Consider the following 1,153,433-nt stretch of genomic DNA (forward strand, 5'->3'; position numbering starts at 1 on the left):
CTGTGGTGTTTTTGTGTCATGCCCCTAGTTAACCATGCTAATCACCTTGCGAATGTGCATCCGTGGGGATCACTTGTGTAGCAAAGTTCAATTTTCCTACCAGCTGCTGTATTTTACCCAGTGTCACCTTTCTTTGCTGCCTCAACCTCTTTATGGTGTCAAATAGCTCAGCTACCTTTTCCGGCGGCAACCTGCATGTCCCGGCTACTGAGTCCAACTCTATCCCCAGGAAAGCCAGTCTAGTGGTTGGGCCTTCTATCTTGTCCTGCGCCAGTGGGATGCCTAACTCCTAGGCCATCCGTATAAAATTGTTTAGGAGATTGTCGTAACCCTCTGTGCCTGCCCCACAAATGAAAAGGAAATCCTCTATGATAGTGGACTCGCCCGCCCTTTGATGAGTGCGCTCCCAATTCCCATTCTAGAAAACTACTGAAAGCCTCGAAGTGTGCGTGTGATATCGAGCAACCCATAGGTAAGCATTTGCATAGTAGTATTTTCCTTCTAGTTTGAAACCTAACAGATGGTAGCTGTCTGGGTGCACTGGCAACAGTCTGAAAGCTGAGTCTATGTCTGATTTCACCATCAAGGCCCCCTTACCTTCTTGCCTAATTAGGTCCACTGCATCGTCTACCAATGCGTAGGCCACGTGCAAGCTCCCAGTTCTAACCAATCGTTAATGGACTCCCCTTCGGGGTGGGACAGGTGGTGAATCAGCCGGAATTTCCCTGGCTACTTTTTTGGCACTATACCGAGTGGTGAATCCACCATGTCCTTCAACAGGGAAAAAGGAAAAGGGCCATTTACCCGCCCCAGCAGTAATTCCTTCTCCACTCTCTGCTTTGGCACCACGGGGTTGTCTCTAACTGATTTTAGGTTTAAGCTCTCCCGTGTGCCTTTGGGCCCCTTGTATGGGATTGGAAAACCCTGTGTGAAACCTTCTGCTAGCAGCTGTCTGTCTGTTATTTTGTGATAATCTTTTAACAAATGTAGCAGTCTGCTTGTCTTTATGGGTGTCAGTAGGGTCTGTCCTCCGCACCTTTCCCCGCTGGCCCCACCCATAGGGGTCTGTACCTCATTTCTTTTTGTGCCTGTCTTGCCTTTGTCTGCCCCAGGCCCAGTGGCCTGTTGGCAGTGTATGGTGGGGTGGTTTCCCCTGCATGAACCACAAGCATGTTTGAACCTGCATGACGTCCATTTACATTCATCTTTGTCAAATTTTCAGCAGGGCTTGTTTGATTTGCTACTGGCCTGGCTTTTCCCTTTGAAATCTTTCCCCTGGCCCTCGAATTTGCCCTTACTCCCGTAGGGACGAAAATTGCTGTCTTTTGCGCCAACACCCTCCCTGGCTGCCACCATGTGTTTCGTGAAACTTTCCATGTCCTGGCAATCCAAGCTTGTTATCAGCAACACTTGCATCTTCTCTCAAAAACCCTCATCGTATTGCAGCCATGCACCTTTTGCTCATATAGGATCAGTGCCACATTGCTTTGAGGGAATTTTTCAATGAACATGCATGCTAGTGTTCTGAATGCCTTCAGCCAATTTTCTATTGATCTTTCTACTCTAGGTTTCCAGGGGGCTCTCCTGTCATCGTCTTTTTTATCTTGCACCGTTAGGTCTAACCCTGCCTGGCGGAACTTCCAATAGTGAAAAAATGTCTATGAATTCTTTTCTCCAAATCCTCTTCTTTACTGTAAGTGGGATGAGGTTGGCCAGCCCTATCATATTTGTCGTCGTGGGAGGGTCGCTTGGGGAGGGGAGCAGGTATTCACTGGCTGGCTTACCGTTACTGTCCTGCCCTTCTCCTGTCTTGGTTGTATTTGGGCTTTCACCCCCCCTGAGGCCCCTGTAGTCCCCTGTGAGGCCACCTCAGTTCCTGTCTTTTCGACCTGCCGCACCTGGCTGCCACGCCTGACTCCTTGTTTATCGCCCCTTCTGCGTGGCCTCCCTCGTCCGGCCTTTTGTCTGGCGCCGGGCCAGAATGACCCATGCATCCCTTTATCACTACTCACCCTAACCCCTAAAAATTGGTCATTCCTCCCTTTATATCTACCCACCCAATAACCCTAAAATTACCCTTACCTCCCTTGACCATTACCCTCCCCAAAACCCTACATTTTGCCTTAACATTATTTGTTATACATAACACACATACTCACACTTACCTTAAATATAATTACCATGCGTCGTAAAGGCACCTATATGTTTAAGGTACTGTGTGGCAAAGACATGCATGATAAAGGCATGCATGGTAAAGGCATGAGATGGTAGAGGAATCACGTGGTAAAGACTGCTTCCTGCAGGGAGAAAGAGGACGAAAGAGGGTTTAGACAAGAGTGAAGGTTGAAGAAAGCAGACATTTTCTTGTTCTCTGTTACCAGCCAGTGGCATTGTCCCATTTATACCCCGACACACTGGCCTGATGGGCAGCTTTACGTTTTTTGCATGATAGCAAGGGAAGAAGTGTATGTTCTAAAACCAATTATAAACATAATGGTATCAATAGGCAGGACAACGCTAGTTCATATTTTTGCCAACCTTATGTAACTGATCAGTGTCAGGCAAAAATAAATTGTATAGCTACTGTACTATTTTTATTAACTATAAGTTTCTCATACACAGCGCTTAGAAAATGCTAGATGAGAGCCGAGGGGAGGAGAATGAAAAATGTCCTAGCTTACGAGAAGGAAAGTTTCAATTCTATTAAGGACTAGGAGGCGAGGATTATGCATATCCTCTTCACTTTATTATGCATAGCAGGTTAAAAGAACATTAAACAAAGATATCAAAAAACATAACAGACTACAAATCCCATGAACCAAAGGGGGGGGTAGTCTCCATGGCAACGATAGTCCAATCCAGTAACAGTCCATAATATATATTCCTATGACGTCCCTTCCGCTTCTTCACTGGAGGATGTTAAACTGGTATTACTGCTTCATTCGAACTTTTGATCATTCCCTGCAATACAGAGACAATCCCGTTATCCAGTTCTTGAGTATACCAAATCTCCACAATACCCATTAGAAACTAGGAAACTTATGCAGAAAAGAACATTTCAATTGTAGCAAACTTCAATGAAATAGGCATTTCATCAACGACAAGAACATGTAAGCACTTACTTACTCCAGGCGGGAAGAGATTGAAAATTAATCTCAGGGTGGGATAATCCTCGCCTCCTAGTCCTTAAAAGAATTAAAACTTTCCTTCTCGTAAGCTAGGACCTGTTTCATTCTATGGCAGGAAGGAGGCGAGGTTTATGCATGTTCAAAGCTTACTTACGGACAGAAACGCCGCTTCCGAAATGGGTTTAAAATAAAACCTCTTAAAAGTAGAATCGGACGACCAATCAGTCGCATTCATCATATCTTCCAGTCTACCACCTACCTGGATATCCTTAGATGCCATAGCACCCCTCGTGGAATGTGCCCCAAACCTACTCACGACCACGCCTGCCTCAGACATGACCCATCGTACCCACCTGGCAACGGAAGGAGAAGAACCCGCCTTGAAAGGTTTCTGCATGGCGATAAGTAACTGCCTCTCTCCGGGAGGACAGAGCTCCGAGGTCATTTCCTTGTATTCTTTAATGCACCTCACCACACATAGCTTAGGATGATCCAGAAAGGAGGGAGAAGATACTGACCTGGTATTTGTCTTCGTTCTTCGCGAAAGGGTAAAGGTAACCCCTTCCGGAGTAAAATCCCTGGCTGTGATGTCCAGAGTTCTGACATCTGACACTCTCTTACATGAGATTAGACATAGGAGAATGGCTAACTTAGCTGACAACTCTTTACGGGACAGATATTGGTTATCTTGCCATTCCAAAAGAAGTCTCAAAACCTGGTTAACGTCCCACAGGCCCAAATACATAGGTTTCGGATGTTTACACAATTGAATGCCTTGCATCAGCTAACAAACCCAGGGATGTTCCCCTGCCGGTCTGCTATCAATCTCACAGTGTCCTGCTGAGATGGTCGAACGAAAGGAATTAACCGTTCAATAGGCCAGACCCTCTTAGAACAATTCTGCCAATTTTGTTTTTAATGTGAGTAACGCTTGCCCCCATGGGATCCACGTGTCTCCCCAGACACCAACGATGCCATTGTCGCCAAGCTGAGCGATACCTCTTGAATGTACCTGATGCCCATGCTTGTTGGATGAGGTTCGCAGCGTCTGAAGAAAGCTGGTTGTCTTTCCAACGTCCCCTGAAATCCTCCATGCCATGAGTTGCAAATGACCCTGAAGAACTAGAGGGTGCAGCTCCCCCTGGGGATCCTTGAGAATAGAAGGGAATGAGGGCAATCAAATCGGACAATCCCACAACAGCTCCATTAGCGTCGGGAACCAGGCTTGTACCCTCCAAAGCAGAGTTATCAGCACTAAGGGTGCTACCTGTCGACGAACCTGGGCCGCCACTCTGGGTATCATCATGAAGGGGGTAAAGGCATAAGGATACTCCGTCGAACAATCCTGGAAAAAGGTGTCCACCGCCGTGGCCTCTGTATCCTGTCTCCAGCTGACGAAGCGCGAAAGCTGATGGTTCAATCTGGAGGCAAACATGTCCAGACTGCAAGGGCCCCATCTGTCCATCAAAGCCGGGAAGACTGCATGATCTAGTTGCCAATCGCTGGAATCTGAGAAATTCCTCGAGTGCCAGTCTGCTACCGTGTTCTGGAGACCGGGAAGGTATTCTGTCATCACTGAGATCTGCTTCTGGAGGCAATAGTGCCAAAAATACTTTGCCAGGCTGGATACGGTCTGTGATCGAGGGCCGCCCAGGCGAATGATGTACTGCACTGACGAGATGTTGTCGATCCTCAACAGTATGCAACAAGAGACTCTGTCCTTGGTAAGCGATTTCACAGCAAAGGACCTCGCCAGCAACTCTAGGCAGTTGATGTGCAAATGTAAATCCTCTTCCGACCATCTGCCCCCCATCGAGACCTCTCCACATCGGGCTCCCCAGCCCGATCTGCTGGCGTCCGATTCTATCACTAAGTCCACTGACGATCCGAAGATCGCCTGTCCATGCCAGGCCGCCGTGTGGTCAATCCACCACTGAAGTTCAGTCCTGCCTCCTCCGTCAGTGAGATGATCTCTGAATAGTTCAGACCCCTCTGTAGGTGCTGAGCATTCAATCTCTGAAGAGCCCTGTAGTGTAATGGGCCGGGGAATATTGCCTGAATCGAAGAGGAGAGCAGTCCCACTATCCTGGCCAGCTTGCGATGCAAGATTCTGTCCCGCCGAAGAACGTGTGCAAGCTCTTTCCGTATCTTGTTCACCTTTTGTTTTGGCAAACTCAGGGACACCGAGACAGAATCTATGAGAAAACCTTGGAAGAACATCTGTTGTGTTGGACGCAGTTCTGACTTTTGGGCACTGATTACAAAACCCAGACCCTGGAGCAAGGCAATAGTCATGGTCACGTTCCAGGTGAGATGCAACAGAGACAGATCCATAATCAGGATATCGTCCAGGTAGATAATTATTCTCATCCCCAGATCGCGGAGCATTTCCACTACCAGGCACAACAGCTTTGTGAAGAACCACAGGGTTGAGGACTGGTCGAAGGGCAGCGCTCGAAACTCGGAAATCTGACCTTTCCAAGCAAACTGGAAAAATCTCCTGTGAGGAGGTAAAATGGCGACCGTCAGGTAAGCATCCTTCAGGTTGAGTCTGACCATCCAATCTCCCGGTAGGAGAATGTCCCGGAGTAAGTGTATCCCCTCCATCTTGAGGTGGCAGTAAACCAGCCACTCAATGAACTCCTTTAGATTGATAACTGGCCTGAAGCCTTCGTATTTTTTCTGAACTAGCAAGAGATTGCTGAGAAAGCCATTTGGATGAGGTACCAACCTGCAAATAGCTCCTTTCCTTAGGAGTTCTGAAACCTCGCTATTAAACTCACCTATTCTACTGAGAAATGTAAGTGTCGAGGGAGCACCGCCTGAATGGGGGCACCGTAGAACTCTATGTGGAAACCTCTTACCATCTGCAAAACCCACGGGCCTGATGTTATCTTTCCCCAATTGTGAGAGAAAAGTAGGAGCCTCCCCCCTAGATCTGGAGAGGAAGAAAGGGTAATCCTTACCAGAGGGACCTCCTGGGGAATTGGCGCCTCCTCTGTTATTCTGACCTTTCCCTCTTCTGGAACCTCTGCTGGGATAAAAGGTTCCCTGGCGGCCATCGTTCCAGCCATTATTGCATTGTTGTTGAACTCTATTGGAGAGGCCTTGTTGCTGGCCACTGCCAGAGGAGCGACCCCTGCCTCTTCTGGCTCCGGCAAAAACCCACCCTGGAAAAATCTTCTTTATGGAGGCCTGAGCCTTATCCAGGAATGAAAAAGTGGTGCCAAATTTGTTAAGCTCCTTGACAAAGGGTTCACCAAAGAGTTTACTCTGAGCCACGGGGCCTGCTTCAGAGGTCGCTAGGTTCCCTAACTTGGGATCAATCTTAATAAGAAGGGATCTTCTTCTCTCAGTCGCCAAGGCACAATTTATGTTGTCGAGAAGACATATAGCTCGCTGTGCCCAACCAGCGACTATGTCCGTGGGCAAAGGGGTTCCAGATTCTTTCGAACGCTTAGCCAATTGGATGATTTGGGTCAAGGGCACACCGAATGTATGTCATTACAACGCATGCTATTACAACGTATGCCATTACAACGCATTTTGCACAACTCAAAAACCATTACAACGAATGTTTCTACAACGCATACCATTACTAAGCAATGTCATTAGAAACCATTAAAAGTACCATTACAACGAAAAACATTACTACGCATACCATTAAATTTTGTAAAATAACTCCTGGGACGGGATGCAAGGAAAATAGGGGTTTGGGTGAGGAAGTGTATTAAAATATGTAACGCAACTAAGCACATATTTATGAAATCACGAACATTTTAAAAGAAATTAATATTCAGGTATTAAAATTAATAATCAAAATAACAGGAGGAAATGAAATTCATTTTGAAACACTTAAAATTCAAAGAATGCTAAGTCAACAAGAAAATACACAATAAACCATAAAAAGAGCCACCATTTTAAAACCTTCATGAAGAACAAGTCCTACAACAGTTTTCATGACAAGAACCCGAAGCCACAGAAAACAAAATGGAGGAGTAAACACTGTCGAATAGATTAAACAGTAATTTTAATGCAATTAAATTAAAATAGAGGTTCACACATCAAACGAATCCCAAAAAAACACGAATAAAAACAAATCTTTTCCCATAAAATATGGTGAAAGACACAAAAACCTATAAATAAGGGTAAGACACCATTTTGAAGCCAGTGGTCAACTGACTACCAGCGAGAGCAGACGGATTTTCCGCACACTCTAACGTTCACAGAAAAATGCAGACTCAACAAATGCCAAACATCAATTCTCCCAAAAACAAGTAAGTATAACACATTTAGGTAAGAATATTATATCTAAATAAATTAATATTCAAAAGTTTTAAAAAAAGATTCTTTTTTTTTTACAGTTTTGAACCCACTTGAAAATCGAATAAACAAGGAACAGAATATTGACAAGAAATTAAAGATATTAGTAATAAGTACATTTTAAAAAAAACATTATAAGTAGTATGTCACACAAAATGTATATTTCTAAAAAAATAATTCAAAGAAAGCAGTGATATGGGGCAAAGTTGTATTTTTTCATAACTCTTGATCAAACAGTGTGTTTAAAAAATGAAAAGAAGAAAGCCAAAACGAATACTTTTTTCTGAAAAATGTAAACATATTAACAAAGCTAAACCATGTCACGTTTTCGTAATTTCAGCAAAATAAAAGTATTTTGGAACAAATCTTTAAAAAAAGGATTGAAGAAAGGACACAAACAATTTATAAAGACATCTCTTTCAAAGGTAATGAATGAGAATACAGAATTAATCATTTAAATCAATAATGTATGTTTTTTTAACAATTTTTGATAATACTCAGAATTAGTTTGTCAACTGTTTCTAAGCTGTAATATAACAAAAGTGGAATCAAGAATTGAAAAACAATATTATGTCAAAATATCTGAAAGCAGGATATCCATGAACTAATGAAATAATTTTTTATCCTAAAAATAGAGATTTAATAATTTGAAAATAAACACCTTTTTAAACATATATCCCACTACAGATATCTTCAAAGAAATTTCATTACAAGACCGGAGGCTACATTATGCATAAATCTTTAATGCAGATCCCAGCAGCCGCATCACAATATAACAGTTCCAAAATAGAACAAAGGCAACAGCTAAGAGCCATGAGCCAACAACACACAGCCTCTTTTAAATGCGGCTCCCAAGCAGATAAGTCTACTCTTATACTCTTCTGATTACCTATGTTTTTTCTAGCCTTAATGGTTTAGTATATTGCTTATAGTGTGTTAATGGTTTATTATATGACCTTGTGGGGTTTTGACCCTAGTATGAGTGTGTATTTATGGTGTGACAGTTTCCCTCCCCCATAACCTACACACCCTCCCTCTACCAATTTCCAATATATGGAAATTCCCTCCTCGCAACCCCCCCCCCCCCCCCCCGCACGCCTATTTGCGGTTTCTTCAAAGTCCTTACTTTGTCTGTTATTCCGTCTCCCGTTTCACGGAACCATCCGGCCCGGTTTTTTCCCCACTTTCTCCGCGCTTAGCGCGTCTCCCCTTGGCGATAACCATCGTTGTTTCAAGCGAAGGTAGTTACCCTCACCTTCTTTTACTGATCCCCCTTGGCGGTTGCATTTCCTCCCCGCGCTCGGCAGCGCGAGGCTGTGGCGCATTAGAGGAGTGACCCTGAGCAACAATGACGCGGCGTCGTCATGTTGCTAAGGGCCTTTCCTCTACCTCGCACGCGCCGGCAAGGTTGTGACAGCGTGCCCATAGCAACCCCTGCCTTACTCGCGCTGTTTCTCTAACGCAAGCGGCAGTTGACACATTAACGCGTCTAAGTACTTTCTTGTCACAGAAATAATTATAATTTACGGGGAATATTTTATCCGAGTCCCTTTCTCGGTGGAACACGTTGTTGTGCCTCAGCTAGCACATTATTGGCGATTTCCTGCCATACCTAATATCGACCTTCAGCTTGTCATTTTCCACTTTATTCCCCTTTAAAAGCAATGTCTAGCTCAGGTTCGGAGGAGGCTTCGGCCCCTTCCCAGGATCTGGCCAGTATCCAGTTTAACAAAATACTCCAGAAGGAGATGAAAAGCTGTCTGAGGGAGGGGCTCGCTCAGATCATTAGTTCCAAGCGCCCCCCTCAAGAAGACGGCTCAGCCCGGGGTAAGAGACTAAAAAAGAATAACTATAATGAATTGAGCATGGGGGGTCCTTGCACCTCATCGGATAAAGGAGGTCTTAGCACCTCAAGGAATGAAGGAGGTCTTCGCACCTCAAGCAGTGTGGGTGTCCTTAGCGGCACAAAGAAACAAGGTGTCCAAAGCGACACACGCTCAACCGATGCTCATGACAGCTATGACGATATTGGTTCGGATGACTCCGAATTCCTCGACGAGTATGTCCTCGACCTTAATGATGAGGAGCACGACTTCGGAGACCCTACTGAAGAGGGTACATCCTCCTCAAGAGATGTAATCTGTAACCCCTTGGGCGAGGAGATGCTCTCTCCTCAAAACTTAAAACACCCCCGAAGCTCCGAATGGTTCCCTCAGGAACACGTTGCGAAGTTCGTTAAAAAATGGATCAGATTCCCCTTGGAGAACGAGACTCGCAACATTCTACGAGCAGAATGCGCTAGACCTTCCGTGGGTGATAAGTCCTGTTACACCCCTAATCTCGACCCGGATCTAATTAAATTCCTTTTCAAGCTGGGGCGTGACCCCAGGAAAGGTATGGAGAAATCCCTGAAAGTTTGCCAGGATCGCCTCCTCGACGTACTTGGCCCCCTCACGAGGATTCTCGACTCTGCAGAACAGAGCCACATTGAAGGTACTCGCCTCGATGCCGAATTGATTAGAGGCTGGAGCCAAAGGGCCATTATCCTTTTAGGAAATGCAAACGCAGGCATCAACGCCGAAAGGCGTAGAGTGGTCCTCACACGGATTAACCCTAAGCTCAGTGATCTTGCCGATAAAGAACCTACTAAAAACCAGAAAGGTCTCCTCTTTGGTGAAGATCTGATTAAATCCCTTGGGAAATATGTCTCGACCTTTACGGCTCTGGACAGGGCACAGCAAAATATGCGAAAAGTTTTTAATTCAGGCAATAACCTTTTCGGAAGGGCCGGAAGACGAGGCCAATCTTCCGGCCGCTACTTCCAGAGGCCCAACTTCAGATCACGTGGAACTGGCAGAGGATACCAGCAATTTCAGCAGTACCAGCAATATCCAACCCCGCAATTCTACCCCCAGAGAGGTAGAGGACAGCGCGGCAGAGGCTTCAGATCTCGTGGATCAAGCGTCCAGAATAATCCCTCAGGTGAGCGCTCCCCCTCTCCCTTCCCTTTCTTTCCCCTTAAAGGTAGGGGGCAGACTGAAATATTTCTTGGAAAATTGGGAATGCATCACTCAAGATGCTTGGGTTCTGAGCACTGTGAGAGGTTTTGCTATAGATTTCGAGTCCGAACCCGTCCAGACTTCGCTCCCAATGTGTATTCCCATGTGCCCGGCTCAACAAGACATCATCGAGGAGGAAATCTCCTCAATGATTCAAAAAGGTGCTGTACTGGAGGTTCCCCTGGACCTCATGGGGTTCGTAAGCAACCTCTTTTTAGTCGAAAAGAAGGACAAGGGCTGGAGGCCGGTTATAAACCTCCGCCAAGTAAACAGGTTCATTTCTTACAGACATTTCAAGATGGAGGGCATTCACCTCCTGAGGGACCTTCTTCTAGAAGGGGACTGGTTAGTCAAATTAGACCTCAAAGACGCCTACTTTACCATCCCCATGGCCAAGGCTCATCAGCGCTTTCTCCAGTTTTTATGGAAAGACCGCTTGTACCAGTTTCAAGCTCTGCCCTTTGGCCTCTCTTCCGCACCATGGTGCTTCACCAAGGTCATGAGGGCCGTTGTGTCTCACCTAAGATCAAGGGGTGTTCGTCTCATTATCTATCTGGACGATATTCTCATTATGGCGCAAGAGAAGGCGCAGTTGATTCGGGACCTGGACTTTTCTATGAAACTCATAGAAAGCCTAGGTTTCATTATAAACAAGGAGAAGTCCTCCCTGACTCCCTCAACATCGTTGGAGTTTCTGGGTTTCACGGTCGACACCTCTCGTTGCCTCCTCCTTCTTCCTTCCAAGAAGATCTCGAAAATAAAAAAGCAAATAAAGCATGCTTTGGGCCGTCAGAATCTCTCCCTCAGAGACTTGGCCAGACTTCTAGGCCTCCTTTCATCTTCAATTCAAGCAATATTTCCAGGCCCGCTCAACTATCGGGCTCTTCAGAGGCTCAAAGCGAGAGCTCTGAGATCAGGTCTCTGGTATGGGGACCTTGTTACTCTGGATTCGGATTCTCGATCAGAGTTGCTTTGGTGGCTGAACAACCTGGAGGCATGGAACGGGAAAGCCATCTTTGGCTCATCCCCGGATTTCGTCCTGGAATCAGATGCCAGCCTGCATGGCTGGGGTGCTTGCCTCTTGAATCAAAACACAGGAGGTCTTTGGTCTCAGGAGGAATCTCTCCGCCACATAAATTTCCTGGAATTGACCGCCGGTCTATATGCTCTCATGAGCTTCAGGAATTCTCTTCAGGGCAGGTCCGTCCTTTTGAAGATGGACAACATGTCAGCGGTGGCCTTTGTCAATCGCCTCGGAGGCACGAAGTCTGCAGACCTCTCAGACTTAGCCAAGAAGCTTTGGATGTTCTGCCTGGAGCACAAGATTGCTCTGAGAGCAGAATACCTTCCAGGTGCTGCCAATTCCTCCGCGGACTGGAACTCACGTTTCCTCGTGGATTTCAGCGACTGGAAGCTGAATCCTTGTGTCTTCAGGACCCTGAATCAGATCTGGGGTCCCCTAGAGGTGGATCTCTTTGCGAGCAGACTCACCTCCCAACTTCCGGATTATTTCAGCTGGATGCCCGACCCGGGTGCTCGGGCATTCAACTCCTTCCTCCAACATTGGGGCAATCTCCGAGGTTATGCCTTCCCTCCTTTTTCAATGATTCAGCGAGTACTTCAGAAGGTGAGGCACGACAAGTGTCTCCTCCTTCTGATAACCCCTTTCTGGCCCTCCCAGGCCTGGTTTCCCACTGTTCTGGAATTGACTTGCAGCATTCCCTTCCTGATCCCTTCACTGGAGGATCTCCTCGTAGACTCGGACGGTCGCGTTCATCCTCTGATCCTCAATCGGAGTTTATCCCTTCTTGCCTGGAAGGTGTCAGGAGATCTAACGAGATCTCAGGTCTTTCGAACTCAGCTTCGATCCTCCTCAGGGAGTCTTGGGCACCAGGCACCCATTATAGATACAATAGAATCTGGAAACTCTGGGTTTGTTGGTGCCTGGAGAGGAACCTGGATCCCTTGGAGGCCCCTATTGTTGATGTGACTAATTTCCTAGTTGAACAATTCGAGAAGGGCCTTAGTTACAGGTCTATTAACTGTTTTAGATCTGCAATTTCAGCAGGTCATTCCCTTATCAACGGCAAGTCCATTGGTAAAAACGTCATTGTTTGTAGGATCATGAAGGCTATTCGTATCAAAAGGCCTCCTAGACCCAAATATGACGTCCTTTGGGACGTTGATTTGATTCTTCGTCTCTTTTCGGACTGGCCCTCTAACTCTCTCCTTAACAGGAAGAATCTTTCTCTTAAACTGGCTACCCTTCTATGCCTTGTTTCTTGCAGAAGGTCTTCAGACATTCGTTCCCTCGATATTACTTATCGTTCTTATAACCCGTTTGGCGTTAAGTTTGACGTCTACAGGAGGACCAAAACTATGTCTGACTCCATTTTTTATCCTCGTTTTGACCTTCATCCTAAACTCTGCGTCGTCGACTGCATGAAAGAGTATGACCTTAGAATGTCTGGCCTTCGTCCAGTCGGCGTTAATCAATTACTTATTTCCTTTGTTAGACCTCATAGAGCTATTAGCTCCCCCACTATTGCTAGATGGATTAAATCCACTATGAGCTTAGCTGGAGTGGATTTGACCAAATTTCAAGCTCACTCCCTTAGAGGTGCTATGGCTAGCAAATCACTCTGGTCTGGAGGTAGGTTGGATGACATTTTGAAAGCTGCTGACTGGTCCAATGCCGGTACCTTTGCACGTCATTATTGTAAACCTATCCAACACATGTCTGATGCTGTTTTAGGAAGCTTCCAACATGCATAATGTAGCCTCCGGTCTTGTAATGAAATTGCGATTCTCATATTTACATGACTAGAGAATCTGGATTTCATTAAAGACTCGGAGGCTGACATTATCCCCCCCTCCCTCCACCGGAGGCATTTCAATTTTTTTGCATTTTACCATGTACAATTTATTGTAATGTATTGCAATGCTCACTGTCTTTGTTTTCCTCTTATGACATGTTTGGATTGGTTTCCTTTAGGCTTCTTGGACTAATTCCTTTGTCCTTTCAGATGTTGCCTGATCCTGAATTCGTCTCTCAAGAGAACTTCCTGGGACATCCTTCCTGGATTTCTTCCTTCTACCTTCTACAGTCAAGTTTCGTGATGTTCTGCCTTCCATCGTTGTGGAGTTTCTACTCAAGCCTTTGATCTCTTCCTGAACTTTTCTACTTTTTTCCTCATTTAAAAGAGGCTGTGTGTTGTTGGCTCATGGCTCTTAGCTGTTGCCTTTGTTCTATTTTGGAACTGTTATATCTTGATGCGGCTGCTGGGATCTGCATTAAAGATTTATGCATAATGTCAGCCTCCGAGTCTTTAATGAAATCCAGATTCTCTAGTCATGTAAATATGAGAATCGCAATTTCAACTCAAAAAAGAGAATAACAACCAGCTGAAGACCATCTTCTTCTGAATACGAGACCATCTACAATACAACCAACTACATTAAAAAACTAAAGGTAAATAGTAATCAAAAATGTTGAAAGAAATCAAATAACCTCTTTTAACTCCTCATAGAGTTACATCGCAAATAAGCACAAAAAACGTACATCTTTTTTTTTTAATTTGTAACAGCTAAACAAACTCAAAGGTCATCCAAGCAACTAGAGGATCAACAAACAACATCTCCAGAAACCAGCAAGCAACTTAAAAAAAGGTAAAAAAAATACAACTTCATTTTTAACAAATAAAAATTAAAACATGAAGGGAAAGTGCTGGATAGTGTAGGAGAATTAATTACTATTCTAAAACATAGGGGGTGTAAAAGTAGGGTAAGTGCTGGATAGTGCAGGAGTATTCATTACTATTATAACTCCTGGGGAGTGTAAAAGTAAGGTAAGTGCAGGATAGTGTAAAAGTATTAATAAGTATTCTAACTCCTGGGGGGTGAAAAAGTCGTGAAAATGTTGGACAGTGTAGGAGTATAAATTACTATTCTAACTCCAGCGAGGTGAAAAAGTAGGGTAAGTGCAGGACAGTGTAGGACTATTAATTTCTATTCTTACTCCAAGGAGTTGAAAAAGTAGGGTAAGTGCAGTACAGTGTAGGAGTATTAATTTATATTCTAACTCCTGGGAGGTGTAAAAGTAGGGTAAGTGCTGGATAGTGCAGAAGTATTAATTACTATTCTAACTCCAGGGAGGTGTAAAAGTAGGGAAAGTGCTGATAGTGTTGGAATATTAATTACTATTCTAACTCCAGGGGGGTGTAAAAGTAGGGAAAGTGCTGGATAGTGCAGGAGTATTAATTTCTATTCTAACTCCTGGGGGTGTAAAAGTAGGGTAAGTGCTGGATAGTGCAGGAGTACTCATTACTATTCTAACTCAAGGGAGGTGTAAAAGTAGGGTAAGTGCTGGATAGTGTAGGAGTATTAATTAATATTCTAACTCCAGGGGGGTGTAAAAGTAGGGAAAGTGCTGGATAGTGTAGGAGTATTGATTACTATTCTAACTCCAGGTGAGTGTAAATGTAGGGAAAGTGCTGGATAGTGTAGGAGTATTAATTACAATTCTAACTCCAGGGGGGTGTAAAAGTAGGGAAAGTGCTGGATAGTGTAGGAATATTAATCTAACTACAGGTGGGTTTAAAATTAGGGTATTAGGGGAGTATAAAAACATTAAAAATACATTAAAAAAAATAAAATTTATTACAATAACTTAAAAAAATATTTAATAAAAACCTTACCCATACTTACGTTATAATAGCTTGTGTTGTAATAGCATCTGTGTTGTAATAGCATGCGTTGTAATAGCATGCGTTGTGAAGGATCTTGCGTTGTAAAAGATTTGTTGTAAAGGTACTGCGTTGAAAAAGTTACGTTGTAATGGTTGTTCCCCGGACCCTCCACGTCCAGGAGTTTATCCTGACAATTTCTTCAGGATCTATCTATTCCTTTTTTGGGGTCTCTCATATATTTAGAGAAAAAAGTACACAGCTTCTCATCTATTTCAGGAGTATATGCCACTTTCCCTTTGAGCGAGGGCCGGAGACATTTTTCCCTCATCCTAATTCTAACTTCCCTCCCAGAGGTTGGCGGATTGTTGCCGCCACATACTCAGGGATCCACTCTGTCGACCTAGGGTAATAAATCTGAGTAGGTTCAAACATATCCAAGTGACCCCCGTCCCCTTCTTGGGACTCAGAGGAGTGGGAGCCTGACCGCCTGCGGAGGAGAGATCTTCCTCCGATACAACCTCCCCTTCAAGGGAAAGACTGCCATTGGGGTCCGAATTTGGGGCGACCATGTTGCAGATTTCTCCGGGGTCCTCTTCCTCCCGGCAGGGTGAGTGTTTGAGCGTTTGCGTACTCTTAAGTCTGTCAAACCCTTCCAAGTGCCCAGCGTGACGCTTCCTAGGCTTTTTACTCCCCACCTGTGAGCCCCTGGGACCCGCCTCCGCCAAACTGGGATCGTTGAACACCCCCGGGATGCTTTTTGCCAACTGATCCACCTTATCCTGCAGGGGGCTAGTGCCCTAGGGATGGCCTGCGAGAGGGCTTGGTCCACTGCGGGTGGGAGTCGCTGGGGCGCCATACCTCTTCCACCTCCTGTATGGAGGAATAAAATGGTCCTCAGAAGAAGACATGGCAGTACAGGGTGAGAGCACAACTAACGCCTTTATAATATGCCAGGCAGCCCCCTCTCCGGTGCTTAAACAGCTAGGATATCCAAAGCTGTCAAAACCGACTCCACAAGGAGATATTCCAGGCACCACCAGGTGGCGCTGTAGCAGATCATGTATGGGGGAAATCTCTGCGTAGTGGTGTCAACGGAGAGAGTTGGTTAGGAATCGGGCCGACTCTAAGCTCAGCGCCCGAGTTCCCAAGCGCGCGTCAAATCCAGCGGGAGCGCTTGACGGAGCTGCCTCGCATGGCGTTGACGCGCCTGACAGAATCCCCACAGCGCGCGAAGCGCACACCGAGAAGTCCGCGAATGAAAGGGGAAAAGCCTACTGCACAATTGAGCAATCAAATCAAGTACCTAACAAAGACTTTCAAAAACGCTCATAAGCCGCTACACATACAATACTAAATGTCAGGTGCGCGAAGAATGTAAGGAATGCTACTAACTGACGAGCAGTGAAGAAAGAGGAAGTGGAAGGGACGTCATAGGAATATATATCATGGACTGTTGGACTATCGTTGCCATGGAGACTACCCCCCATTTGGTTCATGGTGTAGTGAGCAACCCGGCCACTGCAATACTATGTTTAGGGTGACCAGACGTCCCGGTTTTCCCCCGAACGGTCCCTGTTTTCGAAGCAGTGTCCCCTTGTCCCGACACTTTGCTCCTAATCACAGAAATGTCCCAGTTTATGTGCAGTGCCTTGGGTAAACGGAGAAATGTCCCGGTTTTTAAATAGTGTCTCACACTGAAACACTATTTAAAAAACAGGGCATTTCTCTGCTTACTTAGCAAAAGTGCTGAGACGTGTCTTTATTGGGACGTCCATTTTTGCCCTCAGGATGAAAAAAACAATCTTACTGCTGCAGCAATACCACCCTTCACTGCTTTGAAAGAGACCCGTTATAGTTCTTTCACAGTCTTATCATCCCAGAACTGAAGCATTTTCAATGTTATGTACAACGAAGCCCAAGTTTGTTGCTTATTTATCTTATGCAGCTAAAAATAACTGACAAAGCGATTAGTCCTGGCTTGTTGTAGGTGTAATGTTACATGCATAGCTGCCAAGGTTTCCGATTCCTATGTGTGACATTTTCATAATTTCAGAGTAATTATGAGTGACATTTTAATGACTATTGGTGGCACTTTCCAGCGAGCAAAATCAAGATATTAAAACGAGGAAAACTTATCAATATCAGATATGACACCCATTTGAGCAACTAGAAACTCTACGTTAGCTGCTGTAGAGCGTAAGACATGATGGTTAAACTACTTTCATTTATACTCATGTTTAAGTAAATATACTTAGAATTGTACAAATATCAGGAAACTCCCTTGCAACATATTACATCAAGGCTCTCTCTGCTCTCTCTGGACACTAAGTCAGGAGCTGTTTTTAGGTTTCGACCTGGCGAGGGGCTTGCCCCTCCCAGATCGAAAACTTTTGTCTTCAGTAGGGATGTTTGGACCGCCTCTGTTTCCAATTGGCTAGCTCCATAAATGGAGGCTAGCCATTGGGAGACAGAGGCTGTCAATCGCGCTTTCTCTTGAAAACGCGATTCGGGGGCGTTTCTGGTGCTTTTTTAAGCCCCGCCCCTTTGTCCCGGGCCGCGCTGCGATTGGCTGCCGGCCCGGGACACCCCCGGGACACCCCCGTGACGTCAGCCAATCACAGCGCGGCCCGGGACCTGACTTGTTTTATTAGGTTCTGCATGTGAATTGCTGCAGTGGGTAACGTCATGCCCTGTTTATGTAGGCGTGCTGCAAAATTAGCAAATCCGAGGTCTGAATAAACCCGATGAAGGCCACAACAGAAGTAAATGGGAGAGGGGCACTTGAGCGAACGCAAGCTTCTACTTCAGTAAGATTCGGCAAGACAATGATTTAGGAACAGTACTAGCCCCTTCTTAAATGCACAGGAAACCCCTGCTCTACGTTCTACTCGTCACCTCTCCGAACTTGAAACCACAGAGCATGCGCAGTGGTATATTGCCTCGGCTGGGGCATAGCGCTACAGTACTGGCTTACGACCGCCATTTGTGAGTTTACAAATACCGTTGGTGGAATACAGTGGAGGCAGTGTTACTGCCACCGGACACGAGAAAAGGAAGTCAGAGGTGGGTATACCAGAGTGCCCCTCCTCCCTCTGAGGTCCCACCGCTTCTATCCTCACAACTGTTTTCAATGGTGCTAAACTGCCCGCTAGGCAGGGCTTTTTACGTGCAGACACCTGCTTCTCCCTGTTGTACTGCGTGAGCCTGGCAAGAGAAATAGTTATATGTTTGTGCGGCCATGCAGGTAGCGTGGTTTGATCGGCATGCGGGCCAGTATGTCGCTACACCCAGAAGACCGCTTCAGTCCTAGCACGTGCGCTGCGCAATGGAGCTGTGTGTTGGAGGGAAATTCTTCCTCCGTTGCGGGGAGTGAGCGGGCCAGGAAGGCTTTCTGGTGGTTATCGGCGAATACTCTGCCCGTGACACCAGAGGGGGGACGGTCACTCACCTGCCGGTTAGTTGCACAATTAGCCCCACGTGGCTTTTGTTACTTAACCTTTCCGGGGTCCAAAAGGTTGATAGCGCCTCTACTTAGCCTGACTAGACGCCCCTTTTTTCCCAGACAGTCCCGACTTTCAAATGACTGTCCCGGCGCTTTTTTTAATTTGAAGTACATGTCCCGGTTTTTGGGACAAAGGTCACGTCAGACATGGGAGTGGATGTGGTCTGATAGTTAGACTGCCGACTTTGGTGCCACTCTGCTTGCCAGAAAAAGTAAGTGTGCCAGTGCCCTACTTTTCAGGAGCTGTGCGACATAGCTGAAGTCGCACTTACTGCTGGTTGGCAGAGGTGGGGGGATCTTAACCCAACGCTCAGGGTATAATGATTTTAGCCATCAGTAAGTCCAGTCAATGAGTACTTTTTTAAATAATTGCTGCCGACTTTGGTAGTTCAATGTCGCTCATAAGTACACTGAAAACTTGGCAGCAATGAGGGTTTAATGTCTTGTATTTACAGGTTTCCCTCTTCTTTATTACTTGGTTTTCCTTGCGGAAAAGTGTCAGCCATAGTACCCAAATATCACTCATAATTACACTGACATTACGGAATTGTCCTACATAATCCGTCTGAATCCTTGGTAGCTATGCACTGTGAGGGTTCATTACTGTGGGCACACGACTGCAGGGAGCAGACTAAGGGTTAAAGTGCTCCTGCCTGCAAACGAGGACAGCGGCGCGCTCTTTGGATTGCTTTTCCAACTCTGCACTGCACCGAGGACATTTTTTCATAATGCACTAATAAGGCGAAACCAATTGGCATGACAAGTGCTTGTTTTATTTTGTTGTCGTTGTTTGTTTTTTGAGGCTTGTACCTTCAGCTTTTGCTGACTTATACTGGACCCTCTGCGAGGCCCTGCTATCAACACTCTGGTGGCTACTGTTGTTGGATAAGCCAGCAGAGAAACAACATAAACATTGCAAGTCTTTGTGGTGCCCCCCCCTCCTTCCCTGCAAACTAAAGTCAGGAGAACATCAGGACTCAGGGCCACTCTCTGATGTCATGTGAGTGACCCGGCCCAACATGGAACCTATTTCAGAGAGGCCCCAACAACATAAAACACACTTCACGCTGCACCAGTCTTGCAACACATTTCACCGTTTTGAGGAACACCGCAGGCGCCTCTGCTGCCTGATCATGCGCTGCCATTGGCACACAGGCTTAAAACTTAAAGTTACTTGAGCTGTAACACACTCTGCCAAGGCTGGCTAGGCTGAAGGCACTGGCAGGCTCAGTCCGTGAACCACTGTGTGCCCCGGCAATTCTGGTTTGCTGCTCAATCCGCGCCTCTAGGCCGTGTTGTCCAGGCTGAGCAGTGAGTCATACTTTGCAATCCACAGGGAGCCATGAGTGTCCCTAAGTAAGGGTATCACACAGTGCAATTAGTGGGGTCACCTGGGTGACAGTCACTGAAAGCTCAACGTCTCTCTCGGCTAAGTCTGTGTCACACATATGATTTGTCTGTAATTCTTCATCTGTGTCTGTGGAGGCGGCTGTCACTTTAGTCCTTTTTCCATGTCTATGGCAGCTGTCAAATAGTCCTACTTTTATGTTGACCGTTACTGAAAACTGTATTCCTACTTCTATGTCTATGAACTGTCCCCGTTTTTAGGTCCCGCCTACGCAGCACGTATGCTCTGCATGAGAGAGACAAATGCCATCGGCACGGCTTTGGGGGCAAAAGCGTGCACTCGTGGCATTGCTTGCAATGGCAATTCGTGGACGTCTGGCGATTTCCTTGTGGGAGCCCTCAGAGTCATATGGTTGCACGCTCCCGCAAGGGAATCACGTAGGCCCCCTCCCCTGCTGCCGCACGCGCTTGTTATTAGGTGTGGGCACAACTTCATGCCTGAATGACACCAACGGCCGTGAAGAGGCCGGATATGGTGTTTGAAGTCAGGGTAGGAGGTGGCAGACTGAAGTGCGACACCTTTGGGTGATCCTCAGAGTAACAGGGCTGGTTTTCAAATGCAAAGTGCCCTATTGTTAATTAAAAGCATATGGTTAGCCTCCAAGACATGAGTAATCACACCTGACAGAAGTTTGGCTCATCACCAACCTTCGCCCGTCACCCCCTCCGAGAAGAGATGGTGATTAATAACAGGGCAATCACTCGAAGATGGAAATGTTCCTGCAGTTATGTTGACAAAAGAGGTTTACCGAGCAGTCTTTACATTGTGATCTTATTTCTTTAAACAAGTCAATGTGAATCACAGACTCAGCTCTGGGTGATGTGCATCAGTTAGCAACAAGGACCGCATCTCTGCCAGCTAAACGGCTGCATCTGAGGCTGGTAGAGAAACAAATTCTGTGACTTCAAAAACCTTAGCGACTTGAGTTCCACTGTAGATTCAGTAGAACTTCCAAAAGGAAAAAAACCTCAGTGCTAGGGTCTCATTTTTGTTTCCTTCTGCCAGGGTCTCTTTTTTGTTTCCCCACTCGGTAAATCCGCAATTCGTGTTTCTATCCGAGTGCTCAGCTCACAAGCCTGAAACCCTCTTCTTGCTGAACATACTCCTAACAAAAGCACGCCTTCAAAGTTTCCTGTTGTTTTATTTAGTGTAGCACTTTCTTAAGACTCTATGCACTCTCCTGCCACACCATGCCCACTGCCACAAGGGGTACTTCAACCCTGTCTCAGGTGCTACCTCACCCCTCCCACAGCCCTGCCCAAACCCTAGTGGGTTGCCCCACTCTCTCGCGGTGCTACCTCGGCCCATCCATAAGCCTACCCAAACCCTGGGTGCTACGGCAACCCCTCTTAGCCCCACCTCGGCCTCAGCCGGGGAGCTTACAGCAGCCCGCACTGGTCCCTGTCTCTCCGGGTCCAATTCCCCAGTCGCCACCCGGGAGTTGTTTATCTCCCCCAGCTGTCTCTATCCCAACCAAGCTTACTCGCCCACTGACTAGTGTCACGTGCCTCTGTGCCTACTGCCTACTGGCCCCTCTCAACGACCGATCTCACCCCCCCAGATGTCAAGAGCCGCAGTGACCCCGACTTAGGTCCGTCCCATACGTCACTGAACTGGCCCCATTCGGCTCTGGAGAGGCTGTGCCCGTCTCTTACAGCCATGGAGCCGCCCTCCTCCCCTTCCAGGCCAGCACCCTGGGTAGCCTCGCTCCTACCCGCTTTCCCTCACTACTAGGGCTTCTAGGCGCTTGCCCCCGGGAATCGTCATATCTTAAACCCAGGGCTTTAAGTGGGATGAAAAAACTTAGCATAGTTTGCCGCCTGACTGGTATTTTTATGTTTTTCTCAATGCATCCAGATGTATGATACTACAAGTAACATCATACTTAGCACAAGTAACGACTATTGACTTTGTCAATGGTTATCTGAAAGAGACACGTTAGTGATAGATTCCTTACCTTAGAATATCCCCAGGCGTCAGGCTGGATCCGGAAATTTTTGCGTAGCAATACCCCTGCGCGTCGGTAGGCGTCGTCTGCGGCTCCGCGTCCGTCGTCGGCGTCGTTAGCGCCGGAATGACGTCGTCGGAGTACTTAGACGCCGCCCATGCGCGCTGACGTCAGTTTTTCTTTTTTCCGCGCCAGCTAGCCCAGATCCGGAGAAGCTCTACCCCTAGTCATTTTTTTTTACTAAACTTTTTGATCTTTTGATCATTTTTCTACTTGAGTCTTCGACTCCAACGGTGCCGGTAGGGATGCCCGGGTTCAAGCCCTGTTCGAAGTGCGACCGACTGATGTCGGTCACGGACCCCAATCGCCGGTGCCTGAAGTGCTTAGGCCTCGACCACGACGACCGCACCTGCTCCGACTGCCGGGCCCTGACGTCGAAGGCTAGGCGGGAGCGGTCCCGCAAGCGGCTCGAGCTCTGGCAGTCGGCCCCGCGCCATTCCAGGTCCCGGTCCCACGGGAGGTCGAGGGACCGGTCGCGGGGTCGGAGTCCCCGCAGCTCCGGGAGTGGACATCGGTCGTCGGGATCCAAGTCCTCAGGTAAGAGGCATGAGAGGTCGGAGCGGCATCATCGCTCCTCCGACCCACGCCGACGCTCGCACGATGCGCCCGGGGGTTCGGGCGACACTGCCCACGCGGCTCCAAGAGAGTCGCAAGCGTCGCCGCCTGCCCCACACCTTCGGGTCCCTGGGCACGGTGCGACGCCGGAGGAGGTCGAGCGGTACCTCATGGCCATGAGGTCCCTCCCTCCTCAACCGGGTCCCACGGCACCTTCGGGCCCAGCGATCCTGGCTGGAGGCCCTAGCGGGTCGGGCGCTTCGGCCCCGACGCCGCCGGGTGCTTCTGCCCCGGCGCCGAAGGCGACTTCGGTCCCGGCGCCGCAGGACCTCACCGGACCCGCTTCCGGATCTGGGTCGTCGCCGGTCGACCTCACAACCTCACCAGCGCCGACCCCGAGGGTGTCGCCCGCGGCGCCCGTTGTGGACGCCGTCCCCAATCTTCCCTTAGGTCCGACTCTGGCGCCGGAACGGCGCCGTTGGGCGCCGCTTCCGACAGCCTTTGGAGATTTTTATTTCCATGAGGGGGCCCAGTCTGTTGACCCTGAGTTACAGGAGACTGGTGACGGAGGTGATTGGGAGGGGTCTGAGGACCCTCTGGCACAGGAGTGCCAGTCTCAAGAGGACTGGACATATGAGCTTGGGGAGGCCAGTGGTATTAACACCTCGCCAGACACTGGATTTGTCTCCCCTCCCACCGTGGCTACGGAGGAGGGGGCTGCTTACAGCGTAGTGTTAACGAGGGCAGCCAAGGCCTTGGGCCTTGAGCTCCCCGTTGCGGCCGTGAGGACTAACCTCCTCACTGAGGTTCTTAAACCGCAGGCAAGCTCCAGTGAGCCTCTGCTGCCGTTTAATGAAGCCTTATGTGACGTTCTTGTGGGCACTTGGTCCAAGCCCGCCACGGGTCCGCCTGTGGATAGGAACGTGGCAAGACGCTACCGCCCGGCTCCGGGTGACCCTTGCTTTTTGTCCACCCATCCCACCCCGAGAGCCTGGTTATCCAGGCCTCCACTTCCCAGACCGCATTCCCGACGGCCCCGCCCGATCGGGAATCCAAGAGATACGAACAGTTCGGGAAGAAAGTGTTCTCGTCCCTGAGTTTGGGACTGCTGTCTGTCAATATCGCGTGTCTCTTGGGCCGCTACACCCACACCCTGTGGGACACGGTCGCGGACGTGCTGCCACAATGCCCGGAGGAGGTCCGGGCTAAACTCGCCCAAACCCTTGTGGAGGTCGAGATGCGGCACGATACTCTATCCGGTGTGGACTGGATACCACGGACTCACTGGGCAGGGCGATGGCAACGACGGTGGTGGTTCGCCGCCACGCCTGGTTGAGGACCGCCAATTTCTCAGCCGATGTCCAGGCCACCCTCCTGGATATGCCGTTCGATGGCCGTCGCCTTTTTGGCGACAAGGCAGACCATGCGCTGGAGCGCTTTAAGGACTCCAGGGCTACGGCCAAGTCATTAGGCCTCTCGGCCACGCGCCAGCAATCGGGTGCCTTTCGCTCCTTTCGTGGCCACGGTAGGGGCATCCCCACACGTGCTGCCAGCCACGCACCGCAGAATACCCAGCAGCGTGGTGGCGGCCGTGGAAACCGCCGTGGCGGCGGTGGTCGGGGTCAGCGGCGAGGTCAGTCCACACCTCCCTCCGCAGCACCTGCCTCCAAACCTTCCTAGTCCGAGCTTTCAGGCCCATGTGACGCCTGTGGGAGGCAGGGTTCGCCATCACCACTTCCACTGGCGCACTGTCACGTCGGACAGGTGGGTGCTGCAAATCGTCCGAAGGGGCTACTCCCTCCCCTTTGAGGCGACCCCTCCAGCCATGCCACCGCAATTCCACCGCGTGTCGGGGGATCACTTGCAAATTCTGCAAGAGGAAGTTACGGCCCTCTTGGCCAAGGGGGCCATCGAGCGCGTTCCTGGGCCAGAAGTAGGGTGTGGATGTTACTCCCACTACTTTCTGGTGCCCAAGAAGGGCAAGGGGGGCCTGCGCCCGATCTTGGACCTACGGAACGTCAACGGCTTCCTCCGTCAAGAGAAGTTCAAGATGCTGACTTTGGCTCAGGTCTTAGCTGCCCTGGACCCCGGAGACTGGATGGTAGCGTTGGACTTGCAGGACGCTTATTTTCACATCCCCGTCCTGCCGGCACACCGGCGTTACCTGCGGTTCACGGTAGGCCACGAGCACTTTCAGTTTACCGTGCTCCCCTTTGGCCTTACCAGTGCCCCACGGGTGTTCACGAAGGTGATGGCGGTGGTCGCAGCTCATCTGCGCAGGTTAGGGGTGTCAGCCTTCCCCTACCTCGACGACTGGTTGTTGAAGGCGGGCTCGCCCCAGACAGTCGTCAGCCACCTCCAGACTACGGCCGACCTCCTGCATTTGCTGGGGTTCTCCATCAATGTGCCAAAGTCGCACCTGTGTCCCTCTCAGAAGCTCCTCTTCATCGGAGCGGTTCTAGACTCGGCGCAGTTTCGGGTTTACCCTCCCGAACAGCGGGTTCGGGATATTCAGGCTCTAATTCCCATCTTTCAGCCTTTATCCCGAGTCTCGGTCAGGTTGACGCTGCGGCTTCTGGGGCTGATGGCCTCCTGCATCCTACTGGTGCGTCACGCCCGGTGGCGGATGCGGGCTCTGCAGTGGGACCTGAAGTTTCAGTGGGCCCAGCATCAGGGCAACTTGTCCGATCACGTCTTGATCTCGGAGGGCACTGCAAGACAGTTGCAGTGGTGGCTCACGGACCGCGATTGGGTCAGTGGCAGGTCCCTCTCCCTACCCCACCCGGAGCACGTAATTGTGACGGACGCGTCCCTCCAGGGCTGGGGTGGCCACATGGGAGAGGCGGAGATCAGAGGACTCTGGTCTCCGGCGGAGGCCCGGCTCCACATCAACCTGTTGGAGTCGTCTAGCGCTGAAGGCATTCCTCCCCTCTGTCCGGGGGAGTGTGGTGCAGGTGTTCACGGACAACGGATCACTGACATAATATCGACGTCACAAATATCGAGATACACAAATATCGAGTGAAAAATATCGAGTGACAAAATATCGACTCCCTATCTACAAACAGGTAAGTACCAAAATATCGACTCCAAAATATCGACTTACAAAAATATAGACTGTCAAAATATCGATTTTTTTAAATGTCTTAAAATTAAGTTAAAACTAATATAGTAATAAATATATTTAATATAAACTTAGAAATAATTATTTTGAAAATTTAATTTTAATAAATAATTTCTATAATTAAAAAAATTATATCACCAAAAATAATACATATATATATATATATATATATATATATATATATATATATATAAAAACATATTATTAAATAAACATATATAACATTTTTAGCGTAGCATAGAAAATGGTTAAAATTTATTGTAACAACTATAGTGAGTTCAACATTAGCAAAAGTGTTGGATAGCGTAGAGGTAAAATTTACTATTCCCACTCCAGTGGGTGCAACAGTAGGGAAAGCGCTGGATAGCGTAGGGGTTAAAATTACTATTCCCACTCCAGTGATGTATGACGTTACAACGCATACTTTTACAACACCTACCATTACATCAAAACTTTTACAACACAAAAACTTTTACAACTCATACATTTACAACGCAAGATTTTACAACGTATATACCTTTACAACACATACCATTACAACGTAAGTATTGGTAAGTATATAATATTTTTTTTAATATAAATTAATTTAAAATATTATAATATAATTTAATTTTATTTAATTGTATTTAATTAATGTAATTTAAATGTAATTTTACTTTATTTTTACAAAGTACCCCTGTACCCCAAAAACCCTAAACTGACCCTGAACCCTAAAAATACCCCTTTACCCAAAAACTGAAAACTGACCCTGAACCCTAAAAATACCCCTTTACCCAAAAACTGAAAACTGACCCTGAACCCTAAAAATACCCCTTTACCCCAGAAACTGAAAACTGACCCTGAACCCTAAAAATACCCCTTTACCCAAAAACTGAAAACTGACCCTGAACCCTAAATATACCCCTTTACCCCAAAAACTGAAAACTGACCCTGAACCCTAAAAATACCCCTTTACCCAAAAACTGAAAACTGACCCTGAACCCTAAAAATACCCCTTTACCCAAAAACCCAAACATATAACATTTTAAAAATAATTATATACTTAGCAATACTTACGTTGTAATGGTATGCGTTGTAAAGGTATGTGCGTTGTAAAAACATGCTTTGTAAATGTATGCGTTGTAAAAGTTTTTGCGTTGTAAGTTTCGTAAACCCACAACCCGCTACAGAAAATAAATGAATGAAATTAACATATTTATCAATTAATCAATTAAAATTATTTACCAATCATATTTTTATTAATTACCAATTATTATTTAATTAACAATGTATTCCAAATAATTAAGAATAAAAAAATAACATATTTAATTAATTATAATTAAATTACTTCCCACCCTATTCCCCTATAAACCCACAACCCGCTACAGAAAATAATTTAATAAAATTAACATATTTATCAATTAATCAATTATAATTAATTACCAATTATATTTTAATTAATTACCAATTAATACATAATTAACAATTAATTATAAATAAATATCAATAAATAAATTTTTTAAATTAATTATAATTAAATTACTTCCCACCCTATTCCCCTATAAACCCACAACCCGCTACAGAAAATAAATTACTAAAATTAAAATATTTATCAATTAATCAATTATAATTAATTACCAATTATATTTTAATTAATTACCAATTAATAAGTAATTAACAATTGATTCTAAATAAATATCAATAAATAAATTAACATATTTAATTAATTAGAATTAAATTACTTCCCACCCTATTCCCCTATAAACCCACAACCCGCTACAGACTTATATTACACAAAAAATAAAAATTATTATTAACTTTCCTTAAATTCGATATTTTTGTTGGCTATATTATGTCTAGTCGATATTATGTCCATTCTATATTTTTGATTCGATATTATGTCCATTCTATTCTATATTAATTTTCTCTAGTCGATATTTTTGTTGTCTATATTATGTCTAGTCGATATTATGTCCATTCTATATTTTTTACTCGATATTCTGTCCAGTTGAAATAAAAGACTCGATATTATGACTGCACACCACGGACAACACCACCGCCATGTGGTATTGCAACAAACAGGGCAGAGTGGGGTCGTGGACCCTATGCCAGGAGGCTCTGCGCCTCTGGCAGTGGCTGGAAAGTCAGGGTGTGACCCTGGTAGTTCTACACCTGGCAGGTTCTCTGAATGCCAGGGCGGACTAACTCAGCCGTCGGTGCCTGATGGATCACGAATGGCGTCTGCACTCGGACGTGGCGCAAGGCCTCTTTCAGCAATGGGGAGAGCCTTGGTTAGATCTATTCGCCACCGAAGAGAACGCGCAATGTCATCGGTTCTGCGCGTTGGAATTTCCAAGGCGGCACTCGCTCTGAGACGCTTTTCGTCGCGAGTGGAGTTGCGGTCTGTTGTACGCCTTTCCGCCTATGACGTATATTTAGCAAGGACCCCCTGAGTATATGGATCTTATAATTCCTAGGTCAGGGAAAATAATACATTTGAAAAACAACAACCTAGGCAATTAATGTTTAAAACACAGTAATAATAATAAAAATGAACAATTGGCTACAGCTGGCTACAAAACTTGATATTTTATTATGCAATTAAAAAATAGACAAATCATTGGCACAACCCAATATTAAGGTTAAAATTTCACAAAACACATTATTGTAAAAAATATTATACACGAGTTAATGAAAACACAAGTTTAAAATGTATCTATAGTAGATAGGTGGCAGAATGCCACCTATACGAGTTAATGAAAACACAAGTTTAAAATTTATCTATAGTAGATAGGTGGCAGAATGCCACCTATCTACTATAGATAAATTTTAAACTTGTGTTTTCATTAACTCGTGTATAATATTTTTTACAGATATTCTGCACTAGCGTCCTCAACCACACATAAAGGAGGCACAGAAACTTCTACAAGAAGATGAAACCATTTCTATGAATTCTTTGTACTCTAGATAAAGGGGGCATTGAGCTTGCAGGCAGATTAGTACCAGTCTGTTTCCGTGGAGACATTGCTTGGGACATCTGGTATCAGCAGCACCGAATGACCTCAGATCAGTAGATTCTTGAAACAGTCAACAAGGGTTACTGCATCAAGTCGGAATAGTCGCTGCTAAACCATCCACCAAAGAGGTGAAAAATGCAAAGACCATTTGCCACTCCTGGATGAGGAGTCTCCATTGCCAGAGGAGTAATAGCGTAGATTCCGCATGGATGCCAATCTTACATTTAAGTCTGGTGAACATATAAGCGTGGGCTGCTGATTTCAAGACGATAACACGAGTTCAGCCTACTTTTTCAAGGAGACTACATAACAACATTACTCTTGAAGACTGCACATAAGTCAATCCGTATGCATCCAGCTCATCGCCAGTTCAAGCATGTATGGGACGTACCAAGCTCTCTTGGTTATTCACAAAGTCATTGCTAAAGGTGTTGACCAAGTCGAGCTTCCTGTGGCAGAACAGCTACATCTTCACTGTAGGCCTGTCTATGCTTGCCTGATGCCACAGTCTGAGGCACGTCACGCATTGCCTCCTCACACAGATCCGGCTGCAGGGAAACTGCCAAGCTTATCCCACACCTCACTTGCTCACAGCACCAGAACATGTCCACAGACCCTCCCCGCCCACCTTTTAATTTAGACCATCCCACAACTGCGGAGAGATCTGCACCAAAGAGCTAAGATACTTAGTAATTGGTGAGTGTGCACTGTATGTAAAATGCACAAACAGCCTAACCATGTCAGAGAGGCAAATCAGTTCGGTTGTACAGTAGTTATGAAACTTGTATATGGTAACTAATATTGTAAAGGAAAAACCGGCATTTCCTCATGAGAAGTTATGTTATGTTGTATTTAATTTATACAGCGTGCAGCTACTCAAAAGTGTCCCAGCGCTAACTACCAGAAAGGGCCAATGAGCACAAATCGACGACTAAAAAAAGCAACGTTTTCAGTTTTTTCTTAAAGACCAATGGGTCCTGGATGCACCAAAGAGCCAAGGGCAGCGTGTTCCAAGCCAAACTGGCTTTTTGCACAAACGAATTCTCACCAAGTCTTTGGCGGTTGACCCTAGGGGTCTGTAACAGCCGCTGGACAGACGAGCGCAGCTGTCTTCCTGGTGTATAGAAAACAAACCTCTTCTGCAGATAAATGGGACCAAGCCCAAGATGAGCCCATGTGCGATAGTCAGCATCTTAAATTTCAAACACGATTCGACTGGAAGCCAATGCAAAGAACGCAAATAAAGGCGTACACTGTGCCTTGATGCCAGTCCAAAGAGCAGTCTGGCTGCCGAGTTTTGAACAACCTGCAATTTCTTAATAAGAAAGCTCGGGCTACCTACTAATAGGGCATTGACATAGTCAAGATCCTGGACCACAGTTTCTCTGGCAATGCCTGGCAGAAAGGGAAGACACTTCCTCAAGATTTTCAAGGTGCCAAAGCACATGTCCGCCAGCTTCTTTATTTGTGTAGAGAAATTCAGATGGTCATCGAACCAGACGCCCAGATTTTTTGCGCCACCTTTGTCTGCCATAGAACGCAGAAAGCCGGGAGGCCAAAGTCTTTCTTTAAAATCCGAAGTGAACGAGCCATAGAGAAGCACTTCCGATTTTCCTTCGTTAAATTTCAGCTGAGCGTTGGCCAGCCACTGGAAAACCAAGGACAGACAGTGTTGGACCTCCACTACCGAGTTATCCTCCTTGCTCCATGAGAACAAGAGCTGGGTGTTGTCAGCGTATGCCATCACTTTAGCCCCTAGTAACTCCGCAAGATAAACCAGCGGAGTGACATAGATGTTAAAAAGTAAGGGGCTGAGTGATGACCCCAGGCACCCCAGTGGTTACCTGCTTCGGCTTGGAGGCACACGGAGGAAGCCAGACCCACTGTGACCGGCCTTTGAAGAAGGACCTAATGTACAGCAGGGCTGAGCCAGAGATACTTATCTCTGACAAGCAATCAAGGAGCAAAGAGTGGGGCACAGTATCGAATGCCGCAGAGATCAAGCCTTATCAATGCGGCTCTCCCGCCGGCATCCAAACACTCCTGATTCGCCTCCGTCACTTCAAGCAGAGCAGACTCCGTGCTGTAAGAAGCACGGAAGCCAGACTGGGCTGGATGGAGCAAGCCAGATGCCTCAACATAGTTAGTAAGTTGGGAGGTAACAGCTTTTTCGCAAACCTTAGCCAAACTTGGTAAGAGCGAAATAGGGCGGTAGTTCTCAGGAAGCAAGGGATCGAAAGACGACTTTTTAAGGAGAGGCAAAATAAGCGCCTGCTTACATAGCATTGGAACATATGCCTCTGGAAGCGACTGGTTAACCATTAAGTTCACTTCTGCATTAATGGTATTTGCCACATCCGAAAGAAGCCTAGCAGCACACAGGTCATTCGGTGAAGCCGACTTAAGTGCCTTGAGGATCCTGAGGGAGCTGGGCATATCAACCACACTAAACGTGGGAAACATGGGGGCAGAAACAACCTTCGCCCCGGCCCACAGCCCACCTATAGGCTTCCTAGATAGAGTTGAAAACATCTCTTGGATATTAGTTATTTTATCCTTAAAGAATTTTGCCAAGGTATTACACCAAGTATCTGAAATTGGAGCCCCGGCCACCTGGGCGCTAGGTGCTAGGAAGTTCTGTACAATAGCAAACCTTTCTTTTGCATTACTATTAGCCCGATCACTGCGAGCCGAATAATACTGGCCTTTGGCCACTCCAATGGCCGTATAATAAAGTTTTTGTTTGGCTCGCAGGGCGTCTTTATCCATAGAGCCATAGCCCCCAGAGCGCCAGGCTCTCTCCAACACTTTACATGCATGTTTCAAGGTCTTAAGCTCAGACGTGAACCAAGGCTTGGAGGGGGACTCTCTTCTCAGTCTAGGCTGACACGGAGCCGAGACGGTGGAGACCGAGCTAGAGATCCAGGCAGCAAACCGAGTCAGATTTTCCTCCAGGCCCCCCAAAAAGGAGGGCCGTAAGGCCGCCAGAGAGCTACTGAGCTGCAAAGGGTCCAGTTTCCTCATATAAGGGTGGCGACAGCAGTTAACTGGACGTGCACAATGCGTAATATCCCATGAGAATAATATTGGAAAGTGATCCGACCAGGTGACCGATCTCGGCCTCTCCACCATTAGAGGGAAATTAGAGCAATTAGTATCCAAGGTGTGTCCACCTTGGTGGGTAGGATACTTGACCCATTGGGAAGTGTAGAGAGTCCAGATAGGCGACAGTCAGTAGACTCAATCAGGTCAAGATGGAGATTAACATCCCCGAGAAACACATAATTTGAAGAACGCAATGCGCGTTCAGCCAACACATCCCCACAAGTGTCCAAAAAACTGCTGGCTGAGCCAGGTGGCCGATAGACCAGGGATCCCCCAAAGTAAAATGGTCAGAAAGTTGATGGCTAAAATCCACAGCCTCACAATCACCCCAACGGGTGGGTGATTCGCTATGAAGGGTCCAACAATCCTGCAAAATAGCCAACCCGCCACCTGTGCCCACTGGGCGGTCAACCCTATGAACCTTAAAGCCCTCAGGAGTGGCCAAGGCCACGATGGGATTAGAGAAGGCATCAAGCCAGGTCTCGGCAATGAATAATAAGTCTAAGCAGTTGTCAGTAATCAGATCTGCAACATCTACATGGTGCTCCTTCAATGATCTAGCATTAATGAGGCAGACTTTAATATTCCCAGATCTAAGAGTATTATCAGCCATGACAATCGGAGATAACTCTGGTACAAATCTGAACCCACAGTCTACACAAACATAGTCTCTTGTCGGCTCTGCCGACTTACCACTATGTGATGGGCACTGGGGAGGTCTAAAAGATTTTAAAAGCTCGCTCGTAAAACAAATGGCACCACTTCTCCCTGGAGCACACCGACCATAGTGACTCGACCTGAGTGCTGACTTGGCGCAGACAGGCTTGCCTTAGGCGCGCCATCGGTGCGCCCGCTGCGCATCCAAACAGACGCCATTTAAGTAGGGAATAGCTAAAGCCGGCGTGCAGCGTGCATCAGCTGGAACGCTGAGCGTGAGTCGCGTCCAAGATGGCCGCTGTCAAATGGCAAGTGTACAGTCAAATACTTAAATGACAACTTCATGCTTCCTAAAACCTGCATTTTAGGACATTTGAGACAACAACCAGAGCAGGCTTTGTAGGGAAAAAGTTACTTACCTGTAACAATCAGTCCATGTGGTCAAAAATGCCTTTTCACAACTTGGCTCCATTGAACCAGAAAACATAGAAGTGACAAAAAAAACATCCCTGCACCACACAAGCCTGTTTTTGTAAGAAGATGCACAGAATCGGTCATAGTGACCCCTGGAGCAATAACATTCCTCCCCCGGATAAAGTAACCAAGAAACCGGAAGCACTTCTTGAAAAGGGTGGCAGCTGCAGATACCTGTAATGTGTATACACTCACCTCTCCTGACGTGGTTAGATGTACAAAAACCAATGGGATGAGTTGAAGGAAGTGATCAACCATCGGAGCCACGCGACTAAAGCTCGAACTAGTGGGCAGTTGGCCAAGACCATTGCCAATACTGACATCAAAAGGTGCCGGAATCAGTGGGTACTAACAAGAACAACAGGCGTGGCCCATTTTAGAACAAGGTGGCGGATCTGCAATGTAATGAAACCGAGGAACTCCACTTTTTAACTATTCAATTCAATTCAAAATGACTTTATTTCGGATATATTGCAATCCATAAAAGTACACACAATAGACAAAACATATTAAAACATCACAATAATCACAAAGTCAATCTTAAATTAATACAACTCAAATATATCATAAAAACAAGTGCATTGACAGAATCAGAATAAAAAGTGCAAGTAATGTCCAAATACAGAATATACGAAATAAAGTGCGATAGTGCCATAAACTGCAGTTAATGCACATTTACTCATCCAAACAATTTCTTAGTCTCATGGTCAGTTTTAAAAATTCTAACACCTGAAGAACACTATGAGGATGCAACAACTGTAAATACATAAGGGCGGGTCTAATTTGGTTAAAATTTAATTTCTTTAAAAGGGTAACCAAATACCGCTTTCGGGGATATTCATAAAATGTACATAAAAATATAAAATGCAGCATATCCTGTGGAGACTTCCCGTCGCAGCCACAGGGTGCTGCTGGTTTCTTAAAAATGTCCGTCTTGGGTCTAATTAAAAGCTGATGAAAGATGTTAAACCTGAAACGGGTCAGCAAAAATTTTTCATGGGTGGTGAAGGAGCAAGTTAGATACAATTCCATTGAATTACAAGTACTCAAGATGATGTACGTTCTAACATTAGGTTTCAAGAGCTCAACTTCATCTCTTACAGCATTACGGTTCAGGAAAAAAGCACTCTTAATTGCAGCAACATCACCCTTAACTATATCCCCCGGGTTATCAAACAAGTTCACTCGGCCAAGCTTCAAAAATTGAGATTTCAGATATTTAAGCCAGGGCACTCGCATTGCGTGGTCAAGCGATAAGAGATCCTCCACTATCAAGTGGGTCAGAGGGATTGCATCACTTAACCACAGTTTTACCCAGCACAACAACGGTTTTAGTCCAACTATGTCCGATAAATGCAAGCAGCCAAGTTCTTCATGAACAGCTAAATTCGGTGTGCTCCCAGGGACACACAACAGACGCTTTAACAATTTATTTTCTACTATTTGAAGTTGGTCACAATTTGTGTAGCCCCATATCTCACTTCCGTATACTGCAGTGGCTATGGATTTAGCGTTATATAATTTCATCATGGCCACAATTGGCTTTTTGCCCAATTTAGAAGCAAATTTGAAGATAGAAGCATTTACCCTGGACATATCCCCCTTTTTCTTGGCCAAATGTGGGGCCCAACACATCTTCGTATCAAATAAGACCCCCAGGTAGGAAAACGACTGGGTGATGGGTATCGAAACATCTTTCAATTTAAAATTGAACTTCTTCTTTGGTTGACGGCCAACATGCATTATGAAAGATTTTGTATTGTTGACCGTGAGGTCCCTATCAGACATAAATTTATTAAAACCATTCAAAAGTGCCTGAAGACCTAATTCTGTTCGTGAGATTAAGACCGCATCATCGGCATATAAAAGCAAAGGAATACCCCTCGCACCCGCCCTTGGACAATCAGATTTTATCTCCTGTAGTTCAGCCTCCAGGTCATTTATATAAAAATTAAAAAGATATGGGGCCATAATGCACCCCTGACGTACACCTTTATTAATTGGAAAACAACCCGTGGTTTCCCCAGTCGAAGAATACCTCACATTGGCTCTTGTTTCATTGTGCAGATCCGCAAGGAACTCCACAATTCCCCTATCTATTCCCTTCTCCTTCATGGTCCTCCACAGCCTCCCCCTGTTGACACAGTCAAAGGCTGAGGAGAGATCCATGAAGGCAAGATGAATTACTCCCTTCTGAACTACAGTATATTTATTCAGAATAAGGAACAGATTGAGACACTGCGTTATGGTTGAGCGCCCCTCACAAAAGCCATATTGAGAGATTGTCAGAATGTGATTCTCATTCGACCAACTTATTAAGCGTTGGAGTATAACTCTCCCCATGATCTTTACCAATGAATCAATTAGGGATATGGGACGATAGCAAAGTGGACTTCCCCTATCTCCCTTCTTGAATACAGGAACTATAGTTGATAGTCCCCAAGAATCTGGACATCCCACAGTGGCCGCTGCATTAAATACGGCGACCAGAATGGGAGCCCAGAAAGCTGGATCAGACCTGTAAAGATCAGGGGGTATTCCATCAGGCCCTGGCGCTTTATTGGCAGTGAGGCCCATTATGGCTGCCAAAACCTCGCTTTCGTAAAAAATAATAGGGCTAACCCTGTCACAGGGGGCATCTATCATAGATCTAGCGTTTTCAGAGTAATACAGACTTTTAAAATGGCCTTCCCATTCCTCTTTGGTTATACAGCAAGTAATTCCGTCACCGGGGTCCTCGGTCAAGAAAGGTTTTTTAACCAAAGCCCAGAATTTAGTACTGCTATTCAAAGTAGAGGGGTCAAGCAATTCCTCCCACGCCTCTTTCTTCAATAGCTCCTTACGGGAGATGGTAATAGCCTTATATTCCTTTCTACAGAGTTTTACAACCTCCCGATCCCTCGGGGAAGCTGACAAAGCAAGCCTCAGCTTGCGAGCAGCTACAGTGCAATCATGGCTAAACCATCTCGGCCCGACTTTTGTGTAAGTTTTATTAGGAACAGATAGGAACACTGACACCTTCTCCGCTATATTTTGATAAGCCTCTAGAACCAAATTAGGTTCAACTCCCCCGTTAATACAAACGTCAATGTACTCTGCACACCCTTCAGAGATGTTTTTATAGAGTGCATCCGCTGAGTCAATTGACCATTTTAGCCGCCTCCTCCCATCTGTTGTGCCCAGACTTCCTTGAACAGTGTTTTTGGGACCACTTTTCCCCCATGGACAGTTCAGACAGATTGTGACAGGATTATGGTCACTAAATTCACTAGGGAGGATACAAAAAGAGTCTACAAAAGTTTGCATAGTTCTCGAGACAAGAATATGGTCAATGAAGGTGCCCCTACCATGTCCCTTAAAAGTAGGGATATCAAAACAGTATGCAGGATCTTTTAGAGACATAGCCAAAGAGAGGTCAAGGTCATTCATTAGGTCATTACACATTTCCCCCTCTAAGGTATGCTCCATATGCAGACAATCTGCGCGCGCACAGATCATTTCCGGTAAACATTTGTGCAATGGATCGACACATGGATGCAGATTAAAATCCCCCATAATCAAGAGGTTATGGCCCATTTTTTCCATAAAACTAGAGACAAAGGAATTAAGAACATGGATATGCTTCGGACCTGCACTATCAAGAGCAGCATTGTAAAAATTCACCAGTCCCACAAGAACATTGCCACCAGAAAGAATTAGTCCCATGACCCCTGTATGCTGGGCTACCAATCTCCGTACTGCACACGGAATCAGTATGGAGACAAAGACTACAAGTCCCCCCTTGGGCCTACCCCGCACAGAAGGCAGGGCCGGCACAAAGAAGGCCCTATACCCTTCTAAAAACAGATTACAGCCCAGCTCCCAGGTCTCTTGAAGACAGATGATAGAAAACTGCTTGATGTAAGTGACCCAGTTTGCATCAGACATTTTGGCCGCAAGACCAGCAATATTCCAGGAGACAGCAAGGATTCCTGAAGTTCTACCCACCGGATTCAAAAAATTAGTAGGATCACCTGAAGCCCTAATAATCTGAGCCGCAGGTGCCCCCAGTCAGTCACACTGCTCAAGACCAGATAACATTTCGAATCTATTCTGTGTATTTATATTCAACCCATGATGATAGTGGCCGTTACTTGAACTCCTATTATGAGTTCTAATGGGCCCACCAGATCCACAAGGATTAGTAACATTAGTAACATTATAAAGGAACTGAGACTCCTGCACAGGAGTGTAAGGTTCAAGCCCCCGCCTGGTTAAGTTCTGTTGTGATGTAGGTTTACACAGATGGGCATAAAAATATCCCAAGGGACGTACACAAATACTATTCGTGTTATATACCAATGCAGAAGCTCTCAAAAGGATAGTTGCCACGTGCTGGGGGTGTTTAAAATTTACGACTATACAGTCCCCTACCCCAGTCTTTTTTGATGGCCCTACCCAATTTACACGTCTTACTGTCATAATTGGTTCCGAGTATGACACAGGGAACCCACAATTTTTGTTGAGCCAAGACACAGTCTTATTTTTCAAAGAGGATTGGGATTCATCAAAAGGTGATGCCGGGTGTGTCCCGCAAGGAGGCACATTAGTTAATACAGCAACAAACGGAGCACAATCTGGAGGTAGATTAAGATAGCGATTGTACCTCGGGGGTCTAGGCGCTCTACTATTTGTTTGCTTTGTAGATGATATTAAAGGAGCCGCTGCCGCAGGGGTGTCTGGGCGAATCGAAGTTTCAGAACCAGTAACCACTGCAACAGCAGCATTCCCCCTTGCCTTATTACATATATCATTAATTTTCGCAGGTTCTCTGCCATTCCCCCCAGAGTGTACACTTCCACTAGAGGAAACACCATTCTTTACTGATAACAGACCACCCAGCCTTGTCACTTCCTTTGCTAGGTTATCTATCTTACTCGTTAATGGTTTGATAAGCTCCTCCAATTTAGTTGTCAAAGAAGCTTCTAGATTTTTTATAAGTGAAGCTAAAATATCAGGGGTTATGCTTACACCATTATCATTACCATCATTGTTAGTGCCCGTAAAAACAAAAGGGGTAGGTATTACAGGGCTAAAAATAGCCTTACCATCCTTTTTCTTTTTTGATTTATCTTGCTTCCCAATTACCTTTTGAGACAGTGTTCTACAAGTTCTTATGGCCCTAGTTTCTGGTTGGGGCTCAGGTAACACAATAGTATCAGGGCTAGTATCAGGGCTAGTATCAGGACATGACAGCACCTGAGGGTCAGAATGAGCCTCCACGTTAACTAAGATGGACACAGGAGGGTCAATAGAGATGACATCAGTCGAGTTAGTTACACATCCTTGTAACAAACTGATAGGGGAATTTTCCAATGACATTTCCCCTACCACAGTGCTTTTCCCCAATGATGCACGTCTGTTGTTATTTATCTGACTTACTTTCCTTACCAGAAAATTATCAAGAGTAGCAGGGCCCACCTGTACCTTATAATTTTTAGTTTTTGACATAGTGAATATAAATGGAACTAATACTTGTAAACAGATACCCGTCAATCTAAGCACTTAATACTAAAACAACCTATACAACACACAATTAAAAGTAAATCGAATATCTTACGCTCCCCAGGCGCGAAATTGGTCCAAAGGGGAAATATAAGGGTCCAGGCCCCGTCCAGTCTCCTTCAGTCCCCTGAGGGCCACAGAGGGCCCGCCCTTTGCCCGGGCTTAGCCCGCGCGCGTCCCGCGGGACGAGGAGGCGCACTCTCCTTTATGCGCCGTCCGGCGCTCCCTGGTTGTTAGGGCGGCGGCGTCCTTGCCGCGCTGGGGCTGCTGGGGGTTGTAGTCAATCACAAGCGCCCCCGGCGGAGCCAAGCCCGGCCGGGAGCACCCACCGCAAGGAGAAGACGAATGGCGGGGCACCCACAGCAAAACCCATAGAACAGCCCTTTCACAGAAAGTACTGCGTGTAAAGGGGCCATATTTACAAGGACAGGAGAAGTCACGCAGGGTGGATTTCCTGTCCTTGTAAATATGGGGCTGTAAAATGCACCCCTGGTGCGTTACAAAAACTGACGCACCAGTGGCGCAAGGGGCTTGTAAATCTGGCCCAAAGTCCTTATGCGACAGTAGTTGCACCAATACAACCTGTCTGGACTTAATTACTACAGTTTTTAACTCCTGGACTTTTCTGTAACAATCTGTTGCATTCTGGCACTTGTATTGCTTCATTACAACTGAACAAATTGGACTAATGCATTCAAAAACGAGGATTTCTAAAAGGAATATCAGGACTGGAGCACGGTATCCCTTATGACACGAGTCATCCGGTAACCTTATCCATCCCAGGCTACACCGGCCCAAGCAAGTTACTTCTGGCCCCCAGTAAGCGCAGCTAACCAACCATCTAATGTCAAATCCAGCGAGTAACTTCCCCACCCAGCTGGCTCTTGTGTTAACTTATTCAGCAGTACTACCCACAAAGCCATCATTGTGCTCGGCCAAGAACCAGCTACTACTAAACCCAGCAAACTGCTCCAAATCGAGCCATATAGTGCCCTTACCTAAAAAATCTATCACATCTCACCAATCTACCGTTCCACAACAGACACAGTGCCGCAGGTCAGCCAGCAACTTTCAAACTCTGATTTGAGATATCCCTAATGAAATCATGCCCTGGCCCAACCCAGCCATCTCTTGCCACAAGCCCATTAAATATCTGCTTTGTCCTGCCACCTTTTACCCAGAATATTTTGTGATCTAGCAAGTCCATAGAATTACTGTACGACCCAACCAGTCCAGCTAATAACTGTCAGAACACAGAGAGAAATTACCACACTACCAACCATCAATTGCCACAACCCAGTAGTATTTAGTAATAAATTTAACTCAGCCTACATCAGTGTTAACCCTGCCACCTTGTACTTCCGCCACAACCATTGTGTGTCCTAGCCAGGAAATTTAGCAGCGTCTGTCCCAAATAAGCCAGCAACAACCCTCAAACTCGGCAAACAACTTCCCTGACTAAGCAGGCAAGTGCCTCAGTCCAGCTACCTAATACTACAACCTATCGACTGCTCCATCCCACGCGCCAATGCCCCAAGCCTTGTCTGTAAATGCATCAAGCCAGAGCTGCCCCAATCAAGCCACCTACTACAAAAATTACAAACTTCAGGAATCCAGACAGTAAATGCCTCAACCCAGTCAACATCTTTCCCATTCCAACCTACAAATGACCTAGTCAAGCAAGCACCCACCACAAACCAACTGACTATTGCAGCAGCCAACAAATGCTCAAATCCAGCAATTCAATTACATTTCAATTACGTTTATTTCAACTGAATTCGCCCATACAAACAAAAACCATGAATGTTGTATCTTCATAGAAACATTTAAATACAATAAAACACAGTATTATTTAATATAACCATATAACAACCATAGTGGATGTTGTGTGAGTCATAGGTAACAAACGACTGTCTTTAATGTTATCTCAAATTGGTCTTTATAATGTACAATCAATTATATGAGATAGGGAATGTGTCCTAGTTGAAGGGGGAAGGGGAATTACTGGATGTTTGTTATAAAAAACTTGCCTCCAGTTGGGGGCCTTTGTATGCTTTTAGTCAAATCAATTAAAATAAATAGTACAGCCAGGTATTAAACCAGAGTCTTCGTTCACACTTTTAGGAATAAGGAGACCTATATGTTATGATGAACAGAGGAAATCCAGTAGCCGAGGTAAGGTTATAAATGAAGGATTTATTGATCTTGGTTTCAGATAAGATATATGGTTCAGTCTTTATGGTAAGCCCCACCAGGAGCAGCCTCCATGCTGCTCAGCGTATTCTCCAACTGACTACCACTGGCGTCCTCGCTTTCCTTATGCGATAAAGTCCTTGCTTTCCATTACATCACCATGCACACCAACATTCCACACAGCAGATTCACACTGGCTGAGCAGCAAGGACCAGAGTATAAGGAGAGATGCATAATACAATATACCAAATATAACACATCTTCCCCTCCTACAGAACACATCAAATACTGCAAATACATGAAGGAAACATCGCAGTTACATAAAGTAACTTGCCTATGAAAATATTGCAATTACAAAATGGGAACAACACATTGCATGCTAGAACATGCATATGAAGATATTGCAAATGCGAAAAGGGTGAAGATATTGCAAATGTAAAACAGAAACAATACATTTCATAAGAGAACATGCATGGAAAAATATTGCAATCTGCAATATGGAAACACCGCATTATAGCATATCATAAGAGATATGCATAGAAAGGATTGCAATATGCAAGATGGAAACATCGCATTATAATAACACTTATCTTCCTCTTTTACGGAACAATTTAATATAAAATAAATGTTAGATAGAAACAAAGCAATACATTAAGATAAAGGTTTGCTAAATAAAGGGCTGAAGACATACAAGATGGAACAAAACTAACACGCCCCCCATGCAGACACGTACGGACCAAATTGATGCAATATGTTATCAGACCACAAACACACCAGCTGGCCAGACTAGCATGAAATGAGAGATAACACAGGACACCAACATTTAGGAGGAAAGAGACACCATATAAAACACCAATAAGGCACTCTTGAATGCAATTATACAACACAGGACTCTCCTACTCGCACACCAAACCGAAACCACTAAATCTCAGACACAAAAGCCAAAAGGCTGGACACTCCTACTCACACACCTAAACAAAACCCAACACACCTAAAAATAAGCAGCGAGTGGCTTACACCCCACACAGTCATCCCTGAAGAGAAGGCATCTACTGTAAAAGGAATAAATGGGTGGCTTACACCCAACAGGTCATCCCTGAAGAAAGGACATCTTGTGTAAAAGCAGCGAATGGGTGAACTACACCCAACTTATATATAAACAACCAATGGGGGGCTTATACCCAACAAGTTATCCCTGAAGAAAGGGCATCTAATGTAAAACCAATGAATGGTGAACTACACCCCACTAGTGTATCAACAAATCATCAAAATAAAACCAACGTGACAATAGATAAGTGAAGATTCCACGCATAAGAACCTTGTGCACAAGTAGGAAAACACAGTGTCACCAGAAGACTTATAATGTAGCATAAACACAGTAAAGTTCTGATGCATAGGAACAAATACATGCCATTAACAAAGAAAAGAAATTAAACCAACGTGACAATAAATAAGTGAAAAATTCAACACACAAGAGTTTGCACATAGGTAGAAATTCACACTGTCACAGAAACATTCTGACACAGAAAGATCACAGAAAAAATTCCCACGCACAGGAAAGCTTGCATACCGATAACTAATAAATCATCAACGTGAAAGAAATATAGGTGACGATTCTACGCACAAGAATATGTGCATAGGTGGGAGGTCGCACTGCCTCAGGAAGTTTCAACACATAGAAATGTCAGTAATAACTCTCATGCACGGGAAACTTGTGTACCAATAGAAAATGGCACGTACACTGAGGATAGAACATGATGACTGAAACAGAGTTTGGAACATCTTACAACACCGTTTTCACAATGTCCAATGATAGTAGCCAACAACAGATATAGCATTACCGACTGTAAATAAAAGAAATAAAGCATAGCACAAGTAACTAGACCATACTTGAAAACAACAATTAACCCTTAAACGGATAAGATCCGTTGAGAATGGTGAAAAACATTGCAGCAAAATAAAGACTAGACTAATGCATGGCACTGAAACAATTGCCATACAATAGCGTGAAAAATCCAAGATAACTCCTTCACTGTGCGCAATCCTTTACCTAGGTGTGCCAGTCACTGAGGAATGAAGAAAATCAGCGGTGACAGACAGGCCCGGAGGTTATCAGAATTACGGTGTTAAACCATATCCCACAGCAAAACATCACTTCAACCAGTTTCCATGAGGCAATAACAATAACCGCAATGTACAGATCATAGCCTCCAGGAGTTCAGACAGCGGTCGGATGAAGCAGTATGGGACCATGCGTTACCTGTGCATGCCTCAGCACACTTGATACTCCTCTCTACACAAACATCCTGCCAAGCAAATTATAGAGAAAGGTAAACGCAGCACCTCCCACCATACCGGAACGGCTGAGCTTGGTTAGAATTTGGGCCGGTACCGGACAGCTTGCTCCAAAGCCAAAATGGGGGCACACAATAAAATACATGCCGTGTGGCTCCGGGCACAGGCATGCACCTGCTATGGTCAGGGACTACCGACCATCCCCCTCCCCTGCCTTGTGTTCCCCCCACAGTTATTAGAAATTGGACATGAGAGAGGATTTTCTTTGGAAGGCGGGGGTTCTTACAACCCCCCGGCCGTATTTATTAAAACATGAAAACAAATAAAAAATTGAAATAAACAATATTTACACAATTATTTATGCAGAAAACGTAATTAACATTAGATTACAATTCATGTAGACTTGTCCCTCCCTCTGGGCGACCCCATTCAAGAATGGCGCCGCCCCCTAAGGACCTTAAATTGACTGCTCACCAATCAAATGCAAAGGGCAGGCCTGGGTAGCGCGGGATCAAGAGAACGCCTCCCGCGCTCCCCGGCCTTTTAAACCCCCTTTTAAACCCTCACCAGTCAGACCAGTTCCAACTGGCCTAACCTCAGTTCCCCTGTTTGACTCGGAAGCAATTCTATCGCTTCCGGATCAACTGGGGGAGCTGTACACCAATCAATGGTGGGGCGCGCTTACCGCGTCATAATAATGCGGCGGGGTGCGCCCCAACATGGTTTGCCACCAAGGGGAATGGGGGCCGGTGCCCTGCCATACCTTCCGGAGGGCCGATGCGGCCCCGCCTTTATCTATGGTCAGGGACTACCAACCATTCCCCTCCCCTGCCTTGTGTCCCCCCCACAGTTATTAGAAATTGGACATGAGAGAGGATTTTCTTTGGAAGGCGGTGGGTCTTACAACCCCCCGCCGTATTTAATAAAACATAAAAACAAATAAGTTCAAGTTCAAGTTCAATTTATTTATGATTCTGGAACTCAGATGAGATCCACATAAAAGAAACACAAAGGATAAAATATACATTTTGAACAATAGAATAAGATATACAAATATACATAATCATGTAAAACGTCAAGTAAAATCACTGATGATAGTCATAACATCCTTTAGAAATTTTAGTATAGATCTAAAAAACATTTAAAAAAGTTAAAAATCCTGTGGCAAAACATTTCATTAGGAGGATTATAAATGGCATCCATAAATGCGGTGGCGGACAAAATGGATAGTTGCAGGCAGATTGGCCTCATCCACTTACGTTGATACATTAAAAGAGCCGGACAAACAAAGAGCACATGTGTAACATCCTGGGTGGAATTATTGCACAAATTACACATAGGGGAGGAACCGTACCATTTGGACAATACATTGTTAAGTGGAAGAGAACCCTGCCTCAATAAAAGCCAAAAACGACGCACTCCATGAGGGAGGTTCTAAGTAATATAAGACTGTACTTTGTTTATCAGGCAAGAATCGATAACTGGATGAGTGCCTCTCTTTGAAATATGCGCTTCCCTGTCCATAGTAAAACTTAATTTCCAGGTGGCCTGCTTCAAAGTTGCCTTAAGCTGATATGAAGATAAAGTAAAAAGTACCGATTCATCGAATTGAAGCAACTCCACCGCAGTTCTAAACATTTTTACAACTAATGATTGCTCATTTAGGGTTCCTAATAATTCTTTCTGAATAAAGAATCTTAATGTACCAGGATCACCCTTTACAAGGCTTGAGACCCAGCGCACTATCCCTGCGAGACCCTGTTCCCAACTACTGCGCAGCCCAAATTCCAGCCTAAGAGCCGCAACAGAACAGGAAGAGTTAACTGAGGCTAGATTCCGAAATTTTTTACCTTCTGTTGTATTTAAAAAGCCCCATTTTCTTATATCGAGTAGTTCGATACCATACACCATGGACGCTGGGATTTTAGCACGGAAAACCTCTAGTAGAAGTGCGAAGTGTCTTCTGCCTGTGGAGCCAGTGGAGGAGTGTGGCTCACTGATTAGAGCGGCAGACCCTGATGCAGAGGTCTGGCCCGGGACCAGGGTTCAATTCCCGTCGCGGCAGGGTCTTGAGCTCTAATGTCCGTGGACCTGATAATTCTCGGCACGGTGCTTACTCTAATCATGGGGTCCCATGCTGTAACTCTGGGCACTAGCTTGCTTAGTCTCCACACCGGCCCTAATCGGTAAGGATGCCTGGCTTCACCAGGGGGGTGCCCAGGAGTTGGGCGCCTCACAGGAACAGGCCAGGACGGGTTCCTCAGCGGTTTACTCAGCGCGGGGACACACTGGTAAGTGTAACCATGCGCTTTATAAGCTTAAGAATTACAATTACAATTATCTGTAAAGGGAGATGAAGCTTTTACCTTGTACCATTGCTTTCCTAATATTATTTCCTATATGAGTATTTTCACTTAAGTTTCCACACACTACTTTTCCTAGGAAGACATGAATTTACCAACTTCCAATTTTTGTCCACCAACAGACCAAACATAGTTCCCAATCTTCAACTTTTTCCTTCCCCGCATGCACATTATTTTACTTTTAGACACATTTATCTTTAAGTGATGGGCCTCTGTATATTCATGTAATACCTGCAGACGACTATTTAATCCCCTCGGTGTTAAATCCAGTATTAATATGTCGTCGGCATATAGCAAACAGACTATCGATTTTTCCCCCAATAATGGGGCGATACCTTCACTTAAGGACAGGGCATAGGGTAGATCAGATATATATAAAGAAAATAATAGGGGGGCCAACAAGCAACCTTGTTTTAGGCCGTTTGTTGTAGAAATAACTTGGGATAGACCTCTTTCCCCCCCCCCATCAAGACTCTACACCAGGTGTCAGTATGGAGAGCTCGAACCAACTCCAGAAGGGTGGCCGGCATGCCGAGGTCCGATAGTTTTCTCCACAGCAAAGGACGATCTACTTTGTCGAATGCTGTGGAGAAATCTATGAAAGCTGTGTACACTTTCCCTCCTCGAACTTTAACATATTTTTCAGTTATTACTTGCAATGCCGTTAGATTATCCATGGTTCCATGCCTTTTCCTAAATCCGGTCTGTTCAAATGGAAGAATTTCACCCGAGTCCACCCAGACATTGATTTGCATCAGGAGGCATTTGGCGAAGACTTTACCCACAGCATCCAAGAGTGCAATTTGTCGGTAATTGTGTGGGGCGTCACGATCTCCCTTCTTGAAGAGGGGAACTAAAATACTCCCTTTCCAAGATGGGAGAACGGTTTTATTTGCAAAGCAGAATCTAAAGACCGGGAAAAGGATTTTACTCCACATTGCACTGTTTTGTTTCAAGACCGAGATTGGGAGTTCATCCGGGCCCATCGCCCCAGAGGAGCGCATACCCTTGATGGCTAGTTCAATATCTTTTTCAGAAGTTGGTTCATATGGAGACGGGTCTTCACTTACTCTGCTACAATCAATCACATTCCCGTTACTTGCATAAAGGTTCTGGATACAGCCAACCCATATAAGCTCCTCAATAGGAACTGGAAGTCGACTTGATCTAACTCCACAACCCTCCCCGATAAGAGACCAGAATGTTCTTGTTTGACCTTTCAATGCAGCTTCCCTCAATTTAATCCATGTACTATCCTCCCTTTCTTTTCTCATCTTAACCTTCACCCTAGTCATCCTTCTCTTGAGTAGTAAAATTCTACGATATCTTTCGGAGGAGTAGGTCAGATATTGTTCCCTAATTAATTTATTTATTTCAATATTAAGTAGGCGTAGAGATCTGGGAGTTACTCTAATGTTACTTCTTTGGATCAACTTTTTTGCAACTGCAATCACTGTTTCCATAAAATCAGCAAAACATGCTATTTCAAAGCCGTTCCAGTTAACCAAATTGACCACGGCGGCCTCTAAGATACTTTCCAAACCCCTAATAGTCCTGATATCCCAGTGACATCTTCCTGATTTCTTACCGAAGCTGACCAAATCACTATTTAAAGACCATGGATCGGTCTGAGTTGGATGTAAGTTTACAGTGAGAGTTAGCACTTTATGGTCGCTATGGTGAGTATTAGAGACCTTAAGATCTTTCACGAGGAAGAAGGAGGTACTTCTCACTATCACATAGTCTAGGATGGATTCACTGTTATTTGATTTACAGGTGAAGTTCGCCGGTGTATCTGACGGGAGCCTTCCATTTGCTATAATGCCATCAACTTTTATCAATTCATTAAGAAGCATTTTCCCTCTCGTATTTGTCCTGATGTTTTGTGGAAAAAGATTTGAGGAATCTGCAAGGATTCTTCTTTATCCTTATTTCTGAAAATCTCTAGATTAAGATTGGAGATCTTACAATTAAGATCCCCTACCAAAATTATATGAGGGGAAGGTTCTGCTTCAGTGACTTTCTTTATGTATGGAAAGACATTTTTTAAAAGTACATTGTGGCAGGCATCCGGAGGAATGTAAGCATTTATCAAAATCAATGGTTTACCCTTTCCAGCGTTGCCCATGTTGAACAAAGTTATTGCCTGAAAAAGGTTACTAGGGTCTATGTAATAAGCATAGCTCCATTTTATCTTATTAGACAACAGGCAAGCCACCCCGCCCCTTGCATGTCCTCTCCTGGATGGAATTGCTCTGCCGTCCAACGTAAAGTAATCTTTGCCCAGTAATAAATTCTCTGTGCACCAAGTCTCTTGGAGACAGATCACATTTGCATCTAGTGTGTGTAGAAATTGCAGCTTTTCCCTACTATTCTTTATTCCTGCAGCATTCCACGATATTATTTTTAGTTCATTGCTAAAAGAATGGATGCAGGGGCAGATTATTGCAGGATCTGCTCGACAGGACACCAGGTAACCAATTCCATTGTAGGCTCTCCTCTATGGAAGGGGAGAGAGATAGGGTCTATGAGTCTCACCTGTCTTCCCTTTTTAGAAATACAGATTTTTAAGTCCTCAAATTCTAGAAGGCGATCTCTAGTGACAGAGTCTGCCTGAGTTATCGGGGGCTTATTATCAAAAACTCTATTTCGTGGTTTCTCTACAAAAGGGATGACATTGATCCCCCTACTTTGCAGAGCTTCTGACCATTGGAGTATAAGATTTACAATGATTTTAGAATTAAACCTTACCCTCGCTATATGCCTGTCAGATTAGTACCTGTAATTTCCTGATTTCCGCGGGAATGTTTGGCTGAAGAGGATGAGAGCTCCCAACTCCCCTACACCACTGTGCCAGATTTCTCTTGCCTCAGTGACGCCGGGGAAAGGGGAAGTGGAAGAGAAAAACAGAGAGACTGCCCACACAAGAATCTTCACCTCGATAGTTCTGCTGAGATGAATGTTCTTCCTACAAGATTTAGCAAAACATTACTAAGTTCATGCACATGGAAAACAATACTACTAAATTTATACTGTCACTCTATTCTTTTACCTGACTTAGTGTGGGTGTTAGCCCTTCTCTAGTAAATCTCTGAATGGAACACTCCTGCAAAGTTCTTTAGCCAAAATGGAATACTTGGAGGAAGAGGAGTCTGAAGATACAGGTGGTACACAAGAATATATATATATATTATTATCTACTTGTAGAATTCTCTAGTCGCTGTCCTCCAACTATATTCCAAGTGCCAATGACTAAATGTTCAGTTCCAAATGATGGCGCCTGTTTGAGTCAGCAGAGGGCGCTCTAAGTTAACAAGTGTCTGCATCAACACCTAGCAAGCAAATTCTGCGAGTTCATTGAAGTGAAGAATTTCTCTTATTACTCATTACTTCATGAGCGTGCATACCTACATGACTGAGGCTAAAGGTATAGAGTTCACAGTCTTTTACTGAAGTGAAAATAACAATATTATGAACTCCAAAAGAAAATGTCTCTGAAGAAAATGCAGATATAATGCTGAACTCCTATTATTAACAAGTACTTAAGTAAGGAAAGATCTCACCAAATATTTGGTGAATGCTGTCTCTGGAACATGGAGCTGGCGTGGGATAACTGTCACTGCTGCTTGGCCCACAAGACGAGGCTCACTGCCAGGAAACTCCGAAGGTCTGAAGAGGAACACAGCGTGAGACAGACGCCTGTTCTGAGACTCCTCGAACCGAGCTGAAACAACTGAAGGCTCTCAGGAGATGCCGCCACAGAAGCTCGAGTCGAAGAAACAAGATAAGCCAGATACCAACGAGGTATTTAGTTAACTGGCCTCACTAAAGCTGGAGAGCGCGAACAAGACATCCGCCTTTTGGGAAATAACGGTTGAAGTGCGACGTTAATCGAACGCTCGCGCTTCACATTCAGCTGTGCTCACAATCACAGGAACAGCTAGAGCGCTAACCCCAGGAGCAAACTGTGGCAACAGGGAAGTGCCTGACCTGCCTCCAGCGGTATTTAGAAACCAGAGCGCCCCAACTAAATAAGGAGCAAGGGGTCTTTGCCACCAAAGGAAACTTACTGATAGGGGAAACTATCTGTGAATGCCTAAACGAGAAGCCCTTCCTGACAGTACCCCCCACCAAAGCCCCCTCCCTAGGTTTTTGTGGAAAAGTCTTGTGAAACTCCCTCACTAATCTTGGAGCGTGGATATTGGAGCTAGGCTCCCAAGATCGATCTTCAGGACCATAACCCTTCCAGTCAACCAAGTAGAAAACTTGACCCTTCCTGACTTTGGAGTCTAGAATTCTTTTTACTTCAAATTCCTCAACTGAATCTACTAGCACAGGAGCTGGTGGAAGTACCTTACGAAGATTAGGAGGAGGTTTCCTGATTAACGAGACATGGAAGGTTGGGTGAATCTTTAAGGTTTGAGGCAAAAGTAATCTCACACTCACTGGATTTACCATTCTGACCACAGGGAAAGGACCCACAAACCTTGGTTGGAACTTTCGATTTCCACGCAAACGCATATGACGCGTGGAAACCCAAACTTGATCCCCAGGTTCAAAAACTGGACTCTCCTTACGACCCTTATCAGCCTGTCTCTTGAAAGCTGCCTTAGCCTTTACCAAATTAGAAGAGGCAACTTGGTAAGCCAATTGCAACTTCTGAAGGACTTCCTCAGCTGCTGGGACATCCACATCTTCTCTGCCCACCAACATATTGGGATGCCTACCAGAGTTCAAAAAGAAAGGTAAAAATCCTGTGGCGGAATGGACTGAGTTATTGTATGCAAATTCTGCTGGGCTAAGCAATGAAGGCCAATCTCCCTCTTGTTCCATAAGATACAAACTAAGGTACTGCTCTAGATCCTGGTTTACTCTCTCCGTCTGTCCGTCGGTTTCTGGGTGATAACCGGTGGACAAACGAGAGTCAACCCCCAAACCTCTAAGGAAGGATCGCCAGAATCGAGACACAAATTGAGGGCCTCTATCGGAAATGACAACCTTTGGAACTCCATGCAGTTTAACTACATGTTGCACAAACAAAGAGGCCAATTCAGTCGCATTAGGAAGATTTTTGAGTGGAACAAAATTACTCATCTTGGAAAATTGATCAACCACCACCCAAATGACCGAATTCCCCTGACAAGATGGTAACTCAACTATGAAATCCATCGACACAGTGTGCCAAGGATAGGGAGGTACCGGTAACGGCATAAGAAGGCCCTGTGGAGATTGTCTGAGACTTTTCCCTTTCAAACACTGTTCGCAAGTGGCAACATACTGTCGAACCTGAGCTTCCATGCCGGGCCAAAGAAAATTCCGCTTCACCAACTCCAAGGTCTTTACCACTCCCTTGTGTCCAGCCAACGGCTGATCATGGAACTTTTGAATGGTCTCTACTTGAAGCTTTTCTCCAGGAACGAACCTTTTGTCTTGAAAAAACGGTTTCCCATTTTTCACAGAACGATTTGGACCTTCAGATTCCCAATTCAAATAGTCTTCTTTCTGAAATTCCAGCACAATCTTTTCTTCCAACTCATCTACCACTGAGACGGCCACAATCTTCTCCTTAGGAATGAGGTATTCTTCCTGTCTGGCCTTTGGATTTTCTCCCACATTTAAACGAGAAAGAGCGTCAGCGTTCCCATTTATCACTCCTGGTTTGTAAGTGAGTACGAAATCAAAATCAGCAAAAAACAATGACCACCGAAGTTGTCGCGGTGTCAAGGTTCGAGCAGATTTTAAGAATTGCAAATTTCTGTGGTCAGTAAACACTGTAACCACATGTCGGGCCCCCAGTAAATAATGTCGCCATTCCAGGAAAGCATCCTTGACTGCCAACAATTCCTTGTCGGCAATGGCATAGTTGAGCTCTGCGGAGGACAGTTTTCGAGAATAATAAGCAACTGGATGAAGCTGCCCTGTCTTCTTGTTGCGCTGAGACAAAACTCCTCCAATAGCCAAATTGGAAGCATCTGCCTCCACAAAAAATGGTTCCAAAGGGTCTGGGTGTTGCAGAATAGGAGCTGTGATGAAAGATTCTTTGAGAAATTGAAAGGCCTTCTCTGCCTCAGGCCCCCACACAAACTTTTCATTTTTTCGAAGCAAACGGGTGATTGGACTCACCTTCTCAGAAAAATTCTGGATGAAACGCCGATAAAAATTGGCGAATCCCAAAAAACTTTGGATTTCTTTAACAGTACTTGGAGCTGGCCAATCACGAATTGCTTTAAGCTTAGATTCATCCATAGACACACCATCTGGGGAAAGAATGAATCCCAAAAATTCAACCTTAGTGGTATGAAACACACACTTTTCCAATTTTACGTAGAGTTGATTTTTTAAGAGACATTCCAAAATGGTTCGAACATGCAACACATGCTCCTCAATATTCTTGGAAAAAATAAGAATGTCATCTATATAGACGACTGCAAATTGATCCAAAAACTCCCGAAGGATATAATTTACAAAATGCTGAAAAGCCGCCGGAGCATTGCACAACCCAAAGGGCATCACCTGGTACTCAAAAAGCCCGAATCGGGTCCGAAACGCCGTTTTCCACTCATCCCCCTCTGCCATCCGAACCAGGTGATAAGCCCCCCTTAGATCTAATTTTGTGTAGACATGGGCTTCCTTCACCTGGTCCAAAAGTTCAGAGATGAGTGGCAACGGGTACCGATTTTTTCTAGTCACCAAGTTCAAGGCCCTATAGTCGATGCAAGTCCTCAAGCTCTTGTCCTTCTTGGGAATAAAAAAAAGAGGGGAGGAAACTGGAGACTGAGAAGGTCCTATGAATCCGTTTGCCAAGTTCTTGTCCAGGTACTCCTTTAAATGCAAATTTTCTGATTCGGAAAGAGCATAAATGCGACTGCAAGGTAGGGAGGCTCCAGGCTCCAATTCAATAGTACAGTCATACTCCCGATGTGGAGGAAGCTTTTGCGATTCTTGTTCATCAAAAACGGATTTCAAGTCTTGGTACTGAGCAGGGACATCAGGAAGTTCCACCAAACAAATCATCTGCGGTTGGTTAGCCAAACAGTAAGATTCACTTAATTCCTTCTCCTGTGGAAGAGGATGAAAACAATGTTCCAAGCAGTACTCGGAATTCAAATCAACAGTTCTCTTGGCCCAATCAATCTTCGGATTGTGTTCGGTTAACCAGGGCAAGCCCAAAATTAACTGGAATTGAGGGGCGTCAATTAGACTGAAACAAATGAAACTGCAATGTTTCCCAGGACCCAAAACCGAAATTACCTCGGTATCAAATGCTATCGGGCCGGAGGATAGTGGAGTACCATCAACTGCTCGCACAGGCTCTGGTTTGATTTTTCTCACAAAATTAATTCCCAAACTTTTTGCAAATAGGATATCGCAAAAGTTTCCGGTGGCCCCAGAGTCAATCATTATTGCCACAGTTGCACGTTGATCTTTTCCAAAATGAATTTGACAGGAAAGAATGAGATGCGGAGCGGAGAACTGCATAGTGTTGGACAAGGACTGCACAAAAGGAGTTGACTTAGATTCTGCGTCCACCAGAGCAACTCCGTCTACTGGTGGAGCTTCTCTTTTACCCATGACGACGTCTTCGGTCTTCGGGGACACTCCTTGACAAAATGGCCTGATCCACCACAATACATACATAATTTTCCGACTCTTCTCATTTCACGTTCTTCCTTACTCAAAGGTCCTCGAACCGTTCCTATTTGCATCGGTTCTTCAACAATAGCTTCTTCCTTTGGTTTTATTCCTTCAGAGCGAATCCGATCAAACCTGGGAGGAAAAAATCGATTTTCCCTACGCCGCTCTGAACGCCTCTCAGATTGTCTCTGGTCAATCTGAAGAACCAGGTCAATCAATTCAGAAACATCTGTGGGTCTTTTGGGAATCTGAGCTAAGCCATCCTTTAGTTCTTCTCTCAGACCTCTGTAGAAAATCGCTGCTCTTTTTTCAGATGGCCACTTAGTTTCCACAATAAGTTTGTTGAACTGTGCTAAGTATGCCACTAACTCACGATTCCCCTGTTTCAAATCTAGAAGTTCATTGTCTGTAGATTGAGAGATTGCTCTGCGATCGAATATTCGTAAAAATTCCGCCTTGAACTCTTCAAAGTTGTATAACTTGGGATCATTGGTAGACACCAGTGGCAAAGACCAAGCCGCAGCATCCCCACTCAGGTACGACAGCATGAACGCCACCTTGGATTGGTCCTCCTTGAAAATTATAGGTTTACAAAGGAAATGCAATGAACACTGCGTGACAAATACCTGCGCCTTATTTGGATCTCCCATAAACCTTTCTGGTGGAGCTAGCGGAATGGTAGGGGACATGGCATGCACCACCTGAGTAGTAAGCTCAGAGGAAGAAGGAGATGGATTAAAGGTTTGAGATCTCTGACCCCCAAAATCTGGTCTAGGACTAACCGTGAGTTCATTTAAACGTTGACGAAGGAAACTAGTCTCTTGATTTGATTTCCTAACTTCTTCCCTTGTCTCAATCAACTGCTTCTGTAAGCCTTCCAAAATGGACCCCAGGGCCTTTACATCTAATCCCTCAGCCATGACACCCAGGCGGAAGGCAACTGCTGGCACTTCAATCTGTCAGATTAGTACCTGTAATTTCCTGATTTCCGCGGGAATGTTTGGCTGAAGAGGATGAGAGCTCCCAACTCCCCTACACCACTGTGCCAGATTTCTCTTGCCTCAGTGATGCCGGGGAAAGGGGAAGTGGAAGAGAAAAACAGAGAGACTGCCCACACAAGAATCTTCACCTCGATAGTTCTGCTGAGATGAATGTTCTTCCTACAAGATTTAGCAAAACATTACTAAGTTCATGCACATGGAAAACAATACTACTAAATTTATACTGTCACTCTATTCTTTTACCTGACTTAGTGTGGGTGTTAGCCCTTCTCTAGTAAATCTCTGAATGGAACACTCCTGCAAAGTTCTTTAGCCAAAATGGAATACTTGGAGGAAGAGGAGTCTGAAGATACAGGTGGTACACAAGAATATATATATATATTATTATCTACTTGTAGAATTCTCTAGTCGCTGTCCTCCAACTATATTCCAAGTGCCAATGACTAAATGTTCAGTTCCAAATGATGGCGCCTGTTTGAGTCAGCAGAGGGCGCTCTAAGTTAACAAGTGTCTGCATCAACACCTAGCAAGCAAATTCTGCGAGTTCATTGAAGTGAAGAATTTCTCTTATTACTCATTACTTCATGAGCGTGCATACCTACATGACTGAGGCTAAAGGTATAGAGTTCACAGTCTTTTACTGAAGTGAAAATAACAATATTATGAACTCCAAAAGAAAATGTCTCTGAAGAAAATGCAGATATAATGCTGAACTCCTATTATTAACAAGTACTTAAGCAAGGAAAGAGCTCACCAAATATTTGGTGAATGCTGTCTCTGGAACACGGAGCTGGCGTGGGATAACTGTCACTGCTGCTTGGCCCACAAGACGAGGCTCACTGCCAGGAAACTCCGAAGGTCTGAAGAGGAACACAGCGTGAGACAGACGCCTGTTCTGAGACTCCTCGAACCGAGCTGAAACAACTGAAGGCTCTCAGGAGATGCCGCCACAGAAGCTTGAGTCGAAGAAACAAGATAAGCCAGATACCAACGAGGTATTTAGTTAACTGGCCTCACTAAAGCTGGAGAGCGCGAACAAGACATCCGCCTCTCGGGAAATAACGGTTGAAGTGCGACGTTAATCGAACGCTCGCGCTTCACATTCAGCTGTGCTCACAATCACAGGAACAGCTAGAGCGCTAATCCCAGGAGCAAACTGTGGCAACAGGGAAGTGCCTGACCTGCCTCCAGCGGTATTTAGAAACCAGAGCGCCCCAACTAAATAAGGAGCAAGGGGTCTTTGCCACCAAAGGAAACTTACTGATAGGGGAAACTATCTGTGAATGCCTAAACGAGAAGCCCTTCCTGACAATGCCCAACTTCTATTTCAAGGATAGAGACTAAACTTAAGTCACTACTTTGAATGAGTTTCAAACTTTCGATCTCCCAAAAACATTTGAGGAGAGAAGACCTATTCAATATGAGATCCCTATCAAACAGGGGCAAGAAGTCTAAATGAAATGTATCTATCAATTCCCTTACGCGAACATCATTAGGTAACTTTGATTCTCCTTTACTTTCTTCCATTTCCGGTAACGGCAAAGCCAAGGGATTAAGTGCTGAAGAAACTAGGCTAGCAGGCGTCTGCTGTGCCTCCATTTTAACACTTGGAGGTCCATCTGTTACAATAGTATAGGGAGCTAATTGGGGATGTATAGTATTTGGGGGCGAAGCATTATAAATCAACAAAGGCCCTAACGCCAGATCTTTGGGCTCTGTAATCACTTGATCTACTTCGACAGGCTGGTTCATATCTTGTGATACATTGTGCAATACCCCTGGGAAGGGTCCTTTCCCATGAGGGTTTCTGCGTCATCCTTAAAACAAATTTTCCTTTGCCTCTTTTTTGCAAATCTTTGTTTTGGTTTCAACTGTTTCCCTCTGTTCTTTTTAAGTTTCCCATTTTTTTCCTTTTTTCCCAAACATGATGAATCCCGGACACACTCTCTTTCCTCATTTATTTGGGTCTTAAAAATAGGAAATATCTCCTTTTCCTTTTTTCCCAAACATGATGAGTCCAGGCCACACTCTCTCTCCTCATTTGTTTGGCTCTTAAAAATAGGAAATATCTCCTTATCTATCCTTTTTTCTGGGTCCACCGCGATTTTATCTTCTTGAACACACTGATGAGCACAATCAACTAATAGTGGGTTTAATGAGGAATCAAGAATCTTCTCTACCGTAGCCACTATCTTCTTTTGCTCAAAGATTTGGGGTATACCATCGTGGTCAATTGGGATTGAATTGGGATTGAATCACAATTAGCGTTCTCAAACCTGTTCTCCACCGCCTTATCAATCTTCGCTTCCAATCCTACTTTAATAGAGTCTGTTTCTAAACTAAGTTCCCTCCTCTGTTTGCTGTTTAATAATACCTTTAGTATTTGTGTTACGGTTTCCAGCACACAATCTGACCCTCCAACGAATTTTTCAAGTAACTTTAAAATGGAGGATAACAGATGTTCTAACGATGACAAAGAGTCCGAAACGAGTATATCCTTCCTGGTGGTTGGACTGGGTTGGATATCAGTAATATTTAAATCAGGGCTCGTGGAGGTGCGAGACTGTGATAGGGAATAATTAGATTTATTAGATGGAGTACTACAGAATAATTGAAGTCCTATAGGGGCTGGTACTACTGGGGTATTTGCCAATTCTGTAATCTTGCTGGTATCACAGGCGATACATCTTCTATAAAGCTCTAGATCTAGATCCGGAAGGGTGAAATCATTACTTCGTACCTCCGCAACCGGAGAAGGACCGAGAAGGTCTTCTATGATTCCACTGGGGGCAGGTAAGGGTCTATGCACACTCACCTCCACTATTTTAGAAGTAGGTCCGGAGGATACATGGTGGGTTTGAGAACCATTTTGAACCCCAGGGATTTGCATCAAGTGGCTCAGGCGTTCCGGGGACCTTGAGACCTACCCACCCCGACAGTAAGTGCTTCTTTATCATCTGCCATATCTAATGATTCAGCTATTTCAACATAATTGATGTTCCCACTCACAATTACTCCTCCATGTCCATCACCCTCCCCCTTACTATTTACAATATTTGGGCCCACTTGGGGGACTCTGTCCTTTCCTCTTTCCCATAAACTACAAAGTTGGCATTGTCCTTTTAACAACATACCAGGAACATCCTTGTTACGTAGGGGATTAGATTTAGTCTTTGAACAAGTCCTTCCTACCAGTAACCGCCCAGACCTTAGCTTTTTCGCTGTCATTATGTTTAGTGGTTACTTAAGATAAAAACACCGGATACTAGAATAAGTGTCACAAACGAGAATACAATAAAAAAGAACAGATAAATAGTCAATTGGACATAAAGAATGCCCAAAGCTACGATAATGTTCGACCACAAAACAAAGGCACCGTGGGGGGACGCCGCTTGAAAGTGGGAGCGCTAGAAAGCAGGAACTGGTGCCAGTGCCAATACCGCCACTTCTTATCTCTCCTCGTATCGTTTGTTGATGTTTCACTGTGTCTCAGTGCTCTCCGCTACTTTCCGCTGCACGCTTTCCTGCTGCCTTGTCCCAATGTCTTGTGCCTCGTGCCTCGTTCCACCTCACCACATCGTGCCTCGTGCACTGTGTACACAACAGGGCACCACACTCCGTGCACTACACCGTTTCAGCCTCTCGCTGTGCTCACTGAGCTCACTACTCCTCACTGCTCCTCCGCTGCTCCGCTGCTACTACTCCCGGAGATCTCATGACGCACACCTCCAGATGAGGCAGGTAAGACAGGGAGCGTAATGCAGTCTCACGAAACCCTGCCGCCTGCCTTCTGCCTCCAGCCGCCTGCCTCATAAACAACTCAGGCACAACTTCGTGTACAAAAATGCGGGCAGACGCTAGCCCCCATGCTAGCCCCTTCGCACCCTGGACTCTCCAACTCGCCAACTTGCTAACCGCTCCTCACCTCTCACTCAGCGATTGCGGCAACTCCGAACAGGATCGTCCATCCAACCGCGGCGCGCCGAAGTAAGAAGAAGAGGGTGCGAGGGCAAAATCACGCCAGTACTTTCGCTTCGCTCTCGGCTTCTCGACTTCACGGCCCAGCTTCCCGTACAGTTGAGGATCGGGTGAGGCAAATGCTGAATGACGGCCGGCTAGGAGAGGGTGAGGGTGGGGAGAGAGGCTTACACACTGGATGCTGCTTCACTTCGCTTCACTCCGCTTCGACTCGGGAGCAGCACACGAACGCCACCTGCTGCAAGGAAGCCTGTGCAAGCTTGCAGCAGCTCTCGAGGCGTCTGTGCATTCAGAGCAGGAAGTTCAAGGTTATCAAAGTTATCACAGTTTGTCCATGTATTCCAATATAACCCGTTTTCTTCCAAAATTAACCGGGGACTGTGACTTAACTGTGACTTGCCCCCTCTCCCTTGCATTCTCCCCTGTACCTCTCACCTCATTTGGGATCAAGACAGACAAGTAAAGGGAGCTCCGCTGCCCACACTGGTCCCCTCTGGTCCTCTTCCCGAGCAGCCAGAAATGTGCCCAAACCAACTCCTCACGGAGAACTGTCACTTAGAGGTGACCCGCAGCTTATATTTAAACAAAGATTTGTTTGGGCTCCAGGCCGTGTTTTGCAAGCAACCTGAAACACACGGCAGATCTGTAGCTTTTCCGGCTTTCCCGCCGCATTCAATAAACCTCCGTGGCTCCTGTCTCCTGCCCCACAAAGAGACGCTCTGGACCCCACCTCCGCCTCCTCCGCACTAGAGGAGATAATCCGCGGCTCGCACACTCCGGTGCACACAGGCACTCCGCGGCGACCCGCGGCAGCACTCTCTCCTCCCAGCGGGTCCGCTCCAACACCCCGCACACAGCAGGAGCTCCCCAGAGGCCACCAACACCAACCACAGAACAGCAGAGGCGGGCGGCGGCAGTGCGGTGCTGCAAATATGTGGCGGCAGTGGCAGTAACCAGTCCGAGAGCAGGGGCAAGGATAGAAACGGCAGCCGTCGGGTAACAGCGGCGGAGCGGAGCTGCAGCACGGCAAATGAAAATTTGAAATAAACAATATTTACACAATTATTTATGCAGAAAACGTAATTGACATTAGATTACAATTCATGTAGACAGGTATCAAAGGGCTAACCTTAACATACTTCTAATACAAAGTATTTTCTATCTGAAACTAATATTTTGAATCATAATCACACATTATTAATTTTCTGCATATCCTATTTGTGCATACACCAAGGTCGCTAACCGGTGTCAGATCTTTATCAATCAGCCACGCCCTCACGTATGAGTGCGCATGCGCAGAGGGCCCGTTTACCGAGAGGGTACTTCCAGCCCCCCCCCCCCGGTTACCCCCATATGCTCCATGAACTCCATTAACAAAAGGGAGGCCCTTGCACTCTGCGCCGTTAATGACATCATAGTGCACATGCGGGGTGGCTAACCAGCCTAAAGAAAGCGTGACTCCCTCCTCCCCCGCACCCATCCATCCAACCGGATGTATCGCACCTGGAGTTCTAGGAGAGACCACTTGTCCCTCCCCCTGGCTGACCCCATTCAAGAATGGCGCCGCCCCCTAAGGACCTTAAATTGACTGCGCACCAATCATGACCTTACCACCACAGGCCAGCATAGTTGCCCGACTATCTGGCACCCCCTATCCTCCTACACTGAAAAGTTATGCCTAGACCTAAAACCCCCTAGCCAAGCCATGATGTTCTCCAAAAATATATAGTTGCCTGCACTAGTCAGGTGAAACCCATCTTGTAAGAAGCACAGTTCCCCCCTGACACACCCATGTGGTATGTTTTGCAATTGAGGTGACCAAAATAATTTCTCTATTTTATTGTTGATCCTCTTTACTGAGTGATTCAACGCTTTGACAGACCCCCCCCCCTCCATCTGAGGCGGGGAATCATCTGGGACCAAACTATGGTGCAGCCCTGGCATGTCTTAGCTAACCAGCCTACCTCAGAGATTATCTCCTTCATCAGTACCCTTCTCCCCAATTTTACCAGATCGTTTCTGACCAAGTGCAAGATAACAACTGTGGGCGGCGGGGTGTGTCTGTTCAGCAACTCTGTAACAAACCCCCTAAACTGACTGAGGCAGAGACCCCCCCTACCATGAAAGGAAACCCTGAAATCTCCCTGTTCAGCCCTCTGTCTGTAATTACCTATATAAAAACTGATTTGATACTCTACATAAGAATGACCAATAACCCATAAAACATGTGCATCCTTGTCCTGTGCATGCGCCAGCCTTGATGAAGATACTTGCTGGTGATGTGCTGACGGCAGTTTCCGCTCTGAGTGACAGGTTCAAGAAACTGAAATATAAGCAAACAAACAAGACAGGCATCAGTCCAATTGTTCTGCCACCATCACAACATGTGCAGCCACACATAACGCTTGTAACAATTAGAAGACCATCTCCCAATTCTTTTCACACTGCTATTGTGTAACCCTCTAGCAGTTGCCTCTGTGGCAGCCCCTATTCAGAGACTGTGTCTCAAAGTCTTTTGAATTTAAACCAGTCCTGTCAATTGTCATAGTCAACACCCTTTTGAATTGGAACCTGGTAAGTGGGGTACCATCTGCATGCATTAATAATGTCCCCCCCACTACACCTACCCTCTTGTGGAGGAAGGCCTCCACTTGCATCACTGGGCAGCATGGGTTAGTTCATGCCCGATGAAGTACCAGCCCCTCACCACGGGCTTCTTGATCAGTTTTTGATTTCTTAATGGTACTTACCAGGCGCATCACCTATTATCCGTGCGTGTTCAAGCTGGAGTCCACCTAGCAGGTCCGGCTGCTTATTGCTTGTCACCAGTTCCCCTACCCTGAATGCCCCAAAAAGGCTAGTGAAAAGGCAGCTCTAAACAATAGCACCTCCCCTCTTGAACTGCAAACGCCACCCAGGGCATTTAATAGTGATGCCAGCCGCTCTAAACCTATCGGTTGCCTCGTGTCCGTGGCGGTCCCTTGGAGGCGCCGCCACCCCTTTAGAGCCTTCTTCACAATGAAACTATTCGTGAGGTCCTTGGTACCCCTGATCTGTGCAAAGAAAGAAACATCTGCCACATGCCAGCTGGCTGTCGCCGCAGAGCGCCCCTCCCTGTGCAATGCGTCTAGGTACTGGATGAAGTTCCCTGACTTATCCCATCTCTCCGCCCAGCCCTGCCCCAAAAAAGCGCAGTAAGACAAAAACGCCCCTTCGTAAGCTGTTCTGGTCCTGGGCGCTAGGCTAGCTGCCACGAGGTTCTGTAGCTGGGGGCACCAGTCTGCCAGAGTGTTTCCGGGAAGTGTGTTGGCGTTGCCTCTGCGGATGGTAGATGGTCCCTGAAAACCTGCATCTTGAAGCGAGAGAGTCCCTCAGCTGTATTATTTAGCACCCCTGGAACATGTTTGGCCCTAAACTGTATGTTCAGTTTCATGCACACCAGCACTATCTCCTTCAGTAGGCGGAGTATCATTTTACACTGGGCCGCCTGCTGGTTGATACATTCAACTACTGTCATGTTATCAGACCAGAAAATTACAGATTGATTACACAACTGCTGAGGCCAAACTGTCAGTGCAACCCAGATTGGAAATAGTTCCAGGAAACCTATATTGGTTGTCAGACCATTCTCCTCCCACCAAGCCGGCCACTGCTGTGCCACCCACTTGTTTCCAAGTATGGCGCCAAATCCCACAATGCCTGCAGCGTCAGTCCATAAACCTAACTCTGCAGACGTAGTGGGGGGACCAAGCCACACTACCCTGCCATTGAAGCCCTCTAGAAATGCGATCCAAATCCGCATGTCCTGGCGGACCTCGGCCGTCAGTCTCATATGATGGTGCTTCTCCCGCATACCTGTATGGTCTGTGAGATTGAGCGGGAGAATGGTTGTGTCATGGGTATCACTCTCAATGCGAAGTTCAACTGGCCAACAGTCTGTTGTAGCTGATGAAGTGTCACGTTGTCTTTGGCCAAACATTGCTGGCGTGCTGCTCTAAATTTCATAATTTTGTCTTTAAGTAACCTAAAACAACCCTCAACCTAGTCCAATTCAATGCCCAAGAATTCTATTCTCCCAAAAGCCCGCATGAGCACGCAAATTTCCTGCCATGCCCACGCACACTCCCGAGAGCCCACCGACCCGAGGAAGAGAAAGTCATCCAGATAATGCATGACGTATTGGTGCCCAGTTGTCTGTCTAAAGACCAACTCCAAAAAAGAACTACATTTCTCAAAGTAGGCGCAGGAAGCAGAACAACCCATGGGCATACACATATCCAGATAGAATTTTTCTTGAAATGAAAAGCCTAGCAGATGGTGATCTAGAGGATGAACCGGTAGTAGCCGGAAAGCGGATTCAATATCTGACTTTGCCAACAAGTCCCCTGGTCCCAAAGCCCTCAGCATATCCACTGCTTGGTCAAAGGAGGCATATTTTACACCACAGATTTCTTCATTGATTGCATCATTCAGCAATGCGCCCCTAGGCGCTGAGAGATTATGAATCAGCCTGGACTCATTCTCTTTCTTTGGAACCATGCCGAGGGGTGAGCAAACAAAATTGTGCACAGGGATGTGATCAAAAGGACCCGCTATTCTGCCCAGATGCAGTTCATTGTAATTTTGGTCGCTGCCACCTCCGGGTTGTTCCTAACAAACAGCTGATATCTACACTCTGATGTTCCTGTGTAATCCACCGCTGGGATCCTAAAGCCATACAAAAAGACCTTCTTGCAACATCCTAGCAGAGGCATGGTCTGGGTACTTGTTCAGCCAAGGAGTTATAGCCAGAACGTCAATGGGTGAATGTGACACCAGCCGTACTCTCTCCCTATTCCTGGTTCTTTCTTCCCCTGTTTCCAGAGGAGGCGTTACCTTTTTTGCGGCATGTTGTTTCAGGTGAGAAGGTTGATTACAAATAGAGCATGCGTGTCTGAACTTACACATGCCTTGTGCCCTGTGCATGATCGTTTATTAAAATCTCACCAAACCCCTTTTTGCCGCCCACTGCTCCCTGCACTAGGGGCCATGCCCCCGCCGAAAGGGCTGAGGTGATTTGGGAGTGCAACCTCTGTTCCAACTCTGTCCCGCATTACCAGGCTGTCCTGCTGTAAACTGATCATACCATGATATCGAGTCAACCCAGTCCCAGGTAAGTGATGAGTCAAACTCTTTAGCTTTCCTGAAACTCATGTCATAATCCTTCCATCCTACACCCCCATATTTATCATGGAACATTGTGATCCTACTTTGATAACACACCATTTCTGCTTGCAAATTAGGGGAACGCTCAGCTGTAATATCCATAAATACAGAGAAGGCCCTAATCCAATTGCTCAAAGATTCCTCCACCCTGAATCTCGCCATTTCCACCCGCCATTCACTAGGCAACATCAATCTTTCCGCTTTCTAGCATATTCCATATCCCTGTTATTCACAAGCAAAGAAAACATATTGACATAAGCGCCAGCCCAAATTAATTCCTTCACTTCTCGTGTCACATGCCTTGCCAAATGTTCCTTCCTAGAGGGTAGTGTACCCTCACCTAGCAATGGTAATGCCACCTCCTTACCTATTTCCCCAGCACCCGCTGGTTCTACCACCTTGTCTTTTCCGGTGTTGCTCTCTGCTTGCGCCGCTTGGGGTAGACTAGGAGTACTTGGCCCCCCGCCACTTGGGGCAGCCATAATCTTCGCCACCATCCTATGTGCCTCCGCCAAAGGATCCTCCCCTACCTCTTTCGCGCCCACTGAAGACGGTAACATCCCTCCCTTCCCTAGCCAAGAGAGAACTGCCGCTATCTAAGCCGCTAGCTCACGTGGGACCTGACCAAGGGCTGCTGGTGCTGAAACCTGGGTGGGGGCTGCTGCACTCGGGACAGGAATGCCTGGGACTGACGCCTGATTAGATGTAGGCACCACCGGGACTACACCTGGGACCAATGGAGGCACTGAACTTGGTGTTGGCACCGGCGTGGCAGGTGCCGGGATTGCAGATATGTTTGCCGGAGTCTGAGGAGTAGGTATAGGAATCACTGGTGGCACAAGGCCCCCTAAGGGACCCTCCCCTGAAGGACCCTCTCCACATGGCTGCTTTGGATATTGAACCTTCCCCCTCTTGGCTCTAGCCCGTTTGGGGAGTGGATCCAATTCCCCCCTGGGTTGCGGGGGCACTATCGTTCGCTTGGGCCTGCCTGATGGCCGAGTCTGTTCATCCAACCTCTGCCTGAGCTCCGCAATGCTCTTTCCCATCTGTTCTACCTTTCCTCATCTCCTATTCATCATTGCCATACTACGCATCATTTCTTGCAGCATATGTTTCATGCGGGAACGCTTTGCGCCACGTTTACTGGCCATCCTCTTCCAACCAACAACTGCTAGGTAACTTACACACTGACCTGCGATAACACTGCGAGCACAATGTTATTTTTTGCTACCACCATGATATAACCTGGCTTTTACCTGCAGTATTTAGGGGTACACAGACTGGCCGTAAGCACCACGCAACTGGGACCGCACCACACTAGCTAGCCTGGGTGGTGGGCGAGCGCACTCTAGCCCGGCGGCCCTCAGAAGCAGTGAAGTGCAGTCCTGCCTGTGTCCCCTTTCAGCGATGTCCAAATCCGGGCTCTTGTCGTCCAGTCCGCAGTGCACTCCCTATGTACTCCTACGGTGCAAAGATAAAGTTAGCATATGACACACAAGCGATATAACTTATCCAATTCTGCAGTTGTGCATTCACCTGACTCACTTCGGTTCGAACAAAGAAGGTAAGTCGCTTAATATTGGGCCCAAAACCATGACCCCAGGTTTCAGAGCACTTTACATGAGCACCAGTAACAGTCCACAAGCTATCAAAGCACAATGCCTTTAAGCCAGCTGCCCCGAATCACCGTATAATATTTAGATCAATTACCCCCCTGCGCCTTTTAAGAAACGCTGGTATTCTCCCTTTCAAACTAAAGAGGTGCGAGTACTCAATACCTGGGAGACCAGCCCAGCCTTTTAGGGTCAGAACAGCTGTTAAATCCCAGCTTTATACACCTGCCACAAACTCTGTGCTACCGAAGGTTCATAGGAGGTTCCGGGCAAACGTGCTGCGCTCCAAACCAAGGTGCACTCACTTACTTTGAGGAGGCAACCCCATTTGTCTCTTTAAATCAACCCGATTAAATGAAGGGGTGCCACATAGGCAATCTAATACAACAGGGAATGATAAACAAACCCCATTTGGAATCCACACTGCTGTCCCCCGAGCGTTTTTCACTCAATTAAAAATGCACAGTGGAAGTTTGCCCAAAGACCGCTACACTGAAAATACAAGCCAACTCAGGCAGTAAAGTCGGCAACTCACGATGCGTCCCCCATACACCTCTCGTGCCCCCACCTGCCCCGGCAAGCTCACGCCCCCCTCACCGTACCTCACAGGTGCATGCACGCCCTACCCAAGACCGCCGATGAACCGCACTCGCCCGCACTTGAACTGCACCTGCACAGGAGATAGGAGAAAAGCAAGATAAGGACGACACCACCCGCCGTCACCTTCACGGATGGTTCAACTGGCCATAAAATGAAGGAAGCACGAACGCCGATGCCACAGCTCCTTGTCTTCGCTCGCCTCCCGATCTCCTGGATAACCTGCAGCAAAGAGAAAAGAAAAAGATAACAGCCTCCAAGAAGGCTGAGGGGCAAAGGGCAGGCCTGGGGAGCGCGGGAACAAGAGAACGCCTCCCGCGCTCCCCGGACTTTTAAACCCCCTTTTAAACCCTCACCATTCAGACCAGTTCCAACTGGCCTGGCCTCAGCTCCCCCCATAATGACGCAGCGGGGCGCGCCCCACCATGGGTTGCCAACAAGGGAAAGGGGGGCCGGTGCCCTGCCATACCTGCGGGGGGGCCGATGCGCCCCCTGCCTTTCTCGTCGCTGCACTGTCCTGCGAAAGTAGAAAAGACATTTGAAAGGAGTCTTGTAATGTCGAGCCAGACGCATACATGTAGAAAGGAAGGTTTATTCTTAAACAGGAACACTGGTATGCAGCAGGGAACAAGAAGAATGCATCTTTCGGAGTCCAGCTCCTAACGTCCACTGTCTGAGATCTAGAATGGAATCTCCAACGTGGAGCAGGAGCTGGGTCATGCGCTTCGTGTATTGTAAACAATAAATTATCTATATATACAAGGTAAAGAATCAAGTAACATACAACACAACACATCTTTCCCCCTGAAACAAAAGGAAAAGAAGAACTAATTGAAAAACAAGCATTGGCATAGCCAATAGATCTTGCCTTTGAGACAATCTAAGTAAAAAAAAATTCAACTGAAGATATAGGAGTTTACATTTACCACAAGTAGGATAATGTTAGGATGCAAATGGTTAAAAAAGGGAGGCAAACAGATCAGCATGGAAAGGAACCTCTAAAGGTTAAGATAAGATTGCAGTGGATTTCTAACAGATTTGATTAAAGCATGCATGTGAGGTGAGATGCTATATTGTTACTTTCAGTCCCAAACGTTTCTTTTTGTTAACTGCTGTTTACAGATTCCCTGACAGTGCTCTGTGGATGACTCAGGCGTCCTGCACTCAGCAGATAATTAGTTAGCAAGTTCCGGGCTCTGCACAGGCACTGTGATCAGCCTTAAAAACTTTCCAGAGGCAGACCGGCTGGCTGAGACACTCCTGGTTACTCAGCGAGTCCGTTCCTTTTTGCAACATTTCTTTTGTCAGCCTGTTAATTCTTAAATGCATTTATGAATTAACAGGCTGACAGAAGAAATGCTGCAAAATGAAACAGACTCGCTGAGTAACAAGAGTGTCTCAGCCAGTCGGTCTGCCTCTGAAGCCTCTGGAAAGTTACTTAAGGGATTAGCAGAAGGGAGCTGCAAAGGAGATACAAGCGACTCCAGCTCCACCCCTGACCCCGCCTCCAATGGCTGCGCCACAGAGCCAGAGAGGCAGCAACAGAGGAGCAGGAACTGTCTGCAAACTAGTTTGGCCCTGAATTTCCCACCTCCCATTAAATCGCTCAGTAAGGCGCAAGCCTTTTAAATTTTTTTTTTAATTAAGTGCTCCGATCCATAGAAGGCGAGCTTCTTGAGCTGCTGCAGGGTATGAGCATTTAGGAAGGGCACCCATCAGAACAAGCAGCGCTGTATGCCAACCAGCGGGGAGGAGAGGTCGGTTAGAAAAGTAGTGCACTTGCAGAAAACATATGGCCCATTTGAAGGGATCCCTGTCGCAGGGGCAAATGCCAGGGAGGGAACGAAACACCGAAAAGGCGGGACAAATGTGTACTATACACCAACCAACACTTTGAAATTGGTGAAGCTGACCAAGCAACAATATAAAAAACAGTGGGCGGGTTGTGGGTGTATATTCAGCTCTATATACGGAATACTACATGCCTCTCTGAGCAGCGCATGCGCGCTGCCTCTAGGCTCGACCTAAAAACTACTCCAATATGTCCTTACAGGTATAATCCAACATCAATTTAAGTTTTGAGTGTAACCGCTTATCACAATCTTCTTTATCTTTGTCTACCTCAATACACATCAACTCTGAACAGCCTCAACAGCAAGATCCTCCCCATCTCTTCCATCACCATCTCCATCAACTTCCGCTCCATCACTCCTCACAACTTCCAGCTCCTCATTATTATTATTTGCACAATCTACAAAGGTGTGCACATCTGTTTCATCAACATTCCCCTCCTCGCAATCATTCAAGTTCATATTAGCACTTAAAGCAAAATCATTGCAAAAACCACTATTATCAACATCCACAATGGAATCAGACCCTTGACGAAATATAGCAACACATTTCAGATTCCACACTCTGCCATCACTTACCTGAACAGCATTCCTTAAACTTTCATCACTTTTAGGGGTTTATAATATTGACTTTCTCCTTTCTTTACCTTCCAGAGTTTTTTCACATTAACCTAGCATCCCTCCTTAATTAATTATTACTCCTTTAGAAGCATGTTGAAGGTCAAATATTTCATTGTATTTCTTGTGCTTCTATACAATTCTGGACCTCACCACTTCTACTACAATCGTGCTACTAGCCGCCTCGAACATCCATTCCGGATTACAGTTAGTTTTCACACCACGACCTCTCATAACCTCAAATGAGTATACTTCCATCACTTCATGAGGTGCGGTTCTGTACATCCATAAAGTTTTACAAATCTGGATCTCCCAATCACTGCCATTCTTGACAGCCATTTGTATGGCATTTTTAAGTACTCTGTTAAACTTTTATAGCATGCCATTACCGCTTGGATTGTATAAATATGTTGTTCTGTATTGAATCTCCACTCTCTCAAAATACTTCTTAGAAATATTAGACATTAATTGAAGTCCATTGTCGGATACTATTTGTACCGGTAATCATTCATCCATGAAAATGCTATCAAGGAACTTCAAAACTTCCTCAGAAGTTTTTTGTTCAGAGTTTTCAAAACAGTCATCTTGAAAACACATCAATAAAAGCGATAACATACTTAGCCTCATCTCCAATGGGTCCCATAATATCCCCAGCTACAGTATGCCACAGTTTGCTGGGAATTATGGGTTCACACATGTTAGGTCTTAAAGTAACTAATGACTTATCTCTATTGACACACCATATGCAGTCCCTCACAATCCTCTCAATGCATACATCCATGCCAAGCCACCAATACCATTGGTTCATTCTTTGTTTGGTTTTTACAATACCACAATGTTCACCATGGCACATCTTGACTATGTGCAAAAACGGAGTACCTTTTCCTGATTTTATACCTTATGTGTGGTGTGCCTATCCCCGTCGGGGTGACCACCTACATGAAAGAGATTGTGCAGTGTTATCTAGGTTACCAAATTTACAACGTGATCTATCAAACCCTTCGGTGTCATGGGGGACCATATATGAATCAAAGACTTGTTTAAAAATTGTCATACATTTATTGATAAAATTTTGTTAAAAGGATCATAGTACCACAATACTGTTACATGAAAAAACAAATGCAAGATATATATTCAATTAATACAAAAAATGTTTATAACACATTCACTAAAACAATTTTAAGTTTAAAAACTGCTTGTATAGCAATGTTTACCACAGACATATTTATACATAGTAGTAGAACAAAATCTTAATAGGAACAAACTGTCGACGCGGCGTTTCGGTGCCTCTTTTATTCTTGCACCTTCTTCAGGACTCGTTCCCTGATTGGTCACATCCAGGTGATCCAGATCGAGAAGACTCAGAAGGCAAGGAGGACGCCACGCAGTTCAGCTCCCACCACCAAAAGTGCAAGCCAAGTCAAAAGGCTTCAACTTAAAGATTTCCAACCCCAGAGTGGATCTATACACATAAGAGTGAAGTAAATTAAAAGTAACTCTTGTCATCCAGTAAGACGGAGCAGGGAGAAGAAGTATCAAAAGGGAGCTCCCAGAGGCGTCCTCCTTATGACCAAAAGATAAGTGGAAATAAGACCGTACTGAAGTGGTTAAATTCCACAGACTCTGAGGAAAGACCGAGAATATCGAATGTTAAGAAATTTCATAGAAACAAAGGGAATGAAAAATATGAGCAGATGCTAAACGGACTCATAAGACTAAAAAAGATCCAGGGAATATCACCTGGATGTGACCAATCAGGGAACGAGTCCTGAAGAAGGTGCAAGAATAAAAGAGGCACCGAAACGCCGCGTCGACAGTTTGTTCCTATTAAGATTTTGTTCTACTACTATGCATAAATATGTCTGTGGTAAACATTGCTATACAAGCAGTTTTTAAACTTAAAATTGTTTTAGTGAATGTGTTATAAACATTTTTTGTATTAATTGAATATATATCTTGCATTTGTTTTTTCATGTAACAGTATTGTGGTACTATGATCCTTTTAACAAAATTTTATCAATAAATGTATGACAATTTTTAAACAAGTCTTTGATTCATATATGGTCCCCCATGACACCGAAGGGTTTGATAGATCACGTTGTAAATTTGGTAACCTAGATAACACTGCACAATCTCTTTCATGTAGGTGGTCACCCCGACGGGGATAGGCACACCACACATAAGGTATAAAATCAGGAAAAGGTACTCCGTTTTTGCACAATTGTCGACCCAATCCTTTTCCTGACAGAAAGGGTAGCTCCCTACTCATAACTTTTCTGACATCTTGACTATGCCAATTCTCAGAGGAGAGGGTGGTACTATTCTCTCACCTCTATGAACAAACCCATCGACTACAAATAATTCATGATGTATTTACCAAAAGGATCTCAATTCTTTAGGAACACAATATATCCTAAGCCAACTACGTTCCACAAACTCTATAATATTTTTGTAAACCTTTGTCAAGATGAATTGTCTTTTCTAATCCTTTTCATTAATATTATGCAAGCTTTGGTCATGTACTAACTCTATCTTTATATCATCCCAATCATGATCATACAATCTTGCAAATCAATCAGCATACGTGACAAAAACTCTGAAATTACATTTGTTTTCCCAGGGACATATGCAATCTCATAAATGAAATCTGGCAACCGCATTGACATCCTTGCTGAAGCATTGAAAAGTTCCTCAGTAGTTAAAATATTTACCAGTGGTTTATGGCCACTATGTACCACGCACAGTTTCCCCCACACAAATGAGCGGATATGCTCCAGAGGCGAAACGCAGACTAAAGTTTCTTTTTCAATAACCGAGTATTTTTCTTTAGTGGGAGACAAGGCATGTGAAGCGTATGCCATTATATTTTTCTTACCGTCCACATTGATTTAAGATAACACACCACCAAGCCCCTTATTACTGGCATCAACTGTAACTCCTATATTATCTAAATTAGGGTCAAAACTTTTAAGAGCAGGATCCTGAGCAATAGCTTTCTTGATGCCCTCAAATTGTTGGTGGCACTCCTCACTCCACAAAAATCTTACTTTATTCTTGAGTAATTGACTGATGTAAAAAAACCTGCTAGAAAAATCTTTTACAAATTTCGAATGCAATTCAACTAACCCAAGGAATGATCTCACTTCTTTATACTTTGGGCTAGGTGCTTTCTGAAACGCATCCACCAACGAAGGCTTAGGGAACACACCATCACCACATAGCACATGACATAAATATGTGAAAGACTTCACAGCAAATTTACATTTTGAATGCTCTACTGTGAATCCTTTTGCTTCCAGGACACCTAAGACTTTTCCTAAAATTCTATTGTGTTCTTTCCTGTCTTCTCCGAAAATTAAGATATTATCCTGAAAACACCTCACTTTTTAATATTTGCCAAACATTGGTGCATAAGTCTTTGGAAGATCACAGCGTCAGGAGCTAAACCAACCGTTACTCTCTTGTGCTGGAAACTTCCATAAGATGTAATAAATGCTGTAGGAGGTAAGAGGTTTACTCTCCTCTCTTGAGGAAATTTGGTGGTAAGCAGCAGACAGATCGTTGGATGAAAATCATTTAGCATTGTTGACAAGGGACAGCATCTCGAAATCCTAGGGAGAGGAAATCTATCCACAACAATATTGTTATTGAGATGCCTTAAATCAATGCACAACCTCAGTTTCCCATTACTACATCCGGCCACGACAGTCGGAGAAATCCATTCAGCAGACTCAATAGGTTCGATAATATCTGCTCCTACCAAGCTTTCCAATTCTTTTTCCACATCTTTGCCAAGTAACACAGGCATGTGTCTCACCTTATAAACTTTAGAGCATGCATCAGGTTTTAGGACAATACAGTGCATAGAGTCATTGAGATTGCCAATACCATCGCTAAAGACTTTCAGAAATTTCTTTAGAATTTCATTAAACTGCAGATCACTGTCATTTAAAACCATGACAGGATCCGGACTATTGGGATTCAAAATGATATCTAAATACCCTTGATCCTTCCAGCCTACCACTGCTGGTCCTCTTTTAGCAACACATATTTGCCAGCTGACTCCTTTTCTTGAATTTAAAGACTAACGATCTGTAAACAAACAAAACAATTTTCCGACCAGAAAATCCTTTAGGGTGAATATCAAGTTTCAACAATTTATCACCTAACTGTTTGATGAATAAAGAGTTCCAAGTCTCCTCATCAGCAATAGTATATGGAGATCCAGAATCCGCATACAGTTGCACCTTAACACCGCCTATAGACATAGAACATAAAAGTTTCTTCCTACCCATGTCCCCCTTGTCTTTGATGTTTAAAATGAACAATTCTTTAGGATCAAGGTTTTGTGTTTCACTACTGCAATCATCAAGGGTGAGTTTTTATTAATTCTAGACTCCTCATCACTTGAACTCTCTTCTATATTATCTACACATTTAACTTTCCTGCTCCCCTTCCTTCTACAAACCTTAGCAACATGGCCAAGAACCCCACAATTGGAATACTTTTGTTTGATAGCAGGACAGGACTTGCTGGATGCTTAACGTGAAGCACTATCACAGCGAAAACATCTCAAATTCCTCTTCTTGACAAACTCTTGGGGGCATATTATCAAGGACCATTATCGCCGCTTTAGCGGGACTTTTTCCCGCTAATGCGGCGATAATTTTATCACCCTATTACCAAGCTGTCGCTAACACCAGCTAGCATAGCTTGTAGGCGATAGCGGGCATTTAGGGGCCCACTTTGAATGTCAGCGATAATTATTGCTAATGACATGCAAAGTGGGCGTGCCAAGATGTTAGCGACTGAAAACAGTCGCTAACATCGCTATCTCCTATTACCTACAAAGGCGTAGTTTTGGAAATATTCGCGCTAAGCGCGAATATCTCCAAAAGCTAACACCTGCCCAGAGCAGTTCTTAGCCATGTTATCCAATGGGAGGTGGATAACATGGCTAAGAGCATTGTCACGATAATGTGTAAATATCGCTGTATTTCCAGCGATATTCACGCATTTCGAATGATTTTTATCGTTTCTGAGATAAACCTTGATGATAGCAAGGTATCTCAGCGATAAAAATCGTCGTAGCGCGGCGATAAAATTATTCCCGCTAACTCTGCTTAGCGATAAATATCGCTATTGCTAGGTAATATGCCCCTTGGTTTTTAACAGTTTCTCTCTCAAATTTAGCCACGCCTTTAGCTTTGATTTTGCTAATGACATCTTCCGACCCTTCTCTGGCTTCTTCTTTGAGAACTTTGGCACTGCGGCTAGACATTTTAGCCTTTCTTACTAATGCTAAAATGTCTTTTAAGTCCGCATCTCTATTGATCCATAACCTCTCCTGAATGGCAAGATCCCTCGCATGCATCACCACCTGATCTCTGATAAACTGATCTTGAAGATGATCAAATTTACGATCGGCATCTAACTTTCCCAAAGCAGACACATACTCATCCACAGTCTCATTCACTTCTTGTTTCCTATGGAAACATTTGTGTCTAACAATTCCAATACACACCATGGGTGCGAAATAATGATCAAAATCATTCATAATGGCATCAAACAAATTAATATCACAACCCCCAAGAGCTTTCAGCATCTCCTCATAAGCCTGGACCCACAGAATGCAACAAAATTCCTTTGTTCCCTTCTGATGTCATCTTCCCATCTTCATCGATAGTGTATATAAAACTTTAAAAGTAAGCTTTCCATTTGATCCATATTCTTTCAGGGATTTTTTTCCAGCAGGCTAAAAGGTTTGAGGTAGTTGTAATTTTGACTGTCCATGCTTGAATAGTATGCTTACTTCACTCAGGAATAACTACTTTAATGTGAACTAATTCAAATACGGTGTCTCTTCTTAAATCAAAAGAATAACTGAATCAGTTTAGAAAAGGAACAAAAATATAGAACCCTAAAAATGAATACACAAAACTTTGTAGAACTTGCAGTATGGAGCACCGGTAGAAGGTGTGCGCACCACCATGCGTTGCCGTATGAATTCACTGAAGGATACAATAATTAAAATGCTAAACAAAACTGTAATGGAAACTCAATTCTGAATCACAAGTACAGTGTCCTTTCTTCACCTAGGAGCAGGCCTAGTTCACTGTATGAAAAACTTGCACAATAAAATAAATGCAAAAGAATCTTTGAAGTACTTGCCGTATATCACAAATCATAAGGAAGATATGCACACCACCATGCACTGTTGTTTGAATTTACTGAAAAAAACGGTAATTGCCTGAAGAAATCTGTAGTGGGAACCCAATGCTAAGGTGTGCACGTCACCACACACTACTGATGGTCCCACACGTAGAGTGAAAAATGATACAGAGGTGTGGCGTCACCGCGCCATGTGATTAAACACCCTCCAAGCGGCGCGTCGTTCCGCCCCGCTCTCCTTGCCCATTTTCTGGGCTTCTGATTCATGGGTCTAGGCTTCAGCTTGCTACCGATTTGGAGGGTGTCTGTCTGGACCTGCCCGGGCTGCAAGTTCCGTCCCGCTCGCCCTGTAACCCTTCGTGGGCCCTCCCTTCTCCCAGGGGTCCCTGCCGTGTGTCATCCACAGGGCCTTACTTATGCATCTACTCTACCTTTCCTGGGCTGAGTCCTTGTCATCTTCTCTCTCGGTACCCCTGCCATGAGGCATCCCAAGGTTCCTGCGGGAGCATCACATCTATTTTTTCTATGGCGGCACGCCACCCCTTGGCTCCCTCAGTGCCCCTGCCGCGAGGCATTCCAAGGACACTGTAAGAGACTCCTATCTACTTTCTAGTAAAACAAAATAATAATAACTTTCTTTTGTTTGTTCCGCCACGCTACCTACAGTTTCTCGATCGGAGGAAGCTCCCCCCTACCCCGACCTCTCCGTTGCTCTTATTTGAAGCCCATCTGCTCCAGTACCCCCACAATGTTCAGTAGGAACATGTCCCTCGCCACCCCCGTGAGGTGTACCCCCATCTTCCAGGTGATACCCCGGAGACCTCAGGTTTATGAACCTGTGTCTCACGAAGCCCCATCCATTGGCCTTACACACTTTGGCCATGGTGATATTAAGTTTCTGTCTGTTTTTTTCCACTGCCCCAGGTCCACTGCCCCCGCCAGGCCTTCCGCACTATGATCTGTGAAAAGATTACTTCTGCGGGCGGATCAGGCGTGCCACCACCGTGAGGCCTTTCTGCATGTCTTCCAGTAGCGCCCGCCTTCCCAATGCTGCTAAGTCATTTCCTCCCAGGTGGACCACTACTGTGTCCGGTCTGCCACCTTGTTTTAATGCTTCCTGCACCCCGGGTAGCAGTTGGTCCCACTTCATTCCAGAGCATCCCCACCAGTCTATTTTGGTGTCCTGCAGCCATATCCCACCGAAATTGCTGCCACCCATCGTTGGGCCCGCGTCACGTAGGAGTGCCCCATGATCCACACCTTCTTCCATGAAGTGTTCGGACCTAAACGGGGTGAGAGAAATCGATCTCACTAAACCATTCGGCGTGTGTAACGCTGAAATGTGCTGGACGCACAGCACCCTATTCCCTTGATCAACCCACTATCCAATCCTAGCCCCGCTGCCATAGTGGCTGCCCCTATTCTGAAAGAGTGGGAGCCATACTCGTGCGCAGGGAGACCCATTGCTTCCAGGGTTTTACTCATTACTGCTAGGAACTGAAAGCTGCTGAGGAAAGAACCGTTCTTGTGCTTGAAAAGTGTCCCATCATTCCCTTTCCCCTCTCCCAGGTGTTCTTGCAGTAAGCACACCGGGCAGCAGGCCGCGTCCTAAATGCAGTGTATCCTTGTCCACTTTCCCTTGCCTGCCTGGTCCGTCTTTGACTGCCGCGGCAGTATGTCCATGCAGCCATTGTGTATTTCTACGTCACCTCTATGGATGCATGCTGGGTCTACAACTGATGTGGCTACTAACTCGCTGACCCTGTATGCCCCAAACAATGCCATTGTGAAGGCTGCCCAAAAGAGCGCTTCCTCATGCCTTGAGGAGCATATTCCTGCTAAAGCCCCTAGCATCCCTTGCAGCATGCTGAATTGGATGGGGCGCCTTGAGTCTTTCTTTGTCTGCTGTAGCCTGCCCCAGCCCTTCACTGCCATTCTGCATCTGAAGGCCTTGGCTGGGTCTTCCTGCGCTGCCATTTTTATGTAATATGCCACTGCGTTTAAGTGTGCCTGGGCCCAGGTTTTCTTTTTCCCTGCCCTAAATGTCCACTCGATGAAGTCCAGCACCTCTCCTGCGTGGCTCATCGCCCTCTTTCTAGTCCTGTTCTGGCGCTGAATGTTTCCCAGCACTTACTGTTACGGGTGTTTGTCTTTGGGGCCAGTGCATTGTTCAGTAATGTCTTCAACCCAGGTCCACCCATGCCCACGCCTCCTCTGGCATTGGGGTCATCCTTTTGTCTGCGTCTAGGGCAAGCTCTCTGAATCTCTCCCACTGAAAAGGAGAAATGGCATCCACAACTGAGTTGTCTACTCCCGGAATGTGCCTCGCCCTAAGCACAATGTTGCCCTTCAACTGGCAGCCATCCAGTTTCCGCAGCCTGGTTGCTACTGCTGGGCATTTTGCAGACCCTGTGTTAATTGCTTGTACCACTGTATGGTTGGCAGACCACAGCGTAATCTGTCTATTCGCCAGCTGTTGGGCTCAAATGTGGAAGGCCACCACTATGGGGAACAACTCTAGTAAGGATATGTTTGCTGTTAGCCCCACGTTTTGCCAGGCTGTTGGCCACTCTCATGCTGACCATGCGGTCCCTAGGATTGCTCCAAAGCTGTACCCCCCTGCTGAGGCAGTGTAGAGTTCCAGTTTGCTTGCCGGTACCCAAGGCTCTTGCCATATCAGTGTGCTGCTGAAGTCTGCCAGGAAACTCTACCATTGCTCCAGGTTCTCCTTTACCCCTTATGTGATGCGGACCTTGTGGTGTTTTTGTGTCATGCCCCTAGTTAACCATGCTAATCACCTTGCGAATGTGCATCCGTGGGGATCACTTGTGTAGCAAAGTTCAATTTTCCTACCAGCTGCTGTATTTTACCCAGTGTCACCTTTCTTTGCTGCCTCAACCTCTTTATGGTGTCAAATAGCTCAGCTACCTTTTCCGGCGGCAACCTGCATGTCCCGGCTACTGAGTCCAACTCTATCCCCAGGAAAGCCAGTCTAGTGGTTGGGCCTTCTATCTTGTCCTGCGCCAGTGGGATGCCTAACTCCTAGGCCATCCGTATAAAATTGTTTAGGAGATTGTCGTAACCCTCTGTGCCTGCCCCACAAATGAAAAGGAAATCCTCTATGATAGTGGACTCGCCCGCCCTTTGATGAGTGCGCTCCCAATTCCCATTCTAGAAAACTACTGAAAGCCTCGAAGTATGCGTGTGATATCGAGCAACCCATAGGTAAGCATTTGCATAGTAGTATTTTCCTTCTAGTTTGAAACCTAACAGATGGTAGCTGTCTGGGTGCACTGGCAACAGTCTGAAAGCTGAGTCTATGTCTGATTTCACCATCAAGGCCCCCTTACCTTCTTGCCTAATTAGGTCCACTGCATCGTCTACCAATGCGTAGGCCACGTGCAAGCTCCCAGTTCTAACCAATCGTTAATGGACTCCCCTTCGGGGTGGGACAGGTGGTGAATCAGCCGGAATTTCCCTGGCTACTTTTTTGGCACTATACCGAGTGGTGAATCCACCATGTCCTTCAACAGGGAAAAAGGAAAAGGGCCATTTACCCGCCCCAGCAGTAATTCCTTCTCCACTCTCTGCTTTGGCACCACGGGGTTGTCTCTAACTGATTTTAGGTTTAAGCTCTCCCGTGTGCCTTTGGGCCCCTTGTATGGGATTGGAAAACCCTGTGTGAAACCTTCTGCTAGCAGCTGTCTGTCTGTTATTTTGTGATAATCTTTTAACAAATGTAGCAGTCTGCTTGTCTTTATGGGTGTCAGTAGGGTCTGTCCTCCACACCTTTCCCCGCTGGCCCCACCCATAGGGGTCTGTACCTCATTTCTTTTTGTGCCTGTCTTGCCTTTGTCTGCCCCAGGCCCAGTGGCCTGTTGGCAGTGTATGGTGGGGTGGTTTCCCCTGCATGAACCACAAGCATGTTTGAACCTGCATGACGTTCCCCATTTACATTCATCTTTGTCAAATTTTCAGCAGGGCTTGTTTGATTTGCTACTGGCCTGGCTTTTCCCTTTGAAATCTTTCCCCTGGCCCTCGAATTTGCCCTTACTCCCGTAGGGACGAAAATTGCTCTCTTTTGCGCCAACACCCTCCCTGGCTGCCACCATGTGTTTCGTGAAACTTTCCATGTCCTGGCAATCCAAGCTTGTTATCAGCAACACTTGCATCTTCTCTCAAAAACCCTCATCGTATTGCAGCCATGCACCTTTTGCTCATATAGGATCAGTGCCACCGTGCTTTGAGGGAATTTTTCAATGAACATGCATGCTAGTGTTCTGAATGCCTTCAGCCAATTTTCTATTGATCTTTCTACTCTAGGTTTCCAGGGGGCTCTCCTGTCATCGTCTTTTTTATCTTGCACCGTTAGGTCTAACCCTGCCTGGCGGAACTTCCAATAGTGAAAAAATGTCTATGAATTCTTTTCTCCAAATCCTCTTCTTTACTGTAAGTGGGATGAGGTTGGCCAGCCCTATCATATTTGTCGTCGTGGGAGGGTCGCTTGGGGAGGGGAGCAGGTATTCACTGGCTGGCTTACCGTTACTGTCCTGCCCTTCTCCTGTCTTGGTTGTATTTGGGCTTTCACCCCCCCTGAGGCCCCTGTAGTCCCCTGTGAGGCCACCTCAGTTCCTGTCTTTTCGACCTGCCGCACCTGGCTGCCACGCCTGACTCCTTGTTTATCGCCCCTTCTGCGTGGCCTCCCTCGTCCGGCCTTTTGTCTGGCGCCGGGCCAGAATGACCCATGCATCCCTTTATCACTACTCACCCTAACCCCTAAAAATTGGTCATTCCTCCCTTTATATCTACCCACCCAATAACCCTAAAATTACCCTTACCTCCCTTGACCATTACCCTCCCCAAAACCCTACATTTTGCCTTAACATTATTTGTTATACATAACACACATACTCACACTTACCTTAAATATAATTACCATGCGTCGTAAAGGCACCTATATGTTTAAGGTACTGTGTGGCATGCATGGTAAAGGCATGAGATGGTAAAGGAATCACGTGGTAAAGACTGCTTCCTGCAGGGAGAAAGAGGACGAAAGAGGGTTTAGACAAGAGTGAAGGTTGAAGAAAGCAGACATTTTCTTGTTCTCTGTTACCAGCCAGTGGCATTGTCCCATTTATACCCCGACACACTGGCCTGATGGGCAGCTTTACGTTTTTTGCATGATAGCAAGGGAAGAAGTGTATGTTCTAAAACCAATTATAAACATAATGGTATCAATAGGCAGGACAACGCTAGTTCATATTTTTGCCAACCTTATGTAACTGATCAGTGTCAGGCAAAAATAAATTGTATAGCTACTGTACTATTTTTATTAACTATAAGTTTCTCATACACAGCGCTTAGAAAATGCTAGATGAGAGCCGAGGGGAGGAGAATGAAAAATGTCCTAGCTTACGAGAAGGAAAGTTTCAATTCTATTAAGGACTAGGAGGCGAGGATTATGCATATCCTCTTCACTTTATTATGCATAGCAGGTTAAAAGAACATTAAACAAAGATATCAAAAAACATAACAGACTACAAATCCCATGAACCAAAGGGGGGGTAGTCTCCATGGCAACGATAGTCCAATCCAGTAACAGTCCATAATATATATTCCTATGACGTCCCTTCCGCTTCTTCACTGGGGGATGTTAAACTGGTATTACTGCTTCATTCGAACTTTTGATCATTCCCTGCAATACAGAGACAATCCCGTTATCCAGTTCTTGAGTATACCAAATCTCCACAATACCCATTAGAAACTAGGAAACTTATGCAGAAAAGAACATTTCAATTGTAGCAAACTTCAATGAAATAGGCATTTCATCAACGACAAGAACATGTAAGCACTTACTTACTCCAGGCGGGAAGAGATTGAAAATTAATCTCAGGGTGGGATAATCCTCGCCTCCTAGTCCTTAAAAGAATTAAAACTTTCCTTCTCGTAAGCTAGGACCTGTTTCATTCTATGGCAGGAAGGAGGCGAGTATTATGCATGTTCAAAGCTTACTTACGGACAGAAACGCCGCTTCCGAAATGGGTTTAAAATAAAACCTCTTAAAAGTAGAATCGGACGACCAATCAGTCGCATTCATCATATCTTCCAGTCGACCACCTACCTGGATATCCTTAGATGCCATAGCACCCCTCGTGGAATGTGCCCCAAACCTACTCACGACCACGCCTGCCTCAGACATGACCCATCGTACCCACCTGGCAACGGAAGGAGAAGAACCCGCCTTGAAAGGTTTCTGCATGGCGATAAGTAACTGCCTCTCTCCGGGAGGACAGAGCTCCGAGGTCATTTCCTTGTATTCTTTAATGCACCTCACCACACATAGCTTAGGATGATCCAGAAAGGAGGGAGAAGATACTGACCTGGTATTTGTCTTCGTTCTTCGCGAAAGGGTAAAGGTAACCCCTTCCGGAGTAAAATCCCTGGCTGTGATGTCCAGAGTTCTGACATCTGACACTCTCTTACATGAGATTAGACATAGGAGAATGGCTAACTTAGCTGACAACTCTTTACGGGACAGATATTGGTTATCTTCCCATTCCAAAAGAAGTCTCAAAACCTGGTTAACGTCCCACAGGCCCAAATACATAGGTTTCGGATGTTTACACAATTGAATGCCTTGCATCAGCTAACAAACCCAGGGATGTTCCCCTGCCGGTCTGCTATCAATCTCACAGTGTCCTGCTGAGATGGTCGAACGAAAGGAATTAACCGTTCAATAGGCCAGACCCTCTTAGAACAATTCTGCCAATTTTGTTTTTAATGTGAGTAACGCTTGCCCCCATGGGATCCACGTGTCTCCCCAGACACCAACGATGCCATTGTCGCCAAGCTGAGCGATACCTCTTGAATGTACCTGATGCCCATGCTTGTTGGATGAGGTTCGCAGCGTCTGAAGAAAGCTGGTTGTCTTTCCAACGTCCCCTGAAATCCTCCACGCCATGAGTTGCAAATGACCCTGAAGAACTAGAGGGTGCAGCTCCCCCTGGGGATCCTTGAGAATAGAAGGGAATGAGGGCAATCAAATCGGACAATCCCACAACAGCTCCATTAGCGTCGGGAACCAGGCTTGTACCCTCCAAAGCAGAGTTATCAGCACTAAGGGTGCTACCTGTCGACGAACCTGGGCCGCCACTCTGGGTATCATCATGAAGGGGGTAAAGGCATAAGGATACTCCGTCGAACAATCCTGGAAAAAGGCGTCCACCGCCGTGGCCTCTGTATCCTGTCTCCAGCTGACGAAGCGCGAAAGCTGATGGTTCAATCTGGAGGCAAACATGTCCAGACTGCAAGGGCCCCATCTGTCCATCAAAGCCGGGAAGACTGCATGATCTAGTTGCCAATCGCTGGAATCTGAGAAATTCCTGGAGTGCCAGTCTGCTACCGTGTTCTGGAGACCGGGAAGGTATTCTGTCATCACTGAGATCTGCTTCTGGAGGCAATAGTGCCAAAAATACTTTGCCAGGCTGGATACGGTCTGTGATCGAGGGCCGCCCAGGCGAATGATGTACTGCACTGACGAGATGTTGTCGATCCTCAACAGTATGCAACAAGAGACTCTGTCCTTGGTAAGCGATTTCACAGCAAAGGACCTCGCCAGCAACTCTAGGCAGTTGATGTGCAAATGTAAATCCTCTTCCGACCATCTGCCCCCCATCGAGACCTCTCCACATCGGGCTCCCCAGCCCGATCTGCTGGCGTCCGATTCTATCACTAAGTCCACTGACGATCCGAAGATCGCCTGTCCATGCCAGGCCGCCGTGTGGTCAATCCACCACTGAAGTTCAGTCCTGCCTCCTCCGTCAGTGAGATGATCTCTGAATAGTTCAGACCCCTCTGTAGGTGCTGAGCATTCAATCTCTGAAGAGCCCTGTAGTGTAATGGACCGGGGAATATTGCCTGAATCGAAGAGGAGAGCAGTCCCACTATCCTGGCCAGCTTGCGATGCAAGATTCTGTCCCGCCGAAGAACGTGTGCAAGCTCTTTCCGTATCTTGTTCACCTTTTGTTTTGGCAAACTCAGGGACACCGAGACAGAATCTATGAAAAAACCTTGGAAGAACATCTGTTGTGTTGGACGCAGTTCTGACTTTTGGGCACTGATTACAAAACCCAGACCCTGGAGCAAGGCAATAGTCATGGTCACGTTCCAGGTGAGATGCAACAGAGACAGATCCATAATCAGGATATCGTCCAGGTAGATAATTATTCTCATCCCCAGATCGCGGAGCATTTCCACTACCAGGCACAACAGCTTTGTGAAGAACCACAGGGTTGAGGACTGGTCGAAGGGCAGCGCTCGAAACTCGGAAATCTGACCTTTCCAAGCAAACTGGAAAAATCTCCTGTGAGGAGGTAAAATGGCGACCGTCAGGTAAGCATCCTTCAGGTTGAGTCTGACCATCCAATCTCCCGGTAGGAGAATGTCCCGGAGTAAGTGTATCCCCTCCATCTTGAGGTGGCAGTAAACCAGCCACTCAATGAACTCCTTTAGATTGATAACTGGCCTGAAGCCTTCGTATTTTTTCTGAACTAGCAAGAGATTGCTGAGAAAGCCATTTGGATGAGGTACCAACCTGCAAATAGCTCCTTTCCTTAGGAGTTCTGAAACCTCGCTATTAAACTCACCTATTCTACTGAGAAATGTAAGTGTCGAGGGAGCACCGCCTGAATGGGGGCACCGTAGAACTCTATGTGGAAACCTCTTACCATCTGCAAAACCCACGGGCCTGATGTTATCTTTCCCCAATTGTGAGAGAAAAGTAGGAGCCTCCCCCCTAGATCTGGAGAGGAAGAAAGGGTAATCCTTACCAGAGGGACCTCCTGGGGAATTGGCGCCTCCTCTGTTATTCTGACCTTTCCCTCTTCCGGAATCTCTGCTGGGATAAAAGGTTCCCTGGCGGCCATCGTTCCAGCCATTATTGCATTGTTGTTGAACTCTATTGGAGAGGCCTTGTTGCTGGCCACTGCCAGAGGAGCGACCCCTGCCTCTTCTGGCTCCGGCAAAAACCCACCCTGGAAAAATCTTCTTTATGGAGGCCTGCGCCTTATCCAGGAATGAAAAAGTGGTGCCAAATTTGTTAAGCTCCTTGACAAAGGGTTCACCAAAGAGTTTACTCTGAGCCACGGGGCCTGCTTCAGAGGTCGCTAGGTTCCCTAACTTGGGATCAATCTTAATAAGAAGGGATCTTCTTCTCTCAGTCGCCAAGGCACAATTTATGTTGTCGAGAAGACATATAGCTCGCTGTGCCCAACCAGCGACTATGTCCGTGGGCAAAGGGGTTCCAGATTCTTTCGAACGCTTAGCCAATTGGATGATTTGGGTCAAGGGCACACCGAATGTATGTCATTACAACGCATGCTATTACAACGTATGCCATTACAACGCATTTTGCACAACTCAAAAACCATTACAACGAATGTTTCTACAACGCATACCATTACTAAGCAATGTAATTAGAAACCATTAAAAGTACCATTACAACGAAAAACATTACTACGCATACCATTAAATTTTGTAAAATAACTCCTGGGACGGGATGCAAGGAAAATAGGGGTTTGGGTGAGGAAGTGTATTAAAATATGTAACGCAACTAAGCACATATTTATGAAATCACGAACATTTTAAAAGAAATTAATATTCAGGTATTAAAATTAATAATCAAAATAACAGGAGGAAATGAAATTCATTTTGAAACACTTAAAATTCAAAGAATGCTAAGTCAACAAGAAAATACACAATAAACCATAAAAAGAGCCACCATTTTAAAACCTTCATGAAGAACAAGTCCTACAACAGTTTTCATGACAAGAACCCGAAGCCACAGAAAACAAAATGGAGGAGTAAACACTGTCGAATAGATTAAACAGTAATTTTAATGCAATTAAATTAAAATAGAGGTTCACACATCAAACGAATCCCAAAAAAACACGAATAAAAACAAATCTTTTCCCATAAAATATGGTGAAAGACACAAAAACCTATAAATAAGGGTAAGACACCATTTTGAAGCCAGTGGTCAACTGACTACCAGCGAGAGCAGACGGATTTTCCGCACACTCTAACGTTCACAGAAAAATGCAGACTCAACAAATGCCAAACATCAATTCTCCCAAAAACAAGTATGTATAACACATTTAGGTAAGAATATTATATCTAAATAAATTAATATTCAAAAGTTTTAAAAAAAGATTCTTTTTTTTTACAGTTTTGAACCCACTTGAAAATCGAATAAACAAGGAACAGAATATTGACAAGAAATTAAAGATATTAGTAATAAGTACATTTTAAAAAAAACATTATAAGTAGTATGTCACACAAAATGTATATTTCTAAAAAAATAATTCAAAGAAAGCAGTGATATGGGGCAAAGTTGTATTTTTTCATAACTCTTGATCAAACAGTGTGTTTAAAAAATGAAAAGAAGAAAGCCAAAACGAATACTTTTTTCTGAAAAATGTAAACATATTAACAAAGCTAAACCATGTCACGTTTTCGTAATTTCAGCAAAATAAAAGTATTTTGGAACAAATCTTTAAAAAAAGGATTGAAGAAAGGACACAAACAATTTATAAAGACATCTCTTTCAAAGGTAATGAATGAGAATACAGAATTAATCATTTAAATCAATAATGTATGTTTTTTTAACAATTTTTGATAATACTCAGAATTAGTTTGTCAACTGTTTCTAAGCTATAATATAACAAAAGTGGAATCAAGAATTGAAAAACAATATTATGTCAAAATATCTGAAAGCAGGATATCCATGAACTAATGAAATAATTTTTTATCCTAAAAATAGAGATTTAATAATTTGAAAATAAACACCTTTTTAAACATATATCCCACTACAGATATCTTCAAAGAAATTTCAACTCAAAAAAGAGAATAACAACCAGCTGAAGACCATCTTCTTCTGAATACGAGACCATCTACAATACAACCAACTACATTAAAAAACTAAAGGTAAATAGTAATCAAAAATGTTGAAAGAAATCAAATAACCTCTTTTAACTCCTCATAGAGTTACATCGCAAATAAGCACAAAAAACGTACATCTTTTTTTTTTAATTTGTAACAGCTAAACAAACTCAAAGGTCATCCAAGCAACTAGAGGATCAACAAACAACATCTCCAGAAACCAGCAAGCAACTTAAAAAAAGGTAAAAAAAATACAACTTCATTTTTAACAAATTAAAATTAAAACATGAAGGGAAAGTGCTGGATAGTGTAGGAGAATTAATTACTATTCTAAAACATAGGGGGTGTAAAAGTAGGGTAAGTGCTGGATAGTGCAGGAGTATTCATTACTATTATAACTCCTGGGGAGTGTAAAAGTAAGGTAAGTGCAGGATAGTGTAAAAGTATTAATAAGTATTCTAACTCCTGGGGGGTGAAAAAGTTGTGAAAATGTTGGACAGTGTAGGAGTATAAATTACTATTCTAACTCCAGCGAGGTGAAAAAGTAGGGTAAGTGCAGGACAGTGTAGGACTATTAATTTCTATTCTTACTCCAAGGAGTTGAAAAAGTAGGGTAAGTGCAGTACAGTGTAGGAGTATTAATTTATATTCTAACTCCTGGGAGGTGTAAAAGTAGGGTAAGTGCTGGATAGTGCAGAAGTATTAATTACTATTCTAACTCCAGGGAGGTGTAAAAGTAGGGAAAGTGCTGATAGTGTTGGAATATTAATTACTATTCTAACTCCAGGGGGGTGTAAAAGTAGGGAAAGTGCTGGATAGTGCAGGAGTATTAATTTCTATTCTAACTCCTGGGGGGTGTAAAAGTAGGGAAAGTGCTGGATAGTGTAGGAGTATTGATTACTATTCTAACTCCAGGTGAGTGTAAATGTAGGGAAAGTGCTGGATAGTGTAGGAGTATTAATTACAATTCTAACTCCAGGGGGGTGTAAAAGTAGGGAAAGTGCTGGATAGTGTAGGAATATTAATCTAACTACAGGTGGGTTTAAAATTAGGGTATTAGGGGAGTATAAAAACATTAAAAATACATTAAAAAAAATAAAATTTATTACAATAACTTAAAAAAATATATAATAAAAACCTTACCCATACTTACGTTATAATAGCTTGTGTTGTAATAGCATCTGTGTTGTAATAGCATGCGTTGTAATAGCATGCGTTGTGAAGGATCTTGCGTTGTAAAAGATTTGTTGTAAAGGTACTGCGTTGAAAAAGTTACGTTGTAATGGTTGTTCCCCGGACCCTCCACGTCCAGGAGTTTATCCTGACAATTTCTTCAGGATCTATCTATTCCTTTTTTGGGGTCTCTCATATATTTAGAGAAAAAAGTACACAGCTTCTCATCTATTTCAGGAGTATATGCCACTTTCCCTTTGAGCGAGGGCCGGAGACATTTTTCCCTCATCCTAATTCTAACTTCCCTCCCAGAGGTTGGCGGATTGTTGCCGCCACATACTCAGGGATCCACTCTGTCGACCTAGGGTAATAAATCTGAGTAGGTTCAAACATATCCAAGTGACCCCCGTCCCCTTCTTGGGACTCAGAGGAGTGGGAGCCTGACCGCCTGCGGAGGAGAGATCTTCCTCCGATACAACCTCCCCTTCAAGGGAAAGACTGCCATTGGGGTCCGAATTTGGGGCGACCATGTTGCAGATTTCTCCGGGGTCCTCTTCCTCCCGGCAGGGTGAGTGTTTGAGCGTTTGCGTACTCTTAAGTCTGTCAAACCCTTCCAAGTGCCCAGCGTGACGCTTCCTAGGCTTTTTACTCCCCACCTGTGAGCCCCTGGGACCCGCCTCCGCCAAACTGGGATCGTTGAACACCCCCGGGATGCTTTTTGCCAACTGATCCACCTTATCCTGCAGGGGGCTAGTGCCCTAGGGATGGCCTGCGAGAGGGCTTGGTCCACTGCGGGTGGGAGTCGCTGGGGCGCCATACCTCTTCCACCTCCTGTATGGAGGAATAAAATGGTCCTCAGAAGAAGACATGGCAGTACAGGGTGAGAGCACAACTAACGCCTTTATAATATGCCAGGCAGCCCCCTCTCCGGTGCTTAAACAGCTAGGATATCCAAAGCTGTCAAAACCGACTCCACAAGGAGATATTCCAGGCACCACCAGGTGGCGCTGTAGCAGATCATGTATGGGGGAAATCTCTGCGTAGTGGTGTCAACGGAGAGAGTTGGTTAGGAATCGGGCCGACTCTAAGCTCAGCGCCCGAGTTCCCAAGCGCGCGTCAAAGCCAGCGGGAGCGCTTGACGGAGCTGCCTCGCATGGCGTTGACGCGCCTGACAGAATCCCCACAGCGCGCGAAGCGCACACCGAGAAGTCCGCGAATGAAAGGGGAAAAGCCTACTGCACAATTGAGCAATCAAATCAAGTACCTAACAAAGACTTTCAAAAACGCTCATAAGCCGCTACACATACAATACTAAATGTCAGGTGCGCGAAGAATGTAAGGAATGCTACTAACTGACGAGCAGTGAAGAAAGAGGAAGTGGAAGGGACGTCATAGGAATATATATCATGGACTGTTGGACTATCGTTGCCATGGAGACTACCCCCCATTTGGTTCATGGTGTAGTGAGCAACCCGGCCACTGCAATACTATGTTTAGGGTGACCAGACGTCCCGGTTTTCCCCCGAACGGTCCCTGTTTTCGAAGCAGTGTCCCCTTGTCCCGACACTTTGCTCCTAATCACAGAAATGTCCCAGTTTATGTGCAGTGCCTTGGGTAAACGGAGAAATGTCCCGGTTTTTAAATAGTGTCTCACACTGAAACACTATTTAAAAAACAGGGCATTTCTCTGCTTACTTAGCAAAAGTGCTGAGACGTGTCTTTATTGGGACGTCCATTTTTGCCCTCAGGATGAAAAAAACAATCTTACTGCTGCAGCAATACCACCCTTCACTGCTTTGAAAGAGACGCGTTATAGTTCTTTCACAGTCTTATCATCCCAGAACTGAAGCATTTTCAATGTTATGTACAACGAAGCCCAAGTTTGTTGCTTATTTATCTTATGCAGCTAAAAATAACTGACAAAGCGATTAGTCCTGGCTTGTTGTAGGTGTAATGTTACATGCATAGCTGCCAAGGTTTCCGATTCCTATGTGTGACATTTTCATAATTTCAGAGTAATTATGAGTGACATTTTAATGACTATTGGTGGCACTTTCCAGCGAGCAAAATCAAGATATTAAAACGAGGAAAACTTATCAATATCAGATATGACACCCATTTGAGCAACTAGAAACTCTACGTTAGCTGCTGTAGAGCGTAAGACATGATGGTTAAACTACTTTCATTTATACTCATGTTTAAGTAAATATACTTAGAATTGTACAAATATCAGGAAACTCCCTTGCAACATATTACATCAAGGCTCTCTCTGCTCTCTCTGGACACTAAGTCAGGAGCTGTTTTTAGGTTTCGACCTGGCGAGGGGCTTGCCCCTCCCAGATCGAAAACTTTTGTCTTCAGTAGGGATGTTTGGACCGCCTCTGTTTCCAATTGGCTAGCTCCATAAATGGAGGCTAGCCATTGGGAGACAGAGGCTGTCAATCGCGCTTTCTCTTGAAAACGCGATTCGGGGGCGTTTCTGGTGCTTTTTTAAGCCCCGCCCCTTTGTCCCGGGCCGCGCTGCGATTGGCTGCCGGCCCGGGACACCCCCGGGACACCCCCGTGACGTCAGCCAATCACAGCGCGGCCCGGGACCTGACTTGTTTTATTAGGTTCTGCATGTGAATTGCTGCAGTGGGTAACGTCATGCCCTGTTTATGTAGGCGTGCTGCAAAATTAGCAAATCCGAGGTCTGAATAAACCCGATGAAGGCCACAACAGAAGTAAATGGGAGAGGGGCACTTGAGCGAACGCAAGCTTCTACTTCAGTAAGATTCGGCAAGACAATGATTTAGGAACAGTACTAGCCCCTTCTTAAATGCACAGGAAACCCCTGCTCTACGTTCTACTCGTCACCTCTCCGAACTTGAAACCACAGAGCATGCGCAGTGGTATATTGCCTCGGCTGGGGCATAGCGCTACAGTACTGGCTTACGACCGCCATTTGTGAGTTTACAAATACCGTTGGTGGAATACAGTGGAGGCAGTGTTACTGCCACCGGACACGAGAAAAGGAAGTCAGAGGTGGGTATGGAGAAGCGTGGCTCAGTGGTTAGAGGCGGCAGACCCGGAAGCTGAGATCAGCCATGGACCAGGGTTCGATTCCCCGCCTCGGCGGGTCTCGGGCTCAAAAATTCCACGGATTCGACAATTCTCACTCCGGTGCCTACTCGACTCACAGGGTCACACTCTGCGACTCTGGGCAATAGCTTGCTTAATCTCCACTACGGCCCCTCGCGGCGGGATGCCTGGCTTTCACCTTGTGAATACCCTGCCGGGATATCTCACAGGGGAATACCAGGACGGGTTCCCTAAGCAAGCGCCTTGAGACCCCTGGGTGATTCGTGCGCTATATAAATCGAAATACATTTACATTTACATTTACATATACCAGAGTGCCCCTCCTCCCTCTGAGGTCCCACCGCTTCTATCCTCACAACTGTTTTCAATGGTGCTAAACTGCCCGCTAGGCAGGGCTTTTTACGTGCAGACACCTGCTTCTCCCTGTTGTACTGCGTGAGCCTGGCAAGAGAAATAGTTATATGTTTGTGCGGCCATGCAGGTAGCGTGGTTTGATCGGCATGCGGGCCAGTATGTCGCTACACCCAGAAGACCGCTTCAGTCCTAGCACGTGCGCTGCGCAATGGAGCTGTGTGTTGGAGGGAAATTCTTCCTCCGTTGCGGGGAGTGAGCGGGCCAGGAAGGCTTTCTGGTGGTTATCGGCGAATACTCTGCCCGTGACACCAGAGGGGGGACGGTCACTCACCTGCCGGTTAGTTGCACAATTAGCCCCACGTGGCTTTTGTTACTTAACCTTTCCGGGGTCCAAAAGGTCGATAGCGCCTCTACTTAGCCTGACTAGACGCCCCTTTTTTCCCAGACAGTCCCGACTTTCAAATGACTGTCCCGGCGCTTTTTTTAATTTGAAGTACATGTCCCGGTTTTTGGGACAAAGGTCACGTCAGACATGGGAGTGGATGTGGTCTGATAGTTAGACTGCCGACTTTGGTGCCACTCTGCTTGCCAGAAAAAGTAAGTGTGCCAGTGCCCTACTTTTCAGGAGCTGTGCGACATAGCTGAAGTCGCACTTACTGCTGGTTGGCAGAGGTGGGGGGATCTTAACCCAACGCTCAGGGTATAATGATTTTAGCCATCAGTAAGTCCAGTCAATGAGTACTTTTTTAAATAATTGCTGCCGACTTTGGTAGTTCAATGTCGCTCATAAGTACACTGAAAACTTGGCAGCAATGAGGGTTTAATGTCTTGTATTTACAGGTTTCCCTCTTCTTTATTACTTGGTTTTCCTTGCGGAAAAGTGTCAGCCATAGTACCCAAATATCACTCATAATTACACTGACATTACGGAATTGTCCTACATAATCCGTCTGAATCCTTGGTAGCTATGCACTGTGAGGGTTCATTACTGTGGGCACACGACTGCAGGGGGCAGACTAAGGGTTAAAGTGCTCCTGCCTGCAAACGAGGACAGCGGCGCGCTCTTTGGATTGCTTTTCCAACTCTGCACTGCACCGAGGACATTTTTTCATAATGCACTAATAAGGCGAAACCAATTGGCATGACAAGTGCTTGTTTTATTTTGTTGTCGTTGTTTGTTTTTTGAGGCTTGTACCTTCAGCTTTTGCTGACTTATACTGGACCCTCTGCGAGGCCCTGCTATCAACACTCTGGTGGCTACTGTTGTTGGATAAGCCAGCAGAGAAACAACATAAACATTGCAAGTCTTTGTGGTGCCCCCCCCTCCTTCCCTGCAAACTAAAGTCAGGAGAACATCAGGACTCAGGGCCACTCTCTGATGTCATGTGAGTGACCCGGCCCAACATGGAACCTATTTCAGAGAGGCCCCAACAACATAAAACACACTTCACGCTGCACCAGTCTTGCAACACATTTCACCGTTTTGAGGAACACCGCAGGCGCCTCTGCTGCCTGATCATGCGCTGCCATTGGCACACAGGCTTAAAACTTAAAGTTACTTGAGCTGTAACACACTCTGCCAAGGCTGGCTAGGCTGAAGGCACTGGCAGGCTCAGTCCGTGAACCACTGTGTGCCCCGGCAATTCTGGTTTGCTGCTCAATCCGCGCCTCTAGGCCGTGTTGTCCAGGCTGAGCAGTGAGTCATACTTTGCAATCCACAGGGAGCCATGAGTGTCCCTAAGTAAGGGTATCACACAGTGCAATTAGTGGGGTCACCTGGGTGACAGTCACTGAAAGCTCAACGTCTCTCTCGGCTAAGTCTGTGTCACACATATGATTTGTCTGTAATTCTTCATCTGTGTCTGTGGAGGCGGCTGTCACTTTAGTCCTTTTTCCATGTCTATGGCAGCTGTCAAATAGTCCTACTTTTATGTTGACCGTTACTGAAAACTGTATTCCTACTTCTATGTCTATGAACTGTCCCCGTTTTTAGGTCCCGCCTACGCAGCACGTATGCTCTGCATGAGAGAGACAAATGCCATCGGCACGGCTTTAGGGGCAAAAGCGTGCACTCGTGGCATTGCTTGCAATGGCAATTCGTGGACGTCTGGCGATTTCCTTGTGGGAGCCCTCAGAGTCATATGGTTGCACGCTCCCGCAAGGGAATCACGTAGGCCCCCTCCCCTGCTGCCGCACGCGCTTGTTATTAGGTGTGGGCACAACTTCATGCCTGAATGACACCAACGGCCGTGAAGAGGCCGGATATGGTGTTTGAAGTCAGGGTAGGAGGTGGCAGACTGAAGTGCGACACCTTTGGGTGATCCTCAGAGTAACAGGGCTGGTTTTCAAATGCAAAGTGCCCTATTGTTAATTAAAAGCATATGGTTAGCCTCCAAGACATGAGTAATCACACCTGACAGAAGTTTGGCTCATCACCAACCTTCGCCCGTCACCCCCTCCGAGAAGAGATGGTGATTAATAACAGGGCAATCACTCGAAGATGGAAATGTTCCTGCAGTTATGTTGACAAAAGAGGTTTACCGAGCAGTCTTTACATTGTGATCTTATTTCTTTAAACAAGTCAATGTGAATCACAGACTCAGCTCTGGGTGATGTGCATCAGTTAGCAACAAGGACCGCATCTCTGCCAGCTAAACGGCTGCATCTGAGGCTGGTAGAGAAACAAATTCTGTGACTTCAAAAACCTTAGCGACTTGAGTTCCACTGTAGATTCAGTAGAACTTCCAAAAGGAAAAAAACCTCAGTGCTAGGGTCTCATTTTTGTTTCCTCCTGCCAGGGTCTCTTTTTTGTTTCCCCACTCGGTAAATCCGCAATTCGTGTTTCTATCCGAGTGCTCAGCTCACAAGCCTGAAACCCTCTTCTTGCTGAACATACTCCTAACAAAAGCACGCCTTCAAAGTTTCCTGTTGTTTTATTTAGTGTAGCACTTTCTTAAGACTCTATGCACTCTCCTGCCACACCATGCCCACTGCCACAAGGGGTACTTCAACCCTGTCTCAGGTGCTACCTCACCCCTCCCACAGCCCTGCCCAAACCCTAGTGGGTTGCCCCACTCTCTCGCGGTGCTACCTCGGCCCATCCATAAGCCTACCCAAACCCTGGGTGCTACGGCAACCCCTCTTAGCCCCACCTCGGCCTCAGCCGGGGAGCTTACAGCAGCCCGCACTGGTCCCTGTCTCTCCGGGTCCAATTCCCCAGTCGCCACCCGGGAGTTGTTTATCTCCCCCAGCTGTCTCTATCCCAACCAAGCTTACTCGCCCACTGACTAGTGTCACGTGCCTCTGTGCCTACTGCCTACTGGCCCCTCTCAACGACCGATCTCACCCCCCCAGATGTCAAGAGCCGCAGTGACCCCGACTTAGGTCCGTCCCATACGTCACTGAACTGGCCCCATTCGGCTCTGGAGAGGCTGTGCCCGTCTCTTACAGCCATGGAGCCGCCCTCCTCCCCTTCCAGGCCAGCACCCTGGGTAGCCTCGCTCCTACCCGCTTTCCCTCACTACTAGGGCTTCTAGGCGCTTGCCCCCGGGAATCGTCATATCTTAAACCCAGGGCTTTAAGTGGGATGAAAAAACTTAGCATAGTTTGCCGCCTGACTGGTATTTTTATGTTTTTCTCAATGCATCCAGATGTATGATACTACAAGTAACATCATACTTAGCACAAGTAACGGCTATTGACTTTGTCAATGGTTATCTGAAAGAGACACGTTAGTGATAGATTCCTTACCTTAGAATATCCCCAGGCGTCAGGCTGGATCCGGAAATTTTTGCGTAGCAATACCCCTGCGCGTCGGTAGGCGTCGTCTGCGGCTCCGCGTCCGTCGTCGGCGTCGTTAGCGCCGGAATGACGTCGTCGGAGTACTTAGACGCCGCCCATGCGCGCTGACGTCAGTTCTTCTTTTTTCCGCGCCAGCTAGCCCAGATCCGGAGAAGCTCTACCCCCAGTCATTTTTTTTTACTAAACTTTTTGATCTTTTGATCATTTTTCTACTTGAGTCTTCGACTCCAACGGTGCCGGTAGGGATGCCCGGGTTCAAGCCCTGTTCGAAGTGCGACCGACTGATGTCGGTCACGGACCCCAATCGCCGGTGCCTGAAGTGCTTAGGCCTCGACCACGACGACCGCACCTGCTCCGACTGCCGGGCCCTGACGTCGAAGGCTAGGCGGGAGCGGTCCCGCAAGCGGCTCGAGCTCTGGCAGTCGGCCCCGCGCCATTCCAGGTCCCGGTCCCACGGGAGGTCGAGGGACCGGTCGCGGGGTCGGAGTCCCCGCAGCTCCGGGAGTGGACATCGGTCGTCGGGATCCAAGTCCTCAGGTAAGAGGCATGAGAGGTCGGAGCGGCATCATCGCTCCTCCGACCCACGCCGACGCTCGCACGATGCGGCCGTGGGTTCGGGCGACACTGCCCACGCGGCTCCAAGAGAGTCGCAAGCGTCGCCGCCTGCCCCACACCTTCGGGTCCCTGGGCACGGTGCGACGCCGGAGGAGGTCGAGCGGTACCTCATGGCCATGAGGTCCCTCCCTCCTCAACCGGGTCCCGCGGCGCCTTCGGGCCCAGCAATCCTGGCTGGAGGCCCTAGCGGGTCGGGCGCTTCGGCCCCGACGCCGCCGGGTGCTTCTGCCCCGGCGCCGAAGGCGACTTCGGTCCCGGCGCCGCAGGACCTCACCGGACCCGCTTCCGGATCTGGGTCGTCGCCGGTCGACCTCACAACCTCACCAGCGCCGACCCCGAGGGTGTCGCCCCCGGCGCCCGTTGTGGACGCCGTCCCCAATCTTCCCTTAGGTCCGACTCTGGCGCCGGAACGGCGCCGTTGGGCGCCGCTTCCGACAGCCTTTGGAGATTTTTATTTCCATGAGGGGGCCCAGTCTGTTGACCCTGAGTTACAGGAGACTGGTGACGGAGGTGATTGGGAGGGGTCTGAGGACCCTCTGGCACAGGAGTGCCAGTCTCAAGAGGACTGGACATATGAGCTTGGGGAGGCCAGTGGTATTAACACCTCGCCAGACACTGGATTTGTCTCCCCTCCCACCGTGGCTACGGAGGAGGGGGCTGCTTACAGCGTAGTGTTAACGAGGGCAGCCAAGGCCTTGGGCCTTGAGATCCCCGTTGCGGCCGTGAGGACTAACCTCCTCACTGAGGTTCTTAAACCGCAGGCAAGCTCCAGTGAGCCTCTGCTGCCGTTTAATGAAGCCTTATGTGACGTTCTTGTGGGCACTTGGTCCAAGCCCGCCACGGGTCCGCCTGTGGATAGGAACGTGGCAAGACGCTACCGCCCGGCTCCGGGTGACCCTTGCTTTTTGTCCACCCATCCCACCCCGAGAGCCTGGTTATCCAGGCCTCCACTTCCCAGACCGCATTCCCGATGGCCCCGCCCGATCGGGAATCCAAGAGATACGAACAGTTCGGGAAGAAAGTGTTCTCGTCCCTGAGTTTGGGACTGCTGTCTGTCAATATCGCGTGTCTCTTGGGCCGCTACACCCACACCCTGTGGGACACGGTCGCGGACGTGCTGCCACAATGCCCGGAGGAGGTCCGGGCTAAACTCGCCCAAACCCTTGTGGAGGTCGAGATGCGGCACGATACTCTATCCGGTGTGGACTGGATACCACGGACTCACTGGGCAGGGCGATGGCAACGACGGTGGTGGTTCGCCGCCACGCCTGGTTGAGGACCGCCAATTTCTCAGCCGATGTCCAGGCCACCCTCCTGGATATGCCGTTCGATGGCCGTCGCCTTTTTGGCGACAAGGCAGACCATGCGCTGGAGCGCTTTAAGGACTCCAGGGCTACGGCCAAGTCATTAGGCCTCTCGGCCACACGCCAGCAATCGGGTGCCTTTCGCTCCTTTCGTGGCCACGGTAGGGGCATCCCCACACGTGCTGCCAGCCACGCACCGCAGAATACCCAGCAGCGTGGTGGCGGCCGTGGAAACCGCCGTGGCGGCGGTGGTCGGGGTCAGCGGCGAGGTCAGTCCACACCTCCCTCCGCAGCACCTGCCTCCAAACCTTCCTAGTCCGAGCTTTCAGGCCCATGTGACGCCTGTGGGAGGCAGGGTTCGCCATCACCACTTCCACTGGCGCACTGTCACGTCGGACAGGTGGGTGCTGCAAATCGTCCGAAGGGGCTACTCCCTCCCCTTTGAGGCGACCCCTCCAGCCATGCCACCGCAATTCCACCGCGTGTCGGGGGATCACTTGCAAATTCTGCAAGAGGAAGTTACGGCCCTCTTGGCCAAGGGGGCCATCGAGCGCGTTCCTGGGCCAGAAGTAGGGTGTGGATGTTACTCCCACTACTTTTTGGTGCCCAAGAAGGGCAAGGGGGGCCTGCGCCCGATCTTGGACCTACGGAACGTCAACGGCTTCCTCCGTCAAGAGAAGTTCAAGATGCTGACTTTGGCTCAGGTCTTAGCTGCCCTGGACCCCGGAGACTGGATGGTAGCGTTGGACTTGCAGGACGCTTATTTTCACATCCCCGTCCTGCCGGCACACCGGCGTTACCTGCGGTTCACGGTAGGCCACGAGCACTTTCAGTTTACCGTGCTCCCCTTTGGCCTTACCAGTGCCCCACGGGTGTTCACGAAGGTGATGGCGGTGGTCGCAGCTCATCTGCGCAGGTTAGGGGTGTCAGCCTTCCCCTACCTCGACGACTGGTTGTTGAAGGCGGGCTCGCCCCAGACAGTCGTCAGCCACCTCCAGACTACGGCCGACCTCCTGCATTTGCTGGGGTTCTCCATCAATGTGCCAAAGTCGCACCTGTGTCCCTCTCAGAAGCTCCTCTTCATCGGAGCGGTTCTAGACTCGGCGCAGTTTCGGGTTTACCCTCCCGAACAGCGGGTTCGGGATATTCAGGCTCTAATTCCCATCTTTCAGCCTTTATCCCGAGTCTCGGTCAGGTTGACGCTGCGGCTTCTGGGGCTGATGGCCTCCTGCATCCTACTGGTGCGTCACGCCCGGTGGCGGATGCGGGCTCTGCAGTGGGACCTGAAGTTTCAGTGGGCCCAGCATCAGGGCAACTTGTCCGATCACGTCTTGATCTCGGAGGGCACTGCAAGACAGTTGCAGTGGTGGCTCACGGACCGCGATTGGGTCAGTGGCAGGTCCCTCTCCCTACCCCACCCGGAGCACGTAATTGTGACGGACGCGTCCCTCCAGGGCTGGGGTGGCCACATGGGAGAGGCGGAGATCAGAGGACTCTGGTCTCCGGCGGAGGCCCGGCTCCACATCAACCTGTTGGAGTCGTCTAGCGCTGAAGGCATTCCTCCCCTCTGTCCGGGGGAGTGTGGTGCAGGTGTTCACGGACAACGGATCACTGACATAATATCGACGTCACAAATATCGAGATACACAAATATCGAGTGAAAAATATCGAGTGACAAAATATCGACTCCCTATCTACAAACAGGTAAGTACCAAAATATCGACTCCAAAATATCGACTTACAAAAATATAGACTGTCAAAATATCGATTTTTTTAAATGTCTTAAAATTAAGTTAAAACTAATATAGTAATAAATATATTTAATATAAACTTAGAAATAATTATTTTGAAAATTTAATTTTAATAAATAATTTCTATAATTAAAAAAATTATATCACCAAAAATAATACACATATATATATATATATATATATATATATATATATATATATATATATATATATAAAAACATATTATTAAATAAACATATATAACATTTTTAGCGTAGCATAGAAAATGGTTAAAATTTATTGTAACAACTATAGTGAGTTCAACATTAGCAAAAGTGTTGGATAGCGTAGAGGTAAAATTTACTATTCCCACTCCAGTGGGTGCAACAGTAGGGAAAGCGCTGGATAGCGTAGGGGTTAAAATTACTATTCCCACTCCAGTGATGTATGACGTTACAACGCATACTTTTACAACACCTACCATTACATCAAAACTTTTACAACACAAAAACTTTTACAACTCATACATTTACAACGCAAGATTTTACAACGTATATACCTTTACAACACATACCATTACAACGTAAGTATTGGTAAGTATATAATATTTTTTTTAATATAAATTAATTTAAAATATTATAATATAATTTAATTTTATTTAATTGTATTTAATTAATGTAATTTAAATGTAATTTTACTTTATTTTTACAAAGTACCCCTGTACCCCAAAAACCCTAAACTGACCCTGAACCCTAAAAATACCCCTTTACCCAAAAACTGAAAACTGACCCTGAACCCTAAAAATACCCCTTTACCCCAGAAACTGAAAACTGACCCTGAACCCTAAAAATACCCCTTTACCCAAAAACTGAAAACTGACCCTGAACCCTAAATATACCCCTTTACCCCAAAAACTGAAAACTGACCCTGAACCCTAAAAATACCCCTTTACCCAAAAACTGAAAACTGACCCTGAACCCTAAAAATACCCCTTTACCCAAAAACCCAAATATATAACATTTTAAAAATAATTATATACTTAGCAATACTTACGTTGTAATGGTATGCGTTGTAAAGGTATGTGCGTTGTAAAAACATGCTTTGTAAATGTATGCGTTGTAAAAGTTTTTGCGTTGTAAAAGTTTCGTAAACCCACAACCCGCTACAGAAAATAAATGAATGAAATTAACATATTTATCAATTAATCAATTAAAATTATTTACCAATCATATTTTTATTAATTACCAATTATTATTTAATTAACAATGTATTCCAAATAATTAAGAATAAAAAAATAACATATTTAATTAATTATAATTAAATTACTTCCCACCCTATTCCCCTATAAACCCACAACCCGCTACAGAAAATAATTTAATAAAATTAACATATTTATCAATTAATCAATTATAATTAATTACCAATTATATTTTAATTAATTACCAATTAATACATAATTAACAATTAATTATAAATAAATATCAATAAATAAATTTTTTAAATTAATTATAATTAAATTACTTCCCACCCTATTCCCCTATAAACCCACAACCCGCTACAGAAAATAAATTACTAAAATTAAAATATTTATCAATTAATCAATTATAATTAATTACCAATTATATTTTAATTAATTACCAATTAATAATTAATTAACAATTAAATCTAAATAAATATCAATAAATAAATTAACATATTTAATTAATTATAATTAAATTTTTTCCCACCCTATTCCCCTATAAACCCACAACCCGCTACAGAAAATAAATTACTAAAATTAAAATATTTATCAATTAATCAATTATAATTAATTACCAATTATATTTTAATTAATTACCAATTAATAAGTAATTAACAATTAATTCTAAATAAATATCAATAAATAAATTAACATATTTAATTAATTAGAATTAAATTACTTCCCACCCTATTCCCCTATAAACCCACAACCCGCTACAGACTTATATTACACAAAAAATAAAAATTATTATTAACTTTCCTTAAATTCGATATTTTTGTTGGCTATATTATGTCTAGTCGATATTATGTCCATTCTATATTTTTGATTCGATATTATGTCCATTCTATTCTATATTAATTTTCTCTAGTCGATATTTTTGTTGTCTATATTATGTCTAGTCGATATTATGTCCATTCTATATTTTTTACTCGATATTCTGTCCAGTTGAAATAAAAGACTCGATATTATGACTGCACACCACGGACAACACCACCGCCATGTGGTATTGCAACAAACAGGGCAGAGTGGGGTCGTGGACCCTATGCCAGGAGGCTCTGCGCCTCTGGCAGTGGCTGGAAAGTCAGGGTGTGACCCTGGTAGTTCTACACCTGGCAGGTTCTCTGAATGCCAGGGCGGACTAACTCAGCCGTCGGTGCCTGATGGATCACGAATGGCGTCTGCACTCGGACGTGGCGCAAGGCCTCTTTCAGCAATGGGGAGAGCCTTGGTTAGATCTATTCGCCACCGAAGAGAACGCGCAATGTCATCGGTTCTGCGCGTTGGAATTTCCAAGGCGGCACTCGCTCTGAGACGCTTTTCGTCGCGAGTGGAGTTGCGGTCTGTTGTACGCCTTTCCGCCTATGACGTATATTTAGCAAGGACCCCCTGAGTATATGGATCTTATAATTCCTAGGTCAGGGAAAATAATACATTTGAAAAACAACAACCTAGGCAATTAATGTTTAAAACACAGTAATAATAATAAAAATGAACAATTGGCTACAGCTGGCTACAAAACTTGATATTTTATTATGCAATAAAAAAATAGACAAATCATTGGCACAACCCAATATTAAGGTTAAAATTTCACAAAACACATTATTGTAAAAAATATTATACACGAGTTAATGAAAACACAAGTTTAAAATGTATATATAGTAGATAGGTGGCAGAATGCCACCTATACGAGTTAATGAAAACACAAGTTTAAAATTTATCTATAGTAGATAGGTGGCAGAATGCCACCTATCTACTATAGATAAATTTTAAACTTGTGTTTTCATTAACTCGTGTATAATATTTTTTACAATAATGTGTTTTGTGAAATTTTAACCTTAATATTGGGTTGTGCCAATGATTTGTCTATTTTTTAATTGCATAATAAAATATCAAGTTTTGTAGCCAGCTGTAGCCAATTGTTCATTTTTATTATTATTACTGTGTTTTAAACATTAATTGCCTAGGTTGTTGTTTTTCAAACGCCTTTCCGCCTATACCACTTCTGCCCAGAGTGCTGAAGAAGATCAGGCGTGACCGGGCCCAGGTTATCCTTGTGGCTCCGGACTGGGCACGAAGATACTGGTATCCCGAGCTACTCAGCATGTCAGTAGATCCCCCGATTCGTCTGCCCCTTCGGGAGGACCTTCTGTCGCAGCAGCAGGGGACGGTCCTCCACCCGAACCTGTCCAGTCTCTACCTACAAGCTTGGAGATTGAGCGGCGACAGTTGAGGCCATTTGACTTGCCTCCCGAAGCCTGTAATGTCATTCTGGCAGCCAGGCGTCCCTCCACAAAGTCGGTATATGCCTGCAGGTGGAACAGATTTGTGGCATGGTGCACAGCAAAGGCTGTGGATCCACTCTCTGCCCCCCTTTCTGAGGTTCTCCTCTTCCTTCTTTCTCTTGCCCAGCAGGGCTCTGCTCTGGGCACTGTCAAGGGCTACCTTTCTGCCCTTTCTGCCTTCTTGAGGCTCCCTGATCAGCCTTCTTTGTTCAAGTCCCCTATTGTAAATCGCTTTCTTAAGGGCATCACACACATGTTCCCTCCTGTTCCCTTCGTGATGCCCCAGTGGGACTTGAACCTTGTTCTTACCTTCCTGATGTGCGCTCCCTTTGAGCCACTTCACAACTGTCCTCTTCGTCTTCTGACTCTAAAGACTGCTTTCCTGGTTGCCATCACCTCTGCCAGGAGAGTGAGTGAGCTCCAGGCCCTTTCTTGTACTCCACCTTTCCTTTCTGTCCATCCGGACAAGGTTGTGTTGCGTACTAAGCCATCTTTCCTGCCCAAGGTTGTCTCCGCCTTCCACATCGGGCAGTCCATCACCTTGCCAACCTTCTTTCCGCCTCCGCATCCCTCTAAAGAGGAAGAGCGGCTCCGCCGTCTGGACCCAAAACGTGCGCTCTCATTCTATTTGGATCGCACACGCCAGTTCTGGGTGGATGACCAACTCTTTGTTGGCTACGTGGGTGCTAAGAAGGGGAAGGCGGTACACAAGCGGACCATCTCCCGGTGGATCATCTTGTGTATCCAGGCATGTTACTCCATGGCTAAGAAGGAGCCGCCTGTTGGATTGAGGGCTCATTCCACTCGGGCCACGGCAACTACAACTGCCCTGGGCGGGGGAGTGCCCTTACAGGACATTTGCCAGGCAGCTACGTGGGCCTCGCTGCACACGTTCGCACGACACTACTGCCTGGACAGTCAAGTCCGGAGGGATGGCTTCTTTGGCCGTTCCGTCCTCCAGGACTTTCTGGTGTGATTATTGGTTCGCAGACCCACCACCGGGGTTGGTATTGCTGGGGTATCTATTCTAAGGTAAGGAATCTATCACTAACGCGTCTCTTTCAGATGCACAAGTTACTACTTGTGTAACGATATATCTGTAAGAGACATTAGTTAGTGATAGATTCCTTACCGACCCACCCATCCTCCCCGTTCTGCGAACCGATATCTATGGTTAAGGTCATCCCCTTTCAGGGCCCTAGCTTCTTGGCACCAGTGTTGGTTCTATCATGTCTCTGCGTATCTGGCGCGGAAAAGCTGTGTATCAGAACTGACGTCAGCGCGCATGGGCGGCGTCTAAGTACTCCGACGACGTCATTCCGGCGCTAACGACGCGGACGACGGACGCGGAGCCGCAGACGACGCCTACCGACGCGCAGGGGTATTGCTACGCAAAAATTTCCGGATCCAGCCTGACGCCTGGGGATATTCTAAGGTAAGGAATCTATCACTAACTAATGTCTCTTACAGATATATCGTTACACAAGTAGTAACTTGTGCGTTAGTTGCATAAGATAAATAAGCAGTAACTATGGCTTGTATATAATATTGAAAAAGCTTTGATTTAAAGCCCTGATGACACCACCACAATGTTGCTGCTCCCGAGTTTCAAAAAGAGAAAATTACTCTCTTTAAAGGATTCCCTTCCCCTTCAACCAGGGCACTAGTCCTAAACAAGCATTGGCATAGCCAATAGGTCTTGCCTTTGGGACCTTATAAGTGTTTAACCATGCAACAGTTAATGTTGTTGCACCAAGGATATTGTGCTGCATAACTAAATGCTTATAAGGTCCCAAAAGCGAGACCTATTGGCTATGCCAATGCTTGTTTGTTTTGGGAATTTGATCACCCTCACTCTGTTGCACCAGCAACTCTCTGGGCCGGGCTCGGACCAGGGTGTATAAATAAAGGGCTACGTCAGCGCACATGGCTGACTGCACGAACGGAGAACCTGACTGCCTGCCTGTATTATTAATGCCTCAGTGTAATTAGGCCTCCCATAGTATAGGCGCATTTGCGTGCAACAGTTACCCCTTCCTGTGGCCTCCATTAGCCCCCTAGACGTGCCACACTCCACAGGGAGTGTGTAGTCTGTTATGTCTTTTGATATCTTTGTTTCATGGTCTTTTATCCTCCTATGCATAATAAAGTGAAGAAGGATATGCATAATCCTCGCCTCCGTCCTGCCATAGAATCAGGCTCCAGGTTTGTTTACGCCCAAGGCGCTATCGGAGCAAAGGGCAGCCATGATTACTCTACCCACTATGCAAAATAGTCAAGTTCTGGAAATTGCATTCAATTTTGCTACTGTAGTCTTTCTTTTATGCCTGTTCGTTTTTATGTACCGGCTTTTTTGCGCGTTTGTTTCAGAACTTGCATGTCGGGAAGTGTAGTTTTGGCATTTAAAGAGCCCAATGACGAGTGCACGCGCAGTCTAGGGGGGGGTTAACGTGTCGCGCATGCGCAGTGAGTGACACAACGGCACGCTGCCTGCGCGAGTACAGCAGGACTGTGTAGTTCGCACCCACTGGCGCATGCGCGCTTGCTATAGGCCTGTGCCCATCGGAGCTTCGGACCGGATTTGTGTTGCTCTCCGTGTCAGAAAGCGAAGAACTTCAGGGCTACCTGCCTGGCGGGGTATCGTGTTATGCCAGGTGAGAGCGCGGACTGTTGAGGATGGAGAGGAGGGTGGGGGCAAGAAAAGGAGTAGGAGAGTGAATGAGAAAGAATAACCGGCGAGATAACTGAGATATCAAAACATCGAGGAGAGATTCAGGCAGGAGCGAGGGACGGGAGGATGGGTGTTTTGTCTGTAGGATATGAGCTGTAGACAATGCTAGTCTGCCAGCGATGAGTGGGAGCTCAGGACCAAGAGAGGAATATGGAAGGAGAGGGAGAAATGTGGAGAATGACTGGTTATAGAGCAGGGATCTCCAACCTTTTAATTAATAAGAGCTAAATATGTTAATTAAACAGCAGGACGGCATTATTATTTATCAGGCAAGATTGCATTAGTGGCCACCCTCTGTTACCAGCCATGATCAGTAGTAGAAATTCTTTATTTAGATATAACACAGATATCTTTAAAAGAGGATTACATAGTTCACGTTGTATACAACTTATTAAAAATAAAAACAACAAGACAGTCAATTAGCCAGGCATGATAAAAATAGGGGTCTTCCGCATCCTCAGCCTCCTAGGTCCATAAAAAAAATTATTTTTATAAAGGATAAAAACCAGAAGAAAAGAGAAAAAAAAAAAAATAGTACAAAAGTTAAAATCTAATATACTGGGAACTTCACCCCATTTTCTTTACTCTCACTGAGTTGGATATCAAACAACTAAAAAACGACCCAATTCTCCTAGGGGTACTACTCATATTCTTTTCGTTTCACCCCCCTAGAAATTTGGGATGTATCGTAAGGGTCATTAAGTAATAAAAAAGAAAAAGGAAATAAGAGGGAGGATTTAGCAGGACCTCTTTAAGTTAAAATTACGATAAGCTTGCTGGATGAACTTTGTGAGTCTGATATTCAAGTCAGTGTTTTCAGGGTTCAGAGCCACAATGATGGCTTGCCTGCAGGTTCGGGCGCCCAACCTATTCCATTCGGGTTTTAGTTTGCACCTGCGTTGGAGGTTAAAGGCTGGGCAAAGGCAAACCACGTGTAGCAATGTTTCGGATGTTTTACCGCACCCTCTGCAGGTTAGATCTTCCACTGTCCGTCTCCAAGGAGGTAAATCTTGCAGAAAACGCCAATCACCCAGCCATGATCACTTAAGTGCAGGATTGCCAGCAGCAATGTAAACCAGAATTGGCAGAGCCAATAGGTCTCGCCTATGCGAGAGCTAATGGTTTTGGCAAGTTTTTTTGAGCTATGTTGAACACCAGGCCAAGAAACAGAACTAAGTGAAGTGCAGAATGGACTTCGCTCACAGAAAGACTCAAATAAATCATCTTGAGATACACAACAAATACGTACTGTGATATGTTCATGAACACTCGTATGTAAATGTTTAAACGTGTGCAGAGGATTTGCATCTACGGTTGAGTGGCCTTTGATCACAAACTTGGGGATTTGGTGGTTTTTCCCTACCTCTTTGCAATGTACCAGATTCTCTTACCTTAACTCAATATATTTGGGATAAACCCTTGAACGCTGGGTTTCCTATTATCCACCACCAGTATCGTATCATTGAACACCATTGTGGTTGGTGTTCAGCATGGCTAAAAGTTACTACCATTGAGTGGGGGTGGAATGGAGTGGGGTAGATTGGGGTAGAGTAGAGTGGGTTAGATTGTGGTAGATTGGAGTGGGGTAATTGGGTAGATTAGCATGGTATATTGCAGTGGGGTAGATTGAATTGGAGTAGATTGGGGTTGAGTGTAATAGATTGGGATGGAGTGGGGTAGAGCGGAGTAGATTGGTGTAGATTAGAGTGGGGTAGATTGGAGTAGGGTGCATAAGGGTAGGGTAGATTGGGGTTGAGTGGGATATATTGGTGTAGAGGGGAGGGAAATATATTGGGGTGCATTATGGCACATTGGAGTGGGGTACATTGGGTGGCTTATTGTAGGGTGGAATGGAGTGGGGTAGGTTAGGGTAGTTTGGGTGGGATGCATTGAAGTAGGGTAGTGTGGGGTGTGGTAGACTGGAGTGGGGTGGAGTGCAGTAGATTTGGGTGGCTTGTAGAAGATTAGAGTGAAGTAGGTTAAATGGGGTAGAGTGGAATAGAGTGTGATAGATTAGGGTAGAGTGGAGTGGGGTAGATTAGGTGGATTGGTGTTGGATTGAGTGGGGTGGGGAGGAGTTGGATAGATTGGAGTGTTGTGTAGGTTAGATTGGAGTGTTGTGTAGGTTAGATTGGAGTGTCGTGTAGGTTAGATTGGAGTGTCGTGTAGGTTAGATTGGAGTGTCGTGTAGGTTAGATTGGAGCGTTGTGTGGGTTAGATTGGAGCGTCGTGTGGGTTAGATTGGAGGGGAATAGAATGGGGTTGAGTGAGGTAGATTGGAGTAGGGTAAATTGGGTGGATTGGAGTGTGGTAGATTGTGGTGGAGTGGGGTAGATTAGAGTGGAGAGGAACTGGATAGATTCTAGGGGAGAGTGGAGTGGGTTACGTGCGTTGGATGATGTAGATTGGAATGGGGTAGAGTGGAGTGGGGTAATCGGTGTGGAGTGGAGGGGCATGGAGTGGAGTGGCGTTGTGTGAAGTATGCATGGTGTGGTAGAGAAATGCTATTACAGACAACACATTTTCAATTGAAATGACCATTATATTTGCACCCAAATACAGTTTTACTGCACACAAACGATAATGTGTGCAAATGTCATCACGTAATGTATTGATCATATTCAAATATTTGTTTCCACCACACTTCAGTATTGCTAAATACATGGCTTTATTTGTACTAATACTGATATATTCTGAAACATCAGCACAGTTCCTTTTTAGGTCAAGCTTGGGCAGCTAATGCCCTGATCTGTGAAGCATGCTGTATTCAGGTATGGACTTGAACGTCCAAGCAATCTTTTCAATTGCCTCCTGTTACTGTCCTTTCAAAATCTTTGCTTTTGATTCATGAATAGGCTTAGTGGTCCCTCCTTAGTACCGCCTTGCCTGCATTTGTAACCTCCTATGAGGACTGGACTTTTTACTAGTGTTGTTAAACAGCCTGTTTTATCTACACTATCTGAGCACTTTTTTCTTAAATGATTTCCCTCCCTTAAATGATTCCACCCTGTTGTGCTTTCCTACAACGCAGCATTTCTCCCGCATTTATATATATTCTTTTTAGTAATTGCGGCCAGTCCGCTTTAACCATAGTGGCTGTGCTTCTTTATATTACTTGCCAGTGTGGTCTGATTTAATAATAGCAGACGCGCTCTGGAACGTTTGTGTTTGTTTTTTTTGTTGGGGGGCGGGGGGGAAGAGTAGCCCCATACCGTGCTTTCACTTTAATGGTGATTGGTATGTAGTATGCTTGGCTTTGAACAATATGTTTATAATGTTAAACTCGAAACTGTTAGTTCCAGAACACAATTAGTTGTAAGCTAATAAGCATAGTGGGCTCTAAACTTCACTCAAGTGATTTTGCAGCTCAGTAGAGGAGACCAGGTGCAATCGAAAAGGAGGGACATTGGCTTGGAGAAGTTAAGGTGAGAAAGAAATAGTAAAGCAATTAGAGTGGCTGAGCTATTATGATTTCCAGGTCATTTAGATGAGGTTTATTTGCGGTGCGTCACTTGTAGTTTGAATTTACAACTGGATTAGGGGGATTGTAGTTCAGTGACGCTTAAAAGCTCGATATTGATGGAGTGGGCAGTGTGAGGATGGTGGGCAAACTTAACATGTATTTGTGTAGCGTATAATTTGCTGGTTATTTGACCTTAGCACTTTGTGCACATATCAGTTTAAGTTTGTGCTTCATCTAGTATAATTTTGGCCTTTGGTATGTGTGTATGTTTGTGTGGGTGTCTGGGGGAAGGGGTGTTGTTTCCAAACCACATTGATGCGGGTTGTTGGTTTGAAGGTTGTGGATTATTCTCTGACATGTGTTTCATAAGCTCCATGGGGTCTCACTGCCTCTGAGAGTCTGTGTTGTACACCCGTCCAAAGGCCTACGCTCAACTGCATTTCCAGAGCACGTGTAGCAGTGCGCTGCATTGTCCGCATTCCCTCAGGCAATGATCCAAGTCAATCACACCCATGTTGTGGAGCCTCTGCTTATGAAATATGCCCGTTGCAGCAGTTTGATGTATCAACCGTACACCCCGAGAGGTGACCTCTCCAGAATATCTACAAGCTGCCCCTATTCATCATCCTCTAATCTGCCGAAGTCTCCCTCCCATTTATGTCATAGCTTCTGTCACTGGCCTGACTATTGGTGAGAACTGTGGAGTACTGCTGAGATATTGCGTCTTTATCTAGTGTAGCTCCCAACACCTGCTATTCCAGTGGGTTCTTGTTTTTTAAATCCTGACACTGGGTAATCCGTCATGTTAGTATAAACTTGACTTGTAGGTAGCCTAGAAATTGTCCCACTGGGGTGTCACATTGACTCTGTAGGTCTGTGAACGTTAGCCCCCCTATGTCTCCCACCTTCGAGCTGCCAACCGTGTCATATTAACGGTAGCAACACCCCACTTAGCTCTGCCAACACAGTTGAGTCCCACAGCGGTGTCTCAAGCATCAGTCTGCCCGCCCAGCGCAACCTTTGTGTCGCACGTCTCCCGGTCCAGGGAGGGTTGTCAGTCTCCCCGTACCATAGAGCCACGGTGTATAGCCGTGCAGCTCTCATGCCCTACTGTCAGCCATCAAGGCTGGATCCCTTTGTTCTTCATAGAACCAGCCGTTAACCACCAACAGGCAGCCCAACCAGTAATCCATATGTAGGTCTGGTAAGGCGATGTCACCATCCATTGTCTCTCTCGTCACAGTCCCAAGGGCAATCCGTAGCATTCCTCTATTTCGTCAAAAGAGTTCTAAACTCTGCCTCTACCACCCAGGTCGTCTGTTGTGCCCTTCCAAACGATCTAGGTGGTTGTGTGTCTTGGTCTTTCTAATGCATTGTTTGTGAATTTTTTCTTATATGAAGCCATATTGTCAATTGGGCCCCCTATTGCAGACAGTAGCAGTTTGCTATGTTACATAAAAATGGCATGTCCCCAATGCAGACACAAATTCTTGCCTGTGCTGAGGAGAGGATGCTATAAATGTTCTTTTATTTTTAAGGCACAGGGAGAAAGTTTGATTTTCCCAGAATCACAAGGTGTTGAGCCGAGGCCAGTATTTAAACATCTTTCCCGAGTGCAGAAGTTGGCAGCTCTAGCCACACGGCACAATCACCTCCTTCCTTTTACTTAGCATTACCAGTATCGTTAACTTGAAAAAAAAGCTTGTAAGGTACAGCCGGCTGCAGTAGAAAGACGAGGTTGTAGATTGGAGTGGATGAATGGTTGCTGCTTTTTTATGTATTTTTTATCAGGGAGGGCCCATGCTCTGCTCGATTTGAGTTCTAGGGCCTGAATGGACCCTGATGTAAGCCGGAGCTAGACTTCTGACTCAAGCCTTCAAGTGCTTATGCACATTTAGTGATGCCGGAGGTCTTTACCAATTTACGCTGCATGTCAGCTGAAGGATTAGTATGAACATTTCCTGGCATGATGTAGGAAGGTAGGATCCTTCTGCCAAGGTTACCCCCACTTTTTGCCTGGAGTCAGTATTTTTTTAACTAGTTTGACTGGGATCCTGGTAATCAGGACCCCAGTCTCTGTGCTTCTTCCCTGAATTGGACATGGTGAGTACTTACATACACCCCAGATTGGCTACTGGTGTACCCTATAAGTCTCTAGTATATGGTACTAGAGTACCCAGGGCATAGTTACACCAGGGTTCCCCCATGGTTTGAACCATGTATTGACACCCCTGGGAGATCCACTCAAATTGTGACCACAGGCCTGCTATTTCAGCCTGTGTAAGCTGGATCTACCATCTCTTACGGCAGATATACGTTTCCTAATATCTGAGGTCATTACACTTCAACCTATAAGTCACCCCTAAGGCAGGCCTTTCAATTCTGAAGGCAGGCTGCTCGCTTATAAGTGTGCGGGTACCCCTGCATCAGCAGGACACCCCTACAATCCACAGGGGCCGTTCTCCTGGGTTGTAAGAGCATCATCCGCCATTTCGATATGTAAAGTGGCCATGAATCATTACACAATGGCTAACTCTAAACTGGCTGTAACGAACCCTGTTGTGTTTGGTATCAAACATGTTGGAATCATACACTGTGAACGGTGTTGAAGGTATCATTCCATGCACTGTGGGACCCCTCCAGGAGGGCCTCAGTGCTTCTGTTACCAGTCTTCCAAACCCTGACAGCAAACTCTGGCTGCTGCTGACCAGAGACATGATTCTGCCCTCCTGCTGCTGCGCCAAGCTCGAGCAGGAGAAGGCAGGACAATAGGTTTCTGTCACAGTGAGGTGTAACCACCTCCAAGACAGGAATTAGTGTATTGGGACAGGGTGGGGCTCTTGACAGCGCCACTAGACTGCTTTGAAGGGTACATTTGATGCCCTCCTTTTATACTTTAGTTGGAACTAGTTCAGGGAGCTGTTGGCTCCTGCCCCTGCGCAAAACTGGACAAAAGACATTAAGAGTATCCTCCCCACTGTCCAGCCCCTCCTGTGTGAGGGACCCCTGAATAAACCCAACCCTTTCCTTAGGGTACTTAAGGGCTTACCTGAGGGTGGTTCCTTAGATTTGTCGTGGGACAAAATTCAGTTCCAAAACCACTTCATCTTCAACTGTATGGGCACTTTGGACTTCGCTTTGTGAACTGAGACTGGAACTGGGAAGACTCCTCCTAGTCTTGTCGTCCTGCAAGTCTTCTGCATTATCTATGCCTGTGCTCCATACCGGTTTTTCACAAGGCCTGTGGCCATCCAAGACACCCGAAGAAATTTCCCCTGGACTGTAGTCGCTCCCTTGCATCTGCAGGCACTGCAATGAAGCTGACCGGTCTGCTGTTTCTGAGCTCCCACGGACTCTGAAAGGTTAAGCAACACAGGTTGTGGTTCTGCAACTCTTTCAAGGCCTACACAGTCTTTACAGCAAGTTTGAAGCCAGTATCCCTTGTCGTAACTGCTGGAGCAGTACCCCTGTGCACTGTTCCGACTTGCCGTTATCAAGGCTTGTTGACTCCAAGAAACTCCAGCATCTCTTGCAACCAAGATATTTGTCCTCATCGCATCCTCTGCACCGTGAACCTGCATCATTTGTGAGCTGGTCGAGGTCCTCTTGCGAATCCTGTGCCTTCGGCATGTCGGTCCTCCTGACATTCTTCTTTGACTTCCGTAGGCTCACCTTGTTTGGTCGGGGCCTACTCTGACTTTACTGCTTGTGAGGAGTCCCTTGCTGGTTCTTACATTGCACCTTTTTCGTCTGCTACGTTTGTTTTATTTATTTATTCATTTATTTGAAAAGTTTTATATAGCGCTGGCTCGACCCGAAGGTATCAGAGCGCTTTACATGAGATAGGACATTGCATCAGAACATTGTTACATAGTTACATCAGTTACTTATTAACACGTACACATGAGGGGAGAATGGGAACAGGGATAAGGAATTCAAATAGTAAACACAACGGGGAGGCGAGGAGAACAATGTCCGATGTCCGGCTGGGTAGGTGCCGTTCAAGGGGTGAACACGAGCCAAAGTCCACTTTAGCTGCAAGAGATAGCTCCACTGGCCAGGGTTGCTCGGGCACCCCGGAAAATAAAGATAAGTTCAGGTTTCCGCCCAGGAGGCATCATCAAACGTTCCATCAAAAGTATCTGTTAAGGTGTGTTGGAGTGTAAATGCCTGAACTGGGTGTTGCCGTTGCCAGGGCTTGTTGGTGCCCCTTCCTGGACATCCGATGTTGGACAGCTCGTGAATTGTCCTGGTTTTTCACAGCGTGCCTGGTCTGCACAGCTGCAGTGCCAAGGTCACCTTAACTCTCCTGCATCTTCTGACATCGGTGGGCATTTGACTTTTCCGTACCTCCTGATCACTCCTGAGTGGTATAGACTGTCCCTTCTGCTTGCATGTACTTCTCATCCTGAATTCACCTTTGCGTTCCACCGGACTCTTTCACTTTCTTCCCCAGCGGCGTCTTTACTGAAATTCCCCATTGTGGTCTATGGCGGTTTCCGACGTAACTTCGCACCTATTCACCTGGCTTCCCTGGTGTAGGTATCCTGGTTCCTGGGATATCCATGGGTGGAGTGACTCTCCAACCTTCTATCTTCCACGGGGTTTCTTCAGGATCCTCTCGGAAGGGTCCTTCTTCTTTAAAACTGCAACGCGACTTACCCATTGACTTGTATTGAGCACGTTGTAGTGTTCCCACTCTGCATTCAGCCTCTGTGGAGTTCTTGGGTGGTTCCTTGGGTCCCCAGCTCTTCTACGTCTTCTGGGTCCAGTCTTGACTTAGTTCGATGTTCGCATTCCACTTTATTGGTGTATGGTTTAGTCTACCCCTGGCGACCACCATGTATTTGTGCTACTTAAGTGTTACTAAAGTATTTGTGTATTGTGATTATATCTCCGGGTAGGAGATTCTGCAATGTGTTAGTGAGTGTTTATAATAAATGCATATTTTTATAACTACACTGTATGGTTCTTTTTCACTTAACCTACACTATATGATTAGTACTGGTAAAATAAGCTTCTTTACACTCTTTCTGGACTAAGCCTGAAGGCAGCTCTCCACAGCTACCACTTTCTATGGTTGTCCTAGACCTCTAAAATCACCACAAGGGTTGTCTGGATTAGTACAGGGTGCTTCTCTTAAGTAAGTGTGCACCATATACTAAGCTAGCCTCCTACACATGAGTTGTGTGTATGAGATGAATGAGAAGACAGGTTTGAGTATTTACTTTTATGGTTGATACTATTATTAACCAACTATAAGGTATATCTGAACTATACTTTATGTGCATGCTTAGCTTTTTCTAATGTGTTTTTTGGATTTTAATTGTGTGCACTGTTCCAGTTAGAAGTCATATCCTGGCAGTTTTGCACACCCACGTGTGTCCTGTAAGAGTGAGTGGTTTGTTTATTTCTGTTTGTGTTGTCAGCTTAATATTCCCCAGCTATATGCTGTATCTAAACTGTGTTGGCAGGGCTTAAAGTACAATGTCCAATGTGTTGTGGTGAGTGCTTGTTGCTTATGGGAAATTATTACGCTCTTATTTATTGCTTACATGCTCTGTTCTGCCTAATGTTGACTGTTGGTGAATGATGAAGGCCTGTAGATGTTCTGATGATGCCGTGCTGCGATTTGTACCTTTGGGAGTCAGACATATTTCCCCCTGCCAATTCAGTGTAAATTGACTAAGCTATTTAATGTGCAGAGTACAAAGTAGGCATTTAGTATGTCTAGATTTTGCTCACATTGGCCGTTGGTTCCTCCTCCTTCCCTTTTCAGGAAACAAACCGTACAACTCTTCATTCCTACGAGTGGTGTCAGCAAATACTGTTTATGCTAGTAAGGTTGTTGTTCAGTTGCTTGGAACCAACTGAGTTACAGTACACAGCTTAACAAGATGGTTGAGCAAAATAAAAGTATTAACTAGAGGAGGGTAATGAAGTAAGGACAATGCAATATTGCAGTGTTTTCTGCACAATGATGGATTTACTCGATTACCCCATAATACAACATATGATGCATTTTTGGCAGATTTCAATTAAAAAAAAGTTCTAGCTCAAACATATCAAAGGTTAATTAAAAAGAAGTCACACATTGTGCAGCATAGTATCATATACTTTCCAGAGGTTAACTGGTCACCTTTTAGTTTCTGATGGCTGTAGTCCAGTAATTATTATATCACATAATTTTCTTTTCTTTGCCACATAATCTTTCCTTTTCACATTCTTTGCTGCATAACTCCCGTGGCCATTGGATTGGAAAGAATGGAGCAGTAAACTAGATAGATAAAATGCTGAGTAGAGGTTATGGGGAGGACCATGTGGAAAAATGGGGAGACATGAAGGTCGAAAGATAAAAGTGCATTGAGGGAAACTGATGCATGAGGATGCAGGTGGTTTGAGGAACATGAAATCGGAAAGCAAGAATCTGGAAAGCAGACAAAAGTGTGGAGAAATAGATGAGTGAGATAAAAGAATGGGATAAGAGCACAGTTCAGTGGAGACAGGATGGAGTGTAGTGAAGAAGGTAAAAAGGAAAGGATGAAAACATTGAAGAATGATTGAAGGGGAGAAGATGGGACACAGCAACACAGTTCGAATAGGTCAAAACTGGCAGGGTGAGGAGTGAAAAGAAGTTAATGGGAAAAGATAATGGAGAAAGAATAAAAGCAATGAATAGGAGGAAGATAGAGAAGCATGGATAAGATAGCTGAGGGCAAGGTGCAGAGGGAGAAAGAGAATTAGATGTATAATGAGGTAGTAGACGTGGTCAGTGAAAACAACTGTTGCATATTCTATAAGTATTTGGTATTCTAGAATTCTTAGTACCAATCTGTGCATCGTTTTCTGGAAGTACTTGCATAATTTTGTGTGTTTTTCAATGTGTATTTATTTTTCTGCCAGGTAGCTGGGTAGCGTATCCTTTTTTTGTGTACTATGTTTTTACAGAGACCTACGTTGTGCTTCACTCCTAGCCTATCTTGTTGGTTTGCAGTAAAAACAATACAATTAAAGGGGTAGAGCAAAACAAGCGGAAAATTACATTTTGAAAAAAGTAGAATATTCAAAAAAAGTTGAGAAAAAAATCCTGAGCAAGTGCATGGTTAGGTAGAGGTCTTAGGTGCATTTTAAGTTTTATTTTGGTATTTAAGGCTAGCGTGAAGTATGGTATTATGGATAATATAAGGTTAGCTGTGGAGTGTCTGAACAGTTTCAGGGCTCCGTCCATCATCTCATTGTGTTTGCTTTATTTGCCCTAAGTTGGCAGGGTATTCCCAGATGTGGGTCCCTTGCTCACTTTGCCACTGGATTCAAGCTAGCCTGGCTGAAGAGGGTTGTTATCCTGAAACCTGTCCCAGGATGCTTTTTCTGGTTCAGGGAGGCCTGGCTTGACAGTTCGGGCTGGACTGTTCCCATGAGGCACAGGGTCAAGACTGATTTGCATACAGCTGGGTCTGAACTGAAATGGCGAATGAAGATGGATTCAACCCAGATCTGTGACTAGGGGTGAGTGTCTGAAAAGTGTCAGCGCTCCATCCATCATCTCCTTGTGTTTGATCTGTGTAATCGATCAGGATTTTCCCTGGGTGCGTGTTTATCTTTGGGTATTGGGGACCCCACCTGTGACCTGTTACTCAATAGGCGTGGGCATGGGTCGCAGGAGCTGCCTGACCACATACCTCTGACTCCGGGTTGATGGAGAAGTCACCTTGGGTGAATCAGATAGCAATGCTGTGAGTTCATCGGAATTCCTAAAAATAATATGTCAGTCACTGATATCATATTTATCGACATTATCAGCATTGCACATACGGTGGTCATCTTGTACATTAATATTGGCAACAATAATATTATCCTGTGAGCCTGGATTATTACATACATTGGTTATCACTATTGCCATTGTCAGCGCTTCTGCGTGGGCACAAGTTATGGTATACATAGTCTGGCATTGTGAGGGCACAAGCTGTGGCATACGTTCACATTCCATTTACTGATATTCCCGTCGTCAGGCCTGCACTTTTCATGACGTGCATTGACATCGTGTTTACCCATTCCAACACAGGCTTTGAAACCTGAGTTGGCCGTGGACCTCTCGGAGGTCAGTAACTAAATTAATACATTGTGAGCAAGAGTGGTGATCAACGTGGACGATAACATGGCAATGAGCCAAGAATGAGAGAAACTGCCGGGTGCGTATAGTAAAGTAGAGAGTGAGAAACTTGTGGCAGAAATGTACGGCCCATGAAAGCAGGTCACAATGTGATAACATCCATATACGCCACGTGGCGGAGCATGAGGAAGGTGACCAGGTGGTGCAGTTTTGCAAGGACCTATCTGCCTCCGTCCTGCGGGACTCAGATGCTGGTGGGATGCAGATTATGCGAGTGCATAGAGTTGGAGCGCCCTAGCCGACTCACAGCACCAGGCCACAGGGTATTATTGCCAAAGTGGTCTCCTCACAACTGAAAGATAGAATCATGAGTGGCAAGGAAAAGTGACCAATATTATCAGGTAATACAGTTTGGAAACATACAATTACCTTTCCCTGGCCACGTTGAATCAACGGTGCACCTTGACACCAGTAGCGGTGACGTTGCACAGGCGACAGACCAGCCGATCGGCCTTACCTTTCAACCTGTGGTTCCAGTTGAACAACAGATCTCATACAATACAAACCCCAGAGGAAGCACAGGAGATCCTGGGACCCTCCCAAGAATGCTCAGAGACTCCTGTGAAGGAAGGGAAGGGACAAAAGGAGCAACCAGGGGAGCAATGGGAGAAAGTTACCACTCCTAGACGATCACATTGCAAGCAACCTGGTGAAAGTCTGACGGAATACCCTTGTAGGAAGCTTATATGGAAGATCTGCGGATGGGTAGACCTTGCTGACTGATTCGAGAGTCCATGAATGAATGGGGGGCATTCTCCACATTCCTTGTCTCATACTCATCATTTCAAAGGGCCTGATGGTCTAGTCATGCCCTGTGCTCTCATTGAAGTGGTCCTAATGACAGTTCCTAATCGGGGTAGGCTGGGGACTGAGATACATTGGAGGGCTGGTTAGCCTCTCAACTGGTAAGACAACTTTTTTGTAAAATGGGGTGGGGGGTGGGGTTGGTGCGAGTCAAAGGGGGTTAGTGGGTTACAGCGTAACTCATCCCGGCGCAAGGGATGTATCAGTTCTGTTCCTGACAGGGTGAATTTTTCACAGGAATTGCCAGGTTGGGAGGTGGGGAAGGCTGTAGAGGGAGAGGTGTTTGCATGATGGGTTGCGGGGAGGAACGTTTTGTTCAAACTTTGCATAAGACCACTATGTGTCATGTTATCAGTGGGTAAGTGGAGGGGACTACTCCTTGAACAGACTATATGGTAGACCCAGTCCTTGCAACTTATTCTATACTTTAGTAGATGGTTTGGAATGTTAACAGCCTTAATTCCCCAATCAAGCACCACAAGGTGTGGAGAGAGAACCGAGAAAATCAACTCGACATTGTCTGTTTCTAACAAACGCATTTGAGGCTGCGAACACCTATCTTATACAACATAAATTATCCCCTCATGATTCTTTGCCTGTGTGAATAATAAAAAAGGGTTGATGATCACATTACTTAAGGGGTTCTGCTATGATTTAACAGTAGTGCTTAAGAATAAAGAGGAGGGGAGGTGTATATATTTGGAAGGCCTCCACAGGGGAAAGCTATACAACTTACTCGATGTGTATACCCCAAAGCAGAATTTCAACCTCTTTCTTTTTTAATCTGAGTGCAGTTGGTGAATGGGAACCTGGGATCTTGTTCTGGGTTGGGTGTTTTAACCTGGTCCCTGATGGAACATTAGATAAACATCCCTGAATTAGCTCCTGGAGGGCTCCATGTCTGTGGAGCTGCTTCAGGGTCTGAAGGGTGGACCTCCGATGCACTGCGTACCCGGATGAAAAGGACTATGTATTTTTCTCCCATACACACAGATCTTACGCTAGTTTAGAACAAGTGTGGGGAACACAGGATAGAAGGGAAGCCACATAGTCCATTTATCTCTGTGGAATAGCAATAACTGACCATGCAATGGTTCTCTGAGACGGTGCACATTGGACTAGTCCCCCTCACCCCCCAGTCTGGAGATTCAATAAATCCTTACTGAAAGACAGGGTTTCCAGGCAAGAACTCAATACGACGATGATGAAGTACTTTCAGGAAAATGGTACAAGGTGCGTTAGGTCCAACACTTTATGGGATGCCTTTTAAGGCTGTGCTTAGGTGATGATGCATTGCAGAGAAAGTGCGCTAGCGACAAATAAGGTAAGGCATAGAGCTACTCTGGAAGCTGAGATTGCTCAGACTCTTCCATAGGAAATCAGGCTCTCTTAGAGATTTGTGAGACATGGTCATCATTAAGGGCCAATTAAATCTTTGGGAGATGGAAAAATCAGAGCAAGCATTACTAGGAATGCGCTGAATGTTTTATAAATAAGCCAATAAGACAGACTCTTTATTAGAACGTCTGTTTTGGGTACAGGCAATCTCCTGGAAAATACCTACCTTGCGAGGAAGCGAAGGCGAGATCCTGGAAGATAATCGTGACGAATAGCGGGCATACCAGGAATGCTGCTACTCGCTTTATCTGTGAGACTTAATGTCCCTGGAGAAATTAGAGAACTTTATAGCACTAGCTAACGTCCCTAGGTTCTCAAAGGCCAGTAGCGACCACATAGAGTTATTGGCGTAGGTTGCAAAAGCTGTTTCAGACTTGCATCCAAATAAATCACTGGCACCAGATGGCCTCCTAAATAGTGTATACAACGTTTGCAAACTTAGATTGATCCCACATTTGTTCAATTCCTTCTTCTCCTCATGGATGTTCTTGCCCTCAATGGCTGCAGCAAACATCATGCTGATCCTGAAGCCCAGAAAAGCAGCAGAGGACTGTGGGGCTTTTAGACCCATAGCGCTGTTAAACTTGGATATTATAATTTTCACAAAGATCCTTGTGAAACAAAGCTTACCGCACTTACCATATTAAATCGACCCAGACCAATCTGGGTTTGGGACGCATAGGCAGGCGGCAGACATTAGGAGGGTACTACATTCAAACAAAAAGGCTAACTATCGGGGGATCTCAATGCCAATGCTTTCACTTGATGCCGAAAAGACGTTTGATGGAGTCGATTGGCCCTTTCTCACTAAGATAATGCAGGCGGTGGGCTTCGACTCACCGCATGTTGACTTGGCTGAGCGATAGGTATCAGACACCAAAAGCTCGGGTCAAAGTTAATGTTGAGAGATCGGAGGAGATCCCTCTCCTTCGAGGGACCAGACAGGGCTACCCGCTCTTGCTGTTTTTGTTTGTACTAGCAGTCAAGTCTCTCGTAGCTACCTTAAGGGGACACCCTGGAATACAGGAAATTACCTTAGCTGAGGAATATGTCATACACTTATTTGCAGACCATATCCTCCTGTCTCTCATGGACACTCTACAATCAATTTCCAAGGTGCCGAGCTACTGGGAACATTCAGTACTGTGTCCGGCTTCAAGGGGACCTGGTCAAATCGAAGATGTTGAAATGGGGCTCTTGCTTAATACGAAGAGTAAGCAGACTTTCTTGGCTCTGTTTGAGCGAGCACCAGCGAAAAAAGTGAAATAACCAGGAGTGTATCTTATATCACGGCACTGCCTGTTATACACAGCCAACTATACCTGCGACCTTAACGCCATCCAAACTGACCTAGACTGATGGCAGCGGCTCTATGTCTCCTGGCTCAACAGAGTGTCATAAAGCAGAACATGCTACCTTGCCTACTTTATCTATTTCAAGCACTGCCTATCACCTTTCCGCAGAGGGACACCTTCTGCAACAAGCCATAGAAAGCTTTATCTGGACCTAGAAGAATGCGCAGGTCTCAAAGACTCTTAAGAGATCCCCTAGGTGATCTGGTGGCCTTGACTATCAGACCTTTGCAAATACTATCAGGTGGCCCAGCTACATGTTTTCTTCGAAAGGTCCCTATATGAGACTGAGCTCCACTGGGTGCATATGGATGCATCTGTCATTGGAAGGGCTCCTTGGGCAGTCCCCTGGCTCCCCAACACCCAACACCGGAGGTATGCTAATTCTCTGAAATTCTTAAGACTCTTCACCATAAAGGATAGACGTACCAGGGTTGATGGGCTAATGACTTTTCAATCCCCATTTACACTTGTGTTCGGTAATGCAGAGTTTTCCCCAGGGACACTTAAAGGGGAATTTGCGCACTGGGACAAAGTGGGATGCAGGATGCTTCTGGACCTATTCAGGGTTGAAAGTGTTAAAGTGCTTTTGAAGTCCAAACAGGAATTTCACCTACAGGAAATAGAGGGCAAGAGATACCTACAACTTCGCCATTTGGTACTACACCCAATTAATGAATCACCAGCCTCTCGGCTGCTATCGGTTTCGGTAAAGTGGCAGCTATTACCTGGTAACTGTGATCCTAAGGGCCTTATCTATGATCTTCTTGCTAAACCCACTCCTGACCAGGTTTGGCCCTACATGAGACAGTGGACAAAGATTCTAGGCCGTCGCATTCCCAGGGAGTCCTGGGAGAGGATATGGGATGACTTCTCTTCACTTTAAAAAAGTGCAGAATAGGCAAACAATGTACAAGGTCATGACACTCCGGTACATCACACGTATGAAGCTGAAACAAATGTTTAAAACATCGGAGGGGTTATATTGGAGGGGGTGTGGCCATCACATGTGGGTTATTTGCTCATGTGGTGGACTTGCCCTAGTCTGATAACATTCTGGAAAGAAATCCTGAGTCCCAGTAAGGGGGTGTGGGGACTCATCGCTTCCTGACCCAGCCACTATAATCCTGGGCCTTAAGCTGATGAGCATGCCGCCAAGGACCAAAGTAGATTAGAGGATCCTAACCAACCTGCTACTAGCAGCGAAGCAGTTGCTAGCGTTACGATGGAAAACCCAGATGATAACCTCCACACAGGATTGGGTCAGTAAATTGTGGGCTCTATTAGCTATGGAAACATTGACATGGCTCCTTGTAGATAAAGAACATACTTTGAAACACAATGGCACCTGTTAATTGATTATTTAATGAATAATGGTCCATATTATGGTTACCCCAGATCTTTGAGGTCCTTAGATTTGGGTGTCTAAGGCGGAACCCTTTGGATTGATACTGTTGTGTGTCTCATTGATGAAGCATAAGACTTAATGTAATTTATTTGGGTATCTGTGGTGTATCTTATTGCCACTTTGTCCTTTTGCTGTCAATGGTCCACTGTCACTCTGATATATGGTTTGGGGGAGGATGGAGGTGTGGTTGTATTTTTTTTGTAGCAATGAAAATTCAATAAAAACGTCTTGCAAAAAAGAAAGACAAGGAGTCATAAGCTTACTGGTGTGGGTTGATTAGTGGAACAAAAAGCTGCCCGAAGGTGATTAATTGATGCTTCTAGGCCATGGTATGCGACCATCCAATATGGAGAAAGTGGGAAATGCATTGCCTGCAACGCATGGAACAAAATGTGAAACACCCGTACAGATGTCCCTCCGAATAGTCCCCACCCACCCCTTTGATACAGACTCGTCTGTCTAAATCCAGCTCTTGCTCCCTCTACTTCTCCTTTGAGCCAAGCAGTATAGCGAATGAGTTTTGCTCTATGTAGTGTTCGTGATGCAGTGTGGTGTATAATCCGCTAAGATTTTTGTTTTGTTTGTTTTGCAGGCTGAACCACAACCTGGGCATGCAAGAGAGGAGCCAGCAATCCAAGCGGTCTGAGAGCCACTTAGTTCCTCTCTCGATTGCATGGAAGTTCCTGGTAGCCAGAATCCAGGAATTTCAGCACATAATTACCACATGAGGCTGCCTACAGCTCCTGGCCCGCCCTCAAGTCAGCAGGCTGAACCGACTGGGCAGATGCCTGAACAGTGGCCTCCAGGCATGCAGCCAGACAACCTGGCAGGACTTGGCTGGGCAGATGCTTCCATGTGTGCAGGTAGCCAGAACCAGCCTTGGCCTAGCTCTCATTTCTGGGGCTCAGCATCCACCCCTTGGAGGCAGGAGGTACCCAGCACTATGCCCTGGGCTGGCCGGCGTCCCGGAATGGTGAGCTTCACCGGTGTGCCACCATGGTGAGTATTATTAGCGCAACCTTGGTTTGCAGTATAAAGTCTTGCTTTCAAACCAAGGAAAATACATTGCCAGGAATCGGTAAGGTTGTATTTCCATAAATCTACTCTTTGCAACCTCCTTACCTCTTATTGTATAAAAAGCCTGTTCTTTGCTCAGACGCAACATCTCTAGTTTATTTTTTTCCAAATCCCCATAACAGAATACTCTATTTCTCCCTGTTGAAGTGCAGAGATGGTCTATCCCTTCCACTCTTGGTCTCCTCTGCTTACTTCGTGACAGTTGTTCCTAGCTTTCACATACTATATTGAATTTGCATGTCCAAGCAAAGATAACTTGATCCTTTATATATAAGATGGAGTGTGCTGTGTAGAAAAGCATAATGATGTGAAGATGTTTTTTTAAATTGTGTGTAAAATTAAGAATATGAAAACAAACCTCTATTCAATAATTGGCACAAAAGCCCGTGTTTTAAAAGACTAAATAAAATCTGTCTACAATATAAGAATCTGAAGATAAAGCAAACCTGCCAAGACAAAAAAGTAAGATTGTGTGGTTCAGTAGTAGTGTGCAGGGTGCGGTGCACGGTCTGCAGAGCATGGTTGTGAGGTTATGGCTCTGTAGCCAGTTGATGAGAGTGTACATAATGCTATGTAGAGTATGGCTCAGGGTTTACCAAGTATGTGTGCGAGTCGTTGAATGTGGTTTGATGTGATCTATGTGGCCCAGGATACAGAAAATGTTTGGGTGTCCTGTGGAGATGACTGTGTGCAGAGCATGGCTGGGGTTTTGAGGAGGGTAGCTAAGGTTATCATTAAGAAATGGATTAGGTATCGAACTAAAATGATAATTTATATAAAAATTAGAGATAGGTGGTATCACTTGGCACTTGAACTCTTCGTTGGAAGGCGCTACAGCAGAGGTCAGCGCTGCCGCCATTCCGTCGTCGAGTGAGGCAACGCCCCTTTTTCGAAGCCACGCCCCCCTCGAGGTCGCGCTAAATTGACAGAGCATTCATAAGGACGCTGAGTACAAGCGCCGGTGGATGCTTTCTTGTTCTCCTGAGGCGAAAAGCCGGGAGTGTGTTTTTTAACCTGTCTTAAATCTGATTTTAAACATTTGACAGTCACATACTTTACTTGTTGCACTTCCTACCTCCTCGCTTTCCCTCTTGGCACTTGAACTCTTCGTTGGAAGGCGCTGCAGCAGAGGTCAGCGCTGCCGCCATTCCGTCGTCGAGTGAGGCCACGCCCCTTTTTCGAAGCCACGCCCCCCTCGAGGTCGCGCTAAATTGACAGAGCATTCATAAGGACGCTGAGTACAAGCGCCGGTGGATGCTTTCTTGTTCTCCTGAGGCGAAATGCCAGGAGTGTGTTTTTTAACCTGTCTTAAATCTGATTTTAAACATTTGACAGTCACATACTTTACTTGTTGCACTTCCTACCTCCTCGCTTTCCCTCTTGGCATTTGAACTCTTCGTTGGAAGGCGCTGCAGCAGAGGTCAGCGCTGCCGCCATTCCGTCGTCGAGTGAGGCCACGCCCCTTTTTCGAAGCCACGCCCCCTACTGACGGTATCTGCAACTATAAAATATGTGCTTCCTTCGGAAGCGCAGCGGACGAGCGCAGCGGGAGCGCCGTTTGCGCGCCGAAGGCGCGCCCAAGTCAAGCCCGTCTGCGCCCGTCCGCGACCGGATCGCGGCCAGCGCCAGCCACGCTGCCGGTGAGAGTAGGGCGATTAAGACAATCGTCTGGTCAAGAGTGGAATTACTAGAACTGAATACATCGAACATGTGTCAGGCGATTAGATCCGACCTGGCCAACACTGCCCTACCACTGGTATGCTCAAAATGCTGCAAAACACTTCGCGATGCCTCTTCTCCACAAATACTACACTTAAAAACAAAAACGAAACCGTCAACTAACTACTCCGACACTACTATTAAGGCTGGCCTATTAAACTGCAGATCCCTCCCGAGACATGCTGATGACATCTGGTTACTACTGGAAGATTCTGAATGGGACGCCCTATTCCTTACGGAAACGTGGCTATCTGAGGAAAATAGGGCCTCCATATTACTGGCAGTCCCGCCGGGTTTTAAAATAAGTTTTTCGAATAGAGAAAAGGGCAGAAGGGGTGGCGGGGTAGCTATTATTTTTAAAAACAAATTCACATTGGCGTCCTCAACACCTACCACTCTTTCTGGCATAGAGGGGTTACTTTTTTGCCTCCAACTTAATCCTCAACTATCCGTAGCCGGTCTGATTATTTACAGACCCCCGGATTGCTCCTCAACAAATACCTGCGAATTTATGGACTTTATAGTCCAAAGCTCCTTGGCTCACTCATATTTCATTGTAGCTGGCGACTTTAATATTCACGTTGATAATCCTGATTGCCCCCTGGCCCTGCAACTTATCTCAACACTGGAAGCTGCTAATCTACCTCAAATTATCTCGGAACCTACGCATAAGGCAGGTCATATGTTGGACCTGATCTTCTCCAACATCACGGACATAACAGCCAAACCCCCACAGCCATTATTATGGACGGATCACTTTCTTATCCCTTTCTTGTTCCCCCTCCCCCACCAGCATCGAACAAAGGGGAGACGTTCATATGTACGCAGAAAATGGGACAATATATCACCAGACTCCCTCTGCTCCGCTCTCGCAGCTACCCCCTTAGCTCTATCTTTGGACGCAAACATTGATGCAGCAGCGCTGAATTGCTGGATAGGTAATACGGATAGGTAATACGGTGGATAGCATAGCCCCTGCAACAGTCGCTACATCACGCAGGGAATCCCCCTCCGCCCCATGGTTCTCTACTGAGTTGAGGGAAATAAAAAGCAACTGTAAAAGGCTTGAACGACTATGGCGGGCAAACTATTGCGACTCAGCAAAAACTTGCTATAAAGAAGCCCTCCGTGGTCTCCACCAAGCTACAAGGAAAGCAAAAAAGCTTTTTTTTTGCATCTTCCATTCAGCAAGCGGAGCAATCTAGCAAAGAAGTTTTCAAGATTGTCCAATCTTTTTTCAAACCTACGGCTATTGAGACTGAAGTCACTCTGTCGGAGAAACTCTGTGAGGAGATCTCCGACTTCTTTGATAATAAAATTGAGAAGGTTTATGCTTCCTTCATTAGCCCTGAGCCCACAGTAATGACGGATATTTCTGATACTGTGCTGCCCTCCCCCTCCCTAGCTGAATTCCACCCTATCTCCTTTGCTGAGGCCCTGATGGAAGTACAAAATGCAAAGCAGGGGCCCCTGATGACCCCTGCCCGCCTAAGCTTTGGTCTATGATGTCGGAGGCGATTGCTATACCACTTCTACACATCTGGAACACTTCCCTGAGTGTTGGAAACACGCCACACTCCTTCCCCTGAAAAAGAAGCCAAACAGCGCCTCGGATGATTTAAGTAATCTCCGCCCAATCTCCCTTCTAGCCGCCCCCGGAAAAATGCTCGAAAAATTGATACAACGTCAGCTGAAAAGATTCATTGAGGACAAAGAGATTTTGCATGAAACTCAGTCAGGTTTCAGATCGGGCTTCAGCACCGAGACAGCCCTTATTGAGGTGGCTGAGTCAATCAGGTGGTCTCTAGATTCAGGAGCATCAGCCATGCTGGTGCTCCTGGATCTATCAGCCACATTTGATACGGTGGATCACGGCAGCCTGCTGTCACGGCTGAAGAATATAGGGCTGAAAGACAAAGCATTGAGCTGGTTACAATCTTATCTAACAGATCGCTCCCAGAAAGTAGCGCTGGGCACCTTCACCTCAAAACCAAAACACCTTAGATGTGGCGTCCCTCAGGGGTCGGCGCTCAGCCCACTACTTTTTAATGTCTATTTAGCCCCTCTCTTTACCCTGATCTCAAAATGGGGAGTCAAGGCGATTTCGTATGCAGATGATACGCAATTAGTCTTCTCTGACGTATCTGAGGCAACCTTCAGCAATTTGAGGGCCTGTCTTCGGGATATTGCTAGCTGGATGAATACCAACAAATTAAAATTGAACGCTGGCAAAACGGAGGTTGTCTTTTTTGGCAAACACAATCGCCCGCCCTCGGACCTGTGGTGGCCTCCTGAAATGGGTCCAGCCCCTTTACCTAGCACCAATGCGAAGAATTTAGGCGTAGGATGGGACGAGGGTCTCTTCTTTTCGTCACACATACAACAGGTCACAACTGGCTGTCTTTTCAAACTTAGGAACCTTCGAAAGTTCCTTGCTCTTTTGCCAGCAGACTGCCGAAAAATGGTGGTCCATGCAACAGTTACATCCAGATTGGACTACGCGAATGGCCTATATCTCGGCCTACCCAAATACCTGGTACATCGCCTGCAGATCGTGCAGAATGCGGCTGCGAGACTGCTAAAACACATCCCTTTCAGACAGCATGTCTCTCCGCATCTACACGATCTGCACTGGCTCCCTGCGGCTAGTAGAATAAAGTTCAAAGCTCTAACCTTGGAGTTTAGAGCACTTAAGGGGTCCTGTCCCAACTGCTTAAAACTCAGACTCCCCAGGTATCACCAAGAGAGGTTCCTGCGCTCCAATTCTCGACTTCAGCTCCTTGTCCCACGCGCCAAAAAAGCTAGACTTGGAGGCAGGTCCTTTTCTGTTGGCACGGCTATACTTTGGAATGCCCTGCCTGCCACCATCCAAGCTGCCACTACAGAATCCAGTTTCAAGAAGCTACTAAAGACCTGGCTCTTTGCCCATGATAGATAAGCACTCTCCCTCCTTTTTTTTTTTTTGTGCTTTCCTCCTAAACAAGTTCTGCATTTTCAGCGCCGGGACACCTCCTTGTGAGGTAGCTGTTCGCGCTTTATAAATATCAGTATTATTATTATAATTATCAAGGTAATTCTGAACTGAAAGCCTTTTATGAGGTGTGCCCATGTGCTGTCTTCATGCTTGAATGACCATTGTATGGGAAAAGGCAGTTATTAAAATACCCAAAGGGTAATATTCTCCGGTTTCATAATTTGCCTCCCTAAAGCTAGCTCTACTCGTGTGCAGAGCCACCCACGACTGTTGAAGGCTCTTTAGCCTACACTTGCCCGGGGCTGAGCTACTAAGCAGGCTTGCTTGAGGACCATGAATGATAGCTGAATATAGGCTTTCAAGGATGTCTATGGTGACATTGTGACAAATTAGATGGATTTAAACATCATTCCATGACTCCCCACAGACATCTGATTTATATTGAACAGATGGCAAAGAAAGTAATCCAATAGATATCACTATGCATAGAAGACACACCGTTTCATAGAGAGGAGGCTCTTGGTGACCTAGAAGCAAAGGACATTTGTAGGTTCATATAATTTAGTGAGAATGACTTTGACACTGATAGGTGCTGCTAGTAATTGTTTTATGATGGTAGTAGATCTTTGCATTGGAGGGATGAGTACGTCCACAGCTGCCAGTCATCTTTATCCAGCTCTCACTTTTGTACCATGTCGCATCCTCTGTCGAGCTAAGTGGCAAGAGTTGTCTCGGGTCTCACTCTCACCATCCATTTTCTCTTGCAGCTCAAATTCCCCTCCAGACAGGACGAGGCCTGCAGCGGTCACCTGCAAGAGGAGGCTGGAGAAGGGCGAGGAGTGAGTGCCTTCCTCTCTGGAAAGAGTGATGTGAGAGTGTGCTCTAAGAAACACATCTGCTGACATAGTCCCTTTTAACAGCTTTTTTTATGCACAGCTTCAGACCCACTGCATACAGACACTCCCTCAAAGACAGCTCAGTTGACTCCAAGTAGGCGAGCATACACTTGCACCGCTTAGAGCTTCCCGAGTTGTCCTCCGAGCAATGCTCTTACACACTTTTTTATTTCTTTAACAACTCGCATCTCTATGTTCTGGGTGTTTAAGTAATATCCTGCTATACTGCCTTAAGTGTCTGTATTTAAAAAAAAAAAAAACATGACCCTACACATGCACCATTAGCCGCACTCACTCAATCACACATACGCTTGCACACACTCTACACTATCCTGGGGTATGTTGAATTATCATTCATAGCTTGTTGTCTCTTTGAAAAACCTTGATACCTGATCCTCCTGTATCTTCTGTCCCTCACCCCTCAGAGAACCTACCAGCAAACATTTCCTGACTGAGGACATGATGGCTGATCACTTCAACTGCCTTAGCCTGGAGAATGACCATGCTTATGGTACCACAGGTTTCCCCTCTCGGGGGCGCCCAGAAAGCAAGTGGCATCAGTGGTTATCAGATTACACAAGGTTCCAGGAGCTGGAGGGACGGTAAGAAGAGCCTTAATATGTCTATTAGTTCCCCTAGACCACATACTTATAGATGTGAGCTTTGTGATGGAGGTGGTGATAGTAGGTATAGTACAAGTTTCCCCAGTTAGTGGTACCATTTAAAACTTATCTTACAAATGTTCCTCCTATTGCTGTACAGTGTGTGCTGTGGTGCTAAATCCACCCTAAACCAGTTTTCATTTAGAGGACATTTTTAATATACAGACGGCAAAGTTTGTTGTAAGTGACTGACGTGCTGTAATTGGCTCGGGAAGAAATGTTATTTATACATTTGCAGTAACTTCCTTGGGTGTTGTCTTTCCTTTCCTTGCTCCATATTATAAAAAATATACTTCAGCTCTTTAAAAAAACACAACAAAATATTTCACAGATTTGGTCACGTTTTGTAGGGGTATTTTATTGTCCCTTCTCTATTATCTCAAAAAGCTCACTAGTGTAATATTAATATATTAATATTTGAAATCCATGTATTACATTTTTCTTACAGTTCAAGAAAACATTAACCAGTACGTTAATTGCATTCATACGTCATGTATAGTAGATCACATTAAGTATTTTGAATTGGGAAGACCATCCACCATACTTGGTAAAAAAATATATTTATGACCCAAGCAATAGGAACAGTTGTCTGGTTCAACAGCATGTGCACCTCATCAATGCTTAGGATCGTGAGTGAGAGCCCCATACGCAGGAATTGAGAGGCTGGGAGGCAGAATTCCTGTGTCCGTCTGGATAGTGGGACAGGCTGTTGCGTGTGGTATGGGTTGCCCACTGTTATTATTCCATCTTCAGTGCAGTGGGACAATGCTGAAGCTGTATAATAATTCTCTGTGACTGAAAGCCCTTCCACTGGGATAGTAGGTGCATACAAAGGAGGGGGTGCTGTTTTACGCAAATATCTCACCCAGCATTTCAAGGCAACTGGCTCCAACGCATTGGATACTCTGATCCCCCACGCAGGGTTTAGGAGACTTGCCTCCAATTCACCCCTGGCTGTTGTCACCCCAAACTGATCCAATTCCAGCGCAAGCCCACCATTAAGCCATCTGGCAATTAACTGAACCTTTGCAGTCAAGTAGTAAAGTTTAAATTTAGAGAGACCCAAGCCACCCTCCATGAATGGAAACTGCTAGATCTTCAAGGCCTCATCTATGTCTGGTTGCAGCCCATGTGAAATCCTTAAGGGGTGCCTCCAGGGCCTTAAACCAATCAGACAGCAGCCACGTAAGTGAATTGCCAAAATAATGATGCAAGCTTGGTAGAGCCATCATTTTGATCAGTTCAACTCTGCCCATCACTGATAACTTGAGAGATAGCCAAAACTCCACGCTGCCTTTGAGTGACTGCAAAGCCTACCCAAGATTTCCTGCAAAAAGATTGTCGGTCCTGTGGTAAATTCTCCACTCTAGATAGCGAAACGTACCTTCTCCCAGGTGATACCCCAGGGGCGAGGACTCCCAGACCCCAACTGCATCAAGACAAATTTGTGCAGAGCCCTGACCCACCAAACCGCTGGAGGCGCTCAATTGTGGAAGGTAGCCCTACCACAGCATTCCTTAAAAATAACATCATCTGCATGAAGGTAAATGATGTGTGCAACATCTGCAAGTGGGATTTCCCTGTCCCTGATATTTGCTTGTGGGTAATCAGTGAAGGTTTCTATTGCCAAGGTGATAAGCATAGGTGCAGTGTGCAACCGTCCCTAGTCCCATGATAAATCAAGTACCTAGCCAAAATCATCCTGTGAGTTTATAGCCTAGCCCAAGGGCCAGTATAGAATAGTTTAATTCACCAGGGTATATGCTTCATGTGAAGTTGACTTATAACCACGTGCAGGACCTGTTGTAATTTGCGATATGCCCCGTTTCTTGCAGCTTGCAACCTGACCAGCCAGGTTCTTCAGTTGATGAGAAAGCCAAGGAGGACACTGTTTTAGTAGAAGGGGAATACACGATGGGAGACACGCCGGTGTTTACCGTTTCACCTGAGCTGCAGGAGAGTTTACGAGATGCTGGCGCTGGGAGTATTCTGCCAGAGAGTGTGCTCCGTTCCATGTGAGTCCTTTTTAATTCCAACTGCGTGGTATATGGATTTCTCAGAGTACAGAGTCCTCTTTTCACACACAGTCCTGCTGACAATTCAATTTGCAATGGATTTTCCTGGTGAAGAAGGAGCAGGTTCATTAAGTGCTAGCTAACATTTTGCAAGCATCTTCATTTGGATTTCCAGCTAGTCGTTCTTTCTCATCTCAGCATTCCAATTGTGGAAATGAAGCAGGTGGCACTTACTCTGTCTTTATAGAAATGAGGTCAGGTTATTTTGCACCACTTGCTGAACCTAATAGATGGTGTTGGTATGGTTTCAGAATATTCTAACCAAAATATTGTCTGACTTGAATGTTCTGTCCCAAGTATCATTTTCAGAAATGTCCCTCATTGGAGTTAATAACAGAAAATCCACACCCAATGGGACGATGTTTTTACACACGATATTTAGGACGTGAAATATCTCTTAGTATTTTTTCATAGAATATTCTGACACGCAAACAATGTACTTGCCCCCTCTCCCCCCTCACCCATTCATTGTGTAGTATGACCTTATTTGCCCGTGCGTTCACGGTTTATCTCCATCATGCTGTGTGGTGCTATAGGCTTGTAGTCTGGGCCGAAGAGGTTTTATGTAGTTGCTATGATCTAAATGACTGCATTAGTAAGGAGCTCCAGCCAACACGACACATGGTGATGGTTGTTAATATAAGGAACGTGCCGTAGACTCTGCCTTTCCTGAGCCTATTTTCGTCATCCTTAGAATTCCCAAGGGGTGAGGTCGAGACAACCAGAAAGTGATGGATGGAAACATGATGCCACACTTCTAAACCACTGATCATTTTTGTTGGTAAAATGTCATTCCATAATTTCTTTACCTGCCTGCCCCATGACAGAAGGAGGCCATCCTGCTAAGACGGAACTCTGGAACGTATAGAGGAAGACATTGTCATTGTTCTGTGTATTTATTAAGCATATAGAAGCTGTATTCTAAGTAAGGCTCCCTGTTTTCCATTTTTACATATTTTTACAGATCAATACAGACAGAAAGCATTGATTTTCTTGTCTGTATTTATTTTTAAATGTGGATAAAAACGGAAATGGGGCTGCTTTTTGAGTAATTCTAAGTACTGTCTGCCATGGCTGCCAGGCCAATAGATGTGTGGATAGATAGGTAAGGGGGCTAAAAATGAAAGGAATTTTAGTGAATAGGCTTTAACAGCAGTAGATTGGCACAAGGTTGATACTGACATCTGCAGGTTGATACTGACATCTGCATATGTTCATATAAATGCACTGATTTATCTTCTGTGGGTGTTCAGAGCAATGCAACCTGGCAAACATTCAAGCATGAGTGCATATTTATCAGTTAAATGTTGAAATGTCATAATTTCAGCTAAATTTCTCCACAGAATCTCAAATAAACATGGATAAATCCAGATAAAATTAGCAAAAAATAAATATGGATAAATACAGATGAAAATGGCAAAACAAAATACCATAAAACCGGGAGCCCTAATTATAAGTAGGGCGCCTGGTTTTATAGTATTTGTTTTGACATTTCCATCTGTATTCATCCATATATATTCTTTTAAGATGCTGTTGGTATATTTTTTTCTAGGTGAAGCCATTAAGATGCACCTAGTATATTTTCCCATTTACATAACTGATACACGTACACTTTGTAGATTTTTAGTGCACAAAATAATACTCGCCTGAAATCATTAATATTGAAGTACTAAAACTTGTGCACATCTGAAACTATTAAAAACTTAAGTAGAAAATCATCCTTAACACCCTGTGCTGGCAATGTAAATCGCCTGCCAGTCAAAATTGAAAGTGCAGTGAGACCTTATAAAAAAATCAAATTTTTGTATTTTTCCATTTTTTAAAATAAATGCGGACAGGGAAACGGTTTTCTACATGTTTTTTCATGTGTAAGAATCAGTACAAATGCAAAACTGTTGGCTTAATTATAACTAACTGGTAAAAGACAGCATCAGGAGCAGAAGTTGTAGGATGCTTAGTCTAGGTCTCCGTCAACACGCACAATATCTGGCTACACTGCTTTACACTGCATCACAATGAATATTTAGGCAAGGATGTTACCTCTCCACCATATGACAAATCAGTATTGACCATCCCCAAATTCCAGTGCTTGATTTACTTAGAAATTCAAGCCACTCCTGGTGTGATGGAGAGAAGGGAATAGGGGAAAACAGCTTAAATGACTACAGGTGTTCATGGAACGTGGTAGTTCTATTCACTCTATTTGTATTTTCATAATTTCCACTTTCTTGGGGTCTCAGCCTGGCCTCTGTGCATTGTCAGGAACATTGGTTGAAAATAATTTGATGCAGCTGTTAGGGAAAACAGAATTATATCCACTGGGATAGAGCACATGGTAAGTAAAGAGTTTATTTCAGTTAATTGAAACCAAATGCATATTGCAAACAGTTAAATTATAAAACCTTTTTGCAGCGAACCTAGACATTATGGCATTCAGAACTAACACAACTTCGCTACAAGATTTGCGCATCTATATTTAAAATACCTTAGGTGCATACAACAGATTGCAATCCAAAACAGAGGAATGGGTCTGAAAGGCTAACTCTGTGGTACTCCCGCAGTTATTGACTGGGAAATCCCAAAAGTCATATGTAATCTAGACAAAAGGCAGACTTGACATGTGAAGACAAAGAACAGCCATTCTGGCACACAACAATGGCCCAGTGCAAACAATATTATTCGGAAAAGGTAAAGAAATGTACTAAGGAGTGTTGACTCCAGCCTTCCTCATACATGATGGCCGAGGAGAGCAAGATCTTAAGTTGTAAAGATAGCTGCAACTAGGTGCAGGATGAGCCATTATACCTCATCCCATAGCCGGTATTGACGGTATTTTGATCATATGTAGTGTACCCAATAATGAAGGATAATCCTTGGGTATACTTGAAGATAGTTTTTATCTTTTTTCTGGATCCCGGCTATAATCCAGTTTATATCAATTTAAGAACTCCCAGAAATGGTTGAGTCCGCCATGTGGTATCCACCTACCATGGTGTGGATAATTGGCTATAATAAAGCATGCCACAATAAGTTATAGGCGAGGTGATTTTTCCAAAATCTTTTAGGGTTCCAGATGTTTGCCTAGTTAACGCTTGTTGAGCAATTACCATTCTTGACGGTCCCGGAGAAGATTTAAATTAAAGTCACTGTTGACAATCTCTCGAATATTGCTAAAATGAGCCAATAGATCTCTGAGGTAATATTACATTTTTTGACACATGTTGACTTCCCTTACAGTGTGGGATTAATGTATAAGTTTATCAGAATTAACAGGACAACATTCGAGCCTAAATCCCAGTTATCAATCTTTATGCTCCGAAGATTGTAATTGTTGGATTTCACGTCTATTATTTCGTAGTTCTTTGAAATTATTACATATATTGATATAGTGCCCTTTCTGTGCCCTTTATTTTTTAAATTATTGCATATATAGATCAACTGCCCAGGTGCAAGGAATTCATAGTATTGGGTCTTCCGTTTTGTTCCACGATTCTTGGATGTAAGTAATTTCAAGTAGGACATAGCTGTACGGTCAGAGTGGATTTTTTCCATGCCAGCAACACTTCATTATAGCAAGGATACTCGTCTTTGCTTATTTTATTCCATGCTCCTTGAGGTCCCTGGATGGGCTGGTGTCGTTAGCGACTAGAATTCTTTAGACAGCAGTTGCAATCCATCCCAAATTGTCTGCTTTTGCTTTATCAGGGAAGTTTGGTTAACAGTTTCATCCTTGAGGCTTGTGCCAGGAAATTGTGAGTAGAGCGATGTTAGAACACTGAAATAAAGGACGAGGCCAACTGCGTGTTCTAGAATTGAAAGTTGAAATTGGATTCTGTGATGGGTGATGCTTGTCCTGAACGAGCTCTGTCATTATTTGACCAGAGAATATTTGCATAGCGAGCCTTAGTTGGCTGTGTCACCAAAATACCCCAATCCGCAAAGATCTTAGGTTTCTCAATTATTAGATTTGCTGCTTCTCCCTATGTCTATGTGGGGATCATGGCATCCTATTTTTGTGTCCAGAATTGAAGACCAGCAAAACTGTATTGCTGTAATATTGGTAAATGTCTTTTGAATAAAATTTTGATGAGCAGCTAACAGTATGACTATATTACCCTATTCTGGGTGCAAGATTGTAATTTGTTTATTCTCACTGGTTTCCACTTTAGCTGAGTTATTAAAGCTTGAGCTGTCCTTGGATAGCACTGAGGTCCTTTCAGTATATATACTTTTTTGCAACTTGTATATTGATCCCTGAAGTTATATTGATCTTATCAACCCTGAGGGGGAGTGGACCCTTCTAATACATCGGAGTAACATCCATTGTTGTGACTGGGCAAACAACTGCTTTCACCGCCAACTTGGTATTTGTTGCATTGTGTGAAGGATTGATGTGGCAGTGGTAGGATCCATTGAAATGCCCCCTCGAAATGGATGAGGCAGCAGTTTGGCTAGTGGTCGTTAGCGGAAGTATTTCTATTGGTTCTTGTAGGTCCTTGAAACCTCTGAAAAAAGTTTCTTTTTCTGGCTTATTTGATAGTGATAGTGATGATTTAAAAATTGGAAAAAGTTTAGTTAGGTCTGGTTTTTGCCTTTCCAGTATTGACTCCTTATTCTTTTTGTATATTTTTCTTAACCATTTATCTTTTGCGCCTGGACAAGGTTGAGAGTGATTTATTGTTGGAGGGTTAGGGAGCAATATTTCTATTATGTTTCTGTCAATTAATAATTCAAGAGTGTTATCTGAGAGCTCTGTCACATTTGTGTCTGACACTACAACTTTGGGGGCGGGCGGCGCTGCATGAATTTCAACAAGGCGAATTGGCGTTGCCCTGAATGCTTACAGGCTCCAGTATAGTTTCTAGTATCGGCTCAGGTTATGTAAATTGTGTTGTCAGTGGAGCTTCAGCAATTGCAGAGGCATACATTTGACAAGCAGTAACTTGTTCGTTTTTTAGGGTGTTTCTTGGATTAAGGCACTGACAATTGAGGGCAGAGTAGTTAGTTTTTCTAAGAGCAGTGCACAGATACATTCCTGAGAGATGTGAGACTTTGCTTCTGAGCATTTGTTAAGAGTGCCCTTCTATGGGAGGGTATTATAATGGTGAATAGTTTTCTAAATGCTCCCACCATGACTCACCAACCACATGGCAGAAGCCCCACTCGCCGCTGTAAGAAGTGGAAACTGCCAGCCTCACCGCTTTGCTAGAAACACCTCCCTACGCTGGACTTATGGAAAGGCTACACAGGCGTACTTTCAACCCCACGTGAGGCTGGTGCCGCTGAACATGGCTGTGTTCACCTCCCTCTTCTGCGTCCTCTGTCCGACCATTGCAGTGCTGGAACTGTTGGGACGGAGCACATTGTCCAGGCACAGGTAGATTCCCAGAACATGTTGGAAAGGGAGTAGAGTGACACCCATCATTTAAGAAGTGTTCCTTGCTACATTGCTTAATACCAGGTCCCCATGCTTTCTCTGTGGTTTTAAAAGGTATGGGTCAATTTAATGAGTTCTCCTAATAACTGTCTCCAATCAAGGAAAGAGAACAGTATTGGAGCAATTTAAAATTGGAAGTGGATACACTTCCCTTCTACAGCCCCGGAGACATCTGAGGAAGACCATGAACTAGAAACAAAGACTTAAGCTGAAACTTCTGGAGTACAGCAGAGTTGGAGCAAGTTGAACTGAAAGCCCTCCTTGATTAAAACTGTAATGAAAGCACACTTAATTGAGTAGTTGAATCAATAGAAGATAAACGGTTGATTCTTTTCAGCCATGCAATAACATCAGCGGCAAGGCTGCACTTGGTATGAGTGGTTCTGCAGCTCCCTCCCACCTCATCTGGTTGACAACTTCTGTCTACCTCATGCTCCACCCCCTCCCCTCCACTCCTGAAGGAACATATGCCTTTGTGAGTTGACCTCATCCTCAAAACTCCCTTTCCTGTGGTCTCTACCCACCAGCTCTTGCAGAGATCTGGCTGTTTGGTGCTCATTTGTCACCCTTCCCCAGACCAATCCCGGGCTCCTCCGCTGCCTAAGCCCTCATCCTGTTAACTATGCAGATATTTTTTAACAAAATATCTTAATGCTCTTGCAATGATGTAGTTCAAAAATGTTTACTCCACGTGGACTATATTTGTCTTGTGTTTTGAGCATTTATTGAAAAAGTATTCTTTTAATAGTCATGCCAATTTTTAGGATTAGTTTGAATTAAATTTAGAACAGTGCACAAGAATAATGCTTAGTATTAACACACCATAAAAAAACAAGTTAAAAATAAAAACCATCAACCTGGGGTGTGAAGTTTACCTGGTGTCAGAGATAGTCACAAAGCTTTGGAAAGTTCTTCTTGAGGAGACTTGCTTGGCTGTGTGTGTGTGTAGGAAGCCCTAGCAGCAGTCCTCAATATGCCATTCATTAGAGAGAGACAGTATGGAAGCACAAGAGACGAGGCTCTCCAAACCATGAAAAACAGAACTTTAGACCTCAAGATCCACAGGAGCCCTTCAATTCAAGGGGCCTTTAAGGAGACCACCAACCCCAAGGAAAAGACCAGTAGAGGGGGTGGGGCTCAACCAGTGGTTTTGCACGCCTCTTTCACGCCACAGGCTTCCTCTCACAGTACATCAATGCAGAGGCACTACAGCCACGTACCAAGACAGCCCTTTCATGGCAGAGTGGGAGATAGAGGATCAACTTCGAGAGGGAGTGAGGCAGGCTCTCCAGCAAGTGACTCAGTGATAGGCCCCCAACCCAACACCAGTGGTGGGAGGGGGTGAGAAACTGAGGTTTCCTCCAACAATGGAACATCATCACCTCAGACAAGTGGTTTCTAAACAGTATCCAACACAGATAGTGTATCAAATTACTAAAGCAACAACCAAACATCTGACCAAATCAAAGGTGATCAACAATGAGGGACAAAGTCACCTCAAAACAGGAGGTAGTGAATGTATTATGCAAACTGGTGATTGAAAAGAGTCAAGCGAGAGAGCGAGGTAGGGGAGTATATTCTGTTTACTTCCTTCTATGAAAGCTATTCAAAACTTTAAAACCGATCTTACAACGGCAAGACTCCAAAATGTAAGATGCCAATTTTGCAAGAGGTCATTCCACGACTGCGAAAGAGACTACATGACAGCTATAGACCTGAAGGACGCATACCTGCTTGTACCGATAAACAGCAGACACAAATTCCTGAAGTTCATCGTGGGAGAGGTACATTAGTATTTCAGACTTTTGCCATTTGGAATATAATTTGCTACCATGTTTTTTTTTTTTTTAAATGTCTAGCCACTGTCGCGGCTCAGCTAAAGATAAATACCGATACTTTCATTAATACCTATATGTTAGAAGTGGGGGTCTCTAGTTGGCAATGGCTTGAACCTTTGTCCAAGTAGGGACCCTTCTTTCCAGTCAGGATAAGGGAGTTACTCCTAAAATAACCCCTGCTCACCCCCTTGGTAGCTTGGCACGAGCAGTCAGGCTTATCTTAGAGGTAGTGTGTAAAGCATTTGCACATAACCAACAATTATTTAGTGTAAGCACTACAAAAGGACACCACACCAGTTAAGAAAAATAGCCAATATTTTTATATACAAGACCAAAAACGATAAGAATCCACAATACAGTACTTAAAAATCTACAGTTATCAAAATACGCTTTAAAAACAGTTCCTTGATGTCGATAGCTCCGTCCGGGACTATCACAGCGATGTGAGAAAACAAATCCAAACAGTTCAGGCTGGTCGCGGCGTCGCAGACCAGCTACGGAGTCGGGATTAGCGATGCAGGGCGCCGAGGCCCTTTAAGTCACTCGTCAGTCGAACTCTCTGTTGGGATTAGGAGCGCTGCCGTCGGCAGGCGTTTGGTGCTGTGGTTCGAAGGCAGCATGGGGTGCCCTCAGTTCGCGGTGCGAGCAGTGGCTCGGTGGCGGTGTCAGATGGCGTAGTCGGTGAGACCAGGGTCACGGTGCGAGGTGATGCCGGTGCTCGTCACGGTGCTGACAGGTCACAGTGCAAGCAGCGGCATCGCTGTTGCTGAAACGCGTTAGTCGGCTGACAAACGATGGTGCCGGCGTCGGTAGGCCAAGGCTGCGGTGCGGAATGAGGGCGGTGCATTGTGTAACTTTACAAGTGGTGCCCTCGAACCACGGTGCAAGCAGCGGCACCCATTTCGGCGTGGAGCGTCGTTGTCAGGGAGGCCAAGGCGTCGTTGTGAACCGAGGCAGTGCGGTGCCCACAGGTCGCAGTGCGAGCAGCGGCTCGGTGGTGGCGTCGGCAGGCGTCGTCCGTGAGACCAGGGTCACGGTGCAGCATTGCGGAGGTGCCTTCAGGACACTGAGTCGGCAGCAGCATCGTAGACGTTGTCTGGTTGCTTTTCTTCTGTTGCATCACAAAACACACAGTCCCCAGTGCTGAGGGCAGAAGAGCTTGAAGTCTTTGCTGTTCCTGAGACTTCTTGAACAGGGGCAAGCTCTACCTCAAGTCCTTGGAGAAACTCACAAAAGTAGTTTGCAGAAAGTTCAGCCCAGTCCTTTCACTTCCCAAGACAAAAGCAGCCACTGCAGGCCAACACAGCACAGTGGGTAGTTCCTCCTCACCGCTTCTCCAGCACTTCTCCTTGACAGTCTTCTTGATCAAAAAGAGTTCTAAAGGTCAGGGGTCGGTGCCACAGTATTTGTATCCAAAAATGCTTTGATCCTGTAGGCAGAGGGTGTCTGTGCCCAGCCACAACTAGTTCTGCCTTCGCTGGTGTGATTTCCCTGCAGGGGGTGGAGACGGCATTGTCAGAGGCAGACCAGGCCCTTTGAGGTACAAGGAAATCTCCTCCCTCTTCCCCCATCGCAGCCCAGTTTTATTCAGCCCTTTCCTGACCTACCTAGACCATCGGGAGCCGCCCTTGCTTCCTAGCTATCTGTCGTCCAAACAGACAGGCAATCCACATTCCAGCAGAGGCACACAGGATGACTGAGCAAGAAAATACCTACTTTCTAAAAGTGGTATTTTCAAACACAGAATGTAAAAATCACCTTTACTAAAAGATGCTTTGTTAGATTCGGAGTTCAGGCATACTAAATTTTTATTTTCCCACCTAGTTCCCAGGGCCAGTTATGTGTATAAGATGTTATAAAGAAACGTCCCATTCTGTCCTGTGGGGAACAGGTAGCCTTGCAATAGTGAAAAACGAAATGGGCTGTAATTCACTTTCAGGAAATGCCACACACACACCGGGCATGTCTTACCTTTCACATACACTGTACCCTGCCCACAGGGGTATTTTAGGCCTACTTTAGGGGTGGCTGACATGTAAGAAAAGGGAAGGTTAGGGACTGGCCAGTGTGTGCATGGGCCAAGTCAACATGACGGTTACAAACTGCGCACAGACTCTGCAATGGCAGGCCTGAGGTACCTTTTCCGGGCTACTCACGTAGCTGGCACAATCCGTGCCGCAGGCCCACACGTAACATTTGATTCCCAGACCCTGGCACACTCGGTGCACTTTACTAGGGGCTGACAAGAAATCCAAACAGCCAATCAGGGAAACACCAATTCATAACATACTTTACCACAGGAGCACTTGCACTTTACAGCTGATCAGCAGTGCAATAAGTGCGCAGAAACAATACGCCAGCAAAAACAGAGTCAAAACCTGTAGGGCAGAAAGCAAAAACTCCGGGGAAACAAGCCAAAAGATGCAAAGTCTAACACTATACTTATGACTAGTTGATTCAAAGATGTTCAAAAAAATCAGTTCAGTATAAACACTACCAAACAAACTCTACACCGTTTTGGTTCCCCATATGCTTCGAAAAATCTTTCCCCACAGCACAGAAAAAAAAAAGATATTCTTGGAACCAAGGCTACACTTCTGAGAAGCTAAAGCCTGCCCAGTGCAGAAGAGAATCCTGGCATTAACAGAACAAGTTTGCCTTTCCCAGAAGGGGTAAGCTCAGACTGTGATGACAGTAGGGAAATTGATAGGCATGATGGCTTCCTGCATACCACTAATACCTAACACAAGACTGCACCTGAGAGCACTACAGGAGTGGTTACAAAGACAATGGTCACAGGTGACTGAGAGTTGGTAGGATATAGTGGTTGTAATAGACACAAGTCCACTGAGAGTTACAATGGTGAAACAAACTTTATGATTGGCAGAGCATGCACAGACTCAACTTCCACTATAACCATCATAATGGAGGCCTCACTCACCGGGTGAGAGGCCCATCTGGGCAAACTAAAGATCAGGGGGGGGTATGTAAAACCCACAAGATCCTGTAAAGCACATAAATGTGTTGAAACTCAAGATGGGTTTTGGAGCACGGAAAGCCTTTCAAACACAGATAAAGGGAAGAACAATAAGAGTCCAGTTGAGTAACACAACAACCATGTTTTGCTTCAACAAACAAGGGGGTACCAGGTCATATGTCCTGTCCACACTATCAGAGGAGATTTGGACATGAGCCATACAGAGACAGTTCATATGACAATGCCAGAAGTACAAAACACAGAGAAAGTCAGGTTAATTAGGCAAGTAAGCAGCTCACACAAGTGGGAGCTAAAACAACATGTGTTAGACATGATATTCTGAAGGTGGGGACCGCATCAATATCCTTCTTTCCGACCCACAAAATGTCACAGCTTTGCAGCCAGATTCCCAAACCACTAGTCACCAGGAAAATGCCTTGTTGATTAAATAGTGAGGGACATTTGTATACGCTTTTCCCTTTTACCATTAGTAACCTAGAAATACAAGCAAACAACTATGACTCTCGTTTATTCACTTGCAGTGTTTGGTGCTTCAAATCCAGAGAAATGAGAAGAGGCTTTTTGCATGTCGAAGGCTCATTTTGTTTGGGGGAGTTCTATAGAGGATTCAAGGATTCAATCTGGGTGGCTAAATTGTATTTCTCTCTCAAAATGGCAATAAAAACTAATTTAAGATGAAAAAAACTACTGAGACACTAATCTTAATATACCCCCGGTGGACAAGACAGACTTAGTTGTCTGACCTAGTGGAGATGGCGTAGGACAGGGTACTAGCACCACCAGTGAATCAGGCTCTAGTAATGATGCAAGGGGTCAAGTGTTCATTGAACCCACACACAGCTTGGGGAATCATTCAGACAGTGGTGCATATAGGGAGTACCTGAAATAATACTGGGCGCAGGACACAATCATACTTATTTACTTCACTTACCTGCTTGATGAAGGCATCTCCTACACTTCGCTAAAAGTACATTTAGCAGCCTTTGTGGCTTACGCAAGCGGTTCAATTAGCAGAAATGTGTTCCAAACATGAATCATTAAGAGATTTCTGGAAGGTCCAAAGAGATTGATACCACGGCGGTCAGCACCCACACTATGGTGGAAGCTTAATATAGTGCTAACCCAACTCATTTAACCACCTATTGAGCTGAAGCACATTGCAGAGCTACATTTTGTTTTACCTTAAATATGGCCTTTTTGGTGACTAACATCCTTAAGACAAGCTAGCGAACTGCACACCTGCTCAGTGCAAGAGCCTCACCCAAAAGTCCACAAAGAAAGAGTTGTTATGCAAGCAAACCTACACTTACAAAGTTGGCCTCATCTTTCCTGGTTCATCTAACTGTACAGCTAGCAGCCTTTTTAAATTAATTTAAACCTCGAGTAGTGCAAGATCCTCACGCAGTAGACATTAGAAGAGCTCTTATGTATTCCATTCAGGAAACAAAAACGGTCAGGAAGGGAAACCAAAATTAGTTTGTTTTTCACAGGCCTCAAAATGCCCATCAGTAAGCAAGATCGTTTGCCCAGACAATCCAAAGATGCCATGTAAGCAGAGGTTTTGCAGTGTGAATCTTTCTGGATTCACTATTCTGTGCATTATTCCGCCATCTAGTTGTTGGGTCTGGAATTGTAGTCTTTTTTTTGTTTTGTTTTTTGCGGCCCTGGTGGGTGTCGACATACCACCATTTGGTGTCCTTCGTGACGTCGACGTGCTTCCTCTGGAAGCTCCCACCTTTGGTCGCCATCTTCAGATTTTTCTTTTTTCCCTCTGGATCGTTACCGAAGAGCTCCAAAGTTTTTGGAGAAATAATCAACGGAAAGAAAAGAGAATCTACGAAATTCAGACTTTTCAAGACACCCAACTACAGGTCGGGTAACTGGGACGATGAGGGAGAAGGTTTTCGATCGAGATTGCGACGTTCAACGGAGAATGCGCTCGCAGCGGGCTCCCTGAGCAGAATGGACAAAAGCCCTTTCAGGTTTTGCACCAATTGTCACCATAAATACGCCCAGAAGGACCAGCCTCCAGTCTGCAACCTCTGCCTGCCGCTCAACCACAACAGCGAGGACTGCAACGCGTGCTCGGCGTTCACACCCAAGACTCTCCGAGTAAGAAAGATGCAGAGTAGGGCAAACCACAATATGCAGGGGCAGGGGCCACCTCCATCGCTTCGAGACTTGGACCTCTCCAGTGAAGAAGAGGACAACATCGCAGCGGGACCAGAGGACTGCACGGTCGTTGAAGTCCCAAAAAAGACGTCGAAGGAGGTAAGAGTCGTCGACCCCCCCAGACACTCGAGTGACACTCATAGGAGTGAAGCAAAGCCCTCGAAGGGAACATTGCTGACAAAACTCTCGGGGAAGGCAAAAGCACCCAAGGACAAGCAGCTCCGCGGATTCCTCTAAAAGGACTCCCAGGCAGCGAAATCAATCGAAAAATCAAGGTCGTCGAAGGATGCCCTTGAAAAGGACACCTCAGCGCCGAGGAAAGAAGGGCTAACAACTACTTCGACATTGACGACCTCGAAGCGCACAACCTCCCGATGCCGAACAGGCCGCAGAGATGGAAAGGAAGAAGTAGAGGCTCGAGGCAGAAATGGCGAGCATCCTGCAGCGAAAAAAGAACTTCGACGAAAAGATGAGCCAGTATACCATCCCCCCAGAAGCACGGGCTCGAAGTCGAAAGAGACTAGGACGCAGAACCGCCAAAAACTCCTGAACCGGTCGAGGAACAGGAGGAGGAAGTCTATTTTGAGAGCGAAGCAACAAAGATCAGCTGACCTACCAGGACTCGACGTCCTCGGAGGCACAAGACTTGGAGTGGCAGGACCTAGACGCCGAATTGCTGGAAGAAGGAGAAGACACTTACCCTTCGAGGCTCTCACTGCCAGACTACATAGGATCTACAATATGGTTGTCCAAAAGGCTGCACAGACATATGGGGTGAAACTGGAGGAAGAGAAGCCCATGGCATGTTTCCTCCTTGAAACTCTGCTGCCTCAACAAACTAGGAGCCTGTTTCTGCCCATGCTCCCTAGTGTGCTGGACCAGGGAAGGGATGCCTTTAAAGAACCAGCAGTATGTATAGCAGTAACTCCCAAGAACGGAGAAAAAGTATAAGCATTCCTCAAAGGACCCTGCTTGCATCCAGGGGTCAGTGGCAGCCGATTCCATTATCACAGCAACGGCTAGGAAAAGGGCCAATGTACCCACAAATGCTGGACCACCTCCAGACAAGGAGAGTTGAAGGATGGACCTCATAGGGAGGAAGATGGAACAGAGTGCGGCAATTCAATGGCACATCCCAAACTTCAACGTCCTAATCAACAGGCATGCATGCCAGCACTGGGAGGAAGTGGGGCAACTCCTGAAGCATCTACCAGACCAGTACCAACAAAGGGCAGCTCAGCTGATAGAAGAAGGTAAGAACATGGCAAATATATGTTTAAAATCGGCCTTGGATGCTGCGGAAACGTTCAGCAGACAAATGATGATCGGAGTGACCGAGCGAAGACACGCATGGCTTAGAATTTCAGGCTTCAAGCCAGAGGTGCAGAACAACATCCTGAACACACCTTTTAACGGTGAACAACTGTTTGGCACACCAGTTGATGACAAGTTAACCCAGCTCAATAAAGAACAACGAGACGGCAAGGTCCATGGGAGCGCTGCAGTTCAGAGGGATGAGAGGGGGTACACCCACTAGAAGACCAGGTGGTAGGGGTGGCAATGTGCCTACTACATCGCACCAAACGTTCCAGCAAAGCTGCCAAGGAAACAACCAGGGCCAACAACAGCAGAGACAACAGCAGCAGAACTGGCAGTACCAGCCCCGGGGCCAGTCCTTTCGAAGGCGCTCAAACGGACGGGGCCAGACACGGAGAGGAGGCCAGTAGCCTACCTCAAGTGGCTTCAAAATAAAGCAAACACCCACCCTAACACCTCCGGGTGGGCAGAAGGACATACAGAAAAACAAATACCAGGCATTCCACAACAAACAGTACCTCGAACACACAATACCAGTAGGGGGCAGAATAAGAGCCTTCATCCAGGAATGGAGGAAGGTCACAACAGACAAATGGATACTAAACATCATACAATACGGATACTGTATAGAGCTAGAAAAACAACCTCCAAACAGAAAACCAAGAAACTAGGCACACTCAGCAAAAGAACTTTCGCTCTTGCCACTAGAGGCGCAGGAACTGCTCAGCAAGGAGGCGATAGATAGTGCCACACAACCAAAGGAACAAGGGGATTTACTCCATTTTCTTCCTCGTGCCAAAGGTAGATGAAACACTAAGATCTATCCTACATCTAAGGTTCTTGAACAAATTCATAACGACTCGGATTCAAAATTACTTCCATACAAGAAGTAATACCACAAATACAACAAGGGGATTACATGGCAACTGTAGATTTGAAGGACGTGTACTTGCACATCCCCATCAACCACAAGCACAAACGTCTATTAAGGTTTGTGATCAACCAAACTCCCTACCAGTTCACAGTACTGGCATTTGGGCTCAAATCTGCACCAAGGGTATTTACAAAATGCCTAGCACCTGTCGCAGCACACCTACGAAGGCAAGGAATACATGTATATCTCTATCTCGAGGACTTGCTCGTGAAGGCAAGTTCGTACAGCCTCTGCAAACAAGATATCCAGCAGGTCATACAAACACTGACCCAACTGGGTTTCTCAATCCATTGGAAAAAAATTGTCAAGAGAACCGGAGCAGATCAAGATATTCTTAGGGGCGGAGATAGACACCATACAGGCCAAAGTGTTCCTCAGCAGGAACAGAACATTGGCAATACTGAAGGAAACACGTCTTTACCACAAGGAGCAAGTTCTGACAGTGAGTACGGTGAGCAAGCTGATGGGAATGATAACGTCGTGCATTCACCTAGTCTAAAATATTCGACTCCACATGAGACCATTCCAGGAATGGATACAGCAGCATTGGTGACAGGGAGTTGGCAAGATCTAGTGGTTGTCACACACGCAGTGCATCTGGAAATAGTGTGGTGGAACAAGGAAAACATATCACAGGGGAAACCATTCACACAACCAACTCCAACAGTGACCATCACAACGGACGCCTCCCAGCTAGAGTGGGGTGCACACATGAACAAACTCAAGGTGATGGGGCTATGGTTGCAGCAGGATGCGATCAAGCACATCAACTATCTGGAACTAAAAACTGTGGTCCTAGCCTTAAAAGCCTTTCAGAAGGAGCTGTACGGAAACAGGGTGTTATCCCAAGAGACAACACGTAAACCATGTTCTACATCAACAAACAAGGAGGAACACAATGAGTAGCACTATCAGGCCTAGCACAGGAAATATGGACATGGTCCATTCCACTAAAAAATAGACCTACTAGCAATACATCTGCCAGTGAAGGACAATGTGGAAGCAGACAGACGGAGCAGGCAGACCTCAGCATCCCACGAATGGAAGATCAACCAACAGGAAATACGGAAAGTGTTCCGGAAGTGGAGTACACCGCAAATAGACCTATTTGCAACATGCCAAAATGCCAACACTTTGCATCCAGACAACCACACCATCAGTCACAAGGGAGAGCGCTATGGATAAGTTGGTCAAAGACATTTGCACACGCTTTTCCCCCGATACCGATGATACGCAGGGTACTCAGCAAATGCAGGATCAGCAACATGTCGCTGATACTAATAGCACCTCGATGGGCCAAACAGTCATGGTTCTCACAAATAGTAGAGCTGGCGCATGCACCAGCGCACAGATTCCCAAAAAGAATGACCTGTTAACAATGCAGAACGGAAGGGTCCTACACCCAGAGCCAAAGAGCCTCAGCCTAGCGGCATGGCTCCTGAAGACCTAGAGTGTGCACACCTCAAACTACTGGCGAGCACCATGGCAGTGCTCAGGGAGGCAAGAAGACCTACCACAAGGAAATGCTACGTAGCAAAGTGGAAAAGATTCTCCGAATAGTGCATTAGGGAGAGACTGCAAAGGAAAATCACAAGGGAATCATCAGTACTAAATTACTTAACACATCTACTACAAAGTAAACTAAGCTACACATCACTAAGGGTGCACTTAGCGCCGATAGTGGCTTACACAAGAGGAGAAACAGGGAAAAGTTTCTTCACCTCCCAAGTAATAAAAAGATTTCTAGAAGAAAAAAGGGAATCACACCTCCAAACAGAATGCCAGCACCAGCATGGAACCTCAACGTAGTGCTAACTCAATTGATGAAGGCACCATCTGACCCGATTCACAAGGCTACACTGCACATGCTCACGCTAAAGACGTCCTTCATCACTACGAAGAGTAAGTGAGTTGCAAGCGCTAACACTTCAAGAGCCCTATCTGCAGATACAAAGTGATAGGATTGTAATGAGAACAGACCCACTCTTCATGCCAAAAGTGGTGTCTCAGTTCCACATCAACCAAACCATCCAAATATCAAGTTTTTTCCAAAAACCAACCACAAGCACAGAAAGGGCGCTGCACACACTGGACGCCAGGAGAGCTGTGATGCACTATATAGAGAGGACAAAGGAGTGCAGAAAGACAAAGCAGCTCTTTGTTTCCTTCGCCAGCAGTCTTTTGGGACGACCGGTTACCAAAAATACAATTGCACGGTGGATTGCACAAATCATACAACCATGCCACAAGCAAGCAGGTCAACTGTTACAAGGAGCAGCTCATGCTCCCCCAACAAGGAAGAAAGGAGCAATAATTGCGTTTCTAGGTAACGCACCAATCCAAGACATTTGCCAAGCTGCAACATGGTCTTCAGTGCAAACATTCACTAAGCACTCTTGACCATATATAATGCCACATGTACATCTGTAGCCCTTTATGGTGCGGGACTTTGGGGCTTTTCGAATATTGACCCACTACAAATTGTTGAAAACAAATTTATACGGGATGTTTTATCTGTACTGCAGAGTATATCAACTTACATTTGCCACGCGGAGTTGGGTCAACCTTTTTTTTATCAGATTTAATTAGAATACAGCCCATTCTCTTGTGGCACAGGGTATGGACTACTAATGAATGTGTAGTAAACCGGGCTGTGATACAGGACATTTTGAACATGGAAAATACGGCCAAGGTCGAATGGTTAGCATATATTAAGCAATTTTTGTTTGATATTGGTCACTGCGAATACTATGAGGATCCATTATCTATGGGAAATATTCCCAGAAGATCTTTGAAAAAACTGAGTCTGGACTACCTCAAGGAAAAAAGAAGAAGAGCAGAAGCTAATAAAAAAGACCGTGGCCTGGCATAACCTAATATTGACTGGAGTAAAAATACAGCCCTATTTGACCCTGTTGATGTCTAATTATGATCGATTTCTTTTAACCCGCTTTAGATTGAATCTTGTGTTCAGACTTCTGTCCTTCCCAACGATGAATTTATGGTCGCAGACTTTATCAACCTGCCCTTGTGATGATTCCTCACCTCAATCTGACATTCACATTTTATTCTTTTGTAAATTTTGTACTATTCCTCGCCGAACATTTTTAATCCCCCTTCTCAAAGACATGAATTTAAAAAGATGTCGTTTAGCTTTCCTAGAATGTCAGAGAATGGACACTGTTTTTATTGTTGTGGTTCTTTTAAACTATTTTAAACATGTTTTGAAATTAAGGAAAACTATTAGTGTAAATGAAACATAATGAGTGTGTATTTTTAGTTAGCCTTTTTATGTAGTATGTTGTTCATGTTGTTACTTTCATGGTTAATGATTTTAGCCGAATAAAGTACTTTCTGATTCTGATTCACTAAGCACTACTGTGTAGATATCCAAATGAACAAAGAAGCGCAAGTGGGACAGAAGATCTTACAATACATATTCAGTAACCAGTGCTCATCTTCCATGCAGCCACCACAATAAGGACAAACTGCTACAAAGTCTATGCACAGCATAGTGAATCCAGAAAGATTCACGCTGCAAAACGTATAGTTTCTTACCTGTCAGTGTAGTTTTGCAGCTTGACCACTTTCTGGATTTACTAGTGAACCCACCCTCCTCCGCCGGACCCAACCACTAGATGGCAGAATAATGCACAGCATAGTGAATCCAGAGAGTCTTCAAGCTGCAAAGCTACACTGACAGGTAAGAAACTATACGTTATGTTGGAAGCAAAACCACAACCACTCTCCACAAGAAATAAGGGAGCAACACTTGATCGCCAATGTCTCCATTACGGGTATATGTAGGGCAGCCACATGGTCCTATTCACACAACTTTACCAGACACTACTTAATGGATAGCCATGGGAGGACCGAAAACACGAAAACACCTGTTTACAAATGCAGACTCATTGTGACCGAAACTCTCGAGGATAAAACTGCTACAGAGTCAATGCAAAGCATTTGAATTCAGAAAAGATTCATTGTGCAAAACTAGGAGTAGTTTTGCAGCTTGAAGAATTTTCTGGATTTCCATGCAACCCTCCCTTTTTCTCACTAGATGATAAATACTTACAACAGGGTAAAGGAGAAGGAATTAGATCAGAGGAAGAAGCCACAGCAGAGGATCACAAAAAATAATCTAAATATGATTATCATGCAGAAGGGCTTCTAGGTACAGGTACAGTGGATTGTCTGGAATCTCTTTAATACTTCTTGGAAAAGTTTTGTCACTGCTCAACCGCTGCTTGGGTATTATGCTTTATCAGCTCCTCAAAGTCAGCCACCCCAACCAGGGACTCAAGTAGCAGCAAAACCTCACAAGGTGGGTGGATGGGGGGGGGGCTCACCCCAGCCGATATACATCCGTTGCATTGCCTCATTGACAGAGCATCTAAAAGATTCTGTGGAAAAAACGTCTTTCCTTTTTGCTTTCCGTGACAAATCCAGATGTTCAGTCGGAGCCTGGCCACTGCTTGATCACTTGTGTAAAGAAGGCTTACTATATATGAAAAACCATGCAATGGGTATGAGCTCTGTAACTAAACTGAACAAAAAATACAAACCCTTTGAATTGCACCAGCCTACGTTCTCATCCAGCTCAAAACAGACTATGATTTCAGCATCAGTCGCGAAATCTCTTATCACTATGTCTGGTATCACCAGACAAAGTTATCACCAGACAAAAGTCGATGCTCATATACATACAGTGTGCTAGAAAATTATGGCATTACCTTCTATGGCAGTGAAAATCTCCCAATGCCAGTGCCATTCTGATGTGAAATGACAAATAACTCTGGCATTACATATCCGCCTATATTGAAAAACTAGGCAGTCTGTAAAGAACGTGCCATGGCTATTCTTCATGAAGGATAACTGGTAGCACTGATTGATGTTTCCCTAGACGTTTCCAACAGTGGCATCAGGAAGACTGCTACATGAGAAGTATTATGCTGCTTTATATATGGTTATATAGCACTTCCTTCCACTCGGACGTGCAATCCAAAATAGTGGATATGTCTTTTGATAGCCAGCAGCTTTTTGGGATGCACATGGATGAGGCTTTGAAGGCCATAAAACCAGACACACTGATATGTCACATTCACTGGGTTCGGTAGTAGAGTGGGTTCAGGCATTTTCCCCAGCCTGGTGCCAAATAACAGGCCTCTGGATATTGTCTGGCATGTACAATAACATAGAATGGGAGATGGAATACAGCAACTTTAACAATTGACTCCCCTCTCAACCTATTTTCGCCACTCTGGTCAGTGTCAAATTCCCTCTTTACACAAGTGGGTGGTAGCTCTTTCTATTCTCTGATAAGGAATCTATGCGTATGCTTTTCCATGAGTCCCATTTTATACTAAGATTACTCTGAAGATTCTTATGCAGGCTGATCTTAATTGCCATGGCTTGGGCCAGGCAATCTTGGTTCATGTAGCAGTTGAACATGTCCGTAGATGCCTCAAGGTGAACTTGTATATACTGACCAGGGATCGCATGCAGGTTCTCCACCGCAGTCTACCGCCACTTCACCTCAACTTCTTGGCTACTGCATACTTGGAGTTTTCAGCATGCCTCCTCACTGTCCAGTCATCTTGGCAGTGGCAAGATCGAGTTCCACAATCAGGATGTACTCCTCAAAATGGGATATGCATTGGATATGGGCAGCGAATGCCAATCTGACTCTGCTAACTATGCGTTCACACAAGATTTTACTGTATCTTTTGCACCTGCTCATTCTGGTTTGAAACATTCCTCCCACGATTCAAGAATTTCTGGCTGCAGTATCAAGATACCAAAAAACACTAACCATGCCACCCCATTTTTGCCACAGGCAAAGTCTTAGCAAGCAAAATTTTAGCACATTCAACTTGATCCTTAGGTCTGCCATGGCTGCTCTCTTTGCTTGAAATTCTATTGCGGGAATCTGTAAAGAAATGACTTGGTCATCTAAACATGCCTTTGTGAGGCATTACTGCCTGCCTCAATGTCCAGTAGGTGTCAGAAGTGGTAGTACGATCAGCAACACTACACAACCTGTTTAATTAAGGTGAGCCTGTTACTGCATCTTGAGAGTACATTTGTGAAATGGTTACAGTAGTCGTAATTCAAACATGTGAAATCTGTGAAAGATTCAATGCTGGAAAAGAAATGGTTACTTACCTTAACTCCAGTTCCCCATCATTGGCATCTTTCATAGATTCACGTGCTTCCGCCAACCTTCACAGGAATTAGGCCTTCTTTCAACTGTGTTCCATTTGGCCTACTGTGAAAATCTGAGCAGCTCATCCACTGTGAGAAGTTGGAGCTTTGAGTTCCAGCTGCTTTGTCTGGGTTCATATCACACAATGAGGTGAATGGGCTGCATATAGTCTATGGCTGTTTTCAAAGTTACTTGAGTGTACGGATATGATATGTTAACATTGACTATAGAGGGTTTCTGGGCTACCCAGAGGGGACTAATCAAGACTTGAATCTATGGAAGATGCCAGTGCTGGTCAATAAAAGACAACGTTCATGTTGACACAAACGGGCCACATTTAATGATGTTTTGTAGACCTTGTTTAGCTCTCCAAACTGCCACACAGGAAGTCTTGGTGCACGACTGCTCTCAACTACGGGGTGTTAGGCAAGATCCTTCACCTCAGCCTGAACTTGATTGACTGCGTACTCAGAACTGGGTACTCAGAACATGTCGCACAGCCAGCTAGGTTTTCTAGAGGATTGCTTGAGTATTACAGTAACTTTTACAAGATCAGCTTTCAGAGAGATGTCCTACATCTGCTGGAGTGAAAGATTTGGTGGGTCAGAAAATGAATGTGCCAAAGTTCTGTTTGTCCAATTCTGACCATCAATTGTTATTGATTAGAAACACATTTGGCTATCATTATTGCACATTGGAACTGTCCATGCCTGCACTGCGACCCAGACTAATTGCCAGTGGCTGAGATTAATCCAAGCAATGCACACATCACTTTTTTGTTTTCCTAAGTGCAATGCCCTAAGTGCGACGGTTAAGCTCAGACTTGGGTCCCATGCTCTGACATTGGACTGAAGCTGCGCCCTACTGACTAGGCCCAAATAGGCATTGGATTTAGCCTATCAGTTTAGGCTAGACTGTTCCCATTGGGGCAGTACCAAGACTGATTTTCATATGGTTGGTACCTGTCTTAGATGGCATGGTGGGCAAAAGAATGATGGATTAGACTTCGGCCCAGAGTAAGGACCAGTAGCTGAGATTAATTCAAACAATCCACCTATCACTTTTTATTTCCCTCAAATATTATTTTTTGGCATTGTGTGGATGTCGTTTATGGAGTTTCGCCAAAGACTGAACCTTTTCTGGCAGGTGAGTAGACAATGTCTTTTACTTGAATTGAGTGCCTCCAAACTTTTTTGCTTTGTTCCTGAAGTTTTAGACCGTAGATTATGTAGCTGGACCGAGTTAGGGCAATCTAGCTTTCCTTCATGATGCTTTCACAGGGTATTGCCTCTGTATTGTTCTCCTTTATTTAATATCTCCCTTTTTCTGTGATTTTTGGTTTTGTGACATTGCTAGTAATCTCGGTGTGCTGCTTGCTGTGTATGTTTTACTGTGATCATAACAGTTGTTTCAACAATAAAAAACATTTAGACTTCAGCTGTGTCCAGCAGTCTCTGTGAACATGGCCTGTCCTTTGGCCCGGTCATGACCAAGGACACAACGTATCCTCCCCAACTATTGGTTAACACCAGGAAGCATTCTTTAAACTGTGTGTGTCTGTTTGTGTGTGCTTGCTCACACACAGATATGTTGCCTTTCTGCCCCACAGATATGTTGCCTTTCGGCAAGGTAACAGGATTTCATACATTGGGGGGGGGGGGGCACTTGCTAGGGATAACACCCCCCACCCCCCCTGCACCCATGTCTCCTTGTTGGAAAAACATGTTGGTTATGAGGACACTACCACTCAGCTTTGGCGCCTTGACCTCTCAGCCAGGCCTGGGAACTTTAAAGGCTCAAGGTGGGTAGGTAGCTCCCTTGTGCCAGGAATTAAGATCCCAGCCCCTAAGGGTGCAATTCCCTGATGGTATTTCTGTGTCTCAGCCTGTGGGATTTTATTTGTGATTTTCATTTTACTTTTTAAATATGTTTGAGAAGCAGCCTGCCAGTGCATTATTATTCCTTTCTTTTAGTATTTCAAAAACGATCACACAGATTCACTCCAAACAACAAATGGATTTCAACTTACACCTTGCCCTGTTCATGTTCACCAAAGTTATACATGTTTTAAAAAAATAAAATAAAATCTTTTCCGTTTGAAATTGACTGTACACACCCCATTACTACTCATCACTAAAGTTGCAGTGACTCAGATAATTTTTTAAGTATATGGATAGGATGAGCAATATGACTAAAGTGCACACTGGTTTCCAAGGTGTACTTCTGTAACATAGTGAATGTGCCAGGAGTCATGTTACAGTTTATGATGTCATGCTTGACTAAAGTTTGGCTACGTTCATTAGTACTTTCATTACTAGTGTTTTAAGCGTTTTAAGTCTCACATTATGCAGAACTGGAAGTACTTAAGGATTTTAGGTTACACCATGCCTAGCTTGTTTTGTAGTCCTTTAATGTGAAGCCTTTAATTCAAAGTTTCTCATAGAGCAACAGAATTGTAACAAAAGTACATGTGTTAATAAACTTAAATTTTGTGTTCCATTTTCCTCAGGAGTCATCCATGCATGGAGCTTGTTCTGTGGAAGCCTCCTGGCAACCTGATCCATGAAGCCATTCGCACACTGACCCGGCAGCGGGACGGCTCCCGAGACCGGGATGGTTGCAATGGGCGGACAGTACCACAGGTTGGTGCCAGCCGCTCCCTTTATGCCCACCATCTCAACACAGACAGCAGCGGAAGTTCACCGCGGAGGGGGGTCCTACAAGACAATGAGGATGCAATGGAGCTCTGAGGGAGTGGGCAGGGCCTGAGATGGAGGCTCCTAACATTTCCTGTCCACAGTTGCCGCCAATGACAGTACGGAAGGATGTGCATATGGCAAACCTTTCAGAATAATCCAGTGAAAACCATTTGGGCTCAAAGCGCATCATTGGGATTGTTGGGGGTAAAAGGCTTGTTGATACAAGTGACACTTAAGACCGAGAGAGTGTCTGTTTTGCAGAAGTATGAAGTATATGACGCTAAAAGATTAAGAATGAGATAGTTATTACAGTGAGTCACATATTCTTACTGGTAACACTGAGGACTGAAACCAGGCACTACAAGCTTTACCAGCTGAGTAGTACTCGGACAAGCTTTACTCTGCCAACAGCTTCTCCTTTCTGATAGGTGCTACCAGACCCCTAAATAACTTAACATCCTTTATAATGAAATGGGTAGTTTTCCTTGGGACCTTTGGCTCTGTATCAGAGTAAAAGTTGCTGTTCTGGTCCCTCTTAAACACTTCCTCAGGGCCTTGCTACAAAAGATTTTTTCACCGGCTCCCATAGTTTGTCCCAGCAGTTCTGCCACGTTGGCAGTCTTGCCAGATTATCCAGGTCCAATTTCATTGGGGCTTCCCTCATTTCTCAGTCCATCTGATTACCTTCCCATAACTCTTATCAAATGGTGGCATCCTAAGCGCCCCAAACCTATCTCTGTGGCTCTTTCACGTGAACAGTGATAACCCCCTCTCCCCCAATGATGAGTCGGATCTCATGGTACTTTTGAGGTAGCCATCTTTGCTAGTGTACATAAAGGTGCATGTCACATTGACTTGCGACACAGGTGTGTTTGTGCTTGACTCTTGTAAGGCGTGAGTTGTTTTATTTTTTTTACATTTTTATTTTGAATGTGAAGCCTGGGTGATTGCTTTATTCTGTTTCAACATAATGCTTGAGTGTTGCTTATGTCTTAAAATAAAGAGGTTCTTGACCCACCAAAAACCGATGTGGAAACTGGAATTTGTGGTATTGTTTCTGGCAACATTGCTCAGAGCTCCAGCATTCTTCATCTCGTCCAATAGCACACCCTCCTTTTGGATTATTTGTGAATGATTGCCATTGTGCTTTTTGTATTAAAATAGAAGAGCTGGCTTATGTGGGGAGGTGGGGTTTATAATTGCCTCCTCATTGTTTTCTATGTTCTCCCTAATAGGGCTCTTCTCAGAGTTACTTTGGATCATGATAAGGAGCTGAGCTTTTTTCAAAACTACTTTTGTATTAAACTTTGCTCATCATACAGTATTCAAAGCAATTGTTCAGTGTACACATTAAGTAGAGCAGACAGCATCAAATACGTGACACGGACAGTCCGCAGATATAGAGCCTTCACGGCTTTCAGAAATATGAAGCCCTCACAGGTAACACACAGAAATGTCTGGTCCCTCCCCCTCCTATTTCTGCGCCCACCCCCTCATCCTCATTAACTTCAGTAAGTATGCCTGTTGCCACACACCTTTTTGCATTTCCTAGGTAGTCCCTACTTTGTTAAGCCAGTTGCGTCATCCATGGCACCAATCCATGTCAGACTCCCAGTCTTCAACTTTGGGAGGCATCGCTGCAGCCCAAGCATGCGATGCTTGGCTACCCCCGCTGCATCAACCAGACAAATCTGCTAGTATTTTGGCCTTCCCGCCTTACCTTTATCTTGCTTTACACTCCCAAATAAAAGCAATTCATCACTCCCCAGCAGAGGCACTCGGTAAAGCAAGAAAGCACCTGGAAAGTGGTCTCCACACTCATGAAATGAGGAACATAAAGAGACAGTTTTCAGAATAAATCATGGGCTTTTATTAGCCCAACTCTCAACCGAAAGGCTTTCTCAGATGTCAAATGAATCAGGTAAAACAACATGCAAATGTAAACATACTATATGTGCAAGCAAATAATAATGAAGCACTCGCAAAATAATCAAATACTTTAAATAAAACACATGCAGATGATAATGGTAAAACACATGCTAATAATGTAACACTTACAAGTCCGATAATAATGAAGCATTCACAAGTGACATGGAAGGGAGCAAAACCTAAGCAGATAATAATAATGAAGCATTCACAAGTGACATGCAAGGGAACAAAACCTAAGCAAGCAATAAATATATAGGAGACTAACTGTATGTACATGAATATATAGTTAAGAACAGAAATACGTCACACGCTGGTCACTCGGCACACAGTCGAAAGCATATGTAGAAATAACTATAGATCTATCCAGATATCTCAATAACAATGATCAAAGAAAGTACCTCATCAGCTGCAATATCTTCATGGTAGCCCTTACAAGCCTCTGGGATTTCAAATTTCAGCCCTGGGGTCAGGAAACTTCTCAAGCTGGGAAATACAGCACTGAGCAGATGCGTCCACCTCTCAGGAGAGAACCTGGTTTTCGAGGCACGGAACCCCCCTTTTTATATTATTCTCAATGCACGAAGACACCGTCTTCACCAGAGAAACTTACTGGTTCTTGCAAGGCTCCTGCAAGCATTCCAAAGCAAAGGATTCCCAACGCATTCTCGCGCCTCCACATTACATGTTCCAGACCCTTATCTTAGTGAAGCTCGAGAAAGTAGAAACCATCTCAAAGAGAACAAAACACACTCAAAGAGGAAAACAATTCTGCACGCACATTGCCTGAATTACCATGAGTAACCTTGGGTCTGCTTGTGTGTGCAGAACTCAAGCCAAACAGTCAGAATTCAAGATGGAGTTAAAGCAAGCTAAAGTCAATAGTTAAAACTTAATTTCCCTATGGACAACGCACTGCACATTTGTGCACCACTACCTACAAGACTACACTATTAAGACAGAGAAGTACATTCCACACATTTCTCTCTTTCATGCTTTGAAATGTGCATCTCACACATTCTGTTCCAGGCAAGGCTGTTTTACTCTCTGCTGAGGAGAAGGTAAACATTCCTACTCTGAAGCTATAAGAAGACACAAAATGAAATCACAAGTAAAAATGCAAGTGGATAAAAAATTTCATACATTCAAGATGGAGTAAGTTAAAACACATAGTCAATTAAAATACTGGTAGTCAAAGGTCATCACATTATTCCCATACATATGAGTGCATATAGCACTACAACCTTTATTAGTAAATAGGAGCCATTTTGCATCTAAGGGAACCACTAGATTGAGTACCTGGGCCATTATCCATGCCATCTCTACCTAGGAGAGTTGTATTACCGGTCTTCCCTAGAGGATGTGGAAAAAGGTGCCCTCTTGCCCATAGCCCCGAGGACATATTGCAGATTCCCCTCCCCCTGTCTTGTGGAGAAGCATTCTTGAATAGTATGATCTATGTAAGATCCGTAGTTGTACTAGGCTAAAGCGTGGTTTTATCGCCTCCTCCATTGAGCTTTGCAAAGACTCTGCCTGGTCATCATCTTCTAATGCCCCAGTGTCTGTTTCCCAGGCCTATCTCCGTGCCATCATCTGGTCAGGGAAGTTGTTTACTATTTTCTAATATATAATGGAAATGGCCTCATTTGCTAGCGGGTTCATGCAGAGACAATCTTCCAATGGCGTTGCCTCAGGCAGGTGTTCCCCCTCCAGTATGTTCGTCTGAGGGCAAATACCAGGTGTAGGTACCTAAAATGCACAGTCTTCATATTCCTTTTGCAGGACCTTGAACGTCACCAGTGATTGTCCCCTCCAGATGTTGCCCAGTCACTCTCTATACCAGACAGGGCACACCTCGAGAAGCCTTGCAGACTACCCACCTCTCTCAAGAGGACACTGTCTTAGTGGGGTTTGGTCAGTCTGCTTACCACCCCATCCCAGATATTTGGTAGCCTCCCTCCACAGTATCCCCACCGTCTTGAGTCGACCGATCGCGCCCTCTTCTCATAGAGGACTGCGGGGTAGCCACTGCACTCCATTGCCTCTGTCAGCCCAGTATGCTGGTTTACCATGATCAGCAAACACCCAATCATTAACCCTCCACAAAATTTGTGGCCCAATAGTACTTGCGTATGTCAGGGACCATCAGTTCCTGTCTTAGACTCCTCTCTGGAGCTTATGAATTGCGCTGCGTGAGCTGCTCTTGTTCCACAACAATAGCCTCACCTCGTGGTCAGTCTTTTGAAAAATGTATGGGGGAATCCTATAAGGTGTATTTTAGAGAACATATAGGAGGTGTGGAATGGTAATCATTATGTATCAAGCAGCTCTGCCTATCAACAAGAGCGAAGAGTTCTCCAGTTTTCAACATCCCTGCGGAGTCTGTCTAGCTTTGGAAACAGATTTCTGTGCAAGAATTCGCTAGGGTCGCGGGTGACATAAAGCCTGAAATATCGGAAGCCTTCCAGCACCAAAGACGCCATATATTTGAATTTATAAACCTAAACAGTGGACCTTAAATAATCCGATCTCTAGCACGATAAATACAGACTGAAATCAGAGCTATATTACACATGTCCAGCCGGACAGTAATCTTAATGCGAACAATTGGACAACTGTAGTTGAGAACATTAATCTAGTGGGATACAGTCCTGTATCCTCTCTAGAACATGACAAGTACAAAACATACACAGACATTTCAGGCAAGTCAAGTATAGCTTGTCAAATTGCAAATTCTACCAAGCTTATTAAAAGCAGTCAGTGCACTTGTTTTACACAGTGAAGTAATGCGCAAAGCTGTCTTAACAAGAGTCGACGACGTTTCGATCCTTTCAGCAATGATAATAGGATCATCTTCAGGACATTGATAAGTATATTTGAAGGGGGGGCTCTGGAGCCTTCCTGTCAAAGGAAAAATGAAGGACTTCAGTTGATGCGATTCCTCGAGTGATCTCCAAAGATTCTGAAGATTTGCAATATTGTACCTATGGATAGGGTTAGTCGAGAGAAGTGCAGCAGTATGTCATCGACATAGAGGGATATTCACTCCTCCTACCCCTACCACTACAAACTCCCTGTATGAGTGGATCTTGGTGAAACCAAGCCGCCAGGAGCTCAAGTGCCAGAGTGAATATAAAAGGACAAAGGACATCCTTGCCGGGTGCCCACTTGCAGGGCGAAGACTCGGGACACAGCGTTTTTTACCTGCACGTCAGATATCGGCCCTGATACAAGAGCTTCACTCAGCCACAGAATTAAGGGCCAAAACTCAGCCTAGTAAGAGTTGCCAAGATGTAGATCCATTTGATACTGTTCAATGCCATTCTGGCATCAAAGGACATAAGCCCTGTCTGCTCAGCGTAAGGCATGGTTATCATGTTTAACATCCCGTAGAGACACTATGTTTCAGCGGGTTACCCTGTGCAGCATAAAGCTGGATTGATCTGGATGGATCACTGATGTAATCACCCTCCGCAGTCTGGTTGCCAGGGTCTTTGACAGCATCTTCGCTTCCACGTTCACAAAAATATGGGTCTACTCAGCCTGTGGTTTGTCTTTCTTGGTGATAACCACCATGGTAGCAGTACTTTGATCCTCTGGTAAACCTCCCCACTCTCGTTTTGTATAGAACATGGCCAGCATGTGCTCTGCAATTCTGTCTACTATATTTTTATAAAGTTCTTCCGGAATGTTGTTTGGCCCAACTCCTTTCCTGATTAGGGGTCTTGTATCCCCAAAGCTATTTCAGCTACCGTCAAGGAGCTGAACTTTTGTGTGGAATTTCCTATCAAAGTTCCACAGGTCTCTGTGCTCATGCAGCTGGTTATCTTGGGGGTGACCAATGCCATCTTAGGAAGCAAAGTGCGTCTTTATTATTAGCCAAACGGGATGACCACATGGATTAGGCTTTGAAGACTATAAAACCAGACACAGATGTGATGCATTCTCTGGGCTCAGGAGGAGGGTGGGTTTACTTGCAGTACTGACAAATGAGATGAGGACATGGGCTTTATGTGGGATTGATCCTGATGGAAGGAGAAGGAAATGGACATGGCTGATTAGCTGAATGGGGAGTGCATGATCCATTGGACACAGGTAATAGGCTGGTCCTTAGGCATTAACATTGAGAGCCATTCTAATCTTTTACGCCAGATCAAGCTAACCACAAGGTCACCAATATAGAAAGAACAGTTAGTCTCAAAAAAGATTTTTTAGTTATGTGCAGTGGCACTGAAATCTGATGCTTCATAAGCCCGAAAGAAGTAGATCAGAGGTGGAAGAAAGCCTCCCACGTATCTACCCAAACTGTCTTCTACCATCAGTTCAAAGTTTCTACTGGACTTTCTTGTGTGGCTGCCACAGTGATTCCTCCTGTCAAGTGGTATCTCTCCTTGGAACCTCGGAGGAGTCAAATGGAGGGAGGCAGCAGATGCCACACACCTTGTACGTTGCACCCCTTGCATTTGCAACATACCTTTCGACTTCTGCTGTAACATTAGTATTGCAGATGCTAGGAGTGCAGTAGTCTCTAGGCACACTTCAGCTGCTTTTCATGCCTTTCATGGGTGCATGATTTAGTATTAAGAAGCTTTAGACACTTGCTTTGAGCAAAGGGAACTGTTAGGGTAGACACCTAGTTTAATTCGGAGTTATCTTGTGCCACTCAGACATTGAAATGTTGAGCAGAGCAGTATTTACTTTGACAATTAAATTTACAGGAAACTGGCAATGAAAATTCTATTCCTTAACCAAAGGTTAAGCTGGTTATTTTTATACTTTATTAGAGCTTGTTCTATGAGTGTTCCAGAAGCTTTGCATATAGTACTTCGGCAGAGTTCAAGTTTGCATTTAAAGATGCCAGTGGGTGCTGTTTTATATAAGGGCTTTTGTAACATGCACTTTTTGACATAACAATGCTTCATATTCTTGCTGAAGTTGTCATCTAAAAGGAAGCCTAGGTTCTTGGATGTTTTCGCTTAGTAGCGGTGTCTGTAGAACAAAGTGTGTAATGCCTAGGTTGGCTGAGGAGGTGATGAGGTTTTAGTATTAAATCTTTTTATTGCAAGAAATAGCACAACAGAAACATCGGCTCGTGGTGCAAGTGATGCAGACCTCCCCGATAATGCCAGCACATGAGGAGGCCCAAGCTGCGCCCAGTTCAATTAGTGTATTACACAGCAAGTCGCCTACAACCCAACTGGGCCGGCCGCGTCTTTAAGGTTCGGGAGCCGTCGTCCATTGTGGTAAGCCATAGAGTGGAGCCATAACAATCCCAACTAGTCCCTCCCCATCCCACCCCCCTCCTTGTCCAACGGGTGTGTACGTAAGGCAACTTTCACCATCTCAGATCACCTCCTGGGAGGCTGCGTGTCGCCGAGTTCTCGACCCACGGGGTTGTACAGTAGGGTCTGCGAGTGGAGTGTCCGCCAGGTAGAGCAGACGCAAGTACCGGGGGCAGCTCAGCTCTCTGAACTCCCCGGTGAGCAGGGTCAGAAACGGTCTCCAAAGTTCTGCAAATTCATCCTCCCTCCCCGGCCTGTGTCAGTGACAGCTTCTCCATCCCCAGAACCAGCCAGAGCCTGTGTAACCACCCAAGTTGCAACGGAGGCTGAGTGTCCCTCCAGTGCGCCACAATGTTCTGTACTGCCGCACCTAGCGCGATCGCTATGAGCCTCCCTCTGAAAGATTTCAGGGGGTACATCAAGGCATTAGGGAGGCCAAGCAACACATAGGCAGGGAACCTAGGGAGCTGGGTGTCTAAGTGTGTGTCGATTAAGTCAAGTATAGCAGACCAGTAGGGTTGCAGATGTGTGCAGCTCCACAGCAGGTGTTCCAGGGTGCCGAGCACCCCGTCCAGCAGCGATCAGTGACTCGGGGGTCCCAGCGGTGTATGCGTTCAGGAGTGTGATACCAGTATGTGACTACTTTAGTCAGCGTCTCCGTTAGGCCCATGTGGTAGGCTGAGTGACAAGCCCTGTGGTATATGCCCTCCCATTCCTTGTGAGTAAGTGTCCTCCCTAAGTCTCTCTCCCATCTGACCCTCCCGGCATTGTAGGAGTGAGTGTTAGTGAGTAGCAAGTGTTGATATAGGTCTGAGAGTAGCTTCTTATCAGAGGTACGTGTCAGCAGCCATTTTTCGTAGGGCGTGAGGAGTCGCTGTGCACTGGGTTGAATGGATGGATGAAGCACCCAATGACGGACCTAAAGGTATGGCAGGCGGTCGTATTCTGGAATGCCATAATCTTCCCTCACCTTCGGAAAGGAGAGGATACCGCCGGGGTCGAACATGTGGCCGATCGCCCTGCAGGGCGTCAACCTCCAGGCCGTAAACGCGTGGGGGTCAAGACCGGGAGAAAAGTCCGGATTGCCGAAGATCGGCGTCTTCGGGGAGGGAAACGACGTGAGGCCTCGCCGTACCGCCACCGTATCCCATGTGGTCAGGACCGTGCTCGTGATTTGGGACGCGTAGAGGTTAGGGGGCCTATAGCGACGCAGTAAGAATGGGACACTCTGCAGCGGCCGACTCGCCACTGCCTGATCCTGGAAGAGCCAGTGTTTACTAGATTCCAGTTGATGCCATTCCACCAGTGTACGCAGCTGGGCAGCTTGAAAGTAGAGGGTGAGGTCCGGCATCCCCACGCCCCATGAGCCGGGGGAAGCGTGGCAATCACATGCTTAAATCGCGGCCGCCGGCCATTCCAAACATACCGTGCCAGGTCGGATTGCGTCTTGTGGAGCCATCCTACTGGGGGACGGAGGGGGAGGGTCTGTAAAACGTAGAGAATCTGAGGCAGCAGGGTCATCTTGACGGCGGCGATGCGACCCAGCCAGGCGAGGGTGAGGTGTTTCCACCGTCTGAGCACCTGGTGCAGGCGTGCGCTAAGCCTCGCGTAATTGACGTCCGCCGTGGCACGTAGCGTCGGTGCCAGCAGCACCCCAAGATAGGAAACGGGGGAGGTGGGCCACCGCAGGTCGTATTCAGCTTTGGCCTCCGTCAGCACCGCAGGTGGTAAGGGGACATTCAGGGCCTCTGACTTCTCCACATTGACCTTGAAGCCCGAAGCTAAGGCAAAGGTGTGGAGCTCCACAAAGAGGGCTCGGAGGGACTGCATCGGCGACATCAGGGAAAGCAGAATGTCGTCCGCATACAAGCTGACCTTATGCGTGTCGCTACCGAACGGTATACCCTCAATGAGACGGTGTTGCCGTATGCGCTGTGCGAGAGGCTCCATATAAAGGGCGAACAGCAGGGGGGATAATGGGCACCCCTGTCTAGTACCGCGGCCGATCGGAAAGCGCGGAGATGTATAGCCATTGACTCTGACCGTCGCCGGCGGCTGGCGGTAACAGTTAAAAATCCGGTTGCGGAGGGTCTCCCCCATGCCAAACTTGTGGAGCGCCAGATCAAGATACGGCCAGTATACCCGATCGAAAGCCTTCTCGGCATCGATGGTAAGGAGCATGCATCCCGGTCTCGTTCGAGACCCGGCCTCTATCAAGTGTAGAACCCGCCTGGTGTTATCGCTGGTCTGTCGCTGTGGGATAAACCCCGCCTGGTCAGGATCCACTAGTTGCTGCATGTAAGGGGCGAGCCTGCTCGCGATGATCCCTGTGTACAATTTGAGATCGATATTCAAGAGGGATATCGGCCTATATGATCCACACCGGGTGGGGTCGCGGCCCGGCTTCAGTATGACCGATATCGCAGCTTCCAGTAGATCCGGGGTCACAGCACCGGGTTGATCGAAGGTGTTAAATAGATCACGCAGTAAAGGGGCCACTTGGGGGCAAAACGTCTTGTAAAAGGCCGCCGAGTAGCCGTCTGGCCCCGGCGATTTACCCAGCTTGAGGCGCGATATCGCTGAGATCACTTCCTCCAACCCTATGGAGCGATCTAGGAATGCTGCCTGTGCCTCATTCAAGGAAGGAAGGGTCGCGCCCTGGAGGTAGTCACGGCCGCATTGTAGGTCCAGGCGGTCCGCCTCATAAGGGTCGGCATAGAAGTCCCCGAAGGCGGCGGCAATCGTGCCATCATCTGTGACCGGCTTGGCGTCCCCCACCTGAATGGACCGAACGAGCCGCGACTGTTGCTGCTCCCTTAGCCTGCTGGCCAGGAGTCTCCCACAACGGTCTCCTCCAGTATAGAATGCGTGTCGCAGCCGAAGGGCTGCGTATTCCGCAACGTCCTGGTCTAGAGCCGCAAGCATCTTCCTTTCTGTACATAATTGTCGCCAAGCGCGTGCGGCTCCCGTGCTTTGGTGCATTGGTTCCAGCTCTGCCACGCTTTGGGAGATCTCGGCCCGCTTCAGCGCGCGTTCCTTATTGTTTGCCGGGGCGAGGGAAATGAATTCACCCCGGAGGACGGCGTTGAGAGCCGCCCATTGAGTGGCTTTAGTGGTGTCGCTATTCGCATTGTGGCTCATGGCAGTCTTAATGTGCTCCACTACAGCCGGGCTACGCAGTAAGCCGTCTCGCAGTCGCCAGTGACGCTGGGCCCTAGGGCGGATGGCATCAGGAAGGAGGCCACTACCGGAGAGTGGTCCGACAGAGAGGCCGGTTGGATCTCGACGTCTCGTGCGCAAGACACCATTTGGGAGGAACACAGGAGATAGTCGAGACGCGCGTATGTTTTGTGGGCCGCCGAGTAATAGGTGTACGCCGTGGTGTGTGGGTGCATGTGCCGCCATAAGTCAATCAAGCCCAGATCTGCAAGGTGGGACCTACCCGTGTCAGTGAGCGCCCCTACCTGTCCCGAGCGTTGACCGGACCGATCCCCTATGTTATGAAACACCAAGTTGAGGTCCCCCCCAGTACTAAGTGAGAATGTGTGTTGGCTGTGACCGCCTCCAACGCCCGGTGTCGGAATGCCTCCTGACCATCATTGGGTGCGTAAATGGAGCCTATTAAGAGTGTCTGCCCAGCAATGGAGAAACGGTGCGCCAGCAGCCGGCCTTTGATTTCAGCCTCTTTGTGTAGGACCCGGCCTTCGAACGTTTTAGCTACTAGTATCGCCACCCCGGCCACCTTTTTATTAGCAGAGGAGAAGAATTGCCACGGGAAGGAGCGAGATTTAAGTCGATGGTGATCTTTAGAGAGCAAGTGCGTTTCCTGCAAGAGGCAGATGTCTGCTTTGGAACGCTCCAATAGTGAGAGATCGCTCTGCGCTTGATGGGGTTGTTGAGACCTCGCACGTTGAGAGTGAGGATAGTCAACGGGCGGATCATGGCAACTCCACAAGGAAGGAAGCTGTGTCATGCGCGCGGGCCGCAAGGGCGAACCTGGATGAATGGCTCTGTGTAGAGCCCGTGGACAAGGAGGACCCCCCCCAGTACTGTGCTACCCCCATCTTCCCCCCTTTCCCCCACCAACCCCCCCCCAGCGGCTCCCCTCCTCCCCCCTCCTCCCCCCTGGACCCCCCCCTATCGCTACCCCAACACGCCCGTCTCTCCCCGGATCCCCCCCTAACCCCAACAAGAAACTGCAAAAGAGCCCCCCTCAACAGCCCCATAACACATTATTGTCCAAGACCGGTCCCAGGGGACAAGTCAATGGAGGTTACCTGTGTGGACGTCCCGCCATCAGGCTTCTCTCCTCCGCCCCCCCTCCCTGGGGCTCAATACCTGCAAGAAGATAAGTGCGAAAGTGTTCTCCCCCTGAAGAAGTCTCAACCAGTCGGTGCAGTGTTGCGGGCCACCTCCAGCACCGCGTTGGCCATCTCCGCTCTGATGGCCTGTGGGTCTGGGCGCACATTGGATCCCGATGAACGACGGCTCGAGACTCTCTGCCAGCCATCCCTCGTGATGCGTTGCCGCCGTGGGGTGGACGTCTCCTCCTCGGATGCTGTGATGCCCAGCACCCCGCAGTGTCTTGGAGGGAGCGGAGTTGATGCAGGATGCCGTTCCACCTAAAGATGATACGGAAGGGGTGACCCCAGGCATACGGCATCTCGTGTTCTCTGAGAAAGTCCGTAGCGATCTTGAAGGATTTACGCTTTTGGAGCGTGATCGCGGAGAGGTCCTGTTACAGGGCTACTGGGTGGCCTCGGAACTGCAGAGGCTGCTTCTTTCTGGCCTCCCCGAGTATACGCTCCTTGAGGGGGTAGTCAGGAAGGAAGGCCAGGATGTCCGGCGGTGGAGCTGAGGACCTTCTTGCTAGCCCCACTCGGTGGGCCCTGTCGATCCTAATGGGGAAGTCAGCGGCCTCGCCTAAGATGTCTCGGAACAGGTCCCGGAGGTAGCCTGCCACGTCGGCGCCTTCTTCGTTGGATGGAACACCCCGGGCGCGAATGTTGTTCCGACGTGACCTGTTTTCAAGGTCTTCGGTGTGGGCCTGTAGATCCAACTGCTGGTCTTTCAGACGAACCACTTCTTGCTGCAGCTGCAGATCTCTTCGTCCCTGGCGGTGTCTGCACCTTCCATGGCGGCCACTCTCTCTCCGATGCTGTCGACTTCTCTTCGCAACTCCCGGACCTCACCCGCCACCTCTTGCTTCAGGGTGAGGAAGTCTTCCCTGAGAGAATTGAAGAGGGATTCCAGGAAGGAGCGAGTTATGGGTGGTTCGCACGCATCTGCGTCTTGCTGGGCTTTCGCCCTGACCTGGCGAGGAATGTCCTTTGTCCGTCTTCGCCTGGGGCTTGGACAGCATCTCTGGCAGTGTCCGCTCGCCTTTCTTCCCCCCTCTTTGGGCGGCCATCCCGAGGGTGACTGTCTCAGCGTCGCTCCGGTATCCGGGCCACCCAGCAGGCGTGAGGGCCTCCGCCCTCAGAAGACGGGTGGACCCCTTAGCACTCCGCACCGCTCGGCACGCAGCTGCCCGCACGAGGCGATGGTGGCGGGCCGCGGGCTCCGTAGGCGAGCGCACCAGTTGGGGGGCCTGTGCTATGGCCAATAGTGTCCAGTCTGTCTCTCGCGGCCGGATGGGTCACTTCCGCGGCAAGGCCTCTGGTCAATGCAGGGCGCGGGCACCTGCAGCTCGTCCAAGGCACACCAGCCGCCCTCAGGCCCGGTCGCGTGGAAGCAGAATGGCGGCGGAGGCTCCGTGGCGCCCTTTCCTGGGGGCCCCCCCCCCGGGCTGGGTGAGTGCTCCCCCGATGTCGCCACTGCGGGAAATCTGGGTCGGGGCTCGGGGGATGGGCCGGGTCAAAGACGGCACTCCAGCTGCCTCTCGGCCGGGACACGCCGAGGCAAGATGGCGGTGTAGGGGCCTCCGTGGCCCTCGTTCCCCCGGCCGTACCCCGGCAAAGAAAGTGCCCTCCCTCCATCCGGCCCCCCACCACCTGACCTTTAATATTTGGTGGTCTTGCTACAGACAGCAATGCATACAATACCAATATTCCACAGAACCAACCTTTGATCCTGATCAGATGACATTCTTGTCTATCTCAGGTCCCTGCTTTTTATTGGTATCTTTCTGCCCTCTTTTGTGTTATCTCCACCTCTGGAGCATAGCTCTTTTACTCTTTGCTCTGATTGGCTATGGTGTAGCCATTCACTGCTAACCTCATTGGAACTACTTTTTTTTTTTGTTGTAATGTCATTTTCTGCATACCACTGCTCTGATATCAGGCATTGCTTTCCATGCCCTTCTTTCGCCAGAATATTCTACCAACTTCAGAACCTCAAAACTTTTTCCATAATGGAACATGCCAAAAATGTAAACAGCCTATCTTTTTAAATTTTACGACCTTATTTGGAATTACTATATAAATGGCCTGAATATAGCTAAAACATATTGGTGAAAAGATTTTTATGTGGATATTTGTGAAGAAAATTGCCATACCCACCTGAGCAGTCCTCGCCCTAGTTGTACTCAACAGAAAATAATAATCCATACCTATTCGACCACAATAAAATGGCTAAACTGAATATCAAGAAACACTCCAGTTGGTGGAGATGCAGATCATCACAAGCCAATCTCACACTGGTGCTTGTTGTCTTGTGGCTAAGGTCCAATCCCTATAGGTTACTTGCAGCCCAGGGTCACTACCGGTTTTGAATGTCTACTGGCCCTTTCCTTATTTTAGTTGGTACACTGATGTTACACACTCCACACCAGTGTGAACAACCGTGGACAAAATCCCGGAAAAGTTCTATACTTATTTTTTTTGTCACATTGTTCCAAAATGCATTCAAGACTCCAGTTCCTTGCAGGGTCCTGTAACTTTTCCCAGGTTGAAGGCAGGGTGGAGAATCCTGTTTACACAGTGCCCACACTCCCGTTGGATCACAGAATGCAAATCATGCCCAGGGATGCCCTTCATAAACCCCCAACTATTGCACAAGCTTCAGGCTTGTGTGCAGAGCTTCGGGCACCTGCACTATTTCTTTTACAAATTAAGCATGCTACCTATCCCTTTTCCCAACGGGAGAATCGAAATTAATAGATTATGTTGGCAAGCAAATACTCTCCTCAGCAAGTCTTGCCCTCTGATCTGTCAGTGTGAGTTTCTATTGCTAGGGTGTTGTTTCCCGTCACTTTGGGACATGGTGCGTGAGATCTTACCTGTGGTCCCAGAAGACTTACCAGTTTAATTTGCTCAGATCATACAAGATGATGCAGTCACATTTCTCACCTACCCAGGCCTGGATACCACAGATCATCTAGACATGGCTATGGGTACTCTGGTGGTGCTTCAATTCCGTGGATGGATGAGATCCTAAGGCTTCTCGTGGGATGTCCATGTCCTTCATCAGCTCCTGCCTGTTTGGCAAAAAGTGAGATTCAGCCCCAGTATATTTTAGAGAGATGAACCAAGCAACAATTCTGCCTTGTTGGGGTATACACCAGGAGCTTGGCGCAACAACTGTGTCAGTCCCTATTGCCTGCACAATAGTCTTCCTAGGCCTTTCGAGGTTGGGTGTGTGTGTTAGGCAGACAACAACGCATCAATTAAGGACAGGATTCTTCCTACGCTGCCTCCCCCCTGACTCCTGCAAAACCTCTTTAGTGAGCGTATAGAAACCAGCCTGTGGGAGGCAGCATCAGCCACTTCCTAGAGGGATGGCAAGATATCACATTCGACAAGTGGCACCTATACATTGTCCATTGGGGCTTGCCCTATCATTTCTTTACGACCCACTGCACCTTCCACCTACAGTGAAATGTCTGTCATGAACCGCCTGCACATTGTAGCCAGGAAGTTCAGGCCTGTTTGGCAAAAGAAGCCATAGAGAGGGTTTCAGCATCAAAAGTAGGAACTTGTTGCTATTCCCACTTTTTTCATAGTGCAAAAGCAGGGCAAATGTCTACGTCCTACCTTAGACCTTTGACCTATCGATGTCTTCACGCGCAAAGACGAACTTATGATGCTCACTTTGGCCCCAGTTCTTTCTACCTTGTATCCTAGAGAATCATGGATGCAGGATGCTTATTTATATATCCCTGGCATGTAGGCCCCCCATGTGCTACCTGCGGTTTAAGATGGCCACAAGCACTTTGTTTGCCATGCTTCCTTTTGGCCTTGCCTGTGCCCCTTTGATGTTAATAAAGGTGGTAGTGGCAGTGGTTGCTGCCCTTCTTAGGAGGTTGGGGATACCAGCCTTCCCCACCTCGATCACTAGCTGTTGAAGGCAGGCTTGCCCCAGAAGATCATGGACCATTTCCAGATGATTGAGAAACCCAATGATGTTAAGAAGTTCAACATCATTCTGCGGAAGTCATTCCTGAATTCTTCACAGAGGCTTCCTTTAATTTGAGCCATCCTGGATATGGTGAGCTTTTTCTGCGGTCCAGTTAGTCCATGGCATTTGTGCTATGATCATGAGGTTTCAGCCTCTATCCTTGGTCTCAGTGAGGATAACTTTGAGGCTTCTGGACCTACTAGACTCCTGTATTCTACTCGCTGATCATGTCAGATGGCACATGTGAGCGTTACAGTGGACCCTGAAGTCTCAGTGGGCAGAGCCTGAAGGGAAGCTACAGATTCCATCCAGGTGGTGGAAGAGACTGCTGAATATCTGCAGTGGTGACTCCTCAACCACAATTGGACCAGCAGCAGATCCCTCACCCTAGTTCACCTAGAGCTTACGGTAGTGACGGATGCATCAATACTGGGTTGGTGATGCCATCGGGAAATGTGAAAAGCAGAGGATCTTGTCTCTGGCAGGGAAACGCCTCCACATCAGTTTGATAAAGTTGCAAGCAATTTGCTTTCCATTGAAGTTCTTACTGTCTGGCATCAAGGGAAGACTGGTACAGGTTCTGGTGGACAATACCACTGCCAAGATGTACTGCAACATGCATGGCAGGGACGTGTCCACGGTCCTACAACAGGAAGATGTATGCCGCTTGAGCTTACCTGGACCATCAAGGGATTTCCCTTCTGGTACACCACCTGGTAGGATCTTTTAATGCCAGAGCATACCAGCTCAGTTGGCGATGCCTATGGGATCACGATCGGCACCTGGAAGTTGGCTTCTTACAGTAGTGAGGAGAACCCTGGCTAGAACCATTTGCCATCACTGAAAGCTCGCAATGTATGTTCTTTTACATGCTAAAGTTAACAAGAAGGCTCTCCCTGAGACAAATTCCGGCTAGACTGGAGCAGCATGGGACTCCTGTATGTGCTTTCTGCTGCAACCTCTCCTGCCATGCGTTCTGATGAAGGTCAGGAACAACCAGACCCAAGTAATCCTAGAAGCACTAGATTGAGCCAGAAGGGTGTGGTACCTGGAACTTCTGTGCCTGAGTATTTGCTCTCTGATCAGTCTTCCACTGCAGGAGGACCTCCTGTCGCAGCAGCAGGGCAGGGTCTTGTAACTGAGCCTGGGCAATCTGCACCTCCATGCTTGGAGAATGAGACGCGGCAGTTGAGCACTTTTAAAATCCCTCCAGAGGTCACTGAATCTGTATATGCAAGGCCATGGGACACATTTGTGATATGGTGGGGTAACCAGAAGTTGAACCAGTGCAGGCAAAACTGTTGCATGTGTTTGCGTTATGTTTGTACCATCAAGGATGTGCTTTGGGCACAGTTAAATGTTACATGTTGGCCATTTTGGCCTTTTTACTGGACCAATTGTCCTTGTTGAACTCACCAGCTGTGATACCTTTTCCAAAGGTTTGCAGCATATGTGTGCACCCAAACCATCTATAATGCCCTAGTGGTATTTAATTTTAGTCCTCACTTTTCTAATAGGGGACCATTTGAACCTATGTATTTTTTTCCATTGCGGTTAATCACCCTAAAAACTGTTTTGTTGCCAGAATATCCGCACACCTAATGAGTGAACCTCGGGGCCATTTGGTCCAGCCTCCCTATACCACCTTTTTCAGACAAACTGGTGTTCACGACTCGAGCTTCGTTCCTCCCGTAGGTAATGGCGATTTTTATGTTGGGCAAGTTATCACCCTCCCAACCTTCTTTGCTCTGCCTCATCCCTCTGAAGAGGAAGAGCGACTCCATCATTTGGACAGCAAGAGAGCACTCTGCTCCTACATCAATCACACGAAGCAACACCGGGTCAGGTGGACAATCAGCTTGTTGTAGAGTTCTTAGGAGTCAAGAAAGTATAGAAGCAAACTCTCCCGTTAGTCATCTGTTTAAAGATCTGCTACATATTGACTAAAAAGCAGCCTCTGGAATGTCTGAGGGTTCACTCCACCAGAGGCAAGGCTGTCACCACTACGTGGGCAGGGTGCCTTTCCTAGCCATCTGTCTGTTATCTATGTGCATACATTCATTAAGTACTATTTCTTCGACTGTCTTGTCAGTCGAGGTATGGACATTTGGCCCACTCATTCCTCAGGACTTTTTTCTTTGAACCATTCCAGCTACCTTAGGAGGGACTGCTTTGTTATCTATTCCTATTCAGGAATCTGCTGTTCGAAGTATCTATCACAAGAATTCACCTAATTTTAGTAACGCTTTCTGGTAGGTACTCTATCTAAACGCAGATTACTCACTGCCCTCCCACCTCCCTGTTCAGTGGCACTGTCTCAAAGCACTAAAAAGGCCCTGATTTAGGAATCTGTAAACTTTTTTTCTTCAAGTCAAGTCATTATACTTTTATTCGACACATGTATCATAAAAAGTACAAACATATAATACACACACAATTATAAAACCAATTCATCATTTACAAAAATTCATATAAAAGTTATGTGGAAAAGTTGACTTTAAGAGACATTTTTCAATAGCTTTGTCCTAATAATCCAGGCACATGATAAAAACTTTGCAACCCCACAAATAATAACCATAGAGTAGGTGTTGGAGGTAAGGATACGCAGAGCTGATTTATAATCCCTAACACCAAGGTTCTTTAGTGCAGGTTTTAACCATTTGTTCCTAGGTTGGATGTATGCCTTACAGGCAAAAAAGAAGTGGCCTAATGATTCTTCGGGATTTGAGCAGCCTGGACACTTTATATCCTCTACCCTCCTTCTATTCCATCTAGACGTGAAAATTTTGAGGGGCAGTGTTCCATATCTAAATTTCAGATATAGAGTCCTTTCCCGAGGAATCTGAATAAAATCCAAAAACAATTCCAGTTTTAAAGTGCACTTATGGGTTAAAAAAATCTCAGTCAAATGTCCCCAATTTGGGTTCTGTAGCGCCTTGGCTTCAATCCAATCCCAGTATAATTTTTTCACCACTTGTTTTGGTGGGGGGGATTGGGAGACCCATGCGTCACTTAAACCCACACTGGCTACAAGGTGTTTTAAGACGTTTAGCCACTTGATTTTGCCTGAAGTGTTTAGTTTTAACATTTCATCTAACACTAAGGCATAGTTAGCTAATTCGGGAGTCCTCCTCAAACGAACCCAGTATAGAAGGGGACGGAGCTGGAGGATGTCCCGAATAGACCTCCTACCTAGATCTAAAAATAAAGGTTTGAGTGGGGTGGAAGTTGGAAGTGATACCAAGTCCCTCAAAAACTTGTTCTCCGTTAGGACATGGTCATTAGAATTCTCGATGCCCCATAATTCCGAGCCATAAACAGCTGAGGCAATTGCTTTACCCTCATAAACTGACAAGGCAGGAGCAACTGGCCTGCTCACAGAGAGACGTTGGTTTTTAAAAATAGTGCCGCAAACTCTTTTAAAATTTAAAATCATTTTACATATATGGGGTTCCCACTTCAAGTTGTTGTTAATCCTAACACCGAGGTAATCAAACTCTTCGACCACCTCGAGGGGTGATCCATTCAAAGTCAAGTGAATATTCCTATATTTTTTCTTGGCGGTCATAACCATTAGCTTAGTTTTGGTTGTGTTTATTGTAAGTCCCCGTTCCTGACAAAAAACACTAAACTGGTCAAGAAGGGTTTGGAGGCCTGTGGGAGTTTTTGATAACAGAAGGGTGTCATCAGCAAAGAGGAGCGATGGCGTTTTCTCCCCAGCTATAATGGGGGCGTCTGCCGGTGTCTCTTGCAGATGTTTCACCACCCCATTTATAAAAAGGGAGAACAAAGTGGGAGCCATCACGCACCCCTGCCGCACCCCTCTGTTGACAGGGATACTCTTTGTAAGTTGCCCCTGCGTCCCCCAACGTATCCTAGCATAAGTACCCTCGTGGAGTTTGATAATAAAATTTAACAAGTGAGATGGGAAGCCCATATCCAAAAGGACATTCCATAACTTAACACGGGGTATTACATCAAATGCAGTTTTTTAAATCTATAAAAGCCAGGTAAAGGCTCCCTCTGGCTATTAACACTGTTTTCCAAAAAACTGCACAAAATCTAAAAACTTGGTCAATTGCTCCCACATTGCTTCTAAATCCTGCCTGAAAGTGGGACAAGATATTTTCTTCCATAAGCCAGCCCTCAATCCTATTTACAATGACCCTACCAACTACTTTTTGGATAACATCAATTAAACTAATTGGTCTGTAGTTGGCAGGGTCCTCTCTCTCGCCTTTTTTAGGTCTCGCCTGTCGATGCGCATGCGCATCGAGCAAGCGAGACTATAGGGGCTCATCCACTCTTTATCCACACTGCAAGGAATCGTGGCGATTCCTTGCAGTGCCCGTGACTTTTAAGGTCAATGCGCATGCGCATTAAGCTTATGCGCATGCGCATTGACCTTAAAAGTCACGGGCGCGTGCATGTCCGTCTTTGTTTACCCGCTCCGCCCCCTCCCGCCGTGTCGCCTTGCCTACTCTCTTCCACAGCCTCCCCCAGCTCCGCCCCCTCACTACTTGATTGCACGGCCGCTAGGCCGTGCCTCCCCTACTCTCCTCCCCCCTCCTCCTCTCCTCCCCTGCCTGCCTGCCGCTAGCCTTGCCTACTCTCTCTCGCACCCTCCCCCAGCTCCGCCCCCTCACTACTTGATTGCACGGCCGCTAGGCCGTGCCTCCCCTACTCTCCTCCCCCTCCTCCTCTCCTCCCCTGCCTGCCTGCCGCTAGAAAGCATGGGATACTGTGCTGCCTTAACTATTTGCTATGGCCATGTTAAAATCAGAGCCAAGTCGTAAATATACATTTTTCCACACCACTGTTTTTTCGATAAAAACGTGATTATTCACAGTTTACGCTGCTAATCCGTGACCAAACAGACAATATGAAGCTCTGAGTCTATTCTCTTCCTAGCGTGCTGTGACTGCCTCCCCCGCTGTATCCCCTCACCCCCCCCCCCCCTGCTGTATCCCCTCACCCCTGGTCTCTCCCCACGTCTCTCCGTTGCTCTCCCCTCTGCTGTCGCTCTCTCTCTCGCTCACTCCCCGGCTCTCTTCTTGCCTTGCTGCTGCTCTGCCTCTTTGTGTCTGATCCCAGGCTCACATGTCGGAGCTGGCAGCCCCCGCGGCTAGTTCCTATCTGTGCGACAGCATTTTTAATTTAACACAACCGCCTTTGATGTTTTCAAATATTTATAGCCAGCTTCAGAGCACTGCAGAAGTGTTTCCATTCAGATGGAACGGCTCGGCTCGCTCTCCTCGTGCAGGCCCTCTTAAACTCGGATCCCGCGGGATTTAGTTCACGCGAAATTCTCTCCGTGTCTCGTGCTTTTCTGTCTCTTTAACTTTTACTTTCCTTTCACAGCCTGTCATATGTTGTTGGACTCTCCCAGAAATAGCTAATGGATCGAAATATCAGAATATACAGAAAATCGAAAACTGCGACCAAGAAAAGCTCGTGCTGAGAAGTAAATCTTTAAATCTAAGAAGGACTTTGCGTGCTTTACAAGTGTTTACAGGGGAACAGCGTAGAACTGCACAGTTAATTTGATAGTACAAGCACATGCAATGGATGCACTTATTTCATATCTGTTTAATCCGTTCATTTTAATTCCTTTGGTCGCTTTAGTTCTAGTCATTATTTCTTTGCCTCTCCGATTGCGCTCTTCAATTACCCTCCACGCCCACAATTTATTTTTCTCATTCTCTGTAGTACTCTGCCAATTCTCACAATGTCTACCATTTTTCGAACCCCGCCTCCCCCCTCCCTCCCAGCCTCCACAGTTTCCGCTCTTCCAATATTCTGAATATTTCTAAATTGTTTCGTTTCTCTCCCTGTATGGAAGTGTGAAGTTTAGAAACTACCTGAAAACGTGGTTATTGAAGCAGGCTGTACACTCACCCTCAACCCCTCACTCACCCTCACTCTCACTCATCCTCACTCACCCTCAACCCCTCACCCTCACTCACCCTCAACCCCTCACCCTAACTCACCCTCACCCTCACTCACCCTCAACCCCTCACTCACCCTCTCACCCTCAACCCCTCAACATCAACCCCTCACCCTCACTCACCCTCACCCTCACTCACCCTCACTCACCCTCACCCACCCTCACCCACCCTCACCCTCACTCACCCTCACTCACCCTCACTCACCCTCACCCTCACTCACCCTCACTCACCCTCACTCACCCTCACTCACCCTCACTCTCACTCACCCTCACTCACCCTCACTCACCCTCGCTCTCACTCACCCTCAACCCCTCACCCTCACTCACCCTCAACCCCTCACTCACCCTCACTCACCCACCCTCACCCACCCTCACCCTCACTCACCCTCACTCACCCTCAACCCCTCACCCTCACACAGTGCAATAGGTCTCGGAGCATTTGAGTTAGAGCTTTTAGAAATGTTTATGGCTTTTTTTTTAAATTCTTTAGCATTGGCTACAGGAAACAAAAATGCTAAAGATTTACACAAAAACCCATAAACAATTCTAAAAGCACTAACTCTAATGCTGCGAGACCTATTGCATTTCCAATGCTTGTTAAAAATGGTAACAACTTCGGCACCTTTCCATGAGTCAGGTACTTGGTGGCCCAGGTGAATAAGGTTCATAATGTTTACAATAAAATCAGCCCAAACCATTGGATTTTGCAGCAATAAATCACCCGGTATTGCAATAAATCACCCGGTACTTTTTTTTTTAATTCATCAGGAAACTGATGTCTGAGCACAAGTGGCACTTTTATCCAGCTCACATCGTCACTAGAATGATGCTGACATGGAGTCTTGTGGTGCCACTTAATGGCTTGCAGGAGCACTGCTTTGAATATTCTGGATCCAGTCTGGCACCTGGGCATATTCACAAGGTGGGGAATCTGCGGGTAGAGTGTGTCAACCTGAAAATGCATTCCTGGAAGTATTTAGCTTGTTTTCCCCCCTCCACGTGGTTTAATCAGCATTCTCTTTATTTTGCTAACGTGCTAGCCACTGATTCTCCAGCTAAAGCAAACAATAGACAGCGTATGCCAGATTATCTCCCTTTAACATGTACCTTCTCTTTCAGCATTGTTGCATATTGCACCCTGTATCTCTACACTGGATTATCCTTGCTATTTGGATACTTGTCTGCTACACAAGTGGCAGACAGTGCGCACTACTAATGGTTTACATACATTTCATCGCCACCACTACCTATACCCTGTCAAGTACAGCATTGAGAAACTGATTACCTCCAGGCCTTCAAGCTCACTACTGCTATCCAATCTCTCCTGTGCCCAACCAGCACACATCTTGCACTGTAAATGGATTTGCAACCTTCTCAAGAAATGTCCAAATGATCTAGCCATGTCTTCCTCTTGAAACTCCTGTCTTGAGCCACGTACTCAAGACCTGCCTCTCCTCCAATCAAGTGACTCACTTCCTTCCTGGTAACCTAACCTACAGAACTTGACTCCATTTTTAGGTTTTGCGAACCAGACCGGTTGCAGTTGACCACCTGCGGAATATCAAAAACCTACTGTGAGCTTAGAGCCTGTCATTTGCTTACCATTGGCTGGTTTAATTGTCGGTCATTTGCTTTCTTCAGATTTGATAACTTGCCTTCCTCTTCATGTGTTTTCCCTCCCCTGGAGCATAAGCTCTGTACCATCCTTGTAATTGGCTGAGTGGTATACTTTCACTGCACACATTTAGATAGCTACTTTTTTTTTATTTAAGCACTCCTTGAGTGTGAATGTATTTTAGGATCACTTCCTCGCTGTCAGTCGCCCATCCCCCTTCCCCGAGCAATTTGTATTGCTTTCTCCTCTTCCCCCTCCCTTGTGGGCTGCTTTTCGTTCCATAACTGTCCTTCACCCCACATGCTCCCTGTAGTCTCTCCTCCCCTACTCTATCCATTGATTTCCTCCTCTTGGCTTCTTTATTATTAAAAAGGTTGCTTCCCTACCACCCACTCCTTTGTTCCCCCACCTTTCTCAACGCTGCAGTAGATAAGCATGTGGGCAGGACGCGGATTGGCGTCCTCGTTATAGATACTGGGGCAAGATATAGTGATTCCTGATTCAGTAATATTTGAAGTGATTTTCTCGATCTGGCAGCTGGACATGTTTGGCATCCTTGTTGTAGATCACGGGAACAGTGGCAGGATACGGAGTGCCTTGATATAGTGGAGACCCTTAACGATTCTCTTTGAATTGACCTTGTATAAATTGTAACAGACATGGTGGAATTTCATCACCCAAGATTTTAAGGCCTCAACAATACTATATAGTGGTGATGTTTTGAAGTGTCTGCCGGGAAGGAAGTATAACTGGCGTGGCGGTACTTATGTGCAGCCTCACAGGAAGACAAACCTGTAGAAGTTGTGGGGAATACCCTAGATGACGAAACACGTGTTGGCTGGCTGGATAACAAAAGAAGAAAATAAAGACCAAGAGAATTTAATAATGTAATGTTTTAAAAATTTTGATTTGATACTCATGAGATTGAACTAAGTGTGTGCTTGGGTTGTGAGTTTTATATTTTAGATAGACCACTTGTAGTCGCTTTCAATGTGGTTGGGTGATTCCCTCCTTCCCTGGGAGCACTACATTTAGATAATATTTATGCACTGGACGCACCCGTAAACAGTGAGTGCCAATTTACTCTGTGTTTCATCACCTTTAGTGTAATATATATATATATATATATATATATATATATATATATATATATATTCGTTCATTCGTTCATTCATTCATTCATTCATTCGCTCGCTCACTTTTGGAGGACCTGGCAACTGCCAAGCTCGATATTAAAAATCACAGAGGTATACATTTACCACTTTTGCAGCATCTGCCATCTTATATCTGTAAATAAAAAAAGCAAGTATTGGCATAGCCAATAGGTCTCACCTTTGGGACCTTATAAGTGTTTAGCCTAGAAGCACATAATTTCCCACTGGGCAAATTTCTGGAACTAGTGCTTAGGTAAAGTGCTATCATACCTTCATTTGCACTATATAAAAATGCAAAAAATAACAAGCTTTGGCATAGCCAATAGGTCTCGCCGATTGGGCCTTATAAGTGTTTAGTTATCCAGCACAATATCCTTGGTGCAACAACATCAACTGTTGCATGGCTAAACACTTATAAGGTCCCAAACGCGAGACCTATTGGCTATGCCAATGCTTGTTAAACATACCATGCTCTAAAGCAGGATCACCAGTTGCAGAGCAAGCAGCAATCCTTAGGTTTTTTTGTAGCAGGATACGAATGCTCATCTAAAACATATTCTGTGCCTTATAAACAGGGTATGTAACGACAGCTCCTCTATAACATATAATAAGGGATGTCAACTTAAAATGTACGCTAATGATAGCCTTCCTAAGACACAGTCTGCTAATGCATGTCAACTCAAAATGCATGACGTTCAATGACAGCTCACCTAAAACACATTTTGTACTGTGTGTCAACAGGAGATGAATATTCTAACGAAAACCCACCCAACACATCTGATCCTCGAGCTACTTAACTGAAAATTGCAAGGTGCAGAATGAAACGCTGTACTCTGCGCAAACAAGACGCATGCAATGTAAAACCACAGTACCCCATGCGAGATGCAATGTGAATCTCCAAAGAGCGGCTGTGAGACGTGATGTACCGCTTGTCAACTTGAGAAGCGTGGTGTGTAGCAGCAGCCCTTATGCATGGGCGTAGGAACTGTGGGGGACTCGGGGATATGTCCCCCCCAGATTTTAAAGTGGGGGGGACACGGGGGACAAGCATGGGGAGGGGCAAGGGGACAAAAGAATTTCCCCTCGCCCTTCTGTTATTCACAGGGCCATTAGCGCGCGAAAGCGCTACCTAATGGCCCTGCACTTGACCTGCCTGGAGTCAGAGAGGCCACCCGCCCTCTGCCCTTTGTTATGCTGCAGGAAGGCTCAGCATCCTCAGGGCAGAGAAGGAAAAAAACTCTGTCTCTTTTCCTTCATACCCAGAGAAGGCAAGCAGAGTGTCAACTTCTCCTGATCTTCCTCTGGCAGCGTCGCGACCCTCCTCCCCCTCTCTCTTTCTTTTCCCTCTATCTCGTTCTGTCTCTGTCTCCCTCCTAGTTAAGTTCTGATTTCAAGAGACAGCTCTTACGTTCTCTCTCTTGCCTCTTTATTTGTTTCCTTGTGAAATGGATTCAAAATAGGAAGAACACTTTGGCTGGAAATGTCCTCATTTGCTGATCTTTTATAATTCCAAAGAAAAACCTCGGGACGGAGAGAAAAAAATATTAAATGCCTAAATAAAGCGATACAGAGTGGTCAGCAGACAGGCCAGGTTGTTATTTACACCCACACCCATTAGCGCCACTTTTCAGAGTTTGCCAGTGAAAGCGCTACTTTCTTTTTTTCTTCTTTCTTTGAACAACATTGTTTTTCCAGGGCGGGGAAGTGCTCCATTCCTAAAGGGACTGCAATACCTGGTTGAGTGGAGTAGAAACGTTTAATATGATCGTTTTCAACTGTTTAAATTATTTTAGCTTATAAAATGTGTACTGCGGCTCTTTGTTCGGGGATGTGGTGTTTTTAAACCAAACTGCTTACATTTTGAAAGGATGTAAGCAATGGACATTGAAACAGGGCCCTTCCTGCCTGGTCCTGTAGCCATGTCCTGAATTTTACAGGAAAAATCACTTACTGATTTCTGAATAATAATAATCCACATTTGTAAAGCGCACAATCACCCGTAAGGGTCTCTAGGGGCTGAGCCCGTCGGGAAGATTAAGCAAGCTATTGCCCAGAGTCACATGGTGCTGGGCTAATCTGCCACCGGTGCCGGGGATCGAACCATGATCCCCAGTTTCCGGAGTCAGTCACCCTGGCCGCCGCGCCACACCTCTTCCTGAATAATGAGTTCCTTTGAATAATGAGTTTAAAACTGTTAAAGTAACCATGTTGTTCCTGAATACATTTCACATGCTTTGCTTACTCTTGCATTCCTAATGAGTGTTTGCTTTTTCCAGGGTGTTATTCGTTTTTTTCAGGCAGCATTTTACTCTTGTCCAATGCATAAATTGAATTTAGTCGCAGCACAATTGAGTTGTAGCTTAAGGCAGTGCAAGTTTCTCTCAGTGGGGCACTATGGTGTTCAGTGTGGGAGAGGATGTGGCACTCTGGCCAGAGCTGCTGAATTTGGAACGTGAGCACCATTTTCAGCCTTCATGACCAGTCCACCAGACCACACTCCTGACAGAACTCATTCTGATGCTACACCTTAGAAGGCTTCGCAAGACCTTAGAAGCCCTGGTGTCTTAGCACCCGCAGGTGGACCCTAACGGCGGCAAGTGTGTGTTAACCTTGAAGGCCTGTCCACCACAGTTCACCTCCAGTCTTGCGAGCAGGCATACAAAGAAGCTCACCCTAGACACACCATCGACAGTGACTGTCACTGAGGTCACAAGATCCTTGAGGCCAGTCCACCGCACCCATTGGTACCTCCATTGGCCTCTTTCAGCAGTAGTTGTGCAACTCACCAGGGATCAGCAATGAAGGATTTGCATGCACACCAAACTTAGGGGGTGATTATAATGGAGGTGGGACTGCCACGTCACCCCGTCAGTGGCAGTTCCACCACCATCGGTGACTGCATTACCGCCAGCCATATTACAGTGGCGGGTGGTTCCCTGGCGGTCGGAAAGACCCCCGCCACACATCCAACTGGTGCCTTGAGCCCGCCAGTGCGGCGGAAGGGCTCGTGGTTCCTACAATACTGGTGGTGCCTACCAGCCACCACAGTAGGGATTATGATACCCTTTACCCGCCATTCTATCCATGGCTGTTCACCCCCCATTGAAAAGTTGGTGGAAAGGGACATTGGGGGCCCGTAGCAGGCCCCTGTCCCTCCAACCCCCAGACATGGAACTCGGTGGGGGGGGGGGGTTCTAAGATGCCCCCCTACATATCACTGCACCATGTGGCAGGCACCTCATTGTGCCTGCCACGTAGTGCAGTGATATATGGAACATGTCCTTTTTAGGTCTCGGCCTGCGTAGGCTGCGCTTGCGCAGTCCCACTGGTGAGAAATTTTCTTTACAGTATGGGGGCTTGAACCTGCCCCTCCTCTCCATTGGCTGGCTTCCTAAACAGAGGCCAGCCATTGGGCGAGAGGGGCGTCTGTCCTTTTAAGCCCCGTCTTTTTGGGATTGAGGGGTGTTTTTTTTTAATTTCTTTCTATTTTCTTTCTCTCCTCTTCCCATTGGCTGGAATTTTACATTCCAGCCAATGGGAAGAGGAGAGAAAGAAAACACGCCCCTCAATCCCAAAAATGACGCTGGGTTCTCCGAGGCATTTCTGCCTCGCCCCGGAGAAATGTGGTGGTGTTTGACTCTTGAGCTCACGGCATCGTGTGAATCTGACGGCTTGTTTTTTTTTTAGCTCCCACAGGCTAGGGGTAGCTTCGCTCTACGATCTCTCTCCCTCTCTCTTAGAGCGGCAGCCACATGGGTTCTACTTATCCAGACAGCCCCGCCCAGCCGCGCAGGCCCATTCCCATACCCCCAGGTCAATGTAGGCATCTCTCCGCTGGCCTCTCAGTTCTTGAGGCGGTTAATGCTAGTCGTCGCGCCAGGTGGGTCGACTCGGCAGGCGATATACAGCCCAGTCCTTCCCTCTCGGGTCACTAGTCAAGTGAGGCCTCAGGCGCCCGTACGAGCCCGCAAGACCCCGCTGTCCTCATGGTGGCAGGGGCCCTCGCTCACCTCCTCACAGCAGCTCTGCCCCCTACACAAGTCCCAGGCGTATGCAGCGCAGCCCCTCCCCCTGTACATAAGCTCTGCTCGTATCAGCTCAAAGCCGCTGCACGTTACCCCTGCTGGGCACGATCTCTCCGGTGCCCAAGCCAGCGCAGGGGCCCCCACCCGGTGGCCGCCCCTGCAGCAGGATCTCGCCGCGCAGATGGGTTGCTTAGAATTCATGGGTCACCTTCCCTTCCGACTCGGGGTCACAGTCGGCCCGGGCAGCCTCACTTCACTGCGGCGGCAGGGTGGGTCAGTCCCTGATCTTGTTTCAGGTCCGCTTTCAGCCTTCACTGCACTCTGACTCCCTCTGCCAGACTCTGTTCGGTCTTCCAGGCTCCGCCATCTTGGGACCCGAAGCTACGGGTGGATCAAGTTGGTGGGGCGGATTCCAGGCCACGGAGCATCTTCTAATTGGTTGTGCTGCACTCAGCAACGTTCTGCCCCCGCAGTTCTATGGGGCAAGGGAGGGGGTTCAGGATGTCGCTGGATCAGGCTTGTTGCGAGGAGCTCCGAGGTGAGCTACTCACTCCATCAGCATCAGGCCACCCTTTCCCCTCCAGACCCCCCCAACACCACCACTTGTCTTGCCTCTGTTCTCTGCTTGTCATCGTTTTTTCTTGCCTCTGTGCTCAGCCTGTCATCGTTTTTTCTTGCTTCTGTTCCTTGCTTGTCATTGTTTTTTCTTGCCTCCTTGTTCTTTGTGCTTGCTCTCCTGCCCCCTCGTGGGGTGTGCTTGCTCTCCTGCCCCCTCGTTGGTTGTGCTTGCTCTCCTGCCCCCTGGCTGTGCTTTCTCTCCTGCCCCCTGGCTGTGCTTTCTCTCCTGCCCCCTGGTTGTGCTTTCTCTCCTGCCCCCTGGTTGTGCTTGCTCTCCTGCCCCCTGTTCCCTCGTTGTGAGCGTTTTTTCTGGCCTCTGTCCCCTGTGTGTATGGCTCTGTGTGTGTGGCTCTGTGTGTGTGTGTGTGGCTCTGTGTGTGTGTGTGTGTGGCTCTGTCTGTGCCTCTGTCTGTGTGTGTGTGTGGCTCTGTCTGTCTGTGTGTGTGGCTCTGTCTGTCTGTGTGTGTGTGGCTCTGTGTGGGTAGCTTTTTTTGTAGGTGGCTCTATGTGTGGGTGGCTCTGTGTGTGTGTGGGTGGCTCTGTGTGTGGGTTTCTGTGTGTGTGTGTGGGTGGCTCTGTGTGGGTGGCTCTATGTGAATGACTCGGTGTAGGTGGTTCTGTATGTGTGTGGGTGGCTTTGTGTGTGGTTCTGTGTGGGTGCAAATGCAATAGGTCTCGCATTTGCGAGCGATTAAGCTCTTGGCATTGTAAATGACAATGCCATTTATTTATGTTTTAAAAACAAAAACATAAATAAAAATGTCAAGAGCAATGCCAATAGCTCTAACTTTAAGAATGCAGAGACCATTGCATTGTAAATGCTTGTTTACATTGCGGCAGATGATGCAGCCAGCAGTACCTGCTGCAATGTAAAAGATAGGCACTTGCGAATGCCATAGTGGCGGTCGCATTGTAATGCCTATCGTGAGGCCGCCACCTTGAAGGCCAGCTGTCCCATTCCCCGATTCGATGGCGGACGGACTGAAGTCCGCCTGCCATCGTAGTCAGCCCCTAAGTTTGCAAACTTCATGGTCTCTGCTTCATGCACAAACACATTTAACATATGCAGCCTGCTTTCGGGCCACTGGAGTTAAGCAGCAATGGAGGCCAAAAAGATGTTGCAGTGTTGACTAAATTATGCAACAATAAAAAGGCTGCAGCGTAATGCAGTGCATTTTATGATACTTTATTATTTTGACATATTTATACATACTAACAGCCTCTGCAAAGCTTTTGCCTCATTAGTAACTGTATAACATACAAATGCAGCAGTGGGAAAGGTGACCAGTCAACCTTTGCAATGGGCCCTACACTTCACAGCAACATAAGTCACATTTCTCTTAGTAATTTTTGATCCGTTTGAGCAACAAAACTGTTTTGGGTGAAATTGTTAGATTATGCAGCAGATGATGTATTATGTGGCAAATATGATACAGCCATAGTTAAGTGGAAAATATTTTTCCACTTAACTTAATTTTGCCCCAGCATTGTAGTTGATCAATTTGCAAGTTCCCCAAACCCAAAAGTCAAGTTTTGGCACAATTAGCATTTTAAAAGCAGTCCTACAACACAGGGCTACTTTTAAACTGACCTCAGGCTTCAGCAGTGTGTAGTAACTGACTCCACGCAGATAGATGAGTTTCATGAGGATTTATTGAAGTTAAGAGGGAGATCAGAAGTACACTAGTATTCAGCCCCACCAGGAGCAGCCAGCAAGGCGCTCAGCCCTTCTCCAACTGTGTGATTCATACACCAACATTCTAAGTGACATCATCTTAAGAGTGTTCCACTGGTGAAGCAGTGGAAGACATGTAAAGCATAATAACCAAGATACTACATATCCTCCTTTCTTCCAAAGAAAACAAAAGAGAAGAAAGTATAATCAGATGTATAAGCTAGTAGGAAGAACTAGAGAGGAGAGTGACATCATCTTAAGAGTGTTCCACTGGTGAAGCAGTGGAAGACATGTAAAGCATAATAACCAAGATACTAAATATCCTCCTTTCTTCCAAAGAAAACAAAAGAGAAGAAAGTATAATCAGATGTATAAGCTAGTAGGAAGAACTAGAGAGGAGAGTGACATCATCTTAAGAGTGTTCCACTGGTGAAGCAGTGGAAGACATGTAAAACATAATAACCAAGATACTAAATATCCTCCTTTCTTCCAAAGAAAACAAAAGAGAAGAAAGTATAATCAGATGTATAAGCTAGTAGGAAGAACTAGAGAGGAGAGTGACATCATCTTAAGAGTGTTCCACTGGTGAAGCAGTGGAAGACATGTAAAACATAATAACCAAGATGCTACACATCCTCCTTTCTTCCAAAGAATACTACACAGTGCACACATGCAAACACAGAAAGGGCTGCTGGCCTCAAAACTGCCATGCCCTATTATATTCTAGGGACTTAAATGTAGTTCTAATCCCCCTGCCCTATTATGTACTAGGGCCTTATAGGAGAGGTGATGCCAATCATAGGGGTACCCTAACCCATAGTGCACGCTAGTGTATGTAGGTGTTTTCACAGTATCTTTAGGTGTCTCTTTAGGAATAGCACTGGCCCTGTAGAGGCCAGGGTCAGGTACCACCAGTACCAGTCAGCAAAACGTTGGGGAGTGCCCAGGGTAGAGGATGGCTTTGCACCACTAAAGAAGCACAAACTCAGAATTTAAAACATAACACCATGGTTGTGGGGTTCTCTTTAATAATCAGAATTGATTTCTATCCTAATGAACCCATTTTCCAACATTAGGATAAGGAAAGACTGGGGAAAAATCATAACGTTCTAATCTATACCTTGAAGTTTTCATGCAGCTCTTTGATGATGGTTAATAGCTCACTGTTCTATGTTAGGATTTTAACTTATAAACTGCAAATACCAAAAGAATCTTTCAGACAAAAGCAGTAACTCACTAACCTATTTACATGATATGCATGTTGTGATCTGCGTGGTACACGTTCTTTGCTGCAGGCATATTACACCACTTTGGCTACCTTACCAAGAGTCAAAACTTCCACTAGACAAACCTCCGATCTCTCTCAATAAAGGTTATTAATCACCAAAATTATCTTCACATTTTTATTGTTGCCTGAAAATGTCTGGAGACCAGGAATGCAGCAGCAGGTATTTTTCAAACCATAATGCACTTGCAAACACGATGTCCACACCCAAAGTCCGCGACCTTTGTTTGCTTGGTGCATGAAGATGCAAGATTCATATACATGTTTTTTTAACATTTGCTCTGATTACAATATGAAATAACAAAGAAGCATACATGCAAACTGTGACAACGCCTGCTTTTCTCAAAATTTCACTTCGAAAGTATGCGATTGTATTTGTTTAACGGGCGGTGATTTGTATGGGGTCACTGGGAAGTCCACAAGGTTGTCCCTGTCCCCCCCAGAATTTTAGTGTCTCCTACGCCCCTGCCCTTATGTATTCACTTTAGGTATTAATGTATGAGTGATGGCCGCTCAAAGGCTGCTTCACAATGCCTGGATCTCTTTTGGGCATGTGTTGAGTACAAGATGCTGCCCATGGGAGGGTTCAAGGTGATTGCAGAGTGAGAGGCAACACCAATGGGGGATGTAATGAGTTTACGTGCTAGGGTCAGCTGGCAGTAAGAGGAGATTTATTCACGGGTCTTTCTCTCCCCTTCACGGTATTTGGGTGAAAAATGACATTCTAGTGTCCACACATGTATATTTCCACAACAGCCGTGTTTTTATTTTAGGGATGACCAGCGGATTAGCAATTCCAGATCCCATCACCCTGGCAGGTCTGTACCTATGAACTCAGGTCTTGGGACACTGTAGCAAGGGCCCTTTTGCGAACTGCCTTGGAGTTCTACAGAGAACTACAGATTGGATAAATGAATCAGTGTAAAGCCTTAAGAGCAGCCTACGTGTATTACTGGGGTGTGCATGTGAGACGTGCTATCATCCATGGCCACGAAAGTTGTGCTGTCTGTTAGGGCAGACTTCTATAAGCCTTATACAGAACATGTGCCACACAGAAGCATGCCAAAAGTGAAATGTGGGTCTGATGTGGTAGGTTGTGTCGTATCCACCAGCTTCTATTTTTGCATTTCCATGTTTATATATTGTTTCACAATTAGAATATACTTTTTTGCAGTAGCGCTTGATTGGTCCTGACGAAAGCCGAATGGCTGAAACATGTAGACCGTTTTGTCATCGCATGCAACAGTTATCCTTTCAAACTGTCTAGGTCTTGTTTTTAAACTTGACACTGTGACAACGTTTATTAAAGTTCCAGGAGTTATCCCAGTAGCCAATTTTATTCACTTCACTTTGATTTTCACTTTTTTGCACTGCAAACCATCAGTACCTCACATCGAGATTGGTGAGAGGCTGTACCGGTCAATGGGGTGCAGAACAAGCTAGATCTTGAGTTTTGGTAGATTGCACTAATATGGCAATTTACCTTTAATCCCAGATGACGAAGAGTAGCCACTCATGTGGGCTGATGGGACTATTTAGCACTCAATGTTTCCTCCCTTCTGTGATTCAGACATTTAGCGGTCTTAGAGCTTTTACATTTGTTATTTAGACCGGTAGTGTTTCATTTGTTGGTTTAGTGGTAGATTGGGGATTCAACACTACTTGGTCTCTAAAGATTTCCCTAGGACCCTATATTAAAGGTTTTTGTGTACTGATTGTATTTGATCCTACAGAGCGCATGGGTCTGTTTGGACAGTACCACTAAAAGATGTGACTGAATTTCAGGTACTGTATTTTGCAGATATGAGTCCACCATCTGTGTACACATCTAGGCCAACTAACCTAGGTGAAATTTTAGTGCCCCTCGTCAAATTGTGCAAAAGGGTGGTCATATATTGGAGTTGTATCACATGTGCTTGTAGTACAGTGGCGACCCATCTATGTCAGGTTATATAATTGAACCGAATAATTGTACTAGCGATCTATTGATCGTTAGGCGAGTCTTCTTGTAGGGATGCCTACAATACAAGATGCCCACGAGTCAAGAACACACAAAACGAAAAGCGAGCCGAAGCCTCAGGCCTTCATCTTCCAAAACTCCAGCCTTTTGCAAACCTAGCAGCTTCAAATTGCCTGTTTGCTATTTATCAGATCCCGCACCTCATGTCTAGATAGAATCACTGCAACTTTAATAATATTGGTGCAATGTGCAGCGTGGAGGGGAGTGGGGAAGGGGGGCAGGGAGGCGAGTCAGAGGATACATTGGAGGGCTGAGGGGAAACAGGAGTGGAGGAGAGCAGGGGACGAGGCAGAGAGGGGAAGACAGAAACTGGGGATGGGGTGAGGGGATTTAAAACCGAAAGTGGTCGAGAAAAGAAAAAGGTGAAATAAACGTAACTGATTTTAAAAGAAAAGGCTAGAGGGTACCTGTAAAGACAAGATTGGACGGAGAATCGAGGGAAAAAATGCAAGCAAGATGGGGACAGAAAGAGAGACAGGATAAATAAAGACAGACTGGAAATTAAAGAGAAGAAAGGGAGACATAAGAGGAGGGGTAAAACAAAATCTTCTGATTTCCGCTGCCAGAGCTGCGCTGTTCATTCATGATGACAATGAACGCCATGGGGTGACTGAGAGCAGAATTGCCAACATGCTGCGGGTGGAGGGAGCGGGGAGCATTGACTGTAAAACGCAAGGATTTTATTGGAGAAGCGGTGCCTGATAGACGAAGAAATGGTGGGAAGTGACCATAAAGAACGCCTAGGGCTGACGGTCGCCGTAGAGGGACAATTTATCCTAACATGCATCAAGGGGATACATCTGTGCCAGGACCGACAGATCCCACCGCATTGATGTAAAGAACGCGTTGCACAAGCATATTTGTAAGCACATTAAAACAGTACACGTAGAGCTACTGATTGAGCAAAAAGAGAACAAACTGGAGCAGACCAAATATTGAAAGAGGAGGAGATAAAAGTAAAACAAACACACAGAAACAAAGGTATAACATTTAGAGAAAGCAAGGAGTGCGGATAAAAAAGGAAAAAGACACAGGGCGGGACAATACAGGGAAGACCAATTGCTAACTGGGAGAGGGTGGCATCCTCTCAAAGGACCAATGCTATTAAAAAGAGGGGCTGCTTTACAATAGATGGCCAATTAGACAAGCAGCAGCTGTTTTAAATCACACTCCTGCTCGTGCTGGATTCTGCCTTGCGGAAGCGAGCAGCGGCAGCGCCAAAGTCATATGTTTTCAATTGGAACGCACACCGCTGCTTGCTCCCGCAAGGTGGATGCCACCACAAGCACGAGTGTGCTTGGAAAGGAGCAGAGCCATGGCTAAAGGCCCTCCTAGAGCAGCGCATGCGCGCTGCCTAGGCAGAACCTAAAAAGGAATGGAAGAAGAAGTGCTTGCAGGTTATTGAGGTGGTGGAGGAGCGAAAAGATGAACTTTGTAGAGTGATTAAATAAAACATGTTGGGATAGGAGGGCGATATGGCTGGGGTTATTGGGAGAGGGGAAAGAGGAAACAGAAGAGTGAAAACGAAACAACAAGCACTTTGCGGAATGCTTAAAGCAACAAGACTCGCTGTCACTTTCCAGCGTTACTAACTACATACCAGAGATAAACAGGATGGCTTTGTTTGCTCCCATATAATTAATAAATTCGCGGGACCCGGGGTGGACGGGTTGCCAGGCCCCTTTCTCTGGGTCCAGGCACGCCGGCGGCGTACCTCAGCGGCAGGAACCGGCGAGGGACCCTTGCCACGGGCGATCGGGGGGGTCTGACCTTGTGAGGGGTCGAAGGGGAAGCGGAGCTAACCCTGCGACGGCCCCAGCCGCGTCCCTGGGAAGCCCCGGGGCGATTGACGATCGAGCGACCCTCAGACAGGCGTAGCCACGGGAGGAACCCGGGGCCGCAAGGTGCGTTTGAAGTGTCGATGATCAAGGGGCTGAGAGGCAGGAGCGTCCCCGGGCCTCTGGGGGCCCCGGCAGGCGGGCCCCGTGACTGCCATCCCCCTCTCAGCACGGTCGGACCTCACGGTGGACTGCCTGAGAAAACTCGGAGAAAAAGGACCATCGGCAAGGGGCTGAGAGGCAGGAGCGTCCCTGGACCCCTGGGGGCCCCGGGACTGCCTTCCCCCTCTCAGCATGACCGGACCTCACGGAGATCTGCGTGAGCAAACTCTGAGAAAAACGATCATCGGCACGGGGCTGAGAGGCAGGAGCGTCCCCGGGCCCCTGGGGGCCCCGGCGGGCGGGCCCCGGGACTGCTTCCCTTGATTCAGGATCTCCGGACCTCACGGAGGTCTGACTGACCCTCTCCCTAGTAATCCGGAGGAAAATTACCCCCCTTTCTTGTAATCCGTGCACTCGAGGTGACCCAAGGCGCGAACGTGCCCGACCTCCTGGAGCCCTGGCTGGGATCCGGGAGGCGAATGGCACCTCATCGGGACTTCCAGGGAACCCCGGCCATCTGGTCGCCCCATAGGAAAGCATTGGGTGCGACCAGATGTCCGAGGGGAGAGGGGCGACCAGATGGCCGGGACCGAAATTACGCCAATCTGCCTGCCCCAAGCCTTCGGGAGCTGCAGGGCTCCAGGGCTGCAGGGCTCGGCAGCTGCAGGGCTCCGGGGGCTGCAGGGCTGCGGGGCTCTGGGGTTGCAGGCCTGGGACCCATGGAGCCTGTCCCGGGTACTTTGCCATGCCGCGGGCCGGAGGAGGGAGCCGCAGACGACTGGGAGATGTTGCCCGGGAACACAGCCCATCTGGTCCCCGGCAGGGAACCGCCGCCCCGGGAGGGGTCCCAGAGTACCTTGTCCCTAGTAATCCGGAGGAAGGCTACCCCTCTTTCTGGGAACAAGTGCGCACCGCACGGCTCAGGGGACCCTAGGCGCGAACGTGCCCGACCTCCTGGAGCCCTGGCTGGGATCCGGGAGGCGAATGGCACCTCATCTGGACTTCCAGGGAAACCCGGCCATCTGGTCGCCCCATTGGGAAGCATTGGGTGTGACCTGAAGGCCGAGGCGAGAGGGGCGACCAGATGGCTGGGACCGAAATGACGCCAATCTGCCTGCCCCGAGCCTCCACGGGAGGGCTCCCGCATGCCCTTCCTGGGCACGTAATAGAAACCAATAGGCCATGGCTCGCAGTGGCGCGCGCGCGCGTTGACCACTCGTAAGCTTGTTTCTTGTCAGGATCGCCAGCCATCTCTGCTCATCTCTCATCTGGATGAATAAATATATCAGCTCTCTGTTTTGTAATTTTCAGATGTGTGTGTGGCTTTGAAGTTTTTAATGTTTTTAGTTGGCTATAAAATATTGTGCACATTATCGCACCACCTTTCCACTCGTGACTCTCACCGTCACAAAACACTTGTGACCTTGAGGGCGTATATGGAGGTTGTGACCAGCTTGACCCTGCAGCCCCAACCCTGTCTTCTCAGGTAGTCATGACGGTGTTTCCCTGCTGTGCATGTTGGGTTGGGGGAGTGCAAGACATCTATCTTTGCAACCTAGCCTTTTCATTTCACTCTCCGGCGCACACGAACTTGTGTGTCAATCATGATTGAAGGTCCTCTCCCCGCGACCCACGTCCCCAACGCTCTCCCTCACTCTCATGGAAATACTAAACTGCTACTTCATCATTTAATGTGGAGAAGGACAGGTCCTGGGGCAGCAAATCAACCACAGGGGCAACATCCGATGACCAAAATAATGACGCCGCCTCTGTGTTAACGACTTATATTTACATTCTATAAAATAGTTTAAAATGCATCAATTTGCACTCTATATTTGTGTGAGAGTCTAGGCAAGGGGTGCCCGTAGATCCGGAAGTTGCTGCTTTATAGAAACCTGCCGGGCAGAGGTGTAATTTGCAGTTTCTCCCTGGGCCAGCTCATTAATGTATTGAGCATTAATTGAAATATATTAATTAATTATTGTATTGAGCAACTCGTGACTCTCGCCATCACAAAACACTTGTGACCTTGAGGGCATATATGGAGGTTGTGACCAGCTTGGCCCTGCAGCACCAACCCTGTCTTCTCAGGTAGTCATGACGGTGTTTCCTTGCTGGGCATGTTGGGTTGGGGGAGCGTAAGACATCTATCTGTGCAACCTAGCCTTTTCATTTCACTCTCCGGCGCACCCGAACCTGTGTGTCAATCATGATTGAAGCTCCTCTCCCCGCGACCCACGTCCCCAACGCTCTCCCTCACTCTCATGGAAATACTAAACTGCTACTTCATCATTTAATGTGGAGAACGATAGGTCCTGGGGCAGCAAATCAAACACAGGGGAAATGTCTGCATGCCGAAATAATGACGTCACCTCTGTTTTAACGACTTATATTCAAACTCTACGTAAAATATTTTAAAATGCATCAATTTGCACTCTATATTTGTGTGAGAGTCTATGGAAGGGGTGCCCTTAGAACCGGAAGTTGCTGCTTTATAGAAACCTGCCGGGCAGTGGTGTCATTCGCAGTTTCTCACTGGGCCAGCTCATTAATGTATTGAGCATTAATTGTAATATATTAATTAATTATTGTATTGAGCAAGGGGCCTGAGAAGAAGTGGCCTCATTTATATTCAGGTGTGGTTCACCCTTGCGAACCAATCCGTGCACAAAGAGCCCTGGCAAAATTAGTCATTTTTAAAATCTCTGCATCTTAAGAAAACATGCCTCTTTTAGAGAGCTCCCCTTTTTTTAATAATACTCAAAACACTGAAGCAGTGTTTTGCTGGAAAGGTGCAATCCGAAAATGTGGGCCACTATTTTCTAGGGTGCCCAGGCCTATTTTTGATCCCAATCCAACAATGCACAACTTAAGGGAAGAATGGGTCTAGTGTTATCAAAGATTCAATTGCGTTTGTGACCTGGTAATTAAGAAGTGATGGAGTTATGGTACTGACCCGTGCTTGGCTTGTTAAAGTGCGCTATTACGATGCTGGAAGGAGGTCTACATAGTCGATGCCGTGAGTGTGCCTTTGTATGGTGCAGTCGTCTGGGCTCAAAAATTACAAAGTTGTGGTTCTTAAATAACAAAAAGATTCTAGTGATGAGTGATCCATTAGTTAGATCGGACCTGGGAACTACAGCTGTGAGTTCTATTATTCACATGAGGCTCCTGATATGTAGTAGAGGATTTGATTAAATCGCAGTGGTGACATTTATAGTGCCATAACAGTAGGAACCCAATGTACTGGATTCAGAGACCTAGCTTGTGTGTTGGTCACTGATCAGATTTTGTCAGAATAGACCAATGAGAAAGAAAAATGTCTTTCTAGTGTCCCCTCACTCACCGGGGTTTCCCCACGGTGACATGCTTCATCATTGGGGCCATCCCAGTTCTCTACGAAAATGGGCGTGCTGCGACTTGCGAATTACGTAGGAGCACTTGGCTGTGAAAGACTATGTGTGGTGTAAGTGAGATTGTGGTGGAGTGGGTGTGAGTGATTAAAAATACCGTGCTAGTGAGCCTCAACAAATTTATTATGCTCCTAGGTTGGTATATTAAAATGGGGTTGACACTGCAATTTAACCTGTAATGAGGATCAAATCAGTGTTCGGTCGACATGTTTCAAGCTCCCCAAGGCTTTTCATCAGGAACATATAGGAACCAGCCCTATATTCACCACTCCTATGATCCCCTACTAGGGGTGTGCAAATTTATTCAATAAAAAGGTCTGTAACGCTGTCTATTCTAAAACATGCGTTTCATACATACGTTTGTACTGTTTCGTTGTTTCTGAAAGAAGAATGACACATGGTTAGTGGAAAACTAGCCCTTCCTTTGAAAGAAAGGGTTTCACACATTTTTTTCACGCTTCATATCCGAGAATATGGTGTCAGTTTTGCACCTTATTGGTGCGTGCAGGCTCTCAAGTCTTGTGCATGATAAAACATTAAAAGTGTAAGAAAACGTGGATGTGGATTCATACAAAAAAACAACACAAGACTTAACGTGACTAAAGACTAACGACACATAAAACACAGATCCCATTTTGGCTGTAGCTGTATATTTACATGTATTGGTGCCTAATAGCACAGCAAGGTCGCTGGTAGGGGGCAGGATCGCCTTATGGAAACATTGCTGGTAATAGGAAAAAGGACGAGAAACGGTAATTGAGCGTCTGGTTTGTTCCTAAGATAGAACTCAATGTCATTAGAGAGATTTCGGGGACCATCACGTCGTATACCAAATATTTATTTAGCGATTTATAAAGCGCCTGATGACCCGGAGGCATCCCCGCGCTAATGATACAAGTGGAGACCAGAGGAAGAAGGGGAGCTTATTTGGGGAAAAGCAGAGTTTTCAATTTTTTACGGAAGAGGAGGTGGCAGGGTTCCAGTCGCAGGCAGCGGGGGAGTGAGTTCCATCCTGCAGACGCTTTTACTGCGAACCGTCTACCGCCAGTGCGTGCCTTCCTGAATCTCGGGACGATGGCCAAGCGTTCGTTATCGGAGCGTAGGAGTCTAGGGGCCTTGTAGGGGGTGACCATGTCTCCCAGGATAGAAGGGCCAAGACCATTGAGGAGTTTGTGGGCAGTGCACATCGCCTTGAATTCTACCCTCTGCCGCACTGGAAGCCAATGTAGGGCCTTCAGCGCTAGTCTGGCAGAGGTTCTGAAAGGGAGGCCCATAAGGAGCCGGGCTGCCGCGTTTTGAGTTCGCTGGAGTTTGGCCAGGGTAGATTCAGGGGCTCCCAGATAGACAACATTGCTATAGTCTAGCCGGGCAAGGATCAAACCTTGAATCAAGAGTTTCCTAGATAAGGGCGGGAGTAGTGGGAGGATTTTACGGATGGAACGCATAAGTCCGAAGCAGGTGCCTGCTGTTTTGGCTGCCTGGGTCTTCATGGACCGCTCCGGTTCAAGCCAGACTCCCAAGGTCTTGATTTCTGGTTTCGGGGAGGGCACCTCACCGAAAGCGTCTGGCCAGAACGAAGGTGGGATGGTGGACCATTTCTTGCCCATGAGCATGACTTCGGTTTTCGATCCGTTGAGCTTCAATGATGACTCGCACATCCAGTGGTGGATTTCCTGGAGGCAGTTCAACAGATTATCAGGGTGATTGTCAAGATGAGAGAGTGAGACGACCAGTTGCGTGTCGTCCGCATAGCTCACTATCTTGATTCCGAAAGGGGAGACGACATCCTCAAGGGGGGGCCATATAAGCGTTGAACAAAGTAGGGCTTAATGACGACCCCTGGGGAACTCCACTAGTGAGGGGGAGAGGGGCTGAGCGGGAATTGCCGTCCCATACCTGGAAAGAGCGGCCTGATAGGAGGGATTCTATCCACGCAAGTGCAGTGTCCGCGAGTCCCGCCACGGCCAGCTGGTGGAGTAGGACAAGGTGATTCACCGTGTCAAAGGCTGCACTGAGGTCCAGGAGGATCACTGCCACTGACCCTCCTGAATCCAGAATGCACCTAGCCTCCTCGATGACAGCGAGGAGGGCGGTGTCTGTACCGTGGCCCGGGCGGAACCCATTTTGGGACCGACGTAGAAGGTTGTTTGATTCAAGGAACTGGGACAGTTGGACGTTTACCAGTTTCTCGGCTATTTTGCTGATACTGGGGAGGAGCGAGATTGGCCGATAATTGGCCAAGTCGGAGGGGTCTAGTTGGGGCTTTTTGAGAAGAGCCTTAACTACAGCGCTCTTCCAGCTCGGTGGAACAGAGCCCTGGGATAGCGAGATGTTGATCAGTTCCGTGATGGTGGGGAGAATGGTGGGAACGACTGCTTTCAGGAATCTGATAGGTACGGGGTCAAGGGGGGAGCCGCTTTTCAGTTTGGCCAGGGCTGATCCTACTTCGTCCAATGATACTGCCCTAAAGGCAGTGAGTTGTGGGGGCAGTATATTTCCTGTCTGATTGGTGAGTGCGTCAAAGTCCATGTGATTAGGTAGACTAGGAGGCGGGAGGGAGACTAGGATACGGGTGATTTTAGAGTCGAAGTAGGTTGCCAATTCATCGCTTCTGTCCGGCGAAGATGAGTTGTAAGAAGGGGGTGCCGGTATTTTCAGCAGTTCTTTGGCGATGAGGTAAGATTCTCTCGCTGAGTTGGTGGCATTACTTATTCTGGTGTCGTAATATGCGGCTTTGGTGAGCCTCAAGGCGGCTTTGTAAGATCCCACCGACCTACGGTAGGCGTCCTTGTTAGTATGGAGCCAGTCCCTTCTCCATAGTCACTCCGTTTTTTTACACTCTGTGCGGAGAGTTCTTAGTTCCGGGCTGTACCATGGAGCTGACCCAGTTTTCCCGTTTTTATCCTCGCGGGTTTTTATGGGGAGGATGGAGTCGAGGGAGGTGGAGATCCACTCCCTGAACTTTCTGTCCGCGGTGGCTGGGTCCTCCGATGGACTAGGGGTTGCCTGGTCCAGGGCTTTGGCCCAATCCTCAGCCGAGAGTCTGGACCATGCTCTATCCCTAGTATAGGTGGCGGGTTTATGGGGTTCCCTGAAATCCCCTGGTAAGCGGAAGGGGACCAAAAAATGGTCCGTCCACGGGAGGGGGAGGGACTCTTTGGTTTGTAAGGTGTGGAGATTAGTAAACACAGGGTCTAGTAGATGACCCTTAGTGTGTGTGGCTCCGGAGTTGGTAAGTATGAGGCCATAGGCCGCCAGGTCAGTGATCAAATCGGCTGCCCCAGTGTCAAGGGGGTCGTCGAAATGGATGTTTAGGTCTCCTAGTATAGTATAGTGAAATTGGAGGTGGAATGAGCCAAAGATGCTATTGATTCTAGGAGAGCATTAGCAAACGGGCCATAGTGGCCAGGGGGGGCAATAAACTAGGAGGCCTGACAGCGTGCTAGTCGGTGCTAGCTGGATGGTGAAATGAAGGCTTTCAGAGTCCAAGATATGGGCATCGTAGGTTCTACAGGAAAAATGATTCCTATAGAGGATGGCCAGTCCGCCTCCTCTGCCAGATGGACGTTGTTGGGACCGGATATTATAGTCCGGGGGAAGGGCTAAGACCACGTCCGAGTCCGAGTGGTCGGTGATCCACGTTTCCGTGAGGAATAGAATGTCTAGTTCGTGGTCTTCAATTAGGTGGTTAATGAGCAGGGCATGCATGGGGAGTGACCTGCAGTTCAATGAGGCAAGTTTAAGGCCCGGGTGAGGGACGCGTGGAATGGATAGTTGTAGCTGGGCTGGGTGGCAAATTGTGCAACTAGTGAATTGACCGTCTAGGTCATGAACATAGTTGCAGGTGCTGTTGTTGGTGGGTCTGAGACTGAGAAGGTCTCGGCGCGAGTATATTACCCTAGTGGGAGCTGGTTCTTCGCAAGCTTAAGAATTGTAGCAACAAATATGACTATCTCGCACAAGCTGAAGACTTGAGTAAAAAACTACAATCCAGAAAGTACCCAAGGAAGCTGATACAAAATGCAAAAAAGAGAGCTAGCAATAATGACAGGGATGCCTTGTTGGAACCCAAAGTGAAAACCCCAACAGAAAACAAAAGACCAATCTGCATCACCACTTTCAACCCAGTATCTGACACTGTAACAAAGATAGTCAAAAAACATTGGCCTATGATTAACAGTGGGGGATTAAACATACCGATACCAATGTTTAGTCACCGACGAAGCAGAAATCTGAAAGACTACTTGGTACATACTCGACCTCAACTCACCGTTACCACTCAGAGATTGCAACCATTACCGATTGGGCACTATCCCTGCAATAATTGCAGTGTGTGCCATTTGACAAAGGTGACTAAATCTATCATCTTCAACAACAACATGAAATGGGAGCTACGGAATTATTCCAATTGCAATACCTGCGGGGTAATCTAAATGATCACCTGTATATGCAACCTACACTATGTGGGTATGACCACCAGGAAGGTGAGTACCCGCATAGTGGAACACAGGAGCAACATCCGATGTAAACGTGCCACCACTCGGATGACCAATCACTACATTGAGAAAAACCACACACCCAATGATTTGACATGGGTGGTGTTGGAAAGTGTCAAGAATAAAGAAAATATTGAGAGGATCCTCCATGAACGAGAACAGAGATGGGTTTTCAAATTGCGCACGGACTCTCAGGGTCTTAACGATGACATTCCTTGGGGTGCGTTTGGGAACTAACTGATGTGGCATAAGAGGTTCATGGCATTCACCTTTGAATCTCATGGAGTGCCCAGCATTCTAGTGTTGATAAAACGTTTCGTCTCCTTTCTGTTGAAAACAGAAATGAATTTAAGCCAACTTTGGTCACAATATCATAATGTATACATCAAACGACGTAACAAGATTATACTCCCCTCAGTCCATCACGGGCACTCCTAACCCTTTTGTAAAATCCGCCTTAATATTTTTCAATTATACTGTATTCTTTTCTATTATACCGAGTTTTTGAATCCAAAGTACTGCAAGTTGAGATGAATCAGGACAACTCTACCAGCTATACAAAACTGAATCAAGTTATTATTTTCTCTGTCCATTAAGGAATCCATTTTCTGAGAGACCACCCGCAATCAACCAAACAAAACTTTTCAAATAACTAACCCAAAATTCTAAAATTCTTAATTCTATATTCATGAACTCTCCGACTCTCTAGTCAGCAACTTAACCCATCCTCCTCCTTAATTGTAAAGAATCGATCGTTCGTGTCTTTGTACGAAATACACGTCTAATAGATATAATCATGGGGTTAAACCAAATTATAAGGTTTGGTAAAGTTTCGAACAAAGAACAAACCCGAGTACATAACACGAAGGTTTGTCTTCAACAACTTTATTATACATGGAAATTACATCCTTCCAAGATGGCTGCCATCTATACGCTGTCTAGTGCCTGCCGCACAAACCCGGAAATGCAATCTCTCAAATACATGCCTCGCCGAACCGGCTCCAAGATGCGGTCCGGAGGGGTAACGACTAGGTAATTCAGTGCGGGGTCTCCGTGAAGGAAGTAAGTACTGCTATTTGGTATACGACGTGAAGGTCCCCGAAATCTCTCTAATGACATTGAGTTCTATCTTAGGAACAAACCAGACGCTCATTTACCGTTTCTCGTCCTTTTTCCTATTTAACAGCAATGTTTCCATAAGGCGATCCTGCCCCCTACCAGCGACCATGCTGTGCTATTAGGCACCAATACATGTAAATATACAGCTACAGCCACAATGGGATCTGTGTTTTATGTGTCGTTAGTCTTTAGTCACGTTAAGTCTTGTGTTGTTTTTTTGTATGAATCCACATCCATGTTTTCTTACACTTTTAATGTTTTATCATGCACAAGACTTGAGAGCCTGCACGCACCAATAAGGTGCAAAACGGACACCATATTCTCGGATATGAAGCGTGAAAAAAAGAAAAAAAAATGTGTGAAACCCTTTCTTTCAAAGGAAGGGCTAGTTTGCCACTAACCATGTGTCATTCTTCTTTCAGAAACAATGAAACAGTAAAAACGTATGTATGAAATTCATGTTTTAGAATAGACAGCATTACAGACCTTTTTATTGAATAAATTTGCACACCCCTAGTATGGGATCATAGGAGTGGTGAATATAGGGCTGGTCCCTATATGGTCCTGATGAAAAGCCTTGGGGAGCTTGAAACATGTCGACCGAACACTGATTTGATCCTCATTACAGGTTAAATTGCAGTGTCAACCCCATTTTAATATACCAACCTAGGAGCATAATAAATTTGTTGAGGCCCACTAGCACGGTATTTTTAATCACTCACACCCACTCCACCACAATCTCACTTACACCACACATAGTCTTTCACAGCCAAGTGCTCCTACTTAATTCGCAAGTCGCAGCACGCCCCTTTTCGTAGAGAACTGGGATGGTCCCAATGATGAAGCATGTCACCGTGGGGAAACCCCGGTGAGTGAGGGGACACTAGAAAGAAATTTTTCTTTCTCATTGGTCTATTCTGACAAAATCTGATCAGTGACCAACACACAAGCTAGGTCTCTGAATCCAGTACATTGGGTTCCTACTGTTATGTTACTTTGTTAGGAGGCCGACCTAGCCTTTGGTTTCCTCCTTCTCCCTCCCCCTTTTTTGTGATTTTGACATTTATAGTGCTACACTGAGAGGTGACTTACTGAGAGAGAAATGCATTAAGATCCTCTGGTCAAGGTCTGTGAAGGGCGGGTTTTGTCTTCTAGTTATGGAAGGGGATGTCCTGGTCTCCCGCTCACAGCTCTTACTTCGGGCCTCCCCCCTGGCACTTGTCCAAACAATGCAGGTGATGTCACAGGGACATTTTAAGCTAGAGTAATATTGTGTAAATTGGAATTATTTGGCTGTATTACAGGTTATATTTTTTTGTCTGATTTTCGTGTTACATTGGCAAGCAGCACACACACTCAAGGACACAAATTCTTGCATAATTGATATCCTCAATGTGTGCCACAGCCCTTATTGGAAATACATTAACCAGGCTATGACTTTTGTAAATAAGGGAACAACCCTCGGCAGGTCAGCAGAGATAAACAAGCATTTGCAATGCAATAAGTGTCACAATACTAAAAGTTTGAGCTATTGACGTTCCAATTAATGCAACGTAATAAGCTCAAACTTTAAGTAATGCGAGACTATTGCATTGCAAATGCTTGTTTAATATTATAGGCAAGCCATAGCTGTTGCTTATTTATCTTATGCAACTAACAACCATTGAAAAAGCCAATAGTCCTGACTTCTTGTAGCTATGATGTTACTCATCTGGATGCAATGACAGAAACAACAAAATACAAGTCGGGCGGTATAGGCACACTATGCTAAGCACAGATTTGTGTGTTTTAAGCCATACCCCTGTTTCCATAGGCACACACGCCCCTTTGAGAGACCCCCCAGTTTTTTCATCCTACTTAAAGCCCTGGTCATAGTAAAAGAGTCGTAGTAAAGGTAACATACCGGTACTTGCTTGTGCGATTGGGCTCTCAGTGTAAATCATCTGCTCAGTTACTTATAACCAGGTCCTGCGGTACATCCCTGAGTGCGTGGTTGTGCGGCGAGTAAGTATAAATAATTCAGTATGTAGCAGGTGTGCCATACTTTGATAGACACAAAGTAATCCAGCTTCTCTCTGTGGGCCCGTGTAAATAATGGAGCTGGGCGAGCCTCTCAGATTAGCACAGTGTATTTCTGCTCACCACAAAGCTTCTGGAATGCACCAGACCAGGAGGAGTGGGAGGACGAAGACGGGGGTCTCTTTAGAAATGCAACAGCAGCAACCGGTTAAGTTGTGTCCCTTTGTTCCAGTTAGGAACAGTGCTATTAGTTAGATAGGAAGTGTTAAAACTAGAGACTGTGGCCTATATTCTAGTGCAGTGTAGGCAGACCGTTTTCAACTGGGGCCTGCCGTTTGCCCCTTCAGAGGAGAGTCCCACAAAAGAGGGATGGATGAAATGGGAAGACTGCTCCCTCAGTATCAGAAAGCACTAACCTTGTATTCTGGATTCAACAGGAGTGATGTTTACTTCTCCCCTTCGCCGTAACTACTACCAACCAAACAAACTTACAATATGTTAGGAGCAGATTCTGGGAAAGTGGAATGGCATAAGAGAGGGACTAAAGAGATACTGTAGCTTAGTGCTCTGACTTTCCAGTTGTGTGTAGCAAGGACTCCAACTGGTCATAGTGATTGTATAAAATGGATGAGACTTAAGGCATGATTTATGAGGAATTGGTGTAGGGCAGCGCTGCAAGTCTTCTTGCTGCGCTAACGTAGGCATCCTTGCACCATGGTGCAATGGTGCCTTTTTTGCAGGTAGGATTGTTTTTGTGCAGGAAGGGGCACCTTCCTGCACAAAAACAATCCTGAGAGGCATTTTCCTCTTTGTATGTGTGCTATTTTACAGCACACATGGAATGAGGAAAGAATGAGGAGAAATAAAAATATTTCTCCTCGTTACTCCTGCTATTGGGGACCATAAAGTGTTGGTGCTACCCCAGGTTTACATTATTAAGTAAATCTGGGGCAGAATCAAAATCTATGGATGCTGCATAGGAAAACTCACTGTAACGTCCATGGAACGCCTCCTTGAAGCAGAGTAAGGCAAGGCAGTGACTTGCGCTGCTTTGTCTTGCTCATTTTCTATGAGGCTATGCAGAGTGACTTTACGTCGCCTCTAAGATATGACTGAGAGGCTTACACTGCCGGAGCAGCAAAAAAAAGTGACGCTACAGCATCGTAATGAGGTTCTTAGTGTCCACATTTATAGGCAGCTATATGCCTTCAGATAATCTGTGAGGTGTTTTCCTCATTTTTTGTGTGCTGCAGGAGGCATAACATGTGGAAAGAGGAAAAAACAAGGAGACATGTAAACATGTCTCCTTGTTATGCCTGCTTTGAGAAGGAATTAGTTTTGGCGCTGCCCGAGATTTACGTTATTTTGTCAATTCTGGGGCATTGTCAAAAACCATGGATCATAGGAACACCCACAGCACCACCCATGAAACACCCCTTCCAAGCAGAGTAAGGCATTCATTGCCTTACTTCATACTTACAAGGCCATGAAAAGCCACGCAGGGTGGCTTTGCTTGGTCTTGTAAATATCGTTCAGCACACTCCACCTTCAGCGCGTCACAAAAGTGCCGCCCAGTGGCGTAAAAGTGCTGCAGGAGCATTTTAAATATGCCCCCTGATTTCCAGCTCCAAAGTCGATAGCTCTGGCCGTTACCCACATGCATCCTCTTCCCTATTCTTCAACAAATCGTGCTGTTTTGAGTGCACTTTTTCCGAGCCCTCCACCGCACATAATGTCAATTTTCATCATTGTGTGGTACAAATTTGCTTCTCTAAAATTACTCCACTTCATAATGCAGAAGCCTGAGTTAAATTACTTTTAAGCTTTTTCAAACACATAAATCATTTAATTTGCACGAATCTCGCTGTACTATACTGCCCTCAAATTGAACTTCGAGAAAGCAGTAGCCATCTCTTTAGTTTGTCCTTCCTCGGGCTTTGAAAGCGCCGAGCATCCACCCATTACAGCCCACACTCTGAACATCCAGGAAAGTGATATGGGAAATCCGAGATTCTGACGACAGAGCTTCTTGTGACGTAAGGTCAGCTAGTCAGAGGAGGGGCGTCTGGGAGCTCATAGTCAACCAATGAGCTGACGGGACAAGTTGTTCCGGTAACAATGGTTTTACGGACCGGAACGTGTAACCATGGAAACTGTAAACAAGTGGGCATGTGCGAAAGAGCCCGGAGACCCTGAGGAAGGCGGGCCTGGAAAGGGAAGCAGATGAGACAGCGCCTCGAAGTTCACTCGGCGGAGATCAGATAGCAGCCTGCCATGTCTCATAGGTGCGTGCTATATAACACAGAGACTGTGACTGACCGGAGTGACCCCACTCATGATGCGCCCCACTCCGGAACTGATCCCAAACCTAGAAGTCTCCGCCTGACTATCCCAGCATTCAAAGGGCGCAGAGCTAAAAAGCCGCAAGTGCGTAAACACGTCACACATGGCACAGGGCCACTTGCCAAGTGCTTTATTGACTGCCAGGGAACTCCTTTGTGGCAGAGTTGCCCTGATACATAGGGTGGTGTTCAAAGGGAGAGGAGGTGGGGGTGGGGAAGGGAACAGTGCAAGTTTGAAAGCTTCAGGGAATGGGTCCCTCCCATTACACTTCAAAAATGCACTGCCTGCCTTGCTGGGCACGGGTCGTGCTCCATGAATTCACATGGCTGTGATATCATGTTATGTTTACCGACAGAACTGGCATCTCGTTGCTTCCCGAGACTTGTAAGTTAGCCTTAAACATAGTGCACACATGTACACAAATTGCAGCAGGTTAAAAGCCATGCATAACTGGTGGTGATACTCATGAGCTGGGGATTCTTGGAACTATGTTTAATAGTCAAGAATCCCTAAATTCTAGGTAGAGGTGCTACATTTGTTGATTACACGATTTATGCTAGTACAGTGGTTCTCAGCTGATAACGTCTTCGAGGCTCATGAATAAGCCCCCCATCCTTTTCCCCTATGTTGGTGCACAATTGCTGCCATGTGCCAACGCAGGCACCCTTGTGCCATGGTGCAAGGGTGACTGTGTTGCGGAGTTGATTGATGTTGTGGCTCCATCTCTTCTCGAGGCTGTTTTCAGGTGGGGCTTGACTAGTGGAGGGCGGGAGTGAACCAGTTGGCCTTCTTGGAGCGTTGTTTGCCTGGTCTTTTCTTGAGGGGTGCCAGGGTGTCGGCGCAGTTGGAGATGCATCGGTGGAGGTTGCACACTGCGGTCTTGGCGTCTGTAAGAGTTGGCGGAGTGGTGGTGCTGAGAGAGTTGACGAGAAGTTCTTCAGTGGCCTTGGTCCAGTTGCGATGGGGGCAATTATGGCGATGGGGTATGGTGGGCATGGTAGAGTCCTGCGGTGTGGCTGTAGTCGAAGTTCCCGCTTGTGCAGAAGACGGGCTTGTGCTAGTGTCAGGCTATGTATTGTATTGTATTGTAATTGCATTTATATAGCACTTTCTACCCCTGACGAGGCGTCAAAGTACTTTTTCGGCGAGTAGCACTCTACTCCGGGTCCCATAGAGGATTAGTGTTGAATTAGTATAGTGAAACATGCAATTACATTTTAAGTGGTGGATAGGTTAGTCAGTTATTTGGATTTGGAATGATAGAAGAAGGATAGAGGAGGACAATGGTTTGTATTTATATAGCGCTTGTTGATGCAAGCGATTCAGGAAGCCTATAAAGGATTAGTGGTGAATTAATATGGTGAAATATGAAGTAATTTCAGTGGTGAATTTTAGTCCGTCACTTAGATTAAGAAGAATAGCAGAGGGATTAAAGGGGAGGAAAGATTTGCATTCATATAGTACTTGTTACCCCTGATGGGTGTTGAAGCGCTTTTCTGGTTAGTAGCACGCCACTCCGGATCCCATAAAGGATTAGTGTTGAAAATTAGTTTAGTATAAATACGAAGTAATTTGAGTAGTGGATATGTTATTTACTTATTTGGGCAGTATATTAGTATAGTTGAATATGGAATTTGAGAAGTGAACATGTTAGTCTGTTAATTTTGATTGAAAAGGATAGTGGAGGGATAAAAGAGTAAAGTTTTTTTTGTTTAGGTCTTCGCAGTAGGAGGAGGCTTTTGAATGAGTAAAAATGAGTTTTGAAGGGGAGGAGTCAGAGGGAAGAGTTTAGAAAGGTTTGTTTTATGGGATCGGCATAGTAAAAAGAGGTGTCAGATGATGCAAGGAGGTGTAGAGTAGGAGAGAGTCTAGAAAGGGTTATTTTGGTGAGTAAAAAGGAGTGGTATGGGGTTTGGGATAAATGAGAGAGTGGATGTAGAGGATGTATTGATAGATGTATAGGATGAGAGATAGGGTAGTGCATTGGAAGGAGTAGGAGAAAGAAGTTTGAGATGAGTCAGAAGGTTGGACTAGAAGATATATTGAGCGAAGTATAGGCTAAAAAATAGGGAAGTGCATTGGAAATGCTAAATTAGAAGAAAGTGATAAATATATAGATCCATAAGTACATTGAAAGTATATAGATACATAAAGGAGGTAAGTATATGTAGATTAAAGATATTGATAGAGGCACAGGATGAGAAATAGGGTAGTGCATTGGATATGCTTTTTCAGGAGAAAAGTAACAGACACACAAATCCAAGTACATGGAAGGTACATAGATGCACAATGGAAGTATGTACATGTAGACCAAAGATGATTTTTGTTTATTTATTATTATTTTTTCTCTTAACCCCTTCGGGGCTGATGACGAGCTCAGCTCGTCATGAGCGTAACCTGCCGTGCGCTCATGACGAGCTGAGCTCATCATGTAACGTGGTAATTTCAAAATTGCCGCGTACAGCGGGAAAAGCCGCCGCATTGATGCGGTTAACAACATACTATTATTTTACATGTTTATACAAAGTAATACACAAAGATAGGAAATAGTAGGGGCACCCCCTGAGGAAAATAATTAGAAGGTCAGGGAAAGAGGGTGGAAAAGAGAAAATACAAATTAATGCGAATATGTCCCTCTAAACCAAACCTATGTTTCTTTATTACTGGCATAAGATAAGCTCATATAAAGGGCATAAGTGAACATTAAACCATTGCTCTGCCACAAGGAAAGATTGTTTGAAAAAATTCTCTTTTATTTTTTTGTTTTATCTTTTCAACTAAAAAGCATTGCTTTATAAATTACAATCTGTTTACAACAAAGTACATTATTTTTTTTGTGTGTAGAATAGATTACATTTTTACATTTGATATGTGCTACTATCTACATTAACATTCTATACATAAGAAAAGTGTGAATAGGAATCAGTGAGTCCTACCTAGCACAGAACATTTTTCACCAAGAAATCAAATTGTACTACACCTACTCTTCACAATACAAATTCAAAAATCAATATTTACAGTCCCCCACACTCATACAACACCTCTACACTCTATACTTACATATCACATACAATGCATATATACACATTTCATACCCCACCAGCAACCCACATACACAGATGACTCCCTAGGGGTGATAAGCTCAACCCTCTAATGCTGTGTTGTGGGTGGGGTATCCCATAATCTCCGGTCAACGCGCGTTTCGATGGTGATTATTCTTTTCTCATACCATCTTCTTCAGGACCTGCTACTTCTATGATTTGTAACTGGTTGAAGTGATGCAAATATTGGGGGGGGGGGGTTGGACAGAAATACACAAAGATAGGTACATATCTATAGTGAAAACAAATGCTTATATACAGAGGGATATGCTGTAAATATCTGTTTGCGTATGGTGCTTATGTGGGGAAGAGCCAAATCTTGAGTAGTAGTTTTCTGAAGATAAGGTGTTTCTCGGTGGACCTTATGTTGGGGGGTAAAGAGTTCCATAGTTTGGCTGCTTGAACAGAGAAGGATGTGCCACCCATGTTTTTTTTCTTGTATGGTGGGATTTTGAGGCGAGATGCTCCTTTAGAGCGGAGGTTCCTTTGTTGAATGTGTTTGCTGATTTTATTCCTGATGAAGAGTGGTCCTATTCCATGTATTGCTTTGTGGGTGATACAAGCAGCTTGAGCGTGGATCTTCTGGCAACCGGTAACCAATGCAGGGCTTTCAAGGCAGGGGAGATGTGGTCTCGCGATTGAATATGCAAGAGTAGTCTGGCAGCCGAGTTCTGAATCCATTGTAGTGTTTTCATGGTCGTTAAAGGTGATCCGTGGTAGAGGCTATTGGCGTAATCGAGTTTGGACAGAACAAGGGAGATGGTAGCTTGGACCTTGTGTGGAAATCCCAAGTGGTGGGTAGTGTTCTGGTCACTGCGGTTGTCCAGGTGGAACTCAAGGAGGTCTCCAAGTATAATGCAGTCGGTGGATGGGAGAGCCTGGGGTGCAATGAGGTCTACAGTGGCATCGGTAAATGTGGGTTCAATGGCCCGGGGGGCCTGTAGATGAGGGTGCAGCAGAGGGTGGGGTTGTGGTCACCGTCGGGTCATTAGAGTGCATGGTCGGTCAGAGTGTGCTTTTTCAAACTATGGCAATGCCTCCTCCTGGCGGCTCGGGGTGGTCAGTGCATGGAATTTGTAGCCGTTGTGGATGGTCCGGAGCAGAGGTTGGTCCAGGTTTCTGTGAAGAAGGCGATGTCTGAAGAGATTGCATTGAGGAGGTCCCAGATTTTTGTGGAGAGGCCGCACGTTGTGGAAGATGCAGCTGAGCTGGTTGGCTGTGCTGTTGGTCGGCTGGGCAAATGCAAAAACAACAGTTGATGGACAGAATGGAGAACAATGTCATACATTCACCCCAATACAGAGATCTGGGCCTAAACCCATCGTTTTTTTGCACTCCACACCACCCCAGTTCAGACATGGCCATATGCAAATCAGCCTTGACCCTGTGCCTCATGGGAACAGCCCGAACTGCAAAAACATGTCTTTCCTGGACCGGAATCAAGCATCCTAGGACCGGTTTCTGGCTATCAGCCGTCTTCAGCTAGGATAGCTTAACTCCAGTGGTGTGGAGAGCATGGGACTCACGTCTGAGCATACCCATCCCACTCGGGGTGACAAATGCAAAAACAACAGTTGATGGACAGAATGCAGAACAATGTCATACATTCACCCCAGTACAGAGATCTGGTCGGCTGGGCGGCAGGAGGTGCTGGTGTGCTGATGTGGCAGGAGGTGCATTTGCAGTTTCAACAGGCATAGAGTGCAAGAGAATTCTACAGTGTTGCTACACGGCAGGCTGTGTGGCGTCCAGGGTTGATGGCGAGGAGGGTGCTGGCGGCTTAGCTGTGGAGTGTCCGAGAGGATGGGTCCTTGGTGCTGTGCGCGGTCCAGAGGTGGACAGAGCAAACAGGCTTGCCTTTGCGCACCAGTGGAACGCCCGCTGTGCATGGCCGCACAGCGGCCGCTGTTATGTAGTGCTGCGGGGGGATTACTGGCCAGCTGGGAGGTGGGAAACGTGGGAAAGGACTCTGGAAGGGGCAGGGACGCGGTTGGGGGGGTTGTAAATATCTTTTTGAAAAATTCTTACCCCGAGGCCGGGTCCTGCGTCTTCTGCGCTCCTGCTCTCCTGAGTCTGCTTCCAGGAACAGGAAGCAAGCAGCCAGGCTCCCTCCCTTAAGCCAATCAAAATGCTGCAATGCGGCGCTGTGATTGTTCTTGAGCGCCATGACAGGGCATTCAGCCAGGGTCTGGAGGGGTGGGCATGTTCTCCATGTAGGCTGTAATGCAGCCTGCATTGCGAACAGGGATGTGCGCATGACAGCATTGGGCAACCTGAGATGGCCGACCAAACAGTCATTGCACACTTGAGTGGGCATACCACTCCGCCCCTGCCCTGCTCCGTGAGTAGAGCAGTCCCACCCACCCTTCCGCCCGCAAAGGAAACTTAGCATGAGTACATCAGAAAGTTATCATCATGTTATGTATGTTTCCTCTACTTGCACTGCTTGAAAGCAGTGAGGCGACACTCTTCTGCCATAGCGGATGAGCCACCATTGGGGGTCCGTTACCCACAGGTGCGAGGCCTGGGCGACTAGACCCCCTGGCCTCCTCCGCCAAGCATACCACCTTCTCCTCACCTGGACATTGACACAGTGGTGCAATCCACTGCACTCTCTCCAAATCTGTGACTCAGCCAGACAGGATTTCACAGCTTGGGTACAGCAGTCGCCTCCTCGTCCGCTGGAGAACCTCCTGATGCAGGTGATGCAGCAGAGCCCCCTAAGGCATGAAGTTGCAGCGCTCCCGCCACACAAGTTTGGTGCAGCTCAGGGACCTCACCCTCCACAGCGTCCGGCCAAATCAACATACACTAGCCTGTGATGTAGACTGGCGTGACCCACCATTGGTATTCTCCTCCGTGCACCCAAATGTAGTGGTGGCACGTGGTATGCGATGAAGACCTTCTTACTTAGGTGTGCAGGAGCGCCTCTACCATTTACAGCTCCAAGGGGCACCAGGCGGTCTTCTCACACAGTTCAGCAACGTGTCTCCAAGCAACCTGGAAGACTTGACCACCAGGTATGGGCGATCTCTGACACCTCAATGTCTACCGCCACAGCCCAGCAACTCCACAGCACCCCTGCATCCCATTCTGGATCCCAGACGGAGGCCCAGCGAAGTCTCCAGGCCCCGGAACTGTCCACTTTTCCAAGGTTTTGGATTCCATGGTGCTGCAAGGAGTGCGCAATGATAAGTGATGCATCACTGATTTTGCCCAGCGATGCGCCTCTTTTCATGATTGTAGCCATAGGTTTCCTTTTCCCCAGGGTCTTTGGCTGGTCATCCTGGCTGTTGGGGGTCTAGGGGGAGTTGTTGATCTGTGCTGCACTTGGCCCTGGCTGCTTCATACTGCATTCCATTGGTTTTGTTTCCTATTTTTCATTGGAGGTGGACTTATAGGCTATTTTTTGCCTCTAGAGGCAAAAAAAGTAATGTTGAGCTGATTAACATGAGTTTTGTTGCCGCTAATGGGCCTTTCAGCAGTTTTTGACCTCTAACGTCAGGATTTGTATCGCCTTCACGCTAGTGTCAGAGGCAGTTTTCTCTGCGGCTACCTGAACTATCGCCATGTAGCAACATATTGTAAATACATCGCTAACAGGGCAATAGTTTTTGGTGATAGGCCGCGTTAAGAAAACAGCTGCTAACTAATATTAGCGTTAGTTTGCAGTAGTTCTTGTACATATACACCTTGGTTTAGAAGGCCTAACCTGGTCCCTGTATGTGACCTGCACTCCATCCCGGTTGGCCTGAACTTTGACTTTAGCCGAGTCCGGCGCGACCAGATAACCAGTTGGCAATTTGTGCTTTTAAGCATGTATTTCTTGTGCTGTGTTTTCACTTTATAATTGTTGGTGTGCTACATAAAGACTTAACACATTTCCTCTAAGTTAAGCCTGACTCCTTTTTGTGCCAAGTTACTAGAGGGTTAAGCACAGGCTAATTTAGTGGTGGTTCACCCTGAATGGGATTCTAGCTGTTGCTTGAACAGGGTTTACACCCCACTCAACCAACACCCCAATTTCTCACATTTGTGATCAGTGGTGGCGTTCAGTACTCGTGTTTGTGTAGTGTCATTGTGTAACACAAAGATCCCACCTTTCTACAATGGAGATAGAGCTGCTCAGTGTTGACAGCCTCAGCAGGGCTGAGCCACGGAGGCTCTCCAAGAAAATGAGGCTAAATGCAGGCAAGAGGACCACAAAACAACTAGGCTTTCAGAAAGCCCTCCACGTCTATGGGAAGCGCAAAAGGGTGCAGTCCAACCCAGAGGAGCCAGAGGATGATAATCCTGAGGAGGTAGAAGGAGACTTTGCTGAGGAGGAGGGCCCAGCCATGGGTCCTGAGCCACAGGAGGAGCACTACTCATCCCAGGAGAGGAGTCACATAGGGGGGCAGGAGCAGTTTGTCTACCAGGGGGTCTGTACCTAGAGGAGCTGGAGGACAGGAAGGCGGAGAGGGAGCTCAAACTGCAGTTTGCCAAGATGAAACTTGAAGTGCTGAGGCAGAGAGAGCCATAGAGGAGAATAGGACTGAGAGGGCCTTGGCTAAAAAAATACTTTTTTTGCTGGAGCACGAGTAAAGCATGAGGGAGCCGGAGCACAACCCCAGGCAAACCTCAGGGTCCAGCAGCAATGATAGCTGCATACCTTCAGTGTCCCCTGGAGGGATAGGTGAGGGTCCGCATACCACAAGATCTGGTGACCTGTTATGTGGGGGGTGATTATATAGACGAGGGGTCATATGCCTATGAGGTGGCCCTGAGAGGTATTCAGCGGCTAGTTTATGGAAACCCATGTCCACAGTGGGAAGAGATACACTTCTTACCCTTGGGGTGGGTGACTAGATAAAGTACATCCCTATGAAAGCTATACTTGTCTCCAAATTTGGGTTGAGCCGTGAGCAGTACCATCATAGCATCAGGGACAGCCACAAACTCCCAAACCAGTTTTGGGTGGTTATCTTGGACTATTCCAGCAAGGAAGTGGATGGCTGGGTGAGGGGCCACAAAGTTGATAATTCTGTTGGGCTGTACAACTTGATCTTGAGGGAGAACATGCTCAATACTTGTTTTACAGAGCAGCTCCAGCACCGTATGGATAGTAAGCTCTCTCACTCGAGGGAACTTGCTAGGGAGGCTGGGTCAGTGTCAGAATGTTCAAGAAGATATCTGGGGGAAAACCCAAGAGTGGTCAGGGTTCCTACCAGAAGAAAGAAGGGGGAGATACAAATAGGAAGGAGTTCTTTCAAGGCCCCCAAATAGTTTGCATTGGAAAGAGACCCATCCCAAATTCGACCAGAAGCAAATTGGGTTTGTGGATGAGAACTCTGTTAAATGTGTCCATAAGTGCTATGAGTGTTACCAGTTTGGGTATACCAAGGGAAATGCCTTGTGCACCAAGAGGGCACTGCCCTCCATTGGTGGGCGTACCCCTGATTGGCCAGGGTAGCGCTTGGAAAAGAGATGGCTTCCAGTTAGTGTGGGGGATACAGCTGATACTACCCCAGCATCCCGGGGTAACAGATAGATACAGGCCCAAAGCCCACATGCCTTCTAATACTTCCAAGTATAAGCAGTAGGTCACCATCAATAGGCAGAGGGTGGAGCGACTGCGAGATGCAGGACCCAGCATGAATACTGTCAGGTGTCATCTGGGTCCTCAGAGCAGGTGATATCCAATAAATTCCTTCAGGTTGTAGTAGCAGACAACTTTGAGAACCACTACCCTATGGTTCTGGTTCATTTTGAATGGGGTGGGGGATCTCAAGTTCTCTTACGGTAGCCTGACCTGGAGCACACTGTTCGGAAGGAGGGGGTGCTCTAGTCACACCTGGAAATGTTGGGGTTACCTGAGTGGGTCTGCATGACCACACGGTCCATTGCTGCCCAGAAGGGGAACTAAGGAAGCCAGAAACCTTGAAGAATTCCTCATGTAGCTGCCAAGAAAGGGAAGGGCGTGGGAAAGTGGCACCTGAAATTCCTGAGCTCCAGGTAGATGGGGTGCCAGAGGAGGCAGGGATTAATACTTTTGCTTGAGCAAGGTTTACATCCCACGCAACCAATACCCACTTTTTAACAGCGACATTCTCACTCTTGTTGTGCATCTGGGTTCAGGCTGGGTATCAGCAGTAGTACCACCAATCTTGAGCAGGATAGGCAACAAGTCTTCATGGATGTTCTTTGTGATTACTATGGTCAGGCTTTTTAGCACACATAGGAGGTTACCTCCTTCTGTGAGTCACTTCAGACTTCCTCCTTCAGTTTTAGAGTCCACACCCACTTCTAAGGGGTAACCATAGAGTATCGGCTTGGTCTGATTTTAATCTCCCTGTTATGTGTAGAGCATTGCCAAAAGATGAAATGTTACTTAGGCTCACCAGACCAGTTTATAGAATTTGTGATATTTGATGCCTCGCAAACAAACAACTCTGGTTTTATAAAAAACCTGAAAATGTAATTGGAATCAAACTTTAAAAAGTGCATATTCCTAGGTGTACAATAGTCCTGTGGAAACTAGGCATACCGTAATCTGTGCAGTGTCTCAGAATCCATGGCAATGACCAGTATCCCATAAAACCGCTAGGAAAGTACAGTCAACACAAATCGACTTCAGCCAATCCTTGTCTTAATCTGTGGAAGCAGTTCACTTTCCTGAGATGCACAAAGAATTTGGGGATTGGCAAGGCACAACTCTGCCCTTGTGCTCTGATTTTGTTCAAGTATTGTTGCTTGCAGGTCAAAGTTCGTCCCACTCATATCTGTTCACATCAGGTGGGAAATTTAAAGTGCCCCAAGGAAAGTACTTGGCACTCTTACACTTTTTCTTTTGTTATTGTGATATGATATTTTAACTGGCATTGAAGCATAATAACATGGAAATCTAACTTTGTGTGCACTTTCAATGCCCCTTTTAATGATTCCAGGCTGAGGGGGCTCCTCGTGCAGAGCAAGAGGAGGATGTTTGGAGTAACTAAGGCTACTAATGTGGCAGTATCCTATTGAATGGTGTGACTTCAAAACTGAAAATAGGGGCAATTATACTGCTCTCCTTAGGTACTTTGCACTCTTGCGCTTTTTAAGTTTAGCTTGACCACACAGTTGTCACTAGAATGTACGAGATCAGCAGAAAAGAAGCTTTAAGAAGCATTTCTGAGAGAGGGTCTTTGGCTATGCCCACTTTTTGATACTCTTGGGAATAGCATTTGGTTGGACAGAAGCTGTGTGCGTCCACTGAGATTTATGCGTCTATTGCACGTTTTGTCGGGTTGAAAAACATATGCTTAGTATTGCAGTACTGCATTGTCTGTGGAAAGAATTAAATGATAAATGTTATAGGGCCGGTCTGTTCACTATGACAGTTTACGACAAAAACATTGACATTTATTGAAAAAACTTATGTTACAACCAGTAGGCTTTTACAGGTGCATTGTTGTGAAACCAAGTTACAGACTTTAGAAATGTATTTTGTTATATGGAATCTCGCATTGTAGGAGAGGCAAAGGTTTTGGTGTTGGTTACCCTCTCTGACAAACCTGTGGGAGAGAACATTTGTAACCTGACGATCATTGATAGACCCTGCTAAGAGGAGATATATAAGTTTTCCAACTGTAATTGTATTAATATCTGTAATTTTGTGACCATTTTCTGAATGGTTGCAAGCATATGTGCAACACAGTGTACCCCAGTAGGTCATGGTGATAAGCTAATGATTAAGTCAATAAGCCATATCGGTTTGTAGGGAATAGTTATCTCTAAGGCAGTATACCCGACCCATTTATTGTGAATAGCAATGACTAATTCCTATAGGCCTATAAATGTGGTTTTGCATGATGCTGTGTTAAAGCCTCTTTGTGGGTGAGGTAGAAGAGGTGTGGCGCCGCGGCCAGGTTGACTGACGCTGGAATCTGGGGCTCACGGTTCGATCCCCGGCACCAGCGGCAGGTCAGTCCAGCACCATTTGACTCTGAGCAACAGCTTGCTTAATCTTCCCGACGGCCCCCAGTGCCGGATTGCCTTCGGGTAACTTTTCGCGCTTTACAAATACTGGATTTATTTAATTTGTTACATGGAATCTCTGTGATTCCCATAGTATGCAAAGCCTTTGGTGTTGGTTATCTCCTCAAAAAAACTTTGGGGCTTAAAGATTTACCACATGATGATCATTATTAACCCTTCTTAGGTGGAGCTGTATATTGTTTTGTTAACTTTAGTTTTGTACATATTTGTAATTTTATGACTATATGCCTGATGGATGCTTGTGGCAAAGTTTGCACTCAATATAGGAGACCGGAGTTGGTAATGGTGACAAGCCAATGGTAACAGCCTGAATAGTTCATTGTGTAAAACATATGGCAAGGACAGTAGGACTGACTTACTAATCATGAAAAGCATTTATTAAAAGCGATAGGCTTTTAAGGGTGCATTGTTTTTACACTGTGTTAAATCCTGTGAATAGGTATTTTGTTACATGTGATCTCACAGATTATTATAGTAGACAAGGGTTTTGGTGCTGGTTACCCCTTTTAACATACCCTGTGAGTATAAGAGTTGCACTGTTGTAATACTTGGAAGCCCCTCTGTGGAGGAATGGCATAGAGGTTTGCCACCTGTAATTTTGTACATATTAATAATTTGATGACTCTATATTTGATGACTGCCTTCTAGGAAAGCTTATGGGCCAGGGCCAGGCATGGGTTGGTTATGGTTGCACATCAGTGATGAAGGCTACAAGTCATTGGTTAATTGGAAACTGTTATGTCGGGCACTGTTGTTCTCATCAGTTTATTATCAAAAATGACAACAAATGTCTTATGCCTGACTGTTTATTATGAGAAGCATAGGTTAACCCGTTCCATGCTTTTGACGGAACCACTCCGTCACGAGCCTCGGGCACGCTGTGCTAGTGACAGAGTGGTTCTGTCACGCCGCGGCCGCCCCGCCCATGCTGAATCAATTCCGCGCCTGCGCGGCTGAATTGATGAGCGGGCGGGGCCGTGACGGAAGCACTCTGTCACTAGCACAGCGCGCCCGTGGCTCGTGACGGAGTGGTTCAGTCACGAGCATGGCGGCACCGTGCTCCCTCCCAGCGCCGCGGCGGAATTACCGCCACGGCCAAGGGGTTAAAGTTGATAGCCCTTTAAGTGTGGATTGTTATTACACTGTGTTAAAGCCTGTAGGCAGGTGTTTTGTTACTTGGTAGCTCACAGATTACGTTCATAGGCAATGATTTTGGTGTTAATTATCCTCGATGCTCCTGATAAGCTGTGGTGCTCGACAGACTATTATATTCCTGCTCCTCTGATCCTTTTAGGCCACTCAGCAGCTTTTGGCAATGTAAGTCATCAGATTCTCCTGGCTAAGCGTGCTGATCTAGGGTTAAGATATGCTGACCTGGCATGGTTGACACATTTTCTTGCTAACAGATTATTTCAGAGTTCTCTTCTACCGCATCAAACTTCTAGCAAGTCTCGCCTGTGCAGTGTCCACCAGGGCGCCATCATGTCATCATTTTTTAATCTGTATATGCCACTAGCCCGCCTGATTCATTCATTTTGGGTCTCTCTTTTTAGGTCGAGCTGGAGAAAGCATGCAAAGCATGCTGGAGTCCAGCTCGACAACTATAGCCGCCCGTCTCCTGGGAATCTGAGACAGGGTCGGGCACGAGCTTCGACTTCATCTCGTGGGCGCGCACGCCCAGTCCGGCGCGTGCACATCCCCTGCCTCAGATTCCCTGAACACACACATACACACATGCACACACAGGCAGGCACACACGCAACAGCCACACGCGCACACTCATACACACATACATACACAGATACACACACACACACACACACACACACACACACGCGCACGCGCACCCATCCCCCCCTCACACCCCACTTTCCATGCCTAAGCGCACTAGCGGGCCCCACTCACCGGGCTGCTGTGCGATGCCGAAACACACCGCGCCTCTCCACTTCACCCGGGCCCCCTCCTGGGACACAGGACTTCTCTGCATTTCCAACGGTACCGCAGGGCTCTCTCTTCCTCATGGGAGCCCCGCATCAACGCGCAATACCGGCCTCTTCCGGCCGTGTCACAGGCTCCGCCCATGTCACGGCCAAGGATGCCTGACTTCCTTGTTTAAATCGAGTCAGCCGCCTGAATCTTGTTTAGGACTTGTGCCCTGACTACGGGAATGGCACGGCACACCGATACTGGGGAATGTCAGCCGCGCTTTATTTCCTGAAGTCAAATGTATGCCACTGTCCGTGTCGGAAGTCTGCCGCGTGGCAAGGCAGGCTGAAAGGAACAACCATCCGAGCTAGTCTAAAGCACTCACCACCTGCTCCTCCCGCAGCTGAATGAAGCGCAAGCAGTAAGCCGAGAACCAACCACCGAGGGGGGGGGGAGTGGGCAACAGTCCCGTCAGCCCACGCCTCCTCTGCAGCCAAGATCTACAAGGACAGAAGTCACGTGCGGAAACAAATCACTACTGCCCACTAGGCTAAAGGTAACTCTCAGACATCACAAAGGCGCACCGGAGGGGTGAAGGGTGGCAGGCCAATGGCCGGCGAGCGCCCGGTCCCTCCACCACCCCAGGGAAAGGCGCTAGAAAGCAGGGTTTGTTTCAGAAACTGACAGTGACATTCTCCAGCACGCTCCCTGCCTGCAGCTGGCTAAAATCTGCACACAGGCCAGGAAATCCACGCGCCCACATTAGGCTTTCTCCAAGCAGGGTCATGGCCAGGCGTGAAGGGTCCTAGTCGCTCAGTTAACCATTATTTCAATCCAAGGAACTGATCTTTGAATACATTAAATATATAGCTAACAGGGGGTGCTAATCCGTGTCCCAATCTCGGTTTGCCAAGGTCATTTGACGCAAACGAGGCACGAGCTGCTGAAAAGTCTCACTACGGTCTGGTTTCTGTCCTTCCTACAACTCCGAATAATCTTTGGAAATATACTGTATCCGTTCAGCTGCATCTCTAAAATGCGCTAGCAGCGGATCTGAAAGCAGTACTTCCAAAGGAATAGTTCCCGTGATTTTATTTATTTTATTATTTCACCTTTAGATAATGTGATCAAGGCCCGAGAGCGTCACAGCACTTTACAGCTGCGATATTCAGTTAGTAGACTTTGTGAAGGAGACACATAGAAGCAACTGCAGACACATCAGTTCCAGTCACATGGATTATGTAAATAGTAAGGACATAGCCCAAGTATGTAAAGAAAAGAGGGAGCAATCACTCAGACCAGGACTAGAAGATCAAGAAACTGCATATAAAATAATGTATGAAGGAAAAAATTGAAAAAGGTAAAAATGGAACTAACCAATACGAAAAGTCCAGAGAATATGGCTATGATCACAAAACTGATTAGATAGAACTGTGTTGAAAAGGTCGTCAAAAAAAAGAATAATTAAAAAATAAAAGTTTAAGTAATTTCAAATTCTGAAAAAGAGTAACTTGTAATTGTCTTGAGGTTTGAGAAGAACAGACTGCATGCTGCAAAGTGATCAATGGCCTCACAAATTTGAGATTAATAATCAGGTAAAGGAGTGGCCGTGTGCAAGACTTTTATCTAAGTATTACACATGTATCATGTTTCCATGACAATTAATTTGATTGTAAAACATGGGTAATGTGATCTATTTTTTCTGTGACAAAGAAACCTGTAATTAAAGGCTCTTTAAACCATTGAATAGGAATTTTGTTCCTTTGTTGGTAGATTGAAAGATCAATCTTTTATGAAATAGACAAGAGTAGAAGTAGGAGAAGCAGACTTCCGACATTATAGACGTTACTTTCAGATGGGGATAGCGAGGAAACACAGACTTTCACAAACTTGGATTTGTATGTGCTTTAGTAGATGGAGAATACAAGCAAATACATTGTAATTCGGTCTTAAAAATGATTCTAACCTGCATTGGGAAAATATTTTGTTGAACAAAACGGCCTACCAACCTGCCATAACTAGTTTTTAATAAAACAGCAAAACTCAGAAGAAAACTGCAGAGAAAGTTTTGGGAGTAGGGGAAATTCTGAAACACTCAATTGAATATCCAGGGCCCAATCTTATAGCAGTTGCAGTTAAAGAAAAGGACAGGATTTATAATTTAAGCTAGATAGTGGCTATCGCATCACATACCGGACAACAGATAACTACTAAAGTATTTCTTATTCACACTTTCGGTAGAAGTACCACTTTGTAACAGTTTCCAAGCACTTCAGTAGCACATTTAATGAGGAGCAGTCAGTCAAGCAGTTGGAGCAGGACATGACAGGTGGTCTTCGTGTTGTGAAGGTAGGACTGACAGGTAGTCAGCCTATATTTGATTTATAGACCACTTAGGTAATGAGAAGTAAGTTTCACCCAAGCTGTGAAGTATCCAGTTTGTGGGGGCTAGTGCACCTACATACTCAATATTTCCACCTGGCAAAAACCGTTCCTGTTACCAACCGGAGTGAACAGTAGGCTGTAGTAATAGTCACTTGTGGTTGGGAACATGTTGATCCTTTCCCAGTTACTGTTGTGCACTAGGTGTTTAGCAAAGTGTTAGTTATTGGGCTGGCAAAGCGATTGGGACTCACGGATGGATCAGAGCGTTGATTGGGTGATGTGTGTGTGTGTGTGCATGCACAGCTAGGAGACGTTTAAGGGGGAGTGCATGGTACGGGGCCGTGCAATACATACCAGGGACTGCAAGCTTCTTGTGGACTCATAGAGCAGGTGCTCAGCCGTGCCCCCAACAGGTTGATATACGCTGTTGGCCCTTCTCCATAAAGAATATTCAGACTGCATGGATGGCAGAGGAAAGATTTTCCTCTTTTGTTAAGCGTTGATTCTCCCAAAGTGAGATCAGTGCGTTTGCATTCACTACCACCGCAGCACCACTCAGCACCACCACAGCACCACTCAGCACCACCACAGCATCACTCAGCACCACCACAGCATCACCACAGCATCACTCAGCACCACCACAACATCACTCAGCACCACCACAACATCACTCCGCACCATCACAGCATCAATCTGTGCAACCATTGAACAACAACTGGTTCAAATATGTTCTCTCAATGTTTCAAGCTTTATTACAAATGTCACAAAAATATGTTCATATTTCACTTCTGTTATTGGATTTTCATCACAATAAAATACACTGAACATAATCTTCACAAAAGTTATTTACAAAAGTTTAAGCTATTGCCATTATAAATTACAATCACTTTTATTTAATTATTAATTATTTTAGAAGCCATTGTTATTTGTAATATCAATACATCTAACTCACGTAAATACAAAACTTGTTGCATTACAAATGCTATAGGTGTCACATTTGCAAAAGTTATAACTATTGGCATTGTAAATGACAAAGCTATTAATTTAGCTGTTTTCAAAACCAACACATAAATAAAAAAAATGTCATTTACAAGACCAATAGCTCAAACTTTCATAATGCGAGACCTATTGCATTGCAAATGCTTGTTTTATATGCAGACAATACCCAAATTGTAGTGAAGGTAACAGGTGATCTACATTCAATTGTAGGTCATCTACTTGATATCCTCTCTAAAGTCTGTCTAAGAGTGAGTACTAACCATCTGCAACATAACAGTGACAAGACAGTGATTTTGGCCCATCTAAGCCATTATCGTTTAAGAATTATCTATTTGGCTATCTTCCTTGGGCACTACGCCTACTCCTGGGAATGTGGTTAAAAAAAACCTGGGAGTAGAGATTGATTCTGTGTTGACACTATTTGGTGACACCATGGCTACCAGATTCATATGCTAAAACGAGTTCTGCACCTTTGTTCCTCATAAGGTGCAAATCCTAAACTCACTTGTAGCTGCACGTTTGGACTATTGTCGAGAAATAAACCCAGTTTACATACTTACAGGCACTTTATACCTCACACTGGACAAAGGGATATCTTGATGACTGCTTGAATATTCGGTTATAGACGGTTATATTCGTTCTCACTTTTTACTCTCTTGCCTTTTCCTGCATACACCCCCCCCCACAAACTTTGGTATGGTTTGGGAGGCCTTCTTCCAGACATCACTGATGCATTGTTTATGCATATATATCGAAAGTTATAGTTAATAGAGCTACAACTGCTTATGACCTCACATATGACATCACTTCTGACATGTTCTATGACATCATTTATGACTTCATTGATGACATCTCAAATACTATGTCATGCATTTTCTTTTATCAGATTCTGCATGGGATTGGCTGGAGGGTTAGAAATAAATCACGCCCCAGCCTGGGGGGTGCATGTGGGGCTTGGCCCTGAGAGGATATGAGACCTGCATCTCCTGTGAAGATTGATATGAGCAAGAAAATGGTAGAGAGAAAGGGGCAACTGAGACAAGACCTTCGGGCTAGCCCCTGAGGAGATTTGTGGCTGGAGACTGGCCACAGTCTGCAGATTAAGTGCCGGAGGACTCTGCATCCGGTTGCTTGAAGAGGGAGATAACTAGTGAGCCATAATCTTCCATATATAGTAGATAGGAATAACGTACTGTTGGCTTGACCTGCTGAGCTCATCTCCGAGACCTTTCTGTTCCAGGGCTGGGGCAAGATACTATATTCCCATTGGTGGGACCTTCACACTATGAGGATGTGTTGGCGTGACCGATACAAAGGCCTGAGTTGGACAGGCAGTCCACCCCTTACGTTTGGTGGGGAAGTATTGCTGAGTCTAACAGGGGTTTCTTAGTAAGTTATTACCCCATTTATCTAATGCTGTAGTTTGCAAACATGGAATCATTTGGTTTTACTGCATCGGTTTTGGGTGACAGGAAGTTCATGCTTTCATTGGCCTGATAAGTAGTGCTGAGCCTGCGGATAGAGTGATAATTGGGGCGAGTTGAAAATGTTATGTTTTAATTGATTGTTGCAGCCCTGAGCATAGTTCTGATAGATGCGAGTTGGGATACAAAAGGAATGATCGCTAGTTGACTGAGTTCTAGCTGGACACATCTCCAAATGAGAGATACATGGAAGATTCTGTCCAGGAACATTTATGGACTGGTATTAAAAGCCAAAAGCCGTGTCTGGGATTAAAAGAGAGGTAGGTTGACAAGTGTTGCAAAGATGTATGTCTTATGTGATTTTGTTTCAAGAGACATTTAGTGCCTTTCGCTGAGACAAGCAGAGGATTCCCGTGTCTCATGCTGCGCTTGGTGGTACTAATGTATGCTTTAGGTTCTTTCGACAGAAATTTGAGTGTCTTGTAGTAATATTGACCTTGAATGTGCTCTGTCATATTCCATGTACAGAGATTAAAACGTAAACATATCTGTGATTATTCTAATATGTAAAACTCTTCTTTGGGAAGTGCTAAAAAAACACCTTGCTTACAGATAATATGTAGCATGTAGCTCACCTATGTCACACACTATGTTGTTTTGTGTGACCCCCACAGATTGTAGTGTGACTAAGCGGATTCTAACTGCTATTCACTACTGTGACGTAGCAGCTGTCACTACATCATAAAAGGATAAATCCAGGCCACGCCGATGGGCTTTCAGATAATCTGACAATGTAGTGCAGGCTCTGCTCCAAAGGAGAGCAGAAAGTACAGCTTTGACAAGAAAGGTTCTGAAAAGCTGCAGAGGGTGGTTGGTGTGTGTGTGAATTCGGGGAGGCCAGGAATTGTTATGTTCATATTTGGTTCGGGATAGAAATTGAAGAGACAGTGGTGTGGATTGGTGTCAAGACATCAGTTTTTTTTAATTATATATGGGGGAGGGGTTAATAAATGCAGATGGCGAGGGTGAGTCGCAGAAAATTGGTTATTTTTTTTTTGTATTTTGGGAAAGTGTTGCTGTGGGTGGTTTGCCAGGATACCAGGTACTCTTTGTTTTAGGGTAGGAGGTTGTGTCAATGGGTGGTAGAGGTGGTTGGTAAGGCACAACGTCTAGCATGGTGCAGGGAGCGGAGGCCGGTTAAGCCATGTTGTCTATGTCTCTCTCATGTCTCCTGTACCTCAGACTACTTATTGAAAGTAGGATAGATGATTTGGGGCGCCACATATAACATAAACGTGTAGCTTGGGTAACAGTGAAGAATGTGGATGTTTTTCACCTCAGGCAATATGTTATTGTGTCTGATTGGTTGACTGTTGAGTTATGAGTCACTGTCATTGTAGGACGGGCCCATGATCGTGTCCCACTAGCCCCTGTCTGCCCTGCCCCCCTCCCCCTCCCAAATGGGTCCTGACAGTCATGGTAAAACCTTATTCATTACCAACTTTTAAATGCATACATTCGTAAAACTAACTATACACTTTATGAAAGCTACCTATTCCACCTTCATGTGTTTTCAAAACTCAAAATTCGGGGGTGATACTGCACTAAACGTTTTGGTAATTTCCATACTGCATTCACTGAGTATCTCAGTTTTATTACAGTAAGCTAAACAATTGATATAGGAGGCAGTCTTGTCTCTGGAGGGAGACACTGGTAACCTCTTGTTCTTTATCTTATTCCAGTGTGTACAACAAGATATGGGTGGATTCGCACCAGACCCTCTCGGACCTGTTGGTGCAAGAGCTCCCCTCAAGGCCGCCACTACCAGAAAAAGACAGGCTGGTTTTCTTTCAGATGGTGGGCACTCTCTACATACGCTACATCCAAATACTAAAAAAGCTGGACAATGTATATGACCAGATGGTGCATCCGCAGAAGCGGCGTGTGGTGCGTGTGGTACTGGATGCCGTGATGGGACGTATATTAGAGCTCAAGAACGAGATGGTGCAGGCAGAGTTTTCAGAGTTTCACTACATGGATGACATCTTACAGGATCTCAAGCTCACTCCGGTATGTCTACTTTTTTACGGTATTCATTGGATGAGGCTGGTCAATGGTATGTGATGGTAATGGTCTCATTAAATGTCGGGGTGTAGTTTCCTAACTAAAGTGGGACTTCATCTTTGTAAGTTAATGGTCACATTTGCTCCAGGAAGACAATGCTTCACATTGCGCCTCAATTGGTCTTTGTTGGGGAGCTAGGTGGTGTTTACTTTGGGGCAACAAGGAGGATTTAATTGTAGAACACATGGTACTTGGAAAGGCCCAGAGCTGGCCCACCTGAGTTAGTGCACCTATTACCCTGCAAGAGGTGGACACATTTTACTATTGTGTTTTAGAGGCCACTTTATGTAGTTGTTTTGGAGCCTAGCACTCCGTGGCTCGTTGCATGTATATACGTGAGGAACATGAAAGGCAGTCGGCCAACTCTAATCTACACGCTGAGGAAAGTCAATCAACTGATTCCTACCCCTACCTGGGGCAAAGCATTGCTAATATGTTTTTGCAAGAGTTCCACAAAATGTCATCTTCTTGCATCATACGCAAGTATTAAAAAGTGTTCTCAGTGATGAATCTCTGTGGCAGACTAAGGCCAATGACTATAAAAATATGTCTGCGGCAGATATCGTTAGGAAGGTTTAGTTGGAAATGTACATCAAGTGAAGAGTCTCACTCATACAACCTAATGAACACATAATCACTAAAAAAGTAGAAGATATGTAAACAATGGCATAACCCTTAGGTTTGTGCGCCCCACCCCCCAGAAACAGTTTGTGACGGGCCTAAGAACTTCATTTGTGTTGGCCACTTCATAGATAGACAAATGCTCTTCACTTACTGAGGAGGGCGATGAGCATCTTAAGCCTTTTTTACATAATTTCCGTAACACCTGCGTTTTATTTTCAATTAACCCCTTTTAATTTTAGGCCCAAAAGAGGTAAGTACTTCCCCAATGGCATGAGTGCTAAATTTAACACATTTTATTGTTTAGGACATACAATAGTATCCGCGCTTATGAAACCAAACTCTTATTTTCTTTAGTATATACTTATGGAGCTTTTTTGAGGAACTCCACAGACATTATTTTTTTATTTAGCATCACCATGTTGTTTGTTTTAGAATCGAAACGCCATACCTGTATATGTTAATCGCCGTACATCATTGCATCTCAGACATCTAAGTACATCTACACAAAAAATACTCCATATCAATGTATAAATTGTATCAGCCACTGAAAAATGTAATATACTTTCATAAACAACATTAAAAATATAGGACCCCTGTAAGAACCGGCTATTTCGGGTAGGCTATGGCTGACGCCAAAGCCAGGCCGAAACCACCATTCCAGTCAGGGCAAGGAAGTCACACGCCAAGATAACCCCTGCTCACCCTCTAGGTAGCTTGGCACGAGCAGTCTAGGCTAAACTCGGAGGCGATGTGTAAAGCATTTGCGTCAGCGCACAACAGCAACAACATACTAGGTACACCACAAAAGAGACTCCACACAAGGTTATATTAAAATAACTTTTGTATTGTCAAAACATATCAGATAGAAATTACACATGTACATTGTGCCAACTGGCACGGCAATATTCACAAGGGATTATTTACAAGACAGGGCCACATGGGCCACTGTCTGAATCAACACTTTGCAGATATAGAAATACTTGTCAGTAATTAGAATAAAAGTATAGAAACTTCACTGTAACACAAAGTAACAGTTATAGATCACATCCAGTAACTACTGGGAACAGGTAAGTACCACCTACGCAACCCTAAACCCCTTAGGAGACTGTCACGCAGGGGACCAGGACCTCACTAGGACCACCTGTACTAAAAAGAACAACCCCCTAAGTATCACACAGCATTTAGGGGTCTGTGGGACTTCAGGGGGGGTCTCAAATAGATTCGCACACACGGGTTGTCGGGGTAGTGCAGGTTTTATTATTTTATACAGTCTGCGTTTCTGTACAGGCACACGGTAAAAGGGTAGGGGTTGTTCTGCCTCCTCCGTCGTGGTTCTTCCCCCTCCGGAGCGTCGATCCCAAGGTCTCCTGGGACTTGTAGGCCTTTTCCCCGCCGTCTCGATGTCCTCGTTGTGCCGGTATAAGATAAAGAAAAGAAAATCCGTCTCAGTACAAGTGTTCGGTAAGACACTTCTTGTAGGGGAAAGGGGGTGAGGAAAACACACGTGCACACTAATACCCCTGCTCAGTGACGTGACCCCTTGTGCTCATAAAACAACAACAAGGGTGTGCAGAGGGGGTTTCGTGCATTTAAGGGGGCTTCCCTCGCCTGATGCCTGCCCACCCTGTGAACTTGGACCGTACCTGGTCGAGCCACACTTCCGTGTTAGTGTGGCTGGGCGATGCGCGTTCCACAGAGCCTCCTGGCTTATAGCGGTAGCCGCCCTCAGCTTCGTCCTCCGGTCCTGTCGTCGCCTTCTCTCCTGGAGTCTCCTCGTAGCTCCGCTCCGCCTCTGATTCTCTCCCCGTCCTCCTCCGAGGTCGCGCTGGTATTCCCTCGTATGTCCTACGATGTTCCTCCACTTCCTCCGCCTCCGTACTACGCTCTCCTTCCTCCTCGTCCTCTGTTCTCTGTCCTTCCTCCGCCCTCCGATCGCCGTCCTCTTCCGTCCACTCCGCTCCGCTGTCTCTCCACTCACGCCACCAGTCTCCTACTCCGCCTCCGGGTGTCTCGCACACCTGGATCGACTCCGGGATGGGTTTTACGTCTTCGGGGAGGGCGTGCCGCCATTCTAGATCCGCCCCCTTAAAGGGGTAAGCTTGCCGGTTCTCCGCATCGGGCCGTCTTCGTATGACATCAGGTGTATTCCATGCCTCTGTATGCTGGACAAAAAGGGTAGAAACATTAATAGGCATACCAGGGGGCCCCTCATCCGGGTCCCCCACGTCACAGGGTCTAAGAAAGAACACATTACCCATGATGTATGAAACACATTCAGAGGAGTAGTCAAGAAAAACACATAATGCATAAACCTACACATTCAGCGGTGTTAAGAATAAAGCACATGATGCAATAAAATTACATTCAGAGGTACCAGAATAATACAGTAGCGCAATAGTCACATGATGTCTAAAAACATTCAGAGGTGCAGGAATAAGACATGATGCAAGAAATCACATTCAGAGGTGCAAGAACCATACAATTGCGCAAAACCTACATAAGCCACCACCTGTGGCAGTCCCTAGGCCAACTGGCCTTGTTGGGGCTAGAATGCCCTGAGTCTCAATGTCAGGGGCCTAAACGATGCAGGGGCCCACTACCTGCTGGGCCCCTGGGAACACTCACAAGGGCCTAAACGTTGCAGCTGGCACTAAGTGCTGCGCAGCTGAGACTGGCCGGGCACCTCTGTGCCATCTCTATCCCTCTCAGGGACTCACTCTCCATCTTGCGCCTAAACGGTGCAGCTGCCCACTAATTGCTGGGCAGCTGGAGATTCAAAACTGCGCCGGGGCCCGCATGGCCCTAGAACAACACTGCGCAAAAGGTTGGAGCCACACAGGCTCTGAAGAAATATGCCCCCTGAGCCTAGCAGGCTCTTAGGACAACTGTGGGGGTCGTTGGAGCCAAACAGGCTCTTAAACAGAACATGGCCCCTCTGAGCTTCTCAGGGCTCACGCACGTTGGGGCGACCCACTGCCAACTGGGGCCGCCCTAGATGCACCAATGTCCATTGTGCCCCTACGAGCCTCAGGGCTCGCCAACAAGATGAGGCCCCTTGAGCCTCTCTGGGCTTTAGACTACGTTGGGGCGACCCGCTGCCAACCGGGGCCGCCCTGACTCTGTGCCTCGACCGGCACCGCACGGAGCTTCCTCCCCCACAGCCCTTCACTCACCGACTCTGCTGCGGGGGGAGGACTCCATCGTCGCGCCGCTCTCTGCGGCGTCCTCTCGGCGGCCGGCACCTCTCTCGGCGCCTAGCAGGTCCGGTCTCCCTCTCCACACGGGAGACCGGCGACGAGGCAGCCAGGCTTTTCCCTTCTCTCGGGGCTCCCTCTCGACCACGGGAGCCCCGCAACGGCCGCCATCTTCCCCTCTCTCCACACACGCGCCGCCCCAGCCTTACTCAGCTTCCCGGGGCCGCCTCGACCAGCCAATCCCGTCGCGGCCCCGATGACGAGTCTCCTCTCCTCCTCCAATCACGGCCCGACAGGGGCCATGACGCTGCGCCGCATGGGCCTATCCCGTCGCGGCGTTGGTGAGGGGGCTCGGCTCTCTCAGCCAATGAGAGCGCGGCGCCTTCGGTTCCTCAGGCGCTTCCAAGCCCGGGCGGCGGCGGTGAAAGGGAGGCAAATGCCGGGTGGGCACCGGCTTCTTTAAACAAAGAATAAATCGAGGTAGGCACTCGATCGGCCCACTCCATCAAATAAACAGGACACAACAAAGCGCTCCTAAGCGCTATGGCCAAGGATAAAGCGCTCCTACGCGCTGGGGGGAAATCAAGCGCTCCATAGCGCTAGCAAACAGGCAGAGCGCTCAGGGGGAAGCTCAGCGCCTCCAGGCGCTAGAAATCCAGTTCCAGCGCTATCCACAGGACAATGCAGCTCCTCCATGCTGCCAGAGCCCCAGAGCTTCCCAGGGGGGCAAAGCCAAGTCCCCCCATCCGCCCAGGCAGGGCAGAGGGGTCCCCCAGGAATCCAGGCAAGTCCATCAGGAGTCCAGGGGCTGGGCAGGACTCAGGGAGTCCCCTGAGCTCAAGCAGCAGCACGCCCCTGGCAGATTCAAGTCAGAAAACAAGAACAAATTGGAAGGGAACACAGCCCCTTCTTATACACAGAAAAGGCTTTGAAGTCTTTTGAAGTCTTTGTGTAAGCGAGCCCTAAGCCCTGGGTGTATCTGGTTTCCCTCTCCTGTCAGCCTCAGGTCAGAGGTGACAGGGGGCCATCCGGAGGGAGAGGCAGCAGGGTGGGCTGACAGGCACAGCCTGGCACCCCCAGAGCTCTTCCCTCCCATCCGTGACAGCAGATGGGGGCCTTTCATCTACGGCTGACTCAGACCCCCCTCCTCCAGGGCCCTGCAGACCCCGTCCTACTCACCAGACAGTCCATCTACCAGCAGGCCCAGGCACATCAGCCAATCACGTGCCAGCAGACTCACTACACAATTATGCCAACTTCTAAAAGTGGCGCTTCTAGACTAGACACAGCCATGCCGCATATACCATTCTGCAGCATTCCTTACCACGAGTTCACACATATCAAACTCGACCCTGCACTCCCCATGCATCAGGAATCTACCATGGGCATACATATTCCCCATTCCTTCCTATGGGAGGGCAGGTCACTCACCATCCATACACAGAGAGCACACGCACTTTACACTGTACCACAGTGAAAAAGTGCGCAGAGGCCTAAAATCACCAATCCGGGTTCCAAAAACAGGCTAGGAAAAAGCAAAAAGTCACGGGGTGAACCTGCCCAAAGTACCGGGTCCAACACATCCCCCTTCCAGCCAAAACGCAGGGTAGACCAATCACTACACTGATGGTCTTCAATGCTTTGGGCAACAAAACCACGGACACGGGCCTGCAGGGCAGGGACACCATCCAGTTTTTCGCCACTCGGAACCCACATAGACTTCCCTCAACAAAAGCTCTCTGGCACAACTAGGATACCCCACTGGTACACACTAGTCATCCACAGCCAGGACTAGGCCCTAGGCCATCCAAATATCACAGGTCCTAACCAATCCACAGAGTGGGGGCAGAAGCCCCTGGCACACAACAGCCAATCTCCACTCTCTATCTCAGTGTAGCTACACTACCACTGATCCTACAACCTAGGGACCACACCCTCAGGCTGACTAGAGGTCACGGCAAGAATGCCCCACCCTACCTCTACTCCACCAATGTTAGAACTGGGGGTCTCTAGTTGGCAGAGGTAAGTACCTTAGACCAAGTAGGGACCCTTGCTTCTAGTCACGATGAAGGAATAACCCTCACAGGGAAGCACTCACCAGAACACAACTCTCCTACCAGATCAAGACCTCACTCCGTCACTGGTCTACCACCTGGAAACTATTCCATTTCTGAGGTACAAAGCACACAGCACAGTCCCTCTTCAAGCAGGTGGGGGGCACAGCACACAGCAAAGCCCCCTTTCCTCTACCTTAGTGGAAACAACAAACTGCAGGTGGGCCCCAGAACACACAGCAAGGGCAGCCCCCTCAGTCTCTTCAGCTGATCTACTTGGGTAGAGATTCTTCTTGACCCGGAAGCTTCCTAATCTCCCAACCTAGGATTTAAACCCTCAAGTTGCACTGGGGTCAGAAGTACACCGTCCTTCTGCACCCCCTTCCAGTTCCATGATCACAGGCACAGTATGTCTCAGGCTAGACAGAGCACACGCCAGCGGCGTATCAGCGACACACTCTCCTCCCGTACTCCCTATCACAGGGTGATTCTCAGTATGTTCCCGGCTAGACAGAGCACACGCCAGCGGCGTATCAGCAACGCACTTTCCTCCCACCAGGGTCAGAAGTAAGGACACCGTCCCTCTGCACCCCCCTCCAGAGTTCTGCACTCTCCCACCTGGGAGCGGTACCCCTGGAAGCCAACAACCGGTCGGGACACTGATTACCGATGCCCTTCCCTCCAGGTCAGGCTGAACCTGAACCTGGCCTCCCCCCTCCTCGGGGAACGACCTCCAGAGGCCCCACAAATGGTCAAGCACTCTAGACGGACAAATGCCCAGCGAACCAGGACTTCTGCACCCTCCACTTAGGAGCGGTACTACCAACACCAGGACCGCCGGAGTTCTGATTACAGACACTCCCCGTCCTCTAGACACAGGAAGATCCTCTTCAAATGACTTGTAAGTACAGCCTAGGCCCCTGACTTGGCGCTCCCTTAGGGAACCCTCCAGGCCCTTTGACAGGGTTTCGGGCCACCGTGGGACACACCGTCCCACACTCACTCCGCCTCCACTGAGACAGGACGTGAGCCCCTACACCCCTACCATCCTAATGGGACCTAGCTGGGCTACACATGAACCTCTTCACCTACACAGGATCATCAGATACACAAGCCACTACTTTTAAAATCACTCCCTAATGTCTCTGTAAGACATCTAGCACACCGCCAGACATCAACCTTCTTGTCCAATGCCTCTGCAGGACCTCCTGCAAACCACCAGAGGTACACCTCACGTGCAAGCTCCTTAAAAAAACCTCACACGAACCCCTCCAGTTCAAGACACCACTCATCCACACACTCCCCCTCCAGACTGGTGAGACAGTTCCTCACTGCCTCTGACTCTCAACCTGTCACTCTCTTACTGAGCACCAGGCAGGGACCATACTCTGGGAACTGGGAATGGGACTTCACGCACTGGACACATTTAAGCTGCCACCACTGGATCCTACCATACTGGGGAATCCAGACACACACTACACTCAGGGAATAACCACCCTCCTGAGCAAGCAATTTCTCCTCCACCCTCCCTCTCTTCCATCTACCCACACAGGGACAGGAATAGGAGTTGGACACTGGACCCAGCAAGGGATTCCTACTCTATGGGAACCTCCCCTCTCTACTGGCGTCCCGCCCTGTCATTTTCTCTCATCTGCCACTAAACATAAAGCGCAGGAACACCATCCGAAAATGACACTCTTGAGGAAAAACAAAATCAAAAACAATAATCCCAAACATGTGACTATCTGAAAAAATGCAGAGTTTTTGTAATGTAGCCAGTTGTTGCTATGGCACTGTGCAAATACAAGTCCAAATCCGCACCGCTGACCCACCAATGTAAGAACCGGCTATTTCGGGTAGGCTAAGGCTGACGCCAAAGCCAGGCCGAAACCACCATTCCAGTCAGGGCAAGGAAGTCACACGCCAAGATAACCCCTGCTCACCCTCTAGGTAGCTTGGCACGAGCAGTCTAGGCTAAACTCGGAGGCGATGTGTAAAGCATTTGCGTCAGCGCACAACAGCAACAACATACTAGGTACACCACAAAAGAGACTCCACACAAGGTTATATTAAAATAACTTTTGTATTGTCAAAACATATCAGATAGAAATTACACATGTACATTGTGCCAACTGGCACGGCAATATTCACAAGGGATTATTTACAAGACAGGGCCACATGGGCCACTGTCTGAATCAACACTTTGCAGATATAGAAATACTTGTCAGTAATTAGAATAAAAGTATAGAAACTTCACTGTAACACAAAGTAACAGTTATAGATCACATCCAGTAACTACTGGGAACAGGTAAGTACCACCTACGCAACCCTAAACCCCTTAGGAGACTGTCACGCAGGGGACCAGGACCTCACTAGGACCACCTGTACTAAAAAGAACAACCCCCTAAGTATCACACAGCATTTAGGGGTCTAAGAAAGAACACATTACCCATGATGTATGAAACACATTCAGAGGAGTAGTAAAGGAAAACCACCTAAGTAGCACACAGCGTTTTAGGGGTCTAAGAAAGGACACATTACCCATGATGCATAAATATACATTCAGAGGAGTAGTCAAGAAAAACACATAATGCATAAACCTACACATTCAGCGGTGTTAAGAATAAAGCACATGATGCAATAAAATTACATTCAGAGGTACCAGAATAATACAGTAGCGCAATAGTCACATGATGTCTAAAAACATTCAGAGGTGCAGGAATAAGACATGATGCAAGAAATCACATTCAGAGGTGCAAGAACCATACAATTGCGCAAAACCTACATAAGCCACCACCTGTGGCAGTCCCTAGGCCAACTGGCCTTGTTGGGGCTAGAATGCCCTGAGTCTCAATGTCAGGGGCCTAAACGATGCAGGGGCCCACTACCTGCTGGGCCCCTGGGAACACTCACGAGGGCCTAAACGTTGCAGCTGGCACTGAGTGCTGCGCAGCTGAGACTGGCCGGGCACCTCTGTGCCATCTCTATCCCTCTCAGGGACTCACTCTCCATCTTGCGCCTAAACGGTGCAGCTGCCCACTAATTGCTGGGCAGCTGGAGATTCAAAACTGCGCCGGGGCCCTCATGGCCCTAGAACAACACTGCGCAAAAGGTTGGAGCCACACAGGCTCTGAACAAATATGCCCCCTGAGCCTAGCAGGCTCTTGGGACAACTGTGGGGGTCGTTGGAGCCAAACAGGCTCTTAAACAGAACATGGCCCCTCTGAGCTTCTCAGGGCTCACGCACGTTGGGGCGACCCACTGCCAACTGGGGCCGCCCTAGATGCACCAATGTCCATTGTGCCCCTACGAGCCTCAGGGCTCGCCAACAAGATGAGGCCCCTTGAGCCTCTCTGGGCTTTAGACTACGTTGGGGCGACCCGCTGCCAACCGGGGCCGCCCTGACTCTGTGCCTCGACCGGCACCGCACGGAGCTTCCTCCCCCACAGCCCTTCACTCACCGACTCTGCTGCGGGGGGAGGACTCCATCGTCGCGCCGATCTCTGCGGCGTCCTCCCGGCAGCCGGCACCTCTCTCGGCGCCTAGCAGGTCCGGTCTCCCTCTCCACACGGGAGACCGGCGACGAGGCAGCCAGGCTTTTCCCTTCTCTCGGGGCTCCCTCTCGACCACGGGAGCCCCGCAACGGCCGCCATCTTCCCCTCTCTCCACACACGCGCCGCCCCAGCCTTACTCAGCTTCCCGGGGCCGCCTCGACCAGCCAATCCCGTCGCGGCCCCGATGACGAGTCTCCTCTCCTCCTCCAATCACGGCCCGACAGGGGCCATGACGCTGCGCCGCACGGGCCTATCCCGTCGCGGCGTTGGTGAGGGGGCTCGGCTCTCTCAGCCAATGAGAGCGCGGCGCCTTCGGTTCCTCAGGCGCTTCCAAGCCCGGGCGGCGGCGGTGAAAGGGAGGCAAATGCCGGGTGGGCACCGGCTTCTTTAAACAAAGAATAAATCCAGGTAGGCACTCGATCGGCCCACTCCATCAAATAAACAGGACACAATAAAGCGCTCCTAAGCGCTATGGCCAAGGATAAAGCGCTCCTACGCGCTGGGGGGAAATCAAGCGCTCCATAGCGCTAGCAAACAGGCAGAGCGCTCAGGGGGAAGCTCAGCGCCTCCAGGCGCTAGAAATCCAGTTCCAGCGCTATCCACAGGACAATGCAGCTCCTCCATGCTGCCAGAGCCCCAGAGCTTCCCTGGGGGGCAAAGCCAAGTCCCCCCATCCGCCCGGAATCCAGGCAAGTCCATCAGGAGTCCAGGGGCTGGGCAGGACTCAGGGAGTCCCCTGAGCTCAAGCAGCAGCACGCCCCTGGCAGATTCAAGTCAGAAAACAAGAACAAATTGGAAGGGAACACAGCCCCTTCTTATACACAGAAAAGGCTTTGAAGTCTTTTGAAGTCTTTGTGTAAGCGAGCCCTAAGCCCTAGGTGTATCTGGTTTCCCTCTCCTGTCAGCCTCAGGTCAGAGGTGACAGGGGGCCATCCGGAGGGAGAGGCAGCAGGGTGGGCTGACAGGCACAGCCTGGCACCCCCAGAGCTCTTCCCTCCCATCCGTGACAGCAGATGGGGGGCTTTCATCTACGGCTGACTCAGACCCCCCTCCTCCAGGGCCCTGCAGACCCCGTCCTACTCACCAGACAGTCCATCTACCAGCAGGCCCAGGCACATCAGCCAATCACGTGCCAGCAGACTCACTACTACACAATTATGCCAACTTCTAAAAGTGGCGCTTCTAGACTAGACACAGCCATGCCGCATATACCATTCTGCAGCATTCCTTACCACGAGTTCACACATATCAAACTCGACCCTGCACTCCCCATGCATCAGGAATCTACCATGGGCATACATATTCCCCATTCCTTCCTATGGGAGGGCAGGTCACTCACCATCCATACACAGAGAGCACACGCACTTTACACTGTACCACAGTGAAAAAGTGCGCAGAGGCCTAAAATCACCAATCCGGGTTCCAAAAACAGGCTAGGAAAAAGCAAAAAGTCATGGGGTGAACCTGCCCAAAGGACCGGGTCCAACAACCCCTCTCTTTCCCAAAAATAACAATTCATTATTGTCCAGGGACGAGGCCTAATATCCATATCAGATAAGAAATGCTCTTACCAGATATTGTGGTCTAAAAGATGACCTAAGACACTTTAAACACATTACCATTGCAGAAAAAGGTAAGCATATTCTCTCCTAATAAGCCCATGTTCAGGAAAGTGCAATCTCTGGATCAAAAAAAAAGACTCTTGCAGCCCAATTAGGGGACGGGCCATGCTGCTGCATCTGATTACAAATGGTCTGATCTTTCCACATCCGGATTCTATTGTGCAGGAACACCAGGCCCACTTTTAACCAGCCAGAAAATGCAGCTTGGTTCCTGGCTTCTCCCCTGTGGACTGGGGTAGGAGCTAGAAAATGCAGCTTGGTTCCTCCCCTATGCGGAAGGAAGAACACCCCTCCCTAGTCGCCTACAGTCTGCCATACACATTGACACCCCCCATGCCCCGACAGATTGGAAACGTCCCCCATAACTTTCAAAAAGTTACTATAGCTCTGGATTCGTTTTCTTTTACGTTTCTGTGTCCTTTACTGACACACAAATGCATTATGTTGCAATTAAATAAATTCACTTTCTTTGTTTGGAGTGCCAACAGACCACAAACAGCATAAACAAAGTGCATAAAAAGTACGCTTTTTAATTAAAAAAAGTTTTTTTTACCAGACTTTATCAACATTAAAATATATACAAAATCACTTTACAATGTTTACCGTCAGTTTGTGTTTTTCAAAGAAATATACACTTCATTTTGCAGTTCTTTTTCCCAGCAATTCTGCTTACTTTTACCTTGTATCAATTAATTCTATAAATGCATTACCATTTACAATGCTAATACCTCTAACTGAAACAATTGCGAGACCTATTGCATTTCTAATGCTTGTTACTATCCATGGTGGACAATACATGTACAGAAGCACTGTTATATAGATGCAAAATGGATAGATGCAATGCTTGTTCCATGAAAATGAAATCATTTCAGCTTACCAACAGCACTAAAATTCCTAAGATTCTAAGGCAGCATGGGATACAATGTTAATAATCATTCCAATCATATCTCGTGAAGCCATGATGACATAACAAAATTCTTCCTCTGGCTCCAGGCATGCAATAGAAACTATACAAAGAACAAAAAAGGGAGGTAGAGTCAATACAGGAGGATTCTTACTCCACAGACTAGTTTACATAAACAAAAGGAATCCTACAGGGGTAAGGGCGAAGTGTCCACCACAGTGGTGTGGGAGCACTTAGTGTTTTGTAAAATACCCCTCACACACCAAATGGCCCTTTGGTGTCATGCTTCATCATCGGGGTCTTCGCACCCCTCTATCGGGATGCAGCGTGCTGCGACCTACGACTACGTGGGAGAACTTAATAGTTTGGCTATGTGTGGTGCATGTGTGTGGGTATTATTATGTGAGTGGTGGGACGTGGTGAGAAGGTTAAAAAGTACCTGGCTCGTGAGTGTGATGGAATTTTTTTTATTTCTAACTCCGGCTGGTACTATTAAAAGAAGTGCAGTGCGAGGTCAGATCTGTTGTGTTAATGGACAGGACCTCTGGTGTGCGTCGACATGTTTCGGAGCTTACGCTCCTTCTTCAGGACGGGGGCACAACTTCCCCACCTTACTCATGTTTCATTAATCTTTCCAAAGTGTATTAAAGTTGGAGAAAGTGAAAAAATTTAAAATTATGTGTAGTACTTAAGGCTATGGTGTACCTACAGCGGTCTGTTACAAGTACGATGCAATTTGCATGACCTGAGAAAGAAAAATAAAATTAAAAATCATGGTTACCCATGTAGCGGGTAGTTCAAACAGGTGCAATCACCTGGAACCAAACCATGTGCTTAAATAAGCCCTGTGAAAAGAAAAACACTGACAAACACACAACATAGAAACATATATAACCAGGAAAAAAAAGGAAGAACATGTTGGGTCATACTTATAACACTTGCTTGCTTGCTTCATGAGCATAAGAGACGTCTGGGGGGTGTATGCTAATATGCAATCTGTAGTAGAAAGTAATGCAGGTATGAATACTCAGTTTTACTCACTTAGGTTCGGCTGCTAGGATCACTCACAAACTTAAAATCGAGATCCAGAAAATAGAGGTACAATTGCAGGTTAGATGAACTTAACCAACAGATGACGGAGTTTGAATTGACACTGAAACAAAGTAAGTTCAATAAACTCGCAAGGATAAGGATAAATTTACACCAGAGGGGGCGTATCCCTATACCAAACAAGACTATGTCTCTAAAAATTTAAACAGTAACATCGACAGCGATGGCTCCGATAATGGTTCATCGGGCTCTAATTCTAGTGGTAATCAGCGACATCGACCAACAAGGGGTGGTTGGAGACAGAAAAGGCAACAGTTTCCAAGACAAAGAGGTTGGAGAGGATATCAATCCACGCCTCAGTTCCAACAGTATATGGGACCTCCACCATTTACTCTTTCCAGTTCGGACCTCCGACGGCTGGACTTGGTTACCCACAATGGACCCCGGAATTTGATGGGAATTTCTATGGTCCACAACCTTTTTTAGGTACCCGCCCAGGGCAACGAGGGAGGAACCGGAAGGGCAACAATGTTGCTTGGGAAGACCAGGATCAGGGCAACCCCCGAATGACAAGAAGCTTGACAGGTTCCCTCCCAAACCAACCATCAACCAGCAAGAGAGGGACTTAGTGGTGAACCTGACACCAATGCCCTTAACTGAGATACAAAAAACTGTGCTGAACAAGGTTTTGGGTTTTGTGCCAACACAAAAACCCGATATCTTCAGACTGAACATGGAGATTCAAGACTTTGTCAGAAAACTGAAACTACAGGCTTTCTTTGTTGATAAACCATCCATCACACCAACTGACACGGGCCTCCGACCAAAGTCCTCTTTCACTCCACCAGACTCAATGCTCCCTATCGAACTACTAACGTTTGAAAAAGCTAGCATGACTGAAGTTAACAATTTAGATACGTCTAATACCAACACCTTTAACAACAAGCCATTAAAGCATTGGCTGAGGATAAAGACGTGATAGTTAAACCAGCAGATAAAGGTGGGGCAATCATCCTACAAACCGCGGAGGCATATGATAATGAATGCATGAGACTGCTAGCACTACACCATAACTACACCATTCTGCATCAGGACCCCACAGAGACCCTACGGGTAAAAATAGGAGGCATGATCGAAGAAGGTTTAGCACATGATTGGCTGAGTAAGAAGGAAGGTGAATTCCTGGCAGAAACTGCGCCGCGCATTCCCTACTTCTACTGCATCCCTAAAATCCATAAGGACAACACGAACCCACCAGGGAGACCTATAGTATCAGGCATAGGCTCAATACTAGAGCCCCTGTCAAAATTTGCTGACGCATTTTTACGTCCCCTGGTGCAGGCAACAGACACCTACTACTTAAAGGAGAGGTCTTCAAACTTTTGTTGGCCGAGCCCCCCCATCTAAACCTTTTAAACGCCGAGCCCCCCCACCACCACCACCACCACCACCTGACAAAAAAGTTCTGGAAGCTGGTACTCTGCATCAATGATGACCATTCCCCCCTGCAGAGCCCACGGTGAGCGGTGGGTTGAGTGCATAGTGATCAGTGTGAGTACATTGTGATTCCTGTGTGTGCAGGGTGAGTGTGAAAGTGAAGGGCGGGTATGAGGAGTGAGTTGTCTGAATGCAGGGTGCATTTCCAGACACAGTTGGTGTAACTCAGCATGTCCTTGAGGCCTGGCATAGGGTTTCAGATATTAGTTAAACTATTGCTTTTATGGCATTATTCAGGGTCGAGGGGTCGAGGGTGGAGGAAATAAATATTGTGCTCATCCTGCAACAAACTTCCAGTCTTGCGATTAGGGTTGCCAGCTCATTATAGTGATGTCCCAGACGGTACAAAAGTAAGCAGTCCACTAAAGCTTATTTTCAGCACTTATCTGTGCATACTTGGAAAAGCAAAAATAAATAGAAAACATTTTTAATTGTGTTCTAAGGCTGCCTGAATGATCTATGACATAAATAAAAGGAACAACGTTTGAAACATCACATTACAAATGAATACATACTATTTTATGTATAACCCTATTTAGTGTCAAGACAAGATCTTTGCAGGGTCTTTAAAAAACACATGGCTGGCATTTTTATTTTGGTAACCCTACTTTATATTCCCTGTTCATGAAATGCATTCTCGCATTAAGGCAGTAAAATGTAAAGATAGAGTGGGGGCACAGGGGGTACTTGAACCAGAAAACAAACAGCCTCTGTAATCAGTTTACAAAGGTATGTAAATATGCACAGCCCCCCCCCCCCCCCATATTGTGTCAGCCCGGACTGCGACAGCCTCCAGGGCACACACAGACAGTTTTGGAGCTGCCAGCTGCACCGGAGTACTTCACACGTCTTTAAAAGACAATTTACGCATTAAAGAGAGGCTTTGTTGTTTTGTCACCCCTTCTTAGAGCCCCTGCATTTCCAATCCTCATTTGCTGGAAGAAGTAGGCTCCCCACCCGAAATTGAAATTGTTGCACCTCTGGCCTTTAAGACCTGTGACCTCAGACACTCTCAGCCGGGTCCCAGGCAGCTGGAGCTGCAGCAGCCTGGCTGAGACACACGGCTCGACTCGCGCCTGGAATCCACAAAAAAAAGATGAAGGTGGGGTGAAGTGCGCGCCCCCCCTGAAGGGATGCTGCGCCCCCCCAGTGGGGCGCGCCCCACAGTTTGAAGACCGTTGACTTAAAGGATACCAAATCTGTCTTACAACTCCTACAAAACCTTACTTTTGATCCCAGTACCCAACTCCTTTTGAGCCTAGACGTTGAAAGTCTTTATACAAGTTTGCCACACGATGAGACGCTCCAGATCATAGAGGAGGTCCTCTTCACATCATCTTGGAAGTACCAAACGCCTAGAAACCTGGTCCTGGAATGTATATCCCTGGCACTACAGAAGAACTTTTTTCAATATAAATCTACAATTTACCAGCAGGGCCATGGGACCAGCATGGGAAGTACTTTTGCTCCTAGTTTGGCAGGGTTGTATGTACACCATTTGGAAACAACTAAGATTCTACATACCGAAAACCCTTACAGACAAAACGTTAAGTCGTGGAAGAGGTATATAGACGACACATTGGTCATTTGGGAAGGTGATCAACAGTCTGTCAAAGACTTTTTGCTTTGGTTAAACAATCAGAATGCTTTTCTGAAATTCACAAGTTCAGTCTCCAACCAAACATTGGTTTTCCTGGACCTGAACATTTATGTGGAAGGAGGGGTATTAAAGACAACGACTCACTTCAAACCGACAGCAAGAAACTGTCTCTTGAGGTATGATAGTTTTCACCCCAGACACCTTAGAGAAAACCTACCCTACGGCCAGTTCTTACGCCTAAGGCGTAATTGCACTGAAGTTTCAGAATTTAGAACACAGGCCTGTGATCTAAAAGAGAAATTAAAACTACGGCAGTACCCAGTAAAAATCATTGATAAAGCGATGAGGCGAGCAAGAAATAACCACAGAGAAGCGCTATTGGAGGACAAGCAGAAGGCCCCTACAGAAGTCACACGACCCATCTGCGTCACTACTTACAACACAATGTCAAACGAAGTTTCTAAGATCATTAACAAACACTGGGGCATCCTCAATTGTGGCGATCTCCAACTTCAGAAACCTATGTTTGCACTCCGCAGAGGTCGGAATCTTAAAGATATTCTAGTGCATACACGACCAAAACCTGCCCACGAATCCAGACAGACCACCATAGGAGTCCATGGCCATTTCCCATGCGGTAACTGCAGTAGTTGCCATCTTACAGGAAAAAGTACCACACTAACTTTCAGGAATGGCACTACATGGTAACAACGCAGAATGACAAACTGCAATACCAAGAACGTGGTTTACCTGATCACGTGTCCCTGCGGTCTAGAGTATGTCGGCATGACTACCAGGGCCGTAAAGACACGCATGAATGAACATAAGAGCAATGTACGTTGCAAAAAAAGTACAACAAAAATGGCGACACATTACCTCAATGCCCAACACTGCGTGAACGACCTAAGGTGGACAGTGATTGAACAATTGCCATCTGATGTAGGTCTTTTTCAGAAAGAGCAAAGGTGGGTGTTCCGTTTAGGAACCCACATCGTAGGTCTGAACGACGAAGTACCTTTGGGGGCAACTATCCAATTAAACTAGGCTATATGTACCATCAATCTCGCAGTTGAGAGGTAGCTATGCCCCATACTTTCTGTATACTAGTTACACTTTTTTGACATACTATACCATTTATTAAGTCTCCAAGAGCAATTCAACTAATCATTTCCAACTAATGTTTTTTTTTATATAGAGTCTGAGGTTTATTGAATAATGAGACTGCAAAACGCTAAAATCAATGCCCCGGGCTAATTTTACACCCCACATGGCCCACTGCGCATGCGCGGGTGCTTGCCGCTACGCCTCGCGCATGCGCCACTGGACTTTCGACATCAGCCCACGTGCCTCACTGCGCATGCGCGGGTGTTTGCCGGTGCGCCTCGCACATGCGCGATGTGAATATGGACACATCGATCATGCGGCAAGGCAGGACAGACCGCAGGTGTACACAGTAGAGCTGGCATTACCGGACGTCCCATACAAGGGCATGCAATCACTCAATTGTACAATCGACCTTACCTACGAAACGGCGGAAAGACCTAGTTTGGTCATGCCATCATTTCCGTTTTTCGAACTAATAAGGCAACTAATTAACCGCAGATAGGGTATAAATACCGATTGCCCTGTGCTCTCCTCACTTCAGCAGAGCAGCGTCGTGGGGCAAGACGGAGGATAACTCATCCCGAGTACGTGAGTACACAAGGATATTAATAAGCATTTCTAAAACCACCTAAGTGAGTAAAACTGAGTATTCATACCTGCTTTACTTTCTACTACAGATTGCATATTAGCATACACCCCCCAGACGTCTCTTATGCTCATGAAGCAAGCAAGCAAGTCTTATAAGTATGACCCAACATGTTCTTCCTTTTTTTCCTGGTTATATATGTTTCTATGTTGTGTGTTTGTCAGTGTTTTTCTTTTCACAGGGCTTATTTAAGCACATGGTTTGGTTCCAGGTGATTGCACCTGTTTGAACTACCCGCTACATGGGTAACCATGATTTTTAATTTAATTTTTCTTTCTCAGGTCATGCAAATCGCATCGTACTTGTAACAGACCGCTGTAGGTACACCATAGCCTTAAGTACCACACATAATTTTACATTTTTTCACTTTTTCCAACTTTAATACACTTTGGAAAGATTAATGAAACGTGAGTAAGGTGGGGAAGTTGTGCCCCCGTCCTGAAGAAGGAGCGTAAGCTCCGAAACATGTCGATGCACACCAGAGGTCCTGTCCATTAACACAACAGATCTGACCTCGCACTGCACTTCTTTTAATAGTACCAGCCGGAGTTAGAAATACATTTTTTTCCATCACACTCACGAGCCAGGTACTTTTTAACCTTTTCACCACGTCCCACCACTCACATAATAATACCCACACACATGCACCACACATAGCCAAACTATTAAGTGCTCCCACGTAGTCGTAGGTCGCAGCACCCCGCATCCCGATAGAGGGGTGCGAAGACCCCGATGATGAAGCAGGACACCAGGGGCCTTTTGGTGTGTGAGGGGTATTTTACAAAACACTAAGTGCTCCCACACCACTGTGGTGGACACTTCGCCCTTACCCCAGTAGGATTCCTTTTGTTTATGTACGCAATAGAAACTGGCAGCACAATTCTGAATTTTGACATCTTTCTGACTCGAAGACATGGCTAGCCTAGATTGCCTCAAGATAGGGTTCAGCCATAACTTTCTTAAATGTGAATAACGACTGCTAGAGAGAAGATGCAGTTCAGATTCCAACCTCCACATTCCAACCAGACTGGTAGTTTCCATCCTACTCGGCTGAAATTATCTTCTGAAAAAATATTTCTAGTATTAATGAGATGTAAGATTGGAAAAGTAGGGTGGAGAAACCTCACGGAGGTAGCCTTCCATGCCAGGCACTAACTTAAATTGAATGGAATGTAGTAGCAGAGTGCTATTCACTAGATTGTTCAATCTTTCGATTTTAATATGTTCCACATAATGTTTTATTATCATGTTCAACTGGCCTTTAGTGATCTTCTGTGGTTGAGACCATTCAGTTTTCAGGCATGTGCCTACAAGAATTCTACCAAAATGTTGAAACAAGGGGAGAAGAAAAGCAGTACTGCTCAAAAAGGAACAGACGTAATAGCGCCCCTAAGATGTACACTCCTAACTACTAGACAAATCTAATTGGAATTAAGGGAGTTGAGTTCCATTGGCCAAATAGCCACAAGAGAAATGCATTTTATTGAGGTCTAGTTGATTTCCCATGCAGTTCCTATGATAATGCTACATTTTCTTGATTCTGTACTTTCTTTAAAGGAAGACCTAGAGGTTCCTATCCCTAAATATTTCCTGCAGGAGCGAGCTAAGGTGTTGGAGGAGCGCAAGGAGATTCTGGCCTCTATTCTTTCCACCATGGAAATCAAGGAGCCACCCAAGGTAAGTAGATATGGAGATTGTGGTCTGTACACTGGTACGAGGGCATCAGGTGGGTGGGGGCCTGGGCGTAAGAGTAGGGCAGTAATAGGCTGAGGTGGCTGATGGGCATGGGTTGTTGTGGCAGCTGAAAGAGTGTGCACATTAAGACTCTGGCAGTTGATAGGAGTATTGTTGTAGTTTGAGTTCAATTTTGGGGGATGGGATGTCTGTAATTAACTCTTGGTGGAACTGAGAGCTCCTTCTGGGTAGGGCAAGCTAGAGCAGCTAATCTGGGCTGCAACACCTGATAGGAAATTGTTACCGGGTCTAATTTGAATCAGGGCACCTGAAGGGGGCTGGCGTTTTGAATATGATCTTGGATTAACACTGTGAGGTAGATGCCTTTTAGGGAAACTGGAAAGGGCTTGGCAGGAGCGTAACACAGGCCCCTTGCCCTGCTTTTGCAGAGGAGCCCCAACCCTGCATGGGGGTGAGGTAAGGGCGCATTCAGCACAAAGCCAATGAATATTTGTGAGATATGAAAATCTCAGGTTCTCCTCCTCACATTCTGCAGTGGGGGCCCATCATTTTGTGCTATACCTCTGGGCGAAGGTTAAAACAGGTAGGTTTGTGGAGGCTGATAGAGCCAACTGATAGGGTAGAGAGTTTATAAAGGCAGGCTCTTGGTTGCTGACAGTGTGCTGTAGCAAATGACCGAGGGCTGTGGTGGCTGATTGAGGTTTTGGTTCCTGGGGGAGAAGTGTATGTAAAGGAAGAGGAAGAGCCGCTCGTTGGGGACGGAACTGCTTAAGGAGTTTCTCCAAATAATTGTGGTCGGAGCGGCCGATGGAGCGGGTTCTTGAGTTGCTTATATGATGACTGAAGAAGCTGAAGGAATTAGAAAGCGGATGGGACTTGTGCTGCTACTGAGAGTGCTGGGCCAATTTCAGGTGACTGTAGTGGCTCACAGGGGAAGAAGTAACTAGTTGGGCAATTGCCATTGATGGAGGTATAAGGGACTGCTGGTGTTAAAGGCAGCTAAAGAGTGGGATGGATGTCTCAGCAGATAGTGGTGACTGAAACAGCTGAAGAGTGGCTGGAGCAGCTGATAGGTTCCTTCCTTTGAGGGAAAACTGGGGCACTTGTTGACCATAAGGGGTCGTATGAAGGTCACATGTCAGTACTATCCCTTTGCCCCCTTGCAGAAGCGAGTTGAAATTGCCACCTCTGTGTAGAGTTTGGAAATCTATCACCACAAAATTGTTCCCCAAACCTGCTGGGAGGTGTGGATACAGATTTGTAGCAAGGATGCTTCCAGCAGTGTTTGAAGTGCAGTATAATGTTGTTTCCTGTGTGCAGCAGTATGTGTGGCATGCTGGTGCACTGGGTTCTAGTACATTAGTCTAATGATTGTGCCTGCTTCCCAGCACAGTAAAAGTCTGCTAGGCTCTTTTCCTCATGAGCATTGGCTACAATGTTCCAGGGCCCAATTCCCTTCCAATTCCCTTGTCTCCAGAGACAAACATCTGGTCCTGTGACGTGGTTGGTTTGTTCTTATCCTGCAGAAGTTCCAGTCTCGGCTTTGATAATGGGCAAAAAAGTATAAGGCTATAGTGAGATTATGGCCAAATGACATACAGGTACCCCTTATACACACACACATTGTATGTACACCTCATGTTTGGGAAGCTACCCCTGCAATGATTATGCTGTCTTTGAAGCACTTTGAATGTCCTGCTATATAATATACCTAAATTCAGCAAATGTTCCTGTACCTCTAGTTTCTGGAAGACAATAGTATTTGGGTGCCTACACCTATATCTATTCTCCATGAAAGCATTTTGTATCCCTCTGCCAGTTGTCTTTGGTGTAGTGCCTTGTGCATAACTTGATTTATGAATAGCATGCTGTTGGGTGGTCCATTCATTTTGCTTTTGGGATTAGATTGCAAGGCTTCAAAGAAGGCTTAGCAGGGAAAGATGTAGGTGGAGAAATGGGGAGTGGGCACAGCCGGATGGAAAGGTCTTGGAGAGAAGAAAGTTTGAGTAGCCTTTATCTTCTAAGTCTTCCAAAGTGTGCACCATGATCATTAAGGTTGCATCTACTTCAACTAACTCCATCAGTGACTCGGCCATGAAGGAGCAGGGGAAATGTTGCATCCCTATAGCAATTTCTGGAGCCATTAAGCTCATATTTTGACATGATAGGATCCCAGTACCTATTAAGCTGGTAGAGCTTTGAATGCCCCACCTTGTCCTTAAATATTGTTCCTTCATGTTCCTACTCATATTCACAGACTATTGTGCTGCGGGAAATACCAATGGAAGAAGCCATACGACTGATACAGATTTCTGAACGTGCTCGGCAAGGCCGTCTTCGCGCTAATTTCATGCGTGAAATCCAGCGAGAAGAAGCTCGGCAGAAGAGGGCCCAAGCCTATGCATTTACAGATGCAGATTTCGAAAGGGCAGGAATACTTATTCAAAAGGTAAGTCAGAGTTGTGGGTAGGGGTACTGGAAATCATGTTGCTGCCTGCTATAATTACTTGATTTAGGATTTTGCCAAAGTCTGAAGCAATTCCTTATTTGTTATACATACCATTTGGTGCAGGAAGCCCTCATAACCCTTCAGGAAGTACATGTGCTTTTAGGGGAGTCAGGAGTTATACCTTTTCAGAAGGTAAGAGAGCTTTGTTGCAGTCAGGAGTCATACTGTTCATACAGTAAAGAGAGGTTTTGAAGGAGTCAGGATTTGTGTGTTAACAAAATACAGGAATTTTGTTGTCATAAGTCATACCCATCCAAAAAGTAAAAAACACACTTTGAAAACATCTTTAAATCCCAACTTCTCTATTTGTCTAAGCAACTTTGTTTGTGTTGGCCATGACAGACAATTGAGGCCTGCATTCTTCAGGACATCATACATGATGCTCTAGTAGTTGTACAACAAGTTGGATATGCATTTCCATTAAGGCTTCCCAATATGATAGAAAAGTACAACAAAATATACCTACTACACCACTCCACTTCTATTTCATTATGCGTTACCTTCTTATAGAAAGCTGAATATTCTGACAAAATACACGTAAGGCCTAGTTCAGAAAGATTTTCCTGTGAGTATGTGAGACTTACTCCTGGCATACTCTAGATTTACTTGTTAATTTTCAGTGCCCCATAATGCACAGAATCGTATCCTGTCCAAGAAAATCAAGGTCCCATGATGGCCAACAGTCGGGGTATATAAGTAATGCCCTTGGAGTGCAGCATGAAGAACATTCCCTTTGCATACAAGTAATCTAGCTGTTTGTTTTGGGTCTTGCGCCACAAACCCTGCAATCCTGCTTCTTTTAGGAAGAGAGCATGCGTACCTTCCCCATGGACTTAGGGTGAATTGCTTTAAATTCACTTGTGTCCTTACATGTCCAACTGATATCACTCCAATGTAATGAACTCTATTCCCACTGTTACCACTAACTTTTCTGGGTACCCTAGGGTTTCCTCCCAGGATGTAATCTGCCCCTGATTAGGAAAGTATGTTGGAGCTAAAGTGACAACTGTGTGCTGGTTTTAGGATACTGTCCGTCAAGATTGCATCTCGCAGGAACAGGAAGCCAGCTTCCAACCTTGCTTCACATCCTGAATACATTGGCTAGTATCCTGGGACCATGTGGCAAAGAACCACTGCTCTGTTTCATATGCTTACTTCTCATCTTTCAGACATTAGCAATCTGCCTTTGACTTATGGCCACCCACTGTACTGCTGGTAGGTTGTACTGTCTTATCAACAACTGAGAATATACAGAACCATTGATTAAGCCAGGCCCATCGACAGCACTCTGGGCTCCGAAGGCAGGAACTACAGAGATGACCTACATCAGCCAGGGAGAAGAAAAGTGAAGAAATCAAAGCTCCAGAAGCAACATCATAACTGAGTTTTCTTTGTAAACTCCATCTGTTTTACCAACTGTCTCTTGAAGGTTTTGGCTAAAAACCCAATACAGGTTCCTTTGTCAGTGAATCTTTCTCAATTTATGGCCATTTAATCTGTAATCTACATAACCTGGGGCAGCTATCATCTTTGCTTGCCCTACCTAGTTTCACATCACAGTTTCACACCTTTAAGGCTATGTTTTACCTCTCGTGAGGCTTATTCGTACCTTTGGATTTCCCACGCATTTGGTGCTGATACTCCGCTTATCTTCCTGATGAACCCTAGCCTGTACAGCTCATGTATGGTTTTACAAGTACTTGTCTCCCATCACTATATAGATGACAGATAACACCTTAAAGCTTAACTCAAAGAAAACTAAGATCCCCATCCTTGGGGGCTCCTCTTCTATTTGGTTGGACCTTTGGCGGCCCAGTTTACTTTAATCCTCACTAGCGCCTGTTTGCAAATCCCCAACAAAACCCTTGTATGAAACTGGCTTTATATATACTACACCAAAATGAGGTATAGTGTGTAGAGAGTCCAGGTGACCCCAGAGGGTAGGCAGAGGTTAAAGTTAGATAGCACCTTACTCTCTGATTGTGGTAGCTTGGTCAAGCAGTAAGGCTGTATCAGAGGACAGTGTTAAGCATTTGATGTACACACTAAGGGGTCGATTATGATGGCGGTGAATCCGCATCCTCCGGGCCGGTGGAAACCTCCGCCGACCCGGAGGATGCGGATTCACCGCCGCGGTCCTTGAAAACACCCACCGCCAGATTATGATGGCGGTGGGATCAGCGGCGGACGGCAGGTCCGTCCACCGCTGATCCGCGGGGTGTGGACCACAATATGGTGTCGGTGTCTGCAAGACACTGCCAGCCATATTATGATGTGTGTGGAGACATGCTTTTCCGCGGCGGATATTCCGCCGTGGAAAAGCATGTGGACCTTTGCTTCTGGGGGCCCCTTGCGGGCCCCCAGGATGTTGGGGGGTGGGGGGTGCACATTGGGGGTACATATGGTACCCCCCTGCATGTGCATGCACAAAGCGGCAGGCACCGCGCGGTGCCTGCCGCTTTGTGCATGCACATGCAAAGCATGTATTTTTAACTTTGCGGTGGGTGCTGCTTTAAGCAGCAACCGCCGCAATGTTAAATATACAGGATGTGACCGCCAGGGTGGCGGTCACATCCTAATTCCTATGGAGGGAACGCCGCTGCCCCTGTGGATGGTCCCTCCACCTCGGGGGTGGCGGACGGATGCAGGTCCGTCCGCCATCCTAATCGACACCTAAGTTAGCAAATGAATTCACACACTCAAGAACTGAGCTCTGGGCCAATTGCTTTTGTATAAAAATATAATGTTGTTTATTTTTAGAACCAAGCAAGCCTGGCACAGGTAAGCATTAAATACTTTACAGTAATACGTTACTGGATATAGAACAGTTTGAAAATGCAATAGAAATTGTACTTTGTTTGATTTACAGGGGAGCAGTAGTATGCAACACTTAGCAAATGCAGTACATTGAAATGAATAGGCTTTTTCAGTAAATTACAGGGAAGTTACTTTTATGTTACTTTTTCTAACTCAGTGCTGGATGCCTAGATTCAGCACTGGGACATATCCTGGAAACAGGTGAGTAAACACGTTTTGGTTATTTGTACGATTTTTAAAGAATATCTGTAGTTTTCAAAACTCCACATTTGAACGTTTTTTGGAAGGAAAATTGTCAATGTTATCCTACGGAAGAAAAACAAGTTATCGGTTTGCAGATAAGTATTCAACTGTGGGAGTTAAGGTTCTGGGGTTAGACTCAGGGGTCCCCCAGGGTCAGTGATGCACTGTTGTTGCACCCTCAGCGGCACTAGGGCGGCCGGGTTCAGAGTGTTGAGGCCCAATGTTATCCAATAGGGGACCTCTGGTTGGTGGCTGCTGGCAACCAGGGCACGGGGTTGTGGGAGTAAAGTTTAGCTCAGGGCAAGTTGGGGACCAAAGTAGCACCAAAGGTGCACCCTCAGCGGCACTAGGGCAGCCGGGTGCAGGGTGCTATTTTGAGATTGGGTGCCCTGTTGTTTTCAATGGTGAACCTCCGGTACAAAGAAACTCTGCAGGCTAGGGGACGAGAATCTTCTGGGTGCGACCACCACTTTGAGGGGTAAGTTGGGATGTTGAAGGCTGGTTAGGTACTGTTGGTTTGGGCACACAAGTCCGTGGGGCGTCGGGTGCAGAGGTACCTTGGGACATCGAATTTTCTTACCCGCTCTGGTCGCAGTAGGGGGGATCCTTTGGATTGAGGCTGCAGGCATCGTCTGGAGGCTTTAGGCAGATCAGGGGTCACTGGATCTCATGTCAGGATTGCCGGGGTGACCTCCTCGTGGTGTTTTTCCACTCGAGCTCGGGCTGGGTTCGGCGGGTGCAGAGTGGGCTGGATTCGCGTTCTCTGGCTGGCACCAGAAGCTGCAGTTTGAACAAGCCCGGTGTTTACGGGAGATTCAGTCTTTGAAGTGAAGGCAGGCAGGTCCTCGGGTTTTTGAGGTTGCTGGCTGCAGGAGACACCAGGATTTCACAGGAGCAGGTTCGAGGGGAGACAGGCCTGTAAGGCTGGAGCCAGGTTAGTGGGCGTCGTGCTCTTGTTAGCTCTGCACGGCTCTTTGTCCTTCTTCTTATCTTCTTTTCTTGTTGTTGCTGGATCTGAGGAAGGAAGGTTCAGGGTGCCCCCTAAATACTACATTTAGGGGCGTTACAGGGATCACTGAAACAATATCGACAAACCGAATTTCGAGTACCTAAAATATCGAAGTAAAATTATCGACTACAAAAATATCGACTACCAATACTTAAACAAGAAACTACACAAATATCGACTCCACAATATCGCAACTAAACAACAACATTATCGAAAGTAAAAAATATTGAAACATAAAATATCGACTCTCAACACATGTAAAGACCTAAGCCTAAATATCTAATACAAAAATATCGACCACAAAAATATAGAATTTTTTTTATCGACTTCTGTAAACCTCATAAAAAACACTATAATTAACGAAAACATCATGATAAATATTAACATATAATTATATAAAACAATACATACAATAATCACTGACTTCATAAAGATCAAAAAAATTGAATACATTTACATTTCTAAAACACAATACATTCACATCATATAAATACATAAAACATGATATAACTCACAATACAAATAATTTTTTATATAAAAATTAAGATAAAAAGGCTCCACGAAAAAATAAAAAGGTATTTTATATCTTCCATTAAAACCACAATACTACCAAAAAAATTCAAAAACTCGCAAACAACCAATAAAAAACACCAAACAATTAAGCCAACCAATAAAAACTACCAACACATTACAGGAACACTATAATAAGAAAGCAAACAAGAAACTAAATAACACTTTGCACCACAAAACTTGAAGAAGGGGAAACTCTGCTACATTTTCAGCAAAAGAGAAACCTGCTACATTCAAAAAAAGACTCCACAAAAGAAAAGTAAGTACCACCACTTTATAATAGCTACTCAACTTAGAACTAAAAACTAAAAATATACATTTAAACAACAATAACTTATATATTTTCTTTCCTTCTTACCATGTCTTACAGATACATCAAAGTTACCGAAAAAAAGCCCACCTAAAACAACTATATCAACTATTAAACAAAAGTAAGTATATAAACTAAAATAATAGAGACAACTTTAACTCAAAAATGAGCAAATAAACTACCTTATGGGAAATAAGCATCCAAACACACAGCACAGCCCTCTAAAGAACAAAGAAACAGGTAAATATACAGTGAAAATGTGATAAATGCAATTAATTAACTTAGAAGCAATATTAAATATCTCCATGTACCATTTATTTACTATAGAAAGAACAAAGAAAAATGACAGAAGGAGGAACATTTATTACCTCAGAGAAAGGCAAAATGCTTTTATGTTATATGGGCTATACATATACCCAGGAAAAACAGCATGAACTGAAAGTGTTTTGGAAATGCAGCAAATATTACAGTAACAAATGTTATGGCTGCGCTATAACACATGAAACAACTGTAACCAATACTACAGAACATAACCACCCTCCCAACGTGACAGAAATAGAAATTAGACAAATGCTTGACTCACTAAAAGAAGCTAGTTCTAGCACAGACCTCCCTACTACAACTATCCTTAAAGAACACTTAAAAACACTCCCCCAACATTCTTCAAGCCAACTACCTTCCATCGATTCGCTAAAAAGGACAATAGCTAGACAAAAAAGATTAACTACAGCTACTCCACCTACCCCAAAAACCTTTGAGGAAGTCCAAATTCCTCCCGAACTAAAAATCACTCACAATGACTAACCTTTCATCCTATACGACAATGCATCTACAGAAAAAAGAATAATAATGTTTGCTACAGCAGACAATATGTTGAAATTACAACAATGCGAAACATGGATGATAGATGGTACATTTTCAGTATGCCAAAACCTTTCTACCAATTATACACCATACATGGACACTATCAAAACTGCAATATTCCTTTCATAAATACTCTCCTACCCAACAAACAGCAAACAACCTATATTGAGCTACTAAATAAAATCAAAGAACAAACAAATAATTACTTCACCCAAAAAATTATCATTGACTTTGAAAAAGCAATGATAAACACAATCCCTCACACAGCAATCCAAGGTTGCTACTACCATTTTAACCAATGTATATGGAAACATATACACAAAACTAACCTAAGCTCCCAATACTGCAATGACAGCACTTTTGCCTACCAGGTAAAACAATTAATTGCAATAGCCTACGTTCTTGTTACAGACGTAGCAGAACATTACAAGCTATTAATAGACAGCCCCTGCTATAAAAAAAGTAACAAAACTAAGCCCTCTCTTAGATTACTACGAAGACACATGGGTAGGAAGGCTACACAGATCAGGACACAGAAGGCAACCCAAATTCCAAATTCCCTGGTGGAACGTCTACCTAAGTACACTAAATAAACAGGCTAAAAGTAACAACGCAGTCGAAGGATGGCACAATGCTTTTCTAGCAAGTACAGGCAGAACTACCCCCACACTCCATAAACTACTCCAATCATTACAAAAGGAGCAAAGTTACCAACAACTCTGAATGGAACAATCTGTTACACTAATTGGCCCTAAGCTAACTAAACAAACGAAACAAATGTACAACACCTTACAAGAACAAGTTACCCTATACCCACACCCAGAGGCCTACAATATCTTTCTATGATAGCAAAAAAATTCTTTAAACATATCTGAAATACCTATACAAAACGAATACTAGACATAAAATATATGTATAAAAGACATGCTAGAAACTGTAACAAAATTGTCAAATATATCTTGTAAAATTTTATAGAAATATATCTGAACAATTTTCTTAAAATTTCTAACATATAACCTAAAATACTTTAATAATTACATTAACAATCTCACCCAAAAAATAAATGAAGAAAACTTACTCACTTTGTTGCTGAAGACACACCTTTGGAATGAAAGAAATCCTTCCATAGTAGTAAACGATCCAAACAATCCAAAGGAACCTATAAAAATAGCAACAAATGCAAAATAAATCTTCTCCAAAACGATCCACTCGAAAACCCTTAAAAACCCGAAAATAGTTATCAAAAAGTAAAAAAAACGCTCCAAGGAAACCAAATAGAAAATTAAAAAAAACACTTCCATAACGATTCTGCTCCAAAATCGATCCAACGATAAACCATTAAAAACCCAAAAAAAGTAAAAAATAAAAGAAACGCTCCTTGAAAACGCGAAAATGTAAGACAGTGTGTTTAAAAAAGATTAAATAATAACCTGCACACTTCTTACTTTACAAAAAACGCAATCTTCTCCCAAAAACGAGATCCACGCGAAGTACCTAAAAAACAGAAAAAATACATACCCACCTACACACAATACACCCAAACATACATTTACAAACATTATTAAACATTACACATATCATTTAATCAACATTTCTAATCCTATTCCTACCTCAACATAGTAATCCCAAAACGAGAAACCGGAACCAAAACAAAAACCGTAACTACCGCCTAAAACACACACATCCTACAACTACACAACACTAGAAAACCCATACACACTCCACAAACACTCAAGCTATATATCTAACTAAAATAATATACTTAAAATTAAACTTACCCTTCCACACGCGAAGCAGCGTCCAACCGCGAGCTCTTCCACGTCGATATAACACAAAATAACATTACGCGGTTACAAAATAGTCCCTAACAAACAAATAGTCCCATTCATATTAACATTAAATAACATTCTAAATACATTTAATACATGTTTAAATCAATATTATCAAACTACTGTATTTTTTTATTATAAAAAAATATAACAATGTTATAAAAATTACTAACAATGTCCTATATGTTATTTTCAGTTACTTAATATTAATTTAACAAAAATTTACTTTAAAAAATACTTATATTATTGTATAAATATGAAACAGTTTAATACATGTTACTATTATTTACTGTTTATATGTACAAATAATAAATAAAAAAATTTAACTATGTAATAAAACTTTACCTCTGTAAAAGTTAATATTAATATTTTATGTATTAATATTAATTTATTTAAAAAAATACAATTGTCAATTATATATCAATGTGAACAATACCTACTTATTTTTGATGATATATATAAATATGTTTGCTTTAAAAAATGTTTCAATATACAAAGACTGTATTAAAAAATATTAAATATTTTATTTCTATATGTCTAGAAAAAAATCTTTATGTTTACAATAATAATTGTGAAATAAACTAACAAATGTACACTGAATACAATTGTTTTTTGTTTAAAATGATTGTATTAATAATGTGTTTAAAACATTTTTTTTTTCACCAATAAAGAACTATCAGCCAGATTCATGAAAGCAAAATCGGCTCGCAAAGGGCCAGATTCTGAGAATCTGGCACTTTGCGAACGCTATTTTTGCATTTGGGATTCATCATCAAAAATGCAAAAATCACAATTCTAGAAATCGCTAAATTGCGATTAATTGCATTTAAGGAATCTCAATTTGAGATTCCTTAAATGCAATTCATGAACCATTTTAAAATTGCGAATTCGCAATCTGGGGCCGCTATTTACCGCGAAGTCTAACTACGTGGTAAATAGCAAAAACTTAGAAAAATGCACTTTAGTGCCTTTTTCTAAGTTGTATGTTACACACACACATGTCCATTGGACATGTGTGTGCGCAACACCAGTGTACATTACCATTTCAGGGGTGCTACAGGGTGTCCTTTGGACACCCTGGCACCCTTGAAATTGCTTCCTTATTTGCGATTCGCTAATTGCTAATCACAAATAAGGAATGACTCAGGGAAGGTGCTGGACACTAAACCCATATAATTTACTATTCCCACTCCACCAAGTATAAAGTCAGGGAAGATGCTGGACACTAAACCCATATAATTTACTATTCCCACTCCACCAAGTATTAACTCAGGGAGGGTACTGGACACTAAACCCATTCAATTTACTATTCCCACTCCACCAAGTATAAAGTCTGGGAAGGTGCTGGACATTAAACCATATAATTTACAATTCCCACTCCACCAAGTATTAACCCAGGGAAGGTGCTGGACACTAAACCCATTCAATTTACTATTCCCACTCCACCAAGTATAAAGTCTGGGAAGGTGCTGGACACTAGACCCATATACTTTACTATTCCCACTCCACCAAGTATAAAGTCAGGGAAGGTGCTGGACACTAAACCCATATAATTAACTAGTCCCTCTCCACCAAGTATTAACTCAGGGAAGGTGCTGGACACTAAATCCATATAATTTACTAATCCCACTCCACCAAGTATAAAGTCAGGGACGATGCTGGACACTAAAACCATATAATTTACTATTCCCACTCCACCAAGTATTAACTCAGGGAGGGTGCTGGACACTAAACCCATTCAATTTACTATTCCCACTCTACCAAGTATAAAGTCAGGGAAGTTGCTGGACACTAAACCCATATAATTTACTATTCCCACTCCACCAAGTATAAAGTCAGGGAAGGTGCTGGACACTAAACCTATATAATTTACTATTCCTACTCCACCAAGTATAAAGTCAGGGAAGGTGCTGGACACTAAACCCATATAATTTGCTATTCCCACTCCACCAAGTATAAACTCAGGAAAGGTGCTGGACACTAAACCCATATAAATTACTATTATCACTCAAACAAACATAAAAACTGTAAAAGTTAAACATACTAAACACAAACAATTAATAATTCCACTCCCAAAAATATAAAAAATGAATATTTTTCACATTTAAAATATTTTTAATTTTATATAAATAATTTGAAAATTTTAATTTTTAAATTTAAATGTACTTTTTTATTTCAAATTAAACTATAACACACATAAACAAAAAGAACCCAAAATTAATTACATTTTGTATTATATAAACTTTGTGTGAGCAAAATGTACTTAAACATATTTTATATTTAATTTCAAATCAAAATTTATAAATTAAATTTTCAACTTGAAAATATTCAAATAAAATTTTAATTTTACATTTTAATTTTTTAATTTAATACACACCGTAAACACCTATAAATATACATAACAAAACAAAACAACAAAGCAGTGTAAAATATTTTGAATTTATATTTTACAATTTACAAATTAAATTGCAAATTTTAAAACACTCCCATCCCATATTATAAAAAAACACATGCCAATAACATTTTTCTTTTAAATTAAAAAAATAAATTGAAATTTGAAATTTAAAATTTAGAAATTAAATTCCCAAAAAGTATACATCCACATTTTTAAATTCTCACAACCCTATTCACCTTAAATCCAACATACCAATAATGTATTTTAAATCAAATTTTTAAAAAAAATACATTTTTAAAATATTATAAAATATTTTAAATAATTTATATTTAATGAAAAATAACCCCACCCTATTCCCCTAAAAACCCACATCCATTTAAAAAAACTTATTATACAATTAAAAAAAACTAAAATTTTAAAATATTTTTCGAAATTAGATACATTTTTTAATTAAAATTTTTATTTCTTAAAACACTCCCCAGCCTATTCCCCTAAAAACCCACACCCCACTCCTAAAATGTAATATACATTTTTTTATATATTTTAAATATTTATAAAATTGAAAAAAATAATTCATATGTGTATATTTTAAAACACTCCCCATCCTATTACCCTAAAAACCCACATCCCTCTCCTAAAATGTAATATCAATCTTTTAAATATAGTTAACATTTTTTAAAAATTTAGAAAATTTAAAAAAAATTAAAATGTATATATATATATTTTAAAACAGTCCCCACCCTATTCCCCTATAAACCCACATCCCGCTCCTAAAATTTATAATACTTTAAAAAAAATATATTAAAAACTTAAAATAAATAATAAATTTCATTAGAAATTGAATTTCTATTTTATTAAAAAAATTACAAATATTTCTTTTTTTTTAACAAACACCAACATTTTTCGACATTATTAACAGTCTATATTTAATACATATATAATCGATATTCTAACACTCGATATTTTAATTTTCGATATTTTTAACCTAACAAAAAATACGATATTTTAAACAATCGATATTAAGTACTCGATATTTTTAACTTCGATATATATATATTTTTTTAAATCGATAAAAGATACATTGATATTACTTACCGATATTACGTACATCTCGATATTTCTGACTCGATATTCTGCCCATTCGATATGAAAAATTCGATATTTAGACTGTGCACCGCGTTACAGGGAGGTGAAGGGCAGGGACCAATGGGTCCCTTCCCTGGGATGGGTACACCCCTTATTCTGCAGTGGGAGGGAGAAAGGAGCCTGTCCCTGGTTGGCTGTGTCCCCCATCCTCAAGATGGCGGGGACTCGAGGTTGTGCTTCACCTCACCTCCCCCACCTGAGGGGTGGAGTTTGGCAGAGTTGGGCACACCTCTCTTCCTCACTTGTTTCTCCTGCCGGTTCTCCCTCCCAAAGTGGGGGTAGAACCAGTGGGGACCAGTTTCTGAAAGCAGCAAATAGTCTGGAGAGGCTCACAAAGGCTGCATGCCTTTGAAGCTTTTCCTTCGTGAACCCTGCCCATCCTGGGGAAGGAGGCTTGACACCTCTTCCCAGGATGTGCATTGTTTCAGGCCCCAGAAAGCAGCAGCTCTCGACCCAGGGGTCCAGAAACATGTCTGGTGGTGGCAGCCTGGGTAGCCACTCTGTCGGGTCCCTAGAAGTTGGCTGAGTTTTAGGGGGCATCTCTAAGATGCCCTGTGTTGTGCATTTTACATTATGTCCCGCACTGGCATCAGTGTGGGTTTCATATGCTGAGAAGTTTGATACCAAAACTTCCCAGTCTTCAGTTTAGCCATTATGTTGTTTGTGGAGTTTGTAATGAGCACTGCACTTACAGTGCCCAGGAATGGACTTGGGCACGGTAGGGGTACATGGCTCATGCACCTGTACCCTCACCACTGGCATAGGGCTCCCAGCTAGAGGGGTATGCCAGGGCAGTGGTTGGTGGGCATGGCACACAGGGATGTGTACCATGTCGACTCTTCATTTTGTTCTGCACCAAGACACGCAGCCTGCAAAGGCAGTGTGTGAGTGTAAAGGTACAGGACCTCTAAGGGTGGCACAATAAGTGCTGCAGCCCTTAGAGGCCTTCTCTGGTCACAGTGCCCTGGGTTCCTGTGGTACCATTTACCAGGGGCTGACATGTGGCCAGAGATGCCAATTGGGTTTAGGCTTCAATGTAATTTTAGGGAAGGAATATAGGCGCTGGGTACCTGATTAGCAGGAGCCCAGGGCACACTCAGTCAAAAAACAATTCTGCAAAAAGTGGGGGCAACCATGCAAGGAAGAGGGCACTTTCTCACAACCCTTATCTTGGGTTTTTTCTTAGTTGTATCTCTCGCCTTGATTCCTTAAATTAACAGTTCCATGTACTTACTTTGGCCTTCTTCACTCTTCCCACTGGTAGAATATATTTTATTAACCCGAGTCATCAACTGTAGGTAGAGCTTGATGGAGACCTGAAGACTACTTTTTCTTAGGCCCGTCTTTGTCTAACGTTCAGTTGCTGCTCATTGCTGATTACAAATGTGGACCTGAATATGTAAGAAAAGAGCTTGTGAAGCAGTAAATAAGAAAACAAAGGTAGATTTTGAAAGAAAGGTGGTTTCAGGCATTTTTTATTTATGGGATAAAGTATCCTCTATCCTTACATTTTAACGATACTGTCAGTCACGGAGGAGTTCTGTGACTCTATATAGGTATGAGATTGAAATTAAATTCCTTTATAAAGCTATGGACCTCCAAGGTGGTTTGTAATATCCTTTTGAAGTACAGCATGCAAATATTTTCCTTGTAATATGTGGACACACAAATAACCTTCCCAAGAATTCTTTTAAATCCTTCCACTTTTGTTTCTTATCATCAAAAAGATACTATTGTATCACTTACACAAAATAAATGTGAAGCTTGCATTGTGAAAATAAACATGCCAATTTGTATCATAAAGCGGTTGAAAGATACCTTTTAAGCAGTGCAATGTAAAAGGGGTTATATTTTAGAATTTGTTAATACGCATACATATTCTGTCTTTCATCCAATGAAATCCAACAATGTAAGAAATAAAGATATTTCCATAAATGTCAACTTGTTTGGTAGTGGCTACATATCTAGCTGTCCCTTTTATTGGCTAACCAGCAGTTGCAGTTCTGCTTACTGACCTTTTTGCTCACATTGTCTGATGCCTCTATCAGCAGGAGTGTGATCTCACAGTACGGCTGTATTAACGTATTACAGTAGCTACATAATTTTCTTATTACAGTTGATAATTTATGTCACAATTAGGGTGTAGTAAAATTAGGAGTAGAATTTTTTTGCAGTTATTAGAGTTCCATGTTTACTATTGTTTATTACTTGCCACACTCACCCGTCTCCTCTTTCCAAATATGGAGTGCATGTTGCACCGAGTATATATGTGATATTCCATCTAAACTGCAGGTGATGTTCAGTCCTGAAGTGTGTTTGTTTCATCTTTATCTTTGGTTTTTTGTGTGTTTGATCATCTTATAGAGAGAGCGCTTCTGTCCTAAAATATGTGTGACAATCAAGTGGGGTCAAGTACAACAATAGAGTATGCATGATCTTCCCTGCTGGACTGTGTCTCAAATCAGAGTTTGTGTGATCATGAGTCTTTGACGGAAAGCATGACCAAGATGGAGAGAGCGTGTGTATATGAGATAGTCTTGAAGCGAGAGAGCGAGTACAAGAGAAATGGCGTTGGGAAAGAGCAAGAGGTTGAAACAAAGAAATCATTACTGCTCGAGCAGTTGATCACCATCATCCTAAAAGCTGTGTCACTTCTCTTGTGTTCAAGATTTGGAGAGGATATTCCCAGAGGAAGAAGGCGAGGCAGGAACGGGATAAGGAGATGGTGTTCCTTGGGATGGTGAGTATGCATGACATGTGTAGCATCATTGGGTCGGAGGGCATTCCTCTCCATCATCTTTCATTTCCATATATTCTCACTCAGGATCTCTCTCCTCTTACAATGATGTCGCTTAGCATATGCAATAGGAAGTCATCAAACCACAATGTCCTCTCACCTCGAACACCCCGACTGCCTAGCGCCTTCTCCTTTTGCTTTTTTGCTTGTACCTTCATGTGTCTATTTTCCTTTTCTCACACTGCTCTCTTGCTTAGTGTTTTTCTTTTCTTTAGCTCCTTAAGAGTGAACTTGGTTTTAGAACTCTTTCCTGTTTTAAAAACTCTATTATTTGCTTCTATCACTGCTCACTGCCCTGTGACATAATGGACATGGCTGAAATTCTCTTAGCGCTGACCTTGTATACTGCTACATTAAAGGGGGTTCAGATGTAGTCATATAGTGCAATAGCCAATATGGTTTCTCTGATTATGTATAAAAAAGCCCACATGGCTTTAGTTTATGAACATAGACTAGAAAAGACACTCCAATGAAAGTACAAATATGCATTGCCAAATCACTAATCAGAAGTACTAACTTGAGGGGTTGAACCTTTCTCTGATCCGGGGGATGGGAGGCAAGAAATGTGGATGGGAAGCCTAAACGGGGGAAAAAACACAGAGGGAAAGGTGACGATATGAATTTGAAATGACGCATACACTCGAGGAATGGAATATATTTTTTATTGTTATTTTATTTTTTTAGTTCTCATTCATGTTAGATGATGTAAATCCCAACAGTTTGGCACCCATTTACCATCTGAGAGTTTCTGCCAAATGAACCAACGCGTGGGAAACTCTTGCACATAAGGCATCTCAGCAGATAGAGATATTATCACAGGATCTGGGTTGGTCAATTACCAGCACGCCACACTTTATATTTCTTGACCTACAATCCAGATCTAGTTTGCACAATTTATGTACTGTTTTCCACAAGTTACGTGGTGTTTGAGTATTGACTACAACCATTTCATACTCCTCTCTCTCCTAGCAAGCAAGATCATAACAAAGAAGAGTCTCTTTTTGGCCTTGAGGAATAGTCAAATTAAGCTGGGCATCTGTTCCAAAAAGAATCAAAATGGGGCTTTCCTTGATTTGATGGTATACGATTACAGATAGCGTATTATTCACATCCTCCTAAACATTGTTCAACATAGGGTCTGTATCAAACATATGTATATCACTGATTTATTCTTGCCCGCATCAGTTGTAGGGTGGCATGGCCCCTGTGGTGAATTGTGCCATCTTTTTCAGTGTCAAGTAGAATCTGTAGAGTGTGAAAAATATTTCTTCCTAAGGAAAACGGATTAAACTGTGGAGTAAAAAAGTCTTAAGAATACTTGCCAAATACGTGGCTGCTCCTCCGCTGGCAACTAACCTTCCTTAGGGTGGATGGGGATCTTTGAGTTCTTGTCATCCGCATGCACTAACCCCCAGTACCAGATGGAGACTTCCTTTTTACATTTTTATTCGCTTATGATCTTGAACTCTCTTCAAATTCCCAACTCTCACAAGTCTTTCATTTTAGTCTATCTACACTGATATGGGATTTTTCTTGTGTTGTGTTTTGACATTATTACTATTTAGAGTGCTGCATGAATACTTTACATATTGCATCTAAGTTAAGCCTGACTGCTTTGTGTCAGGCTACCAGAGGGTTAAGCACAGGTTAATTTGGGTTTTTTCTCGAGTTTCACCTTGACAGAGATTGTGGTTGCTGCTTGAGTAGGCTTTAACCCCCTTAACCAGTAATCCTATTCCCTACACTTCCTGACAAAAACAAATTAAACAGATTCTTCTTTATTTGAATTATGATCTGCAAGGCTTATTGAATTTCCACTGCAGGTCATCAGGGCCCATTGCCTTCTCATTACAGAATCTGTTAATTTCTTAAGACTTTTCTTCCTCCATGATTTCCCCCTAAGAGGAATTGTTGTTACCTACCTGACAGAGGTTGGCGCTGTTTTCCCTCTAACCATTTTCTTATATCTATATGATTAAAACTACTTCTCTCAATGTATAAAGCATCAGAAATGTTTAATATGCATGCTTCTATCTGATCTGGGTCACCTGAGCTGTTGCCTGCTTCATCCACTGTTAACTTATCTATATAATTATGTTCTCTATTTGTTCTAATCCAGGTTTGAAGTCTACTGCATCTTTCCTCATATTTAAAGTGCGCCGACTTGCTCTCTTTCAACTTCACTGTATTTATATTCTCTATTAACTGCATCAAGGCTTTGCATTTTCCAACTGCATTTGCTTTATTGCTTCCGCTTCCTCATCTGAGATTGGGCCCATCTCTTTTCAGTACCCCAATATCTTCCTATAACGTCCCATCAATTTGCATGATTTTTTCACTTAAATAGATCCCTTCTTACAGAGGGTGCTTTATTTGCATTCCATACCATGGTTAAGGGGACAGACCCAAGATTATTACTAAAAAAGTACCTAATTTTGGCCCTTAATACATGTATTACTTAAGGATCTAGAAACAGCGTCCTACTTGCTGTCCACCTAGAGTTGGTCTTTACTTTGGGAATTCGTATCACTAGCAAGACGGCAAAATCGTCAGAGCAGTGCTCTGGAATATGCCTAACCTCTTTCATACTGTGTACTAACAGCCTGTCCACCACAAAATAATCTATCCTGGAAAAGTTCTGAAATTGTTTTAACGAAGGTGTACCCTCTTTTAGTGCCAGCACTTCTACGCCACATGTCGCTTAGATCGAAATAATAAATGAGATTGTTCAAAGTTTTCCCTTATGTAAAGGAAAATAAATTTCACTGTTTAGATGATCTTTCGCATTCCTCATTCAGCAGGGCATTAAAATCCCCTCCGATCACGACAGGGGAGGGAAAATCCAGTAAATGCGCACCCAAGTTACTGAGAGGGAATGCATCATCACAATTTGAGCCTTAATAGCCAGCACACATGAAGGTTTTCTTCCTATATTTAAGCTTGTCTATCATCTCCCTACCCAAAGAATCGGTTTTATCCCCCACCATATTTATACTTGCATAATTTGTAATTATAAGTGAAACCCCTTAGCGCTTGCAACCTGGTGCACCTATAGTTGTCTGCTAAAAAAGCCTTAGACTCCAATGCTGTTAAATGGGGTTCCTGCAACATCATAAGCTGAGCAGTGCTATCTTGCAGATACTGACTGATCAATCTTTGTTTCTTTCAAGTGAGGAGACTATTGACATTCCAAGGTAAAATCCCCATTTCCTTCATCCATATACCCACTGTTTTGTCTGTCCTGACCTACTACAACCCCTCATCTCCTGCTATCCAGTTGCATATAGTATATCAAGAGGAGGAGGAGAGAGAGAAGAAAAGTGCTGAACAGCAGCATCCCGAGGTAGCGCAATGCACTCACTGTAGTAAAGAAGAAACAAACAAATGTTAGGCTGAGATTAAGTACTTTGAATTTTTATTTTAATACTACACCTACTATGCTCTCCACCCAGTAACCCCCTCCTAGGAACCCTCCGAACCCCAAATATTGATGCCATATTTCTGTATGCCAATTCGGCTTCCTGCCTCAGGAGGCTTTAAAACTATAAATGAGCCTCCAAACATGTCCCCCAATTTCAAGAGAAGACAAAAGAGAAAGAAGAAAAACAGACTATGGGTAGGAGGATAAAGAAGAAACACATACTGAGGCAATTCCCTTCTAGACGAGACAAAACAGGAGAGAGCCACTCACATATCCCTCCAGCTCTCCAAATTATCTCCCATGCCTCCCTGTTCTCCTACCCACACCCTCATCTTCCATCATGCTATCATCCCAATAGAACCTCAGTATTGTCCTATAACAAACACTATTTGTGGTCCTCCTTAACTCCCCCACTTCAGCTAAACCTAACCATTCCTATTCTAAGTTGAGCTCTGTATTTTCCAAATGAGTTTGTAGGCCTGCTCCACTCATCTTATATTGTGCATTTTGCTATTCTACATTTCTCTGAGCATGGCTCGAAACCTTACCTGAACTTTAGCGCCTAACTTCTGTGTAGTTCCCCATTCTCTGGCCGAGTTCCCATTGCCTTTGTTCCGCGGCCCTACGGATGTCAGATCTGATGATATCTATACAGTCATTTAATTCTAGGGTTCTATTTTTCAGGGCAAATTCAGAATCTGTGAGTAGGTCCTTTGAGGTACCCTTTGTACTGTATGACAATATAGTACAATATCAATCAATATGTTCCTGGGATTTTTACAGCCCTCAGATCTCATAATGGGGTCCCTGTAAAGTCTCTGTATTTCTTTTTCAAGGTTGCCTATCATTTTCCCCTTTAGAACCCGCCCTCTAGGAAGGCTGATGATGAAACATTTTAAGTCACTATCCTCTTTATCCTCAGGAACATTCAAGATCTGAAGGTTATTCCTCCTAGACTGATTTTCCTACCTTTCCATCTCCTGGAGGTTCTTAATTTACAACCTGAGTGCCATTAGACCAGAGGCATTCTTTTTGACTTTTGCAGTCCATCCTTTCGATGTTTTCTTCTAGTGCCATGGTTCTCTGTGAGACATCGTCCAACGTTGTCTCCAAGGCCTAGCACACACCCAGGAAACCCTTTTGATTGGAATCTGATATCTTGAATCCCCTCTGCTTCTCTTGGCAGAGATTCAAAAGTATCTGCTCCAGGGATGCTGCTCTATGGATCATGTGTGTATCTGTTGAAGGAGGGCTAGCTCGTTCTGTCTGGTTTATCAAAGCATTGGGCTGTCCTGAAATATATCCTTCATCCAAGGCCAATTCTGACAGACCAGCAAGGCCCTCATACCTGTTCCCCAGTGGAACCCCTGAGGTAAGCTTGGCACTACTGTTGTCTTCCTGTGAGGTACATGGGGCAGCCCCTGAGTCTCCAGGGTCTGCATGGCTGGTACGGTACATACATGTTTTACTGCCTCAGGTTGTATGGTTTGGAGCTTGCTTCAGTTGGAGTAACACCCCTCTTTCTCCTGATACAGCTTTCTTTCTATCTATATGGGTAGGCCCTTTGAGGGACCCTTTTTGTTGGCCATGATCCTGAAGAAAGAGTCAAATGAGGGGGTAACTCTTGTAGATGCTGAGTTTGACTGCAACTTCTTAGCCCTGGATCTTCCCTCAACTCCTGTAGATCTCTCACTTGAGAGGGTTTTTGGACCTTCAGAACCAAAGGGGCATCCACCTCCACCTTCAAGGGTGGACCTTGGCTGCCCAATGGGCCTGGTACCCTTCCTTCCCCGAGAGGGTATGGGGCAAGAATTACTAAATGTTTTATGCCTGGCTCCTAGCTTCTTGGTTGAGGGTGAAACCTTCACCACCCTAAACCGTAGGCAATACCCCTTTTGTTCACTACGCACCTTCAATTTTCAGGGGCGCCCTTGGGTGGAATCCACTGAATTCATACAAACAGGGGGGGTTACCTACCTGGTCTAGGGCCTCTACTTCATGCTCCTTACAGCCCCATGATTCGCTTTCCCAATGGAACTGCTCAGAAGATACAGCGGGCCCCAGTTGTGTGTGAACTTGCCACCGTCTCCCTGGTCTTCCACCTCCCCATGCGATCTGTGCAAAAGCAAATCTACGCAGAGGCAGCAGGCAGGCTGCACTGTTCCAGCATGACAGGAGCTCTCCCTTCCAGGTAATTGCCTGCAAGTGGGTTCCAGGATCCTAAACTTTCCTTATTTTTTTAATAGAGCTGCCTTTCCAAAATTCCATGGGGCTACGCCTATCTCATTTTCCAGTGCTGGGGTCATGTTAGGTCATTTCTCTGTTACCTCCTTGGCACAGATCTGCGACTGCATGTCAGTCAGCCGCCATATCGCCCTTCTACCAAATGGTGCTTTTCGGGAAATGGAATCTTGGGTTGAGAAAGGTAACTGATAATGTATCACAAAGCAGATTCATGCCAGATTTTCAGGATAACCTCATACAATACAGATGAATTCATTATATCTAGAAGGGCTCAATTTAATTTTGGTTAGCTGGTAAATCATACATTGATTAGGCCCTCACTGACCTACTGGATATCCTGATGCCTCATTATCTAACCAGAAGCCACCAAACAACAGCAGGCAATCTGTCAGAAATTGTGGCACATATACAAAATTCTGTGCGATGGACGCACAACCCCTTTTCCCTATATACTGAAATCTATTTACGTTAAAAAATCCAATTGCTGTATCATGTATAGGTGTGGCTTTTCTTCTTCAACATCAGAAGAAAAGTAGCTTAATAATTGAATGCACATGGGTATGAATAGCTATGGATGTGCAGTTGCCAAAAACAAACACCTGTCTACTATCCTCTAGGTATCAGAAATGCCTGTTACTGTCTGCAAGTTGCAAAATACAATTTATAGAATTTATAGAAATGCCATAGTCTTGTCTGATAAATTGAATATGGCCTGGTGCCAGAAGACTACCAGGGCTCCAGCACGCACAACGAAATTAAATACTCCTTTTGTCCATACAGTTCAATGTTTATCTTATAACTTGTCAAATAAGTTCATAGCATTTCATTCATCATGTACTATTATTCAATGAGTCACAAGGAAATCACGAAAAAAACATTCAAAATGTTACATATTCATCATATATATAAATGATATCAATCAGTTTACAAATTATTAAAAACAAATCAATAACACCCAATGCATTTCGGGGCCACGCCCCTTCGTCAGGGGTCTATTGGAGAGAAAGAGGAGAAAGAAAAAGAAAAAGAAAAAAGAAACTTTATTACTCTTGATATCAGGGAGGGAGAGTATGTATACTAAACAACTCACATGTTGCTTTTGGCTTACCTAGTTATTGTGATTTATTTGCACTACAAGATATTAATATCTGTAATGATCTTCTGCTCGCTATATCTGCAAGGAGATAGTTTTAAGTTACTCTTTATGGACTATTCGCTAGTTAAGAATGTAATCACGAAAACCTAAATAATATAGAAAGGCTCACCTGTACTTGTGGCCTCAGTTCGTTCTTACTAAAAAAACGAGTAAATAATTTTTAGTCAAACATGTCTGCAAGGTTGCATTTATCAAAAAAAGGGGGAAAGAGGAAGGTATCTTATACCTGTTTAGTTTTGTAGTTGTTCGAAAAATTATGTCCTTTTGAAGTCTTACAAGATCATCTGAAAACGATGAACGAAAAGCATGGGCTTAGCTGATTTACCACCAACGATATTCAAACAATTGCCAGTTAGGTAAAGCACGTCTGCTTACCTGCGGGTTCCGTGAGTAAATCAGTCCCGCTTGGCGTCCCAGGTTTAGTTATGGTTCTGTGTGTACAAAAGTGTACAAAAGTGTAGTTAAGTACACTTTCTACATAAGTGGTAAATATCCTCGCTAAATAGCAAAGAACCGAAGGTAGTATCCCTTACCGAAGTTTTAGTCTCTCGGGCAAAAGAATCCAGGCTCACGCATCCGCGTTGTGTTCAAACTCAGGGATCGCAGAAGACCCTTTTCATTGTTTATTGGTTAGGCGTAGCAGACGCCTGCTTGAAAACAAGGGAAGTGTCTGCCATTTCTGAGTGGTGTTATCCAGACGCATCCGCGTTTGTTCAAACTCAGGGATCGGGGTAGTCCCTTTTCATTGTTTACTAATTGGGCGCAACAGACGCCGGATCGAAAACAAGAGAAGTGTCAGCCATTTCTGAGTAGTGTTATTATGCATTTAAATAGTTCGGTCCCTATACCTTGCCATGCATACATATTGAGTGACCTAATATTAAATGAAGAAGTATACTAGAACAGAATAGATAAAAGTAATTTGAAATTAGGGAAAATAAACATTAAGTAGTCCATATAGCACGTTATTTACAATTTTGCAGTCCATCTAGCATGTTATTTACAATTTTGCACGCGAAACCATTTTCACAAAAATAAATATACAATGAATTCAAAGCCTAATCAGTATTTGCTATCAAACCCAGCATCATTAAACAAAGAAGGTTCATCTCGGTGTCATAACAGCGGCTTGATGAAAAAATGTACCTAAGATATAGTTATATATATAACTACACAAAGTATGCGGGTCTCCTAGGGGTTGCTATATGACTAGTGTCAATGTGTACTATTCCATTATCCTATAGAAAACACGCCATATCAAGTTTGTCATTTAACCCTGTGGGGGTCAGGGTTTGCAATTTGCGAATCCAGAAGGCTTCCCTTTGCAGTAGGATTTTAGAATTATTGAAGCCCAATCGTTGTGGAAGTAGTTCAATTACTTGAAATCTCAGTTGAGCAATTGTATGACCCGCTTCCCACCAGTGTTTTGCAAGTGGAGATGTAAAATTTTTATTTCTGATTCGACTCTTGTGCTCCGAAAGTCGTAGTTTCAACTTACGCTCAGTCTTTCCAACATATATTAAGCCGCACGGGCATTTAATGGAGTAGATCACAAATTCTGAATTGCAGGTTGTATTGTGTCTCAATTTGATTTTTTCACCTGTCCGTGGATGTAATAAAATGTTGCCTGGAATAACGTTATTACAATTTTTGCAATTATAACAGCGTGAAGTACCTTTATATTCATCAGGTTGTTGAGTTTTGTCTGTATGCTCTCTGGGTTTATTCAGTTGTTCTTTTAAATTCTGAGCTCTCTTATATGCAAACATGGGTCTGTCACTGAAAAGAGTACCAAAGTCTTTCTCCACTTGTATGATCTCCCATCTTTTGAGAATGATACGTTTAATGTCTCTGGAAGCTGTAGAATATTTAGATACGAATACCATCCTTTTGTTTTCAGTTTTTGTTCTTTTTTGCAAGAGATCTGTCCTTGGTATTGTTTTTATCTTATCCACATGAGCTTCTAATAGCTTTCTTGGATATCCTCTGTCCAGATATCTTTGTTTTTGTAGCTCCATGTGTTTGTCACAACTTTCCTTGTCAGAAGATATTCTTTTAATCCTCATGAATTGAGACACCGGTAGGTTATTGATGAGGTTAGAAGGATGAAAGCTGCCATATAGAAGGGCATTATTCTTGTCAGTGGGCTTTTTGTACAGAGTTGTATTGATAGAATTCCCTCGAATTTCAACCCAGACATCCAAAAACGGTAATGCATCATTGCTGACGCTATGTGTAAATTGTATTCTGGAGTTGGCAAGGTTTAAACTCTGGATATTCCGAATCAGATCAGCGACTGGCCGTTTCCATATTAAAAAGATATCATCTATATATCTCTTGTAATATACTAGACCATCTTGCCAGGTTAAATCTTCCAAAATATAGTCTAGCTCGAACTTGGCCATGAAGATGTTTGCATACACGCAGGCCCCAGGAAAACCCATGGCTGTCCCCGTGAGCTGCATGTAATATTCCTTCTCCCATGTGAAATAGCTATTTAGCAGGCAAAATTCCAGTAGTTGCAGTATTAGGCACTTTAATTCTTCCGGTTTGTCGTCACGAAGCAGAGCCCACTCCATTGCTTCCAGGCCTTGTCTGTGAGGAATAGATGTATACAATGCTGTCACATCAATTGTGCACAAAGTCCAATCCGCTACTTCTGTGGTATCGATAGTTGACAGACTGCGTAAAAAATCGGATGTGTCTTCCAAGTAGGTGGGCCAATTACGAATAAACGACTGCATGTGGGCGTCGATGAAAATTCCCAAATTCTCAAAAATGGATGCGCATCCCGATACAATCGGTCTGAACGGGGGATTTTTGAGATCCTTATGTATTTTAGGCAGGAAATATATCCTAGGTCTTCTTGGATAGATTTGCCTCAAGTATCTCTTGGTTGTGATGTTAAGCCAACCCAACTCTTCAGATTTATCCAATATTGCGTCCAAATTCTTAGTGATGGTATTTGTGGGATCTCCATCCAATTTGGCATACGTGTTTATGTCATGCACGTGATCAAATCCTTTATTCACGTAAAAGTCTAGATCCATTACGACAAGACCTCCTCCTTTATCGGCTTTTTGTATTTTGATGTTCTCGTTCTTGATTAATCCATGTAGAGTACTACGTTCAGCTCTTGACAAGTTGTTGATTTTTCTCTTGTATTGAATTTTGCTCAAGTCTGTTTTTACAAGTAACTCGAATGTGTCCAAACTTTTATGGGAGACAGGAGCCATGAAGGTACTTTTTGGCTTGAATTTAACAGAAGTGTTGTCTTCGTTCTCTATGGGATTAAGAACAGTAAAAAAATGTCGCAGTCTCAAAACCCTCATAAACTTGAAAAGGGCTATTTCTGTTTCAAGTTGATTAGTATGGTAAGTGCTAACGAAGGTTGTTCCTTTGTTCAATAGACATTGCTCGGACTCAGTGAGTTGATGACTGGAAATGTTGATTACAAGGTCTTGGTCTGGCTTCTTAGACCCTGTTTTTTCTTCTCCACCTCCTTTTCCTTTTCCTTTTCCTCGTCCTCGTCGCGTCTTTTGTCGCTCACTGCCGGTGTTGTATCTGGAGGTTTGTGTTGAGCATGATCCTTCTCTAAAAAAGACTCAGAAGTTGAAGCTGTTGTATCGGTAGATGCTGCAGTTGAATCTTGTTGTTTAGGTTTAGGAAATTGTTGTTTGCTCATAGGTTGTCTAGTAGTGCTAATATCACTGTCTGACACTCCACTTTCTTCTACAGTGGAGTGTCAGACAGTGATACTAGCACTACTAGACAACCTATGAGCAAACAACAATTTCCTAAACCTAAACAACAAGATTCAACTGCAGCATCTACCGATACAACAGCTTCAACTTCTGAGTCTTTTTTAGAGAAGGATCATGCTCAACACAAACCTCCAGATACAACACCGGCAGTGAGCGACAAAAGACGCGACGAGGACAAGGAAAAGGAAAAGGAAAAGGAGGTGGAGAAGAAAAAACAGGGTCTAAGAAGCCAGACCAAGACCTTGTAATCAACATTTCCAGTCATCAACTCACTGAGTCCGAGCAATGTCTATTGAACAAAGGAACAACCTTCGTTAGCACTTACCATACTAATCAACTTGAAACAGAAATAGCCCTTTTCAAGTTTATGAGGGTTTTGAGACTGCGACATTTTTTTACTGTTCTTAATCCCATAGAGAACGAAGACAACACTTCTGTTAAATTCAAGCCAAAAAGTACCTTCATGGCTCCTGTCTCCCGTAAAAGTTTGGACACATTTGAGTTACTTGTAAAAACAGACTTGAGCAAAATTCAATACAAGAGAAAAATCAACAACTTGTCAAGAGCTGAACGTAGTACTCTACATGGATTAATCAAGAACGAGAACATCAAAATACAAAAAGCCGATAAAGGAGGAGGTCTTGTCGTAATGGATCTAGACTTTTACGTGAATAAAGGATTTGATCACGTGCATGACATAAACACGTATGCCAAATTGGATGGAGATCCCACAAATACCATCACTAAGAATTTGGACGCAATATTGGATAAATCTGAAGAGTTGGGTTGGCTTAACATCACAACCAAGAGATACTTGAGGCAAATCTATCCAAGAAGACCTAGGATATATTTCCTGCCTAAAATACATAAGGATCTCAAAAATCCCCCGTTCAGACCGATTGTATCGGGATGCGCATCCATTTTTGAGAATTTGGGAATTTTCATCGACGCCCACATGCAGTCGTTTATTCGTAATTGGCCCACCTACTTGGAAGACACATCCGATTTTTTACGCAGTCTGTCAACTATCGATACCACAGAAGTAGCGGATTGGACTTTGTGCACAATTGATGTGACAGCATTGTATACATCTATTCCTCACAGACAAGGCCTGGAAGCAATGGAGTGGGCTCTGCTTCGTGACGACAAACCGGAAGAATTAAAGTGCCTAATACTGCAACTACTGGAATTTTGCCTGCTAAATAGCTATTTCACATGGGAGAAGGAATATTACATGCAGCTCACGGGGACAGCCATGGGTTTTCCTGGGGCCTGCGTGTATGCAAACATCTTCATGGCCAAGTTCGAGCTAGACTATATTTTGGAAGATTTAACCTGGCAAGATGGTCTAGTATATTACAAGAGATATATAGATGATATCTTTTTAATATCGAAACGGCCAGTCGCTGATCTGATTCGGAATATCCAGAGTTTAAACCTTGCCAACTCCAGAATACAATTTACACATAGCGTCAGCAATGATGCATTACCGTTTTTGGATGTCTGGGTTGAAATTCGAGGGAATTCTATCAATACAACTCTGTACAAAAAGCCCACTGACAAGAATAATGCCCTTCTATATGGCAGCTTTCATCCTTCTAACCTCATCAATAACCTACCGGTGTCTCAATTCATGAGGATTAAAAGAATATCTTCTGACAAGGAAAGTTGTGACAAACACATGGAGCTACAAAAACAAAGATATCTGGACAGAGGATATCCAAGAAAGCTATTAGAAGCTCATGTGGATAAGATAAAAACAATACCAAGGACAGATCTCTTGCAAAAAAGAACAAAAACTGAAAACAAAAGGATGGTATTCGTATCTAAATATTCTACAGCTTCCAGAGACATTAAACGTATCATTCTCAAAAGATGGGAGATCGTACAAGTGGAGAAAGACTTTGGTACTCTTTTCAGTGACAGACCCATGTTTGCATATAAGAGAGCTCAGAATTTAAAAGAACAACTGAATAAACCCAGAGAGCATACAGACAAAACTCAACAACCTGATGAATATAAAGGTACTTCACGCTGTTATAATTGCAAAAATTGTAATAACGTTATTCCAGGCAACATTTTATTACATCCACGGACAGGTGAAAAAATCAAATTGAGACACAATACAACCTGCAATTCAGAATTTGTGATCTACTCCATTAAATGCCCGTGCGGCTTAATATATGTTGGAAAGACTGAGCGTAAGTTGAAACTACGACTTTCGGAGCACAAGAGTCGAATCAGAAATAAAAATTTAACATCTCCACTTGCAAAACACTGGTGGGAAGCGGGTCATACAATTGCTCAACTGAGATTTCAAGTAATTGAACTACTTCCACAACGATTGGGCCTCAATAATTCTAAAATCCTACTGCAAAGGGAAGCCTTCTGGATTCGCAAATTGCAAACCCTGACCCCCACAGGGTTAAATGACAAACTTGATATGGCGTGTTTTCTATAGGATAATGGAATAGTACACATTGACACTAGTCATATAGCAACCCCTAGGAGACCCGCATACTTTGTGTAGTTATATATATAACTATATCTTAGGTACATTTTTTCATCAAGCCGCTGTTATGACACCGAGATGAACCTTCTTTGTTTAATGATACTGGGTTTGATAGCAAATACTGATTAGGCTTTGAATTCATTGTATATTTATTTTTGTGAAAATGGTTTCACGTGCAAAATTGTAAATAACATGCTAGATGGACTGCAAAAATGTAAATAACGTGCTATATGGACTACTTAATGTTTATTTTCCCTAATTTCAAATTACTTTTATCTATTCTGTTCTAGTATACTTCTTCATTTAATATTAGGTCACTCAATATGTATGCATGGCAAGGTATAGGGACCGAACTATTTAAATGCATAATAACACTACTCAGAAATGGCTGACACTTCTCTTGTTTTCGATCCGGCGTCTGTTGCGCCCAATTAGTAAACAATGAAAAGGGACTACCCCGATCCCTGAGTTTGAACAAACGCGGATGCGTCTGGATAACACCACTCAGAAATGGCAGACACTTCCCTTGTTTTCAAGCAGGCGTCTGCTACGCCTAACCAATAAACAATGAAAAGGGTCTTCTGCGATCCCTGAGTTTGAACACAACGCGGATGCGTGAGCCTGGATTCTTTTGCCCGAGAGACTAAAACTTCGGTAAGGGATACTACCTTCGGTTCTTTGCTATTTAGCGAGGATATTTACCACTTATGTAGAAAGTGTACTTAACTACACTTTTGTACACTTTTGTACACACAGAACCATAACTAAACCTGGGACGCCAAGCGGGACTGATTTACTCACGGAACCCGCAGGTAAGCAGACGTGCTTTACCTAACTGGCAATTGTTTGAATATCGTTGGTGATAAATCAGCTAAGCCCATGCTTTCCGTTCATCGTTTTCAGATGATCTTGTAAGACTTCAAAAGGACATAATTTTTCGAACAACTACAAAACTAAACAGGTATAAGATACCTTCCTCTTTCCCCCTTTTTTTGATCAATGCAACCTTGCAGACATGTTTGACTAAAAATTATTTACTCGTTTTTTTAGTAAGAACGAACTGAGGCCACAAGTACAGGTGAGCCTTTCTATATTATTTAGGTTTTCGTGATTACATTCTTAACTAGCGAATAGTCCATAAAGAGTAACTTAAAACTATCTCCTTGCAGATATAGCGAGCAGAAGATCATTACAGATATTAATATCTTGTAGTGCAAATAAATCACAATAACTAGGTAAGCCAAAAGCAACATGTGAGTTGTTTAGTATACATACTCTCCCTCCCTGATATCAAGAGTAATAAAGTTTCTTTTTTCTTTTTCTTTTTCTTTCTCTTCTTTCTCTCCAATAGACCCCTGACGAAGGGGCGTGGCCCCGAAATGCATTGGGTGTTATTGATTTGTTTTTAATAATTTGTAAACTGATTGATATCATTTATGTATATGATGAATATGTAACATTTTGAATGTTTTTTTCGTGATTTCCTTGTGACTCATTGAATAATAGTACATGATGAATGAAATGCTATGAACTTATTTGACAAGTTATAAGATAAACATTGAACTGTATGGACAAAAGGAGTATTTAATTTCGTTGTGCGTGCTGGAGCCCTGGTAGTCTTCTGGCACCAGGCCATATTCAATTTATTTTCCACAGTGTGCAGGCACTAATCCAACACAGCACACATATTGGATTAAGAATTAGCTTTAGTGTTATTATACTCGAGTGCAGCACCCCCTCATACATATTGTATAGTCTTGTCTGAGCCACTTTCCACATAATGTAAATATCAGCTGTTTAACTGCCCAAGGAATATACTTATGTTGTCCTAAATGTTAGCAATCTAAAAATAAGTCTACTCCCCTGGTATCCTTCGATAGTGTTTTCAGTTTTTCAATTTAATTTTCAAATGTGTTTATTTAGGGAATTGTCTTAAAAGCATACAATACATATACAAATAAATATCAACTTATAGTTAGGAGAGCACAATGAAATTGTATATTTTCATGGTGGACAAAGAAACTTCCAGCATAAAAGCAACATCTAAAACGTGCATCCTAGCAAAAAAATAAAAAGGTGCTTCATGATAATGAATACAATATCTGATACAAAAGTGCACCAAGATACCAACGATGAGGAGAAATAAACAAAAATTAATCATTTAAAAAAGCATTGGCAAAACCAATAGGTCTCACTTTCTTAACAACTGGACTGCGAGGGCTATCCTCCATGGGTGCTGAAGTCCTTTTTTTATTTTAAAAGATGTTTAGGGTAATGTAGATTTTCCTAATAATTTATGACGGAAAGTCTTAATTTTATTAAAGACACGGAGGCGAGTATTATGCTTTCTTATCTTGCTTTATTTTCTATAGCAGCCATGATAAGTAAAAATCTACAGTTCCCAGAGGGCCGAGGGACACAAAACCGGCCAATGGGGACATAAACAGAAGAACACATCACACCCAATCATGGAGCAACAATCAGGATAACGTTACCACCTGAATGCGAACTTTCCTCTTTTCGCTGACGAGCAGCTCAGATATAGTCAATAAACAGAGGAGCAATAGAGAACACAATAGCAAAGGCTAAAATCCAGGAACAGAACTCTTGACCAACGTCCAGCCAGGGTCGATGAACTGAGAGAAGATCAGCAGTAGGCTTGAAGTCAGAAGGAGCGACATGCAGGCGAAGCCGAAGATCGTGAACAGGATCCGCTTTATCATGAGGATGCAGGAGGCAGTGCTGGAGTCGCTAAAAGGAGGGAGAACACAGGTTAACAGTGTAGCAATGGGATAATACTCGCCTCTGTGTCTTTAATAAAATTAAGACTTTTCGTCATAAATTATTGGGAAAATCTACATTTTATGACAAGACCGGAGGCACCTATTATGCTTGTTTAAAGCATATCAATTACCAAAGAAGTAGCAGTAACAACAGGTTTGCTGTAAAACATATGGAAAACATTGTCATTTGACCAATCTGCTGACCTCAGAATGTCCTCCAGGTGGGAACCTGCCCAAAAAGCCTTGGAAGCCATGGCTCCCCTGGTGGAATGGGCTCCGAAAACGGAGACGTCAATGCCAGCAAGGGACATGACCCAACGAACCCAGTGGGCAAGGGTAGCAGAGGAAACTGGGCGATGGGGTTTGCGAAAAGAAATGAGGAGCTGGGATTGCGAGGCCGTTCTGAGTTCAGAAGTTCTGTCCTCATACACTTTGAGGCATTGACCAACACATAGTTTTGAATGGGAAGGGAAGTAAGGATAGAAAACAGAAGTCAAATTCGCCTTAGTTTTCCTATTAATGTGGAACATAACCCCAGTAGGGGAGAACTGTCTGGAGGAAATATCTAGGGCTTTCAAATCCGAGACACGTTTTATAGAAACCAGACAAAGTAACATTGTAAGTTTAGCTGACAACATTTTGAGAGACAAAGCCGGATTATCTGGCCAATCAGAAAACAATTTAAGCACCACATTAACATCCCATAAATTAGAATACTTAGCCAAACGGAGATTTGGAAAATCGAACTCCTCTAAGTAGCTGACAGATCAATGGATGAACTCCCACATGTTTGCCGTTGATCAGGGAATGGTTGAGAGAAATGGCAGATCTATGTAGATTGATTGTTCTGTAAGATATACCAGCGCTGGCTACCACAAAATTTAAAGGGGCTGAAAAGGGATCGATGTGTTTCTCCAAACATCTGTAGGCTTTGGAAGTCACAGGGGCCCAGGCTTTGCTGATAAAGAGAGAAGCCTCTTGCGAAAGGAGGATGTCAGGAGGGGCTGGCTGGAAACATTCCATGCTGATAGAACCAGAGAATTGTCCAGAATGAGGTTGTGAGGAAGGCCTAGAGGACTCAGCAATAAATCCTCTCGGAAAGGAAGAAGAACCGAAAAGTCCGCTGCCATCTCTAGGAGGGACGGAAACCAAATTTGAGACTGCCAGAAGGGGACCACAATGACCAAGGACGTCGACTGTCGGCGTACTTGGGAAAGAACCCTGTTGATCATGAGAAAATGTGGAAAAGCATAGTTGAGTTGAAGGGACCAATCCTGAAGAAAGGCATCCGTATAAATAACAAAGGGGAGGGAGAGAGAGAGAGAGAGGTGGATTCTTTCTCCCTTGCAATATAGATAAACAACAAGAATCCACCGGATTGGGCAGTGTGTTCCCTACTGTGGTGGGGTGCACATAGTGTTTTTTAAATACCCCTTACACACCAAAAGGACCCTTGGTGTCATGCTTCATCATTGGGGTCTTCGCACCCCTCTACGGGATGTGGCGTGCTGCGACCTACGACTATGCGGGAGCACTGATCAAATAGACTATGTGTGGTGTGCGTGAGGGTTGGGTGAACGTATGTGGTGGGGTAATATGAGTGAGTGAATGGTTTAAAAAGTGCCTGGCTCGTGGGGTAGGACAGAACTATTTTAATGAGCCCCCGGGCTGGTACTGTTAAAATGGGTGCAGGTCGAGGTGATTATGTGATATTAAGCACATCGCCTCGTGGGTATGTCGACATGTTTCGGAGATCAACTCCTTCTTCAGGACAGGGTGCACCACACCCCACCTTACTCACGTTTCTCTAAGTAAAAAAGTGTATTTACAAAATAGTGGAGATGTAGTACTATGATGTGCCTACAAATTCAATGAAGTTTTTTGCTAATATGCAAATAACCTGAAAAGAAAGACAGGAAGAAAGGACCATATTGTAGTACTCCACTTCTCATTTTACATAGTACAGTGACCTGTAAAAAATAGTGTATGGTCAGTAGACCTAATGCTGTCATACTACTCTTGCCGGTGACCCTGTAAAAAAGGGGGGGACAAATACATTACAGACACACATATAACATAAAGCACACACTCTAGAGCATTGTATTCCTTGTGCTCCTAGGACATAATTTTTAGAGTGAAAAGTCAGCAAATAAATGGTTAAGAAAAAGGACATACTTTGTGTTCTTGGTTCAATGCCTCATGAGCCTCCAAAACGTTGGGGTATGCTCTGGCCAAATGGCTCCTGTGAATAATACATAGTATAGCAGTTATAGGTACTTACAGGCTTGTTGATTCCCAATAGTCCCATCTCGCCATGAACCATCTACTTACGAGTTACAGCATAGGTAATGTCCTTGCTCCCCCGAACGCGGCTCCGCTGTGAATGCGGTGGAGCGCTGGGGGGGGCGGTATTTATAGTGATAGGGAACCTCGTATGTAAAGTTAATTGGTGATTTAATTGACGGAAAGGCCATATATGGGTATTCCGCCCGTCCGTAATCCCGCGGTATGCCATAGGCGCTGTTTAGTTGTTTGGGAGTCTAGCGCTCATGCGCTGATGTCGTCTTTGTTGTGCGCATGCGCGCAAAGTCAGTTCTTATAGCGCATGTGCGAGAGAGAGACACTTGTCTCTCGTGTTCGCTGGATAGCGCTTGAGGGAGTGGTAGGCCACGTGATGGGCCTTGAGTAAAGAGGATACCCTGGTTGCTTATACGTTTGGATACATGCTGTTATGTTTGAGCCCTGAAGTTGTGTTAGCAGAGCATCTGAACAGTAGGGACTAAGAGTTTATGAAAACATTATAAGGGAATTGGTGATGCAGGTCTTTCAGGTAGGGAAAGAAATGCACAACCCTTAATCAGAAGGTAGGTTCTTAGGGGTGGATAATCATTAGGTGACTTGACCCCAGGGGATTTCATCATTGAGCCCATCTATATGCGTTCCCAGACGGAAAACCCACCTTTGTTCCTTTTGGAACAGGCCTGTCTCCGTGGGTAGTTGTTCAATCACTGTCCATTTTATATCATTTACACAATGTCGGGCTTAAAACAAATGTGTTGCCATTTTCGTTGCACTTTTTTTACACCTGATATTACTCTTGTGCTCAGGCAAACGTGTTTTGATTGCTCTGGATGTCATGCCCACGTATTCCAATGTACAAGGGCATGTAATCATGTAAATTACATTTTTGCTGTTGCAGGTTGTGAGACTTCTTTGTTCCCATGTAGTGCCATTTTTGAAGGTTAGTTGTTTGCTCTTTTTGGTGAGATGGCAACTGCTGCAGTTTCCGCAAGGGAAGTGACCCTGTATGCCATGCATAGAGGGTGTGTATGGTTGGATGTCTTTAGGGCGAGTATGGACTAACATGTCCTTTAGATTTCTCCCGCATTTATGTGCGAACATGGGTTTTTCAAAAGCCAGTTCGCCGCAGGTCAGGATTCGCCAGTTTTTAATATTGATCTTTGTGACCTCATTCGAGTGTGTGTTGTATTTTGTAACACATACTTGTCTTTTTTGGTCATTGTCTGTTGTCACCCTGTTTTCCAGGAGAGCATCGCGGTTATTGTTCCTTGCCTGTTTCATTGCGGCATCGATAATGCGGACAAATATTGCCTATGTTGTAATTTTGTTTTTAGGTCCTTTGCTTGTGTTTTGAACTGGGCAATATCAGTGCAATTCCGCCTGAGGCGAAGGAATTGGCCATAGGGTAAGTTTGTTCGTAGGTGACGAGGATGAAAACTGTCGAACCTCAGTAGGCAGTTCCTGGCCGTTGGCTTAAAGTGGGTAGTTGTCTTCAGTGTGCCTGCTTCAGGGTAGACGTTCAGATCTAAGAATACAAGGTACTCATTGGAGACAGAGCTGGTGAATTTGAGGAAGGAATTTTGAGTGTTTAGCCAAGTCATAAATGCTGTTACTGACTGTAGATCCCCTTCCCAGATTACCAAGACATCATCTATGTATCTCCTCCAGATGAGGATTTTGTCTCTGAAGGGATTGGTCGGGTTAGGATCTTACTTGTTTCCAAATGGTGGATGTATAGGCCTGCGATGCTGGGAGCAAAAGTACTGCCCATACTGGTCCCATGGCTTTGGAGGTATCGGGTGGTGTTGTATCTAAAAAAGTTTTTGGTTAGTGCCATTGAAATACACTCCAGGACCACACGTCTGGGTGTCTGGTACTTCCAGGGGTTACTAAATAGTACTTCTGTAGTAGGGGATCTCTGTGTATAGTCATAATCTAGTGAATAGTCCCGCCCATGTGCGCGGACCCCGGAGCAATCAAAAATAATCTCTTAAGCTGTCAAAACATGCAGACCTGCATAGACACTTAAGAGTGAATTTAAAGACAGATAATGCAGCCTATATCCACAGGCTACACTGTCCAATACTTCAACTGGAAATTCCACCAAAAACCACAACAGCACAGCCTGTCCAGGGTTTTCCACAGAGAAAAACCTTGCTTTTAACAGCAAAACCCTCTGGAATGATAGAGAGGAAGGAGTGGACAGACAAGCCCCATAGGCTGCCATTATGTGGCTCAAAACAGGATACTGTGCCTTTAAGAGAACTTTCCAGAAGCCTCACAGTATCCCAGAATGCAGTGCAGGTCCCTTTCACCTTCAGTTCTTTTTTCCGGCTCCTGCTAGCAGGACCCTGGAGCATTAGCTCTTCTTTTCTGAGCTTTTTCTATGCTATTTTTGTGATATTTTTGGATTTTTGTAGCTTCACTCGACGTCTTTGGCCTTTATCTGCATTCTGCTGTGGTTTTTTGGCAGAATTTCTGCAGTCTTCTTGTCTTTAGACTATTTGTAGTCTGACATGTGCTTTGTCTGCTGCTGAGCTGAAGGCCGAAGCTGAAGCTCACAGGGTTTGTACTCTGTGCTTGCCTGTGTCTTTGGACACCTGTCTTCTCTGTACCTTCTTTTCTAGGGGGCTTCGGCTTCCAGGTTTCAAACAGAGGAGTTTGAAGGCATCTTCAGCCTCTGGGTGAGGTGAGGGTAGGTCCTCTACCGAGTCCCATGCTGTACTCTCTGGGGTTATCCCCAGTAAGGGCACGTCTGAGCTATGGCGCGGTTCCAGTCGGCGTTGGGGCCGTCGTGGAGTGCCTGGACGTCATGTAGTGCCTCGTCGTCGACGTCATGTAGTGCCTCGACGTCGACGTCATGGAGTGCTTCGACGTCAGGGAATGCTTCGACGTCGACGTCAGGGAGTGCTTCGACGTCAACGTCATGGAGTGCTTCGACGTCGACGTCATGGAGTGCTTCGACGTCGACGTCATGGAGTGCTTCGACGTCGACGGCATGGAGTGCTTCGACGTCGACGTCATGGAGTGCTTCGACGTCATGGAGTGCTTCGACGTCGACGTCATGGAGTACGTCGACGTCATGGAGTGCCTCGACGTCATGGAGTGCTTCGACGTAGACGTCATGGAGTGCTTCGACGTTGACGTCATGGAGTGCTTCGACGTCGACGTCATGGAGTGCTTCGACGTCGACGTCATGGAGTGCTTCGACGTCGACGTCATGAGGTGCCTCGACGTCGACGTCATGAGGTGCCTCGACGTCGACGTCATGAGGTGCCTCGACGTCGACGTCATGAAGTGCCTCGACGTCGACGTCATGGAGTGTCTCGACGTCGACGTCGACGTCATGGAGTGTCTCGACGTCGACGTCATGGAGTGTCTCGACGTTGACGTCATGGAGTGTCTCGACGTCGACGTCATGGAGTGTCTCGACGTCGACGTCATGGAGTGTCTCGACGTCGACGTCATGGGGTGTCTCTATGTCATGGAGTATCTTGACGTCATGGGGTTCCCCGACGTCATGGGGTTCCCCGACGTCATGGAGCAGTGTTGCTCGACGTCATGGAGCGGTGATGCTCGACGTCATGGAGCGGTGATGCTCGACGTCATGGAGCAGGGATGCTCGACGTCATGGGGCAGGGATGCTCGGTGTCATGGGACAGTGAGGCTAGACGTCATGGAGCGGTGAGGCTCGACGTCATGGAGCAGTGATGCTCCTTTTTTGGGGCATTGGTCTCTTGGGCTCTGCCCTCTTCCGTTGGGTCCGGCCGTCACCGTTAGGGATGGCTCGGCGTCTCCGTGTTTGACACCTAGTGACATTTTGACGTCTGAGTGTTGGTTGTCGTAGAGACAGTCACTATCTTAGTGATGGTGACGTCGTAGTGAGGTCGGCGTCATGGGTTACAGCCGCAGAGTACTGCCGGCTCTTGACGCCTGGGTCTGGTTCCAGGCCTCGCTCCTTGGTGAGCCTCCCGTCGTAGAGGGGACTTTGTGTTCCCGGCACCTTCCACTCACGACGCAGAGCAGTTGATCAGCGTCGAGGAACCCTTCTGATGGGGAGTTTGTGGTTACTCACCACGTGTACGCGGTGGACGTTTGTCCTTTTGCTTAGTTTTGAGTGCTTGCATGCCTGCACGTCTGCTAGGTCGCCTCCTGCTCAACCACTACTGGTGAGACCACCGGGGACGTTTCAGAATCCTCTCGGTTCTCTCTTCCGTCCACCACCCCAGGGGCCTTTTGCCCCTCAGTCTGCGAACCTCCGTGCCTTGATGCCAGGGATGCGTCTGCCATGAGTACGGGGAGTCCCTCTCCGACTCTTTACTGGTTGGCGGGACTTACCTTTCGTCCACTACCGCCTGGCAGGAGGTTCTGGCTCCGACCGTGCTCCTGACTTGGTCGCAGGGGTGGCGGCGTGTAGACCTCGCGCTGTGGCCCGCTGTTGTTGGACCGTTGTTGTGAGATCCCTCTGTGGGGGGGGGGGGTTCTTAACCGATTTGTGGTTCCTCTGCCGAGAGACAGGAGGGAAGCCTTACAAGAGGTGGTCTAATGGCCTGATAGTTTCGGTTCTGGGTATCGGTGTCGGAGCGAAGTTTTTCTCTCCTGCCGACCCCCAGGTATTGTGGGTTTGTCCTACGTTGCCATACTTTTCTTCGCCTGACGTCTCTGCAGCCTGCGGCTCAGCAGTGTGCTTCTACTCTCCCGTTCTTTGGGCAGCCCTTGGGTTGCCATCAGAGTAGTGAGTGGCCCGCATGAAGTCTGAATCGGAGACTTTTGGACGGCTGTAGGTTTGGGGCGTGGAGTACGGCCTGAGGCCTTCTGCCCTTTCTAGCGGCGTTTTCCTCCCAGGTTTGGCCGGTGGTCCCGGGCCGCCATTTAATGCTTTACAAGTATGTTGTGCGCATACGCGGGAGAGCTTGTGGCTCCTCGGCGAACAAAGGCCGGCTGGGTCTAAGTCAGTCTTCGGTTCATCGGCCCTCCTCCAGCACTTCCTCCGGTCGGCTCGCGGTTTCAGCGGTGCGAGCTCTAAGCAGAGGCCGTTATCCTGTTTAGGACAAGGGCGATAGAGGGCGTACCTCTGTCTCAAAGGGGGAGAGGTCTGTACTCCCGGTTCTTCTGGTTCACGAGAAGGACAGGCACGAGTTCGGGCCCATTCTGGATTTGCGACAAGCAAACAAGTGGATTCGCAGTAGAGGAGTTTCGCATGCTGTCGTTGCATCAGGTTTATACTCAGCTGCAACAGGGAGATTGGCTTGGTGCCATACATCTACGGGATGCATACTCCCATGTGCTCATTGCACACAGGAAGTTCCTGCGATTCCAAGTCGGCGCCCATCGTTATCAGTACGCGGTACTGCCAGTCGGGCTGAGGTCTGCGCCCAGACTATTCTCGAAGTGCATGGCAGTGGTAGCTGCACGCCTGTGGAAAGACGAGGTGGCTTCTCTAACCGTGCCTGGACGATTGGTTGGTCAGGGCCTCCTCCTTCTCGGAAGCTCAGGCGCACTTCCAGAGGACGTGCGTTCTCTGGAACGAGCTGGGGTTGCACATCAACATGTCCAAGTCTGTCCCCATTCCGGTCCAGTGCATACAGTACTTGGGAGCCTCCGTCAATACGCTGTCAGCAAGCGTGTCTCCTTCGGAGGAGAGTCGATTATCTCCCCTTGGGAAGGCTCAGGCTCTTGTGGCCGCCCCATCTACGGCAGTGGAGACGGTGTCTTCTCTACTGGGGTCGGTGGCCTCTTGTATATTCCTCACGCCACACACACGGCTGCTCATGAGACCTTTGCAGGAGTGCTTGGAGGATCAGTGGGATTAGAGGAAAGGATCCTTGGGCGGCAAGATACGACTGTCTCTGCGTGCTCTTCAGTCTCTGAAGTGGTGGTGTTCAGCTGGGAATCTCCTAAGAGGGGTTCCCTTTCACAAGGACGTTTCCGCACAGACTGTCGTGACGGATGCGTCTCTCCACGGCTGGGGGGGGGGCGCTTTCCGGAGACTTGCAGATACAAGGAACGTGGTCTCCGAGGGAGTCCACGTATCACATCATTTTCTGGGACCTCAGAGCTGTTCCCTTGGCATTGAAGGCGTTTTCTTCTGTCCCTCCAGACCAACTCTCTGCTTGTACAACGGACAATTTGACCACAATGTATTACCTCAACAAGCAGGGGGGTTCGAGATCGCGCACTCTGTCGCAGGAGGCGCGGGCGATCTGGCGACTGACTCTAACGGCTACCCATCTGCCGGGTGTGCAGAATGTTCAGGCAGACGTGCTGGGCAGACTGATTCAGGAAAGCCGCGAATGGGTCTTAAACGACGAAGTACTAGGAGAAGTCTTCGGCGAATGCCGAGACTTCGCCCCCAGGTACTGCCTGTGGGGAAGCTGCGGAATGCGTTCTGGATTAACTGGTCGAACAGCTTTCTGTGCGCCTCTCCACCCTTTCCCTTGATTCAGGTGGTGTTCATCAAGCTGTCCCAGTCCAGGGCGCGGATGATCCTGATTGCCCCGGAATGGCCCAGACAGTGGTGGTTCACGGACCTGCTTCACCGGTCTCTCTGTCCTCTCCTACGGAGGCCTTGCAGGCCGGACCTTCTCGCGAAGGTCAGGGGGCAGACGTTGCACCCCAACCTCTCGTCTTTGAGTTTGGCTGCATGGCTCTTGAGATAGTGTGATATGGCCATTTGAATCTACCAGAAGTTTGTATGGATATACTGAAGGAGGCTAAGCATCCTTCCACTAGGGCTTCTTCTGCTTACTAGTGGAGGAAGTTTTTGCATCTGGTGCAAGTCCAAGGACCGTGACCTGTCGACGTGTAAGGAAGATGTCTTCCTTCTGTATCTTCTGCGCCTGGCGCAGTCGGGCCTTATGTCTAATCCATTACGGTTCATGTTGCTGCGCTGACTGCCTACAGGAAATGCCCTTCAGACTTCCTTCTTCCAGATCCCTGTGATCAAAGTTTTTTTTTTGGAAGGCTGGAAGAAAGCATTCCCTCCTGTCTGGCTTCCTTCGCCTTCGTGGGAATTGAATGTGGTGCTGTCCAGATGGATGTAGGAGCCTTTTGAACCTATTCATAGGGCTTCGTTGCAGCATCTGTCCTGGAAGGCGGCGTTCCTCGTGGCCATCACATCGGCCCGCGGGGGGAGTGATATTTAGGCGTTGTGTTGCCAAGGACCTTATACTGTATTTCATACTGCGGAGGTTGTTACGCATACTCACCCTTAATGTCTTCCTAAGGTTATTTCTGGTTTTCATGTCAACCGGACAATAGCTTTGCCTACGTTCGTTCAGAATCCGGCATCTCCAGCGGGAAGGTCCCTACATTACCTGGATGTTAGGAGGGTGTTGGAATTTTATCTGGCTAAAACCAGATATATTCGTGGTTCAGATCTATTGTTTGTCAATTATGGATCAGTCTGGACCGGTCTTGCTACCTCAAGACAGTCCATCTCTAGGTGGATTCTGTCCTGTACACTATTGTGTTACCAACAGACTAATACGACCTTAGGAGGTAAACCTAAGGCTCATTCCACCAGGGGCAAAGCTGCCACGACTGCTTTGCTGCTTAATGTTCAGATTGCAGAAATCTGCAAGGCCGCCACTGGGAAGACGGTCCATACCTTGGCTGAGCATTGCTGTCTGGACACTGATACCAGGGCAGATGCTCAGGTTGGGCAGGCTTCGCTGCGACATTTGTTCGCACAATAGTGGTGTTATTTCTCGTTTCTCCACCGCCGCTTTGGTGTGGGGATGGGCTTGCCATTCTATTCACTAGATTATGACTATACACAGAGATCCCCTACTACAGAAGGAGTAGTTTCTGTCCTGTAACTCCAGTTCTGTAGTAGGGGTATCTCTGTTATAGTCATAAGCGCCCGCCCTCCTCCCCGGTGGAGAGAGATATTCATGTAAGGAATGCTACAGGTCTGGCGTGTTGCGCCTTCAAAAAGAACTGAAGGTGAAAGGGACCTGCACTGCATTCTGGGATACTGTGAGGCTTCTGGAAAGTTCTCTTAAAGGCACAGTATCCTGTTTTGAGCCACATAATGGCAGCCTATGGGGCTTGTCTGTCCACTCCTTCTTCTCTATCATTCCAGAGGGTTTTGCTGTTAAAAGCAAGGTTTTTCTCTGTGGAAAACCCTGGACAGGCTGTGCTGTTGTGGTTTTTGGTGGAATTTCCAGTTGAAGTATTGGACAGTGTAGCCTGTGGATATAGGCTGCATTATCTGTCTTTAAATTCACTCTTAAGTGTCTATGCAGGTCTGCATGTTTTGACAGCTTAAGAGATTATTTTTGATTGCTCCGGGGTCCGCGCACATGGGCGGGACTATTCACTAGATTATGACTATAACAGAGATACCCCTACTACAGAACTGGAGTTACAGGACAGAAACTACTTCTTCCTCAATAATGCATTGTGTCTCGTCATGGGGCAGGCTGGTGTATAGGCTCTCGACGTCTAAGCTGAGTAGTAGTTGAGTCTTAGGGTCGAAGGGTATGTCTTCCAACAATTGGAGAACCGCTTTTGTATCTTTTAGATATGTGTCAGTGGCCCTACGTGTCAGTGTCCCTACCTGAATTACCTGCATCACCAATTACCTTATAATGTTTTCATAAACTCTTAGTCCCTACTGTTCAGATGCTCTGCTAACACAACTTCAGGGCTCAAACATAACAGCATGTATACAAACGTATAAGCAACCAGTGTCTCCGCTTTACTCGAGGCCCATCACGTGGCCTACCGCTCCCTCAAGCGATATCCAGCAAACACGAGAGACAAGTGTCTTTATCTCACACATGCGCTATAAGAACTGACTTTGCGCGCATGCGCACAACAAAGACGACATCAGCGCATGAGCGCTAGACTCCCAAACAACTAAACAGCGCCTCTGGCATACCGCGGGGTTACGGACGGGCGGAATACCCATATATGGCCTTTCCGTCAATTAAATCACCAATTAATTTTACATACGAGGCTCCCTATCACTATAAATACCGCCCCCCGGCGCTCCACCGCATTCACAGCGGAGCTCGGGGGAGCAAGGACATTACCTATGCTGTAACTCGTAAGTAGATGGTCCATGGCGAGATGGCACTATTGGGAGTCAACAAGCCTGTAAGTACCTGTAACTGCTATACTATGTATTATTTACATGAGCCATTTGGCCAGAGCATACCCCAACGTTTTGGAGGCTCATGAGGCATTAAACCAAGAACACAAAGTATGCCCTTTTTCTTAACCATTTATTTGCTGACTTTTCACTCTAAAAATTATGTCCTAGGGGCACAAGGAATACAGCTCTTGAGTGTGTGCTTTATGTTATATGTGTGTCTGTAATGTATTTGTCCCCCCCTTTTTTACAGGGTCACCTGCACGAGTAGTATGACATCATTATGTCTAGTGACCCTACACTATTTTTTACAGGTCACTGTACTATGTAAAATGAGAAGTGGAGTACTACAATATGGTCCTTTCTTCCTGTCTTTCTTTTCAGGTTATTTGCATATCAGCAAAAAACTTCATTGAATTTGTAGGCACATAATAGTACTACATCTCCACTATTTTGTAAATACACTTTTTAGTTAGAGAAACATGAGTAAGGTGGGGTGTGGTGCACCCTGTCCTGAAGAAGGAGTTGATCTACGAAACATGTCGACGCACCCACGAGGCGATGTGCTTAATATCACATAATCACATCGACCTGCACCCATTTTAACAGTACCAGCCCGGGGGCTCATTAAAATAGTTCTGTCCTACTCCACGAGCCAGACACTTTTTAAACCATTCACTCACTCATATTACCCCACCACATACTTTCACCCAACCCTCACACACACCACACATAGTCTATTTGATCAGTGCTCCCGCGTAGTCGTAGGTCGCAGCACGCCGCATCGCGTGGAGGGGTGCGAAGACCCCAATGATGAAGCATGACACCAAGGGTCCTTTTGGTGTGTGAGGGGTATTTAAAAAACACTATGTGCTCCCCACCACAGTAGGGAACACACTGCCCAATCCGGTGGATTCTTGTTGTTTATCTATATTGTAAGGGAGAAAGAATCCACCTCTCTCTCTCTCTGCCTCCCCTTTGTTATTTATATTATTTAGACAGCGCACAGCTGTGGGAGTTTCCCTCTAACATTCTGTACACACATATAGCACACACACTCTTTTTACCACCACAATGGAGGATGAACATGGCCTGACCTTCGGCGATGATGAGATAGATCGAATTCTTTCTGCGGTTAATCCCTTCGAGGGCCTTAGCAATACAGACCCTGGTCCCAGTGTGGCAGACTGGGACGAGCTGAACAACCTCAGGAGAACACAAATTGATGGGAGGAACATGGCGGCCGCCAGCTAAACGGCCGCGGCTCGGCTCCTCTGGATGCAGAATGTTAACAGAATCCTGAGCACGTAACAGCTTACCATTTCACCCTCAGACGGCAGGATGACTTGCAAGAGGCGATGATTTCAGCAGCAGCAGCGGAACAACGGAATTTAAGGAGGTTTGTCGGAGGAGTTTGGAGCTTTGATATCGGCTCTGGATCCGACGGAGGAGGCGGGAAGGTCTGGCGTACGAGGTGGGCGGAGGCGGCCCAAGCTCGGAGGAGGCGCGACTCGGCTCTGTGTCTGTGTTTGATCCGAGCGCCGTGAGTGAGAGATGGAGACGGAGACGGTGACGGGGAGTCTCGCATCGGTGGAAGCGGCAGGGGCGGTGCGAGCAGCAGCGTGTATAGCGCTGCTGGCATAAACATTGTGAGTGGTGTAAGTACTAAGCTAGAACCCCAAAGAGCTGCTGCTGAGAAAACGAAAGTATCCCCCGTGGAGGGACTTCACAGGAGGTACATTTTGAGGCATTTTTTGGGGGGTGCATATCAGGATGGTGTGATTGAATTCAGTCTATCAGCTACAGAAAGAATTACTGCACCATGGCGAAAAAGGGGAGCTTTTGGGGGTAAAGGCAGATGGATGGATGGGGATATTGGTAATCTTCTGGGGGCCAAGGAACGGGGGGTGTTTGAGCAAATTAAAATATAAAAAGTGGATGACACAGTGGAGCAGACTGAAGCTGCTGCTCTGGCTCAAACTCAAGGTGCAAAAGTTAACAGGTATGCTCCGAGGGCTAGACTGGCACAGGTCCCCCTACAAGAGAGTTCTGGGTATCCCATGCGAATATCCCCGCCTATTTTCTTGGTTAGATCCAGTAGTATGCAAGGCAGGGGTAAAGCTTGTAGCCCTGACAAAGACTTAGACTTAGAGGAGGCTGGAGCAAAAATAATAAAAAAGAAGGCAAGAACTAAGAAGGGTGTGCCATTATACACAAAGGTCACTCCCTCATTGAAAACCTACTATAAGGTAATGGCTACCAGCACCTCTCAGACACTATCTAAATCCTCAAAGCCCTTAAAATCACAGACGCCTCAAAAAAGTGCCAATAAGCAGGGCACAGTGGATCAAAAGAATCCTTCCCCACTGGGGGGGGGGATCTGGAAACTAAGAGAAAACCCGCAAAACCCGCCGAAGCCCTCATGAAAGATTCCTCGAAGGATGAGGTTGTCAAGGCAGATATGGCAGTCATGGCAGATATGGGGAGTGAGGAAATAAATGTAGACACTTTGAGTGTACACCCGGATGTGAGTCTATCAAACAAGTACTCAGCACTAACAAACAGTATCTCTGAAGAGGGAGATACCCCCCAACCATACCACCCCCTCTCGGGAAGCTCGAGTTGCAGCGAAATCCAGCACATACCAGTACCAGTACCAGTAACCAGGTATTACCAACTCCGATGTAACCTCTTCAACGCTGGCAGATATTCTCCTGACAATGAAAGAGGAAATAACGAACAGGTTTACAGTTTCTGTAAATAATCAAGCTGACCTGGTTAGTCGTTTCTTAACATCTGAAGCGAACCAGGCAGCTATTCAGGCCTCGTGTGAAGATCTAGCAAAGAGACTAGACAATGTCACTTTAAGGACAGAAGCGTTGGAAAAACAACTACCGTCAATAAGGGATTATGTGCATGCCAGGGATGAAGTAGTTGCGAAGTTAAGTGCACAAAATCAAGAACTAAAAGATGACATCGATAGGTTAGAGAATCATTCTCGACGGAACAACTTGAAAATACTCAATGTGCCTGAAGCTTTGGAAGGGACTGATCTGAAGGGGTTTGTGATATCGTTGATGAGGGGAACTGTTTTGAAAGGGGACGAGACGGTGGACATAACATGGGAAATTCAGAGGGTACATCGAGACCCCTTTCGAAGGAATCCTGCAAGGCAAAAACCACAGAAAATGTTGGTAAATTTTCTGACCTACACTGTGAAAGAGCAGATTCTCTCGTCAGCCTTGAAAGAAAAATCAATTGTTTTCAACAGTTCTACCCCCTTCAGCTTTCGAATAAGGTCTGATATCTCTCATGTGACAGCCACCAGACAGTGGGAGCTCGGGAGAAGGCTGGATGAGCTGTTTCCTGCACACTTAAGGGTGATGTGGAACAACCACATGCATGTGGTTAAATCAGGGGAAGCAAATAACCTAATTTTGAAGATCAGGAAAGAACAGGGATCAAAAGGTAGTGAATAGAAGCGTTGTCTTGCTTAGCCTAGCTCTTCTTTCTGTTTCTTTTTACCCTTCCCCTGCCGCGACATAGAGATGGTTATTTCAGGATAGCACATATACTGAATAAAATGGAAATAAAGTTGCATCCAAGGGAGCCTAGCCAGATAGGCTTAGCCTATTGGAAGGGAGGGATCCTCATGGGGGGGGGGGGTAGGGCACAGGCTGGGTTGGCGAGGGGTGGGGTTACAGGGGGAGCACGTAGGGGGGGAGCATAGGGAAAAAATCCAAAAAAATACTCATCTCACCAGAGTTAGGAAATTATGCTTGTTAGGAAATAGAAAGAAGGATGGGGGACCACTGTTCGGTGAATAAACAGACCATTTTTATGACTTGGAATGTCAATGGAATGCGATGCCCTAGTAGGCAGAGGCTTATTCTTAAGTATCTGGAGTTGTCGAGTGCACATATATGCCTATTACAGGAGACACACCTGACTTTAGTTTAGAGTCGGTCTGTTTTCTCTAAGACCAAATGGATAAAAGATTTTGGGGTATCTCAGCAGACGGCACACAACAGAGGAGTGGCCATATTAGTTAAACAAGGTATTTCCTGCACGTTTAGGGGGGCCCAAACAGATTCCTCTGGTAGATGGATAGTAGCGAAAATAACATTGAATAATATTGATATAGTATGTGCTTCCTTCTATGGCCCTTATGTGGACGATCCCTCCTAACTCCTGAAATTACAATCTAAATTGATGTTGGAGACACCACTTTATATTCTGGGAGGGGATTTTAATGTATTATTAGATCCCATTAAGGACAGGTCCAATGTGAGCAACTATATAGGGGCACCAAAGATACGGTGTGCACTGCGAAACATGATGCATGATTTAGACCTGGAGGATGTATGGGGAGCTAATCAGGGTACGCACCAGGGGTATACTTTTTACAGCAAGAAGTCCAAAACATGCCTCTAGGATTGATTATGTTTTCGTAGATAGACAATCTAGCATTGATATCAAGAAGATAGTCGTGAAGCCCAGTCTCTTGTCCGACCATGCTCCTATACAGTTGGTGTACTTGAAAAGTCAATCGCTGACGCAGTCCAGATAGACGGTAAAGAGGGCTATGCTCTCCAACCCAGAGATAACCCAGAGATAATACATTCTATCCCGGCCTTCACTTCAGATTTCTTTTAATTTAATATGGGGTCTACAACTCTGGACTACATTTGGGATGCCTATAAGGCAGGGCTTGGGGGAAGCTCCACGCTATTATTTGTGTTAAGAACAGAATGGAGGCAGGGGTATTGAAGGAGATCGAGAATAAAATTGGTCAGCTGGAGCAGGAAAGAATTAATACACATAGTGCAGATCAGGAACGGCTTCTCCAGATCGAATAAGATCTTGATCTGGCAAAACAATTATACAGAGGGAATTTAGATGCAAAGTGTAAAGCGCAGTAGGACGCAAGTAGGATGGACAATTTCGAATACGGAGAAAAGGCAGGAGCGTTATTAGCTTGGAAATCCAGAACCGACCGGGTCAGGAATGATATTAAAGAGCTAATAATCAATAATAATGGGGAAACTTCGAGGAAATTAGAGGACATGCAATGCTGTCTCCTCTCCCTATTATCAGATCTGTATAGAGAGGGTGTAAATCCGTCCACTGAAGCCTTACGTACATGGTTGAACAGTAAAAATCTGCCAAAACTTTCCGAAGAGGGTAGAAATAGTTTGGATGCGCCCATCACTATAGAAGAGATAGCCGCACAGATAAAGAAATTAAAAAATAAAAAAGCTGCTGGCACTGATGCTCTTCCTAGCAAAGTATATAAACACTTAATGGATGAATTATGCCCTGTCTTGGAAATCATTTTTAACTCTGTATATTCACCTACGGGTAGTGTCCCCAACTCATTGAAGGAAGCTATCATTGTTTTGATTTTGAAGTCCGGGAAGGACCCCCAAAGAGCAGACTCATATATACCAATCTCCCTGCTAATTGCAGACTATAAAATCTTTGTGGGCATATTCGTGGGGAGATTGGCCAAACTAACACCTAAATTAATACATGAAGATCAGAAGGGCTTCGTGGCTGGTAGACATATCGAAGACCAAACACGCCTTCTGCTGGGGACTATAGATCTAGCAGTGGGAAAATCGGATCCCTTGGCCGTGGTAGCTTTGGACGCGGCCAAGGCATTCGATAAAGTCTGCTGGGAATACCTGTGGGAAGTCCTGGAAATAATGGGGTTTGGGCCAGTATTTATTTATAATCTAAAGAACTGTTATAAAGGTGCATCTGCAAGGATTCTTTTAAATGGCACACTAACACCAACCTTTAACATTCAGCAAGGAACCAGACAGGGGTGCCCCATCTCTCCATTGCTGTTCAATTTATATATTGAACCCCTGGCTCAGGCAATCAGGCTTGATTCCTTAATAACTCCATTCCAGTCAGGCCAGTATAGCTCTAAGCTGGCCCTTTACGCGGATGACCTGATTTTATACACGAGAGACCCAGGTACAGCTATTCCTCGGATTGAGGAATTGTCAGCAGAGTTCGGGGTATTATCAGGATATGAGGTGAACAGATCCAAGACTGAGGTCATGTGTTGGAACGTGGATCAATGGTCTGGCACAGAGAGTCTGGAATTTAGATATCTGGGAATATATATTGTTAAGGAATTGGATCGGATCCTAAAGATAAATTTGGACAGAACAACTAGGGAAATAGACCGTTTGTTTAGCAGATGGAAGAACCTCCCATTGTCCATCTATGGGAAAGTGAATTTAGTAAAAATGGTTATTCTCCCCAAGCTTTTATACTTGTTTTCTACAATACCGCTAACATTCCCCATGAAAGACATAAAAAAGATACAGAGCAAAATTGGTAGTTTTGTGTGGGGCGACAAAGGGGTGCGCCTGACCTGGAAGAAACTTAGAAGAAGATTGTTAAAAGGTGGATTAGCTCTCCCTGATATTAGCTTATATGCAGTGGCTTTTCAGTTTAAGAGCTTACGCATGCTACTTATCCTGGGGCAAATTGCTGGAAGAGATGGTAAGAGTAGAAGGGGGAAATGACGCCTTTATGTATAAATTTGGATCTCCGATATTCTTCAAGCGAGTTCGTTTGAAGATATTAAAAACTGCCTTAGAGATATGGTACAGGGTAAGGGTAAGCAGTGGGATTGGGTATTACTCAGATTTAGCTCCAGTTTGGGATTCACCCGGTACCCCGGACTGCCTGAAAGATGCCCTGGCAATACCTATTAAAAGAGCTGGGATCACAAAATGGAAAGAGTAAATGGATGAGGAAGGGATACACCCGAGGGAGTACTTGAGGGCGAAGGTAGGCACAGATCTATCAAGGTTTAAATATCTTCAATTGGTGTCCTGGCATACAGCGGAACGGGGGGAGATGAAAACTAATGAGGAATTAGAAAGGCTCAGCCAATCCCCCACACCCGTAACAAAATAAATCTCGGTATGGTACCAACATCTATTAAAGGGTGAAGACTCTGGGATACCCCCGGCAGAGGGGGTATGGAACAATTCCTCCATGGCACCGCAGGCAGAGGGCATGCTTGAACCATCTTTGAAGATATTATACAAACACACAAAGCCTGCCTGTCTAAAAAAGAATCATTTTTTCGTGGTCAATAGGCTCTACCATACCCCCTATAAAATCGGGAAATTTGCCCCCGTACCACCACCAAAATGCCCGAGGTGTCAGGAATGTATGGCAGATGACATTCATATGTTTTTTGAATGTAAAGAGCTGGAATCATACTGGAAGGAGGTGGGATTGGCACTGTCAGGACTATTTAGCACCAGGGTTAAAATTAACCCTTCCCTGGTTATATTTGGGGATGATGGTCTATTTTATCAGACAACCACATGGCAGGAAAAAAGGCTTTTACTCTACTTTATCCTATTGGCATGGAGGGAAATATGTAGGAGATGGAAATATCACCTCCCCCCGAGAAGTGAGGACTGGTTAAAAGCATCATTTATCTTGGCTCGGCTGGAATATGAGAGGGCAGAGAGGATAAGCCGTCTAACATCTGGCACCCTCTAATGAGGTGGGAAAGGAACCTAAGAATGATTCAGTCGCTCCAATGATTACACCATGTCCCCGGTACTAAAGGGGAGGAGGTCAGGTGACCCAAGTGAAGCGTGGTCAGCCAAGTGGTCCACAGGTAGAGAGTACGGCTGTAAAAGTTCCACAAAGACTTGACACGGTGAGATGAGGAGTAAAAAAATAAATAAAAAAAAGGAGAACACAAATTAAAACTGCCCTACATGGACTGCTTATGACGGTGTACCTTAGGAATAAAATATCACCCCACGGGTTAATAGTGAAGAATGAACCGTTCATTTTCCAAATGGATGCACAATTCAAAAAAGAATGGTCCCTCATTTCTTGGCATTGTACGAGGGACTGGCTCGTACTCATAGTAAAAACAGCTACCAGAATCGCACAGGAGCTAAAAATAGACATTCAAAAAATAGAGGTCCAACTTAAAGCATATACATCACCTACTGTAATAAAAAAGAGGTTAGAGGAGCTCAATCAAGAAATGACCGATTTCGAGCTCACCCTCAAGCAGAGCAAATTTAACAAACTGAAGAAGGACAAAGAACGCTTCACTCCAGAAGAAGCATACCTTTACACCTAGGGGTTGATTCCGATTCGGGAAAAAAAACGTCCGTACGATTTGTATCCAGAGCCCTCTCCGTACGAATCGTACCCGTCAGTCCGAGTCGCGTAGTACGATCCATATTCCGTTAATCCGTCCGAATCGTCGCGTTCCGTACGTATTGGAAGGCTGAAACCGTGAACCGTACGACTCGTACACATGCCATACGACTCGAAAACATGCCGTACGACCCGACGAGTACGATCCGGACCGGGGTATGAGGACGCGATTCGTACAGTCCACGTCAGGTAAGGGCGAGTCGTATGGAAAAGCACACAAACACATACACACCGTACGGTCCGTACCCCCCATGATCGCAGGGGTATGGTGCGTACCCCTGCGATCATGGGGTGTATGCACCGTACCCCATGTACGCTGGGTGTACGCACCGTACCCCATGTACGGTGGGTGTACGTACCGTACCCCATGAACGATGATGATGAAGCATGACACCAAGGGTCCTTTTGGTGTGTGAGGGGTATTTAAAAAACACTATGTGCTCCCCACCACAGTAGGGAACACACTGCCCAATCCGGTGGATTCTTGTTGTTTATCTATATTTAAAGGCATCCGTAGCCAGGGCTGAAGGGTCTGGTCGCCAACTGAAGAAGCGAGGTAACTACGTTTTGAGGCGAGAAGCAAAGAGATCGATACAAAAGGGACCCCATTTTCGAGAAAGAGATCGGAATACGGATGGTAGAAGCTTCCAGTAGCTGGAATCTCGCAGATGGCGAGGATGCCAATCCGCGACCACATTTAGATCTCCCGGGAGATGTTCCGCTGTCAGGGAAAGTTGGTTTGCTAGACAATACTCCCACAGGCTCTTTGCCAACTCCTCCAGCGTTTTGGATTTTGTACCACCGAGATGGTTTATGTAGCGAACAGCGGAAACATTGTCCATCCGCAGAAGAATAGAACATCAAACTCTGTTATTGGAAAGGCTTTGGATTGCCAAGGAGCCGGCCAGCATCTCTAAACAATTGATGAGCAATCTCGACTCCTCGCGCGACCATGTACCACCAGTCGATATTGGACCACAGCGGGCGCCCCAACCCGACTGGCATCTGATTCTAAAAGAAGATCTGGGGCCGAAGCGAAGATAGTTCTCCCGTTCCAGGCGTCTAAATGGTCCATCCACCACTGAAGCTCATCACGGGACTCCTGGCCCAGGGCGATAAGATCGCCGTAGGCCAAGCCTTGACGCAGATGCCTGATTTTTATTTGTTGCAGAGCCTAAAAGTGGAGAGGGCCGGGAAAAATGGCTTGAATAGAAGCGGAAAGAAGACCGACAATCCGAGCCAGAGACCTGAGGGAAAAAAGGGAGGTCCGAAGCACCTGAGAAATCTCTGATTTGATGGTCGAGACCTTTGACTGAGGGAGTAAGAGAGAAGCAGAGGGGGAGTCCACCAGAAAACCCCAAAACTCTATTTGTTGAGTAGGTTGGAGCATCGACTTCTCATGATTGAGAAGAAACCCCAGATACAGGAATAAAGACTGAGTGGTGTGCAGGTCGGACAGAAGGAGATGTTTGCCTGAATTCATGATCAGAATATAGTCCAAGTAGATGATGAGTCTGATTCCCAGGGAAGAGAAGGAAAGCCACCACTAGTCTCATGATTTTTGTAAAGCACCAGGGTGCAGAAGAGAGACCGAAAGGAAGAGAAGTGAAATGATAAGTCACGCTCAGCCATTGAAACTATAGAAACTTAGTATGAGCTGGGTGAATAGGAATGGTAAGATAAGCGTCCTGCAAGTCCAAGCATACCATCCAATCGTGTAGACGTAGCGTGTCCCTGAGATGAAGAATAGTCTCCATTTTGAAGTGACGATAAGCCACAAATTGGTTGAACCACTTCAGATTTATCACTGGACGCATCTTTTTGTTCTTTTTCTGAACCAGGAAAATAGAGCTGAGAAAACCTGTGGGATCGAAAGGGGCCACTAAGAATGTCTGCTTCTGAAGAAGATATTGCACCTCTAGGGACACCAGATGAGACATTTCGGTGGAGAAGACCAGAGTAGGAGGGAACACAGTTTGTAAAGGCGTTATGTAAAGCTCTGTATGATAACCTTGAACTGTTTCTAGAACCCAGGGATCGGCGCTTATGGTTCGCCACTTTGACAGAAACAACTTTAAACGTCCTCCCACGGGGGGAGGAGGGGAGACACATACCTTGCTGATGGTTGTTGTTGCAGAAGTTTTTCTGTCCGCGACCCCTGTAACCTCGGCCTGTTTGCGGATGGAACTGGGGTTTGTAGTCCTGGGAGCTGGTATTGTAGGAACCTCTGGAGCCTTGGTTGTTGTAAGAGCGGCCGGAAGAGCGACTCCTGCCTCTGCCGGCCTGGCCAAAAACCCGAGGGGTAAAAACCGTTTTAATGGATTTCTGAGTCTTGTCCAAGGAAGTGAAAGTAGATACAAATCTACTTAGGTCCTTAACCAGGGAATCTCCAAAGAGGAGACCGTTGCCCTTAACCCCGGGATCTTGAGGAGCCAAATTAGCTAGTTTGGGGTCCAATTTAATAAGCAGGCATTTACGGCGCTCATGCGTGAAAGCAGCATTGGCATTCCCTAGGAGACAGAAAGCCCTTTGGACCCACATGGAAACATCATCGGCTGACAACTCAGTACCCTCCAGACGAGCCGCTTCCGCCAAATCAAAGATTCGTGCCAAGGGACCAACCACATCAAGAAGCTTGTCTTGGCAAGTGGACCAAGCTTTGTCCACACCCTTGCGGGGGTCCTTGCCGAACTTGGAGAAAAAGGTGAACAAGGGCCGATCAATTGAAGGGACCATGGTAACCTTCTCTGCCAACGAGGACTTCGGGCACTCCGATTTCAACCTGGTTCTGACAGACAAAGCCTGGCCAAAATCTTACCAACATAAGGGGCAGGAAACCATTCAGTGAAATTAGGGTGGCGAATGGTGGCAGGATCGAACATAGGCACTCCTTCAGAATCCATAACAGGATCAAAAGAAAAGAATCCGATTTAGACTTCTTACAAGGAGGAGAAGGGGGGTCAGAAATATTAAACAGGTCAAACAGGTCATCAGCGTCACCCATGTCATCGTCAGTGTCCAAGATGGTGGACATAACCAATTTCTTGGGAGCCTCTAAATGCTTCATTTTTTTTTTTTGCGTTTGCCCTTGGAACCTGTCAACCCCTCCTTAACAGGAGGCCTGCGAGGCACACAGTCCTCAATCAAGCGCGAGGAAACCTCGCCATCCAAGCGTGACGCTTTCATGGAAGAACTGAAAGAAGAAGCAGAGGACACCACCTTCCGTTTTCTGCTATCCCCCGCAGACTGGGCCAGTGCCTTGGACAAAAGACTTAACATGGAGTTCTCCATGCCCTTAGACATTCACTTCATTGAAGACTCAACTGCATGTTCCATGGAGTTGTTTATAAATTTACTTAAGTCATGCCTGAAGGCTTCGCCTTCCTCCTGTTCATGGACTGAGGCTGGAGAACTATCCATTTCCATAATGGGAAACAAGCCTGAGTGAAAAACGAGGTAGTAAAGAGTTAACCTGAGGCTGGAGGGAGGGACTTTTAAACACGCCCCCAAGAGGCGTGAACACAGCTCTTTGATGCCCAGACAGCAGCCGGAGCCCGAGCGGGAAGCCACGCATTGAGGGAGGTCAAGTGCGAGTGGCAGAAACGCTTGAGAAAATGAGCGAGAAAGGAGCTCAGCAAAGCGGCAGAAAGGCTCAACGGCGAGGCGAGGAACAAACGCATACGCGCTGAAACAGGAAAACAACTACGCCACGGTAAAGACCACCCGCGCGGTAGCTGCGGGGGGGGGGGAAGGGGCAGAGCCGAACGCGCACGATAACAGAAGGCGCTGAAAATGGAAGTGCTAAGCGTGCAAAATCATTTAATACATAAGCAGTGTAATAATACGTTTAAAACACAATTCGGAATACAATAAATACAAAGATTCACGGAGCAACAAGGATAAGGCACATATCTGACTGGGAGCAGCAAGAAAAGAGGAAGGTTCGCAGTCAGGTGGTGACGTTATCCCGATTGTTGCTCCATGATTGGGTGTGATGTTTTCTTCTGTTAATGTTCCCATTGGCCGGTTTTGTGTCCCTGGGCCCTCTGGGAACTGTAGTTTTTTACTTATCTTGGCTGCTATAGAAAATAAAGAAGATAAGAAAGCATAATAGGAGCCTCCGGTCTTGTCATAAAATTGGGGCTTAAACCTTCATACATTTTTTCCACAAAAGATATCTATGCCAAATGTGCATCCTTTTCCCCCCAACATCCTGGGTATTTTAGAGGTATTTAAAAAAAAAATCTTTTTATTGAACACAAAACAACAATACACAAACTGAAAAGTGACCACTGTGCCATGGGTATCTGCAAATCATAAGCGGAGAATATAGACTTCCATCATTACAGAAAATATAAAGGAGTACGTGAAGTGAGTTCAAGCGACATCCAATTCCTCACGGACAGGATCTAGATCTGGTGGTGTACAGATGTCCCCACGGTAAGCATTCCAAACATCCCATATCTTTCCCCATTTACAGGGTCTCCCCCTGGCCACATACACAGACCTCTCCCAGAAAATGCACCAGTCAAGGTCCTCCATCCATTTCCCAAGCTGAGGAGCTCGGCTAGCGCCCCATAGTTGTGCAATATTACGCTTGGCAATCATGCATGCAAGAGTGACCCACAATTTACCATGGCTTGAGAGGTCAGAAGGTTCCCAAACATTGAGTAGGCAACGGCGTGCCTCCAGTGCAATCTGTACACCCCACACTTCACTCATTTTCTCATGGATCTTAATCCAATAGTCACAGACCTCCACGCACTCCCACAAGATATGCATAAACGTTCCAGTCATCCCACAACCTCTGCGACAATCTGCATTCGTAGCAAGCCCCATCCGCAACAACCCGGGGCCCGTGGTCTAGGATCGATGAAGAATCCTAAGTTGCACCAGTCGAAGTCTCATAGGGACCGCTACTACACAAGGGGAAGACACAGCCTCTCCCCAATCTTCTTCATCCAGGACCAAGCCATCAGCAACCCATTGTTCCCTAAGTTTCACTAGGAGATCCTCAGCATGGTTGAACAGCTTCCTATACACCAGGGAAATCGCCTTGGTAGGAAGGTACCCATCGAACAGTCGGTCCTCTAGCGGAGAGGCCACCGGCGGCTTCACATCACGGGGAATAGCCACCGCCAGTGCATGCTTGATTTGTAGGTAACGATACCGCTCGCTCTCATGCAACTGGTGTCTGACCTGTAGTTCCTCGAAAGTTACAATCCCATCCTTAACCCACAAGTCTCGCACCTGCGAAAGACCAATTAGATCCCAGCGATCAAAACCCTTTGATTTCCACAAACCACCTAGTCCCTCCGAGTTCCACAAAGGCGTGGCCATTGTTATTCTACCCTCCCATTTAAGAGCACGATTAGCCTCATGCCACACTCGCGTCGCCACCGACGTCGGACCCACCAGAGGAAACCTACCACGTCTAGCGTACAAAACCCTAGTGTACTCACCCCCCGGCAGCTGGCCGCGATCCATGCAAACCCGGGGTCAACCGGCGAGCCATAAATTCCATGGTTAATAGGAGCTAGTTGGGAAGCCCAGTAGTATTTCCTAATGTTAGGCAAACCGATCCCTCCGTCGTACCAGGGTAACATCAATTTAGATAGCGCAATACGTGGTTTCCCTCCCCAGAGAAGCCGGTGCTGCAATGATTCAATCTCGTTGAAGTATGAGGGGGGTACGGGATCGAAGGAATTCTGTAAAGCGTACAAAAACCGTGGGAGGGCCATCATCTTAAATAGAACCGCACAACCTAACAAGGAGAGCGGCAACTCCCTCCATCTTGCCACATGGCAACGCAGTCTGGCCAAGGGGGGTCCCAGGTTCGCACTAAACCTCACTTTAGGATCCTTCAATATTTGGATTCCGTGGTAGCGAAAGCTCACAAGTTCAACCTTCACTGGACAGTTCGCCGGTACCCTAGGTGGATCACCCCTCAACACGAAGAGGACTGAGTTCGCCCAGTTAATGGCAAAGCCCGAGTACCTCCCATAAATTGTTACGATGTCCAGGAAAACAATCAAGGAATGTCGGGGGGAGGTTAAATACATAAGAATTTCATCCGCATAGAGCGAGATTCTATCCTCCCGTTCCGGTGTCCATCGCAGCCCTTTAATTGATCTGTCCCATCGTACCCAAGCTGCAAGCGGCTCCAGGGCCAAGGCAAACAAGAGTGGTGAGAGGGGACAGCCCTGGCGGGTGCCCCTCCCCAACGTGAAATCCCGAGACTTATGGTTATTAACCACCACTCGAGCCAACGGAGCAGAATAAAGATGACGATTCCAACTAATAAATTTGGGACCTAGCCCAGCTTCTCAAACACTGCAAAAAGGTAAGACCACTCTACTCTATCAAAAGCCATAGTGGCGTCCAAGGACAGGAGTATTGCCGGTTCGTGAATACGAGACGCTCCCGCCACTACTCCATGAAGTCGACGGAGGTTTAGAGCAGTATTCCGGCGCGGCATGAAACCAGACTGATCTGGATGCACCAGCGTCGTAATAACCTTCACCAATCGGGTAGCGAGCAACTTGGCCAGCACCTTAGGTTCCAGATTCAAGAGGGAAATTGGTCGATAGGAGGGACACTCCAATCGAGGCTTACCCTCCTTATAGATTACAATAATATTAGCGATGCGCTGGTCATAGGGCAATATACCATTATCTCTACTCTCGACATACATATCTTTAAAAAATGGAGCCAGTCGGTCGGCGTGCAGTTTATACAATTCTATGGGGATACCGTTCGGGCCAGAGGCCTTCCCGGAGTGAACCCCCCTGATGGCCGCCGCCATCTCGTCATTCGTGAGGGCGCAGTCCAGAAACTCCCTATGCTCAACGGACAGGACGGGCATCGGAATATCCTGTATGACCTCTACGTTATCTTCCAGAGTATAGTCCCCGATCGATGTGCAAACCTCCTCATAATACCGAGCAAATTCGTCCACTATAGTCTGTGGATCCGTCGTGGCACCCGAGTCCGCGATCTGCAGCTCCGGCACCAGACGAGACCCCCAGTCTTCCTTCTCCAACCACGCTATCAGTTTTCCGGCCTTATCGCCGTGTTCGTAAATTCTGCTCTGGGTGTTAGCATGCTGCACCTTCGCCCTATCACGCGCCAGGTTCTTGTATTCATCTCTGAGAAGCCCGAGGCGATGTCCTGCCCCGGGTCCCCATCAGTGGACACCTCCCTCTCCAAGGCCGACAACTCTACCTCAATCCTGTCAATTTCCGACCCTGCACTTCTTCTTCTGCCCAGAGATCAGGGGCAACTGACAACAGTTTTATAGGCCTCCCAGAGGGACCATCCTGAATCGACCGTCCCCACGTTCTCTCGGAAATAACTATCAGTGACACGCACCAGTTCCTTCTTAATAATAGGGTCTCTCAAGCGCCATGCGCCAATCGGGACCACCATGGCCACATCACCTAGTCCCATTTTTAGTTGAAGCTAGATCGGTGAATGATCGGACACTCCTCTTGCCAAATGACACACTTCCTGAATAAACACCGCCTGGGATGCCGGCACCAATACATGGTCAATCCTGGAGAAAGAGTGATGTGCCGCGGATACATGCGTGTATTCCGAGTCACCGGGGTGTCGAAGTCTCCACCCGTCAACCAAACCAGTTGCGGAGACAAAATCTGCCAGCCACCTACGGGAGGGCAACAACAAACGGGAGGGATGCCTGTCAAGCTCACCAAATAATAAAGAAGCGTTCTCAATCGCCAGCGGTCCAGAAGATCGTGCAGTCTGCAGGATACCGTCCCGATCGCGGAAGTTCAGAATCCGTGGTATCATGGGACGAGGAAGCGCCCCTGGCTTCGGGCGTCCGCCAGGAACCCTGTGGGCCCTTTCCACTGTGAAAAAGTTGCTTAGGCCCTTGGGCTTGAGATGTTTGAGGATAAGATCCTCCACAAAGAGATCCGGGGCCAGGCCCTCCGACTTCTCTGGCACTCCAAGAATGCGAATGTTATTGCGCCTCGCTCGTCCCTCATACTCGTCCAACTTTCGATCGAATTGAGTCCGAGCCGCCCTGAGGTCTCCCACCTCCCGCTGCAACTCTGACACATCGTCAATGAGGCGCGATGTTTTGATCTCTAACGTCTTGACCTTCTCTGTGGTTTTAGTAAGATCCGCTCTTATGAGACCCACCTCGATTGACACAGTGTCCAATTTGGTGTCCATTCTACCCAGGGAAGACTGGACCCCGGTAATCGCCGCCATTAAGTCCTTCATCGTCGGGTCCTCTCCGGTGGGATCACTCTCCTGACCTCCCGTCAGAGTACACTTCTCATCCACCGGGGAACCCTTAGAAAAGTTGTACTTGTCCAGTTTGTGGGACTGAACCAGTCTGGTAATCCTAGATGTTTTCGGCGGTGGCTTTTCAGGGTCCCCTCTTGCCGCCATTTTCAACTCCGATTCAGACACCACCTCCGCCGATCGAACAAGGCCCAGCCAATGTGTCACCAACGTGCATCAAAACCAGTCGATCGCGGGGTGTTCCGTCCCAACAAACAGGAGGTCGCAGTAGGAGCAAAAAGTAGGGGGGGACCCGAAGACACTTCAGATGTGACACAGCGTCCGTAGACCGGGCTCCGACCGAGCACTTCCGGTCCCACTCGCCGATGTTGTCGAACTCCAGAGCGGGCAGCACCACACGCAGGGTCCCGGCGCCGGCACCAAAAGGCCACAAAATTGCAGACGATGTTATTATGTCGCCGAAGCGCTCAAATTGTTCAGAATTTCACCTAGTGGTTCAGGTGCTGGTCCCCCACGCAATGGTAGGGATGGGGCACAGGAGTATGTGCCGGATGGCAAGTCAGGATGTGGCGGCCGGCAGAGCCGATGCTCAATTGGCCATCTTGGTCACTGGCGCGGCTCCTCCTCCATTTTAGAGGTATTTTAGCTTTGTGTCAACATTTAACTAATTTGGGAAAATGGGAAAAGGTGTTATGCTGGAAAGTGCACTTTTCAAAAAAAATATTGTATCAAGATTGCTGTGCTAGGATCACAGCCTTCCCAGCTTTCAGGAATAAGCAAAGTTGTATAAAAAATGTTTTCCACAGGTTTTGCATTTTTTAAGAAGCAGTCAATTTCTCCTAATTTTTGTGGGTATATCTATTTGCAGTTTGTGGCAGAAATAGGTCTTCAACCCACGAGGGACCCTGGAAAGCTATACATTTCTAAATGTGAGGCCAAATTCTAAATGCAGCAATTTTGTTGATCCTCAGTTCCCTCCCAGAAATTTGAAATTGGAGGAAAATGTGGGATTTTATGCAATGTTTCAGGTTTGCAAGGCATTGGGTGTAACATCCATTCAAGGTACACCACTCCTCCAAGCCATCCCCAGGGTGGATCAGAAAATCTGTTGCACCCGTTTTAGGATGGGAGCACCCCCAATGTCTGGTCGTGCAGCCCCCACCCATTCTTTTTTTTGGAAACTTTGTCTTTAGTGCCTAGTGGGCTTTTTGCTCTGCTGCGACAAATTGGAGGTAAACACCCCCTATAGCTCCCCTTTGGTGGAGGCAGAAAGACTGTCACACAAATTCTGGGTCGGGGACATGGCCTAATGCTTGCTTTGACCGAACCCCCCTCGTCTTTTTTGATAGGTATATATTTTTCCTGGTGTCTAGTGTCTTTCTGCCTTTAGCCCCCCACCAGGGGAATATTCATAGTAAAGTGCCCAATGTGCCTCCATAGGGGTAGAAAAACTATTGCACCTGTTCTGGGATTGGGGTATGATCAGATGTCAGTGTGGGGCACCCCAATCTTAATTTGTTTTGGCACCATTTTGAAATCCCTGGTGGATTTTCTGCCCCTTCTGGGGAGCAATTGAGGGTAAGCATGCCCTTGGGTTTTTCCTCTATACGTCTCCTGCAGAGGGAAGAAAGATGGTTTTACCCCCTTTTGGGCAGGAGAGTATAGCCCAATGTACAGGGTTGGATGCCCCAGTGCAAACTTCTTGTAGTCTAGTGGGCTTTCTGTAAACCCCCATTAAGTGCCCTGTCAGGGGACAGAAATATTTGGTTGCCCCTTTTGGCATATGGTTATGGCCTAACACCAGTGTGGATGCCCTCACCCCCTTTTTGCCCCAGTGCAAAAACCTTGTTGTTAAGTGGGCCCCTTCTGGGAGGCAGATAACAGGTAAACTCTCAATCAAGGCATTTTACTCAGGACACTAAGGAGAACACTGTGGGGTAGGAAGTTTTTGCCGGCACAGTCATTCCTCACAAAAAATGTGGAAAATGTGTTTTTTCAGCAAAATGTGAGGTTTGCCTGGCATTCTGGGTAGGAAAACGTTGGGGGATTCACGCATGCCATACCTCATTGGACTCCTCCGGGTGTCTACTTTTCAGAAATGTTTGGGTTTGGTACTTTCTCAAGATGGCTGCCGAGCCAATCTCAGGAGCCCCCCCCACCTCCCAAAACCAGGTAGTTTTCTTTTGGGTAATTTTGAAGTCTCCACAGTACGTTTTGGGCCATTTCCTGTTGCAGCCACAATGCCTACCCACACAAGTGAGGTATCATTTTTATCGGGAGACCTGGGGGAATGCGGGGTGGGAAGACATTTGTGGATCCAAGTAGATTCCTGAACTTTCCCACACAGAAAGTTGGGGAAAAGTGATTTTTTCCGTAAAATTTGAGGTTTGCAGTGGATTCTGGGTAGGAGAATGTTGGGGGACCCAAGCAAGCCATACGTTGCTGGACTCCCCCGGGTGTCTAGTTTCCAGAAATGTGTGGGTTTGGTAGGTTTCCCTAGATGGCCGCCGAGCCCAGTGCCAAAAACTCAGGGAACCCCCCCCTTTGCAAAACCAGGTTGGTTTGTGATAGGTAATTTTGATGTCGCCTCAATAGGTTTTGGGCCCTTACCTGTCGCGGGTCCTTGACCCACCCACGCGAGTGAGGTACCATTTTGTCGGGAGACCTGGGGGAACGCTGGGTGGGGGGAAATTTTTGGATCCACGCAGATTCCAGAACTTTCCCACACAGAAAGTTGATTTTTCAGGAACATTGGAGGTTTGCAGTGGATCCTTGGTAGGAGAATCTTGGGTGACCCATGCAAGCCATACCACGCTGGACTCCCCCGGGTGTCTAGTTTCCAGAAATGTGTGGGTTTGGTAGGTTTCCCTAGATGGCCCCCGAGCACGGGGCCAAAAACCCAGGTGACCCTCCTTGCAAAACCAGGTTGTTTTGAGATAGGCAAATTTGATGTTACCTCAGTACGTTTTGGGCCCTGGCCTGTTGCAGGTACTTGGACCTTCCACACAAGTGAGGCACCATTTATATTGGGAGACCCGGGGGAACACTGGGTGGTAGGAAATTTCTGTCAGCCCGGTGATGCCACAACTTTCAGACAAGAAAATGTGTGGAAAAAGTGATATTTTCAGCTACATTTGAGGTTTGCAGGTGTTTCTGGGTAAGAAAACATTGAGGGATCCATGCAAACGGACGTGAGGCGGACGTGAGGCGGTGGCAGAGTCTCTACTCCGCTTAGCCATTCAAGCTTCTGCGTTTGTGCCCGTGCATTTCTCTACTTGTGGTGGGTAAAAGTGAATTGCCTGTCTTTTAGAAATTACTCGCTTTTAAAAATTACATTTGTTGATTCAGGAACAATGTTTTAAAATAAGCACTGATACCTGTGACACGCATTTTCACCACGCACATTTTGACTCTGGGGTGATTTAAACCGTATAGCCCTTTTTCCTGATTATAAGGAGGAGGGAAACGATATTAACTTACTAAAAGGAAGCCTGTGCTCGTCTTTTCTCCTGACCCGCCCCGTTCCGACGCGGTAACCAGTACCGTTGCGTGGAGGGCGGGCCAGGGAGAGCCAGTCACTTCCTGCCGGGACACTCCACGAGCGGTCAGCGCTCTAGTGCACCAATCTGGAGGGCCTATTTAGGCGGAGCCTTGATCAGTGTTAGCTGCGGACGTGAGGCGGTGGCAGAGTCTCTACTCCGCTTAGCCATTCAAGCTTCTGCGTTTGTGCCCGTGCATTTCTCTACTTGTGGTGGGTAAAAGTGAATTGCCTGTCTTTTAGAAATTACTCGCTTTTAAAAATTACATTTGTTGATTCACGAACGATGTTTTAAAATAAGCACTGATACCTGTGACACGCATTTTCACCACGCACATTTTGACTCTGGGGTGATTTAAACCTTATAGCCCTTTTTCCTGATTATAAGGAGGAGGGAAACGATATTAACTTACTAAAAGGAAGCCTGTGCTCGTCTTTTCTCTTGACCCGCCCCGTTCCGACGCGGTAACCAGTACCGTTGCGCGGAGGGCGGGCCAGGGAGAGCCAGTCACTTCCTGCCGGGACACTCCACGAGCGGTCAGCGCTCTAGTGCACCAATCTGGAGGGCCTATTTAGGCGGAGCCTTGATCAGTGTTAGCTGCGGACGTGAGGCGGTGGCAGAGTCTCTACTCCGCTTAGCCATTCAAGCTTCTGCGTTTGTGCCCGTGCATTTCTCTACTTGTGGTGGGTAAAAGTGAATTGCCTATCTTTTAGAAATTACTCGCTTTTAAAAATTACATTTGTTGATTCACGAACGATGTTTTAAAATAAGCACTGATACCTGTGACACGCATTTTCACCACGCACATTTTGACTCTGGGGTGATTTAAACCTTATAGCCCTTTTTCCTGATTATAAGAAGGAGGGAAACGATATTAACTTACTAAAAGGAAGCCTGTGCTCGTCTTTTCTCCTGACCCGCCCGTTCCGACGCGGTAACCAGTACCGTTGCGCGGAGGGCGGGCCAGGGAGAGCCAGTCACTTCCTGCCGGGACCCTCCACGAGCGGTCAGCGCTCTAGTGCACCAATCTGGAGGGCCTATTTAGCCATCGCCTCTTGTGAGCGCGCAGCGATCGCGCGCAGCGATCGCGCGCAGCATCGCCGGAGCCACGCCGAAGACCAGCCAAAGAGCTGCCCGTCTGCGCCCGTCCGCGACAGGACGAGGCAGACAGAGGCGCAGAGGTCTCAAAGCGCCCCACTATGATTCCCGACACCGAAAGTACTAACCTCGTCACTTATACACCCCAAACCCTCCGACTGTTACAGCCCAGGGTGAGCTGTGATACACGGCTACAATGTAAACAGCTTGAGGGGAGTTTTTCTTGCCTCCAATGTCGTTTTCAGTCCGACTCGACAAAATACAGCATTCATGGCAAAGCTACTATCACCATAACTCCCCCGGAACTTAAATGTCTTCTTTTAAATGTGCGTTCCATGCCTAAACACCAACTACAGATTTGGGACCTCATTCACACAGAGCAACCTGATTTCTGTTTTTTTACTGAAACCTGGATGAAACCCCACACAACACCTGCTGTTGTGTTGGGTATTCCCTCAGGGTACAGAATCATGCATGTGGATAGGCCCAATAAAATAGGGGGTGGATTAGCCATTATATGTAAGGACATGTTTAAGGCAACTATTTTAGATAAAATATGTAGTCCAATGATGGAAATCATGATTTTTAAAATCACATTAGGAAGTACATCCTGGAAAGGAGCCCTTTTGTATCGTCCACCTATTTCCAATCCCGACTTTCCCCTGCTCCTTCTGGAAACACTTGCCCCCCACATGAAAGCCAAGGAAGATTTTATCCTCCTCGGGGATTTTAATATACACATGGACATTCCAGAATTGCCTGAAACCATTCACCTAACAACCGACCTATCTCATCTGGGACTTAAAATAATCAACAACGGTGCCACACACATAGGTGGCCACGCCCTTGATCTTATATTTTCCAATTGCACTAAAATACGATGTCTGCCTGCAAAAAAGATCCTCTGGTCAGATCATTTTTTGGTTGAGTTTTATCTGGCTGGACCGATCAAACGACCTCAGAAAACTCTGCTCCCACCAATTCTTCGTCGGGAATGGCATAAAATCTCAGTGACCAATTTGCACAAACACTGGGTGCAACCGACTGTCACAGATGCAGACACTGCTGAGTCTGCATTAGAGAAATTTAACAAGTCCCTAAAAACCGCTATTGATACCCTTGCTCCCCTCAAACTACATAAACAATTCCCCCATACCAAACAGGAGAAATGGTATACAGATGATCTTAGAAAGGGAAAGCAAAAATGCAGGCGTTTAGAAAAAACATGGAGATCTTCTAAAAATGATGAGGCCAAGAAAGCCTTTCATGAGGCTCAGTCAGCATATTATAAAAAAATAAAATCAGCCAGAAAAGTTCACTTCTCCGTACAACTGGAGGAGGCTGGAAACTGTCCGCGTGAACTGTTTAAAATTTTGCATAATTTTATTAAACCTACAGCCACTGAAAGTACTGAAGATGCCTCTCAACCACTCTGTGACGAAATTTCTGAGTTCTTCGAGGAAAAAATTAATCTGATTTATGATAAAATTTTAACCTCTAAAGCTGGGGCTCCCATATCCATTCCCGAAACTAAAACCAGCACTCAGACTACAAACTCCCTGTCTGTCATTCCTCCCGTCACAGATCAAAACCTGGCAACCCTTATTGGCCATATGAAAACAGGCTCCCCCAACGACCTCCTTCCGGCTAAAATGGTGGCCCCTCTAATTTCCATCCTAGGCCCCTCGATCCAGGCAGTTATCAACACCTCCCTGGCCAAAGGCCAAGTCCCCGTGGAATGGAAGACTGCGGTAGTAAACCCAATCAGGAAGAAGGCGACCCTACCCTGGACAGATCTAACAAACCTCCGACCTATCTCTCTCCTGCCTTACATCGGCAAGCTAACAGAGAAGCACGTGAACACCCACTTCTCTAACTATATCGAGACAGCGGATGGCCTAGACCCTTCACAATCTGGTTTTAGGCCCAACCATAGCACCGAATCCGCCCTACTGGCTGTCACCAATAACATCAGAATGACGCTTGACAGTGGAGGGTCGATGATTCTGGTGCTATTGGATTTATCCGCTGCCTTCGATACGGTGTCTCACGATTTGCTTCTCTGCCGTCTGAGAGAGATAGGATTGGGAGGCGTGGCCCTGTCCTGGATGGAGAGCTTTCTTTCGGGGCGTTCTCAAGAAGTCAGATTGGGCTCCCACAAATCCACCGCCAGGGAGCTCACCAGGGGTGTGCCACAGGGCTCATGCCTGAGCCCTACATTATTTAATGTATACGTGGCCCCCCTGGCTGACTTAGTGAGATCCTTTGGGTTTATACCGGTGTCCTACGCCGATGACACCCAACTTCTGTTCCCCTTTAAGACCTTCTCTCCTGCTTTACAAAGAACATTTGCAGAAGGAATGAGGGCAGTTTCCAAATGGATGGCCAACAACTGCTTACAGTGCAACGTGACCAAGACAGAGGTTGTACTTTATGGGGAAGCAGTAACATTATGGTCCAGTGAGTGGTGGCCCCGTGAACTAGGACCCGCCCCCATCCCCAAACAGACTATTAGGAATCTGGGAGTGTTATTTGATCAGTCATTGACTTTTAAAGATCATGTCAACCAGGTTGCTGGTACCTGTTTTGGGGTTATCTCTCTGTTGAGAAGGGTGTTTCCTTTTCTCCCAGATCATCACAGAAAGACCTTGGTCCAGGCTCTGGTCGTCAGTAGACTGGACTACTGTAATGGCCTTCTTTTGTCATCTAATGAAGGCCAATTTAACAAACTACAGGTGGTCCAGAATACGGCCGCGAGGTTAGTCATGAATGCTCCATCAAGGACTCCCTCCCGGCCACTGCTGATGGAACTGCACTGGCTGCCAGTGCGACTGCGGACCAAATTTAAAATCTTGTGTACAATTCACAAATGCCTGATGGGGATAGGCCCGAAATTTCTTACTACAGCCTTTATACCTTATGTTCCTGGTCGCTCACTACGATCGAGCAATCTCCAGTTCCTTAAGGTTCCTAAAATTAAAAAAACCCGCCAAGGAGGCAGGGCTTTGGCATACACAGGGCCTGTCCTGTGGAACACCCTCCCCCTCTCATTAAAGCTCAGTTCTGACCACCTGTCTTTTCGAAAAACCCTGAAAACCTACCTATTTTCTAGCATTTAATTTTATTCCCCCACTATCCATTAGTACTGTCCGGGCACAGATGCAGGTTTTTCTTCCTAGTTGGCAAAGCGCAGAGATACCCCTTCGGGAGTTTATTCAGGCGCAATAGAAGCATATAAATAAATAAAATAAATAAATAAACCACACCTCCCTGGAATCCCCCGGGTGTCTACTTTTTAGAAATGTGTGGGTTAGCTAGATTTCCCTAGCTGGCCGCCGAGCACCGGGCCAAAAACCCAGGTGACCTCCTTGCAAAACCAAGTTGTTTTGTGATAGGCAAATTTGTTGTCGCCTCACTACATTTCGGGCCCTTGCCTGTTGCGGGTACTTGGGCCTCCCACGTGAGTGAGGTACCATTTCTATTGGGATACTTGGAGAAAGGCGCGGGGGTAGGAAATTTGTTGTTTCTTTCTGCAGCGTGAAAATTTTGGCACAATAATGAAAGGAAAATGTGATAGATATTTTGAGGTTTGGAACACATTGTGGGTAAGATAACGTGTTGGTATCCACAAAAGAGAAATCACCATGTACTCCCATGGGTGTTTTGTTTACGACAATATCTACAGTTGCTAGGTAATTCTTAGATGGAATGTACACATTGGGAGAGAGACTAAAAAGACAAAGATTACTGCACAGCCATCTATTCTTCAAACACACAGACATTCTGGTTGGATTTGGCACGAGGGCGAGTGATGGTTCAGTATATACAGTTGTATTAACCAGAGATTTCGCAAAAATGAAATGCACTGTTAATAATTGAAAGGACGAGAAACTGAACCATTGACTCACAGCTCTTGAGCTGTAAAGCCAAGACAAGGCACCAACAGGCCAGTCATACACTTTTCATACGTGTGACACATACAAAGCCATTCACACCGCTAGCCGCGGTCCCAGCACATTACAACACTCACACCAGCAGACAGCGCCATTCAAGGGCCCATCACTTTCACACACCCACATTCCTGACACAGCAACCACACCAGCTCATGGATTGCGTGGAGTGGCATTTAGCTAGCAGTGTGTGTAGTGACCAGAAGCAAGCCACTACTCCCACACCGCCAGCCAAGCTCCCTTCCACGCATACCGCCAGCCAAGCACCCGTCCACGCACACCGCCAGCCAAGCGCCAATCCATGCACACCACCAGCCAAGCGCCAGTCCACTCACCGCAAGCCAAGCACCAGTCCACGCACACCGCCAGCCAAGCGCCAATCCACGCACACCGTCAGCCAAGCGTCAATCCACACACACCCCCAGCCAAGCGCCAGTCCACTCACCGCCAGCCAAGCGCCAGTCCACGCACACCCGCCAGCCAAGCTCCAGTCCACGCACACCACCAGCCAAGCTCCAGTCCAAGCACACCACCAGCCAAGCTCCAGTCCACGCACACCGCCAGCCAAGCGCCAGTCCACGCACACCGTCATACATTTTTTTAAACAAGAAAGAAAACACAAACAAATTGAAACTAAATACAAAACTATAACTACAAAAACAACAGCAGTAACTGAAGACATCATTCTATTGCCAAACGTTAAACTGAACTATATAAAACCATACAGACCAGGCAGTACACTATTAGACTCATGGTTGCTCCCACAAACTCTTTTGAGTGTGATACAATCTGAAACATGTGGGCACACACAGCCTAGGATTAAAAGGGCACTCAGCACAGTGCATATGACTCTCCTTCCGCACACCTCTTCGCAAGCAGGCTCTACATCTCTTACAGGGATTGTTTTTTTTGTGCGTGTGAGAATTAAATCAGGAAAGTGCCGATCTTTCAATCTAGTCACATCCTCCACCACTCCAACTCTAGGAACACTTGCCTGTTCCACAACAACAAGGTTGCCTAACACAGATTCCTGAAACTGAACAAAAGTCAACTTTGACGCAGGAGAACACTCCTTGAACACAACAAAAGCATTAAAAGTTGCTAAATTGAAGAGATGGATAGGCAACTTCTTATACCAAATGCAAGCCTTACGAATAGCAGTGTAAGGTTCCAACCTCTGATCTACTCTATCAACACCACCCATGTGCTTATTGTAGTCTAAAATGCACACAGGTTTGCGCGCTTCAGCAACCTGACCCCAAACAGTCACAGGTGAAGTGCTTTCATCATGTATGGTAGTCCACATGTACACATCCCTCCTGTCCATAAATGTCACAGCTAGTAGTTCATCACTACGCAAGGAACTGCACTGTCCCCTCTGACGTTTTTTGCAAACAAGCTCTTTTGGATAACCTTTACAGTTAGAGCTGATTGTGCCACAAGCAAAAGTGTCCACTTCCCTAAACAATTGCACAGCAGTGTAGAAGTTATCAAGGTACAAATGGTGGCCTCTGTTTAACAGTCCTCTAGCAAGATCCCACACAATTTTCTCTGAAACTCCAAAAGTAGTTGGACAACGAGGGGGGTCAATAGTGGAATCCCTACCAGTGTACACACGGAAATTAAAAACATATCATGTCCTGCTCTCAGACAACATATACAGCTTAATTCCATAACGTGCCCTCTTGCTAGGAATGTACTGCCTAAAAACCAAACGGCCCTTGAACAGGATTAAAGACTCATCAATAGATATTTCTTTCCCTGGAGTACTGATCTCTGAAAATCGATCAAGAACAGGCCGAATCTTAAAAAGACGGTCACAGTCATGGTGATCTTTGGCAGCGCCAAAGCATTATCAACAAAATGCAGCATCCGAAACAAAAGCAAATACTGATCACGAGTCATAATTGCAGGAAATATGGCAGTTGCCATCAAGGGCCTGGTAGACCAAAATGAAGCCATGGACGGCTTCCTTATCAAAGCCATCAATAAAGTCAAACCCAAAAATTTCTTCATCTCTTCCAGATTTGTGGGAGTCCACCAGGTAGCTCTACAGTGGCGCCTAAGTCTGGCACTGTTGTCCCTCAAAAATTGTTCAGCATACAAATTAGTCTACTCAACAATCTCACCCAACAATACATCATCCATAAACAACTGAAAAAGCTGTATAGGCAAAAAATGTTCACAAGCCACTCTACACCCTGCATCAACACTAAAGGCAGGCAACACCTGCTGCACCATGTTTGGATCAACCCAGAGTCCAGCACTTCCAGAAGGAAGCCTAGCAGCCTGAGGTTGCAATCCAGATGCCTCTTGCACCATCGGCACAGCAGTGTCCTCCTCTAAAACAGGCACTTCATCCGCACTGAGAGTAGATTCATCCACACCGAGAGTAGCTTCATCCGCACTGAGAGTACCTTCATCATCTGATGATTCCAAGTGGAGAGAAAACTCACTGCCTGAATCTTCCTCTCCCTCCTCTCCCTCAGACGCACTGCCAGTCTCATAACCACCTGCTAAGCAGTCATTCCATGGCTAGCCGTAATGCTTACTAATAAAGGTAACTTGTCAAATAAGTCAACAACAACAAACCCTTTGTAAAAAACAGAAATAAAAGAAAAGTAGCTTTAGCACAAAGACCTGTATACTCCGACACAATACCACTCACTTGATCGAACTGCATTTCAACATGTGGGTCCAGGTGAAGCTTGGGAGTGGCACACACCTCTCGAGGCGTATATCAACAACAAAAGGCCTCAAGCAGGGGTGTGTTCTGGCACCAACCCTTTTCAACTTATACACAGCCGACCTGCCACCAGCTCTAGAAGCCTACAACGCGCACGCCCCTCGATTAGGGGGTCGAACCCTGTCTAGCATATCCTATGCAGACAATGTGGTCCTGGTCAGTTACACCAAAGTAGGTCTACAACATCTTATCAATACACTGCATGGATATGCTGAGGAGAACCTTCTTGAAGTCAACATTGATAAAATCAAAATACTTTCAATAACCGGGAATAAAAAGTCCCACTCTTGGTTCCTTGGAAGTAGGGCAATCGCAAATTGCTCCGAATATAAATATCTTGGCGTCATAGTTGGCAGGGGAGGCCATTTTTCAAATCATCTTGAGGTTAGCAAGAGCAAAGGCATGCTGATTGCGACACCGCTTAGACAACTCAAAACCAAGCTGACCGGGCCTACCCTTCTGCCACTGCTTCGCGTTGCCCAAGTTAAAATTCAGTCATCAATTACCTATGGCAGCGAAGCACTAAGAGGCACTGATGCAAAGTTGCTGGACACTATTATTTCAAAAGCGCACAGAGTTCTCTTGAACTTACCATCCTATGCCTCACAAGCCCAGATCCGGTTAGAACTAGGACTAACAAAACAACTGCTTGCAAGGCGAGGATCGTATATTAAGTGCTTGTACAAAATAAAGAATTCACCTGAGAACACACTGAATCACCTGCTCTGGCAAGACATGCATAGCAGTTCCACTGAACCGGCAAAAAAATATTTAGAGGAGTCACTGGCTCCCACAGGACTAAAAGAACTTTGGGAAATGTCCCTACCGCATGCACAATTTAAGCATGTAGTAAATAAGGGCATGAAGAGACTTTTTTTTATAGGGGACAAAGCCACCTTTGACCATAGGCGCCACGCCTGGATGATTCTGTGCACCTATAAATCACCCGGGTTACAGGTTTACTTCGGATTGGGGTATTGCAGGAAATCAAAAGAAGCCTTCCTAAAACACAGGCTAGGAATCCTACCAGCCATACCCCACCTACAACCATGGCTGAGAAGGAACTGCGGGACAACATGCAGGCTATGTGGTGCTGGGAAAGAACATATGGAACACCTGCTATGCTCCTGCATGAAGTTAAAAGAGGAAAGAGTAGCTCTCTTAAAAACCACCCTTAACGAATACAGTATACGCACAAGGAGACAAGCAGTCCTTGCATGCTTCGACCCAAGATTCCCCTACTAAATGAGATGTTTGTAAAATTTTTGAAATTAGTTGTGCTCAAACAATCCAACATAGACATTGGCGGTTCAGAAAAATAAGGAATTACGGACATTTCTCAAACTCTGATATTATAACTACTGCATTTTTCTTTTCTCTTTTTTTTTCAATATCTTTATTTTGAGTTTAGCAAAACAGGCAGACAACATTAGAGTACATTTAAATATATCGCCCACTGACCCCGCCAAAATCCAACAAACGAATGCATGAGTCAATATCTGAGGCCCCAGCCTCTGAATTCGATATTCCACGAACAGTTACAGAGGACAGAAAGGGAGTACCTGCCCGATCCAAACATGCCTGTGGTGCTGTGGCCAGCCGTAGATGTGTCAACCCCCACCCACTCCCATCGAAACCCCTGCCCCTCCTAACCCGACCCCCCCCAACCCAGCCCAAAACCCTGGAACTGGTGTGCCAATCTTAATACAACTAGAAAAAGAAAAATACCATGGATTATCCATCTTGCGACCCTTCCGCAGAAGGCGGAGCCTCTGTGAGTCTGAGCAGTCGCAGGTATTTAGGGCATGTCACTTTGTTAAACTCTTGCGACAGCAATGCGAGGAGTGGGTGCCACATCTCCCGGAAGGAGGCTGTTGAAGCCGTAAGGGTGGCTTGTATTCTCTCCCTACCAACAACATACCACAACCTATGCAACCACCCAGTATGCAATGGCCTAGTCTTGGAGCCCCAGAGAGATAAGTTATGATGTACAGCTGCACCCAGGGCGATCCCCATTTGTTTCCCCTGTACCGATTTAAGTGGGAAAGTGACAGCATTAGGTAAGCCCAGGTGAGTGTATGCAGGGAATCGAGGAATCTCTGTTTCAAAGTAAGTGTCCACCTCCATAAGAACTCCATCCCAAACCTCCCGCACCTCACTACACTCCCAAAGTATGTGGATCAAAGTGCCGATTTCCCTGCACCCCCACCAACACTCAGAGCTACGAGCAGTGTTAATTAATTGCAAACGGGCTGGCGTCAGGTGCCAATAGGTGGCCACCTTGACCGCAGCTTCCCTGCTCCCAACATTCCGCGCTGTATGGGGTGCCCTGTGATAAATTTGTTGCCATTCCGTTGGTGAAAGATTACGGCCCAGTTCCGCTTCCCATCGGCCATGGCCTGCCGACTTCTCCTGCCGCGCCGGGGGGAGCAGCACGGGGTATAATTCGGAGATCATTTTACGGTCTGAGTGTTTGGAAAGGAGCCATTTCTCGAAGGTCGTGAGTTTACGGCTAACTCCAGGGCGCACATCGGGATGGGTGAGCCAATGGCGGATCTGAAAATATTGAAAACGCTTGGGGTCTTTAATGTCATACCAGTCCGGAGGAGCCGAAAAGGGGATGAAGCCCTGAAGGTCAAAAAGATGACCCGCATATCGGCAGGATGAGTCTCGCCACTGAGGGAAAGCTCGCACATCAGTACCGGGAGGGAAGGCTGGATTATCAAAAAGAGGAGTGAGAGGTGAGAGGAAGGACGTGAGATCTCTCCGCACAGCGACCGAGTCCCACGCCTTCAACGCAGCACGAGTGATCGGAGATTTCTGCATGTATGAGGGCCGGTCAGTTGGTTTTAAAAAGGGAATCTTCCATAAGGAGAGGCGTGCCATGGCCCTATCCTGAAAAAGCCACAGTTTTTTGGATTAAGGTCTGACCCATTCTACGAGATACCGGAGCTGGGCAGCCTTGTAGTAAGTCAGCAAGTGGGGAATCCCAAGACCACCCTCCCCCGTGGGACGGAAAGCTAGATCGCGACGGAGTCGCGGTCGCTTCCCCCCCCAGATAAAAAGCTGTATCTCGGACTGTAGCTTACGAATGTAACGAAGGGGAGGTATCACCGGAATTGTTTGGAAAACATATAGTATTTTAGGCAATATAGACATTTTGACAGCCGCCACCCTACCCAGCAGCGATAAAGGGTACGTTCTCCAGCGATGCAAAGCGGTTGTCACCTGAAGGGTGAGTGCCGTGTAGTTACGGATGAGGGTAGAGGGAGTGGACATCGTTAATGTGATGCCAAGGTAAGGGATTTCAACCCGCACCTTCAGGCCCCCCAGCTCCTGAAAGGTCTCCACAGGGGTACCCTCATGGAGGCCCAGGGGTTAAAGCATAGACTTCCCAACATTAACTTTGAATCCTGATACTTTACCAAAGTCTTCAAGCTCCCCCAGGAAAGCGGGAACAGAGCGCTGAGGGGAGGTGAGCGTCGCCAGGATATCGTCGCGTATAAGCTAACTGTATGCTGTTCCCCCCGAACGGGATGCCGGAAATCTGAGGATTGTCCCAGATGCGCTGCGCTAGGGGTTCGACATACAACGCAAAGAGCAGGGGGGATAAAGGACACCCCTGCCATTGGATCTCAAAAGGTTTGGAGCACAATCCATTGACCTGGATCGTCGCCCTAGGTCTGTCATAGCTACTTGCCACCCAGGCTCGTAAGCACTCTCCCACCCCGAAGTGGGCTAATACGGTGCCCAAAAACCCCCAATATACATGATCGAAAGCTTTCTCAGCATCGATCGAAAGCAGAAAAGCGTCTAGTCCTACATAATGGGCCTTGTCAGTTAGATGCAGGATTCTTTTGCATATTGTCACTGCATTGTCTATTAGGGACAAAGCCCGACTGGTCAGGCTCAATTATACCCGGGAGAAGCGGACCTAGTCTCGCTGCCAAAACCCCTGTGAATAACCTCAGGTCTAAGTTCAGGAGGCAGATCGGCTTATACGCTGCGCACTGAGTGGGGTCCTTCCCAGGCTTAGGGAGGACAACCACTTCAGCCTTCAACATGTCCGCCGGGATCGAGCCCGGCCCCCTAAAGGAATCGAACAAGCGAGTCAACAAGGTGCCAGAGTTTGACAGAAGGTCTTGTAAAAACCCGCAGAGAACCCGTCGGGGCCAGGAGATTTCAGCGGTTTGAGGCGTGCTATCGCGGAGATCACTTCGTCTACTCTGATAGGGGCAGCCAGCGTCGCTGCTCCAGAAGCATTAAGAGCCGTAACTGCAGCACAGCCAAGGTAGTCTACCCCTGCTCCGTCCACATTGGGGTCCCTGCTGTACAAAGAGGTGTAGAATGCCCGAAAGGCCTCCGCAATCTGTTCATCCCCTTCAACCCTCGTCCCATCCGGGGTATGGACCGCCGCCACTCTGGAGCGCTCTGCCCGCGCCCGTAACTTGCTAGCAAGGAGCCTCTCAGTCTTATCCCCGCCGATATAATAGGAGCGCTTGAGCCGGAGGGCGGCGTATTCCGCCCGGTCAAGGTCTAAACTCGCCAGCTGAGCTCTGGCTGCTTTGAGTTGTCGCCACATACGCGGGGCCCCGGCCCTGCTGTGGACATGCTCGAGTTCCAACACCTTAGCTGTCAACTCTTCCCGTTTTTCTTTACGCGCAGGGTTGTCAGCCGCCGAGAGCGCAATAAGCTCCCAACGCACTACCGCCATCAGGGCGCCCCAAAGTGTCAACAAACGGAGTGTCACCTGTGTCGTTAGACTCTAAATAATCAGTTAGACATTTCCGCACCTGTCGGCAAGCATCCGGCCTCTGCAACAGAGACTCCCGTAGACGCCACTTCCCCCTTCTGTGAATCGCCGAGCACCAGTCGAGAGTCAGGGTGATCGCATCGTGGTCCGACAGTGCCGCAGGAATTATGTCTACAGATCTGACCAGGGAGTGGGGCTCGGGTGACCCTATAAAATAGTCCAGGCGGGCGTAGGTACGGTGGACATGGGAGTAAAAGGAGTATTGGGTGCTATGTGCATGGGCAGCCCTCCAGATATCCTCCAGTCCCCTATCTCGGAGCCAAGTCACCCCATTCCGGGAAAGAGCCCCAGTGGTCCCCTGTCGATGCCCTGACCTGTCCCTATCCGGGTCCATGACTATGTTGAGGTCCCCTCCCAATAAGACCCGCTTGTCTTGATGTCGCAGAGTATCCGCGAGGGAGTCGACGAGAAATGGCTCCTGTCCAGAGTTAGGGGCGTAAATGGAACCAATAACCACGGAAGCATCACCAACCCAAAACCTGTGCACCAACAGCCTGCCTTTCACCTCCGCCACCTTATCCCCCACCCTCCCCTGAAAGTGTCGAGCCAGAAGTATAGCCACCCCCCTCGCTTGTTCCGGATGAATAAAATTGTTGAGGAAAGGCTCTGGATCGCATTCTATGCCAATCCTTAGGCAGTAAGTGTGTCTCCTGTAGTAGACAAATAGCAGCCCCTGAGTGTTCTAAGTAGCTCAAGATCGCCCGCCTCTTAATGGGATTATTCAACCCCTTTACATTAAGTGATAAAACTTGTGTCATCAGACAGAAGGAGGGACAAGTGCTAGTGTAAAAAGATGCCCAGCAGGGAAAGAAGCTGCAAGATGCACCCTCGGGGGATTCTTTGATGAAACGGATCCATGGTGCTCAATGTCCAATATTTCCACTGCCCCCAATACACACCAGTTCCACCCTCCCCCGCTCCCCCATCCCAACCCCGCCCCCCTCCCTCCCCCTTGACCCCCAACCCCCAGCCCTCCTGCCTCCCCAACCCCAACAGAGCCAACCCCCTCAACAGCCCGAACACCACTGCAAGAACCCCCTCCCACCTCTCTCCGCCCCCCACCCTGACCCCAAGAATGCAATCCCCGCCCTTCCCAATTGTCCCGCGCCTGCAGTCCCGCGCCCCCTACCCTCCGGCCAGCTAGGACTTTGTGCTACGCACACCCCAGCTCCTTCCACTTGCTCACTCCTTGTTGGAAGTGTCACACTTTACCGCCTCCAGGGTTGCTTCTCGTTCATGGGACGACGCCTGAGGATCAGGCTTCAGAACAGTTTTAGGAGAGCGGCGGCGGTGCATGGTTTGCCAACCGTCTTCTGATGATCGTTGGGTCGGTGGAGGTGATGGTTCATGGTCTGGAGCCTCGATACCCAGCAGCGCACAAGTTTCTTGGAGGGATCGGAGCTGATGTAGCTTGCCATTCCACTTGAAGATAATGCGAAATGGGTGACCCCTCGAGTAAGGCACCCCTTTATCCCTTAAATAGGAGGTCACGTCTTTAAAGGCCTTTCTTTTCTGTAGAGTGATGGAGGCAAGGTCTTGAAACAGGGCAACCTGGTGACCACGGTATTGAAGAGGCTGCTGCTTCCGGGCCTCTCGCAGAATGCGTTCCTTCAACACAAGGTGCGGCAGAAAAGCTAAGATATCCGGAGGAGGGGCCACGGTCGCCTACCCAGGCCCACCCGGTGCGCCCGATCAATGCGAATGTCAAAGTTGGAATTTTCGCCCAAAATGTCTCTGAAGACGCCTTGTAGGTAGCCCACCATATCTGATCCTTCTTCGCGCAACGGGACCTGTTTTCAAAGTCCTCAGCGTGTGCTTGAAGGTCCAGGTGTTGGTCCTTGAGGCAAATTATTTCCTGCTGCAGGACTTCAATGTCCTCACAGTTAGAGTGCGTCCCCTCCTCCACCGCAGCCACCCACTCTCCCAGCCCTTCAACTTCTCGGCGGATTTCTCTGACTTCACCTGCCACCTTTTGTTTTAAGGACCTAAAATCGTCCCGTAGGGTATTGAACAAAGCCTCCAAGAACTCTTGGGTAACGGGGGTCGCCGTGGCCGCTAAATCTTGTTGTGACCTTGTAGGTGTTGGAGACACCCCGCCAGCTTCTCCCGCAGGAGGCGACTTGACAAGCATGTCCCTGAGGGATCGCTCCCCCTTCTTCCTGGCGTTGGCCATGCTGCGATGTGATGCCAGTGGGCCGAAAGTGCGCAGATTAGTGCAGTCGCAGAGCAGTTACGCTAGCGATCTTTGTCCTGGCTTTGCGTGTAGCGCCCAAGGCTACCCACTTCTGCCGCCTCGCCCAGCAGGCCTCCCGGACCCTCCAGAAGGAAAAAACTGTAGCGTCCATATAATACGTTGAGGCCAGCAAATCTCTCTTCAGGGACCAAAGCCAATGATCCAGCCGTCGTAGGCCACTTCTGAATGTCCCAGGGCCCCTCACACAATCCACCCCCCCACCACAGGTGGGGATTCACCAGGCCCTATGCTGCAGGGGGCAAGCGTCCACTCTGATAGGCCTCCAGGCCCGGGTGTCCGAGGACAATCGGCGCTTCCAGCCAAACTGGGTAGACCGGGGGACCCCGGCTCCAGCAGTCCCAATATGCGTCTTAGGCTGCCCCCCCGGCAACCGCCGGCCGTACCTGCCCCTGACCATGTCTTGGGGGCCTCACCTCGCCCTCAGCCTCACTCGATGTCGCTTAGTAGCCCCCACTTGCTGATAATCCAGCCACCGCCTGCCCGCCGCTGGAAGCCTCCACTAGTTTTAGGATGCCCTGGGGGCACTCTCGGCCAACGCCCCAGGCCTCAGCAGCTCCAGCACAATGGCGCCTCTCACAAAATGGCGCCATGACCTGCACCAGTATCTGGGGGACTCTCTCTCCCCGCCAACCACAGTCTCCCGATAAGTGCCCTGGGGGCGCGGGCCCTATCCTTCCACCGCAGGACCACCCCCAGTTGTCAGTTTAGAGTCACCGCCGGGCCCAATGTGTAGGCCACCAATCCCCGGCCTGAAGTTTCGCGACCGCCGGAGGCCTTCTGACCTGGCCCCGGCGTCGCCTGCTATGCGCAGCCTCCCCACCTCGCCACACAGGACCGCTCCTCACCTCTGGTCCGGGGGGAGGCCGCGACCACCGGGAATGACGTCTCTTTCAGCAGGCAGCCCACCCACCGCTATGGCGAAGGCTGCAGGCTCCGGCAGTGCCAGTCCCACGGAACCGCCGGATGACCCCAGGCCTCCGCAGGACGCGTCCACCGACTGCCAGCAGTTCCCCGGCCACTATCAATGCTCCTCCGGGCCAGGGTCTGCCGGGTCACTGCCACTGGAGTCCCCAAGCTGCCGCAACCGATTCCAGAAAGGGGGATACCATCACGTGGGGCATCCGCTTGTCAGGGCAGTCCTGTTGCCACCATGATGCTGGGGCCAAACGTCGCTCGCCGCTAACAAAATGGTTCTTCCGTGCTCCAGACACCTCCCAGGTGAGCACTAGACTGCCGTCGCACCCCCAGCCCCAAAACTCGCCATGCTGGGGTGAAAGAGCGAGTTTAAGGCCAGTAAAGGGGACCAGGAGCAGGGAGCCACGAGGGATTACTGCCGCTCAGGTCGCCATCGTGGCCACGCCCCTTTCTTTTCTCTTTTAAATATTTTTATTGATGAATTGTGTATCCATGTGTATCCAAATATACTTTTGTAATGGTATTAATTAATCAGAAACAATAAACATTTTACTTACACTCACTTGCCAGAAGCAGCTAGACTCACCACTACCTACTCTGCACAGACACAGTAAGAATCAAGAATATCCCACTAAAAGAGAAAAAGAAAATTACACATAAGACAATGCAAACACATCACAAATAATTTCATGCTCAAAACACTAACAAATATGCTGCCATTATGACACCACTAACAAACAAATTAATTAATGCATGACAATAATACTCATTGGAGTAAACACAACAAAAATGTTTTTCTTACCAAATAAATGCAATTACGCAAAGCAGCAGAACAACCTCTGCCGAAACTGCAAACAAGAATCAAAAGCGTAACACTAGAATAAAAAGGAGAAAAAAACCATTACAATCACGTATGCAATTAATATACTAGTCTACACACAATCCACCAACCAAGCTAAGGGGTAGGTGGGCCTAACAGTATAAAAAAAATATTCACCACCGTAAAAGGGAAGCAACCCTTGCCCAGGAGGCCACTCCCCAACACAAACATTTTAAAAACCCTGGCGTCAAGTGGCTTCAGCTGCCCTTGGGGGCAGATGGGCATAACACATACTGCTGATCTGCCACCCAAAGAGGACAGAAGTGGCCCCAATCATTCTCCCATAAAGGAGAGCGACCCTTGCCCAAGGGTCCACTCCCCACAAATTAATCCCTGGTGCTATAGTGGGCAACTACATAAAAAAAATTGCGAGATCTGCCCGAACCCAGGGGGCAGACAGCCAAAAACCATGCCCCAAGGGGAGTGACCCTTGCCCAAGGGGCCACTCCCCATAAATGTATCCCTGGTGGTCCTGTGGGTCACTTTAATTTAAAAAATGATGGTGCAATCTGCCCCCTAGGGGGGCAGACAAAGCCAAAACATATTGCCCCCAATTAGGGGAGCGACCCTTGCCTAAAAGGGCAGTCCCCACAACAAAAAAAGGACATTAAAAATAAACAATCCCTGGTGTCCCTGTGGGCACCTATACCTAAATATATCTTTTAGCAGACCAAAGTAAAAGCATTGCTCCCCCAAGGGGAGCGACCCTTGCCCAAGGGGCCGCTCCCCAAAACAAAATGGCCATTTAAAAAACATTACACATCCCTGGTGGCCTAGTGGGCACATATAAATACACATTAAAATAATCTTAGGGACATCGATCTGCCCCCCCAAGAGGGACAGAACAAAGAAAATAATTTTTTCTCCCAAAGGTAGCGACCCTTGCCCAAGGGGCCGCTCCCCAAAACAAAATGGCTAATTACAAAAAAAAATCCCTGGTGGGCCAGTGGGCACCTATTAATAAAAATATATATTTGCGCCCCAATCTGCGCAATGGCGGAGCAAACTACAAACATTGCTCCCCCAAGGGAAGCAACCCTTGCCCAAGGGGCCGCTCCACAAAACAAAATGGCCAATAACCCACAAAAAAAAATCCCTGGTGGCCCAGTGGGCACCTATTCATAAAAAAAATACATTTGCGGGCAAATCTGCCCCCCTCCCAAGGGGGGCAGAACAAACTACAAACATTGTTCCCCCAAGGGGAGCGACCCTTTCCCAAGGGGCCACTCCCCAAAACAATTAGGCCGTTAAAAAAAAAAAGTGCATTCCTGCTGCACGATCGCGCCCCAGACGCGATCGTGCAGTAGGAATGCTTTTTAAAAGACATTAGAGGAAAGGAAAATCCTCCCTTTCCTCCGATGCCTTTTAAAAATGTACCCCCCACCCGCCTGAGGAGAAACTCACCTCCTCAATCTCCAACGCGCTGGAAGCAAATGGCTTCCAGCGCGTTGGGAATCCCTCAATTACGCGCGCTGACGTCATTGATGACTTGTAAGGGGGCAGGGAGAGGCGTGGGATGGGCTTCCCCTGCCAATCCCCGGTGGGGGCACAAAGATCGCTGGCCCACGAGGGAGCGCCAGCGCTTCCCCCGTGGGTGGGTGCCAGGACGGCCCGGAGCCGTCCTGAGCAAACGACTAACGTGGCTCAGGACGGCTCCCGCCGTCCTGAGCATGGAAGGGGTTAAAGGTTTGCAACAAAGGCCGGACCAGTACTGCTGAATATGCCTGATAATACTCAATTGGCAGCCGTCACCTCCCGACGCCTTAGCCCTAGGTATGCCCGGTATCGCCCCTCTCAGCTCCTCCTCTGTAATCTAAGCATCCAGTTCCGTCCTATCTTCCTCAGATACCTGCCTCAACTGTAGGCCCTCCAAAAATGGGGATATAAAGGTCCACATTTACCTGATGGTCTGCCCTGTACACTGTCTGTAGGTGTTGCTGGAAATCCTCCAGCATAGCTGTCTGAGCTTAGACCAACTCACCCGACTGAGCTCGGAGACTGGTAACCAAAGGGGGGCCTGTTCCTTACGCAATATCCAGGCTAGTAATCAACCAGATTTGTCTCCCTCTGCATGCAGCCGCTCGTGATATTTCATGAAAGTATACTTATCCAACCTATTCCAAGAATCTGCAACCTGCTCCCGTACCCGCTCTAGTTCCTGGGCGTCGTCTTGCCCCTGCAGCCCTGCCTGGAGCTCAGCCAACATTTTCTCCCTATCCTGTAGCACAGACTGTAGTAATACGCAAACAAAGGTATCCCTCTAATGTTTTAAGGCCCAAGAGGAAGGAGAAAGGAATCAATATATAGTAGAAATCCTCTTACCCGGCCTCTCTTGTTTACATCTCGGTAATAACTCTAATCACAGTTTATTCTCACAGCAATAGAATCTTAGCACAACATTATTGTATCTTTTTTGTTGTAAGCCTATTTATCAAAAAGAAGTTTTTTTATATATATATTATTTTTTTGCTTACAAACTTTTTAAAAAATAATTTTTCAATTGTCATAATTATTGCATGAAATGACATTTCTATATTGTTCAGACAAAGCAGAGAAAGACATGTTTCACCTTCTGCAAAGAACAAACTATATTTGTAATGATCCCCAATATAAAACCATCATCCTTCCATTCACATTTATCATTCTACTCATACATACCAACTATCATACCACACAAGAAAATACACAATAAAAAGACATCTGAGAAAAGTTCTTTCTAGTTGATACAGTGAAAATGATATTGCTTGGTTCCACAATTCGACCAAACAACACAAGTCCATCACTATTAATTTTGATTGTTTCTTCTTTTGCGGTTTAGTCTTGTGTAAGGTTCTCAGATGCTTGTCATGGCCTACGTACGTTTCGTTGAACAATATTGTTGTGCTAAGATTCTATTGCTGTGAGAATAAACTGTGATTAGAGTTATTACCGAGGTGTAAACAAGAGAGGCCGGATAAGAGATGCTCAGACTCTAGTAGCCTTCGACCGCCATACATCAACCCCATAGTAGCCCCCCCTGATCACCGCCTTCGTTGCATCTCACTCATGGGCTCTGTTATTTGCAGTGCCCCAATTAAGGGACATATCCTCAGTTAACACGTTCGAAATTGCCTCCTTCCCGACCGGCTCCTCCACGATATCGTCAGGGAGCCGCCATCTGCTGGGGCCCTGTACTTCAATTGCCCACCGCACCAAACAACACACAGGCGCATGGTCAGACAAAAATGCGCCAGATGTATAACCTCTGCTGCCATAAACTCTGGGTGCTCAGTAGCTAATACCCTATCTAAACGGCTGTGTGTATTATGAGTGGGCGTAAAACAGGTGAATATTTTCTGGGTCGGGTGCTGCTCCCTCCAAACATCCCGGACACCTAGGTCACTCATTAATTTCTGCAGTTGCTTAGTCATACATGGCTTGGTGCCCCTTCTAGGGGGGCATCTATCGAGCTCCGGGTCTACCACACAATTAAAATATTCCAGCCATAACAGGGGCATGTCCAAATCTACAATAATCAGGTCCCACAAAACCGCAAATAAATTTGGCTTATCTATATTAGGAGCAATTTTGTATAATGATATCTTTGACATCTAGCTTGCCCCGCAATTAAACGTAGCATCCCTCTACATCTGTTCAGTGTACTGTAGCGTAAACGGAGCCCCAGGCACCACCCAAATCAACACCCCCTGGCATATGTAGAATACGACGAGTGGAACACCTGTCCCCTCCACTTTTTGGCCAGACGCCCCGCCCCAGCATCATCCAGATGTGTCTTTTGCAAGCATGCAACCGTTATGTTATGCTGCTTAAGAAATTAAAGGATCCTATGTCGTTTGACACAGGTGCCTAATCCCCTAACATTCCAGCTAAGAAACTTTATCACATCTGCCATGGTCATACATTCACACTTCCTGTCCAACAGCACGCCAGGACTCAACACTCTTCTGCAACGACACACTCTTTTGCATAACACACCTTTAGTTCACACAATAAGAACTAATCCAACAAATCCCCCCCTCCCCAACCACGGACAATGCTCGACTAACATCACAGACAATTTTGCCCACCCACCGCTCGTGCCAAGACGTGCACAGCATCACACTAAACCCAATAGGGGCTACAAAGAAAGACTTCCATCTCCGGTCCGCTCACCCACCATAGTTCAAGAGTACCGCTGCCATTCTGGACTACACCTGCTTCACATACGCTTAAGCCAAGAAGTATCCCCACCCCCGAGTCCTATCAAACCAGCAAATGTCTCATCCCCCCCACACCCAGATCACACAGCAACAACCAGCACCATACAGCATCACCCCACGCCTGCGTAGTAGTCCGGGGTCAGCAAGCAGCGCTATATCCCAGCAGCCAATAAGTAATCACTGTCAGTTCTACCCCCAAGAAGATCCTCCAACAGAGTCTCAGACACAACGTTATTGTTAGTGGCAGAGTCTGATTCTGCGTGTCTGGCTCAGCGAAGGCAGCTCCCAACAGGTCAACATCCGCAACACTCTCCACAAGGGAATAAGACTGTAACGTTCCATCATCGCCCACTGTTATCCTCCTTTGTGGCATTTCCAGAGCATCTTGCAATTCCGTTCAATTCTGCTGCTGTCAGCAGCCCCCATCTGGGTGAGTCCCCCATCGTCGCTACTGGCTCCTTGGTTCCCCAGGTGGCAGGCCATCCCCACGGATCTCCAGACATTCCCAAACCTCTTCCGGGGAGTCAAAGAATTGCGCCTTACCCCCCGAGATCACCTTCAACTTGGCGGGATACAGGAGCTTATAATGCATGTTCAGGTCCCGCAGCTTATGCTTCACTCCCAGGAAGGATTTCAGGGGGTCCTGGACTTGCTTGGTGTAGTCCGGGTAGATAGACACTTTACTGTTTTCGTACTGGAGGTTCTGATGTTCCTTTGCCACTTGCAGAATGCAGTCTCTATCCCGGTAGTTAAGGATTTTATCTATGATAGCTTGAGGCTGTGCCCCCGGAGGCGGCGGAGGGACAAGGGACCTATGCGCTCTCTCAATGACAAACACATCAAGAGACCCTCAAGACACAGTTGGGTACGAATCCAACGCTCCAGGAACTGCTCAACCGCCCCCATTTCCACCATTTCCAGGATGCTCATCACACAAATATTACTGAGTCTCGCTCTCCCCTCTGCCTCCTCAGCACAACTCTCCAGGGCCCTCATAACAACAGTCATCTGTGGCACCTGCTGCTTGAGGGTAACCACCTCGCCTTTCAGTTCTGCTATATCCCCTTTGGCGCTCGTGACTTTATCGGCTACCTTCCGGAGGTCCGCACGCAGCAGATTCACATCCACAGAGACAGTATCTATTCTGTCCTCCAGCGCCTTCCTAGATCCCAGTATAGCTGCCATGAGTTCTGCTCTGGTGGACTACGGGCTCTCCCACCCCCCGCCCCCTAGGCCCCCCCCCAGTCTGCCTGGTCAGGCGCTGGGGGATACCTAGGCGTAGTGTACTGCGTGGTGGTATTTGGGCCAGTCCTCTTCTGAGGCTTGTCCTTGCCCATTGCCAACCCCAGCATGTGTAAGTGACAAACCCACTAACGCAAGTCTCGTGCCAGAAGAATCTCCTCAACAGGGGTCCACCAACCATCCAAGCCAGCCGATGCAATCCATCTTTCTGGCTCCCTCCCCGCACACAGTGCCCTTGACTTGGTAGGGTGGCACACACTGCTCCTCCCTCCCACCACAGTGAGCCAAAGTCAATTCCAGGCCTGCCCCAGTGAGTCTGCACAAGCAGCAACACAGTTTAGCAGAACCACCGCTGAGGCACCGCAATCCGCATAAACAGCAAGTAGGGGGAGAGCCTCACAAGGCGCAGCCAGTTCCACTCTCGGCCCGCTCCCTGTTGTATCCACTGCTTTGGATCCTTAAGGGTGTGCTGGCAAGTCTGCACGGGCCCCACACGCCCACCAGGGGCACTGCAGCATTGCCAGTATGCCAATGGATATAGGTGCTGCCCCCACATTTTGCAAAGTTAAAGTCCCTGCTCACGGGAAGGAGGGGGTGGGGCTCGATGGACTGTGACCCCCCTTGCACGCAGCATTCTGAGATCCACTTGGCCCCAACACAAGTTCCACAGCTCCTGGAGAGGGCCCGAGCACAGACATGTCCCCCAGGCACCCCAACCATTTCAAATCGGAACGCTCAGCCCTCCGGGCCCTGGTTGGTGGGAGCTGTGCCTGAACCAGGCCCACTCACCGGAGTCAATCCGTGTAGCTGCAAACTGCTCCCGGGTGCCGTTGGAAGGCAGCGCATCTCAGGAGTGCTCCTCGCACTAGGGCTGGGCTCAACGTGAGGCTGCTTGCCGGCAGGCTCCCCGGCCGTCAGTTCTCCCCGTGGTGGGTTTGCCATTTTCCACTGCCAGGAACCTGAGGCCAGCAACCGCTGTCGGCGACAATTAAGCAGCCAGGGGGTACAGGGAGGGGGCCTCACTAGCTGCACCCGCACTCCTCCAAGCCCAGATCACTGCCGCCAGGCCCCAGATAGGGCACGTCGTACCACGCAGGCCCGATCAGCACTACGCACTTACGCACTCAGCGCGCTGACGGATCAAAATTCACCCAGACTCGCTCATTGAGACCCAGGGGACCCATAGACCTTTCCCCACGGAAAGAGTTAGATTCTCAGCAGGGCATTGAGGAGAAATTCTGGATATTCGGGCGGACGGACGGGGAGCTGAGGAGGCTCACGTTGTGTCGGGCATGTTGCTAGGCCACGCGACCAGATGACAGGGATTTTTAAAGACAAAAGAGGTTTATGAAGGTCAGTTTCTGTTCCCAAAAATATCAATTTGTAGGGGGGTCTAAGTGGGTTAGTTTATTGACCGTAGTGCCTCACAACCCTAGACATACCAATAAATACAAAAGGAGGCACCTAGTCGGAGATAGTGTGTGCTGTCATGAAATAGAATAGTGTGGAATTACACTCGGCTGAAAAAATTCCCATCAGACCACCAATGTGGCGGATTCAATCGTCATCTGGGATATGGATGGTATAGTCCAAGTCTCACCCAACACATCAGTTGATGGTGTAGAGACAGGAAAATCGTGATTGCCTTCTAGCCACAGTGTATTTCAAAGTGGTGTTAGATGAGTGTGCAGTGCTCGGTGAAAAAGTATGTGAAAAAGAGTGTTTAAAAATAACTACCAGAACAGAAAATATGTTTATTAGGCACTGTTCTGGTGTCATAAAATAAAACAAGCGCTGTACAGTTCAGAATTATAACTATAATATAGCGCCGTGCAGTGTGGTCGACATGTTTCAGCTGTCAAGGATATTACCCAGCTTTCGTCAGGACCATGGTGTCAAAAAGAGGCAACTGCAAAATATATGGAATAACAACAATTCAATTAATAAGCAGTACTCCTACCAGGAACTTGGAGCCCCAATGTTAGCTGGAGGAAACTATAAATGAATCGTCCTTTCCCAACATTATGTGGGAAGTAACCTCACCTCACCCGGCACCCACTCGGGAAGTTGAGGCCCCGCTCTGTCCGTCGGTACCTCTGGCGAGCGTCCAAGAGGGAGTGGAGGCACCTCCAGAGGTACCGACGGACAGAGCGGGGCCTCAACTTCCCGAGTGGGTGCCGGGTGAGGTGAGGTTACTTCCCACATAATGTTGGGAAAGGACGATTCATTTATAGTTTCCTCCAGCTAACATTGGGGCTCCAAGTTCCTGGTAGGAGTACTGCTTATTAATTGAATTGTTGTTATTCCATATATTTTGCAGTTGCCTCTTTTTGACACCATGGTCCTGACGAAAGCTGGGTAATATCCTTGACAGCTGAAACATGTCAACCACACTGCACGGCGCTATATTATAGTTATAATTTTGAACTGTACAGCGCTTGTTTTATTTTATGACACCAGAACAGTGCCTAATAAACATATTTTCTGTTCTGGTAGTTATTTTTTTTTTTTTCAAAACCGTTTTTATTAAGAGTTCCATCAAGGTTCAGGACAGCCCTCCACAGTCAGGAGGAGACTGCCAACAACACAGACAGATAAGGGCATGGCAATGAACTCAGAGTTATACGAAAAGCACACCCCAATTCCCTCCCGACCCACCCCACCCCAACAACGCCCCCCCATCTACCCACCCCTTATCCCACCCTAACCCAGTGCACGTGATCACAGGTCAGCAACATGAGACGGAAATCAAAGTCAGAGTCGGCTAACAGCCTAGGGCCCGGGATCCACATCAAGGGCCAGTACATCATCCATATCAGCTGGGGGATCGAGGTCCAGACCCCTGTAGTCAGCCCACCGCTTCCAGATCTTGTAGTGTTTCCGGGGGCAACCCCTGGCCTGAAATACCGGTAATTCTAGACCCATTAAAAAGTCCAATCCCGCCTTCCACGCACTCAAGGGGGGGGCACGTTCGCTCTTCCATGCTTGGGCCAGATCACGTTTGGCCACCACCAGCCCCAACATTAGCAGGTGTCGTTTGTAGGTATTGCCCCCAACATTTTCCAGAATATGGAGGAGACCCAGCCTAGGGGTACGGGGAACGTCCCACCCCAACACCTCTGACAGGCAGTCCCACACCCCGGCCCAGAATCGGGTCAACCTCTCACAGGACCATACTGTATGGAAAAGCGTCCCCCTCTCAGCACCACACCTCAGACATTCAGGGGTAGCTATGAGGCCCGCGCGCCACAGCCGCTCCCTAGTATAATAGGCCCTATGAAGGTACTTGAATTGAATAAACCTAAGACGGACGGCTATAGCTGCACCGCGGGGGGATTCAAGGGCCTCACGCCAATCATCGTCATCCATGGGGCCAACATCATGCTCCCAGGAGGCCTTCAGTGTCGAAAGGGAGGGGGAACAGTGTATGACCAGGGAGCGGTATATCTGAGAGACCTTCTTGTCGCCCAGGTCGCCCATAAACAGTTTGGCCTCAATAGGACTAAAGTCGGGGAGCTGCTCCAACCCCACCAGGCTGGGGCCAAGGGCATGGCGGAGCTGAAGGTAGCGAAAGAATTGGGACCTAGACAGATCATATTCGGAGCTAAGTTCCTGAAAGGACTTAAGGGTAGTACCGTTGAGAACATTACCAAGAGACGAGATCCCGATCGCGTCCCAGTTGCCAAACCCGGACAAGGAGGCCAGCGCCGGTAGCAGGCCGTTATGCCACAGCGGCGTCTCGGCCGTCAGCCTGCCCCACCACCCCATACGGTGCAGAGCCTGCCGCCAGATCGCGAAGACCACCTGGGTGACCCTTGGCAAAACCTTCCTCCGCCGGGCCGAGTACAGCAGGGTGTGAAGTGTGGCACCTCCCATCAATGAGTGTTCCAGCGCATAGGCCGGATCGCTACGGTCCCCATACCACCACTCGTTGAGCACTAGGAGATGGGAGGCCTGGTAGTACGATAGCAGATCCGAGGATGCCAGGCCGCCACAGTAGACAGAGAGGAAGCAGGTGCGCAGCGCCACCCTAGAAGCACCCCCAGCCCACAGAAATCTGCCCAGCACCGAGTTGACACCACGGAACCATTGTGGGTCGATTTTATAAGGGTGATTCTGCAGTTGGTAGAGGAGCCTAGGCAGGGCCACCATTTTAAATATGGCCGACCGGCCATAGATATTAAGGGGCATACGCGTCCAGGTCTTAATATCAACTTGGACCCTGTCCCACACCGGCTGGATGTTCCGATCCCACGCCACGGTAGCCGAGGCCGAGAGGAAAACGCCCAGGTACTTCATGCCATCAACCGCCATCCGAAGGGACGCAGCCCACTGGTAGCTCACCGAGGCCCCCCCCAGCACCCACAGGGTTGACTTGCGAGGGTTAAGAAAGAGCCCCGACGCCTGACCGAACTCCTGCATTATCTCAAGAACACGAGGCCCTGTACGGTGTAGATCAGTCATAAAGAAAAGCACGTCATCCGCATATAGGGCAATGCGGTCTGAGTGGCCCGACCCCCACACGAAACCCCGATAGAGCGCGTCCTGGCGCACTCGGGCGGCCATAGGCTCCATAGCCAGCGCGAAGAGGTACGGGGAGAGGGGGCACCCCTGACGAGTGCCCCTGGCCACAGGAAATCGCGCAGAAATCGCCCCAGACACGCGCACCGAAGCGGTAATATTAGTATATAGCAGTGTCACATACGAAATGAATATAGGACCCAAGTTCAGCAGTGGCAGAAGGGCAAGGAGGTAAGTCCAGCTGACCGAGTCAAATGCACTATCTATGTCGGCCAACAACAGCGCCGCTCGGTCCCCAGTCGTCCCGATCGCATCAATCGCTGCCTGCACCCGCCGAATGTTGTGTCGCGTCGCCCGGTGCGGCATAAATCCCGCTTGGTCCGGGTGGACAAGGGCCGAGATGTGGGGAAGCAGGCGATTCGCAAGCGCCTTGGCCAGGAGTTTGGCTTCAATGTTGATAAGGGAGATGGGGCGGTACGACTCGTGGCGCTCAGGGGGTCTGCCCGGCTTTTGAAACACCACAATTTCGGCGTGACGCCAGTCTGGGGGGAGGCTACCCCGCTCCCGAGCTAGTTCCAAGGCCCGCCTGTAATGCGGCCCAAGCTGCAGGTGGAATGCCCGGTAGAATTCGCTGGGGAACCCGTTGGGCCCAGGCGCTTTACCCGCATTAAGTTGACCCAGGGCGTCGCCCAGTTCTTCAGCCGTCAGAGGGAGATCCAGGGCGTCGCGGACCTCATCAGGTACCGCTTGTGGGCGGACCGCTGTGAGGTAAGCTTCAACGGATTCGGGGGAGAGGCTCTCACGAGAGGCATATTGATGTTCGTAGTAGCGCGCAAAGCTCGCTGCAAGGACCGACGGGTCCGTAATTACTACCCCTGCATCGTCGACTAACCCCGGTAGGGTGATCGGCTGGAAGGTCTGCTGACACAACCGGTGGAGCATGGTGCCTGACTTGTCGCCCCATTGGTACACTCTACTACGTGTAGCCAGCCACGCCTGGCGGGCCTCATCCAGCAAGACCGAGGAGTAAGACTGTTGCGCTTGTAAAAGCAGCCGCAGCGTCACATCATCGGCCGCCTCCCTGTGTCGTGCCTCCCGTCTTTCCACGCGTTCCGCAGCTGTGGCTACACTTTCTAGTCGGGTCCGGCGAGTAGAAGCGCACCAGGCAATATCTACAGACCTCAGGGCAGGTTTCATGGCCTCCCATACCGTCACCGCATCAACCCCCTCGGTTAGATTATCCTGCCAATAATGGGCAATTGCACTGCGCAGATGCCGGGTGTAGCCCGGTTGCTGCAGGTGCCATGTAGACATCCGCCACCTGAACGGTTGGCGCGCCTTACAAAGGTCAATCTGAACCGCCACAGGGGAGTGGTCGGACAGCCCGCGAGGCCGGATCGCCGCCCCCTTTACCCTGTCTAGGAAGGCCCCCGGTACAAACACACAGTCTAAGCGCGAGAGGGAGCCATGCACAGCAGACACATAGGTATATTCTCGTCGCCCTGCATGAAGATGCCTCCACACGTCCACCCATCCAAGACCATCAATCATCGCACACAGCTTCGTGGGAGAGGCCACAGGCGCGACCCCATGCCCCCTCATCCTGTCTAAGGTCATATCCAACACATCGTTCCAATCACCACCAATCACAGCCAGGGAATGGGGAAGCTCGGCCCACAAGGCAAATAGTCGCTCCGCAAGGGCCCACTGCAGTGGGGGGGGGGCATACACACTACCAAAGATTACAGGTTCCACACCAATCTTCCCCTGCACAAACACAAACCGGCCCTGAGGATCGAGCCATTGACGCTCATGAGTATAGGCCAATCGTTTGTGGACCAGGATCGCCACCCCCCTCGAACCCCTAGTAAATCCGGCATGAAACACCTGGTGGAAGCCAAACCTCTGCAGGCTCAGAGCCTTAGTACCCAGCATGTGTGTTTCCTGGAGAAGGAGCACATCAGCCGAGTCCCTTTTCGCCCAACGGAGCACAGCCCCCCGTTTGATCTTGTCCAGTAGCCCCCGGACATTCCAGCTCAATATACGCATAAGAGTACCAGACGACACAAGTCGTGGAGCATCAGCCATTGTCACGATGGGTCCGTCCCTGCAATCCCCGCAGCCCAACCCAGACTCCCAGCCCTCCAGCTGCCAACATCATTCGAAACACGTGCACCCCTAAGAACACATCCCCAACCCCCGCCACCCCGCTAACCCCAACCCAACCCATCAGCAACCAAACACCCCAAGTCCCCCCTCCCCCACCCCAATACCTCAATGAACAATGAAGTATCTGTCGCGGCATACGGTACTTCAGACCCACAACACAGCGTCTAAAGCCAGTCATACCAACGGATCCCAACTAGGCCCCCCTAAAACCTAAAACCAACTAGGCACACTCCTAGAACCACCCCCCAACCCCACCCGGAGGAGGCGGCCCATAACGAGCACCCCGAACCCACTCTACAATACAGCAACATCAGAAGTAAGGCACCACGAACAAGGGAGAACCAGACCGTGAGGGCCCACACACCCGCCAGGGAAGAAGGCCATACTGCACCAGTCAATGTCCGCTCCATCGATCAGAGCTCAGCAGCCACAGGGTATGGACATCGATGAAAGGCAACCAGTTGGCAGCCCCGGCCGGCAACAATCCTGAGTCCTCGCCAGGTCAATCTGTGTCAGGTTGAGCGTCCCCCAGCAGGGGATCCCGGGACAGGGACCTCCGTCGGGAGCGGGATTTGCGATGGCGTTTCCCCTTGCCAGATGGGTTGCTCCGGTCCTGCGAGGAGCCACGCGGCGACCCGGAGTGCAGCCCCGGCTGGACGTGCGGGCGGAGCCTGACAGTCTCATCGGTCCAATTGAAAACAGCCTCCGGTGTATCAAAGAAATGGGTCTTTGAGTTGAAGATCACCCGAAGGCGCGCCGGGTAGAGCAGCGAGTACTGGATCTTTAGACCACGCAGCTTGGCCTTGGCTTCCAGAAAGGAATGTCTCTGCTGGTGAACCAGTTTGGTGTAGTCCGGGAATATCATAATCCTATGATTGTCATAGAGCAATGTGTCCTTAAGCCGCGCTTCCCGGAGAATAACATCCCTGTCGTGGAAGTTGAGGAGCCTGGCGATGATCGGGCGAGGTCGCTCCCCAGCCGGCGGCTTCTGCGTCAAGGCGCGGTGTGCGCGCTCCACCACGAAGCATCGCGACAGGGTGTTCGGGGGTAGCCAGCCCTCCAGCCACCGGGACAGGAAGACATCCATAGGCCCTTTCTCACAGTCCTCCGGAAAGCCAACAAAGCGCAGGTTGTTCCGTCGCGCCCGCCCCTCGGCATCTTCCACCCGCATCGCCAAGCCTCGTTGAGTCTGTTCCATGTCGGCAATCTTCTTTTTCAGGGCGCCAACATCTCCCTCTACTGCTGTGACCCTGGTCTCCGTTTCGGTAATGCGGGCGACAGCATTGCGAAGGTCCTGGCGCAGAAGCATCACATCGGCACCCACCGCACCAATCTTTGCATCCAACATGTCGCGGGACTGGGTAATGGCCGTCAACAGCGCCGCATTGTCCGGTCCAGCACCCTGGCCCCCACCAGCCGCTCCAGCACCGCCACCAGGGCCGGTGAATTTGTCGATGGGCCCAGTCTTTGTGGCCCAGGCGCTTTACCCGCATTAAGTTGACCCAGGGCGTCGCCCAGTTCTTCAGCCGTCAGAGGGAGATCCAGGGCGTCGCGGACCTCATCAGGTACCGCTTGTGGGCGGACCGCTGTGAGGTAAGCTTCAACGGATTCGGGGGAGAGGCTCTCACGAGAGGCATATTGATGTTCGTAGTAGCGCGCAAAGCTCGCTGCAAGGACCGACGGGTCCGTAATTACTACCCCTGCATCGTCGACTAACCCCGGTAGGGTGATCGGCTGGAAGGTCTGCTGACACAACCGGTGGAGCATGGTGCCTGACTTGTCGCCCCATTGGTACACTCTACTACGTGTAGCCAGCCACGCCTGGCGGGCCTCATCCAGCAAGACCGAGGAGTAAGACTGTTGCGCTTGTAAAAGCAGCCGCAGCGTCACATCATCGGCCGCCTCCCTGTGTCGTGCCTCCCGTCTTTCCACGCGTTCCGCAGCTGTGGCTACACTTTCTAGTCGGGTCCGGCGAGTAGAAGCGCACCAGGCAATATCTACAGACCTCAGGGCAGGTTTCATGGCCTCCCATACCGTCACCGCATCAACCCCCTCGGTTAGATTATCCTGCCAATAATGGGCAATTGCACTGCGCAGATGCCGGGTGTAGCCCGGTTGCTGCAGGTGCCATGTAGACATCCGCCACCTGAACGGTTGGCGCGCCTTACAAAGGTCAATCTGAACCGCCACAGGGGAGTGGTCGGACAGCCCGCGAGGCCGGATCGCCGCCCCCTTTACCCTGTCTAGGAAGGCCCCCGGTACAAACACACAGTCTAAGCGCGAGAGGGAGCCATGCACAGCAGACACATAGGTATATTCTCGTCGCCCTGCATGAAGATGCCTCCACACGTCCACCCATCCAAAACCATCAATCATCGCACACAGCTTCGTGGGAGAGGCCACAGGCGCGACCCCATGCCCCCTCATCCTGTCTAAGGTCATATCCAACACATCGTTCCAATCACCACCAATCACAGCCAGGGAATGGGGAAGCTCGGCCCACAAGGCAAATAGTCGCTCCGCAAGGGCCCACTGCAGTGGGGGGGGGGCATACACACTACCAAAGATTACAGGTTCCACACCAATCTTCCCCTGCACAAACACAAACCGGCCCTGAGGATCGAGCCATTGACGCTCATGAGTATAGGCCAATCGTTTGTGGACCAGGATCGCCACCCCCCTCGAACCCCTAGTAAATCCGGCATGAAACACCTGGTGGAAGCCAAACCTCTGCAGGCTCAGAGCCTTAGTACCCAGCATGTGTGTTTCCTGGAGAAGGAGCACATCAGCCGAGTCCCTTTTCGCCCAACGGAGCACAGCCCCCCGTTTGATCTTGTCCAGTAGCCCCCGGACATTCCAGCTCAATATACGCATAAGAGTACCAGACGACACAAGTCGTGGAGCATCAGCCATTGTCACGATGGGTCCGTCCCTGCAATCCCCGCAGCCCAACCCAGACTCCCAGCCCTCCAGCTGCCAACATCATTCGAAACACGTGCACCCCTAAGAACACATCCCCAACCCCCGCCACCCCGCTAACCCCAACCCAACCCATCAGCAACCAAACACCCCAAGTCCCCCCTCCCCCACCCCAATACCTCAATGAACAATGAAGTATCTGTCGCGGCATACGGTACTTCAGACCCACAACACAGCGTCTAAAGCCAGTCATACCAACGGATCCCAACTAGGCCCCCCTAAAACCTAAAACCAACTAGGCACACTCCTAGAACCACCCCCCAACCCCACCCGGAGGAGGCGGCCCATAACGAGCACCCCGAACCCACTCTACAATACAGCAACATCAGAAGTAAGGCACCACGAACAAGGGAGAACCAGACCGTGAGGGCCCACACACCCGCCAGGGAAGAAGGCCATACTGCACCAGTCAATGTCCGCTCCATCGATCAGAGCTCAGCAGCCACAGGGTATGGACATCGATGAAAGGCAACCAGTTGGCAGCCCCGGCCGGCAACAATCCTGAGTCCTCGCCAGGTCAATCTGTGTCAGGTTGAGCGTCCCCCAGCAGGGGATCCCGGGACAGGGACCTCCGTCGGGAGCGGGATTTGCGATGGCGTTTCCCCTTGCCAGATGGGTTGCTCCGGTCCTGCGAGGAGCCACGCGGCGACCCGGAGTGCAGCCCCGGCTGGACGTGCGGGCGGAGCCTGACAGTCTCATCGGTCCAATTGAAAACAGCCTCCGGTGTATCAAAGAAATGGGTCTTTGAGTTGAAGATCACCCGAAGGCGCGCCGGGTAGAGCAGCGAGTACTGGATCTTTAGACCACGCAGCTTGGCCTTGGCTTCCAGAAAGGAATGTCTCTGCTGGTGAACCAGTTTGGTGTAGTCCGGGAATATCATAATCCTATGATTGTCATAGAGCAATGTGTCCTTAAGCCGCGCTTCCCGGAGAATAACATCCCTGTCGTGGAAGTTGAGGAGCCTGGCGATGATCGGGCGAGGTCGCTCCCCAGCCGGCGGCTTCTGCGTCAAGGCGCGGTGTGCGCGCTCCACCACGAAGCATCGCGACAGGGTGTTCGGGGGTAGCCAGCCCTCCAGCCACCGGGACAGGAAGACATCCATAGGCCCTTTCTCACAGTCCTCCGGAAAGCCAACAAAGCGCAGGTTGTTCCGTCGCGCCCGCCCCTCGGCATCTTCCACCCGCATCGCCAAGCCTCGTTGAGTCTGTTCCATGTCGGCAATCTTCTTTTTCAGGGCGCCAACATCTCCCTCTACTGCTGTGACCCTGGTCTCCGTTTCGGTAATGCGGGCGACAGCATTGCGAAGGTCCTGGCGCAGAAGCATCACATCGGCACCCACCGCACCAATCTTTGCATCCAACATGTCGCGGGACTGGGTAATGGCCGTCAACAGCGCCGCATTGTCCGGTCCAGCACCCTGGCCCCCACCAGCCGCTCCAGCACCGCCACCAGGGCCGGTGAATTTGTCGATGGGCCCAGTCTTTGTGGCGGCCGCGCCCCTGGTCATGGCGGCGGCAAAAGCAACCGGCTAGTAGCACGCACCTGCAGGGGGTCACACCGCTTGAAAGTCCGTCACTCAGGCCCCAACCGGGGCGCCCAGAGCACACCAGTCCACTCAGGATCAACCTGTCGCCGAGCCGCCGGCCAGAGGCAGGTACCCAGGATGCGAGGCCCCACCAGGTCCCAACGTGTGTAGGCGCCACTCGGGGCACCTCTCCCAAGATGTCCGCCTCCTCCACTCCGTGCCAGCGCGACCAGCGAGCTCCAATGAGGTCAGGATGTCCAGGGCCCGCAACAGCCCTGCAACGCGGCACAGGGGGAGGGGGGGCCACACTCACAGGCCGATGGCTCCCACCGCTGGCCGGCGCCCGGTCCGCACCGGGCCCCCCGGCACTCCCGGCTCGTCACAGGCACTGGCCGCCCCAGCCCGACCCACCGCGGTCCGTGGGGGCGGAGGGCGCAGCGCTCGCCGACGGCAGGGCACAGCGGTCAGCTGCAGGGAAAAGCGCCGTGTCCCCAAAGGTGGAGGGCCGCCAACTGCAACAGCGGAGGGCCCCAGGATCAGCGAGGACATTCACGAGCGGGGGCCGCCAAACTCGAGGCCCCGGCTCCGCCAAGGTCAGACAGGCCGCGGCTCCACCGAAGCCCTCCACAGGCACGGGCCCCCACTGCCGGTGATGTGGGGAGAGATAGGGCACTCCGCGATGGGCCGCCGGCAAAAGGAACGCCGTCAGGGAGCGGCGCCACAGGCCCCGGGTCGAGCCCTCCGGCCCGGGCACGCCAAAATTGAGGCCCCGGCTTGACCGATGGGCACCAGGCCGCTCGCTGCACCTACTCGCCTCTCCGCCCCAGATGATCTCCGAGCGTCGTCCCGGGCACCGGACGGCTCCCAATGTCGTTCGCCAAAGTCACCTCGGTCTTGGAGCACTCTTAGGGTTCAGGGGCCAGGATAATGCCAGGATAAGTGTCGGGCCGGCGGGAGCTCTAGCTAGCCACGTCCGCCATGATCGCCCGCTAAGCCACGCCCCTCCTGGTAGTTATTTTTAAACACTCTTTTTCACATACTTTTTCACCGAGCACTGCACACTCATCTAACACCACTTTGAAATACACTGTGGCTAGAAGGCAATCACGATTTTCCTGTCTCTACACCATCAACTGATGTGTTGGGTGAGACTTGGACTATACCATCCATATCCCAGATGACGATTGAATCCGCCACATTGGTGGTCTGATGGGAATTTTTTCAGCCGAGTGTAATTCCACACTATTCTATTTCATGACAGCACACACTATCTCCGACTAGGTGCCTCCTTTTGTATTTATTGGTCAGTTTCTGTTGGCAGAAAGAACTGCCTGGAGAATTTGTATAGAGGGGAATTTTGCCAGGTGGAGTAAGTATGAAAGAATGACATTTCCCTGGCAAGATGTAGGATCCACAGCTTGGCCAGCCCAAATTCAGAGAGGGATTGGGATTGTTGCCCAGAAACACAAGCTCTGTTTATTCTTCATTTAACTTGAGAAGCTCTTCATCCACTTGGCAACTATGTCTAAGCACTGACCTAATGAGGAGGATGCAAAACTATGATTCTGGGTGAGTGAAAAGACCAGCTGTGTATTGTCTGCATACAACATTATTGAAATCCCAAAGGGAATGATGATATGTGCAAGAGGTCTCATATATAGATTAAAAAGAGTAGGGCTCAATGAGGAACTTGGGTGTACTCGACATTTAAGGGGGAGGCTATCCGAAGTTCAGTCCGCCTCAAAGATCTGGAAGGTCCTATCTTCCAGGAAGGACTTAAGCCATGCTAAAGCAGATCCAGCAGTTCTTGCACTCTGTAATTAATTTGCAAGAGTATTGTGATAAACTGTGTCAAATGCTGAGCTGAGAACTAGGAGGATAATTGCAGTTGAACCTCCCAGATATAGAAGCCTTTTGACTTTTACCACCTCCAGAAGAGCGGTGTTTTTGCCGTAATAGGGCCGAAAATCAGTCTGCAAAGAATGCAGAATATTATGTTACTCTAGAAATTGAGAGCGCGAAAAATTGGTATGTCTTCTTAGCATTTTACTTATCCCAGGTAAGAGAAATACTGGGCGGTAGTTTGGTAGATTGAGAGGATCTAAGTTGGGCTTTTTCAAAAGTGCTTTAACCATGACGTGTTTCCAAGTACCATGAGAATGCCCATGGTTAATGAGAGATTCGCTATTTCGAGAAGGGTAGGGAGGATCACCTCTGCCCCTTTGGCTAGAATCTGTGGGGGCGAGATCCTTAGGATAGGCCGATTTGATTTTGCTCAAGCGATCTTGAGTGGCTATCTGGTGTCGGTGGGAGGGAGCAGAATTTTTTGGGGATTGGTAGCCGACCCGTTTTCCTTAAAAAAGTCGAAGTCTGATTGGGAAATCAGTTAGAACATATCATAAATAGTCAGAATTTTCCTTTGGAATACATTTTCCAATTCATTACACCGTGCAGGCGAGGCTTCAGGAATAGGGCCAGATGAGGAGGGCTCCTGAAGGGTTTTCTAGATGGCAGAATAACACATGAACAACAGCCACCTATTATGAATGAATAGGACACTGTGAGATAACTGGGGGACCTTGAATTGCAGTTACAGTTTGTGAGTCAGCCAGGGAAAGATCATCTGAAACAACATGAACAATGACAGTAGAAATAAACTGATATGATTCTGCTTGTCCGTGTACTGCAGAAATAATAAATGGTGAGATGTGAGGGGGGGACAAGAGTGACTTATGCAGTATTTGATATTTCATCGTTTCACATGCTTGAGTCATTCCCCGTCGTCAAAGTGGGTGTCCCACGGTACAATAATAAAGCAGTATATATTAGTCTCATAGGCTATGGAGGCAATGAAAAATCAGTTTAGTAGCCCACTTGTGTCCTTATTTAAAAAGGAAGAAGGGTGGGGCAACCCATGTCACCCCAAACTAGTCGCACAGCAATATTTAGCCATTTCTAGGCTACATTCAGCCGATACTCCTTTTATCCGTTACTTAATCATTATTTATCTGTATTTACTATCCTTCATTCTCTATATTTCTAATTCATTCTAATTGTAATCCACATGCGGGGTACATTCTGCCATTTTTCCAAATTTCTGTTGTTCGAGCCATGCCCTCCGGACCTCAGATTCAAACAAGATCAACGCAGAGGTTCGTCCAAAGCAATGTTTATTTAAAAGTCCAAAGCATTTCGGGCATCTCACTGCCCTTCATCAGGGAACACTACAAATGAACAATAAAAGCAACTGATGAACAACATATGAGCACAAAAATGAATATCTTATTATTAGTCTAACATGTTACCAAGTTTTTCGTTATGCTTAAGCGCTTTCTCCTGAGACCAGTTATGTAAAGCAACCTTCTTGTGATTGATACCCCATCGCCTTGACATAAACACTCAATACCTGTTAAACAGCGTTTTCATCACTCGGGCCCCACCCTTCTCATTGCACAGAATTTTCACACTTTTGTTTCCGCATTTAAATTCACGACGTTTATTACACATATTCATAATGTTGTGTATCGTTTTCACATGAGCACAGAATTTTTGGCAATGTAGTTTGGGTAATAAACGTTGTGAATTTAAATGTGGAAACAAAAGTGTGAAATAGTGGGAGGGACGGGCCTATCAGGTGGAAGGTAACAAAGAGGATGTGATTTAAATGAAGGGGACGCAACAGAATGTCATCTCTTTATTCTGAACTGAAACAAGACTTGAGTGATTTGAGCGTCCATGGCAGGTATGCGGAATGTGATATCGGGTAGCGGGGAGGAAGTTTGTTTGTTACGGGGAAAATGTGGGTGTTTCAGAACACAAAATACTTTGGTTAAGATAATGGAGTATGGGCAGGGAGAAATCGGGGAGGCGACGTAGGTAAACAGGGTATGAGCATACAAGGTTGAAGACAGAGATGAAGACGCTGAACAAATTCTGGTGTTTACCAGAGATAACATTCTGTGCAATGAGAAGGGTGGGGCCCGAGTGATGAAAACGCTGTTTAACAGGCATTGAGTGTTTATGTCAAAGCGATGGGGTATCAATCACAAGAAGGTTGCTTTACATAACTGGTCTCAGGAGAAAGCGCTTAAGCATAACAAAAACTTGGTAACATGTTAGACTAATAATAAGATATTGATTTTTGTGCGCATATGTTATTCATCAGTTGCTTTTATTGTTCATTTGTAGTGTTCCCTGACGAAGGGCAGTGAGATGCCCGAAATGCATTGGACTTTTAAATAAACATTGCTTTGGACGAACCTCTGCGTTGATCTTGTTTGAATCTGAGGTCCGGAAGGCACGGTTTGAACAACAGAAATTTGGAAAAATGGCAGAATGTACCCCGCATGTGGATTACAATTGGAATGAATTAGAAATATAGAGAATGAAGGATAGTAAATACGGATAAATAATGATTAAGTAACGGATAAAAGGAGTATCGGCTGAATGTAGCCTAGAAATGGCTAAATATTGCTGTGCGACTGGTTTGGGGTGACATGGGTTGCCCCACCCTTCTTCGTTGACATAAAGGTGCCACCGGGGCAGGCATAACAGCCAGGACGCACGAAGTAAAAGATTAACTTTGGGCAAATAAAAGATGAACTGATGATAATATCACATTGACAAACTTAGGTGTGCATCCCACCCCTTTCAGTGTTCACTTATTTTAAAAGGACCAAAGTTAAACTTTAACTAATCAAACAACAGCACCCTCTAGAATACTCCCAACAGAGGCTGAGTCCAGATTTTCTACTGCACGTTGTGTGCAGGGAGTTTCTCTGAGCTCTGCTCAGCCATCTGTTATCTTGAATAGTAAAACTTATTTTTAGTTTTTTTCTTCCTATGCCTAAAATGGCAACAGAAAAAGGCTATTATTTATTTATTTAGTGTGTTTTGTATAGCGCAAAGCTACCCCAACGGGGTGTCCCGGCGCTGCTGTAAGTAGGGTGGATCTCACTCAGGTGAATTTAGCAGAAGAAAAATGTTTTCAGTGCTTTGCGAAAGGGCAGCTCCTCCTGAATCATCCAAATGGAGATGGGAAGTTTGCTCCATTGAGAGGAGGCACAAACCTGAAAGGTTTTACCCTCAGAGCGGACTTTATTGAATCTGGGGGTGCACAGCAGGTTTTTTGAGCTGGATTGGAGGTGTCTAGCATTGCTGTAAGGGCGAAGACAGGAAGAGAGGTATGCAGAGCCCTTTCCCTTGATTGCACGATGTGCCAGGGTGAGGGCTTTGAATTCTGCCCTTTTTTGAACTGGCAGCCAGTGAAGCCTTCGTCGATGTGGCGAGATGTGCTCTCGGAGGGAGATGCCACAGACCAGCCGGACTGCTGCATTCTGGACTGTCTGTAGTCTGTGACAGAGGCCAGAAGCGAGTTCAATATAGAGGCCGTTGGCGTAATCTAAGTGGGATGTTATTAATGCCTATATTATCCCTATGGCTCTGATGTGAGGACAGTTCCTTATTGTGAATTCCCTCAAAGATTTAAAAAAGGAAGGCTTCTTTCTTGGTATTCATAGCAGAAGATGAAAATGACATTTCTTTGACCTCTACAAAGGTCACATTAACGGAGCCAAGCAAAAATGTATGCTTCCAAGATGAACTTTCATAGGGCTCAGCTCGAGTCCACTTCGGACATAAGGAGAGTTTTCCCCTCAATGTCTTTTTCAGGTATGTCGATGACAAAGACAGGGCTGACACAACTGAATGATTACCTCCTCATAGTCGACGTCGACAAGGATCACTTCAGTGATGCCCATATGGCTGCTAGGCTCAAACTGAAGCCTAGGTGCTAAAGGTCAGGAAAATGTACTTCTGCACCCCACAGGAAATCATTTTGAAAGCAACCATACTATATCCGTGTGTACATGTGTGATCGAGCATGAAACAACATCCTGCATGTTAATGATGCACAAACATTGAACTGTACAAACATACTCCACAGCACTATCAGGGCACACACCAGGCTTTCAGCTGAGGGAATATCAAGTCTGTTTGCCTGACTTCGACTTCTTCTATTCTGTGGATGTTGATATAAGGATAATGCCAGTGTCTCTGTGATCATTCAGCTGAGAGTTCAAGTGGAAAGCTCTGAGGCTATTTTTTGCAGAGTTCAGCTCTACCTCACACCGTTGCCCTTGCTTTCTGCATTCCAAGTACAGAAAGTTACCAACTGCTTGCCTTGCATTCCCCCTGAAGTAATAACTTTGACAGTTAAAGTAAAAGCACTGTGTTTCATTTAAGTGGATGTATAGTGGGGTTCCCCTCTCCACATTGATTAACAAGCAACTGTACTGAAATGTTGGTGGACTGAGAAAACCACACAAGGCGCCATCCTCTCCCATTCATCCCCAGTAGGGATCTTGGAGTAAGAAGAAAGATGGAAATTAAGAGGAGGTTGTGGATGTGAAGAGTGGAACCAACGTGCAATCATTTATGCAGGTCTTTGACAGGTGTTTCATTTCTGAACTTCATGGGCTTAGAATTATTGCAAAATGGTGGCGATTGTCAGGAAAATCCTAGGATACCACTGGACTTACCTCTTCCCAATTATCCCTGCCTTATCTGAGATCCACCTACCCAAGATTGGCAGGTGAGACATTTGGGTGGGGGTGGGGGGGGGCGGTGCAGTTGGGGCACACTATAAACATTCAAGCAGAAGTGTTCCTCTTCATCAATCAATGATCAAACAATTATTCTAAAATTGTGGCGAAGGCCAGGATGGACATGGGGTGTCATTGGACTCAACTTCTCAGCCCCCATCAAGAGATTACCTGAAACAAATGTTTTGGAGATCAAGCAGCAGTCCTGATTCATAATTTAGGTTGAAATATCAGGGATATACCCCCCCCCCACTGGAGAAATAACTATTCTCTGTCAAGGAATCTTCATTAATATTCATAAACACTGAATGCCCCCACATATGTGTGTGATCTCAGAACATATTTAAAACAAGGAAAATGCACCATTCACTCTCCCTTGTTTGTCGTTAAATACACACATGCAAGAGATGTATAAAAAATAGAAAATGGAATCCCCTTTTTGAAACCAAAACATGAGGCAAATGCTACCATAGGTGTAGAGCCTGACGTGTAGGCAATGCACTATCACCTTTAGCCATCCCATGGATCCCTGCAGTTACAGCATGCAGCATGGTTAGACTAAGCCCATCAGCTGTGGTTTCTAGTTCTGTGACTAGGATTCATGAACTGAGAGCTCTGACGTACAGCAGTTTTTTGCACACATTATAAGGGTTATTTGGTGTTGCTTCACACAACAGATGCATTTTACAAGCTAACCAAACTCATTTTCTTACTGGTAGGACACCAGATAATGTCATGATGCGTCCTAAAATTGTCTGCATCAACAATCACTTGTCCTTACCTTACAGTACACTCGTTCACTTTTTTTTTTCTTTGGTGAAATCAAAAGTAAGCTTTGAGTAGCATCTTAAATTGCATTGTGGCCAGAAGTCTTAACTGGTCAGTCTGCTGCTAAGGAATATTCTGCTTCTGCAAACATCACATGATATCATTGTAGATAGTCTACCCTGCTGAAACAAAATGAAACCAATAGTGCCCAGTAATCACCAGCTGCTCCTGGACCCAGAGTAAAATCCTCATATCTTAGTCACCCCTTGAAAACATCTTATATTAAATGTTAATTCCATTGTATGTTTTTACCTTTCATATGCACATTTGCATTATTTATGTAGACATTTTACATTTGTATGTGACATTTATGAGTGAATTGTTACATCTCACAGCATTGTAGTTTTGGCATACCATAATGATTGTTCAATTCCTTAGTCCCAAGACCCTCAGGTAGTGGACCGATCACCTACTATCTTTCGCTCTGAGCTAATTGAGGACCTACGGAGGGCCAAGCGGGATGCATACGAGGAGGAGTACCAGGAGGCCCTTGTTACCGTCAAGGACAGACTGATGGAGGTGGAGGGGCCAGACATGAAGGAGCAAATGAAAGACCAAATCCGCCAGTGGTTTATTGAGTGCCAGTAAGTATCTAGAAACTCCTGGGAATGCCCACATACATTATTTTATGGAGAATGAACACAAAACATTGTATTGCATTGAAGATCATGCAAATTCTCTACATGTCACTGTTTTGAATACTGTGCATATGTGAAGCCCCGCAAGGATTACGTGCATGTGGATAACTTTGTCTCAGTTTGAGGGCGTGTAGAACTCGAGTCATGCTCCGCGTCTAAGGAACTGCCTCCAGGGGCCACCACAGCTGTGATGGATGGTGTCTGATTGCATCTGTTAGACCTGGCATCTTTGGCGTGGTTTCCCCTGTCTTTTTGCCTCTACCTCCTGTATTTTTGATGCTGTGCTGGATTTCATTTTTGCTGGTTTAGATGCTTTGGGCACTTTGCCACTGCTGATCAGTGTCACAGTGCAAGTGCTCCCTGTGTAAATTGTTATTGTAATTGGTTATCCATGATTGGCATATTTGTATCCCCAAGAAGTCCCTAGTGAAGTGCACTGAGTTTGCCAGGGCTTGTGATACAAATGCTACTAGTGGGCCTGCAGCACTGATTGTGCCACCCACATGAGTAGCCCTAAAATGGTGTCTCAGGCCTGCCACCGCAGTGCCTGTGTACAGTCTGTGAACTGCCATGTCAACCTGGTCAGTGTCCCCACTGACTAGGCCTAACCCTTCCCTTTCTGTACACATTAGTCACCCCTATGGATGGCCCAAGGTACCCCCTTGGGCAGGGTGCAGTGTATGTGAAAGATAGAGCATGTACTAGTGCAGATGACATGCTCTGGTAGTGAATTACAGCCATTTTAGTTTATCACTATTGTAAGGCTATCTTGCCCATAGGCTATCATGGGGAATGCTGGCTACAGTGGGTACCTGCATATCTTCCCATAGGAGCAAGATAGGACATAAAGGTCTGGTATCCCTGAACTCAGAATTTAATAACACATCTTTTAGGAAAGGTGGTTTTTAAATCCTGTGTTTGAGAACAGCACTTTTAGAAAGTGGCTGCTCTCTTGTCTGACCTTTCTGTGTGCCTTGGCCTGTTTGTGAATTGACTGTCTTGTTTGTGAGTGACGGTGGCCGGGTGGCTCCCAGAGGTTGAGTGGGCCATCCCTGGGCTGAATAGCTCCATCTGCATCTAGAGTGGTGGGAGGGGGTAGCACCTGGGCCTGAATGGGCTGTGCCTGTGTTCCACAATGCTGGCTCCACCTCCTGCGGGGCGGCTGACGACCCTGCCCCTCTCTCTGATAGGAAAGGAGAGACCAGGAAAACAAACTGCTCAAGGAACACCCAGAACTGGTTCAGACCGGGCTCAGAGCCCTCCTGCACAAAGGGAACAAAGACTTTTAGGGGTATAAGTACAGGACCCCAGACTACAGAAAATTAGATCATCCTGGAATCAAGAAGGAACCTCTGCCAAGGAGAAAGCTGGAAGACTGAAGAAGGAAGACTGTCCTGCTGTGTGCTTGTGGACTGACCTGCAGTTGCTTTGCTGTCAAGGAGAGGGGAAGGACTTTGCTTTGTGCTGTGTCCCCTTGCTTGAAGGAATCTCCAAGGGACTGAGAAGAGCTGGCTCCCTGTTAAGAAGTCCCAGGAACAAAAGAACTTCACCCCCAGCTTCCCTGAACTCTACTGAGAACGTTCTGACCTTCCCAGAGTGCTTGGGCCAGTTGTGGTGCCTCTGGAAGTTGTACCTGTGCTTGGGAAGCTGGAAATCAAGATACTAAAGACTTTCTGCAAAGTTTCACGCATCGCTTGCTTGCAGAGCGCATCTCCGTCAGTGCGTGGAAATTCCCGCTGCTGCGAAGATGGAGATTATTGCAGCGCCTGTTGCCGCTGCAAGAACCGACACATCCTTCGCTTGCGGAACGCATAGCTCCGGTGCGGGAAAAGTACAATCACTGCGAAAATCATTGCAGAGCCTGTCGTCACTGGGTGAGATCGTCACACCGCCTGCTTTTGGACCGCATCACGTTGCTGCGAGAGTCGTCGTAGAGCCATCACATCGAGGGGCCGCGAGAGTAGAAGATCGACGCTGTGCTGCGCATCGCTGCCGCACATGAGATTGTCGCCGTTCCGAAGATCGTCGCATCGTAGCTTTTGAGAGCCGCTTTCATCAAAACCTGCGCACCGGAATCCATACAAGGTATCACATCCCTCCCTATACAGACCGGAGTCATCGCAACACGCCCGCTGCATCCAGCGGTGTTGTCACATCGCCTCCCTAGGGTCTCAGGAGTGCTTTTCAACGCTGCAGCTTTCACTTGAAACTTTTGTCGCATTTAAAGGTACTGTTGGCTAAAACGTGATGCAACTGTGGATTATTTTAACGCAACCTTAAGAACACTTTTGAAACCATATTCTTAATTTGTGTATGTTGGATTTTGGTTGTTTTGGTCTTGTGTAGTTTAGATTAAATACCTTTATTTTTCTAAACTGTTGTGGAGTCAGTTTGTGGTGTTTTCACTGTGTTACTGTGAGTGTCGGTACAAATACTTTGCACATTGCCTTTGATAAGCCTGACTACTCGTGCCAAGCTACCAAGGGGTTGAGCAGGGGTTATCTAAAGAGTGTATCCTTCTTACCCTGAATAGAAGCAAGGGTCCTTATTTGGACAGTGGTACCTACCTCTGCCAACCAGAGACCCCCAGTTCTAAAAGCTTCTGATAGTGGAGGTGAGTGCTATGCGAAGATTCATGCACTCCGACACTGTCTTGGTCTTCAGTTTGTGGTAAAGGCATTGGCTGCCTTATCCAACATGCCCTCAGGAGGTGGGGAGCCTACTGTGTGGCTAGGGGAGACTCAGCACTCCTGTGGTGCGGTGTGATCTTCCCTCATATCCTCTTAGCAACAAGACACCGCAACCTTGGAGAGTTACATTATATGTCCCCTGAAGGGCAGTGAGAGCCTTAGTGACCACAGAAAATAGCCTACCTAGGTGCGTTTGCGACCCTTGGGCTCTTCTGCGCCTAGCCATGACATAGACATAACTTCGAGCTGCTTTCAGCAAATTTCCCGGCAACTCATCTTGCAGCAAAGCGTAAGGTGATTAAGTGGGTTTGTCACACTTTTCAGGAAGAATAAGAGAGCATAAAGACGACAAGTGAAATTGGTCAACGGCATTTAAAGGAAGGTGAACTCTTGCCCCTCCAACAGAGCTATAGACGACACTCCCTCCCTGTATGTTTGGGCTATTGAAGCGGCATACAATACGGGAGGCAGTGGGGAGAGTGCAAACCCCCACAAAATCAACTAAATCGGCAAGCATTTCAATAGCCCGTCACAACCAGTTGATTGTAGGAGACTCTAAAACATGGATCTGGAGGGCATACACAATGGTTTTATTCAGAACCAGGTGGAATGGGAGACAGCAGTCCGATTATAAATGCAATTAAAAAAGGGGGGTGGTGATGGACAGAGTAGCTGAATTAAGCAGAACACTCCTACCCAGTCAAAAGATCAGGGCTTGATCCATCACCGTTTTTTAGCTCACTGCACCATCCCAGTTCAGAACCTGGCTACATGCAAATTAGTCTGTCCCTGGCCCAGTGCATCATGGGAACAGGGCAGACCAAACTACCAAGCCAATTCTTTACTGGAAAGGAAACAAGCTTCCGGGGACCGGTTTCTGGCATTACAGCCGTCTTCGGCCCGGCTTGCTTGAATACTGATGGTGCAGTGAGCAAGGGACTCACATCTGAGCATACCCTTCCACACTTGTGGTGGCCAAAACGATTAAAAAAGGGGGGTGGTGATGGACAGAGTATCTGAATTAAGCAGAACACTCCTACCCAGTCAAAAGATCAGGGCTTGATCCATCACAGTTTTTTAGCTCACTGCACCATCCCAGTTCAGAACCTGGCTACATGCAAATTAGTCTGTCCCTGGCCCAGTGCATCATGGGAACAGGGCAGACCAAACTACCAAGCCAATTCTTTACTTGAAAGGAAACAAGCTTCCGGGGACCGGTTTCTGGCATTACAGCCGTCTTCGGCCCGGCTTGCTTGAATCCTGATGGTGCAGTGAGCAAGGGACTCACATCTGAGCATACCCTTCCACACTTGTGGTGGCCAAAACGATTCAAAAAGGGGGGTGGTGATGGACAGAGTATCTGAATTAAGCAGAACACTCCTACCCAGTCAAAAGATTAGGGCTTGATCCATCACCGTTTTTTAGCTCACTGCACCATCCCAGTTCAGAACCTGGCTACATGCAAATTAGTCTGTCCCTGGCCCAGTGCATCATGGGAACAGGGCAGACCAAACTACCAAGTCAATTCTTTACTGGAAAGGAAACAAGCTTCCGGGGACCGGTTTCTGGCATTACAGCCGTCTTCGGCCCGGCTTGCTTGAATCCTGATGGTGCAGTGAGCAAGGGACTCACATCTGAGCATACCCTTCCACACTTGTGGTGGCCAAAACGATTCAAAAAGGGGGGTGGTGATGGACAGAGTATCTGAATTAAGCAGAACACTCCTACCCAGTCAAAAGATCAGGGCTTCATCCATCACCGTTTTTTAGCTCACTGCACCATCCCAGTTCAGAACCTGGCTACATGCAAATTAGTCTGTCCCTGGCCCAGTGCATCATGGGAACAGGGCAGACCAAACTACCAAGCCAATTCTTTACTGGAAAGGAAACAAGCTTCCGGGGACCGGTTTCTGGCATTACAGCCGTCTTCGGCCCGGCTTGCTTGAATCCTGATGGTGCAGTGAGCAAGGGACTCACCTCTGAGCATACCCTTCCACACTTGTGGTGGCCAAAACGATTCAAAAAGGGGGGTGGTGATTATAAATGCAGGCGCTTCAGAAAGGTTGTCTCTTCAAGCACTGTGTGCCTAAGGCACTAAGGATGTTTTTAATAAGACTCAGCCAGTGTCTTGACTACTTTTGAACAGCCCCCACCTTCCCCTGACGTAATGCCACCTAAGGGAATGATTTCAGCTGTAGGAGGGAGCCCTTTGGCATAACAAGATGCTATACTTATCATAAATTCAGTTCCAGCACAGGAGATCGCAAATTCCTGTGAAACCCCCCCATACCCCTATTTGGTACCAAAGCTTCGAAATCATCATGGGGGTGGGTGGGGTAATGTTCATCCATAGTCAATGGAGGCAGAGGAAAAAACAAAGGAGTTGATACTCTCAGACCCTAACGCTACACAGGCATTTCCAGGAACTCAGGAGGGGTCTGATACACAAAATGCTCTGGAGATCCAAGAATCTCAAACCTGTCAGTTAACACAAGTTAGAGAGAACTCTCTACCATTTGGCATACTAGGTTCTGTTCCAGTTAGAGAGCTCCCAGAAGTGCCAGTAAACATTATTCAACTGGGGGCGGGGATCTTTTGAGAATTAAGGGAGATGAATAGTGCTCAAAATAAGACCCAAAGAGAAGTGCAGATGCAGCGGAGTAAAATTAATGATAACTTGATCCAACTGAATTGAAGATTAAATCAGGCAGAACAATTATCTTTGACTAGAAAGATTTTTAAAAAAATAATCAGAGACTTTTGTAGCTAAACATAAACATGAGATTTTGGAGATTCAGATGAAGCTTGATAAGATGGCAAAGGAATCCTGGTGCTCAAATCTACATTTTATAAGGATTCCAGAAGGGCAAGAAACAGGTCAAGATCCAAAATGTATTTCGGATTTGATTCGCCAATATGCTCTTCCAGATAGGCAAGCCAAGATGAAGGGTTTTTCCATTATGCGGGCTCATCGAGTCTCCTCCTCTCAGTTTTCAAATGCCAAATATCCTTATACATCCCTGGTTAACTTTGGGGATTTTCCCATGAAATAAATTTTTTTTATCGGAGTCCATCAAGTCGAAAGGATTCAAGACGCTTGACAAGTTTTGACTCAATATTTTTTCAGATAGGTCTGGGGTGGCAGCCCATCAGCAGTGAGAATTTAAAACCATACTTGACATTTTTAATAAACAAGGTATCCAAGCTGCCTTGGTGCAACACTCTAAATTGAAATTTCTCCTTGAAGAACAATTTCATGTACTGGGGTCAGTGGACCACGCTAATACACTTCTGCAGCAGCTGCACAGAAAGGAGAGATCAAAGTGAACAGAATGGCTGTGGACTCATGTTTGCATTGTATTGATTAATAAGATAGAGTTGCACAAGCAAGAGTTTCTAATGAACCCTCTGCTGACGGCTGACTTATTATAGGGCGGCGGTTACCACCGGAGGATGGTTTCTGGGTGCCATACCAAGACACTCTGCAAAGGGGGGAGGAAGGGAGGGCAAGAGAGGGCAAAGGCAGCCTATGAGAGCCAGAGGCGGGTAAGCCTCTCCAGGGTATACTGCCCTAAGGGGGGGGGGGAAGAGGAAGGGGGTGGGAAGAGGGTTTTGGGGTGTGAGTGTGGAGGTGTAGAGCTAACACAAAGGATCTAGCAGAGCTATTAGCAGATTTTGTCAGGGATAAAAAAGGAAGAATAGGTTATGTTCATTGTGAGTTATGGCCTATAGACGGCTGAGAATTATTTCATGCAAATCTAATAGTCTCAATAAAAGACTTACATTTGGGACAATGCTAGCCTGGTTTAGAGCACTGCAGGCGAATATTATTCTGTTTCAAGAGACACCTAAAAAACGGATCCCTCCCATTGATAGTCCCTGCGTATATCCAGAATGCATTCTAAGCCTCTTCTTATGCAACAATTAGGGGGGGTGGCTATTTTATTCACTAAGTAACTGCCATTCAAAGTGCTGAAGGCTTATAAAGAGCCGGGAGCCAGGTGGATTTGAAGATTTTGAGTCAGCTGATCAACTTGCTGAGCTATTCTGGTCCTATTGAGGATTCACCTCAGTCTCTTGAAACTTTATGTAATATTACAAAAGGGTAGTTGGACCCTCTGGTAATAGGGGGATGGTTTTAGTATACTCCTCAACACAACATTAGACTCATCTCGTACCAATTAACTTCAGAACAAACCAAAATCGATTATGCTTCTTCATTTATTGATGCAAGATTTTGCATTGGTGGATCCTTGGCGTAGTGATCACTCAGAGAACAGGCTATATACTGGTCACTCAAAAGGATTTAACGCATCATCTCGTATAGAATTTCACACATTCTCCATAGAGACCAATCAGAATTAAGAGCCAATCCATTTTCAGATAATTCGATAATTACAGTAATTACAGTAAATCTTCATTTATCAGACCACTAGCACAAGAAATCCAGATGGGTTTTTGATAAGTCCTTATCAGTTAATAGTCAGTGGGTTAAACAAATGCAGCAGGCCCCTTAGGCATTGTTAGAGCTGAATGTCAATACGGCCACCGATTTCTCAGCTTGGGGCATGCTTTAAACCTTTTTCAGGGGAGAAGTGCTAGGATTTTGGGCAAAACAGTGTCGGATAGAGAAAAACAAACACCAGCAACTGCAACTAGCTTTAAATTAGGCAAGAGAGCCATATATCGCATCTACTACGGGGGAGTCCAAGTGAGTCAGGCTAGAATATAGCCTTCAGGATCACTTCACTTCGCGGGAGATAAAAAAAAAAAAAAGGATACTTGCATGCACTACTGTATGGAATACCCAAACATATTCATGCATGACAAGTTTAGTGCAACAGACAAAATTCTCCTTACTGTGCACGGTTAAGGGATGCATACTTATCTCTTTTGCCAGTGTCACTCAATGCAGTTGCTGGTTTTCAGACAAGCCTGCAGTCCATTTAGACTGCTATAGCTAAATATCTGTTACTCTCCGGTCAGTAAACAGTGACAAAGCATTTTCAGAGCTACATTTCAGCCCCTATTAGTCCTTGTCCCTCCTGTCAATCAGAATTCATGAAGGAAAGGTCAGTGGGTCTAAGCAGATAGTGCAGAGTCTGGGCACAAAACCAATAACCTGTCAGCCAAAAGAGAACTGCAGAAGCCAAGCCAAAGATAGGGTTTCATCTGGTTGTTAAAGTGAAACTGTACACCACACAACCTCTATACCATACACCCTTTTGTCAAAAGACTTAGGTCCTTATTTAGAGTTTGGAAAGCACAATACTGTGTCAAAACATAGCAGACATCCCATCTGCTTCGTTTTAGTGCCATTTGCTATAATACACTTGTGACCGAAGTATCCCGTCCGCCAAATTCCCCAGGTGTCTATTCAACAGGGTGTGTGGTGTACCGGGGCTGAGCTCAGTTCTGGTAATCTGAGTAAGAGGAGGTTTCAGACACAGTTCAGGTAACCACTAGAGACTACAGATAGGTTCAGCATAGGTCAAAGTGCAAATGGGTCTGCGGAAATAGAATGTCGGTTTGCGGTTGGCATCCAAATATGTCAACATTGTTTAGTTTTAAGCTTCCAGATGGCATGGCATGTTATGGTCACAATTTTACAATGGCAGGGCTCCCACATCTGCATGGTCAACCATTTTGAACAAGAGGCACACATGTTTGTGGTGACAATATCACCACACCTTCAAACTGTGATACCTGAGGAACTTCAACATACATGGTGATGGTTACATCAGTTGCAAGATCAGCACAACTGCTCTGGTCTTAATTGTGCTCATCCCTAAAGATCCCCTGGGCTCAGGAACGGGTGATACAGACTAACACAAAATCAAGCTTTTCTGCTTGTCTTTGTCAGTCAGCTAATGCTGACCTTTGTCTAGCCCACCTGGCCAAGGCAGTTTCTTCTCGCTACTGGTGTTTGAGGCAGGAACAACAGGAGGGTGTAACATAGCAACCATCTGAAGTCAAGATGATGAACAGGTACTGGTTCAACTGGACTAGAATGTACCATAAACTGAGACATTGAGGTGGATGCCAGGACCCAAATCCAGCCTTTGGATTTCATACTCCCTGCCAACCAGAATAAAGGCATTCTTTTTAGGCATTTTTTCCAGTTGCATTAAACTTACCAAAAGCATAGCAAGGAATACTACCATAACTTACAAAATCATCGCCTAGAAAATATAAATTTATCCCTGGACGACATGCCTGCAGTTATAACTGCAAAGTGTACTTATAAGTGCCCAAAAAGGAAATGAAAACACATAGATTTGGATGCAGTGCCTGTATTTCTTACTGCTATGAATATGTGCAATGATCATGGAGTAGATTATAATTACAAAACACTGTAAAAAGTGGCAATCCCTCCATACATGATATGCAACACCTGCATTGAATGCACACAAGTTAGCCCATCACAGACTGTGGCATTAGAGAGGGATATATCCCTTCAGGAGATTAAAGGGGCTAGAAGGTCATTGCTTTCAGGGAAGGCAGCTGGGGAGGATGCCATTCCGCTGGAATTTTATAAGACGTTTAGTCAAGTTTTGCTTTCCCTATTTTTAAACCTGGCTTTAAGTATCGCAAAAAGGTTCTGAAACTCCTGCTTCATGGAACCTTACTAACATTATTGTGTTTCTTAAGAAAGAGAAGCCACCAGAGGAGAGAGGGTCATAACGGCCTATCTCGTAAATCAACTCTTATGCTAAAATGTTTGCCAACTTTTTAGCAGCTCATCAGTATTTAGTGTCACCACAACAGCATGAATTTGTTCCTGGTTGGGTTACTACAAGCCATACTAATTTGGCAGTCGCCATTTTTGATGTGGCTATGAATACCGGCAGTAGGCTGGGAATGGTTATTTTGGACGCCACGTAGGCTCTTGACAGAGTTTCATGGTTGTTTCTCTGGTCTGCTTTGTCTGGATATGGCTGTGGTAGTCGATTTGCCATTCTTGTTAGGTCTTTGTATCGAGCTCTGATGGCCAGGCTTGTTCTGGATGGGCACAGTTGTCCCTCATTCATTATCTACCGTGGCACCCGCCAAGGCTGTCCGTTATACCCTTTATTATTTGCACTCTATATTAACTCCTATTAGTCAACGTTTCAGCATTAACCACCCACATTTCACCTGTTGTTTTTAATGGCACCAAACTCAAAATAAACTCATACACGGATGATGTTGCAATTTACTCTACTGATCCCCTGTCTGCTAGAGAACAAATTGCAGTTGAGGCTGAGAGGTTTGGGCCGTCTTGGGCTACAAGCTTAACTTGCCCAAAACACAAATCATACTGAATTTTCAACCAGATTCTCCAGTTCTAGGGACAATCACTGCTGCCACCTGCCTTGGGGACAAGCTTTGTGCCAACACTGATTGTATTGTTTTCTTAAATTAGGAACCCCTCTTAAAGTTTGCAATCGGGCTGATGCGGTCATGGAACCTCATCCAATCAGTATCATTGGACGATGTAATATTGTCAAATAGAACAATTTACCCATATTTCTTTATCTTTTTTGGGCAATCCCCTTAAGGGTTCTGGATCTCTTTTAGACATCTTGAGGGGTGATTGGCAGCTAAATCTGATGGTATCAGAGGGTCAGAAGGTCTATTCATCTTTTAAAACTCCCACTCAACCAAGGCAGTCTGTCTCTTCTGGGAATTAAGTTGTACTTCTGTGCGGTTTTGGCTCTCACATCAAGAACATTCTCACTCATCATGGCCATGATTGTTTTGCTCAGGGGTATCAAAGGCCACTGGGGCCGGATTTCAGGTTCTCCCTTAGTAGATGCACTGATCCGAACTATTTCAAGAGGGTACAGTTTTAAGATAATTTGGGATGCCTCCTGAATTTGGGGGGAAATTTGGACCCGATATTCTCTTCTATCGATTCATGTACTTACACAGCTGTGGAGGAGCCCTATCCTTTCATCTATTTCCCACAATTTCGGTGTTCAAAAGTTGGTTTAATTGGGGCATTAAGATTGTATATATATATATATCTCAAAAACAAGAAGAAGCCACACTGCCGTTCCGGGTCCCCAGGAAGAACAGAAGACTCCACGATTCCAGTATCAGGCAAAGATTATTTATTAAGCAGCGCTTAACAAAAGCGTGAAAACTGACGCGTTTCGGGCGGATGCCCTTGATCACAGTCAATTATAAACCCCTCACACCTGAACTTTTAAACTGCTTGTGCATACCATGTGACACCTATAAACACTGAAAACATACTTTCATTACGTATATAATGGTATGAGTTCGGGATAAGGGGAAAAAAAGACACATAATAATAACGTGACTTAAGCTTCCCTGACACAAATAAATAACTGAATAAATTCATGTAAATTTGTGGCAAAAATCTGTCCGCATAAATGCTTGGTGACACATATTTACAAATATTACAAGGGCAAGAATGATAGTGATCTTCATCTGTACATATATTTGATAAATGAATTGATTACGTGATATACAGACTGTGTTATCGTCACATACTGAACATACTCTAAATAATGCATAAACACAAAATATAGTCATCACATATATATAAATATAATTATAAATATTAATGTCACTCATGTATATACATATTATTACTGTCTATTTACTATGGACATATGTTCAAGAGATCATATATCATATATCATATATGCGTATGTTGAAGATACTATATTCAGTAGATACCAATTTCATACTCAATAAATACTATACAAATATACAAAAAATCAATTTTTACCCTGTTTGTATGTTGGTGGGGACATCTTTATATGGTGATGGCAACCCCACCTGGGTGCACTCAATGAGGGGGCATCTGAAATACGATGGCAACCCCTAATTTCCCAAACAAATTTCCTACGTCTAATAGTACGTCTTCCCAAAAAATTGGATTGTGTGCCCAACATCTAGTGAGTAAATAATGCAAATGAAACATAGACGAACGAATTCGTTCAATAATGTTTCATTTTGAATGTAATAATTGTATATATAACCTAACTCAACAAAACAGAATGATGGTAGGTTTAATTCAAAGTTCAAAACGTGAAATATATACATGGGGCAAAATGAGGGAAATGAAAAAGTTATTACTAATAAACAGAAAAGGGGGGTGTGAAATAATTAATTTTACTAAATAAATCAGTATGTTGACATAAGATGAGAGGCGGACTGAATTAATAAACCAATAAACATGTATTAGTGCAAATCACAACCAGATGTCACATCAAGGCTACTATATACAGGATATAGTGACTTATAGAAAATGATATAGGTCCTCAGTGGTATTCAGACCATTTGGGACCTTAGTGTCGAGCTCTAGTGTCATTCTAGATTCCAGTTGGCGAAGTAACTTATCTCTGTCTCCTCCTCTACGGGGACGGGGTACAGAGGTAAGAACATAGTAGCTGAGACATTCCAAGTTGTTACTATGTACATTTTTAAAATGTCTCGCCACCGGATAGGCATTGTCGTTATTCACAATTGCTCGGAGATGCTGCAAAATCCTGACGTGCACCGCAAGCCGAGTACTCCCAACGTACCTCAGGCCGCAAGTACACGTCAGGACATATACAGCAAATTCCGTTCTGCAATCGTATTTGCCTTGGCAACTGGAGCATTTAAAAAAGCCCTGATGCTGCGGGAACCAGGTTTTCTGTTTAAGGATTTCAGGAAATGCATTGGTGACATGATTACGAAGAGTCGGCCCTCTCCTGAAAGTGATTCTGGGATTGTCAGGGAGTTCAGGTGAGATGATATTGTCAGTTTGTAAGATTGGCCAGCTCTTAGTAAGGATTGATCTAATTTTCCTACTCTGGCAACTGTATGGTGTAATAAATCTTAACTCAGACTTTTCAGGGGTTATTTCAGTTGTTAGACTTTTGCTATTTTGCTGAAGAAGGCAGTCCCTGGGTTTTTTGTTAACTTTTTGAACTGCCCTTTTCAGAGTGTCAACATGATACCCTCTCCTTTTGAATCTGCTCAACGCTTCAGTAGTGCATCTCTCTAATTCATCCTCACTGCTGCAAATTCTTTTAAGACGGAGCAGTTCTCCATAGGGGATGTTTTCTATTGTGTGGTGCGGGTGAGCACTGCTGGCGTGCAAGGTTGCATTGCCAGCCGTGGCTTTTCTGTGAAGGGTAGTCGCAATTTTGCCTGATTTGTGGTAAACCTTCACATCCAAAAAATCAACTGATTGTTCACTGATGTGGTGAGTGAATTTCAAGTTATAATCATTGTCATTGAGTTGATCAATAAAAGCAAGCGCACTAGATACATCCCCTCTCCATATTAAAAACACATCATGTATAAACCTTACCCACATCTGGACATTTTCCATAAAGATCTTTTGATGTGTTCCCATGAGGACCTGCCTTTCCCAAAACCCCACGTGAAGACACGCGTAGCTCGGGGAAAAGCAGGCCCCCATTGCCACCCCTCTCTGCTGCAGATAGATATCTTTGCCAAACATAAAGAAATTATGATTGAGACTCCATGCTGTTAATGTAATGAGCATTTTGCTATGGTTGTAGCATTCAACCGGCCTTGTACCTAGAAAAAATTCCAGGGCCTTCAAACCTTTCTGATGTTCTATGCTCGTATACAGAGCCTCAATGTCTAGCGTAATTAGCAGGGAGTCATCTGTCCAGGTGGTATTGTGGATTTTGTTTAGGAAATGTCCCGTATCTTTAATGTATGTGGGTAATTTGACCACCAACGGTTGCAAAAAGTGGTCTATATACTGAGCAAGGTGTTCACCCATACTGTCTATAGCTGAAATAATTGGCCGTCCCGGTACAGGTGTTACTTCCTTGTGGACTTTAGGTATTAGATAAAAACGCGCCATAATGGGCGATTCAACATGTAGGAATTTGAACTCTTGAATGGAGATTACACCCTCCCTTTTGTACTGAAGGAGGAGTTTTCTCAATTTTTCCCTTGCCACGTCGTACTGTTTGACATCCGTTTTAGTATAGCATGACGGATCCGATAATTGTTTGGTAGCTTCAGCAATATATTGTTCTTGCGGCCATATGACAATATTGCCGCCTTTATCGGAGCTGCAGACTATATTGCGGTGGTCATTTTTTAATCTAGATACCAAGTCCCAGTATTGTTTTTCTTTGTCTTGCTTTATTCTGCCACGATGTTTGACCTGGTGGTGTAACTTTTTAAGATCTGAGACTACCACATCATGAAATGAGTCAATTGCATCCTTTGGCATGATGGGCATGAATGTAGATGATGGTTTAAACGGACTTGATCCTGCTCCTATCTGTGGGATTTCAGCAGTCCTTAGTTCTTCCTGTGTCGACATGTTGCCATCCGTGTCATTTGTACCTTGATCCAACTGGCAAAGAGTGAGTAGACCTCTCACATCACTAGCTTGGAGATTGGAAATAGATGATGTTGCTGAGTCTGATTCCATTGTGCTTGGGTTTTGCTTGATTTTAAAGAATTTGGACAATTTCAATTTTCGGATGTAGCGGAATATATCTATTCTTGTAGTCGAATATTTAAAGTCCGTGAGAGGACAATAAGTTAGACCAAGACTAAGTAATTGCTGTTCCGCTATTGTCAAGGTTTGGGATGAAAGATTAATTATTGTTTTCCCACTTGATTTTTCTTCTTGTGCCAGAATTTTTTCTTTTTGTTGTTGTTTCTTGTATAGGTTTTTTCTGCGTCGCTCTTTCCTGCGGCGGTTGATTCTGGCCCTTTTTTCTGCTGTTTTTGTAATTGCTTCCGTGGGCGCAAAGTTTGCAGTCGGGCGTTGACTAAAAAATCCATTTCTTCGCCCAAATCAAGTACCATTGATGGTTCACCCCCCTCTTCGCCGGTTGTTGAATTGTCACTGTATATACTGCTCAAATTAGAATTGGAGTCACTTGTACTGGGTGAGTGCTCTCTTGGTTGCTCTCTTGTATTGGTCTGGCTCGAGGATGTTCCCCCATTGGTTGGTGGCAATGCCTTGTTTTGATTAATTTTAAGGCGCTTCGCATCCTCAAACTTACGTGCAAACGTGTACATTTTGCCATGCTCGTAATCATCTTTATCACGTGCAAATTTCCACGCTTTGCGAGTCTTTATTTTCTCTTCATGTACATTGACTCTCTCCTGGATTTCCTTTCTCAATGATGTGATTAGATCATTCGGTTCAAATTTGAGCAGTTCCTCATTAATCGTTGCTAGCTCTTTTAACAAGATGTCACGGTCTATCTCAGCATACTCTATTAGAATAAGTATTAGATTTCGTGAGGCCTCCAAATGACTTTTCCCCCATTTTTTCAGCATATCTGGGTGGGGTTTCTCATAATTGGGTGCCAGTAAAATACGTAACCCTCGTGGAACACGTTCCTCTGCTATATACATTGTCAATGATTTGTGTTCCCACCATTTGGTGACCTCATTTTCATAACTTTCTCCAAGCGTTTCATAAGTGCCTTGATTTGTGTTTCATCCGATGGGGGGTGTAGTTGCATTGCCCCCGATGTGCCAGCTATGTTAGTAGCTCCCCTTTGAGGGATTTTCGGCAGGTTGGTGAAAAGTATTAACGAGGCCGCCTCCCGCCCCTTTACTGCGTCTTCCGACATCTCGAGTTCAGCTTTTGTTTAAAAGCGTGTATGCTTAAGCTCTGAATGCAGCGAGGACGATATGGTTACACCGCCCTCCCGCAAATGCCTATTTCCTCCTCACCGCCACTAGGTAGTTATAGTTAGGACCTATTTTCCATAGGAAATCCGCAACATTCTATTTGGAATAACTTTGGTGCCGTTTGACAAATCTTCACGAAATTTTCAAAACTGGTGCGGCGGTCCGATCCGCTCCTATCCTGAAAGTCTTGGGGCGATTCGTGAAGTGAGTGCTGAGAAAAAGGGGGGTCCCAAAACGTGTTTTCCCCATGCAATTTTCCACATGTATCGTTCATCGCGGCTACAGCCCGGACGGCTGAATGGAATTACACCAAATTTGGCAAAGTTGTAGTCCTTGGTTCAGAATCGTGCCTTTTGCTTATATGGTGTAAATCTGTTCAGTAGTTCCTGTGAAAATGACAATTAAAAGTACATATATATCTATGGCCTCGGTGGGTGCGCAGATTATAAGCGCACCGTCCCATTCACGCGCAGAGTGCTGATTGGCTGTCAAGTAGTTGTCAACATTCGAAACCAGGAAGTGTTGGCAGCCATTTTGGGTCTCGGTAGAGGTAGAAGCGAGAATCTCAAAATTAGTGGAACAAGTGTTTAAAACGTATAAAGGGGGCAGGTAAGAAATATTTGACCGTCTAGACCTGTTTAGGAGGTCCCACAAGAACTCCTAGCGCCCAAAAAAGATACATTTTTTTTTTAAACGGACAAATGTGTGCTGGGTGCATGGATCCTCCGTAAAAAAAATAAAAACAAAGCGCTTGTTTAAAAATTAGCTACCTGGGAGGGACCAATCCAGTGGTCTAAAATATTGCTTTTGAAGCGGGGCAAAGAAAAAAGGGAGGTCCCAAAATGTGTTTTCCCCATGCAATTTTCCAAAGGAACCGTTCATTGCGGCTACAGCCCGAACGGTTAAACGGAATTATACTAAATTTGGCAAAGAGGTAGTCCTCCGTTCAGACTCGTGCCTTTTGCTTAAATGGTGTAAATACGTTCAGTAGTTTCTGAGAAAATTACAAGTAAAAGTACATATATATTTATGGCCTCGGTGGATGCGTGTATCTTGCGCGCACAGTAAGCGCACCGTCCCGATCACGCTCTGAATGCTAATTGGCTGTCAAGTGGTTGTCAATATTCGAAACCAGGAAGTGTTGGCCGCCATTTTGTGCCTCGGTAGAAGCGAGGGTCTAAAAATTAGTGGAACAAGTGTTCAAAATGTATAAAGGGGGCAGGTAAGAAATATGTTGACCCTCTAGACCTGCTCAGGGGGTCCCACAGGGATCCCTAGGGTCCGCAAAAAAATGTTTTGTTTTTTTTGGAAAAAACTGAGAAATGTGTGCTGGGTGTATGAATCCCCCGTAAAGAAAATAAAAACGAAGCGCGGGCTCCTATGCTTGTTTAAAAATTAGCTACCTGGGATGGTCAAATCTCGAGGTCTAAAATATTACATTTGATGGGGGTCCAGTGGGGCCCTGTAGCTACAAAATAACTGGGTGAGGGAGCCGAAAGGTCCGTCTAAGTCCCGGGGGTTGCCACCCTCCGGGGCTTTTTATATTTTGGGAGGGGGGCCGCGTGGACTCCATTCTGGAGCAGTGGAAAGCCTTGGGGAACACCACCCCACAGGAGCGGGACACTGCTGTTTTCTATGGCAGGGTGGGAATCGAGGTTCTCGCTGTGTCACAGCAAACTTGAGGGCATATTAACAAGTGCCATTTTGCCGCAATTTTAAAAAAAAGCCCAAAATGCGGTGAAAATGATATCGCCCTATTTACTAGGTGACGCAAAGATGCGTTAATGCATATTAGCAGCCGGTTTGCTAAGGGGTTTCCTTGTATCTCCAATGAGTTGCAATGTAGGTGTTCTCAGTGTGAAGGTAGGTGTTTCTATGAGAATATAAAAAGGAAGAGGGAGGTATGACAACAACGTTGTATTTACAAGGCGGCCCTGGATTTGAGGACCGATATGAAAACTCTCGCTAATTGCGGTTTATGTCGGATCCTAACATGTGTTCTGAAGTAGACTTAAACATGTTTAATATGCGAGGTAAATTGATATGTAAGTGCACAGTCTTATATTAACAAGGTTTTCACTTGCGGACATTAATTTTTGCTGTATTTCTCGTGATATTGGGGCATATTTACAAGGACAGCATTAAAATTATCGTCGCTTTAGCGTTAGGAAAGTGTTGTTAAATTTGTTGTGGTTTCCTAGAAGCGTAAGCGAAGTGGGCTGGACTGACGTTTGGCAGTGCTGAGCGAGGCTGTGAACGATGACTCCGGAGCTATGGGCGTGGTTCCGTTGTGAGCTATATGAGAAATCAAGTGATTCGGTAGTCCGTGTTGTAGTGCTGACGTCATCCGGGTCTTAAAGGCAAATGTGTCATTATATATGTAAAGTACCACACCATGGCCAACATGGAAGGTTCGGGGTATCACTGACCCTATATTCATCCATATTTGCACACATAAAAGATGGCGGACATGATATATTTCTGTGAATATTAATGTTTGTTGTACATTCAGTGGAGTGTTGTAGCTGTAGTAATACAGGGTTATGAAAGCTTTAGGATGTAGTTTTTGGAACATGAACGGGAGTTAATATATATACGTATGTGGTCATTCAGATACACTGGTGTTGGAAATCAGTGTTCGAGCCTCTGTGTCGCGGACATGATCTGTTTCTGTGAATATGAATGTTTGTTGCACATTCAGTGGAGTGTTGTAGCTGTAGTAATACAGGGCTATGAAAGCTTTAGGATGTAGTTTTTGGCAGTTTCATTGACACAGCCACCTATGGACTAGATGTGACACTCAATGAAAAGATCAATAAACTAGAAAGACTTGAGAAAAAACGTATCCGCACTAGACTACATGGGCACGGCTTAACCAAATACCTTCAAGCAAACGTCATCCCTATAGGATTGCAGGTTCGTAATGAACCTGCAATCTTTATAGACAATCCTAAATTCAAAGAAAACTTTAGCTTCATCTCCAACAACTGCTCCAGGCACTGGAAGGTGCTTGGAGTGGAGACGGCCCTTGAGGAAATCAAACGTCTTATGAAAGAAATAGCGGAACTTAGAAAGGAGATTTTTGATGACAAGGCCCTTACGAAAGCTAAAGAGGCATTGGAAAGACTAGATAGAACATTAAAAGATTTTGAGACCTTTACACAATCTACCAAATTAGACAAACAAGCACGCGATATACAACAGTACGATACAAAAGTGACCTACCCATACCTCCAGGAAGGATATCACAAACAAGACACACAAGGGAGATACATTAGTAGGGGACGAGGGGTTACATAAGATACAACACCTTCTTGTACTCCTCATTCAGCAACAGTTCTGACAGTGAGAACGACATACCAGGGACCAGCACATGACCCTTCCCCCACGAACACAACAAACAACAGCCTACTTTTTTAGAGGGAGCCCAATGGTCAGATTACAGGGGCAGGGGCAGACCATGGGCCCACCCCAGGGGCATGAACGAATCCACATGGAACAGGGGCAGGGGCAAGACAAAGAAACAGGTACACTTCCCTCCAGAGATACACGGAGGCATTCGGACACGCCGACAACACTATTGTTGGTGAAACAAAACCCCATAGTCAACATTTCCCAACACACACTAAGTAGTGACGAATTGGATTTGCTCCAAAAGGGACTGTCTTTCGTTCCAACCAACCTTCCTGATAGCTTCAATCTCAAGCTAGAACTCCACCAATTTTTCAGAAAGGTGAGATTAAAATATTACTTCACCAAGATACCCTTCAGTCCTAAATTTACCAGTACCGGCCTTAGACCCCCTTCCAAGTTTAACCCACCATCACACATGATGTCACACAAAATCATGGCTTATGAGCAAATTGGGATGAGAGATGTGATGCAATCATTAGACCAGAAGGAATATGTCAGCTTCAACACATCCAAAAAAGAACGCTCAGCTCTATTTTCCCTCAAAAATAACACTGAAATCGTTATTAAACCGGCGGACAAGGGGGTGCCATAGTGGTACAGAACACCACATACTACATATAAGAAATCATAACCCAATTAGAAGTAAAGGAAAATTATACCTAGCCCCATTGTTGCACAACTCATTAAAAACATCACAGGGGAGGGTCTGACGGAGGGATTCCTAAGTAAACACGAGTATGACTATCTGAACAACAATCATCCACGTATGCTGACCATATACACCCTGCCTAAAATCCACAGGGGAGTTTTGGAAAATAGACCCAGACCTACCAAAATCCTGAATGAATTTATTCTCTCCCTCCTAGACATTGCCATGAGTAAAAACTTCTTCATGTTCCAGAATTAATACTACTACCAAACCAAAGGCGTAGCCATGGGGGCAAGCTTTGCCCCCAATTTGGCCATCATTTTCATGGACGCCTACAAGCAACAGGTTGTTCTGAACACGCAGAACCCACACGGAGACAACATCGTTCTGCGGCGGAGATACATCGATGATGTGCTTTTAATCTGGAAGGGTAGCACACTACAACTCGACAACTTTCGCTCCTGGCTTAACGGCCAATCCACTGACATCCAATTTTCCCTGGAACATAGTAACAAAGAAATAAACTTCCTTGATATTACCATCAAGGTGGAGGATGAAAGACTCCATACCACACTCTACAGAAAGGCAAGCGAGAGGAACACATTATTAAGCTACTCTAGCCATCACCCACGTAGCTTAAGAGACAATCTACCATATGGCCAATTTTTGAGAGCAAGACGCAACTGCTCTAAAAGAGAAGATTATTTCTCAGAATCCAATGACCTTCTCAATAGACTCAGGGACAGAGGCTATCCCATCAGGATTCTCAAAAAAGCTCACAAGCAAGCGTATTATAACCACAGGGAATTCCTTTTGAAACCCAAGGAGAAGGCCCTGAACACACAAGAAAGACTCACGTGTGTCACCACATTCTGTACCAAGAGTAACTCCATCAAAAAAACTATCAACAGTCACTGGCATATGGTTGCGGACGATCTGAACATGAAAGAACCCCCACTACATGCCTTCCGTAAAGGAAAGAGCTTCAGAAACGCCTTAGTGAAATGACTCCTGCCAACCACTAAGCCAAGTGGTCAGTCCCATTTCTGGAACATCCTTCCCATCAGAGGTCATTTTAAATGTGGGAGCTGCAAAGCTTGTGAACTAACCAAGGAAATCAAACAGTTCACACATAACGCGCACACACATATTCTTAAGGAACACACCAACTGAAAATCATCCAGTGTTATATATGCCATTCAGTGCCCGTGCGACTTCCTATACATAGGTCAGACAACCCAAAAAGTTAAGTGTCGGATCCTGCAACACTGCAGCAAAATTAGATACAATACACAGGGGGCACCACTGGTAGAGCATTTCGCCAAGTTTGGACTCTCTTTCGAAGAACTTAAGTGGTGGGTCATTGAAAAGGTACACACCAACCCCAGGGTTGGACAGATGTCGCACAATTTGAACTACCGAGAATGCAAATGGATACATACTTTTGAAACCATACACAAGGGACTGAATGAGAATGAGGAGATCGCGAGACAGGCTGCCAATCTACGTATAGGTTAGGCTTATAGACACACATGCGTACCTTCCCTTAACTGCTTGGACCACCACTGTGACACCCCATTTCCTGTTATGCAATTTACATATGTGTCCTTGTATATATGTCCATAATCTCGTACATTTCTGTATATATCCTTGTACATATGCTTATTTTTATCACTTTTTCCCATTTTTGTACATAATTGATAATCAGCCTTGTAATTGAATTGGCTTATGACTTTAAAGTCTGTAACAACATGGTATGGTGCACCTCCATTAGTCTCCATCACTATGCATCGATGTAGTACCTATTTGTAAACATGTGAATACACTTTAGCACCCGGGTGTTTTAATCTCCCATGTATATGTATTATGCATTATCATTATTACTTGTTGTGTTAGTATGTAAATTATCGTACCAGCTATTCATGACCACCATTGCACTGTGAGCCGGATTCATACTTGACAGAATACGCTCCTTAACTATCTCAGCGATCATCTACTTGGGGCTGCTGCCCCCTGGCGGTTTTCGAGCACCTGGGCTCGATTCCCTGACTAGACTAAGCGCTGTAAGCGTGCACGTCACGCACACGTTTTTGGGCTTTATCCCCGTCCTCCAGACGTCTCCATTTCTTGCTCACCTTCAACGGAGCACCATGGAGCCGTGAGACTTGCCACTGGCCAAGGTAAGATCCAGGTCATTGGAGATCCCCCCATCCGTTTAGGAATCTATATGGTATTAGACAGGGCCTTGGAAGCAATTTTTCGCTTTTTAGCCCACACTGTACATCTACGTCCTAAACCAGTCAATAACGCTGTCTATGTCTCACAATAGACCGGCTTTGGATAACGGTATCACCGCTATCATTTAGATTATTCAGTCAATTACGCTGTCCTTCCTCGCAATAACCAGCGCGAAGATGCCAGCACCACAAGGGTATCTCCCTCTCCCCCACGGGGGTAGCATTGTATTTCACCATGTACAGAGTTTGGTATTCACGCTGTGGGTAAGCTTTCCGACTATACGCTGTCATTTCTCGCTATAACATGGGCATAGATGGCAGCACCACAAATGTACCTCCCTCTACCCCACCCGGCACCCATGACTATTACACCCAGCCTGTCACCATTGCACACGGCCACTAGTTACACGTGGGTAGCTTTTTAATTCACCTTGTGCATAGTCTGTCATTCAGGATGTGAGCAAGCTTCCTGGCTACCCGTTCCTGCTCAGGGTGCCCACTCACTCGTGTTGGGTTACAGATTCACACAGCTCCACTATTAAGATTTATCTTATGTCTTCCAGGTACTTGATTCATATGTACCATGCTGACTACTAGCAGACCACGGAATTAGAATGATCAATTCCCCTCAATTGCAGCGCCTGAGGCGTCTTGAAGCCCTTTAGCTGCCTTCTGATTGTTTCACCCGACTGTGTAGCCTACCTGGCACCAGTCTTAGGCCAGTATTCTCGTTATTGACCCCTTGCCTGTGACCACACGTTTAGCGCCTAGCCTAACTCAGTGCTCTCCCCCTCCAGGTTGCCCATACCCCCATCCTGAGGAAGACTCACCGCTGAGGTTACAAATTCCCTAACAGCATCAGTCGAGTCGAAACGTCGACACCTTCTACCAACTGAGACCTGTACCTCTCTCCCCTACTCTTACCACAGAAGATGCATTGTGTGCATGATGGAAAAATGTACAAATGACATGTAAATGAATAATTGTACTTTGGACAGGTCTCCTTGACTGGAGTGTTTTACCAGTCTTCTTGAACGAATTATACTTTGTTACCTTTGTTTAGACCCTCTGAATCACACTTTTCTCAATCCTACCACCACCACTATCCTCCCCTTTCTTGCTTTTGCGCGCAACCTGGATTTCTGAATATACGGTTTCCAAATGTGTAAATAAATTTGTGAATAATTTGAAATCTGTTTGGCGCCTAAACTTGGTTGGTCACAGTGAAATATGTGCACTCTTGAAATTTGTGTTGAGTGCGTATGTTTTGGTAATGGATATTAATTATCGGTATTGTAGTTGAATCACACAATACAGATTGAAGATTGCTAACTATAATACAGTGCTTGAAGTATTGGTCACGGACCATTGTTATATTCCCCTACTGTACCCAGGTCCGGTTGACTCATTGGGGTACCCCGTTATTCATAACGGTTTTTGGCACATGAACGGGAGCTAATATATATACGTATGTGGTCATTCTGGTACACTGGTGTTGGAAATCAGTGTTCGAGCCTCTGTGTCGCGTCCACATCCTGTTAATAAAGAGAAATTACGCAATCTACGGCAGCCTGAAAATGTACTGTAAATACCTCGCTCATGTAAATTGCTGATATAGTTTTAGGTCGACTTCGCGCTATATAAATATGCACATACTCTCTTTTTTCTCCGCAAACAATATTTGTATTCAAATCTTTTTTTAAAGTGTTGCCCCAAATTCTTATTAATATAAGAGGGCATGATTTACTTTCAGATAAAGTAGAATAGAAGTGCTACTACAAACACTCCCTCACATTTTCATCTTTCTTTTTTGTTTTTTGTACATTTCTTTTCAATTACTCTTTATGAAAACATTGACATTAATATTTTTTACATGTTTACTGCTTGCAACGATAAACCTCTATTTCTTTATTAGTGAAAATAGGTCACAATAGTACACAATATACATACTGATACACCCATTTTCACTCTAGAAGAATAAGAGAATTATTTGATCATTTTTTTTTGATTTGTACATATTTCAAACCTTCTTTTTTCTGCGTCTTTGTAGTATTTTCAATTTGCGACGATAATACATGAACTGTTCTTACGTTATTTTGTTTCCAAAGTACAATTATACTTTTACACACTATATTTAGAAATCATAATAATATACTTATTCTCATTAGAAAAATATATAAAACATAAACTTATACTATTAATTTACCTCTCTTTAAAATTATTTCCTCCTTCCGTCGACATACATCCAACTCCTCTTGAGGGAGCATAACGTTTTATATATTACAATATATGCATAAACTTTATGTTCCCTCTGAGGAAACGGACGATAAACTGAAGATGAATCCGACGATCATAAACTTTATCTTGCTCGTAGCTTGGTCACCCCTAATTAAATCACAGAAACAAAAGTAATCACCCTACGGGTGTGGTTTATATACTTTTTGGTTATTGATGTCACTATGGAACCAATTTAGTGCTCCTCCCATTTTTTGGTCACGTTTTTCCGTTGACACGTGCTTACATTTTCACTGTTTAACTTGCGCACGTGCTTTTGTAAAAGTGAAACTTGTTCAACAGTTTTAGTTTTTTTATATCATCTTACGTATTGGCTCATTCTTTTTCTTTTAATTCTTTCTCTCTTTTATTGAACGAGTAGTAAAACAAATATCTTTGTATTTATTTTTTAAAACAAGTATATTTATTGGTTACTGTGTACAGTTTCTGTCCACAATTTTAATACACTTCCCCATCCAAACCCCCAATTATCCTTATTTTAAAAAAAAAGGTGCTATTCGTTTTTTTAAATTTATTCAAGTATTGAAATAAATACATTATTGTTGATGTATGAGTTCCTTCCCTTATACACAGTTGATTGTCGCATCTTTGAACATCTGGAGGTACCTGGTGGGCTAGTTGGCCCCCAGGGACCCACAGGATTGAGGAGGAATTAATTCTCTAACTTAAAACGGGTCACAGGGCGTGCTTGCAGACATGTCACCTCAGGCCATGTCCCCTTCTTTCACCACTGTACCCCGTTGCGGGTTTTAAGTTGGGGAATTAATTTTCTTTCAATACTGAGGGTCCCTGAGAGCCAAGTAGCCCAACAGGTATCTCCAGTATGCGCCAGGGAGCTGCGTTGCAGATAGGTGTTCAGAGGCCACGCCCCTTTTTACACCTCTCTGCATCACAGCTCTGTGCCGCTTATTGGAGGTACCTGGTGGGCTACTTTGACCCTAGGGACCCTCTAAAATCAGCCGAACTACGAATTCCGATGTACTCACCTGTTATCAGGAGAGACCTCAGTGCTGCATCTTTGCGCCTAGTACTGATTCTGAAAAGTAATTCTAACCGTACTTACCAGTAATTTGCCTTTCCTTCCATAAGCTAACACTGATTGGTTTCACTTGGAAATTCTTCTAAGTGTGGAGTTGTCGAACTTTAAAATATTCATCTAAAATCATTTGACCAACGAATTCCAATTTATTCACCTGTTATCAGGAGAGAACCTAGTGCTGCATCTTTTAGCCCAGCACTGACCCTGAAAAGTAATTCTAAGCGTACTTACCAGTAACTTGTATTTCTTTCCATAGGCATCTATTGTCTGGTTTTCACAAGAAAAGTTTCTAAGCTTCGATTTTCACAAACTACAAATATTCCATAAAAATCGCCTGTATGACTTAAACGCATTCTTTAACTGTGTACAGGAGATGCACCAGTGCTGGATTCACGATCCACCACTGAGTAAGAAAAAGTAACAATAACACTACTTACTTGCTAACTGAATTTCATCCTATAGGATAACATTGGTGATTCTATGTGAAAAAGTTTCTAAGTGACAACTTTTAAAATACAATAATATTCCTTAAAAATCACTACTGTAACCAAAACTATTTTACTCAATTGTTTACAGGAGATGTCCCAGGACTGAATCTAAGATCCAGTCCTGTGGTTACAAAAGTAATCCATAAAGTAACTAATTGCATTTAACTAGAAATTCCCATTGAGGTCAATGTTGCATTGTGTTTGAAATTGTGTTTCCCATTGCAACAACTGTAACTACTGTACCTAAAAGTCTATTGCCTATTTGCAAAGTATTAAAACTAAAGTAATTCATTTTGAGAAAGTATATTATGTAATGTAATGTATAATGTAATTTAAAAAATAAAATATCTAAAAATAAATAGCTTAAAAAAGTGTAGTAAATCAGTATAAAAAAATAAATATAACAATTAATACATTTAAAAATTGTCATTTATAAAACCTTTAAAATTCACTGAAAAAACATATGTGTCAGATATGTTATAGTTAGGAATTAGCATTTAAAAAACCTTACAAATTCACAGAAAAAACCATAGGTTTTAGGGGTGTTATAGTTAGCTGGACATTTCACTCGTACAAAACCATTGAAATTCCTTTGTTATAGTTAGTTCTGCTAGCTATAACTTGCGCGCCTGTAATCCACTGCTGATGAAGTCACATATTACATCATTCATGACATGGTCAGTGACATCACTGATGACATCACTGATGACATCTCAAATGACATCACTGATGACTTCACTGATGACATCATCCAGTGAAAGTGGTTTGGTTCGTTATTTAAATATGTCTTATACATATAGCAATCTGCATTGAAAAATGAGTGGATACATAAATATAAATATCTGGATGGAGGATGTAGAAACAGTGTGATTGACTGTTTACTTGACTAATGTATAGTGTCTCACTAAATATATTGGATAGTGACTAAACTGTGTGAATATCTGTATAACTTTGTCAGTAGATGCACCTTCTCCCATCAAGGTATGAGGGATATACACTTCTGCAAACATCACTTTATAGGTGGGGTGTCATATTTTACATGATTGTGCTGCATTTCATATTTGTATAAAGGAGAGGCCTCAGTTGCTTTTGGAATTCTGTGCTATATAATGCCGAAGATATTCAGTGTTTCACATTGCTCCCATAATGTTTTTATTCTTAGTGATAATACTGGAAAATTCCCAGAGTACCCCACAGACGAGGATGGAGGATCCAGCATAATATTTGCAGAAAAATCCCCAGAGGAGGTATGGATGCGAGTCAACCTATTTCGTTTCAGGTGGACATTGTATATTACACAATATGGTCATCTTGATCATTAGGATGCTCGACTGCCCACTGGTTATCCTTGACATGGGAGTCAGTAATCTTGACCATAGCGCGTCAGACAGTTTTATTAAATAAAGTTGTATTATTAGCATGCTTTACACTTGTCTATTCTCAAACATTGTATCTTCTGTAGGAATTACCTCTTTCCTGGTACCAGGGCATAATGATTCACAAGATGTGAGTTTACAGTGCATCCCAGGCTTGGAGACCAGTTAAAATTCAGTTAACATTCTTTTTTATGGTGAAGGGTATTGAGGAAATAGAGGCCAGGCTGGATTCTGCTTAATTTATTTTAGATTCTTATTTTTATGGCCATTCACATTGAGGGCCCTTGACAGGAGCTTTCATTAAGATCACAATTCTTAGTGCAGCATTACCCCCTTGACATATAAAGAAAGGCCTGCATACCTCTCTTGTTCCCTGAGAAAGGTTTGAACTAGTGGATTACCACTGTGACAATATTTAGGAAGAAAGTCCATCTAATCTTACTACTCCTCCAAGATAAATCCAATTCATTAGAGTCTCTGAGTTTGTGTTTCAAGTCTTGTAAAGTAGACACAAGGGATTGCCTTAGGGCATTTCTGTGTACCAGACATAAATGCCATTGAGAGAAGGGCCATACCAGTGCATGGTTCCGGAACCTCCTTTGATTGAAATAGTGAATGAGAGGCAGTATGGTGCCAAGTATACACAGGGTTCCTTGTGTGCCTTCTTTGAGGACTAGTCCAGTGACAGGTTCTTCTGCAGGCAGGGTCTTCTTATACCCCTAACACTCCCTTGTAGTAATCATTTGACTGAGGACAATCTACCTAAAGCGTGTAACACAATTATGTCCAGCGGGTTTCAGAGCTTGATGGATTGGTGCTCTTAGTCCTTAATGGTGATACCAATATGCAATAAACATGAAACTCAAAATGCTGGAATTAAAGTTAAAAGCATATTGATATCTTAAGTTCACACCAATTCAACTTGAGCTAACTAATGATTAACTCTTATGTTTAGGCTCAGCACACATAGATGAATTAGTTATATAAGACACAAACACTTGATCATGGCTTTTTAAGACACGCTATTATATCAAGTTTCTTCCTTCAATGATCCTACAATGTATTCTGTCCATCCCAGAAATTTGTACCACATGTAAAGGTTATGAAACCTGAGGAAGCCTTGGGCCTAAGCTAACTGGATGGGACCACTGATAATTATACAAACAAGAGTATCCAGTAGCTACAGTTAGAGCTTATTCACAACCGAGCCAGTGGATTCAATTCATAGGCTCGTGTGATTTATTTCACAATTTTTTTAAATATTCCATAAATTCATTAACATTCAAAACATGTCAAACATTAAGGGCAACACAAACTGATGAGATTTTTCAACATATGAATTACATAAACAAATAACAAATTTAAACAATTATTTACAAATGTTCATAATACATCAGCAATTTATGTACAGTTGAAGAAACAAAAAAGGGTAATCAAGGCACCAGGCAATAAATCAAAACACGTGCTAGTCAACAAGTTGACCTCGCACACTGTCATTCTGTAGTATACAACAATGTAATAATTTGATATTTAAACGCTTGATGTAAAACATGTTCGCGGTCCGGTAAGTCAGATTCTAGAGCACGTACTTTACCGTACTGAAATAGTGAGCTCAATTCGCCTGCGAAGCCTCTCCTAGAGATGCGCGCCCATTAACAAGTCTGCTGCCCTGATTATAACCCATTTTTGAGTATTTATAACAGTTCAAATGTTCGATTAAAGCCTAGAAGGGATTGTGATAGTTAGACCTTCAAGCATGCAATTTTTGTGCTTCAAAAAAGCAACCTGTATATTTATATATTATATTTTAAAAAAGACCACCTGATATTTCAGAACTATGTTCGACACATTCTGCGTTAGTTCAACCGTCATGTTGGAGGGTGAACTAACAGCGACCGTTGGCTTCCATCTGCATATTTAGAAACCGTAATTGACGCAGGCATGTCTTTTTGATTACAAACAACAAACAAGTACGCTTCCTTTCACATTAAACACATCATTTACAAACATTCCTCTTCCCCGACAGGCCTTACTAATTAGTCCAGTGCCAGCAATTTCTGAATATTATCGAACAACCTCGACCATTTCAAACGTGCTACGCGTAACATTGGAGAATTAACACATCACTATCAGGTTGGTAGGTGTTAGTAACCCACACCTTGTTTTTCTTTGATTTTCCTCTATAGACACCACCACGTCCAAGTCCCGATGAAACCCCCTTAATGGTGACGGAGTTAGAAACGCGTTGACAACAGCGTCTTGGAAAAGCTAGCTTCGAGGGCTAAGGGAAAAGTTTTAAATAATTTCCCTCCCTAGTTACCCTAAACTTGACTCAAAAGATCCCCAGAGCTGTGCATATAAGCAGGAGAAAGTGACCTCAGCGCCTGGGAATTGTTAACCTCGAGGGCTTAGGGAGAAGGTTTAATTAATTTCCCTCCCTAGTTACCCTAAACTTAACTCAAAGGATCCCCAGAGCTGCGCATATAGGCAGGAGAAAGTATAGTGGTGTGCAAGTTTTGACTTGCCACTCCGCCTGATCGCTACTTTTGATTTATGGACTTGTGCCTTTATTGCCTTTTTTTGTTTCTTCAACTACACATAAATTGCTGGTATATTATACACATTTGTAAATAATTTTTTATTTGTGTTATTTGTTTATAAAGTTCATATGTTGAAAAATGTCATCAGTTTGTGTTGCCCTTAATGTTTGACATGATTTGAATGTTAATACATTTATGGAATATTTAAACAAATTGTGAAATAAATCACAGGAGCCTATGAATTGATTCCACTGGCTCAGTTTCGAATAATCTCTAACTGTAGCTACTGGATACTCTTGTTTATATAACATGTAAAGGTTATGGCGCGTCAGGAAGACGAGGTTGGGGGCTGGTTTCCTGTAGATGGTAGATAAAGTAATCATCTTTTTGTAGTTTATCTTTCTAAACGTTTAAATATATCTAAATTAACATTGTAGGGGTGTATTTTCTGTAGACACATTAATTATAACATACAGTAGACAGCACTGAGATACTATAAACTTTAAGTGAGTTAAGTTTGAAGAACGAAATCAATGTCAACATATAGAGCTTAACAGTGAGATACCACCAAACAAAAAGAAGTTGGATTTTAATGGAAAAGTCCATGCACCCATTCTCAGATTATCTGTAACCCTTCTGGCATAAAGCATGTTAGTAAGGAATCAAATAAAGCGATTGGAAACCAAAACAATCAAAGGAGCGGATTAACTTGTAAACTGCTACTTTTCAGGTCAGGTGTCCTATTTGGATTGAGTAATAGTGGCTAAAACAGTCACCAGCTCTGCTTTCTCATAATCCTTGATCAGTTTCCCCTTGTGCATCACTTTAAATCTTGAAGGCCCACCCATGAGAAAGGGAGACTCATATTCTTCAATGTTTTCCTTAGGACGAAAAAACCGGAGGGGCTGGTAAGTGTCTTTCATATCATCCTGAGTAATGCCTATTTTTGATAATTCCCGCACAACGTTCTGCCTCTCCCTCATATGCACAAGAATTTGTTACACTAGTTGGGATCATAGAGGTTTAAATATCATGGTTATGGGAGAGTTTGCTGATTTCAGTTTGTGTCACAGGAGTATAAGCAGTCTCCCAATTTCAAAGTCTTTAGAGATAATGCGACTAGCATGCACGGAGCCAAGCCTTGAGAAATTCTGCACAAGATATTCATTCTCTGCTTCTTTAGGAAGGTTACAAATCCTTAGGTTTCCATTCTATTGTGTCTGATACTCAAGATACAAACAGTATTTAAGGCACCAAGAGCCTTTTGTGTACAGAGTGATTTAGGAGTTGCAAACCCTGAAGTAAATGGTTTGCGAGTGCTAAATAATTTTTTCTGATGGACTAACCCCATTTTATGATTTAGAAAACGTTTTCAGAATCACAATATGTGTTTAGCAAACCATGCAAAATTGTAGTTTGAAAGGGTAGTGTTAAAGGCTTTACTTCCAAATTGCGAGTCAGTGAGTATACATCGGTGGTTAGCGACTGTTCCTCGTGTCGCTAATCAATGATCTGTCGCCGACTCCTAAGTTTGGGTGGTAACTAATTCTCAAAAGGTAAGGGGTCTCTCTGGAGCTTTTCTCCTTTGGGAATCAGTGAAGCAGCTTCAGGGACAGTAGGCAATAGTCTAGGGATTCACTGCCTGCTCTCACTGAAGTTTTCCAAAACCGATATTTTGTTTAGTTTTTTAAGCAGCCAGAGTTTCTTTAAGGAACTCGGCCTATTTAAGAAAAAAGATTTTCCTTTTTAGAAAGCAATTATAAGGATGGTGGTCTGCTGTCTCTTGTAGGCCACCAAAAACGTGATGCACAATTTGCTAGCACTCGTCTGAATGTTGTCTTTTTACATCAGGTCCTAGATTCTAAATTGCTCTCCCAGAATGGCAGTAGATACATTCCCTGCCAAACTCTGTGCTCACCACCAACAGCACTTCTGGCCACTCGGTCCTTCCTGCTAGTGGAAGAGTCAAGGCACCTGAAACTTCAATGGTGCAGTGAGCTATATTTGATTCTCCAATAAGTAAATATTCAGCTGACTTCTCTTTCTGCATCTCCCTCCGTGAGCTTGCAGGGAGTAGCTACTAGGTAGGCTCGTGCACAGAGGGGCAATAATAGTGTAAGGATATATATATATATATATTCACTGAAAAAACCATAGGTTTTACACACGTTATAGTTAGGAAGTAGCATTTACAAAACCTATGAAATTCACTGAAAAAACCATAGGTTTGACACCAGTTATGGTTAGCTGGAAATTTTACTGATATAAAACCAATGAAATTCCACGTTATAGTTAGTTGGACTCACTATAACTTGCGCGTGTAATGCACTGCTGATGACGTCACATTTTACATCACTCATGACATCACTGATGACACCATGCAGTGAATGTGTGTCTTTCTGAAAAATAAATATGTGTTTTATATGTATATATTATTGAATATCTTAGTGAATACATATATTAGTGAGTAATGCTTAAATATTTAAATACATGTATTAGTGTTTCACTTTGTGTATAAGTGGCTGCATGGGTTGATGAGTAGGTACATGTGTATGTATATAGGTGATTAGATGTTTTTCTTAGTATCAGTATGAGTGTTTGCATGCTTTGGTGGGAGTATTACTTAGTACATAGATGCAAGAATGACTGAGTCTCTGTTTGTATGTGTTTTGAAGACAGCATATGTGCAGGACTGTATGGGTGGATTTGTGTGCATATGTCTGTGTTAGTGAGTGAATGACTGTCTTATTAGTGTCTTTATCAGTAACTACATATGTTTTAATGTAGTATATGTGAATATTGATGTATATAAGTGACTATATGTGAGAGTGAGGGATTGTAAAAGTTCCTGTTTAAATTAGTATGTGTTTCTAGAAGTGATTTTTTAAGAGAGTAAGTATGTGTAAGTTTCCTTAGAAGTAAAGTGGTAGTGTGTGTATATTTGTTTATGCAAATAAATGTATGTTCAATAGTTTATTTGCATGTGTGAGTATGTGTGTGAATAACTTTTGGATGACTGTCGGTGTGTAACAGGATGTGTAGGTGTATCACTACATATGATTAGTGAATATATGTATGAGTGACTATATAGAACTGTTGGTGAATTAGTGCATGTGTATATACATGGTGGAATTATTGAATTGGTTGTTGTAACTGGTATGGGTATCTCCATTTTTTTGAACATTTTAGTTTCTATTTTTGAATATGCGTTTCAAGGGTTAGATTACAGTGAAAGGAGGTCTGTCACTGTGTCACAAGGATGGTGTCATCAGTGATGTCATGAGTGATGTAATATGTGACGTCATCAGCAGTGCATTACACGCGCAAGTTATAGTGAGTCCAACTAACTATAACGTGGAATTTCATTGGTTTTATATCAGTAAAATTTCCAGCTAACTATAACTGGTGTCAAACCTATGGTTTTTTCAGTGAATTTCATAGGTTTTGTAAATGCTACTTCCTAACTATAACGTGTGTAAAACCTATGGTTTTTTCAGTGAATTTCATAGGTTTTTAAAATGCTAATTCAGAAATATCTCATGTATACAACCTATACTTTTGTCAATAAAGTTCTGGCAATGTTTTTTTCAGAAACAAGCCGTTTTCTTCACTGTTCAAGTTGCATAGAGACTCCTTGTAAAGCGATACAGAATTAGAAAGTCTGTACCTTGCCTTTTTTTCAACGCATTAAAATTTGCCTGTAAATAAAAATAGCCTTTCTAAACTTTCGTGCACGACCCGGTGTGCGCACTCTCGGCAACAGTTCTCAATAAAATGGATAGCGCATTTCCAGGCTTTCGTGCGCGACCGACTGCGCGCACCTGCCTATATATTTCGTGAAAACTTTGCAATCTGAACTTATTGAATTTCTTCATAGACCCATCAAAGAACTTATAATACGTCAAAGAGACTAAACCTAAGCTTCTTTTTTAATATTATGAAAATTTTCATTAAATGGAGCCGAATGTCTTTGTAAACTTTCGTGTGTGACCGAATGTACACACCTTGGTATTTAAAAAAAAAATATAAAAGGTTTTATACTTTAACAATTGTATGCTTGAATCGAGCTCAGAAGATATATTAAATCCGGATATGTTTGGATTTACTCCTTTTCACGTTTTGAAACTTCGCTGAATTAGACCGCTACTTCCAAATGGCGTACGTGACCAGATACTATCACCGCGTACAGGTCCTGAGACGCGCATGTGAAGTCATGTGACTTGAAACAACACTTCCAATTGGTTCTTAGTAGTTTCTATTCTGCAATTTACACGGAGGACTCCACCCACTCCTCTCACTATCTTTTCTACTCTCAAAAGAGAACAACGTTCAACACCCTTCGGAAGACTTTGCTGAAATGGCTGCCGCCCCGCATTCATCTTCCGAATCTGAAGGAAATGAGCGACTACCTTTAAAAAGAAAAAAGGAATCTTTTATTTGGCAATTTTTCACTTATCCTGAAGAACAAAAGAAAGTGAATGCGTCAAAAGTTACCTGCACGATATGCAATTCGGTTCTCTCAAGAGGAAATCCAAGAAAAAAATATTCCTTTTCCATACATACCATGGTGCGGCATGTCAAACAAGTGCACCCTGTGGAATTTGCACAGGCATCGACAAGAGCCCTGGCCACGCTATTACCATCAGAGGTGGCCAGCACATCTTCTGGTGGACGACCTGTATCTCCATCGAGTGCTGTGATGGACTTAAGACCATATCTTGCAAAGGTGCACATGAAATGCAACGAGTGTGGAGAAATTCTTCTGTACGGAGAGCAGAGCCTCATTCTTACTAAACTAAAAATTGAGAGTCATAAATGCCCCGAGAAAAGATAAATTTCTTCATTTCATTTTGATCCTGTGTCACACATGAAAATGTTGTTGCAAGTTAAAAAAATCAAAAACTGCATGACACTGTTCCTGTCAAGGTAGCATAGCTGGCGGCCTAGGGGTGGAGGACCGTTGTGCAAATACCCCGGGGAGGACTCTGGATATGCTTGGTCCCTGAGATTCTTAGATGTCACTGCCTTCCACAAATGGCATAAGTCCTGGATGTTCGGTGCCATACTTGAGGGTTTGACCTAAAGACACGTCCTGCGGTGCCCTGGTCTAAAATCAAACAACATAACACTTGTTTAAAAAAAAAAAAAAAAAAGTTCTTTTCAGAACTAACTCATTGTACCAAAAACAGCTCCAGGAGCATATTATAAAGGGGGTTTATCTCCCCTTTTTTGGCTTTCGTTCGTGCGCGACCGTGTGCGCGCACCCGCCTATATATTTCTGGAAAACTTCGCGATTGCAACTTATTAAATTTCTTCATAGACCCATCAAAGAACTTATACTACGTCAAAGACAGTAAACCTAGGCTTCTTTTTTATTATTATGAAAATTTTCATTAAATGGAGCCGAATGTCTTTTTAAACTTTCGTGTGTGACCGAATGTACACACCTTGATATTTAAAAAAAATATATAAAAGGTTTTATACTTTAACAATTGTATGCTTGATTCCAGCTCAGAAGATATATTAAATCCGGATATATTTGGATTTACTCCTTTTCACGTTTTGAAACTTCGCTGAATTAGACCGCTACTTCCAAATGGCGTACGTGACCAGATACTATCACCGCGTACACGTCCTGAGACGCGCATGTGAAGTCATGTGACTTCACAACAACACTTCCAATTGGTTCTTAGTAGTTTCTATTCTGCAATTTACACGAAGCACTCCACCCACTTCTCTCACATCTCTACCCTGTTATCTGCAATTGTGAACATCAAAAGGAGCTGCGCTACGCCCCTGTAAGAGGCCTCACTCCCACTGCTGCAACGGCTTGGCAGCCCTCCAGATGCACAGGAACAGCCCCTCCGATCCATTGAAGTTCTCTGTCGTGAGAGGCCTCACTCCCACTGCTGCAACGGCTTGGCAGCCCTCCAGATGCACAGGAACAGCCCCTCCGATCCATTGAAGTTCTGTGTCGGTCTCAATACCACTTACGAAATGAAAATAAGCACTGAAGAATATTTATGCTGTAGCAGGAGGAGTACTACATGCTTGCAGAATGCATTCTATTACCTATAAAAAAGTGAAACACCCACGCTACAATCATATAGAATACTTCCTCTAAAGAAGCCTGTGAATAACTTTCGAACATCAGGTTAACCTTTTTTTACTCTGTCATCATTGTTAAAGATAAGTATTTACAATACTATATTAAACAATGCCATGATTTTTCCTTTTTAATTTTAAAAATCTTGCAATCTTTCACAAACCCAATACTCATGGCTTCTTTTTCGTGACAAAAATCTTGCAATATTACATACCTACATAGAATAACAGAAAAAACATAAAACTACAAAGGCCAAACAGTCTACTAAACGCGGATTTGTAACCTATGGGGCAGATTCATGTTAACTACTTCATACCCAGATATGCACCAGTTAATGTGCACCACAGTATGGTAGTGCTCCGTTACCCATGGTGTGCCACATTTGAAATGTGGCGCACCATGGTACAAAAACACCATACATGCGTAACACATCTGTGCTCAAAAACTAATACATTGCTAGAGTTGCATCGCAACTGTGATGCAGCTCCAGCAATGCTCACCAATGCACTATATTCACAATGCTACATCAATACCTACGCCTGCTTCAAGCACATGCACAGTTTTGAAACAGCATGGGCCTGAAAGTCACTGAGTGAAATATCATACATTACAGTCAGCCACTTTCAAGACGCATTCCTTCAGAGGAACACTTACCGGTTATTAGAGGTAGATCGTCCGACTCCACCGGAGGAGACCCCTAATAAAAAAGACATATATAAAATGCGGACTAGCCACTTGATCGTGCTAGCAAACTTTAACTTAAAAATCGTTAGAAAAAACAAAAGGAATCGAGCAAAATTAGTAGGCCACTGATAGGATCTCTTTTTCACCTCGCTAAAATAGAAACATCAGGAACAACCCCTCATGAGAAATACGAAACTAGTGAGAGAAACCGAGCTCGACGCCATGATGGCTGCAAGATAGCTCGGCTCCGCCGCCCACCCCGCCCAAAATAACGACAAACCCTATACAAATATTATAAATAAATACAACACACCAGCAAAGTAACAGGGTAAAATGTTTTATTAAATAACTATTTACATGGCAGCCTGCTGCAACATGAAAACAACACTTCCAATTGGTTCTTACGAGTTTCTATTCTGGAATTTACACGCAGGACTCCACCTACTTCTCTCACTATCTTTTCTACTCTCAAGAGAGAACAACGTCCTACATTTTTCGGAAGACTTTGGTGAAATGGCTACCGTATCTCATTCATCTTCCGAATCTGAACAAAATGATCGACTACCTTTAAGAAGAAAAAAAGAATCTTTCATCTGGCAATTTTTCACTTATCCTGAAGATCAAAAGAAAGTAAATGCATCAAAAGTAACCTGCACGATATGTGACTCGTTTCTCTCAAGAGGAAATCCAACAAAAAAATATTCCTTTTCCATACATACCATGGTGCGGCATGTCAAACAAGAGCACCCTGTGCAATTTGCAGAGGGATTGGCAAAAGCCCTGGCCACGCTATTACCATTAGAGGTGGCCAGCACATTTTTTGATCGACGACCTGTATCTCCATCGAGTGCAGAGATGGACTTGAGATATTTAACTATATATGGTCTATAACCTATAGTTTTTTCAGTGAATTTGCTCCGCCGCCCACCCCGCCCAAAATAACGAGAAACCCTATGCAAATATTATAAAAATATACAACACACCAACAAAGTAACAGGGTAAAACGTTTAATTAAATAACTATTTACATGGCAGCCTGCTGCAACATCGATCCAAATGCATGGTTTTTTCAGTGAAATTCCTCCGCCGCCCACCCCTGCCAAAATAACGAGAAACCCTATGCAAATATTATAAATATATACAACACACCAACAAAGTAACAGGGTAAAACGTTTAATTAATTAACTATTTACATGGCAGCCTGCTGCAACATCGATCCAAATGCATGACACTGGTCCTGTCAAGGTAGCATAGCTGGCGGCCTGGGGGTGGAGAACCGTTGTGCAAATACCCCGGGGAAGACTCTGCATATGCTTGGTCCCTCAGATTCTTCGATGTTACTGCCTTCCATAAATGTCATAAGTCCTGAATGTTGGGTGCCATAGTTGAGGGTTTCACCTAAAGACACGTCCTGCGGTGCCCTGGTCCAACCATCACATATACCTGCGCCAGGAGACGGCGTGGGGTGCACTGGAAGGGAGAGGCGACGCGAACGAGCCTCCCCCACCTCCCCAGGTGGAGGTTTCTCAGCTACACCCCTAAAGACACGTCCTGCGGTGCCCTGGTCCAACCATCACATATACCTGCGCCAGGAGACGGCGTGGGGTGCACTGGAAGGGAGAGGCGGCGCAAACGAGCCTCCCCCACCTCCCCAGGTGGAGGTTTCTCAGCTGCACCCCAGCACTTCACTCGACATAGGCGGCCGGCTCCCAGGGTCCGGCGGAACTTTTAGCCTTTTGGTGACTCTTCCATTCTGGACCTTGTCCCACAATCCGTTTGACCTGAAGACACGACCTGCGGTGCCCTGGTCCAACCATCACATATACCTGCGCCAGGAGACGGTGTGGGGTGCACTGGAAGGGAGAGGCGGCGCGAACGAGCCTCCCCCACCTCCCCAGGTGGAGGTTTCTCAGCTACACCCCTAAAGACACGTCCTGCGGTGCCCTGGTCCAACCATCACATATACCTGCGCCAGGAGACGGCGTGGGGTGCACTGAAAGGGAGAGGCGGCGCGAACGAGCCTCCCCCACCTCCCCAGGTGGAGGTTTCTCAGCTGCACCCCAGCACTTCACTCGACATAGGCGGCCGGCTCCCAGGGTCCGGCGGAACTTTTAGCCTTTTGGTGACTCTTCCATTCTGGACCTTGTCCCACAATCCGTTTGACCTGAAGACACGTCCTGCGGTGCCCTGGTCCAACCATCACATATACCTGCGCCAGGAGACGGCGTGGGGTGCACTGGAAGGGAGAGGCGGCGCAAACGAGCCTCCCCCACCTCCCCAGGTGGAGGTTTCTCAGCTGCACCCCAGCGCTTCACTCGACAAGATGAGTTGCGCCCGCTCCTGCGGCACAGTGCCTCGCTCGGCCAGCTGAATTACGCCTGCTCTTGCTATTACAGCGTCTCACCCGCCAGCCGGCTGAATTGCACCCACTCTTCCGGTACAGCGACAGGCGGCTGCCACAGAGCTCAGGAAATGGCGGTCGGCTCCACAGACTTGGGCCTGGCCTGCAAGGATGGCTCTGGACAACCCTGGAACTCGGACGCTTGACTGCTACGGCATGGGCCCCATTCCCAAAAGCGTCCCCTCAGCCTTGAAGATACTACAAGAGTCACCGGGGCCCCCGACTCCCGCAGACTTCCGGTGGGCAGCTTCTGCCATGATTGCTCGCAGAATGGCCACAACGTAGCCACGAGGTGCTCTCATGCTGACGCCAGCTTCAGTCTGAAACATCCAGAAACACTGTAGTATCGCGTTGTCGCGTAATGCGTCATATGACGCGCCGCGTTAGCGCATCCGGTGCGTGAAGCGCAGCTTCCCGGAAGCGATCCGGGGCGCGGTGCGAAGCGCGTAACGTAAGCATAACAGGTCATGTGACTTGTTAATAAAACTTTTCATTGGTTCATTTCACTTTTGGTTTCCTAATGATGTAAGGCTAGGTCATGTGACCTAAAAGTAACACTTTTCATTGGTTTAGAACTAAACCACACCTCTTCAGGTGGTGGTTGAGCAAGAGGTGCCCCCCCTCCCCACCTTCATGTTGCCTGATTCGGCCAGCTCAATCGATCGAGCATGAGACTCTGTTGTGATCTGAAGAACCGCTGCCTGCGGTGCCTCACTGAACCGCTTAATGAAGGCCCCCGAGGGGCGGTGTGGTGGCGCGGACTGGGAGGGGCCGCTTATCTCCTACCCCGTCCCCAAGTCTCGCTTGGCCAGCTGAGTTCCGATCACTCTTGCGGCCTACGACATGGAGAGGCCGAGGCGTTGACTAGGCGGGACCTCCGGCCGCAACCACAGCGCCAACGATCGCTGCTGACGGAGGGGAGCCTTGCCGGTGAGAGCCACTGATCTAAAGAACCGCTGCCTGCGATGCCTCCCTGAACAGCTTAACGGAGGCCCCCGAGGGACGGTGTGGTAGCGCGGACTGGGATGGGGCGCTTGGCTCCTGCGCCCTCCCCAAGTCTCGCTCGGCCAGCTGAGTTTCGCCCACTCTTGCGGCCTACGACATGGAGAGGCCGGGGCGTTATGGATCAGTATGAGCAAATTGATCTCATTCTTGTTGCCCTGGTGTGGCCTGAGATCGCCCCCGACATAAGCGGCCGGCTCCCGGGGTCCGGCGGAACTTTTAGCCTTTTGGTGACTCTTGTCTTCTGGACCTTGTCCCACAATCCGTTTGACCTGAAGACACGTCCTGCGGTGCCCTCGCAATGCGGCCTGGTCCCTGAATGTGTGCAGGGGGACGGTATTGATTGGATCAAGATGGCGGCTTCACACAAAGCTGACTCAAGTGTTGCTGCTGATGCTATGCAGACAAAAACTGGTTTTCAGTTTGTACATTCTTCAGGCTTTTTCTTCATAAATGTAACAATATGAGACTCACTAGGAGAACGGCCGTTTATCTTTCCTTTCAAAATGCTGCCAACAATATTTTCTGAATGGAAGACACCATCTGAGATCGTCCCCGACATAGGCGGCCGGCCCCCGGGGTCCGGCGGGACTTTTAGCCTTTTGGTGACTCTTGTCTTCTGGACCTTGTCCCACAATCCGTTTGACCTGAAGACACGTCCTGCGGTGCCCTCGAAATGCGGCCTGGTCCCTGAATGTGTGCAGGGGGACGGTATTGATTGGATGGCGGCTTCACACAAAGCTGACTCAAGTGTTGCTGCTGATGCTATGCAGACAAAAACTGGTTTTCAGTTTGTACATTCTTCAGGCTTTTTCTTCATAAATGTAACAATGTGAGACTCACTAGGAGAACGGCCGTTTATCTTTCCTTTCAAAATGCTGCCAACAATATTTTCTGAATGGAAGACACCATCTGAGATCGCCCCCGACATAGGCGGCCGGCCCCCGGGGTCCGGCGGGACTTTTAGCCTTTTGGTGACTCTTGTCTTCTGGACCTTGTCCCACAATCCGTTTGACCTGAAGACACGTCCTGCGGTGCCCTCGCAATGCGGCCTGGTCCCTGAATGTGTGCAGGGGGACGGTATTGATTGCATCAAGATGGCGGCTTCACACAAAGCTGACTCAAGTGTTGCTGCTGAAGCTATGCAGACAAAAACTGGTTTTCAGTTTGTACATTCTTCAGGCTTTTTCTTCATAAATGTAACAATGTGAGACTCACTAGGAGAACGGCCGTTTATCTTTCCTTTCAAAATGCTGCCAACAATATTTTCTGAATGGAAGACACCATCTTGTAGCATAAAGGGCTGCGTCAAGAGTGGTATTGCCCAGAATGTCTTGTTTTCTAGTGCTCGTAATGACGAAGCCAGAACTGCCGAAAGGGATTCTGGTCCTGCCGCTACTTATTGGACACATTGAACTATACTCTGGTCCTGCCTGACCTCGACCAAAATGGCGCCAGTATGGGAGCGAATTGCAACTCCTTATGACGTTCTAGTTACTTAGCCTTGACGTTATGGGGGATGTATGCGGTCTTTATGCACATTGCGGGCGGGGAAGGGTACTGACTAGGAATACGGACAACCCTATTGATGTCGATTTTTCATTATTGATTATTGTATTAATAAAGCTTCGAAATAATGTTACCCATGATACTCGCCCATGGTATGCGTATTGACGATTTTATTGTAACTGATCCTGTTATACTTTCAATTAAAAAATCAACCTTCACTGATCCTGCAACCGTTTGTCACGTTTAGTTTTTTCAATTAAATGGCTCGCTTGTTACATACTCCTATACCCCTGGCTTTTGAAAGACACCATCTTGTAGAATAAAAGGCTGCGTCAAGGATGGTATTGCCCAGAATGTCTTGTTTTCTAGTGCTCGTAATAACGAAGCCAGAACTGCCTTGGTATATTCCAATATATGCCAAAGACAGAAATGGAATTAGTCCAATCAACATTGTGCACAAATTGAGAAAGCAAGGAGACATGTTAATAAATCTGTTTCTGCTTTCCTCAGAGATTATAGCATGGGTTCTATTTACCACAACAACTTGCGTTACCACATGCAAGACATCTATAGGACAGATGGTGTTCATTTCACGGATGAGGGAAACAGAATCTTCCTCTGCAACATCAGACTCTGCATCGGTACTTACTTATAAATGCAGAAAAAACTCAATTAACAAAAGGGCTCTTTTCAGAGCCACCTTATATCAAAGCACTCAAACTTCTGATTCATCTCCATTTTCACACTCTTGTAAATAGGTGTGCGCGCCCGGGTGCGTGCACCCCGCAACTTTAAAAAAAAAAATATATATATATTTTAGCGTTTAAGGGCCTTACTGCACACCCTGAGAGAACCTATGCAGCAAAACAATCTCTACCTTCTCCCCTTTCCATGTTCCAACGCTTTGAAATGACAATATATTTACTCGCAGTGACAAAATGGCGGTCAACACTTCCTGATTTCCTTCGAATCGAACGTTAACAGACGTCACGCAGCAAAAAAAAAATTCCGCTCGCGCGCAGCCGCTTGAGTGCGCGCACCCGTCCGCGCTTACAGATATATAATTGACTTTAACTTTAATTTTCTCATCAACTACTGAACGGATTTACACCATTCCAAAAAAGCGTAATCTGCGAGCCAAATTTCTTATAAATCCATTCAGCCGTTCGACCTGTAGCCGTGTCTAAACGTCCTATGGAAAATAACATGAAGAAAACATGTTTTGGGACCCCCCTTTTATCTCAGCCCCCACTTCACCAATCCCCCCCAAACTTTCAGGGAAGGAGCGCAGCGGACCGAGCCATCTTCTGTGAGAAATTCGCAAAGATTCATCCACCAGGGCCAAAGTTAATCCAAATAGAATGTTGAGAATTTCCTATGGAAACTAGGTCCTAACTATAACTACCTACTGGCGACCGCCAGTAGGTAATATTTATATATATATATATATATATATATATATATATATATATATATATATATATATATATATATATATATATATATATATATATATATATATATATACCCTTTGCAGACATCCATTGCACATCTGATTTAGAAATTACTTTATTCTTCTATTTTATTATTAAGGGTGACACAAAAGTGCCCTTATCCAGCTCCCTTTGGCTTTCTGCTTTCCCAGCCTCCCAGTGAATCAGTGGCTCGGTTGGGGTGAGGCTGATGCAGCGGTAATTTCATCTGGTAATTTCTCAATGCAAAACCCTCATGCTACCTCTAGTTACCGCTGAAAAGGTGTTGGGCCCTTGACACCATGTATTACCTTCAGGAGACTTTAAGTAAATATGAGCAGTCAAAAATGCAATTATTATTTAAGCCAATGAAGAGAGTTGTTGAGTATTTTAAAGGGTTTTATTTTCTAGTCAAATGTTAAGTTTTTCTCTGACCCTTTATTCATTAGTAAAATATCAATCAGGTTACAGAATTTGGAAAACAGGAAAAATAGCATTAATACAGAACATATTACAGTCTGCATATAAGCATCACATGTAGAAAAGAAAATGTGGCGCAAAATATCAGTCAAAACTCTTAAAGCATTTGTAAGAAAAATAGTCTTTCAAGGCTAATCAATAATTAAATAGTTTGCAAAAATCTCCCATAAAGAGAAATAAATGCATATGAAAAATATATCTTTTCAGACCTAGTTAATTAGTCAAAGCATAAACTTAGAATTGTAACATCTAAATAAAAAAAAGCCTTTCTATCTATTGCTTCTCGCTGCATCTCTGCCACTCTGATAGGAGCTGCTCCTTGAAAGCACCCCCTCCTTCACCAGACCTTAAAGGAATGTGGCCTGGTGCCAAAAATATGACGTGCAAGGACTCTCAGAATAAATATGAGCAAGGTATCCTGCCCTCTCCTCGGAAGCAATCTCCACCCTCAGCTATCTCCCGCGACGTTTCTCGTACCGAACCCATATAAATGAAGCAGAGCCTAAGCAAAAAGAGCACAAAAGCCAAATGAGCCTGAAAGCCAAAAGTGAGCTAAAAGCCAAATTGAGCCTAGAAGCCAACCACGCCTCCAAAGAGGTCATTATTTGTACTCTAATTCTTGCCACACTACACACAATGTTGCATTTTCAGGAAAGCTTGTTGCTTGTCACAATGGCATGAGGTCTCCCCATCCTGATCTCATTCTAAATTCCTGACCATATCAGTTTTAACAAAAGAAGCATAAATGATTAATACATGCTATATGTTTAGCAACATTTACTGGGAAAAATGTTCCTATCTATTTTCCTTCCTTCCTTCCACAGCACATGTTTGATACTTTAACTAACACTGGTACATTGGCACAATCACAAGAATGTACAGTTCACAGTGGCCTTGACTCCTTCGTGGTTTGAGGCAAGGTGGTGTAATCTATGCATGCTCTCTTCTCTTCAATGCAAGTCATAGCCTTGATGGATTCACAGGCAGACATGTTATTTTAGGCCCAAAAACAAAACAAACAAAAGAGAGTATTAATTTCATGTAAATCAGCCCATTATGTTTCCCAACTCCATACTAATACCCCTTATAAATGTTTACCTAGCCAAGCTATTAGTTTAAAGCAGCTTTTATTATTGGTTATGTATAACATGCAAAAAATGTGCAATGTACAACATTGCATTTTTATTCTTTAGTGTACATTATAAAAGCGCACACAGTTAATACATACATGCTTTAATGTTTTAGATAGCTTTTCATGCAAAAAAGCATTTAGCCCCATGTGTAGTGTTTGGTGCATTATTAATTCACACACTTTATGAAAAGAGGTGTTATAACTGAACATGTTTATCAAAATATACAACAAGCCAAAGTCCTTTAACCCATTTACCGCAACGGCAATTCCGCCGCGGTGCAGGCGTTCTCTTGCGCGGGCGGGGCCGCGTCGGCCAACGGACGTGCACAGCACTACCAAGGTAGTGCTTGCGATGGCCGTTGGCCGACGGCAGCACTTAAGGGGTTAAGACAGGGACAGGGGTGTACATTATAAGGAAAAAGTCTGGGAAAAGAGAACGCATTCTATGGTTATTCTTCACAACGAAGAAGCCCACTTTTCTCTACACTGCAAAAACACATGTTAATTCAGCACAAGCATTTCAGACTGACTAGGCCTCACTTTCAAATTTTTCATGTGCCATGTTTTTACCTTGCACCAAAATGTGCGTGCCAATTTTGAATGCAGTCTGTCTGAAGCACAAAAACAAACAATGCCTGACTCCAGATGGAATCTGCTCCATCATGGCCTAAACCACTGGAGTCAGGAAATGAAGGGCACTGCAGCTAGTTATAACCCTCAGTGGACTTTAGTGATGGGACTTCCTTTGTAGACTCGCAGTCAGCTAGCAGCACACATGGCTTCTGTGCCTCCAGCCCCTTGGGGATATCTGGATTACTCAGTCTGCCAGTGTAGCTTTGCTACTGTGCTGTCAAATAAAATAAAGTTCATGGTGAAGAGTCTTGAATTTTAGTAATATCAGCAGGCTCTAGGCTTTGTTCCTTTATCGACTTTAGAGCTCTTGACCTCCACTGTTAATGTGGACTAGCTTCTTCCTTGATGTAGGCTAAAACTTGTTCTTTAGCAGTAGGGCTCAAGGGTGCCTGATATTCCATTCTCGAGGGTAGCTGCTGGGAAGTCACTAGCAGACAAATTGGAGAGCATCCCTGTGCATTACCCAGAATAGCAAGTTCATTGTGCTAACCATCTTTTCCTGATTCTGTCCACCACCTTACCTAATGCTTGGAGAGTGAGTTCAATGTGTTACCTCCCAACAGAGAGATAGGCTCGCAGCAGTAGTGACTCAGGAAGGTACAATGTATTTATAGCTGCACCACAAGCTACCTTCTTCTTGTTCAGTAGCAGATTGGGATTGTCCAGACATATACTCCATCTTTGGTAAGGTATAACCCTCGCCACACATGATTTTCACTGCAGTATTGCCACATTTTGGTCAGGCATTTGTGAGAGGAAGAACCAACCAGAATCATTCCTCAATCAATCAATCAATCAGTAATTTGTAAAGCGCACTGCATACCCGCGAGGGTCTCAAGGTGCTGGAGGGGTGGGTGGGGGGTGCTACTGATCGAACAGCCAGGTCTTGAGCATCCTCCTGAAGGTCAGCAGGTCTTGGGTCTGTCGTAGGCTCAGTGGGAGGGTGTTCCACGTCTTGACGGCGAGGTGGAAGAAGGATCACACTGATCTGCAAAACCTGAGCTGATATCAAGCTTTTAAACAATAACTGCTCTTTAGTACTCCTTCATGAACACCCTCTCCTAGCCATACACACCTGAACTTGAAGAAGAATCTCCTACAAATCCTGAATTCATACACAGTATTTATAAATATATACATACTGACATTTCTCCTCCTCCAAATATTACCAAGTCTTATATATATATATACAATCGAGAGTGAAAAGCGCACCCACTTGGGGGTTATGACACACGGACTACGAACACCATGAGGCTGCGGGAGCGCCACGCCCACTATGGCAGGTGTTTGCAATATAAACTGAGCGTGTGTAGCGCGAACCTTTTCATCTCTTCCTGCTGCCACTGAGGATAGGAGGTAATATCCTGAAACGCGTCTGGCTTTTGTCAAAAGAGATGCCTGTGCTATGAGCGAGATGACTGCTGGCAAGTTGTTCGATTAAAGAAAGCACTTCAAACATTGATCTTCTGTGTGGTTTCCTCCTTTGTGCTTCCTGAAATGACGGATATATATATATATCCCACTGGGGCGGGACATGGATTGTGCTCAGGTGGTCCGCTCATTCCTGGGGGTCTCCTAAGCCAGTGAACAAGGGCGTCTTACGCCCGAAACGCGTTTGGCCATATTTGTGAGTTGCTTTTGGATGTGGCAATCCTAGGTAATAAATGGATTTACATGCTGAGTTGTGGCCTCATCGTTTTGGAGACAAATCGTGGATGATATATATATATATATATATATATATATATATATATATATATATATATATATATATACACACATACATATTTGACATCTTGTTGAGTGCTCACTATTCCTACAGTTGTTTACCTGCATTTTAAGTACAGGGCAGAGTAATGGAGCAGCCAGAGGCACTGTCAGTCAATTCAACTTTATTCGGTTAAAACAAATAAACCTAAAAGTACATATAAAATTTCATCAATCAAATATAAAAATACATTGTAGAGAAAAACGAAATTTAAAATTTCTCAGATACAAATTGAATTACGTAACCTAAAAACATTTTTTTTAAATTCGGAGATAGATGCCACAATCAAGATAACATCCAATTTCTGTAATATTAAAAAAGTTGCACATCAGCGGTTAGCTTCCATCTCGTTCAGGATGGGGATAATCAGTCTTTTTCGAGGTAATATGTAAAACTTGCAAAAGAATAAGACATGAATATCCGATTGGTCAGATGAATCATCACATGGGTATTTAATTAAATCACGTGACCAGGAGTTCTTAACGGGGATACTTGTAACTCTAAAAAAGATATTTAACCTAAAACGAGTTAAGAAAACCGCTCTTGTTTACTCATGGTAAGGTTTAGGTATGGTTGTATTTTACCATGGGTCAGTATCAGTTGGCGAGCTACAACAGTCTTTTTCTTTATCTCTTCACTTACTCTGATATCTTCCATGTAACGCATACATAATACTTTCAGAGATTTCCTTGAGATATTAGACATCATTTTTTTGACAGCCCAAGTTCACAAGGAAGTCTTTTACATAAACAAACCATCGTATCCTACCCACATGATCTAGACTTAACACATCTTTTAAAATAGCGCGGTTCAATACACACTCATCATTGGTCCAAGCCCTGTGCCACAGTAATATCGGCTGGACCCTAATTGTGTCTTCGATGAAGGGTTGACCAAGTTCCATATGACAAATATAGCTTGAGACACTCTCAGGTACAGCTAAGATGTACCTCAAGAACATATTCTCTACCAGCTGGATTGATTTTATATTGGCATAACCCCATATACCAGCACCGTAAACAGCAATTGAAATGCAAGTCGAATAAAAAATTCTTAAAAGTTCCACTGTTGGTTTTTTCCCCATTTAAATTTTTTTTTTTTAGGGCCATAATCGATTTACCAAACAAAAGTTTCCTTGCTTTAATTGCACTTGCCCATGTGCCAGCTTCGTGAAACAAAATGCCTAAATATGAAAAGGTGGGGGTACAATCTAAGGGACTATCGTTAATATACATAGCCCTCTTCTTTTTGTTAGAGCCAGAGCCACAGATCATCGAAAATGTTTTAGTGCAGTTAATGTTTAGATCTAAATTTGACATAAAGATGTTAAAAGATGTTATTAGGCCTTGTAGTGCCATAGGCGTCCGGGCCATGATGACCGCATCATCTGCGTAAAGAAGCGCAGGGATGGGTCTTTTGGCTACCATAGGCATATCATTGGATGCTTTCAACAAGGCTTTCTCAAGGCCGTTTATATACACTAGAAATAAGAAGGGTGCGAGAACGCATCCCTGGCGTACCCCGCGCCCTACGTCAAATGATCTAGTAAATTCTCAATTTTTCCCATAACGCACTGTCGCAGTGGCACCAGAATAAAGTTCTCTCAAAAAATAGATTATTTTGTCTTCTACCCCCAAACTTCCCAAGATGGACCATAGGTTGCTATGTGAGACGCAGTCAAATGCTGACGTCAAGTCAACGAAAACAAAGTAAATGCGCTCCCGCTTAGCCCTGATATATTTTTGTTGCAGGATAAATAAATGTAACGCTTGGTCCACTGTTCCTACGCCTTTTTGAAACCCGTACTGGAGATCACTAATAACAGAATTGTCCTCCGCCCAACTTTGGAGTCTACCTAGAATAATTCTCCCAAGGATTTTTACAGACGAATCCAATAGGGAAATTGGTCGGTAGCATGTAGGATTCTGTCTATCTCCCTTTTTAAATATAGGCACAATGGCCGATGTAAACCACGAAGGAATTAGGTCAGTCTCAGAGGCAGCATTAAATAATTGCACTAGGAAAGGCCCCCAGAGCTCATCATTATTTTTGAGCACATCTGGGCCCGGGGCCTTGCCTCCCCTGGTGGCTTTAAGGCTAGCCATTACCTCCTCTAGAGTGACATCCAGTTTTAAATCCTTGGCTCCCACATCCCTTAAGGGTTGTAGTGGGGATTGTTGCCCACCTTCTAGGGTACTATACAATTTAGAATAATGATTTACCCACACATCCTCGGAAAAGGCAATTTCGATACATGCTTTGGCGTTATCATCAAAGAACGGGGCATTCAAGCAGAAACATCCCTAGTTTGAAAGGGCCTCACATAATACCTCCCATGCCTCCCTTTTAATTGCCATTTTTCCTTTTTTTCAGTGCCTGATAATAGATTCTCCGCGACTCCCTAACCAGTATGGGGTCACGGGGAACGGCATGTAAAGCATGTTTAAGTGTGGTGTGGGCTTTTGTACAGTCAGAATCAAACCATCTTCTGTTATTTTCTTTACGGTTTTTAGCTTCCACCCATAGACTCTCCTTAATTTGAGAAGCAATGATGTCAAACTGTTTGACAATGTCCTGACTATCAGAATTCTTATCCAAGATAGTGAGGAAGCTCGGTAGGCATTTGGATATTAAATTAGCCATGAAATCCTCAGGTACCACCTTGTTCCATTTAAGGGAATACCCATTTTTTTCCCTCATACTAACATCTGGAACATTCTGCCTACAAAGTTGTCCATCGCCCAGTTCCCGAAATGGGTTTAAAATTTCTAAAGTTAATGGGTAATGGTCACTTAGCGCACTAATCAGAGTCTGGCTAGTTTTAATCATATGTCCATATCTACCAGAAACTAAAATAAAATATATTGTGGAGGACGCTCCCCTGCCAATAAATGTTGGCACAAAAAGAGACTCAATCTGAGCAATTTCGTTAGCATACCCCAAGTCCCCAGAAAAAACAATATCATTTAGCAAATCCCCACACATAGAATGCTCAAAATGTGTTAAATCATTATCATGGTCAAACATAATGCCTCAGACTCCTTGTCGACCCCTTTTACAGATTGTACAATTAAAATCACCGCCCCAGATGACCGTTACTTCTCTAGAATTTGTATCTATTTCTCTATTCAGTTCATTACCCAATTTTGTTAGCATCATTTCCATATCCGCTAATGGGATGTTATTATAAAAGTTGACAATTACAACGCACACCATCTTATTTATGTATATCCTTACTAGCTGATAATAGGTATTAGTAGAGAGTAATTGAGCTTTCTGATAACGAAGCTGGTTCGATAAAAATACGGACAAACCCCCTTTGGCCCTGCCATGTGGAACATCCTCAGCCGATGTAAACAACGTCTTGTAGCCAGAAAGATGGAGTGGGACTGTTATCCATGTCTCCTGGAGACATATGATATCAAAATCATTTATGGTGTTTATCCAAATTGGGTTCGTTATTTTGGCTCTAAGACCTGCCACATTCCAAAACATTACACGGCATAGTTCCCCGCTATTTACAAGGGTAGTAGGAGTACCAGGATCAATCCTCTCCAAACTCTTCCCCAATGAATCTACCCCAGTATACAGATTACTAATTACACCACTTTTATCAGTGTTAAAAACCACTCTAGCAATGGGGGAATTGAGGGGATTGGCATCCTGTATGTTGATACTATGACCACATCTGGCCATTGGATCACTCTCAGAAGGAACTCGCTCATCATATCAGTTTTCTTCCATACCCTCCCTAGGCACTCTCACTACCTTCTGATCACTATTGGGTAAACTCTTACATGTCAGCTTTTTCACGCCTAGATTAGTTAGTTCCTTAAGGGGTCAATCAACAGATTCTAAGCTTGATAGCAAAGCAAATTGATTTGATGTTGGAATATTAAAACCATTATAATAGTGGTCGTCTGATCTAACTACATGCTGGTCTCTTGTATAATTTGTTGGAAATGGCATAACTGGCCTTGCTGTATATGGATCTCCAGGGAGGTATCTTGCCGAAGGCATAGCATGCAATCTGGGATAAAAGTAACTCAAATCCCGCGTAACTATGCCTCCCTCCCCTCTCCGGCCACACCAATCCTGGAGAAAAGAAGTTACGTGCCTATCCTTAAAGTTTACAATGATCAAATCTCCAGATAAGTTTTTTGACCTATGTCCCAGCCATCCCACTCTCCTTACATGAAGGATTTCCCCATTTATATTTACAGAAAGCGGTCTATTTTAGCTTAACCAATATACTACCTTGTTTTTCAGCTCATAATATCCCTCTTTTCTACCCGTGGATAATTCGGGAACCCCTGATAGGACAGATAAGTAGGGAGCTGCCTCGGGTTGGGAGTCAAAGCGAACTACCGCTCCAATATTTCCAGCATTGTTACTCTCACCAACGCAATTGGGAGATATATTTACCTTACCCACCATGCCTTGTTCTCCCTGATTTGGGCCACCATTAGTGTTATTCAACGGTGGCACTATATTAGGAGAGAGCACTAACTTCTGCCCCACCTCATTCTGATCCTTTCCATTCCCTAGCTCAGAAATAGCGCTTGGCTGATCTTGATTTTGGGTCGAGTCTTGGAGATGTTCTTGAGGAGATGTAGACAATTTATTAATAAGTGTGGTATTAGACTTTATCTCTTTCTCTATGGTCCCCAACTTCTCCCCTATTCTTTTTAGCCTTTCAACTAGTGGTACAATTAAAGATTTGAGCATTAGCTCAATTTTGTCAAGTACAACTTGGGACTGAGGGGGCAGTAGGGCCGAAGCATTTACCACTAATTTCTTGGGGGCGTAGGTGTTTTCCTTAAGTGGAGATCGTATAGTTTTGGAGTCTTTGCCTCTCTTCCCCTATGCTTAATCCCCCTATGCTTCCTTTTAGATGCGGCCCCCTGAGCTTGCGGGACAGATTGGAGGCTATCTTTAGTTTGTAGTTTTAGTGAGGGGCAAAAATCACTCTCCTCTGAGATTATTTCCAACGCTGGCTCTACACTTAAATCCTCTCTAGTAGAAACCCTGTGTGAGGCTCTAGTGACATCTAGAAGAGAAATAGAAGGCAAAGTACTAGCTGTATTTGTTTGATTCTTATCTTTATGTGATGTTATCTGCGATCTTGGTGGGGTAATAGCTAGATGGAATGGCCCAAGAGAGGACCGCTTGTTACATAATGGTTCTAAGGATAGGCGTCGCTCCGCAATTACAATTTCTTTTTCTAAAACAGAGGCTGCCCTAGTGATGAAATCATCTAAAGTCCCTGTAACGGAGCCTCCCACCAGGGACTTCCTATACTTGCCCAATTTGGTGGCCATATCGACTAGTTTCAAATACAATGAAGATATTTAAATATAGTAGATGGTAACATATAGCGATCAAATTTTAAACAAACTGTTTTGCATAGCCTGTGACCACCATACGTTTACTAATAAGGTCTTACTTCCACAATCTCAGGGTAAACTTAAGGGGGATGGCCCTGCCCTGCCTCTCCCGGCCCGGACAGCCACAGACGGTCCCGCCCTTGTCCCGGGACGCTCCCGAGACGCGGGGAATGATGCAGATATTTAAACGCCTCCTGGCCCAATTACCCAGTATGCGGCTTCCGGCCGCAAGGGCTGCCCGGAAATTGTTGTTTTCTGCCCCTCGAGCTCCCCCCCCACTCAGCAGCCGCACTGGGATGTAGAAATGTGGTGGCGGGGGGTAAGCGAGCACAGCAGCGTAGGGCAGCGGTTCCGGTTCAATAGCGGCCCCAGGAAGGCAGGTATGGTTTTACAAGGTTCGCCAATGTTTGAAATGAGTCCCCCAGAGGCACTGGTTATTTTATTATACGTGCTGTTAGCCTGCTGCCAGGCACTAACTGCGGTTAATTACGCTTCTGCTCCTGAGCATTCATATCTGGCGCAGACCAATACTTATAGGGCTTTGTCAATGGTCAAGTGAAATAGATACTATCATTATGAGCCCCACGCTCAATGCAATCTTGTAGTCCAACATTTTTTATGTGCTTCACGCAACATGTCATGAAGCCAGTATTAGATGCCTCTTATTTCCTGTTATTGTATCTAGATATAGCACACAAAAGTGAATATATACACCTAATACACCCCAGACATGTTGCCTTCAAGCAATTTCAGATGAATGAGATATAACTATTATATTAGAAGTTTGTGCAATTACTACTCAAGGTAGTTAGCATTGAGAATTACAAATGTATCAACTCTGGAATTATGAGTGTTGGAAGCTGGCTCTGTGTACACTATACCTTGCTTTGGTATAGTATATACAGAGTCCAGTGGATCCCCAAAGGCTTACAAAAGTAAAAGTAGATAATACCTTACACTCTATTTGTGGTAGTGTGGGCGAGCAATAACCCTTTTTTCGGAGGGTAGTGGTGAGCAGTTATTGTACACACTCAGGCAAGAAATGATAGCACACACTCAAAGAAGGAACTCAGACCAATTGCTTGTATAAAAACACTTCTTTTATTGTATTTTATTTTTAGAACCAAGCAGGATTTGGTAATGGTAAGTAAAAATTGTAATTTCACAGACAGGTTATAAGAATATGCAAGCTGAATGAATTTGACTATGTAACAGTTTGATACAATGCTTAAAAACAGTTGTACTTACTTTTGAATTACTTTGTGGTTACTTTTTAGGTTACTTTTTCTACTCAGTGTGATATGCCTAGATATCACACTGGGACATTTCCTAGACAAAGGTAAATAAAACACTTTTACATTAAAAACACAGTTACTTAGGTTTCCATACAAACACAACTGAACACAGAACTTTTTCAGGGAATAACAGTCTATGCAATCCTATGGAGGAAAATGTGGTTATCGGTTTGCAGGTAAGTAATCGGTCTTGAGGGTTGAGTTTCAGGGGTTAGAACAAGGAATCCCCCAGGCTCAAGTTTGAACTCAAAAAGCACCCTCAGCGGCACTAGGGCAGCTGGTTGCAGAGTGCTGATGCCCAATGTTAGCCTATGGGGCCTTTGGTTGAGGCTTCTCACGGGCAGGCTACTCGTTCTTGGGAGCCAAGCTCCTAGGGTTAAGGTCAGGGCAAAGGGGGTCCCAGGTCAGCACTAAGTCCACAACACGAGCGGTGCCGGGGCGGCCGAGTGCAGAGTGCTTAGGAGGGGTCGGGAGCCCAATGCAATAGGATAGTGGTCTGGGTGACTGGTCATGATGCCTGATCCTGGTTCCCCAGTTCCAAATTTGGTAGCTCTGGCCACAGTGCCACATTCTCTCCCCCTGAACACCTTTCTGCCCCACTGAGAGAAACATGCACTGCCTTCAGCTACAAACCCAATTGTGCCCTGTTGTAAATGCCTAGATGTGACTCAATCCAAATTCTGCCCTGCCTGGAAAAAAATTATAACATCCTGTAAAAAGCAAATACTCATAGGGAATGCAAGATTTTGTAAAGCATGCAAAATATAAGCAGGAACAACATGGTTACCTTAACGCTTTAACACTCCCTGTTCAGAAATCAATGAGTGTTTTTTGCCTCAAACGTTGAGGACACAAATACAGGTCTCTTCCTGTACACAGGTGTGCCTTTATTTCACTCGTGGACAGCAAGGAAGGGGTTAAGTAGGGCTCAGAAGATAAAGGGACTCTTCAGGAAAATCTGATCTGACTCACGGAAACCCAAAAGGGCTTCCCAACATTCATGTCAGCCAGCTGGCTGCTCAAACATCGACATTATGTATTCAAGTGTCCTGCAAATGATATCTTTTGAAGTGTCCGGGTTGCCTAACTCTCCTTCCCACAAAAAACTTGTGTTCCTGAGAGTAAAAGGCAAAAATTATATTTTCATTTGGGAAGTGAAGGATACATCCAACTTAATTTTTTTGGGTGACACTATAGTATGTTAGTGATGCTGAAAAGCGTAGCTAAAACAACTCACAAGCCTAAGAGGTCCCAAAGCAAGGCCCATTGCCTTTGCTAATGCTTATTTAGATATCTCATTTGCTAAATGGGGCACTTTTAATTTGGCGCCAGACAGGGCTGAACTGGGAACCCAAAGCAGTCCTAGCAAAGAGGTCCCAAAGACAAGACCTATTGGCTTTGCCACTGCCTGTTTTTATATCTCATTTGCTAAATGGGGCACTTTTAGTTTTGTCCCATACAAGGCCGAACAGGGAACGCAAAGCAGTCCTGGCACTTTGTCCATCCCCTGTACGGTGTGTTGCGAGCCAACGCAGTAAGCGAGCCTGACCACTACAAAGGGGACATGGGAAGAGTGTGATCTCTATCCAAGAACATTTAGAAAAAATTACATAAAGTGTGCATTCTACCACACATTTTATTATATATTCAATTGTATTGGCATTTAGAGCACAGTAAATGACGACCTTATAGTGCACCAGGATACGACAATCTTGTTGGGGCTCTTCAATGTTTCCCTCACTATCACCCTCCAACACTGCCCCTCATCTCTCCATAGCCCCCCTTACATGCATTTCATTAGTTTTATGTAGCGCCTCTCGTACCAGTGTAGCTTTGCGCGACAGGGAGGGAGCAGGAGAGCGCCATATTTTCAGAGATATGGCTCACACCTCCCCTTTCCCTTGCGCCGGCGCTCATTATAGCTGCTGTGTGCCACACACACACCTTAGCGCCATAGCGCTAGGGTGTGTGAGTGAGTCCAGCATAGGTTTTGTACAAGAAGGGTACCCTTCCTGTACAAAATATGATACCCAGACAAATGCAACGTTTTTCCCACTTAAAAGGAAGGAGAAATGAAAGCATTTCTCCTTCCGTACGCCTACTTGAAAAAGGCGCAGTTTTCTCACGCTAAACCCAATCTACTTCATTTAGTAAATTGGTTGTAGCGAGAGAAACCCTGGGTGGGTGCTTGGGGACACCCATGCTCCACCCTTGATACACCCCCATGGCGCTAAGTAATGTGAAAAAGCGCAATGCGCTGCTTCGCATTACTTTTGGGAAACGGCCTTTACAACGAAGCCGTTTCCACGAAATCTTTAATCACGCATGCAGTACAACGCATGCGTGGTTACCACTAAAGCCTTTACCACGCATACCTTTACTACGAGGTTTGTAGTAAAGGCATATGTGGTAAAGGTAAAAAGTAAAACGGGGGGGCTTGGGGGGGTCTCCCCCCCCAAATAAAAAAACTCACCAGAAGTCACGTCGGGATCTGCACATAATCAGCGTCGTTTAAGAGAAATCGGGAAAAAAATTCCGTTTCCTCTTAACGACGTATGACGTCACCACACAAGTAGTTGTGGTAAAGGTTATGCGTGGTAAACGAATTCCGTTGTAACGCATGCGTGGTAAAGGCATGCGTTGCAACGGAATTTGTTGTAACGTCATACATTCATTACTTTTCCGTTATTTCTAGGGCTAAAAAGTAAATTGCGAAAAAAAGATTTTGCGACGATTTGCGTCACTTTTGTGACGCAAACACAGTGTAAAATCTTAGTAAATCTCCCCCTCAATGTGCTGGACAGCCTGCTGATTTTGTTACTGGGGGACAGTTTTGCAACTCCGAGTAACAAAACCAGCCTCCATCCCGATGCCCATTAAGCAAGTCCGGCCTTGGTGCCTGGGCCTATTTGTTTTCGCAGTCCGACCCTGGATGGGGTCCATAAGGGCTCTGGTGCTCGGGTGTCTCAGAACTGGACACCTGGGGCTGCTTTTATGTTACATCCTTAAAAAAAGTTAAACAGTATTTTTAAAAATACCACATCCCTAAACACATACAGAGCAACAGTACACAATCTATAAAATAAAATAAGGAAGACATTAAATGTTTTCTACAGCTTTTTTTTGTTTTAAAGTGCCAAAGTTAGGGAACAGTCTGTCTCAAATTCCACACAGGAGTGCTCTTTACTTTTCTTGTGGCGTCGTCAGTCTGGGTGAGGGCGGGGCTGCCAATCCATCCTAATGTGACAAATTGTATTAGTCACAGTGGGGCGCAGGCAGGTAGCATCATCTCAATGAGATGTAAATCATTGCAGCAGCAGGGGCATCATTGGAAGCCACTTTCTCATGCTGCTGGATTGCTCCTTACAGTGCGAAACGGCACCTGCAGTGTTCCTGGGCAGGCCCCTTCCCACAGACACAGAGGGGAATGGGAGGAGGTCCCACAACCGCACAGGCCGTCCTCAATGTGCATGAAACAGGGCTCGAAATATTTTTCAAGTTCAGACCTTTCCTTCCGTCCTGGGACGCATTTTAAAAATAAAGAAGTAGGGGAACGGACTTTGCTAAATTAAAAAAGTAGGGGCACGTCGTGCCCTTCCGATCCCGCCCACTTCTACCACTGGTCACTGGTAGCACCTGTTACCAGTCAATCGAAGATTACCAATAGACACATGGTCAGCAAATAGTCAGTGCAGCAACAACCAGTCCTGTGTTCAGCGGCTAGGCAAAGGCACACCAAGAAAAATGCAGGGATAGGTCAGCTTGGGTGGAAAGGGGTTCTTGATCTGGGAAAAAAGTTCAAGTCAGTCAGCATGCAGGCCTGCTATTGTCACTAAAACTTAGTTATTATTATTCTTTATTTTCAATCAGTTAAAGAAAGAACTGGATCAAAAACAGCAGGAGGAAGAAAGTGCAAAAGGAAAGAAAGGTAAAGACAAGAAGGAAAAAGAGAGGAAGGAAAAGGAGAAGAAAGAAAAGGCGAGGAAAGAAAAGGAAAGGAAAGAAAAAGAAAAAAAGAAAGGGAAGAAAGCGGTAAAGTGATCCCAAAATAAATCTTGTTTATTCTAGTCTACACAGCTATGATAATATATGGAGTGCTACTAATCTCAAAAGCCTTACATCTTTATGAGTGCTGTATTTTCCACTATGTTAAGCTTACTTGGTTTGAAAAGGTTTCACGTATTTCTTTTCAAAACAATACAGAACACTCAGTATATTATTCTAAGATTGTATTAGCGTGTTGCATCTAGTGAAATGTACATCTCAAGAATTAGTGTCAATATGATAAAGAGTATGTTGAAAATATGCAGGTTAAATTATGCTGTCATTTTGCCCTCCTACATCCACCACTGTGAAGAGGTATATTATTGCATATGAGAATTCAGTCTATTTAAAAGTCTAAAATTAAGCTACACCCTAAAACATTCATTAACCAACAATTTCTTATACATTGACCTGGGTTACATTCTCTGGGCTAATTTTGAATCCCTGTGCAAACAAAAGATGTAGGTAATTCTATTTTACCACTTCTTAAATACCGAATTTTACCGATTCGGTATTTAAGAAGTGGTAAAATAGAGGGGGGGGGGATGTAGGTATTTCTGAATCGGTAAATACCGAATCGTTAAGATTCGGTATTTACCGATTCTGTAAATACCGATTCGGTAATGCCCATTGATTCCTATGGGCATTGAAGCCCATAGGAATCAATGGGCAATACCGAATCGGTATTTACCGATTCGGTAAATACCGATTCCAGCAAGGGTGCAGGGGGTGTCACTTTGACACCCTCTAGCACCCCAAATACAGGCATGTGCGCCATGTGGCACACAGACATGCCCTAAGGGCATGTCTGTCTGTCACATGGCATAGGTGTGCATGCACACCTGAATTCGGTATTTTACCACACAATAGGATTGTGTGGTAAAATACCGAATTCTGAAGGCCTGTAGCACTGTAAACAGTGCTACCTACATCTTATATTCACCGAATCGGTAAAATTACCGATTCGGTATTTTACAGATTCGGTAAATTTACCGATTCGGTAAATTTACCGAATCTGTAAAATGATGCCCCTACATCACAAATACCCATTTACCGGTCGGTAAATGGCCTCCTACATCTGGCCCTTAGTGTGTTAAATACCGATTCCGCATGTTATGCCTCATTTTGTGGTTGAAAACTCAGAATAGGAGGAATTTACTTCACCTGGTAAATCCCTCACCCAGGTTAGTAGTAGCTAGCGAGTGTGGTAGATACCCACAATATTCAGCACAACTTGGACTCGGGGGTATAACTATGATATAGTGCCCTCTCCTTCGCAACAATCTGTTGCAGTCGTCTCAGCCTCCAAATCCAAACTCTACAAGTAAAACATTCTGTTTGAATAATTTTTTTTTTAGATATAGCTAGAGTAAGACATTCGGCCCCTTTTGCTGACCTTTGTAAAAAATTAAAATAATACGGCTCTCCAAGCAGTAGTATGTTATCAAGCCTATGTGCTGTGCTAGGGCTGTGACCACCATGGTTAAAAGACCAGCAACCTTGGCATGCTATTTCATTCTCTGATGACTAAAAAAAGTTACACAGTTGTACGTTGGGATATAGGTGTGGAATACCATAAAAAAAACAAGAATGTAAATAAACACGAGAAAGATCGATCCATCATGTAAACAAGTGAATGAATACCAGGTAAAATGCACAGACAAATATTCAGGAAAGAACAAATGAAGTGAACAGTTTTAAATTCATCTGACAGATAAGACTAGGGCTTGGCTTTCATATTAATGAGAAAGAGTTGGACCAAGGAGAAAAGGAAATCAGGTATTGGAGAAAGAGCTAGCTGGTCTTCCACTTGCATGGCATTCTTCTGGACTGCACGCGTGGCATCTAATGTGAACGGTGGTGGTTGTTGAGGTGCAATTTTTTAAAACATGATAGTATGGAGTTCTACCAAAATTAACAGTCTATGATCAATCACAATTTATGCATGAATAGATCATGGTCTGTGCTGTAACCTGACCTAAAAGGATGGACAAAGTGTCAGGCATATTGCAGCTGCTACTCATGTAAGACATCTAATTAAAAAAACAAAGCTCATGTTCCAAGCACATGCAACTTGCTTATTTCTATAGACGAATATCTATAAATGTTTCCAAAAATCTAAACATAACCAGGATGTAAAAAAAGGAGCAGCATAGCGCGCAATCGTCTTGACATGTTTGGTTGTGAGCAGCAAAGATCATATTAGTTTTACACCTCCATGTCAGTCTATCCTAAGGTCCATCAGCTCCTCCATCCCAGGCATATCTACGTTTTGTGGCTCAAATCATAAGCCCGTATTAATTCATTATGATGAATCGGATCCACAAGCCATCTTATTTCTTGGATGCTTTCCTTGAATTCCCCCAAAACAAATCTGTATTTGAAAGAACTGAGAGAAAGGAAGGATGATAAGTCATTGTCTATAACTATTTCTCCACATCTTCGAGTATATCGGCTTTCAAATATTGGAAATATTCGAGTTTTCAAATCCAGGTAATGAAAAACTGTTGACAAGTCCATTTTATCCCTGTGTATATCTGTTTAATATGTGAAAAAAAGAATAGTGAATCGAGATAGCCTAAAAAGGCAAACTCTGTGAAATATTAGGGAGACCATTTGTTCATTGGTTTCAGATTTACAGACATGCGGTCTCCATAGGGTGTCTTCCACTTCACTATAAAAATGATATTTTCTGCCAGATCCACCTGTTTTGACTGAGCTCCATTGAGTTGACAAATTGCAGTATTACTATTTGCAGTAGTAGTAGTACAAGCTTTATTCGAGATAACTTCTCATAAAAGCACAACACATAATCAAATACATTACAAATAAAAACAATTAATTCATACATCATTATATATACATGTTCTAAAGTTGTGCAAGCTCATACAATACTAAACAATAAGAATTACACATAAAAGTAAGTCCAAATTACAGTAGGACTACTTTAAAAATTACATAGGGTTAAGTAAACCTACCTATCATCCTCCGCCTAATTGACCAAGCCCACCCCAGATATTTAGCCACTCCAAGGACAAACGACTCTTGAGTGGATGCGCATAGAATTCTCATAGCCACCACACTGTGTCGTGTCCCAAGATTTTTACAAACTGGAGTTAGCCATACCCTCCTTGGTAACAAATAAGCATCGCAGACAAATAGAAAATGGCCTAAACTTTCTGTAGGAGCTTTACACGCTGGGCAACATGTAGAGGTCGAACTCTGCCAGCCTGCAGTGAGTATTTTTAGCGGGAGGGACCCAGACCTTAACTGGAAGACTAACCTCCTGTCCAATGGGGCAGTAATACTGTCCCAATAGTTTTCTAAAATAGGACAGATTTTAACTTCCAAAAAGCGACCAGCCATAGAGTCCGATCTCGTACCACTCCGAAGGCTGCTATCTACCCAGTCCCAATAATGAGACTTGAGGGCTTCTTTACTTGGGAAAACTTCCCCCTGGGGATTGGTCCAGAGGTTAGAGAGGCCCAGTTTAATTAGCATGTCTCGTAAATTCTTTAGCCAGTCGATCTTATGAAAGTTATCTTCCTTAATTATTGCCAGAAATCCATCTGCATAGTGTTTAATCTCTGGAGTTGTCCAGAGACGTCTCCAGTACAAAATGGGGCGCAATCGCGCTCTATCACTAATTGATCGTCTACCTAGATCAAAGAACAGTGGAATTAGGGGAGTACTCTGGGGGACGCCTGTAATTCCTCTAAGGAATTTATTCTCTGATGTCTGTAGGGACGATAACTTTTCCCAGGCCCACAACTCTGCACCATATAGGGCCGCACCTAGGACCTTTGCATCATACACTATGAGGACAGGCTTTGATGGGTTTGGTTTTAGATTTTCTATGTTCCCCCCGCAAAGCCCCCGAAATTTGCTGATGTTTTGTCGCAGGGTTTCTGTACTCACACAGAACTGTGCACAGAGGAGTGGAACCTCGGCAAATTAGGGTGTCCCAAAACTTACCTTAGCAACCAACTCACCCCTTACCGAGCTAGCTACAGTGTCTCATTGGACATATCAAACTTCCAATGTTTAGACAAACCAGAACATGAACTTACAGTACCTCAGGGTACGTGGGACTCATGAACACTCTTTCGTTATATTATCATTACAAACCAGAACATGGAGTAAAGAAGACACATGTGCATTTGAAATGTTTATTTACTAATGCCGTCTTCTCAGGCGCAGTATCTTAGATAATACAAGAATACTTATTATCAGTAGCAAAATTATCAGCATAGTTACTAAGACATAAAAAGCGAATGGTGACAGCATGTTAACATGCTGTAATGAATAAGAGTTAACAACACTTATATCTCACCCTCCCTAACACATATATTATATTATTCGCTAAGAAGGTCTCTTTGGGTTGTTTTAGGGCGGGCCCATACCTTAGTGTCCTAGCATGAAGGAATCACATCAGCATACACCAGCTCTCTCTGCATGTGCACCGCATCAAGTGTGTTAACAATTCTCGTGCAAAGCAATATCAATCCCGCCTCAAGCCCAAGTTGGCAAAGGCTGCACTTGTGTTATGACTATGAAGGCGTGGAGATCAGACCTCATAACAATTCCATATCGTGTTGCTCCTGAAACTTCAGCACTCTCCGTGCAGACATGGTTTATTAAACAAAACTGATATCAGAGCAATAACATATTATTCTCACATACACCACGGCAAACCACTAGGTTGAAAGCTAAGTCAACAATTAAGGGTCGTGTGCAGAAGTTGCAAGAAAGGAAAAATGGCGTTTAAATCTCAAATGTACCTATGCTAACTTAACACGATATAAGGATATATAGGAGCTATATAACACCCCCCCATGATCCGAGAACGGACTAAATAAGATAACAGAAGTGCCATCACATGAGAGCAGAATCCAACAATAAACGAGCATGAATAAAAATTCAATTATAAAAACTAATGCTAAAAAATAGCCCACAAGTATAATGTGGCTCAAGCCAATAGGCAAGCAAAAATAAAATGTCTTGACCAAAAGTCAATAAAATCAAGGAAATGCTATCAATCAGCATGTCAATTCGAGGCAGTGTTTATGATAAGACTGTATATGAAAAGTAAGCTGCAACAGCCTCCAGGAGGAAGTCACTGTCCTCATCCGAAAACAGTTCAGCCATCCAATTTAAAAGATGAAAGGAACATACGTGATCTCCCAGCACCGGATCCTCTATAACCATCAGAGGACAGCTCGGTGGGTTTTCAAGAAAACTTCGTTCCAAGAAATTTTGCGCTGCCGACAATACATCCCAGGGACCCATTAGTCCATGCGCCACCGCCAAGGCCATAATCCTCTCGTCAGAACAAACCAACTCGTGAGCAATGACAGGACTCATCAGCTGATTAAAATCGACGTCAGAAGAAATCGGTCCGCAGAGACACAAATCAATGGCCCAAAGGAAATCACAGGTCAGGCAGCGAAATACAGGCTGGACACAGGTAAAATAGGAGAACCGAAAAGATAATCCAAACGCCGTGCTTAGAGTCGCCAACGGCAGTGTGCCATAATAATCAAGCATGCGGTTGCGAAACCGCGTCAGTAGCACTTGCGCGTGGTCTTGCACAGGAAGGGCATCCATATTTAAAAAGGCAGAAAACCACCAAAGCGCCAGCCGCTAATGCAAGGAAAAACGGGAATCCTCCAAACAAGGATGAAAAAATAGAATGGAAGAAGGCAGGGATGACTCCAAAAATCTTCTCAAAGGAAGTCACGAGACCACTGCTAACAACTTTAAAAAAATGTGCTAGGCCCGTTGTGGAGGATGCGTTAAAGATAGAACGAACCATGGCTCCGAAATGCAAAGGCAAATCAGTATTTAAAAGAGCCTGAACCTCCGTACGGGTGTTAGCAATGTGAAGCACGAAAGTTTCACGGGCCAAGCTCAAGGCCACCTCTTTCTGGGACAATAGAGCTCTTATTCTAGCCATGCCGCTGAATTCTGCTCCCAAGGTCGGTATCTGTGGCCAAATGGAAGACTCCCTATGTTCACGTGTGGGAGGATAAAGAACATTTCTGCAGCAAATAACTCGCTCACTTACTGTTACTATGAAAGCTATACCTTTAATTAACCCACAACAGTTTTCATTATTGAGCATTAAATAACTACCATTCTCTAACAATTTAAACGTGGGGATGATAGCAGGAACTGGCGTGCCCTGTAAAACGCAAGCCATATTCGGTCGGTCCTTGTTACATGAACCGTGTAACTGTATGTGTCTGCACATTAAAGAATGATCTGGCGTCTCAGTACACTCATCCCCTGTTAGATAAACCTCCTGTTCATCCTTGAAACATCTGTATGTGTATGGGAGTGACCAGACCTCATGAAGAAAACCGCTACCTAAGGGTTCAAAACGACCTATTGGCACATATTTCATACAATTTGAAAACTTATATAAAGCAAAAGGCAGTGTTATTAAACCGTGGATAAGCCACGTAGCAGCAGTGGCTTCTGCCACAGAAAAAGGTAAAGATTCCAACCTTTCAATATGTAGCATAGAAAAGGAAGCATCACGCATTGAAAGCAAGCGTTGTTTGTCTGTCAAATTAAACGGTGCAAATAAAGAGGAAACGTTCATGTATCCCCAGGGAACTTTACCCATTTTCAGAGTCTGAAGTGTCCATGCAAACTGCATGATTGACCGTAATTGATTTTGACCATGGTATAATACTGACACTTCATCATGCACAATATCAACAACAGACGACACAATATTATCTAATGTGTAAATTCTAGAGGAAAGCACGTTAATGCTATTGTCAACAACTGCAAGCACTTTCTCAAGATTCGCCTGATCAATAGCCCTAAGGCGTGAAGCAGCCTCAATCTGTGACAGTTTCCAAATTTCATTGTAAACCCCATATAACCACCTTTTCGACCTGCCACTAGCTGGGCCTTTAATGAAATCATTCAAATCCACGTCTGCATTCAGTTTGGAAAGGTGATACTTAACCGCAGGTAAAGTTGAATGTTTCAGCCAAGCTTGACACAACTTGCCCACAGAGTAAGAGGTGACAGTATGACTCAAATCAAACCGGGGATCAGATCTAACAGTCTTAAAACCGTCAGTTATATTTAAAAATCTTTTTTGGCAAGAATCTGCACTACGGTGCCAAAGCAGCCAACCCTTAGGATTCATACTGGAAATGTTAAAGGAGGAATTAAGAAGCAGAGCCTGTATATCTTTAATGGACAATTGAGTAAAATTACTCCAATCCTCATATTCCTCCAACTCCGGGAAAGACGGGGTGTTTAACCTTTTAGATGTAGCCAATCCAAAGCATGTGGTCTGGGAAATGGTTTCATTTAAAAACAACATATGATTCGGGATGAGACATGCACGGTGCAAAGCCTCAGTGCCTCGTACCTGCCAGTCCCTTGAACCCCAAACCGATTTAAGGTCTATTGTTTCCTTCCATAACTCATAGCCCCCAGTAACTAATTGATCTAGGAAGGCCTTCGAATACAACAATTTTGTATCGGTAAGTCTAACCTTGGACAGTGGCTGTTTGTGAAATTTAAAATAAAAGGATTCGGGATTGGACTGATTAAAGTCAGTGAAATAAGTATACTTTTTAAGAAACGTTTCTGAACTCCCTTGTGTAGGTGCCGGGCAATGTTCCCACTGAGTAAAATTAACAGCATCCCTTCGGGAAGATGTTTTGTGTAAGAAGTGATTGCCATAATGTTGGTAACAGAACAATTCACCATAATTAGCAGATTCTAAATATAAATCCTCAGCATCAAAAGCAGCATAGTATTTCAAATCAGAAAACAAACTTTCCACAGCATTAACATCCCAATCATCAGACCGAATGTTTTGTTTCACCACATCCCCCATATTCACTCTTAGTACATTAGGAACATTAACGACTTCCGTTGGGCCATGAATCTGAAAACGAACTGCATCCCACGCGATTCCATCCAGAACAGGCCATGCTGTGATGTTAACCAAAGTCAAGTCTCTTTTTAATCTGTGTGTAGAATGTGAAGAGGAAAGTGGGGCCAAAGTTCCATTCAAATGAGTAATGCATGTTCTTTCCTCGACATAATGTCCATTGATGATTCGAAAAAAATAAAACACAAAACCAACTGACATGAAAAGGTAAATCGAAACAAGGACTAGCCAAATGTAAGTCCAAGGTGGTATTAAAAAATGTTTCTTAAACAGGCTTGCATAAACCGCAACTCGAGAGGGTTCCTTTGAGGTAAGAGAAACAGAGTCAAAAGAAAATCTGGATTCTGTGGCTAAACGTGTTTGCAGGTCAGGTATGGACAAATCAGTGGGATAGGCATAGTCTGTCTCATCAATGTTAGTTCCCGGTAAATTATTTAATAAAGGACTGGAAACAGCAGGTAATTCGATGGCCACTTCAGGTTCAATATTAGAAGCAGTGGGCATAATTGAATTTCTCACAATGGAAGGACAGGAAACAGCTGGTGTCATGCTAAGAAGAATCGGCCACTCTGTGTATCTTGACATTGTCAATAGAAATAAACCTGTTTTCCTTACGACCTGGAAGTGGTGGTAAAATGACTGTTCTTGTGCCCTTCACTCCAAGCACTGGGACTGGAGCTCGATAGGAGGGACCAAACTCTTTCTTGTTGTCGATCTTCTCTCGAACCAGTTCTCCAACTTGGGGTAGCCAGCCAACTACCGGGATCTGCAACGCATCATCCGATGTGGAGGGCAAATGTTCCTTTGCAAGACTGTCTCTGGTCTTTTGTAGATTCTGTAAAACATTGCAATGTTCATCTGCGTCAAAGGAAGTGGCGCGAACCACAGAGTCTAGACCGTCAAGGTCAGGGACGTACATCTTGATGCCAAAGAGCATTTCGTATGGGGTCCGCCCACCCAGAGACCTTCTAGGGAGATTATTAAGAGCACGCTGCACGCCATAGAGGTGAGCCAGCCAGTTTCTGCCAGTGCCTATAACTCGGGCTGTCAAAGATTGCTTTAAATCACGGTTCATTCGTTCAACTACACTATTACCCTCAGGTCTGTAGGGTGACGAAAACTTGACTTGGACCCCCATCGAAGTCATGGCATCCTTATACGCCTTAGAGGCGAAAGCCGGACCCTGATCCGAATGGAAGGTACCACAGGCAAAAATCCCTATAAAGATACGCAAATCTCTAATGACAGTCCGTGAATCAGCGCTGCGATGTGGCCATACCCACACAAAGCGTGTGCATGAGTCAACTGCTACTAAGATGTACTTATATGCAGTATCAGATGAAAAAGGACCGCAGTGATCTAAATAAACACAGCCTAGCGGTTTATTAGAAATGTACAACTGAGTCTGTGGCGGACGCGTAGCAGTGGAAGGTTTAATCTGCTGGCATATGTCACACAGAAGGACATAATCACGCGTCTGTTTGTACAGTCCCCGCCACCAGAAACGTAGTTGTAATTGAGTTACAGTGGCCGAGACGCCCGCATGCGCAGACGCCACACCTTCATGAGCCGCTGTAATCAAGTCTGCTCTGCGATCCGAGTTGGGAATCAGCCGTTCCCCAACATCAGGAATTGTCACAAAAGGAACATTTTCGGGACTTAAGTGGTATATATACTTCGAAGGGAATCCCGCAGGATGTTTACTTCCCTTCTCAGAGGCAGCAATCGCTGCCAAGATGTCGCCATCAATCTTGGTTTTAGACCTAGTAACTGCTGCAACTAAGTATGTAGATACTGCTGATTTCGCTGCTTCATCAGCAAGCGAGTTGCCAACAGCGTGAACTCCTACGCGCTGATGACCGAGAGTATGAATAACAAAAACGAGTGGCAACTTAGCCTTAAGCTCTGCCACTCGAACCCAGATCATTTTATGTTTTATTGTGCTACCCTTCGAATCATGAAAATCATTTTGAATCCAAAAGAACAAGTTTTCATTGTAAGACTGGACACAGTAGTAAGAATCACTTACAATTAGAGTAGTAACACTTGGATCTGCGTACTCTAACGCTAGTAATAGAGCACGAAGCTCTGCCAATTGTGCGGTGCAATCGCCCAGGGGCATCGTGTGCACTTCCCTGGAAATGAACTCATCATTCAACATAGCACCGACCACAATGGCGCATGCGGAAACGTAGGCATGTTTAGAGCCATGCGCAACCTGCGCCGACCCATCAGTGTAAATGATGCAATGGAAGTCCTCCAAAGGTCGCATAGCCAGAGGAGCAGGATGAACGAATTCATACTGCAAGTACTCTTGCGACCGTAAGGAGGCGTCAAAAATAAACATGACATCCGTGGATGACAATGACGCAGCCCACTGAATCCACCGAGGGTGCAAAGCTTTTGAATTTGGCACACTGGCTTTCGTGACCGCCTCCAAGTGAGGACAGGGTGTTACCACTAGCATGCGTTTCCCCTGAGACAGTGCTCGTTCCTTAAGAATTGCCATCTGTACAGCAGTTAAAACCTTTTCCACTGTGGGAAACCGCAACTCAGCCGAAGTGTACAAGTGTGACTTGTAAGCAATAGGTACTGTGTCACCTTCATTAAAAGTGAGGTATGTGAAACCCACCGTCCCAGGAATTATTCTTATTACCAGGTTGGTGTGGTTATCACGAGTCAGTAAATATTTAGAAGCGAGCAGATCAGCCTGCAAGGATTGCAAAATGGCTGAATGCTCAGGCAGCCAGCATGATTTTGAGAAAGTTGGTTGTATCAAAGCATACAAAGGCTTGATACGCTGGGCATATTCCGGAATGTAAGTTCTGCCGAAATTCAAAAAACCCAGCAAAGACTGTAATTTTTTCAGTGTTGTAGGAGCGCGCAATTGTGCGCATTTCTCCAAGAAGTGAGGAGCCAAACCTCTACCTTCATTGTTCAGCTCATAGCCGAGGAACAACACCGTGTGTTCTGCAATGTGCGATTTTGCAAAATTAAATTTGTAACCCATATCAGCAAAGGTACAAATTATGGAATTCACTCGACACAGGTGCATCCAAATCTCGTCGTCTGTGAGATAAATATCATCTACATAAGAACATGCATCTGGATCGATTCCCTCCAACAGAGTGACTATTCTGGAGGTGAAGACTCCAGGACTATTTTTGTAGCCCATTGGGAGTCGCCGGAAGCGTTTTTGCACCCCAGCGGACGTAAAACTTGTCCACTGGGAGCTAAAGTCATCCAGTCTGTGGGCATAAAAACCATTGGAAATGTCAAGCGTTGTCTTGAAACGCTTACGCACTAGACTATCCACTAGGGCAGAGCCGTGAGTATTCTGTACTGCACAGTTACGGCAATGCGAGTTCAAATGCCGGTAATCCAATACCAAACGATATGATCCGTCAGGTTTGGTCACAGTAAAAAGGGGATTATTCATTGGTGACACACACGTTTCAATAACACCCTGATATTCCAATTGTTCAAGGATTTCTGCGACGGCTGCTTTAGCTTCACGCCGTATGGGATATTGAGGCTGAGGCTGCGGCTCAGACCGCAAAGGAATTTCGTGGCAAGGGGACAATTTGTCCCAACCACATTGGTTGCGGTAGAGAGCCGGTGCAAGAGCCCGAGCCCACTCTTCTGCAAAATGCTGCGCATGCTCAGTCGAGACAGTGTGCGCGAAACTGGGAAGGATTACCTCCTCCCCTCGCGGCGCTGCGAGCACAAAAGGTGGGGGCCAGTCAGCCTCGGAAAGCAAAATGTCGTACGTAGACGAAAGGTTCTCCCAAAACACCCCTCTGACAGTACGCTGTATGTCACCTTCAATTAACAGGACAATTTCAAAAAGTCTTTCAGGGGGAGCTAATCTCGTATCGGCTGTTTCTATTACAACAAACACTTCAGTCGCTGTCACCCTCAGTAGTGGACGGAGCGCCTCTCTGACTATGGTAATCTCCGCCGCGCTGTCTAGCAAGGTCAGAGCCCACGTCAGATTCCGAAGCCGCGTTCTCACTATCTGTGGCATATCTATGCGCTGTTAAGGCTGCGACTTTCTTTTTCGCAAACTGCGGACGCTTAGGCGTAGAATCCTCCTGCTTCACTGCGCCGTCCGTCTGGCGGGACTGACCACGTCCTTGTTGGCCACCACGTCCACGTCCACCCCCTCCTCCTCCACCGGTCTTCGGGGCCGATGTTTCCTGAAAGGAACGAGGAGAGCGTTGATCAGAACCCTGAAATCGATCAGGTGATTTAATCATCGCGCGATCGCGCAAATCATAAACTTTTTCTGTTGGCGCAGGCGCTTGTACTGCAGGAAAAGAATCCTGAGTCTGTGTATTCTTCTTCCCCTGTGTCTGTTTCTTAGGCCAATTTTGTTTTTTGGACTTGGGCTGGACATCTGTCACTGCAGATTGTCCCTGAGGTTGTTTTTTCTCCTTTACTGGAAAATATTTCAGACCTCTACTTGTGCGGCCAATTGTCTTATAAGCGGCCACCACAATCTTTGCTAACTGGCGGGGTTTGTCGGCATCGGGCAGAGCAGCCAAAGCATTCGACACCTGAAAGTTAACTGCATCTCCTTTAACATTGGAGAGAATGAGATCACTTACAATCTCAAAAGAACCACACAGGCGCATACCCAATTCAACCGCTGCCTCCGGGCCGTGATCATTCTGAACACGTCTAATGATTTCAGGCAGGGCAGTCATAGACGGGGTGCCGAAGCACCTTGTATAAACCGCCGCAAATGTTTTTCCCCAGCTTTCACAGTCAACAAGTTCAGGAGTTATATCCTTCGGTAGAGTAATCGTTAACATTCTATGTTTATCAGCAGGAGTAGAATTCGGAAAAACCGCCTCCAGTTGATCAAACTTCTCTGCTAGCCAGAATGGGAAGTCATCGTTGTCAACTGGACGCGCACCAAAAACCGAATTAACCATCACTGGATTGAGACGCATTCCGCCTCGATCCACGGGAGCGGCCGCACCCCCCTGGGGACCACCAGGAAGATGTCGACCGATGTATTGCACTAAAGCACGAATCACGGAAATGGAAACAACATGTAGCCTGCGAATTTCTGCTAGGGTACAAGCCCCGTGATTCGGGTGCGGGGTAAAGCCACCCAACGCAGGCCAATTCGTACCTGGAATTGAGAGCGGACCTAACCTCGCTGCGGACAAAGAGTGGGGGAGGGCGCCATCAAACCAAACTCGATGCTGCCAATGATCAATAGGTATTTCCAATGCCCTGTACGGCGTATACTCAGCCGGGACATCCGAGGCGGTGTAGGAGTGGAACAAACCAGAATTAGCGTCCACAGCCGGAAACGTAACCCAAGAGTAAAACAACTCGTAAGGAAACGCCGGATCTGCACATACCACGAAAATCACAGCCATCCCATCTACTGGGACCTGGTACGTCTGAAGATGGTTGCGAACCGCTACGCGACTATGCTGCGCAATAGCCACCGCCGCCATGACAACACTGGAAACAAGAAAACACAAAGAATACTTTGTAGCACAACTGGGTAGTAATTCAAAGAAACCGTTTAAGAAAGAATCAAGCTTGAATAAAGACCTATTTCAAAAAATAGGTAGGTTTCACCGACACCCCGTTTACCGGAAACGGATGTGAAGGGGTTAAGGCATGAACGATAAACTACTCGAGTGTCATGATATAAGACCACCGAAACCGTTGGGCGCCATGTCGCAGGGTTTCTGTACTCACACAGAACTGTGCACAGAGGAGTGGAACCTCGGCAAATTAGGGTGTCCCAAAACTTACCTTAGCAACCAACTCACCCCTTACCGAGCTAGCTACAGTGTCTCATTGGACATATCAAACTTCCAATGTTTAGACAAACCAGAACATGAACTTACAGTACCTCAGGGTACGTGGGACTCATGAACACTCTTTCGTTATATTATCATTACAAACCAGAACATGGAGTAAAGAAGACACATGTGCATTTGAAATGTTTATTTACTAATGCCGTCTTCTCAGGCGCAGTATCTTAGATAATACAAGTATACTTATTATCAGTAGCAAAATTATCAGCATAGTTACTAAGACATAAAAAGCGAATGGTGACAGCATGTTAACATGCTGTAATGAATAAGAGTTAACAACACTTATATCTCACCCTCCCTAACACATATATTATATTATTCGCTAAGAAGGTCTCTTTGGGTTGTTTTAGGGCGGGCCCATACCTTAGTGTCCTAGCATGAAGGAATCACATCAGCATACACCAGCTCTCTCTGCATGTGCACCGCATCAAGTGTGTTAACAATTCTCGTGCAAAGCAATATCAATCCCGCCTCAAGCCCAAGTTGGCAAAGGCTGCACTTGTGTTATGACTATGAAGGCGTGGAGATCAGACCTCATAACAATTCCATATCGTGTTGCTCCTGAAACTTCAGCACTCTCCGTGCAGACATGGTTTATTAAACAAAACTGATATCAGAGCAATAACATATTATTCTCACATACACCACGGCAAACCACTAGGTTGAAAGCTAAGTCAACAATTAAGGGTCGTGTGCAGAAGTTGCAAGAAAGGAAAAATGGCGTTTAAATCTCAAATGTACCTATGCTAACTTAACACGATATAAGGATATATAGGAGCTATATAACAGTTTTAAAACTGTTTTGTCCAGGTGATGTGACCAACCCTGGCCATCTGCTATTAGGACCCCTAAATATGTAAACTCCCTAACCACCTCTAGCTTAGTATTATTCAAGGATACCCTAGCGTGGGCTTTGTGGCACGGGGAAAAGACCATTAACTTCGTCTTGCCCACATTTACTTCAAGACCGTGCTCTTTACAAAAATCATCAAATGTATTTAGGGCACGCTGTAAGCCCGCAGGAGTCTTTGACATAATTAGGGTGTCGTCAGCGAACATCAGGATCGGGACCCTGACGCCCGCTAGCGAAGGAGCATCCACACCGACATCTAACAACCTCCCCATGATCCCATTAATAAATAGTGAAAAAAGTAGGGGTGCCATTGCACAGCCTTGGCGGACCCCCCTTTCTACCGGGAAATCTGGTGTTGACTCACCGTTCCCACCCCACTGAACTCTAGCAAAATTACATTCATGCAATCGCATGATTAGAGTAAGGAGTTCAGCTGGAATGCCTAGTTTGTGTAAAACCATCCATAGCTTGCACCTTGGGACCAAATCAAAGGCTGCACGCAAGTCGACAAATGCAACATACAGGCAGCCTTTGCCAAGCAATACCGTCCTCCACCGCAAAATGGTGAAGCGAAAGACTTGGTTGATTGTGCTGGTGGCCCGCCTAAATCCCGCTTGGTAGGGGGAAAGAGCATTGTTATTGTCCACCCAGTCCATAAGCTGATTTACAACCATTTTCCCCACAACTTTTTGTATAGTAGCAATCAAGCTTATTGGCCTATAATTAGCCGGGAGAGACCGGTCTCCTTTTTTGTAGATGGGTATGATAACGGCACCTTGCCACAGCTCAGGGACCACCCCTCCCTTGGCAATGGCATTACCCAATAAAAAGACATACCTCGCCCATCTCTTCATGTCTTGTTTAAAGACATCCGAGGGTATCCCATCTAACCCTGGTGCCCTCCCACCTTGGACTGAGCAAATTGCTATTTCAACTTCCTTAAGGGAGAACAGGTTGTCAATAGCAAAGACTGGCAATATCACCTCCCCTATCCCGACCTTCTTTACTTCTGCATATTGTGGTCTAAAGTACTCTACCCAGGCTTCTTCAGCTACATTATTATCAGGCCTATCGGGGGTACCGCCTCTACCCCACTTTATAATCTTCCAAAAAAGCCTGGAATCCTTACTACTGGAAGCCTCTTTCAACTCTACCCAGTGCTCTTCATCCCATTTCCTCTTAGCTTATGAAATGCTTGTTTTATACAGTTTCCTGGCTGCACTAATTGCAGCCCTATCTCTATCTCTGATAGCACGGCCCAATGCCAATCTTGCTGAACTACAATCACGATTAAACCACCTGGCCACTTTAGGAGGTTTTTTCCCTTTGGTGCTTTGTGATTGCATAAAGTGCGGTTTTAGGAGACAGAAAAAGTTGTTGTGAATATCTGTAATATCCCTGGAACCAGGGATTGTGGGTTTTGCCACTTCCATAGAAGTAAGAGCCTTATCCACCTCAACATTAATAAAGGTCATTGTTTCTTCATTTGCTAGTACCCTTGGCCATTTCAGCCTTCGCATATCGTTGGCCATAACTGGGATTTGGTCATTTCTTGTGAGCGTGTTTTGGGGCCCAACATTCCACCATTTGTGGGTCACACAAAGGGGATTGTGATCGCTTTCCAATCTAACCTTGATAACCATATCATGAACCCCCCGCCAGAGTGAAAGACTACATATTACATAATCTATTCTACTCCTACTATGACCATTATCAAATGTACAAGCACCCTCTTTGTCCCCTGCTGTCCTTCCATTTAGGGATCTTAACCCATGCTCCATACACATGGCGTTTAGTAGCAGTATGTCCTTTGTCCACCGCTTGACTGGACTTAAACACAAAGATGGTACTCCCCAGAGCATGTCCTCATCATGACCTAGGGGGTCATTTGTACTCTCAAGTGGCTCGAAGGTCCTATTTAAATCCCCAGCTACTATTACTCTGTTGCCTAGTGACTTAGTTTCTAAAAAAAACGGACAATGCCTCTAAGATGGAAGAACTCCCTGAGTTGGTACCTCTTGCATAGATGTTATACAGATCGATCACACCCCACCTTTCAGAGGATAGTCTTAACATTTGTATGTCACTAAGGCCCAAATCCAACATTTTAATAGAAATACCCAGGTCCTGCTTTATCCATACTGTAAGCCCTCCCATTGGCCGGCCCCTAGCCCCTCTAGATGCAGGAATTGAACAATTTAAGTACCCTCGAATTTGCATTAAGGGTAGTCATATTTAAAAGAACTTTGAGACATTTAAATAAAACATTCACCTATACCTTGGATCCAGGGCGTAGCAAAAAAGCATATTGATTAGTGTCATTGATTATAGCTTTAACCACCTGTCAATTTTTGTGAAAGGTGTGACACTCCCACATTAAACTTAAAATCTGGGCCATTATTACATACAGTGCCCCCGTTTCCTGAGCTCCCCATGCACAGTAGTCATATAGAAGAGAGTGCAGATGCTTGTGTACCCTCTCTTCTGTAATACAGATAGCACCAGGTCACGTATAGTGTCGGTGCTTTTCTAAAGGGGTGTTCCTTTATTTGCATGGGGATGTGTACACATTTAAATGAAGAAATCACTTTGCCTCTGCACCAGTGCTGTATTATGAACCCTTGCGCATAGGTAAAGAAGCTGTCATGTGGGCCACTTACTGTGCCTCACAATAAGGCGATACAAAAGCTGATGATGGACGGAGCGTTTGAGCAAATCAAACACTCACCCCCAGTCAACTGATCTGGGTTTAATCCATCACCATTCTTTAGCTCACTCTGCCACCCCAGTTCAGACATGGCCATATACAAATCTGTGTGACCCTGTGCCTCATGGGAACAGTCCAGCCCGAACTGCCAAGCCATGTCTTCCCAGGACCGGAAACAAGCATCCTGGGACTGGTTTCGGATTCATAATCCTCATCAGGCAGGCTATCTTGAATCCAGTGAGCAAGGGACTCATGTCTGAGCATACCCTGCCAAACCTAGGGCGAACAAAGCGATACAAAAGGGGATGATGGACGGAGCGTTTGAGCAAATCAAACATTCACCCCCAGTCAACTGATCTGGGTTTAATCCATCACCATTCTTTAGCTCACTCAGCCACCCCAGTTCAGACATGGCCATATACAAATCTGTCTGACCCTGTGCCTCATGGGAACAGTCCAGCCCGAACTGCCAAGCCATGTCTTCCCTGGACCGGAAACAAGCATCCTGGGACCGGTTTCGGATTCATAATCCTCATCAGCCAGGCTATCTTGAATCCAGTGAGCAAGGGACTCACGTCTGAGCATACCCTGCCAAACTTAGGGCGAACAAAGCGATAAAAAAGGGGATGATGGACGAAGCGTTTGAGCAAATCAAGCACTCACCCCCAGTCAACTGATCTGGGTTTAATCCATCACCATTCTTTAGCTCACTCAGCCACCCCAGTTCAGACATGGCCATATGCAAATCAGTCTGACCCTGTGCCTCATGGGAACAGTCCAGCCCGAACTGCCAAACCATGTCTTCCCTGGACCGTAAACAAGCATCCTGGGACCGGTTTCGGATTCATAATCCTCATCAGCCAGGCTATCGTGATTCCAGTGGCCAAGTGAGCAAGGGACTCACGTCTGAGCATACCCTGCCAAACTTAGGGCGAACAAAGCGATACAAAAGGGGATGATGGACGGAGCGTTTGAGCAAATCAAACACTCACCCACAGTCAACTGATCTGGGTTTAATCCATCACCATTCTTTAGCTCACTCAGCCACCCCAGTTCAGACATGTGCAAATCAGTCTGACCCTGTGCCTCATGGGAACAATAAGGTGGTACACAATCGGTGCGGCCCTGAGGGGTTAAAAAGGGATCCCATGGACCCCCCCAGACGTCCCCATGCAGATGGGTAAATTTTGTCACTGCACCCGCTTGCAGGGGTATCAGTCCTCCTTTGAAGTGCAGGTGGATACTGCCTGCACATTAAAAGACGAAATGGCAGCTTCAAGCCGCTACTCCGTTTTTCACTAATGCATTGCTCCCAAAGGAGTGCGAGCATGTGGCTGCCCAGGGGGTAGTGCATTTATTTTAATAAGGCACACTGTCCCCGTTTGTGCCTGATACACCTGTCTAAAGCTGAGCTGTGGTGCAAATACAGACAGTGTGCCCTATTTAATAATTCACGCCCTGGAGTCTGATGATTTTGTAAATTAAGATTCGAGCTTATGCAAGTGCGTAGGTGTTACACTGGTGTGGGTACTGTTAACATCTCTGTAGCTATGTTACCGTAAAGACTGTCTCCAGGGTCCATGTGGAGCTGGAGTTGAGGGGGGATCTCCATTCTCTGTAGCCCTCAAGTTCATAGGCAAACTTGTGTCTGTGGTGCTGATGCTTTATGGATTGATGCTCTCTGGTCTCTACAGAATTTTATTTATGGATTATTGTATTACCTAACATAGTTTGTGTGAAGCTGATGTGTGGCATGTCTCCTGACAATATAATTGTAAAATCCAGGGTCTAAAACGGGTCTAAAACGACACCAAGTACACTAACTCGGTGGAAGCCATTCATAACTATCTTTCATCCATGAACATAAAAGGTATTAGAGTGGAAGGTGTCTGAGTTTTATTAGAGTGTACGATGTCTGGAATGTGTCTCAACTCAAGATGAAACTCCATTGTCTGTTACTGATCAAGTGTCTGAGGTCCCTGGAGCTGTGATTCACTAGAGGTTGTGTCTTGGTTTTATAGCTGCTGTGATGCGGTGAAGGCTGCCTTAGGTCTCATTACCAAGGTGGTTGATTTTATGCATTGCATTAGGTTTCTATAGTAACACATGCTTGAACTGATATCCAAAGGCGAGCCCAGTTAACAACAAGACACATTCCCACCTTTATTCATTTACCCGGTTCCCTTGGTTCAGAATTGAAACAAATTAACGAGTGGTTCTTTGTCTTCCAGGAGGAAGATCCTGGCCTGCTCCTTGCTCCGTCTCAATTTATCCCAGACATACAGAACGGACAGAAGATCTACAAGAGTAAGTACATATGTACAGCCCAGGCACTGCCTGTAGAAGACCATGACCAAGGGTTTATAGAGGGATGGACAGCGGAGGATTGATGAAGGAGCTAGAGGTTTAGTTGTGTTTCCTAATCTAACCCCGTGATTTGGTGGTGCACTTACTCCGCAACCATTTCTATTGTTGCTGTGTTGGACCCTGACACTTTTATGCATTTACTGGTTCTGTGTGTGATGTATTCATATGTGTTGAGTTTGACTAAGTTTGTCTTTGAGTGAATGCTTGATTTCACTGTGCACCCCTTTCGGTGCTTGTTGACTTTGACAATGATCCCTTTCAGAGGATGCTGTTCTTCCCTTTTGTTACATCATTGAGTGGGTGCTTTGTTTCAAAATGGGACTGTTCCACTGGGTGCTGATTGTGTTTGTGATACTTCAAGTTGGTGAGGGTCACCACATGCATGAAATTGAAGTGGTCACTTAATTGTGTGGGACGTACAATGGGTACTGTCTTTCCAAATGTGACTTGTCATTGGGTGTTGTCTTTTCACCTTGTGATCTATGGACTGAGCAGAGAGGCTGCCTGCTATGAGGTGGTACTGATAGGTACTTGGAACAAAGTTCAGAGAGTCACAATTGTGCAAAGTGGACTGTACTAAACATTGCTCGCCAAACAAATAGGTAATTTAGCGACATGAAATAGCACTTTTCTAATTTGATTACCAAATAGGGAATTCTGAAAGAACTGTCCAATTCTCAAATTGTGAATGATCGCAAATCAATAATTTTTCACTTGCGAACTAACACCAAGTGGGAGCAAGTTCTAACCAGGTGCAAAACATAAAAGAAGGACCAGAACGGTTTTTTCATCCAAGGTAGGTGCACTATATGTGAGGGCCATAAGGATGAGGCTATTGACATTTCAGCTGAGAAGGAGCCAAAAATAATGTTTATGGTATCGCAATATCTGATCCCACAGAGCAGTAAGTCTTTAATAAGTACATGCTCAGTTGCCAGGTCATCCTGGCACTGACTGATGTGCTAGATCTATTAATAGGCCCAAACCCCCATAGGAGCATGGTTATACCCACACATGTGTGGGCCTTATGATCACTGCACCACCTAGCCTCTGGCAGTGGTCAGGGGATTGTAGGAACAGCAGGGATGGTGTCATGGAGTGCACTGCCTTTTTGTACTGACCTAGTTGCAGTGATATCAAGAATATCCAATCACATCTCCTTTCCAAATACAGCTACAAAAATGCAATAGGCCATGGTGCAATTCTATAGAACTGCACATTTTCCTCAAGTGATTGGATGCGTAGATTGCACAGATGTCCTGAACTCCCCTCCCTCTGCCTCAGAATACCTCTTCTGCAGCCGGAAAATCTAATACTCCTTACACATAACAATTGTGTGTAATGCTACATATTTGACCACAGACCTTATGGATAGATAGCCTGGGAGTACCCTTGATAGATGTTCCACCACTGAGGACTGTACAACGGGATGGCCAGAGGGGACTTTGGCGACATCTGCCTATTGGGTAGCCATTTATGTAAAGCATTTATACGGCTTCCAGGTATGATGTTGTCATGTTCTTTGCTCAGGTAATCACAGGACAAAGGTGAAGGTTGCAGTTGTTTATTCTATTGTACAGGTCTTACCCTCATGCTTCTACACTTGTGCACGTCTGCCCACTGCGATGTCCCTCTCTTGAATGCCCACTCCCACACCCTTGACCGGATGTGGTGTCCGGTTCCCCAGTGTCCACTTCAGGACCTGCAGGGTCCTAGTGCCCTGCCCTCAGGTCACTTCATCTCCGCCCTTTGTCACAAAGACGTGACAAGAAAATGAAACACAGAGATTTGTAGATAGGGATAGAGCAAGATGCAAAGTCTGCCTTGACACCGGTCAGTGTGCCGCTCATCATCACATTTCTTTTATTAGTCTCTTTGGACGGCTGCACTCTCTTCTCGGGCGCGCTTCCGTCTGTTGTTCTTCTGCTGGCCCTTGCTCTTCTTGTTCTGCTGTTCCTTCGTCCTGGTCCTCCCCTTTTTTAGTTCTTTGAAGTGTGAACTGTTTCGTGTTATCCGCTGATGTTCCGAGCCAGCTGTGATCATCGGTCCCTTTATTTTTGTCACTAGTTGCGGGTCTTTTGAGAATAAACTGTCAAATTTCCTTTGTTTTCTCTGCCGCACTATCACCGTATCTCCTTCTTTTAGGTCTGGCACGCTGGCGTGTCGCTTGGCGTCTGCATACCTTTTCATTTTGTCTTTTGCCTCTTTGCCTTTTTCTGCAATATCGCTGCGATCGGGTGCTATGCCTGCCTCTATTTGTGGTAGCCTCGTTCTGCTCGTTCTTCCTAACACTAGCTCTGCTGGGCATCTTTCTGTGGAGTTATGAGGTGTGTTTCTGTAATCCCGTAGAACTTGGCACAAAGCTTGACCAAGTGATATCTGCTCCAATCTTGCCCTCTGAACGGCCTTTTTGATGTTTCCCATGAATCTCTCTACCATTTCATTTAATTGAGGCCACAGCGGAGTTATCTTCCGGTGGTTTATCCCCAGGTAGGTCATGAACCTGTGGAAATCTTCCCCCGAGAATGGAGGACCATTGTCCGTTTTTAGTGTTTCTGGTGAACCCCATGCTGCAAATATCTCATCCAATATTGGTAGTGTCGCTGTTGCTGATGTTGATGTGACGTGGCATACTATTGGAAACCTTGAATATTCGTCGATGACCACAAGCAGGTAGTTGCCTGTGTCTAGGGGCCCAAATAAATCAGCTGCTAGTGTTGTCCACACCGCTCTTGGGAGTTCCGACATTTGTAAAGGTTCACTTTTGGCCGGCGATCCTGTTACTTGACAGAGGTGACAGGTCATTATGGTGTCTTCTACCATGCGATCTAGGCCAGGGAACCACACTTTTTCTCTTATCAGTTTTTTCGTTGCCACTATGCCTCGGTGAGACTCATGAGCCAGGTTTACTAGTTGCTTCCGGAGTGAGCTGAGTATCACTATTCTTGTGCCTCTCATCATGACCCGGGTGTCGGTTTCCGACAGTTCCTCATGGATATTCTTGAGAGCTAGCATCTCTTCTTTGCATACTCCAGTTTCCCAGGTGCAGTTATTGTTGACGTGCCTCCATCTTTGCCTTCGCGTTATCTCCATGGCCGTTTGCATCGTGGCATCTTTCTTGGTCTCGCTTCCTAGCTCTGTTAGCGTTATCGGCGCCGGGGTGTTTTGTTTCAGTACGAAGTTCAGGTATTCTTCTGCCATCGATGTTGTCTCCTGTGTCAGCGGTAGTGGGTGTCTCGACATGTAGTCAGCCGGGTTATGTTCTTTTCCTGGTTTGTGCACAATCGTGAAGTCAGTCTTATGCCCCAGTGTTCAATCCTGGGTGGCATTTTGGCTGACGGGCTGCCATAGATTGTTACGAGTGCCTGGTTGTCAGTTATGATGGTGAATGGCTTCCCGTATCCGAACATGCGGTAGAATTCACATGCCCACACCACTGCTAGGCTCTCTGTTTCTGTTTGCGAGTATGCCCTATCAACGTCCGTTAAACTTTTGCTCGCATATGCAACAATCTTTCTTTGTGAGTCTCTTCCTCGCAGGTGCTGCGCTAGTATGGCTCCAAGCCCTACCGGGCTAGTGTCAACAGTCAGTTCAGTGCACAGTAGGGGTTCAAAGTAAGCTAGATGCTCCACAGTCACCACTGCTCTTGTTATTTCTTCAAATGCCTTGTTGCATTCTAGAGACCAGATAAACTTCTGTCCTTGTTTTGTTAGTTCTCTTAGTGGTGTGCTCACTGTGGCGACAAATGTTGCCTCTATATTCATTCCAGTTGGACCACACTTCAATCTATTTCCGTGGGCATCCGCGTGCCACATACACCATTTTCTCCTGGAGCATGCACCAGTCAATATCAGTCTTCCAGGAGCCCAGTCTAGGAGGCCTCACAGCCCCCCACAGCCTAGCTATGTTCCGTTTGATGATTACAAATCCCAACGTTGCCCATAGCCTCCCACGAGGTGGCAGATCTGTGGGTTCCCAAATGTTCAGCAGGCACCTCTTTGCTTCCAGTCGTAGCTCCACCCCCCAAACCTCTTGCATGCAGCGGGTCACCCGGGCCCAGTAATTCCTCAGCAGTGGGCATTCCCACAGTATATGGAAGTAGGTCCCTACTTCCCCACATCCCCTCCTACAGAGCCCATCCTCACTGCGGCCCATTCGCTGCAATCTAGTTCCGGAGAGATATGCTCGGTGGAGGATTTTTAACTGAATCAACCGGAGCCTGGCCGATATGGCTACCTCCTCTATTTTTCCTCATCTATTTCCAACCCATCAGCCTCCCATTTTCCTTTGAGGGGCAGCAGCAGGTCTGGGGAGTTGTTAATGATTTTTTTGTACGTGAGTGATATGGCATGTTCGGGGATGTGGCCATCTAGGAGTCTATCCTCCAGGGGGGAAGAGTCTGGGCGTTGGGTTCCTGAGGGGATGTTCGCCTGGAGGGAGTGTCTAACCTATAAGTATCGGAAATGTTCTGTGTGCGCCAGTTCGTAAGTGCGTTGGAGTGAGGCAAAGGACACCACGCCATCCGGGCCCCACAGGTCTTGAATGCGGGAGATGCCAATGAGGTCCCAGTTACGGAACCCCTTGGTTCGGTCCAGCGTTCCCAACTTCTCTGAGACCCATAGAGGGGTAGCCATCGTGAGGGTTTCAGCCCATCCCAACTTGCGCTGCACAATATGCCTCAGCTGTACCGAGTGCTGTGTGGGCCCAGTGGGTACCTACCAGGACTAGAGTAGAGTGCCACCCCGAAGTTCCCGCCCGGCAAGAGCCAACGATCCGTTCCATACCCAGGGTCATTCCCGTCGCAGTATGTACCCTGGTTAATGGCCGAGAGGTGTGCAGCCCAGTAATACTTACGGATGTCCGGGAGTGCTATGCCGCCGTCAAACCACCCCAGGGTAAATTTTTGGAGGGATATGCGAGGTGTCCCAGACCATAGCAGCTCTCTCTGTGTGGCTTCAATGGACGCGAAGTATGAGTTCGAGACCAGGTCCGGATAGTTTTATAGGGCGTATAAAAATCTCGGCAGCGCCATCATCTTGAAGAGCGCCGCCCTTCCAAGGAGGGACAGTGGGAGCTTCCGCCAGGAGGCAGAGTCCCTTTTGAATCGCTGTAGGGGCTGCAGGAGATTCCTCTCATATCTGGTGGTCTTTTCCTTAGAAATAAAGATCCCAAGGTACCGGAACACCTCCTTGGCCACTGTAATCGGGCAATTTCGGGGGGCTGCAGGAGGGTTACCTTGTAGGACATGGAGTATGGACTTGCCCCAGTTGATACTATATCCTGAGTTTCTCCCGAAAATGGTGAAGATGTCCATGGCCACTATAAGGGACTTACGAGGTTTCGTTAGGTATAGGAGGATGTCATCCACGTAAAGTGAAATCTTGTCTTCCCACCTATCAGCCTGTGGTATCCCTTTCAGGGAGAGGTCTTGTCTGATCCAGGCAGCAAGGGGTTCTAATGATAGGGCAAAACGTAGGGGTGATAGGGGACACCCCTGTCGTGTCCCTCTCTCGAGCGCAAACACCTCAGAGGTTTTATTATTGACAGAGACCTGGGCCAGGGGCTCAGAGTAAAGGAGACGCACCCACCCTATGAAGCTAGGTACAAAGCCCAGTTTTTGAAGGACCGCCATCATGTAGGGCCATTCAAGCGTGTCGAATGCCATTGCGGCGTCTAGGGACACCACCACCGCGTCTTCCTGGATGGTGTGACAGCGTCCCAGCACTCCATGTAGCCGCCGGAGATTGAGCGCTGTGTTGCGATGGGGCATAAAGCCAGACTGGTCCGGGTGGACCAGAGCGGGCAGGACAGGTTTGAGCCTATTAGCGAGGACCTTGGCCAAGATTTTGGGCTCTGCGTTTAACAAAGATATGGGCCTGTAGGAGGCACATGAATCCCTCGGCTTCCCTTCTTTTGGGATAGCCACTATTGTGGCAATACGTTGATCTCGTGGTAAAATGCCCCTCTCCCTGCTCTCCTTGAACATTCGTTTTAAATATGGACTAAGGCCGTCAGGTGTAAGCTGGTACAGCTCTATCGGCATACCGTTAGGCCCGAGGGCTTTCCCCGGCCGAAGGTCCCTAATCGCCCGGCCCAACTCTTCTGCAGTCAGTGGCGATTCCAAGGCGTCTCGCTCAGCGTCCGAGAGGGTGGGCAGATGAATGTCAGTCAGCAAGGAGACCGAGTCTTCTTCTGGCCTGTCAGAACCCTTACTGTATACCGTTTGGTAATGTAACGCGAATTCCCTAACTATTTCTCGGGGTTCCGTGATGACGGCTCCAGGCTCAGTCTTGAGCTCGGCCACTACCCTCTGAGCCTGTTGCTTTTTGTCTAACCAGGCTATAAGCTTGCCTGCCTTGTCCCCTTGGTCATATAGTCTGCCCTCCCTATCTCTAGCTATAGTCCTAGCGGCGTCAGTGGCCAAGGCCTTGTATTCCGCCGCTTTGAGTTCCATCAGGTGGACTGCCCCCAGATCACCATCGATTTGAGCCACTGTTTCCAGCGCAAGAAGGTCACTCTCCATACTTGCCATTTGTTCCTCCCGTTCCCTGCGGCGGCCGGCAATCGCAGACAGGGCCTCCCCTCTTAGCACGGTTTTGAAGGCCTCCCACAGCACCGTTGATGAGGCTACCGTACCATCGTTGTCCTCAAAATAGCAGTCAATCGAGAGAGTAAGCTTCTTCCTCATGTCTTCGCTACGTAGGTACCAGGCGTTTATAGGCGCAATGCAGCCCTCTTGCCTGTCCCCGATTGTGAGATGGCAAGCAGCGGTGAGTGGTCCGATATACCCCTTGCTAGATGTGTAACTTCATGAATTGTTGTGTCGTGCTGCCGAGGTGCTAATATATAGTCAATGCGGGAGAATGATCGGTGTGGGCCAGAAAAGAAAGTGTATTGTGTGTCCATCGGGTGGCGGAGACGCCATAAGTCAGTAAGACCAAATGCCTCAAGGAAATCTGATAACCACCTTTGTCCCGTTGGTATATCCCTGAGTGGGTGCCTATCAAGGGCCCCATAGACCACAGCGTTAAAATCGCCCCCTACCAGAAGGCGCCCCTCTGGAAGAGAAAGGAGTAACTTGCACAGGTCCTGATACGATTGTGTTTGGAGACCAGGTGGGATGTAAGTCGTAGCTAGATTCATCCTGCGACCCTTCCATCTACCCGAGATGGCCGCAAAGCGCCCTAGTGGGTCAGAGTCAGTGTGATCAAAGACTAGGGGAAAGTTGCGACGGAGCAGGATTCCCACCCTTCGGGATCCGGAGGTGAAGCCGGCATGCACCGCCAAAGAGTAACCCCACCGGTTGAGCGCGTGGCATGCATTGCCCAGCAGGTGCGTCTCCTGCAGTAGTACCACGTCAGGAAGGTGCCTCTTAACAAATTGCAACACAATGGTCCTTTTAAGCTTGTCGCCCAACCCGTTGACGTTCCAGCTCATAATCTTAAGGCTCTTATCCCACTTCATAGCAAAGTACTCTTCCTACTGAAACACCCTCCCCATAATTCCCGACATCTTGCACACGTGTATCCATACATTTCTGATGTGACACCCTGTGTGAGCTGGTACAAATTTCAACAGTATCGTTACATTTCTGGTGTGACCTTATCAGACTTCTCCCTCTGTCCCCAACCGTCCCCCCCCACCCGCACCCCCAACACCCCCCATCCCCACCCCCCTCCCTGCTCCCCTGAACTACCCACATCCCCAATTAACAGAGTGCCTTTCGCCCGATAAGCACCCCGGAAGAGGAAGAAACAACAACTCTAGATACCCTGTCTTCCCTTCCTTGTGGACCTTCTGCCAGGAGCGTGCACTGGCCCCGGCCCCGCCCGCGCCCCCCCCCCCCCAAACAGATAAACAATATACCAGCAAATCCCTCATTTCGTCACAGGTGGAATTTGTCCATTGTTGGTCTGCAGCCCACCCCTGTTGTCATTATAACAGCTCTTATTGGGACTGTCCGGGCACCTGAATGAAGAAGTAGAAGGGGGAAGGGAGGACCTCCAACAATGTCTACTGAAGTGCAACTAACTCCCCTCCAATGCTGGGGCACATATCCCCCCCCCCAAGTAGATGACCCAGTGGGTGGATCACGGCCCCCCTCGACAGCTGCACCTATTGCAATACATTACGTTTTACCAGGGTCTAGTCTTTTGATGCCCCTCAGTCTCCCTGGCCAGCCACTTCACGTAGGGTGTCCCATCTGGGTCTTGCAGACCGGGACCTCCAGGAGCGCTGACTCTGGCCGTCCATTACTGACCTCTCAGCCGTTGATTCCGGAGACACAACCTGGGTGTCTCTCCAGTTCTGACCACCAGCTCCGCCACTAGCACTCGATGAATCCTTGTCAATCCATTCCTGCACCTCCGATGGCGAAGTAAAAAATAAAGACTTGCCCCCAGCTAGGACCTTGAACTTGGCAGGAAAAAACATCATGTACTTGATGCCTCTTTCTCTCAGCGCCGCCTTTACACCTACAAAGGATCGCCTCTCTCGTTGGACCTGAAGAGTGAAGTCCGGGAAAAAACGGATTGTGACATTCTCGTAATGTAGATCCCCGGCTTGTCTGGCTGTCTGTAATATGGCGTCTCTATCCCTGTAGTTAAGGATTTTTGCGATTATTGTACTTGGCGGTGCCCCTGGTTTTGGCTTTGGGATGGGCGCCCGGTGTGCTTGCCCGACAGTGAAAACATTTTGACAGACGTTTGGGCTTAAGATGATTGAGGATCAAGTCCTCAACAAAGAGTTCCATGCTGGGCCCCTCAGGCCCTCCGGCACGCCTACCAAGCGAATATTACTCCTCCGGGTCCTTCCTTCCTGAGGGGCATTTGACGATGCTGGTGCACTAGATCGTTTACTTGCTGTTCCAGTGCCTTGGTCGACGTCTGCAGCTCCGCGATATCTGCCTCATTGGCTTTGGTCCTCTCCGACGTTTTGTTAAGGTCCGTGCGAAAGATGTTGACCTTTATGGACGCTTTGTCTATTTTCGTTTCCAGGTTGGCGCCTAGTGACTGGATGGCCGCCATGATGTTTGCCAGTGATGGTTCTTTCTGGCTTGACTGATCCCTTGTTGGTCCCTCCACCTGTGGCGTACCCTTCTGCACCGTGTACTTATCAAGTTTGTTAGTCTGGGTGGCCGTAACTTGTTTGGGCCTCATGACGGCAAGTTCTCGGTCCAATAACACGGCCAGCAATGTGGTCAGTCCCGTCCGGGGGCTAAACTCAGTTCCCTCGGAGGTGTCTGGAGCAGTAGCGCGGGCTCGCCACCTTTCCGCAACACAGGTCTCTCAAATGGGCACGTGAGGCCCCCCGTGCCAGCTGTATGGGCTCCCGGCCTGTTAGCGTCCCCTCTTCGCGTTGGCCTCAGCGGCTCTCAACCGCAGCCACCAAGTACCGCCACGGCAGAGACACGTGTGCCGCTCACCTCAGCGATCCTCGGCAAAGCAGTGGCCCAGTGTGGTTCCCTACCTGCAGTGCTCACCTCACAGCTGTAGGCCCTCCCCGAAGAAGCTCAGTCGGTCTTCAGGACTGCCTGGTCGTCCCCGGACGGATCCCGCTGCCGCCAGCCAGGCCTCGTGTGTCCCCACGACCGACAGCGGCGGGGCCCCAACGTTAGTCGAGCCCTGAGGAGGGTATTGTGTGGTGCTCTTCATCGCGCTCTGTTTCGCCTTCCTCCGCTGTGCTGCAGAGCTGATTAGTGGCCGGGCCTCGAGGTCTCCTTCCGATCTGTGCAAGCCGCAGTTCGCGCCTTCTCTGCGCCTCAGCTATCTCCCACACCGGGCCCCTGCGCCCGCTCTCGGCAATGCAGGGAGAGTGGTTCTGTCCCACAGGCACCGTGCCGTAGGGATCGTGCTGCCTGATGGCTGTAGCGGCCCCCCGCAGAAGTCCAGCCGGGCTCCGTCCTGCCCCGGCTAGGCCGCAAGGGCAGGAGCTCGCCTGGTGAGAGAGGCCATCCGCGCCACACCCATGCTCCGAGCCCGCTCTCGGTTCCCAGAGGTCGGGGCCGCCACGCGGCGACGGAGAAAGGCAGCGGGGCCGGAGTCGGACCGCTAGATTCACCTTCCGAAGTTCTACGCAGCGCTGCAGCCGGAGTGCAGGAATTGCCGGATGTAGGCCGGATTTAGGAGGGTTGAAGGCTCGGTAGCACATAGCTCTCGGGTCAGGCGGCCATCTTAGCCGGCGCCTAGCCACACCCCCCGCTTTGCGTTTTTCAATGTTTCAACTTTGCTGGGGTCTGGCCTCATCCCTTGCTTGGAGAAAAAATGACAAAGAACACTAGTTCCCCTCTTCCCAGTTCACATTTTTCTTCATTTAGTGTCAGGCCTGCTCGCTCCAGTTGTGTGCACACTTGACGTAGAGCTGCATCATGTTCTTTGTCTGTTTTTCCAAATATCAGAATGTCATCACTGTAGTTCAGGCTGTTCCATACTGGTCTTAACCCTTGTCTTATTGTCTCCTGGAATATTTCCGCTGCCGAAGAGATTCCAAAACTCAACCGCTTGTATCTGAACAGGCCCAGATGCGTTGAAAACGTTGTGATGTATCTCGATTGGTGGTCCAGTTCTAGTTGATGATAACCTTTGCACAGGTCTAGCTTCGAGAACCGGCATGGCCTAGTGAGGCAGCTGATCATGTCGTTTAAATGGCGCCCCGGGTGTCGTTCCCTTGCGATTGCAGTGTTCTGAATCCTCTTGTCCACACAGATGTGGATCTTTGAGGTGTTCTTGGTGACGGCCACAATCGGAGACACCCAAGGCGTTGGTCCTTCAGCAGATTCAATTATATCCTGTGCTAGCAAATTTGTTATCGTTTCCTCAACTTGTGACTGTAGGTGAATTGGTAGTCTTCTGTGATGCTGGGCCACCGGCTTGACCGCTTCGTTTATGTGTAAAGTTATCTGTTTCCTTTCAGCTTCCCACGACCCTTCAGTATTGTTGGGTACTCTTGTAGGATGCTTCCAGTTTCCGACATGTGATATGTCATGGCCAGTAGTCCCATTACCTGGGCTGTCACGTTGCTGAGCAGGCATGGTGTTTTGATGTCACCTGTGAGCACATGTATCTCTTCTTGGTATGCTTTTCCTTTGTACGTTAGAGTTTCCTTGAACTTCCCCATGTTTTCTACCGGTCGTCGGGAGCCCCATGTGAACACATCTACTGTCGACGGTGAAAGCGGTGGTTTCACTCTCATCTTTTGGTATTCTGATATGCACATGATGTTGCAAGTTGCTCCACTGTCGAGCATGAACTGTGTTTGGTGGTTTCCTACCCCAATGTCTACAGTGGCTGTTTTCTTTATTTGTCTCTTTTCCACAAGGTTAACGTGCTCTGTGTCATTGTTCTCTCTTTGTGCGTCTGACATCAGATACAGCCTCTCCTCCCTCACAGGTGCTGCCGTCTCTTCTGACTCATCTGAGGAGCTGCGATTGGCAGTTTCCATGTGTCATGCGTATCTGTTACTTGTCATCCATGGTCTCATCGTTCTGCCTCTTTTGTTTCTTAATTGTCTCGTCATGCACGTGCTCGAGAAGTGATTGTCTCTGGTACACTTCCTGCACTTTTGACCCATTGCGGAGCAAACACCGACGTGCGGGAATTCGAGGCCACATCAATAGCATGTTTGTTCGCCTTTCTTTTGCAGGACCAGCGCCTGGGATTCTTTATTCTTGAAGTTCCCAGTGAAGGGATGTGCTACCGCCACTTTCTTCTCTTTTCCCATCTCCATCTGCTTTGCTTGTTCCGTGGCCCGTGATTCAGTGCGAGCCATCGTTAATATTTTCTTCAGCGTCGTTGGTTCCTTCAGAACTTGTGCTCGGAAATCCACTGATTTGCAACCTTCAATGATGCTCAGTCTTATTGCTTGCTCATTGTTGAATTTGTCAAACTAACAGTATGCGACCAGCTTCCTTAGTCTCGTTGCAAAGTCGTCCAGGCTCTCTTCTCCTTGCTGGCATGCCGTGTTGAAGGTGTATCTTTCAAAATCGACATTGCGTTGTGGGTCAGACTTTTGTGTGAGACAGTGCATCACTTCCTTGTAGTCCGCGGTCTGGTCAGCGGGGAATGTTAATAATAGATCTTCTATTTCATCCCCTGCAACATTTAGTAGTAGGTGTAGTTGCTTGTTGTCCGGGACGTCCGTGACGATCATGTAGCGCTCAAACTTCCTGACCCATTTTTCCCACCTGATGCCTGCTTGCGGCTCTGATAGGCTGAATGGAAATGGCCTGTGGAAGATGGCTTTTGTGCTCTGCTTCTCCTCATTGTCAGTCATCTTCTTCCTTTATTTATTTCCTTTTTTCCCACACTATTCTTCTGTTTCCCTTTTTAAATTCTTTAATTTCACTTTAGTCTATTTGTTTCCCTCTTCTTTTCCTCTTTTGTACACTTTCTGTTTAATTTCCTTTTATTTTCTTTGTTTCCCTCTTCTTTTTCACCTCTTTTCTCACTTTCCTGTGTTTTCTGTTTTGCACAGACCGCCTGACTCTAAGATGGCCACCACACTTTTCTGTCTTCTTATTGGCTCAATCGCCTGACACCAAAATGGTCGCCGCAGTTTCACAAAGTTTCGGGATCTCCCTCGCCTTGCCTGACCTCTAAAAATGGCCACCGCCATTCCTGGCTTCTGATTGGCCCGGTCCGCCTGACTTTAAGATGGCCGCCATGAATCTTGCAATACTTTGTTTGAATTCACGCGCGCTTTCCTCTTCTCGCTTTATTTTCTTACAGATGCTCTTGGATGCTGGCACTTCTCAGCTTTCATGCTCGCCGCCAGATGCTTTTATTATTTAGTCTGCTTAGCGCTCCTATCCCTTTTTGTTTCTCTCACTCTTACCGATGGGCATTATTTCGGGTGGGCTCTCGCGTCGCCCTGCACTCCTCGGACCAGGGTGGGCTCCTGGCTCCGCTTCTCACTGCATGCGTCACGCCACTCCACACAGTGTTTTTCTCTCGAGTTGGCCAGAGGACCAGGGCGGGCTCCTGGTTCCGTCGCGCTCCTTCTCAGTACACAGTCTGCTTCACCTTCGTCCTACGGATTCCGCCTCGTCGCCAGTTGTCATGTTCTTTGCTCAGGTAATCACAGGAAACAGGTAAAGGTCGCAGTTGTTTATTTTATTGTACAGGTCTTGCCCTCATGCTTCTGCACGTCTGCCCACTGCCATGTCCCTCTCAAGAATGCTCCCTCCCACACCCTTGACCCAATGTGGTGTTCGGTTCCCCAGTGTCCACTTCAGGTCCTGCAGGGTCCTAGTGCCCTGCCCTCAGGTCACTACAGATGTGACATCTACAATACGTACTACATGAGCATTTGAGGTGGCGGGGAACATGCTTTGTGGCCGTGGATACTCAACTCCATACGTCCTTGCAGGCACTTCTGGTAAAATACAGTATACTGTAGGAAACAGTGACACAAATTCAATTGTAGAATGCCATTTTGGCCTGCCTGCAAGACAACTCAGTTGTCTGAACAAAAGTGGAGGGGCCCTAAAGAACACAGAGTAACATTCACGATAGTTGCCTGTTGTGCGATATTTTACAGGATTGCTATCACAAAAGGCTTTTCAATAGTGCCTGGTGAGGATGATGTGCGTCCAACTCCTACCCATAACAGTATACTGCAAGGCCAAACGCATGACAGCAATCACAAGAAACCACTGGTGAGCTAAGATCCATTAAGAATAGCCGTACACGGGAAAATGACTGACAATTGTTTTACAGCATCAACATAATCTCAAACTTTTATTTGCAAGTGTAACACAAAATTATTCCTATTTAACATCACGCTATTTAGGCAAGTACCCTATGATGAGCTCCTCTGGGGTACTAAACTTGAACAAATGTATTATCACTTCAGAAATGTTTTTTTATGTCATTTTCTACCCGAGACCCTTTGGTGCCTGCCCCTGGACCACCTTCCTCCCCACTGCGAGCTCTTGTGCACCAAATACCTACATCCCTGGAAGAGATGCTCTGCTTATAGTGGATGCCTCCTCGTTTTCCTGTGAAGGGTACTCGTTATATTGGAGACCATTTGGATAGTTTGAAGTGTCTTGAAAGCACTAGTGACTTGTGCATTCTCCTGGCAACATGTTAGTGTTCCATCTCAGGCTAGATGTTGATTGTGCGCCAGGATAGTATGGTGGTTGTGGGTAGCCTATCTGTTGACCTCTCATAACTGCTTAGACTAGCTAGCATGTGTTGTTGTTTCCGGTGTTTGTTGCTTTCATTGCTTAGAGAAGTGTAATGTGCCTCTGTGAGTTCAGACAGTGTGTTTGTGCTTTTGTTCATGACTTTAGCTCCTTCCTTTAGGTCATCCTGCTGACAATTGATCTGACACCCCAATTCAGCCATGGCTGACAGCATCAAGCTACACTGTCAGCATAGATGTTCCTAATTTGAGAAATTCCCCTATTGTAAGGATCTCCACTCCTGCGTCATGGCTCACACATACCCTCCAATGGGGAATTAGAATTTTACAAATGCTATGCTTTAGATGTGTCAGAAGACTCCTAACAATTGCCTGCCTGTGTTGGGGTCAATTTGGAAAAAGCAACCATTTACATGTTGCAAAATGAACAACTATAAGGTACACAAACCTTGATTTGGGAATAGATATTTGCAAATCATCACCATTTGTAATTACAGACTTGCAAACACCTTTGTTTGTGCATCCGGTCTTTGAAGTGTCTTTTCAGAGATATGGGTGCATTACTTTAGTGTTACTTCTGTTGTAGGGTTGCCAAGTAGTATGATTACTGAGTGTCTGCACTGGAGTAAGCGTGTTAGGCAATGAGTACCTACTAGGGTGATGGTCCTCTAGGTAATGCATGCTCCCAAGGGTGCTCAGTACTGAGTCTCTTCTCAGGTATGTGAGATAGGGATCAGGAGAGGCATGTTATTGCGCAATAAGTTTTCAGTATCTTCTTTAGGAAAAGAACTATAGGTATTGTCTTCTCTGAGGGAAAGGGTGTAAGTACCAGGCACTTTTGTGGTAAGGGTAGTAGGTATTGAGAGTTTCTTCTGATGAGAGAAAGATAGGTACATTTACTATAGTCACTGAAGTTAACGTTGCTAGATTGTGGCTGTTTGGTAGCTCCTTTTGAGTTTTTATTCAAAGGTTTAAATGATAGGCATTTAAATGAAGCCTTATACCAGGAATGTAATCTTTAAAGTAAGGGTGCTAGGTTTGGACTGTCTCTATTGATGTAAGTGTTCTAGATGCGCCAATATATTTCCTGAGGTTAGTGTCCGAGATGACTAACCTTATGGGTGCTGGGTAAAGAGTGTCTTCATTATGTTATGGATACTTGTATAGGTGCTAGATGTCTAGAGCTCGAAGGTGCCATATTCTCGGAGAGACCTCTCCGAAATAAGGTTGATCGGCACCGAGTGTCTCCTGTGAGGTGAGGTTGCTAGGAATTGTTTGTCCTCTATGAGAAGGGTACTAGATATAGGAACCATGGGTTCTGAGGAAAACGTGCTTCTGTCAGGATCTGAATGCATATGAAGATGGTATCAATCCCAAACCCTGCCTAGCAGCCTTTGCTGCATTAGAAGTTGTCACCATCAAAAGGAGAGGGGGGAGAATGAAGGCTTGCTCCACTTCCCAATCAAATTAGACAATCACTAAGAGAGAGCCTGCTCCCTTAATCCAAGCTTAGAGGATACCAAATTGGTAAATTGAAGGTGATACACCTTGACGAATGTTTGATAACAGGGTCTGCCCGCCTCTAAATATCTGTATCGCTATGACAACCCCATTTAATATACATTGACAGGACATTATATTGTTCTGAATTGTAACAGAGTCTTTAAATTCCAATAACATTGCACAGATTCACGATTAATAGTGCGCATGTGTACACTAATTTATGAGAGGCACATGATATTTGGGATCACTTGGTCCTGAAGAAAGCCATTTGACCCAGAAGGACAGCTTAGATCATGGCTGAAACTTGTAGACCCGAGATGTGGAAGACTAGAATAGTCTTTTTTTCACATCTATTGCTGATTTCAACATTACCTAAGGTTGCCAATATTAAATATTGCTGGTAAGGATTCCTTGAGGTAATTTTTACTGTCCTGATCCCTTACCAAAATATTAACAACCTGCTTCGCTGTAAATCAGGCTTTGAAGCACACCCAGATGCACTAGGCATCTCGAGTGGGAACCCTATGATGAAGCATGGCACTAACTAGTGTTAATGGGTGGGGGTTATTTTAAAAAACAAGAATGAGTCTCTACTCATGGGAGCAAGGGGGTCTAACAGTATTATGGTAGCAGGCTTTCTCTCAGTGATTGTGTAACAGAAGAATCAGTCACTCGATCAATCAATCAGGGAAATTGTAAGCACACTACTCACCCGTGAGGGTCTCAAGCCGCTGGTTGGGGGGGTCAGCAGTTCTGTTCAGTCAAAGAGCCAGGTCTTGAGGGCCTTTCTGAAGGTGTTCAGCGAGGGAGCACGTCTGATGTTGATCGGGAGCTCGTTCCAGGTCTTGGCTGCGATGTAGGGTAAGGCTCCTCCCCCTGTCCTGGCTCTGCAGATGCAAGGGGTTTCAGCGAGGTTGGTGGATCGGAGGGTTTTTTGGGTACGTGGAAGGCAATTCGCTCGTTGAGGTATTGGGGTCCGGTGTTGTGGAGGCATTTGTAGGCGTGGGTGAATATCTTGAAAGTGACTCTCTTCTCGACAAGGAGCCAGTGGAGGGTCTTTAGGTGTTGGCTGATGTGCTTGTGTCGAGGGTTGCTGAGGACGAGTCTGGCTGCTGTGTTCTGTATCGTCTGGAGCTTGCGGAGTAGAGACTTGTTGATGCGGGCGTAGATGGCGTTTCTGTAGTCCAATCTGCTGGTTATTAGTGCGTGTGGGACGGTCTTCCTTGACTCGGAGTTGATCCATTTGAAGGCCTTACGAAGAATGCTCACGGTGTTGAAGCAACTGGAGGTGATGGCGTTGACCTGTCGGCTTATGGAGAGGGAGGAGTTGAGTATGATGCTGAGGTTTCTGGCGTGGTCTGTGGGGTTTGGAGGGCTGCTGAGGGCGGTGGGCCACCAGGTGTTGTTACATGATGACGGGGTGGTTCTGAGGACGTTTCAGGCAGCTGTTGCTCATACAGGATGCAACGTCCTGCATTCCTTCCTTGAAGTTGAGTCTGGTGGTGGTGGGGTCCTTGGTGAGGGAGAGGATGAGCTGGGTGTCGTCTTTGTAGGATACTATGCTGAGGCCGTGCTGTCTGACGATGGCGGTGAGGGGGAATTGTAGATGTTAAAGAGGGTTGGGCTGAGAGATGATCCTTGGGGTACTCCGCAGTTGATTTCTGTGGGTTTGGAAATTAAGGGTGGCAGTCTGATTCTATGGTTTCTGCCTGTGAGGAACGAGCGGATCCAGTCAAGGGTGGTTCCTTGTATTCCGGCGTTGTGTAGTCTAGTGGCGGGTATGCTGTGGTAGATGGTGTTGAATGCTGCTGACAGGTCGAGTAGGATCAGGGCTGCAGTGTGGCCTTGGTCGAGGTGGGTGCGGATGTCGTATGTGGCGGCAAGTAGAGTGGGCTTGGTGCTGTGGTTGCTCGGAATTCAGATTGGGTGGGATCGAGGATGGAGTTGCCTTCGATGAACCTTGTTAGCTGTGCGTTGACAGTCTTCTTGGCTACTATTGTCGCGAAGGGGAGAAGAGAGATGGGCCGGTAGTTCTTGGGGTCCATGGGATCTGCCGAGGGCTTCTTGAACAGTGGCCTAACTTCTGCGTGTTTCCAGTCGTCGGTGAAGGTGCCAGTCTTGAAGGTGGCGTTGATGGTGTGTCGTAGTTCTGGTGCGATGGTAGTGACAGCTCTGTGGTAGATGTGCAGTGGGCAGGGGTGTGTGGGTGTTTCCGAGTGAGTGCCTTTTATGGTTTCTGCGGTCTCTTCGTCATGACCAGTGTTCAGGAGGAGATGGTTTGCTGGCTGGCGTTGTTGGAGGGCGAGGTGGTAGCGGAGGCAGGTGTTTGGTCGTTCAAGTTGTCGTAGAGGATCTTGATTTTCATATGGAAGTAAGTTCCAAGCTTGTCCCAGAGGTCCTGGGAGGGGGTGATGTCCGTGGTTTTGCTGGGAGGCTTGGGTAATTCCTGAATGAAGCTGAAGAGTTTCTTGGAGTTGCTGGACTTGGCGAGGATTTTGTCGTGGATGAAGGTTCTTTTGGTGGTTCTGATGCGTTGATGGTATTCCGTCAAGACTTTCTTGTAGGTGCTCTAGTTTCCAGGCGTCCTGCAGTTTCTCCAGTTCTTCTCGAGGCGTCTGCAGGTGTCTGGCTTCTCAGGCTTCGGTGGTGAACCAGGGGGCTTTCCCGGGGCGCAGTCTGTCGGAGTTGCGTAGCGGGGCGAGCTTGTCTGCGCAGTTGGAGATCTTGTGTGAAATTCCCTGGCTGGGAAGTTGGCATTGATTGAGGCAGTGGGGGTGTCGCTGTTGAGGGTGGGGTTGAGCTGTTCCTTGGTGACTCTGCTCCAGTTCCTTTGTAGAGGGCGTGGAGCTGGTTTGGACGGCTTGGTTTTGTCGGCGAGGAAGTGTACGCAGTGGTGGTCAGTCCATGGCGGTTGTGTGGTGTGGCTGAAATGGACGCTGTTTCCTCCTGCGAAGATAGGGTTGAGGGTGTGTCCTGCCTTGTGGGTGGGTGGGTGTGGTGACAAGTTGTTATGATAGAGCGCGCAGGTCACCCGGCCAATAATTTCACCAATACACGTACCGGGCCCATATACTTTTCAATTTATCATATACATTAATCAGGTGACCTTACACTCTACTATCAGTAACCCTGGTTCCTTCCTATTTATTTCTACCTGTACCCGACTTACCAATCCACCGTTACGGGTACCTATGACCACAACGGATCAGGGAGCTAGCTGTGAAAGAAAGGCAGACAACCAAAACCAACATTTATCTTTCTTTGTATTCGTAAATGACCACAAACTCAGGAAGTTTTAAAGGTTTTATCTAGAATTCAGATTCAGAGAGCATACAGTTTATAATTAATAAGCAATCAATAATCAAGATAACGAAAAGCACATAACCATACAGAAAATATATCAGGGCAACCATTTATGAGTCTAATGAAAGATAAGAACAAGAAACATGCTAATCAAACTTGCAGAGATGAAATGTAAGATTGATTAACTATAGATTTGGGGCAATCTTAGACAAAAAAACTAGATTTTCACTACTGGGAAAATACCTCAAAGTTGAATAAGAGTTTTGGGAAAAATCCTATACATCTATAGGAAGGGTAAAAATGGAACACGCTATAGTTCTAGGAACCTTACTTCAATCAACTCGAAAAGGGAAATTATAAACCACATCTATATTTCATAAACAGTATGAAGAGTTGTACTTAAAGGAAGGGTAACATAGGAACATGCTAAAAAAAAACCAGCAATAACGTATGAGCTTTCATTCAGTAGCTTTGCGAAAGCATGGAAAATCAATTATGCGCAAAAGAATGTCTTTATTAAAGCAAAAGACAGAAAATAGAAGGTGCAGTTTAGAGTTTTCAGCACTATATATTTACCTAGAATGGTGTGAAGACCAACCCTGGCCACGGATCAGTCAAGGACAGGAAAAAACCCCAAGGAAGGACAGTCATCAATGGGACAGCAGGTGCAGAATAGACACCCCAGGACAGGACAGGAAACCCAGATTAGGATCAGGACAGGACCACCAAGGCACGACCAGCACCCGCAGTTTGGAAGCAACGCCTGCGCTCCACCCTCTCTGCAGGTATCGGCCAGAACCCCGATTGGGTTATCGAACTCCCCAGCAAAGTGCTTCGCCAGCACTTAAGGTTTAGTAAAACCTCTTGAGTCTATGGATATTTCGGACAGAGTGCTCCGCAGCCCTCTGTATAAAGTCACCTATTGAGTGCGTTGGGTCAGTGACGGGTCAGCTATTCGGACAAGTCGGACAATTTCTCTAGCTAAACCTAGGCTAGTTATACTGTTTTCGGGTCAGTGTACCACCCCCCAAATGTTGCAAGTGTCAGAATCCCCAATTTCGATTGGTCCCCAAGTAGGATAGGTCAACACACCAATCACATTTGACTTCTACTAGCCGGGTTTTACATATTCTGGGACCGCCTATTGATTTTGGGGTTCCCATGACCTATTCTACAGAATACAATAAAAGATATACAAATGTTTCAAATGTAGAACATTTCGACTTTCTCGGCTGGGTGAAGGTGCATCTTCCCAGGCACATCTTGCCGCCACCTCTGGTTGGCAGTCGTTCAATGTCACCGGCCAGAGTCTGTCATGCGCAGTAAAGCATCTTAATATGGAGTCTCGAGCAACCCATCAGACCCTCGATATTGCGGTACATGAAAAGTAAGCGAAAACAAATTAAAACATAGAAATAAATGAATACACTGTATACCATGAATTGCTACTCTATACCCCTTTTACTTAAAAATATACTATGGCGTTAGGATTTTAGTGCAACAGACAATAACATAAAACATTAGCGCAAGCTTCACCATGTGAGAACACAGACAGCCATCTTAAAAGCAACTGCGCAAGCGCAATGTTTCCCACCAGAACTGCAAGTACGTCACGTCACGTGAGTGTGACTACCGCATGCGCAGAAAGAAAACCCGCCAAGCAGCGGCCATTTTAGGGACGAGTTATTGAGTTAGTAAACACATATGCAAGCGTCTCTAGGACACCCCAAATGTCAGAATAAAGGGAAATTAGTAAGACTAACAGGTTGAATTACATGGTTATAAGTTATTTGAGGTTCATGAATCCAAGCAAGTCACGTAATATGCGAATCCTTGCTCCATCAATCCCCTCTTTGATGATATTTACTATCATCATAATTAATGGAATCAGATGCCAACTTTTTCACACTTTGTTCATTTCAATCTCTTCCAACATTCGATTCAATTTTTCCTTAACTTCTTTGTTAGGGTGAGAATTTTTCACCCTTTTATAAATCTGATTATTTAGCTCCTCTAATTCAAGTTCATCCACACTCTGTTTCACACCTCTCTTATTCACAGTGTACTTCTTTTGGTGTTTGCGACATTTGCAACAGACAAATATGAGGAATATGATGAAACCTATTACTCCAATTGGCATCAGAACCTTAAACAAGAAACTTTTACCTAAATTAGAAAACCAATGACCTACAGCGGAGAGACCATCAGTAAGTCTCTTCCAGGCACTGTCAACCTCCAGTGGTTTGAGTTCCTTTTCCAAATTTGTAATGTTCCTTACATACTTTTTTATTGGTACACTTTTATCCGGTATGTAAGTGCAACAATGTTGCGCTTTCAACATCCGGCAGACTCCGCCCTCTTTTGCTAGTAAGGTGTCAAGAGCAAGTCTGTTCTGCAAAACCATAGATCTGATCGCAACCATTTCGGTATTGACCAACAGAAATCCATGAGCTGTGTCAGTAGACAACAGATCCACTATTGTTGACAATTTGCAAATTCTGTGTGTGTTCAGAACCACTCCCACTCCAGGTATCAGTGCACTAAAAATACTACCCATTATTTCACCTACGCTTTCTCTTTTATTACGCACTAAGCCATTAGTGTTTTCACTGCTTCCAGCAATTTCATTCACATGGTATATTTTAGGGAAGACAATGCCAAAGTAGCAGCTTCCCTACCAGTGATCCGGCAATTTGAAATAAGCCTTGTTTCCACATATATAATAAATTCCGGGAAACACAGGTTCTGACCCATTTTTGAAACCCCAACCTCCAATTACCTTGTAATTGTGTTCACATTGACTGGAACCAATGAAAATGTTATTATAATAACTAGTCTTTTCACGGTGAAGACAGAGTTTCCCCTTTCTCTCGAAATCCAGCAACAAAGCAGGACCACTCCCGCCATTTGAGGTGCTTTCCATGTTTTCAGCCCATTTAGGAGTTTTCTGCCTTTTGTCATTTGCCTTTCTTTGGAAACGTTCCCTTCTTTTCTCTGCCATGTTTAGAAACATTTTTTCTTGTTCATGTAATGAACAGGTCAAGTTATCTCTGTGTGCTTCATTTAAATCTATTGTACATATAGTCAGAAAGTATTCTCCCATATAACGTGTAACGTCACTTTTAGTATGTACAGGATTCAGATTTCCACGTATAGGAAGTTCAGAAAATATTCCGTCAGAGTTTGAGTAGTAGTACTGTAACGGTCCTCTTTTGTAAAATAAACTAGCTAAAATACTACAGGAAATTCCATACGTCAAGGGCAGGTGATGATAAGTCACGCCTTCAGCTACAGACGTAGGTAGCTTCATGCAGACATAGCAGCCTTCTATCTCCATAGTTTCTACGTAATGTACTAAAAGATTAGCGAATACATTTAAATGAGTCTGGTTCTTGATTCCGTGATAGTGTAGTCCTTCCTTATCTGGTGCTTTTAAGTCCCGTTTTGTTTGTCTGAGGCTAAGTGTTTTCTCACGTCTTTCTACACTTCGTGTTGTCAGTTCTGCAGTGTCTTCTGTCACAGTCTGTGTAGGGTCAATTTTAGTATTTTTGCTCACCATATAAGGAATAAAAACGGTTAGTCCTATTCATAATATTAATACTATAGCTATACTACATATACATACTTTGCAGCATGTTTTACAACAATTACGTCCAGGCCTTCCATTCACATTTGAATCAGACATTTCTGCTCAAAAGAAGCTCTCAACCCCTCTTTGTAACTTTGCACAGGTAGCTTACACTGAGCAATTTCAGGTTGGTTCGTCTTCTTCGGCAGACTGATCAGCTGTCTGTTCTTCGTCACTTTCGTCAGTTATATCAAGATCTTCAAATTCTTCCAACACTAAATAAGTCCATTCGGGATCTTGATACTTTTCGTTCAGTCTTTTTATTCGATCACTCCTTCTTTTGGAGCTCTCTCCAGTTTGCTTTGCAATACGGGAACTTTGTCTTCTTTGTTCAAGTTTTTCTTCTACTGTTTTTAGTCTCAGTCTTTTAATAAACCTTGGTTCAGTATTTTTCTTTTTCTTGAGTCTTTTAGCTGGCACTGTGGTTTGGCTTTCTTCTAATGCTCTTTTATTCTCACTGGTTTGTGGCACTTCTGCTTCTGCTTCTTCCCTTCCTGTCTGACTAGTCCCAGGTCTTGTATCTGTTTCTTCTGCCTGGTCGCTAAGCTGGCCTTGTTCAGGTGTAGACTGGATTTGACTTTTGGGTGTTTCAATTTCTGTGTCCTGAACACATTTGTCTAATTCTATCTGATCCTGTTCAAGCACTTTGAACCTTTGATTTTCTTTCGCTTGAACTTTCGGCCTAATTTCTGTCTGTTCCTTTTCAATTTCAGGAGTTCTTGGAGGTGTGTCGATCACCTGTTCTGTCCCTATCTGATCTTCTTCTCCTTCAGATTTGACATGGATTTCGATAATCTGATTGTCCTCTCCTATTCCTGTCTCGTCCTCACTATTCCACTCTCTGTCTGCGTAAGTTTGACTTCTTGTTCTGATTGGGTCATCAGTTAGGTCAATTATAGGTATCCACTCATCTTGACTGGTGCTCGGTTGTTCTTCATCAGCTACTTCGGAACCCACGTCTGGAGACTCCTCAGCTGGGCAACCTTCAGCGTCAGTCTTCTTTTCGTCTCTTATTACCTTCTTGGTGTGGCTGGCATGGATCCACTTTGGAACGCCGGCACACTTCACCGCTGTCGTGGTTACCAGTATCACTTGGCGTTGTTTTCCCCACTTCGGTGCAAGGCAATTTGAACGAGTATGCTTCTTGAGTACAACCCAGTCGCCTGGAACCAATTTATGGACTGGAGTTGTTGGACTGGCGACGACGTCTTCCCCAATCTGGTGAGAGATAGAACGCACTTGGTCACCCAGTTGCTTGCAGTACTCAAGTACCAAATCATCAGAAATGCTTATCAGTTTGTATCCTGGTACCCATGCTTGTCTCATCACTCTTCCCATCAGGATTTCATGGGGGCTCAGGCCTGTTTTTCGGTCTGGAATACTTCGGATTCCCATCAGAACAAGAGGTAAAGCCTCTATCCAGTTCATGCCCGTAGATTCACACATCTTCCCTAATCTTGACTTGATAGTGCCATTTATTTGTTCCACTACTCCAGAAGCCTCTGGACGATATGCACAGTGCAGCTTTTGTGTAATCTTGAATGCTTTACAGAGCTGATCGATTACTTCATTCTGGAAATGCCCACCTCTATCTGATTCAATTGTGACTGGAACCCCGGACCTAGGTATTAGCTCTCGTAGTAACAATTTGGCTACAGTCATGGCGTCATTCTTTTTGGCTGGGTAAGCTTCCACCCATTTTGAAAACAGGCAGACAATGACAAGGACGTATCTCATGGAGAAGTGTGGCTCAGGGGTTAGAGGCAGCAGACCCGGAAGCTGAGATCGGTCCTGGACCAGGGTTCAATTCCCCGCCTCGGCGGGGTCTTGGGCTAAAAATTCCACGGACTCGATAATTCTCGCCCAGGTGCCTCCTCGACTCACGGGTTCACACTCTGCGACTCTGGGCAATAGCTTGCTTAATCTCCACAACGGCCCCTCGCGGCGGGATGCCTGACTTTCACCTTGTGGATACCCTGCTATCTCACAGGGGAATACCAGGAAGGGTTCCCTAAGCAAGCGCCGGGAAACCCACTGCGGGTAGCTGTGCGCTATATAAGCTCAACTACATTACATTACATTACATTCCTTTACAAAGGGGCAATTGAATGAAGTCTACCTGCAATCTTACAAAGGGACCTCCTGACTTCCCAATTTTTCCCAATTCGACTACAGTTCCTTTCCCAGCGTTAAACTGCTGACATGTTAAGCACCTCTGGCAGAGTGACTCTGCTACCTTCCTGAACTTCGGGTTGTACCATGTTTGTTGGAACACCCGAACCATGGCATCCCTGCCAACGTGTGCATCTCCATGCATCAATCTGGCCATAGAAGCAAGCAAGCGTCTAGGCAACACAGGCATACTGTCAGGGCCCACAATGATACCATCCTCACTTCTCTGTCGACAACCAAGCTTTCTCCATTTTTCCTTTTCCTTTGTAGGTGCAGCATACTGCCAATCTCTCAATTCCTCCCATGTAGGCACCTCCTCAAACACCATAAGTTGGCAGCTGTTTCCATATCCTCCCAATTTAATATTAACAGACATTCGATGTCTGGCACAATGTTGGGCCACTTCGTCAGCATATCGATTTCCCACTGTCACATGATCTGTGCCAGATTTGTGAGCAGCACACTTGACCACCGCCAATTCTTTTGGTAACTGGATTGCATCCAGTAATTCTTGTACAACCTTTCCATTACTGATAGGAGTACCTGAAGAAGTCAGGAACTCCCTTTGTAGCCACAATTGGCCGAAGTCATGCACAACCCCATAACAGTATTGACTGTCAGTATATACTGTTATTCTTTTATTTTTTCCAATTTTACAGGCTCTTGTCAATGCAATCAATTCGGCTACTTGTGCAGACTTCACTCCAAATAAACAGGATGCTTCTATAGTGCGTTTTACCGTGACTACAGCATAAGCAGCACTTAGGCCTACAAGTTCGTGTCTCAGACATGAGCCATCCACAAACAGCTCACTATCTTCTATTGGCAGGGGTACTTCCTTGATGTCTGGGCGTGGTTTAGTACTGAATTTTGTCAGGTCAATGCAATCATGTTCGACCTCTCCCTTTGCTTCTGCAATTATTGAGTCTGGCAATAGGGTGGCTGGATTCAATATGTTACACCGAGCAATGACCACATTTGCAGCACCCACAAGAATCCTCTCGTACTTAGTCAGCCGACTAGGTGTGAGATACTGGGTTTTAGTTCTTGTCAGTAAGATTACAACTGCATGTGGAACATACACAGTTACAGGATGTCCCATAACAATGGACTCGCTTTGTTCAAGACTCGTGCAGGTTGCAGCTACAGCTTTCAGACATCCAGGTAATACAGCAGCCACTGGATCCAAAGTGGCAGAAAAATATGCCACTGGACGTCTAGTCAGACCATGGGCTTGGGTTAGGACTGACAATGCACAATTGTCTCGTGTATCACAAAACAGTGAAAATTCCTTGGAATAATCAGGCATGCCTAAAGCAGGGGTTGTACACAGACATTCTCGTAATTTAGTAAATGCTGTCAGGCTTTCCTCATCCCATTCCACTGGGTCATTTGCTCCTTTCTTTGTCATTTTGATCAGAGGTTTGGCTAGGACTGCAAATCCCACAATCCATTGCCTGCAGTAACCTACAACTCCAAGGAACATTCTGACTTCTTTCTGAGTATTGGGTAACTGCATGTTTCGAATTATTCTGATTCTCTCTGAAGTAACTTTTCTGACACCTTTCTCTATCTGGTGCCCCAGATATTTTACTGACTTCGTACAGAACTGCAGATTGTCAGGTGATACTTTATGTCCTCCTTCACCTAGATGGTTCAGTAGGGCAATGGTGTCAATAACACAGTCTTTCTGACTCTTAGACGCCACCAAGAGGTCGTCTATATATGGCACCAAAAATGAGTTTCCAGGTAAAGTTAAAGATTCAAGACATTTTTTCAAAATCTGATTAAAGATTGAGGGGCTTTCTGTGTACCCCTGGGGGACGCGATTCCAAACGAACACGTGACTGTCGAAAGCAAATGAGAAAAGAAATTTGCTGTCTGGATGCAAAGGGATTGAAAAGAATGCGTGACATAGGTCAATCACAGTGAACCACTCAGCATCCCAGGGGATCTGATACAGGATCACTGCTGGGTTTGGAACAATAGGACAGCAAGGAACAACGATCTTGTTTACCTTTCTCAGGTCCTGTACTACCCTATACTTGCCACTAGGTTTCTTGATTCCAATTATGGGTGAGTTACACGGGCTACTCATCACTTCTTGTATGATGTTTGCTTCTAATAATCTTTTTATTTCAATAGCAACTCCTACTCTAACTTCTGCACTCATTTTGTACGGTTTGGTATTGGGGTAAACTGCATTTTCTTTCATGGCTATTTTGATTGGGTCTACATTTGCCATCAGGCCTACATCCTTTCCAGTAAAGTCCCATACTTCTGGTTTCACTGTCTTTTGGAGTTCTTCAGGTAAGTCTTGGATAGTCAATTGTTTAATTTCTGAGTCAGGTTTGATTAACATTAATTTGTATATTCCATCTTCATCTGGGGTTTGAATTTCGACGCCTTTTGGGGTGCAAAAGATAGTGCAGTTCATTTTACACAACAAATCACGTCCTAATAAGTTTACCGGACTGGTGTCACAAACTACAAATCTATGCATTTCTTCGAAGTTCCCTATTGTAATCTCCATGGGCACAGTAACTGGGTTACTAATCACTTGATTAGATACACCCACTACTTGGATTGCTTCACCCGAGAGGGGTAGGTTTGGAACGTCTGCTGTTCTCACAGTAGAACGGGTAGCACCAGTGTCCAACAGAAAGGTGACATCATTGCCTTCAACCTTTCCTTCGATGTATGGCCCTGACTGGTCTACCGGCAAGGAGGCGCCAAGTACGCACTCCTCGTCCTCCTCCCTCAGGCCCCGTCAGTATGGTTCATCACAGAGAAAAGTGTCATTCAACAGAAATTGCGAAGTTGCTGCATTTCTATCCTCGTTTCCTCCCCAGATCTCTGTCATCACCCTGCGGTGTTTTTCCCTTATAATTCGGTTTAGGTGCACGGGGCAACTGACTTGCCTTTACCTGTTGCTGGGTCTTTCTTGGCCTTTCATTCTGCGTCTGTGGATTTAAATCAGGGGTTTGAGGGTTATTATGCTGTGCATATGGACACTCGTCTCTCCAGTGCCCTATCTCTCCGCACTGGTGACAGGGAAATTTCTTTTTGGCTTCCTCTCGACTCATTTTCACTCTGGGCTTCCCTCCTCCCCCAGAACCTTGATTTTGGGAAATTTTATTCATTTTACCTAATTGTTTTTCCTGCTGTTCCGCTAGTTTTACTTGTGCCCACATAACTTTTTCTTTCAGAGCCTTTCGCTTGTCTGCCATCTCGTCTTCGCAATACTTTGCGTATCGCAAGACTTCGTCTATTTTCTTAGACTGCCAACAGATTTTATTGTCTCTGATCCACTGACAAATTTCAGGTCTTCAACCGTTTACAAACCTGTAAATGAAGTGGGTCATATCCTTCATCTCGATATTATCTATTCCACTGTACGTTTTAAACACCTGTAACAGCCTTTCATAGAAGGAATGCACAGTCTCATCTCTTTCTTGTGTGGTTCTATCTATCTTGGTCCAATCAGTTTCCTTTGTAGGCACCTTTTTCTTTAGGTGTAACATAACCTGGTCGTATTTTCTCATCACCTCATCAGAGGGAGCTCCTGTAGCAGGGTCCCTCGTGTATTCTTTATTAGGCCAATCAACGGCAATTTTACATTCGGTCCATAAATCCACAGGAACCACTAAGTCGAAAAACCCATACAGGTCTTTCCATAGGCATTTTTGCACCTTTACAAACCTTTCCACTTGCCTGTACCATTCCACAGGCTTTTCTCGCAATTTTGGAAAGTCATTTGTAAAGGACACAATATCCTGTCTGGACCATGGAACGTGCACATATTTTCCACCTGGCACTTCTCGCATGGGGTATAACTGTTCCGGCTTGTCTGCTTCCCTTAAAGCAAACTCAGAAGTCGTCTGTTTAGACCTAACCTCTTCCTTTTTCTTTGCCCACCTGGCTTTCCATTTGTCTACATCTCCCCATTTTTGCAACACGGTCAACAATTCTTTGATCTGAACCTTCTTTCCTGACACATTCATATTCTCCAGATCCTTGTCTGAGAAATCTGCTCTGTAGGGTTTTTGTAATGGCTTTGATTTTGAAATATCTATTCCCATACTAGCTGCAGTGTCTGTTAGTTTCTCATGGAGCACTTTGGTATTCCGGGTAAGACTCTTGCAGATAAACAGCAGCTCTTCCTCGGAATAGGTATTTAATCTGTCTAACCCCACGTTTCCGGCTGTCAGTTCTTCCATTTCAATTCTCAATTTGTAAATATCCAATGGTTTTGTCTGAGGAGTTTGTCTCTCTAATTCTCGACTCCATCTCTCAATTTCTTCAGGAGTTACCAATGTGACACTCTTAGTACCTGAAGTTGATTCCATTTGAATCTCCCTCGTATTGAAAGGATCATCAGCCTTATTCATCAACGGGCCATTTTGCGAGCCCCTAATAGCGATTCATAGCGAATCGCTATTAAGGACTCGCAAAACGGTATTCATGTAGGAATTGCTAAATAAATAGCGATTCCTACACAATCCTTATTTGCGAGTAGCAAATTGCTAATCGCAAATAAGGAATAACTCCCCATGCATTCCTATGGGCCAAAGGCCCATAGGAATGCATGGGGAGTTATTCCTTATTTGCGATTAGCAATTTGCTACTCGCAAATAAGATAGCGATTTAAAGGGTGCCAGGGGTGTCCAAAGGACACCCTGTAGCACCCCTTAAATGCAAATTGAAACAGATGTTGCGCACACACATGTCCAAAGGACATGTGTGTGTGTAACATGCAACTTAGAAAAATGCATTTAAATGCATTTTTCTAAGTTTTTGCTATTTACCGAGAGGTCTGACCTCTCGGTAAATAGCGGCCCAAAATTGCATTTTCGCAATTTTAAAATGCTTCATGAATTGCATTTAAGGAATCTCAAATAGAGATTCCTTAAATTCAATTCTTCGCAAATGTGCGAATTCTTAAATAGCAATTTTTGCATTTGGGATGATGAATCCCAAATGCAAAAATTGCACTCGCAAAAGGCAAGATTCTGAGAATCTTGCCCTTTGCGAGTGCAATTTAGCTTGATGAATCAGGCGGCATGTCTCTTCTGCAGACTCCTTCCTGAGTTCCTAATTGGTAAATCCATTAAAGAAGCTTCAGATTCACATTCACTCGTCTGATCATCTACAATTAAGGGCTATCGTCGGGGCTGTACTACAGTCGGGGTAATAATTGGGGCTTGTGGACTCACTTGTCTATCCCCATACAAAGGAACAACGGGTCCAATAGTTACTGGGATTGTCAAGGCTTCGGGGCTTGTATTTAACTGGGAGAGTTTCTGAATTATTTCAGTTCTCTGTTTGGCTAGAGCCTCTCGCTCTTTTTCCTGCAGCATTCTTTCCAAGCTTATTTCAGGTACTATTTGCGGACTTAATGTTGGGGCAGTTGGATGCGTCATACTTGGTCCTTCACCATAATTAGGTTTTGGAAAACAGCTTCCTGTATTTAAGGCTCTCGGTCCTCCCTCATAAGGAGGTCTTGAACCGAAATCTCTGTCACCTGAATATCTTGATTCTCCACTAAATGGAGGTCTTAGACAGGTGTCCCCGGCACCTATGAGTCCTAGGCCCTCGCTATAGGAAGGTATTTGACAGCTATCTCTTGGGTTTACAGATCTATTCCCTTCCTGACACGGAGGTCGTTGGGAAGCATCCTCTACACTGGATGATCTGGGACCTTCATTATAAGGAGGCGGACTTTTCATAAACATGTCATCTAATAATTCATCATCCGACTCCCCAAGAGGCACCCAATGTTTGCATTTTTCTGTCTTTTTCTCTCCCGCAGGACCACCCATTGGCATCATTGGAAACAGTCCTTCTACAATCATATTCTGTCTCCACTGTTTCATTTTTTTATCTCGGGTCTCTTGCTTTAATTTCAGATAAGATTTTGTTAACCCTTTATCCATTCGGGGCTTGTCTCTCTCAAAAGCCTCAATCTCCCATTCCTCTAATGCTTCGTACTGCGTTAATCTAGGTCTGGGATGTAAATCATTCATCCGGGTTCTCAAATTAAATAAAATCCTGCCATTAAATGTTCCTTCTAACGGGAAAGCCAAAATTCCGTCATCTTTTGTGTATTCCGCCCAATTTTCCAACCATACACATGAGTGGTACCCTTTATCAAACATCATGAACGATGCGGGGGTATTAGGTGGCGGTATGACAACACCCTCTCTAGTTTTGATAGGCTTGTCCTTTTTGAAATAATTCTTCACCTTATTTACAAGGGACAATTTTCTCTTGTTCCCATACATAATGCTGGTGTTATGCCCTTTCCACTGATCGTTTTCAAACCCCAAATGTCGTGGATCAGGTCTAGTATTCGGTCTATACGTGTGCCACATACGATTTTTGCGAGCGACTTTGTTTACAAATCACTCCCAATCCAAATGCGCCTTTTATTTTCGTGCAACCAATAGAATGCACGAGTTCAAAAATTTCGACCAATGGGTGCGCGGCCTTTCGCGAGACAGGTTCTCATGCTTCAGCACTCACCCCTCCTTTACAATTTCAGCTCCCCTACACACCCGCTGTTTCGACCAATACCAGCGCGGCACAGAGTGACGCCAGAGCAGCTCCGCGACTGACTCCCTCCCTCACAAGGTAACGGAAACTAAATTTCTCTCTTAAAGTGCAAGTGCTTTTAGTTATTTAACAACGAAAACACATTCGCCACTGTACTCGATTGTCTAGAAAGGAAAGATTATGTTTCACTGCAAGCAAACTACTTCCGTTTACTTTTCAATTACTACGAGTAGAACTCTTCTGCCTACCCTTCACTCAAGCATTAAGGAACCTACTACTTCTTTGACTTATCCACTTCTTTCCGGGATATATACTAAGTCTAAAGTTTCACTAGCGAACCCCTTTTGCTATCTCACAAGCTTCGATGAACCTGCTACTCCTTCCGGTGTGACCCTTACTAGATTATATCACGACAGAAGTTTTGCCAACAAACTCGTTGCTATCATTTATTCAACCATATATTCAGAAAACCCCAATTAGTGCTTCCAGTTCTACCTAACCTGCACCAATTTTCCTAGAGTAAGTGACCTCACTACGGCGTGGATTCTTCTTACCACCCGCTATTCAATTCCCCGGGGATTCCAGACAAACACTAAACAATTACTAACGAGTGGGTTAATACATAAATCAATATAACAATAAGAAAAACAATTTAAAACATTTCATAATTTTCAAAGCAAAAACATTTCAGGTGATCGATCAAATTTCAGAAGTAAAAATATTCACAATTTAGCAGCAAAATCTTTGTAGCAGCATCCGACCTATATAACTACCTTAACTAGTCCTACCTAACTTTAACTAGTCTCTAACCATAGCTCTGCTACCAGAAAATTACTGATAGAGCGCGCAGGTCACCTGGCCAATAATTTCACCAATACACGTACCGGGCCCATATACTTTTCAATTTATCATATACATTAATCAGGTGACCTTACACTCTACTATCAGTAACCCTGGTTCCTTCCTATTTATGTCTACCTGTACCCGACTTACCAATCCACCGTTACGGCTACCTATGACCACAACGGATCAGGGAGCTAGCTGTGAAAGAAAGGCAGACAACCAAAACCAACATTTATCTTTCTTTGTATTCGTAAATGACCACAAACTCAGGAAGTTTTAAAGGTTTTATCTAGAATTCAGATTCAGAGAGCATACAGTTTATAATTAATAAGCAATCAATAATCAAGATAACGAAAAGCACATAACCATACAGAAAATATATCAGGGCAACCATTTATGAGTCTAATGAAAGATAAGAACAAGAAACATGCTAATCAAACTTGCAGAGATGAAATGTAAGATTGAATAACTATAGATTTGGGGCAATCTTAGACAAAAAAACTAGATTTTCACTACTGGGAAAATACCTCAAAGTTGAATAAGAGTTTTGGGAAAAATCCTATACATCTATAGGAAGGGTAAAAATGGAACACGCTATAGTTCTAGGAACCTTACTTCAATCAACTCGAAAAGGGAAATTATAAACCACATCTATATTTCATAAACAGTATGAAGAGTTGTACTTAAAGGAAGGGTAACATAGGAACATGCTAAAAAAAACCAGCAATAACGTATGAGCTTTCATTCAGTAGCTTTGCGAAAGCATGGAAAATCAATTATGCGCAAAGGAATGTCTTTATTAAAGCAAAAGAGAGAAAATAGAAGGTGCAGTATAGAGTTTTCAGCACTATATATTTACCTAGAATGGTGTGAAGACCGACCCTGGCCACGGATCAGTCAAGGACAGGAAAAAACCCCAAGGAAGGACAGTCATCAATGGGACAGCAGGTGCAGAATGGACACCCCAGGACAGGACAGGAAACCCAGATTAGGATCAGGACAGGACCACCAAGGCACGACCAGCACCCGCAGTTTGGAAGCAACGCCTGCGCTCCACCCTCTCTGCAGGTATAGGCCAGAACCCCGATTGGGTTATCGAACTCCCCAGCAAAGTGCTTCGCCAGCACTTAAGGTTTAGTAAAACCTCTTGAGTCTATGGATATTTCGGACAGAGTGCTCCGCAGCCCTCTGTATAAAGTCACCTATTGAGTGCGTTGGGTCAGTGACAGGTCAGCTATTCGGACAAGTCGGACAATTTCTCTAGCTAAACCTAGGCTAGTTATACTGTTTTCGGGTCAGTGTACCACCCCCCAAATGTTGCAAGTGTCAGAATCCCCAATTTCGATTGGTCCCCAAGTAGGATAGGTCAACACACCAATCACATTTGACTTCTACTAGCCGGGTTTTACATATTCTGGGACCGCCTATTGATTTTGGGGTTCCCATGACCTATTCTACAGAATACAATAAAAGATATACAAATGTTTCAAATGTAGAACATTTCGACTTTCTCGGCTGGGTGAAGGTGCATCTTCCCAGGCACTTCTTGGCCGCCACCTCTGGTTGGCAGTCGTTCAATGTCACCGGCCAGAGTCTGTCATGCGCAGTAAAGCATCTTAATATGGAATCTCGAGCAACCCATCAGACCCTCGATATTGCGGTACATGAAAAGTAAGCGAAAACAAATTAAAACATAGAAATAAATGAATACACTGTATACCATGAATTGCTACTCTATACCCCTTTTACTTAAAAATATACTATGGCGTTAGGATTTTAGTGCAACAGACAATAACATAAAACATTAGCGCAAGCTTCACCATGTGAGAACACAGACAGCCATCTTAAAAGCAACTGCGCAAGCGCAAAGTTTCCCACCAGAACTGCAAGTACGTCACGTCACGTGAGTGTGACTAACGCATGCGCAGAAAGAAAACCCGCCAAGCAGCGGCCATTTTAGGGACAAGAGTTATTGAGTTAGTAAACACATATGCAAGCATCTCTAGGACACCCCAAATGTCAGAATAAAGGGAAATTAGTAAGACTAACAGGTTGAATTACATGGTTATAAGTTATTTGAGGTTCATGAATCCAAGCAAGTCGCATAATATGCGAATCCTTGCTCCATCAGTTACAGTCCAATATTGGCAAGGTTGTCCAGGAGGGTGGTGGAGTTGGGGTCGCTTGGGGTTTCAAGGTGGAAGTTCAGGTCTCCGATGAGTATGTAGTCCATGGAGGCCATGGTGTGGGGTGCTATGAGGTCAGTGATGGTGTCGGTGAAGAGGGCCGGGGGGTCTGTAGGCGAGGATGCAACAGAGTGTGGAGTTAGGGCTGGTCTGGACCTGGAAATGCAGGTGTTCACTAATGGAGAAGGCATCACTCGATGTGGAGAGGCGGAGGGAGTTTTTGTGTGCGATGGCGAGTCCCCCTCCTGGGTGATTGGAGCGGTCCTTCGCTGTATCTTGTATCTGTCCGGGATGGCAATGTCGGGGGGGGTGTGGGAGGTGGTGTTGGTCCAGGTGTCTGTGTAGGGAGCGCACGTTGAGGAGGATGCACCTTAGGGCATCGGCGGTGTTGGCGGCGGGGGCGTGGTGACGGTCTGGCGGCAGTGGCATCAGGAGAACTGGCTGTGGGTTGTGTTCGGCATGGACCACTGGAAGAGGTTGTTCCTTTGCGGACGGGTTCAGATGGGCTTGACTTTGGCACAGCCTCTCCTGACCCAAGCGAAGGATAAAAGGGAGCGGAGAGAGATAATGACATCTCGATGCAAATTCTTCCCTTCAAACTGTTTTTTTGTTGTTGTTGACCGGGACTTTGACTTCTGAGACCCTGCAGCGCAAAGTGTAAACTTCTAATGATTATAGCTATTGAACAGACAGATTGATGTACTAAGACTCATTGGCAAACCAGGATTTGCAGTCTGCATAACAACTGGGTTGCAAATGGATATTAAAATTGTGATACAACCAATGTACAAAGAGGTCACATTGCATATTGTTGGTTTTCAGGGGATCGCAACGCAACTTTCCTTATGAATATTAGTCAGGTCGCATGTGATGTTGGCCTGCAGGTGACCAAAGACTTCAGCCACTGCACATGTATTTCCAACAGGAACAATTTTTATAGCAGCCTTTTCAAGGGACAGGTGTTGCTTTAAAAAAAAAAAAAAAACTCCTATTAGAAAAACACTAGATCTGTGTAAGGGGAAGCTGTTCCACTGGCAAATCTTTTCCTTTGCGAATCAGATATCACCCCAACTCGCATATTGATATATGATCAATGGTTTGCAGATGTAGTTGCAGTAACAAACCATTAGTACATGTTGTTGCGAAATGCAATTAGTAGCGGGAGCCCCTTTATTACCTCATTTCATTTGGGCTTCAGTTGCAGTTCCCATTTTGTGAGATAGAAAGGCTTTGCTGACTCGAAAAAGGGTTTATTTATACTTCAAAATATGTTTTGCAGTTGCAAATCCTGTGATTTTGTGAATTGCACACTTTGTGATCACAAAATCATTTTGTTTATGGGACCCAACGTGATGTCACAATTAAGAACAAACTAACACATCAGCAGTATGCTTATGGGACATTCACTAACTGGCACTGTACAGATCCTTAGATCCAGCCTGGAACCAACCTCCAAGGACTTTGGTGAAGCTATTGTGACCAGCCTCTCAGCAGATCCATGTAAACAAGAAGGGAATCCGTGGAGATTAATCAAAACCTTCCTGCAACTGAGCCAACCAATTAATTGAGAGAGCCAAAGAATAGGGAAAAAACAAACATGTGTGTGGCTCGCAGGGGACAGATGTGAATGGTAAGGGAGGACCTATCATCCGTGTCATGACCAATACCACCTCTCAACTTGAAAGTTTTGTTTTGTTTATTTAAATACCACATATATGTTGGAAACTCAACCTCACAGCAAATGTACTGGAGAAACTAAACAGAGAGAATTAAACATGGTAAATAAACGAGTCATTTAACAATCTATACACACAACAATCTAAGTGATGTGCCAATTTCTATAGTGAGAGAAATGGTCTGTGAGAATCGCTAGCTTGCTCACTGACTTTTGCTGAGTTAATATAGTCCTGAAGCTATGAAAGCCTTTGTGGAAAGCGCAACCCCATGCCATCAGGTCCCCAAACCAGCAAAGTTAAAACTGCTTCACTGTAGGATGACTGATACATATGAATACTCATACAACCTAAAATGATGCTACTAAATTGGGTTGTCTCTTCTGGAATCTGATTGCTAGGTAATGCATGTCTCCTCTGAAATAAGGCTGCTAGGTATTTAACGTTTCTCCTGTAAGATAAGTACTGTAAGGATTGATGATCTTTTATGAGGTGAGGATGTTAGGTTTGAAATTGTCACAGATAAAGGTGTCCAGCCTTCCAAATCTCCTGTACAATGAGGGTGGTCAGTCCCTTGAGTGCTTGCTCTGACACAAGCCATCCATTTTTATCACTGTTTCCACAAGTTTTCTAAGTTTGGTGTACTTGGCATTGAGTGTTTCTTCTGATGGAAGGCTGCTAGCGGTTATTGAATTTCTCAGATATGAGAATGTTTGAAAACGAGTGTGTGTCCTCTGGGTAATAGTATGTTTAGAGAAGCACTAATGGGGTGAGTATGATATGTACTGGAAGTCTTTCACTTGTTCCTGCTCTAATAAAAACTGCCAGCTCACATTGCTAGACCAGGCCCCCACCATATGGGAAAAGAATCCATTACAACCTTGTTTTGCCATACGTAGGCCATGATCAGTGAGGGATAGCTTCAGCCCTTTGGCACAGTAGTACAAAAGGGGGTGGTGATGGGCGGTGCATCTGAACCAATCAAACACTCACACCCAGTCAACAGATCTGGGTTTAATCCATCACCGTTCTTTAGCCCACTCTGCCACCCCAGTTCAGACATGGCCATATGCAAATCAGTCTGACCCTGTGCCTCATGGGAACAGTCCAGCCCGAACTGCCAAACCATGCCTTCCCTGGACCGGAAACAAGCTTCCGAGGACCGGTTTCTGGCATTTCAGCCGTCTTCAGCCCGGCTTGCTTGAATCCAATGGCAAAGTGAGCAAGGGACTCACGTCTGAGCATACCCTGCCAACTTATGGCGAACAAGGTGGTACAAAAGGGGATGGTGATGGACGGAGCATCTGAACCAACCAAACACTCACACCCAGTCAACAGATCTGGGTATAATCCATCACCGTTCTTTAGCCCACTCTGACACCCCAGTTCAGACATGGCCATATGCAAATCAGTCTGACCCTGTGCCTCATGGGAACAGTCCAGCCCGAACTGCCAAACCATGCCTTCCCTGGACCGGAAACAAGCTTCCGAGGACCGGTCTCTGGCATTTCAGCCGTCTTCAGCCCGGCTTGCTTGAATCCAGTGGCAAAGTGAGCAAGGGACTCACGTCTGAGCATACCCTGCCAACTTATGGCGAACAAAGTGGTACAAAAGGGGGTGGTGATGGACGGAGCATATGAACCAATCAAACACTCACACCCAGTCAACAGATCTGGGTTTAATGCATCACCGTTCTTTAGCCCACTCTGCCACCCCAGTTCAGACATGGCCATATGCAAATCAGTCTGACCCTGTGCCTCATGGGAACAGTCCAGCCCGAACTGCCAAGCCATGCCTTCCCTGGACCGGAAACAAGCTTCCGAGGACCGGTTTCTGGCATTTCAGCCGTCTTCAGCCCGCTTGCTTGAAACCACCCCCTTTTGTACCACTTTGACACAGTAAGCATGGTCCGGGCAGACTTGTGGCACTTAGGGCGCCTACTGCAATAAGAACAAAGTGTTCAATGCAGTAGTTATCACTAGTCTCTTTCTAGAGTAGCATAGCAGGAAAAACAATGGTTTTGAATTAAGGCCCTTGGATCACCAGTGGCTCAGATTAATTTATCATTCTTTCCACCATTTTCTTATTTATCGTTTGAGGCAATGGTGCCAGTGCTCAATTTCTGTGGTGAGGGCCGCAGATCCCCTAATCGGGCAGCACCCAGTAATTATGAGTGGTAAATCAACAAAAGGCAACTATTAGGGGAGAGGAGTTGGCCTAACGGCTAGGGCGGTCGACCTCTAAACTGGGGAACTGGGTACGAGTCTCGGCAATGACGCTGAACATCCTGGGATTCTGGGCAAATCACTTAATCTTCCCGTGCCTAACCAAAATGAATGTGTGTCCTCATGTAACGTAACTGGTGCTATGTAAAGCGCTCTGATACCCGATTAGGGTCAAGTTTGCGCTATATAAAACTCTGCAAAAAAACAAAAAAACATTTGATATCTCAGGTCTCTGGAACCCCACAGTGAGACCTCTTCATGACTGGTCAGAATAACCAGTGTCTCTTCTCCATCAAAAGATGTATATATTCTGGGTCTCAGGCACAGGCATTTGTTTGACAAACTGTAAAGCAAAATTGTCTATGCCTATCTTCCCCTCCTGCTAGTCCCTAGACGTTTGTGCAGTATGTGGTTGGATCCATGCACAGTTATTCTGGCGCACAACTTGAGGCAGGCAATACTGCTTTTTCTTTACTGTGGGAGATGTTGATGAGTCAACCGATTCAGTGCAGGTCGAACCTTTATCCACTATTCCAGAAGAGAGGTGAAATTCTTCTTCAAAATTCACCATCCCTGTAGTTGATGGACTCACTGCTTAGGAAATCAAATTTGGCGTTCTAGACCTGCAATAGGATTGGAAACCAATTCTGCATGCAACCAGAGCATCACATTGTGCACACTCATGTCATGAATTTAAAATCTTTTTCAGTGTGGGCACAAATTTTTCACTACATGTTCATGTAAAGGGAACTCTGAGGTTTGGTCAAAGAAGGATAATTTTTACTCAAATACTTTTTGACACACATCTGTAGAGAAGAAGTCACATAGAGAATCTCTCTTTAAGAAATGTTCCACATTTGGAGAAAGGAAAATCTACAGAGATCTTTGTATAACCTGCTTTCATCCAGATCACAATACCAGGTACTCTGGCCTCTGCCTGACCTTACCAAAGAAGCCTCTTAGAGATAGATGTATGGCATTGGCTTTGGCTTTGTTGGCAGAACAGACACATCACTGCCTACAAGCCCAACAAAGTCAAAACACTAGAACAGGCTTTTGGAATTCCTGCCTGTAATAATACCAAAGATGTCTTCTGAGAAGACTTCTGCTTCAGAGCATAGACCCTCTCATCTGAAAAAAGAAGAAATAATGAAAGATAACAATGAGTCTTCCTGCTTGCACCAGGCTCTTCAGAAATCAGGAAGTCCACAAAAACATTCCAGAAACATCAAGCATTCCGCACAGGAATCAGATATTCCAGTTGCATCCAAGGCTTGATTTAGATCTAGGCGGAAGGGTTACTTCATCACAACGTTGACGGATATCGTGTACGCTGAAATATAAATCTCATTATATCCTATGGGATTTATAATTCAGCGGACGGGATATCCGCCACTTTTGTGATGGAGTAACTCATCCGCCAAAATCTAAATCAGGCCCTTAGTCCTAACATGTGTCATAATCCATGACACCTAGTGCTCCATGCATGTGCCTTGATCGACTGTCAAGAACTTGCCAACTGTTTTGGCACATCTTCGAAGTCCAGCCTCTCAGCTATGAGCATTGTTTCAGCAAAGGAGACTGTGGACGTAATTTCCAAAAACTAGCTCCTATGACATTATTCAGTTGCATTGACAGTGGCAGATCAGTTTTAATCATCGTCTGCATCGTCCAGTCCAGTCTGTCAGTTGCTTCAACAACAGCTTTGTTGGTTGTGTAAGTCACACCTGTGATTTCAATGCCAGTAACTTCTTTAACTATCTCATTGCAATCACTGCTTGTTTCTCCAGTTTCATCAGATCTCACCCTCCCATAGAATTTTGCAATATTCCTTGTCTGGAGTGAAAGATGAAGGGCTAGGACGTTTGCAGGCAGCTTTCTTTACAGAAAAAGACTACTAAGCGGAGGAAATAGTAAGAGGAACTAAAACTGCTTCAATTCCTATTGATTGAAATATAAAATATGTCTCTACTGGCTCTGATGACAATGAAAAGGAGGACAACAGATGCCACACACATATTGCAGATCCTATTACCTCATAATAGGGATGATAGGCAGTATGCCACTACACAAATGCTCATGGTCAGTGTACCAAAGGATCACTTGTTGTAATTACAAGCATGATATATGATATTTTCCCAACCCAAGTCCATCTGATTAAGATTTATCCATGTGGCCTTACTGCCCAGACTTGACTCCGTTACCTCCACACCTGTTTCCTGTTGTTCCTACAAAAGTGCCACATGTTTTGTCAATAGTGTGCCTCCTGCTACACAATTACACTTCCTCCTATAAATTCAACAGAAACAATACCTTCCCCACCACCGCCTATAAAACATGTCCCTCAGATCACTGAAGAGGCTAAACGGGCTTAAGTTGAGCATGATGAGGATGAGGCGATGTTTACTGATGATAGTAATAGCTCAGTGGAAATAAGAAGTGGCTTAAATGATGATTCTGACAAAGCCAAAGTTCTCTGAATGATAATGATTAAGCCGGCACCCGTCCTGGAAGCTCTGTAAATCCTGAGTGGGATGAAATTCTGGCTCAAAATAAAATAATCCCTGTGTAGGTCCCAAATGTTTCCTTGCTGGTTGACTACGACAAATTTCACTGTCCCATAGAAAGAGCATCCAATAAATCGAATCTCCCTGTTTCCATGCAAGGTTAAATCTTGGTTCTTGTTTGATTTAGAGAGAAAGCAAGAAGGACAATAAGAGCAATACTTTTTCTCGATCTCCTTTGGGAGTAAGGAGTCCTGCTGATCTCTCAACAAGAAATTTGAAGATAGATAACAAATATAAGGCACCGAACATTGCTCCAGCCTGCTTCCTGAATAAAATGAAGATAGACTCTGTAAATTTGATAAGTGCTCAGAGAAGATCAAGGAATCCAATGACACCATGCACAGCACCGTCTGATAAGGTAATAAATATGATGACAGGGTCAAAATAGTTAATGCGTTTTCTGTTAGTTCCATCAAGATTGCTAACACATAGCAAATATTTTGAACCACGACCGTCAACTATTTCAACAATAAAGTACCACTAACAACCATAGATCAATCCAAATCATATCAATATACCACATCCTTACTTTAAGTATATATATTCAGTTACTTATAACAACTTTAAATACTGCAGGTCTGCATTTCTAGCCTGGATAAGGTACTCTTCTGCCACCCATACAGTTTCGTCACAGTAGTGCTGTCCATCTGTTTGCAACCAATAGTCAAAGGGTCCATTGCAGCATGATAACTTCTTGTGAACTGTTGCTATCCCGTGCCATAGTTGACGATCATCAAATACAATACGGGGTTTGATCCAGTTCAAGAACAGGGCACTGGATTTCATAGAATTTCAACCATAAAGAACCCCCAGCAACCATAGATCAATCTAAATAATTTCAGTATAAGAGATCCTTGCTCTGGCTGCATATACTCAGTTAATAACGACAACTTTAAATACATTTCTTACTGCCCACTAGGGAAATCCCTTTTCATAATGGTGAGAAAAAGGCTGAGAAGAAATGCACTTATATTTTGCTGATATATTATTGTGAAACAACCAGTAGTCACAAAAACTTACAAATTCACGAATCATAAAGAAAATAAATTAACTCACAGTATCACAAGGACATATACATTCAAAAGTGTCCATTATGTGATTCATATTATCAAACATACAAAACATAAAAAAGTGTCCAACAGATATTGGTCTTTTTCAATCAAAGAATCAAAATTTCCATTGTCATTGATTTAAATAACCCAAAAAGGCAAGGGGTGTGGTGCTCTTTCAGTTTTATTTCTTCTTTGAATTTGGATCACCCTCACTCCCACTTCATGATGCAGATCCGTTTCTGCCTTCCAAAGGGTTGTTCTAGCAGAGGGTCTTTCTCTGGGCTGGGAGCTTTGGTACTTGACGCTATGATGGAAACAGGGAGAAAGTAAGTGTCAACATACTTCTGTATTTTAGTCTAAATGCACGGGGAAACATCTCATGCCATACCTCCCAAAAAATATAGGGTGGATATCATTGCACTAATCCGGAGGGTACCTTCAGAGTGAAGTTTGTGGATGTCCAAATCATCCAATCACTTTTATGATGGCTTCAGGGAACTAATTATCCCTCTCTAACCACATTATAGACTGGTTGGTGAACACATTTTCAGATTACTGATAGTGACCAATGTGTGTAAGGTTTGAACATTTGGCACCAATGCTACTTGCTATTTCAGTGTGATCCAGTCGCACTTAGCCAGGTCTCTGCTTTCTTGGAACTGGTGAATGGTGACTCAAGCTTCTGCTTGGATCCGGTGGTTCACTTCTTAGGCCTCTTCGTTGCCCTCTCCTCTTCAACGTTTGGCAAGTAAATGTTTTTATGCTAAATCCTTTCAGTTATGTGTGTTTCCTGAATCGTGAAAGCGATGTATCACATGAGCACAGGAATCCTGGGACATGTAGTTAAACCCCTCGGTGCTCTTTGTCAAATTGATGCATTAATTAATGCATGAAGATACTCTCCAAACCATCAAGACCAAGGCACGCAAGGCAAGTTCACTAGCTATACTGAAAAAGAGGCAACTCTATTCGAGCTACAGGAGACGGTATCGAAGGTGATACCAATATGCCAATTTTCTCCAGTCACATCAATATGGCTTCCGACAAAGCTACAATGAACAACAACATCAGTAAAGAGGTGATATTAACGTGCCAAATTAGAGGCAAAGAGGAGGCCATTCTTAGTGCAACCAGGATCCCAGCAAGAGAGCCTTACTTAGCTAGTTAATTGTCAATTCACATAACCCTGCTAGTATGTGGGGAGCATTGCATAGAATAGATTTGGTGACCCTGTTTCAGAGGCAGAAAGGATTCTACTCGAGGTGTTGTCTTATACTAAACAAATCTGAAGATTTGCACCCAATTTCAACTTGAGAAAACAAAACAAATACCTGAAAAAGTGGAGATTACAAATGGTAATACTGCAGGATGTTGTTCACTTCCTAAAAAAAAGATGACTTTTTGGCCTCAGAAGATCTGGAAAATGCCTATTCTAACAGACTCACCCCAGTCACATGAAGTACCTATGATTCACAGTAGATGGCCTTCATTATCAGTTCAAACTGCTTTCTTTTGAACTAAAATTGGTGTGAAGAATATTCACTGAGTGCATGGCCCTGGTAGATGCTTAGCTACAAACTAAAAGGTTGGAAAGGACCTGCACAGCTGGTAGGTTAATCCAAATTGAAACCACTGGTGATGGTCTGTGGCGTGCTGCCAGGGATGACGCTGTCTGTGCCGGTCAGCGTGCAGAACAAAAGACTACTACCCAGCTTCCCCAGCTTGGAGGAAGACTCCCCGGTGCACAGCACTCAAATGACACACTGTCTAAATGTTCATATGTAGTTCTTCAGAAAGTGAAATCCACACGATTCTGCTGTTTCATATGATTTACTCCAAACTCATTATCTTCATGAGTACTTCAAGATGCTTCAGAAATAAATTCCATGTACATATTCCAATGATATAGCATCCAATATTTAACAGTCCCAATGCATTTCGGGCTGAATATAAGCCCTTCCTCAGGGGAATGCTCTACAACAAAAAAGAAAGTAACCTCCTATCACTTAATACTTCATGATAAAACTTCACAATAATGAATTGCGTCCATACATGCTGGTGCGCAATATGCCGACATGCTAAGATCTACCTCATCAAAGCCCCTGATGGTGACGTGCATTAATAAATCAAGGTGTATGTGCTGGGTGCATGAAATTAAACAGGGGTGTGATGGCATTGAAAGGTGCTTAAAATGAACCAAAATAAGCCAGAATTAAACGATAAACCCGTCGCACAAGTGTGTGTGCTCTGTCGTCTATAACGGGATGATCCCCATGCCCCACTCGCGTTCATCTGTGACTTGCTCGGCTTACACGCTCGAGTGCAGATATAAATCATATCGCCTCAACCTGTGACGATGCAGTGGTGCCATAAAACACGCGAAGGTGACCCAAGCCTCGATGTTCAACAAAATAAGCGGTCCCCGGTAGAGGAACTTACGCTTCTGGACTTGTTAATGATCCTCCGTGTGCTACCCGGTTCGAAGATTATACCCGCCAGAGTCTCAGTGTGATTAGTAAACGCGGGGCTGATGCCCTGAAGATAGAAAGAGGACTATAGAGCGGGTGAAGCTAGCGCCATATTGGAAAGGTCAGGCAATGCTTGTAATGCGTGCATTGAAGAGAACGAACAACAATAAACACTCGGGTTGATTCTGTACACAACAACGGGTGAATGCACAAATAAACATTAAAATAAAGTAATGATCAAAAGCAAACTAAAATGACATGTGGCAGTAATTTCAGATGATATGCAGTTAGCGCCCAGTCTATAAGTAACACAGGAATTCCATCCTGTCATTTAATCCGTGCGGCTGCATCGTCGCCAGGAGCCGGATCCAGAAATTCTCTCTTTTCAGTAAAGTGTTCTTGTTGTTGTGAGTTACTGCAACTTGTTCCAATATCAGGTATTTTAACTGGGCTACTGTATGGTTATGTTCAAGAAAATGAGCGGCTACTGTCGATTTGATGTTGCCAGTTCTTATGTTGCTTTTGTGTTCCAATAGCCATACTCGTATTTTCCTCTCAGTGTGACCAACATAACATTTCCCACATGGACATTTCAACATGTAAATGACGTTCGAGGAATTACATGTGGCATTGACTCGTAATTTGATTGGGTGACCCCTCATGGGGTGATTCGTGACATTCCCTAGTATACAATTGTTACAATTGCTACAATTGTAGCATGGTCTGAGACCTTTGAATGTCTCCAGTTTCGTCTGATCTTTAGGTTTTGACAACATCTCCTTTAAGTTACGTCCCCTTGTATAGGCAAACAAGGGTGGCTGTGAAAACGCTCCCTGAAAATCCGGTTCCAGACTTAGTAGAGGCCAATGTTTAGTTATAATGTTTCTGAATTGATTGCTGATGACAGTGTATTTGGACACTACCACCATCCGTGTGTTCTCAGTTTTACATTTAACCTGCAACAAATCATCCCTGTTAGTATTTTCACATCGGGCCACGGCCTGGTCTAATGTCTGTTGAGGATAGCCACGTGCTTTGAACCTCTCCACCATGTTGGATATTTCTTGTTTACAAACATTATCTGTAGATACTATGCGTTTGACACGCAACAGTTGAGAAAACTGTAGATTTAGTTTCAATCCAGGTCGGTGGAAACTCCGGTAATGCAAGATGGAATTGCGATCAGTCGGTTTTCGAAATATAGTGGTGGACACTTTTCCTGCTTGTCTTTCAATTTTCACATCCAGGAAATGTATACATTGTCTGTCAAAGGTCCAAGTGAATTGTACTCGGTCATTAATCCCATTCAAAGATTGCAAGAAATCAGTGAGGGTATTCTCAGTCCCTGCCCATAAAATGAAAATGTCATCAATAAATCTTAAGAAGAGTCTGCCAAAGGTTTGCCAAGACGGTTGGATTAAAGCATGCGTTTCTTCGAAAGATTTCATAAATAAATTTGTGTACGACGGCGCCGCACAATTGCCCATGGCCGTCCCGCACAGTTGGTGAAACCATTTGTCGGCTACCTTGAAGTAACTGTGATATAAGGTGAATATCATCAGTTCCATGAGTAGTACTTGCAAATCAGGATCCAGGTTGGAATTTGAGAGTTCTTGTTCGATAGCTGCTATACCAAGGTCATGAGGTATGGATGTGTATAATGAACACACGTCCACTGTACACAATATTAACTCTTGGTTCTCCAGTGCGTCCGTTGCTTGTTTTAATTTGATCAAGAAGTCAGTGGTATCGCGGACATGCGATCGGGTGTTTACAACAAATGGCTGAAGGTACCTGTCCAAAAACTTTCCTGTCGTTTCATGAATGCTCCCCTTGGTGGATACGATGGGCCGTAATGGTGGTCTAGTGGGGTGCTTGTGCACCTTCGGTATCATGTATAGAACTGGTGGTTTCGGATTGTTGGGTGTAAGATACCGTCTCACTCGATTGGTGATAGTCCCGTTGTCAAATGCCTGGTTGATGATTTTGCTCAGGATAGTGACAAACTCATTGGTGGGGTCAGTTTGTAATGGTGCATAAGTATTAGTATCCGCAGTATGGATATGAACTTGTTCTTCATAGTAGGAGGCGTCCATGATGACTAAGGCGCCCCCCTTGTCCGCAGTTTGACAAACAATCGACGTGTTGTTAGCAATTCTTAGCAAGATATTCTTTTCCTTTTTGGTGAGATTTTCCTGCTTACCCATGGATTGAAAAGGCAATGTGGCTATGTCTCTCTTGACCAAGTTTTCGAATGTGTCGATGATCTTATGGCTGAGAGGGGCCATGAATGTGCTGTGGGGACGGAGTCCTCGTAACATATCCTCATCCTGCATGGGTGTGGTCACTATGTTCTGAAAATAATGGCGTAAGCGAATGTTACGAACCAGCTTAAACGCGCTAACCTCATTATTGTGAAGTTTTATCATGAAGTATTTAGTGATAGGAGGTTACTTTCTTTTTTGTTGTAGAGCTTTCCCCTGAGGAAGGGCTTATATTCAGCCCGAAATGCATTGGGACTGTTAAATATTGGATGCTATATCATTGGAATATGTACATGGAATTTATTTCTGAAGCATCTTGAAGTACTCATGAAGATAATGAGTTTGGAGTAAATCATATGAAACAGCAGAATCGTGTGGATTTCACTTTCTGAAGAACTACATATGAACATTTAGACAGTGTGTCATTTGAGTGCTGTGCACCGGGGAGTCTTCCTCCAAGCTGGGGAAGCTGGGTAGTAGATGCTTAGCTACTACACCATTATATGTGAGTTTATCCTGACATAGGTTACCGACTGACCAATCAAAGCTCTGTCTAATGGTTAAATAAGCAAACTGGTACAGAAAACAACTTCTGTTTTTATAACTAGACCTAGCACCATCAGAGCTGAACATATCTAAGACTTTTGTCCTCCTAGTGTATAACTACTTACATTCAAATGAAGGTTTATCCCCCAAAAGAAATGAGTCTAATGCTACGGCAACTAGCCTTTCACGTCCAGTCTCAACCCCAGCTATTATAAGATGACTGGCACTAGGCTGCATGTCTTTATGCTTTCTGTTTTCTTTCCACATCTCTGGCTGAGGTTTGGTTCACACAATGAGGTGGATGGTTTACATGTAGTGAATGGCTTACATAGTGGTAATTGAGTGTATAATGCACTCTGCTTTCTAAACATTCACAATCAAGGATTCATTAACTGAGAATTGAGAACGCTGCTAATATCGGGTTTCTGAAATATTATGGAAAGCTTGTGTTCTGAGAAAAAATCTGTGTTTCTCCCTAGTTTCTCCCTGACAAAAAAAATCTAATTCAGTTATTAGAATGTGGACTTTTTGCCTTAGCCAGAAGGAAGACTTAGTGAATTGAACAGTAGCTGCTGAAACATATACTGAATGGTAGGTAGTGAGTGTGAAATCTCTTTCAATGAAGGGCGAATTAAGTGCCATTAAATTGGGCGATAGTAGCATCTGTTACATTACAGCACTTAGAAATAACAGAAGTATGGTATGAAACACTATAACACTTGTTTTATTATTATCTTCTTATTGTATTAGTAGTAGCATTACCACAGATACTATTATTAGCTTAACAAGAATACATTTGTACTAGCTGTCTGTTAGGGGGTATTGCCATTTTGTATAGTTAGTTGTCAAAGCTTTGCTAACAAATACATTCTGATGATTCTGCCTATCTCCTTTATCTATGTATTTTGTGCCAGTCTTTTTGCATACGTTTCTTAAGAATTATTGTATGTATGTATGCAAACTTTTATGATTCATATGAATCGAATAAAGTAATTTGAATGACTGATTCTGCCTATCTCCCCTGACATACGATTATTGCTTGGGTTTCAGTGGTAGCTACTTATTGCGTTGTTCTTCTTCTTATTATTTTGCTTTTATAAGGCGTACAGTTACCCAAAGGTTTTCTTTGGGATTAATGTGCTAAATACTACTAAGACCCTCAAAGTTGCGTAGAAGCTGCTAGTTGTTTGCTCCTTGGTAAGAGTGCTAGGGGTTAAGAGTCTCATCTGAGGCAAGGGATCTTTATGCAGAAGGATTCCTCTGAAGGGATGGTGTTTTGTTGTGAATCTTTCTTGTGCTCATATTAATCCTTTTGCTCTGTTGTTTTTAGCTGTGTGGCGAAAGAGGGACGAGAGGCATAATTTCAACCAGCAGTGTGAAACTGAGCTTATTAAAGAGGAGAAGAGGAAAGAGGTGGAAGCAGAGATCAGGATCCAGGTGAGTTGGGTCAGCAAACGGTAATGAAGAGAGAGAGAGAGAATGGCAGTGCGTTGGATGGAATTGTAAGGACAATATTCCAGGAGACAGTGAGTGAGATGGAAGTGGGGTAGAAGAGATAGAGGGGGTGAAGATGGAAATTGAATAGGAGCCAGCGTGCAGGATGAAACAGACGAGTAAGTAATTGAGTGAGCTATGTAGTGGTTGGTAGAGAGTGACAAAGGAGAGAAAAAACTTTGAGGGAAGTGGGAGAGATGAGAGAAGAGAAAGCTTGAGAATAGAGAATTTTGGAAGAAAAGGCCAAAGGAGAGTGGAAAAAAAGTAAAGTTGGTTAGGATAGAGATAAGAACATAAATTTAAGAAGAGAAAAAAAGCACAATAACAAAAGGAAAGCAGGGTAGGAGATGAATCAGAACGAAGGAGATTGATCAAGTTGAAGGTGTGTCTTCGGTGGATGGCTAAGATTAATGGGACAGCGGCGCAAGTTACGCTCCTTGATACATCCTACGGCTATTATGGAGTGTGAAGCGAAAATGGGTTCAGCAATGGGTTCTGGGTCTAAGTTTAAAAACAGGTCCCCACCAAAAGTAAGATTAACTGTATAAGGGTCTCACTATAGAAATTAGATGTAATTTCAGTACAAAGATTGGTACTGATGTTAATTTCTCTGATCCATTCTATAGCAGAAACATGATTGTAGACCAGCCCAATATGGATGCTAAAGGAGCTAGATTCTACAAATGTTTACTTGAATACGATCCCTGTAATTATGCTGAAATATTGGGAGAGGAGGAGAAACAATTTGTAATGTGTATTGACTGGGGACAGGGGACCATAAATGGCTATATTTTTATTTCACGGTCTTTACAGTTGCAAGTAAAATCTGAAGGAACCTTGGAGACTAGTCATAGCGATTACAATGCTAGGTCCGGTCCTAACTATAGTTAAGCATCATCGGAGAGTGTCGTTAAACCTTTTCATCAAAGACAAAGGGATAAGGTGTCCAGTTGCAGATATACATTTATGCTTCTGCAATCAATTAGTAAAAATTTTAAGTTAATAGATTAATATTTGCTGATCTTCCAACCGGTTAATGCACTTTATAGAAATTCACTTATGATTGGTTCAAATCAAAGGTTATTCAACCTGGCTGGTTTGATAAACCCTGCTTGGAAGCCAATGGATGTCTGAGAGTTTCTCTCCGTAAAGCCCCCAGAATCAGGTCTGACATTATTAAACTGCGGGCAGAATACAAACAGGCTAGTTGAGGAAACAGACCATCATAAATTATACCTAGGACAGTTTAATCAGTGCAGACATAACCAAAGACCTTGGGGGACTCTGGAAAACAGTGAATCCAAGCAATCCTTTCACATTACAGTGTGATAGCTTGGGGCCCAATATCCGAACCATTAAGTGGGTTGGATGCTTTAGGGCTTTCTATTGCCTGGCATTACAAGGGCAAACTTTACGCCAGCCCAGACCTGTAATTGCACATTAATGTTAGATTTTACCTTGACAAGGTCTAGTTCCACCAAAGTCCATCCGATAAAGCCTCTGGGCCAGATGGGGTCCCAGATGACCTGTACAAGGCTATGCCAGAGTTCCCGGGGGCCCATTATCTCTAATGCACTGGGTTGTACTTGGCCCTTTCTGTGGGGCCATCCACAAACGTTTTGCCTTCTACCCTCTGTTTTCTGAACTCGTGTTTGTTGGCTTTTAGGACTCTACACACTTTTCCACTGCTAACTAGCGTTAAAGTGCTTGTGCTCTCCCCATAAAACATGGTAGAATTGCCATATACCCAATTGACATATTTAAATTACTTGTAAGTCCCTAGTAAAGTGGCACTACCTTTGCCCAGGGTCTGAAAATTAAATGCTACTAGTGGGCCTTCAGCACTGTTCGCATTCTGCACATATTGAAATAACAACGCGCTTCTGCACGCAACTCGTTTCTGCAATTACTTGTGAGCTGCTTGTCATTTGTTTACATAGCGCTTCTGGCCGGACCCACCATTGGTCTGTAATTGTGTGGAAATAGCTCTGCCTTTACTTCGACTGTGCCCCGGTTTCGTTTTGACTCTGTTAGCCACCATTTTGTTGTTGTTGTCATCTCCCCTGGCCCGCCTCTACCTCCCCGCGACCGCCTCCTAGCTGCCCCTCCCACGCTCCGCCCCCTCCACTATCCATTTAAGGCAGATGTCCCAACGCGCAGCGTCCATGCGCTGCGGCCGCGCCGAAGGTGCGCCAAAGGTAAGCCCGTCTACGCCTGTCCGCGCCTGGACCGCGCCCAGTGCCAGACCCCCTGGCTCCCGTACCACCCACCCCACCCGCATTACATACAACGCCTCCACCCTCTTAGCACTTAACCCCGGCCGATTCCCTAACTGCGCCCAAGCAGCACCAGGACACACCCACGGACCCTTCACCTGCCACTCCTGCAAATTCAGCTGCATTAAGACCTACACCAAACCCTCAAACATCAAACAAAGATCCAATACCAACCACCTCAAATGCATCCTTCTCAACACCCGCTCGGTTCACAAACACGCCATCGACCTTTGGAATCTACTCGACACCATCTCTCCGGACATCGCCTTCCTAACAGAAACTTGGATGAATGCCTCTTCAGCTCCAGACATCACCATAGCCATCCCGGACGGCTACAAGATCATCCGTAAGGACCGCACCCTCCAAACAGGAGGAGGCATCGCCATCGTCCACAAGAACACCATCCGCGTCTCAACCAGCTCAGAAGACAAACTAGCTATCGCCGAACACCTTCACTTCCAGATCCACACCGACCCCAAGACCACACTTAGAGGCACCCTCCTCTACAGGCCACCAGGACCCCGCACTAGATTCAGCGAAGACATCACTGACTTCATCACCCCACACGCCCTCCCCTCGGAAGAATACATTCTACTGGGAGACCTCAATTTCCACCTGGAAAAGAGCAACAACAGTAACACTACCACCCTCCTGGACAACCTCGCCAATCTCGGACTCAAACAACTTGTTAACACCCCCACACACTATGCAGGACACACACTCGACCCTATCTTCACTTCCAGCAAGCATATCTCCTTCACGCACACCACACCCCTCCACTGGACGGACCACAGTTGCATCCACTTCACTTACAATAAGACCACGATCCACAACCTCCCTCAACCAACTCTGCGAAGAAATTGGAACAAAATCACCATCGACCACATCTCCACATCGCTTCTTCAAAAACCCCCGGCCTACTCAACGAACCCTAACCAAGCCGCCATCAACTTCACACAATGGTTAACCCAAACCGCCGACAAACTAGCTCCCTTGAAAAAACATCAAATCAAACAAGGCAGCAAGAACGCCCCCTGGTTCAACGATGACCTTAAAAAATCCAAGAAGCTCTGTCGTTCCCTCGATAAAACTTGAAAAAAAGACCCAAACACTATCACCCAAGCTGCCTTCAAAAACGCAACCCGCAAACATCACCAACTAATCCGGACAGCCAAGAAATCATCACTCAAAGATCGACTAGACAACAACGCCCGCAACAGCAAAGAACTTTTCAACATCATCAAAGAATTCTCCAACCCCACCGCCAGCTCAAACGACATCACCCCCTCTCAAGTCCTCTGCGACTCCCTAGCCTCATTCTTCCATGACAAAATCGCCGGCATTCATAACAGCTTTGACAACCAACCCGTAAACCAGTCAACCTCACTTACCTCCGAACCTGTAACTCCTCCGAATAACCTTTTCGACTGGAACCCAATCACCACAGAAGACACCATCCGCCTAATGAACTCCATCCACTCAGGATCCCCTACAGACCCATGCCCCCATCACATCTTCAACAAAGCAAACTCCATTATCGCACCCCATCTCCGAGACGTCATCAACTGCTCCCTGAACTCCCCCACATTCCCAGAAAGCTGGAAACACGCCGAACTCAGCGCCCTTCTGAAAAAGCCCACAGCTGACCCCACCGAACTCAAAAATTACCGCCCCATCTCGCTCCTCCCATTCCCTGCCAAAGTCATTGAGAAAGCCCTCATTGCAGCAACAGATGACATTCGAACACTACTGGACAACGGAGAAACAGTCGCCCTCATCCTCCGTGACCTCTCTGCAGCCTTCGACACAGTCTGCCATAGCACCCTGATACAACGCCTCAGAGACATCGGAATTCAAGGAAAAGCATTAGACTGGATCATCTCGTTCCTCGCTGGAAGAACTCAGAGAGTCCGCCTCCCCCCTTTTAAGTCAGAGGCCACCGAAGTCACCTGTGGCGTCCCGCAAGGATCATCACTCAGCCCCACCCTCTTCAACGTCTACATGAGCCCCCTCGCAACCATCGCACGTCAACACAACCTCAACATCATCTCCTACGCTGATGACACTCAGCTGATCCTCTCACTCACCAAAGACCCAATCTCCGCCAAAACCAACCTACATGAAGGGATGAAAGAAGTAGCCGAGTGGATGAAGCACAGCCGTCTGAAACTAAACTCGGACAAAACTGAAGTCCTTATCTTAGGCGCACCCCCTTCCGCCTGGGACGACTCTTGGTGGCCAACGGAACTAGGAAAAGCCCCCATACCAACGGATCACGCACGGAACCTAGGCATCATCCTGGACTCCTCACTCTGGATGACCAAACAAGTCAACGCCGTCTCATCATCATGCTTCAACATCCTACGCATGCTCAAAAAAACATTTCGCTGGATCCCCACCGAAACAAGAAAAACGGTCACCCACGCACTGGTTACAAGCTGTCTGGACTACGGAAACACCCTTTACGCCGGTACCACCGCAAAACTGCAGAAAAAACTCCAACGCATCCAAAATGCTTCAGCCAGACTCATACTAGACATTCCCCGCACAGACCACATTTCGGCTCTCCTGAAAGAACTCCACTGGCTCCCCATCAACAAGAGGATAACGTTCTGTCTACTTACCCACGCACACAAAGCCCTATACGAACTTGGACCTGATTGCCTCAACACGCGCCTTTCCTTTTACACCCCCACACGCCAGCTGCGTTCGTCCAACCAAGCCCTCGCCGCTGTGCCGCGCATCCACAAAGCCACCATGGGGGGAAGATCCTTCTCCTACTTAGCGGCCAAGACCTGGAACTCCCTTCCCACCCACCTACGCCTTACTCAAAACCACCTAGCCTTCAGAAAACAGCTTAAAACCTGGATATTCGATAAATAAACCTACCCCCTTCCTCAAGCGCCTTGAGACCCTCTGGGTATGTAGTGGGCTATATAAATTCCGACTTGACTTGACTTGATTGTGTCACCTGCTTAAGTAGCCCTTTAAACATATTTCAGTCTGCCATTGCAACTTGTGTATGCAGATTTTAAACCACCATGTCGGCCTGGCAAAATAAACCTTTTGTCAGGCCCCAACTTTCTTTTTTAGGGCTCGTCCTTTCCTATTCCGCAGGAATAGGAAAAGAGCCCTTATGCAGTCAAACCATTTCTTAAGGCCAAGGGCTCTCAGAGGATTTTGGGAAGTGCACGCCGCCTCGTGCACGAGCTTGCCTGAGCCTTCTGCCTATCAGCCTGCCAGTTCTCCTCCCCTAATTATTCACTTCACTTGTGACTCCCCACATCAAAGCCTCAGCCTCCCTCCCTTGCCATTTGCTTCCTAACCAGCCTGCCTCGCATAATTGCATCAGACCCGACACTTCAAAGGAATGCGCCCCGAGAGCCACTTTCACGGCCGTGCATTTCTCTTCCCCCCCTCCCCACAGCAATGCCAGGAGCTTGTTTGTGGCTTGTTCTACCACTCACTAACTAAGCCTCGAGCGAAGCGGTTGGAATTTTAATTTATCAACAGGGCTTCAAATTCCAGGGCAGGTCTACTTCTATTTTGTTCTTTTACGGCGCTTACTTCGATAATGTTTTTTTGACTTGTTGGTAGAGTCATTTAGTAATTTGTAGAGCGAGGAGATGAGCTGCTTCCTGAATGTCTGCCTTTCAATTGAAATGACGTTAGCCCGAGTTAAAATGCAGCCTGGCACTTCGAAATGCCCACAGTGAAACCTGGAGTCTGCTGAGGCTGTCCCTCTGAGCCTGTAACAACAAGTTGGCCCAGCAGCCCACGTGGGTGTCTGTCTTACCAGACACCAGCTCAGTTCTCAATCACTCAGCACATACTAGCTACCACACCAATGTCTTTCTTTCTTCCTTCCTTCCTTCCTTTTTTCTTCCTTCCTCTCTTTCTCTTTCTTTCTCTCTATCTCTGTTTCTTTCTCTCTTTTTTCGTTCTCTCTCTTGCTTTCTCTTTCTTTCTTTCTTTCTCTCTTTCTTTCTCTTTCCTTTTCTCTTTCTTTCTCCTTTCTTTCTTTTTCTTTCTCTCTCTCTCTTTCTCTTTCTTTCTTTCACTTTCTTTCTTTCTCTCGCTTTCCCCTGCGTTCTCTTGCTTTCTCTTTCTTTCTTTCCCTTTCTCTCTTTCTTTCTCTCTTTCTTTCTTTCACTTTCTTTCTCTCTTTCAACACCACAGACCAGGCTCGAGTAGTGCCACATACACATGTGATGTGGTTTTAGGAGTACTTCAAACAAGTTTGCTCAACCTTTAAAAGAAAATTATTTTTAGTACAATATGCCCAATCTACGTTTAATGGAACAATACCAGCACTTCTCAGCGTTCCTGCTGAATGTTCATCCACAAAATACCAACACTTTGCGCTAGACTGCCTTACTTTAGTGGAGAGTACTTTTACCTCTCAGTAGAGCTCTTACACTTTTGGTGGCTGAGTAGCATAGCACTACCATTGCTCATGGGCTTTGCAGAGAAGCTTTGTGTGTGTGTGTGGGGGTGAGTTGGCTAACCTTGTGCCAGATTTGATGGGCAGTTGTGCCTTATACGTGCCTTATCTGTGAATTAAACTTGAAGTTCTGGGCATAATTTGGGGCACATCACGGGCACATCGCACACCATTTGCCACACTTTCGCGGCTCCTTTGATGTTCTCAGTGTGCCGTGCGGCCACTGACAACATCAAAGGAGCCGCGAGCTGGCCTCTGGCTTTTTTGCTTCAGCTCCTCTCCGTCCACTTCATTTAATAGCCCTCCCCAGCGCATGCGCGTCTCTGACAGCAATGCAGAGAGCTTGTTGGTGATAGCTAACGGGGGTCACCTACAAATATTGTCGGTTTTAACTAAGCCTCGAGCGAAGCGGTTGGAATTTTAATTCATCAACAGGGCTTCAAATTCCAGGGCAGGTCTACTTGTATTTTGTTCTTTTACGGCGCTCACTTCGATAATGTTTTTTTGACTTGTTGGTAGAGTCATTTAGTAATTTGTAGAGCGAGGAGATGAGCTGCTTCCTGAATGTCTGCCTTTCAATTGAAATGACGTTAGCCCGAGTTAAAATGCAGCCTGGCACTTCGAAATGCCCACAGTGAAACCTGGAGTCTGCTGAGGCTGTCCCTCTGAGCCTGTAACAACAAGTTGGCCCAGCAGCCCACGTGGGTGTCCGTCTTACCAGACACCAGCTCAGTTCTCAATCACTCAGCACATACTAGCTACCACACCAATGTCTTTCTTTCTTCCTTCCTTCCTTTTTTCTTCCTTCCTCTCTTTCTCTTTCTTTCTCTCTTTCTTTCTCTCTTTCTCTGTTTCTTTCTCTCTTTTTTCGTTCTCTCTCTTGCTTTCTCTTTCTTTCTTTCTTTCTTTCTTTCTCTTTCCTTTTCTCTTTCTTTCTCCTTTCTTTCTTTTTCTTTCTCTCTCTCTCTTTCTCTTTCTCTTTCTTTCTTTCACTTTCTTTCTTTCTCTCTCTTTCCCCAGGGTTCTCTTGCTTTCTCTTTCTTTCCCTTTCTCTCTTTCTTTCTCTCTTTCTTTCTTTCACTTTCTTTCTCTCTTTCAACACCACAGACCAGGCTCGAGTAGTGCCACATACACATGTGATGTGGTTTTAGGAGTACTTCAAAGCAAGTTTGCTCAACCTTTAAAAGAAAATAATTGTTAGTACAATATGCCCAATCTACCTTAAATGGGACATTACCAGCACTTCTCAGCGTGCCTGCTGAATGTTCATCCACAAAATACCAACACTTGGCGCTAGACTGCCTTACTTTAGTGGAGAGTACTTGTAATATTAATACATCTAAGTCATGTAAATACAACACATATTGCATTACAAATGCTATAGGTCACGTTTGCAAAAGTTAACAATATTGGCATTGTAAATGACAAAGTTATTAATTTCGCTATTTTCAAAACAAAAACATAAATAAAAAATGTGTTATTTACAATACTAATACCTCTAACTTTACTAATGCGAGCCCTATTGCATTGCAAATGCTTGTTATACATATATGTTACCCGCAGTGCTTAATTTGTAAAAATAAAAAAAAGTGCCATGGCTCTCGTAAGGGGGCCACTGCAGCTTGCACCATACATTGCTCCTGCAATGCTACCAATTGTAGTAACAACACAACTACTAACCAACACACTCCTACAAGTGTGACAATTTAGACTATTTCAGTCCTCTAAACTATTAGAATGGCTTGGATGGCAGGTAATAGACATTTTTAATATATATCGATTTAATAATTACCTCTTGTTGTGTCACCTCCAAATTAGCCAACAGTGTCACCATGTGACAGACTGTCACAAGCGCGGGTGTTGAATATTAAGTGTAGGTGCCAAGCACTGAAAACCACTGGCTCAAATTAAGCACTGCCCCATAGGGTAGGTCCTGGACATCCCAGAGGGCAGGGTGCAGTGTATTTAAAAAGTGGACATGTACATTCTGGTTTTGCATGTTGTGGTAGTGAAAAACTCTTAAATGTGTTTTTCATTTCTGCAAGGCCTACCTCTTCTGTAGGCTAACATTGGAGTTACCTTATTGGATCTGATAAGCAACAATTTCCAAATGGGAGCAGTTAACCAGTTTATGTTTGGTGTCTCTGGAATTGTAATGAAAAATCCTCTCTTATGATGAAGTCTGATTGTAACTTAAAATTTGAAAAATGCCACTTTTAGAAAGTTTCTAAAAACGCAATTGATGGACGGAATGCTGGACAATGCAAACATTCACCCCCAGTAACAAGGGTCTGGGTTTAATCCATCATTCTTTTGCTCACCACACCACCCCAGTTTGTACCCAGCCATATGCAAATCAGTCTTGACCCTGTTGCTTATGGGAACAGTCCAGACCAAACTGCCCAGCCAGTTCCTCCCTGAACCAGAAACAAGCATCCTGGGACCGGTTTCAGGATATCACCCTTAATCAGCCAAGCTAGCTTGAATCCATTGGTGTAGTGAGCACGGTACCTATGTCTGGGCATATCCCCACTTAGGGCGACATAAGCAAAAGAAACAATTGATGGACGGAATGCTGGACAATGCAAACATTCACCCCCAGTCACAAGGATCTGGGTTTAAGACATTCATTATTTTACTCACCACGCAAGAAAGCTGGCATTTTCCTGCCTTAGCCATTTAGTACCTGTAGCCTGCCTCTGGATCACATGACTGGGTGTCACTGACAGTTTAGCTTTGTGTATTCCTCCTAGAAAGCCACGCACCGTGGGGGAGCTTAGGTGTGCCCGGATGGGCCATCACTTGCAGAATGGGAGGAAGGAGCTGGACATCCATACTTACACATGAATAGGTTGTGTCCTGCCTCCACACAAAGGGCTGCACACTGCCTGTGTTTAGCCTGGAGCCAGGGCTGGGAAGGCAGGATACCAAAGGACTTGAAAGAGAATTTGCTGAAGCTTCTCCTAGCTCCCAGAAGAAGAGCACCAGGTATAAACATTGGACCCCAGGCACCAACTCATCAATGCACTTCTGGACCTGTGGATACTCTGTCAGGAAGAAGGACTTTTGTGCTGCTGAAAGGGTTATCACTGTGCTGGACTGCTGTTTTGGACTGTTGCCCTGTGGTTCTGAGCTGTTGCCCTCCTGCCTGGGTGAGGCAGACTGGACCTGCATCTCTAAACCCAGGACCCCATAGTGATTCCAAGATCTAGTTTGCTGGCCTCCTGATCAGAAACCTCAGGGACATAACAAGCTTCCAACAACCTTGAACCTAGCACCTGGACTCTGCCATCTGAGAGTCCTGCCCTCCCAAGTTGTGCCACAGCAGTCCTGGACTGGTGGAATTGGGTCTGAAGGTGCCCTGCCAAACCCAGCTGTGGTCCTAACTGAAACCAATACGACGTTATACGAACCACCACTAAGACTCTCCGCACAGCTGCCAGCTTCATTGGAACTGGTGCAAAGTGACACAAAGCTATGCCGCACACCTCACTTGAAACTAAGTGGCGCAAAGCCTTGTTGCACCGCTTCATCTGCACCGACACCAGAATACGCGAAGTCTCGCAGAGCAATGGCGCTCAGGGCGCACACCAGGATTTGAGGTACTGTGTTCAGCAGACCTAAGTGGGTCCCTGTAGCGAGTCCCCGCTCCATCATGGTTGGCCTGAACTTGTGACTTTGTTCTGCTTCGGCGCCACCAGATAACCAAAGTTGGCGCTATTTTATTCTAAATCTTTAAAATTGCATATCTCCGAATCTTCTGATTGAATTTTTGTCATTTCAGTCTTGTTTTATTTATTAAAATGTACTCTACTTTTCTAAAATGGTGTGGGATTTTTCTTGTGCTGTGTTTTCACTTTATTACTGTATAAATACTTTACACATTGCCTCTAAGTAAGCATGACTTCTCTGTTCCAAGCTACCAAAGAGTTCTGCACAGGGTAGTTTGGGGTTTCCTTGTACCTCACCCTGACAAGGATTGTGGGTGCTGCTTGAATAGTGTTTCACCCCCTAGCTAGAATCCAATTTCTCATACCCTAAGCTCGGCAATAAGCTCTAAGCTACCAGACTCTTTGCGTACCAGAGTCATCGTCCTGGTGTTTCAAAAAGGAAATAGGGTGGATCCTTTTTGTTATCAGCCCATCTATCTTATGGACTCTAAGATCAAAATTGTTGGTCGCATCATCTTGCAGAGGATGGTGGCCTGGATCAAAGCCTCAGAGGTCACACCACCCGTCCCGTACAGATTCAGGAAGGGACTCAGCACCCAGGAGTAGTGCCTGAATCTTATGCTACTCAAAAATAAATATACTGTAGCTATGAAGAGGACTTTATAGCTCTCTTTTATGGACCTAACCAGTGCCTTTAACCAGGTTAATCAATCAAGTTTCTGGAGGATTCTTTCTGAGATGGACTTGGTGCAAGACCGGATAGATTTTCTCAGAGCTTTGCACAATGATTAAACAGCTTGAGTACATTATGGACCTATAGACGAAGTGATGGTTCAACAGGGCTGTGTGTTAGTACCCATGTTTTTCGTTCTCTTTGTTAATGGTCTAACTAGCCACCTCACAACCCTAGGCAGGGACATGGCCTTGGTGAAAAACTGCCCAATCCTCCTTTACTATATGCTGATGATGCAGTGTTTATTTTTTTTTAAATTTATTTATTATTATTTTTTTTTAATATGGAACAGGATAAGACATTTTTCTTATTTTAAAACACATCAAAAACAACAAACAACAAAAACAAGGCGAAGGAGTAATACACAGAGAGTCAGCCCTGGAGGGGGGGGGGAAACGTCACTAAGCAGGAATACAAAGTCACAATCAGTAGGCTAAGTCAAGGCGGGGGGACAGCGGGGAGGTCAATCAAACCAAAGGACAGTATACGAAAGTTCAGGAACGCCAATCTAGGGTGACAAGGGAATATCAGGGGCCTCCACCAGGGGAAGAGCACAAATACATCAAACCAAAGGACAGTATACAAAAGTTCAGGGACTCCAACCTAGGGTGACAAGGGAACATCAGGGGCCTCCACCAGTGGAGGAGCACAAATATCCCCGCGATAGGCATTCCACTGACACCAGATCTTCGTCCATGCCCTAGGTCTGCCCCTGGCTGTGTAGACAGTCTTTTCACGGAACATAGACCAGTCCATGTTTTCTTCCCACACGGAGACAGTGGGGGGCCTGTGCGAGCCCCAAAGTTGCGCTATGTCCCGCTTCGCCACCATATACCCCAGGGTCGCCCACCTGGTTTGGGCCACCGAACAATCGGTAGGTTCCCAAACATTCAACAAACATCTCCTTGCCTCCGGCACCAGGGCAATTCCAGTCACAGCAGCCATCACCCCAAGTACCCCCGTCCAATAGGCAGCCACTCTCGGACACTCCCAAAGAATGTGAAGAAACGTGGCACTCATCCCACACCCACGCTTGCAGAGGCCATCCGGGGAAAAACCCATCACAACCAAACGAGGACCAGTAACATACACCCGGTGGAGGATCTTGAGCTGAACAAGACGGAGACGGGCCGGAATGGCGACCTCTTTCGGAGAAGATAGCGCCAATTGCCAATCCTCGTCATCCAATTCCAGCCCGTCGCCGACCCATGCTTCCCGAAGTCTAACGAGCAAGTCCGTGCGGTTGTGAATAAGCTTCTTATAAATCAAGGAGATAGTGCTATCAGGGATATGACCGTCCAGGATACGATCTTCGAGGGGGGAGGACTCGGGGACAGCGGTACCGGAAGGCAGAACAGAAGTGAGGGCATGACGGACCTGTAAATATCTAAAAAATTCCCTATCACTCAGGTCATAATCATTCCGAAGGGCCTCGAAGGACTTCACCGTTCCATTCGCACACACGTCACCCACTCTACAGATCCCAATCATGTCCCAGCGATCAACCCCCTTCGTTGTCCACAGACATCCCAAAAGCTCAGACGCGAAAAGCGGAGTCGCCAGCGTCACTCGTTCATCCCAACCTAAGCTCACATTCGCAGCGCGCCACACACGAACCGCGATCCTAGTCGGTCCCGTAAGGTGGAGCCCAGACGACCTAGAGTAAAGCGCTCTATTAAAGTCACCACCCGGTAGCTGGAGTCTGTCCATTTCAAAGGCCGGATCCGGACCCGGGGAATACATCGAATGGTTAATGGCAGACAGTTGCGTAGCCCAATAATATCTCCTGATATCAGGAAGTGCTATGCCCCCGTCATACCAAGGGATGGTGAGCTTCGCAAGTGCAATACGTGGGCGCCCGTCCCAAATCAGTTGCCTTTGTAGACTCTCGACCTCTCGGAAATAAGTAGCGGGGATATCGTCATAGCAGTTCTGGAGCGCGTAAAGGAATCGGGGCAAGGACATCATCTTGAAAAGGGCGGCCCTGCCCAGCGGCGACAAGGGTAATTTACGCCAGCGAGCCACGTCCAGCCTCAATCTATGAAGCGGGGGAAGGAGATTACGTTCAAATCTGAGCGACGAATCCAATGTAATAAAAACCCCCAAGTATTTGAAACCGGACTGAACAACCTGGATGGGAAATCTATTCGGCAACGGAGGCAGATCACCCGAAATAGCATAGACGCAGGATTTAGCCCAGTTTATAATCAAACCAGAATTCTTACCAAACGAGGCGAGAACAGCAAACAGGACATTCAAAGATTTACGCGGGGAAGTAAGATAAAGAAGAATGTCGTCCGCATAAAGCGATACACGGTCCTCAAAATCTGGGGACCAACGTATACCCTTGAGAGAAGGTTCCCATCGAATCCACGCAGCTAGCGGCTCTAATGCGAGAGCAAAAAGTAGTGGCGACAAGGGGCACCCCTGTCTGGTCCCCCTACCAAGGGGAAAGGGAGCCGACACTCGACCGTTAACCACGACCTGTGCCAGGGGGTCGGTATACAGCAGCTTCACCCACCCGATGAACCCCGGGCCAAAACCAAACTTCTCAAGAGCCGCCCAAAGGTAGGGCCACTCTATCGTGTCGAAGGCCATCGAGGCATCCAACGAAGCCAAAATGTCCGGCTCCGTCAGAAGCCCCGCCCTCGCGATGGCTCCATGAAGGCGACGCAGATTAAGAGCTGTGTTACGGTGCGGGATAAATCCGGATTGGTCCGGATGAATCAAGTCACTAATGACCGTTAGGAGGCGAGTAGCCAGGACCTTGGCAAGAACCTTAGGCTCGACATTCAACAGGGAGATGGGTCTATATGACGAACAAAGATCCCGGGGCTTACCATCTTTAGGAATTACCACAATCGTGGCCAGACGCTGGTCATAAGGGAGAGCACCCCGCTCACGTGACTCCGAAAACATTGTTCGAAGATAGGGCGCAATCCGATCAGGGCGCAGTTTGTATAACTCGATTGGCAAACCGTTCGGGCCCAAAGCCTTGCCCGAACGAAGAGAGCGAATAGCAGTCGCGATTTCGTCCGTAGAGAACGGGGCCTCCATGGAGGACCGCTCCAAGTCGGAGAGGCAGGGCAAAGCTATGTCGCGCAGCAAAAGGCGAGAGTCGTCTTCATCCCTTACCGACACTGGGGAGTAAACCGCACGAATGTAGTCCGCAAAACATTCCACTATTCCAACCGGGTCCGTCACCCGCACACCATTCAAAGTCTGAATCACAGGCACCACTCGATTCGCCCTCTCTTTCTTGTCCAACCAGGCAAGTTACTTACCCGCTTTGTCCCCAACATCATACAGACGACCCTGTTGCTCCCTAAACATCATTTTGGCCGCATCAGTGACCAGAGACTTATAGGCAAATTGCTTCAGACCCAGGGCATGGAGTTTGGCACGAGTGACACCCGATTCCAGGTCAGCCTCCATCTCAAGTATTTCCATCTCAAGATCCACCACCTCCCGATTCCTTGCCTTTTTGGTTTCAGCAATAAGGGACAGGGCCTGCCCACGAATTACTGTCTTAAAAGCCTCCCATAGGGACACAGCAGAAGAGACAGACCCCTCGTTATCCAAAAAGTAATTGTCCAGGGACGTAATCAACTGACCACGGGTCTCAGGGGAGGCCAGGTACCAAGGGTTGATAGGAGCCACCCGGCCCGCCGCCTCCACCCCCGCATCAAAACAGAGCCAGAGCGGAGAATGGTCCGAGATGCCCCGGGGAAGGTGCCGAATCTCCCGGACAGCCGACGACTGTTCAGCTGGCATGAGGAAGTAATCTAATCTAGACAAACTCCCATGGGCCCCAGAGTGGAAAGTATACTGAAGTTGAGTGGGGTGCATAAGTCTCCAGCAGTCCACCAAACCAAAGGTATCCAAAAAGCCACCCAGCCATAAATGGGTCGAGGGAATATCCCTAGGGGGGTAACGATCACTCAGACCAGAGAGAACAGAATTAAAGTCACCAGCCATGAAAAGAGCACCATCAGGGAGTCCCAACAAAACTCGGCCCAAATCAGAGAAAGTAGAGGTCTGCAGGCCAGGGGGCACATAGACGGTGAACAGGGAAAGGGTCTTGCCCTCATATCGTCCCACGAGGACGGCATAGCGCCCCCGATCATCGAGGATCACATCATCTATCGCAAGGGGAAGAGAAGCCCGGACAAGGATGCCCACCCCCCTAGAACCCGTTGTAAACCCTGAGTGCGCAACAAGACGATAGCCCCACCTATTCATCGCGCGACAAGTATTGCCCACTAGGTGTGTCTCCTGCAGAAAGACAATATCGGGAGACAAACGTCGCAGGCATCGCAACACCACCCCTCGCTTTATACGATCCCCTAGACCATTGACATTCCATGAAATAAACCTCAACCCGCTACCCCCCATCCCACGAAGTAATGCAGAAACCACCCCCCAACGAGCATGACACTGAAAGTACAAGTAGCAAAATAGAATCGCCTTGAAAAAACAAAACACAAACTACAAACGCCCCAACAACCCCCCCCCCCCACACCCAAGGAAACACCCCCCACCCTGCAGTAGACAAAAAAGCCACCCCAACATGCAGTGTGCCTGTCGCCCAGAAACCCCCATTCTACAAAAAGACCCCGGAGGAGGAAAAGGCCCTGTCCCACCCGCCACCCCGACAGAAATAAGGGGAGAAGAGAATACACAGAAAACAAATCACTCAAGTACGGAACCCAGGAAGAAATTACATGATACAGAAACCGGGGCCCAGATAACAAATTCAACTCTCCACGCCACCCTCGGCACCACCCGGGTGCTCGGTGGGATCAGCGAAATTAGGCCGGTCCGTCAGAGAGTCCAGCCAGTCATTTACCAAATCAGGTCGATCAAAGAAAAGGGTCCGTTCATTGTACTCCACTCGCAGCCTGGTAGGAAAAAGCATGGCGTATTGCAGACCCAGGTCTCGAAGACGCTTCTTGACTCCACGGAAGCCCATTCGCTGCCTCTGCACCAGCTGTGAGAAGTCCGGATAAAAGTTCACCGTGGCATTTTCGAAGGCCACCGGGCCCTTAGCTCTCGAGGCCTGCAGGATAGCGTCTCGGTCCCTATAATAAAAAAGTTTTGCGACAATGGGCCTCGGCGGGGCGCCCGGCTTGCCCTGGCCACCGGGAACACGATGGGCACGTTCCACCGCAAAGAATTTGCTCAATCCGGATGGAGAAAGGTAGTTTTGTATCAAGTCCTCAACCAGGAGATCAACAGAATGCGGATCAGGATTTTCCGGGACACCAATAACACGTACATTACAACGCCGTGCCCTGTTTTCAAAATCCTCCAAGCGCTGAGTCATGAAATCGTTCGCCTTTCTGAGGTTGCCGATCTCCGTCTGTATCTCCGAGACGTCTGCCGTGAGGCTAGATGACTTGAGGTCCAATGACTTCACCTTCTCATTGGTTTTAGATAAGTCGGCCCGAATCAGGTTCACATCAATAGCCACAGTATCAATTTTGTGGGCCAGAGCTTCATACTGTTGGCCGATGGTTTCTCTCATACCCGAGATGGCGCCCATGATGTCCTGCAGGGACGGCTCCGCCGAAGCCTCCGAAGGGTGCCCCACTGCACTCTGGCCAGACAAGGCGGCACCGGGGGACACCTTCGACTGTGTGTACCGGTCCATGATATTAGACTGGACCGGGCCCCCGCGAATGGGCGTCCTGGTCTTCCGCCGCTCTTGGTCCCCCCTGCCAGTCATATCGGAGACCGCGTCCCCACGGGACCCACGCAACCTGGTGAAAATGGCCACAGGAAGACAGGGCGCCGGAGCCAGAAGTCAGCAGCGAGGGCAAGACGAGGTGCGAACCGGCCCGGAGGGACACGAAGCAGACAAACTCAACTGCAATCTCGCGCCGCTGGACTCAGTACCAACCAGACACCTCCGTTGGAAGACACAGCCAGAGTCAGAATCGAAACCGAAAGTTAAGAGGGGGACCCATGAGTCGAGTCCCCCTGCCGCTGTTGTTCAACTCCGACACGGCAACAGAGCCCCACCAAGACCCGGGCGCGCCACCAATGCGGGCCTCGAAAGTTTGAGTCGATGTAGCTTCGGTGCCCCTTGTCCAATTCAAAATCCGAAAACAATATTAAGATCAGCCCAGGTTCCTCTCCATTAATCCTTGTAAGAAATCAGGATATGTTCAGGATATCATGCCGGGAGCGGCGGGGGTCCGGAGAGCGCTGTGCTCACGCGGCCATCACGGATGCCCGCCAAGCTCCTCCCCTTGATGATGCAGTGTTTATGTCTCACACTCTACTGGGTCTTAAAGGCTTGGTTGATAACCTCATTCAATATATGGGTAAGTTATATCTGGAGACAAATTTTACTACAACACATTATATGGCTTGTGGTGATAAATTGCCTAAGATTTGACTGATTTATACTAAGTGCAAGACTATTGAGAGAGTAGATTACTTCCCATATCTGGGCATTCATTTTGATTCCTCCGGTACTTGAACTTCATGTTTGTCATCCTGTTAGACTGACTAGGTTAGCTGGTTTATCTGGGTTACTTTTTAACTTTGCCAAGAGAGTGGGGAATAAGCCGATACCAGTTCTATTAGAAATCTATAAACGGAAATGTTTACCCATATTAACTTCCGGTGCAGCAATTTGGGGATATCAAGATGCAAAATGTCTCAGAACTCAAGAAAACAGATTTAGCAGGCACCTAAGTAGTCCTCATTACTTAATTTATGAAGAGCTAGGATTAACATAAGTAAACAATCATATTGCCTAGCCCCCATTTTATTGTGGTTGTCGCTATGGGCAAACAAACACGTCACCCTTAACAGGGATATAATTGACGACTGTCTTGCATGCGATTATGGACACAAAATTCCTTGGTTTAGATATATCAGTCAAATATCCAGCGACCTAGGCAGGTCATATTTGTACCATGTGCCCTCCCAGATAACAGAGGGGAGAAACTCTGCCTTCCAAAGTTTTATAGGAACATGATATCACTAAATAGAGAGACCAGTGAAATGAGTAAACCCCCTTTACATGAGTATGTTATCATTCATAGCTCTCCTGTTATTGAGCCCTATTTATCAATGGTAAATAATGTCTTGGAAAGATTGCTGCTGACAAGATTTCCCCTGGGTATCATTAGATGCCTCCTGGGTTTTCCTTTGGGACAGTATGGTCCAGTGACGATCCCAGTTATGCCCCCGCAAGGAAACTTTGTCCCAGGCGTTAATCATTTTTTTGGTAAATATTGTAAGCCTTTTAGTCGTCGACATGTGTTACCAGTTCTTATACCCCCTTTTTTTTAGTGTAAACCTGCTCTGTATTTTTTACAGACGTTATGCCGTCATATGGCTTGTCAGTTTTCTTAAGTCTATCGTGCTCTTTCAAAATTCAAGGCTATTTGAAAGTTAGAGTTTTATATATAATATTCTACCATTAATGTACTACCCGAACTGGCTTCTGCTATTTTAAGACTATAATTTTATCGGCACACTGTTTTTTTAAGCAGTGTTGTTTCTATATCTAAAGTTGAAAATCTTATTTGAATCCTGGGAACTTTTATGGCTAATTTTGTTGCAGAATAAAGGCAAAGACTTAGTGCCAGATGTATGAACACTTTTTCCCATAGACACAAAATGGGTAAAACCCTTTGATACATCTGACCCTTATTTTTGAGAAATTAGGAACATGAATTGTCCTCATTATGTGCATAAGAAGAGAAGATATTCTTCCAGGGAGCACTCTCCCTCCTCAGAACCTATTCTGATCCTGAATGAGCTACACTCAAATCCTGTTGTGAAATGGTTCTCCCTCTGGCGCTACCTTAGAACTGGAACAAGCTTTTAAACAGGCTGTGTGTCACATTTTAGTAGCACTCCAGCCCTCTATCGCCCCATGTGGAACATTTACAGCTTAGGCAACACATTCGGTGCCGGCGATCTTGGACCAATAAGGCTTCTGTCTCGGTTCCACGTGGGCCAAAAAGGCACTGCTTTCATCTTCTTTCAAGTCGGTGGCTCTTGAGACTAACAGTGGAGCTGTGGTGGCACGATCACAAGAAGACCAGCCTTCGTTCATGAAAGCCATCTTCCAAGACAGATCTGATGCTACTAGCTCCGATTAAAAGGTCGGCTGATTTTCTGGCAGGAAACGAATTGCCTCAGACGAAGAGTTAAGAACTGGAGTGCCTTCTCAGCAGCTGTTTAAGCCTTATTTGGCTGTCATTTGGAATATTAGTTTTGAGGAAAAATACCCAAAAAAGGATAATGATGGCGTAGAGGATCCTGCAAAATATTCAGGTGAGAGGTCACTAGAGTTCCATTTGGCTGGTGAACAGTTTACTTTCCCAGCAATAGCACAAACACCTCAGCAGATATTACATTCTCAGCTGCATTCTGAGCAACAGAAATCAAATTTGTTTACTGCGATATTGTTAGGGAAATGGTCAGTTAGTAAAGACAGTTTTACCATATAATGAGGCCTGGCTGACATGGTGAAAGGAGTGCGAGAAAAACTGTAACCTTTTCCTGCTGTAGCCAGATTTCCATTAAAAAACATAGACCAGCTCTTATGGACTTGTCTTTTTTCAGCACATGCAGTGATTGAAAATGTAATTGTCAGGCATTATCATCTAAACAGCCTCAGAATCCTTTCCTAAAGTTCTTCCAGGTAGGGATTCAAAAGGGCTGTCCTCTCTGGGAAAGGATATATTTGCTTCTGGGAGTCTGGATGTTGAGATCTTGCAGTGCAACATGCCCAACAGGAATTTTGAAATATGATTTATTTGGCTGTTTCTCACCTTTTTAACCCCTTCGACGCTCATGACGAGCTGGGCTCGTCATGGCGTAGCCTCCTCGCACGCTCATGACGAGCCCAGCTCGTCACGTAAAGTGCGCTTTCGCAAAACCCAGCGTACGGGCGGAATTCCGCCCGCACGCATGCGGTTAAACATGTTGTTGCCCTTTTTTCAGCTCTGGCAAAAGATCGCTTGGGGCTGTAAATTAACTTCACAGTCTGACTACAATACAGTGATCCCGTATTGAGCTCAATGGGATCTAGTGTTTTTTTATGCAGGCATGCCTGAATTAGGCCCATCAACTTTTTAGTGTTGTTCAGGCTTAAACTTTGGATATACCCTTTGGTGAAAAGGTTGACCATTAAATGGAATTGTTTAAGTGCAGTGCTAGTACATATGCTTCAGTTTTGGTCTCTCCTGCATGTAGAACTCTTCATTAGTACAGAACGTTCTTTAGGGTGCAAGAACCAGATTTACAGACTTGTTTAATAACCTTGACAGATTGCTCCTCAGTTCGTTTGGCCTTGCAGAAAAAGAGACTCAGGAAGAAGAAGACAGCATACACCAGCATCCTCTGCATTCACTTCAGGCACAATTACAAAACCGCTACATGTTTGCTGCAATACCCACATGTTACTTTGGTTGTGGGTCAGCTGTGGTGTTTCTATTAGACATGGACAGAGATCTCCTCAGACCAGCCGGTCCTTCGGATTGCAGAAATGTGTTTTACTACAAGCTTGATATGAGCTATGATTTTTCTTTTCCGTCTGTGAATTTCCACGCAGGTGATCTTAACTACTTTTGGACCTTGTTTCCTATGCTTCTTGGAAAGCCAGTATAAAGATTGTTAGATTATTAGATTTCCAAACCTGAGGAAGCATTCCACATTAATCACGGTTTTGGTTACACTGGAACAGGCCAAACCAACGTTGTCTGTAATTTTACATTTGAATGCTGCACTTCGAACTTTGGAATTGGAAACTCCTTCATTTTATCCAGTAAGTCTCTTGTTGACGAGATCGTCTTCTCCTTTCACGGTCCCTTTTTTGTTGATGACATGTCAGTCATTATCTACTCCATTGACTTTTCATTCAGTGTTAACATGTTCACTGCTGATGTTTTCCTCGTTGATTACAACGTCCTCATTAATGGATGATGACCTCGATGAGGGTGATGTTTTCCTCATCAGAGATAACCTTGTTGACAGTATTCCCATCTTCAACTATTGTGCCTTCTTCAACGGTTCCCCATTACCGTTTTTGTCGAGAAACCTGTCAATGACATACCTTGAGTGTGTTGTTTATTGCCCATTGACGCCGAATCTTTCGTTGATGATATTTTACTGTACCTGGAGTTATGACCCAGGGTCAGTCTCTGAAGAAACCTTAAGCCTTTTTGCTTGGGTTCCTACATCTATGAATGTATGAAAAGATACAATGCTGGAGAAGAAATATAGTTACATACCTGTAACTCTGGTTCCCTAGCATTGGTATCTTTCATAGATTCACAAGCAACCCACCCACCTCACCTTGTCAAGAAGCTTGAAATTGTAGTGTAGTTCCTATATTCCCAATAGGCTCTGCGCATTGGAATAACATAAACGATAGTTTAGACGTAGGACTGAGGTCATCTAGGTCTCTACTGAATATGTTAGACTTAATTAGGTTTGCCAGCTAGCTCAGAGATCACTGGAAACTTTATCGAATGTACAGGAAGGAGTTAACTTTCCTGTTTAGACAAGAAGGGACTCGTTTCTGACAACCACATAAACATGACAACTTTGCTCCCCCTAGAATAAGGAGTATATCTCCAGAGTCGTGTGAAAACAATAGACAGCTATTTCACTCAGTCAATCGTGCATGCTTAGTCTCACCAGAGTGCAGAGAAATAGAGAGACGGGCTTTTTCAATAAAAGTTGTTGTTTATTGAGCAGTCCTCTTTCTCATGCAAGAGAAGTGAATTGCCACAATTGCAATACTTATCATAAAGTAAAGTGCGTACAGTAAAAGGAGTATTATGAAATAATACTGTAAAAGCATTGATATGGTTTCTGAGCCATATGATACTTTAAAACAGATAAAATATATACATACATAAAAGCATTGACTAAACGTACTCAACTGGTGCTTCTAAGATACGCCTACCCTGGTGTACCTGACCTAAGCCTAATACGTGGGAAGGAGTAAGTAAGTTGCAGTTTAAGTTAAGTTGTTTTTTGCCAAGAATCTGAATCAAGAATTCTCTTAAGATCTAATCAGCTCCGTACCTTGGTTTTTAGAATGAAGGAGGTCTTGTATCTCTCTCTCAGGACTCGATCTCCCAGCAACCCGCAAGGGTTGGACATAAGACGTCACTAAGAACTAACAGTTCTTTCTGGACTCCAGGAGTTCTTGTGCAAATCAAAACAAAAGCAGGGGGAATTCCCGGGATGCTGGAGGCTTGGTTTGTTTAAAGAACGCATTGTACTTTCTAGGAGTCTAAGGGAGTAGCCTTGCCGTATTTGGACTGCATTGGCTATGACTAAATATGGACATGATTCTTATGCCTTTATAAGGATATGTTTTGTTATAACCACATAAGGGCATGAATCGGGAATATTTAATTAGGATCCTAGATAGATTCACAACACCCACTCCACGTATTATTGTCCCTCATTACTAAATACTAAGCAATACTAAACATATAACGATGCATGTGTGTTTTCCAACCCACCCCAAAATACATAAATTGCATTTGAAATGGTATATGGTTTATACACGAAAATGAGTATTTATACTGTATGTTTTTCAAGCAGTGGTAACATTCAGATAATGCATATATAAATATCGGCTGAATGAATTGCGAAAATTACATTTATGAAATGGCTCTGAATACAGAAAAGAAGGTCGAGACCATTTCATCACATATTTATACAATACTGTACATGTGCTAGAGGCTGAGGTAAAATATTGTCTCTAGAGTCTACTAAAAATAGAAGGTCTGTTCTCTAAGAATAGTTCTACTTTAAGCAGAGTACCATGTGCCAGAAAAAAGGTAAATATTTTGGAAATGGAAAAAATAATTTTGCTTTCAGGGGAAAAAATAGTTCCAATTGTTTTCAGTAGTGATGTTTATGAAAACTTGAAGGCCGAATTCAGAGTTCAGGGAACACTGTGTGCTCGTTGTTTTTAAAAGTTATTCTCGTTGTTAGGAGAGAACATCATATCAGACAGGCTTGCGAAAAATTGGTCTACAACAGTAGGTGAAAGTTCGACCAAGTTCGAAAAAGCTGAAATAGTACAAATGTGAGAATCATTGCCATCATCGATGTCGGGATCAGCAATTCTCACAGAAGGTTGTACCTGTGTGGTGCTGCTTCCATCTCGAACTTCACGCCACCTAATCGTAATGGTGAAGTCTCAACGAATGCCGTCATCAGAATAGGTAGCCGCTGGGGACAACACGTTGCATGAGCCGTTACCGAACCAAGCAAAGTATCGATATCCATAGGTACTGCTGATGGTAGTGTAAGACAGACGTCCAACACACATTCTTCTCCGCATAGCAGACATCGAAGCACAGGTAAGATACAATCTTGCCAGATTGGTCTGAATGAAAGAAACCAAGTTGTATTCAGATCTCTTCCGAGGACTCTAGTGATTCGGTCTTGGTAGCGTATTGCTAGGATCGTTTCTTCCATTGTAGCTGGAGTTTTGTCTGTGGCTTGGCTTGCCATATCGGAGCAGAAGGAACAAAAATAAAATTCCTGCTACGAGTCCCAAAAGAAGAGGCAGGCCGCCGAATAACGAATGCACAAAATTCGGGAAAATGCCCAGAACTGTTTCAAAGGGTGCTAACAGTCCCGAAAAAATTGTCTTAAATACATGTGCGATGCCACTGGTATCAGACATGTATAAGATTTGACCTAATATTTCTACGAAATGGACGGGGCAATTTGTTGATAATAGGGCATGTATCTCTGCCGCTGTCCTTGCAACTTGCAGATCATACGTCTCTTTGGACGAGGTTAAAGGCACAGTTGTCTGTAAAAGAATAGACTTCATTCTGCTTAAAGTATCAATTCGAATAGAAGAGATATTCAAAGAAGGCCATATTGCCGCCTCCATGTCTGGATTGCTGTTTGGATACAATACTTGCATACAGCAAATGACCCTGGAAGTAACGGTTACTAGATAGTCTTTTCCTGGCACCATGCCACAACAGCTGTGGTCACTTGTTAGAATGTAGCTGCCGTTGGAAAGCTGTCTGAAAAAAGGCTCTATCTGTGTTGCAGGAGTGCAATGCAGGTGACATGAAAGGTTATTTGATGACCCTTCGCAGGCTCCATGCAAGTTAATACCTTGACACAGAAGTGTACCGCTTAGTGATTTTTTACAATTGTTACCACTAAGGAATACCTCTTTTTTCCCTTCACTATATCATTTGTGTGTATAAGGTAAATTCCAGGTTGATTTGATGTATCCTTTACCCAACCTTTCATACAGGCCTGCTGGTATATATTTTTGGCAATACTTAAACTGGAAAGTTGTTATCAGAATTGTAATTGTTCCGTGTATTATCCATTCAATGACACGTCTCTCTGACATTGTCAATGGTAATCTCTCAAGTTTTTCAATGCTCAGAACCGTATAGTCTGCTCCTTTTTGTGCCAAACTGATTTGTTTATCAGTAAGGTTAAAGATAGAAAATAATGACGTTATGTTGATTAGACGCCATGGCACGTAGCCTGAACGCAGGTTTTGCAACGTCCAGCCAAGTTGTACAATAGAACGCAATTGGGACTGACCATGTTGTAACATTAGTACGTCCTTCTCTATTATATCAATAGCAGATGATACAATGCTGCCCAGTGAATAAATTCTGGAGGACAGAGTCGTTAACCCATTGTCCACTACAGAAAGTGATTTTTCCAAATTTATATGATCAATTTCTCGTATTTTTGCAGCACTTTCATTTTGCGTTACTTTCCAAGCTTCGTTGTAAGCAGCGTAGATACCGGCGTATATGTAACGTTTTTTACGCTGTTTGCGAGGTCCCAGTATGAAATCTCGCAAGTCAGCACCGTCTTTAAGTAAAGTCAAGTGTTGCTTAATTTCAGCCAGTGTGGATTTGTGTAGCCATTCAAGACATAGTTTCCCTACACTGTATGTTGTAACTATCCCTGGATGTTGTTATTTGTGTCCGTGGGCCAGATCAACCTTTTTTTCCAATCAGGATGTGTTCTGTTTTGGTGTAAAATATGCGATACGTCTATCTCCACATCTGTAGTGCTATTACTATCAGGTATGGGCTTCGTAATAGACGGTTTATTTAAATCTTTTATCTCGGCTAGGCCAAGACAGGATGTTTGTTGAATGGTGTCATTCAGGAATATTATCTGTTCTGGGATCATGCAGGCTCTAAGTAATGCTTCTAGACCTTGTACCTGCCAGTCTTTTGTACCCCAGATGGTTTTTGTCTCAATGTTTTTTTTCCAAAATTTAAAACCAAATTTAGACATTTTTTCATAAATTTTTTCTGAATAAATCAATTTAGTATTTGTCAACATTGTTTTCATTCCTGTCTTATTTAACATTTTAAAATAAAACGTTTCTGGATCACTGTTGTTAAACCCTGAGAAGTATGTGAATTTCTCATAAAATGTTTTCGAGCTGCCTTTTGGCGGTGTTGGACAATGTTCCCATTGATTATAATCAAAAACATTTCTAGTATTAGCAGATTTATGCAAATAGTGATGACCAAAATGATTATAACAGTACATTTCTTCATAGTTTGATGAACCCTGTAAGTAATCATGTTCTGTGAATTTAGCTGACATTACTAAATCTGACATCATATTATTAATATTTTCAAAGTCCCAATCATCAGAGAAAGTACTTGGTGTCACAAAGTCACTTAAGGAAACCTTGAATTCATGTGGAAATTTCAAGAGCTCGATCGGGCCATAGATTTCATAATCTGTTTTGTCCCATGCTACTCCACCGGGTATAGGATTGGCTGTGATGTTCACTGATGACAGTTCTCTTTTCTCGATGTGTGAGGATCTGTGAGGCTTTAGGACCAAGTTGATGTTCTGACTTGCTGTGTCCATTGTACTATATTTTCCATCAATGAATTTTCGCAAACATAGAACCATGATTAGCCAAAGTAGGAGGAAAAGTACACCTAACACAATCCAAAATTCAATCCATGGTGAAATCAGACATGTTTCTTTTAGTTGATGAAAAAGTTCAGTCATTTTTTCTTTGAAAGTTTTTGTTGCTGGCGTTTCTTCATGTTCACTTGGATCATCAGAAAAGTCATCGAAATTGATGAAGTAACCAGATGCAGTTCTGTCAATTGTTGGAATTGCTTCCGGATTTTCATTAGTCTTTGGATCTTTCTTTGTTTCATTAGCATAGTCTGATGCTACATCGTTGTAGACTGGTGTTTCTTGACGAACTGTTGCAATTTGGGTCTCAAGAGGCACAAGTTCCATGCTTTGTTGCATAGTCCTTTTTTGTTCACTGCAGGTTTATCAAAAGTGATTAGTCTCTCAGTTTGAACCGCTTGGATTGTAGCAAGATTTGGTCTTCTGCTACTTCTTGGGAGTCCACTGGGCCTACTACTTATTATTGGCCACATGATGGTGGTTTTACCAGGTCGATTGATACAACTCTGTTCTCCTTTTTACCAACAAGGGGCGGTAGTACTACTGATCTTGTTCCGCTGACAGCTAAGACAGGTACTGCTTTTCGGTAAGAAGGCCCAAATTCCTTCTTTACCGCGATCTTCTCTCTGACCAGATCCCCAATCTTTGGAATCCAGACAGGTCTTGCTGGGACAGGTGGTTTTTCTTCAGTGGTTGTTGGCTTTAACTTTGTGTTACTTAGACTTCTTCTTGTTTCATTTAAGTCCTGTAAAACAGCCAAACGATCTTTGATATCAAAGGATTTTTCTTTCACCACTGAAGTCTGACAATCTAAGTCCTGGAATATCATTCTAGTACCAAACAATAGTTCGTATGGAGTGATACCTCTTAGAGAATTTCTTGGCAGATTGTTAAGACTACGTTGGACACTTGTTAGATGTTTGACCCACCATCACCCGAACCTAATACCCTTGCCGTTATAGATTTCTTTATATCATGTTTTTTTCTTTCCACTACCGCATTACACTCAGGATGGAAGGGAGAAGAGTACCGCAATGCAATGCCCTTGCTAGCCATGGCCTCCTTGTAAATTCGAGAGCTAAACGCAGGACCCTGTATGTAGCATGCCAATTGCGTATGTGCCGATAAAGACTAGCAAATCTTTTATACCCAGTTCTGGCGTCAGCAGAGCGCTGGGACCTACATCTTAAGTGAATCTCGTCTTAATAATTATGGGAACGCATTTCTCTGGCTGGATTTCTGCGTATCGATAGCCTGATGCTTTCTAATAAAGGTGTCCTGGCAATAGACTGGTCCGGTTCACAACTGCGATCTCTGTTGCAGTTCTGGCAATCCATTGCCAAGTTATAAATTTGCAAGCTCATCCCCGGCCACCAGTATTCTGATTGTAATTCTATTAGAGATTTCAAGATCTCTTGGTGCCTCAGACCCTGTCCCATGTGTGCTTCTTGAATCAAATAAGCCCTCCGGTTCGTGTTTGGTATTACTCTATCCCCCACTCCAGGGATTTGAGCAAAAGGAACAGAGTTCGCATCAATTATGTATTTATTTCCGAGTGGATAATTTAGAGGTAACGCCGCATAGTTGCCTTTCATTGAGACTTTCACTGCTAGTAGCGTTTCACCGTCTATTTGTTTTTTAGTACGCTTTTTTGTAGCTACGGAAGCCGGTTGAACCGCTGCCGCTGTGGCTCTGTTAGCCAATGAATTCCCTGCAACGTGAATGCCATCACGTTGATGACTCAGTGTTTGTATCACGTGAGTCTTTCGTAGTTCTTTCTGCAAAAGAACTACCTGTTCACAAAGATTTTTATGCTTTATTGTGGCACCAGTCTCATCTTTGTAACCATTTTTGATCCATGTCTGCATGTCATTATTGTACGACCGGACGCAATAATGCGAATCGCACACTATTAGTGTGGGGAATTCGCGATCGGCATTTTCAAGCGCCATCTTTAAAGATCTTATTTCAGCTCGCAGAGCTGTACAGTTTCTGAGTGATTCAGTTTTGGTGATTATTGGTCTGAATTTACCTAAGCGCCAGCGACCTTTAATAATCACGCACGCTGCATTGTAAGATTTTTTATCCACAACATAGTGTTGTGCAAATCTGTCTGTGTAGATTACACAGGTGTATTGTTCGAGAGGCAGAGTTTCGATGGGCAGAGGATATTCATGTTCGTATTCTAGATTTTCTAGTTTTTTCATTTTCGGATCACAAGCGCGTTTCACGTCTTCTGCAGCAAGATAATTTTCCCATTGTATCCATTTTGGATCTAATGTCACAGCATTTGGAATGCGTGGTCTTGTTACTGCCTGAAGGGCTGATTCTGCTGTTAAAACAGATATGTTTCTCCCTTGGACTAGGGCTCTTTCTTTTGCTACAGCAGTTTTAACCGCAGTTAGAATTTTTTAAGGTGAACTGAATTTCATTTCTGCTTGTGTGTACAAGTGTGATTTATAAGCTATTGGTACCGTTTCTCCCTCATTAGAGATCAGGTACGTGAATTCGCATCTTCCTGGGATGACTCGAATTACAAGGTTGCTTTCATTTGCGCGTGTTTGTAGTTTTGTTTTAGTTAACATGTCTGTTTGTAATGATCTTAAAATTTCTGTGTGTTTCTGAGTCCAATTAATTGGTTTGAAATCAGGTTTTATTAATTCGTATAGAGGTTTAACCCTCTCTGCATAATTTAGAATGTATGTTCTTCCGAAATTCAGGAAACCTAGTATTGATTGTAAATTCTTCAGCTTTTTTGGAGCTTGGAGTACAGCGCACTTCTCTAAGAAGTTGTCTGCTAGGCTTTTGCCTTCAGTTGATAATTCATATGTTAAAAACAGGACAGTTAGGTGAGCAATTCGTGACTTTTTAAAGTTGAATTTGTACACTTCAGCTGCGAACCCAAGTATTATGGTGTTCACTCTTTTTAAGTGAGTCTCCAGGTCATCGTCTGTGAGATAAATGTCGTCAACATAAGATAATGCCTCATCATCATATGTTTGTAGTAACTCTGTTACCCTTGCTGAGAATAATCCTGGGCTATTCTAGTCGACAGAATTGTTTTTGCGACTCCATACAAGAGAAAGCAGTCAAATACCTACTTTCAGGTGCTATGTTTTGACAGAAGAAACCATTTGAGATATCTAATGTCATTTTATATTTTTTGCGCACGATGTTATTCATTAGTGCTGCACTGTGTGAGTTTTGTACTGCAAATGTTTTGCAACAGGAGTTTAGGGGTCTGTAGTCCAAAACTAGACGATATGAATCGTCTGGCTTGGAGACAGGAAACAAAGGATTGTTCATTTGTGAGGTGCATGTTTCAATTACCCCCTGATATTCAAGTTGATCTAAGATCTCCCTGACTTGTTTTTTAGCTTCATGCTTAACTGGGTACTGCCTTTGTGCAGTAGGTTGATTTTTTAACTGGATTTTGTGGTGAGGAGAATCCTCATCCCATCCTACATGATTTTTATATAATGCAGGAGCTTGGGCTACTGCCCATTTTCTAGCAAATATGTATTTTTTATGAATTGGAAAATGATTTGAGAAGGCAGGCATAATCTTTCTTTGCCTTGTGGGCACTCCCTGACAAACTCTGGTGGCCAGTCTTTTTCTGCTAGAAGGATATCATAGCCCTTAGAAAGGTTATCCCAAAAGAGACCCCTTATTTTCCTAGTCTTGTCCCCCTCTATATGCAATGTTATTTCGTATAATTTATGGGGTTTGCTAACTCTGGTGTCTGCAGTTTCCACCTGAATGTATTCATTCGTGTCCACTGTCTCCAGAAGATTCATCGGGATCTTGCGAGGTATGGTCACTTCTGCTGCGCTGTCTAGCACTGTCTGGGCCCATTCTCCGTTTTTCAGTTGTGTCCTCAGAATCCTCGGCATGTTTAATTTGGGAAACGTCGTTTACAACGCGGTGTTTACACCGCACGACCTTTTCCCCGCAGCTATTACAACGTAAGTCGTTACCACGACCCGCGCCGGATGGCGCTGTGGGATAAGGAATGTTTCAATTTTATAGTCCAACACCTTCCCTACTGTTACGGGGACTGGTGTTGGAATATAAAACCAAAAAACTCCTAAATCCGCGCCCTCCAACGCAAGTCGTTGTAACGACCTGCGTTGTAAAACCTGCGATGTCAAGTACCGCGATCTAAAAGATCGCGTTGTACTGACATACATCCGTTTAATTTTAATACTAGCTACCTTCTTCTTTGGAAATTGTAATTTTTTACTTTAATGAGCAGGTTCCTTGTCTTTGGACTTGACGTGCTCTTCTTTGTGTTCTGACGTCTTCTTCTTTCCGATTTCTGTGAGGAAGTCTGAAAAGATCGAGAGGGACATGTATCAATATCTTGATATCTGTCAGGTTTTCTCAAATTATCCCTATTTCTAAGGTTGTATCTTTTCTCAGAGGGCTCCCTCTGGGGAGACTTGCCTCCTCGTTCTGGAGATCTATCTCTCCGTTGAGGAGACCTTCCTCTGGACTGAAACCGTTTTTCTCTGGGAGTTGATTGTTTATTACCCTCCCAACTCTTTTTTGGAGTATTGAGATTATTCTTAATAAAGGTTTTTTCCGGATTTTCAGTTAGTTGGGGTTTTAGTGGTTTCCCACCCAAACTATCTCTACCTAGTTCTTCATAGGATTTTCTATGATTCTGGCAAGTTCAAATGGTTGTTCTGCTATATCTGTTTCTTTCAGTTTCTGCAGGTATATTGTATCATCAATCGTCAATTGAACTAATTCTCTATATGCCTTTGTTAATTCTTTTAGTTTAACTAAAAGTTCTTTGCTTGACATTTTTCCAATGTCGGGATGTGGTGTGTAGCCGGCTAGAACTGGCCATGTGACTCCTGGTCTACCTAGTGGACCGAGCCTGGTGATGTGATTTTGATGTTTTAGGGCGCCATTAAACCAGAGCAGGTGCTCTTGGTATGTTAGTGGAATTTCAAAGTCCTCGAAAGGAGCGTATTCCTCTGGAGATTCCTCTATTTTGTATAGTGGAAATCTTGTGTTACAGCGTTTGCTGCTGGAAAATGTATCCATGAATAGAATACCTCTGTCTGCCGATATTCATGGGCCTCTACCACAAATATGACTGTACCACCTCTTGGTGATAGTCCATTTTCTATAAGTTTAAGAGTTATAGTTCTTCTTACATTTACCAGAATGATTATAGCATGCGGGTCTTCATCTCAGAGACTTTTGTCATCCGCTAGGAGTTGAGCTGCTATTCTAGCTCCCTCCCTTTCATCGCCACTTTCCGTCATTATACTGAATGAAAGTTTTGTTGCTTTGCAGAGCAAGTTTCAAGGAAACAAAGATTAGGTGCACAATATTTTGGAACACTGTATCCTTCAACGTTGACTAAACCAAAAACTATACATAGGAATCTCTTCCTACTAAGTTCCGGCGGATATTAACCTTTTACCCACTCCAGACGTCTGTTGGAGTTTTTACGGGAAAAGGGGTCTGTGTGAAAAGCACGACTGAGTTACTCTAGTACCTTGCGTTAGATTATCGCCTTACCAAACGTTGGGTGCCATGTAGTGTAGTTCCTATATTCCCAATAGGCTCTGGGCATTGGAATAACATAAACAATAGTTTAGACGTAGGACTGAGGTCATCTAGGTCTCTACTGAATATGTTAGACTTAATTAGTTTTGCCAGCTAGCTCAGAGGTCACTAGAAACTTTCTCGAATGTACAGGAAGGAGTTAACTTTCCTGTTTAGACAAGAAGGGATTAGTTTCTGACAACCGCATAAACATGACAACTTTGCTCCCCCCAGAATAAGGAGTATATCTCCAGAGTTGTGCGAAAACAATAGACAGCTATTTCACTCAGTCAATCGTGCATGCTTAGTCTCACCAGAGTGCAGAGAAATAGAGAGACGGGCGTTTTCAATAAAAGTTGTTATTTATTGAGCAGTCCTCTTTCTAATGCTAGAGAAGTGAATTGCCACAATTGCAATACTTGTAGGAGTATTATGAAATTATACTGTAAAAGCATTGATATGGTTTCTGAGCCATATGATACTTTAAAACGGATAAAATATATACATACATAAAAACATTGACTAAACGTACTCAACTGGTGCTTCTAAGATACGCCTACCCCGGTGTACCTGACCTAAGCCTAATACGTGGGAAGGAGTAAGTAAGTTGCAGTTTAAGTTAAGTTGTTTTTTGCCAAGAATCTGAATCAAGAATTCTCTTAAGATCTAATCAGCTCCGTACCTTGGTTTTTAGAATGAAGGAGGTCTTGTATCTCTCTCTCAGGACTCGATCTCCCAGCAACCCGCAAGGGTGACTGGAAACACCGGAGCTGGAATTTCTCGGCAGGAGAAAAGACAGCGTCTCTCTCAGTGCGTCAAATGGGAGGGTCGGCTTCCTTCAGCACTTGCATCAGCTGGGCATCGGGCAAGTAGATAGCCGCTCTGCTCCAAACCACCGCGTGTTTGCTTAAGGCAACGTTGGTATATTTATACCTGAAAGGTGCCGGGTTTGACGTAAGGTTGGACATAAGATGTCACTAAGAACTAACAGTTCTTTCTGGACTCCAGGAGTTCTTGTCCAAATCAAAACAAAAGCAGGGGGAATTCCCGGGCTGCTGGAGGCTTGGTTTGTTTAAAGAACGCGTTGTACTTTCTAGGAGTCTATGGGAGTAGCCTTGCCGTATTTGGACTGCATTGGCTATGACTAAATATGGACATGATTCTTATACCTTTATAAGGATATGTTTTGTTATAACCACATAAGGGCATGAATCGGGAATATTTCATTAGGGTCCTAGATAGATTCACAACAAAATATAGTACATTTGATTTAGAAAATCTTACAGTTGGAAGTCTCAAGGTAGGAGATCAGCTTGGAGAGATGACTTCTGATTGGCTTTAATTTGGGTCATGTATATTGAGGAGATAGGAAGAAAAAGTTTGGAAGTAAGACAATGTAAATAGGTGACGGTGTACATTGCTGTTTTGCTACCGATGGGTGCGCAGTCTGATGACGGGGATGAATTCAAGCATGTGAATCTATGAAAGATAGCAATGCTAGAGAACCTGAGTTACTGGTAAGTAACTTTATTTCTTCTTCACCCACAAAAAAACTTAAAATGTAGAGGTCCACTTGGTGCCCAGACTATCATGGAAAGATCATCTTCTAATACATAGATGAGGACAGTCAGAGAATAGCTGCTCCATACTTGTAAGAAAGAATTTTGGTATGACATCTGAACATAACTTTTAAGTTCAACTCAGCATTCCCTCCTACTTCAGGGTCCTTTTAAGTTGTCATGTTTGGTTGCAGTGGGAAACCAGGTTATGAATCTATCTTAATTTTAACCTCCTTAAAAAAACGAATCCTAAATTGTTTAAAGTTAACTTTCATAATTTTATTTAATAATGTCCTGCGTTTCTGACCGGCAGATTCCATGAAGTGCCACCCATTAGTTAGTATAATGTAGTTTGTGCATTTATTTTCCTTATTTTACAACTACACTATTAGGGTTGTGGGTAGGGCATTCTCAGTTTTCTTTGGTCCAGGGTAAAGTAGGGCGCTTGGCTTCGTCTTGTGCTGTCTGGTTCCACCCCTTTTCAATAACTACCTGATAATATCCTTTTCTAATAATATTGCTTAAATAAGACTGGAGTGCGTCCTTCATGCCCTTTGCTTACTCTGTGTTTACTCATTCCACACCTTGTACTGGTTTGCCAGCACCCCCTAATCCTGTTTTTAACTTCCCAGGTAGACGCCCTTATGAGGCAGGAACTTGAGACCTTGAAGATGGCTGTCGACCGAGACCAGAGCAAACCTCGGAAGGGCAAGAAAGGGGGCAAGGTCAGAATTTTTTGTACAAATCTATAAAATCTTGCCCCTCACTCATATCGCTGCTCAATACGTCTACAATCAGTTTTGCATCTTATAGAGCTGCTCTGTTACCCCCCCCCACATCAATAAAGTGTAATCCGTACACAGTACTGGACTGTTCACTCATGCTCCAGTACATGCTTAATTACTCACGTCACTATACGCAAAGCTTACATAAACTCCAACTTGTAGTCTGCAAAGCTAGCTTATGCTGCATAGTGTGTAGTGCACTCAACAACACACCTTAACCTATACCTCACATGCAAACAGAGCATGCACTACACCTGCCATTAACACTCTGCATTTCATATCCCACTCTCACTCTGCAACACAGTTATTATTCACTACATTGCAATTTCCATTCTCACTTAGAAACTCACCTTCCACTTTTACTCAACAGTCACCAACCATTAACATTCAGGAGTACACCTACTACTCACACTCAGCACCTCTTCTTCCACCCACTAATGCCAAAGCACCTGCTGCACCATATGTTGACTTAGAGTTTGTAATACTCCCATACTCACTGCTATACTTACCCAGGACACTCAGAACCTCGTCCACCACTCACATATAATATCAAACCTACGATTCATACTCTGGAGTACACCTGCGGCTCACACAGGTCTCTACACTTACCACTCAGAACTTAACCTACAAAACGTACTTGGGGATTAATATTCCACACATAGCTAATACTACTGCCTTCGCCTACAGTTCGCACTGCACAACTACTCCTACCCCCAACTCCCCAGCTACAGCTGCCACACACGCTTGAAATTACAGGTACACTCTCACACCACTCCAGACCTTTGTACTCCAACCACTGCTTTTTGTATTTACACTACCCCCTGCACCCATTTCTCACATTGATTACCACTCTATGTTCTCACACTCCACACGGTGTCCTACACTCATAGTCCAAGACACACACCACTCTTACATTCCAAATCAACCCCATCTCCTATACAAAATGTTACCTTCATACTTCCCACCACACTTTAATCTCATGCTCCACTCCCTCACCATACTCTTCCCATACCCTAACCTCACACTGTGTAACATATTCTGTTCCCACACTTGAAACTTCATCCCATACCCTGCTTTGATTCTCCACACCATTTGCTTCTCACACTCCATACCATCCTTCCTGTCACATTAGAAACCATTCTTTCCTCATATTCCTTACACACCATATTCTTTCATGTAACACAGTGCTCCCACACTGCACACACTTCACTAATCCATGCCACATTCTAATGGCACAGTAAAAAACACAACGCACTTTTACTCACTGCATTCTACTTTGAGACTCTGTACATCACCAACTGTCAAAACCTACCATACCAATGCTTTCATCGTCCATATCTTACACTCATTGTACACCACACACTACTATGACACACCATATCACATCATTACATACCACACTAGTCTCTGCTTTCAGACTTGATCCCTCGTGCACTACCCTCACAATGTACAACACCCCTACTTTCCCCATAGAGAATCCTTTTCTCACATGCTACCTCACACTCTAGTGTCACAATCTACACCACACCATACCTCACACTCCACGGTGGTCTTCTATCACTCTCTCAATCACTCTCCACTGTCACACTCCACAGTGTTACCTCTCCTAATCAACAGCACCTCATAATTTCATGTTCCACCGCAAACCTCATGTTCGAGCCATGTGTGGCTGTAGATACATGCTGTGCACAATCTTGCCATCTGGTGTTGGGCCCAAATGTATGCACTTTGTTTTTCTTCACAGAAGTCTTTCAAGAAACGAGGGACTGTGACTCCTTCTCTTGCTGATAGTGCACATGGTCATTGACTCCATTGTTAGTTTGGTTTCTTTCCGGCGTTGGGTTCGGCCGTGTTCGCTAGTGCTCCAGTACGACACTGTTGCGGTCGCCACTGTTCCTCCCCTCTGTCAGTATTGTTATCAAACACATTTCCTATTACGCTCTTCTCTGGTCTAGGACTGAAGCTTCACTGGGTGACTTTCAGGCCAACCGCGGTCCACATGGGTCTCCGGGGTCTTCTCCTGTCTCTCGTCAGAGTCTGTCCTCCATGTATCAATGGTGATGGCATGGGGGCCAATTCGTTACTGTCTTTACAGCCACACTTGGTGCCCTTGGACAGACCTCCATCAGGTCTGCATTTGTGTCTATCTCCCAAACACAAAAAAGTTGCCTGTAAGGCCTACTGCTCCATCCACTCCCTGAAGACCCTCCTTGACCATCATACTCGATGTCTCAAGATGTTGCCTAGGAGCAGAGAAGACATACCGGGCCTCTTGGTCTCTGAGGATCTCAAGGGGGAACATCACCCACCACCTTTGGCATCAGATGAAGGGCCCTCATCCCCACTGACAGCTCCAGGTTTGATCTGGAGATCAATGACTTGCTTCCGGCACAGACTGTTGTGAATACAGACTTCCCTTCCCCTCACCACTGCACTGCACTGCTCGCACGACAGTAGACCCATCATAAGTATCATCCTTCGGCTCTGGAGTCTCAGAGACCAGCTGCCAGAACATTGCTACCTTCGGGCTATGATCCGCACCAACCACCACCTTCAGACGTAACACCCAGCTCTGATTCAGTGTTGAAGAGACTGTTGAGGCCAACACAGTCAGTGCTGGCCACGTCCCCCTCGGCAAAGGCCTGCTTATCAGAGCCGACACCTTCGGCAGCAAAGTTAAAAGTGGCCTCGGAGCTGAAAGCCTAGGGGCTGACATCAAATACCGGCCTCAGCTCTGGAGCTGTCAAACCGATCATCCACACACAGCAAGGGAAGATCGATGCAGGCAGAAATACCTTGCTATCCACCCCAGATGGTCCAGATCCTATCTTGCACCTCAGGGTCTGGCTCTCAACCTTCCAAGCATCAGCTATCCTTTGAGGAGGCTTTGAACTTGCAATCTCCTTCCAAGTAGCACAAGAAGACAAACAAGACTAACTAGCCCTTTGCCATTTTCTCTTCTCTAGCTCTCCACTCTCCACAGCGCTCATCTATCTCCCACCCCCCCCTCCCACCCCCCTCACCCCCAGGTGACCCCATCCTTACAAATCTCAGGGGTCTCTTCACTCCGACGTGGAGGTACAGGGGAGAGGGAATGCCTTCCATACACCTCCATAAGGGGATCATTAGGATTCCCATAATGCTGACCCCAATTCTGTTCCTCAGGGCCCTAAATAAAAACATTCTCTCAGAGCACTTCCACATAGTCACTCTTCAGAATGTCATTCTGCTACTGCAACAAGGCAACTTCATGGCTGCTCTTGACCTGACAAATCCCATTTCCACATTCCAATCTATCTGGCACATCACCAATAACTCAGGTTTGCAGTCCGCAGACTGCATTAGCTATTCAAGATGCTCCCTTTCTGAGTCACCACTGCACCCAGGGTGTTCACCCAATTTCTCGCTGTAGTGGCCACTCACTTGCGCAGGCAGCGCATCCATGTCTTCCCCTATCTGGATGACTGGCTCATCAAGAGTGTCACCCATCAAAAGTGCCCCAAACACACACTTGTCACCATCAACCGACTTTGCGAAGTAGGTTTTACTATCAACGTCACAACATCCCACACCTAACCCCTCCTGATCCAGCCCTAACTGGGGGCATACCTCAACTCGGCAGTTGGCATGGCCTATGCAAGTGTTGCCAGGATACAGTCATTTTGAGGCTCTCATCCCTCTTTTCCTCCTAGACCGACCAGTCACCGTCAGGACAATCATGCAACTCCTCAGCATGATGGCCTCCTGTATTGCCATAGTACCCCATGCTAGAACACACATGCGTCCGTTGCTGGAGTGCTTGGTGCACCAGTTGTCTCAAGCGGAGGGTTATTGGGACAATCTGATGTTGATCTGCCATCGCACTTGTCACTATCTGCAGTGATGTAGCAACAACAACCTGTTGCAGGGACGGCCTCTCCTCAACCAAGTTCTTCCCAGAACCATTACAACGGACGCCTTCCTTTTGGGATGGGGTACAGACTTACAGGACCTGACTATCCAAGGCCAATGGGATCCCAGTTACCAGGGTCTCCACAGCAACTACATGTGACTGCTAGCTGTTCACCTAGTGTTGAAGTATTTTCTTTCTCACTTGACCGCAAAGTAGTTGTTATCAAGATGGACAACATGACAGCCATGTATTATCTCCAGTTGTAGGGTGGCACATGATCTTCCCACCTCTCTCACCAAGCCCTGTATATTTGGCATTGGACTCTCCGCCACACGATCCATCTGTTAGCTGAGTACCTTCCGGGAGTGGACAACAGCTTTGCCAACCTCCTCAGCTGGATGCATCAAGTCCACGAGTTGGAACTCCCCCTGCAAGTTCTCCTCCAGTACTTCCACCGATGGAGCTTCCCTGAGATAGCCCTATTCTCCACGGCAGAAAATGCCAAATGCCTAAGCTTGACCTCCAGGTTCCACACCCACTGTCCAACGGCAATGCACTATGGATGAGTTGGTCAGGGATATTTCCCTACGCTTTTCCTCTTCTCCTCTCCTTTTTAGGTCTCGCCTAGCGCTATGTGAGGCATGCAGTATGTACTGTAGTGTGGAAGCTTCGTGGAAGCTCTGCCCACTATCTGCCCATTGGCTTTTGTCTTAAATGCTGCCTTCCGGTTGGTTTGATGCTTGTTAGTCCCTCCTCATTCATCGTTTGTATCCTTTCACGCCTATTGGCCCCTTAAGTCCTAACACTATTTTCTTGCCTGTCTCCCCACTCCACCACCCCCTCCCTCAGTCTGTGACTTCTCTCCCTCCCCCGCCCCCAACTCCTGTTCTTGTTTTCTTGCCTGCCGGCACTTCAGCTTTCATCTTTATTATTGCCACCTTGAAATATACAAGTTCAAGATGCGTGCTGTACAAAAACTTCTCGTGTTTAATGAACTAAAATTTAATGCTACTCTAAATATAATAAGACTCTAGGCAACATTTGGGGAATGCATGGCAACTGATGCCTCTTAGTTCACAAATGGCATTGTTGTTGGGTGGGAGGAGCGGCAGTGTTTTAACTCATGCTTAAAACGAGCACTTTTAATAACTTCCTCTCAATTCAGTGCTATAATCGTGTGTACTGAGGTGACGCGCTAAAGAAATGCACTTTTTTGAATTCTGAAGAGACATTATCGCACATTTACATCATGTTTACTGTAAGATTAACATGCCGATCGATTTAACGGCTCGCCCACTGGCTCGTAAACGATTGGCTCGTCTCCGGCTGGTTCTACCTGCTAATTAATATATTGGCTTGCGCACCTCTAACAAAGAGAGATGAATAGATACATGACAGTGAGCCCGGTAGATGGTAGAGAAATAGACTGGTGCAGACAAACAGACAAAGTCAGTCTCCATTGCCTCACATCAGAATCATCACTTTCAATAACCTGGAACTCTGCCGGCAACTCCTGCATGCCCCAACCTCTCCCCCCTCACCTATTCTTAGCAGAAGCAGCAGATTCTGAGCTGTGCCCTGCTTGTGCAGAGGAGCACGTCAGAGTCTGAAGAAGCGCTGGGATCCCTAGCCTCTCCGGACAGTCACCTAAGCCTTTCGGGTGCCTTCACACTCAGGATAAATGAATACATTTTGTTCTGTGCTTTAGTCGCCCCTCTTGAGCACTGTCTGGTAGATGGAGCTCTGTGTTAATATGCACATTCAGAGAGGTGCTTGTGTACAAACAAACAACAGCCACATTACTGTACATTTTGAACATGTAGTAAAATACCTGCTCATTGAGTACCTCATTGGCTGATCATTCCATGGCACCTCCAAAATTACATCTGGACACATTTGCTCAACTGTAAGTAAAACACTCCCTTCTATGGGTCATTTAACTACTCGGGGCTTTGGGGTTAGGTAACCTACTTTGGATGCTGTGTAAAAGAGTAAATGCTAAAATGAATGCAATGAAACTAAGCAACCAGTACTGTCTAAAACACTGTGAAAACTGACACACATTCTGGCATTTTGTTTAGTTAATGTCGATTTTCTCATAGATGCGAGTAAAGTTCTCCTAATATCTTAATGAAATCTGCACACTTTTAACTAATAGCACCGGGCGACCTTTGACAACTAGGCAATGAATATATTTTTATGTACCCCCGAAGCCCCTTTGCCCCCGCGGCAAACTTAATTGCCTCCCAGTGTTTGGAGGATAACCAAGACGCAGGAGAGTGAGTCAAATAGTCTAGAAAATGAAAGAGAAGCCGGGATACTGATTCACATGCTCTGATCTCGATCGCGTTGGCTAGTCTGTAAGCACTACTTTTATTAATGAGTTTCGCATTAGTAAAGCACCACGGTGTGCATGTGTGGCGACACTTCACCCATGAGGTACGTGCCAAGCAATTGTTGACGCAATCCACACTTTGCGTCTTTTTCAATATATTTATTACGAAGTGCAGGACCTTTCTAAGGGATTTTGCACACTACATACATTCACTCCAAAAATAAAACGTGTAGGTAAAAAACATTGCCATTTACTCCGTCAATAGTTCTAACTCACCAATGCGAGACCTATTTGCATTGCAAATGCTTGTTGTAGTTTGGAGGCTTCAGCAAATTTCTCTCACCTTCATTCTGCTGGCTCCCACCTGGCCCCCAACCCCGTTTCACAACTCTGCTTGAACTCTCAGTGGTTATGCATGAGAGGTTTCCCAACCGGCTGGACCTTCTCATGCAGAACTAGGGCGAAATCAAGTACCCAGACCCCAGGTCTCTTAATCTTGTGATTTGGCTCCTGAGGTCCTAGAGTTTTCCAACTTAATGCTTGAGCAGTCTTAAGAAGGCATGCAGGCATACCACCCGTGCCTGTTATGCTGCCAAGTGGAAGAGGTTCATGTACTACTGTCACTAAAACTACATTGAACCTTTAGCAGCCAGTATATTGTCTGCTACCTATTTCCCCTGTAGACTTCTGGTTTAGTCTTAATTTTGATACACTTTCACATGGCTGTTGTGGCTGTCTATCTTCAGAAGCAACAACACATTTCACTCTTCAGAATTCCAATCATCAAGGTTTTCACGAAGGGTCTTAAAAAGGTAATTCCTCCTTGTGTTCCAGTGCCCCCCACAAGAACCTCAACACTGTCTTGGCAAGAATAATGGGTCTTCCATTCAAGTCCCTGTACTCATGCCCCCTTCAGTTTCTATCTTTGAAGGAGGTGTTTCTAGTTGCCATCACTTCACTCAGCTGTGTCAGTGAGCTTCAGGCACTAACCTTGGAAGATATTTTTTCCAGGTCCACAATGATAGGGTTGACCTCCTTACCAACCCAAACTCCTTCCTAAGGTGGTCTCTCACTCCTATCTTAATAAATCCATTGAACTCCCTGTTTTTCCCCACAACTTGATTAGGTTGCGGAACAGGCTCTTCATACTTTAGATGTTAAGCGATCCCTCATATACTACATTGACAGAACCAAACACTTTAGAAAGTCACAGCAACTCTATTTTGCTTTATTTAAACCCCACAAAGGACACACCCTACCCAAATCAGTCAGTGATATTTATAAAGATAAACAGTTATAAAGCACAGCAAATGCCCATTGGTGTCTTGGTGCTGATGTCTGTAAGAAACTATAATGTGATGAAATTAAATAGAAGGAAACTAGAGAAGGGAGGAAAAGAGCCAGGATTTAAGATGTTTCAAAAAATGCTCCAATTTAGCTGACCTCGCAGATGCCAAGGCATCTGATTCCAAGGTAGGTGGCAGGAGTGAACTACCACAAAAATCTTTTTTGGTTTGGGGAAATCACCATTTTGGATGTTGCGGTACGCAAACATCTACTTGTGGTATACCATAAAATCTTTTCCCTTAGATACTCCAGTCCAGTGCCATGGTGAGCTTTGTGTATTTGCATAGGGCTTTAAAGGCCGCTCTCTTTTTCACTGGAAGCCAATAAAGCTCCTCTAATGCCTTGGAAACTGAATGGAATATCTGGATTTTCTTGACAAGCCTTGTCGCTGCATTTAGCAAACTCTGTAGTTTATTCAGGTGGCCTTTTTGAGTGGCCAAATAAAGGACATTACTATAATCGCCTTGACAAGACTAGATGGATGGTAAAGTGTATCCAGACATGCTTGCTAAAGCTAAATGGACCTTTGCCCATTCATCCTAGATCGCACACCACTCACAAACAAGCATTGTCATAGCCAATAGGTCTTGCCTTTGGTACCTCAAAAGTGTCTTGCCATGAAGCACATTAACTGTTTACAATTGCAAATATTGCAGAATTTCAATATATGTGAATGCGCTCTCTGAGAAAGTGATATTTTTTTGATTGTTTAAGGAGATGACACAGAAAAGCATTATGTTCTGAAAAGAGAAGTCTCCTCCCTACTTCCTCAATGTGCACTCATTCCAAATATTCAGAGTGACCTGAACATGAAACATGGTTGGGCTAAGATAATTGAGCATGTGATATAAACACAGAAAATGATGGGGTAACTTCCCTTGATGGCTGTGCTTATTATTGATTGGTTAAAAAATATATGTATAGCCACAGCAGAGTGGAAAAACTGAACTCTAGAAATACAGGAACTGTTGGTATGAGGTGTGAGTGTGTCCTACACTTAATGAAAAAAAGAGTTCAAACCAGCGAAAACACAGAAAATGCTAACACGGTTCGATTATGAATTTAGAAGTTCACAGCCTAACCCGCTTGGAATGTGAATGAACAATTCGCAACTTGACCAAGCAAAAAAACGGCCACAGACCTCCCTACGTTACCCGAGTGCAGATACACTCCATATGCTCCCCTACCTCCCCAAAAACAATGCTTCCTGGAGCTTGTTCCAAACGGTGGATGAATTCACTATTCGCAAAATGCTGATGTCCTTGAAACCTTCTAATCATTACACCGACCCTTTACCTGCGAACCTGTTCCCGGTAGTCAGATCCTCCCTACTAACACTCTGGACCAGGATCGTAAATGCTTCTCTCAGTCAAGGTGATATTCCTGATTGCCTTAAAGCGGGCCAAGTTACCCCGATTCTAATGAAATCATCTGCTGATCACACGGATCTTTATAACTTTTGCCCAATTTCCAACATCCCCACCTTGGCAAAGCTACTGGAGAAATGTGTGCTCGCCCAACTCTTTAACCATATCGATCATTTCCACCTCTTGGACCATTGTCAATCTCGTTTCCGCGCAGGTCATAGTACAGAGTCAGCGCTGACGCACATCGTAGATGATGCACTTAGAATGTTGGACCATAATGAGGCCTGCCTTTTGATCCTTCTAGACCTGTCCTCAGCCTTTGATACAGTCAAACACGATAACCTAACTGTCTTCCTGGAACGTAGGATGGGGTTGTCTGGGCCTGTACTTAACTAGTTTGCCTCTTTCCTTCACAATAGATCACAATGCATCAAAGTGAACCAATCCCAATCTCACCTGGACTTCCCGCACCAAAGGAGCGAACTACCAACTCAACATCCTCAGAAAACTCAAACCCTACCTTCCTGCTCCCGACCTTAAGGTTGCATGCAAGCCCTAGTGATCTCAAAACTAGACTATGGTAGTGCTACGCTGTGTGACTTGCCCAGAGTGAGGATGGCTCCTCTTAGGGCTGCCCTCAATTCTGCTGCTAGGCTCATAACTGGCACCCAAAAAATCAACCATATCTCTCCAGACTTGTTAGCCCTTAATTGGCTTCCTTATGAAGCCGGATACACTTAAAAATCGCATGCATGGCACACTAAGCCATCCACCACCAGACTCCGCTACACCTTGCGCTGAAATTGGTGCCCTCACGTGGCTCGAGAGCCTCCAGAATTGGCAGCACCCTATTACTTAAACCCCATAAATTGAAGAAAAAAAACACCTACAACCGTGCCTTCTCGGGTATGGCTCCAAGGATCTGAAACTCCCTTCCACCCGAACTCAGGACAAATCCTTCCACGTTCCTCTTCAATAAAGAAGCCAAAAGGTTCCTAATGAAGAAATTCTTACCTCAGTCTGGCCTCGCCACTTGATGCCGTGGCCTTACTGTCAATCCGTGGCCCGGCGGCCTGGACCATTTGAATGCTAGGCCTTTTTCATGTCGGTGAATTTTCACCCTGTATATTATGGCCTTGACATTTTATAACTCAGGGGAATGTGTGATCACTTTTGACTGTGAAATCTTAGCTGTGCTTACCATGTTGGACACTTAAGGTTCTGAAGGAGGTTTTGACACCTGTGACTGTATAATTTTTACTTTGTTTATTTTCTCCTGCTGTGATATTTCATTTCATGTATATGTCTCCTCTCTGTAGTTACTCTTCGTTGTTTACATTTACCCTCTTGCCTCATATATTGTAAATCGCTCTGATACCCCCGGTGGTCATGTTCGCGCTACAAAAAACTTTATAAATAAAATAAAATAAATAAATAAAATAAATGGCAAACTCGCAAGCTATGAGACCACACGCCATGTAATTAGCGCATGACAATGATATATTTAGCCCAAAACCACTAACCATGTCTACAATGGCAGGCTGTAAGCTCTTAGTAAAGGTTTGAATGCCAAATCCCATCTGCCTTGTAAACGTGGTCAACCTGATCACGTAACATGAAAATGGAAAAGGTATTGCAAGTAAATAAACTCTTCGTACATGGGAAGATAAAGGGGCATATCGATTGTAAACGAAAAGAAAAACACACCGAAAGCCATATGGGTAAGTCTCCATTAACTGTCCGTGTTGAAATGGCCATAAAACAGTGAATTTTAATTAAATTATTGAACAGAGAACAGGCATTTCTAAACAGAGTCCAAATAACTACCTGTACCTAACTGAAGGGAAAACTAATAATGTCTAAAAGACGGATTAAAAAATCACAGGTGGCACAGTCAGTTAAGAACATGAAGAGTCTAAAAGTTGCCGCGATTGATCCGTGTAAACACCAAATTCAAAGAGTCAACCTAGTAAATAAAGAAAGACGAGCTACCTATGTTTTGTGTGCGCTACATTACCCAAACAAGCTGCAGGGTGTTGTGGGGAGGAAGGCACGGGAAGATTACGTGAACTGTAAGCAGTGCTGGCGAGGAGAGGGCAGTGCTGGCGAGGAGAGGGCAGAAAGAAAAAGTAGTGCTCTCAAACAAAACATATGTCCACTAATGAAAGGGTCCATGTATCAGGTGCGGTAGCCAGGGCAGTAACAAAACAGCCACAAGTCAGGACAAATGTAAACTATTCACCAATGAAAGCAATGGAATTTGTAAAGGCAGACCAAGGAACCAATGCAAAAGCAGTGGGCATGTGTGGGTATGTTCCAACCTCACAGAGGGAATACAGCATACCTCGCAGAGCAGCGCATGCATGCTGACTCTAGGCTCGACATAGAAAGGAGCCTCCATGGTCTTTCTAGGGAGCATCCTAATAGTGGACATATTCAAAGCAGCTACCTGGTCCACACCACACACCTTTACCAAATAGTACTGTGTGGGTGTGCTAGCTCTTCAACAAGCCAAAATTCGCCAGACAGTACTTCGGACACTTTTTCAATCTACTGCAATGGCCATGCGCTAGCCACTGATATTTGGAAAACTGCTTTACACTCTATGCACAGCATTTTCATCTGCAGCCACACATGCCTCAGATGGTAAATGTTACCTGCCCAGTACACATCTGTTTGTGGCATGTAGTGCTGTAGATTCACATGCGGATGCCTCTCCAAATGCCTGTGGCTATTGCAGTAATCCTTCTATCTTAATTTTCTTTTTTGCATGGCCATCTCTATGCATCACTTCTTTTCGCACAGTATCCTCACCTGCCGTCCTGTAAAATAATCTCATAATAGAGTCAATGACCATGCGCATTACCTGCAAAAGGAGGAGTCACATTACCTCTTGCATCAAAAGACTTCTTCGAAGAAAAATAACTTGCACACTACCGGGCCCAACATTAAATGGCAGGAGTATGCATAGCAAATGAATCTACAGCACTGTATGCACAAACAGATGTCTACTGGATCAGTAACATTTTCCTTCCACACTCTGTGCCCTATTCTTGCATTGCACACAACACATACAACCATACTCCAAAATACAGCCAACGTTACATCCTCTACTACTCTGCAATCTTACATTTTATATTAGTCCATATTTACTCACTCCACACCTCACTACATTCTTGCATTTCCCACCCAGATCTTCTATCACACTCTACATCACACCCTAATACCAGTCCATACCATGTCCTACAAACACTCTTCATCACATCCTGCTGTCGTATCCACCACCAAATTGTACTTTGACTTTGCACCACCCCTGGATTTTACACAAAAATCTTTATATATACACGGACAGTGGCCATATTTTCACTGCACCTTCGATTCTGTTAGGTTCTTTCAAACTTTCATGTTTTGTCTGCTTCTTTTATCTCACCAGAAAAAAGGAAAAAAGAAGGGTGGAAAGAAAAAAAAGGAAAAAGACCTGACTCCAGATCGGTAATGCGTATCCCACAACACCTACCTCTCTTCCTTTGTAAAGGAGAAGCCACTCTGACTGGCCCCCTCATTTTTGTTGCTTTTGCTATCTCATTTGTCACTATCATTCTTTCATTGTTCCTCCTCTTCACACTCTCTCGTGTGACAGCAAGTACTCTTGTGCCCAGACACTCTCTTGCTCTCCTGTTTTATAATGCTGACACTCCTATTTCTTTTTCCTGCTGCTTTTCTCTTGAACATATTACATTTTGCTTAATGCATTTGTGATTTAATAGTGCAGATGTTTCTATGACCTCTGATTACAGCTCGCATTGGATAATACTGATCTTTGTAAGGCCTCTTGTTACAACTGTCCCTAGATAATCATAAGCCTTATGTCCTATTTTCTCTCCGTTTATGATGCTGACCCTACTGTGCTATTTTACTCTTACTGTAACTGTCTACTCATAGCCTTTTTTGTCATCTCCTGTTTACCTCCCTCTCTCTTTCTATTTGTTCCTTCGTCTCTCTTTCTCTCTCGTGCTCTCTCTCACACACACAGACATCAACTTCTCTTTCAAACACTCACACACATCTACTCGCACACACACACAATTCTGTGCACCTTACTTTTGCATGCTTCCTTGCATTTCCTGGTTCCCATGGGTAATACCAATCCTTCTGATGGATACTTTGACCTGCAGACTTAGAATATCCTGAGGTGCCAGACTGGATTCGAAAACCTTTACACTGCAGTACTTCCGAGCACTGATAGGTGGCTATGAGCAGCGCTGCATTCACTTCATCTGTCTGGAAGTGATGAGCAGAGCACCACTCTTGTACTGTGACATCAATTCCTTTCTTTGTGTACCTTCAACCATGGATCTAGATCTCTGCTCCCCTTTTTCCTTGTCGGTTTCACAAGATTTCTTCTAACAGATCTTCAACTAGTGTGTAAGTGAACTATGTCCCCTCCTAAAACTATAGGTTTTAAACCTTGATAGAATTGTTGTTGACAAATTTCTCTGACTGACCTGCATACCATATGCCTTTGTTGTTTGGGCTGAGGACATGACTCCAAGTCGGGTGAGAAATATGTCCTCATGAATTCAAAGGTGATCCGAGAATGTGAAGCAAAGCTGTATGTCACCGAAAACCAGAAGAAACCACACAACACCTGCTTCTTTTCGAAGTCGAGAGCATGGACTCTTTGGGTAAGTTCATATTGAAGGTAAAGAGGAAACACAAGAGAGCCAAGCAGGACTCCCTATCCTGCCACTCTCGCCAGAGAATTTGTGAGGGTGACTCGCTCCTGGTCCACCGAGGAGCCTATTCCACAATTAGTCATGATGCATCTAAGTTCCGTGTCATTGGCGATATTGCAACAAATGAAGGCCCTTATGGAGGCCGTGTTGCACCCATCTTCCGGTTCCCATTGGCACATCTTCAGGCCCAAGGATCAAATGCACCTCCAGTGTGGTTACCGCCAATGAATCCATTCTCAGTGCCACAATCTGTCCCATTCCCTTCAACTGTGGCCACAACGTCAACCCTTTACTTATACCGGAGTCTGACTCTGAACCAAACTCGAATCAGTTACTACTGTAGTTGCATATTGATTTCACTGTGATGCATTTGGTCTACATGCAGGCAGATTCAGACCGAACACTCCCTCTACCGCAGAGCTGCCATCACGTTTTCCATCAGCATTTTGACTCCGACTCAAATGAAAGCCAACCACCCCTTCGAGATCATAGCGGAGATGACGGTGATTATTTTCCCCATATTATGATGACGATAGCCTATACATGGCCCGTGGGTTCAATACTTCCCCTGAGACTGGGTTTATTCCCTTCAAGACCACCAGCAGAAAAAAATGCTTCCTTTACTGTGGTGATTAGACGTTCAGCTGCAACTCTCCTCTATGGAGATTAAATTTAATGTACTTACAGACATTTTGCAGCCTGGGCAGGACACATCTGAGCCTCTACTACCATTTAATGACGCTCTAATCGGCACATCTGAAAGAAACAGGTTAGTGTTAGATTCCTTCATTTAGAATATCCCCAGGCTTCAGACTGTATCCGGAAAGTTTTTGTCAGCAGAACCCCTGCGCGTTGCTAGGCGTCGTCTGCGGCTCCGCGTCCGTCGTCGTGATCGCCGGGATGACATCGTTGGAGTACTTAGACGCCGCCCTTGCGCGCTGACGTCAGTTCTTCTTTTCCGCGCCAGCAAGCGCAGATCCGGGAAGAGCAGTACTCTAGTCATTTTTTTACTAACTTTTGTGATCTCTTTTGATCGCTTTTCGAGTCGACTTTCGACTCGCGGTGCCGATAGGGATGCCTGGTTTTAAACCTTGCGAGGCATGTCACCGCCTGATGTCGGTGACCGACCCCCATCGTCGGTGCCTTTACTGCCTCGGGGCCGACAAGATGCCAAGTCGTGCCCCACTGCCGGGCCTTGACCTCGAAGGCTAGACGGGAGTGGGCCCGTAAGCTGCTCGAGCTCCGCTCGAGGCCCCGGACGAGGAGGAAGTCGAGGGACCGGTCGCGGACCCGCAATCATTGCCGCTCGACGAGTCGCCACCACTCGTCGAGCTCCAAGTCCTCAGGTAAGTCCAGGCATTCGAAAAAGAAGACGAAGAGGCATCATCGCTCATATGACTCCCCCCGACGCTCGTGCGACGCGGCCGGGGGTTCGGCCGACACCGCCCATGCGGCTCCGTCGGAGCCGCGTCCAGCTCCATACCCGCCGGTCCTTGGGCTGCACGTGACGCCGGAGGAGATCAGTGCTTACCTCATGGCAATGAGGTCGCACTTCCCTCCGTCGGACCTGCCGAGGCGCCTTCGGGTCGTCGACTCCGGTCCCAATGCCGGAGGGCCCCGCAAGATCCAGGCCTGGATCCGGGTCGTCGCCAGTCGACCTTACGACTCCTCCGCTGGTGCCGACCCCGAGGGTATCGCTCCCGGAGCTGTCCCCGGACGGCGTGACCCCAGTTTCAGCCCCAGTCTGGGTTCGGCATCGGACCTGCGCCGCTCGGCGCCGTGTCCGGCGTTGATGGGTTAGGCCTTCACCTACGACCCGGCTCCATCATTTTTGCCTGCTTATCAGGAGATGGCTAATGAGGGGGACAGGGAGGGGTCTGAGGACCCTCTGGCACAGGACTGGGCAGAAGAGCTGGGGGAGGCCAGTGGTCTGGACACTTCGCCCGACACTGGATTTGTCTCTCCTCCATCCGTGGCTTCGGAGGAGGGGGCTGCTTACAGCGTGGTGTTGAACAGGGCGGCCAAGGCTTTGGCTCTTGAGCTCCCTGTCGCGGCCATGAGGACTAACCTCCTCACTGAGGTGCTCAAACCGCAGGCAAGCTCCTTGGAGCCTCTGCTGCCGTTTTACGAAGCCCTCACCGACGTTCTGATGGGCACCTGGATCAAGCCCTCCACAAGCCTCCCTGTGGATTGGAACGTCGCCCGACGCCACCGCCGGGCTCCGGGGCGACCCCTGCTTTCTGTCCGTTCACCCCACCCCCGAGAGCCTGGTCATCCAGGCCTCTACGTCCCAGACCGCATTCCCGACCGCTCCTCCGGATCAGGAATCCAAAAGGTATGATCAGTTTGGGAAGAAACTGTTCTCCTCCCTGAGTTTGGGGCTACGGTCTGTCAACGCTGCCTGCCTTTTGGGCCGTTACACCCACTCTCTGTGGGATACGGTTGCGGTGGTGCTGCCACAGTGCCCGGAGGAGGCCCGGACACGGCTCGCCCAAGCCCTGGCGGAAGGGCAGGATGCAGCACGCTACTCGATCCGATGTGGACTTGACACCACGGACTCGCTGGGTAGAGCGATTGCAACGACAGTGGTGGTGCGCCGCCATGCCTGGCTGAGGTCCGCCAACTTTTCAAGGGATGTCCAGGCCACTCTCATTGACATGCCCTTCGATGGCCTTCGCCTCCTTGGCGACAAAGCGGACAGTGCGCTGGAGCGTTTCAAGGACTCCAGGGCTAAGGCCAAGTCCTTGGGCCTAGGCCTACACCAGCAAACTTCAGCTTTTCACCCCTTTCGTGGCCAAGGAAGGGGTGCCCCCACACGTCCAGCCAGCCACAGGCCACAGAGCCAGTCTCAACGCGGTCGCAGACGTGGTTACCGCCGTGGCGGTGCCGGGGAACAACGGCAGGGTCAGTCCACATCCGCTCCGCTCCCGCAGCATCTGCCTCTAAGCCTTTCTAGTCCGGCATTTCAGGCCCATTCGACGCCAGTGGGGGGCAGGGTTTGCCATCACCTCCTTCACTGGCGTACCATCACGTCGGACAGGTGGGTGCTGCAAATCGTTTGAAGGGGCTACTTCCTCCCCTTCGAGGCGACCCCTCCAGCCATGCCACTGCAGTACCACCGCATGTCGGGGATCACTTGCAACTTCTGCAGGAGGAAGTTACGGCTCTCTTGGCCAAGGGGGCCATCGAGCACGTTCCTGGACCAAAAGTAGGACGTGGTTGCTATTCCCACTACTTTCTGGTACCCAAGAAGGGCAAAGGAGGCCTACGCCCAATCTTGAACCTACAGAGCATCAACGGCGTCCTCCGGAAGGAGAAGTTCAAGATGCTGACTTTGGCTCAGGTCCTAGCTGCCCTGGACCCAGAAGACTGGATAGTAGCATTGGACTTGCAGGATGCATATTTCCACATCCCCGTCCTGCCGACCCACCGGCGCTACCTGCGGTTCACAGTAGGCCACAAGTACTTTCAGTTTGCCCTGCTCCCCTTCGGCCTTAACAGCGCCCCTCAGGTGTTCACGAAAGTGATGGCGGTGGTCACAGCTCATCTGCGCAGATCAGGGGTTTCAGTCTTTCCCTATCTCGACGATTGGTTGTTGAAGGCGGGTTTCCCCAAACAGTCGTCTTCCACCTCCAGACTACATTCCGACCTCCTGCACTTGCTGGGGTTCTCCTTCAACTTGCCGAAGTCACACCTGTGCCCCTCTCAGAAGCTCCTTTTCATCGGAGCGGATCTGGACTCGGCGCAGTTTCGGGCTTATCCCCCAGAGCAGCGGGTTCGGGATATTCAGGCTCTGATTCCGATCTTTCAGCCTTTATCCTGAGTCTCGGTCAGGTTGACGCTGCGGGTCCTGGGGCTGATGGCCTCCTGCATTCTTCTGGTGCTTCACGCCAGGCGGCGGATGTGGGACCTGAAGTTTCAGTGTTCACAGCATCAGGGCAACCTGTCCAACCACGTCCTGATCTCGAGGGCACTGCGAGTCAGTTTCAGTGGTGGCTCACGAACCGCAATTGGGTCAGGGGCAGATCTCTCTCCCTACCCCAACCGGAGCACGTAGTGGTGACAGAAGCGTCCCTCCTGGAATGGGGGGGGGGCCCTTGGGAGAAAGGGAGATCAGAGGCCTCTGGTCTCCGGAGGAGTCCCGGCTCCATATCAACCTTCTGGAGCTGCGGGCAATCCGACTTGCACTGAAGTCATTTCTTCCCTCTGTCCGGGGAAGTGTAGTGCAGGTGTTCACGGACAACACCACCGCCATGTGGTACAGCAACAAACAGGGCGGGGTGGGGTCGTGGACCTTTGCCAGGAGGCTCTGCACCTGTGGCAATGGCTGGAACACCAGGGCGTCACCCTGGTGGTTTAACACATGGCAGGTTCCCTTTATGCCAGGGCGGACGAACTCAGCCGCCGGTGCATGATGGATCACGATTGGCGTCTGAACTCGGACGTGGCGCAAGGTCTCTTTCAGCAGTGGGGAGAGCCTTGGTTAGATCTGTTCGCCACCGAAGAGAATGCGCAATGTCATCAGTTCTGCACATTGGAATTTCCAAGGCGGCACTCGCTCGGCGACGCTTTCCGCCGCGAGTGGAGCTGCGGTCTGTTGTACGCCTTTCCGCCTATACCACTTCTGCCGAGAGTGCTGAAGAAGATCAGGCGAGACCGGGCCCAAGTCATCCTTGTAGCTCCGGACTGGGCACGAAGATACTGGTATCCCGAGCTACTCAGCATGTCAGTCAATCCCCCGATTCGTCTGCCTCTTCAGGAGGACCTTCTGTCGCAGCAGCCGGGGACGGTCCTCCACCCGAACCTGTCCAGTCTCCACCTACCTGCGTGGAGATTGAGTGGCGGCAGTTGAGGCCATTTGACTTGCCTCCTGAAGTTTGCAAATTGATTCTGGCAGCCAGGCGTCCCTCCACAAAAACAGTATACGCCTGCCGGTGGAACAAATTTGTGGCATGGTGCTGTGGATCCACTCTCTGCCCCCCTTTCAGAGGTTCTCCTCTTCCTTCTTTCTCTTGCCCAGCAAGGCTCTGGTCTGGGCACTATCAATGGCTACCTCTCGCCATTTCAGCCTTCTTAAGGCTTCCTGATCAGCCTTCTCTTTTCAAGTCCCCTGTTGTAACTAGATTCTTGAAAAGCATCACACATGTGTTCCCTCCTGTTCCCTTCTTGATGCCTCAGTGGGACTTGAGTCTTGTTCTAACGTATCTGATGTGCGCTCCTTTTGAGCCACTTCATAACTGTTCTCTTCATCTTCTGGCTCTTAAGACTGCATTCCTGGTTGCCATCACCTTTGCCAGGAGAGTGAGTGAGCTCCAGGCTCTATCTTCTAAACCTCCTTTCCTCTCTGTCCATCCGGACAAGGTTGTTTAAGGACTCGTCCTTCTTTCCTACCTAATGTGGTCACATCCTTTCATATCGGGCAGTCCGTCACCTTACCCACCTTCTATCCGCCTCCGCATCCCTCAAAAGAGGAAAGGAGGCTCCACCGTCTGGACCCAAAACGTGCGCTCTCATTCTCTCTGGACCGCACACGCCAGTTCCGGGTGGACGACCAGCTCTTTGTTGGTTACGTGGGCGCAAAGAAGGGACGGGCGGTGCACAAGTAGACCATCTTTCGGTGGGTCATCTTGTGCATCAAGGTTTGCTATTCCTTGGCGAAAAAGGAGCCTCCTGTTGGGCTGCACGCCCATTGCACTCGGGCCACTGCAGCTACTACTGCCCTGGGTCGGGGAGTCCCCTTACAGGACATCTGCCAGGCAGCTACGTGGGCCTCTCTGCACACGTTTGCAAGAGACTACTGCCTGGACACCAAGTCCGGAGAGATGGCTTTTTCGGCCGTTCCGTTCTCCAGGACTTTCTGGTGTGATCTTGGTTCGCAGACCTACTACCGGGGTTGGTATTGCTGAGATATCTATTCTAAGGTAAGGAATCTAACACTAACCTGTTTCTTTCAGATGCACAAGTTACTTACATTCGGTAACTATATATCTGTAAGAAACAGTAGTTAGTGTTAGATTCCTTACCGCCCCACCCATCCTCCCTGTTCTGCAAACTGATATCTAGGGTTAAGGACATCCCTTTCAGGGCCCTAGTTTCATGGCACCAGTGTCGGTTTCTATCATGGCTCTGCGTTCCTGGTGCGGAAGCTATGTACAGAACTGATGTCAGTGCACGAGGGCGGCGTCTAATTACTCCGATTACGTCATCCCGGTGATCACAACGCCGACGACTGACGGGGAGCAGCAGACGACGCCTAGCGACGCATAGGGGTACTGCTGACAAAAGCTTTCCGGATCCAGTCTGACGCCTGGGGATATTCTAAGGTAAGGAATCTAACACTAACTACTGTTTCTTACAGATATATTGTTACCGAAGGTAAGTAACTTGTGCATTAATGGCAGCTGATTTAAGCCCTGTTCTTGCCCACCGATGAAAAGGAGGTAGGCAGATACACAGACTGGTGCCAGATGACCTTGATTTTTTGACTCAGTATCCTACTCCAGAAGATCTAGGTATTTGGGAAATGGCTGTTTCCATTGACCAACCTGGCTTTAAGGTCAGTCATTGCCAGTTGCCAGCTCGGGAGTTACACACACCCTCTGAGGCACAGTCGCTGGTAGCCTCTCAGGAGTTTTGCGACTCTTTGACTCAAATCATTCAGGATGTCAGGATGTAGCTAAATATGTAATCCGTTCTGGTCTAGACACCACTAATTGCTTGGGGTTAGCATTTATAGTATGTTACTCCATTGCCATTCATGGATGAGGTTCATAAAAAAAACTCTCTGGAGATGATCAGGCCCCTCTTATGGATAAGCCTGTCGAAAGATCTCTCCTTTTTGGTAAGAAGGCTGATTCCACCTTGAAAAGCTTCAAGAGAGCTGGACCACAGTGTGTTCTCTGGGTCTTTTAATCCCCGCCAAACACTTCCCTCAACAAATACAACCCTTTTGGGGCTACTTGCAAGATCTGGCATACAGACAATGCCAGATGACCCTGCAAAAGTCAACCCAGCCTTTTTTTGGACATGAGTAGAGATCAAGCAGGCAACATGCAGGTCCCCAGGGAAACAGATCTTCCCAGTCCCCCTCCTGTGGGGCATCAGCTTCCAAGTCGCTTTAGCTTGCCTTTAGAGGGACAGAACCACCCTCTAGGAGGACGAATGCACACTTTATCCAAGGTTGGCAAAGATGGGTCCTTCAGACCATTCAATAGTGTTATGCTCTACCATTCCTTTCCGAGCTGCTGTTTCTTCCACCCACATCAGAATGGCTTTTAAAATAGCCCCAGCCATTTTGTTACAGGAGGTGCAGGCTCTTTTGTAAATAAAAAATAAAAAATGCCAGCATTTGTAAAGCGCACAGCTACCTCTAACGGAAGTGTCCCGGCGCTGTCCGTATACCGCTTAGGAACCCTTCCTGGCTTTTCTCTGTGAAATTTCCACTCCTGGGCACCCCCAAGGTGAAGCCAGGCATCCCAGCGCTGTTGGGGCCGTTATGGAGATTAAGCAAGCTATTGCCCAGAGTTGCAGAGTGGGACCCATGATTAGAATAGGCACCGAGGCGAGAATTATCATGTCAGAGGAAATTGAGCCCAAGTCCCTCCGAGGCGGGTATTGAACCCTGGTCCCGGACCAGACCTCTGCATCAGGGTCTGCCGCTCTAATCATTTGAGCCACACTTCTCCACAGAGAAGTGTGTCCAAATGTGCATAGAAAGGGTATGAGCCTCAAAAATAGGGGCTGGTTGTTATTCCTGCTATTTCCTTGTGCCGAAGGATGGAGGCCTTTGTCCCACTGTTGATCTCCACCCTCTGGACGCCTTCCAATGGAAGGTCAGATTCAAGATGCTCACACTTTAACACATATATTTCTCAAGTTACTTTCTTCGAGCTGATGCACAGCTGCTCGTTGTGTCTACTTACTCTGAAGACTGTGTTTCTTTTTGCATATCCTTCAGCTCATCACATAAGTGAGCTTCAGGCTTTCTTGTGGTAGTATTCCCTCAACAACATTTTCCCAGACAAACAAGTGTTGAGGATCAAAGGAGCCTGTATGGCAAAAGTAGTGACTCCTTTTTACGCAGGGTAATTCATCACTTTCCCAATATTTTTTGCTCCGCTCACATCTAAAAGTAGGAGGAGAGACTTCATCATGTTGACCCCAAGAAAGCCATGAGCTTTCACATCAATCAAGAGCTCATTCCACCAAAGCCAAGGCTGCTATTACTAAGTTGGCATCCCGAGTGTCTGTTCTTTGCCTTTGTCAGGCTGCAATGTTGGAATCAGTATACACATTCGTGGAGAACTACTGCCTTGACGACCAGAGGAATGGGAAGATAAATTTGTCTGTTCGATCTTGCAGGGCTTTTTGTTCTGAGCTGATTCTACCTTCTAAAGGGAGGTACTGCTTTGGTATCTATTCTAGAGGTAAGGAATCTGCGGTTGGAAGTATCCATCAGAAGAACAAGTTACCTATCTTCGATAATAATCCCTCTGATGGATTCTTCTCCTAACTGCAGACTCATCGCTGCCCTCTTGTATGACTGTTCTGTATGATGATCTCTTTTTTCTTCTAAAAAAGTTCCTAAGCTTGAGATCTGTAAACTAGTACTGGTAGGTCAGAAGGCTCAGCTAGAATCAAGAAAGGAACTGACGTCAGCGTTTAGTGGTGGTGCATGTATGCAGCTCCGTTTGTCATTTCCGTATGGAATGATGTAAACATAGAGCCACATGGTGCCCCCTACCTACGCCCAGGAGCACTGCTTTGGAAAAGTTTCCAGATTGAGTCTGGTGCCTGGGAATATTCTAAAGGTGAGGAATCTGCAGTTAGATAGATAGGGTCCAATAGAAAGAGCGTTACCAATAGCAAGTTGTTAGTCTGTGTCTCCTTCCATTTGCTCTCCTAAAGGATTATTCTGATTGATCACTCTCCTCTTATTGCGTTTTTTGCTGGAAGACTTTGACCTTTTCCTATCTTTTTTCTGCTGCTCTTCAGTTGAATAATGCTGATCATTATAGGTATGCACTATCCTGGTTGCCTCTTTATTTAATACTGCTCCTTTCATCCATGCCTGTAGTTACCTCTTGCTGGTTCTGCCTTGTCAGTCAATCTTGCTTTATTTAGACCGAAGATTAAAGAAATGAGGGGCACTTTATCTCTAATGGATTCTGTGAAGAGTGGTGAGAAGCACTGTATTCTGTTTGCCTATGTTTGATGCATTTTTTCACTCCCTATAGTCGGCTGATGGGTTCTAGACCAGGGGCATAGAGAACCCCCACTTAAGCAACTTAAGTGAGGCAAGAGCTGCGAATGGGTGCCATGGTTTGTTGAAATAGGTCACAGTAAACATTAATAATTAGCTATTTATGAGCCTTCCCTGTCTACAGAGCTGCTATTAGTTAGGCTATAAATGACGAGAGGTGTGGGAGGTAGGCAGAAATGAGCAGCAAAGGAAAGAGTGAAATAAAAACATGAAATCACAAAAATAGTATAAACACAGAACAAATAGAGAAAGTAAGCATGAGAGAATGGTAAGACAGAAACAGTAATGAATAACTACAAAAGATGGGTACACAGGAGGAGGAAAGAATGAGAGGATAAAGGAAGAATGGAAGGAAAGGTAAAAGGAAATAAGGAAGAAAAGGTGAAAGGCGGATGGTAGGATAAAAAGATTGACAGATGAAAGGATGAGAGGATTGATAAAAGAGCAGAAGGATTGATAGGTTATAGGGTGAATGGGTGGAACGTTAAGGAATGGAAAGCCGTGGAAAACTGAAAGTATGGATGGATGAAAGTATGGATAGATGGATATCCGAAGGGATTGATGAGTGGATGCGTGAAATGATGAATGTATATATGGAAGGATGGATTATTAAACGGAGAGAAGTAACTCTCCTAAAGAGAGTAGGGTTAGCTTGCATCATGTATTCAGTGTGAGTAGACTGCAAAATTGATGGTTGTAATGCTGAACAATGTCAAACAGTCAATCCCCCGTCAGAGATCTGGGCCTAAATCAATCATTTTTCGCTCACTATGCCATTCCAGTATAGACCCAGCCATCTGTAAATCAGTCTTAACCCTACTCCCCATGGAAACAGTCCAGCCCGAACTGCCAGGCCATGTCCTCCCTAGACATCAGATAAGCATCCTAGGATAGGTTTCGAGGTATCCCTCCTCATCAATCAGGTTAGCTTGAATCCAGTGGCCTAGCAAGCACTGGACTCACGTCTGGCCATACCCGTCCCACTTAGGGTGGCAAATGCAAAATTAACAGTTGATGGACAGATGCTGAACAATGTCAAACAGTCACCCCAGTCAGAGATCAGGGCCTAAACCCATCTTTTTTTGCTCACCCCGCCATTGCAGATTTGTACTAGCCGTATGTAAATCTGTCTGGTCCCTGTTCCTCGTGGAAACAGTCAAGCCCATACTGCCAGGTCAGGTCATCTATGGAACGTAAACATGCATCCTGGGTCCAGTATTGGGGTATCACCCTTCATCAGCCAGGATAGCTTGAATACAGTAGTATGGCGAGCACGGGGGTCAGAGGACCTGGCCTGGCAGCAAACAGAATGTGGATTTAGGCTTTAGGCCCAGATCTCTGACTGGTGGGGAGTGTTTGACATTGTTCAGCATTCCATCCTTCAATAGTTTTTTGTTGTTTTTGCATTGCTCAGTGTGAGTTAGAGGCATAGTTTAAGTGTTTTTTTTTTTAATTTTCTGGCCACTCCCTTGTTCTGGACACTACAGTGCTTTATTCATTGGTTAGGTCATTTCAACACTTTGCCACTGACTCACTTTCCCCATTTTGCATCGGTTCCTTAATACCGTCCCCATTAGTCTCTAATGTTAATTTCCTTTGATTGTGTTGACTCCTGTAACCCAGTTGGCATGAAATCCTCCCCATTTCGCATTGATTCTTTCTGCAAAATTCATTTAGTTTTGACTTCTCCTTTCTACTGGCTCTTTATATTCTCAAAGCATTATCTCTCGTCTTGGGTTCTTGTGTCCTCCAACACCACCCTTCTTTCCACCCCAAAGATTTTAAGGCTATGGCAACGCTAAATGTCCATAGGAATTCTGGTACATTCTATACTTTGTCCAACAAATTATAGCTATTTGACTTTATCGGCATGGCCAGATTTAACCTTGAAAGACCAGTCTCTACCCTCCCTCCTCCCTTTCAGGCTACTGCGATGATTTCTGGTGCCCACCTAGAAGTCATATTTTGAACCCTTCTTCCTGAGAAAGAGTTGATATTTGATGACCCTATGGGCTATTAGGTGGTCCCTAGTAGTGACACTGTAGTCATCTGCCTGGATTCCTCTCATTATAGAAACAGTTTCACTGCCTCAGTCTACTGCATCTGAAGTTAACCCTTGCCTCCTACTGCAGTACTTGGATGTCCAACGGTTTCAAGCGATCATAGTGACTTTACGTTTGCATGCTTATTCTTGTACCATACTCTGGCCTCGTGCCCTGACCCCATGTCTGTTTGCTGCTGCTTTGTATACATGTAAGGAATGCTTGCCTTCAGGCTTATGCAACAGAATTCCATATGCTCTTCAAAAGTCACACTACCTCGTGAGGCACACAGCACCCCATGGGTTTTTGCTGTGTAGTGTCATGGGGCATAATTTAAAATCCAGCAATGGTAAAATATTCTTTATACTTTGAGTAGAATGGGATTTCTGCCATGACCTGCTCTCAGATACAGTTATATGCATAAACGCCATTTCCTGGTTTTCTTTGAGAAATAATACTTCAGGCTCTCTCATATTTTTTTATTTATGGTCTGACTCCTTCTTGGGTAGGTTTAGTTGCAAGTTTTCAACCCCTGGTTCTTCAATTTGTTTTAATTTTTAACATGTCTCTCATTTCTCAGCACCCTGGATTCCCTGTACGAGGAGCTGGTACTTCAAGGAATTTTAAAGCCTGCCCAGGAGGTGAAACTTACAGATTTTGTAGGTGAGCTCAGGTTATTCTGGCATGATTGAGGAATATTGGGTATTCCTCTAAATGTTTCAAGATAAGTGATATGCATACTTGTTAATGAATTCTTCATAGTGATGGGTTGACGGTGTCCTTGCTCTAGGACACATGGTTATGCCTAAACAGAATTTTGAGAAAAATAATATGCCGTAATCCAAGCCACCACCATTATCACCAGCATCATGCTATTACAACTACTACCCCTGTCACCACCACTGTTACCACTCTTTCACTACCTTTGCTATCACCATCACATCCATCTCTCCTACTGCCATCATCGCAGCTATCACTTCGTCATTGTCATCATGACTCCTCCACCATGACAACCACTATCACATTGCTATCACAGCATCACCACTAATAACACTATCACCAACATGAACACTTCTTTCATTATCAGTAAATCCTTACTGCCACCACTGTCAAAACCACAACCACCATCACATCCATTATCACCACCACACTTACTATCATCATCAACACTACTACTGACATGAACACCACTACTTGCACCATCAAGACATCAATCACCACCATCATCTCGACTATGACCTGTCACAACCACTACTACTTCCCCTACTATTCCCACCAACTTCACAGAATCACCACTGCTATTACCCCCGTCATCAACATAAGTACCTGTAGCACTTTTAATGCTGAAATACTATATTTGTCCAGCATCACCACAAACAGATTTTCAACACAATCACTACCACTATTGTCACTACTGGTACCACAGTCTCCTCCACCAACACTATCATCTCCACAACTACTACCATCACCACCATTATGACCAACACTATTATCACCATCACCACTACTGCCACAATCATGACTATCACCATCACTACTTTCACCACCATGACCACCACTCTGACTGCAACCACCACCGCTATCACATATCCAATATCAAAACTACAATCAACACCACTGTTTCAATGACCTCTACTTTCACAGCCTCCACTACTGTGAACAGTACCACCCTTGTCCCCACCACCATACCCACTGTCTCCACATCATCACTACTACCCATGTCACCACCATCACCACTACTAACATCCTCATCAGTGCCATCAACACCGCCATTTGAAACATCTTAACTTCTAACACCACTGTGAGAAATTGTGTTGGTGGTGAAGGAGGGTGTGAGCCCTTTACTAGGGACTAGCAAGTAAATTAAATGTGCAAAATGGGCGTAAGCCAGTTTCACCATGTTTTAAAAAAAAAAACTTTTTATTTCTTTTCTTGTAAATCATACATTTTACAAACATACGACAAAAACATGCAGTACAGTATCCCACAGCGTTAAAGTATATCTTTGTAATTTGATCCTGTTCCAAACTATACATTCGTATAATAACTGAGACCCCCCAGTCTTTATGTTGTCTCGGGGCACTAGACCTCCTCTGACTCCGATTCACTATCTTCTTGGTCTGATAGAGGATCATAAGGCTCACCCCGTACTTATTCCACGCCCCCCACAATTCAATTTTTTAGGGCAACCCCTGTTACGATATATCACTCTCTCCGCAATCATGGCTGCATCCATGTCCCTGCTCCATGCCACTAGGGTTGGTACCTCCATCCCCCCCATCTCTGTGCTATATTTCTTCTGGCAATCATCATGCCCAGTGTAACCCAGCATTGCCCGATGCGCGTGAGGTCGTTAGACTCCCAGATATTTAATAAGCAGCGCTTAGGTTCCGGTAGTAGTGAGACCCCCTCTACCTGTGAAATGGTCCGCATCACTTTAGCCCAGTATTGGGCTATCCTGGGGCTGTCCCATAAGGTATGGTAAAAGCTACCCTCTTCTCCACAGCCCCTCAGGCAATAGGGATGCTCCACCCTCCCTATCTTATGCAGGTGTGTCTAGTGTAATAGGAGCTATGTAGTATGCGTAATTGCACCAGCCTAAGTCTCGAGGGTATACCCATCTCCCTCGGGGATTCTAGCGCCTCCTGCCACTCTGTGTCATTCATGTCGCCAAGATCATGGGTCCATTTATCCCTTAGGGGTCCCATTGGGTCAGGTAGGTTATTTATGAGTTTGCGGTAGGTGAGAGATGTCGCCCTCTTCGGCATGTAGTCCGTTAAGAGTCTGTCTTCCAACGGGGACGCTTCCGGGACCTTCAAACCTGCCGGTAGCACTGCCATTAGGGCATGCCGTATTTGTGTGTACCTGAATCGTTCCGAGGGGGCCATCCCATATGTTTGTCGTAGCTGCTCGAAGGAGATCACCTCTCCTTTACTCCACTGGTCGCCTGCAGTCGATATCCCAATGGCGTCCCACTGGTCGAAACCCTTGCTTTGTCTGAGTTTACCCAGTCGTTTCGTGTCCCATAATGGTGCGAGTTGGGTTATAACGCCTCGCCATCCTAGTCTCGCCTGAGCCGCATGCCACAGACCAAGGGTATGCTGGAGTGGTCCAAACCGCATCCCCACCAATTTTCTTTCATAAAGTGGAGCCAACATATCCTCCATGCACAATTGTGCTCTATCTGCCTGCAGTGTCGGGTCTGAGCGTGGAAAGTGAACCCACTGGTTAATCACCTTCAGTTGCGCTGCCCAATAATAAAGTTGTACATCAGGGAGTGCTATTCCCCCATCATACCAGCTGCGTACCAGTTTTGTCTGTGCAATACGAGCCGGTTTATTGTTCCATAGTAATTTAGATACCTGCGCTGCAATCGCCCTGAAATAGGAGGGTGTTACTGTATATGGTGTGTTTTCGAGAATATATAAAAAGCGAGGCAGAGCCATCATTTTTAAAAGCGCTGCCTTCCCCAATAAGGTTATCGGCAGCGCCTCCCAGTGACGTACGTCTCGTTTGAGACGGTCGAGTAGCGGCTGAAGATTCTTGTCGTAAAAGATTCCCGGGTCGGTTGTGATGTGTATCCCTAGGTATTTAAACGAGTGTACCGTCACTTGCAGCAGGCATCTAGCAGGGAGACGCAGTGGTGGGCCGCGCAGTACGTACATGGTAGACTTTGACCAATTATTAGTGTATCCTGATGCCCGACCATATGCTGTATAAACATCTAGAAGGGCGTTGATGGAGCGCGCGGGGAAGGACAGATATAGCAGGATGTCGTTAGCATAAAGTGAGATGCGGTCTTCCCAAGTGTCCATCCACTTGAGACCTTTTATCGTTGGTTCCCACCTTACCCATGCCGCAAGCGGCTCCAGCACCAGGGCGAATAGTAGTGGCGAGAGAGGGTAGCCTTGGTGCGTACCTCTTTCCAGAGGAAAGTCCACCGACGTATGGCCGTTCGCGGCCACGTGTGCCATAAGTTTGGTATATAGCAGCCGGACCCAAGAGCAAAACTTCGGACCAAATCCCAAGTGGCGCAATGTTGCGAATAAAAAGGGCCAGTGCACCATATCGAATGCCATATGTGCATCCAAAGACAGCACCACCGCCGGCTCCTGTAAGTATGCTGAGCGTGCGAGTACTCCATGCAGCCTTCTAAGATTCATCGCTGTACTCCTGCCCGGCATAAATCCGGACTGGTCTGGATGTATGAGGTTTGTCAGATGTGGTGTCAATCGGAGCGCTAGCATTTTCGCGAGTATTTTAGCTTCAGCGTTAATAAGAGAGATAGGCCTATACGAGGCACAGACATCTGCCGGTTTTCCGGGCTTTAAGATAGTCACTATGGTGGCCGTGCGTTGGTCCAGTGGCAGTTCCCCCGCCTGCAAACTGTCTGTGTACATGTTTAGCAAATGGGGCGCAATGGTATCTGTCATTTTTATATACAACTCAATCGACACACCGTTTGGCCCCACCGCTTTGCCCAGTTGAAGTGCCCGGATGGCTACCTGTATTTCTTCTACAGTCGGATCAGTCTCCAGCATCTGCGCTTCTTCTGGAGACAGCTTGGGCATGGCAAGGTCTTTTATTTAAGTCATGGCCTCATCTTCTGAAATGTCAGAGTTCGAGGCATATACTGCCTGGAAGTGCCGCGCCAGTGTTTGCACTATTATCCGTGGGTCCGTCGATGGACTGTCCCCCCCGGTGTCTAGCTGTGCTATCCATCTGTCGTCCTTTTCCCGTTTATCTAGCCATGCCAACAGTTTTCCTGCCTTGTCGCCAATTTCGTATATTTTGTGTCGCGTGGACCTTAATTGCTGTCTGGTTAGTTCTGTCAGATGCTCTTTATGACGTTGCTGTGCAAGATATACGGTATGGGCCGAGTCGTGGGTTGGGTCCTGATTGTGCTGTGCGTCCGCTATGGTCAATTCAGACTCTAGAGTTCGCAATTCCATTTGCCCCTCCCGCTTGTGCGCAGCTATGGACGCTAGAGCTTGTCCTCTGATTACTGTTTTAAAGGCTTCCCACAAAACAGTGGGGGAGGCAACTGATCCTTCATTTTCTTGAAAGTAATTTTTCATCCCTTTCCGGATTTCCTTCCTAATCTTGCGTATTTGGAGGTAGCCGTGGCGTATTGGGTAGATCCACCTCCGCTGCTGTTGGTGAGTGGTGTACGTGAGAATTAATGGGGAATGATCTGAGATACCCCGTGGTTTGATCTCTACATTGTCCACCTGTGGAAGGCCACCCGTCAATCCCAGAAAGTAATTTATTCTTGAAAGGCTATTATGCACATTAGAGTAGTAGGTGTATTGGCGTTCTCTGGGGTGGTATTTCCTCCATATATCTACCAATCCCAGCGCCTCAATGAAACTCTGTAACCTTGACACGTCGGTTGGAACCTGTCTTGGAGGAAATCTGTCCAGGGAGTCACTTGCCACCCCGTTGAGGTCCCCACCTAAAAGCAACTCACCAAACGGTAACCCCAGCAAGAACGCACTGAGATCTGGGAGGAATGTAAACTGAGATTATATTTAAGGGTCTCCCCTCCCATTGCGCTTGTATGGCAGCAAATCTTCCTGTGTTTTCAGACTTAACTTGTTTTATTATTAGGGGAAATTGCTTTTTTATCAATATGCCTACCCCTCTAGAGCTGGACGTGAATTCAGAGTGCATCACAATTTTTATACCCCCATCTATCCATTGCTTTTGTGGACGTACCCACAAGATGTGTCTCTTGCAGCAATATTACTGCTGGGCTTTCTTTTTTAATATATTGTAGGACTAAACCGCGTTTGATCTTGTCACCCAGTCCACGTACGTTCCATGTGAGCACCCTGAGGGATGGTATCATTGTGGTGGGCCCTCCCGCTATGTCACTCTGAATTTCGTCCCCCATGGTGGTAACCAATCAGTCCAGTAGTCTCAGTGGTGTGTGACAAATTGGAACACCAGTGTGTTCCTGTGAACGCTAGCACTGCATACTCATCGTCGCACAAAACTAATACATACAATAAATTCAACGAACTAAGAAACAATCCCATCCCCTCCACCCCCCTCCCTGCCTCCCTGCCACGCGGACCCAAAACTGCCCGCCACCCCAACTTAGCAGAGTGCTTAAATCCCCGTTCCCAAAACTTTACTTGCATGTGCTGGGGTGGGAAGTCCGAGGAAGACCATTCAATCCCCTAGTCCCAGAGTCTTGATCTATCAACATTAGCATCACCGTCATTAAAGCAAGGTGAAGTTAACACTGTTACCGTGCTTGAGTGGGCCAAGAAAAGGCTAACTGAGTCTAACTGCCCCATATGGAGGCATCATTAGTGAAAAGTGTTCAATCTCCCGATTCTTTCTGCGATTGTTCCTCATCCACTCCCTCCTGCTCCACGGCCTCTGGGTCTCCCTCTCGTACTTGACGTCTTCGACCCTTCTGTGTCTTTCCAGGCTTACCTGCTGTCCGCCAACCCTCCAGCCAGGTAGTCGCTTCCTCCGGCGTATCGAAGAACCAGGTTTTGTCCTCAGCTATTACCCAGAGCCTCGCAGGGAAAAGCATGGAGTATGGCAGTGCGCGGGTTCTCAGCTCATTCTTGACCTCAAGGAAGCTTCTGCGACGTGACGAGACAGCCGCCATGTAATCTGGAAAGAATGAAATCTGAGAGTTCTGCACACGGATGGGTGGTGCCACTCTGGCCGTCTGGAGAATGGCATCTCGGTCGCGGAAATTGAAGATGCGGGCCAATACAGGACGCGGAGGGACCCCCGGTTTTGGTCTACCACCCGGCACTCTATGCGCCCTCTCCACCGAAAAGAATGCCGAGAGCCCCTTAGGCTGTAGGCGCGTTTTTATGAGGTCTTCGATTCCGGAAGGCCCGTAATGCGCACATTATTGCAACGGGAGCGACCTTCCTGATCATCCAGTTTCTCTGTCATACGCTTATTTTCTGTCTCTAAGCGTGCTACCTTCTTTATCAGGGTTGCTGAATCTTTGGACAGGGTGGTCGTTACCTGCTCCACCTCCGTCACCCTAGCAGGCATTTTCAGAAAATCGGCTCTCAGGAACGTGACATCAGTTGAGATAGATCCTACCGTTGTTTGTACCTTGCTGAGGGCCTCCATTATATCTTCAAGCGTCACTTTGGGACCTCCCTGAGTTTCACCATGTTTAAAGGAAGGAGCATAATCACTTTAACATTTTTCAGCAGAGGCAAAGTGAGCAGGGTCCTGAAAACCAACAAAATATGGTTCAGAAAGCAGGAGAGTGAAGGCAAAATGTTTGGGGGTGACTCTGTAGAGAGGGCCAAGTCCAACACACCCCTCTACAGCTAGAAGCCAGGGGAGAACAATAAAGACATTGATAGGCTTCTCTACTTAGGTAATAGAACATGGAAATGGCCCTTTTACTGAAGAGGCCCTTGCCAATTCCATGCGCCTCTGAATTCAATTGGATCTCTTTGTCTACACACTCCTGGGCAACCAAACTAACTCATGGGCAACCCTTCTCCTCATCTGTTTTTCAGAAGGGGCATAGGAGCACTTTACTCCCATATTACTCATGGACTTGTCTGTGTCTTCCTTGACCTCCCCCTCACTCTGCTGGGGGGAACTTGAACCACTCTTCTTGGGGTCACTTCCAGGTTCATTCTCAAGCCCTCTGGTGCTGGTCCAGAACTGTGCCTCCTTATCGAGCTCCATGGGGTCTGTGAACTTACTATCCACTATGTGCTAGTGCGGCACTGTAAAAACAAGTTTTGAGCATATGCTCCCTCAAAAATAAATTGTACAACCCAATATATGTGTCAACTTTGCGGCCTCGCACTCCACCATTCAGTGCCTTGTTGGAATGGTCTAAGTAATCCACCTAAGACTGGTTTGGGAGTTTGTGGCAATCCCTAAATCTCTTATGGTACTTCTCAATCAGCAGCCAAAAGTGGGAGACTAGTATGGCTTTTATGGGGATGCACTTGGTATGGTCACCCACCTCAAGTGTAAGAAGTGTTCCCCTCGCCACTGTAGGCTAGCCCCAATATATATCTGGGACCATGTGCATCCTCAGGGCTACCTAATAGGCATAAAGCCATTTGGCTATGTTATCTCCCACCACATAACTGGGCACCAGGTCTTGTGTTATGGAAACCTTCAGCTCTCCAGGGGACCCTTGGAGGAACGAGAGTCATTCAGGCTGGGTCCAGGTGCAGTTTCAGGATGAATTTTAAGTTGCAGAGGCTCTGATCATGAGGCCAGCCAATTAGCCCTTGGGTTCACTCTTGTAGTCCTGGGTTCAAGGGATGGCACAGGGCGTAAGCAGCAGGGCATGCTCTGAAGGTTCAAGGCAGGCTTCAGGCAGTAGAGTTGTCCTTCCAGGTGCAGCAAAGCAGTTTTCTGAAGTATACATCAGCAGACAGTCCTCGGAGAGTCCTCAGTCCTTCTACAGGTCCAGAAAGTGAGCTAAAGAGGGTTTTTGAGGGTCCTATGTGTATATCAAATAATTTCTTTGAATTGGGAAGAGTTTCCCTTGAAGTGCTTGGAGTTACCTGCATTCCCGGCCCAGGCTCCAGACTGGCTGCCTAAACAATGAAGTGGTGCCAAGTCCTTTGTGTAAAGGTAGGCGACAGCCTATTCATTTGCAAGGAGGGATGGGCCCAGCTCCGCCCCCATCCTGACAGTGAAGGCCCATCCAAGCACACCTATTCCCTCTATTGTATGACTGTCTGAAAGGAATAAACAAAGTCCAACTACACACATTAATGTGACCCCAGAACAGGCTGCAGGCACAAAACAGTTCAGGTAGGAAGACCACCTTTCTAAAAGTTTTTTCTAGTAAAAGTGCCTACAAGGGATTTTATTTTCGATTAATTGAAACAATGTTTAACAATATCACTTAGGAGTGCCCGAAGTAGTGGCCGCAAACACATGAAATATGTAAATTAATTTCTAAAATCGAGAGTGAATACATTAGAAATAAGTAAACAGTGGGTGTATTCTTTTTTTGTAGAAGTTTATAATTCAATGAATCAAATTAAAGGATAGAAAACAGTATTCACATATACAGAAATGACAGAGATTGACAATCTTTAAAATGAAAAATATCTACTAGTCAATTTTGTATATTACTCATTTCTGATGCCTATTTACAATAATAAGTTTTTCTTTAATGTTAAGTAAAACATTTCTGTATAACGATATTATTTTATTGATAAAAATGGGTATGTCGGTCGACGTTTTGGTCTTGTTGTGTGATACATCTAAAAGACCATCTTCAATATCAATATCATGAAAATCAACACCACAACTATCGCCTTTATCACTTTCACCACCATCACTCCATCACCATTAAATCCACTGTCACAAACACTATCTTCATACATTACATTTACTATAAACACTACCAAAATTCATAACCTACTACCACCTTCATCATCATGCCCACTATTACTACCAGTGCGACTCCTACATCAACAGTACTCCGACCACTAGTACTAACATCATCACCAGCACTATCACTGTCACACTACACTCACTATCATCACCATTACTAGCACCACCATCACCTACACCTTAACAGTTTCACTACTATCACCACTACAATGTTATTCCAAGCTTAAAGACCACCTTTTAATTCTCTAAACATCACTATCATCCCCACCTCAAGCAACATCACAGTCACCATAACTACCTTCATCACATCTTCCTCCATGGCTACTTCCACATTACCACTATGAATAATAGCTCTACTATAACCAAAATGTCTCTACTACCATTAACACCATCGCCATCATCTTCTTTCTCTCACTTCACTACTGCTATGACCACCATCATGTATCACTACCACCACCTCAGTCACCACTACTGTCAACTCCATCACGACCACCATCACTTTCACCACCCTTGTCAGCATCATCAGCAACGTTATCAAACCATTGCCACAATTATTACTACAGTCTCTACCAACATCCTCATTAATACTACCATTGGCATTACCTCTACTACCACCATCACCACTATCAGCAAAACCGTGACTACTCCCACCAGAGTCACTACTACTACGGAAACCACTACTGCCATCACCAGCACTACTACCAAGCACCATCATCTCACCACCACACTGCCACCAGCATTGCCACGCCACTATCCACTACCACCATCATCACTACTACCACTATTGCCTCCAGCGTCATTATTGTTACTATCTGCACCATCACTATCCTATAGCCCCACCATCACCGCTGCTGCAATCAGTAACTTCTTCCCAACCTGTACTATCTTTGCTTTTCACGAACATTACTACCACTGTTACAATTATCATCCACACTACTCTACCACTATCATCACACTCAACACTTCTATTGTCTTACCATCAATAATACTGTCACCTCCATCAACACTTCTAGCACTACCATAATCCCCACTACTGACCAAACCTCCACCACTGCCAACATCACCTTTACTAACATCACCAACACTACCAGCATCAATGCCACTTTCACCACCAACACTACTAACACTATCATCACACCTATCACCATATCCATCACGATCAACACCAGTATTATCATGACTACTATTTCCTTCACCATTGCCCCTACAACCACTATCAACACCTCTGTCTACGCCTTCACTACTACTACCACCATTACAACTATCATCACCTTAACCACCACTCTCATTATTACCAATATAACACAACAGTATTCTTCCCACCTTTGGCATAGATACTATTTACCCATCCCCACTACTGATACTATCACTACCCACACCACTGCTGCCACCATCTCCATTATTACTTCCTCTATCACCACCTTCGTCAATGTCACCACCATCAATGTCACCATAAGTTCTGCTACTTTTACCACTACCTTTACAACCAATATCAACCACATCAGCACCATTGTCACACCATCATCATCACTGCTACCACCATCATATGTATCACTATCATCACCATCATCTCCTGCATCTCACCACCACTACAGCTCATAATAGCACCACCTTCACAAGTGCTACCATTATCACCACTTCATCACTGTAACTATAACAAATACTATCACCATCACAACTACTGCCACTCTAGCCACTATTACCACAACGCCTACCACCATTACTATCACCACTATCTCCAACACACCTCCATAACCACTATCACCAGCATTACATTTACTATCATTTCTGTGACCACTATTGCCGCCATCATCACTGCCAACATCTTCACTACTACCACTGCCATCAATACTATATTTTGCCCAATCAGCACCACCACTACCACTACCACCATAACTATCAACATATTCACCACTATTTACATGACAAATATCCCCACTATCGTGCTCCCCTTCACACTATTACCAATACTATCAACACCATCACCACTACTGCCTTTATCACCACCACTTTCATCATCACTAGCAACACCACTAGTACTACCACATCACTACAAGTACCAACCGTATTACTACCACCATCATCACTGCCAATACTTTATCATCCCCACCACTAATGTGATCACCTCCTTCAACATTTCTGCCTCTATCTCCACCCTGTTATTTTTCAACAACACCATCAATACTACCGCTATCTGCACCACTAATTCCACTATCACCACCATCACCACTACTACTACCACCACTTTCATCACCAGTATTATTACCCATGTCACCTCCTTCACTCTACTTTCACCAATGACACCCCTTCTGTCAACACCGCTGTAACTATCATTGCCATTTCCACCACTATTGAAACTATGAACACTATCAACACCACCACAGTCACCACTATTGCCATCTGTACTATTACCACTGATTTGACCAGCACCAATGACAGCATCAATACTAGTACTAACATCTTCACCACCACTACCAACATCACACTACAATTACTTCCAATAGTATCCTCACTATCATCTGCACTCTTACATCATAGCCACTATTACCACAACTACTACCTCCACCACCATCAGCAACAATCACCACAATCACTACCCCGCCAACATCTCAATTATTATAACCTCTTAAACGAGTGCCACTATTATCTCACCACATCACAACCATCACTATCATAACCACCACTACTGTCATTACCAACTCTACCACCACCCCCTCTCCTTTCACCATTACCACTACAACCATCACCTCCATCATGACTATCACCGCCAACACCATTTCTTTCACCACCATCTATACATCACCACTGCTGGCACCACCGTCTTTGCCACCACCACTGTTCACAACCACCATAACCACTTTTACTGCCATCACTATAATCAGCACTTAAACCATTATCACCATTGCCACAACCATCATCATTGTGAACACCACCATCATCGCCACCCACCTTTCTGTATCATTGCCACTATGGCTACAAACTATTAGTATTACCACTACCATCTTCACTAGCACCACCATCGATTCACCACTGCTGTCTCCTACATCTCATTTACAACCACTACTTTCACCACCAACACCCTCCTACTGTCACCACTGCTACTACTGTCATCACCATTACTGCTATCACTAGCCTCGCAGTCACAACAATCACCCACAATATCTCATTCTTTTTTTTTGTTGAAAACTTTTTATTAATTTTAAAACAAGAAAACAAAAAAACAATACAAAACAAGGCAGTACATTAAAACGGGTCATCACGTGGTCTGTGGGGGGGGGTACATAGAGAATCAAGCGGTAGTGCAATCAATAAGTGGGGGGGGGAGGAGAGAGGGGGGGAAGGAGACCAAAATATATACAACACAACTATATTCCTGCGGAGGAAATGTCAGGTTGGGAGGAAGACAAATCATCATCAAATGCCGACAATGGGGGAGTACATATATCTCCACGGTATGCGTTCCATTGGGTCCACACTTTCCCCCACTTGCCTGGTCTGCCACGGGAAACATACACAGTTTTTTCTCGAAACATGCACCAATCCATGTTTTGTGTCCACCCCAGAAGTGTCGGAGGCCTCTGAGCGCCCCACAATTGGGCAATATCACGCTTGGCCACCATGTTACCCAAGGTCGCCCAACGGAGCTGCGCTTGATTGTAGTCATTCGGCTCCCAGACGTTCAACAAGCATCTTCGCGCTTCAGGCATTAATCGCACTCCCGTGACCTCACTCATTACTTCATGCACGCGGTTCCAATAACGTAGCACAGCAGGGCATTCCCAAATAATATGAAGGAACGTAGCCACCATACCGCATCCGCGCCTGCACAAGCCATCCATCGAAAATCCCATTCGAACCAGACGTGGGCCAGTCACATACACCCTATGCAAAATTTTCAGTTGAACGAACCGAAGACGTGCCGGGATAGCCACTTCCTTCGAGGAAGAAAGAGCGGACTGCCAGTCCTCATCATCGAGTTCTAGACCATCACTGGTCCACAACCCTCGAAGACTATCTAGTAGATCAGTCCTGGTGTTTATCAACTTTTTATAAATTAGCGAAATCGTGCTATCAGGAACGTGGCCATCCAGAATCCGATCCTCGAGCGGGGACGCCTCCGGCACGTCCGAGCCTAGTGGAAAAACAGACAAGACCGCATGGCGGACTTGCGCATATCTGAAAAATTCCTTATCATTCAGCCCATACTCAACTTTCAATTCCTCAAACGTCTTGACCCTGCCCTTGATCCATACGTCGTCTACCCTACTGATCCCGATCATGTCCCACCGATCAAATCCCTTTGATTGCCAAAGGGAGCCCAGTTTATCTGAAGCATATAGTGGGGTAGCCCGGGTCGGCCTGTCAGCCCATCCCGTGGCCGCCGTAGCTCTACGCCACTCCTGCACTGCTGTTTTGGTGGGGCCCGTAAGAGGCTCGCCAGCCGATTTCGCTTATAGAGCCCTATTGTAGTCCCCACCGGGTAGCAACCATCTGTCCATCGCAAAAGCCGGGTTTAGTGGGGGAGTGTAGGTGCCATGGTTGATGGCCCCCAATTGAGAGGCCCAGTAATAGCGACGAATGTCCGGGAGAGCGATGCCGCCATCGTACCAAGGGAGAGTAAGCTTCGAGAGGGCTATGCGAGGACGGCCCCCCCATAACAATTGCCGCTGTAGACTCTCAATCTCACGCAAATAATTCGCTGGCACTACATCAAGCGTGTTTTGAAGCGCATAAAGGAATCGGGGGAGCGACATCATCTTAAACAACGCAGCCCGTCCCAAGGGAGAAAGGGGGAGTCTGCTCCAAGTCCCGACATCCGCCCGAAGGCGTCTGAGAGGGGGCAGCAGATTGCGCTCATACCGAAGTGTGGGGTCCAAGGTGACAAAGATTCCCAAATATTTGAAACCATCTAATACCACCGGAATAGGACAATCACGGGGCAGGAGAGGAGTATCACCGGAAAGAACATAAACGCAAGATTTAGACCAATTTATAACTAAGCCGGAATTTTTACGGAACGAAGTCAAAACGTCGAAAAGGACGATTAACGACTTTCGGGGCGATGTGAGGTACAAAAGGATATCATCTGCATACAGAGATACACGGTCTTCAAATTCCGGAGACCATCGAATGCCCTTCATGGATGGTTCCCATCGCAGCCAAGCCGCCAGTGGCTCTAAAGCAAGGGCAAACAAAAGTGGGGACAACGGACAGCCCTGGCGCGTACCTCTACCAAGAGCAAAGGAGGCCGAGACACGTCCATTCACCACTACCTGGGCTAAGGGAGCTGCATAAAGCAATCGAACCCAACGGATAAAGGTGGGCCCAAACCCGAATTTGGAAAGGACCGCCCAAAGATAGGGCCATTCAATCGTGTCAAACGCCATGGTGGCGTCCAAAGACGCCAAGATGGCCGACTCTTTCAATGTCCCCGCTCGCGCGAGGACACCATGCAAGCGCCGAAGATTAAGTGCCGTATTGCGATGTGGAATAAATCCGGACTGGTCCGGATGAACCAGATCGCCTATAACAGCCACCAGACGATTAGCAAGAACTTTGGCCAGGATCTTGGGTTCAGCATTTATTAGGGAAATAGGCCTGTATGATTCGCAGCGGTCACGTGGCTTACCCTCTTTATGAATAACCACTATGGAAGCCAATCTCTGGTCAGGAGGAAGAAACCCTTCCGCCAGTGATTCCAAAAACATAGATCGCATATATGGTGCCAGCACATCCGGACGGAGCTTGTAAAGTTCTATAGGGAGTCCATTAGGGCCCGAGGCCTTCCCGGAGCGGATCGAACGGATAGCGGTCGCAACCTCATCCGCCGTGGGCGGAGCTTCCAGCAGGTCCCTCTCAGAATCAGACAAGCATGGTAGCGAAATATCGCGTAAAAGCATGTGAGAGTCCTGCTCCGGTCTATCAGACACAGGGGAGTACACGTCCCGAAAATAATCGGCGAACCTCTCAACAATCCCAGCAGGATCCGTGATACTGTCACCATTCGCGTCAACTATAACAGGAACCACTCGACTCGCGCATTCTCTCCTATCCAACCAAGCAAGCAACTTCCCAGCCTTATCACCCACATCATACAGACGTCCCTGCTGTTCACGACTCATCTCCTTCGCTGCATCAGTCACCAGAGCTCTGTACTCCTGTTGTTTTAGGTCCAACAGATGAAGCCTCTCAGGGGAGACCCCAGCATCAAACTCTCCCTCAAGAACGGTAATTTCAGTCTCAAGACGGACAACCTCCTCTCGTCTACATCTCTTAACGTTGCCAATCGACGAGAGGGCCTGCCCCCGAATTACAGTTTTATACGCCTCCCACAAGGAGACAGAAGAGGAGACTGACCCCACATTTTCGGCAAAGTACTGATCAACTGTCTTAAGTAGTTCCGCTCTAATCTTAGGATCACGGAGGTACCATGGGTTGATCGGGGCCATACGACCCTCCGAACCCCCATGTGCGTTCACAACCAACCACAGTGGGGAATGATCCGAAATACCCCTGGCAAGATGTTTCACCTCCCCTATACGGGAAGTCTGGGAGGAGGGCATCAAAACATAATCCAATCTCGAAAGGCTGCCGTGGGCCCCAGAGTGAAAGGTATACTGTTGTTGTCCAGGATGATGTAAGCGCCAACAATCGGTCAGCCCCAGCGCCTCCAGGAAGTCCCCAAGCCAGGATTGGAACTTAGCGAGAACTCGGGGAGGGTAACGATCACACATCCCAGACACTACTGAATTAAAGTCTCCCCCGACAACAAGCAAACCCTCGGGGACTCCCAGAATCACTCTCCCCAGATCTGCATAGGTCATAGATTGAAGACCTGGGGGTATGTAGACAGAAAATAATGTAACCACCCTACCCTCCCAACGCCCCACAATGGCGGCGTACCGCCCTCTATCATCAAGTATAATGTCGTCAACAGCGAGGGGGAGGGAGGTCCGGATTAGAATGCCCACCCCTCTGGAGCCAGAAGTGAAACCTGAGTGTGCAATGAGACGATAGCCACGCCTATTCATGGCGTGGCACGTATTACCCAGCAAGTGCGTCTCCTGAAGCAAAACCACATCAGGGGACAAGCGTCTCAATAACTGCAAGACCACTCCCCGTTTAATTCTGTCTCCCAGACCATTTACATTCCAACACAGTATTCGTAGTCCCCTACCCCCATCCCAGAGTCCACCCCAAGTCCCCCCCCACACCAGCCGCGACACCACAACACAGAAGACCATCAGTATTATGCCTTGAACAATATCTCATTCTTAACATTACCAGTACTGTTACCACAGTCAACACTTCTACCACTATCACCATCACCACTACTGCCTCAACAACTGCTAGCACTATCAATCTCACCACTTATGCTACAAAAACAAATACCACCATCACAACTACTATGCCCATAACAATTACCCCAGTACTTCTGCAACCAATGGCATCACATCCTCTGCTACCACTACTAATACCCTTGCCAAATCCATTGTTACTGCGGCCACTGCCATATCCCTGCTATAGCCATCATCCCTATTACCATTACCACCACCATCTTTGCTCCTGTCAAAATCATCAGTCACCGCTATTAATCATAGCCCCACTACTATCATCACTACTTCCACTAGTGTCACAAACACCACTATCAACACCACCACTACCACCATCTTCACTATTACCACCATTACTAGCATCATCACTGCCATTTCCATCCCTATCAGCACCTCTAATACAACACCACTACTTCCATCATCACCACCACTACTACCCACATCATCACCACCCTCATGGCATTAAATATCGTCACCACCATAATTATTGTTGTCAATATCATTAGCATTTCTGCTACTATGACCCTAACCATCACTTCTACTATCTCATCGCCATGACTATCAACGACACCTCTAATACCACGCTCATCGTTACTGCCACTATAACCATCACTGCCATTGGCATTCTAACTACCTCACGACCACTAATGTGCCACTATGATTAACATTTCTACCAGTCTCACCACCATCACAGCTACTTCCAATACAACATCATACCCATTATAAACTGCATCATTAGCACTGCCACAGTTTCTACCATTGCCACTACCACCATCACTCCTATCTCCACCATCACAGTGCTACCATCCTTATTAACACCAATAACACTACTGATATCACCACCATCCCTACCACTACAACTGTCAACTTGATCACAATCACCACTACCATCACCATCATTACCATTATCACGAATACCAACATAATAGCCTACTGCCACCATACCCATAACTTTCACTTATACCAACATTTTCACCTCCATCACCACCACTAATAACACTGACATCACCAACACTATTACCACCAACAGTTTTACTATTAACCCTTTCAGATCATCACTACACATCACTATTACCACCATCACAATCACTGCTGTCATCGCCAGTTTCTCGTCTACAATCATCTTCGCTCCTCCTGCCTCCACTACTACCACCACATTAACTATTATCACTATCACCACCACTACTATCACACCTTCATGAGTGTCACAACCATCACCAACTCTATCATCACCATTCCCACACCTCCATGACCACCTTTATCACCCTTGCCACTAGTACCACCACCATCACTGCCACCATCACCATGATTACTAACACCATCTCCACTTCTATCGTCATCACTACCATAAGCATCACTACTACTATCACCAACACATTTACTATCACTGCCACTACTACCAGCATCAGCACCACTGTAACAAAAAATAACACCAAGTTCACCTATCTCACTGTAAGGGTTTTCACTTCTTCTCCTTTAAGAGGTCCCTTGAGTCTATAATCTGGTCTTAGGATAATACACGAGGTGTGAAGGTGTAAATCAATATCTCAGTTTTATTCACTGACAATAGTCCAACCATTTAAATGCGCTACAGCATAATTGAGAAACAGCACAGACTGGAAGCACAGTCATGGAGTGTAAGGCCTTTGTCTTCTAGCTTTTCCCTTCAGTACTTCAGTCAGGGCTGGCGCTCCCTCAAAAGGAAAACAGAAACAAGGACACTATTGTCACTATTCGCTCTATTGTTCTTATAGCTTTATATTGTGCTCCCCATCACCAGCATGCTAAGGTCACCACTTAGTGAGGGTTGGTATATACAACGGTAGGGCTGGGAACATGAAGATTCTATGTAGAGGACTCTACTCATACTCTTATCAGTGCTCCTACTTGTGCCAGAGTCCCAAGAAGCCCTTCCCTGACAACCTCCTCCTCCACCCTTCCTTCCAAGTCACTTGTCTGGGGCTACGGTCCCCCGGACCAAAGCAGTGGGTATCTCGGTGTCCTGTTTCCTCGGGGGACTACCGGATACAAGCGCGGTGTGTGTTGGGGTTTTCTCCCTGTTCTGAGTCGCTCCGCCGTCGTCTTCTACTCCATAGGGCTCCTCCGGTCCGTGTCTGTCTCCAGTTGCCTTCCTCCTCGCTCCCTCGCGCTCCTTCTTTCTCGCGTCCTCCTCTCCGCAATCCCCTAACTCACCGCAGCTGTCCAAACCGTCGCGCGCCTCCCGCGACGTCCCGTCTCCTTCCTCGTCAATGACTACACTGCTGACTCCCCTTTCGGATCACGACCATCCGGGCGCCATCTTGGAGGTCCTGTTCGTTCTGGTCCCAGCCTCGGTCCAGCTCATATTACATTGCCTCTCTTCTTGGGATGGACGATCGGGCCATTCTGATGTAGGGAATCTGGACAGGTAGTCTGTATTGCCTGTAATTTTCCTGGCATGTGCAGAGTCTGAAAGGAAAAGGGCTGTAAGGCTAAGAACCAGCGTAAAATGTTAGCATTGGTGTCCTTGTTGGTAGCTAACCAAGTTAGTGGGGCATGATCCGTGACTAAGAAGAAAGTGCGTCCTAACAAGTAATACTGCAGTGACTCCATAGCCCACTTTATGGCGAGGCATTCTTTCTCAATTGTAGCATATCTGGTCTCTCTCGGGAATAGTTTCCTGCTCAAGAACAACACTGGTCTAAGCAGACCCTGAGAATCTGGTTGTGAGAGTACTGCTCCAAGTCCTCTATCAGAAGCATCAGTTTGCAGTACAAACAATTTTTTGTAGTCGGGACAAGTCAGTACTGGAGCACTACACAGTAAAGTCTTTAGAGTTGTAAAGTTCTCTTCTTGTGGGGGACCCCAATCTATCCTAGCTCTAGAGGGTTTGTTTCTTAGCAAATCAGTAAGGGGGCTGGCCACTTCTGATAACTGAGGGATAAACCTCCATTAGTACCCCACCAATCCTAAGAAGGCTCGTACCTCTTTTCTAGTGGTCGGTCTGGGATTACTTTGGATCGCTACCAACTTGTTAATTTGAGGCTTCAGAGTTCCTTCACTGATAGTATATCCTAAATAGTTGATCTTATGGGTGCCTAGTGTGGTTTTCTTTGGGTTCATAGTCAACCCTGCCTCCGTTAAGGTTTCAAATATGTTTCTTAGGTGTGTTAAATGAGTCCCAGTCTGGACTATATACCACAATATCGTCCAAGTAAGCAACTGCATATTTGTGATGTGATATTTGTATGTCCATAAGCCTTTGGAAAGTAGCCGGAACCCCATGTAGCCCAAATGGCATAACTTTAAATTGGTACAAACCCAAGGGTGTTGAAAATGCTGTCTTTTCCTGGGCAGAGGGTGTCAAAGGAATTTGCCAATAACCTTTAGTTAAGTCAATTGTGGACATGATTCTGGCCTCTCCTAATCTCTCTATCAATTCGTCCACTCAGGGCATAGGATAGTTATCGAATTCGGAGTGGGCATTCACTTGTCTGAAGTCTATGCAAAAGCGGAGACTTCCATCGGGTTTGGGCACTAACACAATAGGTGATCTCCAGTTACACTTAGAGGGTTCTAATATACCTGCTTGGAGCATTTTCTCTATTTCTTGTTCTACTGCCTCTCTTCTAGCCTCAGGTATTCTATACGGTTTCACGTTAACCACTTTCCCAGGTGGAGTAACAATATCATGTGCCACCAAAGAGGTCCTTCCTGCATTTCCTGAACTGAGCCTCGGGTACTGTCCTAACAATTCCTCTAACTTTCGTTGTTGGCCCCCAGATAGTTTGGGCCCCATCAGAGGTTGTTCACGCTTCTCATCCTCTCCTAGACTCTTGGGTACATCCAATGTTTTGTGGATGGTCACATGATTCACTGTTTGGACTACACTCTGGGTTTGAGATGTCTCATTGGACTCTTCCCATTTCTTAAAAAGATTTACGTGATAGGTCTGTACAATTTTGTTGGTATGAGGTACTGCGACTCGATAGGAGACAGGTGCCACTTTTTGAGTCACTGTGTATGGCCCTTGCCAGGGGGCTAACAGTTTCTTGTCAGAGGAAGGTAGAAGTATTAGAACCTTATCTCCAACAGTCAACTCTCTCATGCGACTGTTACAATCATACTGCTTTTTCTGTTTAGCTTGGGCTTTTTCCATATTCGGATGGACAGTGCCCCATAGTGTACCTAGAGTCTCCTTCAACGTTTGCATGTACCCTAGGAGTGGCTTCTCCTCGTCTTCCTCTTCTGTCCATTGTTCAGCAGCCATCTCCAATAAAGTACGGGGTTTTCTTCCAAACAGGAGTTCAAAAGGACAGAATCCTGTAGACCTTTGCTCATGAGTTCTAATGGTGAACATAACTAAGGGTAGCTTCCTATCCCAGTCCATTCCTGTCTCTCCTATCAGTTTTTTCAGGATAGTTTTGATAGTCTTATTGTATCTTTCCACCAGACCGTCCGTCTGTGGATGATAGACAGCTGTCCGAATCTGGTGTATCCCCAAGAGCTTACATATCTTTTTCATCAGCTTAGCCATAAACGGAGTCCCTTGATCAGTGAGAAGTTTTAAGGGAAAACCCACTCTAGAGAAGAAAGATACCATGGCCTGAGCTACTGCTAAGGTGGACATACTAGTGAGAGGTACAGCTTCGGGGTATCTGGTGGCATAGTCTACCAGGACCAATATATACTGATGTCCCCGAGAGGACGGAAGTAATGGGCCTACAAGCTCCTTTCCCACCCTTTGGAACGGAACATCAATAATCGGTAGAGGTTGTAATGGTACTTTTCTGTCTTTGGAGGGGTTGATCAACTGACATTTGGGACAAGCAGCACAGAATTTGGCAGTTTCTCGGTATACACCTGGCCAATAAAATCTCTCTAAGAGATACTTCAAGGTCAGTTCTTGTCCTTAGTGACCCCCTCCCGCCTGTTGGTGAGCTAACTGTAAGGCTTGTTCCCTAAAGGCCACTGGTACTATTAACTGTTCTGTCTTGCCACCCTGCCCCTCACTCACTCTGTATAACAATCCTTTTTTTATGAAAAATTATGGTCCTACCCTCTCTGGTTCGACCTCCTGCACTTGATTCCATGCATTCATTAGGGTGCTGTAATCCTTCTGAGCGGCGCGAAAACTCCTAGCGGGAGTATTTCCATCATCTGGAGAAGAAAGTAAACATGAGGCAAGAGATTGGCAGGCATGCGTGTATCTCGCTTTTTCTCGTCTCTTTTCATTCTTTGATTTATTTTCCCTATCACTGGGACTAGCTATGGTCTCATTTGGAAAAAGGTGCTTCTTGTAACCATTCCACATCCCGCCCCTTGTTTAGACACCTCTGTCAGATATTCATGGAAATGTGATAAGTCAGTACCCAGGAGAATGTTTTCTGGAAGTGTCGGAACTACTCCCACCTTTCTCACTTGAGGATAGCCATCAATTTCAAGTAATACGTCTGCTAATGGATATGACTTAACATCTCCATGTACACATGAGACTAAGACCGTCTCTCCTTCACATACAGAATTTAACAGAACCAAGTCCTGGGCCACTACTGTATGATGACAACCTGTGCCCAAAAGAGCCTCAATAGGGCGACCATTGAGCCTAATATCTTTCTTGTACCTTTGTCTCCGGACTCCGGTTATTAGGACTCTGCCCCGGGACCAACCCACCTCCATTGGCTCTGAACCGTCATGATTTAGAGGACAATTACGGGCTATGTGTCCCCATTCTGAACATTTGAAATATTGAGGTCCCATTTGGACAGGAAGCGTCGTCTTTTTGGGAACGGTTTAGTGGTCGGTCTAGGTACAGAAAAGGATCTCTTCTCTCCTCCCTCTATTGCCGTTTTTGGGGTAGGTTTAGGAAAAAGAATAGGAGCTCTCCCTGTTGGGGCTTTGAAGTCAGGAGACCTATGGTAGGCGCATGCTAATTCAATGGCAGATTGAGAAGTGAGTCCGGGATGTTGTTTTATCCAGGCTCTCGTGTTACTATGTAGGCCTCCAGATACTGCTCTAGGAATATTTGTTCACTGACTTCTTCAATTGAGGAAGAATGAGGTTGGAGCCACCGGTTTCCCAAGTCTCTGACCCGATAGAACAGCGCACTTGGATTATCTCCATGACCCATTTGTTCTTCCTAAGCCGTGTGCGGTAGTACTCATGGTCACATCCCAGTCTTTCTAAAATGGCTTTCTTTATGTCCTGGTAGGGAGTGACACCAGCGGGATTGGCAGCTTGATAGGCCGCTTGTAACTCCCCTGATAGCAATGGAGCTATATATTGACCCCACCTCTCAGGAGGCCAAGTAGCGGTAGTAGCAACCCTCTCAAAATTTGTAAAGAAAAAATCGGGATCTTCGCCCTCTTGAAACTTTTGCAGTACACTGCCTGGAACGTTAGGCTGCACGCTTGCATTAGAGGTAGCATCTGTGAGTCGCAAATGGGCGGTATCCTGTACTTTCTGATTGCTAGTTAGGCGAATCGCCTGTTCCTTCATTGCGGCTTGACATGATTCCCTTTCTTTCTGTGCATTCTGATTCTGTTGCTCCAATACCAATTGCAAGTGTCTCTTTCCTTCTGCTAACTGGGTTATCATGTCCTGTACTGTTACTGGCTGCATCATCTTGTTTCAGATGACAATATCCCACTTCTGACACTACTGTAAGGGATTTCACTTCTCCTTAAAGAGGTCCCTTGAGGCTACAATCTGGTCTTAGGATAATACACGAGGTGTGAAGGTGTAAATCAATATCTCAGTTTTATTCACTGACAATAATCCAACCATTTAAATGCGCTACAACATAATGGAGAGACAGTGCAGTCTGGAAGCACAGTCATGGAGTGTAAGGCCTTTGTCTTCAAGCTTTTCCCTTTAGTACTTCAGTCAGAGTCGGCGCTCCCCCAAAAGGAAAACAGAAAAAAGGACACTACTGTCACTATTCGCTCTATTTTTCTTATAGCTTTATATTGTGCTCCCCATCACCAACATGCTAAGGTCACCACTTAGTGAGGGTCGGTATATACAATGGTAGGGCTGGGAACGTGAAGATTCTGTGTAGAGGACTCCACTCATACTCTAATCAGTGCTCCTACTTGTGCCACAGTCCCAAGTAGCACTTCCCTGACAATCTCCTCCTCCACCCTTCCTTCCAAGTCACTTGCCTGGGGCTACGGTCCCCCTGGACCGTAGCAGTGGGTATCTCTGTGTCCTGTTTCCTTGGGGGACTACCGGATACAAGTGCGGTGTGTGTTGGGGACTTCTCCCTGTTCTGAGTCGCTTCGCCGTCGTCTTCTACTCTGTAGGGCTCCTCCGGTCCGTGTCTGTCTCCAGTTGCCTTCCCCCTCGCTCCTTCACGCTCCTTCTTCCTCGCGTCCTCCTCTCCTCAATCCCCTAACTCCCCGCAGCTGCCAAACCGTCACCCGCCTCCCGCGATGTCCGGTCTCCTTCCTCGTCAACGACTAGACTGCTGACTCCCCTTTCGGATGACGACCATCCGGGCGCTATCTTGGAGGTCCTGTTCGTTCCGGTCCCAGCCTCGGTCCAGCCCATATTACAATCACTACACCCTGTCAGTGAAAAACCACCATTCAACAACTACCATTGCTTCTGTCCGCGCCACTATCACAACCTAGATCAACACCAACACTATAAAGATTAGCAGCACTATGACCTACAGCAACATCACCAATCCCTTCTGCTACCTCTTTAAACAGTATGACTTCTGCTGCCGCAATCGGCACTACCATTTCCACTATAATCACCAGAACAACTCCTGCTACCACCAGTGCCATCACCATCATGTCTAACACCATAACTGTGAACAGCACTGTTGATATCTTTATTGCCACTAATACCATCACCCCAACAACATTTCTGCCGCTATCACCTGCGTTATTACTACAACTGCCAACATCACTACCATCTTCACGTACTATAAGCTCTGTCATAAGTACTTCCACTATAACCACATTTAGCATTTCTACTACCACCAGCATAATCAGCACTGTCAGACCCTCACAACTATCTCCACCATCACACTACTCCTCTTAATACTACCACTACCATTATTACCACAACTGTCTCTAACACTACGACCTCCATCGCCCCTACTGCTAACATCATCACTATCCCCACCATTACTATGACCATAGCAATCACTTCCATCAAGTAGAACTCACTCAATTCCCATTGACTCCATTTTCACAATAACTATTGCCACTATTATAGTTACCAAAATTTCTGTCAACATAACTTCCACCTCTTATAAACGCAATTACTATCTGCACTTTTATCACCACTAGTGGAGGAGTGTGGTTCAATGGTTAGAGCGGCAGACCCTGATGCAGAGTTCTGGCCAGGGACCAGGGTTTGATTCCCGCCTCGGCGGGGTCTCGGGCTCAATTTCCTCGGACCTGTTAATTCTCGCCTCGGTGCCTATTCTAATCACGGGCCCCACGCTGCAACTCTGGGCAATAGCTTGCTTAGCCTCCACACCGGCCCCAACAGCGCTAAGGATGCCTGGCTTCACCGTGGGGGTGCCCAGGAGTGGACACTTCACAGGGAAAGCCAGGAGGGGTTCCACAGCGGTATGAGTATCAGCGCCAGGAAGCCGAATAGGCGACACCGCAAGGTGACCGTCTGGTGACAGTGCGCTCTATAAGTACCATGACATTTACATTTACATTTACTATCGCTTCCATTATCACCAAAAGGAGCTCAACTACCAAAAAACACCACTATTACCTTTTTCACCACCTTCATCACCATGTCAAAAATTGGCAACAGTAGGACTATCACCACAAACAGTAGTGCCACCATTGTCACTACTACTAACATCATCAAGACCACCATCACACTGCTACTTCTACTATCATTACCACCACCACCAATGTTACCAATATTATGCTATTACCACTACTACCGTTATTACCACCTTTATCACAGCTACTACTACTTCTACTATTACTACTATCATTACCACTGCTACCACTGATATTACACCCATGTTACCACTGTCATCACAGTATCCAGAACTATTACATAATCACCATTGCCACCAGCTACACTTTGACTGTTGCTAGGATATCAATTTACCTTAAATGAATAAAAAGACAAGAGGCGTTTGGCAAAACAGAAATAACTTGGTTTAATTAAACGCTGCGGCCGGCAGAGCCTTGCATCTCTTGGTGTACAAAGTTTTTGCTGTGGATATGTTTATATGTTTAGATAGGTTTATGTAGATGGGTAAATGGGTTACTGCTTTTAAAAGAGGTCCTTTTGTTACTTGCTGTTAAATTGCAATCCTTCAATTACAGCTCAGTGAGCTATGAAGGATCTTGTACCCCTCACTGTCTTATATAACACATTCTACAAATTATTTTACACAAATACGACTTATTACCAATGTATAATGTGTGATATAAAGCACTCTGACACCCTACATTGGGATGAGAAGCGCTATAAAAGAAATAACACAAAATAGTGTTATTAAATTGTTATTTGTGTAAATACTGGAACAGACCAACACACTTAACTTTTCCCACAGTGCATGCATATCTATTGGATCCGGGGACTGAACATAGAAAGCATGCCTTTCTTAAGTAACTGTGAAGTGATAAGCTGTGTGCATTTGTTTTTCCTCAATTGATTTTAGGTGTACGTCGCCCCCTCCACCACCCTTATAGCTCCCAGCCAGGATACTTAAGCAAAAATTAGCCTGATGGCCCATTAACGTCCAACTTTGCTATGGGCTTAGATGAAATCCAATAAACCCTCTCTCTGCCAGCACTTGGGCAGGCTCTGCTTTTTCCCCCACAGACAGACACAAAGTTAAACATTTTTATTGGCATTTTTCCGTATTCAGTTATATCTATAGACCAAGGAAATATTTTTTTTGTCTGTATTTATATGCAGAAACCAATTTAAACGGAAAACCAGCAGTCTTAATTGTAATTGAAATGTTGGAGATTTATTTTTATATTTTACATGTACTGGTGGTGAAAAAACTCAAAATGTTTTTCACTACTGTGAGGCCTATATCCCCCATAGGATAACAATGAGTTAAATTTTTATATTTAATACGTGATATCTTTATATTGGGATCAGATAGGAAAGTCATGTTTGATGTCTGAGAAATTGTAATTTAAAATCTTCTTCCAGAAAGATGGCATTTTCCTGTCCTGCAGCCTGTTCTTGGATCACATGACTAGGTATGAATGGCAGTTAGCCTTTGTATATTCTTCCCAGATAGCCACACAGTGGAGGGACTAGGTGTGCCTGAATGGGCCATCACTGGTAGGATGGGGGGCAGAGCTGTGCACAGCTTAACTTACATATCAATAGGCAAGGCCCTGCTCACACACGAAGAACTTCTCTAGTCTTTTGTGCGTGTAGCTAGCCCAAGGAGGCAGGAAAATCCATGAGCTTTTGAAATGGTAACATCCAGAAGCTTCTATTTCAAAGGATGCACCAGTTATACAAATAGGACCACAGACCCCCTCTTTATTCAATTTATGGACCTGTGGAAGGACTTGCAGAGGTCTGCCTGCTGCTGTAGCCTGCTGGGTACTTCAGAAGACTGCTTTGCTGCACCAGGAAGGACTACTCTTATGATTCACGCCTGACCTAAGCCCCAAGAAGTGTGCTCTGCTTCTTGTTCCTTTCACTTCTCCTTGAACCTAGGACTGCGAAAGTGACTAGAAGGGCTATCGGCTGGCCTCCTGATCAGAGCCTCAGGGAGAAAAAAGGCTGCAACCATCTTAAATCGCTGCATCTGGATCCAGCATGAGTGAGTCCTGACCCTCCAAGTGGTACCCATATAGTCCTGGACCCTTGGAAGTGGAGCTTAAGGTGCCCAGCTAGCCCAAATCCAAAACTTGGGACTTAAAAAAGTTTCACTCTAAAAGTGCTGTGAGAACCGAGAGGAGGCTGGATCTAACCGGCTCATAGATCCATCCTAGGTGCTGTGCCGGCTGGCCTGACTTTGCAACAGCTCTCAATATTTTCTTCTCTGCAGCAGCAAATCCTGTTCAGTTATTCCTCTCGAAGGGAGTATCTGGCCTCGTGAAGCCCTCATCTGCTACAGCCTGCAGCTTTGTCCCGCTGGTGATCTTTGACTTCCAACAGAGACGAAGTCTGAACAAAGAATTCTTCACTGCGGCCAGCGGCTCCCTCATGATGATGTTTCCTCCTCAGTCACCACTGTCTGCCTTGCCCCACTGCACTTTAGTTTCTCAGACATTTTTCTTCCAAATTTATTCTAAGTCTGAAGGTAAGTGGAGATCGAGTTCAATCCCCTTCTTTTATCAGACCAACGGACCATCATGGTCGGCCATAACTTTGCCTTGATCTCACGCAACTTGATTCTGAGGTTGGTGTTTAAATCTTAGGTGCTAGATTTCCCTTTAAAAAATCATAAATCTTGCTCTACTGATTGGATTATTGTTGTTTTGATGTCAAATAATTTATTCAAATGTACAAAATTTTTCTAAATTGGTGTGGAATTTTTTGTGTGTTCTGTTTTCAAGTTATTACTGTTTTAGTGCCGCATAAATACTTTACATGTTGCCTCTAAGTTAAGTCTGACTACTTTTATGCCAAGCTACCAGTGTTAGGCACAGGTTAATTTAGTGACTTTTTGTGGTTCAACCTGACGGGGATTGTAGATTTTGCATGCACATGGTTCTCACCCAACTCAACCAACAGCCCAATTTCTCACACAGGTGTTCAGTGGTGGGATCCAGTACTTTTGTTTGTGCTGTGCCATACAGTGATTTCTGCGACACAGAAATCCCATACAAAATATTTGACTTCGGAGTTGATCTCTTTAAAATTTTCTTTAGGTGCTGTTTGCCATTTTATTTTATTTTCCAAATATATGCTCCCTATCTCCTTTTTTCTACAATAGAAATGGAGCTGCTCAACTTTGATGACCTCTTTAGGGCTGAGCTGCAGAGGCTCTGCAAGAGAGGTGTCTGTATGCAGAAAAGAAGGCCACAAAAGGTGCAAAAGGATTACAGTCCTGAGGAGGATGGACTAATTGGATGAGAAGGAGGGCCTAGCCATGGGTCCTGAGCTGCAGGAGGATGACACCTTGCCCACAAAAGAGGAGCTCCCTGCTAAAGTGAGGAGATGTGTGTCCTCTCACAGCCTGTCCCTTGAGGAATTGGTAGGCAGGCTGAAAAAGAGTTTAGGGTGCAGATAGCCAAGCTTCAAATAGAGGAGAAGCTAGCACTGTTAAAAAGAGGCAGTCTGTGGAGGAAAAAAGGATGGCTCATGAGAGGAGCGTAAAGGAGAATGAGCGCAAAGCCAGCAGCAAGTGTAGCAGCATACTATTAGTGTCAGTTTGAGAAGTGAGGGCCCACATACCGCAAAAAAACCGATGGATTTAGGCCCAGATCCTTGTACTGGGGTGAATGTATGACATTGTTCTACATTCTGTCCATCAACTGTGTTTTTTTGCAATTTTCACCCCGAGTGGGCTGGGTATGCTCAGACGTGAGTCCCAGGCTCTCCACACCACTGGAGTCAAGCTATCCAGGCTGATGAAGGCTGATAGCCAGAAACCAGTCCTTGGATGCTTGATTCCGGTCTGGGAAAGACATGGCTTGGTAGTTCGGACTGGACTGTTCCCATGAGGCACAGGGTCAGAGCTGATTTGCATATAGCCAGTGTCGAACCCAGGGTGGTGTGGAGTGCAAAAAAACGATGGATTTAGGCCCAGATCCTTGTACTGGGGAAAATGTATGACATTGTTCTACATTCTGTCCATCAACTGTGTTTTTTGCAATTTTCACCCCGAGTGGGCTGGGTATGCTCAGACGTGAGTCCCAGTCTCTCCACACCACTGGAGTCAAGCTATCCAGGCTGATGAAGGCTGATAGCCAGAAACCGGTCCTTGGATGCTTGATTCCGGTCTGGGAAAGACATGGCTTGGTAGTTCGGACTGGACTGTTCCCATGAGGCACAGGGTCAGAGCTGATTTGCATATAGCCAGTGTCGAACCCAGGGTGGTGTGGAGTGCAAAAAAAACGATGGATTTAGGCCCAGATCCTTGTACTGGGGTGAATGTATGACATTGTTCTACATTCTGTCCATCAACTGTGTTTTTTGCAATTTTCATCCCGAGTGGGCTGGGTATGCTCAGACGTGAGTCCCAGGCTCTCCACACCACTGGAGTCAAGCTATCCAGGCTGATGAAGGCTGATAGCCAGAAACCGGTCCTTGGATGCTTGATTCTGGTCTGGGAAAGACATGGCTTGGTAGTTCGGACTGGACTGTTCCCATGAGGCACAGGGTCAGAGCTGATTTGCATATAGCCAGTGTCGAACCCAGGGTTGTGTGGAGTGCAAAAAAACGATGGATTTAGGCCCAGATCCTTGTACTGGGGTGAATGTATGACATTGTTCTACATTCTGTCCATCAACTGTGTTTTTTGCAATTTCCACATACCACAAGCCCTGGTGCCCAGTTGTGTGGTGGGAGATGATACCAAAAAGCAGTTTTTTGCCTATGAGGTAACGATTAAGGATGCAAGGATGCACAGGGTTCCGGGGGGGGGGGGGGGGTAACACATGCCCACAATGCACCCTTGTTACACTTAAGGTGGGGGACCAGATGCAGTAAACCTCTATGAAGGTGATCCTTGTCCCTAAATTTGGATCGAACCCTGAAAGGTACTGCCAGAGGTTCAGGGACAACCACAAGCTCCTAAATCAGTCTTGAGTGACTTTAGTGGACCAGTTAAGCAAAGCACTAAATGGCTGTGAGACCAGTAAAGTGGACGTTTATGTTGGGCTTTGCGACTTAAGTTTGAGGGAGCACATGTTCAATACCTGTTTTTCAGAGCTGCATCTAAACCTAGTGGATAGTAAGCTCCCTGACTCCAGGGAGCTTGCTAAGGAGGTGGACCTCTAGGTCAGCACCAGAGTGTTCAGAAAGGTGTCTGGGGGACTTCCAAAAGGGTGGTCAGGGTTTCGATCAGAAGAAATTGGGAATGGGAAGGTAAAAATAAAAGGGAGTTTTTTGAGGGCCCCCAAAATAATTCTCAAGGGAAAGGGTCCCAGCCCCACTCTGATCATAAGAAAACTGGGTTTGGGGACAAGGGTGCTGGAAAGTTTGTCTCCAAGTGCTATAGGTTTGGTCACTCAAAGGTAGATCTCATGTGCCCTAAGAGGGAACAGCTCCCCACTGGAGGGGAGACCTAGTGTTGGTCAGTGTAGCACTTGGAGAGGAGGTGGACCCAGTTATTGTGGAGGAGACAGAGATACGGTTCCAAGCATAGGCAGTGTGTTACCATCAATGGGCAAGGGCGGAGACTCTGAGAGACACAGGAGCTAGCATGACTACATTAAGGTGTCATCTGGCATTCTTAGAGCTTGTGTTGTCCAGTACATTTTACCAGGTTATACTAGCAGACAACTGTGAGAGTCACTATCCAGTGGCTCTGGTTCCCTTTAAATGAATGGGGACTCGGGTTCTCTTAAGGTAGCTGTGAGTCCTGATATGATTGTCTGTTAGGCAATTACGTAAACCATACTTCCTAAAAGGAAGTAAAATCCAAGACACATCTGTAGATGTTGGTGGTACCAGACTGGATCTGCTTTGCCCAATCAGCTGCAAAGAAAGGGAATGGCAGGAGGTGTGGGAAGCCAGCCCCAAAACTCCGACAGAGCACTATGATGGGGCATTGGAGGCTGCCTTCCAGAGCCTACTGGGAGCACAATGCTGCCCTGGGAAACCTGTCTGAGCATGCTGGATGGCATGTTGAGGGTGACCCACCAGGGAGGAGTTTGCTAAGGCACACAGAGAGTGTTCAATCCTTGAGGGTATGAGGCCGCAAGCTGAAGGCCAGGCTGCTGGTGACACCTCTGGAGATCACTTCATCTACTGGGAAAACAGAGGAAAAGCTTAAGGCTCTCTTGAATCCTTTACCTGCCAGCACCCCCTTTGAAAGGATAGACATTGAAACTGTTAGACCCTTGGACCTCAGAGCGGCTGTTGGCAACAAGGTTAATCCTAGGTTTGGTGGACCGTGCCACTAGGTACCTAGAGGCCATCCCTCGAGAACTGTGACTGCACCTGCGATGGCTAGGGCCCTGATGGGGATTTTCAACCAAGAGGGGTTACCCGGAGAAGTGGTATCTGATAGGGGCACTTACATCATGTCAGCATAAATGAAGTCCATGCGGGAAAAGTGTGGAATAACCTACAAGTTCCCAAACCAATGGGCTTGTTGAGAGATTTAACAAGACCCTGAAGTCCATGGTTATGGGCCTCCTTCAACCTATGAGTTGGAAGTGGGGCATCCTCTTACCATGCGTACACTTTGCCTTACAGGGAGGCACCACAGAAGGGAGTTGGGTTCAGCCCACTATTAACTCCTCTATAGACACCCTGTTAGGGGAACTCTCAATCTGGTTAAGGAGGAGTGAGAGCTCCAAAGAACTCACCCCCCTTACAGGATGTGATTAGCTGCATGCTGGCCTTCGGGAACCAGATGTACAGGTTCTGTAAAAAAGGTTTCTGAGAATTTAGAAGCCAGCCTGGGGGGGTCACGAAACTCTGGTATGACCAGAAGGCCACTCTGGTAGAGTTTCAGCCAGGCCAGAAAGCGTGGTTGATGGATCCATTGGAGCCCAAGGCTCTCCAAGATCATTAGGCAGGGCCTTACGAAGTGGATTAGAGAAAGGGGTAGGACAACGACTTGGTGGACATAAAGACCCCAGAAATTCCTTAAATGTCTACCATTTGAATCTTATCAAACCACACTACAAGAGGTCTGAGGTCACCATGCTGCTGGTGACGATTAAGTAGAAGACAAGAGTGAACCTCTCCCTAATTTGTCATCCAAAGAAAAAGATCAGTCAGTGGAAGCTGTTACCCTCTTTCCTACCCTTTCCTACCCTAATGCAAGAACAAGCATTGAAAATGCAATAGGTCTCGCTTTTGATTAAGTTAAAGCCATTCGCTCTGATATACAATACCATTAGTAAAGCAAATGGCGTTAACTTAGTCAAAGGCGAGACCTATTACATTTTTAATACTTGTTTTGTCTTTCATGCCCACCCTACTAGCTCTAACTTCCTGCCACCTCCCCTCCCCCCATGCTAGGGCAGATTATCCTACGGGCCAACTGTCGGTGCAGGGTTTTCCTTTCTGTGCCAGACCGCGCACTCCAATTGCCCCTTCTATGCCCTCTCCCAGAAGTAAAAACAGGATTTCCCGTGCATTGGGTAGGGAGATGCCAATACTGGCAACTGATGCACGAATCAGCTGATGTCAGCACTACTAGGTAATTTGTCTGCTGTGCCCCTTTCCTCATTAACCCCAGTGCCTCCTAAGTGACAACTTATATCATCCTTTGTTCATTTAATTGTTTTGATTTTCGTTTCACGTGCAATCTTTTTCATTAGGATACGTTTGATATGTAATTATAAAGCCCAGCAGAGACAGACAAGGGCACAGGGAGACATCTGAAGTATACAGAGTACAAGGAACAGGCCCTGACAACTGAGGACGTGAACTAGGAAGAGACAGGAAAGGGCACTGGGAGACATCTGAAGTATACAGAGTGCAAGAAACAGGCCCTGACAACCGAGGACGTGAACTAGGAAGAGACAGGCAAGGGCACAGGGAGACATCTGGAGTATACAGGGAACAAGGAGCAGGCACAGAGAGACAACCGAGAACGTGAACTAGGAACAGACATGAAACAGAGAAATGATTAACAAGAAGGGGACTCAGTTGTTCCTAGACGAAGAGTAATAGTGATACGGTCAAGAGAGGATGAAAATTGATGAGGGGGTAGTGCTCAGTGGAGTGCTCCCCTGGGCATCCCATTAGTTGGAATGAATGGCCTCACACACCCTTGCGAGTGTCATGCTTCATCATCGGCCGTTGCTCCTCGTTGGGCAGGCGGTGCAATGTCCAACGGGCTCACCTCTAGGAGGGGCTCTTTATCGGAGATCTTTTTTCCAACAGCCTGTGGGTGAAGTGCAAGTGAGGGGCCAGGTAAGAGGTGGATAGTGTAGGTGGGTGTGTTAAAATATAGCAAGGGATACCGGAGAGCAATTTATTCTGGTGGTTCCCCTACTATAAGTAAAACAAGTGGGTGGCCTATGATCGCCAGAAGATTAGGTTCTGTATCACGATCTAGGACTGCACAGCGTTACGTGAGGTCAACATGTTTCTCGCTTCTGCGATTGTGCTGCGATTCTTCAGGACCTTATTAAGTTGTTACATCTATACACAAGAGGAAGACCTGAAAGTGTCAACCTATACACATCAATTTATAACTGTTGTACTACCTGGGTGTACCCGCTCTTGCCTGGAGGAGACAAAAGGAAAAGTTACCAAGACACATGGACAACAATTAACCAAACTTGACCGTGAGCACACTGTGATTAGGTGAAGAGAAGTGACTCGGTGCCTGTGGCATTCTGTGAGCAGTGACCTGTAAGTATCCACTTGATTCACATGTATCACAAGTCATCTCTATCACAGTAAAAAAATAATAATAAAATGAACTTAATTAAATAAATAAAACTAAACTTAAAACATGATAGCAGCAGTTATTTAATTCAAGGTGTCTAATTAATGACCCCTCGGCTTCAACGGGTACTCACCTATAGGTCAAGGAGTCCAGGTGTCAACAGTACCCGGTAGGTGTGGTTTCGAGGGAGAGAGCCAATAGGGGTTTAATGGCTAAAGGGGAGATAAAGGCACCAATATCCAGAGTTATCAGAGAATCCCCAATGTCTGAACGTTTCTTGGAAGGGATAATGATATGTAGGTGGGTGAGCAATTGGATGTTATCAACTGCTTATGTTGAAGGATAGCCATATCCTTATTCAAGTATCAGAGACATAGGCATATACGTCCGTCGTACAGCGTTGGCATATTGCATTCTGTTCACCACTGCCAGTGACTACGTTATGATTCTCGTAGGGTGGCTAAACCTAAAATTGAGCTAGGTTCAAAATAATGGGACAAGAGGCCCTAGGCAAATTAAAATGCATGTGTCATTCAGTCCACCTGTGCATACCCGGTTTCAGATACACGTGCCACTGTCTCTCGTGTTTGATGTTGTGGCCCATCCCAATCACACCTTGGCACAACTAAGACCTCCCTACCCGAGGCCAAAGGTGGTCATATGCGATTGACTGAGTAGTGAAGTAATCTGAGGTTTAGGCGCATACATGCAGTTCTTATCTCAACTTTGGTACTACCTCTATATTACAATCAGTTGCCAGTTGTACTCCTGTGTGGTCGACTAGGCAACGAAGCAATCTATTGTATGAGGAAACATATGCGCTTCCACCAATTTACCATTGTCTGCATGCCCAATATTGAAGCGTAGCAGGGATTTATACTGCGCCCTCCAACGTGCCCAGTACATACAAACAATCTGCGGCCAAAGGTACTCGTTTAAAGCCAGCCATGTAGCGCCCACTCATCCTAAGGAAGCGCCAGGCACGCACATCAAATTCGAGGTGTCCAGATCTATTGTGTATAAAGATCTAAGAGCAACAGCCTGCTATAATAGCAACAGCACGCAATCTGCGTGCTGATCGTTGAGTTGTGGCCGAGGCTCGCATTGTCTACATCATGCCCAGTTTTACACATATACATAACGGTCAGGCGTTCTGATTTTGGCTACACTGTGCCCAGTTCACATATATACACAGAGAACGGGGGTTCTCGTTTAGCGCCTAAACCTCAGATTACTTCACTACTCAGTCAATCGCATATGACCACCTTTGGCCTCGGGTAGGGAGGTCTTAGTTGTGCCAAGGTGTGATTGGGATGGGCCACAACATCAAACACGAGAGACAGTGGCACGTGTATCTGAAACCGGGTATGCACAGGTGGACTGAATGACACATGCATTTTAATTTGCCTAGGGCCTCTTGTCCCATTATTTTGAACCTAGCTCAATTTTAGGTTTAGCCACCCTACGAGAATCATAACGTAGTCACTGGCAGTGGTGAACAGAATGCAATATGCCAACGCTGTACGACGGACGTATATGCCTATGTCTCTGATACTTGAATAAGGATATGGCTATCCTTCAACATAAGCAGTTGATAACATCCAATTGCTCACCCACCTACATATCATTATCCCTTCCAAGAAACGTTCAGACATTGGGGATTCTCTGATAACTCTGGATATTGGTGCCTTTATCTCCCCTTTAGCCATTAAACCCCTATTGGCTCTCTCCCTCGAAACCACACCTACCGGGTACTGTTGACACCTGGACTCCTTGACCTATAGGTGAGTACCCGTTGAAGCCGAGGGGTCATTAATTAGACACCTTGAATTAAATAACTGCTGCTATCATGTTTTAAGTTTAGTTTTATTTATTTAATTAAGTTCATTTTATTATTATTTTTTTACTGTGATAGAGATGACTTGTGATACATGTGAATCAAGTGGATACTTACAGGTCACTGCTCACAGAATGCCACAGGCACCGAGTCACTTCTCTTCACCTAATCACAGTGTGCTCACGGTCAAGTTTGGTTAATTGTTGTCCATGTGTCTTGGTAACTTTTCCTTTTGTCTCCTCCAGGCAAGAGCGGGTACACCCAGGTAGTACAACAGGCCAGCGCTAAACGAGAACCCCTGTTCTCCGTGTATATATGTGAACTGGGCACAGTGTAGCCAAAATGAGAACGCCTGACCGTTATGTATATGTGTAAAACTGGGCATGATGTAGACAATGCGAGCCTCGGCCACAACTCAACGATCAGCACGCAGATTGCGTGCTGTTGCTATTATAGCAGGCTGTTGCTCTTAGATCTTTATACACAATAGATCTGGACACCTCGAATTTGATGTGCGTGCCTGGCGCTTCCTTAGGATGAGTGGGCGCTACATGGCTGGCTTTAAACGAGTACCTTTGGCCGCAGATTGTTTGTATGTACTGGGCACGTTGGAGGGCGCAGTATAAATCCCTGCTACGCTTCAATATTGGGCATGCAGACAATGGTAAATTGGTGGAAGCGCATATGTTTCCTCATACAATAGATTGCTTCGTTGCCTAGTCGACCACACAGGAGTACAACTGGCAACTGATTGTAATATAGAGGTAGTACCAAAGTTGAGATAAGAACTGCATGTATGCGCCTAAACCTCAGATTACTTCACTACTCAGTCAATCGCATATGACCACCTTTGGCCTCGGGTAGGGAGGTCTTAGTTGTGCCAAGGTGTGATTGGGATGGGCCACAACATCAAACACGAGAGACAGTGGCACGTGTATCTGAAACCGGGTATGCACAGGTGGACTGAATGACACATGCATTTTAATTTGCCTAGGGCCTCTTGTCCCATTATTTTGAACCTAGCTCAATTTTAGGTTTAGCCACCCTACGAGAATCATAACGTAGTCACTGGCAGTGGTGAACAGAATGCAATATGCCAACGCTGTACGACGGACGTATATGCCTATGTCTCTGATACTTGAATAAGGATATGGCTATCCTTCAACATAAGCAGTTGATAACATCCAATTGCTCACCCACCTACATATCATTATCCCTTCCAAGAAACGTTCAGACATTGGGGATTCTCTGATAACTCTGGATATTGGTGCCTTTATCTCCCCTTTAGCCATTAAACCCCTATTGGCTCTCTCCCTCGAAACCACACCTACCGGGTACTGTTGACACCTGGACTCCTTGACCTATAGGTGAGTACCCGTTGAAGCCGAGGGGTCATTAATTAGACACCTTGAATTAAATAACTGCTGCTATCATGTTTTAAGTTTAGTTTTATTTATTTAATTAAGTTCATTTTATTATTATTTTTTTACTGTGATAGAGATGACTTGTGATACATGTGAATCAAGTGGATACTTACAGGTCACTGCTCACAGAATGCCACAGGCACCGAGTCACTTCTCTTCACCTAATCACAGTGTGCTCACGGTCAAGTTTGGTTAATTGTTGTCCATGTGTCTTGGTAACTTTTCCTTTTGTCTCCTCCAGGCAAGAGCGGGTACACCCAGGTAGTACAACAGTTATAAATTGATGTGTATAGGTTGACACTTTCAGGTCTTCCTCTTGTGTATAGATGTAACAACTTAATAAGGTCCTGAAGAATCGCAGCACAATCGCAGAAGCGAGAAACATGTTGACCTCACGTAACGCTGTGCAGTCCTAGATCGTGATACAGAACCTAATCTTCTGGCGATCATAGGCCACCCACTTGTTTTACTTATAGTAGGGGAACCACCAGAATAAATTGCTCTCCGGTATCCCTTGCTATATTTTAACACACCCACCTACACTATCCACCTCTTACCTGGCCCCTCACTTGCACTTCACCCACAGGCTGTTGGAAAAAAGATCTCCGATAAAGAGCCCCTCCTAGAGGTGAGCCCGTTGGACATTGCACCGCCTGCCCAACGAGGAGCAACGGCCGATGATGAAGCATGACACTCGCAAGGGTGTGTGAGGCCATTCATTCCAACTAATGGGATGCCCAGGGGAGCACTCCACTGAGCACTACCCCCTCATCAATTTTCATCCTCTCTTGACCGTATCACTATTACTCTTCGTCTAGGAACAACTGAGTCCCCTTCTTGTTAATCATTGCTACGTGGGGCTCCGACTCATGTTGGACCTTCCATTCCAATTCTTGGAATGGTAAATTGAGCCTTAGGATCAACTCTCGATCTAATTTCTTTACCCCTACTTTGATACACATGAAACAGAGAAAGGCACAGAGAGACATCTGGAGTTTAAAGAGAACAAACAACAGGTACTGACAACAAAGACAAGAGACAGGCAAGGACACAGAGAGACATCTGGAGTATACAGAGTACAGAAAATAGACACTGAAAGACAACCAAAAGCGTGAACTAGGAACAGACAAGAGACAGGAAAGGACACAGAGAGACATCTGGAGTATACAGAGTACAGGGAACAGGCCCTGACAGCCAAGAGCATGACCTAGAAACATACAAGAGACAGGCAAGGGCACAGAGAGATATCTGGAGTATACAGAGTAAAAGGAGCAGGCACTAGGAACAGACAAGAGACAGGCATGTCCCCAGAGAGACATCTGGAGTATACAGAGTACAAAGAGCAGGCATAGAATGACAACCGATGATGTGAACTAGGAACATACAAGAGAAAGGGAATGGCACAGAGAGACATCTGAAGTATACAGAGTACAAGGAGCAGGCATAGAAAGACAACCGGTGATGTGAACTAGGAACAAACAAGAGACAGGCAAGGGCACAGAGAGACATCTGGAGTTTACAGAGTAGAGGGAGTTGGCACTAGGAACGGTAAACAGCCATGACAACGCGGGCTTTACCCCACGCTGCCATTACGACGCTGCCATCACAACGCAAGTCGTTACAACGACTTGCGCTGGAGTTGCGCTGGAGGGCGCTCTTGGTAAAGGAATAGTTTTATTTTCTATTCCAACACCTTCCCTACTGTTACGTGGGCTGGAGTTGAAATAGAAAATTAAACTATTCCACAATCCTGCGCCACCAGCGCAAGTCGTTGTAACGACTTGCGTTGTAATGGATGCGTCGTAATGGCAGCGCGGGGTAAAGCCCGCGTTGTCATGCCATACATCCCTAGGAACAGACATGAGACAGACAAGGGCACAGAGAGACATCTGCAGTATACAGAGCAGAGGGAGAAGGCACTGAAAGACAACCTGGGGTACAAATTGGAAACAACCAGGAGACAGAGATGGAGACACTCGAGCACAAAGAGAGACACCTGAAATACACAGAGAAGAAGAAACTGAAGCTCAAAACCTACTCTTGAAACAAGCAGGGACACACCTGGGCACATGGAGACGTCTGAAATACAGAGAGAATAAGGAAACAGACAGACAGGAACACCCCTGGAAACAAAGTATCCGAAGTTCGGAGAGAACAGGGAACAGGCACTGAAAGACAACCAGGTGCATAAACTGGAGACAGGCAGCAAACAGACAGGGCCACAGCTTGGCATGGAAGCACATCTGAAATACACAAACAGCAAGAAATAGACACTGAAAATCAATAAGGACACACACTGGAAACTTACAGTGACACACCTGTGCAGAGAGGGACATCTGAAGTATTGATAAAACAAAAATCAGACAGTGAAAAAATAGGAACATAAACTGGAAGTAGACAGAAGACAAACGGGCAAACAGGGTATTGAGAAAAAGAACCGGATACTGAAAACAACTAGCATGTGGACAGCCCGATGGCGTTAGCAGCGCACAGCGCTGCTCTCACCATGCGAGGCACACGTATGTGGACAGCCCAACAGCGTTAGCAGTGCACAGCGCTGCTCTCGCCATGTGCACGCGTACGGAGGGACATAGATGGTATCGGGCTGTCCATATGCGCATGCATTTGCAGCTGCGTGTGGACAGCCCGATGCCATCTTTGTCCCCTCGTACGCGTGCACATGGTAAATTGATTACAAAAGGCCCTCCCATGGCGAGAGCAGCGCTGTGTGCTGCTAACGCCAGGTGAGACCTAAAAAATGAGGGCCAGCATTAAGGAGGAAGCCTCCAAGATGCTGGAGTGGTGAGTGATTAAGCACTCTAGTAGTCCCTGGTCCAGCCCAGTGGTACTTATGCCCAAAGCCACCCCACCACGTGTCGCCTCAGAACTCAGGTTCTCTATGGACTACTGGGGGCTGAACTCAGTCACAAAGACAGATGCACACCCTATCCCGAGCTGATGAGCTCATAGACAGGTTGAGGCTGCCAAGTTCCTAAGTACTTTTGACCTCAATTCAAGGTGCTAACAGGCAGCCCTACCAGAGAGAGCAAAAGAGAGGTCATCATTCTCTACCCCAGAGGGCCACTTTCAGCTCAGAGTGTTGTCCTTTGGTTTGAAGAATGCTCCTGCCACCTTCCAGAGGTTGATGAACCAGGTCTTAGCCAGGAAGGAAGCCTTCAGTGCTGCTTACTAAAATGATATAGCAGTTTCCATCAGCAACTTGGAAGACCATTTTTATCACCTCCATGAAATGCTTCAGACTCTACAACAGGCAGGCATGACTATCAAGGCCAGCAAGTGTTAGATAGGGCAGGGTTATGTGGTATACCTGGGACATCAGTGGGCGGGGGCAAGCAGCAGCACCTCCATGACAAAATAGAGACTATCCTGGTCTGGGAACCGCCAAAACCCAATCAGAAGTGAGGGCCTTCCTCGACCTCACTGGATACTATAGGAGGTTTATTAAGGGATATGGCATCATTGTTTCCCCCTTAACTGAGCTGACCTCCAAGAAGCAGCTCAAGGAAGTGATTCGGACATAAGCTTGTCAGAAAGCCTTTGATTGCATCAAACAGGGCATGTGTACAGCACCTGTACTCAAGGCCTTGACCAAAGAGTTCATTGTCCAAATTGATGCCCCAGAACATGGCATAGGTACTGTGTTAGCATAGTTTAATTTGGAGGGTCAAAACAACCTTTAGCATTCATCAGTATGAGGTTAATTCCCAGGGAACGGAGGTGGAGTGCTATTGAAAGAGAAGCCTTTGCTGTGGTCAGGGCACTGAAGAAGTTGAGTCCATACATGTTTTGGACTCTCTCTTGGGTTCAGACAGAACACAATTCCCTCAGGTGGCTCATGCAGATGAGGGGTGACAATCCCACACTGTTCATGTGGACCATTTCCTTACACTGAATGGTCTTTATTGTGGGCACTGCCCTAGGTCAGACTACTCCAATGCTGATAGACTTTCCATGTTCTTCTGCCGCAGTGAGAAGAACTCCCAGGAGGTTGGCTAGTTCTCCCCTCTTCCAGCTTGGGGGACACATGTTGGACCTGTCAGCCTTAGAGTGTTCTTCCCCCAAACATTTTGCCTTCATCGTGCCTATTTTTGCTGAATTCATTTTTGTTGGCCTTAGGACTCTGTACACTTTACCACTGCTAACCAGTGGTAAAGTGCTTGTTCCCACTCCCTAAAACATTATAAAATTGGCTTGCACCTGATTGGAATATTTAATTTGCCTATTAGTTCCTAGTCAAGTGGCATATCATATACCCAGGGCTTGTAAATTAGATGCTACTTGTGGCCCTACAGCACTTATTGTACCACCCACTCAATTAGACTTTTAAAACATGTCTCCGGTCTCCTAATGAAGCCTGTATGCAGTTTTAAACTGACAATTCAATTTGGCAACATAATCCCCTTGCCAAGCCTCAAACTCCCCTTTTATTGCATATACGTCAGAAGGGAGTTATCAAGACTAAGGGGCAAGATTCCTGTATGACTTTGTGGACTCTCTGGATCATGGTTAAGGGGGGGAATGCATAAGCATGACAATCTTTCCAGGGTAGTAGGAAGTTGTTTACTGATAGAGCACTCGGATCTGGCATCCAGCTGATATATTTCTCTAGTTTAAGAGGGTTTCCCGGTGCCATCCTGTAAGGAACAGAAGGGAATGAAAAGAAATTACTGGTTAAATAACCAGGTTTTTAGGCATTTACGGAAGTTGCCGTAGAGAGTTTCAGTGCAAAGCGACACAGGGAGAGAATTCCATAAGGAAGGCCCCAAGCAGGCAAAAGAGCGGCTGCTCATACGTAATCGTCTAACTCTTGGGACCTAAAATTTTGCCTGAGTGGCAGAGCGGAGCGCGCAATATGGCAAGTAGGGATGAGCCAGAGCTTGCAAATATTGCGTAGCCACACCAGATTTGATCTTAAACATATAGCTCAGGGCCTTGATCTTAATCTGTTTCTCTACGCTGAGCCAATGAAGATCTCGCAAGGAGCCCGAGATTGAGTAAGTATTCTGCTTTGAGTGAGATCTTGTGTTCTAGACAGAACGGACAAAGACTGTTTGCCAGGTCTGATAGGTCCATAGATTTGGTGCCACCTAGACGGTTTATATACGCTACTGCTGTAACATTGTCCATTTTCAGCAGAACTGATCTGCCCATTAAACAATATTTGAAACTCATCAAGGCGTGAATGCCTGCGGTAATTTCTAGGAAGTTTATGTGGTGGGCTCTCTCCGTGTGGGACCACTATCCCCCTGTATTCTCGGATCGTAGACTGTCACCCATCCTAGGAGATTTGCATTGATTTCAAGAATGTAATCCGGCAATGAACCAAAGATTGCACGTCTGTTCCATGCATCTAGGTGTTCCAGCCACCAAGTCAATTCTGCTTTTGCTTCTTGATCCAATGGGATTTTTCCCCATACCACAGGCCTGCTCTCAGAGCTCTTGATTTTATTCTTTGAAGAGAACGGTAATGTCGGGGACCCGGACATGTGGCCTGGATGGAGGAGGATAGAAGGTCTAAAAGTCTGGCAAGCTCCCTCAGAGACAGTAAGTGTTGTTTCAGGACAAACCATATTTCTTTGCAGATTTTGGCCACCTTCTTCGATGGTAGGAGGAGAATAGATTTTACTGTATTGATTGAGAAATCCAGGAACACTAAGCATTTTGAGGGTGTTAGGATAGACTTTTCCTTGTTTATGAAGAAACTTAGGTGCTCCAAGAGGGATATTGTTCTCTCTAGGTCTTTAAGAATTTGCACTTGGCACTGCGACATTAAGATAATGTCACCCAGATATATAACAAGACGTATTCCTATCTCTCTGAGGTAAGAAATGACTGCTCTCATTACTCTTGTAAAGCACCAGGGGGCAGATGCTAGGCCAAAGGGGTGCCTGAAATTGAAATAGGTGATTTTGCCATAACAATTGGAGGTAGCATTGATATTCCTGTGCCATTGGAAAAGAGAAAGAGGCGTATTTGAGGTCGAGTTTTTCTAGCCAGTCTCCCTCCAGTAAGATGTCTCTTTGGAGGTGGATGCCCTCCATTTTGAAGTGCCTGCAGATGAGGAACCTGTTTAGGTTTCTGTGATTTAAAGCAGGTCTCCAGCCTTTGTCTTTCCTTTGTATCAGAAACCTTCTGGTTCATTGGTACTTCTATTATTGCACCTTTTTTTTAACAAAGCACACATTTCCTCTTCTACTACCTTCTGTTGGTCTTGAGCTAGACTTAGCTCCCTTTGGTACATGGTATTGGTGATGTGGTTGTACAAAGTCTATCCTGAACCCTTGGACCGTTTCTAGGACTTAGGGGTCTAGGGTGATTGTTTGCTAGGTTTTGAGAAATAATTTGAGGCCCCACCCTCCTCCACTTTACCTGGGAAGAATCAAGGAGGAGAGTGTTGTTATTCACTGTTGAAGGTGCTTGAAATCTGTATGCGTCCTCTTGGACTTCTTGAGCGGGGAACTCAGCCACGTTGTGGGGTAAAAGGTTGGTATTGTTGCTTGCTGGAAACCTCTGCCAAAGCACCTTCCTCTGAAATTGGGCCTGTATGTAGCTTGGCCGAGAGAAAGGTGCCTTCTTCCGGCCCGACCAAAAATATTGGGGTTGAAGACCCTTCACACTTTTGACTGGGCTATGTCCAGAGCAGTAAAAGTAGAGACGTATTTACTAAGAGATTTGATCATGCCGTCTACGAATAGGAGGCCTTTGGGATTTTCAAAAGGTTCCTTGGTAGCTAGGCGGCTCAACTTTGGATTTATTCTTGGTAGGATGACTCTACGCCGGACTGCATTTATACATGCGTTAGCATTACTTAGTAAGATTAGTGCTCTTTGGCTTAAAGCCATAAGGAGAGGGACATCTACCTGATGTTGGTTCAGGGGGCAACCTTCGGCTATATCAATGATCCTAGCTAGGGGGCCTAGTATGTCAAGTTGACGGTCTTGGCACATTTTAGGGACCTCTCCATGCCCTTTCTAGGGTCTGCACCCATTTTAAAAAGGAATGTTATGAGTTTAGGGTCAAGTTGGGGTTATGGAAATCTTATTTAGAATGACCGATCTGGAGCATTCGGATCGGAGGAGATTTTGTGTCTCCTCTCTAGTGGGTTTCTTAACCACGTGGTCTTGGGGGTCACCATTCCGCACTTCTAGAGTGTTTAATGTTGTTAGGTGAGGAAATTTCTTGTCCTAAAGGGTCTAGTATTAGGTTCTTAGATGTGGAGGGAGCCTCCTCGTTAAGGAGTGAGTCCACATCTATGTTTTTCTGGTCCAGATCAAATATATACTCATCCAGTTCACAAAATTTCAAGGCACACACCACAATATCACAACACAAATGTGTATTAATTAATTAAAGATAGAATGTACTCAATATTTCCGTTCTTCGGTGAAAAACGGAAATATACCATCACTACTGTCTCATAATCACCATTACTAAAACTGTCCTACAATAAGCACTTATTCACCCCATCGCCACCAATCCTATCCACAACCAACACCACTGCCAATATCACTATTACCACCAACATCACTACACCACAGCCATCACTGTCAACATCACATCACCCTTCTAAAAGAATCATCACTAATACCATCATCATCACCACTCGTACTATCATCTTAAAAACTTCTATCACCACCATCACCTCCATTGTCAACACCTTCACCACCCACTCTGACACACTTTCACCAATAGCAACTCTACAATCACCTTCTCCACCTATATCGCCGCGTCACCACAACTATCACCATCATCATCACTATTACCACCATCAAAAGTTCTGTCATCATCACCACTGTCACCCAAAGTACCATCATCACAACTACCGCCACCACTGCCACTATCACCACTGCAGCGCTACCTCCTCCATCACTATCTCTACCACTACCATTGTCACCAAAGTTGCTGCTACCACCACTGTTACCACTATCACCACCAACACTACTACCACCACCTTCAACACCAACAATAATAATATTCCCGTCATAATTGCTACCACTATCCCCTCGAGTACCATTACCTCCATTGCCATTACTACCACCATCACTGCCTGCACAGCCACTACTACCGCCATATTCAGTACCACCACCATTTACCACTATTGCTGTTACAGACAACACTGTTGCTACAATTACCACCTTCAAAATAAGCTCCACTATTACTCACATTACTACTACCACCACCACCAAACCCACCACTACCATCCACCACTACCACCATCACATGACTACTTCTATCACCACCACCACTATTACCACCATTACCTATACTTTTCTCACCTCCACCACTATCCCCATCATGTTATCACCACTGACGATATCACCACCACTAACCACAAAACTATCACTACCATCACATAAACTACTGCATCTCCTTCATCAGTACTCCTTCGACCACATCCACTCTGCTACCACTGTCATCACTCCCAACCTATCACTATTAGATCGTCATGACAACTTATACTGTTGTCTCCATTAACTCATCTGCTACTGTGACTACCACTGCCATGACCATTACCTGTGTCAACACCGCTGCCATGATCACCATCACCACCACTATCAACAACACTATAGCCACCATCGCCACTATCATCACCACAACTAATACTACTTTCCTTATACATATATACCTTCCATGTACTTATGTATCTTTATATTTATTACTTTACTCCTAATTCAGCATCTCCAATGCACTACTCTACATCTCACCCTATCCCTCTCTCAATGTATCCTCTGCCTCCACTCTGACTCATCCCAAACCTCATTCCACTATTCTCCCCAATGCACTACCTATTTTACACCCTATACCTCTCTCAATATATACTCTACCTCTACTCTCTGACTCATCTCAAATCACATTCTACTACTGTGACCCCTAAAATAACAGTTTCTAGACACTTCCCTCCTCTACCCCTCCATACATTATCCCAAACCTCTTTTACTACTTAGATCTCCAAAACAAGCCTTTCTAAACCCTCCGGTCATGTATCCTTCCTAGACTCTTCGGATACCCCATCTCTCTCCTTAATTCAGTTCTAGAGAGACTGCCCTCCTCTATCTCTACTTTACTCATCCCAAACTTCCTCTCTTTGCTATGATCTCCAAATAAAGACTTTTTAGAGACTTCCCTTGTCTATCCCTCCACTATCCTTTTCAATCCAACTAATGATCCAGCGGAAAGCAAGGGACGAACATCTCACAATCAAACGAAAAATTAAATGGGCCCATATACACATTCAGCTTTCCTGGCTGTTTCGCTGGGGGTCAAGTTTTGTAATTCACTTTGATCTTGAATAGTTGACTCACGCGAGCTTCAGTATCACACCTGATAAAATTGTAATCAGTGTCTAACTAATCTTCACAGTTAACACTCTTGTTTCGGTTGATGGACCATTATTTGAGTAGTTGATGGTGATATGAACAAATTAACTATCTTTCCTTACAAATCTTACTGAAATAACCACAGACTCTGGGTAAGATTCAATGAAATGTATCTAAATCTCGGTCTCAAATGAATGCTCATTATTACAAATTCACAGTGCAAACACCATCAATTTTTCATGGTAGAGAAAATTCATTTAGCAATGTACATTTAATTCACAGACTCATTCAACAAAATCGATGCATTAAAAGTGGATCGATGAAGAACATAGGGCATAATAAATCATACATTTGCAAAGATATGCAAATTTGAGACAGAATAATAATTACCCAAAGGTGATTATGGAAACCCAACTCTCTGGCCAAAAAGGGCTGCTGGTGTTCTCCTGATTAAGACTCAGGCGACAAAGACTATAGGACAGGCTCAGGACAAGGTAATACTTACTAAACTTCTCTACAGACCCAATGCACCGGAGCGCATCCCTCACTTATACTCTCTCCCTCCTCGATATTCTTCCGGAATCTTCTTTCTAATCAAGTGGCTTTCAAAGGTGAATCTTCCCAGTCTGTTCTCTCTTTTCTCAGCAGCAATAGTTCTTGCCTCTCTTGCTTGCTCTTGTGCTTGCCTCACCTCGCATACATGCATGCCATGCCATAAAATTTTAGTCACCCTAGTTATAGTCTTCATTTCTGCATTACCCACCCTCAAAAGTTACAAATCTTGATGAAATACGAACTCTGATTGGGCAGGGATAGGGGAGTTGTCATCACCTTACGCTGTCATGTTTAATTTCTTAATAAACTCTTTTGTCTAACAAACCCATCCCCTTTAGCTCATTTAAAATTCTGTCTCACTTCCTTTCAAATGTATTTAATGTTACAATTCAAAACATATTTCAATACAATTCCACAGTCGAGAAGAGTTTTCACACGGCGTTTTGTCCTTGGCTCTTGGCAGCCTGTCAGTGACACGGGCAACGGGTCGCATCACTCTTACGCTGCGGATGTCTAGCTCACATCCATTTTTGTCGGCATCTTTTTCTCTTGTATGGCACATGAGGCCCAAATGTACACTATTAATAAAGGAATCATAAATAAATGTTAATTTCTCAAATAAATGATTTTCATTGTTCACCATCCACTTCTACTCTATCCCATGGTATTTTCTTCTTCGTTAGCATTAGCAGTGACAGCTCTCTTTAAATTCAGGCAAGCATATGCCAGGCACGCGGTGCCTTAAGACCTAATGTTAGTAATTCCTGCTCTTGCGTGAGAGTTTTCCCTCTCAAAACTGATTAGTCACGTTACTATCTGTGTAATTTTAATTGGCACATGCGCAAAGGAGTTTTCCAGTTTAAAGCGGGTTTTACTTGCGTTGCTTTCTATTTCCATTAGTTAATCATGCGTAAAACTCTTATCCCATATGTAAATGTTGTGCATGTATATTAATTTCGTTTTCTTTACTATTTCTAATAATTAGTACTGTTAATGAGAGATTGCTCCGAGCAAGTTTTGTTTTCTTGAATCCTTGCTCCATCACTAACATGTCCACCGCTCAAATTAATTTAATATTTCCCTATACTAATCCACCACTAATACTTTTTGGGTCCCAGATTAGGGTTCTACTAGCCAAAAAGTGCTTTGATGCGTCATCAGGGGTAGTAAACGCTATATAAATCCAATTACAATTACACTAATCTGTATTACCACTATCGCAAGTATTGCCATCATTACAACTGTTACCTCAAGTTGCACCGTTACCACTTCAACCACTGCAACCATATCTACACCATCACCAACACCATCATAACCATTTTCATTACCAGTGTCCCCACTATCAACACCAGAAGTACTACTACCATATCATCACCATCACACTACTTTCACCACTGCCATCAAAGCCGTTATCACTACGCAGTTTTCACAATCACCACCACAACAATACCACCACCACTAGCAATATCACCCCACGACAATGGACACCACTATTCCCTCCACTACCATTACCCCCACTATCACAGCCTACACTATTGCAACCAATACTGCAGCCATATTCACTACCAACACCTACCTCTTTTACCATTGCCATCACACACAACATTGTTTCCACTACTGCCATGTTCTCCACTAATACCACCATTGCTACTACCTTCACCAATACCACCTCCACTAAAACATCACAACAAACCACTTCTACCATCACACCACTTCTTCTAACATCACACCACTAGCTCCATCATCATGTCCACTATTATTACCATTACTTACACTTTCTCAACTCCATCAATATCCCCATCATCATGTTATTGCTACTGCCGCTATTGCCACCACTAACCACACTACTATCACTATTTACTACAACTACAACATCTCCTCCACAAGTAATACTTTGACCACAGACAGCACTACTCCCACTCTATCAGTATTACATTGTCACGTCTAATATTGCTATCACCACCATCAATTCTTCTGCTGTTGGAGCCACCGCCTTTGCCAACACCACCACCACCATTAGCTCCACCACCATCACCTCTACAATCACCACCATCATTGTCACCACCGCCATTACAACCACCATAGACAACACTATATATACACACCATGTGTCTCCAACCAGGCAATCACAAGCTACCAGTAGCTAGTTGATACCTTCAGAGTAGCTCACAGCCTTAATTTCAATTTTAAAAAGCACAGGGTCACATTTTTCTTTTTAAGTTAAGGAAAGGGCGTCTATTTTATATTCTTTTTTTCAAGCTGTAAATAGCATGGCCTGATAATGAGCAGTACTGAAGTCAGATTTATGACCCAGGCCACAGAGGTGAAAAACATGACGCACTGAGGTATTGAACTCTTACGTAAGTCCTTCCCAACTCATTATTGGAGTGTGAGAAACAAAATTATGTTTCTGAATGCTTTTACATGGTAGAAAATTAAAATAAAACATTGCCTTGATGTTTAAGTTAAACCTTCACTTTAATTTTTGCCCTTTCCAAAGTGTCACATTTACAAACATGAGCCATATTTATAACTTAAAAATAAAGTCTATTACATCTTAATGTTTGGGAAGCATGTTTCTTCACTTTAAATTCCTCCCATTTGAAGAAAATGGCTGTATTTTTCGGTTATAAATATGGCACCTTGTCTACAGGCCACGGGAAACAAGATGCCTGGTGTTTGTAAGTGTGACATGTGGAAATGGAATTGAATGTAAGTGTAAGAGTTTTAGGGAATCCATAAAGTTTACTCTTCATTTTAATTTCCTCCTATTTCAAAGTGTCGCCTTTACACACATCAGGCATCTTGCTCCCAGTGGCTGGCAGACACTGCATCATATTCATAACTGATAAATACAGTCATTATTTTAGGAGAAATTTAAAATTCAGAAAAATCTTCTATATCATGAACATTTTTGCAGAATGTGTCTGCATTTTATTATGCATTTAACAGTGCCACATATGACGAAAGGTATTCCAGTTCCACAAGCACATACGACATAGGCTCTCAGTCACCCATATACATTTAACCCATTCATACGCACACGTGTTCATACATCCCCAAAGACCACACTCTCATTGACACACATGACTGTTCTGTCATAGTGCCCCTAGTCAAAGAATTTTGTTCAAACCACAGTATCTAGTTCTATGGACATTAGGCTTAAAGTCAATGAAGCTGGGCGTTAGGGTGTCTGGTAACAATGCACGAGTTGCTTAGCCTTTAGTAGCTCACAATGATTTTTAATGATCAAAAGTAGCTCTCCCTACAAAAACAGTTGGAGACCCCTGCTGTAACCAGTCGACAAAGTGTAACAAATATATCAACTTTAAAGAAAGTACACCTCATCTTCACCTTACATTATTTGTCAAGTACAGTGGCCTACTGAGAAGAACATGCATTGCATTTATTAGTGCACCGGCTGCAATGAGAAGTGATGGTTATATCTTGCCCCCCCTTTCCTTGATCCTTTTCCCCCTACTTCTGTGGAGACAGGACTGAAGGAGAAGGATGGATTTTAGGAGGCAATTTTATGGCGAGTTTAAGCTCGACAATAACCAGCGACATAAAATGTAACCCTAAAAGTATGTGACTTTTTGAGATGGGCAAGTACTGAAGTTAAAATGTCCTGTGTTATGAGCATTTTGTAACACCCATATCTGTGGGGTGTCTAGCAACAAAATAGAACTTGCAAAAGACGTCATCACTTATCACCAAGAATCGCATTAGACCAATCATTTCAACTACATCAAACACAGTACAGATATACCTTATAACCGATTGCCCCATCATTTCAACTTATGGTGTCCACCTTGAGATGCCAACCCGGCACAAAGGAACACATTAGAAAGAAAAACACATGTGCACATACACACACACACCCACACATCATAGTAAACACAGGCATTCTGCATGGCCTGCAACACAGTGCCCATAGTGCCCTCAACCACCAGAGACAGAGCATCCCTCTGAACTGCAAGATTCTAAGGCAAATGTTAAACCCAGGTTGTGAGATTGCACAGAACTCGCAGGGTGGAAACTCCACACCTGTAAAGAGTGTTACTGTGTTGTAACTCCCGTCCAGTATAACATATAGGAGTTAACCCAACAGAATGGGAAATAATTGTGCCAAACTGTATCTTCCTGCCAAAATTCTTTATTCTGTGGGAAGAGACCGAGACATTTACCACTTGCTGTGTGTAGGTGGAAAATGGAGTCATCTGTGGGGCGGGAGAATGGGTATTAGGAGGATGGGTAAGGAAGGGGACAAGTGACTGGACAGGAGGGAACTTTGGATACTCTCTGAGGCATAGCTCTTGGGTCAGGCAGGAGACTGGGGCTGCACTGCAGTCCAGTCACTGAGGTCGTTTTACTGGGCAAAACGTCTGACAGCTTAAATTCTTCCTAGTTTTACTGTACTAAGGAAATCCAGGTTTTGGAACACCAGCCATCTCATAATTGTATGGTGCACATGGGATTTCCACTCTGCACAACTCTCCCTCATTGTGCAAAAATATGTTTGTTTCTTTGATGTACATTGAACCTAAGGTTCATGATCTGTTAGTCCAGCGCCTAAACCGGTCCTGTGTTTTCTTCTCTCAGTACCTATTCATGAGTTTCTGGTGTATTTGTGTTTTTTCTCCCAGCACCAGCATGACTCCAGCTTATTTCTCAACCGCTTTCCATTCTTTTACAGGTGACTACAGCTACCTGGGCACCATACTGCGAGCAACAGACATCGAGCCTATGCCCTCCATCCTAGACGTGCGGCGGAACATTGCCCTATATGCAATCCTGCCCCTAGGTACATACAAAAGATCCTATACTTAAAGCTTTTTGAATTTGTAGAACTGCAGGAAACAATATTTTCCAGTGATGAAAAGGGCAAAAAAGTTGCAAATTGGAGTGCATCGAAAATGCTCTATTAATTAGGTATGATATTAATTCTTAATGTTGCCCCTGAGTAAGATTTTGTTTGTATTATGGCCTGTTTGGGTGCGTTATTATCTATGGAAAAAATAACCCATTATCTGTAGCTCAGTGCATGACATTATAGAACAGTATAAGAAGAAGTAAATAGTGATGTAAACGATAACATTAAACATGATGTATACAAACTTCAACGTATTTCCTGCGCACAAAGCTGGCAGTGCTCCACCCTGTCCCTGCCACTTAATAGATTAAAGAGACCAGAACAAATGCTCTGGAAGTTAAGTGCACTTTTGCGCTCTAGGGCTACATGGTTAAACCCTTAACTTCTTTCAATAAAAAAAATCTAAGACACTTCAGATTTTATACTATAACATTGCTTGAAACTGAAAATATTAAACACAATGTAGAGACCAAAGTTGCTTGCAAATTTGTATTTTTCTTGGCTTCACAAAATTGTTCACAAATGTTCAAACATCACATTCATGGAGTCTGAAGAGAATCTTGCAGTATCTCGTTTCTTTCCAAATTAAAACAACCTTCAATGCATTTTGGGCTGATAGACCCTTCTTCAGGGGTTACTTTAAGCAAAGAAAATATATGACATTCAGTGAGTTCCTGTTGAATGGTATTTGCTATTTACTTTGACTCTCACAAGGAAAAGATGGCGTTGAGTGGAAAAGTTGGTGATCCACTGTAAAGGAAGTGGTATAAACAAACACAAGGATGTGGAGGCATGCTGGGTGATTGGATAGGATTTCTGATAGAATTTCATGTTCTTAGAGGTAGCCCCAAAACATACTACAGCCAAATCTTGGCCTTTCCACCGCGCCATATGGATATTCAAATTTACCCGTTTGCACGTTAAGACATTTTTTAAACCCATGTTATACCCATATTATACCAACAATTTTATCTTGGAATGACACAGTCCAAAACTTGATACGCAGCCAAATTGTGCAGGTAAGACAGTCGAAGCATGTAGTGAGTCTCAACTGAACGCTTGTGCCCAATGGTAAAACCCCATCGGCCTCAGACAATTCCTGAAAGCATAAAGTGGCAAAGAGATACCAGTGGTAACTTCCCTGAAAATCCATTACTTTAAAATCCAAATAGTACCCAAACTGCAATACTGGAACAAACATGACAATTAGGCAGCCGTGGGAACCAAAACGAAAACTTTGGGCAGCTGGAATATCCTTTTTAAAAGTGCCATTCAAACACAGAGTCTATTGTCTGATGACCAGTTGCACATCGCCCGTGACTCTTTTTTTATTGGGCTTCTCGATAAAGAGGCAGTATGTATATTATAGTGCTTTAAGACCTCTTTCAGCACTTCATCCTGGTAACTTCGGTATAGGCAAACAATGAAATCCCCAGCCAGAATTAACATAGCTTTTGGAAATTTCCTCATCACTTTCCAAATGGAGCAGTCAAAGGTGTCAACCCAATTGTTTATTCTATACTGCTCCTCTTTATGCAGATATATATTTATCAGTACAAGTGACCTATGACCATTCACCATCAACCATAGCTCAGCCATTATAATTTGTACTCCTCTAAAAAAAGGAGATTGCAGCCAGAATTTTCTTTACTACCTTAGTGGGGATTAGGGACTCAACCAGAGGCTCTACCCTTCCCTGTTTGTTACACCAACAGTTGACAGTTACAAAGCCCTCGGTGGCTTTTTCCTCTCGCAGTCAGGACTCTTACAGGAATACTATATGAAACCTACTCAATTTTCCATTCCAGTCACGTATCTGTTAGAGGACTCCCCATTCTATGAATCATTTACCCTGCTTTCCCAATCTTGCTAGCCCTAAAAGTTCAGCAACGTTGTTTTTACGTAATTCTGTGGGGAAGCCGTGTTAGATCTAAAACCCTGTTGTTCATGATTACAACTCTCAGACTATCCGGGCCTGAGGGGCTGCTCCAAAACCCTTGTTGATAAACCGTGGAGGTCCCCCATATGTAGCATGGGGTGAAATAAACTCGCTCTCACCCGGGGCTACCCCTCTACGGGAACTAGAAATAGAAATAGCAGTGGGGAGAGGTGTAGAATTACCTACATGGCACCCAACATATTTGATCACAGCCATAACTGACCATGAGAAAATGCAGTTCCTTAAATTGGCAACAGCATTGCGTGCTAGACAACTGCATCAGACCCTTTTTTCCCAATTAATTTTTGTAATTACTCCTGTTTCTCAAGGTCGACTCAGAAGACTAAGGGTGAATAAAACTTATGCCCATTAGTCATAATGAGAAGGTTGTTGAACATCAGTGATTTCCTGAATTAGATTACATCTGAAGTGTCCACACTTGATGTATCCAATCAGTTTAAGGCAGAAACTAGGTTGGCTGTGTTGGGTAGATGTCTGTATTATCGATCACTGCTCTATTATCCGAATACACATTCACAGCAAACAGTCCCATTGTAGTGCCACAACTCTAGGTTTCAAGTACATCTTGAGTTCAAGAGAACTCTGCAACATGGTTGGCGACGCTTTTGGTGGCTCACTTATGCAAAGGATCCGCAGAAATACTTGTCAACCTATGGAATCTGTATCCAGTTTGAAAGCAGTCATACTAAACTGCACGGCTTACTTTACACTCTACTAGCCCTGGAACAATCCTGCATAGGACTTTATGGATCACTGACATCTATTGAATAGACAAGATGGCAGCACGTGTGAATCTTAGGCATAGGGCCAAGTAAAACTAACTACAACCCATTTTGATATTGTTGGTACCATTGATACATGCACAAATGTTTTGTTTTGCCTTTTTTCAGTCTGTGATTGTCAACTATATAGATAGATAGAGAAGGGGCTTGTCTTTTCTCTGGTGAGATCTTTGTACTCCTTTGCCTTTGCACAACAACAGTCCTGTTTATATATTCAGGAAAATGGTAGAGTACATGGTACATTGTAGGATAAAGTAGAGGACTGTAGCATGGTACCATCACGCTATCATTTCACCCAACAATGTAAGAAAACAAAGTAAGCTAATGCAGACCAGAAGTGGTGTCATTCCATAATTTATTCACATATGTGAGGCTGTGGGCATGCATTGCATAGCAGTGGAATGGTCACATAGGATGGTGATTGCCAAATGGCACAGGTGTTGGTTACTTATTGCTTCAGAAGCAGGATGCCATAAATAAACTACAGACTCTAGCTCAACCTCTATCAAATCATTATCTAAGACAACAAACAGTAATAAGTAAACCACTTATACTATGGCTACTACACAAGCTGATTCCTTAAGTCATGCTATATGTAGGTTATAGATGTTTGAGAGATTTCGTAAACATTTGTACAACAAGTAATTATAGAGGCTTATGGCAATAATGCACCTGCTGAATGAAGACAAGAGCTCATGCTACAGCATGTTGTAGGCAGGTGTTGGTGGCACACAGTATGGCTGTCACCACCATTATTGCTCAGACAGCCAGTTGTGTTTTTTAGTTCCATGAGTGTTCTGAAGACTATTCATGACTATTCTCTGTTTTGTGTCATAGGCTCTACCTCTGTGCATGAGAAGGGCCCGCTGATAAAATCCATCCTCCTCGCAGGACCAGTGGGCACAGGGAAAAGGATGCTAGTCCATGCCATCTGCACAGAGACTGGTGCCAACTTGTTCGACCTCTCCCCAGACAACATCGCCAGCAAGTACCCTGGGAAGAGCGGCCTTCAAATGCTGGTGCACATGGTGATGAAGGTAATCCTTCGGCCTGATTCTTCTGAGGATTTTACCCTAACTATGCTCTTCATAGAAGGGTGACTACTTAGCATAATACTTTCATTGGCAAGTGTCAGTTTAGGTTAACAGATAATTGCTACAAAATATGCAATTTTTTTATGGATTAACAATTTGTTCTCTATATACAGTTCAGGCAGTCAATTAATTGTGATCATACTCTATAGCCACTTTTGTTGCCAATTCCTGTTAGTTAAAAATATGTTAAAACACAAAACATTGCTAAACACCAACAATGTTACCACATGCAGATAATTCCAGTGTCTAATCCATTGTTCCCATGGCAGACCCTATTCTTCAACTGCCAATTATCAAACATCCGTTTACCAGTCACATGACTTAATAAAAACCAATTATCGAAACTGTCTTTGCAACCAACACGACTGATGAAGCGCACACCTATAACAGTAAGTCTCTACCACAATCTGTTAGTCATTGAAAACCAACTTTGACCCAGATCAACTGATGTAAAATAAATACATATGCCCACTGCAAAAACCCAATTCCTACCACCAAAACAGATGAAGCTTCAGAGTGGTGAATAATAATTTGATCGTCCCCGCACCCATTGCCTAAACTATTACTTTTAAGAATATTCAAATAATACTCCTACAACCAAACACACAGGAACTCCTTTACACAGGGATCTATCACCAACAACAAGTACATTGTCATACAAACACATTATGACCTCCACACTAATCACATGTGATACTAAACACTGATTGCCATGCTGTCTACAAACTATTTTAAATTAGACAAATGTATACTACCAAAAATGCTGAATTTTGATTGGATTCAAACCAGTCGATGCACAGCTAGTACACGAGTCAAGCTGCATTACAGTATCAACACACAATACTATGCCTTCTTCCCATAACAACTACATATGTAGATGGCAGTGGTCTAATGAAAAACTAGTGTGTTAACCTGGCTTACCCAGATGTGCCTGCACTGGGAGACATGATACTGAAGAAGATAGTTTAAGAATCTTTCATATTCCTGTGCAGGTGGCTGAATATGTGCATGGAAATCCTTCCTATATCTGCTGCTACACGTTACTGAAGCAAAGGAGCCTCCAAAAATATTTCTTTCCTTTTTTGTATTTGATATTGAAATTGCTCCAAATATGAAAATTGTGTTACCGAAGACAAGTGTTCACTGTGTTCTAAAATAGCAGCCTCATTGTTGTATCTGATTTACAATGTTACTTATTTTAAAATATGAAAGAAGTCATTTAGAATGTAACCAGAGCAACATTTTATAGGCACCAAATATGTATTTTAAAATGTGTTTTATCATTACCTTATATATAACTCCCAACAAAAACATTGTGATCTAGTGCACATTCATGCATCTACCGACAGTATAAAAGAATAAAACGATGGTCCAAACAACTACTCCTTTGAGTGACTCGCACTATCAATTACAGCCCAAATCTATGAATTTTAAATATGAGATCCGTCTGTAAATATTCTCCTGCATCTCTAAAAACATCTACTTGCATACATTAAAAGATTAAAAACCTTCAGTAGCCACCGTGTTACTATTTTGAAACTAGATGGGCTCTAAGCGACAGATAAAATGGGTAGCCAGAATGAACATCTGTGGAAAGGGGACGTTGGTAGGATTTCTCTCTTTCTATTTTTAGCCCCATTAATAATATATTATGCCTCAAATGGCTAAAAACCCATTTATTTTATACAGTTTGTTTCTTCTCTGCATTCAATTCTCAATGCTCATTTATTTCAGCCTGCTCCGAAAGGCTTAACATTTAGCAGCTACTGTTCCAACAAAATAGTGTTTTTTTATGGAAAAAGTAGCGCTCTAATTGGCCATTAGAACTCTGTGGTGAAACTACTTCAGAACATTGGGGACACATTTGCTGCAGCCGTTGGAGGTACACGTTTTACACATCCTGTCAGACATGGTTTTTTGCGTGACTGAGGGTGATATTTGTGAATTTGTAGAAAAAGTGCCCTCATGCTTCTAGATTTAAATCATTTGTATTAGAAAATCATGAATGGTTCATCAAATCCCAGGAGGATCAGCATTTTCCAAAGTGTAAAATCACTGTTAAAGCTCTAAACAAATTCTAAAAACACCATAATACCATCAGCAAACGGTTCATATTTAAACCACCTTCTGTTTTCATGCTTATATATGTGTTCCTTTTTGTGCGCCTCAAAAACTGGTATTCGCCCACCCAGCGCTGAATGACGTTGGGGATAAAGCCTATAGACTGTTGGCCTGGTTAGACGGAAGGGATAGAGAGAGACCATGGGGGGTGGGAGTCAGAGATGTAGGGAGGGTCCTTCAGACAACAAGGAGTCTTTTGCTTCCTACTACGAGGGCCTATATGCCTCTGTCAGCACAAGAACTGGCAAGGATTGGGAAGCGTTCCTAGCAGACTTCGCGCTTCCGATAATCAGTGTTGAGGAACAGGATGCCTTGGAGGCAGATATTACAGAAGAGGAACTCTCTTATGCCCTAGGAGCCTTGAGGTCAAGGGAAGGGGTAGGTCCAAATGGACTTCTTGTTGAGATCTTTAAGGGCTTAGCTTCAAAAAATGCACAACCTATGCTTAAAATGTTTGAGGAGGCGAGGAATAGAGGCCGCTGCATGATGACCAGCACACAGCCACAATTGTTGTAATACACAAGACAGGCTAACCCCAGAGAGCTGTAGCTCCTATAGACTGATCTCGCTCCTAAATGTAGAGGCAAAGGTGCTTGCCAAGGCCCTAGCAAATAGATTAATGACGGTCCTGGCCACTATTATTCATCTAGACCTGTCTGGCTTCATGCCACATAGAAGCACCAGCCATAATCTGCGACGGCTGTATGGAGTCCTCCACTTGACGGAGGCCCTTCCGCCCCAGCAGACAGTGGTGATGTCCTTAGATGCCTCAGTGGCCTTATCTATTTGCTGTACTCTCCTGACTAGGCTTTGGCCCGAAATTCCGCAGCTGGGTGGGATTGCTCTACTGTGATCTGGTACCTAGAGTAAGGGTGAACAGAGCGTTCTCAAGAAGTTTCAAGCTGTGCAGGGGCACTAGGAAGGGTTGCCTCTTGTCTCTGCTGCTGTTTGCTCTGGCATTGTGGCCACTGGCACACTGGATCAGAGTAGACCAGATGATTCGGGGTATTGTGGCACCAGGGGGTTGGGAGGAATGCATCTCCCTATACGCTGACGATATACTCCTGTACTTATCGAGAACTAACTTTTCTATAGCAAGAGTTCTCCCCTTTTTTTAACTCTTTGGAAGGTATTTGGGTTACACCATAAATTGGTTCAAGTCAGTGATATTCCCCTTTGTTGGGCCCCCCGAGGCTCCCAGCGAGCTGCGCCGCCCAATAGCTATAGAAGGCCTCAAATATTTAGGCATCTACGTAAAGCAAAGCCAACAAACATTCCTGTAAAGAAACCTTCTACCCCAGCTTAATAGGCTTCACATTGACATAATACATTGGCACACCCTACCGTTGCCTCTAATGGGCAGAGCGGCATTGTATGATGATGACCCTGCTGCACCTCCTGCACATTCTGCAAAATACCCCCTATACAATTCCACTGACCCTTTTCAAGCTGATAGCCCAAGAACTTCGCACACTATTATGGCACGGAGGCACACTCAGGATTGCCTTACATAATTTAAAAAGAGGTATCTATGAAGGAGGCCTGGCGATCCCGGACATTAAACTTTACTACTGGGCCTCGCAACTCATGGTAATAAATGACTGGGTCTATACAGCTAGAGAGGAACCGGCCTATAGAGTGGATAGAGACGCAATGTTGGATGGGAACTATGAATCTCTCTTATACATGAGAAAGATAGATCAAGACTGGCCAGCACACACAACAGTAGTAGTTAAATGCTGGAACGAGGTGCATAGATACTTGGGATTGCCTTCACTCCCCTGTGCAGGGTTGACCAACTGAAAGAGATCACCACATTTGAGGAGTTTGGGGATGGCAGAACATTGGCATAGAAAACCTGGGAGAAGTGTGGAGGGACGAGGGGCCCCTCTCCTTTGATGATGTCCAGCAAGACTATGCCCTGACCCAAACCTAAAATTTTTCCTATATACGGTTCATACATGCACTACAAACCCACATACAACAAGGCACGACTATACCTGATCACTCACCGTTAGAGGATAGTCTGCTAGTGGACCCTTTCCCAGATATAGCAACGTCCACAATGTATGTATGTATGTATGTATTGCGACTTATATAGCGCACGTATCACCCAAAGGCATCAAGGCGCTTGGCTTGGGAACCCGTCCTGGCTTTTCCCTGTGAGATAACCCCTACTGGGTATCCCCAGGGTGAAAGCCAGGCATCCCGCAGCGGGGTGGGCCGCCGTAGTGGAGATTAAGCAACTATTGCCCAGAGTTGCAGCGTGGGACCCCATGATTAGAATAGGCACTGAGGCGAGAATTATCGAGTCCGTGGACATTTTGGGCTCAGGACCCTGCCGCGTCGGGAATTGTACCCTGGTCCCGGGCCAGACCTCTGCATCAGGGTCTGACGCTCTAACCAGTGAGCCACACTCCTCCACACAATATACCGGATACTAATGAACAATGCCCCAGACCCGCTAACCTCTCTCAGGACAGCGTGGATAGATGACCTGGGCAACATTGATGATGAAGAATGGCCTGAGGCCTACAGAGCACCAGAGATATAGCGATCCGAGCACGCTTCAGGCTGATACACCTTAAAATATTACATCGCACATACTACCAATGCACGGCACTACCCAAGTGGGGAAAGGCCACGATAGAACTATGTATAAGAGGCTGTCAACAGGAGGGCTCCTGCTCTCATATACTATGGGACTGCCCATAAATTAACTCCTTCTGGAGGGACTTAACAGTGGTAATATCAAGGGTGTTGGGGTTGGAGATATCGTTAGATGCCAGGTAGTTGCTACGGATGATTAAAGGGGAGGGGGACTGCTCTAGAGACAAGGGACTCTGACTGGCATCTTTGGCAGGAGTGGCAAAACAAAAGATAGCGAGACAATGGGGAGCATCCCTGCCCCCATCAGGGGCAGAATGGGAATCTGACTTAGATTGCTGTCAACAAGAGGAAGAAGTAATATATAAAAGCAGAGTATGCTGGAAAAAGTGGAAAAATATATGGTCTCTGTGGCAAAAATATAGGGGACTATGAGTCTCCTAGCATGAAACCATTTGAGCTTCCAGGCTACAATGTAAACGGGATGCAGTCCATTTCCTACCCAAGATAGGGCAGCTAAAGAGACTTCCTCATTGTTTGAATGTAATTGTACTCTTGTGACTCCGCCATGTAATAACGCTATTGCCAACCTTAACCCAATTTGTATGAGTATTCACGACCTATCTACTGATGTCATGAGCTGGTTTCATTATAAGAAATAACAAAAATCTGGCATTCGGTGCAATTTATTTCAATGGGATACCAATGACAGTGCCTTAAAGGTAATCCTTCAGTAATGCTACTTGTAACCTTTCACTAAATAGTCCCATTAAAAACACACCATCTAGCAAACAAGTTTGTGAATTTCACCCCAGATTTTAAGGGTGTGATTTACAATAAAAATATTATCCTAGCAGGTAGTTATTGACCAGGGTTGAATAGGGCCTTCTGCTTCACTTTGTACCCACTGATTCCATCCCCTTAAGTAACTTGGTAGGACTACCCGCTCCCTTGGATAATATTGCTTACATCATCCTTTCAGCAAGCTAGTCATGGGTACCATTCCAGAGTAATCCGTAGCTGGGCCAAGGAGCACTTCCTTTCTGTATCGCTTTGCAAATGCTACTTTGGAATGCGTGCTTTTATACAGGAGGGCACGGTGGGCTTGACAGGCAGTGTGAGACTTGCCGTGATATGCAGTGCACTATTTCATTTTACACAGACCTACAACCCCAAGGACAAGGTAGACTGAGGTACTATCATCCTCTTGGATCAACTGGGGGAGGGGAGTCCTCTGGTTCATGGTATTTGGAAGCCTAACAATGAAGAACTATGAGACAAATTATGTTTTTAGGGGAGGAGTTTTCTCTAAAACACTATGAAGCTCTAAGGATGTAAATACAGCCTGAACTTTAACCCTTATTCTACATTGTTTTTTTTTCTTTTGTGGTGTTACTAGGTAGCAAGGCTTATACAGCCATCAGTGGTATGGATCGGTGATGCAGAGAAGGTATTTTACAAAAAGGTCCCAAAGGAGGAAAAGGGGGTAAGTAGAGGACATGTAGTATGTTGCATATGGTATTCTGAGTTCTCATAGTGTTTGTATTTCTTTTTAATATACTGCTTATAATTGGGAATTTCCAAGTGATTACTGCATGTTGCAAAATCACTACTGTAGGTTGCCAGATAGTAATTTGCTTGTAGTGACACAGAATCTGGTTTAGTTCCTCTTACTGCATTCCAGAGTCTTTGTTTTGTTGCCATGTATGAGTTTGGTCTGGAGAGAAAACAAGTTAGACTTCTGTTACATGTGTTAATCTTCTTGTACCTGATATTTCGCACCTACTGTGGTCCATATTCACTCAGCAAAGCATTTAAATATTTAAATGAATAAATAAGTCTGCACAAGAGGTCAGGAACTATCTGTTACCTGATCCACCATTCAGGTGCATTGCCATGTGCCACTGCCGATCCTTCACACCCCATTGTGCCTAAATACCAGACTGCAGAGGTCATAGAAAAGGCACCTGGTATGTGGGGACTGGAGATGAGGCCAGGGATTCTAGTGTGTAGGTGATGTGTATATGTGCATGCACTGGTCAATATCATTATTAAGTCACCTAATGTCTCATGATTTACCTGCAAGGGACTACTGTAATGTGATTTACCTACACAGAACGCGCACAACTCCAGAATGATGCTACTAAAACTTTCCTGTCTCTGAACTGAATGATGCATCCGATGGTCTGAAAAACATTGAGCAAAGGGGTGGAGAAAGAAATGTGCATAATTTTAACTCTTCCACTTTATTCTTCTGCAACTGAACAAAGACAACTAGATGTGCTTCATATGAAGAAATCAAATACTCCTATTCAGGGGTCTCACTGATACTCGGTCCTTTTAAACCAACAAAGAGGAAATTGGCACAGAAGCTGAAATATAAAAGATCATTTTTATTTAATTTATATGAGTGAGACTACGTCACACAGAAGCCTTAGCAACTGAATGAGGCAGTCTCAGGAGTACAGAAAACAGAGGCTTTATATACGCTAAGGGTTACATACTCAGCATAAGACTAAGGGGCAGTCCTGGCTTATGTAAGCATGCAAAATGACTAAGATGGGCATACAAGATCTACTTGCTCAACAAAGTGGGAGGAGAGTTACTTCTCCATACAGCAGCAAAAATAGCCTGACAGTTATACTAGAGAAGCAGGTGCATTCTACTTGCTAGGCCCTTCTGGTCATGTGCAAAGTGGAAGATGCTGAATATAGTTTGTCTCTAGGCAGATTTCAAGAGCAGTTAACGCTGAGGGAGGACAGAGCACATGGGAAACAAAATGGCTGCCAGAAATACAAAATGGCTTTCACAAAGCAGATAAGATAACCTCTAAATACAAGATGGCTTCAGCTAAATGCTAACCCATTACTGTCAATTTACAACAGACAAATGTTTTAGCATTAGCTGAAGACATTCCAATGATCCAGTAGGAACATAGAAAATATTTACACATTCATTTTTTCATAAATTATATCAATTTCCTAATTCATTGCTAGGTGGGCATTTTCCATTCTAAACATTCCATTAAGCTGGCATGAACAGGAATACAAGGGGAACAGAGCATTTAGTCATCATTAACATTCAGATAGTAGTAGAAAGTAATGACCACTATTACAAATAGAATTATCATTTTTCTAGTCCTAAGCAAAAGCAAATCCTAAAATCATCTAGTAAACACCTTCAGGGCTCCTATGCATTTCAGTGACTATTATATACTCAGGTGAGACAGAGGCGATCCTTATCAATGCTCTCAGGTGAAATGGGAATACCCTTTATCAGAGTAGAGACAGAACATTACTTTAAAACGATGCCAGCAGAACAGTAAGAACAGTCACACAAATTCACTTCTGGTGGACAATTTTGGATGCTAGGGGCGGAGCCACTAGAGGCTATTCCTCTTCCATGGCAATTCAGTCAAATGGGAACATATCCAACACCCACTTTATACAGTGGCACTGGAAACAATTGTGCAACTATGCCAAAGTCGTTCTAAGCCTCTTTGGTAGGCTTCTATCGTTCATCAAATCTGCTTTCATTGTCTTCTTCCGCGTTGGGCCTCTCGATCCAGGCCTTCCATGAAAATAATGCTTCTCAGTATCTGTTGGAGTGCCCTCCTGGCAAACACTCACAGCTCACTCGAAAGTCTCAATATCTCAATGCAGTGCACCAGTGTCTCTCCTCTGTGCAGGCACTACAGATATTGTGCTCTTCATTGGTTGTGGGCACAGATCATCTCGTGCAGACCCAGGTACTGCTTAAACAGAAAAAGCAATACAATTTCATCTTCAGCTACATTCTCAGGCTCCAACACTCATTATTCAGTGTCAGAGGACGCTCGGGCTGCTCTTTCATTTTATTTTTCCTTTCAACATGGGTACCACAATGTAGTGCCTTTTGCCAATCTTGGATCCTCCGGTACACTGCCCTTCCATTGGAGCAAAGAAAAGGGGGGTGGCCAAAACTCAGGCCAAGGGGCTCAAGGGACCGCACACTGTCAGAGGTTACCAGCACATGACAGGTAGAAAACTGAAGCCTCAAACCAGCCCTGCCATCAACAACAGGGATTCTTCTCTTTCGCTCTTTTTCACTGAAACTGTGGTTCTGTGGCAAACAGGGAACCAGCTCCTCCTTCTTGTCTGATGTCCAACGCCGTCTGATGGAGCAAGCACAATGCTTTGGAGAGGCAACTGATGGTGCACTGGCGATCGCTGTCCAGCCTTGCTACTTTCTGGGTGCTGGGACTGTAGGTCCAAGATGTCTGCCCTTCATCTGTAGCTGTCACTGATGAGAGTTAGGACTCGTCTTTATCATTGTTCTGCAGGTTATTATGACTCTTCCTTTTACTCTGGAAGATCCCGCAGAACTTAGTGACATAGGAAATGTGACACAGTTGTTAGTTTCCTTCAATTTAGTACAAAAACTGTTCATTGTATTATTTAACAATGGGACTGCAAGCAGGTGGCCTGCAATCTGCGAGGGAGTGGCCATAGGCCATGAGATTACTCTGGTCTAGAATGCACTGTCACTCTCAAAGGCAAAGGCAGTACTTCTAGTCTCTTCAATTGGGTACCATTCATTATCCTCACTAACTTCATTGTGGGAGCATTATCCTCTGCCATTTGAGGGTAGGTAGTTTCATGGGAATTCTATCTAAATGTGTGTCCTCACACATAGTGGCATTGTCTAATGGGGTAAACATTTTTTGTATTTTTTTTTATAAAGGATTATGTCTAGCTGTTCCTAAATTCCTTTTCTAGAACACCTTAAAAGGGAAATCACATGATACAGATTATCAGGGACATGTAGATACCTCCCTTTAATAATTGTGCATCAGGTGCACTATGCAAAACACAGGCTAATGATCAAAATGTGGAAGACAAGAACTAGAGAGTCCTGGTATTTCCATGATTAGAACACATCTGATCCCACCGAAAATTAAAGCAGCAGGAACAAAAGGGTAAAAAACCAATTTAAAATAGGCATTGAAAATTTGTCATGTTAAAAAAATAAACGTAAGGTATCTCCTATTGAGGTGGAAAACTCATCTTACTATAGTATTGAGTCAGTTAACCAGTCCATCACTACCCTGACAGTCAGACTGGAAAACATCGAAGTGGGCCTAAAGAAAATCTTGAAAACCAGTCTGGTCATACAAAAGGGAATTATACATAATATGGGGGTCCCTGGTACATCACTGTAGTCTGGAAGTGTGAACTTGAACAATACGCCAACAATAATGAAAGGGCTGACTGGTGAAAGGAATACGGAAAAGGGAAATGGGACTAGGACACAGCTAAAATCCCCAATAACTAGGCACAATGCGACATCGATCAGGGGAGAAGCATCAAAGGAAAAATCTATAGGAAGAACAAGAAATTACTTGGGTGATAGTCAGGCATGTGACACAACACCAAGAGTACGGGTGATACACAAAAGACCAAAGTAGTACACAAATTTGAACTCTACCATGGCCGCTACACCATATACTGTAATCTCGGCTACTGTTCCAGTTCCTTCCCCGGGGAAAATGAAACTTGGTTTCCTTTAAGGAACAAAGCCATACACTACCTAGGAAGCAGAACAGGATTACTAGTGCAATATCATGAGAAACGTTTAGGTCACCTTTAGCAAGAGCCGCAGATTTATAGTTCCTCCTTAGGGTCCAATCAGGGAACATTTAATCAAGGGCTGCCCGTCCCTTAAGGGAAGGGGCAGTAACATGGCTAACTGCAGGTGACACACTTTTAATCCTATATATCTCTTTTTCTTTTCTTCAATGCCATTATAGCCAAATAGACATACACTGATGAAGTGTTGTCTGTCATGTACACAGCATGAAGTATCATATCTGTGAAATTTAGTAACCAGAACAAGTCCATCCAACTGTTGCGTAGCGATGGGCATCGTCATGACCATCCCCTCACAACACAGAGGAGCTTGTAATAGTATTAAACAACAAAAGCATAGAAACAAAAACATGCATAACAGAAAAACACACATGCCAAGCCATTAGGTATACTTGCTGTATACCAAGCACAGAAAGCATAGACAAATTACAATTTATTTAGCGATTTGTATTGCGCATACTCAACCCGAAGGTGTCAAGGCGCCTATCAAAAAAGATCAGAAAATTACAACAGCACTACTACAGGTAGGCACGTACAAAGAGGTGGGTTTTTAGGGCAGATCTGAAGGCTTGCAGAGTGGGGAGAGACCTTACCTCAAGAGGGAGAGCATTCCACCATTTGGGGGCCAGATTGGAAAAATCCTTGCCACCCCATCTGGTCTTCCGAACGCGAGGAACAGAGAGGAGAAATCTATTCGAGGAACGGAGGTTCCTACCAGGATTATAATAGGACAGGATGGATCCAATACCAGTGGGGCTGGTTTTAGCTAAAGCCTTATAGACCATACACATGGACTTGAAACGGATGCGATCCACAACGGGAAGCCAATGCAGCTGCTTACGGGCAACGATGGCAGAGGCACGTCGGGGTAGATCGAGAACAAATCTGGCTGCTGCGTTCTGAACCACCTGCAAGCGCTGCAGCTGGCACTTATTAAGTCCAGCATACAGCGCATTGCAGTAGTCCAGACGCGAGCCCAACAGGGCAACAGCCAGTTGCTTTCTTGCCTGTAGAGAAAGATAATGCCTGATTTTCCTTAGGATGTGAATGATCCCCCAACAGGTCGATACAGTCCTGTTGATCTGTTGGCCCATGCTAAGGGTAGGATCGATCATGACCCCCAGGTTTTTAGCTGAGGATGTAGGATCCGGGCAGGCACCCAATGAGTCCGGCCACCATTCAGCGGACCAAATATCTTCCCTTCCTCCAAACACCATCACCTCAGTCTTCTCCCCGTTCAGTTTCAATGAATTGTGAATCATCCATTGGCCGACTGCCTCCATACAAGATCTAAAATTGGCGGCAGTCGACGTAACTGGCTGGGAGAGAGAGACGAGGATCTGGGTATCGTCCGCATAGGAGACTACCTCCATCCCATAAGATCTGATAAGTCTGGCAAGGGGGGTCACATAGATATTGAAAAGAGTAGGACTAAGCGCTGACCCTTGAGGGACCCCACAGTGCACAGACAGGGATGGAGATAGAAACTGACCCAGCATCACCCTTTGCTCTCTATGATCGAGAAAAGAGGAAAGGAGTCCCAGGGCCGCCCCCCGAACACCAATGTCCCTCATATAGCATATGTAAATGAGCACAACACCATGTCATGCAATTTATGCACTGCGAACCTGCAGCCCAAAACCCAATATTCTGGCCTGCTTAATTTGTCAGGCTTAAAATTAATATTCAATTTCCTTACTTTCCTCACCCCCCTTTTGACAGCAGGTCACCTTAGTGGTGGTTGGCTGTCAAATACAACTTACTGTGTCGTTTCTGACACACAGGACCAGTAGGAACAATTCATAAAAGGACAAAATGCACAAACATGAAAAACACACGAACATTTCTTTTCAAAGGAGTTATACAAAAACACATCTTGTTTCAACATACTGCTGACAGCACCCTTCTTTTTGCAATTTGCACGTTGATTAGGTCCCACAGGTACATATGGAACACTCGTTCCACCACCTCGTGGAATGGACCATCACTGATGCGTTTGCTATTGACTTCTGCTTTTCCACTACTTCCTTACACCTACGTTAGCATTCTCGGTCCGTTCTAATCTTCTCTTACCCTAATTTCCTACCTATAGTCATTCAGGGTGCATATTTCACCTTTTTTCCTCTCACAACTATGACGTTTTTGTCAAACCAACTCACGTCTCTTGTCAGCCTTAAAACCACCCAGAACAATCCATGAATGATCTGTGGGCAGAAGCAAAAAATACACAACACAAAAGAGAGACACTTCACATAACACACAAAATATCAACTGTAACCATCTGGTCAACTTTGCAATGACTAAAACATGTAAGCATGTTAAGCCACCTTAATTTTGACTGTCCAAAAGTAAAACTGTTTCACAGACACTCTGTGTGTCCCTTGCGCCACAATTTTACCTGTGAAAAATAAATCTGAATTTGCTAATCGTTTTTACCTAGGCATGTATGTCACAAATTCTAAGAAAGAGCTTCATCTTATTTTCTATCTAAAACTAATGCAACATTTTATTTTCTGTTAAATGAAGGCAACTACGTGGACATTATTTTTCAAGAGCAGAAGCATTGTGCAATATACTTGTCTAACAATCCAGAAGTCAGCTATTTGTATTATGCCTAAATGTATGCATGTACTGAAGCCTAAGGCACTTTAAAGCTACTGTAAATGGCAAGAATGCTGTTTAAATAGTCTATTTTACCCAATTTCGACTTTGATATTCGGGGCACCCGAAAAATGAATATCCTATAATTTGTTTACATATTAATCATCCTCAGAATGTTCTCTACAAATTGCAGAGATTGGACATTAGACATATCTCGTGTAAATCCTTAGAAAAATTAGTTTTTTACGCCTGCGCCAAGTGAAATTCCAGATGCAAATGTCCTCATTATGCGGTACAACAAAACTTAAATTACATTTTAATGCTAGGAGGTCATAATATGAGTATTAAGCTTCATAAATATTAAAAAATGAATTTAAAAGCACTTATTTTTTAAATAATTTTTCCATAATTAATAATTATTTTTAATAAAACCAATCATTTTGATAATTCCACATAGGAAAAGCAAGCTGCATCCCTTGCCCATCATTTTTAGACGTATTCATTCATAAGCCTAAGCACAGAAGCCTAACTTGAAACATGAAACACTTTTGCGCCACTTTTTTTTTTTTTTAAAGGACAATTATTTAACATCAGAACCAAGAATGTGCTAATAAAAAGCTTCAAGAAAAGGAAATGCTCAATTGAAAATATTTTCCTGGTATCTAAAATAATGAACCTAATTCTTGTAACTTTCTTGTAGCAGTCTGAAATACAAAATGTTGCCCCGTGTTTAACTGACGAAGTCCTGGCAGAGTGAACATTCCTGTCTATTCGTGGCCTACAAAAACGACAGCTGTTTGCTTAGCGGCAGTAAAATCTTTTTCTCAGTTTTGAAACGTGAGCACGGTGGCAGTCTATTTAAAACTGAGACATTTCTAGTTTTAAAATGTGTGTGCAGTACAGCACAATCCAATTTATTCAGATGATGTGTTTGCCTGTTAATATCTAATACAATGTATCTAAGGAAAATGCTTTATAATTGTTTATTTATTACAAAACACACAATTTCGTTTTCGAGGCCTTTTAGTCCTAGTAGATGTGAATTTTAATTTTATCTTTTAAGCATTTAACAGTTTGTACATGTGCTTAATTGCTTACTCTATAAATTAAATAGCAACATATAGCTATTTTAGCATATCATATAGGTTCATTTCAGGATTTTTATTTAATAATAATTAAATGACATTTTGCATAATAGACTGATGACAACAAGAAAAACCACAAACACGCATTGAACTCTTTTTAGACATATACAGAAAGGGTCAAACACTCAGGACACATAATACAGCGCGCTTAATGACCATTATTTCATAAATAGCACAATCGCTATTTACTTACAGAAGTTGCACTAATTGGAAAACCACAAACCACATAGACATTTAAACACACATTTAACCCACAGATTAACACTTAGGACAGAAACAAAGGACAGCCCACAGACTGTACTTAAACCAAACCATTTGTAAATACTAGTTGTAAGTCATATTTACAAGAAGCGCTTCTCAATAGTATTCCAAAAGACTGCAAAAACAGCACAACAAACTATTTTATTTCCAAGAAGCCAAAATACACTCAATTCACTAGCTTTGGCTGGCAGAACACCAAAACAAAAATCGCTCTGCAATTCTCCATTCATAAAATTGCGCAGAAAAAGGATCCTTGTTTGTATTTTGTCATATTTTAATTCCCTGGGGATACAGAATCACCAAGGAAGAAATATGTTTTTATACCTAAACCTATTTAGGTATTCCCTCAAGGGAGCCGGCTAATTGAATTCACATCTCACTATGGTACCTTCAAAAAGCAACACATTCTTCGATGTGTGCTTGAAACAGGCATGCCAAAAATAGTGGAAAATATGCAGTATTATAAAAAAGTAGCGCTTAAAGTACTCTTCGTACGTTGCGCCATTCAAATTTCATAGGAGTAGAGAAAAATCTCCTCATTACCTGCCTATATGTGTTGCATCACATACATTTACATATTCATAGGACTAACTCTGTATTTGGCCAATACATATCAAAAATGCCACAGTTAGGGCCAGATGTAGGTCACCAAATACTGGTCGGTAACGGCCGATTTAGGCCGTTACCGACCGGTATTTGGTGATTGAGATGTAGGGGGCCTTAAATTTACCGATTCGGTATATTTACAGAATCGGTAAATTTACAGATTCTGTAAATTACCGAATCGGTAAATATACCGAATCTCACATTTGTGATGTAGGTGGCACTGAAAACAGTGCCACCGGCCCTTAAGAATTCGTTATTTACCATGACATACTATGTCATGGTAAATAACGAAATCCTGTGTATATGCACATCTGTGCATGTACACCTGTGCAATGTGGCACACATACATGCGATAAGGGCATGGTTGTGTGCCATATGGCACACAAGCCAGAATCAGGGGTGCAACAGGGTGTCAAAGTGACACCCTGTCCCCCTTGCAAATTCGGTATTTTTACCGAATCAGTATTTACCGATTCGGTAATTGACATTGATTCCTATGGGCCTCATGGCCCATAGGAATCAATGCCAATTACAGAATCGGTAAATACCGATTCATTAATTACCGAATCATACCGATTCGGTAATTAATTCGGTAAAATTACCTACATCCCGATTGCCAGTTCTAAAATACCGAATCGGTATGATTCGGTATTTAAGAATCGGTAATCTGGGATTACCTACATCGGGCCCTAAGTGTTTCTAAAACTACCTTACCAATCCAAGGCTTCAAACTTACAACAAGTGCCGTAAAACGGCTCTTACCAAACAAATGGTTGTCCAAATTCTAACTGCCAAGTTCTAAATTACCTAACGGTCTATTTAAAATACTCACGCCAAAAAGGTTCTCAGTTAGGGGTTACATCATGTGGAAGATCAAAATCAGGAAGATCAGAAATATACTGCACTGCAGAGACAGAGAATCCCCAGAATCTCCGTGCACAGAGTACCTCCTTAGTAGATTCCTGTCCTATCCTCCTCCGTAAATCTCTGTCTCGTCACAAGATCACTCCCTCAGATAGCCACTTCTGAGGAGGTCCACGTTGGAGCGCCAACTGAAGAAATCAAATACTCCTTCTCAGGGGTCTCACTGATACTTTGCTCCTTTTAAACCAACAAAGAAGCAACTGAATGAGGCTGTCTCAGGAGTACAGAAAACAGAGGCTTTATATATGCTAAGGGTTACATACTCAGCATAAGACTAAGGGGTAGTCCTGGCTCATGTAAGCATGCAAAATGACTAAGATGGGCATACAAGATCTACTTGCTCAACAAAGTGGGAGGATAGTTACTTCTCCAAACAGCAGCAAAAATATCCTGACAGTTATACTAGAGAAGCAGGTGCATTCTACTAGCTAGGCCCTTCTGGGCATGTGCGAAGTGAAAGATGATGAATATAGTTTGTCTCTAGGCAGATTTCAAGAGCAGTTAACACTGAGGGAGGACAGAGCACATGGCAAAGAAAATGGCTGCCAGAAATACAAAATGGCTTTCACAAAGCGGATAAGATAACTTCTAAATACAAGATGGCTTCAGCTAAATGCTAACCCATTGCTGTCAATTCACAACACATAGATCTCCATGGTGAATATTTCCACATTCACGTTTCTAAAAAATGCACTAAGTAGTCAATAACCAACATTAACAGTACAAAGTAATTTCTCTTAGGCTGAAATTGGTCCCAGTAACCTTTATCAAATGTGTGGTGATAGTAGAGGCTCATCTACAGACAAGTTAGATCTAGCTCTACCCATACCTGGTTGACTTGCTTCTAAAGACAAACTCAAAAAAGAAAGTCTAGTAGGATTTTTAGGGAAATTTTGAAGTCCTTTATAATCTAGGACTCAAGATAAACCAACCAGGTTGGCTTTATACTTGGAAACTGTGTTGGTTATTGGGAATGGGAAAATGTTGACTTCAAAGGAGAGAATATGTTTTATCAGAGTCAGAGTCAAAGGTACTTTAATCGATTAATTAAAATCATAAAAGTATACTACAGACACAAAGAATAAAAATAAGATAAACATAGAGTTATAAGACAATACTAATCAATAAAAAACAAACTATATATATATTTTTTTTAAAAACATTAAAAACCAATTAAGAACATTTTTGCAAGGAAAAAGCAAGTTCGATTATTACTTTATATTTTTCATTTGTGTTTTTTGTTTTTATGAACAATAAATCATATACCTTAGTTAATCCATCATTTTTAGATTCTATAGATAATTTCATTGTCATTGTCATTCCCCAAGTATTTTAATTTTTCAGCCAAAAAAATGTACAACACATAAGGGGGATGGTTGATATAAACCTAGCTATTTACAGAGTACATTCAGTAATTGAAATATTCAATAATCTAAGCCGTTTGGCTCTCATTGCAGCTACCAGGAAGTTGGCTACCCCAAACATTACAATAGGGTTCTCCATAAGTTGTAAAAACAACAGGGCAGGTTTCACTTGCATGAATCCCCTGTTCCTCAAAAGTGGTAGAATGTATTTTTTTCTCCCCTCCGCAAAAAAAGGACAGAAAAATACAAAATGAATCAGGTCTTGGTCTGTAAAAGCATCACATTTGCACGGGGCGTGATCCCTTGGCTTATTCCATTTCGGGTATTCACCCAGAAGGAGATGCATCTGGTTAAAGCGGAATTTCGTGAGGAGCCACCGGTGATATGGCCTGTTTACTACCATCAAGTAGGGTTGAATGGACATAGTTGAAAGTAAAATGTAGTGAGCCTTTACAGTGTTTTTCTCAATTTCCTGGGCTTCACGTTGCATGTTTCTGTATTTTAAAAACTGAGCTTTAATCCATATAACATCCTCTTTACATAGCTTTTCCGGGTTACTATACAGTTCAGTACGGCCTAGTTGAGTAGCAACAGATTTAATATAATTCAGCCATTTTATGTCCTTAACTCTGTCTCTCCCCATACAGTCCCTTATGATTTGGTGGTTTAAAGTCAGGCTGGGGTTCAGCCATAGTTTCACCCAAAGAAGTAATGGTGCCAGATTAAGAGTGTCCTCGATATATCCTTGCCCTAATTCCGACAAAACGGAAAAAGTGGGTGTAGACTGTGGAAGGCCCAATAAAGAGCGCATGGACCTATTCTCTTCTTTCTGTATCGGGACTAGGTCCTTATATCCCCAAATCCCCGCCCCGTATCTAGCCAGGGCCAGGGTTTTGGCTCTATACAGGGTGAGTATGGCTTCAGTAGGTTTCCCCCCCAATCTCTTTGCAAAGGCCAATATGGCTGCAAATGACCTTCGTATAGCCAGTGCCTTATTTACAATCTGTGGGGTCCAGGTGCCCAGGTCGTCAAAAATAACACCAAGGTATGTGAATGTTTTAACTTTGGTCAATATCACTCCGTTACATCGCAGGGTTTTTGTAGTTTTCTTGCCTTTCCCTATAGACATAACGTGCGACTTTTCCATATTAACAACCAAATCTAATTTTAACATAAAAGCCCCAAAAGAATCAAGAAGCGACTGTAAGCCATTAGGGGTTCTGGCAATGAGGACCGTATCATCGGCATACATCAATACAGGCAGAGGTGACCCACCCATGTTAGGTATATCTGGGGTAGCTGTTACTAAAACTGAATACAGAGAGTTGATATATAAAGAAAATAACATGGGGGCCAAAATGCACCCCTGTCTAACCCCTCTTGCTGATCTAAAACCAGCGGTGCATTTACCATCCATTGTCATACGTACTGATGCAGTCAAGTCACTATGCAGGTAGGCTAAAAAATTTACCAGTGCAGGGTCCAAACCCAATTCCAAGAGTATCGTCCACAGCTTCGATCTATTTACTAGGTCGAATGCTGTGGACAAGTCCATAAAAGCCAGGTGGACCGACCCCCTAGCAGCGACAGTATATTTGCAAATGGTCATGTGCAAATTAAGACACTGTTCCTCTGTGCCCCTCCCCGTTCTAAATCCGTATTGGGTGTTGCATAAAATTTCATTTTCCTTTTCCCATATGTTAATTTTATTTAAAATGACCTTACCAAGAATCTTAAATGACGAATCAAGTAACGATATCTGTCTATAACACCTAGGGTCACCCCTTTCCCCCTTCTTAAAAATCGGGATGATGACCGATTGTGACCAAGAAATCGGTGTGTCAGACATGTTCATACATGCTAAATTAAAAACATTTGCTAATACTATAGACCAAATATAGGGATGTGCTTTATACATGTCGGCGGGAACCCCATCCGGGCCAGGGGCTTTCCCGCCAGCAGTATTTTCAATGGCGTTAAGTACTTCTTTGACCGTTACCCTTAATGGGGTGTCTATGGTTAAGGAATCTATAGGGGTAAAAGGAATAGTGGTGAGCTTACTTCCGTAAATGCCTTCAAAATGGTCTAGCCATTGTTTCTCGGTGATATTCACCTCTAGTGGTTCATTCTCTTTACCATTAAACAAAGGAGAGTTCACTATAGACCAAAAGTTGGCACTGTCCTTTAGTGTTAGATTGTCATATAGTGCTTCCCAGGCTTTATCTTTTATATCTCTTTTACGAGCCTCGGTCGTACTTTTATATTCTTTCCTTAACTGGGACACTTCTGATGGGTTACGTGGCTTACATTTTAAGGCTTCCAGAAGTTTTTTATGTGCCTTGGTACATTCTGCATTAAACCATCCGTGTGCTTTGGACGACTTATTAGAGGGTTTGTATGTAAGGTTCGCTGCCACATTCTTACATATGGTTTCGAAGGCTTTAATAACATTCCCTCCAGTGGACAATGGATTTCTACACATATTTAGTTCAGCACTTAGTTTGTCACACAAGTCATTAAAAAAGTCCTCAACGTTAATCCTGGACCATTTGACTCGTCTACCTTGATCGTGAGCCCGGATTTCGGTGGGGTAGATTGACTGCTGTCCAGTATTTAATATGGTAGGATTATTATTTGTCAGTTCCATAATAACTGGATTATGGTCACTAAATGCTGACCAAATGGCATTATAAGAGATAACATTATTAAGAATACTCGGTGACCCAAAGATAAAATCAATGATGGTGTTACTACCTCTAGCACTGTAAGTTACCACTCTCTCTTTTGGGTTTGCAAAAGCGGGTTCTGACATATCTAAATTTATCAGCAATTCTTCTAAGGCACCCCCTTTTGCAGAGTGTTCAAAGTGCGGGTGAGTCAAATATTCATCTTCCTGGAGACCACCATTATAACAGTTCAGATCACAAAGATGTGTATTAAAATCACCAAAAAGTATACAATGAACAAAAGTAGATTGACTCTTTTTGTAATTATTTAAAAATTCTGCCAACATTAGGATATTTTCACTTCCCTGTGACCCTTCTGTTGAATTATAAAAATTTACATAGAGGATTATTTCCCCCGTATTCATCAAAACCTCTAGGATTAAACAGTTGGGAGAGTTGACATTTATGACTTTCATGGCCCCCATGTGATTTACCGAGATTAAGAGTGCTAAGCCTCCCTTACTTCTGCCCCTATTTGACCTTTGTGCTGCTACAAAGAAGGATACATATCCTTCTACCCAAAAGTTACAATCAGAGTCCCAAGTTTCTTGTAATGCAACCACATCCTGTTGTTTAATAATTTCCAACCATTGAGCATCACTCCTTTTGGCTTGCAGACCGGAGATATTCCATGTCATTAGGTTCACAGTTCTATTGACCACATTATTTCCTGGCTGTTCCTCCACCCCCTCCTGGGTGGTCAGTCAGATGTTAGTGTCAAGATTTGTTAGGACATCAAAACGGTTTCTTAGCTCTACGCCAGGAGTCAAAGCCACTGGGTGATTGCTATCTTGGGTCAATTGGGGGCTAAGTGGTTGGGTTGCCCATTTGGCTAGTTGTACTTTGTGTCTTGGGGTATTTTTCCTGTCTGTTGTAGTGTGGGTAATTTGTTGTGTTAAACGGGGGTAAAAAAATCCCAATGGGACCGCACGTATTTGTCCTTGGGTAATTTTGGTTGCATCCCAGAAAAGTCTAGTGCAGACATGTGGGTTTCTAAAATTGATAATGACACAATCATCAGAGAAGCATTTGGCTGTCGGCCCCAGCCAAGTAACTCTTCTCGCCAGGGAAATATGTGCAGAAACATCACTAGGGCCTGAGCAATTTGTATCGCACCAGCTCTTAACATTTTCCATAAGAGTTTGCTGCGTTTCAAATACTCCCGGGGTTAGCCTTGGGACATTAACCAGTACTGCCACGAACGGGGTTGCCTCAGGGGGTAAATGTACCATAGGTTTAGGATATTGTCCATTACCCGTTCTGTTGTTAGAAGTTTTAACAGTGCCCTCATTATTTGCCTCGTTAATGTGGTTAGTTTTAGGATCCGAGATGTTTTGTCGAATAGACTGCAATGTTTTATCGATATTTTTAGATATTTTTGGGGAACTCACTTTTGGAATTAATGGCAAAAGTACAGGGTTGGCCATGATGTCTGCGCTATTGGTCTGCTCCATAGGTTGGCTATGTTGTTCAATGGTCTGTGGTGGATCTAGAGCAAGGCGCTCTGTAACCTTTTGAAGTACCGAGGAGTTCATCCTTTCACATCGGCTCATAATGTCTGATACACATTCTTTAAGGGTTTCTACTATATCACTTGAGATCTTTATCAGTGTTGACTCGATGGTATCAGTTAAGACCCTTTCCATCATGTCTATCATATCTTTAGTTGAGCCTTTGGGTTTAGTTGATGATTGTCGTGATTTGATACTGGCTCTATAACGAAAGGATTGTATTTTGTGTGATCTTGCTCTATGTCTGCGTTTCGGTATTTTCGGATCCCCCAACGATGTTTGGACACACAACGAGGTGTCAGATACCACTGTGGGAGACTCATAGTGTACGGGGTTGTGATCATCGGGTAAGATAACAAGGGGACTAGTAATAACAATGTTAGGTTCTAGGGGTATCCTTAACTCGTTGTGCTCGATAGATACCCCCTCCAGGCCGAGTTCGCGTTCTTTCTCTGCGATTTCTTGATTAAGCTTCCCCATAGCAGATGTTAAATAGTTCAGGATACTTCCAGGTGCATTAGTTTTACGTGCTATTTTAACTTTGCTAGTGCCCCCAGTGATCGAGGTCTGCAATTTTCTCTTACCCATTTTGTACAGAAGATGTTAGGGATCCGGCCTGTCCTGTCCTCTGGCGTCCCCTGACGGCCACAGACGGCCCGCCCTCTGCCCGGGCTCCGCCCGGCGCCACCCGCGCGCGTCCCGCGACGCGGAGGAAGCCTCCCGCTCAAGTACCGGCAAATCCGGAAATCCCCGCTAGGCTCCCTGGGAGCTGTAGTCTCTAGCCGCTGTCCGCCTGATGGAGCAATGCGGCGCGGCGAGACTGCAGCGGTAGGGACCCAGGAGCCGGTGTCAGGTAGCGTGATGCGTGATGCGCGTTCTCCAGCACCTCTGTAGATCGAGTGTTTTATCTATCAGGAGTGCTCCATGATTCAATCCAACACTTAACCTAAATCCAAACAAATCCCAGAACCAGGCTAAATTTAAAGCCCTTGATCCAGCGCTCTTACCAAAATTCTGCATAAATGACTCTACCTACTTCCATCAAACTTACCATACAATACCAGGCCCATATCAACAACAGAGCGACTGAATCATGAGGCGATTAGATCTATATATGTTGTTTAAACTATCTACAATAAACAAGACCAGCTTGTCATTTAGTAAGTTTATTCAAACATATTCATGAAAACTTAGGTTTTGGAACTTTATTAAACAAGTATTAGAAAATGTCATAAAGAAAGGTTTATTCAGTATTTATAAAGAGAGTTTAATTCAAGAAATATTATTCATAAACAGAAATAAGTAAAAATGAACATTTCCAAACCCTAACTAATTCCCTGTTTCTACCCTCATTGCCTGAAAATAAAGTCTTTATTAAAATCTCCTTTCCTTACCTGCGTTCGTCCATCAACAGAACACGACCCTCTGGAATCAAAAAGCGTAGGCCAAATGTCTGCTCCTTGAGCCAATTCTTATACCCTAAAACTAAGGCTAAACTAACTATTTTCACATTCCAACAGCTGAATTCTGACTCTCCATTGGCTGAGCCACCTCATGTAACAGTAAATTGTGACCTCTTCCACCTCATGTCCGGGCTTTTTCACTAACCCATTGTTCATGCACAGAGTCCTGGCGACACTTCTTTAGGCTGCTACATTTTGTAGCAAAGATGTTCATGTAATACAAAAAAATGCTACGGCTCTTCTTCCCAACCTTGAGCCTGTCCGTTCTGAGCTTCCCTTGGCACAATAGCAAACCTCTCTCCACAGGGTCGCCTTTGGCAGTTCTTTTCAAAACTTTTCACAATAAAAGTTTATAGGCTTCTCATCTTTTTCAAAATAAGTTTTCTCTTGTGGCTTTACATCAGCAGGCCTCTTTTTCAGAAAGCGTCAATTTTCTGTGCCACCTTTTCTTGCGTCACTTTTTAAAATGTATTATTTTTCTGCAGCCAACTCTAAGCTTCATTTGGAAAACTATTATTTAAACAAACTTAAAACATCAATTAATTAAGGAATTGACATTTGTTCTGTTACCCACCCCCTTTGCTAAATGTTAACCCATTAATTATGTTACCTAGCAGAAGCACATTTAAGTAGCATATAAATTTGTCATAGAAAAGACAAAACAAAAGCACATTTAAAAGCACATGCTATTATTTTTGAGAGCAGCAGTTAGTGTATGACAAAGACAATAGACAATAATGATTGTATTATTTCTTTTGCATTCTGCACAAATAAGCATAATGTTAATCCCAAGTGTTCATGTTGCACAGTTTATTCTAGGTAGATTTAATAACATGCAGCAAACATATTAATTTTATTAAACATTATGGAAGTTTGGCTTCACAAGCCTGAAAAAAATATTGTTCATTAACGTGCTCCATCAACTCCCTCATCTGGTGATTTTAAAATCACCAAACACCACCCAAAAATTTCACAACATTTTTCTATTGAACATGTTTCAGGCTTACTCAGGATTAGTATTTAAACCCTAATTTCATCTATATTTCTGCAACTCTCATATTGAGTTCTACAAAATTCTTCTAATTCTATTTCCTTTTCCCTTTCTTTATTCAGCTAAGTTGGATCCTTTCCACCTTTAAATCCCCAACCTCCAATGAATTTATAGGTATCTTCATTTTGACTTGCACCAACAAAACAAATTTTAATCTGAGTATTGTCCCACCCCAAAAAAAAAACAATTTTTTTTTATTTGGAAAAATTAGTATACACCCTTCCTTTTTTTTTTTTTTTTAAAGTTTTCAAATTCTAAAACATGTTTTCTTCGACCTAGGTCATACAACAAAATTTCTTTTTCCAACTAAAACATAGTTTCTTCGACCTAGTCAATTAACAAGATTTCTTCGACCTAGTTAATTAATCTTTCAATTGCAGGTGGAAATATTATAAAGGACTGCCTTGATGACTTAATTTTCTTATTTGTTTTGACCACTCTCATTTGTTTTCTTCTAATTAACACTTCAATTTTTCCTTCTATTTTGAACTTTTCATTTAGCTCTTCTTTGCTTTGACTTGAAATTTCGTTCACCTGTTCTTCATTTTTATTCACCAACTTGTATTCTAGACTTTTAACTCATATTGTTTGGCTATCTTTTTTATCTACTAGTTTGTATATCATATTCTCATCTCTTTTATTAATTATTTTTTTCTTTAGTTCTGTCAAATTACTTTCAATATTCCAAGTTTTCTTTCTCGGCTTATTTACGTAATCATTATTGTCACTAGTTGCAAAGGAACAGAACAAGAAAGGAAATACCCAAAGCAAGAAAGGAACATGGTTTAATCAGGATTGGTTAATGAAAAAAAGAGAAATTAGGAGAGAAGAGCGTAGCCTACGCAAAAAATTAACACGAGCGAAGGCGGAAAACTTATTAAAAATAAAGAGAGAATATAATATGTTAATCCGCAATGTAAAAAGGATTCATAAAGAATCTTGCTGGGGCAAATTATTGGAAACCATTGAAAATAAGAACCTACGGCAATTCTGGAAGCTAATACAGTCAGCCAGGGAACCCTTGATTACACCAATGACTTGTGTAGTAGAGGAAGATGCATGGGCTGAGCATATTCAGAAATTGTATGCCCCGGGGAGGTTGTCGGATAATTTGGTACCAAAGCAGTGGAGAGATCTAGTAGAGGATCTCAAACATGATTGCTCAGTAATAAACGTCCTCAGGATAATTAGGACTTTAAATTTAACTAGAGCGGCAGGCCCGGATGATATGCCGGCCCTGATATTAAACTCAAACCAGCCCTGGTGGGCGGAATTCTTCTAAAAAATGTTTACTTTAATACTTGAGCAAGGGGTAATACCTGAAAACTGGAAGGGTGCAATAATAAGGCCTCTGCATAAAAAAGGAGCTGTACATGCCCCTAAAAACTACAGACTAATTACCCTATTAGATATAGGAGAAAAGATTTTTGCTAAGATGATACTCGGTAAGCTAAAAGAGTGGGCGGATCTTCGGTCAATCGTACCAGTGGAACAGGGTGGGTTTAAAGAAGGCCACTCCACAATTGATCATTGTTTTGCCCTGTGGGTCTTAGCTAGGAAATCGATTGAACAAAACGGCAAACTATGCTGCTGTTTCGTCGATTTCCGAGCGGCCTTTGATTTAGTAGATAGAAGCAGCCTTTGGGAAGTGCTATAAAAATTATGCATTGCCGGAGGGCATATTAAATATTCTAAAAGAATTATAGTGATAACTGGGCCTAGGTCATTAGAGATTCAACGGGCTCATTAACGCAGAAAATCCCTGTAAAGAATGGCTTGAGACAAGGGTGCACCCTTGCTCTTTTCAAACTTCCTAGCAGATCTTCCCGTGGTCTTGGAAGTTGAAAAGAGTGCGAGCTCACACATGAATAATAATAAAGTTGAATGCCTTTTATATGCTGACGATTTCGTGATCGTGGACCAAACTGAAATGGGCCTCCAAAGGAAATTAAATGCCTTTAAAATATATTGTGATAACAAGTTTCTATCGGTGAATATGGAGAAAACAAAGATCCTATGTTTCGGGAAGAGGGTAAAAAATTGTAAATGGTTTTTAGGTTTAGACAAATTAGAGGTAGTAAATGAATATAAATATCTAGGCCTTTGGTTTGACAGTGCATTAAAGTGGAATACCCACGTGGTGGCACAAATTTCAAAGGCGTCCTCATCGGTTTGTGGATTGAAAAAATTCAATAAGGACTATGGTGACATGTCTCACAGACCGTTACTAAAGGCATTTGAAGCTATGATACCCCCACAAGTTCTCTACGGTGCTGAAGTGCTCTATCTGAGTGGTAAAAGGGGTTGGGACCGGGAGTATGGAAAGATAATTAAAATGCTGTTATCTCTACCTAACGGTTCCATGGTGCAAGCTATTAGATTGGAGGTAGGCTTGACGGCATGGGAGGTAAAGGCACAAATGTCATTGCTAAGATTTTGGAACCGTCAGACGCCCGGTGGTGAACAGAAAGTGTCAATTTGGTGCAGAAAGGAAATACAAGCAAGCAGTTTACATTGGGCACGGGAAGTGAGGAAAACCCTTCAGCAAGTAACTGCGCAATTAAAGTTGACCCTCGAACAACCTTTATTGGAGTTAGTTTTTACTAAGAAAATGCTCAGTGACCGAGGGCATGAATATTCTAGATCACAAGATCTAGAGTACCTGAAGTTGAAAAAATCAGTGAACTGGGTAAGGAATGAATGGGAAAAGGAGGTCCGGTTTCCTTATTTGGATGTGTTACCCAGTAAATGGTTAAGGTACGAAATCATGAAGGTTCGGGTAGGCTTAAATCCATGGAAGATCGATAGTAAATTAAAAGTAGCCCTGATCCAACCTGATGGTATTTGTAAATGTGGCCTAGGTGTGAAGAATGATATTTTACATATACTACTGGACTGTACATGGATTTTAACAGTGCGTAAAATGTTTTTACGTCCAATATTTTTACCGTTTAAGGTGAACACACGATCAGAGGCTGTTGTTCTCCTTACTGAAATGTCGTTTTTAGATATCACAATTGCGTTGGGGAAATTTTTGAAAGCAATAAGAGAAGCTGTAATGGAGACAACCAAGGAAGTTGGGAAATTTTAAAATATTAAGATTTTTAAAAAATGGAAAATGTCAATTTAGTGCTTTTATGGTTTTAAATGTGTATTGAGTGTTAAAATGAATTATGATGTAAAATTTCTATTGCTAAGTGGATCCATGGTCTTGTGTATGGTTTATAGACTATTGTCTAAATAAACTTTGATTTTTACTACTACACTAGTTTCAGATTCTGTGTCTTCAGCTGATTTTCTTTTTCTGCTGAATAATTTCATTATTTCAGTTTTCTTCTTTGATTCAGGATCTTCTTTAATCAGCAGTTTTACTTCTCTGTTTGGAACATCATCTTTATAGCTGGTACTTGGTAATTCATCTTCTTCTTCTGGAATTACTTCTAACTTCCCAGTTTCAGAATTCTTGTTCCTGCTTTCAGAGCTTTCAATCTGCTTTTCAATACTCTCCTGATCTTGATTTTCTTCAGTTTCGGACTCTTTTTCTGCTTCTTTTTCTAGCAGATCTTCATCATTTTCTGAATCTAGAATCACAATCTCTAGATCTTTTACATTCAATGTTTCATTCACATTTGAATCTTCCAGATGTCGACCCTCTTGTCGATCTTCAGAATCTGGATTTCTCTCAGGCTCTTCTTCAGAATCTGAATCAGTGGTAGTATCGCCTTCTTCATCATTATTTTCAGGTGGAGGTACACGAATGGTATGACTTGCGTGAATCCACCTCTTCAAACCCTTACACTTCACTGCATTTGTTGTGACAAGTATCACTTGTCTTGCTTTCTGCCACCTGGGTACCAGACAATTTCTTCTTCGGTGTATTTTTGTTTTGACCCAATCCCCTGGTAACAGATCATGTCTTTGTTCTCTCTCCTTTATGATCACTTCAGTTTCCACTTGATTGAATACAGTAGTTACCACATCTGACAAGTTTTTACAAAAGTCTAAGATAACACTGTCATTTATACTTAGTAACTTGTTTGCTGGAATAAAAGCTTGTCTCATGATTCCCCCCATCATTTTTTCTTGAGGGCTCAAACCTGACTTATCAGGTATGTTTCTTAGAGTTCTCAACACAAGTGGTAAGGCTTCTGTCCACTTCATACCTGTTGTTTCACACATTTTTGTGAGTCTATTCTTGATAGTGTTATTTACTTGATCAACAACTCTTGATGCTTCCGGTCTGTATGCACAATGCATTTTTTGTTCAATACCGAATGCTTCACAAACCATCTGCATTAATTCATTTTCAATTCGTGTTCTATTATTTATTTCTACAGTCACTGGAAAGCCATAACGCGGAATCATTTCGCGCAAAAGCAACTTTGCCACAGTAATTGTGTCATTCTTTTTTGTTGGAAAAGCTTCTACCCATTTTGAAAATAAACAAATGATGACTAGGACATATTTCAATTTGTTTTGTTGGGGCATTTCAATGAAATCTAATTGAATTCTTGTAAATGGACCACCCTCCCGGCCTATAGTTTCCAAACTCTCAATTGTCTTTTGACCTGGATTGTCTTTCTGGCATGTTAGACATCTTTGACAAAGTGACTCCACAACTAATCTGAACTTCGGATTGTACCATGTCTTTCTGAACATTTTCATTATGTCATCTCGATCTACATGACCCTCCCCATGATACATTCGAGCCATATCTGAAATGATACTGTTTGGCATGACCAATCTGTCATCTTTGTAAACCCAAATCTCATCATCCTCTCTTTGTCTACAGCCTTGTCTCAGCCATCCAATTTTCTCCTCATCATCTGCCTTATCTTGAAATCGTTTTAATTCTTGGCATGTCTGAATTACAAAGATTAATATGAGAATGCTTGAAACATGTTCATTAAATTTTTCCCGATTGGTTGCAACCCTCTCCCAAGCACAGAATTTAGCAATGAAACCTGCATACGTATTGCCTTTTGAGACATAATCATTTTTCTCTTCATTTGCAGTACATTTCACCACTGCTATTTGGTCAAGAAGCTCAATTCCATCTATCAACCTTTTAATCAAAATAGCATTTCTTATAGGTGATTCTATAGAGTTTAAACAATCTCTTTGTAATCATAGTTGATCATAGTCATGCATTATATTATATCCATATTCACTATCAGTTATTATGGTAATTTTCAGTCCTTCACCCATCTCACATGCACGAATCAAAGCAATTAATTCCGCTACTTGAGCTGAACGAACTCCTTTGAGACAAGATGCTTCAATCGTTTCTGCAATCGTACATATTGAATAAGCTGGACTCAATATACCATCATCTGTTTTCAAACATGAACCCTTCACAAATAACACATAGTCTGATTCTGGTAAAGGAACATCCCTAATGTCTTGTCTGGGCTTTGTGCACAAATCTAATACATCCTGACACTCATGGTCAATGTCGGCTTCATTTTTGACTTCAGTAACAGTTCCATCAGGCAATAATGTGGAAGGATTTAGGTTCACACACCTTGCTATCGAGACATTATCTGATCCCAAAATTGTCTTTTCATATTTGCTCATCCCGTTACTTGTCAAGTGTTGTGTTTTGCTTCTGGTAAGAAGGATTTCAACTGAATGAGGTACATATACTTTTACAGGAAACCCCATTATAATTCCTTCACTCTGCTCAAGGCTTACACTTGTTGCAGCCACTGCTTTTAAGCAACCTGGCAAAGCTCTTGCAACAGGATCAAGAACAGCTGAGAAGTAAGCTATTGGCTTTCTCAGTTTTCCATTTCTCTGAATTAGAACTGATAATGCACAACCCTCCCTTTCACTGCAGTAAAGCTCAAATTCTTTGTTGAAGTCCGGCATTTCCAGAACAGTAGCTTCACGCAAATTCTTTTTTAATTGCTCAAAGGCTTCAAGCTCAATTTCTGTCAGGACAATTGGGTCTTTTACATCTGCTTTTGTCAATCTTTGCAATGGCTTCGCAATTACTGAGAAACCACTAATCCATTGACAACAATAATCAACCATGCCCAGGAACATTCTCACCTGTTTTTGTGTCTTTGGGGGTTCCATTGCCTGAATCATTTTAATTCTCTCAATAGTTACCTGTCTGGTTCCTTTTGCAATTCTATGTCCAAGGTATTTAACCTCCTTTTTACAAAACTGCAATTTTGCAGGTGACACTTTGTGACCCTCTTCTGCCAAATGATTCAAAAGGGTTATGGTATCTGTTACACAGTTGTCTCTTGTTTTTGCTGCTACAAGCAAATTATATATACACTGGACCAATTTTGATTTACCAAGTAATTCTATATCTTCTAGGGTCTTTTTCAACAATTCATTAAAAATAGAAGGACTCTCAGTGAACTCTTGAGAAAGGCAACACCATGCTAAAATTCTCTCTTGGAACCTGAAAGCAAAAATTGGTTGACTCTCTGGGTGCATTGGGACAGTAAAGAAGGCATTACATAGATTTATTACCGAATACCACTCCGCATCATGTGGTATCTGACAAAGGATCACTGCTGGGTTGGGCACAATAGGACAACAAGGGATAACTATCTCGTTAACCTTTCTCAGGTCCTGTACTATTCTGTACGTTTCATCTGGCTTTCTAATACCCATAATTGGTGAGTTACAAGGACTGCTCTCAATCTCTTTCAAAACACCTTGCTGAATGAATTTGTCAATTACAGGAATGACATCCTCAATTGTTTCTGCCTTCATTTTGTACTGAGGAATGTTTGGAAAATCTACTCCTTGTTTCACTGTGATTTTCACTGGATCAACGTTTTTCATCAAACCCATTTCACTTCCTGTCAAATCCCAAATTTTAGAATTAACTGTCTCTTTTAATTCGTCAGGCAAATTGTTTTTGTCAAAAGCAGGAAATAATTTACTTTCTTCTGCTTCAACCATTGACATTGTCAACTTGTAAAGGCCATCCTCTTCTTGAGTTTGAAATTCAATTTCACCTGGTGAATTATAAATTGTACAGTTCAATTTACACAACAAGTCTTTTTCTAACAGTTTTACAGGAGGTCTGTTTTCCTGGTCTCCACTGAATCCTGAATCTATATTGTATTTCTGCTCATTAACATGATTTGGAAATGGCGGCAGAGGTATCTCATTCTGCTTAATCACCACCTGTCGCTGTATTTGTAGCTGTTGATTCAGCTCATTTATCTCAATCTCCTTTTTCTTTGACCATTTTGTTTTCCATTTATTCAGATTACCCCATTTTCTCAAAGTCCAGATTAATTCTTTTATATGGGCAATTCTACCTGAATTGTTCAAGCTTTCAATGTTCCTTTCAGTGAAATTCATTCTGTAATTTTTCTGAAACAGTTTTTGTTTACTCAAATCAATTTCTAAATCAAAAGCCATTTCTTCAACAGCATCATACTTATGTTTTGTTTTCCAAGTAATGTTTTTGCAAAGAAACAACAATTCATCATCTTGATATGTTTTTAATCTGTCTGTACTGATTGTACCATTTATTAATTCTTCTAAAACAACTTTTAATTTTGACTCATCAGGCTGTGTCAAATCAATCAGGTCAACATCAGAGTCCTCACTAGTTGGAGCTGGAGTCATTATTCTCTCTTGCTGAGTTGGAATCATTACTGGCTGACTTTCAGATACATTAGAATAAAGTTTTTCAGCAACATTTTGAATTCCAGAATTTAATGGGACCGTTAAAACCCTAAACTTGTGTTGTACGTCCACAACACGATGATATGCAGCGATATCACCTTTTGAAGCAGAACAAATGAACTGTGTAACCTGATAACAGCGTCCTGATAACAGCATTACACTACTCTTGCTATGGCCAACCAGGAATTTTTCACACTGCTGGAAAAACCCTTACAACTACATATAACAATCTTACAAAATCAAAAACTCAACATATGTTAAACATTGATCCTATGAATATACCAACATATATGTATCATGTATGTAGCATGTATGTCAAAAACAACATATAAACCGTACGAATGCTACCAAAAACTGATCCAGCGCTCTTACCAAAATTCTGCATAAATGACTCTACCTACTACCATCAAACTTACCATACAATACCAGGCCCATATCAACAACAGAGCGACTGAATCATGAGGCGATTAGATCTATATATGTTGTTTAAACTATCTACAATAAACAAGACCAGCTTGTCATTTAGTAAGTTTATTCAAACATATTCATGAAAACTTAGGTTTTGGAACTTTATTAAACAAGTATTAGAAAATGTCATAAAGAAAGGTTTATTCAGTATTTATAAAGAGAGTTTAATTCAAGAAATATTATTCATAAACAGAAATAAGTAAAATTGAACATTTCCAAACCCTAACTAATTCCCTGTTTCTACCCTCATTGCCTGAAAATAAAGTCTTTATTAAAATCTCCTTTCCTTACGTGCGTTCGTCCATCAGCATAACACGACCCTCTGGAATCAAAAAGCGTAGGCCAAATGTCTGCTCCTTGAGACAATTCTTATACCCTAAAACTAAGGCTAAACTAACTATTTTCACATTCCAACAGCTGAATTCTGACTCTCCATTGGCTGAGCCACCTCATGCCACAGTAAATTGTGACATCTTCCACCTCATGTCCGGGCTTTTTCACTAACCCATTGTTCATGCACAGAGTCTCGGCGACACTTCCTTAGGCTGCTACATTTTGTAGCAAAGATGTTCATGTAATACAAAAAAATGCCACGGCTCTTCCTCCCAACCTTGAGCCTGTCCGTTCTGAGCTTCCCTTGGCACAATAGCATACCTCTCTCCACAGGGTCGCCTTTGGCAGTTCTTTTCAAAACTTTTCACAATAAAAGTTTATAGGCTTCTCATCTTTTTCAAAATAAGTTTTCTCTTGTGGCTTTACATCAGCAGGCCTCTTTTTCAGAAAGCGTCAATTTTCTGCGCCACCTTTTCTTGCGTCACTTTTTAAAATGTATTATTTTTCTGCAGCCAACTCTAAGCTTCATTTAGAAAACTATTATTTAAACAAACATAAAACATCAATTAATTAAGGAATTGACATTTGTTCTGTTACCCACCCCTTTGCTAAATGTTAACCCATTAATTATGTTACCTAGCAGAAGCACATTTAAGTAGCATATAAATTTGTCACAGAAAAGACAAAACAAAAGCACATTTAAAAGCACATGCTATTATTTTTGAGAGCAGCAGTTAGTGTATGACAAAGACAATAGACAATAATTATTGTATTATTTCTTTTGCATTCTGCACAAATAAGCATAATGTTAATCCCAAGTGTTCATGTTGCACAGTTTATTCTAGGTTGATTTAATAACATGCAGCAAACATATTAGTTTTATTAAACATTATGGAAGTTTAGCTTCACAAGCCTGAACAAAATATTGTTCATTAACCTGCTCCATCACCCTGATCACACATTACATTCAATTTAGTTTAATCATGGTGTGGCTGTGCTGGTTCTCCAGCGTTCGAAGATTAATTTGCTTGACTCTTTCCCACTCTAATCTTAAAACAGCAGTGTAATGTTAAACAAAGCCCAATAGGTCCAAACGCAGCCACGTTTTCTCACCTAATTAAAAAAACTAAATCAACTTAGGTGAGAGCTCAGTGGACTTCACTCCCTCCCATCCCCACACCCCCAGAAGGAACCATACCCCAGAAGTCTACCCCACAACATGTGTGAAACTAATCCCTCTGAACTCTGCTCAGACATCTTACGATAGGTCTTTTCTTCATTTTTGTACAATTGTCCTATCAAAGGAGTAGCATTTTGCTCTTAGTGGATTGCCTCAAGTTTTTGATCAAGCCATATATTAATCTAAGTAAGGTCTTTTTAATTCTGCGGTTTTTGTTGGGGACTCAATACTTCACACAGAGGAACTTAAAATCGGTTGTATGTATATACTTTATTCAGCCCATATGGCCAAAGACTGAAAGATCTGCAGTTGATTTTCTTTAAAAACTATGAAAGGCAGAGAAGTCTCATACCTAAGGGGTCATATCAGACTCTGATTAGCCAATAACATTGTAGGTTTGCATTCTTTAATTAAGAGTGTCAAAGCGATTCCAATGCTATTTCCTTGTACAGAAATGGATTGATTTCTGTATTACTTTAAAGAGCTTCTTCATAAATCCATAATGGCCCTACGCACTATAGAACATATTTGCTTTGAAGACTTGAATGTGATGCGGACACCAGCAGGAGAATACTCTAGCATGTCTAGTAGGACATGTGTGAGAAAATTCAGTGATGATGCAAACGCTGCAGAAAAGATCCCACAAACCAAACTCACTTTGCACTGTGCCCCTGATAGAAGTTGTAGAGATCTGGATAACATTGCAGAGTGAGTAAAAAAGGATAGCAATGTTTTCACCAAGGGGTAAGGTGTACATCACTAAATTCTGACATATACTCTGTACATGAAACCAGTTCCTCAGATGAAAGGCTGAACCAGCGAGGGAGTACTCGTCTTGTGTATTTTAGGGAGAAAGTTATAATAGAGATTTTGGGATACGTTACATCCAGATCTACATGAATTCATCATAATCTAACAGTCCTTAAACATGATGTAGTACAAGCAATTCACTCATTTTTTCACAGATCTTTTTAATAGGTCCTTTAGTTAGCACTTTGTAACTCCCCTCATCAGACAGCTGGTGTTGAAGCCTCTTTGTTGTATTCTTTATAGTCCAATAGTGCAATGTTGCTTCCCTCATCAATTTGCCAAATAATCACGCTGAAGCTGCTTTGCAGATTTTCCAATTCAGTATGCTCATTTTCATTCAACTTTCACCTGGGAACAAAGGATAACACTTAACACAAACAAGTTTCAGTATGACATGTTTAACAACAGCTTATAATTGTAACTCTTCTATATTGGATACAATGAAATTATAAAATGTAAAACTAACTGTCCCTATGTATTACAGGATGATATACATTCCTATATCTGTTTATATCTAATGACCTGTGTTTATAGTACCAGGTTATATGAAGATTTGAGACAATAATTAAAAAAAAAAAAATCAGTAATAAGATATTGCACTGTGGGCAAGATGTCATGGTGTCAAAATGAATTCCTAGATATGAATACTTTGAAATATTTATGTACAAATAGGCACCTAGTGTATAATAATGAATGTATTTAAGGTGACATATAAAAATCAATGAATAAGAATTCTTGTAACAAGAATATTACATAAAAATGAACACAATCACATGGTGGGTATAGCGTAATGTTACACATAGGGAAGCTACCCTATTTTTGAAGAATTGAGTGTCATGACTATAATTATAAATGTGTTTTAAAAGAGGTTTTATTTGCTTTTTTGTGTTATTTGCAAAATATGAATTGTTTACAGCCTTTATAAAGTAGTTTCTACAAAACACGTTTTGAATGACGTGATGTTAAATAAAATACAGTGCATCCTGAGTTTTGAATTTTATTTTGTGAGCAAACTAAATAGTGATTAAAGAAAAAAGTGACCAGGAGGTTGCTGTTTAATTCATTTTGGTCTCCATATGAGGTGTCTCCCTAATATCTTGTTAAAAAAACATGTCTGTCTATGTAATTGCTTTCTATTCTTATTCAAGTTTGTGAATCTATGAAAAGTCCATTGCTGCAGAAGAAACAAGTTACTTGCCTGTAACTACAGTACTCCAGCAGTGGTATATTTCACAGTGTCAAATGCAGCTCACTCTCCTCTAGTAGGCTTACCCTATCAGTTGATTTTCTTTCATACACATGCTCTGAAATCTGGTGGGAGAAGTGATTTTTAATGGGCTTTCATCTCACGGCCAACATTTGGATCTTTTTCAGTGGGATGAGTGTGCGACTAAAGTGGCAGTCTTTGGGGCCCATCATGCTATGATTACCATTACTTTGCTGGGGGAACTCCCATCTCAGCAAATAAGAGTGATTCACGGATGTGAATCTATGAAAAAGGTGCAAATCCTGGAGAACTACATATATATACAATTTTATCTTGTCTTGAAACCCAGTAGCCTAGGTTCTGATCTGGTTTAAGCACCAAAATTATGCAATTCTAATCAAATATGCCTCTTATTGTAAAAATGTATAATGTAAATATAAAAAAAATGACTATGTGCACAATCTCAAATCATCTCAACCTGGTTAGCTCTCTGTTGACTTTGACAAGGTGTGTGCTGTATGAACCATAAGACCTTTTAAAGAAGGGAGGGACAAGAGAAAGAAAGGAAGGAAAGGTCGATATGAATGGGTGGTAATGAAAGTTAGGTAGTATGGATGTAAAAAGGAGTGAAAGACAAAAGAGAAAGAAGAGGGCGGATGGAAGAAGAGAAGGGGTGGATATGAAGGGCGAGAGTTGGAAGAAGAGGGTCTAAAGGCAGAAGAATGAGCCATAAGGAAGTATATGAGTTAAGAAAGATAGTGAGTCAATGTGACAAAAACTAAACTGGGGAATACCAGACAATGACAAATAAAAGAAAACATTTTTTGGGGAGCTGTGCCTCATTTGTTCTCTAGTTACGTTGGGCTTCAGAAGGATATGGGTTGGTGGAGCACTTAGTCTCCAAAATGATGGGGAGTGTTCTGATGGGGCATTAAGCTGGCTGGTATTGTCTTATTTCGGCTGGTGTGATTGTTCTGTTGGCCAAGGCATCACTGCAGATGGAACTGTGGATTTAGATGTTTTGAGGTCCTATGTACCTTAGAATCTTGTTAATTGGCAGCTTCATTTGGCCTTGCAGTAGTGCAGGTTGTATGGCTGTGTAATCTCTTGGTTCCTGGGTGCTCTTCTTTGGGATGGCACCCTATAATTTTGCTTCTTTGTTTGATATCAAAGTTCTAGTTTCCTAAAGGGTGCAAGAGGTCCCAAATCTGGAGGAACACTATTTAAAAAATGCTTGCATTTGCTTTGCAGCGTGACCCCAAACGCCTCAAGAAAGACCTCCCCAAAGCCCTGAAGTTACTAAAGCCTGAGGATCGGGTTCTCTTTGTTGGGACATCCAGCAAGCCCTTTGCTGCAGATGTGAAGACGTTCTGCAAAGCCTTTGAGAGGATAATACTGGTCCCACGGCCGGACTATGCCGCCAGATATGGTGAGGTTTGCTGAGATGTGGTGTTGTGATGTTGTTCACACTGTGCTGGAAAGGGGGAGATGAATGGGACCAACAGTAGGTTAGCATTGTGTGGAGGAAAGGAGAGGCTAGCATTTAAAGCATAAGCTAAGTTTCCATTGTTGAAAGAGTGACTTACAACTTCCATTCTCTTTTTCCAGTGCTTTGGAAGCATCTCATTAAGACACATGGTGGGATTCACACCAATACGTTGGACTACAGCAATCTCGCCAAGGTCTCAGACGGGTACAGCCCTGCCTTGATGTCGCAAGTGGTGCAATCTGTCCTGTCACATCGACGCCTCGCTCAGATGGACAAGAAGCCCCTTGTCACTGGAGAATTTCTGATGCCGCTCTCGAGAGCCGATCCCATCTACAGGGAAGAGGAGGAAACCTTTAAGGTATACATCAGGGCCACCCTTCAGCCTCCCCATCCCCCACCATCTCTTTGGAAGGGAATTCAGAGTTGTCTGGATTTGCACCCACTTAAATGGGAAACCTTTGTGAGAAGTCACATGAGAAACTGTCTGTGATGGATGTTCCATCCGGATTGTTCAGCCTTTCGTAAGCGCTTACAACCGGCATTCCCCAAGGCCTGAAGTTAGCAGGAAAGGCTAAACTGGGACCAGCACCCTTTAATGTATTAACTTTCTCCCTTCCCTTCCCTTCCTCAAACGAACATCATCCCTCTCCGTATGGGAACCCAGCAGTCTCCTGCTGCCAGTCACCTGCACAGCGCTATATTGCTTTGGAGGCTAGTTTTGCTTTATTTAAATCATGTATGTACACAGCGGTTTGGTATGAGTTGCCACTCTGGGGAGCAAAGGAGCTACAGTAGCATAACTGCAAGCTACTAGCTCAATCTTAATACCTTTAATGTGAGACAAGCAAAACAAAGCCCCTTGGTAAAATAGTTGCATTCAGTGGAAGTTAGCTGCCTCAGGAAGGGGACCAGAAAGCCAGTAACTTTCCTTAGTGTCAATTGCATGATGCCATCTTCACAAAGTGTGCTCGAGGCTAGCAGGCCTGTATTAGATACATTGGTAGAACGTGGCATAGCACAAATATAAACAGATCACCTTCTACGGGGTTCCGCTACACCTACAGGTTGGCAGGATAAGTCATTCGTAACAATACCGAATTTACTGAAGCCCTTTGTATGAGTCAGGCGGAGTTGTATCCCAGGAATGAATAACTCTCTGGCTGATTTTGAGCGGCCCCATGTTCCTGAAATTCCTAAGTGTTAAGTTTTTAACAATAGCAGATATGCACTGTATAAAACCACCCGGCTACAGGGCTGGTAGAGAGTACAGGTGCTTCCTGGCCCCCTCAAATAGGACGAGGGAGCATGAAATGCTCCTCATGCTAGCTTACAGCCGGAACCTCCCCCCCTCCTCCCCATCACACGGTCCCCGCACATCAAACCTCTGTTGGCCACTGCTCACATTTTTCACCTGCTCAGAGCGTGTTTTAAGGCATTAAGGTCCCCAGAATATAGGAAAACCTTTGATGTTCAACACAGTAATTTTGTGTCCACATGAATATTTCGTATTCCGAAGATTTAAACACACAATGACCGTAAACATGTGGAGCGAGAGCAGCCAGAATCGTTCATTTTAGCCTCAGTATTTCTATAGAGTTTACACTTAATTTGTAATGACCTAAGTGCTCAAATACAGATTTTAGGGAAAAAAGTGGCGTCACTACGGTTGGTGTCACCCAGTGCCGATAACTCATGGTGTCACCCCCTCACGACTTACCCCATGAATCCTGTGTATCTGTTTTAAGGAGATGAATGCTCTATATTACAGTTTAAACGCCAGGAGCTGCGTGCATGTGTGTAAGCGCATTTTTGGGTGAGGATTTCTAGTCTTCAAAAGTCACGCTGGGAGTCAGCCAGTGCTTGAGTGGTTGGATGAAAACGTGTCTACACTCTTAGGAGACTCACTAGCAACATGTACACACAAAATAAAAAGAACACACGGCACTGTCACGAGACACATTTTAGAAGAATCGGCATGTTACAGGAAATGGTAAATATTTTTGTCACATAAACAGGGAAGTCGAGTTGTTTACCAATAACACCGCAACCGTCCTTACTTTTTTTAATGAATTGTTGGTGCTCGGTGACATTATGATATTTCTTCATTTTCCCCTGTGGATTTGCACTATGAAATACATGCACCATACAAACGGACACTACCTCCCTTGTATCCACAGTCTAAAATAAACAATGGAATTTATGGTATGAATTTATGTAAGAACAACAAAGTGTTCCTAATTTGTGAAACATCTTTTAAGTATGAAATATGCGTCCCCTTACAAAGTTACGTATTCTGTTGCAAGTTGCATACTTCAGGGGCCTCGGGGAACTCCCCGCACTTTCGTATTGCGCCTTTATTTGATTGACAATCTTAGCACCCTGGGGCCCTGCCGTCGATGCCACCCGTGTTGTGTAACAAGCCTTGTTTGCCGTGACGTCGGAATGCGGGGTCTTAACACAGACATGTCCCTGCCGCTCTTGCAACGTAGGTGTGTGTGTATGGGGGAGCGAGGGGGGAGGGAGGGGCATTTTTCTTAAATTCTGTTTGTTTTTGTGAGGTACGGGAGTATGAGGTATATGAGTGTCTCAGGGGCCCCTCGCCACATTCTGCAGGAGGGTAGCCACCATTTTAGATTATGTCACTGTCTGAATGAAGGGTCGCAGGGACAGGCCCGCAGCGCCTTGTGTAATTCTGACCTGTGTCTCAGAAGGGTAGGGCTCCAGTAAGACATTTTACGCTCAAACTTGTCTTGCTCAGCTGGATACACTTGTGCTAGTGAAATATCACAACATGCCCAAACGCTGCAAGATTTCGCCTGCCTAAAACTGTTTTGACCGGAGCACTTCAGCTATATCTGTGTGAGTAGCGGCTGGAAGCGCCATTCATCTATCTATCCACACAGATAAGAGCTTTGTGGGTAACTGGGTTCCACCTGTTGTGTTCTTGTGCTTAAGGAGCTGACAGCAATGCGTCTGTGTCCGAATTGGGAAACGACGACGAGCGTGTCCTGGTTTGAGGGTGTTCGGTTTAAGGGAAATGGAAGTGTGTGATAGAAGCTTGGAACTTTCCGCGTGTGCGTGTGTGTTTAAGAGAGTGTGCGGGGCTGAGTGTGGCAGGAGGACGTAAGTCTAACCATGAGGGTCGCTTTGACCTTGAATCTCAGCGTGTGAAGCCTGTTCACCGTGTAGCCGTAGTCGTACTGTGAGCGTCGGTGTCACCCCATGTGATGGAGTCACCTGGTGCGGTCCGCACCCCCCTAGTGACGCCACTGAGGAAAAAGGAACTCGTTTGTAAATTTCACTTAGAATGGAGATAAATGTAGACTGTTTAAAGCAAAAACTCTTGAGGCCAGCAGAGTTGCTTATTTTTAATGTTACCAGGCAAGTCCGGATCTTTTGTAGGGCCTTAAGCAAAAACAGGTTGCGGGGCCCTGATTCAGATAATCTGGTCTCAACTCCGGCCTCCTAGCTTGACCAAAGTGTGTGATCCTGGCAATCTCGTTTCTTCACTACACCTCATCAGCAAGAGTATGGAGACTTATGAGTCCTGGCTACACTGTTTCACTAGCGCTGCCCTATTGGCGCTGGTAGCGAGGCAGGAGAGCTCTAAGCATTGCGTACGTGGTGCAAAGTCTCAAGTCCTATGCATGCCCACCGTCCAAGCCCAGTCAGCTGTCAGTATAGGTAGATCCGGGTTCATAGTGCGGGCTATGCTTACAGTGACCATCACTTTAAAACATGTCGCTCCTGCTTACGGCCTCGCACACACCATACCAGAATACCTCTTTAAGGAGTAGGGCCTGGGGAACATTTCCCTGGCTGCCTGTCTCCCCACTCTCCCCACGTTCTGATGGTGCTGAATGTTACCATGCTCGCAGTTATTAACCTGGCATCTGAATGAACAAATAACATTTGAGGGAAGGAGAAGCTCGCTTAATGACTAGAAGTTAGATTGTGAACGTGCAGGTTGCTAGTGACTGTAAAAGCCAGAAGAGCAATAAAGGGCCTTAGGTGAAGCTGAGGTGTAGATTGCCCTGGAGGTTCTAGAATAGGAAAGAGAAACAAAGCAGTCTTCTCCTGGTGCTAAAGAGCAGAGCGGCTTCCACCATGTGGAGCTGAACTGACCAAAAATAGAATGCACCAATGTTGCTTTCTGAAATCCCTGGAAACCGTTGGAATCAGTAAACAGTCCAGTCACATGAACTGAAAGACACATTGGCAATTCAGCTGAAAATTAAACACAACAAAGAATTAGGAATACACATGGTACAACAGTACTACTGCCATAAAGTTCAAGATGCTGATGTGAAGTTCCACATGTTAAAAAGGCAGAACTGTGACAACTACACTTTGATGGAGCACCTTAGTACTAGATGAAAGCACCATCCTTTAGTCAAAAACAATGTTAAATTGCTCACACACAGAACACACATTTAAACATCTGCTAGACAACTTTAACATACATAGCAATAGAGAGTGGTTGTTGTTTTACTCTGGACCCCAGCTGTCAGAAAAAACATTCGTCCGTGGTTCTTCTTTCTATCTTCTCTTAATAAGATCAGCTTTTTTTTTTAAAGAAGGCAACTGAATTTTAGGACAGTGGCAAGCAAGCATAAAATGGCGTTGAGAGCAAGCGTACCGAAACATTCACTGAGAAGAAAGCAAAGGAAGCAGCAACTGTAGCTTGTTTAATGCTTGCTCTAAAGTTGTGTGGACTCCGGTGATTGCGCAGGTTTCTCGAAAAGATGCAATGCTCTCCAGAGATTTGGGGAATGTTGTGTGCTCCCTGGAAGTGATGAGAAATGCTGAATGCCAGTGGCGTCACTAGGTGGGTGCGGGGGGTGCGGACCGCACAGGGTGACACCATCACATGGGGTGACACCGACACTCACAGCACGACTACGGCTACACGGTGAACAGGGAGCAGGCTTCACACGCTGAGATTCAAGGTCAAAGCGAGCCTCATGGTTAGACTTACGTCCTCCTGCCACACTCGGCCCCGCACACTCTCTTAAACACAAACGCACACGTGGAATGTTCCAAGCTTCTCTCACACACTTCCATTTCCCTTAAACCGAACACCCTCAAACCAGGTCACGCTCGTCATCGTTTCCCAATTCGGACACAGACGCATTGCTGTCAGCTCCTTAAGCACAAGAACACAACAGGTGGAACCTAGTTACACACAAAGCTCTTATCTGTGTGGATAGATAGATAAATGGCACTTCCAGCCGCTACTCACACAGATATAACTGAAGAGCTCCGGTCAAACAGTTTTAGGCAGGCGAAATCTTGCAGCGTTTGGGCATGTTGTGATATTTCACTAGCACAAGTGTATCCAACTGAACAAGACATGTTTGAGCGTAAAATGTCTTACTGGAGCCCCCTTCCTTCTGAAACACAGGTCAGAATTACATAAGGTGCTGTGGGCCTGTCCCTGCGACCCTTCATTCAGACAGTGGCATAATCTAAAATGGTGGCTACCCTCCTGCAGAATGTGGCCAGGGGCCCCTGAGACACTCATATACCTCACACTCCCGTACCTCACAAAAACAAACAGAATTTAAGAAAAATGCCCCTCCCTCCCCCCTCGCTCCCCCATGCACACACACCTACGTTGCAGGGACATGTCTGTTTTAAGACCCCGCATTCCGACATCACGGCAAACAAGGCTTGTTACACAAGACGGGTGGCATCGACGGCAGGGCCCCGGGGTGCTAAGATTGTCAATCAAATAAAGGCGCAATACGAAAGTGCGGGGAGTTCCCCTAGCGGCCCCTGAAGTATGCAAATTGCAACAGAATATGTAACTTTGTAAGGGGATGCATATTTCATACTTAAAAGATGATTCACAAATTAGGAACACTTTGTTGTTCTTACATAAGTTCATACCATAAATTTCATTGTTTATTTTACACTGGATACGAGGGAGGTCGTGTCCGTTTGTATGGTGCATGTATTTCATAGTGCAAATCCACAGGGGAAAATGAAGAAATATCATAATGTCACCGAGCACCGACAATTCATTAAAAAAAATAAGGACATTTGCGGTGTTATTGGTAAACAACTCGACTTCCCTGTTTATGTGACATGCTGATTCTTCTAAAATGTGTCTCGTGACAATGCCGTGTGTTCTTTTCATTTTGTGTGTACATGTTGCTAGTGAGCCTCCTAAGAGTGTAGACATGTTTTCATCCAACCACTCAAGCACTGGCTGACTCCCAGCGTGACTTTTGAAGACTAGAAATCCTCACCCAAAAATGCGCCTACACACTGTACACACATGCACGCAGCTCCCGACGTTTAAACTGTAATATAGAGCATCCATCTCCTTAAAACAGATGCACAGGATTCATGGGGTAAGTCGTGAGGGGGTGACACCATGAGTTACCCACACTGGGTGACACCAACCCTAGTGACGCCACTGCTGAATGCTCAAGTTGCGAGTAATGACTGCTGCTCTTCTAATGTTGTGGGGTATATATGATTGTCTCATGGGAATATGATGAACATACAGTACTTTCCTGCTTCAGTGAAGAATGTCCTGATGATGTCATGACCTTGTGGGAAATGTTTAATGCTTTATTGAGGTGGTGTGAAATCTCTGATATTTGCTAAATGTGTGAGGCCTGTGTGATGAACATCAAATGTAATGGGAAGTGTTGAAAACTTTCCTTGGCATATGAGACAACAAAAGCGTTCTCCACTGGAGGTAAATAACGCCCAGCAATCTAATGGCCAAAGCTCTTGAAAGGTGTTGGCCAATGTCGGATCTGATTTGGTGTGTTTGTGTATCCTGTCCTGACATTGTGAGGAATGCCTAGTTTTAGAGGATGTAGTGAATGTTCAGTGATCTGCTGATATTGGTAGGAGTATTGAACACTCTCTCGAGGTTGAGGGAAATGGTAGATTCTGTCCTGAAGTTTCATTTCATTCAGCAAGTTGTGAAGAATGTCAGATGATCTCCTGCAGTTGTGAGGTTGTATGGATATCCTCTGATGATCCTATCTGTTTATCTCTTCTCAGGATTGGTATACCAAAACTCCAATGGGGAAGAAGCGCCAGAAAGCCACACAGGGGAACAAAGAAGAGGATTCAAAAGGAAAAGGAAAAGGGAAGGACAAGAAGGGCAAAAAGAAATAAAGTCTTAAGAGTCAACATAAAAATCTGCATGAAGAGCATAACTCTAGGACCATAGAATGTACACATTCAGAAACTTTTACTGGGCATATTTTATTTTAATATTAAAAGATGTAAAAAAAGACTTATGTTGGCCAGATCATTAAAGTGTCTGTTCAAACAATGTTGTATGTAACTTTAGCGCAAGTGGTCCACCATAAGCTATATGTGCATGCACTCTTAGGACAACCTCACCCTATATGTACACTTACTGTGAGGACAGCTACACACTAAATGTACAATTACTCTTAGGACACTCACATGCAGCATATCCCACCCCACATTAGTGCTCCACATAGCTATCGTCTACCCATTTCCTCCCTGTTTAGTGGGGTCAAACATAGGGCCTCATGGCTTTTCTTCCGTTTGCAATGGATAGGTCATCATTTGCCGAACAGTATTTTTATTGGACAGTCTCTATTCATACTTGAATGGTTTTGAAAAAGACATAACACATGGCTCACATCAAATACCAATATAAAATGAATATTACAATAAATACTTTCATTTCATTTAATGAAATAAAATACCCATTTAAAAACATCACAATCTTTCCAGTATGCTATGATTTTAATCTAATCTGATTCTCATTTAAAACCTATTATACACTGATATTCCAATGAAGTCCAGTATTATACTGTGATAATTCTTCAAAAAATGAACAGTGTAATCAGTGAATATAAAAGGGTGGTTTCATCCGTTGATCCATTGCCATGAAGCCAGGATGTCAAGAATTATACTTGTTATAAGCATAGTCTCAATTGTTTTGATTAATCAACCACAACCGTAGTAAATTAATGAGTTACCCAGTCTTACAAATATGTTTTCTATGCCGCACCACACCTACATTCTATAGCTACATTCATCAGTTTATACAACTTAATTTATTACAGGCATAACTCCACCATTCATCTATTATACCAGACTCTCACGTAAACAGACAACGAGGTTTAATGGCTTAGTCACAGTATTATTTGTGTTTCATTTGTTGGGTAACATTTAAGTCTTCATGCATTTTAACATGGGCTTTAGCTTCCACCTTAGTTTATGGTTCTTCATAGCATACATACATACGTGACAGTTTGTTTTAATTCACATTTAACTCTCATATATGTCGTTATATTACATCTGTCCAATATTAATGTTGGAGAGTGGTTTTTACCACATAAATTGGCGCAGAAATGTGCTGTCTGAAATAATAGACACACGTCTGAAAATGCAGGTATTCAGTCAGAAGTGACACTATTTATTCAAACAACTAAACAATAAATGTCAAAGACACATCATTAATCAAAAATATCACCATACAATGTAGCAAGTAACAAGCGTCAGAGACACATTGTTTAATCAAGAGCAAAAACATGCAATCTAGTAAGTTTGAAATAGCTGCAATTCAAAGAAAGAGAGAGAGAAATTGAATATCAAAGTACAATGAAACATTATAACCTTTATCAAAAATGCTGAATAAATCAGTTAACTGGGAGCACCTTGGTCGTGAAAAAACACACTGTGAGAGGTGGTCAACGAGTAAGTTAGTAAATAGCTCTTTTATACACTTTTAATGAGGAACCGTTTGCCGCAAGATCTAACTTTAGCAGGTGTTTGACCGCAGAACATAACAAAAGTTTAACATTTTATAAAAAACTATTTGCGTCACTTTTAGGAAGTTTTAAGGCGGAAGCTCCTTATAAGGCTATTCTTTATTTTAAGCCATGTCACTGTCTTAGGCTCCTAAGGTAGCAACACATCAGGTTAGAAGCTACAGAAAGTCCCAGTTGGCCCTGACTCCTACCCTTAACCCATCTTGTTTTTCTAGATGACGGATGGATCCTGTTATTGCTACATCTTCTTGATGTTCAGAAAGATGTACCCACAGAGGACTGGGGCTCGGAGACTTGTTCATCAGAAAGACAGTGACCTGAGGTTATTGGCCTATGAAGATAGGAGAAATACATCTGAGGTTACAGGAGGGCATGAGGACTACTGCCTCAGTAGATGCTCAAGGCAGTGTGGACAATTTTAGCACAACCCTATCTATGGACTGGGCAGGACATTTGAGACTCTCATGCTTCAGATGTGGACAGAATGGGCCTGAGGCACTATATGGTTAAACAAGACCCTGATTAATTTTTTAACAAAACTCTTAGAGCGTACTTTTCAGGCCCGACTCCCAATTAGGGTATCCAAGGGATGTAATTGGCATTGGGACAATGGCTCTCCTGTGGATTCCTCAACTCTATATACTCTCCTTCAGGTATGTCAACGAGGGATGTAAAGGGTGTCGGTGTAGGTGATGGTGTATCTATATTTAATTCCTATCTCAGTTGGTATCTACTAGCGGTGAGTTGGGGCTATTGACCAAGCGCTAGGTAATGGTAATAGGCTGCAGTAAGTGTGGCCCTTGCGTTGTGAGCGCTCAACTTCTAGGAGCGCCAAATTATCCCCATTCATTCCTCTATCCTTCTTCTTGTGTATAGGCTTTCTGAAAGTTCCATATTCCTACTTAATTCATATTTACTACCAGCATATTTAGCACATTGACAGAACACCTGTCTGGCACAACAGAGGAGCAACAGCACACCGAAAACCTGTAATACAATTTTTAGAATGGCAGACAGCCACAAAAGCATCCAGTCAAAGCTCAACCAACCAGTGGCTGTGTCTGCTATGGCACCTCCTTCAGCAATCCTTCTTTTCTATGTTGTTCAAGTCCTTGATAGCCTTGGTGAGGGAGCCATTTTCTTTATCATTAGCAATGTGCAGCAACAACTCCCCATCCAAAAGCATACTCTGCTCTTGGTATTTCGAAGCCAGCGTGCATTTGCCTTTATCTGGGACATCACAATGATGGTGTTAAAAAAAGAGCTGAACCTTGTTGAATAGGTGTAACTCTTGGGGCATGACTTTGAAGGCTGTCCACCCAAAGTACTCAGCATACTGCCGATGTCGGAGGAGAAAGGTAACAGTGCTAGACATTGGATAGGCATGGATGTGGGAGATATGGGCTGTAGGAATGACCAGGGAGACTTTGTGCATTGTTCTAGTGAGCACAGGCTGATCCAATGAGGAGGCAGTTGGAGATAGAGATGTTCTCCGCAAGACCAGTAGAAGTCCATTAGGCTGGAGGTGCCATATAGCATGTCCAAATTATAGATGGTGCTGTTGCATCCAGAGTTGGGCCCAACAGATACTGTGACATTTCCTAGAACACAGAGAAGAGGTGACTTTAGTTTGAAAGCTTTTTGAGGTTTGGGCATTTATTCTCCCCACCCCAAGTGTACCTTCAAGTCTATCCCATCTACATTTGTACAAATAGACGTAGAGCAGTTCTGTTTTGGCATGGGCAAGGTAGGGTGTTGGGTAAAGAGCCATTACAGTCTAAGGGTGATCTTGTTATCCTAAACCCATTGTTCCTACCAAAAGCTGCACTAAGGTCGATATCAGAAGTTCCTATCTTGAGCATCTTTGTTACCTCCCCCTCTATTCTGGAATTGTCAGTGATAAGCTCATGCATTATTGGGGTGTGGTCCCATACTGTGGTATTTAGGAACACTTCAGAGATGTTAGCCTCAATAATCTGACCTTGCCCCTGTATTCTGTAGAGGAACAGGTGTAGAAGACATTTTACAGTGTGTGGTGGTACTTCCCTGGGAAAAATCAGTCTATCTGCGCCTACTGCATGGGGAATGTATGAGCCACATAACAGTATTCATTCGTCTTCTGCCTCCCTCCTATTGTCATCTGGCTTTACCACATAATATCCTGGAGAGAATCATGGAGACTATGCTGTCAGGCCAATGGGGCATCCCTACGAAGAAAGGATGACTTTGAGGGACACATTGTAACATTAGTATTACCATCATAGGCAATGGAGGTATTGGAACGTGTTGCGTTATTAAAGATGCCACTACTACTGCTACAAGTGTCAGCAGATGAAGGGAAAAAAGGGATATGGGATGTATAGTAGTGTGGACAACTTCAGCCTTCTGAGCTAAGCAATAAGAAAGAAAAGCAAACAAATTAAATATTGTAGTGCCACTCCGACAATAAGATAAATACATAAAACAAAGCAGCATATATTTTTATAAGGATCTTTTGCACTGCTGGTGTTGTGGCTGTATCCGTACACCAAAAAATCAATCATATTCTTCTTTTCAGATAGTGAATGGGAGCAAGTTGTCCCCTCTTGTTCACTGTTCAGTGCTGAGGTGGGGCAGAGTCGACCATGATGTCCCTCCAATGTGTCCATGTTCTTCAGCTGTTGGCAAAGAGTCTGTGACTTTAAAAGGTCTTTAAAATTTTTGTTTTTTCCGCTGATGGATACCATCTGGACAAAGATCTGTGTTCCAGGAGGCATGAGTAGGAGCTCAGGATCGATGGGGCTCTTCTTCTTCCGCTTGATAGTCTGAATAGACAGAAACTTCACAGCATGTGTTAACTCATACAGATACTCATACATTTCAGCTTTCATAATTTCATAAGAACTTTCAGTGTCAGTTTTAGGTCTAGTTGCTGGGACTGATATATATATATATATATATTGATTGTCTGGTGACGGGGCGTTGGGTGGTGGTCGGAACTTGAAGTATTTCTGAGTGAAAACAGGGCAAACGGAAGGCAATAAAGTCAATTATTTATTTATTCCTTAATTGTGGCACTTCTCTTGTTTATTTTTTTTTTTAAGCAGACCGTTCAGGAGTTGCTGGAATTGGCTGCTGCTTTAGCATCACAGTGGACACATGGTCCAGCTTTGATCCAAACATGTGTGGGAAAATATAGCTGGAATAATGCTACTTGTTGTAGGGCCTGTGACATGACATGTTTTCCTGTTACAGTATGCCTATAGATAAAATCTAAGGGATCTATGTCAACTTCCCACTTTTTTCTCTTTTTTTTAATATGTTCCCTCCTGACTCACCCGCCGTACCAAATGTGTTGTTTACTACTCACCATTCTCTGTCTATGACCTGTGACTGGGTGTGAAACAGTAGTTGTGCAACTGTGCAGGCACAATATTCAGAAATAAAAAACACAAAATACACTGGTGGAACTCCTAACCAGACATGAGGAGGTGGAAACGTGAACATTGAGCATATGTATGCAAACATCTCTAAAACAGAAAACCCAGTACACTGCATAGGGATGAAGAAAAGAACCCCAAAATAATAATGTCTGCGTTGTGCAAAACCTAGAAACATCAATTAACTCTGAAAGCGAAAAAAGAACCAAAAGATTGTACTATTATTACTCCCAGCATCAAGGCGCAGCTTAAGAATCTCCATCCCAGTAACACAATTAGGAAAAAGAAACTCATAGTGGTCGAACGGCAAAATATTTGCAACCACCCACCCCTAAAGTCTGCACCTGTTGTCTAAAAGGCATTTTTAAAATTCTACTCGCATTATATTCTGAGCATATTTCAGTACTGAGCATCGCTACTCAACACATATTGTCCTTCTACATTGAAATGCACTTTATATTAGCACATATTGTTCATTCTTTTTATTCCCTAGCACTGCGGCGTGTGTGGAGGAAGTTGTTGTGGTGGCTATCTCTGGTAATATATTCCTATGGAGCTCTGGTCACTGTACCATGTATCGTAAGCTGCACAGAGCTGCACATATCCCACAACTATTCCCTCCCGCCACATAGCTGCCCTCATTGTTCCCCTGTGTTAGGAAGGCCTCTAATGTGTCACAATTTAGAACAACAGTAAATTAATAAAGGGCTGTCCCCATCACGTACTTTGGACAAGAATCTAATCAGCCGCATTTTGCCACCCTTCGTGGTCATAGTCTGCAAAATGTGTCACTGTATGAAATGCGTGCCAACATTAACAATGAGTGTGTTATAATTGCACACCTACCTTCCGGAGGATCATTGTATGAATTGTATATAATGCACATGCACTTTTTTAAAACAAATTCTATTTCAACAATTGTTTTGCACTGTCACTTTAAAGGTTGTAATCACATGGTATCTGCATAAAAAAGTCAAAAATATTTAAACCAATTGTGCTACCATGAGCGCGTCATGTGATCAAGTCCCCCAGGAGGGACGAAACGCGTCATGGCTTCTACTACACCTCGCACGGCAATAAAGTAAATTTGCTAAAAGAAGCTATTGTCGTCCGCTCTCTTTCTTCCTCGTGGTATGAGGAGTATGTTGGAGTTACCTGCTATATGATGGGAATGGAAGTCTTCTCCAGTCCCTAACGCGGACCCCTCAGCAAGTGTGGCTGCTCGCTCAAAAGAAGAAGTGCTCTGGCAACAGATCTAAAGCGAAGTTTCCAGGAGGATAAACTTGCGAGCGGCCCCCCAGTGGATCGGAGAATTGGGATATCTGACTGAAAACAGCGGCCGGCGGAAATCAACGCAACCAGGTAGGCGGGCTCGGGTCGGCTGACTCGTGACTAGCCAGACCGGCGTTGGAACTGCTGGGGGGATTTCAGGGAAGAACCCGACATTGATTTAAAACTGGGAGATGAGTATTAGCAACCCGTCAAACAGAGCGCTGGAAACAGCATTCGCAAATATAAGCGCCCTGTGACGTTTTTTGAACATCTTTAACACCAGTCCAACGCGAGGTGTAATGGCGGCAGACGCGCTCAGGGAAAGGGAACAGGCTGCAGCGGCAATGTTTAGTGATGAACCAGCGGCAGGCGGGACTCCATCGCCCACAATGCATCACCCACACCAACCAACATGGGGATAAAAGATAAGTGCAAGGTTTTGGAGAAGGCGATGAGGACCGAACAAAAAAAGTGGTGGGAGGCCAAATCTCTGCAAAGGTACATAGATGTTGGCAGAGTACCACGGGGATTGCGCATACTACTGGCACCCAGCTACGAGGCCCCAAACCGTGAAATGATTTGCGAATGGGCGGAAACTAATTTAGAATCCTCACGTAAGCTGCTGTTCATACTAGTGAAATATGAGGAGAAAGACTGCATTGAAGTAGGAGAGAACATTGAGAGATTAAATCAAGAATTGGAAGCAATGGGTGAAAAGGAAATTTTAGAAAAATTTAAAAATGACATAAAAAAAGATTAAAGAAGGAAGAAGACATAATACGAGAACGCAAGGCGTTCAGGTTTTACCGCGATAGGGGCGACTACGAAATGAAAAGATCTTCACATTTGCACGTAAATTTGAAGCTTTAAAAACAGGCAAAGGGGGAACGAAAAACCCTAATAAAAATTATACGGATTCTACCACCACCGGTATCCAAGCGGAATTGACGTCAGCTTCGGATGCAAGTTTCAATGCTGAAAGTGAACATGAACAGGAAGCCCGTGAAGTCAACAGAAGGGACAGAACAAGAAAATTCTCACTCACTGAAGAGGTGGATTTTTTATGCCAGGAGCGCCTGCAAACTCTGCGCCCACGAAAACCACAGTCCGGCCCAAAACAAACACAAGTGTCAAACACAGGGCGAGGCGCAAAGCAAGCAGGCGCAGATGGAAACAGCAATCAAAGGCAAACAAAGTGCCAACAGAAGCAATTTTGGCGCAAATAAGCTCTGGGGTTGTTGAATCAGCATCAAAAACTGTCATTAATCTAACTGACTTGGTTCTTAACGAAGCAGAGGAACAACTGTTATCCCTAGGGCTTTCATATTGTCCTGAAAGCTGTTTCAATTATGCGGCAACAAGGGTGGATATCTACAAAAGTGTACGCAAATTGTAGCTCCAGAAATATTTCAAACAAACCAAGACAGGGGATACATTGAGCATGCCAAATCTATCAGTGTATGGCAACCAACAAGGAAGTGGCACAAGCTTGGAAACTAGCAACATGACCACAAATGAAAATGAAAACGAATTGGCAAATATACTGGAGGCATTGTTGGTCGAAGGTGACATTTCATCTGAGGTTATTGACACACCTTTGTCGTCGGATCATGCTACAACTAGAGCGTATACCTCGTTTAAAGCACCATCCACATTCTATCCAATTATGCTAAAGGATACCATTGATAGTTTCCAAGAGCAAGTGACACAGTATTTAAAAGCTTTAAACCGGAAGATCCAAAGTACAGCTTGCGACAACAAGAAAACATGGAAAGAAGAACACAAGGGAGCTCCAATATCATATGCTAATGACAAAAATCAGCAAAGACAACAACATTATTGTAAGGAGCACGGATAAAGGCGGCAATGTTGTCTTATGGAAACGTGAAGATTATGTCTATGAAGCCATGCAACAACTCAACGATACGGAATGCTACAACCGCAGTTGCAAGCAGAACTTAGAGGCATCATATGGATGTTATAACTTGAAATTATCGGCCTGGAAAAGTACTGGTTTGCTGTCCATGGAGGAAAAAAATATTTGAAAAATAACCATCCAAAGACACCAATTTTATACTTCATCCCGAAAATACATAAGGACGCAACCAACCCTCCAGGTAGGCCTATAATATCCGCTCGGAATAGCGTTTTCGAAAGAACTTCGATTTACATTAACTTCTTTCTCCAACCACATGTACAATCACTGAAGTCCTATATTCGTGACACAGGGGATTTCTTAGAGAAAATGTTAAATTTTAAACGGGGTGATGATTGTCTTTTAATTACTCTTGATGTGACATCTTTATACACATCTATTAGGCACAAAGATGGACTTAGCGCCATTGATTATTACCTATCACGGAGAGACCCGGAACATAAAGAACACACAAGTATGCTACTGGCTCTGATTGAGAGTTGTCTCACAAACAATATTTTTATGTTTCAGAATAAATATTATCAGCAAGCTAGAGGTGTTGCCATGGGAGCCAGCTTCTCCCCCAGCTATGCTTGTTTGCATATGGGCTGGTGGGAGGAGCTGGTTCTCATGGACAAACACAAAGACACAATGATCAGACATGTCAGGACTTGGTGGAGGTTCATTGACGGCTTATTCCTGGTCTGGCAAGGCGCCAAAAGTGAGGCTAACAAATTTATTGCAGACACCAATGTCAATGACCATGATCTAAATTTCAATGCCGAAATTAGTGACCAACAGGTCAATTTCCTAGACATGGACATTTTTATTCAACAGGGCACTCTTGAAACGCGCTTGCATAGGAAACCCACAGCAGGGAACTCTGTCCTGCATGCGACCAGCGCCCATCCGGGCCATCTAATCCACAGTATCCCCTACAGGGAACTTTTGCGTTTAAAACGTATTTGCAGTAATGAACAGGATTGTCATGTTCTCAGCCACATAGGGATACATAACTAAGTATCCCAGAATGCCTGCAGAATGGTCTGTCTTCTATCTCTCTTACTCCTCCTGTCTCTACTTCCTATATATGCTCCTCCCTGTGGTTGGTCGGTGCTTGTCATCTGTGTATTCATGCACTTCAAGTACTGGGAGGAAGACGACTTGCTCTCTATCTGACCCCTTTCTTTTTGGATTCTGTGTTCCGGGAGAAACGACCGCTGGCCTGTGGTTGTAGCCGCGGATCGTTTACGCACAGGTTGTAGCCTTGAAAGTTACACGAATGCGCTGTAGCGCTTCCGTGACCTGTGACCTGAAATCAGCCTTGGGCAGCGAGGAGTGAGACGCGCTGATGCGCTAAACTGCTCTGGGTTTTCAGTTCTGTGGATACGCTGCAAGTATCCGTGTTATTTCCTTCTTTTTTGGAACGAAGGAAAGAGACCCTTTTGTTGCGCGCTAGTGAGGAAACTAGCGAACACAAATATTGTTTATCCATTATTTGAATGGGCGTGTTAAACCTTTTCTGGATCAAGGAGTAGCACGCACTTTGGTGGAAAACTATAGGGAGCTGTTGAGAGGCTCGGATTACTTTCGTGGGTGGTTCTGACATCGTATGGAGGTGACCTTAACCTTTCAGGATAACCAGCGAGTTGTACAGAAGGAACCTTGCTTTATGAACTCAGTGAGAAGTCGTCTGCAGCTAAGTAGCCTTCTATCTTGACTTATTGTTATGGCTTCTGACAACTAAGACTAGAGCTATCCAGACAATTGTTACTAGTACTCTTTTTCTTTTCTTTACTTTATGTTTACCTTTTTACACCTTTATATCCAGGATGCTTGCGGCAGTCATATAAAGTGAGTGGGTATTCATACACCTTTAATACTGTACCTTACACATAGGGGTAGAGGGGGGAATACTCATATCTGTTCCCTGTGTCTTTTATGCAGGTAACTGAATGCAGACATAGAGTGTGATTTACGGCGCTCTCACCACACGCTGTAGATGGTTTCTGGCTGCCAGATTGTTATATTTTATTTCTCCATTTTTACCCCTTCCCCTTATGAGGTCCTTTCTGTGGAGTGTATATACAGCTCACAGGGGGGCGCCACATATAGGGACAGGGAGAACTAGCATCATCATCGCTTCTGCTGTACCCGGCTTTTCAAGGTTAGTCAATCTGACTTTGTTTGTGACAGAGTGACAAGCCCACTGTTACATACATCCCGAGCGATGGATACGAATACAGTGCTAACTTCTGTACTATAGACCCTTACAGCCTTAAGGATGGAAGTAGATGCCTTTAGAGGGGAGAATCAGGACATGAGGAATGAAATGGGCCCCCTTCGACGCGAGGTTGCAGGTTTAGCCCGATCAAGTTCTACCAGTTCTAGAGGGGTTCAATATATTAGGGATTATACTTTACCACCACCTGTACATTCCAGCCCCACTTCAACACAGGGAGGCCAAGGTCCTTCTACCATTCATGTCATTCAGCCCGTGCAATTGCCTTTGGCTCCTCCAGAAAGGTTTTTAGGGGACCCTAAAAAGTTTGGCACATTCTTAGGACAATGTAAACTACATTTCTTGTGCAATCCCACTGTCTTTCCTGATGATCAAGCAAAGACAGCTTTTATGTTGTCATATCTAGGAGGCAACGCGGCAAGCTGGTCTTTTCCTCTCATCGAGGGAAATGATCCCGTGTTATCTAATTATGCTGATTTCTGTGATGAAATGCGCAAATTGTTTGATCGTAAGGCTCATATGCTCTCTTTAGATAAAGAGCTAATCACGCTCAAACAGGGCTCACAAGACCTTTTGTTACATTACTAATTTTAATCGCCTTGTTATCGAAACTGACTGGCCTGCTACCAAGAGAGTCTCCCTGTTTTATCAGGGGCTGAGAGGAGAAATAAAGGACGTCTTGGCCCAGGTGGTGAATATGCCTACCACTTGTGAAGAGCTAATAGATCTTACGATGCAGTTGGATCATCGGTTACAGGAGCGGAAAGGAGACAAACAATGCTATGAGGTTCGTTTCCCGACATCTAGACCAAGAACTATCGCTTAAGGAGCATCGTCATCAAATGACAGTACAGAACCTATGCAGATCGGGGGAGTACGGGGTCCTTTGAGTTCTGATGAAAAAAACAGAAGACGCAGTCAAAGACTCTGCATGTACTGTGGAAAAGCAGGGCACTTTATCAAAGATTGTAAGTCTAAAACCAAGGCTGCTTATAAGGATGATAAGAGCGCTAGAAACGTTCCTGTGGTGGAGTACCTCTCTAATGTATTGGGAAACTAGAATGCTCAGACAAGTTAGAGACCACTTGTTTGAGCTCGGCGGATGTAGAAGAGGTCCGTCACAAAGTAGCAAACACCATGCAACCTTCTGCCCCCACATGAATTTGTGTGTCACGATTACTTGGTTAGGAGAAATGCCTGTGTTGGTGCATGCCATGGTGGATTCCGGAGCCACTGGCAACTTTATAGATCAACTATATGCACAGAGGTTGGGAGTTCCATGCATAAGGAAAGAGATGCCAGAACCTGTGGAAGCAGTGGATGGTTTAGATCTGACGTCAGGGCCGGTATGCTTTCACACGCGCCAACTCATCAAGCAAGTAGGACAGAATCATTACGAGCATATATGCTTTGACTTAATAGACGCTCCACAATTCAAGTTGATTCTAGGAATGCCGTGGTTGATGCAACATGATCCTGTAGTCAAATGGGCAGCTCGTACTATTACCCTCAGCTCCGCCTATTGCTTGGAACACTGTACACAGAATCTGGTACACGAACACGTCCATGAAGAGACTCCTGCGGTCCTGCTAGCAAGCAGAGGGAGAGAAATGAGCATTTGTGCGGTTTTCACACTTCCGGAGATCTATACAGAGTACCAGGAGGTATTCAGCGAGAAGGAAGCCAATAACTTGCCCCCCACACATGGAATACGATTGTGTAATAGAACTGGAACCAGGTGCTAGCATTCCTTGTAGTCGGATATACGCCCTCACAGAACCTGAGATTACCTACATAACAGCTATATTTGAAGAAACTTTTAGAATCCGGATTCATCTGACCTTCTACCTCCCCTGCTCCTTCACCTCTGTTTTTCATCCCAAAACGAGAAGGGGGTTTACGATTCTGTATAGACTACAGAGCAATTAACAGGGTGACCAGAAAGAACAGGTACCCTCTACCCTTAATACCGGTATTGTTGGACCAGTTGAAAGACAAGTTGGACTTAAGAGGAGCGTACCACCTTGTGCGAGTGCGAAGAGGAGATGAGTGGAAGACCGCCATTCGCATTAAATTCGGGCTTTACGAATATCAAGTTATGCCCTTCGGCCTCTGTAATGCACCCGCTGCATTTCAGTTTTTATGGACGAGGTATTACTGGGCTTATTGGACGTGTCATGCATCGTTTATATAGACAACATATTGATATATTCCACCACACTAGAAGACCAGGTTCAGCATGTGGCAGAACTTTTAGGACGCCTGAAGAAGCATGAACTGTACGCCAAATTGGAGAAGTGTCTGTTTCATGCAACGGAGGTGGAATTTCTGGGATACATTATTGGGCCCAATGGTTTACGCATGGATCAGAAGAAAATACAAGCCATCATCCAGTGTGAATCCCCTTCTTGTGTCAAATCCTTGTAAAGTTTTCTAGGCTTTGCAAACTTCTACAGACGGTTCATTAAGGAGTTCTCCCAGATCATACAGCCGTTAACCCATCTACTCAAGAAAGGAGCTGCCTTCCAGTGGACTGACCTTGCAGAACAAGCCTTCCAAGCCCTGAAAGAACGCTTCACAACAGCTCCTATTTTACGGCACCCTGATGCCAGCCAGCCCTTTGTGATGGAAACGGATGCATCCTACTACACCATTGGAGGCATACTCTCGCAAAGAAACCCCGATACAGGACAACTCCATCCAGTTGCCTACTTTTCTAGGAAATTGTCAGCCTGTGAAAACAACTACAGCATCACAGATAAGGAATTATTGGCAATAAAACGGGCATGTGATGAATGGAGGCATCATCTTCTAGGGGCCAGACACACAGTGGAAATATACACTGATCACCGTAATTTACTCTTTTTAAAGAGTGCGAAGGCTTTAACTCCTCGACAACTACGGTGGTCCTTGTTCTTCTCGGATTTTGATTTTGTGATCAAATAACGTCCAGGTCCACAAAACGGCAAAGCTGACGCCCTTTCACGACCAGAGTCTATACTCAAGAACCTTCCTTCAGTCACCGAAGAACCTCCTATCATCCTCCACAAGGCTTCTTTTGCTCCCAACGTTATGGCCATAACAACCCCATCTGACTTCTTGAAGCAAGTCGAGGAGACAACGAAATCTGTGGACGAACAGGCCTCAATCGCCAAGGGACCATTACAGAGAACAATAAAAAACAAGTTACTATTCAGAGACAAGCAGTTGTATGTACCTGATGAATCTTTACAGAAACAGTCCTTGCAATGGACTCATGATTCTTCCTTGAGTGGACACATGGGTGTCCAGAAAAATTTACAGGCTGTATCCAGATACTTTTGGTGGGAAACGATACGTAAAGACACAGAAGAGTATGTTTCCAGATGTCCCATTTGCACACAGGCAAAAGCACAGCATCAACGAATTAGTGGACTGCTGCGACCCATACCTGTAACTCCATCTCCGTGGCATACAGTGTCTATGGATTTTATAGTGGAAATGCCTCTCAGTTTCGGTAACAACACCATACTCGTAGTTATAGACCATCTGACCAAAATGGGTAATTTCATAGCGTTGACCAAGTTGCCTACGTCAGGGGAATTGGCCACGGTTTTCTTGCAACATGTGGTGCGATTACATGGTATTCCCTCTATTCTCATTACAGATAGAGGAACTCAGTTTACTTCCAGATTTTGGAAGGCTCTGTGTGAGATCATGAAGATTGATGCTCGTCTGTCAACAAGCTACCATCCTTAAACTGATATCAAAACAGAGAGGCTCAATCAGACTTTAGAGCAGTATCTACGTTGTTTTACCCTGCAGGAGGGTGAGGAATGGAGAACGCTTTTGTGGACGGCTGAGTTCGCCTATAACAACGCTACCCATTCTTCTTTGGGGTGTTCGCCCTTCTTTTGTCTCAATGGGTATCATCCCAACTTACTGCGCTTTGAACAACCAGGGCTTTCTTCCCATCCCACCATCCAAGAACACCATGCACACCTCACATCAGTCTTACAAAATGCCAAGGTACATTTAGAGGCAGCCAGAAACCGTGACAAACTACAAGCAGATAAAAAGAGAACCCCTGAACCGGCTTTCAAAATAGGTGATAAGGTGTGGTCGAGCACCAAACATTTGAAATTCAAAGGGAATACACGGCTGCAACCTAAATTTGTAGGCCCTTATCCCATTGTTGCGGTGATCAACCCAGTAGCCATGAAGGTGAAACTCCCCTCTTCCTGGCACATTCACCCTGTGTTCCATGTATCCTTGCTGAAACCATATCTACAGGGAACTAGAGCTATTGGGAGACCTCGACCTGTGGAAGTAGAGGGGGACGTGGAGTATGAGGTCCAGTCGATCCTTGATTCTAAGCGGGTGCGGGGTAGTTTACATTACCTAATTGAATGGAAAGGATATGGGCCGTGGGAACGCTTCTGGGAACCACGCTCCAATCTGCATTGTCCGGGGCTCCTAAGGCGATTGAACGCTTTGTTCCCTTCTAAGCCTGGTGGACTGCCGAGACGTCGGTAGTTGAGAGGGGGTTCTGTCACGTTCTCAGCCACATAGGGATACCTGACTATGTATCCCAGGAAGCCTGCAGAATGGTCTGTCTTCTATCTCTCTTACTCCTCCTGTCTCTACTTCCTATATATGCTCCTCGCTGTGGTTGGTTGGTGCTTGTCACCTGTGTATTCATGCAGTTCAAGTACTGGGAGGAAGACGACTTGCTCTCTATCTGACCCCTTTCTTTTTGGATTCCGTGTTCCGTGTTCCGCTGGCCTGTGGTTGTAGCCACGGATCGTTTAGGCACAGGTTGTAGCCTTGAAAGTTTCATGAACGTGCTGGAGCGCTTCCGTGACCTGTGACCTGAAATCATCCTTGGGCAGCGAGGAGTGAGACGCGCTGATGCACTAAACTGCTCTGGGTTTTCAGTTCTGTGGATACGCCGCAAGTATCCGTGTTATTTCCTCCTTGGCTTGCTACCGGGGGCACCCAGATTACTTGAGTTGCTCCTGAAGACTGTTTCGCTTTGCTAGACTAGCTCACCTGAGGCGGAAAGCCGGGTAATAGTTATCTCGCTATTTTCAAAATTTACTTAGATTTAGAAAATGTATTTGCGCCTGTTTTGTAGTTTTAATACTATCACAAACCTTTCTCTCCCATTGCACGCACTATCCCGTGTTGACACAGCCGAATTAGGATCTGTGGCCGGAAACGCCCCTTGTCTCCTCTGTTGCACGGCAACCCCACTCATTTTCTAAGAACTACAAGTCCCAGCGCCTTTGCTCTGCCCACGGGACTACAAAGTGAGGGGTGAGTGTTGGTTCGCGAGAACTCGTGGCTTGCTACCGGGGGCACCCAGACTACTTGAGTTGCTCCTGAAGACTGTTTCGCTTTGCTAGACTAGCTCACCTGAGGCGGAAAGCCGGGTGATAGTTATCTCGCTATTTTAAAAATGTACTTAGATTTAGAAAATTTATTTGCGCCTGTTTTGTAGTTTTAATACTATGACAAACCTTTCTCTCCCATTGCATGCACTATCCCGTGTTGACACAGCCGAATTAGGATCTGTGGCCGGAAACGCCCCTTGTCTCCTCTGTTGCACGGCAACCCCACTCATTTTCTAAGAACTACAAGTCCCAGCGCCTTTGCGCTGCCCACGGGACTACAAAGTGAGGGGTGAGTGTTGGTTCACGAGAACTCGTGGCTTTCTACCGGGTGCACCCAGACTACTTGAGTTGCTCCTGAAGACTGTTTCGCTTTGCTAGACTAGCTCACCTGAGGCGGAAAGCCGAGTGATAGTTATCTCGCTATTTTAAAAATTTACTTAGATTTAGAAAATTTATTTGCGTCTGTTTTGTAGTTTTAATACTATCACAAACCTTTCTCTCCCATTGCACGCACTATCCCGTGTTGACTCAGCCGAATTAGGATCTGTGGCCGGAAACGCCCCTTGTCTCCTCTGTTGCACGGCAACCCCACTCATTTTCTAAGAACTACTAGTCCAAGCGCCTTTGCGCTGCCCACGGGACTACAAAGTGAGATGGCCGCTTCTCCGCGCAGCGGACGCGATCAGCGGGCGCGATCAGCGGGCGCGCCTCTGTCGCGCCGAAGTCGAGCCTAAGTCCGGCCCGTCTGCGCCCGTCCGCGCCAGGCAGGGCCATGGGGCCACCAACTCTGCTACTGCTGACATCACTTTAGCCCTTCCAGGTACTATTATAACTTATGCAGCCGATGACCTGCTCTCTCACAGACATGTGCTGAACACGCATTGCTCCACTTGCTCTTTCCCCACTCAGGGGTTTCATTGTGATAATTGCGGATTCTCCCTGGGGAGGATGAGCAGATGTAAAAGGAGGAAACGCCCACCTTCACAGGACACAATGGTTGCTACGAAATCTCTCCCTACTCAACCCAAACTGCATTTTTGGAGCATTAATTGCCGATCCCTTCCTAAACACCAAAATCATATTTACGATTTCCTTGTAGATGAGAAACCAGATGCCATTTTCCTAACGGAAACATGGCTCCAGGCAAGCTTGGGACCGGATATCGCCTTTGCGATTCCCTCTGGCTATGTCATGGTAAATAGAGATAGAGACATAGGTAGGGGCGGCGGTATTGCCATAATATTTAAATCTAATTACAGTTGCAAATTTGAGGCTTTTCCGCTACCGGGTTGTGAAGCAGCCTTATTCAAATTAGCTATCAGTGCCCGGATGACCTTATCCGGTTTACTGATATATCGTCCCCCTGGACATTCCAACTCTTGGGTGACGTCCTTTTCGGAAACTATTGCCACATTGATCTTAAAAGCCGCACATTTTACTATTCTGGGAGATCTGAATTTACATCTAGAAGATCCCCTATGCTCAATCAGTAAAACTTTTTTAGCGGACTTAGAAGCGCTTAACATCTTACTATGCAATTCTGGATCCACTCATTCGGCAGGGCACTTGTTGGACCCTGTTTTGTCTAATGTTGCGTATGACTGTGAATCGGCCGCCCGTCCTTTGGAGTGGTCAGATCATATGGCAGTCAAATTTTCTCTCTCGTGCACTACGAACATAGCATTTAATGCTGACTCGGGTGAAAAATCACGTTGTTGGGGTAAACGTAACATCATTGAGTTTAACAGATACTTATCTAACACGTCGCCAAATGTTAATTCATCTCTTCTGGCATCGGAAGCAGCAGTCTCCGATTGGCTGACTACTGCTGTGAATAGACTTGTTCCCCTTGCACCCTTACACACCTTGCCCCATCGTCGTCCTGCAGCATAGTTTTCGGAGAATTTAAAAACTACGAAATCCAAATGCAAGGTACTTGAGAGACAATGGAGGCGTTCTTATTCTCCCTCCCGTAAGATGGCATATAAGGTGGCTCTTAGAGACTACCATAAACAATGTAAGACCGCAAGAGCTACTCATATTGCCAATACCATCTCACATGCCCAGAATTGCCCGCGCACATTATTTTCGGTGGTGAAAAAACTAACAGGAGCAGATTCCATCCCTGCCCCCCCAGCTTTGAATGAGGTACAGTGTAACTCAATTGCTGAGTTTTTTATCACCAAGGTAGAACGGATCTACGATTCGTTGGGTCTTCGTCCATCGAGCGCAGATTCACCCTCCACTCTTGCGCCAGCCCAAAACTCCCAAGACTGCCAATTTCCTATGATGGCCAAACTCTCTGAGTGGCTGCCTTTTGATGATGTTTCCTTTGCCAATTGTCTGAAGAGCATTAAATCTGGCTCCCCCTGTAACCCTCTTCCGGCAAAAATTCTAAAACAACTCGATTTAAACTCCCATCGCGTATTGATGAAACTTCTGAATACCTCACTGACAGAATCATGTGTTCCACAGAAGTGGAAACACGCAATGGTAGTTCCCTTGCTGAAAAAAGTAGGTGCGGATGCTTCAAATCTATCTAATTATAGGCCCATTTCGTTGCTGCCTATCTTCTCAAAAATCCTGGAGAGGCATATTAATTCCCAACTATCTGATCTGGTAGAGAGTTCGGGCTATCTGCATCCATCATAATCTGGTTTCAGAGCCCACTACTCTACTGAAACTACTCTCTTGGGGGTTACTGAGAACTTAAGGCACGGTATCGATCGCGGGGAGACATCGGTGCTTATCCTGTTGGATTTAAGCGCAGCGTTCGATACCGTGTCTCACTCCATTCTTCTCACATCCCTCCAATCTTTGGGAGTTGGGGGTTCTGCCCTGACTTGGATAGCCTCTTTTCTGTGTGGGCGTACTTTCCAAGTCTTTTCGGCCAAAGCATCTTCCAAAATGTGTGCATCGGCGTACGGTGTTCCCCAGGGGTCTATTCTCAGCCCTTTACTTTTTAATATCTATATTAGACCCCTGGCCACCATTGTGGAAGAAGCCGGCTTAACTTTATTTTCGTACGCCGATGATACACAAATTATTTTCTCCCTATCTAAAAGGGAAGGTAACAATACTTCGGCTCTCAAATTGGGTCTGTCCCAAGTGGCAAGATGGATGCAGGTAAACTTCCTTAAGTTAAATGGCGATAAAACCGAGATTGTGATCCTGGGTAAGGATAAAGATCTCTGGGGCCCCCAACATTGGCCCGAGAGTATGGGTCCCACCCCGAAGCCCGTGGCCCAGGTTCGCAATCTCGGATTTTTAATCGATGAAAAGCTTACTATGCGACAACAGGCCGTAAAGGTGGCTGCCATTTGCTTTGCCACACTAAAATGGCTCCAAAAAATCTTGTGGATGCTTCCTGTTCCCACACAAAGGACGGTGGTCCAGGCTTTAATAACATCTCGCCTGGACTACGGGAATGTCCTGTATCTTGGTGCCGATTTGACAACTGTGAAAAAACTTCAGGTTGTCCAAAATGCGGCCGCACGATTGTTATGCAATGTTCAACGGAAAACATCCGCAGCCTTAGCCCTTCGCGATTTGCACTGGCTGGAAATTAAGAACAGAATTAAATTTAAGACTCTATGTTATATCTTTAAGATAAAATAGGGCTTTGCCCCTAGGTATCTTTACAATCTCATTCATGCCTACACACCTAGCCGTACTCTCAGATCGGCCGGCAAAGGAGATTTTGTTGTTCCTAGATTCAGGCTAGTGAAGATGGGCGGTCGCTCATTCTCTCACCTGGGCACCAAATCTTGGAATGCTTTGCCTGTTAGGCTGAAGTTGGAAACTGATCTTGTCAGGTTCCGCAAGGGTTTAAAAACTCGGCTTTTCCAGCAATAACTTTTCAGAACAGTCTTTTTCTTGGTGTTTCACTCTTCGAAGCCCTGTAGTTCTTTCTTCTCCAGTCTATCCCTTGGCGCCGGGAAATAAAATAAAATACATTTTTTGGAATGAAGGAAAGAGACCCTTTTGTTGCGCGCTAGTGAGGAAACTAGCTAACACAAATATTATTTATCCTTTATTTGAAAGGGCGTGTTAAACCTTTTTTGGATCAAGGAGTGGCACGCGCTTTCGTGGGTGGTTCTGACATCGTATGGAGGTGACCTTAACCTTTCAGGATAACCAGCGAGTTGTACAGAAGGAACCTTGCTTCATGAACTCAGTGAGAAGTCGTCTGCAGCTAAGTAGCCTTCTATCTTGACTTATTGTTATGGCTTCTGACAACTAAGACTAGAGCTATCCAGACAATTGTTACTAGTACTCTTTTTCTTTTCTTTACTTTATTTTTTATCTTTTTGTGCCTTTATATTCAGGATGCTTGCGGCAGTCATATAAAGTGAGTGGGTATTCATACACCTTTAATACTATACCTTACACATAGGGGTGGGGGGGAATACTCATATCTGTTCCTTGTGTCTTTTATGCAGGTAACTGAATGCAGACATAGAGTGTGATTTACGGCGCTCTCATCACACGCTGTAGATGGTTTCTGGCTGCCAGACTGTTTTATTTCTCCATTTTTTCCCCTTCCCCTTATGAGGTCCTATCTGTGGAGTGTATATACAGCTCACAGGGGGGGGGGGCACATATAGGGACAGGGAGAACTAGCATCATCATCGCTTCTGCTGTACCCGGCTTTTCAAGGTTAGTCAACCTGACTTTGTTTGTGACAAGGATTTAGTGGCGGCCCAAGGACAGAGCATTACAAGATTTTTAGAAAGATGCTACAGCCAAAGGAGTCTAGATGAGGCCCTCAACAAGAGTAATCTAACGACTAGGAAAATCTTAGTGAAAACCAAACAAAGGCTCCCCACCAAAACCCAAAGTAAGGACAAATTCAGGTTTATCTTACGATATAACCAACACGAAGGTGCAGTTCGAAAAATCATTAAGAGAAATTGGCATCTTATCAAACAGGATATAATTGCTGGTAAACTAGTGCCCAAACAACCGGCAATAACATACCGCCGGTGAAAGTCTATGAAGGATATACTGGTTAGAAATGATCCAAGCGGACGTGTCTCAAATGGCACATGCTTATCTCAGCAGAAAGGCTTCCTTAAATGTAAGACTTGCAAGGCTTGTCAACACGGGGTATCAATGACCAAATATAAAACCCCATTCAGTGAAAAAGAGTGGGTCATTGATAAAGTCCTGAATTGTAAAACTGACCACGTGATTTACATATTGGAATGCCTTTGCAATCTGAGATATGTCGGAAGCACTGTACTACAAGGCCACAAAAGAGTGCTGCAGCACATTAGAGCTATTAAAAATAACGATCCATCCTATCCAGTGGCACGCCACTTTAATGAAAAACATAAGGGGGACCCTAAGGAGTTGAAATGTTATTTGATAGATACTGTCCCGATCTCCAAAAGGGGAGGGGACCGTACAAAGGCTCTGCGCAAACTTGAGATGCTGTATATTCTAAATTTAGACACCAAATCCCCGGGAGGCCTCAATGCAACCGAGGAACTGTGGTCGAGTCTAGAAACATAATAATATTACCCTGTTTCAAAACCCTGATTTTGTCAATTTTATGATTAGCTAGACTTGATAAGAACAATGGTAACCACCAGTGAATACAGGAATAATTGATTGCAATTTTGTGTATAGGTGTCAGATTTTAGATATTTATGGTGCTTTAATTCCATGTTTAATTATATTTAATATATTTATACAAAATATTTATATTTTGTATGGACCAGCAGGATTTTTAGCTATTACGTATTTATATTTATAGCTGTATTTATGTACATATTTAAATTTATATTTATGTTCATGACCATGACTGTATTTATACATATATATCTTGCACAGTTTGCACAAGTCCTGAATTCTCCCCTGTGCCCGTTACCTTAGAAACACCCACCCTAAATGAAGTTAATAGTTCTTTTATAGATACAATAATGAGTTGTATTTATATTCAAATCTATTTATGCTTTCCTCCTCTCTTCCTCCAGAATGGATAACATGTTTTGCACCCAAAAATTACCCGCCCAGCTGCTACCTGTATGTCTCTATTTGTATTGGGTTTTGCACAGTTGAGAGATCAACTTAACACTTGCACTACATGTGAACATGATGAATCCTTGGACTATGAAATTGCATTATTTAAATTCATTTACGGTATATCAATGGGCAGAATTTCGAATGGTCACTCGAAAATTAATTAATATGGGGCATGAGAATAAATTTGTACACAGAAACATTATATGCTATTGTTCAGTCACAGAACCCTTGGTACATATATATTAATCTGAGGAGGCCGGTACAATCTTGCATTTAAGCAGGGATGTCTGCCAACATTAACAATGAGTTGGTTATAATTGCACACCTACTTTCCGGAGGATCATTGTATGAATTGTATATAATGCACATGCACTTTAAAAAAAAAAATTCTATTTCAACAATTGTTTTGCACTGTCACTTTAAAGGTTGTAATCACATGGTATCTGCATAAAAATAGTCAAACATATTTACACCAATTGTGCTACCATGAGCACGTCATGTGATCAAGTCCCCCAGGAGGGACGAAACGCGTCATGGCTTCTACTACACCTCGCACGGCAGTAAAGTAAAATTGCTAAAAGAAGCTATTGTGGTCCGTGCTCTTTCTTCCTTGTGGTATGAGGAGTATGTTGGAGTTACCTGCTATAGGTAGCGGCAACACAGGGGATTTCTTTGGAAGCATTTAGTTAAACCCAGCATATGGCGTGATGCATTTTGGCTGCCTTCAGCCTTCTTTGGACGCCGCTGGTAATCAAAGTGCTGCCACACCTGCGTCCTAAAGTAATCCTGCATTCTCCCATTGGCGGGAGCTTCTGACACCCCCCTGCCACATGACCAGCAATAGCGGGAGTGCTGTAGATACATCATCTCCCAGGTAGCACCTTGCTGGAACCAATACTGCGAGGGGATGGAATGGAAAATGACAGTCCGAATGGATGTTTCCTGTGCAGGATATTGTCTCAGAGTGTCCGATATTGAAATTGTCCATGATGACAAAATAAATGCTTCCACGAGTCCCCATGACATCCCAGCCTCAAAAACAAATTTCCACCGGGCCACAAACAGAAAAACAATGTGACCTGCTCCTCGAATCATGAGCTGTGAATCACAGACGCCCTTGTATAGCTTACTTCTAGAGGCGGGCTGAGGAAATCCAATCCCTTGTATATGTATGTAAGAAGTGAACTAACTTCATAATACACTTATCACTTGATACAAATCATTATTTAATATATAGATAAGTAAATCTAAGTTTTGAAGCAAGGAAACAAGCACTTTTTATGCGCTTTGAACTAAGCAGGTCAAAAGGATACCCAATAGAGTCTAATTAAGGGCTAGTCTAGAAGGATTCTGGTCTGCTCTGATCTATCCCAGATGAATAGCTAGTTCCTCCTCCGTATTTAAACCTAGCGGAGCTTTAGTCTGTTAATCAACTATGAATCTGGATTCCAGTCTGCGTAACTTAAGTTCTCTGTTGCCTCCCTGTTCATGAGAGGGAGCATGATCCAAACAGTAGAATCTCAGAAGATTCCTGTCACTTTGATGGAATCTGGCAAACTGTCTTGCCACTGGTTACGAGAAATCTTTCTTCTCAATGGCCCTTGCATGTTCTAGTATTCTACGTTTGGTTGGATGAATAGTACTGCCTATGTATCGCATATTACATGGACAGACTAGACAGTAAACGCAGAAAGGTGTATTGCAGGTTAAAAATGTGTTAATAGCTCTGCGGTGTACCATTCCAGGGATTTCATATGTTAGCGTTTAGGGGCTATTCCTGCACGCTTTGCATTTGGTGCAAAGAAAAAATCCTGTCAAACTGCTCACTGTCAGATTGTAGCGAATAGCTTCAAAGTGACTCTGAACAAGTTTGTTCTTAAGGGATCGACAACGTCTGTAGGTGATTTTCGGGTGGTCCGGTAAACTTTTCCCAAGCACCAAATCAGATTTGAGGATATGCCAGCTACTTGAGAGAATCTGCCTCAGTGCCTCTGATTCATTTGAAAATGTGGTAATGAATCTAAATGTCCCCATTAGATTTTCATTGGGCTGTTTTTTATCCATGAGAAGACATAGTCTAGGGATTCTTCTATTCTGGATAGAGTTTTCTGTAGCAGTTGAGAAGAATAACCTCGCACTGTAAATCTCTCTACGGTACCCTCCTCTGCCTGTTTGAAATCACAGTCTCTTGTGCAATTCCTCTTAAGTCGCAAGAGTTCCCCATAGGGGATACTGTTCTTTAAGGATTTCGGATGATTGCTATGGGCCTCGAGAATTGAATTCTCAGCTGTCACTTTTCTAAATAGGGAAGTTCAAATCTGCCCTTCTCTAATGAAGACTCTGAGATCCAGAAATGCTACTTCAGCAGTACTTATGTGTCCACTAAAGTGTAAATTGACTGTATTCCTATTGAGTTCCTGAATATATTTCTCTGCCTCAGCTTGTGGACCCTTCCAAAGAATGACAAGGTTTTCTATGTACCTATACTGTCCAATAATAGATGAAACCTAGTGGTCTTTTACTTTCGGCCCAGGCCACCTGCTTCTTCTACCAGCCCACAAACATGTTTGCGTAGCTGGGGGAGAAGCAGTTGCCCATTGCCTTGCCCTTCACTTGTCTGTAGTGTTGTTTCTGGAACAAGAAAATATTATTTGTTAGACAGAAAAGAAGAAACTCAATTAACATTTCATTGTGCTCTGCGAACTTTATCAATCTCATTTTCAGAAAGTATTGAATAGCATGAATTCTGTTAGCATGATTAGTGCATGTATATAAGCTTGTTACATCGAGCACCATCATTAACATGTCAGATTCCTAGGTTATGTTGGAAATTGTCCTAATGAAATCCTTTGTGTCACGAATATAGGATGGTAATATTTTCACAAAGTCAGCTAAAAAGTAATCAATATATTGTGACATGGATTCGGTCAGACTTCCCTTTGATGATATAATCGGACGACCAGGTGGTGTGTTTGCATCCTTGTGAATCTTGGGAAGGTAATAGAACGTAGATGTCACCAGTTGAGGACAAGAAAGAAATTTGAATCCATCAACATCAATCATTCTCTTGTCTTTCCATTTCTGAATCATTATATGGTACTCTTGAATGCTGGCATTGTATTCTTCTTTGGTAATTTTTACATAGCATGTGCTATCTGATAGCTGTCGTAATGTCTCTTTACAATAAAAGTCTCTTGTCATAAGCACAATGTTTCCACCTTTGTCTGCAGGTTTGCATATATTATTTGGGTTTTTCTGAATTTGCTCCAGCGCTCTTTTTTGTTCTAATGTCAGATTTGCATTGGTGTGATTCATTTTGCCAGATTTTTGCTGTCTCAATTTAGCCAGATCATTTTTGACAGTTTCTTCAAACATGTCAAAAGTGTCAAAGGTAGTGATGAGTATGAAGGTCTACTTTCGTTTAAAATTAGTTTTTACAGTTTTTACTGCAATCCCAAAGCTCTCAATTGTAGAAACGGAAGCAGCACCCTCTTCTGTGATATTGGTATCAGATTGACTTTCCTGTAGCTACAGTGTTGCATGATCATCTCCAGTTAAAAGATCCGTTGGCATCACTGAGCCTGTAGTTGTACAGGCCCCCATTTCTTGTCCTTGTAGGCCTTTGATCTTGAAAAAGTTATGGAGTTTCAACTTCCTAGTGAAGAGATATAGATCTATATGTGTTTGTGTATACTCAAAGCCTTGTGTCGGGCAAAATGTAAGTCCTTTCTTCAAAATCGTTTCCTCAGTCTTAGTCAGTTTCTTTGGTGTCAGATTAATAATTGTTAAAGCCTTCACTTGATTTATTTTCTTGATCATCTCTTGCGTCGTGTCTATGAGGCCACACCTTGATTTGAACTTGTTGTAGCCCCCTGTCGCGCTTTTCTTGTGTTCTTTGACGTGCTTGTTCCGGGGGTTTGCCTCTACCTCCCCGTTGCCAACATTTTCTCATGAGTTGAAGCTCCTCGTGAAAAAGGGATCTTACAGGGAGTTGTGCTTGGGGATCGGTGCTATCCACGCCAGATTGCTTGTTGTCTGTGGTTAGATCTGACTCTGAGGTTTCTCTTTGCTCCACTGTTCTTTAATTATATTACTTTTCAAAGCTCTACATGGTGCATCAAATTTGCGGTCAAATGTGAGAATCCTGCCCTGCTCATAGTCATGAGCATCCCTATTGAATTTGGTGTATTTCTGCTGTTTTATCTTCTCCTCATAGGCTAAAAGGCGTACCTTCATTGCCTCTCTCAGTGCCTCTCCTGGCTTTAGCATCTTGATCTTGCATGATTAAAGTTTCCAATTCAGCTATCTCTTTTAAACATTTATCGCGGTCACCCCATGCGAACTTTATCAGTATTTTTAGCATTCCTGCAGATAATTCAGTTGTATATGCTGACCATTCATCCAGTAGTTTAAGGTCTGGATTTTCTTAGGCAGGGATGGTATAGATGCGCAGACCACATGGAATGCGCTGCACATCAATGTCATTTTGAAGGGAGGTAGCCTCCCACCATTTGCGGATCTCGCATTCATAAAGACATTCAAGTTTGCCAAACTGAGAAATTAATGTCCCTTGTGCATTAGTCGTGTGATCTCTATCTGCTCGTTGCTGAATTGAGCCGCGTTTGAAGACGCCAAATTCCGCCTCGCGGCGTACTGCTACAGAAAAAATGTTGGTTTTATGTTTGCAATGCACCCGTCTGTGCAGAGGTTAGTAAAATAACGATCAACCTCTAAAGCATTCCAGCTGTGACTAACGAATAATCCAAGCAATAGGCATATATAGCGTGATAATCACGTAGAAGAAAAACCACAAGGACTTGTGCGTCCTCCGACTCACCCATCCGAGTTGTTTTCTTCAATTACTGTCAACGATTCACACAGTGGTGCTAATGCGCGACAAAAGTTTCAGCTCCAGTTCACTTATTTATATATATTTACCAAGCTTCTTCCTCTCTGGAGAAAAACAGGTCGCACTCCAGTGATGGTGGTCAAAACTTAGATTAGTTTATTGCATTCACTCCAAACGTGAAAAACACACCCTGCGTTTTGATCTCCCCTGAGATCTTGATCACGGTAACGCCCCATGTTTCTTACTACACTCATTAAGTGTTGTCACTCTGACATCATTTCCTGTAGTAACTGAAACAGGGCATTATGGTGCTTGTAGTGACATACTGAAAACATAATTAAAACACATTGCATTTTAAATAAATAAACCCAAATCTTTTGTGAAAAATTACATAATAGTTGGGTACCAGCCTTACATCTTTGTGACCTGATTGTATACATTTGTTGCATACGCTGTTCATTTTAATCGGGGTGCCAGTTCTTCTACCATCTAGATCTTTTCTCCTGTCACTATCTGACCTGTTTACAGACATAAATGCCCCTAGTGGCATTACTGTAGCTCGTGTATATTACACCTTTTTGACAAGTTTCTACACATGTCCAACTAATTGTCTATATTTACTACCTCCAGTGGCATAAAATCCATGCTCATTAGATGATATAGGTCATGAGACTTTGGAACTGGTCTCATGTGGCCCCCTTACGGTTGTTGATTCTGGACTTTCCAACTATCTCACTTTAATTAACTAGCACAATTTATTGTGGAACCCAATGTGACAAAAACAAAAAAATATAAATCACATTTAAAAACCTAATATTCCGAGAGTTAAAAGACTGAACAGTCCTACTGCATCATCTTTTCCTAAAAAGAAAAAGAAAACCTTTCTTAAATGATTTACCCTGACAGATTATGTACAAAATTATATTTATAGATGTATGGACATTTCTTCACTTTGGTTCATATATTTGGTATATATACTAGCAGCCCGTCCCAACGTTGTCCGGGAATTAAATGTTATGTGTGTAATGATTCACAGCGTTTTTTATATGTGCCTCCTTAGCTGTCCCGTATTTGCATCTCCTTAGTTCCGTGTGCGTCCTCAGCTTTAAGTTTTTAAGCTTTTGTGTGTGCAAGTGCGTTGTGTTTGATGTTAATGTGACCGTGCCCCTTCACTTTGTAATGTTTTTGTGTGGTTCTGCATGCAGTGTTAGTAAGTGCGTTGTTTATATGTGGCTTGATGGGTGGCCTGTATTTGCAGCTCCTTCGTTGTGTGTGCGTCCTCAGCTTTAAGCAGTGTCCGGCGTGATTCTGTGCTTGCGAGGGCTGGTTTGATGCCCCGCGCGTTGTCTTTCACGTTAACGTGTGTACACTGAGAGTGCCCTGCGTGATCCCATGCTTGCGGGGGCTGTTTTGAGCAGCTTGTTGTTTGGAGAGGTACGTGTGAGAAGAGATCAGAAGTAAGGTGGTAGTGTGTGTATAGCTGTATATGCAAATAAATGGATGTTCAATAGTTTTTTTGCATGTGTGAGTATGTGTGAGAGTATCTTTTGGATGACTGTCGGTGTGTAACAGGATGTATAGGTGTATCACTACATATGATGAGTGAGTATATGTATGAGTGACTACATAGAACTGTTGGTGAATGAGTGGATGTGTATATAGATGGTGGAATTACTGAATTGGTTGTTGTAACTGGTATGGGTATCTCCATTTTTTTGAAAATGTTAGTTTCTATTTTTGAATATGTGTTTCAAGGGTTATATTACAGTGAAAGGAGGTCTGTCACCCTGTCACAAGGATGGTGTCATCAGTGATGTCATGAGTGATGTCACTGACCATGTCATGAGTGATGTAATATGTGACGTCATCAGCAGTGCATTGCCCGCGCAAGTTATAGTGAGTCCAACTAACTATAACGTGGGAATTTCATTGGTTTTATGCGAGTAAAATTTCCAGCTAACTATAACTGGTGTGAAACCTATGGTTTTTTCAGTGAATTTAATAGGTTTTTTAAATGCTAATTTCTAACTATAACTGGTGTGAAACCTATGGTTTTTTCAGTGAATTTCATAGGTTTTTTAATAGCAAATCTCTATAGGTATAAAAAGTAAAAAAATGTATAACGAATTTTATATTGTATATTTATGTAATTATTATTATTTTTTTTTTGCTTGGGGCGCTCCCGGGGCGCGTACCGGGGAGCGCCCCGCTCAGCGCAATGTTGCGGCGCGCCCCGGGGCGCGTACCGGGGAGCGTCCCGTCAGCGCTATTTTCGCGAACGAAAACAACATCGTGAGGTTTGGCGTAGACGCGTGATGCGTCATATGACGCACAGCGTAAGCGCACCCGAAAGCACGCAAGCGCATACGATCGCGCAACATCTTGACGCGCTTACACTACGCGCCCGCGGGCGCGACCTGGAGCGCGACTACGGGCGCGCCCCGGGGCGCGTAGCGTAAGCGCGTTGGGTCATGTGACCTGAAAATAACACTTTCTATTGGTGCAGAACAGTTTTGGTTTCCAAATGAGTAAAGCCCGGGTCATATGACCTGAAAATAACACTTCTCATTGGTCAAGGACACTTTGTTTTTTGCAAATGATGAAAGACCCCACCTTCTTTCCTTATTCTGACTTTGTCCTTTGACTGAGGTAGACCTGTTTCAGCAATAGAGAGAGAACTATTTTGTACTTTCAAATGGCTACTGTAGCTGCAACAGCTGGAGCATCTGCACCACCACCACCACCACCACCAAGAGGACCACCACAACAGTACATTGGTGGTCAAGAAGAGGAGGAGGAGGAAGAGGAAGAGGAGGAGGGGAGAAGATGGCTGCCTGAACAAAATACCCCATACAAGCCTAAGTCACACATTGTATGGGAGTTTTTTTCAATCCCAGAGGGCAAGAAAAAAATGAATGCGGCCAAGGTAACTTGCCTAATCTGTGGCGAGCAACTCTCAAGGGGCAACCCAAACAAAAAATATTCCTTTGGTAATAATACCATGATTCGACATATGATCCGGAAGCATCCTAACAACTATTCTCGTGCAGAGCTCAGGGAACTGGCCAGTAACCCCCCCCAGTCTTCAAGGACCACCTCCAAAAGAACACAACCCACTCCATCGGGACCAGAAACAACGGAGATGATGCCTTGTATACAACCACGATTTGCAAATTTTAGAATCACATGTATTGCTTATGGCAAGCTCATCGCCTATGGTGAAAAGAGCATGAAGCTCGTCGTCCTTGCTGGTGACAATCACAAATGCCCCAAAGAACAGTAATTTTTTCCGTTTTTTGTTTTTTTGCTCCTGTTGAGCCATTTAAAATTCCCTGTTTTTTGTTTCTCCCCCAAAAAAATACAAAAAAAAATATAAAACTGTTTTGAAAAGCGAAAAAAAGTACAAAATGTTCAAAAAAACATTAAAAAAATATAAAACAACAAAAAGAAGAAAAAAAACAGTTCTTTTTAGAACTACCTTTCATTCATAAAAATAAACCTATATTTTTAATGAATCTCTGTCAATTTTTTTTTCTTAGGGTACGCGTACCGGGGCGCGCCCCCCAAAAAATAGAAAAAAAAAATTTAATGAAGGAGTTAGCATGAGGGAAGAACACAAAGAGAGTAATGTTAAGAGAAAGAGAGCTACGAGATGAACACAGAGGGATTGTTTATTAAATAGTAAAAAACAGAGAAGGTGTAATAGGGTGAAAGTGACAAAAGTAAAATGACTAAAGGAGCGAAAGAAGGGAAGAGAGAGGAAGAAGACTAAAGTAGAGATAGTGGGAGAATGTGAGTGGGTGTTGAAAGAAAAAGAAAGGACAGTAAAAAATTGAGAATGAAGGGTAGTGGCGTAACCGGGATAAATGAAGAACGGTGAGTGAGGGTAAGAAAAGACCAGTTAGTGTTAGTAAAGAGGGGTGAAAGAGGGTGAAAAATTGAATTAGGATAAGACATGGGGAGTGACAAAGAAAAAGGACAAAGAGAGTAAAGAAAACAGTACCTGAATGGGTTTGCGTGAAACAGCAAAGAAAGATAAGTAATGCAGTGTGTGTGACTTATAGGGAGTCAGTGGGTGTAGGTCGGGGTGTGGGTGTGTAAGGTGTGTCTGTGGGTGTGGCTGTGTGGGGTGTTTTGGTGTGGGTGGAGGTGAGGGTGTGTGAAGTATGTGTGAGGAGTGTATGGGTGTGGGGTGTATATGTGTGCGATGTATGTGTGTGTATGGAATGTGTGTGTGTATGTGAAGAGTGTGTGTGGGGGGATTTTTTGTGTGTATGAGGTGTGTGTGTGGTGTATGTGTGGGGTGTATGTTAGAGGTGTATGTATGTATTGAGAGGGGGATGAGGTGTGTGTGTAGGAGTAAGGTAAATAATTAAGAAAAACAATGAGTGAAGAAGCAAAGGAAGGGAACAGAGGGTAAGTGAAGTAAAGAATAGGGATTGAAAGAAGTTGAATATGAGAGGGGAAATAGGGAAATTGGAGTAAACATGGAGAATAAGAATAAGTGAGAGAAGCAGAATAAAGACACAGGAGTGAGGTTGGTTGAGAAAATATTAGTGAGCTTAAAGCAAAGGGTAATGACAAAATACATTTTTATAGTCATACTTACCATATAATAAATGTAACTTTAATTAATTTTTTTACTACACTTTGTATCTGTGAAAGAGAGAAGAAAAAATAAGTCATAATTAGTAAAATGTGTATTTTAAATTAAAATATACAAATGAAGAGGTTAAAAATCATAACAGTGTATTTAGAAATAAAGTAAGAGTGAAGGACACAGAAAGGGAAATAAAGTAAGGTAGAAGGATAAAAAGAGAAAAAAGAAATAGAATGAGAGCAAATTACTAAGAGTAAGGCATATAGATTCACTGACACAGAGGAAGAGAAGAACAGAGAAATGAACTGAAGGTAAGAAAGATACTAAAACAATGTGAGTTAGCAAAACTAAGTCAGGAAACAGTAGTAAGTAAAAAGATAATAACAGAGACGGAAAAGAGTCTAATTAAGGATGCATTTAGAAGAATGAGAAATAGAAGATAACTGAGAGTAAGTGAAGAACAGTCAAAGTGAAGGGATGAAGGGAGAGAGGATAATATACAACGATTGAAGGAAATGGAGTCAGGAAGTTAGTAGACAGACACACTAAGAGAAAAACTGAGTGAGGTGGAGTACAATGAGTGACAAAAGGAAATGAGTAAGGAGCAAAAAAAGGAAAGAGAGGAGAAGACGACTAAAAGAGTGGTACTGAGAGAAAATAATTTGATGATGAAAGTAAAGAGAAGGACATTGAAAGAAAGGAAATGGGGAATAGTAATGGAACCAGAGTAAAAGAAATGGGATGAAGAACGATGAGAGAGGAGCAGTGAAGTTGTTGTAAAAGAAATGATAGAAGGTAGATAAACACAAGTGAACATAACACAAGGAGAGTGAGGCACTGAGGACATGGAGGTAGTGAACGAAAAATAGAGAAAAGAGGTCAAAAGAAAGGAGCAAACAAAGATAAGCGAGGGAGAGTGGGTAAGTTATAGTGATAGAGTGCAACAATACTGCTCAGTGAGTAAAGAGGAATTAGTAAAAGAGCAAAGGAGGAAAAGACGGAAAAGGGAAGTAAAGCAGAGAGACTGAAAGCTGAAAAGTGGTGCAAGGGAGAGAGGGGATGCAGACAGTTGAAATGAGAATGAGGAGTTGTGAAAGAAGTGCAGTAAACTAATGGGTGTGAAACAGAGTGAGAGAAAGGCAGTGTGAGTGAGTAAAGAGAGCTGAAAGAGAGAGGAAAAAGGAAAATGAGTGTCAGAGAATGGGAATACAATTTAATTTACACAATCCAAATTATAGTATAACTTGTACAACATGTTACATAGTTTATTTTTGCTGTTCTCAGAATATATTGAATTTCACTTAAAACAGTGAGTTCAAATTACTCATCATATGACAGCGGGAAAAAAAAACACAATCTAAAAGATTGTGTTTTTAAAAAAACCTTAGATACTGACAAATGACAAATGTACACTAATCTTTGATTGACTTACTTTTCCTTGAGGCCAAATAGTATATCTTGGAGGTCCTTTTCTCGTTGCAAAGTACTCGGCTGTTCACTAAAAAATCAATTTCATCGACTTTCTAGAAGAAAAGCTCCAAGAACATCTGAAATATTTTCATTATTTTCATATACTCCTTTTTTTCAGTCATGACTCTTTACTCATTCCTGTACCTTTCCTTTTGGACAAATAGTGTCAGATGAATGAGTATATTTTCAAATTAACTCTAAGAAACTCTGAAATTACCTTTTTCCGACATTCTGAAAGAAAGGCTCATACAACATTTTCACAATATTTAAGTATTTGTAAAACCATCTCTGACTCACTCATATTCATCATTTTGTATAATACTAATATCACATACTATGAGATCCACTTACAGTACCTATATGACAAGTCAATTTTTTATATTACCTGGATCACTTTTACTCAGAATATATTTTTAAACAGCAAAATAACCTTTATTGACTGCTCCCATCTTCAAAGGCCAATTACCTTTACTTAAATTTTGGTTGTAAAAACACTAGGTATGAATTTTTTAAGCCAAAAGGCAAGCGTTGTTTGAAAGTCAAATGAATGCCGTTACAGTGTGTCCAACCTTTACAACTTTTTAAATAGCATGTGTAATGCCCTGATGTTGTAGAAGGACCGTCATGAAAAATAATAGCTACAGTTGCAAAGGTTCTTCCTGATATTGATAACTGAGAACCAACGAAATATTTAATAGAAGTTGTCAATTTAGTTCCATCAGGTCTACATCGTTGGAACATTAAAATGACATACTGACCATAATTTTGTAGAAATAATGTGGACAGCATAGTAGACTTACATTGGGTACACACCATATTGTGATCCGCTGCTTTAACTAGATTATTAAAAGGCACTGATTTGCAGTCTGGTAAAGTCAAATATATAAATCTTTCAGAGTCTATTCTAGTAGTACTTGATAAAGTACAGTTGTTGCAGTCATGCTGCCATTGATAAGAAAGGCTAAAAAGATTGTTTTATATCTACACCTTCATCTTCCAATACATCAAACATATACATTAAAAATTCCTGACAATCCTGCTGAATATTCTGTGAAAATTGATTTTGACCAGAACATATGTCTAGAAGATTTCGAATTTCTGAAACACTTTCTATTTTTGCTCTATCACTGCTACATTTCTCAAACACGGAATTCAACAAACAACAGAATCTTTGATCCCGATTTTCAACAATCTGTTCTTGTATATTTTGAAGGAAAAAAACAACATTAACCACTACATTAGCATAGCAGTTGACACCACAACTGTTTTCAAACTGAAATCCAACAACATCTTCAACAGAATCCTTTTTCTTTCTCCTTACAATTACAGTTTCATCTACTTTTTGTCTTTTTGCTACTACCTCACTGCAATTATTCTCATTTCTTCTTTTTCGGCCTACCACACGTTTTTTAAACAGCGGATATTGAGGCAAATGTGGAGCATACTCTCGTCTTAACCTATTGTATTCTTTAACACAATGTAGATCTGCACAAATCTTTGTTTCATCACACTCAATCAAGTACAATCCTGATAAAGTTCTGACTCTTGATAATGCCACATATGCCATACCCTCTTTAAACACAGAACTTCCAATGTTCACCAAAGCGCTATCTACACTTAAACCTTGAGATTTATGAATTGTCACCGCATATGCCAAACAAATGGGAAACTGTTTTCGGCGAACATATAAGTCATTCACAAGCAAAAATCTAGCTGAACAACGACAAATTTGTTCTATTTCCTCAATGCCATCAAATTTAATTTTTAAAATTTCAATTCCATCTCTATTTTTGTAATTCATAAAACCAACAACATGACCCATTGCTCCATTTACCAGACCTCTTTCAACATTTAAATTCCTTCTCAAAATGATACGACAATTTAAACACACATTCAGAGTATTTTCGAAACCAGCAGTTTTAGATATAGTCTTCTCTAATGAATCCAATTTTGATTTCAAATTTTCAGACAAAATAATTGTTGCTCCCATATGTTAAATTTTATCTATAGCTTCCAGTTTCACTATCTCTTCATTTTCTAACTTTAACATTTTGTTGTTGAACATGGAACATTCTTTCAGAGTTGGCATCAAACATATGCCAGATTTCTTCTCATTAATTTTCTTAAAAATATACTCTGGAAGAATGTTTTCATTTGGGTACAAATTTGAAATTAATCGTCCATGTAAAGCTTCCTTCCCTTGCTGACTTACTTTTCCGATTCTTACATCTTGTAGAATATTTTTATAATCTTCATCCTTTGCCTGCCGCATATTTTGAAGCAGTTCTGCATATTTGAAGTTTAACCATATATTAACGTTTCCAATGCTTCCTAGGCACTTCCTGGTATCTTCATGCGTGAGCATTTTGAACACAGGTTGTCCTTTCACTGGAGTCAACTGCAGTAGATCTCCAAAAACAATAATATGTTTTCCTCCAAATAGGACATCATAGTCTGTTCTAAGAATTTCTTGCATTCTCAAATGCACAAAAGCAAGCATTATATTAGACACCATGCTTACTTCATCAATGATAAGAAGTTTCATTTTCTTCAGGACTCTCGAAACTTCGGAACACGCATCTCCAGATAGCTTGTGATATTGCAATTTGTTATCATGCTCCACTGGCAGCATCAGTAAACGATGTAAAGTAATGTTATGTGCTGCCAGCCCAGTTGGAGCAGTTACAACACAAGATAGCGGTGATTCAGTCCTTTTCTGCAGATAAGTTGCAATTGCTTTAATCAGAAAACTTTTTCCAGTTCCTGCTTCTCCACTTACGTACAGTTGGACTGGTTTAAATGATGTACATGAGCACTCTTTTTTCTCATGAGTGAATCCATGTTCAATCTGATCTGTGACTTCGTCATATATCTGTTTCTGCTCAAGGTTTAGTTGTTTCACCAAATCTTCTAAGTTAACTACATCATCTTGAGCTTGTTCAATAGCTCTTTCCACCTCATCCATGGCAGTGGCAGCTTCATTTTGAATAATTGGTCCTCCAAGTGGATCCTGACTCAATGAAGCAGAACTCTGACTGTCTTGAGAACTGTCTCTAGCAATCTCTGCAGCAATTGTGGCTTCTTGCTCTATTTCTTCGTTCAACATTTGCAGATAATTTGGAAAAACAGGACATTCTATGGTATCCTTGGATGCATTAAAAGAATCTTCGTAACATAGAAAATCTCCAAGTAGTTCCTCTTCTGTACGCCATGGCTTAAAGAGTTGCAAAAGAGCTAAATAGTAAAATTCCCTTTTGTCTGGATTTTCACAACTCAATTTTCGATGATTAATCAAATGGCCTTTTTTCTGTTTCACTAGACATCCTTCACATCCAATGACAGCATATATTCCATTATTGATATCTTCTCTGATGTTCTTCTTATAAATATAGCTTTGAAGAACTTCATAGAGACAAGTGTTTTCAAGGTCAGGACTTCTATTTGGATAGTATGTATCCAACATGTTTGTCTTAAAAATATCTGTACTTTCTGGTTCTTTCTCCGCCAAATACTCTATCTCTTGTACAGATTTCAAAACTTGATTTCGTGTTCCAGCAAGACCTAGACTCACCCAAATGATGGTTCTAGATTTGGCATAGAGACTTGCTGATGACAATCGATCAGAACATTCATATGCTCCAATTTCTCGATGCGACAACATCTTCAGACTGTAACTGTATAATTTCTTGCTTAGACTCTTTTCATGTGAAATGTCCTCCCACATTTCCTTCAGTTCTGTTTTTTCTTTTTTTGTGATGTAAGACGTCACATATCGAGCCACAGCAATAGAGTTGTCAGCAACGAATTGAATATCCATGTTAGCATTCCACATGGACAGAATCACTGGGTTGTAGTCGTTGATGTACTTGGACTCTTCGTTTCTTTTTAAATTGTATGTATTTTTTGGTGACTTCCTCGTCACAGTATGTCGCAGAGAAGACATCAAATTATTTACTCTTCCTTTAGAAATCACTGGTCGTGGAAAGCTGAAACGACATTTTGTGTAGAACTTGTCCTTGTTTCTGAATTTTCGACGACAGTACTTTCCACAACGATGGGATTGAAAGCGTAAAACTTGTTGCCTTAAACTGTTTTCTTCGGTACTTTTCGGAACAGCACATGTTGAATACTCTTCAATGAAGCTCATCACTGTCTCATCCGAATCTGTTCCAAATTTAGGTGCATCTTTAATCCACAACAACATATGTATGTGAGGAGCACCTCTCGCTTGATACTCCTTTCTCCAAAAGAAATCCAAAACCTCTCCAAAGGGAGGATTTTTTTTGTTGGTAATAAAAGACATCATAGCTTCAAATCTATGATTGAAATATCTGCATACATTCACTGGATCCAAAGAACACAGTTCTCCAGGTGTTTTGAATTCTATATTTTGTATATTTGCCTCACGTAGAAATTGAAGTAAGTCGTCCCATGCATACTCGGCACAGCTAAGAGTGAGGAACCATGTAGGAGTTCCTAAGTTTCTTAGCATACATTTCAATTCCCCATGACGACGGTACCAATACTCGTTTGTACCACGCTGACATGCCATGAGATTGATTAAATAAGATTCCAAAATATTATCTTGCAGATTCACTTTCTCCATAAAGTCCCTCGCCAAAACATTTTGCAGATGTGCTCCACTTTTCAGTATATGGTTTACTGCATAAGAAAGCCCAGACAAGTCACTTTCATACAGTAGATGAAACAAATAGGGAATGCATTGACGAAACCTTGGATCTTCAGCATATAATCTTACAGTTCAATATTCAGATGCAGGAATTTGAAGTGGTCGATCGTCATATCGTCCACCTCGACCTGTTGGAAATAGCTGTGGAAAACAACGAGCTTCCAAACTTTCTTCCCATACACTAATGGGACTTCCTTTTGCTGCTTTCATTTGAAACAATTCAATTGCATTCCCCATTACTTCTTTGGAATGCAAAGGATGAACAGTATAATGTTCATATATTTCTTCACTTCAAGACACATCAACTTTTTCAATTTGGCCGCCTGAACAATCACTGTCTTCATCTGCAGCTGTTTCCTCTGCTGCAACACATACATCTTTGTAATACTCATTGTTTTTAACTAAATACAACGTTGCCTTTTTGACTTTCCTAACATCCACTTAATCTTGCCAGATTTTCTTACTCTTTGTCGGAACCCCATTAACTAGAATAACTAAAGGTTCCTCTTCTACTTTTTCTATACCAATTGTATCAATATTTTTTTTGAAATCTAGAGGCAAATAAACAACTCTTCCCTATAATCCTCTCTGCAAATCTGTAGGAGGCAATTTCCCTATCTTAGGCTCCATGCGAACAATTGCCTGAAAAGGATGGACACATTGAATCAAAATAGACTCATATGTATTTAAATCCATCAATTCACGGGGAATGTCTACCAACTCCAGATTATTATGAACAGCTCTGGCAGGCATTCTGTTTTGATTTAATTTATCATAACAATATTTACAAATACGCTGATCACAACTCAAATCAAAACAATTCTCCACCCACAAATAAGTTGCAAAATCCTTCCACTCATAATTATTCATCTTTTCACTTTTTACGTATAAATCAACTAATCTAGTTTGATGTTCATAATGACTTCGTCGACAACACACACAAGTAAAATTCGGCCTTTCACTTGATTTCACCTTAAACCTGATAATTTCCTGCTCAAACTTTTCTGTACTTGAAATCTGTACATTCTCTTCCACATTACCTTGAATTGCTGTGTCAATTTCTACACTGTCCTCTTTTTCACCAAAATAACAAATCTCAATTTCTTCCCAAATCTTCTTCACATCTAATTCAGTTCCATGCAAAAGAGCACTGTTTAATTGTTTAAGCTTAAGTGCTGGACTTTTTGCATAATACAACATTCTCACTAATTTCCTCATTTTGGTATGATGCACTGCTAACATCCTAAAATGATGACAAACACTCTGACAGACTTTTCTAGAAAGACAAGCCAGTGAATGCCCTTGCAAACCTGTGTTTTCTCTATCTATGAGATTTCACTGCGTCACTTTTAGGACACTGTTACGTCAAAATCTTGCACCTGCCTCACAGCAGGGATAAGACTGAGGCAAACGCTTTCACATGGGGCTTTCCCCATGTGATAGGTTTCTGACACCTAAGCAGGAGTGCAGATGAGATGAAGACTGTCCAGGGGAGCACAAAACGTGAGGCTTGTGTCCAAGAGTGCAGTGGACAGGACTAAACTGGAGGAGTGTGCAAGAAAAAGATGAGCCTCATTTATAAAGCCCTGCATCAGTTTTACGCTACTGATGCGTCACTTTTTGTGACGCATTGGCGGCATAAAACATGTGCTTTGTTGCGCCATATTTAAAAAGTGACGCAGGTAGGTAGATGCGTCATTTTTAAAACCTCTGCGCCACATTATACCTCTGTCAAGTGTAATGTACACAGAGGGGTCATTTCTCCGCAAAAAGCCTTGTAATAATGACGTAGTAAAATCTATGAGATTTCACTACGTCACTTTTAGGACACTGTTACGTCAAAATCTTGCACCTGCCTAACAGCAGGGATAAGACTGAGGCAAACGCTTTCACATGGAGCTTTCCCCATGTGATAGGATTCTGACACCTAAGCAGGAGTGCAGATGTGATGAAGACTGTCCAGGGGAGCACAAAAGGTGAGGCTTGTGTCCAAGAGTGCAGTGGACAGGACTAAACAGGAGTAGTGTGCAAAAAAAAAGAACCTCATTTATGAGGCCCTGCGTCAGTTTTGCACTGCTGATGCGTCACTTTTTGTGACGCATCTGCGGCATAAAACATGTACCTTTTTGCGCCATATTTAAAAAGTGACGCATGTAGGTAGATGCGTCATTTTTTAAACATCTGCGCCACATTATACGTCTGTCAGGTGTAATGTATACAGAGGGGTCATTTCTCCGCAAAAAGCCTCATAATAGTGACACAGTAAAATCTATGAGATTTCACTGCATCACTTTTAGGACACTGTTACGTCAAAATCTTGCGCCTGCCTTACAGCAAGCGTAAGACTGAGGCAAACGCTTTCACATGCAGCTTTTCCCATGTGAAAGGATGCATTGCTGGAGTACAATCATTCCATTTCATTACTGAAAACTCACTATTTTACAAAATACATTTCCTCTCTCTTGCAAACAATGCTACCAAGCATTACCCCAAAAACTTTTTTGTAGGTAGATGCGTCATTTTTTAAACCTCTGCGCCACATTATACGTCTGTCAGGTGTAATGTACACAGAGGGGTCATTTCTCCGCAAATAGCCTCGTAATAGTGACGCAGTGAAATCTATGAGATTTCACTGCGTCACTTTTAGGACACTGTTACATCAAAATCTTGCACCTGCCTCACAGCAGGCATAAGACTGAGGCAAACGCTTTTACATAGGGCTTTCCCCATGTGATAGGATTCTGACACCTAAGCAGGAGTACAGATGAGATGAAGCCTGTCCAGGGGAGCACAAAAGGTGAGGCTTGTGTCCAAGAGTGCAATGGACAGGACTAAACTGGAGTAGTGTGCAAAAAAAGATGAACCTCATTTATGAGGCCCTGCGTCAGTTTTGCACTGCTAATGCGTCACTTTTTGTCACGCATCGGCGGCATAAAACATGTACCTTTTTGCTCCATATTTAAAAAGTGACGCATGTAGGTAGATGCGTCACTTTTTAAATCTCTGCGCCACATTATACTTCTGTCAGGTGTAATGTATGTATTGTATATATGTAATGTACACAGAGGGGGCATTCCCCCGCAAAAAGCCTCATAATAGTGACACAGTAAAATCTATGAGATTTCACTGCATCACTTTTAGGACACTGTTACGTCAAAATCTTGCGCCTGCCTTACAGCAAGCATAAGACTGAGGCAAACGCTTTCACATGCAGCTTTCCCCATGCGAAAGGATGCATTGCTGGAGTACAAGCATTCCATTTCATTACTGAAAACTCACTATTTTACAAAATACATTTCCTCTCTCTTGCAAACAATGCTACCAAGCATTACCAAAAAAATAACACAAACCAACAGCAAACAAGCTCAGTGTGCTTCCTAATCGTTTTCCAATTACCATTTTATGAACAGAACACAGGTCCTATGTACAAGCATTCATTTTCACTACTGAAAGCCATTAATTTACCCTAAAATCGTTTTTTATTTAATATTTTATGAACAGAGCACAGATCCTATTTACAAGCATTCATTTTCACTACTAAAACCCATTGTTTTGCACTAAAATCGTTTTTCAATTAACATTTTAGAAACACTGCTCAGATCCTATATACAAGCATTCATTTTCACTACTAAAACCCATTGATTTGCACTAAAATCGTATTTCAATTACCATTTTAGGAACACAACACAGGTCCTATGTGCTTCATATACTAGCATTCATTTTCACTACTAAAACCCATTGATTTGCACTAAAATCGTTTTTCAATTACCATTTTAGGAACACAACACAGGTCCTATGTGCTTCTTAATCTGAACTCTCTATCTAAATGAATCATAACTCACCTTTACAAATGCTTTAGGAGATTCAGAACAGTGTCAGATACACTCACCAATATTTCTTTAGCAGAGCAAAAGGTATATTCTCCAGGCACTGCAACCATTAATGGCACAGAAAACCTCTAATTCTACCCACATATTGCTCATGGTAACCAATCAAAGCTCTTCCCTCTGTATTTTCAAACCAACACCCTTCCCCCCCCTCAGCCCTTTCTACCTGTTACCATAGCAACTCCCTCCTCACTGAGCTCTCAGGTTTAAAAGTTTATTCTACAATGTTGCAAATCACCTCAGCAAGGATGTTTGACCTGCGAATACACCAGCTTATCTGGTGCAATGTTTCTTTAAATTACTTTTTTTAACCATTCAAATTATTTCTTACACAGAACACAACCATGCACCCTAACTTACAGTTTTCAACTATCTCAATCTACCAATCATTGCTTGTGATTCAAGAGCACTGAAACTCCACAGGTTTGTTTTTGCAAACTCCTACTGTTCCAACTGCCATTTTATTCCTACACTTCATCTGACTGCACCAGAACCTCCTCTACCATGTATTCTGTCTGGATTATTGGACATAGCTATGTCCACTGGGCTCAAAGGTATGCAGCTACCAGAAATTTTCACAACCTTGATTTACCAAATGTGAACATTAAATGGATTGGCCAGAGAGGATTGAGATGTCACCAATTGATACCATTGGTGAAAACCTTTTTGCATTTGCCACAGCCTAACCTCATAATTCTGCACTGTGGTGGAAATGACTTAGGCACTTTGACTGGGGTAGGTCTGGAAATGCTTTTAAAGGACACCTTTGAACAATTGATGGCACTTTTTCCTCAAACTGCCTTGGTATTTTCCAATATATGCCAAAGACAGAAATGGAACTGGTCCAACCAATTTTGTCCACAATTTGAGAAAGCACGGAAACATGTGAATAAATCTGTTTCTGCTTACATGAGAGACTATGGAATGGGTTCAATATACAACAACAACTTGCGTTACAACATGCAAGATATCTACAGAGGAGATGGTGTGCACTTCTCAGATGAGGGGAATAGAATATTCCTCCTGAATTTAAGACTGTGCATTGGTACCTACTTGTAAATACCTAAATCAGCCACAGAACCCAAAAGCTCCTTTCAGAGCTACCCTACCTCTGATCACTCCAAATGATTATCTTTTTCTAACTTTTTTCACTATTTTTTACCAAAGTACTCTCCCCGGTACGCTTCCCGGTGCGCGTACCGGGAGCTCCCCCCGGCAAAAAATATAATTTTTTTTCCGCCTATATGGGCCTCCTAAGACCCCCTCAGAAAACCTAGAGGGTCAGGGAGTGCCTACCATGCCCCCTTATACCCATTCCCAACGTTGTTTGTCCTCCATCTTGTGTCTCAATTCTTCCGAAACACAAGATGGAGGACTCCCGTAGCGCTGCCGGTACGCGTACCGGGGCGCGCACCGGGAAGCGCTCCCTACATTTTTTAAAAGTTAATTTGCACAAAAACCTCTGTAGAGATGTTCACCAAATATAGAATAGGCCATACTACATACCAGTCCCTACCATTTTCCCAAATTTGGTGGAATTCCATTGAGCCATTTGCCCTGTAGCCCTGTCTAAATATCCTGAGGTAAATTATTTGACAACAACACATATGAAGAGTTTGGATTTACAACCAATTAAAATGTTACTTTCATTTTCTACTTTTTTTCCCCTGACATTTGATTGGTTATGTACATGAATATAAATGAAAAATGAGAGGGAAACACGGCCATTTTGACTAGTACTACCTGAAGTACATTTATAAAAGATTTCCTCTGAAAACATCAACTCCTTTCTGAAAGGTAAGTTGTTCATTTGTAAGGGGAACTATGTTCTGCACTTTAACTTAAATTGGAAAAACGTTTTCTGATAGTTTTTTACTGTCCCTCTGTTATAGTTATAGATTGAGATAGGCTTCTCTGTTATACTTATGGATTGAGTTAGGCTTCTCTGGTATAATTATGAATTTACTTAGGCTTCATCACATGCACTTTTTTATATTTCTACTTCCTGCCTGATACCATACACTGCCCAAAAATAACTTCACTGTTAAATACTCAGAAGTACCTGTCTGAACTTAAACCCAACAATGCCCTAACTCTACTGATATAGTTATTTTTTATGCAATTTACAGCAAAAATGGAAGGTAAAGAGGAGAGCAATACAATTTCTTTTGAAATTATGGATAAAGATATTCTTAACGAAGACTTGGATTTCATGGATGAGTCTGAGGATCAACAACTAATTGACTGTCTTGAATCATTTGAATCATGTAATGAAAATTTGGAGGACATTCCGGATGATGTAATGTTAGAAGTGTTATTAAATTATGAACAATCTCAACAATAAATTTTTATTTAATAATTAAAAATTGTTCGAGACATTATTCATTTTTATATGTAATTCATTAAATACTACCAAAATGATTATAATATAAACTGAGACTTACAGTGCAACTTTTTTGTGTTACATAGTAAATTTGCTCATAGTTACTTCCTTTCTCCCACTATATTATCTCCAATGTGTTTTTCACACATCTTTTTCATCTCCTGCCTCCTTTCTCTCACTCTCTGTCTCTAATGCACCATATAACTGCCAATTTTGTGTAGATTCAGAAGAGAGTAAAATGTAATACTTGAAAACATCATAAGGGAGCAGGGTACACTACCATGTGTGGTGGGGGGAAGGTGTGTGTGGGGGATGGTGGGGTGTGTCTGTGAGGTGTGTGTGTGTATGTGTCTGGGGGGTGAGGTATATAGGTGTATGTAGGTGTATGGGGTATGTGGGTGTGGGTGGGGGTGTTGGTGTGTGGGGTGTTTGAGTGTAGGTGGAGGTGTGGGTGTGTGAGGTGTGTGTGGGGGGTGTGTGGGTGTGGGGGGTATGTGTGTAAGATATGTGTGTATGTGTGGGATGTGTGGGTGTGTCTGTGAGATGTGGGTGTGTGTGTGTGTGTGGGGGGGAGGTGTGTCTGTGGGATGTGTGGGGTGTGTCTGTGAGGTATCTGTGTGTGCGTGTGTGTGTGTGTGTTGGGGGGTGGTGAGGTGTGTGTATGAGTGTGGGTGTGTGGAATGTGTGGGTGTGGGTGTGGATGTGTAAGGTGTCGGTGTGGGGTGTTTAGGTGTGGGTGTGGGTGGAGGTGTGCGTGTGTGAGGTGTGTGTGGGGAGTGTGTGGGTGTGGGGGTGTGGGGTTGTGTGCATGTGGGTGTGTGTGGGACGTACTTGTAGGTACCTAAAACAGCCACAGAACCCAAAAGCTCTTTTGAACCCAAAAGCTCTTTTCAGAGCTACCCTACCTGTAATCACTCAAAATGATTATTTTACACTATTATTTTAACTATTTTTCACCAAAGTACGCTCCCCGGTACACTCCCCGGTGCGCGTACCGGGCGCTCCCCCCGCGAAAACCGAAAAAAATTAAAAACATTTTTTTTAGCCGAGGGACCCTTTTATGGCCCCCACATCAAACCTAGGGGGTCAGGGGGGGTCTACCCTGCCCCCTTTTGGTTATTTCCCCCTTTGCTTTTACCACCTCTTGTGTCTCGATCCTACCGAGACACAAGATGGCGGCCGCCCCGGACTGTTTCGAATGATTACAGACACCCGAGAGCCAATCAGCTTTCCGTGCGCAAGTCGCGTGGCGCGCCCGGAGCGGTCCCCGGTGCGCGTACCGGGGCGCGGCTATAGATATATAAATTTTTTTTAACCTAAATTACTCAAAATCCTCTGGAGCACATATCTTGAGACATAGCAAAGGCACATCGGGCTACCGGCCCCTACAATTTTGGTGAAAATCCATTCAGCCGTTCGAGCTAAAAGTGCGACCGACCGCCCTATAGAAATTAACATGGGGAAAACACGTTCTGGGACCCCGCTTTTATCTCGGCCCCTGCTTGACGAATCCCCCCAAACTTTCAGGGAAGGACCGGAGCGCCGCGTGAGGAAAATTTCAGGCAGATTCCTCAACCGGCGCCAAAGTTATTCCCAATAGAATGTTGCGATTTCCCTATGGAAATCAATCCTAACTATAACTACCTGCTGGCGACCGCTAGTAGGTAATATATATATATATATATATATTCACTGAAAAAACCATAGGTTATAGACCATATATAGTTAGGAATTAGCATTTAGAAAACCTTATTTTACTCACACAAAACCATTGAAATTCCATATATAGTTAGTTGCACTAACTATATATCGCGCACCCGCAATCCACTGCTGATGATGTCACATATTACATCATTCATGACATGGTCAGTGACATCACTGATGACATCACTGATGACATCACTGATGACATCTCAAATGACATCACTGATGACAACATCCAGTGATTATGTGTTTCTGTAAAGTTTAAATATGTTTTACATATTGAAGAATGAGTGGATGTATAAGTGTCTGAATGAAGGTTTTAGTAGGTGCGTGATTGACTGTATGAGTGAGTGATTAAATGCGTCTTACTAAATGCACGGGTTAGTGACTAAACTGTCTGAAAGTGTGCATCAGCATGTCTGTTGTTGTGCAAGCTGCTGCATGTGTTGATCAGTAGCTATATAAGTAGCTATATGGGTTATTGATTGGTTGCACAAGTATTTGTATGGGAGACTGAGTGTGTGTATGGCTGGCTGGGAGGTGTGTGACTCTGTGCAGATCAATGTGTACTTGTATCAGTGATTCTATAAGAGAGTAAGTATGTGTTAGTATATGTTTGAAAATGTAAGGTACTCTATGTTTAACTGTGTAGATTAGAAAATGGAACTGTGATTGATTCTTTACAGGACTGACTAGGTGTGTGAGTAACTCCATGGATGAGTGGCAGAGTGTGAGTGTCTGTATAGGTGTATGAGTGCATATGATAGTGTTGTAAAGATGAGTGATTGTATGTATGAATGATTATATGGGTGAATGAGTGAATGTGTGTGTAGACGTAGGAATCAGTGAGTGCGTATGTAGTAACTAGTATTGGTGTGTCAATGGTTTCAAAAATTATACTCTGTATTTAACACTGGGTGTAACAGAGGTTATATTAAAGTGTGAGGAGATGCATTGTATTGTCACATTAATGATATCATCATTGATGTGACCATTGATGTCAAATGAGATATCATCAGTGATGTCATTTGAGATGTCATCAGTGATGTCATCAGTGATGTCACTGACCATGTCATGAATGATGTAATATGTGACATCATCAGCAGTGGATTGCGGGTGCGCGATATATAGTTAGTGCAACTAACTATATATGGAATTTCAATGGTTTTGTGTGAGTAAAATAAGGTTTTCTAAATGCTAATTCCTAACTATATATGGTCTATAACCTATGGTTTTTTCAGTGAATTTTCAAGGTTTTGTAAATGCTAATTCCTAACTATATATGGTCTATAACCTATGGTTTTTTCTGTGAATTTCATTGGTTTTTTAACAGCTAATATCTGTAGCTGTAAAATGTATTCTTCTTTAAATCCAAAAATATATTTTATATGTTTATGAATAATTTTTTTTTTAATATTTTTTTTTCTACGGTCCCGCTTCGCGAATCGGGAAGCTTCCCGTTAGCTGACCTTGATGCCGCGAAATAGACCGCGAGCCGGTAAACGTTTCTTTACCGCAAGTGCCGCGTTAGAAAACAACATCGTGACGCCTCCCGTCCGCATGACGTTCCACGTTGTCGCGTGATACGTCATATGACGTGCTACGTTAGCGAACTGGTACGCGAAGCGAGTCGCAAAGCGCAGGTTTCTGGAAGCAAACCGTGAGGCCCTGCAAAGCGCTTAACGTAAACACAGCAAGTCATGTGACTTGGTAATAACACTTTTCATTGGTTCATTTCACTTTTGGTTTCCTAATGATGTAAGACTAGGTCATATAATCTAAAATGAACACTTTTGATTGGTTGAGAACTCTTGTTTTTCCCAAATGATGAAAATCCCTCCTTCTTTCCTCACTCTGACTTTCATCATTGTGAGAGAAAGACCCTTTGTGATCACTGAGCAATGGCTTCTTTAGTAGCTTCAGCTGGTGCTTCCCCACCACCTCCACCACATCCAAGGAAGAGTGGACCACCTGCTCAAGTTAAAATTCAACAAGAAGAGGAAGAAGAGGAACAGGACGACGAGCACGAAGAGAGGCAGTTTTTGCCTGAGCAGCCCAAGACGTCTCACCGGAAAGAAAACTTCATTTGGCAATTTTTTAAAATTCCCAAAGGTCAGAAAAAAGTAAATGCAAGATACGTAACTTGCCTTATATGTCAAGATAGACTGTCCAGAGGAACCGAGAAAAAATACAGTTTCGGAAACTACACAATGCATCGCCATATGACTAGGTGGCATCCTAACAACTACAGTGCTGCACAGTTTCGGAACGACCTAGATAATCTCCCTATTATGGCCAGAAGATCTGTTGTACCGGAAGTAACGGGACCAGAGGGCAGGGAGATGGTGCCAAATATACAAATGAAATTTGGTGAAGTAAAACACACCTGCGTATTTTGCGATGGATTCATTTCCTACGGAGAAAAAAGCATCACTCTGATCAACAGAGCTATTGACTATCATATGCAAGTTTGTACGAAACGCCCAAAATAATAAATACTTCTTTTTTTGTTTTGTTGCTCCTGTTGAGCCCTTTACAATGAATCGTTTTCATTGCCCCCTCCAAGAAAAACCCAAAAAAATATAAAACCTCAGAAAAATTCAAAAAAAGTAAAAAAATGTTCCGAAAAATAATAAAAAAAATATAAAACAACAAAAACAATTAAAAAAAAAGTTCTTTTCAGAACTACCTCCCCGTTATTAAAAAATTGGTACAATATTTGGAACTGTGCCAACCTCTATTTCTCTTAGTTCGCTTCCCAGTTCGCTCGCCGGTACGCGAACTAGAAGCGAACCAAAAACAGTAAGTATAAGGGAAGGAAACAGACACTTATGTTAAAAGAAAGACAGCTATAGGGGAGTAAACTAGAGATACTATTACCCGTAATCCACTGCTGATGATGTCACATATTACATCATTCATGACATGCTCAGTGACATCATCAGCAGAGGATTGCGGGTTTTTTGGCAACGTGCCTTATCCACGGTTTAATAACGCTGCCTTTTGCTTTATATAAGTTTTCAAATTGTATGAAATATATACCAATAGGTCGTTATGAACCTTTAGGTAGTGCTTTTCTTCATGAGGTCTGGTCGCTTCCATACACATACAGATGTTTCAAAGATGATCAAGAAGTTTATCTGAATGGAGAGGAATGCACTGAGACGCCAGATCATTCACTAATGTGTAGGCACATACAGTTACACGGTTCATGCAACAAACACCGACCAAATATGGCTTGCGTGTTGCAAGGCACGCCAGTTCCTGCTATCATCCCCACGTTCAAGTTGTTGGAAAATGGTAGTTATTTGATGCTCAATAATGAAGATTGTTCTGAGTTAATTGAAAAGGGTCTGCACCTCTGTACGGGTGTTCGCTATGTGAAGCACGAAAGTTTCACGGGCCGAACTCAAGGCCACCTCTCTCTGAGACAAAAGAGCTCTTATTCTTGCCATGCCGTTGAAATCTGTCCCAAGGTTGGTATTTGTGGCCAGATTGAAAACTCCCTATGTTCATGTGTGGGAGGAAATAGAACATTTCTGCAGCAAATAACCCGTTCACTTACTGTTACGATAAAAGGAATACTTTTAATTCAGATTTGCCTTTCAATTTCAGCAAGATGGTTCCGACTATCTTTAACGCATCCTCCACAAAGACCCTGGCACACTTTTTTAAAGTTGTTACCAGTGGTCTCGTGACTTCATTTGAGAAAATCTTTGGAGTCATCCCTGCTTCCTTTCATTCTATTTTCTCCACTCTGGTTCGTGGATTGGCATTTTTACTTGCATTACCAGCGGACGCTCTTGTGCTTTTTTACATTTTTAAATATGGATGTCCCTCCTATGCAACCTCCCACCCTGCAGCTGCTGACACTGTTCCGCAATCGCATGCTAGAATATTATGGCACAATGCCGTTGGCGATATTAAGCACGGCATATGGATTATCTTTTCGATTCTCCTACTTCACCTGTGTCCAGCCTGTATTTCACTGCCTGACCTGTGATTTCGATTGGGCCATTGATTTGTGTCTCTGTGGACCGGTTTCTCCTGACGTCGACTTTAATCAGCTGATGACTCCTATCATTACTCACGAGTTGGTTTGTCCTGGCGAAAGGATTATGGCTGTGGCATTGATGCATGGACTACTTGGTCCCTGGAATTTACTGGCGGCAGCACAGTCTTTCTTGGAACAGAGCTTTCTTGAAAACCCACCGAGCTGTCCTCTGATGGTGATAGAGGATCCGGTGCTGGGAGAGCACGTATGTTCTTTTCCGCTTTTAAATTGGATGGCTGAACTGTTTTCGGATGAAGACGGTGACTTCCTATTGGAGGCTGTTGCAGCTTATTTTGCATACACAGTTATGTCATAGACCTTTTTCATGTTTGATATGCTGAGTACTAGCATTTCATTGACAATTCATTGACTTATTTGTCAAGTTTTTATTATTTACCTTGCCTATTGGCTTAAGACTCGATAAAGTACTTGGCTGTTTTATTTTTCTTTAGCATTAAATTTTCCTAGTTTTTAATGCTTTACCTTGCGGACCGTCCACATATAAACTTGCAATCTACTCTCATGAGATGGCACTTCTATTATCTTATTCAGTTCGTTTCCGGATCATGGGGAGGTGTCATCTAGGTCCTGGATATCTTTACACCGTGTTAAGTTAGCATGGGCTCATTACCGGTTTAAACGCCATTTTTCCTTTTTTGCAACTTCTGCACACGACACTTAGTTGTTGCTTTAGCTTTCCACCTAGTAGTTCATCGTGGTTTACATGAGAATAATATGTTATTGCTCTACTATCTGCTTTGCTTGTTAAACTATATCTGTACAGCGAGTGCTAAAGTTTCAAGAACAACACGATACAGAATTGTTATGAGGTCTGATCTCCACGACTTCATACTCATAACATAAGTGCAACTTCTGCCAATTCTGGGCATGAGGCGGGTTTTATATTGCTTTGCCGAACACACATACACAACAGTTGATGCGGTTCACATGAAGAGAGAGCTGGTGTATGCTGATGTGATTCCTTCAAATCTAAGACACTAAAGTATGGGCACGCCCTAAACCAACACAAAGAGACCTTCTTAGCAAATAATATAATATGTGTATTAGGGAGGGTGAGATATAAGCAGCCGCGGGCCGTGGAGGGAGTTACGGTGAGGCAGGGAGGCGGGGAGGGGGAGAAGCAGGGTGGAGCCCTCTCTACCTTGCCCCTCCCCCTCCCCGCCTCCCTGCCCCACCGTAACTCCCTCCATGGCCCGCGGCTGCTTATAAGTGTTGCTAACTCTTATTCATTTACAGCATGTTAACATACTGTCACCATTCGCTTTTTATGTACTAGTAACTATGCTGGTAATTTTGCTACTGATAATATGTGTACTTGTATTCTCCACCCTGCTTCTCCCCCTCCCCGCCTCCCTGCCTCACCGTAACTCCCTCCACGGCCCGCGGCTGCTTATAAGTGTTGCTAACTCTTATTCATTTACAGCATGTTAACATACTGTCACCATTCGCTTTTTATGTACTACTGACTATGCTGGTAATTTTGCTACTGATAATATGTGTACTTGTATAATCTAAGATACTACGCCTCAGAAGACGGCATTAGTAAATAAACATTTCAAATACACATGTGTTCTTCTTAACTCCATGTTCTGGTTTCTAAGAAATATATAACGACCGACTGTTCATGAGTTCCACGTATCCTGAGGTACTATAAGTTCATATTCTGGATTGTCTAAACATTGAGAGTTTGTTATATCCAATGTGACACTGTACCTAGCTTGCTAAGGAGTTTTTGATTACTAACGTGAGTTTTGGGACACCCTAATTCGCCGAGGTTCCAATCCTCTGTCCACAGTTCTGTGTGAGAACAGAAACCCTGCGACAGGGGCACCCCCGACCCTTGCTGGAGCTTCATCACACTTGCGATACAACTCCAGCAATGCGCCACCTTTACGGCACAGATACATCACGCATCTGTGCTGTTTTTGCCCCATGATGCGCCGCATTGTAAATGCAGCACACCATAGGTGACGGAACAGCGGCACAGAATGACTAACACATCCCTGGTGATGCGCCAGTCATCATAAATGTATCCCTATGCTTCTTATCTTGTTAGAGATGAACCGCCATATGTATCATCAAAGTTTTTTGCATTTCCTAAATAGCGAACTTTAAGGAATAAATAGCGATTCTTTACCATTCCTAGTTTGCGATTAGCTATTTGCTAATTACAAATTACCCATTCATTTCCTTCATTTCCATAGGGCGGTTGGACTCACTTTTAGCTCGAACGGCTGAATGGATTTGCACGAAACTTGGCAAAATTGTAGGGACTGGTAGCCCGATGTGCCTTTGCTATGTCTCAAGATATATGCTCCAGTGGTTTTTACGAAAATTAACTTTGAAAAATATATATTGGGCTACATTGGCCTATATATATGTTGGAGCCCAAATGTAGCCCAATGTAGCCCAATGAAGCCCAATGTAGCCCAATGTAGCCCAAAGATGGCCGCCAGACACACAAAAAAACAAATGTAGCCCAAATATCAGCCAGATGTAGCCCAACTATAGCCCAGTGACAGAATGACCAATCCGCTTCGCAAACCTCCGTTACGCGAGGCGGAGCGCTGTTACAGATATATATCTTTTTTTGAACGTTAATTTCTCAAAATCCACTGGAGCACATATATTGAGACCTAGCAAAGGCACATCGGGCTACCAGTCCCTACAATTTTGCCAAGTTTCGTGCAAATCCATTCAGCCGTTCGATTATTATTATTATTTTTTTTTTTTGCCCCGCGGGGCCCTTTTAAAACCTCCACATCAAACCTAGGGGGTCAGCGAGGATCTACTATTCCCCCTTATGGTCATTTGCCCCTTCGCTTTGGCCTCCTCTTGTCTCTCGATCCTACCGAGAGACAAGATGGCGGCCGCTACGGACTGTTTGGAATGTTGACAGACGCCAGAGAACCAATCAGCTTCGCTTCACAAAGCTCCGTTGCGCGAAAAGTACGCGTCCTGGGCCGCTGCCCGGTCCGCTGTTACAGATATATATCTTTTTTTAAACGTTAATTTCTCAAAATCCACTGGAGCACATATATTGAGACCTACAAAAGGCACATCGGGCTACCAGTCCCTACATTTTTGCCAAGTTTCGTGCAAATCCATTCAGCCGTTCGGGCTAAAAGTGAGGCCAACCGCCCTATGGAAAACTCAATGTTAAAAACACGTTTTGGGACCCCCCTTTTTTCTCGGCCCCCACTGGACGAACCCCCCCCAAATTTTCAAGGGCTGCTCAGAAACAAAATGTGCCATTTTCCTGAAAATTTCAGCCAATTCCGTCCACAAACGCCAAAGTTATTAGACATAGAATTTTCAAAAAACCCATAGAGAAAAAATCCTAACTATATATACCTACTGGCGACCGCCAGTAGGTAATATATATATATATATATATATATATATATATATATATATATATATATATATGTATGTGTATCTATATATATGTGTATATATATATTCACTGAAAAAACCATAGGTTATAGACCATATATAGTTAGGAATTAGCATTTACAAAACCTTGAAAATTCACTGAAAAAACCATAGGTTATAGACCATATATAGTTAGGAATTAGCATTTAAAAAACCTTATTTTACTCACACAAAACCATTGAAATTCCATATATAGTTAGTTTCACTAACTATATATCGCGCACCCGCAATCCACTGCTGATCATGTCACATATTACATCATTCATGACATGGTCAGTGACATCACTGATGACTTCACTGATGACATCTCAAATGACATCACTGATGACATCACTGATGACAACATCCAGTGACTGTATGTTTCTGTAAAGTTAAAATATGTCTTACATATTGAAGAATGAGTGGATGTATAAGTGTCTGGATGAAGGATTTAGTATTATTATTATTATTAATTGGGTTTTATTGAGCGCAGACTACCCGGAGGCCTCGTAGCGCTGAGTGTGACTGGGGGGACAAGTGAGGGTAGTAAGATTTACGTGAAAAGGAGGGTTTTTAATTCCTTGCGGAATTTTAGGAGATTGGGTTCGCCACGCAAGGAGACTGGCAGAGCATTCCAGGCCTTGGCCGCATTCCAGGAAAAGGAACGGCCTCCCCATCTGGCACGTTTGACTTTGTTCTCAGTGGCCAGAAAAGCTGTGCTGGAGCGCAGCGGCCTGCGGGGGAGGTATGGAGTAGCCAGCGAGCAGATCATTGCTGGCGCTTCCTTCCACATAGCCCTGTGCATAAAGCACATCGATTTAAACAAGGTTCTGGCCTTGATGGGTAGCCAGTGGAGTTTTTTTAGAGCAGCAGTCCCTGAGTCCCGCCGGTTGAGGCCCAGCAGGAGGCGGGCTGCTGCGTTTTGCGTGACTTGGAGCTTCTTTGTTGTAGTCGCCGAGGCCCCTAGGTACAGCGCATTCCCGTAATCTAAACGGGACAGAATAATAGCTTGCACCATGATCCTGCGGGCTTGTGGAGGGAGGAGTGGTAGTACTTTTCTAAGCATACGCATCATGCCAAAACAGGTGGCAGATACGATCGTTGCTTGATGGTTGAAATTGAGATTAGCATCAAGCCAGATGCCTAGGCTCTTTATTTGAGGTTTAGATTGGGGCTGGGTGCCCATGCATGGGGGCCAGTTCAGGAGCGGGCAGGGAATGTTAGGGTTTCCAAGAATCATAAGCTCCGTTTTATCACCATTAAGTTTCAGGTGGGAGCTAGCCATCCATTTATTAACTGCCACTAAACATTTCTCAAGATTGGGCGAGGAGGCAGTGGTTTGGTTCATGGAGACAATCAATTGAGTGTCGTCAGCATATGTGACTAACTCCAGGCCAAATGAATGGACGATGTCTGCCAACGGGAGCATATATATATTAAAAAGGGTGGGGCTCAGGGACGAGCCCTGAGGCACACCCTGATCAAGAGGCCAGATCCTGGATTGTGTGGTACCCTCGACTACTCGGAAAGAGCGGTTTTCCAGGAAGGATTGTAACCAACGAATGGCTGTTCCTGATACTCCGATTTGCTTGAGATGGTGGATGAGGATGATGGTATTTACAGTGTCGAAAGCGGCACTAAGGTCAAGCAAAATAATTGCTGTAGTGCCGCCTGCGTCCATCTGTTTCCTGGCTAGCTCAGTCACAGTCAGAAGGGCTGCTTCCGTTCCCAGAGAGTAGGTGCGTGACTGACTGTATGAGTGAGTGATTAAATGTGTCTCACTGAATGCATGGGTTAGTGACTAAACTGTCTTAATTTGTGCATCATTATGTCTGTTGTTCTGTAAACTGCTGCATGTGTTGATCATTAGCTATACGAGAGGCTATATGTGTTATTAATTGGTTGCCCAAGTATTTCTATGGGAGATTGAGTTTGTGTGGGGGTGGCTGGAAGGTGTGTGACTCTATGCATAGATGTGTGAGCAGTTTATTCACTAGGTGTATGAGTTCAAGAGTGCATGTGGAAACAGCTACATGGGCAGTTGACTGTGTGCATGAGTGTATTGATGAGTGAATGGATATCTCAATGCTACATGTCATAGTAAGTACATATGTAAAACACAGTACATGTGAGAGTTGGCATATATAAATAACTGTGCATGAGAGCCACTGAATGAGTGAGTGGTTGTATCGATCATTGTGAACTTGTATCAGGGATTGTATAAGAGAGTAAATATGTGTTAGTATATGTTTCAATAAGTAAGGTGTGTTTAACTGTATAGTTGAAGAAATGGAGGTGAGATTGTTTCTTTGCATGACTGACTGGGTGTGTGAGTAACTCCATGGATGAGTGGCAGTGTGTGAGTGTCTGTATACACTGAGTGTATCTAAGGTTATATTAGAGTCTGAAGAGGTTTATCGTATTAGCACAAGAATGATGTCAAATGAGATGTCATCAGTGATGTCATCAGTGATGTCATTTGAGATGTCATCAGTGATGTCATCAGTGATGTCACTGACCATGTCATGAATGATGTAATATGTGACATGATCAGCAGTGGATTGCGGGTGCGCGATATATAGTTAGTGCAACTAACTATATATGGAATTTCAATGGTTTTGTGTGAGTAAAATAAGGTTTTTTAAATGCTAATTCCTAACTATATATGGTCTATAACCTATGGTTTTTTCAGTGAATTTTCAAGGTTTTGTAAATGCTAATTCCTAACTATATATGGTCTATAACCTATGGGTTTTTCAGTGAATTTCAATGGTTTTTTAATAGCAAATATCATAAGCTGTCGAATGTCAAGTACGTGGTAAGTGAAAACATTTTCGTGTTTATGCACACTGATCTGCTTTGAATGGTGCCCCCCCCCTCATTTCTATTAGGAGTACTCTCTCTTTGCAGATAGTGAAAGGTAGTTAACGCAGGCCTTTGCCCCCGTTGTAATCCGTCGTGCCTGCTTCTCTCTCCATTTGATTGATTGTTATCCAAGTATTTACTGTTTTAGAATTAGTTCTCTTTGGTTCATTCTCTATTTACAAACAAACACAGAGTCGCAATACTCTGTTTAGTCTTTGCAGATAACGAAAAATCGTGTAAAAAAAAAGAAAAGGAATCGAGCAAAATCAGTAGGCCACTAATGGGATCTCTTTTTGACTTCGCTAAAATAGAAACATTAGGAACAACCCCTCATGACAAATACAAAACTAGTGAGATGAACTGAACTCCACACAATGATGGCTGCAAAACAGCTCGGCTCCGCCACCCACCCCGCCCAAAATAACGATAAAGAACGGCTGCCATGATTGGTTGCGGAATGACCACGACGGAGCTACGAAATGGTGCTGCTCTCATGCTAACCCCAGCTTCAGTCTGAAACATCCAGAAACACTGTAGACTACCAATTCGATCAGTTCCGGTAGCGCCCCAATGTAACCCGGTAGAGAAGAACTAGCCCTCCCCTCTTTGACTGATGGTTCTTGTTGCCTGTCCCTTCTGTTGTCATTTAACAGAACTATTTAGCCTGCTGAAAGGGGTTGTGTTCCGACCGCTGGTTGGTGGAGACATTTTTACTATATTCTGTACCTGCGTTGTCGCGTAATGCGTCATATGACGCGCCGCGTTAGCGCATCCGGAAGTCATCCGGGGCGCGCAGCGCGTAACGTAAGCATAACAAGTCATGTGACTTGTTAATAAAACTTTTCATTGGTTCATTTTACTTTTCTTATTGTAATGATGAAAGGCTTGGTCATATGACCTAAAAATTACGCTTTTCATTACTTCCGAACATTATTTTTTCTTAAATATATGTTATAATGTTCCAGGCTAATGTACTTTCCCGGAAATTTTACAACTGTCCTGCAAGTAAAATATATTCTTTTTTCGAGAAAAAGAGCGTTTCTTCGTCCCATGACGGAGCCGTTGAGCAAAAGAGGGTCGACCTGCTGTCTTAGTCGCCGATACGCCTGAATATGAGATTCTTATCGATCACTTTATGTTGCAGGAATAGAAAACACAACAGCCCTTGACCATTTATCTTTACTGCGTTCCTTCGTATTATACCTTTTACCCTTCATGTAATTGGTCTGCTTTATTTCACTTGCCTTTTAATGATTCTAAAACAGTCACTATTATTAAAAACTTTACCAATGTATATACTACTACCATGTTTTCTTTTAAAAACCTTTATTGTGAAAATTTCATTATACAAATACGAGCCTATAACCACGTGGGCCTGCCACAGAGCAAACTGTAATCGTATATGATGAATAGACATTTACACTGTAGAGGAACGTAACGGGCGGGCCATTAGGTTGCAAGAACTAAGGTGTCTAACAGTTACGGAATCGGTGGACGTACATTTTATAATTAAAATACGACAGGGCCAGTTACAATAAAATTATCTAGATATACATTTGCGGGCAAGTACCATGGGTGACGTTAATTCGAACTTTCAACAGTACAGTAATCAATAACACATCAGAACTTAATATCAATAGGGATGTCGAAATAGTCAATCAATTCTCGTCCCCGCCCGCCATGTGCTTCAAAACTGCATACGTATCTCGTGATTTCAAGGTTCTGCAACCAGTACACAACAAGGAGTTACGAGTCCCATTTATTCCGGCGCCATTTTGGGCGAGGACGGGCAGGTCCAGGATATAGTCAAAATGTCTCTACCAACCATCGACTATGATGATGTTCATATGCTGTATTTATTAGAGTAACACTCATCTGTCCACATGAAATTAATTTGCCACAATCTAAACATGTCATTTTAATCTTTCCAAAGTTCTTCTAAATATTTGGGACCGTTTCCCTTGCCTCTGAAGCTCTCAGTGCCACTTCTTTGATGAATGTACTAGCAGGTCAGGGGTTCTCCTCCAAATCTCTCTTTTATGCAGCACTATAATTAATTGGTGCCACCTCTCCATATGACGATGCATGGTATAGTTACCACAACTATATTTTTTTTCGGTTCCTCTGGAGAGTTCATCGTGGCAGATGAAGCGTGTAACGTACCGGGCATTTACCTTTTTTTGCATGTACAGGAAAGGAAAAAAAAATCGAGCGTCCGAGTTCTAAGGTGTCCCAGGGCCATTTTAGTGGACCAGGCCCAAATCCAAAGAACAGGCCGCCATTTTGAGAGTCCTCTTGCAGCCGCCTGTCGCTGTAGCATCAAGAGCAGCCGAAACTCAGCTGAATGGCAACTGAAACGGTAAAGGGGCGCCCCACTACAGCAGACGAGCCTCCACCTAGGAAGGCCCATTCACGCCGGCTCCCCCCCCCTTCGGGCACCCCACGCCGTTATTCGGAGCAGTATTGTAGGATGGCCACACCAGTGCGGCAACTTGCTAGACATCACCTCGGTGGTAACCGAATCTCAACGCCTTGTGGTGTCTTCTATTCAAAAAACATTGTTATGCTGCCTTCGACCTATTCGCCGCAAGTGCGCACACAACTCAACTGCATAGCTTGCTAGACACCACCTCGGTGCCATCCGGATCTTGGAATGTCAGCACCTTTTTGTGTCTTCTCTTCAGAAAATATTGTTGCGCTGCCTTTGGCCCCATTCGCACATCAGTCCGCTACTGACGCCATCTCACAGGCTAATGGGGCGCCCCACGCCGACTTTCAGCATTGTAGAATGACCACACCAGTACAGCAACTTGCTAGACATCACCTCGGTGCCATCCGGATCTCGGCGCCCCACTGCAGATGAAGTGCCTCTCAACTATGAAACCACCACGGTGACATCCGGATCTTGGCGCGTTGTGCTGCCTTCGGCCTATTCGCACATCGGTCCGCTACTGACGCCATCTCACAGGCTAATGGGGCGACCCACGCCGAGTTTCAGCATTGTAGGATGACCACACCAGTACAGCAACTTGCTAGACATCACCTCGGTGCCATCCGAATCTTGGCATCTCAACGCCTAGTGGTATCTTCCATACAAAAAATATTGTTACGCTGCCTTTGGCCCCATTCGCACATCAGTCCGCAACTTAGACATCACCTCGGTGCCATCCGGATCTTGGCATCTCAGCGCCTTGTGGTGTCAGTCAGAAAATATTGTTGCGCTGCCTTTGGCCCCATTCGCACATCGGTCCGCTACTGACGCCATCTCACAGGCCAACGGGGCGCCCCACGCCGACTTTCAACATTGTAGGATGGCCACAGAAGTGCGACAACTTACTAGACACCACCTCGGTGCCATCCGGATCTTGGCGCGTTGTGCTGCCTTCGGCCTATTCGCACATCGGTCCGCTACTGACGCCATCTCACAGGCCAACGGGGCGCCCCACGCCGACTTTCAGCATTGTTGGATGGCCACACCAGTGCGGCAACTTACTAGACACCACCTCGGTGCCATCCGGATCTTGGCGCGTTGTGCTGCCTTCGGCCTATTCGCACATCGGTCCGCTACTGACGCAAACTCACAGGCCAACGGGGCGCCCCACGCCGACTTTCAGCATTGTAGGATGGCCACACCAGTGCTGCAACTTGCTGGACACCACCTCGGTGCCATCCGGATCTTGGCGCGTTGTATTGCCTTCGGCCTATTCGCACATCGGTCCGCTACTGACGCCGCCTCACGTGCCAACGTATTTTCTCCGCATTTTATACCCTATGCCGCATAACAGGTCATGTGACTTGTTTATAAAACTTTTCATTGGTTCATTTTACTTTTGGTTTCCTAATGATGGAAGGCTTGATCATATGACCTAAAAACAACACTTTTCATTGGATGAAAACTTTTTTTTTTTCCCAAACGATGAAAGCCCCACCTTGTTTCTGGATGTTTCAGACTAAACTGGCGTCAGCATGAGAGCACCACCATCTCGTAGCTCCGTCGTGGTCATTCCGCGAGCAATCATGGCAGCCGCTCCCCACCAGAAGCCTGCAGGAGTCGGGGCCCCCAAAACTTTTGATGAATTCTCAAGGCGGAGGGGACGCTTTCGAGAATGGGGTCCAAGACCTAGCAGACAAGCGTCCGATTTCCAAGGTGTCCCAGGGCCATTTCAGTGGACCAGGCCCAAAAAGGAAAGAGCCTGCCGCCATTTTGAGAGTCCTGTGACAGCCGCCTATCGCTGCACCGCAAGAGTGGGCGCAACTCAGCTGAATTGCGGCTTTTGACACAGTGGACCAAAAACGGACGGAATGGCAACTGAAACGGTAAAGGGGCGCCCCACTACAACAGATGACACTCCACCTGGAGAGGCCCGTTCACGCCGCCTCCCCCGGGGCGCCCCACGCCGTTATTCGGAGCAGCATTGTAGGATACCAAAACCAGTGCGGCAACTTACTGGACATCACCTTGGTGCCATCGTTCTGCTGCCTTGGAACTATTCGCACAACAGTTTGCTACTGATGACCCACCCCCGCGACGCCCCACGCCGTTATTTGCTGGGTGGCAACTCACTAGACATCACTTTCGTGTCATCTAGATTTCGGCGCGTTCTGCTGCCTTGGAACTATTCGCACAACAGTTTGCTACTGATGACCCACCCCCCGCGACGCCCCACGCCGGAAATCTGGACGTTGTGCTGCGTTGGGACTATTCGCACAGCCGACCGCTACTTCGTTGTTTTTCCCTAAAAATGTTTATATGTTATTACTATTTTTGTTTTCTTGTATATATTTATAAATTATTAAAGTTTTATAATCTTACTACTTTGTCGGAGTGCTATATATTTTTAATGTGACACATAATTGTAAAAACTTTGATGTACAAAGAGTCATCCCTGGAATCTTCCGCTTCACGCTCGGTCCCCTCCCCAATCACAATACAGGATGGTTTTCAGATAATAGCAACGCTTCTGCTGTGACGGATCTCATCGAGTGTGGGCCTTGATCTACTATAACTCCTTTGAAGAGGGGTGATTCTTTACAGCTGTGGCCATAAACTACATCTGCAGGGCTAGCTGATAGCCTAGGACCGGCCTGGACAATCGGACACAGAGGAAAAGGAGTGTCAGAGGGTGCGGTAGTGAATAGGGCGAAAGGGAGGTGTCGGGCGGGCACAGGGTGTGATTCTCAGGGAAGAGCAGCGCAGATGGGGGGAGGTTTATTACCCATGCATAAGACAGAGAGCGGGGGTGACCACTGCCTGGGTGAGATGCTTGCGAGGGTGGGGAGCCATGCTAAGGATCGACAGCGTGCACAGAGTGGGTCTGGTCAAGGCATCTAAAATGGCTGCCGTGCACGACAAAAGTGTGGCATTTGAAAAAAGACAAGATGGCGCAGACAATGTTTTTCAACACTTCCTGATTTCCTTCGAATCGAACGTTAACAGACGTTGGGGCATATTACCAAAGTTAAGCGATATTTATCCCCAACGATGCATTGCAAAGATTTTTTTACCGTCAGAAATTATCGCAGATAATCCTTGCTATTATCAAGGTTTATCGCAAATACGATAAAAAACGACCGCAATGCATTAATATCGCTGAAAACTCAGCGATATTCATGCATTACCGAGCTAATGCTCTTAGCCATGTTATCCACCTCCCATTGGATAACATGGCTAAGAACTGCTCAGGGCAGCTGTTACTTTTTGGAGATATTCGCGCTTATCTCGAATATTTCCAAAAGTTGATAATAGAAGATAGCGATGTTAGCGACGGTTTCCAGTCGCTAACATCTTGGCATGCCCACTTTGCATGTCATTAGTGATAAATATCACTCACATGCAAAGTGGGGCCCAAGATGGTCCCTATCTCCTACTAGCCGTCGCTAACTGGTGTTAGCAACAGCTAGGTAATACAGATATAATTTTATCTCCGCGAAGCGGAGCGCTGTTACAGATATATATCTTGTTTTTGAACGTTAATTTCTCAAAATGCACTGAAGCACATATATTGAGACCTAGCAAAGGCACATCGGGCTACCAGTCCCTAATATTTTACCAAGTTTCGTGCAAATCCATTCAGCCGTTCGATTATTATTATTATTTATTTTTTTGCCCCGCGGGGCCCTTTTAAAACCTCCACATCAAACCTAGGGGGTCAGCGAGGATCTACTATGCCCCCTTATGGTCATTTGCCCCTTCGCTTTGGCCTCCTCTTGTCTCTCGATCCTACCGAGAGACAAGATGGCGGCCGCTACGTACTGTTTGGAATGTTTACAGACACCGGAGAGCCAATCAGCTTCGCTTCGCAAAGCTCCGTAACGCGAAAAGTACGCGAAGCGGTGCGCTGTTACAGATATATATCTTTTTTTGAACGTTAATTTCTCAAAATCCACTGAAGCACATATATTGAGACCTAGCAAAGGCACATCGGGCTACCAGTCCCTACAATTTTGCCAAGTTTCGTGCAAATCCATTCAGCCGTTCGATTATTATTATTATTTTTTTTTTTTGCCCCGCGGGGCCCTTTTAAAACCTCCACATCAAACCTAGGGGGTCAGCGAGGATCTACTATTCCCCCTTATGGTCATTTGCCCCTTCGCTTTGGCCTCCTCTTGTCTCTCGATCCTACCGAGAGACAAGATGGCGGCCGCTACGGACTGTTTGGAATGTTGACAGACGCCGGAGAACCAATCAGCTTCGCTTCACAAAGCTCCGTTGCGCGAAAAGTACGCGTCCTGGAGCGCTGCCCGGTCCGCTGTTACAGATATATATCTTTTTTTAAATGTTAATTTCTCAAAATCCACTGTAGCACATATATTGAGACCTACAAAAGGCACATCGGGCTACCAGTCCCTACAATTTTGCCAAGTTTCGTGCAAATCCATTCAGCCGTTCGGGCTAAAAGTGAGGCCAACCGCCCTATGGAAAACTCAATGTTAAAAACACGTTTTGGGACCCCCCTTTTTTCTCGACCCCCCCTGGACGAACCCCCCCCAATTTTCAGGGGCTGCTCGGAAACAAAATGTGCCATTTTCCTGAAAATTTCAGCCAATTCCGTCCACAAACGCCAAAGTTATTAGACATAGAATTTTCAAAAAACCCATAGAGAAAAAAATCCTAACTATATATACCTACTGGCGACCGCCAGTAGGTAATATATATATATATATAAATATATATATATAAATATATATATATATATATATATATATATATATATACACACACACATATATTACGTAGCTAGATCTTGTCTTGCTAGTGAATAAAACAAAATTTGACTACAAAGAATGCAACACTGAGTTGTTGCGCAAGATAGCTACCTTAGAAGGAAACACAACAGAGACACTTGAAAATGTGGAGACAGAAAAATCCTAAGCTACCCATGGAAGAAGTCAACAACTTTTACTAAAAGTCGAGAACTTATTCACAATTAATTAGAAAAGGCAAGAATTTGCACTTCTCACACTGGCCATCCATTGCCAGAAAACGGAACACAAGGAGAAGAATTCATACTTTGTAAGAAGTGCTAATAGATAGGAATAATTTAGTTTTCTCTTAGATGGAGAGAGCAGGAAGCCTCAAAATGGGAACTTGTTTTGAAACTGCAGTACTTCCTCTTATTTTGTTATGAAGTCAAAAAGTTTCTTTTATTAGTGCGAAAAGCTTGCAGAGCCCTATTACCTATGTCTGCATTTGATACTTAAACTTACTATGCCAGCAAAAGTTGACGACTATAATACCAATGGTATTATGCGCTTCCCTTACCTGTCACCATAAATGGACAGATGAAAAACCTTAAAGGTTCCAAACCTTTAGAAACCACCAAAACATAGGGCCACCAGACAGCTCTCCTTTTCCTATCTAGATAGGCGCATGACTTTGTCGCATCAGTGCTTACTCAAGAAAAGGCACTGGCATACCCTTGTGTATGGGTGACCTGACCTGATTTTTACTGTCCTCTCTGGCTACTCACATGCCCTGCCCCACAGATAGACATGTGACAGATGATCCCTATCTTTGGAGATAGGCGATATGAAGAAGATGCAAACTATAAAATCTTCAAGTGCAATGTTGCACAGACACCCAAAACCCACAAGCTTCAAACGTCGATGTTCTACAATAAGTCCTGGCTCAGTGCCTGCTTGTGTGTTTTATTTTTAAAGAGAGTATTTTGAAGTGGCAAGATACCAGTCTGCAGGGAGTAGACAGGGGGCTTGGGGCAGACGTTTGACTCCTGGAAGCCCTCAACCAACCGCACCCAGACACTACACTGAGGCAAGGCAAAGAGAAAAACCAAAAACTCTGACTTTCCCCTGTGTGTGTACGGTGGTTCAGTCAGGAAGAGCCAGCGGGTGGCAAACTCCGGCCGCAGCCACAGGGAAAGTCTCCTTCTCTACAATCCGGAAAGTACTATGCAAATCCCTTCTTGTGGTCGCCAAATGTTGGAGAGTGGTTTTTACCACATAAACTGCCATGGAAATGTGCTGTCTGAAATAAGACACACGTCTGAAAATGAAGGAATTTAGTCAGGAGTAACACTAAATATTCAAACAACTAAACAATAAATGTCAAAGACACATCATTAATCAAAAATAACACCATGCAATCTAGCAAGTAACAAGTGTCAAAGACACATCCTATGATCAAAAGCAAAAACATGCAATCTGATAGGTTTAAAATTGCTGCAATTCAACAAAGAGAGAGAGATAGAGAGAGAAATTGAATATCAAAGTACAATGAAGCATTACAACCTTTATAAAAAATGCTCAATAAATCAGTTAACTGGGAGCACCTCAGTCGTGAAAAAATAGACTCTGAGAGGTGGTCAACGAGTAAGTTAGCGAGCAGCCCTTTTATACACTTTTAATGAGGAACCGTTTATCACAAGATCTAACTTTAGCAGGTGTTTGACCGCAGAACATAACAAAAGTTGAACATTTTATCAAAAACAATTTGCTTCACTTTTCGGAAGCTTTAAGACAGGAGATCCTGGTAAGGCAATTGTTTTTTTTAAGCCATGTCGCTGTCTTAGGTTCCAAAGATACCGTAACATCGTGTGAGAAGCTGCGGAAAGTCCCAGTTGGACCCCACTCCTACTCTTAGCCCATCTTGTTCTTCTAGATGACAGATGCATCCTGTTATTGCTACATCTTCTTGATGTTCAGAAAGATGTACATGCAGAGGAAAGGGGCTCAGAGACTTGTTTAGCAGAAAGACAGTGACCTGGGGTTATTGGCATTCATAGAAGAGATACATCTGAGGTTACAGGAGGGCATGAGGCCTACTGCCTCTGTAGATGCTCAAGTAAGTGTGGACAATTTTAGCACAGCCCTGTGTATGGGCTGGCAGGTACATTTGAGACTCTCATGCTTCAGATGTGGACAGAATAGGCCTGGGACACTATATGGTAAAACTAGACCCTGCTTCATTACAAACATGACAGAATTTGTTGCCTGCTAAGCCCTCGTTCTACCCGCTCAATTCTGATTTGGGCGAACTGTGAGTTTTTCAACCGTGGTGCCCCTAATTTCTCCACTGTCAATAAACTTACTTCGACAGCTTGACCAAGTAGGGACCGTTGGAGTAAAGCCATCATTTACAGAGGATGGTCCAATGGCTTTGTTTTTCAATTTTTTCACTACCAGGAACATCCTGACAGACAGAAATGAAACAAAAAATAACCCCAAAACCCAGAGAAAACCTACCTGGGTGTAAAAGTCATTAGTTGTTTGTTTTTCAAAAACAAACTCCCACTTTAGGAGTTTATTTTTGAAAAACAAAAAGTTAGATGGATGGCCGTCAACACCAATGGCAGCCGTTAACCAAACATTTTGTACCTTCAGAGGAACCACCATCACAACGGTTCCTCTCAAAGTACAAAGATCAACGCTGGGCCAACAGTGATTTCTTATATTTTGCAGGCAGAAGTCTATTGGGGGGTGAGGGGGAGAGGGAGCATACCATTCTCCACTGCCTTGACTGAAAGGCTACCCATCTGTCAAACTCTAAATTGTGCCCTAAATCTAATATCTGGAAAAGATTCCAATTTATATGTTGAGTGGAATATGCTTACTAGTAAAACGCCTCCCAAATATTTATCTAACTTACAACATTCCAAAACATATATGCATGTTTTGATTAGGATTCTTGGGACATAGGTCAAATGTAATTGTAGGTAGATGGATTTCCTCAATTTTAGTTGAGACACTAATGAACTTCATATGGATTTCATATAAAACCATTTTAGCTTTATGTGTTTTAGTATTAAATCTTTTTATTGACAAAGAAGCGCATACACAGACAGTACAACTTCCCATGAGTCGAAAGACATTCAATGCATGAGGAATTGACATGGGAAAACATTGACAAAAACAGGCGTAGAGCCCCGTTGACATGGGAGGCCCTCTTTCGAGCTGGCAGTTCTGTATAAGCGAACCAATGTCCAAAAGAAAAAGCAAAAACAAGAACCATTCCCCCAATCCCCCGCCTACCCTCCCACCTCCCACGTTCCAAGTCGAATACCCCTCCACGTCAACGTAATCATCCGCTTCATAGTGCCTCAAAATCCGTCCTGTGACAAGAGCAGCAAACGTAGATACCGGGGGCATGTTACTTCCCTAAATTCTGTAGCCAACATGGACAAAAATGGCTGCCACAATTCCACATACTTGGCACCATCTCCCGCCTTAATTAAGGACAACTTTTCAATACCCAAAACTGACCAAAGGCGGTGTAACCAACCTTGGAACGTAGGGACATGTGGGGTGCGCCAAAAAGCCAACACATTCTGTATTGCCGAACCCAGCGCAATGGCGATTAATCTGCCCCTGCGTGCTCTCAATGGATATGTGATAGGATTAAGCAAGACATAGGCGGGGAATCTTGGGATTTCCGTCTCAAAGTGAGCGTCTATCTCATCAAGGACCGTCTTCCAATACCCCTGAAGCTGCACACAGTCCCACAGTATATGGACCAACGTGCCCCTCTCCCCACACCCCCGCCAGCAGGATACCTCTCTTGAATGATCCATCTAGTGCAACCTCTCCGGAGTGTAATACCAGTTCGACACAAGCTTGGTGAAAGTGTCCGTCAGCCCCATGTGGTAGTGTCGATAGTAGATGCCCTCCCATTCCTTATTGCTCAATACCCGCCAAAACTCCCTCTCCCAGCGGGCCCTCCCGGAATTATAACCGCGCGAGCACTGATCTACGAGCATGCGATACAGATCCGATATGAGCTGTTTGTCCGCCTTCCGAGTGATCAGCCAGTACTCATAAGGTCTGAGTCTCCGATCTGCCCCCTCCCTGACCTGACCATTGAGCGCCCAATGACGAACCTGAAGGTATCTAAGCCGTTCCGATTCCAGCAGGCCATACTCCCGTCTAAAAACCTCAAAAGGAACTACCCCCTCCCCTGCATATATGTGGAACAGAAATCTACATCCCGCTGGGTGCCATCTAGCAAAGGCCTGAGTGTCCCGCCCAGGCCCGAGGTCAGGGTTATCAAGCAGCGGCGTAAGAGGAGACGGGAAAGTCGTCAAGTCATGCTTCATACTGGTCTGATCCCACACTTCCAACGGAACCCTTGTGATATACGAGGCGTACAAGTTGGGGGGTCGGTGCTGCCTACGGAGGAAAGGGACCTCTTGCAACGGGCGGCCCGCCACCGCCTGACCCTGAAATAGCCAGTGTTTTTCTGACTCCCACTTACTCAACTCCACAAGGGTCCGTAACTGGGCCGCCTGAAAGTATAGCTTCAAGTCTGGAAGGCCCAGACCTCCCTTCTCTGGGGGTAACATTGCCAGCCGAAGCTTCATTCTAGGCCGCCTACCGTTCCAGATGAACTGAGCGAGCTCAGACTGAGTCTGGCGGATCCAGCCATCGGGGGGACGGAGCGGTATGACGCGAAATTTATACAAGATTTGCGGAAGAATGGTCATTTTTATGGCAGCCACTCTGCCCAGCCAAGAAAGCGGAAGGTGTCGCCATCTATCCAGTTCCTGACGGATTGTCTGACGGAGCTTAGCGTAATTGATACGCACCGTGTCCTGCAGAGTGGCCGCTAACTGAATCCCTAGGTATAGGACGGCCTCTGACGTCCAGCGGAAGGGGAAGTGCTCCTGAAAATAAGCCCGGGTACTCCCCTTTAGCGAGAGATCTAGCACCACTGACTTCGTCATGTTAACTTTAAAGCCCGCCGCGCCAGCAAACGTGTCTAGGATGTCAACACAGGCCGGTAAAGAATCACTAGGGGAGGCTAGGGAGAGAAGGACATCGTCAGCGTACAAGCTGATTGTATGCACATATGCACCAAACTTAATCCCTTTCACTCTCCGGTCTAATCTCATTGCCTGCGCCAACGCCTCTTTATAGATCGCAAAGAGCAGGTGCGACAGCGGGCACCCCTGCCGGGTCCCCCGTTCAATGTGAAAACGGGGCGAGGAGCACCCGTTAACTCGCACTGTCGCCATAGGAAAGGTGTAGCAATTTAAGACCCAGGTTCGAAATTTTGCCCCCATCCCCGCCTTCACCAACACCTGTTCCAAGTATGGCCAGTGGACCCGATCGAACGCTTTTTCCGAGTCGATCTCAAGCATCATGTATTCACCAGACGTCCGCATGGCCTTTTCTATCAGGTGCAATGCCCTCTTGATGTTGTCAGCGGTTTGTCTCTCCCGTATGAACCCTGCCTGATCCGGCTCTATCAGCCCTTGCATGAGCGGTTCCAGCCGCGCTGCTAAAATGCTAGTATAGATTTTTAGATCGACATTAAGGAGAGATATGGGGCAATATGCCTCGCACTGTGCGGGATCCTTCCCTGGTTTAGGGATAACTGATATGGTAGAGTCCAATAGATCCCTTGGGATCGCGCCTGGATCTACAAAACGAGTTAAAGAGGGCGGTCAGTAATGGCGCAACTTGAGGGCAGAATGTTTTTATAAAAAATTGCCGTAAAGCCGTCCAGCCCTGGAGCTTTGGCTAACTTAAGGCGCGAGATCGCCGAGATTACCTCCTCCGGCCGAATCTTGCTGTCCAGGAGATCCGCTTGGTCTTTCGACAAGGCTGGAAGAGGAATAGACCCCAAAAAGGAGGCGCCGTCTGCAGGGTCAAGCCGTGCCCTGTTATACAGGGAGGGATAGAAGTCGCTGAATGCCATCGCTATTTCACCGTCCTCGGTGACCCGCCCCCGTACCGTGTAGCAATCTCCTGTACCATGTGCCGCTGCCGAGTTTCCCAAAGTGCACGCCCCAATAGGCACCCGCATCTGTCCCCCCAGTGTAATACATGTGCCTCACACTCAGGGCCGCGAATTCTGCCCGATCCTGATCTAACGCAGCCAGCTGCTGCCGCACCAGGCGTAGCTGCTTTCACACCCTAGGAGCGCCCGTCCTTTGGTGCATGTGTTCTAGTTCCTGCGTCCTTGATGTAAGCTCCTCTCTCTTGCGCGCCCTCTCTATGTTTTCCGCAGCCGAGACCGCGTTGAATTCGCCTCGCAATACCGCCTTAAGTGCCGCCCAGTGTGTCGTTAAAGAGGTGTCCGAAGTGTGATAAGTAGTCCGTGATGGCCCCCTTGATTTTCTCTACGACATCCTTGCGGTGTAACAGCGTGTCACGCAATTTCCAATAACGCGCAGCGCGAGTTACAGGCGGGAAGGAGAGCACCACGGAAAGCGGTGCGTGATCTGAAAGCGCCGCAACGCCTATCTCTACCCCTGTCGCAAGCACCTGAAGGGATGTAGAAGACAGAAAGTAGTCCAGCCGCGCATAGGTTTTATGGGCATTAGAATAATATGAATAGCCCCTGACTCCCGGGTAAAAGCTGCACCAGAGATCAACCATTCCCAGCTCATCCAGCCTGGCCAGCCTGGCCAGAGTTCCAGCCTGTGAGGAGCCGCTGCCCCGATCTATCCAGGAGATTATCAAATACTAAGTTGAGGTTCCCACCCACTAAGACATGTCTGTCGGGCGCTGCTGCCGCCTCGTTTAGCGCTTGATGGAAGAACTTTTCCTGACCCTCATTAGGCACATAAACTGAACATACCGTAAAGGTGGCTTCCCCCAGGGAAAATCTATAGGAAAGCAACCTCCCCCGCTTCTCCGCTCCCTTCTGCAGGACCCTCCCCCTGAAATGCTAGGCCACTAATATCGCAACCCCTGCCGTTTTAGTGGAAGCTGAGGAGAAAAATTGGGATGGAAAGCAGCGCGACTTCAAACTATGACAGTCCTTTGACAATAAATGCATCCCCTGGAGAAGACAAATATCAGCCTTTGAATGTTCCAAGAACGAGAGGACTGCCCTCCGCTTCACGGGATTGTTAAGTCCGCCTACATTCAAGGTGAGGATACGCAATTCAGCAGCAGGCATGGCATACGTCTAACTCTACACGCTCAGCATCCCAGATCCGCGCCTTGCCCGTGACATACCCAACCCTAAGACTCTGACCACTCTGCCAGAAGCAAACCCAGCTACGTCTCCTGCAAATCGATAGGAATCCCGTTCCACCACTCACTCGTGGGCACTCATGGACCTGGAACCCTCCCCTCCCGAACAGTTCTACCCCCGCCAAATCCCAGCAAAGAAAAAGGAATAACCCCCCAACATTTAAGCAATACACGTAGTCCATCATCCTGAGGTGATTGGTAAAATACACTAATGGGGTACACTAGTCAATGCAGGGAAGCCCTCCCTCCCGTCGACAGCGAACAGCACAGCAAACGTTGCAGTAGGCCTTGAGTTGAATCAGCTAGAAGTTCAGCTGGGGTGGGACACCTCCAGGCTGGAGGAGACTGCTTCCACCGCCGCCCGCTGGCCGTCTCTGATTTCAGCCACTGGGGGCCTCCGGGCACGGCGCCTTCTGCTCTGTTGACGCCACCGAGGTCTGCCATCATCAGACTCCGCAGAAGGCCCCTCTGTCTCATCCACCTCAGCTGGCGGCTCCAGCCCCAACAATTGACACGCCTCTTTTAAGGATCGGAGTTGGTGGAGTTTATTATCCTTTTTAAAGATCAAACGTAAGGGATGACCCCAACTGTAGGAGATGTTATGCTGCTGGAGGGAGGTCGTGACAGGCCTGAAGAACCTACGCTTCTGCAGGGTGACAATGGACAGATCCTGAAACAGAACTGGAGCTTACCCTCTGAAGGACAAAGGATGCTTCTGTCGCGCCTTCTGCAAAATCTCCTCCTTAGTACGGAAGTCCTGCACACACACCAGGATGTCCGGAGGGGGAGCCGAGGGAGAACGAGGGGGACCTACTCTGTGAACACGGTCCATCCGAATCTCCGCCCCTGCCGGTCACCCTAAGATGTGATTGAACAAAGTTCCGGTGAAACCAAAAAGTCCCTGGTGTCCTCGGACATTGTCATGCCCCGGATGCGGACGTTATGACGACGGGAGCGGTTCCTCGGACATTGTCACGCCCCGTATGCAGACGTTATGACGACGGGAGCGGTTTTCCAGGTCTTCCACATGTCATGTGTCTGTAAGTCCACCTGCTGGTCATGAATCCGAACTATCTCCTGGCGCAACGCTTCCATTTCGGAGTCTCGAGTGTCACCCTTGGTCTCCAAATCTGCCACCCGCTCCCCTATACCATCGACATTCCTGCGTACCTCTTTGATCTCCTCAGCAAACTCCTTCTGCAAGGAGTGAATGTCTTCCCGCGGGGAGGTAAAAAGCGATTCCAGAAATGCTTTAGTGATCGGCTCCATGCCTTCTGCCTGCTCCGTCGCCATGTGGTATGTACTCGCCGCCATGTCCTTAGATTGTTGATTTGCCTGAGCCTCAGCAAAGAGGACCTTAACAGTCTTGTCCTTCCGAACCCTCGTGGTGGACATCTCTAGCAGGACAGGGTGCGTCAGGCAGATCCGTCCCAGCTCAGGCCCACTCACCACTCCGGCCGCACCCTCCACTCGGCCAACCGTTACTCCACCGTAAGGACCCCACCAGAAAGTTCCGCCCCACCGCCAGTCAGCTCTTCAAAACTGCCCTCTCACCAGTCGCTGTATGGCACCGAGCCCCCAAGCCCTAGTCCGCACTGCCCTGCCGTCAATGGGAAGTGGCCATCCTCCACTCTCCTCTGTCAACCCTCTCTGGGCACACAGCACCCCCTCACCCTCCTTGGGCGCTCTCCGGACCCCACATCCCACACCCGTGCCTCCGGTGCCTCTCACAGCCTCCACTCCGGAGTGACCACACTGCTCCTTCACCTCAGCTCCCAGCCCTCGCGCCACTAACCTCATGTCTGTTGGGGGCAAGTCAGTCTCCCCTCGCTCCCTTCAAGAGCTCTCCTTCGCCGGGTCCGCGAGGCAAGGTCCGACTGTGGGGTGCGTCCGACGCCGGTACCAACTCCGGGGCCTCCACCCCGCAGGGCCACACCCCCGCAAACCTTCGGGACCTTCTACTGTCCCCTGCTTCCACCTCCCGAGGTGCCTCAAGAAATTCCAGGAGGGGGCCTCACACCAGGGTGGATCCGGGCCGATCTGCCAACCTCACCCGCTTCTTCAGCCCCACAGGCCGTTGCACACCACAGTCTATACAGCCGCAATCCCGAGGCCCAAGCCCAGTCCTCAGATGGCGGCTCACCTCTCGTGCCCCGTGGGTGATCTGGGACGGCCGCCGATGCCCACAAGCCACTCAGTCAACTGCCGCGCCGGCTCTTCTCCAGGCCGTTTCGCCCGGTGTCGCTCCGCTGCAGCTGCAGGGATATGCCCCAGGAGCCGCAGGCCTCCGGTCCCTGCCATCGCGGCCGCAGAGGCCGCCAAACTCCACAAGATGGCCGACCGGCTGGATCGCCGTCACCGCCGGACGCTTCCCCTTTGCAGTGGGGCCAACAAGGGGTACCTCACTCCGCTACTCCGGCGGGGCGCCCGTGGTCTCCTACTGCGCCCGCTGCTCTCCTGGCCGGCACTCGTTCGGGCGCCAGTATGCGCGCCTCCCCCAGCTCGCCTCCCGCCCGTCACTCGGCTCTCCCCGGCCTCTGCTCCAGCTCAGACACCGTCACTGGGTACCAAACTCCGCCACGCCAGGATTCACCGGCAGAATTCAGCTCCACTGCCTTTCAGGAGCACAGCCCAACGACACCGGAGACCGACCGCTGCTGTGACGACCACCGGCCTGTGCTAAAGATCACCGTCAGTGGGAGTTCCGGGAAGGTGCGTCCGTTTACGCCGCCATCTTGGCCATGCCCCGCTTTATGTGTTTTGACATAATACTTACGTGAGTCACTCAGAAAAGCCAAAATCAGCTGTAAAAAGCCAGAAAGGTTTTGGCGAACCATCTCTACCCTGGAAGCTGGATCTGACCTTAAGTTACCATTAAACACTTCCAGAAAGTTGGTACACACTACGAAGGTCAATGTTTTTGCAAAAAAAGATTTTGGGAGCCTGTAACACTTCCATGGAGATTTTCCCAGTTGGATGCTCCCTGTCCCACCCAACAGGCGCTAGACAGATCTTTGAGCATACCCATCACCTGTTCGATGAATTGTCCAACTTCTTTGAGAATATTTCTATGATCTGTGAGAGTCTGGTAGCCCTGTCTAATAGCTCCTGTTGTGCAGTCAGTATGATTGGCTCTGATGAAGTGTCTAGCCTGCTTTCTGAAGCCAAGATGGGTATGCTTTCCAGGTTTGAACAGTTACCCAAACCCATGAGATGTTAATAGATTTGGCGAATCCATTTACATCTGGATCTCTTTTGGACCCTATTCCTCCAGTGGTCTGGCAAGTGGTAGGTCCCTGTTTGGCAAATCCTCACCTGAACATCTGTAATAAATCAATTTCAAATGCAAAATTGCCAGACGATTGGAAAAAGTTCTTGCTTGTTCCACTGTTAAAGAAGGTCAATGCTGACCCTGCCACCTTAAGACCTTAACTCTGTGTCGCTGCTTCCTTTTCCTGTAAAAAATGATAGAGAAGTTCATCAATAGGCAGATTTCTCAGTTTGTGGAACAAAATAACATCCTAGACCCAGTAGAATAAGGCTTTTGGCCTGCAGGTGGGACGGAAACTGCTTTATCCATCTTTGACGGCCTTCGAATGTTGACAAACAATGGTCATTTGATGTCCCTGGTACTGCTTGATCTGTCTGCTGCTTTCAATACAGTGTGACATTAAAAACTGCTTTTGAGGCAGCCTGAGGCAGGTATTCAGGCCACATGATTAGGTCTCATTTGGGGAGCTGATGTCAGGCTGTTCAACTCCCCTGATTTCAGTCTAAGTTTAAGGCTTGCAGCAGGGCAGTATGCAGGGATCATCATTGAGCCTCACACTTTTTTATTTGTAAATTCTGTTTATTGAATATATAACAGACAACAAAAATCAGACAAACTGAGGACCCATGTACCTGTGAGAAGAACCAAAAATTAAGGCTATTATCCACAGTAAATAGCATGACATTGTGACAAAAGCATAAATGGCAGAATCAATCCCACCCAATACATCTCCAGAACAATGTCTCAGAAATAGGCTCGGGTAGGAAGGGATATACTATAATATCACCCCTATTACAAAGTATCTTAACAAGAATCCCATCCTAGGGATAAACAGACAAGGGGGACTGTAGCATCTTGCTATGTGGGACATCTCAATATATGCATTCTGTCCACTATTCATGGGGCCTTTTAATCTATAGAGGTAGCAGGAAACTGTCGTCATTTTTTATGCAAACAAAACCTAAGGAGAGAAACTCTCTCAAAAAAGAAGAGGGGATGCACTGGGGGGGGGGTCTATTCTTCATAGGGAGAGTGCGGGAACCGTGGGGAGGTAGGAGAATGGGTCTCCTGTATTAAGTCGGCTATTCGGGGGACTCAGGTTTATGGCCTATGGAGTATGGTTCAAGAGAGTCATCAAACAGTTGCAGGGCACGTAGTCAAGGGGAAACAAGCCAGGAGTATCCAGTCATAGTAAAATAATGTATGAGGGGCTGCCAGGTATAGGTAAATCTAGCATCTGTGTAGTTAATACGGGCAGTAAGTAATTCAAGGGCAAGGACATTCCACAAGCGAAGGAACCAAGTGAAGGAACCAAGAAGTGGCCAACTAAGCCAGACGATAACAGAGTCTACCAAGAACAGCCCAATGTCTACCCAACGGGCCATTCAGGAAAAGTCACTCTCCTAAAGGACTCTGAGGGGGGCAGCAATCTCAAAAGGTTTCGTGGGCCTCCACTACCACCTGACTGTGGCAGTACAAGAAAAAGTAGTGGTTGCTCCACCCACCGGACCATCCGCAAGGGGATCTGTAAAATTCCTGAAGACTGAACTGTCCCAGACCACCTCGGTTCCACACTGAAGGTCCGAGTGGTACCTGTGGATGTATGCAGTATTCCAGTCCTCATTCAGAAGCAGATGTAGTCAAGACTTTATGCCAAAGATTTATGTTCGGACGCCTCCAAAAACTAGTCACAAGAATCGACAGGGAAGGTCTGAGAGCAGGCATAGCCAGAGCATGTCATTCCTTATGATCTGGTGATCAAGCTGGGGAACAAGAGCTGCTCAGAGAGCGAATGTGGCTGATGATGTCTTGCTTAACCTGGGAAGATTCAAGTTCCTGTATGTGGCGCTTGGATCTAGGTGGCATGACTGTGGAACATATTGGGCGGAGGGGCCCATCTCGACGTTCCCGCGACGACAGCAGGTCCTCTCCCTCAGGCTCCAGAGGGACCTGCAAGAGTTGTTTTGCTTCCCTTAGTGAGCTTAAGACTTGCCGTTTGCCTTTCCATGTAAACATCAGAGCAAAGTGGGAGCCCAACAGATATTTAATATTGAGGTCTCTGAGCTTATCTTGACAGATTTGAAGTCTTTTCTCTGCCGAAGCGTGGCTGGAACCAGGTCTTGGAAGATTTGAATCAAGAGTCCATTATATGAGACAGACTTGATCCCTTGAACAATTTGGCTTCCTTGTCAGTAAAGTAATGGACTCTAGTAAGGATGTGTGGGATAAAATCAGGCCCATTACGAGGGCCGAAAAACCTGTGGGCTCTATCAATCAAAAGCGGCAAACCTTCTTTGTTCTCCCTGATAACGTGTAGGAGGTCTGCTGAATACGCCATAATGTCCTTTCCTAATGCGCAGTTTGTTTTGCCTACTGCAATTTTCAAGGTCTTCTTGCTTCAGCTGTAGGGTGATGTTCTGCTCTTCTATTTCTGCCAGTTTCTTCCACAGGTTTTCGTGGGCTTTCGCCCTGGTGTCCATGATACGTACAAGGTTGTCCACGCTACAACAGATCTCCATGACCTCCCGGCCGATGTCCTGCATCCCGGCCTTGAAGTCCTGTTTAAGGGATCTAATTTCGTCTTTGATTTCTTGCAAAAAGGACGCCATAAACACTTGAGGGATTGGTACTTCTGAGCTGGGCTTACCTGATGCAGAAGTAGGAGAGTTAGGGTCTTCCTGTACCTATGTGTTCGATTTAGACCAAAGGTATGTTACCGGGTTGTCCCGTGTCGCAATGGATTCGGCATCCTTGTTGGCCTTATTTTTAGGAGGCATGGCGAATTGGTTGATGTTAACCATGGCTCCAGCAGTAAAGATGCCCCAGTCCCTAAAAGCAAAGTCAGGAGGTTGCGAGACACGCAAGTTTGGTTATACCTTCGTAGGTATTCAGGTTAATCTCGGGTAGGTCAAGGAGGCAATAGAAGTCCAACAGGGGCGACGCTTCCCTCACACCAAGCTGACTGTTTCACTGCAGGGATGTGAGTATTGAAGTCCCCGCATTTTACGGTTAGGCCCAAGAAGCGGGAGGCAGCTCGGGGTTCCTCTCCTCTCTACAGACGACGGTACAAATCCCACAGGCAGAGCTGGGAACACTTGCCTCATGCAGTGGGCCCAATGACAAGGTTGTATGCAAACAGAACTCCCCACTTTGCTCAGGGCACCATGGGAAAGGACAGCCCGCAACCGAGGGGCCTGTAAGTCAATCCGGGACTAGTGTGAGAGGTAGGCATCATCGATGGGAGCAAGGGACAGCACCTCCAGTCCACACAGCAGCACACAGGGGCTCAAGCCTCTCCTGCTCCATCCACTCAACTCGGCTGGTGGCCGACTCAACCAACCCCTTAACCGCTAGTATGCCCCAGATCCAGGGATCACAGCATGCAATTCACTAGGGAGGCGATGTCCGGACAAAGGGCCTCCAGACGGCACATCCAAGCACCAAGGGGGGCCCAAGACTCTTCTCAAAGGTATCGATGACCCCCACCAGTCTTCTCCACCACAAATTGGTGGTGGGAAGTTGTGCTTCAGAGGTACCCCAGTAGAACCAGTCCCAGGGTGCTGGGTGGACTCCCCACTGTCACCTGGCCCCCTCAGTCCAGGCGCACCACAAAACTCACGGTGCATCCCTGGGTTGGGCGTCAGCATTTCATCCACAGGGGGATGCAAGGTGCCGTCACAACGTCTCCAGCAACCAGAGAGCCTCAGGGGAGAAGCTGCAGCACTGGGATCCCTCCGATGCGCTCTCCCCTTCCCAGTGTGTCGTGGACCCAGGTTTGCGGCTTAGTAGCTTTCCGCGATCAAAGGGCCACCCCTCAAGATGGCGGCAAAGGGGATTGCTAAGGGAGCCCCCGATGTCCATTTGCGTCTTGTCCACACCCCCTCACGCTTTGTTAACTTCAATATCCGCCCTCTGGCCCAGCCTATACAATCATGTAGGGTTAACATTATGAACCACGCTGACAAAGTCTAGTTGCTAAGTTCTTTTGACAATATGGTGTCTAGCCCCTGTACATTCTTCCACAACTGTATGCTGATTGTGGCCTCCTGACTGTCTCAAAATCCCTTGAAATGTAATACAGACAAGACAGAAGTCCTGTTCTGCTCTAATACAATGTGTTCCATGGCCTTCCATTTGGATAAGGACATTCCGACAGTGACCACAATGTTTCAACCTGGGTCTCTGTGAGGGTGGTTCTGGGGCTTCTTGGACTATTGGCCTCTTTCATTCTGCCTGTTGACCATGCCAGGTGGCATATGTGGGCTCCGCATTGGGATCTGAAGTCTCATTGGGCCCAGCACTATGGGAGTATGTCAGATTCCATACAGGTTTTGGTGGAAACTACAAATGACCTGCAGTGGGGGCTGCTCTAATTGGACCAGCAATGGACCCTTCTCCCTACCGCACCCAGGGCTGATTGTGGTGACAAAGGCATCACTGCTGGGTTAACATGGTCATCTGGGAGAGGTGGTGATCAGATGACTCTGGTCTGTGGTGGAGACCTGTCTCCACATCCACCTATTGGAGTTGCTGCCATTCATTTTCCATCCATCAAGGGGAGGCTAGTTCAGGTTCTCACTGACAACACCACCCTCATGTAGTATTGACACACAGGGCAGGGGGTCATGTAAGAACTTTTGTATGCTGAAGTTCCCATAAAGGCTCTATTTTGGAGTCGCATTCCACCTAGCACGGGAATCTTGTATGCCGTCCCACTGCTATCTCTCCTGCCCCTAGTTTTGAAGAAGGTTAGGAACAACCAAGTCCAGTGATGCTAGTGGATATATATTGGTCAAATTTGTCTTCCGTCAGTCTGCCTCTTTAGGAGGATCTTCTGTTGAAGCAGCAGGGTCTTGCATCTGGGCTGTGGCCATGTACATCGCCATAAGTGGAGATTGAGCGGTGGCAGTTGATGGCATTCAATATTTTTCCAGAAGTAGTAGATGTCATCCTTGCGACCAGGTATCCCTTTAGAAAGTTTGTTTACACCGGGCCATAGGATAAGTTTGTGGTTTGGTGTGGCAACCATAATGCGGACCCTTTCAGGCCAGACTGTCGGATGTAGTAATGTTTGGTTTGACTTTGGCCCAGCAAGTACTTGCAATGGGCACTGTTAAAGGTTATTTGTCAGGTCTTTCAGCCTTTTTGTGTTTACCAGACTAACCATTCCTGTTATGTGATTCTTTAAAGGATTTGTGATGCCACAGTGGGAACTTAATTTGGTCCTTATTTTTCTTATGTGAACCTCTTTTGAGCCAATGCACAGCAGTCTTCCACATCTCCAGACTCTAAAAACATTCTTTCTCATCACAAAAACTACAATTCATTGCTTTAATGAGCTTCAGGTTCTTTCAGTCCAGTCGTCCTTCATCACCTTGTTTCATGACAAACTGGTGCTGAGCACTACAGCAGCCTTTCTACCAAAATGTGACTCACTTTCACATTAGAATTCCACCACATTTCTGATAATCTTTTGCTCTGCTCAAGTCTTAAAAGAGAAGAGAATCCATTATTTGGACCCCAGAAAACACACTGAGCTTTTACATCACCTAAACCAAATTCCATTGGGTGGACAGTCAGCTCTTTGTGGGGTTCTCTGGGACAAAGAAAGGCTAGGCAGTGCAGAAGAGGACTTTGTCCAGGAGGATAGCCCTCTGTGCTGGCCAAGCAGCAACCTTCCAAATGATTGAGGACCCATTCCAGTAGGGCCAAGTCTGCTTACACTACATTGGCATGAGGAGTGCCTGTCCTGGATATTAGTCAGATTGCAATGTGGGAATCAGCGCACATGTTCATAAAGCATTACTGATTTGACTGCCAGGTTTGACAGGAAGGGCATTTTGGCTGTTTGGTCCTGCAAGTACTTTTTGGAAAGAGTCTTTCTACAGACCCACCAATGCATGTGTACTGCTTTGGTAGCTATTGGAAATGTGACGAATCTGTGGTTAGAAGCATTCTTCATAAGAACGAGTTACTTACCTTTGGTATAACCACCCTCCTGCCTCCCTATTCTGTGGAATGGCCTCTTTTCCATCTGAAACGTTCCCAAATTAGACTGCACAGTGGCACAAATAATTGTTTTTTGGATTGCGCGTCCAAGGGCATGGACAGTGTAAAAAGGAAACTGATGGGGGGGCGTGGCCAAGATGGCGGCAGAGATGGACGTGCCTGCTTGTCGCTCCGTCCCGTGGCCTAGGCCCTGCCTGCATAGCTGCGTCCAGCGTGGCCCTAGCCGCAGATTTGTACCTTGTTCGGGTCCAACACAAGCTCCTGCACCTCTGACCTGATTTCAGCGTGATGGGGACTCCTTACGCCTGCAATCGGAGACGGAGATGCATCGTGCTGAGCGCGCCCTGCAGTTTCTCTCGTGGCCCGACGTGGGAGAGAGCGGGAGCAAGTGAGCCTGGGTTTGGAACCCGAAACAGCTCTCCTGCTGATCGCTGGCCCAGGAGGTTGGGGGCCAGAGAGAGCCTGGCAACTGTCGGCCGGAGAGCGCCTGAAGAGCATACGGCATAGCGACAAAATGGCGGTGCAGATCTGAGCACGCCGGAGTAGCGTTCCTGCACCCGATAGAGGTGAGCCGCTCTGCGGTGCGGTTTAGCTGTCGGGCGCGTCCAGCCTCAAGCTCTCTCCATTTCCAGTACAACTGTATGCACCGAGGCCTGTCCACACTGCACCCGGACCTGTGAGCGCTCACCAGAGAGGATCGCAGCACACCAGCCTTGATCATACACCTGCCCCCCGGAATGCTGACCTCCGCCCGGAGGTGCCCTACCCTTCCCTGTCCTGGGAGCACTAAGAAGGTGAGAGGCCAGGTACAGAGAAGTGGGTCTGGATGGGGAACTGTGGCCCAGCAGCAGAGAGGGGGGAGGTGCTAATTCCCGCTCCCCCAGCACCGTCTACAGTGCTATTAAATCCTGAAGCCTCCCTCCATGAGCTTCGTTGGGAGTGTCTAGAGACGGCAACCAACTAGGGAGCTACGGTGCGGATTGCCCCGATTGGTGACCCAAGGGGCCACCCCTTTGTCTGCCCTTACTAAAGCTGCCCCGGTGATGGTGGGAAGCTTCTGTTGGGAGTGGGTTGAGGGCCGACACTGCAGGGGACCCCTAGCCTACTTGGGTGAGCTCCCCCTTCACACGCAGTGTCGCTTTTTGACTGCCAGCGAGGAGTAGCGGCTCCCTCACGATGGCTACTAATAAATCTCAGAAGGACTGGTCATCAAAGATCTACTAATCAAGGCCGGGACCGGGGGAGCTGAGGCAATGTCACTGCAGAGCGACGCGGTAGCGCGGCGAGGTTCGGACGACTTAGAGGGACCGGTCACATAGTGTCCTGGAGTCTCTTTTTGCGGACCTCATAAGAGAATTCCACCATATGAAGAAGGACCTCACTGAGGAGATCCCGGAGGAGCGCAGAGACATCGACTCGGTGGGAGAGCACGTTGATGACCTGGAGAATCAGATGCCTGCTCGCGACGAGGAGGTATCCCAGCTTCAACAAGAGGTCCTGCGACTTAGGGACCAGCACCTCCATCTCCAGGCACATGCGGAAGACCTCGAGAACCGTTCCCGCCTAAACAACATAAGGATCCTGGCAGTGCCTCAGGGATCCGAAGATCAGGACATTAAGGCCTATGTCATAGATTTGTTCCATAACATCCTGGGGAGCCCTCCGGACCAGGAGATCAGGCTTGACCGGACACATCATGTGGGACTCAAGCGACCGCCGATAGCTCCCCCTCCCAACATCTGAACATGTGTACATTACTTCAAACTTAAGAAACGCATCCTACGAGATGCACAGGCCAAACATCCTGTCAAGTTTCGCTCCTGCAGGCCCTTTCTCTTTCCTAGCGACTTCCACACTACAGAAAAGAGGGGAGTTCTGTCCCATCACAGCGTTCCTATGCCCCAAGGAAGTGGCATGCCCTTGGAGCCACCCATTTAGACTCATCTTTAAATGGGAGGGCAGGCTCCACCAGGTTCGTTCTTTTGAGGAGGCTGCGTTGCTTCTTCACCTTCCAGGGGTCGACAGTGCCACGCCGGAGAAAGCTGCCTCCACTGAACGCCAAGCTGATCCTGCACGATGGCAGCGAGTTGGGAACTCACCATTGAGCCTACGCCCGGACTCAGACACTATTGCCAAAGAATGCTCTGCAGTCTTTCAATGCCTATCAAAAGACTTGCATGCTGCAGACTGAAACACATAGACTGAGGTGCTGTGGTTCGCAATCTTATTGGGTCTAACCATGCTTTATTTCGCTGGGCCTGGTGCGGGAAGGGGGGTGGCGGGAGTTCCTGCTATCCATCTCACCCCTTTTCACTGGGCAGGTTGTCTTTTGTTGGGGGTCTTAGGATTTTCTCCTCTTCCTCCGAATTTTGCTAGCAGAATGATGTTTGTCACTACACTCCTTTTCATTACTTCTTCGGGACCAGGGGCAACTCTTTGTAGTACCAGCTATTTTGGATGTAGGTGCACAATGCACCAAAATCGTTCCTTGTTTCAAGTTTAATGCGTTTGTTTAGTGAGCAGGACTTACATGTTGTAGTTCGTTCCGACGCGGTTTGTATGGTAAGCTCACAGGAAAGCGCTCGGCATTTCCGTATCTTTCGAGTGTGGTTACGCGTGATTGGCTGTCACCAAGTCACGTGTTAAATATACGCGATCGGGCTAAACACAGACTGTGGTCTCAAAAGATCTGAAAAAGACTGTGATCGCGAAGCATCCTGATGTGTGAGATTTATGAAATAAAAATTCAGCGGACGTAATAAAAAGAGAGAAATGCGTGCAAGGTGTTGGAAAAATCACAAAAATCGTGTGGACGCAAGTAAAGTGCATATGTAAATGAATGTAAATGTGGAAAACGCTACATGTGTGTTTATAAATGACCTCTACTATACTTGATAGGTATCATGAATCAGGTATATACCATAACGGGCAAAGGTTACAGGCAACATGACAAGAGTCTTAATTATAGATAACAAGCTAGTTCAATGCGATCATTAAGGCCATTTGGACGGCTCAAGCATAATCTTTGTATCCAAACATTTTCACGCTGTAGGAGATATTTGTTATTGTCTCTTCCCTCCATTTTTTCGATGCATTCCAAAACCATAAATTTCAAATGAGCACTTTAGAATTTCGTATTCTGGGAAGAAAAGCTTTGCGGGTCAGATGCACTGATTTCTGTTTCATCAAATTTATGTAGATTGACTGAGTCTGATGCAACTTACTTGGAGCTCCTGGAGGAAAGCAAGTGAAAAATCCCTTAGGTAGTTGCTTCAGGTGACCCCCGACGTTGATCATAGGAGTCAAGTAATTTTCAGTCACTCTGTCCCTAATTATCCTGCCTTTTTTATAAGTAATCAGTGTTTATTACACAAAACATCATTCAATCAAGGTACCCCAGATAATAACAGCCAATATTTGGTAATGATCTTTTAAATCTCGTTGTGTTCCACATTATATGTGGTCACAAATGCTAATCTGTCAGTATTAGCAGTTCTATTTCCTGGGTCGGAGTGTCTCACATCTATTGACACCTCAAATTCTATTCTCAGCTCAATCAAATGTGGAACAAGCATAACCACTGACTTTTAGTCTTGTTGTTAGGTCTTTGATACCCTCCTTGAAATATTGATCCTCGGTACAATGCTGACGGAACCTCATCATTTTCCTGTAAGGGATGCCTTTAATGACAGATTGAGGGTGTGAGCTGCCAGTGCGTTGCTGTAGGCTTTCTATAGAGTTTACCAAGTTTTCTGTCTCTTTCAATGTACATTTCCACATCTAGAAAAGTAATTGCACTTTTATGATAAAACATTGTGAATTATACATTGTAATTATTGTTAATTAAATAACCAAAATATTCTGTCATTTTGGAATCCAGTCTGTCAAAATAATCAAAATATCGTCAATGAAGCAGCCACTAAATTAATGATTTGGGACCACTCACTAGCTGCTGGTGCCCTGTCATGCCCCCTCTCAAACCACCCCATAAAGAGGTTCACCTAAGAGGGGCCACACCTGGGTCCCATCGCTGTTCCTTGGATCTGATGGTACCAATCCCCCAGCAAGCATAATGTAGTTGTTTGTCAGAATTAATTTTACCATTCCTGCCAACGTCTTTGAATGATCATAAAGTCTAGCACTCCTTGTCGCCAGATATTACTCCATAGCCTTGAGTTCAAATTATTTCTGTATGGACGTGTATTGTCCCACTACAGTCCAAGTCCCACTACATCAAGTGACACAAAAAAACATGGGTTTATCCCATACAACATGCTCCAGCTTGTTCAACGCATCCATAGTATCTCTGACATAGGAAGGTAAATTAATTACAAAGGATTTTACAAACTGATCCTCATATTCAGACCAATGTTCAGTGATGGTGCCTAACCCAGAGATAATAGGCCTCCAACAGGAGATCAACCAGGCTTATGTACCTTAGTTAGTACATAAATAAAGGAAAACTGAGGGCTGTCAACCCCAAGATATTTATACTCAGAATCACTAATCAAGCCGATTTTCTCCATGACTTCAGTTTCTCAAAAATCCTCAGTTTCACCTAGGCCATTGTAATACCCTGTATTCTCCTGTAACGCCATACAACACATAAATGCCTTATGATTTTATCCTCACATTCTGTTCTCTGCATCACTACTACATTACGCCCTTGGCAGACTCACATATGACTATGGAAGAGTCAGATCCCAGATCTTTCAAGACCTTATATTGCTCATGGAAGAGTTTTCCTCTCATCCTATTTAGAAGTTTCATATTTTTTAAGTTTTTAGTCTCAAGTTTATGTATATCTTCCATACTTTATGGACAAACACATCTATACCTGTAATGTGGGCACCTCGAGAAATAAGCTTAGTCACATACCTTATTGACACTGATATTGCCTTCATCATTGATTGTAACAATTGTGTGGACATCTTGTATATCCATAATAGATCACTCATCTCTTAAACCCAAAATAAGTCCTCACATCTTTCTTGTCCAGGATAGCAAAAAAACGATAAAGTTTCAATTACCTTGCATACTTAAACACATCAGTTTTTAATAGTGTATAATCACACACAACACCAGGACAAAAACCTAGCCCTTTTTGTAACGCCGTAATTTCAGTTTCATTCAACACCCTGTGTTTGAGATTAATATTCTGTAGTGCCCCAACATTTCAGTTGACCAATGTATATAGACACAACTTTGATTCCTTAGTTGATTGCAAGTCTGAACCCCTACTTTTTCTCCTCTTCCCCTTCCATCTTCTTGTTTTTCCTGACCCATTTGTGTACCTCTCCTTATTCTGCTTGACCTTTTCGGATAAAGTCGACACCTGGGAAATAGATCCGCAAGGTATAACATTACTAGGTCCTGCCTCCTCTACTGAAGATAATTCTGAAATACTTAAAGAAATAGTCTCATGTTCAACAAGATCACCATCACTTATTTTATCCTGGATGGATATCATCAAATCCTTTGGAAAATGTGAAAACCCTTCTAATGGAATAATTTCTTTCATTCCTCCTAATCTTACTTAGTTCCGCGCTCTGAGAATAACTCAGTGTTCCTTAATTATGCCATTCAAGATATTATAATTTTTCTCTGTTGCCGCCCTCATTTCGATTTCCTTCATTTTCATTTCCAATAGAGTACTTTGCTCCTTCAGTTTTGCTGTTTCCTTTCCAAGCTCTTAATCAATGTGTTGTTCATCAAACTGAAAGATGTACTGTATAGGATATCTTCCCGTTCTTTGAGGTCTTCATCCAAGTTGTGGAATGATGGGAAAATTAAAATTCTCTAACCCCTGCGTATGCGTCTATTCTCTATGTAACTTTTCAAAGTGGTCCCGTCCCGCCATTTAGACAGTTCTGTCTTTTTTAAATTCTCGGAAAGTGTTAATTTGTTCTTCTGACTTTCTTCAGACCTAAAATAAAACTTCAATACATAATAATGCATGGAATGTAACTATTTCTGCTACGAAATTAGCAATTCCAATACATGCCCAGGCTGTGCAGTATCTGCTGCAGTGATTTGTATGTCAACTGCAGGTTGTAGCTTTTATTGCCATTAAAGTGGCCTATATGCTTAATGGGCCTGCTGCATAAAGAGAGGTTAGGAGAAAGTCACCCTATGTGTCTTTTTTTGAGAGGTTGGGGTAATTCAAACATCTCAGGGTTATTTTTATTTTATGATAGATATTTCATTTATTGTGAACTTAATTTCAGGAAGCAGCAGATAGTTTACAGTGTGCTGCACATAGAACAGTATTTTGTGCATGGAGTCAGTTTAAAAACAGATCACTAAAAGCAGAATCTGATGAGGAGTTGGGGCAGCAAAATGTTAGTGGGTTGTTACTAGACAGAGCTCCATTATTTATTTGCTTTACACATATGTAGAATTTCAGGTACTTGGACATACCTTTGTTTGTCTAACCAAGATTGCAGTTTCCAGAGACCAAATGAGTTTGTTTGAATATGGTAATTATGAAAGCTTTCTGCTTAGCATGCAGGCCAGCCAGTGGAATCAATAATGCTGAAACAGGGCAGTACTTCCCATTGGGTTAGGAGCAATTCCGTATGCCAAGCCATGGTGTTTTTGGGATCAGCCCCCTTTTTTTTAGGTCTTTTTTGAAGAACCATACAAATCCACAGACCAACAACCCAGAGGTCCAAGCCACTTGTAAATGTGTCAGAGGTGTTGCTCAAGGGGATTTGCTGACCATAAATATTCAGGTCCACAATAGAAGTATTTTCAATTAGGTTACTTATCATGTTAATAGTTTTGGCAATAGGCAATATGAAAAGAAACACTAAAGCCAGACTAGTAGCCACTTCGAGCAAGTAAGTACAGCAATACGAGAATTGGGGCACTTTCCAAATTAACTCAGTATGAACAGCAACAGATAAAGGATGATCTCTACACACCCTAATATGTAAGACAAAATATCCAGGCCAATACTGCAATAGTATGGGAAGCACTATAGCTAGGTAAGTATTGTCCCAGTATGTAAGACACCATAGCCAGTTGCAGTGCCTATAATTCCACAGCATGTTAAGCGCCAGAAGCACGCCAATGCCTCTTTACGTCAACATAAAAGTGCTTTGGGTCAGGACATTGATGAGACGTAGGAAAGCGCTATAGAAATTATACAGTAGATTACAGTTTAGACCATCACAGCCAGGCCAGTACCCATATGCCTGGACATGTTAAGCATCATAGCCAGGCACTTTTTGCAGCACCCCTGTACGTAAAGCACTATAGGTAGATCAGTTCCCACAATGCCCCAGAATGTATAGCTACACAGCCAGACCAGCTTCCACAAGCACTGCAGTAATTAAATTAGTGTAAGCCCAGACATTTTCCACAATGCAGCAATATGTAATGCTCTATGGCCAAGCCAGTACTCCCCACTGAATTGGTGCATTATATTGTGGGGCAATGTGGATACTGCTCTGAATATGGTGCTTTTACACACAGCTTATGAATTTCTTCCAAATGGGCGATGGACCGTCGCACTCCTAGGTGATTCTGTGATGATACTATACCTTATGATTAAACCAAAAATTATATGTTTTTTGTTGATGCTGGTTGGAGAATCCTCCTGAGTATGAGGATAGAATAACTGTATAAACAAGCACTGTCCCCAATTGGGGGAGCGTCTCCAAGTCGCACTCTGTTTTGAATGATGAATAAAGTTGATACAAACTGTTTAATAAAGTTATAACGTTTTTTTATTGATCTTGGTTCTTGTTATTCTTTCAATTTCATCTTCTGTTCCATATTCATGGAATATTACTTTCCTCAATAATATCCATTTTTATACACAAAATTCTGGTGTTGCACCCAATGCATTTCGGGCATTGACCTTCATCAGGGGACTTAAACATACAATTAACATTCAGCATACTACAAGAATAATAACTATAAATTGTACTGTAACATTATCACGGTAAATCAAAGAAATGGATTGCGATGGTGTCTGTGATATGCTTTTTCCACATATAGATAAGTGGCGACCTCGATTTCATGAAAGTTGTGGACGGTGATCACTGTTGTGTTAAACAGTGAGGTAAAAAAATGTGTCAATTACAAACGTAGTGAAAGCATGCTACAATACTTGTGAATATAGTCGTGAATATTCGAAACTGGTGTGCCATGCTATCAATGGTAATCATATAGTCAGTGTTGAATGAAACACCAGACTGAATTGCCGGTGGGTTGGAACGAAGCGTGAGTTCGCCCGCTAAGCTATTGTGATCAAAGGTGACAGAATTTGTTATATTGTTCTGCATGCGAACGTGGTGACTGAAGGTAAAAGAAAGTGCGAGGCAGATTCCAAGTACTACGGAATCACAAAATGCATAATATGCATAGGTAGATGAACAACTTGCAGAGTTTCAACGCTATCAAAACCCTGATTTTGGGTAACAGTTCAAAGTGAGTGTTAACCTATAAACACATGTCTGTATTAAATTCAAGACACGTATAATATACAAAGTCAGAACTTTTACGAGGTGAAAACATTTAGGTGAGAGTTCCATCTTATCTCGATGTTAGAAATGGAGTATTCGGTTAACTGCAGTTTCATTCTCCGAAGTGTGGGCGTGTGTAGTTAAGGTCCGTATTAAACTAGAGTAACCCGGAAGTTTGTGGTCACATATCCATGCTATAATAGTGAAAGTGGTAAACAGACTAGGTGCAGTTAAACATTTACAAATGGTGAACATAGAAATAAGACTGTGGTGCAGAAAGTAAAATGCAACTGAAGCGTGTAGTACTAAGTGTATGATTTCTAACGTAACAGAAAAAGGGTGACAAGTTAACCATTCCTAAATTCATTATGTAATTACCTCCATTTACAAATGGAAAACATAGTCATTTTAGAATGGTTTATACATTCTAAATATCAAATTATTATAATTCTGGGTCGTTGATCCTGGTGTGAGCTGGAGGGTGAAAAATGTGGGTGTAACAAAAAGCTGATAAAATGTCAGTATTGCAAAGACAATCAAATGTGTTAAATGTGCTGTAGGTTACAATTAAAAACGGTGATGATAAGAGAATCAGTCCAGTGGAATGTTTTTAGTTCACAAGTAGCAACTTAAATCAACCCCTTCATTACGCCCTTTTGGGTTCACTGTATTGAGATGGTTAATCCAGAAAACTTCTCTTTGTAACAAATATTGAGTATTGTCTCTTCCTGGAAGGATGGGTACTTGCTCCAATACCAAAACTCTTAATTGACTTGTGTTATGATTGTAGAAATTGAAATGACTAGCCATGGTAGATTTGGGATTTTTATTGCGGAGAATACTTTTGTGTTCTGTCAAATGTACTTTAATTTTTCGTTTGGTTTTTCCTAAGTAGGCATATCCACAAGGACAATTCATCATATATACCACATTGCTAGTGTTGTATGTTGCTGTTACTCTTAATTTAACTTGCGTTCCTTTTGTGGGATGAGGGATCAGATTTCCCTTAATGATGGCATTACAATTTCCGCAGTTTAAACAGGGAAGGGTTCCCCCGTTATTTGTGTCTTTTCTATCTTCTTTTTTATTCAGTATTTCCCTGAGGTTCCGTGTGCGTAAATATGCAAATCTAGGCTGATGTTGGACAATTCCTTTAAAATCATCCTCAAGTGCTAAAATTGGCCAGTGTTTCATTATCGACTTTTTTATCCTGTAACTTCTAGTGAAGAATTTTTATATGAACATCATTCTACGCTCCTCGTCTTTGGTCTTTGTGTTGGTTAATAAATTGCCTTGTTTCTCCTTGTGTACCTTGGTAATGGCATCTTGTACCCAGCCAGTGTATGGCCAATTCAGGGGAGAGCCAGTTGATCACGGGTAGTGGGGGCTGCACCAGTAGCAGTATTAACAGCAAGGGACCAAAACCAATATACGCGCTAGTCTACATAGTAGACGGACGGACCACACTGGGCTCCCTTTTGTTGGCGCAGCTATGTCCCATCCAGTGCCAATCTACGGAGTCGGCATCCCAGGGCACCGCCACCTCGAGTCACCATCCACCGGGCCCCACAACACTCAATTTGCACATCCGCTCTTACACTCCCGATCCCAGCAAGCGCGATCTCCTTGTCACGTTGTCCAGAACCACGCTGCATGCCACACTCTGAGGCCTAATCACCCCCGAATCTTCCAGGCCGCAAATTAAAATGGGAACGTGGCCCCGGCAGGCGATGCCCCCAGGCTCAATCAGGCAGTCATCCACAGGTCGCCGGCCCTCATCGCACCCGTCCCTCTCTCCGTCCCAGTTCTCCCCACAGCTCGCAGAGAGCGACCCTAGCCCCCAGGCCCACACTCACCTCCGTAGCCACGAGCCCGGTCAGGTCAAGCCCCTCTCACCAAGGTCGGCACCAGGAGGTCTCGATCGGCGATGGGCGCCCTCCAGGTAGTCGGGAGTAGAAATCCCCAGTGCAGGCCGCCGTAGCCTCTCCTCACGCCATGGAAACACCAATCGGATCCACAGCACTCCGGCAGCAGCTACTCCCTCAACAGGTGCAGTAGACGGTACTCCGCACAGGTGACGTTCACTATGCTCTGTCTGCGATCTTCCGGATGTTGGGAAGCGTACTCGGTCACAGCCAAATTGGCAGAAGCTCACTCAAGGCTGCACTGCAGGTGCCATCTTGTCTTCGTTCACTCGGACTCGTCAGCCGGGAACTACAGCTCAACGGCACTACCAAACACTGCCAGTTTTCCCAACAAGCGCAGGAGAATGGTATCTTGCAGTCCCCGTGCAGGAGGGACATGGATGTCACGATTTGGTGGCGGATAATGTTCAGATTTTAGATCAGCCGGGCAGAGCTACACCAACGTGCGCCCATCTTGCAGTGCGACCTCTAGCGCCCCCTATGATATGTATTTAACATTACAATATGTATTTATCTTAAATAAGTTTATATATAAAATATCTTTGTGCTTTTTTATATTTATTTTAAGTTTTAATTTAGTTTTTGAAATTATTTTATTGTTTTTCAGAGAATTTGTCTATTTTAATGTAGTACTGATTGCAGTGGGAATAATATATTTTGCCCCTCCGCAATCCAACACTTTCCCCTCTTTTGAACTTATTGGAGGGGGAATAGTAAATGTTATCCTCCGCAGTCCAACATTTTCTCGACTGTTGCACTGACTGGAGTGGGAATATTGAATTTTACCCTGTCAGGTTCAATACTTCTCAATGCCAACGCGCACAGGAGCAGAACAATGCTAATTCCCAATTCCCCCTTCGGAACACCCCAGTGAGGTTTTTAGATCTCCTCAACAAGTCTGTGCCAATGGGGAAAAGGGGATGGGGATAAGAAGAGACTGCCAACTGTTGTATTCTGCTGATAGTTTTGTTATATCTTCTTTTTCTTTCTTCTTACTCTCAGCTGTAATATAACATCAAGGCTTACTAATATATTCAAACCTTGTACCTTTTAAAACACATTTCCTTCAATCAATTCTTACCATTTATTCTGTTGGCAATTGTCTCTCTTCTGTGTTGTAGTGTAGTTTTAAATAATTCTGACCTTATTCTTCTATTTTAGGAGGTGACTGAAGCCCAGAAGATCACTACACCAAGCTTACTTGGGACACTGGTAAGGAAAATCAGGTAAGTAGTTAGTTAATCCTATACTAAATCTGAGTACTGCGTAACGGTTCAGTATATTAGTTCTCTATGCTACTACCTTTCTATTAGTGTAGTAGGTCAGTCACTCTAATATTGTGGCGTAATCTAAAGTCTTGTCATTTCTCGAGAAGTAATGAAAGGCTCTACCAATAGTTAAACCTCCGGCGTTAGATGCCGCCAAGGTGTTTGATTGTGTAAACTGGGCATATTTACAGGCTTTGATGAAACATCTCAACTTAGGCCAGAACTTTAGTAGATCTCTTGCATCTTTATACCATTCCCCTACGTCTAGAGTGTTAGTTAATGGGATACTAACCCAGTCAGTTCCAATTATGCGGGGGACTAGATAAGGGTGTCCCCTGTCACCACTTTTATTTGATGTATATATTGAACCTCTAGCTTGTAAAATAAGAGCTACAGAGAATATTGTTCCGTTCGAAGTTGAGGGTTGGTCCAAAAAGATTGGGCTATACGCCGATGACATCATTATTTACACCCCTAATTTACATCAATCAATGGAGTGCCTTTTAGAATTGACCAAGGAGTTTGGGGCTGTTTCAGGCTATGCCATAAATAAAGACAAAACAGAAGTCATGGCCTGGAACTCAAATGTTGAGGGAATTGTTTGCAAGACTGAGATGAGATATCTTGGGGTTAGGATAACACAGGACATCAGGGATCCTATTAAAGTTAACTATCTTAAGCTAAAAAAGGAGATAAGTGCCAGTCTACGAGGGAGGGCACATCTACCGCTGTCACTGTTTGGCTGGACGAACCTGGTGAAAATGATGATTTTGCCAAGGATAACGTTTTGGTTTGAAACAGTTCCCTTGATATTTAAGAAAGAGAGGTTTGTAACGCTACAGAGCGAGATTAGTTCCTTCTTATGGGCTCTTGGAAGAAGCTCAGGAGAAAACTTGTGAAGGGAGGATTGGCGGTCCCGGACTTTCAAATTTATTCATGGGCCTTCCTGTTGAAAAACTGTAGAATGCTATTGAATACCCCGACAAATTCAGTTATTGGGAAAATGTTTTGTACATTGCTTAGAAAGAATTTTAATGAGCATGGCTTTCTGTATAAGTTTGCTGATCCGAAATTCTTCAAAAAGGTTAGGTTAAAGGTTTTAAGAGATTTAGCAGAGCTGTGGTTCAGAATTAGCAGGGCATTAAAAATTCCATACTATAGTTACACAGCTCTGAATTGGGACGCACCGGGGTCGCCCCTCTGGTCAAAGGATGCACTGGCTCGATCACTAAAAGAGGTGGGCCCCCAGAGATGGTAGGATTTATTTCCTGATGGAAAATTGATTTCTTGGGGACTCTGTGAACAAGAATGGGGTTGGAATTTCTCCAGGTTTAAATATTTGCAGATTCAGAGCTGGTCAATTGAAATGGAAAATCAAATTGGAAGTTAGAATGAATTCGAGGAGAAGCTTCTTTTAGACTGTCTGTTTAAAAAAGAAGTTGCATTGTGGTATTGGCTGACGCTTGTGATGGAGGACGGCCCCTATAGGCTGCCTGAGACCTTGTGGGGAGAGTACTTGCTGGAGATCGCAACAGAAGATCAATGGCAAGTAACAATGTCTATGCTTTATAAAATAGTGAAATCTGCAAATTTAAGGCGGAACCATTTCTTTACGATTCACAGAGCGTACTGGTCCCCTCAAAGACTCTCTAAATTCAGCTCTGGTGGTGTGGTGGTGTGTCCCAAGTGTAAGAGTCCTAATGAAGACGATCTACATATGTTTCTGCTATGTCCGAAGATAAGAGAATTTTGGGAGGCCGTGAGTAGCTGTCTGTCAAACGCCCTAGGCCTGCAGATCAAGGTAAGCCCTGGGCTAGTTATATCTGGAAGCATGAATCTGCAAGGTAAGGGTACAGATGATAATGCTAAACTAATTTTCTATGCAATATTGTTGGCACGGAGAGTGATCTGTAAATTATGGGTTTCACCGGCCTCCCCGACAGAATTGGACTGGCTATGAGCTATGAGATTTATTGCGAAGTTAGACATTTCGGATCAGACTAAAAAAAGATATAGATTTTGGACTCCATTTTTGTTGTGTTTTGGGTGAGGGAAAAGGTCTTTTTCTGTTTTTTGCTAAAATACGAATCCAATGATTAAGCCTTCGCCTATCTCGGCTGGTTGAAGTCTTCCCTGGCAGAGTGAAAATGAGCGGTTAGGTTAGACACGCTCTGGAAAAAGACTCTCTGTCCCACTCACATACTGGGCCGTGCCCGGAGGAGTGTCTTACCTCTAAATAGCGTTGCGCAAGCCCTTTTCCTGTAAAGCCAGCACATTAGGTAAAAAGCCCAAGGGCGGTTCCGTTGTGAAATGCAAAGGCAAATGAGGATAAAAAAAATAGTTAAACCTTCCCTTCCGAGCCGAAATAGAGTTCTTTAGTTTGGGGCAGTATTGTTGTAACGTGAGCCGGTGCAAGAAGGCACTCGAAAACTCAAGCCTGCAAATTGGTTTTAATTCTAGGCGTGGAGAAACGAGTCCCAATGGCGTCTCGTAAAAACGTATTGCAACAGTCAGGAAAAGTTCTTTGTTTCTTCAGAGGCAAGGAGTATAAATAGATTTCCTCTCACGCCTTACTTCACTGAGGATTAGTATCTCATATTGCACAACATGACTCTGAGGTACCCGTCATGGGCGGAACATAGACACTGCACTAAACAAGGTTCTGTGGTCATGCGCGGTTACACTAATGATAAAGCGCGCGGGGGCCTACTAGCTCAGTTTACCATACTCACCTTTGGCCCATACAACATTCACACATTGATATAGTAGTCCTGCTAATCAATTACTAATTTAGTCACCCTATCAGTTTGCCCAGAGGTTCGATTTAGGACCTATAGCTGTGTACCATGACTTTCCAATTCTTGCCACCTTACTATAAATCCTGTGGATCAGAGAGTTAGCATACACAGATAGCGTTTAAACACATTTAGGTTTTCTATAATAACCACAGACTCTGGGAAAGTTTTAAAACCTTTATCTATGAAAGATGTTCTGAGTCAAATGACTAAAGGCCACAATCTTGTGATCATAAGAAACAAGAATATAATCAGTAGGACATAAAGTTTGTAAGAAATCACAGTAACACCTTTAGACATTGGTACCTGGGAAGGGTGAAAAAGGGAAATAGCACAAGGACATACCACAAGGATTATATTTACCTAGAATGGTGCAATGATTAACCCTGGCCACGGGCTGGGGCAAAACAGGACCAGGACCAGGCTCCCGACTAATCAGGTGCCCACTGGACAAGACAGGTGCAGATCAGGACGGGTGTCCGCAGCTAAGTGCAACGCCAGCGTCACACTCCTCTCTCTAGGAAAAGCCAATTAGTACCCCGACTGGGTAATCGATTCTTCTGACAGAGTGCTCCGCCAGCACCTCTGTTCTCGATTGCCTATTGAGTGCGTTGGGTCAGTGACAGGTCAGCTATTCAGACAAGTCGGACAATTTCTCTATCTAAACCTACCTTAGTTATACCATTTTGCGGGCAATGTACCACCCCTAAATGCTGCAAACCTATGTGTTCCCCTTCAGTGATTGCTTGGAAAGATGAGGAGAGGTCATCACACCATGCTAAGATGATGTAATTTCAGTTAGATTCATATTGACTGAATCTCCACCCACAATTTACTTTCCCATGACTTTATTCCGCCCAACAATATTGGCATACAAATCATATATATTCATATTTTTTTGAGTCTTCTTGCTTCCTCGTTAGAGGTCAGTAGAGCAAGTACCCAGGAACATCGTGGGTAAGATGGTTCTTGGCAGGGTTTCAATGCCAATGCTTCTGCAATTTCAGAGTCAGAGGGCGCATGTCGGCATCATCCACGATGGAGGATGAGACAGTGGTCAGACCCAAATTACAAACTAGTAGCAAAGTCAAAAAGAAACATATTAGAATATAAAAATAAATGAATGCACTGTATACCACTTATCTCTACTCTAATCCCATTACTTTATTTTAACTTGTGCGTTAAAAGTTAAGCAGAACGAACAAGCTTAGTATAAGCAGCAGCATAAGCATTAGCATGTGAAATTTTAAGCAGCGATTTCTGTCACTAGTGCGCAGAAGCGAGAAATTCCCACCAAGCATAGAGGTACGTCATACCACGTGAGGGTGGCAGACGCATGCGCAATACAGTTCCCGTGTTTTCGGCGGCCATGTTAATTCACTTGAGTTAATATTAGTAAAAGCTCATAGGCGAGCTTCCCCTAGATACTAGAAATGTCGTGTAATGTGGTTGTTAGTTAACAAAACATATTGGTTAATATATTACAAGTTAATTTGAGAGGGTTGAGTCCAAGTAAGTTTCGGCATATGTGAAATCTTACTCCATCAACCCCCTCTTTGATGATATTTTATATCATCACAAATTAAGGAACCAGATGCCAACTTCAACACTCTCCCAATTCAATCTCTTCAATTACTTGGGGAGTTTTCTTTTCACCATTATTCTGATAAACTTTCATTCTCTAATATATGTCCCCCTTTAACTCTTCCATTTGAATCTCGTCAAATGTTATTTTCTTTGTTTTCTCATTAATAGTGTACCTTTTTCTATTTCTGCAGCATTTGCACAAAATCATTATCACCAATATTATTAGTGATATTCTCATTATTGGCATCAGTACTTTACCTACAATACTTCTGCCTACATTAGATATCCAGGTACCAATAGAGGAGAGACCATCAGTAAGTCTCTTCCATGCACTTTCAACTTCCAGTAGTTTCAGTTCTTTCTCCAAATGAGTAATGTTCCTTACATACCTTCCAATTTCAACACTTTTATCTGGTATGTAAGTGCAACAATGTTGCGCTTTCAACATTCTACGAATCCGCCCTCTTTTGCTAATAATATATCAAGAGCAAGTCAATTTGTTAAACCATTGATCTGATGGCAAACAATTCGGTATTGATTAACAAAAATCCTCCAGCAGTGTCAGTCAATAAGCGATCCATTACTGTAGATAATTTGCAAACTATTTGTGCATTGAGAACCACTCCCACTGAAGGAATCAATGCACTAAATATATCACCCACAATTTCTGAAAAACTAACTGCTAGATGCATCAACGTTCGATTTTGCGAGTCCTTAATTGCGAAGTTTAAGGATTTGCATTTAGGGACTCGCAAAATCAGATGCATGAAGGATTTCAGGAATGGCAATCACCTGGTTTAGTTCCTTTCTCTCCGACTGCTCATTCCAGGTATTCAAGAGCGAATGTACCTCCTCCAACAAACCCCTGAATTGCGGGGTACCACAGGGCTCCTCTCTAAGCCCCACCCTTTTCAATGCTTACATTGTAGTGTAGTTCCTATTATCCCAATAGGCTCTGCGCATTGGAATAATATCTTGAATAGTATAGACGTAGGACAGAGGTTAACGAGGTCTTCTACTGTCGATATTAGACTTAAAGTTATGTGTGTGCCAGCTAGCTCAGAGTTCACTAGAAACTTTCTCGAATAGACAAGGAGGAGTTTAACCTCCCTGGATAGACAAGAAGGGATTTAGTTTCTGACAACCATAGAACCTGACAACTTTGCTCTCCCCTAATCAAGAGTGTATCTCTAGAGTCGTGTGAAAACAAAAGACAACTTATTTTACTCAGTCAGTTCAGTGCATTCTTAGTTTCACCAGATTGTAGAGAAAAGGAAGAGACGGGCGTGTTCAATAAAAAGATGTTATTTATTGATCAGTCTCTTTTCTCATACAAGAGAAATGAATCGCTATTATTGCAATACTTATTGTTAAGTAAAGTGCATACAGTAATAACAGAATTATAAAATAATACTGTAAAAGCATTGATATGGTTTCTTAGCCATATGATACTTAGAATGGATAAAATAGATACATACATATATACATTGACTAATCGTACTCAACTGGTGCTTCTAACTACGCCTACCCCAATGTACCTGACCTAAGCCTAATACGTGGGCGGGAGTAGATAAGTAGCAGTTTAAGTTAAGTTTGCTTTGCCAAGGGTCTGCTTCAAGAATTCTCTACAAAGGATTATTCAGTTCAGTACCTGGGAGTTTAGAAGGCTGGAGGGCTGGTATCTCTATCTCAGGTCTTGATATTCCAGCTGCCTGCGAGGGCTGCTTGGAAGCGCCGGTGCTGGATTTCTCGGCAGGAGAAAAGGCAGCGTCTCTCTCTCAGCGCGTCAGAAAGGAGGGGCAGCGTCTGTGGGCTTCGCTGTCAGCTGGGCTCCTTGGTAAGTCTCGCTGCTCCAATCTTGTCACCACCTCGTGTGTTTGCTTAAGGCAATGTCGGTATTATTTATACCTGAAAGGTGCCGGGATTGACGTAAGGATGGACATAAATACGTCAATAAGGATGTCATACGAACTGGTCGTTCGCACATTCTTTACTGAAGTTCTCGGCTAAATCAAAACAATGGCTGTGGGGATTTCCCAGGTCGTGGTAGGTTTGATTTGTTTTGAGAACACCGTATGCCTATTAGGGGGCTGGAGAAATAGTGCTTGCCTAATGAGATGGCATGCGCTATGACCTAATCAGATAACGGGCTTCTGTGCCGTTGTGTGGCTAATCAGATAACGGGTTTCTGTGCAGTTGAATGGCTGCTAGTTAATTATTAACCAGACAAGGGTCAGAAAGCATAGTAAACATACTAGTAGTGCATGTGTATACCGAACCACCCCAAAATACAATCAAATGTATTCTGAAAATTGGAAATGCAAATACACGAAAAGATGAGTATAGTTACTATATACACGTCAAGCAGTATAATAATGCTAAATCTAATACGCACATTTTTAAATCAGCATGAACGAAATGCGGAAATTACACATGAAATGGCTCTTAATACAGAAAAAAAAGTTGAGACCATCTCATCACAAAATCATGAATACTCGTGAACATGCTAGAGGGTAGCTAATGTCTCCAGAGTAGCTAAATATAGAAATTTTGTTCTCTAAGAATAGTCTTACTGGAGGTGCGAGGTGACGGAGAGTGCTCATTGCGAACCGTTCTGGCCGCCATTGGGGACTTGTGCTCCTACGTGGCCGCTCTGTCCCACGAGACGATCGCGGATGACACCGAAACTGCCCGATCGCGCAAGGACTCAGTTCTGTTGGGCCCCCCTACGCTGGCTGTTTTTCCCGCTTTGCCCCAGGACTCTGTGGACCGTGGCCCATCCAGTGTCGTAGCCTGGAGGACCCTATCTGGATCGCAGTGCGCGACGGAACCCGCCGCCATGGCGCGTCGCCCGCCAACGTTGGCGAGTTCGCCTGTGAATGTGCTCATATGCCCGTCCCCTACTGACTTGGCTGGAATTGTGACCCGACGGAGACTGCACGTATTTCTCGACCGTGTGAGCTGTGTGGCGACGTGGAACCTGAGGTGGACGGGGACTGGTCGAGCTGGGGCGAGTGTCATGGCGGCGTTGGATTGTGGTGGTTTGCGCTTTTCTGTTGTGCTCGCCGTGCAGATTTGTGGACTGGCTGGACTTATGATTTGTCCTGTGGATGGGCTGGTACGATATGAGGGACCCGGAGTTACTGTTCGTAGAGGTCAAGGATGAGACTTATGTCCATTGCTTATGCTGGGGACTTGTGAGGTACCGGGGTCCGCCATTTTCTTGCATTGGGGGAGGGGGCAGGATTAGGCGTTCTCCCTGACTACCGCCGTCTATGACTTGCTTTGTTGCTGATTGGTCAGTGTCTAGGGTTTCACGTCGCGGGGGGGGGCGGCTGAGGGAATGTGCAACTCTCCTCCTCCCTTCATTTTCTTTTCTTGCCTTTTTCTTTTCTCCCCTTTTTATAGCTCTCTTTCTCCTATATTTCGGGTTTTTGGTTGCTGGGCGACAGGCACGCTGCTGGGGGGTGGGCCGTAGCCGTTTGCAGAGGTGCAGGGTGGGGGGTTGGGGTTGGGGTGCTTTTTGTTCCGTTTTCTGTTTCTATGGCCCTTTTCGTTTTTCTCTATTTTTCGGTTGCACTTGATTTCCTTTCCTTTTTCTCCTTCTGGGTTAGGGACCAGTATGTCGGGTTATTGTTTGGACTTTTTGGACGGGGCTGGGACTGTTGCCGTTTCGTTTCTCCTGTTACTGGATTCGTCGGGGGGTGTGGGGGAGCGTCAGTCGGGAGTACCTAGGGTTGGTCTGCCTGCTTCTACTGGTTCCTCCTACTTGCTGTCGTCTCTGGCTTTGTACTTGCTTCTCTGCCGGCCCGACGACCGAATCTACCTCAGATCCCGTACCCGGTCCCCTCCCGTTTCCTTTTCTCTCTTCTTGTTAATGTACTGCACTGTGTCACGTCTTTATTGTGTATATCCTGGTTTATTTTCAACAAAAAAGAAAATGTAACCCTTTTCATCCTGTATTGTTCTCCTGTGTGTGCCGTATCAGTTTGGTTCTCGATTCTGCTGCCATGCCTCCGGGATGTTTGGCTGATTAGCTGTGTGCACCTTTTCGTAAATAAAGGTTTAAAAAAAAAAAAAAAAAAAAGAATAGTCTTACTTAAAGCAGAAGATAAGTGTCCCAAAAAAATCATAAATATTTTTGGAACGGAAGGGGAAAAAAAAAAATGTCTCGCTCTCTGTAAAAACTGGTGAGAAAATTTCTTATTGCTTTATTTTCAAAGTTGAAGGCCAAATTCAGGGTGTAGGGAACGCCGTGTGCTAGTTTGCTCAAAGTCATTCTTTCTGCTCTGGTGAAAACATCATATTATTGAGACTGTCGAAAAAACTATCAACAGCTTCTTGCGAAAGTTCCACTAACTCGGAAAAAGTTGTTACCATGCATTCATGAGCATGATTGCCTTCTTTGATGTTTCGATCAGCATAGCTGACAGAAGGTTGTACCTGATCGATGCTGCTTTCATCTCGTACTTCACTACTCCTCAATCGTAGTGGTGAAGTCTCCACGAATGCCGTCATCAGGATTGGTAGCCGCTGGGGACAGTACAATGCATGAGCCGTTACCGGACCCAACAGAGTCCATTGGCACATCCGATTGTAGTGTCAGACAGGTGTCCAACACGCATTCTTTGCCGCATAGCAAGCACCTTAATACAGGCATAACACAACTTTGCCACATCGGTCTGAATGAAAGAAACCAAGTCATGTTCAAATCTCGTAGCTGTGCTAGTCCAAGGACTTTAGTTATGCGGTCCCGGTAGCCAATAGCTCGGATTGTTTCTTCCATTGTCGCTGGTGTCTTGTCTGTGACGTGGTTTGCCATAGCGAAGTAACAGGACCAAAAATAGGATTCCTGCCACTAGTCCCAAAAGGAGAGGAAGTCCGCCAAAGATGGAATGGACAAAATCAGGAAAAATACCCAGGATGGCTTTGAATGGGGTTAAAGCTCCCGAAAACACTGTCTTAAATACACTCGCAATTCCACTTGTATCAGAAATGTTTAAGATTTCGCTCAGTATTTCTGCGAAATGTATGGGGGAATTGGTTGATAACAGTGAATGAATCTCAGCAGTTGTCCTTGCAACTTGGAGATCATACGTTTCTTTTGATGACATTAACATGGTTGGCGTCTGTAGGAGCACTGTCTTCATTCTGCTTAAAGTATCAATTCTAATAGAATAAATTTTCAAACTGGGCCATAACCTTGCCTCCCTGTCTCGGGCAACGTTTGGGAACAATACTCGTTCACAGCACATGACCTTCGTAGTCACGGTTATGAGATAAGGTTTTCCGGGCAGCAGACTGCAACATCTGCGATCTACAATTAGAATGTAACTCCCGTTCGAGAGTCTCCTAAAGAATGGTTCTATTTGTGTTGCAGGTGTGCCTAGCTGGTGACATGAAAGGTTATTTGAAGTCCCTTCACATGCTCCATGCAAACTAATACCCTGACACACAAGTGTACCGCTTAGTGACCTTTCACAATTATTGCGACAAAGGAACACACTTTGTCCTTTATTACTAACACATGCGTGTGTATAGGGCAAGTTCCATGTTGACTTAATGTATCCTTTACCCAACCTTTCATACTGGCCTGCCTGTATATATTTTTGACAGTATTGAAACTGGAAAGTTGTTATCGGAATATTTATTATCCCATGTATTATCCATTCAATGACAGGTCGTTCTGACATTGTCAATGGTAATCTCTCAAGTTTTTCAATGCTCAGAATTGTATAGTCAGCACCCTTCTGTGCCAAACTGATTTGTTTATCAGTAAGGTTAAAGATATTAAATAGTGACGTTGTGTTGATTAAACGCCAAGGCACATAGCCTGAACGCAGACTCTGTAACGTCCAGCCAAGTTTTACAATAGAACGCAATTGGGACTGACCGTGTTGTAACATCAGTAAGTCTTGCGATATTATATCGATTGCTGAAGACACAATACTGTCCAGTGAATATATTCTGGAGGACAGAGTCATTAACCCATTGTCCACAACAGAAAGTGATTTTTCCAAATTAATACGGTCAATTTCCCGTATTTTTTCTGCTGTCTCAATTTGAGTTACTTTCCAAACTTCATTGTAAGCTGCATATATAGAGGCCGCTATGAAACGTTTTTGACGCTGTTTGCGTGGTCCCATAATGAAATCACGCAAGTCAGCACCCTCTTGAAGTAAAGTTAGGTGTTGCTTAATTTCTGCCAGTGTGGATGTTTGTAGCCATTGAAGGCAGAGCTTGCCCACACTGTAAGTAGTTACTATCCCTGGATGTTGTCTTTGGGAATATCTAGGGTCTGGCCTGGTCAATTTGAACCCCTGTATTTTGTTCAGGAATCTGTCTTGACAGTTATTAGTGTCTGTGGGCCAGATCAACCATTGTTTCCAATCAGGATGTGTTCTGTTTTGGTTTAAAATATGGTTCACGTCTATCTCAACATCTATAGAGCTATTACTGTTCGTTGTTGGCTTTGGAATAGACGGTTTGTTTAAGTCTTTGATTTTGGCTAAGCCAAGACAGGTAGTTTGTTGAATAGTGTCATTCAAGAATATAATTTGTTCTGGGATCATACAGGCTCTGAACAATGATTCTATACCTTGTACTTGCCAATCTTTTGTACCCCAAACTGTTTTTGTTTCAATGTTATTGTTCCAGAAATCAAAACCAAATGTATTCATTTGCTCAAAAAATGAATCTGAATATATCAATTTTGTGTTTGTAAGCATGGTCTTCATACCTGTCTTATTCGACAATTTAAAATAAAATGTTTCTGCATTACTTGTGTTAAACCCTGAAAAGTATGAATATTTATCATAAAATGTTTTAGAACTACCCTTTGGAGGAGTAGCACAATGTTCCCATTGGTTATAATTTAAAACATTTCTAGGTTGTGCAGATTTATGGAGATAATGGTTACCATAGTGGTTATAGCAGAACATTTGATCATAATTAGACGAACCCTGCAAATAATCATGTTCTGTAAATTTAGCAGAAATTACTAGGTCAGACATCATATCATTAATACTTTCAAAGTCCCAATCATCAGCAAATGTGCTAGGTTTTACAAAGTCACTTAACGAGATCTTAAATTGGTGTGGATACTTCAGGATTTCAACCGGGCCATAGATTTCATAATCAGTATTGTCCCATGCTACACCGCCTGTTATAGGATTGGCTGTGAAGTTCACTGAAGAAAGTTCTCTTTTCTTGACGTGTGAAGATGTGTGTGGTTTAAGGACCAAGTTGATTTTCTGGCTTGCTGTGTCCATTGTAGCATATTTTCCCTCAATGAAATGTCCCAAGCATAGTACCATGATGAGCCAAAGTATGAGGATAAAAGCACCTAATGTCACCCAAATTTCAATCCATGTAGAAGTCAGATAGGTTCTCTTTAGTTGATGAAAAAGTTCCTTTGCTTTGTCTTTAAAAGTTTTTGTTGATGGCTGTACTTCTGGTTCGCTTTGTCCTTCTGAAGAATCATCGAAGTTGATGAAGTAGCCGGATGCTGTTCTGTCAATTGTTCCAATTGCTTCTGGATTACTTTTTGCTTTTGGCTTTTGCTTTGTTTCATTAGAAAACTCTGTAGTTACATCATCGTAGGTTGTTGTTTCTTGATGAAAAGCTTTGATTTGGGTTTTAAGAGGTTCAAGTTCCATTGCTTTGTTGCATAGTCCTTGTTGTTTCACTGTCGATTTTCCAAATGTGATCAGTCTTTCAGTTTGAACCTCTGTGGATGTAGCAAACTTTGGTGTTCTGCTACTTCTTGGGAGTCCACTTGGCCTACTATTTGTTATCGGCCACATGATTGTGGTTTAACCAGGTCGATGGACATGACTCGGTTCTCCTTTTTACCAGCAAGGGGCGGTAGCACTACTGATCTTGTCCCGTTGACAGACAAGACAGGAACTGCTTTTCTGTAAGAAGGCCCAAATTCCTTCTTTACCGCGATCTTCTCTCTGACCAGATCCCCGACTTTTGGAATCCAGACAGGCCTTGCTGGGACAGGTGGTTTTTCTTCAGTGGTTGTTGGCTGCTGTTTCAACTTTATGTTGCTCAGGTCTTTTCTTGTTTCATTTAAGTCCTGTAAAATAGCCAAGCGATCTTTGATATCAAAGCATTTTTCTTTAACCACTGAAGTCTGACTATCTAAGTCCTGGATTAACATTCTAGTCCCAAACAATAGTTCGTACGGACTGAGTCCTTTCAGAGAATTTCTTGGCAGGTTATTTAGACTACGTTGGACACTTATTAAATGTTTGACCCACCCAGCTCCTGAACCTAATACCTTTGCTGTTATAGATTGCTTTATGTCACGGTTTTTTCTTTCTACGATTCCGTTTCCCTCAGGATGAAATGGACAAGAATACCGCAATGCAATGCCCATGCTGGTCATGGCCTCCCTATAAGCTCGAGAACTAAAAGCAGGACCTTGGTCAGAATGTAGCATGCCAATTGCGTATGTGCCGATAAAGACTCGCAAATCTTTTATAACAGTTCTGGCGTCAGCCGATCGCTGGGGCCACATCCATATGAATCTCGTGCATGAATCCACTGCGACCAAGATATATTTATAGTTACCATCCCTTTGTAAGGGACAACAGTGGTCCAGGTAAACACAGGCTAATGGTTTATCTGAGATTAGAAGGGGCGTCTGTGCTGGTCGTTTCACTGTTGATACTTTCATTCTTTGACATATTTCACATTCTAGAACATAGTTCCTTGTTTGTCGTCTCATTTGTGGCCACCAGTATCTCTGTTTTAATAATGATACTGTGGCTGAAACGCCAGCATGTACAGAAGCAAGCCCTTCGTGTGCCGCTATGATGAGTCCTAACCTATGTTCCATGTTTGGAATTGCCCTATCCCCCACTCCAGGGATTCGAGCAAACGGAACATTATTTGCATCAGTTATGTATGAGTACTTTACTGGAAAGCCTTTCGGGAGTGTTTCTATCGCATCTTTAACTGTAGCGCTGACAGCCTGTAATATTTTGCTGCCTATTTTTGTTTTTGACCGAGTGATGGCAGCTACGGAAGCCGTTTGCACAGCTGCCTTCGCGGCCTCATCAGCCAATGAATTCCCTTCAACGTGAACGCCATCACGTTGATGACTCAGTGTATGTATCACGTGAGTCTTTTGTAGTTCCTTTTGCAAAAGAACTACTTGTTCCCAAAGCATTTTATGCTTGATTGTGTTACTTTTTGCGTCTTTAAAACCATTCTGAACCCAGATCTGCAAGTATTCATTGTAAGATTGGACGCAGTAATATGAATCGCACACTATGAGTGTGGGGAATTCTCGATCGGTATTTTCAAGCGCCATCTTGAATGCCAGTAGTTCTGCTCTTTGAGCTGTACAGTCTCCTAGAGATTGCGTTTTAGTGACCACTGGTTTAAATTTACCTTCGTGCCAGCGACCTTTAACAATCGCGCACGGAGCACTGTAAGCTTGCTTACCCCCCACTGCGGGTTGTGCTGATCCGTCTGTATATATTATACAGCCGTAATGTTCTAGAGGCAGAATTTCGGTCGGCGGAGGACATTCGAATTCATATTGGAGAAACTCTTGTGTTTTTAAGTTGGGATCAAATTCGTATGCCACGTCTGTTGCAGCAAGGGAATTAGCCCATTGTATCCATCTTGGATGGAGTGCTTTAGCATTCGGAATGCTTGCCTTTGTTACCGCCTCCAGGGCTGGTATCGGTGTCACGATGATTATTCGTTTACCTTGTGCTAGGGATCGTTCTTTTGCTACAGCAGTCTGTACCGCGGCTAGAATTTTTTCCGTTGGGCTAAATTTCATTTCAGCTTTTGTGTACAAGTGTGATTTGTATGCTATTGGTACCTTCTCTCCCTCATTAGAGGTCAGGTATGTGAATCCGCATCTTCCTGGGATGACTCGAATCACAAGGTTGCATGTGTTGTCACGTGTTTGTAATTTTGTTTTAACTAACATATCTGTTTGTAAAGATCTCAAAATGTCTGTGTGTTTTTGAGTCCAATTGATTCTTTTAAAATCTGGTTTTATAAGGTCATAGAGAGGTTTAACTCTCTCTGCATAATTTATAATGTAAGTTCTTCCGAAATTTAGGAAACCTAGAATTGATTGTACGTTTTTTAGTGTTCTAGGTGCTTGGATTACAGCACATTTCTCTAGGCTGTTCTTGAACCCCTGGGGCAAACGACAGAAATTTTTTTGCGCGCCATTTATTGAGAACGCGGTCAAATATCTGCTCTCTGGTGCTATGTTTTGACAGAAGAATCCATTAGAGATGTCTAATGTTGTTTTGTATTTTTTGCGCACTATGTTATTCATTAGTGCAGCACTATGCAAGTTTTGTACTGCAAAGGTTTTGCAACATGAGTTAAGGTGTCTGTAGTCCAAAACAAGACGATATGAATTGTCTGGTTTGGAGACAGGAAACAAAGGATTATTCATTTGTGAGGTGCAGGTTTCAATCACCCCCTGGTATTCAAGTTGATCTAGGATCTCTTTTACCCGTTTTTTAGCTTCTTGCTTAATTGGGTACTGCCTCTGAGCATTAGGTTGTGATTTTAACTGGATTTTGTGAGGGGGAGAGTCCTCATCCCATCCCACATGGTTTTTATATAATGCAGGAGCTTGTGCTACTGCCCACTTTCTTGCAAGTGTATATTTTTTATGAATTGGAATATGATTTGAGAAGGCAGGCATAATTATTTCTTCGCCATGAGGGCACTCCCTGACAAACTCTGGTGGCCAGTCTCTTTCAGCTAGAAGGATATCATAGCCCTTGGAGAGATTATCCCAAAAGAGACCCCTTATTTTCCTAGTCTTATCCCCCTCTATACGCAATGTTATTTCATATATTTTATGAGGTTTGCTAACTCTGGTATCTGCAGTTTCCACCTGAATGTATTCATTCGTGTCCACTGTCTCCAGATGATTCATAAGGATCTTGCGAGCTATGCTCACTTCTGCTGCGCTGTCTAGCATTGTCTGAGCCCATTCTCCGTTTTTCAGCTGTGTCCTCAGTATTCTCGGCATGGTTGATTACTTTAATACTGGCTACCTTCTTTTTGGGAAACTGTAATTTTTTATTTTGATGAGCAGGTTCCTTGTCTTTCGACTTGACGTGCTCTTCCCTGTGCTCTGATCGTCCTCTTCTTTCCGATTTCTGCGAGGAAGTCTGAAAAGATTGAGAGGGACGTGTATCAATATCTTGATATCTATCAGGTTTCTTCAGATTATCCCTATTTCTAAGGTTGTATTTTTTCTCAGAGGGCTCCCTTTGGGGAGACTTGTGTCCTTGGTCCGGAGATCTTTCTCTCCGCCGAGGAGACCTTCCTCTGGACTGGAATCTTTTTTCTTTAGGAGTGGATTGTTTATTTCCATCCCAGCTCTTTTTTTGAGTGTTTAGATTATTTTTAATAAATATTTTTTCAGGTTTTTCAATGAGTTGGGGTTTCACCGGTTTTCCACCCAAACTATCTCTTCCTAGTTCTTCATAGGATTTTTCTATGATTCTGGCAATTTCAAATGGTTGGTCTGCTATATCTGTCTCTTTCAACCTCTGGCGGATCGCCACATTTGCTGCTTCTCCTTTTATATTGGCTAATAATATTGCCGAGACCTGCTTGAAGTCTTTTAGTAATTTCATACCAAGAGTTAAAGCAGGTTCTGGACCGTATTCATCTTGAATTTGTTTTAGCACATCTGGTATTACTGACATGGATGGAACACCATGGGTTTTTGTGTAAATGGAAGCAAAGACTGTACCCCAAGTGTCACAGTCCTCCACATGTGGTGCGATTCCCATTGGAAGACAGATAGTCAGAATCCTGTGTTTCTCAACCGGGGTGGTATCTGGAAATACCGCCTCTATTTGAGTGATTTTTTGTGCTAACCAGAATGGAATTTGTTCCCGTTTTGCGGGTACTTTACCTAGACATGACTGTATGTTCTGTGGTGTAATTTTATTTGTGTTCCCCTAGTGAGGGATCAGCTGTGGAATTTTAATAGCTGGTTGGACTGTTGAAGTCCGCATTACATATTGGACTAATTGTCTGTGTATTTTAATTAGTTGTTTTAGCTGTGCTAAAAGATCGGGTGCAGACATTTCTTCAATGTCTGGATGTGGTGTGTATCCGGATAGGACCGGCCACGTTGCTCCTGGTCTTCCTAGTGGACCGAGCCTGGTGATGTGATTATTATGTTTTAGGGCGCCATTAAACCAGAGCAGGTGCTCTTGGTATTTGAGTGGTATTTCCACTTCCTCGAAAGGAGTGTACTCATTAGGAGGTTCCTCTATTTTGTAATAGTGGAAGTCCTTTGTTACAGCGTTTGCTGCTGGAAAGTTTATCCATGAATAGAATACCTCTGTCTGCCGATATTCGTGGGCCTCAATTACGAATATGACTGTACCACCTCTCGGTGTCAGCCCATTTTCTATAAGTTTTAAAGTTATAGATTTTCTTATGTTGACCGGGATGAGTATTGCCTCCGGGTCTTGCTGTAGGAGACTATTGTCAGCAGCTAGGAGTTGAGCTGCTATTCTAACTGTCTCCCTTTCTTCTTCTTCAGCTTGTGACATTCTAATGTCAAGAAAGTTATTTTATTTATTTGCAGATCAGGTTTCTATGGAAACAAAGATTAGATGCACAATATTTTGGAACAGTGTATCCTTCAACGGTGAATAAACCAAGAACCATACATAGGAGTCTCCTCCTACTAAGTTTGGCGGATTTAACCTTCCACCCACTCCAGACGTCTTTGGAGTATTATGGGGAAAAGGGGTCTGTGTGAAAAAGCACGACTGAGTTACTCTAATGTCTTACGTTAGATTTATCGCCTATCCAAACCGTTGGGCGCCATGTAGTGTAGTTCCTATTATCCCAATAGGCTCTGCGCATTGGAATAATATCTTCAATAGTATAGACGTAGGACAGAGGTTAACTAGGTCTTCTACTGTCGATATTAGATGTAAAGTTATGTGTGTGCCAGCTAGCTCAGAGTTCACTAGAAACTTTCTCGAATAGACAAGGAGGAGTTTAACCTCCCTGGATAGACAAGAAGGGATTTAGTTTCTGACAACCATAGAACATGACAACTTTGCTCTCCCCTAATCAAGAGTGTACCTCTAGAGTCGTGTGAAAACAAAAGACAACTTATTTTACTCAGTCAGTTCAGTGCATTCTTAGTTTCACCAGATTGTAGAGAAAAGGAAGAGACGGGCGTGTTCAATAAAAAGATGTTATTTATTGATCAGTCTCTTTTCTCATACAAGAGAAATGAATCGCTATTATTGCAATACTTATTGTTAAGTAAAGTGCATACAGTAATAACAGAATTATAAAATAATACTGTAAAAGCATTGATATGGTTTCTCAGCCATATGATACTTAGAATGGATAAAATAGATACATACATATATACATTGACTAATCGTACTCAACTGGTGCTTCTAACTACGCCTACCCCAATGTACCTGACCTAAGCCTAATACGTGGGCGGGAGTAGATAAGTAGCAGTTTAAGTTAAGTTTGCTTTGCCAAGGGTCTGCTTCAAGAATTCTCTACAAAGGATTATTCAGTTCAGTACCTGGGAGTTTAGAAGGCTGGAGGGCTGGTATCTCTATCTCAGGTCTTGATATTCCAGCTGCCTGCGAGGGCTGCTTGGAAGCGCCGGAGCTGGATTTCTCGGCAGGAGAAAAGGCAGCGTCTCTTTCTCAGCGCGTCAGAAAGGAGGGGCAGCGTCTGTGGGCTTCGCTGTCAGCTGGGCTCCTCGGCAAGTCTCGCTGCTCCAATCTTGTCACCACCTCGTGTGTTTGCTTAAGGCAATGTCGGTATTATTTATACCTGAAAGGTGCCGGGATTGACGTAAGGATGGACATAAATACGTCAATAAGGATGTCATACGAACTGGTCGTTCGCACATTCTTTACTGAAGTTCTCGGCTAAATCAAAACAATGGCTGTGGGGATTTCCCAGGTCGTGGTAGGTTTGATTTGTTTTGAGAACACCGTATGCCTATTAGGGGGCTGGAGAAATAGTGCTTGCCTAATGAGATGGCCTGCGCTATGACCTAATCAGATAACGGGCTTCTGTGCCGTTGTGTGGCTAATCAGATAACGGGTTTCTGTGCAGTTGAATGGCTGCTAGTTAATTATTAACCAGACAAGGGTCAGAAATAGGGGGATCGATACAGTACCCATAGTAAATACACCACAACATGAGCCCATTAGCTGAGATCGTCCGCCCCTTTGGAGTAAAAATCGTCACCTAAGCGGACGACACTCAGCTAGTGGTGGCTCTAAACCCCCTCCCAACTCTCCCCACGGTCTGAAAAATTGTCTGGAAGCAGTCGCTGAATGGATGACATCCTCCTGCCTCAAATTGAACGGAACAAAACAGAGTTCATGCTCCTTGGGAACTCCATTAATAAGACCATCGATCCACTCTGGCTCCACTGTTTGGGACCTCCCCCTGCACCCAAAGATTCGACTTTAACCACCAGGCGACCAAACTATCAGCCACCTGCTTCGGCCTCTTAAGACTCCTGCGCAAAATCCTTCCTCTCTTACTTTTTCACGCCAGACGGCTAATGGTCCAAGGTCTAATTCTGTCCCGCTTAGACTTTGGGAATGCCCTATACCTTGGGGCTCCCCAGGCCACTCTAAACAAGCTACAGATAATCCAGAACTGTGCCGCCAGAACCCTCCTTCCAATCCCCCGGCGAGTCTCGGTCAAAGCCAGACTGAAGGACCTTCACTGGCTCCCAGTAAGGGCAAAGATAGACTTCAAGGCAATGTGCACATCGATCCTACTGGGGAACAGGCCCCATTATCAATCGCTCCCTGATAACCGCCTACCATCCCACCAGACAGCTCAGATCAGGGTCCTCCTTCCTTACCGTAATACCCAGGTTTAAGAGAGCTAGGTGTGGAGGCCGTTCATTTTCCCACAATCTTGCTAAACTCTGGAATGCCCTCCCGCTCTTACTGAGATCAGAGCCCAAACTGCTCGCCTTTTGCAAACTTTTAAAAACCCTCCTCTTTACCAAACCAGAGTAGCTCTTATCGGCTCTGTTCACAGGCATGACCTCTAGCAGCGCTGGGACGCCTAAGGGTAGCTATCGCGCTTTACAAATGGTCTTTTCATTTCATTTGCTAAAATATTAGCAATTCCTAAATATTCCTTATCTGCGACTCGCAGAGTGCGATTCGCAAATAAGGAATGACATCTCATTGATGAATGGGGAGGAATTCTCAATTTGCGATTAGCAATTAGCTAATCGCAAATTTGAGAATGCGATTTCAAGGGTGACAGGTGTCCAAAGGACACCTTGTTGCACCCCTTAAATTGACCTGGCCACTGGTATTGCGCACACACATGTCCCAAGGACATGTGTGTGTGTAACATACAACTTTGAAAGATGCACTTTAGTGCATTTTTCACAGTTTTCGTTATTTACCATGAAGTTTGATTTTACAGTAAATAGCGACCCCTATCAGCGAAATCGCTAGCTATTTTACATTCATGCCTTGCATTTAAGGAATCTCAATTTGAGATTCCTTAAATGCAATCGCAAATAGCGATTTATGCATTTGGGATGATGCATCCCAAATGCATAAATACCGGTCGCAGAGGGGCAGATTATGAGAATCTGCCCCTTTGCGAACGGTATTTCATTTGATGCATCTAGCTGTAACTCTTTTATAACGTGTTATTTCATTTTCGTTTTCATTGCTTTCAGTGATTCTTTTAACATGGTATACCTTCAGGAATACTATTCCAAAATAGCAGCTCCCATACCAATGATCAGATAGCTTAAAGTAAGCTTTTTTCCCACAAATGTAATAAACTCCAGGACATACTGGATCAGTTCCCCCTTTTAGTCCCCATCTCCCAATTGTGAGGCAATTGTGTTCACATTCACTGGAACCGATGAATACATTGTTATACTTAGTTTTCTTTCTATGGAGACAGATTGTCCCCATCTTTTCAGAGTCCAAAGACATAGCAGCATGAGGTTTGCCATTTGCCATAAATTCCTTCCTTTCAGCCCATTTGGGTATCTGGGGTTTCGTTTCAGTGGCTCTTCTATGGAAATCCTGCCTCCTTTTCTCTACTAAGTTTAAAAATACAGTTTCCTCTTTGTGTAAATTGCATGTTAAATTATCTTTGTGTGCATTAGCTGTATCTATTTCTTTCATAGTTAGGAAAAATTCACCAAAGAACTGGGTATCTTTAGCACTAAGGACAGGATTCATTCTTCTACGTATAGGGATTTCACAAAAAATAACATATATGTTAGAATAATAATACTGTAATCTTCCTGTTTTATAAAACAAACTAGTTAACATGCTACAGGAAATGCCATAGGTCAGGGGTAAATGATGGTAGGTAACACCTTCAGCTACAGAAGTAGGTAATTTCATACTGACATAACAATCACTAATCTGCATAGTCTCTACATAATGTACTAATAGACTAGCAAATACATTCATTTCAGTTTCGTTTCTATTTCTAATGTGATGTAATTCTATCTCATCTGGTGCTTCTAGGTCTACTCTATCTTGTTTGTGGTGCGCTATCTTTCCGTATTTACTAGTGTCATTCTGCTTAGCAGCCATCAAGTATGGTTTTGCTATTGCCAGTCCTAGCCATACTATAAGAACTATAAATACACTACATAAGCATATTCTACAGCATGTCTTTATACAATTTCCTTTCGATTTTCCAGTAACTCTTTTATCAGCCATTTGGACTAAGGAGGTTTAACCCCTCTTTGAGACTTTACGCAGAATACACCTGTAATTTATCTCAAGGTGGCCTCACTTCCTCAATATCTTGATCAGCAATCAATTCTTCATCACTGTCATCACTGATTTCTAGGTTTTTGAAATCTTCAAGGATGATATACGTCCATTTTGGGCCTTTGAGTTTATTATTCAGCTTTTTTAGGCGTGGACTTCTCCTTCTTTGATTGTTTGTGGATGGCTCAGTTGGACTAGTTACTTCGTCCACCTGTTCAGGTTCTTCATCTATTGTGACTAGGCAATATTTCAGTCTCTTAACACCACCAGGCCATTTATTGCTTTTTCTGAGTCTTTTAGCTGGAACTGTGCTTTCTGATTCTTCAAATGTCCTTTTGTTTTCTTTAAGTTGTGGCACAACTTAATCTTCGTCTGTAGTGTAGTTCCTATTATCCCAATAGGCTCTGCGCATTGGAATAATATCTTCAATAGTATAGACCTAGGGCAGAGGTTAACTAGGTCTTCTACCGACGATATTAGACTTAAAGTTTTGTGTTTGCCAGCTAGCTCAGAGTTCACTAGAAACTTTCTCGAATAGGCAAGGAGGATTTTAACCTCCCTGGATAGACAAGAAGGGATTTAGTTTCTGGCAACCATAGAACATGACAACTTTGCTCTCCCCTAATCAAGAGTGTATCTCTAGAGTCGTGTGAAAACAATAGACAACTTATTTTACTCAGTCAGTACGTGCATTCTTAGTTTCACCAGTTCTGTAGAGAAATAAGAGATGGGCGTGGTTCAATAAAAGATGTTATTTATTGATCAGTCTCTTTTCTCATACAAGAGAAATGAATCGCTATTATTGCAATACTTGTAGTTAAGTAAAGTGCATACAGTAGAGACAGAATTATAAAATAATACTGTAAAAGCATTGATATGGTTTCTGAGCCATATGATACTTTAAAATGGATAAAATAGATACATACATATATACATTTGACTAATCATACTCAACTGGTGCTTCTAACCACGCCTACCCCAGTGTACCTGACCTAAGCCTAATACGTGGGCGGGAGTAGATAAGTAGCAGTTTAAGTTAAGTTTGTTTTGCCAAGGGACTGATTCGAGAATTCTCTGCAAGGGGTTATTCAGTTCTGTACCTGAGATCTAGAATGATGGAGGGCTGGTATCTCTTATCCCAGGTCTTGATATTCCAGCTGCCTGCGAGGGCTGCTTGGAAGCGCCGGAGCTGGATTTCTCGGCAGGAGAAAGGCAGCGTCTCGTTCTCAGCGCGTCAGGAAGGCGGGGCAGCGTCTGTGGGCTTCGCTCTCTGCTGGGCTCCTCAGCACGTCTCGCTGCTCCGATCTCGTCACCACCGCATGTGTTTGCTTAAGGCAATGTCGGCAATATTTATACCTGAAAGGTGCCGAGATTGACGTAAGGATGGACATATATACGTCAATAAGGATGTCATATGAACGGGCTCGTTCGCACATTCTTTTGCTGAAGTTCTCGGTGAAATCAAAACAATGGCTATGGGAATTTCCCAGGTCGCTGTAGGTTTGATTTGTTTTGAGAACTCCGTATGCCTTATCCGGGGCTGGAGGAATATCGCTTGTCTAATTAGATGGCATGCGTTATGACCTAATCAGATAACGCGTTTCTGTGCCGTGGTGTGGCTTAATCAGATAACGGTTTTTGCACCGTTGGATGGCTGCTAGTTAATTATTAACCAAACCGGGGTCAGGAATAGGGGAATCGATACAGTACCTATAGGAATACATCACACCCACTCCACGTAGACTATGTCCATATTTACAAATCTAGGCATAGTGAATATCAGTAGCGTTTGCGTATACCGTACCACCCCAAAATACATTTATATGCATTCCGAAAATTGGAATTATGAAACATACGAAACACAATCACATGTACTATCACGTGTACTATATGCACAAGCAGTCTAATAATGCTAAACAAATAACACATATTTTAAATTCAGCATGAATAAATGCGAAAACCACACATGAAATGGCTCTTAATACAGAAAAAAAAGTGCGAGACCATTTCATCACAATCATAAAGTTTTGTATAAGAGTACTAGAGGATAGCTAATGTCTCGTGACTACCTAAAATAGAAATTCAGTTCTCTAAGAATAATGTCTACTTTAAGCAGAAGATAAGTGTCCCAAAAAATCGTAAATATTTTGGAATTGGGAAAAAAGTTCTTGCAGTCTGAATTTTTTTTTTTCATATCGCTTTTCTTAAAAAAGTTGAAGGCCAAATTCAGCATGTAGGGAACTCCAAGTGCTAGTTTGCTCAAAGTTATTCCTGCTGCTCTGGTGAAAACATCATATTATTCAGACTGTTGAAAAAACTGTCAACAGCTTCTTGCGTAAGTTCCACTAATTCGGAAAAGGTTGTTACCATGCATTCATGAGCCTGAGCATGTTTGCCTCCATTGATGTTTGGATCAGCATAGCTGACTGAAGGTTGTACCTGATCGATGCTGCTTTCATCTTGTACTTCACTACCCCTCAATCGTAGTGGTGAAGACTCCACGAATGCCGTCATCAGGATTGGTAGCCGCTGGGGACAGCACAATGCATGAGCCGTTACCGGACCCAACAAGGTATCTGCGTCCATTGGCACATCCGATTGTAGTGCCAGACAGGTGTCCATCACGCATTCTTCGCCGCATAGCAAGCACCTTAATACAGGCATAACACAACTTTGCCACATTGGTCTAAATGAAAGAAACCAAGTCATGTTCAGGTCTCTGAGCCGGGATAGTCCAAGGATTTTAGTTACCCGGTCCCGGTAGCCAATGGCTAGGATCATTTCTTCCCTTGTCGCAGGTGTTTTGTCTGTGACATGGTTTGCCATAGCGAAATAACAGGATCAAAAATAGAATACCCGCTACTAGTCCCAAAAGGAGTGGAAGTCCGCCAAAAATGGAATGGACAAAGTCTGGAAAAATACCCAGGATGGCTTTGAATGGAGTTAAAGCACCCGAAAACACTGCTTTAAATACACTGGAGATACCAGTGGTATCAGAAATATTTAAGATTTCACTCAGTATTTCTGCGAAATGTATGGGGGAATTAGTTGATAATAATGAATGATTCTCTTCTGTTGTCCTTGCAACTTGGAGATCATACGTTTCTTTTGATGACGTGAGCCTTGTCGGCGTCTGTAGGAGCACAGTCTTCATTCTGCTTAAAGTATCTATTCGAATAGAAGCAATTTTCAAATCGGGCCATAACCTTGCCTCCCTGTCTGCAGACTCGCTGGGGAACAATACATGTTCACAGAACATGACCTTCCTAGTCACAGTTATGAGATAAGGTTTTCCGGGCAGCAAACTACAACATCTGCGATCTACTATTAGAATGTAACTCCCGTTCCAGAGTCTCCTAAAGAATGGTTCTATTCGTGTTGCAGGTGTGCCTAGCTGGTAGCATGAAAGGTTATTTGAAGTCCCTTCACAGGCTCCGTGCAAACTAATACCCTGACACAGAAGTGCACCGCTCAGTGATCTTGCACAATTATCGCCACTGAGAAACACTTTCTGGCCTTTATTGCTGACACATTCGTGTGTATAGGGCAAGTTCCATATTGACTTAATGTATCCTTTACCCAACCTTTCATACTGGCCTGCCTGTATATATTTTTGGCAGAATTGAAACTGGAAAGTAGTTATCGGAATATTTATTATCCCATGTATTATCCATTCAATGACAGGTCGTTCTGACATTGTCAATGGTAATCTCTCAAGTTTTTCAATGCTCAGAATTGTATAGTCAGCACCCTTCTGTGCCAAACTGATTTGTTTATCAGTGAGGTTAAAGATATTAAATAATGACGTTGTGTTGATTAAACGCCAGGGCACATAGCCAGAACGCAAATTTTGTAACGTCCAGCCAAGCTGTACAATAGAACGCAATTGGGACTGACCGTGTTGTAACATCAGTAAGTCTTGCGATATTATATCGATTGCTGAAGACACAATGCTGTCCAGAGAATATATTCTGGAGGACAGAGTCATTAACCCATTGTCCACCACAGAAAGTGATTTTTCCAAATTAATACGGTCAATTTCCCGTATTTTTTCTGCTGTCTCAATTTGAGTTACTTTCCAGACTTCGTTATAAGCTGCATATATAGAGGCCGCTATGAAACATTTTTGACGCTGTTTGCGTGGTCCCAATATGAAATCACGCAAGTCAGCACCTTCTGTAAGTAAAGTTAGGTGTTGCTTAATTTCAGCCAGTGTGGACGTTTGTAGCCATTGAAGGCAGAGCTTGCCCACGCTGTAGGTTGTTACTATCCCTGGATGTTGTCTTTGGGAATATCTAGGGTCTGGCCTAGTCAATGTGAACCCCTGTTCTTTGTTCAGGAATCTGTCTTGACAGTTATTTGTATCTGTGGGCCAGATCAACCATTTTTTCCATTCAGGATGTGTTCTGTTTTGGTTTAATATATGGTTTACGTCTATCTCAACATCTATAGAGCTATTACTGTTCACTGTTGGCTTTGGAATAGACGGTTTGTTTAAATCTTTGATTTTGGCTAAGCCAAGACAGGTAGTTTGTTGAATAGTGTCGTTCAAAAATATAATTTGTTCTGGGATCATACAGGCTCTAAACAATGATTCTATACCTTGTACTTGCCAATCTCTTGTACCCCAAACAGTTTTTGCTTCAATATTATTGTTCCAGAAATCAAACCCAAATGTATTCATTTGTTCAAAGAATGAATCTGAATATATCAATGTTGTGTTTGTAAGCATGGTCTTCATACCTGTCTTATTTGACAATTTGAAATAAAATGTTTCTGCCTTACTTGTGTTAAACCCTGAAAAGTATGAATATTTATCATAAAATGTTTTTGAGCTGTCTTTTGGAGGAGTAGCACAATGTTCCCATTGGTTATAATTTAAAACATTTCTAGGTTGAGCAGATTTATGTAGATAATGGTTACCATAATGGTTGTAGCAGAACATCTGATCATAATTAGATGAACCCTGCAAATAATCATGTTCTGTAAATTTAGCAGACATCACAAGATCAGACATCATGTCATTAATATTTTCAAAGTCCCAATCATCAGCAAATGAGCTCGGTTTTACAAAGTCACTCAATGAGATCTTGAATTGGTGTGGATACTTCAGGATTTCAACCGGACCATAGATTTCATAATCAGTTTTGTCCCATGCTACACCGCCTGGTATAGGATTGGCTGTGAAGTTTACTGAAGAAAGTTCTCTTTTCTCGATGTGTGAAGATGTGTGTGGTTTAAGGACCAAGTTGATTTTCTGGCTTGCTGTGTCCATTTTAGCATATTTCCCTTCAATGAAATGTCCCAAACATAGTACTAAGATGAGCCAAAGAATGAGGATAAATGCACCGAAGGCCACCCAAAATTCAATCCATGGAGAGATCAGATAGGTTTCTTTCAGCTGTTGAAAAAGTTCCTTAGCTTTGTCTTTAAAAGTTTTTGTTGATGGCTGTTTCTTTGCTTCACTCAGGTCTTCAGATGAATCATCGAAGTTGATGAAGTAGCCGGATGCTGTTCTGTCAATTGTTCCAATTGTTTTTGGATTTTGCTTTGTTTCATTAGCAAAGTCTGCAGTTACATCATCATAGGTTGTTGTTTCTTGATGAAAAGTTTTAATTTGGGTTTTAAGAGGTTCAAGTTCCATTGCTTTGTTGCATAGTCCTTGTTGATTCACTGTAGATTTCCCAAATGTGATCAGTCTTCCAGTTTGAGCCTCTGTATTCGTAGCAAACATTGGTGTTCTGCTACTTCTTGGGAGTCCACTTGGCCTACTGTTTGTTATCGGCCACATGATTGTGGTTTAACCAGGTCGATGGATAGAACTCGGTTCTCCTTTTTACCAGCAAGGGGCGGTAGTACTACTGATCTTGTCCCGTTGACAGACAAGACAGGAACTGCTTTTCTGTAAGAAGGCCCAAATTCCTTCTTTACCGCGATCTTCTCTCTGACTAGATCTCCGACTTTTGGAATCCAGACAGGCCTTGCTGGGACAGGTGGTTTCTCTTCAGTGGTTGTTGGCTGTTGTTTCAACTTTATGTTGCTCAGGTCTTTTCTTGTTTCATTTAAGTCCTGTAAAATAGCCAAACGATCTTTGATATCAAAGCTTTTGTCTTTAACCACTGAAGTCTGACTATCAAGATCTTGGATCATCATTCTAGTCCCGAACAATAGTTCGTACGGACTGAACCCTTTCAGAGAATTCCTTGGCAGGTTATTTAGACTACGTTGGACACTTATTAGATGTTTGACCCACCCAGCTCCCGAACCTAATACCTTTTCCGTTATGGATTGCTTTATGTCTTGGTTTTTTCTTTACACCATCCCGTATCCCTCAGGAAGGAAGTGAGAAGAGTCCCGCTATGCTATGCTCATTTGGCCATGCTTCCCCATAAGCTTGAAGGCTAAAAGGAATACATTAGTCAAAACGTAGCATGCTCCTAGCGTATATGCCATTATAGACTCGCAAATCCTTTTATAACAGTCCAGACATCAGCCGAGCGCTGGGGTCTACATTATAAGTGTAAATTAGTCTTTTTATGTTAATATAGCGCTTTTTTCATGATGGGTGCTTTCCTATTGTTGTTGTTTATCTGGAGTGAAATGCCATGGCAATAGTCCTCCCCGCTCGCCACTGCGATCTCTATTGCGGTCTGGGCAGTTTTTTACAAAAATGTGATGATGCAGGCTCATGCCTGGCCACCAGTACACTGATTGTAATTCTTCCAGAGAATCTTTTAGCTTAAGGTGTCTGAGACCCTCACCCATATGTGCGTCTGCTATTAACAAGCCTCTCCTGTCCGTGTTTGGAATCACTCTATCCCCCACTCCAGGGATTCGAGCAAAAGGGACTGAGTTTGCATCGATTATGTATGTATAATTGAGTGGATAATTGATCGGTAGTGCTGAACAGTCGCCTTTTGATGACGTTTTCACCGCCAGCACAGTTTCACCGTCAATGTGTTTTACTGTACGCTTTTTTGTAGCTACGGAAGCCGGTTTAGTTGCTCCCGCTGTGGCTGTCTCAGCCAATGAATTCCCTGCAACGTGAACGCCATCACGCTGATGACTCAGTGAATGTATCACGTGAGTTTTTGGTAGTTCTTTCTGTAAAAGAACTACTTGTTCCCAAAGCACCTTTTGCTTTATTGTTGCACCTGTGTCATCTTTGTAACCGTTTTGAATCCATTTCTTCAAATCGTTATTGTATGTTTTGACGCAGTAATACGAATCGCACACAATAAGTGTCGGGAATTCGCGATCGGCATTATCTAGCGCCATTTTTAATGAAATTATTTCCGTTTGTTGTTCTGAATTATTTTCCACTGAGTGTGTTTTTGTAAGTAGAGGTCTTAATTTACCTCCGCGCCACACTTCTTTTACAATTTCGCATGTGGCCTTGTAAGCCAGCTCTCCCCAAACTGAGGGTTGAGCATGCCCGCCTGTATGTATTACACAGGCGTACTGTCGTAAAGGCAGAATGTCGATTGGCAGAGGGTATTCTTTCTCATATTCTAGATATTTTAATTCTTTCATTTCCGGGTCAAAATAGTATTTTACTTTGTCTGTAGCAACAGAATTTACCCATTGTATCCATTCTGGATTTAGTGCAGTTGTCGGTAAATTACATGGTGTTGTTAATGCCTCAAAAGCTGATTCTGCTGTTCTGACTGTAACCTGTCTACCGTCTGCTTGGTATTTTTCTTTTTCTACAGCTGTTTGAACCGCATGAACAATGTTTTCCTTAATGCTGAACCTTTTTTCAGCTTCTGTGTACAAATGTGATTAGTATGCTATTGGTACCTTCTCTCCCTCATTAGAGGTCAGGTATGTGAATCCGCATTTTCCTGGGATGACTCGAATCACAAGGTTGCGTGTGTTGTCACGTGTTTGTAATTTTGTTTTAATTAACATGTCTGTTTGTAAAGATCTCAAAATTTCTGTGTGTTTTTGAGTCCGATTGATTCTTTTAAAATCTGGTTTTATTAGATCATAAAGGGGTTTGACCATTTCTGCATAATTTATAATATAAGTTCTTCCGAAATTCAGGAAGCCTAGAATTGATTGTAGGTTTTTTAGTGTTCTGGGTGCTTGGATTACAGCACATTTCTCTAGGAAATTGTCAGCCAGGCTTTTGCCTTCCCTTGATAGTTCATATCCTAAAAACAGGACTGTTAGATGGGCAATTCTTGACTTTTTAAAGTTAAATTTGTAACCCTCTGCTGCGAACCCAAGTATTATGGTGTTCACTCTCTTCAAGTGAGTATCCAAGTCATCATCTGTTAGATAGATGTCGACGACATAAGATAATGCCTCGTCATCATAGGTTTGCAGTAACTCTGTTACCCTGGCTGAGAATAACCCTGGGCTGTTCTTGAACCCCTGGGGCAAACGACAGAAATTCTTTTGCGTGCCATTTATTGAGAACGCCGTCAAATATCTGCTCTCTGGTGCTATATTTTGACAAAAGAATCCATTAGAAATGTCTAAGGTTGTTTTGTATTTTTTGCGCACTATGTTATTCATTAGTGCAGCACTATGCGAGTTTTGTACCGCAAATGTTTTGCAACATGAGTTAAGGTGTCTGTAGTCCAAAACAAGACGATATGAATTGTCTGGCTTGGAGACAGGAAACAAAGGGTTGTTCATTTGTGAGGTGCAAGTTTCAATCACCCCCTGGTATTCAAGTTGATCTAAGATCTCTTTTACCTGTTTTTTAGCTTCTTGCTTAATCGGGTACTGCCTCTGTGCAGTAGGTTGTGATTTTAACTGGATTTTGTGAGGAGGAGAGTCCTCATCCCATCCCACATGATTTTTATATAAGGCAGGGGCCTGAGCTACTGCCCACTTTCTTGCAAGTGTATATTTTTTATGAATTGGAATATGATTTGAGAAGGCAGGCATAATAATTTCTTCGCCATGTGGGCACTCCCTGACAAACTCTGGAGGCCAGTCTTGTTCAGCTAGAAGGATGTCATAGCCCTTGAACAGATTATCCCAAAATAGTCCCCTTATTTTTCTAGTCTTATCCCCCTCTATACGCAATGTTATTTCATATATTTTATGAGCTTTGCTAACTCTGGTATCTGCAGTTTCCACCTGAATGTATTCATTCGTGTCCACTGTCTCCAGATGATTCATAAGGACTTTGCGAGCTATGCTCACTTCTGCTGCGCTGTCTAGCATTGTCTGAACCCATTCTCCGTTTTTCAGCTGTGTCCTCAGTATTCTCGGCATTGTTTATTACTTTAATACTGGCTACCTTCTTTTTTGGAAATTGTAATTTTTTATTCAGATGAGCAGGTTCTTTGTCTTTGGACTTGACGTGCTCTTCCCTTTGTTCTGATCGTCCTCTTCTTTCCGATTTCTGCGAGGAAGTCTGAAAAGATTTAGAGGGACGTGTATCAATATCTTGATATCTATCAGGTTTCTTTATATTATCCCTATTTCTAAGGTTGTATTTTTTCACAGAGGGCTCCCGTTGGGGAGACTTGCGTCCTTGGTCGGGAGATCTTTCTCTCTGCCAATGAGACCTTGCTCTGGACTGGAATCTTTTTTCTTTAGGATTGGATTGTTTATTTCCATCCCAGCTCTTTTTTTGATTGTTTAAATTATTTTTTATAAATACCTTTTCAGGACTTTCAACTAGTTGGGGTTTCACTGGTATTCCACCCAAACTATCTCTTCCTAGTTCTTCATAGGATTTTTCTATGATTCTGGCAATCTCAGATGGTTGGTCTGCTATATTTGTCTCTTTTAACCTCTGGCGAATCGCCACATTTGCTGCTTCTCCCTTTATGTTGGCTAATAATATTGCCGAGACCTGCTTGAAATCTTTCAGTAGTTTCATACCGAGAGTTAAAGCGGGTTCTGGACCGTATTCATCTTGAATCTGTTTTAGCACATCTGGTATTACTGACATGGATGGTACACCATGTGTTTTTGTGTAAATGGAAGCAAAGACTGTTCCCCAAGTGTCACAGTCCTCCACATGTGGTGCGATTCCCATTGGGAGACAGATAGTCAGAATCCTATGTTTCTCAACAGGGGTGGTATTTGGAAACACCGCCTCTATTTGAGTGATTTTTTGTGCTAGCCAGAAAGGAATTTGTTCCCGTTTTGCGGGTACTTTACCTAGACAGGACTGTATGTTCTGAGGTGTAATTTTATTTGTGTTCCCCTGATGATTGTTCAGCTGTGGAATTTTAATTGCTGGTTGGATTGTTGAAGTCCGCATTACATATTGGACTAATTGTCTATGTATTTTTATTAATTGTTTTAGCTGTGTTAAAAGCTCTGGTGCAGTCATTTCTTCAATGTCTGGATGTGGTGTATATCCGGCTAGGACCGGCCACGTTGCTCCTGGTCTACCTAGTGGACCGAGCCTGGTGATGTGATTATTATGTTTTAGGGCGCCATGAAACAAGAGCAGGTGCTCTTGGAATTTGAGTGGTATTTCCACTTCCTCGAAAGGAGTGTACTCACTAGGAGGTTCCTCTATTTTGTAATAGTGGAAGTCCTTTGTTACAGCGTTTGCTGCTGGAAAGTTTATCCATGAATAGAATACCTCTGTCTGCCGATATTCGTGTGCCTCAATTACGAATATGACTGTACCACCTCTTGGTGTCAGTCCATTTTCTATAAGTTTTAAGGTTATAGATTTCCTTATGTTGACCGGGATGAGTATTGCATTTGGGTCATTTTCCAGCAGAGTATTGTCTGCTTCTAGGAGTTCAGCTGCTAGTCTAACTGTCTCCCTTTCGTCTTCACTTTCTGTCATTTTACTGACAGAAAGGTTATTCTGTTTGTTTGCAGATCAGGTTTCTATGGAACAAAGATTAGATGCACAATATTTTGGAACAGTGTATCCTTCAACGTTGAATAAACCAAGAACCATACATAGGAGTCTCCTCCTGCGAGGTTTGGCGGATATGACCTTTCACCCACTCCAGACGTCTTTGGAGTATTATGGGAAAAAAGGGGTTCTGTGTGAAAAAGCACGACTGAGTTACTCTAATGTCTTGCGTTAGTTTTATCGCCTATCCAAACGTTGGGCGCCATGTAGTGTAGTTCCTATTATCCCAATAGGCTCTGCGCATTGGAATAATATCTTCAATAGTATAGACCTAGGGCAGAGGTTAACTAGGTCTTCTACCGACGATATTAGACTTAAAGTTTTGTGTTTGCCAGCTAGCTCAGAGTTCACTAGAAACTTTCTCGAATAGGCAAGGAGGATTTTAACCTCCCTGGATAGACAAGAAGGGATTTAGTTTCTGACAACCATAGAACATGACAACTTTGCTCTCCCCTAATCAAGAGTGTATCTCTAGAGTCGTGTGAAAACAATAGACAACTTATTTTACTCAGTCAGTACGTGCATTCTTAGTTTCACCAGTTTTGTAGAGAAATAAGAGATGGGCGTGGTTCAATAAAAGATGTTATTTATTGATCAGTCTCTTTTCTCATACAAGAGAAATGAATCGCTATTATTGCAATACTTGTAGTTAAGTAAAGTGCATACAGTAGAGACAGAATTATAAAATAATACTGTAAAAGCATTGATATGGTTTCTGAGCCATATGATACTTTAAAATGGATAAAATAGATACATACATATATACATTTGACTAATCATACTCAACTGGTGCTTCTAACCACGCCTACCCCAGTGTACCTGACCTAAGCCTAATACGTGAGCGGGAGTAGATAAGTAGCAGTTTAAGTTAAGTTTGTTTTGCCAAGGGACTGATTCGAGAATTCTCTGCAAGGGGTTATTCAGTTCTGTACCTGAGATCTAGAATGATGGAGGGCTGGTATCTCTTATCCCAGGTCTTGATATTCCAGCTGCCTGCGAGGGCTGCTTGGAAGCGCCGGAGCTGGATTTCTCGGCAGGAGAAAGGCAGCGCCTCGTTCTCAGCGCGTCAGGAAGGCGGGGCAGCGTCTGTGGGCTTCGCTCTCTGCTGGGCTCCTCAGCACGTCTCGCTGCTCCGATCTCGTCACCGACGCATGTGTTTGCTTAAGGCAATGTCGGTAATATTTATACCTGAAAGGTGCCGAGATTGACGTAAGGATGGACATATATACGTCAATAAGGATGTCATATGAACGGGCTCGTTCGCACATTCTTTTGCTGAAGTTCTCGGTGAAATCAAAACAATGGCTATGGGAATTTCCCAGGTCGCTGTAGGTTTGATTTGTTTTGAGAACTCCGTATGCCTTATCAGGGGCTGGAGGAATATCGCTTGTCTAATTAGATGACATGCGTTATGACCTAATCAGATAACGCGTTTCTGTGCCGTGGTGTGGCTTAATCAGATAACGGTTTTTGCACCGTTGGATGGCTGCTAGTTAATTATTAACCAAACCAGCGTCAGGAATAGGGGAATCGATACAGTACCTATAGGAATGCATCACACGTCAACATCAGGTATCCTCTCTAACTGACTTGGCCCAGGGCATATTACTGTTGACTGTTCTGCCTGGGTGGATTTTTCTTGTCTAATCTGACCTGATTCAGTATGACTTTGTTGGGCCTGGAGTTTTTTCTTTGTCCTGAACCTGTTTTTACTAATCCTGTCTGGTCCTGCACAGATCTTGCTGATTCTTGATTGTCTTCCGCCTGTGCGCTTTGACTAATACCTATCTGTCCCTTCTCAGACAATGGTGCCCTTGTGGGGGTTTCGTTGGTGTGGGTATATTGCTCTTTCCTTATCTGGTCCTCCTCATAATTACCATTAGCTTGGATTTCTGTAATCTGAGTACGTTCTTCTATGCCTATCTCGTGCTCACTATCAGTCTGACTAAGTATGTTTGGCTTCTTGTTCTCACTCTGATTTCAGGTATGTCAACCACTGTGATCCATTCGTCCTGACTGGTGCTCGGTTGCTCTTTGTCAACTGCTTCAGGATCAACTTCTTGAGAGCCTTCAGCTGCACAACCTTCAGCCTCAACTTCGTCAGGTTCTGGTATCCGTTTGGTGTGGCTTGCCTGGATCCAGTTTGGGATTCCCTTGCACTTTACGGCTGTGGTGGTGACCAATATCACTTGTTCTGGCTTTCCCCACCTTGGTGCTAGGCAAGATTCCGAGTGTGATTCTTTATCACTACCCAATCTCCAGTGTTCAAATCATGTGCTGGAGTTGAATGTCTGGCTTCTGCGTCTTCCCCAACCTGGTGAGAGATAGAACGCACTTGGTCAGCCAACTCTTTGCAGTACTCCAAAACAAATGATGGCTCAAGCCTGTTTTCTTGTCTGGAATGCTTCTGGGCCCCATCAGGACAAGATGTAAAGCATCTGGCCATTCTAATTGGGTAGACTCACTCATCTTTGCCAATCTTGTTTTAATCATGCCATTCAATTGTTATACCACTCCAGAAGCCACTGGGCGGTATGCACAGTGCAGCTTTTGCTCAATTTTGAAAGCTTCACAGATCAGGCCAATTATTTCATTATTAAAGTGCCTTCCTCGGTCTGACTCAATTGTCTCTGGAAAACCGAACCTTGGGGTGAGTTCCCTCAAGAAAAGTTTGGCTACTGTTATGCTATCGTTCCTGCAAGTAGGGTATGCTTCCACCCATTTTGAAAACAGGAAGACAATGACCAAGATATATTTTAACCCTTGACAAGCAGGTAACTGAATGAAATCAATTTGGAGTCTATTAAAGGGACCTTCTGCTTTCCCAATTTTCCCAGGGCACAATACAGTTTTCTTACCAAGGTTTAATCGTTGACATGTAAGGCATCTCTGGCAAATACTCTCTGCTATGTTCCTGAACTTTGCATTGAACCAGTCCTTTCTTAACAACCTCACCATTGCATCTCTCCCTATATGTGTGTCCCCATGGTACATTCTAGCCATTGGTGCAAGCATACAGTCAGGTAACACTGGACTCTCATCTAGGTAAACTATTATGCCATCTTCAGGTCTAACTTGACATCCTATTTTCTGGCAGTCTTCCTTTTCTTTGGACTCTGCTTCACCTTGTAAATCTCTCACTTCTCATGTATTCACACCACTCAATAGCATAAGTTGGCAGCTGTTTCCACATGCTTCAAATTTCTTATTTATTGCTGTTCGACTTGGCCCTTTTTGCAGGGTCATCCCTGAGCTTTTTGCCTTCCTCCTATATTTTTTCTGACCTGTTGTTGGCTATTTTATGACTCTGGGCACTTTACCACTGCTGATCAGTGCTAAAGTGCATGTGCTCTCCCTACTGTAAATGAATGTATTAATTGGTGATTCCATGATTGACTATTTGGTTTACTTGTCAGACACTAGTACAGTGCACTGAGTGTGCCCAGGGCGTTTAAATCCAAATGCTGCTAGTGGGCTTGCAGCACTGGTTGTGCCACCCACAGAAGTGGCCTTGTAAAATGTGTCTAAGGTCTGCCATTGCAGATTCTGCGTGCAGTCTGGTACTGTCATATTGACTGGGCAAGTGCACCCACTTGCCAGTCCTTAACCTTCTCTTGTTTTCATATCAGACACCCCTATGGTAGGCCCAAGGGCAGGGTGCATGGTAAGTATAAGGTAGGGCAAGCCCTGATGTGTGTGGCATGTCCTAATAGTGAATTACAGCCATTTCGTTTTTCACTATTGCAAGGCTACCTGTTCTCCGTAGGCCAGAATGGGCTGTTATGATTATTACATTTTATAATCCTAACCGACTCAGAGACCATGGTAAAAATTGTAGTTTAGTATGCCTGGACTCAGAATGATAAAATACATCTTTTAGTAAAGTGGGTTTTAACATTCTGTGTTTGCAAATACCACTTTTAGAAAGTAGGTATTTGCTTGCCTAACCTTTCAAGCCTGTCTCTGCAAAGTTGTGTATTCCTTTGTCTGAGATTTGTGAGTGACAGGGCTGGGGGATTCCAAGAGACAGGATGAGTCAGCCCAGTGGTGAATAGAGAGATCGGCATCTAGATGGGAGGGGGGAGTTACACCCGGGACCTGAATAGGGCCTTCCCTCTACAATGCCGGCTCCACCCCCTGTGGTGCGTCTGATGTCTCTACCCAGCACACTGAAAGAAGAGAAGGAAGACTGTCAACAAAGTGCTCCAGGACTGTACTTGTCTTCCACAATGCTGGCTCCACCTCCTGTGGGGCATCTGATGTTCCTGCCCTGCACTGTGAAAGGAAAGGAGAAGTCTGGTAAACAGGGTGCTTCAGAACTAGTTTGGACCGGGCACAGGCCCTTCTCCCCTCAGAGAACAAAGGATTTTGGGGTATAAATATTGGGACCCTGATCTCAAGAAATTAGATCACTTCTGGACTTACAAGATGAAACCTCTGCTGAGGAGAGGATTCTGAAGAAACTGAGGAGAGACCATTCCCAAGCTGAAGTGCTGTTTGGGGGATTGGCCTGCAGTGGTTGCCTGACTGCCAAAAAGAGGAGGAAGAACTTTGTGGACTTTACTTTCAACTTGTGCAAAGATCTCCAAGGGCTTGGAAGAGAGATTGCCCCCTGACCGAAGTCCCAGGACCAGTGGACTTCACGATCCTTTGTGAATTGCTGCTGGACACGCTGTTTCAGTGGCTACAGAGGCAGGGTGCTGTGACCAACTCTCACGACCGGCCTGGTGTCCTGTAGGCACCGCATCAAGCAACGTACGCCTCGAACAACGCAATTTCTGAGCTCACCGACTCTGTCCTGACGCCGTCACCGAGCCGTTGCCTGCACCGCGACTGGTGGACAACGCGACGTGCAACGCCTCCCTACAATGACTTGTACTGGTCTGACCGACGTGGTCACTGCTGCTGACTTCGAGTCCTGTGAATGCACCGGAGTTGGGCACCCCCTCGCACGCTTTGCGACACACCGCCCGACTCGCACCGCTATCCAGACTGATCGACGCCAGCTCCTGAACCCCGGCTCTGTCGTCGCACCCGCAAGCTGCAAGCACCGCATCGAAGCACCGTCTCACCCTGCAACGCACGCCTTGGATCCACCGACTCTATCAAAGGGATGCTGCCTGCACCGCATCGAGGAACAACGAGTTCTGCAACGCTTCCTTTCTGCAACGCAACAAACACCGGAACCGGCCAAAGCATCCGTGCCGGCCGCCTCAAGTAAAATATACTGTGACTGAGTCTGTCGCCATTTGAGTGGGCCCGTACCGACGCGGTCCACTGGATTTGCTAGACTCTGAGATAAAGCCTTGCTGCTCGTGCCAAGCTACCAAGGGGGTGAGCAGGTTTTTTTTAGGAGTGTAATCCCCTCATCCTGACTAGAGGAGAGGGTCCCTCTTTGTCACAAGTACCTACCTGCGCCAACTAGAGACCCCCAATTCTAAAAATTGCCATTTTATACTTGGCAGAATGTTGAGCCACTTGGTTAGCATAATGATTACCGGCTGTCACTCAGTCAGTGCCAGATTGGTGAGCAGCACATTTGACCACAGCTAATTCTTTAGGTAATGTAATTGCTTCAAGTAATTCTTTCACTTATTGTCCATTTGTGATAGTAGTTCCTGAAGAAGTCATGAACTCCCTTTGTATCCAGAGCTGGCCAAAATCGTGCACAACCCCGTAACCATACCGGCTATCAGTGTAAATGGTTACTCTCCAATTTTTCCCAATTTTGCACGCTTTTATTAAAGCAATCAATTTGGCTACTTGTGCAGACTTGACTCCTGGTAAATAGGATGCTTCGACTGTATTCGATAGTGTGCATACAGCAAAAGCAGTGCTTAGTCCTCTTTCCTCATGGCGCATGCACAAGTCATCGACAAATAACTCATGCTCTGGGTTTTTAAAGGTTCTTCTTGTATGTCTGCGAGAGGTTTAGTACTGTATTCAGTTAAATCGATACAATCATTTTCAACTTCCTCTCTCACTTCCTCGAATTGTGAGTCTGGCAATAAGGTTGCTGGATTTAGAATAGTGCATCTCACTATTGTCACATTTTCTGAACCAAGAATAATTCTTTCATATTTAGTCATCCGACTAGGTGTTAGGTGCTGAGTACGTGTCCGGGTCAACAGAATCACAACTGAATGTGGAACATACACTGTTACAGGATGTCCCATGACAATGGGTTCACTTTGCTCAAGACTCATGCATGTTGCAGCTACTACTTTCAGACAACCTGGTAGTGCAGATGCCACAAGGTCCAATGTTGCAGAAAAATATGCTACTGGTCGTCTCATTAACCCATGGGTCTGGGTTAAGACTGAAAGTGCACAATTGTTTCTTGTGTCACAAAATAGTGCAAATTCTTTTGAATAGTCAGGCATCCCTAATGCCGGAGCTTCACAGAGACTGTTATGCAATTTTAAAAAGGCAGTCATGCTTTCATCGTCCCACTAAACTGGATCTTTTGCTTGGTTCTTTGTCATTTGAATCAGTGGCTTTACAAGTACTGCAAATCCCACAATCCACTGCATGCAGTAACCTACAACTCAGAGAAACATTCTGATCTCTTTCTGAGTTTGGGGTAATTTCATGTTTTGAATTATTTTGATTCTTTCGGATGTCACTCTCCTGACCCCTCTTTCTATCTTGTGTCCCAGATACTTTACTGAGGTTGTACAGTATTGCAATTTTTCTGGACATACTTTATGTCATCCTTTTGCTAGCTGGTTCAGCAATGCAATGGAATCGATCACATAGTCATTTCTTGTTCTCGATGCCAACAATAGGTCATCGATATACTGCACCAGGACAGATTTTCCGGGCAGTACCAGTGATTCAAGGCACTTTTTCAGAATCTGTTTAAAGATGGATGGACTTTCTGTGTACTCCTGAGGGACACGATTCCAAACGTAAACATGGTAGTCAAATTTGAAAGAGAATAATAAAAGTTTGCTATCTGGATGTAGCGGGATGGAAAAGAAAGCATGGAATAAATCAATTACAGTGAACCATCCGGCTCCCCATGGTATTTGATACAGAATCACAGCTGGTTTGGGTACTACTGGGCACCATGGGACGACAATTTTATTAACCTTTCAAAGGTCTTGCACTACTCTGTACTTTCCATTTGGTTTCTTTATGCCAATTATCGGTGAATTACAAGGACTGCTCATTATTTCTTCCAAAATACATTGTTCAACTAAACGCCCTATTTCTAGTGCAAGTCCTGCTTTTATTTCGGGACTCATTTTATACTGTCGAATATTTGGGTAAACTGCACCTTCCTTCACTGTCACTTTCATGGGATAGTCATCCGCCATTAGGCCTACTTCTTTTCCCGAAAATTCCCATACATCAGGATTTACAAAAGTTTTAAATTCTTCTGGTAAATCTTCTAGAGTCATCTTTTTAACTTCTGCTTCTTGTCTGGCTAGCATGATTTTATACACTTCTTCTTCATTGGGGGTTTATATTTCCACACCATTAGGTGTGCAAAAGATTGTTCAGTTCAGATTGCACAGTAGATCTCTTCCTAGCAAGTTGACAGGGCTAGAATCGCATACTACAAATTTGTGCATTTCTCGGAAGTTTCCAATACAAAACTTCCATAGGTTCCATGACAGGGGTCCTAATTTTTTTATTAGAAACGCCCACTACTTGGATCGCTTCTCCGGAGAGGGGTAGGTTTGGGATGTCTGCTGTTCTCACAGTAGAATGGGTAGCACCAGTGTCCAACAAAAAGGTAACATAATTTCCCTCCAATTTCCCTTCAATGTAAGGACCTGACTGATCTACTGGTAAGGATGCGCCAAGTACACAATCCTCTTCCCCCCTCTCAGGCATGGTCAGTCTTCTTCAAACTCAAAAAATGTGTCCTGCAAAAAAAATTGTGGGGTTACCGTATTTTTCTTACCACTTCCCTCACAAAAATAAGGTGTCCACACTGTATTTTGGTTGACTCACAAAATCTGGCATAGGGGCTTGAGGCAATTGATTCTGTATTACCTGTTGCAGCTGTCTCATTGACACCTCACTCTGCGTCTGTGGATTTGAATTTTGAGTTTGGACATTATTATTCTATATTAATTTACACTCGTTTCTCCAATGCCCTAATTTTCCGCACCCATCACAAGGAAACTTTTTCTTTGCCTCTTCTTTACTCGTTTTCCCTCTTGGTTTGCCTCCACTTCCTTCACCTTGGCCTTCCCTCTTTTCTGATTATTGACCTGCTGACTTAATTGAAGTTCCTGTTGTTCTGCCATTTTAACTTGAGTCCACATTACTTTTTCTTCTAATTTCTTTAGATTATTATCAATTTCATTCTCACAGTATTTTGCATACTTGAGAATTTCGTCGACAGGCTTTGCTTGTCAACACAGTTTATGCTCTTTAATCGTTTGGGAGATTTCAGGTTTTAGTCCAGACACAAACCGATAAATGAAATGTGTCATGTCTTTATTATCAATATTTTCTAAACCACTGTACTGGTTAAATACCAGCAAGAGGCGTTCATAATATGCATGTACAGATTCATCTTTATTTTAGGTAGTTCTGTCTATTTTAGTCCAATCAGTTTCTTTTGGAGGAATTTTTCCCTTTAAGTAAGTTATCACCTGATTGTATTTCTTCATCACCTCCCCTGAAGGCGCTCCTGTCTTTGGGTCTCTAGGGTATTCGTCACTAGGAAAGTCTTTGGTGATTTTGCACTCGGACCACAAGTCAGCTGGAACAACTATGTCAAATAAACCATCTAAGTCTTTTAACAGCACTTTCAACACTTTCATAAACCTTTCAACTTGTCTATACCATTCAACAGGCTTTTCTCTAAGCTTTGGGAAGTCATTAGTAAATGATAAAATATCCTGTCGACACCATGGGACATGTACATAACCTCCACCTGGCACTTCTCTCATCGGACACAACCTTTCGACCGTTTCTGCTTCTTTAATAAATACTCAGAAGACTTTTTATTTGCCTGTGCCTCTTCTTTTTTCTTTGTCCATCTAATTTTCCATTTGTCCAAATCTCCCCATTTTTGAAACAACAACAACAATTCCTTTATCTGCAATTTATGATCTGACACATTCATGTTTTCCAAATCTTTGTAAGAAAATTCCGTTCTATGCGGTTTCTGCATCACCTTTGATGTGCCAATGTCAATTCCCATTTCCAAAGCCAAATTCATTAACATTTCATGATATATTTTTGTAATGCGAGTAATACATCTGCACATAAACAATAATTTGTGTCTTCATCAAATGAGTTCAGTCTGTCCAATCCCACATTTCCTGCTACCATTTCCTCTAATTCCACCCTCAATTTGAATATGTCCAATACCCTTGACTGTGATTTAGGCTTTTCTATGTTTCGAGTCCATCTATCTAATTCTTTTGGGCTTACTACAGTTGCATGTCTCATTCCTGAGGATGTCTCAATCTGTACTTCTTTTGAACATGGGGGTGTTACTTACTTGTTCTCGTATAGGTAAATCCATTAAGGAAATTACCGTCTCGCATTCACTTCCTTGATCATCAACTATTAGGGTTTCCTTTCTTGGCTGAACTATGAGTGTAGTTAGAACGGGAGCTTGAGGACTAGCTTGCTTATCTCCATATACAGGAACTATGGGACCTATAGTTAAAGGTATTGTCAGAGCTTCAGGGCTTGTATTTACTGTGAAATTTTCTGAATTAATTCACTACGCTGCTTATTTAAAGCTTCCTTTTCTCTCTCTTGAAGTACCTTTTCTAGTGAGGTCTCATGTATAACCTGCGGAACTAAAGGTGGTTGTAAAAAAGGAGCACTAGGAGTAACTCTATGAGTTTCTTCTTGGTAAGATGGCGGATTTTTCATTAACAAATCATCTAATAAATCATCATCTGAATCACCACTAGTCATTAAATGTTTCTTTGCACTTTTACTTCCTGACGGTTCTTTTGTGGTAAAAACAGGATATAAGCCTTCCACTAACATGGACTGTCTCCACTTTTTCATTTGCTTATCTCTTGTCTCTTTCGGAAACTTTGGATAAAACGTACTCCAATTTCTGTCACTTCGGGACCTATCTCGCTCAAATGCCTCTGTTTCTCACTCTTCTAGAGCTTCATATTGCGTTAATCTTGGTCTGGGATCTAACTTATTCATGCGATTTCTTAAGTTGTACAAAATTCTACCATTGAAGGTACCATGTTCTGGAAATGCCAAAGTACCATCTTCTTTAGTGTACTCTATCCAGTTCTCTAATCACACACATGTGTGATAGCCCCTTTCCACCATCATGTATGATGCGCGCGTATTAGGTGGTGGATTAATAACCTCTTCTCTAGTTTTAATAACTTTGTCTTTTTTTAAATAATTCTTTATTCTTTTGAAAAGTTACATCTTTCTCTTTTCTCCGTACGTGATATAAGGTCTTTCTCTAATTTGTTGTTCTCTTGAAAATCCTAAATATTTTCTTCCAGGACGGTTTCCTATAAATGCTGGATCTGAATGCCACATATACTGCTATTTAGAATTTGTACGAAATGTCAATAAATTCAATTAATTCAGTTTGTTTACTTTGCAGAAATATTTCTCCAATACCAGCGTGTCTCTTATTTTCAATGACCAATGAGGCTTAGACTTACCATCAGTGTTAACCAATAATTGCGCGGCTTTTTCTGTGACGTGAATCTCACTCTCTGCACTCACCCCTCCTTTACAACTTTCTCTCGGTTACACAACCGCTGTTTCTACCAATCCCAGCGCGGCTTTCTATTACGTCAATGCAGCACCCGCGACTGACTCCCTCCTTTGCAAGGTAATATGACAATTCAATTTCTTTCAAAATTCAATGATACATTTCATTATTTGACAACATAAAAAAAATTCGCTACTGTGCCTGATTGACTAAAAAGCAAAGACAATTTCTTTCACAACGAGTAAACCTAATTCTGTCTACTCTTCGTACGCTACGAGTAAAACAACCTTCCGTTCACTCTCCACTTAAGCATAAAGAACCTGCTACTCCTTTAGAATTACCCTTTCTAGGTGATATAAGACCAAAGTTTCACCAGCAAACTCCTTGCTATCAATCACTCTCACTTTTATACTAGAAAAATAAACCCTAACTAGTGCTTCAAGTTTTACCTAACTTTACGCACCTATTCCTCAAGCAAGTAACCTCACAGCAGTATGGCTTCTATTTACCAACTGCCTTCTTTATCCCAGGATATTCCAGACAATATTTAACAACACGAAAGCAGTTTTGATTAGTACATAAAATCAATAAATAATCAATAATCAATGATCAAATAGCCAATACACAACTAACTACCTATTATTAACTAATCCCTAACCATACTACTGCTACCAAGAAAGGTATACTGATAGAGCGCGCGGGGACCTACTAGCTCAGTTTACCATATTCACATTTGGCCCATACAACATTCACACATTGAAGTAGTAGTCCTGCCCAATCAATTACTAATTTAGTCACCCTATCAGTTTGCCCAGAGGTTCTATTTAGGACCTATAGCTGTGTACTATGACTTACCAATCCTTTTCACCTTACTATAAATCCTGTGGATCAGAGAGTTAGCATAAACAGATAGTATTTAAACACATTTACGTTTTCTATAATAACTACAGACTCTGGGAAAGTTTTAAAACCTTTATCTATGAAAGATTTTCTGAGTCAAATCAAATCAAACCAAGCTTTATTCGGATCATTCAAAATGTCCATAAAAGCATACTATAAAATACAATAATTCATTTATTATCAAGATCTAAATTTTATCCAAACGTAATACTAAAAACACCATTTTAACATGATTCTAAAAAAGTATACAGGTTCATAATACAGGTGTGCTTACATTAATTCATAATTAAGTTTTTCTAAGTAAGCTAAATCATTCCTTTGTTTCATTGCCAACTGTATATAACAAATCCGTCCATTACAGACTGTCATTTTTCCCAAATTCCTTAAATAATTAAAAGTCAAGTGAATAAAGGCCACAATCTCGTGACCATAAATTTTACAAACAAGAATATAATCAGTAGGACATAAAGTTTGTAAGAAATCAAAGTAACACCTTTAGACATTTAGTACCTGGGAAGGGAGAAAAAGGGAAATAGCACAAGGACATACCACACGGATTATATTTACCTAGAATGGTGCAATGACCAATCCTGGCCACAGGCTCGGGCAAAACAGGACCAGGACCACGCTCCCGACTAATCAGGTGCCCACGGGACAAGACAGGTGCAGATTAGGACAGGTGACCTCAGCTAAGTACAAGTTATCAATAACGAATCAGTGGTGAGACTCATTTCTCGCCACTGATTCGTTATTGATAAAATTACTTATGTTCTCATTTGTTTTTAGAAATCTTGTATGAAATTTTAACTTTTATGATTGTGTTTTAATAATGATTTATTAATTGTATAATTGTTAAATAAAAACCCTTAAGTCTTACAGTCAGTCTCAGTCAATTGTTATTTTAATTTACCATTAATATGTTTGAAAATTCAGTTGCCTAGGTTGTTGCCTTTCTATTGTATTAATTTCCCTGACCTAGGAACTACAATATCCATACAATCAGGGGGTCCTTGTTAGATACACGTTAAGTACAACGCCAGCGTCACACCCCTCTCTCTAGGAAAAGCCAATTAGTAGCGTCACACCCCTCTCTCTAGGAAAAGCCAATTAGTACCCCGACTGGGTAATGGATTCTTCTGACAGAGTGCTCCGCCAGCACCTCTGTTCTCGATCACCTATTGAGTGCGTTGGGTCAGTGACAGGTCAGCTATTCGGACAAGTCGTACAATTTCTCTATCTAAACCTACCTTAGTTATACCATTTTGCATGCAATGTACCACGCCTAAATGTTGCAAATCTATGTGTTCCCCTTCAGTGATTGCTTGGAACGACGATGAGAGGTCATCACACCATACTAAGATGATGGAATTTCAGTTTGATTCATATTGATTGAATCTCCACCCACAATTTACTTTCCCATTACTTTATTCCGCCCAACAATATTGGCTTACGAATCATATACATTGTATTTATTTGAGTCTTCTTGCTTCCTCTTTAGAGGTAAGTAGAGCAGGTTCCCAGGAACATCGTTGGTAAGATGGTTATTGGCAGGATTTCAAAGCCAATGCTTTAGCAATTTCAGAGTCAGAGGGTGCATGTGCAGAATCATCCAAGATGGAGGATGAGACCATGGTCAGGCCAAAAGTACGAACTAGTAGCTAGCAAACTCAAAAAGAAGCATATTAGAATATAAAAATAAATGAATGCACTGTATACTACTTATCGCTACTCCAACCCCATTACTTTATTTTAACTTGTGCGTTAAAAGTTAAGCAGAACGAACAAGCTTAGTACAAGCTGCAGCATAAACATTAGCATGTGAAATTTTAAGCAGCCATTTCTGGCACTAGGGCACAGAAGCGAGAAATTACCACCAAGCACAGAAGTAAGTCATACCATGTGAGGATGGCAGACATATGCGTAATACAGTTCCCGTGTTTTCGGCGGCCATGTTAATTCACTCGGGTTAATATTAGTAAAAGCACATAGGTGAGCTTCTCCTAGATACTAGAAATGTCGTGTAATGCGGTTGTTAGTTAACAAAACATATTGGTTAATATATTACAAGTTAATTTGAGAGAGTTGAGTCCAGGCAAGTTTTGGGATATGTGAAACCTTGCTCCATCACTAACCTGCACCAGAACAACTCCTCCTCTAATTCTAGGAAACCGAAGGGCTAAAACGCCGACTGCTGCTCTACCCTCACAAAACTTTCACAATGGAGCTCTGGGGTAAGATCCTTCTTCTGGAATTCCTCAGGTGAAGTTAGCATTCGAACGCTCAAGCGCGCTTCACATTCCAAATCGGGCTGACAGTGTAAACACTAGAGCGGAGCCAGGAAAGGCGAGTTGGCAGACATCTTAGAATACCATTGCTGCCAACTCGTCTTGCAACTCCTACCTTTACTAGGATGCTTTGTAAGCAGAATGCTTGCAATTATTGAACGATGAGGAGGAAACCTCCTGGTAATCCTGACATACCCCTACGCGATCCAACACTTTTTCTACTTTTGCACTCATTGGAGTGGGAATAGTAAATGTTATCCCTCCGCAATCCAACACTTTCCCTACTGTTACACTCAGTGGAGTGGGAATAGTAAAGTCTACCCCTTTCCTACTGTTGCACCTATTGGAGTGGGAATAGTACATTTTACCCTTCCGCAATCCAACACTTTCCCTACAGTTGCACTTATTGGAGTGGGAATAGTAAATTTGATCTCTCTGTGATCTGAAATGTTACCTAGTGTTGTATTAATTGTAGTATGAATTGTAAATTTTAGTACTCCGCAATGCAATATTTTATCTAATATTGCATTTATTACAGTGAGAGAAGTAAATGTTACCTTTGTGTGAGGTAACACTTTTGATTACTATTGTGTTTGGTGAGGTGGGAGTAGCAATTTCTCTATATTATTAGTATGAGAACTTGTCTATTTTTATATAAATTGTTGTGAGAATTTAATATATAGTAATTTTAATATTTAATCATGTATATTGTTTCAATCTATATCATTATGTTTTTTTAAATAATATTTATACTTATTTTGTAAAATATTTTTATTAAATAGTACAAATGTGTTTACTTTTTAATTTTAATTAAACTGGTTTGCTTTTTAAATAGTTTATGTTATTGGTATATATATATATATATATATATATATATATATATTATATATATATATATATATATATATATATATATATATATATATATATATATATATATATATATATATATATATATATATATATATATACATACAAACACAACTCCTCCAGGGTAGAGAAGAAGCCACAGCAGGGGAGAACTTTGGGGAACAGCTTCATTCGGCAGACAACAGCAATGGCTAATGCATTTCGGCATATTCAGCCTTCCTCAGCACCAGCAGTCTTTGTGTGGTAAGCACGTCTTCCTCACATTTAAATGTCCCGCCTAAAACTGATGCAATGTAATCAGCTCTGCCCCTATGCTCACCTGTAGCAGCTCACCATATGCCTGTAAACTGCAAGTCCCAGAATACTGTGGGTAAAACAGGTAGGTAATGCAAGGGAAGTCAAAGGACTATGCGATATGCAGGGCATTCCGATGTAAGTTTCACCATACTTCCTGCATGTGTGAATGTCAAATTAGGTGTCCCCTCAGGTCCCTAATGGCATCAACCCCCAGTGCAGGATTCCAATTAGCGGGGGCAGAAACGGCAATCCATGTCGCCCAAGGAAGAGTCAATGACTCCTACACCGCCTCCATTCCTCCTGCCTCCGGGGGTGGGCACTGGCAATCCACAACCATGGAACAAAAGTAATCCGCCGCAGCAGAGTATATATATATGTATATATTTGTATATTATATTATTTGATATTTTTAAATGATATAATTCAAAATTATTAGTTTTATAATACGTGTTAAACTAGATATATGTTAACTATATATATGTATGTTTATCTTTTTTGAAGTAATTTGTTATATTTTTTACAATATACATTACATATATTAAAATGTTATTTCATTAATGTTAGTATTTAATATATTTGATTTTTAACATTTTAATTTATTGATATTTAATAAAACGATATTATTGAAAACAATATGTATTCTTGATATTTTTGTACTTACCTTAAGTATAGGTTGTTGATATTTTTGTAGTTGAAATTTATGTCTCAGTAATTTTGTAGGTCGATATTTTGACCTTGATATTTTGTCAGTGAACCACAGCAACAGCGAATGAAGATCTTGCACTGCTAAATTAATAATTTTACAAACTGTTCACATTGAGGCTTCTTTAAAAAAAAAAAAATCCGGAAATTACCCCAAAGTTCACCTAGAAAAGATTAAATAAGACCTCAGTAGTTTGTCAGAAGTAAGTGATACCATTGGCTGCTCGCTTTTTTCTTTTATGTGGTCACACCAGAAGAAAAATGGAAAAACACACTACTTCACAAGCTTTGCTGACAACTGATGCTCTAAAGCGTTTCCAGTCTAGAAAATGTCCAAAAGTATTGCTTCCATGCATCATCAATTTAATTAATGTGAATTTTTAATCATGCTATATTTCCATTTCTATGCAGCAAGCCTTAGGTCACTGCCTTGCAGAAAGCTTCTATTTATACCACTATTTGTGGTGCCTACCATTGCATTTCTTTTTCATGTATTCATTTTTATTAAGTTATATGTGTAGGTAGAATAACAGAATATTGGAATAACAAAAGCAAAAAATAGCTATCATTAGTTTACCTGATACATATCTAGGACCTACTTATAAATCCAATTATCTTTAACATTACAAGGTGTAAACTTTGTTTAATAACAATGGGAAACGTAAATAAGAGAAAACAAAAATATACTACAGCATATCATTTTTTAAGCACTGACCATATGATCTCATATTGTTCTGAGATGTTCCATCTACTATAGTTAACGTTTTCATATTTGGTAATTTTAGGAGTTCTAAAACCCATTACCCAACTATTGGACTTGAGCTGGATTTTGACAGCTTGAACATCAGCCTTTTTGAATTTATTATAATCTTGACAACCACATCTATTGTGCCCTACTGAGACTGCAGGAATCATGCTATAGTGTAGTGAAGAATTTCCAGTACGGAAGAGCAATCCACATTAGTGCAGAGCACCAAGTCTACAGGTTCAAAAATCTTTCCCTAAAATCTAGTTATGTCCATACAATTGCCCAGTAGTCCTACAGACCATTGACACACCTAATATATTGCAGATTCACATAGGACTCAAACGGCAATTGAACCTGAATCCAATAGAGCCTGAACATTATTGTTTGGGAAATTTAGACAGCCATCTAATCTGCAGGGGCTTACATTGTTTGTTCCATAAACCTATTCTGGTATGTAGACCTTAGCTCAGTTCAGTTCTGCAAGTGTCTGGTTTTTCTTCCAACAGAAACCAATAAATCAATGAGGCATTAAGAAAAGTGTCAAGCTTCGAGCAATGTGACCACTGAAAAATATCTGGGCAATTTGTATCTCACCTGCATTCAACTTGTACTTACATTTCAGATATTCAAATTGAACTGACCTGGTGCCTAGCCATATCTGACAAAACTTTTACATTCCTGCATTTATCTATGTTTTTCACAAATTATTTCTTAATTTAATAGCAGGATTTTTTCATAGTGAGTCATTTGATTATATTTTATATTTATAACTCTTCCTTCCAATACTTATCCTCAAGGTCTTTACTGTGGATATTAGTTCCATTAATCCTTCTGCCTTTGTAGCTTAACATTGAGAAATTTAGTGGTAAAGGGATAATAGCCTGATACTTCCATCTACACAACCTTGCATTATTAGCCATATTAGTTTGAAATCAATGAAAAGGTTTAGGAAATGACAATCTTTTTGTGTGGTTTCCGCCAATTTTTGCTCTGTCTGTTTTGCAGGCATTAGAACTGAGCAGTCTACCCCTTTTAATCAGGAGTAAAAGTGCCTGAGCTGATCAGCGCAATTACCTTTCCTATAAGGCTCTGGTGCAGAAATGTATCTATGGCCTGGAACGTTAAAAGTGATCTGTGATCTGCAGCACCTATTGGTCCATCTACTCTGGTGGCAGTGCAAACATGGGTTCATCTCTACCCCCCTAAAGCCTGACAGCGACACCTTGAACCCTGCTTCACAGACCTCCCAGAATCACCCTTTTGGACATTTTGGCAGGCTGTAAAACCTGATTTCAAATATTAAATATAAGAGCATAATTTGCTTCCACAAGGTAGGATGCATATATACTTAAGAGTGGAACATGGGTGACATTACCAATGGCATGTTCCCCCAGTGACCAGCCCCCACACAAAATTGCCACAGGTCAAAATATAACTGGCACATAGGAAAAGTCTTATTTTTATATCTAATAAAATCTGATTTAATGGTGAAGTCAGATTAAGTTAGTAAATGTATTGGAAATGTAACTTATATAGCGCACCGTCCATAGTTGGGAACGCTTCGCTGAGTATTCCATTCATTTCACAGCAAACGACATTTCCCATGACCCCTTGCGCGTCACGTATGATATCGCAAGAAGACAGCATAAGAAGGAAGTGATTCTCCGAGCCGGTGTCGAAAATTCAGCGTCCACGCTGGGTCTCCTGCTGTGGTTCCTGGTTCAGCAGTGCTGTCCGGTAAGGGTGCTCTGCACGATTCTTTGTTCTTCCCTGCCAACCTCCGTTGGTGAGCGTCTTGCTCGTGCGGAGGCTGGTTAGTTTCTTAGGTTGTATGGCATTTCAATGCGGGCTTTTACCCCGCGTGCCATTACAACACTGTTTTTACAACGCAAGTCGTTACGACGACTTGTGCTGTAAGCGCTGGATAGTGGAATAATTTAATTTTATATTCGAACTCCAGCCCACGTTACAGTAGGGAAGGTGTTGGAATAGAAAATTAAACTATTCCCTATCCAACAGCGCCCTCCAGTGCAAGTCGTTGTAACGACTTGCTTGTAAAAGCAGCGTTGTAATAGCAGCGCGAGGTAATGCCCGTGTTGTTATGGCTGTTTACCGTTTCTTGGATTGCTAAATAGGCCAGTATTTTCGGCCGGCGGAGAAGGTGCTGGCAGTTCCTTGAGGTATTCGCCTGCATTGTCGGCTGGTGGGGGGTTTTCTTGATTCCTTGCTGCCATATCCTTCTTAAGCTCAAACCCTTTCGATCTTTTGCACTTTTGCTTCCCGCATTTCTTACTGTACTTCTGTGTAAGACGTATTACACAGGAAGTAATCCTTTTATACTTTCTAAATGGATCACCAAAGCTTTATAAAAGGATAACGTTTCTCATATTGACTTACCTGACCTGTGGCTGAGGTTACACAGGAATGTGTATTGTGATTTACGCGGAGTTTGTATTATAACGAGTATTATTCTGGCTCTATTTTACAACAGGGGTTTATACGAGGTGTAGAGGACTACGCTCTATCCACGTGAAGTTCAATGGAGTACAGATAATGGTTGGTGCATGTGTACGTTTGGTGCAAGGTTTTTAATATGTTTTGTTCCTTTAGAAAAAGAGTAATCTCATGAGTACGTGGCTATAGGTTCTTTTGTATTCCTGCAGTTATAAATGACAAGTACTGTCCACACAGAAGGCACCACCTTCTATCCAAGCGTCAACCTCTACAAGGATTACTCATTTTGTTTTACAGGTATAAGAGGTGTCCTACCCCTAGAGGGTCTGTTATTACCTGTATGTATTCCATGATTTGACCAAGAAAGAGTAGGAGGTGTTTATCTGTGTGTCTTTTCTTGTTACAGATCTCCCTCCCTGCTGTTCCCTTCCTTTCCTTCCCCCACTTGATCCATCCAATGACCTGTGCCATAACGGCTTTTCAGGCTTGGTTAGATCTAGAGGTGAACCATTCCTAGCTGCAAACCGATCCTGAGGACTGACCACTGTTACAGAATTTCTGACCCACGAAATGTTGTCCTCCCGGTCGGGTTGTGTTGGGTATGGCCACTCTAGAAGACGCATAGCTGTACTGGCTACCCTCCAGGGAGAATTGGCTGTAACAAGACAGGAAGCAGCCGATTTAAGAGCAAGGTTGGATGATATACAGAGAAATCTGTTTAATATGGAGTGGCAGCTGGCCCTGCCACAGCAGTGGTGGTGGAGATGCCTGTATCCATACCATTAGCTTCACCAGAGAGGTATCATGGTGGTTCTGACAAGGTGCAGGTATTTTAACACAGGTGATGCTTCACTTTTCATGGAAGCAAAAGTCGTTTCCCACAAACCAGGCAAAGGTTGCCTTTCTTATATCCTATCTAGCAGGGGCCACGGCCAATGGACTGTGCCATTGGTTAATCGTGATGATCCCCTTTTGCACGACTGGGAAGCATTTAGAGTGGAATTCCTGACGGTATTTGATAGAAGAGCAGACTCCTATACTGCAGACATGGGAGAGAAAGAAGCCCGTCGTAAGCAAGGACTCTGCTTATACTGTGGCAAAAAAGAGCATTTTGTCAGAGAGTGTCCTGTGAAACCTAAGACTAATCGGTTTCGTAACCCTAGACTAGCAACAGTGGTCATAGATGCAGTGTTGACTCGAAGAAAGCTGAAGGCGTTTCTTGGAGTCAGGCATATATCCCTTCCTTATGTAAAAGAGACATAATAACGCAGGGTAATCCATTTATCATGAAACTATTGGTGATAGCATCTGATAGGATCCACACGTCTGCCATGGTGGATTGTGGGGCCACCGGTATGATCATTGATGTATGACATTACAACGCATGCTTTTACCACGCATGCCTTTACAACGCGTTTTTTACAACGCGGTTTTTACAACGCATAGCGCTTTGGGGTGCTGGATAGTGAATAGTTTAATTTACTATTCCAACTCCAGTCCCCGTGGACACTTGGGAAGGTGTTGGATAGTAAATTAAACGTATTCCCTATCCTAGAGCGCCCCCCCCAGCGCAATGCGTTGTAATGGATTGCATTGTAAAAGTTGCATCGTAAAGGCACTGCGTGGTAAAACTTGCGTTGTAAAGGATGTTTCCCGTTCATGGACATGGAAGAAGCTCAGCGTATAGGCATAAGACTAGTGCCTAAAGACACACGGGAAGAAGTTTATGTAGTAGACGGTAGGAAATTGTGTACAGGTCCCCTTGGACCGGGCGGCCGCGAATGCGCATTGGGATAGAAGACGGAGGTGCGAAAGAGAAGAGGGAGCCCCGGGACGCCGCGGACCTGGTAAGTGCCTTTTATTTACTTTGGTTGTATATTTAGCTTAAATTAGGTATTTAGGAGAGGGCGGGAGGGAGGCGGGTGACAGGCAACTTCGCTCCATCCACGGAGCGTGCGTAGTGTTGCCTACTATGCCTACTTTGCAAAATGCAAAGTAGGCAACACTACGTACACTCCATGGGCGGAGTGTAATACTACGCCCAGGGTTAGTTGTTAGAGCAGATGAAAAAGGTGACCATCTCCAGTAAGCTTTACTTAAAAGGAGCCTACCACCTGGCTCACATGAGAAGTGGCGATGAATGGAAGACTGCTTTCAAGACCCGGTATGGGTTATTCGAGTATTTGGTAATGCCGTTTGGGTTATGTAATGCCCCTGTGGCATTTCAATACTTCTTGAACGATGTTCTCCGAGAAATTCTAGACCACTATGTAGTGGTATATATATTGATGACATTCTGGGGATGAAGAAGCTCACATCCAACACGTAGAAACTGTGCTCAGGATCCTACAGGAACATCACCTGTTCTGTAAGCTGAGCAAGTGTGACTTTCGTGTTCACACCGTGGAATTTCTTGGCATGATGCTAAGCCCGTAAGGCCAGGAAATGACAGAACGAAAGATCACTGCTGTGAAGAATTGGCCTCCACCTCAGAATATTCGTGATGTGCAATGTTTCAGTTGGCTTTGCTAACTTCTATTGGAGGTTTATTAATTAATTCTCCAAGCTAGTGGCCCCGATAACCCAACTACTGAGGAATGCACAGAAGTTCAAATGGAATGAGTTAGCCCAAGAGGCCTTTTTGGCTTTAAAAATGGCTTTCATTATAGCTCCTATTCTCTCTCATCCGGATCCAGAGAAACCCTACATCGTGGAGGCTGACTCTTCAGATGTGGCTTTGGGAGCCATCTTGTCACAGAGACATTCTACCTCCGGTCAGCTCCATCCAGTGGCATACATGTCTAGGAAGCTCAATGTTGCCGAAAAGAACTATCACATTGCTGAAAAGGAGCTCCTGGCCATCAAAGAAGTTTTCATGGAGTGGAGATATTTCCTTATGGGAGCCAGACAAGTGGTAACAGTGTATACTGACCACAGAAATCTGCAGTTCATGACAGCAGTCAGACATCTTACTCTCCGTCAGCTCTGCTGGATGTTGGTTTTCTTTGACTTCCATTTTATCATCACTTATCGACCTGGCTCAGAGGACTGAAAAGCTGATGCTCTCACGCGCCAGTCCTCTGCCAGTAGCCCGGAAGGTATTCCTGAGAATAGCATTATTGACCCTGTAAATGTGTTGTGCACAATAGAGCCTGATACCTTTCTCAAAGGCATACTGAAGGGGGTAGCATCCTTTACCTGGAGAACCTAGCTTAGGAGCCACCCAGATTGGCGGTTGCACAAGGGTTTTCCTATGTTTAACAACCGTCTCTTGATCCCCACGGTACGGCTGAGGAAACAGGTGTTCGTATGGTGTCATGTCTCCCCTAGTGCTGACCATCTTGGGGTGGAGAAGACTGTAGATCAAATCACCTGCCACTTTTGGTGGCCTTCATTGAGACCGAATGTTAAAGAGTGGGTATCCTCCTGTGACCAATGTGCCATGATGAAATACGATCATAGTCGTCCACAGGGTCTGCTTCAGCCCCTTCCGACCCCTACCAAGCCATGGAAAAGCATCTTGTTGGATTTCATTGTTGGTTCACCTAGAGATTAGGGGTGTACGGACATTCTAGTGGTGGTTGACTATTTGACGAACATGGGGCATTTTATTGCCTGCAAACAGGTGCCTTCAGCTGGTCAGTTGGCAGGGTTACTGATGGTAAATGTGGTTCGATTACACGGATTGCCTAGTGTCATTGTGTCCGATGGGGGCTCGCAATTTACAGCTCATTTTTGTAGGAAATAGTGTTCTTCCCTGCACATTAGCATTGCTTTGTCAACCAGTTTCCACCCCCTAACAGACGGACAAGCTGAGCGTCTCAACCAAACACTCAAACAGTATCTGAGATGCTATGTTGATAACAGTCGGGAAAACTGGGTGGATTATCTTTGGCTAGCTGAGATTGCTTATAACAATGCCACTCACAGTTCCACTAAGACATCACCTTTCTATTGCAACTATGGTCGAACTCCAAGGTTTCTCCCTTTCGTACATCCAAAGGCTGATCACAATCTCCCTGAAGTGACCAAGAGGGTGGTTGATAGTAGGGAAACCTTAATAAAGGCACAAGAACATCTAAAGACTGTCAAGATCAGGTATAAAACTGCCGCAGACACACACAGGAGGCAAGGCCCTTTGTACAGTAGGGGAGATACAGTCTGGTTGTCCACCAGGAATATACGTTTCAGAAAGCATAGTGTGTTCAATCCCAGATTCATTGGACCGTATAAGATTGTGAAATGCATAAGTCCGGTTACTGTGAAATTGAAACTCCCGTCGCATCTACACATCCATCCGGTATTTCATGTGTCCTTGTTGAAGCCTTCTTCGGCCCCGTTCAGGAAGCTACCTCTGCCTCTATTGGTGGATGATGAATTGGAGTATGAGGTACAGGGTGTGTTGGACTCTAAGATGCGGGCCGGAAACTATGGTATTTGGTGGCATGGAAATGATATGGCCCTGAAGAGAATTTGTTGCAACCTGCATCGGGTGTACATGCACCCAGGCGAGTGGGTGCATGTACACCTGATGCCTTTCACCGTGCTAGTCCGCTGAAGCCTGGTCCGGTAGTGCGCTCTAGTTAGGGAGAGGATGTACTGTCATGAGTGCGATTCAGGTAGCGCACCGTCCATAGTTGGGAACGCTTCGCTGAGTATTCCGTTCATTTCACAGCAAACTACAATTCCCATGACCCCTCGTGCGTCACGTATGACGTCGTGAGAAGACGGGATACGGAGGAAGTGATTCTCCGAGCTGGTGTTGGAAATTCTGCGTCCACGCCGGGTCTCCTGCTGCGTTTCCTGGTTCAGCAGTGCTGTCCAGTGAGGGTGCTCTGCACCAATCTTTGTTCTTCCCTGCCAACCTCCGTTGGTGGGGTATTAGAACAGGGTTAACCCAAAACAAGTCACTGAGACCTGGGTAATCGAAGTACTGAAAGGAAGGGGTCTCAGTGTGAGAGCAATTATAATTATAAACTTTAAGGAAGATTAGACAACAATAAATGAATCCAACATTGTTTTAATTCACAATGAGGAGCAATGTACCAAATATATTAATCATTTTCAATGCATAGAGTAGGTCGAACGGTGCCCAAAGGGGAGGGAGGAAGTGAAATTGTGAGGATGGTGTGATGAAGGTATTGTGACAATAAAAACAAGAAAATATCAAAAAGTTACAGTTGTGTTTTCATTATATTACACATAGAATGATTCACTGTGCCGATATATACAAATGTCATACTCCGATGATGCAATTAATGTCAAAATGTAGGTAAGGAGTTGACTAAAAGAACGTTGTCGACGTTTCGACCCTCTGAATAGCGCAGGGTTAGTTGAGCCCTTGCCGTGGGGTCTTCTTCAGGACAGGGAAACGGGCAGGCAACCTAGTAAATACGTATATATAGAAGATCATTATAATAAGATGGCGGAATATATCCAATTACACGAAGAACAACATTTGGATTAAATTGCTATAGCACACATTGAAGAGCGTACCGTTGTACTTGGCACTCTGTCTTATCACTGCTTTAGTCCTCGGAATGGATTATCAGAACTAAGGTTTAAAAGACAATAGAACGTGATTTAGACTTGGTTAGGTGTGCATAGAGCACTACAAGGGAATCATAATAAATTTGAATAGGTCTCACCTATTGTTAATCAATCCATGCTTTGATAGAGATAAATAAAGGAGAATTGGAGGGCGAGGCCAGCCGCTGGGCGGCGGCACAGTCAATTTTCTGAAAAATAACAGTGTATTGGTATTAGGATAGTGGATACACTGCAACCGGTCAATTACTGTTAAAGACAAATTAATGGGAGGCGTCCGCTTACCGGCGTCGTCCCAATCGGATCAGCGATGTTTGATGCGTCCCCTCTTTATCAGTCAATATCTATAAAACCGGTTAAAAAACGAGCTTAGGGACTTGTATGAAATCAAAATGTCCATACGTAATTGATGTGTCATAAGGACTTACCGAAGTAGTTCGATTAGTTCAGTAATGGCGTGGTGTGGAGGCTCAACCTCAATATGGTGGTTGACCTGGTCACCGTATTGAGGTTGAGCCTCCACACCACGCCATTACTGAACTAATCGAACTACTTCGGTAAGTCCTTATGACACATCAATTACGTATGGACATTTTGATTTCATACAAGTCCCTAAGCTCGTTTTTTAACCGGTTTTATAGATATTGACTGATAAAGAGGGGACGCATCAAACATCGCTGATCCGATTGGGACGACGCCGGTAAGCGGACGCCTCCCATTAATTTGTCTTTAACAGTAATTGACCGGTTGCAGTGTATCCACTATCCTAATACCAATACACTGTTATTTTTCAGAAAATTGACTGTGCCGCCGCTCCGCGGCTGGCCTCGCCCTCCAATTCTCCTTTATTTATCTCTATCAAAGCATGGATTGATTAACAATAGGTGAGACCTATTCAAATTTATTATGATTCCCTTGTAGTGCTCTATGCACACCTAACCAATTCTAAATCACATTCTATTGTCTTTTAAACCTTAGTTCTGATAATCCATTCCGAGGACTAAAGCAGTGATAAGACAGAGTGCCAAGTACAACGGTACGCTCTTCAATGTGTGCTATAGCAATTTAATCCAAATGTTGTTCTTCGTGTAATTGGATATATTCCGCCATCTTATTATAATGATCTTCTATATATACGTATTTACTAGGTTGCCTGCCCGTTTCCCTGTCCTGAAGAAGACCCCACGGCAAGGGCTCAACTAACCCTGCGCTATTCAGAGGGTCGAAACGTCGACAACGTTCTTTTAGTCAACTCCTTACCTACATTTTGACATTAATTGCATCATCGGAGTATGACATTTGTATATATCGGCACAGTGAATCATTCTATGTGTAATATAATGAAAACACAACTGTAACTTTTTGATATTTTCTTGTTTTTATTGTCACAATACCTTCATCACACCATCCTCACAATTTCACTTCCTCCCTCCCCTTTGGGCACCGTTCGACCTACTCTATGCATTGAAAATGATTAATATATTTGGTACATTGCTCCTCATTGTGAATTAAAACAATGTTGGATTCATTTATTGTTGTCTAATCTTCCTTAAAGTTTATAATTATAATTGCTCTCACACTGAGACCCCTTCCTTTCAGAACCTCCGTTGGTGAGCGTCCTGCTTGTGCGGAGGCTGTTTAATTTCTTGGATTGTTAAGTGTCACGGGGAAACCAGACAAGCAGCAATCAAAAATCTCCTTTGGCACCCGGAGTACACCTAAAACAATGACGGCGCACTCGGCCACTGAGTTGGACTTGACCCACACACAACAATCTAATATGGATATCGCCTTACAGGTCATACAGATGAGCCTACAAGCAATAGATGGTAAACTAGACTCACTCACACAGAGGTTGGACAACATGGCTGCCAACATAGATAAACAGGGCGAAAGACTAAACGCAGCAGAAGTGCGCATATCAGCGGTTGAGAATGAATCAAGTACGATGACACGCAAATTCACGGAGATTGAAAAGATTCTGGAAGCCATCAAACAGAAAAGTTAAGATTTAGAAGCAAGATCCTGCCGCAATAATGTGTGCGTCATGGGGATTCCGGAGAGCACCAACACGGGAACGTTGCAAACATGTTGAGAATATGCTAAGAGACATCTTTGGAGTGGAAAACTTCTCCTCCGTGCTCATCGTTGAGCGTGCCCACAGGTCACTGGCGTCCTCACCACCACCAGGAGCTCCACCCCGACCCATCATTTTTCGAGTCCTCAACTACAGGGACAGAGATGCGATCTTACGTATGGCAAGGGAAAAACAGCAGATATCCTACCAGGGCAATAATGTGTCTTTTTACCCTGACTTCATGATGACAGTGCAGGCGGCACGCAAAGATTTTAACCCTGCCAAAAAGAAATTGAGAGATATGGGCATTGAATATTGAAACCTTTTACTGTGATAGTAAGTCGAGAATCGTATAATGATATGTAGAGACTGATAATCTTGAGACTGGTGGAAGCATATGTGGCGAGAATTATCGCCAATGACACAAATGGTGAATGTGGAACACAATGCATAATTATACATGGGTTTATCTCTGGCGTTACGATTGAAAAATGTTTTACATATGGAATACTGAATATGTGACTATGGAAAATTAATCTGAGTACAGTCATATTGCCGCATATAGAGTGCTCTAACTTAAATGGCTCACCCAATGGATATATGCAAACACACTGGTTTTTGTACTGCTGTAACTCAGCTGGACTCCTAATATGACTTGATTGGCAAGATTTGAGCCAAAGTGTATATTTAATACTGAGTTATTGCATTATTATGATCTAAAGTGGCATTCAGGCCTCATGTTAGACATTTATATCAAGAATTATTATAATTTTTATTTTTAATTGGATTTATCCCACCCAACAAAACAAATAATACCCGACCACACCCGTGCCTATGGGTGTAGATATGAGCACTCAGCGACCCCCCCAAGGGTACTCCCCAGTAGCTGTTAGTACAATGTTATTTTTGTTTAATAGGGTATGTCTTTGGCATGATTGGGATGCTGAAGTGGGTGGGGGTTTTAAGGGTAAATGTATTGTTTTTTATCGGCTTACACACATGCAGTACATTATGAGGGGTCGTGTCTGGTATAGATCCCTAAAGGCAGTTATGGACTTGAGATGTGGCATAAATTATGATCACAAAAGGTCAAGGTTTCATACTTATTTAGACATTTTGTGTTAGAGTATCGAGACTAACATGCCCTCCTCGCAAATTCACTGCATATCCTGGAATATTAGAGGACTTAATCACCCCCCAAAAATACGACAGGTATTTACCTACTTAGATAGACACTGTATTAATGTAGTAATATTGCAGGAATCCCACCTTGCAAAAATGACCTAATGCCCGTTGAGCAATATGTAGGCTGGGACAGTAATCATGTCCTCATACTCCAATTATTCTAGAGGTGTCCTTATATTGGTGAAAAAGGGTGGGCAATTTCAAAAAGATCAAAGCATAATGGAATATCTGGGCCGATATATGTTATTGTTGCAGGGCATGTTTGGATTGATTAATACATATGGGCCTAACATAGACGATCCTGAATTTTTTCAAAATGTGTGGCAGATACTTAGGACACTACCCAAAATGGAATTAGTGTGGGGCGGCGATCTAAATTTGTTTCTGAATGAAAATCTAGATAATTCAGGGGTGATAACAGAACCACATAAGCGAGCAGTACAAGTTGTCACTTATGGAATGACAAAATGTAACATGTTAGATATTTGGCGTCTCAGTCATCCAACTATTATGGAAGCAACAGATCATTCCACAATACATACTAGTTGGTCACTCATAGATTATTGGCTTGCGATTGAGAAAGTGGCCACATGGACAAAAGATATTCAGCATCTACCAAAAACATTATCTGACCACAAACCGGTCCTATTAGTCATCGAACTTCCGAATTATGTACCGCCGCCATATATATGGAGATTTAATGCTAAGGCACTGCTAAATTCTGCATATAATATCTCCATTACACAGGCCATTGAGGAATATTTTATTCTGAACAAACCCTCAGTAGACCACCCTAGCCTAATATTGGAAGCTTTTAAGGCAGCTATACGTGGGGTGGGGAACATCCTTTACAACGCAACTTTTACTCCGCACTACCATTACGACGCAGCTATTACAACGCAAGTCATTACAACGACTTGCACTGGAGGGCACTGTAGGATAGGGAATAGTTTAATTTTCTATTCAACACCTTCCCTACTATCCATGGGGACTGGATTTGGAATAGAAAATCAAACTATTCCACTATCCAGCGCCCCCCCAACGCAAGTCGTTGTAGCGACTTGCGTTGTAAAAACTGCGTTGTAATGGCATGCGGAGTAAAAGCATGCGTTGTGATGTTATACATCCATGCGGGGTATGTATAAGCACGAATGCAGGTATCTTTAGAGATATACGCCAGCAACTCAACCAATGCGAGGTTAAACTAAGGACTCCAGAAAAGGATTTTGAGCGCACTCAAAACAGCAATACTAGGCGAAATCAGAAATGTAATGTCTGAATATCAAAACTTTGCTGTAGACGAGCTCAAATACATATCAAAAAGGTGCATTGCTCAAACATACGGAGAAGGGAGTCGACCGGGGCGTGTACTAGCACATAAAATTTGCAGTGGTCATATAAATCTATTTATTTATTTATTTATAAAGCGCAACATTCATCCCTTAGGGATATCACGGCGCTAGGAGTAGCAGAGAAATGGTGAAGCATGTTGTGATTGATGGAGTCATGGCAGACGGCAGTTAGGGAAATAGATATGTTTTAAGTTTCTTCTTGAACGTCGTAAATTCGTTGGTTAGTCGTAACTCTAGAGGCAGCTCATTCCAGTGCAGTGTTGCAAGGTGCGAAAAGGAGCATCCACCTGTCCTACTCCTACTGATTTGTTTAGTCTCAGCTAGTGCTAAAGAGCGTGACCGTAGGCATCTAGGTGGGGTATAGAATTTAATCCTATTCTGTAGAATCTTAGGGCTTGTGTGGTGGAGTGCCCGATGGGCGTGTCCTAGGAGTTTAAAGCGTGCTCTTTGGCTCATGTGCAGCCAATGGAGCATTTTTAAGCATTTTGTCGCCTAACTGTATCTGTTCTCTTTGCACACCGGTCTAGCTGCTGCATTCTGTAATACTGCAAGTGTTTAAACAGATAGTCTGGCATGCCGACAAAAAGTGCATTTCTGTAATCCAACCTGCTGACCAGCAGAGCCTGCGTGATGGTTCTCCTGCTGTCCAGAGGGATCCCTGGGAATAACCTTTTTAAGAGCTTTAATGTGGCGAAACTTTTACCACACATGTGGTCTTTTGCGGTAATTAAAATCAAAGACTGCTATGACACCTTACGCTATGACACAGAAGGAATATTGAGAGCCTTTATGGATACTTATGTAGAGTTGTATATCACACGAAACACAGCTACCTCACAAGAAACTTTACATTATCGTGAAGATATTGCCATAGCCTGGTTGTCTGATACCCAAAGGGGATACTTATCGCAAGCGGTCACCGTTGAAGAAGTTACAGAAGTTATCAAAACACTGCCTAATGGAAAAGCCCCTGGCCCAGGTGGCTTTACGGGTGAATTTTTTAAAGAGTATGTCAATCTGTTAGCTCCTTATTTGGTGGAATTGTATAGCGACGCACAGGACAAACAGATACTTCCGCCCACTTTAACAGAGGCCATGATTATAGCCCTTTTGAAGCCTGATAAAGACCCTGAACTTTGTGAGTCATACAGGCCTCTATCATTAATTAACACAGACACAAAAATAATTGCTAAGCTAATTGCCAAACGTTTGCAACCACTGATGAATAACATTATACTACCTGACCAGTCAGGATTTATCCCTCACCGCTCTACAGCCCATAATATTTGTACCCTTGATGCACTATCACATCAGTTAAGTACAGAGTTACAGGCAGCTGCTGTGTTATTAGATGCTGCTAAGGCGTTCGACTCTGTTGAATGGACATACATGTTCACTGTCTTGCAAAAAATGGGTATGCCCCCAATCCTTATACAGTGGATTAAAATATTGTATACTGCCCCAGTTGCGAGAATAAGAGTAAATCAATATGTCTCTGATACAATACAGATTACACGGGGCACACAGCACGGGTGTCCCTTATTGCCACTTCTGTTCGGCTGCGCCCTAGAACCGCTGGCATGTAAAATAAGACAAGGTCATAAAAATACAGCCCTACAATTTCCCCAACGTCCACTAAATATCTCCTAATACGCAGATGACATGGTGTTATACGTCCGTGACTCCAGTACCAATCTATCCCCCCTAATACGGGAGTATATCAAATTTGGACTGCATTCCGGACTACAAATCAATTGGGGTAAATCGACCATCATTCCCTTAACAAAAATTACCAGACCATGCCGGGCAGAATTTTCATTAGAATGGCAGGACGATCCAATTAAATATTTGGGGATCAGGTATCATCGAGACCCTGAGGTAGTAATACGGACAAATTATGGCACAGCAATGAGTAAATTAGACGAGAAAGTAGACAGATGGATACAACTACCGCTGTCATTGGCAGATAGAATGGCCATTGTTAAAATGGTAGTATTGCCCAAATTCTTATATCTATTTAATGTTATCCCTATTGCCCCACTGATGGCAGTCTTTCAAAAGTTATTGACCATTGTCACCCGGCTTATCTGGGCTGGTAAATAGGCTCGAATTGAAATGCGAGACCTAACATTACCCTACTCCAGAGGCGGCTTTAAAGTACCGGATTTTCTTCTTTTTTATTTATGTGCTCAGGCGCAATATGCACACTAGTGGTACCATCCTATTCGATATATTCCGCATATGGCGGTTGAAGACGGAGCTGAACATCCAATCCCATTACATTGTATACTGCCGCATCAACGTGCCCATGTGAATACACACGAAATCAACACAATTCGCACCACAAACTTAGCATGGCAGAGAATGGGTAAACTGGGACATAAACTCCCATTATATGCACCAGCAATGCTACAACAATACCATCCAGCCTTGTCAGTGACCTAAGACTAAGTTGGAATGGACTTATTACAGCGGGTGGGAATAGATAGAATGGAAGATCTTTATAAAGATGCCACTTTCATAGAAACTGAGAAACTGCGTAATATTAGCAACCAAACTTTACTTTCCAAATGTACATATCATCGACTACGTAGTGCTATGAAAGATCTGTACCCTACATTCCCTAATGAACCGCCTATGCTGCAAGCTTTACAAATGATTATTACAAATCCCCATAATATGCACCGTGTAACAAAACTATATACACTCCTGCAAGACGGCTTAAAGGGCAATACGGCTAAAGCATGACACAGATGGAACAAACTGCTGGACACACAACTCACAGATGAGGATTGGAATATTTGCTGCGCCCTAACAGATATGTTAACCCCAAATGGCAATTTGCGTATTATACACTACAAATATTTGCACCAAACGTATTATACACCCCTAAAATTACATAAATGTGGGCTTCGCCCTGATGCACGATGTCAAAGATGTAATGCAGATAATGCTGACTTCCTTCATTTAGCATGGCAGTGTCCTCACATAAGGATATTTTGGGAAGCTGTTACTAGAATGTTAAGTGATATGTTGAACATGCAAATAGATTGTACACCTCAGATATGCTTATTAGGCATAGTAAATGGTTTACGCTCTGTCAAACGTAAATTCCGCATAATATCATTGGCGAAAAGGAGGGTTTCAGTAAATTGGGGGAGCAAGTGATGTCCAAATGATAAACAATGGCTCCAAGATATGGCATACTGCAGAGACACGTTGAAGACATATGAAGGGGAATTGCCAACACCATCCAAGCCGAGAGAATATTGGATAACTCTAACAAACAATCTTCAAACTCGTCAAAGTTACTGCCATCATCCAGTGAGTGAAATATTGTACACAATAGTACATACTGTAAATCTTGACCTGTACTGTACCGACTGTCACTGACAGTGATTGCACTTGTAAATCTCCTCCTCGCTATTGAGGAGCATGTTATTTTAAGCCTCTACTGGTTGTAAGTTTTCTTTCTTTTTGTGATTATGATGAAAATCCAATAAAAAAAATACATTTAACTGACATAAACCAACAATTCAATTGATATTGGCTTGATGCATTTATTTGCTGCTTATTTCTATGTACTTTATTCCACATGTGAATCATGGGTCAGAGAAGTTAGATACGCTTCAGTCTAGAACAAATTACACCTATTTATGCCACAGATAGAACAAAAACAGACAAACTTTGTGGTGAAGTAGTGTGATGTAAAAAACAATACTTGAAAAAGTTATACAAAACAAAAAATTATACAAACATAATGTCACCAATCTTAATTCACAAACAAAGCAGCTCCTTGGATATCCTTTAACATTCACATTGTATAACTAAGTTAAGTAGCTGCTATTGCGGGGAACAAAACAATCAAACCCAGTATTGCGACAATTCAAAAAGCATTTCCACTGAGCGGAATTTTTTTTATCAAATACAACAGTCCTCGTGTTGTGTAATGCCTAGCAGCATTTGATATACAGGCTCTGCGCACACAGAGTGCACTGTACTAGGAACTTACCAGTAAATCAAATATGCCAATCCTGTAATCACAAATCCATAAATGCAATATACAGGGAGAGCATATGCACTTTAGCACTGATCAGCAGTGGTAAAGTGCCCAGAGTCATAAAACCGACAAAAACAGGTCAGAAACAGAAGGCCAAAAAGCAAAACGTCTGGGGATAAACCTGCTGGACAAGCCAGGTCTAACATGTGAAGTAGAAAAAGAAAGCAACTTAAGAAACGTGTGCTTGTAAATGGCGACATTTCTTCCCAGGCTTCATGCAACCATGTGACATCTCGCCCAGTGCCAAAGTCACAAACAGCTGGTAAGTGCAAGGATAATATACTTGGTTCTTACTTAAACTGTCATTCAGCGCTTCTATGTATTTTGTTAGTATTTGACTTCTGCGTTTTTTAGCGTTTTTTCTATATCGATACATAACCATCTTTTGCAGGATCACTCCGTATAGTGTACAATTTTATCTTGCGAGGCTGCATGGTCCCTTCACATATGGCCTGACCAGCCGGTTCTTGGCCATCGATGTGTAGATTCTTTTCAGTGCTTCCATTGACTTCACCTGCTCTATAGAGTTAGAGTTGCGCTTTGACTCCTCATGTATGAAGTGTTGATTCCGTACTTCAACAGTGATACAAGTGACATGCCTGGACGTGCAGTTTGCTTGGACCATGGCAAACTCTCTGGGAGAACGATATTGTTCTTTAGGTTACTTATCCACTTTCTCAGCACTAGTTGTAGCGTCCTCCCCAGCCTAGGTACCCGCCAATGACTACACCACACATAGAATGTATTATTTGACAGCTTTATTAAGCTTTGTGTAACTATGAACCCAACATTCTAAAACAAGCTTTCTTTGCATTTCGCTCTGATTGCTATGTCACAGCCCTATGGAGTCTTTTAGGAGTCAAAAGGGTTCTGTCATAAAACTCACAAGACATTGCAAATCACACCAGCCCATGCCTTGGACTCACTAGCATCACTAAAAAGGTAATGCAGTTATAACCCTTACAGACTGTGGCAAACAAACACAAAGAGAACATTTTTTGCCACTAACAGTAACCTCTGCTGGCACAAAATGTGTTGTTCTATAAGACTAATGAACTGCCCTATGGGCCCATCTTTGAGTGGTTCACTTGTGATCTGCATCTTTGCCTAGCCTAGGGCAGTAATGAGTACTGCCCTAGGCTAGGCAAAGGTCCAGATCACAAGTGATTGCCTGATTCGCACAAGAGAGAGAGAAAAGGAAAGGGGCGCTGGACCGTATGCACATTTCACTGGATTCCTGCAGGGAACACAGCTCTGCAAGCATATCACTTTTGGAACATGTAGAGTTTCATAATGCTGTTTGATTAAAGTATATTCTTTTACTTAAAAGGCTAACACTGGGCTGGACATTCTATTGTGTCTGTTGATTGATTGTTGAGTTCCGGGCTCTTGTCTCCCACACTACCTCCCTGCGAAGCCCGTGACTACTCACCCGCGCTCCAATGAGAATCAAATGCAAAAAGGGTTGTACTTGGCCCAGTTGGCAGAGCCACAGTAGGACAAATCCCATGACACCTGTGGCAGGTGCCCTCAACTACCAAGATTGTGGTCAGGGGCGGCTGGTGTTAAAGGGCAAAATGGACGTTGCCCTGCCACCACGGAGGAGGGGGAGAAAAACCTATGAGCAGCTCTTGTCAAAAAGCTAATGGTTGCTTTTGACTATAGCTGCTCGCACTCGTAGGTTTTTATCCCCCTCCCACATGATGGCATAGCAAAGTGCTCTTTTCAGAAGGAATTGTTGTTTGTTTTAGTTTGCAGGAATACCAAACAACACATATGCCCAGCGATCGTGAATAATATTCGCCCTGCAGGCACAAACCAGGGAAGTGACATCACTATGGGGGTGTTGCCAAGTTAAGCGGGGATGCATGGACTTTATTTTGGGCGTATACTGATCTGGCCCAGGGCGAGGTCTGGAAAGCTCTATTCTTACTTATTAAATCTTTATTTCGATCACAGATCCTAAAAGATGTACATACAATTCAATATAAAAAATTTTAAAAGAACATATTAAACAGCATAGTGATCATATTAAGACTAAAATTTAAAAAAGTCACTCCATTTTTTGGGACTAGCTTGCAGATTCTTAGCACATCGTTTTTATACGTCGACATCGGGCATACCACATAGAAGTTAGAAATTTAGATAGCGCAAAGACCAGGGAGGGGGCTAAGTCTGTCTTAAGGATTCTGTACGCGGGTAGGAAAGTTCTAAATTCCAAGTTCCTAAGCAATGGAACTAGCCAATATTTTCTGCTCTTTTCATATCCCCTGCAAAAGAAGACAGCATGAATGTCATTCTCCTTTGAATGGCCACAAGCTGGACAAGTTTCTAAAGAGGAGCAAGAGGACCAAGATGCTGTAAATGATGCTAGAGGAAGCGTTCCATATCTCCATTGGAGAAATAATTTCCTCGTTAATTGCGAAGACATGGCATCTAGGACGCTTTCAAGTTGGTAAAAGTCTTTAGTTTGTATGAACTTATTAGACAGCGAACCCTCACGTGTTCCATCCATGGTTCCAAGGAGCATCTGCTCATAATAAGCTCTCGCCAGTGCCTTTTTAGGGATCCTGGGGCACATGTTGAGTGGGTCAGTCCACAATTTGTGTAATCCAATTGCCTCCAGCGTTTTCCTGATATAGATCAACCATGGCATTGTTTTGGCACCGGGAAGTTCCAGAAATTCCTGCAGCTCAGCTCTGTAGATTTGAAGATCCGGACTACTCCATATTCGCCGCCAGAATGTCAGAGGCTTTAAGCCCAGTACCTCCGTTATAGGTCGAATATCCAAGTCCAGTCTGAGCGGGAGTAATGGTGTACTCTGTGGGAGCGCAACAATCTGTCTCAGAAATTTGTTTTCTGTTATCAATAATTTAGATGATAGAGTGTGCCCCCACAGCTCACCCCCATACATGACAGCACCCCGGGCTTGAGCTTTATAAATGTGAATTATGGGGCTTAGTGGGCGGAAGGGGGATTTTTTAGCCAGTCTCATAATGCCTCCGGCCAACTGTGCCAGTTTGATATTTGCTTTCGCCTGGTGGGGTGACCACGTTAGATGTTCATTAAGAGTAATCCCAAGGTATTCGATTGAATACACCCGCTCCAGTTGGACTTCTCCTAGCCTTGGGGAGGAACGATTATGTGGCTTAGGGTTGAGGATCATGTATTTAGTCTTCTGGGCGTTAATTTCAAGTCCTCGATCTAAGCAGAACTGCAGGAACCCGTCCAGTACACGGTGAATGCCCATAGGGGATTTAGACAGCAGCAGGGTGTCGTCTGCAAACATAATTGCAGGCACCCTGCTGCCGGTCAACTTTGGTGCATCGATATTGGGGATCCTGGTTAGATGGTCAACTATCCCGTTCACAAAGAGGCAAAACAGGGTCGGTGCAAGAACACAACCCTGTCTCACCCCTCTGCGAACGGGAAACCTTTCGGTTAGTTTGCCTCCTCTTCCGCACCTTACGCGGGCATAGTTGTTACTATGTAATCTCCTCAGGATACCCAAAATATCTCCAGGGACATTCAACTCCTCCAGGACTTTCCATAGCTTCTTTCTTGGTACCAAATCGAAGGCGGCACGAAGATCTACAAAAACTGTATACAGGGTGCCGCCCTCGATTATAGCTGTCCTCCAGTAAATCAGGTTCAACCTAAATATTTGGTCGGTTGTTGACACTCCCTGTCTGAATCCAGCCTGATAGGGGGTCAAGACACCCCTCTCATCTACCCAGTTTTGCAAACGATTCAAGACCAATCTCCCAAAGAGCTTCTGGGATATGTCAATAAGACTTATGGGTCGGTAGTTGGCTGGGAGCAGAGGGGACCCTTTTTTGTAAATTGGGACCACCTCTGCGCCCAGCCAAGTATCCGGGACCTCCATACCCCCCAAGATAGCGTTAAACAACAATGTAAGATAGGGGGCCCATATCCCTGGTTCCTGCTTAAACAAGTCCCCAGGAACCCCATCAAGACCGGGGGCCTTTCCAGCAGGAAGCCCAGCTATTGCCGCCCTCACCTCTTTTTCTGTAAAATGATCGGCACGCGTGCCTTGTCCTGACATACGATCTGGACTGCTAGAAGACCCTTCTTCTGTTGAATACAGGGCCTTAAAATGGCTCTGCCATAGACTTGGGGAAATGTTGGGCTCAATAGCTGAGGGTAAATCCTCTGACCCGTTTGCGACCATGCACCAAAATTTACGTGAGTCTCGAGTAGTTAATGAACTTAGAAGGTTTTCCCAATATCCCTGGTCCCATTCGGCCTTTGCATCTACCAGAAGTTTCCTGTAGGATCTTCTCCTGGCTTGGATTTCCTCTCTATTGGTTCCACTCTTAATGGCCAAAAGCAGTTCGGTCTTAGCTGCCCGGCAAGTGGCATTATACCAAGTCGTTTTGCCTAGGGGTCCTGATCTTTTTCCCTGCGTTGAGAATAGATCTATCTCTAATGTGTTAATTAACTTAGCATGTACATGAGCGAGCTTTTCCCTATTAGCGGGCCCTTCTGCCTGTTTCCCAATTTGGAAAGCATCCTCCAAATACGGAAGGATCCTTGCATAGAGATTGGGTAATCCATCGCTCCTAGTGACTAATTTCTCCCATTTAACTTTCCTCCGGTTGTTTTCTAAAAGGAGCCCAGACTTGTTATTGTCCATACTGGGGGTAGGGAGTTCATTCCCCGGTGAGATGTAAAGAAGTTCCAGGGCGTTATGGTCACTATCTCGTCTCTCGATTACTTTTAGATCAACTACCTTTGACCACATAAATAACTTGACGAGAATGTAATCTATTCTGGATTCCCTGCCGATTTTATTGTAAGTACAGGCACTAGGTGTATCGGCGATACAACGGCCGTTGCAGGCCCTTAATCCCTGATTTAGGGTAAGGGCAGTAATCTGCAAAGCCAAGGGGGTCCAGGCTCTTGCGGGAGGTGCCACAGTCTTGGGTACGCGCCAACGAGTGTCTTCCTCAAAGGAGGGACCTTCGCGTAAACCTACTAGTGGTTCATACTGTGAATTTAAGTCACCTCCCACCAGACATGCAAGTTCCCAAGGGATACTGTCAAGGAACACAGAAAGTTGTTCTATGGTGGTAGATTCCTTGCCTATTTGTGTTGGCCTTGAGTATATATTCACGACCACCAGTTTGGATGAATTTGGCCACTCCAATAGGACGGCCAAAATATCATCTGAGTTCGTTTCCAGGTGGTTAGCCTGGCAACCTAGATCTGTAGCTATCCAGGTCGCGAGACCTCCCGATGGCCTTCCTCTTCCACCCCACTTAGCTGGTTTAGAGAAGGCTGCGAAGCCTTGAAGCGAGATTTCATCGCGGGACCAGGTCTCCTGGAAGAGTACAATGTTTTTAGAATTAATAAAGGAGATCCAGTCAGGCGAATCAATCTTACTGACCAATCCCGCAACATTCCACGAGACCAGTGTTAGGGGGCATAGTTTGATGGGAGATGAACCCATAGTAATAACGTTGTTAAATTCCCTAATCTCCGGAGTAACCGGCTGTGTTGGGGATGATTGTGCCTGGTCATAACTTAAATTAGTAATGTTCGCTTTTGGAGCTACTGGAGAGGACACTATAGGTAGGTTTAATTCTATGTTTTTTTTTTAACCATAGGCGTGAAATGGGTAGTAAGACTGAGCTGTTCACCGTTTCTTCTAAGGCTATCCTTTCACACCCCCCATTGTTTTCGCGTCAGTCTACCATCTCCAGACTACTATATCTGTTATAAACTGGCAGATGGGCTGGATAGTGCACTCTATGTGGCCCTTGGATACCTCTTATGAATCCTCCCCTGGGGCCCCTTCTCCTTGTAATATTTTCCCAACCCTCATCCTCCTCAAACTGTCTAAAGTGATCAGCGGGTCTTCCCCTGTAGGTTGGGGGGCCGCTTCTCTCCCTACGGCCACTTCCCCAATCATCCAAGAGATCTTGGTGGTGCCCCCATCTTTGATCCTCCAAGTTATAAAGGCTTGAAGGATAAAAGAATGAGAGAGGGAGAGCTTGGATACTAGTAGCCAGATCCTCGGGGTCCCAGGCACAAATATATGCAGCTGTGCCTGGTTCCCCGAAGGTAACCAAGATGCAGTCTCCCCCTACTGATTTTTTGGAGTACCCCACCCAGGAAACCCGCCTGACCATAGAAATATCGCTGGTAATCCCTCTTGGGAGCGGTCTATATGTGGATAACCAGCTGGTGACTTTATTTCTGAGTGATGCTATTGATTCTGTAGTTGTGTGTTTTAATTCCGGAACCCCTGCCAAAACTAGCGTATAAGGGGCAGCCTCTGGTGGGAGATTAACGAGTTTGGTTTTACGATTGTAAGTAAGTTTCTCTCCCGTAGTTGTTTGGTCACCCTTGGCTTTGGACTGAGTTGATGGAATATCCTTGGGTGTAGGAGTAGTGGTCAGTAGGGTTGTTGTGGTTTGTAGATTTGGAGCTGATGCTTTCTTAGGGTTTGTGTTGGGCAGGGGAAGAGGAGTTTGAGCCGCAGTGGGTACTGGATTTTGTGCAGCAGTTAATGGTAGGTTTTTCCTAGTAGCTGTGGGTACATTGCCCTTTTTGGATTCTAGATCGGGGCCTCCTTGTGTTGTTTTGACTGTGTTTGTGTCAAGTTTCTTTAAGTCAGCTAGTTGGACTGTTGCTTTTTCGATATTAACTAGCCTTGCCTCGATCTTAATTAATCGAGCTTCCAGCGGGCTCAATACTGATCTAAGAAGTGCGCTGATATCCTCCAGTGTAATATCATCACTGGAGTCATCAGGTGGGGTAGCTAGTGTGGCCTTTGCTGGTGCCTTAGTAGAGGGGGTTGAAGGGGTCGTGGTTCTACCCTGCTTTCCTGGGTTAGAAACCATGGTGTCTCCTTTAGCCCCTTTTCCCCTTGGAGATTTAAATATTGGGGATTTTATCTTGTTCACTACTTTGGTAGAGCCCCCCCTCTTTTTTTGTATGGCACCTTCCCTCACCCCCTTATCATTATCAAGATTAGACTTTTGAGTGTTAATTACCGTAATCACCGGGTCACAAGGTGGTGGTATAATTACAGGTAGTGTCTGAGTTGGTTGGGTATTTGGAAGAGCCATTATACTCAAGTCATCAAAATCGCTAGGGACATCAATTGTTGACTCCAGTTCACTAGTATTAAGGTTGGGGGGGGGGGGAGTGTTACCTGGTTAGTCTTATCTTTAGTTGTAAGTTCGATCCTTCCCTCCGGTGTTCTAGCTTGAGCTATTGGGCCAATTGAGGATCTTCTAACCCAATCTATTTCTTGTGAGATTCTTCTTTCCAAGACCTCAATTTCTTCAATTAATAGAGATCCGGCTTTAGCAAAGTAAGTGTCAATAGGGCCCTTTACAGCTCCTGCAGCAACTAATGTAGATTTGCTTCTGGTTTCTCTGGTACACATTGTTCCGTTGTAAGAGAGGGGCAGAGGTAACAGTTAAAAAGGGGGGGCCCGGGCCGGGCTCTCACGTACTCGAACAGCCTCAAACGGCCCGCTCTTTGCCCGGTCTTCGCCCCGGTCTTCGCCCCGGTCGCTCCCGCGCGCTCCCGCGCAGAGGATACTCCGCCCTGTAAAATAGGGCAGGGCAGGGGGCGTTGCCGGCAGGGAGAGCGGCCACAGGTGTAGCACGCAGGGACTCCTGGACAATGGAGTCCCTGCTAGGCTGCTCGCAGCCCTGCCGGTGGACAAGGAAGTTTCAGAATATAGAGCTCCCCTCCAGCGCCCCACAGGGTGGCCTCTGGCGCAGCGGGACCTGCGCAGCGGGTCCGGCAAGTCGTTGGTGAATCGGGTGACAGGCAGCAAAAGTCGAGTGAGCCTCCAGCAGTGCTCAGTCAAATCCAATAAGGTTTCCCGCTTGGCAGAGGAAGCGCTGCACTTTTAATCAGCAGTCAGGGGGCGTTGCCGGCAGGGAGAGCGGCCACAGGTGTAGCACGCAGGGACTCCTGGAGAATGGAGTCCCTGCTAGGCTGCTCGCAGCCCTGCCGGTGGACAAGGAAGTTTCAGAATATAGAGCTCCCCTCCAGCGCCCCACAGGGTGTCCTCTGGCGCAGCGGGACCCGCGCAGCGTGTCCGGCAAGTCGTCGGTGAATCCGGTGACAGGCAGCAAAAGTCGAGTGAGCCTCCAGCAGTGCTCAGTCAAATCCAATAAGGTTTCCCGCTTGGCAGAGGAAGCGCTGCACTTTTAATCAGCAGTCAGGGGGCGTTGCCGGCAGAGAGAGCGGCCACAGGTGTAGCACGCAGGGACTCCTGGACAATGGAGTCCCTGCTAGGCTGCTCGCAGCCCTGCCGGTGGACAAGGAAGTTTCAGAATATAGAGCTCCCCTCCAGCGCCCCACAGGGTGTCCTCTGGCGCAGCCGGACCCGCGCAGCGGGTCCGGCAAGTCGTCGGTGAATCGGGTGACAGGCAGCAAAAGTCGAGTGAGCCTCCAGCAGTGCTCAGTCAAATCCAATAAGGTTTCCCGCTTGGCAGAGGAAGCGCTGCACTTTTAATCAGCAGTCAGGGGGCGTTGCAGGCAGGGAGAGCGGCCACAGGTGTAGCACGCAGGGACTCCTGGACAATGGAGTCCCTGCTAGGCTGCTCGCAGCCCTGCCGGTGGGCAAGGACGTTTCAGAATATAGAGCTCCCCTCCAGCGCCCCACAGGGTGTCCTCTGGCGCAGCGGGACCCGCGCAGCGGGTTCGGCAAGTCGCCGGTGACAGGCAGCAAAAGTCGAGTGAGCCTCCAGCAGTGCTCAGTCAAATCCAATAAGGTTTCATATTCATTTAATGGACGAGGGCGGGGCAGACTCATGTAGTTAATGTTAACATAGACAAACATGCCCTGGAAGTAGGGTGACCAGAATTTTAAAGCCAAAAACGGGGACTTTTCACAAAAATAGAAGAAGGACTACACTTTTACTTCAAGCAATGAGAGCGCTCCTCACCAGAGAATTACAGAACAGGCATTAAGAACCTAATTAAAATGCAATGTTTAAACCCAGTAGCTTGCCTGTTAATTACATTGCTTTCTTGAAACAACTGCTAACTATCCCTGCTTTGTAAAGTATGGAAAACACCTCCCACCGTTTTTAGTCGACCCTCTCTAAAAGCAGGGACATGAGCTAAATTTCTTGAAATCTGCTGGGACAGCTGGTTAAAAACAGGGACCGTCCTGGCAAAACGGGGACGCCTGGTCACCCTACCTGGAAGAGGAGTGTAGAGGTTAAGAGTAGCCTTTTCTCCCCGGTTGTGCATCGCAGAACGGGCCTCACTGCGCCACCCTCTTCCACCCAACCCACGGGGCCCCGGGCAGCGAGGAAGCAGAGGAGCTCCTGACTGCGCGAGGTTCTATATATGGCCCTCACGTAAAATGGGAGCTGCAGGAGCCAACTAATTTGATTTGGCACAATTTCTAGCCACTGAGGAGTTTTTCCTGCGTGATGGAGAGTAGGCAAATCTGGTAGAAATTGCTGTGTAAAATACACATGCTCACAAATTTACAAAAGTTACTGCAGCAGCAGCAAGTTTTATTGACCTTGGTGCAGAAATATAATCTATGTCACTGCCAAATATTGTGAGAAATAGTCCTTGCTAGCCCCGTTACTGCATGCAAACAGCTACATCACATTTTGTTTACGTCTGCACAACCTGCGCACTCCATTAATGAATCACCTCGAAGTCCGGACAGGAAACATGGTTGTACTTGGTTAATGGAAATCACTTACAAAGGAATTACAGCATGTGAGAGTGATTGTGCTAGAAAACACAGAATATTATTTACAGGTAAGTAGCGCTGCTAGAAATATAAGCAGCTGAAGCGCTATGGCATACTCTTGTGAATGCATCAAAGACGCACATGCATGGTTATGCACATGCAAGTGCGTTGGCCACTGGTGTTTGCAAATTAATGGAGGTCTGCCCAAATGTTCAGCCTCATAGCGCCCATAATAGCTACATTATTATTTGAAGATTCAGTAATTCGGTTATAGGGGATTGACCGCCAAAATGATTCACAAATAGAATCTGTTGTATTTTTAAACTGCCAAAGAGTTTAATTAACTGAAAGGGAACTGGTGGTAAAAATGTTATTTCAAATTAAGCTTATTTCGGGTACAGCTCTTAAACCATTAAAAGGTTGAAACCAAATCCAGTAAAAAGAATTGCATATAAAAATTCAAACAAGCAACTAATTTCAGTTAGTAAGTCTTGCTCTTGTAACGAGGCACTGCACAATTGCCTCTAGCATATTCAGAGGTGTTATCACAAAGTCTGTTATGAAGTTCTGTAGATATACTGAATAAGCAGCTACCTATGTCATTATCATATGGAATCTATTTATTAATGTCCTAACTATACTTTCACAATTGCTTCATTAACCAACTTGCTTTCTCAAATTTGCATGAAAATGCACCATTTGCCCACTATTTTTTCCAATGTTTTCTCAGGTGGGAAATTATCTGAACCACTCTTTTGGCGGTTAGGCTCACTCACTATGCTTGCTCGCCAACGGTAACTCACGCACAACTTTTACGCCTCACCTTTTTCAAAAGTCACCAGCCGCCACTGATTGTGGTCCATTTCCTTGTCTGATCTAGCGCACCACAGCACACCTTTACAATATACAAAGATGCACTTAGTCGGATGTCTGTCCACCACAATGTTTATGTAATCCGGCCCTTGGTCTCGTTACACCTATGTTGCCTAGATTTCCTGCCAGCAACGTGATGCTAAATCTTCTCATGATTTCCATGCGGTGGCTTTAAAAACAGGAACAGTGTTTTCTTTGGGAAAGTCAATCCCTTCCGGCCTCAGATAGGATTCAACTCGTTTTGAATAAACCATGCATGCATGAATAACACTCTTTGGGACTCCCCACCTGCATCCCTTACTCTAAAGCCTTCTAACGATGTTTAAGATATTTTTCCATATCCTCAGTTGAGGCCCAATAAATAACCTTTTCCGGAACGATATCTAAATTCTTCATTCTTTATCCGTAAAACACAATTATGACGTCATTTACGGGCTCCTGGTGTTAATTATTTATGTAGTAGTATGTGAGAACAGATAGAAAAATGTAGATTAGTAAAATATAGACTCAAAAATACTGTCAACAATTATTAATTCAGCGATAATATTGGGCAAAACAACTGCAGAGAGAATTCTACCTAATAAGACACAATTAGCTTCTACTAAGAAAGAATTGGGAAGTGTACATAACTTTTACCGACCTTACCGCTAGCAAAGCCACATCACATAGTTATGTTTGGATTTTAATTAAAGTATCGTTTTTGCAAAATCCAGTATCCAACACTTTACCCTAAGCATAGTTAAATCATTAATTAATGACTAAGAATAATTATTAATTAAGAATAGTTAATTCACTCAGAGCTCTGGGTGGAAAGAGAGTTCGGTTGAATTTAGGTATTTAAAATTGAGATCATTGTAGGGAGATATTTATGGTTGAGCAATTTTCGGTACTTTTATAATGTCCATATTTCATGCAGTCCTTTCATTTAATCTCTTCACTGCTACCTGTAAATCCCATGAAAAGCTTTGCAACTTCTGCAATTTCTTCACTTTCGTTACTGATACTTTAAAAGTAGCTACACCTATGATGTTTGCTGGCGTTAGTACCTTGTCTTTGTTGCACTCAGAAATTGCTATGTATTAACTTTCTGAAGCCCTCGGTTATCGATCGAAACTGTTTACAAAAATGTACACAAATGTATCTTGGAAGTCATTAGGGCAAATGCCATCCGCTGTGTTATCTGTGGTACTTATTGCTAATTTTGTAACAGATTATGTTTTTCACATTTGTGTGAACCTCGCTTTAGTTAATAGGAAAAATTACAAAAAGGCAAGGAAGAAATACAAAAAGCAAAAATGCATTTATGTATCCTAGACAAAGTTCTGAATTGAAGAAAGGGTCTTTGACTAGTGGTCCGAAAATGTTTTTACATCACACTACATAGGCAATGAAATCCATCCATTGGATCCCAGGAGAAGCAAATACAACCTTCAAAACCTCTGCCTAGGTGCTCAATAGGCGAACACCAAATTACCTCACAGAACTGCCAAAAGGTGTTTATTGACTACCCGGCTGACTATGTACAATAGAACTGGTTTGGACATCACCCTGCAAAGTTCCCTGGCGTTGCTCATAAGGGTGGAAAACAAATTTGTCAAATTCAGGTACATACTAGGAGGATTCGGACCATCCAGGCCTTCGGGAGAATAGTTGTGAATCATGAATCGTTCACAAAGGGACCGGAGGGACACGTCCGCTTATGTGACTCCACAGACTAAAGGTACTGAATAGTGGTGTAAGGGTATCACCAGCCTACACTGTGCTGTTAATGACAGTGGTCTATTCGGCTAACAGTCTCTGAATCTCTGCGGCATCATAACTCTGGGCACACCCACAGAAAATGCTGTTCTGCTTATGTTTGAGAAAAGTGGGGTTGCAGGGCCGGTCCTAGGATATGTGGGGCCCCGGGCAGAATAGGAACATGTGAGGCCCCTAAGCAGAGACCACACGGAATCGGATCGGGCAGGCTAAAGAAAGTTTTATTTTTTATTTTTTTATAATTAAAATTAAACCAAGCTAAACACCCTCGACTGGGTTTTGTCAATGGTTGTTAGCTGTTTAAGCTAAATGAGCAACAACAATAAATTATTTTCCTTTCACCTTGTTTTGTGTTGACCAATAAGTAGCTCTTTCACACACATTTGCATAGAATCACAACTGGAATGCAGGACAATTGCTCTTTGTGCTCTGCAGAGAGGCCATATTTTGAATGATCATGTGATCTGAACACCTTTTTGACCCACAGACAGGCACAGTGTGAAAGTTGTACGCCTTCATCCTCAACTCCGAAGTGCTCAACTGTAGCCTGCTATAAACACCTGGAGGCGACAGTACAAAGGGTGCATCATCCAAGAGTAATATGCTGTGAAATGAAATACAGAAACACACATGCTGAAAATAGCTATCACTCTTGAGGAAAGCAAGATTAATTAAAGCATGTGAAATATAAACCGGAACAAAATCACTGCATTGTTTTACCCTAACATCAGGACCACTGGAATTATGTGGCAGGGTGAGTAAATTATGCGGCATGAAAATGAAAATTATGCGGCATAATCCGGCACATTTTGAAATAGTATTACTTTATTTTTTGGTCATTTTTTAAACTTGGTAACACTGTTTGGGAACTGGTTGCACCCCATTAGTAGCAATTTAACACCCAAATTTAGCCGTGAGAAATAGGAAGTTGACTATTCCAGCTTTTCAAAGGGCCTTCCCACATGCGCAAGACGTGTTGATGCGTTTTTAGTAACTTTTGAACTGTTTGAGATAGAAAGCAATCTGTAGATTATGCAGCAGATGATGGATTATGTGGCAAATGCGTCAAATGCATAAATGTGCAGAAATCGCTGCACAATCGCATTATTCCAGATGCAGCATCAGACTGGGAAAGAAAATAGGCCCCAGTACCAAAATAAAAGGGGCCCCCATTAGTGAGATAGTTTGCTAGAAAAGTGTCTCATGTTTGCAAACTAGGACAGTTTTAAACTTGTAAAGACATGCTGTATAAATTTTTTGTAAGGTATTGAAGACTGCACTGATTTTAGTTTTCTCCAGGCAATAAAAGCTTTAATATCATGAAAATCAACAGTAAAAACTGGCTCACCTGACCATAAAGCAGGTCAACAACTAGCCAAAAAAACGGCCAACATACTGACCTGACAGCAGGGCTTTAAGTGGGATGGAAAAACTAGGGGGGTCTTTCACATGGGCATGGCTAATGTAGTTAAGCGAGTGGCTTAAAAACATGTAAACTATATAAATCTGTACTTATCATAGTGAGCCGCCCAACTGGTATTTTGCTGCTTCTGTCATTGCTTCCAGATAAATATTACAAGTAAAATTACACCTATAACATGCCAGTACTATTGGATTTGTCAGTGATTATCAGTTGCATACGATAAATAAGCAACATCTATGGCTTCCTTGTATATAATATCGAAAATGCTCCAGTTCTGACATGATGAGACTGTGAAAGAACTATAACGAGTGTTGTTTAAGTTGCATTAAAGGCAGCAGAGAGTTGTGCTGATGCAGAGTTAAGATTTGTGTTTTCACTCTGAGGGTGACTTTAAAAATGGAGAGCGACCCGTCTCATCACCTGCTTTTCTGAACTTTCATTTGTTTTGCAGACACTAGATTAATGTTTTTGCAGGAAAAGTTAAGGCCCGTTTTCAATGTCCATATTTATTTATTTATTTATTTTCAGGTTTGTATGGCGCTGTGAATCGATTCCCGAAGGAATATCTCCGCGCCTTTGGCCACAACCAGAGAACAGAAAAGACTCGTCAACATTTTAATGAAATCGACAGGGGATCAGTCAGTTAGAGATTTGAAGAGGAATGTTTTAAGCTTTTTCCTAAAAGGGAAATGTTCCCTACATACTCTGATTTCCTTTGGGAGTAGGTTCCACAGCTTTGGACCTGCTACTGATAGGGCTCTTCCCCCCTTTCTTGCCTTCATGGCCCTAGGAACACATAATAGTTCCTGATCTCCCGATCTCAGGAATCTGGACGGTACATAGGGGATAAATTTCTCAGTGAGGTAACCGGGACCAGTTCCAGTTAAGCATTTGTGGATGACGCAGCAGATCTTAAACATCACCCTCTGCTTAACCGGAAGCCAGTGCAGTTTGGCCAACAGTGGTTTTGAGGGAGTGCGGGGTGGGACATTCAGAACCAGTCGTGCAGCCGTGTTTTGCACAACCTGCAATCTAGCAAAGATGCCCTCATTTGCAGCTAGCATTAACCCGTTGCAGTAGTCCAGCCTGCTTAAAACTAGGGACTGGACCAACGTTCTCCTGGTGGTATCTGGTAGCAGGGGGAATACTCTCCTGAGAAGCCCGATGACATGGAAGCATGAGCCCACCACTTGATTAGTTTGTTGTGTGTGGGTAAGCTCATGGTCCAATTTGACTCCCAGGTCTTTTACCACGGTTTTGGGCACAGGGACCGGGCCAAGATCTTGAGGCCACCAGTCCGGGGTCCACAACCGTTTTGCCTCTCCGAATAGCATAACCTCCGTTTTGGAGACGTTGCACTGCAAATAATTGGCTGCCATCCAGCGGGACACCTCTTTCATCCCTCGGGCGAAGGAGCCCCGCACCTCAGGAGTCATCGTTTTAAAAGGGAAGAGGAGTTGGGTATCATCCGCGTATGATACCGGAATGAATCCGTGGGATCTCATGATGTTCGCTAGGGGGGCCACATAGATGTTAAATAACGTGGGGCTCAAACAAGAGCCCTGTGGCACCCCCTTTGAGATCACCACCTCCTCTGATTGATATGGCCCCAAGATGACTCTCTGGGTGCGTTCGCTGAAAAAACTCCTGAGCCAAGCCAGGGCCTTGCCTTCCAGACCGATGTCAACTAGTCTGGAGGTCATGATGTGATGTGACACAGTGTCAAACGCCGCTGACAAGTCCAGAAGCACCAGAACAGCGGAATAACCCCTGTCCTGTAGCCTCTGGAGATTGTCAGCGACAGACAGCAAGGCAGTCTCAGTACTGTGTCTGGGTCTAAAGCCCGACTGGGATGGGTCCAGTACACCTGCGTGTTCAATGAATTTTGACAAATGCTGATTCACATGCCTCTCAGCAAGCTTCCCTATAAAAGGGAGAAGGGAGATCGGTCTCAGATTTGTCAACTCAGACCACGGGATCGCATTGTTTTTGCGCAGAGGCCTCACAAGTGCCTGGTTAATACCAGGTCTAAGACTCGAGTAACCCAGCAGACGTTAAACTCTGCTCCATCCACTTTTGCATGCTGATACTGCTCCTCTGCATACACCTATTGTCTCGTTGCCATACTCACACCTATCTGCTCCACCCCCCTTGTTATTCACTCCCTGCTCCCTTTCCACTTGTCCTAGGTGAGGAGTTTCCATTGTGATGCGCCGTCATTCTTTTGCTCTGCGCCCGGCAGGATATTCCGCCTTTCATTCATACAGGGGCAGGGCATACTTCCCAGGCAAGGGCACTTTAATTAACTTTCTAATCACTGTCATCGACATGCAGATGCAGCCATTAGGCCCACGGAGACAGGACTGCAGGGGAGAGTGATAAAAAAAGAAGAAATGTAATCTCTTGGGGGGCCCCCTGGGCCTCGGAACTCTGGAGTCATTAAAGGCACGAGGCCCCAAGGCTGCCAGCAGGCGCGGGGGCCCTGGGCAGCTGCCCATGCTGCCCATGCCTAGCGCCGACCCTGTGGGGTTGTGTCCTTTTTAGCACTGGGTAGAACAACATTAATATGTATAAGAAAAAATGGAAACCCAGTTGCTTTTTGGTTCTGCCACTTATTTATTTTGAGCAGATTTTTTCACCCTACGATTTTTAATCCGTGGGTGTTATAATTGTTTTGTAGCCAAAGTACAAGTTACTTCACTTGGAGCAACTTCTATGGTAGTCTGAGGATTTGCTTTGTCGTACAGAAACAGGGGTTCGTTATATACACATTTTACAATTAACACCCAAACAAACAATTGGGATACGAAGAAAGATTTGTCTATCAAAACAACCCATATGGCAAGCATATCTTAAAATGGTATCGCTACATAGACGATGTCTGGTGCCATTGGAGTGGGACCCAAGAACATCTGGCCCAGTTCCATGAATGGCTTAACAGCAGACATCCAGACATCAAATTCAGCATGGCACATAGTAATACTCGCTTAACGTTTCTGGATGTTGAGGTCTTTCCCCAGAAAAATGAATTGGTCACTACACTACACTGAAAACAGACCGATAAAAACACCATCCTCCATTATCGGAGTTTCCACCCACAGAGTCTAAAAGAAAACCTACCGTATAGTCAACTGTTAGGAATCCGACGAAATTGCTCCAGAAAAGAAGATTACCTCACACATGCAGAAATCTTTTGTGAGCAGTTAAAAGCCAGAGGGTATCCAAAGAAAATGTTGAAACACGAGACTAAACGTGCTTGGTTTACTCCTAGAGAGGTATTGCTGACTAAAAAAGAAAAAAAAACACTGGAACAATTAGTTTGTGTCTCAACATATGGTCCACTCACAAATCGATTCAAATCAATTGTCCTAAAAAATTGGCACTTGTTGTCAAATCTTGAAATCCCATTCGCAAAACCTATGTTTGCGCTCAAAAAGAACAAAAATCTTGGCCAACAACTAATAAGAGCAGATTTAGGTACCTCAAAAGTGAAAAGTGATCTCCGCACTATATGGAACCTAAATCCAGTGCAAGGCCATCACAAATGCGGCACTTGTGTATCATGTGCAAGCACCATTGAAGGTACAATGTTTGAACACAACACCATAAAATGGAGCCACAATGAATTTACTAATTGTAAAAGTAAAAATATTGTCTATGTAATAATTTGTCCATGTGACAAAATATACATTGGAAAAACAAACCAACAAATCATACAAAGATTGGCACAACATCGTTCCAGGATAAAAACAGAAAGTGTTGACCGCACCCATGGTGCAACACTTCATTGACCAGAATCACACTGAAAGAGATCTAAGATGGTCGGTTCTCTATGGAATAAAAACTCCTTTAAGGGGAGGAAATGTGGAAACTCTTTTACTCAGGAGAGAAGCGTATCTAATTATGAAGTTTAACTGCGTGACCACAGGACGAAATGAACAATTTGAAGCCTGAACATGTGACTGTGCCCTCTGTAAAAGACCAAATAATAAGTCAGCATCAGGACTACATTTCCCATAACCACCAAATCACATGACATGAGTATATTTGAGATAGTCATGTGATCAGTATCACCAAACACCCGTTCAACACGGAAGCAGGCAGGAAACTCCTGAGCCACAAAGAACTCTAAAGGTAAGGAATCACACGAGGGGAGAAAAAGAAGCGAATTCTTAGAATAAATACTAAATATCCATCCCTCTCATCCTTGCAGTAAATGCGACAAAACTAAAGTTGAGAAAAAGGCGACGACGCCCAAACGAAAGAGCAGCGGCCAGCCTGCGGGCTGAAACCCCAAGTAAGTAACTACTAGAAATGGGGAACTGGACAAAAAAGTCCCGTAAATGTTTGAACACGCGCATTATAGAATTCTCCTCACTTTATCGTTAACACAGACCCTGCCGCCGCCGCTTAAACATTACGCCATTAAGAAAAAAAGGTTCCAAACTACAGCATTCACGAACAAAGAAATTAGGTAAACGTAAGTCCTGATGCTGTTATACTTATCAGAATCATAGCGACAGTATGCTTTTTGTATACATACAGAAAACAGACACATTAGGTGTCCTTTATCTCTGCAGAACCACCCGTCATTCAGGAGTCCCGATCAAGACAGACCCAAACACACTTTGTGTAAAGGTAATAACGAGCGCAAATGACTTGAGGCACTCAATTAGCACAAGCGAAAGGTCCTATTCTGAAATGTGTCCCCCATTGTTTTTACATAGGTACCCAACTACCAAAAGCCCTGAAGAAAAGCCTAGCGAACAAGACACGGGCTTGGAAACGCGTCGGCTTACCTTTGTTCACCTTAGCGTTTGAACACTAATCGCGCAAAGGGCCACTAACACAACGCCGTACTTTTCAGTTAACAAAATAACGTTTATGAAATTTTTGCCCTTGCGTGACCAGTCCTTAATTAGATAAAAGTTACATGACGAAGGTCTGGTGTCAAAATCAGTTAGTAGGGTGCAATTTAGAACTCTTTTTGTGTAAAGTATATTGTAGAAATTGTTTAGTAAAAATGTCAATGTATGTTTGTATCCCAATTGTTTGTTTGGGTGTTAATTGTAAAATGTGTATATAACGAACCCCTGTTTCTGTACGACAAAGCAAATCCTCAGACTACCATAGAAGTTGATCCAAGTGAAGTAACTTGTACTTTGGCTACAAAACAATTATAACACCCACGGATTAAAAATCGTAGGGTGAAAAAATCTGCTCAAAATAAATAAGCGGCAGAACCAAAAAGCGACTGGGTTTCCAGTTCTGCTTATGTTGGCATGGAATCAGTTTCTGCACAAATACCTCTTTATCACATCTGTGCTGTGAGCCCGAAAACTGCAGTAAAACAATAGTTGGCATTATTCTCATAGAATGGCCCTGCAACTCCTCTGAGAATTTTACCCTAAACATGGAAGGTGCCCTCCCTCTGCAGACTGGCTTCTCACCTCCTCAGAAAAGGCCACTTTCTTTCCTCCTTCTTTTCTAATGTTGGAGATAACCCCTCACCTTCTATCCCTCTCTAGGTCTGTGTTCTATTCACTCTGTCCTCTCACATTGAGCCACGGTATGGGTTTTATATACGCTTTCTACTAAGAAGCCCCCATCCAAAAAACATAAAAGCGATTTTACACCTTTTATAACCACTGAAAGAACAAAACATCGTATACTACCACAAACATTTCTTTCTGAAAAAGAATTCCAAGAGATAATACTTGTACTCAATGTAATTTTGATCAGCTGTAAAGCTGATAAAATAAACTCTGGAAGTGTGCAACATACTGCCTAAAATGCATCCTACTGCCAAGTAAAAAGAAGCATGAGAATGAGGTTTAATATGAAATTGCATAGAATAATATGGATCACTGACAGAATATCAAGGAGCAAAATATCGACCTGCCAAAATATCGTGGAGAAAATATAGAATGCCAGAATATCGACTTCTTATCTACAAACAGGTAAGTACAAAAATATCGACTCCAAAATATCGTTGTAAAAAATATAGACAGTCAAAATATCGATTTTTTTAAATGTCTTAAAAGTAATTTAAAATTATTATAATAATAAATATAATTAATTTAAACATACTTAAAATACTTAAATGAACTTAAAATTAATAAATAATTAATGTAACTTAAAAAAAAAAAAATAATTTTAATACATATATATATATATACATATTATTAACAAAACATATACAATATTTTAACCGTAGGATAGCCAGAGGGTTAAATTTACTATTACCACTCCAGTGAGTGCAACAGTAGGGAAAGCATTGGATAGCATAGAGGTAAAAATTACTATTCCCACTCCAGACAGTGCAACAATAGGGAAAGCGTTGGATAGCGTAGGGGTAAACATTACTATTCCCACTCCAGTGAGTGCACTAGTAGGGAAAGCGTTGGATAGAGTAGGGGTTTAAATTACTATTCCCACTCCAGTGAGTGCAACAGTAGGGAAAGCGTTGGATAGCGTAGGGTTAAAAATGACTATTCCCACTCCAAAGAGTGCAACAGTAGGGAAAGCGTTGGATAGCGTAGGGGTAAAAATTACTATTCCCACTCTAGACAGTGCAACAGTAGGGAAAGCGTTGGATAGCGTAGGAGTAAAAGTTACTATTTCCACTCCAGTGAGTGCAATAGTAGGGAAAACGTTGGATAGCGTAGGGGTTTAAATGACTATTCCCACTCCAGTGAGTGCAACGGTAGGGAAACCGTTGGATAGCGTAGGGGTAAAAATTACTATTCCCACTCCAGAGAGTGCAACAGTAGGGAAAGCGTTGGATAGTGGGAGGGTAAAAATTACTATTCCCACTCCAGTGAGTGCAATAGTAGGGAAAACGTTGGATAGCGTAGGGGTTTAAATTACTATTCCCACTCCAGTGAGTGCAACAGTAGGGAAAGCGTTGGATAGCGTAGGGGTAAAAATTACTATTTCCACTCCAGTGAGTGCAATAGTAGGGAAAACGTTGGATAGCGTAGGGGTTTAAATTACTATTCCCACTCCAGTGAGTGCAACAGTAGGGAAAGCGTTGGATAGCGTAGGGGTAAAAGTTACTATTCTCACTCCAGAGAGTGCAACAGTAGGGAAAGTGTTGGATAGTGGGAGGGTAAAAATTATTATTCCCACTCGAGTGAGTGCAACAGTAGGGAAAGTAAATACTTCATATATAAATAAAAATAACATAAATATTAATACCAATTACAAATTAATTTAAATAATTAACATTTTTATATATTATATTAATTAATCAATTAAAAATACAAATAAAAATTAATGTTTATTAGTAATCACCTACTAATACAAATTATATAGCAATTAACAATAAATTAATTAACAATTTAAAATTAATTAAAAATTAAATCAAAAAATAAAAATTTAAAAAATGTAATTACTTACAAATAAATTAATCAATTATTTAAAATTAATTAACAATTATATTTAATTAATTACCAATTAATAATTAATTAAAAAGTAATTAAAAAAATACCAATAAATCAATTAATATAGTTAACTAATTATAATTAAATTACTTCCCACCCTATTCCGCTCTAAACCCACAACCGCTACAAAAAATAAATGACTACAATTAACATATTTATCAAATATTCAATTAAAAATAATTACCAATTATATTTTAATTAATTAATAATTAATTAACAATTAATTTAAAATAAATAACCAAAAATACATTAACATATTTAATTAATTATAATTAAATTACTTCCCACCCTATTCCCCTCTAAACCCACAACCCGCTACAAAACATAAATGACTACAATTATCATATTTATCAGATAATCAATTAAAATAAATTACTAATTATATTTTAGTTAATTAACAATTAATTCGAAATAAATACCAATAAATAAACATATTTAATTAATTATAATTAAATTACTTCCCACCCTATTCCCCTATAAACCCACAACCCGCTACAGAAAATAAATTACAAAAAATAACATATTTATCAATTAATCAATTAAAAATAATTACCAATTATATTTTAATTATTTACCAATTAATAATTAATTAACAATTAATTCAAAATAAATACCAATAAATAAAATAACATATTTAATTGATTATAATTAAATTACTTCCCACCCTAATCTCCTATAAACCCACAACCCACTACAGAATTATATTACGCACAAATTAAAAATAATATTAACTTACTTACCTCAAATTCGATATTTTTGTTGTCTATACTCTGTCCATTCGATATTTTTGTATTCTATATTCTGTCCATTCGATATTTTGTCCATCCCATATTTTTGATTCGATATTAATGCTATTCTATTCGATATTAATACTATTATATTCGATATTTTGGTAGTCTATATTCTGTCTAGTCGATATTATGTCTATTCTATATTTTTTACTCGATATTATTGCTACTCGATATTAAAAACTCGATATTTTGACTGTACACCAATAATATGCTTTATTGCTGCACTGCATATATATATGTAAAGAATCTGAATTCAAAGCAGATGAAAGCAACCTATGAAGCAATGAAAAACATCATAAATGACTCTGGGCCAGAGCTCGAAAGCAGAAGATCAAGAGTCAGGGCAAAGAAGACTGTCAGACGGTGATGCAGCAGATGCTTAACTTACAGAGCCAGAAATGGAGGAAGGGTGCTGAGATGAGAAATCAAGTGGTGGGTCAGAGAACCTACTAGGATTTCGAGGACTGCAGCTGTCATATTGAAAGGAAAAGGCAAATAGTGACCGCACATAAGGCACGACTGCTAGGGCTGCCATCTTGAGGTCAGGCAATGTCTGATTGATGGCGGGGATTGGAGACAGAATCCCTACTGGTGGAATTGCTGTAACTGGAGTTGTAACCACATAGTGACCCTATGACTCTTTGTCAGCACATAAATATATATTTTTAAATCCTAGCTTTTGATTCAGAAAAATAGATTTGTCAAAAATAAGTTGATATTCTTGGAGAAAATTAGCACCCTTTCAGAAAATAATGAGCTGGCATTTTGGCTAATAAGAAGTATATTTCTAAAATGTATTCAAAGCACATATTTGAAGAGGTACTTCAGGATGAGAAGCGAACACTTATTACCGATATTATGTCATCATTTTGTTTTATCAGAGTGCGAATACTGCCTGCCTAGTGTTTATTTCAAGACTAATGTGAATGCATTTTGTTATCTATATTAATAGCTTGGCCCAAGACTTTACGATCATTGTAACCTAATACTTGTATTCAATATCTTTATTCAGTATTTAGAAACACCATAAAAGTACAATTTAAAATAACATTAAAAGTACACTTTTACACAATTCCATAACAGACCAGTGAGACCCCGTTCTCTACCCACTTTACAACATTTGTCTTCCTGGGCCTCTTTTTCAACAAATCCCTCTTGTCTCTCTGAGTATAACTGACATTCTTAGAAAACCCGCAATAGAAAGTAGGGTTAGGGGATCCTGCGCCAATTGTAAGAATAGGAGGGCCACCTTGGCATTTTTAATTTGTTTTTTCTCAATAAGCAAACTAAAAACCGGCGCCTGGGCACTGAATACAAGGGACCTAATAGATAAGTCTGCTGTCTGAACCGTACAGGTCCCTGATTTGAGTGGGTACCTCTGCCCTTTGTGCCAGTAAGAACTGTCTAGCCTGAGGGATAGCTCTGATGCCTAATACCTGAGACTGCTAGATCTGTGTATTTTTTTCATTTACTCATTAAGAATATTCTCAGGTAGACTTTATAGCTGAGAATTTGCTTGGAATTATCAAAATGAACAAATGAAAGCATGCGGCAGGTATGAATGAAAAATGTGCTTCATATAATTTTAGAAAAATATGAAAGGCCGTTCCGAATGGAGTACTCCATTTAAGTGCTGTAAAAGTAAAACGAAAGAGTTTAGACCAAGCACAGACCTATTGCACAATAGGCATAATTCCACTCCTGTTTTCAAACTTTTCATTGGAAGGAAGTCCCAACACATCCTGGAAACAAGCCTAAGGAAAGTCAGCTCTTTCTTGGCAGCTTATTATTTAGTGATATATTTCATAACTGCCCCTTCAGAAGCGTAGTAATACAATGTCTTTATAGATCATTCCAAACCAACTGTGCAGAAAACTCACCAGTTGGATTGATGTTTCTCAGTTATCAGAACAGAATCCTTCTACACCCTAAATCCGCCTATGTGGAGTCAGACAGTTGTTCCTCCTTTATTTCAACACATTATTGGACCAGTCAAAGGACCAACATTGTGGGTATCCCTTATTGGTCCAGTATCTAAATACCAAGCAGGTGGAAACATTTGAATATGAGCAGACACGTGATAACCCAACAAAGCCATCCAATGAGAGTGCGATATAGCACCTAGAATCCTCCATTCAACAAAGCGTGCTGACTTTTGCACCACTTTGTTTCTTGAGAACGACTGTGAGCGTCGCAGGGACTGACACGCTTTAGCGCTCACATCACCTCAGACAATTTCCCTAAAAGCCTTCTAGCTTTCACCTGCTAATCCTTGACTCAACAAACCAGATCACTGTCAGTGGGAGCATTTTTTTTGCTCTTCGATGCGGTCTGGAAACTGAGCCCGGAAGTGCCTTCAATTGTCTCTGATAGGAGGCCTGTCGGACAGCTTTTTCATATTTCGTTCTGTTTTTAAGGGAAAGAACCACGCCATTTTGTTCAGAGAGAGGATAACCGTATTTAGTGGGTAGAGATATTTTTATTAAAGGAATTACAATTTTAATAAATAATGAGCACTACTGCTATTAATGCAGATTTAAATGATTCAGCAATTGACATGGTTACCTCTCAGGAGGCTTTTAAGGGCAATTCAACAAAAATGTCATTGAGGATCCTGTACAGGAAGCAGCAAATTCGAGATTTTAGAAAAAAAATATTGGGGAAAAAATCAAGGCTTATGTGCGAGTACAGACCCCGCCTGCTGGTGGCAGCAGGACGTCCACAGTTAACAGACTTATAAAAATGGATAATGATGCTTGGGTTGTGGAATTTTCAACTAAACCAGCTCATAAATGACATATCCAGAAACCCTTCAAAACCGAACACTTTGAGAATATGAATTCCGTCACAAATAATGCTGACTCTGTAAGTGCAAGGGATGGAAGTATTAAATCTTCTGACAATTCAGGTACTCAACCTGATTTAAGAACCTCCGATAGAGAGACAGCAGATACTCATTTAAGAAGAAGACAACATGATAAGATCTCACATGACCAGTCTGATGTCTGACTTTTAAAATTCGAACGTGATCAATCGGATTTGAATTTGTTTGGACGCAAGAAACACAACATTGCTCATTTCACCTTGTTAACAACTGAACAACCTAATTCACAGATTCTCTTTGCTATTTTACACCCTACTAGGAGCCCTTTTATTGATTCCAAGTTACTTCACCATTCCATTTCTACATATTTAGTCTACACTAACACATCTGACTGATAATATAAGAGTTCATATCAGAACACCACTGGACAATCTGTGAGTAATATGTTGGCTCTCGATCAAGTTGTGGTTATTTCAACTATGAATCCTTATTTCTTTCAAAATATACTAAGGATCCCAAGAAAGGGATTGACTGTACATAGTCGTCTTATCAAGACAAATTGTTGGATACTATGGGTTCTATTTATTTTTATTTATTTATTTTGAAGGTTTTGTATAGCGCGAACAAGACCCTTGCGGGTATCAGAGCACTTTACAGGGCAAATATAGGATGACAAATACATATAAAACACAGAGTTATGAGAGTACAGTACTGATCAAGAATGTAAAAGTAACAGACATGAGTATCGATTTCACTTCTTTTTTGAAGGAGGCTGCGGATGGAATTAGTCTTGTTTCCGGCAGTAAAGCGTTCCAGATCCTGGGTAGGTGCGATTATATGTTTTCTTCTTGGAAAAACACTGTGGTTTAAGTAGAAGATTATCCGAGCTCCTAGTAGATCTGTTACCACCCGATAGTACAAGTTTCTCTGCTAGGTGCCTCAGGGTTTTGTAAGTAAAGTAAAGTCCACATTTGTAAAGCGCACAATCACCCGTAAGGGTCTCTAGGCGCTGGGGGCCGTCGGGAAGATTAAGCGAGCTATTGCCCAGAGTCACATGGTGCTGGGCTGACCTGCCGCCGGAGCCGGGGATCGAACCGTGGTCCCCAGATTCCAGCGTCAGTCGCCCTGGCCGCCCTGGCCGCGGCGCCACACCTCTTTTGTGATGCCTCATGAGTCATACAGACGATTTTTAGGTGAATTATGGCCTCAAAAGGTAACCAATTGAGGGCCTACAGGTCAGATGAGATGTGGCAACTTCTTTTTTTGCCAGTGATTAATCTAGCAGCTGTATTGACTGCGGCTCTTAGGGGAGTGGTCGTTGATTTAGGAAGGCCGCAGAGAGCGACACTCCCATAGTCAATTCTGGGAATTACTAGAGTTTGGACTGCCTGTTTAAAGTCATTTGCGGGTATGAAGGGTTACAGTTTTCTCAGGTTATTTATCTGAAAATTTGCTCCTTTAGTTGCAACGCTGATATGCTTCTGCATATTTAGTTTATTGTCCAGGGTAATTCCTAGGGATTTGGCGGAATCGATGATGAGAGGTTGACCGCCAAGTGCAGTTAGGTGCTTCATCCAATCGCGGATGATGGTTGTTTGGTTGGGGGGAGTGATTAAGAGGAATTCTGTCTTTAGTGTGTTTAGTTTTAAGTGGTTCCTAGCTAGCCAGTTTTGAGTCTTTTGGAGCGTAGAATTGAGGAACTTGATGTCTTCGAGAGAGTGGACCTTGATGTAGAGCTGTGTGTCGTCGGCGTACATGTGGTAGTTGATATTTGCAGAGTTGAGAAGCTCACTGAGTGGTTCCATGAATACATTGAAGAGTGTTGGGGAGAGGGAAGATACCTGGGGTACTCACAAGGTGACAGGGGTGGGGTTTGACAGGGATTGGTTATTCTTGAATCCTTGAGTTCTATTTTGGAGGAAGGAGGTAAACCAATTTAACAACGGTCCAGATAGTCTCATTCCTTGCTTCAAGAGATCCAGTAGGTTATCGTGTTTGACTGTATCCAAGGCTGAGTATAAGTCCAGTAAGATTAGCAAGCAGGCTTGGTTTTGATCCAGTATTTGGAGTGCATCATCTATTATGTGGGTCATGGCTGATTCGGTACTGTACCCAGCACGAAAGCCTGATTGAAATTGATCAAGAAGGCTGAAATGGTCTATGTGGTTGCTAAGCTGCATGTGTGCACATTTCTCGAGCAGTTTGGCCAGGGTTGAAATGTTAGATATTGGGTGATAGTTGTTCAAGTCTGAGGGGTCTGCTGTTACTTTCTTTAGCATGGGGGGAAACCTGACCGGCTTTGAAGATGTCTGGGATGGTTCCTTGCAGAAGAGAGGTATTTATAATCTTAGTCCATAGGGGCACTAGCAGTGGAATGAAGGTCTTTAAGTGGGATGCTGGGAGAGGGTCAGTGTAATGATTGGAGGGATTCGGGGTAGTGAGCGTGTTTAGGATAGTTTCTCCGCTATAGTAGTTGAAGGTGGACCAGGAGGCGTTGTTCTTGAGGGCGAGCTTTGTAGAGTAGTTAAGCGGTGTCCCTGGTGTGGACAGCAAAGAGATTGAGTGTGGGTCTTTCAGGGATAATACGTCGTTCAGAAGGTCAGTCTTTAAGTTTTCAGTTTTAGTTGGAAAAAAGGAGGCATGATCTTTGCAGTTGGGGAGTGTATCTGGATTGGCTTGGAGGGGTGTAAGACATCCTTAGATTGAGCTTGGATTATTTCGAACAGTTTTTTGGGCTAGTTTTTTGCTTGGTCTAATTGTTTGCATGTGAAATAAGCTTTTGCGCGTCTAATCCTTCTGTAGTAGGCATTTCTGGTGCTTCTTAGTAATTTGAGGTGGGTAACGGATGGGGCGGCTCTCCATTACCTTTCAATGGCTCTCAGTGATCTTCTGTCCTCATTTAGTCTACCATCATCCCAGGGATTTGAGATTTTGCTAGTGACTCTTTTTAGTTGCATGGGAGCTAAGGTGTCAAGTATCTTGTTCATGGAAATAAAGTAGTGAGTAGTTATGTCCTGAACATTCTTGGATCCATCAGGTGGGGGTGTGAGGATGTGACTAGCAGATGCGAGATTGGCAGGATTGATGTTTTTTAGGTTCCTCTTCCAGATTTTTGTCCTCGATGGTTGTACAGAGAGTAGTTTAACTACTTCCCTGATATGGAAAGTGATTATGTAATGATCAGACCAATCGCAAGGAAGGATCGATTCATGCTTTAGAAATTACTAGATCAAGAATTGAGCCTTTTTCGTGTGTAGGACTATTACAGATTTGGGGACAGGTTAAGGTCGGACAAGAACGTTTTGAGGCTATTGACCTCTGGGTCGTTAGGATCATTCCAATGGAGGTTCAAACCCCCAGGAAGATCTGTGTATTATGTTGTCCAGCGTTTGTGGCTACGATATCCATCATGTGTTTGATGAAGGTAAGGTTGTTACCGGGAGGATGGTAGAAAGAGTGTAGTGAGCATATAGGCTTATTATTGCTGGTGTTGTGTAGGCAAACGTATTCACAGGAGGAGTACGCTGTGGTGTTGGAGCGGTTTACAAAGAGGTTGTTCCTATGCATGCAGGCAATACCACCACCAATCCTATCTGGTCTATCCTGTCCGGTGATGTGAAAGTTTGGAGGAACTAGTATGTCAAAGATGGGTGTGGATGATTCACTTAGCCAAGTTTCCGTTAAGTTTATAAGGTCGGGATCATTGGTTATAAAGAGGTCCTCTATATCAGCGGCATGACGTGATGCCGATCTACAGTTTAGAAGGATACATTTTATCTGGGTCTTGGTCGGGGTGGTGTTCTGGTCGTGGGAGATGGGAACTCTTTTGAGGTTGTTTTCGACAATACCTCTGGGGGTATGTCTTGTAATTGTGGGCGCAATAGAATGGATGGGTTGGATTGAGGACAGTATCTGCGTATTTTCTGTACAAGCAAGTCTAGATGGTGGGGAAGGGGGTTCGTAGGAATGAAGTAGGGAAATAAGGTCATTCGGTGATAGGGTTTGCTTTTCCCTTACTGGACCGATTGAAGCATTGGGGTAAGGTACTGTATTCCATCTGGGGAGCAATGTAGACGGGGGGCTAGTGCATGACCACTGAATGGGTTTTACTTGTGGTTTGGGTTGTTGCCGGACCAAGACATGAAGAGCCTGGATGTCCTCTTTAATTTGTTGTAAGGATAGTAGTAGCTCATCTAATCTGGGGTCATGTGTAGACGTTATCAAATTAGTAGCCTGGCCTGTGGTCAATTAAGGAGGGGTTGTGACTTGTGTGGAGTCCCGGGGAGTGAGGAGAGCTGTTTTGCGGAGTGGTGGAATTTCAGTGTGGTAGTCCGTGGGGACGGGAGGGGTGGATGGGGGACGAGAAGGGGTATTTATGTGTGCTGTTGGGGTGTTTGATTCATTATGCTGCATCGATATAGAGCGGCAGTCACTGGGAGGGGGGAGTGGAGAGTGGACGTGAGGAGGTGTTGGTGTGGGTTGTATGAAGGGGGATGGTGAGAATTGTAGCATACGGGGGGAGATTGTGGGCCTGCAGACTTATTGGGTGTGGGTGTGTGTGGGGAGATTGGAGTGTCATCGGCGCTGCGATTAAAGGGGGAGGTGGGGAGGGATGAACTGTCTGAAAAGGACCCTAGGACTTGGTTAAGGAGATGGGGAGTAGAAGTGGGGGGTGAGGGGACGTGTGGGTAGGCTGAAAGCGAGGTGATGCACGTATGATACGAGGTGGATGTCGTAAAAATAGTAGACATAGTGGGTGCGTGGGGGGTGTAGGGGTAGTGGATATATATGCCATTTAGTGGTGTGTCGGTTAGGCCGTGGGTGGGTGTAGTTGAGCTATGGGATACCGCTGGAGACTGTCTGGATGGGGAGTTAGTCAGAGGGTTAGGAGAGCGGTCTTTTAGAGAGGTTCTTGCGACCTTTGCTTTAATGATCAGGAAGATGTGGTCCAGTAAATTCAGGTTATGGTCTGATGTCTGCATGAGGATGATCCCATTATGATAGATGGAAATAGTGGCAGTCGCATTGGAGAACGGGGAGTGAATAATAGATAGTGTAAGACCAGGTGCAGTTTTTTTAGTGGTTGCAATTGCGAAAAGGGTGAGGAAGGCTTTCCGCCATTGTGCTCTCCTTATAGTGTAGAAGATAATGTTGTTTGATATGTGGCCTGTTTCATTTGAGAAGTAAGGGTCAGAGATTGGGGTTTCTGGGTGTGATTTAAGTAATCTATGTTTGAAGCCTTTGGCTGCCTTTTTTGAGAGGCTAGGGGGGTATTTGATGGAGTAGGTGTGTAGACCCATGGGCTCCATGGTGTATGTATGGCTTGTTAGGGGGTGTGGTGTGAGAGGGTCAAAATTCTGGGAGAGGTAGAGATGAAGGAGATCTATTTGGAGAGTATAAGTAATGATAGGTCACTGTTTGTTACAGATGCTGGCGCCTTGGGATAAGTTCTCTTACTCTTATAATTGGTGATATTCCTGGTGGTTAGACGCTCTTGTTATTCTTTAGAACCTGTGGTGCCGGGGCGCTGCACTCCTAGGGTCAGATGAGATCAGTCTTCTATTTAGTAGCCAGCATAGGAGTCATTCCAATATGGCTGCTTGATTATCAGGAGATCTGGGGTGTAGTCCTATGTTGTTTTCCATGCAGTGAGCATAGCCTGGGATTAGTCCTCTCTCCCTTTCCACAAGGCTAGTTTGCAGTAGTTGGTCCTTTGTTTCTTTTTAGTGATAAATGAGGAACATGTAAGGATCTTGGTCCTATGTTTATTTTGGTGAATTGAATGTTCAAAATGGTGGAGTTAGCCATGGAAGATAAAGGTAACACTGATCCCAGTGATGTTTTTAATTGCATTTAGTGCACCAACTATTAATTAGAAATTCAAATTTTGTGATTACCGTAGAAAGATGCAAAGGACTGTTGATGAAGATAGACCCAAAATGACCAGCACTTACAGCTTCTGAACTGGCCCTTCAGCACAAGGTCTGCTTTTTGGGGATCAATTTATTAACAAAATCTCAAAATACATTACCGCTTTCACATCACTTGAGAAAGGACAGATTTCTCTCTGCAAAGTTTTAGGCCAAAACGTTTTTGGAAGGAGAGACAGAAGTGGAGGCCATTCTGCCAGTTTTTTTTTAACACAACAACAGGTTTTAGTTCTATCTCTCAAGAGGTGGTTTCAGACACCACAACAGACTGTGATTGCATCTTCAAAGACGTGGAGATTTCCAGAACCTATTCCACAGCCTCAAGCCAGAGCTGCCGCTTCCAACGGTAAGACTGTTCTTCAAACTGTCATGAGCTATTGAATACAATTCTTTTCTCAATCATTACGATTCCTATTCCCAAACTCCTTTCACTTGCCCAAACAGATAACAAGTTAAGTCACCAAGAAATTTAATATATATGGTTAAAATGGGCTATAAAGACAAAGGGGGAGAGTTACTAACATTTTACACTGTGTTACGCAAATTGGCTTAAAATCTTTTTTTCCAATTTACTTTCGAAAGCTAAACTTACTTTCCAGTGCTAAACTTGTTTAACGCGGGAAATAACATGAAAGTAACTTGAAGCAGTGCATAGCGCTGCTTTGCATTACTTAGCGCCAAGGGGGTGTACCTTAGGTGGTGCATGGGAGTTTCCATGCCACTACCCAAGGATTCTGATGCCAAGCCCAATTTACTAAACAAAGTAGACAGGATTTAGCGTCAGAAAAGTGCGCCCTTTTAAAGTAGGTGCAAGGAAGGACAAATGCTTTCATTTCTCCTTCCTTTTCCGACTTTGTACATATGCTGCACTGTACAGCACACATACAAAGTCGGAAAAGGGTTGTAGTCAGTCTATGCATTGCATTTTGCATTAGAAGGGTATACTTTCAGTACAAAACCTATGCTAGACTCACAGAGAAACCCTTGCACCATGGCGCAAAGGTGTTATTCGTGGTGCACCCCTGCTTATTTCAGCACTGGCTCTAGTGAGAGGGGAGGAGAGTGCCATTTTTCAATAAAGTTGGCACTCCCCTACTTTCTCCTTCTCACACCATTGCTGCATTGCGCTTCGTGAGAACATAGTAAATCTGGCCCAAAATGTTTTCCAGCCACACGGTTTTTCAAACAACATATTTGTAGTCAAAAAGAAGAACACAAATTTACATCCTTTAATTGATGTCAATCTATCAAATTAGTTTGTATCATTACTTCCGAATAAAGATTATTCAGCATTAGACCTGGTATTGATCCCCCCCAGGAAAGTAGTTTGCATCAGCCAGAGTCCTCGATAAATACTGAAGCCAATATACTGGCCAAGCTCTTGGCAAATAGATAATTAGAGGTGATACAAGACGTGATCCAACACAGTCAAAATGGCTTCACGCCGGGGCGTAGTACGCGCTATTGCCTTAGGAGACTTTATAATGCTATAGCATGTTCTGATAAGGCCAGGGAGTGCCGGGCACTGTTTTTACTGGACTTCAAAAAGGCCTTCAATTCTGCCCATTGACCTTTTATAGTGCACCTCTTTAAACATATGAATATTAGTCCCCTCTTTAGGTGGTACGCACAAGTTTGGTACGAGGATCCCTGGGCAAGAGTAAGGGTCAATGGAGCCCAGTCTTCTCACTTTGCAATTTAATGTGGTGCTAAACTGGGTTGGCTGCTATCACCCCTCCTTTTTGCCCTATCGAGCTACTACCCAAATGGATCACGAGGGATGAACAACGACAGGGGTTTTGGTGGGCGAATCTCAGGGAGGACAGGGTATCACTATAAGCTGATGATCGTCTTCTTTATGTTTGTGACACAGAAACTTCTATTCCCAGACTCATGCAAATGCAAATAATTTATGGGGATGTCTTAAGGTTTACTGTTAACTATTCATGTCAGTATACCACATAACCCCAACCAGACCTCTAATTATCCCATCTCCAGGAATAAACAGAGGGCAAGGGACATGAACATTACATCTTTCATTTCTCATGTTAAGCAGTACATGGAGGCAGGCAAGCCCTCCCTCTTGGCATTGCCAGCAGTGCCACAATGTTTAAAATTATTCCCTCAATGTCCTGTTATATGTCCTTCAAAACTTCCCTTATGATGTCCCAATGTCTTTCTTCAACTCCTTGCAGTCGGCAATTATGACGTTTTTATGGATGGGTAAACATGCACTCCTTGTCTTCCGTAAGTGTTTTCTGTCCCATAGGATGATAGTTTGGGAGTGTAGTGGACATTAAACTGTACTACTGGGCTAGCCAGATGTTGCCCATCAACAGCTGGCTGCATTCCTACTGTCAAGACCCTTGTGTCTCCTTGGAATTAAATTGTATTGAAAAATACCAGGTGCTCAATGTATTATACGCCAGTATAAGGCTACACAGACTTCCTCCAGCCATGTGACATCACTATGGTGCTGGTACCAACCAAGCATTGCCTTAGTTAAGTGGGGGAAGGTCCTGACTGTAGTAAATTGACAGCAATGGGTTAGCATTTAGCTGAAGCCATCCTGTATTTCGAAGTTATCTTATCCGTATGTGTGAAAGTCATTTTGTATTTCTGGCAGCCATTTTGTTTGCCATGTGCTTGCCATGTGCTCTGTCCTCCCTCAGTGTTAACTGCTCTTGAAATCTGCCTAGAGACAAACTATATTCAGCATCTTCCACTTCGCACATGCCCAGAAGGGCCTAGCTAGTAGAATGCACCTGCTTCTTTAGTATAACTGTCAGGCTATTTTTGCTGCTGTATGGAGAAGTAACTCTCCTCCCACTTTGTTGAGCAAGTAGATCTTGTATGCCCATCTTAGTCATTTTGCATGCTTACATGTGACAGGACTGCCCCTTGGTCTTATGCTGACTATGTAACTCTAAGCATATATAAAGCCCCAGTTTTTCTGTACTCCTTAGACTGCCTCATTTAGTTGCTAAGGCTTCTGTGTGAAGTAGTCTCACTCATTTGAGGTTAATAAAAATGCTCTTTTATATTTCAGCTTCTGTGCCAATTTCTTCTTTGTTGGTATGAAAGGACTAAGTATCAGTGAGACCCCTGGAAGGATTTTTGATTACTTCAAAATGGCGCTCCAACGTGGACCTCATCAGAAGTGGCTATCTGAGGGAGTGATCTTGTCAGGAGACAGAAATCTACTGAGTAGGACAGGACAGGACTCTACTAAGGAGGTACTCTGTACACAGAGATTCTGGGGATTCTCTGTCTCTGCAGCCCTGTATATTTCTGATTTTCCTGATTTTGATCCTCCACATGATGTCACCCCTGACTGAGAACCTTTTTGGTGTGAGTATTAAAAAAAAAAAACGACCGTTAGGTCATTCAGAACTTGGCAGTTAGAATTTGGACAACCATTTGTTTGGTAAGAGTCGTTCTGCGGCTCTTACTGTTGGTTTTTGCCTTGGATTGGTAAGGTAGTTTAGTAACGTTTACTGTGGCATTGGAATTTTGGAATTTGCGTTGGGCAACTTTGGATATGTATGGGTTAGATATGCAAATTGCAATTTGTGTAGCCAGGTAATGAGGAGATTTTTTTCTGTCTGATTTTGTTGAACGGTGCACGTACGAAGAGTACTTTAAGCACTACTGTGATTATATAATATTTGCATATTCTGCAATATTTTTGGCATGCCTGTTTCAAGCACACATCGAAGAATGTGTTGCTTTTTGGAGGTACCATAGTGAGATGTGAATTACAATTAGCCGGCTCCCTTGAGGGAATATCTAAATAGGTTTAGGTATAAAAACATATTTCTTCCTTGGTGATTCTGTATCTCCATGGAATTCAAATATGTACAAAAATACATACAAGGATTGTCATGTATTCCTATAGGTTCTGAATCGATCCCCCTATTCCTGACCCTATTCTGGTTAAACTAACTATCAAGTTAACTAACAGTCAGCCCATGAGGCAAGAAAAGCCCCCATGATGCAGATACCGTTATCTGACGCAGTCACACTACGGCACAGGAACGTGTTATCTGATTAGGTCATAACGCTTGAGATCTAATTAGACAAGCGACATTCCTCCAGCCCCTGATAAGGCATACGACGTTCTCATAACAAATCAAACCTATGACAACCTGGAAAATCCGTGCGGCCATTGTTTTGATTTCACAGAGAACTTTAGTAAAGAATGTGCTAACGAGCAAGTCGTATGACATCTTTATTGACGTATCTATGTCCATCCTTACGTCAATCTCGGCACCTTTAAGGTATAAATATTGCCGATCTTGCCCTATGCAAACACACGCGTGGTGACGAGACGGAGCAGCCATACTTGCCGAAGCCGAGAGCAGAAGCAGACCCCGCTGGCAGCAGCCCGCCTTCCTGACGCGCTGAGAGACGCGCTGCTATCTCAAGCCGAGAGACCCAGCACCGGCGCTTCTGGGCAGCCCTCGCAGGCAGCCTGGAATATCGAGAGCAGAGAAAGAGATACCATTCCTCATTCATCCTAAATTCCAGGTACAGAACTGAATAACCCCTCACAGAGAATTCTTTAGTTATTCACTTGGCAAAAACAAACTTAACTTAAACTGTAACTTTCTATTCCCGCCCACGCATTAGACTTAGGTCAGGTACACGGGGTAGGCGTATTTAGAAACACCAGTTGAGTACGTTTAGTCAAATGTATATGTGTATGTAAATATAGATTAATCATTTTAAACATCATATGGCTCAGAAACCATATCAATGTTTTTACAGTATTATTTTATACTATTGCTTTTAATGTATGCACTTTACTTAACTATAAGTATTGCAATAATATCGATCCATTTCTCTTGTACGAGAAAAGAGACTGATCAATAAATAACACCTTTTTATTGAACACGCCCGTCTCTTCCTTTTCTCTACAATCTGATGAGACTAAGAATGCACGTACTGACTGAGTAAAATAATTGCCTTGTGCTCACACGACTCTCGAGATTGACTCTTGATTAGGGGAGAGCAAAGTTGTCATGTTCTATGGTTGTCAGAAACTAAATCCCTTCTTGTCTAATCAGGGGAGTTAATTCTTTCCTGAACATTCGAGAAAGTTTCTAGCGAACTCTGAGCTACGCTGACAAACCCAAAACTTAAGTCTAGTATCGACAGTAGTAGACCTAGTTAACGTCTGGCCTAGGCCTTTACTGCTGTAGGTATTATTCCAATGCGCAGAGCCTATTGGGAAGATAGGAACTACACTACATGGCGCCCAACACGTTTGGAAAGGGCGATAAAACTAACGTAAGACATTTAGAGTAACTCAGTCGTGCTTTCTCACTCAGACCCCTTTTCCCAAATACTCCAAAGACGTCTGGAGTGGGTGAAAGGTAATATCCTCCAAAACCTCGCAGGAGGGAACTCCTATGTATGGTTCTTGGTATAGTCAACGTTGAAGGATACACTGTTCCAAAATATTGTGCATCTAATCTCTGTTTCCATAAGAAACCTGATCTGCAAACAAAAAGAATAACCTTTCTAACAGTAAAATGTCAGGAAGTGATGACGAAAGAGAGGCAGTTAGATTAGCAACTGAACTCGCAGATGCTGATGCTACCATGCAAGCAGCAGACGCGGATATAATACTCATTCCGGTCATCAAAAGAAGATCTATAACTCTAAAACTTATAGAAAATGGACTGACACCTAGAGGTGGCACAGTCATATTCGTAATTGAGGCACACGAATATCGGCAGACAGAGGTATACTATTCATGGATACATTTTCCAGCAGCAAATGCTGTAACAAAGTACTTCCACTATTACAAAATAGAGGAACCTCCTAATGAGTACACTCCTTTCGAGGAGGTGGAAGTACCACTCAAATTCCAAGAGCATTTGCTCTTATTTGATGGCGCCCTAAAACATAACAATCACATTACAAGACTCGGTCCTTTAGGTAGACCAGGAGCAACGTGGCCGGTCTTAGCCGGATACACACCACACCCAGACATCGAAGGAATGTCTACAGGAGAGCTGTTAATACAGCTAAAACAATTACTAAAAATTCATAGACAATTAGTTCAGTATGTAATGCGGACTTCAACAATTCAGCCAGCGATTAAACTTCCACAGCTGACCCCTCACCAGGGGAACACAAATAAAATCACACCACAGAACATCCAATCCTGCCTAGGTAAAGTTCCGGCTAAACGGGAACAGATACCATTCTGGTTGGCACAGAAAATCACCCAAATAGAAGCGGTGTTTCCTGACACCACCCCGCTAGAAAAACACAGGATTCTGACTATATGTCTCCCAATGGGAATCGCACCACACATAGAGGACTGTGACACTTGGGGTACAGTCTTTGCTTCAATCTACACAAAAACGCACGGTGTTCCATCCATTTCGGTAATACCAGATGTGCTAAAACAAATTCAAGATGAATACGGTCCAGAACCAGCTTTAACTCTTGGTATGAAATTACTGAAAGACTTCAAGCAGGTCTCGGCTATATTATTAGCCAATATAAAAGGTGAAGCAGCAAACGTGGCGATCCGCCAGAGGTTAAAAGAGACAGATATAGCAGACCAACCAGCTGAAATTGCCAGAATCATAGAAAAATCCTATGAAGAACTAGGTAGAGATAGTTTAGGTGGAATACCAGTAAAACCGCAACTGACTGAAAGTCCAGAAAAAATATTTTTTAATAATAATAATTCACCAAAAAAGAACTGGGATGGAAACAAACAATCCAATCCAAAAGAAAAGAAATTCCAGTCCTGAGGAAGGTCTCCTAGGCGAAGAGAAAAATCTCCGAACCAAAGACACAGGTCACCCCAGAGTGACCCCTCTGGGAATAGATATAACCTTAGAAATAGGGAAAATATTAAAAAACCTGATAGATATCAAGACATTGATACACGTCCCTCTCAATCTTTTCAGACTTCCTCGCAGAAATCGGAAAGAAGAGGACGATCAGAACAAAGAGAAGAGCACGCCAAGTCCAAAGACAAGGAACCTGCTCAGCTAAAAAAGAAATTACAATTTCCAAAAAAGAAGGTAGCCAGTATCAAGGTAGTTAACAATGCCGAGAATACTGAGGACACAACTGAAAAACGGAGAGTGGGCTCAGACAATGCTAGACAGCGCAGCAGAGGTGAGCATAGCTCGCAAAGTCCTTATGAATCATCTGGAGACAGTGGACACGAATGAATATCTTCAAGTGGAAACTGCAGACACCAGAGTTAGCAAACCCCACAAGATATACGAGATAACATTACGTATAGAGGGAGATAAGACTAGGAAAATAAGGGGACTATTTTGGGATAATCTCTCCAAGGGCTATGATATCCTTCTAGCTGAAAAAGACTGGCCACCAGAGTTTGTCAGGGAGTGCCCTCATGGCGAAGAAGTAATTATGCCTGCCTTCTCGAATCAAATCCCGATTCATAAAAAATACACACTTGCTAGAAAGTGGGCAGTGGCCTTAGCACCTGCTTTATATAAAAATCATGTAGGATGGGATGAGGATTCTCCTCCTCATAAAATCCAGTTAAAATCACAACCTACTGCACAAAGGCAGTACCCAATTAAGCAAGAAGCTAAAAAACAGGTAAATGAAATACTAGATCAGCTAGAATACCAGGGGGTGATTGAAACTTGCACCTCACAAATGAACAATCCTTTGTTTCCAGTCTCCAAACCAGACAACTCATAACGTCTAGTTTTGGATTACCGACACCTTAACACATGTTGCAAAACCTTTGCAGTGCAAAACTCACACAGTGCTGCACTAATGAATAACATAGTGCGCAAGAAATACAAGACAACCTTGGACATCTCCAATGGATTCTTTTGTCAAAACATAGCACCAGAGAGCAGATATTTAACTGCATTCTCAGTAAATGGCACTCAAAAGCAATTCTGTCGGTTAGCCCAGGGGTACAAGAACAGCCCGGGGGTATTCTCAGCGAGAGTAACAGAATTACTACAACTATATGATGATGAAGCGTTATCTTATGTCGATGACATTTACTTAACAGATGATGACTTGGATACTCACTTGAAAAGAGTGAACACCATAATACTTGGGTTCGCAGCAGAGGGTTACAAATTCAACTTTAAAAAGTCCAGAATTGCCCATCTGACAGTCCTGTTCTTAGGATATGAGTTATCAAGTGAAGGTAAAAGCCTGGCAGACAATTTCCTAGAGAAATGTGCCGTAATCCAAGCTCCTAAAACACTAAAAAACCTACAGTCAATTCTAGGCTTCCTAAATTTCGGAAGAACATACATTGCAAATTACGCAGAAAGGGTCAAACCCCTTTATGATCTAATTAAACCAGACTTTAAAAGATCCAATTGGACTCAAACACACACAGAAATTTTGAGATCCTTACAAACAGAGATGCTAATTAAAACAAAATTAGAAACACGTGATAACACACACAATCTTGTGATTCGAGTCATCCCAGGGAGATGCGGATTCACATACCTAACCTCTAATGAGGGAGAAAAGGTACCAATTGCATTCAAATCACACTTGTACACTAAGGCTGAAATGAAATTTAGCCCAACGGAAAAAATTCTTACAGCAACACAGACAGCTATAGCAAAAGAACGAGCCCTGGCACAAGGTAAACTAATAGTAATCGTGACACCAATACCAGCCTTAGAGGCGGTAACAAAGGCAAGCATTCCAAATGCTAAAGCACTCCATCCAAGATGGATACAATGGGCTAACTCTCTTGCTGCAACAGACGTGGTGTACGAATTTGATCCTTACTTAAAAACACAAGAATTTCTCCAATATGAATTTGAATGTCCTCCGCCAACCGAAATTCTGCCTCTAGATCACTACGGCTGTATAATATATACAGACGGATCAGCACAACCCGCAGTAGGGGGTAAACAAGCTTACAGTGCTGCGTGCGCGATTGTTAAAGGTCGTTGGCACGAAGGGAAATTTAAACCAACCCTCACTAAAACACAATCCCTAGGAGATTGTACAGCTCAGCGAGCTGAACTACTAGCATTCAAGATGGCGCTTGAAAATACCGATCGAGAATTCCCCACACTCATAGTGTGCGATTCGTATTATTGCGTTCAGTCTTATAATGAATACTTGCAGATCTGGCTTCAGAACGGTTTCAAGGATGCGAAAGGTGGCACAATCAAGCATAAAATGCTCTGGGAACAAGTAGTTCATTTGCAAAAAGAACTACCAAAGACTCACGTGATACATACACTGAGTCATCAGCGTGATGGCGTTCACGTTGTAGGGAATTCATTGGCTGAAACAGCCGCAGCGGCAGCCACTATACCGGCTCCCGTAGATCAAAAAAAGCGTACATTAAAATACATTGACGGTGAAACAGTGCTGGCGGTGAAAACGTCATCAAAAGGCGACTGCTCAGCGTTACCGATCAACTATCCACTCAATTATACATACATAATCGATGCAAACTCCGTCCCTTTTGCTCGAATCCCTGGAGTGGGGGATAGAGTGATTCCAAACATGGACAGGAGAAACTTGTTAATCGCAGACGCACACATGGGCGAGGGTCTCAGACACCTCAAACTGAAAGATTCTCTGGAAGAATTACAATCACGGTACTGGTGGCCAGGCATGAGCCTGCATTACACCATGTTTGTAAAAAACTGCCCAAACTGCAACAGAGATCGCAGTGGGGAGAGAAACAGTTTAATACCTCGTCGTATCAAGGCAGATAATATGACCAATAAAAAGCAGGGCTTGCGATTAACATATACAGGCTAGTTTCCACTTATAATGTAGATCACCAGCACTCGGCTGACGTCCGGACTGTTATACAAAGATTTGCAAGTCTAAATGGCATATACGCTAAGAGCATGCTACGTTCGACCATTGTTTTCACTCAAGCCCACCAGCCTGGGGGGAAACATGGCCGAATGAGCACAGTCCAGCGGGAATCTTCTCACTTCCTTCCTGAGGGTACGGGATGGTGTAAAGAAAAAACCAAGGCAGAAAGCAATCTATAATGGAAAGGATATTAGGTTCGGGAGCTGGGTGGGTCAAACATCTAATAAGTGTCCAACGTAGTCTAAATAACTTGCCAAGAAATTCTCTGAAGGGATTCAGTCCGTACGAATTATTATTTGGAACTAGAATGATTATCTCTGACCTCGACAGTCAGACTTCAGTGGTTAAAGAAAAAGCTTTGATGTCAAAGACCGTTTGGCTATTTTGCAGGACTTAAACAAAACAAGAAAAGACCTGAGCAACATACAGTTGAAACAACAGCCAACAACCACTGAAGAATCACCACCTGTCCCAGCAAGACCTGTCTGGATTCCAAAAGTCGGGGATCTAGTCAGGGAGAAGATCGCGGTAAAGAAGGAGTTTGGGCCTTCTTACAGAAAAGCAGTTCCTGTCTTGTCTGTCAACGGGACAAGATCAGTTGTACTACCGCCACTTGCTGGTAAAAAGGAGAACCGAGTTGTATCCATCGACCTGGTAAAACCACAACATGTGGCCGATAACAAATAGTAGGCCAAGTGGACTCCCAATAAGTAGCAGAACACCAAGGTTTGCTACCAGTACAGAGGTCCTAACAAAGAGGCTCATCACATTCGAAACGCCTACAGAAGAACAACAAGGACTATGCAACAATGCAATAGAACTCAGACCTCTGACAACCCAAATAAAAACATTTAGCAGAGACACACCAATCTACAATGAAGTACCAAGTGACAATGCAAGAAACAAAAATCCTGAAGCAATTGGAACAATTGACAGAACTGCATCCGGGTACTTCATCAACTTCGATGATTCCTCTGAAGGCTTCAGTGAATCAAAGACACAGCCATCATCAAAATCCTTTAAAGACAAAGCTAAGGAACTTTTGAACCAACTGAAAGAAACATATCTGATTTCTCCATGGATTGAATTTTGGGTGGGTTTTGGTGCATTTATCCTCATACTTTGGCTCATCATGGTATTTACTTTGGGACGCTTCATTGAGGGAAAATATGCTAAAATGGACACAGCAAGTCAGAACATCAACTTGGTCCTCAAACCACACACATCTTCACACGTCGAGAAAAGAGAACTTTCTTGAGCCAACTTCACAGCCATTCCGATACCTGGTGGGGTAGCCTGGGACAACACTGACTATGAAATTTATGGTCCGGTCGAGATCCTGAAATATCCACACCAAATCAAGATCTCCTTGAGTGACTTTGCAAAACCAAACTCATTTGCTGATGATTGGGACTTCGAAAGCATTAATAACATGATGTCTGACTTAGTAATGTCTGCTAAATTTACAAAACATGATTATTTGCAAGGTTCTACAAATTATGACAGTATGTATTGCTATAACCACTATGGTAATCACTTTTTACATAAATCTGCACAACCTAGAAATGTTTTAAATTATAATCAATGGGAACATTGTGCAACACCTCCAAAAGGGAGCTCAAGAACCGTTTACGACAAATATTCATATTTTTCAGGTTTTAACACAAGTAATGCTGAAACATTTTATTTTAAATTGTCAAACAAGACAGGGATGAAAACCATGATAACCAACACAAAATTGATATATTCAGATTCATTCTTCGAAAAAATGAATACTTTTGGATTTGATTATTGGGACAAAAATGTTGATTTGAAAAGTGTTTGGGGTACAAAAGATTGGCAAGTACAGGGTTTAGAAGCTTTGTTAAGAGCCTGCATGATCCCAGAACAAATGATATTTTTAAATGACACTGTTCAACAAACCACCTGTCTTTGCTTAGCCAAAATCAAAGATTTAAATAAACCGTCTATTCCAAAGCTAATAATGTTTAGCAATAACTCTGTAACAGATGAAGAGATAGACGTAAACCATATATTAAACCAAAACAGTTACACATCCTGATTGGAAACAATGGTTGATCTGGCCCACAGATACAAATAACTGTCAAGATAGATTCCGGAATAAAACACAGGGTTTCAAAATGACCAGGCCAGACCCTAGATATCCCCAAAGACATCACCCAGGGATAATAACAACCTACAGTGTGGGCAAATTATGCCTTCAATGGCTACAAACTTCCACACTGCCTGAAATTAAGCAACACCTAACTTTACTTACTGATGGTGCTGACTTGCGTGATTTCATACTGGGACCACACAAACAGCGTCAAAAGCGTTTCATAGCAGCCTCTGTATATGCAGCATACAATGAGGCCTGGAAGGTTACTCAAATTGAGACAGCAGAGAGAATACGGGAAATTGACCGTATTAATTTGGAAAAATCACTTTCTGTAGTGGACAATGGTTTAATGACTCTGTCCTCCAGAATTTTTTCTTTGGACAGCATTGTGTCTTCAGCAATCGACATATTATCGCAAGACTTACTGTTATTACAACATGGTCAGTCACAATTGCGTTCTATTGTACAGCTTGGCTGGACGTTACAAAATCTGCGTTCAGGCTATGTGCCTTGGCGTTTAATCAACACAACGTCACTATTCCAAATCTTTAACCTTACTGATAGACAAATCGGTATGGCGCAAAAGGGTGCTGATTATACAATCTTGAGCATTGAAAAACTAGAAAGATTACCAATGACAATGTCAGAACGACCTGTCAGTGAATGGATAATCCACGGAATCATAAATATTCCAATCTCAACCTTCAGGTTTCAATACTGCCAAAAATATATACAGGCTGGCATGTACGAGAAATTGGGAAAGGGGTACCTTAAAACAACTTGGAACCTGCCCTATTCACATGCATGTGTCAGTAATAAAGGACAGAAAGTGTTTCTTAGTGGCAACAATTGTGCTATGTCACTAAGCGGCACGCTTCTGTGTAACGGAATTAGTTTGCATGGAGCCTGTGAAGGGAATTCATACAACCTTTTATGTCACCAGCAAGGCGCACCTGCAACTGAAATAGAACCATTCTTTCAAAGACTCTATAATGGGAGTTACATTCTTATTGTAGACCGCAGATGTTGTAGTCTTATGCCCGGGACTCCTTATCTAGTCACTACGACTGCGAAGGTCAAGTGCTGTGGACGTTCTTTGTTCCCCAGCTCCTTTCCAGACAGGGAGGCAAGGGCATGGCCCAATTTGAAAATTACTTCTATTCGAATAGATACTTTAAGCAGAATGAAAACAGTGCTTCTTCAGACGCCTACAAGGCTCACGTCATCAAAAGAAACGTATGATCTACAAGTCGCAAGGACGACTGCAGAGATACATACATTATTATCGACTAATTCCCCCGTACATTTCGCGGAAATCCTGAGCGAAATCTTAAATATTTCTGATACCACTGGGGTCTCAAAGGTATTTAAGACAGTATTTTCGATGGCATTAACACCATTCAAAGCCATACTGGGTATTTTTCCAGATTTCGTCCATTCGATTTTTGGAGGACTTCCCCTGATACTGGGACTAATTGCAGGAATCCTATTCTTGGTCCTTATTTTTCGTTATGGCAACCCATGTCACAGATCAAACTCTCGCGACAATGGAAGATACGATCCTAGCCATTGAATACCGGGACCGGATATCAAAAATCCTGGGACTCTCCCGGCTTAGAGACCTGAACATGACTTGGTTTCTATCATTTCGACCAATGTGGCAAAGGTGTGTTTTACCTGTATTGAGGTGTCTGCTATGCGGAGAAGAATGCGTGTTAGACACCTGTCTGACGCTACAATCGGATGCGCCAGTGGATGCAGATACATTGTTGGTTCCTACCAAGGTTCACGCTTTGTGCTGCCCTCAAAGGCTGCCAATCCTGATGACGGCATTCGTGGAATCTTCACCACTACGATTGAAGAGTAGTGAAGTTCGAGATGAAAGCAGCATCGAACAGGTACGACCTTCTGTCAGCAATGCGAATCAGAATGTCAATGCAGACAATCATGCGCACGAATGCATGGTTACACCTATTTCCGACTTAGTGGAACTTTCCCATGAAGCTGTTGACAGTTTTTTCGAAAGCCTTAATGATATGATGTTCTCTCCAGAACAGAAATAGAGACTTTTGAGCAAGCTCGCACACGGCGTTCCCTGAATTCGGCCTTCAACTTTAAAAATAAAGTCACATGAACAATTTTTCCCACCAGTTCACGGACAGCAATTTTTTAGCAGCCCAAATTATTTTTTACAAAATTTTCGGGACACTTATCTTCTGCTTAAAGTAAGAAACTATTCCTAGAGAACTAAGATTTCTATTTTTAGATACTTTATAAACTTTAGTTGCCCGCTGGGATGTTCACGAATATTTTATTATGTGATGAAATGGTCTCGCACTTCCTTTCTGTATAGCTATGTTAAGAGCCATTTCATGTGTATTTCTCATATACCAAATAAGCAATAATGCATACCAATGCGTGTTTACTTTAGCGTTTAATTCATAGCTTAAGTGCATACAATATATATGACTGCAATTTTTCAGTATATTTGAAAATTTCAAAATGCATTAATGTATTTTGGGGTGGTAAGGTATACACTATACTCTATAGTATGTTGTACTATGTTATACTATGCATAGATTAGTAAATATGACCATAGTTAGCGTGGAGTGGGTGTCATGTATTCCTATAGGTTCTGAATCGATCCCCCTATTCCTGACCCTATTCTGGTTAAACTAACTATCAAGTTAACTAACAGTCAGCCCATGAGGCAAGAAAAGCCCCCATGATGCAGATACCGTTATCTGACGCAGTCACACTACGGCACAGGAACGTGTTATCTGATTAGGTCATAACGCTTGAGATCTAATTAGACAAGCGACATTCCTCCAGCCCCTGATAAGGCATACGACGTTCTCATAACAAATCAAACCTATGACAACCTGGAAAATCCGTGCGGCCATTGTTTTGATTTCACAGAGAACTTTAGTAAAGAATGTGCTAACGAGCAAGTCGTATGACATCTTTATTGACGTATCTATGTCCATCCTTACGTCAATCTCGGCACCTTTAAGGTATAAATATTGCCGATCTTGCCCTATGCAAACACACGCGTGGTGACGAGACGGAGCAGCCATACTTGCCGAAGCCGAGAGCAGAAGCAGACCCCGCTGGCAGCAGCCCCGCCTTCCTGACGCGCTGAGAGACGCGCTGCTATCTCAAGCCGAGAGACCCAGCACCGGCGCTTCTGGGCAGCCCTCGCAGGCAGCCTGGAATATCGAGAGCAGAGAAAGAGATACCATTCCTCATTCCTCCTAAATTCCAGGTACAGAACTGAATAACCCCTCACAGAGAATTCTTTAGTTATTCACTTGGCAAAAACAAACTTAACTTAAACTGTAACTTTCTATTCCCGCCCACGCATTAGACTTAGGTCAGGTACACGGGGTAGGCGTATTTAGAAACACCAGTTGAGTACGTTTAGTCAAATGTATATGTGTATGTAAATATATTTTAATCATTTTAAACATCATATGGCTCAGAAACCATATCAATGTTTTTACAGTATTATTTTATACTATTGCTTTTAATGTATGCACTTTACTTAACTATAAGTATTGCAATAATATCGATCCATTTCTCTTGTACGAGAAAAGAGACTGATCAATAAATAACACCTTTTTATTGAACACGCCCGTCTCTTCCTTTTCTCTACAATCTGATGAGACTAAGAATGCACGTACTGACTGAGTAAAATAATTGCCTTGTGCTCACACGACTCTCGAGATTGACTCTTGATTAGGGGAGAGCAAAGTTGTCATGTTCTATGGTTGTCAGAAACTAAATCCCTTCTTGTCTAATCAGGGGAGTTAATTCTTTCCTGAACATTCGAGAAAGTTTCTAGCGAACTCTGAGCTACGCTGGCAAACCCAAAACTTAAGTCTAGTATCGACAGTAGTAGACCTAGTTAACGTCTGGCCTAGGCCTTTACTGCTGTAGGTATTATTCCAATGCGCAGAGCCTATTGGGAAGATAGGAACTACACTACAGGATCCTTTTTCTGCGCACTTTTATGAATGGAGATATGCAGATCGATTTTTTTTGGTGCTCTGCCAGACAAAGCTAGTGAATTGAGTGTATTTTGACTTCTTGGAAATAAAACAGTCTGTTGGGCTGTTTTTGCAGTCTTTTGGAATACTTTGAGAATCGCTTCTTGTAAATATGACTCACAACTAGTATTTACAAAATGGTTTGGTTTAAGTACAGTCTGTGGGCTGTCCTTTGTTTCTGTCCTAAGTGTTGATCTGTGGGTTAAATGTGTGTTTAAATGTCAATGTGGTTCGTGGTTTTACATTGCAACTTCTGTAAGTAAATAGCGATTGCGCTATTTATAAAAATAATGGCTATTAAGCGCACTGTATTATGTGTCCTGAGTGTTTGATCCCTTCTGTATATGTCTAAAATGAGCTCAATGCGTGTGTTTGTAGTTTTTCTTGTTGTCTTCAGTTTGTTATGAAAAATGTCATTTAATTAATATTAAATAAAAATTAAATAAACATCCAGAAATGAACCATATGATATGCTAAAATAGCTATATGTTACTATTTAATTTATAGAGTAAGCAATTATGCACATGTACAAACTGCTGAATGCTTAAAAAATAAAACTAGAATTCACATTCAATAGGAATAAAAAAGGCCTCAAAAACGAAATTGTGAGTTTTGAAATAAATAAACAATTATAAAGCATTTTCCTTAGATACATTGTATTAGATATTAACAGGCAAACACATCATCTGAATAAATTGGATTTTGCTGAACTGCACACACATTTTAAAAAACTAGAAATGTCTCAGTTTTAAATAGACTGCCACCGTGCTTACGTTTCAACACTGAGAAAAGCTTTTACTGCCGCTAAGCAAACAGCTGTCGTTTTTGTAGGCCACGAATAGACAGGAATGTTCACTCAGCCAGGATTTTGTCAGTTAAACACGGGTGAAACTCTGCATTTCAGACTGCTGTTTTTTAAAAGTTACAAAAATGAGGTTCATTATTTTGGATAACAGGAAAATATTTAACAGGATTTCCTTTTCTTAAAGCCTTTGTTTTATAAGCACATTCTTGGTTCTGATGCTAAGAAATGACTGTCCTTTTAAAAAAGTGTCGCAAAACTTTTCATGTTTCAAGTTAGGCTTCTGTGCTTAGGCTTTTGAATGAATGTGTCTAAATATGATAGGCAAGGGATGCAGTTTGCTTTTATGTGTGGAATTATCAAAAATGATTGGTTTTATTAAAAGGAAAAATTACTTTTAAATTCGTTTTTTTATATTTATAAAGCTTAATACTCATACTGTGACCTCCTAGCATTAAAATGTAATTTAAGTTGTGTTGTACCGCATAATGAGGACATTTGCATGTGGAATTTCACTCTGCGCAGGCATAAAAAACTCCTTTTTATAGCGATATATGTGATTATTTTCAATTTCTAACTCCTGGGCTATGTAAAGAACATTCTGATAATGAATATTATGCAAAAAAAATTATAGGATATTCATTTTTAAGTGCCCCAAATATCAAAGTCGAAATTGGGTAAAAAGCACTATTTAAACAGCATTTATTTTCATTTAGAGTAGCTTTTAAAGTGGGAACAGCCTTTACGACGCGGCTGTTACACCGCGTGCCGTTACAACGTGGTTTCTTCAACGCAAGTCGTTACCACGACTTGCGCTGGAGGGCGCTGCAGGACAAGGAATTTTTTAATTTACTATCCAACACCTTCCCTACTGTACGTAGGCTGGTGTTAGAATAGTAAATTAAAAAATTTCCTAAGTCCGCACCCCTCCAACGCAAGTCGTGGTAACGACTTGCGTTGAAAAAACCGCGTTGTAACGGCTCGCGGTGTAAAAGCACGCGTTGTAAAGCCGTACAACCCTTTTAAAGTGCCTTAGGCTTTAGTAAATGCATACATTTAGGTATAATACAAATAGCTGACTTCTATATTATTAGACAAGTATATTGCACACTGCTTACAATTGAAAATAAATATAAAAACAAGCAGAAGTTATTCTTTTAACTACAAACAGGGGGATAAGTGCTTTCCAGCTTTCTGTCTCTAGGCAAATTGGGAATGCAGCATGGACACCCTTGAATACAGAATACGATAGCTAGGAAGAGTTAAATGTCAGCTCTATATTTAGAAGCCTGGCAGGGCTCCCAGAGAGGGTCTGCGTTGACATTTTGACACATTTGTGTTGGCGAAGCAAGTTTTTATGCACTCATATGAATATACCACAATACAATTGCATATGTGAGCTTTGCCATATTTATAGAGCACTAATGCTTAAAAGCTGAGGCAAGGAAATTTAGTTTGACTCATGTTTTTTTTAGCCCTCTCAAAAGTGCTATGTACCTCCTATAACTTTGTTTCTGCCTAGTTGCTACATATAGGGGTTGATAGTGTTGACAGAAGTGAAACCTGTTTCAGGTTTTCCTACTGTCAAACTGGAGGAAGGAGGCTATCTCCTCTACAAATTAAGGCTAGGTAATATGTATGTTGTGCTCTCCTTTTCTCAATTTTTTTTAGCCTGTCTAAACTGTCTGTAAATTAGTAATGAGATTTAATTGGCTATTCAGTAATACTGTTTTAAACATTGTTAGCATTAATAAAATGAATAAATATATAGGTTTTATTACTGCCCATCCTGTTTGATGAAATTATGACAGGATCAGTAGTTTAGACTGTTGTTCACTTATTTTGATCTTTAAAGGGAATTAGATGTGGGTAGTTTTGTTCTAAAAGTCTTAGGTGATAACACCATTATTGTAGTTTGCAAGGGCATTGCTAGGTTTTTATTAGCTAGTCCATGTAAATAAACTGACAGTCCTTATTAGAGCTGATGTTGTATAGTCTGGATCATGAAAAGTAGAACGCAGGGAAGATGCCCATGTGATCCTTAGAAAAGAAATGTTTTGAAGGAAATATTGTTTTATAGATAAGAAAACCTGTTAAATTAGCAGTTTTAGATTTTCCTGCTGCTCCTATAACATGAGAGCATGGTCCTAAAATGTACAATGTATGTGCTTTTTATTAAGAAGCATCATTTTAGAAGTGTCTGCAGTACTGTACAAGTAATGTAAAATTTATGAGCAAAAGTGTAGAATATTTCCTTTTTTTAAAGAGTTTTCAGCAGATAGACTTCCCATGTAGCTATCTACCCTTAAATGGCAGAGGATAATGCTCTCACATTGAAGTTAGTGAGGATAATGAAGAGTACCCAATTGAAGAGATTAGAAGTACTGCCTTTGCCTTTGAGAGTGACAGTGCACTCTAGACCAGAGTTGTCCAATGGCTTCTGCCCACTCCTTTGAAGATTACAGGCCATCTGCCTGAAGTCCCATTGTTAAGTACAATGAATTGTTTTTGTACTATATTGAAGGAAACTAACAGCTGTGTCAGGTTTTTATATCACCAGGTTCTGCAGGATCTTCCAGAATAAAAGGAAGAGTCATAATAACCTGCAGAACGATGATAAAATGAGTCCTACGTCCCATCAGTGAAAGCTACAGATGAAGGGCAGACGTCTTGGACCTACAGTCCCAGCACCCAGAAAGTAGCAAGGCTGGACAGCGATCACCAGCGCGCCATCAATGGCATCTCCAAAGCATCGTGCTTGCTCCACTAGACGGCGTTGGACATCAGAGAAGGAGGAGGAGGAGCTGGTTCCTTGTTTGCCACAGAACCAGAGTTTCAGTGCAAAAGAGCGAAAGAGAAGGATCCCTGTTGTTGATGGCAGGGCTGGTTTGAGGCTTCAGTTTTCTACCTGTCATGTGCTGGTAACCTCCGATAGCGCGTGGTCCCTTGAGCCCCTTGGCCTGAGTTTTGGCCACCCCCCTTTTCTTTGCTCCAATGGAAGGGTAGTGCACTGGAGGATCCAAGATTGGCAAAAGGCACTACATTGTGGTACCCATGTTAAAAGGAAAAATAAAAAGAAAGAGCAGTCCGAGCGTCCTCTGAATAACGAGTGTTGGAGCCTGAGAATGTAGCTGAACATGACATTTTATTGCTTTTTCTGTTTAAGCAGGACCCGGGTCTGCACGAGATGATCTGTGCCCACGACCAACGAAGAGCACAATATCTGTAGTGTCTGCCACAGAGGAGAGACACTGGTGCACTGCATTGAGACATTGGGACTTTCGAGTGAGCTGTGAGTGTTTGCCAGGAGGGCACTCCAACAGATACTGACAAGCACTATTTTCTTGGAAGGCCTGAATCAAGAGGCCCAACGCGGAAAAAGACAACCGAAGCAGATTGATGGACGATAGAAGCCTACCAAAGAGGCTTAGAACGGACTTTGGCATAGTTGCACAAGTGATTCCAGTGCAATTGTATAAAGTGGGTGTTGGATATGTTCCCATTTGATTGAATTGCCATGGAAGAGGAATAGCCTCTAGTGGCTCCGCCCCTAGCATCCAAAAGGGTCCACCAGAAGTGAATTTGTGTGACTGTTCTTACTGTTCTGCTGGCATCATTTTAAAGTAGTGTTCTGTCTGTACTCTGATAAAGGGTATTCCCATTTCACCTGAGAGCATTGATAAGGTTCGCCACTGTCTCACTTGAGTATATAATAGTCACTGAAATGCATAGGAGCCCTGAAAATATTTACTAGATGATTTTAGGATTTGCTTTTGCTTAGGACTAGAAAAATGATAATTCTATTTGTAATAGTGGTCATTACTTTCTACTGCTATCTGAAAGTTAATGATGACTAAATGCTCTGTTCCCCTTGTATTCCTGCTCATACCAGCTTAATGAAATGTTTAAAATGGAAAATGCCCACCTAGCAATGAATTAGGAAATTGATAAAATTATGAAAATGTAGTGTAAATATTTTCGTTGGTCCTACTGGATCATAGGAATGTCTTCAGCTAATGCTAAAATGGTCATCTGTCGTAAATTGACAGCAATGGGTTAGCATTTAGCTGAAGCCATCCTGTATTTAGAAGTTATCTTATCCGCTTTGTGAAAGCCATTTTATATTTCTGACAGCCATTTTGTTTGCCATGTGCTCGCCATGTGCTCTGTCCTCCCTCAGTGTTAACTGCTCTTGAAATCTACCTAGAGATAAACTATATTCAGCATCTTCCACTTCGCACATGCCCAGAAGGGCCTAGCTAGTAGAATGCACCTGCTTCTCTAGTATAACTGTCAGGCTATTTTTGCTGCTGTATGGAGAAGTAACTCTCCTCCCACTTTGTTGAGCAAGTAGATCTTGTATGCCCATCTTAGTCATTTTGCATGCTTACATGTGCCAGGACTGCCCCTTGGTCTTATGCTGACTATGTAACTCTAAGCATATATAAAGCCCCAGTTTTTCTGTACTCCTTAGACTGCCTCATTCAGTTGCTAAGGCTTCTGTGTGACATAGTCTCACTCATTTGAGGTTAATAAAAATGCTCTTTTATATGTCAGCTTCTGTGCCAATTTCTTCTTTGTTGGTTTGAAAGGACTAAGTATCAGTGAGACCCCTGGAAGGATTTTTGATTACTTCAGTTAAGTGGGAGAAGGTCCTGACTGCCGAAACACCATTGTGGCACAATACACAGGCTTAGCCATTCTGTTGGTTTGAACGGTTTTCAATCCTGAGACTACTTTAACATTTCAAAATTGGTCTGGAGATTATATAAGGCCAGTCTTGCATTTCACTGAGACCTCTGGTTTACATAGATCCCAATTTTGAAGGTATTTCCAATTGTGCGACGCGCTAGATGCAAACACTCTCCCTGAGTTTAGCCCCCTAGAGCAGGGGTCTCCAAGCTTTTCTGCAATAAGAGCTACTTCTGTTCAATGAAAAGCATGCTGAGCTACTAATATTATCAGTCTAGTAATAGTGATTACATGAAACAAGATTTCAATAGGGACCACATTATGCAAGTTTACCAGCGTGTAAACATGTCAGTGCATCAGTCAGGGTTGCCAGCAGTAATGTAAAACGCAGACTTTGACAATTTGGAATGCCTTGTCATGGGTTATATATAACTGCCATAGCTACTGTGCCCCATGTACCAAGAAAATAATGTTAGTAATAAGTCTCCCCAAGGCCACAATTTTTTATCTGTCAATATCAGAATTATACATGTTTTTGGAATTTCAACATTTTTTGCCTTATATAAGCGTATGAGTACTGAAATACACTCTTTTCAATTTTGGTATACATATATTCATTGATCCAAGCAAAAGCTTCTGATTTATTGCACATGGGAGAGCTACGTACAGGTAGTTGGAGAGCTACCAGTAGTTCACAAGCTACTCCATGGAGAAGCCTTGCTTACAGCCAAGGATTACACTAACAGCCTGTAATGGAAAGAGTATATATCAATTACACCACACATTGGTCAATAAACCTCCTGACACCCCCTATTGAAACTATGAGCCAATTGGGCACAAGATGTTGGTCCCCTGGTGGAGGAAGAGTTGATGGGGGCAAACATAGCCCCTAGAGTTCTTGCAGTGTCTAGGAAAATGAAGATGATTAAGTTGAGATATTTACACCGTGTGTAGTATAGCTCAAAGAGACTGGCAAATAAGAAAGGTGGTCTAAATACTCTTTGTCTGGGAAGTAGGACCACGCCTGGCACCTTCTGCCATACTAGTGCCAGTGATCCACAACTATTGGTCACACTTACATTCGACCCTGTCCCATATTGTGGGGAAGCCCAGCATACCCAATCCTAAAATGGTCCCGTAGTGATTACTGGATGTGTGGGGAGGCTGACACTCCATTAGAAAGCTGGTAGCTACGGGCCTGCTGGTGACTGACGGACATTTCCGCTATTGGCGATTGGACAAAAAACCCCCCACCGCATCTGGTGTATGGACAAAGGGCATGGACCGGTGTGCATGGCAAAGCATGTTCCGAAAACAAGTCCTGTCTGCACATATATTGTTTATAACTTCTTGCAGGTTCTTTTGCAAATCAAAGTTTCATAAAAAATTAAGCCTGTTCAGTAATTCTTTGAATGGACAATTTTACTGCAGTCCTATTCATCAATCACTCTGGGAGGTACTCTTATGAAAATATTGTCTAACCTAGCCAAACAGTTTTGGGAGTTTTGTCATGCTTATCAGATTTCAGTGACGGTGGAGTGTCTTCTCGCTCACCTCAACAAAACAGCAGACTGGAATTCAAATCATCTTAAAGATTACAGCACCTGAAAACTGCATCCTCCTTTTTTCCAAGAACAACACGGTCTTTTCACCTTCAAAGTCAATAACCAAATTCCTCTGTTTTATAGCTGGAGCCTGGCTCTATCAGCTATGGCAACGGATGTTTTCTACAGCTGTGGAATGTGGAATGTGCCACCTTACACTTGCTCTTCATTTCCCATGATTTCTTAATATCTGCCACAGTCAGAATAGAATTGTCTATCATAACTCCCTTTTGGGCGCCACAAATAAGGTTTTCGGACCTTCTTTAAATGGCAATAACCGTTCTGAACGTCCATCATCTCCTTCTCCATTACCTCAACCAACCAAATGATCTAATCCTGTCAGAATGTCTACCACTAGCGGCAAGAGAAATATTAGGAATAACTTCTTTAAAGAGGATCTTTCAGATTCATCAATTGTGAATGGACTTGCCACTTTGATCCTTTTTAGGGGCTAGTTTTGACTTTAAGTTTTAAAAATTCATGACTCCGGTTCAACTAATTGGATTTAGTATTACAATGTAATCTATTTTTCTAAATTAGTGTGGGATTTTTACACAGTGCCTCTGTGTTAAGCCTGACTGCTTGCTTGACAAACTACCAGAGGGTTAAGCACATGTTAATTTAGTGACTTTTGTGGTTCACCCTGACAGGGATTGTGACTGTTGCTTGATAAGGGTTCTCATTCACCTCAAGCACCAACCCAATTTCTCACACCAATTGTCCAGGTGAATCAGGGACAGATGACTAAGCTCCTGAAGCTGCATTACAATAAGTGAAAAGCGTTGCAGCAGACTGTTGCGCATGTTTATTTTTCCTATAGGCACTATGGTCTCATAGAAGGGGGCGAAGAAGTTTTGTGCAGACTGAGTCTGTAATACTGATTGTTCTGGTGCACATTTTGCGCAAGTGTAATCACAAGAGGGTGTTTCCTCACTTGCATGGCGGCACAATTTAATGCATATAAAAAAGCACTTTGTCTCGGAACCCATGCCAAGTTACAGATGTGGGCGCAAGGGTGAAATTGATCATCAGGAGACACACTGATTGTTTGCAGGAAGAGGTGGTGCACAGTCACTACACCCCCAACAATATGCTTTGAAAGGGGAGCAGGAAGATCCGGGACCCCTAGAAATCCCACTGCAGATAGTAAAGGCACTCACTTCATGTGTCTGTGGGAGAATCTTTGTCCTGAAAGATGGACTGTAGGCTACAACCAGCCATCTTCCTTTCTTGAATGCTGTGTGCCCAGTGTAGGTGTAGGTTCAAATCTACCCTGGTGAACTGCTTTTTCACTGTAACTGAGTGGACTGCTCCAGTGTTTGCCTGGCACACCAAAGCTTACATAAGCCTTGACAGACAGGTATATTTGTCTGTACTCAAACCTAAAAAAAGCTCAATAGAACAGCCTCAATTTCCATCCTCATCTAAGGCAAAACCATTTGCATGTTTGAACATGTGATGGAGTCCTCTTAAATTTACATCCATGCAAAATCTCAAGCAATCTTTGTCTTCAAAAAACATCGGGAGACCAGCATTGAGTTCTAGTACTCACTCCAAATACAGTCCCTAGTCTGTAAGGTGTTTTGTTGTGTTTGCGACAGGGTAAGGATGCTGTCTTTTAATGAAACCTTACTCCTGCTTCAGGGGTTCATCTACTCTACTGGACTTGTTGCCAATGTCTTCATTGTGGCTGTGAATGTTGCGGACCGACTGCGAGGCGGGAGGCTGAACCACATCGATCTCATCATTACGACTGTGGCTCTGAACAACATCGCCTTCCTGTGCACCAGAGTGGTAGACAGCGCTATGTCTTTTCAGTGGCCAGGTCTCTACTACATCACAAACATGTACCGAGTTTCCTTTTTCCTTTTCAGCTTGTCGTTTACTTCCAGCTCTTGGCTTACTACCGCCATGTGTCTCTTCTACTGCGTGAAGATCGTCCTGCTCAACCATCCTCTTCTCTCCTGGTTGAAACGGAGAATGTCCATGTGGGTGTCCTCCATGCTCTTTCTATCGACTGCTGGTTCTCTGGTGTTAAACCTGCCTGCTTTCTGGTACATTTCCCCAGCATTCCCTCCAAATGCAACACTCAACAGCACTGAGTACTTTGGCTTGAGACTCATTTGTAGCATGCCCTACGGTCTGTTTCAAGGGATTCTTAATGCTGTTCTGCCTCTTACCAGTGGTGTCGTTTCCATTGCACTTGTCCTCCTGTCCCTTGGTAGGCATGCTTATCGCATGAGGCGAAGTGCTGGCAGTATTAGCCCGTCCCATCTGGAAGCACTTTCAGGAGCTGCCAGGACCATCGGCGGTCTCCTGTTCCTCTACTCCTGCTTCCACCTGGCCAACATCGGCATCGCCTTTGATACTTTGCCACCAGGAAAAGGCTGGGTCTTAGTGTGCATCACTGTCATTTACATCTACCCCACTATCCAAGCTGCCATCTTGATCCAGGGAAATGCCAAGCTGAAGCGGGAATTCCAACGGATGCTCCAATACAGGATTGGTGGCTAGAGTGGATATTCTTCTCCTGTATGGTTTCAGGGACTTTCTAAGGATTTGGGGGGCCCTTATTCGAAACAGCTTTGATTTTATGATCCAGTTTCAGCTCCTTCATGCCCACTTTGGTCAAATTATAAATGTGTGTGCACATCTGATATTCAGGGACAGTGATATGTGCTTTCAGTATTGTAACACAACAGCAGCTTAGTAATTTACTGCAATGTTGTCATACCCTCCCATTTCTCACATGTGAGGTCCTGTTTTGATCTAAAAGAAACTTTTTATATTGATGTTGCATGGAACATAAACACGTTTTGTCTGCAAAATATCTTTAATAGGCTCTCACACGTTAAAAATAAATGATAGAAAAAAGTTATTTAACATTTTTTTTTAAACATTATTCAAAGTCATCAGGGCACGTCTCTGTAGAACATAGCTGGCTCTATCAGGGGGCCCCTGAAAGGATAGGGCCCGGGCCAGAGCCCACTTTCTCCATGCCTTAAAACGTCTCTGTATGGTTTTAGGAAGGCTGAGTAAGTAGATCCAGCCAGTTTATCTGTTATCAGGCTGAGGTCCACAGAAAACTCTGGATGCCCTGGTCACGTTCGTAGCTCTATAGTTTGAAGAATAGAGGCAGTCTAATGTTCTGATCTCATAAACACTGGACGTGTTTGGCATTTGTTAATTGGCCCCATGTTATCACTGAACCTCAATTCTGGATTACCATGACCCTTACTACTGACACTTGCCCGAAGCTCCTCACCCTACCATGCAGCACCTCCAGCTATGTTAGTGCTTGATCCCACATGCATCTCCATAGGCGCTGGAAGCAGGAGTGTGGGGAGTAAAATAACCACCCTGGAGGTCTGAAGGTACATGGGGCCTCATTTATGAGGCCTTGCGTCAATTTTGCGCTTCCGATGCGTCACTTTTTGTGACGCATCGGCGGCGTAAAACATGCCTCCTGTTGCGCACTATTTACAAAGTGACGCATCTAAGCAGATGCGTCACTTTGTAAACCCCTGCGCTACATTATACCTGCGTCAGGTATAATGTATGCAGGGGGGGCGTTCCCCTGCAATAAGCTTCGTAGAAGTGACGCAGTGAAATCTATGAGATTTCACTGCGTCACTTCTAGGACGCCGTTGCGTCAAAATCTTGCGCCTGCCTCAAAGCAGACGTAAGACCGACGCAGGCCCTTTCACATGGGGCTTGCCCCATGTGAAAGGACGCATTGCTGGAGTTGCGTCACTTTTGTGACACACTCCAGCAATGCGTCACTTTTGCGCTTACAGATACGTCAGAAATACTGACGTATCTGTAACTCCTTGCGACATGATGCGTCATACATTAAATATGACGCATCAGGTATGTCGCAAGGAGTGCGCACTGAGAAGTGACGCATCACTGCTTTCACACAGTGATGCGTAATTTCTCATAAATGAGGCCCATTAGCTTTAAGGATGACTGTAAATTTTCTTTTTATCTTGTCACATTTGCGGCGGAAAACATGCCTCCTGTTGCGCACTATTTACAAAGTGACGCATCTAAGCAGATGCGTCACTTTGTAAACCCCTGCGCTACATTATACCTGCGTCAGGTATAATGTATGCAGGGGGGGCGGTTCCCTGCAAAAAGCTTTGTAGAAGTGACGCAGTAAAATCTATGAGATTTCACTGCGTCACTTCTAGGACGCCGTTGCGTCAAAATCTTGCGCCTGCCTCACAGCAGGCGTAAGACTGACGCAGGCCCTTTCACATGGGGCTTGCCCCATGTGAAAGGACGCATTGCTGGAGTTGCGTCACTTTTGTGACACACTCCAGCAATGCGTCACTTTTGTGCTTACAGATACGTCAGAAATACTGACGTATCTGTAACTCCTTGCGACATGATGCGTCATACATTAAATATGACGCATCAGGTATGTCGCAAGGAGTGCGCACTGAGAAGTGATGCATCGCTGCTTTCACGCAGCGATGCGTCATTTCTCATAAATGAGGCCCATGAGCTTTAAGGATGACTGTAAATTTTCTTTTTATCTTGTCACATTTGCTGTGCTTTCTAAGACGGATCAAATATCAGTCTAGCCTTCTGACATATTGCTGCCAATGCTTTTACCATGGGGACTGGTGTTCACCTTTCTTTCTCTTACTGTTAAATGAGAGAATTTCGTAAAATGAACTATTTGACTGTCCTGCTTGTGTGAAAGGAAAGGCTGGAGCATGTCGTTTTCTTTTAAAACGCAAAAAAGATTAACTACCTATAAACCAACTGTAAAAACGATGCAAACTAAACAACCAGTTAGGAAAGCACATTTGGAAAGAAAGTTTTTTTAATTTCGAAGTGTGTTGGAAATTCAGATTTGTATAAGATCAAAACAAACCAAGGCACTTTACTTGATGCGTAAATGACAAACATTCGCTAAAATGCCACGTTCTACACATTATCATTTGTGCACTACATAGTTTGATCAGTAAAACGAATGTGCAAAGTTAACGATTCAATAAAAAATGTGCTGCCTGTAAATGCATAACAGTGCGCAACCACACCATGCTTTAGTAACATGTTTGAAACAGTGTGCTCACAAATGCAACACCAGCTACATGCCACACTCCAGCACTCCTGCTGATCATGCATGGCTCATTCGCAACAATTGTTCCTAATGTGATGCATGGCCGTTTCAGAATCCCTGTGAGTTCAGTCATGTAACACTGATGCAGTACACTCAGCCTGAAGAGCGCTCCAGCCTCCTCTGCAATGGTGAAGGAGCGTCGCCCCACTGCCTGGCTCAGAGCCAGCAAACAAAAAATAAAGCGATGCTCTAGCATGGAGGGGCGGGGCATGGGCGGGTGGAGGAGGAGTGCTTGTGCACTCCCTAATTGCTCATGTGTGTTTGGCTGGCCGACCAAAACACACATGCGCACTTAGGTTTTTTTCCTTTTCTGCATTGAGCAGCTGGGCTGGAGAAACCCAGACAGACTCCCTGGTCTGAGCAGGGTGTCTTTTCAGCCCAACCGACCAATCCCTGCAGCACAAGGATAATATGAGAGTCTGTCCCAGGGGCTGCTGGGACACAGGCAGAGGCCAGCACAAGAGACGTGACGCGGGTGGCGGTCGGTAGCATCAGGCAATTTTTTTTCTCTCCCACCCCCCTCCTTCCCCCCCACCATCCCACCACCCTTTGTTAGTGGCGGCCGCCACTGTTTGCAGATGTACCTCCATCATAGCCAGAGGCAAACTCTGCCTTTCCAGTACAGGGGCTCATGAAGAAGTCTGCCAAGGCACCTAGATCTCGAGGTAAAGTACAGATGCTGTTCCACTGCCAGGACTGGAGCACGCCAGAACCAATGGACCTCAGTTCTGAAGTCCTGCCCTGTTGCTCCCCGACAGGCAAATGGTCAGCCACATGCAACTTTTTACCTTATTCTGAGATTGTTTTCGTAGCACATGCTTTTCATGATGAGGAATCTACCGTGTGCACACATTTACATAAGTTTGTAAAAGCAACATTTTGTTTCAAGAGTTCAAAGTCAAATCCGGTCTGAGACGGATTCAGCTCCTCTGGGACTGCTTATATAGCCTTTAACGCCTTTTTATGACTTTAATTAAACTTCCCAGTAACTTCCTCTTAATTTATGAAGCATGTCTGGGCAAAGCAAAGAACATTAGGCATCCTTACCTGGAGGGTGGGTACCAGGATATCCGTATAACACTTTTGCCTGACATAAATATTGTGTCATTAACATGCTTTACAAATATTTTTCCAGTCGGGGTCGATATTAGAAAATCTACTACCAATTGTACGATAGTTTTGTGAAAAATATATTGGAAACAATATTTATTTCAGTCTCAGACCAAATATTTGTATACGATATAATGACAAACAACCCTTATTTAATGGCACAGTAGTTCATCAACGTATTGGTACTTAGTAAGGCTGCCTGAATTCAATCTTATGACCTGTATGTCAAACACTGGCTGGCCCTGGCAGAAGCAGGGCCAGCTTTAGCGCTGGTGGCGCCATTGAGACAGTCTTTTTGTGGTGCCACACCATGAACTTCTTCTTGAATTCCTTCACTACCCCTCTCCAGCAGTGCACCTCGTCTCTCCATAGCCTCTCTGTGACAAACATTTTATTTTTTTATTTTTCTACTCACAGTTCACTCTCACTCAGTTCTGTGATCTGCATGGTACACGTTCTGTGCAGCAAGCACATTAACCCTCTGCGCTACTTTATGACGAGCCAAAACTGCCACTAGACAAAATTCTGATCTCTCACCAGTACTAACATTAATCACCAGAGTTATCTTGACATTTACAAATTTACTATTGCCTGAAAAGTCCTGGATGCACAAGGCAGTTCATGTGCTTTTAAACCAAAAGTTATTCTTAGACACAGCGCACCCCACCAAAGTCAGCGCTAGTTGCGGCTGCACCACTTGCACTGCCCAAAGCCGGCCCTGGACTTGCTGATAGTGAAAACAAATAACAGTCTACCGCCATATGGCCTTAGGAACATGAGGCCTCTCCAGCAATATCAAGATAAGTCAGAACCTTAGGGGTAACCATGGATGATTCAGGCCCATATTGGTTACCGCATGTTAAGAACATAAAAAAGAGTGCCTCCTACATAATGAAAATACTGTGTTGCATCCTCCCATACCTTGGATACCGACAGAAGGTGCAAGCCATTTCCACACTCGTAATCTCCAAACTTGACTAAGCCAATAGCATATGCCTTGCCACACCCACATTCATAATACGCAAAATACAACTCATCCAACATAGTGCTGCATTATTTCTTCTCTGCCTTCACCCAAGAGAACGCATGACTGCAGACTTGCAATCACTCCACTCGCTATCTATAGCAAAAAAGGCAATTTCCAAGGCACTTTGCATTGTTCACAGAGATTCCATGGAAAAGCACAGCAATACTTACAAGCTACATTCAAGCAATACATAACCAGGACAAAGCACTCCAGTATTGCACCATAATCATACCACCTTACCATAAGAAATCTGTAGGATGCTCTGGTTTCTCAGAATAAGCAGCCAGCATTTGATGCGTCAAGGCACCTGTACACTTCAGAAAACAGTTGAAACATGGCTATTTCCAAGACATCTACACCACCCCACATCCCTGCAACAGAATTTTAAAAGGCCTGTCACACCCTCAAACTCAATCTTTAGTTTACAATCCACAGATTGGAAACAACCCAAACCAGCAACTTTCGATAGGTAGGTAGGTAAGTTAAGGAGAGCTGACCTATGCTCCGCCGGGGTATTATAGAGTTATGTAAGTTCATACATAACATTTCTGGCCCACACTGATACTAATACCATAACACTCAGTGGTCGGCAGCCATCTGATGCTTACTCCTCTTACATTCACAAAAGACATATCTGCTACGAGGGTTGTCCAGCACCTGTACTGTTCTTATACATTCACCTTTGGAATTTGGTGTATTCCCAGGTTTACGGAAGCTAGTAAATGTGGGAATATATCAAATTGGAACACCTTCCCCAGTGAGGCTTAACAAGGAGAAATGTTTTTATTTATTCCTTTTACTTCCTCATTCTATGTGTGCTGCATTGTGCCTCTATGGATTGTGTTTGTGCAGGAAGTTGTCTCTTCCTGCACAAAAACAAACCTGCCTGTAATGCAGACACCCTTGCAACATGGCGTAAGGGTACTTCCGTTGGAGCCAGGCCTTGCACAGTAAACCAACGTTAAATAGACAGCAGAAATGTGCCATATCTTTCTAAAAATGGTGCATTTCTGCTATCTGCCTTTCATGCAGCACAGTGCAGCAAGCTGTTTTTCTGCATTGCTTTGCGTGAAATGTAAGAAAAGCTGCCAATGCACTGGAAAACCATAAATTGTGCTCTTTCTCACACCTCATCATCCACCACACAGCTACACACTGCATCTCATATCATGATAACCGCACCTCAGTGGCCATCACATGTGACATGGAAACACTTCCCAACTCGGATCACAAAACAAAGACAACACCCTTCTAACCACATACCACCCTATCTGGCGTAGCTTGCTGCCCATGTAGTTAAGCACTTCGGTGCCGCACATATGGGTAGTAAGTGCTATACAAATGCGCAATACAAACAGTATTTATCACTTGTGCCTAAACAAGGTTTGTTGTGATCTTATTAACATCTTGGTTTTCGTTACTTCAGAATTGCAAAACAGAATGCGCTTCATTTGTGCTTTTGTAACTGCTGGCATATGTTGAAATATTTGTACAGTTCATCTACATGTATTTAATTTTGGTGTGAATTAGAAACAAATTGACATCCTACGGTATTTGTTACGCACTTCCTGTACGCGAGGTCAATGGAAATATGTGATTCTGGGGCTGGAGAATTATTCTGCAGCCGCTGTCTTTACTCCGTAATTATGAATTTATCTCATTTGCCACATAACCCATCATCTACTGCATAATCTGCAGATTTTAACAAAAAAATTACTTTTTGTTTTCCGCACAAACAGATCAAAATTTACAAAAAATGCTGCAACGCGGGCTGCCGTGCTGTGGAAGGTCTTTTGCAAAGGTTAACTGGTCACCTTTCAGTTACTTACAGCGAGCAGTATTTGGATGAGGAACTGGTACTAATAAAGTGAAACCTATGTCCAGGCAGTCCTAACGTGTCCCAAGTGTCTTATGGGTTGGGCCGGCCCTCAAATGCCCCCCGTGGCTACCGCTCTGAGCTTAACTCCTGCGCAGTTCTACCAAGTGCCACCATGTCGCATTAGAGTAACATAATTTAAGTTCCTGTGTTACCGCATGATTGGTAATCTGTCACGCAAACAAGATGAAGAGAAAACTAAACGGGATATCTTTAATCCCCTTCCTAGTTGTTGGTGGCTCTACTCTTTTTAATTAGCTGTCAGACAGTTAATGTGAGAAGTTGATAGGAAATGCAAACCTACCAGTCATTCAGAAGTAACATCCAATCAAGGAAACACAAGAGTCCAGTATGGAATGGTGCGTTGATTAGCCTATTGTGCTGGGGCAGAGTTATTACATATCAGGTATGTTGGATGTGGAGTTTCTGGTTGGCTAGAATATAGACCTACGTCAAACAGAGCCCACCACTCCAGTCCTGGCAAGTAAGTTACACACCAGAGATAACTCGTGCTCACCCTGGTAGCTTGGCACAGAGCAGTCAGGCTTATTCCCAGAGTCAATGTGTAAAGCGATTGCTCAACACCCAGCCACCAGTGACACAATGAAAACACCACAAAAGAGACAACACACAGTAGTGTATAAAAATATATTTTGTATTATGCATAAAATAACATTAGGCCATAAACACGTAAACACTGTGCACTAGGAATTTGTCATAACTCACAAAGATCATATTATCATTTAACTACTAGTCAATAGGCATAACATCAGTTAGGTGGTGTAATCAAGTAAATACTGGTATGTTGCGCACATTATAAACTCACTATCACGGAACCTCCTATCATTAGGGCAAATAATGCAGCCGGTTATGCATAAATCACCAAATACAGAGCATGTGAGGCAATTACTAAAAGATAGTACTTGTTTTCCTGAACAACACCATAATCACCAGTGACAAACAACACCTTTTCGGTGAGTATTCAGGGCAAGAAAGGCACATGGAACATGGTGTCATCATAACATCAGTGCACACTACCACCATACTCCCCAGTAGGATTTAAATCACCATATGACTTTATAAAATCCTAGGCCAGGGTGCATCTGTGCACCTATTAAAGGCCATACAGTAACTTCAGTGATTACGGTTTCTGAGGGGGGGGGTCTCCGTCGAGGATCTCCCCCCCCCCGCTACAACTGATAAACTGCCCCTGGGGCACGACCCCCAAGAGAGAGGGTGAATCCCACAGAGGCTGCTACACGGAAGCATGTGTTGCAGTGGCTGGAACCAGGACAGCCTTTCTCCTTCTCAGGGGTAGGCAGGCAGTGTTGTCTCGCCAGCCCCTACAGTGCCTGACGGCGGTCTCGCAACCAGCGATAAAGGTGTCTCTTCTTCTTGACTCGCCGCCTCAATCCAGGAGGGTGGTGACGGACAGGTATGTCAAGAGTATCCGGGCTGCTTGGGTCACGATCTTCTCCTCTGAGACAGCAGTGTATCACTCTCCTGTAACAACAGTGCAGGCAAGGCCGCCGGGGAGTCGTCCCAGCCGTTGATCCTTCAGGATGGCATTCTCCCGAGTGGTGGCTATATCATGGGGAACCTCTCACCCGCGTTGAGCCGCAATGGGGCACTTTGCATACACAGCCACAGGAAAGCACGTCCCACGTTGTTGGGCAAAAGGCAGTAAACTGCCCACGCGGTGATCGGGTAGCACAGCGCTAACCACGCTCTGCTCATAAGGAGACAACAGAGCACTCTAAACAAGCTGATTGCTTGCACAAGGGAAAATAAAGTGCTCACTATGTGCTATGATAACGAGGGTCACTTGGGGCACAAAGTAAGAGAGCAGGGCAACAGGCCAGCACATAGGCTAGGCGACCTCAATGGTGGTCCTCTCCTGGCAACACAGCAATCCTCTGAGATTGTGCAATTTTGGGGAACCAGCATCAGGGAGCATCTGGCAGCATGGCAACAAGCAAGAAAGCAATCCAGTGAGTCCTTTAGTCCACCCAGCCAGTAGCGGCTAGCAGGGCAATAGCAGAAGAGCAGTCCAGTTTAGTCCTTTGTGCAGCACGGGCAGACCTTCTGACAGAGGTTTGGTACAAGTTCGAAAAGTGCTCTCCAATGTGGGGTCAGAGCCTCTGTACTCATACTCTGAGACCTGGCTTCTAGAAAGGGGGAGAAGGTTCTAGCAAGATCTGGTCAGTCCCAGTAGTTTCCCTCCACTCTTGCACTGGCAGCAGACATCAGTAGGGGTTAAACAAGCCATTTGTGTGAGGGCAGGACACAGCCTATACAAATATTAAGTGTCAACGCCTCTCACTCTCCCAGCACAGGAAGAACATTCAAAATGCAGATGCAACTCTGTTACACCCAGCCTTTCCTGTGTGATGGCTGTCTGGAAAGTATGCACAAGCTGAGCGGTCACTCTGCCCTAGACGTGCATTGGAGTCAGGCTGCAAAGGACAGAAGATTTATGAGCACAGAGAAATGCCCACTTTCTAAACGTAATTTACAAAAAGGGGTGGTGATGGACAGAGTCTCTGAATTAAGCAGAGTACTCTCACCCAGTCAAGAGATCAGGGCTAGATCCAACACCGTTTTTTAGCTCATTGCACCATCCCAGTTTCAGAACCTGGCTGTATGCAAATTAGTCTGTCCCTGGCCCAGTGCATCATGGGAACAGGGCAGACCAGACTACAAAAGCCAATTCTTACACTGGGAAGGAAACAAGCTTCCGGGGACCGGTTTCTGCCATTTCAGGCGTCTTCGGCCCGGCTTGCTTGAATCCTGATGGTGCAATGAGCAAGGGACTCACATCTGAGTATACACTTCCACGCTTAGGGTGGACAAAATAATTTACATGTATCGTTTTTGGCCACTATAGATGTGGCAGGGTATACTCAGACATGAGTCCCTTTCTCACTGCTCCATCAGGATTCAAGCAAGCCGGGCCGAAGAGGCTGAAATGCCAGAAACCGGTCCCCGGTAGCTTGTCTCCTTTCTGGTGAAGAATTGGCTTGGTAGTTTGGTCTGCCCTGTTCCCATGATGCACTGGGCCAGGGACAGACTAATTTGCATATAGCCAGGTTCTGAGCTGGGATGGGGCAGTGAGATAAATAACGGTGATGGATCAAGCCCTGATCTTTGGACTGGGTAAGAGTGGTCTGCTTAATTCAGACACTCTGTTCATCACCACCCCCTTTTCTGTATCGTTTTTGGCCACTATAGGTGTGGCAGGGTATACTCAGACATGAGTCCCTTTCTCACTGCTCCATCAGGATTCAAGCAAGCCGGGCCGAAGAGGCTGAAATGCCAGAAACCGGTCCCCGGTAGCTTGTCTCCTTTCTGGTGAAGAATTGGCTTGGTAGTTTGGTCTGCCCTGTTCCCATGATGCACTGGGCCAGGGACAGACTAATTTGCATATAGCCAGGTTCTGAGCTGGGATGGGGCAGTGAGATAAATAACGGTGATGGATCAAGCCCTGATCTTTGGACTGGGTAAGAGTGGTCTGCTTAATTCAGACACTCTGTTCATCACCACCCCCTTTTCTGTATCGTTTTTGGCCACTATAGGTGTGGCAGGGTATACTCAGACATGAGTCCCTTTCTCACTGCTCCATCAGGATTCAAGCAAGCCGGGCCGAAGAGGCTGAAATGCCAGAAACCGGTCCCCGGTAGCTTGTCTCCTTTCTGGTGAAGAATTGGCTTGGTAGTTTGGTCTGCCCTGTTCCCATGATGCACTGGGCCAGGGACAGACTAATTTGCATATAGCCAGGTTCTGAGCTGGGATGGGGCAGTGAGATAAATAACGGTGATGGATCAAGCCCTGATCTTTGGACTGGGTAAGAGTGGTCTGCTTAATTCAGACACTCTGTTCATCACCACCCCCTTTTCTGTATCGTTTTTGGCCACTATAGGTGTGGCAGGGTATACTCAGACATGAGTCCCTTTCTCACTGCTCCATCAGGATTCAAGCAAGCCGGGCCGAAGAGGCTGAAATGCCAGAAACCGGTCCCCGGTAGCTTGTCTCCTTTCTGGTGAAGAATTGGCTTGGTAGTTTGGTCTGCCCTGTTCCCATGATGCACTGGGCCAGGGACAGACTAATTTGCATATAGCCAGGTTCTGAGCTGGGATGGGGCAGTGAGATAAATAACGGTGATGGATCAAGCCCTGATCTTTGGACTGGGTAAGAGTGGTCTGCTTAATTCAGACACTCTGTTCATCACCACCCCCTTTTCTGTATCGTTTTTGGCCACTATAGGTGTGGCAGGGTATACTCAGACATGAGTCCCTTTCTCACTGCTCCATCAGGATTCAAGCAAGCCGGGCCGAAGAGGCTGAAATGCCAGAAACCGGTCCCCGGTAGCTTGTCTCCTTTCTGGTGAAGAATTGGCTTGGTAGTTTGGTCTGCCCTGTTCCCATGATGCACTGGGCCAGGGACAGACTAATTTGCATATAGCCAGGTTCTGAGCTGGGATGGGGCAGTGAGATAAATAACGGTGATGGATCAAGCCCTGATCTTTGGACTGGGTAAGAGTGGTCTGCTTAATTCAGACACTCTGTTCATCACCACCCCCTTTTCTGTATCGTTTTTGGACACTATAGGTGTGGCAGGGTATACTCAGACATGAGTCCCTTTCTCACTGCTCCATCAGGATTCAAGCAAGCCGGGCCGAAGAGGCTGAAATGCCAGAAACCGGTCCCCGGTAGCTTGTCTCCTTTCTGGTGAAGAATTGGCTTGGTAGTTTGGTCTGCCCTGTTCCCATGATGCACTGGGCCAGGGACAGACTAATTTGCATATAGCCAGGTTCTGAGCTGGGATGGGGCAGTGAGATAAATAACGGTGATGGATCAAGCCCTGATCTTTGGACTGGGTAAGAGTGGTCTGCTTAATTCAGACACTCTGTTCATCACCACCCCCTTTTCTGTATCGTTTTTGGCCACTATAGGTGTGGCAGGGTATACTCAGACATGAGTCCCTTTCTCACTGCTCCATCAGGATTCAAGCAAGCCGGGCCGAAGAGGCTGAAATGCCAGAAACCGGTCCCCGGTAGCTTGTCTCCTTTCTGGTGAAGAATTGGCTTGGTAGTTTGGTCTGCCCTGTTCCCATGATGCACTGGGCCAGGGACAGACTAATTTGCATATAGCCAGGTTCTGAGCTGGGATGGGGCAGTGAGATAAATAACGGTGATGGATCAAGCCCTGATCTTTGGACTGGGTAAGAGTGGTCTGCTTAATTCAGACACTCTGTTCATCACCACCCCCTTTTCTGTATCGTTTTTGGCCACTATAGGTGTGGCAGGGTATACTCAGACATGAGTCCCTTTCTCACTGCTCCATCAGGATTCAAGCAAGCCGGGCCGAAGAGGCTGAAATGCCAGAAACCGGTCCCCGGTAGCTTGTCTCCTTTCTGGTGAAGAATTGGCTTGGTAGTTTGGTCTGCCCTGTTCCCATGATGCACTGGGCCAGGGACAGACTAATTTGCATATAGCCAGGTTCTGAGCTGGGATGGGGCAGTGAGATAAATAACGGTGATGGATCAAGCCCTGATCTTTGGACTGGGTAAGAGTGGTCTGCTTAATTCAGACACTCTGTTCATCACCACCCCCTTTTCTGTATCGTTTTTGGACACTATAGGTGTGGCAGGGTATACTCAGACATGAGTCCCTTTCTCACTGCTCCATCAGGATTCAAGCAAGCCGGGCCGAAGAGGCTGAAATGCCAGAAACCGGTCCCCGGTAGCTTGTCTCCTTTCTGGTGAAGAATTGGCTTGGTAGTTTGGTCTGCCCTGTTCCCATGATGCACTGGGCCAGGGACAGACTAATTTGCATATAGCCAGGTTCTGAGCTGGGATGGGGCAGTGAGATAAATAACGGTGATGGATCAAGCCCTGTTCTTTGGACTGGGTAAGAGTGGTCTGCTTAATTCAGACACTCTGTTCATCACCACCCTCTTTTCTGTATCGTTTTTGGCCACTATAGGTGTGGCAGGGTATACTCAGACATGAGTCCCTTTCTCACTGCTCCATCAGGATTCAAGCAAGCCGGGCCGAAGAGGCTGAAATGCCAGAAACCGGTCCCCGGTAGCTTGTCTCCTTTCTGGTGAAGAATTGGCTTGGTAGTTTGGTCTGCCCTGTTCCCATGATGCACTGGGCCAGGGACAGACTAATTTGCATATAGCCAGGTTCTGAGCTGGGATGGGGCAGTGAGATAAATAACGGTGATGGATCAAGCCCTGATCTTTGGACTGGGTAAGAGTGGTCTGCTTAATTCAGACACTCTGTTCATCACCACCCCCTTTTCTGTATCGTTTTTGGCCACTATAGGTGTGGCAGGGTATACTCAGACATGAGTCCCTTTCTCACTGCTCCATCAGGATTCAAGCAAGCCGGGCCGAAGAGGCTGAAATGCCAGAAACCGGTCCCCGGTAGCTTGTCTCCTTTCTGGTGAAGAATTGGCTTGGTAGTTTGGTCTGCCCTGTTCCCATGATGCACTGGGCCAGGGACAGACTAATTTGCATATAGCCAGGTTCTGAGCTGGGATGGGGCAGTGAGATAAATAACGGTGATGGATCAAGCCCTGATCTTTGGACTGGGTAAGAGTGGTCTGCTTAATTCAGACACTCTGTTCATCACCACCCCCTTTTCTGTATCGTTTTTGGACACTATAGGTGTGGCAGGGTATACTCAGACATGAGTCCCTTTCTCACTGCTCCATCAGGATTCAAGCAAGCCGGGCCGAAGAGGCTGAAATGCCAGAAACCGGTCCCCGGTAGCTTGTCTCCTTTCTGGTGAAGAATTGGCTTGGTAGTTTGGTCTGCCCTGTTCCCATGATGCACTGGGCCAGGGACAGACTAATTTGCATATAGCCAGGTTCTGAGCTGGGATGGGGCAGTGAGATAAATAACGGTGATGGATCAAGCCCTGATCTTTGGACTGGGTAAGAGTGGTCTGCTTAATTCAGACACTCTGTTCATCACCACCCCTTTTTCTGTATCGTTTTTGGCCACTATAGGTGTGGCAGGGTATCCTCAGACATGAGTCCCTTTCTCACTGCTCCATCAGGATTTAAGCAAGCCGGGCCGAAGAGGCTGAAATGCCAGAAACCGGTCCCCGGTAGCTTGTCTCCTTTCTGGTGAAGAATTGGCTTGGTAGTTTGGTCTGCCCTGTTCCCATGATGCACTGGGCCAGGGACAGACTAATTTGCATATAGCCAGGTTCTGAGCTGGGATGGGGCAGTGAGATAAATAACGGTGATGGATCAAGCCCTGATCTTTGGACTGGGTAAGAGTGGTCTGCTTAATTCAGACACTCTGTTCATCACCACCCCCTTTTCTGTATCGTTTTTGGCCACTATAGGTGTGGCAGGGTATACTCAGACATGAGTCCCTTTCTCACTGCTCCATCAGGATTCAAGCAAGCCGGGCCGAAGAGGCTGAAATGCCAGAAACCGGTCCCCGGTAGCTTGTCTCCTTTCTGGTGAAGAATTGGCTTGGTAGTTTGGTCTGCCCTGTTCCCATGATGCACTGGGCCAGGGACAGACTAATTTGCATATAGCCAGGTTCTGAGCTGGGATGGGGCAGTGAGATAAATAACGGTGATGGATCAAGCCCTGATCTTTGGACTGGGTAAGAGTGGTCTGCTTAATTCAGACACTCTGTTCATCACCACCCCCTTTTCTGTATCGTTTTTGGCCACTATAGGTGTGGCAGGGTATACTCAGACATGAGTCCCTTTCTCACTGCTCCAACAGGATTCAAGCAAGCCGGGCCGAAGAGGCTGAAATGCCAGAAACCGGTCCCCGGTAGCTTGTCTCCTTTCTGGTGAAGAATTGGCTTGGTAGTTTGGTCTGCCCTGTTCCCATGATGCACTGGGCCAGGGACAGACTAATTTGCATATAGCCAGGTTCTGAGCTGGGATGGGGCAGTGAGATAAATAACGGTGATGGATCAAGCCCTGATCTTTGGACTGGGTAAGAGTGGTCTGCTTAATTCAGACACTCTGTTCATCACCACCCCCTTTTCTGTATCGTTTTTGGCCACTATAGGTGTGGCAGGGTATACTCAGACATGAGTCCCTTTCTCACTGCTCCATCAGGATTCAAGCAAGCCGGGCCGAAGAGGCTGAAATGCCAGAAACCGGTCCCCGGTAGCTTGTCTCCTTTCTGGTGAAGAATTGGCTTGGTAGTTTGGTCTGCCCTGTTCCCATGATGCACTGGGCCAGGGACAGACTAATTTGCATATAGCCAGGTTCTGAGCTGGGATGGGGCAGTGAGATAAATAACGGTGATGGATCAAGCCCTGATCTTTGGACTGGGTAAGAGTGGTCTGCTTAATTCAGACACTCTGTTCATCACCACCCCCTTTTCTGTATCGTTTTTGGCCACTATAGGTGTGGCAGGGTATACTCAGACATGAGTCCCTTTCTCACTGCTCCATCAGGATTCAAGCAAGCCGGGCCGAAGAGGCTGAAATGCCAGAAACCGGTCCCCGGTAGCTTGTCTCCTTTCTGGTGAAGAATTGGCTTGGTAGTTTGGTCTGCCCTGTTCCCATGATGCACTGGGCCAGGGACAGACTAATTTGCATATAGCCAGGTTCTGAGCTGGGATGGGGCAGTGAGATAAATAACGGTGATGGATCAAGCCCTGATCTTTGGACTGGGTAAGAGTGGTCTGCTTAATTCAGACACTCTGTTCATCACCACCCCCTTTTCTGTATCGTTTTTGGCCACTATAGGTGTGGCAGGGTATACTCAGACATGAGTCCCTTTCTCACTGCTCCATCAGGATTCAAGCAAGCCGGGCCGAAGAGGCTGAAATGCCAGAAACCGGTCCCCGGTAGCTTGTCTCCTTTCTGGTGAAGAATTGGCTTGGTAGTTTGGTCTGCCCTGTTCCCATGATGCACTGGGCCAGGGACAGACTAATTTGCATATAGCCAGGTTCTGAGCTGGGATGGGGCAGTGAGATAAATAACGGTGATGGATCAAGCCCTGATCTTTGGACTGGGTAAGAGTGGTCTGCTTAATTCAGACACTCTGTTCATCACCACCCCCTTTTCTGTATCGTTTTTGGACACTATAGGTGTGGCAGGGTATACTCAGACATGAGTCCCTTTCTCACTGCTCCATCAGGATTCAAGCAAGCCGGGCCGAAGAGGCTGAAATGCCAGAAACCGGTCCCCGGTAGCTTGTCTCCTTTCTGGTGAAGAATTGGCTTGGTAGTTTGGTCTGCCCTGTTCCCATGATGCACTGGGCCAGGGACAGACTAATTTGCATATAGCCAGGTTCTGAGCTGGGATGGGGCAGTGAGATAAATAACGGTGATGGATCAAGCCCTGATCTTTGGACTGGGTAAGAGTGGTCTGCTTAATTCAGACACTCTGTTCATCACCACCCCCTTTTCTGTATCGTTTTTGGCCACTATAGGTGTGGCAGGGTATACTCAGACATGAGTCCCTTTCTCACTGCTCCATCAGGATTCAAGCAAGCCGGGCCGAAGAGGCTGAAATGCCAGAAACCGGTCCCCGGTAGCTTGTCTCCTTTCTGGTGAAGAATTGGCTTGGTAGTTTGGTCTGCCCTGTTCCCATGATGCACTGGGCCAGGGACAGACTAATTTGCATATAGCCAGGTTCTGAGCTGGGATGGGGCAGTGAGATAAATAACGGTGATGGATCAAGCCCTGATCTTTGGACTGGGTAAGAGTGGTCTGCTTAATTCAGACACTCTGTTCATCACCACCCCCTTTTCTGTATCGTTTTTGGCCACTATAGGTGTGGCAGGGTATACTCAGACATGAGTCCCTTTCTCACTGCTCCATCAGGATTCAAGCAAGCCGGGCCGAAGAGGCTGAAATGCCAGAAACCGGTCCCCGGTAGCTTGTCTCCTTTCTGGTGAAGAATTGGCTTGGTAGTTTGGTCTGCCCTGTTCCCATGATGCACTGGGCCAGGGACAGACTAATTTGCATATAGCCAGGTTCTGAGCTGGGATGGGGCAGTGAGATAAATAACGGTGATGGATCAAGCCCTGATCTTTGGACTGGGTAAGAGTGGTCTGCTTAATTCAGACACTCTGTTCATCACCACCCCCTTTTCTGTATCGTTTTTGGACACTATAGGTGTGGCAGGGTATACTCAGACATGAGTCCCTTTCTCACTGCTCCATCAGGATTCAAGCAAGCCGGGCCGAAGAGGCTGAAATGCCAGAAACCGGTCCCCGGTAGCTTGTCTCCTTTCTGGTGAAGAATTGGCTTGGTAGTTTGGTCTGCCCTGTTCCCATGATGCACTGGGCCAGGGACAGACTAATTTGCATATAGCCAGGTTCTGAGCTGGGATGGGGCAGTGAGATAAATAACGGTGATGGATCAAGCCCTGTTCTTTGAACTGGGTAAGAGTGGTCTGCTTAATTCAGACACTCTGTTCATCACCACCCTCTTTTCTGTATCGTTTTTGGCCACTATAGGTGTGGCAGGGTATACTCAGACATGAGTCCCTTTCTCACTGCTCCATCAGGATTCAAGCAAGCCGGGCCGAAGAGGCTGAAATGCCAGAAACCGGTCCCCGGTAGCTTGTCTCCTTTCTGGTGAAGAATTGGCTTGGTAGTTTGGTCTGCCCTGTTCCCATGATGCACTGGGCCAGGGACAGACTAATTTGCATATAGCCAGGTTCTGAGCTGGGATGGGGCAGTGAGATAAATAACGGTGATGGATCAAGCCCTGATCTTTGGACTGGGTAAGAGTGGTCTGCTTAATTCAGACACTCTGTTCATCACCACCCCCTTTTCTGTATCGTTTTTGGACACTATAGGTGTGGCAGGGTATACTCAGACATGAGTCCCTTTCTCACTGCTCCATCAGGATTCAAGCAAGCCGGGCCGAAGAGGCTGAAATGCCAGAAACCGGTCCCCGGTAGCTTGTCTCCTTTCTGGTGAAGAATTGGCTTGGTAGTTTGGTCTGCCCTGTTCCCATGATGCACTGGGCCAGGGACAGACTAATTTGCATATAGCCAGGTTCTGAGCTGGGATGGGGCAGTGAGATAAATAACGGTGATGGATCAAGCCCTGATCTTTGGACTGGGTAAGAGTGGTCTGCTTAATTCAGACACTCTGTTCATCACCACCCCCTTTTCTGTATCGTTTTTGGCCACTATAGGTGTGGCAGGGTATACTCAGACATGAGTCCCTTTCTCACTGCTCCATCAGGATTCAAGCAAGCCGGGCCGAAGAGGCTGAAATGCCAGAAACCGGTCCCCGGTAGCTTGTCTCCTTTCTGGTGAAGAATTGGCTTGGTAGTTTGGTCTGCCCTGTTCCCATGATGCACTGGGCCAGGGACAGACTAATTTGCATATAGCCAGGTTCTGAGCTGGGATGGGGCAGTGAGATAAATAACGGTGATGGATCAAGCCCTGATCTTTGGACTGGGTAAGAGTGGTCTGCTTAATTCAGACACTCTGTTCATCACCACCCCCTTTTCTGTATCGTTTTTGGCCACTATAGGTGTGGCAGGGTATACTCAGACATGAGTCCCTTTCTCACTGCTCCATCAGGATTCAAGCAAGCCGGGCCGAAGAGGCTGAAATGCCAGAAACCGGTCCCCGGTAGCTTGTCTCCTTTCTGGTGAAGAATTGGCTTGGTAGTTTGGTCTGCCCTGTTCCCATGATGCACTGGGCCAGGGACAGACTAATTTGCATATAGCCAGGTTCTGAGCTGGGATGGGGCAGTGAGATAAATAACGGTGATGGATCAAGCCCTGATCTTTGGACTGGGTAAGAGTGGTCTGCTTAATTCAGACACTCTGTTCATCACCACCCCCTTTTCTGTATCGTTTTTGGACACTATAGGTGTGGCAGGGTATACTCAGACATGAGTCCCTTTCTCACTGCTCCATCAGGATTCAAGCAAGCCGGGCCGAAGAGGCTGAAATGCCAGAAACCGGTCCCCGGTAGCTTGTCTCCTTTCTGGTGAAGAATTGGCTTGGTAGTTTGGTCTGCCCTGTTCCCATGATGCACTGGGCCAGGGACAGACTAATTTGCATATAGCCAGGTTCTGAGCTGGGATGGGGCAGTGAGATAAATAACGGTGATGGATCAAGCCCTGATCTTTGGACTGGGTAAGAGTGGTCTGCTTAATTCAGACACTCTGTTCATCACCACCCCCTTTTCTGTATCGTTTTTGGACACTATAGGTGTGGCAGGGTATACTCAGACATGAGTCCCTTTCTCACTGCTCCATCAGGATTCAAGCAAGCCGGGCCGAAGAGGCTGAAATGCCAGAAACCGGTCCCCGGTAGCTTGTCTCCTTTCTGGTGAAGAATTGGCTTGGTAGTTTGGTCTGCCCTGTTCCCATGATGCACTGGGCCAGGGACAGACTAATTTGCATATAGCCAGGTTCTGAGCTGGGATGGGGCAGTGAGATAAATAACGGTGATGGATCAAGCCCTGATCTTTGGACTGGGTAAGAGTGGTCTGCTTAATTCAGACACTCTGTTCATCACCACCCCCTTTTCTGTATCGTTTTTGGCCACTATAGGTGTGGCAGGGTATACTCAGACATGAGTCCCTTTCTCACTGCTCCATCAGGATTCAAGCAAGCCGGGCCGAAGAGGCTGAAATGCCAGAAACCGGTCCCCGGTAGCTTGTCTCCTTTCTGGTGAAGAATTGGCTTGGTAGTTTGGTCTGCCCTGTTCCCATGATGCACTGGGCCAGGGACAGACTAATTTGCATATAGCCAGGTTCTGAGCTGGGATGGGGCAGTGAGATAAATAACGGTGATGGATCAAGCCCTGATCTTTGGACTGGGTAAGAGTGGTCTGCTTAATTCAGACACTCTGTTCATCACCACCCCCTTTTCTGTATCGTTTTTGGCCACTATAGGTGTGGCAGGGTATACTCAGACATGAGTCCCTTTCTCACTGCTCCATCAGGATTCAAGCAAGCCGGGCCGAAGAGGCTGAAATGCCAGAAACCGGTCCCCGGTAGCTTGTCTCCTTCCTGGTGAAGAATTGGCTTGGTAGTTTGGTCTGCCCTGTTCCCATGATGCACTGGGCCAGGGACAGACTAATTTGCATATAGCCAGGTTCTGAGCTGGGATGGGGCAGTGAGATAAATAACGGTGATGGATCAAGCCCTGATCTTTGGACTGGGTAAGAGTGGTCTGCTTAATTCAGACACTCTGTTCATCACCACCCCCTTTTCTGTATCGTTTTTGGCCACTATAGGTGTGGCAGGGTATACTCAGACATGAGTCCCTTTCTCACTGCTCCAACAGGATTCAAGCAAGCCGGGCCGAAGAGGCTGAAATGCCAGAAACCGGTCCCCGGTAGCTTGTCTCCTTTCTGGTGAAGAATTGGCTTGGTAGTTTGGTCTGCCCTGTTCCCATGATGCACTGGGCCAGGGACAGACTAATTTGCATATAGCCAGGTTCTGAGCTGGGATGGGGCAGTGAGATAAATAACGGTGATGGATCAAGCCCTGATCTTTGGACTGGGTAAGAGTGGTCTGCTTAATTCAGACACTCTGTTCATCACCACCCCCTTTTCTGTATCGTTTTTGGCCACTATAGGTGTGGCAGGGTATACTCAGACATGAGTCCCTTTCTCACTGCTCCATCAGGATTCAAGCAAGCCGGGCCGAAGAGGCTGAAATGCCAGAAACCGGTCCCCGGTAGCTTGTCTCCTTTCTGGTGAAGAATTGGCTTAGTAGTTTGGTCTGCCCTGTTCCTATGATGCACTGGGCCAGGGACAGACTAATTTGCATATAGCCAGGTTCTGAGCTGGGATGGGGCAGTGAGATAAATAACGGTGATGGATCAAGCCCTGATCTTTGGACTGGGTAAGAGTGGTCTGCTTAATTCAGACACTCTGTTCATCACCACCCCCTTTTCTGTATCGTTTTTGGCCACTATAGGTGTGGCAGGGTATACTCAGACATGAGTCCCTTTCTCACTGCTCCATCAGGATTCAAGCAAGCCGGGCCGAAGAGGCTGAAATGCCAGAAACCGGTCCCCGGTAGCTTGTCTCCTTTCTGGTGAAGAATTGGCTTGGTAGTTTGGTCTGCCCTGTTCCCATGATGCACTGGGCCAGGGACAGACTAATTTGCATATAGCCAGGTTCTGAGCTGGGATGGGGCAGTGAGATAAATAACGGTGATGGATCAAGCCCTGATCTTTGGACTGGGTAAGAGTGGTCTGCTTAATTCAGACACTCTGTTCATCACCACCCCCTTTTCTGTATCGTTTTTGGACACTATAGGTGTGGCAGGGTATACTCAGACATGAGTCCCTTTCTCACTGCTCCATCAGGATTCAAGCAAGCCGGGCCGAAGAGGCTGAAATGCCAGAAACCGGTCCCCGGTAGCTTGTCTCCTTTCTGGTGAAGAATTGGCTTGGTAGTTTGGTCTGCCCTGTTCCCATGATGCACTGGGCCAGGGACAGACTAATTTGCATATAGCCAGGTTCTGGGCTGGGATGGGGCAGTGAGATAAATAACGGTGATGGATCAAGCCCTGATCTTTGGACTGGGTAAGAGTGGTCTGCTTAATTCAGACACTCTGTTCATCACCACCCCCTTTTCTGTATCGTTTTTGGCCACTATAGGTGTGGCAGGGTATACTCAGACATGAGTCCCTTTCTCACTGCTCCATCAGGATTCAAGCAAGCCGGGCCGAAGAGGCTGAAATGCCAGAAACCGGTCCCCGGTAGCTTGTCTCCTTTCTGGTGAAGAATTGGCTTGGTAGTTTGGTCTGCCCTGTTCCCATGATGCACTGGGCCAGGGACAGACTAATTTGCATATAGCCAGGTTCTGAGCTGGGATGGGGCAGTGAGATAAATAACGGTGATGGATCAAGCCCTGATCTTTGGACTGGGTAAGAGTGGTCTGCTTAATTCAGACACTCTGTTCATCACCACCCCCTTTTCTGTATCGTTTTTGGCCACTATAGGTGTGGCAGGGTATACTCAGACATGAGTCCCTTTCTCACTGCTCCATCAGGATTCAAGCAAGCCGGGCCGAAGAGGCTGAAATGCCAGAAACCGGTCCCCGGTAGCTTGTCTCCTTTCTGGTGAAGAATTGGCTTGGTAGTTTGGTCTGCCCTGTTCCCATGATGCACTGGGCCAGGGACAGACTAATTTGCATATAGCCAGGTTCTGAGCTGGGATGGGGCAGTGAGATAAATAACGGTGATGGATCAAGCCCTGATCTTTGGACTGGGTAAGAGTGGTCTGCTTAATTCAGACACTCTGTTCATCACCACCCCCTTTTCTGTATCACTTTCTAAACGTGGCATTTCTAAAATAGAGGTAAAAAAATCCACCATCACAAGTAAGTGTGATTTTTCACTACCGTTCAAAATATACCAAACATGGCAGCGCTGCTCCCTTCAGATCAGTATTTATCACTGAAAGATATATCGGGGAATTCCCAATGCAAACGTATAAGAGGAGCAGGCCTCACAGTAGTGAAAAACCAAATATCCCTTTGTCACTGACAGGACATGCCACACAACAAAAGCACATGTCCTACCATTTACCTACGCAGTACCCTTTCCATAGGGCTAGCTAGGGCCTACCTTTGAGGTGACTTATATGTAGTAAAAGGGGAGTTTCAGACGTGGCAACCATTTTAGATGCCACGTTACTGTCACAGTAAATTGCGCAGGCAGGCCCTGCAGTGGCAGAGGCCTGAAACAGGTTTGAAAGGCTACTTCTGTGGGTGGTGAAAGCTGCACTGCAGGACCACTAGTAGCATTTAACTTACAGGCCCTGGGTATATGGGATACCAGTATAGAAGGGACTTTCAGGTAAATTAAATATGGCAAATAGGTGTAAGCCAATTATATTAAGTTTACAAGAGAGAGAACATGCACTTTAACACTGACTAGCAGTGGTAAAGTGCCCAGAGTAAACAAGTTAAAAAAAATAGGTCAGAGGAAATGCAGGAGAAAGGCAAGAAGTTTGGGGATAACCCTGCACAATGTCCAGGGCCAACAAGGTACGACTCATATTTGACTGACACTGCCCCAGCCTATATTGGCTTGTTGAGAAATATAGATTGGTGAGATTAGGTATCCGCTCTAGAAATTGTTACTTTCTTTGCAGGAGCCACATAGTTTGTTTGGTTAATGTGCCTGCTTCAGAGGGGTGTAAATACCCTAAGAAACAGTAGTTTGAATTTGAAATGACACAATATAGCGCCATGTCACAAAGGGCTATTATAATTGACTGTCTTTCAAACATGGTTTAATATATAGGTAACCCTGCCTGAGTTAACGCACCGGGGATTCAACTCCTTCAACCAAATAATGTGGAAACCATAATCAGGGCATTTTAGAGTGAAAGCATTTGTATTATAATTGACATCTCTTGACATCTCTGCAGAACATCGACTAACATGTTCTGATTTTCGTATAATGTAATTGAAGATTTGTGTAGCATGAATCTGTTTTTGAATTTTATTGACTCCTATGACATTCAGCTTTATCTTTATCTAATTTATGGTCCTAGCAGATATATTGCTGTTATGAGGTCCAATTAACATACTAAATGCAAAATATTAGGTCAACATTTGTGGTAGTGTTTTCATTGGGAGAAGAGTCAGGACTTTTCCTTGGCAGAAATATGAAGAAAATCTTCGATTTAGCCATAGTTTGGAATTTGCAGGCCACTCAGGGTAAGATAATGTATGGAAATCCATACAAACTACACCATCCCAGACTTCCCTAGGTAGCTTGTTTGAAAAAATGTTTGAGCCTGGAAGACTTCTCTGGGTGCTGATCGAGTCCTTGCCTAAATACCACAGTTACCCACATTGCAAGAATTGGTCAATTTGCAAGGCACAATCTTGATCTTTCCTTGTGTCTAATGGACCTTTGGGAGCACTTCATTTCACTGGCGATAGTTCAGTCACACAAGTGGGGTATTACTGTTATCGGGAGAAGTGTAGTAACGTAGGGTGGTGTGACACTTGTAGCTCCCCGCAGATTCGATTAGCATGATCAGCTTTCACTTTCATTTTGATGTGAAACATCAGTGCACTCTGCTTGCTGTTCAATACAGCAAAAGAAAAATCAAACTTGGAACTCATGGGAAACATTTCCCTCACATACCGACTTGGACAGGGTGCACACCTCTACCAACCAGAAACCCAATTTCTTACAAAAATGTTTCTAGTGTTACTTCAGGAAACATTTTTGTTAAACATTGGGTTTCTGGTTTGCTAGAGGTATGCACCCTGGCCGAGCAGTAACTAAAATACTAGTCAGGGTAAGTCAGATACACACCATAAATGAATCTGTGCTCACACTCTGGTAGCTTGGCACAGACCAGTCAGGCTTAACTTTAGAGCAATGTGTAAAGTATTTGTGCAATACAGCATCAGTAAAATAGTGAAAACACCACAAATGACTTAATAAAATAAAGTATGATTTTATAAATAAAATAAGACCAAAAGGATAAAAATCCAATAAGTACAAGTCGAGATATGATTTTTAGAAGATTACATTAAAAAATGACACTTAGAAGCAAATAGCACTTCAAGTGTTGATTAGTCACAATGGACCAGTACAAAGTAAAGAGTTCAGGCCAACCATGATGGGGCACAGGCCGGATACAGGACCCATGCGGGCCCATTGAGAAAATGTACCTTAATCCTGGTCGCAAACAACAAGATGTGAGGTGTAGCCAAGTGATGCGCTGGTGTCAGTCCCGCAGTTGAGGAGATGCCTTGATTTTTTCCACACAACAGTGGCCATGTGCTGGTTTCGAAGACCAATGTCCGGTTCCGAGGAGCATTGGTTCTGTGGCCGATGGGGTGGTTTCTCCACGCAAATGAAGAGATGCGTCAATTGTCCTTCACCAGTGGCGGCGATGCAGCTGTCCCACATGCATCCGTTCCAATGGCTATGCTCAGGTTCCAAGTGCGTTGTGCTGGTTCTTCCCCCCCCAACAGCGATGATGCATTGAATCTGCTTTCCAGAGCAGAGGATGTGTCGGTTCCGCTGAAGCAAGCACTTGGGTCCACTTCCAATGAGCCAGCCAGAAGGGTTAAAGACTATGATTTCCTGAGTCTTTGAAGAAGTCAGCTAGCCCCTTGAGTGACTCTGGGTTATGTGATGAAGGTCCAGTCAGAGAGAGCAGCAGGCAGTAGAGAGCACAGCAAGGCAGCAGTTTTCCAGGGCAGCAGTCCAGCAAGTGGCAACCCTCAGCACATCAGTTCTTCTTCTCGGCAAGGGGGTTTCAGGTCCTGAAGTATGTAGAGTTGTTAGGGTCAGAGGTCCTGTACTTATACCCAGTTGTGCCTTTGAAGTGGGGGTGACGTCAAAGAAGGGTCTTTGAGGAGCACAGAGGTCCCTTCATATTGTCCTGGCTCCAGTCTCACTACAGGCGAGTATGCAGCCCTTTGTGTGTTGACAGAGCCCAGCCTATTCAGCTGTACGTGTGAGGCTGTGCCCAGCTCCTGCCTCCCTCCATTCCTCTCTCCCTCCCAGGAAGGTGAATAAAGTCACACCTAGCCTTCTTTTGTGTGGGACTGTCTAGAGGAAATACACAAAGTGAACTGTCACCCAGTTCAGCCAGTGATTAGAGGTAGGCAGCAGACATCAAAGAGCTAAGAAAGGAAAATGTCCAACTTTCTAAAAGTGGCATTTTCAGGATGGTAACTACAAATGCAATTTCACCACTAAAGAAGATATTTCATTATCATTCCAGAGGTACTAAACATGACAACTCTACCTTCTCTCAATTAGGAATTAGAGCCTATTAAATGTAATAAGGATTGCCAATGTCAACATATGAGAGGGATAGGCCTCTTAGTAGTGAACAACTAGTTTGTGAGCTTTCACTACCAGGACATGCAAAACTTAATAGTACATATCCTTCCTTTTGTTTACATAGCACCCTGTGTTATGGGCTGCCAGCCATGGGCCTACCTTAGGGATGACTTATATGTATTAAAAGAAGAGTTTAAGGGTTGGAAAGGGGTTCTAAATACCAAGCCGACATGGCTGTGTAAACTGAACACACAGACTCTGCAGTGGCAGGCCTGAAACGTGTTTAAAGGGCTACTTGTGAGAGTGGCACAATCAGTGCTGCAGACCCACTAGTAACATTTAATTTACAGGTAAATTAAATGTGCCAATTGTGGATACACCAATCAAACCACGTTTTAGGGAAGAATCACATTCATTTTAGCACTGGTTGGCAGTGGCAAAGTGCTCAGAGTCCTAAGACCAACAAAAAAAATCAGAAACAATGGGATGCAAACATTCAAAAAGCATGGGGGAAGACCATCCTGAGGATGCCAGGTCTAATCATGTTCTTTTCCATTACTGTGGATGACCTATTGAAGTCTATCACACTGTGAAAATAGTGTGGTAGACGTCAACGGGGGGTCTGTCCTAAATCAGTTAAAACCCACAAAATGTATGCAGCCTGATGTCCTATCAAACAAGAATTGATGACAACCTGTGGTGATATGTTGGCCACATTGCATTAACTTCTTTGTTCCATGATCGTAGGGGACTTCTCCAGTTGCAGGAGGCCCATAGGATGGAAGGCTTCTGCAACTGGGGAACAGTGAAAAGCACAGTGGTCAAAGAAAGGTGACAGGTGCTGCTAATAGCCATGCATAGCCAAGAGAAAGTCTTAGTTGTCATACATGGTCTATGGAGAAGAGGGCTGGAGAGAGAATAAAAAATATTGAAAAGTACAAATTTAATTTAATTTAATTTAATTGCGGGTTTATACTGCGCTAGGAATCGACTCCCGGAGGAGTATCTCCACGCTTCGACCGCTGGGGAACCCGTCCTGGCTCACCCTGAGAGATGGTCCCTGATGGGTATCTCTAAGGTGCGACCAAGCATCCCCGGCAGTCTGGGGGGGCCGTTGTGAAGATGAGGCAAGCTGATGCCCAGAGTTGCCGAGTGTGGTTTCTGACTAGAGTAGGCACCGAGGCGAGAATTATCGAGTCCGCTGACCCTGGTCCACGACCCTGCTGCGTCGGGAATCGAACCCTGGTCCCGGGCCGTTCTCTGCTTACGGGTCTGCCGCCTCTAACCAGTGAGCCACACTTCTCCACACATCAAAGAAGATAGAAGAGAAGATAGAGAGAAGAAATTAATTCTAGAAAAGATAAAAGATTAAGAGAAAGAAAGTGGAGTAAACAGAAAAAGCAACAGAGAGCAACAGAGATAGGAATGGAAAGATATATGTAGCAGCAAACAGAAAGGGGTAGTGCGGAAAAGTTTGACAGAGGCAGCAGAGGCAGAGATTGGGAGTAAATAGAGAAAGTAAGATAGAGCCTAAATAAGCAAAATGTTAGCTAGGTACATGTAGACAAAAGGTGAGTGGTGATTTTAAGTGGAATTTATAAGCATATCATGTTTTGGCCAATACATCCGGCCCGTGTGTTTTGAAAGTATGATTTTTCACTTTATTTTCAAAAAGTGATGTTAGTGTAAGATTGACAAATTACCTTGTATAGTGTTCTTCAAAATCCTAATAAGGTCTAACCATGGCTACTTGATCCACATTGCATTTTGAAAATTGCTTTACAATGGCACCCTCTTGGTATTTGTTAGTATTTGCTCTTTGTGAGATGTGGTGACAACCTTCTCTTTTAATGCAGTCGACTCATGTCTACATTTGCTGGTATAGTTGCTGAAAAGTAAAACCTATTTGCTGAGAAGTTAAAATTCTGTTAAGGAGGTGATTTGGTTTTCTAATGTACATTTAAATATGGTAATCTCTTAACTTTTATCTGCACCTGCAGTAATGGTGAACAATCGCTCGGCAAGTAAATATTTTCTGTTTGTAGTACAATGGCAGGCTTCTGTGCTTTAAATACACAAAGCTGCCAGTTAGCCTTCTTTACAACTTTACATCCTTCTACTTTAAATCCCATTTAATTAATAGGATTTAATATTGGATTGTGAAAAGTTGACTGAGTGTGCTTTAATATGTAACTAAAAAATTCCACATAGTCCTTCACATAGAATCACACTGTGTGCACAATGAATATCAATACCAGAATATCGATAGTAGAATATCCGATCAAAAATAACACCAGGGAAGTAAGTATAGTTTTTCTAGTCCTCATGCTACATTTATGTACCAAGGCAATACATCTATATCTTCCTGATATGTAGATGTGGAGTTAGGAATAGTGTGCCAGATGTACGACCCATTTTTGCATGCGCAAACGGGTTAGCGACCCATTTGTGCATGCAAAAACGAATAGGGTAATGTACACACCCTATTTAGCAAACCGCAATGTATTTGCGACTCGCTAAATAGGATTTGCAACTCGCAATTAGGAAGGGGCATTCCAACGGCATCCCTTCTTAATTGCGACTTGCTACCCTATGTAAGAATGTTTTGCAACTGCGTTCTCAAAACACTCGCAATTTACTGCCCTATTCAGTGCCTTTTTCGTGTTAAGTCATGCTCCGACCCCTGCAGCATACTGACTGAGACCACGCGGTCCGATCTTCCTCTACTTACGCCACAATCCCCTTTTTTTACAGATTCCACTGCAATCTGACGATCAATCGCCTGCTACAACTTGGAATATATACCTCCATATTCCCATTACTCCATGTGAATGCCCGTATCATCAAGTGGCACCACGCACACCAGGATTTTGGAGCACTGTCTCCTCCATTGAGGTGAGATTCTCACAATTATGCGATGTTTTGTACCGAAAACGGTGTCTCATCATTATGCGAAGTTTTGTACCGAAAGCGGTGTCCCTACCCGTCTTAGCCGCCACCCGCCCCCCCTTTTTTCAATGTGCCTCGATATCAGTTAATTTGGGACACACATTTACTATATATTTTATGATGCTCCCTTTCCAGCATTCCCCTTTCTACAATCCATCTACTGGATCTGGAGCTACATCTTATACCTGCAAACCTACAACCTGGTCCCGAGCTAGGGCCGGGTCGGAAGTATCACCGGCTAAGCGGTGAGTCCTTATTCTTAAATCTTTTTCAATGTGTCCACCTCCTTTTATTTTATTTTATTTTTTATATAATTTTATCATCATAATTGTCTCACCTTTTTTAAGTTTGCCTGTATCTGTACCCAACAAAATCGAGGGTGCAGTGCTCCACTTCAAGACTGTACTGACCGTAATACGGAGTCTTGCCCTTTTGTTTCCTTCTTCCTTTCTGTGCTTTAGACCTGTGGTCCTTCCTCTCCGAGTCACAGGTAGGAAACTTTGAGCATCCCGCCGCTCATCTACAGTAGATAGCGTATTTTTTGCACGGGTTCGTTCCTCTACTCACCCATAGCCCGCTGAGGCGGTTTTCTACCTTTTCAAATAGATACGTAGAAGGTATACATACCCCGTGCTGCTGCACATTTGGCCCCATAGAACTGCTTGCAGATTAAATTTGTTGTTTTTTTCACGGGATACTCTCACCGCCATTCCCCTGTGATAGCAACACACTTTCGACGCATGGTATGCACTCCACCCGCACTTTCTCACGCATCACTATAGAGCCACTTCTGGTCCCCAACATAGAGTTCTCTCACTATCACCATGTGTGACACAGTGTGTTCCCACCTCTTTATACTGCAACAATGAATAAAAAATTGCAAATATTCTGGTACACGTCAACCACGAGCACTCACTCGCGCACTTACCATTCACCGAAACTTATCACTATTATATTTACGTGATATCGTGTGGGCATCAGATCCCATGTTGTACTTTGTATCCTCCCCAGCCCTGATGAGTCGTGCAAGTACTGTTACAACTTGACGACGAAACACGTGTCGGCTGGCCATCCATACAATAAAAGAGGAGTCATCCAACATCCATTTCTTCATCTGTTTCGACCACTTCATTTGCTCCTTCATGTCCATTGAGGCATCTCTGTCTTTACTGTAATTTGGTGTGCAATTGGTATTTGTTTTTTGCTTATTATTGCGTGTGCCCTGCACACACTTGGAGGGGTTTAGGGTCTTTGTCCCCTCACCTACTTGCACCCGCACCTACATTTCTGTATACTAACGTGTGCAGTGCGCCCAGTTCTTCCCTGTACCCTAAAAAACCCCTTCTCCTAGGTTTTTACATTTATGTACCAAGGCAATACATCTATATCTTCCTGATATGTAGATGTGGAGTTAGGAATAGTGTGCCAGATGTACGACCCATTTTTGCATGCGCAAACGGGTTAGCGACCCATTTGTGCATGCAAAAACGAATAGGGTAATGTACACACCCTATTTAGCAAACCGCAATGTATTTGCGACTCGCTAAATAGGATTTGCAACTCGCAATTAGGAAGGGGCATTCCAACGGCATCCCTTCTTAATTGCGACTTGCTACCCTATGTAAGAATGTTTTGCAACTGCGTTCTCAAAACACTCGCAATTTACTGCCCCCTTCAAGAGGGTGGTAAAGCACTCACAAATGGGAAGGGGTCCCCAGGGGACCCCTTCCCCATTGCAAATGTAGGGGGAAATATTTTTGGGTGCAGGCAGTGGTCCCAGGGACCACCACCTGCCCTTAAAAGATGAAACAAAAATGTTTAATTTTTTTAAAAAATGCTTCCTGTTTTCCTTTAAGGAAAATGTGCTGCCTTTTAAAAAAAAAATGCTTTATTGAAAAGCAGTCCCAGACATGGAGGTCTGCTGAGACCAGCAGGCCACCATACCTGGAAGGGCCAGCCATTCCAAATGGGGTTGCAAATTGCGAGTGCCTCATAAATATTAATGAGGCATGCAGTTTGCGACCCCATTGGGAATCGCAAACAGTGTCTCTGACACTGTTGTACATGGCATTCAGCAACTCGCAAATTGCGACTCGCAATTGAGCGCAATTTGCGAGTCGCTAAATGCCCCGGTTGTCCATCTGTAGGTCTATGCTGCCCTGTATGGACTTACATTTCAATATTCTGTCCTCGATATTCTTGTATCATGATATTCTGGAGGTCATTATTTAGTAGTACAACCAGTATTTGTGATAGAATGCACCTATAGAGCACAGCTTTAAGGTTTGATGATAGCTCATAGGAGGCCATGCCCTCCCTAAAATATACTTCTGGCTATGGGCCTGGTTATGCTGAAAAAGTCACTCGCCCAAGGCCTCATCTCCATCTTCTCTTCACATTGTTCATGAGGGTTATGCATCTAGTAAACCATTAGAGGAATGAACCTTAGAAAGACTGGGCGGCTGCCACAAGTGCCAGAGGGAGCGCAAAGCAGCCGTCTGAACTCCCACCACCTTGGAGATTGACAGCTGACCCGGCTGATTCAGAGACGTTAGCATAAAGAGTTCTTGTTTCCATTAAAAGTTTGTGTTTCTAACCCAGGTACACAACGAGATGGAAGAATAGTGAGGAGCACAGGGACATTCACTGGCACGTGAGTGACAGTTATCTTAGTCAGACTCTGGGGCATAATATCAACAACTATAGATATTTATCGCTAAGTAGGCTTAGCGGCAATTTTTTTATCGCCGCGCATCACCGGATTTTATCGCTGAGATAACGTGCTATTAGCAACGTTTATCTCAAAAGTGATAAAATTCCCGGCGATAGCGCCAAAATACATGAATATCTCTGAGAATACAGCGATATTCACGCATTATCGCTAACAGGGTCTTAGCCATTATATCCACCTCCCATTGGATATAATGGCTAAGAACTGGTCTGAGCAGGCGTTAGTTTTTGGAGATATTCGCGCTTAGCGTGAATATTTCCATCGCTGCGCCTGTGTTGGTAATAGGCAATAGCGAGGTTAGCGACTGCTTTCAGTCGCTAACAGGTTGGGTACGCCCACTTTGCATGTCATTAGCGATAAATATCGCTGACATGCAAAGCGGGCCCCAAACCGCTCGCTATCGCCTACAAGCTGTCGCTAACTGCTGTTAGCGCCAGCTTGCTAATAGGGCGATAGAATTATCGCCGCTTAGCGTCCAAAAGCGGCCGCTAAAGCGGCGATAATTTCCTATCACCCCCCTTGATAATATGCCCCTCTATGCAGTATAATGTAGAAACTCACCTTCTTAAGAACACCATAGTCTATCTAGGCAAATCTCATGCCCTGGGATAAGTGAGGAATTTCAGCCATGGCTGTGATGACAAATTTTCCACTTATGGCCTCAAGACACTCGCCAAATGGGTACAGGCGAGCAGGATTCAGTCCCAGAGTTAATTATTGCCGCCACTAACTGCTAGTGATGTCGATGTCTGGACTTGGGAACGCAGGTTCCCTATTTTAAAAGGAATACCATTTTGGGTAGACCTCATCTCCAGCAGAGTTGACTATTTTGCTGGTGAACAATTCACTTAAATGTAGATTTGCATCAGGATATGGGTCTCCTCTGCTGCAAACATACTGGGTGGGTCAGAAATTATAAATACAGGAAGAAGGTGTGATATTGCCACTTTGCCAGATACTTTTCACTCTGTAGATGAGCTCCACAACAGGCCAAGCAGGGGAATTTAACGACGTCTGGCAGATAGATAATTCTGTGAACAACCCTTAAAGTAGGTGGCCTCTGATTGGCCCTTCCATGCAGCAGGAGTTAAATGTAGAAAGCTATTTGTTTCATTATCTTTGCAAGCTGCTGAATGGGTCACGGGGACTTGGCATGCAGAGTGCACCAATAAATGGGAAATCATGGGGTCTCTGGGTCTCAACGATAAAGGGGCACAGAGGACATTGAGGTTTGTCTCCCAGAGAGGCATCCCCTCCTGGCACCTACAATTGGAACAGCAACTGCCAGCTATGTGGCCTGCTCTTAATTGGCCTTAGTGGGAAACATTTCTGTGATTGGTGTATTCTGAGGCCTCTTGATTACCTGGATCTCCAGGCAGCTGCAGCTCAGATGTCTTCATCTCTGGCCAGGAGGCAGATAAAGAGGGAGCAGACTGCTGACCCAGGGCCTTGTGTAGATTCTGTTCTTCTGGAATGACAGGCTACAATCTAGAAAATGCCCAGGGCCACATGTAGATTATATCCAATTAGTGTCTAATCAGTACATCTGGCTCCCAACCCCAGAGTATATAGGCGTCCCCAGTATATAACCTTCCAAATTGGATCATTGGATTACTTGAGCTCACCAGCCACTGAGGAACAAGCAGTTAGTCTTATTCATGTCCATGTTCAGTCACTTCGTCCACAACCACTGTACCTCTTCACTAACACATCTCTTCACAACCCCTGCACCTATTCACTAACATCCCTCTTCATCCCCTGTATTTTTTCACTGTCCATTTTCTAGACCGCAGCACTTGCATCTCACCACAATCACCTCTCTCCACAGCCTCTGTTTCTCTTGAGGGGCTCATCTTTCCTCAGCCCGTGCATCTCTTCCATGTCCCATCTTTCAACATCCCTGCATCTCTTTATTGCTTCATCTCTCGACAGCAGCCCCTGGATCACTTCACAGAGGCTTCACTTCTTCACTGACCCATCTCTCCACAGCAACTGCGTCTCTTCAGTGTCATCTCTCAACACTCAGGCCCACATCGCTTCACTGCCATATTCGTCACAACAACATCTTCTCTCCATAATCTGCACTCATTTCTTCATCGTCGCTGTATCCTTTAACCGTCACATCTCTCTACATCCTGTACGTTTTTTCACTGCCACCTCTCTGTGGAAATCCCACATCGCTTCATCGTCACATTGCTTTATAGCCCCTACGTGTCTTCTCATCTTTCTCCACATATGTTGCAGCGGCGAGCCCCCGGAGGGGCTCAGGAGCCGGCGCCATAACCCGGCGGCGAGCCCCCGTAAAGAAAAAGGGGAGGGGGGACACGGAATGGCTCGAAAAGGAAGGCGCCGGGCAAGGTGTCCCCCCTCAGCCCCCCCCCCGGCATGGCAATGGCCAAGTGGGAGGGCCCGCGGGGTTCAAACCCCCCAATCACGAAAGTGGCGCGAACCCCAGAGTGCCAGTTGGGGGGCTTAAATGCGCGGCTCCCCCAGGTAAGCTCCTAGCATCCAGGAGCGGGGGAGCAGCGCGACGGAGTAACGAAGAGCTTGTCGACGACGTGGGCCTCGACGACATAGGAGCACTTGACGAGACGGCAACTCAAGCCCGTGGACAATGCCGCCGCACTGCCCAGCTGCCTCAACCGGAGCCCACTCGGCAAGCACAGGACCGGAATCGTGCCAACTCACCCGGTGCCCACCCGGGGAACGTGCAGCCTGCAGCGATTGCCCGACGCGACCGGAGCCCACCCGACCAGCGCAGGTGTTGGGAGAAGCGCCCGACCCGGCTGGTGCCCAACCGGCGAGTGAGCGGCCCGCGGGCAACGCCCAACGTGACCGGAGCACCCGGGGCAGCGCAGGACTGCCAGGTGAAAAGCCCGACGCGACCGGAGCACACCCGGGTCAGCGCGGGATGGCCAGGCGAAGAGCCCGACTCGACCGGAGCCCACCCGGCGAGTGGACGACTGCTGCGGCGTGGGTAAGAGCCTGACGAGACTGGAGCTCACCCGGTCACCGTAGGACTAAGAGCGGACCTTGCCCGGCCAAAAGAACACGCCCGCAGCGGCTGTGGAATGTGGCCGGCTCCCTCCAAGTCCCTGCAGGCAGTGAGTGTGGGGCGGTCAACGATCGCTCACAAGGGCAAAAGGGAGAGAAGAACGCCCTCGGCAAAGGAGCACAAAAGAAACGAGGAACGGCTCCAGGCGCCCCCTAGCGGCGGGAGGGCGCAGAGCAGCACCCGAGGCCAGGGCCAAAAACAAGCACGGGCTGCTGTACAGGAGCTGCTCGGGGCAGGATAAAGACGGGGCATTGGGGCAAAGAGCAGGAGGCAGGTCAGTGCCAAGTAGCAACAGCCAGGTTTGGTGCAGGGGCATTGGCGGCAGCACAAGTTTTGTTTGTTTTGGTGCATAAATACCGCGGCAGCATCCCGCGCAGGACACATGGCTAAGAAAGGGGGCAAACAGCAGGATCAGGAGGACGTGCAGGACCTACTGAGGAGGATGCGAGCAGCCGCGGCAGTTCATGGAGATGGCTGGTTGCAGCAACAACTCAACCGCGACCCAGGGCAGGGAACCAGCAGGCAACGCGGCGGAGGCGCACCACCGTTGGAAAAAAGGAAGAGGAAGATGCCAGCGAAACTCACAGACGCGGCGAAGGTCACAAAGACGCCTGACAAACGGATCCAGCCACCTGCAGCCACCACGGCGGCGGCAGGACCGGTCCAGGGGCCCAAGGACACAGCTACTGACGGTGAGCAAATTAGCGCAATAATTCAGGAATGTTGCAGGGCTATGGCGCCAATGTTACTGAAAGGATTGGGGGTGCAAGGCACAGTGACACAGGGGGTGCAAGAAAGCGCGGGGCAGGGGGCAGGGCTGATGAAAGGAGCCACAGACCCACATAGAGGGAGGCCACAGGGGTACCCTGGCACCTGGTCAACCCAGGGACGTCGCAACAGCACCACTTAGGACCAACACCCGCGGAGGGGGAGACAAGGTCGCCCACGGTAGCCTGGGGTATCGCACCACCCGCAAGCTTACCCCCGGGAATAGGTCCATCACCCGAGGCATACGCACAGCCCTCGCCGGGTCCGGCATCCTTGACCACCAGAGCCACGGGGCTAGCCAGCCTCATACCCCTAGCTGTAAAAGAAAGGATCAGGAGAAAGGAGTTTATAGGTATATTCTCGATGCTGGAAATTCAGTTAGAAGGGCTGGATTTAACAACATGCAATAAGAAGGAAGAAGATAGGAGGGAGAGAAGGAGGGAGCGCAAGGAGCGGACATTTGACAATTGGTTAGACGCATTCAGGATCATGGCATGCATCATTGTCGAAAAGTTCCCGCGCTGCGCAGCCGATCTATGGCTTTATTAGGCCAACATACACAACGCGCAGTGACAGTTCCAGGGCGACGCTTGGCTAGAATATGATAAGGGCTTCAGGCTAAAAATGCAGACACACCCTGAGATGGAATGGAACGAGGAAGACATATCAGGATTCATCTATAAGATGATGGTAGCGAAAGAGGTCAGGACAAGGGGCAGGAGGAGCGATCACTCCTTTCGGCCCCCCTTTCAGAAGGGAAGAGGGAGGCGTTTTCAGCCATTTCAGAAGCACAACCATGCCAGCGCAGGTAGAGGGGCACACGCCAACGGGCCACCAGCTATCTGCTGGAAATTTGAGGCCGGGGAATGTACATATGGGACAGCATGTTAATTCCAATACACATGTTCCACGTGCGGGGGAGGGTACCCCGCAGCGAGCTGTAGGCGCAAGGATGACCCCAAACGCGACAAAAGGTAGAAAAAGACACAATGAGGCAAGTGGAGGGGGCGGAGAGGGGGCAGAAAAACAGGACAGAGAAGCGTGGCTCAGTGGTTAGAGGCGGCAGACCCGGAAGCTGAGATCAGCCGTGGACCAGGGTTTGATTCCCCGCCTTGGCGGGTCTCGGGCTCAAAAATTCCACGGACTCGACAATTCTCGCTCCGGTGCCTACTCGACTCACGGGGTCACACTCTGCGACTCTGGGCAATAGCTTGCTTAATCTCCACTACGGCCCCTCGCGGCGGGATGTCTGGCTTTCACCTTGTGAATACCCTGCCGGGGTATCTCACAGGGGAATACCAGGACGGGTTCCCTAAGCAAGCGCCTTGAGACCCCTGGGTGATTCGTGCGCTATATAAATCGAAATACATTTACATTTACATTTACATCTAGCGTGGTCCCCCATTAACACACAGAGATTAAGAGTGCTAGCCAATGGATACCACAACAAATCAGATGCAGAAACACTAGTACACGGCTTTGATAATTGCTTTCCCATCCCCTTCAGAGGCCCCCTCCCCCCTGCTGCGAGAAAAACTTGAAGTCAGCAATGCAACACCCAAGGGTGGTGGCCAAAAAGATAGAGAAGGAGAGGCAACTGGGCAGGATTGAGGGCCCCCTCTCAGCCAAAAGGGTGAGGGAACTGGTCATATCACCGCTGGGAGTGGTACCAAAAAAGGAGCAAGGGCAATTCCGGCTGATCCACCACCTCTCGTTCCCAGAAGGCAGGTCAGTGAACGATGGGATTGAAGCGGAGGTGTGCTCAGTAACATTTTCCACAATTGACGACGCAATAGACCTGATAAAAACCACAGGCAGCGGGACTCTCATGGCAAAGGCAGATATCGAGTCAGCATTACGCCTTCTCCCAGTCCATCCAGATAGTTTCCACTTGCTAGGTTTCCAGTGGGAGGGACAGTACTACCATGACAAGGCAATGCCCATGGGAAGCTCAGTGTCATGCGCATACTTCAAGCTGTTCAGCACATTCATAGAGTGGGCACTGCATGATAGTCACCTGGCAGGCGGGAAGCTGCATTACCTGGACGACTTCCTGTTTACCGGCCCAGCTGCGTCCTCCGCATGCGAGGATACACTGGGGGCATTCATTACTCTAGCGGGTGAACTGGGGATACCCCTGTCCAAAGACAAGACGGAGGGGCCAACCACGAAGATCGTGTTCCTAGGGATTGAGCTTGACTCAGTCATAGGGACATCTAGGCTACCCCCCGAAAAAGTAGAAGACTTTAGACGGGACATAAGGAAACTATGCGGGCGAGACAAGGCCACATTGAGGGACATACAACAGCTCATAGGGAAACTAAATTTCGCAACAAGGGTCATACCAGCAGGCAAGGTGTTCGCAAGGCGATTGACACGGCTGACACGGGGTCTCAAGCACAGGCACCACCACGTGCGGCTCGGGGCCGAGGTGAAGAGGGACTTACAGATGTGGGACACCTTCTTGGCAGACTTCAACGGGGTGCTGATTTGGAGGGAGTGCTGGCTGACCAGTAAACAAATCGAGCTATACACCGATGCATCAGGAAGCACGGGGTTTGGAGCGATTTTGAGGGAACAATGGAGCACAGGCCAGTGGCCCAGCAGCTGGCACAGGCAAGGCATAACAGGCAACATAACATTCTTGGAGCTCTTCCCTATCGTAGTGGCGCTAGTAATTTGGAAAAGGGAGCTCCGGGACAAGAAACTGACCCTATGGTCGGACAACAAGGGCGTTATGCAGGCGATTAACAGAGGGTCGGCTAGGTGCCCAGACACACTGAGACTAATGCGACGTCTGGTTACATTACAGCTGGAGGGCAACATAGAGCTGCGAGCAAGGCACATACCAGGGGTGGAGAACGAAATAGCAGATGCGCTATCAAGATACATGATGGGCAAATTCAGGAAGCGGACACCCAAGGCAGAGAGGAGCATGACCCCCTTCCCGAACCAGCTGTGGGAGCTGGCAGAGCAGACTTGTTGGAATTGATCACACACGCACTTGCCCCCGCGGCAGCCAAACTCTACAGAAAATACATAGAGACAGTGATGAAAGTGGGGGGCATCCAATCCCTAACTAACAATGAAGACACCAGCAGGGCAGCGGAACAGTTCATCGGCTGGGCCTACAGGGAGGGGAAATCTAGGTCGTGGGCACAGGCTCATTGGCTGCCGTGACCCACTACGCAAAGCTAGAAACAGGGCACAACCCTATTGCATCCCATTACTTCAAGGGGTGGAGAAGGAAGGAAGGAAAGGCAGTGGACACAAGACGCCCAATAGACTTTGAAAAGCTAGGAGCGCTACTGGAGGCGCTGAATGGCGTAACAACAGACGGGTACGAGTGGCTGCTCATCCGGGCTGCGTTCACCACGGCCTTCTTTGGGGCATTCCGCATCAGCGAGTTAGTAGCCCCTGCCAGAGAAGGGCTGGCTGAGCACTGCATTCAAGCCAGCGACGTGTCGCCCAGGGCAAAGGGAGTAGAGATGGTCCTAAGGCGGTCAAAAATGGACCAGGCAGGAAAAGGGGCCATAATCAGATTACATTGTATTCAGGATCAGAGACACTGCGCGGTGTGCTGCCTGCTGGCATTCATGGCAGTACACCCAGCGGGGGAGGGACCACTGTTCAAACACAGGGACGGCACACAGCTCAGCAAATTCCAGTTCACAGCAGTAATGCGCCCAGCACTCAGCAGGGCGGGCCTGCCGCCGAGGGGCTTTGGGTCCCACTCCTTCCCGATAGGGGCGGCCACGACCGCAGCACAAGATGGGATGTCCGAGGCAGTAATACAAGCGGTAGGAAGATGGCGCTCGCAAGCATACAAAACATACGTGCGCCCGCAGCTGTTATGACCAAGGGACGCGTGGGGAAACCCAGGTAGTGACTGCCCGTGTTTTCATTGCTCCAACAGGCAACAGACCTCACCTAGTCTGGGTGGTGGGCCACTCCTTTGTTAGGCGGATGGAGGCATGGTGGAAAACCTCAGGGCCTTCACTAGGGGACAGACCAAAGCACATATGCATCCGATGGTTCGGTTGGTCGGGCATGCGTTGGGAACAATTGGCGGCAGCCATCAAAGGCCTACGGGAAGACGCAGGCCGGCACCCAGACGTCTTGATCATACACCTCGGAGGGAACGACCTAGCCGGGATGGGGCGGAGAGCGCTGCTCCTCTGGATACAAAAAGACCTAATCAAGACGTCCAGGGCATTTGGGCGCACAGCAATATTAAGGTCCGAGCTGATCAGTAAAAAGGAATGGCGCAGAGCAGAATCCTACAAAGGGGTTGAAAACTCAAGAAAAAAGTTGAACCTCATGGTGAGCAAGTTTTGCAGAGCAAACGGCCTGGGATCAGTCAGGCACGGGTTGATACACACAGACCGCCCAGAGTATTTTGCCAACGATGGGGTGCACCTCTCCGAGCAGGGCATGAGAATTTTCTGGACCAACCTGTGGGGTGCCATGGTACTGGCGGGGTGCCAGTAATAAAGCGGGATGTAGGAGGGGGAGCTGCAGGAAGACGGCAGCCTCCCTGACGGCGTGGCGAAGGGCTACGCTGAGAACGGTTGGTACAGAGGCACACCGGAGGGCGGCGCGCCAGAATAGGTCCACTCACCTTCAGATGCCGCACGGGTGGTCTAAGGAAAGCGACCCTGGGATGCCTCATGGCTGGGTTTCATTGCTACAGAAGGGAAGGGGTAGCAAGCAGAGACGGCGCTCGCAGCCCAGCCCCCGCTGGATGGCTGGGCACATCCAAGTCGGACAAGGTAGCGAGGCGGCCTAACTCTGGGGACAAAGGCTACCCCCTTCCCGCGCAAACGAGGCGCAAAGAAAATTCCAACCTACCAAAGAACCGTCCCAAAGGGCCAAGAGATTATCACAAGGAAATGTAGAATGATATAACATGCAAAGTGCAAAAATATAACTGTTTCCTTGTAACCCTAATAAACTGCGGCCAACAAATGACCACCACGAGACAAAAAGTGTAGTGGCTTTCTTGGCGGGAGGGGAAGAACCAAAGGGGAAAGATGGAGTATGCATATGGAGTGGGGCAGAGTGCAAGGGTTATTGCATTTTGTGACCCTGTCCCTTCTATAACTGTTCACAACTTGTTCATCCTTCCATTCACATTTATTTATAGCTGCAGCAACTCTCCTCAGCCTCAGTATCTCTCTACAATCCAGCATGTTTCTACAGCAGCATCTGTTCCAAGCCAAACATCCTCCCCTCAGTCCCAGCACATGTGTTCACCTCTGTAACTGTTCACAACTTGTTCATCTCTCTATTCACATTTATTTAAAGCCACAGCATCTCCCCACAGCCTCAGTATCTCTTCCCAGTCCTACCTTTTCTCCAAATCATCTTTCACCAGCGACTGCATCTCTGCTGGAAAAGGTGTTATAAAAGGCATCAGCGTTTGGACATTTATTTTATGCAGACAAATCTATGGTCAAGGACTCTCTACAGGAAGTGTAAAGGGCAATCCCTGATATCAGGGAAGGTCCTAATCCCCCAGCCGGCTCCCTCTTGCCACAAAACACCCATTCTCCGTATGTAACTGTTTGTAAAGTAGCATGAATGAGCGGCTCATTACCTGGAAACTGGCAGCATCCTGGGTACCGTAGTGTTAGGACTTCCAAATTGAGGACTCCTGGCAGGGTTGGAACAGATAACAGGGGTTCTGTGTTTGGCTGCCGGGGTCGCCATCTTCACACTGAAATTACTTCATTCAGAACCATAGCACACCAGCATTACGCCGCTACTTTCTGATCCAGTCCGTGGCTTACAGACTTCACAGACTGTCGAGCGAGGAGGAGAAGCAGGCTGTGGCGGCTCCGCTGCGGGGGGAAATTGAGGAAGGCGAGAAGCATCTGAATTGACCGGTTTCACTCCGGCACGAAAGGAGAGATCACTATCCCTGCACTATTACGGCTCCATTCCGGTACCACGCCGCGAGGTCCTGCGAGTCACCGCCGCAGTTGCTTACGCCCCCCAGTCCTGACATACGAGTGGACCAGGAGTGGACGGAGAACAGCGGGAACAGCGGGAGCAGGCGAGGTGAGGCTGCTGCACAACGTGAGCGAGGCAGCCGCTAAGTAACCCCTCAGGACCGGTGCTAAGAGCAACTGGCTCGACTCCCGTCAGGACCGTGACTCGACCTCTACCTTCAAGCCGGGTGAGTGCAAACAGCGCGGCAGCCTGCACCCACCGCATTCACGGGCTGCGGGGGGGTGCGGTGGTGTCCAGCCGGCTGTTCACTGGCCGCAACTAGCAACCTAAGCGGAGCCCCGAAAAACCATGCCAAAAGCGGCAGAGTGGCAATTTGAAGCAGAAATCCACGTCAAAAGCGGCAGAAGCCACGGCAGCGGAGCAATGGTGTAGTGGAGACCCGAAAAGGGGAAGTGTCCGAGCAGCAGCAGCAGCAGCAGCAGGTCAGGACGGTGAGCCCCCCCTCCCCAGCAAAATCCAGCAAAACCTAGCACAAAACCCAGTGAGGATACTGGGCAAGGCCATTCTGCCGGCTACAGGCGGGTGTGAGCGCTAAGCTAAGCGATGCGACAACAACACCGCTGTAGCCTTGCCTCGGCGCCCTCGGCCCTTACACCAGCTCCACCGTTGATGAACTGAGAAAGACCGGGGAAGCCAGGAGCCAGGAACTAGGAGATCAGAGCATTGCGAGCCGGTGAGTCAGCGCCAAGGCGACAAGGCACGGAGCTTGCTGCTGTTGGTGTTCTGTCTATCGGCGCAATGTACTAAACGTTGCATTAGCGAAACTTGGTGTAACCTGAGTAACTTACTACAAGCGCTTTATTTTTTTAACACTAGAGAGAGTAGCCATTCCGCCACACTGCAACACCAACACCGAACAATACCACACTACTTCTCCCTGACGGCAGCTGCTCCAGTTCAGAGGGGGTAGACAGGCTTGGGAGGCGGAGTGGAAAGTAGAACGGAGGGTTGCGGAGGCGGTGCGGTTCTGTGCTTACTGATTCTTAGGAGCACCAGTGGCAAAAAGGCAGGAAAAGCAGGGCTCGGAGTGGCTGTATAAGACCTCAGCCGCATTAGAATAGTGGATGGCCCGGCAATCAAATAAATTTACGACAACCCTCTAATCAGAAGAGAGACAATAAAAGACAAGTAAGCCGGTGGCGGCGGTCCACTTCATCCACTACCGACATGAGGTCAGGAAAAGTCAGGGGGCCCCTGGAGCCAAAACCAAAGCCCACAGCAAAATCGAATGAAACATCAGGAAACGAGAAAGGGCACAAGAAAATGAAAACAAGTGCAAATCCCGCCATCGGAACAGATGTGAATCTCTCGTCAATAGAGCAGGCATTGGGGTCAAACCAAAACATAAGGGAGCAGGGATCAATAATGGCCCTGTTTTCAGGGTCTGAGCCTGCAGCAAGTGCACCTCAAATTACTAGAAAGCTCCATCAGCCCAAAATATATACAAAGTTTGAATTTTTAAAGGATGCAGGCTCTGCCATTTTTCGAGCAATAGTCACCTGCACGGCCTGCAAACACCACTACTTCCCGCTGTTTTGAGTCCAGCATGTACGCAACCATCAGTGCCTGCACCCATTAGTCTCCTCTCCCCAGGAAATCATTTACCAGACCCTACGCAAGGCAGCAATCCAAGGCACAGGATTACAAGCATTCCTTTGGAGATTCTAAGCGCAAGCGCGAATAGAGAGACATCTAACTCTGCTGCGGTGTATAATCAGAAACAGAACCCATCACTTGCTTATCCAGATAGCATGGAAATCTCGTCACCAATCTCAAACTCATTGGACGATTACAACGTTAACGCGAACAAGATACTCACCTCAGCACAAACAATAGCGGACAGAACAGACACTTGCCTAATTGATAAGGCTTCTGGGGACGGCCTACAGACAAACCGACAGATACAAGCGCCGCTTTCAATCAAGGAAGCATCACTCGGCTCGGCACTGGACTTTTAATCTACGAGCCAAACCCACAGCACTCCTATCAAGTCTGACCTAATGGCTGGATGCGTCACACCACCAAAGGGGATGTATGACGTTACAACGCATACTTTTACTCCGCAGACCATTACAACGCGACTTTTACTCCGCATACCGTTACAACGCATAGCGCCTTGGGGCGCTGGATAGTGGTAAGTATAATTTACTATTCTAACTCCAGTCCCCGTGGACCCTAGGGAAGGTGTTGGATAGTAAATTATACTTATTACCTATCCTAGAGCGCCCCCCAGCGCAATGCGTTGTAATGGTATGCGGAGTAATGGTCGCGTTGTAATGGTAGTGCGGAGTAAAAAATGCGTTGTAACAGGTGTATACCCACCAAAGGACCAGGGAATCTATGACCAAGCAACAAACCCCCCAGGCAGGGAGGCAGTCAGCCCACATGACCTCAGCCGCAAAGCAGAAGGCAGGGCAATAATGTCTTATCTCAAGACACAAGAATGGGAAGATATATTAACAACCTATACACCAGATCACAAAGAGCCCAAAACCCTTGATTCACCCTTGGCAGCTAAAAATACAAACAAGCTTGCTAACATCTCCAAGGAGAATGAGCGGGGGAAAGAACAAAATACCGGAACGTGGAATTCACTGCTAAACACAATTCAGCTAGCAGTAGATGCACTACAATACACCAATTCGATAAAATGGAGCTCCAACTCACTCTTCTTAACACACTGGCAGTTTTTACAGCTGGCATCGACGACAAGTTAGGCAACTTAAATAACTTAATAGTGAGAGCACAAACAAACACCTACAAAAGCTGCAATTGCAGCCAGGCACTAGATAAAGTAGCCACATTGCCGTCCATGCTGAATGACCTAATAGGAGACTTACGGAATCTACACAGAGGAAATGCAACTGCAGAAAAGGGCTTTACAATACCGGAAGAAGAAGCACTCAGGAATCAGGAGTCACCCGGAATCAAAACAGAGTTAACTGTCGATCACACCCATGCACACGAAGAAACAATTCAGACGGGACAGGAACACCCAAAGAAACTCAACGCCAAACAACAGCGGCAAGAAAAAAGGAAAGGGCGGAAGCAAAAAACGGAAATTGAAACATCTACTTCTAAATACTTTCCGATCTTCTTTGCATCAAAGGACAAACCTCCTCTCAACAATGTTCACTCCACAGAGGACGAAGACCGCACGCCCCTCAGTTTAAGTCAGCAGCTGCTGCACAAAACAATCTGTAACCCGTCGAATCAAGGACTTTCGCCAAAAGATCAATTGGTACAAACAGACGTACATAGAGTTGTGGTAGCAAAGACGAAACAACTCACCCAGCCAAACTGTGACAAGAACATGACAGCGAGGGACCTCGACGGCCAAAGGGGAGCTCTAACATCGCCCAATAAGGATCCTCCGACTCAAATGGCGAGGCAAACACTTGAAGCAACTTCCAACAAAGATATACTACCAATAACAGCAAGCAACTATATACTTAGGCCTACTTCCGAGATCGGGAACAGGAACGGAATGATTGACTCAATGCTAAGACAAACCCATGAAGTTCAACCGAAAGATACACTAGTTAAGATCACCCATCCTGATCCCAGACAAACTGAGCATCCCGAAGCAAACGGGACTTCTGAAATACAAACAACTTCAAAACAAACACTCCTTTTTAAAGCAATAACCCGCAAAGCCAATCTGCCAGGCGAAGTCACGACCCAGGCATCTCATGAAGTCCCCTCAGCTCAGGGCTCGTCAGTTCAAGTACACCAGACAACTAAAAAAATATCAAGCGGAAGGAAGCATCAGACAATCAACAGAGATGCTTGTCTTTCTTCCGGAATACACGTTGCAAGGGCATCACGACACGCTTAATCGTGGCAATCTTCTCAAACTAATGGAATACATTCCCAGTCTGGAGGGAATAAGCTTGAATGACCTAATCTCTGTTGAATTTCTGCCTGCCACAAATCCAAACACCCCGGAGGCAACCAAGACTACCTGGTCCTCTAGTATTGTTGCAGATTTAATTGCAACAGAAGTGGAGCAATTTAAGTCCTGGGGCATCAAGCTAGTTCCTCTTTTAAAACCAGCTTATCCATCACCTCTTCAGAGGAGGAAAAGCCTTGAATCAGCGGCAAAACCGACAAAAACCCTTAGCGTTCTTAGAGGAGCCTTGGGCAGCTCGCCCAAAAAAAGAGAGAATACGCCCTGGCAGCATTTGGAAGCCAGGTCGAGGGTGGTAGCAGCACACCCAACAAGCGGGCGTCGGGCAACGCCAAAAGCCCACCAGACCAGCACTCTTACCACGACCAACTTAAAAAATGCAGATAGCCCTCAGGGACAGACAGAAGCTAGCTCAAGGGGAGCCTTCCACCAAAACCAAACACTAACAAGGGAAACACTGTCTCGTACGATCTTCATACATCCCGAAGAGGCCTGATGCCATCAACAAATAAGAGATGACACAAAGGGCAGGGTGCCATCTATATGCATCTGCTCATGGAATATAAATGGCCTAGCATCAAAAATGGATGACCCGGATTTTCAAAAGTACATCTCTCTATTTGATATAGTAATGCTGCAAGAAACCTGGCTAACATCGACACATCATATTACGGGTTTCACTTGTTTCTCAACAGCAGCAACCAGAACCAACAGATTTGGTCACCAGTCAGGAGGTTTGGCCACATACATATCCACTACAACAATCTCATCGGCAGCCCTTATGGACTCTTCCACAACCACAACCTTATCAGTAAAGATAAAACTACAGCTCAGCAACAAAGAAGAAGAGATATGCCTGGTCAATGCATACGTCCACCCTAAACACAGAGTCAAAGACTCCAACACAATTTCTACCCAACTAGCGGACTACGTCTCTCAAATGGAAAAAACACTCCTCCTTTTGACTGGGGACTTCAACCAAAACATGCTTGGCTCATCAACAGAAGAAGAGGCTCTGGCTTTAAACATAATCTATACCATCCCACTACAAAGCTCCCCGCCAAGCAGGAAAAAGCATCCAAATAACGCTTTACTTAAAGAACTAGAACACCAAAACCTTCGGGCTCTAAATGGAAGATTTCTTACTGACTCTCCGCCAGTAGAAACATTCTACTCACAAACAGCCAGCTCAATCCTGGATTATACATTTACCAGTCTGGACCTATTTCCCTACGTCCTGGGATTTAGAATGGGGGACAAGGGCGAAAGTGATCATCGTCCCCAGGAATGCCATCTATCAGCAAAGACGCCCACTGCATTCAAACCAGATAGAACGATAGGGTCGATCCATTCTATTAACCAAAAAAGGATCAAATGTACGGCAACCAATTTAACAACTCTGGCCGAAACTGCCCTCCAATTATATAACACACAAAAACCAAATGCGGCCGGGTACCTCAACACTGGGAGCATTACACGGGATCTCTGCCACTTGAACTAGCAATCAAGTCTGCCCCAAAAAGCAATCTTCACAAAGAGGGCATGAAGATGAACGTAAAAAAAGGATCTAGAGCAGAACTAAGGCTACACAAAAGATTAGTCAACGTGACTTTATGGAAATTAAGATCAATGCCTGAAAATTCTTATCTTCGGATGGAGCTGAGGAAACGAAGAGCGGAGTTCAAACGCATAAAATGGAACATAAAAAAAGATGCTGAAAACGAAACATGGGCAAAATTGCTACATGATACCAAGAGCAACAATAGCGCACGTTTTTGGCAAACAGTAAATAGGATTCTGCACCCGCAAAACAACGAACCAGGCTCTCACATCATAGAACAAACATGGATCAACTATCTCTCCAGCCACTTCAATAACTACCCGGAACAGGCAGGAGTTCACGTATCCAACAATACAGAGCCCGATTCCATAATGCCTTTGTTGGCGCGCCCGATCATGAGGTAGCAAGGTCGACCCGAAAACTCCATGGATGCACCAGCCACTCAGCAAATAACACAAATAAAAAAACAGATTCGCAAGGGTAGGAAAGAAGGCGCTCCAGGACCTAACGGCATACCGCCAGCTCTTTTTAAGGAAAAGATCATAGAATGGGTCACTATTATGCAACTGTTATTCTCGGAAGTCAGACTGCTACATAAAATCCCAGAATCCTGGAGAGGGTCGACGATTGTCCCCATATACAAAAAAGGCGACAAAATGGACCCAAACAATTACCGTCTAGTAGCCCTCATTGACAATGAGGCAAAATACTTTGCGGGAACTATCTTGGAGGAGATTGTCTTATGGGCGGATCTAAATCAGATTATACCATTGAACCAGACTGGCTTCCGGAAAAACACTGGAACAGCTACAAATATTCTGGCTATCTCTCTAATAATTGATGCAGCAAAAACAAAAAAGCTGCCGCTGCACATGTGCTACATTGATTTCAGTGCGGCGTTTGATAACATCGAGAGAGACAGACTCTGGGGGAAACTGGAGCAATGGGGAATACTGCAGCAAACACTAAGCATGCTGAAGCTTCTTCACTCTGATACCTGGGTGCAGGTGAAGTTAGGAGGCGGCACACATCTGTCATCAAAAGTCTATACCACCAAAGGACTCAAGCAAGGATGCGTGCTTGCCCCAATATTGTTCAACCTGTACATGGCGGATCTGCCAGGCATACTAAATACATGCAACTCCCACTCCCCGAGGTTAGGAGGGAAGACACTGAGCAACCTTCTGTACGCAGATGATGTGGTGCTACTGAGCCACACCTACATCGGCCTCTAACAGTTACTGACTCAAACGCATAGGTATGCCACGGAAAATAAACTAAAGATAAATTTGAGCAAGACACGCACCATGTCGATAAATATATACAAAAAGCCTCAGAAGTCTTGGACATTGGGCGGTCAAAAAATAGAGCCTGCTTCCGTCTACAAATACCTGGGAGTCATCTTTGACCGAGATGGTTCATTTTCACAGCAAAAGCAGGAAGTAAAAAGGAGGGGGTCTTGCATTGCCGCCACATTAAAAAGTATAGTCAACCAACTGACGGGACCAATTCTGACTCCCTATCTGAAAGTCATCCAGGCTAAACTACTACCTTCCATCTGCTACGGCAGCGAGGCATTACGCGGGAGAGACTCCAAGAACCTGGATATAATCCAAACAAAAGCCTATAGAACAATGTTTTCGCTCCCGTCCTATACATCGCCAGCCCAAGTCAGGTTGGAATTTGGATTACAAAAACAAACTCTTGCAAGACAGGGTGCTTATATTAATTGCTGCCACAAACTTCGTTCTGCTACCACCAACACTCAAAACTTGCTGTTATGGCAAGATATACAAAGCAGGGATGGATCTCAGGCAAGATCGTATCTGAAGGCAGCCTTGGGAGCCACTAACCTAACAGCAATTTGGGACATGCAACTCGGGCATAACGCGTTCAAAAAATTGGTTTGGAAAACCATCAAATCTCTTTCACTATTAGAGGACAAAGAGACTTTTGCCAAAAAAAAACCATGCATGGATGATTTTAAACTCTTATAAATCCCTGACACCACAACCATACTTTAGCCAGGGATACCCCAAGGCAACAAAACTGAAGTTCTTAAAACACAGACTAGGGGTCTTGCCCACTAGAGAGCATCTTCCACCATGGCTCAGGAGCAACGGCCATGACGCCTGCATTTTTTGCAATAAGGAGAAGGGCGACATACTCCACATGACCTGTCTCTGCCAAGAGCTGCGGCCAGCCCGCCAACAGCTCTTAAAGGTCCAGCTCAAGCAGATAGGAACTCGCACTAGAAGGCAAGCGGTGCTGGCTCGCCTGAACCCTGCAAACACGAAATTGAACTGCGTGGGCCTCATTTATGAGGCCTTGCGTCAGTTTTGCGCTTCCGATGCGTCACTTTTTGTGACGCATCGGCGGCGTAAAACATGCCTCCTGTTGTGCACTATTTACAAAGTGACGCATCTAAGCAGATGCGTCACTTTGTAAACCCCTGCACTACATTATACCTGCGTCAGGTATAATGTATGCAGAGGGGGCGTTCCCCCGCAAAAAGCCTCGTAATAGTGACGCAGTGAAATCTATGAGATTTCACTGCGTCACTTTTAGGACACTGTTGCGTCAAAATCTTGCGCCTGCCTCACAGCGGGCGTAAGACTGACGCAGGCCCTTTCACATGGGGCTTTCCCCATGTGAAAGGACACATTGCTGGAGTTGCGTCACTTTTGTGACACACCCCAGAAATGCGTGACTTTTGCGCTTACAGATACGTCAGAAATACTGACGTATCTGTAACTCCTTGCGACATGATGCGTCATACTGTAAATATGACGCATCAACCATGTCGCAAGGAGTGCGCACTGAGAAGTGACGCATCGCTGCTTTCACGCAGCGATGCGTCATTTCTCATAAATGAGGCCCCAGATATGTAAAGTTCCTTGCGATAATTGAGCAAGAACTGTCAAAAAACATTCCGAACATTGACACAGAAAATATATAGACGCTTATCAGAACTCAAGGAACATGCTCTCCTGCCTTAAAAGAAATTTTCCTGGTCATTAGATCGGGTTTTTTTATCGTATGTTCTTTTAATGATGACTTATTGAATCGCTTTTCTAATGAGATTTTAAAGATTTTTGTAAAATGTTTGCACTGGTTTTAATTAACTATGCATAATAATAAATTAACCAATTTACCCATATATATCTGTTGCTGCCCCAGTGATTCAACCTATCTTGTTCGATACTGCTATTGTGCACCTGGGCTCTGCTCTTGTTAGTTAATTCACTGCTGTTGTACCCACCACGTCTGCTGGGTGGTTGTGTCAAGCAGTCAATGTTCTTATCCTCTGACCTCTAATGTTACAGTGAGAGCTCTTGTTCTCTCTTCCTCTGGAGATGCAGATTCTGGCACAAGAAAGTCATACTTTGGCCATTCCACAATGAAGACAGCACCTAATGTCCATGAAGGTCACACAACGCAGAGCAGCATCTAAAGTTGCTGCACTGCCTTGTGTGCATTGTGCCCAGACGTGCAAAATGGGGAATGTTGGGAAAAATAAAAGCATTTCTAATTTTTAACGCCTGCTTTAAACAAGTGCTAGTTTTTTTGGGTGCAAACCCCTGTCAACCAGGCCTCGGGCAGCTTCTGCAATGATTGCAGCCTGTGCAGCACAGGATGAGCCCCGCTGACCCCTGGGCCCGGTGCAATGCACCCTCTGCACCACTGATAGCTGCACCCCTGATATGAGTTTTTCATAAGAGACTGTGGCTGATATACAGATCAGAATGAGTCTAACACTGTAGACTGGACCAGGCTCACATCGCTCAGCAGGTCTGCTGTCTTGTGGAAGACTGCAGACAGGCTGCGGACAAAGATCCTACCTCAGAGCAGCCATGCCTCAAAAAGATTCTGCAACAAGGTGCCACATTCTTGTGTTTTGATGGACATGAACTTATTCAGTTACCCTCACTGCCCTGCTCATAGTTGCTCCCTGTGCAGCACTTACCAACTGAATAAGGCTTGGAGAGGACAGCTCCTCTTAGAAACTGATCACAAGCCATGAAGTAACCGGGTGTGCTAAAATTAGACACATTTACTGTTACTGGCTATGGTTAGTGTCTATGGGATCCAGAAAATCCCTTGTTTTTCAGGTCCAGCAGAAGTGGGTTTGCCAGGCTCGGTTTTACGGCACCCAATTTTATCACAAGTGATATTTTGCATGCGTTTTCATAGGCCGTTAAAACTGATTGGAGAATATACATGTGCGGAAACACTGTTGACAGGAAAGGAAATATTCAAACAGGAAATATATAATGTCTTGATGACAAATGACTTCTATGGTATAGAACAGCACACTAACTGATTGGACTTAATTTAAGAGCAGCCACGCCCATCAAAAACTTTATTTGTCAAGCTGCTGCAATTCAAAGAGTTTCTGAGAGCCAGTTTGTGTTTTTTTCGTCGTTTTCAAACCAACTCAAGAAACTGCTATCCATTTCCTCTGACCTGCCTAATCAACACCTTGGGACCTGTCTGTGTTTACAAAAATATATATATTTAGTGAGCCTGAATTGCATCTACTGGCAGAAGAGGAGGTTAAAAAAGAGCCCCAGCTCATGAGACATGGATTACATAAAACCAGTGCCAACACCAGAGAAAAGGTTTCTTGAAGGCCACAAACCTCACAGAAGGTGAATGCAGTCCCAGTACACTCCAGGACAACTGAGGACTTCCAAGGGCATTTTTAGGACTTAAAACATTGTGTTTACTTTCCAAACACAGACATGAGAGCCTTGACACTGATGGGGGTCCTGCAGCAGACCCCAAATTGACTCCCTGACAGGAGCAGATCAGTAACGTGCCGCTGCATTCAAATTCTGCCCAAAGACAACATGAAATAGACCTTGAGAAACAGAGAGCAATTAAAAGGGTTATTTGTCGTATTACACTAGTTGTAAAAGTTGACTACTATGTCTGACTAAGGACAGTTGGTCCTTTTGTGGTCACTTGAAACACAGACATGTGACCTGCAACAGAGCCAGTTTTGGCATATGACTGGCACACTGTTGCACTCTCTAGCAGCTGCGGCCGCTACAGGTAAGAGCGGTGGGGCGATGGGGCCAGGTGAGGGGGGATTTCGAGAGCTGACCACGAGGGAAAATTAAATAAATAATACATTTTCTATCATGGTCGTCTCTCGAAATCCCCCCTCACCTGGCCTCACCACCCCACCGCTCTTGCCTACAGCGGCCGCGGCTGCTCTCTAGCCATCCCTTTTTTAGCAGCTATTCAGCACCCCTTTCCACACATCCTATTAGTAAGTCTCCCCTTAGGGCCTTGTAGATATGCCATAGTGATAACATCCAAGAACCATCAGTGCCCCAGCAAAAAAAAACACTAAGCATGTGCAAAGGCAATAGATCTCACCTTTGTGATCGATCACATGCTCATTCCTGGCCTCTCTCCAGTACACACAGAGTGTTGGTCACATTTGTAGCATATGTATTTACCAATTCTAATTATTTACAACAAAGTCATTGTTGTTACTCATTTATATCAAACTGCTAACAAACACTCAGAAAACCAATAAGTCTGGTTTGTTTTTGGCTTGCGCTTGTTGTCTGATACGTTCGGATGCAATAGCGGGAAACTCACAAAGAGGCCCTTAAATGCTAGTCAGGCAGCATGTTGTGTAACGCAGGATGAGCACCAAATCGTATATGCGATAGGAAGTGGGTAGAGATTGTCCCATAGGTCTATTTGTATCAGGAACCACATTATAGACCAATAAAGGGGATATTGATAGTACCCTCAATCCCAGTATGTAAACAAAGGAGCATTATGTGTGGTGTTTATGAGTATAGGGAGTGTGTATTGCTGATGTGGTTTGAGTGGGAATAAACTTAACTCTATATATGTGATCATATTAAGTGTATATGAGAATAGTAATTACATTTTATGTATATTTAATAGATGGTTGTTGTCAAAAGTCCTGAAGAAGGTGGTTTTATTGAACTTGATCCACTGAAACGCCACGTCGACAACCTTGCGGTAAATTACTGTCTGCTTTGTTTTGATTTGCTTAAATTGTTCTGATATTTTGTATTGTTTTTAATGTGTACATCACATAGATGTGATTTATTGGTTTTAAAAAGATTTTGATGTACGAATTGTTTTGATAATGAAGATCAAAGAAGATGTCCAAGAAAGTATACACACCAATGTCATCCTGAGAAACACAGTATCTTACAATGTCATCCTGAGAAATACAGTATCTTTTAATGAATTGTATGTGATTTTCTATATACAAAACCATAAATGTAAAAACAATATACATATTCTCATATATTTGTGTTCAGTATTTAGGTTTTATATAATAATGGATGAATGAGGGTGTCCGCAAAAATAGGCTAACACATGGGGCCATGGAACCAAAGTAGAGGTCTGTTGTGCACTCTGGTGGTCCTCCCTCTCTCCCTCCCTAGCTTTGGACGATGATGATGTTTAAATGCTTTGACTATGGAATGATGGTATATGTTTTTGTAATGCCTCCCAACGCCTATATGTATATTTGTATTGTGTACTGAGCTTCTTGAAATGCTAGATCAATGTGATGTACTGTTTTTTGATTTATTTGTATTGATTTTTGTTTTTCGTGTTATTCTTTGAAAAAAAAGATTTATATAAAAAATAATGGTTGAATGGTGATTGAGAAAGGTGTGTATCACAATAAGCATTACAAATTGGTGTGAAGGGAATACTTTTGTGATTACTTTATAGTGAACCCTGTCCCCTACAGCTATAAGGGTACCTCTCAAGTTTTGAGTTTAGTTCTCATGTTTTCAGCCACACCCATAAATACTTATGCCCTGTCCCTTTTAGAAGACCCCTTCCTTTTTTATCTCACTTAAAGCACTGTGGTTAACAATAGGATTTGCCTGGAGGCAGCTAAAAGCCATCTCATAGCCGGAATCTAAAATCTGCGAAAGTCTTTGGAGTCAAATCTAAAACTTGTTGAGCAGAGACAAGGAGTGATCGATTTGCTCCTCTGCTGCACTCACTCTGCAGTGTGTGGGGGAGGGCAGGAGCTCCGCTGGTGTTATGCTGACGAGCGAGGAGTCATGCACTTCAGTGAAAGAAAGCCAAGTGCTTAGCCTTCTCCAGGCTGTGATAGTATGTTCTAAGGCTCTTAGGGGTAGATGTATCAAGCTTTTTTCTTGTCGCAAACGCTGCGATTCGCAAGATAGCAGCGTTTTCGACAAGAAAAAAGGGAAATGAGATGTATCATGCAAAAAGTTTGCAATATTAAGGAATCGCAAATTTTGCGATTCCTTAACATTGCACAAGCATTTAAGAAATCGCAAATTGCGATTTCTTAAATGCTATGTGTGAAACATTTAATTTTAGCGCATTTTGGCTGAGAAAGCGCAAATTACCACCAACTTGTAGTTGGTGGTAATTTGCGAATTCTTTTACAATGCACTTTATGCAATTTGTAAAGGTGCCATGTGACGCTTATACATGTCCTTAGGGAATATATGTGCGCCATATGCGTACACATGTCATTTTCAGGGGTGCAGCAGGGTGTCCTTGAGACACCCCTGCACCCTTGAAATTATTCTCAATTTGCGATTAGCAAATTGCGAATCGCAAATTTAGAATAATTTCACATTAATTTCTATGGGCCTCCTGGCCCATAGAAATGAATGGGAAATTATTCCTTATTTGCGATTAGCAATTTGTTAATCGCAAATAAGGAATTTTAAGAAATCGCTAAAAAATAGCGAATTTCTACATACATGCCATTTTGCAATTCCCAAATAGCGATTCCTTAAAAATCGCTATTTGGAAATCGCAAAAGGGTATGTTGATACATCTAGCCCCTAGTGCCACTGTACCCCCTGAAGTAGCTGTTGCTCGGCGAAGTTGATCCAAAATACATGCAGGTCTTTTGCTCCCTGGCGAAACTGATCCAAATATTCTCAGCTTCTCTGGGAGTCAAGTGGCAGGAATGGCAGACAATTAGTGCAGAGCTGGGGAAAGAACTTGCGGTCCTGAGAATGCCAAGTTCAGCTCTTCCGCGACTCTAAATCCTCTGCACTAAGTTAACTCTCTCTGTGGACGTACTTAAAAGTAAAGGAGAAAGTATTCCATAGGATGTGCGGGCTGGGATATGCTCGCTGTCATTTATGGGTGTGAAGCAAGACAACAGGTGAGTGTAAAATCAACATGAGGGAAAGAACAGGGGACAACAGGAGAAACACGGATGAGAGACAGCAACATGGAGCACGGGGTGGTGGAAACAATACAGAGGGCTGGGAGGAATCATTGGCGATGGACAAGGAAGGAAACAAGAGGGTGAGGAGAGCAACAGAGAAGGTTGGCAAAAGCAAGACATGGGGGAAGCAAAACAAAGGGCATGGGGAAGCCAGCAAACATCTATCTTTCATATGGAGAGCTAGTGCCATTAGGAGCGTGGGAGGGTTGGGTGAGAGAGCAACGTGAAGCTCGCGGAGGATAAGTAAACCGCAGAGAGAGCAACGTGCAGCAGGGGGGTAGAAGCAATCTAGGCAAAAGAGAGAGTGTTAGACTTGGCCCTTTTTGCAGGGTCATCCCTAAACTCTTTGCTTTCCTACTAGCCTTTGTGCTGACATGGTGTTGGCGGTTTTAGGACACTGGGCACTTTAGCGCTAGTTAGCAGTGCAGAGTGTGTGCGCTCTCTGTCTGCCATAGGCTAACATTGGGAACTCCTAAATAAAACAAAATAAGTATGGCATGTTTGGTATGTGTGAAATGGAAATGATATATGCTGCGCAATGGTGTGCGTAGATTTACTTTTACTATTTTAAGAATGCCACTTTTAGAATATGGCATTTCTGTGTGCTGTGTGCCTGCCTGCATTTCTGTTTCTAGAAGGGACCGGGCTGGTGAGGAGTGGGTGGCTCCAGGGAGGCAGGGTCAGGCAGAGTGGGAGGTCTGCAACTGGAGTAGTGGGCGGAGAAATAGGTCAGTGCCTGCCCTGTACAAGGCTAGCTCCGCCCCCTACTAACACCTCTCCCAGTGCCAGTTGAGAATGGAACTTCCAAGACCCTTCCAGAAACCCCTACCCCTAGACCCTTCCAGAAGCTTCTATCCCCTTCCAGACGCAGGGCAGGGAGGTGTATAAATACAGGGGCTGTGAGCCCATGTGGGTGGTTGTGCATGTGCTGACGTGGAGGGGATACACTGCCAAGAGGAACAGCCACAGGACCCAGCGGCTGCTCCTGAGGGTCCCTGCGTGCTGGCCGGCCTGGCTGCGCCAAGTACTCTTTGCTTCTACTGGGCTTGAAAGAGACTATTCTGGAGGAAAGGCTGCTGCACCAGGAGGATTACCACCTTGCTGAGTTTGATTGTTCTCAGGAACTGCTACTCTGTATAGCTGGGCTGCCCTGCTGCCTGTAGATTTTGCCCCACATTGCCCCTGCTTTCCTGTCTTCTAGCGCCTCGTGAGCGCTATATTTTAATTTGCCCAGGCGAAGAGAGAAGCTAGTATCCTGCAGCGCTTATGCTGCCAGAGCCCTACGAGGGAATCCCGGTGTGTAGGATTCCCCCTGCATGCCTGCCTAGGCGCGGAAGCCTACCTTCACTTTTATGCCTTTTATAAACAGCGGAAGCCCACCAAGCATTCTTCAGCCTTCGCGGGTGCCCACCCCGCACTTATGTTTTAAAAAAGACAGTGTGAGCCCACCCCGCATTTTTGCACCTCATCGCTGGTGCCCACCCCACATTCCTGCCACTTTGGAAGTACTCTGTATAGCGGGTGCCCACCCCTCGTTTCTACCACAGAGCAGGTGCCTACCCCGCGTTACCAAAGAAATTTACCGCCGCTAGCCCTGGAGCAACGAGGACAGCGAGGGCTTCCCCCGTGACGTCAGGGAAGCCGCACTGTGATTGGCGCCCCAGAGAGGAGCGACAACAGCAGAAGACCGGCGCCCGCGCCTAACTGTGGGCGGGCCGCGAAGAGGAAGCTGTGGCCGGTGAATTGGCAGGGCTCCCATGCGTTGGAGAGAGCCCCGCGTGTAGCAGAGGGGTTGCGGCTGCTGCGGTAAGGAGGTAGCGGTATGGAGCTGAGCTGAGCTGAGCGGGCTCCGCATCACAGTCCCGGGTCCCAGGAGTAGGGGCCCAGGTGATGTGAGGAGAAGCCCAGTGGTGAGTCTTGCTGAGGCACACTGTCAGTGCCTGAAGACCCGCTCGGGGGAAGAGCAGATGTCGACGACCGAAGGAGACCCAGACTGCCGGTGAGTGGGGCTAGCCTGGGAGCAAGAGCGAGGCACTTGACTGGTTACCAGAGTGGCCCAGCGGGAACAGCGGGCCGCTCCAATGTTGGGGGACTCCAACTTTGCTAGTACTTTGGGTGCCACCTCATTTTTTTTATTTAAGAGTCCCAGAGGGGACTCCAACTTGGCCTGTAACTTGTGGGCCTCATTCTGCACGGCTGCCCCGCCTGACAGTGGGCAGCTGCACCGAGGGGGCATTGCTGTATTTCCTGAGCCCCAGAGGAGGGGGCTCAAGCTGCGCCAGTGTTTACTTGGGCTGCACAGCAGCGCCGCAGTTGTGGGCTGCTGCAACGTTCGGGCATATTTGTAAGTTCAGAGTCCCAGAGAGGGGCTCCAACGTGGCAGAACTGGTGGTACTCTGCACAGTTGCCTCGCAGGACAGTGGGCATCTGCAACATTTGGGGCAAAGTCTATTGGTAGAGCCCAAGAGTGGGGGTCACATCTGCCCTTGGTGGTAATGCTATATGCCTGGGGCACTGATGCTGATGACTTGGTTGTTTCATTCTCTCAGTAATGGCATTGATGTCTGATTAAGGTATTTATGCTAATGATAGCACCTGACGCATCTCCCCTAATGTTTACGTTGCTGGTTTCATGCTTAAGGTGCTTATACCTAATCTAATGGGTTCTACGCCTAAGGAGGTGCATAATGTTTTTATGCCTAATGGCATGCTAGGATGTTTTAGGATGATGCCTCATGCAATGTGAGTTCTGCCCTATGGTCATTGCACAATGTATTTGTTTATGCCTTTCAATGTTGCATTTATACTAGGGGGATGCCTGACGTCAGGTCATTAGGTTAATGCCTGGTCTAATGTGGTTTATGCAAGGATGCTAAGTTCATTATTTTACCAGTAGCTACGGGCAGTTATTACTGGTTGTTTTATACTTACTACATGTACTTGTGTGAAGGTTCTGGCAGCGACCCGAGTGGCGTTACCCTATACATAATCCCCTGTAAATAATGTCCTGGTGCCTATATTATGAGAAAAACAAGTGCTGACCATACAACGAACTTCTGACCACTCCTTATTTAGAGTAACAAATCTACTCTGATTCAAGATTTGTCCGGTATTTTTATTTATACCTTTTAATTTCTGTTTTTTAAGAATTAGAAAATTGATTTGTACGAAAAAGACATACCACATGTATTTCACATAAATCAACGTATACTTAATCACAACACTATCATATATAGACAACAAAACATGAATGGCAACATATCATATATACATTAGCACAATGATTTGTGGTACAACAAAAATATTCATTTATTTGCACTATCTTTCTTTGAGTAAAGTGTATTCACAAAGAAGAAAAATCAAATGGAGAGAACATCAATATCATAAGCAATATTGGTGAAACTGAAAGACTTAATCAACATTTCAGTCATTCAAGGAGCAAATTGTTCCTAGCTGTTTATCCGATACTTGTCTCCAGTTGGCCGACGCGTTTCGAACTCGTTATTTTAATTCGCGTGTTCTCATCAGGGCTTTATGACTTTTTCCTGCATGGTTTGTGCAAAATATGAATAAAAAATACATCAGATCCTATTTTATGCTCTCAAGCCTCTTATTATCACTCTGAATTTGGCTGCAAGATGCATATCTTCAAAAGGTCATCGCAGTTAGGTAGGGTTCAATTATTCTATGCGGAGATCCCTGTCGCAATTTTTCTGAAATTAGGGAAAATAAACCAAAATGATGGGATCAGTTTTCTGTTCCAGGAGAGCCCATCACCCGATGCCAAAAAACAAACACGCACTCCCTTCTCATACCTTATTCGTTATTCGTGAAATCCAGTGTTTGAACACGAAGTTTAATCAGTCGTCCCGCATTTTGTCAGGGGCGCCCCTGTGGGTCCTGTGTGCATGCCTGGATGAAATGGTTATTTGTGTCAAGTCCTTGTTACCCAGTTCCCTAGTGATGCCAGTGCCCATTACTCACAAGCAAGAGTACCTGCTCTCGCCGCTCGGCGTTGTTCCTCCTAACTTCTGAAGGCGGGGTCTACTCGATGTTTAATGCGAGCGCTCCGTTACCTGAAGGGCAGACAAGCGTACAGTTACATACAGCTTGCCGATTATGGCGCATCTACTCTAGTCCGTAAAAAAGAAGGTTCACCTACCCAGTACCTGCTGCCCAGGGCTGCACTTCTCACTAGCAATCGATTTCCATCAATGCGCCATTTTGGAAGAGGGGGTATTATTTAGATGCATCACATGGTTCGGGGCTTATGGGACATGTAGTCCACATTTGTTTTTTAAAAGAATAATGTTGTCAGGACATCTACAATCTCGAAATTTCTGACATGGAATTCAACCCAGTCTGTAGGCTGTTGAATCGTAAAATCAGATAGGCTTCTTTTTTCAGTAAGGCATCATCCACATCCTGGACTCTTTTGTTATGCCCTATTGTATACAAGACTGTCCATTTGAAATCCATTTCCGAATGGCCCTGTTCAATGAAATGTTGGACCATAGGTGCAGACACAACTTTATTTTTGATGCGCGATCTATGTTGTGTGATGCGAATATTAATTTGCTGGTTCGTTTTCCTAGCTTGCGTGCATGTTTCAGTAATTTTTTGGGGTATCCCCTTGTGATCATTTCATCACAAAACTTCTGGGAATGCAAATTGTATTCCCCAATCTCTGAGCAGTTTCGTCTAATTCGAAGAAGCTGCCCATAGGGAAGGTTGGTCCTCAGATTCCTGGGATGTGCACTCTGATGATGGAGGATGGTGTTCCGGTCTGTCTTCTTTTTGAAGAGAGACGATTTTAAGCAACCATCAACACAACTAATCTCAACATCTAAAAAGGTCATCCTTGAGTCACTCTGCTCCATGGAGAATTTGATGTCCTGGTGCTTGTTATTCAACCAGTTATGAAATTCTATCAATTCGGTGCGGCTCCCCTGCCACAGGAGCCACACGTCATCGATATATCTCAGCCACTGTTTTATATGTTTTTTGTAGGGATTGTTGTTCTCCACGAACTTGTTCTCATATTCTGCCATAAACAATATCGCCATCTCCGACGCATAAGGACAGCCCATGGCTGTCCTCTTGATTTGCGCAAAAAACTCATCATTGAAGCGAAAATAATTTTTCTTCAGTGTGAGTTCTGCAATTTCCAGGATGAATGACGTTGGGACCCTATGTGGTCTTGTTCTCATATCCAAGTACAGCTCCATTACCTCAAGTGCTTCACTTTGAGGAATTTGCGTGTACAGTGATGTCAGGTCCATGGTGACCATGATCTCACTAGAAGGATTAAACTCCATACCTTCAATTTTTTACCAAAAAGTCAGTGGTGTCTTGAAGATAAGACCTCACTTTGTTCACAAAAGGCTTCAGGAAGTAGTCCACGTATTTAGACAGTGGTTCCAAACAAGAGTCACAACCTGAGACGATCGGACGTCCAGGGGGCACGGCAAGATTTTTATGTATCTTTGGGAAGAAATATAACAGCGGTATGCGGGGAAATTTCTTAAGAAGAAAATCCCTTTCTTTCTGTCCCACATAACCACCGTCATATCCCATTTGGATCAAATCAGCTATTTTGGATTGTATTTCTTTAGTTGGGTCCACTGATAGTTTCCTGTACCAGGTTTGATTGTTTACCTGTAATTCTCCTTCCATCAGATATTTATCCCTGGGCCACAACACAGTTGCTCCGCCCTTATGGGCCGGTTTGACTATAATTGTGCGGTCCTCACTGAGGCCCTTCAGTGCTGCCTGTTGGCCTCTACTTAAATTTGGCTTGACATATTTGTTGTTTTTCTCAAGCTTACTTATTGAGGATAGGACCACTTGCTCAAAAGCATAGATCTGTTTCGGGATATTCTGATGAGGGATGAATGTAGATTTATTTCTCAACCCTGTTGTTTCATTATCCATTATAGATGGCTGATTATTGAAAAAGGCCTTTAGTCGTATTTTGCGGCAAAAGGAAATCATTTCTATTTTTATTTTTGTAAAATCCGTTCGTTTGTTGGGAACAAATTTCAACCCCAAGTTTAACACAGATTCTTCATCTGTTGTTAAAATTCTGGTCGACAGATTGACTATAGTCGATGGAGCCGCTACGATTTGTAGGTGTTTTTCCGAGTGCGCATCTCCCATGGTATTTTTTGTCTGGGTTTGCCTTGTTGGCCCTTCTCTAAAAAAGAGACCTGCTTCTTGTTGTTACTGCCTCTTGCTTCAGAACCGAAAGAGTCCGATGAGGATGATGTCTCTGAAAAAGTTTTGAACCTATTTCGGGAGCGTCCTTGGTAATTATATAGGGCCCCCCTCGAGTCTGCCTGGGAATAGTAATCGTCCTTTAAGAACGGGTATGCTTTCTCAAGGGTAAAGGATTTAGAGTCCCTTTCGTATTGGATAGTTTTGTTGTTTATAGCAGTGTCTTTAAAAGATAGGATTTCTTTTTCAATTTTTTCAAGGAGTGCTTTGGCCTCAGGGACAAGCTGACTCTCCTGGATACTTCCTCGATCTCTTCTAATTCTTTTACGCACAAACGTGCCTATAGGCACAGTGTATATGTCTGTGATTCTAATGTGTTTTTATAATACAAAGGCTATTTTTATATAACCTTGTGTGGAGTCTCTTTTGTAGTATGCCTAGTGTGTCGCCGCTGTGTGTGTGTGTTGCGCTTTACACATTGCCTCTGGGATAAGACTGACTGCTCGTGCCAAGCTACCAAGGGGGTGAGCAGGGGTTATCCTCTAGGTGTAGCTCCCTCACCCTGACTAGATCGGGGGTTTCTGCCTGGCTCTGGCGCATGCCCTAGCCTCCTGGGAATCCCCGTTTCTAACAGAGAGCATAACATGGAGAGTGTAGGTGGAAGAAAAGCACATTAGGGAACTAACTGGGAAACACATGCCCTCTTGTGGAATGCTTAAACAATTAGAAAATTGAAAAACCCTAAAAATGAGCAGTGGAAGGGCACAAATAAGGCATCCATGCTCAAGGGGAGGGACAAACATAGGAAGAAGAATGATAGCCTACACAAGTTAATAAATGAGAGGTATGTAAATGAGAGTAACAAATAAAGCCAACCAATAGCAAGCAATAGGTGGGTCCTAATTTCTTTGCAAGCTAACAATATGTCGTGCATCAGACAGTGCATGTGCTGTCTAGCAATCGATATCTTCAAAGCGCACCATAATGATAGTAAATGTATGGACACAAAGGTTGTCACTGCTTGTGCTCAGTATTATTTTTAAGGTAATATGCATGAATTATTAATATATTCAAGTTCCAAGTGTTTTATGTGGAGGGTTTGCTTTACTTATCATAAAGAAACTATTGGGTTGTTGTTTTGGATGAGGTGAAGTGATAGTAGGTGGGCATGTTATTATCAAAAGTTAGGTGTGAGTTGCAAGGTAGATTGTACATTGGTTGTGTGTTTTTTACCAAAATGTTTTTAATAAAATGATAAAAGTATTTTTCAATGTATATCTTTTTATGGGTAGTTAATAATCTTATCCATATAAGATACATTTTAAAATCATCAGTATTATCTACTGATATTAACCAGATTGTTATCCTTCATGATAAAATTTGTTTCTGTATACAACTTTTTATTAAATACAAAAAATGTCTAAACTATGTATTACGGTTATTTTCAATTATCATTATATTGTATGATTATGTTTTGGTTATATCAGAAAGTGTATTTTTTACACCTTATCCGGGAATTGCATCTGCTATGGTCCAATTCCTTGTGTCAAAATGCCTACTATGGACTTTTAATACTAATTTTCTATTTTCTGCAAGTGATTTTTCTGAATGTTATTTCTGGTGTTTTGTCACATGCGTAAAAAACACACCCTATTTATATTTCTGCAGACACAAATCATCACATGCAGAAAAAATGTAATCCAACAGTGCAAAATAAATTAATGAAACCATGTGATAATTCTGCTCCACCTGACTCGTAATCCAAGCCGTAGCTGAGTCCGCATAAATGAAGCCCAACCTCTGGAGCCAAATCAAGTCAGGATCATTCCATAATGACTTTCCAGCCAGCGACCGATAACACTGAGAGCCAGGCTACCATGAAGTACCCTCAACCCTGGGCAAAGCTGAGTGTGCACTAATCTGACAATAATTTGATGCATGCTGGACCATTGCAAGAGAGTGTGCGGCAGAGCCCATGGAGCTCTGAGTGACCATAGAAGGCCCCAACATGTTTTTGGGGTTCTTGTTGGAACCTGCACATTCTGGTTGGCTGAAGAAATGCCCCCAGCAAGGCAGAACCTCCCGCTCCCATCAAGGGCAGGTGATTACAGTTGCAGTATAACCTGTGCTCACCCTTGGGTAGCTTGGCACTGAGCAGTCAGGCTTAATTCAGAGGCAATGTTAAAAGCAAAGGCACAGCAGGCAGGCATAAATGGACTGAATTTCGCAAAAGAGACTTCACACAGGATCTATTTAAAAACGTTTGTATTCAACAGACACATTCAATCATTATAACATGAACATCAGGTACTTTTGGGCATAAAACACATTTGGAATTATTATTAGTAGTACTAGGCCAACTCAAATTGTTATTATATCAATAGTATGCACATTGGGGACCATTCCTATTCTACCCGGTTGTATGATGTTACAACGCGATGTTTTAGATCGTGGTACATCACACCGCATCTTTTACAACGCAAGTCGTTACCACGACTTGCGCTGTAGGGTGCTGGACTTAGGAGTAGTTAGATTTACTATTCCAACACCAGCCTATGTACAGTAGGGAAGGTGTTGGAATAGTAAATCTACTATTCCTTAGTCTACAGCGCCCTCCAGCGCATATCGTGGTAGTCGTAGTAACGACTTGCGTTGTAAAAGACGCGTAGTAATGGCAGCGCGGTGTTTTGACCATGTTGTCATGGATGTTCCCCATTCTACCCCCCACCCCAACAGAAGGAGTACCCTATGCTGTGCTACACGCTGTCCATCCCAGACCCACACTAGCAATACTGATAATACAGTCCCACACAGTTATAGGGTACACCTCGGGTCACCACAATATAAAAAATATGTACATAGATGAATGAGAACACTTTTAGCAGCACAGCGGTCCGAGCCATGTGGGCAAACCCAATGTCAATGTATTGTGCTTTTGATATGAAATCAAGGTATCACGTGGCACCGCCGGCCACTGTCGTGAATCACAGGCGGATCGCACACTATCACTCCCACTGTCACACATTCACTCTGCACTGCTACATAGTGCAACAGGTATCCAGCTCAGTCTGTACAGAATACTCTTGCACACATAAGCAGTCAGCACCCTAATGCAGTGCCACTGGTACCCAGCAGGTCAATGGATAATACTCTACTGACTCTGGGGCCCCAACCTCTAGTTCACCCCAATTTTCCTGTACCCCCGGATGGAAGATAACCAACCCTGTCTCCCGGATACTAGGCTGCATGCAGCCAAAGTCAATCTTAGTCTGGTCCTCGGTAAGTAGATGGTAATATGCAGCACGTGTTAATGAAAAAGTAGCCGAAAACAGGGGGAGTTTAGCAGTCCCATGGGAAGTTCAACTACAGTTCTCAAAACACAATGGAGTCAAGCATTCCCTTGACCCACTTCTGAACTGCCTCAGAAGCGTTTGTTCAACCCAGTCATTCTCTCTTGCTACTATCTGGTGCCAAGATGCCTTCCGGAGGGCCCACGTGTGGAGAGGGCTGTTAGTCCGCCACAATGAGGGTCAAAAGGGAGCAAACGATGAATGGGGAGTAACACAGGGAATTCTCTCTATAGGAGGAGGCTCCTCGACAGGTACACAATGATCAGGGTTGTGCCAAGGTAATCCTGGCACAGCGTCCGGTGTACGTTGGTAGGAGTCGCCCCAGACACTTCAGGCCTCAAACATGATAAGTTACAAATTCCATACCTCCCTGGAAATGAGGCACTATGACCGGTGCGCGTTGATATGAGTTGCGCCAGGCAATTCCGGTCACACACACAACAAAGAGTTGCAAATTCCGTACGTCTCTGGAAATGAGGAACCACATCCAGTTCAGGATGATCAGGTTGCATCAGACCAGCTGGGTCACACACACAGGCACATGTTCAGCAGAGCCACATGAGGTAGAATGAGGCACTACTATAGATACACCCCACCTTCGAGGGTCGCACCCTGTGAATCAGACACCACACACAATGAGCATGCAATTGCCATGTTTCACGAGAAAGATGCGGCACGATCGACGAAGCGGTTCACTTTGGATCCCGCAACCGGTGAATCCGCTCAACACCAACAAGACTCTTATGAGTGTCAGGGTTCCTGTGATATGGGAACCACACACCTTAGATGCAGGCACGATTTCTGAGGTTTCCCACTAGACAATCCAGTCTTCCGGCACAAGTCTTAGTTCCATGCTTACACCCAGTCCACCTGTTGGGATTTAGCAGCTGATGTGTGCACTTGAGAGGGCAGCTCTCTCCAGATGTCGGGTAGATTGTGTAGGTCCCTTTTGGGAGATCTTTGATGTCCGGGAGATCCCCGAAAGAACAGGAGGCCTGCCGACGGGCCCTTGGAGAGCACACCAGTGTGCCACACTTCAGCAGGTCTTTAGTCCAGGCCAGCCACTATGAAGAAAAGGCACACTGTCCCCTTCAATGGCAGTAATCCTCCATGTGCACATCAGAGTCATCTGGCAGTGTGAATCACGCAGTCCGGGTTCTCTGATCCTGCATCCCCACAAGCATATCTCACCCCATGCTAAGGCTGGCATCCCGTAGTTATACTATTGTGTGTCTTTGAAGTTAGGGGTGGTTTAGGGGTTTCCCTTCGAACCACAGATATCTCCCCTAAATTGTAGGCCTGTCTGCCATGGGCCGTGGAATGTAGATTTTAATCTTTAGTGGGGCCATCATCCGGCCCCTAGAGGCCAAGTGTCAAAACCTCACTCTCCTATCTTTTCGATCCGACCTCCAATTTGCAGATGTCTCTCGTTCCAATTGGATGCCCATGGTTTATGGCTGTTGCTGGGGAATGCAGATGTGCTCCATGACCCCTGGAGCCAGGCACCACAACACACAAGACTCTTAGAGCATAGAAATGCCCATATTCTATAAGTGCCATTTCTAGGTGAGTTCTGCCTACATCACCTTTACCACTGGAAAGGGTTTGGCATAGTGAATCCATTGATAGGAAATATCATGAGGCAGCTCCACTGCAATCCACTAGTGCAGCCTGAAGTAGTATCAACCACTGCCACATGTTAACTTAAGGGAAGAGCAAGCCTCATAGGTAGTGAAAACACACACAGGTATTTTTCTCACATAGGGCCAACATGCACTAATGTGCACACTTACCTGCAATGGCAGGTTGGATATATAGTCCCCAGCACCGGGGTGCAAGTGCGCACACACCAGTCTGCAACTGTAGACTGGACACAGGTTTAACTAATACGGGGTCAGTGCTCACACACGACCTGCCATGGCAGGTTGTACACTCAGTCACAGATACCATAGGTGCGGGTGCGTACACACAGCGGCATGCATTGGGAGGCTGCTCATGAGTTCACTGCAATGATAGGCAAGACACATGGAATTACCCAGGCACCAGCACCTTAGGTGTGACTGCCGGACATGATTTGACCCCTTACAGGTGAGGAGACACACACCCCATCTACGACAGCCGACCGAGCACCTTGCCACTAGCACCATGGGTGCAAGCGGGTGGACATAGGCCTGCAATGGCAAGCCTGACCCAGGTGTTAGAACACCGGGGATGCAGGTATGCACTAACCGGCCAACGATGGCAGGCTGGTCCCCTATCCAAAATGTCATAGATGCCAAGGCCCTTCCTCAAGCCTGTATGTCAGGCTGGACATGTATTTGAAAACAGCATAGGGGCTGGCACGCACTGTTTACATCCCACCGATGCAAGTGTGCACTACTAGGTCTTCGTTGGCTGACAGCCCCATGTTTCTGAACACTGTGTCAGCGCCTCTTCCTAACCTGTGTAGGAAGGTGAATGACTTCAACATTAGCTTCAGGGAGGACATACTCAGAGTCCTGATGCCATGCAAGAAAATCTGCAACACCCCAGAAGTATCCCACAGGAAGAGCTGAACTCCAAGGCAGGAGGAGCCCCCCCGTCGGGAGTTCCTTGCAACTTGGACATGGAACATCCATGTGTACCCACCCAGCCTTCAACCTACCACCCCTTGGCACCCTTTAGGGCTTCCCTAGGGTGGGGGTGTCCTCATGGTATGGGACGATTCACTCTGGGTTGGCTGAGGCATTAGTAATGCCAACCTCTGCAGCGGTGCAACGGCTCCCCACAGGCCTGTGATGGCAGGCCCGATATATGGTTGACATTCTATCCACTTAGGGGCTATGCTCCACTATTAGCCAGTGCCGTACCTGTCCCGGGTATGTGGTGTACCTGTTTACAAGGCACATGGAGGCATGGCACCTAAACCTATTGCATACTCACCCCCTTCCTAGTGCAGGCAATTCTTCCCTCTGCAATACAGGGGAAAGGTGCCAAGATTCTTAAGGTCATGCCTAGAGAGTCGGCAAAGACTAAGAGCAAAAAGCTAATAATTTTGGAGTAAATTCCCCTAAGAAGGGCCATGTAGAACAATTCTAAAATATGGTGTTTCTTCTATATTTTCCCGAACACGTGAGGTCTAAAAACAAGTGTCACAAGTTTAAACCAGGTGGTTGGTCTAGCACTTTTCTATAGTTAGAACATAATTATTAGAAACTATAAGGATTAATACGTTATGCTAAAGGACTGTAATCCTGAATGCTGTGTGCACAGATTAACCTCTTCACTGGCTTCCAGTCAGCAGCCAGGCTTATGTCCTTCAAGGCTTCTGCATCGCACAATCAGCAATCCATGGAGCAAGATGATCTCCGATCAAGAGTGGTGCTACCTAACCATTCCCAGGGTTGGCAGGTCCTCCTGTGAGGCACACACAGCCAAGCTCTGGTCCTCTCTCCCAGCAAGAACCAGAACCTTCATAACCACTAGGAGCTCCGATGAGCAGTACAGACCTGGGTGCCCTAATTTGACTGAACCTCACCCCCCCACCCCCTTCCCCTATCCCTCCCTAAACAAGATTTCCTTACAGGCTCCTTAATTAGCCCTGTACGAATCTGCCACTGTCACCGGTGTTCAGGAAGTGAGGCACAGGAGGTGAGAGGGTTCACGTGACATTGTCACCAGAACTGGGAAAGAAATGACATAATACCATGTGTGCAAGCTTAAAAGTTTTCAGTCTACCCTGTGTGGCTACGCTCTGGGCTACAGACACCTGCACTGCTTTTAAAAGAGAAACTCAGCATATGCATCAAGTTGTTGGTCGTACACAGTTACTTAGATTGTACATAAACTCTACCAGAGTCTAAATCCATCCTCAATCTCTACACTGATGAGCGCACAACTTACGTTTACACTAAAGCCTGGGACAGGAACAGTGGGAGGGCCTTAACCAGCAGCACCTGATAATCAAAGTCACAGGTAGAGGCCCCGCCCCCTTCGCGCGCCACTCATTTGAATCCCCAGCTTGTGTTGACGTATTCATTAGGCAAATAGGTGGCAGCTGATGGATTGAAAGAAGAACAGGTGTGTGTTCGGTACAGCTAATGTAGGTTGTGAGAGGGCAGCAGATGAAAACCCAAAAGGGAACAAAAGGGACGTGAGCATTTCTTAAGGAGTGGGGGTTCTTTCTCTTCCCCCTAGGGACCAAGGACGTGCAAAGCTTTAGCTGGGCCAGGGTGGCACCGCATGGGTAAAGGTAATCATCTCTTGCTAAGGGGGCGTGGAATTGTACCCCTCAACAGACGCGGTCCAGGGTTTCCAACCCACGCGTGGATGAAGAAACTGAGCTTACCTCACTACCATAAATACAGGCACTTTCACAGAGGCCTGAGCTGTGGGGGTTATGGTGGCACTGGGCAGATGAGACAGCCCCCAGCACAGTATGCCTTCGGCAGGGTTAATATCATCAAAGCACTGCATATACTAAGGAACCAGATTTACTTTTGTTAAAACTAGAAGACGGAATCGCCAGCAAACAGAGCAACAAATGGCAAGTGCACCACCACCCCCGACCCCGTAGCCTTGGGAATCCCCCCTCCCAGGAACTCAATCCCTATGCCCCGAGTGGTGTACGTAGGTATTAGAAATGGGGCTCTCTAGTTGGCAGGGGTAGGTACCACTGTCCAAATAGGGACCCTTCCTTCTAGTCAGGGTAAGGAGAAAGCCCTCTGAGATAACCCCTGCTCACCCTCTAGGTAGCTTGGCACGAGCAGTCTAGGCTAACCAGAGACAATGTGTAAAGTATTTGTACCAACCCTCACAGTAACAAAGTGAAAACACCACAAACTGACTCCACAACAGTTTAGAAAAATAAAGGTATTTAATCTAAACTACACAAGACCAAAATGACAAAAATTCAACATACACAGTTCAAGAATATGGTTTCAAACAAGTTCTTAAGGTTGCGATAAAGTTCTTTAGGTTGCGATAAAACTAATCCACAGTTGCGTGAAAAGTTCACGGTTGCGTCACGTTTAGCTCACAGTACCTTTAGTTGCGACAAAGTTCCAAAAGCAGAAGCTGGTGCGGTGGAAAACAAGCGATGCGTTGCTCCTGAGACCCTGGGGAGGCGTTTGCGACAGCCCCGCTGTAGCAGCGGGCGTGTTGCGACGAATCCGGTCTGTATGGGGAAGAAGGCCACTTGTATGGATTCCGGTGCGTAGGTTCCGTAGGAAGTTTGTTCTCGCAAAGGCACGATGCGACGATCTTTGGAGTTGCGACGATCTCCGGGGTGACGATGCGCGGACCATCGGTGATCTTCTCTCTCGCAGCTCCTCGATGCGATGGCTTCGGCGATGACACTCGCAGCGACGTGATCCGGTCCGCAAGCAGGCGGTGCGGCGATCTCACCCAGCAACGACAGGCTCTGCGACGACACTCGCAGCGATGTTAGACTTCCCGCACTGATCGGGTGCGTCCCGCAAACGAAGGATGCAACGGCTCTGATAGCGGCAACAGGTGCTGCAATGATCTCGTCCTTCGTAGCGGCGGGAATTTCCTCGCACTGTCGGGGATGCGCCCCCCAGCGAGCGATGCGATAACTTTTCTGTAGCAAAGTCTCTCAAGCTTAGTTTCCAGCTTCCCAACACAGGTACAACTTCCAGAGGCACCACACATGGGCCAAGCACTCCAGGAAGGACAGAAATCTCTCAGTAGAGCTCAGGGGAAGCTGGGGGTGAAGTCCTTTTGTTCCTGGGACTTCAGAACAGGAAGCCAGCTCTTCTCAGGCCCTTGGAGGTTCCTTCAAGCAAGGGGACACAGCACAAAGCAAAGTCCTTCCCCTCTCCTTGGCAGCAAAGCAACAGCAGGGCAATCCAGCAGAGCAACAGTCGAACAATCTTCCTTCTTCAGTTTCAGCTTTCTCCTTGGCAGAGGTTCCTTCTTGATTCCAGGATGATCTAATTTTCTGTTGTCAGGGGTCCTGTACTTATACCCCTAAAAGTGTTTGTTCTCTTTGTGCATGTGGGCCCTGAGCCAGGTCTGATCCAGTTCTGGGTGTTTCTTGAGCACTTTGTTTTCCTGCCTTTTCCTTTCCTTTCAGAGTGAGGGGCAGGGTCGTCAGCTGCCCAGCAGGAGGTGGAGCCAGCATTGTGGAAGGCAGGCACAGCCCTATTCAGGCCCAGGTGCTAACTCCTCCCACCACTCAAGTTGCAAATGAAGTCATTCAGCCTAGGGCTGACTCAGCCAGCCTCCTGGGGAATCCCCAGCCCCTGTCACTCTCAAACCAGACAGTCAATACACAAACAGGCAAAGGCACACAGGAAGGTTAGACAAGAGAACAGCAACTTTCTAAAAGTGCTGTTCTCTAACACAGGATTTAAAAACAATATTTCCTAAAAGATGTGTTATTAAATTCTGAGTTCAGGGATACTAGACTCTTATGTCCTATCTTGTTCCTATGGGAAGAAATGCTGGTAGCCACTGTAGCCAGCATCCCCCATGTTAACCTATGGAGCAAGATAGCCTTACAATAGTGAAAAACGAAAATGGTTGTAATTCACTACCAGAGCATGTCACCTGCACCAGTACATGCTCTACCTTTCACATACACTGCACCCTGCCCAGGGGGGTACCTTGGGCCTTCCATAGGGGTGAGCAATGGGCACAAAAAGGGAAGGGGTTAGGCCTGGTCAGTGGGGACACTGACCAGGAGGACATGGCAGTTCACAGACTGCATACAGGCACTGCGGTGGCAGGCCTGAGACACCATTTTAGGGCTACTCATGTGGGTGGCACAATCCGTGCTGCAGGCCCACTAGTAGCATTTGTCATCACCAGCCCTGGCACACCCAGTGCACTTTACTAGGGACTTCATGGTGATACAAATATGCCAATCAGGTATATCCAATCATAATAACAATTTACATAGGGAGCACTTACACTCTGGCACTGATCAGCAGTGGCAGAGTGTCTAACGCATCTAAACCAGCAAAAACGAAATCCAGCACAGCATCAAAAATACAGGTGGTAGAGGCAAAAAGATAGGGGGAAACCATGCCAAAGATGCCAGGTCTAACAGTAGGCTAGAGCCCTCTGTGTGGGCGAGGAGCACTCTCCGCAGTAACAGCCACGTTTTGCAGCAGCTGACACAGAAGATGATAATTAGATGAAGAGGGACAGTATATAGTGAGTGCAAAAGTCAGACTCGTACACCGGGGTGACGGGTCTGAGGAGCCTAGTGGAAAGTGAACACTGGCCTCTTTTCCTTGAACAGATGCCATGAGCTCACTGAGTGCCAGGACTTGTTTAGGCTTACACTCCCAGGGGGTAGCAAAGGGGATTATTGATCTTACTGCTAAGGGGTGGCTCGGTGTAATGTTCATGTGCAGCTAACAAGAAAGGCAGAAAACAAATATACTCAGGGTCGAGCTGGTACAGAAATGGGCCAGGTATCAACTTAAAAGCAGCCTCCATTAGTGAATTAGAAAGCTAAAAAAGTGCCCATGTTTTCAAATGGAAGCAGTTTCACACCTGTAAAGATGTGATATATGAGTGATTTGCGAGATACGAAGACGGGATGGATTTGAGCTTGCAGCCTGCTACAGGCACTCTTTGTTTTAATATCTGTGGTATCGACAGCAAAAACCGTCCCAGCAGACCATAAAACTGCCCCATAAACAGCCCAAAAATGGGCCACACATTGACTCAGGCCAGCCCATAGAGCAGTGTCTAATTGCCCTATTAGTCGGTCTAGCCTTGACTATAATATATAGAGAATGCAATAATTTTAACAAAACATATAATACTTTAGTTTATAATTGAAGGTTTAATGGCATAGGAAAAAGTCCTTCCTAACCTCACATTAAAGCATGTTAAACACAAGTAATGTGGACAATCTGGCCCTACAAGAAATGTAGGGGGAGCCTAAGAGCATTAATAATATCTCTAAGAGCATTAATAGTACCTCTTAAAAGATCACAAAGGAAAGGTGTGCGGGCTGAAGAAGAGTCAGAAAGGTCCATGGAAGACATGTTGGAAAAATCAACGATGTTTGTCAGTGTCAGCCTGGGGCAGAAAATAGCCCAGGAGGGCACCAAAATAAATGAGGCCCCCATTAGCCAACCTAGGGCCAGATGTAGGTAGCCCAATACTGGTCGGTAATGGCCGAAAATACAGATTTTCGGCCGTTTCCGACCGGTATTGAGCATTTGGGATGTAGGAGACAGAAAATCGTCCAATTCGGTAACCGAATCGGTAAAGTTACCGATTCGGTAAACATTCCGAATCGGATAATTTACTGAATCGGTAAAGTTTACGAATCGGTAAATTTACCGATTCGGTAAAATACCGAATCGTTAAATAAGAAGTGGTAAAATTGAAGAATGAGATGTAGGTAAGCTCTTAAATACCGAATTTGCTTGAAATTCGGTATTTACCATGGATTGAAATCAGGTGGTAACCAGGTGCAGCCTATAAAAAAGGACCCAAAATGCAATACTTTTTACACAATGGCGGCATTCTATGTCATTGTGAGACGGCTACGGCTACAGGAGGAAGGAGAGAGGGAATGGCAGAGACAGGAGCAGGTCTACAGACAGAGGATCACCTTGTTCATGCTCACAGAGGCAGAGATACTCCAGAGGTACAGGTTGGCCCCAGACACCATCTTGGACCTCATCAGGGACCTCCAACCACTGTTGGAGCACACTACTCCAAGGGCACACGCTATTCCACCCCACGTGCAGGTGCTGTGCAGCCTACACCTGCTTGCGTCTGGGAGCTACCAGAGTGTGGTTGCTGCGGTAGGTGGGGTGACCCAGAGCAGCCTGTCACGCTTTTTCCACAAATTCCTTGACGCCATGTTACAGAGGATGGACCATTATATATCTTTTCCTGCAACCCAGGCTGAACTGGTCCAAACAAAATCTGACTTTTACCAGATGGCGCGTTTCCCCAATATCATTGGCTGCATTGATGGCACCCACATTCCCATTTGTCCCCCTGCTGCCACCGAATACATATATAGGAATCGGAAGTCCACCCACACCATTATTGTGCAGGTGATCTGCAATGCCAAGTGCGCCATCACTGACCTTGTGGCAAAATTTCCTGGGAGTACCCACGACTCCTTCATATTTCAAAACAGCGGTATCTATGCACGGCTGACAGCAGGGGAATTTGGTGAAGGATACCTCCTAGGTAAGACACAGTGTGCGACCCCATTAACACCTATTGCAGTAAGAAGTACATGTATGCATGTGAGTAATGTATTCCCATTTCCTTTTGGGAGACAGTGCATATGCCCTCCGCTCCTTCATACTCACCCCCTACCTCAACCCATCAACACCCAGCCAAAGGAGATATAACAGGGCCCACAAGAGCACAAGAAATGTTGTGGAGCGTACCTTTGGTATATGGAAGAGCAGGTTCAGGTGCCTGCACAAGAGTGGAGGTGCCCGGCAGTATACCCCCATCACCTGCTGTAAAATCATTGCTGCCTGTGCTATGTTGCACAACCTTGCTGTGCAGAAGGGCACTGAGGTGGAGTTGTCAGACTTTGAGGATCATGACGACGAGATTGCTGTGCCTGAAACACAACCTGCTGGAGTGTCAACACCAAGTGATGGCAGATACAGACGTGAGGAGATTACACGCAACTATTTCTGAGTAAGTAATGAGACACAGACAGGTTGTGTATGGGACCAACGTATTTTAATGGTGCCACAACGTTCAAGCACTTAAGTGCAACAAAATAAACATTATACACGTGGGGACTGTATGTCCCGGGTTACTTCACCCATGACCAGTAATGTCACTTGCGCCCGCGCTTCCCTGAGCCACTAGGATGTTGTTCGCTTTGTTCAGCATGCCCTGCAGCCTCAGCTTGGCGCCGGTACTCCTCCGTGTCTCCACATTAGTGCTTGCTATGCTGCTCCGGCTACTAGTGTATTCAGCCTCTGCCACGTCCAGGGCAGGATTCTGTGCTGTGTGGGAAATCAACATTGCCTCTAGTGCACTCGTCATTCTGGCCATGCCCCTGGTGACCTCCGCTGTATTCTGTGTCAAAGCCTCCTGCATATTTATGCCCCTCCTGCATAGCAGGGATGTGGCAGTGGCCAAGCGATTGATGGCCGTATTGTGGGCACGGACGTCCCTGCGCCTTGTGTGTGACAGACTGTCAAGTTTGGAGCATAGCTGCGTAACTGAGTTGCTCATCTGCTGCATCCCTGCTGCAATGTCCGTATTTGTTTTGGCAACCTCTTTATTTGCCTCCACAATGTCTCTCATGCCCTTCCCCATGTCTCCTATTTGCACATTTAGGGCTCTGATCTGGCGTTGGCAGGCTTGGATGGATTTCCTCCATCCTTTGAATGCGCACCATGCTGCCCTCTAGCCCACGGAACACAGTGCCATCACCACGTCCACCTGCACTGCTGGGTCTGCGTTGTCTTCTGCGAGCTGTGACTGTCTCATTTGTGGACTGCAGTGCTGCTGAACTCACATCTACGGTGACTTGAGCCTCCCCCTCACCCTCTGCTGCCTCCATTACTGGTAGTGGGGCCACGACACGCCTCCTGGCTGGTGGGGTTGCAGGAGTGGACTGGAGCAGTGATGGTGAAGTTTCTGGTGAGAATACCAAGGGAGGGGATTGGGAAAGCTGTGGGGAGTGCAGCAACTCTGGGGTCTGTACAGTGTCATCTTCATGGGAGATGCTAGTCGTGTCACCTTCCTCCTGCGAGGCTTGCACTTGGCTTGGACCTGCTTCCTCACTCTCCTCCCTCGCTGGTGCAGTCCCTTCTGTGTCAGTGGGTCGACCTCCTGATTTAGCCCCTAGGTATAAATAAGCGTATATCAACTGAGTGCTACTGTGTCACAGTCACTACAATAAATGCTTTACACATTTCACTTTCATTTATCTGCATTACTCTCACTAACTTGCTGATGTCTGCGCTGTTACACATGGTCTTACATTTACTGACTACATTTTCCATAATGCATTGCTCCTGTGTAGTGATAGCAGTACTGGACTGGGGTTTGCTTGTCCACAAAGGGTAAAGGGAAGCAGGTTGGTATGGGGTGTAATGCAGCGCATGCGTCTTACCTTTTTTTGTTGCAGCTCTGGCTGAGCTGTCCACATCTCCCAGTCCGCAGACGCTGTCTGCCTCAATGGTTGAGGCCACCAACTCCTCCAGGTCAGTCAGGGGCGGCGCTGGGTTCCTGCCTCCACCGGTTACGCCAGCCTGCTTGTGGATTTCAGCCATTTTTTTCTTGGTGAGGCTCCTGAGGTCATAGAATCTTTTTTTGAGATCCTCAGTATTCCTGGGTGTGACTCCCACAGCATTCACTTTTTCAACAATTGCCAGCCAGATTTTTCTTTTGGCAGACTCAGGAACAGTGAGGGAGTGCCTGCCAAAAAGTTTGTTGTGCACTCTCACTACCTCCTCCAAAAGTACCTGCAGCTCCATGCTGCTGAACTTTATTTTCCTCTTTCTTTCTGCCTTCTGGCTTTCACTGCTGCTTGCCATTTTTCAGTTGGTAAAGTTTCGAAAAACTCTCCCTGCTGCTCTGTGTCTCTGCTCAGCTCTGACTGACTCTCCAGAACCTTCTTATTAGTTGCAGCTGCCTGGGTAGCCAGTTCCTGGTAGGGAGGGGGAGGGTGGTAGCACCTGATTGGCTGTTTTCTTAAGTTTCACTTTTGCTTGCTTTCCGATTCGGAATTTACCGAATCGGTATTTACCGATTCGGTATTTACCGATTCGGTATTTCCCATTCATTCCTATGGGCCGTTTGGCCCATAGGAATGAATGGGAAATACGATTCGGTAAATACCGAATCGGTAAATACCGATTCAGTAAATTCCGAAAGTCCGATTCCGAATCGGTAAAAAATAACGATTTTTTATCTACATCTCATTTACCGATTCATGAATACCGAATCGGTAAAATTAGGTATTTAAGAATCGGTAAATGAGATTTACCTACATCTGGCCCCAGATAGCTAAAACGTGAATCCTGTGTGACCAGAGAGCTTCACCGAGTGATACCAGATCCCAAACGTTTTGTGTCAACTGCCAGAGCTTGTGGGTCTTTGCATCCCAGATACTACTGCTGTGTGACCCCTGATTCTGTCAGTATATATTTGAACACTGTCTACAGCGGTAGTGGTAGACCACGGTACATTTTCTCCGTCTCCAAGGTAGTTTGTTCCTTTGATTTGAGAAACTACATATGAAAGACTTGTTTTGTTGAAATCGGTCATATTTAAACAGTACTTAATCTGTAATAAATAAATAAACAAAATAAATACATAAATAAGTAGGTGTAGGTGCCCACATTTTTTATAAGAAAGTTGTTACTCATTTCTACACTGGCGCTGCCAAATTCCTCCATGGTTCCACCCTCCTCCAACCCTGTATTACAAAAAATGGTTCTGCCGGATTCATTTTGAATACAAGAATAAATCATATCCATTTTCTTTTCATATAACACGCACGAGAGTAAAAAATCAGCAGTGGCACTTTATGGAGAAATATATTATTACTACTTAAAATAAACTTGAAAAACGTACTCCTTAATTAGTGCAAAAGTGATCGTGCAGTGCGCGAACCAAGGTATGATACATGGATAAAAAGAATGCATACACAATGTCAACAATGGTTTTACAGTATATTTTTAGGTACATTGCTACTTTGGATTTGTTATTCTCGTGTGTGTTACAGGAAGAACAGATGGATAGGTTTCTTCTTCTGTATAAAATTAATCAGATAGAACACTTGTTTGAGATACAGGAAATAGAGCCCAGGGTCGGAGGCACACAGGGTCATCCCATAGTAGAACTCACTCGTCCAACACTGGCGCCTCACACTGGCTGAATGTACACAGCACGAAGTCAAAGTGCAGAGAATGAAGCAAGACATTTTGACTTTCTCAAAAGAAGAATCGAGACATTGTGAGCGAGGGGGACACAGGTGGCTTCCCCGTGAAACGTTTGAAAATAAATGGGGTAAAATAATACAATTTGAAGACCAATGTTCACTTAAGTTTGCAAAACCCCCATGGGCTCCCTAAGGGTACTGTGAAAGGGCAATCATAAAATATTCAAGTACTTTCACGGTTCAGGTTTGGGGAAAGGGCAATGGGCCGGCTGCGGTATGTAAAGAGATGCTGCGAAAACCCCTATAGAAGGATGCTATGCTGATTAATGCTAATTCAAAGCCTGTAGCACAAGCGGAGGATTTGAAAATGCTTTACCATTGGTCCTTCATCAAGAACGTTCACACTTTTATAGCAACCTTGATGGTCAGCGTATCTGACATGCACAACTACCCCGGTGGGGGTGGAGGGGGGGGGGGGGTAATTACAATTGCCAAATCCTGCTCCATGTGGCCCTGTGTGGAAGTCTACCTGCAGCTGAGCTCAGCACTTCACTAAGAGTGCAGCACTAAGGACTCTCCCGGACCTTTGTTTTATTAATGCAAGTGATTGCTTTTAATTAAGGTGTTGAGCCTGTTCTGAGATCAATCTCTTTGTTAAGCCAGGGGAAGCACTTGCAATACCTCAGTTAAACCACTCTTGCACGTGGTTTAAAAGAGTACAATGTTGCTACTTCTATAATAACATACAAGGCCTCATATTGGTGCACAAGGCAACAGGCTTGCAAGGCTACAGCTGCGAGGAGTTGGGAAAGGAGAACCACACAAGGTGTATATAAAATATATGTATTTATTACTAAACACTCTCTACTAACCTCTTTATGAGATTAGAGAACAAAATACACAATATTAATACACTAGAACAACAGTAAATAGCACAATACATAGTGGGCTCCAGGGGGCGTCCAAACCATATATTAGGTAGGTGGTATAACAAACATGACTTGACTAGACACAGTGCTAGAGCATGTAGAATCACTAGGACCCAAAGGAACTACCCAAGAGAGTGACAGTGTGAGAACACAGCCGCAAGCTCCGTGCAATCCTATGGGAAGTCGCGGTTGGAATTTTAAAGAGAAAGGACACTTAGGGGAGGACTTTGAGCAAACCCTTTCTAACTTAGAAGGTTCTAAGGCCAGCACCCATGTGAGCACCGGAGTACTCATGTTACCTAACCCAGGGAAGCCTGGTGCATATGTGTCAAATGGTGTCGGGAATCTTCGTTGTTTTCAATGGTGTGATGCTGCAAAGCGCTGCTGCCCTGAAGAGGAAAAGTGTCCGGTGTGATCCAAGCCTGGATCGGAGCTCAGTAGAACCTGAAAGGAGAGGATACAGAGTCTGGGTCACTTGCCAGTGACCAGGGGCTTGGTATACGAATGCCCACTGATGTTGGGTGTTTCAGGTGCGAAGAGGTGCGAAGAGGTGAAGCTTGACTCTGCAGCCACGGGGACCAGGAGATGTCGACCACAAACGAAGTCCGCAGGTGAGCTGTCCCATGAAGGATGTCGAGTGCTCGGGGTCAGTGTCCAGATTGGAGACCAACAAGTCTTGGCAACTGTAACCCATGCAGTCAGAGAAAAGTTGCTTCGGTGTGGACCAGCATGGTCCTGTGGACTCCCCATGCAATGGAGAGTCAGGGCACATCTGGAGTAACCAGGAAAGCCCACTGAAAGTTAAAGTTCCCTTCTCGGGGACCCACAGGTCGACGGACCAGGGATCACAAAGGGACTTCAAGAGGAATCACAAAATACCAGCCCACTGAACACTCTTGGAGTGTAGGCCAGTAATCTTCAGTGGAATCACTGCTCAAGGTCTGGACTATGAGTAGCCCAAAGCACAGCCTCAGGGATTGCCAAAAAGCAAATGCTGCTACAAATGTGCACGGTGTCCAGGGGTACGGGTTGCTTGGTCCCCACAAGGGCTGCAGGTCTCAGGTTTGCTGAGAGCACTAGTCAGCCTCGGGGAAGCTTGGGAACCCACCTACTGTGTTGCCAAATCTTCAGAGTCCTTCAGGAGCTGCGTAGATGCAAACCTGTCTGATGCATTTCAGGTGCCTGCCTTGCAGGGGAGTAACTCCTTTACTCCAAGGGAGATTCTTCGGTCATCCAACGAAGTGTAGATAGTTGAAGTACTTGGTTTCTGTAGCAGAGTTTCATCCAGATACATCTAAAGCCTGTAGCCAGGGGTTCCTACTTTATACCCAAGGAAGTGGTGGGACAAACTCTGGGGACCCACCTATGGGAGGGTCAGGACAGATGGGTGGCTACATGTTCTTTGTCCAGTTTCATGCCAGAGCAGGGTCTTATAGCTCCTATAACCGGTTTGAGCTGGACTATGCACAGGGAGGCCAAATGTGCCCCCAGTTCAGACATCAAAGCACTCTCAGAGTGCACCCACCCAGCCTCAATACACTAAAGCCTGTCTAGGAGGTGGTCACACGTTCCTGTGACAGGAAACCTATTGTCCAGCTGTCCCCTGCTGGAGTTTTGTCCAGAAGCAGGAGGGCAGACACATGTCTGTGGCTAGCAGCATTAATTTTGTGATGCCAGGGTTTGTAAAGCTGGTAACGGGTGTACCAGTGTTGTCATATTTCTCCCTCGAGTAGGGTGGAATCATGTCTCCCCCACCAGTCATCAGCAGGGAGGTATGATTCCAAGGTGTTTGACACCAAACACAACATGTTTCCATGCAGCCGTCTTAAAGTTAGCATTTACCGCGAGGTTATAATGCACTTAAGAGTATATAGTTGGCTGCATCCCAAACAACCTCCTGAATAGAGGTTCTGAAGGCTACAGAGGGGCTCTGCTCATGCAGTGGCACCCTCTCACATAAAGCCCAGCACCCTGCCTTCAGGATTGATAAGGCCTGCCATAGGGGTGACTGATAGGTTTATATGTGCACTGTTATGGTTTGATATAGTGAACTTATATCTAAGTAAGGGGTGCATGCACCACCTTACACAGGCTGCTGTAGCAGACCTGGTATGTCATTTTGAAAGGTCTCCCAGGGGTGGCACAATATATGCCTCAGCCCCTGAGAGGCCTCTGGGGTACCTATGCAATGGGTATATAGTACACCATATAGTAGGAACTTATAATGGTACCCCAGAATCAAATCTGGAGTGTACCTAAAGTACATGCAAATAATTTAGAGAAGAAAGCAGCTAGGCTGGGGTCCTGGTTAGCAGGATCCAAGACAGTCTAAGTCGAAAACAGTGAAACATCAGCAAAAAGTGGGGGTAACTATAAGAAGCAGATCCTTCTCTCCCACAACAGCCAAAACACGTTGGCCTACCATTATTCTGTACGTTGATTATTTTGTAATAAAGAAAGCGCTACTCCGCCGAAGCTGTGGCGCTTCTCTCCTTGGGTCATGGCCTCTGAGGAAAGGAGAGATGGGGAGCTGGGAGTATATATATATATATATATATATATATATATATATATATATATATATATATATATATATACATATATATATATATATTCACTGAAAAAACCATAGGTTTCAGGGGCGTTATAGTTAGTTGGACATTTCACTGGCACAAAACCAGAGAAATTCCCCCGTTACAGTTAGTTCAGCTAACTATAAGTCTTGCCCAAACAATGCACATTTGAGATGTCATCAGTCATGTCATGAGTGATGTCACTGATCATGTCATGAGTGATGTAATATGTGACGTCATCCGCAGTGCATTGCGAGGGCGCGAGTTATAGTTAGCTGAAATAACTATAACGGGGGAATTTCTCTGGTTTTGTACGAGTGAACTGTCCAACTAACTATAACGCCCCTGAAACCTATGTTTTTTTCATTGAATTCCTAAGGTTTTTTAAATACTAATTTCTAACTATAACGTGTCTGAAACCTATGTTTTTTTATGAATTTCAAAGATTTTTTAAATGCTAATTTCTAACTATAAAATGCTCGAAAACCTATGTTTTTTTTTGTGAATTTTAAAGGTTTTTTATATCCTAGTTTCTAACTATGCCTACAGAGGTAGGACATGTGAAGAAAGAAGAAAAAACGCACATAAAGATGCAAAAGAAATGCAGAAAGAAGCAACAGAAGTCCACAAAGACGAAGAAAAGTGCAAGAAGAAGCAAAAACAACCAACAGAGGAGCAAAAAGAGGCCTTGTTGCATCCTGTGCCCACAACTTTATGAGACGGGTACAAGTGGTAACTGACTCTAACTAACCAGGCCTATAGTGAGTGCTATGCTAAAATACACTTAGAACACAGTGAAAACACCTGCATATACTAGGAAACACTATGTAGTGGGGTACCCCTGTGATTAGCATGACCGCCTCTGTAAGGCCCTAGTACATAATAGGGCAGGGAGATTAAAACTACCGCTAAGTCAGAGGTGCAGAAATATGCTACTTTAACTAGTAGTCGCGTTTGCAGAGTGGTGGAGAAAGGGTGCTGGGCGTCCAACCATCGCTCAGGAATTCCGCAGCATAGGACTTACAGGAGGTGCCAGGAGGGATTCTTGGCCTCCAAACTCCCTCAGAACTAAAGTGGACTTCATCCCCCATCCCGTAGTCTGCCACGAGGCAACGAGGCACGTTTGCAGAGCGGTAGAGAAAGGGGGCCACTGTGTGGGACTTACTGGAGGTAACAAGAGGGGTAGTTGGCCTCCAAGGACATTAGTAAGTAAGCGTACCAGGCCACGCCCACTTTGCCAACTACTCTTAAAAACGCGCTCCCTGGCACGCTCTTGGATGGGGATTGAAGTCCCCTTCACTGCTGGGGGTCCATTAGGGGCCAACTAGCTTACCTTTTACCTCCAGTAAGCCTCACGCAGTGGGATTGATGAGAGGTAGATAAAGGCCATGCCCCCTTTCTCCACCACTCTGCAAACCCGCCCCCTGGCGCGTTGTAAGTTGGGGGATTAATTCCCCTTGAATCCTGAGGGTCCCTGGGGTCCAACTAGCCCACTAGGTGCCTCCAGTAAGCGCCACAGAGCTGCGTTGCAGAGAGGTGTAAAAAGGAGCGTGGCCCTGACCACCTCTCTGCAACGCAGGCCTGTGGCACTTACTGGAGGTACCTGGTAGACTAGTTGGCCCCCAGGGTCCCTCAGGATTGAAGGGTAATTAATTTCTCAACTTAAAACACGCCACAGGGCGTGTTTGCACACATATCACCTCAGGCCCGCCCCCTCCCTGCACCACTGAGAAAACGTGCCCTGTGGCACATTTTATGTTGGGGGATTAAGTTTCCATGAATCCTGAGGGTCCCTGGGGTCCAACTAGCCCACTAGGTACCTCCAGTAAGTGCCACAGAGCTGCATTGCAGAGAGTTGTAAAAAGGGGCGTAACCTGGACCACCTCTCTGCAACGCAGGCCTATGGCGGTTACTGGAAGCACCTGGTGGGCTTGTTGGCCCCCAGGGGCCCTCAGTATTGAAGGGGAATTAATTCCTTAACTTAAAACGTGCCATAGGGCATGTTTGCACACATGTCACATCAGGCCCCGCCCCATCCCTTCACCACTGTGTAAACACGCCCTGTGGCATGTTTTAAGTTATGGGATTAAGTCCCCTTGAATCCTGAGGGTCCCTGGGGTCCAACTAGCCAACTAGGTACCTCCCCAATTTAAAAACGTACCACAGGGCGCGTTTGCACAGTGTTGCTGGAAGGGGGCGGGACCTCCGGCATGATTGTGTGTTTTAAAAATATTTTTTTTTAGAAGGGAGCTGTGTGGCCCCCCTTCTTTTTCCTTTTTTTGAGTGCTGGAGACCCCATCCCCCAGGGCCTGACCCCTTTTTAAAAAATAAGAAAAAATATGAACGGAAAGGGGGCCGTGTAGGCAACCCTCCCGTGGCCAATTCCGGCCGCGGGGACCCGATCGCCCGGGGCATGGCCACATATTTTTTATTTTTTATGGAGGGGGGCTGTGTGGCCCCCCTGAGGAGGCCTCTATTGGCCCCAGGGACCCCATCCCCCAGGGCCGGCCTTTATTCATTTTTTAATTTTTGGGGGGAGGGGGGCCACTTGGCCCCCCTCCTGGGCCACTTCTAGCCCCGGGGACCCCTTCCCCAGGCCCTATCTTTGGGGACCGTGGGGGGAGCCCCAATGCCCCCACGGTCCCGCCGGCTCCCCGCGTCCTGCAGGAGCAGGCATTTCTTTTCCACAGCTCCCCGTGTGGAAAAGCAATTCTGCTTTGCTTCATTGAAGCAAGAGCAGGTTTCCTTGCTCTCGTTTTAATGAAGCGAAGCAGTTTGCAATGACAGGGCGGGAGCCGCACGGCTCCCGCCCTGTCATTGCAAACAGCACTGTCCCGGGGGTGGGCACCCCGGGACACTGCAGGAGCCGGCCCTGTGGTGTGGCGGTTCCCAAGGCCATCAAGGGCTCCAGGAGGGGGGCTACACGGCCCCCCTCCCAACGTTTGCACAGCCCTGGGGAGGTGGACGTTCCTGAGGCATCTGGGGGGGCTTGAGCCCCCCCACACAGGTTCTTTTGTTTTAAAAAAAAAACAAGCCCCGGGGGTGGAGGTCCCCGGGGTTGAGGGGGCTCAACCCTGCCCCCGCAATTACAATATGGCATGCCCCCGGGATGTTTTTTTTATTTTCATGGCAGGATCTGTAGGTCGTCCGCGACTTTTGCCGATTTAAAATAAAAAACAAAGTTTTTTTTTACCCCGGGGGTCCTTGTGGGACCCCCTAAGCAGGCCTAGGAGGTCAGGGTGTTTCTACCCTACCCCCTTTTCTTGTTTTTTGCGTTTGTTTTTCTGTTTTCTTGTGACTCGGTTCTACTGAGTCACAAGATGGCTGCCAACACTTCCTCGTTTGGAGTGTGGACAACCAATTAGAATAAAGCTTGTGGTCGGGAGGGTCCGCAGATCAACCGCGCCTCTAAATATCAAAACTTTTAGTTTTTTTGATTTTCTCAGCAACTACTGAACAGATTTACACCATTCAAAGAAAAGGACGCTTTCTGAACCAAGCACTACCTTTTTGCCAAATTCGGTGTAATTCCGTTCAGCAGTTCAAGCTGTAGCCCTGTCTAAAGTTTCCCATGGGAAATTGATTTTCCGACCTCTATTTTTTAAATTTTTCCAGGACTACTGAACGGATTTACACCATTTCACAAAAAGGGCTCCTTCTGAATCAAGGGCTACCTTTTTGCCAAATTTGGTGTAATTCCGTTCAGCAGTTCGAGCTGTAGTCTTGTCTAAAGTTTCCTATGGAAAATAACATGGAGAAAACACGTTTTGGGACCCCCTTTTTCCTTAGCCCCCGCTTGGCGAATCACCCTGAAACTTTCAAGACAGGAACTGACCCGAGCGGGCTAATAGTTTTGAAATGTTTGCAAAGATTCATCAACCGTTATTGGGAAAAGAAAAAACGCTTTTCCTATGGAAAATAGGTTCTAACTATGACTATCTACTATATATATATATATTACCTACTGGCGGTCGCCAGTAGGTATATATAGTTAGGATTTTTTCTCTATGGGATTTTTGAAAATTGTATGTCTAATAACTTTGGCGTTTGTGGACGGAATTGGCTGAAATTTTCAGGAAAATGTAACATTTTGTTTCTGAGCAGCCCCTGAAAATTTGGGGGGGTTTCGTCAAGGGGGGGCCGAGAAAAAAGGGGGGTCCCAAAACGTGTTTTTAACATTGAGTTTCCCATAGGGCGGTTGGCCTCACTTTTAGCCCGAACGGCTGAATGGATTTGCACGAAACTTGGCAAAATTGTAGGGACTGGTAGCCCGGTGTGCCTTTGCTAGGTCTCAATATATGTGCTTCAGTGGATTTTGAGAAATTAACGTTCAAAAAAAGATATATATCTGTAACAGCGGACCGGGCAGCGCTCCGGTTCGCGGACTTTTCGCGATACGGAGCTTTGTGAAGCGAAGCTGATTGGTTCTCCGGCGTCTGTGAACATTCCAAACAGTCCGTAGCGGCCGCCATCTTGTCTCTCGGTAGGATCGAGAGACAAGAGGAGGCCAAAGCGAAGGGGCAAATGACCATAAGGGGGCATAGTAGATCCTCGCTGACCCCCTAGGTTTGATGTGGAGGTTTTAAAAGGGCCCCGCGGGGCAAAAAAAAAATATAATAATAATAATCGAACGGCTGAATGGATTTGCACGAAACTTGGCAAAATATTAGGGACTGGTAGCCCGATGTGCCTTTGCTAGGTCTCAATATATGTGCTCCAGTGGATTTTGAGAAATTAACGTTCAAAAAAAGATATATATCTGTAACAGCGCTCCGCTTCGCGTACTTTTCGCGTTACGGAGCTTTGCGAAGCTGATTGGTTCTCCGGCGTCTGTAAACATTCCAAACAGTCCGTAGCGGCCGCCATCTTGTCTCTCGGTAGGATCGAGAGACAAGAGGAGGCCAAAGCGAAGGGGCAAATGACCATAAGGGGGCATAGTAGATCCTTCCTGACCTCTTAGGTTTGATGTACCATTTTGCCAAGTTTGGTGTAATTCCGTTCAGCCATTCAGGCTGTAGACGTATGTAAATGTCCTATGGAAAATTGCATGGGGAAAACACATTTGAAAGTGTTGAAATTTAGAACCAATTAAAATGTTACTTTGGTTTTGTATTTGTTTGTGATGAAAGTTAATTGGTTATGTATATATCTCAAATGAGAGGAAACCACAGCCATTTTGTGATACTACTGTCTGAGGTACATTTGTGAGGAATTTTTGGTGGTGAATTTCTGGTGTTTGATTTACACAGTACTAACACTTCTCCTACTTTTAAAAAGGTGAGTTTTTAATTTGTAAGGGGAACTATGTTGTACACTTGAAGATAATTTGAAAAATGTTTTCTGTTATTTATTTGCAGTCCTTCTGTTATACTAAATACTTGATAAAGTTAGTTTTATATTATGTATTACTAAAAATGATAAATGAAAGTGATTATTTTTTTCTGCAATTTACAGCAAGCAATTTCAAAATAAAATGGCTCACAATGAAGAGACCGTGGCAATTTCTTTTGAATTGTCCACTACATTGATTGAAATTGACAGCAGCAATAATGAAATATTGTCACAAGGAGGAGATGACTTGAATGATTCCACTACATTGATTGAAATTGACAGCACCAATAATGAAATATTGTCACAAGGAGGAGATGACTTGAATGATTTTTTTGATCAATCTGTTGATGGCGAATTTATCGAATGTTTGGAGACCATAGAGTTACAAGAATCATCATTGCAGACTTTTAATGAGGAGATTCCAGATGAGGACATGTTACTAGTTCTTTCAAATTTAGAAAATTCAGAAGAATAAATTTATATTTAGAAATCAAAAATTGTTTGAGACATTATTCATTTTTATTTTTAATTTATGAGGTTGTAGCGAAGTGATTGTAGTATAAAATGAGACTTATAGTATAGAGTGCAACATTTTTATGTTACATGGTAAGTTTACTCATATTTACTTCCCTTCTCCCACTATATTATCTCCAATGTGTATTTGACATCTCTTCTTCATCTCCGGCCTCCTTTCTCTCACTGTGTGTCTCTGATGCATCTTATCGCTGCTATTTTGTGTAATTACAGAAGAGAGTAAAATAAAATAGTTCGGAATGTGAAAAGGGGGCAAAGTAGAGTACCCCTCACCCCCTAGGCCTTCTCAGGCGGTCCCAAAAGGATCAGTTTCTGCTTTCCTGAGAGATTATGGTATGAGTTCCATATACCACAATAATTTGCATTACAACATGCAAGATATATATCTCCTATTACCAACTTTTGGAGATATTCGCGCTAAGCGCGAATATCTCCAAAAACTAACACCTGCCCTGAGCAGTTCTTAGCCATGTTATCCAATGGGAGGTGGATAACATGGCTAAGAGCATTAGCTCGGTAATGCATGAATATCGCTGAGTTTTCAGTGATATTAATGCATTGCGGTCGTTTTTTATCGCATTTGCGATAAACCTTGATAATAGCAAGGTTTATCTTCGATAATTTCTGACGATGCTTAGCGGTAAAAAATTCGTTGATAAGCATCGTTAGCGATAAATATCGCTTAACTTTGGTAATATGCACCAACGTCTGTTAACGTTCGATTCGAAGGAAATGAGGAAGTGTTGAAAAACATTGTTTGCGCCATCTTGCCTTTTTTGAAATGCCACACTTTTGTCGTGCACGGCAGCCATTTTAGATGCCTTGACCAGACCCACTCTCTGCACGCTGTCGATTCGTAGCATGGCTCCCCCTCGCAAGCATCTTCCCCAGGCACTGCTCACCCCCGCTCTCTGTGTTATGCATGGGCAATAAACCTCTCCCCATCTGCGCTGCTCTTCCCTGAGAATCACACTCTGTGCCTGCCTGACACCTCCCTTTCGCCCTATTCACTACCGCACCCTCTGACACTCCTCTTCCTCTGTGTCCGATTGTCCAGGCTATCAGCTAGCCCTGCAGATGTAGTTTATGGCCCCAGCTGTAAAGAATCACCCCTCTTCAAAGGAGTTATAGTAGATCAAGGCCCACACCCGATGAGATCCGTCACACCACACGTGTTCCTACTATCTGAAAACCATCCTGTATTGTGATTGGGGAGGGGACCGAGCCTGAAGCGGAAGATTCCAGGGATGACTCTTTGTACATCAAAGTTTTTACATTTATGTGTCACATTAAAAATATATAGCACTCCAACAAAGTAGTAGGATTATAAAACTTTAATAACTTATAAATATATACAACAAAACAAAAACAGTAAAAACATTTAAACAACGAAGAGACCGTGGCAATTTCTTTTGAATTATCCAATACATTTATTGAAATTGACAGCACCAATAATGAAATATTCTCACAAGGAGGAGATGACTTGAATGATTTTTTTGATCAATCTCTTGATGGCGAATTTATCGAATGTTTGGAGACCATAGAGTTACAAGAATCATCATTGCAGACTTTTCATGAGGAAATTCCTGATGAGGACATGTTACTAGTTCTTTCAAATTATGAAAATTCAGAAGATGTTGCCTGGGGGTGGGTCGTCAGTAGCAGTCTGTTGTGCGAATAGTTCGAAGGCAGCAGAACGCGCTGAAATCTAGATGGCACGAAGGTGATGTCTAGTAAGTTGCCGCCCAGCAAATAACGGCGTGGGGCGCCGCGGGGGTGAGTGAGTCCAGTAGGCACCACAGCTATTCTTACCGGCATTGCAGAATTACTGCTGGGGACAATGCCTGTGCTGTAGCAGGGTCACAGCAGAAACAAAAAGGATTCTGTTGAAGATGTTGTTGGTTTTCAATTTGAAAACAGTTCTGGTGTCAACTGCTATGCTAATGTAGTGGTTAATGTTTTGTTTTCTCTAGAAAATGTAAAAGAGGGGGAGGCAGTCCAAAGTTCTGGTAAAAGGGCAAAGGAAAGGATCGGTGGTTTGAACTATCAGTCAAAAAGGGGAGGGGGTGCAACAATTTTTCCTACCGGGTCAGAGTGTGCTTTCACCGGAACTGAGGTTTGCAGGATTCTAGTAATTCAAAGTGAGGCTGGCGCCAGCATGGGAGCGCCGACGTCCCGTGGATACAGTTTCGTCACTCCACGGGCGATCATGGCAGTCATTCCCCATCGGGGGTGTCTGCGGGGGTCGGAGACTCCCGCGGCTCCTCTAGAATCTTCAAGGTCGTGGAGGACTACGGTGGTGGAGTCAACCAGTGACCGGGCCATTTGTTTATGCTGGGCCCGCTCTTGCCAGGTCGATCGCCATTTTGAGAGTTCGGTAGCTACTGGCGATCGCGGGGTCAAATGAGCGGACGGGCTCCACCCTGCCGGGCGAGACGTTGCAGCATCGCCACAGTGGAAGAACCCTTTTCCGGGCGCCTGGAGCGCTGAGGGTGCAGGTGGGAAGCCTCCACTGGGGAGGCGGGAGAGGCCTGTTCGCACCGTCTCTCCCTCCCAGTGCACCCCACGGCGTCTCGCTTGAGATTTGTTATGGCCGGACCAGGCGATGTGGACGAGGGGGGGGGGTCGGAGGCATGTGCAAGACATCCCCCCCAGTGTTGTCAAAGCCATTATTGAAGAAAGAAGAAATGTCGCGTCCGTCTTCGGGCCGGGCTTCCGGTGGATGTCGGCCGGACGCCCCTTGCTCTGGCCCCATGAACGGGTTCCTTGGTTTATCGGCTGCAGCCGGATCCCATCGGCCCCGGCCGTTGGTGGCCGGACCGGTAGAGAATGTGGCGGGACTACCTGCAACTGTCAAGGGCCACCGCGGCCGGACTGGGAGAGAGAGGGGAGGGTCGAGGACACGGACATTCGCCCCCCTGCAACTCTCCAGCGTTGTCAATCCCCCTGGCCGGGTCCCGCTGGCCTCGGCCTCTCCTCCGGCTACACCCTACGTGATGATCTCCTGGCCGAGGCGTGGCAGCAGGACCCGCCTTATATGTGTTGCTTCCGGCTGGGCGTAGCCGAAAACCTGTTGCCCTTTGGAAGTTTCTAGAATGGGGCGGATGTCTGCTGACTTCTATCTTTCCCAGTTTGCCGTTATTTGGCCGTGGCAGGCGGTGGGACAGACACGTTTTGGGGCAGTGAGGGGCGATGTTTTCAGGTTTCTTATTACGGGCTTACTTCTAACGTTTCTTGTTTCTAGGACAATAATAGGTTTTATCATTACGTATTGTTATCGTTTCTTTGTTTGTTATTTAATAAAAAGTTCATCAGTGGCCTACTGATTTTCGTTTTCCTATTCTTTTCTTTCCAGGTTGTTTCATGCTAAAGTTTCTGTTAACAGGATACAGTGATCACTTCGTTATTATTGCATATGTCCTTTTCACTAGGGGTGCTCTCTTGTTGGGCCAGATGACCTATCTCTAGTAAATGGTCCGGGTGAAACAGGTGCATCAATCAGTGGGGAGTAGATAGGCATGACAGATTACAACGGGGGAGAAAGGTCCGCATTACCTACACTTTCACTACTTGCAAAGATTTTCCTACGTTTATTTGCAAACTGGGAATACCTCCAAAAAGAACTAATTCCCAAACAGTCAATGTTCGGACAATCAATCAATCAATGAGGAATGAAATAGGTACGACGTGTTAAAGGCTTGCGTTACCTACCCTTCACTATCTGCAAAGGGAGAGAGAATATTCCTATTCTTCCTCGTTTGCAGGCAGAGAAGATCCTTAAGAGAACCAACTTCGAACAATTCAATGCTCGATTCAAACAATCAACAAGGGGTACTGTGAACACAAATGAACGCCGCTTATGTACATACACATTGCTATTTTCAACAGGTTGTTCCTAATGTTTCTATTTTAGCGAGGTCAAAAAGAGATCCCATTAGTGGCCTACTGATTTTGCTCGATTCCTTTTGTTTTTTTACACGATTTTTCGCTATCTGCAAAGACTAAACAGAGTATTGCGACTCTGTGCTTGTTTGTAAATAGAGAATGAACCAAAGAGAACAATCAATCAAATGGAGAGAGAAGCAGGCACGACGGATTACAACGGGGGCAAAGGCCTGCGTTAACTACCCTTCACTATCTGCAAAGAGAGAGTACACCTAATAGAAATGAGGGGTGGGGGGCAGCATTCAAAGCAGATCAGTGTGCATAAACACGAAAATGTTTTTACTTACCACGTACTTGACATTCGACAGCTTATGATATTTGCTATTAAAAAACCATTGAAATTCACTGAAAAAACCATAGGTTATAGACCATATATAGTTAGGAATTAGCATTTACAAAACCTTGAAAATTCACTGAAAAAACCATAGGTTATAGACCATATATAGTTAGGAATTAGCATTTACAAAACCTTGAAAATTCACTGAAAAAACCATAGGTTAGAGACCATATATAGTTAGCTGGACATTTTATTGACATAAAACCAATGAAATTCCATATATAGTTAGTTGCACTAACTATATATCGCGCACCCGCAATCCACTGCTGATGATGTCACATATTACATCATTCATGACATGGTCAGTGACATCACTGATGACATCACTGATGACATCTCAAATGACATCACTGATGACATCTCATTTGACATCAATGACCAAATCACTGATGATATCATTCATGTGACAATACAATGCATCTCCTCACATTTTAATATAACCTCTGTTTCACCCAGTGTTAAATACAGAGTATAATTTTTGAAACCATTGACACACCAATACTAGTTACTACATATGCACTCACTGATTCCTACGTCTACACACACCTTCACTCATTCACCCATACAATCATTCATACATACAATCACTCATCTTTACAACACTATCATATGCACTCATCACCTATACAGACACTCACAGTCTGCCACTCATCCATGGAGTTACTCACACACCTAGTCAGTCCTGTAAAGAATCAATGACACTTCCATTTTCTTGTCTATACAGTTAAACATAGAGCACCTTACATTTTCAAACATATACTAACACATACTTACCTTCTTATACAATCATTGATACAAGTACACATTGATCTGCACAGAGTCACACACCTCCCAGCCAGCCACACACACACTCAGTCTCTCATACAAATACTTGGGCAATCAATCAATAACCCATATAGTTACTCATATAGCTACTGATCAACACATGCAGCAGTTTACAGAACAACAGACATAATGATGCACAAATTAAGACAGTTTAGTCACTAACCCATGCACTCAGTGAGACACATTTAATCACTCAGTCATACAGTCAGTCATGCACCTACTAAATCCTTCGTCCAGACACTTACACATCCACTCATTCTTCAATATGTAAGACATATTTAAACTTTACAGAAACAAAAAATCACTGGATGTTGTTATCAGTCATGTCATCAGTGATGTCATTTGAGATGTCATCAGTGATGTCATCAGTGATGTCACTGACCATGTCATGAATGATGTAATATGTGACATCATCAGCAGTGGATTGCGGGTGCGCGATATATAGTTAGTGCAACTAACTATAATAATAATAATAATAAAACACTTATAAAGCGCCTGGCTGCACAAACTGTGTGTCCCCGCGCTAACTGCTTATAGATCATCCAAAAGGTAGACCCAGAGATACTAGAGAAAGAGAGTCATATCAGCTAACTATTTAGGGAAGAGGAGCGTTTTGAGTTTCGCTCTGAAAATTCTTTCGGACGGTTCCATCCGCAATTGAAGGGGGAGATCATTCCAGTGCTTAGCAGCTAAAAATCGGAAGGATTTACCACCCATTTTAGCTTTTTTAATAAGGGGGATTTTACATTGCATTGCCCCAGATGACCTTAGAGCTCTCATCGGTCGATGTATAGTCAGAAGACTACCAAGGTACAGGGGGCCTTTGTTATGGGCTATCCTGTGGGCATAGCAGAGATTTTTTTAAATAATTCTTTCCTTGATAGGAAGCCAGTGCAGTTTGGTTAGGGCAGATTTAATAGAAGTTTTTCTCGGGAGACCTAACACCAGACGAGCCGCCGTATTTTGAATGCATTGAAGCTGGTGAAGGCCTTTGAGATTGAGACCTATTAAGAGGGCATTACCATAGTCCAGATGTGGCGTTATTAAGGCGTGAACTATGGTTTTTCTTGCTCCTATAGGAATCAAGTCAATGATTTTACGGAGAATTTTAAGTATGCCAGTGCACTTTCCTATAGTTTTGTTCACATGGGTTTTGCCCGACAGGTCAGAATCTATCATGACCCCCAAATTCTTTACCACTTTAGCAGGTGTGGGGAGATTTCCCAGTTCACAGGGCCACCACGCATCAGACCACACAGATGTTTCCTTCCCCACCACCAATACCTCTGTCTTTTCTCCATTAAGGCGCAGACAGTTATCGTCCATCCAAGTGGCTACTGCCGACATGCAGTTTGAAAAATTTGCGGCATTTTCCTTACAGTCCGGTGTAATTTTGAACATGAGTTGAGTATCATCAGCATAACTAACAATGCCCACCCCAAAATTCCTTACTATGTCAGCCAGGGGTTCCATATAGATGTTAAACAAAGTAGGGCTCAGACTAGAGCCCTGTGGAACCCCATGGCTGACACTACGGGAAGATGACCTGAAGGGTGGGCAGTGTAGTTGGAATGATCTCATGGTAAGGAAAGATCTAAGCCAGTCAAGTGCTGGACCATTCACTCCTAATATTAATAGGCGCGATAGCAGCTTAGAGTGCAGCACAGTATCAAATGCTGCACTAAGGTCCAGCATGACCAGTGCTGCAGTCTCGCCCTCATCCACCATCATTCGGATGCATTCCGTGGAATACAGAACTGCCGATTCTGTGGAATATCCTGGCCTGAATCCTGATTGAGAGGGATGGAGTAAGTTCTCTTTTTCTACAAAATCCATGAGTTGTTTATTAACAACTTTTTCTATAATTTTGGCGCAGTATGGAAGGAGTGATATAGGTCTTAGGTTATTAAACTGTGTAATGGGAATGTTTGGTTTTTTTTTTAACGGTATCACTTGCGCTAATTTCCAGGCTTCCGGGACAAAACATTCCTGGAAGGATAAGGAGATCATATGGCTGATGTGGTCAATAAGAGTGTTTTCCATGATGTCCTTACTTTTATCGTATGGACATACATCCCTGGGGGATCCAGAATGTATACTTTTAATAATATTAAGTAGATCCTTTTTATCTGGGATGGTAAACATAGACAATGTCGGATTTTGAGTGGCGGGAATTATTATGTCTACGTTATCCCTTACATCAGGGGTTTTGGAGAAGGTAGCATGGATCTTCTCCACCTTTTCCACAAAAAAATCAGCGATTTGTTCGCATATTTCCGTGGAATAGGTATCCAAAGTCTCTAGACGGGACGAGCTGGTCAGTTCTTTATAAATACGGAATAATTCCTTAGTAGGGTGGGCAGCTTCCTCAATTCTATTGTTGAAAAAAATACTTTTTTCTTCTCTAACCATTTTTTGGTATATTTTTAGTTCGGTTCTATACTTCATTTTGAGGCCTGGTGCATAGCTCTTCCTCCAACTGCGCTCAATAGATTTACAGTGGGCTTTTGCAAGTCGGAGTTTTTCCGAAAACCAAGGCTCAGATTTAGCACGCCTGGTAGGGGGTTTAGTAGTCCAGGGGGCTATTTTATCTAGAGCATTCTCTAACCATTGCTCGTAGTTGTTCCATACCTCTTGAAGTGAGGTCCCTCTGATAAGGGGATGCTCATCTAGGAAGCTTTTAAACTGAGCCGGAGTGAACTTTTTCCAGTTACGGCGCTTCAGCGAATGGACTCTGATTGGTGGGCTTTTATTTTGACTGATAAAAATTTCACAAGTTACCAGGAAGTGGTCAGACCACAATAACGGGGTCGGGGGTAAAGGGGCAGCAATTCCCTCCCAATTTACAAAAATCGGGTCATATATATATATATATATATATGGAATTTCATTGGTTTTATGTCAATAAAATGTCCAGCTAACTATATATGGTCTCTAACCTATGGTTTTTTCAGTGAATATATATATATATACATACATTTGGTGAATCAACTCTAAATAAACTTTTGCCGAAGAAAATACGTGGGATTTGCGTGGTCTCTGCTATCGCGGTGTCGGTGTGGTGTGAGACTGCTGCTGTTGCATATATATATATATATATATATATATATATATATATATATATATATACATATATATATATAAATTACCTCGCCATTAGGTAGAAAAAGTCAGGACCTAGTTTCCATAGGAAATCCGCAACATTCTACTTGGAATAACTTTGGCACCGGTTGACGAATCTTCATGAAATTCTCCAAGTAGATGGGGCACTCGCTCCGCTCCTATCCCAAAAGTTTCGGGGTGATTCGTCAAGCGGGGGCCGAGAAAAAAGGTGGGTCCAAAACGTGTTTTCCCAAGGCAATTTTCCATAGGGACCTTTATGTGAGGCTGCTGAACGGAATTACACCAAATTTGGCAAAAAGGTAAAGTTTGGTTTGCAGATTACGCTTTTTGTTAAATGGTGTAAATCCGTGCAGTAGTTCCTGAGAAAATCAAAAGTAAAATCATAGATATATCTATGGACGAAGTACGGTATGCGTACTATACACGTACCATTACGAGCACGAGCTGCATGCTAATTGGCTGTCAACTGTCTGACAACACTCCAAACCAGGAAGTGTTGGCAGCCATCTTGTGTCTCGGTAGAAGCGAGGCACAAGAAAACTGAAAAACAAGTGTGCAAAAGGCGCAAAGGGAGCAGGGTAGAAACACCCTGACCCCCTAGGCCTGCTCAGGGGGTCCCACAAAGTCCCCAAGGCCCCAAAAAAATTATCTTTTTTTAAAAATCGCAGGCTATGCGTAGGGTACGCGTATCCCGCAACAACAAAAAAAAAAGCCTGATAAATTTGTAATTAGCCCCCGGGGGCCAAGTCCCGGGGGCAATGTGTTTTATTATAATGGGGCCCAGAGGGGCCCGCCACCCCCTGGGGCTTTAATATTATGTATGCGGGGGGGGCCATGGCGCCCCGCAGCCCTGGGGACCGCCACCCCTGGGGCTTATTTCTTTTTATAATAATGGGGGCCCAGAGGGGCCCCGCAGCCCCGGGGACCGCCACCAGGAGGGGGAAGCCTTGTGGTGCCCCTGGGGACCGCCACCCCCCAGGGCCGGCTCCTGCAGTGTCCCGGGGTGCCTACCCCGGGACACTCTAGTTTGCTATGGTAGGGCGCGAGCCATAACAAACTGCTTTGGTTTTTGGAAGAGAGAGCAGGAAACCTGTCTCTCTTCCAAAAACCAAAGCCGATTGCTTTCCTACATGGGGAGCAGCATGTTAGCTGCTCCCCATGCAGAAAAGCAATGCCCGCTCCCGCAGGGCGCGGGGAGCTGGCAAGGACTGTGGGGGGCTTGGGGACCCCCCACGGTCCTCAACGGAGAGGGCCAGGCCCCGGGGTCCCCGGGGCCAGAAGTGGCCCGGGAAGGTGGCCACGAGGACCCCCTCCCAAGTAGTTTATTTAAAAAAAAAATGAAAGGCCATGCCCCGGGGGATGGGGTCCCCGGGGCGATTAAGGCCTCGGGAGGGGGGCAACGCGGCCCCTTCCTCATTTTTTTTAATTAAAAAATAAATAAATAGGGGGCAGGCCCTGGGGGGGGCTACATAGCCCCCTTCTTAAAAAAAAAAAAGAAAAACACTGGGATCGGGGAGGAGGCCACACCCCCTCCCTGCACCACTCTGCAATCATACCCCCTGGCGCGTTTGCAGAGGGGGAAGTAATTCCCCTTGAATACTGGGGGTCCCTGGGTGCCAACTAGTCCACCAGGAACATCCTAGTATGTGCCAGGGGCCTGCGATGCAGAGACGTGTAAAGAGGCCATGCCACTTTTTACACCTCTCTGCAACGCAGCCCCCTGGCGCATACTGGAGGTTCCTGGTGGGCTAGTTGGCCCCCAGGGAACCCCAGTATTCAAGGGGACTTAATCCCCAACTTAGAACGCACCACGGGTGCATTTGCAAAGTGGTGAAGGTAGGGGGCCGGGCTTAAGGTGATGTGTGTGAAAACACGCCCTGTGGCACGTTTTAAGTTGGGGAACTAATCCCTCTTAAATCCAGAGGTCCCCTAGGGGCCAACTAGCCCACCAGGTACCTCCAGTAAGTGCCACGGAGATGTGTTGTAAAAAGGGGCGTGCCTCTGAACACCTCTCTGCAACGCAGCTCCCTGGCACATACTGGAGGTACCTGGTGGGCTAGTTGGCCCACAGGGGACCTCAGGAATGAAGAGGAATTAATTCTCTAACTTACAACGCGCCACAGGGCGTGTTTTCAGACATGTCACCTCAGACCACGCCCCCTTCCTTCATCAGTGTGCAAACGCGCCCCGTGGTGTGTTGTAAGTTGGGGAATTAATTCTCTTTCAATAATGAGGGTCCCTGGGGGCCAAATAGCCCAACAGGTATCTCCAGTATGAGCCAGGGAGCTGTGTTGCAGACAGGTGTTCAGAGGCCACGCCCCTTTTTATACCTCTCTGCAACGCAGCTCTGTGGTGCTTACTGGAGGTACCTAGTGGGCTAGTTTGACCCTAGGGATCCTTAGGATTTAATGGACTTAATCTCTCAACTTAGAACGGTGACAGGGCGCGTTTAGACAGTGGTGAAGGGAAGGGACGGGGCCTGACGTGATGTGTGCAAAGACGCCCTGTGGCGCGTTTTAAGTAGGGGAACAAATTCAACTTCAAACCTGAGGAACCATGGGGGCCAAGTAGTCCACCAGGTGCTTCCAGGAAGCACCACTGAGCTGCGTTCCAGAGAGGTGGTGCATGCCGTGCCCTTTTTTACATCTCTCCGCTACGCAGCTCTGTGACGCTTACTGGATGTAGTACAATATCCGATTTACTCACCTGTTATCAGGAGAGACCTCAGTGCTGCATCGTTCAGCCCACTACTGATCTTCAAAAGTAATTCTAACCATACTTACAGTAACTTTAATTTCCTTCCATAGGCTAACATTGATTGGTTTCACTTGGAACTTCTTCTAAGTGTGGAGTTTTGGAACTTTAAAAAATTCCTCTAAAATCAGCCGAACTACGAATTCCGATTTACTCACCTGTTATCAGGAGAGACCTCAGTGCTGCATCTTTCAGCCCACTACTGATCCTGAAAAGTAATTTTAACCATACTTACAGTAACTTGTATTTCCTTCCATAGGAATTCATTGTCTGTTTTTCACCAGAAAAGTTTCTGTGTCTATTTTCACAAACTAAAAATATTCCTTAAAAATCGCCTGTATGACCTAAACGCATTCTTTCAATTGTTTACAGGAGATGCACTAGTGCTGGATCCAGGATCCACCACTGAGTAAGAAAAAGTAATGATAACACTACTTACCTGCTAAGTGATTTTCCTCCCATAGGATAACATTTGGTAGTCTATGTGAAAACATTTCTGTAAATTTTTAAAATACAATAATATTCCTTAAAAATCACTACTGTAACTAAAACACTTTTACTCAACCGTTTACAGGAGATGTCCAAGGACTGAATCTAGGATCCAGTCCTGTGGTTAGAAAAGTAATCCATAAAGTAACTAATTGCATTTAACTTGAAAAACACATTGAGGTCAATATTGCATTGTGTTTGAAATTGTGTTGCCCATGTAACTACTGTACTTAAAAGTCTATTGCCTATTTGCAAAGTATTTAAACTAAAGTATTTCATTCTGAGAAAGTATATTTTGTAACGTAATGTATAATGTAATTACAATGTAATTTAAAAAATGAAATATCTAAAAATAAATAGTTTAAAAAATTTAGTAAATCAGTATAAAAAAAATATAACAATTAATACATTAAAAATTGTCATTTACAAAACCTTCGATATTCACTGAAAAAACCATGGGTTTCAGGCCTGATATAGTTAGGAATTAGCATTTAAAAAACCTTTGAAATTCACTGAAAAAACCAAAGGTTTCAGGCCTGACATAGTTAGGAATTAGCATTTAAAAAACCTTAGAAATTCACTGAAAAAAACGTAGGTTTTAGGGGTGTTATAGTTAGCTGGACATTTCACTCGTACAAAACCATTGAAATTCCTCCGATATAGTTAGTTGTACTAACTATATCTCGCGCGCCCGCAATCCACTGCTGATGATGTCACATATTACATCATTCATGACATGGTCAGTGACATCACTGATGACATCTCAAATGACATCACTGATGACATCATCCACGTGACAATCAGATACACCTCATCATACACTAGTATAACCTTTCACCACTCACTGTAAAATACAGAGTACCATATTTGAATGCAAGTTTCTAAAAACCCACTCAGTGATTCCTAGATCTATACACACGTCTAATCACTTACCTACAGATTCACTCATACATGCAGTCAATGATCAATAGAACACTATCAAATACACTTATACACCTAAATCGACATTACACACCAGCACACATCCTATTCACTTATGAAGTCATCCTATTCATCTATGCAAACAATGGATCATACTTACATTTACTTAGCTATACACTTATACAAACACCACTTTATCTATTCATATAGATAGTAACTTATACTTAGTGTGTTATAAAATCACTATTACAAGTATACAATTATCCATACAGTCACACATACAATCACTGAGTCTTATGTATACTTATTTATAAACAACAACTGACACCTACATTGCCTTTTATTTTTCTACTTTGTTGGACATGTACCATTGAGAGAGATATTTGCTCATCACCACACCCATAGAGATATTCACTCACCAAAACAACTGTTATAACATGTAGTCTTAACGTCATATACCTACTAAATCAACTATTCACACATCTTTGGGCAGTCACACACCTCCCACCGAACCACACACACATTCACTCTCCCATACAAATACTCAGTTAACTAATCAATAACTAATATAGACTTTCCAATAACTAGTAACCAACTGGAGAAGTAGTTTACACAACAACTGACAAAGTGATACAGATGCTCACACAGTTTAGTCACTATCCAATATATTTAGTGAGACACTTTAAATTAGTCAAGTAAACAGTCAATCATGCTTCAGCATGAGTAACATTGCGTGCCTTGAGGAATGCATCTTTAATCACCTGGAGATTATAACCCCTCTCTAAAAACCGTTCAGTCATTCATGCACCTTCTAGATTGAAATCGCCCACTGTGATGTGGTTGGTGACAGGATTCGCAAATTGCGACAACTCGAGTCCAGATATATTCTGGATTTGGACACCAGGATTCCAGGGGGGCTCAACTCTGAATAAATAATAAATAAATCCACATTTGTAAAGCGCACAATCACCCGTAAGGGTCTCTAGGCGCTGGGGGCGGTCGGGAAGATTAAGCAAGCTATTGCCCAGAGTCACATGGTGCTGGGCTAATCTGCCGCCGGTGCCGGGGATCGAACCGTGATCCCCAGATTCCGGAGTCAGTCGCCCTGGCCGCGGCGCCAGCTCTCCTGGCACCTAGGTGACTAGATTCTCGTTTGGATCCTTTGTTGATAATGGAGTATGTGTATAGAACCTCACTGATGTTTGATGCTAATCTTGAATCTCTGTAATTTTTGAATTTTGTTCTATGCTATAGTCCTAGCTGGACCTACAACATACATACATATATGTCTCTCAGTAATCTACTGTATTATAATTCTGTAATATTTAAAATCTTTTTAATTCACTGAAATGTATACTACCTTTATGTCCCTAACTTGCATTTGGCCTATAGATCCTCTTCTTGAATCTAATGGTCCCTATTGTTGTTTGTCTTTCTGTACAGGTGATGTCATGTTCTGGATAAACTATGTAGTCCAAAGAGAGATGATGGATTGGCTGCCCACTGGGGCTTTATTTCACACATGGTTTTATCATGGCAACAGATGTTGTGAATTTTTCTCTCGTGATTGATGAGTGCCAATATATAAACTTGTATTAGGCTATTATATTTTTATACAGTAAAATATATATATATATATATATATTTTTTTTTTCTTTTTTTTTTTTTGATGTGTAGGCAGTAGTCATTATACCTACTTGGTGATTGTATTACTCGGACTACTATATGAAATACCATCACACTCACCTTATTGAAATACAGAAACTTAAGCACTGTGAATTGTAGTTACACCTTATGTCTATTCATGAGGAATTATTATCATGTATTGTCTATGGTGGAGCACCATTATTATCTTGATCAGAAAATTAAATTTACACGTCTCTTAGTTGAACAATGATATGTGTGTGTGAAGGGTGGAGACCGGCACATTTACTCTTATTAGTCATTGTGGGCGACATATATTTTTTATAAATCAACCTGCATTTGATATATTTCTTTACTTGTCACAATGACTATATAATGTTAAAGCGATTTAATGAAACCACTATAAGATGGCCGACATGAGTTTGGGAACGGTAGTCCACTTTTTGTTTTCATTGTCACGTTTCACGTACTTTGTGTACATGCATGATCTGTTCCACTTCCTATTACCCGTGAGCAGGGCGGTTTTGCCACTGAAACGCGTAGGGTATTTTTCTTGGCTCCTATGCTGATTAAATAAATCTATTTTCAACTGGATCTGGGACTGCCGTTATTTATTTGGAAGGAGTGCACTCGCGCATGTTTGCGCTTGGTGAGTGAGTGTTTGGAGCACAGGGTAACCTTTGATCCTGAGGTGAACCGCTGCGAAAGTGTCCTGACGTCTTCGGAGGATGTGAAAAGTTATATATATATACATATATCCACTCACACAAAGTTGCCCTTGATGAGAATGCCACTCCCGAATACGTTTCCTCCTACAGTGAGGTCACCAGCACGTTTCTGCTGCCCAAACTAACACTGTAAACTTTCTCGGCTCAACGCGTTTCAGAAATCGATCCTTGTTCACGAGCCATACCAAAGCACCACCATCACAGCTTGAGTTTGGAACACCTGCTTTTAATTAGTTAGAGTCCCGCCCTCCAGGGTAAGAGCTCTCGCCTGATTGGGCATCAGCCGCAATGTCTTATGGTATTAGCAGTCCAAACTAACTTACAACCCCTGTGGGTGCTGCCTTTGTGGCAAAGTGAAGGTTAAAATCAAATCCCAAGTGGGTGAATGTCCGCTGGGTATGCAGAACCTGCTGCAATTAACAGAACACTCACTGTTGAGGGTGATCGTCCTGTACACGGCGCCGGGTCTCACTGACACCGCAGGTCCGCTGAATCACGGTGGGGCATCCTCGCGACTTGGACTAAGCCGCAAAAAGTCCACTCACACAAAGTTGCCCTTGATGAGAATGCCACTCCCGGAGACGTTTCCTCTCCTCCTACAGTGAGGTCACCAGCATGTTTCTGCTGCCCAAACTGACACTGTAAACTTTCTCGACTCAACGCGTTTCAGAAATCAATCCTTGTTCACGAGCCATACCAAAGCACCACAATCACAGCTTGAGTTTGGAACACCTGCTTTTAATTAGTTAGAGTCCCGCCCTCCTGGGTAAGATCTCTCGCCTGATTGGGCATCAGCCGCAATGTCTTATGGTATTAGCAGTCCAAACTAACTTACAACCCCTGTGGGTGCTGCCTTTGTGGCAAAGTGAAGGTTAAAATCAAACCCCAAGTGGGTGAATGTCCGCTGGGTATGCAGAACCTGCTGCAATTAACAGAACACTCACTGTTGAGCGTGATCATCCTATACACGGTGCCAGGTCTCACCGACACCCCAGGTCCGCTGAATCACGGTGGGGCATCCTCGCGACTTGGACTAAGCCACAAAAAATCCACTCACACAAAGTTGCCCTTGATGAGAATGCCACTCCCGAAGACGTTTCCTCCTACAGTGAGGTCACCAGCACATTTCTGCTGACCAAACTGACACTGTAAACTTTCTTGGCTCAACGCGTTTCAGAAATCAATCCTTGTTCACGAGCCATATCAAAGCACCACAATCACAGCTTGAGTTTGGAACACCTGCTTTTAATTAGTTAGAGTCCCGCCCTCCTGTTTAAGATCTCTCGCCTGATTGGGCATCAGCAGCAATGTGTTATGGTATTAGCAGTCCAACCTAACTTACAACCCCATATATATATATAAATATATACTCTCCTCAAGCTTCTCGATTCAAGAAGTTTTTACACAGACACCTTGGATTGTTGCAGCAACAAGCTTTATTTGGCTGCACAGCAACGCGTTTCAGCTTACGCCTTGATCACGTGCAGTATATAGCAGGGTAACCGGTACACTGAACTCGGACCGCCCTGTTTGACGGCCTCTACCCGACCGGACTCTTTGTAATATGTAATATGTAATATGTAATATATATATAACTTCATCCCACGGAGTCGGTGCCTGATTTTGTATGGTGGTATATATATATATATATGTAAAGGCATTCATGGGAAAGGCATATTCATGGTAAAGAAAGTTGTTGCAAAGACACATTCGTTTTTAACGCTGTCGTGGTTCTATCATACATCCTTTATAACCGCATGTAAACATGGGAAGGCTTCATGTTTGTGAGACTATAAACAAAAATGTTCCTAAGAGAGATTCGGTGTGAGTACATGTGATTATATCAAAGCTAGATCTCGGCATGTTACACTTTGAATTTTATGTCTATTTTGGTGTGATAAGAATTTTATCCAAAATAAGAGATATGTTGATGATGAATTGCTTTGATCTGAATGGACTGCTTCAGAGTTTTTTTAAACCTTTAATCATCCATTTTCTGACATATACAGAATATTATATGATAATTCACTGCAATAATGAATCTAATAGCACAAAACATATCTGCGCAATGACATCGTGCACGTATATATTCAAGGATTCGAGACAGGTAGTACCTGAAACATACACCGCTAATTCTCCCATGACCTTGTACCTCACATCAAGCCATGTCTTATACATTATTTCTTCATCTACAATGTATTTATGGGTGTCTACTTAGCATTCTATTTGATGTGTCTTAGTCAGTCAACCCCAGTCGGTACTATACCAGCAGGTTGTGGTGTGGGAGAAGGTGTGTCTATGCCAAGCAGGTATTCTTTAAGCGGACCCCAAATGTCTTTTGGCCCGGAGGTAGGGGCTGCATCATAGCATAAATTTCACTATTTATGTTGCAGAAAGTGAGACTAGATAACCAAGTGTTAACCGTAAGGGAGACTCTGCTGCCCCATTTGAGTGCAATTTCCCACTTAGCTAACAAGAGAGCAAGAGTGGTAAACTTGCGTAGGTTCTTCGGCATTTTATAAACATATCCCATGAGAGCAACCTCAGGAGTGGGATCTATCTCCAAGCGTGTCACCTGGGAAATTAGCCCAAAAATAGCCCTCCAAAAGTTCCCAATCTTAGGACAGTTCCACGTCAGGTGGGTAAAATTGGCCTGAAGACTCCAACATTTTAGGTAACTGTGAGGGCAATTGGGGTCTATGGAGTGGAGCTTTGCAGGTGTCTATAAGCCCTCCATAAGTACTTGAAATTTATTAATTTGTGCCTGCTGTTGAGGGACACCTCTCCCGACTGTGTGCAACAAAAAGTCCAATGGTCATCTTGAATTGGGTGTCCTAAATCCCGCTCCCATGCTTCCCGAATCTTAGCATTGTGACGAGGGGCATGGGCCACGCAAGCCTTATAAAGCTTTGAAATTAATTGGTCCCCGTTTAGAAATTAAAAGTGTTTGGGGAGGAAATGACTCGTGCTCAAGTGGATATTCCGGCACTCGGGCACGGAGTGCTCTGGAGACTACATTAAACACAAATTGGTCCATAAAATATGTGTCACAAAACTTTCCCACCTCAGTACTGGTGAATACATGCACGTCCGGAAACAGGTCACCAAACTTAGTCATGGAATAAGATGTCAATGTGCGCTGGACTAACTTCTCCTTGGTGATCGGAAGTCATGGATTATGAGCTATAGGTATTTCCTAGGAGTAGAGGGCAGAGCCTCCCGTGACATGCAACACTTTAAGCCAAGCCCAGCTCATTGTTGACACAGTTTGAATGCCACAGGGGTCCTGTGGGAACCCCTGAGGCAGGAGGGCATGCAGGTAGTCGGGAGTCCCAGATCAGCCTCTGGTTTGCTATAAGGAATAAAAGCATCTGGGTGATACCACGAGTGTGCCCAGCTGCACTGTGCAACTAGATAATAAAGCCTAAAATCAGGTGCCCCAAATCCTCCCCTTTCATATGCTAAGGTCATAGTTTCCCAACAGACTCTAGTTCTCTTACCACCCCATGCCAGTCTAATGAGGTGTGTCCTGAGGGTGTCAAAAAACCTATTTGAGATTGGATTGGGGCATTATGAAATAGATACAAGAACCTTGGAAACACAATCATCTTCATTAATGTGATTCTACCTGCCAGCGATAGCGGGAGTGTCAACTAACGTTCAATCTGTATTTCTAGATTAGGTAGAACTGGCCCATAACTCTGCAGTATTATCTGTTCCATGTCCCTGTGAATCTGGATTCCTAGATACCTGACTGACTCAAGGCACCATGTCAGCGGAAATTCACAATCACACCTAGATGAGCCAGTAATTAGAGGGAAAATCTGGGACTTACTCCAATTTATACCCAGTCCCGAGAAGCTATCGAACCGTATTATGTCTCTGATGAGTGAATCAAGGTTTACCTAGGGTGGCGGACATATAATACAATATCGTCCGCATGGGGTGAGACTAGAAGTGGGCCTGTGTTGGACTGGATGGCTCTATGTAGGTGACTTTTCCTGAAAATGCCTAACCAGAGGGTCAAGGGCCAATATAGAAAGCAGCGGGGACAGAGGACAACCCTGTCTAGTTCCACGTGTGAGAGCAAATGAGGGGGACTTCGTGGCATTTAAACTAAGTCTAGTGGAGGGAGCAGTGTACAGTAAAGCGGTAAGATCAATGAAGCCCTTGGGGATACCCAATTTTCCCATCACTGCCAGGATGAAAGGCCACTCCAAGGAATCAAAAACCTTTTCAGTGTCCAGCAGGACCGCAGCAGCTGGCACTTCCGGAGAAATTCTATGTAGTACTGCAAACAAGGAGTGCAAATTCAGCGCTGTTGACCTATGGGGAATAAATCCCGATTGGGCCAGGGATATGATACGATCAAGCAGCAGCGCAAGTCTAAGTGCAATAATTTTGGCAAAGATTTTATAGTCCAAATTCAAGAGTGATAATGGTCGATATGAACCACAGATCGCTGGATCCTTTCCGGGCTTAGGAAGGAGGACAATTACGGCTTCACATAACGTTGGAGACAATAGCTTATTTTCTAGGGCTTCATTGTACACCTCAAGGACACATGGAGCTAGCATGTCCTTATATGTTTTATAAAATATGCCAGTGAAGCCATTGAGGCCGGTGGCAGTAGTGGCATTCAAGGCATCTATAGCGCTAATTAGTTCTTCTTTGGGAAAAGGTTTGGCCAGGAACTGCTGCATGTATTTTTATAACCACACCATTGCTATCTCTTCAAGGTATGTCCTGTGATTGTCGTCATTGTGTGTGGTTTGTGTGTAACACAAGTCTGAGTAGTATTTTAGGAACTCAACTCTAATCTCAGGGGTGTCAGTGTGTATCTGGCTAGTCTCAGACCGGATGTATGTGATATAGGCTTTCCTGGCCGAAAGCTTCAAAAGTTATGCTAGTGTGCGCCCTGGTCTGTGGCCCTAATCATACCGCCTTGGAGTGGCATATTTTCCACGGAAGTTAGTTTCACGCTCTGCTGCTTACCTGAATTCAGTCAATAGCAGAAGTCTGTGACTGTGTGGATGGGTTAGGACTCTCAAGTTGTTTAATGTGAAGTGCACTAAGTTGTTGTTCTATGCGAGAAATGGTGCCTCTAAAAGCTTTCAGTACCCCAGAGTGTTTGGAGATGCATACCCATCTTGATAAAGGCTTTAAAGGCCTCCCTTAGAGTAGCCCATGTACTGACCGAGCCCTTATTGATATCAAAATATGTCACTATTGCTTCTCACAGCTCTGCAGAGAATACTGTGTCATTTAGAGCCTGTGACTGCACCAGAGTTAATCCAGATTCCTACACTCCAGAGTCGACAAGCTTGTGACACGTAACTTGAGGTAAATTCAAGCTCAACCACCTCTGTTTGTGTGAGCTGTTTACCTTACAAAGAAATCTCTACAGCATGTTCAAAGAGGATCACTTTAGCACATTCTTAGTTCTGTTTTCATATCCCAGAAAAGACATTTGCATGGACCAGAAAAAAGCCAGATACCTTCCTCTCAGATTTACATCCATGCAAAACCCAAAGAGAGGCCAGCAGGATATCAGCATCTGTGGGGATTTCACCACTAAACAAGAGTGCTTTCTGCGCATACCGCACTGCCATCTGCGACGAGTCCCTCAAACACCAGCATGCTGCCCATGGACGACCTTGTTTACCTCCTCTTCCTTGGACTCAATGTTCTTGTCGGAAGCCTCTCCAATGCTTTCATTGTGGCTGTAAATGTCACCGACCTGCTGCAGGGCAGGAAGCTAAACTACGTTGATCAGATCATTGTGACTGTGGCACTGAATAATCTGTGCTCTCTGTTTATCTCTGCAGTTGACAACATGGCCTATTATCTTTGGGAGAGTCTCTACTATGTCACAGACATGTACCAGGTGTTTGTCTTCCTTTTTTTTTTGTTGATCACCACTCGTTCTTGGCTCACTGCTTCTCTGTGTGTCTTCTACTGTGTGAAGATCGTTCCTTTCCACCATCCTCTGCTCTCCTGGTTTCGACTGAGACTTTCCATTTTGGTGTACTGGATACTGTTTGTATCAACAGTTGGGGCCTTGGCCCTCAACCTGCCGGTGGTCTGGGAGTATTCTGTAGTTTTCCCTTCAAATGCAACTGCCAATGGGACAGAGGCCACTCGGTTGCAGCTAGTTTGGCACCTTCCCTACACCGTGGCTCAGGGAATCTTTGCGGCTGTCCTTCCTTTCTCATTTGGCGTCCTCTCCATCGCCCTCATCCTTCTGTCCCTCCATAGACATGCAGGTCGCATGAACCACAACATCAGCCAACCTCAGAGGGAGGCTCTGTCGAGAGCTGTCAAGACCATGAGTGCCCTCCTCTTCCTCTTCCTCTGCTTCTACTTGGAAAACATCCTGTTAATTTTCAATGTTTTTCCCCTGGAAAGTATGGGGGAAACAATGTGCACCCTTCTGATTGCATCATACCCCACAGCTCAGTCAGCCATCTTGATTCAGGGCAACTCCAAGCTGAAAAGTAAAATCCTAAAGATGTTCCATTGCGCCCACAGTGGCTAAGGAGCCAATTGTGCAGCAGTGTTGTGAGGCTTCAAGCTTAGGTGTATTCACGAGGGGCTGTTCTTATCAATTTCCAAGACCCAATCCACAATTCGGAAGCGTTTGGGCAGAATGCATTACATTGTGTAATAAGGTTGTACTTTTCCTTTAAGTTTATGTTCTGCATTCCTTCTTAGAACATGATGTTCTCTGCTGTCAGTTGATCTGTGTCTGTTCGTGTTATCTGGATTCCTTCTTTTATGTGGAAGATACCACATTTATTTGGCGACGATTGGTTGAAGAACGACCTCAACACAACGACAATTGACAAGTTTTGACTCTCCTCCAGCAGCTGTATTTGAAAGAAAGGAAGCGTTGTCTTCACGGCGGCTGCAATTGTATAAATAACTCTTTACTCAACTTGTTAAACTCACGGTGAGGAGAGCGGAGGGAGGATTGTATTGTTTTCAAAAGAAATGCTGGCTTAAATTTTAAAATAAAAGCTTTTGGGACTTTGCGCGTAGGCTAAGCGCGAGTATTCTGATGATGTAAGCTTTCTCTTCGTGTCATCAAACGCATCTCACATTGCGCTTGCCTTGCATTCCAACATTACGCTGCGTTCCAACTTGACAGGAGGACGCTGTCTTACGTTCAAACCTTGCGCTGCGTTCCAGTCATACGTCTCCTCTTTCATTGTGACGCATATATTTCTTCAAGCGTTCTGACTTAAAAAAAAAAGAACGTGAGGATTCCAGAAAGACATTGTGACTTGAGGAAAAGAGAACGTGTCTATTCCAAACCAGCATTGTCTCCCAATAATAAATAAAGTCTGCCTCTGCATAGTCACACAACAAAGGATCTCTGTGACGAACATTCTTGTCAGCTTTAAAAAAAAACTAATGACTTACGATTAGTTCACAAAGAGAAAGTATCAGAGAGAAAACATTTTAATAAATGAAGATTTTCAATTTTTCTCACCTCAGTTAATAATTCAAGAAAATACAAAGAAATAATCAGACATTTTTTTCTTTTTTAAAAAGAAAGATAGTTTCTTTTGAATATATATATAGATATATTCTAAAAAAAAGAACAATAAGTAATAAAAAAAAATAAAGATAAATAAAAAAAATGCAAAATGTTACTCAACCTGCTTTTTTCTTAACGAGCCCAGGTGAACCAAATGTAAAATGGAAAAAATGGAAAAAAATCTTTGCAAATTATGCAAGGGTTTGTGGAACGAATTTAAGCGCTGAAAGGAAACATTCGCTACTTCTTCATTGTCTTGGTGGAGAAGGACAAGACGTTTTAGAACATTTGCCTGATCTATCTGCGGCAGAACAAAGAAACTTAAATGAATATGAAATTGCTATTCTTCAGCTTGATCGACATTACTTGCCGAGACTCAGCACTATAATGGAGAGATACCACTTTGGATTAAGAGAACAAAAAAAGATGAAACAGTGGAAGGATATGTGTCTTCTCTAAGAAAGTTAGCATCTTCATGTAATTTTGGTCAAACTTTGGATGAAAGAATTCGTGATCAGTTTGTTTTAAGGTGTGCGCATGATGACATTAGAAAAGAACTCTGACTAAAAGATGAACCTCCTCTAGAAGAGGTGTTGGTTATTGCAAAACAAGTTGAACATATGATGAAATGTGTTGGTGAATTGAAGAAGGAGAAAGAGAAACCATCTTGTTCTGATTCAAAGGAAGAAACAAAAGTAGAGGAAACTGTATGCCAAATTAAGAAACAGGAGGGTGCAGGATTACAGGAGAAACAAAATACTTTTCATAACACCTCTAATGCCAATTTGAGTAATAAGTTTTCCTGTTTTAGATGTGGACAAAGTAGTCATCTAGCTAACTCACCTATATGTCCTGCCCTTAAAGTTGTATGTAACCTGTGTGGCAAGAGAGGGCATTATGCTAAATTTTGTAGAACGAAAATGTATAAGGGTGATGGTTCTAAGAAGAAGTGGTCTCAACCACAAGTAAGATCTGTATGTTTTGAAGTGTCTTCTGACAAGTCAGATCATCCCTCTCATTTAGTTAGTGTTGAACATTCAATGGTAAACTTCAAATTTGATTCATGCTCTAAAATAACGATAATTGATGAGAAGCTATTTAATGAACACTTTTCGAATAAGGTGAAGTTGATGAAATGTGATATCTCTCCCTTGGGTTATAGCGAGAAACCTATAAGAATGTTAGGTTATTTTATGGCTGAAATAGAATTGGGAAGCCACATCATTGCTGGAAAAGTTTATGTTGCCAAAAAAGGTGATGCACTGTTGGGGTGGCTACATCAACGTCAACTTTGGGTAAAACTTGATCCTAATGCTTCACCACAGGTGCAAATTCAAGAAGTCTCAGATTCGGGTCAAGTCAAGAGTAATGATAATTTGACAAATGTCTTTGCTGGGCAGTTTCTAAATGTATTTAAAGAAACTTTGGGGTGTTTACGAGGCTATAAGCATCGCATTAAGATAAAAAATAATGCTGTCCCTGTTGTAGCAAAAGTAAGGAGGATTCCGTTAATGGAACAGGCAAAAGTTCAGGAAGAAATAGAGAAACTTGTAAAGAATGATATTATTGAGCCCGTCGAAGCAACGGAGTGGTTCGCTCCTGTTGTGATTGCTAAGAAACCGACAAGAGAAATTCGTCTATGCATAGATTTAAGATCTTTGAATAGAGAGGTTGTGGTGGATAGATTTCCCCTTCCCAACATTGATGAGATGGTTAGTATTCTGGAAGGTGCGAAATATTTCACTACTCTTGATCTAGCTTCCGCGTACCACCAGGTGGAGCTAGATGAGTCCTCTCAGGATCTAACTGCATTCATTACACCCATGGGCACTTTTTAGTTTAAGAGAATGCCCTTTGGCCTTGTTTCAGCGGCCTCTGTTTTTCAACAAATTATGTCTAGAATATTGAAGGGGCTGTTGGGTGTAAAGTGTTATCAAGACGATCTTTTGATTTATGGTAAAGATGTCAGGAGCATGATAGACGTGTGCGTGCTGTGTTGAAACGCTTAGATGAGGCGGGCATGTCTCTTAAAAAGACTAAGTGCAAGTTTAGAGTAGAAGAGGTTAATTATCTTGGACATCGCATTACTGGTAAAGGTGTGTTTCCAAAGAAAGATTTAGTTGAATCTATAGACAAGGTAAAAGTACCACTTAATAAAGAGGAGCTACTCTCTTTTCTTGGTATGGTTGAGTTTTATGGGAAATTTATTGTCAATTTTGCAGATAAAACTCACAGTTTAAGAAGGTTGACGGCAAAAAATGTTGTTTTTGAATGGTCTCCTAAGTGCATGAGTGAATTTGAAAGTATCAAGAAAGAGTTAAACAAGGCTCCTTCTCTTCATGCGTTTGTTCCTGGTCTTCCTACTGTTTTATTTACGGATGCAAGTGATAAGGGTCTTGGTGCAGTTTTGGTACAGAAGAAAGATGGTAAAGATTCTTTAATCTGTTGTTCATCTAGGTGTTTAAAAGGGTCAGAGCTTAATTACTCTGTGATAGAGAAAGAATCTCTGGCAATTGTTTGGGCCTTAAGAAAATTTAAAAACTTAATTTGGGGTTCAAAGGTGTGTATTCTGTCTGATCACAAGCCCTTAAGAGAAGTTTTCTTGAAGAAAGGTTTGGATGCAATATCCTCAAGGATCAGAAGATGGATTGTTTCTTTACAAGAATTCGATTTTGTAGTTGAATATATTCCAGGTGTGGCTAATAGGTCAGCTGATTGTTTATCTAGATTGGTTGATAAGGATAATTTTTATCAGGATGATACTGATGGTTTGGATGAATACATTAATGTATGTGAGGTCTCTGATGGGGCAATAGAAGAATCTGAATGGATGAAAGAGCTGGAGAAGGATGAAGAGATTGGTCGAGTTATTTCTTCTTTAAAGAGTAATTCTCGTTTGGAAAAACCATGGATGTTAGTCTCTAATGAACTTTCTGTTACTGAAGGTTTGTTAACTCATGGAACTAAACTTGTTCCTCCTCTTGGAATAAGAAAGAAATTGTTGTCACATGCTCATGTTGGTCATTTAGGTATTGTGAAAACAAAGGAGATTCTTCGTATGCAAATCTGGTGGCCTGGAATGGATTTAGAAATAGAAAGAATGGTCGGGGAGTGTGTGGAGTGCTGTGCTAGTGACAAAATCTTAAAGACAAAACAAATGCCTATGGTTAAAAGAGTCTTGCCAAATCACCCTTGGGATGAGGTTGCCATTGATATCTTGGGTCCATTATCTGGAGTTTCAGATACTCCGTATTTGATTGTCCTCATTGATCTCTATTCCAGATGGATTGAAGTTTCTGCGGTTAGTGAGATTACTTCTGTATCTGTGATTACGTTTTTGGAAGGTCTGTTCAACAAGGAAAGTTTTCCCAATAGCTTGTTGTCTGATAATGGGCCTCAATTCTGCTCTTCTATGTTTGCTGAATTCTTAAAAAGATGTGGTATTGTACATAAGAGGTGTTCTTTATACCACCCTGAAACAAATGGTGCCGTTGAAAGAGTCAACAAGACTCTTAAGGAGTCAATACAGTTAGCTCGGTCTTCTGGTTTGAATTGGAGGACAACCCTTCAGGATAGGATAAATGCTTATCGAGTTGCTCCTCATTGGTCTACTGGGAGGTCACCGTTTGAATTATTCAAGGGGAGGGTCTCTAATACTTTGTGGTGTCCTGCTTGGATGAAAAACAATAAAGGTTTGGTGGATAATGATGTTGGTGAATGGAGAAGCAAAGAGTTGGATAAACAATGTTCTCGTAAAGAATATTTTGACAACAGAAAGTGTGTAACATATCAGGAGATCAAAGTGGGAGATTTTGTTAAGTGTAGACACCTGTTGGTTGCAAGCCGTGGTCCAAATACACTGATGTTAGAGCTGTCATTAAGGTTTTTAGGAATGCCATTAAGACGGAAGATGGGAGGATATGGAATAAGAGTTGTGTTGTTTTGATCGATCCTAGTTTATCTGTTTCTGATGCTCATGTGCACAATGAAGTTTTTTCTAGCAAATTTCATCATGTTAACAACTGTTCTCCCAATGGTTCAAATATGTTATTATCACACAAGAGGAGTCAAAGGGTACGTAGAGCTCCTACTTACTTGAAAGACTATGTCTGATTATTAATGTGTCGTTTCTCATATGAAAGTTGTTTCTTTATTGTTATTTTTCTTTTCTATTTTGTGTTCTTTATCATATTTCTGTTTGGTTAGGAAGGAAGGTGTGTAATAAGGTTTACTTTTCCTTTAAGTTTATAGAACCTATGTCGTGCATTCCTTCTTAGAACACGATGTTCTCTGCTGTCAGTTGATCTGTGTCTGTTGGTGGATGAGGTTAATAAACCCACTTACCCACTTCGTGTTATCTGGATTCCTTCTTTTATGTCGAAGATACCACACATTGTACTTGAATTCACGCAAAAAGTTCTGTTTCACAATGATTCAGGTTTCTTTTCTCACTCTCAATCCTGATGTATTACTCCGTAAAGACAACTCTTCTAACTTACAGTCGTTCTGTCCTACTATTCAGCAACAATCCCCACAAACAGCTGCATAAATCGAGTTGGAAACAGGGGAGCCGGTCATGCCTTTCAAGCATTGGCACCGCTAGAGCTCTTTAGTGCACCATGATCCTGTGTTACCTTTCTGAACTTCTAAGTCGAAAAAGAGAGGGAGAAAATCGTTTCTGCTCATTACCTCTTCAAGGTAACTCTTCCACATCGCTTTTTATCATAAATCTTTCACCAGCGCTGGGTTTTAGCCACCAGCAGACAAAAATGCATTGTGGGACATGTGTTTTATTTTTCAGCATCGCAAGAATGGGCTGTTGGATAATGTGACTGGTTGAAGGTGTCACACTGGCTGTGTTAAAAAATGTCCAAGCAGCTTGGGGGGCGGGGAGGGCAGGGGGACTAGCAGTGAGCAAGACCCTACAACCAATATTTAATAAAAACTTACACTGCTCATAAAACTTCAAACCTAAAGCTTTGTGAACTATAGTGCTGGCCATGTGCTAAAGCTACAAGCCCCAGCTGTGAACCAGTCAGACAGCAGGGGTTGTCTGTCTGTCCAGTAGAGCACAGAATCAATCACTGCCCTCAGTCTCATCATGCCTCTCACTCTCAGCTGCCTGTCTCCCCATATATAATGTGTTACTTTGTCTATTGAGGCAGGTGTTCCAAGAGTCTTCCATTTAAGGCAGTGGCACTGCCAGGGTGCTATGGGTCCCAGTGCAAGCAAGGCAAATAGCCCCTATCAATGGTTGGGTAAAATTATTTCATAGCAGGGGGCCCCTCGCACACAGACCTGGTGCCACCATCTCACAGCACTCATGATTCCGGTGCCCCTGACCACAGGAGGCACACAAGAGGGTATCTGTACACAGTGGTTGCCTGTAGCACAACAAAAGATGCTAGCTCTGTATGTCTATGCCCTTCAGAGGGAGGTTGATTTAATGAATCTTGCAATATGTATATGGTGCCAATAAGAGAAGCCCAAGCACAGGCAGTTGGGTCCAGAGAAAGGAACTTTCATTTAACTGAATTGTACCTTGTTGTAATGTGCAAATCCCCTCTTGTAAAACAATACAACACCTCTTTTGAATGCTGAGGGGAAAACGTGTTTTAATTTACAGAACACATATCTTGTCACTATGAAGACAGCTTCCTATTAAATGCAGGAGGACTATCTTTCAAGAGAGTGCATTTTTTAAATCTGTGTAAATCACCTCTTTTTAGTTGAGGCTTCTTGATTCATTGATATGGCACAGGTGTCTTCAGTCTAGCTCCTCCCGTGTAATGTAATGTAAAGGGCACTTGTATAGCACTCTGTCACTCCAAGGAGTGTCCTGGCACTCTGCACCTCAAACATTGACTGACTAAAAAGACCGATCCATTGACCCTGATTAAACAGCCATGTTTGTAATTTCTTCTGAAACTTGTCACTGGCCGAAATGGCCTGCTACTCCAGAGGTAGTTTGTTCGATGCTGATGGTCCTAAGAAGGAAAACGACCTCTCTCCAGCTCTGGAGCGCTGGATCCGGGGGATTTTAGCCAAATAAATATTGGCTGAATGAAGGCATCTAGATGGAGCATAGGAAATAATCCTTGCTCTGAGATACCCTGTGCAGACTGATGGAGGGTCTTATGTACCAGTACCAGGGTCCTAAAAAGAATCCTCTTCTCAACATGGAGCCAGTGCAATGCCCCCAAATGTGGAGAGATATGTGTTCTCAACGGTAGACCCAAAAGGGTACGGGCTGCTGTGTTTTGGTCCACCTGTAATTTATTGATGAGGTAGGTCTGAATGCCCAGGTACAATACATTGCGGTAGTCAAGCTTCTATGTTATTAGGGCCTGTACTACCTATTTTTTGGCTACGAAAGATAGAAAGTAAAGAAACTTTCTTAGCATACGCAGTATTCCAAAACAGGTCCCCATCGTCACATTGACCTGTGGGTAGAAAAGAAGGGCAGTCATCGAATTTAATGCCTTTACTGAGCTAGTCTGGCGACCTGAAGGAGGAGCATCAACCCGCCAAAAGGACTGCCAAGGCTCACAGTCCTTAACACCAACAAAAAGTAGCTCAGTCTTTCCTGCATTGCATTTGAACTGGTGGTGTGTTAATGGAAGAGGTTTGCTACTCACCCTTCAAATGAACCTCCCTCCACCCTTTAGCATCACCTGTAAAAGGGCAACACATGAGCTAGTTGCCTCTCATGGGAGATGCCACATGAACTGGGAATCCAATGTTAGGATTATAGTTGTGTCTTGGTTAGCAGATCACAAATTTCTGGTCTGTCTCCCTGGGTACTGTGTATGCTGTCTCTCCAGCTCTTAGTTTATACAGATAACAATGGTACTTTGATGTTTGTTTGTTATGATTCCATTTATTAGACGATTTTTCTGTAGTTCAAGATGTTCTATTCACATCTAGTTTCACATTAGTAATGCATCTCCATGTTTTATGTCCTGTTTAACATCGATGCTTATATCATTTTCCCTTTTGCTCGATGCATTTCGGCGCTCTGCGCCTTTATCAAGGGAACAGTCTGTCAAAAAAATAAAATGTTACATTCAATATTTTGCTCGGCTTACTAATGCCACCAGTAAATTCATTATTACAAATGCGATACTGTTTACAACATGTTTACATGTGTATAAACCTTTCTGTATGTGCTGTTCATGCTTACAAAATACCAAGAACAAAACGATTATGTGCATTGACCAGAATTCAAATTCATAAAACACTCAGTCTGTTCATCTCTGTTTTCGAAGGGGTACTGCTTTCGTTAATGCATTATTTCAACTGTATGCACCAGGGTTATAGTGCGGGAAATCGCGCTGGCCGTCGTGGGTTGAATTCACTGCTTTAAACGTGAAAACGCGTTAATGTTTAGAAGCGCCGAGGATTAACTTCCTATATGTTCTGCGCTTGCCGGGTCTATACCTTACTACATATCACACTCCCTATCGTGAGCGTGCTCACTTACTGTAGGCTCTAGATCACTGGCTATTCGGTATGACTCTTAGATTGCTGCTGTGCTTAGCGTGTCGGCGTTCTGAGACCGTTACACTGTAGCACCGCCTGGTGCACGCTGGGAACTCGGCTGATGCGTCCTGAGACGCCGACCATTAAGTGTGCTTTAAATCCCTGACAGTGGGGGCGAGCGGATTTAAAGAAACAATGCCTCATATACTAATGATGGAGTTGTGATCATTAATTAAATGTTTAGGCAATAGATTTCTGGTGCTTGGCTGTTCTACGCCTTCGCGCTAAGCATATGAGCAGATAATGTGTGTGTCTGAAAAATATGCACTTAATAAAAATGCTATGTAGAGGTCATCCCAGATCAATAGATCTTTCATAGATAACAAGCGAATTCGATCCTATCGTTCAAACCCATCGGTTTCATGGTTTGCAAAAAGTAAATCCAGTGGTTCTCTCGTTTGAGCAATGTTTTTCTGTTGTCTCTTCCTGGTTGTTTTTCCACTTGTTCTGAAATGCAAGCTTTTAGTTCGTCCACTTGGTGTTGAGCTTCTATGAAGTGTGTAGCTATGGTAGACTTCATCATTTTAGTTCGTATGTTGCTCTTGTGCTCATTGAGCCTCACTTTTAATTTCCTCTCAGTTTGCCCCACGTAGTATTTACCAAATGGACAGCTTGAAAGGTAAATGATGTTAGTTGAATCACAAGTTCCATTGACTCTTAATTTTATCATTTTTCCAATCTCAGGATGACGGATGCTATCTCCTTTCAAAATGTTCGTACAATTATGGCAGTTTAAACAGGGTATTGTCCCTTTATATCTGAGTGTCGATGCTTTGTTGCTACTGGATTTTAGCAATTGTCCAATGTTTTTAGACCTTGTGCATGCAAACAATGGTTCTTTTGAAAATATTCCTTTAAAATCCGGTTCTGTGGTTAATAAATGCCAATGTTTTTTTATGATCTTTTTGAAGTGGTGACTCATAGTGGAATATTTGCTCACACAGGTAATTCTTTGCTCTTCTGGTTTGTTTTGTGGTGCAAATAAATCTTCTCTGGGTTTTTGTAAGATTCTCCGTTGGGCTTGTTGTAATACTGTATCTGGGTATCCTCTGTTCTTGAACCTATCTATCATGATGTTAGATTGAATCTCCAAGTGTTCTGGTTCTGAGACGACTCTCTTAACCCTCATCAGTTGCGAGTACGGCAGATGTTTTTTTAGAGATGGAGGATGAAAACTGTCGTATTTAAGTGTATTGTTTCTATCTGTGTCTTTTCTATATAGATTGGTTTTAAAGCCCGTGGGTGCGTTACTCACTTCCACGTTCAAAAAATGTATGACATCTTTATTGGTTTCCCACGTAAATTGAATCCTTTCGTCTATTGAATTCAGTTCTCTGATCTGATTGATCAGTATGTCTTGTGGTCCTTTCCATGCTATAAATATATCATCAATGAACCGTGCATATAGTTGAATGTGTGTTTTCCATGTTGGTTTTTGTAGAATGTTGGTTTCCTCAAAGTTTCTCATAAATATGTTCGCGTAAGTGGGAGCTGCTGGATTTCCCATGGACGTTCCACTTTTTTGTAAATACCATTTCCCTTGGTAGGTAAAATAGCTGTGCATGAGAGTAAACTGTAAAAGTTCCATGAGGAATATTTGCATCTCTTGATCATAGCCACTCTCTAACAGTGCTTTCTCTATTGCTTCTAAGCCCAAGTTGTGGGGTATCGAAGTATATAAAGACTTCACGTCAATGGTTGCCAGTATAATTTGTTGATGTTCACTGATGCTTGTATTAGACAATTTATTCAAAAAGTCTGTTGTGTCTTTTATATATGATTGCGCCGCCATGGCACTGGGTTGTAGATATTTATCTAAAAATTTCCCAATGGGCTCTTGTATGCTGTTTCTGGTGGATACAATAAGCCGGCATGGTGGTCTTTTCAAATCCTTGTGCGCTTTGGGCACCATATAGAAGGTGTTTTTTTTTGGATATTCTTGTATGAGATACTTTTTGGTCCGCTCTTGTATGACTCCTTTGTCTGCTGCTTTCTGTATGATCTGATGGAGTGTTTTTTGTATTTCTTGGGTTTGGTCATTATCCAATCGCATATATAGATTTTAGTCCTCCAGATGTTCCATTACTTGTGTTTCGTAGTATGACCTGTCCATTATGACAAGGGCTCCCCCTTTGTCAGCTTTTTGGCATATCATTTTATCGTTGTTACTGATGGCTTTGATTATTCCATGTTGTTTAGCTGTCAAGTTCTGAAATTTCTTGGGTTTCTTAGGATATAGATGGTGTATGTCCTGTTTGCACAATTGCTCGAATAAATCGATAGTTTTGTGGCTTACTGGGGCCATGTAGGTACTGGTAGTTTTCAATCCCTTTAGTTGATCTTCTTCTTGTTGTTTGTTTTCTGCCACTATGTTATCAAAAATATTTCTTAATCGTAGTTTCCTTGTTAGTTTGAATAAACTAGTGTCCAGTTCCAAAGTATTGGTGTCTGCGGTCGGAACAAATGATGTGCCTTTTTGAAGAGTGTTGGATTGTATTGAGGTTAAAGGCCATTGTGAAATGTTTAGCACTAAGTTGTCTGTTGTTTTTTCTTGTCTTTCTTGGCCGTCACATTCCTTGACTATATTTTTATAGTACAGTTGTATCACTGCTAAGCCCGGTGCCATACTCTACATGTTCGGTGGTGGACACACCACATATGGCTACTTCTTAGCTGAGTTATGCAGCGTGGGGCAGGGCTGGCATCGGGGCACTGTAAAAAGAGGACTAATTGTGGGGACTGGAAGGGGCATAAAACTGAGGCAGCCTATGAACTTGTTGGACTTTGCAGGGCATGGACTAACCACCGGAGCATAGATACCTCTCATGACTTGATCTATGGGCGGCCCCCTCCGTCCTAAGCTTTGCACATGAAAGAATGATTCACTGATAGGGTGAGATTGGGGTCAGATGATAAACCGTGCTGAAAAGCAGTGGTAGCATTGCAGCATCATCATCGTACTGTTGAACAAGTTTATGGTTTGTCTTAACAAATCCTTTTTTTATGCCTCCTTATTTTGAGTAAGAGTCTAATGTTTACCTTGATTTAATTTAAATGATTTGTTTACCAAGATTGTGAAATGCACAACCCGCATAAACATGTCCCACCATGAGACCATTTCTCCACAGCTCCTGGTTCTCTTCACTGCCCCATCTGTCCACAACCACTGCATTTCTTCATTAACCCATCACTCCACAACCCCTGCTCCTCTTCACTAACACATCCCTCCTCAACCCCTGTATGTTTTCACTGCGGATGTTCCAGACAGCAGTACCTGCATCTCACCACAATCACATCTCTCCACACTGTATTTCTTCAGGTGCTCCTCTTTCCTCAGCCCGTGCATCTCTTCCATGTTTCATCTTTCCAAAACCCCTTCATCTCTTCATTTCTCCATTTCTTGACAGCAGCCCCTGCATCACTACACTGTCACATCTCTCTGCAGCTTCTTCACTTTCCATCTATCCTTAGCTACTGCATCTTTTCAGTGTGCCATCTCTCAACATTGGGACCTGCGTTTCTACACTGCCATATTCCTCGACAACCCCAGCTTCTCTCCATAGTCCACACTCATCCATATTCCACGCATCTTTTCACTGTCACGTCTCTCCATATCGTGTATGATTTTCACTGCCACATCTCTGTGGAAATGCAACATTTCTGGAAATCCTGCATCTCTTCGCTGTCACATTGCTTTATAGCCCCTAGATGTCTTCTCATCTTTCTCCACAAATGTTGCATTTTGTGTCCCTGTCCCATCTTTCAATGGTCCACTAATTTCTCCACAACCACTTATCTTTCCGACCCACAGTCACCTCTCGATAACCAACTCACTTGTCTCTCAACTTGACCCTCATCTTTCCAAAATTGTGCTGCCTCATCAACTTCTAACTATCCCACCCCAAGCAGTTCCAACATCTCAATTTATTAATCGGGCATCTGTTAACATGTCCACAACACCACATTCCCAGTATCTCTCTCCGATCCAGCACCTCTCCACAGCAGCATCTATTCCATGTCATGCCTCCTCCCCACAGTCCCAGCACATTTGTACAACTCTATAACTGTTCACAACTTGTTCACCTCTATATTCACATTAATTTATAGCTACAGTATATCTTCTCAACCTCAGTATATCTCCCCCAGTCCTGTCTTCTCTCCAAAGCATCTCTGCGGGAAAATGTGTTATGAAGGGCATCGGAGTTTGGACATTTATTTTAATGCAGCTAAATCTGTGATGAGGAACTCTTATATGAAGTGTAAAGGGCAATCTTCAATCCCAAGAAAGGTTCTAATCCCCCATCCTGTATACCAGGCATCGGGCAGCTTCTGCAATGGTTGTAGCCTGTGCAGAGCAGGCTGTGCCCCACTGACCTCTGGGCCCCGGTGCAATGCACCCGCTGCACCACTGATAGCTGCACCCCTGATTTGAGAGATGCGCTTGTCATGTGAGTCTGTGGCTGAGACTGTGGTGCATCTTATACAGATCAGATTGAGTCTCACACTGTAGACTGCACCAGGCGTCTCTAGACAGACTGGACCAGGCTCACATCCCTCAGCATTCTGCTCTCTTGTGGAAGACTGCAGACAGGCTGTGGACAAAGATCCTACCTCAGAGCAGCCATGCCTCAAAAGGATCCTGCAACACGGTGCCCCGTTTGTGTGTTTTGATGAATATTAACTTATTCACTTACTCTTTTACTGCCCTGCTCACAGTTGCTCTCTGTGCTGCACTGCCAACGGAATCAGACTGGGAGTGGACAGCTCATCTTAGAAAACTGAATACAAGTCAAAAAGTATTTGAGTGTGGTCAAATTAAACCCATTACTGGTTTGTGAAATTGTTTGCGGGATCCTAAAAATCACGTTATATTTCCGAGATCCAGTGGAAGTGGGTTTACCAGGTTCAGTTTCATAGCACCCAAGTTTATCACAATTGTTTTTTTGCATGTGGGTTTTGCAGCTGGTAAAAGTGTTTGGAAAACATGCATATAGGGATCACTATGTCGACATGAAATGGCATATTGCAACAGGAAATATATAATTTCAGGGAACCAAGCACCCGCCATGGCATAGAATAGCATACTAGCCAATTGAACTTCATTTTAGAGCAGCTACATCCATCAAAACGTTTTTGGGCAGCAGCTGCAATTCAAAGACCTTCTGAGCGCCATTTAGTGGATTTTGAATCCACTTCAACACAACTCAGGAAACTGCCATCAATTTTGTCTAACCTGCCTAATGAACACCTTGGGTCCTGAGTGTGTTTACAAAACCCAGCCTGAGCTTGGACGACGTGGTCCAAATTGGTGTTTCCCTCCCCATCTACATGTGGGGGGGGGGTGCGGGGGGGAGGGTACTGTTCTAATGGTGGAAAAGCCCACTCTTCTATTTAAATTTAGTGTATCCAATAAACTGCCACCTTTCCCAAACAAAAACCTCATCCTATGCCTTATTTCCAACCGCCCCAACATAATGATACATGTGAGATGAGTTGCATTTAGGTGTCCGGCTGAGTTCTAGTTGTAGGAGGGTGTTCATAGTAGGGAACGGTTGGGAGCGCCAGACAGAGGCCGAATGCAGTGTGAGTTAGTGGGCCATAACAATGTTCAGATTACGTTCACATCCAATCAATGGCTTCTCTCCAGGGCACAAAGAATGATGGTCGAATATGTAGCATTTGTAATGACCAATTCCAATTATTTACAACAAAATAATTGCTGTTACTCACTTATACCAAACTGCTAACCAGTGGAAGAATGGCAGAACCAATTAGTGGAAAGCTGGGGATTGAACTCAGGGTTTTGAGAATACTTAGGACAGGTATTTGTTGTGCTTTATATTATCTCCTTGCTTCCTGCTCAGCCAGTATGTATGTGATGTCAGTATGGAATGTTGAATGATGGATGACAGAGTGAATAGAACGTTAGTGTGCCTGGTGTGGATGTGGAATGACAGTTGATGAGAGAGGGCTGAGCAGTGACCATCCTGTTCCTGGTAGGGCTTTATTCCTGTTCATCTTACTTGAAATAAAGAGCTTCAAGAATCTACTGACCATTCATCATTTCATACACAACATTTTGGCGACGTTTGGAGAACTCACAGCGTGCTACATCCTATTTACAAGGTACCTTCAAGCAGTACTACCCTAAAGAGAAGAATTCAATTAAGGTAAAGGACTTTTAAATTATTAAAGTTTTCCCCAAGCTACCTGGCACTCCAAAACCCCACCAGTGACCCCGTAATCGGTCGTCCTAAACTCTCATATGTGCCAGATCTAGCTCAAATACTCTAACTTGCCACCAAGAAAAAGGGAAAACCTGTGCTGCTAAGGGAAAGGGAAAACAAAAGATTTCCTTCAAAATTCGGTTGTGTGGAGTACAGTGATTTAATACTGAGATTCACAGAGTCTGACAACCTTTCTTGCTACAAAAGAGAAAAAACGAGTTACTTTCATTTAAAATTCACTTTTGTGGAAGTCTGAGAGCAAGGAATTTATATCAAATGTCCTATGAGTGCTTTACAGTTTGCTGAAAAAACGAGTGGTTTTCATTGAGAAACGGGTGATTCCCATTATAATTCTATTGTGTGGAAGCCTGTACTTCAGAACTAATTTCAGTTACAAATGATAAGGCATCTTACGTTTTCTCAACTGCCAACTGCCTTTCTCACGGAGAGCTCCTTCCTCGGTGAAGCCATCCTGCTTGTGGTGACGTTTCAGAATCTTTGCAAGAGTACGTGTCACGTCATGACGATCTTTGCCACCTATCTACATATTCGTTTCCGTGATAACCGGAAACAATGCTACGCCACACATCCTGCGGAGCACATTCCTCTGACACTCTGCCCGCGCTGGTATTTCATAGGTCACAGCGCGTTTCTCCTTGTGCATGTCAGCTCGTCTTCACATACGAGGTCAAGTTTGACTCCCCATTTCAACTACTACTTTGCTGTGACAGCGCGAGGTAAACGAAGAAGAACAAATACATTTGAGACTTGATGAGAGAAGTGCTAGCGTTGCTATAAGAAGTCTCCAAATATTGTCATTCTGTCCTTTTCTTTCAACGTGGACCTGTCGAGCCTTGAGGTGTCGCAGCTGATAAAATACTGACGGAATAATATTCAATCTTCATTCTTTCTGTTTAGTTTTCAATTACTTTAGTCATCGTCTTACTGCCATCTGCTGGATTAAGTCGGTACTTCATGTAGCTCTTATTTAAACATGGGGACTCATTTTATTACTACTTAAAGGTTATGTTATAGGTGTTTCAGCATATTTCAGCAATTTAAATAACACCGTAAGCCTTTAGTAACTGATACAGTTATATCACTAAGACTGCAATGTTTATGATTCATACACCAATTCTTTTTGAACTGCTTTTCCGTTAATAGGGTAGCAGTGATGTTTACATAATTTATACAGCTATGTTTAAATAATTTATACTGATATTTACAAAATTTTATGCAAGGTGTTTTTACAGCTATTCTTATAATTTAATAATCCAATAGTATGTATTACGTTTTATGCTTCATACAGTATTTCGAATATGTGTTACTTAAAATGTTTTTTACACTAATTCATGTAAGTATGTTATGTATTTATGCTTTATACAACAATTCAGGTATGCATATGTTTCGTTATATGCTTAGTACAGTGCTTCAAACCGGTTTTACTTTCAATGCTAGGTACAGCAATTCGTATGAATCTGTATTACTCTCAATGCTTGATACAGCAGTTAGTCTGTATTACCTTCATGATTTAATTTATTGTTGTTATTTATATATTACGAATTTAGTACTGCAAATTTAGCTTCATGATATGATGCTTCTTGTTTTGCTGACACTTTAAATTTAGAGGTTATTTTCTTCGTAGGGTAGTTCAGAGCTGGTCTCTATACATATTCAGAGTGGGGCGTGCGCACGCCCTTCCTACTGTTTATACCCTACATAATCTTTTTACTTAGCTTCAGCTGTGCCTTCTTTGCAGTGGTTATTCTATACATACATTGGTATTGTTGCATTTTACAATTATAATGTTCCCAAGCGAAGGGGATGTGTTTAGCTATATTTGCTTAGGATATATTTAGCTATATTTACTTAGTCTATTTCATTCTAGTCTTAATTTAAATATGCATATATATTGCAAATAATGTACATATATATTATTTGCTTAGGTTGTGTTTACCTATATTTACTTAGTCTATTTCATTCTAGTCTTAATTTAAATATGCATATATATTGCAAATTTTATCTTTCGCAATGTATTATATTATTGTGTTTATTTTTCGTTGAAGAAAAGGAGATATGTTGTGCTTTATATTATCTCCTTGCTTCCTGCTCAGCCAGTATGTATGTGATGTCAGTATGGAATGTTGAATGATGGATGACAGAGTGAATAGAACGTTAGTGTGCCTGGTGTGGATGTGGAATGACAGTTGATGAGAGAGGGCTGAGCAGTGACCATCCTGTTCCTGGTGGGGCTTTATTCCTGTTCATCTTACTTGAAATAAAGAGCTTCAAGAATCTACTGACCATTCATCATTTCATACACAACAGTATTCCACCAACACATGGCAATGGGCTTGCCTTTTGGTTTACTAATGGCATTGTCAAGAGGGTAATGAGGGGTGCGGGGTTCAAATAAAGACGGTGATAGCAGAGTTAACATCTAAAGTACTAGTGAAGAGCATTCAGTGACATTTATTAGAAGCCCTGCCTACTTCCCATATGATTATGGCATTTGTTAACCGAAAGGTCAGAGAGTTGCCATCTTTAGGAAATATATTTAACTTCAGACCTGCACTGAACTTACAGCTGCCGTCAGTTTTGATGACACCAGTAATGCCATACATATCTTCTTTTTAAAGTGTGGACCGGGCTTGCTGCTACAAAGAGCAGTGGTGCTGGAAGAATTTTCACAGTGGGGGTGCTGGCATCAATGTTGCATCACTGAAGTCATAGGGATTGTACAAAATCCAAGTGTCACACAAGGCACAAGTGTAGCAAATGAGTCACATCCATTAAGAAGGAGAGTGATATGGGTGTAGTGGTTGCTCGTAGTGCATTTTGGAGAACACTGTCATAAATATATTACTAAGGCACGTTGTGGTAGCACCCTCTTGTTTACAGACAGCGCATTTTCCATTGAAATGGCCTATGAATTGTCACAGACTTGCAGATTTACTGATAAACAAATATAGTGCAAATAGGCTTTCAGCAAACATTTATTACCTGCCCATCACCAAGGAAAGTCTCTTGATATGTTTTAATCCTCTTAAAATCTTTGAGCTTGATTTATAATTTGGAGAGTGAGTTTTTCTGCCGCATTACAAGTGCCATAGGTGATAATGCACTTGTAATATGGCGGACAGATATCTGTCACATTTGTAATGGAGCAACCTGTCTGCCAAACTATAAATCAGGACCTTTTTGTGAATTTTCCCCAGAATTGCCTCGTTCTCCTTCCTAATGGCTGATATATTTTGAAACATTTGTACAATTCATTTGCAGGCATTTAAATGTTATGTGCTATAATAAAATTGCCATTGTACAGCATTTCCTTTCACAATCCCTGTAATTCTGTACCCCAGCAAGATTGTCAAATGGTTCACTTTACAAAATCCTCTCCATTTGGAGAGAAAGAAAAGAAAAGTAAAACACCAAAATCCATGTTAAAAGAATAGGCAGTTATTTGCCAGAAGATACAGCCTCGCGTGTGACCTCTGCCTTTAAAAGCACAACAAATGTGACAAGATAAAAACTAAATGTAAAGGCTTTTTTATTGCACATTTACCATCAAAACTCCAGCATGGATATTTTAGGGGTGCTGCAGCACACCACGCGCCCCTACTTTCAGCGCTATGGTCACGTGGATTGGGGTGAGGTGGAATGATTAGGCAGCAAGCCGGTGCATCACCACATTTAGAAATTCTGTGCACAGATACAGCTCTGCAGGTGCTGCTTGCTGGCTCTGTCTCCGAGGTCTTGTCCCGACTCCTGCTCCAGTTCTGCAAAGGATGAATTAGGTAAAGTCTGTCTTCTGCTGTCTGCTCGTGCATGCCTAACAGAAACAAAGGGCCTGGCGAGGGGCGTGGGAGACACAACATTTCTGGGGGGACAAGGACAACCTTTTGGACTTTCCAGTGACCTTAAACATATCACCCATTGTCTGAGAGCCATACGCTCCGTTAAAATAATACAATTGCATAATTTTGTCGTGAAAAAATTATAGAGGGCAGGCATGTAGTCACAGTTTGCAAATATGTTTTAATTGTTATTTACATTCACAAAGTAATTAGACCAAATGTGAAAAAACAGGTCTTTGAATCTTACACCTTCATGCACCAAGCAAATAAAGGTGAGACAAAGATAAGGAAGAATAAACTGAATGCTCTTCGAGAAATTTCGAAACCTCAAAACGCATTTGGACTAATATTCGAGTGTATTGGAGACAGGCTACCGGCACACAGGTCTGTAAGAGCAGAGAAATGCCCACTTTCTAAATTTGTCATATCTAAAATAGTGATGTGAAATCCAACCTCCCCAGTAAAGAAGATTTATCATTGTTATCCCAAAGTTATAGAACATGATACAGCTACTCCTCTCTAACTAGGAATTACACCTTATTATTATAAGGAATTCCCAATGTTAATCTATGAGAGGAGTAGGCCTCCCAGTAGTGAAAAACTAATGTAGGTGTTTTTCACTACAAGGACATGCAAAACTTAAAAGTACATGTCCTACCTTTGAGAACATAGCACCCTGCCCTATGGGCTACCTAGGGCCTACCTTAGGGGTGACATATATATAATAAAAGCAACATGTAAGGCTTGGCAATGAGATTTTAATACCAAGTCGACATGGCAGTAAAACTGCACACACCGGCTCTGCAGTGGCAGGCCTAAGACATGTTTAAAGGGCTACTTGTGTGGGTGGTACAATCAGTGCTGCAGACCCACTAGTAGCATTTAATTTACAGGCCCTGGGATTATGGTATACCACTGTACAAGCTACTTACAAGTAAATTAAAAAGGCCAATTGTGTATACACCAATGTTATCATGTTTAGGGGAGAAGCACATGCACTTTAGCACTGGTCAGCAGTGGTAAAGAGTTCAGAGTCCTAAGGTCCTAACAACAAGAATCAGCAAAAAGAGGAGGTAAGCAGGCAAAAACAATAATGATTGGGGTTAGACCACCCTAAGGCTGGCAGGTTTAATAGTATGGAATAGGATTCTGTGTATCTGTTTGACTATTGAAGTCAGTCAGATCCCTTTTGAAAACCCCTGGTTCAGCAGGGCACAAGGAGGAGATCGAAAATAGTTCCTCAAACACTGTAAGTTTATCACCTGCATTCCTGTGGCTGGGGTGGAGAAACCCTTAATGCATCGCAAAGTATACAACACAATACAGAAACTTTTGTTGTCTAATCTATGAGAAGCGTGATTGCAGATGGATGATATGAGTGTAGAGTGCGCTCAAATCGCATTATCTTGCACAAAAATATAGGAACCCTATGAGATAAATTTGCAATAAGAATTAGCCTTGTGTGGGATGCTCCCAAAAATCAGATTTACATTGTTTCTGTGAAAGAGAGAAACGCTTACCAATGTAAAAAAGCCTGCTGTGAGAGTTACATATGAGATGCTCACAAAAGATAGGTATAGTTAGATATGTAGAATGAGTTGTGTGGCAAAGCTCAGACTATACAAATGCTCAAAACTAACAAATATTCCTCGTGCTAGGATTATTCGAGCTAAAATATTGAGCAAAGTCTTGACTACTCCAAACCATTCATTGTCCAGACAGAAGCTTCTGAAATAGGGATAGGTGCAGTATTGTCACAGCTTAATGCAGAGGGCCAGGATTTACCAGTAGCTTTCATAAGCACAAGGTTAACCCACAGGGAGAAGAGTTGATCAGCTAATGAGAGGGATGCCTTTACTGAGGTCTAGACTTGAAGAAGTTGAGGCCATACCTGTTTGGCACTCACTTCATTGTTCAGATAGACCTTAAACCCCTCTTATGGCTTAAACAAATGAAGGGTGAAAACCCCAAACATTTGAGGTGGTCCAGTTCCCTACAGGGGATGGGCCTTTCTGTGAAACATAGACCTGCGAGTAACCATGCCAATGCAGATGGACTTTCCAGATATTTCCCCTTAGAAAATGAAGACTTAACTGGGCAAGGTAAGTCTTATATCCTTACGTTGGAGGGGGCGGGTGTAAGATCGGCTTTCATGGTTACCCCTACTTTGTGCCTGGTGTCAGTGTGTTTTGACTGTAGTCTGCTGGGATCCTGCTAATTAGGACTCCAGCGACTGTCCTCATGCCCCTAAATTGGCTCTGGTAAGTAATTTAATACATTCACAGTTGGCTACTGGTGTACCCTTATAAGTCCCTAGTGTATGGTACTAAGGTATCAAGGGCATAGGTACACCAGGAGTCTCCGATGGGCTGCAGCAAATATTGTGCCACCCATGGGAGTTCACTTAAACTCTGCCTATAGGCCTGCCATTCCAGCCTGTGTGAGATGGTGCTTGCATCTCCCACAACAGATATAAGTTTCCGTATATCTAGGTCACTGCAGTTAAAACCTATAAGTCACCCCTACGATAGGACCTCCAGTCCTGAGGGCAGGGTGCTCGGTTACAAGTGTGAGAGTGCCCCTGCATTAGCAGGACATCCCTACAAACCCCTGAGTCAATTCTCCAGGCTTTGTAAGTGTGGGCAGCCATTTTAATGTATATAGGGACATCAGTCATTACGAGATTTTAAACTATATAATGGCTGCACCAAACCTGGTCATGTCTGATGTCAAACATATTGGAATCATAACCTACCACCCATTCCTGTGCTGGAAGTATGATCCCATGGATGGGGGCTCCTTAGAGACCCCATGTACTCCTGGTAATAGCCTTATAGGATCTGCCAGTAAGCAAGTGCTGCTGCTGACCACAGACATGATTCTTCCCTCCTGCTGCTGAGCTCAAGCATGGGAAGGTTGTACAATAGGGTTCCTGCCACAGGAGGTGTGACCACCTCCCAGACAGGATGTAGTGTATTGGGCTGGACTGGAGGTGCTTTCCAGGCCATCGGACTGCTTTGAAGGGCACATTTGGTGCCCTCCTTTCATACTCTGATTTGAGCCAGTTCAGGAACCCTTGGTTGCCACTCTGGCGAGAAACTGGACAAAGAACAAGGGAATATCCTCCCCTTTGTCCAGCCCCTCCTCTGGGAAGGAACCCTAAGTCGTTCTGACCCCTTCCCGAGGGTACTTAAGAGCTCCCATGTGGGTGGGTCCTCAGATTCAACGTGGAACAAGACTCACCTCTGAAACCAAGATGACACTCTTCGACCGTCTGGACTCTTGGACTTCGACTACAACCGAGACTGCATCAAGGAACTCTCCTGCTGCTCCTGGTCTTGCTGTTCTTCAAATCTTCAGCATTGTCTGTGTCTGTGCTTCATCCAGGATCTCCAGAAAGCCTGTGGGCATCAAGGACATATGAAGTAATCTCTCTTGGTGTGAAGGAGTCACTCCCTTGCATCTGCAGACACCACAACGGAGCAGACCAGTCTGCTGCTCTTGTTGTCCTACGGGCTTCGAGAACCCGAGGCCCAGGCACACAGGCGGTAGTTCTGCAGCTCCCAGAAGCCTGACCGGCCTTTTCTGCAATTTTGAGGAAAGTATCCCTTGTCGGATGCACTGGGACTGAACCCCTGTGCACTGCTCCGACTTGCTATTACCATGGCTTATTGGCTCTGCATTCCAGAGATCTTCGGGCTACAAGAAACCCCAGCCTTCAGTACCTTATCCGTCGAAGATGAGCGTCCTCATTGACCCTCTGCACTGTGGGCCTCCATTTTTGGTTACCTGCCTGAGGTTCTCTTGCAGCACCTGTGCCTTCGACCTGTGGGTCCTCTCGAGGGTCTTCCTTTGCTTCAGGGGACTCCCCTGCTAGCTTTGGCCTGCTCTGACTCTCCTAAACTTGGTGAGTCCCTTGGACTCTGCTGGCCCCAATGCTTGCATCTTTTCACTTTCTGCACCAGTTGTAGCTACTAAGGTTAGTTGCTGCTCTCGCCGGACACCAACCACCTGGACTTGAGACCATTGGAGGATCTGTGCTACACTTGCACCCATTGATGCTGCAAATTGTTTAAAGATGCAGTTGACTTTCTCTTTAAAGAAGACTACCAAGTCAATGCAAAAATAATAAAGCCATTACCATGATCTCAGTTGGATAATTTACCACTGTTTTAAACAGCTCTGCTAAGGAGTTCTTTGCTGCCCTGATTTTATTTGAAAGGTATTGAGTTTTTATTGACAAGGTTAGTGCTTGATAATCTTTGCACAAGAGGATATATTTGTTTTTCTCCTCTTGGTTGTACTCTTTCCTCCAGGTTCGTACAGCAGCTCTACATTTTTGTTTCAGATTCCTCAACTCAGGGGTATACCACGGGGTTGAGGTATATTTCTAAAGCTCTATACAGATTTTGCTGGTGCTAGTAGTTTCACAGCAGAATGAATCCAACCCATAAAGTTGGAAGTGGCTGAGTCTAGGTCTGTTGTCAAATTGGAACTAGTGACGCTGAGGGCGGTTGCAAGCTGCATTGCCTCACTGTCCGCTGAAAATGCACTGGAGCACCTATACCACTCAAGTTAAACATTACCACTTTATGGTCAGTGATAGCACACTCTCCAGCTTAAGCCCTAAGTTATCTGTGAAAATTTCATCCAATGTGTGGGTGGCATTATGAGTGGGTACATTGATAATTTGTTTCATACCAAAACTACTACTGCAGTCAATCAACAGCTCGGAGTCCCTATAGGCTGCCTGCTCTAAATGGAAGTTCAGATCCCTTAGAACTGTAAAGATTGAGGATTCCATACATGATTTAAGATGCTCCGTAGCTTCTCCACTAAAGTGTTCCAAGGGCCCGTGGTGACAGTATATTAAAAGCGATACAAAAGGGGATGATGGACGGAGCGTTTGAGCTAATCAAACACTCACCGCCAGTCAACTGATCTGGGTTTAATCCATCACCATTCTTTAGCCCACTCAGCCACCCCAGTTCAGACATGGCCATATGCAAATCAGTCTGACCCTGTGCCTCATGGGAATAGTCCAGCCCGAACTGCCAAGCCATGTCTTCCCTGGACCGCTTTTGGCCGCCATAAGTGTGGCAGGGTATGCTAAGACGCGAGTCCCTTGCTCACTTTGCCACTGGATTCAAGCAAGCCGGGCTGAAGACGGCTGTAATGCCAGAAACCGGTCCTCGGAAGCTTGTTTCCGGTCCAGGGAAGGCATGACTTGGCAGTTCGGGCTGGACTGTTCCCATGAGGCACAGGGTCAGACTGATTTGCATATAGCCATGCCTGAACTGGGGTGGCAGAGTGGGCTAAAGAACGGTGATGGATTAAACCCAGATCTTTTGACTGGGTGTGAGTGTTTGATTGGTTCAGATGCTCCGTCCATTTCCACCCCCTTTTGTACCGCTTTTGGCTGCCATAAGTGTGGCAGGGTATGCTCAGACGTGAGTCCCTTGCTCACTTTGCCACTGGATTGAAGCAAGCCGGGCTGAAGACGGCTGTAATGCCAGAAACCGGTCCTCGGAAGCTTGTTTCCGGTCCAGGGAAGGCATGGCTTGGCAGTTCGGGCTGGACTGGTCCCATGAGGCACAGGGTCAGACTGATTTGCATATAGCCATGCCTGAACTGGGGTGGCAGAATGGGCTAAAGAACGGTGATGGATTAAACCCAGATCTTTTGACTGGGTGTGAGTGTTTGATTGGTTCAGATGCTCCGTCCATTACCACCCCCTTTTGTACCGCTTTTGGCCGCCATAAGTGTGGCAGGGTATGCTCAGACGTGAGTCCCTTGCTCACTTTGCCACTGGATTCAAGCAAGCCGGGCTGAAGACGGCTGTAATGCCAGAAACCGGTGCTCGGAAGCTTGTTTCCGGTCCAGGGAAGGCATGGCTTGGCAGTTCGGGCTGGACTGTTCCCATGAGGCACAGGGTCAGACTGATTTGCATATAGCCATGCCTGAACTGGGGTGGCAGAGTGGGCTAAAGAACGGTGATGGATTAAACCCAGATCTTTTGACTGGGTGTGAGTGTTTGATTGGTTCAGATGCTCCGTCCATTACCACCCCCTTTTGTACCGACAGTATATTAAAAGGCAGTTAAAATCAGCTTGGTTGTCAAACTTAAAAGAAAACAATAAATCTACTTACTGGTCTAAGGTTATTGGGATAAATGAAGACTTGCCTATGGTCCTATATATTATTGCAATCCCTCAACCCATCTTACCCACTATGTCAAGCCTGTGAAATGTATAACTTTCAGGAATTGCCACCGTTAGGTCAGGGTCAAAGTATTCATCCAACCACATTTCTGTAATGAAGGCTATATTAGGGGAGTAAGTCTCCATTAAGTCTGCAAACTCAATATTGTGCCTATTTAACGATCTAGTGTTTAGTAGAAGGCAGGAAATAACCCTCTCCTCTGTGTTATTCATGAATTGGGGGTGACTGAGAATTTGGTTGTGCTTCCATTTCTCTCCTCACTGTGGGAGGGTGTAGTTACGGCCTGCACCCTTCTGAAGCTCAGTTGTTGCATTGCAATCAAACTTAGCTCAGGTTGAGGGCTCACCTGAGTTATTTAGTGCTGAGAGCTCTGTCTGGGAGTACCTCTGGAGTGAAAAACAGCTAGGGGTTCTGGCGCACGGCGCAGTCCGGCCACAGACGGGCGCTGACGGGTTTGCCTTTAGTGCACCAGCGGCGCACTTGCTGGGTGGATGCGCTCCTCAGCCCCCTTAATGGCACGCCATCAAGTGGCAGTGGCTGTGGTTGCTGTTCCGAGGCAAAGCCTCACATGCTGAGTAAAAGAGGCATGGCATTAAAATAAAACTGGTGTCCAGCAACCTCAAATCCCAGCTGACATGCTCCCCTGCAGGTAAGATCTGCTGGTAAATTAATAAAAACTAAAAAAACAGGGAGAAAGTGAACAAATAAAACAATTAAAACTGGGCACTCAACCATGGACACAGCAACAATAAAAGGAAGCCAGGCTCCTTTGAAAATGGCAGCACTGGGTGTCGAATACAAAGAAAGTAAAAAAGCAGTGGTTAGTGGCCGCTGCATGGACGCGCTTCTCAGCCCTCTAAATGGCCCGTCATCCAGGGGGATGTAGCCATGGTTGCAGATCCAAGGCAAAACCTAGCATGCTGAGTAAAATAAGCGGGGCAAATGAAGACAAACCGGGGTCCACCAACCCCAAATTCAACTTGACAGGCTCCCCTGCAGGTAAATGAATACAAATTGTAAAAGAACAGGGAGAAAGTGAACACGTAAAATAATTAAAACTGGGCGCTCAACCCAGAACACAGCAGCGATAAAAGGGAGCCAGACAGCTCCCGAAAATGGCGGTCCTTCTTTAAAACTGCAATGGCGACTTCTCCATTGACTTCTAATATGCACACAGCCTCCGTGGGGCTCCTAGGTACTTACCTTGGGTGGTTCCTTGAGTCCCCAGCTCCTCTGAGACTTCTGGTCTCAGTCCCATTCTCCTTTGCAGTTCACATTCCACTTTCTTGGTATATGGTTTGGTCACCCCCTGGAGACTAGTGTATATTTGTGCTACTTACCTGATTATTTTGAAGTATTCTTGTGTGAATTGGTGATATCTCCGGGTAGGAGATCTACCAATGTTTTAGTGATTGAGGTGCATAATAAATAGACTTATTTTTATAAACACTGTGTGGCCCTTTTCTATCTAATTTACACTGTCAATTAAATGTGGTAAAACAAGCTGTTTTACACTCTTTTAAGATAAGCCTTGAGGCTGCCCTCCACATCTACCCTTCGTGAGCTTTCTATGGCTATCAAAGACCTTCAAAAATCACCATGAGGTTTGTCTGGATTAGTGCAAAGTGCATCACTCCTGAGAGTGTGCACCATATACTAAGCCATCCTCCTACAACCACCAACACCCGTTCTCCATTATACTTTTCTCACCAGGGAACAAATCTTAAAAAAAATAAGAGGGGCACTAACCAAGTTAGGCAGACTGTAAGTGGCATCTCAGCACGTGACATCACAACCCATGACCTCACAGAAAAAAGTGATATCACAAAAAATGACATAATTAAGATCTAACATATGTTAAGCAGGTCTGTCATGAGTGCATGTGAGTGCATTACGATATTAAACAAATTAGATTTTGCGTCGGAGTTGTACTAAAAAGGTGATGCAACCCCAGTGCAAGATCTAAGCCTCAACTTGTGCATTTATTAAACACTTCCAGAAAGAAATTGGCAACAAGGAGAAAAGTGGCTGTATATCTGTTCTGCTTAATTGCTTGCAAAGTCTACAGTTTAAAATATGTTATGGGGTTAAGGCACCTGCTGCAGAGATATTTATGTGCCCAGTAAATCGGAGGGAATGACAATAATGGTAAGACTCTGGAGGTTAATGAATGTGCAGGAGAGACAGGTGTTTTGTCGAGTCCCAGTTTTGAATCAAAGTAGCACAGAGGGTTAACCTGTCTCTTACAAAGCACATCACGTGACACAGATGATTTTTATTTCATCTACATTGGTAAGTGGGCTTTTGCTTTCTTTGAACACAGAGATCCTTTAGTTACTTGCAGTTCATAATTTGTAATCCTTCTAATACCGCACAGTGAACTATGAAGGAAAGGTCATGTGACTCCCAAACCTTGTAACCCTGTTTTATGTAACACATCATGTAAATAGATGTTCACACATATGCTTTATTGTCAATGTGTATGTGTGATGTAAAGAACTCCGACACACTGGATTGGGTTGAGTAGCGCTAAAAAAGAAATTACAAAAAAGTGGTATTTAAATTGTTATTTGTGTAAATATTAGGACATACCAACACTTCAGACTATGTCTGCCACTAATTGTTCTTATCTTCTGTGGCATGGTTCAACTGCTCAAAATAAACATTTCAACAAACATTAGCCTTTGAGCGGCCAAATTGTGCAGTGTCAATCAATCAAAAAAGGTAGGGTCGGGGCTGAGGAGGTGCAGGATGCAGACAGCAACAAACTGCCTCTCTTCCTTTGTGCTGGAAGGGCAGACTGCAGGCAGCCATGGCAGCAAGGGCAGGTGAGAACATTCCTGGAGGTTTGCAGCACAACAAAAATGAAGGTTACAGGTCAAGTGCAGGGCCATTGGCATGTCAAAGGCTTTGACAAAATAATTTACCCTCTCTCTTCTGTCAGTCGCAGGCCCTTGCATTTCCACTGATCCGCCCTCTTATAACTTGCTGGATCTCTGTCCTCCTTTCTGTAGCTACATTTCTATTACTTCCTCTTCACTGCTGAGTTTTCGAGCTCCCTCCTTCTTTCGAGTGGTCTTTCCTGCTTCCCAATCGTTCTTAATTCAGTCTTTTTTTCTATCTCCTCTTCTTTGCTCCCCTCATTTTCTTCCCTCAGCGGAAGAGAGAAGTTGAAGAGCTCGGAGGGTGTATGAGTGTAGCAGGCCCCTTAAACTAGTTATCTAGTCCTGCCCTAGTGCCCATCATTGCTGAAGATCATGTCTTTTTGATATAAACACAAGCTTTTAGAGAATTTGGCAGAAGGATTCTTGTCCTTTTCAATAGGAAGTCTGATCACCTGCTCAAAAATCTACCAGGGCTAAGCACCCCTTCTGGAATCACACTGCTTCTTCGCGCAAATGGGCTTATACTTACTCCAAGATTCTGCCATTTCACCTCCCACACAGGGCTCTTATATAACACCCCCGGCCCTAGAACTAATTTAATTAATGCTGCTTCTTCATTCCTGGAGTTTTTTGTACCGAACGCCTCCGATTTAAAGATCCTAGGGGGTTTAAACTGCCACCATGATGACATCTCTAACCCAGATAGGTTCCTTTTACTTGAAGCCTTGACTGCCTAGGTTCCATTCAATCGGGGAATAAGGCGTCCCACACTGCTGGACATTCCCTTGATCCCATTTTCCACAATCATAAACTTATTACGTAGAAAAGACGTTCTTGCTGTCCCGGTCTGATGACGCAGTAGTTCCTGTAGTGTCCTGCAGGACACGTTCTAGTGTTCGGCAGGAAGCTGTACTCCCAGTCACTCCCTCGAGGGCTGGACACACTTGCACCCCCACACCCATCCATCACGGGTCTCACGAGTGAATGTAAATGTAAATGTAAATGTCATGGTACTTATAGAGTGCACTGTCACCAGACGGTCACCTTGCGGTGTCGCCTATTCGGCTTTCTGGCGCTGATACTCATACCGCTGTGGAACCCCTCCTGGCTTTCCCTGTGAAGTGTCCACTCCTGGGCACCCCCAGGGTGAAGCCAGGCATCCTTAGTGCTGTTTGGGCCGGTGTGGAGGCTAAGCAAGCTATTGCCCAGAGTTGCAGAGTGGGGCCCGTGATTAGACTAGGCACCGAGGCGAGAATGAACAGGTCCGAGGAAATTGAGCCAGAGATCCCGCCGAGGCGGGAATCGAACCCTGGTCCCTGGCCAGAACTCTGTATCAGGGTCTGCCGCTCTAACCATTGAGCCACACTCCTCCACAAGTGATGTGGCCCCACCAATAAAAGGTCCCAAGGCACGTGCTCGTGGCCAGTTTACTAAACTACATATCCAGGTGTCTGGGTCTGTCATTCCTCGTCATGTGGGCCTGAGGCCCAACACCACAGTACCATCTAAAATCTGCATCCCATCATGCAGCCAAAGGCCTAATACATCCACAAACTCTCAAAAATGTCACACTTGAGCTAAAATGAATCACATGAGCCACAGAGAGGCACATAGTGATAGAGTTCTGTCCACTCAGGATAACATCAATATTCTCTTCCGGTTTCACTGTGTAGGGAACATCTGCCCTGGATTCTATGCCCACATGCGCCAGGTTTAACGTAAATGACAGGCTACTTCTGCCCCTTGGCACTTCGACAACCTCCATGCAGCCAAATGTCACTGCAAACATTTGAAGCAGATCTGAAGCAGATCTGAAGGAAATCTTATGACAGTAAACCCAAATCTAAATATAGAACTGCAATTAGGCACTACGAAGTCCTAATTAAAACAGCCAAGGCTGCCTGTTATTTATCCAAAATTGAATATTAAAAAATTTCTACTCAAGACCTATTCTCCCTAGTGCAAAATCTCTCAAAGCCTGTTGTGAGTAAAGTAATTACTTCCCTATTACAATAGCTCTGAGACATCCTGGCTACATTTTTAAAAGAAAAGTTGAGAAAATCTATCCAGACTTTCTCACTTCCAGGTCTTCTGGTCTCCCATTATGTTTCAGCAAGATCTTCTCCCCGTTGGGAACATTTATCTCTGAATTTACACCTTTCTCTCAACGCCAAGTCCTGAGTGTTCTACAGACAAGCAATTCAGTCTCCCTTCTTTCCTGTTTACCTCACATTATGCAATTGGCAACTAACCAGATAGGTCCTATTCTTGCTGCTGTGCTCAATCTAGTCACAGAAACTGTACCCTGGAAGATGGCCATGATCATGCCACTTTTGAAAAAAACACCTCCACTACAACTCTACCTACAAACCACAGGCCCATTTCTTTGCTGCCACCGGCATCTAAAATTATAGAAAACGCTGCAAATCTGCATCTGTTTGCACAACAAGAAGAAAATAATCTGCTGGACCCATCACAATCAAGTTTCAGATCACTGCATAGCACAGGTACGGCCTTTGAGGCAATGTTGGTTCACTGACAGAATAATGATGTAAATAATATAGATGTAAAAAATATAGAAGAAAAAATATAGAATGCACAAATATCGACTCCCTATACTTAAACAGGTAAGTACAAAAATATGGGGAGAAAAAAAATCGATGTAAAAAATAAGTAAACACCCATACATAATAATTTATATATATCTATATACTTAAAAACAAATAATAAACTATTCGTTTTTATTTATTTCATAATTTAAAAACTTACATATAAGTTTACAGCGAAAACCATATATATATAGATACCAATACCATAAAGGGGACGATTCCGATTCAAGAAAAAAAGCGTCCGTCCGAATCGTACCTGAAGCCCTCTCCGTACGAATCGTACACGTCCGTCCGAATCGCGTAGTACGATCCGTATCTCGTCAATCTGTCCAAATCGTCGTGAACCGTACAAATTGCAAGGGAGAAACCGTACGACATGGACCCTCAAAGTGAACCGTACGATTCGTAAAAATGCTGTACGACCCGACGAGTACGATCCGGACCGGGTTATGAGGAGGCGATTTGTACGGTCCACGTCAGTTAAGGGCGATTCGTACGGACAACCACACATTCACATACACACCGTACGGTGCATACACCCCATGATCGCAGGGGTACGGTGCGTACCCCTGCGATCATGGGGTGTACGCACCGTACCCCATGATCGCAGGGTGTACGCATAATTTTTTATTGAATTTTCAGGAGAAAAAATAAAATAAAATACACAACGCATTCATAGAATATATGAACATATTACAATATTATATATATAAAAAAGCGATCAATATGTAAATGCAATATCTGAACAGTATGAGAAGAAAAATGAGAAAGAAAGAGAAAAGAAAGAGAACAAAAACAAGAGAAGTAGGAGAAAGGAATAATACATAATAAAAAAATCAGATAGAAGAGAAGAAAGTTCAAAAGATTATAGAACAAGTGTAAAGGAAAAGAGAATTAGTGTAAAGTAGCATGCGAAGAGAGATATGATGTAAAGGGTAGCCAAAGAAGATCAGCTTTCATTTTTTGAGCGAGAGAAAAAGAGGAAACATTGGAAATATCTATGTGTTCATCACAAATAAAATTCCACCAAGTTAATGAAGATAATTTGGAATTATCCTTCCAAGACGACAAAATCACTTTGAATGCTAAAGCAATGAACAAGTCAAATAACATGGAAATAGAGGAGGAATCTTCCACAGCAGGTGAGGAAGAACCTAAAAATACGTTTTGTATTGATAATGGAAGATTACATTTAAAAAATTTAATGCAAATAGTCCAAACAGATTTCCAAAATAATAATACATTTGAACAATCGTAAAGTTGATGTCTCAACTTGCCAGTAGCAGTAGAACAAGACTAGCATAACGGAGACGAGGAAGGGGAAAACTTGGAAATGCAAACAGGAGTAATAACAGCCCTATTATAAATAAAATACAAAGATTGGGTTATGCGAGCAGCAGGAGAAACTTTAAATAATTTAGACCATCTCTTGTCCCAAGTCGTGATAGAAAGGGAGACAGACAGGTCAGTTTCCCAAGCACTTTCAATAGGGGATTTAAGATCTCTCCACAACACGTGACATCAATAGTTTGTAGACAAATGCTGCTTTAGGTCTGTGAGTTTGAAACAGACTATATAATGGGGTGATTGGTGTAAGAGATGGTGTATCAGTTGGAAGATCATAAGTGGCTAATTGAGATTGTAAGGCAGTTGAGATTGCAGTATATTCATTAATATAAGTATTAGGTAAATGAAATTGTATTTGTAAATCAGGGAAGGGAATAACAGAATTTTGGTGAATCAATTGGTATACAAAAATAATTCCCTTCTCCTTCCCGTATTTGTAGTAAAATGATTTACCTTTATATTTGAGATATTTATTATACCATATCGTGGAGGATAAAAAACATTGAAATGGTGTTAGTCCTGAGGTGAATGTGTTATATAATAAGCTCTGGAAATATTTTAAAATGGGATTTGTGGATAAGAAGGTACTATTTGACATATACAGTACATTTTGAAAAGAAAAATCCTTTAATAGTGAACGTTCAAAAACAACCCATTTGGGAAGAGGGGTATCTGCAAAGTCATAGGATAGAGCAATGAATTGTTTAATCACAAAGGCCGAGTGGTAAGCTTTGAAATTTGGGAAACGAACACCTCCTTCAGATTTAGGACGAGTTAGTTTTGTAAGAGCAATACATGGATGTTTTTTATTCCATAAAAATTTTGAACAGATAGAGTTAATTTGAGAAAAATATGAGATGGGGATCCGAGTAGGGAGCATGGAAACTATGTACAAGACATGCGGGACAATCATCATTTTAATAGTATCCAGACAACCCCACCAAGAGAGATAAAGGGGAGACCAACTAAGAAGGAGGGATTGAATTTTATCAATTAATGCAGTAAATGTATGTTCAATTGTAGTATTTAAAGAAGCAGAAAACCAAATACCTATGTGTTTACTTTTTGTGGGACACCATGGAAAATGTGTGTCAGTGAACATAAATTGATAACATAAGGAGTTCAGGGGTAAAACTTCTGCCTTAGAGATGTTTCATTTATAACCATACGGGCTAAACTCTTGCCTACAATTACCTATGGCAGCGAAGCACAAAGAGGAAGAGACGCAGTGACTCTGGACAAAACTGTAGCAGCAGCATATAGGATTATCTTCGGTCTGCCAAAACATACCTCCCCGGCACAACTTAGGTTAGAGTTTGGTGGCCAAAAACAGTCTCTGGCAAGACAAGGGGCCTACATAACTACTTGGGACAAAATTAGGAAGGCCAAAAGGGAACTTTAAACAGCTTTTTATGGGCAGAAATACAGAGAAATCCGGCCTCGCCAGCTGCCAAATACTTGGAAAAAAGTTTGACGACCTTAGGTATACAGGAGCTGTGGAATACCCCTACTAATCACTCCACGGTCAAAAGATTAGTAAAGAAAACAACAAAATATCTCTCGTGGATAGAGGATAAGGCGACTGTTGCCAAGAGGTCACACGGATGGATTATCCTAAACTCTTATTCTGAACAAGGTCAACAGAGATACCTCGACCAGGGGTATTCGAGAATTACAAAATTGAAATTCCTAAAGCTCAGATTGGGCCTGTTACCCTGTATATGCCATCTTCCCCACTGGCTGAGGGATAAAGGGGCTCCCTCTGTCGTTTATGTGGCAAGGAAATTGAGGACATGACGCATGTGTTGTGTTCCTGTGACAAACTGCTGGAGGAAAGAAAACGTCTGCTGAAATTCCAGTTTAACTTACGAGGAATACGTACTCGCAGACATGCAGTTCTTGCCTGTTTCACACCAGACGATCCGCAGCTGAACTGCAGCCTGGTAAAGTTTATGAAGGTGGTGGAGAAAAAGATGCAGGAATTTAACCTTCAACTAAGTTCGTAGTTATTTAATTAAACTAAACTATGACTAAAGTGTTGCCTAATAATATCAACTCTAAGGAGCAGCAGAAATGAGTATGTTTTAAGCTCTCAGAGAACAATGAAACTAAGATGAATTTTATATAATAATGTTTGGTAAATTGAATTTAATCATCATGATTGTTAAAAATTGCAAATTGTTTTATACGTTATATTATTGATATGGTGAAAATGCACAGTACATACATGTCATTTTTTAACGGATGAACTACAATGGTTTTATTCGAATTGTAATGGTTTTTATTAACTATGCAAATAAAAATACTACTACTACTACTCATTTATAACCAGAAACACTAGAGTATAACGGAACTTCATCCAAGAATGGGGGGAGAGAAGTAAGGGGATTTGACATGTAAATTAATATATCATCTGCGTAAGCTGATAACTTGGTGTCTATAGAATTATAAGTAAATCCAGTTATATGAGCATTGACACGGATGCGTTCAAGGAAGGGTTCAAGGCATAAAACAAATAACAGGGGAGAAAGAGGACAACCTTGGCGGGTACCTCTAGATAAGGGAAAGAATTTAGAGAAGTGATTATTAACAAAAATACCTTCCCTTGGACAAGAATATACCAACTTAACATACGAAATAAAAGCCGGACCAAAACCAAACCATTGAAGGGTCCTAAACATAAACTGCCAATTGATACGGTCAAAAGCCTTTTCAGCATCTACAGACAGTGCTGCAAGGGGATATTTAGATTTTCTACTGTATGTAATAATATTTGCAAACATTCAAGCATTATCTGAAGCCAACCTGCCCTTCACAAATCCAACTTTCTCAGTTTTAACCAATAAAGGAACAATAGTTTCAAGTTGTGATGCAAGAATCTTAGCAAATATTTTACAGTCATAATTTATTAAGGAGATAGGACAGACATTTTTACAAAGGGAATGATGTTTGTCAGGTTTAGGAATGATAATTATTAGGGCAGGAAAAATGAACCAGAAGCTTTAGCATCAACAATAAAATAATTAAATAATGCCAAAAGTTTAGGGACAAAAATGGAAGAAAAGGTAGAATAAAAATCAACAGTAAGACCATCAGGACCAGGTGCTTTGGATTTTTTAGCATTGGTTATTTCTTGAGCAGTAACCTCTTTCTCCAGTGAGGTGAATTCTTCGGGTAAAGAGGGTGGGGAATGGAGGCCCGAAAAAAAGGTATCTAAATTTTGATTAGAGGGATTTCTGTCATCTGAATAAAGTGATTGATAATATTCATGAAACACATTAGCAATATCCTCATCAGACAATACCAATTTGTTAGTTGATTCGTTTAAAATAGAACCAATGAGTTTGCAATTAGATTTAATTTTCAAATAGTTAGCTAGCATCTTACCCGCTTTGTTTTGACCACCATGATATTTAGACTTTACTTTAAGGAAAATATTACATGCTTCAATTGTAGCGAGTTTATTAAGTTCAGTTTTGGCCTTGATCAAGTCATGCAGACTGGAAGATGATTTGGAAGGGAAATATGTATGTTCTACAATTTTAATGTGTTGTAACTGATCAGTATATTTTTTCCGAGTTATTTTCTTTTTTCTCGAAAGATAAGAAGTAGTGAAGGCGCGAAAAGAGGCCTTGAATGCATCCCAAGTATTGGAAACAGAGGTATCCAATGGGTTGTTAATACTAAAGAATTCAGTGATAAATGAATTAGCCTCATTAATAAAAGCATTATCAGATAATAAGAAATTATTAGGTTTCCATCGGCTGAATTGTGGGGAACAATGTGAGAGGTCTAAAACAGTCATTACTGGGGTATGGTCAGAAATAAAAATAGCACCAATGTCGGAGGATTGAATGGATGGAAGCAATGACTTACTATCCAAAATATAATCAATTCGAGAATGTGTTTGGTGAACATTAGAAAAAAAAAGTATACTCAATTTAATCAGGGTTACAAGTTTTCCATATATCATACAAAGGAAGAGAGGCAATGGCAGATTTAAAAGCTTTATGAGATTTATCGGGGTTAAATTTACATGTAGATAATTTATCGGAAAAGGGGTCAATCCATTGAATAAAATCACCCGCAACAACAATATTGGGACAATTAATTGAAGAAAGTAAAATCTTAATATCATTCCAAAACTTAGGGTCTGGTTTTACAGGACCATAAATATTTAGTAAAACCAGGATTTTGTTCTGTATAACAACCTTTGCCATTACCCATCGTCCATTTTCATCACTTTGTACAGACAATGCCTTATGAAACAATATGGCAACATCCCTTTTTTTACCTGAGGCAGGAGAATAAACAACTTGACCCACCCATTGTCTTTTCAATTTAAGTGATTCTGCTTCACTACAATGCGTTTCTTGGAGAAAAGAAACCTGAGAATTTAGCTTGGATAAATGAGAGAGTACCTTTTGTCGTTTGACGGGATGTCCAAGACCACAAACGTTCCACGTAACAAACTTACACATGATGGAGGGAAGGGAGGGTCATGCACGAATAGAGATGATACACATCAGGAATATGGCTATAAAGGAAAAAACGGTACAAAAGGAGGTGGTGATGGGCGGAGCCTCTGAATCAATCAAACACTCACACCCAGTCAACAGATCTGGGTTTAACCCATCACCGTTCTTTAGCCCACTCTGCCACCCCAGTTCAGACATGGCCATATGCAAATCAGTCTGACCCTGTGCCTCATGGGAACAGTCCAGCCCGAACTGCCAAGCCATGCCTTCTCTGGACTGGAATCAAGCTTTCTAGGACCAGTTTCTGGCATTTCAGCCGTCTTCAGCCAGGCTTGCTTGAATCCAGTGGCAAAGTGAGCAAGGGACTCACGTCTGAGCATACCCTGCCAACTTTTTGGCGAACAAAGCGGTACAAAAGGGGGTGGTGATGGACGGAGCATCTGAACCAATCAAACACTCACACCCAGTCAACAGATCTGGGTTTAATCCATCACCATTCTTTAGCCCACTCTGCCACCCCAGTTCAGACATGGCCATATGCAAATCAGTCTGACCCTGTGCCTCATGGGAACAGTCCAGCCGAACTGCCGGAAAAGGGGTCAATCCATTGATTAAAATCTCCCGCAATAACAATATTGGGACAATTAATTGAAGAAAGTAAAATCTTAATATCATTCCAAAACTTAGGACCTTAATATTTAGTAAAACCAGGATTTTGTTCTGTATAACAACCTTTGCCATTACCCATCGTCCATTTTCATCACTTTATGTAGAGAGAATTTGTGCAGACAATGCCTTATGAAACAATGTGGCAAAACCCTCTTTTTTACCTGAGGCAGGAGAATAGACAACTTGACCCACCCATTGTCTTTTCAATTTAAGTGATTCTGCTTCACTACAATGCGTTTCTTGGAGAAAAGAAACCTGAGAATTTTGCTTGGATAAATGAGAGAGTACCTTTTGTTGTTTGACGGGATGTCCAAGACCACAAACGTTCCACGTAACAAACTTACACATGATGGAGGGAAGGGAGGGTCATACACGAATAGAGATGATACACATCAGGAATATGGCTATAAAGGAAAAAACGACACAGATGAGAAACAAAGAGAAAATACGCTACCAAGAGACACATACCATGAATGAGCACATGCCACAAATTAAGCAACAACAAGTGAAGAGGACAGACAGAAAGAAGCCAAGAAGAAGAGAAAATAGAGAGAAGGAATGCGAATAGGGACAAAAAAAGATAGATCAAGGACAGAAGTCTAGATCTATGAGATAGTAAGAACAATAACAGCATGAGGCGTAGCTGCATCGACAGGAGATGGAGCGGCAGAGAAAGAGAAATATATATACATAAAAAAAGAAAAAGAAAGTCGCGAACAACCACAATGAATATGATAGTTAAATATAAAGAACAGCAGGAACCCTAAGGCCGAGAGGTAGAGCCTCCCGCAAAATCAGCAGATATGTTCTGAAGAAAAGACTTCAGTTTAAAAGGATCATCAAACGAACTTGTGGAACCATTATGAGTAACTTTACACAAGCAAGGATGAAGGATACTATATCTGATATTCAATTGTCTCATCTGAGGACGTAGAGCCAAAAATTCTTTCCTTCTAGCGTTGGTGGCAGTTGACAAATCTTGAGAAATTAAGATGTTGTGACCAGACCATGAGAGGCGACGCTTTGTTTTGACAGCAGAGAGGACTCGCATTAAGTCAGTGAATTCTAAGAACAACATGATGATGCCTCTAGGTTTGGAAGCATGGGGCTGCAGACGACCTAGTCTATGAGCACGTTGGATATTTAATGCAGGCTCTGGTGGAATGTTCAAAAGTTCTGGCAGAAATTCCTTTAGAGAAAGAAGCATATCCGGACCTTCAAGATTTTCTGGAAGACCATAAAGACGGAGATTATTGTGTCTATTATGATTTTCAAGATCCTCTGTATGGAGCTTTAAACGATGAATTTCTTGTTCCAGAGAAGGGATTTTGGTTCAAACTTCATGTAAGTCACTAATTTGTTGCTCCATATCTAACACCTTAGTCAGAGTCAGAGACAAGGCCCTATCCTGGTTTGAGAACTATCTTGCGGACCGCCTTACTTACATCAAGGTCAATGCCCTTGTATCCAGTAGTACACCTCTCACCGTGGGAGTCCCGCAGGGGTCAATTCTCAGCCCCATACTGTTTAACCTATACCTCACTCCGCTGGCGAACATCATAAAATCGCATGGCTTCACAACAGTGTCATCTGCCGACGACACTCAGGTGCTCATCACCTGCAGCTCTGATTTCCTTGAAACCAGTACTAGATTCAAACAGTACATGATCAGCATCAGCAAATGGATGTGTGAAAATAAGCTCCAACTTAATTACAGCAAAACAGAAATCATACTGTTTGGCAAGGCCAAGAAAGTCTGGTCACAGGATTGGTGGCCCCAAGAACTAGGACCTTGCCCCGAACCTAAAGAGGTGGTACGCGACCTGGGAATCATGATTGACTGCGCTCTTTCCATGAAAACGCACATCAATCAAGTATCAGGTGTCTGCTACGGGATTTTGCATAAATTGTGTAACATTTTTAAATGGCTACCTCTTGAAACCAGAAAGCCTCTGGTTCAAGGCTTAATTATAAGCTGTTTAGACTATGGAAACGCTCTGTTTGTCGCCATCAATGAGTGTTTACTTACAAAATTACAAACTCTTCAGAATGTTGCCGCGAGACTGGTGCTAGGACTGCCCCCTAGGTCAGCCACTATACCCAGCCTCAAACAACTGCACTGGCTGCCTATCCGCCAGAGAAGCCAATTTAAAATTTAAAGTCTGACTCATAAACTCCTTCATAGCACTGGGCCCACATATCTAGCGAAAAAACTGGTCTGGTATCACCCGTCCAGAGCTTTAAGATCCAGTTCCAAACTCCTTTTAGTTCAGCCACGGGCTCGGACATCGCGAAATGGATGTCGGTCCTTTTCCTACATAGCTCCACTACTCTGGAACAAACTGCCCCATCATCTTTTGTCCCTTTCCAATCACCTGGCATTTCGTAAAAATCTAAAAACCTGGCTCTTCCCTAATTAACATCTCCACCTCAGTCCCTTTACTTCGTCAAGGATGCTGTTTTTCACTGCAAAGCGCTCTGAGACCTTTTTGGTGAATTGTGTGCTATACAAAAGCATTGGACTTATGACTTATGACTTAGCTTCCATACTAATCCATCTATCCTCAATTTGTTGAAGTTTCTCATCAGTCGTGGACATAAGGGACTTAAGCCCTCTCACTTCATCCAAAATAATATCAAGAACAGGATTTTGAGATGATAAGATGGGTGAAGGAGTATCATTCTTAGCTCTCTTAGGCTTGGTACCAATTGAAGAGGCTTTTACCGAAGATTGAGAGTCATTAGCCATCTTGAAATGATGAGACGTACGAGAATGAGCTAATAACGTTTTCAGTCTGCCCATATGCGTAATGAAAAAAGTATCAAAAATGAGGAAAGCATCCAAAGAGTATCAAAAATGAGGAAGGCATCCAAAGAGAAATATGTCAAACAAAATTCGTCACCCACCTATCAGCACTCAAATATTCATTGTAAGGAATATGAAACAGGTTACATGGCGAGTAGTAATTCAGAAGCCATGCTTGAAGAGGCTAAGGGGTGTGACTGAATATGTAAGAAATATAAAGGATTCACCCATGTCTGGCCCAAAAAATAAAAAAAAGAGACATACTCCTCATAAGAGCAACAAATAAGTGAGGTGAATGGTTATTTCTTATTCTGATTCTGAGGGCTAGATAAGCATGAAGAGAAACTATGGAGCAAGTATTTAAATGCAGGAGGGTGAAAAAAATATATATTTGGAGCCAGAAATGCTTAAAAGCATAAAAAATGCCAAGGAAACACTTTTTCTGAGGTATGCTGGATGTAGAGAAGAGCACCCATCGCCGTGCGCCTGAAAAGGAAAATCACCGATACCTTGCAGATACGTGAGACGAGCGGCCGCCGTAAAATGGTGGCCGCCTCTCACATAACGCTGAGGGAAAATCGGAACATCGGCGCTGGGCCCCCGCGGCAGGCGGAGATCAGCAGGAAGCGTCAGAGGCGTCTCCGCATCTTCATGCACGATAAACAGGCATTAAGGCTCCGGTCGTGACCGGAATGAGGGCTGCAGGCAACACAGAAGCTCCGCGGTCGCATGGAGCTCACTCGCAAGGCGCCATCATCCTCCGGCGCGAGACCACGCCCCCCATTTAAAAATCTTTAAACCTAAATTTTCCACTCCAGTCAGTGCAACAGTAGGGAAAGTGTTGGATAGCGGAGGGGTAAAAGTTACTATTCCCACTCCAATGTGTGCAACAGTGGGGAAAGTGTTGCATAGTGGATGGGTCAAAATTACTATCCCCCCTCCAATGAGTGCACCAGTAGGGAAAGTGTTGGATAGTGGAGGGAGGCAATTTACTATTCCCACTACAGTCAGGGCAACAGTGGGGAAAGTGTTAGATAGCGGCAGCCTAAAAATTACTATTCCCACTCCAGTGAGTGCAACAATAGGGAAAGTTCTGGATAGCAGAGGGGTAAAAATTACTATTCGCACTCCAGTTAGTGCAACAGTAGGACAATTGATGGATTGCTGAGGGGTAAAAATGACTATTCCTACTCCAATAATTGTAACGGTAGGGAAAGTGTTGGATAGCTGAGAGGTAAAAATGACTATTCCCACTCCAAAGTGATTGATAGCGGAAGGGTAAAAATTACTATTCCCACCCAAGTAAGTGCAACAGTAGGGAACGTTTTGGATCGTGGAGGGATTCAATTTACTATTCCCACTCGAATCAGTGCAACCGTAAGGAAACTGTTGGATTGTGGAGGAGTAACAATTAATATACCCACTCCAGTCAGTTCAAAATTAAAAACAACAAAAATATTTAAAAAACAAAATGAATAAAAACATATATAAACATGTTAAAAAGTAAAATACAAATATATTTAATATAAAACCAATATTATAATGTTAAATATGTATTACAAATACCTGCACATATTATATTAAATAAAAATATAAATTATTACATGAATTAACTTTTTTTTATTTCCTACCGGATAGCAACACACAATTCACAACCCACATCTAAAAAAAGTGTACTTACATAATTAACATAATTAATTACAAATTAAAGAAACATGTTGTTAATTAAAAAACAAATTAAAACTCATGAAAATGAATTAACTCCCCACACTTTACCACTATAATCCCCACAACCCACAGCTAAAATCAAACTGTAAAAAAAGTAATCACACAATTAAAACTCATTTTCAATTTTAAAAAAGCTAAAAGTATTTAACAACTAATTATAAAGTAAGAAAAGTTAATTTACTCCTCACCCTTTACTCCTATAAAAGTAAAACCCGCACACCAAAAATATACACAATTACCCTAATTAAATATCAATTAATTAAATATTAATGATCAATAATTATGAATTCAACATTAATTAGGTCCCACCCTTTACTCCTATAAACCCCAGAATCTGCATATAAAATTAATTACACAATTTCCATAATTAATTTTCAATCAATTGATTTAAATAAACAAAAAAAATTAATTAATCCAAAATAAATTACTTCCTATTCTTTACCCCTATAAACCCCACAACCCGAACTTTTTTACACAATTACCATACTTAATTACCAATGAATTTATTAACATTAATTAACAACCAATTAATAATGAATTCAAAATAAATTACTTCCCAAAATGAACTCTATAAAATATCAAATAAATAAATATTAATAAATAAAACATAATCATTAATTTATAATAATTAAATTACTTCCCACCCTATTCCCTTATAAGCCCACAACCCGCTACGGAACAAAAACGCAAAATTTCATTAAAATACAATTGATGACTACTAAAAATGTAACACATATATTAAAAAACAAACAATACTTATACAAACAAACATACATCATATAATTTTAAATATAAACTAAAATATATAACACTAATGAAAAAAATCGATATTTTAAACAACTATATTTTTGCAAATGATATTAAGGACTTCTAGATTTTTGAAAACGATATTTCTTACCTTAAATTCGATATTCTTGACTACGATATTCTTACTGTCGATATTTCTGTCACAATATCTCCAATTCGATATTTGTGTAAGTCGACATTTCCAACTCGATATTCTGTCTGAATACCACTGTCATCTTCATCATTGTGATAGAGTGACGCCTTATTGGGCAGACTTTAGCTGCAGCCCCACAACCACAATACATGCTTTCACAAGTTTCTTATGCTGCTAATTTGGCAACTGAATGATTTTCAGAAAGCGTAAGGACTAACAAGATACTTCCTCGGGGTACTGGTAAAGTGCCAAATTGCTGTTATGATTCTAAGTCAGGACACTTACAACAGGGCTTTCTTTTTCGTGTTTGTTGGAGTTGATATCTGTAGTGTATGTATGAGAATGGTGTTAAGTTGTTCTTTATTGCATCACAAAACTTTTTCAAGCATGTGGAATCATTCTATTTTTGAAAGACCCATATGCAACTGTTCTGACTGAGTTATACCCAGTTCCTTAAGTCGTATGAAAAGAGTGGGAGGTCTCTAAGGGTGTGGCCAAAAGGCATGACTAGAAACCCTTTCAATAGGTGTGGCCTATGAGGATAAAGGTGGGGTTAAACCATAGGAACAAGTGTGGTTCACACAGCATGCAACCTAACCTATGTTTTGGTGCCATTCTGAATGTTCTGTCATTGCATTCAGACATATCACACAGCAATGAACATAAGCCTAAAATAAGCCAGACTTATTGGCTTTGTCATTGCTTGTTAGCAATAACAGATAAGTGAGTAAAAACAATGATAATGTTGTGAGTAATTACAATTGAAACAGTTTAAGTTTTAAAAATATGAGAATGTGAATTAAACATTATTAAAGTCTGTGTGTGGGGGGCGATCTGTGCAGTATCTCAATCACTACCATACTCCCGCTCACACCTTTTTCTTTGCAGCCTCGCACTCTGTTTAATACACCCTTTTTACCCCAACATCTTTCTGAAGTGCAGAAATTGCATTTTTCATGCATTATATCCTTCCAATTCATGACTGTATTTTCATTCTGTCCTTCTACATGACCTTCTTTGTATTACTTCAGCTTCACCATGCCCCCCTCGCGCTCTCTCTCTCTGTCTCTCACTCTCTCACACACACACACACACACGCACACACGCACACACACACACACGCACTTCTCAGCTGTAATCCACTCTTCACTCACATACAAACATAGCAATGTATTTTGCTTTGGCAATGTCAATATTTTACATTGTTCATGCACTTTCCTTTAAACGGTATCATTCTGTACTTTATGCAGAGACATCAAACATTGGATGAGCATATAGTCTGATCACCTTCTTGACCCACTGAGAGACACAGTGGGAAACTTTAACTGACTTCAAGCTCAACTGTGCCCCGTCATGAACACCCACTCACAAATTGAACTCATCCAGAAGTGATTCCGTTCATAGTTTGCCCTGTGCAAGAGACATGAGATGCATGAAAGAAAACCATGTATACAAAAGAAAATACTCTTAGAGAAAGTAAGATAAATTAAAACATGCCAAATGCAAACAGGACTGCATCGCAGTCGTGGATTACCTGAAGGATTGTCAATGGTTGATGAGAAAGCGATTAGTATTTTTGCATGCAAAATTAAGGTCAACACTGTAACAGCCTGTAAGGACCTGTTTCAAAGTCAGTTTTTAATTACTGCTGGGCCTTGGCACGGATAGGACCTGCCACGCTAAAGCCCTGACATACAAGCCAACTGACACTCATACGCTCGCTGCACACACACTTGTAAATGCACATATAAACACACAGAATTCTTATGGATACTTCTAACCACAGAGTTTTCGCCTTTTGACTATCCCCCAGACACCAAACTTACTCTAGAGAATTTTACACCCGTGCTCCCATGCACCGATAGGTGGCATCCGGCCTGGCTTTGCACCACCCTGAAATTGATGGAGTGAACCCACCTACAGAAGCCACCCCTGCATGCTCGTGTCAGCTGACTTTTTCTGCACCTTCCAACGCAGATCCGGAGCTTCACTCCTAATTTTGGTGATCTTCCAGATGTTTAGAAATGTTTAAATGCAGTGTTCTAAAGAATGATATCCCCATTGAAAACAACTGGATTCAAGTCATGCTGAGACTGCCACAAAAACATGTCGGTTTCAGATCAGATCCCCAAGAGGTGTGTTTCTGATGTCTGAGCTCCGATCATGACTCCAAGTTGTGTCACAAGGTAGGCACCCTAATGCACCCGAAGAAGATCAGAGACCGAGTATTAAGCTGTAGGTCACCAGGCAAAAAGAATCTGCAGACATTACACAGGTCCCATTCGAGAGGCCAAGTCGTGACATCATCCAGGCCATGAGGCCATTCCTGCAACAGTTCCACTTCCCATTCGAGTCTACGTAGTTGCTTGCTGCGTCTCTTGCTCCAGATAAATGTCTCTCTTATTGCATCAGCTAGTTGCCTGAGTGAACTGCAGGCACTTTAAGTGCAACTGACTTATACCGCCATCTTTCTGGACAAACTGGTACACTGGGCACCTGTAAAGGTGACAAATCTGTAGTTATAGGTATTCAACAGAAGTACAACCTACTAACTTCCAGTAACACTCTTTCTGGTGGGTACACTATTTAACTGCAGATTCTTCAGTGCCCTTCTCCCCCTCCATTCTGTGGTTTGGTCTTGTTTACATTTAAAATCACCCGTGTTAGTGATCAGCACACAATTGTTTTATAGTCCTAGTCTGACAGTGCAGAAAAGGAAAAGACACTGATGTAAGAGTGCAGGGGTGACACTTATATGCAGCTTAGCTTCATCTCTTTTGAGGTGATATGGAGCCAGTACAGAGTCCTACAATGCCACATATTGCTGTGCAGGAGAACTGCTGAAACACTCTCCAGATCCAGACTGGCTCCTGGGATAGTTTCTATAGGTTATCAATCTGCAGTTAGAGTATCCACAAGAAAGAGCATTCCAGAGGGTTAATAACCTCATTTATTTTTATTTCCATCTGTTGTGTTTGCTGGGCACTCAGAGGTGTCCCTCGCTTGCCAGTAAATTTAGCCTGCATACCTAAGACTGCTCTGATTTGGACCAATTAGCAGCTTCAGCAGTCACTTCTGGTCATATTTCTTGAGCCAAGGTCATATATACAGTGTGAATGACAGTGCAGGGCTTAACGGTGTACTGTACATTACAGGGTATGTGTAATGTCAGCCAGTGCTTAATTTGTAAAATATGAAGTGCAGGTGCTCACAGTCTTTAACAAGGCCACACTCCCTCCAGTGGCCCCACCCACTTCCCTTTATTGGCTCCACCCACATCAACAAGCCTCAACACCTCAGAGTCACCTCCTCCCTTATTGAGTTCCGCAAGAAGATGAAGGGTTGGCTCTTCATAAAAGCAACTCATGCACCTCACACCTACACACCTGCCCAAATCCCTGGATACCCTCCTGGGTGATCAGTTCGCTACACAAATCAATATAACATAATATAACATATTGGAAGCCTATGACAAAAACTTAAAAGTGAACTCAAATTAGAGAAAGGTCATTTGAGGACTTGAGGCAGCTTTGCAAACAAAAGAAAATGTGCTTGCAGTGCGCTGTTTAAAAGAAAGAAAAGAATGAAGGAAGGAATACATTAAAGAAGGCAGTAACACATGCAGGCAGGAAGAGGAGCACTGGAGTAAGGAAATAAATAAGTAATGGATGAAAGAGGAGGAAATAAGAAAAGAATGAGAAAGGAAGAAATGAAGGGATAGAGGGAGAAACACACCATGTATGTTTGTAAAGCACATATTCACCAGAGGGGGCCTTGACACCAAATAAAAAAATGTTGTTATCCTGCTCAATTGCACTAATTGTATCTAAAGATGAAAGACTGAGTGGCCACACCAAGATTTCAATTTATGACCCTGAGATGGAACACAGATTCCTGGAGTAGATATAAACATATGTGCAAGAAGGAAAAAATTAAAAGGGAGAGTGAGTTAGGAGGAGAGGTCTAAAAACAAAGATAGATGCAGTAGACAATGTGATGAGAAATGTGGAAAACAGAGATTGGGATTGCAAGATTGGAGTGGAACTTGATGAGAAGGAAAGTGACAAGAGGAGAAAGGCAAAGGAAGAAAAGCGAACAGTGGGGAGCGTGTGAGAGTAGAGTGGAAGGGAAAGATGGAAAGGTGAACAATGAAAAGCATTTAATGATGGGAGGTGGCGATAATAAGAAAACGCAGATGTAGGGCAGAAAGTGCAGTAAGATTGGAGAGAAGTGTAGGAGTGAGGTGTGAAGGGGAGGAAGAAAAGCAGATACTGCTTTATTAAATATACAGTCATTAATTATGTAAAGTTGAGAAGTGACAGGAGTGTATCATTCTTGGCCTGTCTCATCAATGCACAGCAGTGTTGTCCAAGACACACAATAGCGATTCTTTAACTGTGCTAAGTTTTATGCCATAAAAAGATGTTTTGTTATGTCACAATTGGTATTCCTGATAAAACATAATAAAGTGTCAGTTATACCATTGGGATTTCGCCTTGATGGAGAACCACACTCTCATGCTTCAAACAAATAGTTCTATTACATGATCAGACTATAAGTCTCAAAATCCCACTGCCACCTATTTTCAAATGAAGTCAGAATTTCAATTCCATTCAGACAGGCTTCCACACATACTTTTTAACTAATAAAGCACAAAATTCAACTGAGTTTGCTGCCTGTGCTATAATAGGTTTGTAATTTATGATCATTGTGTAACAAAAGGACGTGTGTGACAAAAAACAGAAACCCACTGAGCTATCCACATAATATAGTTCTGTCATCTGCATGGTACATGTTCTACATTACCCCTCTGTGTCATAACTTCAACTAGACAAAACTCTGATCTCTCTCCAACAGGGACATAAGGCTGTAAGTATGCAGCAGGGGTTTACGGGACATGGGTCTTTGAAGGTGAATAGAAGGTGTGGGGCGATAGATCTCAGCAGGCTTGTGGGGGTGGGGGGGAGGGGTACAGAGCACCCAACATAGCCTAGACCTTCTGATAGCACGTTTTGAATCAATGCTACTTTTCTCCAGGTCAAAGCTGAAAAATTCCCTGTGTATCCTCTCTCTGGTTAGGGGGTAATTGGGAAAACCTCCTGGTTTGAGTGGCCAAGACTGAGAAGGGCTTTGCGGTCTCACGTGCAAACTCAAAGTATATATACTCAGTGCCCAGTGCATGCTTTAATACAAAGCGATGGTGGGGAGGGGTGCTCTGAGAGTGAGGGAGGGAGTCAAGGGGTACTGTAATAGGAGTGAGCGAGTGTTGTTGCAGGGAGGGGCATTGTGATACAGAGGGGAAGGGGACTGTAAGCAGAGGGGCACTGAGATACAGGTGAGAAAGGCACTGCGGAGAGACGGGCTCTGGCATAGTGGGAGAAGGCCACTGTGGAGAGAGGGGCACTGTCGGAGGTAGCGGTGGGGCACAGTCACAGTGGCAGCGATGGGAGGTATTCTTCAAGGTGCTTGTGGCTGCAGCGATGCCCATTGCAGAAGGGAGAGGATGGGTCTGATAGAGACGAGATGGTACTGGGACAGGTAGGAGCGTGGTACTAATACACTGACTGGCTGGAAGAAATGTTTTGGCTACACTGGAAAGCGCAGACTGTTGGGTAGCGCAGCTGAAATTATACTCCCAGTTCATTGTTCGTGTAGTTTACACTGCTCATGACACAACACATTTGCCCTTCACCCATGCTGAAGACCAGGCACTGGTGCACGCAAAAGCAAGCACACTGGCAGCATGCACCAAATCTGAACGTACAGCTGCACAAGCCTCGCTCAAGGCTGGGGCTTTTTAATGGCCTGTGCACAGTGCTGGCTGTGCATGGGAGACAAATTCAATAGACCCGGCCCTGAGAAATAGGTGCCGGTGCTCAGCACCTGAAAGCACCTGCACAAATTAAGCATTGAAATTGTCAGCCCTAGCCAAAGAAAAGTCAAAGTAGAACACAGTCAGCCATCGTTGAGAGGATGAAGGTGGATTCTGAAGAGAAATAGCTGTGCCTGGGCCGGTCTCTACCTGCCTGTGTTTGGGGCACAGGATAGGGAGTTTTTGCTTGCCAATACCAATGCTGTCACTCATATCCCATTCTTAGGCAAGTACTGTTTGACTTCTGAAGTTTATAATTTTGTGTTTTATGACTTGCTATGGGCTTGCTATGGTTTGTTATGGTCAGCTCGGCTCTAATGTCTGTAAGCAATGTTTCCTCATAAAGCTGAGTGGATACCCACTTGGAATCCGGTGTGTAGCAAGGATGCCATGGTCCCTGGTGCAAGCAAGAAAAATTGACCCTTTGATTTGTTATTAGAGTAGTTAAATATTAGAAGGATATAGAAGACTCAGGTAGGTACGTCATGTAGCAACAAAGGATAAGGAAAAACGTTGTTTTCCTTATAAAGCCCTCACCCACCGACCTAGTCGGTGGCATGCTTCATCATCGGGCCCACCACAGTGGCACCGAATGTGCCCCGGGTGTGCTTCAACGCCAGAAGACTGCGGAGCTGGTATGTTGCTGAGTGTGCGGTGAAAAGGGTGAGAGAAGTGAAGTTGATTAAAAGCTATGCAGGCGGTCCCAGCTCCCGAGGGTTGCTTATCTTTAATGAACTGGGCCTCTGCTAGCGGATAAAAAGGCAAGAAGACGTGTTGGAGTGCTTATTATGACCTCCAGCGTCTAGTGCGGTCTACATGTTTCAGCCAGTGCCTTGTTAGTTTTAAGCTGGCTTTCCTCAGGACCTTTTAGTATGTGAAAAGTGTAAGATAAACTAAATTTAAGTGGTTATGTGGTCTTTTGGCTATGTGTGGCGCACGCTAAGGCGCTATAGCTGTTAGAGGGGATTCCCTCAAGCTTGACTACATATAACACATAGGACAAAGACAGGACGTACAAGGTAGAGTCATTTCAGTATGGTATGGTGTTGTACCACAAGATTCCGGCTTATAAGGTGGTGTGCGACCTATAATCGGCTATGGTGAGCTCATGGCACGTGCATGAGGCTGGTGAGGGTTTTAACAAAACCGATAGTGTTTTGGTGGTGGGCTAAAAAAGCGTATTTACAAGGTGAGGTACAGGTAAGTATAATACTGGATCCTCACTCTGTTTTGTCTTGTAAAAAGCTTCACGGGTCGCCTGGCAGAGAAAGAGACCCTAGTGAAATAAAAGATAGTTCAACATATCTCCAACCTGTTGGGGAAAAAAGGTGGTGGCTTACCCTGTTTGTAGCTGTAGTGGATCAGATTTACTCACGAGTATTTCGGTCTGGTTCCTCCTTGGACCTATTCGTCCTTCTGCGGCGCCCGTTATGAGGAGAGTGGGGCGTCCGGTTTCGTATTTGTACTCCCTAGTAGGTTGATTTCACCTGTGTGCGGTAAAAACAAAGGGAGGGATGCGCGCTAATAGCCATGTCATTGTCGGCCTGATCGCGCATGCGTTATGGAAGTAGTGCGCGGTATTGCGCATGCGCGGATATTTAGCGCATGATAGTCCTGGGACTGAGGTTGTGAGCATGCCCGGTGGAGTCGCGCATGCGCATTGGCGCCCATTGAAGTCAAAGTGTTGACTGGGGTGTGGGCATTTTTTGTGATGCGATGGATTTTGGTCATGATGAAATGTCATCATGAAGGGGCCTAGAACTGGAGTAGTAATGGCCTGGTCGAGTGGTTGGCTAAACGTGGTGACTACTCTTTAGTGCACCAGGGTGCATGGGGCTCATGCAATTACGGGCATTGGTCAGGGGAGAGGGGAGCAAGGGCGGGGTCGCTCATGCAGGGGTGACCTGGCACAGGTATCGTCGTTTCGCACAGCATGTGGTTGTGTACACGGTTAGAGAATTCCATGGTATAGCATCATTTAATCCCTGGGTATGTGTGGATAAGCGGTTTATCCACCGTTGTTCTTTTTGTAGGAGAAGTTTTTCGTTGGTAGTGTTGTCAAATTTTTCAATGACAGTCCAGGAGAAGTCATTGGGAGTGTGGTTATGTGTCAGAAAATGATCTGTGAGCTTGCTTATGTTTTTGCCACATCTTATCGTACTCCTGTGTTCCGTCATTCTTGTCCGGACTTTCCGGGTGGTCATGCCAATGTATCTTAGGCCACATCGGCAGGTTATCAGGTAAACCAAGTTGGTCGAGTTGCAGTTTGTGAACTGCCGTTGTGTCCAGGCCTTGCCCAGTTCTAGGTTCATGGTTTTGGAAGGTGACGTCAGGTGGCACACACTTGTTGCACGGTTGGTGACCAGTGACTTTCGGTAGGCCCCAAATATTGACTAAGGTGTTGTCACTGACATTTTTCTTTGGCAGGGGTCTGGTTTTTACTAGTTGGTCTTTGAGGTTGGTTGCTCTTTTGTAGGCAAAACGGGGTTTTTCCCAGTTCCTGGTGCCAGAATTGATAATCTTCCAGTTTCGTTGTATGATGTTGGCTACCTGGTTGGAAGCCGTGTTGTAAGTAGTCACACAGGTTAGGGTGGGTTCTGTCTGTGGTTTCTCAAAAGTTTCCAAGAGAGCCTCTCTATTCTGGTTTCTTGCTCTTTTGCAAGTTTTGTTTTTCAAATTTTTTGATTTTGGTCTGGGATAAGTAGTCTTTATATTCCGCTATTTCGCGGGGATTTTCAGGGGATTCGGCCTAGCCTATCTAGTCCTCTCTCTCCATTTTGATCTTAGTATTACTAAGCAGCGCGCAGCTGCGAGAGCCCTACCTACCCTCAAAACATGGCCGAAAACCTTGGCCTCACCTTCACTGCAGAAGAGGTCAGCGAAATACTGTCTGACCCCGCACTCATGGCAGACTTCAACATCTCCACCACGGTAGCCCAATCAACCGACTGGGACTCCCTGACAGAGAAGAAGAGGAACAGGATCCGGACTGTTCTGCATGGTGTTATACTGGCACAATATCTACGCACCAACACAGCCCCCACTGGCCTTTTGGTCACAAATGCCCCTAGAATCTTTCTAGGCGATGCTGCATTCCGAAAAGACTGGGCCAAGATCGCCTGGCACTGCACCAGGGACTGGTTAGTCCTCATCATAAAAACAGCAAAACGCCTATCAGACGCCATCATGATAGAGATCCAAGCAACAGAGACTCATTTCAAAACCACCCTGACAGGCTTTAAGAAAAAACTTGAAGATCAAAATCGCGAAATAGCGGAATATAAAGACTACTTATCCCAGACCAAAATCAAAAAATTTGAAAAGGACCTGAAAAGGTTCAGCTACTCTAAGACCTACCCGTACTCCGATGATGACTACACTCCGCCCAACAAATCCTCAAACAATCAAGATAACAGCTCCATCTCTAGCACCTCGAGCAACTCCAGCACAGGATCAAACCAATCCAGAGGCAGAGGTCGACGAGGGCAACAATGGCAACAACCATGGCAAGGTCCCCAAAATTACAACTTTGGCCCACTACCACCACATTTTGCCAACCCGCCACCACCCCCATTTTTCGGTTACCCCCAAATGTACCCCCCAGGAAACATGCCCTTCTTCCAGGGAAATCAGAATCAACGATACCCTTTTTTATCCCAGGGCAGGAGAGGACGGGGCAAGAGGCGGAACCCGGGGCATGTCCAATGGGCACCAGAGGAAGAATCAGTGAGCTCCAACACCAGAAACAAAACAAGGGAACAGCCGGGAACAAGCAAATAACACACCCATGCCCACTTGTATTCAACCTCTCTGACACACAACTAACCACAGAAGAAACAGAAGTGCTCAATAAAGGCCTCTCATTTGTCCCTACTACCAGACTGGACACCTTCAAACTTCATGTAGAACTTGCCGAGTTCTTTAGGAAGCTCAAATTAAAAGCATTTTTTGAGAAGAAAGACAATAACAACCACGACAGTGACGACGCCCCCTAATGAAACAGGCCTCAGACTAAAATCTACCTTCACCCCACCACCGGGAAGTATCCCGGTTGAAATCCTGACATTTGAACAGGCAGTATACACAGAAGTGGAACAACTCCAAAACAAAGAGACCTTCAACAACCTCTCAAACAAAGACAGGACCACCATTCAACGTCTACAAAATGACCCCACTATTGTTATCAAACCCGCGGACAAGGGGGGCGGCATAGTCATCATGAATAAAACCGACTATGACCGGGAATGTAGGACACTCCTTGGTGACACCAGGAATTACAAACGCCTCAACAGGGATCCAACTCAACACCTACAAAACACCATCAACCTCATGGTTAAGGATGCCAAAGACAATGAAAAGATCTCCAAACAAGAGGCGGACTACCTATGTCCCAGAGATACCAAAACCCCGTATTTCTATATTGTCCCAAAAATACACAAAGGCATCACCCCACCACCCGGTAGACCAATTGTATCTGGAATAAAGTCACTACTAGAACCCCTTTCACGCTTTTGTGACTTCTTTTTCAACCCGTTGGTCCAAAAAGCTCCTTCCTACATCAAGGACACCAAACACCTCCTAAATGTGATCCAAGACATCAACTTCAACCCCAACTCTGAATTACTAGTAGGATTAGACATTGAGAGCCTTTACACCAGCCTACCACAGGATGCCACACTCAAGGTACTACATGATGTCCTCATGGCAAGCCCCTGGGAATACAACACCCCCCGCAGTTTCATCATGGACTGCGCAACCTTGGCCCTCAAAGAGAACTACTTCGAATATGAAGGAACGTACTACCTCCAGACCAACGGAACGTCTATGGGCAGTGTTTGTGCCCCAAGCGTGGCAGGATTATATGTGGCACACTTTGAGCACGCCTACATACAACAACCTACCAACCCTTTCTCAACCAACATAAAAATGTGGCGCCGCTACATTGACGACGTCCTCCTGATATGGGAAGGCAACCAAGAACAATTGGACAACTTCATTCTCTGGATCAACAATCAAGACCGCTTCCTACGCTTCACAAGCACCAGCAGTTCCACAGAACTAGCCTTCCTTGACTTGAACATCAAACCGCAGAATGGAGGCCTGATCACGACTACCTTTTATAAACCCACAGCAAGGAACTCCTTACTAAGGTTTGACAGCTTCCATCCGAGACACCTAAGGGAAAATTTACCCTATGGGCAATTTTTACGCATTAGACGTAATTGCAGCAACATCCAGGATTACAAGTCACAAGCCAATGATTTAACAGACAAACTTAAGGAACGTGGCTACCCGTCAAGGATAATAAACAAAACTTCCAAAAGAGCAAGAAACCAGAATAGAGAGGCTCTCTTGGAAACTTTTGAGAAACCACAGACAGAACCCACCCTAACCTGTGTGACTACTTACAACACGGCTTCCAACCAGGTAGCCAACATCATACAACGAAACTGGAAGATTATCAATTCTGGCACCAGGAATTGGGAAAAACCCCGTTTTGCCTACAAAAGAGCAACCAACCTCAAAGACCAACTAGTAAAAACCAGAGCCCTGCCAAAGAAAAATGTCAGTGACAACACCTTAGTCAATATTTGGGGACTACCGAAAGTCACTGGTCACCAACCGTGCAACAACTGTAGTGTGTGCCACCTGACGTCACCTTCCAAAACCTTGAACCTAGAACCGGGCAAGACCTGGACACAACGGCAGTTCACAAACTGCAACTCGACCAACTTGGTGTACCTGATAACCTGCCGATGTGGCCTAAGATACATTGGCATGACCACCCGGAAAGTCCGGACAAGAATGACGGAACACAGGAGTACGATAAGATGTGGCAAAAACATAAGCAAGCTCACAGATCATTTTCTGACACATAACCACACTCCCAATGACCTCTCCTGGACTGTCATTGAAAAATTTGACAACACTACCAACGAAAAACTTCTCCTACAAAAAGAACAACGGTGGATATGCCGCTTATCCACACATACCCAGGGATTAAACGATGCTATACCATGGAATTCTCTAACCGTGTAAACAACCACATGCTGTGCGAAACGACGATACCTGTGCCAGGTCACCCCTGCATGAGCGACCCCGCCCTTGCTCCCCTCTCCCCTGACCAATGCCCGTAATTGCATGAGCCCCATGCACCCTGGTGCACTAAAGAGTAGTCACCACGTTTAGCCAACCACTCGACCAGGCCATTACTACTCCAGTTCTAGGCCCCTTCATGATGACATTTCATCATGACCAAAATCCATCGCATCACAAAAAATGCCCACAACCCAGTCAACACTTTGACTTCAATGGGCGCCAATGCGCATGCGCGACTCCACCGCGCATGCTCACAACCTCAGTCCCAGGACTATCATGCGCTAAATATCCGCGCATGCGCAATACCGCGCACTACTTCCATAACGCATGCGCGATCAGGCCGACAATGACATGGCTATTAGCGCGCATCCCTCCCTTTGTTTTTACCGCACACAGGTGAAATCAACCTACTAGGGAGTACAAATACGAAACCGGACGCCCCACTCTCCTCATAACGGGCGCCGCGGAAGGACGAATAGGTCCAAGGAGGAGCCAGACCGAAATACTCGTGAGTAAATCTGATCCACTACAGCTACAAACAGGGTAAGCCACCACCTTTTTCCCCAACAGGTTGGGGATATGTTGAACTATCTTTTATTTCACTAGGGTCTCTTTCTCTGCCAGGCGACCCATGAAGCTTTTTACAAGACAAAACAGAGTGAGGATCCAGTATTATACTTACCTGTACCTCACCTTGTAAATACGCTTTTTTAGCCCACCACCAAAACACTATCGGTTTTGTTAAAACCCTCACCAGCCTCATGCACGTGCCATGAGCTCACCATAGCCGATTATAGGTCGAACACCACCTTATAAGCCGGCATCTTGTGGTACAACACCATACCATACTGAAATGACTCTACCTTGTACGTCCTGTCTTTGTCCTATGTGTTATATGTAGTCAAGCTTGAGGGAATCCCCTCTAACAGCTATAGCGCCTTAGCGTGCGCCACACATAGCCAAAAGACCACATAACCACTTAAATTTAGTTTACCTTACACTTTTCACATAATAAAAGGTCCTGAGGAAAGCCAGCTTAAAACTAACAAGGCACTGGCTGAAACATGTAGACCGCACTAGACGCTGGAGGTCATAATAAGCACTCCAACACGTCTTCTTGCCTTTTTATCCGCTAGCAGAGGCCCAGTTCATTAAAGATAAGCAACCCTCGGGTGCTGGGACCGCCTGCATAGCTTTTAATCAACTTCACTTCTCTCACCCTTTTCACCGCACACTCAGCAACATACCAGCTCCGCAGTCTTCTGGCGTTGAAGCACACCCGGGGCACATTCGGTGCCACTGTGGTGGGCCCGATGATGAAGCATGCCACCAACTAGGTCGGTGGGTGAGGGCTTTATAAGGAAAACAACGTTTTTCCTTATCCTTTGTTGCTACATGACGTACCTACCTGAGTCTTCTATATCCTTCTAAAACTAGCTAGTCCTTATTGATATATGCATATATAATCCAGGGGATTCGGCCTAGCCTATCTAGTCCTCTCTCTCCCTTTTGATCTTAGCAGTAGTTAAATATTGCCATTATCAGTGTTCAATGGGCCTGAGACCTGGTGCCACTGCACCTGCCCCACCAATGGTAGCTACGCCTGTCACCCATACTTGGGTTGTAAGGGATAGGAAAGCTTCAGGGCAGAAAATGTAAACAGTGCTGTACTTTTACATCTCTGCCAAAGCATGGTTTTCTCTCGCTGTGCAGCTTATGTCACGCTCACACCTTGGTTACCAGTGACAGGGTTTACCTCAGGACTTATGCTGAAAAAGGCACTCACCCCCACACCCGAACTCTTACTTCCGTTCATGTTGTTCCTGAATAGTGACCTCTCCAGTAATCCATTAGAGGAATGAACGTTAGAAAGAACACAAAAGTCCGCTTTTTAGGTTTCTTCTGCAGTGTTTGCGAAATCTCTTGTAAAAGAAAAACCGGGCTAAGACCCTGCACATTACTTACGATTGTTTGGCTGTCATGTCACTCTTGTTAGCTTGCTTCTGATTTTCGCCTCCTGCTCCTCTCTAGCCCTTCCCAGTGTCTGCTGTGGAGTATGTGTAGTATTAAGATTAAACAAGGATAAATAACATAGGCAAAAGGATTAAGGAGTACATGAGCAAGTAAAAGAATTAATAGACATTTAATTCATTGGATTCAAGCCAATAGGTGGCTGTGCAGCTTTGTGGGACCGAGATCGGTCCACTCGTGATTTAGTATGTGTAGTATTCCCATCTAGAATGTTCTTGACCACAGATTGTCTTGTGTATTCTTTTCCTTGGGATTCTATGTGGGTTAAGCATAAGAGAAACGTTACTACCAGTTGTGGTTGTTAAGCTGTCTCACAGGTGCGGTGCGTCCATTGGGGCGTTGGGGCGTAGCCCCGGCACTAAGCCACATGGACGCACACACGCTAAGCAGGCAACATGCAATTGTATTTGCCAATGCTCCTTACCTTGACCTTCTGTCCTCGACTCCTTCCTCACCTCACGCGTCACGCTGCTGAAGCCTGGGGGTGGGGCGACACCGGCTGGGCTGCGGCAGCTTGTTTGAGTGGCACAGGGCTATAACCAGCCCGAGCATGCGCAGAGCACAGGCTTCCACCTTTACAAGGGACCCATGGGTGCTGCTTCATGCCGCCAGGGCCGCGGCAGCCCCCGGGTCTAAATGGGCGATCAGGGTGAATACTAACTGTGCCCCCCCAGGCGCAGTGCAGCCACGTCACCGGCGCACACAGTCACGCTAGACCTTGTGCTGGTGCGTGTAGTGAGTTCAGTGACTGTCTGCTGAGTCTGACTGCTGGCTGGCTTCGTCACATCGTCACTTTGACCACCTCAACTTTTCTATCTTGCAATAAACTTCACACTTTAAGTTATTCTATTTATGTTGTCCTTCATTGCAACACTCGCGCAGACTAATTGCCGGCTCGCACCTCTTATGATAAAACTCGTGTCAGCGCGAAACGGAACATTAGGAGGAGGCCTGGAAAACTGACAATGAGGCCTGCGAGACGAGTGCCAGGGCCCCTTCTGGAAACGAGAAGAAAGGAAGGGAAGAGAAGGAGAGGAGAGCTGAGGAGGGGAGGGGACAGGATGGGAGGGAGGGAGGAGAAGGAGAGAAGAGAGAGAAGAGTAGAGAGAGGAGAATTGAGGGGAGGAGAGGAGGGTAGTGGGAAGGGTAGAGAGGGGAGGAGAGTACATGAAGGAAGTGGAGCTAAGGAGAGGAGGGGCGGGCAGGGCTGGGGAGGGTGACCGGCAGAGGAGGAGAGGAGAAGAGGGGTAGGGGATGGGAGAGGAGAGGTGAGGAAAGGAGGAAGGAAGAGAGAAGGTAGGATGGAAAGGCCAAGTACAGAAAGAAGGGCAGGTTGAGCAGAGAATGAAGGGAGAGATGGAGGAATTAAGGCACCCACTTCTACAGTCTTTAAATATTACCATTCTACATACTGTGGTAATTACTGTGCAGTAATACCTGTGTACCTGTCATTACAGATTTATGGCCAATCACTGTGTGACTTCAGTGAAGCCATGCAGTAGCGATTGGCCATGGCTGTGTGTGTGGTGACGTCCCAGGCGCAGCACAACCCACGTCACCGGCGCACACAGTCACACTAGACCTAGTGCTGGTGATCCAGCGCTCATACCAAAATTTTGCATATTTGACTCTACCTACTACCACCAAACTTACCATACAATACCAGGCCCATATCAACTACAGAGCGAATGAATCATGAGGCGATAAGATCTATATATGTTGTTTAAACTATCCACAATAAACAAGACCAGCTTGTCATTTAGAAAGTTTATTTAAACATAATCAAAAAAACTTAGGTTTTGGAATTTTATTAAACAAGCATTAGAAAATGTCATAAAGAGAGGTTTATTCAGCATTAATAAAGAGAACTTAATTCAAGAAATATTATTCATTAGCAGAAATAAGTAAAATTAAGCATTTCCAAAATCTGTCTCTACCCTCATCGCCTAGAAATAAAGTATTTAATAAAAACTGCTTTCCTTACGTATGTTGTCCATCAGCATAACACGTCCCTCAGGAATCAAGAGCGTAAGCCAAATGTCTGTTCTTTGAGCCCATTCTTATACCCTAAAACTAAAGCTAATCTAACTATTTTCACATTCCATCAGTTGAATTCTAGCTCTCCATTGGCTGAGCCACCTCATGCCACAGTAAATTGTGACATCTTCTTCCTCATGTCAGAGCTTATTCACTAGCTCATTGTTCATGCACAGAGTCTTGGCAGCACTTCCTTAGGCTGCTACATTTTGTAGCAAAGATGTTCAAGCAATGCAAAATTTATCACGTCTCTTCCTTTCAGCCTTGAGCTTGTCCGTTTTGAGCTTTCCGTGGCACATTAGCAAACCTCTCCACAGAGTCACTTTTGGCAGTTCTTTTCAAAACCTTTCAAAATAAAAGTTCATAGGCTTCTCATCTTTTTCAGAATAATTTTCTCTTTTGGCCTTTTCATCAACAGGCCTCTTTTCAGAAAGCGTCAGTTTTCTGCGCCACCTTTTTCTTGCGTCACTTTTTAAAGTGTGCTATTTTTCTGCAGCCATCTCTAAGCTTCATTTGTAAAACTATTATATAAACAAACATGAATTAATTAAGGAATAGACATTTGTTCTGTTTCCCACCCACCTTTGCTAATTAATTAACCCATTAGTCTATATTACCTAGCAGAAGCAAACAAATAAAGCAGCATTTGTATCTACCATTCTTCATTTAGTCCAGCAGGATTCTCCACATACCTGTATAAAATAAAAAGACATAACAAAGACAAAAGCATACATAAAATAGGCGCATGCCATTAATTAAACAGCCGCAATTAATATTGACACGACGATAAACAAACAAACAAGGTTAATTAATTATTTTTAAAACGTACTTGCTGCAACATAGAGCACATAATGTTAAACCCTCATGTTGATGAATGCAACTTTTATTCTAGGTTGGTTTAATAACATACATTGCAAAACATTTTAGTTTTGTTAAACATTATGGAAGTTTGACTTCACAAGGCTGAACAAAATATTGTTCATTAACCTGCTCCATCAACTCCCTCATCTGGTGATTTTAAAATCAACACACCATACCCAAAAATCTGGCAAAAATTGTATCTAAGATGAACATGATTCGATTTCGCTATGTTAGTATTTCTAAAGACTTGTCTTATCAGTTTGTCTCCAACTCTCATATTAAGTTTTACGAAACTCCTCCAGTTCTATCTCTCTCTCTTATGCCTTTCTGATTTTGTAAATTCTCTTCTTTTCCTCAAGTATTTCTTTCTCTTGTGTAACATGCAACTGATCTTCAACAAAAGTGTCACAAAAACTATAACTAATAAAGGTGTCAGTATTACACTATGTTTGTCTTGACTTGCTGAAGCTTTGCTTGTCATAATGACCTTAAACTTCTCCTTGTTAATTCCAAAAAAGGAAATGACAACTAAAACTAACCAAAGCAGAATTATTAGGAGCACATATATCAGAGACATCTTACAACATCTCCTTAAGATTAAGCATCTTGAATTGTTTTTACAAAAATGTAAGGCATTTTCACTAAGCATTTTCACTAAGTTTGCAAAGAAAAAACAAAATTTGTAAAAATGTCAAAAAAATGTCTAAATTTTCCCAAAAATTATGACACCCCCCTTTTTCAATTTTTTTTTTTTTACAACTTCAACCCTCTAACAGCTTTTCTTCGACCTTATGTCACAAGTTATTTTTCCAGCTAACACAATTTCTTCGACCTTGTGTCACCTAACACAATTTTTTCAGCCTTATGCCAAAAACAGGAAACCTACATTTTTAACAGGTAAGTACTTCAATCATTGTCACTATTGTCTTCAATCTCTTCCTTACTGCTACTATTTACCTCCACTACAGGTATCACTTCTATTTTCTTTCCTGCTTCACTTTTCTTTTCAGAATCTTTTTGACTTGATATTTCATCAATCTTTTCTTTTGATCTGTGTACCAATTTGAATTTTAGGCCTTCATTTTCTCCTGGCCAATTACCATCTTTTCTTGATAATTTCTTCTTTTGCTCGGTCACATTACATTCTGTTCTCCAAGCTCTTTTTCTGAATTTTCTTATTTGAGAATCTTCATCACTCTCGTCAGTTTCAGTGTCAGAAATTTCAACTCTAGACTCAGGTACTTCTTTACTTGGCAGCTTCACTCCGTTAGGAACATCATCTTTGTAGCTGGTACTTGGCAATTCATCTTCTTCTTCTTCTTCAATTACCTTCAACTTCCCAGTTTCAGAATTCCTGTTCCTGCTTTCAGAGCTTCTTTTCTGCTTTTCAATACTTTCCTGGTCTTCAATCACAATCTGGTCATATTCCTTTTCTGCTTCTTTTTCTAGCAGATCTCCATCATTTTCTGAGTCTAATGTCACAACTTTCAAGTCTTTTTCATTCAAGGCTTGCTTTCCATTCAAATTCTCCAGATGTCGACCAACCTGTCGACCTTCAAGATCTAGATTTCTTTCAGGCTCTTCTTCAGAATCTGAATCAGCAGTGGTGACACTTTCTTCATCATAATTTTCAGGTGTAGGTACACCAATGGTGTTGCTAGCGTCTATCCACCTCTTCAGGCCTTTGTATTTCACTATTTTTGTAGTGACAAGAATAATCTGTCCTGTTTTCTGCCACCTGGGTACCAAACAGTTTCTTCTTTGGTGAACCTTTGTTCTCACCCAGTCACCGTGTGACAGATCATGTGCTTGCTCTTTTTCTCTTGTCCTTACTTCAGTTCCCACCTGATTGGACACAGAAGTCACTACATCTGATAAATTCCTGCAGTACTCCAAATTGACGCTATCATTAATAGTCATCAACTTCTCTACTAGTATAAATGCCTGTCTCATGACTCTGCCCATCAGAATATCACGTGGGCTTAAACCTGTCTTTTTATCAGGTGTTTTTCTTACAGTCATCAATGGAAGAGCATCTGTCCACTTAATATCTGTAGTTAGGCACATTTTTACATTTCTGTTCTTTATAGCACCATTCTTTTGCTCCACAACACCTGAAATTTCTGGTTTATATGTACAATGGAGCTTTTGTTCAATGTTTAAAACTTCACAAATCATTTTACCAGTCTGTTTCCATTAGGCTAAGGAGAATATGAAATAAGAAAATAAACCCTGCCTCCAGCTACAGCAACCTTTGTTTTTCAAACAGACAATTTAAACGCTAAGTGTTTTTACTCATCATTGAAATAAATACAGTGTCTGGCAATTCTGGCAACACAAGTTCAAACATTTTACTCGCAGTGTTTTCCAGACTGAGAGGGTTGTTCAGGAAACAAGTGTAAACCAAACTTTGACGTTTTTATTTCCATTACCTTGTTTTTACTTCATGAAAGCTCACTTTTCATCCACTTCATCTAAATTTCTCCGAGGATTATAACCATAGATGTGTTCAACTGACTTCCCAAAGAAAGTGCTCTACAACAAGAACCTTTCCATATCTTGTTTATCGTATTCATTCTGTCACAGCGCCACCTATTGGAATTACATCTACTCCTGCATTATTTCACAAGACTACGGTGACTACTTTTATTATTTTAATCCTGGGACTTTTTGTCTAACTGTTTTTTTCCTTTTTTTCAGGTTTTGATTGTTGATAGCATCATCTACATACTACTTTACATTTGTGTTTAGCTGATTTTATCTTACATACTTTAGTCTTCATCATAGTGCTGTGCCATGTCCAATATTGTTGCACCCCCACATTTTCTTCCAATGGCTGGTGAACCTAAAGTGGAATGGGACCTGTAGTACCCAATGTTCCTAGCCTATGTTGATGTCCTAGAGGAGGATGGTTGCTCCCTCAAGAGGAAACTTGCGCTTTTAAGGCATTGTTTAGGGTGGGCAGGTTTAAAAGAATTTGCGAATTTACCACCTATTGAAGGTTCTGGTGACACCAATGTTTTTGATATCGCGATTCAACAATTGAGCATCAGATTTGGTAGGAAAATCAATACTGTCATGGAAAGATTTAAATTTTATTCTCGTGCACAAAAGGAGGACGAGTCCATTGAGGACTATGTGGCTATTTTACGCACTCTGGCAGGATCTTGTGCCTTTAAAACTATCAATTTTGAACAAGTTTTAAGGGACCAAATCATGATGAAGACTAAAAGCAAGAAAATTCACGAAAGACTATGGATGGGTACTGAATCATCTTTAAGTGCTGCAATAAAAATTGCTAAAGGTATTGAACAGTCTGAGAAGTTTGTAAGCGAAATTAGGGGACAAGTTGTCAAAATCAATGAGGTTGTTACCAAGGTGTCTATGGTAAAGGACCAAGCAATAAAAAAAATTAAAATCTCTTTCCCTCCCAAGAAAGATAGTGGGGGAAAAGACAAATCTTTTAGAAAGAAACCCCAAGATATTTGTTACAGGTGTGGTGGCTTTGACCATGTTGGAAGTTACAAAGGTTGCCCTGCATGGAACAAAATCTGTGTCAAATGTAAGAAAAGTGGTCACTTTAGTAAAATGTGTAGATCTTCTCAGAAAATTTACTTAATGACGCATGAAGAGCACAAACCTTTTCCAGAAGTCAATAGTTTACTGTGTGTTGGTAACACAAGTTGTAAAAGTTTTCCTACTGGCAATGTGTCAATTGATGGTTTTGAAATCCCTTTGTTAGTAGACTCGTGTGCTTGGTACAGCATTATTAGCAGGAATATTTTTGACTAGTTTTGGAAGGAAAAAAAGCTATTTCCACCTGACATTCAACCTGCCGGTTATTCTGGTCATAAGATTGACCTTGATGGTTTCATGTGGGCTGATTTAGAGTTTAAAAGCAGAAGAACAAGAGGGAAAGTGTATGTAGCTACCAAGGGAGTATCTATACTTGGTTGGCCCCACCAACAAGAAATGGGTATCAAATTGGATCCCAATGCCTTACCACCCGTTTATGTTGTTGCACCTACCAATGAGGTACTTGCAAGTGAAATAAAAGAAAGATTTCCTTCTCTTTTTAATGACTCTCTAAGAAGATTTGTAAATTTTAAACACAAAATCATTCTCAAGGAGGGTGCAATTACAGTTAGACACAGAGTCAGGAATGTACCATTAGCGTACCGTGATAAACTCAAGGTAATTTTAGCTGATTTACTTTCTAAGAACATCATCGAACCCATAGAGTCCTCCCCATGGGTTTCTCCGGTTGTCTTATCCCTTAAAAGCAATGGCGATCTTCGTCTGTGCGTTGATCTTCGCAGCCTCAAAAAAGAAATCTGGGTAGATAGACATCCTTTACCCCACATACATGAGTTAATTTCCACACTTTCTGGTGCTTGTGTTTTCTCCACAGTAGATCTAGCCAGCGCTTGTCACCAGGTAGTCTTGCATGAAGAATCTAAATTTTTAACAGCCTTTGTAACGCCGGAGGGTATGTTCCTATTTTCACGCATGCCATTTGGCTTAGCCAGCGCTGCTTCGGTCTTTCAGAGACTTATGAAGGAGGTTTTAGAAGGATGTTCTGGAGCGATTGCTTTCCAGGACGATATTCTGATTTTTGGTAAGGACTACGAAGAACACAACAGGAATTTGGAAAACGTGTTAAAATCCGTGTAAAATAAAGGGTTGACATTGAAATTCTCTAAGTACAAATTTAGGCAAAGTAGAGTGGAATACTTGGGGCATGAAATTTCTAGCAATGGTATGAAACCGAAATGTAATCATATTCAAAGTATTTCTAATGCTCCCGCCCCTACTACGAAGGAACTATTGTCTTCCTTTTTAGGATTAACAGAATTTTATAGTAAATTTGTACAGGATTATTCTTCTAAAGGACATTTTTTAAGAACTTTGTTAAAAAAGAATGTAAATTTTACTTGGGACAAAGAACAACAACTAGCTTTTGAGTCTTTAAAGAAAGAAATTGCTGATGCACCATTTTTGAGACCTTTTGAGATTGGGAGAGAATGTGTTGTAGCTGTAGATGAAAGTAATGTAGGTTTGGGCTCTGTTCTAATGCAAAAGAACAATGGTAATGAATATGTTGTCTCTTATGCTTCTAGAGCGTTAGGTGGTGCTGAATACAATTATTGCACCATCGAGAAAGAACTATTAGCGTGCACATGGGCTGTTCAACATTTTCGTCAATTCTTGTGGGGTACCAAATTTCGCTTAAGAACAGACCATAAGCCCCTGATCAACATGCTAGCTGCTGGTGGTGGTAGAACTTTAACAGCTCGTTAGGCATGTTTGGCTGCAAAACTACAAGAATATCAATGTACTGTTGAATTCGTCCCAGGTCGCTTAAATGTACATGCAGATTGTATGTCACGTCTGCCTTTGCCAGATGCCCCTGACACTAAAAACAATGTTGTTGACTTTGATGTGGCTTACACGATGGACGATGTGAATGGGGGTGGTACTGATGTATCGCCATCCGAAGCTATTACTGAAACTGCCTGGAAGAATGCCATGTGTGAGGATAGTATTCTTTCCAATGTTGTGAAGTTCTTACACATAGGTGGGCCGGAAGAAAGGAAATTGAGTGGGGAACTTGTGTCATTTTGCAAAATCAAGGATGAACTTATGTTTTCCGAAGGTATTGTAACAAGGGGGGACAAAATTGTTCCTCCTAGCAAAATTAGGGAGAGAATTCTTAGAGTAGCTCATGATGGTCACATGGGAATGTCAAGCACCAAAAGACGTATAAGAGAATGTTACTGGTGGCCTGGTGTTGATAGTATGGTCGATAAATGGGTCAGACAGTGCCTTCCCTGTTCCAAAAGTGATAAATCTGTAAAACCCTTATCTGTGAATATCACTCCTGTTGAGTATGTTGAAGGTCCTTGGAGGAAATTAGGCATTGATATTATTGGTCCTCTGGGTTTTTCTCTCAACAAAAATGTGTATGCTTTAGTGTTAATAGATTATTTCTCTAAATGGCCTGAGTTGAAGGTTGTTGAGAAAATTACTTCTACTCAGATAATTGAATTTTTGGATGAAGTGTTTTGTCGTGAAGGTTTGACTGCTGAGCTAATTTCCGACAATGGTCCTCAATTTGTTAGCAAGGAGTTCTGTTTGTTTCTGGAAAGGTGTGGTGTGCTGCATAAAAGAGTATCTAATTATAACCCACAGGCCAATGGCCAGGTAGAATGCTTCAACAGGGTGATCAAGGAGTCTATCCAGCTTGCTACAAAGAGTGGTTTTGATTGGAAAAAGGCTTTGCGTGCTACCCTACTATCTTATCGTACATCTCCTAATTCTGTTACGGGCCTGTCTCCGTTTGAGTTGTTACGTGGAAGGAAACCTGGTTCTAAGCTCTTGCCCTGGTGGTTAAAAGTGAAGAATTCTTATGATTCCACTTTAGATATATCTCAAGTCAGGGAGCGTGTCAAGAAATATCAGGAGAAAATGAAGGATAATTCCCCACGGCACCAGTTTCCTAGTAAAAAAGTCAAGGTTGGTGACTTTGTCCATCTCAAGTTTGGTGGTCTTTCTAGCAGGAAGTTGGCTAAGTGGTCTGATCCTGTTAAAGTCCTGGACATTTTCAGCAAAGCTGTGAGAGTAGATGGGGGGAAAATCTGGAATTTTAGACGTATTTCTTTGTGTAGGTTTGTTGGTTCACAACTTAGTTTCCAACCCACTTTTCCTGAATACGTCGAAGAGAATGATAATAATCCTAGCTACTTTGACGTGTTTGACAATTCCATACCCTGTTCTAATGTTTTAGAGTCATGCTCTAACAATTCCATGCCTACATCAGATGTTGTGGAGTCCTGTTCTGACAATTTTCAAAGTACTGTTCCCTCCATTTCTCATGACAATATTACTGTACCTTGTGATGTAATTCCTGACTCTGAAGGTTATTCCAGTGGATTAAGGAAAAGTTCTCGCATTAAGCATGCTCCTGTCAAAATGAAAGATTTAATCAAATTTTAATTGCTTGTTATTTTTAAAATGTTATTATTATTATTATTTTTATTTTTTTCTTCTCTTTCACGTTTTTGGTTTATTGTACTTTGCATCATTTTTTTTGTTTTATTTTATAGGGGGATGGTGTGTAGTATTCCCATCTAGAATGTTCTTGACCACAGAATGTCCTGTGTATTCTTTTCCTTGGGATTCTATGTGGGTTAAGCATAAGAGAAACGTTACTACCAGCTGTGGTTGTTAAGCTGTCTTATGAATAAACCTGTCTTCCTTCAGGGGCGGCCTTAGGCATGTGAAAGCTGTGCACCCGCACAGGGACACCAAATCCCAGGGTCCACCACTCCAATGTATATCCTTAATATAATAATCCTCTGAGGATGGATACATATTTGCTTGGCGGCCCCTGGCAGGGATTTGGCGGCCTCTGACTCTGTTCCACTTCCCCCCACTCTTCACTGGCCTCCGCGACCCGCCCCGCCCGGACCCCATCTTCCGGGGCCCACTACCTAAGCTCCCTGCCCAGGGCCGCCATGAGCCTAGAGCCGCCCCTGCTTCCTTCAATCGACTCTGTGTTGGAATACTTCATAATGGACCTTAAAAAGCTTCCTGTCTGCGGGCAGTGTCCTTCTACGGCAAAAATAGGCTTGTAAATATGCCCCTTAGTAATTCAGGGCAATTGGTTGCGCAAATGTAAAGCTGCCCTGCTGCACAGCGGGATGCCTGCATGTGCTGGAAGTACCCGCAGTGTGGCGTGACTGAGCCCGCCCCAGCACTGTGAAAGGCCTGAACCGGCATTCCCAGCAGTGCCCTACTTGGTGTTACTGAGGGAAAGAAGAGAGCCCCCGCCCTGTCAACTCTGAGCAAAGCAGAGGAACCAGCTTGACCAACTCCCGCCTGCCAAGCAGAGATAAATGATCACCTGAAAAGGCCAGAGGATCCTGCAAAGGTGGCCCTGATCGACCCCTGCACCAGCGCTGCACAGAAACCCAGCACCGGCACCTGCAGAAAGGCCCACAGTCAGAGGAAAGACTGCTGTGGCCTGTAGAGAATAGTGGTCCAGAGCCATCTAGTGGTCGTTTATCCATATGGCACTTATTCAAGGAAACAACAGCAAGTCAGAAGATGACCCTGAACTACACCCACATGTAAGTGACATGAACAGATCCTCCCACAAAGAGTATACAGCAGCGGAGACTGTCGGTGAGAGGGCCTGCCCACCTGAACAGCATTATAAGTGCTACATGCCCCCGTACAGCAAGAGCAGACCTCTATTGCCTTGAGCACCGATGGTCCCACAGTGCCATTGCCCTGTCCCTCAATAAGGGAAAGACTGCACACCCACGAACAGAGAGTAGAGAATGCTGCAGTGCCACCTAGCGGGCAGGTGATACCAGTGCAACCACAGATCATGAAAAGTTAGTGGTGTTCCTGCAGGCAATGCAGCAGGAGGGTGTGAGGCACAACAGCCAGTGACACTAAACCCAAGTAGAGAGCATTCAAGTATCCAAAGCTGCCTCTGCTCGGAGAACTGCCAGGAGACCAGTTGGAGCCAAGGACGTAAAGCATCAAGCAGCAAAGCCCCAAGGCAGTAAGCCAGCAAAAGGTGCAGACAGAACTTGTGTGTCACACGCGCACCCTCAGTGGCTATCTGACGCCACCGCATGCAAGGAAACCGTGACACACACCCCTGGTGGTGAACAACCACCACCACAAGAAAGAAGAGCAGGCACGCCAAGTGCCAGAAGAGGGCGCCCTGAAGAAGGACCAAGAGGATTGTGTCTGAAGTGTACAACACATGCACCCAGAAACTTCACAACACATGCAGGCGCCCAGGAGAGTGAGACCTCTCCACAGAGAAGAAGCAATGCCAAAGGCAGCGAAGAGAGCCTCCACATCTCCACTGCTCCAGCGAAGCCCAGCAGTGGACCAAAGACAGCGAAGATTGTCCTCCCTCACACTACCCCAGGGCAGAGTCGCCAGTGGCTCCAGACAAGCAGGAGGAGAATTGCACACTCCACGTGGCAAGATGCCACCGCAACATGTGCTCCAACGACAGGTGACACGTGGCTGGAAGCCACATCACACAGCAAGCACGGAGCAAGCGACCGACCCCGCCAAGTATGCCTGAACGTAGTCAGGAGCAGGCGCCACAGTGACGCAAGCTTGAGGCCCAAGCACAATGTCCTCGAGTGAAGAAGGCGACCTGCCATCCTGGTAGAAGAGCCCAGTGAAAATCCCTGAAGAGGGAACACAAAACAGGAGTGGCTGGACACCACCCAGCACCCAGAAGGAAGAAGATGGAAGAGCGAATGGAAGTCTCGCCTGTATGGCCCAGAGACCATGGAAGTTGATAGGCCCTGTTGGCCTGCTTAGAATAAGGTGCCATTGATAGAGCGCGCAGGTCACCTGACTAATCTTCTATCAGTTTTCACCTGGGCCCATAATCAATAAATCTCAAAAATAAATAAAACACAGGGTAACCTTCGCTCTACTACCAGTGTATTTTAATCATTTAGGACTTTTGATCTATCTATACCTTGACTTACCAATCCACGTCACCGGTACCTAAAGTCCAAAGAGATCAATGGTGTTAGCATAATAGGGAAAATAACATTTGCACTCATATAATACCCACAAACTCGGGAAGTTTTAAACTCTTTATCTAAGTTTCTTAAATGGTCATGATCCAAAGATTAAACACCAAAAGACTTTCAATTATGAAGATCAGAATCAAAATGTAACTATGCAAGAGATTTATTAAACTAATTTCGATCATTTAGCAATAGGGAGGGTAAAGAGAAGGAACATTGATATGCAAACACTATTATCAAATATGTAACATTTAGGAAGGGGGAGAGAAGGAAACAAGTCAATGACGAACCCACCTGAATTTATATTTACCTAGGAATGGTGTGAAGAACTAACCCTGGCCACAGGTCAGTTTAATGGACAGAACCCCGAAAGTTGCAGTCACCAGTAGGCCAGCAGGTGCAGATTCAGAATCAGGACAGGTAAAGCCAAATTGGATCAGGACAGGACCACCAAAGATTAAGACTAGCACCCGTAGTTAAGTTGCCACGCCTGCGCTACTCCCTCTCTGCAGCAAACATCCAGAATCCCGATTGGGTTATCGATTTCCCCGACAAAGTGCTTCGCCAGCACTTCAGCTTCCCAGAACCCCGATTGGGTTATCGAATCTTCTGACAGAGTGCTCCGCAGCCCCCTGCTCTTGGTCACCTATTGAGTGCGTTGGGTCAGTGACAGGTCAGCTATTCAGACAAGTCGGACAATTTCTATAGCTAAGCCTACGCTAGTTATACTATTTTTCAGGTCAGTGTACCACCCCCAATGTTGCAAGTGTAAGGATCCCCAATATTGATTGGACAAGGAATGAGGAGAGGTCATCACACCATACCAAAATGACAATTTTCTCTTGAATATTCTAATAATGTTCCCGCCCATTAAATAATTTTTCTCAGGCATCTTTATTCCACCCGACAATGAATGTTCTTATTGTAATACAATGTTAACAGTTTGTCTTCTGTTTGGGGTCATCAGGTTAGGTTCTCAGGCACATCTTCTAGTGTGCTGTAAGCTTGGCAATGCTTCAATGTCAAATGACTTCAGCTCCTTCTGGAGTTTGACATGCGCAGTGTAGCTTTTCAAGATAGAGTAATAGAACCTCCCAGGCCCAAAGATTATGATACATAAAAAATAGAAAAGAAATAGTTTTAGAACACCGAATAACAGAATGCACTGTATACCACGTATTTCTACTCTATTCCCATTACTCCATTTTTAACTATTGCGTTAAGGTTAAGCAGAACAAACAGCTTGGCAAAAGCAGCAGTGCAAGCTTCAGGCATGCTGTAACACATAGCAGCCATTTTAATTCTAGTGCGCAGAAGCGAAAGATTCCTTCCAAAGCAAAGAGTACGTCATGTCACGTGAGTATGACATACGCATGCGCAGTAGAAAATCCAGGCTAGCAGTGGCCATATTAATGCAAGCGGATTACAGTTAGTAAAAGCACATATACAAGCTTCCCGCGTATGGTATGTAATGCATTATTAGTAATACGAACATGTTTATTAGTGTGTTAACGTTATGTCAAGAGGGATGAGTACAAGCAAGTCGCGTTACATGCGAATCCTTGCTCCATCACCAGCTACTGCACTCGGAGGAAGAATCTCAAAGAAGGGTGACAATCCTGTCACCATGAAGAACCGGACTAACACAGGTGCACAGAAAAGACCAACAAGAGGAATAGAACGAGGACTCATACAGCCACCAGACAGGAGTGCACCCAGAGACACCAGACAGCCACCAAGGCGTACCGACGTACCTGGAGACAGTCAATGGGAGAACCAAATGTAAGCCGCAGCTAGTGCAAACCGTGTCTCACTGAAATGCTTCCCAGTGCAACCGCCCAGTCCCAAGCATCAGCAGTCCAAGTCGGACGGCATCCCTGCTCCTGACCGCAGATGCCACAGGTGAAGAAAAGCCTTAGCAAGACGAAGATATGGGCTGTGAAGTCCCTCCAGACATCCTCTCTCCCAGTAAGTTGCCCCCACCTGCCGTCCAAGTTCAATGACAACCACACATCATTGCAATGTGCATCTCCTCATCCAACCAAGGAGCAACATTGTCACTTGGGTGGAGCCTTGCACCTGCAGAAGAACCAAGAGACTGAGGCACCCCCATCAAAATGAGAGACCAAGTGTCCAAGGGCAATCTGACAGTCCATGTGCCCCTGTGTCCTGTTGGCAAGCCAACCGACTATTAAGTCACACAATCAGGCTGCTGCCTGAACAACATCGTTGGAATCTGTCAAATTCAAATTCAAGAAGCTTTATTCGATATTCAATGATGAATTCATGAAAGCATACAAGTTAAAAAGAAACAACAATCACAGCATGTCACAGAAATACAATAGGAGAAAAACTTGGTAAGTTAAAAAAACGGGCAGATCCGGCTAGATAAAAACAAGTGCTTAAGAGCTATATGAATATACAAAAATAGAAAACTTTATATGAATTTCTGAACCTAATCAGTAATTTTGAAAAGCTAGACATAGCCTGAGCCACAGAAACATTTTCCAGCTGTTGCAATCTAACATAGGCTAATCTGCAAGAGCGGTGGCCCCATGCTTTAAGGAATGGTTTCAAAATAATCCTCACTGGGACAACATAAAATTTACAAAATAAAATACAGTTTAGGTTTGATTGAGGGGATAAATCATCACAGGGGCAGGTGGGCAAATCCCTCGACCAAGTGTTACAAGATGGAAAAGTGATAATACGAAAGAAACTTCCAAACCTGAACCGTGTTAATAACATTCTTGAGTAACAGGTTAGATCGCTTAAAAGATACAATTGAGGCCCTGGGTTAATAGTAATTTCCTGAAAGGCCAAAACTGTGTTTTTAAGTTTCTCTATAGACCATCTTTTGTTGATTAAATGATTCATGGCAAGTTGTTTCAATGATTTTCTAGTGATCATTTCCATGCTAAGTGGTCTAGAAAAAAACTCAGGATGGCCCAGCTCGATCATCAGGGCTTGCACGTGGGAAAACCATTTTATATTTCTAACACCATCCAAGGTAAGACAGTCAGAAATTAAATTGCGATTAAAAGCTTAAAAGCTGTCTCCGGGGTAACCCACACATTATGCCATAAAAGGATGGGTGCAATTTTTATAGTGTCAGAAATAAAAGGTAAACCTAATTCAATATGGGTAAGGTAGTTTGCTGAAGATTTAGGGGCCCCCAGCAGATATCTGAGGTATTGATTTTCAATTAATTGAATAGATGTTGTATTTTCATTTTTTTTTTTTTGTATTTCTTTTTATTGAAACTTTTAATAACATAAACAACAAAAAATAATCAAGGCAGTGCAATCAATCGAAAGGCGAAGCGGCCTGCGGGGAGGAAAGCATAAGAACATAATACAATCATTGACATTGCAGGATGGGAGGATTGAGGGAGACAGCGAGTCCGGAGATAATCAGAGCCACATGATAGCAGGAATGTCGGGTCAGGGGGAGGGAGGATCCGCCACCAATTGTGTGAAGGGAGGTGTACATGTATCTCCCCGGTAGGAGTTCCACTGACCCCAAATCTTACCCCACTTGCGGGGCCTGCCGCGGGCCACATACACCGTCTTTTCCCTGAACATACACCAGTCCATATTTTCCTTCCATGCCAAAACTGTGGGTGGTCTCTGGGAGCCCCACAACTGGGCGATATCCCTCTTGGCGATCATATTGCCAAGGGTCACCCACTGAGTCTGTGACAAATCATAGTCATTCGGTTCCCAAACATTCAACAAGCATCGTCTAGCTTCAGGCAACAACGCAACACCCGTGACCTCCTCCATCACTGCATGCACTCGACTCCAGAAGCGAACAACCACCGGGCACTCCCAAAGTATATGGAGAAAAGTGCCCGGAAGGCCACAACCACGCCTGAACAGCCCATCCGAGGCATAACCCATACGGACCAGGCGCGGACCGGTAACATAGATCCTGTGGAGAATCTTAAGCTGCACGAACCTAAGGCGGGCCGGAATTGCAACCTCTTTCGGCGAGGATATGGCCATCTGCCAGTCCTCGTCGTCTAACTCCAAACCATCGCCAGTCCAAGCTCCCTAAGTCGCTGCAAAAGGACGGTCCTATCGTTTCTCAGCTTTTTGTAGATAAGCGAAATCGCACTGTCGGGAACGTGCCCATCCAGCACCCGATCTTCAAGTGGGGACGCCTCCGGAACCACAATACCCGGAGGGAAAACTGCAATCAGCACGTGTCGGATCTGTGCGTATCTAAAGAACTCCCTGTCACTCAGGTCATACTCCAATCTCAACTCGTCGAAGGTTTTGACTCTACCCTTAGTCCACACATCATTTACCCTGCATATACCAATCACGTCCCATCTATCAAAGCCTTTCGTCTTCCATAGGGAGCCCAGCCTCTCAGACGCATAAAGCGGAGTAGCGCGTGTGAGTCTATTCTTCCATCCCATGGCATCATTCGCACTTGCCATACTTGCACTGCTATCTTGGTGGGGCCAGTGAGCAGCCTCCCTGCGGATTTCGTATAAAGCGCCCTGTTGTAGTCACCACCAGGCAGCAACCATCTATCCAGTTCGACACAGGATCATACGTGCCGTGATTAATCGCCCCCAGTTGGGAGGCCCAGTAGTAGCGCTTGATATCCGGGAGAGCAATTCCACCGTCATACCAAGGAAGTGTTAACTTGGCAAGTGCTATGCGGGACCGTCCACCCCATATCAGTTGTCGCTGCAAGCTTTCAATCTCCCGAAAATAGCTGGCCGGGATGGTATCGCAAGTGTTCTGTAGGGCATATAAAAATCAGGGCAGTGACATCATCTTAAATAGAGCCGCGCGTCCAAGCGGGGACAACGGAAGTCTACGCCATGCCACAACATCGGATTGTAAGCGCTGGAGCGGGGGCAGCAGGTTACGTTCATAGCGAACCAAAGGATCTAAGGTGATAAACACCTCCAAGTATTTGAAACCCGCGTGTGCCACCTGTATAGGGCACCCACGCGGCAAGAGAGGAGAGTCTCCCGAGAGAACGTACACGCAGGACTTGGACCAATTGATCACAAGGCCAGAATTTTTCCCGAAGGAGGTCAAGACATCGAACAGTACCACTAGCGACTTCCGAGGCGACGTGAGGTATAACAGGATGTTGTCAGCGTAAAGCGATATCCGGTCCTCGAAATCAGGGGTCCAGCTTATACCCTTCATTGACGGCTCCCAGCGCAGCCAAGCCGCCAAAGGTTCCAGAGCAAGAGCAAAAAGGAGCGGAGACAATGGGCACCCCTGGCGAGTACCCCTCCCGAGAGAAAATGAGCCAGAAACACGACCGTTGAAAACCACCTGGGCCAAGGGGTCTTGATATAGTAGTTTCACCCAACTGATGAAAACAGGGCCAAAACCAAACTTGGCGAGGACAGCCCAGAGATACGGCCATTCCAGCGTGTCAAACGCCATTGTGGCGTCCAAAGAAGCCAGAATGGCCGATTCACTCAGCGAGGACGCGCTCGCAAGGGCGCCATGTAAACGCCGGAGGTTCAGCGCCGTGTTCCGGTGAGGAATAAACCCGGACTGATCCGGATGGATCAGGTCGCAGACAACAGAGATTAAACGGTTAGCAAGCACTTTTGCGAGGATCTTAGGCTCAGCGTTTAAAAGCGAAATGGGCCTGTAAGCCGCGCAGCAATCCAGCGGCTTCCCTTCCTTGTGAATCACAACGATAGACGCGAGCCTTTGATCGGATGGAAGGGTACTCGCGTCTAGCGATTCTAAAAACATCGAGCGAAGATGCGGTGCTATTTTGTCAGGGCGTAGCTTATAGAGTTCGATGGGAAGTCCATTCGGACCCGTGGCCTTTCCCGATCTCACTGAGCGGATTGCGGTCGCGACCTCCTCAACCGAGAGTGTCGCGTCCATCAGCTCCCTATCCAGATCCGACAAGCAGGGCAAAGCAATGTCTCTCAGAAGCAGATGCGAATCCTGTTCCGGTCTGTCCTATACAGGGGAGTAAACGGTTTGAAAGTACTCAGAAAAACACTCCACAATCTCGACCGGGTCAGTCACTCTCACTCCATCCGCCCTCTCAATCAAACGAACCACACGACTAGCCCTCTCCTTCTTGTCCAACCAGGCTATCAACTTTACAGCCTTATCACCCACATTATACAAACTGCCCTGCTGCTCTCTACTCATCACCTTGGCGGCATCAGTGACCAACGCTCTATAGTCAGTTTGTTTGAGGCTAAGAAGGTGCAACCTGTCCTGGGTAACATCAGATTCCAACTCTCTTTCTTTGTCTGATATCTCAGTTTCAAGTCGGACCACTGCCTCGCACTTACGTTTCTTAGCGTTATTAATTAACGATAAGGCGTGGCCGCGGATGACCACCTTATAGGCTTCCCATAGCGAGACAGACGATGACACAGACCCCACATTCTCCACAAAATAATGGTCGAGTGATTTGACCAGTTCCGTATGGATCTTAGGGTCACGGAGATACCAAGGGTTGATCGGGGCTACCCGGCCCTCAGCTCCCGGTCCTGCTTCCATGACGAGCCATAAGGGGGAGTGGTCCGAAATACCCCTAGCCAAATGTCTGATCTCCTTAACAAATGTGGCCTGTGTTGCGGGGGTCAGGATATAGTCAAGTCACGAAAGACTATCGTGTGCACCAGAGTGGAAGGTATATTGTAATTGTCCAGGGTGTAGCAGCCTCCAGCAATCTATTAGTCCCAGAGTGTCAAGGAAGCCACCCATCCAGGACTGGGACCTCCCAAGATCCCTGGGCGGGTAGCGATCAACATGTCCGGAGACCACAGAGTTAAAATCGCCACCCACCACAAGGATGCCCTCCGGGAGCCCCAGTATCACCCTCCCCAGGTCAGCAAAGGTCGTAGTCTGAAGGCCAGGCGGGACATAAACAGAGAGCAAAGTGACAACCTTCCCCTCCCACCGTCCAGTAATGGCGGCATAGCGCTCCCTGTCGTCAAGGATGACAGCATCGATCTCAAGGGGGAGGGAGACTCTGACCAAGATACCCACCCCCCTAGAGCCAGTGGTGAAGCCGGAGTGTGCCAGGAGATGGTAGCCCCTACGGTTCATAGCCTGGCATGTATTGCCCATCAGATGTGTTTCTTGCAACAGCACAACATCAGGGGAAAGACGTCTCAAGAGTTGTAACACCACGCCACGTTTTATCCTGTCCCCCAACCCGTTAACATTCCAACACAGCAATTTTAGCCCCCTACCCCCATCCCAGACGTAGTCGCAGCATCCACCCCACATTAGTCGCGACAGCCAAGTCCAAATGTCCATCAATATAGTGCCTTGAAGGGAACCAAACAATAACAACTTCCCCCCTCCCCAAAACCTACCCAGGAAACAAAAACCCCCACCCTGCACCCCTGCGTTAGACTCAAAGGCCCCCCCAACTTGCAGTGTGCCTGTCGCCCTAGCAAATAACTAATCTACGAAAAGAAACCCCAGAGGAGGAAGAGACTCACTCCCCCCGCCACCCCTGGAGGACCACCTCAATTAAAACAAGTTAAAGGATCTGCAAACCATGCCGAAAGATCTATGCGCAGTCCAGCAAACCAAGTCACATTACTATTCCTGTTCCTGGTCCATCAGTCCACCCTCAGCTCCACCAGAATGTTCAGGGTGTTCCCGCTGCCTGGGCAGTGTATCGAGCCAGTCACTTGCGGCCTCAGGGCGATCGAAGAAGAACGTCCGATCTCCATGTTCCACACGTAGTCGGGCTGGAAACAGCATTGCGTATTTCATGTCCCTGTCTCTCAAGCGTCTCTTCACTCCCTGAAACCCCATTCTTTGCTTCTGCACCAGCTGAGTGAAGTCGGAATAGAAACTCACTGTCGTGTTCTCAAATTTCGTGGGGCCACTCAAGCGCGATGCCTGCAGGATAGCATCCCGATCACGGAAATGAAATATCCTGGCGATGATAGGCCGCGGGGTAGCACCCAGCTTAGGTTTACCACCCGGCACTCTGTGAGCCCGCTCTACCGCAAATAATTTACTCAGGCCTTTGGGTGCAAGATGGTTGACGATGAGGTCTCCCACGATGAGGTCGACATTTAAGTTGTCTGAATTCTCAGGGACGCCCACAATACGGACGTTGTTCCGCCTAGAACGACTTTCAAAATCTTCCAAACGACGGGAGAAGTCGTCATTAGAGGACCGTAGATCGCGGACCTCCGTTTGTAGATCGGAGACATCCGTTGTGAGGCTAGAAGTCTTCAAGTCCAGGGATTTAACCTTTTCGTTCGTTTTAGCCAAATCCGCCCTGATCAAGGTGACATCAATCGCCACTGTATCCAGGTTGTGCGCCAGGGTGTCATACTGCACACCGATTGAGGCCTACATACTCGCAATGGCGCCCATGATATCGTGCAGAGTCGGGTCTTCGTCTGCCGTAGGGTCATCTCCCTTGTCCGCTGGGGGCTTCCCCCTTCCACCGGGGGAATCCCTTGGGATGAGTGTATTGGTCCATGACATTAGATTGTATGGAGCCCCCACGGTGAACAGCCTTGGTCTTCCGCTTTTCAACCTCGGGCTTGCCGGCCATTTTGGATACTGCGCCCCCGAGGGGACCCCGAGATCTGGTGAAAATGGCTACGTCGAAATCACCCACAGATGCTCAACCAAAGGACAGCGTGTACCAAGTCACACACCGAACGGTGATATACAGTCCCGGCCCTAGAGTGGGACGATGGAGTGAAGCAGTCCGTGGGCGTCAGGGCCAAATCCGCTGCGTAGAAGGGTCCGGGCCAAAAGCGAAACCGAAAGCCAAGTCCAGGATCGAGAGTGGGATCAGGGAGGCCGCTGTTGTTCAATTACCGTCCAGGCAGTTCATCAACTCGAGCCCGGGGCAGATCCGTGGAGCAGGCCAGGAAAGTTCAGATCACCATAAAATTGGTTCTCTTGGACCAAATCAAATTTTGAAAGCAACTATCATATCAGCTGGGTTTCATCTGCGATGGTCCGTAGTCATATCCAGGATTATAGTCAGGATAAATGCTGGAGGTGGCGAAGGTCCGGGAGCCCTGTGCTCACGCGACCATCTCGGTTGCGCGCGAAGCTCCTCCGATGTTGTATTTTCAATACCCCAGATACCCAAGCCATAGGTGGCTGTAGATATACCTTTGGCCTGATATATGGTAATTAGTTCCTTAACGGGTCTCCCCCCGAGTTTCGCCGCAAAGTTATGGAGTGCACCGACCGCCCTCAAAAAGGCAAATTTTCTCGCTTTGACTGCTGTATGCCAAGTGCATTTCCTATCAAAGGATATTCCAAGGTAGGGAAAGTGATCGATGGTCTCTATCTTCCTGCCTTCAAGATATATGGGGCAGGGTGCTTTCTTGGTACCGTGCCCACAAGCCATAGTATATGTTTTGGTAGTGTTGACTTTTAGCCCCTTATATTTCATATAAGTATTACATTTTGTGACCGCCCTCTGGAGACCCAACCTGGTTGCGACATAATAGCCGCATCGTCTGCGTACAGGAGTATGGGGACTGGGCGGCCCTGGGATGAAAGGTAGTCATAGGGGAAGCCCTTCAGGTGGTCGCCAATAGAGTTTATATATAACGTAAATAACAGGGGTGCTAGAATGCAGCCCTGTCTCACTCCCCTTTTGATGGAAAATTTGGACGAACACTCACCTTGCTTACCAAAGCGCACCATGGCCCCAGCACCCCTATACAATTCCTTGATGAAATTTAAAATTGTTGCATCAATTCCCAGGTCGGATAATGTGGACCAAAGTTGGTTGTGGTCCACGCAATCGAAAGAAGAGCTTAGGTCGATAAAAGTAATAAAAAGGTTCCCTTTTCTGGCCTGGGTGTACTTATAGATTAAAAAATACAAATTTAAGCTCTGCTCTACTGTTCCCATGCTGGTGCGAAAACCATACTGGAAATTAGATATGATGTTTCCTTCATCGGCCCACAATTGGATTCGCTTTAGAATAATGCGACCGGCCACCTTCATTAGGGCGTCTAGAAGGGAAATAGGCCGATAACAGGTTGGATCTTGTCTATCGCCCTTTTTACAAATAGGGACCACTATGGCCTCAGTCCAAGTTGATATTAATCCGACCATATTTGTGCTATTCATAACATTAGTTATAAGCGGGTCCCAGAGGTCAATTTCATGTTTAAAAACATCAGTTGGAATGCCATCCGGCCCGGGTGCATTACCAGAAGGACTCTCCCTTATAGCCATTTTAACCTCATCACAGGTAAAGGAAATTCCCAAAGGGAAGACTCCCTTGCAAGCGCGTCCCATATTTCCAGACGTAATAGTGAGGGCAGGAGATAGTGGTTTACAAGAAATTTCGTTATCATAGAGGTGCTCAAAGTGAGTCACCCATGTTTCACCATTTATAGCAATATCTATCACCGCTATATTGTTTTTATCACGGAAGATAGAGGCATTAACCGCCTTCCAGAATAAGGTTGAATCCCTATTTTTGGAGGCAGTAATTAAGGCCTGCCATGCTTCTTTTTTCAGTGACATCTCCCTGTTTTTCATTGCTAGATGATAAGAGCGTCTGGCTTCTCGGATCTCAAACAGGGATCTAGGAGTAGTGTGGAGGGCCTTTTTTAAGTTTTTTAATGCATTGGTGCAATTATGATCAAACCAACCGGTTTGATTGTGCGGATCTGGGCGGTGATATCTAGTCAGTAGTTGTTTTAAGGTTGATAGTATTTTGGAAAAAGAATCCAAAATTATGAGGGGGTCATCACTAGGAGAGAGACAGATGTAAATTTCCTTCCTCATTTTAGATACTAGATTTATTAATAGACCCGCAGGGTCAACCTTATCCCATTTAAGTGTGTAACCGTTTTTACGCCCAAGAGTGATCGGTTGTTGGTATAAGGCACTATTTTTCCTCCGCCGCCGCTTTAAATCGGCCTTTTTTATGGAGAAGGAAATTGGGTAATGATCTCCATAAATAACGTCTAACGTCTCCCATGAAGTTATTAAATAAGCATACGTTCTGGAAAGGAGGGTAAAGTCAATTATAGAATTACACCCTCTACCGTGGTAGGTTGGCTGGAACTCTATTATTGGCGAGCATAGCTCGTTTATAAAGGTAAGATTAAAATAGAACAACAGATTATTCAGGATATCACCCTGCCCTGAATGGGCGAGATGACTCGGGTTGTCGTCAGGAGGGTTTCCGAGGCCGCACAAGCCCTTCGGGCCGTCCCGACAAATGTTGCAGTTAAAATCACCCACCCAAACCAGGAAAAACTCCCCGCCTATTCTTTCCTTTATAGAGGAAACATCACAAAACAGATTATTAGTAACTCTATCCAAGCAATCTGTAGACAGATTATTATAAAAAATGATTAGAATCATGTTAGCGGAAATGCCCCATTTAAGAATTAAAATCTGATAATTTTCAGTCAAAAGGTGTTTTAAAACAAAGAGCCCGCTCACGTTGCTGAGATATATACATAATCCCCCACTATTTCTACCGTGAGGGGATGGTAAGGCTGGAGAGTGGAAGGTCCGATACCCCAGTAAGTGTGCGGGATCTAAGGCCCAAGTTTCCTGTAAACACAGGATGGTATATTTATCAACCAAGTCCAGCCAGGACTGTTGAGCAAGTTTATTTGCCAGGCCCGCCACGTTCCAGGTCAGAATTGAGTAGGACACAGAAATAGGATTTAGTGCCTTATGTATTGCAGTGTCTCTAATTTTCTCTTCTCTGAGGGTGAAATAAGGGGATGTAGTGTATAAATGGTCCGGTTGTACCCTGGCCTCCGGTGATTGTGTGGTTGGTTCCCCATAAGGGATGGGAAGAGGCCTTCCTATTTCATTAATTTCATTGGAGTCACCGGAAACAGTAGTATTACTAAATCCATCCGATGAGGGTTTACTCCCACGCCCATTTTGATTTTTTAGGTTCCCAGGGGAAATGACTAATTGCCGGGGGCCCTGTTTAGCCGTCGGCTGTCAATCCAAGTCCTCTAGGCTTGACAGTGGTTCAAATGGATTATGTAAAGGAATATTCCATCGCCCATTTGGATTTATATGTTGGTGTCTGCTAGAATGAGGGAAAAGGGGCCTATTAGAGCGTTGGAGTGGGAAGAATGAGGGAAGATTAGTGAAGCCGGGTATCGATGTTGAGTTTTGGTTATTATAAAGCATGGGGCTTTGTGAAGAGTTGAATCTGTTCGAAGTTGATGGGAAATTTAGGGGGTCAGCAGAGCTTTAGGATAGAAATAGCTCAAATTGCGGGATGAAATGCCGCCTTCACCTCTCCCCGGGAACCAATCACTGATATGAGTAACAACTCTATGGTCCCTAAAGTTAATTATCACAACATCCCCCTCGATGTCTTTTGGTTGGGGACCCACCCAATTAGATCGTCTAACAGACACTATGTCTCCGTTTATATGTGATGGGAGGGGTCTGTTAGTTTACAGCCAATGTATGACTTTGTTTTTAAGGTTGGCATGGGGTTCTATCCTACCTTCGGCCAAAACTGGGACTTCGGTCAGAATGATGACATAATTAGATGCTTCAGGGGGTAAATCTATGTAGTGTCCACTGTTGTATTGGACCGTGTGTGATGAGGGTGCTTTAAATGGTACTGTATTTTTAGTGATATTTGAAGATCCTATTTGAATTTTCTCTCTAGGTGGCTGTTGGGGCGACTCCGACCTAACAGGAGCAGTCGGGGCGGACCCTGGTTTTGGTGGGGGGCACTCCCCTTGGGGCTTAGCTGGTCTCAATGTGGGACACTTAAATGAAGTTCGATTTTTCTGGGAAGTAAATTGCTTTGAAGCCTCTTCATTTAAGTGGGAGACTTCCAATAAGTGAGTCATTTGATCTCCCAGCCTCTTAACTCTCTCTATAAGAGGTAGCAAGAGGGATTTTAAAAGTTGTTCCATAGCCTCCATTAGACCTTCTAAAGACGAGCCCTCCGAGAATAAGTTTGTTTTGGGACCAGATGATGCATCCCTCGTGACTTGCTTCTTGGTTAGATCTATTGATGGTATACATATTTTTGCGCTTTTACCAACATGTCTGTCCCCACTCCTCTTCCTTCTTTTTTTTTGGTGGTGGGCCTTGGACTCGTGTTTGATTTTTACAGCGTTTATTCTCTTTTTGGACAATCTCTACTGTCGGTGAATGCGTCTCTGGTAATTCTTCCATCTCTAGTGATGAGTTAGAAGAGAAAGGTGGGGCGTTTATATTTGATTCACCGTTTGTATCAGTAGTGGGAGTTCTATCTCGCAGGATTAGGGGGATACTATCGTTGCTAGATAACTCATGCTCCTCATTTTCTGTTTGTTTGCTATTATGTGGTGAGGTGACTACTTGTGTTGGGCCCAAAGATGAACATTTATATTTAAGAAGTTCGACAGATAAACGTCGCTCGGCGCGTCGCTCATCCAGCGCGATTTCTCTGTCCATTTCTGAGGTGGCCCTGATGATATAATTATCTAAGGTTCCTCTTTTTGCCCCTACTGATAATGAGGATTTTTCTTTGGACACGCGCGGAGTCATAATGTGAGCGGGTGTTACTACAGATCTAGGTAAACCACTATAGGCCACTACATTAGTATCAAGCAGTTAGGTAGTCATACAGCGTTTGCAATAAGTAAAGTCAAATGTGGACTTATGTAAAACGATGGAGGCTTACTACAATAAGGTCCAAGGAGTCCTGGCCAATGAATAAGAGAGTGGGCCCAGCCCGGCCTCGTTTGGCCCCGGACGGCCACAGACGGCCCGCCCTTTGCCCGGGCTTAGCCCGGCGCAGACCCGCGCGCGGTCCCGCGACGCGGGGGCCGCAGGATCTTTCAAGGGCCTCTAGTCGTGGTTGTTGCGTCGTCAGGCGGCGCCCCACCAGGAAGGATGCTGGGAAATAGAGTCCCCCGCTCGGCGGCCGCAGGTGACTAAACGCGGCAGCGGGGGGACTCTCAGGGCCTGGGGCAACGTCCAGCAACCAGCACCAACAACAGTCGTGAATTCAGGGGGTGAGTGTGACCCAATAGGAAGAGCGGTACCTGTCAGTGTTCATGCAGCGGCCCCCAGGCAGCCCACAAGCAGCCCTGCACAGTTCACACAGTATTGCGGCAGCCCAGCACAACTCCAGAACATTCCTGTACCCAGAGATCCTCGCACGAGAGATAGTTGAGAAGCGACTCCACCGACAAGGTACCCAGAGGCACCGTGGCCTCAGAGGATGACGTCCTTAGCATCATCACCATTCCAGTCGCGGCCGATTTGGTCATCGTAGTGCCCAGAAACCTCAAGCAAAGACACTGCAGCAGGACTCCACCAACGCTCCTGATGCATAATTATTTTGTTAACAGACACCCACAGCATGACCTCCAGAGCACACAAGTTCATCCAACCAGAGGACATTGATCTGACGGACAGGCTGCCAAGGAATCCGGACTCCATCAATGCATCATTTGTGCCCAGTAGACTCTTGATAAATTATGGACGTGTGTCGAGATGCTAGGGTGCTCCCAGCTGCACCTGTCAACTATTGTCCTGCGGACTGCCTCTCAGGACTGAGAGACTTATGGTGTCCCATGTGAATAGTTTGTTTCCAGAAGTTAGACTTTGTTTTATTTTTAATAAAGTTTGGGAGGTAAGTAGTGTTGTGCAGGACACGTTCTGGTGTCCCAGCAGACACTAGTTAGTCAGTCACTCCCTCGTGGGAGTGGACACTCATGCACCCGACACCCATCCATCACAGGCGGCATGAGTGATGTGACCCTGTTAATAAGAGGGCCTGGGTGCACGTGCTCATGGCCAGTTACCAATACCAAAGTCACTGTGTGCGTGTGCATTATTTTACAAGTATGTGGGCCTAGCGTCCACTACACTACACCCACAACCCACAAAAAGAAACTATGACACTGTCAACACTGGCTTTGTTTTTATTTACTTTAAGCCATATTGCATAGCAGCCCGTTCTGCTGTGCAACATGTCTTACAAAACATTGTCAATGCCAATAGGTCTTGCATTAGCAAAATCTTTTGGCTTTCCTAATGCTTGTATATTCTTCAAGCTTCACCTGATGACACTGTTTAAATGATTTCAGAGCAGGCCGGCAGCCACCAGGGCCAGCGGGAGCTAAAACTGGCCTCCCAATCCATTGTTATATATCCCGCTGGCTGAATGTCCAGTCAGGCCCTGCTGATTCCAAGTTGTGAGCATAAAGAACTCTTTTTTGCATTAGACATTTCTGTATCTAACCCAGGTACACAACCTGGAGGGGAGAGCAGTGAGGAGCAAAAGGACATGAACTGGCATGTGACTAACAGCTATTGTAGTCTATGAGGTCTAACTTAACAATTCACCTTCTTAGGACTACCAATTTGCTATGGGACAACAAGGCTAGAGAATGCCAAACCCTCATGAACACCATAGTACAATTAGGCAACTCTCAAGCCCTGGGGTAAGTGAGAAATTTCAAACATGGCTGTCATTACAGATTTACCAGTTATTTCTAGTAGACACACTCGCGGACTGGGTACAGGTGAACAGGCTTTAACCCAAGAATTAGTTATCAGCCCCCCCCCCGACTGCCTGTCGATATCTGGACATGGGTATATCTGGACATGGGTATATCCCTGTGATTAGCTTTCACCAGAGACACGGGCAGAGGACGCGCCAGTTACGGCCTGCTGCCTAGCGTCTCCATCCGCGGTCCTGTGGTCTCTGTCCCGGCCGGCCTGGAGCCTGACACTCTGCGGGGTAGGAGTGCAGTTTGTGAGCTGCTGATTATGTGCAGACTTGCCCAGGCTGGTAAATAGACCCGTGCAGATCTTGAGGGTGACAGTCTGCGGTGAGTTTGCTTTTGGGCCTGGGGTTTCTCCTTCCCCACTTGCTTAAGGGCCTGTTCTCCCCCAGTTTTTTTTAGCCCAGTTGCACCTCTATCTTTCAAGGTCCCTATATTCTCTGGGGTGATTCCAGTGTTGCCTGACCACTCTTACCTGGTGGGTTGCCCCACTCTTGTTTTACGCTCTTCAATTGTTTGTTGGTACCTACCTATGGAGGAGGAAGTCCACTATGAATAGGAGGATGTCCAGTATTTCCCCGTCACAGATGATTGCTGTGACGCGGTGGACACCTCTATAGTGAGGGCAGTTTCGGAGGCAGTGGCCCCCTTGAGAGGCGACTTGTTGAGCTGGCACAAAGGTGCCTTCCACCCCTCCCCCAGAGGAAAGAGCTCCCGGGGCCTTCTGCCCCTAAATCTCAAAAGCGGCCACTGATGCTCCCCCAGATAAACCCCGCAAACGAGCCCATACCATATTTTTTGTTAATGAAATGTTAATGTGTTAAATGGCTGCTGGCAATAAAATGGAAGAAAGAATTGCCTAATCCTCTCCTCCGAGTCCTTAATTGAATTGAAACTTTCCATTACGATAGCTAGGACATTTTTCATTCACTTAAATATTTATATTTGATTCATGGATATGGGTCTCTTTCACAGGAAACATACTGGTTAAGTTGGAATTGATGAATTCAGGGGGAAGGTGGAATATTGCTACTGAACCGGGTACTTTACCCTTAACTCTGTAGACGAGCTCCATGACAAGGCTGAGCAGGGGAATTTAACAACGACTGGCAGGTAGATAATTATGTGAACAACATTTAAGTGAAGGGTTCCTTCGAGGCTCTTCCTTGCAGCAGCAGGTAAATGTTGAGTGCTATTTGTCCATTCTTGTAGCAAGCCACCAAGTGGGTCCCAGAACATGGCATGCCAGGGTGCACAAACAAATGGGGAATCTGGAGATCTCTTGGTGTCAATGATGAGGGGGCAAAGGGCACTTTGAAGTTTGTCTCTCAGAGAGGCATCCAATCCTGGGTTCCATCCTCAGAAGAGCAAGCTGTGTGTCAGTGCACCTTTCATAGGACTTGGTGTCTCTGTAGCAGCAACTCAGATGTCTTCATCTGTGGCCAGGAGGCATATCAAGAGAGCAGACTGCCCTTTCGGAGCTTTACGTAGATTCTGTCCTCCTGGAGTGACTGATAACAATCCAAATAATGCTAGGAGACACAAGTAGATTGAATTTAATTAGTTATTAATACCTACACTTGGGTCCATCCCTAGCGTGGATAAGTTTCCGCAGTATGTAACCTTCCAAATTTGATTATTGGACTACTTTAGCCCACCAGCCATTCAGGGACAAGCAGTTAGTCTTATTCGTGTCCATGTTCAGTCACTTCTTTAGGCCATGTTCTTCATGGGGCTTTCACAACACCAGGGTCTGGAGTAGTCCTGGATTCTGTTCAGGGCTCAACCTGACATGTCAGACCTGAGGAAACCACAATGAACCTGTTTTTCAGTCTTCAAAAGTGGGACTATAGTTTCAAACTCATAGGCCTAACCAGACCCCGGGAAAACCGGTCAGCCTAATGGACTGGGTTCAGCCACAGCCCCAACCCTTTCATCCTGGCAAGAGTCAGGGGAACAGCGGCAAACTGAGAAGAGACCCATGAAGGCACAGGTGCAGATTTACAATAAAATGTCACATCTGTATAGCTGCGTCACTTTCACTGTGCCTCCATTAGAAACACTTGCACCACTATGGATGCGCCGTATTTACAATACGGTGCACCATGGTGCAAGGATTGACAGATGCGTCAGAAATACTGACGCATCTGTTGACACAAAAGTCACACATTGCTGGAGTTGTGTCGCAAGCACGACGCAACTCCAGCAATGCAGGGGAAGGCCTACCCTCATTACACTGCGTCATTCCTTACACCTGCTTCAAGCAGGCGTAAGAATTTGACGCAGTGGCGTCATAGAAGTGGCGCACTTCTACGAGGCTTTTTTACGCTGGAACGCCCACCCTGCATACAGTATACCTGACGCAGGTATAATGTGACGCAGGGCTTTACACCATGATGCATCTCCCTAGATGCGTCACGTTGTAAATGGGCCGCATTCTTACGCTGCTGCTGCATCACTAAAAGTGATGCAATAGCGACGCAAAAATGACGCAAGGGGCTTGTATATCTGCCCCGTCATGTCTAGCTACGCCACTGGGCCTCAAGCATCCTGTGATATGTCCAGCGGACAACCTTGCATGTGGAAGTGCTGTGGGTGGGGAACATCCTTTACAACGCAACTTTTACAACGCACTACCATTACGACGCAAATTTACAACGCAAGTTATTACAACGCATTGCGCTGGGGGGCGCTCTAGGATAGGGAATAGTTTAATTACTATCCAACACCTTCCCTACTATCCACGGGGACTGGAGTTGGAATAGTAAATTAAACTATTCACTATCCAGCGCCTCCCAACGCAAGTCGTTGTAACGACTTGCATTGTAAAACCTGCGTCGTAATGGCATGCGTTGTAAAAGCATGCGTTGAAACGTCATACATCCGCTGTGGGTTAATGATCAAATCTGAGGAAACCACCATGAAAGTGTGGGTCATTCTCCAAAGTGGGACCAGAACCCCAAACTCCCAGGCCTACCCAGACAAGGGTAATTCTATCAGCCTAGTGCACTGGGCCCAGCCAAAGCCCCAACCCTGTCACCCAGGCAAGAGTCAGGGGAACAGCGGTAAGCTGAGAAGAGACCCATAAATGTATATCAGCATCCACATGAGCCTAATCTTGCAAGGCACCCGGGTGCTAAACTAATGTGGTTTATATGTTTCTACTTTGCTGATACTGAACTTTTCTGGTATTAGAACTTTCAAAACCGTATGCAAAACAATGCCTTAGGTAGATTTTATGTTGATTAGACTATGAACAAAATGTTCCCAACCGAGATTCGACATGAGGACATGTGTTTCTATCAAATTTAGTTCTCAGTATGTACCCTTTTTATTTTTATGTTTTTTTGTGATTTAGATTTGATCAGAAATGATGATGAATTGCTTTGGGCTGAATGTATTTCACAAGAGCCAATCCAGATTCCTGCACGTCCAGAGCAAAAGGCTTCTATCAGCCTAATTTGCCAGTAAGTCCAAGCTCCATCAACTGTTTGTGGAAATTTTTTACCTGGCAAAGGTACCTCGACAGCATGCTGAAATAGGAGCACTTTAGCATGTTCCTAGCTCTGTTCTCATTCCCTGGAAAATACATTTGCATTGCCCAGAAAAACGCTGAGACGTTCCTCTCAGATTTACATCCATGCAAAATCCAAGGAGACCAGCATTATATCAGCATCTGTCAGGAGTTCGACACTGACCAAGAAGGCTTTCTACGTACACAGCACTAGCATCAGCGACGAGTCCCTCAAGCCCCAGCATGATGTCCGCGAAGGGCCTAGCCTACCTCCTCTTCCTTGGACTCAATGTTCTTGTCGGGAGTCTCTCCAATGCGTTCATTGTGGCTGTAAATGTCACAGACCTTCTGCAGGGCAGGAAGCTAAATTGCATCGATCAGATTCTGGTGACTGTAGCACTGAATAATATTGGTTCTCTCTTCATACATGCAGCAGAAAATATAATCAATTATCTTTGGGAGAGTCTTTACAATGTCACAGGCAGGTTCCAGGTGTTTGTCTTCCTTTTTTTTTCATTGATCACTACTGGTTCTTGGCTCACCGCTTCTCTCTGTGTCTTCTACTGTGTGAAGATTGTTCCTTTCAACCATCCTCTGCTCTCCTGGCTAAGAGTGAGACTTTCCATTTTGGTGTACTGGATGCTGTTTGTATCAACATTTGGGGCCTTGGCCTTCAATCTGCCTGCTTTCTGGGATATTTATGCAGTCTTACCTTCAAATGTAACTGGCAATTGGACAGAGGTCACTGGGTTGCAGGTAGTTTGGAACCTTCCCTATGCTCTGGCTCACGGAATCTTTGTGGCCGGCCTTCCTTTCGTCTTTGGTGTCCTCTCCATCACACTCATCCTTCTGTATCTTCATAGACACGCGCGTCGCATGAACTACAACACCTGCCATGTCGGCCAACCTCAGCTGGAGGCTCTGTCCAGAGCTGCCAAGACCACGAGTGGCCTCCTCTTCCTCTACATGTGCTTTTACTTAGCAAGCATCCTGCTTATTTCCAATGTTTTCCCTCTGGAAAGCTCTGGGACTTTAATGTGCATCCTTCTGATTGCTTCACACCCCACAGCTCAGTCTGCCATTTTGATTCAGGGCAACTCCAAGTTGAAACTGAAAACCCAAAAGGTGTTCCATTTCATCCATAGTGGCTAAAGAGACAACTCTGAAGTGATTTTTTGAAGATTTAAGGGTTTTCAACCAAGTTTATCCATATCCAATGCAAAGGGCCCAAGCAGACCTTAAGGCCTCTGTCGATAATTCAGAAGCGTATAGATAGAATGCAATATATTGTACTTGGATTCATATAATATTAATTTCACAATTGTTTGTGTTTGGTTTCTGAATTCAATTCCTGATGTATTGCTCTGTAAACACACCTGGGGCCAGATTTACACAGAGTTCACACAATGCAGCACAGAAAGTAAAGTTGCTGTGCTGCATTGCATGAATGGGAGCGACCAGAATTTCGCAATATCTCGAAGGAAGTGGTGCAGTTTCGCCTCTCCGCCTGCGATGGTTTACCTTTGGCAACCATGCGCCAAAACAGTGCCCTTGCACCATAGTGCAAGATTGTCTGCATTGTGGTGAGCATAGTTTTGTGCAGGAAGGGGTCCTTAACTGTACAAAAACTGTACTTTAAGGCATGCACGTAGAATGCAGCACACATGCATAGAGGAAAATATCTTGAAAAAATGAAAACATTTCTCCTCATTACACCTACCGCAGGGAGGTGCAAGAGTTTGGCACAAATCCCTGTCTACAATTCTATGCAGATAGGAGTTTGTGTCAAAACCTGTGGGTGGTTGCAGGAGAACCCCTGTGCACCATCCATAGAATGACCCCTTGACACAAAGCAACACAAGGCATCGCATTGCACTGAGTTGTATTCCTTTGGGTCACAATCCAAAGCAAATCACGAAGTAAATTGGATTGTAAGTCACACTAGTAGATTTTGTGTCGGGTCTGCATTAAAAAAGTAACGTAAACCCCATGCAAAGTATTAGTAAATCCGGGTCCTCATTTCTAACTTGCAATAATCTTTGAACTGCTGTTCAGCCACAAACCCATAAACAGCTGTATAAACCAAGCAGGGTTGAGTTAAAAAAAAATGGGAAGCCCACTTTGTTTTTCAAACACTGGCTCAATCCGGACTTGCATCTCCCTGACCTGTGTATGCCTCAGTGTTGGGGCCCATACACATCTCTACCAAGGCACCTCAGTCTTACACTGTAGCATCCACTGTTACTCTAGCAATGGGACCCACAAGGGTTTCTACACCTCACACCTGACCCACTGCAACCCATAGTGGACTAGCTCTGGGGACCCAAAAACAGTACTAATTAAAGCGCTGTACCTCAACTATCCCAGTACTGGCAAAGCATTGACACAGAACCCTAGTTTACAGTTGCTTTTTTTCTAAGTGCACCTTCCTCTTTTGAGCAGGTCTGCAACATGTGAGCCATGTGAAACTGCATTCCCAATGGCACAAACAAGCAAAACTCGTTTTGTTTCTATGAATCACAATCTAGTATATGAAAGAATCTATAACATATAAGATGAACTCGTTAAAAAAAGGAGGAGCCTGCCTCCACCCCTGGGCAAAGTCTTTCCTCTGTTTCTTTTTGTTTTTTTCTAATTCAATTCCTCATACTGTATAGTTTTGTAGGACTGAAACCCAAGACAAACCTGCAATTCTGTTTTTTTCATTATCTGGAGATCAGCTTTAGTCGTTTTCTTTACAGACAGTTCTAAATATTTTCTGATCATAAATCAGCAAAGAATAACATTTGATAAAACGTGGATACAACTGGAGTGTTAGTTTTCTGCCCCTAACCTCTATACTTATCACCAGGTAGAACTGCAAAGAGTGAACTCAGTTAGCACCATCTCCTAAAGGCAAGTTAGTGCTAAAATTGGGTAAAATGCAACTTGGACTTGAACAGCACTGGCTGCAGACTGAAACAGACATTGAAGAGAATATTCAAATGTTTATAATTTAATTTGGCAGCCATGATACAGAATGGCACTCAATTGTACCAACGGTCAAGACACTATGGAGCTGTTGCTTACTCCACAAATGTTCTGACTACTTTAAATGTATCGGATTAGGCAGCAAATGAAGAAGATGATTAGCTTCTTTGCAAGACTAGGTGAAGATGTTTACTCTTCTAGGGCTTTGTCCTTGCTTTTTACTTACAACGTCATGTGAATCCACTAAAGACATATATAGGATTTCCTTAAAGGGCCCGTGTTATGAGCACCTCTTTTTCTGCTCTGAGTTTTCATGTTACAAATCAGTGCATTCTGGAATCAGACAAAACACCTGAAAACAATGATTTATAAAAACTAATGCTAGAAGAGGAAAAGTTGTATCTCAGTGACATGGTGCAGTCTGATAATCCTAGCTATATATTATCCGAGGTGATGTTTTTTTAAATAGTACCAGTTGCACGTGTTCCCTTATGCAAATTACCAAATCAATACGATTGGAAGACTGAATTGCAGTCTCAAGGCAGAGGTAATAAACCTCTATACATTAAACAAAAATGAAATCTATGTACCTATCAACATTTTATTCATTTTTTGTCAGATGCATTCATAGCAATATTTTGCATGAAAATATTGTGTCTACTGAATGCAGTTGGTAATAACATCATCTTTCCAGTTATGTTACGTGAATTTGTAGAGCACGGCTAATCACCTGTGGGGGTATTCAGGCGCTGAGTTGGGCCAGGCCTGAGGGGGAGTGGAGATCATGCCTGTTCCATCTGGAAGAGCCATGTCTTGAGGTTCCTTTGGAAGTCCATGAGAGAAGATCTGAAGAGTTTCTGGAGACTGTCCCAGGTCTTGGTGCAAAATATGAGAAGAAGCGTCCTCCGCTTTTGGTCTTCTTGATGCAAGGGAGGTGTGCTCGTGCCTGGGACACAGATCGAAGGACTTTGGAGGGCTGATAGAAGTTAAGGCTGTGGTTGAGGTAAGTTGGACCGGTGTTGTGGAGAGCTTAGTAGGCGTGGGTGAGTAGTTTAAACTTACATCTTTCCTATGACATGTATTCTATGACAGCTAACATCTTTCCTATAACATCTATTTTATGGAATGTTTCCAGCCTAACAGAAACTTACAAAGAAGCATCAGGGACAGTGGATCAATAATGCATTGTGTAATCGTGATTCCAAATATGTGATTCTTAAAAGGCAGCCTCTGTGCCTTACCTTTATAGGCTTGTTGATGCTTTTGATTATCATCTCATAAGGTCATGCAGTCTTTCATTCTGCCACTTTCTGTGTCCCATAGATGGACAACACAATTATTTTTCCTTCTTTACGCTGATGAGCTTCTTGTGGTATTAACAAAGAATGTATTGGGGAAAGTTACAGATATATTTGAAATGTTCTCAGAATAATCATCATAAGAGGTAGAGTTTGAGGGAGTAGAGGAGTTTTGTTATTTCATTGCTCTCCCAGGATTACAAAAGTTAAACTAAATTAATGAGACAAACGTCCCGTCAATGGTTTGAAAATGCAATACCATCTTACCTCTCAGTTATTCTGGCTATCCCTGTGCTTCCCTTGGAGAACTGGACAAATATGTGTGTCCTGCAGAAATTATTCCTCTATTGCTTTTCTGTTTGGTGGTGGTCTGATGACTGAAGGAGACCCAAATTGTACCAATTCTGAGGGTGACTGACTAATAACCCTTCTACTCAGGCTACACAGTGACAGGTCCTAGTAGCAGTAGAATAATGTACTGCATGCGCACAAGACTATTAACCTGTAATACTGTGGTGAGAAAGACAAAGAACAAAAGAGACAGAGAGATATTTTATTAATTGATTTTACTACAAATATTGCAGGAAATAAGACACTGTCAATAAACAGTGCCTTTTTAATCTTTTTTTCCTAGGACCAATCATTTTACAGTCTCACTTTTATGTTCACTTTCAGAAAGGGGATTTTGAGCCAGGATTTCATAATCAGTTTGGTGGGTGGATGTCTTTTAAATGCTATTTTATGGCTTTAGCTCAGTAACATCCTTTGAGCAAAGTAATGGCTCTTTTTGCAAAGATGGTGGCTCCAAGCAGGAGTATCCAAAAAAAGGGCACAATGAAGTGTGGGATCTCTGCATTTGGCTGTCAACAGTCTTTCTCAAACAGCAATCAGGGACAAATGATTGAATTCTGCCAGGCATAAATGTCTCTATGCTCTCTCATTTCATGGTCTGGGTCTTCATCCTCAAGCCAAAGAAATGCAGTGAGTACACATCCTCTGTCTGGCAATCTGTACCCACTCTTCATCCTGTGCCAGGTTAAACCAGGGGTGATCCACAATGCAACACACTGGATTTAGCTCTCAGACTCTCACTACACATGGATTTGTACTACTACACATACACATCTACCACACATACATGCACACAACACTCACAGAATGTCAGTTCAAGGGTCAGGTAGTCACACGAAAGTAGAACATTATGTGAGTGAGGTCAGTAGACTGCACGCTCCTTTGATACAGAAAAATAGGTCTGCTCAAGACTAATAATTCACAAAATACATATGCAGCCACCTCTTGCTGGGTCCTCAGGCAGCAAGCCAGTGTCACTGACTCACAGAATTCCCTTGATGGTTCACACTTGCTCTATGAAATCTACAGATCCTCCTACTTGCCAGTTCCTGAAAATGCATCGAACCTATCCATCTCTCTTTATACTAGATTTTTGAGCATTCGGCTGGCAATCAAAGAATATCCGATCATTCAGTTCAGTTCTACCAGTTTCACTCATAAGAACCCATATGCTACCATTAGCAAACATTGATTATAGTTCTATCAGTATAAGAGTTCTTCCAACCTCTCTTTCAGCATCACAGCATTTCAGCTGGCCCCCAAACCATGAGACACCATAATTTTGTTAGCACTCAGATCCATCATATCAGTGCTGCGACTGCCTCACATATTATTAAATTTCAATATCACCTCTTACGACCCTCTGAGGCCCTCGGCTGACTCACAGAACGTATCTCTTTAGACCAATATTTGCTGACCAACACAGCCACCTGACTAGCCTTTGATCCCCTTTACTCATCTTGACATTCAGACCTTACTCCAGCATCCCATCAGTCTTCACATTGCCCTCTCTGCCCAAAAGTACTTTCTGTTGCCAGCTTTCACTTTCCACTGTCTCCTACAACCACAGCCTAGCTCACCCCCTAGAGTCTGTTCTTTCCTTTGCTAGCCCTCACAGACCACTGAATCTCTCTGTTTCCCATTAATGATCACAGAACACATATTACTGCTCTCACAGCCACATTGATGACTTGAGAATAGCTTGTATGGTTTTCTAATTATTAACAACAATAACAATTGAGATCAACCCTAATAGCCCGCTTGTCAGTTCTGTATGATCCTGTATTGTCTTTACAGCCCTTAAGCCCCTTTTTTCAACCATAAAACACCACCATCTATCTTCAAAGTTCTCTGACAGCCTAGAAGTTTGCAGACTACTATACCAGTCTTGTCACTGAGAGCCTCATTGATGGTCTGCCAAACACTTCTGCTGTACACCCACCTCCACCATCCATCAACTTGCCCGTAGAGCTTTGCAGACCACTTGTCTAGTGCTGAAGCTACCATAGCCTGGCCTTGGTTTTTGGAGCTGACACATCTGGCAATCATAACTCTGTTTACCTTAGAGTCCCTGTGGAGGCCATCTAAGCCCATCAATCTGCAGCTTTATTGACCCCATCACATCCTAATCAGTGCCTTCATCAATGCTAAGCTCTCCTTTGCTGATTGCCACTGCCCCTTGACCCCCGTTGTTATCTATTGATCATTTTTGCTGACTTCGGCTTACAGGACCTCTCAAACCAGTTCTGCTATTCTTCATGGACAATAATCATTTTCAATCACACACCTTTAGATCAGTCTGTGAAGTTTCATGCCTGCTGCCTCTCGATCCACCCTAATACCACCGTATAAGCGTCAGAGAGCATATACTGCCACTCACACATCAAAGTTTCATGTTGTGATTTTTCAGCCCATACCTACCTTCAGTGCTTTTGGTGGGCTAAAATGGTGGCGATCTCGAACAGTTACAGCAGCATGGCTTAAAAGCCATTTACAAGAGGGATTTTCTAGTACATGAGTGTGATATGGCCCCCTTACCTGCCTCACATCATCGCCATTCCCTGAGGGCGGACTCGGAATCGTCCGTAGTAACAGGAACCCCGCCCCCCTGTCCTCTGTCATTCCAGGAACCAATAGCCCCCAGAGGAAAACCGGAAGAGAACCCCGGATACCCCGGAAGTCCAACCCTCCGGGACTTGAAACGAGGAAGCCGCGAACCCGAGGAGAGGAGAACTGCAGGCGGAGAGTCGGAGTGGCAGGAGTTCTCGAGAGCTGGAGATGGAGATCGCGGAGCAGAGACCGAAGGCGGAGAAGAAGTGTGGAGCGAGGAGTGGTGGTGTCCCACAGAGGTGGCTGGGGAGCGGCCGTAGCTCAGGAGAGCTACGGCGGAGTCGGTGAGTACACGCACCCAGGGGAAATACTGTAATGCACTAGAAAGGCAGGAGGAGAGTCCTGACCCTCACTACCCTTCCTGATACCCGTCCTGACCCGCTCTAAAAAGACTCGAGCACGGTCAGCACCTGGAGACGCTTCTATCTCTTCTCTTACTGAATTCCCTTCCCTCTTTATTGTCCCGCTTACCCGTTCCTTAAACCCTCACGACTCGTTTTCTTATATCCGTCACATTCCCGGGTTTCGGTGTACGGTACTCAGCTTGGACCGTCCGACAGGACTAACGACTCCCTTTATTTTTCTCCCATACGCCCTCCACGGACTACCCGGAGTCTTGGTCCCAGAGAGAAGAGAAGGAGTCAAACCACCAGAACGGGAACTCCCCAAAGAAGAACAGAAGCTCGGACTGTTGTGTTTCACATTTCATCCTTATCTGTACAACCTCAATAAACATTTCTCACTTAATACGGCCTCCACGCCTGTTTATCCGGCCTGCACTCCCGCCACGATCACAATGAGGCCTAGACTAACGCAGGTGTTCTCCTCCTCCTGGTTCTTTGTCTATGGCTCCTAGTCTTGGTTCTCCTCTTGGTCCTGTTTTAAGTCTTCTTTTCCTGGGTTGTTTTAGTCTACTTCCTGGACCCCGCACATTTGCCTCCGTACTACTGGTTCTTGTCACTCCTGTTGCTGCTTATTCTTGGAACTTTCTAGTCCTGGTTATTCCTTGTATTGATCCTTTCTGGAGGTCCTGGCCCTGGTGCACTCTCTCCTGATCCGATGGATCCTCCCCACCATGGACCTTCCGGTGTTCTGGTTCCTGTTTACCTGGCCCTTCTAGTCCTGATGATCCTGGGTCTGGTTCTTGCAGTCCTCCTGGTTTGGGTCATCCTTTTCCTCCAGGATCTGGTATCTGTCCGCATGGTCCACATGGTACTGTGTACACTGATCCTGGTCCTCATTATTGGGTCATATTGAGCCTTGTCAATTTGATTCTGGTCCCGATCTTTTGGTCCTACTTGCTCTGGTTTTCCTGGTCCTCCTTATATTTGTCACCAAGGTCATGCTACCCGAAGTCCTGACCCTCCTATTCTACGTAGTACTCCATGTTTTGGTATCCTTGCGTCTTTCCCTTGACTCCTAGCCCTGTCCCTATTCCTTCTAGTCCACCTAATCCTCATCACTCTGGTCTGTGGTCCTAGTAGCCCTGGTCTACCTTATGCTGATCTCATCAGTTCTTCTGGTGCTCCTCCATCCGGTTGTGATTCTCCTGGCCCTGGTCCTCCAATTTCTCCTGCTCCTAGTCAGCCTGGTTCTGTGCTAATACATTATCTTAGTCCTGATCCTCTTTGTTTTGATCATTGTTTTTCTCCTCCTGGCCATCCTGGCCCTAGCTGCCAAGCTTTTTCCTTGTAGCACCTATCATTCTGATCCAACTCACCCTAGTCCTCCTTTTACTCCTCACTCTGATTATTCTCGTCCTAGTAGGTCAGGTCTTGATCTTTCTCTGTCCTTTGGTTGTGGTCTCACTGGACCTCCTTGCCCTGGTCCTCTTAGCTCTTATCATTTTGGCTCTGGTTGCCTAGGCACCTTCTCCTTGTCTTCCATGTCCTGTTTCATAGTCTTCCTCACTCTGACTCAGGTCTGAATAGCCCTGGTCTTCTTATTCCTGGTCCTCACAGTTTGTGTGGTCTTCTCATTTTGCGCACACTGGACTCAAGCATCTTGCTCCTTGTCCTCCTTGTTTGGATCTTTGTAAGCCTAGTCCTCTTGTTTCTGGTTTTCCTGTTCTTCCCGTGTTCGCTTTTGCTTGGCACTTCTGATTCTGTTGAACCTGGTCCCCTTTTCCTGTTCATTTTGATCTTTCTCACACTGTTTATCTGGTTCTTTGTCCTGCTGGTCACCTTGGCTGACCTGGACCAATGTGCCCTGGTCCTCTTTGATCTGGCCCTTTTAGTATTTGTCCTCCTGGTATGGATTGGCCTGTCTGCCTGGCCCTGTTTCTTGTATTCATTGGTTATACTGGTCCTATACCTGCCAGCACCGGTTCTCTTTGTTTGGGCCGTCAAGGTCCAGTCACTTGGGCTTCCTGGATGTAGCTTCCCTGGACATCCTGATCCTCCTCACCCAGATTCTGCTACACTATGGTGTGGTCTTTTTGCATCAGTTGGTGTTGTGAACTTGGTCCTGGGGTCCTGGCCTCTCTGTTACTTGTAGCCCCGTTTTGTGGTCCTCTTGAACACGATTACTTCTAGTCCTCCTTGCTTTGGTCCTCTTCGAAGTGGTCTGCCAGGTAGCCCTGGTCCTGGCATCCCTCATCTTCCGTGTTCATCTATGGCATGGTTCTCCTGGTTGTGGTCTTCCTATTCTTGGTCCTTGTCCTGCTCCTTGTACTTTGCATATTAAATCTGCTCCACTATGTTTGTATTCTCCTGGGCTCCTGAGATCCAAGTTCTGAATTCCATGGTCAGGTCCTCCAGGTATTTCTTGTTCTTGTCTCCTCATGCTAGTTACCATAAACCTTATGTATTTATTTATTTATCTCACTTGTAAAGCGCTCTGTCACCTAACAGGCATCCTGACGCTGACATTCAGAGTGCACAATTTGGGGTAGGGCATTCCCTGGGAGCTGACAACAAATTTAGACTTTGGGGAACAGCCACGTTTTTAATCTCTTCCTTATATTCTGCTCATTCTTGTTGTTCCTGGTTCCCCTAGTCGTGATTTTATACGTTTATGGTCTTCTTGAACCTGGTGACATTGTCCTGCTGCTCCTCCTTCCTCAATATCTTATATACCTGGTACTGCAAGTCCTCTTCCTGCTTGCCCCCTTGCCCCACATGGTCTTTTGTGTAATGATATTCCTAGGCCTGGTTCTTCTAATCATTGTCCTCCTTATTTGGGTTGGTTAATATACTGTGGGACCAGGTGACCAGGGTACGCAGGATAGGGACTAGTAAGACTTGAGGGGACCAGGATTAAAGGCACCAGAAAGAACAGAGCAAGGAGGACTAGGTTAACTAAAAGATCAATACAAGAGTATTAAAAAAAAAAAGTCTAGGGGGGGCTATGAAAATCAGTCCCTAGGGGACCAGGGCCCTGAGTACCAAGTGGAGTAGCTTGACCAAAACCTGAGGTACCAGTACCATGATGAATATATTATCCTCCTGGGCCTGAACTTTATAGTTGTCCTCATTTTGGACCTGCTACTTCTGGCCCTGGTTCTCCTATTCTTCCTGGTCCTTGTCCTCCTTGTTCTGCAATAACTTGCCTTGACCCATCACTGATCATTCTACTCTTTCCTGGTGTTATTTTGCATACCAGCCACAGTCCTTCCTGGTCTTTCCACTCATTGTCTTTCTGGTAACCATTCTCAGGTACTTCGGCACTGGTCCTCTGGAATCTGTTCCTCCTGTTTCCCATCTCTAGATGCTGGGCATTTTCATCCTACACACCCTAACTCTGGCCCCCTGGTATCCTAGTACTTCTGGCCCAGGTCCCCTGTTTTACTTAGTCTCCGAGGTTTGCCAGTTGACAATTCTTCTGCTCTTGGTCTGTGTAGTCCTGATCTTGTTAGTTTTGGTATTCCTTAGTTTGGACCTCCTGGATCTGGTCTTCTGATGCTGGTCTCACTGGCATTGGTTCCGCTAGTCCTCCTAGTTCCCTTAGTCATACTCCTTATCCCAGTTCCTGACCCTCTTCCGCTGTCCCCCTCTGTCCTTGTCTTCCTAATAGTGTCCCTCATGGGTCTAGTTAATCTTGTCCCTATTCCCCTGGCCCTGCTCCTCCTAGTTTCCAGGATTTTGATCACCCCTGTCTATGTTGTCCTTGTCATTCTGTAGTAGCAGGCCTCAGCCAGGCCTACTAGTGCAAGGGATTCGCCCTTCTTTGCTCAGAGTCCTCAGACCAATAGTAAGAAGTTGGTGGAACTACATTCACACAACACCCTTCGGTATAGTATGAGGTAGCACACTGACTGGAAGGAGCTTGGTCCTTTTATACCCACACAGGGGCTGAAATGAAGGCGGTACAAGGCACAGAGTGTTGGTTTCAAATACATATAAGGTCATACAGAGAGTGTGCTAGCAACAAGTGGGAAGGGCTGTCAGTAAGCTAATTCTGGTGGACACATCTTGACAGTTACAAGTTAGTAACAGCTGTAACCTCTACTGGGCATGTGCAAAGCAAAGGAGGATATCATATCTTGTCTCTAGGCAGATTTCAAGAGCAGTTAACAGGAAGGTAGGACAGAGCACATGGCATACAAAATGGCCGACAGAAATACAAGATGGATTCCGTAAACGAACAAGATAGTCTCTAAATACAGGATGTCTTCTGCTAATGCTTAATCTAATCACTGTTAATTTACAACAGACGACCCTTTCAGCATTAGCTGAAGACATTTGTCTGTCTAGGGTAATCTAGATCTGCATCCTGCATATTGATGTTCATCATCTCAGTGATTTCTTTATTCAACATTCGCTGCTCTTTGGTAACACTTCCTTTGGCAGGTGTACAAGCAGTAATGCACACAGAGCAAATCATGGGACCACATTGTATACAAGTACAGCATGTAAATAGTATCACCAGCAGTATACATAGAATAGTCAGTAGCTTCCAGCCCCAAGTAACAAAGAGTGTCCATATCCAGTTTGAAAATGTCCATGCACCAGTCTCTGTATGAATGTCTGCAGCAATCTTATGCAACTTAGAGATTGCATCATAAACTGAAGGTGAGTGGTCTGGGATGAAGACGCAGCAACTGCTACCGATGATGCGGCATGCACCACCTCGATCAGCCAAAATCACATCAAGCACCATCCGATTTTGGAGTGCTACAATTCTTGCAATTTGCAGTTCTTCTGTAATGTTCCCAAGTGCCATAGCTGTTTGATTGGTGACAGCTTCCACTACACGAGTCAATCGTCTGATTTTTCTGCTATTCAAAGCAGCACCCACAAAGAAAAACAAACCCAAATTGAAATCGACATATTGTTGCAGAGCGGTGTCTGTCTGGTCAACCTCGTCAGTACTTGTTGTCCGTTTATATCTGTTCTTAGAAATATCATTGTACAGTTTCAGGTCACGATGATATGATGCAGGTGCTAAAAACACAGGTGGTAACAGAAATGATATATAACATACCCCTGACCAACCAACAGGTAATTGGTAATATCCTTTATTACTGCACACAAAATAGGTGTTGTGTGACGATATGAAACTACTATTATTTATGCCCTCAATGTTCAGTACAGAAATACATTCACTTCGTCCTACAGGAATTCTCCCAACACTGCCAATCCATAAATATGCTTTTGCTGTGGTTACAGAAATCACAAAGGGTCCAATGTTCTCCATATTCCTGACATTTGTGAAGACATATGGTGTCGAAATATTGTCCGGTTGGTATTCATCCCATTCCCATTTAGTCCCTTTAGCTTGAGGATAACCATTCTCATCTTGGTAACATTCTTTATTCAATTGAAAAATGATTCCACCTACTGAAGGCTTTCCATTAGCAAACAGGAGAGCATACCAAGCTTGACATGAACCATTATGGGAAAAAGGTAGAGGAATGAAAGGCGTTTCTCCTTTCTTCTGGTGTGCAGGTATCATTCCACACACCCAACAATTAGTAGTGTTCGTAGCATTATGGGTATGATGCAACATCTGAATAAATGTGTCATTCAAATAGGACTGTCAATGCTTCTGCTCGTAATAAGGAAGGGTGTAGTAAAAAAATTCCAGTGGAGCTGAAGTTGTTGCAACAAAAAGCTGTCGAGCAGGATCTGATTTCTCAGTGAACCAAGTGGTTATTGCCAAAACCACCAAGGCAACAACAAACCCTATAGCACAAATAATCTTCTTGGCGTTATTCATTTCTATAGCAACAATGATCAAACTTTCAAAGAACCTTAAAAAAACAATAGTTGGTGCTCTTCTCCCGTGGGTTGCCGTTGATTTCTTCACCACAGGCCAAGACGGGTGTCACTACACTAATGCAGGGCTGATCCCCCCCTTGCCTTATTGGCTCTCCGTTTCACAACCCAGGGCGGTAGCTCAACCAATCTCGTTCAAAACTGCAAATTCTTTTCTCTGCCTCAAATCATATCCTGCTTTTCCAGAAACCGTGTGGTCCGGGAAGACTTCCGTAGACTCGTCAGATTGGTTGGCTTGGCCTTTCTCCACTTCCAGAATCTCTCGATGGTCGGGCAATGCAGCTGGTTCCACCAAGGCGGGCGATACACGTTTGCAGTGTGTAGTATGGATCCAGTTTTTCTTGTTCGTGACTTGAACTTCTGTCCTTGTAGCTAACAGCACCTGCTCTGGACCTCGCCACCTCGGCTCCAAGCTGTTTGATCTGTCAAAGACCTTCACCATCACGTGGTTCCCGGGGCGGAGATCATGGGCCTCACCTGTCGATCTATCAGGAAGAGCTTCTCGAACCTGCTGATGAATAGAAGTCCACCTATCAGTTAACTGTGCCAAATAATCATTCAACAGAACTAAAGGTACATCATATATGGGGCGTGGTTTAGGAACTCCCCAAATGTTCATTGGTCGTCCAAGTCACACCTCATACGGTGTCAGACCTGATCGTGAATTTGGCACTGATCTGATAGATAACAATGCCAAAGGCAATGCATCAGGCCACTTGAAGGACGTAGAAGCCAGTATTTTTGCCAGCTTCAATTTTAAGGTAGCATTATATCTCTCCACCAATCCTGCTGATTGTGGATGGAAGACTGCATGGAATTTTAGTTTGATCCCTAATCCTTTCAGGACATATTCAACAACTTGCCCAATAAAATGAGGTCCATTGTTGCTCCATAACATTTTACAGACACCCTACCTAGGAAAATATTCCTTCAAAAGCACCTTTGCTGTAGTGAGAGCAGTATTGTCTTTCGTAGGGTACGCCTCTATCCATTTACTGAAGGCACATACCACCACTAGGACATATTTTAAATTATTGCAGTGTTCAAGTTGGATGTAATCCATCTGCAATACTTTAAAAGGTGCGGTAGGTGTAGCAAACCCTCCTATAGGAGTTTGTGTCCCCTTTCCAGGATTGTACTGTAAACAGATCAAACAGGACTGTACCACTCTTTTAGCTGTGCTGGCAATTTCAGAAAGCTCCCAGACTTGTGTAAGCAATTTAGTTATTGCAGGAGCTCCAACATGTGCCAGCCCATGTTCCATTTGAACCATAGGTTGTAAATAAGCTGCAGGCAATTTCCATCTACTCATGTCTTTGTTCCGCCAGCAACCCTCATCGTCTAGCATTCCTTCTTTGGACCATTGTTCAAGTTCTTTCTCAGATGCAGATCTCTGTATATCTAACACTTCTTCTCTAGCGTCATGCCAGCGCTCAGCTTGTGATTTTACTACATACATAGATGTAGTACTTCGCTGTATCGCAGTTTCGCGAGTTACACAATCTGCAAAGGCCTTTCCCTGTCCTATTTGGTCAATGATCTTCTTGTGTGCGCTACACTTCATGATGGCAACTTTCTTCGGGCATGTAAGTGCAGTCAAAAGATTATGTACTAACTCTCCATGCATTATTTGCATCCCGTCGGATGTAAGAAAGCCTCTTTCCTTCCAGAGTAGGCCAAAATCATGAACCACTCCAAAAGCATAGCGACTATCCGTGTAAATGTTCACACATAGATCAGTACTAAGCTCGCTCCCTCGCGTTAAGGCTATTAGTTCAGCTGCTTGAGCCGACTTCTGTGGTATGCAAGCTGTTTCCACTACTGTCTGAAGTGTCGTAATTGCATATGCAGCTGAAGTTGTGCCATCTGGTAACTTCAAACAGGACCCATCAACCCACAGTTCCCCATCTACATCTTGAAGGGGCGTATCTTTTAAGTCAATACAACCCTTTGTCTGTTCCTCAGTAAGGAAAATACAATCACGAGGCTCCTTTGATTGCGACTGGGTCAAAGGATGTGGCAACAAAGTGGCTGGATTCAATATCGCGCATCTTTTCAATGTGATATGAGGTGCTACCAATGTCAATTCATACCCTGTCAAACGAGCACTAGTTAAGTGTTGAGTCTTAGTCTGATTCAAAAGGGCATCTACTGCATGGGGTACTAACATCAACAGTTTGTGTGACAAAACTATCCCTTCGTTCTGATGGATAGACACAGCTGTCGCTGCAACTGCACGGAAACATCCAGGCAATGCTCGAGCAACAGGATCAAGAACTGCAGAAAAATATGCACAGGGACGTTGTCGGGGAAGTCGCCGATGAGCCCCACTTTGGGCGCCAATCTGTAGTAACAAGCCTCAGCCAGGCCTACTAGTGCAAGGGATTCGCCCTTCTTTGCTCAGAGTCCTCGGACCAATAGTAAGAAGTTGGCACAGAAACTGGAATAGAAAAGACAGAGTTTATTAAACCTCATGAGGTGGAACTACATTCACACAACACCCTTCGGTATAGTATGTTATGTTATGTTATGTTACGTGAATTTGTACTGCGCACAGCTGCCCCAGCCAAGGGGCGTCCCGGCGCATGTCAAGGTAACACGCAACAACCACAGGAAACACAACAGCTAAAAGTTAAAATTAAGGTTAAAACAGGAACGTTTTTATCGTCTTGCGGAAGGAAAGAAGGTCTTCCAGCAACCGAATCTCCACCGGGAGAGAGTTCCAGAGTTCGGCCGCTTTGACCCGGAAGGAACGACCACCAATACGGCACAGCTTGTATCACGGAGTGATGGTACGAGCTTGGCCCAAGGATCTCAGATGTCGAGTGGGGACATACCAGGACAGAAGACCCGTAAGAGTTTGAGGGGCCGTGCCCTTTAGGATCTTAAAGGCCAAGCACAGCACAGCACTTTGAACTGGATTCTTGCTCTGACCGGCAGCCAGTGCAGCGCTTTCAGAGTGCCGGAAACAGAGCAGGATCTGGGAAGACCAACGATGGCTCTGGCGGCCGCGTTCTGCACTCGTTGGAGGCGAGTGACTTCGGCCAAGTTAGCGCCGACCAGAAGAGAGCTGGCATAATCCAGGCGCGATATAACAGTCGCCTGGATTACCAACTGCCGTGTATGAGGATCGAAAAACTTCAGAACTGGTCGCAGAGTCGGAGAATTCCAAAACAGCATGCTGCCGTTTTCTTCGTGTGCCCCACAAAACTGAGAGTGGGATCCATCCACACTCCCAAGTTTTTTAATTCTGTCACCGGAAGGGGGGCCGGCCCAAGCTCCGAAGGCCACCACCTGTCCCCCCAGAGATCTGCCCCTCTGCCGACGATCATGATCTCGGTTTTCTTCGCGTTGAGCTGGAGGCAGTTGGCCTTCATCCAGCTTGCCACCGCTCTGAGTCCACTCTGAAACCTGGGAGCATCCTGGTCCGCATCAACGCTGATCGTAACCGCTAGCTGGGTGTCGTCGGCATATGACACCATTGTCATACCCCACTGCCTGACAACCTCAGCTAGCGGTCTCACGTAAAGATTGAACAACGTGGGACTCAGCGAGGATCCCTGCGGCACTCCCTGTTTCAGAGGATGGAAACTGGACTGGAACGGCGGAATCGCAACGCAGAAGAGACGACCATCGAGGAAGGACTGGAACCACTGGAGGGCGGACCCCCCCACTCCAATCTCCTCCAGGCGGTGCAACAGGATGGAATGGGAGACAGTATCGAAGGCGGCGCTTAGATCTAATAATACCAGCGCCGCCGTCTGTCCTACATCCATCACTGTGCGGAGATGTTCAGCCATGGTGAGAAGGGCGGTTTCCGTGCTGTGCCCAGCACGGAACCCGTTCTGGGTGGGGTCTAAGATGTTGGCGCGAACAAGGTAGTTGGAAAGAACCTTGTTCACGTGGGCCTCCACGACTTTGGTCGGCCAGGGGAGCAGGGAAATAGGCCGGTAATTTTCCGGCTTTTCCGGGTCCAAAGAGGGTTTCTTTAAAATAGGAGAAACCACAGCCCGCTTCCAGCTTGTTGGAACCGTACCTGAGGCCAGTGAGATGTTAATCAGGGAGAGTACCGCGGTACCGAGGTAGTATGAGGTAGCACACTGACTGGAAGGAGCTTGGTCCTTTTATACCCGCACAGGGGCTGAAATCAAGGCAGTACAAGGCACAGAGTGTTGGTTTCAAATACATATAAGGTCATACAGAGAGTGTGCTAGCAACAAGTGGGCAGGGCTGTCAGTAAGCTAATTCTGGTGGACACATCTTGACAGTTACAAGTTAGTAACAGCTGTAAGCTCTACTGGGCATGTGCAAAGCAAAGGAGGATAAACATATCTTGTCTCTAGGCAGATTTCAAGAGCAGCATAAGGAAGGTAGGACAGAGCACATGGCATACAAAATGGCCGACAGAAATACAAGATGGATTCCGTAAATGGACAAGATAGTCTCTAAATACAGGATGTCTTCTGCTAATGCTTAATCTAATCACTGTTAATTTACAACAATTCTGGTTTGGGATCATTCTGAGCAGCCGCGGTCTGTGCAGGTAACAGCGATGGGGCCGTGTAAGGAGGATTCCAAGGGACGATGCAGAGGGGAAATTATTTATTTATTTAATTTTCCCTCTGCATCGTCCATCGGAATCCCCCCTTACACAGCCCCACCGCCTCACCGCATTTACCTGCACGGACTGCAGCTGATTCTGAGTCGGACCTCCATGAACTTCAAATCCTGGTCCTGCTATTCATGGACTAGCTTGTTCTCTCTATTTTTTCAGATCCTGCCAATCTAGGGTCTCTTGGTCCTTTGAACACACATTCTTAGTCTTTCTGGTCCTTTTTCTCCCAATTCCAATGCCCTCCTTGATCTGATCTTTGTGGTCCCGCTCTTTCTGTCGCTGGTCCTACTTTCTGTTGTTCACCTGGCAACAGCCCTCTTGGTTATGTCTACCTGGGTCTCTCATTTTGGCCTAGATCTTCCTCATACCCCTTGTCCTAGTCGGTGCTTTCGACCTTTCTCGCCCTTATCCTCTTACTGGTCCATGTGTTTTGCTTATCATACTCATGATCCTTCTGTTACTCGGGCCATTCTCCTGAAGGTCTTGATCCTCCTGTTCCACATCCTCTAGATTACCTGGGTCTCTCATTTTGGCCTAGGTCTTCCTCATACCCCTTGTCCTAGTCGGTGCTTTCGACCTTTCTAGCCCTCATCCTCTTACTGGTCCAGGAGTTTTGGTTATCATACTCATGATCCTTCTGTTACTCGGGCCCTGCTCCTGAAGGTCTTGATCCTCCTGTTCCACATCCTCTAGATTATCCTGATCCTTCTCTCCTTGGCCCCCCTATACCCATACTGCTGGTTCACCAGGCTGTGTTCCTTCTTGTTGATTGGTTCCAGGTCTCCTCTGGCCTTCGTCACTCTGGTGATTTTGTATTAGATCTCCCTGTCTCTAGTCCTACTTGTCGTGGTCCACATGGCTCTTGTCATACTAGTCTTCTGGAGGTCCAACTATTGTCTTTATCTTTCTACAAGTCATCATCCTCCTCTTACCGATCTTCCTCCTACTTTCCCCAGGTCCCCTCCACAATAATTTTAGTTGGGAACAGCCGCGAAGTCTGTCACTCATTTTTTATTTTCTTGGCTATCAGATATCTTTTGCTGCGGCAAAGCTGTCAAGTACAGAAATGAGAGCCCAATAGAGATATGATCCAACCCACGTAAAACAGTGCGTAGTGAGTTAAAAACCAAACTACAATTCCAAAGATACACACAGCAGGTGAATAAAATGTCACTCGTGACATGGGACCACTAAGCATCTGTACCTGCAACCCACTCTGCTGGGTGAATATTGTGAAACAAAAGTGTGTTTCTCAGCTGGCAATGAATGAATAAATACCCACTTCCATCATAAAACACTTTAAAGCTTTCTTTACAAGTCCCCTGCTTCCACTTCCCCTGTTCCATAGGTGCTCCATTACTGTGTGTTCACCCAATTTACCTCCTCAAAGGCCCCAAAGAACGGGCCCCTTAGAGCCAATTGTCCTATCTACGTGCCACTCCACCTTTGGAGCAGATACTACCAGTCCCTCTACATTTCCTGTTTGCTGCTCCTTGTCAGCTACTGCTGTGTTGCCAGGTCTGAAACACTCAGCAAGATGTTTCCCCAGAAAAGAAGCACAAAACAAACACAACGCATTCCAAAGGATGATCCTGAACATTAAACAATAATGCGTTCTCAGAAGTGAAGAAAACATTTTTGTAAAATCCATTTAAATATGCTAGTCTTTGCAGACTTTAAAGATGCATATGCAGACACTCAAATGCTCCCTTACTTCAGTACAGAATCTCTTTGGCATAACCTGAAGATCCTAAAACTGAATTCGGATTTCTACAATACTTATTTTAATTTTTGTAGCTTAATTCCTGCACTTATTTTTGCATGTACTGTTGCACAGGTGTATATTTGCTTACTTTCAAATGCTTTGCACTCTTTCCTGCACCCTTAATACAAATTGTCACCATGCTGCCATTGGTTAGAGTCCATTTTTGTTTATATCCGTCCAAATAAAAACGTACTTCTCCCTATTTATCTGGTCTCCCGTTGAGTAACCTCTGCTATGTAGACTGCACCTCTATAAACAGTGAGGTTTCTGATATTCCGCCAACATGTATGTCAACAGGAATCTGGGAGATGATTCTGAAACAAAAAAATTGGGGTAATGTGTTTTCCCTATTAACGTCTATTGAAGCAGAGGCAACAGTTAAAATTAAGCTATTTTTCTCTTTAAAAAATCGGGATTCTCCTGCCTGAATCTGGTCTCTTGGCATGTATGTGTCAGATGCGAACTAAATAGTAGTGATTGTGGGCTAATTTGCCAGTCGCTGGGAAAATAAAGAAATGTGTGCTATTTGGGCGGCCTCCCTATAAATGGTGACTTTCTTATCTGTAGGTATTCATCCAGCGCTGAATTTGAAGCCACCATCAGATAAAATTGCATTGTGGGACATTTGGTTCTTTTTTTGAACATTGCAAGAATGTGCTAATTGCAAGAAAATCCGACCTCCTAAAGGAGTCCACTGGTTGTGCTAAATACAACTTGCCTGAATTATGCCCTACTATCAGTGACGTAGGCCAGTGGCAGTGAGCTCAATCCTGTGAGCAGTATTACATACAAACTAAAACGGATCACAAGGTAGTAAACTTGATTTGTTGTTGACTATACACTGGCCTTGTGGGGAAAATGTAAGTGTGGCAAAGCTTTCAAATTGTGCTTGCTGTGGTTCGGTTTCATATATGTTCATTACGCACGATTTCGACCAGCCTGCCCTGGGGGAGGAAGCCATTCTTAAAACTGCAACCCACAGTGGTGAACCAGTCATGCAGCAGGGGTTGTCTGTTTGTCCAACAGAGCAAATAATACATCACTTCCCTCACTCTCGTCTTGTTTCTCAGATGCCTTTCTTCCGTAGATAGTGTTCCTGGCCTTTCCCTGCAGGGGAGATCAAAGGGCCCGGTTATTAGCAGAGGTCCACAGGGGGACCACCTCCACGTCCAATTGGAAACAGCAACCACCCCTGGCAATCTGCTCGACTGGCCCTGGTACCGGACAGGGGAGGGGATGCTAGTGAGAAGCACCGCTCCTGCTGCACCACTCCCGCTTTTGTTACATGGGGCAGATATTGCAGCACTGCTGCAAAACTGGCACCGACAGGTCCAAAATTGGCTCCCACCCTTCCTACCCACCGGGAAAACGCCTGGTGCCTACTACAACCGGTCCTATCCTGACCATTTCTCTCTTTAGTGACAGGGGCTGGCGTGCCTCAAGTCAAGTAAGAACAGGCCCCAGCCACGAGGACCGTTTTTTTGCATGTGCAAGAAAGGTTTACACCTACTCCATGCTGGGTCCGGTCACTTCAAAGGCTGTTTGCTGCACCCTTGGCAGGATGGAGGAGGATGAAGAGAGTATGTAAATCCATGACGCTTAACTGTACCCTACTTTGGGATTCCGGAGAGGCAGCGCGAATGCCGCCCCAACAGCAGGGGCAGAGGAGACAATGAGTAGAGCACATATAACGTTACTGCATGGAATAATGAGTTTTTCTTGTCACAGCTCCTAGTACAAGCAGCTTACAAGCCGATCCACTGTACCACCAAGGGCAGCCGTCAGTCCAGGCGGGAAACAACCTTTACAACGCAACTTTTACAATGCACTACCATTACAACGAAACTTTTACAACGCAAGATCCATTACAACGCATGTCATTACAATGCAACCATCACAACGCATGACACTACAACGCACACCATTACAACGCATGTCATTACAACGCAGTCATTACAACGCATACCATTACAACGCATAGTACCCTTACACTATCCAAAACTTACCCTACTGTTGCACCCCCTGGAGTTAGAATAGTAATTTTTACCCCTACACTATCCAACACTTAGACTACTGTTGCTCCCCCTGGAGTTAGAATAGTAATTTTTACCCCTACACTATCCAACACTTAGCCTACTGTTGCACCCACTGGAGTTAGAATAGTAATTTTTACCCCTTTACTATCCAATATTTACCAAACATGCGTTGTAATGGTATGCGTTGTAAAGGTAGTATGCGTTGTAATGGAATGCGTTGTAATGGTAGTTTTAGGAAATTCATTGTAATGGCATGCGTTGTAATGGAATGCGTTGTAATGGATGTTGCGTTGTAAAAAATTTGTTGTAAAGGCATGCGTTGTAAAAGTATACGTTGTAACGTCATACATCTGCCCAGGCGGAAGGCGGCACCAAGGAACCCCAGCAATACAATGAATCACTATGTCATAGCCAAGGGGACAATGATGGAAAAGATGAAGCAAGGGATGTAATGTGGGCAGTGAATGTTCAGCTCTAACGGCAAGTGTGGATAGAGAATGGTACACCCATAGGGTCGCTGTGTTTAAGTGGAGGTGAGTGAATCATGGCCAGTGGAATTAGAAGATCACCCAGCGTGCCTAACTGCTTGAAATATGGCTACCGGAAGTGGGCAGCCCTCTCAGCATGCCTATTGCCTGAAGTAGGATTTAAGTTATTAGCATGGATCAAGTCTATCTCCCATTGCTCTTGGTTTAGGGTGATGGCTAGCTCCCTCTCCCAGGCCGCTGGAATGTGTGTTTTTTGGGGCCTGTTGTAGTATTTAGTATATTGTATATAATTGAAATGGCCCGGTGTGAGTTACTTTTCAAATGGTGTGAGTGCTCTTGTTCCCCCTGTTTAATTCTGGGGTGGGATAGTCAGTGGCTCTACTGTAAATAGCTGTAGCATTCGGTCTCCTGTTAGCGGTACCCCTCTTTTAATTATTCATAGGATTTGGCCATACCTTGCGTATACATATCCTTCAGGGTTTTGCACTTCCTTGCAACCGTTTGCTATATGTGTTTCTGGCCAAGCAAGGCATGAATTTGGGTTTCACCAGAGGGGGTGAACAGAGAAGGGAATGTAGCAAGACCATACTTAATCCCCACTTTGGCGCAGATCTACAATGTCACCTTTGCAATTGGAGAGCTATATAGTGTTTTTGTCTGATCTGGTCGATGTTGCCAGGGTAAATGCCATTGGCGCCCCGCTACCATCGTCTGTGTTCAATCATGCACCATCTCATGTCAGTTTCCTGTTGTGTCCAGTGGACAAGAGTTGGAGGTGTGCTGTGGCATATTAATGGGCCATGTAAGGAATGCCCAAACCCCCTTGTTGTGGATGGAGTGAGCGCTGTTTCCAACTAAGTTTTTACGCCTTGACCTGCCAAATGAAATTGGGCAGATTGATTGGAGACCTGTTATTGGAAGGGTTAAGTTCTGAAATAGGTATAGTATCTTATGCAATGAAATTGTTTTGAACACTGCTTTCTACCAAGGAGAGATGTGCTTTGTTGTACAGTTGGGTGTAGAAGGTATTCAAGCTCCTTGCTTTCTCCACTTTCTCCCATGCAGTTCCCTTGTGGGAGCTTGTCTCCTGATATGGCAGCCTTAGTGTGACGGGCCCGCAGGAGGTACACCAGCATTTTGCCAGATTTGTTTCAAGGTTCATAGCATTTATTGTCAAGTTCTATTAATAGATATGCTGACCTGTCAGTTTCCAGGGTTTGGATTTGGCCAAACAATTACAATTACTTTCCTCCATATTCTTCGTTAATGGGTTTTGCAATGTTTCATCTCAAGCTCTTCAAGTTTCACACCCAAGTTAAGTTGCAGTTCTTTTCCTAACTTCCAGAGGCGTGCGGCCTCCGCTATGAAGATACCTCGAAGGATCGCCTTAAGGGCAACCCAAAGGGTGTCTCTGCTCACTGGCTCCGTGTCATTGTGGTTAATATAATCATCAATACCCTTTTTACCATTAATGACCATCACTGGGTCCTTCAGGAGGTGATCCTGAAGTTGCCAGAAGTTAGTTAGTTCTGGATCCCTGGGAACCAAAATCAGCCAGTGTGCCGGAGACTGGGCTGTGATCAGAGAGTGTGATGGGATTTTCAGTGGAGTCAGTCAGGTTGGAGAGCAGGCAGTTATCAAGGAGCCTATAATCAAGTCTAGCGTATGCTTTTGTGGGTCTCTGAAAAATGAGTATTGTGTGGGAGTGTGGTGGGTCCTCCAAGCATCAACCATTCCCAGGTCATCTAATAGTGTCCTACCTGCGGACAACAGTACTATCCAGACTCCTCTCCCTGTAAGACAAGTTTAACCATGGAGTTTAGGACCAGCTTGAGGTCGCCTCCATTAATCAGGGTTGTATTGTCCCTGGCAGTGAGTGTATGAATCACGTTTGAAAGGAAGACCTCTTGTTCAATAGGGCTATAAACTGAAGCTAAGGTGAGGGGAAGCAAGTATTCTATGCCTCCCATCTCCCACAAGCATCTTGGAGGATCCCTTCAACCACTAGTGGACAGCAGGGACGTATGAGGATGCCCATGGTGCTGTCTTCATGTGACCCAAAGAAAAGTATTGACCAAGGTAGTCTCTTGATTTCAGGCGGGAGTGATCTAATTACAATAGATGGGTTTCTTAAAAAAGCACTATGTCCAATTGGAGGAGGGATAGTTAATGGAGGATAGAGCATCGTTTGATAGGGTTTTGAAGGCCTCAGACATTGTGAGAATGTGGAAAGTATCAATGGACATTGTAGGTTATAGAAAGTAATGGCATACTATTGGGCATAGTAAAGGGGATGTAGTGTGGTGATGCACCTGGAGGGTAGGTGGCTTTCTGTGGGGTGGGGGGCAGCTGTTCCCTTCCAAGTACCAAAAATCCCCATCAAGAACAAAACCAGGAACAATAAACATTGGAAAGTATAATGATAATAAGCAGAAATGAAGATCTCTGGGTGAATAGCAGCTATTGTGGCGTTCTGGAGTCACTAGTAGCAATCCTGAAAAGAAGAGGATAACAGTATTAGAGGCAGAAAAGGCCTCTGTCAATACAGGACCAGGATGTTGCTTGCCCATGCCGTTAGTGTCCACCTTCAGAGCTCAGTAGTAGCAGCGATGGGGCAACCCTGGTGTAATCCACCCCATGACCCAATCGGCAAGTCGGACTATCAACGGTTTTGCTATGTATTGTCTCAGGATATAGGTGGGAGTCGGTGATGGAGAAAGGCCTGATGATGGCAGCCTGTTCCAGAGCTGCCTTCTGCCCTTCCAGTATTTCCTCCTGTTTAAAAAGATTCACTTTACAGCCCGCCACACTTGTGTCCCTGTGGACTACTCCAATGCTGTAGTTCTTGCAGTGTATCTATCTCTATATCTGTGACTGGTATATCTAATGCCTGACAAGCCTCCTTGAGAGGATCTGAGGGCCCAACATTTGCTTTGCTACTCAAACATAAGACAGAAGGGATTCCCCCACCTGTATCTGATCTTGTTTTCCCACATGAATACATTAACAGGGCAAAACGATTTGCGTTTGATTACCTTGATCAGGATAGGTCCTGGAATATTTACATCACCATTATAGCGTATTGGGCCACCTCGTCTCACTGTTTCCAGGATTGTTTCTTTGGCCTTGTGGAAGCAGACCAGCATATACGCACTTTGAAGTTTGTAGCTCCAGGTCCAGCCCTGTGAGCCCTGTCGATGCTCAGGGGGTCCGGTCCATGGTTATCGGGAATTGTCTTCGCCAGGCTCTGGGTGACATTGTTCATGTCTTTACCTGCCAGTAGACACACCCTTGATCCAAAGGTTACAGCAGTGAGAACAATGTTCCAGGTCCTCCTGTTTCTCCAAGAGTGCAATCTGGTGATCATTCATCTTTACTAAGTGGGAAGCGATACTCCTCAAGGTCCAGGGTATGCTCATCCTGGGTCTCCTCCAAATGATCTACTCTAGTTCCCAAATACTGCAAGTCCCTTCATAGCTCTGAGAGATTTTGTTTTTAGGTCAGCATTGACAGCACCCAATTCGGTCTTGAGGTGGAGTAAAACACTTTTGGTGAGGTCCTCAATGTCATCTCCATGAGTTGTAGCCCCTGGTTGCAAGGGTATCACAGTAACAGGCTCTCCTTTCTTTGAGAAGGAAGGCCTGAAATAAGTCCATAAAGGTTGCAACCATCTTTGGCCTTGTAGTGGCCCTAGTCTCTTTGTTGTGAGTTGTGACGGGTGTGGGAAATTGCAGTCTCTACCCCAGCCCAGTATAGCTCCTGCTGATGGTCCACCTCTGCTGGCGAGCACCGTGCAAGCAGCGTGGAGCGCATCCAATGTTTGAGCATTGGCTAGGTCTCCTGGGAATTTGGCAAATTGGCCTCCAGCTGCAGCGAGGACAGAACACTGGATGAACATTGATTGAGATGGGAGTTTCCCAAGGGGACTCAATATAACCTCCTGGTCCTCCTCTGTCCTCATGATTGGCCCTGGGAGCTGGTATTGGGTGGGCTGTAAAACACACAAAAGGTGATGGAAGGAAGCTTTCAACAAGTGTAACCTCTGGCAGTAGCTCGGGGTAGCACTCCAACCCATCGTTCTTTTGTTCACAATGCCACCTCAGTTTGGACCCAGCCATATGCAAATCAGTCTTGACCCTGCTCCTCATGTGAACAATCCAAACCAAACTGCTAATCCATGTCCTCTCTGAACTGGAATCTAAGCATCCGAGAACCGGGTTTTCCCTAGTTATGGGTTCATCATCCATATACAGCTTGGTTCCAGTGACTCAGTGAGCACCAGACCCATGCCTGGGAATACCCATGCCACTTAGGGCGGTACATGAAACACACATAAGGTGAATAGAAACTGCTTGCAATAAGTCTAATCTCTGGCAATAGCTCAGTGTTAGAAATTGGGTTTCTGGTTGGCAGAGGTGCACCCTGTCCTAGTAGGAACCACAATCGAAGTCAGGGTTAGTTAGACACACACTAAAACACATGTGCTCACACTCTGGTAGCTTTCCACAGAGCAGTTAGGCTTATCTAAAGCGGCAATGTGTAAAGTGTTTGTGCAACACAACACACACAGTAACATAGTAAAAACACCACAAAAATACTCCACATAGAGTTATAAAAATAGACAATAATTTTATAAATACATCACAACTGGAATGACAAAAGTCCAATAAGTATAAGTCGAGTTATGAATTTTTAGAGATTAAAAAGGGTTGTAGCCCTTAGAAACAATAAGCGCCAATGAAAGTTATCTGGTCGCGCTGGATCAGGGCAAAGCCAATAGTTCAGGCTGACCGTGATGGAGCCTGAGCCGGATACAGGAGCGATGCATTCCTTGGGAACAGAGAACCTTGATCCTGGTCGCAACTGTGGGATGCGGTACGCAGTTGAGCGTTGTGTCAATGTAGATCCCACAGTGTTTTCAGTGCGTTAGTTCTGAAGATGAAGCACTGAAGCCGGGAGGCATTGGTTCCGATGCGATGTGCTGGGTTTATCTGCGCAGTCGAGGGATTGCGTCCATCCCTCCACACTGCTGCGGCGGCAATATGCAGTTTTAATGTATTCGTTTGCAAGGCGATGCGCTGCTTCCAACTGCAATGGTTCGATTCGATTCTACTATTGCACCAGGTTAAATGCGCCAGTTCTGCTCCAAGCAGACTTGAGATGCATCGATTTCTTTAGTGCAAGTGTCTGGACTGACTTCCAGTGATCCAGGTACAGGAGCAGGTTTAGAGACTTTGGTAGCCCTGAGGTTCAAGCAACAGGAGTCAAGACAACAAGCCTTTCGAGACCAATAAAACAATTCAGCAAAAAGAGGAGGTAAGCAAGCACATGGTTCATGGGAAGACAATCCTAAGGATGACAGGTCTAACACGTGACTCCTCAGCTCAAAGTAGGAAGAGCTACTCAACCTCTAGTGTGTTCTCAGCACTACGGCAGAAAAACCTGTATAGCCCACAGGATTGGCGTGGTCTACCCCTGGTATGTGTTCCACCCGGAAGTTCATCCTCTGTAGAGAAATGGATCACCTCAACAGTTTTGGATTCTCACCCCTCATTTGCATGAGCCACTTGAGAGGCCTGTGGTCAGTCTGAATCAGGCAGTGAGTCCCAAACAGGTATGGTCTCAACTTCTTCAGTGCCCAGACCATAACAAAAACATCTCTCTCAATAGCACTCCACCTTTGTTCCCTGGGAAGTAATGCCCTGGAGATGAAGGCTACAGGTTGGTCTAGGCCATCTTCATTAAGTTGTGATAGTACTGCCCTATACCATGCTCTGAGGCGTTTGTCTGACCAATAAATACCCTGGAAAAGTCAGGGCCAGCTCAAACTCAATCAATGCAGGTGCAGATGGCTATCCAGACAGAGGCACGGTTTCATCAAGAAATTAAAAAGCCATTTAGGGGGATTTGAAAAAGGCTTCGAATTGGTCTTTAGTGTAGAGTAGTAGTGAACAATTAGTTATTATATGGGTTTGCCCAAACACAAGTCCTATCCTCATCCCTGATCACCAGTGTTAGAAATTGAGTATCTGTTTGGCAGAGGTATGCACCCTGTCGAAGCTGGAACCACAATACTAGTCCGGGTAAGCTAGATACACTAAAAGATAGTCTGTGCTCACCCTGTGGTAGCTTGCCACAGAGCAGTCAGGCTTATCTAAAGGCAATGTGTAAAGTATTTGTGCAACACAACACACTCAGTAACACAATGTAAACACCACAAAAATACTCTACTCTAGGTTAGGAAAATAGAAAATAATTTCAAAATAAATCAAGACCACAATGACAAAAATCCAATAAGTACAAGTCGAGTTATGAATTTTTAAAGATCAAAAAGGGTTGTAGTGCTTAAAAGCAATAAGCGCCAGTGCGGATTATCTGATTGCACTGGGCCGGGGCAAAGTCAAGAGCTCAGGCCGACTGTGATGGAGCATGGGCCAGATACAGGAAACAGCGTTTACAACACTGTCTCCACAACGCGGTACCTTTACAATGCGGACCTTACAACAACCGCGTTGTTACCACGTGTACTATCACATCGCAAGTCGTTTCAATGACTTGCTGTAGGGGGCGTGCTGTTGTTGGATTTACAATCCAACACCTTCCCTGCTGTTGGACAAACTGGAGTAGGAATAGTAAATATTATGTCAGGAGGTCCCTAGTGAGCCGGGAAGAGATAAGTATAACGAGGACTGGTGGTATGTCTCTCCTTCCAATGGCCCTCTCGTTTCCCCACAGCACAATGAATGACTCGGCACCTTGAACGCTACACAAGAGGAAATCACCAAAATTCAGTACTGCTCCTTTAACCAGGGACCTTCTCAAGAAAGACCGGCCCCCTCTTGCAGTGTCATCACCCCCTGGCCAATAAGGGAGGAGGAAATCAGGAAGCCGGTGCGCGTTGTTCCCAATGAGAAAGAGTCGGAGAAGACGAACGCAGCGGAGAGTAGCGGAAGCGAAGGACGGACCACGGACTTGGCGGAGGCGAAAACAGACGTGGACCCGAGAAGACCCACAGATATGCCTGGAGGCCAATGACCCTGCGTTATGCCCAGCCACGCTCCAGGAGGAGCGTGGCTATCACAGGTACGCAACCGGTTTGAAAATTGGGCTGGGAGGAGGGACCGGACTGGCAATTAGGGCGGTATAACTCCTCTATCGTCCTCCTCTCCACCCGTACCTAGACACCGCTCACCTCTTTCTTTAAATCGAGCACTACAGCGTTTTGGTGGTCCCTAACACCCTACCCTCTCCATGAGTAATACGACGTACTTATACACCTTCCTCCTTTGTTTTTGTTGTGGCGCTTCCAAATCAGTGAGCTACCACAAAAGACCCGAATCGACCCTGACAATAAGGAGTGGATTGCCTAAGCACCCCTACGTGGCAAGGAAAGGACCGTTGTACTTATGAACATTTTTGTTTTTCTTTGAGACTGGCTTCCCGACGGAGAAAAGTGTTTGGGAAAATAAAACCTTCACTCCCATGTTCTGGTTTGGTCCTTGATCTCTCTAACCCACTACATAATACTATTCCTAAGTCCAGCACGCCCCCTACAGCGAGACATTGTAATGACTCGTGATGTACTGGTTCGTGTTGTAACAAGGCGGTTGATGTAACGATCGCGTTGTAATGGCATGCGATGTATTCCCATGCGTTGTAAGGAGACATATTTACCAGATACAAGAGCCCACAGGCCCAGAGAAACAGAGCACCTTGAACTGGGTCGCAACAGTGATATGCAGGGAGCAGTCGAGCAATGAGTGGATCCCGCACTGATGGCGATGCATTGGTTCCGAGGATGAAGCGCCAAAACTGAGAGGCATTGGTTCCGATGCAATGCGCTGGATTTCTCTGCACAGTCAAGGAGATGCGTCAATCTCACAACACTGCTGCAGCGGTGATGTGCCGTTCCGATGCAGTGGTTCTAAAGGAGATGTGCTGGTTTCGAGTAAGATGTGATGATTCTACTCCCGCAACAGGGTCGATACACTGGTTCTGTTCCAAGAAGACTGGAGATGAGTTGATTTCTCTGGTGCAAGTATCTGGGTCCACTTCCAGTGAACCTTCACAGGAACAGGTGTCGAGAATTTGATAGCCCTGAGTCTCAAGCCAAAGGAGGCAAGCCCTTGGACCTCACTTTGGTTGCAGTGTAGAGTCCAGCTTCCCCCAGTAGAGTCAGAGAGCAGTAGGCATCATGGCAGAACAGCAGAAAAGTTGGTCTTCCACATTAGCTGTCCAGCATAGTGTCAGTCCTTGTAGCAGCACCACACTTCTTCTGACAGAGGTTCTATACAGGTTCAGAAGTGTCTGATTTTGTGGGGTAAAAGACCCAATACTTGATTATACCCAGGAGTTCCTTTGACGTTGGGGTGACTTCAAAGAAGGGTCTTTGAAGTACACAGAAGCCCTTTCTTGCCAGCCCAGGCTCTAGACTAGCTGGAGGGTGTAATCAGCCAATTGTGTGGAGAAAGGACAGGTGTGAGTATCAGCTCCTCCCTCTCTGCTCAGGAAGAGCCATCAGAATGCAGATGGGTACTTAGAAATACCTAACATGTGTCTGTGGATGTCTAGAGGGAATGCACAAAGTGTAGCTATCACCCACCTCAGACTTGTATTGGAGGCAGGTTGCAGGCACTCAGAGCTGTAAGAGCACTTTCTAAAAGGGGCATTTCTAAAATAGTAATGTGAAATCCAACTTTACCAGTAAGGAGGATTTATAACGTTTATTCCAAAGATATAAAACATGAAACAGCGATTTATTTTTTTCAGGTATTACAGCTCAAAAGTGTATTAAGGAATTCCCAATGTTAACCTATGAGAGGATTTCAACTGTGAGGTAGGCCCTAGGTAGCTCATAGGGCAGAGAGCTGTGTAAGTAAAAGATAGTACTATTGGAAAAGTGGAAGGTCGCACAGCTGGATACGGTTTAAAGAATTCAATTAAATGCACCCTTAGATCAGTTGTTGAGGTTTGCATCCTGGGAGGCGTCTCCTGTCAAAGACGTCCAAAGTATTGTACAAAGCAGTGCCTGCAATAGCAATTGAAAGCATCCCCTGGCGCTCCACTCTAAAATAATAATTTCGCACTTTTTCAAAAAAAGTTCATGCAATGTTTTGTTCGAATGCAGTCTTATTGTATTTTCATAAGTTAAGTTTTCAAAACATTTCTTGTTCAGTGATAAGTTCATTGATTGATATCAAAATAGAAATAACACAATTGATGTCCAATGCATTTCGGGCTGTCCGCCCTTCATCCGGGACAATAGCTAGAAGCAAGACCAAAAAAAATTCATTCAAATCATTGTAACTTGAGTGTGCAAGAAAACATAACTGAGCATGTAAAAACACATAATTATCCCACAGTTCTTAAATGATTTAGCAAAATGTAAATGCATACATGAACTGAAGTGCAAAAGTAAATGAAAAATTTCTCACGTGTTAATTCATGTGTCGGCAGTTTTGTCTCGGAACTGTAAATAAAAATGGACGTGCAAATGAATTGGTATGTCCTATCAAACGGTAACGGTTTTAAGTGTGCTAGTTACCGAGAATACTTTATTTACTTGAAATGCGCGTGAAGCGCGTCTCTTGTGTTTCAAAAAACGGGATCTGGCTCGCGTGTGACGCGGGTGGCCATAAGAGTAATGCGGCCATTCACGTTGTACGTTAAAAAGGACGTGAGTACCAATACTCTAGAGCTGGAAATTAGTTTTTTTAAACTAATGCGAAAACTAAGATTACGGCATTTTTTCAATAATCTGTCCAATAAACCCACAATACAAGATCAGGATCAACTCAAAGGATTAAGACCAAAAAGTACATTTATGGCGCCTACGAGCCACAAGTCATTAGATCTCTTTGAAACGCTCGTCAGACAAGATCTCATGAAAATCAATTGTCAAAAGAAACGACATAAAAACATCACCAACAGAGATATGGGAATCTTAAAAAGACTTGCGAGCAACAAAGACATTGTATGCGTGAAAGCAGACAAGGGAGGCGGACTAGTCATTATGAACTCCACCATGTACAAACGGAAAATACTAGAACGTATCAGTGACAAGGACACGTATGCACCTCTACAATACAACCCGACAAATGAATTTCAGATGAAACTCAATGATCTCATCAATAAAGCTCAAAATGAGGGAACCATCACTGAAAGAACAAGTAAATTCCTAAAAACGTCATATCCCAAGAGCCCTTCGTTTTACATGATGCCTAAAGTTCACAAGAACTTATTTGATCCACCACTACGCCCAATAGTGTCAACTAGAAGTAGCTTACACGAACCAACTGGTCAATTCATTGACAGATTGATGCAACCTACGGTACAGAACATGGTCACATACATTCGTGACACAACTGATTTCTTAACCAAATTAAACTCTTTAGAGCTAAACCAGCAAGAACAATTGATACTCTGCACCGCGGATGTCAAGTCATTATATACATCCATCCCGCATGGCCCGGGGATTGAAGCCATGGAAGAAGCCATACTATCCACAGACTATGACCCTAAACTACAGATCTTTCTCATGGAACTAACAATATTCATCTTATACCACAGCTATTTCAAATACGACAACACCTGGTACCAGCAACTCATAGGCGCGAGCATGGGCATGAGATCATATGAAAATCAACACATCTTGAGTAACCCATGTTGGACAAACAATCTGAAGATGCTTGTGCGATATATTGACGACATTTTTATTTTATGGAAGGACTCATCTGAATCACTAGAACATGAATTAATGGAACTCAACAGAAAAGAAGATTGGATTCAATTGACATGGGAGATCTCCACAGAGTCTCTTACTTTCCTGGATGTAAAAGTGATCCTCAAAGGAGGAAAAATAGAAACAGAAATGTACCGAAAAAAGACTGACAGGAACAACACTCTCCACTACGACAGCTTTCATCAAGAATCCTTGAAACGAATCCTTGAAACGACACCTACCACTATCTCAGATGATGCGAGTGAAACGCATTACATCAAATCCCGAGAAAGCGAAAAATACCATCAAAGAAATGGGAGACAGATTCCGCATGAGAGGATACCCAGAATCTATTCTCAAAGAAGCTGAACACAGAATTGAAAACCTACAGAGAAAAGATCTCCTTACTGTCAAAAAGAAACCACAACAAGAAAGAATGACAGTGGTGTCCAAATACTCCACAGTGAGTTACAATTTTAAAAGTTCGGCTTGGAACTCCGCGGAGTCTATGCGTAGTTGTATCAACAGCTTTCCCCTGAAGAAGGGCGGGGCCCGAAATGCATCGGGATTTGTTATAACTATGCAACCATTCATTGATTAATATATATTGAATATCAACTATCCAGTGATTGACGATTAAGCCATGAACTTACAATGCGTTTAATAAACTGCGAAAGTTTGAACAACACAGTTGTGTGTTTGGATTAACTTCATTTATGGAATAAGACCCTCTGGGTCACCCCAACATTGTGCTTGGAGACGCTTTCCCCGACTCAGGGGTAGGCAATGTAATAGTTACAATTTTAAAAGAATCATTAAGAATCACTGGAACATTCTCAAGGCAGAACCAGACTTCAGACAAACCTTTGAAAATCCTCCCATTTTTGCCTTCACCAGAAATAGAAATTTCGGAGAAATGTTGAAACATACTACAAGCGATCCAAAACCATATCGTGGAACTCGCCCCTGTTTGCAATGTGGCAATTGCAATAACATTTTAAAAGGCAACCAAATATCGCATCCAATGAAAGGTCACACAATCAAACTTAAAGTGAACGCTACCTGTGAAAGCTCAAACTTAATATACATGTTAAAATGCCCCTGTGGCAAAGTGTACGTGGGCAAGACAGAACGCAAAATAAAAGTCAGACTCAATGAACACAAGTCAAATATACGCACAAAGAATTTAAGATCTTCTATAGCTACACATTTTTTGGAAGCAAATCACAACATCTCTCAACTCCAATATGTGGTACTGGAGACCGTTGAAAGAATTGAAGGCAGAGACAACAATCGATTTCTCTTACAAAGAGAGAACTATTGGATTTATTTGCTTAACTCCAGCAAACCCAATGGCCTTAATGATCGGATTGAGTTTTTGTGCTACGTATGATCACATGTTTCTGTATAATCTAATGAGATTGCCTCTTGTTGGAATGTTGATGTTTGGTCAATCTGTTCCGTTTTAATTTCCATTTTTGCAACACAACCTTCAGGTTCACATTATGTATTTTTTCGTTTATCCCTCCACCCGTATTTACTATTTGTGAACACACTCCTTCACCTTGACTACAGTATACATATCACTGATTGGTTGAGAACATATCACGTGATCGCAAGTTCATCCTATCAGGTTACGCTTCACAGGAATTTCAACACTCACGTCCTTTTTAACGTACAACGTGAATGGCCGCATTACTCTTATGGCCACCCGCGTCACACGCGAGCCAGATCCCGTTTTTTGAAACACAAGAGACGCGCTTTACGCGCATTTCAAGTAAGTAAAGTATTCTCGGTAACTAGCACACTTAAAACCGTTACCGTTTGATAGGACATACCAATTCATTTGCACGTCCATTTTTATTTACAGTTCCGAGACAAAACTGCCGACACATGAATTAACACGTGAGAAATTTTTCATTTACTTTTGCACTTCAGTTCATGTATGCATTTACATTTTGCTAAATCATTTAAGAACTGTGGGATAATTATGTGTTTTTACATGCTCAGTTATGTTTTCTTGCACACTCAAGTTACAATGATTTGAATGAATTTTTTTGGTCTTGCTTCTAGCTATTGTCCCGGATGAAGGGCGGACAGCCCGAAATGCATTGGACATCAATTGTGTTATTTCTATTTTGATATCAATCAATGAACTTATCACTGAACAAGAAATGTTTTGAAAACTTAACTTATGAAAATACAATAAGACTGCATTCGAACAAAACATTGCATGAACTTTTTTTGAAAAAGTGCGAAATTATTATTTTAGAGTGGAGCGCCAGGGGATGCTTTCAATTGCTATTGCAGGCACTGCTTTGTTAAGTAAAAGATGGGACATGTACTTTTACGTTTTGCATGTCCTGGTACCGAGAAATGAATTAAGATGTTTTTCATTACAAGAACATGCAAAACTTAAAAGTACATGTCCTACCTTTTACTTACACAGTACCCTGCTCTATGGGCTACCTAGGGCCTATTTTATGGGTGCCCTTTGTGTAATAAAAGGCAAGTTTAGGGCTTGGCAAAGGGTTTTAAATGCCAAGTGGACGTGGCAGTAAAACTGCACACACAGGCTCTTCAGTGGCAGGCCTGAGACATGTTTAAAGGGCTACTTGTGTGGGTGGCATGATCAGTGCTGCAGACCCACTAGTAGTATTTAATTTACATGCCCTGGGTATATAACATACCACTTTACATGGGACTTACAGGTAAATTAAATATTCCAATCCGGTATACACCCCTGCTTCCATGTTTAGGGGAGTAGAACATGTATTTAATACTGGTCAGCAGTGGTAAAGTGCTCAGAGCCCTAAGGCTACAAAAAGATTCAGGAAAATGAATAGGTAAGCAGGCACAATGTTTGGGTTTAGACCACCCTAAGGAGGGCAGGTCTAGTACTCATGGTAGCACTTCAACCCTGCGCCCTTTTGTTCAACATGCCACCTCAGTTTGGACCCAGCCATATGCAAATCAGCCTTGACCCTGCTCCTCATGGAACAGTCCAACCCAAACTGCCATGCCAGGTCCTCCTTGAACCAGTCCACAAGCAACCTAGAACCGGTTTGGCCCTATTTATGGGCTCATCAGCTGGGTACAGCTTACTTTCAGTGACATACTGAGCACAGGACCAACATCAGCGCATACCTATGTGAATTAGGGTGGTACATTGAACACACAAAAGGTGATAGTAGACTGTGTACAATAAGTTTATCCTCTGGCAATAGCTTGGGGTAGCACTCCAACCGATCGTTCCTTTGCTCACCATGCCACCTCAACACAAGCAACTTTACATGGGACTTACAGGTAAATTAAATATTCCAATCGGTTATACACCCCTGCTACCATGTTTAGGGGAGTAGAACATGTATTTAGTACTGGTCAGCAGTGGTAAAGTGCTCAGAGCCCTAAGGCTACAAAAAGATTCAGGAAAATGAGTAGGTAAGCAGGCAAAATGTTTGGATTAAGACCACCCTAAGGAGGACAGGTCTAGTACTGATGGTAGCACTTCAACCCAGCGTCCTTTTGTTCAACATGCCACCTCAGTTTGGACCCAGCCATATGCAAATCAGCCTTGACCCTGCTCCTCATGGGACAGTCCAACCTGAACTGCCATGCCAGGTCCTCCTTGAACCAGCCCACAAGCAACCTAGAACCGGTTTGGCACTATTTATGGGCCCATCAGCTGGGTACAGCTTAGTTTCAGTGACATACTGAGCACAGGACCCACATCAGTGCATACCCATGTGAATTAGGGTGGTACATGAAACACACAAAAGGTGATAGGAGACTATGTACAATAAGTTTATCCTCTGGCAATAGCTTGGGGTAGCACTCCAACCGATCGTTCCTTTGCTCACCATGCCACCTCAACACAAGCAACCCAGGACCGATTTGAGCCTAGTTATGGGCTCATCCACCGGGTACAGCTTGGCTCTAGTGACACAGGGAGCACAGGACCCATGTCTGGACTGTCTGGGTGGGCTATCCCATCTGTTTGAGGGCAATACTTAATTTAATGGGGCAGTGATTTCTCCATTCTCACCCTCTTTCAGTGCAAAGTGGAGGGGAAGTCCTGAGTTGCTGCCACCTCCTCTTGTTCATCGCTAACCCTTGTGAGTGTACCACCGTGGCCATATTTGTGTCTCCAATCGCCACTTGGACACTTCTATCGTCGGATGCTGGGTGATTTTAAGGTGAGGTGCAGGGAGGTAGTCAGCTGGATCTTTCGGCATCCTTCTCTTTTCAGTGGACGTATCGCCTCCTCTCAACTATGAGGAGAGGCAAGGCCCCACAACCCCTGGTTTCTGCTCAGGTGTTGACCTGTGGTGTTGTTGGCCATTAGATGTGGCAACAGCCCTGTTGCTGTCGGAGGGGTAGGCCGCCATTCAGCTGGGTCCACACACTGTGTGTGTCTATTGATGGGTGCACCATCCAATTTGGCACTCTATTGAGCAGCCTCACAGTAGGCTTTGGACAGCTGCCTAGTTGAGCCTCTCCTCCGCTGGTCCTCGTGGGTGAACACTCTTCCCTTGATTAGGATGCCGCCATTTTGCTCCTGGCACTGCTGAATTGCGCTCTCACCAGCTTTACTGAAGCGTTGCTGCCATGGGGCATTTCCTTTTTTCTGAATGCTCAAGGGCCCCTTCTGAGATGCCCTCAAGGTGTGAGATGGGACACGGGATAGCCTGTGCTATTTTCTACTTAAATGCAAAGTGAAACTAATTGAAAGGATTACTTGTAAGTGAAAGCAACCAATACATTGCAGCCTTTAGTCATCTAAACAAGCAAGTGTGGCCTCCTTTACTCAGATGCCGGTGGGTCTCAGCATCAGGCGAACAACTATCATGTATTACACTGTTGTTAGACTGGGCTTCCTGGGCACCAGAGGAATCAGAGGTTGCTGTACTTCAAGGGCATAACGTGAAGTGTTCCCCGCTGCTGTCCCAGGGTCTCAGTACTAGTGCTCCCAAAACTGGATAACCAAGTACTCCTCTCCATCACTTGACTCTCTCAGGGTAGTGAGACAGGGCAGTCCAAAGCTTACTCAAGGAGGTGAGGTTAGACATTCAGAATACATAGTCAGAAGACCAGCTAATAAAATCAATGTCCAGTCAGTGCTTTACTTTCCATAAAAGAAAAGTACATTAATATGCACAAGAGAAATATACTACACATAAAACTAGGATAAACAGTGAAAACCAGATATCTCTACAACCATCTGATCCAGAGTTCGGACCCCAAACAGTATTATAGCACCTAGATGCTAAGCACTATAGAAACACAGTTAATATGTAGACACACAGTTAGCATGGAATATTACAGACCCTGTTACAAAGTGTTGCTCTCATTCACTTGAGCCATGATACCATTCCTTATATTGAAATGAGGTAGTGTCAGCATTTGATGTGAAGTCAAATGGTCTTGATCAGACCCATAACCCACCACTCAAAGAAACAGAAGTGCCCTATCGTCCTGAGTGATGACACCACTCTAGTGAGTGGCGTCTGGGATCCGATCACTGACGCCTGATGTCTTGGCACAGTTTCCTGGAGTCACACTTGTCAAGTAGCCACTGGCTAGCTGTAGGAGGTTAGTGACTAGTCAGAGTGCCAGAACACCCTGATAACCCCCAGATGCCACAAAAAGGATACAATGGGCCTGTACCATGGGACACTCTTTCACCAGTTACCGATTATAACTGGAAGTACAACACAGGCTCCCACAGCACAGGGGAGGTGTCTGGCAAAGTGATCTCACCTTCAAGGATTGGTCTCAAGCTTCCCTGTCTCCCTCTGCCTCTGTTGATATGCTGCAAGCTTCCTTATCTTGAGCAGCCATCTGCAATTTCCTTGTTCAAAGCTCCAGCTCCACAAGCCTCAAAGGAACAGCTGGTTTTCTGACCGATCTCGCTGATGCCCTTGCTACTCGTCAGACTGGCACATTCCTTTGCAGCATAATCCATTAGTCATGGAGAAAACTTCCTCAAGGTGCAAATGCCATGAGAAAGCTTCTTATCTTGCTTTCACACCGAGGGTTATGCATGGCTTCCTTAGATGGATACAGTACAATAACACAAAAACTCCATCTGTATTAGATCAATGAGTGCTTATAAAGTCACCAAATATAAACTGTCTCCCTCCCAGGAAACGGTGCAAAGGATTATGCGTACATAGATTTGTTTTAATCAAAATTCATGGGAAACATAGTTCATACATTGTGAGACATTGAATCGTAAAAAACAATCAAGATTAAATTAATAATACACCACACAAAAAAAGAACATTCAAACAACCACAATCACTCTCACTCATTCATTCACAGACGTCCAACTACTACAGAGGTACATCATTTAAGGAAACAGAAATTCTGGGGACGGTCAGAGAGGGGCGAATACCTAAGGGTCGGATGATAATCAAAAAAGTAATGTAAATGGGATAATTGCTGATAGATACAGTGTTGTATCCTCTCATTGATAAATAGCAATACAAACTAAACAGAGTTGACAATTTGAAGTAAATGTTATCACAGAAAGAAATATAAAGGTTAGCAATAAACTCTCTCCACAATAAATAACAATAACGATATTAGGGGGAGCAGTGGATCATGTAGGTTTCGCCAAGTAGGTTGGTGGTGCCGACGTACGTTTCGGTGAAAGACCTCACCAGGGTCTCACCTTCATCAGGGCACAAACCAATGGAATAACAAAAGTGGGGGTATCTGGAAGTTTAATCAGGGAATGGGTAGGTCTATAAGTAGCCGCGAAAGCAGGTGGGACTCCGGGGACAGGGAAGAATAGATGCCTAGAGGGTGAACTGGCGCAAGCCAGGGCAGCACGGAGTATCAGGTCGGGGGGTGGGAAGATCCTCGTGGGAATATTTCGATTCACGGGGCTGCGTATCAAGGCCCGAACAGTGGTGCAATCTGAAATGGGATAGAATGGAGGTGAAACAAACAGTCCGAGAGGGAGGAAGTTCACAGATAGAACTCGGAATGGCAGCCCTTCAAGAGGCCCGGGGAGGGTCCTCCTGGGTACGGTGAACGGAGTCGTTCCATCAAGTTGGATGATAGGGCAGGTAATCTTCGGGAAACGTCTGGTCCACAATGAGGGTGATTCTAGGAATGAAGGGACTTCCTTAGATGGACCACATGTAGGTTCGCCTTTTCAGAATTGTAGACCAGTCTTGAACAACAACTGACCGCTAAGGCCAGACTTTTATCACCTCTGATTGATAGGCTGGTTCAATTAGAGGGTCTGCTACTTTTGAATCCTTTGTGCCCCTTTATTCCTGAGGCACAGTTGCGGCATGTTCACTTCGTTTCCAAGGCATGCAAAGGATGACTTACTCTCTTTGATTGTACCATCCAGGGCTATTCCCAAGAGTGGAATTTGAATGAATCCAGACCAAGAGGTCCTGACCATCACCCTACAGAAGGCGAGTGCAGCTAAACACAGGTAAAAGCAAGTGTCTACACCCGGCCCACCAGGCTTCTCCAAGGAATAGGGAGGGCACGGGCCGAAAATGTCCAGCAGAACAGCTCACATTACACAAAAAGTCACAACTCACCATTCTTCCCCGGTACACCCACGGGCTCTCAAACATGCCTCAGGTAGACAAAGGCAACAGGACCATAGGCATGTGAGACTGAAAAGACTTGATCAGAGGGGTAGCTAGTCGTCCACCCTCATTAGAATGCACGGACAGAGGTACCCCTGACTATGGATTTATTGCTGCCACCCACTGTCAGTCTATCACAGCATGTGTCGAGAGGGCAGTAGCCCCTCTCTGTGAAACTGGGGTGAACTATGCATGCCTTCCCTCGACCTCAGAGCCAAGGTCTAGGGTTTCAATCCATGTACTCGGGGATACCTTCAGTGTACATTTATCATTGTCATGCTCACTGAGATAGGGTTCTAGAAACCATACAGTAACTTTTAAGTGACTTTCCTGATGATCATCATGTGGCAGTGCAAGCACTCTCCCCAGAGACATGAAGAAGACATCCGTCCCAACAATGGTCAATTGAGCCAAGCTCCCTACTGGTGGAAGGGCATGCCTGTTTTTTATAAGTCTGAATTTATACTGCTAGACTGTGTCTGAGACTGCAGTGCATCTTATGCGGACAGATTGAGTCTCACATTGTAGGCTATAGTAGGTTATAGTAGGCTGTTTCTAAGATGGTCTCACATGCCCCAATAGCCCTGCTCTCTTTTTGGAAAGCTGCGGGCAGGCTCCAGACAGAGATTGTACCTCAGAGCAGCTGTTCCTCGAAAGAACGATCCTGCGACCCGGTACTTCGCTGTTGTCATTTGATGGACAGAAACGTATTCACTTACCCTTTGCAGAGCTGCCCTGTTGTGCCCTTTCAGAGCCCATTACACAGTTGCTTACTTCGATGTACTATGTGCTTGAATCAGGCTTAGAGTGGACAACTTGTCTTGGGCCCTAACAACGAGTTGTGGGGGCATATTTACAAGCCCCTTTCAATCACAACATCACTTTCAGTGACTTTGTGATGCCGATAGGTGCCTCACCTTATTTACAAGGCACTGTTAAGCCACTTAACATGGCTTAACGCTGCTTTGTAAATAAGGCACCCTTTCAAGCTGTGTTTAGCGTGAAAGGGGAAGGCAGTGGGTGCTGCTGTGGGCGTTAGAGAGAAACACCCATTGATTTTGACGCAGCCCCCTATTTACAAAGGCAGCGTAATAGGAGGCAGCACCAAAATTAAGATTAGGGAAAACCTGGTCTTAAACAGGCGAAACGAGGAAAAATGCTTTATTTCTCCTCGTTCTTGCTGTTTCCATGTGGGTGACTTGTGCAGCACACATAGAAACAGCAAATTGCCTTTGATCGTTTATGTGCAGGAAGGTCCTCCTTCCTGTACATAAACAATCATTAATAAAATGATGTTTTCTACTTCTGTGTGTGCTGTATTAAGCAGCACACATAGAAGTTACAAAATGGCATTTAAAGATTGTTTATGTGCAGAAAGGGGGACCTTCCGGATAAAAAGAAATAGTTTCTAATAAAATTATTTGTGACTAACGTGTAGCTCCTACATGTAAATTATACATTTTTTAACAAGTTTGCCAGAGGCAGTTTGTACTTGAAATTCTTTCTGAAAAATAAGAAAAATTTTCAGACTAGATTCGTTAAATCATTATACAAGTTTGCATGTCGTGAGCTGTTTGGGTGAGGTTCTCAAACGATATATAAACATAAACTTGCTGTTGGCACAATACAGCAAGATACACAGCCAACCCTAATGGCCTATACACGACCCTCTTCACCAGCTGGAAAACATGCAAATCTAAACGCATCCAACAAAGCTGGTGCCACCAGTGGTTCCAGATCATACAGAGTGGCAACAACAAGTGTTGTACCTGCCACCGCTGCTACTGTCGGAACCTGCCCTGCACCAACAGACTCTCCATCCACTGCCTCTAGCTGTGTGCCTATTACATCTACAGTACACTGTGCCAGATACCTGCCAGTACATCATCTCCCAACCTTGTTCTAGGACAATAACAACTACCACTGCTACAATTACAACACCTGTTGTGTCTGCACCCATCCTTCCAAGCATTGCTGAAGTGCGCACACAAGAACAGGAGTAGGAGGAACTGGATGTGCAACTGGCCAAACATGAGCTGAGGTAGAACAGAGCCCTGCTTCCGAGGAATTACCCCAGCCAGTACCAGCACAAGATTCACCACCTGTGCCCACCACCACCATGACCCAAACATTGGACCCAGACGCAAAAAAGTGCTGCTACAACTGAGTGCTGCTGGCACATATGTGTGAATCAACAGATGCAGTTGAGTCATGAACTTGAATGCAGACTCCATGTGACAGTATTAGTCCGCTTGTGGGAGTACAGCAACAAGAGCGTAAGTCAGCAACAAACCATCACATTCAACACATGCAAAATCTGCGCAAAAACAACGTGCAATAGATTAAAAAGAGGAAAGTAATGGGAAATTTGTTGCACGAAGCAAATGGTACCACTATGTGTGACTAAGGACAGCTGTCCAATTTGTGGGCGCTAGAAACACAGATACGTGCCCTATAACACAAAGTCAGTTTGCCACATGGCTAGCACAAAGTTGCATGCTTCAAGCAGCACCTCTCGATTATTCAAAATTTCCTAGGCAACACGTGACCTAACAATAGTTAGGTGAATTGTACAGCTAAAGATGCCCCCGAGCCTCAATGTATGTGACCATAGACAAATGTTTTACTTCATATAGAAATATTTTTATTCAAACAATTTATTTTGTTACACATAAAAAGACATATATCATAAATCAATAAAAAAGGAGGAACACATATATATTAAGACACATGCATCAGCATGCGGTCCTACTCATAAAACAAAACAGTTAAAATATACACCATAGCATCAGAACTGTACAAACAGGGTTAAGAATATAAAATACTTTTGCTATAAAAATTACAAATTTTCATGACTCTACAGTCCAAAAGATTTTGTCGTCAGTCTCTACGCGTGTTTCGGCGGAAGGCCGCCTTCTTCAGGAGATTAACTTGTTACTCTATTTGGGATATATTGATACTTTTCGATTGAGGAGATGGTGAACTGCAATCAATAGGATGGCTATGAAATGAACAGTCAGCTGATCAATAATATGCTGTTAAGTTATGCTGGAAGAGAAGGATAAATGGCTTCCTGCTGTCGTCAAGGAAGCGTATGATGCTTTGTCCTATATTATTCGATGATAGACCTATTGCTTCAAATGTCCGCAGAGTTAATTGATTGGTTTGTGTTGCACTATCGCAGATCTGCGGTTATCTGCGGTAATCGTATCTCTGGTCTATCAGTGTAAGCGTGAGCGTTCTGTGGCGGAAAACGTCTTGGATACAAATGAGCTTTCCTTTTCTGTATTGAGGTCTGGTCAGTAGTGGAATAGTGTCCAGCTTCCTACAGAGATGTGAAAGAAGTGGTATCCTTTAAGCGAGGTCAAACAATGATGTATGGTGCCTCTTTTGTCAAATGTGGTCTCCTGTGGTAGCAGACCGATATACGCGGCAGGGTGGATAAGGAATGATGCGTGTTACAAGCCGCGTTCTATTTTTCTTCTGATGCTACAAGCAGCACCTCTAGCAGTCATTCACCACCCCTTCTACACCGGCAACATCTGATGAACAAGTATTCCCTGTATTTGACCTTCTTGTGGGTCTGCCTGTAGTCCAACCGTCCAAGAATCACTGGTTTTGGTGTAGAAGAAAAGAACCAGAACGTTACTAAATGCATGCATAAGGAGGTTGTTTATGTGTGCTCTCAGTAACATTTTTAGATGTTAAGGGGTATATGTACTAAGATTTTGTACCATGTTTGCATCACATAAGTGATGCAAATTGTCGCAAAAAATGTTTTCCCCAATTTACTTTGCGCTGAAAATTCACTTAAAATGAACACAAAGCAGCACATAGCACTGCTCTGGTTTAATTGGGGCCATGAGGGCATTACATGGGAGGTGCATGGGTATTCCATGCAACCACCCATGGTTTTTGAAGCAAAACCCTATCTACTGAAAAAAATTATAAATAACACCCAGTATAGATGCTCTCAAGGAGAAATTCTTTTTTTTCTCCTTTCTTTTCCGACTTTGCATGTGTGCTGCACTGTACAGCACACATACAAAATGGGTAAAGTTTTAAAACTGGTCTAGGCATAGAATTTTTGACTGGAAGGGAATCCTTTGCTAAGCTCACACAGACACCCTTGCATTATGGCAGCAAACTTCTGTGCCAGCGCTAGGAGACATGTGTGTTTACTATGTTAGACTATTTTTCAAGGAAAACAGAGAAAATTTTTTTTTTCCGTGTACATCTTTGTCACAATAGACGATTCTCATCACTAACCTTGTGTGGTTCTGTTTTTAATGAGTAGTCAATCATGTTATTCCGATAAAATTAACTTGAATCATATCAGTATTAGATTCTGGTTCTAACCAAATTGTCATCCTTAATGGAGCACAGTTGTGTTTATTAGTTTTTAACAAATATTAACGATCACATATATACTTATTAAGATCCTAAATATGACTATCATTTATTTTTTGCAGTTTTATATTTCGCAAACTCGACCCGAAGGTATGTGAGCGCCTTATATGAGCGCAAGTTACATTACACAAGGTCACGTTCACATTTGGTTATATCAGGGCAGATATTCTGCATTTCATTTGTATTTTTTATACCTTACGCTTGATTTGCGGGTGCTCTGGGCAGGAGGGAAATGTTGGTGCTAATTCCTCATGGTGAAATTATTGACGCCGAACTGTAGTAGCAATGTATTTTCTGTTTTCCACGTGATTTTCCTTAACGTTAATTCTGGATGCATTTAGGGCACAAGCCCTAAAAAAAGAAGTGGGGGGGGACGCTGTCACCGGAAGTGACGTCACGACAGGAAGTGACTTCACAAAGGTGGCTTGCACCATCGGGCTCATTGCCTCCCCTTGCTCACCCCTTAGATACGATTGCATCTGAGAAGTCAGCATGTGAGCAGCGTACTGTGAGCTCCGATCTCGCCCAGGAGAGGCCAAAGAGTGAAGTCCAGCTGTTTGGCAGGGGGGACGGCGTCCTCCCGGTAAAATAAGTGGGGGACGCTGTCCACCCGCGTGGTACCCCGACTCGAGCCCTGGATGTATTTCCAAACTGGATTTTAGCTAAAAATGCACGTGGTGAAATGTGAAACGTGTTATGACATGGAGCGAAATGAATGCATAAACCCATGCAAGAATTCAAAATTTGCGAACATTCATGACAAGAATTTTCAATTCTATTAAGGACAAGGAGGCGAGGATTATGCTTTCTCATTTCTTTATTAGAAATGCTCAGCAGCCAATCACAACACAGTAAAGAAAAAACCAACTACATTTCCCATGAATACTCTGGGTAACCATAGAGTATACACACTATATAAGGAACCATAGAGAATAAGACATCCTCTTTTTTTGTCCATAATAAAAACAGTACAAGTAAAGAAAAAATCGCAGTTCCAAAAGAGACCAAGGGTTATTGAACAACAGCACAAAGCAGCAGTCCACTGTAAAGGCAGAAGCGATGTGTGTAGCAGCTGAAGAGCCTCCGGGATGAGCAACAGGCAGAAGGTAGAACGCACAGCAAGCACATCATTTAGGATCTGAACCTGAAAAGTAAAACAGAGCCGTAATACACTACACCCACAATGGATCAAACATCAGAACCAAATAGGGGGGATGAAAATGCAAGAAAAGAACATGAAACAATGCATAATACAATTGCATATAAAGCAAAAATCAAACATTAGAAATGCAAGCAGATAACATGGGTGGGATAATCCTCGCCTCCTTGTCCTTAATAGAATTGAAAATTCTTGTCACGAATGTTCGCAAATTTTGAATTCTATTTTAGGACAGGAGGCTCCGATTATGCTTGTTCAAAGCTGATCCACCACCACACAAGCAATATGATCAATTGGCTTGTAATAAACGGACTTAAATACTGAATCAGGAGACCAATCTGCAGCCTTCATAATGTCAGACAAAGTGACACCCATCAAGAAAACTTTGGAAGCCATAGCCCCTCGTGCAGAATGTGCACCAAAAACTGAAACATCAATGCCAGCTTCTGACATGAGCCATCTGACCCAGCGGGCCAATGTAGCGGGGGCGACAGGACGAAATGGCTTCTGCAAAGCAATTAACAACTGACCCTGCATATCTGAACGTAAAGAAGCAGTACTCACCTCGTAATCTTTAACAGATTGCACAACGCAAAGGTTGGGATGAGAGGGAAAAGAAGGATAGGTAATCGAAGAGGTATTCGTTTTGGTGCGTCTAGAAAGAACAAAAGTAACACCTTCAGGCGTAAAACTGCGACCTTCCAGGTCGAGAGCTCGAACATCAGACACACGTTTACAGGACAAGAGGCATAACAACATAGTCAGTTTAGCTGATAGTTGTTTACGAGATAACAAGGAATTGGAAGGCCAGGCTTCCAAAAATCGCAAAACAACCGAAACATCCCGCAATGACATGTATTTGGGACAAGGAGGCTTCGCCAGACGGATGCCTTTAAGTAACTTGGAAATCAAAGGATGTTCACCCGCAGGTTTACCATCAATATGAATGTGGCCTGCCGAAATGGCGCAATGGAAATTATTAACAGTCCGATAAGCCAAACCGGCGGAAGCAAGGGAAGCAAGAAAATTAATGATCATAGAGGACATCTGCTGCAGTGGGATCAATCTCCCGTTCAACACACCAATCACACCATCGTTTCCAGGACCCTGTGTAGCGTTTATGAGTGCTGGGTGCTCAAGATTCACTGATAAACTTGTAAGCGTCTCGTGAAAGGCCTGGGATCGACCAGAGATCCCCGAAATTTGCCATGCCAGAAGAAGGAGATTGCCTGATTGGATCAGGGGATGCGGATTGCCGAGAGGATCCAGCAAGAGATTCCACTTCAGGGGAAGAAGGAGCGGCACTGCACAACACATTTCCAGGAGAACCGGGAACCAAGCTTGAGCCCTCCACAGAGGGGCAATCAGAATCAGTTCCGACTGATAACGCTTTGTGCAAGCCAGGACTCTGGGAATCATCATGAACGGGGGAAAGGCGTAGCACAGAAGCGACGGCCAGGTCTGCAGGAATGCGTCCGTGGCCAGGGCTTCCAGGTCCGGCCTCCAGGGGAAGAACATGGGAAGCTGAGTGTTGAGGGGAGAGGCAAACAGGTCGATCTGACACTGGCCACAAACCCGGAGAAGAGAACAGAATACGCGAGGATAAAGCCTCCAATCGCTGAAATTCCGAAGAAGACGCGAATTCCAGTCCCCAATCTGATTGTTGCGACCGGGAAGGTACTCGACAATAACAGTGATCTTCTTTTGTAGACAAAAATGCCAAAAGTCTTTGGCGATCTCCGCCAAGATCCTGGACTTCGTTCCGCCCAACTTGTTGACATATCGAACTGCTGAAACATTGTCCATGCGGAGAAGAATGTAGCAATTGGAGCAAAGGGGAGTGAAACAACGGATCGTGAATGACCCTGCCAGGAGTTCCAAGCAATTTATATGTAGAGACAACTCCTGAGGAGACCACTGACCCCCGTCGACACTGGACCGTACCGGGCTCCCCAACCCCACAAGCTGGCATCGGACTCTATCACTATTTCCGGAGATGATCCGAACAGGGCTCGCCCATTCCAGGCATCCATGTGGTCCAACGACCACTGCATCTCCCACCTCGCTTCCTCTGTAAGAGGAACCAGATCGGAATAGCGAAGGCCTTTCAGGAGATGACGGATCTTCAAACGTTGAAGTGCCCTGTAATGCAGAGGGCCCGGGGAAATCGCCTGAATCGATGACGCCAACAGACCGACAACTCGTGCTATAGATCTCAACTATACAGTCTGTCTGGAAATAACCGAATTCAACTCCCTCTTGATGTAACAAATCTTTTGATTGGAAAAGAGAAGCTGACAGGAAAGAGAATTGACCTGGAAACCCAGAAATTCTATCACTCGTAATGGAGCGAAGACAGATTTCTGAGGATTCACCAGAAATCCCAGAGATTGTAACAGGTCGATCGACCACTCCAAATGTGTCATAAGTTTGAGGGGACAATCTGCCATGATCAGAATGTCGTCCAGGTAGATAATCAAGCGGATGCCCCAAGCCCGCAAGCATTTCCCGACGGGCCTCAGAAGTTTCGTGAAGCACCAAGGTGCTGATGCGAGGCCGAACGGGAGAATTTTGTATTCAAACCAATTCCCCTGCCACTGGAATTGGAGGAACCGACGATGTGGGCCGAAGATCGGAATCGACAAATACGCGTCCTTGAGGCCGAGGCGAACCATCCAATCCCTTTCTCGAAGTAGATCTTGCAAGAAATGGATACCTTCCATCTTGAAATGGCGATAAACCACCCCTCCGTTGAACTCTTTGAGACTGAGAACCAAACGGGATCCGCCCCCTTTTTGCTGAACCAGAAAAACTGTGCTCACAAATCCCTTTGGATGGCGGGCAGTCCGAACAATCGCCCCTTTTCAGGGAGTCTATTTCTGTTGAGATGAACTCCTGATCTTGAAGGGAGAAAAACAACAGGTTTGGAGGGTGGGACTGATGCTGGGGCTAGTAAAATTCTATTTTGTAACCCTTAACGGTGTCCAGCACCCAAGCATCGTTGGAGATCAGACGCCAATTGTGGAGAAAAAATTGGATCCTGCCCCCCAGTACAACATCGGAAGCTGGGATCAACCTCACCTGAAGTGTTGGAATCCTGGTGGCCTCCTTGATTGCCTTTGTACCGTCCTTTCTGATATTGTCCTCTCCCTTTGCGAGAGGGGTAGAAGTTTAAACGGATGTTGTATCCGGTATCTTGACCACCATTTCTTTGAGACTGGAATCCCTTTTGGGAATTCTGCTGAGAGCCACGGCCGAACGAGCGTCCCCTGTGTCATCCAGCCCTGGCAAAAACCGGTCGAAACGCTCGCCGCAGTGAAGCCTGAGCCTTGTCAAGGCCACTAAAAGTGGCCACAAACTTGGTAAGTTCCTTCAGAAAAGGTTGGCCAAATAACAGTCCTTGAGCCAAGGGGCCAGACTCGGAGGAGGAAAGCTCTGCCAATTTAGGATCGAGTTTGAGAAGAATGGAGCGGCATCTTTCGCAAGAAATCACACAGTTTGCATTACCCAACTGGCAAATAGCCCTCTTGGACCATTCAATGAGCTCATCAGTATCAACAAGAGCCGAAGATTCCTTGGCCTGAAAACCAAGGTCCAAGATCTTAGTAAGAGGGCCCAGCAAGTCCAGCATCTTCTCCTGGCAAGAGCGCCAGGATCTATCAAGACCCTTCTTCGGGTCTTTGGCATATTTCTTGAGATATGTGACCATCGTAGGATCCACTTCTGGAGTGTCAGCCAACTGGTCCGCTAGATTAGGGCGAGGACACTCGGACCGAAGGCATGCCCTGACATCCTTCTCAAAGGGCTGGCGAATATGTGTTTGTACATATGCCGCCACAGCAGGGGACGGAAGCCAGGAAGTGGAGTTTGGATGAATAATATCAGAGGGATCAAACGCGAGAAGAGGTGGATGCGTGGGAGCATCCACAAAATGCTCTTTCCGAGCCTTCTTCCGCGGAGGGGGGACATCCCAATCAGAAGAAGTAGAGGAACGAGTGTCATCAGAATCCAAAAGCGGCATGGTAGAAGTCGAAGCCCCAACCAACGCTTTTGAGGAAGACTTGTCAGAGGACAAATTCTTGGCCAATTTCTGAAAATCTGATTTATGAGGATTTCCAGGAGATATAGAGGAAGCACGAGAAGACGGCAACCAGCCTTGCTGTTGCGCATATTGAGATAAATGACGCTTTAAGGGATTAATGGCATGAACAAGTGCTTTATTAACTGACTATTGCACTCCCTGATCTAAAGCCTCAACCAAGTCGTGTTCCAGAGAGCCAGAGGCGTCGTCGTCATAGTAGTAGTCATCTTCGTCATAATAATCAGCCATAGTGACACAAAGTGTAACAATAATGCCCACAAAGATGACAATATTCAATAATGACCAACGGCACAATGCAGGGGGAGTGAACAAACCCCACAGCAAGCCAGCAGCACAGGCAGGACCTGAACACACTGCAAATATTAAGATGTGGAGGGAGGGCTTGCTGCAAAACAGTCACTCTAGGCAAGGCCTATGAATAGTTTAACAGCCCAATGCAATATTTGTGGCAGAAGGCGTAATTTGGGGCTGAAATACCAGGCTGTGGGCAATGGGCGTGTAAAAAACGTCCTTTGTCATGAAAAGTCCGTGTAAACACGGAGAAATCCAGCAAAAATGGCCGCCGCGCATGCGCGGTAACGGCTGCCCGGCAAATGCAAGTGAGGAACCCTCGCACACAGCACGCGAGTCCTCGAGCCCCCCACTCCCACTCCACAACAGAAAAGAGACGCGGGCGCAAAGCGCCCAGACTCGGGGAGGTGGACACACGCTCCCCGCAACGCGCACAGCACAGGAAGCGGCGATTACAAATGCGGGCAGAAAAACACAGCCATAAATTGATGCAGCACACCGGCAACGTGCGAAAGCAAAGCGCGAGTATAAGGGCTAGCAGACACCAGCATACAAGGCACAATAAGGCTTTAACCACAAGCAATAAATAAGAAGTACGTAAAATGCACTTAACTGGCTGCAGAGCAGCAAAGAAAGAGGATGTCTTATTCTCTATGTTTCCTTATAAAGTGTGTATACTATATGGTTACCCAGAGTATTCCTGGGAAATGTAGTTGTTTTTTTCTTTACTGTGTTGTGATTGGCTGCTGAGCATTTCTAATAAAGGAATGAGAAAGCGTAATCGGAGCCTCCTGTCCTGACATAGAATTGCGTTCTACCTGGTTTGTAATTGGGGCCTTGCTGCCAGTCAGAATGCACCCAGAAATCATCAGCAACGTAACAGTGGTCCAGATGGGGCAGTCCGGAGCCAAATACAATGGTCATACACAGTTTTTTAGGTTGTACGTAAAAACGATATGAGTCTCACTTATTGTCAGTCTCTACACTGTTGAGCGCACAAGCCAAGTAAACCAAAGCCCTGGAGAGGAACAGGGGATGCCATTGACGAGCACCACCTGATAATCAAAGTCACAGGTAACGGCCCCGCTCCCTGCACGCACCACTCATTTGAATTCTCAGCTTGTGTTGACATTCTCATTAAGCAAATAGGTGGCAGTTGATGGATTGAACGAAGAACAGGTGTGTGCTGGTTGCAGCTAATGTGGGTAGGGAAAGGGCAGCCGATGAAAACCCAAGAGAGAACAAAAGGGAGCATGAGCATTCGTAGGGAGTGGTGACACCGCCCAGGCTTTCTTCTCTTTTCGATAGGGAGCAGCGGGTGATTCTGCACATTGTGTAAATTTGCAAATCGTCGGCTCTGACGGTGCCCTTCAATCACCTCTCACAAAGACACTATTAAATGAGGGGATTGTACCCTTTAGCGAATTTAGTTCAGAGTTCCCCACTATCCTGTGAAGTGAATTCAGGTACAATTCCATCAAGTGGGTACACAAAGAATTTACAAATTGCGAAACTAAAAATATCGTTTATGCCTTCACGTGCCCCTGTCCCAAATTGTACATTGGCAAAACAACGCAGCAGATTAACAAGAGAATTGTCCAACACCGTTCTAGGATACAACAAAAAGTCTTAACAGCACCAATGGTACCGCATTTTGTCGAAAAGGAGCATTCTGAAAAATAATTTACAATTTGCAAACATTCGTGACAAGAATTTTTAATTCTATTAAGGACACAGAGGCGAGGATTATGCTTTCTCTATTTCTTTACTACAAACAGCAGCCAATAGGAACACAGTAAAGAAAAAGAAAACTACCATTCCCATGAACACCTGGGCGACCATAGAGACTACATCCCTATATAAACAACCATAGAGGGCATGACTTCCTCTTTCTTTGTCCATAAACAGTTAATCAGTCAAAAGTCAATTCAAGTAGAACCGAAGACCAGCCTGGAGGAAAACATCCGAAGGCAACAGGAAGATCGACCAGCAGAAGACGTCCCAATGAACCAAGGACCAGGAGACTGGAGCAGAAGAACGCAACACATCCAGAATCTGAACTGCTGAAAACCGATGCAGGAGTGCACCGAAGAAAACTTCATTTCTGATCAGAACCTGAAAGAAAAGCAGAGTCGTAATACACCATCCCAATACCATGGAAAGAAAAGGTACAAAGGGTAGGGAAACAGTGCAGGAAAAACATTCTAGAGCGATGTCATAACAATAATAAGCATACATGAGAGATGCAGTAAATTACAATTGGGTGGGATAATCCTCGCCTCCGTGTCCTTAATAGAATTGAAAATTCTTGTCACGAATGTTTGCTAATTTTTAATTCTATAGCAGGACAGGAGGCTCAATTTATGCTTGTTCAAAGCTGAGCCACCACAACAGAAGCAATATCCACAATAGACTTGAAATAAAACGTTTTGAACACGGAAGCGGAAGACCAATCAGCGGCCTTCATGATGTCAGTCAGACTCACCCCAACAGTAAAAGCCTTAGAAGCCATGGCTCCCCGAGCGGAATGGGCTCCAAAAACGGAGACATCAATTCCAGCCTCAGACATAAGCCAACGCGCCCAGCGCGCCAGGGTAGCAGGCGCCACAGGTTTAAAGGGCTTTTGTAAAGCAATTAGCAATTGACCAGACAAGTTTTGTCGAAAAGGAACTGTACTTACCTCGTAATCTTTTATGCATGGGACCACAAATAACTGCGGATTCTGTGGAAAAGCCGGATACGTCACAGAAGACATATTACATTTGGTGCGCCTGGAAATGGAGAAAGTGACCCCGTCCGGAGAGAACGAACGACCAGCTAGATCTAACGCCCGCACATCCGAAACGCGTTTGCAAGACACCAAACATAGTAACATCGTCAACATTGCTGAAAGTTGCTTACGAGACAATGAGGAGTTGGGAGGCCAAGACTCCAGAAAACGTATAACAATGGAGACATCCCAAAGAGCAACATACTTTGGACAAGGCGGTTTTACCAGCCGAATGCCACGAAGTAATTTAGAGATCAAGGGATGTTCCCCAACAGGCTTCCCATCAACAAAGTCCTGGCCCGCAGAGACTGCAGAGCGAAAGAAATTGACCGTCCTATAAGCAGAACCAGAAGAAGCCAGGGAAGCCAGAAAATTAACCACTAAAGTAACATCCCCTGAAGCGGGATCCAGTTCCCGTTCAGAACACCAACCACACCATCGTCGCCAAGCTGATGCATAACGCTTGTGCGTGTTGGGGGCCCAAGCTTCACCGATAAATCGTGCAGCGTCTCCAGATAAGCCTAGGGCTTTCCAGCGATCCCCGAAATCAGCCACGCAACCAACCGGAGCTGACCCGACTGAATCAGGGGATGCGGATTGAGCAGAAGGTCCAACAACAAGTTCCACTTCTGGGGAAGAAGGAGCGGCGTCGAGCAACTCAGCTCCAGAAGATCCGGAAACCAAGCCAGAGCGCTCCAAAGAGGAGCTATCAGAATGATCTCCGACTGGAAGTGCTTTGTCCGAGCCAAGACCCTTGGAATCATCGCGAACGGGGTAAACGCATAGCAAAGATGAGGAGGCCAAATCTGAAGAAACGCATTCATGGCCAGAGCCTCCGGATCCGGACGCCAACTGTAAAACTTGGGCAATTGGGCATTGAGGCGAGAGGCGAACAGATCTATCCAAGGCCGACCCCAAATGCGAGAGAGGATCCGAAACACCCTGGGATGAAGCCTCCAATCACTGAAGTCCAGCAGATGGCGAGAGTTCCAATCGGTCACCTGATTCTCGCGACCCGGGAGATACTCTGCAATAAGAGTGATCTTCTGCTGAAGGCAGAAATGCCAGAAGTCCTTCGCAATTTCGGCCAAGAGTTTCGACCTCGTCCCCCCCAGTTTGTTGACATACCGAACCGCAGAGATGTTGTCCATGCAGAGGAGTATACAACACTTGGTAGCCTGAGGAGCAAGGCTGCGGATCGCAAACGAGCCCGCCAGGTGCTCCAAACAATTGATGTGAAGACTTAACTCGTCCCGCGACCAACGACCGCCCGTCGTCACAGACCCGCAACGGGCTCCCCATCCCCAAAGACTGGCATCCGATTCCAGCACTACATCCGGGGAAGACCTGAACAGGGCTTTCCCGTTCCAAGCCTCCATGTGGTTGAGCCACCACAACATCTCCGACCTGGCGTCCGTCGACAGAGGAACAAGATCGGAATAGCGAAGACCTTTCCGCAAATGTCTGATTTTGAGACGTTGAAGGGCCCGATAGTGCAAGGGACCCGGAAAGATCGCTTGAATGGACGAAGCCAACAGACCGACAATCTGAGCGATCGATCTCAAAGACACACTCTGTTTGGATAAAAGTAATGTCAACTCCCTCTTGATAGACCTGATCTTCTAGGAAGGCAAGAGAAGTTGGCAAGAGATCGAGTCGACCAGGAAACCCAAGAACTCTATCGACTGAGAGGGATGCAAAAGAGATTTTTGAGGATTCACTAGAAATCCTAGAGATTGCAATAGCTCTATCGTCCAGGTCAAATGGGTTTGTAATTGGACCGGACACTGAGCCATCAGGAGGATGTTGTCTAGATACACTATCAGACGAACCCCGCGCGCCCTCAACGACTCCACTACCGGCCGCAGAAGCTTTGTGAAGCACCACGGTGCTGACGAGAGGCCGAACAGGAGAACAGTGTACTCTAACCACGTCCCCAACCATTGAAATTGGAGGAAACGGCGATGAGGCTTGAATATCGGGACCGACAAATAAGCGTCCTTCAAATCCAGGCGAACCATCCAGTCGCCTTCGCGAAGAAGATCCCTGAGAAGATGGATGCCTTCCATCTTGAAGTGGCGAGAAACCACACCGTTGTTGAATTCCTTGAGGTTGAGAACTAAGCGAGAGCCTCCCCCCTTCTTCTGCACCAGGAAGACATTGCTGACGAACCCCTGAGGATGTAGGGAAGTCCGAACTATGGCTCCTTTGACCAGAAGGGACTCGATTTCTTTGGAGATGACATCTTGATCTAGTTGGGAAAAAAACAAGGGGTGAAGGGACGTGACTTTGAAGGGGAGGATGGTAAAACTCTTTCCGGTAACCCTGAACAGTCTGTAGCACCCATGCATCGCTGGAGATTGTACGCCAATTCTGAAGAAAATATTGCACTCTGCCCCCCCAGGACAACATCTTCGTAGGGAATCAAGCTCACCTGAGTTTGAGAAATCCTGACGTCCTACCTGGTTTCCGCCATAGCCTCCTTTGGTGGCCTGCCCACGACCTTTGCGGGAGGGGTAGAAATTTGATTTGGAGCCGGAATATGAAGAGTTGTGACCTCCTCCCTGCTGGGACTGATTGCCACGCTGCTGGCCAGATCCACGGCGAACGAACGTCCCCTGGAACGTCCGGCCCTTCCAACAACCTGGCGGAACGCCCTACGGAGAGAAGACTGTGCCTTATCCAGGCCACTGAAAGTTGCGACAAATTTCGTCAACTCCTTAAGGAAGGGTTGACCGAAAAGCAGACCTTGAGCAAGGGGCCCCGACTCTGACGAAGCCAACTCCGTCAACCTGGGATCCATCTTCAACACAATGGAACGTCGCCACTCAGTGGAAAGAGCACAATTTGCGTTCCCCAACTGGCATATAGCACGCTGGGCCCAACCAATCAGCTCTTCGGGATCGATGCCAGAAGCGGACCCCTGAGCCTGGTAACCCAAATCCAGAATCTTTGTAAGCGGGCCAAGGAGATCTAACAATTTATCCTGGCACAGGCGCCAAGACCTATCAATGCCCTTCTTGGGGTCTTTAGTGAATTTTTAAAGATAGGTGAGAATAGTGGGATCCACCTCCGGAGTATCCGAGAGTTTGTCCACCAAATCCGGGCGAGGACACTCCGATCTAAGACGAGTACGCACTTCCTGATCAAAAGGTGCACGAATGTGGGCCTGAACGTACTCCATGACCTCAGGAGCAGGGAGCCAGGATTTAGAGTTAGGGTGGACTATGTCGGAAGGCTCAAAGGTAAGTTTCGGAGGATGTGAAGGGGCGTCAACAAAATGCTCCTTCCTAGCCTTTTTAGCAGGGGGGGGGGTCAGACGGACCGGAAGAGGAGGATGAAGAGGACGTATCATCAGTGTCAGTGGGAGTATGACGAGCCCTGGACGTCTTCTTAGAAGCACTGGAGGAAGACAGGGACTTAGCCAATTTAACAAAGTCAGATTTATGAGGATTTTTTGGGGATTTTGAGGAGTGCTTGCTGGCAGAAGAAGGAATACAACCCTGTTGGTGCACATAATCTGTCAAATGACGTTTCAACGGCCCAATGGCGCGGACCAGCGCGGTATTGACAGAATGTTGCACCCCTTGGGCAAGGGCGTCAACCAAATCATATTCAAATGACTCCTCAGCTTCTTCCCCATAATAGAACTCCTCATCCTCACCGTAGCCAGCCATGCTCGGACTATATGGCAGAATATAGATATATGGAAATGCCCACAGAGGAAGAAACACAAAGGCCAGACAGCAATGAAGTGACCCAGTCAGGGGGAGTGACGACCCCAAGCAAGCCAGGCAGGCCGAGGTACACTCTACCTCAAATAAATCAAGTGTGGAGGGAAAGGCTTGCAAAGTAAAGCCACTCTAGGCAACGCCTCTAATTATTATCCAGCCCAAACCCTAGCAGAGGAAAGGGCGTATGATGGGGACTCTCCGGCAGGCAGTGGGCACAGGCTACTTAAAACGCCGCCTTTCGCGTGTCTAGAATCCATGAGAAAACACGGAACGTCAACAGGTGCTTCCGCGCATGCGCAGGAGCCCGCCTGCAAAGTCCGGAAATGGAGCGGCGCGCGACCTCCTGAGTCCCCGTTTCCCTCTCCACAGAAATACACGGGCACAAAGCTCCCGAGCAGGAAGAGAGGCGACCCGCGCTCTCAAGCGGACAAACGGCAACACAAGCAGCCGCAACAACCAGCACAACCAAGGCAATGCCCACAACAACAACAGACAAGACGCCGGAAACGGCCAAATGATAAGCGCCGCGACGACGCGACCGTAAGTGAACAGCACAAGGTAATTAAAGCATACTGCACAACAATGGCATGACAAATAAGACAAAATGACTTAACTGGCCGGAAGCAGCAAAGACAGAGGAAGTCATGCCCTCTATGGTTGTTTATATAGGGATGTAGTCTCTATGGTCGCCCAGGTGTTCATGGGAATGGTAGTTTTCTTTTTCTTTACTGTGTTCCTATTGGCTGCTGTTTGTAGTAAAGAAATAGAGAAAGCATAATCTGAGCCTCCTGTCCTGCCAAAGAATTTAACTAGACAGTATTTTCAGGAATCAAATCACCATCAAGAGGCAGTAATGTTGAAACATAACTTCAAAGGAGAGAAGCTTATCTAATACTAAAATACATTTGTGTGACGGATGGCCTGAACGAAATGTCAGAATTGCATCAAATCTTGAGCCGAGTCCTCTGTAAATACTCCAACTGGTTGTTGAAAGAACACCCATCAAAGATTTTGATGTAAATGTGTCATTCAGCTTGAAAATGCTTTTCTTTTTTATTTATATACAAAACTTTATAGATCCTTTTGCAAAGAACACAATCACTTGCTAACTACAATGCACGTTAAGGATCCTTATGTGTATGTTTCCCATAGCTTGTACACGCTTGTTGAAAAACTTTACAGTTTCCACAATTTCGAATAAAACGCTTGGATACTGTCCAAGTAGGAGACTGAGGTACAGATATGCCCAATTAATAGGGAAACGGTAATCTAATCACAGGCAGCACCGATTACATATTACAATACGAACCATCTTAAATACCACCCGTTTAAAATATACCCTTATTCCGTAGATCTTCTTTTCTGTTTGGCATTCAGCTGCCACTTCTGTGATGGATGCAAAATTCGTGTTATGCTGAGAAGCATAAGATAAGAGGTACGAGAACAACAAATCCCACAATCCATAAAAAAAAACCTTGCTTGCACTTCCTGTTGAACAGGATATAGACAAACACGGTGTCTCGAGCGATTCACTGATTGACTTGAACAGCTGGAGGGTTGCGTTTATAATCAGACGGCAGGAACCCTTCAAGTGAGTGGCTCATTTATGTAACATTAACCTTTCTGTTTTAGAAATAACAGACAAGGAACGTCATTGTAATTTCAATTGTTTTTACAGACAAACGATCCTTATAAAAAACCTGACAGCTGATTTTCCGGTTGCTGTGTATGCGCGAGTGCACGCGTCTTAACGTAAGTGCACCAATTTAGTTTGGGCAACTGGTATTAGATATTTAAACAACTTGACCCAAAAATAAAATACGCTCACCATTATTTCCTCACTGCAGATAGGGCGGTGACCGCGCAGCAATAATGAAAGTTTCATCGAATAATTCCCGATGTAAATAGTGTAGAGGGTACATTCTTTCGCGCTCCCACCGTGGATACATTGTAGGTTGCATTTTAATTAATTCTAACCCATGTTGGATACAATGTCTAACACGACCACACTGACGAATAATGCCCTGGCTTTTTTAGGTCCAGAAAACGCGACATTTGAGAAGCACAAAGAGTGCACCAAAAAAAGTCTCCGGTACCATAAAAATCATTGTAGATATGGCTAGTAAACACTACTTAAACAAAAGGGGTGACCAGTTTTAGGTAACTCGTTTTTACTTTTATTTTGTCATTTACCGATTACACCGTGCCTTACTTAGCCCTCACGAAAATCCTGTGAATTCTAATCGGGATTGGAATCGCGTCAGTATTTCCACTTGTCAACACCACAAATGGCATTTTTTTTTGTGTTCAAAAGTTTTTATTGGTTGTTTTCCAAACAATTAGTATACAAAACAGACATAATATAAAGCACTACAGAGTAAACTATACAAAGAAAAATGTAGACACATTAATCCAACCTAAATATTAAACCTAAATAAACCTAAATAATCCAAACTAAACAAGCAAAGTGACTTAATTATTGCAATGACATAGTATATCCGGTTCCCTGTGGAATGAAATAGTTAATAGTAGTAGGTGTTGTTGTATCTATAGGCTCCGTTATGGGCTGCCCCTAAATCTTCCTAACACTAAGGACTTTAGTTCGCGGCGGTTTGTGCGACTCAAAGTATGTATTCAGGCTGTCCCATAAGTGTCTGAGGGAGGGATTCAATGGTGAATTTGGAGGGCAATTGTGTCTGCTCCCCTGAGGTGGGAAACCCAGTTTAACCATTATGTAACTTTTTCTTTGTGTCTTTCCAGTTATTTAAGATGACTTTGACTGCTGCCATCAAAAGAAGATCTAGAAGGGCCCTGTCGTTATGGAACACGGATTGTACTTTAAGGAAGCCAAATACTAGCGTAGAGACTTTTCTTAAGAGAGCAATAAAATAGTTTAGAGATAAAATCAAAGATACTGTCCCAAAATGGTGTTACGCTTTTGCAGTAAAGCAACAGGTGTGCAAGTTCCCCCGTTTCCTCTACAATTCCAACAGCTGGAATGTTCCCTAATCTTATGGAGGTGTGGGCGAGCTGGTGTCCAGTATGCCTTGTGTAAAAGCCAGACTTTTGTCTGAGATAGAGCTGGCGAGATTTTGTTACTGGTTACTGAGTTCCACTTCTACAGGAGATAACCTCCAGGGGGGAAACACCACAAACCAGCGAGGCTAAGAAAACTAAGAAGAACAAGGCCAGGCGTAAGAAAGCCACCCCGAACAAGGCCACGTTAGATAGTTCCATCACAGATAAAAGGCCCACTGGGGAGGCTGCATTAAACACACAAGAGCCCCATATGTGGGTAGCCCAAATAATCACCAACTTACAAACCCATCTAGAACAACTTATTACCAATCAAACTAAATTGATTCTTAGCAGATTGTATGGGAAGCCGTTCACGTCAAAATTACAGAGCGCCATATATGACACCTCCTGAAATGCATATCGTGATGCAAAATGATTATGACACACACCAGAATGAATATATTATATGTCAAGGTAAATATGACACCTGGCAGAGTGAATCTGACTTGAACCAAAACAAATATGAAACCTGGCAGAGTGAATATACAACTTAGTGATTAATATGGATAACACACACTCTGAATTGAATAAGATACATATTGAAATATACATCAATGATACTTTTATGAATATGACCCTCACTATAAACAATATAGCAATCAGTGAAACAAATACAATATGCATCAAAAAGAATGGGACATTCCTTCAAATGACTAACATATGCCAAGAGGAATATGACATACAATAAAATGAAAATGACAGATTGAAATGAATATAAGTTACTGAAGTGAATATATTATATTCTGAAAAGAATATAAGGCATATTGAAAGTATAATATACACTGAAATGAATGTAACACATGTTGCAATGAATATAAATTAAGTTGAAATGGATATTACCTACATTGCAATGAATATGAGATATACAGAAATGAATAGGAGATGATTTCAAATGAATATGGCTTGTGTTGAAATTAATATAAGCCCCGTTGAACTGAATTTAACATGCCTTAAAATGAGTATGAACAAAGCTGACATTCTCATGACCTTTGTCAAAATTAATATGACATGCATTGAAATTATTATGCTACATATTCAAATGAATATGATATAAGTTAAAATGGATAAGTTGCATCTTAACATGTATATGACAAGTGGTAATATCAATATGACATCTATTGAAATAAATATACCATTGATTGAAAAAAATCTAACACATGTTAAAATGAATATGAAATGAGTTGAAATGAATATGAGGTCTATTGAAATGAATTTGCCATGTTTTAAAATGAATACGAGTAAAATCAAAATGAATACAGCTTGCTTTGAAAGTGATTTGATACACATGGACATGATTATGATACGTGTTGAAATGGATATAATTCATGTTAAAATTAATATAAGATGTGTTATTTTGAATGAGACATCAATTGAAAGCAATATGATATATGCTAAGATGAATAGGACATGCATTGAAATGACTATGAGCACCATTGAAATTGATTTAAAATGTCTTAAAATGAATATGACCAACAGCGAAAATAAGATTAAACTTGTCAAAATGAATATGTTATGCTTTGAAATGAATAAGATATACATCAAAATGGATATTTCATGTATTGGAATGAATATGACCTATATTGAAATGGATGTGAGCCATGTTAAAATGATTATGACAAGTGTTAGAGTGAATCTTACATCCATTGAAATTAATTTTTGACTTTCATTGAAACGAATATGACACATGTTAAGATGGATATGAACCACTTTGAAATGAATATGGCACCTATTAAAATGAATACATCCACATCAAAAGGAATATGACATTTAATAAAATGAATATGGCATTTTTTAAATGAATATGAAACTATTTGAGATAAATGTAACATGCTTTGAAATTAATAACCACATATCGAAATGAACACAAGCATGTTTAAATGAATATGACCCCTGTCCAAATGTATATGGCTTGCAATGAACTTATGTTGATTTGCTTTAAAATTAATATTACATATTGAAATGAATATTACATAGCCTGAAATGATATGATGAGGACTACATTGAATCAACTACAATTAATAACATACATTTACCAGAATATAAAACAAGGAACCAGTCTTTATCATGCATCCATTACATGCATCTATTTGCAAAGCAGGTAAGTAACAACAGCCTGTCCTGTCCCTTAGCGGCGGCGTCGTTTGGCGTCGTCGCAGGAAGGCTGAAACAGCCTTGAGGCCCACAGCAGCCATCATGTTGTTGGATGTTAGTAAGCGGCTTGCCTGAGCCGCGAAGTGAGCCCCAAGGCTGTTCCACCCTTCCTGCGAGGAAGCCAAACGACGACGCCGCTAAGGGACAGGAGCCTGTTGTTGGAGGAACAATCTGTGCAGCGGGGACCCGAGTCCTGCACCACGAGCCACTTGGTTGTAATTTTCTGCTACGGGGGCAAAGCGCTGCACCTCACTGAAGGAAAACTTAGCACCACAAGTCCCAGAAAGCCATGGGGTAGCCATGCCCACTGGGGCGGGCTCTCATCATCAAAATGGTGTCACAAACTGCTGTGCTTTTACTGCCCAAGTTTGGTGCCTCTGAAGAAGTGCTCTGCATGAAACTCGTCAGGCTGGACTTCACCCCTGTGTTGCAGTGCTCCCCCTCGCTGTGTTTTCTCCAATAAAGATGGTTGGCAATTGACTCACCTGTCGTTGGGCTTCCTTCACAGCAGTCATCATGTTGTTGGATATATATATATATGGTTCAGATATGGTTTAGTAAATCATGGTGCATCCATGTTTTTCAAGTGCCACGCTTCTACTTTAGAAACAGACATTAGTGTGGACATAACGTAAATGAAAATATGTGTAACACTCTTGAGCGACAACCCCACATCAGAAAATAAAAAAATTAAAAATAAAATAAAAAGCCAATAAACAGCGAGGCAATAAAGTTTGTTGAAATGTGAAAAAACATATAAAGAACGACTATTCCCATAATGCACTATGAGAGGCATCAATGTGTATGTATATAAAGGGAAGGAGAGAAAGTACCAATGTACCATACTACCCTGATCAGGAACTATGGTTCGAAACGTGTAGGAGAAAGACACGTTTGTGAAATAAAACTATCTTGAATTTACCAAGAGGAGTGCCGTGAAATTACTCTTGCGAGATATATATATATATATATATATATATATATATATATATATATATATATGTATGTATATATATATATATATATATATATTCACTGAAAAAACCATAGGTTATAGACCATATATAGTTAGGAATTAGCATTTACAAAACCTTATTTTACTCACACAAAACCATTGAAATTCGCATATATAGTTAGTTGCACTAACTATATATTGCGCACCCGCAATCCACTGCTGATCATGTCACATATTACATCATTCATGACATGGTCAGTGACATCACTGATGACATCACTGATGACATCTCAAATGACATCACTGATGACATCACTGATGACATCTCAAATGACATCACTGATGACATCACTGATGACATCACTGATGACATCACTGATGACATCACTGATGACATCTCAAATGTCATCACTGATGACATCACTGATGACATCACTGATGACATCTCAAATGACATCACTGATGACATCACTGATGACATCTCAAATGTCATCACTGATGACATCACTGATGACATCACTGATGACATCACTGATGACATCACTGATGACATCTCATTTGACATCACTGATGACATCTCATTTGACATTACTGATCACATCACTGATGACATCATTCATGTGATAATACGATGAACCTCTTCAGACACTAATATAACCTTAGATACACTCAGTGTAAACAGACACTCACAGACTGTCACTCATCCATGGAGTTACTCACACACCTAGTCAGTCATGCAAAGAATCAATCACACCTCCATTTCCTCAACTATACAGTTATACACACCTTACTTATTCAAACATATACTAACACATATTTACTCTCTTATACAATCCCTGATACAAGTTCACAATGATCCATACAGCCACTCACACATTCACTGGCTCTTATGCACAGTTATTTATATATGTCAACTCTCACATGTACTGTGTTTTACATATGTACTTACTTTGACATGTAGCACTGAGATATCCATTCACTCACCAATACACTCATGCACACAGTCAACCGCCCATACAGCTGTTTCCACATGCACTTTTGAACCCATACATCTAGTGAATCAACTGCTCACACATCTATGCACAGAGTCATACACCTCCCAGCCACCCACACACACACTCAGTCTCCCATACAAATACTTGGGCAACCAATCAATAACCCATATAGTTACTCATATAGCTACTGATCAACACATGCAGCAGTTTACAGAACAACAGAAATAATGATGCACAAATTAAGACAGTTTAGTCACTAACCCATGCACTCAGTGAGACACATTTAATCACTCACTCTTACAGTCAGTCATGCACCTACTAAATCCTTCATCCAGACACTTATACATCCACTCATTCTTCAATATGTAAGACATATTTTAACTTTACAGAAACATACAGTCACTGGATGTTGTCATCAGTGATGTCATCAGTGATGTCATTTGAGATGTCATCAGTGATGTCATCAGTGATGTCACTGACAATGTCATGAATGATGTAATATGTGACATGATCAGCAGTGGATTGCGGGTGCGCGATATATAGTTAGTGCAACTAACTATATATGCGAATTTCAATGGTTTTGTGTGAGTAAAATAAGGTTTTGTAAATGCTAATTCCTAACTATATATGGTCTATAACCTATGGTTTTTTCAGTGAATTTTCAAGGTTTTGTAAATGCTAATTCCTAACTATATATGGTCTATAACCTATGTTTTTTTCAGTGAATTTCAATGGTTTTTTAATAGCAAATATCAAAAGCTGTAAAATGTATTCTTCTTTTAAAGGAAAAATATATTTTATATGTATTTAATATAATTTTTTTATGTATATACATTTTTTGAGGGAACGAATTTATCAACTATCATGCTGAAGAAGAGTGTGGGAAAAAAAACCAAAGAGGAGGACTAAGAGGAAAGAACAATCAGTTCAAAAATACAATTGCTTTAAAGCATGAAGTGCTTTTCCACACATTTACATTTAAATAACCCATATTAGAACATACAAAATATCTACAGAGGAGACGGTGTACATTGAATTTTAGACTCTTCATTGGTACCTACATGTTGGTACTTACATCACCCACACAACACAACAGCTCTATTCAGAGCTACCCTACCTCAAAGCACTCTAAAATATTATTTTAATATTTCCCTTGGTTTCCCCTTGTTACGCTTTCCGTATGTTTTTTACATATATGGGCCTCCTCAGCCACCCTCAGAAAACCTAGGGGGTCAGGATATGTCTCCCGTGCCCCCTTATACCCATTCCCAACATTGTTTATCCTCCATCTTGTGACTAAATTCGTCCGAAACACAAAATGGCGGACTCCTGTTACGCTACCGGTGAGCTACCCGGTTCGCGTACCGGGTAGCGCTTCCACCGCGAAAAATCGAAAAAAAATTAGTTTTATTTTTTTGCCCCGCGGGGCCCTTTAATAGCCCCCACATCAATCCTAGGGGGTCAGGAGGGGTCTACCTTGCCCCCTTTCATTCATTTCCCCCTTCGTTTATTTCCACCTCTTGTCTCTCGATCCTACCGAGAGACAAGATGGCGGCCGCTCCGGACTGTTTAGAATGTTGACAGTCACCGGAGAGCCAATCCGCTTCTCCTCGCGAAGTTCCGTTACGCGTCTGGTACGCGAACCGGGGCGCTAACCGGGACGCTGTCACAGATATATATATTTTTTTGAACGTTAATTTCTCAAAATCCACTGGAGCACATTTCTTGAGACCTAGCAAAGGCACATCGGGCAAACAGTCTCTACAATTTTGCCAAGTTTCATAGAAATCCATTCAGCCGTTCGAGCTAAAAGTGAGTCCAACCGCCCTATGGAAAACTCAATGTTAAAAACACGTTTTGGGACCCCCCTTTTTTCTCGGCCCCCGCTTGACGAACCCCCCCCCAAACTTTTAGGCGACGCTCAGAAACAAAATGTGCCATTTTCCTGAAAATTTCAGCCTATTCCGTCCATCAACGCCTAAGTTATTCAACATAGAATTTTCAGAAATCCCTATTCAAAAAAATCCTAACTATATATACCTATATATATATATATTCACAGAAAAAACCATAGGTTATAGACCATATATAGTTAGGAATTAGCATTTACAAAACCTTGAAAATTCACTGAAAAAACCATAGGTTATAGACCATATATAGTTAGGAAATAGCATTTAGAAAACCTTATTTTACTCACACAAAACCATTGAAATTCCATATATAGTTAGTTGCACTAACTATATATCGCGCACCTGCAATCCACTGCTGATGATGTCACATATTACATCATTCATGACATGGTCAGTGACATCACTGATGACATCACTGATGACATCTCAAATGCTCAAGTTGTAATTCAACAAGAAGAAGAAGAAGAGGAACAGGAGGACGAGCACGAAGAGAGGCAGTTTTTGCCTGAGCAGCCCAAGACGTCTCACCGGAAAGAAAACTTCATTTGGCAATTTTTTAAAATTCCCAAAGGTCAGAAAAAAGTAAATGCAAGATACGTAACTTGCCTTATATGTCAAGATAGACTGTCCAGAGGGACCGACAAAAAATACAGTTTCGGAAACTACACAATGCATCGCCATATGACTAGGTGGCATCCTAACAACTACAGTGCTGCACAGTTTCGGAACGACCTAGATAATCTCCCTATTATGGCCAGAAGATCTGTTGTACCGGAAGTAACGGGACCAGAGGGCAGGGAGATGGTGCCAAATATACAAATGAGATTTGGTGAAGTAAAACACACCTGCGTATTTTGCGATGGATTCATTTCCTACGGAGAAAGAAGCATCACTCTGATCAACAGAGCTATTGACTATCATATGCAAGTTTGTCCGAAACGCCCAAAATAATAAATACTTCTTTTTTTTGTTTTGTTGCTCCTGTTGAGCCCTTTACAATGAATCGTTTTCATTGCCCCCTCCAAGAAAAACCCAAAAAAATATAAAACTGTTCCGAAAAATTCAAAAACAGTAAAAAAATGTTCAGAAAAATAAAAAAAAAAGTTCTTTTCAGAACTACCTCCCCGTTATTAAAAAATTGGTACAATATTTGGAACTGTGCCAACCTCTATTTCTCTTAGTTCGCTTCCTAGTTCGCTCGCTGGTACGCGAACTGGAAGCGAACCAAAAACAGTAAGTATAAGGGAAGGAAACACACACTTATGTTAAAAGAAAGACAGCTATAGGGGAGTAAACTAGAGATACTATTACCCATAATCCACTACTGATGATGTCACATATTACATCATTCATGACATGCTCAGTGACATCATCAGCAGAGGATTGCGGGTTTTTTGGCAACATGCCTTATCCACGGTTTAATAACGCTGCCTTTTGCTTTATATAAGTTTTCAAATTGTATGAAATATATACCAATAGGTCTTTATGAACCTTTAGGTAGTGCTTTTGTTCATGAGGTCTGGTCGCTTCCATACACATACAGATGTTTCAAAGATGATCAAGAAGTTTATCTGAATGGAGAGGAATGCACTGAGACGCCAGATCATTCACTAATGTGTAGGCACATACAGTTACACGATTCATGCAACAAACACCGACCAAATATGGCTTGCGTGTTGCAAGGCACGCCAGTTCCTGCTATCATCCCCACGTTCAAGTTGTTGGAAAATGGTAGTTATTTGATGCTCAATAATGAAGATTGTTCTGAGTTAATTAAAAGTATTCCTTTTATCGTAACAGTAAGTGAACGGGTTATTTGCTGCAGAAATGTTCTATTTCCTCCCACACATGAACATAGGGAGTTTTCAATCTGGCCACAAATACCAACCTTGGGACACGTTTCAACGGCATGACAAGAATAAGAGCTCTTTTGTCTCAGAGAGAGGTGGCCTTGAGTTCGGCCCGTGAAACTTTCGTACTTCACATAGCGAACACCCGTACACAGGTTTGCCTTTCAATTTCAGCAACATGTTTCCGACTATCTTTAACGCATCCTCCACAAAATCCCTGGCACACTTTTTTAAAGTTGTTACCAGTGGTCTCGTGACTTCATTTGAGAAAATCTTTGGAGTCATCCCTGCTCCCTTTCATTCCATTTTCTCCACTCTGGTTCGTGGATTGCATTTTTACTTGCATTACCAGCGGACGCTCTTGTGCTTTTTTACATTTTTAAATATGGATGTCCCTCCTATGCAACCTCCGACCCTGCAGCTGCTGACACTGTTCCGCAATCGCATGCTAGAATATTATGGCACAATGCCGTTGGCGATATTAAGCACGGCATATGGATTATCTTTTCGGTTCTCCTACTTCACCTGTGTCCAGCCTGTATTTCACTGCCTGACCTGTGATTTCGATTGGGCCATTGATTTGTGTCTCTGCGGACCGGTTTCTCCTGACGTCGACTTTAATCAGCTGATGACTCCTATCATTACTCACGAGTTGATTTGTCCTGGCGAAAGGATTATGGCTGTGGCATTGATGCATGGACTACTTGGTCCCTGGAATTTACTGGCGGCAGCACAGTCTTTCTTGGAACACAGCTTTCTTGAAAACCCACCGAGCTGTCCTCTGATGGTGATAGAGGATCCGGTGCTGGGAGAGCACGTATGTTCTTTTCCGCTTTTAAATTGGATGGCTGAACTGTTTTCGGATGAAGACGGTGACTTCCTATTGGAGGCTGTTGCAGCTTATTTTGCATACACAGTTATGTCATAGACCTTTTTCATGTTTGATATGCTGAGTACTAGCATTTCATTGACAATTCATTGACTTATTTGTCAAGTTTTTATTATTTACCTTGCCTATTGGCTTAAGACTCGATAAAGTACTTGGCTGTTTTATTTTTCTTTAGCATTGAATTTTCCTAGTTTTTAATGCTTTACCTTGCGGACCGTCCACATATAAACTTGCAATCTGCTCTCATGAGATGGCACTTCTATTATCTTATTCAGTTCGTTTCCGGATCATGAGGAGGTGTCATCTAGGTCCTGGATATCTTTACACCGTGTTAAGTTAGCATGGGCTCATTACCGGTTTAAACGCCATTTTTCCTTTTTTGCAACTTCTGCACACGACACTTAGTTGTTGCTTTAGCTTTCCACCTAGTAGTTCATCGTGGTTTACATGAGAATAATATGTTATTGGTCTACTATCTGCTTTACTTGTTAAACTATATCTGTACAGCGAGTGCTAAAGTTTCAAGAACAACACGATACAGAATTGTTATGAGGTCTGATCTCCACGACTTCATACTCATAACATAAGTGCAACTTCTGCCAATTCTGGGCATGAGGCGGGTTTTATATTGCTTTGCCGAACACACATACACAACAGTTGATGCGGTTCACATGAAGAGAGAGCTGGTGTATGCTGATGTGATTCCTTCAAATCTAAGACACTAAAGTATGGACACGCCCTAAACCAACACAAAGAGACCTTCTTAGCAAATAATATAATATGTGTATTAGGGAGGGTGAGATATAAGCAGCCGCGGGCCGTGGAGGGAGTTACGATGGGGCAGGGAGGCGGGGAGGGGGAGAAGCAGGGTGGAGCCCTCTCTACCTTGCCCCTCCCCCTCCCCGCCTCCCTGCCCCACCGTAACTCCCTCCACGGCCCGCGGCTGCTTATAAGTGTTGCTAACTCTTATTCATTTACAGCATGTTAACATACTGTCACCATTCGTTTTTTATGTACTAGTAACTATGCTGGTAATTTTGCTACTGATAATATGTGTACTTGTATTCTCCACCCTGCTTCTCCCCCTCCCCGCCTCCCTGCCTCACCGTAACTCCCTCCACGGCCCGCGGCTGCTTATAAGTGTTGCTAACTCTTATTCATTTACAGCATGTTAACATACTATCACCATTCACTTTTTATGTACTAGTAACTATGCTGGTAATTTTGCTACTGATAATATGTGTACTTTTATTATCTAAGGTACTACGCCTGAGAAGACGGCATTAGTAAATAAACATTTCAAATACACATGTGTTCTTCTTAACTCCATGTTCTGGTTTCTAAGAAATATATAACGACCGACTGTTCATGAGTTCCACGTATCCTGAGGTACTATAAGTTCATATTCTGGATTGTCTAAACATTGAGAGTTTGTTATATCCAATGTGACACTGTACCTAGCTTGCTAAATAGTTTTTGATTACTAACGTGAGTTTTGGGACACCCTAATTCGCCGAGGTTCCAATCCTCTGTCCACAGTTCTGTGTGAGAACAGAAACCCTGCGACAGGGGCACCCCCGACCCTTGCTGGAGCTTCATCACACTTGCGATACAACTCCAGCAATGCGCCACCTTTACGGCACAGATACATCACGCATCTGTGCTGTTTTTGCCCCATGATGCGCCGCATTGTAAATGCAGCACACCATAGGTGACGGAACAGCGGCACAGAATGACTAACACATCCCTGGTGATGCGCCAGTCATCATAAATCTATCCCTATGCTTCTTATCTTGTTAGAGATGAACCGCCATATGTATCATCAAAGTTATTTGCATTTCCTAAATAGCGAACTTTAAGGAATAAATAGCGATTCTTTACCATTCCTAGTTTGCGATGAGCTATTTGCTAATTAGCCGAATGTAGCCCAATGAAGCCCAATGTAGCCCAATGTAGCCCAAAGATGGCCGCCAGACACACAAAAAAACAAATGTAGCCCAAATATCAGCCAGATGTAGCCCAACTATAGCCCAGTGACAGAATGACCAATCAGCTTCGCAAACCTCCGTTACGCGAAGCGGAGCGCTGTTACAGATATATATCTTTTTTTGAACGTTAATTTCTCAAAATCCACTGGAGCACATATATTGAGACCTAGCAAAGGCACATCGGGCTACCAGTCCCTAATATTTTGCCAAGTTTCGTGCAAATCCATTCAGCCGTTCAATTATTATTTTTATTATTTTTTTTTGCCCCGCGGGGCCCTTTTAAAACCTCCACATCAAACCTAGGGGGTCAGCGAGGATCTACTATGCCCCCTTATAGTTATTTCCCCCTTTGTTTTGACCTCCTCTTGTCTCTCGATCCTACCGAGAGACAAGATGGCGGCCGCTACGGACTGTTTGGAATGTTGACAGACGCCGGAGAACCAATCAGCTTCGCTTCACAAAGCTCCGTTGCGCGAAAAGTCCGCGAACCAGAGCGCTAACCGGTCCGCTGTTACAGATATATATCTTTTTTTAAACGTTAATTTCTCAAAATCCACTGGAGCACATATATTGAGACCTACAAAAGGCACATCGGGCTACCAGTCCCTACAATTTTGCCAAGTTTCGTGCAAATCCATTCAGCCGTTCGGGCTAAAAGTGAGGCCAACCGCCCTATGGAAAACTCAATGTTAAAAACACGTTTTGGGACCCCCCTTTTTTCTCGGCCCCCACTGGACGAACCCCCCCCAAATTTTCAAGGGCTGCTCAGAAACAAAATGTGCCATTTTCCTGAAACTTTCAGCCAATTCCGTCCACAAACGCCAAAGTTATTAGACATAGAATTTTCAAAAAACCCATAGAGAAAAAATCCTAACTATATATACCTACTGGCGACCGCCAGTAGGTAATATTTATATATATATTTTTATATATATATATATATATATATATATATATATATATATATATATATAACATTTCTATGGCAAAATGAAACCCCTCATTTTGTTCCTTTTCAAATTAAATGTATTAAGTGTTACCACTTTATTCCAATCAAGATGACTTCAGGTGTGCCATACTTTTGTCATAAGTAAGACTGTTAGCGTTCTAGTTGTTCTTTAGAACACTCTGGGACATTCTGTCATTGGGCTATAGTTGGGCTACATCTGGCTGATATTTGGGCTACATTTGGGCTCTTTTGTCTCTGGTGGCCATCTTGGGAGACTGCATATCAGAATTTTTTTAATGAAATATAAGAGGATTTGAGAAGTCACTCAAAATGTGCCCTAATTTTTCTTTCTTCAGCACTAATCATAATTTCTATGGCAAAATGAACCCCCTCATTTTGTTCCTTTACATCTGGCTGATATTTGGGCTACATTTGTTTTTTTTGTCTCTGGTGGCCATCTTTGGGCTACATTGGGCTACATTGGGCTACATTTGGGCTCTAACATATATATAGCCCAATGTAGCCCAATATATATTTTTCAAAGTTAATTTTCGTAAAAACCACTGGAGCATATATCTTGAGACATAGCAAAGGCACATCGGGCTACCAGTCCCTACAATTTTGCCATGTTTTGTGGAAATCCATTCAGCCGTTCGAGCTAAAAGTGAGTCCAACCGCCCTATGGAAAACTCAATGTTAAAAACACGTTTTGGGACCCCCCTTTTTTCTCGGCCCCCGCTTGACGAAACCCCCCCAAACTCTCAGGGGACGCTCAGAAACAAAATGTGCCATTTTCCTGAATATTTCAGTCAATTCCGTCTATCAACGCCAAAGTTATTCAACATAGAATTTTCAGAAATCCCTATTCAAAAAAATCCTAACTATATATACCTACTGGCGACTGCCAGTAGGTAATATATATATATATATATATATATATATGAAGCAGAAAACTCTGGGTAGTTCTCACGTTTAGGTGTAAAGCAGCTCCTGTATAGAGCACTCTCAACACCAGCAACGCTCACCTCTAATGTCTGTTTTTCTATCAAAGTCTTTAAGTGTAGGATTAGCAGTGTGCCATTCAAGCCATGATAGAAAGGGACAAAGGCGTTTGCCATTTCTACAGCAATGTTTTTAAACATAGGACAAGCACAGTGTTATCCAAGCCGAGCTGTAAAATGACAAAAGCCTTTTACCACTCCAGGCGCAGTATTACAGCTCTGAATAGGTAAAATACCAACCAAGCCAACCTGAAATTAACAAAAGCAACCCCTGGCATGTGTTTCGCTGTCATTACAGCTCCTCAGAGAGGTTTAGCTTTGTCCAGACACACGGTAGCACCCTGTTTAAGTCAAAACAATAGCCTTTCAGGCTTAGAGTGACACATAAATTGTGCAAAAAAGAAGCAGAGAACTCTGAGTAGTTATGTTATGTTATGTTTAAGTCTCTTTTATAGGATAGTTCTCAAGTTTAGGTGGAAAGCAGCTCCTGTATAGAGGCCCCTTAACACCAACGACACTCTAAATTTGCTCACCTCAAATGTCTGCTTTTCTATCAAAGACTTTTATAGAAAAGCAGACATCTGACACTTTAAATAAAACATCCGCGGTAAGAACACATGTAACAGGGGCAGTCCTCATGGGAGGAAAGGAGGTACTAAGGAGGGACTTAGAAACAAATTAACCAACGAACAAAAAACAATTTAAAAAGACACTCAAAGAAGCCAATTAAGTACATAGGCAGAAAATGGACAGGGCGTCAAGCCCATATTCTGAATACAGCATGTCTCATAGAGACAGCGCAAGCGTTAAGCGAGACCTAGAAATGTTAAAAGGAATACAGCACTCAATAATTCACCACAGAACCTATTTGCACAGTGTGGGGATGAAATGTTAGGGAATAGTGGTGAAAGATAAATCAGGAATGATAGAGATCAGAAATGAAGGAGAGATGGATGGGGAGAAGGACTGAGACTAAGGCATGAAGAGTAAGTAGTGTGAGATGAGGAATACTGCATGAGGTATGAGGAGCAAGAGATGAGTAGTGAAAAATGGGAAGTGAGGGATGAGTGATTAGGAGTGAAGGCTGAGAAATGAAGACTGAAGAGTAAGAATACAAAACCAAGGATGAGGAATGAGGAGTAAGGGATGAGAGTTAAAGAGTGAGAAATTGTGAGTGAGAGATTAAGACAGAGGTGTGAAAGGTTATTGAGGGAAAAGGGGGAATGTGTGATGAGTAAAGGATGAAGAGTAAGAGAGAAGTGTAGGAAAAACAGTGAGAGAAGAGAGCTAAGGAATGAGGTGCAAAGATTGAGAGGTAAGAGGTGTCGGATGATGACTGAGGGTTGAGGCCCGAGCAGTGAAAAAAGTAAAGAGTGTGGGACAAGAAATCTAGCACAAGAAGAAAGGAGTAAGGCATAAGCGTTGAGGTATTAGGAAGAAAAGAAGAGAAGTGAAGGTCTCATAATGAAGAAAGAGAAGTGAAAAAAGAGAAATGAGGGGTTAGGGACAGGAATCAAGAAATGAAGAGCAATAAGTTCAGACTGAGAATTGAGCAATGGGAGATGAAGATTGAGAGATGAAAAATCTGAAGTAAGGCATAGACAATAAAGAGGTGAAAATGAAAAGAATGTGCAGTGAGAGATGAGGAATGAGAGAGGAAGAGTGAGGTATGAGGTGTGAAAGTAGAAGAGTGTTGGATGAGGTGAGGTACTAGAACTGATAAATAAGAATTGAATGGTCACAAGTGGAGAATGGGGGTTAAGGAGAGAGGTTTGAGGAAAGAGGGGTGATCACTGAGTCATGAGGTCAAAGGAAATTGGATATATGGATGAGTGATAAGGAATGAGGAATAAGAACAGAGGCATGTGGTGTGAGGTATTAGATTGCCTTAAAATAGACAGGGTGGTGAATATTTTAGGACATCATCATTTGTCAATTGCACTTATCACGCAAAGCGTAAAGAAAAGGTGTAATCCAAGAGATATAGAATGAGCTATTAGGGGTAAAAGGTGAGGAAGAATGAAGGGAGCATGAGGGAAGAAGGATGAGGTTCCAGAGCTTCTGGAGCCTTGGATTGTTGTTGAGGACCCACTGGACCCACAAAAGGATCTTCTTGGAAGAAGATTCAGAAGTTCGAGATCATTTGGAGCATTTTTGTCAAAAACCTCCATAACTTGACCGACCTGTCGTCGAGAGCCAAGCAGGCGACGTCAAACCATGACTCGCCCTCGTCATCGTAGTGTGCCCTATCACCTTGAATAGTTCTCCTGCCCTTCCCTAATGGAGAGCAGAATCAGGGACAATCGTTCCTGTCAGGGGCTAGTTACTACATCACATCCATGGCACCAAAACAATTCGAGGTGGGAACTGTAAAACTAACAGGCCTTATCACATGCTCAATGGGAGTCTTTACAGGGCCAATGCGAAGACATGACCTTTTTTTGTGCAAAATTATCACATTCCCTAACACAAGATGGTTTATAAAAACACCCCAGCTGGAATCCCTGAATCATAGACTCTCTTCTGAGTCAGGGAAGCAGGCCAAATAACCTCTGCACTACCTTGTGTGGATCTGAAGTTTATAATTATATAATCACTACAATGATCCTTGGATCCTGACCCCAATCGTGCCACTCTCCATGTGAGCAAAATCTCAGTAGCCATGTAATAGGGGAACTTCCCCTGTTGGGCCAGCCAATTTAAACATGTATTAGTCCTGACCCTCCTTCTGATTCATTGATTCATATTCAACTCAGGAACTCCTTCCAAAACAAGTACATATCGGCAAGTTACTGTGGTGAAATCAGTCACTGTTTGCCTCTGCATGCATGCTGGGGTATTTAGCATAGGTGGCTGTATCCTCGCAGCTCCAATGTTTTTTTTTTTTGTGCAGATTTATATAGCGCAAACTCGACCCAAAGGTATTGGCCGCTTTACATGAGCACCAGTTACATACACAGGACACTTTTATGTTTTTGGTAGGCACGGTGCGATTAAGTGATTTGCCCAGAATTACAGGATGTGGAGTTGACCCCGGGGCTCCAACCTTGGTTTCTCAGCTTCAAGGTTGGCAGTCTAGCCATGAGACCACTCCCTCTCCCCTAAAGGACAATGAGGCCTTATTAACTCCTAACACTTTTGATATGTGCAAAGTACCCACAACTTCAGTCCCTTTACCATGGCTAGTTACAGCATCTCTAGGTAAAGTGGCTGTGTGGCTGTGTGGCTAGTGCTAGAGTCCTTAAACAGTTTGAGTTGGCAGTTGGAGGTCATAATCGGGGCACCATTCTCTGCTACTGGTATTGAACATACAACTTGCTTTTGTTGGGATCAAACGCAATTGAGACCCATTTCGATGGGTTCCAACTGCACTGTCAATGAGGAAAGTTCTTTATGCAGATATTTTTAAATTTTTCCAAAACAGGACTCCATGAGGTCCACAGCGAAAGGAGGTGTAAGCATGGTCCCCTCTAGGCTGGAATTATAAGGGTCAATAATGTTCGAGTTAGCATATGAGCTAGCAAGGGCTAGAGGGAACTGAGACGTGTGCTGCTGTTAGGCCGTTTGGTGGCTCAAGAAGGTCGAGATGTAACTTTCAGGCATGCCCCTGTTGGATTAGTGGCCGGATTTGCCTCCTTATCACTGGATTGGTTGTTACCCAACCCCAAATGGTCCACTGTACTATTTGTACCAGTTGGGCTGTATGATAAGGAGCCGTCCAAGCTTGCATCATTTGGGATTCCCAGAGACAATGTCCTCTTAGTCAGGGATATTTCTGTGGAAATGATCCCCATAGCCCTCTGCAACATTTTATCGATGCTGGTATTCTTAGAGGGAGAAGGTGCTTTTGCCTCAACCTCCTGGGGTTTACGTTTGCCCATTGTAATTTGGCGTTATCAAAACCTCAAGATCACCAGAGGCAGTATCCAAAGAATAGCAACCAGGGTGAAGCTATACCCAAACATGTTAACAGATCCAAACTATTCAGCTCTCCAGTACAATATCAGAGAGCACTCACCCCAGGATCACGATAGAGTGTGGTCCAAGCGTCCTCCGGGCTCTGATGGGTGTAGAACATACCCGTCCATGGCCCGTGCAGCGGGAGTTTGGGGATTGCGCGCTAAATAGGTTCCTACCCCTAGCGCAGATGCAGGTGCGTGCCTCCTGGAGCGATGGTAGCTAGGATGTGGAGTCCCCAAGGAGTAAAATGGGGGAGGAATGGAGGCATTATGGGAATGTATATACACACTGATTCCAGGACAAAAGCTCCTAATGTAATAGTATCTGAATGTGCTATCTCGGCTCTATTTCAGCTTTGATCAATGCCACTATGCTTTAGAGGTGCCATCCTGATGTGTGAAAAAGATCTGTGAAAAGAGGGATACTGCTGGAATGTTAATCTATTAAAATATATGCTGTCCCATGTGTTAAGATGCTGTCATTTGTTGTAGGCTAGTGTACTGTTTTGAAAAGAGTTGAAATAACACAAAAGCTAATTTGAAACTAAATAAAAAAAATAACATTACAGGATGGTTTAAATATAAGAACTCTTGAAATTGATATAAATAACAGTGGAACAAATAACACTGTTCTTGAAATGAATATGTGCATCACTGAAATCGAATATGAATCACATTGTGTTGCATAGAATGCTGAATGAACTGGATAAGGATGTGAATGAATTGGATACGGTGAATTGTGTGTATAACACATACTGAAAAGCACGTGACACTGACAGCCAATCACAGCCGTATCCTCTGAGGAAGCTTTTTGGCTCAGGGAAGGTACTGTCCCAGGGCGCCTTTGGACGTGGGGAGAGGCGGATCCTGTTTGAAGGTCCCGGGAGCTGTGGCCCCTGCGTCCACACCATAGTGGGGATATCCGTGCCAGTCGTCCACCACACCCCCCCCCCACCACAAAGACACTTTACACGAACTTGGTGTTCACTGCGTAGCTTTTATTACTTGTCAATAACACCATCTTTATTTGTTATTAAACCTCCAACTTTTAACCAATTTTATTAACCATTGAAATACCATTACTGAACATAAGGAGGCGCAGTATCCATCTGCACCACAGGTTACCATGTATTTACAATTCATCAGCTCTAGATCCACTCGAGGCGTGTTGTACCAGCAGGACACAACCCAACCCCTTACCACTTAATACCATTACTGAAAATAAGGCGGCGCAGTATCCATCTGCGCCACAGGTTACCATGTATTTACAATTTGTCAGCTCTAGATCCACTTGAGGTGTGTTGTACCAGCAGGACACAACCCAACCCCTTACCACTTCGTCCATATGAGATACCATGTTGCTTGATCCAAGCACCGGCTACTAGGGTAGGGCCGGAGAGTCCAGGACCACCAGCAGGACGGCCCCCTCTCCCGCCAGCCCAGAGCCCCAATGACTGCCTCCCTGTTGAAAGGTCAGGCAGTTTCCGCATAAAGAAGTGCCGGGCCTTTTCCTCTTGTCCGGGACCCCGCCAAATCTACCTAAAACTTAGGGATGGGTGGGTGGGCAACTGTTCCCGCTGCGCCTTTCCGGCTACTCCACAAGGCGAGAGGACAAAGAGGGCTACTCCCTTGCTTCCAGCTATTTTATCAACTAAGGGGAGGGATCGCCCATGCACCTCCTTCTTTACTCGCATTTCAGGCGTCCCTCCCCTTGCCCACTTTCAGGGAAACGAAACCGTTCCCTCGGCACTAAAATCCCACTAAAGGCACCCCTCCCCTAGACGCGGGGGGTGCCTCTCATAGTGGGGATATCCGTGCCAGTCGTCCACCACACCCCCCCCCACCACAAAGACACTTTACACGAACTTGGTGTTCACTGCGTAGCTTTTATTACTTGTCAATAACACCATCTTTATTTGTTATTAAACCTCCAACTTTTAACCAATTTTATTAACCATTGAAATACCATTACTGAACATAAGGAGGCGCAGTATCCATCTGCACCACAGGTTACCATGTATTTACAATTCATCAGCTCTAGATCCACTCGAGGCGTGTTGTACCAGCAGGACACAACCCAACCCCTTACCACTTAATACCATTACTGAAAATAAGGCGGCGCAGTATCCATCTGCGCCACAGGTTACCATGTATTTACAATTTGTCAGCTCTAGATCCACTTGAGGTGTGTTGTACCAGCAGGACACAACCCAACCCCTTACCACTTCGTCCATATGAGATACCATGTTGCTTGATCCAAGCACCGGCTACTAGGGTAGGGCCGGAGAGTCCAGGACCACCAGCAGGACGGCCCCCTCTCCCGCCAGCCCAGAGCCCCAATGACTGCCTCCCTGTTGAAAGGTCAGGCAGTTTCCGCATAAAGAAGTCCCCGGGCCTTTTCCTCTTGTCCGGGACCCCGCCACAGGGCAAGTAGCCCACTGGCGCTCTTGCCCCCCCCCCAGCTGCTCCACCTTCCATTTGTGATGCTCTGGGCTATACTTTTGAATGCAACTCCATAGCCCCCAGTATCGTTTCGACAAACAGCTCCAATCTTGCCCTGGACAGCTGCAATCCCTCTGTCCAATACAAATTTGAGTTTAATGCCTGCAGCATACTATGCCTACTGGGATGAATTTGTGAACCCCGCTATAGTTTCACTACCTCTCGATTCCGTTCTCACAGATGTGTTAGCCGCGGCTAAAGACACTCCATCACCCCAGACTCTACTAGCAAACACCTCTGACCATAAGATAATGGTGTCCGGCTATACTCTCTTGACCCATGAGAAGGTAGAGAACAAGGCCTTCTTCATCCCCTCCTGCCACCCGGAACCATATTTCACCCCCGAGTGAATAACCAACACATCTGGAATGGGCATACCATAATCCAGCGCACTCTGCAAATGGCCTGCAACGTCCTTCACACAATGCCCATCAATACCCAACCAATTATGGTTGACTCCCATGGAAACACCTCTTACCATAAGATAATGGTTTCCGCCAATACTCTCTTGACCCATGAGAAGGTAGAGAACAGGGCCTTCTTCATCCCCTCCTGCCACCCGGAACCATATTTCACCCACTGAGTGAATAACCAACACATCTAGAATGGGCATACCATCGTCCAGAGCACTCTGAAATTGGCCTGCAACGTCCTCCACACGATGCCCATCAATACCTAACCAATTATGGTTGACTCCCATGGCCCCTCGCATTCCAAATTCTCCGGGCTCTGTGTATAACCGAATCTCCACACCAGCATACCTGCGTCTCCTTACTTGACACCACTGCATAAAAGCCCCCAGACAAAAGACAGAAGAGGGCATAATTATCAAACCGCCGAAACCCCTGGTTTCTACCTACACCAGCTGTAGTCTGACATAGCGCTTGATCGTAGCTGGACCCAAGCAGCTTTCCCTAGCGGGTCCGTTTTTGACCTCTTTACCCTGACCTGCATTACGTCGTCCCCAGAAACCCCACATTACCCATGCCAATCCCTCCTTTTCTGTCCGCCTTATAGCTCGATACGAGCTCCGATATCCAGAATACGCAAAGCTCAGCAGATGTACTACGTATGACGACCAACACACCTGAGGTAACACACTCTGGATATTTACCAACCTACTGGCATCTATGGGTCTCATGTTATCCTTCAAGCTTAGAGCCAGTCTTTCCCAACCTTTTAGAGCCTGCCTAACTCTAACATACTTGATAGGATCCGCTATCTCTTTTAAACCAGCAAAGAAGGCAATTGCCGACAACTGCCTCCAAACAATGGTCAACGACCGCCCCTTCTCTTTCTGATGAACTATGAACCATAGGACCCACTGTGTTGTGAATTCCACTGTGCTCCCATCTTTCCACACCACTTCTAAGTATACCTGCCATGCCTTCTCATACATCCACTTAGTCTTGCGCGCCATCTACGCCGCTGTGAGTTCGAGAGCAATGGGGCCCCAAACCTCCATAGGCTTTCCGGGAAGACCGTCCTCTGAACGCCCACCTGCGGCCATCGCGCTCTGAATTATGTCAATTTAAAAAGAGACAGAGCGTCAGCCACTGCATTATGCACAGCCGGTACATGTTTGGCAGTAAAATACACATTACGCCTGAGGCAACCCTGCACCATCCCTTGAAGCAAGCAAAGTACCCACGTGCCCTTTGACTGTTCACTGCCAGGAGTACCGACATGCTGCCTGACCAAAACACAATGCGCTGGTTCTCTAGTCACCTTGACCTAGCACTGCACCGAACCCCACTCTGTCTGCCGCATCTGTGTAATGCTCTAACACACCGTTCACCTGTGCCAGGTGTTGCCCAATCCTCGAACCACTGAAACACTCCAAAATTCTCTCCACGTGCCCAAGTCATCCTATACCCCCACCGATAGCCTAGTGTGGTGGTGTTTTTCCTTAAACCTGACATTGCCCTGTCAATATTCCTGGAGAAGACCCTGCCCATGGGCATAGTTCATAAAGCAAAATTGAGTTGCCCCACCAAGCCCTGCAACTGGCGCAATGTAACCTCGCGTGCCCTTAATCCATACTCCAAAGGAATTTGAAAAGCCTATGTTAGGTCCTAACAAGCACCACATGAGATGATCTGCTCATGTTACGCAGGCCCAAATCCCCCTACTGCTGTCCCCACTGAGCTACGATCCAACAGTTCCTTGCAGTTACCAGATTAAAGGGTGTCAGAAACGTGATGAAATGGTGCAGGAATAAATTAGGCCTGCTAGTGTTATTAAAGTCAAGTGAAACCATCTCCAGTGTGTCAGAAACCTTCTAAAATCGCGCAAGAAATAAATTAGGCGTTATTAAATTAAGTGAAATTAACCCCAGTGAGCTCAAAGTAATTCATGAGAGACTTGTCAATAATGAGAGACAAGTACTTATGGATAAACCGTTTCTATTGCAATGTCTGTTTTACGTAATGTGCTGCCATATTATGACATATCTGACAATCCGCCCGGCACCATGCCCACTTGTTTCTTACTGTGCGTAAAAGATACCTCAACGCCTTTTAGCAACCAAGCTCAAAGGAAGCCACTACAATGGTGAGGCCCCCCCACCGGGCTAGCTGGGCAAGCTTTATCCACCTGGCCCCCGAGGATAATCCCCCCTTAATGTGTAGCCACTCCCAAAATTTTAACGTGTTAGCACCAAGGGAGAAACTTGTATCTGACGAAGTATCCCCATACCAATGACCCCACTGAGACGCGAACTCGCTTTCCTCCTTGCCGTTCAGGTTCCCATTCCACCACCCTGGCATATCCTATGGCAAGATCCATACTGTTACCACAGAGAACCTGGACTCCTTCCCATGTGTGCTGGCACCGATATGACGGCCATCCTTAAGTTCCTGCCAGTCGCTGTCCGGCGACCATGTTACCGCCTTTCTCAGCATAGTGCGCCCCCGTCAGCATATAAAGGAAAAGAAAACAAGCAGTTAATATTAGATGGTCTTCCACTTCAAAGGCGCTCATATGTGTGGAGCAGAAAGTTCATCTTTATAAACCCCAAGCCAATATCATCTTCCACCCCAATACGACTGCCACCGAACAGTCAACCTTTCGAGACAACTGAAAAATGCAGCAGATCCCCTAGAGCATCAGCAATCTGAAGCCAAACACATGCTGATGTGTGTAACTTGGCATCCCCAAAACCTTAAAGGTGTCAGCGCACTGTGCAATAGAACCAGTTACGTTACACCCAATCTCAAGCACAGCATGAAACGACTGTACCAGCCGTGATTAACTATCTCGCTTCCAGGAGTGCACCCCCAGCGCCATAACAAAGTAGTCGGTGACGAGAACCACTTGTGGGAACGTAATTGTACAATATGCATCATCATTCGAATGCATGGCGACCTCAGCGCTGCACCCGTTAAGCAAGCACACAACATCTGAAACAAAATCATCCTTTACACTTCCGCTAGACCTGAACTTACTTTTAAAAGCAGACAGGCTTTCAAAAGGCACACAATTATTTCTCCTCGTAAATGCACGACATTTAAGCGCGCCTTGCTCCTAACTGTCCCACTGCTCTCAGCGCTATTGTGCCAGCGCCACGCGGATGCTCCGTCCACATCCCCCTCCCTGTGTTACTGATACCTACTTCACACCCGCTCCAGCTGCTTGCTACGCCGTGAGGCCCCCTCGCCTAGGGAATCGCCACCAGCGCTGCCCGGGCCCGTCAATCCTTCAACTGTTCCCGCTGCGCCTTTCCGGCTACTCCACAAGGCGAGAGGACAAAGAGGGCTACTCCCTTGCTTCCAGCTATTTTATCAACTAAGGGGAGGGATCGCCCATGCACCTCCTTCTTTACTCGCATTTCAGGCGTCCCTCCCCTTGCCCACTTTCAGGGAAACGAAACCGTTCCCTCGGCACTAAAATCCCACTAAAGGCACCCCTCCCCTAGACGCGGGGGGTGCCTCTCATACCACGAGCTCCGCTTGCATTTATGAACAGCAGGGACAGTCTGGAAGCGTCCGTGCCCATTATCGCCACTCGGGGCGAAGCCTTGATGACTTTCTGCTATCAGCGGATGGAGGAGTGAGACGGTTTTAAGCCTCTTTGGGCCCGTCATTGTCCTATAAACTGTCATAAACACTGCACTTCTCACGGCAGCGCAGCACTGCAGCAGGGGTTGCGGTCCAAGATCTTAGTAAGAGGGCCCAGCAAGTCCAGCATCTTCTCCTGGCAAGAGCGCCAGGATCTATCAAGACCCTTCTTCGGGTCTTTGGCATATTTCTTGAGATATGTGACCATCGTAGGATCCACTTCTGGAGTGTCAGCCAACTGGTCCGCTAGATTAGGGCGAGGACACTCGGACCGAAGGCATGCCCTGACATCCTTCTCAAAGGGCTGGCGAATATGTGTTTGTACATATGCCGCCACAGCAGGGGACGGAAGCCAGGAAGTGGAGTTTGGATGAATAATATCAGAGGGATCAAACGCGAGAAGAGGTGGATGCGTGGGAGCATCCACAAAATGCTCTTTCCGAGCCTTCTTCCGCGGAGGGGGGACATCCCAATTAGAAGAAGTAGAGGAACGAGTGTCATCAGAATCCAAAAGCGGCATGGTAGAAGCCGAAGCCCCAACCAACGCTTTTGAGGAAGACTTGTCAGAGGACAAATTCTTGGCCAATTTCTGAAAATCTGATTTATGAGGATTTCCAGGAGATATAGAGGAAGCACGAGAAGACGGCAACCAGCCTTGCTGTTGCGCATATTGAGATAAATGACGCTTTAAGGGATTAATGGCATGAACAAGTGCTTTATTAACTGACTATTGCACTCCCTGATCTAAAGCCTCAACCAAGTCGTGTTCCAGAGAGCCAGAGGCGTCGTCGTCATAGTAGTAGTCATCTTCGTCATAATAATCAGCCATAGTGACACAAAGTGTAACAATAATGCCCACAAAGATGACAATATTCAATAATGACCAACGGCACAATGCAGGGGGAGTGAACAAACCCCACAGCAAGCCAGCAGCACAGGCAGGACCTGAACACACTGCAAATATTAAGATGTGGAGGGAGGGCTTGCTGCAAAACAGTCACTCTAGGCAAGGCCTATGAATAGTTTAACAGCCCAATGCAATATTTGTGGCAGAAGGCGTAATTTGGGGCTGAAATACCAGGCTGTGGGCAATGGGCGTGTAAAAAACGTCCTTTGTCATGAAAAGTCCGTGTAAACACGGAGAAATCCAGCAAAAATGGCCGCCGCACATGCGCGGTAACGGCTGCCCGGCAAATGCAAGTGAGGAACCCTCGCACACAGCACGCGAGTCCTCGAGCCCCCCACTCCCACTCCACAACAGAAAAGAGACGCGGGCGCAAAGCGCCCAGACTCGGGGAGGTGGACACACGCTCCCCGCAACGCGCACAGCACAGGAAGCGGCGATTACAAATGCGGGCAGAAAAACACAGCCATAAATTGATGCAGCACACCGGCAACGTGCGAAAGCAAAGCGCGAGTATAAGGGCTAGCAGACACCAGCATACAAGGCACAATAAGGCATTAACCACAAGCAATAAATAAGAAGTACGTAAAATGCACTTAACTGGCTGCAGAGCAGCAAAGAAAGAGGATGTCTTATTCTCTATGTTTCCTTATAAAGTGTGTATACTATATGGTTACCCAGAGTATTCCTGGGAAATGTAGTTGTTTTTTTCTTTACTGTGTTGTGATTGGCTGCTGAGCATTTCTAATAAAGGAATGAGAAAGCGTAATCGGAGCCTCCTGTCCTGACATAGAATTGCGTTCTACCTGGTTTGTAATTGGGGCCTTGCTGCCAGTCAGAATGCACCCAGAAATCATCAGCAACGTAACAGTGGTCCAGATGGGGCAGTCCGGAGCCAAATACAATGGTCATACACAGTTTTTTAGGTTGTACGTAAAAACGATATGAGTCTCACTTATTGTCAGTCTCTACACTGTTGAGCGCACAAGCCAAGTAAACCAAAGCCCTGGAGAGGAACAGGGGATGCCATTGACGAGCACCACCTGATAATCAAAGTCACAGGTAACGGCCCCGCTCCCTGCACGCACCACTCATTTGAATTCTCAGCTTGTGTTGACATTCTCATTAAGCAAATAGGTGGCAGTTGATGGATTGAACGAAGAACAGGTGTGTGCTGGTTGCAGCTAATGTGGGTAGGGAAAGGGCAGCCGATGAAAACCCAAGAGAGAACAAAAGGGAGCATGAGCATTCGTAGGGAGTGGTGACACCGCCCAGGCTTTCTTCTCTTTTCGATAGGGAGCAGCGGGTGATTCTGCACATTGTGTAAATTTGCAAATCGTCGGCTCTGACGGTGCCCTTCAATCACCTCTCACAAAGACACTATTAAATGAGGGGATTGTACCCTTTAGCGAATTTAGTTCAGAGTTCCCCACTATCCTGTGAAGTGAATTCAGGTACAATTCCATCAAGTGGGTACACAAAGAATTTACAAATTGCGAAACTAAAAATATCGTTTATGCCTTCACGTGCCCCTGTCCCAAATTGTACATTGGCAAAACAACGCAGCAGATTAACAAGAGAATTGTCCAACACCGTTCTAGGATACAACAAAAAGTCTTAACAGCACCAATGGTACCGCATTTTGTCGAAAAGGAGCATTCTGAAAAATAATTTACAATTTGCAAACATTCGTGACAAGAATTTTTAATTCTATTAAGGACACAGAGGCGAGGATTATGCTTTCTCTATTTCTTTACTACAAACAGCAGCCAATAGGAACACAGTAAAGAAAAAGAAAACTACCATTCCCATGAACACCTGGGCGACCATAGAGACTACATCCCTATATAAACAACCATAGAGGGCATGACTTCCTCTTTCTTTGTCCATAAACAGTTAATCAGTCAAAAGTCAATTCAAGTAGAACCGAAGACCAGCCTGGAGGAAAACATCCGAAGGCAACAGGAAGATCGACCAGCAGAAGACGTCCCAATGAACCAAGGACCAGGAGACTGGAGCAGAAGAACGCAACACATCCAGAATCTGAACTGCTGAAAACCGATGCAGGAGTGCACCGAAGAAAACTTCATTTCTGATCAGAACCTGAAAGAAAAGCAGAGTCGTAATACACCATCCCAATACCATGGAAAGAAAAGGTACAAAGGGTAGGGAAACAGTGCAGGAAAAACATTCTAGAGCGATGTCATAACAATAATAAGCATACATGAGAGATGCAGTAAATTACAATTGGGTGGGATAATCCTCGCCTCCGTGTCCTTAATAGAATTGAAAATTCTTGTCACGAATGTTTGCTAATTTTTAATTCTATAGCAGGACAGGAGGCTCAGTTTATGCTTGTTCAAAGCTGAGCCACCACAACAGAAGCAATATCCACAATAGGCTTGAAATAAAACGTTTTGAACACGGAAGCGGAAGACCAATCAGCGGCCTTCATGATGTCAGTCAGACTCACCCCAACAGTAAAAGCCTTAGAAGCCATGGCTCCCCGAGCGGAATGGGCTCCAAAAACGGAGACATCAATTCCAGCCTCAGACATAAGCCAACGCGCCCAGCGCGCCAGGGTAGCAGGCGCCACAGGTTTAAAGGGCTTTTGTAAAGCAATTAGCAATTGACCAGACAAGTTTTGTCGAAAAGGAACTGTACTTACCTCGTAATCTTTTATGCATTGGACCACAAATAACTGCGGATTCTGTGGAAAAGCCGGATACGTCACAGAAGACATATTACATTTGGTGCGCCTGGAAATGGAGAAAGTGACCCCGTCCGGAGAGAACGAACGACCAGCTAGATCTAACGCCCGCACATCCGAAACGCGTTTGCAAGACACCAAACATAGTAACATCGTCAACATTGCTGAAAGTTGCTTACGAGACAATGAGGAGTTGGGAGGCCAAGACTCCAGAAAACGTATAACAATGGAGACATCCCAAAGAGCAACATACTTTGGACAAGGCGGTTTTACCAGCCGAATGCCACGAAGTAATTTAGAGATCAAGGGATGTTCCCCAACAGGCTTCCCATCAACAAAGTCCTGGCCCGCAGAGACTGCAGAGCGAAAGAAATTGACCGTCCTATAAGCAGAACCAGAAGAAGCCAGGGAAGCCAGAAAATTAACCACTAAAGTAACATCCGCTGAAGCGGGATCCAGTTCCCGTTCAGAACACCAACCACACCATCGTCGCCAAGCTGATGCATAACGCTTGTGCGTGTTGGGGGCCCAAGCTTCACCGATAAATCGTGCAGCGTCTCCAGATAAGCCTAGGGCTTTCCAGCGATCCCCGAAATCAGCCACGCAACCAACCGGAGCTGACCCGACTGAATCAGGGGATGCGGATTGAGCAGAAGGTCCAACAACAAGTTCCACTTCTGGGGAAGAAGGAGCGGCGTCGAGCAACTCAGCTCCAGAAGATCCGGAAACCAAGCCAGAGCACTCCAAAGAGGAGCTATCAGAATGATCTCCGACTGGAAGTGCTTTGTCCGAGCCAAGACCCTTGGAATCATCGCGAACGGGGTAAACGCATAGCAAAGATGAGGAGGCCAAATCTGAAGAAACGCATTCATGGCCAGAGCCTCCGGATCCGGACGCCAACTGTAAAACTTGGGCAATTGGGCATTGAGGCGAGAGGCGAACAGATCTATCCAAGGCCGACCCCAAATGCGAGAGAGGATCCGAAACACCCTGGGATGAAGCCTCCAATCACTGAAGTCCAGCAGATGGCGAGAGTTCCAATCGGTCACCTGATTCTCGCGACCCGGGAGATACTCTGCAATAAGAGTGATCTTCTGCTGAAGGCAGAAATGCCAGAAGTCCTTCGCAATTTCGGCCAAGAGTTTCGACCTCGTCCCCCCCAGTTTGTTGACATACCGAACCGCAGAGATGTTGTCCATGCAGAGGAGTATACAACACTTGGTAGCCTGAGGAGCAAGGCTGCGGATCGCAAACGAGCCCGCCAGGTGCTCCAAACAATTGATGTGAAGACTTAACTCGTCCCGCGACCAACGACCGCCCGTCGTCACAGACCCGCAACGGGCTCCCCATCCCCAAAGACTGGCATCCGATTCCAGCACTACATCCGGGGAAGACCTGAACAGGGCTTTCCCGTTCCAAGCCTCCATGTGGTTGAGCCACCACAACATCTCCGACCTGGCGTCCGTCGACAGAGGAACAAGATCGGAATAGCGAAGACCTTTCCGCAAATGTCTGATTTTGAGACGTTGAAGGGCCCGATAGTGCAAGGGACCCGGAAAGATCGCTTGAATGGACGAAGCCAACAGACCGACAATCTGAGCGATCGATCTCAAAGACACACTCTGTTTGGATAAAAGTAATGTCAACTCCCTCTTGATAGACCTGATCTTCTAGGAAGGCAAGAGAAGTTGGCAAGAGATCGAGTCGACCAGGAAACCCAAGAACTCTATCGACTGAGAGGGATGCAAAAGAGATTTTTGAGGATTCACTAGAAATCCTAGAGATTGCAATAGCTCTATCGTCCAGGTCAAATGGGTTTGTAATTGGACCGGACACTGAGCCATCAGGAGGATGTTGTCTAGATACACTATCAGACGAACCCCGCGCGCCCTCAACGACTCCACTACCGGCCGCAGAAGCTTTGTGAAGCACCACGGTGCTGACGAGAGGCCGAACAGGAGAACAGTGTACTCTAACCACGTCCCCAACCATTGAAATTGGAGGAAACGGCGATGAGGCTTGAATATCGGGACCGACAAATAAGCGTCCTTCAAATCCAGGCGAACCATCCAGTCGCCTTCGCGAAGAAGATCCCTGAGAAGATGGATGCCTTCCATCTTGAAGTGGCGAGAAACCACACCGTTGTTGAATTCCTTGAGGTTGAGAACTAAGCGAGAGCCTCCCCCCTTCTTCTGCACCAGGAAGACATTGCTGACGAACCCCTGAGGATGTAGGGAAGTCCGAACTATGGCTCCTTTGACCAGAAGGGACTCGATTTCTTTGGAGATGACATCTTGATCTAGTTGGGAAAAAAACAAGGGGTGAAGGGACGTGACTTTGAAGGGGAGGATGGTAAAACTCTTTCCGGTAACCCTGAACAGTCTGTAGCACCCATGCATCGCTGGAGATTGTACGCCAATTCTGAAGAAAATATTGCACTCTGCCCCCCCAGGACAACATCTTCGTAGGGAATCAAGCTCACCTGAGTTTGAGAAATCCTGACGTCCTACCTGGTTTCCGCCATAGCCTCCTTTGGTGGCCTGCCCACGACCTTTGCGGGAGGGGTAGAAATTTGATTTGGAGCCGGAATATGAAGAGTTGTGACCTCCTCCCTGCTGGGACTGATTGCCACGCTGCTGGCCAGATCCACGGCGAACGAACGTCCCCTGGAACGTCCGGCCCTTCCAACAACCTGGCGGAACGCCCTACGGAGAGAAGACTGTGCCTTATCCAGGCCACTGAAAGTTGCGACAAATTTCGTCAACTCCTTAAGGAAGGGTTGACCGAAAAGCAGACCTTGAGCAAGGGGCCCCGACTCTGACGAAGCCAACTCCGTCAACCTGGGATCCATCTTCAACACAATGGAACGTCGCCACTCAGTGGAAAGAGCACAATTTGCGTTCCCCAACTGGCATATAGCACGCTGGGCCCAACCAATCAGCTCTTCGGGATCGATGCCAGAAGCGGATCCCTGAGCCTGGTAACCCAAATCCAGAATCTTTGTAAGCGGGCCAAGGAGATCTAACAATTTATCCTGGCACAGGCGCCAAGACCTATCAATGCCCTTCTTGGGGTCTTTAGTGAATTTTTAAAGATAGGAGAGAATAGTGGGATCCACCTCCGGAGTATCCGAGAGTTTGTCCACCAAATCCGGGCGAGGACACTCCGATCTAAGACGAGTACGCACTTCCTGATCAAAAGGTGCACGAATGTGGGCCTGAACGTACTCCATGACCTCAGGAGCAGGGAGCCAGGATTTAGAGTTAGGGTGGACTATGTCGGAAGGCTCAAAGGTAAGTTTCGGAGGATGTGAAGGGGCGTCAACAAAATGCTCCTTCCTAGCCTTTTTAGCAGGGGGGGGGGTCAGACGGACCGGAAGAGGAGGATGAAGAGGACGTATCATCAGTGTCAGTGGGAGTATGACGAGCCCTGGACGTCTTCTTAGAAGCACTGGAGGAAGACAGGGACTTAGCCAATTTAACAAAGTCAGATTTATGAGGATTTTTTGGGGATTTTGAGGAGTGCTTGCTGGCAGAAGAAGGAATACAACCCTGTTGGTGCACATAATCTGTCAAATGACGTTTCAACGGCCCAATGGCGCGGACCAGCGCGGTATTGACAGAATGTTGCACCCCTTGGGCAAGGGCGTCAACCAAATCATATTCAAATGACTCCTCAGCTTCTTCCCCATAATAGAACTCCTCATCCTCACCGTAGCCAGCCATGCTCGGACTATATGGCAGAATATAGATATATGGAAATGCCCACAGAGGAAGAAACACAAAGGCCAGACAGCAATGAAGTGACCCAGTCAGGGGGAGTGACGACCCCAAGCAAGCCAGGCAGGCCGAGGTACACTCTACCTCAAATAAATCAAGTGTGGAGGGAAAGGCTTGCAAAGTAAAGCCACTCTAGGCAACGCCTCTAATTATTATCCAGCCCAAACCCTAGCAGAGGAAAGGGCGTATGATGGGGACTCTCCGGCAGGCAGTGGGCACAGGCTACTTAAAACGCCGCCTTTCGCGTGTCTAGAATCCATGAGAAAACACGGAACGTCAACAGGTGCTTCCGCGCATGCGCAGGAGCCCGCCTGCAAAGTCCGGAAATGGAGCGGCGCGCGACCTCCTGAGTCCCCGTTTCCCTCTCCACAGAAATACACGGGCACAAAGCTCCCGAGCAGGAAGAGAGGCGACCCGCGCTCTCAAGCGGACAAACGGCAACACAAGCAGCCGCAACAACCAGCACAACCAAGGCAATGCCCACAACAACAACAGACAAGACGCCGGAAACGGCCAAATGATAAGCGCCGCGACGACGCGACCGTAAGTGAACAGCACAAGGTAATTAAAGCATACTGCACAACAATGGCATGACAAATAAGACAAAATGACTTAACTGGCCGGAAGCAGCAAAGACAGAGGAAGTCATGCCCTCTATGGTTGTTTATATAGGGATGTAGTCTCTATGGTCGCCCAGGTGTTCATGGGAATGGTAGTTTTCTTTTTCTTTACTGTGTTCCTATTGGCTGCTGTTTGTAGTAAAGAAATAGAGAAAGCATAATCTGAGCCTCCTGTCCTGCCAAAGAATTTAACTAGACAGTATTTTCAGGAATCAAATCACCATCAAGAGGCAGTAATGTTGAAACATAACTTCAAAGGAGAGAAGCTTATCTAATACTAAAATACATTTGTGTGACGGATGGCCTGAACGAAATGTCAGAATTGCATCAAATCTTGAGCCGAGTCCTCTGTAAATACTCCAACTGGTTGTTGAAAGAACACCCATCAAAGATTTTGATGTAAATGTGTCATTCAGCTTGAAAATGCTTTTCTTTTTTATTTATATACAAAACTTTATAGATCCTTTTGCAAAGAACACAATCACTTGCTAACTACAATGCACGTTAAGAATCCTTATGTGTATGTTTCCCATAGCTTGTACACGCTTGTTGAAAAACTTTACAGTTTCCACAATTTCGAATAAAACGCTTGGATACTGTCCAAGTAGGAGACTGAGGTACAGATATGCCCAATTAATAGGGAAACGGTAATCTAATCACAGGCAGCACCGATTACATATTACAATACGAACCATCTTAAATACCACCCGTTTAAAATATACCCTTATTCCGTAGATCTTCTTTTCTGTTTGGCATTCAGCTGCCACTTCTGTGATGGATGCAAAATTCGTGTTATGCTGAGAAGCATAAGATAAGAGGTACGAGAACAACAAATCCCACAATCCATAAAAAAAAACCTTGCTTGCACTCCCTGTTGAACAGGATATAGACAAACACGGTGTCTCGAGCGATTCACTGATTGACTTGAACAGCTGGAGGGTTGCGTTTATAATCAGACGGCAGGAACCCTTCAAGTGAGTGGCTCATTTATGTAACATTAACCTTTCTGTTTTAGAAATAACAGACAAGGAACGTCATTGTAATTTCAATTGTTTTTACAGACAAACGATCCTTATAAAAAACCTGACAGCTGATTTTCCGGTTGCTGCGTATGCGCGAGTGCACGCGTCTTAACGTAAGTGCACCAATTTAGTTTGGGCAACTAGTATTAGATATTTAAACAACTTGACCCAAAAATAAAATACGCTCACCATTATTTCCTCACTGCAGATAGGGCGGTGACCGCGCAGCAATAATGAAAGTTTCATCGAATAATTCCCGATGTAAATAGTGTAGAGGGTACATTCTTTCGCGCTCCCACCGTGGATACATTGTAGGTTGCATTTTAATTAATTCTAACCCATGTTGGATACAATGTCTAACACGACCACACTGACGAATAATGCCCTGGCTTTTTTAGGTCCAGAAAACGTGACATTTGAGAAGCACAAAGAGTGCACCAAAAAAAGTCTCCGGTACCATAAAAATCATTGTAGATATGGCTAGTAAACACTACTTAAACAAAAGGGGTGACCAGTTTTAGGTAACTCGTTTTTACTTTTATTTTGTCATTTACCGATTACACCGTGCCTTACTTAGCCCTCACGAAAATCCTGTGAATTCTAATCGGGATTGGAATCGCGTCAGTATTTCCACTTGTCAACACCACAAATGGCATTTTTTTTTGTGTTCAAAAGTTTTTATTGGTTGTTTTCCAAACAATTAGTATACAAAACAGACATAATATAAAGCACTACAGAGTAAACTATACAAAGAAAAATGTAGACACATTAATCCAACCTAAATATTAAACCTAAATAAACCTAAATAATCCAAACTAAACAAGCAAAGTGACTTAATTATTGCAATGACATAGTATATCCGGTTCCCTGTGGAATGAAATAGTTAATAGTAGTAGGTGTTGTTGTATCTATAGGCTCCGTTATGGGCTGCCCCTAAATCTTCCTAACACTAAGGACTTTAGTTCGCGGCGGTTTGTGCGACTCAAAGTATGTATTCAGGCTGTCCCATAAGTGTCTGAGGGAGGGATTCAATGGTGAATTTGGAGGGCAATTGTGTCTGCTCCCCTGAGGTGGGAAACCCAGTTTAACCATTATGTAACTTTTTCTTTGTGTCTTTCCAGTTATTTAAGATTACTTTGACTGCTGCCATCAAAAGAAGATCTAGAAGGGCTCTGTCGTTATGGAACACGGATTGTACTTTAAGGAAGCCAAATACTAGCGTAGAGACTTTTCTTAAGAGAGCAATAAAATAGTTTAGAGATAAAATCAAAGATACTGTCCCAAAATGGTGTTACGCTTTTGCAGTAAAGCAACAGGTGTGCAAGTTCCCCCGTTTCCTCTACAATTCCAACAGCTGGAATGTTCCCTAATCTTATGGAGGTGTGGGCGAGCTGGTGTCCAGTATGCCTTGTGTAAAAGCCAGACTTTTGTCTGAGATAGAGCTGGCGAGATTTTGTTACTGGTTACTGAGTTCCACTTCTACAGGAGATAACCTCCAGGGGGGAAACACCACAAACCAGCGAGGCTAAGAAAACTAAGAAGAACAAGGCCAGGCGTAAGAAAGCCACCCCGAATAAGGCCACGTTAGATAGTTCCATCACAGATAAAAGGCCCACTGGGGAGGCTGCATTAAACACACAAGAGCCCCCTATGTGGGTAGCCCAAATAATCACCAACTTACAAACCCATCTAGAACAACTTATTACCAATCAAACTAAATTGATTCTTAGCAGATTGTATGGGAAGCCGTTCACGTCAAAATTACAGAGCGCCATATATGACACCTCCTGAAATGCATATCGTGATGCAAAATGATTATGACACACACCAGAATGAATATATTATATGTCAAGGTAAATATGACACCTGGCAGAGTGAATCTGACTTGAACCAAAACAAATATGAAACCTGGCAGAGTGAATATACAACTTAGTGATTAATATGGATAACACACACTCTGAATTGAATACGATACATATTGAAATATACATCAATGATACTTTTATGAATATGACCCTCACTATAAACAATATAGCAATCAGTGAAACAAATACAATATGCATCAAAAAGAATGGGACATTCCTTCAAATGACTAACATATGCCAAGAGGAATATGACATACAATAAAATGAAAATGACAGATTGAAATGAATATAAGTTACTGAAGTGAATATATTATATTCTGAAAAGAATATAAGGCATATTGAAATTATAATATACACTGAAATGAATGTAACACATGTTGCAATGAATATAAATTAAGTTGAAATGGATATTACCTACATTGCAATGAATATGAGATATACAGAAATGAATAGGAGATGATTTCAAATGAATATGGCTTGTGTTGAAATTAATATAAGCCCCGTTGAACTGAATTTAACATGCCTTAAAATGAGTATGAACAAAGCTGACATTCTCATGACCTTTGTCAAAATTAATATGACATGCATTGAAATTATTATGCTACATATTCAAATGAATATGATATATGTTAAAATGGATAAGTTGCATCTTAACATGTATATGACAAGTGGTAATATCAATATGACATCTATTGAAATAAATATACCATTGATTGAAAAAAATCTAACACATGTTAAAATGAATATGAAATGAGTTGAAATGAATATGAGGTCTATTGAAATGAATTTGCCATGTTTTAAAATGAATACGAGTAAAATCAAAATGAATACAGCTTGCTTTGAAAGTGATTTGATACATATGGACATGATTATGATACGTGTTGAAATGGATATAATTCATGTTAAAATTAATATAAGATGTGTTATTTTGAATGAGACATCAATTGAAAGCAATATGATATATGCTAAGATGAATAGGACATGCATTGAAATGACTATGAGCCCCATTGAAATTGATTTAAAATGTCTTAAAATGAATATGACCAACAGCGAAAATAAGATTAAACTTGTCAAAATGAATATGTTATGCTTTGAAATGAATAAGATATACATCAAAATGGATATTTCATGTATTGGAATGAATATGACCTATATTGAAATGGATGTGAGCCATGTTAAAATGATTATGACAAGTGTTAGAGTGAATCTTACATCCATTGAAATTAATTTTTGACTTTCATTGAAACGAATATGACACATGTTAAGATGGATATGAACCACTTTGAAATGAATATGGCACCTATTAAAATGAATACATCCACATCAAAAGGAATATGACATTTAATAAAATGAATATGGCATTTTTTAAATGAATATGAAACTATTTGAGATAAATGTAACATGCTTTGAAATTAATAACCACATATCGAAATGAACACAAGCATGTTTAAATGAATATGACCCCTGTCCAAATGTATATGGCTTGCAATGAACTTATGTTGATTTGCTTTAAAATTAATATTACATATTGAAATGAATATTACATAGCCTGAAATGATATGATGAGGACTACATTGAATCAACTACAATTAATAACATACATTTACCAGAATATAAAACAAGGAACCAGTCTTTATCATGCATCCATTACATGCATCTATTTGCAAAGCAGGTAAGTAACAACAGCCTGTCCTGTCCCTTAGCGGCGGCGTCGTTTGGCGTCGTCGCAGGAAGGCTGAAACAGCCTTGAGGCCCACAGCAGCCATCATGTTGTTGGATGTTAGTAAGCGGCTTGCCTGAGCCGCGAAGTGAGCCCCAAGGCTGTTCCACCCTTCCTGCGAGGAAGCCAAACGACGACGCCGCTAAGGGACAGGAGCCTGTTGTTGGAGGAACAATCTGTGCAGCGGGGACCCGAGTCCTGCACCACGAGCCACTTGGTTGTAATTTTCTGCTACGGGGGCAAAGCGCTGCACCTCACTGAAGGAAAACTTAGCACCACAAGTCCCAGAAAGCCATGGGGTAGCCATGCCCACTGGGGCGGGCTCTCATCATCAAAATGGTGTCACAAACTGCTGTGCTTTTACTGCCCAAGTTTGGTGCCTCTGAAGAAGTGCTCTGCATGAAACTCGTCAGGCTGGACTTCACCCCTGTGTTGCAGTGCTCCCCCTCGCTGTGTTTTCTCCAATAAAGATGGTTGGCAATTGACTCACCTGTCGTTGGGCTTCTTTCACAGCAGTCATCATGTTGTTGGATATATATATATATGGTTCAGATATGGTTTAGTAAATCATGGTGCATCCATGTTTTTCAAGTGCCACGCTTCTACTTTAGAAACAGACATTAGTGTGGACATAACGTAAATGAAAATATGTGTAACACTCTTGAGCGACAACCCCACATCAGAAAATAAAAAAATTAAAAATAAAATAAAAAGCCAATAAACAGCGAGGCAATAAAGTTTGTTGAAATGTGAAAAAACATATAAAGAACGACTATTCCCATAATGCACTATGAGAGGCATCAATGTGTATGTATATAAAGGGAAGGAGAGAAAGTACCAATGTACCATACTACCCTGATCAGGAACTATGGTTCGAAACGTGTAGGAGAAAGACACGTTTGTGAAATAAAACAATCTTGAATTTACCAAGAGGAGTGCCGTGAAATTACTCTTGCGAGATATATATATATATATATATATATATATATATATATGTATGTATATATATATATATATATATATATATTCACTGAAAAAACCATAGGTTATAGACCATATATAGTTAGGAATTAGCATTTACAAAACCTTATTTTACTCACACAAAACCATTGAAATTCGCATATATAGTTAGTTGCACTAACTATATATTGCGCACCCGCAATCCACTGCTGATCATGTCACATATTACATCATTCATGACATGGTCAGTGACATCACTGATGACATCACTGATGACATCTCAAATGACATCACTGATGACATCACTGATGACATCTCAAATGACATCACTGATGACATCACTGATGACATCACTGATGACATCACTGATGACATCTCAAATGTCATCACTGATGACATCACTGATGACATCACTGATGACATCTCAAATGACATCACTGATGACATCACTGATGACATCTCAAATGTCATCACTGATGACATCACTGATGACATCACTGATGACATCTCATTTGACATCTCATTTGACATCACTGATGGCATCTCATTTGACATTACTGATCACATCACTGATGACATCATTCATGTGATAATACGATGAACCTCTTCAGACACTAATATAACCTTAGATACACTCAGTGTAAACAGACACTCACAGACTGTCACTCATCCATGGAGTTACTCACACACCTAGTCAGTCATGCAAAGAATCAATCACACCTCCATTTCCTCAACTATACAGTTATACACACCTTACTTATTCAAACATATACTAACACATATTTACTCTCTTATACAATCCCTGATACAAGTTCACAATGATCCATACAGCCACTCACACATTCACTGGCTCTTATGCACAGTTATTTATATATGTCAACTCTCACATGTACTGTGTTTTACATATGTACTTACTTTGACATGTAGCACTGAGATATCCATTCACTCACCAATACACTCATGCACACAGTCAACCGCCCATACAGCTGTTTCCACATGCACTTTTGAACCCATACATCTAGTGAATCAACTGCTCACACATCTATGCACAGAGTCATACACCTCCCAGCCACCCACACACACACTCAGTCTCCCATACAAATACTTGGGCAACCAATCAATAACCCATATAGTTACTCATATAGCTACTGATCAACACATGCAGCAGTTTACAGAACAACAGAAATAATGATGCACAAATTAAGACAGTTTAGTCACTAACCCATGCACTCAGTGAGACACATTTAATCACTCACTCTTACAGTCAGTCATGCACCTACTAAATCCTTCATCCAGACACTTATACATCCACTCATTCTTCAATATGTAAGACATATTTTAACTTTACAGAAACATACAGTCACTGGATGTTGTCATCAGTGATGTCATCAGTGATGTCATTTGAGATGTCATCAGTGATGTCATCAGTGATGTCACTGACAATGTCATGAATGATGTAATATGTGACATGATCAGCAGTGGATTGCGGGTGCGCGATATATAGTTAGTGCAACTAACTATATATGCGAATTTCAATGGTTTTGTGTGAGTAAAATAAGGTTTTGTAAATGCTAATTCCTAACTATATATGGTCTATAACCTATGTTTTTTTCAGTGAATTTCAATGGTTTTTTAATAGCAAATATCAAAAGCTGTAAAATGTATTCTTCTTTTAAAGGAAAAATATATTTTATATGTATTTAATATAATTTTTTTATGTATATACATTTTTTGAGGGAACGAATTTATCAACTATCATGCTGAAGAAGAGTGTGGGAAAAAAAACCAAATAGGAGGACTAAGAGGAAAGAACAATCAGTTCAAAAATACAATTGCTTTAAAGCATGAAGTGCTTTTCCACACATTTACATTTAAATAACCCATATTAGAACATACAAAATATCTACAGAGGAGACGGTGTACATTGAATTTTAGACTCTTCATTGGTACCTACATGTTGGTACTTACATCACCCACACAACACAACAGCTCTATTCAGAGCTACCCTACCTCAAAGCACTCTAAAATATTATTTTAATATTTCCCTTGGTTTCCCCTTGTTACGCTTTCCGTATGTTTTTTACATATATGGGCCTCCTCAGCCACCCTCAGAAAACCTAGGGGGTCAGGATATGTCTCCCGTGCCCCCTTATACCCATTCCCAACATTGTTTATCCTCCATCTTGTGACTAAATTCGTCCGAAACACAAAATGGCGGACTCCTGTTACGCTACCGGTGAGCTACCCGGTTCGCGTACCGGGTAGCGCTTCCACCGCGAAAAATCGAAAAAAAATTAGTTTTATTTTTTTGCCCCGCGGGGCCCTTTAATAGCCCCCACATCAATCCTAGGGGGTCAGGAGGGGTCTACCTTGCCCCCTTTCATTCATTTCCCCCTTCGTTTATTTCCACCTCTTGTCTCTCGATCCTACCGAGAGACAAGATGGCGGCCGCTCCGGACTGTTTAGAATGTTGACAGTCACCGGAGAGCCAATCCGCTTCTCCTCGCGAAGTTCCGTTACGCGTCTGGTACGCGAACCGGGGCGCTAACCGGGACGCTGTCACAGATATATATATTTTTTTGAACGTTAATTTCTCAAAATCCACTGGAGCACATTTCTTGAGACCTAGCAAAGGCACATCGGGCAAACAGTCTCTACAATTTTGCCAAGTTTCATAGAAATCCATTCAGCCGTTCGAGCTAAAAGTGAGTCCAACCGCCCTATGGAAAACTCAATGTTAAAAACACGTTTTGGGACCCCCCTTTTTTCTCGGCCCCCGCTTGACGAACCCCCCCCCAAACTTTTAGGCGACGCTCAGAAACAAAATGTGCCATTTTCCTGAAAATTTCAGCCAATTCCGTCCATCAACGCCTAAGTTATTCAACATAGAATTTTCAGAAATCCCTATTCAAAAAAATCCTAACTATATATACCTATATATATATATATATTTATATATATATATATATATATATATATATATATATATATATATATATATAACATTTCTATGGCAAAATGAAACCCCTCATTTTGTTCCTTTTCAAATTAAATGTATTAAGTGTTACCACTTTATTCCAATCAAGATGACTTCAGGTGTGCCATACTTTTGTCATAAGTAAGACTGTTAGCGTTCTAGTTGTTCTTTAGAACACTCTGGGACATTCTGTCATTGGGCTATAGTTGGGCTACATCTGGCTGATATTTGGGCTACATTTGGGCTCTTTTGTCTCTGGTGGCCATCTTGGGAGACTGCATATCAGAATTTTTTTAATGAAATATAAGAGGATTTGAGAAGTCACTCAAAATGTGCCCTAATTTTTCTTTCTTCAGCACTAATCATAATTTCTATGGCAAAATGAACCCCCTCATGTTGTTCCTTTGCAAATTAAATGTTTTAAGTGTTAACACTTTATTCCAATCAAGATGACTTCAGGTGTGCCATACTTTTGTCATTAGTAAGACTGTTAGCGCTTTAGTTGTTCTTTAGAACACTCTGGGACATTCTGTCACTGGGCTATAGTTGGGCTACATCTGGCTGATATTTGGGCTAAATTTTTTTTTTTTGTCTCTGGTGGCCATCTTTGGGCTACATTGGGCTACATTTGGGCTCTAACATATATATAGCCCAATGTAGCCCAATATATATTTTTCAAAGTTAATTTTCGTAAAAACCACTGGAGCATATATCTTGAGACATAGCAAAGGCACATCGGGCTACCAGTCCCTACAATTTTGCCATGTTTTGTGGAAATCCATTCAGCCGTTCGAGCTAAAAGTGAGTCCAACCGCCCTATGGAAAACTCAATGTTAAAAACACGTTTTGGGACCCCCCTTTTTTCTCGGCCCCCGCTTGACGAAACCCCCCCAAACTCTCAGGGGACGCTCAGAAACAAAATGTGCCATTTTCCTGAATATTTCAGTCAATTCCGTCTATCAATGCCAAAGTTATTCAACATAGAATTTTCAGAAATCCCTATTCAAAAAAATCCTAACTATATATACCTACTGGCGACTGCCAGTAGGTAATATATATATATATATATATATATATATGAAGCAGAAAACTCTGGGTAGTTCTCACGTTTAGGTGTAAAGCAGCTCCTGTATAGAGCACTCTCAACACCAGCAACGCTCACCTCTAATGTCTGTTTTTCTATCAAAGTCTTTAAGTGTAGGATTAGCAGTGTGCCATTCAAGCCATGATAGAAAGGGACAAAGGCGTTTGCCATTTCTACAGCAATGTTTTTAAACATAGGACAAGCACAGTGTTATCCAAGCCGAGCTGTAAAATGACAAAAGCCTTTTACCACTCCAGGCGCAGTATTACAGCTCTGAATAGGTAAAATACCAACCAAGCCAACCTGAAATTAACAAAAGCAACCCCTGGCATGTGTTTCGCTGTCATTACAGCTCCTCAGAGAGGTTTAGCTTTGTCCAGACACACGGTAGCACCCTGTTTAAGTCAAAACAATAGCCTTTCAGGCTTAGAGTGACACATAAATTGTGCAAAAAAGAAGCAGAGAACTCTGAGTAGTTATGTTATGTTATGTTTAAGTCTCTTTTATAGGATAGTTCTCAAGTTTAGGTGGAAAGCAGCTCCTGTATAGAGGCCCCTTAACACCAACGACACTCTAAATTTGCTCACCTCAAATGTCTGCTTTTCTATCAAAGACTTTTATAGAAAAGCAGACATCTGACACTTTAAATAAAACATCCGCGGTAAGAACACATGTAACAGGGGCAGTCCTCATGGGAGGAAAGGAGGTACTAAGGAGGGACTTAGAAACAAATTAACCAACGAACAAAAAACAATTTAAAAAGACACTCAAAGAAGCCAATTAAGTACATAGGCAGAAAATGGACAGGGCGTCAAGCCCATATTCTGAATACAGCATGTCTCATAGAGACAGCGCAAGCGTTAAGCGAGACCTAGAAATGTTAAAAGGAATACAGCACTCAATAATTCACCACAGAACCTATTTGCACAGTGTGGGGATGAAATGTTAGGGAATAGTGGTGAAAGATAAATCAGGAATGATAGAGATCAGAAATGAAGGAGAGATGGATGGGGAGAAGGACTGAGACTAAGGCATGAAGAGTAAGTAGTGTGAGATGAGGAATACTGCATGAGGTATGAGGAGCAAGAGATGAGTAGTGAAAAATGGGAAGTGAGGGATGAGTGATTAGGAGTGAAGGCTGAGAAATGAAGACTGAAGAGTAAGAATACAAAACCAAGGATGAGGAATGAGGAGTAAGGGATGAGAGTTAAAGAGTGAGAAATTGTGAGTGAGAGATTAAGACAGAGGTGTGAAAGGTTATTGAGGGAAAAGGGGGAATGTGTGATGAGTAAAGGATGAAGAGTAAGAGAGAAGTGTAGGAAAAACAGTGAGAGAAGAGAGCTAAGGAATGAGGTGCAAAGATTGAGAGGTAAGAGGTGTCGGATGATGACTGAGGGTTGAGGCCCGAGCAGTGAAAAAAGTGAAGAGTGTGGGACAAGAAATCTAGCACAAGAAGAAAGGAGTAAGGCATAAGCGTTGAGGTATTAGGAAGAAAAGAAGAGAAGTGAAGGTCTCATAATGAAGAAAGAGAAGTGAAAAAAGAGAAATGAGGGGTTAGGGACAGGAATCAAGAAATGAAGAGCAATAAGTTCAGACTGAGAATTGAGCAATGGGAGATGAAGATTGAGAGATGAAAAATCTGAAGTAAGGCATAGACAATAAAGAGGTGAAAATGAAAAGAATGTGCAGTGAGAGATGAGGAATGAGAGAGGAAGAGTGAGGTATGAGGTGTGAAAGTAGAAGAGTGTTGGATGAGGTGAGGTACTAGAACTGATAAATAAGAATTGAATGGTCACAAGTGGAGAATGGGGGTTAAGGAGAGAGGTTTGAGGAAAGAGGGGTGATCACTGAGTCATGAGGTCAAAGGAAATTGGATATATGGATGAGTGATAAGGAATGAGGAATAAGAACAGAGGCATGTGGTGTGAGGTATTAGATTGCCTTAAAATAAGACAGGGTGGTGAATATTTTAGGACATCATCATTTGTCAATTGCACTTATCACGCAAAGCGTAAAGAAAAGGTGTAATCCAAGAGATATAGAATGAGCTATTAGGGGTAAAAGGTGAGGAAGAATGAAGGGAGCATGAGGGAAGAAGGATGAGGTTCCAGAGCTTCTGGAGCCTTGGATTGTTGTTGAGGACCCACTGGACCCACAAAAGGATCTTCTTGGAAGAAGATTCAGAAGTTCGAGATCATTTGGAGCATTTTTGTCAAAAACCTCCATAACTTGACCGACCTGTCGTCGAGAGCCAAGCAGGCGACGTCAAACCATGACTCGCCCTCGTCATCGTAGTGTGCCCTATCACCTTGAATAGTTCTCCTGCCCTTCCCTAATGGAGAGCAGAATCAGGGACAATCGTTCCTGTCAGGGGCTAGTTACTACATCACATCCATGGCACCAAAACAATTCGAGGTGGGAACTGTAAAACTAACAGGCCTTATCACATGCTCAATGGGAGTCTTTACAGGGCCAATGCGAAGACATGACCTTTTTTTGTGCAAAATTATCACATTCCCTAACACAAGATGGTTTATAAAAACACCCCAGCTGGAATCCCTGAATCATAGACTCTCTTCTGAGTCAGGGAAGCAGGCCAAATAACCTCTGCACTACCTTGTGTGGATCTGAAGTTTATAATTATATAATCACTACAATGATCCTTGGATCCTGACCCCAATCGTGCCACTCTCCATGTGAGCAAAATCTCAGTAGCCATGTAATAGGGGAACTTCCCCTGTTGGGCCAGCCAATTTAAACATGTATTAGTCCTGACCCTCCTTCTGATTCATTGATTCATATTCAACTCAGGAACTCCTTCCAAAACAAGTACATATCGGCAAGTTACTGTGGTGAAATCAGTCACTGTTTGCCTCTGCATGCATGCTGGGGTATTTAGCATAGGTGGCTGTATCCTCGCAGCTCCAATGTTTTTTTTTTTTGTGCAGATTTATATAGCGCAAACTCGACCCAAAGGTATTGGCCGCTTTACATGAGCACCAGTTACATACACAGGACACTTTTATGTTTTTGGTAGGCACGGTGCGATTAAGTGATTTGCCCAGAATTACAGGATGTGGAGTTGACCCCGGGGCTCCAACCTTGGTTTCTCAGCTTCAAGGTTGGCAGTCTAGCCATGAGACCACTCCCTCTCCCCTAAAGGACAATGAGGCCTTATTAACTCCTAACACTTTTGATATGTGCAAAGTACCCACAACTTCAGTCCCTTTACCATGGCTAGTTACAGCATCTCTAGGTAAAGTGGCTGTGTGGCTGTGTGGCTAGTGCTAGAGTCCTTAAACAGTTTGAGTTGGCAGTTGGAGGTCATAATCGGGGCACCATTCTCTGCTACTGGTATTGAACATACAACTTGCTTTTGTTGGGATCAAACGCAATTGAGACCCATTTCGATGGGTTCCAACTGCACTGTCAATGAGGAAAGTTCTTTATGCAGATATTTTTAAATTTTTCCAAAACAGGACTCCATGAGGTCCACAGCGAAAGGAGGTGTAAGCATGGTCCCCTCTAGGCTGGAATTATAAGGGTCAATAATGTTCGAGTTAGCATATGAGCTAGCAAGGGCTAGAGGGAACTGAGACGTGTGCTGCTGTTAGGCCGTTTGGTGGCTCAAGAAGGTCGAGATGTAACTTTCAGGCATGCCCCTGTTGGATTAGTGGCCGGATTTGCCTCCTTATCACTGGATTGGTTGTTACCCAACCCCAAATGGTCCACTGTACTATTTGTACCAGTTGGGCTGTATGATAAGGAGCCGTCCAAGCTTGCATCATTTGGGATTCCCAGAGACAATGTCCTCTTAGTCAGGGATATTTCTGTGGAAATGATCCCCATAGCCCTCTGCAACATTTTATCGATGCTGGTATTCTTAGAGGGAGAAGGTGCTTTTGCCTCAACCTCCTGGGGTTTACGTTTGCCCATTGTAATTTGGCGTTATCAAAACCTCAAGATCACCAGAGGCAGTATCCAAAGAATAGCAACCAGGGTGAAGCTATACCCAAACATGTTAACAGATCCAAACTATTCAGCTCTCCAGTACAATATCAGAGAGCACTCACCCCAGGATCACGATAGAGTGTGGTCCAAGCGTCCTCCGGGCTCTGATGGGTGTAGAACATACCCGTCCATGGCCCGTGCAGCGGGAGTTTGGGGATTGCGCGCTAAATAGGTTCCTACCCCTAGCGCAGATGCAGGTGCGTGCCTCCTGGAGCGATGGTAGCTAGGATGTGGAGTCCCCAAGGAGTAAAATGGGGGAGGAATGGAGGCATTATGGGAATGTATATACACACTGATTCCAGGACAAAAGCTCCTAATGTAATAGTATCTGAATGTGCTATCTCGGCTCTATTTCAGCTTTGATCAATGCCACTATGCTTTAGAGGTGCCATCCTGATGTGTGAAAAAGATCTGTGAAAAGAGGGATACTGCTGGAATGTTAATCTATTAAAATATATGCTGTCCCATGTGTTAAGATGCTGTCATTTGTTGTAGGCTAGTGTACTGTTTTGAAAAGAGTTGAAATAACACAAAAGCTAATTTGAAACTAAATAAAAAAAATAACATTACAGGATGGTTTAAATATAAGAACTCTTGAAATTGATATAAATAACAGTGGAACAAATAACACTGTTCTTGAAATGAATATGTGCATCACTGAAATCGAATATGAATCACATTGTGTTGCATAGAATGCTGAATGAACTGGATAAGGATGTGAATGAATTGGATACGGTGAATTGTGTGTATAACACATACTGAAAAGCACGTGACACTGACAGCCAATCACAGCCGTATCCTCTGAGGAAGCTTTTTGGCTCAGGGAAGGTACTGTCCCAGGGCGCCTTTGGACGTGGGGAGAGGCGGATCCTGTTTGAAGGTCCCGGGCGCTGTGGCCCCTGCGTCCACACCATAGTGGGGATATCCGTGCCAGTCGTCCACCACACCCCCCCCCACCACAAAGACACTTTACACGAACTTGGTGTTCACTGCGTAGCTTTTATTACTTGTCAATAACACCATCTTTATTTGTTATTAAACCTCCAACTTTTAACCAATTTTATTAACCATTGAAATACCATTACTGAACATAAGGAGGCGCAGTATCCATCTGCACCACAGGTTACCATGTATTTACAATTCATCAGCTCTAGATCCACTCGAGGCGTGTTGTACCAGCAGGACACAACCCAACCCCTTACCACTTAATACCATTACTGAAAATAAGGCGGCGCAGTATCCATCTGCGCCACAGGTTACCATGTATTTACAATTTGTCAGCTCTAGATCCACTTGAGGTGTGTTGTACCAGCAGGACACAACCCAACCCCTTACCACTTCGTCCATATGAGATACCATGTTGCTTGATCCAAGCACCGGCTACTAGGGTAGGGCCGGAGAGTCCAGGACCACCAGCAGGACGGCCCCCTCTCCCGCCAGCCCAGAGCCCCAATGACTGCCTCCCTGTTGAAAGGTCAGGCAGTTTCCGCATAAAGAAGTCCCCGGGCCTTTTCCTCTTGTCCGGGACCCCGCCAAATCTACCTAAAACTTAGGGATGGGTGGGTGGGCAACTGTTCCCGCTGCGCCTTTCCGGCTACTCCACAAGGCGAGAGGACAAAGAGGGCTACTCCCTTGCTTCCAGCTATTTTATCAACTAAGGGGAGGGATCGCCCATGCACCTCCTTCTTTACTCGCATTTCAGGCGTCCCTCCCCTTGCCCACTTTCAGGGAAACGAAACCGTTCCCTCGGCACTAAAATCCCACTAAAGGCACCCCTCCCCTAGACGCGGGGGGTGCCTCTCATAGTGGGGATATCCGTGCCAGTCGTCCACCACACCCCCCCCCCCACCACAAAGACACTTTACACGAACTTGGTGTTCACTGCGTAGCTTTTATTACTTGTCAATAACACCATCTTTATTTGTTATTAAACCTCCAACTTTTAACCAATTTTATTAACCATTGAAATACCATTACTGAACATAAGGAGGCGCAGTATCCATCTGCACCACAGGTTACCATGTATTTACAATTCATCAGCTCTAGATCCACTCGAGGCGTGTTGTACCAGCAGGACACAACCCAACCCCTTACCACTTAATACCATTACTGAAAATAAGGCGGCGCAGTATCCATCTGCGCCACAGGTTACCATGTATTTACAATTTGTCAGCTCTAGATCCACTTGAGGTGTGTTGTACCAGCAGGACACAACCCAACCCCTTACCACTTCGTCCATATGAGATACCATGTTGCTTGATCCAAGCACCGGCTACTAGGGTAGGGCCGGAGAGTCCAGGACCACCAGCAGGACGGCCCCCTCTCCCGCCAGCCCAGAGCCCCAATGACTGCCTCCCTGTTGAAAGGTCAGGCAGTTTCCGCATAAAGAAGTCCCCGGGCCTTTTCCTCTTGTCCGGGACCCCGCCACAGGGCAAGTAGCCCACTGGCGCTCTTGCCCCCCCCCCCAGCTGCTCCACCTTCCATTTGTGATGCTCTGGGCTATACTTTTGAATGCAACTCCATAGCCCCCCAGTATCGTTTCGACAAACAGCTCCAATCTTGCCCTGGACAGCTGCAATCCCTCTGTCCAATACAAATTTGAGTTTAATGCCTGCAGCATACTATGCCTACTGGGATGAATTTGTGAACCCCGCTATAGTTTCACTACCTCTCGATTCCGTTCTCACAGATGTGTTAGCCGCGGCTAAAGACACTCCATCACCCCAGACTCTACTAGCAAACACCTCTGACTATAAGATAATGGTGTCCGGCTATACTCTCTTGACCCATGAGAAGGTAGAGAACAAGGCCTTCTTCATCCCCTCCTGCCACCCGGAACCATATTTCACCCCCGAGTGAATAACCAACACATCTGGAATGGGCATACCATAATCCAGCGCACTCTGCAAATGGCCTGCAACGTCCTTCACACAATGCCCATCAATACCCAACCAATTATGGTTGACTCCCATGGAAACACCTCTTACCATAAGATAATGGTTTCCGCCAATACTCTCTTGACCCATGAGAAGGTAGAGAACAGGGCCTTCTTCATCCCCTCCTGCCACCCGGAACCATATTTCACCCACTGAGTGAATAACCAACACATCTAGAATGGGCATACCATCGTCCAGAGCACTCTGAAATTGGCCTGCAACGTCCTCCACACGATGCCCATCAATACCTAACCAATTATGGTTGACTCCCATGGCCCCTCGCATTCCAAATTCTCCGGGCTCTGTGTATAACCGAATCTCCACACCAGCATACCTGCGTCTCCTTACTTGACACCACTGCATAAAAGCCCCCAGACAAAAGACAGAAGAGGGCATAATTATCAAACCGCCGAAACCCCTGGTTTCTACCTACACCAGCTGTAGTCTGACATAGCGCTTGATCGTAGCTGGACCCAAGCAGCTTTCCCTAGCGGGTCCGTTTTTGACCTCTTTACCCTGACCTGCATTACGTCGTCCCCAGAAACCCCACATTACCCATGCCAATCCCTCCTTTTCTGTCCGCCTTATAGCTCGATACGAGCTCCGATATCCAGAATACGCAAAGCTCAGCAGATGTACTACGTATGACGACCAACACACCTGAGGTAACACACTCTGGATATTTACCAACCTACTGGCATCTATGGGTCTCATGTTATCCTTCAAGCTTGGAGCCAGTCTTTCCCAACCTTTTAGAGCCTGCCTAACTCTAACATACTTGATAGGATCCGCTATCTCTTTTAAACCAGCAAAGAAGGCAATTGCCGACAACTGCCTCCAAACAATGGTCAACGACCGCCCCTTCTCTTTCTGATGAACTATGAACCATAGGACCCACTGTGTTGTGAATTCCACTGTGCTCCCATCTTTCCACACCACTTCTAAGTATACCTGCCATGCCTTCTCATACATCCACTTAGTCTTGCGCGCCATCTACGCCGCTGTGAGTTCGAGAGCAATGGGGCCCCAAACCTCCATAGGCTTTCCGGGAAGACCGTCCTCTGAACGCCCACCTGCGGCCATCGCGCTCTGAATTATGTCAATTTAAAAAGAGACAGAGCGTCAGCCACTGCATTATGCACAGCCGGTACATGTTTGGCAGTAAAATACACATTACGCCTGAGGCAACCCTGCACCATCCCTTGAAGCAAGCAAAGTACCCACGTGCCCTTTGACTGTTCACTGCCAGGAGTACCGACATGCTGCCTGACCAAAACACAATGCGCTGGTTCTCTAGTCACCTTGACCTAGCACTGCGCCGAACCCCACTCTGTCTGCCGCATCTGTGTAATGCTCTAACACACCGTTCACCTGTGCCAGGTGTTGCCCAATCCTCGAACCACTGAAACACTCCAAAATTCTCTCCACGTGCCCAAGTCATCCTATACCCCCACCGATAGCCTAGTGTGGTGGTGTTTTTCCTTAAACCTGACATTGCCCTGTCAATATTCCTGGAGAAGACCCTGCCCATGGGCATAGTTCATAAAGCAAAATTGAGTTGCCCCACCAAGCCCTCCAACTGGCGCAATGTAACCTCGCGTGCCCTTAATCCATACTCCAAAGGAATTTGAAAAGCCTATGTTAGGTCCTAACAAGCACCACATGAGATGATCTGCTCATGTTACGCAGGCCCAAATCCCCCTACTGCTGTCCCCACTGAGCTACGATCCAACAGTTCCTTGCAGTTACCAGATTAAAGGGTGTCAGAAACGTGATGAAATGGTGCAGGAATAAATTAGGCCTGCTAGTGTTATTAAAGTCAAGTGAAACCATCTCCAGTGTGTCAGAAACCTTCTAAAATCGCGCAAGAAATAAATTAGGCGTTATTAAATTAAGTGAAATTAACCCCAGTGAGCTCAAAGTAATTCATGAGAGACTTGTCAATAATGAGAGACAAGTACTTATGGATAAACCGTTTCTATTGCAATGTCTGTTTTACGTAATGTGCTGCCATATTATGACATATCTGACAATCCGCCCGGCACCATGCCCACTTGTTTCTTACTGTGCGTAAAAGATACCTCAACGCCTTTTAGCAACCAAGCTCAAAGGAAGCCACTACAATGGTGAGGCCCCCCCACCGGGCTAGCTGGGCAAGCTTTATCCACCTGGCCCCCGAGGATAATCCCCCCTTAATGTGTAGCCACTCCCAAAATTTTAACGTGTTAGCACCAAGGGAGAAACTTGTATCTGACGAAGTATCCCCATACCAATGACCCCACTGAGACGCGAACTCGCTTTCCTCCTTGCCGTTCAGGTTCCCATTCCACCACCCTGGCATATCCTATGGCAAGATCCATACTGTTACCACAGAGAACCTGGACTCCTTCCCATGTGTGCTGGCACCGATATGACGGCCATCCTTAAGTTCCTGCCAGTCGCTGTCCGGCGACCATGTTACCGCCTTTCTCAGCATAGTGCGCCCCCGTCAGCATATAAAGGAAAAGAAAACAAGCAGTTAATATTAGATGGTCTTCCACTTCAAAGGCGCTCATATGTGTGGAGCAGAAAGTTCATCTTTATAAACCCCAAGCCAATATCATCTTCCACCCCAATACGACTGCCACCGAACAGTCAACCTTTCGAGACAACTGAAAAATGCAGCAGATCCCCTAGAGCATCAGCAATCTGAAGCCAAACACATGCTGATGTGTGTAACTTAGCATCCCCAAAACCTTAAAGGTGTCAGCGCACTGTGCAATAGAACCAGTTACGTTACACCCAATCTCAAGCACAGCATGAAACGACTGTACCAGCCGTGATTAACTATCTCGCTTCCAGGAGTGCACCCCCAGCGCCATAACAAAGTAGTCGGTGACGAGAACCACTTGTGGGAACGTAATTGTACAATATGCATCATCATTCGAATGCATGGCGACCTCAGCGCTGCACCCGTTAAGCAAGCACACAACATCTGAAACAAAATCATCCTTTACACTTCCGCTAGACCTGAACTTACTTTTAAAAGCAGACAGGCTTTCAAAAGGCACACAATTATTTCTCCTCGTAAATGCACGACATTTAAGCGCGCCTTGCTCCTAACTGTCCCACTGCTCTCAGCGCTATTGTGCCAGCGCCACGCGGATGCTCCGTCCACATCCCCCTCCCTGTGTTACTGATACCTACTTCACACCCGCTCCAGCTGCTTGCTACGCCGTGAGGCCCCCTCGCCTAGGGAATCGCCACCAGCGCTGCCCGGGCCCGTCAATCCTTCAACTGTTCCCGCTGCGCCTTTCCGGCTACTCCACAAGGCGAGAGGACAAAGAGGGCTACTCCCTTGCTTCCAGCTATTTTATCAACTAAGGGGAGGGATCGCCCATGCACCTCCTTCTTTACTCGCATTTCAGGCGTCCCTCCCCTTGCCCACTTTCAGGGAAACGAAACCGTTCCCTCGGCACTAAAATCCCACTAAAGGCACCCCTCCCCTAGACGCGGGGGGTGCCTCTCATACCACGAGCTCCGCTTGCATTTATGAACAGCAGGGACAGTCTGGAAGCGTCCGTGCCCATTATCGCCACTCGGGGCGAAGCCTTGATGACTTTCTGCTATCAGCGGATGGAGGAGTGAGACGGTTTTAAGCCTCTTTGGGCCCGTCATTGTCCTATAAACTGTCATAAACACTGCACTTCTCACGGCAGCGCAGCACTGCAGCAGGGGTTGCGGCGCTCTCAGGTGTCCATCAGCGCCCCCCCCATCCCACCTGAGCCGAGTGTCGCCTCTGCTTCATAGCGAGAGTCACTGCTGCCCCCAGAGTCCAGAGATGCATATTTTTGGAGGAGTGAGGCTGCGGTGATGACGGTGTCTGTCTGGGGCCATGAACCCGAATGCACCAGCGGTGAGAGCACCGAGATTCTACTCTGCGTGCACTGCCCAGGCCAGGGCTCCGCTCTCCCCTTGTGAGTCCCTGTTGGTCAGCCGGCCCATGTACGGGGAAGACACGCTACCTACGGATCTTTACTGGCGCCATGGAAAGTGCTGACTGTATGAGGCTCCATTGCAACATGATTTCCTTCCATTCTGCTCCTAGCCCTGCAAGCTGTTAGCACACTTCTTTTTTTTTTAATTCTAAAGATGTTTATTTGTGCAATGCCTAAACGTAGAAAAGCACAAGGTAAAAATTGGCTTCAAAACTGACATGCGTTTATACAGTGGACAACATCTTTGAACATTTTTGGCAATTGGACGTTTCAAAGTAAATCACAGTGCTATAAATGATCATGCTCTGCCAATCAACGTTGTAGTAGCAACACAAAGTGTAGCCCAAAAAAAATGTTTTTTGTTTTTTTACATATGACAAGTGCAAGTGAGATGTTCGTTGCAGCTTTTAAAATGATGTGGTGTCACAGCGGGGGACCGCCAGGCATTTCAATGTTGCTTTCTTGTTCAGCAGCAACTTAGCATTAAATCCGTTTACGCAGAATTAGTGGGGTATAAAGTGACCGACGGATAAAGAGGAAAACGAGAAAGATATAATGAGAGAGGGGGACGTGGAGAGATGCGGAGAAGCAGTGGTTGTGTGGTACACTACATACCGCTGACATCCTAAAGATGCGGTTTGTGGCACACATTTCATATGCGAAGATAATGTAAACACTATCGTCCAAGCGCGACACTACGCCCATAATATCAAACAAGCAAAAGCGACTCTACACCCACCTTACTGAATAGACTTACGCCTGCTTTTAATGTTCTGGAAAAGCCACGACGGGCCCTACCACAGGCAAGGAGAATGCCCCTTCCCTACTGTGTCCTAGTTTGGGAGTGAAATACTGGTATTCTAGGGTTCAGAGGCCGCTCACATACAAGAGCTCCGGTACCACTGCACCTGTTTCAGTATAGTAGTTCCGTTCCTTTGACGTGGCTTTCCTCACTAAACATGCACTTGGGTTTAGGAGCACCACTTTTGTCACTTCTAGTTTTGCACTACACTTGGTTGACAGCCATAGGGCGTCATGGGGTCAGATACTGACATCCATAGCAACCGACCCTAGCACAGTTCGGCAATGGCTTTAAGGTGCAGTGGTATTTAGGGCCTAGCAGTGCTTGAAAAGTGAGGCAAACACACACAACAGTCATTCACACCAACATATGGCTGGCATACATGAAGGGACGCTACTGGCGAAGGAGGGGGTGGAAAGGTAAACAGACCCATGTCCCCAGGAGGAATTATAGAAGTAGGATAGCATTAAGGAGGCCATAGGAGTTAAACTGCGGACCCTTTTGCCAGAAGAGTGACGTTTTTTTAAAAAAATGTCTCCTGACTATCAGATGGCATGTTCAATGCAGAAAGTGCAATGAGATCTCAAGTCTTCCGACAAAAGGAACC

At 44.7% G+C, this 1,153,433-nt stretch overlaps 3 protein-coding genes across 5 annotated transcripts; all 3 read left to right on the forward strand.

Annotated features, from left to right (window-relative positions):
* Positions 1-103,083: 103,083 nt before the first annotated feature.
* Positions 103,084-153,961, forward strand: HCFC1R1 (host cell factor C1 regulator 1). Its single transcript, XM_078652897.1, has 6 exons — positions 103,084-103,262; positions 120,527-120,933; positions 126,472-126,543; positions 127,026-127,202; positions 129,098-129,277; positions 152,748-153,961. The coding sequence occupies exons 2-6, from the start codon at positions 120,608-120,610 to the stop codon at positions 152,986-152,988; spliced, it is 996 nt and encodes a 331-aa protein (XP_078509023.1). The 5' UTR covers positions 103,084-103,262; positions 120,527-120,607; the 3' UTR covers positions 152,989-153,961.
* Positions 153,962-201,943: 47,982 nt separating this feature from the next.
* LOC144768886 (dynein regulatory complex protein 11-like) lies at positions 201,944-945,661 on the forward strand. Of its 3 annotated transcripts, XM_078652900.1 has the most exons (20): positions 201,944-202,093; positions 221,748-222,075; positions 241,536-241,655; positions 243,931-244,122; positions 258,034-258,105; positions 346,579-346,784; positions 373,463-373,547; positions 403,955-404,116; positions 423,696-423,771; positions 472,292-472,398; positions 506,285-506,377; positions 518,812-518,870; positions 531,999-532,081; positions 583,448-583,555; positions 587,204-587,403; positions 593,588-593,674; positions 722,869-722,933; positions 724,599-724,776; positions 896,842-896,919; positions 944,767-945,661. In XM_078652900.1, the coding sequence occupies exons 1-20, from the start codon at positions 202,083-202,085 to the stop codon at positions 944,785-944,787; spliced, it is 2,331 nt and encodes a 776-aa protein (XP_078509026.1). In that variant the 5' UTR covers positions 201,944-202,082; the 3' UTR covers positions 944,788-945,661. The 3 variants fall into 3 exon arrangements, with proteins under 3 accessions (XP_078509026.1, XP_078509024.1, XP_078509025.1); XM_078652898.1 differs by lacking the exons at positions 722,869-722,933; positions 724,599-724,776; positions 896,842-896,919; positions 944,767-945,661 and adding exons at positions 624,382-624,559; positions 624,739-624,977; positions 631,646-631,883; XM_078652899.1 differs by lacking the exons at positions 403,955-404,116; positions 722,869-722,933; positions 724,599-724,776; positions 896,842-896,919; positions 944,767-945,661 and adding exons at positions 624,382-624,559; positions 624,739-624,977; positions 631,646-631,883.
* A 5,672-nt stretch (positions 945,662-951,333) lies between these two features.
* Positions 951,334-952,233, forward strand: LOC144769203 (taste receptor type 2 member 7-like). The gene has a single exon (XM_078653221.1). The coding sequence runs from the start codon at positions 951,334-951,336 to the stop codon at positions 952,231-952,233; it is 900 nt and encodes a 299-aa protein (XP_078509347.1).
* The last annotated feature ends 201,200 nt before the right edge of the window (positions 952,234-1,153,433 follow it).

Source organism: Lissotriton helveticus, chromosome 7 (assembly GCF_964261635.1).
Source record: "Lissotriton helveticus chromosome 7, aLisHel1.1, whole genome shotgun sequence".
Classification (NCBI taxonomy): Eukaryota; Metazoa; Chordata; class Amphibia; order Caudata; family Salamandridae; genus Lissotriton; species Lissotriton helveticus.

Bases quoted from the DNA above. Each gene is read 5' to 3' on its own strand.
- HCFC1R1 (XM_078652897.1), top strand. From the start codon at position 120,608: ATGGAAGTTCCTGGTAGCCAGAATCCAGGAATTTCAGCACATAATTAC. The intron at 120,934-126,471 runs GTGAGTATTATT...TTTCTCTTGCAG, and splicing joins TTCACCGGTGTGCCACCATG to CTCAAATTCCCCTCCAGACA. The intron at 127,203-129,097 runs GTAAGAAGAGCC...CGTTTCTTGCAG, and splicing joins TTCCAGGAGCTGGAGGGACG to CTTGCAACCTGACCAGCCAG.
- LOC144768886 (XM_078652898.1), top strand. The intron at 373,548-403,954 runs GTATGGATGCGA...ATTTTCAATCAG, and splicing joins CAGAAAAATCCCCAGAGGAG to TTAAAGAAAGAACTGGATCA. The intron at 472,399-506,284 runs GTGAGTTGGGTC...TTAACTTCCCAG, and splicing joins AAGCAGAGATCAGGATCCAG to GTAGACGCCCTTATGAGGCA.
- LOC144769203 (XM_078653221.1), top strand. From the start codon at position 951,334: ATGCTGCCCATGGACGACCTTGTTTACCTCCTCTTCCTTGGACTCAAT.